The sequence below is a fragment of the Myotis nattereri genome (genome assembly GCF_964212035.1).
Source record: "Myotis nattereri genome assembly, chromosome: 14".
Lineage (NCBI taxonomy): Eukaryota > Metazoa > Chordata > Mammalia > Chiroptera > Vespertilionidae > Myotis > Myotis nattereri.
The window spans coordinates 43,975,114-45,128,546 of NC_138089.1; the positions used below are offsets into that span (position 1 = coordinate 43,975,114).

At 39.8% G+C, this 1,153,433-nt stretch overlaps 5 protein-coding genes and 1 pseudogene across 14 annotated transcripts; 4 read left to right on the forward strand and 2 right to left on the reverse strand.

Annotated features, from left to right (window-relative positions):
• Positions 1-111,652: 111,652 nt before the first annotated feature.
• Positions 111,653-112,612, forward strand: LOC308529633 (ribose-phosphate pyrophosphokinase 2-like; the record flags this gene model as incomplete). The annotated part of the gene is made up of 1 exon (XM_081105858.1): positions 111,653-112,612. One exon carries the CDS (start codon positions 111,653-111,655, stop codon positions 112,610-112,612), a length of 960 nt encoding a protein of 319 aa, XP_080961984.1.
• Positions 112,613-211,572: 98,960 nt separating this feature from the next.
• On the forward strand, positions 211,573-849,816 carry RARB (retinoic acid receptor beta). Of its 5 annotated transcripts, XM_081105810.1 has the most exons (11): positions 211,573-211,686; positions 242,346-242,424; positions 399,786-399,837; positions 497,648-498,095; positions 728,094-728,242; positions 768,461-768,602; positions 828,102-828,262; positions 837,268-837,444; positions 845,210-845,414; positions 846,215-846,373; positions 848,316-849,816. In XM_081105810.1, exons 4-11 carry the CDS (start codon positions 497,918-497,920, stop codon positions 848,510-848,512), a joined length of 1,368 nt encoding a protein of 455 aa, XP_080961936.1. In that variant the 5' UTR covers positions 211,573-211,686; positions 242,346-242,424; positions 399,786-399,837; positions 497,648-497,917; the 3' UTR covers positions 848,513-849,816. The 5 variants fall into 5 exon arrangements, with proteins under 5 accessions (XP_080961936.1, XP_080961937.1, XP_080961938.1 ...); XM_081105811.1 differs by lacking the exons at positions 211,573-211,686; positions 242,346-242,424; positions 399,786-399,837; positions 497,648-498,095 and adding an exon at positions 698,349-699,191; XM_081105812.1 differs by lacking the exons at positions 211,573-211,686; positions 242,346-242,424; positions 399,786-399,837; positions 497,648-498,095; positions 848,316-849,816 and adding exons at positions 698,352-699,191; positions 846,497-846,760 and having other exon boundaries at positions 846,215-846,414.
• On the forward strand, positions 656,361-656,944 carry LOC308530095 (large ribosomal subunit protein uL22-like; annotated as a pseudogene). The gene has a single exon. The product of its transcript is annotated as a large ribosomal subunit protein uL22-like (transcript).
• Positions 849,817-849,874: 58 nt separating the features above from the next.
• TOP2B (DNA topoisomerase II beta) lies at positions 849,875-911,103 on the reverse strand (the record flags this gene model as incomplete). Of its 2 annotated transcripts, none has more annotated exons than XM_081105809.1 (36): positions 849,875-850,364; positions 851,241-851,335; positions 853,361-853,483; positions 856,167-856,277; positions 857,515-857,594; positions 858,304-858,505; positions 859,318-859,485; positions 859,715-859,859; positions 862,190-862,384; positions 863,769-863,852; positions 864,007-864,162; positions 867,031-867,122; positions 867,267-867,462; positions 868,483-868,683; positions 869,787-869,921; positions 871,113-871,344; positions 871,889-872,037; positions 872,239-872,360; positions 873,992-874,106; positions 874,198-874,290; positions 874,622-874,731; positions 876,232-876,337; positions 876,632-876,742; positions 877,506-877,631; positions 877,763-877,920; positions 878,246-878,384; positions 880,027-880,164; positions 880,249-880,350; positions 881,763-881,936; positions 884,932-885,144; positions 886,058-886,155; positions 887,017-887,162; positions 891,114-891,177; positions 892,471-892,561; positions 893,822-893,977; positions 911,006-911,103. In XM_081105809.1, the coding sequence occupies 36 exons, from the start codon at positions 911,057-911,059 to the stop codon at positions 850,197-850,199; spliced, it is 4,848 nt and encodes a 1,615-aa protein (XP_080961935.1). In that variant the 3' UTR covers positions 849,875-850,196. The 2 variants fall into 2 exon arrangements, with proteins under 2 accessions (XP_080961935.1, XP_080961934.1); XM_081105808.1 differs by having other exon boundaries at positions 893,822-893,992; positions 911,006-911,059.
• Positions 911,104-944,581: 33,478 nt separating this feature from the next.
• NGLY1 (N-glycanase 1) lies at positions 944,582-997,194 on the reverse strand. Of its 4 annotated transcripts, none has more exons than XM_081105784.1 (12): positions 997,038-997,191; positions 986,698-986,812; positions 980,614-980,859; positions 976,168-976,333; positions 971,207-971,429; positions 969,033-969,154; positions 968,160-968,305; positions 962,575-962,685; positions 960,924-961,088; positions 958,098-958,283; positions 949,491-949,668; positions 944,582-945,279 (listed from the first exon to the last, which is right to left on the reverse strand). In XM_081105784.1, the coding sequence occupies exons 1-12, from the start codon at positions 997,166-997,168 to the stop codon at positions 945,209-945,211; spliced, it is 1,860 nt and encodes a 619-aa protein (XP_080961910.1). In that variant the 5' UTR covers positions 997,169-997,191; the 3' UTR covers positions 944,582-945,208. The 4 variants fall into 4 exon arrangements, with proteins under 4 accessions (XP_080961910.1, XP_080961909.1, XP_080961911.1 ...); XM_081105783.1 differs by lacking the exon at positions 944,582-945,279 and adding an exon at positions 948,118-949,132 and having other exon boundaries at positions 997,038-997,194; XM_081105785.1 differs by lacking the exons at positions 944,582-945,279; positions 960,924-961,088 and adding an exon at positions 948,118-949,132 and having other exon boundaries at positions 997,038-997,194.
• A 6,458-nt stretch (positions 997,195-1,003,652) lies between these two features.
• OXSM (3-oxoacyl-ACP synthase, mitochondrial) lies at positions 1,003,653-1,006,843 on the forward strand. The gene is made up of 3 exons (XM_081105511.1): positions 1,003,653-1,003,852; positions 1,004,706-1,005,814; positions 1,006,346-1,006,843. The coding sequence occupies exons 2-3, from the start codon at positions 1,004,832-1,004,834 to the stop codon at positions 1,006,746-1,006,748; spliced, it is 1,386 nt and encodes a 461-aa protein (XP_080961637.1). The 5' UTR covers positions 1,003,653-1,003,852; positions 1,004,706-1,004,831; the 3' UTR covers positions 1,006,749-1,006,843.
• The last annotated feature ends 146,590 nt before the right edge of the window (positions 1,006,844-1,153,433 follow it).

The following is a 1,153,433-nucleotide window of genomic DNA, read 5'->3' on the forward strand; positions in this document are numbered from 1 at the left end:
ATAAAAATAGTTTGATATAAAAATGGTTTGATATAAAATTCTCTCACATTTTCAAAATATGTGATTTCCAAAAATGCATATGTATGTTATTTGTCTTTTCTCTCCAATCTATAATTTCAGTGAGAAAAACTTATGCCTGTGAGAAATTACAGAAGACTTCTGCTTTTCATATTATTTTTTAAATGCTGATTATCCCACAAGCATAAAATCTAACTACTGTCCATTATATATTTGCTTCAAATATAAATTGAGATTTGCACCAAATTTGGTTCATGCACATGACCTGATGATTCTTCCCCTTTGTTGTTAAACTTTTAAGCCTGAACTAGCAGCACACATTGAAAAATGAGACAAAATGCCCTTTAAGGAACTAGGAGTGGTGGACAACTTCAAATTCTATAGATTATAACAATTCTAAAATGCTGAACTTCCTACTAACTGGGGCTAAAACAGAGTGAAAAACAAATAGTCATGGCCAAACAATTTAGGAACAGACATAGAAACGTACAGTTCTTCCACGTGTATTTTTTTTTTGTTTTTTGTAGAAACTGAACTATAATTAATACCCCGAGCCCACAAAATGAGCGGGATTGGAGGGCTTGGCTTCTGGAGAAATATTTGCAGTGAAAGTTAAGAAGCTGGTGAAACAGCTTATTAAACTAGCCCATCCCCTATAAATACCATAGTCTGGGCAGTGATGAAATCTTGCTGGAAGACTTGCAAGGGAGCTTTCAGAGGCCAGGGTCAGTTTTCGTTATACAACTGGAGTTGGCTCTTTTTCAGGCCAGCTGACCTCTTTGTGCAAGACCATGGCCCTCTCACTTCTCTAAAAAAGAAAAAAAAATTGCTCCTCTCTCTCCAAGGCTCTTATGGAAATCAGTTTGTCTGATGGGCGAGTCTCAGAAGTATCAATAAAAAGTGGTAAGTGTGGAAGAATTAACATATGATCCCATGCAAGAAGGGATCCTTGCATTACTGACCATTCCCACGTGCAATGCAGTTGCTCTTTATTTGAAGAGCAAAACAGGAAGTCATTCTCTTAGTGAACCATCCATTAAGAGTCCACTTACATGATAATTTCTCTCCCTTCACAAAACCACTAGTATTTAAAGCAACAAATGCCTTCAGAGTTTTCTAATCAGATTTTTCTTCTGAACAAGTAAAAGAATGAGGATGGTTGGTACATTCACACTGCAAATAGTCAAATCATCTATTTAATTATTTTCTTTTTAAGAAAAATGCTATCAAAAGGAGGAGGAATGCAAGCAAAGGCTGTTGTTGTTGTGGATTTGGTCATCTTTCCCTCATTGGGAGGGATTCTTCCAAAGGGCAGTGTTTTATAATCATCAACCACGTCACAGAGTAATCTTGGTAAAATCTCTCCTAGGGATTGTTTTAGGAAATGAAAGCGCAGAAGGATAAATAAAGCACCACAGGAGTAGTAGGGGAAAAGATTCATATGTATTTGAAAAAAAAATTCCTGTATTTTCTTACCTGTAGATGCAAACTGTGGCTCCTGAACTTCCCAATACGAAGGACCCAACTGGGTACTAGTTGTACTTTGGGTGACTTAGACTCTGGACAGTCCTTGGTGGGCATATACCTCGGGGAGCCCTTGCAGGAAAGGTTTTGCCCCACAGACACGGGAAGGAGGTCTGTGAGTGGGGAATTTTGGATCTAAAAGTTAACAAGCTTCCTTCTGCACAAAGAGGAATCTGAGTCACCAAAGAGACATTTTCCAGGTAGAAATGCAATCTCAAAATTAGGATTCTTCATGTAAGAATGTACAATTGCATTTTTCATTTGAATAGCCCTAAAAAGCCCATAGTTTCTGGCCTTTTACCTAACATTAAGATGATTGTTATATTCCTGGTGTTATTTATTTATTTTTTCTAAATAGGCTAGATGCTCTTAAGAATCCAAAGATAAAGAAAAGGGTCTACACTTGCCCAGTTGCCCAGTGCATAATGACTTCACTTCACCAACTACTTTTTTCCCATTTGAAGAGGCTACTGCTGATGTGGTGCCACCTTCTGCAAAGGACACTCGCTGGGATTTTAAGACTATGTCCTTTTATTTGATTGCCAGTAGAGATGACTTGGAACAGACCCTTTCTAGACTATGCATGTTCTCCTAGGTCATAGTTGGAGAATAAAAACTGGGCCATTTCCTGTTAGTCTTATGTAACCCGAGGAACTGTACTCTTTTCCTTCATTGGCAATTTCTGGGAAAGGTGGTTCTGAAACAGGTTTTATTGATGATCAAAAAACGATTAATTTTAGGTCTGAAAATTCCAGATGAGGTGTCTCGACACATGTAATTATTAGGCTGTCTCAGATTTTTTTATGGAGCTTTATTGATGTCTACCTTATCTAATAGCCATGAGAGGATAAAAGGCAATACAGATACTCCTGACAAAGAAGTAAATTTAAGTGAGGTGACACTTCTCATGGCACTTATGCCCACCTTCAATTATTTAATTCTTATCTCCAGTGTTCAAGTAGATAAAAATTACCCAGCAAAGAGCATCTTGCCATTTAAATCAAACTTATGAATCTTTTGGTTCTTAGTCTAAATAGCTCTTGAACGACAAGCTATTTTTACAGTTTTGGCTGGGTCTACAAAGCAAAATATTAAGTAAAGAATGAGGACTGCAGATGATTCTGGCTCAAAACTCTACATATCTTTGGTACTGCGAATGAGCACTACTGATAATGTTCAAATAAAATATATCTGAAAACAACTGTCAAATCCCAAGCAGCTCTTCTAAGTAAACTTTTAAAAAGTTTTAAAAAAGGTATAAAAGTATCAATTTTTAAAATTGATTTTAGAGAGAGGAAGGGAGAGAGAGAGAGAAAGAAATATAAATCTGTTGTCTCCTGTACTTGCCCTGAGCAACCTGGGTATGTACCCTTACTAGGAATTGAACCCACCGCCTTTTGTTGTATGGGACAATGCTCCAACCCACTGAGCAACACTGGCCAGGACTCTTCTAAGTGTACTTTGCAGGTGAGGGGTTACAGAGCCATTCCAGGCTGACCTTCTCATACTCTATGTGAGGGATCTCAAGTTTATTATTAGCTAGTCCTACCTTGAATTATAATGACAACTAGAGGCCCTGTGCACGAATTCATGCATGGGTGGGGTCTGGCCACCTGCCCCTATGGGGGCCGATTGGGGCCGGGCTGGTGGGGGGAAGGGAATGTGGGAAGTTGGCTGCTGGCCCCGCCCCTGATGGGAGGGGGTGATCGGGGGCCAGGCTGGCCAGGGGGAGGGGCTGCAGGAGGTTGGGGGGCCCATTGGAGCCCTGATCAGGCTGGTTGGCTGCCGTAGTGCACACAATAGCGACCGGTCATTCCAGTCATTCCATCATTCCGGTCGCTTGGCTTTTATATATATTGATGATGATGATAAAGTCAGTTACATTTATTGCGGTTATGTACCAAACAATGTGGTTCCCAGACATTTTTTTATTTAATCCTCTTGCTAGCCTTGAAAAGTCTGAATAATCTGCAGCCGAAGTAAAGAATTGTAGATGTAATTGATATTTATTTTACTCTAACATTTGAATGTTACTGAATTAGGGAATCCTGAAAATGAAACTACATTAGTGTTTAACAAAATATGTAAAGAATGATCACCCATATAATCTTTCTTCTAGTTTGTTCTATGATTTTCTGCACAGATATTATTAAGTATCCAGGATTTTTTAGCAAATTTGAACTTGTACCAAATATGGAGGAAATGTGAGCAAGCAACTGCCAAGCTAATTTTTATAAGTGAGGACACATTTTAGAAATGAATAACCACTGTATAATACTAATTTTAATGTACACCATTTTCCCTTGTTCTACCCTCCTCCAGTGCATTGTTTGCTCCTTAGATTTGGGTAGTAATTTCACTAGTTAGATAGTTTTATTTAATTTAATGCTGCCAGGGGCATATATTTTTATTTGACTCAATATAACAAGTAACAATAGAAGGAGTTTCAACTAGAGGAACTGCTACATTCTCCTAATTAGTACATTGTGCCAGGCACTCTCCTAACTTCTTTCCAAGTATTAACTTATTTAATATTCACAGCAACCCACAAAAAAGATGCTATTAATATTATTTGCTGTTTGACAAGTATCACTCATATGTGAAATCTAATGAACAAAATAAACTGATGAACAAAATAGACATAGAAGCATGCAACAGACTGTTGAACCTCAGAGGGAAAGTGGGGGTGGGAGGAGGGTGTGGGGTGGGTGGGTGGGAAGAGATCAACCAAAGAACTTGTATGCATATATGCATAACCCATAGACATGTGGTGAAGGTCTGGGGGGAGTGGCTGGGGCAGACTAGAAGGGGTCAAGGGGAAAAAAAGGGGACACCTATAATACTTTCAACAATAAAGATTAATATTATTGCTGTTTTTTAGATGAGGAAACCGTTAGGGTCACCGAAGGAGGAACACACGAAGCCAATATCGCAAAGAATTATAAATGTAATAAGTCATCGGGAAAACCAGATGGGCTGAGCCCCAAAATGGTGCCAGCACCCAGGGACAGGGAGTCAGAGATTTTAAAGGACTCTGGGTGGGCTTTTTCTCGGTGGGGTATTCTCTGGGTGGTCTGGAATCTAGAAGGTCTGGAGGGGAAGGATATTGGTCTTAGCAAGTGGAATGTGGTCTAAGCAAAAGGGAATGTCCATTGTGAAGTGGTCTAAAGGGGAAGGGGTATTGATTCAATTATTTGATCAGACCTAACAGAAACAGTCTCATAGAACTTAATAGCTCAAGGTCATAAAGTTAGTAAGATGTGATCCACTATGTTCTTAAAATCAGTCCTGTGAATATTTTTTAGACAAGGGGCCTGATGATGTCTTGAGAGTAGAAGTAAAGTGTTTCAAGAGTAGGAGTAAAATCCTAATCCTAAAACTAACACCATCAGTATTGGTAGATTTGAACTTTTCCATTACATGAAGAAATGAGTTAGTTCACAATATCTTCTAAGAAGTTGACACATCACTCTTTTTATTCTTTTCAAGGAACTTGTTCAGAAATTGAGAACATCTCTAATGAATACAAATATCTATTATGCATGCTTTAAGCCATCTGTATACCATAGCTCCCTAAAGAAGGAATGATATGCATAACCCATGTACACAGACAATAGGGTGGTGAAGGCCGGGGGTGGGGATTGGGGATGGGCTAGAAGAGGTCAATGGGGGAGAAAGGGGAGACAGATGTAATACTTTCAACAATAAAGATTTAAACAAAAAATGAAAAAAAATAAAGAAGGAATGATAAAATTTTTAGATGACAACTTCATCCCTCTCCAAATGATTCATTTTTAAAGACTCAAAATCAGGAAGATAAAAAAGAGGAAAATAGCTAAAGAAATTAAACAGAATTCTTGTTTGACAGTAATTGAAAACCAGTGATTGGAAGCACATGCTGCAATATGTTCTACATAAGGATGTTTTAAATTTTACGTTTTTGATTGCTTTTAAAGCTCTTCACCCTTTCAATGCTGTTGAAGAAAAAAGTGTCAAATTGTCATTAGAGTACTTTCCTCACTGCAGGAATACGTTTGAAAAGAGGGTTGCATTTTTCATGGACTAAATTATATCTTCTTTTAAATTTTAGGAAAGGATCCTCTCCTTGTTCATCTAGAGCAGTGGTTCTCAACCTTCCTAATGCCGCGACCCTTTAATACAGTTCCTCATGTTGTGGTGACCCCCAATTTCATTGTTACAAATTGAACATAATTAAAGCATAGTGATTAATATAAAAACAATATGTAACTATATATGTGTTTTCCAATGGTCTTAGCAGGGGTCCTCAAACTTTTTAAACAGGGGGCCAGTTCACTGTCCCTCAGACCATTGGAGGGCCGGACTATAGTTTAAAAAAAAAACTATGAACAAATTCCTATGCACACTGCACATATCTTATTTTGAAGTAAAAAACCAAAATGGAACAAATACAGTATTTGTATTTGCATGTGGCCCAGGGGCCGTAGTTTGAGGTCCCCTCGTAGGTGACCCCTGTGAAAGGGTCGTTCGACCCCCAAAGGGGTCGTGACCCGCAAGTTGAGAACCGCTGATCTAGAGTCTGAGTGTTTTCTTTCTGACAATGGAGGACAACAGAGTTTGTGAGCACAGTTCAAGGAATTCCTATAGTATGTGTTAGTTAGCATTTCCTGCTTGGCATTTATAAGTCAGGAAACAAAGGCACCCTCAGAGGACTTAATTGAGAAGCTTAACAAGGGGCTATTTATAGACCTGTAGGCAGGGTTAAGGCAAACAAAACAGATGTGAACTATCGAGATAATAGCATCAGCTGGGAGCCTATACTGTCTCTAGGCCTGAGGGGACCATCCGGGAACTTGGAGGCAGGAGCTGTGGAAGTTGCAGTCCTAGGTAGATAAGCTGCACTTCCCCAGGCCCCTGTGTCGGCTGGCTTCCCCCCTTGGTTGGGGCAAATGGAAGCAGTGGTGGGAGATTGGATGGAGAGCAAGAGGAAGGAAGAAGCCACAGAGATTTCCTCTCTCTGTCTCCTTCACAGTTCCGGGTCCTGTTGGACAGTCCCACGGTGGGGCCAGCGACTGCCTGGTAAGCCCGGCCCCTGGCTCACCTCTTTCCAGTGTGTTCTTCCTGTTGCAGATCTCTGGGTTGGCTCTCTGTCCTGTCTGGCTTTTTAGCTCTTTTGTCACGTTTGAAACCAATTCACAGCTTTAATTTCCTCTATTTTAAAAACTCATAATGGTGTGTGTTTCCCAGTTAGACCCTGATATGTATTTTATATTTTTAATGGCTACTTTGAGCAGCATTTTGTTTCCCTTATATTTTCTGTAATCTATATCTTATCTGTTTGGTTACTGCTGGTATAGACAACTACTTTATATCTACCGACCAGGAGGTACACTGACAATAATTTAAATGTGTATTGATTCTTTTGTGTTTAAAATGGAGATAAATCGTATCTGGGAAAATGCTTACACCTTTTATTTCTTTTGCTTTGCATATACAATTGGACAAGACTTTTTAAGTCCTATGTTTAGTTTGATGAGAGTGGTGATAGCAGCGTTCTTTTCTTGATTGTAATGTTAATTGAATGTGTCTATAGTTTTTCCATTTTGGCGCAATGTTTGTTACAGTTTTTTTAGATATGTACCGTAGATGTTTACAAATTTAGTAAGTTTCTTTATTTCTAGTTTGGGTATTTTAATAAAAAAACTGATGGTGAACCTTTTATCATTACTTTCTCAGCATCTATTAAATAATCATATAATTTTCCTTGTTTAATTCCTTAACATAGTGTGGATAGATTTCTTGATGTTGAAACTTTCTTACATTACTGGGATAAATCCTGCTTAATCATGACTTTAAAAAAAACCCACCACACAACTCTGTTGGTTTCATTAACTAGAAGGTTTTGTTTTATGCATTTATCACTTATTTAATTAACTTTGGATTTATGTTTATAAGTGAATGAAGTATTTAATATTCTTTTGTCAGCTTTCTATCTTGTTAAGGGTTTCATAATTTCAGCTTATTTTATTAATATTCTATATTATTTTTGTGTGTTTTATTTCTTTAATTCACATCTTATTACTGCCTTCCTTCTAGTTTTATTGGATTGCTTTATTGCTATTTTTCCAACCTCCTTCATTGTTCATTTTTCAGTATATTTTGTTTTCTGTTGTATGCATTTATGAATTTCTTATTGAATATTGCTTTAGATGTGGCCTAAATTTTTTGATAAAATGTTTACCTAGTTTTCCTCCTCCTAATGGTTTTAGATTTCCCTTATGATTTTTTCTCCTTGATGGAGGAGTTATTTAGTAATGTTATTTCATTTCTATATGCTTGCGGCTTTAAAATTTATTATTTTGTTATTGATTTCCAAGTTTTCCTAATGGAAAGATAATATAGTAGGTATGGTAATTGTTTTTAAAAAAATGTATTGAGATTTTCATTGTGGAACTTTACGTAATTAATTTTTGTAAGTGCTCTGTATTCCAAGAAATATATGTTCTCTTTTGGGAGTCAATTCTATAGGAATCTATATGTTAGTTTTAATATTTAAAATTTTTCTATTTTTGTTTTGCTTAACTTATTTGGTTCTGAGAGGGACATGTGAAAACTTCAGTTCCAATTGTTGATGTATCTGTTTTCCACTTTATTTTTCTCAGTTGTGGCTCTATTTGAGTTTAAATTAGGTGCACATGTTTGTAATCTTATAGCTCTTTGATATTCTGTTCCTTTTTCCAGCATATATTGTTGCTCTTTATTTTTTATGCCTTGAGTTTTGCTTTGTCTGATACTAACATTGCTACTGAGGCCTACATTTGATTTGTTTTCTGGCTTATTGCTCTTGATGTTATAAAGATACTCTCCTATATTGACTCTAAAGGTTTTGAAATTTTGCCTTTTACATATAAATCATTAATCCATCCGGAATTGTGTATGGTGTGAGGTAGGGATCTAATTTTATTTCTCCACAAAGTCAACATCTATTTTTTTCCCATGGATCTAAAATGTCAGCTCTTTTATATAATAAGTTTCTACGTATATGTTGTATTATTTCTGGGTTCTTTATGCAGATCTATTTGTCTATCTTTGTACCAAATACCATGGTCTTATTTGCTAGTTTTATTACGAAGTCTTATGTCATATAGAGGAAGTCCTCCTAAGTGTTTCTTTTTTCCTTCCCAGGTGTTCTTTGTATCTTTGTCCTTTGCTCTGCCATATAAGTTTTAGTAAAAGCTTGTTGAACTGGAGAAAATCTTGCTGTATCTTTTTGTTTTGGAATACTTTGATTAACATCTTGACAATATTTGAATCTTGTATTCACGAATGTGACTGTTTTCCCTATTTATTGTAGAACTCTTTAATGTTATTAATTAAATTTCCATAATTCTTAACATAACATTTATTCACTTGGATCACTGAGCCATCATTGCCAAATTCTTTGTAGTGCTAAAGTGATAAACACTTGACAAAAGGCAATCCCTTGTCTTTAGTGTGTCTTAGTCTGCTTGAGCTGCCATAACAAAATGCTACAGACTGGTGGCTTCAACAACAACAACAAAACTTATTTCTTACAGTTCTAGAAGCTGCAAATCCAAGATCAAGGTGACAGCTGATTCCATTTCTGGTGAAAGCTCTCTTTCTGGCTTGTAAACAGCCACTTTCTGACAGTTTCCTCACATGGTGGTAGTAGAGAGAGAAGGGAAGGTAGAGAAAAAAAGCAGAGAGAGAGAGAGAAAGAGAGAGAGGGAGAGAAAGAGAGAGAGAGAGCTAGGAGCCAGGGAGCAGGTTCCAGCACACACTTGAACTTTCTGGTGTTCTTTTTTATAAGGTCACATCCTATGGGATTATAGCTTAACTCTTCTGACCCCATTTAACCTTAATTACCTCCATAAAGGCCCTGTCTCCAAATATAGTCACATTATAGGGTAGGGCTTCAACCTCCAATGAATTTTGAGGATACAATTCAGTTCATAGTATAGTTCTACTGCTCTTCTTGTAGCCTTTTGTTTTGGGGACTAGAGGCAAAAGGCACCATGCAAAGCTAGCCACAACCCTTCACCATGCTCAACAACATTCTACTATGTTCTGGCAGTTAGAGTTTCAATATTGATTACAAAGATATTGAAAGGTGTTCCTTTGGAAAACCAGAATTTTGCAGATTGTTGCTTATTGTTCTTATCGCCCCAGGTCCAGTTGGGGGAAGTGGCAAAGGGATAAAGTATTTACTTCATTCTTTCCATTCTTTAAAGCAGGAAGAGATGCTCTGCCTCATGGGCAAAACATCAATTGGTTATACTCTGGTTTTTCTCCCTCGGGTTCCAATAGACTTTAGTTTGAAATGCCTTCCAGATACTAACCTTACGTCAATTGTATTAATTTCCAGCATTATTGCAAACTTTTCTAACTGCAAAGTTATTTTAATTGGAAGGCAAAGAGGTGAGCTCAACACCCTTTTAAATGGGAACACTCAAATTGACCAGTTTTAACATCAAATAAATTTATTATTTTTGGCCACCAAAAAATATAAACAAAACACCTGGGTGTTGAAATTGAAATTTTTATGAGTGCTTAAATAAGATCCATATTTTCAGTCATGGCTATTTTCCCTTTTTTTTTTTTTTTTTTTTTTTTTTTGGCATATCACCAATACTATTAAACTCCTAGAGGTCAAATAAAAAAAGAAATGCCTGCCAGAATCACATATGACATTGAAATAAGTTTAAATGTTTTTCAATATTTTACTATTTTTGTTTCTCATATATATTTTCTTACTCCTCACCTGAGAATATTTTTCTATTGATTTTAGAGAGAGAGAGACAGGATGACGGAGAAAGATAAATGTCATTGTGAGAGAGAAACATCAATTGGTTGCCTCCCATACGTGCCCAGACTAGGGACTGAACCCACAACCTGATTATGTGCCCTGACCGGGAATCATACCTGAAACCCTTCGGTGCCTGGGAAAATGCTCCAACCAACTGGGCCACATCAGCCAGGGCTGTTTCTCATATTTATTCCAAGAGTATAATAGTTAAATGCTATCCTGAGGGTCAATTCTTTTGTGGTTTTGATCAATAGCAATTCTTTTGCAATTATATATCATACAATATGATGATAATCTAATGCCAAATTAATATTTCCATAGTTTTCCAGGGTTGATAATAAGCAATTCACACAAATATATTCTATCTTTTATATTTCAATTATTGAGATGGAGTTCTAAACTGAAAAAAAGTTCATCCTTTAGGGGCCACAGTTTCTAAACTCTTGTAGCCAGGGCTTACCTTGTTATAGCCATATATAACATAGTGTTTTAAGAACACAGACCTAGGAGTCAGGAACTTCTACTTAACCTTGAATGAATAATTAAACTTTCTGAGTCTTAGCTTTCTAATGCATAAAAGGTGAATGATAATAATATCTAATAGCATTTATATGACATTTATAGGATTTATTTGGCATAGTGCTTGCCATAAATAAACATGAATGATACCAAAGACTACATGAAGCTTTTGTCTAGTTATATGTCCTCAAAAACCGTATTTTCCAAACCAAATGATATACGCTGAATCCCATAAGTGAGAAAAAAGCTAAGCTTAACTAGTTTTGTCGAGGGGCTTCCTGGAGGGGCTTAGAGCATCGTAAAACATGCCTGCTCCTTGCCATCTTGGCGGAAGATGGCCAATCTCACTGTGATGGTGTCATTTGTCCTATATTGAGAATGAAAGTACATACAGCTTTTGAAAACATGACAATCAATAGCCATGGATTAGTACTTTTTATTCTAAACCAATTAGAACACAATAAAAACTCTTATGAAGAAAAGTTGGGATTTTTTTCCTTCCAGGAATTTCAAATATCTAGTTCCCATCTCAGTAAAATGGAAGATCTGTGGGGGCAGGGCTTATTGGTGTTATTCAGTGTTATATCCTAGTTGGAATCATAGCATGCTTTCAATAAGTGCTTGCTGAAAAAAGGATTCAGCCATATGAATTCTGTTAATAAAAGAACCAAAGAGCTTCTTGAGAATTATAAGTCCCCTATTTGTCTGTATTTTTTATTTATCTGGACCACTCAGCTACTGATTAGATTTAATGATTTGAGCTCCTCTCTCAAGGTTAAATTCATTATAACCTACTAGATGCCCAGTGCACGAAATTTGTGCACAGTTAGGGTTCCCCAGGCCTGGCCAGCAATCCGGGCCCATTAGGGCCCTCCTGCCGCAGGCTGGCTGGGGCCTTCCTTCATTCTGCGCTGCCCCCGGGCGGTCAGCACATGTAATAGCAAGTGATCAAACTCCTGGTCTCCCGGTTGAACTCCCAAGGGGACACTTTGCATGTTAGCCATATATATCTATATCTATATCTATCTCTAGAGATATCTCTAGAGATATTTACCTACAGTAGCTTAAAAAGAGAGGCAGCAGAAGCCCTACTCTGTGGTTCTACAGAACAAATAATGGCCTCACTTGTACTTCATGAAGAGAAAATAAATGGGAGAAGGATCTTGAGTCACCATCTTTTAGTTTATCCATATTTTATATTCATGCATTATGTTCATGCCCAATTTATCTTGTTAGGCAATGAAATGGCAAATGTTGGTTTACTTTAATTAAAAAGCTACTCAAATTAAACCAACACCATTTAAACTTACATTACATTAAATGGAATATCCTACATCATGTAGTAGCTACAACTATACAAATGAAAGGGAGAAGGGGATAGAAATTTAAAAAAAAATTAGTTACTGATGCTTCTCAAATTGATCAGCTTAGGCACAAAACACCATTTATTTGTCATTTAGAGAATTTAGGTTATGCTTTGATATGCCCTGCTGCTTATGTAGACAGATTCATTCAATATTTTCCACCCTCAACTTTCAAGTTACATAGGATTTTGAGTTATTTAAATCATATTAACTTGAAAAAGGAAAAAAAAAAAGTAACAATCAATGCTGAGTTCTTCCAGTACAGCTGAAGCAAAAGAAAATAAATTAGAATAATTACTCATGAAGGAAATATTAATGTCATTGATAATTTCATACAGAGTCACCAAATCAACACTGCAGGACAAATTCTGCTTACCACTACCTATTTTTGTTCAGCCTGAGAACTGACTGTTTTTGTTTGTTTGTTTGTTTTTGTTCTTTTGTATTTTAACATGGCTAAACAAAAAAGAAAAATATTTAATGACATGTGGAAGTTACATGAAATTCAAATCTCTGTGTCCATAAATAGAGTTTCACTGGAACACAGCCACAGCTGTTTATTTACATGCTGTCTGTGGCTACTTTCACGTGAAAGCTGAGTTGAATAGTTTCAAGGTATCACTTGGCCCCCCAAAGCCTAAAATACATTTCTGGACCTTTTTAGAAAACGTTTTCTGTCTGTGATTTAGTACATTGATTTTCCTGAACTTTGTTAGTGGCAGAATGAACTAAGGAAAAAAAATGTAACTCTCCCTTCTTTCCCTTGGACATTCTGGTTTAGTGGCTCTCAGCAGGTTCAGGGCTCCAGCTCTGGGCCTATGAGGCTCTGCTGGGGAGCAGGACATCAGGAGGGCTGGGGCTCACTGACACACCACACCTGGCATGCTGTAATTTGTCCTTCTATACAGTGGTTCTCAACCTGTGGGTCACGACCCCTTTGGGGTCGAATGACCCTTTCACAGGGGTCGCCTAAGACCATCGGAAAACACATATATAATTACATATTGTTTTTGTGATTAATCACTATGCTTTAATTATGTTCAATTTGTAATAATGAAAATACATCCTCCATATCAGATATTTACATTAAGATTCATAACAGTAGCAAAATTACAGTTATGAAGTAGCAACGAAAATAATTTTATGATTGGGGGTCACCACAACATGAGGAACTGATTAAAGGGTCGCAGCATTAGGAAGGTTGAGAACCACTCTTCTAGTGAGTCAACTGAGGCATTACTTACTGTTCACCAGATCTCATTCATTCAAGATATTATTGTAAACTAGAGGCCCAGTGCACAAAAATTTGTGCACTCGGGGGGGTCCCTCAGCCCGGCCTGCGCCCTTGGGGGATGTCCACCTGTCAACTTAGGCCCACTCCCCTGGGGATCAGACCTAAGCTTGCAGTCAGACATCCTTCTGGCAGCCAGGGAGCCCTCGGGGGATGTCCGACTAAAGGCTTAGGCCCTCAAGGGAGCTGTGATGAGGAAGGTGGGGTGACAGAGGAGACACACTGTCCTGCCCCGCCACCCTTCAGTATGCAAATTAGCTGCTATCTTTGTTGGCGGTTAATTTGCATATCATGCTGATTAGCCAATGGGAGGCCTAGCGATGGTATGGTCAATTACCATGGTTGTCTATTATTAGGATAGGATAACGTTTTCAGAAGGCAGACTTGTTAGTAATGACAGCACCCATTTTTCTCAGGGTTTACTTTGTTTACATCCTTAGAGCATCTTTAGACACACTTATGTTAATATGGAAATTTAAATAGGGTAATGCCATTTACAGAGACAAAATCCATAAAGTGACATTACAGATTAAACTACTTGTCAAGGAGAACAGATTAAGTACCAATAATCATTAGCAAAACTACCACCAGTTTCTCATTAATTTAGATTTGAAGTGAGGATGGTGCTCACTCATGAATTATGCCTGGGGCCAGTGCATGACACGGAAGCAAAGGTGTAACCACATGTGCTGCCTCTGTCACTCTGTATTGAGTCTAGGTAAGGAATTTTGAACTGAACCCTTTAAAACATAATTAAAGATGATACTGGATACCTGAGAAACCAGCAATGACTAAGCTCTCTTTCAGTCTTTTTGGCTCTATTCAATATCTCTCTCTTCAAGGCTTTGTTACCAAAAAAGTTAATTTGAACACAAAAATGTTTTCTTAGTGATACGTCATGCAGACAATAAATAAATGTTAAAGGACTATATATGATTTGTATGACTTTTTAACTAAAGGGGGGGGGGTGTGAATACTAACTTTGTTCTTATTTTCTTGTTCTAAAATTGATCTAAAAGGATACCCAGTACAGTTCTGTAGATTTTTTTGGTGTTTAGGTAAAAATATTTCATTGAGATAATTGTAGATTCACATGCAGCAGTACAAAATAATAGGCCCTTTATCTAAACACCCTTTACCTAGTTTCCCCTATTGGAAATAATTTGCAAAACTATAGTGCTATAATATCACAGCCAGTATGTTGACATTGATTCACTCCACCTGTCTTATTCTTATTCTCCAATTGTGCTGCATTCCGTTGTGTATGTGTTTATTTCTACAAATTTTATCACATATATGAAATCACTCTTGCTCTTTTATTATTTTTTAAATTGATGTTTGCCTGATATATCTTTTTCCATTTTAAAACTTTCAACCTACCTGCTTTGAATTGAAAGTGAGTTTCTTAAAAGCAGCATATAGTTGGGTTATTTTTAAATCCATTCTTCAGTCTTTGTTTTTATAATTGATGTATTTAAATCATTTGCATTTCAGGTAATTATTGATATGATAGCATTGTCTGCCATTTGATTCTGTTTCTTTCTTTTTTGGTTCTTCTGGTTCTCATTCCATGTCTGCCTCTCTCTCTCAGCTGAAAGTCAAAGCATAGGAAGGATTTCCAGTGAACAATGAGGAGATAAGAAGAGGCAAGGAGAGATTGTCTCCTATAGGTTTCAGAGGGAACATGGTCCTGCTGGCACCTTGATTTCAGACTTCCAGCTTCCAGAATTGCAAAAAAATAGATTTCTGTTGCCTGAAGCCGCCCAATCTGTGGTACTTGTTACAGCAACCCTAGGAAACTAATACACCCTGTATTTTGAAAATCCCTTCCAGCCACAGGAACATGGTTTGATTATGTATTCAACAACTGGTGGACCACAGAAGTGTTACATTTCGAGTCTATATCCAAATTAAGTGCTGCTAGATATTATCAAATTATTTCTAGAGGAGGGAACACAGGACAGTAAGGCTCCTACATGTTTCTTTTTATAATATTTTTGATTTGAGCTCCTACTTACTGTGATGCATGATTGGAGGTTAAAGTCTTCACTACTGCTTGGAAAATTTTTATTCATCTCTTGTTGATTTCCTGTCCATTTCCCCACATTCCACCCTTTTAAATCTCTTCCATGCTCTGCGAATTATTAATTTCTTCTTTTCTAAGCAAACTCTCTCCAGATGACCTGCCTCCTACTCATTATATGAAAGAATAGTTTTATAAAATGAATCACCTCAACTCCTCTCTCATCATTTTCAAAGAAGTGCTCAAATCTATTATAACTGCTCCCACATATTTGTGCAAACATTTGCCTGCATTAGGCCAACTGGGCCCAACTAGAGGAAAAGTATTGGGTAGAGGAACAAAGATAATTTAGGCATATTTATTGGCATGACTAGACCTCTGGATTTTTCATCCATAAGTGAAGGGTATAGGATTACATTATCTTGAGGGTTCCTTCCAACCCTAATCGTCTGGATGCAATTTTAAGAGATCACTTATGGTGACAGTCAACCAAGGGACAGGCTGTACTACTGGGAGAGGGAAGAAGATCTGCCCAAGAGAATTTGGCAAGTCATAGATCATCTTCTTCCATTACTTACACTACTTTCTGGTGGTAAGCAATGAGCAAAACAGGGAATCAAGATGAAACTAGAAATCTTTGGAGAACCAGTCAAGGTGACATAGGCGAAATCTATGCATCTAAAGTGAGATGCAGCCCTAGCCGGTTTGGCTCAGTGGATAGAATGTTGAACTGTGGGCTGAAGGGTCCTGGGTTCTATTCCCAGTAGGGGGCATGCAGGAGGCAGCCAATCAATGACTCTCTCTCATCATTGATGTTTCTATCTCTCTCTCCCTCTCCATTCCTCTCTGAAATCAATACAAATATTTAAAAAAATAAAATGAGATGCAAAAAAATCCAGGGATTTAGTAACAGTCAGTTTCATAGTCATGCTTTATTCAAACACCATTGAGTAGAAATATAATGGGTCTCAAATGAGAGCCACATACATGAAAAACAGCAGGTGAAATCAATATGTTAATAATATGTTACTGTTTTAAATCCAAGGATATGTTTTTATTTAGGTTTAGAGAGAGAGAAACATTGATGTGAGAGAGAAACATCAATCAGTTACCTTCTGCTTGCACCCTGATCAGGGATCCAACCCACAGCCTTGGTTTGTATGTGCCCTGACCAGGAATGGAACCTGCAACAGTTTTTGGTGCATGGGATGATGCTCCAACTAACTGAACCACCCTGCCAGGACTTTATTTTTTACCTTAAATTTTTGGACTCCTGTGTGTATTTTTCAGGTACATCTCAATTAGATGAGTGACATTTCATGTGCTCAATAGCCACATATGGCTAGGTGCTACCATACTGAATAGTATAGGTCTACGCTATATACTATGAGTGACTTATGGTCATGTACACATTCCATTTTCCAATCAGCACCAAAGCAAACATTTACTTATTCCCCATCTGATAGGTTTCTTACTTCCTGCCTTTATCACTTGTTTTTCAGCTTCATGTCTGCTGTTACACTGCAAAATAGATTTTTTCAGGGACAATGATTATGCCTGTTAATCATTTCTTACCTTACTAAAATCAGAATATAAAAGAAAACATAGAGGATAAAAGCCTACAAGTGGTTTAAAACACCATATGTATATGATATATGTATGTGTGTGTGTGTACATATATGCATATATATGTACACACACACATGCATATATATTTTGTATAGTGTTTTATGATTTATCATGCCTTTTTGCTGCAATGTCTTATTTTCACAAGGTTGCTGTGAAGCTTTCCAACCAATGTTTCAATTTGCTTCCCAGAACATCTGAGGTGTCAACCTGTTTAAAACTAAAATGATAATTCTTCCTTTCTGTACTTGTATTTCTTTCTGTATTCTTGAGCTCAAGGAGGGTTGTACCAACATTTGTCACATCAGCCTGCCTGGGAGACAATCTAGAAACCTTCCCCCCTCTCTTGTTGCCCAACCTTATATCTAATTAATCATAAACCCTGTTCATTCTACGTTTTACATGTCTTAATTCTTAATATTTCATTTCTCCCATATTATTTTGATGGTTGAACCCATATAATTTCTTGCCAAAACTGTTAAAATATTCTGGCTCCACTCTAGTCCTCTAATTCATCCTCTATAATTCCTTTTCCAAAGCACAAATGTATTTATGATGCTTCTCCATATGAAAATTTATTTTTATTTATTTTTTATCTTTTTGTTAATCCCAAGGATGTTTTTCCATTGATTTTTTAGAGAGAGTGGAAAGGAAAGGGAGAGACACAGAGAGAGAAACATCGATATGAGAGACCCATCAATTGGTTGCCTCCCACATGAGCCTGCAACCATGATATATGTTCTTGACCGGAATCGAACTTGGGACCCACCCTTCAGTCCAAGGGCCTATGCTCTATCCGTTAAGCCAAATTGGTTAGGGCTCCCCGTATGAAATTTTAATGACTCCACATTTCTTAAACCAGTGCTTCTCTAAATGTGAATTCAAATAATTGGAACATCTTATCAAAGTGAATATTTTGATCTAATAGGCCCCAGATTCTGTATTTTGAAAGGTGATGATGATGATGCTTGCCCATGGACTACATTTTGAGTAGGTGCAGCCTAGAGGATAAAGTACACATTCTCTAGAATGGCATTCACTAAGCTCTTTTAGATATAACCTCTATCTAACTCTCAGCCTTAAAAAATATTTCCCCTCATCTCCAATCAACCTAGGATCTGTAATCTAAGTCCTTCATTTTTGTCATGTGAAACAAACAAACATGCAACTCAGGTTAAAAACCCCAAATTTAAAATTTCAGCAACTTTTTTGTCCAACCTCATAACCCCATACCTCATAGTCAACCTCAGCATCCATTCTGCCCTCTTGTGGCTTTTGCTTTCAAATGAATTCAGGGAGGATTTTTGGTGCAGTCTTCACAATTCTATTTATTGGTCCAATTCCGCATGTGGTGTGGTGGAGTTGGAAATTGAGGGGAAAAATGCTCAATCTCCCCACGGCCAGCACTGGGGCATTTATGGAAGCATGTGATGGCTTAGATCCTTTTGGGGCTGTCCCAGACAGCATTGCGAAGGAGGTGACATCTTTGGGCAATGTTCTTATCTCTCCATTGGAAACCACTGTCCTTTGGTCTCATGTAACTAACGTCATCATGTTGTCCGAGATTTCCCTTAGTTTTGCTCAATGCACCGGTCTTCTTCCTTCCCCTTTCCCATTATGGTACCTGGTTCAAGTCCTTATCCAGGTCCCACTTGACTCTCATACTTTTGTTTGTTCATGAGTTCACTAGTTTTCATTCTAGAAATACTTACTGAGAAACTGCTATGTGCCCAAATTTGTGCAAGGTCCTGGGGATATAGTGATGAAGGAGGTAGACATAACTCCTAAACTTAACGTTGTTTAAGGGCTATGAGTGCGACAGTTAAACCATTGGGGTAAAGTGCTATTAAAACAAACAAAAGAGAAAGACATGGTGCTTTGGGAGGGTGTAGCTTACCCCAAGATTTAATATCAGATGTTACTGTGTCTTAGTTCTCACAGGTATGGCCACTTTCAAAATGACTCCTTTTATTACTGTTATTTAGTTATTAAAGGCCTGGTGCACAAAATTCGAACAAGGGGTTCTGCCCTTGCAGCTGTGGCGGCTTGCCTTGGCCCTCACAGCCCTGGCTTTGTCCGGAAGGACATCTGGAAGGTCGTTCAGCTGTCTGGTCTAATTAGCATATTATGCTTTTTATTATTTTAGATGATTACTTTTTTTATTTTCAGAGCTCAAATATTTCACCTACATTTGGTTAAATACGTTCATTTTGTGTATTAGCCCTTTGATTGTAAAAAACAGAAACCAGACTTGAATTATTAAGCAAAGAGGAGAAAACCATAATAGGAGCAGTGGGCAAGGTTGAGCAGCCAGCCAGGTACCAGGGAAAGACAGAGAACAGAACCTGGTACTTGAACATACCCCTCTTTCCCTTTCTCTCCATGTTCCTCACCCATGTTTCTCTGTCCTTGTTTATATCTCATACCTTCTGCCATAAGACAGAAATAGACTATTTTCCCCAGTTCCAATACGAAAAAGCTCACAGAAATACTCAGTAACATTTCAGGACTAATCCTGGGTGTCCCTGTGAAAGAGCAGGCAGCCTCAACTGTGGCCGTGTGATGGGGGAGGGGAGAAGGACATAGTTTCCAGGAGAAGGCAGGGGTGATGGGCACATAATACTATAAGTGTCTATTTGCTATAACTGGCCAACAAGCCAGTAGTGTTTCTAAGTTTCAGACATATGGAGTGTCCAAAAAAAATGTACACACCCTTTACAGCTGCTAGCTCAATTGATGTTTCTTTCTATTCAGATTTAACACGTTGGCATTAATAATTACTCAAAGTGTGTACACATTTTCTGGGGACTCCCTGTATATTAATATTTGGCTCCAGGAATAAGGGATGAAAGAAGCCTTTTTTGAATAAGTTAAGGAAGCTTGACTAAATATCAGTCCATCTCATCTATACATCAAGGCAGTTATAAAGGGGGTCAAACGATCCCCTTCTTTTGAAGCATTCACCCCCTGTCTCGTCAGGGTTGGGATGTGGACAGTGGACCAATTCTTCTGGGGCTGACCATTGATACCGGGCATCCCTAGGTGCTGTGATCACTGAAAGAAGAAAACGGGAGTCTTTCTAGCAGAGGGCAGAAAAGCAGTCTGGGCAGTGTTTGGACTTGGGAAGACTTTCATGAGAACTGCAAATAAAAGAGAAATCAAGTGCCAAGTCACGGACACCACAGGACAGTACTGGCAGTTCACTTATGTGTCTGCCAAACACATGTCCTGAGGGATCCCTCAGGGACTCAACAGTGTAAGATGGGAAGGCGGAAAGGAATGAAGTCGGGTGCTGGGCACGCAGACGGGCAGTAGACATGAACTAAAGTCAGTGCCTTGCCTTTGAGGCACCTTACAATGTAACCTTGATCAATACACTCACCAAAACAAAATGGAAAAACTTAAAATCACAACGAAAGAAATCCATAAGCAAGGACAAATGAACATAGGTTACATTTACCACAGCAAAACCTCAATTGATCATAACCTTGCTTAGTCACAACCCTTAATTACCTAGAGTTTTAAAGAAAGGACAAAAAAACAGGAAATAAACTGACATCAGTGTCTACTAAGAGTCTAACATTCTACTTCCTTCTCTAATTGTGTCAAAAACATTTTATGGTGAAAAGTATGTTCAGATGATCCATTTTAAACACTGAAATTACTCGAATAATGAATAAAATGTCTCCATTCTTTAGACTTTTTAAAAATTTAGTTAAGCCAATGGAAAAAAACTTAAAGAAGTGTTTAAAGGGAAGGCTTTGTAACCAGAGAAAGTAAATGAAGCTGAAAAGCCATTTCCTATACATTCTGGCTAAATGAGGCAGCTTTATACCTGGGTACCAGGGTAGCTTAGATTTCTAATATCATATCAGCTTTTAAACCTTCTGGATTTCTAGGCAGTTATGGGGACTACTTACTAAGATCTGACTTTTGTGACATGATTACCCATCCCTCTAAAATCCAACCCTCCAAATGATATGGCTCTCTACCAAGCCCCTCAGTGTCTTGGGGAATTTCCATTGGAACCAAGCAGTTAGTGATAAATGGAGTCCTTTGGGAAATTTCCACTTAGGGGGATCTGATATCTGATTTTCTTTCCCCCAGTGCATCCTCTTGGGGTACTCTCAAGTGTGGCTTAGGGTTATTTGAGCTGCCTCCTCAGATTTATCTCCCTGTTCTATCTGTCTCAGCCCCAAGCTGCGTTGGCAGGTAGTTTGGTAACCGAGAGAGGCTGCCGAGTCGCCAACCTTCCTCCCCGCAGGGCCTTACACACACCTATTGGACATGAGTGATATTGCAACAGCCAGGCCCTCAGCTGCACCAGTGAGAAGCCTGTGGGACAGGCTGGGAGCCTGGAGTGATCTCCATTCCAAGCCTAGATTGAAACCAGAAACGCAGAGGAACTCAAGGATGATTTTCAACTCCACAACTCATTCAGCCTAAAAGCAAGTAAAAATCAATAAAATAAATAAATGAAAGAAGGAAGAAGCTGAAATAAATTGCTCCCAAGCTACAATTATTAAGCTAATTATGGAAGAAACAAAATGTAAAAATGTTAAGTAGGCAGCTCTTCTGGGAGGAAGCAATAGCTCTCCACTAGGCAACTACCCAGAGGATATCTCTAGCTATTTTTAAATACATGTTATTAAATAGCAGTTTAATTTGTTATTAAATATTACTGTTATCAACATAATTCTTTTTTATGGTTATAAATGATGTGGTAGTGCAGGAGCTATATTAGTCAAACAAAAAATTATGTGGCTTCCATTTTCTACCATGGCAGTTGTTGATGAAATTTATATTATATTAATTATATTTATTATATTAATTATATTATATTATATTATATTAATTATATTATAATTAAAATTATGCATCTGACTACAGGATTTTCCACAGGGAAAACCATGGGAGCAGATTGACCACAGAAAGCATTTTTCTAAAATAAAAAAAAAATGAATTCAATTTAAACCCTATTCTCACCAGAAGACATTCTTTAATCCTTTACATGCAAATGGAACATCCAGTCAGGATATTTAGATATCCCAATCTTTGACTCACTTATAGTCCATCCAGTGTCTTCCACCTTACCAATTACTGTCAGCATCCCACCCATATCCTCTCAGCTTTCACATTTCTAAGCTCCAGTGATCCTTTCCCTGAGGGTTTTCTCTGGTCCTGGGAGTTCACCTAATCATTCATGGGGCAGACCAGAAATGCTTAGGAGGTAACATTTTCTGGCAGCCACCCTCAACCAGCCACGGAGGGAAGCTCTTGGTGGGAAAATAATCCAGCTGCCTCACCCCTCAATCGGGACAATGCTGAAGTGTATTCTACTGTTAGTCAGAGTTCCCCAGAGGGACTGGTCCCTACTTCTCCATATTGGTAACCTGAGATCACCTGCTGAATCAACTCTGATGCCATATCCTTGTCTCAGTCTGTTTTGGGAGAACTCAACCTAAGATATCCATCAAAGGCCCAGTTTCACCCTTTCTATCACCTTTCTCCCCTACAACTTCTGCCTCAATCACCTAGGGAGCAACAAGTCTCAGAAAAACTTCAGTCTCAGGTGGAAATGGGAGCATTCCCTGCCTCCCCTCTTCTGGATTGTCCTCACTACAGCTCACCTGTAACCTCATTCCCACCTCCAGTTCCTCCCTCACCCTGATCTCCCACCTTAAGCCACCACGCCTCCTGGAAATAACACCTATTGCTAATTCTTGTTCTAAAACATGGAGCTGCCTTGATAAAACAGCAGATGGAAAAGATAGGTACAGATCAACTTCCTGCATACACCCTTTCTCAATTCACCGAGACCAGAATTTCCAAGGAACATCCGGAAATCCAGACATTTCCTTTGATTGTCACAGCTGTGATACAAGTAAGCGGGGCAAATCTCTGATTCTACACCCACCACACCTCTCCCCCCACTCCACGATTATAAATTGTTTAAAATACTTTGCTTTAACGCTGATGATATATTGCTTCTGTTACTGCTTTCTATTTATACCTCTAGTCCAACATTTCCTGGAACTGTTGATGCATTGAGCTTAAACCAACTGCTACAATTCTGGACAAAACTGACAGCTTTTTCTCTGGGTTCTTTAATTAGGAAAGTCTTTAAGGCAAAAAGACTGGGTAAAAAGAGTGCATTATTTCTTTCTAATCAGGTACTTTTATACCTAAATCAGCACTATTTCCCCCCTTGATTTGTCCTATATGTTGTTTGTATTCCTAGGTGATCATTCTTTAAGTGTTTTGGTCACTTAACTTTGCCAAGAGCTGCATTTACTCTCACCTGTGTCCCCAACACATGTAATTTGGGAAAGACCAGCGACTTTACAAGAGTCTTCCCAAGCAAGGTCTAGGACCACCTGCATCAGCACCATATGGGGTGATGGTTAAAAAGTAGATTCATCAGGCTTCCCTTTGACTGACTCAGTGCAATTTGGGGAGAAACCCAGTAATTCTTACCAGTATGTATAGATACATTTGAGGAAATAGGCTTGGTTGTTCAAATTTGATAAGAGGATTTAGATTATGAAGTTTAAAATATGTTTTCCTTGTCACTCCCTGGACTGAATTCATGGCATTGACTCCACTAGTTGACTGTAGCTAATAAACTTTCACACTTATTCCTAGGAGTGACAAAGACTCACGCTAATTTTTTCTGCTGGAAAATGAAAAAAAAAAAAAAAACAGTTAAAAAATTATTTCCAAAGAGTAAAATGTACCCATGTTTCCTAATGGAAAAAATATGACACATGTAAGCATAACACTTAAGGGCAGGGGCAGGGCTTATATTTTAATCATTTCAATAGACCATTCCTCTGGGAGCAGATCACGAAGTTCTAGTTTCCTGACTTAGATGATGGACAGAAATCAAGGACATTTGTACTGGGAAAGAAATGTTCTTTTTTTCTTTTTTCTAAAATCAGTGTTGTTGATGATATCTACAGTTCAAATCTCATGTAATCTTATGTAAATGCTCTTGGTTTTCCCATTTGTTAAGATGCTATTAAGTAAACCTGATCTCTTTAGAAATAATCATGATTTCACTTAGATGTGGAATCTAATGAACAAAATAAATTAACAACAACAACAACAACAAAATGGGTACAGACACCTAGAGAAAGAGAACAGACTGACAACTGTCAGAGAGGAGGGGTCTGGGGCCTGGGTGAAAAAGGTGAAGGAATTAAGCAAAAAAACCCCACAACCAAACAAAAAAGAAACACAACAAAGCTCAAAAACACAGACAACAGGAAGATGATTTTCAGAGGGAAAGGGGGGAGAGGGGAAATAAAAGAGGATAAGGGGACTATAAGTGGTGATGATAGGAGATTTGACTTGTGGTAGTGAATACACACTACAATATGCAGATGTTATAGAATTGTACACCTGAGACCTATATGATTTTATTAACCAACTAGAGGCCTGGTGCATGAATTCATGCATGGGTGTGGTCCGGCTGGCCTGCTTTGATTGACCCCAATCGGGCGGGGGAGAGGGGCCATGGGAGGTTGGTGGGCTGGCCCCACCCTCAATCAGGGTGGGAGGGCAATTGGGGGCAGGGCTGGCCGGGGGGGTGGGCAGGGGATGGGCCACGGGTGGTCAGCCAGCTGGCCCTGACCCCTGGTCGAACTCCCGGTTGAGGGGACAATTTGAATATTAGCCTTTTATTATATAGGATGACACTCCAATAAATTCAATAAATAAAACAGTAATAATCATCATTGTTTCTTGGCCCTGGGTTTGGAGGATTTCCAGGCAAGATGGTAGAAGTTTGGAACAGAACCACACTTGGCATTATCCAAGCGGGATCATTATAGGCATGTAGGATATAGCTGGCTCAAGGAAGAGGGGGAATCGTCCTTTGGAATCCAATAACGAGTGTGTTTGTGGTTGTCAGCAGTCCATTGTGAGAAAACGTACACGTCTCTGATCAATAAGCAAATACCCTCTTCCTGGAGTTGGGAACCGGTTGTGATATCAGTGGATCTGTGTAAGAAGAGAGCAATAGTTATGTCTTTTGGGAACGCCCAGCTTTCAGAGCAAGTGCATAGTACACATTGCTAGTGATGAAGTTCACAGCTGTCAGTGATGGGAGATGGTGGCTTGAGGCATTTCCCCATAAAATTGTTCTTTGGATATTGCGGTCTGTCCTTACAAAATGATATTGTTTGTGGCTTGGTACTATTGATTAGAGTCTTTTGTCAGCACTGGTTCTATATGAGAGATGTTTATACTGCAGGAGTTTATTAATAGAAATGATGAGAGGAGAATGGGCTCCTGCACTTGAAATGGTTTATTAACTCCACTGTCTTTCCAGCCTGGTAAGTTATACACTCCCTGTCCTCCAGATCCCTATCTCTTTATACCTCGCCAAGAATTTCCCAAGACGGAAGGTCTGGAAATGCTTCTTTGTCACTTGACTACCCAGCAACATGTATGAATAATATTTTCCACTGCTTTTCTGTTTATGAGTCATTGACTGGAGGAGCATAAACCATTTTTTCAGTTTTTAAATTATTTGAACCTTTTGTTACTCTCCTCCTAATTAGTGTCCATTATGTTTCAAACCCATTTTATGAATTTATTAATAGCAAAAGTATTAAATGAAACCATAGAAACCTCTGGAGGAGGAGTTCTATGTCTTTTTTAAAAGCAAGTAATTCACTTAACTTCTTTTCTAGTCGAATCAAAAGCTTTGACTTTAATAGTTGGAAATTATCATTTAGTAACTTTTTTTCCCAGCAATTTCCACTTCTACACATAGTCTGCCAACTCCTTGAAAACAATTATTTTAATCAACCATTCAGAAGTATTTTTAAACACGTGTATAGGTCATATACATGTTTTACATTTTCTGCCTTATTCAATATTTGGGCTTCTGAAATCGTGCCTTAAAACACCACTTTTGGAAAGCACTTTCCATTCCTTCATTGTGGATATCATAATTGAACTTGTTATTATTGGTTTGGATTTTTAAAACATTGATTTTCAGGTTTTCTGCTTCAATTTTATCCTAAACCCAGCCTTCAGAGCCCAGCTGAATTTGATAATCTATAAATCCTTGCCACTCAAGATGCACTAGCCTCACCTGGGAGTTTATTAGAAATGCAAAATCTCAGGCCCCACCCCAGACCCACTGAATCAGAATTGGCATTTTAGCAAGAGTTCGTAGGTGATTCTTGTGCACAGTAAATTAGAGAATCTCTGTTCTGATTAATCCTTCCACTTTATGATGGCATTTCCAAATTAATGGGACTCAGTAGATAGGTTTTTATAAATTACGAGAGGCCCGATGCATGAAATTCGTGCAAGAGTAGGCCTTCATAGCCATGGCGGCTGCCTCGATCCCTCCCTCACAGCCACGGTGGCTGCCTGGATCCCGCAGCTGTAGCCCCAGCTTCATCCGGAAGGTCATCTGGAAGGATGTCTGGTCTAATTAGCATATTATGCTTTTATTATTATAGATAGTATCTTTTGAAGATACCATAAATAATGTGAAGATAGTGACCCCTCACGGTAGAAGGCACCTCGATGGTGTCATTTACTGCTGAACATCCTGCTGGCAGCTCAGCCTGTGTTAAAGTTTTAAGAGCTATGGTGTCAACGTTGACATGGTGACCCCCGGCACTGTACTGGAAATGGAGAAAGGGTTAGAGTGTGTGTGTGGTGTGGAAGCTCACAGTGAAGAGGAGACACATAGCTATGACCCACTATTGGCAGTAGAGATATGGAAGTAGGGCAGACGAGTGATTAATTCTGTGGGTGGAAGGTGGGTCAGAGGACAGAACAAGGTTTCTCAGAGAAGATGATTTGATTTTAAGCATTTCACCTCAAGGGCAAGTTAGAGGCTGTTCCAAACAGATAAGCATGAAGACAGTGAGACAGATAAGCATCTCTAAGGAAATTCACATGTTTGGGTTTTGGTAAATACAAGGTATGTGTAGTGTGTGTTGGGGGGAGCAGGGCAGTAGGTGGTTAGGAACCCATGGAGGGCTGGGAAATGAGGCTGAGTAATAGTCACAAATACCCTCAGGTGATAAGGAGTTTGGCTTTTGTCAAAGGGGGCCTGGAGAATTTTAAACAGAGGCAGGACCTAGCCAGCTTTGATGTTTTTCAAAGGTCATTCAGGATGCAGGGTAGAGAATGAACTGAATGGAGATAGGGCAGGAGCAGGTCAAGGGCGACCAGTATGGATGTGGCTGTAGTAGCCCAGGTGAGAGACAATGATTGCCTGGCATGAGTTGATAACAGTATGGATGGACGGCTAGGGCTAGAATCCAAAAATAAAAAGGAGGAAGTCATTTTCTCTCTGCTACCAGCCTCTCCTCCGAACCTTGGAAACCAACAGTTCTTTGCTGGGTCTTTCCTTATTCAGAGCAAACATCTCCAGGTGTTTGAATTGCTGCTCATATGCCATGGTTTTACATGACCCCTACAGATATTTTAGTTTATTTATATCACATACATTGTAGTGCCAAGGCTTGAAGAAAAGGTAAAATTGAGTAGGGAAAGGGAACTAAAATTACTGGGTTCCTAGACATGCCAGGTGCACCACCAACATTGGCTCATTTAGTTTACACAACGCTGCAAAATAAGTATTATTACCTGTATTTTTAAAGGTGAAAAGAAAGCAGTCCTGGAGGCCAAGGATCTCCCCTGTGACTGTAAGCTACTATTAGGAGAATCTGAGTTTGCACCCAGAGATCTGAGATTCACATATTAAACTAGCTGCACTGCAAGGATACTTAGAACAATTTAAATTAACACTTCTCCCAAGGTTTCCTAAATATGTAAGGATATAATCAATTGCCTTCTCTGGGTACCTACCTCGGCTATTGAACACATTCACTAGAACCAGAGGATAAGCAGAGAAGATGCCTGAGTGACCAGGTAGATGACCCAAAGTCCAAATTCTCTATTTATAAGAAAGGACCTCACAGGCAGTTTGTTTGTACATAATTCTCTCAAGCTGGTTCATTTGTTTTTACAGCCTACAGATGATTAGAAATAGCAAATTAAGAATGATTGGTAGGGAAGTGATAGCTACTAACTGACCAGCTGATATCCAGGGAAGAGATGGAAGAATGTAAAGAGCCATCATTATAACAAATCAAGAAGCCTAGGGAATAGTTTGGTCACTAATATAGAGGCAGACATTCCCACAGACTTTACTTATCGCTGAGGGCATAACTGTATGGTAGCACAATGTATAGACCCTAAGAGTCAATGTAAAATTCATCTTCAACCCAGAGGGTCTTTTTTGTCTGAGCCATTCCAGGAGTATGACAACATACATTTCTTTTCTGATTAGACATTGTTAGCAATTATAGAAGATTTTTATAGCCTGCTGGGCAAACTCTCTCTCTCAGTAATGCCTGCCAGTTGGCTAGCGTTCAGTGCTTTTTGTGCCTGACAATCAATCAAGGATTAGAAGGCAAGCATCACCAGTGTGCAACGGTAACCAGAAACGCCAGGACTCATCGTCTTCAAGGAGTTGCCTTTTCTTTGTCTCTCACTTCTTTTCAAGTCTACTCTGAAGCGATGCTCTTCTCCTGCCAGGGCAGCCCCATGACACTTCTGGTCAACCTTGGGAAATCAATTTCTGTAGTCACTTTAAGTTGTAAACACAGACGCAATCCTGTGATTTACAGTGTTCCATCAAAGATACCAATTGATTCTTTCGTGGATGTTGGAAGTACGCTTTCTTCCCTCTACCCTCTTACCTTCGAGTAGCAGGCTTTCCTGTTCTCTTTATTGCTCATCTCCCCACTTCTATAACTGCTATTTCCAAACATGGAGATCTAAGCAGGGAGGGGAAGGAAAGGTAAAGGGGACAGAAGAGTTCTTATTTGATTGATACCTCCCTACACTGGCTCCCAAGTCTCAAAATGTAACGTGCATATGAATTATGTGTATATCACATTAAAGTGAAGATTTTGTTTCGAGGCCTGGGTGATAGCTGAGATTCTGCATTTCTAATAAGCTCCCAGGTGATATAGATGGTTCTAGGGTTTGAAGATTCTCCTTTGGACCCACTCACTGCTATTTCTTTAATGCAGCCAATTAATGTAATTAATGCAATTTCTTTAATCCAGCCAACTTCTTTCAACTATAGCCCCTGGTGATATACATCATTACCTTTTACTACTGGGGACACTCACCCCAATGTCCGCCCTCCTCCCTTTGGTCAGAATACCTTTCAATATAACTTCAGGTTCCATTTCCACAGGTAATTATTAATTCATCTGGTCCCTGGGTTTCACATACCTTTGACTTTCATTTTGACATAAATACAGTTACTTTCTATACAGCCACTTGCTGGGCAGCCATAGAGCACTGTAACTTTCCAAAGATAACATGCATGTCAGGTACCAGCACCTCTGTCCTGCACATGTAGGGAATGAATATAGAACTCTCCCACACTAGGCGGGTGGGGCGTGGGGAAGGGTGGTGGTGGATTTCAACTCTCTCCCAAAAAAAAAAAAAAATCACTTCACAATTCCTTTCTCCTTATCCAACAATTTAGCTCCTTTAAATTCCCAGTCTGGGTAAAGGGTCATGTATCCTGTAACCAGTTCTAGGTATTTCTTTGGAAAATTTGCATCTTGGTGATTGGTCTCACAGCTAAATTTGGTATCTCATAAAACCCTTATGTTTTCTCTTCTCTGTGACCACTGTCTTATTTCCACCTAATATGATTTTTTGAATATGCACTATTTTCTTGGTGCCCTTTATCCTACCTAAAGTATCTAGAAAGGTACCTAGAATCAGACTCCACTTAGAGTCTGGCCAGCCCAGAGTTCATTAGGGTGGTGTGTTTCTGTCCTTTATATGACTTCATTAATGCTCTTGGCAGTTGAATGTTCATGGAAGACAAAGGGGGAAACTGTAGGAATCAGTGATAAGCATATAATCTTGAGCTTAACTACCTGGAATATTGAGATGCCATTCATAGCACACAAAGAAATTAAGATAAAGAGATGGTGGCAGGGGTCAGGGGTGGGGTGGGGGAAAGTAGTTCCATTATAGGCATATTGAGATTGAGGTACCAGTGGGACACCCATGTGGAAATGCTCAATACTCAATATGTGGTAAGAAATGAGGGACAGGAACATACTAGAAGTTAAATCTAGGGATGGAGATTCAGGGCTCATCCTTGAAAAGATAATATCTGAGGTCTAGAGAACAGAGAGTATATGTAGGTTGAGCATAGAAGATGAAGGTAGCCAGTTCAGACCTAAAGATGAGGAAGGCTCATACAGATTCCAAGCAAAGGCTACATAGTCTCCAGAACTGGATATTTACCTATGTGACCCAAAGTACTGTGACCACTGGCCTGCCACATTGTCTGAAAGTTACATCAGCATAATTTCTTAGAATTCTCCCAACAGAGAAGTGTGCAAGGTGCCACTTAGAAGGGGGTCACAGATTAGTTTAGATAAAACATAAGGAACACAGTTACCTGGTTAATAACCATTGCTACCCACTGTCTCCCAGACCAGAGTCTTATGAGGATGATACATGGAATTTTGATGCCTATGAGGAATAAGAGGTCAGGTCTGGATTACTTGGGGGAAAAAATAGGCTTGGGCAGCTACGGGTTGGGTAGGCCATGAAGTAGGGACAAATGTGACAGGGAGACTCCAGAATTTATTGCCTCATGGCAATACCATTTATTCAAAATGAGTTTATTTTGTTGTTGTTAAGTAATTTAGCCAGTGATTTTATTAAAAAATTTATGTGTTCTAGTTAAAAATCACTTTAGGATTACTTTTTTTCCTTTCACCTTTAAAAATTGAATTATATTATTCTTATTATATACTAGAGGCCCATTGCACAAAATTTGTGCACTGGTAAGGTCCCTAGCAGCTGCTGGCTGCCCGCCAGGGCCTCTCTCCCTTCCCCCAGCCGGCCCTACCCCCTGGTTGAACTCCTGGTTGAGGGGACAATTTGCATACTATGCTTTTATTATATAGGATTTGTTATCTATAGTCAACGGGGGGTGGGAGGCAATGGGGGCATAAGGACACATATGTAATAACTTAATCAATAAAGAAAAAAATTTAAAAAAAAGAAAAAAGAAATGGAATGGCTGTTTTATTATAAAATATGAGGAAATGGCACAATAGAAACTTGTTTTAAAGGACATCTACAAATATTTGTGCATTTTCTATTTCAGAATGTATTTTTTTACTTCAATCTGGTATTAGACATCTCAACTTTGAAATATAAATACCCAATGTAAGTTTTGATTATTTTAATTTTTATAAATAAAATACACATGATAATCATACTTTAAAATTTAATAATTATATGAGATAATCCATTTAAACGTTGCATAACTAAAGTGATATTTTGTGAAGTATATATGTAAAGGGTATGCTATTACCCATTTGATTTAAACTCTTAGAGACTGTCATCTTGACTATTTCAGCAGACTAATGATATATGAATTATACATGCATACATGAACTTTACATTAGATATAGCAATAACGTTCTGGAACATCTTTGTTCAGACCTGTTACATCCTTAAAGAAGAACATGTTCAGTAGCATAATTTCTGGTGGAAACTTTTTTAGCATTACACAATGCTAAATTGGCAATGTTTGGTTGCTTTTGACATTGACTTAAAATACAAAGATGGCAATCAGAATTACAAGGATTCTATCGGAGGGTGTGGAGATGTACCAGAGATCATAATAATGTACCACAAACTTGGCTTTAAACAAGTTTAAACTTGCTGAAGTTCGTTTCTAACTTCCCGAAATTAGTCAATCGCAAGTTTCTAACTTCCCGAAGTTAGTCAATCCCAAAGAACACAGGGTTAAAAATACCTATGGTAAAGGCTGGGTGAATCAGCATTTAATAAGCTGGAACTCCCAGCCAACCTGGAAAATTAGAACATAATGATTCCTATTCACAATGATGACTCTCAAGATACAAGTCTTAACTAATATTTCTTTTATACCTACTATATGGCAGAAGCTTTAATAAAGTTTCTAATGTAATATATTATCTTATTTAAGTAACAGAAATATTTCTGTGAAATGAGTTATATTATCATGTTACCGATGAAACAAATAATGTTCAGAAAGGCTAAAAGTAATTTTTCCAAGGTCACATTGTGAGGAATAGATATCTTTTTGTTCTCCTATATCTCAGGAGCACTTAAGCTCCAAATATTTGTCATGTGTTTATTCTCGGAAAGCTCAAATCCATATTTGATATGTTTTAGAGAAAATAGAGTATATAATTTTTCATGTTCAATCATGTTAGATAAGAATACTTACTTGTATTTACCTCTACTTGTGTTTCTCTGTACAAATGCAATGTCATTCTGGTCAATAGGGTAGCTGCTGTAGGTTATTTTTTCCCAGTGTTAAAGATGTGATTGGCTATAGTTATCCATCCAGTGTCTAGACATCTCCCCATCGGAATCCTCTAGTGACCAATAGGCTTCTTAAGATGAAAGTTTAGAGATGATATTGGAGCGGTGGCCATGACTTAAAGCAAAATTAAGTAATGATCTCATTGATTCCATTTTCTCCCCCCACCTTCACACGTGCGCGCGCGTGCGCGCGCGCGCACACACACACACACACACACACACACAAACACACAACATATTCTCCCCCACCCCCTTTTTTCTTTTCTACCTAAGAGTCTCAAGTTAACAGTGATTTAAAGACTGGGCCCTTGCTTTGAATTGAGTGCTTACAGATTCTAAAAATATATTGATGCCCAGGCCCCACTCTCACAGAGTCTGAGTCCATTGGGCAAGAGCAGAGCCTAGGTATTCTTATATTTCTAAAGGTTACCAGGTGATTGTAGGGTACACCCAAGGTTGAGAACCACAGAAAAATTTTATTTTATTCCATCCTTCTGATCCCCCTGGTAAGTAGGCTTTGCCATTCTAATTTTGCACACCAAGAAATTCACATTTCTTAATACTCCCAGTGAGGTCAAAGAATTTTCATAGAAAGATACTTATAACTATTGAAAGAGAAAGGGAAAAGAAAATTCAATTATAGTGGTTAGGCCAAAATTAGAAGGTTTATTTAAGGCTTAGCAGATACTCTGAAGTTCTGCAGGTTTACCAGGATAGAGGCCTCAATGCTTCTCACTCAGTTACATAACGTCACATTGAAAAAGCTGGCACTGCTGTATCCAGTCTCTCTCTTCTTCCTTCCCCTTTTGCCCAACATGTGAACTTTAAGGCAGGGCACCAAAAGGCGACATTTCAGAGTTTTCTCCACATGCATTTTAACATGATAGAAAACAACTATAATGACACCCACTCTCTCCCATAAAAATGGACAATAAAAACTGTTACGCATCTGCCATTTCTATGATTGGGTATTTCCTTTTAATTTCTCTGCTCATTTATATTGGGGCGGGGGGGTTAGAGGGAGATATTAAACAGGCAAAATATTTACTGGGCATCTTATCCCTGCCATAGCCTCAAAACAAAAATAATTACCCACATGTGAAAGTCTAAATCTGAGCCTTAGATAGGTCAGTTTTATCTAAGACCTGGTACTAGGCTGTCTGTCCCTCCCATTTTCATGTGCTCCCTTTGGCAGAGCCTTTTGTAGCTGATGAAATAAGAATGTGTAGAGCCGCCAAGATGCTAATCAAGTCCTCGTGATTGTTGTGGTTGTCACCTCTAATATCAGATTCAGAAACACAACTTTATCAACGCATCCACAAATGATCAGGTTCTTCAGGGGAAGAATACTTTGTTATTGACAAAAGTCACAAGCACTTAATTTGTAAATCATGTCACCAATATGTTAAATTATTATGGCCCAAGATGAGTTTGCTCACTGGGCTTTGATCTTTTCTGTTGTTGTTTATTTATTTATTTTTATTACAACTAATGGGATGCCTCTTTCTTATAAGATAATTCTTTCCATTAGGTTGGTCTTCCTAACGTAACAGATTATAACTCAGAAATGATTTTGGTTGTCTTTTAGTTACAAAGAACAGAAACCCACTTAGGCCTGTTTGAGTTATAAGGAGGTTTGTAGAAAAGTAATGGACACATTCTGGAAAAATGTGTAGGGAGTGAGGAAAGTGGGAGTTATTAAGCACCTCTCTTTCTGTGTTGAATGCTCAGACCAAATGTTCTCTTGGGTCTACAGCTCTCTGCACACCCGCCTCCTAATCAGGCTTCCTTTGCTTGCACATGGCCCAACATGATTGCCATCCCAACACGATCTGCAATTCAGAATGCACAAGACCTCAAGCCAGCGGCAGTGCCCATCCCTGTTCAACCTGCTCAGTCTCTAGGCTTCTTAGCTTTTATCTTTCTGAAAGGAGTCTGATTAGCTTAACCTAGTCTGTGGCTATTTCCCCAGGCCAAGTGTTCAAATCTGGCCCAACCACAATCTCCATATCTGACCTAACTCTACTAGGGCTGGGGATTTCATTTCAATGGAGGGAGTGTGGGTGAGAGACAATGGGAGAACATCTAATATGTTAGTGAATATGGGACATTCTCCAGGCGTTCTCCCAGTGGGTACAGGAGCATGTTGAGTGAGGACTGTGGGAATGAGACCAAGCTGTCAGGGAAATGGAAGGGGGTGTCCTTGCTATATGCCATTGTGCCATGAAAGTAAGGATAAGGTAGGTAGGAGGGGCCAGCTGAAAAGGGGCAGCACCCCACAGGTTTCCATGCTTCCAGGGTACACGGCTAAAGTGAAACACTGCTATTCAGAGGGTTATTTTAGCTGGATCATTTTTCCCGGCCCCAGAAAGCAAGCTTTGTAGAGGCCCTTCAATGTGTGTGAAGGATAGGCAGGACGATGAAACCCACAGAAGGGAAGACATTGAGAATTTCTGGAAAGGATGCTGGACACGAAGCATAGTGGGTTCAAAAGTGGCCCAAAAAGAAATGTCCAAAGCCTTAACTCTGGTATGTGTGAATGTAATCTTGTTTGGAAATCGAATCCTTACAGATGTAAATAAGGTAAGGAACTTAAAATGTGATCATCTTGGATTAGGGTGGGTCCTTAATCTAATGACAACAGATGTCCTTTAAGAGATAGAAAAGTAGAAGACACAGAGAGACACTGGGAAGAAGGCCATATGAAGATGGAGGTAGAGACTGGAGTTATGTTTCCACAACCTTAGGAAAACCAGGGGCCATAGTAGCTGGAAGAGGCAAGGAACAATTCTCCTATGGAGCCTTCAGGAGTATGGCTCTTGATTTTGGTCTTTAAGCCTCTAGAACTGTGAGAGAATAAATTTCTGTTGCTTTATGCCAACAAGTTTGTGATAATTTGCTATGGCAACCCTAAGAAATTGATGTATGACAGGCAGAGTTCTTCTGGGAAACCCAGTTTGAGCCAAGGGAGATAAGAATCAGGCACCTCAGAGCATGCCTTCATGCTTTCTTCAGTAGCAGCTCCCAGACCATGAACATAAGGGTGTGAGGCACTGGGGAGAGAGTGGTGGTGGGGGCCCCAGTCTCAGTGAGAATATAGACTCTGAGCAAGAGTGGATGGAGAGGTCTTTGCTCTGTCTTGAGGAGGAAATACTTGATTGTGAAAAGAAAATCCAGGTTACCCCTTGCTTTGCCACCCGATTCCTGCACTGTACACCCTTGCACAAGGTCCTTGGCAACAGAACCTGTGTACAAAGATTTCACAAGATGGCTTCTACAGGTCCTGTGGTTGAGGCCTTTTGGTTCATGGGCCTGTGTAGTTAGGGTAAGGCAGAGGGTCAGGCCTGAGCTTGCAAGATATTGCCTGTGGACTGGTTCCCTCAGTTGGATGTATCAGCTTGATGAAGGTATTCCTTCTCCCTATCACCCTCCTGGGATAGATCCTTACACAGATCCTCCCCATGTCTCAACTACCACCTGGAAGGATTTGGTTCTTGAGATTTCATTCATAGTCCATACCTGTGCCTATCTTGGGCTTTTGGGGACAATCTGACTGCTCCAGCCACAGAACCCAATAGGGGCATTGCTAGATGTTGCATAAGGTATATCCTCTTCCAGGCTCAGGGCACTTCTGGAATGTTCCAGGTGACTTTGGCGCCTTAAAAAAGTGAGCTACAAAGTGCTCACCAGTGATCCTTTTCTGAGGGCACAGTCTAGAGTTGTGCTCTTCGATATGGTAACCATCAGCCAAATGTGGTTTTATAGACATAATTAATTTAAATGAGTAAATTTAAAAATTGCGACTCTGAGTTGTACAAGTCACAATTTCATTGCTTGATAGTCACAGGTGGTGAGTAGCTACCATATTGGCCATTGCAGCAAGAATATTCCTATCATTGCAGAAAGTTCTGTTGGAGAGCACTGCTCTAGATCAGTGTGTCAAGTCATCTGAGGATCTTGTTAAAATATTGATTCTGATTCAGTTGTTCTGGGTTGGGGTCTGAGATTCTGCAGTTCCAGCAAGTGCCTAGATGATGTCGAGGTTGCTGGTTCATGGACCATGTTTTGAGAGGCAAGGATTTGGGAATATCATTGTGAATTAATTAGGGCCACTGTTGCTAGTTGTATGCTGGGGAGGGGAAGGGGAGACCTTTTTATCTGCAAGAAGTAGACAAGAGATTGGGCTACTTTGGTTAGAGCAGAGGCTTTATGCAAGAGAAAAATGGGAAGTCACTTGGGGCCAAGTAAGTCAGGCCCTCAATGTCAGCCCAAGATATACAGTTGCCTCTGTAGGGCAAGGCCTTCCAACTGAGGTGAGAGATACATTTGTGCAGGGGGTGGCAAACATTTTTTTTTTTTTTTTGTAAAGGGCCAGATAGTATATATTTTAGGCCTTGTGGATCATTATGATCTCTGTCTCAATTATTCAAGTTTGCTGATATAGCATGAGTGCTACTGTAGATGATATGTAAAGAAATGAGTATGGCTGTTTCCAATAAAACTTTATTTACAGAAACAAGTAGCATGTTGGATGTGACCTGTGGAGCAAAGTTTACTGACCCTTGCATTAGTGCAGTGATGGCGAACCTTTTGAGCTCGGCGTGTCAGCATTTTGAAAAACCCTAACTTAACTCTGGTGCTGTGTCACATATAGAAATTTTTTGATATTTGCAACCATAGTAGAACAAAGACTTATATTTTTTATATTTATTTTATATATTTAAGTGCCATTTAACAAAGAAAAATCAACCAAAAAAATGAGTTCGCATGTCACCTCTGACACCTATGTCATAGGTTCACCATCACTGCATTAGTGGCTCACATGGAGGAGGAAGTTTAGAATGAAGTTGCAACTTATCAATTAGAATCTATATATATAAAAGGCTAATATGCTAAGTGTCCAACTGTCCGACTGGTCACTATGACATGCGCTGACCATCAGGGGCAGACGCTCAATGCAGGAGCCACCTAGCTGTAGTGACTTGGCAGTGGTGGGAGCCCGCTTCCTCACGGGGCCATGGGATTCCACCTTCAGCAGTGGATTATGTTGTTGCTGGGGCACTATCAGCCCCGAATCCAGTTTATTGCACACTTGTGTTTGCGTTCTACACCCTGGATGACAGTAAGTTTGCAGAGTGCCCTCTTGCACTCTGGGGCCCCTTGGGGGATTTTGGAAAGCTGGTTTCGACTGATCCCCACAGGCCAGGCCAAGGGACCCCACCTGCCAGAGGGACCCTCTCGCTCCACAGAGCCATGGTACCACCCAGGTGTGGCCAGCTGGGGAGGGACCGCAGGAGGTTGGCTCTAGGGCGTGTCCAGCCCATCTTGTCTGGTCCCACCCCACCAGCCACCTTCTAATTAATTTCCTTTCAATGTGCATGAATTCATGCACCAGGTCACTAGTTTTTATATAATATAGAATCTGTTTTTAACTGTCCTCAATATTAGTCATTACTAATAACATAGGAGCAAATATCAATTATTAGCATAATTGGTTCAGTTTTAGTTATAAAGCAATAGTTCCCTAACATGTGAGATACATAATGACTTTTTAGTAATACTGAAGTCACACTAAGTGTTTTATGCTGTTCATAACCAATGTGATGACTGGACCAACCCTTGTGGTTCTTATTATGATTTTAAAATGATTTTTGCAATAACGATCTGGAAACTTTGAAAAAAATGAAGGCTTATTCCTTTTTGGACCTGGATATTACAAAACATACCTGGGACCGCACAGCTAGATTATGGGTGGGGGCCTAGGATTTCTATGGCTCACTGTTTAGTGGTGAATTTAAAACACAAGAGTGGGAATTTAAGGTGTGAAAAGAGAAAAAAGAAACGAGTAGTCCAAATGATCAGTGATTGAAATTAACCAAGATCTCTAAAGCAAAACCACCTCAGTGCGGGGAGGTGGCCTGGCTCTTTATCCAGCACTATGACTGGCAATGTGTTCATTGGAGACAGCAATCTTTTAAGTGGATGCCTCAGCAATCAAATCTTATGTCAGACACTGGCATAAAAAAGAAAACAACAACAATAACTGTCAGAGCTTACACTACACTATGATATGTAAAAATTACAAGCTGCCCAGAAACACCAAGTGACAAAACATCCAGACAATCAATTAAAAAGCAAACATCCAATAGCTGGCGCCTTCTGTTATCATGTTGTAATAGAAAATAGTGATCTAAACCCTAGGTGGTAGGAGTGCCTTATTGACCATGAGGGTTAAACAAAGATCTTTCTAGGCAGAGTCCCTGGTTCAATGTCCACAGCTAATGGTTGACCAGTTTAGGATAAAACCAGGGTTCTCATTCCCTGAACACAATTTAACTCTTCCCAGGCATTAACTCTAGAGAGTGGACAAAGCACTATTCAAATATTATAAATACAGGGTACCCTTAGTTCAGAGAATGCTCACTGAGCCCAGAAAAAATGGTACTAAATTGTGGCTATAACACAATCATTGATATTTCAGACATTCATTGAACATTTCATAAATCACCCCCTTGTTTTCAAAGACTTTGGAGAAAGATTTGGATAATCATCATTTCTCTAAAGAGCTATCCAAGAAATTTTAAATGAAGTCTTTAGTCATTCTGTAAGAATTTATGCGTGATGAGAAAAAAAAAAGATTATTTTAATTTAAATCTTTTTGAGAATAAACTATTCTATGCGACTGTGTTGTTGGAAGAAGCACTAGACCTAGATATTGAGAGTTCTTAGGACCAAGGAAAGTCTGTTGAGCCTTCTGCTGATTTAACTTTCTGAGACCTGAATTCCAGATCACCCTTGTCATCTCTGCTCCATTCTCTAAGATCTCTTAATTGTAAACACATTATCCTCTCAAAGACTTGACTATCTTCATAGTCTACTTGGCAGTCATTCAGCCAAGTCCTAGATCACCAGGAATTTCAGAATGGGTCATTTTAACAGAATTAAACACCATAATGCCATGACACCTCTGTGACCTATGCAGGGCAAATGATACCAATCTTATTTTATAGAATAGAGGCCCAGTGCACAAAATTCATGCACGGGGGTGTGGGGGGGGTGGAGGTCCCTCAGCCTGACCTGCACCCTCTCACTATCTGGGACCCCTCGGGGGATGTCCAACTGCTGGTTTAGGCCTGATCCCCTAAACTGGCAGTCAGACATCCCTCTCGCAATCTGGGACCTCTGGTTCCTAACCACTCTGCCTGCCTGCCTAATCACCCCTAACCCTTCTGCCTGCCAGCCTGATTGTCCTAACTACTCTGCCTGCCTGCTTGATTTCCCCAACCCTTCTGCCTGCCTGCCTGATTGCCCCTAACCACTCTGCTTGCCTGCCTGATCGCCTCTAACTGCCTCTGCCTGCCCATCTCATTGCCCCTAACTGTTCATCTGCCTGCCTGATCGCCCCCAACTGCTTACCTGCCTGCCTAATCGCCCCTAACTGCTCACCTGCCTGCCTGATCGCCCCTAACCACTCTGCATGCCTGCCTGATCACCCCTAACTGCTCGCCTGCCTGCCTGATTGCCCCTAACCACCTCTGCCTTGGCCCCCACTGCTGCAGCTTCATCAGGAAGGACTTCCAGAATGATGTCCAGAAGGTTGTTCAGCTGTCTGGTCTAATTACCATATTACACTTTTATTATTATAGATGAGGTCATCAAGGCACAGAGAGTTGTATCAATCTACCAGGATCATTTGGAAGGTAAAAGACTGGCCTCCACCCACATCTTCTGTCTCCAGTCCAGCCCTCTTTCCCCACACTTAGTTACAGCACTTGCAGCCTTATCATTTCCCAGATGTCTGGTGGGGCCTTGGACAGGGCCCAATCATGATAGAAATAGAATGTCCCAACACCCTCATGTGATGGAAGAACTCAGAGTCTAAATAACTTTGATTTGAAAGAGAGTAATATTTCTTGAACATTAGTTGTAGACTGATATGTAGATAAACAAGAATTAGCCCTAACCGGTTTGGCTCAGTGGATAGAGCGTCGGCCTGTGGACTGAAGGGTCCCAGGTTCGATTCTGGTCAAGGGCATGTACCTTGGTTGTGGGCACATCCCCAGTAGGGGGTGTGCAGGAGGCAGCTGATCGATGTTTCTCTCTCATCGATGTTTCTCTCTCATCGATGTTTCTAACTCTCTATCTCTCTCCCTTCCTCTCTGTAAAAAATCAATAAAATATATTATAAAAAAAAAGAATTAATCATGTGAAATATCTTTTTTTAATACATTTTATTTAATTTTTTTTACAGATAGGAAGGGAGAGGGATAGAGAGTTAGAAACATCGATGAGAGAGAAACATCGATCAGCTGCCTCCTGCACATCCCCTTCTGGGGATGTGCCCGCAACCAAGGTACATGCCCTTGACTAGAATCGAACCTGGGACCCGTCAGTCCGCAGGCCGATGCTCTATCCACTGAGCCAAACCAGTTAGGGCCATGTGAAAATATCTTATTGTCAATGAAAATATCTTTATCTCAATGAATGACGTAACAGTCAATCAATTGGCTCAACTCTTTGTCCTAATTCATCGTAATAGTCAATAACCCATTTACTTTTAAGGAAGTGCTTTATTATTGGATGTTTTTAATTAAAAAGGAAATAAATTCTCATTAGAAGAAGTTAAACAATACAAAGATGTATTAAGAGAAAAATTAAGTTTCTTTCTTTCTTTCTTTCTTTCTTTCTTTCTTTCCTCCTTTTTCTTTCTTTTTGGTTTAGTATCTTCCCCTGACCCTGAAGTAATTAACATTTTGGTGTGTATCCTCCAAAACAACCCTCCCCTGTACACACACACAAATACATAGGGCTTTCCTTCTTTCCTACCTTTCTTTAAAAAAAAAAATCATACTATAAACATAGTAAAAACAAAAACAAAAAACAACCCAAACAAATAAAATCAAAGCTTGCTTTTTTTCTTGTTAAAAATTGCATCTCATTGTTTTAATTTCCTAAGTTAGAGGGATATTGAGCATTTTTTTCATACTTTCAAGCACTGCATTGCTATTTTTTGCTCATTTTTATATTTTACTTATAGATATGTTATAGCTTTTAATATATCAGGGATAGTAACCATATGGGTGGCAAATAATTTCTCCCAGTCTAACATACATTTTATTTATAGAATCCTTGCTACACAGTTTTTTATTTTGATGTACATCTGTCAACTTCTTCTTTCGTGATGTCTAGTTTTGGTGTTACAGAAGATGTTTTTCGCCCACCCTTAAATTATGCAGATAATCTCCTATACTTCATTCTTATATTTTTATAAAAAAATACTAGACCTTTAATCTATATGTTTATTTTTGTTTCCATATGGTGTGAAGAGGGGAGTCTACCCTTATTTCTTACAGATGAATAGGCAGTTGGGCCAACTGAATTAACTAAAAGATTCGTCCTTTCCCAGTGAATTGGAATGATGGCTTTATCACTTACTAAGTCCCCATTTATTATACAATATATTTTTGGACTCTTCATGTTCCCCTTATAAATTTATTGGCTCATTTGGTAGCTGCCCTCTCTTAAAAGTTCCCAGAGCAGGAGCTTTTATATCCCCCCAAGTCCTATTTCTTGGATGATCTTTTTAGGTAACATATATTCTCATTTCTGTCTGGAACCTGAAGGGCTCAATATATGTTTTTCTTTTTAGGAACTAAGAGGGGAGTTCCAATGTTCTAACAAAGCCCTCTAGTTCTCCGTGACTTCCAATAAATATTGACAGTCCATCTCAAATTGCTTCAAATTGTTCTAAGTGAGAAACAATCCCAGCAGTTTTCTCTCTCTTTTAAGGGCAACTTCCCCCTTCACTCCCACCAGGTATCTTCAGCTTCTATGTAAAAATATATATTTAATATGCAGAGATTATGTCCTCTGGGGCTGAAGGTCCTGGTATAGAAAGCACATGTCTCAAAATTGCTAATTAGAATAGAACAAAAAGGAGCCTGCCTTTCCCAGTCTTCAATCCCTCCAGAAACTCTTTCGGGATAGCTCCAAACAGCAACAGCTTGTAGGAGAGCAGTATGGCCACTAGCCATAAAGTTGGCATCCGATCCAGCCTGTGCTTGTTCTCCACCTGCCTCACCTTGAGACTCTGGGAGTTCTGAACGACCTAAAGGTACATTTTTACCACTGCAAGGGTTTTGTGTGACAGCCACTTCTGTCAAAAGGATTGAATTGGACTTCCTGGTTACTCCACCTCTTCTAGTGGTATGCAAATGGATATAAAATGTGCATGGAGACTCAGATCGAAGGCCCCACCTCTGACTCCTCTGAATCATGAGGACTTTGTGAAATTTATTGCCCACAAGGGACAAAAGAGCAAAGCAGATGGTGAAATTTCATGTTTTTGTCTGGAGAGTTAAAAATATCGTCAATCATGTATTTAGAATTTGGCAGGAACGAAATTTTTGTTATTCCCATAAGTTAGAGCGGACAGAAAGTTTTTGAAGCAAAAGAGGATGGATGCCTACCTCGAGGTAGATATTGTTAATAATATCTGGTTGCTTAGTGCATTGTTAGAACCTCGAATATTCATCCTCAGCTTCCCTTATAGCCAGTGTCTGTACAATGTGACCTAAGTTCTACCAGACACATTAAATGTGAGACCTCAGTTTGAAAGTGAGCACCTGGAGAAGGAAGTGCCAAGGGGATTCATTCCACTGTGGTGACATCAGAGGCCTCCAGCTTTTGGTGTGACCACGGTTACCAGTGTCTGTCCTTGGAGTGACATTGATAGTTGGCAGTGGTCCCTGGTTACTCACCAGGCCAGCTCTGCTGCAGGGTTTCGGACATTGTTCCCGGAAGATTAGCTTGGGTGTGGCTTTCCATTCCTCCCAACAATACTTTAAGATCCCCAATATTGTTTTCATAAACTCCTTTTCTGTTTTATGAAGCAGAGATAGCTTCTGTTGCTTGCAGTTCAGAAACCTAAATAAGATAGCACCTATGGCCCTCCCAACAATTCTTTAAGATCCCCAATATTGTTTTCATAAACTCCTTTTCTGTTTTATGAAGCAGAGATAGCTTCTGTTGCTTGCAGTTCAGAAACCTAAATAAGATAGCACCTATGGCTTTTACTCATGTATATTGGAAGTGAAAAACATTTTGGCTTATCCTTTCTGGTTGAAGCTATCAATAAATTTAACCTGACAGAAGATGTCTAAGATGCCAGAATTACCTCTGGGGTAGGCAGATCTCTGAACTCCTGGAGATCTTCCCTAGACCCTTGAAGAAACATACAATGGAGTGAATGAGCCCTAAGAACCTTTTTACTAAGAGGGAGCAATCTTTCTCAAAATATCTTGTGTGCCACAAATCTGAAAATATGGGATGCAGAGAAAATTTGGAGTAGGGGGGATTTGAGTCTTCTCCTATTATCTTTCTTTAAACCATCATGCACTATCCAAATAATTATGCATTGATTATTTTTGGTGGTGTTTCTTCTTCTATATTAGATTGAACAGTTTGACTCCATGTGTGAAGAAGAAGGTGGATAGAACAGATGCCTTGCATCTGATGAGATGCTTGGGAAGACTTTGGTGGGCTGGATACTTTTCTTTTCTCAGTAAAAATTGCAAAATATATATAGGAAAGTATTTAAAATATGTATGACTTTTAGAGAATAATGATAAAGTGAACATACATATTACCATTACTCAAAATGAGAATAAAGACTATTGTCATAATCTACCAGCTTCATGGCTGTCTTTGAATGCATTCCCCCTTACTCACCTTTAAGGATAACCATTACCCTACCTTTTATGGTAGTTATTCTTTCAGTTTTCTTTATAGTCTATCACCAATGTATGTACCACTGAAAATACTATTTAATTTTTCTTGTTTTTAAATGTACAAATTTAACTCATGTATTCCTTTGTGTCTTTTCTTTGACGCAACACTATGGTGGTAAAATTTGTTCATGTTGTTGGATATGGTTGTAGTTCACTCGTTATCATTGCTGAGTAGTGTCCTATTGTGTGACTATAGTACTACTTACTTATTCATTCTAGTGTTGATGACCATATGGAAGGTTTCCAATACGTGGCTATTGCAAATAATGCTGCTGTGGACATTTGAGTGCATCTCCTTATGTACACATGCAAGAGTTTTGTGTATATATGCCAAACCGTGAGTCTGTAATGCATTGTTATCATTATGCTATGTATGGTTAAAACTGTGTTGTATAGTATTGTTACAAGCCTACTTAAAAATGGGCATACTTTTGAATCAGTCACTTCATTTAGAAATTTATCATAAACAGTAAGACATCATGTAAGGGTACATGGACACCAAAATGTTGTTCATAATAGTGAAAAAACCCCCACAGTATATCAGGTAATTTTACTAGCGAGGGATTTCTTCAATTTTAATCCACTCACATAATGGAATTCTATTTTGCCATTAAAACTGATGGGGGGATATCATGACATAAAAACAGACTAATGGCCTCTCAGAAATAAGTAGACAAATATGAGAAAGGTCAGGTATGAAAAAAGAGTTCAATTTACCCCTCTTCACTATAAGGTACGATGACTGGTGATCTTGTAGTTTTTTGCAAAATTTTGGTCCCGGAAGTATCTATTGCTGATACACATTTGGAAGAAAACCACCTGATGCTCGGGGTTATCTGTGAGGAAGGACAGCACAGAGGCCAAGGAGGTGGGTCTTCATACCCCACGGGAGTTCGGAAATCCGTGGAACGGGTGGGTGGCATGACGTGGAAAGACTGGATGGCATCCTAAGTGGAGTCCGTACGGGGAAAATGAAGAAAGGGCTTTTAGAGCCAGCCATGTTTGTGAACGCAGCATCCATGTGCAAGACTGTCTGAGGGGGTACAGGCCTGTTGGTCCTCCCAGCAATTCAGATACTTTTCAGTGTAAGTAAACAGAAGATTTGGAGCCTTTGTTGCCTCCACCCACTGGTATCCCTGCCAAGTTTGTTCTTAGGTTGGATGAAAAAGGCAGTATTTGTGAGATGGATTGAGATTATAGGGATCCTGACTGGTTGCCACTGTAACTGAAATATTCCTCTAATCCCCTATACCTGCAAGGAGGGGGAGACCTTGGGGAACAGGGTAGGGCTCTCAACCTTGGCACCATTGACATTTGCATGGGTAATTCTTTTGTGTTACAGGGAAAGGAGCTTTGCTCTGTAGAGTGTTTAGCAACTTCCCTGGCCTCTCTCTGTATGTGCCCCTCCTTGTGACAATCAAAATTGTCCCCAAATATTGACAGATGTCCCTGGAGCATGATTACCACTGGAACAGGGATGGATAATATTTTTTTAAAAGTGAGATTATATCTTTAAATAAGACAAGTATGTTACAAAGCAGAGTGGTCTTACAAAGCAGTGTGATCCTATTTTTGTTTGAGAAAATGTATATCTATGTACAGCTACACGTTAAGTGTTTGATTATGAATGTTGTCTATTTTGTTCTATATGTGTTTCGGTATTTTATAAATTTCTGACAGTGGACATTGAATAGTTACATTGAAAGAAAAAACAGGGATATTTTAAATCTTCATATTTGCACATACGCATAGAAAAAACGCGACACTGTAAAAATGGCAATGATAGTTGCTGCTTAGTATTATTTTTTCTTCTTTTTGTTTGTATTTTCTGAACTTTTTACAGTGAACGCATTAACTTTGCAATTATAAACAAGGTGAACGGAAATTATTTCCAACATAAATGCCAGATTTAACTAACCATCAGGTGCCTGCAAATAATTAGGGCCATTGAAATACATGCTTCTAACTTCAGTTGCTCAAGCCATTTTAACGGTTAGACAATGGTTTAATAACCTCTCCTACTTGAAAATAGGTAGTAAGTCCTGCAGATGTTCTCTACTCAGCTCTTCATACCTCCATCCCAGCCAAAGAAACACTTCTTATTTCGATGTGAAAATGCGTACCATCCAGTATCAGCACTTCAATTGTTCTCCCTCAAGATTTATCTACATGTTAACTTTTCTGTCTTTTTTAGTCTGTTTTCTGTAAAGGATGATCTATATATTTTTGAATTCACAAGTTTTTCCTCTTGCTTTCCCTACTAAAATTAAGGAGAGAATCCAGGAAGGAAATAAGGAGGAAAGCTTTTCTTTCTTTGGACAGAAGATCATAAGTAAGATTCTGGATCCAAGATGGGCTGGGAGGGTTTTCTCTAAAGACATGCTTGTCTCTTCTCCCAGGTTTTATTAAATAGAAAATCTGAGGATGGGTAGAGGGAATGTGAAGTTTGACAAAACTTTTGCACTCCACCATCCCTGCCCTGGTTCTAGTAACTGCACCCACCCACACCCACACCCCATGTGATTCTTGTGGGGCTTCCTTCCATGGTCCTTCAGCCCTCTCACCACACTAGTGATCATGTGATTCCAGCTACGCCAATCACATTCCTTCTGCCTGGAATTGGAATTACAATATGTGAGTGGAGACACACTAGGACAGCAGGTAGTCAAGGATGGATTTTCTATCTGGTGCAGGAGATCCCTGGAGATGCCATAGTTCCTGAGGAGTAATCAGCTGCATATACCTGACTATTTACTCCTTCCCAACTCAGTCCAGCCCCAAGGGTAACTCAAGTTCTCATTCACCATATCTAGACAGTGAGAAAAACCTCACATTAAGCCCAGGCTGATTTCCATAGCAGCAGAGAGTAGTAGACTGTAGTTATTTCCAGTCTTTGTAAGTGCTTGGAAATGTCTCATTCCTACCAGGTGAAAACATGGTTGGCTGTGCCTTCACATAAGCTTTAACCAGAAACAAAGAAGTAGTAATTAAGATATTGAAGGCCAAAAAATGTGTCAGTGTTAAAAATGTGAGACATGAGCAGACCCAGTAGGATTTTCATTGAGTGAAAAAGCCCCCTACACACCATGGTCTCTAGTAAATTAAGTGCAAAGCTTGAAACACCATGGATCAAGCTACAGGCACTGCCTTGAATAATAAACCAAGAATAATTGGGAATAGAGTGGATGCCACCATAATGGCATTTTTTCTTTTCTATCTAGAAGAGATCCCCAAACAGGAATATTTTTTCCAAATTGACACTATAATTTCATTAATGTAGGAACAATTTTGAAATAGAGTCAGTTAACTAGATTTTGGAAAATCTATCAAATCTTACCAGATTACTTTGATTTACTTCTAAAAGATAGGACTTCTATAGTCCTAAAATGTAGGCTTAAAATAACCTTAAATTTTATTGCTTTGAATCATAATAAAGTTTGATAATTTCCTGATGTTTATACTGTTTCTATCATATATACTTGCCTTCAGCTTATAATATAAACCATAAAAGTGAAGATTAATTTCACCATTTTATATATAAAAGGCTAAAAACCATAAAGATGAAATGACTTGCCAGTGTCAACTAGCCAAATGACCTGCAAAATTAGAATGAAAACTCACCTTTTGAATTAATGGTTATTTCCAACATGATAGTCATCAGTTATCATGGCAAGTTTACATCAGATGACTCATTAAATTAGCATAATTGAAGCAATACTTCACTAAAAATATTTAGCCCTTGGTATAGTACTGTGAGGAAATGCAGTTGGTGAAGAAATTACCCACTCTCAGGATCTCCTCCAGCTATTCACAAAAGTATGTAATGATTTCACTGCTAATTTAAAAGGGTTGAGTACAGTCTGAAGATTATGAATAATTGGAAATTGAATACAGCAATTTCTTTATATGGCCAGAGTGTATGGGAGGCCTGATGCACGAAATTTGTGCAAGAGTAGGCCTTCCTTCCCTCAGTTGCTGGCACCAGCTTTCCTCTGGCACCCAGGACCTGGGCTTCCCTCACAGCCCTGGCTTCCTTTGGAGGGTCATCTGGAAGGACATCGGTCTAATTAGCATATTATGCATCTTACTTAATAATAAACAAACATGTAAATTGTCCGTCCCTCTACTACACTCACCAGCCAATCAGGAGAGTATGCAAATTAACCCAACAAAGATGGTAATTAATTTGCATATGTAGGCGCAAATCAGTGGAGCAAAGACGGAAGGCTCCAGGCTGGAGCAGCGAAGACAGAAGACTCTGGGCTGGAGCCAAGGCCTGGGTCCCGGGTGCTGGAGGAAAACCGGTGCTGGCAGCCAGGGGAAGGGAAGGCCTATTGCATGAATCTCTTCGTGCAACCGGCCTCTAGTATATATATAATTCCCTTAAAGAAGCTACTAAAAGTAGAAATAAATAGCTGCCTTATGCCCAGACAAAACCTATGAATGAACACTTGACCATATGGTCATCCTATCCATGGGAACTGGGATATTACTACTGAGGTCAATGTTTGGGCATCTGCCTACTAGTGTCTCAATTAAGAAATAGAAGCTTGCCCAGTTGGTGTGGCTCAATGGTTGAGCATTGACCTATGAACCAGGAGGTCATGGTTCAATTCCCAGTTAGGGTGTATGCCTGGGTTGTGGGCTAAGTCCCCAGTGGGGGGTGTGCAGAAGGCAGCTGTTCAATGATTCTCTATCCTCATTGATGTTTCTATCTCTTTCTCTTCCCCATCCTTTCTGAAATCAATAAAAATAAAAAATAAAAAATAAATAGAAGCTTTAAGCAGGCCACCCAGGAAGGGCCACCTCCAAGTGCCATCTCCACTTTTGAGAGCTGTAGTCTCCTATGCACCTCTCCTGGCAATAACTCACCTGAAAGGTGAGGCCAGGTTGCTGCTGGGACATTCTGCCGGCAGGGCAAGGTATTAGTGTCTGTCTCTTTATTTCTATTTCTCCCTGGAAATCACTTTTTGACGTTTCACTGCAACTGTGAGCAAGGCGACTAGTCACAAAACCTCCTTTAGAGTCAGTGTTTGCAATTCTGATTCCACCGTGTCTAATCTAAAGTCTACTAAACCAAGGGACAAATGAACCCAATTAGCCAATTGGACTTAAAAAAAAAACAACACAAAAAACAAAACAGAAGGGAACTTTTAAATGGAATCTGAAGATTGCATTACTCAGCAATCAAACATAATGGTAGGATGACCAGCTATCCTGATTTTCAACTAAAATGGGGAAAATTGGGACAAACCAGATGGTTGGTCACTTTGACATCTGTATGTCATGATAGAAGAGGGGAAAGTAATCAGAAGGAAGTCATTTCGTCATTATGAAACCTAAACATGATTTTGTTACATTTAGGTTTATAAATTGATCCTAAAAGAATCAATGTTAAACTGCTCTTACTTTTATTTCAATCTAGAACCGTAAAAAACTCCCTTGAAAATTGAAGTCCCTTAGAAAAATTGATATTAATTTGGTATAAATTCAGAATCAATTCAAATTTCTTCAACAACAGGATGCCATTTGACCAGCTGGCGCACATAGGGTGACCAACCGTCCCAGGTTGCCTGTGACAGAGGGGTTCTCAGGTTGAGGAACTCTCAGTACTAAAACCAGGAAGTCCCAGGAGGCCAGGCTGTGTCATCACCCCACCCATGATCTATTTCTGAAGGAATATTTAAATTAAGTGTGAGAAGAAAATCTTTTTTAAAAGATGCAATTTGTGGGAAACTGAGCCTTCATGTTACAGATGAGGAAATGGAGGCCTTGAGCGGGTAGGCCAGTGGGGTCATCCCATTTTATAGAATCAGATTCACATTTTGAGTCTGTCCAGACCATCTGGCTGCCATTCCAGACAATTCTCTTTTGCACCCCATTGTTTCTCTTTCCCATGGCTCAAACCATTGATTAAAATCACAGTGTGCTAGCAAGGGTATCTTCCCCCAAATTCATGCTAAAGTTGAGGAAGGCTTGGGAGAACTGTAAATAGTCCCTTGTCAACACATCTCTGCTCTTGATTTATGAATCCTGCAACTTTGAGAGGTGGATGGGGACAGCCTGTGATGTTCCTTGTGTTAGGGTTGGTTGAATTTCTGAATTGCAATAGCAAAAGTTGGTTGAACTGATGAATCCCAATTGCAAAATCACTTCTGTGGGCTCTGGTTCATCACAGAGTGATAACAAAGAGTTGACAATATATCCCACTGGTTTTCAAGCTTCAGTGTATTACAACCACCTTGCTTGTTAAAAACCAGGCTGCTGGGCTCCCCCTCAAAGTTTCTGATTCACTGGCTTTGGGGGAGGCTGAGAATATGCATTCCTAACAAATTCCCAGGAGATTTTTCTCTGGGGCTATACTTGGAAACTATTGCTCTCTCTCAGTGCCTCTCCTTACCCCCAATGCAGAATATTCATGTTAGGGGAGAGGTCAGGTCAGATACCTATTTTAACAAAAATAATAAACTTAATGTGAAAAATTGCTAAGATTTATAAATTAGAGAAGGAATTTTTTTCTTATTTGTCTGTCCTCCCGCCCCACCCCAGCACCAATTCATCAATTCTCAGGGGTGTGTGTGTGTGTGTGTGTGTGTGTGTGTGTGTGTGTAGGAAGGGGGATAGCTTTTAGAGATCACCTTATTAAAATTTTCTACTGCAGTAAGATGAGAACTGTAGGATAGCTTTTTTTAATGACTCATTTGCAGATTGTGTTTTTATAGCCTTTCTGTAAAATGCACCTTTAGGAAAAGCATAGTAAGCCTGCTTGTGAATCATCTGCAACAGTTACAGCTTTTAATCCATCATTAATGTCCACAATAACTGTTGTTTTATGGCCCAAGAGATTAACTAAACAATGTTTTGTAAGAGTTGTAAACAACTAGTTACATCAAGGCCTTTAGTGTGTGTAATATGAAAGTCAATTAACAGGTTTAATGCCACTGGGAAAATTCTTACCTGGCCTTGGGTGTTACGAGTTTAAGAATAACAAGTTCAGTCAAATCAGACATGTGGCTGCTTTGAGACGATCTCTCGGGCTTCAAAATCTAACTACTATGTCATTTACTATTCAGAAATTTACTTCCATTCTTAATGGAAAAAATATTTATGATGCTATCTTTCTAAAGAGGAAGATACAAGGTTCCCTTCTACCTTCTCTCAGTTTTGGAGCTTATTTCAACACCATTTTTTCTCAAACTAAACCCCCTATATTGCCTTTAATATTTTCACCTGGCTACTCTTATTCATTTTTATTTGAAGTGACACTTCCGCAGGGAAGCCCTCAGCAATCCCCCTATTATACTTGCCTAGATCACCATGAGCTCATTCTTTCAGACAAGTTTTATGATAGTAGGAACATAATTATTTATTTAAGGTCAGATTTGCTTTCAAAACGAAGGATTCATGTCTGTTTTCCTCTGAGTGCCTAGTGCATTTCTTAGCCAATGGAAGGTGCTTATATGAGCCAACCTGCAAGATGGTTCCACCGAGCCCCACCTCTCAGTGTCTACATGCTTGTTAGCCCTCTCCGAGTTGATTTCTGTGACCAATCGAATACAGCAGATGACATGGTATATCCCTTCTGAGGTTAGCTTATCATGTACTGCAACTGCTACCTTGGGTGTTCTCTTGTTCTTGCTTTCTTCTCTGTGGAAAGCCAGTTGCCATGTTGTGCAAAGCCCTACGCAGAGGCCCATGTGGCAAGAGGCCCGCCCATGACTGGTGAGCTTAGAGGTGAATTCCCTAGGCTAAGTTGAGCTTGGAGAAGATTGCAGACCCGGCCAGCAGCTTGATTGCAACCTCCTGGAGACCCTGAGTCAGAACCACCCAGCTAAGGTGCTGTCGTAGTCTGAACCTAACAAATCGTCAGTGAAATAAATGCTTGTCGATTTAAGAGGCTACATTTTGAGGTACTTTATTATGCAGCAATATATACCTAATAGAGTACTAAAAAAATTACAGGGGTGGGCAATAGTAGGTGTACAGCGGTGGGTATGCAAAACAGTTTATTCTTGTATTATTTATTAATTGTTGTATTATTTATTGGTATCACAACTGTAAGCCTACATTTACCCACCCCTGTATGTGATGACTAACTGAATGAAAGATCTAGAATTATTATGATTCATATAATAACAATCCATTAAAATTAGTGTATCTCAACTTCTGTGATATTATCTTGCTTGTGACAGAAGAACATCTGATACAAATCTGAAACTGAAGGCTTGGAATTCTAATGATTCATGGGAATTAATTTTTTAATCTTTTAATTATTTAACAAGCTTAAATAGCTCACTCACTGTAGAAGTTTTGGTTAATTCTTTAAAAATACATAAATACTCACAGCAACTAACAAGGCCACTACTGGCCCAAAAGTACCAAAAAAGTTTGGTTCTTTATTTATCAATAATAACTAAAACAAATGATGTTATTATATATAAATGACAGATCAAATTATTAAGCTTATTCTAAAATGTAAAATTTTGGTCAAAATTAGGCATTAAGTCTTAGGATTTAACAATTTGTTATAAAAGTTGCATATCTTGCTTTCATGATAATAAAATCCCTTCTGACAGTTTCAAAGTTTACCTGCTCTAATATCTAATGTTACAGTTATTAGATTTAACAGCCTTTCTTGTGCAGTTATAGTAGAACTTGCATACTTTCTAATACATTTTTAATTTTGAGATGCTACATTCTCTACTGAAATTAACTAATGAGAGCTATAAAATAGTCACAAATATGTCATGTAAATTATTGTTTTTAGGATTTTTAAATTGACTTTTAGAGAGGGAGAGAGAAAGAAACATAGTTATGAGAGTGAGACATTAATCAGCTGCCTTCTGCATGTCCTCCACAGGGGATGGAGCCCACACCTGGGCAAATTCAATTCCTGACCGGGAATTGAACCTGAAACTTTCTGTGCACAGGATGATGCCCAACGAACTGAGCAACACTGGCCAGGGCTCATGTAACTTCTTGCTCTACATGCATACTATAGTACTTCAACCCACCTCATTTAAGATTTTAGAAAAACAACTTAAAGGCTGTTTATTTCTTATACTTGCACTATCTCATAAATATGCATTCCTTGGTATGTTAATAAATTCAAATTGTACATTTTTACATCATTGCATCGCTTGTATTCACTCTAATTCTTCAAATTTCATAGGTCAATCTGGAATGTGAAAAAGGTCATGACATTTTTTTGGTTTCTTAAACTTTTTCTTTAAAGATGATATTATAACACATGCAGGGTGATAATAAGATTTACAGGAGAATTGAGTTTTGTTCATCCTTTTATTTTATTAGTATTTTCTACATTGGAGAAATCGTTGTCCATGTCTGGGGTAATAATTTATTTGGCATATGTTGTAGGTTAGTTCTATAGGACACTGACCCTGAGATATAGATTAGGATGTAAAGAAGCTATCGGTGAGCACACTTGAGATTAACACCTTTGAAAGAGAAGGAAAGGAAGGTAAAGGCAGGACAGATTAGGGAAGGGAAGGAAGCAGGTTTGGACAAAGGGGAAAGGTGAGCTATGATGTGGTCTCAACAAGGCCTTCAACTATTATAATATTTTGGTTTCATTGTTGATCCTGAATTAATATCTATAATAATAAAAGGGTAATATGCTAATTAGACTGTAGGTCCTTCCAGACGAAGCCAGGGCCGGAGGGAAGCTGCCTGGGTCCCGGGTGCCAGAGGGAAACCAGGTGCCGGCAGCAGGGGGAAGGAAGGCCTACTCTTGCACTTTGTGCATCAGGCCTCTAGTTATAATATAAAATAATAAAATACTTTTACCAAATGAATCAGGCTTAACAGTAACACACCTGGAGGCTCTTTACCTTTCTTGTTCTGTGTCATTAATAACTATATATTTTTAATTTCAATTTTGAATATTAACATCATTTTTGATGGACTTTTGGATTTCTTTATTTTACTAAGAATATGTGATAAATGCTGCTACCAATATTCAAGTTTTTTTTCTCTCTCTCTTTCTTTTTTTAATGCCCAAAGAATTTAGCATATAGAATTCTTAGAAGTAGATTTGTGTTTAATATGTTTCTGAAACTTACCTATTCTGTCTTTTGGAAAATTAAAATTTCATGCTTGAAGTGGATGAGAGACTGCTGTGTAACGGAACAACACAGCCATGCAGTTCCATGAGCAGAAAGAATACTGATTTTAATGGAGACTTTTTTTTATCATCCATTTTTTTTGAAATTCATCTATTATGATTGAGCTAGAGTTAGAAAATAAATTCGTATTCTGTTCCATTAGTGATGTAACTGTAAGTTATTAGCTCTAAAAATAGAAATATTAGAAATTACCTAATAGAAATTAACTCAAATATTTTTTACCTTCCAGCTGTTTTTCCCAGAATTTATTTTAAAATACAAATATTATATTTTATTTTCCTTTTATATACCATGCCATTTTTTTTTTGTTTTCTGACTCTGATTTTCTATACAAATTGTTCTATTTTCCATCAGGAAAAAAATGTTTTAACTTAGAATTTATAACACTTTAACCCACTTAATTTTAACAGTGATTAATTTTTATACTAGTGGAATTTCCATTAAAAACAATTACTAGAATAAATGAGCATAATTATGTTTATATAATGTTTATTTATAGATTATTAAAGTTAAATATATTCAGATGCTACATTAAATTTAATGACATAATTAACTTACTTGTAAATTTTATTTTGGTATTCAACAGCTCCTTTCAGGTGTATGTATAAATGGCAGAATATATAAATAGAATATATAAATATATAAATCTGGGATGTCAAATTTAGCCAAGGCACTAATAGCAACATTGAAGAATAGCAGCTTCTTATTTAGAAGCATGGGCACTTGAGATATTAGATCAACAAGGTTCTTTTCTTTTTCCATTTTTTATTGTGAAAAAATACACATGACATGAAATTTACCATACTAACCATTTTCAGTGTACAGTTTAGTTGTATTAAATACATTTATAATGATATGCAACCATCACCACCATGTATTGCCAGGACTCTTTGTATCTTGTAAAACTTGGACTCTCTGCACATTAAACAACTTCCCCCTCCCTCTCCCCCCAACCCCTGGTAACCACCATTATACTTTCTGTCTCTATGATTTCAACAATGTATTTTTATTGTCAAACTGGTTCCAAATTTATAAGTTTTCAATCTAAAGTTTAATTTTTTTTAGCCCTTTTAGAATTAAGCACGTTAGTTCTATCAACTAGAAGATGGGCAAAATATATTTATTTGGCTAGAAAAAGAGAGAGTCCTGCCATGTGTCAGAAAACTTCAAAATCATTATATAAAATTGCTTAATTAAAATAACTTTTCAAGATAATAAAGATAGTAATGATACCAATGATGCCCATTAGATGTGGCACTTGGCACGCAGTGAACTACCCGAACAGCCAAAGGTGTCACCCTTGCAAAGAAGGTGAAGGAATAAACAGTGCAAACACATTGTTGAGAAGATATGCATGAAGAGATATTTCGTATGCAAGACCTATCCTTATAGAATTGGAAACCCTTTCTTTTTCCTGTAGACAAGTTGAAAATGCATGAGATTCAAGACTCAATGTCTGCCTTTATATTAAACACTTAAAAATGTTAATGTTTTCTATGCTTTTGAATGAATAATTTATCTTTAAAGTTTTTCAAAGTATGATATATATTTGTATGTTTATACAGTATACGTAAAGTTTAAATATCAATGTTATAATTTATATTAATAATTAAAAATTCCAGCTTAAGAAATATCTAAGGTTTTTATTTATTACTAGAGGCCCGGTGCACGAAATTTGTGCAAGGGGCATGGCCCTCACAGCCCTGGCTTTGTCCGGAAGGTCGTTTGGCTGTCTGGTCTAATTAGCATATTACGCTTTTATTATTATAGTTACAGAAGTTGTAGGCAAATACATGCACATATAAAGAGAAATCAATGTGTTGTCTTTAAAGATAAAGGAAAGTGACAGGAAATAGTGAAACAATAAATTAAAAATATTTTTAATTTTTAAAATTAAAACTATTACCTTAATGCCAGAGTTCTAACAATCCCTTTATTTTTCTTATCTTATAAAACCTTCACAATGCCAATATGATAGTCAACAAATAATTATTAGTATATCCCTAGTATTTGGCACATCAGGTATTCCACATATTTTTGTTAAAAGTGATCAAATGGAAGATACCATAATATATCTTGTATTTCTTCTCTTCACAATTCTCACTCTTGTAATTTTTAGAGAAATCTGTAATTTACTTCTCTCCATATCCTGTGGTCTTTTCTGCCATAAAGTTGCCTCTTGAGCTTCTGAAAGATTTTAGAATTTTGAAATTTCATATTATATGTCTATGTTTTGTATCCTTTCCCTTATGATTGCCTTCAACTTCTTGCTACCACAAGCAGACAACTATCTTTTTATCTTAATTATAAATTTCCTGTCTATTGCCCGTGTTTAACTGCCTTTTTCTTGTTGCTTTGTATATTCTAGATATTAATTGCTCTGTGGTTCTTTCAACCTGCCAATTGTCTGTTACCTTTGTCCATAGGGATTGAATGGAGGTTATAAATTTTGATATAATCAAATTCATCTCTTTTTGTCCTTATGAGTCACATTTTTAAGTTTTTAATTCTGAAGTTCTCTTCCTTAATTCTACTTTAAACCACAAAAATGTTCTCCTACTTTATCTTCTATGAATTAACTTCAATGTTTTAGCTTTCACAATTAGGTTTTTTATTATATTGTGACGCTGTCTTTATGTTAGTGAACTACCCATTTTTATTTTTCCTCCATGGATGAGTTGTGTTTTCCTGCACTACACTGGGTTCTTTTCATTTTTGCTTGTGATTTCATCTTAATAATAAAAATTTCTTACACATGCAATTTTTTTCTGAAGTCCTTGTTTGTTTTGTTGGTTAATTTCTCTGATCTTGAACCAATACTATTATAATTTTGGCTGTATATGCTAAACTATGTAGTAGGGCAAGTTTACTTTCTCATTCAAAGTTCACTTAGCTGTTAATGTGCCTTTATTCTTTCATTTACAGTTTAGATTATTGAATTTCTCAAAAAAATTCCGAAGATTTTTTTATATGGGTTGCATTGGATTAATATTTTTTTGTAAATTGACATTATTATAATATGAAGTTATTCAGTCCCATAGCATGGAATATATTCCAATGTAAGATAATTTTCTATGATTTTTATCAGTTTTAATTTTTTTTTTCTCCTTAGCGCATTTGTGTATTTTTTTGTTATTTCTAGATATTTTATAATTCTTGTTTCTTTTTTAGACTGGTTTCTTATTTTTATTATAATTTTCATTTAATTATATATAGGGTAGAGAGATTTTTCTAAGGTGATCTTGTATCCAACAATTTTACTAAATTCTATCTTTATTTATGGTAGTTTTAAAAAATTCGGTTGGGTTTTCTAGGTGCATCATCACTATCATCTCCAATTGACAGGTCTCCAATTCTTAAACTGCTTGGTTTTTATTCACAGCATTGGTTTGGATTTGAGCAGTGGTGATGAAAATGGGTACTAGTATTCTTGTCTTATTCCCCATCATAAAGAGAATGCATCTGAAATTTCTCCATTACCTATTATATTTCCTCTAATTTTTAAAATAAACATTATCAAATAGATGAGTGTTTTAAGTTTACCAGTCATAAATAGATGTTGAACTTTATCAAACACTTTTTCTAAATTTTCTGAGATAATCATTAATGTGGAGAATTACACTGATAGCTATTCTGAAGGTGAAACATTCTCTTATTCCCAGGTAAATCCTGCTTGATCATAACTAATTATTTTCAATGCACCTTTTTCATTTACTTAGCTTACATTTACATTTTTTTATTTTTAAGTATTTTTATTGATTACGGAGAGGAAGGGAGAGGTAGAGGGAGAGAGAGAGATAGAAACATCAATGATGAGAGAGAATCATTGATTGGCTGCCTCCTGCACACCCCACAGTGGGGATCGAGCCCATAACCCGGGTATGTACCCTTGACTGGAAACAAACCTGAGACCCTTCAGTCCGAAGGCCAAAGCTCTATCCGCTTAGCCAAACCAGCTAGGGCAGCTTACATTTTAATTAAAACTTTTTGATTCCCACATTTATGGAATGAATGAAAAGGCTTATACTTTTCCTGTTCCGATTTTAATATTTTTATGCTTTTTAAATAATTTATCTGTCTAGGCCAGGGGTAGGCAACCTTTTTGTGAGTGCGTGCCAAAACCAGCAAAATCTCTGACTCAAAATTCTTCTGCATGCCAACCCTAATTTTTTGAGAACATGTTACGCCTACTTGATATCTCTTAAGGTGTACGTATGTGAAGAACCTTGAAGAAATAATAAAATTGATTCGAGTGACAAAAACACAGTATATGATGATGAAAAATACATTTATTTTTTAATGTATACATGTACACTGATAGTCCGACAGAAAACTTTATGACTCCATTTGATATTATCAGTGGGACTTTTGCTGTTGCATCACTGATGACAGAGTTTTTACATCAGGTTTATATTTCGTGACCTTCAGAGATATGCACAAGCTACTACTTTCATCCGTCAGGCTACTCCTATTACGAGATTCTACAAAATTCATCACTGAGAACAAAGATTCACAAGCCTATGTGGATGAAACCAAAACACTGGCCAGTTCTAGGAAGGCAGGGAGAGTTAAGGCAGAGGCATAGAAATTGCTCTTCCCACTCTCTCGTCAATCCATGTCTATGGTCTTTAAGATAACTTGTTAGGTAAAAGTATTTATTTATCTAAGATGCACCTACACTGAATTTATCTGAAAAATAAAAAAGTCGATATTGAGAAAGAAAATGTAAATGGAAGATTATAAGAGAGGGTTTCGCGTGCCAGCAAAAGTTATAGGCGTGTCATGTTTGGCACGCATGCCAGGGGTTGCCCACCCCTGATCTAGGCTTTCATATGTATTAGCACTTTCTTTTACCATTTAAAACCCTTCCTATTTAATTTGTGTTTATTTTTCATTTTTCCATCTCAATTTTATTTTCATTAGCTCCCGTATTGTTGACCAGTTTTTCCATATGTTTTATTCATCTTTTAAAAGAACTACCTTTTAATTTTGTTAATACTGTCTATTGGTTTTTAAAAATTCTCATGCCATGGTTTCCTATCTTTATTTTTACTACTTCTTTCAATCCTATTTCTTTGGATGTCCTTTGTTGCTATTTTTCTTACTTTTCGAGGTGAGTTTTTAGCTTGTGGTTTTTAACTTCTCTTATTTCCCAGGTCAATGTATTTAAAGCTATAAATATCTCTTTATGTGTTGCTTTAGCTGTGTCAAATAAATTTGGACCTGGGGTGTTTTGTTGCCATTTAGTTTTAAGTATTTAATTATTCCCTTTTTAGTCCAAGGGTTATTTAGCAATATATAATTTAGTTTCTACACATACAGGAATTTAAAAACTCAGGCCTTATATTATTCATTTCTAATTTTATTACATTATGACCAAAAAATATAGTCAATGTAAAAATGAGTCTGTGGGATTTATGAAAGTTACCCTTGTGGCCTAATCTACAGTCAATTTTTATAAATATTTCTCACGTTCTCAAAAAGAATATTTTCCCTGTTTTCGTTCATTTGTTTGTTTTTTGACTGAGGGTTCCATATGTATCTAAATATTTGGAACTTATTCATTGAGTTGCCTTGATATTCCTGCTTACCTTTTGTCTGTTTTCACCTTCAAATTTCTGAGAGTGGTTATTAGAATCCTCAACTGCAATTATTGATAAACATATTTCTCCCTAAATTTCTATGAATAATCTGAAGCTGGATTGTTTTGCGAGTATAACCTTATGGTGGCTAAAATTCTTTTTGTGTTATATCTTTTACCAGTACATAATGTTTCCTCATTACTCCTTTTCTATTTTTTGCCTTGAATTAAATTTTGCCAGATATTAAGATTTCTATTTTAGCCTTTCTTTGCTTAATGTTTTTTTAAATATATATATATGTATATATATGTGTATATATATATATATATATATATATGTATATATATGTGTATATATATATATATTAATTTCAGAGAGGAAGGGAGAGTGAGAGAGATAGAAACATCAATGATGAGAGAGAATCATTGATTGGCTGCCTCCTACATGCCTCCTACTGGGGATCAAGCCTGCAACCTGGGCATGTGCCCTGATCAGGAATTGAACCACGAACTTCTGGTTCATAGGTCGATGCTCAACCACTGAGTCACACCTGGTTGGGCCTTTGTTTAATATTTTTACATCCATATTCATCCTTTTATTTTTAGTGCTTCTGATCTTTCGTTTTAAAGGTGTCTCTTGTAAATACCCTGTGGTTAGATTTAACGTTTTTAAAAAGATCTCCTGGCTGACTTGCCTTGTCTCCAGTGCCTTCATATAGTGATGTTGTTTTGGTGGTTTGGGGCAAGTTTTTACAGAGGTTCTCAATGGGAGGTTAGACTAAATCTAGCTACTCTGTCATATCTGGAAACAAAATAAATGCATTTTAAAGTTTTAAAAAATGTTTGTTTCAACTAAATGAGATTGAGACCATTTTTTAAAGGAAACAGTACATATACTTTTTAAATAAAGATTTTGATAGTTAGATATAGGGAGCATAATGCCTTAGTTAATTTAGAATTTTTTGAGTGTAAATTAATACAATTCACCAATTATTTTATCTTCCATGTGATTTTTTAACTTCAGAATCTTCTTTACCTAATATAACTATCAGATACTATTTCAGATAATTTACATTATGAAGATAACATTACAATCTGTCACATTCCCCAAACTGAAGTAGTGTCATAAGAGCATTACATACATGGCATAGATGACCTTAATACACAATTATAAGTCAATCAATTTATCCATAATTCAAGGACATCCAAGAATTTCAAGACTCATTTTTACAAATCTTCCGTGTCTCTACCATTATGACCAAGGCTGACATATCAGTTCCCATGCCAACTATTTAGGCAGATCTCTGGTGAAAATGGCTTCATAAATTTTTTATCCTATAAACTGATGTTGATTGGCGGAGAGCAGTCAGTACATATAAAATGTGTAAAGTGACTTTTAAAATCTCAGGAAAGCTTTTTTCTTTAAAAACTCACTTAATCCATTTAAAAATGCCATTTTGAATATACAGAATTGCTACAAAAACAACAGAGTAAACAAGGTAAATATAAATAGCTTGTCCTTGGGTCTATGCCCACACCCCTTGGGCTCAACTCTGAGGAAGATGATGAGGGGTTAGGGAGAGACCAGTAAAAGACACAACTATAATCTCCAATCAACTTTCACAGAAACCCAAGAAGAAGCCTTGAATTCTTTAACCCAATTTTTTGCAGTGATAACATGAGACACAGACATATATTTAAGAGTGCATGTTTCATTTGCCCTGGCTGCAACAAAGATGTGGGAGCAACAAAAATTAGGGCTGGTATTCAGAGCTTCTCTGACACAGGTCCAGTTTAACCACTCTTATGCAAAACCCCACCCCACCCTTTGTAATCCTGCCCTTTATCTATTAGACAAACTTTCTCCAGCCTCTTCTCTAGTCTTTGCCCCAAGATGGGGTTTGACAAGACTACTTGTTTTCTGTGCTTCATTAACTTTTCATGTTGTTTACATAAAGCTTTTCTCATTTTAATATTGTCTTGGCTATTCTAGGTCTTTTGCGTTTCCATATAAACTTTATATTAAGGTGTCAGTACCTACAAAATATCTTGCTGAGATTTTTATTGAGATTGTGTCAAATCTATAGATCAAGTTAGGAATAATCGACATCTTAACAATATTGAGTATGCCATCCATGATCATGGACTATCTATCCATTTATATTTAGATCTTCTTTTACTTCTCTTATCAGTTTTATAGTTTTAAACACATAGATACTACACATATTTGTTAGATTTATACCAAATTATTTTATAGTTTGGTACTATTTAAGGGGTGTTTTCTTAATATGCAACTTGAATTGTTCATTGCTGGTATACAGGAAAGCAGTTTGATTTCTGTATATTAGTCTTATATTCAGTGAACTTGTTATACTCACTCATTAGTTGCATGAGTTTTTTTGTTGATGTTTTCTGGGAGAATTTTCTACGCATACAATCATATCATCTGCAAACAAGGATAAATTTATTTTTCCTTCCCAATCTATATATCTTTCTTTGTTTCCTTTTATTGTCTCGTACTGGGTAGGATTTTTTGTACTAAAGAATAGAAGTTGTGAAAGAGGACATCCTTTTCCCAGACATAGGGGGAAACCACTTAGTTTTTCACCATTAATTATGATGTTAGCTGTAGGTTTTTTTTTTTTTTATAGTTATTCTTCATCAAGTTGAGGAAGTTTCCCTATTCCTAGTTTGATGACAGTTTTTATCATGAATGAGTATTGGATTTTGTCAATTATCTTTCATATCAGTGGATATAATCATATTTTTCTCCTTTAGACTGTTAATTATTATGTTTTCTTGGAGGCTTGACACTTTTAACATTATGTAATGCTCCTCTTTATCCATGATCATTTTTCTTGTTCTGAAGTCTGCTTTGTCTGAAATTAATATAGCCCGTGGGGACAAGTGATATCCCAAGGTCTCTTTGCTTCATGGCTACCATTATGGATAGTTTCTTGAATATAGGGCTCTCTATGTAGCCCCACTTCCTCTGGCTCACAGAACTGACGATTCCACATTCCTTCTGCCACAAACCCTGAACTTTCTAGAGTCCCTCACTGGCGGGATAGTCCAGAGACATAGGCTCTGTCTTCTGAGACATCCTTTTCTTTGCAAAAGGGGGCACTTTTTGAGATTTGCTTTTTCTGGATTCCACTCTGAATTGTCATGTCTTTCTTCACCTCCTTCAGCTATTAAGTTCTGGTATATTTAATTTTTGTTCAAGTGGATTTTACTCAGGGTGAGATATTTGTTGATATCTAACATTTGATACCAAAATACCTCAGCTGCACTCCCTCTTCTTCTCCATATATCTGGCAGCTTCCTGCATAAGACCTGGGCTCAGTTTCTTTTGGCCACCTTTACACATCGTTTGGAGTTTGTGGGTTTTTCTCTGACTTTTACTCTCACCAGAGATGTATATCATGGCTGTATTTTTGTTCTCCTTGTTGTTCTATTTGGCTTCCGGAAGAAGTGGAAAGATTCAAAACTAAGCAGTCACCAGGTTCCTAACCTCTGTACCACATTTGGAAATAATAAGAAACATTAAGAAATAGCAGGAAAGTGAACACTAGAGTCACCATGTTGCCTGATGCAGAGAAAGTGTAAATGGTGCCCTCTGGAGTGGCCTAATGGAACACCCTTTATAAATGTACAACTTTCAGTCCATTGGCCTTATTCCTGTAACTTAAATATTGTGTTCTTCCCTCCCCTCCACCTCCGATGTTATATGCTCCCAATTAGGGTTTTGGTAAAGATACAGGTAGTGGTGTAAATGCAAAGTAATTTGTTATTGCTTGGAAGAGTAAGGCTTTGAGAATTTGACTTTGATCAGACAGTATGGGAAAGAAATGCAATTAAACTGATATTTGATGGAGATTCTTCCTCCCCCCCTTCACCTATAAGCCATGACTGTATAAGCAAATGATTGTAAATGATTCTAAAGTTCCTTTCATCTACCTAAACACACATACATTCACACAGGGTAATGTTTTTTAAATATACATAGGCATTCTGATAGTTTCGAATAGAGAAATGTTTCTCTAGTAATTTATGCTAGTTTCCTTCTTCAAGGCAGAGAACTTTAAAATAAAAATATCTCCAGTCTATACAATTACACATGGTTTTTACATTGCCTAAGTAATTACTTAGACAGTAATAATAAAATATTTTAAATGCACTTGCATTTAAGCATATAATTAACCGTGTCCATGAAATTTGTGTTTAAAAGAAGTCTGGCAAAATATTGAGGAAGCTAACAGAAAAATCAACATCTGTTCTCAATAGAAGCTATTTTATTGCGTTTTTATAAGAATGTGCGTTGGAGGAGAAATGGGATTGGTGTGGTGTCAGTCATATTTTATTACAACATTAGGGATAAATGACATAATTTTCAGTGCCTCATTAACTCTGCCATAGAACCTGCTTACTCTGACCTACACCGTTATATTTAACCATATGCCTTAGCCCCAGAGAGCTAAATTTCTTAAAAAGACTTCCAGAGTCTTTTTAAGAGAGTTCCAGAGGGCTTAACACAACTTTCTAGTCCTAAGAAGCACAGCCCAGAGAGTGTTTTACAACTGGAAATAAAATGTTTGGGACCACAGACTCCAGAAAAAAATGAGGCTAGGCTAAGTGGTCTCTACCAGTCACCTACCCAGCGAGCAGGTAATAGCAGGCATGCCCAGAGGGCATGTGAAGATACAGAAAACACTGTAAAGATCCCAGGAAGCTCTGCTGTGGCCATCCCTGGAATGAGTTGGAACAGGGACAGAGACAAGGGCATAAAAAGCCTGCGTGCTGTTTCAGGACTGTGCAAATGGCCTAAGCTTCAGGGGCAAGGAGAGGATTCTAGACATGGACACAAGGTTGAGGAAAAATAAAGAGAAGAGGTTTGCTTCCATCGCCCTCACTAGACAAAGAGTTCTTTGGACTTGGGCAAGCGGAGACAGGAAGTCATGAAGTAGAAAGCCCTTGAGCCCAACATCCTGGACAGAAGCATTAGGGAGGAAGTGAGAGTCAGAGAGGAAGTAGCCACTCAGAAGGGCCACGTGCTTGGTTTCATGCCGTGCTGCTGCCTTCTTGAAAACCTTAATGGTTTTGTCTTTGGACTTGGGCTTTGTAAGTGAAGTCTGATGGGAAAACAGCGCATGCATGAGCAGAGGACCATTTTCCAATGCTGCCTGAGCTCAGAATTCCAATGGACTCAAAGTGAATAACAAGTGTGCTATGTCTGTGACTGAGTAACTGGGGGCACTGACAGCCCCGAGAGTCTGTGATTCCCAATTGGAACCAGAAGGTGCTTCAAGTGCAGGCAGAAGGCAATGGCACCCTAAGAAACAGGAATGACCTCAACCAAGGGATTTGACATGTCCTTTCTTGCTTGTGTACTTTCCTATATTAGTGAACCACCGAGGCTGAAGATGATGATGTAGAAGGAAATGGAATGATGAGACTACGCACAGTTCCTTTTTGGTTTAGTCCTGTCTTAGTTATCAGCAACCTGAATATAGAGTGTGTTGGTAGATCAAGAATTGAAATGGAAACAGGTTAGTTTCGTTGTAGCGTTTTCACTGTTGTGGTAAAAACAAAATACCTATGTATAAATTTGCTGCAAATGACAAATTGTGTAATTTAGGGATTGTGCATATGCATTAGATGTTCCTCCATTTGCATTTAAAACTGGAATTGCGCAATGTAAACTCTGAAATTCATGGTAATCATTTAACATTTTAGTTTTTCTTTATTTAATAAACATTAAATAGCAAATAAAATGCACTCTGACAAGGTGAGAGAGAAAGAACTGAAAAAAGGAAAAAGCTATTTAGGGCTTCCAATGACATTTCCCCCTACTTTTCCAAAAAATTATGTAGGATCCCCTAGAAGTAGTAGAGTAGTTGTCCATATAGATTCTTCCAGATCCTGTGCTCTGAGGTATTAGGGTAGAGGGATCCATGGAGCTGAAGGGGCCACCCAAATAGGAATGGCAGCAGTCAGCAGCCACGTGTGGATGGATACCTGAAGACCAGCTGGGCCTCTCTCCCAGCATCTGAGCACTGGGATAGATCCCCAGGATCTTGACTGATGCCTATGAAGGAGAGGATCCTTGAGACTGAGTTTAAAATACTGTGTAAGTTTCCAATTGCTGTTATAACAAATTACCACATAGTCAACAATTTAAAACAACACAAATCTGTTATCTTACAGTTCTGGAGGTCAGAAGTCGAAAATGGGTCTGTGTTCCTTTGGAGACTCTAGAACAGTGGTTCTCAACCTTCTGGCCCTTTAAATACGGTCCCTCATGTTGTGACCCCCAACCATAAAATTATTTTCGTTGCTACTTCATAACTGTAATGTTGCTACTGTTAGGAATTGTAATGTAAATATCTGATATGCAGGATGGTTTTAGGCGACCCCTGTGAAAGGGCCGTTCAACCCCCAAAGGAGTTGCGACCCACAGGTTGAGAACCGCTGCTCTAGAAGATCTTCTTGACTTTTCTAGATTCTAGTGCTTAGCTTGAAGTCCTTTCCTCAATCTTCAAAGCTATGCAGCGTCTTCCCTCTCTGCTTCCATTTTCACAGTGTCCTCTCTCATATAAGAACACTTATGATTACATCAGATCCACCCAGATAATCCATGGTCATCTTCCTATCTCAAGCTCCTTAATTTTATCACATCTACAAAGTCCCTTTTTGCCACATTAAGTAACAAGTTTCAGAGATTAGGATGTGGATGTCTTTGAAGGGCCATTATTCAGCCTACCACACCTACCATTCAGTGGGTTGAGTGCTCAACATAGAAAGTAAGCTTAGTTACAACAAAATTAAATTTATTTTGTAAACATGTACCCTCTACATTAAAGTAGGCAATGGAAGAAAATAAAACAATCATTAAAACCTCTATCAATGATAGTAGCAAGAAGAGAGTTTGCATTTAATAACAGATGATTTCCCTCCCAGATTATTATTGTTAAAGGAGCTGGACAGGAGATGCAAAGTGTATTTTTAAATAAAGCATTTCTTAAAAATATACTCACCAAGGAGAGCATAGTGAAGTTGAAGTTCTCAGTGGAGTAAATGTTGGCCATAGCAGTCATGTCTGATAAAAATCCACACATTTCTGTGAAGGAGATTTACATTCTGGTGACAAATTCATGGCCAACTTCAGAATCTTGTAGCAACTGGGAAGCATTTATGTAATTGTATGCTGTAAGATTTCTTTCAATTTACGTTCAAAAATATACTGCACATGTAAATTCTACTTGAAAATGCCCAGGCGAGAGTAAAGAATTCCTAAAAGTGACTAATTCCATTAAAACTATAAACATTTTATTGCTATAATATACAGTGAGAAAAGTATGGTTGATGCTTATTTAAGGGAGTGAAAACTCAGTGGGTAAAGGGTGAATAATTTAAGAAGTTATGGCTGGTAGGGTGAGGGGAACAGATTTTTTGCTCACCATCATATAACAAGGCCTATTCCATCCTGCTAACATGAGTGCTTGTGGTAGTTTTAAAATAATGTTGTCAAGTGGTTGTCATTTGTCATCATGTCTGGGGCAAATCCAGAAGATGCTGGTAGAAAATCAACTTTGAAATAAAAATAACTGGCTACCTCTATGTGAACTTGAACTGCCCCTTTGGCTCACCGTATCCCCTGGCCTCCCTATTGTGTACTCTCTCTCACTAGCATGTTTACTTCAGTGGTTCTCAATTCCAGCTCCACACTGGAATGGCCTGGAAGATATAAAAATACTGATGCCTGATATCTCCAGAAATTCTGGTTTAAGTGTCAGTGGGACCTAGGCATGAGTCTTACTTATTTTTTACAATTTTTTATTTTGGCATAATTCCACACTTACAAAAAATTTGCGATAATATGAAGAACTCTCAGATACCCTTCACCCAATTGCTCCAAATATAATTATTGTGGACCTTGTTAAGAGTTGCAGATATGATTTTTTTGGCTCTAGTTATTCATGCATATTTCCCAAATACAAGGAATTCCCATCCATAACCACAGAACAGTTACTGAAATTCAGGATGCTAACAAGAGTGCTATTTCATGTACAGCCTGGTTGAGATTTTTGTCAGTTGTTCCAATAACATCCTGCATGGCAAAGAAAACCCAACACCAGGGTGGTGCTTTTTTTTAACTGTTCCATGGTGATGCCAATGTGCAGCTGAAATGGGACTCCACACCTGCCTTTAGCTTTAGCTGAAGGGTTACAAATTCTGGAAGATTCCTGGAGCCCCAAGAGGAGGGTTTGTAGGGTAGCACCTGAGAGGTGGTGCCCAGGTACTAGAGACCTGAACGGGCAGGCCCTGCAAGTGGAGCCCAAATGGCACCAGGGCCAGGCTATGAAGACTCGCCCATAGAGGATCGGGTCGAGAGGCATCCTCAGACCCTGAATTTCACCAGAAATGAGCCTGCCCCTCTGTTTCTTCCTGACACCCACATGCAGTCATTGCCAGTCCATGTTGATGCTTTTGCTAAGCAATTTGGGTCTATTGCTTTTGTTAGTAAATTATCCTCTAATAGTAACATCCTCTGACTACTGAATTAAAGCTGCTAAAGAATGACAGACTCTATTGTATGGGGCATCTCTGTGAGTAATAAATGGGGCTCTTTTCTTTCCCCTGGGAAACTAAATTGAACCAGTCTAGTCTCAGTCATAAACAGTATTATGAGTCCTACTCCATAGGAAGTACATAAAACCTGCTTCAGATGATGGATTTTATATCTCCAATGAGGGTTAAACATTGTATTTAAAGCTCTTCCCATGCTGCTTGAATTCTATGTTACATTTTAGAGTTTAAAAAATGCCTTAGTACAAAAATAGGAAAAAAAAAAACCCCAAATGATTTCACACTTTCCCAGGGTCAAAGGCAGTAATATACAAATCAGAGAGGGAAAGAAAATTGCATTTAAATATAGCATATTCTAAATGAGAATTTTGACTTTTATTTTGAGCTTTATGTAAGTGGTGTAATTATAATTCTGCTGGGCAAATATACATGATATAATTTTATGTAAAGAATACATGGGGGTTGGGAGTGAAAAGGGCCTAATAAATGGAGATGGAAGATGACTTGACTTTGGGTGGTGGGCACACAAGGCAATATACAGATCTTGTAACAGAAATCCACTCCTGAAACCAATATGATCCTGTCACCCCAGTAAATTCAATTTTAAAAAATATAAGAACTTCTCTATAGCTTTGCTCTCTGCAGTTTCAGTTACCTGCAGTCAACCATGGTCTGAAAAAATTAAATGGAAAATTCTAGAAATGCACAATTTTGAATTGTGGGCCATTCTGAGTAGTGTGATGAAATCTTGAGCCATCCTGCATTAACCTACCCAGTATGAGAATCACTCCTTTGGCATCTCCACATGGCATCCATTCCCCACCCATTAGTCACTTCATAGCTGTCTTGGTTATCAGATGGACTGTGGTGGTATCTCGGTACTTGTGTTCAAGTAACCCTTACTTTACCTGATTAATGGCCCGAAGTGTGAAAGTGGTGATGCTGGCAATTTGGATATGCCATGGAGAAGCTTTGAAATGCTTCTTTAAATGAAAAGGTATGTCTGTAAAAGAAAAACAGTGCATAGAGGATTCATTACTATTGGCAGTTTCAGGCATCCACTGGAAGGAAGTCTAGGGACATGTGCCCTCTGGATAAGGGAGGGACTACTATGAGTGACTTGAGAGATCTGTGCAAAAAAAATTTGTAAAATGAGAAATATGGTTTAGGACTTTTAAAATAATAATTAGTTTGCCATGTGAATAAAATGTGTAGTTTCTTTTAGTAACTCTCTTCTCTCTCTCTCTCTCTCTCTCTCTCTCTCTCTCTCTCTCTCTCTCTCTCTCTCTCCCTCCCTCTCCCTCTCCCTCTCCCTCTCCCTCTCCCTCCCTTTCTTTCTCTTTCCTTTCCCCCCTTCCTGCCCTCCCACTCTTTCTGAAAAGCATTGGAGAAATTATCTTCTGGTGAGGATTAATATAAGTAAACAAACAAAAATTGCTGGTGTTGAACACCAAAGAAAAAGGTATATATCTTTAATCACAGAGCAGGGTCAACAATGCTTCTATAGACAATAGCAATTGTTTGGTATCACATTTCTCTTACATTTTATATACTATGATTCATCCATCCATGCCACAAATATTTATTGAAATTCACTATATATCACCCCTATATGAGGTACGGTGCTTACAGAATTGCAGGTGAGGAGTTAGAGGCCAGTTGGTCAGGTGATCCTCAGGGCATGCCCATGGCTTACCCATGGCTTAGGGAGGTTAGATGTGTAGCATGATGCCCTAGTGAAGATTAAATTTGTGCTTGTTTTATTCCACTCCATGGAAGGTGCCAGGATGTTTTCTCTATCAGAAAAGGATAAAATTGAACTTTGATGGATTGGGGATAATTTCTGATCTCATTCTCTATGCCCCTCCAACCCCATCTATACTCTCTCCCTCAGAAGCATAGGACATTTGGAAAAGGGAGGGATGGTAGCTATATTGCATAAAAATGTACTTTAATGATATATTTTTCTGTTTATAATTCTAAAAATGTAAGTTTCTAGACAACAGAGGAAGAGGATAGGGAGAATGATGTGATGTTTGTGTTTTAAAAGTTACAGTACCTTACGTAAGTGGTCATCTCATAGGGGTGGTGTGTATGCTCAAGGGAGACTGCTATACACAGGCCTAAAGCTGCGGCCCAGGATAAAGGCTACAGCCTTCTTGTGGCCCAGTGCTTCTTAGGGGATGGTTTTGCCCCTAAGGGAACACTTAGAAATATCGGGAGACATTTTTGATGGTCAAGACTGGAGGGAGTAGTGTTACTGACAAGAAGTTGGTGGAGGTCAGGGTTGTTACTAAACACCCTGCAATTCACCAGATAGCCCCACAACAAAAAATGCTCAATATGTCAATAGTGCCAAAGTTGAAAGCCCTGTTATAAGGTGACAGCTTAAGCATAGTGCTTTAACGTAGGATGTTCTCAAAAATTGCTTATTGATTGCATCAATTAATGCGTGAGTGAGTAAATGGCTAAGCTTTTGAAAGTGATTATTTCTCAAGTCAATACTGTATTCAACTCTATGTCAAGTTGGACTGGAGGTGCTGACTGCAAATTGGCATAGGGAGGTCACAAAAAAAGTATTTTTTTCTACAGGGTACTACTACTATTATCCCATTTGCTGGATACTTAATCAATTTTAAAGGGTGATATTTCTTAATACATATTTCTTGAGCACTTACTATGTGTCAGATACAACTCCAGAGGGAAAGACTGGCATATTTTCATAGACACACTCACAGATACATATATGAATATTTATGTGAATCTGGAATATACACCCCAATTTCATAACAAAGTTTAGTTCTAGAATCTAGAGAATGGTCTAGGATTTGGGGAGTTGGTCAAGGAAGATTTTATCTATAGTGTTAGAATATTTTTTACAACAATGTACTTTCGCATATTTGCATAACTAAAACATAAACATTAATTCCAGAAAACTAGTACTATCTGCTTTAAAAGTATGTATATACTTTATTTTTGGTTAACATTTTTTCAATACTTTATTATAAGCATTTTCAAATATACAGAGAAACTGAAAGAATTATACAATGAACACCCAGATATCCACCTCCTAGTTTCACATACATATTTTAATACACTTGGCTTTATCACATATCCCTCCATGCCTTGTCCATCCATCAATATATCATATTTTTAAATATATTTCAAAGTAAGTTGAGTGCATCAATGTACTTTTCTCTGCTTCAGTCTGCATATCATTGACTAGAACTCAGTATTTATAATTCAAATGTACTTTTTAATACTATCTTGTTATGCAACACAAAATGCCTGAAATATAAGCATGAGTTTCACTTTATAGGTCAGCCACTGATTTCCTTATGTAACTGGTTCAAGTGAGATCCATGTAGAAATCTGACCTCTAAACAGTGATTGTTTTAATATTTTTCCTTAAGGGATACCCCTTAAGGAACTCTTATTAATTAAAGGATCAGTTAGTAGATCCATTATTCATTTTATCTAACAATAAAGTTCCACTACAAACTGAAAAAAATAGTCGGCTCCAGAAAGCAATGCACTGAGTGTTCTTGGTGACTGAAAATCCAGCCACACGTGGATGTTGGTAGCCTTTCCAGAATGTACAAAAGGCCCTATTGGGGCGAGGGGAGAAACCTTATCTCTTTTGTCCATAATTTTCCCCCAGAGCACAGTTCAGTGACTGGCACATAATAGATCCTCAATAAATATTCATTAAATGGATGAATGGTTGAGTGAATATTTTGTGTATAGATGGCATGCAGTAGGTTGTTTGTGAAACTGATTAATAAACCTGAAGGTCTGAAGAAAGGGCAGGACTGGGATGACCTTCTGACATTAGCAGTTAGAGTGTATTTGATCAATTCTTACCTCTTTCTAAGACATCAATGCACAGAACATTATGAATAAAATTTGAAAAATATTTAATTCAGTATCTTCATAATAAAGACAAAGCTACAAAGGTGCATCATAATTACTTTGTGGAAAATATTGGTTAATTGTCTACAAAGACCATAAAAATTAATTGAATGTAGTATATAAATTTATCATGTTCTTTAAGTATGGTATTGATTTAGATTAGAAAGCATTATAATGAAATAATCTTGATATTTTATAAAAAGTCATGTAAAAATATGAATGTTTTTCATTACTGTTTTTGGTTATTTGGTTATTTGGTTTTCTCTCCTGTTCTTGGTTAATCTTGTTCTAGATGTAGAAAGCGTGTTAATCCTTTCAAGAAGAAAAAGTTGGCTTTAGTGGTTCTCTTTATTCTTTTTGTTTTCTATGTTGTTACTTTCTACTCTTATAGTTATTTTTCCCTCCATTCTTATGATTTGATATACTATTCTTCATACTTCCTATTTTTATTTATTTTATTGTACATATGTATCTTTAAATATTGTTGAAAGTATCATATATGTCCCTTTTTCCCTCCCATTGACCTCTTCTAGCCTGCCCCTGTCCCCCACCTCAGGCCTTCACCACCCTATTGTCTATGTCCATGGATTATGCATATATGCATACAAGTTCTTTGGTTGATCTCTTCCCAGCCCCACCCTCCCTTCCCTCTGAGATTCAACAGTCTGATTCATGCTTCTATGTCTCTGAATCTATTTTGGTCATTAGATTCCACATATGAGCTAGATCATGTGATAGATTCCACATATGAGTGAAATCACATGATACTTGTCTTTTTCTGACTGGAAGTAGATAAATGAAAGTATGCTGAGCCCATGATGTTTGGCCTTTTCTTTTCTCCTCTAGACATCACTTTGTAACAGTGGTTTTCAACCTGGGGCGATTTTGTCCTATCCCAGGGGGCATTTGGAAATATCTGCAGACATTTTTCATTGTTGTGACTGGGGAAAAGGGCTATTGGCCTTTAGTGGGTAGAAACCAGGAATACCGCTAAGCATCCTACAATGCACAGGACAGCACCCTCCCCCTCCCAGAAATATTATCCACTCATAAATGTCAATTGTGTTAAGGTTGAAAAAAAGACATCCTATACTTTAGAGCATTCTATAAGGTTTGAAATATAACATTTTGTTGTAATTCAGTTAAAAAACTTTCTAATTTCCATTTTGATTACTTCTTTAATCATGTGTGATTTATAAACATTAAGCTTTAATTTATAACCATATGGGAGTTTTCTCCTCTTTTATGACTGACTGAAGCTTTTAATTTTCTGCTTAAATGAATTGTGATAAGAAAACATTCTCTGTGTATTTTCAGCCATTTGAATTTTCTTGGGACAGATTTGTGACCCAGTAAGTAATTGTGTAAATGTTCAGTTTGTCTTTGATAAGAAAATGTTTCTGAAGATGTTGGGTAAAATACTCTGTATACATTAGATTGATTTTTATGATTATGCTAGAGGCCTGAAATTTGTGCAAGGAACTTGGCCCTCACAGCCCCATCTTCCTCAGCCCTTGCAGCCCTGGCTGCCTCTTGGCGCCCCCCCCCCCCCGCCCCCCCGCCCAGCCCACTGGTCGTTCTGGAAGGTTGTTCCCTCCAGTCTAATTAGCATATTACCTCTTTATTGTATAGGATTATTGATAGTTTTGGTGCATGTTTGAAAAGTTACAAAAAACTGTTTTAAAATCTACTGTTATTGTGGAGTTACTTATCTTCTCATTGTATTTCTCTCAGATCTTTATACATTTAGAAAATGAGTTTAGGTATATAAAAATATAGAATTGTTATTTTTTCCTAGTGAATAATCATTATGAAGAAACCATGAATAGAGAATGATCTCTGACTAGAGGCCTTTTATTAGTTTAAAGTTTACTTTGTCTGGTATTTTGAAAGATTACAGTATTTCTTTTCAAGCACTTACTCAAGAAAATATAACCTGCATCCTTTACTAATCAACACTTAATGATAATTTGCTCCTATATTTTGACCCAAACAGTAAAAGAACCTTGGAATACTTTAATTTTATGTTTCTTTCTTCTGACTACTATTATTATAAATGCACTATACAATTGTGCATTTTAATTGTATATTTTATTTTATACAAGTACCATTTTTATTACTGTTTATACTGTCATATTTTATTTAATTTTACTGACATATTCATCATTTTATTTGATCTTCATTTTTTCCTATACCTTCTCTCTCTAACTTGCAATTACATTTACTTCTGCCTTCTAATTTTAATTTTAATTTTTGTAATTTTTCTACCTATTATTTTCACTTTTTCTTTCTTTTCTGTTTTCTTTAATGTTGATATACTGGCAGTAAATTTTCTTAGTTTTTGTTTGACGAATTAAGAAAAGTTACCTATAATATCAAAAGATATTTTTGTTGGGTTTAAAATTCTAGTTTGATAGATTTGTTGGGGGAAGGTATATTGAAAATATTATCCTAATATGTTCTGATTTCCATTGTAGCTATCAATCTAACCACTATTTTTTTAAGGTTTTTTATTTAACCTGTTTTTTATGATTTTGTCTTTATCTTTAAACTTGCTGGAGTTTTGATATCACATGTCTCAGTGTGGATTTTTTCTTTTGTTTATATTGATTGTGATCTTTTGCTCTTTTTGAATCAGCATATTGGTGTCCTTCATCAGTTCTGAAAAAGTCTCATACATTATCTTGTTGAGTATTGCCTCTGCCTCATTCTCTTTTTCTTGTCATTCTAGGACTCTAATTAAATGCTTACCTGTTCATGGTAACTTCTGTTTTGTTCACCCTCTCCTCCATAGTTCTCATCCTTTTGTGCTTCTACACTTCATCCTTAATAATTTTTTGGCCTACTTTCTGTGTCACTAATTTTATTGTCTGCTCTGTCTAATCTTCTATTAAACACATTTATTGAGTTCCTGAATATTTTTCAATTGACTTTTAGAGAGAGAGGAAGAAGGAGAAAGAGAAACATCTATGTGAGAGAAAAACATTGATTGCTTGCCTCCCATATGAACCATTACCGGGAATCCAACCCACAACCTAGGTATGTGTCCTGACTGGGAATAAAACCAGGAACATTTTGGTGTATGAGACAATGCTCCAACCAACTGAGCCACACAAAGGTCTTCATTGTGCTTTATAAACCATACAACTATATAGACATCGTCATTTCATAATTCAATATTTGTTTAGATTTACCCACATATTTACTGATACATTTTTTTATTTTCTCTTGCATTTTAGAATAATCAAAATAATAATTTTCCTCCTGCTTGAATAACATACTTTCAATATTTAGTGAGTAGGTTTATTGCTGTAAATGGTAAACAGTTGTTTGTCTAAATTTTTTTTTATTTCATCGTCAATTTTAAAAAGGTAATCATTTTACTGGGTATTTAATTCTTATTTTATAGTTATTTTTCTCAGAACCCTGAAGATGTAATTCTACTTTTTCCTGATTTCTATTGTTGTTATTGAGACCTTAGCCATCGTTGTATTCCCTGTTCATTTTTAGGTAACTTGTCTTCTTTCTCAGTCTACTTTGAAGATCCGTACTTTTTCTTTGCTCTTCTGAAGTTTGACTATGCTGTGTCTTTGTACATACATCCTGTTATTTATCCTCTTTGGGATTTATTGGGCTTTCTAAATAGTAAGATTTTTGCCTATGAGCAAATCTGGAAAGTTCTCAGACATTATCTTTTTTTAAAAAAACTATATTTTTATTGATTTTTTACAGAGAGGAAGGGAGAGGGATAGAGAGTTAGAAACATCAATGAGAGAGAAACATTGATCAGCTGCCTCCTTCACACCTTCTACTGGGGATGTGCCCGCAACCAAGGTACATGCCCTTGACTGGAATCGAACCTGGGACCTTTCAGTCCGCAGGCTGATGATTTAGTGCTCAGCCATTATCTTTTTAATTGTGCCTCTTCGACGCTGTCTCTCATCTCTTTCTGGAATATTTTTTTGACTTACTATCCCTTCTCAATACAGCTTCTGTGCCTCACTGTATCTCTTATTTTCTTTCTTTTGGAATTTCTCTAAATCTCTGTTCTAATTCACTAATCACATCTTCATATTTGTCTTATTTGCTGTTTAGTTTTAAATCTGATCATTTTTATTTTTAAAAGTTCCATTTGATTTATTCTCAAATATTTTTAAAAATAAAAATCTTGTTCTTTGCTCATGTCTTCCTGCTTATCTTTGATGCTTTCAAATGTATTCAACATATTTTTTTATATTCCATAATTCCAACATTCCATGTATGCAAGTTTTATTCTGAAGTCTGTACATTTCTTCAGGCACTCACAGTAAAGTGGAAATAGTTTTGAGATAAGAATAAAAACATTAATCCATCCACAGGGGATTTCAATGTGTTATAATCTCATTACCTGAAGGCATTACCAACTGGGGACCACTGTAAATTAAATTTGCACTTGAGGCTTTTTGTCCTATCCATGTAGCAGAAATTCCAGCTTTCAAGTGATGTGAAGGTTGGCTTGAAAAATGATTTTCCTGGGAAAATAATAAAATTTAGCTGCTGGCCCCTATGGGAATCCTCACTGGCAAGACAAGACCTGGAGAAGAAATAGCACTGTGTTCACAGGGGCTTATGTTCTTGTCAGTATTGTCAAAGTATGATATTTAAACAGCACTTGCTTCAAACTACTGTCTCTTTTCATTCCATCATCTCCTCTGTCATACTTTCCTTCCCACTGGGTGATGCTGGAGTTGCCTCAGGCTTTCTGGGTTCTGAGTAAGAATTTAGTTGGGAATGTAATATTTTTACTGCAATTTGGACGGGCATTTTGGAATGCTTTAACAAAGTACGTCATTATTTATAGGCCTTTTCCAGATATATTTTGTCATCTTAGAATCTATTTCCTAAAAACTGAGAGAAAATTCAGATTTAAAAAAGTGGAATTTGAAACAATAGCAATAAAGATTGTCAATGATATCAAGAGAAATTATCCTGGCATCAAAAAAGCAAATTATAATAAAAAATTTATCATACCAAGAGCAATATTTCATGAAGAGGAAGAGAGAAATGTCAAATAGAAGTAGCAAGTAGAATCTTGATTGTTTTACAATCCAACTGATGAAAGGAGGTGAGACATATAAATATGTCAAAAAACTTTATGCTGCTTTGACAAGAGATATTAACATTGAAGTTTAATGAGAACATCGGTTACCTCATGCATATCATCAATTCAAGTATGTTTAAGATTGGCCACTGCACAAGAAAATGTAAAAAAAAGCCCTGAAACTTTCCAGCTCACAAATGAAGAAAAAATACAGATTTTGTCACACTTAATAATCTTAATATTTTTCATCTCACCAATAATGAATTGGGAAGCAGAAGGAGTCTTTTTAAAGTATTGTCTTAAAAAGATAGTTTTTGATCAAACATGGTGGAAAAGACTAAATTATCTTTTCATCCCCTCAATAGAATTAATACAACAAAACTTCTGTCATGTAAAATGGTGATCAAGGAATTGCAGCCCAAAAAACATGGGAAAACATCATTGACATGCTGTGTTAGGCAGTTATGTAATAGAACATGTTATGTTCGTCTGGATTTTCTGATTTTTGACAGCTTTTTCAAATTTATATCTTATTATGATTATTTTTACTCTAAGTAAATATTCTTAATACTTACCCTTATATTCTTGTATTCATTTTGTAAAAGAGGCCTCCTTGCATAACTTGCTGCAATTTTGGACTCCAAAAATTCTGGGTCCACACCAGGCTGGCTCGTCATGAATCTTCAGGGAGGAGTTATTTTTCTGTGTGCACAGGGCCAAGACATGACAGGCAAGCACCTTGCTGTCTCCCTCTGTGCCGTATATTTATTTCTCACTGAGATGAGCCCTTTGGGGTCCCTGCTTAGGCCTCTTGCTTCAAACTACTGTCTCTTTACATTCCAACATCTCCTCTGTCTCATGGATCATCACCAAATACCAGAGTTCAAGGCTACCAGGGTTCTACAGATCTCAAAAGTGGTCCTGGGTGCTTCCCTGTATCCCAGATTTCCCACCTAGCTAATTAACTTGCTCCCTTCCTTCCCTTTGTCTTTCTTAGTGTCTGTTGATTCCTTTCTTTCTTTCCAGTTCCACAATACATTTTTAAAAATTTTAAACACCCCCCCCCCCGACGCCAGAACTTTAGTTTCTTTTAGTGAAAGGAACTTTTAAATATTTAATCCACTAGCCTTCCAGAAGTTAAAATACCTGCACATCCTATGTCCAAAATTATATATAAGATATTTACCTGAATTGACAGGAATATTTTTCTTGATCCTTTATAATCTCTCTCTCCGTAATTTATTACAATTACAATGTGCACTATTGATTTTCCTTCTTTCTAAGACAGTATTTGGTATCATTTGTCATTTACTTCATGACTTACATAATAGTGATTGTCCGTTTTTGTAATATGCCAAAGTTCTGGCTTTCAATCACTTCTCAGCCACCGGCAACGTACTGACTTTAAATGGGTCAGGCCTTTGATCTAATTTCAGATATGAGTCACTAAAAATATTAAAGCTGATGAATAATAATACCTCTCATGCCACATTGAGAAAGCCTTTGGCAAGCTGCTTAGTTCTCACCAGCTATTATGGAAAGAGACCAAGGCAGGGAAGGCTGCTTTCTCCCTGGCCCCAGCTTCTACCCCAGGGCTGTGGAAGAGGTTGCTGCAATAACTGGCGTTTAGGAACACACACACGTACATAGCATAGAAAGGTGGATAAAAAGTGAATCAGATCCAAGAAGAAGTAAGCTTCACCTTGCTTACCTCCCAAAAATAGGCTGCAGAAGGAAGAGAATCTCTTTAAATCATCTTAGTATTTTATAGGTTGGGAAAGGTACTTAGATTGTGTTTAGCACCCAAATCAAGCAATAAAACAGTTTCCCCTAAGGGGTTGTTTCAATGATCTGAAAACTCACCGTGTCTGCTTCCGTGTTTTATTTTAATAGCATCTGGGTCATTAAAAGCACCAGCTCTGCTTATATTTCATGCCCAGCACAAAGGACCCGAGACACCTGCCTGTCAGTTTGCATCCACTCTCTTGCCTTACTTTTTGTTTTGTTCATAAACTATGAAGAATAAGTGTACTTGACAATTTCTGAAATTTTTGTAGAGTACCGTAATTCCCTTATCCAAGGGGCATATATCCCAAGACCCCAGTGAATGCCTGGAAGTGAAGATAGTACCAAGCCCTATATCTATATAATATTTTCTCCTATACCATACAGACCTACTGTAAAGTTTAATTTATAAATAAACATAGTAAGAGATTAACAATAATAACTAACAAAACATAAACCAATGATAACAATATACTGTCATAAAAATTATATAAATGAGACCCCTCTCTCAAAATATCTTATGGTACTATATTCACCTTTTCATTAAAGAAAGCGCTGTGTGGCTTGTCTTTGGTGTATCTGAATTGCCAGCATCACTAAGTTTGTACCTTGGGGTTGTTACTACGTAGAGTAAGGGTGACTTGAACACAAGTGCTGTGATACCATGGCAGCCAACCTGATAATCAAGAAGGCTATGAAGTGACTAATAATCATGTTTAAATTAACTGCCAAACCTGAAGACTGTGCATACATTTTGTAGTATTTTCCAAATTTGAATGATTGGTAGTAGCTGTTTGGAATAGGGAGTTTAGCTATATTTTTTTTTTTTTCAGAAGGCATTTAAAGCCATGTCTTGGTCAGAGGGAGAAAATATACAGGAGGATTAGTCATGTATTTGCCCTCACTAGACTTGGTAAAACTACTAGTTAAAAACAAAACAAAACTATAAATGCTTTTTTAGAACATGCTAATTATTTCAAAAGACCAGGTTGATCTATATTATGTCTATTTTAAATATTAACAAAGAGGGAGAATATCTAAAGAAAGAATGATATTCCTGAGTCTGAAGAAAAATTGGGAAAGAATCCTGTTAATAAAATGTACCCTTATGGTTGAAAAGACAAATGCTATAGTTATTAATGATAATCCTGTAACAACAGGACAGTTAAAGCAAATTTGTGTCTCTGTATCAGACTTTGAGTTAAAAAGTCATCAATATTGCAAATAATTGTATATTGATAGAAATACTTCAAAATTAAAATAATACGGCAATCAATTAATAATTGGGTTATTTTCTTACCAACATATCTCCTCCATGAACTCTCTTTGCAAAATAATTACGAATATGTTCAGCTGCTAAGAACAAAAAAATCGAATTCTTGTTTTAAATAAAAGTTTATTTATACAGTAAGAAGCTGGTAGGCAAGGATTGCTGGCATTGGCTCAACCAGTAACAATGATCCCAAAAATCAGCTCTTCCTAGCATTCTGCTTTGTCATCTTGAGTATGTTGGATTTTACTCTCATGCTTGTCCCTAAATGGTTATAACAAACCAAAGCATCATGTCCACATTCCAAAAAATGACATAAAAGGCAGAATGCCTCCTCCTGAGAAGGCTTAGTCTTTTTATTTTGAATAGTATGCCTCTCTGCAGCAAATTTTTCCTTACATCTCTTTAGCCAGAACAGACCACTTGCCCATCTTTGGGCCCATCATTGACAAATAGGAATGAACATAGCTGGTTTTATCCCCTGAGGATGGGAGGTGTTTCCCTTTCTAGCCATCAAGAGATCTTCGCCCACTTCCTCAACATAAAAGTGGCATAGTGGCTGTGAGCAATAAACACAGTCATCTGCAAAGGGCACAGATATTTTAGGGGATTCAGAATAATATCATTTGAATCAAAGCATGATTTTCTTGAAATAGCTTAGGGTAAATACTTGCCAAATTCTTAAAGTTTGAAATACAGAGTTGGTTCTTCCAAACAAAAATAGGTAAAGGGATATTTTATCAAGCTATTGTTAGAAAAGATGAATCATCATAGCATTAGCCTGTATTATCTAAAAAATCCTAAACTAAGTCTAAATAAAAGTAAGCTAAGGCTAAATTGGTCGGTTTCCATATAAAAAAAAATAACCTTGACTAAACTGTTGGTTATTTTTGATGTTATATTTTTTCTCATAGTGCCAGACACTGTTTCAAAATTAAGACTATATTTTACCGCAGTGCATGACACAAAATGGTAGTTGGCAGTGCTGTGTTTCTGGGAGAATGCATCAGAATGATCCCTAATTCCTTTTTTTAAATTAAAAGAAAGTTATTTTCATTGCTCAACCTGTCCTCCCATTTGGCAACCATCAGTTTCTTCTCTATATCTATGGACCTGTTTTGTTTCATTTATTCATTTTTTTTTTTTTAGATTCTACCTATAAGTGAAATCATATGGTGTTTGTCCTTGTCTGACTTATTTCATTTAGTATAATACCCTGTAAGTCCATCCATGTAGTTCAAAATGGCAAGTTCATCTATCTATTTGCTGGACATCTAGGTTGCTTTCATATCTTGGCTATTTCTAATAATGCTGTAGTGATCATAGGGGTGCATATATATTTTTGAATTAGTGCTTTTGTTATCTTTAGATAAATACCCAGAAGTGAAATTGATGGATTTTGTGGCAGCTCTATTTAAAATTTTTTAAAGAATCTCTCTAGTGGCTTTACTAATACAATCCCACCAACTGTGAATGAAGGTTCCCTTTTCTCCACATCCTCACCAGCATTTGTTATTTGTTGCTTTATTAATGATAGCCATTCTGACAGCTGTGAGGTGATATATCATCATGGATTTAATTTGCATTTCCCTGGTGATTAGTGATGAACATCTTTTCATATGTCTATTAGATATAAGTATGTCTTCATTGGAGAAATATCTCTGCAGGTCCTCTGCCCATTTAAATTGGCTTCCAGGGGGTGGGTTATACAGGGAAAAAAAATCATTAATCCTGGTGACTTAGGGAGTTAGGGTCCTGGTCTCTACTGATTGGCCAGTGCTAGGATAGGGTAGTTGATGAGTGCATTTTGTCCTTATGTCAGTCATGGCATCACTTCATCTGGTTTGAGTGCTTTCCTGGTCCTGGAGCGGAAACACAACTGAGACCTAGATGTTATCTCTAGTTCGACTGAAATGCTGTCTCAGGGGTCAATACACATAAGCCTTTGTTCCTAAGATTGATGTTGACCAGACCCGCATTGCCTTGAGGGCTTAATGATGATGGGAATGGACATGCGAGGGAGAAGGATTCAGGTGAGTCAGGGTGCTGGGTGAGGCCAGTTTGAGTCAACAGGAAAGAAAGGAGAAAATGTCATATTAAAGAAACGAAGTTTTCTACGGGGTTACAAAGTTCTCCCTGAGTTCGGCTATTCTCCTTTCAAGTTTGGTGAGCTCCTTTATGTCTGTTTCTTTGAATTCTTTATTAGGCAAATTACTTATCTCCTTTTCTTCAGGATTCCCCATCCCACCCCCTAGACATTTTACTTGTTCTTGCATTTGAGAGGTATTTTTCTATGTTTTTTTTTCCCCATTTTGTTTGACTTCCTATATTTGTTTCTATGAATTAGGCAAATAGCTATCTCTTCCAGTCCTGAAAAAGTAGCCTTACGTAGAAGCAGCCCCTGTATAGGCTGTGTGTGCTGGGTGGTGTTGCCAGGCTGGCAGAAGCTGAATGGGTGCCTAACCCCTAAGGTGTCTAGAGAACTGGCCTATGGAGCTGGATCAACTCTAGGTGGGAAGCCAGGTAGAAGAAGTAAGGCCCTGGTGAGCCTGGCTTGCACCCTTTGTTTGGGCCAGAAATGGGCTTGGGTGGTGTGCCTGGGAATGCACTGCCGCAATCCTGCAGGTAGTCCAGAGCACCTGGAGAATGCCCCGCCCACTGTGGAAATGGAGGGGACCGGAAACCATTGCCCTCATCAAGTCCTCTGATCTGGAAAATTCCTGCGGTCCCTGGAGAGCTCCTTCTGCTCCCCAACCTTCTCTCTACAGTCTCTTGCTTGTTGCACAGAAAGTGGTCTTATCTAAAAGCTACCTCTGTGTCGGCGTTATGTGCTGGGTAGTTTTGGGAAGCAGGTTGGAGCAGGGCAGGCACATATGGTGCTTGGGACACTGGCCTGCGGGGCTGGAGTGGCTCCTGGCAGGGAGCCCAGATGTGTGTGGTGACACCCTGTTGTTCCTGCCTGCTCTCTTTGTTCAGAGTCAAAAGGCTCCAGGCAGTGTAGCTGGGAACAAAATGTGATGGGAAACTGGGATGATCTTGCAGGTAGGCCAAAGCACAGAACAGAACTCTCGTCTGCCCAAGCAACGTGGAGTGGGGCATAAGCCAGCGATTTTCAACCTTTTGCATCTCATGGCATACATAATCACTAAAATTCGGCAGCACACCAAAAAAAAAAAATACATTTTTTTTGCCCATCTGACCAAAAAATGGGTATAATTTTGATTCATTCACACCCGACAGCTATTGTTGTGTTGGTTGTTGTCATTTTTTACTTGACAATTCAAGGGAAAAGAGGGCAGTGCCCCTGACTAAATAGTCAGGTATTGCAGGTTTTAAAAATCCTTGCAGCACACTGGTTGAAAATCACTGACATAAACAACGGTGCTCCTGGAGGTCCCATAGCTTCCCAGCCTTTTCTATTCAGTCTCTTTCTTTCGTTTGTTGTCCAGAAGCTGTTTATTCAGCCCTCAGTTGCGCCGCAGGTGTAATTGCTTCCCATATACATGTACACTTGAGTGTGCTCATGGGAGGGGGCAAGTTCAGCGTCCACCTATGCCATAGCCTTCTTGGATATTCGCTTTCTTCAGATTTTGAAAACTGGGTGCTAAGTCTGAAATTGTGAAACATCTGAGATTTTATCCGAATTGAAAACCAGCAGGTTAGCTTGCCAGTCTGATACACGTATCCTGCAGAAGACACCAGACTTCTGGTCAGAGACAGATGGTTTATGATTCTCAGCAAAGCAGCAGTCAGGACAGCATCTGTGTCAATTCCCCATGTCCTCTCCCAAACGATGGGGTGCTAAGTGCCAGATGTTTATCTGCACATGCAGTGGTGCTGCCACAGGAAAGGATCCCCCAAATGAGGAGCCGTGGGTCTTCACTGGCGCTGCTGGCACGTCTGCCTGTCATCCCCTTTGGAGAGAAAGATTGCCTTGGACTGTCTGAAGTCTCTCCCGGGAGGGAAGTAGAACAATACTTCTTTACCATTCTGGATGTCTCCAGATCTCCTCAGAGGAAAGCATTATGTCTAGCTTCCATAGCTGTGTGCTGTATAAACATGTCCTTTGCTTAGAAAGGTCAGGCCTCCAAGGAATATAAGGAATCAGTGGAGCATTATCTACTAACACTGGGCTGACATTCTGGGATGTTATTCTTAACAGAAGTCAAGGTCAGTAACTTCCACAGACTAATGGGGTTAATATTGGAACCAAGTAATCGATTTTCTTGAGTCAACGATTTTGAGTCAAAACATGAAATAAAACAGTTGGAATTATGTACTATCATTAGATGTACCCCAAGCACTCTGAGTTGTATTTATATTCCAGGCAAGAATGAAGGGACAGCATCTTCTGTGCCTCTTTGGGTTCTTGTCCATTCGTGCTCTTTCCCCATGCTTCAAGCTCTCTTGTATTCAGCCTATATTTGTCTATAAAGGTGATTGTTAGTTATTTTGAAGTAAATTTGAGTTTATTTATCAGCAAGCAAAAAGTTGGAAAATGAATGAAGAAATTGTTGCCAAAAAGGAAAGAATACAATAAACTTTCATCACATCACTTTTTTTTACACAAAATATATTATTTAATTTTTTTACCTGTATTGAATTATTATCAATATTTACTTTTTTACATTTTCCTATCTGTAAAATTACTTGGGCATCTTGGGTTGTGATGGAATATGTCATACTTTCTTCCTATTAAAACTTAACAACTTTTCACTTAATGGCAAGGTTCTCAGAAATGAATTAAAATAATTAAGAAGTAAATGGGTTGATCAGCTTATAAAACTAGTTCTAAGAAGTTGTCATTACCTCCTTCTCTCCCAGCCAGGTGTGAGAGTGAATGGGTGATGGTTCTCTCCTTTAGAATTACTATTGGTTTATCCCTAACATTTGCCCTGCTAATTTTTTTTTTTTGTCATCAATGGGCACCATTTTGACGTTCACATCAACAGTAGGAATGAAGGCTGAGGACCTAAATTGCAATGAGAAGTAGTTTGCTACAGAAAAGTCTCTTCTGTTTTATTTTAGAGGAAAAAAAAATACAACACGCATTTATTCAGGTCTAAAAGAAGATGCATGGGACCTCTGGACAGGCTAATAATTTTGAGGCCTAATTATCAAAGTAATACTCTTTATTTCTCCAACATTTTTTAAAGGCTGCAAAAGAAAAGGGAGAAAGAAAAAGAAAAAAAGGTGAAGGAAAAGGCCTCCTAGTGGCTGCCCTCTTCATATCTCCTATTTACCCAAGCCTTTCAGCTCTGACCACAAACTTGCACTCCCTCATCTGAACTGTAAAGGCCCTGTCATTCACCAGACCCACTCTCCTAAGAAGGCAGTTTTGGTCTCATCCATTGTTAAATGAGTCTGACACTCAAAGGTCTCAGCACTTACAAGGGTCACTTATCCATGCTTCTTCCAATCACACACAATGCTCTCCCTGAGAGGATTCTGGCAAATGAGATCTTTTCTTTTCTTGTTCTGTTTTGAGCACCTATAGAGATTGGCTCTCCATGCAAATGCTAAGTTACCCGGCCTTTTAATCTGTCACTGCAGTTACTCATTCAACAAATTCTTACAAAGCACCAACTGTGTCACGCACTGTGATAGGCATTCACCATTCCCACACAGAGCTAACAATCTAGCAAGAGAGGCAGACAGTGGAACAGGAGCAAACATAAAGCATGTTCATCTCTAAGGTCATGGGAGCACATGACCTGGTCTGAGGATGGCAGGGTCAAGTTTCCCAGAAAGGGTGAGGGCCTGCAGCAGGAAGAGGAGTGTCCAGTTAAAGAGGCCGACCAAGATAAGACTGGTTCAGGCCGAGGGAACAGCCTGATTGAAGGCAAGAGAGAGCCTGGAGAGAGTATTCAAGGAACTGAGGAAGACCAAAGGGACTGAGGTGGAGGAAGAAAGGGCAGTGAAGGGTTATTTGAGCAAGGTCATGAAGGAACTTGCGCACCATGTCAAGGTGTCAGGATGTCCCTGTGATCAGTGGGACCTCCCTGCCCGGTTTGAAGCAGAGCCATGTCGCGAACAGACTTGCAGTTCTGAGGGGCTACCCTTGTTATGGGGCGAAGAAGGGAACGTGAAGGTCAATGTTAGACACCTGGAAACCTCTGCTGACTCCCCTAGGGCTGGCCATCCAATAGCTGGATTGAAGATGAGAATTTTGAAATGATTGATGGGGGAAGTGCTGCTGGAGAAGACCTGTAGGGAAGTAGGGGAAGCAAGACAGGGAGGGTGGGGAGGCTACACACTGGTGACAGGTGGCATCCCAGCCGCAGCCTGATCCCCATGGGAGCCCTGGGGAGTAAATTGTGCTTCAGCATTTGACTAGCCTCAGAGCAAGGCAGCTGGGCCTTCCTGCCCCTGCCAGTCAGGCACTGGCATGGGTTCCTCCCCAGGTGTACACTCCTAGGCAGTGCCAGCTCTCTTCACCTGTGGGTGACTCAGCTCCAGCAGGCCAGGGGCAAGGGCAGTCCTCTTAAGATAGCTCACAAGTGCAAGCTGTGACAAGCAAGACAGGCAGAAGCTGGGGAGGGACACACAAAATGGGAAAAGAGGGTTCCAGGGGATCTGGGTAGGGCACCAACAGTGCCCCTGCAGAGGCAGTTTTAATAATCCAGATTTCAGGAAAGAGCAGAAGGAAGCGCGAGTCAGGGAGAATGATGACTATGGTGGTGGAGTCAGGGAGGTGGGGAGAGAAAAAGAGACACATTGAAAAGATATGAAAAGATGGGTGGGAGACAGAATATAGGGGTTGTGTAAGGAATTAAATAGTTTATATATTTTTAACTTCTATTAATAAGTAGTATATGCTCTTTTCTAAATGGCAATAAGATTAGACAATAGACATATAGCAATTCATGTTTAAGTAATTAAGAATAATATTTATGAAGAGAGATTGCTGCAGCAAGTAGAGACTGATGCTTCTTTCTTTACAAAATTCAAAAGAAATATGGTAGCTGCAGTCAATTTTTTAAAGGCGATATACAGATAGGATGTAAGTACTTACAAATTCAAAAAAAGGAAGAAAACCTAGAATATAAGCCCTCACTGAGAGAAAATCAGTGCTAAAGAGAGAGGTAAGGTGGGAGAGGGTGAGTGGGAAGAGATCAACCAAAGACCTTGTATGCATATATGCATAACCCATGGACATGGATAATAGGGTAGAAGGCCTGGGATGGGTGCTGGGGGTGGGCTAGAAGAGGTCAAGGGAGATAAAAGGGGACATATGTAATACTTTCAACAATAAAGATTTTTTTTAAAAAAATGCTGTTGCCCAATGATTTCATATAGATCTTAATTGGACTGCTCTTTTTTTTTTTGATGAGCTCTAAACAGTGGTTGCGTTGGGTTGCCCAGTAGGATTGAAAAGGTAGCTAGAGCTGGACTTTTCTCTACAGTGCTTTTGGTTAATTTCTCAGAGTTGATTTAATAAAAGGAAGGCAACATATTAATTTCTCTAAAAGCCTGTTTGGTTGGATGGCCTTGGAAAAAAGCAAATAGATGAGTCAAGAAATTAGTTTCATTAGCCAATATTAAAAGTCTATCTCATTGACATATTTTACTGGCTTTCAAGTTGATTTCACTAATGGAGAGACTAGATAGAAAAACATGTAGGAAAACACAGTGCTGATAAAATTCAATAATTTTCTCTAATGCTTCTTGGAGAAATGCATATCTGGAAAATGGAATTTTTATTAACATTCTCAAAATAACCCTCTAATAATTTAGAAAATGAGTTTATCAATGAGCTCTTTGCCTAATGTTTACTTTACAAAATGGGCAGCACTGGCAATCTGAACAAAATCCCCATCTTCAGAAACTAGTAACATTTCTTTAGAAAAAGGAAATCATGTTCCAGGAAGATCTAGAACAGTATTTAGGTACATAGTAGGAAGTTTTTGTTGCCTAGTAAACAAACAAACAAACCAAAACATGAATGTAGGTCTACATCTTTTACTTATCTATTCATCACACTCAGACATATCATTCATTTATCTTTGTCTAAATTTCATTTGGGGGCCAAAAGCACTAACAAAATCTAACTATCATCAGCTTTGGTTAACCTTCTTTGTAAATAGGAAGATGCTCTCTTCTAGCATATGATATAATTGGGTGGTTGCTTATAGTTGTAGACTGGCCTCAGGTCTCCATGATTAACAGTGACTCCAGATTTAAAACCTATGGCAGGCCATTGTTCGGAGCTGGGAAGGGGGTGGAGGGTGGGGCTTGAGGGGCCGGAAGCTTGTTGGAGTAAATTCTGTGGTGTAGTGGGAAGTGAGGACCAAAGAGGGTCAATAAGTAAGCGTAATCTTAGCCCATATAATAGGCTCCCCCCTCTCCCTTCCCAGCCTCTTTCTGGCTTTCTATAATTTATTTAAAGAAAAGCCATAAAATAGCACATTAATTGCTTTAGTTTAGGGAGAAAATAACCAGCTTTAAAGTAAAAAATGTCAGCTATCCAATGATTTTATCTACTGGAAACCTACAACTCATTTAAAAAAATTAAACAGCTAATGGTTTGGATGTCAACTACCATAAATTTGAGGTACTACTAATGTTATAAAGATAGTTTTATCTTAAATTTGAATAAAGCAATCCTATTTAAAAATTCATGTCACTTAGCTTAACAGAAACTTCATTGACTTCTGTATATCACCTTATTTATCCTAAGTCCCATTTCCCTTAACTATCAAATGCCAACATTTCCTCATGCCCTCTCATCCCCGGGACTTGCTACCAACCGTGAACCATCATGTATGACCTCCCTTTCTTTCCTGCTCTGGAGCTATGCATGTTTCTACATGCACACTTATCCTTCCTTTTCTTCCTCCACGCTCAAAGAATGAGTCCATCCAACCTTCTTTTCAAACTCATCTTTGCATTGACACCATTTTGCCTACAGGATTGGAAAAGATGTGGTTACACACCAATTCTATTAAATATTTTAAAACAATTCAACTGTTTCATTTTAGGCAAACATTTTCTCTAAATAAATCAAAACCACTGGTCTCTTCTTGGACGCAGTACTGGAGACACCCAGGATTATTTTAACCCTCATTTTGCTACATTTCTACGTTGGTCGTTATATAGCCCTACTTGTGTCATTTTTTCCATAATGTATTATAGTGTCTGCGTTTACAAGTGAGGTTTCATTTGCTATACTTAATTTAGATGTTCCATGGGGATGTGGAACTTAGCAGAAGTCTAGTCATCTCATTGACTGTTGGATTCCTGCAAGATTGGAGACTAGAACATCTCTTTTTCTCACCTGGCTCTGTTCCCAAGGCTGTCTCAGTCACACTCACCAACTCAGTTGCTATCTGAGGATTGCCCACAGGTATTTTTATTTCTAGCTCAAATCCCTCTTCTGAACCCTTCCTTATACATGCAATGATGACTTATATACACAATGGTTTATTTCATACATGGCTTGTTATCCATAAGTGTTTGTTGACTATACAAGTCAACAAATCAGTTCCATGTTTCTAAATCCCACTGTCTAGGAAACAAGTAGAGAAACAACATATTTTAAGCACATTCCATGTACACAAAACTCCCGGACCTAGCTCACTTTCTATCCAAAGTTGTACAATTTTTATTTTGAGGTTTGTTCCTTACACATACTTTAGAATGTTTTGCCCGAAAGATGCTTTTAGTCTGTGATTCACTGTGGATTTTATGTGCCATATTATTTACTAATTGAACCCTTTCCGTCATGGAGTAAAACGGAAACTCATTGAGGATTTAGGTTTGCCTTTCCTCCTGCCATACTTCTTCCAGCATCACTATCCATGGACATCCCGACTATCTCTATACCCTCGTGATGTTCCATGATGTGCATCAGGAAGACTCACAGCAAGAGAAGTAGAGCAATGAGCTGATACTCAAAGGAATCGCTAATCTGATCATGCACTTTCTTTCTCAACTAGAGAATGTACCCTTTGTAGAATGGTGGCGTGGTTTATTAAAGCTGTGATCACACCAGCTGAGAGACCACACATTATGAGATTTGGGTGCTGTCTTGGAAGATGCGTAGGTGTGAGTGACCGATACTGCATCCAGGGCATTTTTCATGGCCTACATATGGGCTTAAGAATCAAGTGATGAGAGGGAAGGATGTGTCCATTGCTATTTTTCCTAATGAATCAACTGGAAGAACGGGCCTTCTTTCCCTGTGACTCTGAGAGCTGCTGGTTTTGATGTTTTAGCAGTGTAGAAATGAAGGCATCCATGCGCTGATGCTTTCCTTGAATTATAAACTGAGACTGCCACCTCACTCTTTGGGGCATCTGTGACTATTGGGTGAACAAGCCAAAGTGGAATACAGTATTGGCTTGGAAAACTGATGCTGTCAAGGAGCAATAGGGCTGCTATTATATAATGGGGGCAAATACTCCGGGTATTCCCTGTGGTATCAGAACCCTCATGGATGGAGGTTCAGCTATCTCACCAGCTAAAGAACACTGGTCAGCAGAGGTCATAATTGGGAATGAGAACCGGCAGAAAGAAGTCATAGATACCAAGTATTGCCTCTAGTTGTCAAAATGAGTATGTAACTTTATCGTGTCTACCCATACTTCCTTCTGTGCAGTGAGTCACATATATTTATATATGCTGATTTTTAAATTTATACTACTGACTTAATTGTCCAAAGGAGAATTTGGACACGGGGCCATGACAGAACCAGAAGAACTGGCACCATCCAGAGATCCTCTGCTAGAGCTGAATGTAGGGAATCACGAGACTTTAAGTTTTCTTCCTTTGGGAAGAGTACATTTTTAGAAATGAGAGGTAATTGCATTATACCACCTTAGGAAAAATTTCATAGTTTGGCTTGGGAAGCAAGCACCCAACTCAGAGGTGGCCAATTGCACTTGGTTGGTCTGTATCTGAGGTTGGCGGTAGTGATGCAAAGCAGCTCTAGCCATCGAAGAGCGAATTTTGCAACTGAGCAGCATTCAATCTTAGGAGGCCACCGTCACGTTCAGTTTTTAGTGGAAGTGAAAGTGCTGTCCTTTCTAGACTGGATCTCTGCCAAGGTGCGGCCTGGCCGCTGTCTGCTGGTCCTTGTTCTCTGAGCTCTGTTCTCTGGCCCTCATGGTAATTCTGAAAGCTATCCAATATCTTTTCAATCAATTAACTTTCTGCGTACAGCACCCAGAGTCCACTTTCTGCTTCTTCCAACTAAGAAACTTGATTATGCACTGAGGACACCCACGTGGAGGGTTTTAAGCCTCCTCCTCAGGGGATGGAGCATTCTTAACCCACATGGATGTGGGATGCAGACTCTGTCTCCAAAGGGACCCCAGGGCCCAACTCACCCAGAAGCCTCCAGAAAGGCCTGCTTGATTACGTAAACACAGCATCTATATCCAGCTGTTTATCCTTGGTCCTGGAGGTGTGAGGTTAATCCTGCGGTCGTCCTGACTACATGATTCACTGAGCCTGTCTCAATCTTCTGAGTCATAGGAAACCTCAGGTGGGCCGTGGAGGCCCATGAAATGTTTGTGGTATTTTCATCCTGATGTTGCAATAGGAATCCGATCTATAAATCCTGCTGCTGGCCTCAAAATGCCGAAAAGGCATGAACATATACTTTAAAAAACACACAAAACTGAATGGAAGAGGGGACAAGTAGAAGGAAGTGGGATCCCAAAATATGTGGTGGTTATTTCATTCACAGAGGTAAAGATGAACGGAGGGTGGGTTTTTGTTTGTTTGTTTGTTTGTTTTTAATACTTCAGAGTGGAAATCAATAAGGAGCTTATTATCCGAAAGGGAAGAAAAGGCAAGTTTCCTCATTAGCAAAAACTGGATGAATCCTTTTCTGAGCAGCGTATGAGATCATTAGCTAATAATGGGACTTGGCTAATCTGAGCAATTTGAATGATCTAGTTGTTTATTGGGGAAAAAGTTCAGTAGAGCATGCTTATCTACTTTTTAATATGAAAAATGTGTGGGTATTCAGAATTCTCATGAAAAGGAAAATTATCGAAAATGTAACCGTGAAAGGCAAATCAGATAAGAGAGGAAAAGTGGAGAGTGTTTATGATCTTCGGGAGATAAAAGAAAACAACTTTAGATTGAATTGAACCTGAAGGGTGCAGAAGTTCAGGCATTGAAAGGAAGATTCTATGGCATGGCCAGAGAGAGAGACAGATAAAAAATAGTACTTAACAAAGATACAAAGATTTACTAGGAGGTACTAGATAAAGGTAATTCCACCAAAGTAGGACTCTTTTTGGCTGCTGAAGTGCAGAAAGTAATTATATGAAAAATGAAAATAAGGGCACATAATACTTTATGCTCATCCATAGTACTAGCTTCTAATAGTTTATAGTTTCAAGGATCGAGGTTGTGGAGTGGTTGAATGAGCAAAGGCTTGACATTGGCAGGCCTGGCTTTGAATTCCTTCTGTCACTGTATGTTTCTAGAGTTGCTATAACAATGTACCACAGACTGGGTGGCTTGACAGAAATGTATTTTCTCACAGTTCTGGATGTGAGATGTCTGATATCAAGGTGTCAACAGGGTGAATTCCTTTGGAGAGTCATGGGGGAAGGTTCTGTTCCAGGCCACCTTTTTTGTACATGGTTTGTACATGGCCATCTTTTCCTTGTGTCTTCATATCCTGTTCCATCCAAATTTCCTTTTCTTATAAGGACACCAGTCGGATGTATTAGGCTTCACTTTAATGAGTTCATTTTAATTTAATTACCTCTTTGAAGACCCTATATCAAGATGTGGTTACATTCTGAGATTCTGTGAGTTAGGGAGGGGCTCAACATACACAATTTGGAGAAGACGTAATTCAGCCCATAACTGTCACCTACTCGGTTTTCTTGAACAAGTCACTTAATTCTTCTGAGACATCTTTATTATCTTTAAAAGTAGGGATAAAAGATTGTTGTAAGGGGAGAGGTAAACCACCTGTAACCCTGGCTGGCACACAGTAAAAACTGAAAAAGTTTAAATATCAATGCTATTATTGCTGTGAAAAAGGACAGCATGAGTGTTTAAAACACACAAAGGGAAACCCTCAAATATTTTTAAATTGCATCACTCCAGCACCACCAGTTATTTAAAAAGAACCTCAGTAGCCCAGAGTACTTTTCTCTAAACCTCACAACCAGGAGTGTCTTTGAACAGATGCCAACTCTTTTTTCTCCTCTTTCCTGATCCACCCAATATCTCTTACTCAAACAAGAAAATAGCATCAGGCCAGGAAAAAAAAGTCCGATTTTCTGCCTAGATACTCTTTTAGATGAAAAAATAAACAAAATAAAGTAAAAAGGGGGAGTTAGGGTATATTAAATTTCACGGATACCTGCAACCTACTTTACACTTTTAAACCAAAGGGTACTGTGGCAGCTTTCAGAGGGCCGAGCCAGTTGAAGAAGCTGAATGAAGCCAGCAGAGGGCAGCAAAGTGCCAGACAGCAGAGGGTGCAGGAGCCATTTTAGCAGGTGGGCTTGCTCCAGGATTATGGTTCTTAACGTTTGCTGCATGTTAGAACCACCTGGGGAATTTTTTAAATACCCCACTTCTCTGTCAAAGTCCAGTCCAATTGAATCAGATTTTCTAAGACTTGGAATTTTAGCAAAGAGTTCCAGTTGTCCTCATGTGTAGCCAAGTTTGGGAGTCATTGCTCTGGGTGGAACTAATGGAGAGAAGGAGGGAGAGGATATTCTGGAGGGGATGCTGGGGCATACATAACAGACCGTTGGAAGCCCAAAGGACTAAGTTTGGGGTTTGAGGAAAGACTGGGACAGAAATGAGTAAAAACCAGCCAGGTTCATTAGTCAGATTATAGCTATCATCCTCAAGGGAAGAAGGCTTTGGAAGTTTCTAAAGTGTGACCAAATTTCACAGCATTAGTAGTGCTTTGAATGTAGCCCTTCAAACACATTGAAATAATAAATGAGATGATGTTTACTAGGACAATTTGATGAAATATGGCAAATGCAAAATGGAAAAAGACCACGTTGGTAGGAATATGGAAGAAACAGGGGTGAAAATTACCCACAAAATAGGCAAAAGAAGGAAATAATATGAAATACCTACCCAGGATCCCTATGTGAGAGGCCACCTCTGGTATATAAATCACTCTTAGGAAGGAGAAAGGTTACTTGAAGACATTTCAAAGATGTGCTTATGAACCCTGCAGTTTCAAGAATGAACAGGGAGAGGTATGAAAAGAGTTTTTGTGGAAAGAGAATTTAGAGATCATGGAATCAAAAGATTATGGAGGGAGGAGAAATTTTGTCTCTGCTCACCACACCTTCAACCCTTGAGAAGTTAGAATATGGACTGGGAGAGTTTAACATAATTGTGAGGAATGACAATTGTGACAACTATATCTATTGATTGCTATCAGAGCAGGTAGTTTGAGGTGGAAGAGTTAACAACCTGTTTGTCAACCATTGGAAGATAATGATTTCTTGTGTGCTGTGACTCAAATAATATTGGCATTTACAAGCCCTGTCATCCTAAAATTTTAACAGATACTCAATTATGGGGTCCTGAGAGTTGACAGAACACAGACATGTTTCTTTGAAGTAATGATTCTCAAAATGTACTACTTATCAGGTTAGAACCCAGATAGCTGGGCCCCCAGAACTTCTGATTCAGAGGGTCTTATAACTTTGCTTTTCTCACAAGTTCCCAAGTAAACTTCTGGTCTGGGGATGACACCTTGAGAACCATTACGTTAAAGGGAAACATTCTTCTTCTGTGAAGAGGAATGCTTATCTCTGCTTAACTCAGTGATTTCAACTTTGTACAATTGGAGTAACCGGAGAGTGTTAAAAATATACCTCGGTCCCACACCAAAAGAGTCTGTTGTAATTGACCTGGCAAGTGACCATGGCAGGTGACTCACATATGCAGCCCGGATTGGAAGTCCTGGTTCTAGTTGGCCTCTCCTTTTGTCTCTGGATAGCCTCAGAAGTTCTGCAGTAAAGACTATGAATAAGTCCAGCTGACAGTTGTCACATATTTTTTTCGGGTCTGTACAGTGTGAAATACTTCGTGTGCATTATCTCATTTAAACTTACAGTCAGAGACGTATTATCTGTTAACCCTGTAGGAACAGTGTCTAGGCCTATATGGCTCTGCAACAAATTATAAAACTGGTTAAGACTTGGGGGAAAAAATATTGTCTTCAAAACACAAAAGGAGAACGGGAGCCTTGAAATTATTTTTCATCATTTTTGACAATAAAATGATAAAACTCTCAAACATTTAAAAAATGATTTCTTATATTTAATAAAGAGTATAAGTGCTTAATATTTTGTCAGGTAAAACTCCCCAAGTGCCTTGTGCCTATGAATGTCTTCAGATGGCCCTGCTCATCATTACTTTACATGATAGACATTTTTTACTCTACTTTATAGATGAGAAAATTGGGCCACAGAGGACTTAAGTAATTTGCTTTAAGTTCAAGTAAGGGATGAATAAATAATTCTAACTCAGAGACTCTGTGAGTCAATGTAATGTAATGTATCTCCCATACATACATACATACATACATACATACATACAAAGACACACACATGCCTTTTGAAGAAATTCCCAGGGAAGTTGTAAAGAAATTGCCATTGAGGCTGTTTAAAATCCTTTCAGAGAACCTATGGATCACTAAACTATTTGGCCTGATTTTGACAGGGCAGGGAGGCTGTGCTCAGCTGTTCAGAAGGCTCCCTGGAGGTTGTGTGGAATGGCACCCCGGGGGCTGGCCAGTGAGGCTACCCTGCATAGGGATCACTAATTCATCAGTTCTAGTTAGCACAGGCCTAGTTAAATATTGCCTAAAAAGAAGAAAAAGTTGAAGTATTCAGAGATGCCTTTGGTTCACTTAAAATGACAAACTCTTGCCTGAATGGTGTGGATCAGTGGTTGAGCATCGACCCATGAACCAGGAGGTTCAATTATTGGTCAGGTCACATGCCTGGGTTGTAGGCTCAATCCCCAGTAGGGGTCATGCTGGAGGCAGCCGATCAATGATTCTCATCATTGATATTTCTATCCCTCTTTCCCTCTCCCTTCATCTCTCTGAAATAAATAAAAACACATTTTAAAAATTACTGATCATTATGTTGGATTTGATCTTGATTTTACAAAAGAAAATGGGAATCTGCAGTCCAGAGAGCTTATCATGCGACACGACCCCATCCTCCTGCAGTTCATGGGGAACCAGGGCTGGGAGGCAGACCCTGGTGGCCCTGTAATAGGAGGTATGATTCCTACTGGTATTTTCCACCGCCCAAAGTTCAGGTAAGAGATGTGTCATGCTTTTAAAATCGTCATCCTCTGGCATGGAAAAGCTGATCATTTCTTCAAGTTTGGAATTCTTTCTCCTCTCCTGCCATCTGGTGGTGCTTCTTAGATACACTTTCACTCAACTGTTGCTGATCCCAATAGTCCTACAACATTTGTTTAGGTTTTTGTTTTTGTTTTTAATTCTTTATTTTTTATAGTATTACATATGTCTCCTTTTCCCCACACCATTGACCTCTCCCTGGCTGTCCACCCCCGACTCCCCCCCCCCCCCCCCGCCGAGCACTTTCCCTCACACATTTGTTTAGTTTTCAAGGTCATTACTGCTCAAATCATCAAGTTGTAGTCTTAGAAGATTCCGAAAATTTTATTTGATGTTCAGGGCAGAGTGATGGCTTATGATCCTTTGTATACATTTGGGGCATTTCATTTCTGCTAAATATTTAGCTTCTAAAATTTGAGCTAATTATGCGACATTGTTAAATAATATTACTGTGAATCTATACAAATTTATACTTTAAGTAGAATGGAAAATTGAGACATGCAATTGTATTTAATTGGATATTTATTTAAATCTGTAAGTCACTAATTGGCGTGATATCAGGTATTGAAAGAAACAATGCTGTTTAAAAACTTTCCTTTGAAATAAGTATTTTACTGTAGCTAATGTTGCTGACTTTCTAGTATAATTAGAAGGTTGCCACTATTACACTTGGAGGTAATGAATATCAATTCCATTTCGTTCACATTGTTAAGAATTATCTAGGAAATTCATCTCTGGAATAATCCAAGAGTTTTCTGCTGTTCTACGGGCTGTAGAAGAAAAATACTAGTTCTCTAAATTCTCTGAAGAAATAAGAAAATCTGCCCGGCCAGTGTTGCTCAGTGATTGAGCCTTGACCCAGGAACCAAGAAGTCACTTGTTTGATCTCTGGTCAGGGCACATGCTTGTATTGCGGGCTTGATCTCCAGTAAGGGGGTGTGTAGGAGGCAGCTGATCAATAATGTGTCTTTCTCACTGATGTTTTATCTCGCTATCCCTCTCCCTTGCTTTCTCTCTAAAAAAAAAAATCAATTAAGAAAACATTCAGGAAATCTGGCAAACATTGGCCCAACCCTGCAGTTGCCAATTTCTCTGTAACTTGCTGGATCTAAGAGGCCTCCACCTTAGGGACCCTGAGAGGGATCATCTGTCTTTCTCTTTAAATTTCAATCTGGCAAATATACACCTCCACCCCCCAAAAACAGGTCAAGTCTGCCAAGCAGTGGAGAAAAACTGTATCATGTAAAAATCAAACCCAAAATTATAAACAATGAATAAAAGGCTAAAGGAGACTCCAAATCATCATAGCCACATCTTCAAGTGAAGCCAACAATTTAAACAATGGAGAACAGAAAAAGAAAATGCACACTTTGGAAGAATTAATTAAATATGTTGATTTATGAAATGTCAACATGTAATTAATTCATGTCATCTTTTCTCAGCACAAAATGGCAACCATTACACTAAAGAAGCCTGAACATGATTTTGTTGATTAAAGGATACCATGAACAATAAAGGCTTGAAAATTAGTTTGAAAATTCTTAGTTGAAAAGCAATCTTAAAATATTGATAATGTTAGTAAAAAAGTTGTTGAAATGCTTGAAAATTACTAGTATGCTAAAGTAAAACTGAACATAATTTGTGATTAAAGATAATGAAAACTGTTTGAAAATTATTAGTTTTTGCCTAGTACATAAGATTTTTTTTTGTCTACTTGCATTTCCAGCTCATTTTTCTAGTCCTAAATATATAGATGGGATGAAAAATAAATAAAACATCCTGAAGTCTTTTGTGAAATTGGAATAATTACTTGGGTCCAGTATGCTCATTGTGATAATGTGCAATTTATTTTTATAGTGCCTTATCCAGAGCTTCTAGCTTCTTAAGCAAAAAATGGGTCTTCATATTGACAGCCAGGCTAGTGCTGTCTTCCTTCTCATTGTAGCATAATTTTGGAAGGAGAAAACAAACAAACAAACAAACAAAAGACAACACATTCATTTACCCTATGACAAGAGTCAGGGACAGAGAGGGGTCTTGATTAGCCTAAGGTTAGAGCTGGGGAAAGAGATGAAATGAAGTCCCAGGTTTCTGGTTTCTACATCCCGTGCACTGCCCTTTACAATTTAAAAGAATTCCAGGCATGATCAACAAGATAAATTTCATCACTTATCCTAAAATAAAATCAGCACTCCTGAATAATCCTTCTACATTTGTTCCATTTTCTCATGAAGCTCTTTGGGGTTGGGGGCACATTTTGCTGTGATTTGTAAACCGGTTCAATAATAGAAGGGCATTGGCAGTTTAGGAAGATGGCAGACACACCACTGCACTTGAGTTCTCCTCTGTGAGAGGGGTTCCAGGACTGCACACGTTTGATGTTTTTGTCAGCGCACTGCCTGATGCAGAAATCCCCAGGCTCCTGCCTGATGAATTCCCAAGGTGTCCTAGTCTGGGTCACGTGGGGAAGGCAGCAGGCTGGAGGCACAGACTAAGTGGACCGTCCTGGAGGCCCATGTCCAGAGAACCTAGCAGGGCTCTGAGATCCCCAGGGTGGCCGGTGGTTCTGTGGATAAAGGATGATATTGTATATGAATTATCTTTATATGTTTTTAACTTTTTATTTTAAAATGTCCTTATTCACCTTGTGGCTAGAATACATTCAAGTGAGGAGGCTCCAAATTGCCTGGCTTTGGATGAGATCCGGGACCATGTGAGGCTGTGAGACATTCATTTTGCAAAGCTGACTATCCCCTTGGTTTCTACAAGTGTTTTGACACCATGGTTAGAAACTTCATTTTTTAAGATAAAACATGAAATCACTTGCCCACTTTCTGATCAACTTATTGTTTTGTCCATAGATAACTCTAACTTTTAGATGTGAATGCAATGTACTTGAAAGAATAAAGTAATCCTTTAGGAACTACAGCTCAGTCTAATGCATTTGCTCATAAAAAAAACTCCTGGCTCTCCAATAAACTGAACCAGAGATGGGTATATTCTCAGTGCATGTAACTAAAAACCCTCATAGAAAACCCCCTCTAGCTATTCACAGTTAGGCCTACTACAATATAGCTTTTGTTCAGCAGTTTCATTTTAATCTGAATGTGCAAAGACTTTCGGCAAGTGTGCTTTATGGGCCCACATGCCACATAATGGTGACAAACTAGCACTTTATTGACGTGTAAAAGCCTTTCTAGTCAAACAAGTAGGCATACCTGTCTATTTGTCCTCTTAATACGAATATGAATCTTGTGCTTCCTGGCTGAGGTATTTTGAAACCTTACAGAGGGGTGGATTGTCTTGTGCTTCCTAGCAGATGTACCCAGTTGAACTAACTCCGAGGTTTCTGATCTGCAGAGTCTTGCATTTGATGAAGGACTGCATTCATTCTAATTCCATCCCACCCCCAACACTGCCTTTTTAAAATCAGCAACGTCTGCCATCTCCTGGGTATGGACAACTGGGTTTTATTGCCCTAGATCTGGAAACTCGGGGGACTCTTGTGGGAGCGACCTGACATATCACATGAGAGGACAGGTGTGTAGGCAGTCTGGTCGATAGCCAGCTGGCTCCCTTATGCCCCCTCTCAGTCAGCACTTCCCTCCAACACCAACCCTAATCTATCCTCTATCTCTATTGAATAATTTTATCAGATTTTAATTTCATATAAGTGAAATAACACTGTATGTTCTAGTTTGTGTTTAAATCAGCATGTCCATGTAATTTTCCGTGTTTTTATGAGGAATAACATTATTTTAAAGAGCATTTTTGAACCTAATAGAGGAAAGTTATTTTCATAAATAAAACTCCTTCGATTTTTTAAATCCATTTCACCCCTAAACATACTTCACATGAATTCACTGCTTTTCATGTCCTTCCTGCATAATCATATTCTGTTTGTTCTATCTGTGATTCATCCCTCTTCATTTCTGCCATTTGGGTGGCTTGCTCATCATATCTAATTATATAATCGAATCCTGATTCTATTTTATAGTGATATCAGATAAATAGTGATGCCTCTAGATTTTAATAGTCAAGCATACAAGAGCTTCGTGAACCGAAATTTTCACAAGTCCAGTGGCAAGGATTTCCTGATATCTTCAGGCTACAAGGGATCTCTTTATCTCTGCATTGCTGTTTGCAGCATTCAGTTTGATTTCTTTAGGAGAACAGAGTGTTGAATGTCCCTAAGGGTCAGGTTTTGGACTATTTTCACCCTAATTACTAAAGACAAGGAGTAGGAAGTGAGAAAGCCCAAAATACAGGAGAAATAAATTTAACTGCTCTGTAATAGGTCAAACATGACTCTTTTATTACATTAAAGACCTGGCACAAATTCGGCTACTTTATTCTGTGGATATTGGGTTATCAGGGCCTGATGTTATTAAACATTTAAATTACTAGTATATGATTGATAGTTCTTATGTACTCATACTAAACAAGAATTTTTGGATTATGGATTTGTCAACTCACAGGTTTTATCTTGGCAGTTATATAGCTTATTGCAAATTAATTTCTCTGATGATTGTATACATCAGCCTCTGTGAACCTCCTCAAGTTGAGTTGATATCATTAGTTAGAACAACTTTGCTGCCCTTTTGATGATATGGGAATATGTATATGTTTACAATTTAACATAGGTTTTATCTTTAAATATGCAGTACCCTTGGAAAAAGAGTATTGTTACAAATTTCCATATTGCAGAGTAGCAATAGTTTGGAACTTTAGAATAGCCAATGCCACAAGGTATGCACTATAATTTGGGAATGTGCCTTTGCCTCCACAATCAAGCAGAATACCACTTCTATATTCGATCAGAGCTCCAACCAAAGCATAGGCTGCCCCCTAGAGAAGGAAAGGAGGAGGAAGGTAGCTAAGTAATTCTGATGGCATCAGAGCTATGGCTGCATCAGGCAATGCAGGAATTAGGTGAGAATGGAAAGGAGCATATATTTAGGATTGCATCTTTTACTTATTTCTGATTCCTGTTTAATATTTGCGGGTGGAATGGGATTGATATGGGCAGCTAAGATATACAAAATAACATACTATTTTAATATATAATAATTTTGGGGCAATCTTTTCATCAACTAATTTATATTAAGTGCTTGTTAAATATTACATGCAATTGATCACTTTTATTATATGTGCATATTAGAATGAAAAGTATGTTTTAAATTACTAGATATAACTTTACTTATATTTACATAAAATCCATCTGAGCCCACTTTGACTCATACTTTTTTCAAGCATAATTTTGGATCTCTGACTTCTTTTAACCCTTATTTTGCTGAGTATCTGAGAGTTAACTGTGCTACCCTCAATACTCCCAGACTAGAAAAGAGCTAACTAACAATCACAAGAAATAGTTAAGTATGTCCCTGCCTCAAAGTGTTTACAAGCCAATTAGATAGAACATGTAGAGTAAGAGGTTAATTCTATACATCACATACAAGCATCACACCGTGGGAGGACTGTTTTATTTATCTTGATTCTAAAGAACTCAAAGGCAAGAATAGGCTCTCATACCTTCAGCATCCCACATGGTCTTAGGGCAAGGTTTCTCACCCTCAACACTATTAACCTTTTGGGTCAGATAATGCTTTGTTTTGTGCGGATGTCTTGTGAAGGATATTTAGCAGCATCCCTGGCCTCTACCCAGTAGATGCCAATAGAGCCCATCCACAGCTGTGACAACCAACAATGTTTCCAGATGTGCCCATGGGGCAAAATTGCCCTCAGTTAAGAACTACTGCTCTAGGGGGTCAGTAAATATTAGACATTAAATACTTTGAGTTATAACCACATGTTAAGATAAAGCAAGTATTTTTAAAATTCAAAAGCAAGCAATGTTATCATTCTTTTGAGTAAGAGGACATATCAGAGTTTTGAAATTTCTGAAGTCAAGTAATAACCCTTTCAATAAACCATTTTATTGGGTTCCTGGTGAAGTAAATAATGTACCAATAAAAGTGAGTGGAGTAGCCCTAACCGGTTCGGCTGAGTGGAAAGAGCGTCGGCCTACAGACTGAAAGGTCCCATGTTTGATTCTGGTCAAGGGCATGTACCTTGGTTGCGGGCGCAACCCCAGTAGGGGGTGTGCAGGAGGCAGCTGATCGATGTTTCTCTCTCATCGATGTTTCTAACTCTCTATCCCTCTCCCTTTCTCTCTGTAAAAAGTCAAATATATATATATATATATATATATATATATATATATATATATATTAGAGTAAAAGGATCTTTCACCTGCCTATAATCACAGGGATCTGTTCAGTTTGGCAAACACTGTTGATATTCTTCCAAAAGTTTTGGATCATTCACTCAGAAGGTTTAGCCCTTTAATTCAATCAAATCCTGCCCTACTTAGGCCAAGATCTATTGCCAGATGAATGTTGCCAGTTTGGTAACATTCCAAAAGCCCTTTCTAGTTCTAATGAAATTGTACAATCTTTTAAGAGAATAACAAGTTGCATGTGGCTGCCACAAGAGAAGAATTTTATAATGCAGAATTGAAAACATAGAAGAAACATTTAGGACTTGCAAAAGTCATCAGCAAAGGGAAATGCAAATAATAGGTAGTGGAGGCTGGGGCTGTGTATTACCAGTATTTCTGAGTATTTGAAGAGGCTTAGTCCACCATTGTTATCTAATCACATCACTATCATTTAAAAATTGCTCATCATAATCAGGGTCAGAAGTGTGTCTTTGGAAGCTCCAGCTTTTTATTTTGGACCTTTCCCCCGCTTCATAGAATTTTCAGGCATATCCCAAGGTCTTAAGCAATCTCCTGTGACCAGTGAGTCAAAAGATCTTTTAAAATCCCTATTTAACCTATTATTTGCATCAAAGATCCACTGAGGTATTTGCATTAAGCCAAAGCCAAAGTAAAAGGTTCTGTATCCAGTTCTGATGGTGGGGGTGGGGAGTGAGGGTGACGGTAGGGAGAGGTGTTCTCACACCAACAAGCACTTTTTGGGCATCAGCTGGGCGTCCTACAATTCAACTGAATTCTGACATGATCTACCTGGAGATAGCATCAGATCCCACAGGTTAAGTCGTTGGATCACACAAGACTGGCCCCTCCCCCAACTTCAGCTGTCAGTCTAAAGTCCAGGTTGTCCTTGTATTTCTGACCAACTTGCTACAGATTAGAGGTTTCCACAATCCCCTCCTTGAATTTAATTTGCTAGAGTGGCTCACAGAAATCAGAGAGACATTTTATTTACTAGGTTACTGTTTTTTTGTTTTGTTGTTGTTGTTATTATTTTTTACAAAAGGCTCTAATTCAAGAACACTTCCTAATTGTGTGGCCTGACTAGAGTTTATCCAGTTTTCTTGGGCCAGGCACATTCTTCTCATGAGGAGGCAAAGATGGCTATAGCAGCTCAGGCTTAGTCAACCCAGTAGAAATAAGGAGCTTCTTTGCCAAGAGTCCTGGCTAAAATCTCAGGTGGCTTTTTGATGTCCTGCCTTGGGTCTCATGCCCATTCCTGAGCTAGTCACTGTGGTTAGAAGGATGGGACTTGACAACTCACCAGCTGTGTCAAAAGACTCTTAGAAAATGTGGCTTATAGGCTTTCCCAAGCAGATCGTTGTGATAGTTCTTCTTGGGCAGGAATCTAAAGGACTTTTGTTGAGAAACTATTTTGAGCTATTTCAGGGCTCTGATTGCTCACATTAGCACTTTCTGAGGGGACCATTTCATTAATTCAGAAAGAAATTTTTTCTGAACCTTGGTCGAAAATGCTTAAAATACCAGGCGTTGTTAGTATGTTGCTCCATGGAACCTAGAGTGGGGTCTGCCTTATTCAAAGCACACTATTCAAGGTTGCGGGAGAAGTGATTTCACCATAAAGTACCAGGGTGAATTCACCAGGAAAGGGGGGAAATGGATGCTGGGTAGGCAAAAACAACTGTACTAATGTTTAGCATATCAGCTGACACACCCATCTGACACCCAGAATGTGATAACATTTGTATCTACATAATGTTCAGATAATGCCCTGTCCTAGATTCCAGTGAGATAATAACCGAGAGTCCTCAAGAAGCTTAAGGTGTAATGGAGGGAGGAGGGACACAGAAAGTAGACAGGCAATTATGTTCTGATAAGCAGTCCATAATGAGAGAGAAGTTGCTATGGGAACTACAGCAGGGAAGCAACACCAGTCTTGAGACAGAAAGTAACTTCCCAAAGGCGGCAACATCTACATTGATACTCCAGAGCAATGGGAGGAGTAGTAAGATAAAAGGGGGTACTCGTCTAAGTCTGTGTCCACAGGTTGCCTGAGTTTAAAGTTTATCATTTTGTAAAAGACCAGCAAAAATTAGATACCTTTACCGCAGCTGGAGGGAAAGTGGACAGAAGGCTGAAGCATTTTCTCAAAATTTCAAAAATTTACTCTCACTAGAGCAGGAAAATATCTTTGGTATGAGTATTCATTTTGGGGACATCATGCTAAGAACATTTTTAAGAAGACCACCATTGTAACTTAACATCTAAAATAAGATTTGTTTTGGATGTTAAATAAAATACATATTTAAATAAATAAGCCATTGTAACTTAACATCTAATGTAAGATTTGTTTTGGATGCTAAACAAAAATACATATTTAAATAAATAAGCAAAGTAAGATTTATTTCCAAAGAAAAGGTCAGAAAACAAGAGACATCCTGAACAATGGTCTTAGTCAAGGCTCTTACCCATCTGGATGGGACCCAGTGTAGATGATTATGAACTTAGGAACTGGCTTCAGTAGCAGGTATTTGGGGCAGGGGAAATTCAGACAGAGCAGGGGTGAGAGTGTGAGGCCCGTGGACAACTTTGGAGCCCAAGGTAGGCAGGTAGTCAGGGAGACAGGAAGAACTAGAAGGATTCACCCATGCATTTGTGGACCTTGGCAAATATAAGCATCATATTGGCCAAAAGAACTTAAACAGTGTGCCTCAGCCTCCCATGCTTCATAAAATCAGCGTTTCCAAAATTCTATTACAAATTATAGAATCTGGCTTAAAGTGACCTATGGCAACTTAAACAATAAAACTGGATTGTTTAGAAGGATTCTGGGTAATTTCAGACTGAGGAACATGTTGGAAAACAAGACTTCAACAAAAGAAAGGATCTAGGGTGTTTCGGGAAATGAGTAGTTCTCAAAGTGCAGTTCCTATATGAGCAATATCAGTATCACCTTGGAACTTGTTAGAATTGAAATTTCCTGTCATATCAAATCTACTGAATCAAAAATTCTAGGGGTGGGGACCAGTGATCTGTGTTATAACAGGCCCTCCAGGCAATTCTGATGTAAGCGCAGGTTGTAGAACTACTGCCTGGAATCTTAGAACTAGAACATCCTCAGCTACTTCTCCAGGGCTGCCCTTGGATAAGTCATTTCTGAACCATTTTTGTCTTTGGGAGTCTCCATCCAAGAAGCAAATTCTAGAAAGTACAACGTGATTGGCAACCACTGGTTATGTGCCCACTCCTGTGTCAGGTGGTACATCTTGGTAAAAGTCCCTGCCCCTATCACCAGAACTACATGAAGTGAGAAAAGGCAATTTTCCCTGAGGGAAAAGTGGGAAGAGGTGTTTTAAACAAGGAAAGGAATTATGACCAATCATCAGGCATATCAGATGGAGAATTCTGAGGAGTGGCATGGGGGATGGAATTAGACTCTTGCCAAAGAGATTTTTGGCCACATAACAAGATGAATTATAAAATTGAGAACTCCACAGAAAACAAGGATTTATTGTTTCTTTTTTCTTTTGATGTAAATATTTCATGTGCTTAAAATGCCTAGTTCAATATTTTTGATGAAATTAATGTCAATGTTCTAAGCATTTTTTTCCCAAGTTGAAAAAGAAAATGGCAGAAAGGCCACTGCCCTTAAACTGAGGTTCTGAAATACATTTCTCATGATCAAGGATCTTCTTGTGCCTAGTAGTGAATATCATAGAACCCTAAGGAGTTAGAAATGAAAAGAAACTAGAAATAGCCTTGTCTAGCTACTTCATTTTAGAGATGAGAATGTTGATGCCAACGGAGTTTGATAGATTTTCTCAAAATCAAATGGCTAATGCCTATCTTTATGGAATGGTTTGAGTATTTGATTGGAAGTGAAGCCAATGTCTATTTTCCTATCTATGGCCAACTAAGAGAAAACTAATCATCCGTTGGCAATGTTTCTTAAAAGACCTGATTTTGAGCAATCTTATTCTGGCCTGTGCTCTGTTTCCTCCCTTCAGCTCACTCATTTATGCAGCCAGCCAGTGAGCTAGCCAGCCAGCCAGCATTCAGCTCTTTATTTAGTACTAAATTACTGTTTCCTCAAAAGAGCTAATTGTACAAAGGTGGACAAGACATATCCTTTATTCTTAGGCTTTTATTCAGGCCTAGAACCCAAGCTTTCTGACTCCTAGTTTAGGGACCCCATTTCTTATATATGAAAGCAACCAGTAGACTACTAACCATGGAGATATTATGGAACATGGGCCAAAAGTTCGACTACCTTGACCTATCCTTCTGCCTCTTGTAGGTTTTGTTGCTATTTTCATTGTGCTTAATGCAATGAATAAGAGTTTTCTATATTTTGAGTTAACTGAAAGTAAAATTTTTGCGAGGCTAGAACCAAAATAAAAAAAAATTCCTTAGGAAAATTCTACAGCCCTTTGCTAAAAAGAAAGACCCATTTATTTGGGAAAGAGATGGAGGGATCTAATTTAGAAATATGCTTAATGTTTTCTTCAATGACAAACGCTTTGTCTCACATTATTTCTAGAAATCCACCCTGAATTCCTCTATACATTTTGAGAGATGGGAAGCCTTTACATGGTTGGGAGTCCTGTGTGAAAGCAATGACACTGCCTTTGGTCACAGCAAAAGGATTGACTCAGTTGTGGTTTCTAGAATCTTAGATCGTTAGCTCTTCCATTTTCAAATTCTTCATCCTGATCTTCACCACCAAATATATAACATATGGGAGTGGATCTTATACTATGGGAGAAGATGATAACCCCACTGGCCCCTTTCTCATTCTCTGAAAATAGTAAGGTCAAAGTTCCCACCTCAGAACCTTTGCCTATGCTGTTCTCTTTGCCTGGTAGAGTCTTAAGTCTTTCTATGGCCAACTCATTCTTAATCCTATTTTAAAAACATAACCATTTATTTCTCAGGTTGCCTAGGGGGAAATAGAAAACAAATACAAATATCAAATCAAGTAAACGTTGGCCATATGGCTATTGTAAATAAATATTTGGTTTGAAGAATGGGTAGCATTGAATCCATTCCTATATTTCCTCTGCTTTTTCTGGCCAAGAGAGTGGAATTAAAGTTGACTTGCTCCTATTTATCCTCCAGCCCTGGCAATTGGATTTCCTGGATTATTTGCTTTTTGTGGCTTTGATGGCATAGTCTGCAACCCCAGGAGGCCTGTTCCAAAGAGAGGTAGGATTTAAGTCAGGTTGATGTGAGGTTTGTATTTTTCTTATTCACTAAGTCACTAGCAAAGAGTTTTTCTCTGAGTAATTCGTTATTTTTTAGTTTCTTTTCTCTTGGTGATCACGGACTGTTCTCCAGCGGACAAATATAGACAGGAAATCATTTCCTCTAAAAACAACTAGGGAAAAAAGGTGTGTCCCCATGTATGAGCTTCAAGGATCCCACGTTCACATCCATGGAATGTGGGTTGGAATGGCTAAAAGACGAAAGCCAACTTTTACTTTCATCTTGACAAAACAGGGCACACTCTAAACTAAACAATTAGGGCAGGATGAGGAGAAATGCACCGTGTGTTTCTGTGAAATAGGGTCAAAATGCTGCACTGTTGCAAACAAGGGAAACAAATATGGACAAATCTGCCCCAGGGAGGGTGAAAATATTGGTAGTGGGAAGCCAGACAAACCGAGCAGTCGGAACTATGGAAACATTACTGTTCCCAAACAAACTGCAAGACAAGCCCAGGGAACACCCACGGAGCTCTCAAACTGGGTACCAAAGAAGGCGAGGCTGCTAACTTGTGAGCATAGTGACAATAGCAAAGGAAAAACCAGCAGGCTGAGCTGGCCCTTCGCAGCTGGCACCAGCATAACACCGCTTGAGGAAAACAACATGAGACCTAGCAGTGGGAGAGCCACAAATAAAAGCGGTAGTTTAGCAAATGCTGGGGAAAAGACACAGCCTTTATTTCCTAGGGAAACGACCACATTGACAATGTTATGAATGGTATGTGTTATGTCAGCGCCATCTCCTGCGTGCTGATGCAGCAGTAGATGCTATATCTGTGCGAAAGGTAAGGTGTGCTTTAAAACACTGACATTTCCGGGTAGCATAAAGCCTAGGGTTGAGAATTTACATGAAGGCTCAGCTATGTGAGGCCGTTGGAGATGTAGCTGGTTTCCTGGGTCCTAGAGCAGAGCTTCTTAACCTTTACTATGCACAATACAGTCATCTGCAAAGTGTGTGAAAACGCAGGTTCCGATTCAGTAAGTCTGGGGTGAGGCCTGAGAGGAGAGCCTGCGTTTCTAGCCAGTTCCCAGGTGATGCTGATGCACAGATCACAGATCACATTTGCAGTTGCAACATTCTGAAAATCATTATGTCAACATAATGAGAAATGGTAGGGCAGGTTTGGAACTAATTAGATTACATACTAGGCTGTGGTAGGAGAAGATAATGGACTTCAATTAGCATCTGAATATGCCTATTACAATATGAGATAGAAAGGACACACACTTACTTTTAGAAGACTTATCTTTCCCCCCATGAGCACAGAGGTTGCAACTGCAGCGGAAGTTAGTAATATGCCAGGATCTTTGAGGCAGAAGAGACCTCAGACATCAACTAGAACATAAGCCTCTTGATGCCCTATCTAGTGCTCCATCCACGGTGTCCAAAGGATCCCGTTTGGGTCAGTGCAGGAAACTTCCTACCCTCATGACATACTCGTTTCCTGTGGCTGCTGTCATCCACTTAGGGGTTTAAAACAACAGCAATTTCTCCTCTGACAGTTCTGGAGGCCAGAATTCTACATACAGTATTTCTGGGCTAAAACCAAGGTGTCCAGAGGCTCTAGGGGAAAATCTGTTCCTTGCCTGGTCCAGCCTGGCATTCCTGGGGCTGCTGGCATTCCTTGGCAGGTGGCTGCATCATTACACTCTCCAACATCAGAAACTGCAGACCTTCCTCTGCTCTGCCTTCACATTGCCTTCCCCTTTGGAGCGTGTCTGTGTGGAATCTCTGTCTGTGTTTCCCTTATGAAGACACTGGCGATTGCATTTAGGGCCCACCTGGATAAGCCAGGATGGTCTCCTCACCTCCAGATCCTTAACAACATCTGCCAAGGCCCCTTTTCAAAAACCAGGTGACATTTACAGGACCCAGAGATTAGGACCAGCTATCGTTGGGGGTTTTTATTCAGCCTGTCACACACAGGCAACAATGGCACAATACATGAGGTGTGCTCTGAGACATTTCCCAGCCGGCAGGTCAGGATGAAGACAAGCACTTCAGGCCAAGTGTCAGCTGAAGTCCTGAGACAGCCACTCCTGTGGCCTGGGTATCAGTGCAGATCAATTTCTCAGATGCATGTGAAGCATTTCTCACTGACATCATCAGCAATGGGATTTAGCTTGCTGGGCAGTGTGTCTGTACAGCTTGTCTCTTGAATCCCAGCTAATAAGGGCTGTCCTATCTTTCAAACTAAAAGCTTTTCCTATAGAACATGAAAACCTTTCTTTTTTTGTCATTATTTTTTTTAATTTTTTAAAAAATTCTGTTTTAAATAATTATAGATACCCAGTAAGTTGCAAAGAAATGTACCCGGAGGCCTCTTGCATCCATCACCCTGCCTCCCCCAATGTTAGCACCTCGCCTCTCTGCAGCACAATATCAAAACCAGGAAACTGACATTGATATCATCCCCGGCACTTATTTCGAAGACTCATATTTTTAACTGATTAAATAATAGCAAAAGGACTTTTCCCTTTTTATATTTATTTCAGAAATAAGTGGGCCGGATGCTATTATTATAGGCTGTTTCAGAGAAAATGCTTGCTGTGGGTTAGAGGTGCAGAAGCGCTTTCTCCAGAAGATGGCACCTCACATGTATGAGATGAAATTCCTGAGCAGGGGAACCAGAGCAGTCACTTCTCATTCCGGTTTCTCAGCATTTCATTTGCCACGAGATAGCTGGTAATGAAATAAATTTAAAGCCATGAATCCAACGTAATATTCCACTTAGAGCATAGACTTGTTTACATGTGTAGTTAGAGCTTTTTATGTGACAGGGTTTTGATTTCGCATTGGAGCTTCATGAATTGTCATACATTGTAAAATATTTTTAGGGGAGGTTATTATTTTCTGTGACAGAACCTGGCTGGAGATCCTGCCTGGAGAACCTGGCTAGGCTGCTGATCAACTGAACGCAGTCTCGGTATCATTCCTTCTTCGCCTTTGGGAACCCCTGGACCTGCTGCGGTTGGGCCCCAACATCTGGCGCTCGGCCGTTGTCCAGCTGCGTGCTTTCCCGCTCCTGCCGCAGGCTCTGGTGCCCCCGCTGCGCGTCTGTCTCCGCCGCGCCCCCTTCGAGCCCAAAGATGACCAACATCATGCTGTTCAGCGGCAGCTCCCACCAGGACCTGTCCCAGCAGGTGGCCGGCCGGCTGGGCCTGGAGCTGGGCAAGGTGGTCACCAAGAAGTTCAGCAACCAGGAGACCAGAGTGGAGATCCTTGAAAGCGTGAGAGGGAAGGATGTGTACATCATCCAGAGCGGCTGCGGGGCGGTCACTGACAGCCTGGCGGAGCTCCTCCTCATGATCCAGGCCTGCAAGATCGCGTCGTCGTCCCGGGTGACCGCCGTGATCCCGTGCTTCCCCTACGCCCGCCAGGATAAGAAGGACCGGAGTTGTGCTCCGATTTCTGCGAAACTGGTGGCCGATATGCTCTCGCGTGCCGCTGGCGCAGACCACATCATCACCATGGACCTGCATGCTCCCCAGATGCAGGGCTTCTTTAACATTCCTGTGGATAACTTGTCCGCGGAGCCCGCGGTCCTGCAGTGGATTCAGGAGAACGTCGCCGATTGGAGGACCTGCATCATCGTGTCCCCGGGCGCGGGCGGAGCCAAAAGGGTCACATCGATAGCAGACAGGTTGAATGTGGAATTTGCCTTGATCCACAGGGAGAGGAAGAAGGCGAACGAAGTGGACCGGATGGTGCTGGTGGGCGGCGTGAAGAACCGCGTGGCCATCCTCGTGGATGACATGGCCGACACGTGTGGCACCATCTGCCACGCTGCTGACAAGCTGATCTCGGCCGGAGCCACCAAAGTTTATGCCATCCTTACCCATGGGATCTTCTCTGGGCCGGCTATTTCCAGAATAAATAGTGCCCCCTTTGAGGCCGTTGTTGTCACAAACACAATCCCGCAAGAGGACAAAATGAGTCACTGCTCCAAGATCCAGGTTATTGACATTTCGATGATCTTGGCGGAGGCGATCCGCAGGACCCACAACGGTGAATCCCTGTCCTACCTGTTCAGCCACGTGCTCCTGTGAATCCAGGCGGGAGCGCGGAGCAAGCCTGCTGGCTTCTTACTCGTGTGTTTTTATCTGATTCTTAGCTTTAGGACTGAGCAGTTAGAACGCAAGACATCAGATTGTTGTGCCGTCCAACACCCACTGTTTCTCCCTTTGCACCTCCAGACCGATCAACTGAACCCTGCCTCTGTGTCCTTCATGCTTCCCGGCCTCAGTCCACACCTTTGGGAACCCCTGGACCTGCTGAGGCTGGACCCCAACAAGAGTTACATCCATCCTGTTTGTTTTGTCTTTTATAGCAGAATTGAATAGTCTCAAATACTACAGCAAAAGCACATAACAACTAGAAACCATTTTGGAGGTGTGTTTTTTTTTTTTAAGTGGAGGCTATAGGGGATGCGGTTTTGAATTAGGGAGGTGGCTGTGGAGATTCAAGAATGATGCCATGAGGTGAAGTGAGCAGAAATAATGATTGATGAGATGTAGTAGGTGAATATGATGGGCAATGTTGGTCAGCGGATCCAACATCCATTTCAGCCCCCTTCTCCCTCCCAGTGTAGAGGTTAGAAAACTTAAATACTCATTAGCAGCCTCTCTTGTTCCAGGGGGGTGGGAGAGAAGATGGCCAAGGCCACAGTTCTAGCCATGCACCCAATGATTTAAATATGAAAGTATGCTCGGGGGAATTTCTATGGCTAGTGTGGCTCAGTTAATTGTGCATTGTCCTGTGCACCAGTTTGATTCCTGGTCAGGGCACATACCCAGGTTGTGGGTTTGTGGAGGGTGTGTGGGAGGCAACCAATTGATGTTTCTCTCTCTCCCCCTCTCCCTTCCTCTCTCTCTAAAATCAATAAAAAAATAAAAAATAAAAAAATATTATTTTCTGTGAAAGGGGTATTGCACTTGGAATGCTAAGGTCTAAGCACTGTTCTTTGCTTCACATTTTCTACTACTGAGGCTGTCGGCCTGAGGATGGGAGAAAGGGTTCAGGAAGAAGGTTAAAATGAGGCAGCTGAGTAAGAGAAGGTTCTGGCTTCATCAGACTCTCCAAAAGGGGTCAAAACCGGGGTGGATAGGACTTCCGGAGTCCAAGATAATGGCAACTGCTGGAATCCAAATCTCTCCAAATATCCTTTAAGTTACCAATCAACAAGAAAAACAAGAGTGCACAGCTCCAATGCCTTTGGTGGAACATGGTCCACTTACCTGTGGGTAAAAAACAAAGACTGCTTTCCACAGAAGCTTTCCCACAAGTTGGGTTAGAGTGGGGTGTGTGTGTGTGTGCGGGGGGGGGGGTGGGGGGTGAGGGTCTTACTGTGTGAAAGGGAAGAAAAGGAGATTGAGATAAAATCATTGCTAGACAAAGGAAGATGATAGGAAGTATAACAACAGTGACCAAGAGCACAGGGAAAGGGCTCAGAGTGAGCATGCGCCTCTGGAGGCAGTCCTGGGAAGGTGACAGCTCTGAGAGAGGTGCCCTTTGCAAACTGGACGGAGGTGAGAAAAGGAGCCTGGTGAGGGGGTACAATCCTGTGAGGCAAAAGAAAACCCCCAAATCAAAATGACACATGGCCCTTTCCTGTCAAAAATTTTGTAGTCACGATAACATTTCAGTGCAATATTTAAAAAAATCAGAATGAACAGCCTGGCTCGTGTGGCTCAGTAGTTGAACGCCTTCCTATGAACCAGGAGGTCATGGTTTGATTCCCGGTCAGGGCTCATGCCCTGGTTGTAGGCCCGATCCCCAATGTGGGTCATGCAGGAGGAGGCCCATCAATGATTCTCTCTCATCATTGATGTTTCTCTCTCTCGCCCTCTTCCTTGCTCTCTGAAATCAATAAAAATATATTTAAAAAAAATAAGAATGAGCATAAAATTTATGATAATCAAAATATTGCCATTTGAAATAAAAACAAGAGTGGTATTACTGATTTTTCCTTTCACCTTGGGTTCCATTCTGGTTCAAGGACACTTCTAAGTGTGACATGCTCCAGAGCTCCCCCTAGAGGTGTCCTCCCACTAAATGATACTTTGATCATCATGGATTTTATGTTCATTTTGATTTTTAGAAGTATTGTACTGAAATATTATCTTGATTACCAAATTTTTGGGCTCCCCCTTAAATTGTGTTCCTCTCTTACCTCATCCTTGTCCTGACTCTGACTTAGGGGTCCCTGAAGCAGAGGTGAAGGAGCTGTCGCTACGTGTCCCCCCAGGGAGATGCAGATTCCCAGACTCCCTGCTCCCTGCATTTGCTGGTGAAGCAGCTCTGGAACCCCTAAATCCTCTGAGAAAGAACTGTAGGTACTGATTGTTGGATGGGAGAGCCCACCAAAGGATTGGAGAGAGGCTCCCCCAAAATAGTCAAAGAAATTGATGGAGGTCTCTGGCACCTCCCACATTGTTTGCCATCCAAGCTGTTTTCCATTACTGATCTTTCAACAGCTCCTCAGCTCAATCCCAGCGCCACCTTCGCTGTCCTCATCCACAATAGGGCTCTTGACCCAGTGACCTGTCATTCCAATCGGTGATAAACATGCCTTGTCAACACATTCACGCACAGGGTCCCCTGGCCTGGAAGCAGTGGCTGTTCATGACGGCTGATGGGGATACAGCCGACAGAGGTGACCCTTGGAGAACCTAGCCCTTGTCTATTCTTTTGCAGACTTCATTAGAACCATTGACATAAATGAGTTCTATCTTCTTACAGAGGATCAGGCAGAGTCAAGAGGATGAATCAGCACAAAGATATAGGGCCATTATTGGAAAACACATTCAAAGTAAATAATAGACTGGAAGTAGATAAAAGGCATAATCTTTGCATTTGAAAATTGTCATGCATTTCCTATACAAACTCTCTGTAGCTCTTTGTAGGACAGGAGACTGTGCATCAGTGGAGATAACCAACAGCCATTCCTCGATTGTATGAACAATGCAGAATTGGAGGAGAAACATACTCAGATATTTTTCTCAAAGTAATTGTATTAGTGAGATGGCATACATACAGAAATGTTCAAAAATTACAAGTGTACCATTCAATACGTTTTCACAAAATTAATGTGCCCATATGACCAGCATCTGATAAAAAACTACCAGCAGAGGCCCCCTTATGCCCTCTCCTAATAAGCAGTCACCCAGATAATCAGTGTCCTGATATCTAATCCCAATGGTTAGCTGGCCTGGCTCTGCACTTTATATAAATGAGATTGTGCAATACGTATTCTATTATGGCTGGCTTCTTTTGCACAAATAGTTTGTGAGAATCGCTCATGTTGTTTGAACAATAATTTGTTTATTGTCATTGCTGTACAATATTCCCTTTATTTCACTATTTTACAGCTGACGGACATTTGGGTTGTTTCTGGTTTAGGGCTGTTATGAATATGGCTGCTATGAGCATTCTTGTCTGTGTACATTCCTGTATTCTTGGACATGTTTGAAAACATATAAAGACATCTGCTGGGTTATACACAGGAATTAAATTGCTCTGTTTCACAGAGCTTTTTTGAGGTTTATGTGTTTATGAGTATAACCGTATATGACCAACTCAAGACAAGATAGCATGAGTGCATGGGCATCATTTAATTCAAATTCTATATTCGGGAGAGCATTCTCTAATATGAAACTCCTTCTGTTAGTCTAATTATAGTATTTCTATTATATGTGGCATCTATCTTGTTAAGGAACTTCAGTGATTATTTCTCCTGTACGTGGACATGTCACAAACCCAATTTCAAAACTGAGGGTGGCAACATTAAAGTAGTATCTAAGCCATTTCTAACAGGCATATAAGTAATCTCCAAATCTTATCTGTTAAATCAGCATTAAGTAGGACTAGAAATTGTGCTTACCTGTGCAGGACTCTCTAGTCTTCATATTCTCAATCCATTGCAAGTTCTACCATGTCACACATTTTTCAACAATAGTTCTTAAAAATGTTGCCTAATTATAAGACTCACCTGGAAAATTTATTAAAAATAAATTCTTAGTCCAACTAGATCAGATGCTATGAGGAGGCACCTAGGAATGCCTGTTTTTCAAAACTGATATTTTAGATCAGCTCTGATTTGGAAAAAGCGCAAAGCAGTATTACAAATAATTGCATATTTGGTGTCTTAAATAATAATTGTGGAGTCGTGATTTCTAAGACTTTCTTTAAAACAGGATTGTGTGTGTGTGATAGATTACCAATTCTTTTATTTTATTCCGTTATTTTGTATTACTGGTCATTCAGGTAGTATTTGCATTCATTTAACAAATATTTATTGAGTACCCAAAGCCAGTATTTTAAAATGTTTCACGTAATGTGAGTGCTGCCTGAAAGAATTCTATAAATGACACACACAAGTAACTAAGTCATAAAGCATGATGCTATTGTATAAACAAAGTGCTATAGAAGTGTTCAGAAGGGGGACATAATTCCTGACCATGTTTTGCCTTTTCTGTTTCAATTCCACTCCTGCTCCGTACACAGCAGGGCAGCAGTCACTAGAGTTCACTGGGATCCATGGTCACCATGACTGTTTATAAAAAATCTAAATCTAAATAATGAGGTTAACATTTTATCCAGACCAAGTCAGAAACAGGAATAAGAATAACATTCTAGCCCCAGCTGGTTTGGCTTAGTGGATAGAGTATGAGCTTTTGGACTGAAGGATCCCGGGTTCGATTCCAGTCAAGGGTACATACCTCGGTTGTGTGCAGGAGGCAATCAATTGATGGATGTGTCTCTTTCACATCGATGTTTCTCTCTGTGTATCTCCCTCTTCCTCCCACTCTCCCTAAAAATCAATGGGAAAATAATCTCAGGTGAGGATTAATAGCAACAAAAATAAATAATAGCCTACAATCTGCCTTGTCAGTTCCCCCTTAATTTTAAGCTTCTTCAAGCTAAGAAAGTGGTCTATTTGCCATTGCTCTTTCTCCAACTCCTAGAAGAGTAGTACTTGATCAATAAATATTTTCTAAATGGTGGATGAAAACATGTAGTGGAACTTAGCTATATTATTGGTGACAAAAGTAGATTTATATGACCCTAAGAATAGATCTACTCTTTGACCCAGTAATTCTACCTTTGAGGTAAAAATCTAAAAGATGAAAATCACCATTTGGTGTGTAGATAATGTGTGTTATATAGATATTGATATTTATTAAAAATCAGTATAACATAGAATTTAAGAGGTGGGTGAACTTAGACTCTGGAGTCAGAAAGAACTTAGATAAAGTTTTATCATGCCACTTGCTAACTGGGTGAACTAAGGTCTCAGTTTCCTCATCTGTAAAATGGGGTTGACATAATAGTTTCTACCCTCATAGGATTGTTGAGAGGATTATATGAAGTAATGTGGGAAAAGCTCATTTAACAGAGCCTGGCACATGGTACAGATTTAGGAAATGGAAGGAGCTCACCATTAGGCCAATCCTGTGAGTCAGATAAAGCCAACCCTGACCTAGATACTTTTCTGTCCTCCCTTGGAGTAGTGACTTATCTAAGTATAAATCCATGGTGACTAGAAGTGTCAGTGATGGCCCCTAGAGTTGAGCCATATTCAACCTACACAACCATATGTGGCAGCTCGGACTGTGACAGTGTTATGACTGTCATTATAATTGTTCATGTTGTGCTATTTTTTTTTTAAAAAAAAGTTCTTTTAGGAGAAGAAAGTATCCTATATATTTCAAAAAGCTGGTTAATCTAAGTAGTAAAAAAGAAACCTGGTTAATCAGTTAATACACCGATTTTAGCTTAAGATATACTAATTGATAATTTTTATTGGGATAAATTTAACATGGAAATATTTACAGTGTTACGTATACAAATAGAATTCACATTGTACTTAAACTAGATTAAAGCTATTTCTATACAAGCTTTTTACTTGGAAAATAATTGTTGGAGTGACACCATGGAATTGTAGACAGTTACTTCTAATTTTAAAATGGTACACTGATTCCTGTTATAATATTTATATAATACACATTTCAATCCTTATAGCCATCAGTTATGAAGAAACTTTTAGAGAAACTTCATTAGAATATATGAAAATTTGGAGAAAGACTTTAGAATAAAAGCAGAAGAATACATGTGGATATGATGGAAGTAAAAAGGGAATTTAAGAGGAGAGGAAATGAATGTACAGAATAATGGGGGTTAAAACGATGACTCTTTCAAATCATTTCAAATCATTTAAGTATTTAAGAAATTAAATGAGCCCTAACCGGTTTGGTTCAGTGGATAGAGCATCGGCCTGTGGACTGAAAGGTTCCAGGTTCGATTCCGATCAAGGGCATGTACCTGGATTGCAGACACATTCCCAGTAGGAGGTGTGCAGGAGGCAGCTGATCTATGTTTCTCTCTCATTGATGTTTCTAACTCTCTATCCCTCTCCCTTCCTCTCTGTAAAAAATCAATAAAATATTTTTTAAAAAAAGAAATTAAATGATACAGAATCTTCCATTGAGTTTTCTCGTGCTTTACAGTGATGGATGCTTCAGTCACCAACTTTCAATAAAAGTTCCAGGAAGACTAGGCAGTTCTATGTACTACCTGTGAGCTTAAGGAGATAGAAATAACCCATTTTCAGAAGAATCTACACCTGTCCCCCTACTTGGGGTGGTTTCTTCTTTGCAGTTTGAACTACTTGTATTTGCTATCTGGGCACACTTTCTTCTAGTGACAGAAGACAGGTCTCTTATTCCATTTCCCCAAGCAAGCCAGAGTTAGGACTTGATAATACAATATTTCATATCTATCTCATTTCCCCCCTTGGCCACCACACAATAGTATTCCCTGCCTTTTAAAACAACTTAGCTTATTTTACTACCATTTCAAAATCAGCTTGTAGCATATAATGTTCTCAGTCATGAGATAGTTAATTCTGCTCAGTCCTTTGAGAAGGATGACTTTGGTTAGCCAGGAATACACTCAGTCGTGTTTCTAAATTAGTAAACTCACCTTTATCCAGATAATGGCAGGCTTGAGGGGTCCTGCTTTTAAGAGTAGAACCGTTGGTTCTAACAATTTTGGCTTGGAAGCAAGCCATACTAATCCTCAGTTCTCGGCTTGAGCTGCTTGTAAAATTTGTCATCTGAATTGAATTATTCAGGTGGAAGAAATAAAGTTATACAAAAATGGCTGGCTCTGTTCACATTAATGATGAAATAAAGTTACATCATTTGTGGCCTATGGAGTCCCCAGAGGACTTGTATACATATTATATTCATGAGGACCTTCCTCCCCCGCACCCCCACCCCAACAAACACACCCTAGCAGTGAGATTGGCATGTGATCCCCATTTTAATGGTGAGAAAAATGAAACTCAGACAGGTCAGTTGCCTTTCCCAAGGTCACCGCACTAGTAAGTGGCAGAAACTGGACTAAAGACTGGGTTTCCTGATTTGAAGTCTGTCTTGCTGAGGTCAGATGTTAAGCAATTGGGAGTTCACAGACATTAATAAACTATATTTTGGCCCATGTGCTTGAGATCATGAACTATGACCTAGATTTGCCTTCCTTCCCATGAGGCACTTCCCTGACCTGACCCTCCATCCCCCCCCCCCCCTTTTTCGCATATAAATCAATCTCTGCTAATTTTGCTGAATCAACAGCCAGACTAAAACGTTATCACTAGGGGGAATGTACTTTCTTCATTTATCTTAATAGGAAGTTAATTTTGAGACTTAATTATCAGAAATTCTGTCTCCTTGCACTTGCGGTAGGTAACCTTTGTGGAGCTGGAGGACACAATTAGTTGGTGTAATTTTATTCCATGCTTGTGTGGAAGTAGAATTTTATGCTTGTGGGAGAGGGCTTAGGACAGAAATTTAGGTGTTAACTCTTGGTCTCTGGATATGGGGAAGTTTTTCTTTTGATGCTTTTCTACATCCAGGAGTTGAACCCCAACTTCTTACCTTTTGACAGTAAGAATGTATTTCTTCCAGACCTATCTATACGTCTTTCTAAGTTGTTTGCTTGTATATCTTCTCAAAGCCTCTTATGGAAACTGTGTGTGTGTGTGTGTGTGTGTGCCAGGATATGGGTGTGTCACATTCCTGAAATATGTTAAATTTAAACTTGGACATTTTCTCCAAATGGGGATGTACAGATAATTTTATGGTATAGTGGAAAGTGTGGGTTTTAGAGTCAGACTGCCTGCGTTCTAATTCTGGCTCCATCTCTTAGTACTGTGTGACTTTAGGCAGCTCAGCCAATCTTTCTGTGACTTAGCATCTCATCTGTGCAATAGAGATAATTATCTATAATAATAAAGGTGTAATATGCTAATTAGACTGGATGTCCTTCCGGATATCCTTCCTGACGACCTTCTGGACGAAGCCAGGGCTGTGAGGGAAGCCCAGATCCCGGGTAGCAGAGGGAAGCCGGTGCTGGCAGCCAGGGGAAGGAAGGCCTACTCTTGCACAAATTTCATGCATCGGGCCTCTAGTAATACATAAATACTTTATGGAGTCATTGAGGGTGCAAGAATATTGATGGTGTTTCTAAACCCTAGGAACAACAAACATTGGCTATTATTATTTGTGTGTTATAGTTAAAGTGGTCATTTGTAAAGTATAAACATTAAAAATATACTGCCATTTTTATAAACCTGATAGGACATTTTTCTTTCAAATATTTTAATGAGTTGAAAGCCGTAAGAAATGGAAATATTCCTGCTCTCTTGTTAGAGAATTTCCTTTTTGACACTTACTCATGGACTCATGTCTTAGTGTTTCTGATGAGCATATAGATATTTCAATTTATAATTACACAACATTCACAAAATTATTTAATCATAAAATCATTTTAGTCATATAATATATTCTAATAATTCACTTTACATCCTCTCCCCATTCTGTCAATGCATTTTTGTGGAGCCATTGATTTTCAAAGTGAAAAATCACTCCCAAAGGCCAGTTCTGGTGGTTTTTCCCACCATTCAGCTCACAGGGATTTTCTCCCTCCTCTGACTACCAACTCCTATAATCTCACTCTCACTCTTTTGCACTTACATATTTCATTTTATCTTCGGTCTTATGAGTATGTATCTTTGCCCTTCACTAGATTTTAAGCTCTTTTATTTATTTACTTTTAAACCTCAAGGAGTGAGGATATTTTCCCCATTGAATTTTTTCCCCCCAGAGAAAGTGGACAGGAGGAGGAGGGGGAGAGGAGAGAAAGAGCGAGAGAGAGAGAGAGAGAGAGAGAGAGAGAGAGAGAGAGAGAGAGAGAGAGAGAAACTTCCACCTGAGAAAGATATATTGATTGGTTGCCTCCCAAGTTCACCCCAACTGGGGGCAAGGATCAAGCCTGCAACCCAGGTACCCATCCCTGACCAGGAATTGAATCCAAGACCCTCAGGTGTGCAGGCCCACACTCTAACCACTGAGCAATGCCGGCCAGGGTGATATTAAGCTCTTTAAAGAAGAACTCCTTTGCAATCCCTAGGTAACTTATGCCTCTCTATGTCTCTGACTCCTGAGCCTGAAAGTGCTGTCTCTATTTCACCCATATTACTCCAGGTGCAAAGCTCAGATACCTGTATAATTTTTTTTGAGGAATCCATTTACAACAGGCATTTTGTAAGTTTCAGAAAAATTTACACATTTTGGGGGGAGGGTTGATGGTGAGTGGTGACAGGGCAGAGAACAATTTTCCTTCACCTCCTTTATCTTGCTGGCTTCCACTCTGTCTTTACTAGAGTTTCCATACAAAGTTCTAGACTCTTCCCTCTCTAGTATTTTTTATCTTTTCCACCCTCCTTAGTTGTCTGCAGGGGCAGCTAATCCCCAATAAATAGTTTGGGTAAAAAGAATTTTTTTCTCTAACTTCTTATTGCTTTGGTTTTCCCTGAGTGGCAAGTGTCACCCTGTAATGTGTATGTAATAGGCACTCATAAATGCATGTTGCCTGGTGATGCAAAAATGCTTGATTCTGGTAGAAGCAGTTTGGTAATTTGGAGCAAATGAGGATTACTTGAAAAATCCCCTCCCAAGTTCATATGTTGAAATCCCAGCCCTATCTGTGTGATGATATTATGAAGTGGGGTCTTTGGGAAGGGATTAGGTCATAAATGGGATTAGTGCTATTGCAGAAGAGACCACAGAGAATCTATAGTGATAAGATGGCCATCTATGAGGAAGCGGGCTTTCACCAGACACCCAACCTGCTGGTGCCTTGATCTTGGACTTGCGAGCCTCCAGAACTGTGAAAATAAATTTCTGTTTATAAACCACCTAATCCATAGCATTTTGTTATAGCAGCCTGGATGTGCTAAAATACCTCTCCAGCAGAATTATACAATAAGACGATATGTTGTCACTCATAGTGAAAGCATTTCAAGGACAGATCTGTTCTTAAACTGGCCATTACCATTTCTTTAACCAATCAAGTCAGAACCAATAATCACCAAAAAGCTAATTACTCTAAGCGCAAGCCTGTGAAATACTTGTTAGATTTTGTTTCTCTTAGCTATCACACCTGGACTGTGTGGAAAGGTCATGGGTATTCAACTAATGCTAAACATTCACTCCTACCCAAGCAATCTGAACTGTGCAGCCTCAGGGGTAAACAAAAGAGCAAGGTAGTACTCCCTCTGTGTGGCAATTTAGGTCATGTTTCTCTGTCTTTCCCCTTGTGACCTGGCAAAGAATGTTCCCAGAATCCAGAGAAAAGAGAGCCTGTGTTCTTTATGAGAACAGCTGATCAGAGAAAAGCACTAGCTGGTTTCTAGAGGAGAAAACCTTAAAAAGAAAGCTAGAACTCTACAAAACAGGCCTGGAGAGATGATGTTGTCTATTTATGACTCAAGAGATTTGGGGGGTAAAATGCTATACAGACAAGTACATTTGAGCTGGGGAGAAGACCCACGCTGGGAACAGGATTTCAGGCTCAAGTCTGGGCGTGAACTCAGCCTCAGCACACTGGAAGCAGAATTAAGAGTACGTATATAGGTCTTTGGATTACCACTCCAGTACATTTTCGTAATTTAATCCAAAAACCACACCATGGATGTTTGAGGATATAGATCAGTGTTACTCAAAGTGTGACCTGCAAGATATTTTAGGTGGCACGCAGCTTATCTTTTAATTGGTATACATTTCTGTTTACTAAAATAAATAGGAAATATTAGTACATCAAACTCGTGATTTCACACACAGGTAGCCATCCAGCTCCACAAATTAGCAAGAACTATAGGCGGTGTGTTCACCATGTCAAGAACTGTTTCAAAATTCTGATAACCGCAGTTTTCACCCAAATCATCTCTGATATAGACAGATGATATGGACAGCTGGTGTGGATTTATATAAATTGAGTCTCTACATTCAACACCACACGTTTTTCAGGGATACAAGAAAAGAGGTGGATTGGAATATTGAAATACCATGATGGTTGTACGTGAATAACCAGATTTAGGACACTAGGTTAGACAACCACTTGGTGGAGATGTTGTAGAAGAGATTCAAGCACTAAATGGGATACTATGGACTTTGGGGTCCCTTTCCTGATGGAGACTGTGTGACTCTAACTGGACCTCATGAAAGGGACTTTATAAGGAAGGAATAACATAGCAGTTGTCAAAGGATACAGGACCTCCTTAATGCTGCCGTAATGATGTGTATTGGCACTTAGTGAACAGGGACCATTTTCTTTAGACAGCTTGCACTGCGTGGGTGACTCCCACAGTGAATTATGGTGTCCTAGCCTGTATTACGTTTGAATGTCCTGCTAGGCACTCATTTGGGGGGAAATATCTCTTATAATGATCAGAACCTACAATTTAACTATGATGTATAAACAGTACCTTTTCATGTTTTTCCAGGGATATGAATACTGTGTCATTCACAGGACTTATTTAAGGATAGAAATCCATTTTATCTGTAATAATAAAGGCAATCAGGCAGGCGAGAAGTTAGGGGCAGCAGGCAGGCAGAGGGGTTAGGGGCGATGAGGCTGACAGGCAGGTGAATGGTTAGGAACCAGCGGTCCCAGATTGTGAGAGGGTGTAGGCCGGGCTTAGGCTTCCCCCACTTCCCCCGTGCATGAATTTCATGCACCTAGTCTCTAGTTTTATTATACAGTAAATTCATTTATTTCTATCAAAACTAGGCCACTTTATTAATTTTGAAAAAATATGTGTTTGGGTTATATTTTTCTATGAATTTAATATCTGGTTCTATTGGATACTTTTTTGAACTTGGAGCTCCAGGCACACATTCTCTTGTCATTAATAGGGCTCTGTTTGTGTCCCCCAAAGATCATGTCCTGTGATCTGATGAGAAAGTTGTATTCAGTACTTGTATCGTAGAAATTCTAAATATTGGGATTTCCAGAAAAGTTTTAGCTAGAAGTTCTACAACAAACCCTGAAGGCCTCTGGATTTGTACACTATTTCAATCCTAAGAGAGCTTATCTAGTTTATTGGATAGTGGATTTTAAAAAAAAAAGGCAATGGAAAAATTACCCCCTAGTGAGGATTAGCAATAACAAAAAAATACTTCACAGAAATATCCAGACTGGTGCTTAATTAAATAAGTGGGCACCATAGTCTAGCCAAGTTAACATATAAAATTAATCATCACAGTAAATAATGAAGACCCAACTGGATCATAATGAAAACCTTAAACTTGAAATGTTGATTTACTATTTGAAAGCTGTACCACAGCATCATCTAACCCAGTGGTTGGCAAACTCATTAGTCAACAGAGCCAAATATCAACAGTACAACGATTGAAATTTCTTTTGACAGTCAAATTTTTTAAACTTAAACTATATAGGTAGGTACATTGTTATTAACTTAATTAGGGTACTCCTAAGGCTTAGGAAGAGCCACACTCAAGGGGCCAAAGAGCCGCATGTGGCTCGCAAGTCACAGTTTGCCGACCACTGATCTAACCTAACTGGGTTCACTCCCCTCCGGTACCACTCTTAAGTTGGAAAATGCCCGTTTTAGGGAAGTCTTGGCCATTATCTATGCCATACATTAGTTAAATTAATAGGTTGTATTTATAAGGCAATGAGAAAAAGGTTTAACACTCCAGGAGTCTTAAAATCAGACAGGATTTTTCTGTATTTCTCTAATTCCTACTCTCCATCTTAGTAGGAGTATATCGAGTTTCATCTATGGTCAAACTCTGCGAACAGTATGTGGGCATCTCTTCTTTCCCTCCAGTGCAAACACCCACTGATATTTGTGCCAGTGATGATAGACTGTGATCATTCATTTACAAGCTTTATTTTTTCTTATCTCTTTGTACATGCAAGATTATAATTTAGTTCTTATCACCCTCATTTTGTAATGATACAATCAAATTTCCAGCCATTAATTCAACTGCTGCTCTCTGTATCCAGTAGCGTTATGACTATAATTCTGAAACAAAACATCACTTTTCTAACCACAGGGTATATTTAGGAAGGGAAACATGAGATTTATTAAAAGTAAATAAGCAAATGACTACATATTGGGCTTTCTCCCTGGACATTGGAGTAATTCATGGACAAATTTCTTCTTTGGAGAAGACCTTAGGAAATACTAAATTTCAGCTTTTCATTGGGCCCATCCACCAGCTTATTGGAGAGTCCTGGAATCCCCTTTCGTTCTCACCCCACCAACATCCATTTAGCTGTGGCTTTTGAGAAACTGCCCAGAAAGATAGGAGGCGGCCTCATTTTGAGTTAGGCAGAAGCTTCTCTCAGTCTCCATTACTCTCTTAAGAATTGCCAGTTACCCTGTCATTGGGTTCCTTGAGGCTATTGGCCAACATTTCAACCTTTGTTCCAAGGACTTCCCTAGGCACTGCCACAGAAGCTGCTCACCTAATCAAACATGGGCCCTCCCCCCCTGGGTCTCAGAAAAGCCTGCTGGTTGTTTTTTCACCTCCACCTGCCAATCAGCAGTGTGATGAGGGAATGTCTAATCTGGTCCCTGCTGCCAGTCACAAACAAACAAACACATTCCTTCTTAGGGAAACAACCTGGGGCATTGCTTTCACACCCACAGCTTGCAGAGAGAAACCCAAGGCTAATACCATTAGATCTGTGTCAAAGGCATTATTTATGTTCATTAGACACAGTGTGAAAACACAATGGCTTGTACACATGCTGACGAGTTCTGCTATCTCACTTGCCAGTTCAGTGCTATCTTGTTAGGTATTAATCCAACACTTACTTAGTAATTGATTATTAAAAAAATATATAATTATGTCTAATTTTCTAATTCATGAAAAGATACTTTGATTTTGCATATTTATGAGACTCTGTGTGCTTTTTCAGAAAATGAGTTGGTGGATAATGAGCTTACTAAAAACTAATTTATTGAATCAAATTAAAACTCATTAAATCTCCCTGAAAAATGGCATTTGCATATTTTGTATTTAAGATTAACTTTTCAAGAAAAGCGGAACAAAGATTCACAAATATGCAAGCATGCAAACCCACATTGATTTTTTAAAAAAATCAATATTAATCACTAAATTAAATAGTTTCTTTTTTCCAAATATATTTATTGAGGGCCAACTAATTGCCCGGCACTGTGACAGGCTTTATATATGGTGGAAAACAAGCATGTAAGGTCCAAATGATCACAGAACTTCCAATTACTGTGGATGGGTGAGTGGGTGTGAGAAATATTGAACAAATGAACACCCCCCAAATTATAAATGTATATACATGAGTAACTTCAAATAATGAAAAGAAGACTCTAAAGGGGAAGTCTAGAGTGGTACGAGAGAAAATGAAGGGTCTTTGTTATATCTGTGGGCCTACTGTGAGTATGCCAGTCACTGAAATAATAGAGGGGTCATTCATCACTGAAACACCAGATTTCAGTCTAATTGAGAAAACAAACAAACAAACAAATGAACTAACAGGTGACAATCCACTCTAGTAGGTTCGGCTAAACCTCAAGAATGAGTCCCCTGGAGCCCCCAGAAGCCTAATTCTTCTTGGGATACAGAGAGAAGGCCTCTTGGAGGAGGCCACATACCATTTTGGAAGAACTAATTTCATTAGTGACCACAATGCACTAGGCACATTCCCTGGGGTATAAATGACTTCCCTCTAAGAGCTGTGAAAGGGAACAGAAGAGGATATAGGTCCCAGACCAGGGAAGACAACTGCGGGGAAAGAGCTAAAGGGTGTCTGGATATAGAAGTGAAGCCTTTTTATTTCCTTGCTTGTCCTAGAGTTTATGTAGTTGAACATTTCTTTGACTTTACAGGAGAAAGGTAATTATGTTAGAAAAGGGCCATTTACCTAAAGTGTAAATCAAAAGGAAAAAAGAAATCCTTTTCTCTCCAGCCACTGTTAGTGCACTTGGTGCTGATTTACACACTGCAGCGTGGTCTGTCTTTGCTGCTCATTCTTCTTCAGCCCCTCTTTCTTTTCCTCTATGTCACTCTGATAACTTCTACCTGACCTTTGGGAATGCCCTTAAATGTCCCTTCTTCAGAGCAATCCTTACTGATTATTCAAGATTAAGTTAGCTTTGCCCTCAAGCAAGGGCTCCCACAGTATTCTCTACTCAATTCCCTGTCATCATTTTTTCCACCCTATGTTATGATTATCTGTTTATTTATTTGCCTCCACCAGTACACTAGATGGGAATATGTTTAACTGATTCTTATTCTCCCAGAACCTACTGCAGAATCTAGGATCCAGCAGGTACTTAGTAAATTATTTGGCAAATTAAAGGATAAACAAATGAATACATTAATGAATCTTCAGTAGACTTGTAGCCTCTGAGAACATTCACAATAGTATAACCAGTGTCTAAAAGATGACTGGAACTTGAGGGTAGGTTCTTCAATAGAATGGTTCGTGAATTACAACAACCCAGGCCATTTTAGGTATATTAGTTATCTACTAATGTGTAACAAATGACTACCCAATGTAGTTTTTTAAAATGAGACTATAAATTCATTATCTTGCAGGGTCTGTGGGTCAGCAATTTATGAGTCACTTGGTTGGGCAGATCCAGGTTTCTCATGAGATTGCAGTCAGATGCTGAATGGGGCTGCTATTATCTGAAGGTGTGACTGTGGCTCAAGGATACCTTTCTCAGGTGGCTCATACATGTTGCTAGCAAATTGGTGCTGGTACGTTGGTTCTTCTCTACTTAGGTCTTTCCCTGTGGCTGCTTGAATGTTTTAACCATGTGGTAGCTAACTTCCCCAGAGAAAGCCTTGGAAATCTCACACATTTGCCATATTCTATTGGGTAAATACTCTAGCTGTGATTCAGTTGTTGAGGGAACAACACTAGAAGACAATACAAGGAAGTGAGGGTCCATGGGCCAACTTGGGGGCCTTCTGTCACACCAAGTTATGTGAATCTTCTCCTTATTCTTTGAGAGAAGAATCAGAGAATCTTTTTTACTTGGTCACAGCCCAGAGGGGTGTTTGGGAAGGTCATGAAGAGAAGGTTAAACCCATGGAGAATGACACATGAACTATACATGAGTTGTTGACAGGCAAGGAGTGTTTGACTTATCTTCAACCTTTCACCTTTGGTCCCCCTTGCCCTTTGGCAACATAAATAAATTTCCACAACATCCCTCTTCAGTGGGTGTTATTTTCCTTATTACAGATGATAAGTTAGGGTCAAAACACAGGCAGGGTACACCATATGTCACTGTCAGAATAGGGATTACAACTCAAGGTATCTGAATTCAATGCTTATGTTTAGACTAGACCACCTCCGGTGCATAATGAGTTGTGGCATGTCCTAATGTCTCTGAATTTCCTTTTAACTCTACCTAACCCTTGCTGAATTCATTCCCTTACCATGACATACCACCACTTCCAATCACATCCACACATTTCAAACACAGCACATAGAAACACATACAGACCACACACACACACACACACACACACACACACACACACACTCTTTTCCTGATATCTTCAGAAAACCCATATGGTCCTTTCATGACAGCCTCTCTCTTGTGCCAATAGGGGGCCTTAGGGGGTCCTTTTAGGGTAAGAGCCAAGGCTCCCATGTTCAAAATGAGAAAGCTATAATTTTCATATTGTGTATCCTTGCCAATTGTAAATCAGTCATTTTAAGGATGCTTCTCATTCTTGTTTCCCTTCAGGCAGCTCTTATTCCTCTCCGGAAAAAGAAAAGATTTGCTTTATAGCTAACTGCAGGACTGAAATGACATATAAAATAGCAACAGCAGGGAACAAATGTGTCCCTAAAGTGGCAATATGGTGCCTTTTTGTGTGTTTTAAAGCTTTGGAGTGAGAGGCAATTTTTCTTTTCAAGGCTTCTATTTGAATAGGTGTTGAAAATTTAGAAAACAATATTAGGTGTATTCGGTAATAGGGCCTGACCTGAGTTGTTCTATACTATCAGTAGGGAGAAATATATATATTTAATACATTCCAGTATTACTCTGGCCAGCTACTCTGATGATATTTGCAGGGCAAAGCTATCAAGCTAATAACACAGATTGTTCCATTATTAGGTGTGGGTTTCTTGTTTATTATCTAATACTTTTCCCACCAAAATCTTTGACATTCTATATCATTAATTGAAAAAAAACACACCATAGAATAAAAACCTATTTTATTCCTTCCTTCACCTTTCCTTTTCCTTCCTCTCAGTGTAAGAAATAGCCATTCTGACTGCCAAGCCTATTTTCTTTTTTCCCCTTTTATTTTTTTTGTCAAATAGGACAATTCAAACATTTCTTTTGAAACAAAGAGCCCAAAAGCCAAAGTAATATCTATATTTCTCCAAACTCCCTATAGTATCAATAAATCCAAAGGGCTGACAGCATGGGAGAAAGTTCTACGCTGAGAAGAAAGAGAAAATTGGATCAACAGTGTTGTTCATTAGCCCCCATATTAGAAAACAATGCTGCTGAAGGTTATTTCCTGGAGGGAAGACCCCTGTGTGACCTGCCTTCCTCACCACACTGCCTGAGCAAGGGCCCCCTCCCAGCTGAGACTTACACGCATCGTTTCTAACAAGGGAAGGACTGCCTGTGCTTTTTTCTTTCCTTCTGTACCCCTTCTCCCTTCCTCATTCCACACTGCTGTATCAGTGTCATCTTCACCATTCAACACACATAAGATTACGGAACAACTTATTCCCAAACGACTTAGTCCAATGGATAGTTACACATTGAGACATGTTCCATCCCACATAGGAGAAGGAAGAATTTCCCACAATGCCCAGCAGCATGGCTTGGCGGGGAGGGCAACTGCCTGGATTCCCATTCTTCATTTCCCACTGACAACCTGGGCGACCTTGGACTTCTCTGCCTAGTCTTCTCATCTGGAAGATGATCTGCTAGTTCCCTTTCATTTCTAAAAGCTTTTCTGACTTTAGGGGCCCAGGTTCATGGGTGGCATTTCCAGATGGCAGGTTGGAGGAGTGGTGTTTCTCGGGTTTGGTGATAACCCCTATGCACAATGGTGGTGGGATTATAGAAGAAGCAAAAAGAAGCTTTAATAACAACTGGCCTGTGTTGTGGTGTTAAGGGGACTATTAATCCTACACTTTTTCCTTACAGACTCTAAACTGTATGAGAATTAGATGTAGGAGCCAGGGATCAGAGTTTGACCCAATTGTGGTAACACTGGACTGGAAACCTGGCTCAGATCTACAGCTCAATGGGCTTCCTACTCCTTTTTGGTTGTCTCCCAGCCACCAAGCTAATCACATCTGATGCTTACCACTTAATATGTTTTCTAAGCCCTTAATATAGATTAGGAACTCACTTTATTCTCAACAAAAGCCTTTGAGGTAGATACTATTGTGAAGCTCACTTTCTAGGTGAGAACATAGATGCACAGATAGGTTGAGTAGGGTGCCCAAAGGTGTACAGCTTTTATGTGCAGAATCTGCATTCAGCCAGTGCTACCACTACATTGGACCAAAAGCAGGCAAAGCAGCTGGTGAGAAGGGCCTCCTTTTACTACCAAGATGGTCTAGGGGTGCTGAGCAGAGAGGCGAGTATGTGGGAGTCTGAATGAGGCCTGTACATGTGCCTTGTAGACCCTTCTCTAATATCAACAATTAGGTCACTCCTCTCTTGGGAGAAATGAATGGATCCAAGGTCACTCAGGTTGTCAGTGGGAAATGAAGAGTAGGAATCAAGGAAGTTGCCTTACCCACCAACCCATGCTGCTGAGCATTGTGGAAATCAGCTGAAGGGTCCTCAGGAAGACATCTTGGTTGTTCTAGAATTTTCCTTTTGGAGATCCTCAAGTCTGAGGTGCTGCATGGGAAGTACCTACACCTGAGCCTGCAGGTAATAGATGAGTAACAAGTGCTGGGAACAGGAAACATGGATCCTCAGCATTTGTCTCAGGAGGCAGCACAGAGCAATAGAGACTATTGCTAACTTGAGCGCCCAGGAGACTTCTAGAGGTGACAGCTCTTTAGTCCGTGACCTATTGTTGCCCTGAGGCAAGTGTCTGGATGGCCAGATCCTGTTACCCATCAAGAGGAGTTGGATATCCAGATAGTTAAAATAAGTGTCTCAATTTTTACATGTACAGGCAATTCAAATAAATAACATAACATAACAAAAACAACAGAAAATATAGTTATTCAATTCTAGTCCCAGAAAATCATGGAGGTGGTTCACAGACTGCCTTCTAGCAGCTGAATTCAATAATCACAGAATCAGAGACTCATATGCATTGGAACTAGAAGACACTTTTGTTTCATGGGTGTGGAAACTGAGGCTCAGAGAAAGGGAAAGGACCCAATCAGCCACACAATCAGTCTGTGGCAAGGCAGGGCATGGAGCACAATGCTTCTGCTCTCACTCCTGTATCCTTTCTCTTGTCTTGTACCACAAATATTTTTGGAGAAGAAATGCGGACAGATGCAAAATTCAGTGATTCCTCACAGAGCATTTGAGACTTATTGGGTTAGCTAGAGGTTTATCTTACATTAAATTCATTGTTCTCCTGATCATTTAAATGACTAGATACAGTTTGAATTAATGCAGATCTTAAATTTTTGCTGCTTTATTTACAACTGTATCTTTAACACCTACAGTACATGCCTGTCTCATGGCAGATGCTCAATAAATATTTGTTGAATAAGTGATTAAGTGAACAAATCAGCGAATGTCTCAGAGATACAGACTCTCTAAGTGTTTATGTGCATTTTTTAAAAATCCAGTAATTCCCTAATAATCATAGCTACATTATTAGACTATGTTTTAAGTTGCTTTGTTGAATTTACCCAGAAAAAAAATCAATTCTATTCTTCCTGAATTGAAAAGAATCACTCATTGCAGAAAAAGAAATATTGCTCAAATTTAAAAGCATCCAATGAACTCATTTCTTTTTTCTTTTTCCTAAAAGTTTTCACAGGGCCAAACAACATAGCAACAGAAAGGCTACCTGGATGAGACTGAGTATCCTGACTCCTAGCCTTATCTCTGAGCCCCAGAACCTGGGTAGCCCTGGAAACCATCAAACAAACACTACTCAGCCTCCTAGTTCTGTGTCAAAGCCCACTTGCTTTCCATGTTCAGGACGTTTAGATTGACATGCTCAAAATCAGTTTGGTTTCACATTATCTGAATAGAGCGAGGGCACAGGTTTTTCTAGTATCTACTTGCCCATGTATAGGTAATAATGTTTTTTTGCAGCACAATTGACAGGTTTGCAAAAACACTTTGCATGTTAGATGGGATTTAAACCTCAGCACAGCTCTGGGGGTCAGAGAACAGCATGCATCTTTATTCTGGTTTCTCAGATAGGGGACTTGAAGCTCCCAGGAATTCCGACTGACTGGGGGGTCACAATGCTGAAAAGTAATGTCATTGGTTCCTGAAATCCAGGTTGTGGTTTTGAAAGTTAGTTAACCTTGGAACAACATTGGGGGGTCGGGGGGGGGGGGTTCAGGAAGGAAGAGTTGGGGCAATGAGCCCCACACCGATGAAAATCTGAATAAAATGTTTGATTCTAAAGTTGGCCCTTCACATCCTGAGATTCAACCAACTGTGGATCCAAAACAGTATTTTTTTTTATTTATTTATTGCTTAAAGTATTACAAAGGGTATTACATATGTGTCCATTTTATCCCCCCTCCCTAGACAGTCCCCTAGCCTCCCCTATCCCCCAATGTCTTATGTCCACTGGTTATGCTTATATGCATGCATACAAGTCCTTTAGTTGATCTCTTACCCCCTACCTCCTGCCCCCCAACCCTTCCCTGCCTTCCCGCTGCAGTTTGACAATCCGCAAAACAGTATTTTTGAACTGCAGTTGGGAATCCAAAGTTGGGGATATGAAAATATTGTTTTTGATCAGTGGTTGGGTTCAATCTGCCGATGGGGAACCTGTGGATACAAACGCCAACTATATTTATTGCAAAAAAAAAAAAAAAATCCATGTATAAATGAACCCAGGCTGTTCAAACTCCCGTTGTTCAAGGGTCAACTGCACTTGAAATACCAAGTTGTGGTGGAGAAGGAATCAGTACCCACCATGTACCCTGATGGTCTGGTGGGCCCCTGGAAGGACTTATCCAAGCACAGTGAGGCCGGGGCCATGGCCATTCAGGGACACAGAGTGGGTGGCACACTATCCCTGGGTTGTGTGTGTTGGGGAAAGGGGCTTGCCTGCTGAGGTCTTTCCTCCCCCTGGGCTCTTTGATTCTCCGAGGGACGGTGATAACAGAGGAAACATGATAGCCAGGAGAGCTGCTTTGCCGGAGGTCTTGCGGAATGAAGGGGGCGTTGGGGAAATCTAGGCTGTTCAGTGCATGGCTAATTCAAGAGGAACTAGGAAAGAGGACTATTCAAACAAACAAGTAATTAAAACATAACAAACTTTTATTGACTTATCCTGACTTCCCTGGTCTGGTTAGCCATGGGGTTTCCTTGCTCAGAAACAAATATTGACCTACAAAAATAGCCAGGTCCTAGCTTCCTCCTCATATTTTTAGCACACTATGAATTTCATTATACAGAACTCAAGTATTTATTTATTTTTTGATCCACTCTCTTGGAAAAACACAGTGAAGGAATTTCTATGTCGCTCAGGGCTAGTAATGGATTAGGAAGGGGAACCATGAAGCCACCTTTTCCCTGTAGGTAAGAGGCGGGGAAAGGAAGCCTTTTTCCTATGAATTTGAAACTTCTCTACTCTACGCTGCATTTCCCTACCTGAGTAAATAAACACACGGACTGCAGGCAGCTAGCTTCTCTGAGAGGCCTGAATAATGTTCACAGTAACAATAACTATAGGGTGTGTGTATGAGACCTATATGGAGTGCCGGACACTCTGCCAATAATACATGATCATTTTTACATGACTATTGCATACATGATCTATTTGTTCCTTACAAAAGCCCCGTAAAGTGGTTATTATTCCCATTTTACAGACAAAGCAGGCCCAGAGTGGGTTAGCAACTTGCCCAAGGTCACACAGCTCTTAAGTAGAAGAGCGTTGTCTGAATCCAGAGGCCTGCTCTTCACCATTATACGACACAGACATTTACATATACAACATTATACTATACAGACATCCAAAGCAGCATGAGCCCTTCTGTGGCCCAAACACCTATGAAGTACTAGAATGAGGCTATTATATTGATTTCAATCACTTGATGTTGGTTTTTTCACCCTGTTGGTCATTCAGCAAATGTTCCTTAGGTGGTACATATATCTTGTGTGCCTTCCACAGTGGTGTTACACGGCAAGTAAACTCAGATTCTTCAGCCAAAACCAGGGAGACAGAGGTGAGGAAGTAAGATTTGTAGAGAAATAGAGACATGAGAGAAGTCCAAAGGTTTGCATTTTCCTGGAGTCACCTTGAGACTGTTGCTTCTCCCCAGAAGAGAGCTTTTAAGAGGCTCCCTGTCCACCCTCCCTATCAGAGGCTGTTGAAGTGGGTAGGATGGATGGGGTACATGTGCAAGTCATTAAGTCCATAGGCACAAGACCTGAGGCCTTTTCCAGAGTAGGATGTGGACTGGGAAATTAGCAGGGCTTCTTACTAATTGAGCCATTTAATCCCCGGTGAAGTTCAATGTCAGTGTCATTTTTTTGACTTATGAGTGTCATAAGGCTGGTTGCTTTTTGATGATAGTGATAATGAGTAAGCATTAGGTCCACATCCCATTATTGAATCCCCAGTAATCATAATAACAGCCAGCATTTATTGAGTAGCCACTATTTTCAAAGTTCTTTACTTATATGTCCCCATGACCCTGCCTGAAAAGAGGTATCATTATCCCTTTTCCTAATGTGAAAAAAAAAGAAATCACAGAGGTTTGGGAAAATTAAATTGTTTGCTCAAGGTTACCCAGGGTCAGGGTCAGGCTTGAACCCATGTCTGCCAAACTCTCAGGGCTGTGCTATTTGCCGTACCAGGCCTCTCTGTTAAGGACCAGATGGGGGAGAGCCCACGAAGTATGACATAGCTTCCTCTCAAGATGTTAATGAAAGTATCAAGAATGAAACCAACTAGAAATTAAGCATACACTGACTAAAATAAAAAATATTATACAGAGACCCAACAGCAGACTAGAGGATCCCAAGAATCAAGTCAAAGATTTGAAATACCAAGAAGAAAAAAACGCCCAACCAGAAAAACAAAAAGAAAAAAGAATCCAAAAATATGAAGATAGTGTAAGGAGCCTCTGGGACAACTTCAAGTATACCAACATCTGAATTATAGGGGTGCCAGAAGAAGAGAGAGAGCAAGATATTGAAAACCTATTTGAAGAAATAATGACAGAAAACTTCCCCTACCTGGTGAAAGAAATAGACTTACAAGTCCAGGATGCTCAGAGAACCCCAAACAAAAGGAATCCAAACAGGACCACACCAAGACACATCATAATTAAAATGCCAAGAGCAAAAGACAAAGAGAGAATCTTAAAAGCAGCAAGAGAAAAACAGTTAGTTACCTACAAGGGAGTACCCATACGACTGTCAGCTGATTTCTCAATAGAAACTATGCAGGCCAGAAGGGAGTGGCAAGAAATTTTCAAAGTGATGAATAGCAAGATCCTACAACCAAGATTACTTTATCCAACAAAGCTATCATTCAGAATTGAAGGTCAGATGAAGAGCTTCACAGATAAGAACAAGCTAAAGGAGTTCATCACCACCAAACCAGTATTATATGAAATGCTGAAAGGTATCCTTTAAGAAGAGGAGGAAGAAGAAAAAGGTAAAGATAAAAATTATGAACAACAAATACATATCTATCAACAAGTGAATCTAAAAATCAAGTGAATAAATAATTTGATGAACAGAAAAAAAAAAGAGAGAAAGTATCAGGAATGAGCTGTATAGCTGAATGCTGGAGTGCTGGCTCTGGGGCGTGACATATGAAATAATGAATTTGGCCAAGTTGCCTAGCTTCCCTAAGCCTAGTTTCCTTATCTATAAAATGGACATAATAAAATTATCTATGTGCTAGGGGAGTAGTGAATATTGAACGAGAAATTCCTTCAAGGACTTTACTGCTTAAGAACAAACACCAAGAAGCCACATTAAGGCAGGCTCCAGCTCCTGCCCACATTTCCATTTACCTTTATTTTTCTTTTCTTTTTTTTTTATTACTTAACTAGAGGCCCGATGCATGAAATTCGCGCAAGAGTAGGCCTTCACAGGTGTGGTGGCTGCCTGGATCCTTCCCTCGCAGCCATGGGCAGCTGTCTGTGGCCTGGGTCCCTCCCTCGCAGCCGCAGCCGTGGTGGCTGCCTAGATCCCGTGGCTGCAGCCCCCACTTCATCCAGAAGGTCGTCCGGTCTAATTAGAATATTATGCTTTTATTATTATAGATCTTTTTATTTTTCAATTACAGTTGACAGAAAATATTACATTAGTTTCAGGTGTATACCCCAGTGATTAGACATTACATAACTTACTAAGTGATCATCCCATTTACCTTTGTCTGTACACATTCCAGCCACACCAGCCCTTCGCTTTTTTGAAGGAGCCAGCTAGCTCCCTCTTGCCTCAGGGCCTTCACCTGCATGATTTCATCTGCCTGCCACACTCTTTCCCTTTCCCCTTAAATACGCTTTTTCAGGAAAATCTCAATTTCCTGATATTCAGGTTAGATAAGTCCCCTTTCTATGCTCTACTAACTCCCTATAACTTTTCTTCATAGCTCTTATCACAGTTGTTGTACATTGGTAAGATGATTTAATGCACATCTTTCCCAGCCAGGCTGGGACTTCTCCCAACTAGACTAAACTTATGATGGCTGCTCCTGTCTGTTTTTCCTCATGACTGCATCCCTAATATGTAACACAGTGCTTGGTATGTAGTAGTGCTAGATATGTATTTGTTGAATGAAGAATATTTGAAGAATAAATGAATGGATGAATGAATAAAAAACACTGGCTATATCTGGCACATAGAATACATTCAATAAATATAAGGTATTTATTCTACCATTATATGACACTAGGGGCCTGGTGCACGAAATTCGTGCACTGGGTGTGTGTGTGTGTGTGTGTGTGTGTGTGGGGAGTGTCCCTCAGCCCAGCCTGCCCCCTCTCACATACTGGGAGCCCTCAGGCGTTGACCCCCATCACCCTTCAATCGCAGGATCGGCCCCTTGCCCAGGCCTGACGCCTCTGACAGAGGTGTCAGGCCTGGGCAGGGGACCCTCATTTCCCCCCATCACTGCTTCTGCCCCCAGCCCAGGCCTGATGCCTCTGGCCTAGGCATCAGGCCTGGGCAGGGGACCCCCAGACCCCTCTGATTGCTGGCTCTGACCCTTGCCCAGGCCTGATGCCTCGGCCAGAGGCGTAGACCCCCATCACCCTCTGATCACCTGATCGGCCCCTTGCCCAGGCCTGACGCCTCCGCCAGAGGTGTCAGGCTTGGACAGGGGACCCCCATCTCCCCCCGATCACTGGCTCTGGCCCCCGCCCAGGCCTGAGGCCTCTGGCCCAGGAATCATGCCTGGGCAGGGGACCTCCATCTCCCTCTGATCGCTTGCTCCACCCCCCGCCCAAGCCTGACGCCTCTGACCCAGGCTTCAGGCCTGGGCAAGGGGACCATCATATCCCCCCAATCCCCGGCTCAGCCCCCCGCCCAGGCCTGATGCCTCGGCCAGAGGAGTTGACCCTCATCACCCTCCGATCACCAATCACCGGATCGGCCCCTTGACCAGGCCTGAGGCCTCCGGCAGAGGTGTCAGGCCTGGGCAGGGGACCCCCAGCTCCCCGCGGTTGCAGGCTCTGCCCCTGCCCAGGGCTAACGCCTCTGGTTGAGGCGTCCGGCTCGGGCAGCGGGGACCCACAGCTGCAGCGGCCCTGCGATTGTGGGCTCCGCTTTAGGCCCAGGCAAGGGACCCCTAGCTCCTGGGACTGCCAGCTTCGACCGTGCCCAGCTCCCATCGCTGGCTCCACCCCTACTTCCTGCTATCACTGGCCAGGGTGGCAAAAGTGCCTGATTCTCTGATCATGGTTGGGGGGCAGGGCAAAGGCGGCCCCAGGGCCGCCTTTGCCCTGCCCCCCAGCTCTTAGCTCCCCCCTGGGTTTCAGATCACTGTCAGTGGCAGGGGGCTTCTTCCTGCTTTCCCTTTTGCCTCCCTGCATTGTGCCTACATATGCAAATTAGCCGCCATCTTGTTGGCAGTTAACTGCCAATCTTAGTTGGCAGTTAACTGCCAATCATAGTTGGCAGTTAATTTGCATATAGCCCTGATTAGCCAATGAAAAGGGTATCGTCGTACGCCAATTACCATTTTTCTCTTTTATTAGTGTAGATATCAAGAATTAATCCTTAAGGTCCAAGACTATCTTTGTCCCATGTTTTCTCAGGGCCTGGCTTATATTAGGTGCTCAATAAAGAACAGCTGAATCAATGAATACTGTATAGAAACTATTACTATGATCAATGAACAAATGCAAAAATAAAAAAAAATCAATTGAAGAGTTCTGTAAAAACAACAGTTGATAACAAAAGTGGTAGCATAAGGCAGTGCATCAGTTATCTATTGCCACAATTGTGGTGCATAACAAATAAAACTCAGTGGCTCAAAACCTTAGGCCAGCGGTTCTCAACCTGTAGGTTGTGACCTCTTTGGGGGTTGAACGACCCTTTCACAGGGGTCGCCTAAGACCATCGGAAAACACACATATAATTACATATTGTTTTTGTGATTAATCACTATGCTTTAATAATGTTCAATTTGTAACAATGAAAATACATCCTGCCTATCAGATATTTACATTACGATTCATAACAGTAGCAAAATTACAGTTATGAAGTAGCAACGAAAATAATTTTGTGGTTGGGGGTCACTACAACATGAGGAACTGTATTAAAGGGTTTGCATTAGGAAGGTTGAGAACCACTGCCATAGGCACTTATTTAAAATCTGCGGGTCAGCTGAGTGGTTCCTCTGGTCCCACTGCATGTGCTCATTGGCGCATTATTTTTTTTTTTGGCTGAGCCCTCTCACATGGAGGGCTGACTCCCCAGTCAGCCCTCAGGGATGGCATAGGCAGAGACAACTGGGGCAACTCAGCTCTACTCCATGTGTTCATCTTCCAGCTTGCTGGCCTGTGTGTGCTCTCACGGTGAAACCTAACTGTCATGTCCTCTGCTCCAGCTCGTCAACACATTGCATTGACTTTAGGGGAGGGTTAAGTAGTGCAAAAGAGGGAAGAGGAAGTCTGGGTGGAAACTGTCACGTTCTTCCCTTAGATTTGTGATTTAGGCTTCTTTTCCAGCTGCCACTAATTGCAGGTTACTAATGATAAATGACAGAATGAATGTGGATGTACTAAAGAAGTGAAGTCTTATTCTCTGTTTTCCCAGGTAGCATTTTCCCACTTGGCAGCAACTCCATTTTACTTTCACTGGGGACCACTGAGTTAGAGAGCAGAAACAGTTGTTTTTGTTGTGTTTTGTTTAGATTCTGACATGGCCTGAGACATGATGGATATTCGAGTTTCAATAAAAATCCTGAGGGTCACATTGTCAGCCCTCTATCAATGGGCAGCAGCCTCTTGGAGCCCACACTCAAGTTCAGCTTTTGTGTTGACCTTGATAGATTGCAAGCTCTGGGGTAGCTTGTTGTGGATTCCTTTGAAGTCTCTTCTTTATGTCTTTCTAGCTGCCTCTCTTTCCTTCCTCCTTCTCTCTGGTTTTCTTTCTCCCTTTCCTCTTTCAAATAATCATTCTTATTGTGGGTATTGTTTGCCCCTCTCCTCTCTGCAGAAGCCGTTCCTCCCTACAACATTCTGCAACGAAGTCTCATATTCTGGGAACATTTACGCTATAGCTTTGGACTTGTTTCACTAAAGCAAGGTGGAAAACCATCAATCCTTATATACCAGTTAATGACCCAAAGCTGGCTAATGTGGGAATAAGTGTTAAATTGAAAAATCTGTTGTGTTTCTCTTCATAACTTAATTCCCATATTTAAATGTTTGAAAGATTCTTACTGCCAACAATTTCAACATTTATAAAATACTGAGGCCTGGTGCATGGATTTGTGCACATTGAAAGGAAATTAATTAGAAGACTGGGCGAGACAGGCCAGACACACCCTGGAGCAAACCTCCTGTGGTCTCTCTCCGGCCGGCCACACCTGGGGTGGTGCCAGGGCTCGAAGGGCATCTGTGGAGTGAGCAGGGTCCCTCTGGCAGGTGGGATCCCTCAGCCTGGCCTGTGGGGATCCAGCCGAAACCAGCAGTCCGACATCCCCCAAGGGGTCCGGGAGTGCAAGAGGGCACTCTGCAAAGTTGCTGTTGCTTGGCAGCTCCTGCTTTGAGCGTCTTCCCCTGGTGGTTAGTGTGTGTCATAGCTACTGGCTGGTCAGCCCGTCGGCTGGCCACTTAGGCTTTTATATATATAGATTAGACTTCAAAGAACTATCTTACAAATAAGAGGAAACTGATGTTTCCAAAAAAAGTAGGTGTTTACAAATAAATAAAATAGCTGGGTCTGTGTGGCTCAGTGGGTGAGCACTGACCTATGAACCAGGAGGTCACAGTTTGATTCCCAGTCAGGGCACATATCAGATGTTGGTGAAAAGGAAACATCTGATACAGACCTCCAATTTTGAATTGTGGGCCCATAGCCCATCCCCTTGAGCCTCAATCTATGTAGTTCTTACTTTTCTAAGGCCCAACCTTCCTATTTTTTTCTACATTTATTACTTTTTTTTTCTTTGTGGAACAGAGATAATTGCCTCGGCTCCTTTCCACAATCTTTCCTGTTTTAACTTCCTCACACCTATGCAGCACATCAAGTAATACACATACTTGTCCCACTCTCCACAGAACCATTACACATATACTCTATCCCTGCCTGTGGTGGTTTCTTTATTCTTAAAACAAACAAACAATCATTTTTATTGATTTTTAGAGAGAAGGGAGAGGAAGAGAGAGAGAAACATCAATACCAGAGCAAAGCACCTATTAGCCTCCTCCTGCTAGCCGCGGGTGGGGGATTGAGCCCATAACACGGGCATGTGCCCTGACCAGGAATCGAACCAGCAACCCTTTGGTGCACGGCATAATGCCCAAGCAACTGAGCCACACCAGTTTCTTCATTCTTTTACCCATGACTATAATGCTGGATGAGGCCTTAATACCTAGAACAGTGTAGTAATGTCAACTAGTCAGGAGCTTGAGACTGCAATTACATTCTTCTCTTGGATTCCCGAGCTATGTTGGAACAGCCTATTATTTCTCTCTGAACTCTTTGAAGACACTCTCTTCAATTTTCCAATTACCATCTAATGGACAATACTGAGTTTCCTACTCCACATGACTAATTCGTCTGAATATTTTCTTTTATCTCCTCCAGCTGGGCTTCATCCAGCATCAATTCTGTCCTAATCTCAGATCAAGATGCCTCTCACTTTGTCCATTCGAATACTGCTCACAGGCTCTTTCCAGGACACTCTGTGGATCAGGCTGGAAAAGGCTGTGGATTAGAGAATTGCAAATATCTTTTAAAACGCTATGATTAAATGGCAACACATGTGTGTTGTTAATTACATCACACTAACTTTTATCCTTTGAAAGCCAGTCAAGTCTCCATGACACAGCTGTTATGTCAATAGACATTCCATAGCATTTAACCCAAGACAATTCAATCGGATGGTTGCTCAATTTCTTAAATTAATGGTGCATTTATATGGCAAATCATTGAAATTACAATTTTATGATGTTTTTAGTTCAAGAGTGTGTGGATATGAAGGAAGAAATGATGAAAAAATATGCTATTGTAAAAATCATCCTAGTGAACATCTTTTTTTAAAAACTCTACAACATGAATATAAAAGAACTTTAAGACCTAACCAAGATCAAAGGTTACTGCATAGCAAATCTCAAAATGAGATTTTGAGAAATTAAATTTCTAGGCTCATATACTTTGTGTCAGTTGCAGAGCTGGGATAGGACCATAATAGCTGTGTGACAATGGCACATAAATAGATTTCAAATTTGATTAACTTTAAAGATCTTTGCTATTTTAGAAAAATCAACCTGATTATATAGCCTACTAGATATATGATTTGCAGTATACACTAAATGAGGGTAAAAGTACCTATGCTAAAACCAGAAATTCAGGTGAAGGCCACGGTGTAGGGCAAAGGAACTCATATTTTCCAACTCATCACAGAATGCTTCTGTGCAGGACAGAGGGAAAATTTTAGATTCCTTGTCCCCTACTAGGGTCCTTTAAGATAAATACATGCATTTTAAGGGCTGGGGTGACTAAAGCATTGCTTTTATTTATTTTCAAAAAGATAAATTAATAATTTAAATCCCCACCCAACAACATGCAATGATTTGATGCGCATACACTTCTATTCCACCCGTTTACATAAAGAATCATCCACATATTAAGGTACACCTGTCATTTGCCCATTAGTGAATCATCGCTACATTAAGAAGCTTTCAATACCCAATCTTTCTAATGTTGTTAGACAACCTTGACCTTCAGTTTCTTGCAATGTGAATAATATTGCATCATATCTACACAGAACAGTGTAATCATCTTTTCTATTTGTGGCACTAAGAGAGTCAACAGTATTTGATACAATCAGCATGTGTCTTGATACGGAAGGCACATGGTGACAAGCCTAACTGAATGTAGTTATTCGGCTGTCATGAAATGCACCTTATGGTGATAAACTTCCCCCATAAAATTGGAAGACTATCACATAAACATGTTTCACGAAGAAATACACTAGCAGAATTCACTGCTGGGTTATTGTTGGAAAACAGTGTTCTATTTATTGTGCTGCGATTTTTACAGTATGTGTCAGGATTGCGATGCTCGTTATGTTTTACAATGAAGTAATTACTGGGCGGTGATTTCTTTTCCTGGATAATTCTATCTAATTAGTGAACAACAAATTGAAGTGGTTAGATTAGGGAAATCTGAATGGACATAGCGGGACAGGCTGGTTTTCAGTGGGTAAAAGCATTGTGTTGTTTAAATTTAGGTTCCCACACTGCATATTTTCAACTTCATGGTCAATTATTATTTTCTATCCACTCAATGTCTGCTTCCTTTCTGAGTCTCTCTCTCTGTAATAAGACTGCATTGTTCCTTAATAAAATAACACATGGATGGTGTTGATGAAGTATCTGAGATACACCGTTGAAGCTAAGGATATAATAATTAGTGCTTATGTACCCTCTAAACTGGTAATATACAACTTATTTAAAGACATTTGCCCTTAAATTTTATTATGACCTTGGGAATGAAACTCATATTCCCAGATCTGTTGTCCAGCTATGAAGGAAGGGAGGAGGAGTTGCTCATGGACTCTGTGTGCTCATTGGTTTTGCTGAGGAAGGTTCTTAAGGTCTAATTTTTTCCTCACAGAACTAGAAACCACCTTCAAATTCCATGCATGGTAATGATAGGTAAATATTTTTAAGAGAAAATTTTAAAAATAGAGAAAATACGTCCAAACCGAGAGAAGTTACTTGGGAGGCTATAGGAATCAGACCCAGCCTCTCCCTGGGTGCCTGGCCGTGCTGTCCATCAATGATGTCACTGGGTCATCAGAATTCCCAGTGACCTCTCAGATAGTAGGCCAAGATGCTGATGTAAGATCTGGTTCTTTGGACCTGAGGGGCAGGTGAAGAGGTTTTTAGAACTGGTAGTCTGGGGGGAATAAAGGCTAGAATGGAGGTGAGAGGTAAGAAAAAGAAGAAAATGGAAAAGCATAGAGCAATCAAGTAATACTCAAAAGAACACCTTGTAATAATACTAACACAGAAAAAAATAGAATTTTAAAGCAGAACAATTACTAGGGACAAAAGTGGCATGAAATCATAATAAAAACAGCAATCCACCAAGAATACATTATATTCCTGTATATGATTCTAATGACACAGCCTTAAATATATGTAAAACAAGCAGTGGCATGGTTATATGAAGAAAATTAAAAAATACAATTATTGTAGCAAATTTTAACTCTTGCCTATTGGAAACAGGATAAAAGATTATAAGAATACGGGTAAACTATACAGATTTTAAAAATCTTTGGAAGTTAGTGTAAAGGGGGTGACCACTATTCACTTCAGAATTTGGTTATCAGAAGGAAATGCAGGCCTACTGTTGCTCAAACATCAGATCTTTCAAGAAAAATTTGGAATCAGGATTATGAGGTTAGATCTTATTGATAGTGTGAGAGTTTAAGACTCCAACATCTTTTTTTAAACTTTTTTTATGTTAAAAAAAATGTTTGTTTTTTTTTTTATTATTTTTTAAAAGAGAGAGGAAGGGAGAGGGAGAGAAAAAGAAACAATTGATGTGAGAGAAGAATATCAATTGGCTGCCTCCTATAAGGGCTCCTACTGGGGATCAAGCCTGCAACATGGGTATGTGCCCTGACTGGGAACTGAACCAGCAACCTTTTGGTGCATGGGACAATGCTCAACCAAATGAGCCACACCGGCTAGGGCAAAACTTCAACATCTTGATACCACACAATCCAGGTCCTCAGGCAGGGTCAGTATTTGAGTGACCTCAGCCTGCCTTCCTCCTTAAACTGTACATTTCTTGAGGTCAGAATCTTTATCTCTTTCTCCATAGCTATGTCTTAATGGCATTTGAAGATCAAATGAGCAAAAAATCATTCAGTGTAATAATGAATACATGAATTATTTATTTTTCTAATTTATCTCAATGAATTCTTTATTCTTGCAAATACTATGGAAGTTTCTGTTAGTGCAGAGAGAAAAGTGATAATGTGCACACATTCTCTCCCCTACCAGTCCCAGGCCTTCTTACAAATTCGAGTGAATCTCATTCTTTTCTGCTTCTCCAGTGCTTAGCTCATTAGTATATGGATGACGAATGAGAAAATAAATAAATGGAATGACTGTGTATGTAATTCTTCTTTATGATTTTCATAATTCTATTGACAAACATTGACTCAGCATTTACCAAGTATCAAACACTGTGCTTGCTTTTTACATCCAATTTACTAATTCCCACAACTACAAGTATGCCCTCAACACATGAGGAAATCTAATCTTAGAGTAAGAGAAAAGTTGAATAACACATTGAAGCTCCCACAGCTTGTAAGTGGTGAAGAAGCCAGGCTGGGGCTGTTTCTCATAAAAGTCTTTTGAAACTTAGAGTTTTTCAGTTAATGAGAAGGGAAGTGCTGACTGCAGCAAATGTGAACTTAGAATCCTGTCTTTATCATCTCAACTACTTCACTGACATCTTCGGCAAGACTCATTCACTCACAATTTAGCACACATTTACTGACCACAAACTCTAAGTCTGGCTCTCTGCTAGGCACTGGGATCTAGCAATGAACAAGACTGAGAAAGTTCCTGCCTTCACTGAGTTCATATTCTAGGGGAGAAAGAATAAATAAACAAATATGGACAATATGAAATAAATATGAAAATAAGCATATGCATGCATAATATAATGTTAAGCACTTATAAGAACTTTGAATAACAAAAGCCAGTGTCAAAGGATAGGGGAATGAAGGGCTGCTTTATCGTTGGGGATAGTTAGGAAAAAGTTTCCTGGGAATATCTGAAGAAAGAAAATTCCAGAGAAAGCGAAAGAGAGAATAGGAGATGCAAATGCATAAGAAGGAACCTGCTTATTCATTCAAGAACTAGGAAGCTGGAGTCAGTGAGCAAAGAGGGTAGAGCAGAAGACGGAGTCAGGGAAGTGGTCAGAGAAGTCTATACGTGTAAGAACTTGTAGAGCAGAGAAAAGATTCAGGAGTTTTATCTCAGTGTGATGGTGAGCCACTGGAGGGTTCAGAGCAGGGAAGTGACAAGACCTGATGCGCATTTAGAAGGGGTCAATGGGGGAAAAAGAGGGCATATGTAATACTTTCAACACTAAAGATAAAAATAAATGTTCACTATGGTTGCTGCATAGAAGTATGGCATGGGGGTAACATGGAGATCGTTGTACATTTGGGGCTCATTTGAATATGTGCTTTTTTACCTGTCAATAAATTTTGAGAAAGACGAGAAGCCACCACACTATTATGAAGTCTTGGGTAAATCTTTTAAGCTATCTAAGCTTTAGTTTACTCATCTATTACCTGGAGATAATACCTGCTCAGCCTTCTCCACAATATTGTTAGGAAGATTGAATGAGATAAATTAAAATGAGCACATACTATACACATGTAAGAGGTAATATTATTAAGATCACAGTACTGATTATCATAGCAAAATGATGGAAAATCTGACATTAAAGGAGACCATTTTTGGTTTGCTGTGTAGCCCATTTAGCTGAATAGAATGAGCACTGTACATTTAATAGTAGTAACTCCTTATCTTCCAGGAGTGAACAGTACTTTTGGTATTATATTAACTCACAAATGCCCTGCTTAGATTTTGTTGGCATAGTCCAAATACATCAGAGAAAGTTTTAAAAAATTCCTCTGTCCCAAAATTCTGAACAGTCAGGAAGATATTTATAGGGTTGCTTACACTGTTTTATCCACCAGTGGCCAACTGCCACTTTCACAGACATCTTTTTATGAATTTCTTTGGCACATTGGATTTCCCAGGCAAGAGGTCATGAGGTCATGAGGTCATGAGGTGGAGACTGCGAGCAGGTGTTTATCAGGGAGTGTTCTTGTGATCAACACCCATTCGAGAGAGAGGCAGAAAGCGGGCAAATCGAGAAGTTGAGTTGCAAGGCAATCTTAGCAAAGGCATCAGCTGAGCTTCTGGAGACCTCTATAGGTAAAATGGCCTTTACCTCCAGATTTAGGGCAAGAGGGCCAGCCAGGCTGCTTTGTTGACCAGCTTCAAGATGGGGACTCCCCTGGGTGAAGCTGCACTCTCCAACTGAAACCATCTTTGAAAGGGTTGACAGCTGAGGCTTTCTGCAGGAATCCTCCCGGCAGGTGGGTAAATGAGTCCTTCAATGCTGAAAGAAGAGTTTGGGTAGCACATCCTAGACTTCACCACATGAAGTGCCCTGCCCAAGGTCACACATTGATTGTTAGAGTGGCTGCGACTTGGACCCAGTGTCTAGACTCCTAGTTCAGCACCCTTTCCATTCCCACTTTGCTTCTTTCCCCATTGCTCCTACCTAGTGCATTCAATCCCACTGTCAAAATTTCAAAGCTCTTTGCCCTTCTCCTTTGGAACAACTGTACCCCAGCATGCTAGAAAGGGGCATTTCCTTGAATATTGTCTAAGCCTCTCTGTGTAGATTGTTAAGTGTCCTGCTGCTCTTGTGCAAGGCCAAATCACACCTGCAACTGGAAAAACAGAACCTAATATTAAATTCCATTACTCATCTCAGGAGCACAATAGACACAGAGAAGGCACAAAAGGGGGCAATGAAAAAGAATTGAGTCACAACAGAGGTATATGGAGTAATGAGTTTAATTTCCCAAATTCTCAATTTCCAACCTTAGTTCCAACCATGTTTCTTTTTATGCAGTTTAGCCATAATTTCAGGGTAGCCTTACAGTGCATTGACTAAGAATTAATTAGTGCCTCCAAGCCTTTAATGTGTCTGATTTGTAAATTGCAACTTTTGGTGTATTTCTTTTGCTGTGCTATTTGGCCAAAGCCAAACCATCTTTTAACACGTTACCCTTGAAGATAGTCTTTCCCTTCCAGGAGAGGTCCTGCAGATTTCTGACCATAGCCAGGAAATGAAATGAAAGAATCTCCTCCCCTTAGTTTGTTTATTTGTTTTTGTCCACAGAAGTCAGTTCTCAAGAAGATCCCTGCTGTCCAGCTGGGATTGAGAGTGGATTAGGTTATATTCATGCCTCTCTTATCAACATCTAGTCTACTTTCTTACCTGGTTTTCTTTGGTACCCTGAAAATCAGAAATGTCACAAATAATAGTCCCTGCACTACAAAAGGCTGTATTATCATAGACATTTTGTGTACATTTGCTGTTAAGTTATGCAGTAGATGTGACTAGGATTTCCCAGTATATGGTTCTTCTCTGTTTCTCCTCAACATCCTCTCGGTAAGTGCAACCATGATGCATCTCATTTCCAGGCTGAGTCAATAAAAATCCCATGTATTATTCACATCTCATTTTTCCCATGCTCTGGCAATAGTGAAGGAGGCCTTGTGTTAGGATAAAATAATCAAACAAACAAAAAAACCCTTCCATTCCCCCAAAGAGGAAGCTGCCTTGACTTTTAAGTCATCATGTGGAGAATGGCTTCCTACAGAATCATCCGGACCCATCAAGACTTTGAGTTAGTGAAAAATAAATTTGCATCACATAAAACCCCTGATATTTCTGTTGTCATTGCAGCATAACCTAGATTTTACTAACTAATATGAGTGCTTCCTCTTCTACCTCAACTTTTCCCAACATCAAATACTTACTTAAGAAGTCTGCTTATATCTAAACTCTGTCTCTCTGCTTTGTAACAGCCCAACAAACTGCAATGCTAGCTTATGAAGTAGGGGAATATTTCTTCACTCTTATAAACCCTAAATTTAGTATAAGCTCAGGCTATTGTAGCATTCAGTAAAAGTTTGTTGGACAATGAATTGGTGACTACATAGCTCTTTTGGGGACAGTGTGCATGCATTTTGGATACAAGCTTTTTTGTTGTTGTTGTTCTTCCTTTTTTTAAAAAAAAATCCACTACCAGTTCTAATTCACCCTTCTTTAAATCCCTTGCAAAGGGGACAAGAGAGGAAGTAAACTTAGAGAAAAGGAGGCAGAGGATTCTGAATCCTTCTCACTCATCATTTACTATCTCTGTAACCTTGGGCAAGTTACTGAGCCTCCTGAAACATAATTTTTCTCATCTGGGGCTAAGAGGATCTACTTTATAGGGCTGATGTAAAGATTATATGAGGCAATTCTTTCAAATAGCTTACCGTGACAACCTGCACAAAATATGTTGCTTAAAACAAATAGTCATTGAACCTACTCCATACCCTTACTTCCCCTTTAGATTTCTTTCTCTACTGATCCTCTGATGCTGACTTCTAGCTACTCCTTGGAGTCCCCTCACTATCCAGAGATTGTCTCACTACCTGGTGATAATCTCAGCTAAGCCTGTCTTCTTCAGACAGTGGCCTGTGCAACAAGTCCACTTTCCTCACTTTAAAAATTGCAGATAGTTGTTGAGTTAAATGGGACTAATAATCTAATTCCTGCTACCACTACTACTGCCTGACTCAACATGTCAATAACTTACCTGACACCGCTTCAGGAGTACCTGAGTTCTGAGAAGTGACACCAGCAAATCCAGAGTATAGGAAACACAAAGATGCTTCTATAATAGCAGAATACCAGGCATGAGTGGCTGGCTTTGGGGAAGATTGGGGACAATAGGCACTGGAGATTCTCACTCCTCACTTGAGTCACACCATGCAGGTGGTCATTGACTTTGTTTATGGCTGGAATTGGTCTTGAGGTCAGCAGTCCCCACCATAACCATATCTAGATGTATGTGAAGTACAGAGGCCATTGTTTTCACATACATTTTAAAATTTTACTTATGTGATTGGTATAAAGGTTGATACTGTCTATCCTCAAATAATTATTAGTTAATTTATGCAGTAGATGTGACTAGGGTTTCCCAGTATATGGTTCTTCTCTGTTTCTAAAAAAGGTAGCATTTATTATTGCTACCTTTCAGCATGTCATTGAAAAATAACCACTCACCACATCCACATGCTATCATTGATCCAGGCTCTCAGCACCTTAATAGAACCTAAAGCAGAGGATGTATAAGTCACTGGAGCCATTGTGGTCAGTAAATCTTTATTGTACCGTACATGTACCCAATAAAGCTTCCGTTCCTTCCTTCAACAACAGCAAAGAAAATTCCATTGCTACACGCCCACTTCAATTCTCCATGAAACTCTCTGTGCTTGATGCCTTCTGTGTGCCCCAAGAAGCCAATCTCTGCCTCCTGCATCCTGGACTGTGGCCTGTGAGGCTGACCCACGTGGACAACACCAGTGAATTCCCTTATCTTCTGGCTGCAAGTTCTACTGATGGAAAAAATGAGCAGAATTTTGGAGGATAAGAAGAGAGTGAGGCTGAGGCATTTATTTTTCTACCTGCCTTCTTGTTGAGTGGCTCTGGGATGATTATGTCCCTCAGTGGAAGGCCAAAGCTCCTGTTGAGAGGTCAGCTCCATTTGATCACCTGTCTGGGTTTCTGTAACCACTCTCATTTCTTACTCCTTTAGGTTTAAGATGCTAATGGCTCCCCTACTGTAGTTAGTCCAGGGTATCACATCATCACCACTTGGTTTCCCTAAATCCTGTTTATACCTTTGCAAATTATAATTAAGTTCTTCTCAAATATCCCATTGTTTTCTGCCAGGACACTGACATGGATCCACCAACCCACTTTCTTTTGGGGGCCTGGTCTGTGTTGTCCAGAGAAACCTCTCAGATGAACATAATCCTTTCCTTCTGGTATCATGGAAATACCTCCACGCTTAAAATTCCTGGACCAAATGGAGTGATTTTTCCCCTTATTTTATGACACCATGCTGTCTCTTTTTTTTCTTTCTTTCTGTTTTTTTTTTTCCTTAAGAATCGTTATCAGTAGGAAGAGCTTTCAGCTTATCCCAGGTCAGGGTGGGAGGCAGGCTTCCAGAGAGTATGACAAATGCACAAGCATGTCAAGCTGTGACAGTCTCGATGGGCTGAGATTTCAAAAATCTTATGAAAGGAAGGCTTTGAAGTGCCTCATTCAAAGGCAGCCAAAGCTTTTATCATCAGAGGAGGAGATCCGAATGTGGCCTGATAATTAGCCTAGAGTGGCAGCCCCCACCGCCTCTAAGGAATGTTCCCTGAGCCTAAATGTAGTTGCACAAAGAGCCTAGGACTCATTCCTGAAATTTATAACTATGTCAACCAGAGTTTTATGAAATACTGCATCATTTTTACAAAGGCTTGAACCCTGATAGAGCTATTCAAATAAGCATTGAGCAACTTGAACTGAAATAGGAGTTAGTTCAAAGTGGCAGTTCATAAATTAGAGGTGCTGTCATTTCAAGAAGGGGGCATAAATGCCAAGCAAAGAGACCTATTCACTGGTTTATGAAGTTATTGTTACGCTCATCACTATAGAGAACTGGAGGCTAAACAGGCAGACTGTGATTTTTAATTTGACTTTAGAGTATAATTAGAGGCCATCAGACATACAGAAAACACTTCACTTTATTTGTTTATTCATTTACTTATTCAACATTTTTTTTAGTTCAAACTCTACCCAAGAGGTGGGGGTAAAATGACTAAATAACACGGCAGGTCTTTAAAGAATTTCTGGTTGAATAGGGAAGACTTGAAAATGAAGAACCATGATATAATGAGCGAGCTAAGTGCTTGGTGGCAGAATGAGCAGGGAATCATGGGACGTAGAGGAAGAGGTCCTTCCTGATGTGGGCCTAGGGAGTGTGGCTAGGGCAAAGCCAGATAAACTTTTGTCAGAGAAAGGGATGTAGAAGCTATTCCTTATAGGACAAGTTGTAGTGTTGCAGATGGGCGAGGCCAGAGAGGAACAGCCCAGCAGAGTACGGGGAGCTTTGCTGCTTAAGGAAGCAGCCAAAAGCCATAGATCCTCAGGTGATCCCTGAGGTCAGAACATGATGTTTGTGGTGTGGCAGGGCCTGCATCCGGGGGTTTTGAGCGTTAAGGAATCTGGCTTTAATCCAAAGGCTCACAGCCTCTTGCTTTGGCAGACATTCCCATCACCTAAAGAACGAGTGAAAATGCAGATTCCTGGGCCCTGCTCTTGGACATTCTGATTCAGTAGGTCTGGGATGGGTTTAAAGAATCTGCATTTTAAATGTGCCTTCCTTTGTACTCTTCTCTATTATTCTTCAGCTTTCGACCCCCTACCCTCTTTTGTGAGACTCAAGGAAAGTTGAAGGATGCTACAGAAATGACCCATTGTTGAGTGTTGCAGTAGATCTGTGACCCCTTCCAGTCAGTCACCTGAGAGCTATTTCATGTTGCTATTTATACAATTGATGTAGATCCCAAGCAATGCCAGTGTAATTGAATCGATTAGTAAAATCAGATATAGTATGCAATGAAGCCAAAAAACCCCCAGGTTTACATAAAGAATATAAAACAGCTATAAGGATATAGCTCTCTTAAACCAGAACCCACATGCCTTAAACTTATCTTAAACTATAGCCTTTATCGCCTATGGGTCCTACATCCAGGATCTGGCAAAGCAGGGTCAAAAGGTAAGAGATTTGGTTGGCAAGGTGTCTGATGATAGCAGTTCCCACAAGATGAGGAAGAGCAGATAACAGTGGGTAGAATGGGTGTACACAAATGGATTATTAGTAAGCAGTAAACACTGCCCAGGCAAGTGTTTCTCAATCTTTTTTTTCATTATTGCCTCCCACCCTAAGAAGCCTTTTGAGACATTTATTTTCCTAATTGCTCCCCCATGAAATTTTCTTATCTCAGATATACTATATATTTGGTTATGTGATATATATATATATATGTGTATATATATATATATATATATATATATATATATATATATATATATCTTATATTAAAAGAGATTTTTTTCATCCCCATCAAAACTGAATTTCACCCCACGGGGCAATATTGCTTTCATTGAAAGTGCCTGGCCTAGACTATGAAACCTAAAGAAATCCTAAAAGTCATTGTGTCAAATAAACAACTTTATCCACTGTCTTTACAGAAGAAGGTCTCAAACAATGTAGGTATGAGGATCATGTATAAAATTAACCTACTAGGCAATGCTCATTGTTGTCTTTATAACAAATAAGATTAATAAAATAATTAATTATATAATTGTCCAGTATCTCTCTTACCCAATTGCAAGCTCTGTATTGCTGGGAGCATGTCTATGTTAGTCATTATTGAATTTACTCTGGTACAAAATAGCCAGTCATTATTTCTCAAACATAGTAATAAGGATTTTAATGTCTAACAGGGAAATGAGGACGAGGCATGTAAAACAGGACATGTATTCATGAGGTTCTTTAGAGTTGTGTGTGAGGAGTAGCAAGAGACAGCCAAGGTCATTTTCCTTCATTCAGTAGAGATTTAATCCTTCCCTTGAGGAGCATTTTTGACAGAAGCTTGAGGTTAGAACCTCATCTTGTTCATTGTTAAGTGCTACAGAGGTCTTAACACCATGCCTTCTAAATGGTGGTGGAGTATTGTTTGAATTTTGAATTAGTAGTTAAGACAGAAAGTAATTCTTGAGAAGAAAGAGAGGTATATGTCTGCTTACATTTTTCTTTTCTTTTTCATTTAAAGATATATTGAGAATAATCTAAGTTTAGATTTTTAAGACAAGCTTTTCAAAGGAAATATTTTATATTTGAAGACAAATAATTTGACATTAATATTTTCTTCAATTTAACATGTTAAGTTTCTATCTTTATTTTCTCCCTCCAGTTCATATAAAATGTTATAATTCTTTTCCTTTTTAAAAATAAAATGTTAGTCATTATTGAATAAAAAGATTCTAAACACCCAACTATAACCCCTTTAAAAGATAAAAGGACTACTAGGAGAGTTAAACACACACACACACACACACACACACACACACACACAAATGAGTTGGCTATATCAGTTCTCCTGTTTTTTTTTGCTGCATTTTGTGGCTGCCATGGGAAGACTATAAAAACATCAAGTATGATTTTGGTGAATAAATTCCCAACAACCTCCCCCCTCAAGGAGTGATCAGTATTATGGACAAAAGGGAGGTAGTTCTTCAATATGTCCATTTGGTTTTATTTTGTGAGGCAACCACCTTTGTAAACCACACTAACATGTCAGAAATATGAAACTGTCTTCAGCTCACTGCCCTGTAAAAGATGTGTGGCACAAAATAAAAAAATAAAAAAATAAATAAAGCTAGGAATGCCTGAGTAAGTCATTTTATTTTTTATGATTCAAGCCCCAAAAGGTCTTGAACTGTCAGATTTATTGTCTATCCAATTTTATGACTTTTCGTTGTATTTATTCTTTGATGTTTACCATCAACTGTGCCTACATGCACCGTGGTCTGTGGGATTTCATATTGCTAAATCATTTTTTAAGCTTTAGTTGTAGCTTCTATTTAGCATCAATCCCCGGAGACATGCCATTAACATGAATCATTTTTGAAAGTGTTTGGTGCAATATGAACTCCTTGTTGAGTCAATCACTCATCGCAATGGAAAGAAACGATGACCTTCTCAGAAATACCCATCACGGTTAAATAACCAAGGGCAGTACTCAATGGTCAGGGACTTCTGATTGGGGTGCTCTCATAGACTCAATCATCACTCCTAAAATGGGAAATGGGAGATCAGGAAAACTAAAGAAGGGAAAAAGGAAAAGAGGAGGATAAGAGGAAGCAACAACGAGGGCCCAAACCATCATTGTTTTATCAGACGGTTGATTCAGTCTTACTTTCACAAAGCTTACTTTGACAGCAGGAACTTCAGTGGCTATTCTCAATACTATTTGAATGCATTTTCTTCTAACACTACTTTAAACTTTTGCCCATGTTTTCTTTTTCAAGAAAAGTTCAGAGGTTACCTTCTCTTCATTTCTCTTCTCTGCTATGCAGCCCCCACCCTCTGTATATTTTCTCAGTTTCAACTCTATACTCAGCTACTCAGCGGGTAGGGATCCGGAGTTCTCATGGATAACTAAAAAATTCCTGAAAGAATTGTGCATAAATACCGCGGCAATGAGTTTTTTCCCTTGGATAATGCCAAGTGTTTAGTTATTTTCAAGTTATAAGCCAGTATAGCAAGTTATAGATTATCCTGGTGAGTCATCATTCTTTCTCAGCTTATGTCTGGTTAAATTTGGCCTCTAAATCCTGGGTCTCCTAGCTTTTTCCTCAGATGAATACATATAAATATATTATGTACAATAATTAGGGAACAAAGAAGAGGTATATTCTAAAGCAAAGGTCAGAAAACTGCAGCCAAAATATGGCTCGCTGACTATTTTTATAAATAAAATTTTATTGGAACACAGCTACACTCATTTATGTATTACCTATGGCTGCTTTCACTCTATGGCAGTGATGGCGAACCTATGACACACGTGTCAGAGGTGACACGCGAACTCGTTTTTTTGGTTGATTTTTCTTTGTTAAATGGCATTTAAATATATAAAATAAATATCAAAAATATAAGTCTTTGTTTTACTATGGCTGCAAATATCAAAAAATTTCTGTATGTGACACGGCACCAGAGTTAAGTTAGGGTTTTTCAAAATGCTGACACATTGAGCTCAAAAGATTCGCCTTCACTGCTCTATGGCAACAGTTGAGTAGTTGCAACAGAGACTTTATGGCCCTGAAACACTAAAATATTTACTATCTGGCACTTTACGGAAAAATCTGCAGTTCTAACTATTCAAATATAATCCTACTTACTAAATAAACAATAATAAGAGTTTTATTTACCAGGCTCTAGAAGGCCAAATTATTGACAAAAATAACAGCAAATTTTAGGAGAAAACTGAAGGAGATAACTTTCAACTTTACTTAGTTACTTGGCTCTATGTTTTCAGGTATCCTTACAGCTGTTTTTTACTTATTTGTTTGCTTATTTTCTTTGTTTTATTTTTTCTTACTTAAATAGATTCTTTCTGAATTGCAAAATATAAAATTTTTTCATATATGTATATAAACTTTTGGGGACAATCCCCATTTCTAAGTCTTTATTTGATTAGTCGTGCATAAACTGACATTAAATTATTTAATTAAAATTTGCCTATTTTCCAGTAAAAAACATAGTCTACTTTTGTTATAATCTGAAATTGTGGGGGATAAATTTTGAGGTTGAACATTTTTTTCTATGTTCATTGGCTGCCTGTCCTTATCCTTCACATTCTTCATTTATTTTTTAAAACAGGCTTTTGCTGCAATTCTTGACAAAATTGGTTATATCCTTTATATGTGTTATGCTAGTCTGACTATTTCATTCAACATTTATATTCCTACCAGTTCAGTCACTCATGTAAGAGGACATGCAGAATGCCTGAACGTATGGTAGAATATGTTCTATGTGTCTTATGATTTTAAAATATAAAGAAGCACCTATGACAGCAGAAATCACAATACAATAGTAAGTAAACACTTTTAGGAAAGAAAAATTTATATTAAGAATTAGGATTTTGTATCTTAAAATAAAGGCAAATGTTTTTAATTTACTGAAATTATTGCAAATAAGATGGCCTCTCAATCAAAGAAGAAATTTAAAGTTGGGGGAGGGGGCTAGAGGGATTGAGCAAAACAAAAAAGAGAAAGAACTCATGAATTTGGACAACAGTGTGGTGATTGCAGTGGGGAGGGGCCTGTTTGAAGGGAGAAGAGGGTATAGGGGGGATAAATGCTGATGGAAAAATAAAATAAAGAAAACCCAAGAGAATGAACTAGGAAGGTATTATGATAATCAAGAAAGTTTAATATGGCAGCCAAGAACAAAATAAATATAAGGAAAAAATAATAGTATTTTATATGTTAAGGGAAAAATAAATAGTGAGAAAGCGATATTGGGAAAGTAATAATAAATGTATATAATCTATATCAAGCAAGCTATGAAACTTGCTAAGGGTCATACAAAATATTTAAATAAATGGAAAGGCACACAATGCCTCAGGAAGACTCAATGTAATAAAAGTATGAATTCTCTCCAAATGAAGTTATACATGCAATGTTTTACCAACCAAAACTCCAGCTGGGTTTTTCATGCTTGAGATTCCAACCAAATGATTCAAGAATTCTTTTGAAAGAATAAAGTTGAGAATAAGCTAGGCAATTAATGGACTGGAATGTGAAATGACAAGGGGGTTGAGCCCTAAGAATGGGTATAAGATCAGTTAAACCAAATACAGAATTCAGGAGCAAATCCACATAACATAAGAATTCAGAAAAATGGTAAATAGAATTCTAAGTCAGTGGGGAAACTTAGTAGTTTTAGGTAAATTAGGAATAATTAGCCAACCATTTGAAAAAAATTAGAGTCCTATGTAATATACTGTAGCAAAATAAATTCCTGATTCAAAATTAAATGTAAAATATGAAATAATAAAATAATTTTAAGAAAATTTAGATTAGAAAAGTATACTCCAACTGCTTGGGAAGGTAAACTTCTTCATAGTTATTTCTCAGGCATTTTCCTAATCTGTTTAAAGTCAATAATCACGTGTTAGAAAAAATAACAACTATCTTTTTGAAAAAATAAAGTTACTTATAGTATTTCCCATTGTTTAAGATTTCATTCTTTTTAAAAAATATATTTTTATTAATTTCAGAGAGGAAAGGAGAGGGAGAGAGAGAGATAGAAACATCAATGATGAGATTCATTGATTGGCTGCCTCCTGCACGCCCCCCACTGGGGATTGATCCTGCAACATGAGCATGTGCCCTGACCGGGAATCAAACCATGACCTCCTGGTTCATAGGTTGATGCTCAACCACTGAGCCACGCCGGCCGGGTGCCTTCCTTTTTCTGAAATGCATATATGCTTTGGAGTTCATGTGATTTTTATTTGGCACGATGCAGTATAATTGAATGAGATACTAACTTCCAGATGATAGATGTCTATGATTGAGAAGAAAGTGCTTTCTTTAAATTGCTTTGACTTATGAAGATAAATGGCTTGTTAGCATAAGTAGTTTTATGTCTAGTCAATTTTAAAGAGACCACAATATCTAGTTATTGTAAAATATTTATGGTATGTGTGTGTGTGTTTTTGTGTGTGTGTGGCATGAGAAAAGGGGAGGGCCATGTGTATAAACATGTATGCACACACTCTTGTGCACACACAATGCTATAGAGAATGCCATGCTCCAATATTAAAAGGACCTATTGTATTGGTAATAAAGAATTTTTAAAAAGAGAGAAAGGTAGAGCGAGCATGCACAACATCTATCAGGAACAAGTGTCAGAGTAGAATCAGAGTTCTCTGTGGCATTCTGGGTGAACAAAGATAACACAGAAAGATTACCAGAATAAGGAGAAAGATAAAGGATAAAGGAGGAAGATTTTATCTTTGGGTTTTTGTCCAGATGATTAAAAATATATGTACAAAATCAAAATAAAGATATGCTTATTTGTAAAATGCCTCAAGGTTTTCCACACAAAGATTCCCATTGCAGTAGTCCTGGGGCAAGCTTTTCAGAAAGTATAGGGGGAAAAAATGCAGACAGATGCTATAAAATATATGCAAAGTAAAAATAAGGAAATAATTCAGTAAAGCCTACTTTTTTTTCTAAAGAGTAAGCAATTAACCAAACATATGTTCAAAACAATGTTGAATAAAAGTCTAGCTCATGACAGACCAAAAGAAGTCTCTAAGATGACAGAAATGTTCCATAGCTGTACCACACACAGCTATTGAACACTTGAAAATTGATTAGTGTCCCTGGGAAACTGAATTTTTTACACTATTTATTTTTAATTTATTTAAGTTTAAGCTTAAATAGCCACATGTAGCTTGTGGTTACAATATTAGAGAGTGAAATTCGAGATGATAGCAACACATGGAGATTGGGAGGGGGTCACGGGTATGAAAGACCAGAGTGAGATGAGAGCACACAGATGTACTTATCTGGTTACAGGAAAGATTAGAATCTGATCAGATTAAGAAATTGGTTGAAAATAGTTACATTTAAGTATAACTTAATTGTGAGAGGTAGACAGATGACTAAAACTGGAATGTGTAACTTTCAAACCAGCGGACAGAGTTCAATCAACGTATAAGGAAGATAAAAAAGATGATGAAGAAGCAAGAAGGCATAGTACATAGAAATAATTAAATGCCAAAACGTCCCACTATACCAAATCATAAACATAATAAATTATTATGAATATAAAGTTTAAACTGAATTTAAAGCAAGAAATTTTGGACTACATGAAAAAGTTTATCAATATGTTGCCTAAAAGAGGCATTTTAAAACAATAATATTCAGATGATTTGAAAATAAAGTGATAGAGAATGCTAGATAGGTAAATAAAAATCTAAAGTAACCTGGCACAGCAATTTTAATATCAGACAAAATAGAATTTAAGGTTAAAATCATATGAGTAAAAAAGGCATATTATGAGAAAAAAGCTGCTAGATCAAAAATTTACAAATGGTGTCAAGAATCACAATGGGAAAAAAGATAATTTCTTCAACAAATGGTGCTGGGAAAACTGGATATTCACATTCAAAGGAATGAAATTGGGCCCTCTCTTTAAACCACACATTAGAAGTAAACTAAAAATGATTTAGGACTTAAACATAAGACCTGAAACTAAAGCTTCTAAAAGAAAACATAGGGAGAAAGATTCATGCAAATGTTCTTGACAACGAGTTAATGGCTATCACATCAAAAGCACAGACAACAAAAGCAAAAATAGACAACTGGGACTACATCAAACTAAAAAACTATCCAGCAAAGGAAACAATCTACAGAATGAAAAGGCAACGTACAGAATGGGAGAAAATGGTTGTAAACTGTGTATCAGATAGGTGGTTAATTTCCAAAATATACAGGAACTCCTATAACTCAAAGGGCAAAATGTAATAACCTTATTTTTAAAATGGGCAAAGGACTGGAATAGACATTTCTCCAAAGAAGGCATATAAACAAATGGTCAGCAGGTTTATGAAAAGATGCTCAATGTCACTAATCATCAGGAAAATGCAAACCCCAACCACAATGAGTTATCACCTCACACCTGTTAGGGTGTTTTTTTATTTATTTATTTATTTATTTATTTATTTATTTATTTATTTATTTATGCATGCATGCATGCTGTTAATCCTCACCCAAGGATATTTTTCCATTGATTTCTAGGGAGAGAGGAAAAGACAGAGAGAAACATTGATGCGAGAGAAACACATTGATTGGTTGCCTCCTGCACAAGCCCTGTCCAGGGTCCGGGCTGGGGAGAAGCCTGCAACCAAGCCTGCCCTTGACTGGGATCAAACCTGCGACCCTTTGGTCCACAGGCTAATGCTCTATGCACTGAGCCAAACCGGGTAGGGCTGTTAATGGTGTTTATTATAAAAATAAAAATAACAACAACAACAACAACAGAAGATAGCAAGTGTTCCTGAGAATGTGGAGAAAAGGGAACCCTGCTACGCTGATGGTGGGAATGCAAAATGGTGCAGCCACGATTGATAAGAGTATGGAAGTTTCTCAAACAATTAAAAATAGAGCTACCTTATGATCCAGCAGTCCCACTTCTGGGTATTGATCCAAAAGAACTGAAATTAGTATCTCAAAAAGCTATTAGCACTTCTGTGTCCATTGCAGCTCTATTCATAATAGCCAAGATGTGGAACATCCTAAATGTGACACATACATACAATGGAATATTATTCAGCCTTCCAAAAGAACAAATCCTACAATGCGTGACAATGTGGATGCACCCTGAGGACACACTGCTAAGTAAAGTAAGGCAGTTGCTAATAGACAAATACTGCAGAGTTTCATTTGCATGAGGTATCTAAAATAGTAAAACTCAGAGAAGCAGAAAGCAGAACAGTGGTTGCCAGGGGGAGGGAAGGGCAAAACATGGAGCTCTATTAATCAATAGGTATAATGTTTCAATAATACAAAATTAATCTCTTCTAGAGATCAATCATGTTAACTTTGTGCCTCTAGTTAACATTGCTGTATTATACACTTAAAAAATCTGTTAAGAGGGTAGATCTCATGTGGTTTTCTTATCACAATAAAATAAAAATAGAAATGAAGATGCTATAACCGTCATCATAAACATATATACAACTAAACTATGGCCATGAAATACAAAAGCAACAAATCACATACCCCAGTAATAGCCACACCTCATGTCCAGGTTTTGGTTTCTCATATCACTCTGTAATAAAAGGAACCAGGGCCCTTGTAGAAATAAGTTATTCTAGGACTGGGGCAGGAAACACACAAGATAAGCTTAGAATATGTTGGAGTGCCAGAAAGTAAGACAATGCTAAAAAAAAATCCTCCAAACAAAGAACCAAAACAATCCACCGACATTGATATGAACTCTTCAAAGGGCACAGGAGCCAATGGAAAGAACATCCAATGGCCCAAGCTGAAACAACCTGAGCAATGACAATAAACTAATAGGGGATTATTACACAAGGTATAAAATAAAGATCCATGAGCTCATACTGATACAGATGATTGAATAAATTACTGAAACAAGAAGAAACACTTGTCCATTCAGAACAATTCCAAATAATTGATGTAGAAATTCTTCCCTAAAGGAAGGAGAGAATAACTCCCAGCTCCTTAAATGTAAGTTGCACATAGAGGCTTGTTTCCAAACTGTGCAGTATGGAGAGAGGGGGAAAGGAGAGTAACGCTGCAGTGGAGAAACCAACAAACTCCACCTCAGCCAGGTGATCAAGGTCAAGATCAACAGTCATGAATCATGTTGATATGATATGACGAAAATGTCACTGTACACTGCTATCTTCCTCCAAAAAAATACAACCCCTGACTAATGGGCAAAGTCCAATAGAGGGATAGCCAAACTGTCAAGGTCATCAAAACAAAGAAAAGTCTGAGAAACTGTCAGTCTAGAGGAGCTCAGGGAAATATGACAAATATATAATGTGGTGCCGTGGATGGAATCCTGGGACAGAAAAAAAGACATGTTAAAAAATGAAGAATGCTGGCCCTTGCTGATTTAGTCAGTGAATAGAGCATTGGCCTGCAGACTGAAGGGTCCCAGGTTTGATTCCAGTCAATGGCACATGCCCGGGTTGTGGGCTCGATCCCCAGTAGGGGGCCTGCAGGAGGCAGCCAATCAATGATTCTCTCTTATCATTGGTGTTTCTCTCTCTCCCTCTCCCTTCCTCTCTGAAATTTATATATATATATATATATATATATATATATATATATATATATATACTTTTAAAAAAATGTAAGCCATATTGAATAAATTATCTATATATATAAAAGCCCAGCAACGCTTAAGGCTGAACGACCAGAATGACCAATCACTATGACATATACTGACCACCAGGGGGCAGATGTTCAATGCAATAGCTGCCCCCTGATGGTCAGTGTGCTCCCACAGTGGGAGCGCCACTCTGCCAGAAGCCAGGCTCACTACTGGCGAGTGCAGCAGTGGTGGCTGGAGCCTCTCCTGCTTCCGCAGCAGTGCTAAGGAACAAGGAGCCAAACGGTAAGGAGTGAGCAGGCGGGCAGTTAGGAGCGAGGGGTCTTGGATTGCAAGAGGGCGCAGGTCGAGCTGAGGACCCCCCTCCCCACATGAATTTCATGCATCGGGCCTCTAGTTTAGTTAAGAATAATGTATCAGTGTTGGTTCATGATAAGAATGTAAAATGTTAATAATGGGAAACCATGCACAGGGGCACATGGAAGCTCTCTCTCTGAACTATGTTCTCATTTTTTTCTGGAAATCTAAAACAGCTTCTCAAACATAAAGTGTATTAGAAAGAGCAACAAATGATAAGTCAAAAATTTACTCTGGAAATGTTAACATAGTAATGAACTTATAGATCAAGCAGACACATTAATCAACACACATGCGTACAATAAAAAGAGACTATGTCCTTTCTGAGCATACATTGATGATTCATAAAAATGTGGCCATATGCTGGGCCACAGAGGATCAACCTCTGAATGCTGACATTGCTCTGGACTCGACCACTTCTCCTTTGCATGTCTTCTCTTGTGTGACTTCATCCGCTTCTCCTCATCTTTAAATACCAGCCATGTGCTGACGCTGTGCAGCTGGAGCAGCTGAGGTCTCTCCCCTAAGCTCCAGATCTGTATATCTACAGCAGGCTTAATACCTGCACTTATTTTTCTAATAGACATCCTGCACTTGGCATGTCCCCAAACCAAACATCCACTTTTCCCCTACGTGCCTGGAAATGAGAACACCACCCTTCCAGTTGCTAGGGCAAAAAAACCCAAACCAAATAAAACATAAACAAACACCACTGGTTCTTACCCACCCCCTGCAATGCTGTTGGCTCTCACTTCCAATTATCAATGATCTATCAAGGTTTGACGGCCAAAGTGGATCTTTTTCTTTCGTTAACGTCCCCTCATATAAGTGACAAAATTCTTTTCAGTAACAATCGTGAAATAAAAACAATAATAATGGCCAGAAAAGATATAGAGAGATTTTTTTCTTTCATTAAGTTTCATATATAAAATTACTAGAGGCCTGGTGCATGGAATTTGTGTAGGGGGGTGTGTGGGGGTGTTCCCCTCAGCCCGACCTGCACCCTCTTCAATCTGGGAGCCCTCAGGGGATGTCCTACTGATGGCTTATGGCCGCTCCCCATGGTTCTCTCCTCTCTGCAGGGGCCTGCTTGCCCCTCGCTGTGGCGAGGCCTAAAAGGACTGGGGGACTCTGGTGGGGCTGAGGGGACTGGGTGCTGCCATCTTTGTGACAGAGTGACGGTCAATTTGTATATTCCCTCTTTATTAGTTAGGATGCTAGGAAAATATCACAAGTCAAAAAATAAAGAACAAAATGAAGATTACAAGACAAAAAAAGGGGGAAAGTAATGGATTCATACTACTTGATTTATTATTTTTATAAAACAAAGAACTTACAGCTCTTTGTTTTTTTGTGTTAATGAAGTGTTTGAGTCCCAACTTCTGCAAACTTGACATCAATGACATCCACACGATTGATTTTCTTGATATATTTGTATTTAATAGAGTAGAGCCAGACCTGTCAATCTCCCTTCATCGCTGATCGAACAAAACTTTATAAATTTAAATTACATGAGTTAATCAATACAATGTGGTCACAAAAAGAAAGCCTCAAGATAAAAATCTCACTTTACAGTAAGACCCAGAAATTTTAAACTCAAACAGTTCAAGTGGTCACATTGAGTCATTCATCTCTGCAATCACAGCACCATTGCTTCTTTGCAATCTGTTGTTGAACTGCAGGGATATGCATTATGCTCCCTACCCCCCAACCCCACCCCACTGGAGACCGGAAGTGCTCCTAACCCAGCACAGGCAGTTCCTAAACACCGCAAAACATTTGCTCAGAACCAGTGCAGGCAGCTGAGTCCATCCATGTGTGTCTAAGGCCAACAGTGCAACAGAGCTTTCTCTGAAGTAACCTCCATCTGGCAAGCACTGTTTATTAAAGGATAAGAAATAAAATATGCTAAATCGAAGCTCACATGTATATTATTAAAACAATGTAGGAACTACGGAAATTGTTGAGGACTTAAAATAATAAAGGATTTTCTTCTCAGAGGAGTATTTTATCACTGGCTTTGTTTAAAATTGCAGGCTCATACAGTTTTGTAATTCTCTGCAGACAACTCCCCACCTATGGCCCATACCTGGAGCAGATGGTTTCCGCAGCACACCTCTTGGGATGCCAGTGCGAATTATTATCTGGAATCCAACTTTTCTCCACCCCTACTGCTGCCAGCCTGGGCCGGGAAGCCAGCATGTCTTACCTGGGTTATAGCCGTTGCCCCATAACTTTATAAATGGAAACACTGCTTAGCTCTCCCTCAGCTCGTCTAAACACAGCAGTTGAAGTGATCTAAGTGAAAGTTAGATCAGTCTCCCCTCAACTCAGACCCTCCAATGCCATTCTATTGCATTAAGAACAAAATTCCATGGGAAGATAAGCCACAAACTAGGAGAAAATATTTCTAATCACATATCAGATAAAGGACTTGGATCCAGAACAGATAAAGAATTCAAAGAATGTTGTCATACAAAAGCAACCCAGTAAAAAAGAGGCAAGCTCACTAAAGAAGGTATGCAGAGAAAATAAGGATAGGAAAAGATACTCAACATCATTAGTCATTACAGAAATGAAAATTAAAACTGCAATGTGAGGCCACTCAACACCCATTAGAATCTGGGGGACCAACCTCAGTGTCAGCAAGGATGTGGAGCTACTGGAACTCTCAGACACTGCTGGTGGGGGTGACATGGGTATCTCCACTTTCTAAAGTAGTTTGGCAGTTTCTTAAATTCTGACCCAGGCATTCCACTCCTAGTTATTTATCCAAGAGAAATAAAAATGTACGTTCATGCAAAGACTTGTACAGGAATGTTCACAGTAGTGTTATTTGTATTAGCCCCAAACTGGAAGGAACTCAAATGTCTACCCAGAAGTGAACACATAAACAGATTGCAGTGTATTCATATGATGGAATACTATTCAGCAATAAAAGGATAAAGGACTGAAGCGTATAACAGTGTGGATACATCGTAAAATAATCCTGAGTTAAAAAAAAGCCACACACAAAAAGGAGAAAATATTGATTGATTTCATTTGTATGAAACTCTTAAAAAAATGCACACTAATCTAGTGAGAAAAAGAAAATCAATAGTTGTCTAGCTTTGCGTCAAGGCTCCCATGCAAACTCTGTTCTCTTTTGGTGTCACCACACCTAGTGGGATCACTGCCACCAATGTGGGCCCAGCTGAGAGTTGGGCCCCTCCAAGCTGCCCCAAGCAAACTGCTGTGTATATGCCATAGCCCTGGGCATGAGTGCACACCCAGGCTGCTGCTAGGCCACCACTGGATGCCTCCACTGCAGCTGGGTGTATCTCCTCTGCTCACATGCATGCTACATTGTCGGACTTCACTGACAAAACACAAGTTCAAAGATAAAGTGATGAGAAATTTGAAGATGGCAATAGGAAGCATTGAACCAAGTATGCAGACCTTCTCCACTACAGACGTTACACACCCATGAAACCATCCTGGACCTTGTCATATGGAGAAAATACACTCATCATGCACTCTTGTGTAATAATTAACTAGTGCACCCATCCTAGAGAGGACTTGGTGTTATTTTGTCAGATATAGGAATTCAACAGCCTAGTAATTGCACCCTGTGTATATAACCCAGGAAACATTTTCTCCAGGCTCACAAAAGGGCATGTATGAGGATGCACATAGTAGTAGAGAACAGGAAGAAAATAAGGCATCCACCACCAAGGAATGAATGAATGAATAAATGAATGATGAATGAATGACAGTGGAGGCATGCTATGAAGCAATTAGAAGTAATGAAGTAGATCAGTAGTTCTCATCCTGGCTGCTTACCTTAGGAACTTTTACAAAGTCTTAATGTCTAAGCTCTTGTGCCTGAATTCATTGGTTTAGGGTCGAGAGTAGGAATTAATATTATTTAAAGCCCCCCTAGGTGATTTCAGGATTGAAGCTATTGAATAAGATGGCCATGCAACAATGTGCATACACATTTTAAAAATTAGAGTACATCTTATATATTTTACATTAAAAAATGTGACTAACATATGTGTATACATACACAGGGTGGACAAAGTCGGTTCACAGTTTTTCGTATGGAAAAAGACATGCAGGTTATGATTATTACAATAGCTTTATTAACTCAAAATAATGTCATAATCTTGTCAGTACTCAAATTACCAGCCTTCATTATTTGCACATTCTTGTAGTCTACTTCATATATACAGACATATATAGGTTATGTGCTAAGAGATATATTCTCTCTCCCTCTCACACTCTCTTTCTCTCTCTCTCAGTACATGTATATCTATCTATATATCTATATCTATCTATCTATCTATCTATCTATCTATCGATATATTATACACACATGGTTTTCTAGGTAATATCTATCCAAAAACATATATTAAATAGGGTAGAGTGATTGTCAGAGAGTAGTGAGCATTGGGGAATTATAAGGAATCTTTAATTGTGTTATTTCAATTAATCTCCACATGACCCTGTGAAGTAGGTACTATTATCTCCTTTTTATGGATTAGGAAATGGAAGGCCAGAGTAGTTAAAGGATTCATGCATCACAAGGCTTGGTGGCTGAGCTATGTCGGATCCCAGGCAGAGGGCGCTAGAACTCTGCTCTTAACTACTGTGATTTACTGCTTTTCCTAACAAAGTTGTGGGGGGGGAAAGAGAAGAGATACAGAAAGTCAGAGACAGCCATTGACACGGAGAAAACCGGAAAGAAATAGAGGCTGAGGCTGAGGATACGTTTTTGTTATTGAACTGAGCTTTTAACTGATTGGCACTAACCATAGATGATCATTTAAAACACAGTGTTTCTTATCATGAAAACAAACAATTAAAAAAAAACCCAACCCCACAGTGTTTCTTAATCCTTTTCTTTACTATCAAGAACAGAAATCTTGAACAAACCTGAGTTAAGTAGTTAGCAACTCAAAGGTGAAAGCTGAAAAATATGTGTGTAAGACAAAAGAAAATTGGTGAGAAAATGGGTATAAAATAATGAGTAGAAAGACTACAAATCAATGAAGAATAAAAACGGCAGAAAGTAGACAGACTCCTTGGACAAGAATATCACAGAGATGACATGCTCTGCCCAGGGCCTCATATGAGGAAATGTATAATGTCAATGTGTTTTATTATTTGTGATGTGAACCTTCATCATTGGAATGAAGTTACTACTTTCTGCAGGGTTTCTCCACTGTGAAGTTCCTATTTTTCCCTTTGTCATTAATAACTAATCTTGAGGAAATACCTTGAAATTTTATAAAGTTCCTGTTTCGGTTCAACCGTTCATGACTTATTTTAGTATTCCCCATGGATTTTGTCTGTTCCAAGACAAGTGGAGCTGTTTCATTCATTCATTCATTCATTCATTCATTCATTCACTCACATCAGTATGGCCTCATGGATATATATTTTATTCCATAGGTTATATTCTAATTCATTTTCCCTCCAATTGTTCCACCTTTAGACTTTGGGAAGTGTTCCCAGCTGTTCTCTGTGCATTTTCTGCATGCTATCGCTTTAATTTCTAACACCAAAAGGTACACCAGGCTCATATGGTGTTTTCTGAGCCCCTGACCTGAAATCAACTACATACTATGGTACCTGGATCCTTTTATTAGAAACCAGGATCTGGGAGCCAGATAAGTTCATGACTCCCCAAGTGTAGCTGCTTCTAGATCCGGCCAATGGACAGAACTAGAATGTGCATGTGTGTGTGTGTGTGTGTGTGCGTGTGTGTGTGTGTTTACTGATCCATGAATACACACATCTATATTAATTTCAGTACATATCTGCACATTCAATCATAGTGAACAAGAATTCACATTAATATGGCCTATTTCAATACAACATTGAGTTTATTTTATATTTTCCCTGTTCCTAAATTCAATTTCTTTTTCCAACAGTGACAAACCTACAGTATATCTACTTATATGTTCACTACTGATATATTCATAAAGTAGTTTTAGAATTCCCAACACATGCCCTTGTCAAAAAAACAAATACTACCTTGAATATCATAATTGTTTACAGTTCTCTTTGTATTTTACCTTATACCTTCTAGTCTGGCTTCTCTGACTTAGCAAAATGTTTTCAAGATTCATCCAGGTTGTTTCATGTATTAATAATTTATTACCTTTTATTTCTGGGTATTGCTAAATCATTATATGGACACACCATTCTGCTTATCCATTTATCAGTTGAAGGATGTCGGGGTTGTTTCTACTTTATGTCAATTATAAACAAACATTCACACATAGGTTTTTATGTGAATGTATGTATTTATTTCTTTTAGGGAAATACCTAGGAGAGGGTCTGTTGGATCATGTGTTAAGTATATATTTAGCTTTTTAAGAAATTGCAAATTGTTTTTACAAACTGGCTGTGCCATTTTGCTTTCTCCTCAACAGTACATCAGAGTTCGAGTCTCTTTACATCCTCACCAGCATTTGGTATTAATAATGTTTAAACATTTAGCTGTTTTAATAGATATATATCTCATTGTGATTTTAATTTGCACTTCCCTTACATGATTAATGTTGTTGAGCATCTAGGTAGAAAATAGCTCTAAGTCTCATCTGTATTCCTGTATGTATGATGCTTTTTTCCCCATTAGTGGTCAAGATCTTTTTATCTTTTGTCTCAGCAGTTTGACTATTATTCTGACATGTGGTATTTTTTATATTTACCTTGCTTTTTATTCTCACATCCTCTTTGATCTGTGGCTTAGTGTCAATAATTGATTCTAGAAGATTCTAAGCCCTTATTTTAAAAAGTATTTTGTTTACCCCATTTTCTCTGTCTCCTCCTGGTTGAAGTATGAGATTGTTTAATATCATTCCACAGTTCTTGAATGCTCTCTCCTGTCTTTATTTTCACACTTTTTTTTTTTTTTAGTTTGGATGATTTCTAATGACTTGTCTTTCACTTTACGGATAATTTTTTAGTCTATACCAAGTCTACCCATGAGCCTGTTGATGTCATTTTTCATTCCGTTATTGTGCTTTTTATTTTTAGTATTTCCATTTAATGATTTTTAAGTAGTTTTGCATCTCTGCTGAAATTTCCCTTCTGATAATGCAAGTTTTTCCTCCTATTACATTAGATCCATTAGCACACAAATCATAATTAATATTAGTCACATTATTGACATATTAATCATAACTAAATGACCTCTCAGCTCCAACATTAGTGTTAATATCTAAGTCTGGTTCTGTTGATTGCTTATCTCTTGGAAGTGATTTGTATTTTCTGGACCTTTTGGATGCCTCATAATTTTGTTGTTGAAAATGGGACATCTTGTGTTGGACAATAGAGACAAAGGTAAATGGCATTTATACTATAAATGGGTATGCCATTTTTCCTTCTTCTAGGTATTTTTCTCCCCTGCTAGACCCTTATTGTACATGTTTAAGTTAATGTAGCCAATAGCTGGAATATATTCCAGATTTGTTGTTACTATAGTTACCCTCAGTGCTTCTCAGGCTACAGATTCCTCTGATGATACTTGGTGCTTTATGTGGGGATTGCTTTGCTAGTACATTTTACGTATTATCTGCTTTATCCTCAGCTTTAGGTCTTCCCTTTGTCCTGTGCCTCAGACAGTGTCTGTCCTATTCTTTGAATAATTCCAGCAGTATTCTGTTGTTACTTTTCAATTTGTACTTGCTCACCCGTGTTCTGGTTCAGTCTCCGTCATAGACAGACACTGTGTCTGTTGGTCTCAGGTATAACTTTCCCAAGGCTCCTCTCGATCGATCAACTATAGTTGTTGGTCCAGCACTTATTTCTGATCTTTCCCCAAGGGTAGCGGGTTTTCTTTTACCTTTTTGAGCCACAGTGGTTCTTCCCCATTGCCCTCATGGTGACAGTGTTGGTCGTCCTTCACCTTCTAGATATAGCCTTTTTTTTTTAAATAGGAGAGACAGGGGAGAGAGCTCAGGGTGGGCATGTGCTCTCCCACAGAGGCTGCTGTTTCCCTGGCCTAGGCCTGCACACTTTCTTGAGATTCTCACCAATCACTTTTGTCCAATCATGATTAAGTCTGTGGAGGAAAGCTTGAAAAGGGTAGGTACTCCTTCATCTTCTACGCTCCACAAACTCTCACCAGCCTCCACTGAGCTCCCACAAATTCATTAAACATTCTAGCTTAATTCTTATGAGTATTCAGCTGTATCCACCCCAGGTAAGCAAGCACAGTAAGTCCTCACTTAACACTGTCCATACATTCTGTGACTTCGAACAAAGTGACATATGACAAAAGCAGTTTTAATGTAGGCTAATTAATATAAACAAGAGTTAAGGTCCTAAGGCATCTCATCAATGTTTTAATGAAACAATGTTGGGTAAAAAGACAGTATTCAGGACCTGCTGTTCTCCAGTCCCATCTCTCCCTACATACATCTATCTCATTAGATTTTGACTGATTGGCTTCTGGCAACATCAACTCTCTGATGTGTTCTAGAAAAGTCATGAACTTGTATTTGTTTGGCTCCCCCCCCCCATTGTTGTTGCTGTAAGCATAACTCTTCCATATTTCTATATCCCAAGTGGAAACTAGAAGTTTCTTGACTCTTTTCAGATAATTTCTAATGTTAAGTCAGACTAGTGTAGGTAGGGCCACTGAGAAGATAGTATTTTCAACTGTTGAAGAATTAGGTCTACAGAGCTAGAACAATATAGCCACTGCTATTCTTAAAAAATAGACAATATTCATCCACAGGCAAGTGTGCTTTCTTTGTCCTTTAAGTATAAGAGGCTATAAGATATATCCCACTGCACCATCATGAACAGAGCAAAGAGAAAAGACTAATCGACACTTTTGCTTAACACAGTAAAGCAGATAGAAAGTCCTTGAAGAAGGGAATCCCTTTTGTTTTTAATCTAAAAAGTTGTCAAATGTAGAGATGCCCCAGGTTTTGCCTCACACCCGCTATATTTTACATTCTCCTTGGGTGATCCAACCACATCAAAATTATTATCATGTAAAATTTAATGTTGATTTCATAGAAGAGAGAGGGTTTTCATTGCACACAATGATTACATTTACATTGCATTGCTATAGTCTTCACATATTCCATTTCACAGCTGTCTTTCAGGGTCCCTCTTATTTTCTGTATTTTCTTTAAACAACACTTAGAATCTTTCAGGTTAGGTTAAACAATTCTGCTCTGCTTTCATATGTGTGTCCCACTAACCACAGTGCTCAACAATCACAACGTTCCTTAGTTGCCCTGACAGGTGTGACTCGGTTGGAGTATTGTACCAAACTCAGAAAGGTTTCCAGTTTGATTTCTGGTTAGGGCACATAACTAGATTGCAGGTTCAATCCTTGGTTGGGGCTAGTACATGAGGCAATCAATCAATGTTTTCCTCTCCTCTCCTCTCCTCTCCTCCCCTCCCCTCCCCTCTCCTCTCCTCTCCTCTCCTCCCCTCTCCTCCCCTCCCCTCCCCTCCCCTCCCTCTCTTTCCTTCTCCTCTCCTCTCCTCTCCTCTCCTCTCCTCTCCTCTCCTCTCCTCTCCTTTCTCCTTCTTCTTCTTCTTCTTCTTCTTCTTCTTCTTCTTCTTCTTCTTCTTCCTTCTTCTTCTTCTTCTTCTTCTTCTTCTTCTTCTTCTTCTTCTTCTTCTTCTTCTTCTTCTTCTTCTTCTCTCTCTCTCTCTCTCTCTCTCTCTCTCTCTCTCTCTCTCTCTCTCCTTGCTCTCACCCTCCCCTTTTCATTTCTCTAAAATCAATAAGCATGTCCTCAGGTGAGGATTTTAAAAAGTTCCTTATTTATAGGACCTCCCCTCCCTACTTCTTAGAAGATATTCTCTTGACCATATGTTGCCTCCAGTATGCTTTTTGGGTCTTCTTTCAACCTTGTGATTTAATAAAGGATCTTTTCCAAATATGCACAGTATTTTCCCTGAGATGAATTATGGGAAATCATTTGACCTACATTATTATAGATATATGCCAAGAAATAGTGATTTTAGAAAGAAGAAAAGTAGCTTTTAAAAATATATATATTTTATTGATTTTTTACAGAGAGGATGGGAGTGGGATAGAGAGTTAGAAACATTGATGAGAGAGAAACATTGATCAGCTCCCTCCTGCACACTCCCTACTGGGGATGTGCCTGCAACCAAGGTACATGCCCTTGACCAGAATGGAACCTGGGACCCTTGAGTCCGCAGGCTGACGCTCTATCCACTGAGCCAAACCGGTTAGGGAGAAAAGTAGCTTTTTTATCATCCCACAGGATCTGGCTTACACAAATGAGGTGGAGGAAACATTCTGACGTGGTATGCATATACTGACAGCTGGCTCAATAGCAAGGTCACCTTTTGGGAATATGAGGGTTTTAGGAGTGTCACAGATTTATACATGAAGTGTGGCACCTGACAGGTGGAACAGTCTAGTTTAAAGTATGTTCTCATTGTCACCACCATAGGGGATAATTTGCTTTTAAAAACTTTTATAATGATGCCCAGCTGCCTAACACCCCCCCCCCCACACACACACACACATATACACATCCCACCTTCTCTCAGCAGTTTGAAGTATTAGAAGTTCTTTGTACTCTTTTGTACAAGTCCTTTGGGTTCTTTAGAAGGAAAATGTTACAAATACACAAGGTAAAAATAGTTTGGCAAAAGGTAACAATTGACATTCAATGTGTAGCAGCTTTTTCTTCCTCTACAGCTTGCAAAAGATATAACTGCATCATTGGCCCGATGACATACCCCAAAGCTTTTGAATTTTTTAAAGAAGGTCTTGGGATAAAAGAAAGTCATTCTGTATCATCACTTGGGATTGTGGTATTTAAAGGTCATCAGAAAAGCATCTTGCTGACACATAACATTAATGGCCACCTCTTGGTATATGAGCTGATGATAATATGTTGTTAAAAGCATTGTGTGACAAATGGAAATAAGAATGTTTGTCATCAAATATTTCCTGCTGCTTGTACAAATAGAAAAGATAAGGTTCATGGTATTTATTCTTCTATCTCCTGGTATACGTGCACATTCCTATCAGTTTTATCTTTATAGAGGCATCTCCTATAAAGATATAATAACCTTGTGTGGAGCTCTTAACCACTAGTGAGGTAAATTTTAGTGTTTGTGGCCAATGTCAGAAATAGCAATGAAATATAATTCTGGCCCTGGAGTGACAAAGAAAACAAAATTTTAATTACAAAAAATAAAAATAAAGTAGCTGCATGAGATCACATGTAATTATGTGGGCCTTCCTGTGGGCCTCTAGAGGATATGGTATTGCCTTTAAAAAATTATCTGTAAGCAGTTTTATTATTGTGGAATGATAAATGATAGACATCTTTAGATGAATCTAGGAATGCCAGAAATATATCAAAGGAAAGCAGTAATTGCTATATAAATCAGGATAAGTTAAAAAGATTCATTGTATTTTCCCGGAGCTAAATTTTACATTTTTAAGTTCTATTTTACATATAATAGTTTATTTCTCCAGATAAAATAGATTGGAATAGGAAGGTTGTAAGAGTTTGTTCCAGTAGGGCCATCTGTCTCTTTGATTCAAAATTTCCCAATGAGTAAGTCATTTAACCTCTTTTTATTGAAAAAAATTTTTTTCAATATGAAGCATTTTCTTTGGGTTTTGATTGTTAAGGACAGTTCTAGTTTTAAAAATTTTGCAGTTCAATTATAATTCAACATATTGTTTAGTATCTTGTTATTTGATAATATTTGACACTTTTCTTAATATATTATTTAATTTTATTGTTCCTTATTCTGTTGTGAATTTTAGGTTGTGAAACCAATTAACATAGTCTAGGTTCTGAGAGAAGATATGTAGCACACTCAAAATTTTTCAATTGAAGAAAGTTAAAGAAAATATTTTAAAGGGTTTGAGTTAAGGAAACAAACACAGAATGATCAAGAACTGTATGAAGCCATTACCACCTCCAGCAAAGATGAGGGAGGAGCATTATAGGAACCTGGAAAGAGCTTGGAGCCATGAAAGAGACACTTCCCCCTCCATTAAGAGCTATAGCCCTTCTACTCAGCTGCATCAAGAGCCACAGTAAGAGATAGGGAAGGAGATAAATATTCTAACTTTGGTTTTCCCAGCACTTTCCCTAGGCCAACCCAACCGAAAGCCCCAGAACTAGGGAACATGACTGATGTAGCACAGAGATCAACCACCACAGGGTATAGAACAGAGCAGAAAATGGTGAAAAATAGACATGAGAGAGAATGAATTTTAAATATATTATCCATAATATGTGAATGAGATCATGTGTGTGCACATGTATGTGTGTGTGTGTAAGAGAGAGATCATTCTTTTACATATATTAATTTCAGAGAGGAAGGGAGAGATAGAAACATCAACAATGAGAGAGAATCACTGATTGGCTGCCTCCTGCATGCCCTCTACTGCTGCTTGAGCCCACATATGTCCTGATCTGAATCGAACCACGACCTCTTGGTTCATAGGTCAGTGCTCAATCATTGAGCCATGCCCACTGGCTGGCAAGAGATGATTCTTTTTTTTTTTTAAAAAAAAATATTTTTTATTGATTTTTTACAGAGAGGAAGGGAGAGGGATAGAGAGTTAGAAACATCGATGAGAGATAAACATCAATCAGTTGCGTCCTGCACACTCCCTACTGGGGATGTGCCCACAACCAAGGTACATGCCCTTGACCGGAATCGAACCTGGGACCCTTGAGTCTGCAGGCTGACGCTCTATCCACTGAGCCAAACTGGTTAGGGCTAGAGATGATTCTTTTTGATATTGACTTGATCTCTCTGGCCTTTGATGTCCACATTTCCAAAGTCCTTTGCTCTACCTCACTTAGCCATCACTCCAGAGTCCTACCGAAGGACTTGTAATCATCAGTGATGTCCCCACTTCTTATTCCAATTTTAAGCATTTAGTTTAACCACCCTCTTCTGTTTTTCCAACGTCTTTACTCTAATATGCCCACTGCAAGAGTTCTCTGACCTGATTAAGACCTAAAGTGACCTCGTATGGCCTCCTTCCATATTCCCTTTCCTCTTCATCTTACTTAGAGTCCATGATTCTCATCATAATCTTTTTTTAACACCCTGAACTCCCTATTCCCTCCTACCTTTATTGTTCTTACCTGGTAAAAGCCCAAGCTGACATTGACTCATCTGAACATTAATGAAAAAAAATATAACACAACTCACTTGACTGGTTTCAGTTTATGGTAATGACCAAAACTTCAAATAGACACGCATACCAAAAAATAATAGAAAAACAAAACTATCAATGCTGTAAAAAAAGAGTTGTATTTCATGTACTAAGAAATCCAGAGGTAGGCAGCTTCAGGATAATTCCAGACTCAACAATGCTACACTGATGTCTCTTGGTCTTTCCAACACAGTTTCAAGCACCACGGTTCCCCTCCACACAGATTCAAGGGCCAGGCCACAGGAAGTTGTGTTGCAAAAACCACTTCTCATGTAATCCTTCTCTTGTTAGAGAGAAAAATTCTTTCTCAAAAGACACCCCCAGATAACACACTGTCCAGAACCAGACTCAAGCCCATTCCTAGACCAGAGCCTGCATCCACTTTTCGAGAAATCAAATCTTCTCTGCTTAATTTCCAAATATAAAGGGTGTTCTGTTGGCAAGGATGAAGGACATAGGAATGATATATGTAGAGAAATATGTAATCAGAGGAACAGCTCCTAGTGTAAATATGTTGGAGTCCTTTCCTTTTGGGACATACACACATATGCACCCTCATATTCAGACCCACGGTGCTAAGTTTGAGAAGTGTACACAGCCATAGCTGGGAGTAAGAATAAGGACTTCTGAGAATTCATGACAGTGAGTACTTATTAGCGTCCACTTTCAGTCTTAGGTTCTATAGGAGATATTAACAAAGTCTGATAATATTTGACTCTGGAGAATCATTTTTAAATGTAATTGTATAGCTTGGCCTGTGTGGCTCAGTGGTTGAACATCAGCCTATGAACCAGAAGGTCATGGTTTGATTCCTGGTCAGGGCACATGCCCAGTCTGTGGGCTGGATTCCCAGTAGGGGGAGTGCAGGAAGCAGCGGATCAATGATTCTCTCTCATCATTGATGTTTCTATCTCTTTCTCCCTCTTCCTTCCTCTCTGAAATCAATAAAAATATATTTAAATGTAATCTTATAGTTTATGGATCTAAATATTATGTGAGAGTTTTTTCTGCCTTCAAACCATGTAAAATTTATTTGCTGATAATTACTGTTGATTTTCAATGAAGTTTGGCTAGTTTATTTATAGAAAATTATAGATGTATATATAAAAGTTCCAAATTGAACCTCTGTGAATGCATTTACTAATTGTGCCTGTTGTATTAAGTAGCAAACACCTAACCATTTGCTATAATGCACATATTATTTTATCTATCTAGTCTAATATTAAGAGTGTAAAATACTTTGTTAAATTGATGATATCTAGAGCAAACAGCAGAATCCCCTTAAACTTCTGTGGTGAGAATTACTCAACCACGCTTAGTGGCAAGTAGATTTTCACTGGTACCAGTCTTTGCAAAATATCTTCAATGCTACCACCTGTTGTCAAATTAAAGCTAAGTTTAAAGAAAATGCTAATTTCATAAAAGGAACCTCAGGTAAGGAGAACAGATCAGGAAAGAGTGTGATATCAAAGTGTATTACTTGTTTTGAATTCTCACAATAAGTAAATATCAAATAAATGTTACTTCCTCTCTTGGCAAAGATTTGTACCCCATAATTATATTGATACATGTACTATGTCAGTGGCAGCAGTGAAATTCATAGTATTTTTATGTGAAATGTACTGTTTTATTGCATTAATTCACATTTAATGTGTACACAGTAATAACCATAAACTATGATAACCAAAGTTATATATTTTTCTTCAGAACATTCATTTAGAGAGCTTTCAAAGGGGTCTGAGGAAATGAAAATATCAGTTTACCTGCAGGATATAGAGCAAGAGCAAAAAGCAGTATAATATCTTTTATAAGCCACCATTCCTCCCCACATAATGTCCTTTCTTCTGGCTGATAAAATACAGTAGTCATAACTCTGTACATATTTTTTTAACTATGGTACACAAAACAAAGGGTTCTGGAGTGAAGAAAAGCACACCTTCATCAGTAACACTGAATTACTCACATGCTTACGAGCAGGAGGGTTGAAGGTAAGAGAAAGCAGTGAAGGTGGAAGTCCCAAAGCCCCTCTCTTGGTAATGGACCACACAAAGATGATGCCCATAAAGGCAGGAAGTCTCTTACAAGAGGTAGTAGAGGCCAAGGGGATGTTGAGAAATAACAAATGAGCAGATACCCAGTAAACAGAACAAGAATGAAAATTCTTGGTCATATCAAGGGCCAAAAAAATAGAACAACACAGCAGGAATATTGTTCTCAAATCTGTGAAGGAGGAAACCGATTTAAACTTTCTGCTGAACACAAAATGGTTCTAGAAATACAGGAGAATTTCTGTGCTTTTTTTCTTAATCATCTAAGATTTGAATATTCTTGCAGTTTATTACTCTGCTCTAGTCTACATACAAAAGTTAGTTCAAATTGAAGCATTCTTCAAGACCCAATTCCCATCCTGCATCCTTCGAGAAGGCTCTCATGCCAATTCTAACACCTGCTGAATCTTTTCTTAGTTGAATTCTTATGGCCTTCATTTAATTTATATAGACATTAATTTATTCTTTCATTCATTCAACATTTAAGAAGCACGTTCCATGGGTTGAACATAGCTTTAGTTTATCACTGAATTATATTCTAATTAAGATATGTGTATTAATATCTAAAATTGGATATTTTTGTCATTGCTTAAAGTGATTTTTAAAATATAAATCTTACACATATATTTTTAAAAATTTAACCAAAAAGAGAGTTTTAATATAAAGAGTAAAGCCTCTTTCCTTACCACAACCTTAGTCCCCCTCACTAAAATAATCGCTTATTATTTTCTTGAGTGTTCAGTTAGAAAACAGAATTTATATATTTATATGCTTTTCTAAAAATATATGTAAAAATCCAAATAAATAGGATCTATACATATACACACATGTAATGATATATACATACACACACACACATAAACACACATACATATCCATGCTATTCTGTACATTGCATTTTTCTTTCACCTTTCTATTTTGGAAATTGCCTGACATTAAACCATCATGGCATATCTCGTGAGTTGGTCTTAATCATCCACCCATCTCCTCTCCTTTCTGGGTTCACAGACAGACTGCATTTTTAACACTCGCTAGCAATTAGGTGTGGCCAGTTGAGGGAGTGGAAGTGATGTGTTTCACCTCCATATCTGGTCATAAAAATATCCACACATGATCCCCTTCCCATTTCCTACCTGCCAGCTGGATATTGATGGCCAGGGTGGCTATGGAGGCCGGATGTTAAAGATGGCAGAGCCTATATCAGCCTGATGTCTGAAAGACTGCAAAGAACACATCCCCATGATCTCCTCCCCTGCCCCTGACTGGGCTATAGCATGAACAAGAAATAAAGTTCATATTGTTAAGACACTGAAACTCTGGGATTAGTGTCAGCAGGCAATATGAACACAAACTTTTACATACAGGTAGTGTAACTGTTTTAATGTCTAAGGAGAACATAATTCATTGTTTGTAAGAATCATTATTCAGTTGAGCTATCTCTTGTTGATAGGCATTTAAGGTGCTAGTGGTGTATGTTAATGATATCATGAACAATCTTATACATATGTTTTTTTGTTTCTGAGTGTCCATAGGGTAAACTCGCAGCAGTAGAATTGTGGATCAAAGGTACATACTTCAAAAACTTTGGTACTTTGGCAGCTATGCTGACTTTTCCTTCAAATTATTTGTTTCCTGCAGTTGTGTTTGAGCATGCCTCCTGCTTCAAATCTTCAGGGACACTTAGGTATCATAAAATTGTTAATGTTTATCCAATCTGGTTGGTGAAAAATAGATTTTATTATATGGATTTGCATTTTAAAATTTTTGAGTGAGATTATCTCTTCATATGATCTTGGCCATTCATATTTCCTTTTCTACAACTGAATGCTCCTTCCCTTTGCAGATTACTCTAAAGGGATATTTGTCTTTCTCATGTTGATTTATATCATAACTATAATCTCTTGATAGAGAACTTGTTGGGTATATCTTGGTTAACTCTCAGCACAGTCATTTGAAGAATTTTTGCATAATTAAAAGTATTTATAGTTTTGCAATTCTTACCACAATAGTATAAATAGTTATCCTCTGCATTCTATGGAAAAGGGAATAGAGGCTAAAGGGAGTTAAATGTTGCCAAGGTGAAATAACCACCAAATGGTAGAGCTGACTAAGGATGCAGAATCTTCAGCATAAGATCCTTTGCTCTTTCCAGTACACCACTAACTTTTATGAAGTGGTTTTTCTGTACACATCTACTAGATGACTAAACCCACAGTGCCCCATATAATACTAATCATCATTATCCATCATCTGTCATTCATCATCAATTATTAAATATCCACAGATGAAAGATGCTAACAACGAAATGAAATGGCTTGCAAAGGGCATTATTTACAGCCACCTACAGAAGAAATAAAAAATACAACACTGTCTAAGGAAATGTCCAGCTCTGAATCTAGGTGAATTCCTAACAGTAGTCATTGGTGGATTCCAGATGTTATAAAAATTGAAGAATATTGGTAAATCTTACTTTAACTATTCATATTTCATATAAGCTGAGAGCACATGTTATGTATACTTTAGGCCAGGTGAGAGCACATGTTGTGCATACTTTAGGCCAGGTGAGAGCACATGTTGTGCATACTTTAGGCCAGGTGAGAGCACATGTTGTGCATACTTTAGGCCAGGTGCTCAAGATACAATGAAGAATCATTAAGTTGCTGCCTTGGAGAGACTTAAACTTTTCTGGAGAAAATTTTGAAGCAAAATTATACAAAAATACAATCTAAACTCATTTTCTATAGTTCTCTACAGCATAGCACAGGAGAAGTCAGAAACTGCCTTTTGAATTTCTGGGAGCAGGTTCACCCAAGAGACGCCATTTGATATGGATATTGGCAGATGAGTAGATCTCCTGTATAGGAGACTTAAAATGCTTTCCTGAAAATTGAAGTATTGTCTTGATAATTAGTAATCACCAATATGAAACAAAATGCCCTGAGACGTATGAAGCTATATATAGTATGATAGCAGTTATCAGATACCACTTGGCATTATTAGTTCCCAGCATTTCGTGTATAGAAGGAGACAGAGTGTTCTATTTATAATTCCTACACCATAGAAAGGATACAATACATATTTGTTTAATTAAGTTGAATTGAAGGGGTTTCTGTGATTCATGTACACTCTTATTGGGACAAGCTAGAATTTAAAATGATAAAAAGTGGTATGTCATTAGTTATATCTTCTGATAAGATGATATAATCAACCTAGAAGGAAAAACTAATAGCAAGGATAACATCACAAATATTCCAATGATACCTGTTCTTTTTACTGACTCTCAGGAGGTAAAAGCAAAAATCACTTGTGGTGGAAGGTAGATGTTCACCAATGATTTAAAGTTGCTAGACCCATCATTGCCCATAATATAAAGTTGTAGAGGGAAATGGTTCCCTAGCCAGGGACTAGATATCCCAACCTCTTTTGCATCCAGGTATAATCATATGGCCAGTTTTTAGCAATAGAATGTGATTGAAAATGACATATGTCATTGCACTCAAGTAAACATCTGTCCAACTGCCAGCACCTGCATTGTTTTTCTTGAAGATTTTGTTCTCACTCTCCTCCCCTCTCCCATCCCTCCTGCCCACCCTCCCACCCCCACCCCAACACACACAAGCACGTTGAAGGTATCTGGAAACAGCTCAAACAAGTGGTTGACAGCATGGAAATAAACCCATCTCCCTCATCCCTCAAGTGAGATAACTCTGAGCAATGTAATTTATACTGTGTTCCAGAATTTTCCAAACAAGATTAAGCTCTGGTTGCCTACAGTGGCACCTTGCTTGATGACTACTCCCTTATTCACATCCTTTTCTTCCCTGTCTCACCTTTTTCATTTCCCTACCAGCATTCACCTCCCTGTGTCAGAGTCAGCTTCTGGACAATACGAACTAAGATAACACATTTTCCTCTAGATCCCATGTTTCTTTCTCTAGTTTTACTCTTTTCTTGAAGTACAACCTCTGGCTTTCTAAAAAGGGTCAGTACAAGGAAAAACTTTTGAGATCTTGCATGTCAAAAAGTAGCCTTCCCTGTGGATTTATAATTTAGCTATATGCATACAATGGTAAATATTATAATATATTTTATAAAATAGTTATATAAAATTATAATAATTTCCAAAATTATTTTGCCTTCTACTTTCAAAGGTATTGCTTCATTGTTTTCTAGCTTCCAGTGTTGTTCTTGAGAGGTTCAATATCATTATAATTCTTCATTTTTTTGTAGTGATATATTCTCTTCCTGGAAGTTTTCAGAATCTTCTCTTTAACTGAATTTCCAACAATATAATGATATTATGCCTTGGTATTGTTTATATGATTGTTTCTTCATTCGTTGATTTGGGATCTCAAGGAAGTCTTACATAGTGGGCACTCCTGTCGTTCAGATCTGCAAATGTTTCTTTTATTATTTCTTTATAATTTCTGCCCCTTTATTTTCTTGTTCTCTCTCCCTGAAACTCTCATTATTAACTCTCATTACATTCATGACTAGTTCTCAAATTTCCTTTATTTCTAAAAAATTTTATTATTCTTTGATTAACTTTTATGAAACAATCCCTCAACCCTATTTACCAATCTTTCTTTTATTTTTTTTAAAAAAATTGATATCACATTTTTTATTTAAAAAATCTGCCATTATAATCAGAAGTCCTGGAATTATAATATCTAAACATGCTCTTATTAGGGAAAGGTTATTGGGGGGAAGGGAGAAAAGTGTGGTTTTAGGTGCACACTTGCTATGAACAAAGATTTAGTAGCCACTGCTTTTCCCTTGCTCACTTTATTCCAGGCCCAAGAAGTCATCAATAATAATAATAATAATAATAATAATAATAAATTGTAACTGTCAGTCTAGTCAGCAAGGTGGAAATACTGTAGTTATTTCAAACAGAGGGTATTTAGCAAAAGGAATTGTTTATAAAAATGTTGGAAGAACCAGGGATTCAAGAAGGGAAAGGACGAGGGGTACTCCTATCTAGACTAGCACATCCCCAGAGCTGCAAGGACAAAGGGGACAATGATGCTTCGTGGAGCCCACATGGGCCATGCTGCTGAGGGTGCTGGAGTGCTATTAGTAACACAGCTGTTATCAGAACCACCACCCCTGCTGCTCTGCAGGAAGCCAAAAGCCTGCACTCCTGCTGACTCCGCAGGAGCCCTGGAGCCCGGTCTTGCTGATGCTGTTGGAATTGTTGCTGAGACTTCTGGAGCCCGTAGTTGTTTATTTCAGCTGCTACAGCTGCCATAACCATGCCACACATGCAGCACCTGGCAGTCACCTCCAGTGACGAGCCGTTGTCACTGCGGCTGCAGCTGCTGCAATCAGAGTCAATGAGCCCATGTTTCTGAGTTTCTTGGCATTCTGCTGCTGCCACTTCCAGAGACAGATGCAAAGGAAGGAACAATGGCTTATCTTTTCTCCTGCCTTTTCTTTTCCCACCAGTATCTCCCAATTAGCAGAGGCTAATCAGAAACTAGCTGCAAGGAAATCTGGAGAATGCTGCTTGGAGGCAGGAAGTTTGGGAATAGAGCTGAGAGTCAAAAAGGAAATAAGCAACATCTACAGTTCTTGTGCCCAAGTCAATGCCAGACTATATCTACATTATCTCATTTCATCCTCATAACACCCATTGGAAGTGGGTATGGTTTTTTCCACTTTTTATAGATGAGGAGACAGTCTCAGAGATGTTGAGCTGTTTACCTATGGCTACACAGCTAGGAAGATGGCAGGTGCATCCAGGATTATAACTCAGGTCAGTGTCATACTAAATCTTGAGCCGTTAACCATTCTGCTTCCTACAGATCCTCAGTGAGCTACGCTTTGTGCCTACCAGGTGCAGTGGGGAGTGCAATTGTCCTCTGCATTGGTGGTCCTCTCTCTGCCAGACCAAGAAATGTCCCTTCTGCTTTTTATGAACAGCTGTTTCATAGGGTAGAGCTGTTACCCTAAGAGACCCAGCAATCCCTTGTTACTTGAAGTAACAAGTCTGTATAGCAACAGCAGCAGCAGCAGCAGCGTCACCTACGGGGTATGAAATGCTGAATCTCAGTCCTCTTGTCCTTACCCCTGACTATGGAATAAGCATCTGCATTTTAACAAAAGTCCATTGGTTCTTAAGTTACCTAGAGTTTGAGAAAGGCTGCTCTATACCACACCCCTCTCCTGCCCAGAGCATACCCATACTTCCTGGGAATGGTGATAGAGATGGTGGGGTGGGTGCCATAGTCACACTGGAATCATCGCTTCTTTGTAAATTCTTCCTTAACCCGTAGATTGGTCCACTTTGCCAGAATTTTTTCTTATTTTCGCTGATTTTTTGTCAACGATCACATTGTCTCTGTTATCAATCTGGCATGTTTGGGGAATCCAATTTGATCAAATGGTCTGATCTCAACTATACACTGATTCAAGGTCTCTTATAAATCCCGAAGTCTCATATAGACATGACGTGATAGAGGAGAACCCCACATTCCAGCCTTCTGGTATAGCAGGAAGCGTATTTTACTGTGATCACAATGGAACACACACGCTATTCCCTTTACCCAGCCTAACTCCCACTCTAATTGCGCTATTCACTCCCTATAGATGGGAAACAGCTGGTTGTGTACCAGCAAGCAAAAGGAAATGAGAGAACTTGTCCTCAACAGCTCCCATTCTCTTCTGTTCTTTTGTCTGCTCTACATGGAATGCCAGTCCCCCAAGCCCTGCCTGCCCCTCCACCATGGGTGATGGCAGTAATGCATTCTACTTGTGTGATTACCTTCACTCGGTTCCCGGGAGCTGCTTCCAAAACCCAGACATCTGAAGAGCATGATATGAATAGATTTTTCAAAGAAACCATAGACATATTTTCAAGCAATACATCAGCATTTATTCTGCTTCTTGAACAGCTTCTTAATTCTTGTGGAGTTTATTAGTCACTCTTGTTCTCAGTTGATTAAATTTGTTTGGAGGTTATACTGACAGATATTCCTCGTTTACAATTTAATAGCAATGTTTTTGGATGATGTGAGCTGACATGATAAGACAAATGGAAAAGGTGAATGCACCACACTGTAGATATCTGATTTATCTTTCCTCCCATCTCCTTGTTTTTGTGTGTGTGTGTGTGTGCCGTGATTGGGCATTAAATGAATAGGGTGACACTTTGTTTTAGTAAGATAACTCTATTATTTTTTATTTATGGTTTCCTATTTTAAAAAATAAACACAACAAAAGTAACGACAAAGTTACCTGGAGTAACTTGAAGAGCCACTATATTTTATGAGCTAATTGTCTTGAGCTATATTATGATTCACACAAATTAAACAATATGTAAGAAAAATATAAAATTCTTTTAAAATTGTATTGTACTTAAATGTGATTCTCTTTCAATATGGTTACTTCTGAAGAAAAGGGAGCATATAAGACATGCAGCATGAGAAAGGCTGGTTTGTGGAGCAATTTTCATTTAACTTGCACAATATAGTTGGTATGTTTACTATGTACTTATTCCTGAATCATTGATCATCTTTGCAAGGTTGTAAGGAAGAGACAAAATTAAATAACCTTAAGTAGAAACAAAGAAATACATATTTGGCTGTTCCTTGTGGTCTTATAGTCACTTTGAACACAGTACTTCAAGATTAGGCTGCATATTGGGTTTTAGGAGAACCAGATCATCAGCTCAGCAGCAAGTTGATCATGAATTTGTGTTCTAGTGCGTAAGGTATGTGAATGTTATGGTTCGCTACTAAACAGCATGAGTATAGACACAGTTGTCCTTCTTCAACACTTTGCTTTTCTCTGGGGGTTCTGATCTGTTGCCCACTTAAGCAAGGTTGGTGGTGTTGCTTGGTCCAAGTCACCAGCCTCAGGAGCATTGTGTGGAAAGCTGCAGAATTTGTGATCATGGGTAGGTGGCACTTATGGCTTCGTGGCTTCTTCTAGACCAGCGGTTCTCAACCTGTGGGTTGCGACCCCTTTGGCGGTCGAACGACCCTTTCACAGGAGCCTAAGACCATCCTGCATATCAGATATTTACATTATGATTCATAACAGTAGCAAAATTACAGTTATGAAGTAGCAACAAAAATAATTTTATGGTTGGGGTCACAACATGAGGAACTGTATTTAAAGGGCCAGAAGGTTGAGAACCACTGTTCTATACCCAGAGATCAATGAATCCCTTTTCCTCCAAAGTAGATGAATTTAAATCATTTGACCCTTTAAAAAGCTGCCATTTGGGAGCTACCTGGATCACTTATATTCAAACAGTGTAAGTCCCAAAGGTCAGGGATTGGTCTGTTTTCGTCATTGCTGTATCCTCAGTGTCTAGAGCAGTGATTGACTTCTGAGAGGTAGGTACTCCATACACATCTATCGAAGAAACAGATAATAATGGAACAAAGGTTATATTTACCATTGTTGGCTAAAAGATAGGCTCAGGATGTATGAGATAACCTCAGTACGTTGGAAAGTTTGTGTCCTGTCATTTCAGTGTCTCTGGGATGCCTCATAGGTGTGCTAAGAGGATTATTCAGTTGGTAATTTTAAGTACCACCAAGTTAGAAAATGCTTTCCTCCATTGAATTCTTCCTAATTAATGCTTATTATGTTTGCTAAATTTTTAGGCGTATGAAGAAATGCAAGACCTTCTCACTGCCCTTATAGAGGTTATAATCACATGATTACTCTGATGTATTTACCCCTCTACTCATTCTTTCTCCACTGCTTCACTCTTCCTTCAGTTCTTTCATGGATCTAGAACAAGATGGGTAAGACTAGCTAGCCTGTGTGTAGTGAGGGGTCTCAGGGGAAGACAAAAGTGGACAGGTGCTAGGTTGTGTCATTACCCTATTGTAGTAGTGAACAAAATACAATCAAGAAATATGGTGTATTTGTCTTTATTCTGAGCCAAAATTAAAAAATAGAAAAAAGTTTAAGATCAATATCTGGGAGATCTTGAGAAGGGCAGTGGTAATTACTGGAAATGGTTCAAAGAGACTTAGAAGTAAGGTTTTTAATAGAGCATCCGCTGATATTTAGGGGTAAGAGTGATAAAGTTGCTCCTCATTGGTGGACAATGTTACCTCAAATTTGTGTTCTAGTCTTATCAATCCAAACTGTTCTCCCATGGATTTCCCTTAGTATCTCATTTAGTACAACTGACTTAATGGATATAATCCAGGATGAAGTCACAGGTGATAGTATTTTATTTAAATCAGTCATTGCTAGGCTTTGTGATTATGTTTTCTCAGGTCCCTATTCTTTCAGGGGTGTCAGGATATATGTAATAACTGCATCATTCTTTACATGTGTCCATAGTTTAGGAAGCACTGGAGACTAATGAACCAACGGCTCATATTTCTTTTATTTCAATTCCCTTATACTAGGAATTTCAAGCTGAGGAAAAGTTTGGGGGAAAAATGTTTTTGGAGGTGAACATGGGTTGGGAAGGGGTGGACATTCAATTTTCTTTGTACATGAGACCATTAATGAATTATTTAACAGGTACACCTATGGCAATATATTATATCAATGCCACTCAATAACCTATCATTTCAAGCACTCACCATCTCCTAGATGCCCACTGTGTTTTAGTAGCAGCACTTCTGTGCAGAGAGAGGAAGCCACTGCTTCTTAAATGTAGTCACTTTGCACATGTAGAGTTTCAATACCCTTTGTACCCTTGTGGATGGGATTCTACACAATGGCACTGGTGGATTAACATATATACTGAATGGCCAGATTATTATGATCACCTGACATTTGTGGGCAAATTAGCTATAATTTCACGCTGAAGTTGCTAGAGGGCCAGATCATTATAAACATTTGAGTAGCACAACATACCTAAGTATCATTGCTGATCAAGTTCATCCTATCATGTCGATGGCGTATCCCAATGGAGATGGCTTCTTCCAACAAGACAGTGCGCCATGCCATGGTGCTCATATTGTGCAAGAGTGGTTTCAAGAACATAAGAGAGACTTTACCTTGCTTAGGTGGCCCCCACAATCACCAGATCCCAATCCAATTGAGCATTTGTGGGGCAAAGTTAAAAGAGCCATCAGGCAGGTGGTTCCACAACCATCAAATCTCACAGAACTGGACAGTGCTATTCATCAGGCATGGTGTCAGAGTCCTCGCATCACCTTTCAACATCTTGTGGAGTCAATGCCAAGAAGAATCACTGCAGTACTGAAGGCAAAAGGTAGCCCAACGAAGTACTGATGGGGTGGTCATAATAATCTGGCCACTCAGTGTATACTTCAAATAAGATGAGAACGTGGATATGACAAATCCACTAGTGCTTTTTTAAAAAACCTCAAAATACAACCATGCAACTTGATATCATGGGATTTGTCCATATTGTCATCAGACTAGAGTGAGGAAAAGACTGTTATATCAGGTAATGGACCCGTATGTCTCAATCCTTCAGGAGGTCTAATAATGACATAGATACACAACGCACGTTGTTTGCCCCTTCGGAGACCTCTTCAAAGAGCATCTGCATAATTTTATTTTAAAATATATAGGGTGGGCCGACGTAGGTTTACAGTTGTAATACAAATAAATAGTGCAATAATTAATGAATAATACAAGAATAAACCCTGTGCTTTGCATACTCACAACTGTAAACCTACTTGGCCCACCCTGTATGTAGAGTAAAGCAAGATGCATTTTATCTTTCTCAGCCAGTGAGTCTTTTCTACAGACCTTATCTGTTGGCTTGAGCCCTGGAGTGTGAGTCTGGAAGACCTCATCCCAAGACAGTCGTGACCAACAGCTGCTGGGGAGAACATGCTTCACAAGAGTCATGCCTATATTTTCCTGCTCGAAGAGATACATGCAAGTTATTAGTAAGAGCAATGTTGATCAACAACAGGAAAAAAGAGGTTTCCTACTTTTACAACATAGGCGAAGATGCCTAGCATGTTTTTTGAAGTAAAAGAATTGGTGGTGGTAGCCTCACCTTCTTGGCAGCTGTTGGATCTGTCCAGGCCAAAAACTAGCTGCACATTCTGCCTTTTTCTCACCACCCATCTTCCCTGGTTTGCTCCTGCCCTATCTCGCCCAAAGGTATCACCACAGTGCTGAAGGGAAGCACATATTTGTCTTTATGTCTCTGCATGTGTCCTGTACTAACTTGCATGTGGTGAGCGAACACTTGGCACTCTCAGAAACCGGCCACTACATTGCAGGTTGCCCTACTTCTGTGTGGATGTGTTAGGCAAGGTGCTACTGAGAGCCTTCACCTTAAAATATTTCCAGAGTGATCAGTAATAGGTTTTAATAATTAGGTTCAGGGATTCAGACACAAATGCTGAAATTTGAAAGAAGAGATGGAGCATAACTTCCTAACCTTCTTTGCATAAAAAGCTCTCACAGACATGCCACACACAGAGATACACACACGCGATGATAATTAAAGGCATATTTCAAAAAAAAAAAGTTTTAAGGATTCTAAGGCAAGTTAAAGGCTCTTAGAAGTGGCTGCCCATTTTAAGATCTGGTAATGTGAAAAGGAAAAAATGCTGCTGTTATTCCCAAAAGCCTGAATGTGACTGAGAAATGGACTTTATATTGTTTCTCTACTTTGAGAAGGAACTTCAATAAGTACATGGTGTTTGGAAATGGCAGTGTATTTGTATGTGTATCAAAAACAATGTGTAATGGTCTAGCTTAATATTTTCATTAAGAATTGTTAAACATATGTACTTCTCAGCTTCTTATTTGCTTTCTTATATCTTTCTAAGATACCGTGTTATATACCTGCTCAAGATTTCAGAGACTCTGTAAGATCTACAATAGAATATTTAAACTCTTAAGCCTGGTCAGCGACAAACTGCCTCAGTTTAGCTTTCTACATGTACTCCACTTGTAAGACCCACATTCATGCTTTGCTTTGATCAGCTGTCTCATGTACTCTCATCTGGTCATATCATGCCCATTTCTATGCCCCCATCCAGACTTCTCTGTTGCCTTTTTAATAATTCATCTTTATTGTTATTTAATCTCAAAATACTGCCATGTGACTTAATAGTAAGCTAGAATATTACAGATATCCCCTTTTTATACCCCATTGACCCCCTACATCCTGTACCTGTTCCTCTGCCCCAGGCCTTCACCACACTATTATCTGTGTCCTTGGGTTATGTATATATGCAAATAAGTTCTTTAGTTGATCTCTTCCTGCCCACCCCCCTCCCCCACCCCCGAGATATCAGTCTGTTCCAAGCTTCTATGTCTCTGGATCTATTTTGTTCTGTCAATTTAGTTTGTTTATTGGATTCCACATATGAGTGAGATCATGTGATATTTGTCTTTCTCTGACTGGCTTATTTCACTTAGCATAATATTCTCTTAACACAAATCTTACAAGTAACAGATTAATGGAAACTTGAAGTCAAATAGATCAGGCCTGGTCCTGACTACCACCCAGCCATTGGACCTTGGGGAAGTTACCTAACTTGGCTGGACCTCAAATTCTTCATTTGTAAGATGGAAATAATAATGATTGCTAATGCTGAATGAGATCATGCATATTAAAGAGTCTGGCATACAGTGCTGAATGAATCTTAATTTGCCTTCTCCGTATACTCCTTTGAATTGAGGATACAATCTACCTTTGTTGCAAAGGCCATTCTCTACCTCCCACCTTGACTTTAGACCATGATAATTTCTTCAGCTATGTTTCCTTAAGGCACTCTTGTCAGGTACACTCATTCCCTTAATTAAAAAAAAGTCTTGGGTGCTGTAAAATGACAAAAATCATATAAGTGCTTCACATAAGACTTGACACATACTAAGTGCTCTGTAAATATTTCTGTGGCTGCTGCTGCTATTGCAAAGGCAACAGTCACTTGTACCCCTATGGTCATAACTCCTCCACTGATGTTATGTTTGTTCCGGAAAAAAAAGAGGGGGGGGGGGCAGTAAAGAGTCATGGGTAAAATAATATACCCTCTGGATCCTGCCTACAATTTCCAGCTGTATGACGTTTGGCAGGTTACTTGACCTTTCCTGATTTAGGATGCCATAATAGTTACCCACCCATAAAGTGGTTTTGAAGATTGAATCAATTAAAACAGAAAAATGATGCAAATACCTGATAATCAAAAGTACTTTGTATGCATTAGCTATTGCTGATGCTTTTTTAGCCTTTCAGTTCCAATCCCCCAAATATTTTGAAAGTTCCTGAGAACAGGGATGTATATTTGTATTGATCTTATCATTTCATAAAAACAAAATGAAATAATAGATGGCATAGGGTAGGTCTAGTACCATGCCCAGAGCACTGTAAAAGCTCTATAATAGCTAGTTTCCTTCGCTTTACCTTACCTACCACATATAGTAAGTAATTCTAGGAATTGCTCTTTGAAGGGAATAAATGAATATTGATTTTACCTATATGCCAAGGTACATCATTAAATATGGAATATTATAATTCAAAGGACTTCTTGTTATTCTATGGAAATCTGGTCTGGTAAAATTGTCATGTTCCTTTTATTACTAATATTATTTACTGTATTCTGACTGCTCCAAAACTACTTGCATACTTTACTCTGGAGCCCAGAGTTATAATATACTTAAGTCAGACATTGTCTTAATTGTCTTTTAGCTTTACCTTCATTTCCCTCCCTGTTTTCTCTTCTCTGTTCCTTCTCTCTATTGCTTACTTGCATTCATATTTAAACCATTGAACTGTCACTAAGTGGCAAAAGAGCTTTCCTTTACAAAAGGCTAGCTAGAATTGTTCTCAGCTGCTTCCATCTGCAACATTTCCAACATTTCCACATTTCACAGGTCAAGCTGTGAAATCAGCACAAGGCAAAGCAACCATCACTCTTCATGCCTTTGGATTTTGAAGTCATCTCCAGTTAGACAAGTGTAATGTAAAGTTAACCCATGAATAAACCTGCAGGGTGATAAAAGTATGAGTTGACTAAGAAACTGGTTGTTAGGTTAATTCTGTAATCTTTTTTTTTTTTAATCCAACATTACTGAGGTATCATTGACATATAACATGTGTAAATTTAAGGTATACAACATAATGATTTGATACACCTATATATTGCAAAATGATTAACACAATAACACTATACTAAAATTACCTTTTCATGGTGATAGCATTTAAGATCTATGCTCTTAGCAAGTTTCAAGTATGTAGTACAGTATTGTTCACTCTAGTCACCATGCCATATATTAGATCCCCAGAAATTAACTTATAACAGGAAGTTTATAACCTTTGACCCACATCTCCCCATTTCTTCCAACCCCCAACTGCTGACATTTCTATTCTCTATTTATATGAATTTGGCCTTTTTAGATTCCACATATAAGTGAGAAAATACTCTATTTCTCTTTCTCTGTCTAACTTATCTCACTTAGCATAAAACCCTCAAGCCATCCATGTCACAAATGGCAGGGTTTCCTTCTTTTTTCTGGCTGAATAATATTCCATTCCCACCAACAGTGCACAGAGTTGCCGTTTTCCACATTCTCACTAACACTTGTTATTTCTTGTCCTTTTGGTATGGCCATTCTAACAGGTGTGAGTTGATATCTCATTGTGATTTTGATTTGCATTTCCTTGATTTTTAGTGATATTGAGCATCTTTTCAGGTACCTGTTAGTTATTTATATGTTGTCTTTGGAAACATGTCTATTCAAGCCCTCTTCCCATTTTTATATTGGATTGCTTGTTTTCTTGCTGATGAGTTGTATGAGTTTATTTTATATTTTGGATATCAACTTTTTATTAGATACATGGTTTGCAAATATTTTCTCTCATTCCAATATTTTCATTTTGTTGACTGCTAGTTTTTCTGACAGTGTACACTACAAGTTCCCAACAAAAAATGTGTAATAATTTTATATGACACACATTGCTTTCCTTTATTACTTAACAGGACAATATGTTTCTGGTGGATAAGAGCAATGTCTGTCTTAATTTTTTTGGCAGAAAGGAGTATTCAACAAATATGTCTTAAATAAATAGAATTGTTTATAAAAAGTGTTATTTGAAAACCTTGTTCCCTCTGTTTAAAGACTCATAAAAATCTATCCTTAGACATGCAGAAATTACTGATATCAGTTTTTTTTGATAAGTTAAATAGAAGACAAAATACAATGAGCAAAACAATACTCTATTTCCCATTATTTGGATATATAATGTCAAAAAATAAACTATGAATTTTCCCATTATATATATGTATATATATTCAATTATATAAATGTAATATCTTATATATATAATATATATATCCCATTTTCTTTATCCACTCATTTATTATCCCATTTGTTAATTCAATCTCATTTGTAATACTGTTTACTGAGATCCCTATCTTCTGAATTAATAGGTAGATATATGGATGAATAGTAATGTGATATAGTAATATGTTAGTTATAGAATCTAGAAAATTCCCTTATAAGTGATCAATATACTATTATTTTATCTTCTGCACACTTGAAAATGTTCATAATAGAATTTTGGGAAGAATAATGATCCTATTTTCATTAAGTTGGCTGTATATTTATAAAAATATTGAACTAAGATAGTCCTTAAGTGGAATAATTGCCGGAGTACTAGTTTGAGTCAAGCATTTGACATTTATAGGGCTGTAACGAGTTAAGGATATTTTTAGCTGAACCAACAAATAAACTGAGTTTTTGTAAGTTATTCCTTTTGGGGATAGTTGGTGAAGGGCATTTTGTAACAGTGATGGGTATATTATGGAAAGAGACAGAAAAAAAAACCAGTATTTTCTGTTGAGAATGAGACTCCAAATACTGAATAAAGATTTATAGAGAGGTGTAAAGTTAATTGGCCGTAACTCGCTGATTTTACAGGTGAGGAAACTGAGACCAGACATTTGAAGCAACTTGTTCAAAATCACCCAAGTAGTGGTGTCAGAGCGAAACTTTATTTCTCCCAGAAGTACTCCTACTTCCCAACACCAGCACACACACACACACACACAAAAGATTATCCTGCCACAGATGCTCATAGATTTCTTTATTTGGAGTAGTAGCAAATCTTTATGGGTGTCGATAATAGTTTCCCTGACTGAACATGTTTCTCCACTGACCAACAAATTATTTAAAATTTTCTGAGACCAGAAAGCCTTATGTTTATCAAGTGGGTTAGTAAGTGATTGTGCAAATGATTAGATGAATAGTTGGTCATTTATTAAGCTGTTATTACTCTGGGCCAAATTGGTTATCAGATTAACTAATGCAGTGGTTCTCAACCTTCTGCCCTTTTAAATACAGTTCCTCATGTTGTGACCCAACCATAAAATTATTTTCGTTGCTACTTCATAACTGTAATGTTGCTACTGTTATGAATTGTAATGTGAATATCTGATATGCAGGATGGTCTTAGGCGACTCCTGTGAAAGGGTCGTTCGACCGCCAAAGGGGTCGCGACCCACAGGTTGAGAACCGCTGAACTAATGAGTCACATAGAAGTGAGGAAATGGATTCTCGGACAGGTAAGTTTTGATTAGGAGAGAAGGACAGTAGGACTTGGTGAATGATGCCTGATTGAGAGAGACAATGGAAGGCTTTGACAAGTATAGGTGGGGCCAAAGACAAAGAGATAGAAAAGCACTTCGTCTATTTAATTCCCAGAAATCACAGTGTATCTCAGAATACACTACCACAGGGGGAATGCACAGGGTAGCGGTGAGTGCCTTTTGGGAACTGGTAATGGAGGAATGCCTGACTTTCTCAGAAGCAGAATTTGCCATAGAGGCCAAGTCTAGAATTGGTTGCTTTCCTTCACTTATTGAATTCTAACAGCCAATGGTCTATTTTTTTATTGGTATGTTTTGTTTTTTGCCATTGCCATAGATTAATGGTCTTCAAATGTGTTCTCAGCTCCAAAGTACTGTCTTCATAAGGCATTTTACTTGCAAATTCTGAATGAAAAAGGTACGATTGGGGTTGTTCTTTTTTTGGGATAGAACACGATGTGGCTGAAGGGCCCAGACCCAACAGCCTTCACCCATTCTTGAAGAACTCTGAGGAACATAGGGAAGTCTAAGGAGCATGGTTAGAAAAGCACTGTCTTAGAAAAATGGAAAGTACATTATGGTCATCTGAGTCCAGTACAGAAGCAAGTACTAGTATAATGTTATTTAAGTCCTTGAGTTCGCTATGTGTGAAAGTGTTATCTTCTGGGACTCTACCCTGTTCTTTCACAATAGATGAGATGTAACCTTAGCTTGAATTGGTTTCATTTCCCACTAAAATGATGAGTCAAACTGACATAAAAAAGAATACATATTCAAATAGGTTTTATTGTCTTCTCTGTTGAGGGAATAAATGTTCCCAGATTCAGAGTAAAAAGAGTGTCATTTACACTCCTCTCACATTACTGACCTCAGAGCCTCATTTCTGTCTTTTGAGAGGTAGGTATTATGGTTATTATTGCTTATTTATAAGTTGACTTGGAAGTTTCAAACCAAGTGGATGTCACATTAGTGCCCTCCGCAACCCTGTTTCTTTACAATTCTCAATGTATCCCCTTTTGAAAGTATGTTAGTAGATACCTGCTTCATTTGTCCATGCATAAATAGGGGATATCCCTCCTTTCTTTTCTTACACTTCATTATATTCCTAAGATTTCAAGAAAATGTATGGGACTACAAGATGAAATATTGACTATAACACTTAACATTTATATTCATCCTTCAAAAATCACTTACTCAAAGAAATAGAACATTATTTCTTTTACTTTCAATGTTTTGTTACTGACAGATTCTTGGAGGGTTAAACCAATAGCTACTTTTATTTATTTTTTGTTGTTGTTGAATTATTGATTAAGTATATGCTGCATGCTCTGTGTTGCCCAATTGTTCACTGCGCTCCAGCAAGCTGCACCAAAATCTTCATGTGGGACTCTTCCAGGTTGGCCAAGGGTCCTCACATCATGCTGATGGATTCCTCCAGCAGGAGAGGAGAGAGAAGAGCAGAAAGAGAGAAGAGCAGAAATAGGAGAGGAGAGGAGAGGAGAGGAGAGGAGAGGAGAGGAGAGGAGAGGAGAGGAGAGGAGAGGAGAGGAGAGGGGAAGGGAGGGGAGGGGAGGGGAGGGGAGGAAAGAGAAACAGGTGGAAATGATTCCAGGTTTCATATACACCAAGGGAAGGAATGTTATAAAAATTTCTTATACCCTATAGCAGTGATGGCGAACCTATGACACGCGTGAACTCATTTTTTTGGTTGATTTTTCTTTGTTAAATGGCATTTAAATATATAAAATAATTATCAAAAATATAAGTCTTTGTTTTACTATGGTTGCAAAGATCAAAACATTTCTATATGTGACACGGCACCAGAGTTAAGTTAGGGTTTTTCAAAATGCTGACACGCCGAGCTCAAAAGGTTCGCCATCACTGCCCTATTGGGTTAACAGTGTCAGTTCAGACAGAGTTTTAAGAAGATCTTATTCATCTCTATAGTAAGAACTCTTTTATTGGTAGTAAATTCATTTCAAGAGTTTGTTTCAGAAAAATGTTACCACTAATTGAAATACAGTTGGAAGAAGAAGCAATTTAATGAGCAGTTACACTGCATGCTCAGAGAAAGAATTGAAGAAGAATGGAAATCCATAGTTGTGTAAGATGGAAAATCTAGCGGTGCTTGACCTATTGGATTGAAAAGCAATACAGGAAGTCTTAAATCATGTGAACCCTGCTGTTAGTGCTGTGCCAGCTACAGAATATGCAACATGGTATGGGACTATATTTGGCATATAAATATATGATACATTTAACTTTAATTTTATATGAGTAATTTTAAAATCTATTCTAATATGCCATATATTGTGGACTTTTACTATTTATGCCTAACATCCTGGTATTTCACACCCAAAAAAACTAATAAAACCCTTCATTCATTTTAGGGAATTATAAAATTCTATTATGTGCAGTTTTAGTTGAAATGTAAACCAAGTTGTCTCACCACTCTCTCACCTAAGAGTAGATCCATGAACAAAACATGTGACAACATGACCTTCTCTTCACTTTTAATCTGTACCAGAGTGACATAAAACCAGAATAAAATAGTTGGGGCTGATTCATTTCAATGGCAGCCCTGAGGTGACTTTTGTGGTGCTTTCAGTATGTCTTTGAATTCCTTGACATTCCTTCCTTTAAGAGGTGGAATCTCATTCCTTTCTCCTTGAATTTGGACTATACTCAGTGACTGGCTTCTAATGAATACAATGTATAATTGGACGTAAAAGGTAACTCTGAAAGCAAGGTCATGAAAAGGTTACAACTTTCACTTCGTTTATTCTCTCTCTCTCTCTCTCTCTCTCTCTCTCTCTCTCTCTCTCTCTCTCTCTCTCTCCTTTATCCACCATGGTGTGAGGACACTCAAGGAGACCTGGAAGAATCCCACATGAAGAATAACTGAGGCTTCTGCTAAAAGCTTTCGTACTCTTGATAGTCATGTGAGTGAACCACCTTGGAAGTCAATCCTCTAGGCCTCGTTAGCCTTCAGATGTCTGTAGCTGTAATCAACACCTCTATGGCAACATCATGAGAAACCCTGAGCCAGAAATACTTGGCCAAGGTGCTCCCAAATTATTAGCCATTGAAACTGTGAACTACAACAATGTCATTATTCATTTTGAGTTATGACATTTGGAGGTTAAACAGTAATAAATAAATAACAAAGTTGGATCAACCCATGTTACCAACACTTTCTAAAGTTTCTTTGCTTCTTTTCACTTCTTCAATCTCCTTCTGTCTTCCCTATCTGTACTAATAAAAGGGTAATATGCTAATTAGGCTGGGAGACCTTCCAGACGTCCTTCCAGACAAAGCCATAGTGGCAGGGCCAAGGCAGAGGCTATTAGGGGTGATCAGGCCAGGAGGGGAGGGTAGTTGGGGGTGATCAGGCCGGCAGGCAGGGTGGTTAGGGGCAATCAGGCAGGCAGGCAGGTGAGCAGTTAGGAGCCAGTGGTCCTGGATTGCGAGAGGGATGTCCGACTGCTGGTTTGGGCTCAATCCCTGTGGGATCAGGCCTAAACCGGCAGTCGGACATCCCCCGAGGGGTCCCAGATTGGAGAGGGTGCACAAATTTCATGCACCAGGCCACTAGTAATTCTATAAGCCTCTTACTGAACTTCGTTCTGATGAAGTCAGTTTGAATTGCTAATTGCTTGCTATTAAGAAACTAAACTTTAAAACAGTAGAAATTGTAAATTTAAACCAAAATAAGGAAAATAATTTTTTAATCTCAGAAACTTGAATTCAATATAGCGGTCTACTGTGGATTTTATTTAATTTTTAAAATCAGAGTTTCGTGTACCTACACATTTTACATGTACTCAGCTAAAATGTTGCTCTTTGTCCATGGGCATTGTACAAGTCAAATGTGACTTACCACTGATGCATATGTTTCTTTTTAAAACATATTTTTAATTGATTTCAGAGAAGGAGAGAGTGATAGAAACATAAATGTTGAGAGCGAATCATTGATGAGCTGCCTCCTGCCTCCTGCACACCCCTTACTGGGGATCAAGTTGGCAACTCAGGCATGTGCCTGGAATCTAAACAAACCATCAACTCCTGGTTCACAGGTCAACACTCAAACACTGAGTCACACAGGCTGGACAATATATATGTTTCTTGATGAATATTCTAAAGTTGTAGCCATTCTTTATCATATATCACTTATAAAGAATTCTGTGATCATCAGCTATAAAGAATATAAGCTTAAGCTTATAAAATGAAATCAAATGTTTTATAATTAAAATATTTAATCATAGATTTAATTGTTGAATACTTATGTTGATTTATACTCATAAGTGGTTATTTCAGACAAGCTTTGAATATTCTGAACTTTAGCACATTACCCTCATGAGTCTGTGGTGGTTTTTTTTCCATCTATTTCTACAAATTGATGGAAAATTCAAGGACAGAAATAATCAACATATAATGAACATTCATTCCCACTATTTTAATTTGAATGATTTTGTTTAGATTTTTTAAAAAGAGCAATGTGAGCTGTGCTTTTATATCAAGCACAGGAAAGTTTTGGTCATTATTTTTAAAACATTCTTTATTGCATCATTCTTTCATCATCCTCTCCCTTCTCCTCCTTGTCCTCCTCCTCCTCCTCATCTTCCTCCATTGCTTCCTTATCCTCCTCCTCTTCTTTCTTTTTCTCTTCCTCTCCTCTCCTTTCCTTCTAAGATATCATTCCATATATCTCATACCATTCATTTTTTTCTATATTTTTTTCTCTCTGTTCTTTAAATTGCATAAGTGCATATTGAGCTTTCCTTGAAGTCAAGAACTTTTTTCCCCCTGTTGTCAATCTGTGCTTAAAACTATCAAGTAAAATTTTTACACTTTTCAATTCTACACTTTCCATTTGGTTCATTTTTATAATTTCCATTTCTATTCTGAGATACCCATCTTTTCACTCATCGTGTCCTTTAAAATATTTTTAAAAGCTGTTTTAAAATCCCTGTTAGCTATGTCCAACATCTGGATATTTGGTATTGATTTTTATAGGCTACTTTTTCTTTTAAATATGGTTCACATTTTTTTTTCTGTTTTCTTACCTTTAGTGACTTTTGCTATATGCTTGACATTTTGGATTATAAATTATAGGGAATATGAATTATATGGTGCCTTAATCAATGTTGATTTTTTTGTGGCTGTCAGGTAAATTATTGGTGTATACTTTTGTTCTTGTCAGGCTTATATTTATTCTTTTCTTCTTTAAAAAAAAAAAAACTTTATTGAGCTATAATTCAAATACCATAAAAAGTCACCCTTCAAGTGCACAGTGCCGAGGTTGTTAGTATATTCACTGAGCTTTGCTATTATAGCCATAATGTAACTTGAGAAATCTTGATTAGAATTGTATTTACACTTAGTGTTTAACTTCATCCTCGGACATGCTTATACTACAGCATGGTTCTTACGCTCAGGACATAGTTTCTCTGAGGTCTCAACTGAGTGATGACTGAAGTCTCTTTACTTTGGCTGGGACTCCCAATTAATTCCAGAACTGTAGGCCCTCTAGTGTTACTGTTTACTAGTAGCTCTCACCCCTAAAAAAAGCAATCTTTGGGAGGCCTTGCTAAGTCTCCCTCTGCACATATACAGCCCAGCCTTCGGCCAGCAGTTAATCCCCACACGCTCTTCCTATGCCCCCATCAGCATAGCTTCTTTTCTAAGGCAAAAGATCTTGTACATTGCAGGCATCTCAGCATCTTGGATCATCAATCCCTTTCTCTTCAGACCAATGAGACCACCAGCTCCACTTTCCTGCCATTGGAAAGCTGAGGGGAAGGGCCGACTATGAGGCTCATCTCTAATATTTATGTGCTGCCAAGGATGACCATGTTCAGCCTATTGTTAATTTTAGGAAAATAATGACTTCATATATTTTTCTAATTTTATATTTATTTATTTTCAGGAGGGCATATCTGGTACCAGTTACTTTGTCATGGTCAACAGTTGAAGTTGCTCTCAGGTTCAAATGAATATTTTAAACCAGTTTGCTATAAAACTTCATGACTTTCTTTTTTTTTGCACTCAATAAATGTTTACTAAATAAAATTTGGCTCATTCCAAACATCACATTAGAGTGTTAAAAAAGTATTAAAGCTCATATAGTTCAATCCTCCAACTGATCATAAGATTTCCTACTAAATACCAGTGTTTACATGTTAACAAGTAAACACAGATAGCTTATTAGGATGCTTCAAATAACCTTCCAAAGAAATAAACAAAACACCTAAAAACTCCTAGCATATATACACATACCATATACATGATCAAAATAGAGAATTCCTTCAGAATTTTTTATAACATGGATTAAATCTATTTGAGTAAAAATATATTAACCTACAAGTTGCTTCACAATTTAATTAATGTCAATATTTTGTATTTATACAAATGCAAAGATATAATTATGTCATGAGAGCCCTATATATTTACATATTTGTGCTATATTAGGCATTATATTTTAAAATATTAATATCTTTCAATAGAGAAAAATAACTCAATTATTTTGAGATTTCAAAAAATCACATCTACAAATTATGGAGTCCACAAATTATGCCTAATTCAGGTAGAAAGTTTTGTTTCTTTAAAAAATATATTTTTATTGATTTCAGAGACGAAGGAAGAGGGAGGGAGAGATAAATGATGAGAGAGAATCATTGATCGGCTGCCTCCTGTACACCCCTAACTGGGTATCGAACCCACAACCCACGCATGTGCCCCCTGACTGGAATTGAGCCAACCTGGGACCCTTCAGTCTGCAGGCTGATGCTCTATCCACTCAGCAAAACCAGCTAGGTCTGGAATTCTTTATTTCTTAAGAATAGGGTTTGACTTCCTAAACCAGCTTTCACCAGGATCTTTGCTTATTGGAAATAAACTCAATAAATGATTTTGCCATTAATCTTTCTGTATTTCTATAATATAGTAACAATCTACTAAAATTTTCAACCTATACTTAAAAGAGAGACTGTGATATCTCAGATATTTTAACGATAAAATTTAAGTCAACACACCACCCAAAGGAGTTTCAAAAGTATTTACAATATATTTTACAGATTGTAGCTAAGAGCTTTGTACAATTCATCTTCCAGATATAGATGCATTAATGAATTTAAGTGTATTAATTTTTTCTGGCATTTACAATTAATTATTGTCTTGGTTTGGCAGCGAAATGTTAAAAGGGGTTCAAAGTCCAAGTGAAATGATTTTTAAGTGCATTGGGAATGATGAGTTATATTCACTTGAACAATGCCAAGTTCTTTTAAAGGCTCCATGCTGTCAATGTTAAAGTTTTTAAATCAGAATTCTTTTTGATAAATGCCTCACTGAAACACAGAAAAGTCTAGGATAGGCATTTAGCAAACAAGGAAATACATTAGTGTATGAAAAGGGCAATGTTTTAAATTTCCTCCTGGATAGCCAAGAAAATAAAAAGCAAAATCACAATGAAGTAATATTTTCTACCCTAGAGATTGGTAAATAATTTTGAAATTTGATAATACCAAATGTTGGCAAAAATGTGAACAACAGAAGACTCACATGCACTTAATCGGGGAGCATAATCACTTTGGAAAATGATCGGGCATTTTGTTTGGTAAATTTGACTAAATACATACCCTACAATCTTGTACGTCCACTGAAAGTGCATACCCCCAGAAAAGTAGGTGTTAACATCAGGATACATATACAGCAACAGTCATAGCAGCATTGTTTGCAATAGGCAAAACATAGGAACAATTCATTATCCATCCACAGCATATGGATAAGAAAACTGCGATAGATTCATATGTTGGAATACTGTACTACAAAGCAACAGAAATAATAAACTGTACTCAACAGGACATGGTAAGTCTCACAAACATAAGTGAAATAAAGCAGTCTTAAAATAATACATATATATTTACAATCATACAAAATGCAAAATAATTAAATTAAGCTGTATTGGTTAAGGTTGCATGAATAACTGGAAAAGCAAAACACAAACAAGTGAGTATTGTAGAAATTAGGACTGTGATTGATGCCACGGGGAAGGGAAGGACTGTGATTGGAGGGTGGAATGCTGAGGCTTCAGGGGAGCTAGTTATGTTTCATTTCTTGACCAAAGTGGTGTTTACAGTAGTGTTTGCTTTATAATAACTCATTATACTCTATGTTTATATTTTGTATCATATTCTGAAAATATGTTACCTTTAATTTTAAAAAAGTTCTTTAAATATATACAGACGATTATATAAATGATTAGGAACAGGGGAAAAAGAAGAGATAAAAGAGCATTAAAATATAATGCTTTTGTCTGTAAGTAAAATAAAACAATTCAGAATAATTGAAGCAATAATTTGTGTTATTTTTCAAAACAAGAAGTTTGGAAATAGGATCAGCTCCAGGTTAGGTTAATTTAGGGGCTAAACAGCATTGTCAAGCTTTTTTTCATGTTTTCACTGCATTTTTCATATTATACTCCCTGGCTCTTATAGGATGGTGGTCAGAAAGGCAGAACTAATACTGTATCTTTTTTTTTGTCAGTTAAGTGAACCTCTTCTCATGTGTCCCCCTTGCCCACCATCCTGGGACACACACACACACAGTTTTCCTCTTGACTCAGTGACTGAAATTGCATCCCAGGCTCATGCCCCCAGTTCAGGAAAGGGGCCACCATGGTTGACTTAGACCAATTATGTTTTAGCCTCTTACCTCCTCTGAAACAAAGTTAAGGGAGGAGTGAAGATAATAAAATTGAGGTTCTGTTAGATAGAAGGAAGAAGTGCAAATATTGTCTGCTATAAATTTAAAAATTTAGAAAATTTCCCAGAAAATCGTAAGCCTGATCAAAGCGCTCTTAAAAGTATTAATCAGCATTACTGAAAATGGTCCATATCCAAGCATTTTCTAATGTACCTTTTTAAATTTAAAATATTAAATTACCAGAGGTAAATATCATATTTCCCAAAGAGAAAACTCAATCAGATTAAATAAGAATCCAAATGTTAGAAAAGAAGGAGTCATCATTCATTCCCCACTACCTCTATAGAATTTCTAAGGCAAATATCACTTGTTTCTAATATCTGTTCCTGCTCATGGTATTGTTTACAGCAAAGGACAACAACAACAGTAAAAAGACTGTCAGGCATAGATAGATCAATAAATGTAACCACCCCAAGGACCTTGTTGGAAAAATGCCAGAAAAGGATGTTCCTGATTTTCTAATTATGGAGTAAATCAAATAGAAAAACTCAGGGATGGGAAAGAATTGTGTTCAAAATAGCATTGAGTAGTGAAACTATAAGTTTAGGCTCAGTACTATACAGGAACAATGAGTGACTCCATGAATATTAGTTATTTTAATAATTGTTAGTTTTGTTTTTTAAAATAAACTTTATTTTTAAGAACAATTTAGATTTACAAAATAATTATGAAGATAGTACAGAGAGTTCCCATGATACAGTACCCATTTCCCCCTATTATTAACATCTTATATTAGTATAGTATATTTGCTATAATTAATAATCCGATATTGATCCATTATTGATCCATTATTAGCCAAAGTCCATAATTTACTCAGATTTCCTTAGTTTTTACCTAATGTTCTTGTTCTGCTCCAGGACACCATCCAAGATATCAATTGCATTTTGTCCTCATTCTCTTTGCTTCCTCTTGGCTGTGACGGTTACTCAGACTTTCCTTGTTGTAGATACCTTTGACAGTTTTAAGGAGTGTTGGTTAGGTATTTTGTAGCCTGCCCCTTCAATTGAAATTGGATTTCTTTCATGATTAGGTTGGGGCTATGAGTTTTGGGGAGGAAAATCATAGAGGTAAAGTGCCACTCTCATCACATCATATTGAGGGTATATACCATTGTTGGAGAGGGTAATCGAGAAGACATGACCTTGAGTTGACTTGTGAAGAGATCCCAGGCATCCAGAGGCTCCTCAGCCCCTCCCCTGCCCTTGGAATGTATGCCCACAGTAGGAGCTGCTTCAAGGGTGTAGCCTTGAAGGAGTAAGGGCTTGAGTCCATCTGGATGGTATACAATTTTAAAAAATATTAACACTCTGGTGGGGAATTTTGATAGTAGTAAAGGCTTTGCCTATGTGGGGGCAAAGGGTATATGGGAAATCTCTGTACCTTTTGCTTAATTTTTCTGTGAACCTAACACTTCTCTAAAATATAAAGTCTAAGTAAAAGAAAAAACAACAACAAAGAAAACCTATACCTATTAGCAATCAGTCATCATTCATTCCCCACTACCGCCAACCCCTGAGAACCACAAATTTACTTTCTGTCGCCATGGATTTGCCTATTCTGAACCAGTCATATAAATGGAACCATGCAGTATAAGTCCTTTGTGTCTTTTTTCTTTAACTTGTAATGTTTTGAAAGTTCATCCACATTATAGTATGTATCAGTACATTATTCCATTTCATGGCTGAATCCCCACCAGCAATAGATGAGAGTTCCAATTTCTCTACATCTTCACCAACATATACTGTTGTTCATCATTTTTGTGCTTACTCACCATCTGCACATCTTATTTGGAAAAATGTCTACTCAAATTTTTTACAATTTTTAAATTTTATTATGGGTCAGTTTTTTTTTTCTGTTGAGTTGTATTATTTATATCTCCTGGATGCAAGACAGTATCATATATAATATTTGCAAATATTTTCTTCCATTCTATGGGCTGTCTTCTCAATATTTGACAATGCCCTTTGATTCTCAAAGGTATTCAGTTTTGATGAAGTTCAAGTTATCGATTTATTTCTTTTGTTACCTGTGCTTTTACTGTCATAGATAGAAAACCATTGACAAATTCAAAGTAAAAGATATTTACTAATGTGTGTACTTCTAAAATTTTATAGTTTTAGCTCTTACATTAAAATCTTTTGTCCGTTTTGAGTTAATTTTTGTATATGGTATATAGTAGGGGTCCAAATTCATTCTTTTGAATATGGATATCCAGTTGTCTCAGTCCCATTTGTTGAAAAACTTATTCTTTTTCTGTGGGATGATCTTGGCACTCTTGTGAAAAATGAATTGAGCATAAATGTACAGATTTATTTCTGGACTCTGTTTTCCCAACTATTAACTTATATGTCTATCCTATGCCAGTGTTACATAGGCTTGATTATTATAGCTTTGTAGTAACTTTTGAAATAGAAAAGTGGGACCTCCCTTAATTTGTTCTTCTTATTTAAGATTGTGTTGGCTATTCTGGGTCCCTTGCATTTGCATATTAATTTTAGGATAAGCATGCCATTTGGGCAAAAAAAAAAGTAGATGAGGGAATCTGTGCCATAGAAAAATGCCTACACTGTGACTGTGATCCATGAGTATACATACAATGGATCACACTGTTGGGATTACAATGTGCATAGGTATGAATTAAAAATTAAAGTAAGGGATTGTTATTAGGAAAATAAGAGTTATGCATTGTGTTCCTTTTTCCTTCCATATTTTTTTTTTGTTTTAGTGCCATTTTACAATAAGGAACATAAGCTTGAAATTTTTGAGGAAATAATTTATTTCTGAACTCCTTAAAGCATTTACTGGTAGCAAATTGCATTGCATATAGTAGGCACTTGGGTAAATATTTTGTGGACTGAAATTTGTGTTTTTCATTTGAATATGAAAAATGTGAGTTAAATTATATGGCAGGTAGCTCAAAGTTCATCTTTCAAAACAACTGTTTAATCCAGCTAAATTCAACAAGTAAATTTATGCACACACATTTCTGTGAATCAGTTGTATTAGAGACATAGTTCATCCTTCATAATACTTATTTTTCTCTATAGACTCACATTTTCACCATCACTATTATTAATTCCCTGAAAACTGATCCTTTAAGAAATAATTTGAAATATCAGGGAATAATTTTTTTTCAAGTGGGCAGTGAGTTAGATCTTGTGCTTCCCCCAAAAAAACTATTCTATTTTTTGGGAGATGCGTAACTCATCTCCTTCTGTGATATCAAAGTTTAAGACTGTGATCATTGATTAAACTTTGATAACCTATTAAATTATTCTTGGAAAATAATATGCACTAATTGACACCCTAAGGGGTTGTATCAATAGGGGGAAATGGTAATTGCTGTATACTCATAGGTAGTAGGTTGATTTTATCATCATTAAGGAAAGCAGGTGAGAGTTCATGGAGGAGTGAGAAGCAAGTGGAAAATAGCCTATCGTTATGGTATTCTAGTAATACCACAAACCACTCCACGTTTACTTCCATGATTGATGATGCCACTGAAAACCCTCCATGGGACGACTGCACTTTCTTGAATCTCAAACTGTAGACTATTCATTATGCTATATATTTTCTAGCCTGACCTGATATTGATGTACACTGTGTTTAATGAATCATATTTATCACACTCTGTTCCAGCACAGGATGTACTGTGTATCTTATCTTACAGTCATGGTCCAAGTGGGAAACGAAGCCAGTAAGGTCTGGGAATAGAATTGGACTAGAGGGCAGAATTGGTAGCTTCGGAGAGAAAACTTGAGCTGGCATTTCTAGCTGGAACAATGCAGAGCACATCAAATATGAGTGGAAATCAATCTGCCATCTGTATGGTGGCAAAATGGCAACATCTGCAAAACCAGATCCTCTCAGCTTCAAATTATCATCAGCCCCAGTTTCCAGTGGGTGGCCATAACAATTTCCCCAAGTGTGGAACCCATGGGTATATAACTAGAGCTACACATCCTAACTAACATAAAAATGAAGTATTTATCTAGATATTTTAAAGAAATTACAAATTAAAACGAAGTAGAGGAAGTCATCCTAGGCCTATTTCTAAGCTGATGGTTTATCTTAAAAGAAATTAAAACAATTAGACTTAGACATGGTGTTTAACCACATGTAATTATATTATAGCGTTTCCTCTGCGCCTTGCCTTGCTAATATCTCCAACATTTTAGGGCATATGACAATCAGGCAGGATGTGTCCTCAAGCAGTGGACGAGTCTTGCCTGACCACAGCCATCCCAGTCAACACCGGTGAGGAGCCTCACCTAAGGTAGAGGAGGTTACTTGAGGACATGTCACAGGAGGCAGCCAGGAGAAGTAAACAGTTCCAATGATTACTGATTTACTGCATGAACTGAAGTGTAAACATGAAACTATTATACTATTATAGGGCATCTCCCCCAGAATGTATATACACTTCAACAGGTGATAACTCAATTTTCACTCCTTTTCTGGTTTTAACTGATTTGAAATAATGGGTGAAGCCAGACTAAACTTTGAACAAAAAAAAATATATCCTAAAGTGCCACGAGACATTTTTTTATGGGGAAATCCATAAAAAATAAAGTTTAGGGTACAAAACCGGCAACAGTCGATGAATTGAGGGTGCACAAATACGGAACAAAATGATTCTTGATGTTTGTGATTCCATTGCTTTGCATCATCAGCAGTGCCTGAACCAGAATGGTCATTGGTTTAAAAACGCATTGACAAAAAAATTATTCATTTCTGTAGATTCTTTTAAATTTTGAAAATGAACTCTATATTCATAATCACTGACTTTATAATCATTCATTGTGTGTATATTTTTTGGAGGGACATCCTGTATTACTTTCAAGCCACTGGTTCCAAATGCATATGTGAAATTTCTCTTCCTTACCCGATAGCAGACCATTCAACAAGACAGATTTCTTAACTTATGGCTCACTTTCAGTTACTCACTCACATGTATTGAAAGTTCATCAGTTTAAATTTCCAGTTTTAGCTCCAATTCAGAACGCTTTCCCTGATCACAGGACAGTCTTAAGTATAAGGAACCTTCGTTGGTAGGGGGCATAACTTCTTTCTCTTATCAAAGCAGCACCTAGGATTCCAGGAGAACCAATGTTTGGTTTGGGGGATACCTTTTTCCTTCTATATTCAAAGTATAATTCCTTTTTTCTCTGGTTTTAGGAGCTGGGAGGGCAGAAAGTGGGGAGGGGAATACTCATTCTATATTTAGTTGCTCTGTGTGGGTTGTCACAGCCTCTGTGGCTAAGATAGGCTGATCATTTCTATATTTTCATGCCAGGCATCAAATGCTGGCTTCCCCAGGCAACAAACTTATGAGGACCCTGCCAAGTTGGCCTACAAGCTCGGCTTACCCAGGCCCCTCAATGCACCCCCCCCCCCCAACCTGACCCCATAGAACATTCCATAGTGGCTTGCTGCTGAACCTCCCTTGCCCCATGTTAACCCCTCATGGGGGTTTTTTAAACACTCAGCTCATGCCTATTGTCACAAATGTCAGATATGGAGAAACTATGTCAGTGCTCAACCCAGAGAACCTCAAATCATTTTTACTATTTTTGTGTGACATCTCACCTCCCCCAAATTTCTGATTCCATTGCTTTAAAGAGCTAGCAACCTTGACTTTCTTTCTTTCTTTCTTTTTTAAATATATATTTTATTGATTTTTTACAGAGCTGAAGGGAGAGGGATAGAGAGTTAGAAACATCGATGAGAGAGAAACATCGATCAGCTGCCTCCTGCACACTCCCCACTGGAGATGTGCCCGCAACCAAGGTACATGCCCTTGACCGGAATCCAACCCGGGAACCTTGAGTCCGAAGGCCGACGCTCTATCCACTGAGCCGAACTGGTTAGGACGACTTTCTTTGGAGAAACAGCCCTCAAGCCACTGGAGCCTACTGAAGTACCAAGAAGCTTTTTCCCTTAGGAGGTTGTTAACTGTCCAGAACATATACTCTCCAGAAAAGGAATACCAATGCCTAGCTCTCTTAATTCAGTTTGGGGCCATTTAGACTCAGAGGCTTAACTTAAACTCCTGAGCTTCCCCAGAGAGTCTGAACAAGCCCTACTTGCGGTAGGACTTCCAGACTTTTGTGTGTGGCTTTCTCTTCTTCCCTATTCTGCTCATCAATTCCCTGTGTGGTTTCTCCTGAGAGCACTTCCTTAATCTCTTGCAAGATTTCTTTTTTTTTAAAAAAAACAACAACAACAACAACAACAACAACATATTTTTATTGATTTCAGAGAGGAAGGGAGAGGGAGAGAGAGAGAGAAACATCAATGATGAGAGAGAGTCATGGATCAGCTGCCTCCTGCACGCCCCACACTGGGGATTGAGCCCACAACCTGGGCATATACCCTTGACTGGAATCAAACCCGGGACCCTTCAGTCCACAGGCCAACCCTCTATCCACTAAGCCAAACCGACTAGGGCAGGATTCCTTAATAAGTCCTCACTTAGGGCCTGCTCCTTGCAGCCTGACCTAAGAAACCTACCCTTGACAGGGAGTTGGGTAAGAATGGAGCTCTGCCACCATTGTCCCTGTGATTCCAAATCGACCAAAATTAGGGGTTCAAAGCCAGACTCAGTTCCTGGAGCTGGCAGTGGAAGCCAAAGAGCCCTCTGCTGTTCTCCGCCTGACAGACCACCACCATGCCCTCCAGTATTTAGTTAATAAGACCTGAAGCTCTAGAAAGTAGAGTAGACAATAAGGAGGGCAAGTTCACTGCAAATAACATGGTAAAGTGATGGAATAGCTAACATTTGTTTGTTTTTTTAGTTTAAGCCATGTTGTGACTGAGGAAGTTGAAACAAGAAGCCTGGACAAGAGTCGGATAATTAAGATGGCCACATTGGCAGGAGATGGTTTCCCGTCTCTGATATGTAGCATTTATGAATGAAAGTGCTCAGCATCTCAGTGGCTCTCCTTTTGAACTGGCTCATCCATTACGGGGGTAATGATTTTCCGTCTGGGCAACAGCAAAGCCAAAGGCCTATTACACAGGCAACATAAAGTTAAAAAGACATTATGAATAAAACGTTGGCTCATGCCGGCTTTTGCCAACTCCAGAGAAGATTGCCTGGTGCCGGCGACACGTGTTTATTACACTTAATAATGTTTACATAATTCTTCCTCGAGCTCATTAGAGCTGTCAGATCAGAAGTAAATGCGTTCCCCTCTCTGTTTATCTCTAAAGACTTCGCAGTCAATAAAGCAAGATGAATGACACCCAGGGTGCAGACAATGTACTCCCTGGTTTTGCAAACACTGCCAAGTTAAATCCTTGGCCCCGGTGGGCTCCTGGGTTTTAGAATTGCATCTGATCAGCCCCTTAGTTCTTGAGCAAAAGAGCAGTGTTTCTCCAACTTCAATGTACTTGAAATCACCCCAGGAGCTTGTTAAAATACTCAGTGCTAGGCCTCACCCCCATAGATTCTGATTCAGTTGGTCTGGGGTGGAGCTCAGAAATTTGCATCAGGTGCAGTGCAAGCTCTGGGCACGCTGATGCTGCAGGTGCATGGACCATACTTGCCCTGTTCCAGAGAGCATTTCTCACCCTCTGTTGTGCGGAGAACCCCTGGACAATTCGGGGCATTTTGGTCTGTGGGATGATGCTTCAGCAGCCGTGGCGAAGACAGCGGTGGTTGCAGCGGGAGCAGCTGCAGCTGCCTCATCGCCACTGCACGCGCGCGAGCGCGAAAACCCCACTGGGCCAGCTTGGCTCCCTGCGGTTGTAGGCCGGCGTGGAGGGGCGGGGCTTGGCGCCCGGGGGCGGGGCCTGGCGTCCGGGGGCGGGGCTCAGAGAGCCGGCTCCCGCTGTCTGCTCCTGGCGACGGAGGCAGGGGCTGAGGGCACAGCCAGCGGGCGGCGCGCCGCGGACTCCCAGGCAGCCCGCGGAAAGGTAAAGGCAGGGGAGCGCGCCGGCGGGTCTTCCCGCCCGGCAGCTGCTGTCCAAGTCCCGGAGTGTCCCTGGGGCCCTAAGCTGTGTGTGGGCGCCCGGGGTATTTGCATAGCATCCAGGGAAGGGCAGCTGAGCCAGGGTTTTTGCGTGTATCGCGGCGGGGCCCGGGGCCAGGGGGGTTTGGGGTCTGCAGCAGGAGCCTGCTGCCATCCCAGGACAATCGGACTCCGAGACAACTTTGCGCAGCGGTCCTCCTGCAAGTTCCCTTTATTGCTATTGTCTTAGCGCCTCCAGTCTGACAGTCTCCCCGGACTCCAGCTTTGTTCTCATCAGGCCAAACCCGCGGTCCCCGAGGGCGTGAACTCCGGAGGCGCTGCCAAGTTGCACCTGCCAGCCGGATCCGCCCAAGCTCCCTTCGCATCCTTGCCAGGTCCGGGGCGGTCCTGTGTACACTGAGGCTGGCACTTGGAGCCCTGGCGCCCACGGGGACAGCGGTCCTCGCCCCATTCCCATGTGTGGTCTGGGATCCGGACTAGGGTGTCAAACCTCCGGGATGCGCTTCATTTGGGGCCGGAGAAATGATGAGAAAAGTTTGGAGCCTGGGCTGGGGTTAGGGAGCCGGCAGCGCTGAGCTGCACAGGGCAGCAGTTGGAGTCGGTGCTCAGGGCTTGGCGCCCGGCATTGGGACAGGGACAGGGACAGAACCTTGGAGGCTGAGGCTCCGAGCCTGGGCTGTCAGCAGAGAGGGGGTGCTCCTTCTGGGCGCGTGTTGGCATGCAAAGGCTGTGTGTGTGATTGCAGAGAAGATGGGTGAAAGGAAAAAGGAAGGGAGAGGTACTAGGGACATAGTATGTAACTGCAGTATCCCGTGTGCACTCCCCCCCCCCCCCCAGATATTTTGGAAAAGCTATGCATGGGATGCCTCGTGGACCGAACTCCCGGAGGTGGGGAGTGGGGGTGGAGGAGGGATAAGTTTTACCCAGCACTGGGGCTGGCTTTGAAAGTGAACAGGTGACAGAAGACTTCTGTGTGTATGAGTGTGTGTGTGTGTGTGTGTGTGTACAGGAGCTAGGGATGCTGGACAGCCCACCGACCTCCCACCCTGCCCCTCCCAGTTGGAGACAGTGGGGTGAGTTTTCCTGCCACTGCCTGCCTGAGGCTGGCAGGCAAGGAGCAAAGTGATGGCCTCAGAGTGGAGCAGACAAAAGGGTGTACTTGGTCGACCTCCGAAGGCCAGGCACCTGGTGTGTGTGTCTGGAGGGGAACCCTTTTCTGCCAGCTAGGGAGAAAACACTGGGAAAGAGGGAAGAGTAGGAGCAGGAGAAAGACAGGTGAAGCCGGTGGGTGAGTAGTAACCAGAGGAAGAAGAGAGCAGAGATTTTAAAGCATCTTGCCTGAGAAATTATAAGTGAATTTTCAAGAGATGGTTGAGGGGGAGGGGGAGAATCTGAAGCTAAAATTTTAGAGGAAGGGGTGCAGTAAGTTGGGTGGATAAAAAGGTATTTCAGAGAGCGATGTTAAAGTAGGTCTGAAACCTTCACTGAAGTTTATTGCTGGTTTTAGATGATCTCCCTTGACATATCTTTCCAGCACCTACTCCAGAAGTACCTTTTGACTGTCAGAAAGAAGTAAAAGGCATATATACACAAATAAAATGCAGCTAAAATGAAGTTTAAATGAAGCTTTGAGCAGGATTAAATGGCTTGTGTAACTGCTGAATGTTGCTAAAGTACTGTCAAGGCTATAAAATAGCCAGACAAAAATAAAGGGAAAAAATAATTGTAACAAGAAAATGAAGGCTTTACAAGAACTTCAGTAATGAACACATAACAATTGATGGTATGATGCAGTAATTATTTTCGTATTTACGCCATTAACGATTGTAATTTAACGTTAATGTCCTGGTATTTTATTCCTTCTCATTTGCAGACAAAAGCACATCTGAGACACCATCAGGGAGTAATTTGGTAATATAAAGTCATGAATAGAAAACACTAAACCATGCTCAGAACTCTGACAACATAAAGCGCGCAACAAAATAACCTCATTTGCTGTTTATTATCTGTCTTTATAATTCTGTTTACTATCATTTGCATAAATGAATAGCTAAATTGTATAGTATATCCCCTTTAGGAAAAAAATACTTGATGCTTATAGATATACTAGGAGGAAATTGGTAGGCAGGTAAGCCTTACATTAAGCACGAAAAAGATTTTTTTTAAAACTTTGTAGCAGTAGAAGACGTCTGGAAATAATCAGAACACAAATTCAGCCTACCTAGGCATCCTTATTTTATTTAACTTGGTTCAAGTAGTTTTTAACAATATACACAGGTAAATAGTCAATGGGCAGACCCTAAATTTCTTTTCTCTACCTAATCTTAACCAAACTAAACCAAACCAATCCAATGTACTCTGTTTTGTTAATCTGAAAAAATTTTTTTTTCTAGTCAAACATTCAAAGTGTAAATTTGCTGAAACTAAGAAGGAAGATGTTTATTGGAGGAAGCTCAAAACAAAATTCTTTCAGCAGATACTTAAAGTTATGAACATTTTAAGACAAACATCTGTTCACACATTTTAAAAATATTGTGCGTGATTTTCACCTTAGGAACTTTTTTAAAACTGCTTTATTCATATGATTAACAGGATGATTAATATCTGTATTAAAAGATATGAAGTAATATGCCAGCAAAACAGCTGAGTAGAATGTGTAGTGGTTGGGAGGAATCAGTCAATCACATGAATGCTTTAAAAATCCATTTATCTTGCCAGCCACGCAAAATATCACAATGATTGAATGCACCTTTTCCATTCCTTACAAATACGCTGGCCTTATGTGGAACAGCACAGTGAAATCAGTATTACCTGAGAATGGATTCCATGTGGGATTAAGGACCTTGTATGTATTTTAAATGCAGGGGGAAAAAATAAGTGACAAGTGAGTTGTTTATTATTGTAGAGACTGGTGATTCTGCAAGATTAGAGCAAGTTCTTTCTGACTATTTGGCTGGTTACAAACTTGGGAAATGCAATGGTGTGAAGAAATTACATTTCGAATACAGGTTTAAGTATTATATTCAGCCTTAATGAAAGTCACTACTTCTCTATGTTTTCACAGTATTCCAAATATTTCAAAGGCTGTCCCACTTTTCTGTATTTCTAATGTTCTTAATACCATTGTTCTATAGAGAAGTTCTGTATTTTTTCTTTGTTTTAAAGGCCAGAATCTGACTTTTGGTTAATTTATTCATTTCTGAAACATGCTTATTCAGTGCCCATTATTAATTACCAGATATGGCACTAGGTGCTGGGGATCCAAGGATGAGTTAGGCTCAGTCCTTGTATTTAAAAAGTGAGGGAGATTTATGTGGATAAATAAAGGTGATAAAATGTAATAAGTGGCAGTGCATCTTAGGGCTTCGGAAGGAGATAACCTGGGTTCAAATGCTACCTCTTCCTCTTCCTCGCTGGGAGACCTGGGTCACATTTTTTAACCTCTCTGAGCCTCAGCTTTCTCATCTGATCAATGGAGGAAAGCAACATCCCTGAGTCATAGATTTGTGAAGGTTACATGTGAACACATTGTAATGTCTCCCACATTCAGAACAAACTCTGGATCCCACACTTTTCAGCATCCTTTACTTCATTTCTCTGCTCCATGTCATTGTCAACTTTGTTGAGTCTTGTCTCTATATATGTTATCTCCTCATCCTCTCTCCTTTTCTATCCATCTTATTCCAGCGTGGCTTCTGGCTTCACCACTTAAGGAAAAAGCTTCAGCTATCACTATTACTTGATAAGATCAAGCGAGCTGCGTTCTCACTCAGCTTCTGGGAGCATTTGGAATAGTTCACTGGTTCCTTTTCTTTATAAGTGATCTTTTTGGCATAGTAACTTTGTGGCTTCTGTGACACTCCATATCCCCACTTTCCTCACTGTGCTTTATTATTTCTTACTTGGCTCCTCCTTCATTGCTCCATCTCTAACTAAAGGTTGGATCTTTCCAACCTTGGGGTTTCATCCTGCGTCCTCTTCTTCTTTTTTAAAAAAATATATTTTATTGATTTTTTTTTACAGAGAGGAAGGGAGAGGGATAGAGAGTTAGAAACATCGATGAGAGAGAAACATTGATCAGCTGCCTTCTGTACACTCCCTACTGGGTATGTGTCCACAACCAAGGTACATGCCCTTGACCAGAATCGAACCTGGGACCCTTGAGTCTGCAGGCCGATGCTCTATCCACTGAACCAAACCAGTTAGGGCCTGTGTCCTCTTCTTATATCTCCTCTCCATACCCCTCTCTTTAAGTAAATTTTCATTCTCATGATTTTTAATCTTCTCTATATGCTGATTCAATTTATGTCTTTAGTTCATACCTGGCCTCTGAGCTCCAGAAACATTTATTCAATTGTCTACTTCTTCATTTGAATATTTTATAAACATCTACAACTTTTTATGTTAGAAATTAAAGTCTGTATTACCTCTACCACCAACACACTAAATTTATTCTTTATTCAGTCTTCCTCATTTTGGGAAATGGCATCACCATACACCCAATCATGAAACCCAGAAACTTTACCACCAACACATTTCATAATTATTCATCATGTATGTGTGAGTGGTTTACCTGATAAATACAGGTAGGCCTACCAGTGTTGGTGGTTTATATCTGCAACTATTCTGATTGGCCGGTGACTTGACCATACCAGCTGATAAGTATGTTTTACTATTATCCCTGCTTATATCTGCCTTTGTCCATTTCCATTGTAAACTCTCCCCCTTCCCTGAAGAGTTCAAGCCAATTATCACCTCTCACCTGTTATTATTAGTATCACTATTTAAAGCTAAACTGACTTGTGAACTTGGACATCAATGAAGGGCAACCACCTTGTAAGATTTCCTACTAATTTAATACTAAGAGGTTGGATAGAGGAATTCAATGATAGGCGAGGAAATATGCTTGGTTGGCTTCCACACCAAAACAACAGATTATGGAATTTCAGGTTGTTGACTTTTTGCCGAATTTTGAATACTGTATCTGCATTTAATTTTAGGAAAAGGAAGTCAAATAAAGTTATATCACTAAAAAAAGTTTAATTATAATCTTGAATGGTCTACTTCTTTTCTCTTATCCAACAGAGTACATTTAATCAATAAACTTATCTGAAATATAATTAAGAGATAGTATCAAGAATATTAAATGTTGGTGTAGAGATATTTTGACAAATAGTAGCAAATAAAAGCAAAATAATTGTGATAAGTATCATCAGTGTCAAATTTAAAATTGCTTGTTATTTCAGTCCTCCCCTCTTTTGCTAGGAGGCTGGTATTTTTAGCAAAATGGACATCCTTGAGTACATTTAACTTTATATTCACTTCATTTGTGAGTTATAAGATTTTACTTCAACAGGGTAGCAGCGACGTACATGTAACCATGAAAACAAGACTCAAGTAATTTCTCAGTGATGTCATTGCATTTAAAGATCATGAAAAATTAAAGCTTCAGTTCTTTAAAGAGAGGAAATTTCATTCACAAAAAAGGCTCAGGAATGTAAGAAAAATTGGTTTAATTGTAAATGTACTTTATATTCTGTGTTAGTCTTATGATGCTGATCCTGACTTTTACCTTGGGATTACATTGGGCTGTAGACTCAGCCTTTCTCTTTTTATTTCTCTCTTCCTTCTCTTCCACTATTTGGTTTCTTCCTTCTTCTTCTTTAATTCTCCCTTTTTACTTCTTTTTTTAAAAAAATATATTTTATTGATTTTTTACAGAGAGGAAGGGAGAGAGATAGAGAGTCAGAAACATCGATGAGAGAGAAACATCGATCAGCTGCCTCCTGCACATCTCCTACTGGGGATGTGCCCGCAACCCAGGTACATGCCCTTGACCGGAATCGAACCTGGGACCCCTCAGTCTGCAAGCCGATGCTCTATCCACTGAGCCAAACCGGTTTCGGCCCTTTTTACTTCTTAAAATTCTCTTATCCCTTTCCTTTTTTTTCTCCCCTTCTCCCATCCCTCATCTTTTTTACTGCCTTTCTTTATCATCCTTATATAAGTAATACTGAATAAAATAGAAAGACCTATCTGAGCTTCTGCCCTTGGTGTTATCACCAATAGAGGATTTAAATCGATCACTTTGCCCCTGTCTTATGGACCTGGTGCTCTTTGCATCCATCACCTCAAACTTACCCTAAAAACCTGAAAATTCTTGCTTCAGTTTTTCCTCTGTCAATAACTATAATATATATATATATATATATATATATATATATATATATATATATATGAAGAAAGGGATTGGCAGAGTTGCTTTGTGGATTCACACTATTGTATCTAGAATTACCCCTTTCTAATAAGTGGTCTTTAGCACCAGATGATACAAAGGTAGCATGCCTGCTTCCTGTACTCAGGTACCATTTTTGAAGATGCATGCCCATCTTCACAGTAATGATAACTAGAATAAGGATTTAAACAGCAATAATATTTATTGAGCGCTTGCTATGTGCCAGGCTCTGTGCTAAATGCTCGATACATGTTATTTCATTTATTCCTCACTCCTGATAGGCCCATATTATAGACAGACTATACTGTAAACAGACTAAACAAGGTCACATTACTTCAATAAAGGTTGTAGAACTATGAAAGTGTGGGAGTGGCAACTCAGATTTTCTTAGCTGTTATTCTCTATACCAGTGATGGCGATCCTATGACCTATGAAAAATCATTTTTGTGGTTGATTTTTCTCTGTTAAATGGCATTTAAATATATAAAATAAATATCAAAAATATAAGCCTTTGTTTTACTATGGCTACAAATATAAAAAAATTCTATATGTGACACGGCACCAGAGTTAAGTGAGGGTTTTTCAAAATGCTGACACGCCGAGCTCAAAAGGTTCACCATCACTGCTGTATACTATAGCAGAGGTACTTTCTCAGTATCACCCAGGTTCTATAACTATGAATACATCCATATTTATAGTGAACGGCAAGGATACACTGAACCTATAGTGTCTGCTTTAATAGGACACACTTCAAAGAAATGATTGGTGGGGAGAATGACATGCATTGGCCCTGTTGGCTTAAGTTGTATAGGAGGACAGTTGGGTAGATCTTAAGGTTAGATTCTTCCTAGGAAAGCATGATAAAGCCAATTTAGTAAAGTCAGTCTCTCTCTCTCTCTCTCTCTCTCTCTCTCTCTCTCTCTCTCTCTCTCTCTCTCCCTCCCTCCAAAATAGAAATGAGGAAGCCTGAAAACTAGTGGGATTTTCAGTGCGGGATGATCTAGCACCATAGGCTTTGAAAGAGACTTAAGTGTCTTCCTGGAAATGCCCTTCTTCCTCTTTCAAGGCAATGACATTTTTAATTTTTGGACAAACATGGTATAGATTGCTTTTGTGTGATAGTGAATGGAATAGACATTTGAACAGAGGATAAGTAAGATAGCATGGTGCAAGGAAAATGAGCCTTGACCAAGGAATGAGCAAAACTGAACCCCCTATTCCATAAACTGAGGCAATCAGGGGGGCTCTCTGATTTTTTTGCAGTGCCAATGCCCTATAATTCTATGCATGGGGAGGGACTGGATATAAAAGAGAGGACAGTTTATTATGAACACTGAGTGTCTTACCACGGCTTCTAAAATTAATTCTGTGTTCTGATAAAATTCATTCCTAAGTTGAATTACATGAGAGGAGGTGCAGTAAAAAACAACATGAGCACTCCAACAGCTTCCTGACTATAACCTTGTTTCCATTGCTGATTCACTAGTAAAGTTGGTCTTATTCAAATGTTAATCAGATTATGACACTGTGTCAAAGTCCTCCAATGGCTTCTGACCTCTCACTCTTACAAAAGCCTAAGACCTTACAGTGGCCTATGAGGCTCTACATGATTTAGTCCCCTGTTACTCCTCTAATCCCACTTACTCGCCTCGTTTATTGAATGAATGAACAATATTGAGTGAATGAGGGAATATTCAAGGTGCTCAATAGTGTTTGCTGAATAAATATAGATGGAGAAGACATTGTTTTAATGAAGACACTGGAGAATTTAAGTTTAGAAACACAAGGCATAGGAACAATTTGGTGAGTGGATGAATACAATTAAAGCAATATATCAGCCCAGCTGGTATAGCTAAGTGGTTGAGCGTCGACCCATGAACCAGGAGGCCATAGGTACAGTTCCAGTCAGGGCACATGCCTGGGTTGCAGGCTCCATCCCCAGTAGGGGTTGTTCAGAAGGCAGCTGATCAATGATTCTTCTCATCATTGATGTTTCTATCTCTTTCTCTCCCTCTCCCTTCTCTCTGAAATCAATAAAAAACATATTAAAAAATAAAAGCAGTATATCTGAACTGCTGGATGCTGACCTTGAGTTTTTATCATTTATGTCTTTACTTAACAAGTATTTATTGAGGCTTTACTATATACCAGGCACAAATCTAAAGGCTGGATGTCTAACAATGAACAAGAAGTGAAAACTCACTGGCCCCATGTGGCTGATGTCCTATTAGGAGACATATATTACAATAAAGTAGACAAAATTATAATTTCAGGTCACAATATGCCCTATAAAAAAACTTTAGCATGGATTTGGGAGCAGAATAGGTTTCATTGAAGATTTCATACCCCCCTAGTATTAAACACTGAATTATGTGGTCATTTGTCCTCATTTCTCCTTTGCTGAAAAATGGTACTGATCTCAGAGATGCATATAGTTTAAACAGTCTTGTATTGAGTGGTATATTTCTTGTCTTACTTAAGATTTTTGCATTAGTAAAATGAGGCTTCCTATTAAAATATTATTTGAAAACCAGAGTTTGATAAAAGAAGGTCGCTAATTGATGGCTTATGTGAATGTGCTCTGCATTTAATTTTAAAACGGTAGCATGTGTTCTGCTGATACAATGGCATAAATCATTTAATAAAGTCAAATTCAGTGTAGAAAGGTTTTTTTCTCGCCTCACACATTAATACATTCAATGTTATAGTTACAAGAGATCATTGTGAAAATTTTAAATGGAAGAGATTCAGTTTTCATGCAATTTTTACATTACTTACTTAATTTTCTCAGTACCAATTTTGGCCTCTTTATTTTCTGTTTTGTGTTCATTTGTTATGGCAGTGATAGAAGACGAAAACCGCTCAAAATCAATATGATTGGCTTAGAAACAAAAGTGATTAATGACAAAGTCTCACCAGCAAAGAAACAATGATTGCTGTGGATGAAGCATTCAGAGTCTTTCTGAAACTACCCTCTGGGATAACTAGTGACCATGGCACCTGTATTAGTACTTTATCACTGCCTTAACAAGTTAACACAAACGTAGTGGTTTGAACCCTCCACAAATGTACTGTCTAATAAATTTCTATGGGTGAGAATTCCAGGCAGGCTTGGCTGAGTACTCTGCATAGAGTCTCACCAGGCTATACAAATCAAGGTCTTATCCAGTTTGCACTTTTATCTAGAGATTCTAGAAAATAATTTGCTTTCAAGCTCATCCAAGTTGTTGGTAGGATTCAGTTCCACATGGTTGTAGAACTGAGGTCCCTATTTCTTTCATGATGTCAGCTGAGGATTGTTCTCAATTTCTAGAGACATTTCTTGGCTCATGGACACATCTTCAAAAACAGCAATGGTAAGTTCAGTTCTTTTCAAGCTTCAGATATACCTGATTTCCCTTACCCCACATCTCTTCTATCTTCAGCCAGGGGAAGTTCTTCGCTTTTTAAGGGCCTCTGTGATTAGATTGTGCCCAGCCTGATAATTCAGGGTAATCTCCCTATTTTAAGGCCAACTGATTAGTAATCTTAATTAGATCTGCAAAGTCCCATTTGCCAAGTAAGGTAGAGTATTCACAGGAGTGATAGCAGAGGGCCCAAAATTTTGTCTATCACAGAGCCTGTCAGATCTCCCTCTGAGAAATATGCTTGTCAACTGAGACAGACTATATGACCTGTCAACTAGATTGATTGGAAAACTATAAACTTTTGGTGAAGTGGAAAATGGTGTTTCTCTAGTAGATTCTGTAACAGAGCCACTGCAGATTAAAGAAACCTACAGTATGAAAACAAAACTCAAATATTTAATTTTGTAAGACATGGCTTCTAAAAAGCAAGCTTAAATCATCAAGGGGACTTTCAATCCTGGAGTGCAACATTCAAAGGCCTTCAGGTGGGAGGAGTCAAGAAGGAAGGCAGCCTGGATGTGTGGCAATCCTGTGGATTGAGAACCTTCAGGAGGGAGCCCTACTTTAGTTCTAGGTACTTGCTTTGCTGGGGAGCAATTTCAGTCCAGTAATGACAAATATCTGACTTGAAAAGGAGATTTAGAAATCTGGATTTTTGCTAGAATCTGGACATCTGTGTGAAATCTCCAGGTTTTCTTTTTATGCCAACAAAATCAAAATTGAAAATAATAGGAGTACCCAAATGTATTTGGGGACTAAATTGGACATGTGGGCTACCAGTCAGCAACTCATGGTTTTATTCATACTGAGTAAAGTGCATGTTTGAGTAAAAAAAGTATTCGATATGATAGAAAATACTCAATTTAAGAATTGGCATTGACCAAGATATTAAAGCACTCAAATATAGTAAGATTAGGAAATTTGGGGCTTAGCTTCCAGATGTAATGGTGCCTTTAGTAGTCTTTTAACTTTTTTTAACCCAGAGTAAAAAATAAAAACCAAACAAATAAAGAAGGTAATTAATGCTATAATTCTGTTTCCCAAGTCTTGAGCCTCACACAAGTGTCTAGAATATCATTTTCTTGGTTTAGACTCTTCATGTTCACACAAATGAAAGGTATCAGGGTAGAGTGTGATGAATCATCCACTGAATTAGGAAGAGTGTGAAGGGATAGTTTGGATATAGGAAGAGTGTGAAGGGATAGTTTGGATAATTCAAGCACAGACCCTGATTGAAACAACATTACATTTGTCTTTAGAGACAGGGAGACTATTCTTTTTTTTTTTTTTTAATATTTTACAATGTATGAAACAACAGGAAGAGACTGAAAAAGTTTATTGTACAAATTGAATCTGAAGTTCTTAGGGATTTTATATATGTCTCTTAGTAGGAGCAGGGCATCTGATGCTATCATGGCTGAGCGCATAGTTCTGTGGGTCAAACTAATAGGACCTTGAATTAGGGCTCTACCACTCACTAGATGTGTGACCCTTGGCAAGATAACTTCACTTCTCTAAGACTGTTTTCTCACCTGCAAAATGGAATCACGCACACCTAACTCAGAGGTAATTGTGAAGATTAAACAGACTGATGCATTTAAAGCACTTGAGTTATTATTATAAGATTTTAGATTTGGGCACCCGACATTTTATCAGTTGCTATCAATTCTCAGGCTGTGGATTTAAAAATGACAGAATGTGTAACTGCCTAGATAGGACCATGTTTATCTGCCCCTTATTAGATGAGGCAAAACTTTTATTTAGACTTGGCGCCTCAGGACCTGAATACAGTGCTGCTTTGACAACACTCCAGCCAAGCCATGTGACTATGGGACATACAACTAAATTCTCTGATCTTTACATTCCCTTTGGACAAAATAGAAAAGCAAGTTTTCTAACTCATAATGATCTTGAAATGATTGTTTGAGGCAATGTATATAAACGCTTTTCATAGATTTGGAATCTGAATTGTTAGTACTTGCTACTTCCCCTACTGGGCTATTTTTTTGGTTTGCCATGAGTAAGAGCAAAGAAAAATGTGAAGATGACACTCAGCACAGCCACTACTGAATCATTTAATAAGTGTTTATTGAGTATCTATCCTCTTTCAGCTATGCTAGGTTCAGGGGACAAAAACTAAATACAAACACAAACCGATGACACAGTTCCTAACCAGTATGTTGTAATTCTTCTAGCCAGGACGATAAACACCATCATACATTGTGATACACACCTTGATTCAATTTCTTGGAAAGTATGGTGGAGAGCAGTGGGGCAGTAGTTTGGGGAGAGAATCCAGGAAGACATCCTAAATGAATAATCATTGAAACATATTTTAGCTTGAGATCAGCATCCGGGAGATGTTCTAAAAGACAAAAACAATCAACCACACAAACCAGATGTCTCCCTATTGCTTTCCGGAACTTCAGTTATTGTATACTCAATTGAACAATTCCATGGCTGTTTTCCAAAATTTCCACCTTCAGTCACATTTCTAAAAGGATTACTTATATAAGATTTCAAAATACAATTGGAAAAGGAGGAATCTACCTTCCCCAGCCCCAGTGGTAACACCAATGTAGATCATATATAAAAAAGCATGTGCCAGCCCTGTTCTTCAGTCACAGCACATGGCCCTGTGTTGGTAATTGCTCAGAACCTCTGTTTAGATGAGCGAGTGTCACTATAACCTTCTCCAACTGCTGTAGTGAATCAGGAAGTCCTTAATTAATGTAGGATAGTCCAGAAGGTGTGTTGTTGCAGTTTTAGTAACTGTGAAATACCATATAGTATTTTGCTAAGTTCTCTAAGAACTAGATTTCAAAGAAAAAAATTAAAGCAACTATATAATAACCCTTTACATCAAAATTGAATATTATTGTGATATTTTAGATGAATAGAAAAATTAGAGTAACAGAAAGCAAATAAATTACATTATTCTAATCCTAATGTCTTGCTTTGAAAGATATCTAATCCTAATATCTTGCTCTAATATAAAAATAAATAAAAACTAATAAAGTTATTTAATATTAATGAAATTATTAGCAAAAATTTTCTTAATTATAAACAGCAGTTTTACATAGGAATAGTAATGGATGAGAAATAGGTTGAGAATTCATAAAATATACAAATTTTAGAAATTATTATCTTAAATGTATTTATTAATGGATATATTTTGTGACTTTTATCTCTGTTGTCTTTTATATTATAGCATGGAGCTAGTAATTAAATTTATACATGAAAGAACTTATTGAAAACTGTCCATTATTTTAGTTGTAATAATTAGAACACAGAAAATATCTTTCTGGATCTTTGTTTTTAATTGATGTCATCTATTTTTGTGCTCCAAAGGCCTAATGATGCATTAAGAATTCTTCATTTTTGTTAGTTCGATTTTCTATTGAGCAACATTCGTGAGCATAATAGAATAAAGTAAGGAGGGAAAAGATTGAGACTGCCCAAGATTGGCTACATTTATGGAAATAAGCAGATGATGGGGAATAATTCAGGTTATTTTCATTTTTTGTTCTTATCAGAGATTCATTATATTTATATATAAAACATAGAAACTATCCCATTATAAATTCAGAGCTATAGTTAGATCAGCATATTAAAAGCTACTTCAAAATGAAATTATTTTATCATTTTGAGATCTTTATTTTCCTTATAGAAAAATAAATTCAAATTGAGCTGTAAATTATAGAGGATTACCTTCTCTCCTTATAAGAGTTAGAAATATGAATATTATTTTGTGGGGAATTTGATTTGGGGGTTGAGGGAGTTATCTTATTAGCACCAGACTCCCTTGGCCAATAATCTCACGACTATGGGATATATATTAAATCCTTTTCTATTTATATTCTTTGGCAGGCTGTTATTCATTGTTATTGTGGAGATTTTATTAAGTAATAGTTCTCTTGAGAAATCATGGGTGCTTTTTTGAGGTCACAATTTCCTCTCGTCAGTTAAGAGGGGCCATACATCCTCCCTTCAGTTAAGAACCCACTCTGTACCCATTTTCTTTAACACATACTTTATTTCGTAAGCTTTCTGACACTCCTTTCTTCCCAGAACTTCAGAGTGATAGATCACTCTTTATTTTGTGAAGTAAATTTGATTAGAGGAAACGATAAACATAATTCTTTAAGCATGAAACCCAATATATTTTGAATACTTGGCGGAGCTGCCATGGCGATCCTCATACGTGCATTCTCTAGGGACTGCTGAGCTGGGTTGTGCCAAAGGCCTCCTGGTAAACAGTCCTCACAGTATTTCTTCTTGTGGTAGGAGGAATTTCACCCTTGGCCTCTTATTATTGTTTTGCTGTGATGTGGCAAAAATCCATCACCTTCCACATACTGATACCTGTTGGTTGCTGTCCAGTAATTGCCAGAAGGGGAAAATCAGCTAATTTGGTGGTGTGTTGTTTTTTTTTATCCACCTAGAGGTTTTAATGATAGCTATGTTTTAAAAAATTGGATTAATTGAGCAATGCTGCTAAGCAAAGAATCAAATAATTTTTTTTATTGGGTTTCAAGGCCCATATGAAGGCAACTCTCATTTCTAAATCTATGGCACTTCCAACAGCCTATTTTCAGATAGAAGTCAACCTAAATGGGTAAGAGGACAGCTTCGGGGAGTGCTTAAAACATGGATTTGAAAAACCAGAGAGACTTAATCTCAAATGTTTACCTTTACTACTTGCTAATTGTGGGACCACAGACAAGTAACTTCATTGCTCTGCTTTTTTTTTTTTTTCTGACCAGTAAGAGATGTAGCAGCAGCACCTACCTGTGATAATTTGTTGAATTTAAATAGGCAAAGTACCTGGCATGTTATAGCCTCCTTATAAAGAGAGTTCTACACACTCATTTCCTTCATGAGCACATGTCGATTTGAATCAAAGACCTACCTTCTACCTGCCCACACAACAGCAAAATAACCTATCAGAGCAGTGTGAAAATGAGGGAAGCCTTTGATTGCTCTAAATGTGGTCCTCAGACAAGCAGCATCAGCATCACCAAGAAGCTTGTTAGAAATGCGGAATATTGGTCCAACCCTGGACCCGCTGAGTCATAACCTGCTTTTTAACAAGTTCTCTACGTGATTGTGTGCACAGCAAAGTTTGAGAGGCGCTGAGATGGACCACGCCATTTTTTTTCCTGAAAAATCCTATCCACTGTGCTATTGGTTATTCATTTCTTTTCACCGTTCACCTGTTGTTTTGGTGATGTCTGTGGGGATAGACATGCTCAAGGGATTCTCTCAGCATCTGGACCTTGGGGCAGATAAATGAATGTGCACTTCCACACACACCGATGGAACATCCCTCAGCATAGGGCCTGGCACAAGTAGAGCCTCAATAAATGTTTATTGAGTGAAATAAAACAGCCAACAGTCAGACAAGCAGACTCTCCCATCTGTTCTGCAGATGCACAGCAGCCCTAGAAGGGCCTGGAGAGAGATGAATGTGCTTGAGGTCTTTGCCAGGAAGCATTACCCATGCCCAATGGGGAGGAGGGGTTTGCTCACTACTGTTCTTGCCAGGAGATCTGCTGAGGTTCTGAAAGCCTGTCAAATGCGTGTATCCAGGACAAAGGACAGGGAGCTGCCTTTCTTCTTTCTTTACCCTCCCTTGGCAAGGCTGATGCCACAAAGCTTGGGGGGCAGTGTTCTTTTGGTGATGTCTTTCTTGCTTATCAGGGACAAAGGAGTAGGTCCAAGGGCATTGCATCAGGGTTATATTTCCCCACCTCTGTGCCTAACTGGGCTAGGTTTCCAAATGTCTCTATTTGTTTGAGGGTTTCAAATTGCTAAGGTGCTGGTTCATAGGCTGGCATAGGGTGTGTGCAGTAGGAGGTATCCTGGGAGCTCATATTACCCAGAGAAAAATGGAATGGAGAGAGAGGTCACTGTCTTGGGCAGCGTGAGAAACAGGAAACTAGGTTCTTGAAGGTTTGGGAAATGAATTGTACTGCATGACCTTGAACAAATCAAATATGGGATTTCTCTGACCTGTAAAATTGTGATAAATACGTTTTAGATCACATTTTAGACACCTATACTAGAGTGTATTTCAGTGAAGTTCATACCAAGGTCCCAGGACCCATGAGATCTGGAATCTGCCTCCCCAGTGAGTTAGCCCTCTAACACACTCCTTTCTCCTTCCTTCCATGACCAGTCTTGGCAAAAATGTCATTAGAAGGCTTCTTTTGGAGCCATCCCACCTTACTGTATGATTGTTTTAGCCTTGGAATTCTGATGGACTCAGAATGACCGATGTCTTTATCTTCCTCTTCAGCAAACTGCTCTGCTTTTGCTGCAAGTTTTTTTTTTCTGTTCTCCTATGCAGCGATCCAAACTCTTATTTACCCAACATGGCTGATCCCAGATAGGAATTAGGACAGGAAGGATCCGATTAACACACATATAAGAGTAAAATGGCCTCTAATTCTTTTAAGGATTTTTTTCTTTCTAACCTAGATGGAATCTTTTATTCATGAGAATTTGCAGCAATCTGAGTGACATATTTAGCATACAACAGATTTGGGGGTAAAGAACATGTTGATCAGTATTAGTAGTTTGGCTAACACCAGCTGTGATAACAGACAAATCCTCACATCTTAGTGGCTTAATAAAATTTGATCTTATGTAAGATGTAGATAAGAGTGTAATTATGGCATATTTGGACTGAGGAGAAGCAGTAGGTTCATACAGTCATTCAGGGACCCAGGCTGACATAGGCTCTGGGTCTTCCATTTGTGGTTTCCTAGTTACCCTAGAAATTTGCCTCCAGTTGGCAGATGTGGCAAGAGGACAGGGTCGTGCATGGGAGGTATTTATGGGGTAGAACTGGAGGAGGAATGCAGGACTTCTGCTCACTTCACATTCCATCAAAAATGGATTCACGTAGCCATGCTTACCTGCAAAGGTGGCTGGGAAATGCAATCTAGCTGGGTGCCCAGTTTGGTGATCATCCATTCATCATTGCTGCAGTAATAATAAAAAGAACTGTCCTGTTCCTTTTGCTTCTTTCTCCTACGACTCCCTTGAGAAGTTTGACATTCCCTCCCCCTCTTGAGAGTCAAATTTCTGCAGCAGAAAGCCCCCCTCCACCCACCTGAAGAGCAAGAATAGAGTCTTGGCAAGCCACATTTTGACAGTTGCCAACAATTAATCCAAACTCAATTTCCTGTATTTCAGAAGGATGTTGTGAGAATTAATGAATTATTTTGGGTGATTATCCTCCCTTTGATCATTGTCTTCCTCCTGTGCTTTTACGGTTTACACATACAAGCACAGACTTATACAAAACCTCTGAGAGGCAGAGAGCTTTTCATTATCCTGCCGACCACAGGAGGAAGCGGGGAGGCTCACCAGTTCAAAGACACATTCTCTCCAGTGCAACAGGATCCTTCCTGCACGCAGCACCCTTTCCATTATTACAATTTTTTTGAAAAGCTGTAATTTTATGGAGAGAAAAGATAAGACAAGAATCATGGCTTAATGTCTTTCTTATTTCTGTGCCTGCTCTGGAATCGGCCTGTTGGGTGACTTTGGGCAAGTTAATAAGCCGCTCTGTGTCCCAGTTCCCTAGTCTGTGAAACAGGACTCATCATCAGAGCTATCGACTAGGTTGTTGTGGGGAGTAAACAAAATAATGGATGTTAAGTAGTGAAGACACTACCTGAAATGTAGCTTATGCTTCATAGATATTAGCTATTATTTATTGATTTTTATTTGCAGGAGAATTGGTATCTAGTTCAGGGAATGCAAAGGAGAAATCACAGTGTATCCAGCCTCCTGTTACTGGAAAAACCGAAGTGGAGGTAGAAAATGTGCCGGCAGCATTGCCTATTTGCAGAAGGGAATACGCTGCTTTTTAGTAAGATGCACAGGTAGGAATGAAGCCTTCCTAGGAGCCACGGTCAACACAAGCACCCTCATTCGGAGGCTGCGGAGACTCTTGCAAAGCCGGGATTCTGAGCTCTGGCTGCAGGCGCTGGCTGTGTCCAGGGGCCCTAAGGGGACTATCGAGGCTTCCGGATTCTCTGCTTCCCCGTGGAGAGCAGACCTATGTCCCTTGAGCCAGTGCAAAGGCTCTTCACTATCAGAGACAAGAGCTTTCTGTCTTTGCTAGTGAAGGGAAGGTGTTTCATGCACTGGGCCAATGAATCTGCGTAGCTGGAAGAAAATGAATGCTCTCTGTCTTTTATGGTTAAAATGATATAAAACATGTAAATAGAAGGGAGAGCAGAGCATGCAATACAGGCTCAGGGGAGATTAAGCAGTTGTATTTATACACAGGATGCAGGTTTCACAACCTCTAACAGTCTACATGCAGTGCTCCTCAGACTTCACTGTGCAGGCAGGTCACTAGGGGCTTTAGGCAAAACGCACAGCCTGATCCAGCAGGTCTGAGATTCTGCATGTCTAACAAGCTCCCATGTGATTCGTTTGCTGCTAGTTGGGATCCACCCTCTAAGAAGCAAACTACTGCATTGTTTCATTGTTGCGGTTTGGTGTCTTGGAGAACAGGGCATGGGGTAAAGGGAGCTGTTTCTTCCAGAATGGAGAAGCTGGGAGCCTCTGGAAGTGTAAGTAGTTCACTAAGTGTGATGCTAGCTAGTCAGCGTCAGCATCTTGTGGGAACATATTAGAAATGCACAATGTTAGTCCGCAACCTCACACCCCCTCAGTGGTCCAAGGGTGAGACCCAGCAGTCGGTGTTGACAAGCCCTGCAGGTGATTTGGACACAGCTGAAGTTTAAAAACCAGGGCACTGGAGCCGCCGACCCTGGTTTCGAAAGGTCGGGTGATGATGCCACCGATCCTATAAGATGGTCTGGGCTCCTGAAGCACGTCTCCTGATCTCTTTCCGCTCAGTGTCAAGATTCCTTGGGCAGTTATGACCTGGAGTAAAAGGACTGGGTGTGGAGACAGATTGTTCTTCAAAGTCTCAGCTTGTCACATGAATTCGTCCACCCTTGCCCCTCTTTCCTTGTGTAGGGACCACACAAAACCAAATGCGCCTCCAAAATAAAGCCTGGGAAATTGTTTCAGGGTGCAATGATCCCTACGTGGCTGTGTCTCAAGTCTTCCCCTTGAGAAAGTCCTGTGGTTGTGGTATTGGGATAAATAGGGTGCTAACTGTCCAGGTTGCCTGGGACTGAGTTTTCCCACAGCACAGACTTACAGTTCATACACCAGGCTCCGGACGGTGGGTCTCCCTTAGTGTAGCCTGGTGCTGGTACAGCTTTCTAGGGGGAATCACCTGGACATCTTAAAACGCAAGCTCTGATTGATTCAGTGCATGTAAGTGGAAGCTGAATTTCCAACAAGCCCCCAGTTGACGTCCTGCTGCTGGTCTGTGGATAGCAAGGCGGAATGTCACCCTTGGAATACAAAATTGGCCAATGTGCAAATACACTGGGTTCCCCATAGCCACTTACACTGCAAATGGCTGCTCAGCCCTGACAAACTCAGAGAGAATTTTATTTATTTGTTTATTTTTGTCTTTGTTTTTTAAAAAAATCTTTATTGTTGAATTTATTACATAGGTCTTCCTTTTTCCCCCCTTAACCTCTTCCAGCCCACTGCTATCGCCACCCCTGCCAGGCCCTCATCACCCCATTGTCTGTATTCAGGGGTTATGCATATATGCATACTAGCTCATTGGTTGGTCTCTTCTCACCTACCCTCCCCTGCCTTCCCAATTCAGGGATAATTTTAGGGTCATCTCCAAGGCTTCAGGATTGTGGACTTGCTTTCAAATATATAGTATCAATAAATCTGCCCTTCTGGTCTATAGATCTTTAACCCACCAAACTCAAAATATCTTTTTAAAAATTGTTCTTTACAAGGAGAGGAGACTGCTGTTGGCCCATGACTAGGACATTCTCAAACCTCTTGACTTCTTAGATTGTGCTTGAGTATTCCTTTATGCTTTTTTCTCGTTGGAGCTGAGCTTCTGCAAATGACCTGGGATGGTGTTTCTGTCGCTTTTGGTCTTGTCTCTGCCTCACAAGCGGTACATGTGTCCTTCAGTTTACAGCTGTGGTGGACCACAGGGTGTTCTGCTATTTGCAGTGTTTCTGCTTTTCAGCATAATGAGTTTTGCTTTATCCCTATCCCCTTTACTAATTGCAACACAGCAGCACATTCTATATCCCATCTGTTTTCATGATTGATTGTCTCTTACTTCAGAATGTCCTAGAGAGTTACTTTAAAATCTGATTTTAGTGTGACCTTTAAGAGCATCATAAATTGTATTTGTATGTAGGTATATCTGTCTATTCCTTATGACCACCCAGAGTACAAGAAATAATTTATTTGATGTTGATTATGTGACTTTTCCTCACTTTCTATTTTGGATAGGTATGCTCTGAGCTTGTTGCCTTGTGACATCCACTTCATTCTGCTTATATCCCCCCACAAATTGGTCTTTCTGGCTACATGCCTATCTGTTCATAGATGAAGTAAGAGTGTTATGTCTGTGGCAGAGCTTAGTGATGGCTCTCAAGAAGCTGCTGGTCATAGGACATTCTGATAACGTGTAAATTTGTTTTTGATGAATAGTTAATTCTCATTATTTATGGTAGTTATTGTCTGTAGAGACACCTCGAACCCTAAATTAGTGAATACTGAATAGTTGGCCTTAGTGGACATACAGGGTTAGGTTTTTGGCCTTCTGGTCACAACAATTTTGTCAACTGATCAATACATAACCTTGTTTTATTATTGTCTCTATTCCAAAGATGCCCTATCTAATAGATATTGTTGAATCACTATGTTGAACTCGTGGCCAATAACACTATAACTCATGCCTGAATGAAGCTTAACTAACACATGTATTTATTTTTCTGTGAGGAACATCACAGCCTACTTGCACTTAAGACCATTAGACAGCTTTGTAGTACTATGCTTGGGAGCCATTTTAAATAGTGAAATCAGCAAAAAAAGCACAAAAGTGTGAAAATTGTGGCACTAATAAAACCATGAAGGAGACACTTGTTTATGGTATGAGAGCTGAAACAAGAAGGCAGAATGCTGCCTTGTTCTACCTAAGCTGATGTATGCATGAGGTGATTCTAATTTTTCTCAGCTTTGCACATATTCACAAGTGACCTTGAAAGTGCTGCAAGTGTTGATTTTGGGGTTACAGGTTAATTTTAGTGAGTGGGAAAATTTAGAAATAGGGACTCCATGAGTAATGAAGATTGACCGTATGTTGTTATATGGCCATAGTTTTTTGTTGTTAATTCTCACCCGAGGATATTTTTCCATTGATTTTTTGAGAGAGTGAAAGGGATCAAGCTGGGGACCAGGGCTGGGGATTGAGTCTGCAACTGAGGTACATGCCCTTGACCAGAATCAAACCTGGGACTCTTCAGTCTGTAGGCCGATGCTCTATTCACTGAGCCAAACTGGCTAGGACCACAGTTTTGTTTTTAATTAATATAGTTGGTATACAATATTATATTAGTTTCAGGTGTATAATATAGTGATTCAACAGTTATATACTTTAGTATAGGATCACCGCAATAAGTCTAGTATAATCATATTCTTGATAGTTGACTTTCTTTAGGCTATGAAAGGGCAAAAATTCATTGATGCCACTCTCAATTAGAGTAATAAAGGCACTTGCCTTTAGCCATTGAATGACAGCTGGAAGCATGTTGTTAGAGATGTGCCTTTTATATCTGAAGGTACATCACCTTGGCCACACCTTTTCCTACAGTAGTACCCAGAGCTCTCATGTTATGAACAAACACGGCAGCAGGCTTTTGTTGGGTACAATATATGTAACACTGGGTCCAGTGCATGAATCCCTGTGTTTCAAGGTGCTTACAATCTCCATGATGAAGGAGGCTGAAATACAACATGGTAAACATTAAGTGTCTAATAGATGGTACAGACAATATTTTTTAGAAAATTTCAAAATCACTGAGGATTGGCTGTTTTTATTGTCTTCCTTTAGACTACAAGGTACCTATCTGTCTTTTTTACCAAGGTGCCCCAGTACCTAACAAATAGTAGTGACTCAAAAGTATTTACTGAATGAACATGAAAGTATTTGAGCTGGTGTCTCAAGGCCTTACTTAGATCAGTTTTTCAAATGCTGTTAAATAAATTTCCATGGTACATTTATCGAGTGGGATTATATTTCACAAATCAATTGCTTATGTCTCAGACATATATTCTTTAGCTTGGGTATATGTTACCCTCCCCCCAATATTTTATTATGAAATATTTCAAATATACAGAAAGGTTAAAATAATTTTATAGTGAATATCCACATAGCCACACCCATATTTCTATGATGCATTTCAAAATAAATTGAAGGCTCAGGGTATACATAACATTAACTAGACTTCTGATTTTATTGTTATTATTGTTGACAGTGTCACAGATGTCCCCTATTTCCTCCCATTTTGCCCCTTTCTTTTTTTTTTAAACATATTTTTATTGATTTTAGAGAGGAAGGGAGAGGGTGAGAGAGAGATAGAAACATCAGTGATGAGAGAGAATCATTGATTAGCTACCTCCTACACACCTACTGGGGATTGAGCCTACAACCTAGGCATATGCCCTTGACAGGAATCAAACCCAGTACCCTTCAGCCCGCAGGCCAACACTCTGTCAACTGAGCCAAACAGGCTAGTGCCCATTTTGTCCGTTTCCACCCAGACCCTGCCCCACTCTAGGCCTTCACCACATTATTTTTGGTGTGGCTTTTTAATTTGTTTGCTTAATAATTCCTTTATCTGTAAAATGATAGGGTTGAAACTGTCTATGACCCCTTCAGATGAAATTTCTGTGGTTTTTGTGAGTCCTTAATCCCTGGCTTAGTTTAGGGGGGGTTAGAGTGTGTGACAAGTTAAGAATAAGCTGTAAGTTTTGAGCCTTGGACCAGGAAAGTTTTACTGGAACACAACCACACCCATTTGTTTATGAAGTTCTAAGAGTAATTTTATGCTACCATGATAGAGCTGAGTAGTTGTGAGAGACCATATGGCCTGCAAAGCCCCAACTGTTTACTATCTGGACATTTACAGAAGAAATGTGCTGATCCCTGCTGTAATTAAGTAAAAATCGACTAGGATGTATCTGGAAATTAGGAGAAGTATAATTTTAATAATATTGGCAGAATTGGCAGAGGAAAAGGGGACAATCTAACAGAGTTTTCAAGTGTAAGGGCACCTTTAAGTAAGACTCTTTTCTCTAGGTATGTTTTTCCTGTTTGTTTTTCTTTCATTGAAGAAGTGGTAAATGATAGTGATTTCAAGGGATATCAGTCAGCTTTTGCTAAAGTATGCTGTAACAAACTGACTTCAAATCTCTGTGGCTTTCAGCAGCAAATCGACTTTCCCTCCCTAAGTTGCCTTAGGTTCTGCCCTATCTTGTCTTCTTTCTGGACTCAAGCTGACAGAGCCTCCTCTATCTGGGTCAGTGCCAGTCTTGTGATAGTAGGGAGAGAGAAAGGCAAGGCATCAACTGACTCTTAAAACTTGTACTTAAAAATGACCCTTACCACCTCTGCTTATAGTTCATTGGACAGAGCAAGTCATATAAGCAAATCTGGGTTCAACAGGATGGGTCTGTTTAACACTCCTACTGGGAGAGGAAGCAGATAAACGTGAACAATAGTGCACTCTTCCTCACCCGGGTAACAAGGTCAAGAGATTTTTGTCGTTTAAGAAACTAGCTTTAGTAGGTTTGGAGGCAGAGAGAAGAACCCTATGAAGAGAGAAGGAAGTGCTTTCTGAATGCTCAATGTTCCTTGCTGTTATTCCTGGTAAGGGCCGATTTTCAGCTCGGTAATATGAGGCTCTGGATCTGGGGTTAGACCTAGGAATCCATGCTAGTTAAAGTGAAGGATCTAGCTAAAGTTAAGAATCATCTGGGCAGATTGTTAAAATGCAGATTCTGGCCAGGAGGTCAGGGATGAGGTGAGAAATTCTGCATTTCTAACAGGCTCCCAAAGGATGCTGACTTTGTCTGTCTGTAGACCATACTTAAGTAGCAACAATCAACATCACCAGGTAGTCTAAAATAAAACAGGGAAACAGGTATTCATTAGCAAACCATCTAGATCAACTAGGTAAATATCGAATCCAAAGGAAATAAAGGTATCTGTTTTGAAATGCTGAGGATTTTTAGTCAGTGTTCAGAGCATCTCCAAGACAGAAAAGAATATGACTTTGAGAGAGGGTGTGCTTTTGAATGACAATGAACAGATCAGATAGAGTTGGGGTCATGACTGGCAGTAAGAGAGTGGGTAGAACAAGAGGCCAGAGAAGAGTGGGGTACAGATTTTGAGCTGGAGCAGTTGCATCCACGGACATTAGCCACCACCATTCTGCCAACAGCCTATTTGTAATGGAATATGAGCCAGATGAAACATCAATACTCTTCGATCACAGACGGGATGCCAGAAACCGGCAATAAATGTGTTTTGAGCACTCAAACATGAACAGCAGTTGTCAGAATTCACATCTTTAGATAGTAGCAAATGACTCTGTGCAGTTAATAAAAACTATTCAGCAATTTCATGGCTATGAAGTATGTTTCATTTGAGTTTTGATTGTCATAAATATCTTGCTAGTTAAATCTTCAATCAAAACTACAACTGTGGGATTTGTCATTTGAAGAGAAAATTTCAAAGTGAAATTATTCTCTAGAACTTCTACAACTCCTTAGTTTTTCTCAGTATAGTTTCTTCAAAAAAAAATCTGTGGTGTTTTGAAACAGATGAATTCACTGTTTGTTGATTCCTCTTTTGATGACATTAACAGAAGTGTCTTGGTCATGATTAATAAGAGGAAGTCCATGCTTATGTTTCAAATATGTCTTCACTTCTGCATGAATAACTCTTATATTTAAGTTTTGTATCATGCACATCTGGCATGAAATTCAGATTCTGCCATCTGCTTGCTGGGATTTCAAGGGCAAATGTTTAACCTTCCTGAGCCTTATTTCTTTATTTCTTAACTACGGGTGATATCTCACTGTGTTCATGATGGGTCAACAGTAATATATTTAAAGAACATTACCAGAGTAGGCCCTCAATACATGAGAGATGTATTTTTATATTTGTGGTACAAATTTGAAATCATTCTTATTTCAACATTTAGAGTGAGCCAGGTATGGCTATAGTAAAAAAGATAGGCAATAATAAGTGTTGGAGAGGATGTGAAGAAACTGGAACCCTCATAGACTGCTGGTAGAATTGTAATAGATAACAGCCACTTTGGAAAACAGTTCAGCATTTCCTTGAAATGTTACACATAGATTTACCATATGACCCAGAAATTCTACTTCTAGGAATCTACCCAAGGGAAATGAAAATATGTCTACATAAAGGTGTGTACACAAATGTTCATAGCAGCATTATACATAATAGTCAAAATAAGACAAGTGTCCGTGAACTGGTGAATGGATACACAAATTATAATATACCTATACAATGAATACTATTTTTCAGTAAAAAGGAATAAAGTGCTCATGAATACTATAGCATAGATGAACCCCAGAACAATATGCTAAGTGAAAAGAGCCGGGCACAAAGACCACATATTTTATGATTACATTTATATGGAATTTCCATAAAAGGCAAATCTATAGAGACGGAGAGCAAATGAGTGTTGATTGGGGATAGTAGTTGTTAACTATAAATGAGCTTGAGCTTCCTCTTTGGGATGATAGATAGTGGCAATCGTTGAAGAACTGTGCAAGTATGCAAAACATCATTAAAATATACACTTAAAAAGGTGAATTCCATGTAAATGATATACATATAAATATATATAAGTAATTATAACTCAGTAATGCTGGTTGTTTTTGTAAAGAGCGGATCATGTTCATTTTTAAGATTTTAATTATTTCTCTTTAGATTCTCATTGTTGTGAAATGAAGACACCCAGTGAAATGCTTTCGCACTTTCTGAAATGTGTTGGATTCTCCTGGCTCTTGTGAATGTTTCAGAGTTCCTCATTCAATAGGGGAGGCTTGGGATTTTCAGGACAGCCCTGAAAACGAATAGCCTGCAGGCATCGGCTGGGGATACAACATCTGAAAACAATAGAAAGTCCAGTCAGTAAAATGCAAATCAATAACCCTGGCTGATCATTCCACATGAGTAAAAAGAGATTTGTACGATGGAGTGTCTTCACTTTAGCCATTAAACTTCTCATTCGCCAGTTCTTCATTAAATGCCTGTCTTAAACTGGGCAATTGAATCTAAGATATCAGACATGTTTGAATTATGGAGATCAACTGCTTCATTGTTGGCCTTGGGCACAGGATAAAAGGAATGGAATTTAATATCCCCCCAGAAAATGATGTAAGGAGAGGTAATTGGCAGCACCTGGAAGATACTATCATAGAACTGTCATAGATGTGGTTATGGAAATGCAAGTACATTCAAGAAGACACACCGAGTCCCACTGAGTTAAAAATGCAAGGTACCTCACTCAAGCATCATATTTAGGAACTGTGTGTGTGTGTGTGTGTGTGTGTGTGTGTGTGTGTATGAATTCCCTGGCCTTAGTTTTTGAAAATGGGAATTGCTTGGCAGGCGGTTGTAAGACTATTTTGTTCCATCATAAATGAATACAAAATGCAGGGACTTGCATTTGACAGTTTGTTTACTTTGTAAAGATCTTACTGTGGAGATGTAACCTGAGCTTTCTCACCCCCTCCCCCAGGCAGATAGGCGCATCTGGGCTGATCCTTTAACTCTCATCAGATGTCTTTGATTGGCAATAAATGAACTTAGAAGTCAACAAGAATAGAAGGGATCTCAAAGTTGCTGTCCAAACAACAAACAAAAACAACAACTCTTTTTCTCAGTGTGTCATTCAAGGATTATTGGTGTCAGAATCACCTTGTGGAGGACAGAGAGAGGGATTTGTTACTAAAAAGTTAGGAACTTGAGTGACTATAGGATACCATGCTCTATTGCTGGGGAAGGAGTAAAATAGACAAAGATCCCTGCTTTATGGAGCACTTGTTCTACTTCATGCTTCTCCAGGTGGGGGCCTTGGACTAACAGCATCTCCTTTCCTTGAGTACTTGGTAAACATGTAAATTTTCAGGCGCCACAGTGGATCAACCTAACAAAGCAGAAACTTTGGGGGTATAGTCTGACAGTGCAAATTTGAAGAAGTCCTCTAGGTGGTGCTGCCTGAGGGTGTTTGAGAAGCATTCTTCTAGGGCAGAATTTTTCAACCCCATCACTATTGACATCTGGGGTGATAATTCTTTGTTGTGGGGAGTTGTCCTATGCAATGTAGGATCTTTAGCAGCATCCATAGCCTCTACTCATGGAGATGCCAAGTCGCTTCCTAACCCCAGTTCTGACAGTAAAAAATGTCTTCAGCTGTTGTGAACTGTTCCCTGGAGGTGAGAGGATGTAGGGGGAGAATCTTCCCAGATGAGAATGCATGCCCTAGGGCAGTGATGGCTAACTTTTTGAGCTAGGCGAGTCAGCATTTTGAAAAACCCTAACTTAACTCTGGTGCCATGTCACATATAACAATTTTTTGATATTTGCAGCCATAGTAAAAGAAAGACACATTTTTTATATTTATTTTATGTATTTAAATGCCATTTAACAAAGAAAAATCAACCAAAAAAATGAGTTCCCGTGTCACCTCTGACATGCGTGTCATAGGTTCACCATCACTGCCCTAGGGCAAGGCTTTTCTAAATGGCCTGCTGATCAGTGCTATTAGCATTATTTTAATCAAATCTCTGGGGTGGGGAGAGGGATGAGGAATCTGTGTTTTAACAAGTCCTGGGGATTCTGAAAGTGCTAAGGTTTGAGAGCCACCATCCTAGCAATAGAGACAGGCAAGAAACTATTCAATGTAGACATACATATCCTAGTACATCACTCAGAGTGACTAGTGTGCTACACATAAGATTTGTAAGATGGAGCGTTTTCACTTTATCCATTAAACTTCCACTTTGGAAAAATAGGGAAGGCAGAAGGAGGATAGTGTGTTCTGGGGAGGGGCGGGTAGTACATTTTTAATAATATGGTCATGGAAGGTCTCACTGAGGATGTGATAACTGATCAAAGACTGAAGGAGAGAGTTAAGAGATAACAACGAATGTTTCAGACATAGAGAAGAGAAAAAGTAAAGGTCCTGGGGCAGGTATATATCTTGTAGGTTCAAAGGACAACAAGTAACCCAGGGTGACAGAGTGTAGGGGTTTAGGAGAAAAATAATTGGAAAAGAGGTGAGAACAATAATGAATAAATGAGTGAGTGAATGAATGTAATTACCTGTTTTTGAACTTGGCTTCTGTTTGTACTAGCTATGTGTTTTTGAGTATATTATGTGGTCTTGTTGGACTTTCTCTTCTGTAAAGCAGATTAATGCCTATCCCTATAGGTCAGTTCTGAGAAATAAAGTGCTTGAGTGATGGTAAACTTTTGAGAGGGAATAGTATAATTTACATATTTTTGAACTGTCAATGCTTAGCATATTACATTGCTCATAGTATATGATTAATAAATATTGTATGCATTATAAACAAAACAAAACCCCCCAAATTTAGACCTACCATATCAGAATTTCTGTGATAAGACATTGTTAATCTGGATTTATAACAAGTTTCCCCAAGTAATTCTTGAATATGAACACTATTTTGAGAATCTTCATTCTGCTCATATATTTGTATGCTGGTCTCCATTTATTTTTGAAATGTCATAGAAATGGAATTTTCCAGGTATGAAAATTAACACACGAGGGCTCAAGGCCTTCTCAAGGAGAGGCCAAGTTTTAGACCTATCATGGGGATTATACTGAGGGGTTCTTAACTCTGTGGTTAGGCTTTCTGGGTTGAACATTCAGGAGACTAGTCAGAGGGAACTAATTCCTTTTTGGTTTGCTCAAGCCAATCAATAATATTGAGACATAGAAACACTTCACTCTGATCCATTGTGTAATGAAAGTAACTCTAAGGTTCATATGGTATTATGTGCACCATAATGTCCCTGAGTTTGGTTAAAGGCAAAAGATTCCTTGTACCCAATTATTTATAGTTTTGTTCATTTTTACATTGCACTCAATTCGTATCTTCCTGATGAGTTACTTGTCTGTGGCATGATGCTTTGATAACTTAATATGATAACTTTGAAATTCAGTAGTTTCTTTCCACCTAAATGCTTGGTGTTGGGCCATTTTCAGCTATTAAAAATAAACTACTTCTCAACATGTTTTACTCTTTAGTTACTTTGCTCAACCTTAATTTGCTGCCAGGAACCTCAAAGATTAAATTTTACCAAGTCTTAAAACTGCAATGATTTGAACTGCAAGGTTTTCTACCTTAATCTCCCTCCTGTGGATTCAAGAGGTCCAGGCATGGCCACGAAGTTTCAATCGCACTGTACATGTGCGCCCGCATGTGGTATTTTGTGGAAGAGCCACACTCAAGGGGCCACAGTTTGCCAACCACTGCCCTAACCGGTTTGGTTCAGTGGATAGAGTGTTGGCCTGTGGACTGAAGGGTCTCAGGTTCGATTCTGGTCAAAGACATGTACCATGGTTGTGGGCACATGCCCACTAGGGAGTGTGCAGGAGGCAGCTGATCGATGTTTCTAACTCTCCATCCCTCTCCCTTCCTCTCTGTAAAAAAATCATTAAAATATATTTCTTTAAAAAAATAGGAAATTCTTATCTTCTAAATGGTCTTTTACTCAGAGAATATAATTCTGTTTTCTTAATTTCTGGCAGGGAAGCTAAATAACTTATCTCCAAGCATGTCTTAAATTGAGGTTTAATGATCACAAGTGAATATTCCTGAATTGATTGCAGATTAGACCAAAGAGAAGCAAGTAGGGTTCCCCAATTTGACAATAAAAATACAGAACTGAATTTGAAATTCAGATAAACAACAAACATCTATTTAGCATAATTATGTCCAAAATTAATAGTGTATATATACTAAAAATGTATTTGTTGATTATCTGACATTCAAATTTATCTGAGCATCCTGTATTTTTTTCTGACAATCCTAAGAGCAACTTTAATTCAAAATGCTTCTTGGTGGATAAGTAGTGGGGGAGAAGCTTGGTGACTATGTAGTACCTAATCCTGGAAGGTAAAAGTTCTTAAAAACTTTGAAACAAACCAAAATCCCTTTAATCCTCAATTCTGCAATCTGTAAAATGTGAGGTGTGCTATGTAAATGTTACATGGGCCTGCACTGTGAGGTAAGCAAGAGTATAATAGACAAGCTATGATACAAAATGAACTGCCACATCCAATATTTTTAACTTCCTTAAATTGCCTCTGTATATATCTTAGTGATCAGTGTAACTAACTTATAATACCTAGACTGCATAAGAGAACAAAGCTGTTTGGGTGTTTTCAATTCCACTCTTGGCCATCATCATGAACTGTCAAGTATAACTCAGCAACTAAATAATGAAAGGGCATTTTCTCTACAGCTTTGGTGAATTTTCACTTCTCTCTCTCTCTCTCTCTCTCTCTCTCTCTCTCTCTCTCTCTCTCCTTTTTTTCTTTCCATCTTCATGGATCTGAATTTTAGCAGAAGTTGAATCTGCTTTCAATTTGCTATGTAGTCACAGATCCGTGCTCGTGGTAGATGCACCAGTATATTAATGGCCACCACCTTTGTGAGTTCTTTTGCATAGTCAAGTGGCAGTGCTCACACCTGAGCCCAGTGACTATAAAGCTCAGCACAAACAGGCTTCACACCCTCACTTGGTTTCCTCCCTCCGGGTGATCACAACGTCAGTGGAGATGTTCCAGGTTGGTTCAAGATTTAGCAAAGGAGCTTGGTGGTTCTTCATAGGTTCTTCACATCATGGAAAGGAGGTATTGTGAGGCCAGGGAAATGCTCTAAAAATAATTAAAAAATTAAATTTATTTTTTCCGCATTGTGCTATTTAAGACTGATAAATGCAGGCCATTTCTCTTGCAGGATTCTGACCATCACCATAAAGAGACTGTCACCCAACCTTCTCATCTAGAGACTTGTTCTCAGGACCTACAGACCGGAGGTAAGTTCAGATCTACTCTCTTTTAGCTCCTCATCCTCTTATCAGTAGTTATGTTGAGCATTTCCCTTTGTAATTGGCCTTACCTGGGTTTGGGAATATGTATTCTAGTTGTCTTAACCATAGCAATAGTTTCTTGCCCAGGAAGAGCTCAGAGAAAAGAATTGGTGTTGCTGCCCTGTTTTATATTGAAGTATCTCCTGAAACACTTGGGTTCTATGGGTTGGACAGTTTGCCTGTGAGGGGGAACATGAGTTACTAGGGATAAAGTGAAGATGGATGCCGGGTGGTGGAATATTGTCTTAAAGCCTCATGGTGTAAGAAAAGCTTAGTCTGTACTTCATCTTGTACAGTTTTAATGAATTCACATTAGAATGACCTCAGGTGGGCTGTTATTGTACTCACCTGGAGGTTAAACAGAACGCTCTAAGGCAGCTCTCTCACCTGAGAGGATGTTGGTCTCAAGCCGCTGTATTCTGGCAATTCTAAGTGGGATTTAGAATTCTAGATCTTTCTGGTTCAGCATGTTCTACACAATCCTAAATTCAGCTAACATCAGTGTGCTTTGCTAAATCATGAAGGTTTCTCAGGGTGAAATATGCAAAGATATTAAAATCTAAAACATGTGCTTTATATGCTGTGTTGGGAGTGGCAGATTTCGGAGTTTAGATCAGATGTGTGCAAACTTTTCTGTAAAGGACCAGAATGTAAATATTGTAGGCCATACAGCTTCTGTCACAATTATTCAATTCTGCCATTGAAGCAAAGCAGCCCTTGACAATAGGTAATGGAGAGAGTATGATATTTCCACTAATGCTTTATTTATGGACACTGAAATCTGAAGGCTACATTTTCAGGTGTCGTGAATTTATTTTTCCCCAGCTAAAGTCTGGAAACTTTTTTTAAAGTGCTGGATTTGTCCTGCAGGCTGTAGTTTGCTAGCATCTGAATTAGATCACTAAAACTAGACAAGTTGTCCTGCAGATCTCTGCTTAACTTGTATGCCTTAACATTGCAGACTTAATAGCCTAATACTCCAGTAATGGTTTCCCAAAGAGAATTGGGCCCAAGTCAAGAGAGTTGGTGTCTCAAAGGCTCAGAGAACATATCTTCACCTGTGCATTATGGGAGAAGGAAGGGGTGTCAAATATGAAACACATGGGGGCATTTTGGGTGTTGATGCTATGAGAGCTTAGAACACACCTCTTGCATCCTACCCTTTCCTTACATCCTACCCATTCCACCTTCCCAGCCAGTGGCCTTTCACCTGCTTCCATCCCCTCTTAGCCTTCTTTTAGCTTTTTTAGTAGTTAGCAGGACTTGAGGGAGGTGGAGGCTTGGCGGCTGCTTTTGAACAGGTCATATGGCAAAAGGTTTCTTTATATTTTATTTATTACTTTGCTGTGATTAAAAGGTTTTGTTTCAAACACTTGGATTATTTGAATATAGGTATACATCAGTGTAGGCAAGTCCAAGTACAAGAAGTTATGGCTTGAAGATGGTTGTCAACTGAAGATTTAAAAATGTAAGTGAATGTGTCAAAATTAGCACTACTTCACAACTTCAAAAATATGGCTGAGGATAAGAACAAAAAGAATAAGAACTGTTTCTGGTGGCTTACATTGTCCATAGGGTTGGGGATTTTGTGCATATGATTTTTTTTGCACTGTTGTTATAGATTTGTATTATCTATTAATAGGATTCCATCAGTCATCAAGTGTTTATTGAGTGATAATAAAGACTGAAGTGATTAAAAAGTATAAGGTAGAAAATTACATCTGTATGGTTTTTCATCTTTCACATGATGACATGACTGTCCAAAGAGATCAGATGCATTGTCCAAGATTACCCAGCTAGGAAGTACTGAACTTGAAATAGAAAGCAGAGCTTCTTTTTGCATTATATTGTGCGATACCTGCATTACATGCTCTTGAGCAACTTTACTCTCAAACCAAATGTAATTGTGAATTAAATCGTAGAATATTGATACAAAGGGTGGTCATTCATCTACATACACACTCATGAAGACTAGAGTTACTGGAGAAAAATATTGGACTGCAGTGAAATTGAGGCAAATTTTGAAGTACAGAGGGGTTGGGTGGGAACAGAATAATCAGAGTGGAAGGAAGGACTTGGGGAAAGGTATAAGGGCAGGGTAGCCGGAAAGGAGAAGAGCCTGGTGAACATGGAGGAGGCCTGTTGAGGAATAAGGAGAGAGGAGGCTGATTGATGGGGTGATGGCAGCCATACATTGTCTGAATCAGGGGCCCCTTATGGGAGACAACTCATCGAACTGGGGCTGCAAATGAATGGCTTATAAAGAGAACCTTCCTAACCGAGCTTTACAAGGGTCCCGTTCAAGATTTTGGTCATTTAACTTCATGGATGAAACAACCAAGGGAGCTAACCAGCCACAGATGTTTTGTTTATAACCAGAGGAGTTCATGTGAGCTTGGTGATGACATTTCCCTGTCTATAAAATGCTGAGAGTTAAACAGTGATACCCTGTGAAGCACTTGGAAATCTCTATCTTGAGAGGCAGTTCTTAAGTGTAATGGTTTAATGGTCATTTAGCATGATGGGCCTTCAGAGGGTAATATCATTTGCCTGCCAGTTAAAATGAACACTTCTCCGTGGGAAGTCAAAGATCATGTCAGCGTAACTTGGGTTAGGTGAAAGAGAGCATCAAGAAGCGAATGCCAAAATAGAGAATAGGGAATAAAATCTCGTGTACATCTAGCCTGTTCATAAATCCAGCATAATTAGAGAACACCATCAGTTTCCACTAATTGGCGGGAGGGGGCGGGGATATACTTTGAATTAGTAAAAAGTTTGACTTAATTTTTAAAAAACTGCTGCTTTATTATTTTCTCCACTTTTCTCATGTCCCAAACATTAAACCTGTCTAATCTTATTTGATAGTCTTACCCCTTACTTTATTGATAAAACTGAAGTTACCAAAAAAATAAAGAAGCTGAACTTCTTGCTCACCCTGAAAATTCCGTCTCCCCTTTTCCTGCTGGCATGTGGGGAAGGGACTAAGGGACGGTTCCCTGCAATGCTTAAGGCTAGTCCCACACCCTATGCTCTTGGCGCCACCCTTTCCCAATTCCTCAGGGACCTCAACCCTTCAAGTTCTCCCTCTATCCTCTGACTCTTTTCAATCTGTCTCTGCTCCTGGATTTTATTTTTTTCTTACTTCGAAAAGTAGCAGCATTTTATCAACTTCTCCCCTCTCCTCCTTTGACTGCTGTCATATTAAAGGTATTCATTTCACCCCCACACTTAGCTGTGAGCATACACACAGTCACCAGCAATGTCCTGGCTGCAGGCAGGATGCCACTACTTAATCCTTTTTACTACTTATAATACTTGTAATACTGACCACAGCCACATTCTCTCCTCCATCAGAGAAAAAGGATAAAAAAGATGAATCACTCACAAAACATTTCAGCTTTCTTTGAAATGTACACATACATATTAATGTGTTCCTCTTCTAAATTAGAATCATTCTGTAAGTTGACAGTTCTTTACACAAGAACATTTTCCTGTCATTAAATATTCTTTGAAATTGTGACTTTTAAAAAAAAAGTCTGCATATAGTCCATTATGTAGATGTATGGTAGCATATAAGAACCATTTCTTTTTATAGACATTAAACTATTTCTAGTTGTTGTATTGAATAAGCAAACAACAAATATAACCATATTTGTGTTCATACTGATTATTCCTTTAGGATGGCTTCCTAGAAATGGAAACTCTAGATCACTAAGTCAAAAAGGAAACTTCATTCATATGGACAAAATACTTTCCAGATAAGATAGACAGATTTACATTAGCAGAGTTAACCTAATGAAAGAAATTCATTTTACTGCTCCAGTATAACATCTAATTTTTAAGAATCTCTTTTGGTAAGCCATTTTTTGGCCTATTGCTGTGATGTACTCTGCCATTTGTGTCTATGTCTGGTTACTCTATTTGGTTCCATAAGTGCATATGTTGATCCACTAATTACTAAAACTTTATAATAAGCTTTAATAGTCCCTTTCCTTACTCTTTTTGTTGTTTTCAGCGCTCTCCTGGCTGTTCACACCTGTCTATTATTTTTTCTCATTTGGAAATTGGAATCAAATTTGAATTATAATTATAGTTCAGGGAGAATTGTCATCAATGCAGTATTAAATTTCCAATCTGGAATAAATTTGTCTTTTTATTCATCTCATTGGCTGCCCGCCTATTTATTTTTTTTCTTTGAATCTGGTGACTTTACAAAGATATGCTCTAGTGATGATCATGTATTCTGTATTTTTCCACCAATCCCCATCCCCTGCGAACATCCACTATACACTTTTCATTTGTTGGTTCAGGCCTCCTTTTATTTCAGAAAAAAAATTATTTGAAATCATTTGAATATTTGTCTCAGCATCTCATTTTCTTAAGGATATAATGTGTGCTTTTCTTGTATAACCTTAATCTGACTTAGGCATCACTAATCTTTTTCTCCATTTGAACATCTTAATTTCATTTTGCTCTGTTTTTCAAGTTACCGTGGTTTTTTTTTACCATGCTTGTCTGGTTGATTTACTGTGATTTCATTTCTGTAATAGTTTTATTTTACACTGCCATTCTTTTTTGAGCTAGGCTAGCTAAATTTTCATCTTTCTGATTCCTTTAAAATCTTGCAACCCTTCTTTGTAATCTTTCTTCATAGGGGTCATTTGTTCTTTAATTGCTTTGAAATAATGAAGAGTTTTATCTAAGATTTCCATTCTGCGCTGTAGATTAAATTTTTATAGCATATTTTTTAGGACAATTACAATTATGAAAGAATGTGTATAAAAGATAATAAAATCATGAATAAGATACTTAAAATAATAGAAAAATAATAAGCATAAATATTTAATGAAAAATAATGAATTATAACACATAAAATAATCAGTAACAAAATAATAAAGCAAAAACCAACCAACACAAGAAAAATTAATAAAATAATCAAATACTAAAATACATTAATAAAACAAAAGCCCTGCATTCCATACCCAGTTTAAGAAACAGAATGTCATCATTACCTTTGAGATCCCTGTGTACCCTTTCATTTTATTTTTCTTTTCCTAATGCAAACTTTGCACTCGTGAGTTTAATGTTAATTATTACCTTGTTTATGATTCGGTCACTTGTATGTATGTTGGAATAATATATTGTGTATAAGCATTCTTGCGGTTTTATATATTCAGCATCACTTTGTACCACTAAAGTTCTTTATTTTTCCACACTTTCTTGGTGTAATACAATATCTCATGATTTCAACTGGCATTTACCTAATTTATCAATGAAGTTGTGCTTCTTTTCCTGTTCAATAAACATGTGTTTTATCTTTAATGAAACATCTGTGACATTTTTGTTGCATTCTAGAAGTTCTTATTTTAATGCATTCTAATTTTCTTTTATAAAGTATCTCAAGGAACTAAAAGTACTCTTTTAATCTCTTATAAACATCTTAGTTTTTCCTTTTACATCATTCATTTGGAATTGGTTTTCTGTAACTGGTGTGAAATAGGGATCTATTATTTCCCTCCGAATATGGAAAGCACTTGCTCCAACATTGTTTATTTTATCATCTATCCTTATCTCAATAATAAGTATCTTTTCTGTTATATATTACATTTCTGTGTATGTGTCTTTCTGAGCTCTTAGTTCTGTCTTGTTTATAAGTTTACTCTGTGTCAATACTGTTATGTTTAATTCTTACTTCTTTACACTAAGTCTTGATTTCTGATAGGTTAAGGCTCCTACTTTGTCCTTCTTTGAGAATGTTTTGGTTTCTCTTTTACTTTGTATTTCCTAATTATTTTCAGAAGCAACTTGTCAAGTTGCATGAAAAACTATGTATGGATTTTGATTGAACTAGCTTTACCTGTGTGTATCACTCTAGGTGCAGATACAATTCATGACTATGGCATTACTCTCATTTATTTGACTTCTTAGTATATTTCAGGAATGTTTATATTCTTCTACATGGAAGTGACCCAAATTCTGCTTGGCTTATAATACATACATTATTTTTATTATTTTTAATGACTGCTTTTTAGAAATCACAATTTGGTTATTTATAGTATATACATATAATTGATTTTTATATCCAAAAAATTTTAGAAACTCATTTTTTAAATATGTTTGTAGCTTTTTTGAGATATTATCTCTGGTTCTTCTCTTTTGTCAACCATTTTGCCCTGTAATGTGTATGTTGGGATAGGTGGGGAAGAAAGAATGAGGGCATGTTATTATACTGATTAAGACCTGTAGTACAATTTTTTAAAGCCTGTTTTCATTGACTTTTTTTAGAGAGAGAAGATAGGAGAGAGCAACATGGATAGGAGAGAGAAACGTTGATCAACTGCCTCCTGCATGCATCCCACTGGGATCGAACCCATAGTCTGGGCATGTGTCCTGATCAGGACTTGAATAGGTGACCTTTCAGTGCATGGGATGACACGCAACCAACTGAGCCACAGGGCCAGGGCTCTAGAACAATTTTTAAGAGAACTTGTGAATGTGGACAACCCTATATTATCCTCACTTTTAAGGAAATGTTTTAAACAATGAGTTGGATTTTTTTTGGATAGTAATATCATATTAGGCTAAGGAACTTCATTTATACTCTTCATTTTATATGAATTTTTATTATGGTAAACCACATATGAATTTTTATTGTGGTACTGATTTCCATTTTGTTTTTCTTTGAACATCTATTCAGACAATTATACTTTCCTCTTTAAATATTTTGATGACTGAATGGTCAATTTTTATCCTTCGTCTTCATTGACCTACCAGCCTCTAAGTTGCTTCTTTCTTGATAATACTTGTCTCGTTTTGCTTTAAGGACTTCCGCTCATCACCACCTCTCTGCTGGGTTTTCTCCTTGCTCCATCTCAGGTTCCTTTCTGGTCTTCTTCTCTGTGGCCTCTAGATGTTTGGATGTCCCAGGGCTCAGTGCTTGTACTTTTCTCCTTTAACAGCATTTAACTTCTCGGTGATTTCTAGGTTTTTATGCCTACATCTCCAAATTTGTATCTCCTGCTCAGTCCCCTCTCTCAAACATCAGACGTGGACATCTACTTGCTACTCGAGTATTACTTTTAAACTCAGAGGAATGGTGGTCTATCTATGAAGCAAACAAATTTTAAAATACCATGAAGTGAAAGAATCAAGAAAGAGGGCAAAGCAGGAAAACAGTTGCTTTGACATTCTAATTATAAATACATTAGACTTGGCGCAAAAAATCATCAAACCATCAGTCTTGACGATGGTTAAGTTAATTCAGGTTTTGAAGTTCAATAATTCATCTGCGAAGTGTCAGCAGCTGGGTCTTGTTAATGGTAAGCCTTTCATTCCTGTTAAATCAATTGTAAATAATAGAACCCCTCAGAGAAAAATGATGAAATAAGCATTGATTTCCAAATTGGGTGTCAGATATAGAGCATTAATAAAACACATTGCAAGCAAACAAGTACCTAATATACTCTGATCACTGAAATAGTAATCAAAGGGGGGAAATCAATAATTTTTGTGTAAGTTGCTAGTATTTTCATAACTCATTTGCATCTATGTATCATCTCAAATTTCTCATTTTAGACCCTATGTGGTTATTTAATTTTCATTATCCTCACCAGTAACACCAGGGGCTTCTGTGTAAAGTTAGATTTGTTTCTCCCTTCTTCTAAATAGGTGACAAGCATCTGGTCACATAGTGTTTTTGTTGCCTGACACCGATGATTTTGTTTTTGTTTAATGCAATGCAATCATCATTTACAGCAAGTCACATAAAACACTGCAGAAAAATGTAACAGCTCTAATAAAACTTTCAAAGGAAAATAAAGCTCTCTAGCAGGTATCCATAAAAGTGCTTTATGCTCACAAACTCTATTAAATGTTAATGCCAGTGTCCTGTGACTGCCACATGTGAAGTCTGGCTGAAAGGAAAATGTGTCTGTGAAACTGTGATTCTGCAGCAAAAGAGGTTGGAAGGGCAATGCCATGTTATCTATTAGACTGAAATATGAAAACCATTAGGGGCTCTATTGATTGTGCATTTTATGAAGGACTAGTTTGAGGAAAAGTACACGGGGTTTTTTTTTGTTTTTTTTTTTTAAACCCATCCATGGGACAAAGTTGGAAATACTGAGGGCACAACTTTCAAAGAAGCATCACCAAACTTCTCAAAGTTACAGAGCACAATTTTGGTCCAAGGGTGTTCTCTACAGATTAAATAGCGGTGACATAATGATGGTAGATTTGAGCTTCGTTTTTCTGTTTTTAATGCTGTTTCCACACATTTCAGTAATAACTGTATTCTGTGTCTGTCTATTGCATTTTCCTTATTTCTAGATTTTATTTTGCTTTTGAAATTTCCAAAATATTTATTGGGGTGACATCGGTTAATACGATTATGTAGGTGTCAAGTGTACAATTCTGTGATACATCATTTATATATTGCTTCGTGTGCCCACCACCCAAAGTCAGGTTTCTAGATTTCTTTATAAAACCTTTTTGTGAGGTTATTTAATGTTTTAACTGTTATCAAATGGTTAAATACCCTGAAATGGGATGTTATGTTGTCGTTGATCTCAATAACAGGCTAATTAACTCTTAGTAGGAACCTCATGTTGAAAACAGATCCAAATGGTCTCTGAAAAATAGTCAGAAATAGAAGCTATCCCTCACAAGAAAGAAAATATAAGCTGAGTACACGATGTGAAGTGACTGGCTGCCAAATGTAAAACAACATATTTACAGAATATAGGGAACAAGGATCTGCCATCTTTTCTCAAAACTACACAGAAACCCTACTGTGCATTCAGAAGAAGAAAGCAGGATGGTTAGAGAATTTACATTATGCCAGGTGAAGACTTCTTGAGGGATATGGGAACTTTTAGCTGTGACTAAAGAAGGCTCAAGCTCAGGCAGTCAACTAGTTTTTAAATATTCTCTCTTCCTTTGGGAATTTTGAACACCAACAGGCTGATTTTGTAGTTACGGATTCATATTTGAGTTTCACATTTGATACAAAGTACTATAGTATTCATAGTTTGGAAAGTATTCCCTCCACAAGAACCATAGTTTTCTACTTCTCTAATACCTGCTGTTCTGAATTAATGCCATGGAGGCATGAAAATTGGTGTGTTTTAATCACCTGCAGATTCAGGTTTCATCAGTAAGGACCATCAATTACAAAACAGCCTGTGTGTAGAGCAGTGGTTCTCAACCTTGGCTGCACATTAGAATCACCTGGGACTCTTTTTAAAATCCTGATTTCTGGGCCTCATCCTCTGCAAATTCTGTTTCTTTGTTATGGGGTGGAGCCACAACATTAGTAACAAAGAAACAGAATTTCTGGAGGATGAGGCCCAGAAATCAGGATTTTACAAAGATTCCCAGGTGATTCTAATGTGCAGCCAAGGTTGAGAACCACTGGCATAGAGGGATTGCAAGAGGATTTAAAGTCAGATGTCTTCTGTAAACCGGTGCGCATGAGAAAAAATGATGGATGGTGAAAACTTTCTGGGGGCCAGGGAGGAGACAAAAGGCTACTTCTAATACAATGGAAAGTGCTTTTCTCAAGCTATTATCACAATGTAAGATTTATATCTGTAATAAATTAGAAGGTAAATTTTGGCCGAGGCCCATTTATTATGGCACATTTCTATAGTGTATTAACTCTGAGCAGTACTTCATGAGAGTTCACGTGGAAGCTCACTTCATTAAGTTCCCTTGCTCTTTAGCCTTAGGATTAGCAGTTGTACCTCCTTTGAAGCTTAGAACTATTTATGAGAGAATATCATGGTTATGCTTATGTGTAATATTTATTAAATGACTGGTAAATGCTTTACTAAGAGACAGTGGCAACTGAACAATAGATTGTCAGTTATTATAAGGAAAGAATATGATAGGCAGGCCAACTACCAGAATCATCTGACACCTTGCACAGCTGCTACTTCTAGAAACGATGCTCAGTATTCTGGTTGCCTATACATTAAGATCCCATAAAGCTTATATTACATTTTGTCTTTCTTTTAATCATTTTTTTTGTGTGGCATACCCTTGTTCCTGGCCACTTGGGAGGAGGACATCATTGATTTGCAGCAACGCTGGCAAGCTTTAGCTTTGCCATGGGTGGTATGACCTTGGCATTAGCACTATTGGCATGCAAAAGGGTGAAGTTAGCCTCAGAGGAAAGGCCAGTGCAGGGGGGGATGGAGGCAGTGTACCCCCAAAAGATTTCATCTGGATCTTGGCCTGTAAGTTCTGTGTGATTAGCTGTTCCGTTAGCATGGTTTGAGTGCCCATGGCATACATGGTGGATACTGTTGTGATTATATGACACTCAGTGACTAAATTACCATCATTCTTCACTTTGGGGATAAGAAACCCACCTTTGTTGCATGGAAATACTGGAATAGCCAGATATGACCCTTTTCATACATCCTGAGACCTGAAAGATGGCCTGTTCTACATAAGATAGGAAATTATTTATTTTAGCATAACAACAACAATAAGGACACAAGTAATAGTAAATACTTGGGTAGTACTTGGTACATGCTAAACAAATATTTTACCAGAACCCTGTGAGAATTGAGGCTAGAAAAGTGCAGTAACTTACACAGATAATCATGGTGATGCTGGGTTTTGAACTTGACAACTATACAGAGAAGCTAAAAGCTAAGACCCTGTAATTAGCCAAAGCTGGGTTGAAGTATTGACAATCTGATACTTAGCACTCAAGCTTTAATTTATTATCAATTAATCTGTAAAATGAGCATAGTGATAGATCTAACTCCAACAGTGCTTTGAGAATTGTGATATCTCTGGCATATAGCAAGTGCTCAGTAAGTATTTGCTTAGTATAATTTTGATGAGGGAAAGGGAAGGGCTATCAATTGATGGGTATAAAGCATGTTTTATGAGCACACATGAGCAGTAATGGTAGTCAGGTCTGAGGGCTACTGGTAATCAGAGTGGGGAATGGTACCTATATTCTTGTTTTAGAATATGCAGTTTTTAATCCACTCCCTAGATAGGAGTGTGTAGAGAAATTTTGCCTGGGGCCTCTGCTTCAACTTTCTTCATTTTTAGCAAATTCACCTCACTTTACATCTGAGAGTCCTGGATCTCATTTAACTGGAAAGCAGCAACTGTCAGTCTAATTTCCTCTTGATAATATTGTGAATTTCCTTCTCTAATTGGATAATAGAATTATTGAGAATTTTGAAAATAGAAAACGGGACAATCTGCTGAGGGCAGGAAGTGATAGCAATGTGCTGAACTATGTAAGAGCTCATTGCAAACAACCCAAGCCTCAAAATGTGTGGGTTCATCAAAATCCACACAAGTGAGGTCTGTCTTCCTCTGTTTTTACTTCCGGATGTGAGTGCTATCACGACAAACCATCCTTATCACCTCTTTTAGTATTTGCTTTCCTTGACTAATTCATCCTGGGGCAGTTGAATTTCACTAATAAGATAAATGGCTTTTATCATTCAAATATGGGCTTTTCATTGTCGACTCAAAGCAACAGAGAAAATCTTGTCTTTTGCAAAAAACCATGTTTTTGCGACCTCCAGTTACTGCGGTGTTTACATTATTTATTGTCTTGTATTTGTCAAAGGGGTAAAAATTAGCTCAGGAAATAACTAGAGCAAAGCATAATATTAGTATTTCCAAAGATATTATTATATTGATAACACTATATGTACAGGTTGTTGGCAACTTTGGTGCTCCTGAAATCTTCATAGCAAACATTTACTTAGAATCTTTTTTAAATTTTCAATTTCTACTGTCAGTGTTTGGGTAGTGTCTCCCTTCCTTTCTCTCCAAATGTATATATAGGTCTTCCCCAAAAAGGCATATAAAGTCAGTGTTTATTAACACAGTTCATTTTCACTTTTTAAGAGACTCTACAGAAATAAATAATTTTTTTGTCAGCGCCTGTTCTCAAACTGATGACTGTTCTGGTCCAGGCACAGCTGATAATGTGAAGCAATGGAATTGCAAACATCAAGAATAATCTCATTCTGTATTTGTGCGCCCTCAATTTGTTGACTGTTGCCGGTTTTGTATCGTAAACTTTATCTTTTATGTATTCCCATAAAAGTCTAGTGGATAAATTTTCTTTATTCAAAGCTTAGTGTGCTTTATCCATTATTTCAAATCAGTTAAACCTGCAAAGGAGTGAAAGGTAAGTGAGTTATCAGCTGTTAAAGTGTGTACATTTTGGGGGGACACGGGTGTATACACACTTTGAATTATTATAAAGGCAGTGTTTGTACTTGAACTGTGTTTTCAAACTTCCAGTAGCATTTTAGGATGAATTTCCTTTGTTCAAAGCTTAGTCTGGCTGAAAAGAAGGAAACATTAATTGAGCTATTAGATGTTAAAGTATATATACATGGTTTTGGGACACCCTATAGTTATATCCTAACATAGTATACATACATACACACACACACACTCAAACATATATATACATTTTTTTTAAAGGTACCTTCAGTAAGGACACAAATTCTACTTTTTAGAGATTTTTTTAAAATATGAGATCCAAGATATGAAAGGGTTCTGGAAATAAGCGAAGTTTCCTGTTATTAAAAGAGTTGTTGGAAATTTTTGGCAGACCATTCAAAGAAATTATCTTCAGGCTCAGAGTAAGGATATTAAAAAAAAAACCAACTTAAGTCATAAGAGTTTCTTGGATTGCCATGAGAGAAAATCTTAACATCTGTATAGCACACTCATTATTATAATGTGATTGGTAGTACACATAGTAATTACATGTATAACAAGTTTACATTACCAGGTGAAGAAAGAGAGAATAAGGCCAACCTAGATGTGACTATGGTTTGCTGCCAAATGTCTTACCATGGATGTTCTATTTTCATTGTTTTCCTAGAGGTTTTTATTTTCTACCATCTAAAAGCACTAGTCTGACTTTGGCCTTGCTGGTGCTGTCAATAACAGTTCAATAAGAATCCAAGTAACTCTCTTCTCTTCCCCGTTGGCACTGAGCCTCATTTTGTGTGTTTTTTTCAAACTCAAAGACTAACAAAGACCAAATAAATGAGATCTGTGGCCCGCGGGCCACAAGTTTGACATGCTTTTCTAACTTGTCAAGTTCCCGACCATGCTGTTGAAGTTCCTTAGACTAGACTCTCACAGTTACTGATGGGGTATTTCAGGAAACTCAAGATCCACTTTCATGTTGATTATACTTTCTGGGAAATTGGGCTTGTGTTTCTTGGGCAGTACCATGGAGAAATTTGGCTTTGTCAGGTGGCTAATTGATGATAACCTTGAAATGTGGGCTCCCCTATGTTGTGGGGATACTTGGCAAAACAGAGAGATGGGAATGTCTAAGGAATAGCTGGCCTTATACATATTCACAGACCATGCTTTGAGAACCAGTGCTGTAGACTAAAAAAGGCTTATTTATCTAAGTGTTAATATTTAAAAAGCACCCATGGATTACTGTGATATTTACACTTTCCTTCTATTTTCATATGGTATTAATTATCTCTATCCCACTTGCTCTCTACAAGTGGGCTTTTTAAAGGAAACCATGTACCCTTTAGGATGGCTCTTGGAAAATACACAGAGAAAAACAAGTATTGCTGAGAATGAACAGAAGTTAGAATCCCCGTACATTGTGGAAGGGAATGCACTAGTATACAGGTGCATCTCCAGTGGAAGACAGCATGGAAGTTCAATAAAACAATTAGGTGTAGAATTAATTCAAGCAATTCAAGTTCTAGCTATATGTACCCCTAAATTAAAAGCAGGGACTCAAGTAGATATTTGTACACTCACATTCAAAGGAGCATTATTCACAATAACCAAAAGGTGCAAACAAATAAAATGTTTAAGGATAAATGGAGAAACAAACTGTGGTATATATATGATGGAATATTATTCAGCCTTAAGTAGGAATGCAATTCTGGTACATGCTGCAACATGGATGAACATGGATGACATTGTGCTAAGTCAAGCCAGACACTAAAGGACAAATATTGCATGTTTCCAGTTATATGAGGTACCTAGGATAGTAAAATTCATAAAGACAGAAAGTAAAATAGTAGTTACCAGGGGTTGAGGGGAGGGGAGAATGGGGAATTATTACTTAATGAGTACAGAGTTTATTTAAGATAACGTTCTGGAGATAGGTAGAGGTGATGGTTGTATAATATTGTGAATGTGTTTAATGTCACTGAACTATACACTTAATTGTTAAAATGGTACATTTTGTGGCCTGGCTGGCATGGCTAAATGTTTGAGCATCAATCTATGAACCAGGAGGTCATGGTTTGATTCCTGGTCAGGGCACATGCCCAGATTGTGGGCTCAGTCCCCCTGGGACTGCAAGGAGGCGCATGCAAGGAGGCGCATGCAAGGAGGCGACCGATCAATGACTCTCTCTCATCGTTGATGTTTCTATCTCTCTATCCCTCTCCTTTTCTCTCTGAAATCAATAAAATAATGTATATATATTTCAAAAATGTACATTTTATAATGCTTACTTTTTGATAATACAAAAGGGGCACACACTTCTCTTGCTCATCTATATTTCTCTAAAGCTTGCTACAATGGTCTCTAGACAGTCTTGCTTGAATGACTGATGAACTTAAAATGGGGCAGTACTTAACTGCAACAACTGAAATATAAACCTCTGCTTTAGATATGTCTCATCCTAAAATTTGAGCACTTACGAAAACTGACCTAGAAAAGTGATGTCCACATCGAACTTGCCCAGAAGTTAACCCTTCACATCCAATCACTGGCCTGGCTTCCGGGAAAATGACACGTCTCAATTGGTCTGAATGGGAAGCCATCGCCTGTAAGTGCAGCGCTTAGGAAATGGCTGGAAGTCAGAGGCTGTCTGATTTGGCATCCCTGATGTCTGTCTCTGACACTTATGTCTAAATTGGATGGCTACTAATTAAATAAACGGGTAAAGCCAGCATCATGCCCTGTCTCTCCTCCTCCATAAAGCTGGGCATTGCCATTTTGGCTAGTTGTCCATATCCATCATTTCATAATTTCTAACCTTAGGCATAGCTGTTTAACTCGATTAAATGTGACCAAAGTGAACTTTGTTGAAAAGAACCAAATAGTAACAGAAATATAGGGAATGAAACGCTGAGGGGTGATTTCTGCAACTCGAGTTTCGGCTATTGATTTTGGGCAGCTCTTGGTCAGACATTTTTGTGTAGTTAATGTGTAGTTCTTGATCAGATGGTTTTCAAAAGATCTTTCTGCTTTTTGAATTGTGCTTTGGTGCAGGGCAAGATTGATCCTGAATTTAATACCACACTTCCATTTCAACAAAACTTTCATTACATTGAAGTAACCAAGTTTATTAATTGTGGCAATGCAATAACTCTATACTATAAAAGTATATTGAAAGTATAAAAATATATTTTAAAACTATAAATGATAAAGTTATTTAGTTAGGTTAAATACTGAGTACAAGATTAATACTTGATAGCATGATCATTCTTTTTGGTCTTCCATTTCCTTTGCAGTTGCCCATCCCACCCCACCCCCCTTATTCAAGGGGGTTATATACTAAGAGCCCCAGTGAATCCCTGAAACCACAGATAGTACCAAACCCTATATATATTGTGGTTTTCCTGTACATGCATATCTTTTCACTAAAAGGAAGCACTTTACACCTTCTCTTTGGCATATCCCAATGGCCAGCATCACTAGTCTTGTACTTTGGAATCACTACTAAGTATAAAGGATGACTTGAACACAGGCACTGTGATACTGTGACAGTAGATCTGATAACCAAGACAATCACGAAGTGAATAATGAGCAGGGAGGTGTATACAGCATGGAGATGCTAAACAAAAGGCTGATTCATGTCCCTAGTGGCATGGAACTGGACAGTGCGAGATTTTATCACACGACTCAGAATTCCATGCAATTTTAAACTTATGAATTGTTTATTTCCACAATTTTCTATTTAATATTTTTGGACTGTGATTGACTGTGGGTAACTGAAACTGCAAAAAGTAAATCTGTGAATAAAGGAGGACTATTGTATGTACTCAAAGTCTTAAAATCAGAAGGAACTTTTACCTCCATAGAACATAATGTTCTGAGAGATGAGATTTTTCTTTGAAGAAGGTGTTGTTTGGTCAAATAACTTTGGCAAATTTTGGTTTAAACTTTAAAAAAAATTATAGGACTTTACCTTAGCCAGTTTGCCTTAGTGGATAGACTGTCAGTCTGTGTACTGAAGGATCTCGGGTTCTATTCAGGTCAAGGGCACATAACCTTGGTTGCTGGCTTAATCGCTGGCCCCAGCCGGGGCTTGTGCGGGAGGCAACCAATCTGTGTGTGTCTCTCACATCAATGTTTCTCTCTCTCTGTCTCTCCTCCTCCCTTCCATTCTCTTAAAAATCAATGGAAAAAATATCCTCATGTGAGGATTAACAAAACAACATAAAATTACAGTACTTCTAATTTGCATTGTGAATCTCTAAGAAGAAATTTGTAGAATTTAGTCTTCTAAAAATTACTGATAATAGAATATTTTTATTTTCCCAGAGGTATCGCTTAGAAGTAGGGGATTATAAAAAAGAACTTTGAGAATGTTAGATCAACTTCCTGTGTTGGAAAAATAAAGTAAAGACTTTAGACCTCATAGTTTATTTGACGTTCTGTGACCTTGAAAATAGATTATTTTCTGCTTTGGAGTGCAAAGGCATGGGGTTAGGAGCAAATACCAGAGTTTGAGTTCCTGCTCTGTTAGCTGGGCACCCTCAGACATTTCTGTAACTCTGATGACTTATCCCTGGATTGGGTCATTGCTCCCTCCCATACCCAACTCACAGGATTGTTGCCAGCAAGTGAGATAATGCTTGTGAAATAGCCATGCAGACTGTGAAGCACGGACAGTTACACAGCATTGATATCATGAGAATAAGTACAACTAGACAACAGTTTTTGTATTTACTATTTTTATGATTACATCTATGTAGTGTGATTACGTTGTATTTTCACAGCAATGTCTAAAAATAACCCTATGTATAGAGCAAACAATATTGCAAGGCACAATGTTAGCAATATTTTATTTGGGGTAAGGGATTTGGGTGAATATTTTCAATTGTATATGATGACTGCAGTACACAGATTTATTTTTCTGATCAACTCTCCTTCTCTTGGAGTAGAAACCCACACTGTGGTGGCTGTTGTTAGCTCCAACATGTCACCATTGTATGTTCGTCCTCATTGTTGCAAGATGGCTGCTGTAGCACCAGGCACCACAGCTGCATTCTAGGCAGATGAGCAGGGAAAGGGTAGTGCAGACTAAGGAAGGGAGGCCCTTCTCAGTAAAATTCTATTCACAATTTGTTTTCCAGAATTGTTTCATGACCACCTCTTGCTTGAGGTGGCCTAGAAATTAAGTGTTTAGCATTCTGATTTCTAGCTCATAGTTCTCAAAGTGTAGTCCTTAGACTGGCAGTATCAGCATCACCTAAGATCTTGTTAGAAATGCAAATTCTCCTACTCTACCCTTGACCTTCTGTCAGGACTATCTATTTAATGTGTGGGGTTCACAAAACGTCAAGCTCCAGTTCAAAAATTATTAAAAATTTCAAGATGGCAGCAGAGTAATGGCAAAGGTCCCATGTCCATGAAGTGGTCCTAACTTCTGTCACAAAGAGTAACACATTGTCCAGGTAAGTCTGAGACATGCTCAGGTTTGAGACCCACTGAAAGAGAGGAGCCTTGGCAGCCTAGAATAGGCACTCAATTATTCTCCAGGCCTTCCAGATTCTTCTTTTAAAATGTTTTTATTGATTTAGAGAGAGAGAGGAAGAGAGAGGGATAGATAGAAACATCAAAGAGGAACACATCAATAGGCTTCTTGCTGCATGCCCCCTACTGGGGATTGAGCCCACAACCCCAGGCTTATGCCCTGACCAGGAATGGAACCAACGATCTCTTGGTTCATGGGTCAACACTCAACCACTGAGCCACACCAGCCAGGTGACCTTCCAGCTTCTTGAGAAACCTGCTGGGCTCTTTGTAGAAAAAAAATCAGTCACCAGTCAATCATGTGAGAGGTGGAAGGTTTTATTTTTTTGCTTTTTTTTTTTCCATCAGTGAAAAGCATCTCTTGACATCTGCTTCTGCCTCTCACTGGGGACAAAAGCCCAGTGGGAACTGAGTCGGACCCAGAGGACCTTCTGCCAACCAACAGCTGGGGCCAAGGATGAATTCCAGACTAATAAGCTGGGTAGTGTTGCTCCCCTGATAAATGGTCATTTCAAAGGGTGTAAAAAAAAAATTGTAGATGAGCATTCAATGAAAGTAAAATTAAAGTCATTTATCCCAGATCATTTGGAAATATCAACTCCCTTCTTAAAGAAGGAAAATATAATAAAGCTCCCTCATAAAGATATAAAATATTTAACATATGACTTCTGCTTTGTACCAGCATCACCTCTTAATGGCCCCATTATTTTGTTATGTTTAACTTCAATGAAAAATTTAGGAGGCAGGTTGGGCAAATGTTTAACCCAAATCAGGATTTTTTTTTTTTTTTGCTTGAAATCTGTGATTACATCATTGGCACATTTATATCGTCAGACACTTTTACGATATAAGCATTTTTTCATTTGGACAGCAACCATAATAAATTGAAATAAAATTCAGTCTTGATTGATGCTGTAAGTGTCATGTACAGGGCAAGTCCCATCTATTAAGTGTGGTTTGCCGGGGCAGCAATAATAGTAGCATTTGAATGTTTTTCTTATTAAGGAGAAAAATGGTCAGGAACATTGGCGTGGTGGACTCCAAGGGCTGTGGTAAATGGAAAATGCCTGCAGGATGTTTGACTCCTTCCCTGGCTTTAGGATGAAGGTGGTCAGAAGGCTGCATGGATTGTTTTTCCTTTTTTTTCAAAATTCGGATAAACTATTACAGTGTGTGGAATGAAAGAGAGAGGCTGATTACAACATAATGGAGTGTACCATATTCATCTCTTTGAAATATGACTTCACCCAGCCTTTTCCATTTTACAATCGATTCTCTCATTCCCTTAATGAACCTTTGCATTCATGAGTCTTCCTTGGAAGTATGCACATGAAGTATTGCTGGAGCAAAGAATAATCGTCTGCCAAGTAAGTAAGAACAAAGTGCCTCTCTTGTCGTTCAGTTCAATAACATTAGCAACTGTTAATGCATCATGTTGGGCACCAGATTGTTTTGCTTAATAATTATCTAATTTGCCAAAGCCTGTCTTAAAAAATGTTTTTTGAAAACTGGCACAATTGAGTTATTTGCCAGTTTCTCTAAAGATGGGATGAGGGGGCTGATGTCCCTGTATTTAACAACAATCTTAGTTCTTAAAAATGTTGCTAAGCATGTCTAATTTGAGCCAAGTAACACATTCCGTTTAAGCAGCGATACCATGAAAGTGATGAGCTAATAAAATTGTAGAGAAGAGTGGGATGCTTGCAACGGAAAGGGATATGAAACAATAAATAACTCTTGGATTTTTTGAATAATAACTCATTTACATAATTGGGAATGTATACATTCAAGGTTCATTGATCCAATATTTGAAGACAATATGAATACAATAGGTTTCACAGAGCCGAAGACTTAAAATATGTTCAGGTTTTATCTTTTGATTCCTTCCCTCTACTCGTAGCAGAATTAAAGTATGTCTGTTAAATATTCTAGTTAAGTACAGGACTTGGTAAAAATCTTGGTGTGAACTGGTGGCAGATGACATGTAAAAGGAAAGAAAGACATTGAACTATGACTGGACTTGTCAGCCACAGAACAATTTCAAAGCTGTGTCTCTTCCTAGAAGCCAGGGATTACAACTGACAATGTGTGATGAGTTGTTTCGATTGAGCCCAGGACTATTAAGTTTGGACACAAACCAATGAAATAAATAAAATAACTTAAAAAAAGAGGGAAATAAAAAAAAAAACTTTTTTAAAAAGAGGGAAACAATGGGCATTATCATGGTGCCCTTATTTGAAAGAAGGAAAAATATCAGAACAATCTGTAAGCCTTATGGGGATTTTAAAAGTAAAAAGTAGGCAAAATGTCACCAAAGCCTATGATGGCCAAATCTTAACAACATATAAAATACCTACTATATTCATATCTTTATGATAGTGAGTAGGCTCCAAATACTAGTGATGGTGGTTCCAGCATGTGGGATAGCTCTTCTCTCTTTTATCTAAATCTTCTTGTGATGTCCAGTTCAGCTTCCCTCTGGGAGCCTTCTCTGATTGGCAGGGTGAAGGAACAATTCCTCCTTGAGTTCTCACTTCTTTGGAAGCTCTCTTAAATTATACAATTAGTAGGCCTTTATGTGCACTGATATTTATTGAGCATTTACTATACCAGGTGCCCTGAGGGTCTAAACATATATCTTCATCTAACCCCCTCACCATCTTACAAGATTAATGCTATTATTAATCTATTTCACTGAGATTGAGGAAGGTGAAGTGACTTGTCCAAGTTCCCCCAGCTTGGAAATGGCAGATCAAGAATTTGACCACAGACTTATGTGCTAAGACAGTGGTTGGCAAACCGCGGCTCACGAGCAACATGTGGCTCTTTGGCCCCTTGAGTGTGGCTCTTCCACAAAATACCACGTGCGGGTGCACACGTACAGTGCGATTGAAACTCTAAGTAAAGTTTATGAAGTTAATTTTAGGGAACGTTGTGGAGTGAAAGAAGATGTAGTGTTGAGGATTGAGAAAGGTATGTTGAGATGGTTTGGACATATAGAGAAGATGAACGAAAGGAGATTGATGAAACAAGTATACAAGATGAGTATGGATGGGAGAGTTGGAAGGGGTCGACCTTAGTAAATGTACCTCAATCAGATTGAGGATGTTTTTAGCAAAGGCCAGCTCAGGAGTACCCTAATTAAGTTAATAACAATGTACCTACCTATATAGTTTAAGTTTAAAAATTTGGCTCTCAAAAGAAATTTCAATCATTGTACTGTTGATATTTGGCTCTGTTGACTAATGAGTTTGCCGACCACTGCGCTAAGAGACTAAGAGCACTGCTTCCAAAGCACACCTCCTTATCTTCACTATGTTTTTATGGTAACCTAACCTGTCAACCTTTCAGGAGCAGGAAAATGAGTAGGAGAGAGAGCATACAAAGTTCCAGGGAATCACTTTCAGCGACTCACATCCACCCGCCATTGAAACCATTTCTTCCTTCACTTTACAAAAGAAACACCTCTTACCCTCCCTAATCTTGCCAGGGCTTGTTGATAGGGCCTTGAGATTGATTTAGACATATTCTGTTGAGGGCAGTCCTGAGATACTAGAAATGGGTAACTTGGTTTATATTGAGTAATTTCTGAATTTAAATATATTATAGAGTCAAGTAAATATGATAACACTATTCAAGGACCTCCCCCCTTTTTTTCAATCCTTACCCCCGTTTATTGATTTGAGAGAGACAGAAAAGTAGAGAAACAGAGAGAGAAACTTCAATGTGAGACAGAACTATCGATCAGTTGCCTCTTGTCCTTACCCTGATTGGGGATCAAACCCTCAACCAAGGTTTGTACTCTGACCCAGAATAAACCTGCCACCTTTTTAGTGTATAGGATGACACTCCAACTAACTGCCACTGGGCAGGGCACCTTCCCTTTTTATCTCCTGACCTCTCAAAGAATGCTCCATTCTCTCTGTTTCTGTGAATTAGGGAATAATACAGTGATCATAGGAATGTTTGTTGACATGTCTATTTCAAATAAAAACTGAACTCCTGCCTTTTCTGGTAAATGTAAGTCTAATTTGGTTGTTTGGTTTAATGAGGACTGACTTTGGTAATCGGGCTATACAGTACCTATTTTATATGAATTACATATACTGTATTTGTGGTTTAAAGGTTTTAGAAAAATTATAAAGCACATTAGATCAAAATATTTTTCTTTATATTGGTAAAGTTTTAAAATGGAAAATACTTTAATTTTTTCTAAATATTTCAAAGCATATTGAGACAAACAAAGTACTTATAAGCCAAAGAGCAAGAAGCATAATTAATCGTCATTTGATAAGTTTTAGGGAAGCCATTCGAGATGCTTCCAAAGTTATTGAAAGCTCCGTATCACTAAAATCAATTTCCAATGCATTTCTCATGTTTAATAGCTATAAGACTTTTATAATGTTTAAAATTTAATAACTAATAATAATTTAATCCAAAAGACATTATTTTTCACAGCAGGACAGTTTTTTGACCACAGGAAATAAAATTAAAATGATACATTGGGCAAAGAAGTAGGATGAGACCATAACCATAAAAATATATTACATTAAGGCAAAATTTTATGTGCAGTAAATGCTCAGTGTTTGTGTAAATGATGTGTCTCTAGGAGCATTGAAATGATATGACATACATACTTGTCTTCATTCTGAATCCCTCGGACACTCTGGGCAGGTGATGTCCCCATGCTTGTATGGAAGGGGCCAGGAAGGCCCAGGCATAGGCTGATTGACCTGCCCTGTGACCGAGCCTGAGACCAGATAGAAGAAAAGGTTCCAAAATCTTCCTATCCTTTTCTAAACCAACCTAAGCTTGTTTTAAGAACAAAGAATAAAGGGAAAAAAATGGACCTAACGTGATTTTTTTAAAGTGACATAGATTAAGAAACCAGAAAAATTACCAATGATGTAAAAAAAACTGTCAACATATTAAAATGTTAACAATTTAATTTAATGCAGCTTTTTATTTTTATTCTTTTATATTTTATTGATTTTTTTTACAGAGAGGGAGAGGGATATAGAGTTAGAAACATCGATCAGCTGCCTCCTGCACACCCTCTACTGGGATGTGCCCGCAACCAAGGTACATGCCCTTGACCAGAATCAAACCTGGGACCCTTCAGTCCTCAGGCCAACGCTCTATCCCACTGAGCCAAACCAGTTAGGGCTATGTAGCTCTTTAAAAATATATATTTTTATTGATTTTTTTTTTTGAGAAAGAGGAAGGGAGAGAGAGAAAGAAAAACATTGATGTGTGAGCAGAATATTGATCATGTGTCTCCTGCATGCCCCTTACCAGGGATAGAACCCACAACTTCAGGTCTGTGCCCAGACCAGGAATCAAACCAGCAACACCCAAACAACTGAGCCATACCGGCCAGGGCAACAAGGCAGCTCTTAAGCTGAGAAAATTCTATGTTAAATCTCCATCCTTAGGATCTGGATACTCAAGTAGAATATATCATCTTTCTGGTACATTTTCAGGTTAGGGCCAGTATAAAGGAAACATGTTTTGAGCAACAGCAAAACTTTGTGTGTGATAACATAGAGGAACTTAAATATATTCTCCATACATTTTAAAAGAAGCTTTGCACTTAATTGGAAAAACAAACAAATATTTTACCACTGTAATATAATTTTATTAAGTCATGTTCTGATGTCTATTTAGGTATTAAAATCACAAGTCCTAAAGTAAGAAACATATATCTGAGGGAATCTGAAATATGTTTTCCCAGGTCATAGTCAAAGTTTGATTAAAAGGTTGACTTTGGTTTCCACATCTGTCTAATAGAATCAGTCTTTTCCCTTAAAGTGGAGGAAAAGAAAAATGTTAATTCCAAAAATAGAGTTGGACTAGCCCTTACTAATTACTTATACAGGGCTAATTGTTGAACAAGTTTTTTGAACCTAACTCATCTCTAAAGCGGAAACGACAGCCCTGACCTCATAGGAGTGTTTTGAGGATTACATGATGCGCCATGTGTGTTAGTCTGAGTCCTCTGAGAAGCAGATGCCAAGATGGGATTAAACGTGCTAGGATATTATTAGGGGGAATTCCTGTGAAAAACATTGGGGAGGGAGCCAGGGAAGACAAGGAGGGCCAGAGACTGCAAGCATACAAGTCTGACCATTAGGCAAGGAGGACGGGAGTAAGGCTGGGAAAGCTCGAGACCTCAGTACAATCTAAGAGGCAAGCTCAGTATAGCAACAGAGGCCCTGAGACAGGAGTAGTCCCTGTGGTTGGAGGTCTGTGGGTTGCATTCTCGTGGCTGCCACAGTAAGTGCAGGTGTCTGGCATAGATCAGGTTCTTTGCTCCAGGTGCCTGGCTTTCTTAGGCTGTTATGGTCATGGTTCGTTCTTCCATGGCTTCAGTCTAGTTTATTTTGTTAAGCTAGATTTCCCTTTACTCCATGAAAATTAATTAATCAAAGCCTCTATGGTGCTAACAGAGAATGATCAGAGACTTACTCATTTCGCAGATGGTAGAGTGAAAAACCATGTCTTCATGACACTGGGCCCTAGGTAGTTCCTGATTTGGTAGTTTCCGATGTGATTAGAATGGTGGTAAAAGTGAGTTTTCTAGAATACTCCAATTATATCTCTTGGATATTTTTCATTGTCTGAAGGCTAAGTTCAACATCTGAGCACAACGTGAAAATCTTTTTGCTTATTCTCTGCATCTGACCACATTTGTTATCCCTCTGCTCATCTTTCTGCTCCAGTGATAGTGTTGATGGTACTCAGCATTGATGGGCTGACTCGCGCCTATCCTCAGCCTCCTGCTCTCGCTCTCTGGGGATGGTCAAGTGACAGAATTCTGGCCAGCACAACATCAAGAGACACTACTGGGGTGAAACTTTAGACAGCTTTCTCTTTTGTAATAATAAAAAACTAGAAAAGCAAGCATTTTTTCCTGGCACCTCCATTCTTTTTCCCACTTGAAATCTGGAGAAGCAGCCATCATCTTGAGTGAGGCAACAAGACTGAGGAATAATCTCATAACATATGGTAATTGTAGACATTTCTAGAAGTTGGATCCTTGAAAGCATCACTAGGAGTTGAACCAGCCAAGGGTGCCTCTTTTGACACTTCTTACATGAATTTGATTAATATCTATTTATACTGTCAGGTTTTCTGTAACAAATGGAATTTTGACTATTTCACCAGTCATATTTCACCCAAGGCTCTTAAGGCTTGGTATCTGAATTGCTGGTTTTCCTGTCTAGACTAGACAAGACAGTGAATTCTCTGGTGACTTTTTTCCTTCAGTTTAGAATGCTCAAAGCACTGAGCCAAGTCCTGGGATACAGAAGGTAAAAAACCTCAGCCCCTCTCAGAAAATAAATACAACTGAACAAAAATACAAGGTGGACTTATTGAGCTAGCCTATAGAATGGGCATCTAATCTAGGCAGAGAAGGTGGAATGGATACCTGAGTATAAAAATAGCCAGCTGGAGAGTGGGTAACCATGGCAAGAGTATGGGGAAAGTCCTGGAAGCCAGAAGGAGCATGTCATGTTCAAAGAAGTGAAAGTTTAGTGGGTAGAGTTGGAAGAAAACAGTGGCAAGTGATGAAGCAGAATAGGAAAAAGGGGGCTTTGAAACTCATGAAAGAGAGTTGGGACCTTATTTTATGGTCAGTGGGAAACCCAGCGATTAAAAATTTATTGGAAATGTTCTTTCTGCCATTCTAAACCTGACCATGGTTTATGGGAACCACAGGAGAGGGAAGTCTCATTTCTTTATCAAACTCCCAGAGAAGTTTGGGAATTGGGTGGGATTTCTTTTCTGAGTCTAGGACTCTACATAAGTTCTAGGTGCCTAGCATCCTTCCTAAGCACTATTACAGCATATTCTAAGTTTTCAGAAGATGGACAACTTGCAGAAAATAGAATTGATTCTTGTCTAGGCATTTGGTCTCCTGGAGGTATACTTGGATTTTTATCATGAACTTTCTTTAAAAGAGTGTCCCTCAAGTTTTTTTTTAAGAAAATGTAACATACAGTAGTTATATAATTTAGTGTTACTAGTACTTTTTTTGCAAACACCTCTTTTCTTTAAAATATGTAGCAGTAGAATCTATACTAGAAGAGACTGTAGTCACCATATGCTCTGTATTATTGAAAGCCAATACACACACAGCTTCAGTCAGGGCAAATCAATGAAGCAAGAACCTTAACAATTTGGATCTTCTCGTTGATAAGACTAATTCTTGTATGCAGCTTAGCTCAATATAATGAACACTGTTCATCTGCTCTGGTTTGGGAATGCTTTCTTGTGGAGCAGCAATGAGGTCAAATCAAGGACCTTTGTGGGAGGAGGGTAAATTGACTAGATAAACATAAAGCCTTCTCAGCTCTATAAGTCCATAATTCTTGAGAAGTAACCAGTTCTGTGTTTTTTGGCTAATGTGAAGGTTAATTCACATTGTATGGGAAATCTAGGGAAAAAAATAAAACAGAAAATGTATTGGCCTGGTCTTTAACAGACTAACTCATCTTTCTTTTGTAGTCCTATAAATATCAACACTAACCTATCTGGTCGACTCACTTTTATTTGAGTAAAATATAAATTTAATTTGCTCCCAACTTTCATGTCTTAATACACACTCTATCTTCCCAGATCTGTCGACTGTCCATGTGTAATCATTATGTAGTTCAGCTATCATTATTTAGCTGAATCCTAATTTTTCCATGAAGTGTTTATTTGCTGAGGACTTCAGCAGAAAAGCATGCTGTTAATAATACTAACAATTATCATTTGTATAATGTTAGAAATATCAGAGCCTTTTTCAAAAAAATATCCTTTTTACGCTTCATAGGAAGAGTTATCATGTTGGCCTGTTTATAGAGGAAAAAACCAAGTCTCAAAGAGGTTAAATGCCAATAAGTTGTAGACTTGAACTCAAGTCAGAATTTATGCCACTAATTTTATATTTTATTCTCTATTTCTTGGTTTTTTCAATTTACCCATTCAAAAAAAATTATTTAGCCTCTAACATTCGGCTATAATTTCCTTCCATTTGCTAATCTTACAATATTCAGTGTTCAGGTTACAGTCTATCCTGGGAGTAATTTCAAATACTGCCAACCAGAAACAAAAAGACTACAGAGCCCTAACTGGGTGGCTCAGTGGATGGAGTGTTGGCCTGCAGAGGTTCCATTCTGGTCAAGGTCACGTACCTCAGTTGCAGGCTTGATCCTCAGCCCCCAGAGTGTGTGCGTGAGCCAACCAGTGGATGTGTCTCTCTATCATCAATGTTTCTTTCTCTCTGTCTCTCGCCCTCCCTTCCATTCTCTCTAAGATAATCAATGGAAAAAAATATCCTAGGGTGAGGATTAACAACAACAAAAAGAGCATGGAGAGTTAAGAGGGAGGAGTCTGTGTACCCAGAAGGGAGAGGATCTGCACTTTGTGAGCAGCTAGCCAGTTTCTGCCACAGGGTTGACATAAGTTCTTTAACAAATCAAGCTTTATGTGTAAAACTATTGCTTCTAGCAGAATAACTTTCTCTACGGCAAGCTGTGATAAATGTTATGACTTTAGATTGTATTTTATAGCACCTCTGCTCCGTTCCTTCGAAATTGCCTTATTGCGTTTCATTATGGGCGCTAATGATGAATTAAGTTGGACTGCTTAATAATTAAAAGTATCTCTAGGATAAAACCATATTTTCTCTTGGAGCAAATCCATTTGGCTTTGTTCACAGCTGCCACATTCAGGGGAAGATAATTGGAATTCTTAAGCAATGAGCAAGCAGACCTCTCAGAAAGTGACATTGACAGGGTTGTTCGGTTTGATTGTAAAAGAAAAGAACTTGTACACAATGCAAAGAGGAGCTTTTTAATCAAGATAACACAAACATGAGTGGCAAGAACTTTTACAAATAACCCTTGAATGAACTGACATGTCCGAAAGTAAACTCTAGAAACAACCGATCTCTGACACGTATTTGGAGAAAAATTGAGGGAAAATAGTCCTATGAATAAAGTCAAGCATAAGTGTTTCCTACTGTCAGAGAGTTACCTACATTTTATTTCTTGTTTGTTTTTGCCTTAAAATAGTATCTCCTTAACACTTTAAAAATTCGAATAAACTTTCATCCTCTGCTTCCTCCATGGATGGTATCAGAGGATCTATGTATGTATCAAATTGAGGGCTAACATGTGTATCTTGGGAAAAGGGTCCATTGCTTTTATTAGATTGTCAAAGATCCTCTGATAGTCCTCTAAAAGGCGTAGACACTATTGATGTAAGAAGACTTGAATCTTAAGATTGGTGAGAACAGAGAGCATATGGTGGATTTAAAGAAGTTCATGTCTCCAGACCTAGATGACGACATTCCAGAATGCTAAAAAGCCTGAACGTGGCACTCAGAACCATTCAGAGTAACATTTCTGCATGTGCATGTTCATCAGATATGACTTGAGTGCCTTTTTCATGCTGCAACCTGAGCTTAAATATCCGAATAGATGAAGAGAAGGGCCAGGGAGGAGACATGGCTGTGTAAGAGGGCCAATGTTGGCCCTGGCTCCAAGAGTTCAAAGCCCACTTCTTCAGTTTATTATCTGTTGACCTGGGTGGGTTAGGGAACCTCTGTACCTCCATTTGTTTTTTCTGTAAATGGAAGATTAATGTGCCTACTTCTGTGGATTGTTATGACGAGTAAATTATACACATAACATATTTAATATGGTACCCAATACACAAAAAAATCTCAATAAGTGGTAGATAATATTTGGTGTCTTTACATATTATATCTGTCAAATATAAGATGAATTAGTCTTACTATGGGTGGCCCTGTGGGGAGGATGAAACAGTTATAGGAAGGTACAGTTCAGCTTAACATAGAGAATCTTTTAATAATTATGGAAATTGATGAAAATAGAATCAGGTCACAGGGCAATGAGCTCTATCACTGGGAGTATATTAATAGAAGAAGCCACTAATTTCTCAACTCCAGCAAGAGACTGGCGGATAGTCAAGAAAATTACTCCATCCAGGTATGTCTTTTTTTAATAAAGCTTGACCCATGAATACGTATAGTGACAGTATGTAATATACTATTTGCTTAACAGAGGGCTTTTCCATTGGTATTTACTTCAATTAACAGATAACTCTGTAGGGACACAGCAAATATATGAAGTGATGGTTTCTTTATTTTGTTAAGTCAGAGATAATCAATAGTAGTGAATCGAGAAATACAATTAAACACATGCTTCTTCACTCAAGGGCAGAGAGGAAAATATACTTCCAGTAAGAATTCATGCAGTTATTTCTAGAACAGCAAGGTTGAAAATAATGAAATCCTATATTAGAAAATATTATTTACAATAAATGCCTTTGTATATTTGTCTATCACAATTAGTGAACAATAATATGTCAGGAATTTTTTTTTTGTCAAAGTGAAATCATATTTTAAAGTAAAATGCACAACTTGAGTCTGTTATACAGTCAACATAAAAATAAGTCTGTCATGAACACTGGTCTTTATGGTGTCATTTTTTTAACTCTTTTGGAGAAAGAAGTATCAGGATTAATCTTAATGATTGTCTCAGCAACTATAAATTCATAGTGAGCCTAGAAGCAACATGAGAGAGTGGTGGATGTTTAGTCTAAAACAGTACTACAGCACTACCCACTAACATGCTGGGTTCACTCACTATGTCTTAGAAATAGAATAAGTCAGCTTTGTAAAGCTCCTTGTAATGCTAGCTTGCCTGTTTTACACAATGGAGATATGCACAAGTCAACCAGATGTGGAAGGTAGCTACAGCCACAGACAGATAGATGGACATGCTCAACAGATAGTTCCACACATGGAACTCTGTGTAGTTCATGATACTAGGGTGCACAATGTCAGGAAGAGAAGGGATCTGAAATACCATCATCCCAAATCACTCCACCCTCCATATGCCCCAACATATTACAGCATGATCTGAGGCAGAGAATACTTAAATGATCTAACATCCCTTAGTGGCATAAGAAGGACCTAGTCAGGCTCAGGTAGGTTTCTTGAGCAATAACATTTTCTAGAGCTTTCCTGTGACATCTCAGTGATAAGCAGGGTCTTGGATTACTAGAATATTGCCACTCACTGAAGCTTCAGAGCTTTTGAAGATGGAAGATGATGCTACTGGATTATTGGAGGCAGGGCAGGACGGGTATCATGCCTTCTCAGATGGGCCTCAGCCTGCTCATGGGAAGATGCAAGTAAACTCTCTGAATTCGGCACATAGAACACCTTGTGCCAATTCTATTTAAAGTATAAGTGGCCAGGATGATGTAGTAATCTCAGTACTAACAGTGATCCTACTAGCCTGTCCTAACCACATGCATGTTGCCTGTATACTTTACTGCCATCAGTTTCTATGACACTTTAGATTTATTGTCCTGTTTATTAGTGGACCAAACAAGACCTAGCCACCATGTGTAGCACTGTGGAGATCCATATTGCTTGGCTCTCAAAAGCTGGTTTGAAAGACAGAAGTGGCCATTTAAAACTCTGCACTTAGTGGAGGGGAAAAAATCTATAAGAGGCATTTCTGAAGCACTTATTTCACTGGCTTTCGATAAGAGATGCTAAAGTTGAAGCAAATCGGACAAACCATTTTTAAAGAAAGATTTCTTTCAATATTTATTGAAGGTATTACATATGTCCCTCTTTTTCCCCCATTGACCCTTTCTAGCCCTCCACTACCCCCCCACCCCCACCCCAGGCCTTCACCACACTATTGTCTGTGTCCATGAGTTATGCATATATGCATACAAGTTCTTTGATTGTTCTCTCCCACCCACTTACCCACCTCTCTTTCCTTCTGAGATTCTATAATATCTCACTCATATGTGGAATTAATGAACAAAATAAACTGATGAGCAAAATAGATCCAGAGACATAGAAGCATGGAACGAAAGATTTCTTTAAAATATTCTAGGCCTGTGCTGTCCAATAGAAATGTGATACAAGTAAATACGTTATTTAAAATTTTCTAATAGTCACATTGAGAAGAAAAAAGACACAGGTGACATTTGTTTTTAAAGTTTTATTTACCTTAGGATATAAAAAATATTTTAACATGTGATCAATATTACAAAAGGACTGCTGTGTTTTACCTTTTTGGAGCTGTCTTTAAAATTTAATGTTCATTTTAAATTTATAACACATCTCTGTTTTGAGGACCTGCATTTCCATGCTCCCTAGCCAATGTGGCTTACGGCTGTTGTAATGGACAGGGCAGGGCACCTCCTAAATTGCTGGGAAATCAGGACTGGAGAGTAAATGCCCCAATTTTGTTTCCCGAGGGAGCTTCTTAAGGCCCTCAGAATGGGAAAAGCGTTTTCAGGTGTTATGTGTTTACCGTGCAGCATTGTCTGGGTGATATGTGACTTTGGACTTGCTCCAAATGCCCTGTGAGATAAGATGAGTCTCAGCTCCAGCGAGCTCGCCAAACAGTTTCCTTCTGGCAATGTAATCAGTTGACCTGCGTCTGCACAAACACAGGTGAGGAGGGAAGGCATTAAACTTGAGCGACCTGTAGAGATATCACCCAGTGGAAGGAATGGGATTGCCGAAGCCCAGAAATGAAGTGTTGATTAGGAAGCTGGCAAGGGAAGCCCTAGACCTAGGAGAGGCCAAGCAGAAGCGGGCTCAGGGGAGGAGTCGGGGTGGGGGCAGGCAGAGCAGAGCGCTATAGCACTTAAGAAACAGAAGGCGTTCAGAGGCTTTGAGGAGGCTGCTGATTTTAGTGCACATGGAGAATTAATAGAAAACCAGCCTGTCCATGTCAGTTTACTGCTGTACAAGGAGAACACACGCAGAGATGGCTGTTTTTATATCTGGGCTAAAGAAAAAAATAGTTTCACAGAAAGCAGTAGATCCAGTGAACAGGAGAGCCCTCTTTATGATTCGGAGGGTAGGATAGCATTCATCTCCACTTCAGTCATGGGTGCAGATAAAGGTGGAAAGAATCATGGGGACCATCAACCTTGTTTCTCTTCTACCCCTAATGTACTGAAGCCCCCATAGAAAGGCATTAGGCGAGCAGGACTAATATAATCTCTGTCTCTTGATCAGTGATGGTTTATTCAGGGCTTGTTGTGTTGAATCTTCATATTCCTTACAACACCCGAGGAGAAAGTCTTGGTCTCCTGTTTGTAAAATGGACGCCTGGATTTGTCAAATTACCCACTCTCTATAGACATATTGTAGCATAATTCTGTTAGCTTTTGTGACACCCACGATGTCTGATGTGAGTAATATACGCTCCAGGAGAGTGGTGTCTCCCAGAACGTATGTTGGTGGCGATGGTGTACAATTGGAAGTTTCCTGTGTTGCTGATGGGGGTGTAAAATGGTATAACCACTCAGGGGAAAAAGTCTTGCACTTTCTCATCATATTAAATACACATCTTTTTTATGACCCACCAGTCTCATTTCTGTTTACTGTCCTAAAAAACATTACAAGAAGGCAAATAGCAGGGTTCTTTTACTCCAAACAGAAACAGCCCACATGTCTATCACCAGGAGAATGCAGAAACAAAGTACATCCATACAATGAAACACTGTTCAGCAGCAGAAGATGCATAAATGTCAGTCATACTTTGAGTGAGAGAAGCATGACGTAAGAGTTCATAGCAAGAGTACATACTATGTAATTCCATTTGTATGAAGTTAAAGAAGAGGCAGAATTAACTAAGGTTAAAAACATCAGAGCAGTGGTTGATTGAGTTGGGGGGAAAATGCCTGGGAAAGGTCATGAGAAAAATGTGGGGGAAATAAATCTTTATATCTTGATAGGATTTGGGCTCAAACAGTGTGTGATTTTTTCAAAATGTGAGAAAAACTATGTGAATTTTTCAAATGTACAGGTAAAATTTGTGCATTTCACTATATGTAAAATTTACCTTAAGTACAATAGAATTGAAAACCATTTTGAACTCTAATAAGCTATATTTAAATTTACTTTGAAATGCATCAAAAAGTAAGATGAACTAATAGATGGGTGGATATGTGGATAGGTATGTGATAAAGTGAATGCATCAAATATTAACCCTTATAGAATCTAAGTGATCTATAGTTGTTCACTGTACAATTTTTCAGCTTTTCTGTATTGAAAAATTTCAGTCTTATGAGGAGAGGAAAATGAAGTTATTTATAAATTCTGACACTTTAGTGGAAACAAATTTCTTTAGACTTTCACCCCATACCACACACAAAAATGAATTCAAAATGGATCACAACCCTAACTATAAGAGCTAACACTGTAAAAGTTGTAGAAAGGTAAAATCTTAATGACCTTGGGTTAACTAGAGGTTTTAGATATGACACCAATAGTATTCTCAGGGGAAAAAACTGTTCAATTGACTGTTGAATTAAAATACTCAACAAAATTTTAAACATTTATACTTCAAACTAATTAAGAAAGTGAAGACATATCACAGATTGGGAGAAAATGTTACCTTCCAACTCAATATTAAAACAACCCAATTAAATATGAGCAAAAGATTTCAATAGTCTTTGCTGAATAAGTCCACAAAATGATGTTCAATGTCGTTAGTCTCTAGGGAACCAAATCCACTTCACACCCACTAGAACTGTTATAATAAAAAAGAAAAGGAGGTGTTGGTGAGGATATGATGAATCTGGAACCCTCATACATTGCTGGCGGAAATGTTAAGAGGTGCAGTTACTTTGGAAAGTAGTTTGGCATTTTCCCAAAAAGATAAATTTAAATTGACCACTCAATCCAGCAAAATCTTACCCCAAGGATGTTATGCAAGAGAAATAAAACCATAGGTCTATGTAAGGACTTTGAAAAGGATGTTCAGAGTAGCATTATTAATAGGAGCAAAAACTGGAAACAGTCCTAATGTCCAAAAGATGAAGGACTAAATACATGTGGTATATCCATACAATGGAATATGATTCAACAATGAAAAGGAATAAACTAATAACATGCCAAGACCTTGTTGAGCCACAAAAACATTTGCTAGTTGAAAGAGGCCAGATACCCAAGGACTTCATATTGTAAGTTTTCATTTATATGAAATATCTAGAAAAGGCAAATATAGAGACAGAAAATAGGTAAATGGCTGCTAGTAGGGGAACAGGGATTGGCTGCAAATGATCAAGAGGGGACTTTTGGAATGATGAATATATCAAGCTGAATTGTGGCAATGGTTGTATACTTCTGTAAATTCACTAAAAATACTGAATTGTAGCCCTAACTGGTTTGGCTCCGTGGATAGAACCTCAGCCTGCAGACTGAAGGGTCCCAGGTTTGATTCTGGTCAAGGGCATGTACCTTAGTTGCGGACACATCTTCAGTAGGGGATGTTTAGGAGGCAGCTGATCGATGTTTCTCTCTCATTGATGTTTCTAACTCTATCCCTTTCCCTTCCTCTCTGCAAAAAAATCAATAAAATATATTAACAAAACAAAACAAAACAAAAAACACTGAATTGTACACTTAGAACTGGTGGATGGTATGTTAATATCTCAAAGCTGTTAAAGAATAGCATATGAAACTTCAATGGATAAAACTTACTGGAGTCACTCTAAAATGCTATGATAGTGGAGTTTTGTGGCTATGAAATCTGGCATGTGATTTTCTTCTCCTTACTGTGTGAATTCCACAACTTAACCTCCTTATGAGTCTATAAAACAGGAATAACAATAGTATCTACCCCATGTTAATGCTACAAAAATTAAATTGAATACACAGTACTTGAGCACATTGAGAGCTTAATAAAAGTTAATTCTTATGTTGTAATGTACCCCGCGAATCACACAAGGACGCCTCAAGAAGTCGAATTAAGGAGTCACATTTATTGCAAATCCAGGACTATGAGGGAGCATTTCACTCTCTCAAATCTCGTAGTAATAAGATGGCCGCCACACCAGATTTATATAGGCAAAAATCACAAAGGTATCGATTACATCTTTGGGTTTGGAATGAGGGACCTGGTTTGCACAAAAAGTAGTTTACAGTAGCAGAATTGTTAGTTAAATGATAGTTTTGGGTCTCCGGACCACTGAGTTGACAGAAACACATTATCTAGGGCCCTGGGGTCTTGGGGCCACTGTGTCAACAGAAACACGTTATCTGGAGCCACTGAGGCAATTTAGGATAATTGTGCTGTCCTGGTTCCAGGTAGAGAAGAATGTGCTTTCTAAAACCAGTGAGATCACAATCAATGGGATGGCATACATAAGTTCAGAAAATCAAAGTAACTTCTCTATTGTTAAACAAAGCAAATAAGTACAGAAGCCAAACAGCAGGGTTAAAGTTAAACTATAGTTTCTACCTGAGATGATTGCCACCATACTTCACGTATTACTATCATAATGATGATTTAGGGGAATTGTCCATAAGCTCACTGTTTCTTTTTGGTTCAAAGATCTTAATCTTAAATAATAATCTGTCCCCAAGATTTGGTTTGGGGTTTTGTGAACCTTTCTGAAAGAGCCTATGATGGTGTACTTTTACAGTTCATTCTCTTCTAATCTTATTCTATCTCCCTCTTGGCCAGGGTGCCTTTAATTTCTTCTCATCAGGCTTTTTAGTGCTCTCTCTAGCAGCTTCCTATTTCTCCTCATTTGCAGCTTCCTGTGGTGCCGCTTAACTCTGCGATCAGCCTTGATACAACTGTGTATAAAAGTCCAAAATAGCTAAATGAAGGTCTGTGGTCTTTGTCTACAAAGTCAAATGCTTGGGGTTTTAAGAGGCTCATTTTGTGATGACTTTGCTGGACACTCATAGGCTTATCTTTTGTAATGTAATTTTTGGTTGACATTGGTTGAGAGAGAATACTCGGGTGAGAAAAATAACAGGGTATTTATTGTTCAACTTTGTTGGGGGTGGATGGGGCTGGTGAGAGGGTAAGAGTTACTTTTCTGTTCACAGAAATTGGGAGAATGAATGCCAGTCATACAAACTGAAGAGACTGAATTTAAGATTATTTGAAAATAAAAAGCAGTTTTATTACTTTTCAAGAACACTAACAATGTGAACTAGCTGTTAACCAAGTGTTTTCATGAAGAGGTCCTGCTGGGACTTCTTTTAATTTGCAATTAGCAGCACCATTTACATATAAATAACTAATATGCTGAAGTCCTTAAACAGTCCATTCACATCCCAAATTAAGGTCAATATCCAAAAGAAATTCTATTAATCCTATTCATTTGTGGAGCAAATATTTTCTAAATACATAATACAACCATAGACTTACAACCAACTCAAGAGGGATAATCACAGATTTAAAATTGGAAAACATGGAATCAACACATAAATATTGTATCAAAAATGGTAATCTTTCCCATACCCACTGTCACCTCTGATTTACCAGGTCCCTCTTAAGAGTTTCAGCTTCACCTGTTAGTTTCCATGACCTTATAAAATTAAGTTAAAATGGGGAGGTTAAAACAATCTATTTCAACTTCCTCACTTTCCAGATAAAGAACTAGGGAGAAGGTAGTATGACCTTGGGCAAGGTCACAACACTAGTTGGCAGCTGCCTTGGACAGGAACTCTTCCCGGATGCCCAGCCGTTTTCTATCCACTGTATTGTATTGAGTTTTATATCTGGTTACACCACAACTGTTTCCACTCTGTGAAGCTCAGTGGGTCATAAACTCCTCCAGAGAATCAACTTTCGCCTCTGGCTCAACTTTTTATCAGTCACCATTAGTCTTGCTCACTGTTGGCAATTGTTGTTTAGCTGGGTGCTGCATTTATCGCATGTCCCCAGGAAGCAGTGAGACAGTCAGTCCTGCTTAAGTGAAAGGGTGTGAGTAGCAAAGCAAAGTCCCCTTCACTCCAATTATTAGCTCTCTTAAGCTTTTATAGCATTGCTGCCCTTCCTGTGGCTTCTCATTCCCACTATTATAGTTATGCCTTTAGGTCAGATGCCTACAAAACCCCAGCAGGTGAAAATGGGTCAAAGTGACATCTGCCTGTTCTGTAGGGAGCAGTTACTACTCAGCTCCAGCTAACTGCTATTAGTGTTGCTAGATTGCTCCATTTTTGAAAAGAAATGGTAAATCCAGGTTTCTACATAAAGTCACCCAATTAGTAAATGCTGGAACTTAATTCCTAATTTTTTAAACACTGAATAGTACTAGCAATTTGTTAATACAACCGAAGCTAATATAGCTCAATGAGACTATCAATTTGTGACTTCCGTGTTAGCGCCATTTTCGTGTGTGTGTGTGTGTGTGTGTGTGTGTGTGTGTGTGTGTGGCAGTATGCTACATGTTTTTATTCTAGAGCTAATTTTAGAACTAGTAAAAAATAATGCTGATTTCCCCAGTGTAATAAACTCTGCATCCCTCTGCTCCCTGAAGCTAGGAGTTGCTGGAAGTCCGTACCACCTTCCCTCTTTTCTCTCAACTTCACGTAAGTTTAGCCCTGCACCAGACTCTGGAGCACATTTTGTCTTTGGTTGGATGAAAATGAGGCATTCCTGTGACCAGCATTCCTGTGACCTTGCATTAACACTGCCGCCTCTGGTCCGGCTGACCAAGTGCTCATGTTTACCAATGAGTTTCCTACCTGGCTCTTCAGCTCAGCCTTTGTTGCTTTGTCTTTCTTATCCCAGCAGACAATCATTGAGAAGGTTCCTGTAGCTTTCCAACCCCTGGATCCCCTCATCCCCTCTGCCCTCCCCTCACACACAGTCTAGTGCAGATTGTATCATTCCTCCCCAGAGATCTACACTAGTTCTCTTGTCTTCAAGGGTGTCAACCACCATCTCCCCAATTTATCCTCACATTCTGCCAATCTGATCTAAGATCCACCACCACAGATACTTTTAAAAAGAATTTAGGACTGCGCTGTTCAAGTTGGATTTTTGTGTTAACCAACTTTTTGCCTTTTCCTGATGCTGAAACGAACTGAATATTTCTGAACTTAGTCCAAGAAATAAATATAGCAGGAACAGAATTAATTGGTGTAGAATAACTCAGCTGTTAGTGACCCAATGCTGCAATTCTTAGATGATGCCACAATTCTCAGAAATGATACATTTCAGATGCCCTGATTCTGGTATTGATTCATGCATTTGCTGACTTGGGGACTTCAAATTCAATGCAGCCTTCTGTTCCTTGCCCTACATTGCTGCTTTCTTCTTAGATCTCAGCGGAGAGTCCTGTCCTATGATATGTATCCCCAGGTTCAGGAATCGTAGTCAAATCTCTAGTTCTGCATGCTATGATCCTATGAGCTAAGGCAAGTTAATTTCTCTAAGATGCTATTTCCTCATGTAAAAGGAGAACACCACCATCTTCTTTGTTACTGGAAAGTGTTTTATAAAATAATGTCTGTGTCACATATTAAGAACATAGGCATTAGAGTGAAACAACCTTGGTTCAAATCCTGGTTCTGCCATCCATATCTTTGTAAGCCTGTGAAATGAAGATGCATATGGTTACTGAAATAGTTTGCTAGGTGCTTAGCACAATACCTGGCACATAGGGCTCTATATTAGGGGGGTATGATGGTGACGATGTTGGCAATGTTTTGTTTTGCTGCTAATTGTATCCTGTATCTGCAGGGAACAGATAATAATGAAAGCCAACTTGTATTGAGGACTTACACTGTTCTGGGTACTGTGTCAAACATTATTAAATCATTCAGTTCTCTCACAACAAGCCTATGCTGTAGGTCAAGCATGTCCAACTTAAAGGCCAAATAAATAAGGTTTAAGTTTATGTGGGCCACAAGAAAACAAAAGCTTCAATTTTCATAGAAATGTAGGTTTATTTTGATAGAGACTTGCTGAATACAAAGGGCTGAAATACATGAGTAATTGTTAACATAAAATAATAGAACATTTTAATAAGTTATTTTTTTCTTGAACATTAGCTTACCAGACACTGAATAACTGCACAAATTAATAAGTGTAACGCAAATAAACCTATTTTTCTTGTTCTCCGAAAGCAAAATATTTCCTGTTGTGCACACCAAACAAGTCAGTCCAAGACTAATGATGTGGCCATCAGCTGCTAAAATATTCGCTGCTAGTATTAGTGGAGAGAATGGTGCACCTGTGTGTAAGGCACGTAAGGGAAATGAAATGCAACACGATTATAGTAATCAGCCATTAGCGAACGTTGTAGTTCATTATTAATAATTATGTATAACAGGATATTGTAAAAATTAAGTTACAAAATTTTTATTAAAATGTTTCTTACACACCGTTACATTGGCTGGGCTGCAAAAATATTTGTATAGGCCGTATGGGGCCCGTGGGCTGCGAGTTTGACATGCTTGCTGTAGGTGTTTATAGGAGATATTCACTATCCCCATTTCACAGATGAGGAAACCGAGTTTGATAGCAGTTAAGCATTTTTGTTCAATCACACATAGCATGGGAGAACCAGGATAGACAAACAGGGAGTCTACCTCTAAATCTGCTCTCACAACCACTGCATTAAGCTGCCTCCTGGATGGTACAAAGAAAAGATGAATAGGAAGTGGGCCAAACTTGAGTCTGACACACAGAGCCCTGTATTTGAAAATGGCTGCTTCCAGCTCTGCTGAGAATCACCTCCTGAAAGGGAGTGGGGAGGAGGGTGTCTCAGGGCCAGGGGTGGGCAAACTTTTTGACTTGAGGGCCACAATGGGTTCTTAAACTGGACCAGAGGGCCGGAACAAAAGCATGGATGGAGTGTTTGTGTGAACTAATATAAATTCAAAGTAAACATCATTACATAAAAGGGTACGGTCTTTTTTTTTTTTTTTAGTTTTATTCATTTCAAATGGGCCGGTTCCGGCCCGCAGGCCGTAGTTTGCCCACAGCTGGTATAAACCCTGAGGGTCTCCATGGTCAACATGGAGAAAATAAAATCCTGAGACAGCAGGAGGAGAAAAAATGAGTTCGAGAAATGGTTGCATAATTATAAATAAAAAATGTAACTGACAGAGAAACTATATTTTCCTTTGTTCTTGGATTTTTTATTTATATCCTGCCAACTTCCAAAATGATGACTTGTGACAGGTTACAACAAAAGATACACAAACAATAGAAATGTTCAGACAAGGGTAAAAGGTCAGGAGACTGAGTATTTGAGCTATTCATTTAGCACATTATCTTCCCAGATAGGAAATCTACTGAAAAACTGAACTAAGATCAGAAGGGTGCTTCATAAATATATAGGTTAATTCTAGCAATACATTTGAAGTGCTAAGATAGCAAACTTCTCCTTATTTCAGTATAATGGCCCAGCTTAATTTGTCACCTTTTTTTCCCTCCTTTTAAAGCATTGCTGAGACTTTCAGATACTCATTGTGAATTAATTTGGGATTTGGCATAATAACACTAATCATGCTAAAAGAATTCATTTGACAGTAATGCAGTATAATTAGTGATGTACTAAATCCATTGAGATCTACCAATAATTATAGAATCGTTATTTTAAAACCTTATATAGGCATTCCATTTTCCTTTCTTCTTTTTTTTCTATTTTGAATCTGCAGCATGTAGAAGCAAAGACTCAGCTTTGACAATTTGCTTTTTGAAATATTAGGCACAGGTATCGAGATTAAACCATAGCACACTGAGCACTAACTTTAGAGGCCCTTTGACTAGGGCAAGGTGTAAGAATTGACTTAAAGAAGACTATTTAATTCTGAAGATAGCTGGCCAAATTATGTGGAATTACTGGGATGGCTTCAAAAAATAATGTGGGACTAAACAGACCTAAGTTTAATAGCTTATGAATCTAAAAGACTGACAAAGGGTGAGGGAATACCTAGAAATTCTTATTCCTAGATTGTGGTAAATGTTTAATCTTTCTTTTATTTTTTAATCAGAAAGGAAGGGAGAGGGGGAGAGAGAAACATCAATGATGAGAGAATCATTGATCAGCTGCCTCCTGCACGCCCCCCGCTGGGGATCGAGCCCGCAACCTGGGCATGTACCTTTGATCCGAATTGAACCTGGGACCTTTCAGTCCACAGGCCGATGCTCTATCCACTGAGCAAAACTGGCTAGGGCTGTTTAATCTTTCTTAAAAGTCCTAACAGCCAACTTGGAGTGGGAATAGATAAGTAGGGTGGTTTCTTTGGTTGTAGATTTTTAAAAATTTCAACAGAATAAGATCTTAGAAATCCACAGGTCAAATTGCACATTTCACATAATAAATGAAGCCCATTGAGATTGTATGGCTTATTCAAGTGCAAAATCTGGTGACACAGCCAGGTCTGTACTCCAGTAACCATAGTTTCCATGTCATAAGCGTTTGACTTCTGTAAGAGTTTAGAATCAGCCCTTCTCAATAGGAGGTACTAGAGAGATTTAAGCCCTAATGTCTGAGGGCACCTTTTCATCTATGGCAATAGCCATGCACTACCTTTGAGAAAATTATAAAAATATTCATCCATATGATTTTCTACATTCTTTGGTCCATCCAAGGAATCATAGTTGATGAAGCCATATAACTTTCTGTGATAATGGAAATGTTGTCTATATGCGCTGTCCAATAGTCACTCACCATATATGGCCACTGAACATTAGAAATGTGACCAGCATGATTTGGAAAGTGAATTTTGAATTTAAATTAACTTTAACTTAAGGTACATGTGACTGGTTGCTACTATACTGGACAGCAAAGTCTGAGTATTTCTGCTCAGTCAGTATAGAAAGCCACGTAACAACCAGATGTTGTTTAGAATAATATACTATTGCATTTGAATATATCAGTCTTTTAGTCTCATTTCTGTATTTTGCAAGGAGCATAGCATTGTGTCCTATAGGCCCTGATTTGTAGGGCCTGGGTCCAAAATCCTAGCAGTAGATACAATTAGGCCAGTGTCTTAACTAACTTCTTACAGAATGATATCCTTACCCTCAGGTGCAAATGAAGGAGTTTATAGATGTGAACTACTTACAGTGCCTGACACATGCAAAATGCTGATGATGGTGAACATTATTCTTTGATTTCTGCAACTCAGATATGGCTTTCCAAGCCTTTAAAAATCATGACATTTAATTGCATAGATGATTGATGTACTGAGGAGAGGGGACAGACAGTGGCAGCATTTGGCCCAGTGGCAAGGAGTATTTTATCACTGAAATTATTCAGACTTGCTGACAGATGGAGATCATAAAATGCGGACAGACTTTTATTTAGTATTTTAAAAATTATTTAAATTATCTCCAGGCCATGCAACTCCTTATCACCCGTTCCTGGCCTGAACACTACCACTGCCCCTGTTCCCCTTACCCAATATCCTCTGGCCACAGATGAGTACACAGTAACAAAGGTCTCATCTTGTCACTGTCACCTTTTCCCAGCCCTCTGATATGCATTAATTAGTAGAATGAAAATTACATCCCTGCAATCTTATACTCTACCTAACTTACCCAAAGCATTCAAATATTTACAAATGCAAGAATATATCATTCTCACTTAATCATTTCTAATTTTTTTTAAAAAATTGTAAAATACTGGTAACTGTATGAAAACACAGAAAACATGACAGATTAACTACCCATAGAGGATGATAGGTTGTGAATATTTTGCCATATTTGTTTTAGATAACTCCTTTAAAAGGAAATCTCAACATGGTTCATAGTTTGAAAGCCCCTCACTCTTTTGGGAATGCAGCAGGTTATCAATATAAAGATACATGTTGGCATTTTCATGTACGTGGGACCCCTATAATTCTGAGACTTTGAGTGAAGATAATGAGGCCAAAGCAGGAGGCATTAGTGTGTTAGAAACTAGGTGGAGAGGATAATTGTTACATCGAGTCAGATTACAGTGAAGAGTATATGAAATGAAGACAACTTTTGGAGTATAAGTTACTCTAAGTCAGGGGTGGGGAACCTTTATTCTGCCAAGGGCCATTGGGGTATTTTGTATTACGTTACAATTTTCAGGCCATACAAAATTATCAACTAACAAATTAGCCTGCTATATTTGGTCAACCATTTAATTAACTCATCCCTAATGCCTGGCAGGTTTTGGAGGTTTCCCAACCCTGCAGTGGTGGGACCCAAAGCATTGTCTCACAGCAACTCATTGGTTCTCTGTGACTTGCTATATTCTGTGGTGCTTTGAATGTAAATGACAAAGTCCTTGCCTTCAAGTACAAGTTCAACTGGAGAGATAACACTGACTCACAAATATATCTGAATTGAGAAATGGAGCAATTATCTGTGGACGGTGCTAAAATATTACTGGAAATGTGAGCAAGTCACCAGGACATGGTGACTTATGATACAGCTATTAAATGAGAAGGATGAGTTAGCAGTGATGGTTTCAAAGTGTTTGAGCCTGATTGAGACAGTGGGGTTGCCAAGGAAAGAGAGGAAGATTAAGAGCTATTTTTTGTGGTAAGAATGAGGAGTTTGGTTTTAAATACATCAGAACAGATAAGACAACAGGGCAAGCATAGTAGATATATAGCATGCTCTTGAAAATCAAAGCCCCTGGGTGCTTTTTCTAGGCTTCTGTAAGAACAAATTATACTGTTCAAATAGTTGTATCTTTAGATCAGAATAAATTACCCAAAATGGGGCTTAATATGATACTCCCATCACTACCCTATTCTCAAACCAAATGTGCTTGGCTTAAGAAATTAAGTGAAAAGGCCAGTCTTAATGTTTTCTTGCCATAATTCAGCTGAATTTCTAAACAAGAGCCATGGAAGGTTGATTTTATTAATTTACAGAGTACACACAAGACTCTAAAGATGAGAAGAATGGACTCCAATCATGTTTTCATTATTACCGTAGCAGGGCAAATTGATCCAGTAATGGTGATACCCTAACCACCCTCATTCTCATATTACACTTTTCTTAAAGAATCATTTTTGTTCTTATAATAACAAATCAAATGCTTAATCCAACATCTATGATATTTTACTAGCGTCTTGGATCTGTATAGAAAAATAATGAAACCTGGAAATTTCCATGAAGAAGCTTAATTATCATTAAATTTATTTATATTTAGTGTATTAGAAATTAGTGTATTTATATATCTATATCATCTACACTGAGTGGCCAGATTATTATGTTTGTAGGCAAATTAGCTATAATTTTGCATTGAAGTTGCTAGAGGGCCAGACCATTATAAATAGGAAAGCAGGCTGTTTACCACGACAGTAGAAGTGATTTTTTTCTGAAGATATAGGTAAACAACACGATTTAACAGCCTTTGAACGTGTTTATATTGTTTACATCTACATATTTATATTGAAGCCACTTGTTCTTAGTTCCTCATTTAAGACTGTTAGTACAGAGGGGGCAAAAGTAGGTTTACAGTTGCTCATATGAAAAATAACATTATATATATATAATAACCTAAGCGACCAGTCAACCAGTCAGCCAGTCAACCAGTCAGCCGGTTGCGATGACCTGCACTGACCACCAGGGGGCAGATGCTCAATGCAGGAGCTGCCCCCTGGTAGTCAGTGTGCTCCCACAGCCAACCTCTCATGGTCCCTCCCCCTGGACAGCCAACCTCCTGCTGGCCCTCTTCCCTGGCCGGCACTCCCCCCCACCCCATGGCCACGATTGCTGGCCAGGCCAAGGGACCCAACCAGTGTACACATTCGTGCACCAGGCCTCTAGTTAATAAATAATAATAAAACAATAAAGTCTGTGTTTTGCGTACTCACGACTATAAACCTACTTTTGCCCAACCTTGTATATACTCCATTGACCCTAAAAGGATAATAATAAAATGCGTATAGTAGACTTGTTTTTATATTTTATATGAGTCAATCCTGTAGCCTACTTGGCTTCTATATGACCATGGGAAGCATTGACCATGATCTTTGTCTTCGGTTAGAGATGTATTGGGTTGGAGGCTCTATTTGACATCTGCTTATTTATCGGGTTTTAAACACTTGAGTGTCTACAGTAGTTCTGATAAGAATTGAAGATGTACGGCCAGAGCAGGGAAACATGCAAAGGAAACTGCCACTTTGACAGTGTCTGTGGCCAAAACTCATTTACTTCCTGAACACAAACTAAGAAATACTATTACCCATAATTAACCAGTGTATCATGATATAGACTCACCATTCTCTTCCCATCCCAACTCAGCATTCTAATCTTGTTAAAGTGTATTTCTTAAAAGTAGATTAGGCCCGGCCTGTGTTGCTCAGTGATTGAGTGTCAATCAGGAGGTCACAGTTCGATCCCTGGTCAGGGCACATGCCCAGATTTCAGGCTTGATTCCCAGTAGGTGGCATGCAGGAGGCAGCTAATTGATGATTCTCATCATTGATGTTTCTCTTTCTTCCTCTCCCTTCTTCTCTGAAATCAATAAGAATATAAAAATTTTTTAAGAAAGTATATTAGGTTGATTTTGGTGTGTATTCAAATGAATTGGAATGAATAGGTGCTAGAAATTTTGCATGTTTTTAATACACACTAATGCCAGCCTGCGGAGAATAAGATAAAATGTACTGTGCTCTGCAGCAAAAGTGACAGACACATCTAAAGGCTCAACTTCTTCACCAACTTTGTACAAGATTATTGCTTTATTGTGGGGGTCAAATGGGAAAAGTAAGACCCAAGGGTTATAAATGATTTTGAACAGAGCATTTTAAGTCAAAGTTCATCTTTATTGAGAATCAAAAAACAATTTGCAAAAACAAAACTCAGCTAACGGTAGAGTTTTGAAGTTCAAGTGGGTCTATGCTATTGGAAGTCAGTGGATAAAGACCAGTCAGTGTCAATTGTCAATATTTCCATTATGTACACTGTCATAAATGAAGGGGTTAATTTGCTCTTTACATTATTCCTGGTCTTAGTGGACAGGAATGAAAAGATCAAATGCTTTTTGTAGCAAAAAGTATGACCCATCTTTGACATGCCAAAGGTACAATCCATATTGGTACTAAAGCATAACCCATCTGTTAAGTAACTACATTTTAACTTTCAGTGTATCATTAAATACAAAGATGGAAAGACCTGAGGGCAACATATAGTTGTTAATTCTTGAAATATTTGGTACTTAATTTGTTTTTCAATTTTTGTTTAATTGTTTCCTTTATTTCTATAGTTTTAACCAGTTTTTATTTAGACTCAACCTCTAAAAATTCTTGAGGTTCTGTTTTGTCAAAGCTAAGATTCTTTCTCAAGAAAAAAGTGTCACCTCACTGTCTGCTTATGCTTTTCAAGGTCTTTTAGAAACCAAGGAAGGTACACCTGTCCCTCCACAGAGAGACACCTGTGGTTAATTCACATTCTCAGCTCGAGTTCTCACTCAGAATTCCTCCAATTATAGGAACACTTTTCTTCTTTAGAGATTCTCTCTTTGGTTTCATAGACCACATGCAGTGATTCTAAATAATCTGATATAACAAACCATGTTTATTTTTGCATTAGTAATTCCTAGAAACTGTGTTGGTTTTAGAAACAGCTATGTACTCAGATAACAACAAACCTTGAAACAGAAAAAAGAATCTCACCACCCAGAAATGATCACTGTTAGTATATTGATCAGGTTTTCTCTTGGTCTTTATTGTTTACATTGAAATGCCTATTTTGTTTAGAAAGAGGGCTTTTGAAAAAACATGATGTAAAAGCAATATGAATATTTTTTTCCAATTACTATCCTGCCAAATTTACAATATTCTTTGAAAATAAGATTTCATTTAATTACCAAACACATGTGTAAATAGAAAGTATTTTCAAATATTTCAAGGGAAAACAGAGTGAGGACAAAAAATTACTAATGGGTTCCTTTAAGAGATGAACCCAGGTCTGAGCCTTACTTAATATTTTAATAAATGATTTGGGAGTTAGAGTGCATAGTGAAATCTCTGCGTTTGCACATTATACCAACTATTCTTATGGATAAATTATAGGAAGATCTCACCGTGCTCTGAGAGTAAGCAGAAACATGACTGATGGTCTTCAATAAAATGCATTTTAGGGGGGAATATGTCCTGAGCTGTAGTTTATAATATGATGGTTTGGAACTATCACTTACGAAAGAGCATAGAAGAGCAGTTTTATTCTGCTGTTGAAAATATGACTTTAGGCAAAAAAGTCAACAAAACATGGGTCATTATTCATTCATTAAACAAATCATCCCTTATTCTCCTGACATAATTACAAACACCATGGTAGATTGTGAAAATGCAGGTTTAAAAAACACATAGTAATTTATGGCTCACATCTAATAGCTAGCTATACTCTATTGCTAAACTCTTATCCTCTCTGTCTGTCCTTTTTATTCCAGTCCTTAGATTTGCTTCTTAGCACTTCAAAAGGGTACTGAGTTTCAGACTATATGAAATGCCAACACCTATATTGTCAATATGGCCCACCTACTACACCTGGGCAATGCCACCATATGAACCAGTACTACTACTTTAGATTGGTTTCTTAAGAAACATTTTCTTAATAAATATGAAAAGTGATAATTGTGAGGAAGTATCTATGAAGAATGCTTCTTAATTATGAAAACAATGTTTATCTCATTCTACCTATTTTAGTAGGCTATTCTTAAGTCTTTACTTCTCATTGCTAATGATAATCTGGCACACAATATGATAGCTCAAATAGTTATAATTCTAGATATCCTTATAAAGGGCTATTGATAGCATTCTGCAATCTATCTTGATATAGAACATTTTAATTTGGATGGAAAATAACAAGGATGAGGTGTGTTGTTTTTTTTTTTAAGGTCATACTGTCAAAGAACATTGTAACACACTGAAAACGAACAGGTCTATTAAAATAGAATTAATGGCAAGAGGAAGTATAAAGTAAAATTATAACACAACAGCTGTCTGAATTTAGGTGGAGTGCAGAGAACTGTCCTTGGAGGGCCATGTGCTAGGGTCTTACCCTTTTATGATTCTGAATGAAAGGGAAATGAGTAAGAGGTGGGATGCATCCAGGGGTGGAAGCTTTACCACCATTAATTTTGCATCTATGAGTCCTGTTGGAATTGAAGAATATGGTTGTACTTACGGTCTTAAATTCTCAACAAAATTCCCCAAACCAAAGTAATTTTAATTCACAATCATTAAAAGAAAACCAAGAGCTTTTTTTTTTTTATAGGTCCTTGAATGTTGCTTTGATGTAAATTCCATCAGAGCAGGTGGTTCCTTTTTTTATTCTTACACTAGAGGCCTGGTGCACGAAATTTGTGTGCTGATACAGTCCCTAGGCCTGGCCTGCAATCAGAACCATCTTCCCCAGCTGCCCGCAGCCCACCCCCCCTCCGCCTCCACCCCTCCCCCCCGCTGCCACCCACCCCCAGTTCCCCGTTCACCATCAGGTGATTGGAGCTTGCCAGCCATGGAAAGGGACCAAGAGGTGGTCAGTGCACCTCATAGTGACTGGTCGAGTGGCCGTTCTGGTTGTTCTGCTGTTAGGGTAAATTTGCATATTACCCTTTTATTATATAGGATAGAGGCCCGGTGCACAACTGGGGGCTGGCCAGCCTGCCCTGATGGGGGCCCCGGATCAGGGTGGGGGTCCCCACTGGGAGGCGGGGCCAGCTGGGGCAAGGGGTTGCAGGGGGTTTGCAGGCTGGCCATGCCCCCAATCGGGGTGGGGGTCCCCACTGGGAGGTGGGGCCTGCCAGGTTGAGGGGCCACAGTCGTTCTGGTCCCTGATCATTCTGGTCTCTGGTCGTTCCGCCGTTTCAGTCACTGGGCTTTTATTAGATAGGATTGCCAATGTCTGTTATTTTATAGGAGTTTAGTTAATACTTGTTCGTCTACCACACACTTGCATAGAGCCTACTATGTGCCAGACACTGTTTTAAATGCTTTTCAGATATTAACTACTTCATTCTTGCAGCAACCCTGGGAGATATGCATCCCCATAAAGGTGAGGAAACTTAAATACCACAAAAGTTAAGTTGCTCAAGATCATGCAACTTGTAAGTAATGGAGCTGGGATTCAAACCCAGGCAGTCTGGCTCCACAGTCCATGCTTTTAACTACTTGAAAATAATTGAATTGAAAATAATTTGGGGAGAGCCACTGATTCATATGGTTAATGCCTCCATTCTTTATTCATATATTTTTAAGCTTATACCCAATTATTTCTCTCTCCTGCCAGAAAATTGCCCCACCTTCCAACCACATACACTTACACTTCTTGGCATATCAATTTAAGACTTTTCCTAATTTGACCATGGCTGTTTGATTTTATACTTATACCTCAATGATCTTGTCATCCCTTTGCCCAACCCCATTTCTACAAAACTGTCAAGACCAGATTCAATGTCCCCAGTTCTATGAAGGTTTCAGAGAGTTGTCTAGTTTGTATATGTGACCTAGAGTCTAGCATTGTGTCTGGTGTAAAGGCACTGATGGGTCAGATTCACAGTGTGCACTGAACAGCTTCTGTAGACTTCACACATGTGATTACAGGCATCTTCACAAACACCTTAACATATACCTGTCTATGGCATTCTCATAGTCTAGGACATGAATGGTGCCCCTGGACTTGGGCAGTGCAAACTGGTACAACAGGACAGGACAGTGCTGCTGGTAAATAGTAGGGACTCAATAAGCTTTCACAGGAGCACTTACTGTCACAAGGCCAGAGTGTCCAGTCTGATTCGGATTTCCTATTGGTTATTTGGAAAATATTGACCATGCAGTCAGTTTGTAGACTTAGGATTCTACGTTACATTTCTAAACTTACATCTTGTTCCACAAAACTTTATTTAGTAGAACAATTGGGGCAATCCCAGCTGAAGGCCAAACTGTATCTTTGGATTCCTTTGATTTCCACAATAAACAAATTCCTAAATTTTGGAGCCTGCTTGAAGAAAAGTTTTTTTTTTTTTTTTTTTTCATCTTTTCTCTGATTCCAAGTTCCATATGCTCTGATGAGGAAGAAGTGAGGAGCCTTCAACCCGCGATGATTGAAGTCACTTCCTTGATTGACATACAGAGAAAAAGGAGAGGAAGGCAGTAACCCCCAGAAATGTCTCAAAGTCATAAATCTAAAATTGATCTGGACCTCTCTCTCACTTTTAAAACCCCAGCACCAGGATGAAGGGCATAGAAATATCTGGCACAGATAGTTGCACACTCTCATTGGTGTTGTACCTGCTGGGATCATTAAGGTTACATATATATATATATATATATATATATATATATATATGTATGTTATCTTTTATCACTTTAATTGACACTAAATTTATATTCAATAGCAACTCTAAATAACTTATTATGTGTATATTTATTGTTATCTCCAAGTATATACATAGGTACACATATATCAACATATGGAATAATTGTTATAATTTTTCAGTAACCTCCAAGTCTTCTACATATTTGTCATGGGCTTACTCTATTGGATTTGTATAATTTGATATTTTTAGTAATTAACAAAGATGAGGACAAATAGTATTGAATTCAACAAGTCATTCAGAGAGACTATTAATAAAAGTTTAGCTATGTGGCCAGAAAAAAATATTATTTATTTATTAGTTAAACAAGAAACATCCAGTGGTATCCTATATAATAAAAGCGTAATATGCTAAGTGTCTGGTCGACCAGTCAGCTGTTCAACCAATCAAAGCGTAATATGCTAATGATATGCTAAGGTTGCTCAACCACTTGCTATGATGTGCACTGCCCACCAGGGGGCAGTCGACCAGTCGCTATGATATGCACTGACCACCAGGGGGCACATGCTCCGACTGGCAGGTTAGCTTGCTGTTGGGGTCCGGCCTATTGGGACTGAGCGAGATGGGCTGAATACGCCCTCAAGCCCTCCGCCCTATTGGGACTGAGTGAGATGGGCTGGATATGCCCTGGAGCCCTACTCCCTCCCTGGCTGGCCTACCTCCCGTGTCCACCAGTGGGTTCCATCGGGCTGGCTGCGCCCTTTCGCAATCCGGGACCCCTCGGGAGATGTCAGAGAGCTGCCAGTTTCGGCCTGATCTGCAGGCCAGGCCAAGGGACCCCACTGGTGCACGAATTTATGCACTGGGCCTCTAGTTTAATCATATTTAATTGATACTTTGGTTGAGAAAAGTACCACTGACAGAATTCATGAAGGGGCTAATTTCCTAAGGAGAAGGAAGATGTGTAATTGAATTTAAGTTTATTTCCCTATAAATGAATTTATCAAAAAAAAGCAATGTTAAAATATAAAAATACTGCAAAAACATTTCTTTCACATAATGTTCTGCATCTTTTCAGTCTCTAAAAGAGAATTGCTAACTTTTGATTTGAATGAAAAGATCAGTAAAAATAGTATTTCACTATAAATTTTCTTTACAGATCTTCACAAAAATAATGTTTAAAACACTAATCTATTAGAAAAGAATATTTTATTTCTTTTATATTATTTTTTCTAAGCCTATTTCACAAATTGTCCTAAATATAATTTTTGAACACTGATAAGGGATTTTTCAAGAAGCCAGTTTAAACAAAATCGAGATTTCCTACTTGTGGGTTTTGTTAGGCTCTTTAGTAACTCTTGCCTTTCACAGTCTTGACACTGAGCAGGGTTTCACCTGCTCAAAGCGTGACCTCTTCCAGCCAGGAAAGGCAGTGTGGTCTGATGGTTAGCGTGTGTTGGGACCCTGTACTCAGCATGGCCATCTACAGTCAAGCTCATCAATAGCAAAAATGATGAGAACACTCAGGAAAACAACTGCCCTTGATGGCCAGAAACCTCATTCTTTATAAAATGCCACTTTAACAATTTTAAAACAATTTATGTAAGAAATAAAACAATATAAATTAATAGGTTTTTATAATCACTTTTCCACAGGCCCTTTACCTTTTGTTATAGTACCTGATGATAAGATGTAATGTAGTAAGAAAGTATCAGACAAATAACTAAGAAACAAAATATATTGACCTTCTAAATTCAAGTCCATGTAAAAATATGTACACTTGCTTGTGTACCTGATTCTCCAATAACATAATAAGCTGCATACATTTTAATGAGAAAATAGAAACTTTTCTTAGTGTGTCTGGAACCTTTAGAGAAGGACCTTTTTGTTTGGTTTTGTTAAGCCGACTTCCCAGCTTCTCAATGAAGTTCCCTTTGAAGAGTATAATGATAAATAATGGAGCGATTTCAATTGTTATTTTGCCAAAAGGTATTGTCTGAGTTTTTGTGTTCATCGTGACTTGTGAAATTCGGCTGTGTCCTGGTTCCTAGCCAGCCAGGGGAGGGAAAAGCAAAGCCACTCCATTGTGGCTCTCTCTAGAGTGAAAAATCAAGTGCCAAGCCCTGATGGTGGTTAGTCTCATAACTGCTTGCCTACCATTCTGGCTGATGGTGGAAAAGTTAGCGGCACATCTCAGTCTGAGTTCATGTAACCCAGAGGTAACCTGGCAGATCTTTCTGGTAAGGACAGCTCCTTTTAATGTATTATTTGGATGACTTTGGAGATTGAAATTGCTTTTGTCTTTCTTACTTATACATCTGCTTAAATCATACCATACACTATGAATTTCTTACTTTTACTAAATTGAATTTGGCCTTGGTCTATAAATTGTCTATAAATAAGCCCAAATTCTCTATTGGTAGAAACTTCTGTCCTTTTGTAGTCCTGGTGCATGAAACTAATAATTTCATACCTCCTCTGCTACAGCTATACTTAGTTTTAGTAAGTGTTTTAGTTGCTTTTCTCATCAAAATATGAATATTTTTCCTATCATAAATAAATCATTTTTAATGTCAACAAAATAATGCTTGGTTGTGTTTTTATGTGGTTAGGACCAAATACTATTTCATTTCCAAGTTTTTTATTGATAAATTTGCTGCACTGGAAAAAAGTTTTTTGAGTGAGCTATCATAAACCATAAATGAATTCAGAGCCTATGAATGACGAATAAGATTTATCAAGCAGCAAACAGCAAATTGGTACATTTAAAAGTTAATGGTATTTTGGAGTACCAAATTACAGTGGGGAGATGACAGAAATATTTTGCAATTTCGAAAAGCACCCTAAAGACTTGAAGTGTTTAACGAACCATATCATGTGGTATTATAATATTGGTTTACATTCCTTTTGGACGATGATTGCATTAGCGTATGTTTTCCAGAGGTGGGTATTTTTGAAAGGCAGCTGTTTATTAATGTTTTGTCATTTTCCTCATAAAGCTGAGTAATGAGCTGTAGCTGGCTAATTTAATCCATAAGGCACTTTCATACTCTGTTGCAGGTTTTAAACAGAAGTCAAATGGCTTTGTTACATTTAGGTATAGAACAAAGGCATTATGTCATTCTCTATGTATACATCCCACTGAGCTCCAATAGGTAAGAAAAAAAGAAAGAATAGTACTTCATTCCTTTCCCTCTCTGGTGAATGATAGGTATACGACCTCCAAAGCCAGCAAACAAAAATAGTCAGGCCTTTAAAAAATTAAAAAATACAAAGCCATGGGACCTGGTAACTCATTCTATTCAAACTGTGTTTCTTTCTTTCTCTCTCTCTCTCTCTCTCTCTCTCTCTCTCTCTCTCTCTCTCTTCTTTTTTCTTTCTTTTTCTTTTTTTTTTTAATCACTTCAACCCTTGCTCATATTGTAGTCTGTTCTGATTTCACAGAAGTGAAATTAATTTTTAAAATCTGTTAATGTTCTGAAACATTCACACCCCTAATTCTGTAGGCAGATATTTGAAAAGTGGGTTTATGCTGATTTTTATAATCCTCAGGACATGGAATACACTGACATATGTTAGGGTAAGACGACTTACGATGGCAAATTGGTGGAATGTTTTCAAGCAGGCCTGGCAGGATGAGGGAATCTTGTTTAGATTCAAAAATTGGATTGTTTGTTTTTACTTTCTTACTTGATGACTCTAATAAGGCATAATCAAAACCGAATTGCAACAACATGGCTGTCTGTTGGCTTCTTTTTATTACAGGCCTGTCAGAAGGGAGCCCTGTCTGATTGTTCACTGTTTCTACTCATTTTTTTTAATCTTCTCTTCATTTCACCAACAATGACTTGGCACGAAGTAGATGAATTTGTTTCATGATATTTTAGGAGAATATATAAATTGGAAAATTAATTAGAGGGAACCTGGATATATTTTAGAACTTAACTCTTTGGAAAAAATGTAGGTGCTAAAGAGCCAAAATGTGCCTTAAAATATTCTTCATAGTCTCCAAATTATATTCTAGAGACAGTCCTCTAAATTAGTGTACATAATATAAGTGGCATCACCCTGTCTGTGTTTGTGTGGAATAGGGCATAGATAGCAATGTTGGCAGATAGCATCAGAATTTTGAGGTGTGTAATGGTGATTGGGGTACAGAATTTTTCCTGAGATTCTACTTGTTTTACAAATTAACATGTTGATTAAAGAAGTTTTCTGACTTTTAGGTGTTGGGATCTCAGATCACACAATTAAAAGATCTAAAAGTATAATCTGTAACATAATTTTATACATTCTCAGGATACCCAACTTCATATAATAATAGTTACAAAGTTATGGAGTAATATAGAGGATTAAAATCCAGAATGGCATTTTTCACACCAGCTTAACCAAGAGTCTTAACCAAGGCAGCTAACAATCAGCCCAAATGACTAATTTGATTTTCTACTTCTCTTCCTTTCCCTAATCAGACTTCTGATAGAGGGATTAATTAGCAGTAAAGCAGCACGAGGAAGAAGGAAAGAAAATGAGGGCATAGATAATCCACAAACTATATATAATCATCCCTGCATAATCAAAAGTTAACTGTCATTAACATGACATTTGCTTTTAAAGCCAGGGAGAAAATTATGATTTTTGGCACTAACCTAATCTTTAATTATAGCGCAGTACCATTTTTTTTCCTTGTGTTAGTTCAGATAGCTATAAATTATATTAGTCTAGGGCTTTTGTGTCATTTCCTTTCCTTTTCCATGATTTATATAGTCAGAATACTGACCTATAATTAAGTGTACTGGAGAATGCTCTCCAGTTAATTAAATGCTGTGGACTGTGTAGGGTGTACTTTGCCAAAATTCCGAAGGAAAAGGCCATCCCTGGGTTAAATATCTAGGAGCCTGGGTAAGTATTCAGTGCTAGGCTGCTCTGCTGAAGCTGTCATGAGAAGTAAAAATGAGTCTCGCTTGACTATTGTCTGCGGAAGAATGTAAGATTCATCTTTTTGTATAATTTAAAGTTATCACTTCAAAAAGTAATTGTTTCATGGTAGGCATGCCCTGGGCTCTTCTTTGGCCACAGACAATATTAATTGGGTCAGGAAAAAGGCAAATTCTTCCCATTCTAATCCAAAAGAGTTTCATCATGGTCAAGTTTTGATCAACGCCGTTGTTTCTCTTTTTTCAAGCCCATATGCAGCGCTTTTGGGGTTCAGATGAACTATTCTGGTAATGTAAAATTTACTGTTGTAAAATCTAAATTCCTTTAGGAAAACCATCACAGTTGATGAGCGTGTTCTTTGCAAAACTAAGAGCATTAAGCCCTCTGAGCTACCATTCATTTAATCCTGGAAGTTAATTTGTTAGCACATTACAACACATACTACACAAATGCCTTTATGCAATCATACATGAACAAGTGTGTTTTGAGAATGATACTGATACAAGTGCATACACACTGAGGAATAATTTATACAATACAATCTATACACACAGATCATAGCCCAGGCCATGCTTTCCCTTATAAGCAAATGTCACTTGCTTTAAATACATTTTACGATCGTCATCAAAACAATTCTCACTCATTTATGCACACTTTAGTTTTATTATGTAAATGAGCTCTGGGGATGGCTGTGTAGTGTGAAAGTGAGCTCTGAAACTGTTCACTGTTGACTTCAGTAGAAAAGAAATGTCACTGTTGGCAGTAATCTCTACACGTCTCCTTTAAGTGGTGGCGGTGGTCTGTGTCTGGAATCAAAGGTGTGGCGCACCGTTTCATCTTTTCATAGTACAAAAGGAGTTTCATTTGACAATTTCATACCAAATAGTCCTTTCTATTCAGCCATGGAAATAATGGGAGCAGCTCAGTGGGTGGGAATTTCTTCTCTGGCTCAGAAAAGTCTCAGGACTAAGATACAGATCTCTGATGTTGACAGTGTGGAAAGGAGATTCAGTATGAAAAAGGAGGAGCTATGTCTTTTGTTTAAAGATCTAAATTAATTCCATTTCCTCTTTATACAGTAGGATAAAGGGAGAGAAAGGACTTCCTACCACTGTAGTTTTCAAAATAATTATTCAAGTGAAATACCTGGCTAAGCAACAACCCAGATTTCCTCTCTATCTAATTCCTTTACTCTGTCCCTCGGCTTGCTACTCTATGGCAGTATCCCTTCAGCTGGACCCAGCTGAGTTCCTGTCCATGTTGTGCTCTCAGCATAGCCAGCCACTCTAACTTACTACATGCTGGGGGAAAGGCATGGGTTTAGGATTTCACTCTGCCAGTGATGGGATGTGGGGAAAACACGGACTCGGGAGTTACAAGGCTCTGGATTTGGGGTCTGATTTTTTTCCTTATTGACATTGTCAACTTGAATAAGTCAGTTAACTTCTTGGAGCATTATGTTTCCTCATTCAATATGTTTTATGTGAAAAATACTGCATATACATTTAGGGAGAAAGTGAGGATTGGGGCACTGGGAGAGAAGAAGGTCAGGGAGGAATTATCTAAATTGGAGTTGCCCAAGGAACTTTAAGAGCATGTCCAGGGAGCATTAAATTTTAAGTTGTTTATAATCCCATGCTTTAATGGAAATCCCCCTTCTATTACTATTATTGTATTCCGGGGGGTAGGGGGTGGAGACACTATTGCCAATGCTTTAGAATGAGGATGAGTAAAAGGGGTGTGTGTGTGTCCATTTCTGTATTAATAGAGCCTGCAAAGAAACATCAGTCATAGGTGAAGAATATAGGGTTGATCAGACAGAATGGATCCTTCCTGAACATCCTTGGCGATATTCGACTAACTTTGGGTTGCCATTTTTTCTTATATCAAAGCATATTTTCAAAGAAAAAATTATTTCTTCAAAGAAAGGATATTTAAATGCAAAATTAGGAAGTAAACAATCATATAATAAATGAAAGGTATTTAAACCAAATAAATATGGCTTTATGAAATTCACTACATTGTCCTTAAATTTGCTTCATTTTCCTGTCAACTTTTGAACTCTTCACTCCTGAGCCAGCATTTGATAATCTTAAGTCTAGATTCCAATCCCTTCTTTTAAAGCAAAGGAGACTGATATTTACATAAAGTGTCTTGCCCAGTTCACATGGTTGGGAGGCCCAAAACCTACGGGTGGTTCCAAGTTTCAGATTTGTGGTTCTCTTTGTGTCTCATCATACTTTTCCCATGAGAGAAAAGTGTGACTAATCAGGAACCCAAACTGAAAGATTTAAATTTTTTCCCCAAAGAGGAGATGGAAGTTCCCTAACACAGGAATGATTTGGCCATGTTGATAATGGAAGGTTTCTTAGATTGTTTTTTCGGTCTGAGCTCCTCTTTTTACAGATGTTTTTGTTTAAGTTCAGGAGAGAGAAGTGATCTGCTCAAGGTCTCACAGCCATGTGTGGTAAAAAATGAGATTGGGATTGAACTCGGGTTTCATGATTTCCGGTTCATCAGGACACTCATCTATTTTCATACCTTCTAGGTGCCATTACTGCGCTAAGTGCTGAGTAAATAAAGCAATCTTTCCTGAAACTATGTTTATAATTATTGGGCCCAGAAAGATAATCCAAAAAGCAATAATTATAGATTTACCAAATCTTACATTTAAAATAGACTGTAGGATTTACTTCCTCTAATTTATATCCAAGATAGAAAGACCCTAATCTAGTGCAATAACTTGGGATGAACAGACAGATTTGAGTAATGTTGGTGTTAAGAGCCAATAAGACTTGGTGGTGAATTAACCATGGGAGGCTGAAATTAGAGAAGTCAATGATAGCACCTACCAAGACTTAAGAGCTTGGAAGTAAAATAGCATAGCAGTTAAAAGCATAGTCTTTGGAGTTCTCTGCCATTACTACCTGAGGGATGGTAGATCATGGAACCTTAGTTTATTCATTTGTGAAATCAAGATCATCTCAACTTTTGGGGTTTTGTAAGGATAAAGTACTATTATATTTGTTAAATCTGCTTTCATTGCCTGGCACATATTAAGTACATATCAAGTATTATTAGTAAGTACGCATCAAGTATTATTACCAAGAGCATTAGTGGTATTGACTTTTGAGGGAAAAAAGGAGCTATGTTGGGTTAGGGGATTTCTTTTTCCATTAGCCTATGGGTTCAATTTTTTTAAAAAATATATATTTTATTGATTTTTTACAGAGAGGAAGGGAGAGGGATAGAGAGAAACATCGATGAGAGAGAAACATCGATCAGCTGCCTCCTGCACACTCCCTACTGGGGATATGCCAGCAACCAAGGTACATGCCCATGACCGGAATCAAACCCGGGACCCTTCAGTCCGCAGGCTGACGCTCTATCCACTGAGCCAAACCTGTTAGGGCTGGATTCAATTTTTCAATTTGTGAAGCTTCTAGAACTTGGCTTCAGCAATTAGTTTTGTTTCTTGTATCCTCCATCTGTATTACTTTTTTTTTAATTAAGAAAAGTTTAAGGACATGAGGCTTAAATTTGGTGCCCCAACTTTTGGAAAGGCCAACATATGGACCAAGAATTCAATAAAAGACAAGTAGGAAGCATCTAATGCAATCCAGGCAAAGAGTGGGCCATGTGGATTCTACATTGACTATGAACTTAGTGAATGATGTCAACAGGGTTTCTGGACTTAGACACCTAAGTCAGACCATGCAAGGAAGAAGAATTTTGTTGGGGTAATCTTAGTGGTTAGCACTAGTTTAAAATACTTCTGAGTTTACTGGGAGAAATAGTAACCAAAAGCCTCACATAAAACAAACTTCTATTTCCGTTTATTGCACTTGGTGAAGGTTATTAAGAATGTAATTCTTTCTGCTTGCTATGTGATTAGCAGCCAAACCTTTTGGGGGTAAATTTCCATTGCTACGCTCTTGTTATCGCAAATGGAATTTGCATGCCTAATTCTCTTCCCTCCATATTGAATCCATACCCCTTTAGGTCTAACGGCATGCTAAAAATGATTCCAAATCTCCAATGTTGATTGTGGGCCATATGTTAGCACTAATTATATAAATGAGACTTGGTGGAAATGTGACATGCTAAGCATTTGGAGCTTAAGGAATTATCTAAATGAATTCTAGCTTGAGTTAGTGCTAGCAGAGGCAAGGAAATGAGGGCGCAGGTTTTGAGCAGATGTTAACAGGTCTGCATGGCTCTTCATTGTCTTTATTTGTCTAACTATAAGGACTGCTGATGGAACATTGTGTCAGAATATTTTAAGGTGCCATTTTCCTGAAAATTGCGTTTTGCACCTACAGATGGATCCATTTTCTGAATAAGCACAGTGGAATGACAGAATATCAGAGATTAGAATCGGCAGCCTGGCTGTGAGTTTGAAAACTGAACATCCATTGGGGTCAGTTGCCATGGTCATTACAACATCAAGGCTGGAGACTTTCAGAAGAATATTTCATTTCAATATCAAACATTCTTGACTTTTAATTCTCAAAATGAAAATGAGCGGAGAGAAAAAATGGTTCTGCTTCAAAACTTAAGAGAATAACAATATCGTGACTACCTAAGAGTTTCTCTATGTGTATAACAATTAAGGAAGCCGGTGCCATGGTATGTACATTAATTGACATGGCCAGGGGAGGTTTAGGTCTAGGTCACTATGTTGTGTGAAGATAGAACTCCAGACTGCCCCCTTTACCAGGACATGATGAAGTCTTGGACATGTGGATGATTGCCTGTGTCAGAGCCCATTGTAAACCTAACTTGCATCCTTGTTTCCCTCCCTAAAACTTCCTGAGATTGGAGTGAATTGTTGTTTAAAAGTGGCAAAAAAAAAAAAAACCCACCAGTCTATTGGTAACCAATCTCCAATCAGTAGGCATATTTTGAGCATCTCCTCTCATATATACCCCACCTTCTCATATGTTTTCCACACACTGATCCCCTGGAAGAGGCAAACTCTGCCTTTTCTTTTTGGGTCCCTACTGCAAAGCTTAGTGCTTGACACAAAACAAATGTTTGCTGAATGAACATTTCTGAAATCATAAAAATAGCTGATATTTATTGAGGACTTAACTATGTCGCAAATGTTTGACTATCATTGTTTCATTGAGTCCATACTGATGTGTTTTTTGACGAGTGCTGCACTTGTCATTTTGCAAATGTGGAGACTGAGGCTATGGGACATTAAACAGCTTGCCTAAAATCACACAATTAAAGTCAGAGAGATGGAATTTGAACCTAGGAATGTCTGACCCTGTTGCTCAGACTTGTAGGGTATGGATTCTATTTTTTACATACTCTGTGCTAAGTCAATTGTTTTCAGATTGGGGTCTCTGGGTGTATTTTTGAGGGTGGGTGAGTTTCTTTGGGGGAGATGTTCTGAATTCTGTTTGATTTTATTGAATTTGTAATCTAAGTAGAATGGATCTGAGTGTAATTTTGATCATCTGGATGACCATATTGTAATAGTGTTTACTATCACGTTAGTGCCAACTAGCATTACTGTAATTGTAGACCATTATTCAGGGAGGAACAGAAGCAGACTAACTATGGAGATAATAATGTGTTTGTGCCAATGAAGGTTCAGGAACATTATGGGTTTTGAAGTAGCTAAATAAAGGGCTGAAGTGGAAAAAAATTAATTTCCATGGAGCACAAAGTAATGATGTTGTGACAATCCCACAGGAATTGGGCCATGTTTCAGTCAGGCCAGTCACATGGGAAACAGTGACATGGTTTCAATCATCTTTTATCATCCATTATGTTGAAGATATGTGGCTAATGCAATTTCTTTCATAATCTTAGGTGTTTGGTTTTCTTTGACTTCTCTTGGTTTTGTGACTGTAGAGTAGTTCAGACATAAGGAGCCAACCATTTCATGTCTGTGCATGTTTATATAACAAACTAAATCTTTCAAGAATGGGAAGGGAACCATGATTTTCTTTTTATCTTTCAAAGGAATCTGCATACTCTTTGAGGTGAGAGTGCCTACATCAGCCTTTGGGCATCATATGTTACCCAGGGATTGAACTGAAACTATATCAGGATAATAGGTGTGTGTGTGTGTGTGTGTGTGTGTGTGTACCATGCACACATATACACCTGATAATATTTGTGAAACAAAATGGTGCAGTGGAAGTTGGAGGGGAATGTTGACTAGCATTTCTTGGAGCTGAGCTATTTTAGGTCTTGATACAAGCAAAAACCCATGAAGCATCTTTCCTCTCCCATACGGTTCTTTCTCTGAGTATTTTATTTATTCGATTCCTGTTGTTCCAAAGAAAGATGGCTTCTTTGAACCAGTATATTTCCAGAATCTTGGTGACCCTCCTTTGCTAAGAATTAAAAGGAAATAACCTTAGTGTACTTGGAATATCTTTATATGCTGGCTTCCAGCCACCAGACCACACACTGGAACAAAGATGTATTTCTTGTTCTCCTTGACACCTTATGCAATTCCCTGCAGCATTACTTCTCTCTGAAGACAGTGAGGCCTCCATGGGGCTTTGGGGTGGTGAGCAATGAGACCAGTTCACAGTAGTTAATATTCTGCTTTCAAATCGACATTAATTTATCCTTGCAAGTTTATCTGCCACTGTTCCTTTTGGAACTCACAGGCTCTAATATCTCAGGCTATCCTGAGAACCCCCATAATATATTACTTAAGCATGATTGTAATTCAAGTGGTTGTATAGTTAGTGGACAGTATTTTTTTCAGAGTTGAGTGTTATTTTTACTAAAACTCAGCCAGTTCTGAGTTATAGTTACACAACCAAATCTATTGCTCTTAGAGACTAATGGGGGGGGGGGCAGTTTGGAACAGTCAGCACATAGTAAGGAGTATTCTGCTTTCTTTGCAGAATGTGTTGCAAAATGAGGTTACCCAGCTAACTCTAACGCAGATGTTTTTGCTATAGTACAATGTATGCAATTCTTGGAAAAATCTGGAGTTCTGAAAAGTGACATATTAGTAATGGCAGAATAGTCCACTCAAAAGAGATGCAATTTTATAATCTCAGTGTGAGTAAATCTAGTTAAAATGACCAGTGCCATAATGAAAACAAACAAAAACATTAATCCCTCATAAAGAAGTGTTTTATATATATGGACTTTACATTTAAAAAAAGTGAAATTGACTTGATGGTACAGTTACTGCCAAGTGACAGAGCTCAGATTAGATGGACAGAAGCAAATGATTGGCCTTTGTAAGACAAGGCATGTGGCCAAATTGAGCCAACAGGAGGACACAAGTGAATTGTGTACAGTATATTCTTCCACAGCTTTCTGTACTAGAAGGTCATGTGTTCACCTACTATTATTGACTAAAAATATTAATGTACTGGGGGAAGTCATATATGCACCTATATAACTTCTTCCTTAAGATATCATTCCCCTGTTTAACAATCTCATAGTGCTAATTTGAGTTACAGACGCACATTTTGTAGCAAACAGACTTTGAGTTTATTGGGTTACTGGAGCCCCAGCACACAAAATCGCGCAGCCCCATCCACTCTTGCACGCCTCACCTGTGCTCACCTCGCAGTGCTCAAAGCCCTGTCCACCTGCGTGCGCTCCACCCACCCATGCCCCGCCCACCCGCCGGCCACCAGCCTTGCTGCAATCGGAATCTGTGGGTCATGGGGGAAGGACCGAGAGGTGCTCCATGCACTTCGTGGTGATCAGTCGTTTGGTCGTTCCAGCGTTGTGGTGTTACGGTCACTGGCCTTTTATAATATAGATTGAAAGGCTAATTCACCTGATTGAACCTGGGACATTTTATGTTTGAGGAAGTGTGTTGTTTCATTTTGAGAAATAGAATATGTGTAAATCATGAAGTTGGACTAATGGGAGCCTCAGGCCATAAGCTGACATCTCCTCTACTATGTGGAAACATGCACATCTCTATTTATGGTATTTTTATGGAGCAAAGAAGGCTCAGTGATACAGATAACCTTCAGTGACAGTGGCTTGTGCCAAAGATTCTCCATCTAGTCTAGTAGGGTTAGAGTAGCATGGTTGGTTTTATTGCCCCCCAAAAATCATGGTCCTTAAAAAAGTGACTGTAGAAGTGACACAGGTAAAGCTCCATAGCCTACTCTTTGCCCCTTCTAGAATGACAGGTGCCCAACTGATGATGTCTTTACCATAGTCTAACGAAAACCCATGTGTCTCTTTCATACTATGACTCAAGACACCTCTCTCAGGCCAGCTGGCAGGAGGCAGTGTGCCAGGTTACTGAAGATGCTTGAAAGGGTTTTTGAGAAGGAAGCGCTGGCAACCCATGGGGCTCAGTCTGGATGTGCCCACAGGAGTAGCACCAGTGATAGAAGCAGCCTCCTCTGCCCACAGTGATGGAAAGTCCAGGCAGAGGGAATGCAGATATGACCAAAATTCTGGGTTTAAACCCTAGCTCCTCCTTTTCTATCCGGGTGACATTGCTTTCTCCATTCGCAAGATATGGAAACTTGACCATGCAAGGTGTGGCTGAATAGAAGCAGAAAAGATGTTTATGCCCATCCTTTCCACTTGGTCCCTTTATTTTAGGCTAGAAAACCTCTAGGGTTTCTGTTTCTATTTGCTTTTCTAAGGCTGAAAGAAAATTTAAGAGGAAGAAGTGCGTTCATGCTGTGATTCAGTGTTACTTAATGTTCCATCCATATAGCTCCTATACTTGCCTCCCCTAGCTGTTCCTGGTGAAAAACAATATCTCTTTGTAGAGCAAAGTCAAGAGATATACCCAGATTGGGATCTCTCCAGCCCTGGTTACCCCTGGACCCATTTCGCCAGCTGCCTACCAACTGAGGAAACCTCACTGCACTTCCTTCTTATTTCTTAGAACCATAGTTTTCCAATGTCAAAGCCACAGAATAACTCCCACTGTAGAAGGGGAGTGACGCTATTCCATGCTGGTCACCTAAGGGGGCAGAGGGTTAGCTCCCTGGGAGGAGAAAACCATGATTCTCCCAAACCTATGTTGCAGATGGTGCCAATGAAGGAAAAAGTGTCACAGAAGACACAACTTTCCCTGGTCACAGCAGATGCGGTCACCCCACGCACCTCCTGTAGGGGATGTACAAAATATAATTCTCCTTCTCCCAGAGAGAATTGTGCAAATAGGTGGAGCCTGATCACCTTGTTAGAAAAGGGAGAATAGTGAAATTGAAGGTCAAATTGGATGAAAGGCAACTTGTCAAAATAGTTAACATGATGGCAATTTTGGATTTGTAAAATGATTTCCCATGTTTTTGTTTTTGCTCTCTAAGAAGACCTTACATTAAACATTGGAAACAAAATATCACTATTATGCCGAAACCGGTTTGGCTCAGTGGATAGAGCGTCAGCCTGCTGACTGAGAGGTCCCGGGTTCGATTCCGGTCAAGGGCATGTACCTGGGTTGCGGGCACATCCCGGGTGGGGGATGTGCAGGAGGCAGCTGATCGATGTTTCTCTCTCATCGATGTTTCTAACTCTCTCTATCTCTCTCCCTTCCTCTCTGTGAAAAATCAATAAAAATATATTTTTAAAAAAATATCACTATTACATTTTGAAACAAGAATATAAACTTCTTGAATCTTTTGGTTTGATGTAAAGTTCATTTATTTCAGCCTTTGATTGTAAGCATCCTGGGATTTCCCTCTGTGCAGGACATTAAACTGGAGCCTCTGAGGTCGAATCAAGTCCTCTTCATTTTCAAAAGCTAGTTTTTAAGTTGGATGTTTTCTGAATGGACACAGGATGCATTTGATTTGTGCCTTTAATTTTTTCTCCAATATCCAGCAACTGGGTAGAAAATACTAGCCTAGGTTGGCACAGGTGTAAGAAAATGATACAAGATTCACCAGCCAGCCATATTTTCATACTTTTGGAATGCACCCAAGATCAGAGGGAAGAGTGAAGGGGCAGATTGTAGCAACTGCAACAGTGTGTAACAAAAATATTGTGCCATTGAGATGCTAATGCGGGTGAGCATCCCCTGTAAAATTCGCATTGTGAGAAGGCAAGCCTAACCATTTGAATCACATAGACTGATTTTTATGGGCGGCCTCTTATTTTATTCTTTGAGTATTTCATTTTCATCCTGTGTTTTCTTTGGAATTAATAGAGCCTCTTAAAAACTGCTGTCTATAAATTTTCTCCCCTACATATGTCTCGAAACAGTTTCATTTCTTCATTTAAAACATTACAGCCATTTCCAAATGCCCTATTTTGTATTTAATTTCACCATCTCATATAAAATACATGCTCTTCCCATAATTATGTAAAAATGGGTTTGCAAATGCCCTAGAGATCCATATGATGGGCACATTATAGGATTCTAAGTAATAATAATCTCCTGTTTACATGAGACCTGATTTTCATGCCAGTTTTTACACTTTAATATATCCAGAACATGGTTTTGCTCAAATACGCTAGTTTATTCTGGTCCATGAAGTGCATTTGAAACATCACAGATGGGTTTGCCTGGCAGAGTGTGCAGCTACATCTGATACTTGAGAGGTGGAGTCAGAGATGGGAGCCATTGTTGTCCTGTTTGCTATGAACAGAGTTAAACAAAGCCCAGCAGGGTTACTTAAGGCGAAAAAAGATCTAAGGCATAGGCAGGAGAGGAAGAAGCAGAAAAAGAAAAAAAAATTGAAAAAAGTAGGGGATTAGGCAAAAGGAAGCAAAAGAAAAAGGATTATATTACTTAAATGAGAGCTTGAGCAATTAATACAAAGAAAGCATAGTGGCGAGCAATGGTTTTCAGAGGTGTTCTGAGGACTCCAGCATCAGCATCACCTGTGTGTTAGAAATGCAAATAGTTTCGGCTGACTCCCATCCCCATCATGGATCAGAAATGATGGGAATGGGGCCCAAGAATCTGTCTTAATAAGAATCTGTCTTAACAAGATCTCTAGATGATTCTGAGATGCACTCGTTTGAAAACTACCCTCTACTGGTGGCTTCCAACCACGTCAGTACAGTGTGCTGAGTGTTTGAGATGCTATGCCTGTGTGCAGGAGGGCCACCAAGCCCCGTGGCAGGAGGGGGCGAGTCAGAGACCTGAAGGACATGCAGATGAAGAACAGGGCACAGCCTGTAGAGATATGTGGGCTAGTTATTCCCTCTGGAGGAAGTGCTTTGAAAGCAGTATTTTTTCAGTGACTTCTAAGATGACAGATGTTATGATAAGGTTAAGGCAGTCAAGGGCACATGCCTGGGTTGCAGGCTTAATCCCCATTGTGGGGCATGCAAGAAGCAGCTGATCAATGATTCTCATCACTGATATTACCATCACTCTTTCCCTCTCCCTTCCTCTCTGAAATCAATAAAATATTAATAATAATCGCAATAAAATAATAAAATACAATCTATTCTCTACCACCACCCAGTCCTAACCACCACTTTACCTTCTCTAAATCCAATAGGGGCAAGATTGTATGGGCGTGCCCCACCCACAGACTCCCAGCCTGTAGCACAGTGCCTGGCACAGTAGATGCTCAATAAACATTTATTTAAATCAACTAATTGATACCAAAGACTGCTCTGTGTACCTGCTTTGGGAAACTGTTCTCTCTCCCATTATCTTCTCGTTCCCTCTTCCTCATCCTGTCCTGATGGATGCATTACAAAGACATTAAACCCAGTCCTCGATTTCTCTAAATTGTTTATACTGTTCATTGAATTATGTTAAAAGTAGCAAAGACCCATAGTAAAACTAATTTTTTTTTTGCATCAGAAACTGTAATTTAGGGATATAATGTAGCTCACAATGAACATTAATTATGAAAGGATATATAGTATATCTCATTGAAATTACTCATTGTGGGGAAAAACACACACACATCAAAACCTTTTTGATTATTTAGTGTCAAATGAACTCCATTTAATTACAGCCCCTTCCAAGGAGAGGCTAATAGAGTGAACTGGGGTTTGGGGGCATGTAGATGCATGAAGATAAAGGAGTTCATGGGCAGGGTTTCATGAAATTTGAATGTGAAGTGGTATTATGTATCTCTTTCATTTAAATAACCTAAAATGAGTAATTCACTCCCTAGAACATTTGATAAAAATCCTTGGAAGTTTGCCAGCAGGCACGGTGGGGGAAAGAAATGCATATTCAAAAGTAGATGGGGGTGAGGGGGGGAAGAAGAGAAAATTAGAAAGCAAAAACCTGCAAAAGCAATCTATACCTGATTTGTTTTCTAAAATAAATGCAAGAATCTTGGTTAAAATTGCTTTAAAGGGCCAGGGCCTCACTTTACATGGCTAAGCAGTGCAGTCTTCTGGAAACACCACCTTTGAAACACCAGTGCATTTAAGAAAGGACTCAGAAATACTCTCTTCGCATTATATTCACCTCAGGTGACAGATCCCATGAACTAGAAGCTTGGTTTTGGAGTGTCAAAACACCTCCATGCAATGGGATCGTTGCCATAGAGATAACTGGATGATAGATAGCTAGATGATAGATAGACGCTGAATAGATAGTAGATAAATGATTTTATGTGTCAGAAGAGGCCTTTGTGCCTAGGAAATTACAGATTTTTTTCCCCAAAAACAATTCTTCTGTCAAAATCAAAAATAGAACTCTCTTTGCTGTACTCCCACTTTATATGCATTCCCCTTCTCTTCCAAAGCTTTTTTCTTATTATCACATTTATGAAGTGTTACGCCCATTCAATTCCTACTTGACTTCTTGTCTAGGAGATTAACTTTCTCCAGAGGGTTGAATGCACTCCTTGTGTGAGGGGGCAAGAGGGTAGACAGCTGACCACTAAGGTTTCTTTATTTTATAATAAATAAGGGCTTCACTTGTTCTTATTTTGTCCTTTTTTTTTTATTTTTTTGTATTCAGACCAGTTTCCCCCCTTTTTCTAAGTCATTACTTTTTACTTATTTGTTTCTTTATCCTGATTTTCTGATCCGCCTTCACCCTCTTGTTCTTATTTCTGTGTTCCCCTGACTTTCCTGCCTGTTTTCTGTCCCTGCTCTTTTTACGTTTACCTCTGTGTATTTTTCTGATTCCAGATGTTCTAACGCATTGTGAGTCCACTTGCATCTTAAAATGACAGTGGGCAATTGCTGCAGATAGAGCTGTACATTTTATTAAATGATAGTGAGCTATAGGGCCTTGCAAAGCCATCTTGAAATTTGGCTTGTGCCCACTGGTCTGAATCCTCGAAAGGACTTTGTAGAATAAATAGGTAAGAATGTGAGCTCAGTCCTATTATTTTCGCTGCAGTGTAACCTCTGACAGCCTGAAAAAGCAGACCCCATTTTATGGGCCATTAAATAGCAACTGAGTCCTGAATTGTGCTTGGAGCCGTGGGCAATCATGAAGAAATCAGAAGTCAAGGTGTGCTCCTTGGGGAAGCTTTAGAAAAACAGAACAAATTCAGCTCCTTCATTTTACAGATAAAGAAATATGGGGGTACAGAGAGCTTGTGATTTACTCAACGTTTTATAACTGATAATTCTAAGAATCTAGAATCAAGGATTCTGACATGTGATCAAGTGACTTTTTAGTCCACCCCGTTACAGAAAGGTATGTGAGAGAACAGACTGCTAATCATCATTGCTGCTAATGCAGGGGGAGATGGGGCCCCTCTCCAAGTTGGGGAAAGTGGAGAAAGGATATTTTTAATTTTTTTTTTTAAGTTTTGAAAGAGAAAGGAAGGGAGAGGGAGTGAGATAAGGAAACATCAACGTGAGAGTGAAACATCAATCAGCTCTCTCCTGCTTGCCCTCTACTGGGGATCAAGCCCAAATCCTGAGCATGTGCCCTGAATGGGAATTGAACCAGCAACCTTTCAGTGCAAAGGAAAATGCCCAACCATCTGAGCCACACTAGCCAGGGCAAGAAAGGAAATATATATTTTTAATTAATTAATTTATTTATTTATTTATTTTTAGAAAAAGGTGAGGAATAGAGAAATAGAAACATCAGTGATGAGAGAAAATCACTGATTGGCTGCCTTCTGCATGATTCCAACTCGGGATGAGTTTGCAACCCAGGCATGTGCCCTGACCAGGAATCGAACCATGACATCTTGTTTCATAGGTTGAAGATACTCAACCACTGAACCACAATGGCTAGGCAGAAAGGAAATATTTTTTTAAAATATATTTTATTTATTTTTTTCAGAGGGGAAGGGAGAGAGATAGAGAGTTAGAAACATCGATGAGAGAAACATTGATCAGCTGCCTCCTGCACACTCCCTCCTGGGGATGTGCTCGCAACCAAGGTACATGCCCTTGACCAGAATCGAACCTGGGTCCCTTCAGTCTGCAGGCTGATGCTCTATCCACCGAGCCAAACTGGCTAGGGCAGAAAGGAAATATTTTTAAAAGAGAGACATTATGTTTATTCCAAGGAGGATGAGAGAGGGAAGATAATGAAAATAGAAAAATCTATCTCAGTTTTATCATGTGTTAAATGCAGATAACAATGTTTTCATTGCAAGTTGTCACGTTCAAATGAGAAAAATTTGTAGGTTTTAATTGTAGAAAGCACTCAACAAAGAGTAACTATTAGTAACTATTGTTTGGGATTTGTGACAACTATCTTTTTAACCAGCCTCATGGTAAGAGTAGTTAACATTCATGTCTGAAGCTAGTTTGCAACATTTTGATGCTTTTAAAGGGCAAACTAATTCTACCCAACTCTGAAACCAGAATCTGAAACCTGGTCCCAAGCCCTTTGCTTCCCGTCATTGTAGTGCCAACCACCCAGGGAAGGTAACATACAGACAGGGTGACTATTGGTCGAAAATGTTTAACTGGTGCCCCATGCATGGGCATATCTGTAACTTGATCTCAATTCTAATGAAGGCTGATGTATTGGATCTTCTAAGCATTGTAGTGACTGATCATGGTCATAGGTCATATAAAGGTTTAAGAAATGGATTTAGCTCTAGCAGGTGTCGCTCAGATGTTAGAGTGTCAGCCCACAGACTGAAAGATTGTGAGTTCAATTCCCGTCAAGGCACATACCTTGGTTGCAGGCTTAATCCCTGGCCCAGGGTTGGGATGTGTGTGGGAGGCAACCAATCAATGTGTCTCTCTCACATCAATGTTTCTCTCTCTGTGTGTCTCCCTCTCCCTTCCACTCTCTCTAAAAATCAATGGAAAAATAGCCTCAGTTGAGGATTAACAACAACAAGAAGTGGATGTAGTCAGGTTCCCCAGGGAACAGCAAACTGTTAGCTGGATATTGACAGGCAGGAAGGTTATTGGAAAGTTCAGTTGGGGTCTATACCTGTGAGAGAATGAGGAAAACTGGATCAGGTGTAAGGAGAAATTCAGTTCAGTTACAACAGTACATGAGGTTCTCAGCCAATCCCTCAACGAGTTATGGAGTTGGGATGGTCCTTTAGAATTATCCAGAATCGAGGCAAAGGGGCTGGATCTGTGTACTCCATACCAGTCCACCATTAGATGCTACTGCCCCTACAGAGGAAGAGTGACATTGAACAAGGTGTGTCTCTTCTGCTAAGAGAAATTGCTAGAAAGGACAGCAGCCAACACTGCAGGCAGCAGGGGTAATGAGTGCTGCCCTTCTGATGTGGGATCTGGACAGGACACTGCAGAACCCGACACAGAAGGCCACACTGTTTTCTGAATAGATTGGAGCAGCTTGGAGAGTGCTGGCTTGCTGCTCTCAGGTACTGTGAGTCCTTAGAAAGGGACTAAGGGCCCTTGGAACCCAAAGAAAAATATCATTTCTTCTTCCTTAAAAAAAAGCTGAGGTCCATTTATACAATGAAATATTATGCAGCTATAAAAAATAAGGAAATCTTACCCTTTGAGACATTGTGGAGGGACTTGGAGACTATTATGCTAAGCAAAATAAGCCAGTCAGAGAAAGGCAGATGAAGCAGGGGATCCCTCGGGGGTGAGGACGACGGGGCCCCAACGCACTAGGGTGTCTGCATGCACGACCCCGGGGACCAGGTTCATTGACGCAGATCCGTTTTATTGAGGAACTACAGGGGTATATATAGCATGAGGGGACCAATCAGAGGGAGACACGTTGCTATAGGCGACCAATCAGAGGGAGACACATTGCTCTAGGCGACCAATCAGAGGGAGACACATTGCTATAGGCGACCAATGGCTGAAAGGCTGGGGTACTGTGCACGTGGCTCTAGGAGTTAGTTCAGGCGGGCGTTGCTACTTCCTGGTGTGCCGAGGAAGCATGTCATGGTGGAGTGTGCTCACACCATTGCAACAGCCACAGCGCTGAGACATACTTCCTGAGCTCTACTACAGGCAAGTATCATATGATCTCACTTATATGTGGAATCTAATCAACAAAATAAACTGACAAACAAAATAAATCCAGAGGCATGGAAGCATGGAACAGGCCAACAAATCTTAAAGGGAAAGGGGAGGAGGATGAGAAGAGATTAACCAAAGAACTAATATGCATATATGCGTAATCCATGGACACGGAAAATAGTGGGGTGTGGGGGGGTCAATGGAGGACAAAGGGGTGACATCTGTAATACTTTCAACAATAAAGATAAATTTTTAAAAAGTCTAAAATCAGACCTCTTTCAAGTTTTTTAAAAAAATATTGTTTTATAAATATCATTGAGGAGACTAATTGGAACATCTGGCTGAAAATAGGCCCATCAGAGCTGTCAGTCTGTGGAATTGGAGAGAACACAGGAGATGTCCTCCCAGTTTGCTTTAGCATTCTATTGGGATTGTGACCCCTTGGCAAAGGAAAAGGTCCTGCGTGCACAACCAGAATTGTGAAAAAGAAGAAGAAGAGGAAGAAGAGGAAGAAGAAGGAGGAGGAGAAGAAGAAGGGGAAGAGGAAGAGGAAGAGGAAGAGAGGAGGAGGAAGAAGAAGGTAGAGGAGGAGGAGGAAAAAGACTGGTGTTGAGTAAAGCTATGATAACTCACAGAATTTGAAAAAAAAACCAAAATTGTTATCCACATACTATGAGACTTAAAGCTAATCTCTAACTCAATCTTTGGAGGTTTCAAACAAAGTTATTAGAATTTTCCATAAATTTATTTAAATTTGGCCTCATTTTATGTACATAGATTTAAAATCATAGCTCTAGTATTCTAGCTGTAAACTAAGCCATATTCTTCTCACATATTCATTAAGAGTTTATATCCTCCTAAGAGTTTTTTTGTTGTGGTGGTGATGGTGGTTTTGTTTTCTTGTGTTAACTCTCCATTTGTTTTGGGTAGAAATTTCCACATCAGTTTTACAGAGTTAGCCCAACTCATTCATCCATTGCATGCACCAAATGAAATTAACGTAAAGCCTTTGGTATGGGTGAGCTAAAGCATGTATACCGAATGTGTTGATTTCCAAAGACAAATTGAATAATTCAACCTCACCCCTGCTTTTGAGACTGAATATTTTTACCAGACATATTATTAATAACCAACATTTTTCCATATGTGATTGATTTGCCTAATAGTCATTCTTTTAGAAAACTAAAATGAATTATGACTGAAACAATTAGGCTCCTCTCCCTGCTCCTCCCTGTCACTTCATCTCGCCCTGCTCTACCTACCAATAAATACTTGCTGAAACCATTAATACATTCTATTTTAACATCTTTGACTTGGTTACCAAAGGCAGAAACGTGGGACTCATATGAAACTTATTCTTCTCTTGTACATTGTATATTTCATATGTCACCAAATACTGCCTGTTCTGTCTTCTAAATACCTCATCTGTGGCTTCATAATTTCTACTTCATATTCCTTTCTGTGACAATGATAGAAAAACTTGTATACCAATGATCTTCCATACCACCAGCATAAGAATGATCTCACACAAATCCTTCATTGTTTCTTTTTGACACTCCCGAATCAATGTTAGATCTCTGTGAATGTCAAAGAAGGCTTTTCATGACCTCACTTCTAGCTGCTTCATTAGAGTTCCCCACTCTCATGGATTCCTGCTCCTTTCACCCCAAACTATCTTCCCTGTCATCCATGACATTTTCCACAGGTAGGCATGACCTCCATTCCCAGGCCAAAAACTATTCTTTGTCCAAGACTCAGCTTAAGCATCAACTTCTTTATGACCTGTTCCTTTGATGACCCCCAGCCCATGTCCCTTTCCTATCAGATTGCTTGCCCCTCTGTGCTTTCATGTATCTATCAAGACAGTCAAATTGATTAAGAAATATGATTGTCTAGATACATGTCTTTATCACCCATCAGAAGGGAAATCCAAAGGACAGAATTATCTATTCCTCTGTATTTAGTGTCTAGAACAGGCTTTGGCATTTAGAACATGTCCAGAAAGTGTTAATCAGTTTAGCCATTTAATGAATGAGAATATAATACATAATGCTCTTAGCTCCTGAAAGAGAAATTTGACTTTTAATTATAAAATAATACTAATTTCTTAGTCAAATCAATATAAGATACAATTATTTTCGGACCAGGTTAATTAATTGCTTAAAGTTCTCAGAGCTGTGGATGCAAGTAATTTTTTTTTTCTTCCATAGCTTGCAGAAAGAAAAATCTATCAAAAGAAGCCCCTACTTGATTCATTCTAGAATTTAACGTATAATTTTAAAAAGTACTCTCTGGATGATTTTATTAGGTCTGTTTTTTCTTTACCAAAAGTTTTGTAGTCAGTGCTTCATTTTGTATCTGGTTATATGAAAAGGAAAGCCACTCAAGGTATCTCAAATAAAGGGCATTTAATCATAAGAGTATATGGGGGAGGGGGAGGGGAGGGTAAATGGGGCCCCAGAATAACAGCTACTGTGCATTGCAGGCTCAGGGAGTAAGAGGACAGTCCGGACCCAAGGCAGCTCTGGTACTCTTATGCTGTATCATTAGCATCACTCAGGTCAGTAGCCAGGCACTGGATTGGCTGCTTTTGGGTCAGATGCCTGTGTGAAGTCCAATCAGCTGTCTGTGTGAGGACCCAGTCACAGACAGACAAAATGTGGCTGCCTGTGTAACCCATGATGTGGGCAGAGTAGAGACCTTTGGAAAAGAGTGGGTAGGTAGGAAAAAAAAAAATTGTGCCTCCAACATAATCACAGGAGTCTTTATTCCATCATATATGTCCACACTGTATAGATAAAACGGATGTAAATAAGCCCAAGATAATCGTGCCATGTAACAAAAAAAATTAGCAAATGAGTTTTGAAAAACTATTACCTTTGTGTTATTATAATTTGATTATAGGTTTATATCATATAATTTTATATTAATGCTTGCGTTTGATAAACATTCAGCTGTCATGAGCCAGCACAAGCCAACACCAGGACACCACCCACGGGACTCAGGGAGCTCTAAATAGCTTTCGGTAGTAGGATTTTTAAACTCTGGTGTTCATGGTGAAAGGTAGGAGCTGTTGGACGTGTTAAAAACACCACAGTATGTGAGGAGCCCTTGTGCTTCCCCAGCCAGTCAGAAGGTTTCCTCAGCCATCAGGAAGCACGCAGTCCATTTGAGAATTAATAGTTTACTCAAAACTCATTCCCCTTATATGCCCTCTAATAAAGGCAAGGAGAAAGCTGCTCTTTCTGTTCTTAATTAGTCATTTGGTTCCTAGACGTCTGCTAAAGCGACCATAAAGGCAATTTAATTAAACAATAAACAAAGAGCCATTAAAATTCTCTCACACCCTGATTTTTAGAAATGCATGCTGCTCTCTTTGGGATTTCTTTTTCTTTTTTTCATTTCATGGGTTGGAAGTTTCCCTGTGGTTTCTTCTAGAATGACCACAGACAGGGCTAGATGTATAGCGCCATGAGGGGTAAACATCATTGAGACTGCCCGTCTGTGAGCAGCAAAGACACCAAGCATGTGTCCGTGACAATTTATAGACACCTGAAGTTCATAAAAATTAGATTTGCTAATAAGATGTTTCTCGAGGCCTGGTGGGGTAAAGTCTTTTGACCATGAATGCTTTGGCCATGGATGACCATATAGTCACTCTCTTGGGCTTACATTAGGATTTGTACTTGAAATTTTTCTAGGAGTATTTTAAGTCAAAGAGGTGGCTGGGCTTAGAAAACAAAACAAAAATAAAACAGAATTTGACAGTGAGCTCTTTCTTTTGTTCTCGTTAGTAAAAGGGATGTTAGAGGCAAGGAACAAGGGGAATGAGGCAGAGAAGAGAATTCACCTAGTGTTCCAAAGCACTTTATTTATATTAATTTTATTTCATCCCACCAGCACCCTTTAAAATCAGCATTGTTATCTTTACTTTTACAGTTGAAAAAATGGGTGCTCAGAGGAGTTAGGAGACATCTTCAAGACCTTGCACTTGATCATTAGATTTAGGGTTTTGGGTCCAGTCTATCTATGGGCCTCACAACAGTGGCTAGTCCCTAAAAAAAAGAAAAAGAAAAAGAAAAAAAAAGGTACAAACAATGATCAATAAATCACAGCAAGAGAAAGGATTGCATTGATCATGTGGACACTGTTTTCTCTAATTTATCATCCACTGTTTTTCTTTCTAGTGCTTCTAAACCTGAATACCTCCTGATAGTTATAATGGCATTATAGCCTACTATTTCGAGAGGGGTGTGAGAGGAAGGAACTTGTCTAATAGTTAAATTGGAGGTTTTAGTGCATGCATCTTTGAATATCTGAAGACTGCATTTAAAATGTTTTAGATGTATCTTATGAAATTGATATAGTCTAGGAATGTATCAGTAGTACAATCTGCCAAAGTAAGTTGTGCATCACAATGGCTTTTATAAATGCTGAGATGTGTTCCTGGGAAAAAGTTTTATCCCTCCTCACTCCCCCCCCCACCCCCATTATCTCACTGAAAAGGTTTTCTTCCAATCTATGATGAGTTCCATTCTTACTTTTCAATTGACCAGACATTCTGTTAATTTGCATGTGTGTGTGTGCATATGAACCCACATGCTTTTTATATGTATAGTTGGGCTCTGGTAGACAGAGCCAGTCAGATGGGGTAGACAGGAGACAATATGGGAAATTGTGGCAGCCTTCTGGGTATGCTAAATCTGAATATGCAACCTATTGCTCCTGATTAAAACAAACCCAAAATAAAGTGCTATGGATGAAATAATTTAATGTCTGACAGTGTAGCTAAAACCATAGATTGTATAACAAAAAGTAGAAAATTGCAACTTCAATTGAGAATTAGGCTACTGGATTTTTTTTCCATTTAGGAGTAACATAATTGGGGGTTAATAGTATAAAATTCTTACCAATCTGACCCTCTCTGTCTCTTTTTGAATAAAACTTGGAATAACATATCTGATTATACACACATTGTCTCTTGTCATAAACATAAACTATATGTGATGGGATTAGGGACAATGCAAGATGGGAGAGAGCATGTTATAGAATCTTGACAGTGACTAGTGGTGGGGAGGGTGGGGGAGGAGTGAGGAAGGGTAGGGATTAACTTCTCTTAGATCTGTTTCCTTATTTGTCAAATGTAGTCACTGCAATCCGTCCTGTTAAAACTATTAAGTGAGAGAGAAATGAGGAGGTGTTTCTGAAAACTGCAAAGTGCTATCTGTGTAAGCTACTTTGTTATTGTAAATATTAATGATGAATTGGAACCTAGGGTCTGCTTTTCAATAAATAAATATTTATTGAGCATCTACTATGTGAAGCACCCTGCTAGGATAGTTATATAAGAGCTCTAATTTCCCCCGTTTTTTCCAGACCAGAAACAAATAATGTGTAATGAATAACTGGAAATAACATATTCACATTCTCACTGAAGTCTTAACAGACTAATGGCTTCATTGCTCAGCTTTGTGGGTATTAACTGATGATGAAATTGATAAATCACATTACAATTGGCCATTTTCTGTATCTGAGAGAATTTGTAAAAGGGGAATTAATTTTTTTTTTGATCAAGCAATCTGCTACTAATAAAGGTAATAACTCATGATTTCTGTGAGAGGAATCATCTGAGACCCACAAGTCATTTGGAGAGATTAACTGAGTGAAGCTCACCACATTGTGAGAAGAATATGGGACAAGGAGTTGGAAGATGATCAGGGTGTCTGAGATTGTGGGAAACAAAGGACCAACTCAAACCAGGGGATGACTTGGATAGTCAGGAAAGGGGGACTCCAAGAGGCCATTTGGCCACCAGCAAAGCATCTGACTACACTGGATTGCAATATCTAGGGTTGAGAACACCCTGTACTTAATGTCTACAAGAACAAAGCATTTTGCTTTCCAAAAGGGGTGTGTGTGTGTGTGTGTGTGTGTGTGTGTGTGTGTGTATGTGTGTATGAGAGAGATTGAGAGAGAGAGAGAGAAAGAGAGAGAGAGAGATAAAGAGAGAGATCTATAACAAAGTCTGTTTTGTTTTAGAGTGTCTTTTAAAGTACATCCTTAGATGAGGGTTTCCAACTTTGGCACTATTGACAATTTGGGTGAAATAGTATTTATTGTTGGGGGCTATCTCATACATTTTTAGGATAGTTAGGAACATTCCTGGTCTCTCTCTATCCACTAGATACCAGTAGCAACCCCAGTCATGGCAATAAAAAAAAAAAAGTCTCTAAACATTGATGAATATTGCCTGGGGACAAAATCATCCCTGGTTAAAAACCACTGCCTTAGGTGGTATGCTACTCATGTGGCAGGCACTCTTCTAAGCTCTTTATATGTGTTAAATCATTATGCCATAGCTACTTTATAAAGTCGATTCTGTTATCATCCCCATTTACAGATGAGGAACTGTCATGCAGAAAGATTAAGTAACTTGCAAATGTCACTCAATTATAATGTAATCCCTTCGGTCTGGCTATATCGCTCTACGGTCTTAACCATTTATTCTTCTCTGTTCTACATAGGTGACTTGTGCCTACTAGTGAACCACACAGTTTAACACCTTGTGAACATCTCTAGATACTATAAAATGTGTGTTGATGTTGTTTCTATTACACACACACACACACACACACTAGAGGGGGCCGGTGCACAAAATTTGTGCACAAAGGGGGGGGGCGTCCCTCAGCCCAGCCTGCCGGCCTGCACCCTCTCCAATCTGGGACCCCTTGGGGGATGTCCATGGGGTGGTTGGCTTTGACTTCTCCTGGGCCGCAGCCATAGGCGCTGGCACTGGGGACCATGGGGCAGGCAGTTTCGGCTTCTCCAGAGCCACAGGCACCTGGGACCGCGGGACAAGTGGCTTTGCCCCAGCCTGGCTTTGTCAGTAAAAACATCCAGAAGATGTTCGTCTAATTAGCATATTACCCTTTTATTAGTATAGATATATGTTATTTTTTTAAACATATTTTATTGATTTCAGAGAGGAAGGGAGAGGGAAAGAGAAATAGAAACATCAGTGATGAGAAAGAATCATTTTTTGGCATCCTCTTGCACGCCCTATACTAGGGATCAAGCCCGCAACCTGGGTATGTGCCCTGACCAGAATCAAACCATGACCTCCTGGTTCATAGGTTGATGCTCAACCACTGAGCCACACCAGCCAGGCCCAGTCTTTCTTGACACACACCCCCACGCAATATTTAAGGCTCAATCACTGAGCCACACCAGCTGGGGTGTTTCTATTTTTTAAATAAAGGAAATTTATCTTGTTCCACAGAGATAGTGGATCTCTCCTTGGCCCCTTGGCTGTTTGAAATGGGGTTAGCTCTGGGCAAGTTCCTTTGCAATATCAAGCAAAGGAATATGTTCATATAAATGCCAGTGAATTAATTAAAGAGGCTCTCTCAGGGGCCAGCCACAGTAACTCATCTATTTTTGTCCTTGGTCAGCTGTGCTGCATCTGAAGCATTAGCGCCTAATGGCTTCCCCTCCTTGTTGTCACGCTCCTGGCTTCTTGATCTAGTTTGCCTTCTCGTGCTTGCGTTGGCCTTACTTTAGCCTCCTCTGAGAATGAGATTATTTTCCATTACATTATGACTATTATTTGCTTAATGAACCAAATTCAGGAAGCAGAATAACTTTTAGAACTAAACCCTCCAAATCCTGAAAAAGCGTAGTGGCCTTGGAGAATTCAAGTCACACAGATGAGACCATTTCCTAAGCAGTAAGAGGAGAGGAACCCGTCAGCGTGGGCAGAGGGTCTCCAGCAGAGCCCGTTCATGGCTCAGGCTCTAGTCTAGGTCATAGAAGGGTCCCAGGAGAGAATGTCTAACAAAATCAGGAAACTAGAATAAATGACTCTGTTCTCTTCAGAAAAAATTTACTTAGGTTCAATCAGTATTTAATTAATCTTGAAAAGAAATTTCAGGGACAAGTCTAACTGTAATTTGGGGTGGGGTAAAAGTTGGGGGATTTCTACTCTCTGTTTAAAAAGTCTTTTCCAGAATTCTAAGGAATTGCCTTGTATACAATCTTGACCAGCAGAGGGCTTCCATACCTGACAAATGATGCCTGCACAGAACAAAAGGGACTCAGAACGCTTCTTAATATTTTAATATTGTTTTCGTTTTTGCTTTGTTTTCCTTTTCTTCTGTTTTTTTTTTAATATATGTATATCACCAGAGTCCTTTAAAGTAGAGGTTTTACTAAACTATAAAACATTGAATTTTTTCTGCATATATTGTATAGGGTACAATGAGGCTACCTTTGTAAAAAGTTAGGTTAGCATTGTAACAATTTTTTGTTGTTGTTTATATGATTACATAAAAGCTGTACCTAGAGTGATTGATTTTTTTCAAATCAAATAGATTTAAGAGAATCTGTTCATTGCCAACCCTCATTAAGAGAAATATCCTCTTTAATGCATACCTCACATGGAGCATTAGCTTTGGAATACTGTTAGGATTTGCTTCCTGCAACTGTTCTTGAGTTTTCCTCTTGGTATCTGGCTGCCACAGAGAACTTTTATCAGTCCACTGTTCTCTGCTCCCAATTTTACATTTAATCACTTTTAACATTCAGAAAACTTCAGATTTTGAAAACACACTCAACATTGTTAAGGGCTGGTGCATGATTATTCTGAACATGCAAAGAGGAGGAGATTCGGATGAGTATGTTGATGCATGGATGCCTTTCCTGTGAGTTGGTGCCCGAACGTGGTGAAGTTGAAGTTAAAATAGCTTCGTCATGAATAATTTGGGTTCGTCATTTTTGACCCAATGAATTCTTCAGTGCAAACGTAGGGATACATCGAAGGGACACCTTCGCAATCTCTCTGCCAGGCATCCTGCACACCATCATCGAACTCCTCTGAAGGTCATGACCTCCCTTAGGGTTCTCCTTTGAGGCACATCTCCAGTAACAGGTGCTTTGTGCAGGCTCCTTAGTTCTCATCTCATAGGCTCATGTGTACTGGTCTCACTTAGGAGCTGTCCTAGTGACATGAAATGTTGACAACTGAAGGTAACATGACAGTGAATTGCTTTGCTTCTACAGACAAAGCAAACTAAATTATGGATCTGCAGAAACTAGGTCTTATACAATGAATGACCCTTTCTTTTTCTTTTCTTTTTTTTTTTCATGTTGGCTCACTGTCGCATTTACTCATCTCCAGTCAGGATATAGGATCTCATGATGTCAACATGTGCGTTCTCCTCATTTTTTCCACTTTTTTTTGTATTGAATGTATTTTTGTCAGGTTCTTTGTCTATTTTGAGTGCCAAGGAGAGTATAAAAATAAATACAGAAATTCCAAGTCCTGGAGTAGAATGGTCATGCCAAAGGCTAACAATAACGACAACAAAATCAAAATATTTGAATCCAGGCGTACTTTTATTGGAGTCCTTTGGGGAAAGCTAATGACACATTGTCTCTTAATCTGTGGAAAAAGTAGCCAGCTTTGTCTATCAGGTTCAAGAGTGAAGCATTTGGAGCAGAATTTTAAAAATAGTAGATTTGGAATCAGGAAGCCAGAGTTTGCATTTTAAAGAGCAATGTTTCTGGTCATGAATCTGGGCCCCCTGGTTAATTTGAATCTCAGCATCATCCCAAAGGCCACTGGATGACTTTGATCAAGTTACTTTATTTCTCTGTGCCTTACTTTTGATACCTGTGAAACATAGGGAAAGTTAGTACCTGCCTCACTGGGTTGTAAGGATTAATTGAAATAATACATGTAAAATGCTTAGAAAGGTGCCTGCTAAATAGTCAAACCTCAATAAATCCTCTTTGTTACTAAGACAGTTATCTGGTCCTGTCACTTTTATTGAAATTGTCACTATAGCTAAGTCCCAGTTTCCTCCTCCCCCAGCCCAGATAATAATACTACCTTCTAATCTTGTGAAGATTCAAGGGAGGTAATTGTGAAAAAATTTGTAGTTAAAAGCACTGAAGAAAGGTAGTGTGGTATTAGTATTGCCTTTTTTTGTGCATGTCTTCATTTTGTATTAGAATAAATATGCAGCTTAATATTGAAAGACACTTAAACCTGATTAGCTTCATTGCAGTGGGTGAGTTGGGGAAACTTGTTCAAAAGTTTAAAAATATAGCAGAAGTGACACCTTTACCTTTGAATACTTTCTTTGTTATTTTAGATTATCATTAAATTATTTTTCTTTAGCACTGACCTTTGACATTTTTAATACTTAATTGTGCAGGCATTCCTAAGCAAAGAGTGGACATGTATCTGTGATTGAATTTGGAGAAGTCAGAAGGAAAGAGAGAGAGAGACTGTGTTAGGTCAGCCAGGATAAGACTGAAGATGACTGAGATGCAGAGTTGGGGGAGAGTAGGACCTAATCGTGTAGGACAGTGGTTCTCAGCCTTCTGGCCCTTTCAATACAGTTCCTCATGTTGTCACTCAACCATAAAATTATTTTCGTTGCTACTTCATAACTGTAATGTTGCTACTGTTATGAATTAGAATGTAAATATCTGATATGCAGGATGGTCTTAGGCGACCCCTGTGAAAGGGTCGTTCAACCGCCAAAGGGGTGGCGACCCACAGGTTGAGAACCGCTGGTGTAGGAGAAACAGTTTTAGAAAACAAAAGGAGGTGAGTGTTGCTTTAAGACCTGGGGATTTCCATTCCTATTAGTCTCTATCACTTGTGCAATATCAGCAGGTGGCTTGCATTTCTAACCAACTGGCTCTCTCATTTCCTTAGTGATATTTTATGGTTTCCACACCTCACTGTGTTTTTCTTAGCACACTCCTTGGTCTGATTAAGTACAGGAATGTCAAGGGTCACTTTAGCATTATCTGTGTCTGACCTTGCTTTACACTCGTCTCTCCGCTCTCTGAAGTCACTAACAAGAAGCAGAGCAGTGAGGATATTGGGCAGATGTTTGACAGACCAGGGACGGCTAAAAGGATGCCTAACTCACTTTAAAGAACAACAACAACAACATGCAGACTCCGCTTTTACTTTTTTATTATAAATGCTTAAAATAGTCCATAGATAAAACTTAATATAGTTCAGATGGTCTTTACAAATGTTAACTAATAACACCCTGCACCCTCCAGCGATATTGACCCACACTCTTTCCTGAATTCATTTTCATTCCTCCATACTTTGCTCATCCCAGGATGCTTTCTATCATGAAAGTCACAAACCAGCTGACTAGATTCTAAAGTAAATCCATTGATGTGGTTCTTTTGCTTTGTCTAGATTTTTTTTTTAAATAGAGTTGCACATACTTTAGAAGTAAGTGATTTCACGTACAGTTGCAGATTTTCATCTTAGCTTGAAAAACCAGAAGATCTGGCAATTGGCCCAGGAACCTCCATCACAGTGGCCAGAACTATGTAATGGGTCCAGAGTCTCCAGGTGACCACAGTTGCCACCGCTCCCATTTGCTTTCCTTTCCTTTGGCCAGAGTCAGTCCTTTAAAGTTTGTGTTTCATACCTGTATGATGTGGCTTTATGACCTTGTAGTTGAAGCCAGATCATCTCTCAATACTTCCCTGGATTTTCTCCAACCTCAATGTTGCCCTTAGCAAGTTATTAAAGTAGCATTTGATTTCTCTCCCTTTGATTTGTAAGGAGTTGCTTTGTAAATGTGTCTCATCAATTTACATGATCATCTTTTCAGGACAGAATCTAATCTCTTCCCACTTTATCTGTGCTAACACCAATCTCTCCCACACACATGTGTCTTTCAGCCGATTTTCCTGGTTACAGAATGAACTGGTTGAATGATAGCAGAGCCTCGGAATGAGTTATGACCCTATCCCTGGCCTTTATGAGCTCCTCAGCAGTCATGTAATTAAGAAGGCATTCACAGTTTGCTTTATAGCACTATCAAAGTTTCCAAAATGAATAAAAGAGCTTCGTCATTAATAATTTGGGTTCATCATCTTTGACCCAAAGGCATCCCACACTAGAGACTACAAATATTATTTTAAGCCATTTAATGGATTACCAAGAGAATAACTAATGGATTAACAGGTCAAATAAATTAATGGGTAAATTGATGTGAACATGTGGTTGAATGACTTTCCAATTGTAATTGTAACTGTAAAAGGCAGACACCCTGAGGGGGGATTAAGCAGTAGCAACAAACACTATTATCATTAGAGTTTCCTCAGGAAGTGAACATAACAGACAGGATGTTTTCTAATGAAACTGTAAAACAATTATAATAGCCCTTTGGAGATTTGGTGGCTTTTTTTATTTGTTTGTTTGGTTGGTCTTTTTTTTTTTTTTTTTAAATAGTGTATCCAAAGGAAAAAGCTGTGTTCGGAGTGCCAGCCAGTTAAAATATCACAATAATTATAAATAACCATGTATTCAAGGGGCATAAGATGGACAGCAAAGTAGGCAATTAAACATGTGCTCCATAAATATGCATAAATCCAATACCATCTGCCACGTTGTCCAATTTGACTAGTTGTCTCTATATACCTACCACATAAATCAGTTTAAAAGGGTTCCTCTGAAGCAATGTTTCCTATAATGACTGGGTAAAAGATCTTCATTCTTTTGCTAAGACTATATTTCTCATGTTTCCCAGGACAAAAGTAATATTCTTTCCTTGGGGGGCTAGAGAATCAGTTAACTTTGCCATGTAATAAACCACCTTACAACTTAATGGCTTAAAATAACAGCCATTTATTTAGCTCCTGATTCTGCTGTATGTTCTCTTGGGCTCGGTTAGGCTTGGTTGATTTTAGCTGGGCTGCCTCCGGCTTCTATGGTTAACTGACAGGTCAGCTGGGAGCTGGCTAGTCCCCTATGGCCTCACTTATATATCTACTGGTTGGTTGGCTATTGGCTAAGTTACTTACCTTTCAGTCTCCTGCAGGCTAGCCTGGGTTTGTTCACACGGTGTTCATGGGGCTCTTAGAGCAGCAAGAGAGGGCAAGCTCATTTAAAGTTCTGCCTCACAATTACTGAAACACTAGTGACCCGGTGCATGGATTTGTGCACTGATTAATTAGAAGGAAATTAATTAGAAGGTGGCCAGTGGGGCGGGACTGGGCAAGATGGGCTGGACACACTCTGGAGCCAACCTCCCACGGTCCCTCCCCAGCCGGCCCCACCTGGGGCAGCGCCATGGCTCAAAGGGTGTCTGCAGAGTGAGCGGGGTCCCTCCAGCAGGTGGGTTCCCTTGGCCTGACTTGCGGGGATCGGGGCAAAACAGGCTCTCTAACATCCCCCACGGGGTCCCAGAGTGCAAGAGGGCACTCTTCAAAGTTGCTTTTGTACAGGGTGTGGAACACAAACGCAAGTGTGCAGTGCCCCAGCAACATAACCCATGGCCACAGGTGGAATCACACAGCCCTGGGAGGAATCGGTCTCCCTCCTTTCTGGTTTTGGGGTATGTCACCTGAGAATCGCTGCTGCTCGGCAGCTCCTGCATTGAGCGTCTGCTCCCTGGTGGTCAGTGCATGTCATAGCAACCAGTCAGATGGGTGGAGGGACACTTAGCATATATATTAGCCATATATATATATATATATATATATATATATATATATATATATATGCCAAAGCTAGTCACGTGGGTAAGTCCAGAGTCAGTGTGGTAGTAAACTACCCAATGACACAGATGCAGGGGGGCAAGAACTAATGAAGGGCCATTACACCGATGAGCTACCATAAGTATTCTTTTAGATTCATGTCAATGCACTTTTATTGCATGTGAATTACCTTGTATTGTGCTAAGCAAGTTTCTGGGTATTTTAAATATATTTTGCTTAGCCAGCATGGTTCAGTGGTTGAGTGCCAATCTATGAACCAGGGCACATAGAGCTTGATTCCCAGTGTGGGGCATGCAGGCAATTGATGATTCTCTCTCATCATTGTTGTTTCTCTCTCTCCCTCTCTCTTCCTCTCTGAAATCAATAAAAATTGACTTTCAAAAATAAAAAATAAACATATTTGACCATCATTTTGTTTTCTTTTCTTTTTTTTTCTTTCTTTTTTTTTTTTACCAAGGCTTCCTATAGTCAATGAATTACCTGATGGACCCAGGAAGGAGGAAAACTGATTTATAATTCCGATACAGTATTCATTCTGAATAATTTTTAAAAACGTATAAATGATGCCTTCTGAAGTTGTATAAATCTATGTATGTAAATATTATATAAATCTAAAAATATTTGCTACATTTTCATGCATGTTTATTTCCCTCTCATTCCCCATTTTTTTCTCCGTAAAAAGAATACCACAAAAATGCCTTTCCCATAGAGCTGTTAGCGTAGTGCCCAGCACATGGTAAGCACTCTCTACATGCTATCTGTGAGGGGCAATATGGAGCAGCAGGGATGCCTAGTTCTGCTGTTGGCATTATTGTTAAATAGTAGTAATAATGTCAGTTACAACATCTTCCAAAGAAGTGAGATTTTGGTCATACAAAAGCCACAAATCTATCTATTTACCCCAGCCATTGTTTTTCTATAATGTGCCTGTCTTTCAGACATGCGACTCAATCTTGGCATAATTGTGCATAAGTTTTCCCTGGCTCTCGGTTATTTATGTGCCATTTCATCTCCCCATCCCAGAGCATAGATACTCATTATGTCTGTCTCAATACATCAAATTTCCAACTAATTTTGTTTTAAGAAGAGAGAGCTAGAAAGTGGGTTGCATTTCAATTACTGCTTCCTCTCTAAGCCCTCTGTGTAATTCCCAATGACTGTGATGAGGCACGGAGTTCTGCTTCAGAGCTTTGGATAATAGGAGATGTGGAGAAGATGTTTCCTCAGAGAGTGGCATGTCCATTTAGAGAATTACGGTTTCATTGTTAAATATAGTGTTAGCTATGCATTTCCTTCCCCACCAAACCTTATATGTGGCCAAAGAGCTCCATCTTCTACACAATGTTCCAAGCTTTCAGTAAATCTTTTATTGCACAAGACATTATAGACCATGACCTCACTTAAAAGGAAAAAATAAGATTATTACCCACAACAGGAGTCAGCAGACTTTTTCTGCAAAGGGCCAGGTAGTAAATATTCTATAGGTCTGTGGTGCGAATCTGCTTTGGTAGCAACAGCAGCCACAGACAATAGGTAAATGGCTGTCGCTTTGTTCCAATAAAACTTTATCAAAACGGCAGTGAGCCAGATTTTACCTGTGGCCATGGTAAGTGCACCCTTGACCTAGAAGGAATTCTAAATATTTTAGGCAGTCAACAGAAAGAAAAGAACATCACTAAGAAATTTATAACTAGAGGTATTATTGCTTTTGGTGATAGGAATTGAAACCACCATCAGTGTCCCTGATTTCTTCCTGAGTGTGGTGTCATTCATAAACTTTTAAAATTGAGAAGATGACTCTATTTTCTTTATGATTATTCCATTTTGGGAGGTCATCTCGGAGTGTCTCTTGCATTTGGGAATGAATATTGATCATGGGGTAGTTAACTGAATTTCACTGACCTGTAAATTTATATTTTAAAAGAAGCTTTGGACCAAGCCAATTTAAAAAATATATATATTTTATTGATTTTTTACAGAAAGGAAGGGTGAGGGATAGAGAGTTAGAAACATCAATGAGAGAGATAGAGAGTTAGAAACATCAATCAGCTGCCTCCTGCACACCTCCTACTGGGGATGTGCCCGCAACCAAGGTAAATGCCCTGGACCAGAATAGAACCTGGGACTCTTCACTCCGCAGGCTGACGCTCTATCTACTGAGCCAAACTGGTCAGGGCATGGACCAAGCCAATTTTTTATTAAATTGTGGTTGTCATTTAAACACACATATGCACACCCTCTTTGCCAGTATCTACTCTAACACCTATAAAAAGTCACCATTTTAGTATTCAAAGGAGAGAGGACATACAACATAGTCCTTCGAGTTGGGAAAGTAAAGTATTGTGTATAATGCTGTATATATTTTCCTTTGTCATGGAGCCAATCTAGTGCATCAAACTTGTGTTTCAGACTGTTCAATCAAGACCACTATTGCACCTACCTACTCTATTTCTAAATCAGAATAGGAAGACTTTGCGACTTTAGTGTCAGCTCAAAAACTTTCCACTGAATGTCCAAACCGCTTTCTCTAGCGAGGCACCTCCTTGCTGACAGACATGCATGGTAATTGCCATTACAACAAACTGCTGGTTGCTCTCTTGAGGAGTCTGATGGGCTCTCCTTAAAAATCCTATGAGCTTAGCATTCATTAAAGTAATTGATCCATGAGGAAACTGAGGCTCCAAGCATCTGAGCAATCTGTCTGCTTTCATAAAACTCATCAGTCTAAGCTGGGGCCTGAAGCCACACCTCTGGCACCTTTGGTTTTCTGGTCCACAGCAGTGACGTGACCCTCAATACTGTGAATCAGCTCAGAGCTGGACACTTTCTGTTGCTCACCTTGAGCACTATCAGTGTCATTGTTCCAGTGCTCTGCTGTACTCAATTACCAGGTTGTACCCATTGCAAGAGACTTATATTGCAAAGAAGCAGCAATAGTTAGAACCTAACAGATGAGATCATATCATCACTATGGATATCTATTGAAGGCTGACGCTGTACTGGGTACCAGGCCAGTTGTCCTCATGCATTATGTCATTTATTTTTCACAACGAATCTCTGAAGTGGATATCATTATTATTCTTATTCAACAGATGAGGAAACTGAACTTAGGAGTCTAGGTATTTAATCTTTAACTATTTTTCCCGTGGGCTTATTGTTTGGACTTATTTGAAAATAAATGTGAGAAGCCAAATCTTCGACATAAATAATATTTTGGATGAAATCACCCTTAACTTTTGAACCACATTTATAACTCTAATAATAGATTTAGAATAACATTACTGTTTTAAATCAGAAATATACAGATTCTAGTAATTTCTTATGCATCTAATATTGTGTAATATCTTGTCAGTGAATCTACTAGATATTTGCAGCTTACTCTTAAAGTGGCAAAATTAAAATTAAAAATATTATTCTCCCGACATTAATAAACTTTTAAAAATAGCTTGGTATGCTTTGGCTCTTTGATGCACAAATACATTATTTTACCTTTGAAACCTTCTATATCCAGAGGATCAAAAAAATTAGGTGATCTCCTGTCAAGCATGGAGGTCTTTTCAATAGCATGAATAAATATGGAAGTTTAGAAGTGCTGCCTTTGAAAAGAAGCCCACATGGAGAGTCAGAGTTCAGCACAGTAGCCATTTCATTCACTGTTTCTCACTTCTCCTTGGTCCTAGCTTTATAGCCATCACAATATACGATGGAATGACCTGACCTGACTCAGCACAGGCCTCTGAAGGAGAGGGGAAGAGAATCTCTTTATTATATTCACCATCACTTCAATCATCCCTGTAAAATAATGGGATTCCCTTCTAATAAGGCTGAGTATGGAGTTCTTAGGCTCCTGACAGAGGCAGGTTAACCCATATATGCATAAACAAATGTATGCTATCCCTAAGTCTTAATATAGAAGCACAAGAGAGATTGCAAATGGATATCAGAAAATGTCAAATGTAACGCTTTTTCTCAGCCACTGTTTCACTAAAAGGAACATTATCTCTCAACCATCAATATTTTGAAGGGGAGGAAAACTTTGGAGAGGCCTTTAGAGATGGCTAAAAGCTGTGTTTACACTCTACTCAGCACTAAGAGAATTTTTTGCAGTGATGGAAATGTTCTATAATGTTTGTTTAGCGTCTAGGGCTCAACTGCCTAGTAGAGGAGCCATAATTCACATATGGCCATTGAATGGCCACTTAACATGTGGCTAGTGTGCCTTTTACATCTTACTTAATGCTAAATTAATCAAATGGATTTAACTGAATTTCTGAAATGAATCAAGGATGTATTTGACTTGCATATAGTGAATAGCCTAATGATTGGGAGTTAAAATCTGATGAATATTAGTTGAATTATTAAAGATAAAACTTGGCTTGCATGGTGAGAGGTAACATGGGTTGATAATTCAAGTTCTATACCCTTAATGTTACTTGCTCAACAAATGATAGTTATTATTAGTATCAAGGCCCAGCTGTTCTCTTTTGCTGACTTGGCTGCACCTCTGCTTGCCCTGGTTCTACAACCTCCCTGAGGTCACCTGTGACCCTGACCCAGGTGGATCACCTTGCAGCACTCTTTATAGGGCCACTTTGCCCTCCTTATTGTCCCTCCTTACAGCCCGATCTTTATCCAGAATTTTGGCTAATTTCTACAGCCTCTCTAGGAGTGTGTGAAAGTTTCAGGCTCCCCTCCAAACCACAGAGGAGTGGGTTTAGGAAAGCTAAACTCGGCCTCTCCTTCTGCCTGCACACCCTGAACTCCTCAATTAGCTCTGATGCAGTCATTCTCCAAGTGGGGTTGGGATGGGAGTAGTCCCAGGAAGTCATCTCCTTTCAGAGTCCTGGGGCTGCTGGTTCCCTCCATGCTTGGCTTTCTTTTCTGTTTATGTAATACTTTCTCCTCTGGGTCGAAAAGAATGCAAGAGACATCAGAGTACAAATGTCTGAACCTCCTCCCTTTTTTTTCCCCCTTTCCGTAATTCTCTAGAGTTGTTGGTGTTTTTCAGTGGTGTGTGTGTGTGTGTGTGTGTGTGTGTGTATGTATGCATGTATATGTGTTTTACATTCCTTCTCTGAACAGCTCCAACTTCCCCTCTGTCAGAGGCTCTTAATAATAGTTACAGCATGTAAGTGTTGGGGTGTTTTGTGGTTGGGGTATCATCATGATTGTAGGACTCTATGGACCTTTGAGGAACATCCCTTAAAATATTACACTCCCATCCAGCAATGCATACTTCCTGTGTTTGCATGACCTTCAAATATCTTTTGAGAAATTGGTATAGATAAGAAGCCTATATAAAATAATCTGACCCTATGTAATAATTTCTTCTTACACATAAACATACACGTATATTAAATACATATATTGAATTTTCCAAGAATCTAACAACCAAATAAATGAAAAGAGGATATCACTTTGTTTTGTTTATAAATTTGCATCGATCACTAATACTATGCCATTCCTAGTACTTCAGATGCCAGTGAAATACACATGCACTAGTCAGCACCTGTAGCTCTCACATCCCTCATGCACTTACATATAGGGCTACAAATCTGCCAACCTCGTTATGTCTTCTATTGGAATTGTACCTGAGCACTTCCACCCAAAAATATGTTTTATGTCATTATCATTTACTTTTTGTTTATCCTCTATCCTATTGTTAGAGACTATTACTTTTCATTTTAATTTTTTAAATCCTCACCTGAGGATATTTTTCCCATTGATTTTTAGGGAGAATGAAAGAGAGAGGGAAAGACAGAGAAACATCAATGTGAGAGAAACACAATTGGTTGCCCCCTACATGAGCCCTGACCAGGGCCCGGGCCAGAGTGGAGCCTGCAATCAAGGTACGTGCCTTTGACTGGAATCAAACCCAAGACCCTTTGATCCCCAGGCTGGTGCTTATTCCACCCAGCCAAACTGGCTAGGGCTAGACTATTGATTTTTAATTTATGTTTGTATTTTGTATGAATTACATTTCAGGATATTTTATAAATGTTAAAAAGGGGGTACCTTCAGTCTGTCCTACCTCTCCTCTCTGACCTCAGCCATAGCTAAATTATACTGTGTGGAAGAAAGTGATTAGCTTATAAAATATGTGGAGGGGAAGGTCTTCACCTAAAGTCTTAAAATAACATACTAAAGAACACTGAATATTCAAATCAGGTTAAGTACAATAAAAAAAAGAGATGTAACAATAGACAATGCAATAAAACAAACCAAGTGCAAAACAGGCAATTTCTGATTAATTTCCATTTAGTTTCATTTTTCATGATTCTCACTAATTCTACTTTAGTCTGTGATGGAGCCATTCTGCCACTACTCTGTTAGTATCATTATAGATTAATAAAATCACTTGGGAAAGCAATTTGGCTGTATAATCCAGAGTCATTATAATGTGCATTACTATTGATTTGGTAATTCTTTCTGAAAATTTAAGCTAAGTTGAGCAAAAGGGAAGAAATAAGCCATACAAATGAAGGTATTCACTGTAGTGTAAGAATAACTTAACTAGCAAAGAACAGGTGTAAATGCTAATATAAATTAATAACAACATGGAAGCAAACATAAAATAATTATATGTGCTATAGAAATATACTTGTAATCATTTACTCACTTAATCCTTTACTTATTTAACTATTCATTTAGTACATATAGGTAAGAAGCATTGTATTAGATTCTGGGATTATTAGAAGGGAAGGATAGGAAAAAGGAAAAAATATGCTTGGGAAGGGGCATGTTTTAAAATTCACATAACAACTTTAGCTCAGTAAAATGTACAAGTTGTACCGGTTAATAATGCGGATTTTTTTTTTTTTATCAATAGATGGAGTTACACATATGTTGGTATATATGTGATTTGATATGTATGCTATTTTGTTGTGTTGACAACAAGCTTCAAAATTTCATATGTCAAATTTTCTGAAGGTGTTAACATCATAGATATTTTTACATTTAAAAATGTAGAATTTAGTGCCAAAAAAGAACATTTGCGGGAAGTTTTAATTCATTACTTTATTTTGAAGAAAAGTGCTGCTGAAAGTTATTGTATACTTCCGGAAGATTATGGTGAACATGCTCCATCTCAAGATACTTGTGAAGGCTGGTTTAAACACTTTAAAAGTGATTATTTCAATGTGAAAGACAAAAGAATGTCCAGGTCAATTTGAACCATACTTTGATCGTAAAACGACCAGTTAAGACACGGTGAAAGATCTTGCCTGGGAAGTATTAACCCACCTGCTGTATTCACCAGACCTTGCTTCTTCAGAGGACCACTTGTTCCGATCGATGGCACATGCACTTTCTGAGCAGCACATCAAAATGTATAAAGAAGTGGAAAACTGGGTCTCTGAATGGTCTGCCTCAAATCAAGAATAGTTATATTGGGACGGTATCCACAAATTACCTGAAAGATGGGGGAAATGTGTAGCTAGCGATGGACATTACCTTGAATAAAGCTCTTTTGATGTTTCTCTTGAAATTATCGTGTTTTCTTTTATTACAAAACCCGAGTTATTAACCAGTAAAGGGTCAATCCGCATTATTAACCGGTATCCGCATTATTAACCGGTATCCACATTTTTAACTGGTAAAGTGTCAATCCACATTTTAAACCGGTACCAGTTAATAATGATAATAAGTGTGGTGTATTATGAGCTTCTAAAACCAGATGAAAACGTTAATACTGATTGCTACTGACAAACTGATTGCTACTGACAAACCTGATCCCACCAAACTCAGAGCATTGTCTTCTTTCCGAAGCGATTTGGCCTTGCAGTCAATGTTGAGGGTGGACCTGGATTAACCCATGATTTTGTGCATTTGGGATTCTCAAAATAAATCCACTTTTCATCTCCAGTCTCATTTCAATGCAAAAAAGACTCTCTTTCGTGCCGTCGAAGCAACATTTTACTGATGACTTTTCGCTTTTCCATTTGTCTTTTGTTCAGTTGATGTGGCACCCATTTTCCTTCCTTTAAAATCGTTCCCATTGCTTGTAAACGATCGGAAATTGTTTGCTGAGCAAAGTTTAATCTTTCTGCAAGTGGTTTTTGAGTTTGACACGCATCTTCACCCAATAATGCTTGTAATTGTTGGTCTTTGAACTTCTTTGGTTGACCTGGACGTTCTTTGTCTTTCACATCGAAATCATCACTTTTAAAGCGTTTAAACCAGCGTCACAAGTATCTTGAGATGGAGCATGTTCACCATAAGCTTCCCGGAGTATACCATAACTTTCAGCAGCACTTTTCTTCAAAATAAAGTAATGAATTAAAACTTCCCACAAATGCTCTTTTTTTTTGGCACAAAATTCTACATTTTTAAGTGTAAAAATATCTATGATGTTAACACCTTCAGAAAATTTGACGTATGAAGTTTTGAAGCTTGTCAATACAGCAAATAGCAGACATATAAAATTGCCTATATATCAACATATGTGTAACTCCATCTATTGAAAAAAATCCTCATTATTAACTGGTACACCTGGTAAATTAAAAAAGCAATCACATATAGCCTGCTCCTGATCTTATCTCTACTGTTAACCTCTGAGTGTCCCTGGGCAAATAATTTCTCCCTTCCGAAACTCAGTTTTCTTACCTGTAAAGTGGGGAGTTTGACTTACAGAAAACAGTGGGATAATCTCATTCACTGATTCTGCAAACATTTTAAATATCTGATTCTTTCTCATATCATAAACTATCATATCTGGTTAATCATCAATATTGCTAGTGTGGAAATAGTAACCATTCTTTTCAAAGCAGGATAAGCTAATACGTTTTTCAATTCCTAGCCTTTTACTTGTTTATATTCTAACTTAGTAGCTACCACACATCGCATGTTGGAATAGATCATAAGAATTTCCCTTCCTCACCATGAAATTTAATGGGGCATTGAGATTGCATATGAACAGCTCAAAACCTTAGAAATAGCAATTGGACTTTCGCTGTTTCTGTCACTGCCACGATATTTTGCTTGTGGTTATTTTTGATGAGACTATTCCGCCACTGAACAATATTATATTTGGGTTAAAATAAGGAGACAGTTTATGTGACTTCTCTGTTAAACCTGAAGGAGATAAACAAACAACAGAAAAAACCTTTGGTACAGTAGCTTAGTTAATGGGTAATTTTACACAAAGCAATTTTACTTTACCCGTTTCCCTTGTGGTAAAAATTGAAACCGGGATCATGATTCAAGAAATACAGAATATATGTCAAGCGCTCTTTGGTTTGAGCAAAATGTAAAGAATTCATATTTGGCTCTTGGAGAAAGGGGAGATGTGGGTCTTTTGTTTCCAGAAATTTCGTGCCACCTCCCCCCCCCCCCCCGTTTTATGAGCCATGCCTTTTCCAGGGCAGTGCCACGTTTTTGAGCTTCACACAGTAGCTACAACAGCTGTGTTAATTAAATAGATATGTCACGGCGCTGAGGCCAGTGCCTGCTGCCACGTTGGCAGCCGGGAGCCTCCACGCATGGCAGGCAGCATCCTGCCGCAGCCACAGCCACACACTCTGGAAGGACAGGGCAGACGGCGACGGGAAAAATAATAAACCGGGCACAGAGACCTCGCGCTCATCGGTGTCCATATTAAATATACCATAAAATATTTATGGGATTAAATATGAGCACGCTTTTCTCCCCGGCCTTGGGATATTTGAATATAATTCTAAGAACCCTGGGTAAGATCACCTAGAGTGGTGACAAGCTGGGTGTAAGTGCTAAGCTATAAATTGTTCGATTATGAACACTATGCGGTAGTGCTCATTGACGCGGGAAATATTTATTGAATGTCTGTGTGTTCCTGCCCTGTGTTGAGGCTGGAAATATAGAAGTGAACAAGGCAGAACTTTAAAACGATATGCAACATGTTCCATCCTAATCAATATTTACAGTGTGGTAGAAATGCTAAATAAATTGGGTGCATGGGTAATCATTCAGTATTACTAACCATGTGCCCGATTTCTGTCTCTTCTGCTTACTTCAAAAGAGAGAATCTTTATCATGCAGGTGAAGATCCAAGATCCAGAATATGAGAATGATTTTAGGAATACATATTTTTTTTTTAAAAAAGCACACCATTCTGTAGTTAAGTCTTGCCAGAGTTTTACTTTTCCAAAATTAGTCTTGGCTGTTTGTTGATTACTTTGGGATTAATGTCCAAATGAGTTTTGTGGTTTTAGTTAAAGAAATATTAATAGTAGTTAATGTTGTGTTGCTGAAATTTAATTTGTCTTCTCTGGATTCTGCTTGCATAATGCTATTTTTTGTTCTAATTGATTCATAAAGATCATTAAACAAGAGAATAAAAACAATTTGTAGTTAATTTCTGGGAGATTGCAGCATGTGTGTTTTATGGTTCAAATAACAGATGTTATTTCGGAGACGCGAGGCAGTACTGTAACTTCAGAGGAAATCAGCCTGGTGATGCGCATGGCAGGCTCCGCTGCGCTCCTGAGAGCTGTGCGCTGAACTCCTGCCCCCGCCGGCCGTGGCCGCGGGGAAACGCAGACCTCTGCAGTTTCACCTCTCCGCGGGCCTTCACACCGCGCGCCTGAAGAACCCAATAGGAGCCTGTCCAAACCCCGTGACTGAAGAACATTCAGAACATTCAACTTGGGTCATGTTTCCATTTTTAGAAATCTGATACTCAGAAAAATCCAGGTTCGAAAAGGCAATCTCTCCCCTAAGAAAATTCTGATTTAACAGCCCAGCGTTTAGTGCTGTATCTGCTATTTGTCTTTGGGAAGTTATTTGACTAAATCTTTGGTCACTGAGTGGAATAGACAGATAGATAGATAGATGGATAGATAGATAGATAGATAGATAGATAGATAGATAGATAGATATGCATATATACACATACATATCTATATAGGTATAGATATATACCTATGTATATAGGTATAGATAGATATATATAGATATGCATATATACATGCATATGCATGTGCATGTATATATGCATATCTATATCTATAACTATATCTATACCTATATCCATATACCTATATCTATACACCTATTTCTATCTACCTATATCTATATATTTACAGCATAAAATGCAGAAGAGCTTACTAAGAAAAAGAAAGTGTTAGCAATCTACTATTTCTGTTGTGCCCCAACCTGTATCTCAAGGCCATCAACTGTTCCATTGGTCCCCCTCCACCATTTTTTATTAAAATATTTCAAGGTAAAGACTCCTAACCAATAACGCACACAAGGGTCAACGGGATGGAAGTCTAACCGGAAAGTCCTTTAGTGGCTGCGATCGGGAGACCAGCAAAGAAGAAAGGCCATAAGAAGGAAAATGATGCCCTGTGGAAAATGATGACCCCAGAGGGGTGGATGGGATCTTCATCTTAAACACACAGTGCAAGGGGGTGAGAAAGAGGAGGAGAGGATTCCTCTGATGCGAAACTGTTACGATATTAACTTGCCTCAGGGCAACATAAGAAATATATTCTATTTTTAAGACAACAGACATAGCCCTCCTGAGGGAATGCACTATACAGCGAACGGCCAGGTTTTGAGATGGAAAAAAATATATATCAGGTCTATATCCTGATGGAAAATAGAAAAGAATTCCCAAATTTAACTCCACATACTTTTAAATGGGCAAGTTGAAAATAAGGGAATAGATTTGAGTTTTAGCCACACAGCTCACTTCAGGCCCTCAATGTGCCCTCCTGCCCCCGCCTCACATATACAAAGCTCTCAAACACACACATGTGTGGGCACCCACATGTACACCCACATAAACATAAGCAAACAAAACCAAAATATAACAAAAATTTAGTCCTTAGTGGGCTGGAAGAGGTCAATGCGGGGGGGGGGGGGAGGAGACATTTGAACAATAAAATTTAAAATATACATATATATGTATATATATGTATATATATACATATATGTATATCATATATGTATATATCCCTTGACTTCTCTCCTTTTAACATTAATGTTAAGAACTTTTGCTCCACTTTTCCAGTAAATATTAAACAACTCAATAAATTATCTTTACTTTGGAATGAGCTTGGTTGAGATACTAGATGTAGTTCCATACAAAACCCTTAAGGAAGGCGTTTTAAACATGTCATATTACCAGGTATCATGTGCATGTTGCTGTATTTTAGTATCATGAATAGTTAATACAATTCTACTTGTTTCCCATATGGGGTAAATTAAAAGTCAAAGCCATTCTTTGAGCTTAGGCGGTGTGAGTAGGTGTGAACATAGAGGCCTTAAAATGGATCTTTCTCTTCCATTCAGGGTAGAAAATGTGTGTGTACCATGTCTTCTAAATTATAAAATATTTTAAATATACCAGAAGACATGAAGACTTTTAACATCATGCTCCTTTCTATCAGACTTAATAAACTTTTTTTTGCACCTTATTTTATTTATTTAATTTTTTAAGTGTATTTTTTATTGATAGTATTACACATATCTTCCATTACCCCCCCTTTTCCTTCTACCCCCCACCTTGGTCTTCACTACCCTATTGCCTGTGTCCATGGGCTATGCATATAAATACATAAGTTCTTTGGTTTATCTTAAAACAATACAATTAAACATTCCATGTGTAGTTGGAAGATTCGTTCCATTCCATTTCTTTCCTTTGCTCTATGGGGAGATAATCACACCCGGAAGTTGGAGAGTATACTTTTAGCACACGTGCTCCTGTGTTGGTACTTTGGTAACATATACTTGTTTCCTTGAACAATATGTAGTTTGGGCCGGCTGGTGTGGTTCAGTGGTTGAGTGTCAACCTATGAACCAGGAGGTCACAGTTTGATTCCCAGTCAGGGCGCATGCCCAGATTGCAGGCTCCATCCCTGGTGTGGGGTGTGCAGAAGACAGCCCATCAATGATTCTCTCTCATCATTGATGTTTCTACCTCTCTCTTCCACTGCCTTTCTCTCTGAAATCAATAAAAATATATATTTTTTAAAAATGTAGTTTGGGTTTCTTCTGTTTGGACATTTTAGCTTAATACTGTCATGTTGTTCTATCCTTTTACAACTTCATTTTATAAAATTTGGTACAGTGTATTTGATAACATCAAGTTTTTGGTAGATGTAGATTTAATTCATCAGTTTATCTGCTATACAATAGTGATCTATTATGAGATTATACTGCAGTTTTTCCATTCGCCTACGGATGGCCATTTATATTGTTCCCGTCTTTGGATATGATTTTGTTGTGCACTTTTTTGTCTTTACCTCTTGGACACATGTTACTGCAGTGATAGTCAAGCTTCTTAAAAATCTCTACAGCAGTAGTGCTCGCCCGTCATCATGGGAAACTGAATTGCAGGCGTGGATGCCAGCCATAGAAATTGTCACAGCTGTAATTAGGTGTGCCAGCTGAAGAGCCTAGTGTTTGAGAATACTTCTCAGGGAAATGGTTCGAAGCGGGAATTGTTGTCAGAGGGAGGCACTCAACTACTCCATTAAGCTGCTTTTCAGCGCTGTAGTACCCATTTACTCCTACCAGGAATATATTAGAGCCCCCACTTTTCTACATCCTCAATTATTGATACTGCAAGATATGTTAGTGTTTACCTGCTGATGGATTTGAAATATCTCCTTGATGTTTAATACATCTTTTTCTGATTATCACTGAGGTTGAACATTGTTCCATATATTTATTAGCCATTCACATCGTCTCACCTATGAATTACTTATATCATTTGCTCTTTTTCTATGTATGCATTATTTTGTTGTGTTGAATACTGTTTATGAATTATATGCAAAACAAATATAGTATCCAGTCCACAAGTTTATTATCAAATTTTATGTTGCTCATTGTCATATATAAGTTCTCCATTTTACTATTGTTGAGTTTTTCTTATTTTTAGAAATCTTAATCCAACATCATAAATGTACTTACACATTTATAATGATAATTTTTTGTTTTATATTCTTCAATCTATCTGGAATTCTTAATGTCAGAATGGGATCTGATTTGCTGTCTTTTTACATTTCTCTCATATGAGAAGTTTAAATACACAGGTCTTTTCTATTATTTTTTTTATTCAATTTGATTTCATTTCATGCTAGCTTTGTGTCAGTACCACCCTGTCTGATTATTATTGCTCTGATATTAGCATCTTTAGTCCAATCTCATTTTTACTCTTTTTCAGTTTTATTTTGTTACCTTTTATTCTTCTTTATGACTTTGAAATTAATTTGACAGCCATCCAAGAAATCCCTGATATGATTTTAGTTAGGAACAGCATTGCATTATAGACTAATTTAAGAAAAACCTACATCTTTAAACACTGAATATTTTCATCTGTATTCATCAGTAACATAGTATATCTTTACATTTATTTCAGGTTGTTTTTTTTTTTTTTTTTTTTTTTTTTGCAGGGGGCAGGGAGGGCAAGGTGATTCATCAGTGTTTTAAAATTTGCTTCCTACATGTCTAGGGCATTTTTGTTAGGCTGATTGCTAGACACTTCATAGTCTATTGCTATTGTAAATAGGGATATTTAAATATTTTTTTTTTCTAATTGACAGATCTTACAGTATAGGAATGTTAATTGTCTGTATGTTGGTCTTGTAACCAGCAGCCTTGCTGACTTATCTTCTTTCTAATAGTCTATCTGCATATTTTATTGAGTTTCTAAATGGATAATCATGTTGTTATAGACTAAGTATTTGTGTTCTCCCCAAATTCATATGAGGAAATCCTAACCCCCAATGTGATTGTATTAGGAGGTGATGAGGGTGGAGTCCTCATGAATAGCATTAGTGGCCCCCAGAGAGCTCTCTTGCTCACTTGACTGTTGATTATTTTTTAATTTAATTTTCACTTGTTTTATTTTCTTTTATTTACTTTTTGTGTGTGTTTTTTTGTATGATTTTTTCCCTAAATTTCAGAGTTGAAAAACAATCTCACTGACTTTTTAGTGTTTCTTATTTCTTATTTCTATTATATACATTTAAAGCTGTAAATTTGCCTCTGAATAGCCTGTGGATTATTACTTGTAGTATTTTCATTCTCATGTGAAATTTCTAGTATGATGCATTGTTTTGTTTATAAAATTTAACTATATCTTAAGATGACTAAATATGTGGATTTTTTTTGTTCTTTTTTGTTATTTACTTCCATTGACATTGTATTTCTAATTTAATTAAAATGAGTGATAAATTTATTAGGCTATACACGCTTGATATATGGGTATCAGGGGGAACTTTGCAGCCTATTCAGCATAAATTCTTAATACATTCTATGTACACATGTGAAATGTAGATTTTCTAAGTATTGAGTGGTGTTCTACATTTATGCATTACATCTAAATTTTTAACTGAGTTTTTATAATTTCCTTATTCTCATGTTATGTTAATAAATGCAAATAAGCTCTAAATTATTAGTAAATGATTCATTTATTAGTTTATTAGTAAATGGTTCATTTTATCATTATATAGGTTTTTTATCATTGATATTTTAACTTCACAGTGTATTTTGTCTAACATCAGTGTAGTTACCTAAATATTCTTTTGGTTTTCAGGTGCCTTTAAAATATATATATTATATTTTAGATATTTTATATATATATTTTTTTTTCCAGAGGAAGGGAGAGGGAGAGAGGGAGAAACATCAATGATGAGAGAGAATCATTGATCAACTGCCTCCTGCACACCCCACACTGGGGACTGCGCTCACAACCTGGGCATATGCTCTGAGCAGGAATCGAACTGTTACCTTCTGGTTCATAGTTCTACGCTCAACCATTGAGCCACGCCATCTGGGGTTCAGGTGCCTTTTATTTTTAGAGGTTTTACTTTTCTTTTCAAGCCGGCATATTCTTTTTCCTTAGTTAACTTGATCCATGGACACAGACAACAGTATGGTGATTGACAGCGGGAGGGGGATAGAGGGAGGAGGAGGAAGGTAAAGAGGGATAAATGGTGATGGAAGGAGACTTGACTTGGGGTGGTGGACACACAGTGCAATATGCAAATAATGTACTTTAGAGTTGTATACCTGAAGCCAATATAATTTTACTAACATCGTCACGCCAATAAATTCAATTTAAAAAGGAGAATTTTTTTAATCTTCATTTTTAGCCTTTCAAAGATCATCAACATACTTCAGATGCTCACAGAATATTTTTAGCTCATTGGGTAGTAATTTGCCCTCTGGTTGCTGTCTGTCAACTTTCTCTCATGGGGATTCATTTCCTTTTGATTTGTGAGTTTTGTTTTTTTCTTTGTTGCCCTCTGTGCTCTGGGGCCCTAGGAATGTGAGTTATAGAAAAGTTATTCAATCAATTTTGTTAACATGGGATTTATACCACTGAGTTTAAAACCCATATGTATGTGGCACAATTATGGTATTTGTATATTTCACAGTAGGTTTTTTTTTTTTTTCATTTTTCATCACTGAGACCCCTGACGGGAAGTAACTTCCCTTGCTACATTTAAAAATGCAGATTTTATAATATTCTTTTTTTGTGTGTTCAGGAGAACCATGGGAAGGCCTAGGCTTTAACTGGCCTTAGGCCACATGTCTGTTTCTTGTCCTTTATCATAAGGAGTATATCTATTTCGTATCCCTTATGTTTCTACACTCTTCTGGAGAGGACCACTCTAGCTTTACTTAGGTTCTTTCATTCTGTCTTCTAGGGGATTTTATTTACACTTGCTAGCAACTCAACTAGCTTACACATGTCTGCTTAAACTTGAAAGTTCTAGTACTTTTTGAAAAAAATCTAGATTTTTTCAGATATTGTCATAACATTTCTAAAAAATTGAAGTGCCATATTCTTGAAAAGTAATATTTATACACACCTACTGCATGCTGGACAGCCTGCTGGGAGCTTCCATGTGTCTGATTTTATTATATTGTAAAGGTCACCAGTATTATTCTTACGCTTAAAGTGAGAAAAGCTGGATTAAAGATATTAAACAGCATGTTCATAACCAGAGCTCAAACTATCCCAGGATAAATAAACAGACTGTAATATTATTCAGAATTATATAATATATTAGAGATATAAGTCCTTATGTGTTTGCCAAATGTTTATCCCATCATGTAAAATTAGAGATGTTGTCTTGCATTGTTGTGTAACCTGTAGTGTGCTGTCAGTCATGTTATAAAAACTGGCCTTATGACACATGCGTAAATGTCTCCAAAAGCCTTTTCTGCTCTATATATTTGCATCAAAGCGATTTAGTCCCACGAGGCATTAGATTCTGCTAATATGCATGCCAAGTTTTGGGAGAATGCCTCACATGACCTTTGCAACAGCAGTGAAGGTGACTTCTTGTTGCTTATAGCCCACGTCCAATGGACATTGGTCTATGAGGCAGACCAGTTAAGGAATGAAGGCCTGCAGATGGGTATTTTTGTACATGCTTAAAGTCAGTAGTTCATGACATCAAATTGTCAGACACAGGCAGAGAAGAAGGAATCAGGCTGTTTCTTGGACTTTATTGTGCAAACTAAGGACCAGCAAGAAAGTGGCAAAGTGAGGATGCTAGTACCCAGGACTCTTCTGGTTGAATTCATTAGCATGCAATTTAGGCTTGCCTAAGCGCAGAGGACTCTATTAGCTCCTATAGTCATTTCTCACTGAGGGGGAGACTGGACTTTAGTCATGGCGGTAGGTATGCCTCTTTCTTACGCCATCTCTTAACTCTCTAGTGTGAATTTTAGTTTCAGGGATATTCTCTTCACGTGTAGCAAAGATGGCCTAGATAGTTCCCGAATTACTTCTTTGTAGCCTTTGATGCAACGAAAAAGAGAGGGGGAGACAGGGAGTCAAGCCCCCAACCAACAGCCACATTAATCCAAGAAAATATTTTGACTAGCTCTGCTTGAATCTTGAACTCACTCCTGAGATCTGTAACTAGGGTAAAGGGTCACCCAACCAGTTCGGTAGCAATGGAGATCAGACTTCAAACACTGGAATGACAGACAGACAATTTACACAAGGACAAAAAGAGGTGTTATATTTCCAAAAGAGAGACAGGATGCTGAGAAGTCAAAACAACAGATGTCAACGACATTTCTACTTTCACATGGGCGCAATGATTTAGGGATTCTGGTTGTTCCAAAAATTTAAGGTGCTGGTGCTTTACTAGTTTCTAGAGTGTAAATTTTAGACTGGCCCCATCTAATCTCAATACAAAGTAATACATGTATTTTATAGGCCTTGCAAATTCAGGGGTGAGGGGAGAAAGAGCAGGTGCAGTTATACCATGAGCGATATCCAGATACCTTTATGTATTCAATTAATTATGGGGCACTGTTATTTTGGCTCATTTCTCTTATTTAAAGAGAGAAATCCTCTTCTTGTGTGGTTTCTTTATCTGGTTTCAGGATTTCCCCCACATGGAAATCTTAAGTACTCCCTTAACCTATAAGCTGGATTTTTAAAAATGAAATTATCCCTAGCTTAAAAAATATCTTTTGTTTTTGGTTTTTTAACTGATGAATGCAATTTATTCTACTCACCTGGATGTTATTAAGATTAAAAATGTCTGCTCCATGAAAGGCAATGTCAAGAGAAACAGAAGACGAGCCACAGACTGGGAGAAAATCTTTGCAAAAGTCATACCTGATAAAGGACTGTTATTCAAAATATACAGAGAATACTTACAATTCAACAATAAGAGATTAAACAAATCAATTGTAAAAATGAACTAAAGATCTTAGCAGGCACCTTACCAAAGAAGACATACCATGACAAATAAGCATATGAAAAAAAATGTTGTACATTCTATGTCATCAGGAAATGCAAATAAAAACGGTAGTGAGATACCATTACCAGAATGGCCAAGTCCAGAACACTGACACCACCAAATGCTGGCAAGAATGTGGAGCAACAGGTACTCTCATTTATTGCTGTTGGGGATGCAAAATGATACAGCCACTTTGGAAGAGTTTGGCAGTTTTTTATAAAACTAAATATATTCTTACCCCATGACCCAGCAATTGTGCTCCCTATTATCTACCCAAAGGAGTTGAAAATGTATGTCCATTCGAAAACCTGAGCATATATGTTTATAGCAGCATTATTCATAATTGTCAAAAGTTGGAGGCAACCAAAATGTCTTTCAGTAGGTGAATGGATAAATTGTGGCACATTCAGGCAATGGAAAAGTATTCAGCACTTTAAAAAGTGAGCTATCAAACATGATAAAATAGGAAGAAACCTTAAATGCATACCACTAAGAAGCCAGTAGAAAAGTGCTGCATACATACAAACTATGTGTCATTTCTGGAAAAGGCAAAACTATGGAGACAGTAAAAGCATCAGTGGTTGCTGGGAAGGAGGCGGGGTGAGTAGGAGGAGAATGGAGGATTTTTAGGGTAGTGAAAATACTCTATATGATATTATAATGATGAGTACATGTAATTATATATTTATCTAAATGCATAGAATGCACACCACCAAGAGTGAACCCTGAGGTAAACTGTAGACTCTGGGTGGTTATAACTTCTCAATGTTGGTTCATCAGCTATAACCAATGTAACCCTCTCGTGCAGAACGCTGATAATGTGGAAGGCTATGAAGTTAGGAGCTGGAGATGTACGGGAAATGGCTGTATGTTTTTCTCAAATTTTCTGTGAATCCAAAACTGTTCCAAAAAGTCTTTTAAAAAATGATAAGACAGAAGTAAATAATCATAAAAAAGATTCAGTGTTTGATTACTTCTGGTTTAATGAAGGCTTGTTACAAATTAATCTTAGGCAATGGGGTAAAATAAAAATAATAATAGGCCCCGCTGGCAAGACTCGACCTATGAACACTAGAAGGTCCCAGTTTGATTCCCTGTCAGGGCATATCCCCAGGTTGTGGGCTTGATCCTCAGTGTGGGGCTTTCTCTCTCATTGTTTCGATCTCTCTCTCCCTCTCCTTTCTTCTCTGAAATCAATAAACATATATTTTAAAAAAAATAATAGGTTTTGCACATGGATTTTTATTCCTCTATGTGTTCCTCTTTCTGAGAGCATTCTTACTCCAGAGGTAGGCATTACACCTTGGAGTTCTGTTTTGAGTTTTGCTGTTTGAAGCACTTGTTTGATTTATAAATTCACTAAATAGTGAGACTTTTTTCCAACAACACCAAATGACTTTATGTACCAGAACTCCTGATGTGAAAGGGGAAGGTCAGTGGTTCAATGTCCTCCAATGTAATATTTAGTAATAATCCATAGTATTTGCCTGCTCTTTATTTTCCATGTCTTCAGAATAAGAATGAGTATGAATATTGCAAGGAATCCTGAAAGCAACTGCGACTTTCAACCGGAATTTGATTTCTGTTTTAAACTTTTAGCATCTGCCAAGCTCAAAAGATATACCATACATGCAATAGTGCTTTAGAAACCAGCAATAAAGTGAAAGAGCATGGGGCCTGAATCGTCTGATGATTCCAAATAGGAAAGCAAAGGAAATTGCTACATTTGCCCTTTGATCTTACCCAAGTCAGAGTAAGTCACTGAGGGCTAACTAATTAATAAAGGGTGCTCTTTTAAATGTGGGACTCGATGCTGGGAACCAAAACTACACTGGTATTTTTCTGAAAGTAGTTCATGCATTTGTTAGGAAAAAAATAGGGGGGAGGGGGAGAAAATTTTTTTTAAAAGTTCCAATAATTGCTGGTTTAGTAAGCTTCAAGTGCCCACTGCACAAAGTATATAATTCTCAAAAGTCTGTTAGGACTCTTTTTGGTTTAGGACTCTAAGATGCTTTATTTTTGTTTCTGGACCTAATACTTTAAGCTCCGTGATGCTTTGTAATGTGTTGTATCTTTGTGGTAGAGAGTGAGTGGTCTGGACTTGGGGTCACAGGGTCATAGCTTGATTCCTTGCCCACGCACATACCTAGGTGGTACCTTGGGCACATTACTGTACCTGGGTGATTATATTGTGCTAACCATCCTATGTGTAACTCACAAGTTTTTCTTGAGTTTGTTAAAATAAGAAAATATGTATAAGGCCATCACACAGCTTTCGGCATATAAAATGCTCTATACTCTCATTTTAGTTGAATCTTGAAATGTCATACACAGATACCTCGACCCACAGGCTGAAACATGGCTCATAAAAATGTTTTGTTTTTTTTTTTTTAGCCCTAGCTGATTTGGCTCAGCGGATAGAATGTCGGACTGCAGACTGAAGGGTCCCAGGTTCCATTCCTGTCAAGGGCACATGCCCGGGTTATGGGCTCGATCCCTATTTGGGGGAGTGCAAGAGGCAGCTGATCAATGATTCTCTCTCATTATTGATGCTTTTCTCTCTCTCTCCCCCTCTCTGAAATCAATAAAAATTATATTTTTAAAAAATGTTTTGTTTGGATAAATAGAGTTTTTAAGAAGTGTGAATTTGAATGCCTTTGGTAGGGCCATACACACGTTAGCAGTTTGCAACAATTCCTGTCATCCCCTATAATTGTGTTACTTTTGTGTAGAAGCCCATCTTGTGTCCTCCTGACCCTACCCATTCCTTCTAACTATAGATCACTACTACTCTGAGTTATATAACCATAAGTTCGTTTTGCCTGCTATGCTTCAGAAGCTTGGCTTTGCAAGTCTTAGTTGTCTTAGCAGCTCTGAACTTGGGTTTGATCTTGTGAGAACGGTGAAAGCTCTCAGACTGTGTTTCTGACTTTTCATCTCTTAAGCTCCTCAGGGCACTGCTTACGTGTTTGAATGCTGTGAGTAGGAAATTGATGTAGAATAGTGGGCTTGCCTCAGTGGGGTTCCTCCTTGGTCCCTCAAGTCCTGGATACCTTGGTGCTTTTCTAATGCCTTGGGACAGATGATGATGATGATGACCATCATCATCACTATTATATCCAGCTTTTGGAGATCTTAAAATCAGTAAAAAGCAGTGTGCTATAAGGGCACCATTTGCAGAAGCTGACCTTTTTATCTCTTTAATCCTGTGTAACTCATACATTTATTACCAGCCTGACCTTCTAAGCATTCGATATGCCTACTCCCAATGTAGCCAAAGGTAGTTTGGTCATGATAATAATGCCCTTCTCCCTTATCTGCTTTCCAAATTCTTATTTATCAATTCCAGGTTTTCATTAGATGGAATTTTTACTCATAAAAGATAATATTAAAGTCAAATCCTAGTTATATCAAGTAGTATCCCTTCATTGGTTTTCTCAAGATGTGATAGCTCTAGTAGTCTTGCATTTGCTTCAGAGTTAAAAGCAATGAAATGAAATCTATTTACCCAAAGAAAGAGTGCAACCTGTTATGAAGTTCCTGGAAATAGGGATCAGGAAACCAGATGCAGGTTTTGTCACAGTATGGTGTACTTGAGCAACTAACTTAACTCTCGGTGTATCTGGCTAACTACAAAATAATATCTCTAAAATTTTATGACTTTAAGAAAAAGACCATGGGTGTATGGATGAGGGCTAGAAAGACTGATAGAAGATATGTATCCGCTTGGGTCCACAATTTTGTGACTGAATTAATGGAGCAGTTTTCTCTTTTAAAATAATTATATTTCATTTTTTTTACATTGAAAATAACCCAAAACTTTACCATATCAAGAGTCCTACTTCAAATAATCCTGACTTTAAGTCCCTCTTCTCTTACCCTACAACCTCCTCACAAATAAAACTGGGTAATTATTATCAGCATAAAAATGCAAATATTGTGGTGCCAGTAAACAGCTCTAACTTCAGAGAATTATTTTAAAATTTCTAGCTTCAGGTCATCCCCTTAGCAATGGGAGTCTCTTGATTGGCAAGAGCAAAGTCCACATCCACACTTTCTGTGGGTTCCCTGCTGAACACCCTAGAACTGTTAGGCATTCCTCAGCTTGAGTCTCCAAGGGATCCACACCTCGGCCCCACCACAGCTGACCTTTCTTCAGGAGGTCTCTCTTGCCATTTTCTGGGATTGTAAGTTGGGATAAGCTTTGTTCCAGAAGGCTTAGAAGGGGATGGAAAATATGCTTGTTTGCCTTACCCTGTCTGGTCAAGGTCAGAGTGGAATGACTGCCCTGTCAGGGTTAGGGGAAGCAGTGGAAGGGAGAGAAGCAGGAAGGAAGGGATAATTTAACTGAACCCAAGTTGAACCTTGAAGCAGTTCAGTTCAGGGGCAGCACTGACGTCAAAGCTGTTTCTTATTTTATAAAAGCCAGGCTGTCTGAGTCTAGTAGCCCCTCTTACCTTCTGCCAGTCCAAAGGGGTAGGTCATGACCCTTTGGCAGATTGTTTTTTTATAGCCTTAATTCAGGTAAAGGTTTTCTTTGGGTTACTTACCCCTTTCTTGCTCCTGTGAGATAGGGTTCCAATACTGAGGGCCAAAGGACAAAGCCCTAAAGAAAACCTTAAGGATCACATCTGGTAAGTTTTACTGCCTTCTTCCAACAGACTCCATATCTGTAGTGAAGAGAAATAAGCAATAATCAGGATAAAAAGGCAAATTGTGTAGTATCATATAGTGATGATGTTATAGAGAAAAATAAAGAAGGCAAGGAGGAAGTTGTAAAGAGATGGCCAGAGAACATCTCCCTGAGAAGGTAACATCTGAACAAATCGTGAAGGAAGTGAGCTGTGTATACATATCATTGGCATTTATTTTTATTTGTGAGAATTTAAAACATTTTCAAAAGTAAAGCCCAACATTGGCAGCTTTCTCCTTCCAATTTTAGCTAAACTCTGTTAATGTAAGACTAGAAAGGACCTTAGGAATTACCTTGTCCTTCCTCATCTTCATTTCCTAGGTAAGGAACCAGAGGCTCAAAGAGGTCAAGCATGCCTGGCCAGAATGACTCAGCTGGTTGAGTATTGTCCCGTGCACCCTAGGTTGCCGGTTTGATTCCCTGTCAGGGTACATACTTGGGTTGTAGATTTGATCCCCAGTCAAGGAGTGTACAGAAGTCAACTGGTCGATGTTTCTCTCCCTCTCTCATTCTCTCTTTCTCCCTCTTTTCCTCTCTCTAAGCATGTCCTCAGATAAGAATTAAAAAAAAAAAGTCAAGTGCACAAATTTCTTTACTTGGCCTTAGATTGACCAATGAAATGTTAGCAGCTTGCTGAAAAATCCAATTAAGCATTAAGAGTCAGGTTATTCTTCCACCCACCCGTTTGTCCACTTATGCAGCAAGCTCTTATCTTATTCCTGTTCTGGAAATTAGTGCTTCTAGCCTAAAAACAATGTCAAAGAAACTGGTGAGTCCTTGGTGGACTTTATAATCTATAGAGAAGACCAGACTCATACCTAGGATTCAAGTCTATCTAAGGCAAATACAAGCAACAGTATGAATTCAAGTACTGTAAATCACTAAGGCATGGAGTTGGTCAGAGCATTGACTCTTGATCCAGTACCTGGTGAAAATAGGCATCATTTTAGGGAGAGAGAAGGTCATTCATTCCAAGTAAAGAAAGCAGGAGGCTACAATGTTAATAGGGCAGGAAAGACTGACATCACCCAAGTTGGACTGGGAATCCCACACTGAGAAGCAGTGACAAACACTTCCAACACCGCATACAAAGGTAATGTCACTGGGGAAAACAATAATTAAGCTTCATTTAGTTTCCAACTTGGACAGAGTAAATGTCTCCGTGTCTCCATGTTTGTTTCTGGACTAAACTGGCAGAGCTACACACTGAAACGGAAATCGAAGGCACTTCAAAGTGTCTTGCTGCATATGTTTGATCTTCCAAGCTAATATTAACATTCTAAAATTTATCTAAATGTAGGAAATCCACTTTGATTTCTAAAGTGGTTTGTTTCTAATTGCCAAGAAAGTGGTTCTCAAATCTGACAAGATGAGTCACCTGGGAAGTGTTTAAAAAACTATTCCTGGTCTCACACCCAGATGTTTTGATTCAGAAGGTCTTGCATAGGGCAACAGAATGAATATTTTTAACAAGCTCCACATGAATTCAGATAATTAGCCAGGTTCAGAAATGCCCTGTGACAGAGGACTTCTCCTGCCCAGGACTGTTAGCTGCTCACATCTCCACATTAGAAACTTGAATGATATACTGATTTCAATTTGAACTGTCTTATTATACATAAAAGGCCTGAATAGGAAAATGTCCTGTATCATTGCTTCTGAAGGTTGGCATATTTTGACTTCCTAATGAGTGTGCTTCTAATTGTTTGAGGTGATTTAGAGTTCTTTCTCTTTAGGTAGGAGGGAAAATGAGACACTTTATCTTATATCTAGGAGAAAATTAATCTATACAAATAGTGATACACAAAGTATGTGGTCATCAAATGGAATATTTTTTATTATTTAGGCTTTATTGTACATAAACAATATAATGAGTACACCTGAAAAGTGAGAATAAGGTTGATTCCATATATCAAATAAGAGATTGTTTGTAATGTATCTGGTACAGTTTCTGGTACATAGTTAGGATCCCCAAATAACAATAAGAGTTGCTATTATTTGTTTAAGAATCTCCTTCATTTCTTCCTCAGGGTGAGATCTGACTGACCAGACACATAAAATAATTGGTGTAGCCCTGGCCGGTGTGGCTCAGTTGATTGAGCGTTGTCATCTTTGGAAAAATGCCTATTTAGGTCCTATGCCATTTTAAAAATGAGGTTTGGTTTTTCTTGCTATTGAGTTGTATGAGTTCTTCATGTATTTTGGATGTTAACTCCTTATCAGATGTATGATTTACAAATAATTTCTTCTGTTCAGTAGGTTGCTTTTTCATTTTATTGATGATTTTCTTTGCTATGCAGAAGTTTTTTAGTTTTAGATAGCCTGCCTTCTTTACTTTTGCTTTTGTTGCAAAAATAAAATAAAAATAAAAACTCCACAAAAAGAAACAAACAAACAAAAAATGACAAGGAGCTTACTGCCTATGTTTTCTGCTAGGAATCTTATGGTTTCAGGTCTTAAATTTGGGTCTAATTGATTTTGAAAGACATTGGATATTATTAGATTTGTTTTATTTTTTTAAGTTGGGTATTATCATAGAAATAATTATTCAGACAAAACCCTCACCCACTCCTACTTTGGTTATATTTCTCAAACTTTGTCTCTGTTACTGTTCCTATTTGTCTTTATGGAGCTTCTAAAAGATAAGACCACCTCTTTTTCCTTTTTGGATTTCTCTATGAGTGTGACACGTTCAGGGAAAGAGCCTTGTTTATACACAAATTTGAAATGCTTATAATCAGGACCTACTCACATTTTGTGTTCTGTTGTCTTGAAAAATCTGACTTTGAGAGTATGACTATAAGCAAATAGCATCCTGAAAACTCAAAATTCTGTGGCAAGAGAAAAAAATGCATGTGATAGTGTGACTTCACCTCAAAAATACCTATTAATACTGACCACAGTAACTTACATTAAATAAAAAAGCACAAGAGGGAATGAAACACACTTAAATACAGATAATTTAACACTCATGGGTTTCTTTTTTAGCTCATTTTGAATTTCTTATTACAGTGTGTTTCATGGAGAGGTGTGAGAAATACTTTGTACTTTCCAAAGATGGAATCTTTCATGGGAAAGCATATTATCTTTACAACTTGTTAAAACAACTGTGAAATAAACTAAAGCTTTTCATCTTCACAGTGGAAGGGCTGGTTGACACCCTCCCTCATTTACATGTAAGATATTTCCCCCCCCCCCCCCGAACCAGGCATCATGGGAAACTTCTTAATAGGATCTTCTGATAATTCCAAACTGATCTGAAGACATTGCCAACAAAATGAGGCTGGTTCCCATAGCCTCCCTCTTGATGTATTCTAAAATTGCTAAAAGCCCTTTATTTCCTTATATGCTGTTAGTTATTCCAAGAAGTGGGTGATATTTTATCTTTCTGTCATAAATGAAATAGATTTAGTGCTTTAAAACTAAATGCACATGAATATAAACTGGAAGCCATTTCAAGAGGTCAGTGGACCAGCATATAGAGTGAGAACACACAGCAGAGTGTACGTATTATAAATTTTGACCAGCTCAAGTCGTTTTGACTAACATAATTTAATCTAGCCATATCATGTTTTTCCTCCTACCACAGCTTAAGTGACCCTAATGGATTATTCTTTTAGATTTTCCTTTAAATCTGTTTATAGAAAAAATTTGGAATGTGTTCATTTCTTCAGTGATCTTCCCATAAGATCTTTGAGAGAAAAATAGGTGCATGCTATTTGTTGGTTGAATGAGTAAGTGATATTGGAGTTTAGTAAGGGCAAATTCAGTCTAGGTGACACAGGAGTCACCTGCCTGTAGTTTTTAATAATTTTTTGGAAGTGGTAGTATTGTTGGGTAATATGTAGGGCACACACTGTATTTTCAGACTTGAATATGGAAGAAATGGAGCAGGAATATGGGATTAAGATACTTTTCTTTGTGCACATAAGCCTCTATTACACTAACTCATGACCAAGGAAAGCTATTGTGGGGCATGAGTTGTTAGAATCATCTTTCTCAGCCTCAGTGGTATTGATATTTTAGACTGGATAATTCTTGAGTGGGAGGCTTCCCTGTGGATTGTGGGGAGGTTAAACAGCACCTCTGACCTTCCACCCAATAGATTCCAGTAGCATCCTCCTCTACCAGTTGTGACAACTAATAATGTTATTGGGCATTGACCAATTTCTGCTGGAGCAAAGGAGGAGAGGGGAATCATCTCAGGTTGAGAACTGTATGTTTGGAACAATCATGGATGCTATGCTTGTGATTTTCAATCACATGTCATGAAATACTCTGTGATTAGGACATCAATAATAAGTATAATTTTTTCTATAAGGCTGGGCTCCAAAGAAAGTTAGTGCATTGTGAGCAGTCACTTAAGTGTGTTAGAAACATGACTTTATTTTGGGAGGATTTTACTTAATTTCTATTGTGATACCCACCCACCTCCGGCCAGGCCCATTCCACTAGGATAGAAGAAATTTAATCATGGTCAATATAGTCAATTTTTTTTTTTTTCAGAATTTGTCAAGCCTCAGGGACATAGTGCCCATGAATCAGGAATGGGGTTCCAACCTAATTTTCTTATTTTGGTATTCTTTGTAATGTCCATCATTCCATCTGGACATCAGCCATTGGTCTATGTTGGTCAGTACTAAATCAATTACCTCCCCTGTGCTGAAGTCTCTTCAAGATAGGATTGTTCTCTGTTACTTCTGTGTTCTTCTTGGATATAGGGAAGTCTTTCTGTTGCTCCTATATCATCTTGAGAGATGGGAAATTCCACAGGTTGTCTAAAGAATTGGGAAGGTTGGAATAAAGGTGAAAGTTATATAAGATGATCATGATTAGGGACCATTTGTATTTTACTAGAAACTTTTGGTTAAATGTGAACTAGCACCATACTCTGTGTGATTTTTTTTTTTTTTTGTCAACATTGGGTTATGGGTTGTTTTCACCTTGTATTCAATTTCCATAGCAAATTTCTTCAGTAAGTTACTATCTCTAATTTCTCTTAAATGGCATCTAGGTTAGCTATCCTTAAATTTGATCCATATGAATTCTTGTGTCCTAATCTTTTCTAACTCCTCCCCCTAATTTCCACCCCTTCTTCTCTTTCTCTTTCCCTTCCCCTTTCTGTCCCTCTCCCTTATGTCTTCCTCCCTTCTCTTCCTCATATTTCTTCTTCTCTCCCTCCCTTTCTCCATTCCTCCCTCCTTTTGTTAAAAAAAAATATATATTTTATTGATTTTTTACAGAGAGGAAGGGAGAGGGATAGAGAGTTAGAAACATCGATGAGAGAGAAACATCGATCAGCTGCCTCCTGCACGCCCCCCACTGGGGACGTGCCAGCAACCAAGGTACATGCCCTTGACTGGAATCGATCCTGGGACCTTTCAGTCTTCAGGCTGACGCTCTATCCACTGAGCAAAACCGGTTAGGGCCCTCCCTCCTTTTTGACATTATTTGCATCCTAAATTGCCTGTGTTGTGACTATTCTGTTCCACCCCAATTGTCTTGGTCACACTTGAGTAATAAATATTGATAATGGCTAACCATTCACTAGCACTTTATTTACATTGCCTAATTAGATACCCTAATATCTCTGGGTTCTGAGAAAGAACATCATCTCAGAAGACCAAGGCAGAAGTTATAAGAATTCTCTGACCTAGCCTTAGAAGCCACACAGCATCATTCTCACTGCATTTTACTGGTTACAGGTGAGTCACTGAAGCCAGCTCAGGTTCAAGAAAAGGAGTTAGACTCCAAGTCTTGCTGGGGAGTGGTAGGGTCCCATTACAGAAGAGCTCATGGGATAAGAGAGATTGTCACCAGCATTAGAATATACACTTTGCTTCCATCTATGTTGGGATGGTGACCCTGTCATTTACCATTTGACTCTCTTTTTTGTCCTATGCTCCCAAATCTCTAAAGTGAGAGTTAAACTGAATTATGACTGATTTCTCTTCTGGCTATTAATAAAAAGTCTTTGTTTCCACATAGACCCCACATAACCCAGGTTATGTCTTCCCAAAATTTAAGCAAGGCATTCATCATACAAAAAAGAAAGGGGAAGGCAAGAAAAATTCTGCCACTTTAATAACTCTCCCATCAACATTACTTAAAATTTAAGAGGAAACTGAAGTTCAGGTTTCCCCTAGAGCATTGGCTCATCTGGAGCATTTTCCCTATAATGTTCTCAGAATGCAGCACACCTAATAACTACCTTGACTTTAACTATTTGATTGATCAGATACCTTTGCGTTTAAAGATGAATATCTATATGACAGGAGATAAGAAAGAAATAGGAAGACAGCTTGTTAATACTGTGTCAAGTATGGTTCTTTATCTTTTAAGGTAGATAAAAAGGCACTTTTAATAAGTAGTACTAAACTTAGTGCCTCTGAATCAGAGCCAGTCACTTCCTTTTTACACAGAAGATCACAAAGAACCATCTCAACCCTTAACATGTAGGTAGATTGGAAGTTTTAGAAGGCCTGTTTTTCAATGTTTAACTGGGTGGATGGCATAATTACAACAAGCACAGATGGTTGCAGTAGAACAAACATATTGGGCACAGAGCATAACAAATACAGTTAAATCATATTTCCTGCAACTGTAGGGTATCATAAGTAGGTAAATGCATTGTTATAAAAAATACGAAGTATAATAATTCTCAATCTGGTCTCTCAATAACTGGAATTCTAGTTGCTGCACTGGTTATCAAAGGCTGGAATCAAAAGTGGCAGTGGATGGGAAGACAAGTCAGTTTAGAAAGATTATTTTAGAAAATTGTCAAGAATGTTAGTATCTTGACAATGTGCCTGAAAGTCTTAATAATTGAAGGATATCTCCTTTATCACAACCGTTCCTCTCTTTGAAGGCTGTCACTAATGATAGGCAATTGTTAAAAGACATCGACTCCTATATCTTGAAACCTTCGACAGATGAGCAAGTCACATTCATTTAATAAGTTAAGATGGTGCTGTTCTGTGTAGTTAGAAAAGTCATTGTGTGTGCAGTCAGAAAATCTGAGCAGTCTGGCTCTAATAAGTCTGTGAGTCACTCACCTTAGGTAAGCACCTATTCTGCCCAGGCTGACATTTGCTAATATGTAAAACTCAAGAATTCCTTTCATCCCTTGAGCTCTAGTTCCATTAAATTGTCCTAAATTAGCAAGTTTTCTTGGTGAGTGATGTTATAAGAAACTTTTACAGGCACTAACACTGGAAGCACATATTTTTTAAACTCATTTCAGTCATTTAGTCATGTTTCCCCTAGCTCAAGATTGGATGCTACCACCCCATTTAACAAAGCTAAAGTCTTCAAATTAAACATGTTCCCATTTATGATTGGCATAAAAGTACAGCCTGTGTAAACCATGAATAGAAGGAAAAACAGAACTTGCTCAAATACTGAGCCAGTTTTTCAAGTTAAATGGCTTCAGCTGAGAGAGGACTCATGGGAAATCACCTTTTCAATATAGCCGAGGAGTTCCCATGTCATACCTCATTTGAACATTTCACTGTAGCGGCCACTGAGCTGTACTGGGCAGAGAGAATTTTATGCCTAGTACCTTTGAATGATTGTTATTTTTGAAAATGCCCTAAAAACGTTGAATCAAATTTAGAACTATATTTGAGTGTAATAGAAACTAAAGAAATAAAAATAAGGCAAAAAAGCTGGCATGATTGTTAGAGAAACCCAAGGAAAAGAAAGAAAACAGAGAGTATGAAATAGCATAGGAAGGACAGCACAGACGGCAATAAACCATGAGTTTGTGGATGGGGCTGGGTAAGGGCTGCCATATGAAACCTGTTTTGTACATATGCGGGTGCCCGTGATGCCAGATTCCCTTACTTTTCCTTCATAGGTTTATAACTGTCTAAAAATAATTCTTTGTAGCTCTAGTTTCAGAAAGCTTAATTTGCATTAGTATATAATGTGAATATCAGAGCTTTTTATCTGTGCCAAACCTTGTAACTAGCTCAAAAGACAGACAGGTGGGGCATTCATTTCCATTCCTTTTTGCTTTCGGGGGAGGATGGGGGAGGCTGCGGCATAGCATGATTATTCCCTTGTTCCTTAGATGGTTACCCAGCGTGGTACGCAAGGAGAATGACAGTATTTTGGAATGCAGTGGTATCCAGCTCAGGCTGACCCATGCTGAATGGTATGAGCTTCAGGTGGCCCCAAGTTGTGAAGTCTTCCATGGGGAACCTTGCTTTAGAGACAGCAGGGCAGAACTCAGAATTAGGACTTGGACATGAAAGAGACTCCAGGTCACTGTAGATTCTGAGAAAGCTGCCCAGAGAAGCTATCCACCCACCTTTTAGCTCAACTCTCACACTCTGAACCCTGGGGAACAGATCACGTTTTTATTTACCTGTCCCCAGTGACTTCCTCCAACCCTCACGGAGCCTATAACCTTTTATACATGACTCAATACAGAAGGGATTTTACCCCAAATCCCCAAAATAAAAGGTACAGATTTATACTCACATTTGTATAAAGCATCTCATATATGGGATGGCCTCACAATTATTTTATATTGAACAACCAAGAATCTCTGGAGAAAACAGATTAGCCTAATACATCCCCCGTTAATGCTGGTTTGGAATACCTGTAGGGGCCATGTGAGAAGAATCACTCTTACAAAAAGAGACAAATTTAACATGGTGTTGTATTTCACTGACTAAACTTCCTTTGAAGATCACTTTCAAAAGCAACAGAGCAAGTGCCTGTGTTGTGGTCACAAACACTTACAGGATGAATAAATAAGTAATGAATCCTAAGGTTTTACAAATGAGTGCTTAAGGCTTGACTTAAGTTTTCCAGTAGCCTCAGTTTACATGGGCTCAAAAAGTCAGATCTCAAATGGAAATAAAAGTGACTCTAGAAATGCTTAGATGATGAAAACATGGTTCTTTTGATGGTGAAGACATTTAAAAATGCATTTAGCATTTCAATAATATTGTTTGAAATGGTGGGGAGTATTATTTCTGAAAGTAGTATATTAGTAGTGTAATAGAATTGTACACCCTAAAACAGTGGTCGGTAAACTGCGGCTCGCGAGCCACATGTGGCTCTTTGGCCCCTTGAGTGTGGCTCTTCCACAAAATACCGACTTCTGCACATGGACCACAAAGTTTCAATCACACTGTATGTGTGCGCCCACACGTGGTATTTTGTGGAAGAGCCACACTCAAGGGGCCAAAGAGCTGAATGTGGCTCGCCAGCTGCAGTTTGCAGACCACTACCCTAAAATAAAAAATATCCTAAATTTATATTTAATAATTTAATCCCTAAATGATTCTATGTTTAAAACAGAATTCTTTTCTAGTGTTGCCTGACTGGGAAAGTAGAAGATTGACTTATTTATAGCCTTATCATTTGGAAGCCATCATTTGTTACCTATTCCTTCAAAAAGACCCAGAGTGCCCTAAGGTGTTTCCTTTAAGTTAAGAACCTAACGTACAAATTGTAAATTTACCAGAACAACCAGATGTTCACTGGATCTGGGTCCAAGAGGTGATGATCAGTGGAAATCGAGTCTGGAAGGGTTGTGGTCTTAAGACTTTAGGAATGGACTTATATGCTTAAGTATATATATTTCTCCCAACCAAGATGGGAGAAATACAATGGATTGTTTATCTTGGTGTTTTTGTTCACTTGAGGGTATTGTATACTGGAAAGGTTCTTAATCCAATTTAATGTGCATTCCGTCTTCCATTCATTCAACAAAAGAAGCACACAAAAAAATGAAGACCTGTAATGTTCCTACTGTACCGAGTGCCAGAGAAACAGTGGTCAGCCAGAGAGACCCAGGCCTCTCCTTCCCTCAGCCGCATGTGTGCTGCTCTTACAAGATGAGTTCTGGGACATGGGTCTTTGGCTCCCCAGTTTTGCACTTTGGATTACTGAAGCTGGGTTGCATAATCAAATAATGGAAATGTGTATTCCTGCATTTATTCTTTTTCAATTTATCAAATGTTTGGTAAATAAAGAGGTAGGTGCTGGAGAGTGATGACCTCATGGAGACGTGGTCAAGTCTCTGAAGGGCTTCAGAGGCATTGATCACACAATGACACAAATCAAGGTAAAAATCTGAGGGCGGGGTGCTACAAAGAATAAGTATTTGTTATCTCCAGGACCTAAATAAAGTTTTTGAAAATGTTTATCAAAGTGTAATATACTCATAGAAAAGTAAACAAATGATAGATGTCCAACTTGATGAATTTTCATAAAGAAACAGAACATGACAGGCATTTCAGAAGCCTCCCTTTGTCACCACTTACCTCAATCCTGTCCAATATTCTGATGTCTGAAGTCATGGCATATTTCTTCTATTTGGGAACTTTATATATTTAAAAATCACATTGTGCCCAGCTGGTGTGGCTCAGTGATTGAACATCAACCTATGAACCAGGAGGTCACAGTTTGATTCCCTGTCAAGGCACATGCCCAGGTTACGTCTCAATTCCCGGGATGGGGCATGCAGGAAGCAGCCAATCAATGATTCTCTCTCATCATTGATGTTTCCATTTCTCTCCCTCTCCCTTCCTCCCTGAAATCAATAAAAATATATTTAAAAAATCAAAATCAAATTGATTCTATTTTTCTGCATCAACTTTTTTTGCTCAACATTACCTTTATGAGATTCCTTTATATAATTGTATATAAATTGTATAGTATTCCGTTCTATGTGTACACTTCAATTTATTTCTTCTGGTATGCATAGGCAATTGGTAGTTTCTTATTTTTGTTGATTCTAAATAGTGTTCCTATGAACATGCTATTTTATATTTTTCAGTGAAAATAAATATTTTTGGTGGTTATATGCAATTGACAAGAATGTCAATTACTGGATCAAGGTGTGTATATATTTATCACTAATAGGTATCGCCAAAGTGGTTTTCCAAATTGGCTGAATCATTTGGATTCTCCAATGGCAGTGTACAAGAGTTTCAGTTCTTCCACATTCTTCCTAGCCCTTGGTATTGCCAGTCATCTTCATTTTAGTCATTCCATAGTGGTATTACATTGTAGTTTTAGTTGTATTTCCAAATAGGGAGGGCAGGTCCCTGAGTAACTGAAAATTGAGCTACGGTTTGCAGTGAGGGGCTATAGTTAACTAGAGAAGAGGGGAACAAAGCATTCCATGGAAAGCGCACAGCACTGTGCAAGGATCTGGTGGCAGGAGGCGGCATGGTGAGCAAGAGCTGGTGAAGGGAGCAGGTGTGGCTGGAGCAGGAGGTGGAGGCAGTCAGATGAGATGAGGGTGGATATGTAAGTAGTAGCCTGATAGACCAGAATTGTGAGGTTTATCTTTATACTCAGGGCAACAGAAATTCATCATAAGACTCTAAGCAGAGGAGAAAAACCCACCAGATTTGTTCTGATCACTTTAGCTGCTTCATAAAATGCAAACTAGAAGGGGCAGGTAGGTAGGAAAGTAGGGAGATGGATCTGGAGAGGGGGCTACTATAGTAGCCCAGAAGCACAGCTCCAGGTCTTGAGAAAAAGGCTTCTTTCTGTAGCTGCATGGCTTGCGTGGGCCTAGAAGTCCATAGTGGGCCTAATTTTAGAACCTGATGTCACTGCAACCTGAGGACCTTTTGGAATGTGTCACCTATTCCTCAAAACTGGGGCGGGTGGTGAGGGGGGCAGGGGCGGGAGCGGGGCTAACTATACTTCACAATAATGTAAGACAAGTCTGGTCACAATCTTAGCATTGGTCTGGTTAACCAAGAAATCTATTTTATAATTTCCAAGCACTTGAATGAGATACTTACTAATTGACTAACACAGTTAAAAATGATGGGCTCTGTAGTCTTTTATTCATTTACTAAAGTTGAGATGAAAGCTAGCTTTGCCTTTATATTGATTACATGTTGAAACTAAGAGTATCATGTGTTTATGAGCACTCATCGGACATACTGATGCAGCCAAGTTTGGCTTCAACATAAAGGAAAGGTAGGTGGCACGGCTTTATGATGGAGGAAGTGTATCCTTCATCCAGACCAATCAAAACTAGAGTCTGAGTTTGTGGTGGTTATATGGAATTGACAAGAATGTAATTACTGCATCAAGATGTGTATATATTTATCACTAGTAGGTATTGCCAAAGTGGTTTTCCAAAGTGGCTCTCTCATTTGCATTTTTGAATGGCAATGTGCAAGAGTTTCAGTTCTTCCATAAGATTTTTTTATAGATTTTTCTTTGAAGCCCTGAGAAAATCAAGATAATTCTATCTCTTTAGTTTTTGAAATGATTGTGTGATTAGTAGACACAGCCAAAATGCAATGATTTGATTGATATTATGTATTGACTTTTAGTCAATAAAACTATCCGAGGATAATTTGGAAATATTAGCTGGGTCACTATTATTAGGGACTTAAGATGAATTTTTCTCTCTGTGATTTGTCATGAGTGTATAAACTATATAAATGTGATGCATTAATGTTTATGTACAACACAACAATGAAAGGATAGGGTGGAAGTTTTTGTGAGCTTACCTAGTGAAACCTCAGTAGATTAGAACAGCTATTTAAATAGTCATTAACATGACAACATAATCTTGAGAAATTAATTTAGAGTATATTAAAAAGTAATGTTCAGAAATCTCTCTAGATGTGGATGTTTTGGGGATGGAGGATATCTGTGTGTGTGTGTGTGTGTGTGTGTGGTTATTATGGACTCTGTGCTGTTGAACAATTCATTTCCTCTCTCCAGACATTGGTTTATATGCCTTGAAATAAAGGAATTGGCCTGAGATAATCCTTAAGGACTATCAAACTCTAATGTCTGAGACTTTATTATTAAATCAGCCATGATAATATGCTCTCCAATGAGCCCTCCATAATAGCCTAATCCCTTACTCTCAAATTAGAAAATTAAGATGATTAAAACATGCAGAAAAAGTAAGATTTTTATGGATTTTTCTTTGCAGCCCTGAGAAAACCAAGATAGTTCTATCTCTAATTTTTGCAATGATTGTGTGAGTAGTAGATACAGCCAAAATGCAATGATTTGATTGATATTATTTTTGACTATTAGTCAATAAAACTGTCAAAGGATACTTTGGGAATATTTGAGTATGTGTTGCCCTAACTTTGAGGCTGTGGAGATGCAGTGTTGTACTTTTTAATCCATATAAGCTGACATGATAAAAAGTAATAACATTTGAGAGTAATTATAAAGACTGCCATTAACATTAATTAAGCAACAAATTGTGCCTTTGAGATCAATTTCAATTTATCATATTTGCAGATAAGAAAGGGGCCTAAGAAAATTTTCTCATCAATAAGACAACCTAAAATAGTCCCTAAATATTAGGAGAAATAACCTAACAGGCTAGAAAGCCATTAGAGAGTGATTTCAGCTGCAGCAAGATAAGAAATTAAATGAAATTCTCAAATTAAAAAAAAAAGAGAGAGAAATTGGTTAGAGAAAACCCTATCTGCCAATAAAAGATCTAAGCAGTCATATGAGTAAAGACTCGCTATTCCTCCTTTGATGTTGTCCTTCTGAAATATAGTAATTATGACATTTTTATCTACACAGCACTTCCAAAATGATCTTTAAGTGTCATTTAATTGTATTCAGTTGATAGCAAATGTTTATGGGAGTTGCGAGCAAATTATTTCATTCCTAAGTGAGACCAGTTAGTTCGGGGTTTCAGAGCCTTTCTTCTTTTGACTTGTCTGCAAAATATGAAGCACAGTTTATACCATGTTGAACTTACCCTATAGGGTTGTGCTAAGTCCTCGATAACCTCCCTTTCTGGGCTTGCACTCCTGACCCCGGGTGATTCATTACCTAATTGTGTATATATTCGACTGATGGATGAGATGTGAGACAGGCAAGGTAGAGGAAAGCTAAAGGGGAACTCTATGTTTCACAGTTACCACCACAGATATGCCTAAGGCCAGGCAGAAGTTACACGTGAGCAACATGGCCTGCGTAAGGGACAGGGATAATCTGGACAGTGGGCCCCATTTTGATGGATGAGTTGCCAGGATCGGTATGGGCACTGTGTTGCCTGATCTTCCATGTTTCAAGGGAACCCAGAATCTCAAAGTCCTAGGACACTTACTCGATTTTTAAATGTTGGGGCTAATTAAAATTCCAAATAAACATGTTATGAAACAAACAATATTTGTGGCTCATGTGACTCTCATCCATAATCTTCAGTTTGCTGAAGCCTTGTTAAGAATAAGAAATCTAAAGGATCCAAGCCACATAGTCAAATTCTATTAAATTGAACCAGAAGACATAGCCATTTTATAGCAAAAAAGAGTCAGGTATCAGTAATTCCTTATGATTCAGCCTAATAGTTTGCGATTCCAAAATATTAAGAATGGATCTTTACTTTTGCATAAAGTTGTGAGATGTGGGAGAGTAGAGTTCTAAAACATGGAAGTCAAAGATTTCAGGTTAAGGACCTCTGTGTGAGCAGGTCCAAGAACAGTACTGTATTAGCTTGCCAGTATTCTAAAACTAAGTACTACAGACTGGGTGGCTTAAACAAAAGAATTTGATTTTCTCCCAGTTTTGGAGGCTACAATTCCAAGGTCAAGGTGTTGGCTGATATGGTCTCTTCTGTGGCCTCTCTCTCTAGCTTTTCACTGTGTCCTCACGTGACCACTTCCTGTGTTTATTTAACCCTTATATCCTTAATGTGTCCAAATTTCCTTCTCTTCTAAAGGCACCAGTCAGATTGCATCAAAGCCCACCAACATGAGGACTTCTTCCCTCAATTACCTCTTCAAAGACCCTCTCACCAAATAATCACACCTGGGAAACAGGGCTTCAACATGTGAATTTGGAGGGTGGGAAGCAGAGCACAATCCAGACCATCACAAGTGGTGTGCTGGTAAACTGTGACCAAACAGCTCTGTAGCATTTGCCAATTTCTGTGGTGTAAGTACTCCCACCATGGCTGGTTTCAGATTACCAACATGTGATCACAAACCACAGATTTGGGAATATGTGTAGTAGCATGCTGTTCCACACCAATTCCACCATCCCCATTCAGTGGACAAAAATAGCCTCAAAAGCACAGATTATAGTAAAATGCGGTAAAATAATTGGGAGATGAGTTTTAGTCTTTATTATCTTTGTTATTAATATCATTTGTCTTTGTAAGTTTATATAATTTAGTCTTTTCTAATGGCTGTGTTGGTTTAACCATCAGGTAGCAAAATTGCTGAAAACTTAACAATGGATGCTCAAGAGCCAGTACAAACCAGCTCCAGCACACCACTGAGTCATATAGGTAGAATTCTGTTATTAGGAATGGAAAAGTAGGACAACTTCCTGTGAAATTATCAGGAGAGAATCTATTGGACATGTGGACAGACAGGATATGAGCAAAAATCAACGAACGGGAGCAATTCAAGATGAATGAATGAGACCAGAAATAGAGTTTGGCAAGGAGAGTTAGTTTTAGATGGGGTGGTGAATTAGTGGAGCATGATGGGAAGAGCAAGCCCTGGGGTCAGGTGACCTGAATTCCTATCCTCCTCTTACCCAACAAGCTCGGTGATTTGGGCAAGAACAGCCTTTCTGAGCCTCAGTTTCCCACTCTCCAAAATGCATCCCCCTCTGTTATAATTTCTCAGGAGCCTCTTAGCTCTGAAATGCTGGGGTCCTATCACTTACTATATAATTGCCAAGTCCTTTTTATTTCTGTCTCTATAAGTTTGTTTAAAAAAAAACAATGTAAAGGTCAGGTGTGTGCCTGTTCCTTACATATTTTATAGTCACCTGAGAAGATATATTCAATGGAAAAAAATACAATTATGTTATCTCTAATAGTTTGCATGATTTTTATCAAGAAAAGGTATATTTTTTCAAAATAGTTTTTTTTTCTCCTTATGAGCCTTGGAAGCAACCCATTTACATGTGCATCTGGCTTAGAAGAACAGGTATATGTGTGAACTATATCAGAAATGCAGGCGACCCCAGAGGAATTCTACTTTCAGTTCAGTAGTTAAGCTCAAGTGTATGCTTCATGTTTTGACTGCATCATGGTAGGGAGCCTTCTAGCTGTTCTCTTAAAAAGGTTCTTTTAAGAGAAAATTGAGAGTTTCCTCCACTTAAGACCCGCCCTGAAAAAACACAGAGGTCTGTATTGGCTTATGGATTTTTTATTCTTCTGAAAATATGCCTTCATAACCTTTCAAAATGGTTTTGTAAGTAACTACATTTTGGCTAGAAATGAAAATAATCAACTTACAATATGTTGATCACCCCACATACTTTATTTTGTGACATGATTCTTACCCTGGTTCTTTTCAAATTGTGTTCCCTGGTCCACTGGCAGCAGTATCACCTGGCAACTTGTTAGAAATGCAGATTCCCTAGACCCCCTCTCAGACCTGGTCAGGGAGAACCTCTGAGAATGGAGCCCAGCATTTGATTTGTGTTTTTGTTGTTGTTTGTATTTTCTCTCTTTCTCTCTTCTCTCTCTCTCTCTCTCTCTCTCTCTCTCTCTCTCTCTCTCTTTCTTTCTTTCTTTTGCTAAATCTATTTACTTTTTTCACCTAGCCCTCAATCCCCTCCTCTCTGACAGATGTCACCCTCTTTTCTGTATCTCTGAGTCTGTTTCTATTTTGTTGGTTTATTATTTTTTTTTTCATTAGGTTCCACATATAAGTAAAATCACATGGTATTGTCTTTCTCTGACTGGCTTGTTTCACTTAGCATAATACTCTCCAGGTCCATCCATGCTGTTACAAATGATAAGATTTCCTTCTTTTTATTTTTAGAGCCAAGTAGTATTCCATTGTGTTAATGTCCCACTCAACACACACACACACACACACGCACACATAAAATTAACAATCCAATTTAAAAAAATGGGCAAAAGACCTGAATAGACACTTATCCAAAGAGGACATACAGATAGGCCAATAGATACATAAAAAGATGCTCAATGTCCCTAATTGTCAGAGAGATGCAAATTAAAACCACAGTGAATATCAGCTCTCATGTCAGAATGGTTATCATCAATAAATCAACAAGTGTCAGTGAGGATGGGGAGAAAAGGGAACCCTTGTGCAGCATTTGTGTCTTATGCAGGCTAATTGATGGGTCGTTCTATAGAAAACTGCAGGGAGTCAGGCTTTCTCTCATTTGTTCATCACATTTTTCATCTCTTTAGGCAAGTGGTGCTTGAAGTGCGGTCCCTGAAATAACAGTCCCAGCATCACTTGGGGACTTGCGAAGAACGCAGCGAATTCCTAGACTGGGTCCATTAAGAATTTGGGGATTGTGGGGTTCAGATAAGAAAAAGAGTTATGGCCAAAGCATAATGAAAGGTAATGGATTTGGGGAGCTCCGTTGGGGTTGTGTAAAACAAAATATTAGCCTGGCAAAAATGCATCCATTTTGGAGAAAGAGTAGGTGGAGAAGAGGAAGGAGAAGCAGTGAGAAAGAATGACTTAGTGGTTTCAGGTATATTGGGATAGAGGGTTGTTGGGAGAGAGAAAACCTGGTTTAAATTTCCTAGCGAGGAAACCTGTCTCGTGTATGTGGACATAAAAAGTTTGGCTGTCCTCTTCTTCCTGACCATCCCATCCCCCACTCCACCCTGCCCTTGCTCCTTCTGTCTCCCAGCTCCATCCCACTGCATATCACAGGTACAGAAGAGGCCAGCCATGCTCTCACCACCTTCCTAGGGTCAGGGTTACTTCCCATTCTCCAAAGTAAAGCACAGAAGGGCACATCCTCGGAAGCTCTCCTTGCAAAATCCTCACTGCCCTGCAGAGTAGTCTAACTTTAACTTTAGGACCTTTTTAAATCGGGTGAAGCTGGCTTGGGCACCGACAGGTTTTGTTCTACAAAGAGGACATTTTAAGAACAGGGAGGTGTCCTGGGGAAGACCCTCTCACAATCTGAAAGCAATATCCAAAGCACAATCCTTCTGTTGCCCAGGACTTTCCCCCACCAGTATCCTGCCGATTCTCATAAAACTATAGGTCCGTGTTGAAGAACCAAGGAATCACATGACTGATATGTTTCCTCTTCTTAGTAAACAGAAGCCCCTGGCTAGCAAATAAATAAAACTCCGAGGATAAGAAATAAATTAAATGAATTGGTCTTGAGTTTGGCCCAACTCTGATTTGCATAACTGCTTCAAAACTAGTGACCGGGAGATAAATTCCAAGTGGAAGGTATTTCCAAGTTCCATTTATGGATCAATGGCCCATGGGAGCCTTTTCCTTGGTCTTCACTGATGAGCCTTCTTAGCTCTTTAAAATGTGTGGCCAGTGGGGAGTTTCCTTTGCTCCATGTGATTCCGACCCATTTCTCAACCACTTCCCCGACACCCTGAAGCACCATTTAGCACTCCAGGAGACCTTGCGTATTAAAGATAATCCTTGGAGAGATCAGGGTCCATAAACCAGTGAATAAGTCACGTGTGGCACAGCAGTGCTGCTTTTCATCTCAGGAATGGGCAATAAGGGTCATGCTACTATTTCATCCAAATGGGAAGAGGAAATTAACATGGGACACAGTAGAAGGCAGAAATCCTTTAGTTGCATTTAGCCGCCATGGAACACTAGGTCCAAGAAATCATACCAGAGTGAAAATATCTGCTTGATGATGTATGAGGCAGGGCTACTGAATTTGGGGACTCGTGGAATATGGTGTCAAGAGAGACAAATCACATCCTTCACTTATATTGCAGTTGGAAAGCTCTGTATTCCTTTGAGAGGCAGATATCTCATGCCATCAAATTGAGCTTTCAGTGCTAAGAATGGAGTCCTGCAGAGTGATCAAGTAGATTGCATTGCTGGTCAATACCTTTTCTATTATTATGTTACTAGAGATAATTATTATCTTCTGCTTGAGCCTGTGCGAGATTGGGGAAGATCAGGGAGAGTAAAAATACTGCATTGTTCAACTTGAATTTTGTCTCGGCCCCTAGCCATGTTAGAACCAGCAGTGCTAGCTAAAGATTACTCTGTATTATTTTTTTAAATCATCACCCTACAGCAATTTCTTCTGCCTTTCTTTATTATCATTTAGCTGGGTTGGGAATGTGCTTCTGAAATTTATAATCACAGAGTATCGTACATATCAACATTTAATTCCCTATTCTTTCACAGATTTGGTTTTGGTTAAAAACTTGATATCCATTGGCTTTTAACCTCAACAATGTCAAAGATGTCTCACAAAGTTTTGAGTGAAGAAAACAGTCCTGAGGTTTAAGTTAGTAAAGTTTATAATTTGTATTATATTAGGTCCCCTCCTTGCAACTATCAAAATAAATAAATTGGGCCTAGGAAAGTTCCATGTCTTTGCAGTAGGAGTGCCTAAGGAAACATGGTGTTTTGTCACGTAACTTTGAAAGCATCTGCAGTGTTCTGGAAAAGCTATAGAGAAAGCCAGGCCCTGCGGAGAGCTGGTTTTTCCATGCCATTTTCTGGAGCTCTCTTGCATTTACTAAACGTGTCTGTCTGGGGCCTATAATCCTAAATGTAAATTCTTTAAAAGCTAGGGCTCCGAGGTATTTTTTCTAGTTTGTCATCAACGCATTTTAGATACTAAAATAGAGGTTGCTTAACTTTGAAACAAGCAAACAAAAATCCCCTTTCCCCCCTTCAACTGGGGTATGCAGCAGAAAATCAGTTTCTGAATATCCTTATTCTAAGATATTGTTCTGGAGGCTTCTTCCCAGTCACCTTCTATCACAGGAATATTAACCCTTGGTTTAGATGGGATATAGTCGTAGGTTTCTTGAGTCAGCACTTTCAACATTTAGGGCATGACCATTTCTGTTGTTCAGGGCTGTCCTGTGTATTATAGGGTTTTTAGCAGCAGAGATCCTGACCTATACTCATCAAGTGCCAGTAGCACCCTCTCCCACTAAGTTGGGACAACAAAATGTGCCCAGACATTGCCAGATGTCCCCTAGGGGGCCAGAATTACTTCTCGCCCCCACCGCAGGTTGAGAACCACTGGACTAGAGCAATGCTACTTAACACACACAGGTCAGCTGTCATGCTGTGAAACTCTGAGGAAACAGGAACAATGGGGCATGCCCTGAGCAGGGTCCATGGTCTTCTTCCTGTCTATAAGCTTTCCCTACAGATTCCCAAGGAAAGAGACCTGGCTGTTTTAATAAAAAGATATGTTATAAGCAACCCCTCCTCCAACCACCTTGATAATAAAGACATTTTGCAGATTTCTGGAGTAGGGAATTTGAAGAGGAGGGTGGGAAGTTGGGGAGAGTATACGATGGAAAAGAGAATGCAGTAGAAACTAAAGAGGCTCATTGGTGTTCCCGTACTCTGTGGACCTGCTTTCTCTTACCTGATGGACACTTCCCCACCTCTGCCTTCACTGTGTAGCGAGCACTTGGGGTAGTGACTCAGAAGAGAACTCTACCCATATATACTTGTTTTCATTAAGCACACCTGAAAACATCAATTTGTTTTTTGTCTTACCATCGTCTGAAGTAAGAACTACCAAAAAGGGCAGCTGTAAACAACCCCATGTTTTTATATACTCATTTCAAGCTCTTATTCCAGTTTTAGAGGATTAATATAAATGCTAAAACAAAACAAAATAACCTAAAAATAAACCAAGAAGCCCAAGGCTTGCCTGAAAAGAATCCACATCAGGAAACATATACAGAAAGAAAATTAATAAATTTGACTTTTCTGAGCATTCTATTGTTATAGTTAATAAATGTATTATTTCTGGGAGATTTTGTCTTGATTAAAGCCATTAGAAGGAGTTTTCCCATAAACATCCACACCCATCTACTAACCTGGTAATCAGGGTAGAGTGTCAATTAAACTAAAATTATTTTCTTTCCCCCAAAAGCCATTAATGGGGCCATAATTCACAAACTTGCTAATTGTTTTTCTCTGTTACTAACAGGAGCCGATGTTGGTGACAATAGCCACCACTGAGACTGCATTGTAAAAGACATATCCAAAATCAGTGAACTGTCCTATTTATCTTAATTAACCCATAGTCTGCATAATGGAGCCTGCCTTTCCACACCTTCCACTTACCTAATAAGAGCAGGTAAAACAAAGACAGTAAAAGCTAATGTCCCTATGGGCTATGATAATTAGCAGCAACACTTTTTTTTCCCTCTCAGAGCCAGTTCCAGTCATTAGTTGAAGTGCTACATAAATGCTAAGTATCCCTTGTTGGTTTATAAAGTTAATCCCATCCCAGGATGAGACTGGTTTATTGATTGGTTATGTGGATCTGAAGTGAAATAGAGGTGAGAAGTCCAGGCACTACTGAGTATTCAAAAGCAATGTTCACTTTAAACACCGTTGCTATGCCATTGGTTCCCATCAGATTGGCAGAGGTAGAAAAGTTCTATAGCTTTGGTCAGGATGTTGGGGAACAGCTACTTGTATACCATGCTGGTGGAAGTATAGGTTGGTAGAACATAGATGGAGGGTGTTTCAGCAGGGTGGAGACAGGGGAGGGAGGTAGAATACTGGGTGCAGGGATTACAAATGAACCCATCCTTTGTTCCAGCAACTCAACTTCTGAGAACTTATCTTACAGATCTTCTCACAAAATTTCAGAATGACGAAAGTGCAAGGTTATATTGTGGTTGCATTGTTTACAAGCATACAAAGGTAACATCTCCATTGTCAATAGAAGAACACATTACCTTTTGCCATGAATACAGTATTTTTGCAACCAGATACGCAAAGAAACCTCTGAAGCTGAATAGAAAAGTCACGTATCCTATCTCAGCTTAAGTCATTCTTCAACTCATTTACTCAAATAAATAGTAAACATCTTAGGATTGCCAGGTATTCACCTAGGTTTCTGCAACTGATAAAATTTGTGTTTTTGTTTTATTTATTTTTTTGATGATTATTATTTTTTAAAAGCCTCACCCAAGGATATTTTTCCATTGGTCTTTAGGGAGAGTGGAAGAGAGAGCGAAAGACTGAGAGAAATATTGAAGTGAGAGAAACAGGTCAATTGGTTGCCTCCTGCAGAGCACCTACCAGTGCCCGGGCCGGGGAGGAGCCTGCAACTAAGGAATGTGCTCTTGACCAGAATCGAACCCGGGACCCTTCAGTCTGCAGGCTCCTCCCCCGGCCTGGGCACTGGTCATTTACTGAACCAAACAGCTAAGGCTGTGCTTTTGTTTTTATTTTATTTTATTTTATTTTATTTTATTTATTTATTTATTTATTTATTTATTTATTTATTTATTATTGTGCTTTTGTTTTTAAAATAGAGAGATGGTTAATGGTACAGATCATTTTAATTGTATTTATTTTATTCAGTCAATATTTAGTCAGCGAAACCATTACAAAAACCAATGCTCTGGAGGAGCACAGGAATCCTGGCCTCCAGGAAGGTGCAGGCAGTAGGGGAGACAGAGTAACAATCATTTACTATTGTACCAGGGTTCCGTCAGAGAAGCACAGCTCACATGAGTGTCAGGATAAGGGATTTATCACAGCAATTAGATCTTACTCACTTTTGGGAGGAGCTTAGGAGGTAAACATCTGAAAGGGAGTGATGGTGAATCAGAGACTATATTGAGCAGTAAACCTAAGACTGGAGCATCTCCATTCCCCCAAATGGGACTGCATGGAAACGTGTGTGGGAGGATGAAGGGCAGCTGTGTCTATACAGCTACCACCTTGTGGGCCCACTGCCAAGTGTCAGTAAGGAGCCTGAGGACATTGTCAGACAAATGTCAATAGTCAAGAAGAAAAGCTAGACATTGAGGAGAGTAAGGTCAAGCCAGAACCACATTAAACACAAGGACTTCACAATGTAATGGCTGCTGCTTTGTTCCTGCATTGCCCATCTCAATCAAACTGTTCTTGACCAACTATAACTTGAACCCATCCAGAGAAGGGGGTTCTGGGAACCAAATTTCACTTTAGTCAAGTTGGCTTCATACACAATCCCACAATATGTATTTGGTTGCTTAAGCCTTCTATCTCACATTGCTGAAACGCTTATGTCCAACCAAAGTACATGGAGATCTTTCCTCGACCTTATCTCATGGGTAAGTGGAGTAGACAATTTATATGTTGCTAAATCTATGTCTCTAGATTATTAATTCTATAATCTTTGAGTAATGCTGAGGCGGTGGGATGCAGACACCATCAGAACAACTTGTGTTGCTCTGAGGGTGTGTTTGAGCCTCTCTTCCCTTCTTGTTACCCAGGGGGCCCAAGGGTGGATGGCTTGGATATAGCTCAGGTATCTAAGGTGAAGAGTGTTGTGGATTGGAGGGTGTTTTGCACCTTAGCTTAAAAAATGCAGTGTCTTTCATGATGTAGGTGCAAAATAAATGCTGGAATGAATGCCTGTGGGTAAATGAAAACGTGTGCCTGGCCAGTGTCACTCAGTGGTTGAGCAGTGACCCATGAACCAGGAGGTCATGGTTCGATTCCTGGTGAGGGCACATGCGGGGTTGAGGGCTTGATCCCCAGTAGGGAGCGTGCACGTGTCTAACTCTTGCCCCTCTTCTCTCTGAAATCAATAAAAACATATTTAAAGAAAAGATAATGTATATGGGCTGTACTTTCTTTGGCAGAGGAAGATAGATACAAATTTTTATTCCATATCACAAAAACACCTGTGCAAAGATAAAAATCTTCACCAAAATAGATATTTATGGCTAAACAAAGGTATTCTAGGTCAACACCATCATCTGCCACCTTCCATGCCAGGTACAAAAAAGTTTCTCCCCTTTCCTCCTTCCACTCTTTCTTTTAAAACATGAATGAGACTACGTGTATTGTTTCTGACTCATAGAGTGATTGTATACATTTTTAGTCAGTTACCAGCATTTAAAAATGGAAATATCGCATAAGTATTCAAATGTCCAGTGCCTCTGGGAAATCCAGTGGGGCTGCCCCCTTCAGACCAAGTACCCTCCTGATTGTCATAGCTCCACCACTTTGAATTGTCACTTGGCACACAGGCTGCATGTCCTTTGCCATTTATCATCCCACATGTGACCTAATATGTCTTATATTATGTAAAGAAATATTGACAGTTGATAGTAATAATGCTACCACAATTTATTTAACCTTTACCACATGCAAGGCGCTGTGCTAAGTACTTTAACACCTAATTTTTTATCTCATTCTCTCAGCCTTACAAGGTAGCTAGTATGTCCACCTTATGGATGAAAATCTGAGATTCAGGGAGTTGAAGACCTCCCCTGAGTTAAATCAAAGGAAACAACACAGTGGCTAGTACAGAAAAATAGAATCTAATTCAAGAGCCTAGGTTCACATTCAGCAGACTTTTTCTCGAAAGGACCAAATAGTTAATAATTTAATTCTGCTTTGTTGGCTCTCCAGTTCCTGTTGTAGCCACTCAGCTCCACCCTTATAGAGTAAAAGTAGCCACGGACAATACCTCAGGGAATGGGTGTGACTATGTTCCAATAAAATGTTATTTAGCAAAGCAGGCAGTGGCTGGATTTGGCCTATAGGCTGTAGTTGGTTGACCACTGGTCTATACCCAGAGCCTGTGAGCCTCGGTGACAACACACCAATCAAGGTGCTTGTACATTCAGGAACTGAATGGTGAACTGCCACAGAGGACAGTGGGTGGTGTAGCATGGTCCCTTCACATGATCCTCATAGGAGGTGTAACCATGTGAAATTGCTGTTTGCAAATATTGGCAAATTCACAGAGTTCAACCTAAGTGCGACGCCAATCTGTAGATGAAAATCGACTAGTGTTTACTTTAAAATTCTGTATTATTTCTGGTTCCAAATTTGAATGGTTTCTGGCTCCTTTTGTTTTTCAAACACATGACATGCCCCATGGGGACAAAGGAAAGAAGTGAACACTGAAGGCTGCTATGAACAAGAACGGCATCATTGCACGAGATAGAAGTTGTTAGTTCCCTGGACTGTGAGGGAACTGAGGTTCAGACACATTATGAAACACGTACCAAATCACACACTCACCAGTGCACAAGGTAGAATGTGAAGCACATGTCTGTAGCCCCAAAGCCTAAGCTGTCTCCATTTTATTGTGTACATATCTGGGGTTTCTATTCTGAATTTACCTCTATCCCTGGAAAGAAACAACTAGACCCATCGGTCACCTTTTCCTTTATTTTTTAACAAATCTTTTTGAAATTATTACATATACTCCCCTTCCCCCCATTGACCCCTTCCAGCACTCCCTCCCCCCTTGCCCCAGGCCTTCAACACCCTATTGTCTGTGTCCATGGGTTATGCATATATGCATACACGTTCTTTGGTTGATCTCTTCCCACCCACCCATCCACCCTCACCTTTTCCTTTAAATATGTACTTTCATTATTATTTATGAGGGGCCTACTGTGTGCAAGGCACTGGGAATGTGATGCTGGATATGGCAGAAGCACGAGCCTGGAGGATACATTTCCGTGGGGAGAGACAGCAAATGTCTCTAAGTGACAAGCTGTGCCAGCCTGCCTCCTAGACTTCAGGCTCTATGCTCACGCCAGTTCATGAGTGTGGGCCAACAGCATGCCTGCCTGTGTGGAGGGCTGCTTCGGAGAGCACTGGGTTTGCTAGGATGTCAAAAAGGCATCACGACACATCACGCAGCCAACTGATTCCCAAGCTTGTGTGTTTGTGTTCAGGGGATCTGGCCAGATTCTTTGGGTTTCTGTGGTGTTTCGTCCAAGCGCTGCATTTTTCTGTCTCATAAAACTGCGTATTGTCTTCAAACCTTTCAAGGTCATATGCTAGGTGTCAGGTATGCTCTGTGAAAATGGGGATTTACAAAAGTTGGTGTGTGTCATGGTTTTTATTTCCCCCCTTTCAGAATTATTGCTGGCTCTAAAAGAGTCAAGAACTCCAACTTGCATGAACTCTTCAACACCTCTCCAAATTCAACAAAACTGACATTTATAGCTCCGTTGAAGCGGAGACATGGCATTTGGCTTCGGATTGTTTGGACTGTAGAGTGTCAGTATAAATAGCTTTGATTGACTTTTGTATCGTGCACATCTGGAAGCAATTTATGGCATTCCAGCTAGATTAAAGCGTATTTTAAAGGAATTTCACCAGCTCTTTTCTTTTTTTCCTGTTGGCCATGGTGAATAAAGTTTCAAAGAAGGTTTAGCTGCTGTTCTTAATGCAGACTGTGGTGAAGTCAAATCCAGGGCAAATGCAGGGTGGGGGGAGAAAGGAAGAGGGAGCTTTGTTTTGCCAAAAGAGCTAAACACAGAAGTGACTTTTCCTCAATTGTTTTGTTCACACTGAAAGGAGAGAGAAACAGTCAGGCCTCGAGAAGCTGGTATCACTGCACAGAAACCCTGAACTAAGTCATTTCTAAAGAGAGGAGCAAAGTGACCTGGGAGAGGTCGAAAGAGCTAAGTATGTGTCACTTGGCTCAACAGCCAGAAAGGCTGAGAAGAAACATGAGCACTGACTTTTATTTCTTGAATATGTACTTACTGTGCTGTTCATTCAGCAAGTACTTATGGAGCACCTACTACGGGCTCGGCGCAAGAGAGAGCACACGAGAAGGGGCAGAGATGAAGATGGGCTTGCCACCCTCATGGAGCTCATGCCCTAGTGAAGCAGAAAGACATGACATGCATGTCCCACATACGCTTTCATTACCTTTGGGCTTAAAGCCCAGTGGAGAAATACAGGGTGTCCTGAGTGCCTGTGGAACTGACTTAGTTAGCAGATCAGGGAAGGCTTCCTGAGAAGATATAAAATTTGACACAAGATAGAAAAGGTAGCACTTGCCATGGCCAGTGTGGCTCAGCGTCAACCTATGAACCAGGAGGTCCCAGTTTGATTGCCAGTCAAGGCCACATGCCCAGGTTGCTGGCTTAATCCCAGTAGGGAGCATGCAGAAAGCAGGCAATCAATGATTCTCTCCCATGATTGATGTTTCTCTCTCTCTCTCTCTCTCTCCCTCTCCCTTCCTTTCTCAAATCATTAAATTATATATTTTTTAAAATAGTACTTAACTGGGAAAGCAAGTCAAGGGAGAAAAAAGGAATAACATTCCAGGCAAGGGGGTAGTTGCCATTTTCATGCCCCAAAATATGGGGAGGAACAATCCAACAACATAGGTATTTTCCCATTTAGACATGAGAAAAAAGAGGCTCAAATTGGTAATAAACCTCTTCAATGTCCCTCAGCTGTTAACTGTCCTCCTCACTTAAAGCATAATCTCCCTTAAGGCCCTTTAATTTGTTAGCACTGATGGTCTGCACAGGTGCAAGCAAGTCACGTTACTTCTCTGGGCCTCAGTTTCTCCACTTTTTGATGAGGGAATTTGGTAGATGTTTTATAAGTTGGCGTCCCCTGGGAAGTCGAGGCATCTATGTAAAAATGAGGTTGTAATATATAAATCATTACATATAACACTGTTGTTCCAAACTTCAAAGATAAACATTTTCAGATGGACAGACTTGGAGGAGCAGTAAAAGTCTTGGGGAAAATGAGAATGTACCCCCAAATTTGCCTACCTTAGGGAAGAAAATGAAATATCCATTATTAAATCAGACTCATAGGCTTAGAGAGCCCGACCCCCACACATTGTTAGAGCGATGATATATAGGTCATTGTGGCCCTTCTTTCTCTTTCTGTTGCTGAAGGAAAGTGATGAAGTGGTGCCAAGAAAGTGGCAAATTGCCTTAAAAATCACATAAAAGTGCAATTTAGCGCACACAGTTCTGCTGAAGAAAACCACCTTTGTTTCATTATTAGCTTCCCAGGGATTTCTTTCCTTGGTTGGCATTTAAGTGTGGAAACTTGTCCTTTTTTCCTTAACATAATGAGACAGTTCTTATGTTTTAAGAACAATAGAAAAAAAGCATGAAGAGTGATCGATACATTACTGGAGATTTATTAACTACCAACTGGAGCCTTATTGCCCACCTCTGGGTATGATTTGGAAAGACAAGGAGGTATAAACCTCTGTTGTTTTAAGTAAAAATAGAAAGAAATCTAATCTCTGAGACCATACGATGAAAAATGTTCTATTAGGGATTTGCTTTGCCTTTCCTTCCCTCACCTCTCCACCCCACCCCCCCTCCCCATTCAGGTTCAGGCTTTGACCTACAGACAAAAGAGGAGCTACTTTGCTTAAAAGGTTTAGAACTAATAGGAAGGTAAACTCTGAAGTTATTTGTTGACATAATTTCTGGCACTATTTTCCCAGCTTCTGTTTCAATTCTCTTTCCACTTGTCTGTACAGGCTTGACCAAAATACATCAAAACTGAGCTGGGCTGATGTGGTCACATATCATATTTCACGTGCTCTGTATTGATATGAGACAAAGCAGGGTAAGATAGGGGAGAAGCGAGAGGCTAAGAATGTTGAGTCCTGTTGTAGTAGCAGGAAATGGTTGGAGTTAAGACCAAACCTCAATGGAAAATGGGCTATGAATTAAATAAGGCAGTGGTGAGGCAGATCAGTAAAGCCTTTTTATTCTGTTGATGAGAAAAATATGTTGTTCTGTGTAAACTCGATCAAAGGGAGTTTATAGTTCAAATGATGCATTTTCTAATTTCCTGATTGTTTTAATTCAACAAATATTAAGCGCCTCCAATGTGGCAAGAATTATATCAGGGGATGGAGACAGAATGGTGAGGAGGCAAATGTGATCTTGGAGCTCACTAGGTGGGCATGGACATTAACTAACTAAGCACACATTGGATTATGTTTCTATCATTGTTTTAGGCATTATTGAAAGTTATGGAAACATTTGGGGATGAGAGCTGCGACCTAAAGGCTAAGAAACTGTTTAGTTTGCCTCCTTTATTATAGTTAATTTGCAGATGATTTTGACTTCCTGAGTCTTGTCAAAGTTCCCTAGTCTGAAGAAGTGTCAAGTATGGATGTCTCTGGGAAAATGTAGGGGAAGTGGGGAATCATTGCAAAGTTTTTTGCGGATAATCAGATGCTGCCGCTGGGTGAGTTCATTATACATCATTTTTGCTGGATGGAAGACAAAGCAGTCTTGTAGACTGGAATAGAGAGTAGAGATGCAACTGCTCACAGGAGGGTTTTGCTTGGCTCATAACAGAGAAATAGATGTTAACTGAAGAGTCAACTTAATGATGACATTCTCCCAATGTCCCGAGGGTAAACCCTGAAGGCCACGCCAGGGGCATTTATGGTAATGTGAGGAGCATGCTCATTTTTATTTTCCGGTCTGACGTGTTGTGGAAGCAGTGAAAAAAATTCTGTCAACAGAGACAAAATTAAATGGAAAAAAGTGGAGCTCTTTGGGGAGCAAATTATTCAGTTTGGATGTTTCTGTGGTGATGGAACTGAGACATGATATTCAGGTCTCGGCGTGGCCTTTTTTTTTTTTTTTAATATAGTCAGTGGAGACACCATTTTTTTCCAACAGATTTGCATCAAATTGGGTTAAGGTGAAGCCAATGGAAATATTTTGTGGTTCTTAGGAAGATAGAGTCTATTATTCTCATGTCTTTTACATTGTGACTGGCCAAATGTGCTGAATCAGTCATTGACATGTTAGACTTTGCAACAAAACTTTGCAGAACACTTTGATGTTATAAAGAATTTTTTTCTGGCCCTTCTCTCACGAGATAGTTACGATAGCCCCAGGTGGTAAATGGCCTATGGATCTGATGTCTGTCTAGTGTCCTGGAAGCTTGGGTTGGGTTGGAATGTGAGCTTTTCGAGGGCAGGAATGTTTGACTATTTAGTTCATGGTGTATCAGCAACACCCAGAAAGAACAGTGCCTGGCATAGAGAAGAAACTCAAAAAATCTATGTTGAGTTTGTGAAAGAATTAAAATTTTACTATAAAATTTGCTTGCCTATTAGAAGTTAAAAAGCAAGTGGTGGTGGGCAATGGGGTTATCAGATGGTCTGTATTGTTATTCAGTGTTCAAAAACAAAACAAGTATCTGGAGACGCTTAAATCTGAGATTGAGTTCTGCATATTACTGATTGTCTCCAAGGTTTGAGAAATGTCACTTAGTCTGTTCTAAGTTTCCCACCTATAAACATGTAATGATGAATTTATTTTTCTGCTGATACATTTTCTCCTTAAGTCCTTTGTCAAAATTAACATTTAGCATTTAAATATTTCAATTATTTGACATTTTTGTTAAGAGCTTACATTTGAAAAGTTTGTAGTGCTAAGTTTTTGGATTTGGCTCTCAAATATATATTCTGTCTGTTTTTTACCCTCTAGTCCAAATAACTGGCCTCACATCCTTAAAGAGGGGAGTAAAAGACAGAAAGCATAGATAGGAGAGGGAGGTCATGACAAAATAAAAGGTCTTTACACTTGTCCTCCTACAAAATGTTGATCAGAATTTATGGTTTGACACAAGCCTCTCCAGCTAAGAAGGCTCCATATCCCAGCCACTCTCCTCCACTCCAGTTTTCTCTTTTAGATTATGGAGTTCTTGAGGACACAGACTATGCCTTACTCATCTATTTGCCCACCCCAACCCCCCATTAGTTTTGAAATAATAAATAAATGTATAAATAGTTAAAGGTGCAGTTGGAACTGTAGCAGAAAATGCAGGGCTTAATAAATAAAGGTGTTCAGGAGAGTAGAGGTAATAATAGAGCAACCACAGAACAGAGGAAGGCAAAGTACTGAAAAGCCCGGGCTGTCTGAATTAACGATGCAGGGAAAGCTTGACATTTACAAAGCAGCTGCCTCTGAAAGCAGAGCATGTAAAGTCGGTGAATGAAGTTTCGCTCACTAAAACCATTTCTAAGGTATAATAACATCAGGAGTGGAAGAGGCTATGGTAAAGGGAATGGCACACCCCATATTAAAAGGAAGCTGAAGGCCACTCTGTACCTGCCTTTGGATGCTAATATGAGAATTTTGCCAGACCTTCTTTTTTTAAAAAAGAAAAAAGATTGGATTTGTGGTTGCTTATGTAAAATTTTATTTTATTTTTAAGCTTTGGCAGTGATATATTTTTAAAGCTTTGTATGGCCAAAGAAACCCTTCAGGCCCTACTCATTTGCCAATAGATCTACTAATTAAAGAGAGATACTATGATATTTAGTGGAGGCATTTGGAATGTAGATCAAATACTGAAGCTGTGTTCAGACCAAGACTAAGTTCCATAGCCCTTTGCTTTGCAGAATGCCTTAGTGTCTTGTCTACTCTTGACTTGCCCTGTGGCCAGTTGATCTGAGCCCTTATTATTTGAAGGCACCACTTCATGCTCAGCCTAAACAAATGACATCAAATTAACATCCAGACATCTGATATGATGAGACATCTTTATATGGAAATGTCCCTTTGAAGAACTCTGGTTTGTGTCACTTGACAGACACCAAATAATACTTAAAGCAATTATAACAATACTAGAGGCCCGGTGCACAAATTTGTGCACAGGTGGAGTCCCTCGGCCTAGCAGGCTGGCAGGGGCGGGGGAGGGGGGAAGACTGTGGGATGTTGGCCAGCTGCAGGAGGTTGGCTGTGGGAGTGCACTGATCACCAGGGGGCAGACACTCAACTCAGGAGCTGCCCCCTGGTGGTCAGTGTGCATCATAGTGACCAATCATTCGGTTGCATAGGCTTTAATATCCTATATAATAAAAGCCTATTATGCAAGTTGACCAAACAGCAAAATGACCGGCGGAATGACCAGTCACTATGATGCACACTGACCACCAGGGGGCAGATGCTCAACACAGGAGCTGCATCCAACCCACAGGCCCCAGGCCAGCCAAGATGGGTGTGAGTGGGGGGCCCCGATCACCCCACCAGTTGCCCCACAGATTGGCCCTGATCGCCAGCCAGGCCTAGGAACCCTACCTGTGCACGAATTTCGTGCACTGGGCCTCTAGTATATAGATAATCCACTCTATGATTAGGTTTTAAATGCCCACACCCGCCTAGTATGTGAGCTCCAAGATTACATCTATCTTCTTCACTACCATGTCCCCACCTCTTGATACTTTTTGCTCAATTCTGATGTTGTTGTGTCACTTGTACAGCACCAGCTTCAGATGTCTGTCATCCAATACCTGTCTTCACAGATTAAAACATTGAAACATAAAGGCAGTTTTATCAATTGATGTACCTTCATAAGGTAACAACTTGATGGTAGGGGAGTGGCCATCTGAGGCCACTGGGGTCAGAGGTTCTTGTGAAAAGCTTAAGCCTCCACATTTATTTCTTTAGCCCAGTCATTTTCATTTGTCCTTTTTTTATGGCCTTAACTCACCAAAACCATGTTTTAATAAATACCCCTTCTAAGTTTACTCAAATCCATTTCTCTCTTTAATGTTGAATTCACAAGCTATACTTATATAACATAATTATTTAGCAGTCACATAAAATGTGTATCTGGTCATTCTTAACAGGCTCATTTATACATGGGCCACATAAAACTTGCATTCTTAACACCAGTGACTCATTTATTAATGGTAATAAATATGCCCAGCAATAGTCCAAACATACTTCAGAGGCTTGTAACCTGAGAATGGTCACAGTAGATGTTAAAGGTAATGTGTTTTTTTAATAACATTTTTAAAAAATGCTTTCAACAGTACTTGGAAGTGAATCAGAAATAAGGAGAGGGAGGGAGGGAGGAGGGATGAAAGGAGAAAGGAAAGCAAGAAGGAAGAAAAGGAAGGAAGTGAAGGGAGGGAGGGGGGAGGGAAGAAGGGAGAGGGGAAGGAAGGAAGGAAGGAAGGAAGGAAGGAAGGAAGGAAGGAAGGAAGGAAGGAAGGAAGGAAGAAAGGAAGGGGAATCTTTCTCCAGAAAGAAAGCTATTCCTAAAATGAGTCGAGGGAGAGGGAACAAAAATTAGATGTTATAGATTTTTCCTTAAAAAAAACAAAAAATACAATCTATGACCTCAAGATGATTTCTATCTGAGTAGCACATTAGGCTTTGTAATGAAAGGCGGGCAGCCTTGCATGTTTTTATGGCCACTCAGCATGCTATCAAAGATGCAAAGAGGTTCGCCCATGGGTCAGAAAGTGTAGGAAACCTCAAACCCATGGTAGGAAGTTAGACACATTCAATAAAAGGCAATCATTTCATGAATATTGGTGAGAATTAATAGCACTTTATTTTGTGGCTCACTGAGGAAACGTGTGGTGATGCTGTTCAGAAGTACTTCTCAATGTTCTAATAGAAACCATGTGCCTGCGTAAGGAGTAGGAGCACAAGCCATCCCGGCTGGGCAGCTGATGCTCTGCAGACCTCTCAGGCTCTCCCTTTTCTTTGTTTTAATTAAGATTTCAGTCCAATGAAATCCTCCGAAGTTAATGAAAATGAATCAACAGAAGGTAAATGAGTTCAGGGAAGAATTTGAAACAACAACCCCCTTTCAATCAGTTCTTAATAAACTATTCCCTTTTCTTTGATCCCAGTTCTTCTGTTTAGTGCCTCACAACCCTCTCTGCCTCACCTTCAAGGATGAATGACAGTTATGATCTCACTTATATGTGAAACATAAAGAAGTCAAACTCATAGAACCAGAGAGTAGAACAGTGGTTGCCAGAGGCTAGGAGACAGGGCAATGAGGAGATGTTCAAATGGTTCAGTGAGCAAGTTCTGGGGATCTAACATATAGCATGGTGATTATACTGAATAATACTGTATTGTAAAAAAAAAAGTTAAAAAACTGTATTATATACTATGAAATTTGCTAAGAAAGTAGATAATAAATGTTCTCACCATTTAAAAAAAGGTAACTGTGAGGTAATGGAGTAAGTTAATTGTATTAATCATTTCATGATATATATGTATAGTCAATCTTCACTTTATGCACCTTTAAAAAATCACATTATATCGTGTAACTATAGGCAATTTTTGGTTAATCAGACTTCAATAGAGCTTGGAAAGGGGGGAGAAGATGTACCAAGGACAAAAGATAGTTAAAATTTTAGGTGTTTGTGTGATCCTCACATTAATATCTTTTTCCCCAATTGGGAAAAACAGGAGAAATTTGGCTTGTGTCAACTTGTCTAAGGGTCAAGCAGGAACCACACCTAGGTCTCCCCACTGTTGTATCCTCAGTGCCCAGTGTTCCACCAAACTCATATGGATGTTTTATGAATATATTTTAGAATGATGGAAAGAAGATGGGTTATTTTTATAGATTCTAAGGCTCCAAATAATCCCTAAGTTCTCCCTTCTCAGGCCAGGAATTAGTAACCAGAGCCTAGAATTTGTACGTCAGTGTTCAGGTGCTAGCTCCCTTAGTACATGCCTGGCTTATCCTGGAAATATATTGTGGAAGTGAGTACATTGTGTCTCTCTTGTTCCCCGTAAGTAGTGACTGGAAAAGAGTAAATAATCAACTTTTTGCCAAATGAATTAATACTAATTAAAGTAAGTATCTTTCTAATGTTACTAAAATATTCTACAGCTATATTAAACTTCTTTCTAGTCACAGTGGGATCTGGAGGAAGCAATAGTCAACCAACTATGTAAGGCAGTCCTGGAAACTTTGAACCATTCTTTCACCCACACAGCAGTCCTATTTTTCTTTATTCATCTCCATTATTCTCAGTGAATTCCCTTTTTGCATCTGACAGTTTATAACTTCAAGGGGGGTCATCAACCTGATCATTAAAACTCTTCTAGCATTTTTGTTCTACTTGGAGGAATGGACTCTAACCAATTACTTCTGAAAGACCAAGTTCAAAAATCTATAACGTATAATTTGGTGGTACCAACAGGTTTGAGACGAGAGGAAGAAAGATGTCAGGTCTGTTTCTAGGACATCCCTGGTCTAAAAGTTGAGACAAGCACAGGTAGCGTGCCTCCTTGCAAAAGCAACTTGCCCAGCTATTGGATGGAGAAGAGAGAGTCTTATACTTCCAAGGTGGGAAGACAGAATGAGGTGCTGTACATGTATAAATATGTCAGTAAGCTTTCTGGCTTTCCTCTCCTTTTCTTCTCTCCCCTGATTCACAGAGTTGAGAAAGATTGTGGGTCCAAGATGGAGTAGGAGAATGTTGATCAGGAGGCTCTTCCAAGAGAGAAAGTGCAGTAACTGTTGGTATCTGAGAGGTTCAGGTTAATGGATAACCTGTTGGCTTCTTTCCACACTTTCAGAGCCAGAGCTGCCTCTCTCCAGAGCAGTGTACTGTCAATGTGTGTTCATTGTTTGTGGTCTCTGCTTGTGTCCCACTGTCAAAACGACTTCAGTCTTGCTGCATCTACTACATTATATGATTTGGCTTATGTACCAGAAGAATCAGACTTGACTGAACTATGTTTCAGATTAAATTTTATATAACACCAATGAAAGGTTTTTTTTAAAATGTGAGCTGTGATTCTCTGGAATATAAAATTCATTGTCACGGACTTGAATCAATAATTACTTCAGTAAATTATAAGCATATTACTGGTTCAGCTGCCCTAGTGAAGCTTCAGAAGTTCTTTAGGTTCAATACTTTTATTAGTTCTAAAATAAAATTTAATGTAGGCTTTTTCTAAAAATGTCTTAATGAATATGAACTATATAGCATACTTCTAAATACAGCTGAATTTATGAAAATGACTTAGTATTTTGTTACACATTGCAAAATGACTTGATCAGATTTAACATCGATTAGACCTAGCTGTTCAATAGCTTGGCTAAATATGCATTTCTTTTCATTAGGAATCCATCATGCTGAGGGCATAGGCCAACATGTTGGCTTGGTAAATTATGTAGTCTGCCTAACCCTCTCTAGGCCAGTGATGGCGAACCTTTTGAGGTCGGCGTGTCAGCATTTTGAAAAACCTTAACTTAACTCTGGTGCGTGTCTCATATAGAAAATTTTTGAGATTTGCAACCATAGTAAAACAAAGACTTATACTTTTGATATTTATTTTATATATTTAAATGCCATTTAACAAATAAAAATCAACCGAAAATATGAGTTCACGTGTCACCTCTGACACGCGTGTCATAGGTTCGCCATCACTGATCTAGGCTCACCATTGCTGGGACCACTTGGGAAGTTAGAGAAAGAAGAAGGTCTGGAAAGGCATGGAGAGAAGACTGTTATGTCTGTTGATTTCTGAGAATACCCTAGAAAATATCCTGGGGTAGACTGATGTATCCACAGGCTTGTGTGATTTTCTTGCACATCCATTTTAAAAAGGAACAAAAGACTCAAAATAGGCCCTGGCCGGTGTGGCTCAGTTGGCTGGATGTCAGCCCATGCACCCACCAGAAAGGTTGCTGGTTAGATTCTCTTTCATGGAACATGCCTGAGCTGTGGGCTCAATTCCCACTAGGGGGCATGCAGGAGGCAGCCGATTGGTGATGTTTCTCTCTCATCGCTGTTTCTATCCCTCTCCCTTCCTCTCTCTCTAAAGAGTAATAAAAAATCTTTTTTTAAAAAAGACTCAAAATGGGCAGTGTCCTAATCTATTCCCTGAGTGAACAGACCAGTGATGGCAAACCTTCTGAGTTCGGCATGTCAGCATTTTGAAAAACCCTAACTTAACTCTGGTGCCATGTCACATATAGAAATTTTTTGATATTTGCAGCCATAGTAAAACAAAGACATATTTTTGATATTTATTTTATATATTTAAATGCCATTTAACAAAGAAAAATCAACCAAGAAAATGAGTTCGCATGTCACCTCTGACACGAGTGTCATAGGTTCACCATCACTGGAATAGACACTGAGCAGCTACAGGTCAATCATAGGCCAATGTAGAACATATTGGAGACTTTGGTATTCTGGAAGACAACATTGTCCAAAACAGGGTATACTAGACTTCCATTGGAATATGGAAAATATTATAATTTCTATTAGAATTTAGGTATTATCAAAATATACTATGCTTTGCTAATAAATATATGAATCAGCCATAGCAGATGCATATATTTTATAAGTAAATACACATACACTGGGAATTCTTGCTACTTTTTTTTAACAGATGAGATGTGCACTCAACCACTGCTGTTCTGCTTCAAGAACACTCATGTCTTAAGACTCAGCAGGGAGAATCTGCCTCATTAACTTATCTTATGCCCAGAGTCTTACAATTTTTTCCAAATTTATTCGTGATGTATAATTGTACCACCCATGTCACCAAGAACTCCAGTGTATCATGTAGTGAAAGATAACGTTATTCTAAGTCCTCCTCTATTTTCAAAGACTTCTGGGGGGAATTTCAGCCTTGAGCTTTACAGATTACTTACTGAAAAGAGCCCGGGAGTTATTGCTATCCATTGGGTAATTAGGTAGTTCCAAGGAAAATAATAAAACTATTTTGTGCCTGGGAGATTAGAATGGCACACAGTGACTCATATTAGTCAGCTGAGTAATTATGTAATTACAAAAGAAGGGGAAGAAAACCCTTCAGATTGTTTTTCCTAAGAGGCCCTTTTGGAAGTGTTCCAGCCCATCAGGTACTTATGTAATTAGGTCAGGGGCGCAATCCATAGAGGAAAGGCTGGGGAGGGGAGATTTGTTTTTAAAAATGTTTATGTAATAGAACCTGGTGGAAGAAGAAAAAGGAGCTCTTAAAAGATTCATCCAGTCTCCACACATACTATGTAATTGCTGTAGCAAATGTTAAGGGACATGGTGTTCCATAGTAACTTGAGTCTGTGTGTAAATGGGTAAAATACAAAGAAGAGCTGTGTATATTCTGGAGTAATCACCACTATTTATTAAGTCTATGCTAGTTCTCTCTTTCAATAGCTCAATATAGGGGCTCTTGCTGTGTTTGTACTATTTCTGCAGCTAAGTAAACTGAGAGGCTCAAAGGATTTGAACCAAGTCCTTTAAGGTTCAACACCTGCTCTCCCCACTGCACAATGATACCTACCAGCATTTCTGGACTGAATTATGCTGGTTGTTCTGCTTGTATAAATCAGTAGGATCATTATCCATTTTATCTCTTCACTTTGTATACATATTGTCTACACAGTGAAAAACACAAGATTGAAAAATAGTTAACTTGCTGATTTGGGACATTTAAATGATCCGTCTGGATTTCCTACATTGTTGATCTGAAGAGCTATACCTTGCAGAATACTTAGTACAAACTAGCTCCACCTCCCCTCACCCAACATATATTACCCTACTTGAATGCATTCAACTTTCTCAGGTTAACACATGTTAGTAAAAGCAGAATGTTGATATTTTGAAGGAATGTATTGTTATGATATTAAATGTCTTATTTCATTGTACAAGTTTTGCTTAAACATATTCACTCAAGTTCTTAAAAAGTGCTTATAATGGTGTCTATGTTTCTGAGACATTCTGTATGTGTTGATTAATTTTTGTGGCAGAAAACTAGCAGATTAAACGGCCAAAGTCTCTTCATCTTAGATTTCTTTACTCTTTATCTGATGGATGTGTTTCATCCAGCCATGCTTTTTTTTTCATTTCAGGGGATAAAAAAGATACATCTTCAGATAAATGAGCTAAGGCCATTTCTTTCTTTTAAATATTTTTTTATTGATTTTAGAGAGGGAGAGAGAGATAGAAACATCAATGATGAGAGAGAATCATTGATTGGATTCCTCCTGCATGTCCCTACTGGGGAACGAGCCTGCAACTGGGGCATGTGCCCTGACTGGGAATCAAACCCTGATCTCCTGGATCATGGCTCAACCACTGCACCATGCTGGCTGGGCTAAGGCCATTTCTTTTCTCCTTAGCTTAGATATAATAGTTTCTTGTATGGGAATACAACCAGGCATAGTTTTTAGCTGACTTGGAGTAGTCTTGGTGGGTGAAGATGTCGAGCTAAAATGATATTCTTCATTAATTTCACAAGAAATTATTCATAGTCCACCATTGGTTGGTATTTAAAAGTCCAAAGATGAAATTAATGAACATTTCAGGTATTTCATAGGAGCTGCATAATTTCCTAAATCCATTTACTTATTGGATAAATATTTTGACACTGAATAGAAAATAAGTTAGATACAGCTCTCCCCCCTAAAAAAACGACCCTAATTGGTTGAGTGGTGTCATGAGTACTATAATCAGGCAAATAGGAAAAGGATATCATTTACTATGTGGGGAGGGAAAACTTCCTAGAAGAAGGAGCATTTGCTGCAGATTTTAAAGACTGAATAAGCAAGTATGGCAAGTTTCTAGACTCACAGAGTTTCATGTGACAACACTTAGGTGACACAACTCACAATTTAATGTTTTAATTCTCTCGGGTCTGCTAAATGTTCCATATGCTTTCAGGCTACTAAAATTTTGTTGTCATCTCTCCCATTCTTTTTAATCTTGAGGATTTTTGCTTTGGGCGAGGCAATAAAGGGGCATCTTTGATATGCCACGTTTAACAAAAGTAGGATAGGGTTTTACATGTGGGGCCACTGAAAAGGAAGGAGTGGGATTTTAAGTGAAATGTTTCACCATCTCAGAGGAAAAGCAGGTGTTGAGGCAGAGCAGAGTTTAAACTACTTGTCAGAGATAGTAAGTAACACAGATAGAGTAAATGCATGGAGGAGGAATAGAAAGGTGTCATTGTCTTTGTGAACATTCTATTTGTAAAAGTGGGAGAGAAGGAGTGTTTGCAGTAAAAAGACAGCTCTTGGCCTGGGGGTTAAAAGGAAAGAAAAAAGGAAGCTTGCAAATACTTTCAAAGAATTATCTAAAGGTGATTCATGCCTAACAACCAAAGTAGAGTCCAGCCTCTTTGAATCTTAAGTGCATAGAAATATGAGAAGCAAGAAAGGAGGATAAAGGTATTTGCAAAATTCAACTTGTAAATCTTTGGAGTAGGATACTAGGGTAGAGCTACCCTTTGGAAGAACAATCAGGCAGCTATAGGTAAAATATTTTTAGAAGAGGATGGTCATAGAGGTAGGATGAGAAGGTAGGATGCTGTGATAGCAGGAGTAGAAATAAGATAAAGGAAAATGTAAAGCAGCTTACTGACAGTTGCTGTGGAAAGATGAGGCAAATGTGAGGAAAGGGATAGAAAAACATACTCTACTAATTGCCAAATATAAGAACAGTAACAGGGGTGTAAAGTCCAGCACAGAGAATATAGTCAATAATATTGTAATAACTGTATATGGTATCAGATAGGTATTAGATTTATCAAGGTGATCGCTTCTTAAGTTATATAAATGGCTAATCACTGCCCGGCTGGTGTGGCTCAGTGGTTGACCATCAACCTATGAACCAGGAGGTCACAGTTTGATTCCCAGTCAAGGCATATGCCTGGGTTGCAGGCTTAATCCCCAGTAGGGGGGCATGCAGGAGGCAGCTGATCAATGATTCTCTTTCATCATTGATGTTTCTATACCTTTCTCCCTCTCCCTTCCTCTCTCTGAAATCAATAAAAACATATTTTAAAATATCTCTAATTACTATGTTGTACACCTGAAAGTAATATAATATTTTATGTTAGCTGTATTGGAAAAAAATTTTAAACACACACATACTCTAGAACAGTTGGAAGAGGGAACAGAAGTACTCAAAGGTCAGTCATTCACGTTTGAATAACTACATTACTGATGGTTCATTCACAGAAATGGAGAAGTTATTAGAAGCAGAAACTAGAGAGGAAATGAGTTGTTTGTGAGTATAATAAATTTGAGTTCTCAAACCATAGGAAAATATCCAAGAGAACATTGGAAATGTGGATTTAATTTAAGAAAAAACATCAGGGTTAAAAAAGAGAGGGGGCCTGCAATAAAAATAAGGAATGTCAGTAAATCACTAAGCCACCTGTTTAACTCAAGTGACCCATCCCCCCAATTAAAACTACATCAATGAAAAAAAGTGGTGTTGCTTTACATTGCGGTTATAGCTTCTTATCTCAACATCACCTGTCCCTTTTAGTAGCTCTGACACCATTACCAAACCTTTAAAATGGAGACTATCACTTAACTGAGGTAAGATATTTCATTTCCTGTGCCTATCTCCTCACAATAAAATGAGAATAGTAACAGCACCTATCCCAGTGGGTTGTTGTAAGAATTAAATGAGTTAATAATTGTAAAGTGCTTAGAACCACATGAAGCATGTGGTAAGTCCAAAACAGGTATTATGGCTCTTGTGTGTTTTTGTTTCGCTTTTGTCATTGATGAGGCGATGTGTCATACTTATTTCTGTATCCCTCGCAGTATTATCAAATTTGACGGTCAGTGCTCACTGTAGTCAATCTTAGGGTGACAAAGAATTATCAGTGCCATTTTCCTACTGTGGAGCATTTTGCCAGACATCACAAAGTGACTCAGCAGAAAGTTAAGCTTTAAGTGTAGGTCTTGTGACTTCAGATTCAATGTTCTTTCCCACAAAAGCTAGGTTATTCTATAAATTTTGCTACTTTAGTCCCCAAAATCTATTTGTCATTCATGCTACCTGCCCACTGTAAGATACCCTGCTTATTGTAGATATCAGGATCCAAATGAATGGAGACTCCACCATAGTATATATATGCCTCCATGATCATTAAGGGAGGAAAAAGGGGAGGGGCTTCCATACCCATTTCATTGATCAAAGCTAATTGGCCACACCTAACTTAAACTAGACAAGAGGATGTGAATTTGTACCTTTTATCCTCAGGAGAGGAGTGCCAGAATATTTGTAAGGAGCCCCAAGTATGATCCCATTATGGACAAACACACAGGATGCAAGCTATTTTTTATGTATGATTCCAGAACCTCCACTCTTGATCATCATATGAAACTGCCTCCCAAATTCTATTATAATTTTGAGATACAAAGAGGTACAGTTACCAGATTTAGCAAATAGAACATCAAGGTAAATTTAAATTTCAGATAAATATTCTTTTAGTGTAAGAATATCCCATGCAATCATTGAGACACATTTATACCCAGTTACTGGTTATTTATCTGGAATTCAAATTCAGCTGAATGCTCGTCCCTGTTTTGTGGCAGTCCTACAGAAGAGCTTTACAGATCTCAAATCTGGTAGGAAATACCTAAACTCGTTTGGAAGGACAACCGTGCAATAACAGAGATAAGTGGATTCAATTATAATTTCGAGTGTTTTCCTAAAGGTTAACAGGAAGTTCCTTCAGGGGGAAATAGCGAAGATGATTGCAAAGTAACAATTATGCCTTTTCCCTAAAGTATCTTTCCCTCACACCAAAGGTAGTTCCATGCTCTCTTGTAGAAAACCATAGAAATCAGTGGCTCCTTGGGCATAACAAGAAAAAAGAAGCCAGGAGTAGTAAGGGTGGGGCCACAAGTAAGATGTGAAACAGTCTGTTTTGTTTTGTTTTAGAAAAAGGGGAGGAGATTTTAGGACTTGGTGTTGCTGAGAGAAAAGACTAGGCAGAAGCAATGAGATTGTCCTCTCTCTAGGTTGCCTGCACTCAACTTTTATTAGTTTCTTCACTGTTCACAGTTTGGGGGCATTCCTACTTGATTAGACTGAGTTCAGAGCAGATCATCAAAAGTCATTAAAATTGGGAAGTATCCCTAATAAGGAAAGGCACCAAGAACTGAAATAGGTTGAAAGGAGATTGTAGTTTTTATGCAAATGAAGGCACATCTAATTTAGTAAACAACAACACCACTGTGGCTTATGACAGGACATAATGGTGATTAATTTATTGGGTAAACATCACAGATAGACTCCTACCACACACATACAGACATACATAATTAAGAACATAAGGACCAGGTCAGGTAACACACTCTTGGGCCTAGTTCCTGGACATTCCATTGGTTACAGGGAAAGAGATCAGACACCTATCAAAACTCTTCCCAACTCCTTGAATATATAATATTATGAAATTGAACTCAATTCCTTTACACTAGCCCATCCAGCATCTCGTTCTTAAGAAAAACTGTTAACAACTCCCCTTGTTTCAAGCATAGTTACTTATCTGTCTTTCCCCCTGACGAGATTGCAAGCTTTCTGGGGGTAAGGATGGGGCTGTGTTTATATTTACCTTGTTCCTAATCTGCATGCAGCTTTCTTTGCTTAGCGGTTCCACAGTAAATGCTTCTGAATTGAGCTGGAGCCTTGGCAGCAGTCCCTAAGATCCAGATGCAGAGCATTTTGCTGCCATTCCAGCTGGGAGCCAGCTTCAGAAAAGTCAGATCTCCTTTCCTCTAGGAACCTGTGATCTATGTGGGGAAACGCTTACAATGGTCTTGAACATGACTTGCCAACAGATGGAAAGAAATCCAGTGCCAATAAATACAGCCCATGTGTTCCTTAAATGTTGATGGAGTGCTGATAGGTGAGTTTGGAAATCACTTCACTTTGGACGTTAGGTAAAAACTTTCAAAGCTTCTGTGGAGTCCCCCAAGTCAAGTAGGACACTGGGGCCAGGTTAGGGTTTGTGGTACGTCTACTGTCCCTCTCCCTCACTGGCCTTACAATGTGGCCTCTAACACAGTGGTCCATGAAGCACCCTGCCTGTGATCCTCTTTGGAAACATACACTTTGGGAAGGAAAACTGCTGAAATCCAGAGTGCCCATGATCCCCTTCACTCCACAGAAATGGCTCAAGCTCTGCTCTGGGCCTGCCACACACCATTGTCATTGTCCCTGAGGAGTTCTCAGGCTAGTGGGGATGTGTGGAGGAGTGGGGGGGAGGAAGGGGGGGGGGGACACAGTACCAGTACTTGTTCAGCTCTAGATTCTATGGATTGACACAGACTCTGAGGTGAGTTGGTGAAACTTGTATTGGAGGAACTAAAGTAACCTCATGTGACTGAAACCTAGTCAAGCCTCTCTTAACCTAATTCCATTCATTAATTGATCCAATGGTTTATTTATTCATGCAGACTTTTATTTTACAAGGAACACAGCTAAGCACTGCATGAAATATATGAATGAATGGCTTGTCAGTTGTGACCTTGAGAAGCTGATTGTCTAGAAGGGGAGAAAGGCATGTAAATACTTTTATCTAAATCATTATAGAGAGATGAAGGAGCATGGGAGAGACACAGAGGCATCCAGGGAGCAGCCATGTGCTCTTCTACCTAGGGAGGTCTGCAGAGGCTCTGGCGAGATGGTGGTCTTTGACATGAATCCTGGGCTCACTTCTGGGTGTATTTGGAAAGGTAGACAGGAAGCTACTGCAAGCAGAGGCTACAAAGATGAGCAAAGGCAAGGAGGCTAGAAATCTCAGGTATGTGAATAACTTTCTCCTATCATTTGTCCCCGGAAGGAGAAGGAGACAGAGGAAATGACAGCATGAGAAGCAGAAGGACTGTGGATGTGGAAGAGGCCATGACAAAAGGGCTGGGAGCATGGAGAGCAAACTGTGTCTACTTAGCCATTTTGCCAAAGGCCAGCTCCGCTTAAGAATCTGAAAAGAAAACTGAGATTATTTATGTTCTACCACGAGCAATACATCCGAGGCCAAGAGGAGCTGAGAGTTATTGAGCTAGTTCAAAGCAATCTCGATTATTGAAAATGAATGAAATTGAATTCCACTTCCTACAGAGTCATTTATTGAGACACAAAAGCAATTAATATTGAAAATAAAATAATTGTGAACTTCTGAACTAAATTACCATGCAGATATAATGTACTGTCTCATCAGTCTTTAAATACTTCATGTATTATAAAATCGTAACACCAGTGTGTGAACCAGGGTTCTCTACGTCATTAGCATTTATTCATTCTGCTTTGGCCAGAAGGGGATTCTCGAGAGTAGTAAATTAAAAACCAAGGATTCAGAAATATAATTCCAAATGTAAAATTCACAACCCTGTAGAGGTTTGGGATTCCAGCTTGTAAATTAATTCTTTTGTTTGGTAGAATATTTTAAAAAGCTGAGCTTGTAATGTATTCCATAGTTCATTGACAGCAACAGGAACTTTTGCATTTTATTGAAAATTTGACATTGTCATGGACCACTTGTTGCCAGGTACCATGCATGCATTTGACGAATGATTCTGCCCTCAACCTCAAGCATCCTTGTGTAACTGGCTTATGTACTGAGAGATGTTACATATCTTGTAACCCACTCAAGTCCCGACTTGCGTCACTTTGCTCTATGAAAACACTACAAAGTCCATAGAAGGGTTGGTCACCCATTATACTTGCTTCTTCCCATTTTGGGAAATGAGGCTGTCTTTAAGTAGGGAACCAATGTAGAGCTTAGGATAAGGATTGGAAGAAAGTAATTAGGAACATTTGGGAGGGTGAGAGTGGAAAGAAAAGGAGGCTAGTGAAGGGACAGTGTCAAGAAAAGTATCCTGGAGGGTAACACGTCCTCTCATGCTGGAGAGCTCTGGAATTAGTATAGGACATGCCTGGAGCATTGCAACCAGGAGCGAAGGAGCTGGTGTACTTATTCCTCTGATATTTGACGATTCACCCATGAAGAATCAGAGTTTGGCTCTTGGGAGTGAAAGCACGTGGGGTGCTAATGTGTGGGAAGATGGGAAAAGGGTCTGAGGGGATGTGGACAGTGTCCTGGCAGCATCTGCCACATCAGCCATATCAGATATTTTGTGGTTATCATTAAATGTAGAAAGATCTTTTAATCTTACCAGACCATGGTGATAGCAAAGAATTTACTATCATCATCCTGGGAAATATACCTAATTCTTGACAGTCTCCATTCAGAGCTTGATATGCATGGAGAGCTTTCAAAGGGGCCAGGGAATCAATTTCCTACTGGTCCCAGGCTGGTGACACATGCTAGGCACTCTACTAAGTTAGGAAAATGAAGTAGTAGAGGCACAATAGATAATGCCACTTGAGAAAGCTTCCAAACCGCTGGGCGTAAGGCAGGAGGGAAGAGGCGGCCTCTGAAGAGCCATAGATACATCCATCTGAAAGAGTACTGGCTCAAAAATATGTTTGAGTGCACAATTTGACTGATCTGTAGCCCACCCATTTGCAACATGGAATGCCTAAAATAAATGACCTTCATATTAACATAAATATGGTTTGGACATTGATTGAAAACTTTCCAGAATATAGAAAGGGAGAATAATGTTAAATTCTCTAGATTCCTGCCATTTCTTTAATGGTTGGAACTCTGCCTCAGAGAAATAGGTGCTTGTAGTAGTAGGTTCCATTGTAATATATAGCCAATACCTGAGGATTTCTTTAATACATATATGTATCCCAGGGAAGATAAATTAAACCCTTATTTTGAATGAGAGTTTGCCATCAGCATTTTGGGAGAAAAGAATTCTTTTCAGTATTCAATAAAACATAATGTTGTCCGTCTTTCAATAGGAAATAAAACACTGTCTCAATGCAATCCTTCCTTTGCCCCTCCTCCGAATCATTAGAGAGGAAAAATCTCTTTAATGACCAATACCCAACTAATGCCCATGCAAATTGATTGAATGTAGCACTAAGCCACAAGCCTTGAAGTAAACCATACCATGAGTGTAGGAGCCTTCATTGTTAGGTCTTTACAAAGTTGTATTTTATAGTGGCACTCTCCTGTATTAATCCCAGGTGCCATGACATCTTTGGGGTTTTCACAGTGATTCACCATTGATGATCAGGCAGATAATTGAAATGTTAGTTTCTAACCTTTGGACTAACTATGAATGGTCCCAAGGCTACATTTAAACATTATAAATCGTTCTGCTGGAAATTTCCATGCTTTTTGCATTCAACATGCAAACCAGGTCCTATTGGCAGTTATAAACCAGCAGGGAATAGACATTTTAGGAACCTTTTGCAATAAGCACTCTTGTGTACTGACTATGACTTAAGATGTTCCATTGTTAAGGAACTTATGGTTATCTCCACAACTTTTCAAATTATGTTGGAGAATGGGAGTTGGGTTTTGATATCCCATTTATTTCCCCCCTCTTAAAGTTTAAAATAAAAATACTTACCTAAAGACTGAATTTTAAATACTTAATCTCTTTGAAAAATTATAAGCAAAAATAAGTACTTAAAATAAAACTTCAATTAATCTAGGTTGGCTTGCTGCACTGACTGAATTTGCCAGGTAGTTGAGTAACTTTCCACTTCACTTTTTGCTTTGAAGACTTGGCATAGGAAGGGCTTACTCATTCCTAGATCCTATGGGATGAAAGCAGCTTCAAAGTAAAAATAAGGACTTCTTTTGTTTCAGTTTCTTGACCGTGGCGTTATATTTGTGCTTGCTTTTATATTTTAAGAAGATGATGACCTTTTGTTCACTCAGGCTCAGTAGAGGAAGACTATCCAAATGATGGAGAAAGCTAAACTATCAATTATTTTAAAAGAAATAGAATATTTTTACTACAAACAATATCTTAACTACAGGCAATATTTTTACTATGGAGCTTGATCATTAAAGTCCTTTCAGAAGGGCTCTTAGAGAAATGGAATGATTGCTTAGATAAGAATGATTTATAAAGAGTTGTTTTGTCTTTTTTTAAATGTGTTTCTTACGCTATTAATTTGCTTTGGAAGTCTGTCTTTATCATTGATACAAAGATACACTTCTGAACAATTAGCATTATAGTTATATGTGTTTTTTCTGAGTTAAACTATTCTTCTTTGACACCATTCAAACCAGTGTTTAATTGTACACTTCCACTTTGCTCAGATGGTAAAAAATGTCTTTACAACATGAACTTCCTGCCCATTAACATTCACCTAAATGACACTAGGGTGCCATTTGGTTAATTACATTTGGAGTTCAAAATTTTGATTATGGCTGATTTATCAGAGGTAATCTCTTAAAGGCATAAAATTAAATAATGGGCAATGCAGGTAAAGAAGATTAACTTTCCCTAAATCATCAGGAGTGTCTTGGTTTTCATAAGTATACTGGATGTTGATATAGTACACTTGGCTTTTGTGTTGGGTTGCCTGTGTAAACTCCAAGCGGTTAGATTCAGGGAATAGTATTCCAACCGTGGGTCATTATAGGTTACAGGAACAAACTTACTGGTCTAATGACTTTTGATTTTAAGATGTTATAAAACGTCACTAGCTTTTTCTTTCATTTAGTCTATTGAACTATTTAATGTGATCTATGCTAAGTGAAGCACAAAGGTAAAACTCTTGCTCTCATGGAGTATACAAGTTGAGTGGTGGGCAAATCTAAACCAAATAAGAAATTAACGAATACACTTATTACAGGTTGTTTTAAAAAATGCTTGGAAATTAAAGACCTAGTGTCCTAAGGCAGAGAATGAGAGTGTGTGAAGTGATAGATGACTTAAGTTATTTTAAACTGTATTTAAGTTATTCTAGACACTTAAGTTATTTTAGGAACTATAATTTACTGCTCTTGAATAATTCTAATGATAATATAATATGTGATCAATGCAGAAAACTTGAAAATTATCAAAAAATCCACCTATAATTTTTTTCACCAAGAGGTAACCAGTATTAACATTTTGGGAAACAGCGCCCACTTTCTGACATATATATGAATACTTATACATATGGATTTTCACAAGAAATAAAGTCTTACTTCACACATTATTATACAGCCATTTTCTACTTTTTAGAATGAACATTTCTCCCATGATATTTTATATTGTTTTACATTATAATTTTAATGGCTGCATATAATTACAGTTATGTCTTAACCAATCCACCATTTGTGTACATTTCAGTTGTTTACAGTTTTTCACTTATATAAAGAGTGGGATGTCTATCCTTTTTCTTATTTTTAATTATTTCCTTAGGGAACACTCCTAAAAGTGGAATTGCTTGGTTTAACTCCTGAGGCTTTGAATATGGAAGTAGTAGCCATAAAAAAAACAACAACAACAAAAACCCACGTACTGAATACTTTCACTAGCTAGAAACATGTCCCCTTTCTCTATATATCACTTTTATTATGTTATTTTTTCATTTTTAAACTTTTATCATTTCAGTAGTCACAAAATTACAACAATAACTATTCTATTTTTTTATTTCATGTGAAATTTGAATATATTTCTAGTAATGTTTTAAGATTTGCAATTGCTTTTAAAGTAAAACTAGAAACAAAATCAAATGTAGAGTAATTGGGAACTTTTAGAATATGAGCATTCTGAAGACAAAATTGAAGGTGATGCTCTTTACAAAAGCAAGTCAACAAGGTACAAATGAGAACATCAGTAATAGAATGGGAACAAAAATAAATGTAGTTTAGTGAAAACAGACAAACTTGGAATCAAGGTTAGGAATCTTTGTCCCATGAATCAGTTTGCTGAAATTTCTGATGAGCAATTTATTTTTAAATTGAATTATGAAAATTGGCAGTATGTTAGAATTCCTGTAATTATTCTTTTGAAAGATATTATAGTAAACCAATGAGAAAAATAGGTTGTCTATGAAGACTACATTCCAATAGCAATGATAAATGGAAGATTTTAATTTGTAGGTCCCCTGGCAAACATTTTTCCCTATAACTGTTAGTTATCAAAATTAAATAATACTAAGAAAATTTAGTGTCTGTATTAAATGCAGTGACAGAATGTAGAATTTAAAGGAATTTGGAAGATTGTCTAACACAGCTCCTCATTTTACAGGTAAAAGAGAGTACTGCAGTGATGAAGTGATTTGTCCAAGGATCCATACCTGGTGAGTAAAGAAAGAAGAAATAAACAAATCTGAAAAATTAACACAATGAATATCCTGAGTGGAGATAGAAAAGAGCTGGGTTTAAGTTTCCATGATAGCTGTGGGGACAAATGCAGAATTTTTGTACTCACATAGATGAAGCACTTGAGCAAGGAAAAATTGACCAAATTTATTGTTACCTCAATAAGACAGACTTATATCATGTAGATTCCCTTGAAATGTTTTCATATTGTTTGCAAAGATTGGGTAGACATGACCATACCAAAATGGTCCTGAGGTTTTCTGAGAAAAGATTAACGTGCTTGGCATGGAACTTACACAATAAAGGAAACACTATAGTTTAATTCATAGTGATTTAAGAAGATGGGAAATTTTGTGAGATAGGAAATCTAATTATAGTAAAAATAAAATTTCATTTACCCATCATTTAATTCTTTATTCATTATACTTTTTATTGGGAAGATAAGTATGTACAAAGAGTAGCAAAAACATTTTAAAGTGTATTAGGAAAAAATAAGGTATTAATATAATGCTACTTAACTATAAATTTCTCATACTATAATCATATTTTAATTTAATCTCCAAGTGAACCTATTGGGTAAGTTCAATTGGTTATTTTAAAACAGAATTCCTATAGCAGTTCCAAATAACTTTATTGCTTTCTCTAATTCACTTGGAATTTAATGTATTTTTTAATGACTTGATAACTTTATTTTCTATTCTACTTGGTATGGTTATACATTCAGTTGGAAATTTTAATATTTGAACACAGCTTCCTTCTGTTTGGTTTTGTTTAGTGGCTTTTCTTAATTATTAGCTAGCTTTTCATCCAATTTTAAATGTAAAGTGAAATAATTTAATAAACTTATTGTTATAGTTTAACACCAATATATTGATTGATTTAATTTTATATTCCAGAAATCAAAGTATTTCATACTAATTAAATGTTGCTAATAATGACTATGGCTACAAGTTAGAGAAAAAAGTGACTCATACTGTTTTGTTCATTTGTGGGAATAAGTATATGAATATGGGCAAGATATTTTTTGAAAATAAAAACCTTGTTGAATCTTATATGCAGTGCATATTTTAATAAAGCTTAAGTAATTAAAACATCTTGGCACTGGTTTAGGAATAAAGAGATCAGTGAAACAGAATAGGGTCTAGAAAGAAATCTAAGTATAGGGATTTAATATTGGATAGAAGTAGCATTTCAACTTAATAGCAAAATAATGGTACAGTCAAGAAGTAATAAAGAGAAAAAAAGACAACATAAAAATGTCTTTATGGAAAAGACAAAATTAAAGCATTTTTTTCAGCAAATAAGGAACATATACATATAGACACATCCATAAGAACAGAGTACATAATTTAGTAAAGAAATAGACAAATGGTATTCTTACAAGAAATATCAATGACCAGTAAATAAAATTTAAAAATTGCTCAAGTGTACTAATACTTAAATACAGGTTAAAATGTATTTTGTGTTTTAGAATTGATAACATTGAACAATGGCAAGGTCATAGGGACATCTGTGCTCTCTTCATTATAGGTGGGGATATGAATGAAATAACTTTTCTTGGAGTAAAATTGACCAATTATTATTAAAATTCCAATTATAAGCACTGTATGACCCAATTGCCTAACTTCTCAGAAAATATTCTATGAGATTATTGAAGTTCATAAGCTCTATGTTCAAGATGTTCATTGTGCTTTGTTTGTGACAGAAAAAAAATAATAAAATAGAAGACTGGTTAAATAATTCATGGTATTTCAATATAAGGAAATCTATAGGTTCTATTAAAATGCAGTAAATCTATGTCAGATTACATGTAAATATGTCAGTGGTGATTGAGAAATGCAAGTTATATGATTTTGTTAAAAACATTATAGTTACGCCAGCACCGGTTTGGCTCAGTGGATAGAGCGTCGGCCTGCGGACTGAGGGGTCCCGGGTTCAATTCCGGTCAAGGGCATGTACCTTGGTTGCGGGCACATCCCCAGTAGGGTGTGTGCAGGAGGCAGCTGATCGGTGTTTCTCTCTCATCAATGTTTCTAACTCTCTATCCCTCTCCCTTCCTCTCTGTCAAAAATCAATAAAATATATTTTTTTAAAAAAAACATTATAGTTATAAAAAACTAGAGGCTGGTGAACAAAATTTGTGCACAGGTAGTTCCCTAGGCCTGGCCAGCAATCAAGGTTGATTGGGGTCTTCTGGCTGCCTGCCAGGGGGCCTTCATTCCCTGGCTGCCGGCCAACACCTTCCTTCGTTCCGTGCCACCCCCTGGTGGTCAGTGCACGTCTTAGTGAGCGATCGAACTCCCGGTCGAACTCCCAAGGGGACACTTTGCATATTAGCCTTTTATATATATAGGTATTTGTCTCTGGGTTTAGAATTGGAAGAGTGGGTAGGTTATCTATTTTATTCTCTATTATTTTAATGTATTCTGATTATGGGTGCTTTTTACTTTTTATTTGATTTTGAAATATAATTAGCATATAAACATGGAAAAAACAGAAAAGTGAAAGTAGAACAATAAAAATAGTAGACAAGGGATCTATTTTATTCTTGTGCTACCTGACTACAAAATTGTTTTGATATATAATCTCGAAATGAAGTATTCATTAAAAGTGCATATCTTCATCGCTTCTCGGCCTTTTGGCTAAGATCAAGGGTAGTATCTGTTCTTATCAGTTTAAAAGTGCATATCTTCAAGAAATTAAATTCCTAGGTATATACCCAAGAAAAATGAAAATAGATGTCTGCACAGAACTTGTATTACTCATAATATCCAAAGTGTGGAAACAACCCAGATTTTTACCAACTGGTGAATAGATAAATAAAATGTGGTATATCCATATAATGAAATATTACTGTAGTAAAAAGAAATAACATACCAATGCACATTATAACCTGGCTAAATCTTGAAAATACTATGTTAAATGAAAGCAGCCATTCCCAAATAACATGTTATTCTACTGATATAAAATGTTTAAGATATGTACATGCCGAGAGAGAAAATAGATTATTGGTTGCCTAGGGCGGGCTAGGAAAGATAAGATAAAGAGTTATTGCTACTCAGATTTCTTTTGGGGAGATGAAAATTTTCTAAAATTAGGTCATGCTGGTGGTTGTACAACTCTGTGAATATGCTTCAACCATTGAATTGTTCACTTTAAATAGATGAAGTTTATGGTACATGAATTATCTATAATAGTAAAAGCATAATATGCTAATTAGACCAGACATCCTTCCAGACAAAGCCTGTGCTGCAAGGGAAGCCCGGGTCCTGGGTGCCTGCCAGCAGCCAGGGGGAAGCCAGTGCCAGCAGCTGGGAGAAGGAAGGTCTACTCTTGCATGGATTTCGTGCATCAGGCCTCTAGTATCTCAATAAAGATTCTTAAAAGTACACACTTTCAACACTAGAAATAAGGAGACTTTAGGACATGCAACTCATAGAGTCCATGGTACTTTCCTTTGGATTTTTAAACAACAAAACAAGAGCAGTGTAAATTAGGACCATTTCTGAAATGGCTTCTTAGAGATAGGGAGCAATAAAGATTATCAGTACTTTAGTAATCTGGAGCTGAGTCTGAAAATGTAACATACCCTTTTAGTAGTTACTGAGGTTTCCCTAGCAAATGGGATCTATACCAGTGGTGGTGCCGGTGATGATTTAAATCATATTAAATTATATAGTGAGGAAAATATTTTCTTCCCCTTACCATTTGTCCTCTAAAACTTTGGATTATCTTGGTAACAGAGGGTATTTGATGGTTTCCCGTTGTCTATAGCTTTTTTTTTTTTCCAAAGAGTCCAGTCCTGAGACTCAGCACTCTCCTTAGGCCACCCCATCTAACAGAGCTCATTCACATTGTTTGTTTTCATCCTTTTTATTTTTCTAGTTTATCATTTATTTGAGTTAAGTGAAGCTGATTTATCACTTTTACAGCATCATAATCTGCCCAATATAAACACATTTATTCAAGTACAACACATACAAAATGTGCTGACCTAAATAAAAATAAAAAGAATGAAAGTTGTTTGCCTAGTTAGGCAAAATTCATGCTGGTGGAATGTGAATAACTGAAATTTAAGAAGAACTTACAGACTATAACAGTCATACAATTTTGGCACATCAGGGACCTGTAGTCCATTTGGTTCAAGACATTTGTTTGACAAACGAGGTAACATAGACCACAGAAGGTTGGGGCCTTGAACAGAGTCACATTTTCAGACTCAGCTTTAAGGTAAGAGAAACCCTGGTAACTCCTTTTACCCCACATCACTAAGGGGAAATTGCAGGAGGTGTGGTTTAGCTCAGCTGAACCAGAATTTATTCCTCTGTGAATTAGGGAGACTCAATTAGGGAGGACTGTGATCACCAAATGCCAAGTTACAATCTCCCCATTTCTGTTTGCAGTGCAGCGTTCTTGAACTTTTGTTGTCAGGGACAGACAGAGAGTAGAGAGATGGGATTAGGAAAAGGCAGGAGCGGGAGGAAGGGCAGACCTATCCTGCCTTTTTGTAAAATGCCAAACCTAATTTCAATGATTGCTTTAGTGATATAACGATAACCAAGATTAAAGCAAGCAAGCACCCACTTTAGGATATGAGAGCTGAAATTTTAGATTTCATTATAAGATTGCCATTTCAACAAAATAGTAATATGATGGCAATGGATTTTCATTTTTTTCTCTGTTTCTGTTGAAACAGTCTCATAAATATCCTTAGATACAAAGGAGATCTCTCAATTTCACAAGAGCTCTATTTTATTCCTATGCTGATTTATCTCCAAAATATCTTTTTGATGTACCGCTTCAATATTCTTGCCAATGTCCATGACATCAGCAATCGAAAATGGCATTATTTTTAGGGTTGTTTTATTTTTACATATAGTTGTAGGTTATCAAAAAAGTGGGGGGAACTCCTGCTTTGTGCTCACTCACTGAAACATCTCCCTGCTGTTAGTAAGGGAGTTTATGGCTCATGTACCTAATTGTTCCAAGGGAGGAGGTGGAGGGGGGAGGAGAGATAGTATCCATGAAAGGAGGCAACTTTACCTAGCTATTGGGTAAAATGAACATAAGGCACAGGGAAGGAAACTAGTATCTTTACCTGTTAATATTTCTTATATGAGGAGAAAGTGTTTTTCCAAATGGTATTTTAGGAAACGGAGGTTCTCAGACCACATAGATAGAAAGTGACAGCTCTGCATCTCTAACCCTCTACACTCCCAGGTCCACAAACTGAACTTCAGACCACGTTCAAGTGGGCCAGCCTTCCCAGGCCTCAGAAATGAATATTTTACCCACTGAGGCTGTTAGCTACAAAGAGAGTGATCAGATGTCATGATCAATGAGGTTCATTTAGTTGAAGAATATAGGAAAGCATAAATTGGTTAGGTACATTTGATTTTAACTAATTTTCTAGCACTTTTCTCTCTTTCCCATTTCTAGAGTTCAAGCCTACATTACCTCGAAGTCTCTTTTAGTTATTATTTTAGTTATAAAAATCCCTTGCAAAGAATCTAAGATTAACCTGGTTTGCATATAATTCCTTTCTATGTCAAATAGCACTTTAGTAAAACTTTAACTCTGAAATATTGGCATTAAAGAATTAGTTATTGGCTTAGTAATTATGCTTTTCCTCTAGACAGTCCATTTAAAAAGAAGTCGATGTATTTTTATATTCAAAGAATGATGTTAAACTAATATAATAAGCAGTGAATCTCTGAAGTACACAAGCAACACTAGCTGTAAATAGTATTAATAATGTTATACTGCCCCAAACATTATAGAAGCATTTTCACTAGATGTGTCTCATCTTCTAGTGAAGTTTTCTTTTGCTATCTTATATAATAAAAAGGTAATTGCAAATTGTCCCCTTAACTGGGAGTTTGACCAGGGTTCGACCAGAGGTTGGGGCAGGCTTGCCAACCACCTGGCTGGCCCTGCCCCTGATCACCCCCCCTCCCCCATTAAGGGCAGGGCCAGCTCTCCAACCACCCACAGCCCCTCCCCCTGGCCAGCCCAGCCCAATCAGCCTCAATCGGTGCAGGCCGACTGGACCCCACCCGTGCACAAATTCGTGCACCAGGCCTCTAGTACTCATAATAAAGTACCAACCATGTCCAAGATATAGACATGAGCATGATCAGAATCCATGGCTACCTTCCTTATCACAAAGGTCTCTTAAGTAAATGTGTAATTATCAAATTGTGTATTTGGGTTTTGATATGGCAAGAGGGAGGAAGGTATGTGGTATTAGGTACCATATCTGAGAATCTAAGATCTTAATGCCTTACATAACCCAGCCAAACATATGAAAAATAAAGTCAGTAGGTTACTTAATGGATGGGAGGTATTGGCTACCTCATTCCCGGTGAAGGAACAACTCAATGTTACCATGATTTTAACAGTTTGATGGCCCTTGAGATTGTTCTGTAGAATCACTCTTTTACCATGAAAGGAAGAATTTGGTACTGTTTTCTTCTGTGATCCATTAACTAGTGAAGAAATGTGCCCTACCCCCATTCCCAACAGAATACAATGGTGGGGAAATCAGACAGTGCCTGCATATGGAATAAGCAGGGTTTTTTCTGAATGACCCATGGTTCCCATATTACTGTGGTGTCTAAATAAGCTGCTGCCTTTTAATTTTAATGCGAGAGATGTAATTTCCCTGTTGTTTTCCAAGGCTGTCAGATAATAGACAAATTGCCTTTGATAAAACACGCTTTCAATTTCAACAATGTAATATTCAATTTTCATTTTCATAAGGGGTTACTTTAATGGCTTCAATTGGTTGACTAGGATGTCAGTGTCTAGCACTCATCAGTAAAGATTATAGTATGAGTTATAATTCAGAAGGGCATATGTTACTATCACATTTATTATCTCCAAATACTTTTCTGTGTTCATTCTTGAAAATCAGGAGTGACAAGCCATTTGAGAAAATAATTTCTCTTTGCTCTATTTTTCCCTAAAATTCACTTATAAACAAGCAATTTGGGCATCTGTTTATTGAAGAATTTAAGCAATGCTGTTTATTAAAGAAAGGTGTGTTCTAACTCCTGGAATTCCAACTCCTAGAATTCCTGCTAATAGTTTCTATTCCCTTTTAATTTCACTACCATGTGTGAGTGGGTGTGTGTGTGTATGTGTGTGTGTTCATACACATAACTTCCTCCCTCTTGCCCTATCAAAACACAAAGCAGATCTCAAAAAAAACATTTTCTTGTTTTAAAATTCCCAATTATAAAGGTAGCATATATCTAGTGTAGAAAATTCTGATAATATAGAAAAATGGAAAAAAAATTAAAATTGTCTGTTAAATCCAACATGTACTTCTTTTTTGTAATCTTATTTAAACTTCTCATAATTAAGAGATTATCATCTGGCCAGTGTTGCTCAGTGGTTGAGCGTCAACCTCTGAACCAGGAGGTTATGGTTCGATTCACAGTCAGGGCACATTCCTGGGTTGTGAGCTCGATCCCCAATGTGGGGCATGCAGGAGGCAGCTGATCAATTGTTCTTCTTGTCATTGTTGTTCCTATCTCTCTCTCCCTCTCCCTTCTTTCTCTGAAATCAATAAAAATTTATTTTTTTTAAAAGAGAGATTACGTGTATCTGCTTGAGGGATTAATTACATCTGAGAAGTAGTTCTATTAGTATCTTTGCTCAGCTGTTTGGTCATGTATTCACCATGTCCATGCAGAGTGACCAGCACCCCCGTATATGAGATGCTGTTGCAATGCTGCCCATAAGCCCTGCCCCAATTTCAGTCAACAGCTGAGCAAATGGTGAACCCATAGTACCTGTCATGTTAAATTAAAGACATGCAGATGAATAATGTAGAGGTCCTTACTGATAGGTATAGACAGATATGTATTCACTGAGTAAGCGCCCAGCCAGGGTGTGGTTAATCATGAATGGGTACCTGGGAGAGGCAGGCACTCCACATGGGTTGTACAGGAAGAAGTCAACCTGCAGAACAAAATTTAAATCTTCTTAGTTTATTATAGGTAGTTGAAGCCAGAGGTTGAATGGAATTGCCCCTAATAGAATATGGAGAAGAGAAGTAAGCACAGGACAGAATCTTGGAGAAATCACAACACTTAATGGTTGGCAAAAGAAGATGAGCTTGCAGAAGAGATTGAAAAGAAGCAACCAGAAAGCTTGTTGGAAAATCAGAGTATATGGTATAAGTAGGCACAAAAATCTCTTTGTTTCAAGTTGGAGGAAGTTGGCCATTGGGTCAAATGCTGTTTGTTGATAATAATGTCTGAAGGATACTCATTGGGTTTACCACCATAAATGTTATTGGTGACACTGAAGAGAGCTGTTTTAGGACATAATACAGGTAAGAAAGAACAGACAGAAGTGGATTCAGAGGTTTTGGCAATATTTTTAAATGCCTTGTATCACATTTTAACATTTAATGTAATTATTTGATGTACAGCTCTGGTGTTTTCATTATTTAAAATGTGTGTTCCGCAAGTGTATTGACTATGCCTTAACTCTGATAACCCTAGGCATAGTATCATATTCTCTAAAAAGTGCTCAATAAATATTTGAATGATGAATAAATCTGTCATAAACCTACATTTTCTATACTTCCTCTGCCATTTTCTTCTGTCTTTGATTCCTTCCTTCTCCTGACTTTCTGCATTTGATCGGTTCTCACGTGATATCAATTCTTCTGCAACATATCTCTATGTTACAGTTTTTGGAAAGGGACAAATGAACTCTCCTTTCTTCTTGAAATTAAATCTTCAATTAATTCAAGTTTAACGTATGTAAAACCTCTCCTTCCCTCCCCCCCTTCCTCTGTGTGAGTGTGTGTGTAACCAGCCTTCTCTTCTACCTCATTCTTCCCACTTAACTTTACTTCTTCCCTCTCCATCTCTCTCCCCCATCTCTGCATCTTCCTAAGAAGTCAAGCACCATTTTGAACCAAAACATGTAAGTTGTAGAAGTACAAAAAAATCACTAATCACCACACTTGTCCTACAAAGAGATATTTGAAAGATAGCTTGAGGAGGAAAAAAAATAGATTCACATGAGAACTAAGAACACATATTAAAGAGGTAAAATCTGAGAAATACTTAAGATGAAACACAAAGGCTTAGCTAACTGAAGGAAGAAAATTCTATGAGTCTGCCAACTTCTTCTTTGATTAATGACATCAAGAGTAAATTCACAGAAGATGGGAAGTGGGGAATTAGCTATTGCTTTCATCGTTGTATCCAGGATGATGTTTGAATCCTTAGATACCCATGAACTAAAAGGACGCGACTGAGTTTATATGTCCCATGGTGCAGTCCCTCAGCACAAAGCACCGGCTGGGCTGCTGAAGGATGGATCTGATTGAGGCAGGGAACGCCATCTATAATGGAGGCCTCATCTATAGTGATGGTGCGCCTTCACCTCCTGTGGTGCTCAGGGGAGGAGCAGCTTATCTTCAGGATGGCCAATCCTTTATGGTTAGTATCAGAAATGAGCCTATCAATCAGTCACATGAGACTTTTAAAGGGGCACCAGGGCCATAAACTTTATGAAAAAGGCTAGAGATTGCATTCAGCCCTCAAGCAGATTCACAATTACCCTAAACCCAGTTCAGGGCAGGGAGACTAAATCTTCTTTTAAAAAAAAAAGTGAAGACTTCCACACTCATGGCTTTTAGAAGCTAAGAGATAGGCGATAACAGTTGTCAGACAAATCTTTCCTCCTATAGCTATGCAAAGAAATGAATAGTTAGAAGGGCAAGGAAGAAGGAAAGAAATGGTAGAAAAAGAAAAGCAGAGAAGCAATTGGCTGGAATGGGGAGGAGAAAAGAAAGAAGACTAGAGAGAGATTTTTTGGAATCTGTAAAGACTTGCCTGCTTATGAGATAAACTCGTTGATATTGAGGGGTCTTGAAAAATCCCATTGATTTATCCACTGCAAGCAGAATTTAGAGAAAATCTCATTTTCATGAGCTTTCTTTTCTAACATTCTTTTCCCCAGTGACACAGAAAGTAAACCTTTTCTAAGGGCTTTCTCAGACAGTTTGACATTTTGTTGAATTAACGGGTGTGTATATTGTACCAAATTTATCGGCTGCATCTTTCCATCCAAGCAAGGAATGATGTTATATTGAATAGAGTTCTTAGGGCACCAAGAGAATTCTGGAAACTTCCCAGAGTGATCTTGCTTCTGAAGTCTGCCTGTCTGCCTCAAATTCCCCCGTGGCTCACTCCCTATCTGCCTGGATATAAAATGGTGAGGACATTCTAAATCTAGTGGGATTTTTTTGTGACACCCTAGATCTGTCTCCCTGAGGCTTCCTGTGTGTGTGTGTGTGTGTGTGTGTATTTATATATTTATATGTTTATATATTTATATATTAATGTATATATGTATATATAGTGTATATATACTGTGATAATTGTTATAATATTTTATATTATATGTTGTTATAATGTTTTATCTGGCTGATTTCAAGAACATCTGAAATATTTGGAAAAAGGTATAAGAAGGGAAAGTTAGATGAGTGTTGAGGCATCATTTTGCTGGAACAACTGAGTCTGTTTTGACCCTTTAGGGACAAACATTTCATACATAAATGTTGAGTCCCAAAATGAATAGAACATGTTGTGATCTGGCCTCCATTTAGGAAGCCCTTGTCACCCAACTCCTGGTAATGACTCAGTGAGGCAGAGTGTGACTATAGTTTCCTAGGCCTGCTGGAACAAAGTTTTACAAAGTGGGTGGCTTAAAACAACAGAAATGTACCATCGCACAGTTCTGGAGGCTAAAAGTCTAAAATTAAGATGTCAGTAGGACCATGCTGAGACATACAAAGGCAAATCCTTTCTTGGACTCTTCCTATTCTGTTTGCTGGCAATCTTTGGCCTGCTGCCACATAACTGCAATCTCTGCCTTGACCATAACGTGGCATTCTTTGTGTGTCTCTGTTTTCACATGGATTTCTTCTTACAAAGCATCAGTCATTTTAGATTAGGGGCCTACCCTACTCCACTATATTCTCAACTTAATGAATTACATTTGCAATGACCTTAGTTCTAAATAAGGTCACACTTGGAGATTAAGACTTTCAGCTGCCTTTTCTTTTTTTGAAGGGTAGAGAAACAATTAAACTCGTAACAATGACTCCAAGTGATGTTTGTCTGAAGTCTTAATTGAATAGTCTTAAAGAAATATTTCTAATTTGATACAGTAAACACTTAACTAGAAATCATTGGTTCAAAGTCTGTGCTAGATGCTGTCTGATTTAAGATGATCAGAATAAGAGCTCCCCCACCCCATTCCCACCAAACTTCCCAGAACCTCTGTGTACCTGTGTATAGCAGTATCCATTTATTAAAGATCTCTGAGATGAAGATATAATTAAATAAATATTTTATATATACAATATACAGGACACAGAGGATATAATAGTGATTAATAATCAGTATAGCTAATATTTATAGAGCATAAAATAACTAAGATACTCCAGGACAAGAATTCCAAAGTCTCACATCTCTAAGAACCAGGCAAGGGGGCCGGGGAGGGGAAGGAGACATATGTACTACTCTTTGTCATACTTTAAGCAATAAAATAATAAAAACATAACCAGGCCAATGATGTACATATCTGAAATGATCTGGGAATAATGGAAAGGGAGTGCCACAGCCAAAATGAAGCAGAAAAGGTATGTGCATTATAAAGGGCTAGCAGGCCTGCTGCTAGGTGAGAAAGTGGGGCCCACGGTTGTCATAATGTGCTGGCATTTCCCCCCCCTCTCTCAGTGTATGTGATCACTCAAGTTTAACATACCATTCAGCTCATCAGTTTTTAATCTTTACCTTCAAATGTTGTTCCAAGGATCCACCTCAGAACACTTGCACTGAAAGAGAGTAAAAGCCATTCAGAATAGGTACCATGGTCAGAACCGTTTAAAAAACAACAGGTTAAACAGAGGTCACTGGGTTTCTTGACTGCAGGCTATTCAGAACCTTAAATGTGTTACTAACAAAGTGACTTTCCAAACTCATCTGTCCCCTTTCGGTAGATATCTCATCAAAGTACTTTGGATGGCCATGTCGTAATTCACTTAGCAGTAAATAATATGAGTGAAAATCCAAGGGGAATGGATGTTGAAAACAAACAAGTAGCCTAGCTAAAATAAGAATGCTTGTCAGTGACCTTGACAACTTAGAACCCGGGATTTCAATGTGTGAAGTAGAAGTGGGAAACAACTGTGACTTTCCCCCTCAATCAGCTACCTTGTGAATTAGACTTTCTTATAACTCATGGAGTGTTTGTGATTTTGAGTTTTAAATTGAGAGTGAGACCAGAGATGACAAGGGAAGCCTATTCTACAGAACGATTTATTCCTCAGTACCTGACAAAAATTTGACTTCTAAAATTCATGCAACAAATATTTCTCAGACACCTATTATGTGCCAGGCAACATGTCAAGTACTAAACAGAGTCTGGAATTAAGTTACTGGTATAGCTAATTCCAGTTCTAACCTAAAGCCAGGGATCAAATTAAAATGTACATTTTAGTTCATAATTTATCAGAATGGAAAACTGCTAACAGCAAACAAAGAAAAACAAAGAATGGTGTTTTCTTTTCAAAAGAATAGCTTGATCCACAACCACTTACCAAGTCATAATAAGACCTGACTTGGCTTGTAGTTACATAAGTACAGATGCTGAAAATCAGATGCTGAAAATCAGAACAATAGGAATGTGTTCATTTCAACCTGGACAATTGCTCCTGAGAATTAAGATTACCACTGCTATTTCCTGTTAATCTCTAGAAATTCTCCATGTCTCTGTCATACTGTTTTGTTCTTCTTCAGTGTCATTTGGAACCTCCAAATATTTATAAATATTAAAGCTCAAATCACATGCCATATCTCTCTAAAGTCATCTTTGACCTTTCCATCCGAAATCCTTCACCCTTTGAAACCCACCACTCATATCTGTAATTTTCTTATGGTTCTTCCTACTTTCGCTCTTATTTTAAAAAAATTTAATTCAATAATTTATTCAGCACGTGTATATGAAGGGCCTATTGTGTCTAAAGAACTGACAATTGGAGATGAAGTAGACACCAAGGTAAATCTGATGATTGCCAACCTGGCTCTTGTAACCTAGTATATATTTGAATGTGTGTTCCCTCTGCCTAATTTAAGCTGTAGGATCAGTGGTCTAGGATCCCATCTCATATACATGGAGTGCAGTGATTTGTATATATCTGCCAGCTAGTTTATTAAACATGGGCTTGATTTCTCCCACATCCCTCAATCTTAGTTTCAGTCCTATAGTCTGATAATGCTTCAGCAAACAAGGTTCATTTTCCTGAACATATGTCCATTCTGTTTGGAAACACTGTTGACTCCCTCTCTTCATTGCTCTCATGTGTCAAAACCTTCCTCTGTTCTTAACCATCAGGCACGAGAAAAGCATCACACAGGCCAAGATGCAGATGTGGGGTTCTTCCAAGGAGTCAGCAAGGGCCTGCCACTTGACCAGAAAACGACAACTCAATTAGAGTGTGTTGGCTCGGGTTTTGTCCTGCAGTTTGCTAGGCTTGTTTGTTCTCCCATGAAGATCCTGCTCTCCTCTCCTACACCCCATCTTCCTCTGTTAATGAAAACCGTCCTTCAATCTCTGTTTATCCTGTAGCCAACAAACTAGTTTCCGTGGCAGCATTATGGTTACAGCCCACAGAAACCTTTTCTGTGCAGTAATTTAGCTGTCAGTCTGGAAGTGGTAAAGCAGCGGAAAGATGGATGCTGAGCCTGGAGCAGGCCTGAGCCTATAACCTGCATGTCCCTGCTTGGATGTGCACTTATTAAAATAGATAGAAAAAATGTTTGCCCCAATTTCTCTTGGCCCTTACTGCATTATAGTGAGGGGGGAAATATCTTTACTGGAACTCTGCTAATTGCTAAGAGCCCTTTTATTAGCAGTGGTTCTCAACCTTCTGGCCCTTTCAATATAGTTCCTCATGTTGTGACCCCCAACCACAAAATTATTTTCGTTTCTACTTCATAACTGTAATGTTGCTACTGTTATGAATTGTAATGTAAATATCTGATATGCAGGATGGTCTTAGGTGACCCCTGTGAAAGGGTTGTTCGACCCCCAAAGGGGTCACGACCCACAGGTTGAGAACCACCGGAGAGGGTAGGAATAAAGGGTGGGGATGATTTCATGAGAGAATTGACCTCAAATTGAAGTAACTAGAAAATCAAATCACAATGGTATTTGTTGTAGAATCCCCTGATACAGTATTTTATCAGCTCACTGTTTCGGAATTATTTGACAGGAGAGAAACTTGGGAGCTAGCATGCAAAATAATAATGATTCCAGTTCCATCCACTGACTGATGACCATGAACAATCAACAAATTGGTAAATTACCTCTCTTAATTTGGTTTATAGACCAACAAGTTATTTATTGGGTTGTGCCCTTAGATGTCTAAAAGAGTGTGCTGGAAACCCCACAGTCAGCATCTGGTCATCAAAGTCAATTTTTAAAAATTAATTCAGATATAGTTTATTGCTTTGTAGTCTCAACAAACTTTGTTAAGATAAATCAATACTCTATTCAAGGATATAAGCCCTCCATTAAGTTAACAAGCCCATAAATTGAACACTCAGTAGTATCTACAGAAGCAGTTATTTTTTAAATTTGGGAGCATTGCATATGCCTTATATTTATAATGCCAATTACTAGAGTTCTGTCTTTTTTAGAACTGAATTTGCCCACTTTTAGTTTTCTTTCCTTGAGGCCTCAAGTGCACACCAAATACTCTGTCCTAAAATGTCCCAAGTGTGTTTTCCACAAAGTAACGCATTGCTGAGATTTTTAGTGCATAAACGACTCCATGCTCAAGTAGGTTTGAAAAGTTTTCTTAATATACTCCCTTTTTGTTGTTGTTTGTTAATCCTTACTTGAGGATATTTTTCCATTGATTTTTTAGAGAGAGTAGAGGGGAGGGGAAGAGACAGAGAGAGAAACATCAATGTGAGAGAGACACATCAATTGGTTGCCTCCAACATGCACCCCAACCAGGGCCAGGATCAAGCCTGCAACCAAAGTCTGTGCCCTTGACTGGAATTGAGCCCAGGACCCTTCAGTCTGGGGCTGATGTTCCATCCACTGAGCCAAACCACCTTGGATAATAGATTCCCATTTTTAAGGAGTCACCCTGAACATTTTCATATTAATTTTGTGAAAGTCATGTAGTAAATTAAATCTTTTCAGGTGTTTGTTTGTTTTTTAAACAAAGTATTCCCAGAACCTACTAAGCCACTGAAGACTTTAATCAAGTCAAACCAATTAACGTGGGAGAACAAAAGACCCTCAGCCTACCTTGAGAAACAGGGACTTACCTTATGAACTACAGTGCTTCTCATGAGGCAGAGGTGTGTCAGGATGGCCGAGTGGTCTAAGGCGCCAGACTCATGAGGCAGAGGTTCTGAGGCTGGAATTTCCAAAACAAATCTAGTATGATGGGAGCTACGGATGGACATCATGTGATCAATCACCTCTCTTTTTTGCTTTCCCCAGTCTTTTAGATATTTGTGTGGAAAAAGAGTGATTTCTGCTGCTCATTTACTGTGTGCCATCTACAATGAGCCAACTCTGCCTTGGGCCTGAGAAGAATTATATTGGTCTTCCTATATGCTGAAATGAGATATTAATAATTAATACACTCCTCAAATGGAATGTTTTTCTGTTTTCTTAAATAATTTCATATAAACCAAATGTGCTGAAAAAATGTTATACTTCTATTTATCATGTACACATAGTAAAATACACAGATCTTATCTACATAATTCAGTGAGTTTTGACCCATGCATACATGCATGCGAACAATTGTCCTATCAAGATATATTTTTATCCTTATCCTTCCAGAAAGTTCTTGCAATTTGGTAAATCTTTTTCCCACCCCATTCTAAGTCAACCACTGTTCTGGTTGCTATTATCATAGGTTAATTTTGTTCTAAAATGTTATACAAATTAATCTATCACTTTGTATCTACCCTGGTATGTTTTATCTATGATGTTGTATGTTCCAGTAGTTCATTTTTACTGCTGAGGAGTATACATTTACTGCTGTATGAATATACTTCAATTTGGCCATATATGAGTGGGTTTTATTTTGTGGACTATTCTGTTTGACTGGTCTGTGTCTGTTTGTATGTCAGTACTACACTGTTTTAATTACTATAGCTTTGTAACATATTTTGAAATCAGGAAATGTGATGGATCCAGCTTTGTTCTGCTTTCTCAAGAGTGCTTTAGCTATTTAGGGTCTTTCGTGATTCTATATAAATCTTTAGAATTGTTTGTTCTATTTCTGTGAAAAAATGTCATTAGAATTATGATGGAAATAACAGTGAATCCATAGATTGCTTAGGGTAGTAAGTACAGATATTTTAATGATGTTAATTCTTATAATCCATGAGCATGAAATATCCTTCCATTTATCTTTGTCTTTTACATTATTTTTTCATCAATATCTTATGTTTTTAATGTACAAATCTATCACCTTCTGGGAAAATTTTATTCCTAAGTATTTTGTTATTTTCAGTGCAATTATGATATTTTTTAATTTCTCTTTTCAATAGTTTATTAAGTGTCTAGGAATGTCATTGGTTTTTGTATATAGCTATGGATCTTGACAATTTATTAAATTTGTTTATTCTAAGTTTTTTGGTACTCTTTAGAGGTTTCTATATATAAATGTGTCACCTGCAAATTGACACAATTGTACTTCTTTTGTCCCCAATTTGGATGCCTTGTGTTTATTTATTTTCTTGCCTCGTTGCTCCAGTATTATGTTGAATGAAAGTGTTAATAGTGGGCATTCTTGATCTTAGAGGAGAAGGTTTCAGTTTTTCACTAATGAGCATGATGTTAGCTGTAGGCTTGACATATATCACCTTTATCATGTTGAGGTACATTCCTTCTAAACCCACTTTGTTGAGAGTTTTTATCATAAATAGATGCTGCATTTTGCCAAATGCTTTTTCTGCATCTGTTGAGATTATATAATTTTATCCTTAATTTTATCAATGCAGTATATCACATTGATTGATTCATGTATATTGAGATATCCTTGCATCCTTGGAATAAATCCCACTTGATCATGGTGTATTATTCTTTCAATGTGTTGTTGAGTTTGGTTTGATAACATTTTGTTGAGGATTTCTATATCTATTTTAATTAGGGATATTGGCCTTGTAATTTTCTTTTCTTATGGTGAAGGTGTTAGTGTAAAGGTGGCCTTATGAGTTTGGAAATATTCCCTTCTGTTTTTTTGGAAGAATTTAAATATTTGGGAGAATTACTCAGTGAAATAATCTGGTATGTCTTTTTTGGGAAATTTTTTTATTACTGAGTCCCTCTTCTTACCAGAAATTATTCAGATTTTCTATTTCTTCATGATGCAGTCTTAGTAGGTTGTATGGTACTAGGCATTTATGTGTTTCTCCTCGGATGTCTAATTTGGTGGCACACAATTCTTCCTCAGAGTCTCATGCTTTTTATATTTCTGTGGTTATCAGTTATAACATTTCCTCTTTCATTTCTGATTTTATTTATTTGAGTCCTTTCTCTTTTTTTCTTGGTGAGTCTATCTAAAAGTTTGTCTGTTCTGTTTATATTTTCTGTAAACCAGCTGTTGGTTTTATTAAGCTTTTCTATTATTATCTTAGTTTCCATTTTATTTATTTCTGTTCTGGTTTTTTTTCTTCATTTTATTTCTTGGTTTTCATTTTTGTTATTTCATTTTTATACTACTTTTTATTCTTAATGTAGGCATTTATTGATGTGAAGTGCCCTCCTAGAACTGCTTTGCTGGGTCCCATAAATTTTGGCATGTTGTGTTTCCATTTTCATTTATCTCGAGATATTTTTTTAAGTTAATTTCTTTTTGATCATTCAGTAACATGTTAACATCCATATATTTGTGCTTTTTTCCAGTTTACCTCATAATTTATTTCTAGTTTCTGTTTTTAAAAATATATTTTATTGATTTCAGAGAGGAAGAGAGAGATAGAAACACCAGTGATGAGAGAGAATCATTGATCGACTGCCTCCTGTATACCCCCTGTTGAGATTGGAGCCCACAACCTAGGCTATGCCCTGGATGGGATTTGAACCTTGATCTCCTGGTTCATATGTCGTGGCTCCACCTCTGAGCTTCACTGGCAGGGTTGATTTCTAGTTTCATACCATTGTGGTCAGAAAATATGATTTCAATCTTCTTGATTTTATTAAGACTTGTCTTGGGGCCTAACATATAACCTATCCTGGGGAGTGTTATATGTATGCTGGAGAAGAATGTGAATTTCGTTGCTTTTGGATGAAATGTCCTGTAAATGTCTGCTAAGTTCATCTGAACTAACGTGTCATTTAAGTCCAATGTTTCATTATTGATTTTATGTCTGAATGATCTATCCATTGTTAAAAGTGGGATATTAAAGTTCCCTACTGTTATTGTATGGCTATCTATTTCTCTTTTTATTTCTGTTAATATTTGCTTTATATATGTAGGTGCTTGTATGTAGAGTATATAAATATTCACAAATGTTATATGCTCTTGTTGGATTGCCCCTTTATCATTATATATAGTGACCTTTGTTTCATATTACAGTCTTTTCTTAAAGTCTATTTTGTCTAAATAAGTATAGCTACTACAGGTTTCTTTTTATTCTCATTTGCATGAAATATCTTTTCTATCCCTTCATTTTCAGCTCTTAAAGCTGAAGTGAATCACCTATAGATAGTATATAGTTAAGCTGATTTTTATACATCCAGTCACTCTGTCTTTTGGAGAAGTTAGTCCATTTACATGTAATTATTAATAGGCAAGTATTTAATGTCATTTTGTTAATTTTTTTTTGGGGGGGGGTGGTGTCTGTTTAATAATTTCTTTTTCTCTTGATCTCTTTCTTTGTAATTTGATGACTTTCTTTAGTGGTATACCTAAATTCCTTTTTCTTTATCTTTTGTGTATCTGCTATAAGTATTTGCTTTGTGGTTCCCATGCAGCTTACATGACACATCTCAGATATATACTAGTCTATTTTAAGTTGGTCTTCTTTTTTTTTAATATTTTATTGATTTTTTTACAGAGAGGAAGGGAGAGGGATAGAGAGTTAGAAACATCAATGAGAGAGAAACATCGATCAGCTGCCTCCTGCATGCCTCCTACTGGGGATGTGCCTGCAGCCAAGGTACACGCCCTTGACCGGAATTGAACCTGGGACCCTTGAGTCCACAGGCCGATGCTCTAGCCACTGAGCAAAACCAGTTAGGGTTAAGTTGGTCTTCTTGATGTTGTTCCATAAATCTCTTAGGCTATCTCCACTTTTTCTTTTCCTTTTATTGCTGTTGTTCTGTTTTGCTTCTCTTTCTGCACTCTTCAAATTGGCTGATTCATTCTTTTGCTTCACATAGTTAGCTGTTGAAGCCCTCTATCAAATATTTTAGTACAGTTATATTGTTAAGGTCTGTGATGTCTGTTTGGGACTTTCTTATATTTTCAATCTCTTTGTTGAAATTATCACTTTAATCAGGCATTGTTCTTCTGACTGTGGTATCTTTATTACTGTTATTTTCAACTCTTTGTCAGGTAAGTTGCTCATCTCCATTTCACTAAAGTCTTTTTCTGAGGTTTTTATCTTATTCTTTTGTTTGAAACAGATGCCTATGTTGCTTCATTTTCCGTGATTCTCTAGTTGGTTTTCACACAACCAATAAAATTGCCACTTCTCCAAGTCTTGAAGGAGTGGTCTCACATAAGAGATGAAACTTATAGTTCAACCCTGCTCTAAGTCTTGGATATCTCTCAAAGCTTTCTGATTGTTTAGGCAGTCTTCTTTGTCCTTATGGCTCCCAGTAATTGACTTGTCAGTGTCCCAAAAAGGAGGGTCTCAGTAAGCAACTAGATGCAAGCTGATTGGAAGCTGAATCATCAGGCAGCAGCTTTCAAGGTGAGCATACCTCTTTTATGGGAAGACTGGAAGATGGGCATTTCTGTCTGCTTCCTCCTCACTGAACCCAGGGGCCATAGTTAGCTCAGAAGTTTCTTTGTGACATTCATTATAATGCCCATCCCCAGCTTCCAAGTATTGAAACTTTTGTTAATCTGAAAGTGTATTTGTATCACCTTTGTTTTGAAGAATATTTTTATTGTATACAGAATTCAAGCTTGTAAGTTGTCTAGTTTTTTGTTATTTTTAAAATATATTTTATTGATTTTTTACAGAGAGGAAGAGAGAGGGATAGAGAGTTAGAAACATCGATGAGAGAGAAACATCGATCAGCTGCCTCCTGCACACCTCCTACTGGGGATGTGCCCGCAACCAAGGTACATGCCCTTGACTGGAATCGAACCTGGGACCCTTGAGTTCACAGGCTAACGCTCCATCCACCGAGCCAAACCAGTTAGGGCGTAAGTTATCTAGTTTTCTTTTTCTTTTCTTTTTTTAATTTCAGTACTTTACAGTTGTTCCATTCTCTTCTGGCTTGCATTATTTCTGATAGAGCTGTTATTCTAACTGCTGTTCCTTACCATGTAATAGATCTTATCCTCTGTGGCTGCTTTTTTTCTCTTTACCTTTGTTTTCAGTATTTAATATGTGCTTAAGGTTTTGTTTTTCTTGTAGTTATTTTTTGTTTTATTTAGTTCCTCAAATCTTAATAGTTAAAAAAGTATTTTGAAATAATAATTTGGAATATTATTGCCTATTTTGTTCAAATATGTTTCTATTGCCCTAATCTGTCTCTTCTCTCTTTTAGAGATTTCAGTTACATGTCTGATATATCATTTTATGTTGTCCCATAGATTGCTAAGGCTCTATTTTTTTTTCTTTTAATTTTCTCTATGCTTCACTTTTAGACAGTTTCTATTTATCTTTCTTCAAGTCTACTGGTGGGTTTTTTTTGTTTGTTTGTTTGTTTTGCAATTTTTAATCCGCTATTGACCTCATCCAGTGAATTTTTTCTTTCAGACACTGTATTTCCATTCTGGAATTTCTATTTGGTTCTTTTATAGTTTGTATTTGTTTCTTGGGATTTGCTATTTGTTCACTTATTATGTCCATATATTATTTAAATTATTAAAATTCTTTATAATAACCTTTTAAATTATTACTTGTTAATTCTAACATCTTTGTCATGTCCGTGTTCTACATTTTGTTTTATTTCTCATGATTATTTATTTCCCTGCTTCTTTTATTGTCTACTAATTTCTGAATCTGTACTAGACATGGTAAATACTGTGTTACTGGGAATCTGGGTTATATTATCACCCTTTAAAGATGGCCGGGTTGTGTTCTAGTAAGCCATTAAGTAGCTGGACTTTCAGTTTGGTTTCAGGCTTTGTTGGGACAAATCTAAAGTAGCTTATATTATAGGCTACAGTTGCCATTCTTCTAAAGCATGACCTTTATAAAGTTTCCCCTGGATGATCTTGCTACTCAAGGAAGTCTATTCACTTTGAACAAAATTGAAAAATTTCAAAGTACGGTGTGACCTTTGAAATCTTCATTTTTTTCTCCACTACCAGTAGGTATTCTCTGCTAGACCGCAGTGAGTTTCACTCTTTGGATGAGAATAGTATTTGACTAATGATTAAATAGCTAATCTTTCTTTATAGAACAAACTATTCTCAGATTTTTTTTTTATGGCTAGATAAATTACTGGAATTTGTGGAGGGGCTTTTGAAATACTATTTAAAATGGGATGTATAAGGTGTTCTTTTAGGATTCATCAGAAAATGAAAGAGGACATATTTTCTATTATTTCTCTGACTTTAATTATATTGCTCTTGTACTTTTCCCTTTTTTATATTCCATCTGTTTGGGGTTTTGAACATTTGTTTCACATTCTTTAGATTATTTTTATTTTTAATGTGTATATTTATCTTCATCTAAAATTTTTAGTGGATTTTGAAGTCATTTTGTTTTGAGTATCTTTTTAAAAGAGCATTTGCCAACTTGTATTTGTCACCATAAATCAATTTAATTTCCTAAATATCCGCATTTTTGCCACCACTTCACTAAATGCTGCAATACATTTTTATGTAAGAACCATGACAAATAAGAAATAATTTGGGTACTGTCTTTTCATTATAAAATTATGAGTTTGCAGCCCTTTCAATTGAATCTACAGATTAAGAAGCTCCATTATTTTGAAGATGGCATAATGCATGCATCTTTTCAAAAGCAGAATACCCAAGGCAATGACTGAAGTTGTGCCACCTGAAGTTAAAAAATACTGGATTACTATATCAATTAGGATTTATCCTTTAGCAAGCGACAGTGTCATCTATTTGAAGTATGAAAATAAAGCAGAATTTCTTTAAGAAATGTGGGAAACACCAAAAAAATTAACAATAACAACAAAAAACAACAACAGAATGATTAGGCATCATATCAAGAAATTTAAAGTTAAATAAATTTAGCTTGTTTTCAGTTTTTCTCCTCTTTTAGTAATGGATCTGTTTTTATCCATTGTCATTGATGGGAAAAGTCAAAATAAATTATTTACAAAGGAGCTTCTAGATTTTAATAAGAACTATATTTGTTGATATTATTAGTTTAATTTTATTTAACCACTCCCACATTTCTCTTCTCCCCTTCTTCTTTCCTATACATTTCCTTCTTTTCAGCCTCTTACCTGGCCCCTGCCAACTTTTTTACACCATTACCCATTTAATTTATGTTCTTTTTTATTTCCAGAGCACAAAACTGAAGATAAAACACTTCCAATTTAAAACATTTACTTTCTTAGTCTTGATAGAGGCCTGTTTCCTTTCAATATTGAAATTAGAAATTCTTGGCTTTGTTATCTTTTTTCTATCTTACTTGTTCCTGACCCAGCCCCTCCATAATTATTCATATTTTGTCCCAAATTTATTTTCATGACCTTAATTCTGACAAATGAAATAATATAAACTTAAAATATAGCTCAATTTTATTGCATTGTTATTGTATTACTTAGGGTAGGCTAACCAGCTATAAAAAAATAGACAGAACTATACACAGCTTTAACCTGATGGAATTTTATTTCTTCTGGCTGTTTAGGTTGGAGGTATCTCTCTTCCATGTAATGACTCAAGGATGCAGGTTCCTTCCATCCTGTGACTTTGCCATATCCTACACCAGTGGTCGGCAAACTGCGGCTCGTGAGCCACATGCGGCTCTTTGGCCCCTTGAGTGCGGCTCTTCCACAAAATACCACATGCGGGCGCGCATGTACAGTGCGATTGAAACTTTGTGGCCCATGTGCAGAAGTCAGTATTTTGTGGAAGAGCCACACTCAAGGGGCCAAAGAGCTGCATGTGGCTCACGAGCCGCAGTTTGCCGACCACTGCCACCCTGGATAAGTCAGCATGGTCAATGCAGGTTGACCCATCCAGGTCTCTTGGCAGAAGAGAATAGAATATAACCGAGCATCACTCACCTCTTAATGGTCTGGACCCAGAAGTGGCCCACATCATATCCACTCATATTACACTTTGGCTGTGTGAGTGGTTAATTCTGATGAGGCCTGTATAATATGCCCACTACTTGTCCAGTTCCTGCCAGAAGAACATGGGATGGGTTTTCCAGAAGAAAAAAACAGTTCTGTTATTAAGGCAAAGGAAGCAATAATGGGCAAGATAACTGCAGATGTTTTATAGACCTTAAAAGATTTCCCTTCCATGTTCATATACTATATCAATTGATTTTATTCTCACAAGTTGCTAAGGTAAGAAGATAAGTGGGGCAAGTAAAGATATCTTTCCTTAGGAAATTTGTTCAACTTATGAAGATTTTGAATCACTTTTGAGTGATTTAAGGAAGATTTTTTTTTTAAATTTTACCCCAAATATGAGGTTAGTTGTAGGGATTAAGATCATGTACTCAAGCTTGGCCAGTGTGGCTCTATGGTTGAATGTCAACTCATGAACCAGGAAGTTATAGTTTAATTCATGGTCAGAGCACATGCCCTAGTTGTGGGCTTGATTCCCAGTACGGGGCATGCAGGAGGCAGTTGATCAATGATTCTCTCTCATCATTGATGTTTCTATCCCTCTCTCCCTCTCTCTTTCTCTCTCTGAAATAAATAAAAAAATATATATATTTTTAAAAAGATCAGACACTCAAGAAATCACACTTCCTGGTTCAAAGACAGAATCCACTATGTCTTGTGTAATTTCTAAACCATACAACTGCAGGCAAGTTAGCCTCTTTATGCATCAGGTTCTTCGACCATAAAATGGAGAGGATAATAGTCAAATTTCATAGTTTTGTTCTGATAAATAATGCACATAAAAATGCTCAATAAAAATATAATGGTAATGGCCATTGTTATTAGAATTATTTTTTATTCTCTCACCTAAGTACATACATGTTTTACAGGTGTGAGCAATTTCTGGTTCTAAAAGAGAAAGCTCTTGAAAAATGTTGGAGCTTCAGGATAAAAAAGCCCTAGAAAACTATAACATCATTTATTTAATTTCATGCCTTCTGCGCTTGACTTGCCTCCTGATGGTATTTCTATTTGTTTTTACAAAAGTCAACATTTCCCTGTTTCTCCTTATAAAATAAAGCTTTATGGAGGGCATGTAAACGGTATCTGAGACAAGTGAAATTAAATTCTGCAAAGTGAAGGATCAAAATAGAAAGAAAGGCATGAGCCTGATAACCATGGTTCACATGGAGGTTGAAATTTGCTAGCAAAGAAACCAAAACTAAGTAGGGAAGGAGGGATAGAGTGTTTAATAATTAGAGATTTCACAGCAGGGATCTAAAGTGAGGATTCAAATTCATATGAATAAAAACATTATTTGGCTAAACTTTTGGTGATCAAGGAAGAGCTTCATTGGGGTTTATATTAGGTTTATTCACATTTTGCCTTGCTGTTTTCTCAATCAATCCTCCAGTGACTTGATACACCATGTCTAATTCTTCATAAATCAGCTCAACTTTAGAGAGATATTGACGGTGGCTTTGCCGACTCCATTGTTTTCTGTCAAGAGTTTTATTCGGCTTCAAAACAATTTGCCATGAACACCCTTGTTTGCTTGCCGCACTGGTCTTTGTTTCGGCTGAAAACTTTGATTTATAACTGTATATAATTGATGGCTGTGGGGTAGGGCGACTATAGCTCATGCTCCTCCTCTTTTAATCTAGCTTTGCCTAGAAATCCATGTAGTGGAGCATTCTCAAGGGAACCGGGCTGGGAAATTTCCCATATACCCAATGGGAGGCCATTAATCATGGTGAGGAGCGTGTTTGTGAAAGTAAAGAAAACAAAAGTCAGACCACCTCAAGATGGCTTATCAAAAGAATAGATGTTAAAGCAAATGTATTCATTGTGAGGCATTTATTTAAAAAAAAAAAGAGTTGAGCTATTTGGTGAGCCAGCTATATTTGCTCCCCCAAAAGCAAAAGTTGACATTAGTACTACAAATTATTAATATTGAAAAGCTGTTGAGAGTCCCTGACAAGTGGCTCAGTCGCTGACTGGGGAGTAGTTGAAAGCTCTTTTTAAATAGCACACGTCTTTTTTTTTTCTCTAATAATGAAAAAAGAAAGAAAGTACTTTTTTTTTTCTTTTTGGAAGCTTCATCACAATGCAGCTTGTGATACCTGTCATTCTAGTATTTACTGAATTTAAGGTCATGCTCTCTGCTCATCCAGCCCCCTTTAGGTGCTCCTTGTTCAAAAATAGTCAGTGAAATTCTCAGTTGTACATTTCTTCAAGATGCAAAGATTGATGGTAAGGTTCTGAAAGTAATTAGAGATTCTTCTCAAGGATTGGAAAGACTAGAGTCAGCCAATTTTTTTTTTTTCTGTCATATTCATTGTGAAGATATCAGACTTTATAATTTATCTTTGGTTTATTTTGGGTTTCCTCCATAAAAATTACCCTGCCAGCTAAAGATGTTTTGTGATATTTCAATAGCCTAATCAGAAAAAAATTAAGTATTATATATGTAAATAAATTATAATGCCAAATCGGAGTAATATATCACTAAATAGAGGAGATTTTAGGTGGTTTATTTACACAAAGTATTTTAGTGATTGAGAATGTTGATCCAGCAGGGATAAATAAAGGAAGTAACAAAGAAAATCAAAGGGAGTTGTAAGCACTGGTGGGGACTGGATCATATCCCACAAAAATATCTCAAATTATGTTGAAATACTGCTTAATATCAGTTAACTCTATTCGCTAAGTAAACAACACTTACCATTGAAGTGGCTCTAAAGTGGTCTGAAGCAAGCATGCTGTAAGGCATTTTTTTTTAATTCACATACTGATGTAGGCATTATTTAAAGGTATTTGTTTTATTTTGCATTGTTTTATCTCGGGGAGATTCAGCAATAGCAAGCCAAGAACATTTTGAATTCATTTCCTCCTCTTTAAAGGAGTTTGAAGTGATAAATAGTTCCCATGTGAATGATGCTCAAGCCAGAATGGAAGAAGTATTTTTCACAGATTGTATTCCTTGTTAGATCAGAATCTTTTGAAATTAGGAGAAGGACAGCTCCCAGATGTTGGTACATTAGCACTCAGCGTGCCCACTTAATGACACAAGAATCAATAGACCTCGGAGAACAGTTCCTTAGCATTGACCTAAGAGGGCTGTAACTTCAATGCAGGCCTGCTGATGTGACTTATCAGAAAAATATTCATTAACTAAACGACAGAACGCAGTAATTAAAATCCATAGCTGATCTGAATGAAAGCACAAAATAACACAGACATGGAACAACTTGGAAGAATTAAAAATCCATTCCCTTGAAAGGGGTGAGAGACAAACTGATCTCACTTCCCATCAGAAACAACTTAGCACCTTTGCATGTCATCAAAGAGAGCTTCATTCAAAATAAACCTTATAGAGATGAGAAGCATCCACCTGAGTGGGTTTTAGTTCTTTCTTGGGAAAAACAAGGATTGGAGGAAAGATTCTAACATGTGTAGGATATTTTTAATCCTCTCCAATCTTCTGATATTTGTTCTAAGTTCTAACAGCTTTGCATTTCCATACCAGTATTTAAAAAAAAAACACACACACCAGTATGTAACTTATTTTGCACACATGTTCTAATCTTAAGAACTATTTCACTACCTATGTTCAGTGTGTAACTTCCTCTCTTAAAAAAAAAAATCCCATCACTTTATTCATAATCCCCTGTGCTCTTAAGAAGTTGAAGCTTCAGAACAAAATGTCATTCTGGAAGTTCTCCATTGAACCACCTACCCATTGTCTGATGCTGTCATCTAAATGTGGATGTTTTTGCCTTAGGGGACAAGATTTTTTTATTAGACTTTTGGGATATAGCCCTTTAATATAGAGTCCATAAATCTACTTTCACTTCCTGTATAAACAGTTCATATTAGGCAAAAATAAAATATTCATGATACTAAGGAGACAAAAGTCCCCCTCCCCCTGCAATGATGTGGAATATTTTCATCGTAAGCAGAGAAAAATTTCAGAAACAGCCAATATGTGCTGAAATGAATAATTGCTGTGCGGTGTATCATCACCAGCATCGCTTGTTCAAGCTCACACTCCATTTTTCATGAGGGGGGAAGAGATGGTTTCCTTCAAGAAATGTTTAAAATAATCCATGATCTCCAAAGGACTACATACATATTATTAAAGTAAAATATGAAGCCTATTGGCTGTGTTCCAGAAAAACTGTACTAGGTTAAATGACATAATGAACCATACTAGCTTTGCATGCAATTATTTAATTGGGGGATAGATTTTTCTCTCGGTGTCCCTGGCAGTAGCAGCCATTTGATCCCAAGTCCTGGATTAAATGTTTCATCGGTAGTGCCTATTTAAGGATCTTTATGTAACAACAAGTCGGTCCCCTGGGCAGGCCCATGTCAACTACAATAAAGAGATCTGCACAAGTGAGTGAAAGGAATATTCTTTTTCTTTTTTTTTTTTTTCAAGATGTAGGGAGAATCGAATGTGAGCACTGTGTGCTATTTGGACTGCTTTCTGAGGGGTGAGGATGCACTGTCTCCTGATGGCAAAGGTTGGAAGCTGAGCTCAGCCTGTCCTGGGGATTTTTTGTGATTTCTTTAGGAAAATGAATTCTCAAGCTCCTGCCCTCTTTCTAAGCACAGGTGAGTGCTTGTCGAAAGGAGAAGGGCGCAGACTCTGTGACTTGCCTTTCTTTTCTAGGAAAGAGCTTGAACTGGACAGTTCACTGCCTTATGCCTTCGACAAAATCCACCATCTGTTTCGCATGGGCTAGATGCAAATTTTATAGACTTCACGATTATCTCCTCGTTTGGTTTTAGTTTGGTTAGGATCCCCGCCCCGCTCCCCGCTTATCCTCTGAGTGGTTGTAGACATAAATGCACGCAGCTAAGTATGCCTGGAATATTTGTGGAGTGGGCGCTAAAAAGGCATTTGTCACATTAAAACAGTTGGATACGTTTAAAACCATTCTGGAAATTGAAATCTGAACATCTGTATACAGAAAAAAAGGCAAACAATAAAATCTGTTGTTGCTACTATCAATAGCCGTGTAAAAAAGTTTAATTTGAGGTTTATTTTTCCCTGTGTGATGCTGTGATCATGTTGTTGTGCTCTGAGTATTCTGCAAGCTATCTCAAAATTGATAAAAATGCATCCTGTGATGTGCTTGAATCAGAAGATGTATGGAGATTTATCTTCAGGATCTGGGGATGTGTTTGGGCACGCCGTTTCACCCAAATTAAGAAACCAATTGCGGCGCAATGTTCTTTTATAGACTTCTAGTATTTGAATAATTGAATGGCTATGCTCTGCCTCACTATAGCTTAAGAGGCATCTTTTCGCGATTGGGGGGAAAGTGGAAACAAGTGCTTTTACAGCCCAGGCTCCAGGAATCTGCTGACGAGGCACTTAGGAGAGAGGAGGCGGTCCTCTCGGTTGCTTAGAAAAGTTCACAAAATCTTCATCCCATCTGTTAAGTGAAGGAAAAAAGTAACCAACCAAAAAGGTCGCAAACTATTGTGGTGTTTGAGCTTTTTTGAGAACAAGATAGCAAAGCAAATACTCCAGATGCCTTTTTTCTCGTAGCTTCAGTTAGGACTCTTTGTTCATTTGTTTGCCCCAGTTCTTTAAGAAGAAAGAAAAAAAAGGAGGCTCTGTTTCTGAATAAAGTGTCTCTATTCTGCTGATTTGCAGGCAGGCATTCGTCCAGACTTTAGGGAAAATGGAAGTAAAAATGAGTTGTCTCTGACTTTCATGTCTGCTGTTGTTTCTAAGCCCACCTCTCCTGGTGTGTGAGAAGGGCTGCCATCTCTGTTAACTCCAGCCCCATCCCCACGCCACCACTGAAGCCAGGCCATTACCTGGAAATTGTAATCTTGACTCAAATTACGTGCTTGCTCCTTATTTTTTTTCCCCCAGAAAAGAATGTAAGACAACATTGACAATTGTGTAGAAGTTTTATGAATACCTTGTTTGCAATAAAATATGTCTCTGAGAAGTGTGTTGTTGTGCTATTGGTTGTAGGGACATGTTTCCACTAAATGGAATCCCAAATTACAGTGTCACCTGAACCTGAGTTCTAGGTGTTGAGGGAAGATGTTTGAAGCACAGGTCATTTTTCCTTGTGCCCTGATTCCATCTCTAATGTTAAGATAGGAGGTAGGAAGAGAGGACTGTGCCTACAGCTTAGAACAACTACGTGACGTTCTTTATAGCATTGCAGAGGAGTGGGAGAAAAGGGATTTTAAATTACAATATTCCGATTGACGTGTTCAATTAAATGGCATTCGGTCCTCACTTCGAGCACATGTGTGGCTCACAGTGGTATTGACTTTGGATTTGTCTCCTGTCATGGTCATCCCTTGCTCTAAACAGGTGGTAAATTAGAATTCCCTTGCTCATAGTAAACATGTTATTCTACATAAAATTTTTTTTGCTACCTTCCCCACTGGAAGATTAGGTTTTATTTATTTCAGTTTTAGTTCTGTGATTTAGCACTACTGAAAGCTCAGATTTTTCTCCTTTTATGCAAGTATCTGGACTGGAATAGATTTTGTTTTGTTTTGTTTCTACTTTAATTTTTATTTATAAAAGGAAGGAATGATATTTCTCAGGACCCAGGTGATGTCAAGGTTCCTGGTCTATGGGTAGCAAGGATATAAGACACCCTCTATGAATTTACAGGCTCTGTGTGAACTTGCACAAATAACAAAGGACAAACTCTGAGGAGGGAGACATTTAGCTAACATTGATCATGAGATGGTCCCTGATCTTTATGATAACCTCTAGCTGGGTTGAGAGATAGGCATATAAACCATTAATTGCATTGGAGTGAGATAGATAAAACTTTGTTCCAAGATGGCAGTGGCACCAAAGGGAGGAAGTAGCTTTGCATGTGTAAGTCAAGGAGCCATCACGGAAGTGAGTGAACTTGTTCATCTGGGTCTTAAAAGATGAGAGGTTTCCAAGCTGATGAGGTAGGAACATGCCTGTTCAAAGGTAACCAGACACAGAGGTCACATAGAGTGTTTGAGGGAGCCCACAATTCCCGGGCCAGGGAAATATATAATATGCCAGCCATTTCTCACTGAGTAGTTCTAGTCACACAACAAACCTGAAAGGAGATAGTATTTCTCCCCATTTTTCAGGTAAATAAACTGAGGTTCAGGGAGATTATGGAACTCGTTGGTAGGTACATAGCTTGTCAGATTTCAAGCCTAAAATTTCAAACCCAAATCTCAGTGACACCAAAGTCATGGCTATTGCCCTTCTGCCAAGCGTAGGGAGGTCAGCAGGAGCAAGAGCACAAGGAACCTTATAAACTGCTCTAGGAAGTTAAGCTGGACCTTATTATGCACCATGTGAAACCTTGGAAGACTTTTAAATAGAGAGATGGAATTTGGATTTTTAAAAAATTGTTCCGGAAGCTGTGTGGAGGGTAAATTAAAAGGGGGCATTGTGAAAAATAGTGCAGAAATTGATGACTATCAAGCCCCCAGAATTGTCAGCTCATGGGTGTGCTAAGAAAATATGAACATTGTGATATTCAAGGAGTTTGCTGGCTAGACCAGGAGAAAACCCAAAACAAATTATCAGGTAGGAAATCTGAAGGTACCCCCAAACTCAGACTAATGTGCAGTGTCCAAGGAGCAAACCAGCTTACACATGGGTATGTCCAGCCACTGGAGGAAAGGATGACGAGACTGTAATTCTAAGAACCCTGCTGCTTTAAGACCCAGCCATTGAATTGCTTAAACTGAGTTTCATCTTCACTCCCCACAATTGTCTATTGTCTCTTATGGGAGGTCTATCTAATGCTGTTTTCTAGACTTTCCACTGCTAATTTCACTAACCTCTCTGAAATATTCCCCAAGGGGATGCCTTCTCCATATCAAGGAAGGATGACATGTGTAGTATCATTCATCAGATATGCCATAACAGTCATCTCTTGAGCACCCACAATGTCGTGGGCAGATAGCAAAATTGCCCTTGAGGAACCCCATGTGGAGGAAAACAAGCACCATTCTCTTTTTAAAGGGGAGGCAACTGCAATGCAGAGCAGTTAGATTAACTTGCTCAGGCCACAGAGCTAGTCGGAATCAGGGTGCTGACCAAGGTCTTCCGATGTCTAAGCCTTCGCATCTTACTCTTGGCAACACTGCCCCCCTAGACATGTGCTACACATCTCGGCCACTTCCTAATTTTCAAAAACAGTTTACTTGTTTTATATATTTTTCTTGCTATTGTTTCTTGAGAGAAAAGGAAAGGGATAGTCATCTTGTTTGATGGATGAGAAAAAAGAAACAAGGGAAATAAAATGATTGTCCCAAGGTCACAATTAATAAGAGCTGTTCTTCTTCCTTCTGGCCTCTGGTGTAATGCACTTTCCCTTCATCTCTAGGCCTCATCCCAAGGTTCAATGGTTCCCAAACTCTGCTATATATTTCAATTGCCTGGAGATCTTTGAAAAGCACTGATCCTTGGCCTGGAAAAAAAAGCATATGCCTGCATAGATATTCTGATTTACTTGGTATAAAATGCACTGGAGCCCTAACCGGTTTGACTCAGTGGATAGAGTGTCAGCCTGCGGACTCAAGGGTCCCAGGTTCGATTCCCATCAAGGGCATGTACCTTTGTGTGGGCACATCCCCAGTAGGAAGGGTGCAGGAGGCGGCTGATGGATGTTTCTCTCTCATCAATGTTTCTAACTCTCTATCCCTCTCCCTTCCTCTCTGTAAAAAAAAATCAATAAAATATATTAAAATAAAATAAACTAGTCCATTCATTCATCTTTCACCAATCTTTATAAAAAAAAAATGCATTGGAATTTTCCAAGATCTTCAGGTGATTCTGAGATTCCTCAGAGTTTGGGAATCACTGCCCATCACTTTTGAGATAGCAGGTTTGGGATGGATTGAGGTCAGTGGTTCTTGTTGTATGGTCTCTGGAACAGCAGCATCAGTACCTAAGGGAACTTATTAGAAATGCAACTTTTTGGATTCCGTACCAGACCTACATATCAGAAACTCTGGGGGTGGAGTCCAGAAATCTGTTTGAACAAGCTTTCCAAGTAATTCTGATGCAAGCCAACCCCCTTGGCCATACTTCCTCCCAACATGTTTATGGTGTGGAACATGGTGAGCAGCTGTCTGCTATTTTTACTGAGACCAGAGCTCAGGGGAAATATATTTAAACTCAAAGGACAGTTCCAGGCATTCAGATTTGTATTAAAGATGGATTTCCTGGTAGTGTAGGTTGCCAACTGCAGGGTTAAAAAACCGAGGGAGGATTTTGGAATCTTTCTGGGGGTGGCCAGAGTACTGCACCATGAAAGAGCAAAAAAAGGAAAAGGAAGAAATCAGCCCCTGGAGCAAAATAAAAGCAATAGTATTGTCATCTGACTTTACTTTAGTCATTTACGGTCCTTCCTTCCTGTGCTTTGAAGTTAATGGTGGTGTCTTTCTTCTTAACTGGCACCTTTTGTTTTCTCCTGAGAATCTCAATGTGGTTGAAATCTCCATCTTCCAAATAGTTCCATGTTCATGGCAGAGAGCAGGCAGGCGTTGGCTGCCTGAGAAGGGAAGGCCTGGGTTATGGATGGCGAAGTGCCTTCTCCCCTGCCTCCTTCCCATTACTGTGCTACCTAATTGGCATCATTTCCCTGACACTGTAATTATTTTTTCAATATAATAATTTTAAGCAAATCAGTATATTAACCAATTTCCATAATGCCCTTTGTTGCAGGTTCACTCAATGTGGCTGGTTTTTGTTAATAATTTCCAAGTAAATCCCCACTGGACTTCATTCACTAATGCTTGGGTTAGGATTATTACGTCTTTGACAATGGTTGTTGAAAGAATTAAGAGTCCAGCATGTTGGGGTGGGGGAGGCATTAATGGCATATAACTATTAAGACTGAGAATTTGTTTGAGAAGTGGGGACAGAGGAGGGAAATATTTATGCAAGGCTGAATACCATTTGAAAGTTTATCGGAGAAGTTGGGGGAAATTGTATCTAAATTTATTGTACAAATTTAAAAAAACCAGCTGTTTGATATTAGTCATTACTCACCAATTCTAAGATGCTTTATAATCCATGTAAAATATTTCCCTATCATTTACTAAATTATTATTTTTAGTTGGACCATTTTTTCAACATGTGTTTTATATATTATACATATTGTTCTGCAAATCACTTGTTTTACTTAGAGATTTATCTTGGAGACCTTTCCATATCATTACATAAGGGGCCAGCTCCTTTCCATTTCTTTTAGGCTACCTTATATTATTTTGTGTAATTATACCAAAATTTATGTAACCAGTCTTTTATTGACAAACCTTGCTTTTTATTTTATATTTTTCTCTTATATTCAATATGGATATTCTTGGCATGCTCTTTTGACTCTTTCCATGAGGTAGTTAGCAGTAGGGTTACTGGGTCAAAGTGCATATGATTTTAAATTCTAAAAAAAAAGCCTCCTAAAAAGTTTGCCCCAATATATATCCTCACGAATAGTGTATGAGGGTCTCTGCCTCCCATGTCCTCTTCTACACTGGGCACTTTTTTTGTGTGTGTGAGACAAAGCCCATGTCTCTTTGTTAATGTTTGCATTTCTTTAAAATAATTCAGATTAAGGGTAAACACAGGACATAGAGTTTGAGAGCAAGATCTGTTTATAAGCCTGGTACAGGTCTGCATTTCTTTATTCAACACTCTTGGAGCCTGTGCCACTTCAAGATTTAAATTGTTCACACTTTGAAAGATAATATGAAATAGATGCCATGAGTTAGTACCAACCCCCACCCAGTCTGGACCAGTGGCCCCTAAGCAAGCACACTGATACTTCTGTAGCAAAATGGATAGGTGACCCCACACAGTTGGCTAAGTAAAGGTGATAAGTATGCTCACATCAGTTCAGAAAAGGTTTTTGCCATGAAATAAGTTTGGATCAGATGACATCTCGCCTCCAAGTGACTTATAAAAGGGAAATTTTGAGATTCAGAGCTATTTGGGTTTCAGAATTGCCATGAAGATATTGGGAACTTGTGTAAAGAGACTTGCTTTAGAATTTTGATTAAGATGCCATGAGCTCGTGTAAAGGGAGGGAGGCCCTTCTAGGTAGGATGAGTAGATAGCACTGAGGTAGAATCTCTACCTGCCTATGAGGGTGGGCTGAGGAAATTGGAACCATGCAAAGGTAGCTCAAAAGAGTTGCTAAGAGAGTCTGATTGTTTCCCTTTGTTTTTATCATTTTCTTTGGGCAAGAGCACTTTTCCACCATTGGCCAATGGTTAACCTCATTGTTGGTCATGAAACAGTTTGAAGAGACTTGCTAAGGAGAGGGTGGTTTCATGAGAACATCAGAAAATGTCAGAAGTGATGTGCATCATTGTCAGTGTCAGGGAAATTTCCTGTTCTTTCTTATAATTTCATCATTGAATCCTCCTGGTTCCTTTTTCATGCTTATAGGTGATGATGTAAATGACTCAAAAGTAAGTGTCTTGCTTTAGACAAAAATTGGGAAAGACCTTCTTCTCTCTCTTTTGTAAAGTTTTTTTAAGAAAAAGAGAATTAATAATATAAAAGAAGTAACTAAAATTAACTAGAGTCAAGAGCTTTATTATTTCCAAGTCTATAAAACATGAGATTTAGGGCTGAGCATCAAGTATGGCTTTTACCTGAGATGCTCTCCTTAAACATTTTTTTTTGGGGGGGCGGGGGGAGAGGGAAAGCAAACTTTATTGTGTCCCTGAGGTTGGAGCACTTCCCTCCAGGTCCTGCTGAATCAGAAGACCTGAGATAAGGGGCTCTTGTGTTGCCCCCCAATACTTCTGTTACTTTGAGGTACCAGGGAAACCAGACGTGCAGAGACACAGTGCTGTGGCAATAAATTAAGTTAAAGTTAAGTTTGGTCAAATTTTAGATTTCTCTCTCTCTCTTTCTCATTCTCTTTTTCTTTCTTTTTAAATTTGCCTTGCTATTTTAAAAACTTAAAAAAAGGACTTATTTTCTTGATGACTAATAGGCATTGCCTAATCTGCTGTCATCTTCAGTAGGCTTTTAAGAACAGGCAGATTCGCAGAAATCATGACAGATTTGTCCCCAGGAGAAAGTTGTCCTTGATCAAGAGAAAAGAGAATAGAACTAAAAAACAATACAATATTTTTAGTTAATCCTCACAATAACGCTTTCTAGAGATGAAGCAGCTTGTCAGTGTTACTCAGCACAGTAAACTGAACATTGCTATCATAAAGCAAGTCACATGCACTTGACAAAGTCAAGGTCATAAACTGGGATCTCCTTTTGCTTCCATGGTAAATGGCAGATCTGACATTTAAACTCAGAGCAGTCTAGCCTTTTCCATTCTTCCTCCCTTTCTGCTTTTGATAAACTTCATCTGATCAATGAGATTTCTCTTTTGATTTTGTTTGGAAATGACTATGTAATGAATTGTATTGGGAAGGAATCTGATCCAGGCTCAGTGATCAATTAGCCATATATTCCGAAGGTACAGGCAGCGATGGTGTGGGGGTTCATGGGGGCACATGTGTCATACACTTGCCATCCCTGGAGTGTGTCATCTTGGAGATCCTTTACTGTCTCATGATTCTGTAAAATGCACATTTATATGAAAATAAATCAAAAAGTCTTATTCTGCATAACATTGTTAGTCAACAGGGAAATTGGCATTAAAATCATAGTGTGATTATACCACACACCTGAGTGGTTGAAGTGAAAAATACACATAATACCAAGTTTCAGTGATGCTATGGAGCTACCAGAACTCCCATACATTGCAGGTGGGAGTATAAACTGGTCCAATCACTTTGGAAAACTGTCAGTATCAACTAAACCTGAATATGCACATATCTTATTATCTATTGATTCTATGCCTAAGTATAAACCTAACAAAAAGCACTAGCATATGTTCACCAAAACACATGTTTAAAAAGTTCATACTAATACTATTCCTAGTAGCTCAAAACTTGAAAGTATCCAAAGGCCTATCAGTATTAGAATGGATACATAAATGTGGGTATGTCTACAACAACGGTATAATATACTAGTATATCACTGACAATGAATGAAGTACAACCACATACAACATTATGGAGGAACCTCACCTTTTATAACAGTACATACTGTTTGATTCTAGTGTGTAGATACATATATGCTAAACTAATCTCCAATGTTAGAAAGTGGGGGAGATTTTCCTGGAAAAGTGGAGGTAATGACTGCATGGGTAGCTTCAGTTTATTGATCATCTTCTATTTCTTTTTTAAAACATAATTTGCTATTGATTTCAGAGAGGAAGGAAGAAGAAGAGAGAGACAGAAACATCATTGATGAGAGAGAATCATTGATAGGCTGCCTCTTGCACGCCCCACACTGGGGATCCAGCCCACAACCCAGGCATGTGCCCTGACCGGGAATCGAACATGACCTTCTGGTTTATAAGTTGAAGCTCAACTACTGAGCAATGCCAGCAGGGCCAGCTTCTATTTTTTAATGTGAATGGTGGTCACATGGGTGTTTGACAAAAATTCATTTAGCTGTACACTTAGAATTTGTGAGCTTTTCCAGAAACATGTATAGTTTCATAAAAAGTTAAAATGTTTTTCAAATTCTTAATGATGAAGAAATAGTTCTTTGAATTCAAGCATGTTTACCCTAAAGGTAAAATATTTTCATAACTCCGATTTTCAGTGTTAGAGAATTTTTATTTGGCTCCCCGCAGTTTATACCACATACAAATATCCTGAGTCCCCGCCGAGAATCCACACGGGGCGAGACGTTATTCCTCCCCTACCTAATGAGCTTTGGGCTGCGCACCCAGGCTTCTCTGAGACCTACTGTAAAAGGGAAAAAAGAAAAAGGAAAAGACAGTAAAAAGACAGTAAAACAAGTGCTTTGATAGCACTTTTTAAAAATTCATAACAGGTATAAAAAGAAGTGACAGCTGTTTAGTGTATACATGTGCAAAAAACAACACACACAAAAATAGATTTGTGGTGCCATAAAGAGCATCAGTCATATTTTTTGCCAAGTAAGACTGTACTGCTTCTTCCAAAATAATAGTCTTAGTTCTTCCCTTGGCCTTTTTCTTGTGAATAATGGAATTGGCTGTTTATAGGCCTCAGTGCATTGGGAAGAAGGGATTAGAAGAATATGATCACCAAATTTGCACTCTCCTGAAATTTCCCTGCTATGTAGAGGGTAGAGGCTTCCGTTGCCTGCCTTGCAGTCGGCGTTGTGCCCTATTTCCGGTGTTTTTACTCATCGGTCTATTTTTTCCATAGCCTGGCTGGCCTAAACCATAAATGCACATTGGGTGATATGGCGTTGCTTTTACAAAGCAAATCATACCCACTTTCTAAAGTCAGTATCATGAACAGATATCTTCTTTTCTACACATTATACTCTGAATATAAGAGAAAAAGTAAAGCACAGATTTCTCAAGGATAGAAACCAAATGCAATCTCAATGCAACCCCCGGGTGGATTACATAGAAATATTAGCATGGTGGTTACTGATCCCAGCAGGAAGGCAGCACTGATGAGTTCCACAGTTTACACTATATGTCCCAGAATGACAACAGTAGAAAGGTAACTACCACCCAGAATATGGGCTAGGCAACAACTTGTGAGGAAGAGCTCTTGTGATTCACATCAGAAGAGGTTGTTTGTTCCAGTAAATGGGAATACATTAAAAAATGGAGACTGCTTCTGAGATTCTGCATTCGATCACATCTAACCCCCATTGGAATCTCCTATAGGATTTATAGTTGTGATATTTCAAAGAATGGTTTCTATAAACAAATGCACAGTGATGCACCACCATAGAGAGATCTGCTGTTTCATGTAAGTACATTTTCCAGTTAACTAAAGCATATCCCTTAGGCAGCAAGATTTTTTTTAATGTTGACCATGTCAGCTGGAAAATATTCACAGGCATATTGTAGCACTTTTCTGCTTTCTTACACAGAGCTTAGGACACATGACTTAACTTCTTGTTAACTTAAGTCATCATTACAGACATCAACTATTGAAAGGAGAAATTATCCTGTGATTCCCTCAAACACTTTAAGGGTGGATGGAGCTAAGGCCCTGCACCAAATGGCCCCAGAATGCATTTTTTTTCTTACATGGTCCATGTGTTACTTTGCCATCAGGCTATCAGCTGTCAGTTCTTGCTGCTATCAGTGATCTTATTAACAGAGAAATCTTTCTCTTCTAGTTTTCTCCTTCTAGTCGAATTTGAACTGGAAGAATATCTAACTAGGCTCATTTATGCCATGTGCAAAGTGCAGAGAGGTTCTGAAAAGGTTTTTCAAAAATAGGTATGTGTGTGATGCTGAAACCAGTTTCTAACACTTTATAAGAGCTTAGTAAATATTAGCTGACATTATTATTTTAGTGTTATCAATGCAATTATTTAAAGTCATGAGCATATCAATTAAGGATAGATTAAAGAGTAGAAACAAATACACTCAAACATGAAATGGCCCAGTCATAATGGAAGTTAATTTCCCACATACAGAAAAGCCCAGGATAGGGGTGGAAGTCACTAGGTAGTTATCTTCCATGACATGAAACATCTATCCAGACATTCTCCAACTTGAGTTTCTAGATTCTTGATATCATCTGTATCTACCCAAAGGGAGAGAAAAGAAGGTGAAAGAAGGAGGTTTCATGGGCCAAATCAGAAGAGAGGGAGAATTAACTTTTTAAAAAATATTTTTTATTGATTTTTAAAGAGAGGGGAAGGGAGAGGGAGCGGGGGAGAGAGAGAGAAGCAGCATATCAATGTGACATCAATAGGCTGCCTCTTGCAAGCCCCCTATGAGGGATCAATGGAGCCTGCAACCCAGGCATGTCTCCTGAAGGGAATCGAACCAGCAATCTTTACTGTGCACTGGACGATGCCCAACCAACTGAGCCACAACCAGGGCAAGAGAGTTGGTTTTAATGGATTGATATCAGTTTCTACTACAATATTTTTTTAATATAGGAACATATCTTACTTTGTGATTATTTTTATGGTTGCTGCTACTGTTGTTACCCAAAATAAGGTCAAACTAACAGCATTCTGTAGTTTTCAAAGGGCATTCACATATCTTATCTTTCCTTTCTTTACCTCTTTGAGGAACTTGACAAGTGAGGAAACTCAACCTCTGTGATACTGGAAATCACTTATTTACTAAATGGAAGAGCCAAGGGCTCAAATTCAGATATTTTAACTCAACGCTTTTCCTCTACACTAAAGCCACCTGTTAGAAATGTTTTAAAAGTACCAATTGCTTCATGTAGAGCAAACTTTGTCTTAAATATTAAGACTTCTTACAATGAGAGAATAAAATGCCAGTTGACATCCTACAGCAGAAAGATAATGCCATAAATCGGCTTAGTTTAGTCATGAAGCTGCAGCCTCTGGACACTGTCATCATGTCTTATTCTAGAAGTAAAATAATTTTTGGCTTTTCCCCTATTAAAAGATATTCAATTTCAAAATCTCAGGAAGGAGGAATAATTTGTGTACTGTAACAGTTTAAGCTGATCAAGCATTAGGAGTAAGAATCTGTTCTTAATTACCCAACTCAAATGGAATAACCCCAGCAATGCCCCAGGTATCAAAATATCTCATCCTGCGTTCTCAGGGAAACAATGAGCTGCATTATGTGAAAGACACAGACAGCTCCAAATTTAAGTTTACTTTGACATAAGTAGAGCGTATTTTTACAAATGTGGAGTTATTATGTACATTCTTATGAGTTTGACAGAAAGGGGAACAGTGGGACTGGGGAGATATTTCTCACATCTTGGCCCTCCTTCCAGCCTCTCGGCTTTCTAAATTTTGGCAGGATTATTTTCATACCAGTTAAACACTTGTATGGTCGTGGCTGCAAGGACATCTAGAATTCATCCCAAATCCATGGTGTTTTTGCAGATGCAAGTAATCAATCCTAATACTGTTTTGATTTCATTTATGGAGAGATATATTTTTACAAAACTTTTGGAGGAAAAGTGAGTGGTATAATTGTAGGAAGTGCTTGAATTATATTCGAGAGTCAAACTATATTTAACTGTACTCCCTATTAAGCTATCTGCCATCTTTTAAAATAACAATTGTGTAGATTTACTAGTAAGTTGTATGGCAGGATGAGTTGATATACGTATACATAGTGAAATGATTACCACGGTCAAGCTAATTAACATCATCTCTTGGCATAGTTATGTGTGTTGAGAGCACCTGAAATCTACTCTTATCAAATTTCCAATATTCAATTAGATTATTAACTGAAATCATTATGCTGTACATTAGATCTCTAGACTTATTCATTCTACATAACTATAACTTTGTACCCTTTGACCAACGTCTCTCCATGTCCCTCATCTTCCTGCCCATGGTAACCACCATTCTACTCTCTTTCTCCCTATATTTGACTTTTTTATTCCACATGTAAGTGATATCATGCAAATGTTTTCCTTCTTTCTGTGTCTGTTTATTTCACTGAGCACAATGTTCTAAAGTTGCACCTGTGTTGTTGTAAATAGCAGGATCTCCTTTTGTAAGGCTGAATAATAATTTATTGTGTGTGTGAATTGTATATATCATCTTATTTAGCCATCTATCTGGCAACAGACAGGCTGTTTCTACATTTTAGCTGTTGTGAGTAACACCAATGCAGAGGGCACACAGATACCTGCTCCAGGTGCTGATTTCATTTCCTTTGAATGTGTACCCAGAAGCAGGATTGTGGATCATATGGAAGTTGTATTTTTAGGTTTTTGAGGATCCTCCATATTATTTTCCATAATGCCTATGCCAATTTACAATTCCCACCGACAGCATATGAGGCTTCCCTTTTTTATTTGTTTTTGTTAACTCTCGCATGAGAATATTTCTCCACAGATTTTTATTTTAGAGAGAGCGGAAGAAAGGAGAAGAAACAAAGGGAGAGAAACATCGATGTGAGAGGGAGACACATCGATTGGTTGCCCCCTGCAGATACCCCTACCAGGGCCAGGGATCAAGCCTGCAATCGAGTACGTGCCCTTGACTGGAATCAAACCTGGGGCCCTACAGACTATCTACTGAGCCAAAAGATCTAGGGCTCAAAGGTTCCCTTTTTGCCACGTCCTTGGCAATGCTTTTTTTATTGTCCTTTTTTACAATAGCCATCCTAACAGGTGTGAGGTGATATCTCACTGTGGTTTTGATTTGCATTTCCCTGATCACTGTCAGTATCTGTTTTAACCACCAAGAATTCTGTTGACAACTGCAGCCTTATTTCTTGTGACTTTAACATGGTCTCTCATCTGCAGCCTAACCCATTGCTTTTTCCATCATTTCTGAGATGTCATGCCCTCTCATAGGAATTGTCCCAAAGAAAACTAACAGCTCTGTAATATATATTACAATTGATTTCCTAAACTAAAGCATCTCAATTTCCTCCAAACTTTATCTTTATTATTCTTTTACTATGAAAACAAAATAAACCTTTTATTTAGCTATGATTTGAAAACATACATTCTTTGGTGTAGGTATTGTTCTTCGGAAGGTCACCTACATGGCACACCAGTGTTTCTGTGTGGGTTATAAACTCCAGGGGCAGGAGTCTGTATTTCTGTGTATAACCTAACCTGCCAGTGTACAGGTATTAGGCAGCTGCTCAGTGTTTTGATTATGATAATGCTTTTAAATAAAAGATAGAGCAGGCTCTTATAGAACTTAGAAGTTATTTGGACATAGGTGATCTTAAACCAAAAACCCTAATTGAGAACAGGCATGACTCTGAGCTGGAAGCTGATCATCCTTTTGGTCCACATATCACTCGTGAAAGACCCCACCAATACTAGAGGCCACATGGTGAGCCTTGTTACTCAAGTCATGGTCCACAGAACACAGCTTCAGCATCACCTTAAAGCTTGTTAAAATTCAGATTCTCAGGCCCCATTTATTTTTCAAATATATTTTTATTGAATTCAGAGAAGAGGGAGAGGAAGAGAAAGAAACATCAATGATGGTAGAGAATCATTGATGGCTACCTCCTGTATGCCCCCTACAGGGGGGGATGAGCCTGCAACACAGGCATGTTCCCTTGACCAGAATCAAACCCAGGACCTTCAGTCCGCAGTCCAACACTCTATCCACTGAGACAAACCAGGTCGGGCTCAGGCCTCATTTTAGACCTACTGAATCAGACTCTGCATTTACATCCTCTCCGGGTGTGGTTTGGATACACTACAAAATCTGAGAAGCATTGATGTGAGAGACATATTGGCCTAGAAGTATTTTAATATTTATGTTTTCCTAATATTAGCAGAAACTAACCTATTTTAAAATATAATCCACATTTTAAAAAACTTAAAAAAAGAAGAGAGTAGAATCCACTTTCTACTTAAACTATTATGCTACAGCACTAACAAAATTTCTCACAATCCTATAACTTAAATATTCATTTTAAATTTGATGCAAGCTCTGGCTGGTTTTGACCAGTGGTTAGAGCTTTAGCAGGATTTGACTGCTAGTAAGGCTAGTAGTCAAAGGCTCATGGGTTTGATTTCCAGTCAAGGGCACGTACCTCCATCTCTCTCTCTCTCTCTCTCTCTCTCTCTCCCTCTCTCTCTCTCTCTCTCTCCCTCTCTCCTTTTCCTCCCTCCTTTCCACTCTCTCTAGAAATTAATGGAAAAAATATCCTCAGGTCAGGACTGAAAAAAAATAATAAAATAAAATTTGATGTAAAAATTAAAAAGAGGCATTTTCTTGCATTGCATACTAGTTTTCTTAACTATATTAGGGTGTATTAAAATAACATTTTTTATAAAAGCTAAGGCATTTTCCCAACCTTGGTATATAGGAAATTTATTTTGAATATACTACTTTTTATGCAGAGACATGTCGGCCTGATGGTATAAAATTTATAGGGACTGTAAAGTCTTTCCTATACTTTCTTAGATTCATCCTCAATTTTTTTCTGAATATTAGGGTATTTTTCTTTTTACCTAGTAAATATCTATTTTTATGGTGTTCTTGATAGATATTCGGCATCACTGAAAGCCACTTTCGTGCTGACTTGTCATTTATTTTAAAACACAGCACATTATAAGGTGATCTGTCACTTTGGTTAGTTTTGTTCTGATCTTTTTCTTCTTGTTTCTTTTTCTTACTGAGAATTTCCTGCTTTTGCCCCTTTATATTTGTATTATCTGAACCGGCGTGGTCTGGTACTAATTGTTACAATTAGCAGTTAGCTTATTTTCTGCATTCTCTTCATGATTTCTTCTCAGATTTGGGCTCATTTTGTTCCCAGTTTCTCTTGGAAGAGATGGATAAGGAAATTAAATTGCCACTGGGTATATTTCAGCATCACTGTAAGTTTCCTAAAAGTCTACATTTTCATATTCCATTTATTTTGACAACCCTAAATGCCAATTTAGCAGTAAATGTACAGTGTCAATATTTTGGGCTTGTTTCCTTATTTGAAGAATAAGGTCATCTTCCAAATATAAGAACTAAGACAAAGATAATTGCTTTATTTAGTAGAAAGGGAATAACTTGCATTATTATTCATTTTTGTACAACTTCCTGCTAGTAATTGAGCTGCCACTTAATTTCCTTTGCATCAGCTTACTAGTAGTCAAATCCTGCTAATCTCTCCCATGTCCTTGGAACCTTCTCAGCTAGAGACTGACCCAGTCTTGTCACCCAGTTTCACAGTTGTCACCCAGCTGAAATGTAGACAATGGACTTAGGAAGGAATCTTAAATTAAAGAGTGATAAGTGGAACACCGGCCAAAAAGTTTCCCAGCCACAAGCAGTGGCCACCAAGGCAGGAAGAAAGGACCCTGAATGGGAAGTTTGATTGTGTTGGCAGCACCCTTTCTCCCCAGAAAGGCAGAGGCAAGAGTATGTATACCTTTCAGGATAGAAAGGTCCATTCCATTCCCCTAGAATTTATTGTTATCATTTCTAGATTTTATGTTTGAAGAAGCTTGTGAATCAACCCAAAAGCTTTGAAAGACTCAAAGATGGTATATACATAATATTTTGTTAACCTACACACCTGCTTAACCAGTTTGTTTCTTGAGTATTTCAAATGAATATAACTTGCCTTCTTATCTGTAAGGACAGGTAGGGGTGAGGTAGGGCAATGATATATTTAAGCCAGTTGTGTTTCTGTTCTATTCTATTCCATCTACTCCATCTCTGCGTAGCTGGGAGAAATGGAAATATCAACCTTTGTGAAACTTCTGCCTCCTCTGGATCAGGAGAGCTTGCAGTGAAATTCCTTTTACTAAAGAAGATCCATGTGCACAAACCAGTCAGTTGAAATAGCTGTTGTTTTGTGTTGATTTTTCTACCACTAAGCTACTCTGCATGCAAGTAACTAAGAGATTTAACTAGTTTTGGAATGCTCTAAAAGTATCCTTGAGTAAAAAATATTTATTTTCCCAGAGGTAAAAATGATCAAGCCCATCTTACAGGAATTCTATTTTGTATTTTGGGGTGAGTCTCTAACACTGTATTTCCTTGCTTCAAAGACATACTTTCCCCTAACAGAGGCACATTCTAGTATCTCTAAAAGCAGGATGTAGCTTACAGTTTATGGCATCTCACAAGTGTTGTTGGCAGCAGCCGTGACATAATTGCCATTTTTGCATGCATGATCATGATTGTTATTTCTAGTTGCATGACTAGACAACCATGGCTTCTTGACACTTAAGACAGCTATTTAAGGACCATTTGAGGAAGGAAGATTAGGTTATTGTCTGACCATATTCTGTTGACACTTTCTGGTAAGATCAAGAAAGCTCTAGTATGAAAACTTGCCAAAAGTTGGTTGGCAGCTAAAAGAATAATGGAGTAGTCTTTTAGGACATGCATAGTTATCAAGATTGGATAAAAACGTGATTTGAAAGGGTTGAACTCTCAGTATAAAGATGTTTTACCAATACCTTAATCAATATATTAATTCAGCTTTCCCTTTCTTTGCATAGGAATAATGTGCTAAAAAATTTGTCTGTCTAAACCTAAAAGAGCTATTTCAAGAAGTGTAAAGTAAAAACAAGTGTTAAGAAAGCCTTTATCACCATTTAATTGGCAGCGTGTTTTTAGTAGAACATTAAAAAGTGTGTTTTACTGTTGATGGCATTTTGTTTATTTATTTTTATCTTTATTGTTGAAAGTGAAACAGATTTACCCCATTTTTCCCCACTGACCCCTTCTAGCCCGATCCCAACCTCTGCCCCAGGCCTTCACCACACTATTGCCTGTGTCCATGGCTTATACAAATGTATACATACTTGCCAAAGTATTATCTGCCCCTTCTAATTACTGAATTTTGTAGACTTTAAATGTTAATTTTAAGACTATAAAATTCAGTAGTTAGAAGGGGCAGATAATACTTTGGTGAGTGTGTGTACATGTGTATGCGTAAAAGATGATTACTTAATTGAGCTGGTGAACCTATATGCTGGAGAAGTCAGCATTTCTAATTATGCTTAGTATTCTTCAGTGTTTTACTTTTTAAATCACTTTTATTTCTGTTTATGAAGTGCCCTGATTCTCTCTCAGGGAGATAATTCCAAGACATGATTCTCTTTACTTTCTCTGTTTCACCCATACCTCAGATCACCCATCTGTTTGATATCTATGGACTGAGTTTGCCTGCTTTACTAGTTCAGATTCTCTTGGTTGCACATAACAGAAGTCACCATAGAAAAACACACGGCATCTCACAGAACACAGAATCTGAGATGCAGCTGAATCTGATAAATCAAAACCTATAGCAACCCGGGAGTCCTCTCTTCATCACATGTAACTGAGAGTTTTAACTAGTTTGGAAATTCTAGTCTACAGGCATTATTAAAGTAAAATGTTTATTTTAGCAGAAGTAAGAGTAATCATTTTGTCTGAATTTTGTGGAACTCATAACCTACATGATTCTCATGTACCAAACAGGAAGCATCTCATTAGAATTTATGAAGGAGCAAGAGTCAAGGATGAAGGAAATAAAGGAAGAATTGCCAAGTACCTATTGGTCCATCCTAAGTCTACGTACATACACTCAACCCAAGAATAAAAGTTTGTGATATTGTCTTTCCTTATAGTAAGTGCAGAAAAGGTAACAGCAGAATTTATTTGACTGAAAAAGTAGGAGCTATTGGTGCCATAAGTAGGTTGCATTGCACTAGCTGTACAAGGGGAAAATGAGGCTCCCAGTGATTTTGGCATGTCAATGACATCGCTAAATCACTTGGTGATTATCTTTCTTCTTTGTTTTCTCTCTCACACAGACAACCAAATCTGCCTTTAAATCTAAATAACAGAGTATCCCTTGATAAATGGGAAGATCTCTGAAGATTAACTTTGTTGGTCCATTACCCTGGGTGATTATGGAAGTTGGATAGGAATTAACCTAGGAATGATAGGCTTGTGTGAATTCTCTATTTTAAGGTGAAAATATAAAAGATTTAAAAAAAAAGTAAGCAAATGTAATGTGTGTTTTTTTTTTACATAAAAATAAGAGCAATTTTGCAGGTTGTTTCATTACATTTATGAGTCCATTAAAGATATACTTAGCCAGGAATTTTGTATGTTGCTTTCCTAATTTCTGGTGCTTGCATGCTGATTTATCTTATTCTATCAATCATTGAACCAATATTTTTACTCTGTGCCCATAATGTTCCAGGCACTGGCTTGAGAGCAATACACAAAATTGTATCCCTTTGCTAGAGGGTAGCAGGGAAAACAGACTAACCAATCAGCACCTTCAAATAAATACAATAATCTTCCCTTCCCAAACAGTAACTGCTCCTGGGGGCATGTAACAGAAATGTGTAACCAAATCTAAGATGCCAGAAAACTTGCCCCTCCCTCAAAGGAAACATTTGAGTTGAAAAATGTGTAAAAGTGAGCCAGTGTGGAATAGAACTGTTCCAGGCAAAGGGAACAGCATGTGCAAATGTTCAAAAGAGGGAGAGAGCACTGTACTTTTGAAGAAGAAAGAAATGTTCCATGGGTTAGACCAAAAAGTGCTCATTCCAGATTTCCCAGGGACCTCACGGGCCTTCTTAGGGAGTTTGGAACCTATCTTCATGCCAAAGGGGAGCCACTGTAGGGTTTCCAGCCTAGCTGAAGATCAGAAAATTCTTTGGGTAGGAAGCTTAGGCAGGAGGATGTAAGAGCACTTACGTTATTGCAATGGCCCAGACAAGAGACGGCTATTGGCTTGGACTAAGATAGTGGCAGTGGAGTTATAAGTGGATGAATCTGCAGCAGAATGAACTGTGAGCACAAGGGAGAAGGAAAAGTCGAGCATGATTTTCAGGGTGTTTGTGGTAGTAACTGGATCATTAGTGGACAAAACACACACAAAAGAAATGGCTTATCCTTACCTTTCTTGGTTCAGAAACTCTTACTAAAATGTATGACTAAAACCTGATCAGTACAACACAACAGATGAAGGAAAGACATGATTGAAGGTTGTGACAGTCAGGAATAGAACCAACACATCACTGGAGTCTGACCTCCTTTGTAGGGAAGGGCCACCCGTTTGACACAGAGCATTTCAGCAGCCCGTGAGAGGAGGCGAGCATGATTCATAGTGTTCATAAGTGAAATGAAGCCAGTTGCTTGCAGAAGCCCCATCCTGCCTGATACTGAGACCAAAACGAAATTTCTTCAATAAGTCTTTCTAAGAAAGACACTGGATAATGTCAGGAATGACATCCTCATTGGAAACACAGTGATAACCTTCATCAGCTTGCTCCTCACTATGGGCCAGTGCATCTGCTATGGCAAAATTAACTGAAAATCAATTCTGTGAAAGAAGGACTGTTTCCATCAGGTTCCACCTTATGGAGTCCAGGTTGTCACTTTCTGATGGTCTGCCATCAATCCCCAGATGGAATGTGGAGTATCTTTTCCTTACCTTGTGTCTGTGGGTATAAGTACATTCTGTGTATTTTATTGGATGTCAAAATAGGGAAGAATTTAATTTCTTCACTGTGTCTGAGGAATAGATGTAGCTTTGGGGGAATCCTCCATAAGTACCTCTCCTCTCCACCAAATTTTGAAAAGATATTGCTGGATCAATAACGAGTTTAAGGCTATATTCTTGGAGAAATTTATGAATGACAGCTGCCCTGTGTTTGCCTGGAAGTGCTAAGCCATGTGCTTTCCCAGCCAAGCTAGGAGTAGAATTAATACCCTCCAGTGGAATTCGTGGTGTTTAACTATGAGATATGCCTCAATAGAAGTGGTTTTGCTAAGGATTGAGCCCTAGGAGTAGTCTCAGGAAACCCAAGATCCTCCCCAGAAAGTCGTCTTGAGTCCATTATAACACAGACAGATGGGAAATGAAGGTCCTGAACTCGCTGTTTTAAGGTACAACTTTAACCTTTATCTCAGAAAAATTTTAAAGCAGCTATAACTAAATGCCCACTTTGATCATTTAAAAAATTCTCAATAAATAGAGTATCCAGAGAACACATCAAGCGTTAAGCAGGCCTATTTCCAGAGTAGGCTGAAAAAATATCCAGTGAAAAATTTTCAAGTTTCCATTAAAGTTTTATCAATATTCCAGATTCCTTAAGCCTAAATATAGTAAATCTGTATTATCTTTTTCATTACTAAAAAAGAATATGGGTAGTTCTGGAATGCAGTATTTATTACAGTTAGATTTCAGTATAAAAACTAAATTAGTAGGTTGCTAGCAATACCTTGGGTTTGAACTTGTTTGGATAAGAGACTTGCTTCTGCTGTACCTACTAAGAGTGAAATTGGAGCAGTGGGGCTCAGCAGTCAGGGAGAATTTGCTTTGAAATCATATTTCCTGGGTTCAAATCCATGTTCCTCCATTTGACCTTGGCAAATTACCTGTTTGTGTCATGGATATATAAGATATATAATAGTATATACTCCATGAGTGTCTTGTGAGAATTAAACAAAATATCCTATGTTAAAAGATCTTACGATTGTCTTGGGCACAGACAAGGCTCAATAAATATCGCAAATGAACTGCTAGCATTTTTTTTCCCCCTTTGAAGCAAAATTGATTATTTTAGAATTTTTTTCCTAAATATTTCCCCAACTTCTCTGTGTTGTTCCCTGTGAACCTGTGAAACATATCCACTGAAATGCAGCTTTGAAGTTTTGACCTGGAGACAAGTTTAGTTTGAGGTATTTGCTTTCTCTTTCAATGTGATTGATGTTCCTTATTTGCAGGCTATCAGTTTTATTAGCATCCTATTTGTTGTCAGACTAGCTGCAGCTGTCCTGTAGTCCATGTGCAAACTAGGACCCATTCCATTGGGTCACCTCTAAGTTCCTTATGTATTTTCTAAATAGATCGGTCATTTTGCTTTTTTTCTTTGAATTATACCACTCATGTGGCTAATTTAGTAAAAGATAAATGATTTTCATGGGAATTTTGGTACTAAGTACTTGCACATTAACTTAATCGTTTAGCTTTTAGTCACTGATTAAAATCTCTGGTGATAATGATGTAGGTTTCTACTGAGTTCCATATAGATTTAAATGAGAAAATCAGAAATTAAATAAAGCCATAACAGTTTCCAATATTCTATGATTGTTAAATGATTAGGAAAGCTGAGATGTAGGTTCAGAGGCCTTAAAAATATTTATTCTCTTCTAGACAAATATACTTTACCCAAACACACATAGCATTGTTAAGTGAATAAGTAGACAAGTAAGAAACTTAAAGATGAGTTTTAATCAGGGCATCTGAAATGAGAAGGAGGTCATCAGTGAAGCAGAAAAGAGATTTGGAGAGTTGAACACTTTTGTGTATTCATTCAGGAAATATTTATTAGTTGCCTGAAAAGGTACCTCACTAGGTTGCCTGTATTGATTGGAGAGCAAATCAGCCCAGCCCTGGTTCCCTTAGAAGCAGTCTAAGGGAAAGACGGAAGGGAAACAAATAAAGACACATGAACTAAAATTAGAGCCTTTATTAAGTGCTGTGAAAGGGAAGAACTAGGTTATATGAGAGAAGAGCAAGAGCAAAAATTGATGTTCACTTGGGCGGGCAGGAAAGATCTCTCGGAGGAGGGGACATTTAAGCAGTATTGCTAGGTTCAGATATTTAACAACTAGGGGAAGAGAAGACAATGAATTTAACACTCTAAAAGTGGGATTAAATCTCCATAATTGTGAGCATTCTAAGTTTTAAGGGAAGTTCATTTCTTTTGTCTTTGAAATTGTCAGTGTGAAAACTTCTCAATCAGCAACTTTCAGTAGCTCTCTATGCACATAATTCAAAAAAAGCCTAAGTGTTATAGGTGTTCAATAAATACTTGTTGACTTGAATTGAACTTTGATTGTCTTCAAACTTGGATTAATAACCCCGGTGCAAGCAAATACAGAGGTATCAGCAGCACAGCTCTGGAGAACATCTTGATTTCGCTTTTAAACAGATGGCTTTTGTGTACAACTTGTACTGACTTCTTCAAGAAGGAAACCCCGATTTGGAGGGAAGTGTGCTTCTCAGTGAGGTCCCCCTGAACTTAAGTAAGCAGTGAGCTACATATAAATGGTCCCATTCTCAGTAGATTCACTGCCTGTTGAAAACATAGTTGAGTACATAGATTTTTGTTATAATTTTTTGTAGCTCTTGTGTGTGTGATATATTGAAGTGTTAGCTTCTTTGCCTTTGTTTCATTAAATACATCATAAAACATTTAGAGGCCTGTGCAGAAATTGCTATGACCTCTATTTATAATTGAAGAAAGCAATGTTTTCTTTAAAATATTACCAGAGAGCACTGTTTCTGGCCATAAGAGCCTGAAGTCTTCTAATCAGATTGTGCAGATTCCCATTCTCTTGTGTGTAATTACTGAAATGACAGGAAAGTGAGTCCATCAGAAGGGGAAAGAAATCTGGTGAGGAGACTTGAAGCAAGCTTATAGATTTAGCTTAAAAAAAAAGATATATATATAATCTCACTGATTTCAGAGAGGAAGAGAGAGGGAGAGAGAGATAGAAACATCAATGATGAGAGAGAATCATTGATTGGCTGCCTTCTGCATGCCCCCTACTGGGGATCGAGCCCGCAACCGGGGCATGTGCCTTGACCAGAATTAAACCTGGGACCTTTCATTCCACAGGCTGACATGCTATCCACTGGGCCAAACTAGCTAGGGCTAGGAACTAGCTTTAATGTTTTTGGTGTGGCTTTTGTTGTGGTGGTGTTCCAATGAAAGTAGCTTCTATTTTTTAAAGTAGCTTTCTATTTTTGCTAAATAGGCAAGGTGCCTCTGTATTATTTCTTAAAAGATGAAGCCTCCAATTAGCTAGAACTTTCTTTGCTATGGCCTCTCGAACCTTAGTGGTTGTAGGATTCCCCTGGGGATGTTGTTACAAAGCGATTCTGATTCGCGGGGTCTAGAATGGGGGCTGAGACTATGCCTTTGCCACCAGATAACTCAGTGCCGCTGTCCCCAGGCCACACTTCAAGTAGCAAGGCTCTAAGTCAGCGGTTCTCAACCTGTGGGTCGAGACCCCTTTGGGGGTCGAATGATCCTTTCACAGGGATCGCCTAAGACCATCGGAAAACACATATATAATTACATATTGTTTTTGTGATTAATCACTATGCTTTAATTATGTTCAATTTGTAACAATGAATTTGGGGGTCACCACAACATGAGGAACTGTATTAAAGGGTCGCAGCATTAAGAAGGTTGAGAACCACTGCTCTAAGTGGTAACTGTCATTTCCAGAAAGGTGAACTATATCATCGGTCATTAAAACACTCGCTTTGTGTTTACACTCTGACTAGTTTTCTCCATGTCCTTGTATTTTGGATGACTTGCCAGAATCGCTGAGTTGAGTTATCAACAGTTGCTTATTTCATCTGAGAATTAGTCCTGAAGGCAGCTAAGGCAAGACAAACCTTTAGTCATCTTTGGTCATTCTTTCTCCTTCACACACCACATTCAATGTATCAGCACGTCCCTGCCATTTGTTCCTTTATAATACAACCCCTTCTCCATCCTCCTTTCTCCATGGCCACCATACCTTTCCAATCTGATCCATCAAGGTCTCTCACCTGGGCTCTGAGAGTCCCCGAACTCATCTTCCTGCTTCCACTCTTGCCCTACAGCAGCTTGGTGATCTTTGAAGAGTATAAATCAAAATATGTCACTCCCTGCTTAAAATCCTCCAACAGCTTCCCCTGTACTCAGAATAAAACCCAAGCCCATGACCATGGCATAAAAGCACTACTTGATCTGACCCTACAAACCTCCCTCACTTAGTCCTGGGCTCTCTCCCCACTGAACCTCACTCAGCGCACAGCCTTCTCTCTATTTGCTAAACACCACACACCAACCTCCTTCCTACCTCTGAGCTTTGCCCTGGCACTTCTTGTCTGAAAGGCTTTTCCTGGTGCCTTCGGATTCTTCAGGTCACTTCCTCTGAGTGGCAGTCCCTCAAGGCCCTTTCAAAGTCATGGTGCCCATTTCTCTGTATTTCATCTGCCTGCTTTATTTCATTTTTAGCCCTTATCACTGTCTGAAAGTCTCTTTTTGTATCTCTGTTTACTTGATTATCTTTTGGCTCCCATCATCAAACTAGAATATAAACTCCTTGAGGTCATAGCATTTAGTAGGTGATGGGGTGGTATTGACAGTGGATGAAGGAAGGAGAAAAGGAAAGAAGACAATTTTAATACCTTAGATCAAAACATTCCTGATTTTTCAGTTTGATACCGAGTACTATTAGAAATTAGCTTTCTCTCTTAGTCTAGGGAAGAGAGGCAAAAATTACTGTGTATAGTTATAGGTTTAAAAATGTTTTCTTATAAAAAACTAGAGGCCTGGTGCACGAAATTCGTGTATGGGCAGGGTCCCTAGGCCTGGCCGGTGATCAGGGCCAATCAGGGCCTTCCGCCTGCTGGCTGGGACCTTCCTTCCTTCCGCGCCACTCCCTGGTGGTCAGCGCACATCATAGCGAGCAATCGAACTCCCGGTCTCCCGGTCAAGCTCTTGAGGGGACACTTTGCATATTAGCCTTTTATATATATATAGATAGCTCATTTCTGTGTTGCGTTTCAGTAAGATCATTAACTTTTATTTCTACAAACTCAAATGAGTTGAAAAAAGACACCATTTGGGGAAATTTACATAAGAATGACACTCCCAATAAAGTTTCTCCACTGTGGATAATGCATTTCTGCTGACAGACTCTAGACCTGCTATGTGAAGATACAGAGAATACAATTGGTAAATGGCCAACTAGGGCCAGCATGATCTGTGATCATGGGGCAGAATGACGTGCTCTGGCTCACTTTTGTGTTTAATCTCTGTCCTTGGCCTCTGTAGTGGGGTGTTCTCACCTGTTGACACCCCAAGACACAGAGAGCAAGAATCATCCACCTCAGTGTCATTAATTCCATGTCAGGTGGTGCAAAGAATGTGCGCTTTGGAGTCTGTCAAGTCAGCATTCAAATCTTGGCTCCTTTCTTCTTATTCACCTGACTTTGAGAACATCCCAGAACTTTTCTGAGCCTCCTTATTCTCACCTGTAACATGAAAATAAAAATCTGTTGTGGTGATGTTTTGAAGGCATTTATGAAAAGTATCTAGGCATATATTTCTGGGACACTAGGGACTACGCAGTTCTAGGAGGCAGCCTTTATTTTGCAATCTCTTTATCTTTTAAAATATATTTTTATTACTGATTGCAGAGAGGAAGGGAGAGAGATAGGAACATCATTGATGATCCACATTGGGGATCAAGCCCACAGCCCGTGCATGTGCCCTGAACAGGAATTGAATCATGATCTCCTGGTTCATAGGATGATGCTCAACCACTGAGCCATGCTGGCTGGGCTTTTGAAATCTATGTAAATGGTTTCCAGGAGCAGAAATTCAGAGATATATGTGGAATGCAACATAAATGGTAGCCCTGGAATTGTACAAGGAGGCAGGCCCTGGTGAACCAGACAACCGGAAGTCCTCTCACTGAAAGCAACTAACTATGCTGGGAGAGTTCTAAGTCAAACAATGAGCAAAGAATAAGGGACTTAAGACAATTTTAAGAGATTTAGAAAAAAATCAAATTAAAAATTACAATAATTAAAAATGAAAACTTAACAGATGAAGTAATCAGCAGATTAGAGCCTGCTGAAAGGAAAATTAGATCATGACAAGCTAGAGCTGAAGAAATGACATAATTAGCTGAGGAAGGCAAAATGATGGAATATAAAACAGAAATTATAAGACAGGGAGGATAGTGTGAGAAGGTCTAGCATAGGTTCTAACAAGAAAGAGGCAATATTTTTTAAAAAGAATAGTTTTCAATCCATCATATAAGTCCAGTGAATTAGAATTTGGTGTTTTGGTAAATATTTGTTTTCTCCTTTTAGTGTTGCACTAGATGTATTTCATGCTGTTTTACTGGTTGTAGGGGATAAACTCTTAAAACAGATAAGTTTAGTGAAAAGGGATAATACCAATCATTTCACATTTTTAATCAAACATTTTCCTGTGTATAAATATTAGAACCTTGATTTCTATTTTTGCATTTTCATACAAAGATAGACTTACCTTTTATCATCCTCCATAGATATTTTAAAGCTTCGGTTGAGTGTGTCTCTTTGTAGAGAAATGGTTTCAAGTTTCCTGAGCTTCCATTTGTTTAAAACAAAGTCTGGAGTATAAATGTATAACAGGAACATTTAGACTCAGATTATGTAGGTTCTGTTTATATTAAAATAATGAACCTCAGTACTAAGATGAAGTAGATTTAATAGTCCTGGTGTTTGCATTTAAACTTACTCTGACTTTAACCTTCCAATTTGTCTAGATGATAGGTTAGAAAACATTTAATTATAAATAAAAGACAGAGCCATTATTAATTCTTAGCATCTAGTTAGTATTTAGTAAATACTTGTTGAATGACTCAATTAATGACTACTATAACTTAATTTCAAATCTTAGGAAGATTAATTTAAAAAAAAATTAAATCAAAGGATGTTTTTACATCTGGCTGGATTTGCTATCTCCCTGAATGACATAGTGATCATTTTTGGTGTTAGTTTTCTACTCTCTTGGTACAGAATGATAGAGAAAGAAAGTGATTAGAATTGTTTGGCAATATTTCCTGCCTATTAAAAATGATTTTTACATGATTTTATTTCAGAATTTCTCCTTCATATGGCCTTTTTGTCACTTGAACCCTCTACACTCCTCTTAGCCACATTTGTGAATTTGTAAACCCAGCTTGAAAGATCTGCAGGAAAACCGTGTTAAAGGCCTTGTTGAGACTTTACTAGCCCTTTATGGGAAACTATAGGCAAAATATTCTGCCCACCCAGGATGTGACCATGGCATAGGACAAAGATACATGACAGGCCTCTGGGTGTCTAGTCTATTTTGTTCTTTTCCAGGTAGAATAACAAAACAGCTGTGCCTTCCATAGCACCAGTCATTGCTGAGTACTTTTACTGTCCTGGAACCTCCCTTCTCCCCCAGTAGAACCCACCAGCTAAAATGCCACCTACAACATGGACCCTTCCCCTGACGTTCTCAGCTGAACTCTTATTTTAAAATGTGTTGTCAGGTGAATAACATCTTCTGTGACTAACTTTGACAATTAAAGGCTAACGGGTTTTTCTAAGATGCTGTTCCTGCACAACTTTTCCAACAAGACTGAGCATGTTTTGGTATTTATTTAATACAATGGTGGCCAGATTAGTAATATCCCACTTTGTATTTATTCTTTTTCTTTCCTGCCTCACTGCATTTTTTTTCTCCCTCATTCTTGCTGCCCTGGGATTACATTGCCTACTCAGTCAGTATATGGAAAGGAGGGGGGGGGGGTGCTTTTCCTGCTAAAAATCAGCAATGAACATTGTCATCTTTTATAGTTATTCTTATACATATCCTGACTTTCCTGCAGTAATTGTAGGAGGCCAGACTTCTGTCTCACTAGTCTTATTTCCCGCAGTCCCATCTTTCCATCTCTGCATACAGAAAATGCATGATCTGGAAATGTTGAGTGAACAAATTGTTCATCTCTGCTTTCATCTCATATAACACATCCATGTGTCCCAACAGACTTGGAAATCTTTATCATGAATTCTTCCAAACCTCTCTTTTTATTTCTGTGAAATCAACCTCTTTGTCTTCATGAAAGCAAGCCTGAATGGAAAGTCAATGTGATCTTGGGACACGCAGAGAAATTAATCCCCAAAGCTATGCAAGGTGAGGTGTGTACAACCTAAGCCAAGTTTTGAGCTAAATTCATAAGCTTAAAGCCAAGGACAAGAAAAGCCAGTGAAGGCCCATGTCTTCCCCTGAGCTCGTAATCATTTTGTGTTTAGCCTGAGTCCTTTACTCTTAAACATCAAGTCCTTCAGTGACTTGGCTCCTTCTGCAGATATTGCACTAAAAATAAAGGCTTTGGAAAATAATCTTGGCACAGCCTTGTTTCTTTTTAAACATTTTTGATCAGACGTGGGGTTTTATAGTCATATTGTTTGTGAAATGCCTTTTCTATACATTTTTTTCATGGCAGTGTTTATGTTGCATGTCTAATTAGCTTCAACATACCAGATGAATTGTTTAAACCCGTCTGGCATGCTATAATTTTTCAGTTTCTCATCTGCTAAGAAAAATATATTTGTAAAGGTTTTAGATTTCAGGAATCAAAAGTCTATGATGGATCCTGTTTACCACAGGAAATTTTTAAGGGGTGGGGGAAATAGAGGGTAGAACCATTTGCCAGAGTAGCCAGTGGGAAAGAAGACAAGGCCCAAAACACGTTTACAATTCTAATTTGAGAATCAATGCCAAGATCAACATTTCTTCCCCTTCTCACTCCCCACCCCTGCCCCAAATTAAGGGAAACAAAATACTGAGCTGAGAAGTTTCTCACCATTACCGGCTCTAGATTCATTTGGGATAGAAAAAGTCAGAGGAAATTGTGGGCTCACATGAGAAAGGGTAGAAAATGGGATTAAGCGTGCAAAAGGTAGTGAGGTTGAAGCCAAGAAAATAAAAAGCAGGGATCTAAAGCTGAGGATCCATCAAGTGTCAAGTACTTGCCTGCCACACATTCCTCAGTTTGACACATTTCTCCATCTTGATACATTACACTACCTCAACACAACCTTATTGATACTCGATTTTAAAAAATCTTACAAGTGGAAGGAAGCTTAGAGATGATCTAATCTCAGTTTCTTCTCTTCTACTCCCCAGAAAAGGTTTCAATCTCTTCATTCTTTCAGTCTCTGCTTGAATCCAGGTATTAAATCCTTTCTGCACCAAGGGGCTCAAAACAATGGGAGATAGGATCTTTGTTTTTGATACCATTGATCATTGCTATAATTACAAATTATAGTAGCATTTTCATTAGAGCACTTTACCATTTTGTGCTTTCATAAATATTGCTGTGTTTAAATATCACAACAGCCCTATGAAATCACACTGGGAATTTTAGACTCAACTTGAGAAGAAGACCCAACATCCAAGAATATTGTGACTTGCTCATATTAACACATATAATCAGATATGTGTTAATATGAGCTAGCATTTATAGAGTCCTGATTATGTGGTAGGCATTGTGCTAAGGTGCTTTCCCTGCATTATTCCATTTAATCCTCCCCAACATACTAGGAGAGGGACTTTTAAGTCCTCATTTAAAAAATAATGAAATTAAAAATCAGGGATATAAAGTAATTCATCAGAGGGCTCAAGATAAAGATGATGGAGGAGGAGGAGAAAGAGGAGGAGGAGGAGAAAGTGAAGGTGAAGGTGAAGGTGAAGGTGAAGGTGAAGGTGAAGGTGAAGGTGGTGGTGGTGGTGGTGGTGGTGGTGGTGGTGGTGGTGGTGATGGTGAAGGAGGTAAAGAAGGTGGTGGTCAAGGAATTATCCCAGGTTCAACTGACTGATGTTCTGAGCTACTATGTTATAGCTTTTTTGTTAAATCTAGGATGGTATCCCTACAAGACACACCGTTATTTTATGTACCACTAAGAAAGAAAAATTACTGAGAGTTAAACTGTGGCAATATCACTTAGAATTTTTATTTTTAATTCATTCAAATAGTTATTAAAGACTAAATTTAGACATAGGTTTTTATAATCTATCACTCTTATATTTTCCCTTTTATATATAGTTAAGTGAAATATATTGGTTGTGATGTTTCTAAACTTCTGGACATTTAGAGACTGACTCTTCTCAATCATTTTTTAACTCAGAATCAACAATTGTCTCTCTAAGATAATTGTCTGATGACATATTTTATGTAATCAAGAACATTGGCCATTCACATATATTAAAACAGTGCTTCACTATTTTTGTCAGAATTTTTTCTAACCTCTGGTACCCACTATGCAAGTTTGGAGACCCACATGTAGTCAGTGACAGTCACATCACAGCAGCACTCTCAGACAGGAATTGTCAGCAGAAATATTAAAGAGGGAACAATTACGTGGTTTAGAATCAATGGCATGTGGTTTACTGTCTCTGGTTTACAGCGGAGCTGAGCATAAATTCCAAGTATGTATTGTCTCTTAAGTCATCCAAAAGTTAGCCTTTTCTTTTTCAACTCCATGGATTTTTTTTAGGATTTTGTCTTCTGTAACTACACAGAATCTACATGGTTCTTATTTTTTCTACACAGCAGCCTTTTAAGGATTCAAAGAGAGGCATCATGAAGACATGATAAACAGAGTTTTGGCAAAGAAGTACACACACACACACACACACACACACACACACACACACACACATTTTCAAGTAGAAGAGTTTTCAGCACTAACGAAAATTTAAAAGTGTATCAATTCGGGAAGAATGGGAAAGCAACAGTAGAAAGATCATTTTCACGGAAACATTTAAGAAAAATGAGTATAAAATGTCATCAATATGTTGATCCAGCTGTGAAGTTAATTAAATATTACAGTCCTGGTTGAACAAAAACAAAAACTGAGGTTTCCTGGGGAGTACTCTTTTTGGTTTTGTTTTTGAAAGAGCCACTTTGCCATTATTTAAAAGAACATTTCTTTCTTTTTTTTTCTTGCAGCAATTCCTGTCAGAACTGCTTTTTCCTCTTTGTATTTTCTGTCTACTCGAAAAAGTGGAGGGGTAAACCAGTTGCCTAACGCTTTGTTAACCAAACTTCTTTGGTCTCCAATACTTTACAAATCATTAGTTCAGTGAAACTCTTGCTTGGAATGAAAATCGGGAGATCTGGAAACATCTGAACTGTTTTCTGAGCCAGAAGAGCAATATTAAATGGTACTCAGTAGAATTTTGGAATTCTGTATCATGAAATCTTTTAACTGGTCAAAAATTCAAACATTTTAGACCATAGTAGATTAAAATCATGAAGATGTAAGTGCTAGAGTTAGCCTGCCTGGTTTTTAGTCTGGTTCTGCTGCTTATTAATAACTGTCACCTGGGTTACTTACTCATCTTTTCTGTGCCTCTGTTCTTCAAGGCTAATCCAGGTACCCTCCTAACAAGTTTGTTGTAAGAAAGTAGCTAATACCTATCAAGTGCTGGCTCATAGTAATCAAAGCTATTAGCTAATATGATAATGTGGTAATATATCTGAATACTGCCACCTAAAATATTTTATTGCCCTGAAAACTTATTCTGCATTTACCCAATAACAAAATAGTCTATTTTGGGGGGAGGGAAGGGAAGACTGTAAGATCCACATTGGATTAGAATTGAGTGATTTTTTAAAACTGGATTTATGGCTGATTCCAGTCATATAAATCATAGAAGAATTGGAGTGTATCCCAGCCAGTATGGCTCAGTAGTTGAGCGTTGACCTATGAACAAGGAGGTCACAGTTCGATTCCCAGTCAGGGCATATGACAGGGTGTGGGCTCGATTCCCAATGTGGGGCATGCAGGAGGCAGCCAATCAATGATCCTCTCATCATTGATGTTTCTCTCTCTCTCCCTCTGTGTTCCTTTCTGAAATCAATAAAAATATGTATTTAAAAAAGTAAGAATCAGAGTGTAACTAAGGATGGATTCAACCCTGACCATCACTGCCTCTCCCTGAGTCTGAACCATACAAAAGTCATCACATGTGAAGCTTTCTTGGTTATACATAGACGCTCCCCCCACAATGGATTTTTACTTTGTGAACTTTAAAGATATCAATACTATATGAAGATTAAACTCGGTGTTGCCTAAAAATAAGGTAGTGAGAATTTGGGACAGGCATCTTTGGAGTCCATCATCTCTTTCCTTTTAATAGTCTATGTTTAATATGCATAGAGACATGCTTTTTTCTAGTCCTCTAAAGCATCACTGTATAGCAAAACTTTCTATGAAAGTACAAATGTTTTTTGCACCATCTGATATAGTAGCCACTGGCTATATGTGACTATTGAGCACTCAAAAGGTAGCCAGGGCAATGGAGTAATTGATTTTTAAAATTTAATTGATTTTAATTTAAATAGATGCATTTGGCTAGTGACTACCATATTGAACATTCTCGACATTCTTATTCATATCATTTCTCTTCTCTTGGGAATCATAGAAACAATCCCTGTTATCCAGACATCTAAATTTTAGGAAACGTAAACATAATTCACTAGCTGAAAAAACAGAGGTAAGGCTAGAATGACAAACATTAGCCACTGCTACAAATGATTCTTGATGTCAAAGTGTTGTACTCAACGCTTCAAGGATAGATTGACCCACACTGGGATTCTCACCTGAACAATTGGGCATAAAGTAAGACAGCCAGGAAAGCCAGAAACACATTGATTTCAGTGAGAAGATAAAGCTAAATGGTAGAAAAAAAGAGAGCAAATACTTTTTTAAAAGCAAGTCGTGTATTAAGTCATTTTTTTTTGAGACAGGCAGTGTATGAAGCACATATTACAGGAAATAAAATAGAAAAAGTAGACAGTAGAACCATAAGGACATATCAATCTGGGGCCATTTTCCAAGGGGAAGAACTTAATTTAGGGCCAACTTCAGAGGTTGTCCCAGTATCATGGACAATGTTCATAATGTTAAAACTAGTTCAACAAGAAAAACCTTAAGTTGTATTTGAAAAATTCCTATTGTGAAGGCAGCAAAGCATAAAATTGTAACTGTTTTATAAAAAACATTGAAGAAAAGTCTTGGCATTTGGAGCTGCATGATCAATACTTAGCAAAAGCTTAGCCACGGACACCTGTGGATAAGCTAGTTTCTTATTTTTGCTTTTATTTAAAAAAGAAGAGAGAAAAAAATCTTAGATTTAAAAGAAAGAATGATTGTATAAAAATCCATATGTGGTCCCTGTTTGAATGGGTTTATGGCTTACTGTGAAAACTTCCCTTTGCTTTTAACCGTAAATAGAACCTCTATTTTGTGTTTTGATAAATATAATTCATAGAGCCTGTTGGATCAGTTTGTTTCATAAATTGTTGAATATCTAGATTATTAGATTATTGCTTTAAAATATAAGGCATGGCTAATTAAAGGGCCATAGAAGACCACCATCGAAGCAGCAGCACAAAGCTGAATATAGTATGTGCCTCAGATTCCCAAGTAACAGTACCTATGATGGGCAGTGTGCTGAAGCAGGAAGAGAAGATGGTTTAATAGATGTAGTAGTACTTGGATTTCAGTACTGAAGGTTGGAGAGAGTTTGGGGATGAAGAGTGAGTGTCTGGAAGAACCATCACTGGCTTGAAGTTTGGGTTCAGGGAATGCTGTGGAAAGCATTAGTGGTGTTTTTATTGGGTAGTTCAATTGGGAAATAGAGTGATATATATTCAGCAAGTGAGGCTGGGCTGAGATTGCTAATGGCGTTGAATACCAAGTTGATTTGCTGAGAGCACAAAAGAGCCAGAGATTTCATTGCACTTAAATGTTGGAAAAGAAAAAAAGTGTTAAGCAAGGAGCAGCTGACAGATTTTCAAACTGTAATCATTGAGGTGCTCAAATATTGCTTTCAAATAAAGGTGCATTAGTCTCAGGATACTTAATGTAGGCTAAAAGCTCTATTATTTTCTTCAAACACTGAATATTTTTTACCATTTTAAAAGATGTTTTACCATAACTGTAGTATTTAAAAGAATGGGCTTACATAGCCAAAGAAAACATGCTTTAAAAACTTAAAATTCAAGGAATGCTTATAATTTCTTATTTTTTGCATAAGCTATAGCTTGATATTGTAAGATATGTTTTCTGTTTCAGTAATGAAATGAGTAAAGAATGTAATTTCTGTCTCCTCCCTACCTTTAAAGCTTGGTAATGTTGAAATTCAGGAATATTAGGTTATGTATATGGTGTATTTTGGTGTTTGTTTGTTTATTAATATTTTACAGTGATTTATAGACAACCCTGTGAAATCAGTTAGATCAGATATAAAGAAACAAAAAATGTTTTCAGTAGAAAATTTTATTTTCCATGTGGATATTCAAGTTTGAAGAGCTTTATGAATTATAAATACATTCATGTTGAATGTAACTGATTCTATATTTCCAGAAGAAATTAATACCTTATAGTAAGATTTACTAGACCTGTGAGTGCCTCTTAGCTGTAGCTCTGTTTATTGCCATTTCAATGCCTGTGTAACAAGAAGCCATATAGTCATGTTAAGGTTCCACTGACATTTTTAAAAATAATTGGCCAAAGAATTCTTCCTTCTAATCCCAATTATTCCTGTTTTCTCAGCCCTCAGCCATGCCCTAGTGGCAGAACCATTTTTGTAAGACTGAAAGGCAAAGGTTAGTTGAGTTTAAAAAAGCTGTTGCTTTTGAAAGACTAGAGCTCTCTGAATCGCCATTGTCTACACAAGAGTAAAGGTACTCAAAACATCCTTTTCAAACTTGAAATCTCATTCAGGGTGGGGCCTGGTCAGGCAACTGAAGAGATAAAAGACTATAGCAGAACAAGTCTAGAAGGCTTTGTTTTGACATCAGATGATATACCTTAGGGTTACAGGGAACTTCAGTCTTCAGGGAGCTACAGGCTTGTCTTTCAAGCTGTTCCCCAACATCTGGCATGGCCAAGAGTCAGCAGGTGATTGGAGATTGTTGGGGAATGCTCAAATTACAGTTGTGCATAGATAAAAGCAAACATATCTGTGAAAAAAATTGCTACAAGTTACCTATTTATATCTTGTCCCAGGCTATGATATGTCCTTTAAAAGGCAGCACCCTCGTTGTTGGTGGAATGGTATTTTTGTTGTTGTTGTTGTTTAAGAAAATTCTTCCAGTTTGTAGGTTAAACATTGATTCAAATAGGACCACTCATTCAGTTCCTTCTCCTGGTTCGTTACATCAAGATGTACACTATACTGTGAAACAGACAAATATTTAACTTGTATATTTGTCTTACCCTTTCTGTTTAAGCTTTCAGCCCAAGTTCTAATGAACACATGAGTCCTCATTCTTGATAGATTTGAACATGAAGGGACATTGAAAAACAATATTCATTTCTAAGAAAAGAAAATCAAGGTGGCTGTTCAAGATTATTTTATGTTATTACAGTTATTATCAATTATCTGGTGGAAATGTCAGCATAGATAATGTTTCTACATAAATCACTACACTATTTTTAACTCAGCCCATATACAGTATAAGCAAACAAAACAAAAACACAAACCCACCCTATTAGTTTCAACCTTGAGAAATTAAGTATTAGAATTACTAATTAATAAGAGTTCTATATTCAATACATTTGTCTCTTTTATCATATAAGATGTGGTTCTTTAGTTCAAAAACACAGTGGACTAAAGTCCATAGCATCAGGCAAGAAACTGATAAATGTTCCCAAAGATATTTGCTTTTCTCTGGATAACTGTTGATACTGACAAATATACATTCTGAATTTAATATACTAGCTATGTAAAGATGGTATGAATAGAATCAATTCTAGGTTCTTTGGGCTTGTTTTTAGCCTGGTGGTTTTTGAAGAAGCACCCAACCTATTTGTTTGGACCCATTCGTTTACTTCCCAGGTGGCCACTCAAGGGTAGAAAGATCTGCCAATTTTAGAGACTCTTATCCATTGAAATCTGCTTCCCATTGTCTGGGAGGAGCTAAAAGCCTTAGGACAGATTTAGCCATTCAAATAGAGTCAAAGGGCTATCATTTCAATCTTGTGGTGTAACTTGTCCCCTCCCTATCCCAATTTAGATGTTTACCAGTTTAAACATGAGTGGTTTCCTATACTTTTGTATTCCAAGTAGAACTTACAAAAATAAATATTTTCCTAGTAGGGGAGCTTTCTACTTCTAGGAATCCTAAAGTCAGCTCTTTTCTAAGAGGTATTTTTTATAAAATAAAGTTACTCTTATAATAAATGAAATGCCTCCTTCACTTTCTGCAAATAGCATAGTGACATGAAAACCAGGTGAGTGGGATATAGATATATTTGGGTTGTAAGATTGGGCACTGGAAATATTAACAGTTCTGATGAGTTCCGCATATAGAATTCTCTTAGCCTTGCCACTCCAAGTGTAGTCTGAGGACCAGCTGCATTGGCCTCACCTGGGAGCTTGTTTGAAATGCAGAATCTCTGGCCCCAGAACTCCTGGATTGAAACTGGACAACCAATGGGTCCGGGCTGCCTGTCACTACTTCAGCAGAGACAGGGTTGAATCATATATGAGTGTTTATTCCAAAAATGCCAGCAGTATGGGAGAGCAGCACATCTTCCACAAAAATCTGCTCTCCACTCTCCCTCCCCCAATAAACCAGCTACTTATATTGGGTAGAAGGACAAAAATGGGGAAGTAGGAAAAAGGAATAAGAATGGGTATGCCAAATGGATATAGTAGTTACAGTTTACAGGCAATGTAGGCTGGAGGTTTGCAAAGGGCTGGCACCCCTGGTTTCTGCAACAAGGTTGTTAATCTTTTCATGATAATAGGTAGCTCCAGGATGGGGAGGATGGGCCAAATTTCCAGATGAGCTTCAGGTCCTGTGTGCAACTCCCAGCCAGGTTAGAATGTGCTTTCTTTCATCAGAGCAAAACAATCACGGTTAACAGAGCATGATTAATATTTCTTATAATTATAGCTGGTCCCCAATATTCTATTTCTGCCCCAGACAGGATCAGAATCTGCATTTTAACAAGATCCCCAAGTGGCTGGAATGTATATTGAAGTTTGAGAAGTCCTGCCCTATTGTTTCATAAACTATGCCCAATACCAGCTCATTTATCCCTCACAATAATACTATGAGGCAAAGCTAGGATCTCTATGCCCTCATCTCTCACTAGAATCCTCTTTCAATGCAATAAATTACTGCTACTAATTTTTTTAAAAAACAGGCCCATCAGTGGTGTGTCTGAGTTACATAGCCATTTACCATCAGCGTTAGCTTTGTAAGGAAAGGTAACTTTGGGTTAACAGGCAAATGGTGTTTCTGCCTTCTTGAGAGGGAATCCTGCCTCAGAGAGAACCTACAGGAACCAAGAGCAGAGAACAACAGTCAGCAAATAGGCTGCAATCCGTAGCTGGCTGGTGTGTGCTTTATCTCATGACCAGACGAGGGAGAAAATGGGGCCACAGAGGAACTGTAGTTGCTTAGTAAACAAATCCAGACTATCTCCATGCCTAGGCCTTTGCGGCATGAGTGGATCCAACCTCAGAGAAATGATATCTACATGAAATATACATGTTTTTTTAAAAATGTCATCTCAGTGACATGAATCTTCTAGACCAGTGGTTCTCAACCTGTGGGTCGCGACCCCGTTGGGGGTCGAACGACCCTTTCACAGGGATCGCCTAAGACCACCGGAAAACACATATATAATTACATATTGTTTTGGTGATGAATCACTATGCTTTAATTATGTTCAATTTGTAACAGTGAAATTGGGGGTCACCACAACATGAGGAACTATATTAAAGGGTCGCGGCATTAGGAAGTTTGAGAACCACTGTTTTAGACTGTTTTGGTAAGAGGAATTCAATGCTGGGGCAGGCAGAGAAGTTGAGTTTTTAACTGGGGGGCATTTATTCTGAGCAGAAGTTAGCCTGGAGTATCCAATAATACTTGCTAAGTAGTCTCTTGCCAGGGAATTCCTTGCTTACTGTGCCATTGTGGAATCTGTACTTACATGTGCTCTCCCAACTCACCTAGCAGTCTGGTAGAGGTTATAATTTAGCTAGCAGCTGCTAACACACTGAAGCAAATTGAAAGAGGCAGCTACTAAGCTTCTCTGACAGTGAGGGAAAATGAGGAAAGGGGCATTGCGGAGGCACTTAAAAAATTGTATTTCCTATGTAAATTCCAAGGAGATTTTTCTTCAACATTACTAATTCCCTCTAGTATACAATTTTGCCAAGCTGTGTAATGTAGTTTGGCCTAGTACAGTGATGGCGAACCTATGACACGTGTGTCAGAGGTGACACGCGAACTCATTTTTTCGGTTGATTTTTCTTTGTTAAATGGCACTTAAATATATAAAATAAATATCAAAAATATATAAGTCTTTGTTTTACTATGGTTGCAAATATCAAAAAATTTCTAGATGAAGGTCAATGCCACCTGACACAATCCATAATAAGGCTGCCTGGATGGGGAGGCTCCCAAAGGTGTGTGTCACACCAGCTCAGTATCACCTGGGTATCCTAATCAGGGCACTGTGCTCCTTGGCCTGTCTCCTTAACCCAGAAATGCCCACAGAATGCCTTGCTAGGCTCTGTAGGTCTTTACCCTTTCCTCCATTATAATCTGAGCAACCCAGAATTGTCCCACCTTTATTTTATTACTAGAGGCCCGGTGCACAAAAATTTGTGCACTAGGGGGCGTCCCTCAGCCCAGCCTATGCCCTCTTGCAGTCTGGGACCCATCAGAGGGTGTCCACCTGCTGGCTTAGGCTCGCTCCCTGGGGGATCGGGCCCAAGCTGGCAGTCAGACATTCCTCTGGCAGCCCGGCAGCCCTCAGGGGATCTCCACTTGCCAGCAGGGAGCGGGCCTAAGGTGCAGTCGGACATCCTTAGCAGTGTTGAGGAAGTGGGAGAGGCTCCCACCACCACCGCTGTACTGGCAGCCATCAGCCTGGCTTGTGGCTGAGCAGAGCTCTGCCTGTGGGAGCTCACTGACCACCAGGGACAGCTCCTGCATTGAGCATCTGCCCCCTGGTGGTCAGTGTGTGTCATAGTGACCAGTCATTCCCAGTTGTTCTGCTGTTAGGGTCAGTTTGCATATTGCCCTTTTATTATATAGGATAGAGGCCTGGTGCATGGGTGGGGGCCGGTTGGTTTGACCTGAAGGGTATCCCAGATCAGTGTGGGGGTCCCGCTGGGGTTCCTGGCCAGCCTGGGTGAAGAGCTGATGGGTGTTTGCAGCTGGTCACACCCCCTTCAGGGTGGGGGTCCCCACTGGGGTGCCTGGCCAGCCTGGGTGAGGGGCTGATGGCTGTTTTTAGGCTGGTCAAGCCCCCCATAGTGGGGACCCTCACCCCATGGAGGTTTGGCCAGCCTGGGTGTGGGGCTGATGGCTGTTTTCAGGCTGGCCAAGCACCCCCCAGCGATGGAAGCTCCCAGCCTCTCCTTTTTTTTCTTTTCTTTTTTTTTTTTTCTGGGATTTATTTACCTTCTATAATTGAAACTTTGTAGCCTGGGCAGGCAGGAGGGGAGCTTGGCTTCCTCCATCGCCAGGGGCAACCCACTCCTGCTCGCTTCAGCTCCGTGACCAGGACTGGCTGAAAACAGGTATCTGGGGTTTATTTACCTTCTATAATTGAAACTTTGTTGCTTTGAGTGGAGCTCAGAGCTGGCCATGGCAGCTTGGAAGCTTGGCTTCCTCCATCATTGGGGCAACCAAGCCTCCTGCTTGCTCCAGCTCCGTGGCTGCTGGCCGCCATCTTGGTTGGGTTAATTTGCATATAGTCGCTCTGATTGGCTGGTGGGCATGGCTTAATGCATAGCAAAGGTATAGTCATTTTGCATGTTTGTCTTTTATTAGTGTAGATTATTATTTTTTAATCCTCACCCAAGGATATTTTTTCCATTGATTTTTAAAGAGAGTGGAAGATAGAGGGAAAGACAGAGAGAAACATCAATGTGAGAGAAACACATTGATTGGATGCCTCCTGCATGCACCCCCCACCCCCCTCACCACCACCACCAGGGTCCAGACCAGGGAGGAGCCTGAAATTAAGGTATGTGCCCTTGACAGGAATTGAACCCGGGAGTCTTTGGTCCGCAGTCTGACACTGTATCCACTGAGCCAAACCAGTTAGGGCAGAACTGTCCCACCTTTAGCACTAGGTAACTGTATACCAGCAGTATAACTCAGTGGATGAATTTACCCACATTGGAATTGGACTTCCTAGCTTGAGATGCTGCCCTGGCCCTTGGAATTATATGACTTTAACATCTTCTTTGGGGCTTCAATTTTATGATCTGTTAAATGGGCTGTTGTGAGAATGGAGGTAATACATATAAGGTGCCTGGTACACAGCCTGATACTAAAAGGGGGTGGGGGGGAGGCACAGTGCCTAAAGCACAGCAGTCAACCTAGAACTGTTTATTTCTTTTACCTTCAGCTCTAAATGGGAGAAATCACACTAGCTCACATTATATGAAAGATATTTATAACTTTACATCAGCCAAGGGTCCCAGAAAAAAATTTTTTACTGTAGGAACAATTTTTTCTCCTCTTTACCCATCTCCCTAGGTAGAATCACCAGTCACTAACAACCTGCAGTTTACACATTCAGCAAAATTTGTTGAGCAACTACTTGAGCAAGGTTTCTGGTCTCAAGGATTAGATTATTTGCAGAGATGATTTAACTTAAATATCTGGAAAGCTAATATAAAGTAGAATCTTGTCGGGGACTTAAAAATGGTACAGACCAAATACAATATGGGTCCAGAATCAGTAAAAGAGGCTTCTCAAAGAAAGTGGTATTTGACTTGGGAATTGAACGGTGTATTAGGATTTCAACCAAAGCAATTGGGAAGGGTGTTTTAGACGAAAAAAGGAAAGCAAGCCAGCCTTAGCTGGCAAGAAGGCAAGGGAAAATGCTTGGAAGGCATCTAGTAGCCTAGTTTGATATTTCCTCATTTGACTGAAAAAGGGAGTTTTCTGACTAGAGAGAAAGATATGAATGTATCCTTTGAAGGAGGGCATTCTCAGCTTTGCTTCTTCAACTTCCTGAGACTTTATGGTTATATGAGAAATGGCAATCAAGCCTTAGGGGATCACCTTCCCTTTCTCTCCTGCCTCCATCACTGTCAAAGCTGGATGCTCTAGATTGTAACATCAGCAGTAAGGTCTTAGGTCCTTGGTTATTATCTACACACTAGAGACCCGGTGCATGAAAATTCATGCACTGAAGGGGGGGTCCCTAAGCCCGGCCTGCCTCCTCTCACAGTCCAGGATTCCTCAGGGGTGGGAGGCGACCCGGCGATCAGGGGAAGGCGATGCCCCATCGCACCTCTGCTGCTGCCACTGCCAGCAGTGCAAACCTTGGCCAGCCCTGGTTACCTGAGCCTCGGGCGGCCCTGGGCAGCTGGACAGCCACCATCCGAGGCTTGCCTGTGCCTCGGGCCAGCCCTGGGTGGTTGGGGGGCTGAGGGGAGTGGGGTACTCTGGAGGCAGGCGCGTGGCAAGGCCGTGCGCACCTGCCACCCCAGCGGGGCTGAGGGGCCTGGATGCCACCATCTTGTGGCTGTGGGCACCACCATCTTTGAGGGTGGGGCAGTCAATTAGCATATTCCCTCCTTATTGGCTATGGGTGTTGCCATCTTTGTGACAGGGTCAATTAGCATATTCCCTCTTTATTAGATAGAATGTGACCTCACTTGGAGACCATTCAGATGAATGATGGCTTCTCCCTTAGAATGTAGGGGAGAGGTTACCAACCTCTGGGTGAAAAGAGACCAAGAATCTTTTCCTAGAATCTTGAGAGAGAAAAGCATTGGGAAGCAGTTTTAGAGTGGGAGTAGGGGTGGGTATGGTTAGTAAAACAGTTCCCAAAGTGTAGAGTGGTCAGGGGAGGAGAAGGTGATCAGCAATGAATAGACATCAAAGTTATCTGGTTAAAGAATTCAGATCAAATCTACATTACACATTTTAAAATGGAGGGGGTGCAATGTAATATAGCAAGCTCCAAAAAGGAAAAGTTCCAATGACTAAGTTGACCTTTCAGATAATATCTGAGTTCCTGGCAGGGTGCCAGATGCTAAACATGCTTCTCTCAATTGATATAATCATCAGCTTTTCCATTGATAAGTAACACCATTGTCAGCCTTACCAATAGCCTGGCCTTGTGTATTAAACTAGAGGCCCGGTGCACGAAATTCGTGCATGGGGGGGTGGGGAGAGGGGGCGGGCGTGTGTCCCTAAGCCTGGCCTGCACCCTCTCCAATCCGGGACTCCTCAGGGGATGTCTGACTGCTGGCAGTCGGACATCCCTCTCGCAATCTGGGACCTCTAGCTCCTAACTGCTTACCTGCCTGCCTGCCTGTTCACCCCTAACCACTCTGCCTGCCAGCCTGATTGCCCCTAACCGCTCTCCCCTGCCAGCCTGATTGCCCCTAACTGCCTCTGCCTTGGTCCCCGCCACTGTGGCTTTGTCTGAACGACATCTGGAAGATGTCCAGTCTATCTGGTCTAATTAGCATATTACCCTTTTATTAGTATAGATATCTCATATGCATTTGTAGCCAGTAAAGCTAGAATGTGGTTCCTGGTCAATATGAGCATGTGGTCAGGCCTTTCAAGGCTATATAGTTCAACCAACAATACATTAAACCAATAGAGGGATTTTGGTGGAGTGATAGGACTCAGGACTCTGCTCACCCTTCATTTACTTTGTCTGATTAGCACTTTGGCATATAGTGTGCCTAACCTAGGGATATACCATTTTGGAATACTAAATAATTAGATGTGGTGTGGTTGTTGTCCTTGCACCTAAGATGATGGGAGTTCTGCTATTAGCGGTGGATACTCCAGAAGCTACCCCCAAAGGCCCTTTTGTGGCTAGATTATCTCAGTATATAATTTATATGTTCGGTTGCTTTATTGGCTTCCTGTAAAGCAAACTATCGACAATAAAATTGCTATTTTTGTCTTACCAGCCATCACATGGTCTTTGCTCCTCTGCGTTTAATGGCCGCATGCTCTCCTCTTCCCACTGCTTTGCTGTTCCCCTGACAAACAGCCACAGCCCACGAGGATCCCAGAATAACGTCTAATCTTTACCAGCAAACTGTCTATCCTGCTGACCCTGTGGAAAATGAGGAACATATTGAATATATCACGGAACAAATTAAGGGTGTGAGGCTTAATGCAGCCAAGGAAGTGATCATAATGCCATTATGTCTGGGAGCCGTGAATGATTCTTAGAACTACAGCTCACAGAGTTACTCATATTGAACATTGTAAATTTTAAAAAGAAAAAGAAAATGTACAGTTCAGCACTCACCATTTTTTAAGCTTGATCAAAGAATGAATCCTTTTCAGTCCGCCTGCTCCAGTGGACACTAAGCACGAGGGAAAGACAAGTGCTGGCTTAGATTGTTCAGACATCTGTCCTCTTGACTTGCCGTTGCTCTTCTTGCACCTTGACAGAAAAGTCATGACTGAGAGACATACGAATTAAACTAAAAAGGGACATTCTGAGGTCTGGAGTCAAACAGCCTGTACTCCAGTTCTGATCTTGTCTCCTGCTAGCTTTGTGACTCTAGTTGAGTTTCTCAGCCTCTCAAATCTTCAGTTTTCTTGTTAGTAAAAGGAGAATCAAAGAGTTAATAGAGTCCTGGCCAGTGTGGCTCAGTTGGTTGAATATTATCCCCTGCACTGAGAAGTCGCCAGTTTACTTTCAAGTCAGGGCACATTCCCTGGTTGCAGGCTGGATCCCCAGTAGAGGGTATGCAGGAGGCAGCCGATCAATGTTTCTCCCTCATGTCAATGTTTCTCTATCTCTCCTTTCCTCTCTCTGTCTAAAATCAATTTAAAAGGCATATTTTAAAAAAGAGTTAATAGATGCAGAACACTCAGAACTGTCTTCTTTATAACCAGAGCTTATTGTTATTATTGTAATTTGCTAACAGTCTAAAAACTACTCTCAATCCAGATGTTTAGTGAGTTCAGGGGTGGGTAAGCTTTTCTGTAAGGAGCCAGCTAGTAAATATTTTTGGCTTTGTGGGACATATATGATGTCTGTTGCAGCTGTTCAGCTCTATGGTAGAGCAGAGAGCACCTATAGAAAATATGTAAAGAAATGGGCATGGCTGTGTTCTAATAAAGCTTTATTTATGAAACAGGCGGAACACAAGATTGGACATAGTTGGGATCCCAAATTCTTTTGGCTGCCTCAAATCTTCCTCTAAGCTGTCATGCTTACCTATGGGCTTCTATGCCAGAGTATCTGCCTGTGTCACAGCCACACAGTAGAACTGCCAGAGATGTTTTTAAAAATACTAATGCTGGGCTGTATGCTCTGATATTTTGGTTAAAGGTGAGGCTCCAGTCATTGGTGTTTTATACAAGCTCTCCAGATAATTCTAATGAGCATCAAAGATTAAGAGCCACTGATGATAAAGTTTATTGGGACACTTGTTAAAAAAAGAAAACAGATGTCCAGACTTCTGCCTGCAAATTCTGAATCAATTCTGTCTTTGGGCCCAGGAATCTGGGTTTTTAACAAGCACTCCAAGTGATTCTTATTGTTAGGCAATTTGGGGAAACTCGCCTTCCCTTCCTTATTCTCTCTATTAAATATTTCTTGTCCTGTAGATTCTTCTCAACACCTAGACTGGGAGAACCATGCCAGGGCAACCCATTGTTCTATGGAGTTTCTAGGAAAGCCATAGATGAGGCAAAGGAGATACTTCCAGAGTAGGGATGTTGAGGTTTGTTCCAGTCTAGAGAGTATGACCAACGTGTGATAATGAATTTTCCTGGGTGATTGAGTTGAAGTGATATGTCTTGTTTCCGAGATAAGAGTCCCAGTTTTTTTATTAAAGAAAAATGGTTATTGTACTGAGTGAGCAGATAGTTTCGGACCAGAAAGGTTTTCTCTTTTTTTCTCAGGTATGGAAGATAAGTGGAAATATAAAGCCTGACATTGGTTTATAATTGATAGTAACTGTAAACTTGTGTGAAGACAATCTGGGAAGTCTATGAGTGGCAAAGGAAGTCATTGGCAATAACTGTAGTATGCAATCTGGTTATCTCAATCGCTTCTCAGCTTTTTGGCTAAGATCAAGTGTAGTATCTGTTCTTATCAGTTTAATGGTTATCTCTTACCTCTCATCAAAGTTTAAAAAAAAAGGGAGTGTATGTGAAAATCATATCAGGCTTTGAAAATTATCATACAGTATAAATAAAGAGAGTAATGTGTATGTTGAAATCTGATACTACAAAATAATTTTGTGATGTTAACAGTCTGAAACAAAATCCTATTTACAACAGAGAGGCTCATGCTGCCATTGCCAACAGCCACGTCAACCCTCTTCTCCCACCCTGACTTCCACTAAAGAGGCTAGAAAACTACACACTTTCCCAGCTTCCCCTGTAGCGTGGGCTGGTCATGTGACATAATTCTGGCCATTGAGAATTAAGCAGAAGTCTGCAGAGTCCTTTGGAGACAGCTTGGTTGTCCTGGCAAAAGGTACACACACCCTTTTACACCCTCTCACTCTTCCTCATTGCCTGTAGAGACCATCTGTTACCATGAGGCAGAAAGCCAACATGCTGAGACGGTAGAAAGAAGATGAGGGGACCTGGGCCATTGATCATTTCTTTGAACTATACTCCTTTTCTGATTTGCTATGTCGCCAGACTGCTGTTTGTGTGACATTCTCAAACACTTTTATGCTTAAACCACTCAGAAATTCTGCTACATGCAGCTAAAAGAATTCCTAACTGGGGTATGTAAGCTACATCTTTATTACATAGGGTGCAATGGTTAAGAGATATTCATATCCTGATATGTTGATTGTAAGCCTTCTGAATGAGCCAGCCAGGAAGGCTCTTTGCTGACAGGTTTTAAAAGCAAAAATTGTCCTATCCATTGGTCAGAGGCAGGATTGCTTTCATTAATTGTGGGCAGAAATTTTAAAAGAAAATGCAATAGTCAAATAATAGGGCAACTGCTTTGCAAAAATAGTGTTTAAATGCTCTTACAAATGACAACCTTGATGTGTTACGAAATCACTGAGTCAGTATATCTCATTGAATTAGTGAGGTTGGATCAGTGAGAGAGGCTCTTCCCAAGGTTTTGATGGCTCCCTGTACCGGATCTGTTTTTAGTTTAACTTGCAGGAGCCGTTCCTACAATATTTAATGACATGATCACTGATTACTAAGCAATAACTATGGCTGCTCTTTATTGGAAGCGGCTGATACAATGGAAAATCCAAGTGCAGACCCTGTTTAAAATGTTTCTACCTTTGTGAACATGAGCATGTTATCTAATTTCTCTTTGTCTCAGTTTCCTCATGTGTGAAGTATGGATAATAATTCATTGACTCTTAGCATTACTGAAAGGTTTGAACCAAATGATTATATGCAAAAATGCCAGCAAGTAGTTGCCCAATATTTCCTTTTCTATTTTAAAGCCACAGCTTAGGTGTCTACCCTTGAACATTTTAGCCTCTGAAAGAGAGGGTCTGTGAGCTGCTTCCTTTTCCATTTAATTTTCTTCATCATCTTAGCTCACTCCAAACATCTCTCTCTGTGTCTTCATAGCCTCTGAGTAGTAGGAAGATAGAAGATAAGAGTAAAGAATTCATTTTATTTCAAAATGCTATGGAGATGGGCTGAAACCATCTAGTGACATGGCTATCCCATCACCTCTCTTTGAACTTCATCCAGAAATAACACTCTTGAGCAGGGGAGAAAAATTAATTACTACTTGTATGCATTTGGGAGCGAGGAGGGAGACACGGGAGGGGGCGGCACAGAGAGGATGATTTAGTCTGTAGGAAATGCATATAGTGGCATTATGGTGAAACCCCCACAAGAATAGGTTATAAAATTCTGGAAAAAATGTCTCTGTTGACAATTGAGTATTGTCAAAATTACTCTAGAAATCAAATCACTCATAAAGAGGACCATTCATGTGCAGTTTGGCATCTACAATCCTTTGCAGTAATGCATGTGTATAAATGCACCACCTATAAAGTCCTGTATAGCATATAATGCACACATATGCTGACCACAATTTTACCAGAAAATGTGTTTGTGGACAAATTACTCCTCTGAACCACTTTCATTATCTGCTAAGTGGGCTGATGCTCATACACCCACCACGAAAGCTTCCTAGGAAAACAGGCCAAGTGAAGACACATCTACGGCCCCTGTTTCATGCTGGGGCTGGAACACAAACTCTAAAAGAGGAAAGACAGTCACCATCTGGCATTTACATTGTTTCTGTCTCCCACTTACCTCGCACATGCACAGTCCATGAAGTTTCATTGTGCATGAATTAATGCATGTACAATTCTCTCTCTCTCTCTCTCTCTCTCTCTCTCTCTCTCTCTCTCTCCCCCCCCTCCCTCCCTCCCTCCAATGAAGAGAGTCTCCATTTATATGTCATTCTTTTTTTTAAAATATATTTTATTGATTTTTTTACAGAGAGGAAGGGAGAGGGATGGAGAGTTAGAAACATCGATCAGCTGCCTCCTGCACACTCCCTAGTGGGCATGTGCCCGCAACCCTGGTACATGCCCTTGACCGGAATCGAACCTGGGACCCTTCAGTCCGCAGGCTGACGCTCCATCCACTGAGCCAAACCGGTTTCAGCTATATGTCATTCTTTATCAGTGATTCTGTCATATGCCTCAAAATAGTAGGTCAGCCAGTTGGTGTGGCTCAGTGGTTGAGTGTCAACCTATAAACCAGAAGGTCATAGTTCAGTTCCCCATCAGGGCACATGCCTGGGTTTGCGAGCTCAATCCCCAGGGTGGAGCCTGCAGGAGGCAGCTAATCAATGATTCTCTCTCATCATTGATGTTTCTATCTCTCTCTCCCTTCCTCTCTGAAATCAATATATATGTCAGCACACGAATGCTGTTTATAAAGGTAATAAAATTTTAAAGCCTTGACTGTATTCATGAGCATCAGAATCTTAGACCTAAAAAGTCAAGTGCCCAAACAAAGAGGCCATTTCAAGTGACAAGCAGAGGTGCCCGCCTGGAGCTGGTTTCAGGAAGCAGGGGGCTCTCTGGGGAAGAACAGCCTGTGTTTGTAGAAGCTGCCCTCTAGCACGGACTCCTACAGCTCAAGCCTGGAGCTGGTACTTCTCAGCCTGTTCTCTGGTCCCTCAGACCATAAAAATGGCCAATTCTTGGGTTTCTCTTCCTCAGATGCTTTAGGTAGGAAGGGGATCATGTATAGACTGGTAGACATTCAGAAAGACAGATACAAAGAAATCACATCTATCTTGACGTGTGAAAAACTCCAGACAAGTAAGAATTTTTCTCTTTCTCCCTCCTGAGAAAGCCAGCCCAGCTTTCTTACATACACACGGAGCAAAGCCATTTGACAGAACGTTCACAGTTTATACATCTGTGCACTGGCTGTGTGTTCAAAATGATCTTTCTGAACAGGATTATAGGAAGCCAGGAAAGAAATTCTCTGACTTTCAAGCAAGTAGAACAGTGTGTTGTAAAAATAATAAGAAATGCTTAAAGAATCATGCCTTCTAGTAGTTTAGGAGTAACTAACACAAGAGGCAGGACTCAGTGAAGCCCCTAAGGCAGACCCCTAGACAGCAGTTTACATGGGAACAAGTAATATACAAATTGAACATCCACTACCCAAAAGGAACTTCCTTTCCAATTTCTCTAAGGCAGATGTGTGGTAGGTGTTGGGTGGGGGATGAGGCTGACCTAGATATTTTTTCCACTTACAGACAGTGGGCAGTTGGCTCAGAGGCTCTGTGTATATCCTCAGATCTCTTCTGAATGGATTGGCCCAGATAAAACATTCAGCCTGTTGTCTTTTATGGAGGTACAGCTGGTCCACCTTCCATTTTGCCCCATGGCTTCCAATTTGGCAGCCGCACATGCAGGTGCTGCGTCTCTGAACCAAAGCGCTCTGTTTGGTTGGCGTGGGGAGGATGGCACCGCCTGGAAATGCTTAGCGTTACAGTTTGGGGGAGTGCTTTGTCCTGCACAATTACTTTGTTTGTACTCACTTCCTTTACATAGAATACCTTTCCTACCTACCCAGCTTTGGACATTGTTGGTTTTTTTTTTCTACCTCTTCTTAAATCTTTCACAATGGAGAAAGCCCCTGTGTGTCAGGCAGGAAAGGGAAGAACATTAAGTTTCACTTTGCCAAAAAGAAATCTTCCAACATCTTGCAGTACTTTTCCTTTAAGAGCCTCATTTCTCCTTCTCCAGCTGCTTTCATCTCTTTGATACATAAGGGTACACTAAGTTGAATCTATAAACAGAACCCACTAATTAAGAGTAATTGCTTCGGAGATTGGTCCAGACGATTCGGCATTCTATGCGTGTTCTTCTCAGATATCCATTAGCTGCTAATAAGATACTACAGATGTGCCCGTCTGTTTCCTGTTTCCGTCTATTGTACCTTTATTGCCATATATGGACCAATCGGATGGGCGGAACAATAAGTGGATGTCCTTTTGCTCCCTGCACATGTCTCAAAGGAATGTTTGTTATTAGACAGCTTTTTCTGTTTAGTTAACATCAGTATGTTAATAAAGAAAACAACACGGAGAAAGTTTTTGTTGCTCTTCTTTTCTTCACTTCTGTCACCTAACTGGTTCATTGTTTAATGAAGTCCCTTTGTATAGTTTTTTGGTTTTTTTGTGTTTTTTTTTAAGTAGTACTTAATGCAAAAATGCCTGGGCAATGTGAGCAGGGGGAAAATGACATTCTTCCTCCCGCTGTCTTGAAAAGAAAGTTTCCAGCTAAATGTTTTAAGTACTTAGAAATTCAGCATGAATATCATGTTGCTATATTTGACTGATTTACACTTGACACTTGGTAAAAAGCCTATGAATTATTCATTCCCCAGTGATTCTATAAGCCAGAACACCAGAAATCACATCCCCCATTGGAGTTTCTAAAGTGAAGTAGTTTAAATACTCTCTAGACATGGAATATCTATAGACTTGGCTTTCCTTGCGATTTCAAATTGCTGTACTTTCCACTTGTCTTTTTATTTTAGGATCACTTAGCTAAAGACCTGACCCTTTTCTATAGTAACCCTGGCAAATATATTTTATTGGTACAGAATATGATGCTATAAAGTAGATTCATGATTAGTACCTTTTGTTCTTCTTAGGTCCAAAGGAACCTTATTTTGAAACAACCGACGGGAAAATAATTATTGACTTCCTTTACTTATATGGAACTAAAAGTGAGAAAAAGTAAACTATAATCTATTAGATAGACTTAAATACTATATCTAGGGAGGGAAAATAAATACATTATTCCATGGAAACTATATAGATATAGAAAACTATATATCTAGACATCTAGATATTTAGATATACACACACAGTAATGCCGACCAGCCTGGTGCATTAAAACTACTTGTAATATTAAATGATTCTACATAGTCCCTATATCCAAGAGTCCACAAATTTAAGTCTTGGCAGTTAACTTTTTATGGAAATACATTAAAATCATTTAAAACGCTACTTACAATAGTAACGCTTCGACCCATGTGCTCATCAGAATTCATAAACTAAACAAGGTCAGGTGGGGCCATGAGCTGATTGACACTTCCCGAGAACATGCTAAGCCACTACAAACACGTGGGCTGCTATAGTAGATCGGAGTGGCCTCGGCACGTTATTTTGAGTGGAACCGTGACAAACTTTTGAGGGGAGATGAGAAGTGAAATTCCTCAGGGGAAAAGTACAGAAGGGCTTGGAATCTACTGATGGGTGCCGCTCATTACAACACTCACGTGTTTTCAGGAGCGGAGAAGTATCCTGAATTATCCCTCACCAGGAAATATGTGCAGCAATTACACAGCACAGCGGAGTGTTTTGTTTGGTGCACATCATTCTCAGCCTCTTTATGAAAAGTTTCCAAATTAGGTTCGTCATCAAAATACCACAAATAAACGATCTGTCAGCCTAAATGCAGCTCACAATTTTATTCCCTATGGGAACATGCAGAGGTAATTTCCTCATTGAGTTATTGCTGTGAAGTACTTTGACTCAAATTTTGTCAAATTTTAAATTTTATAAAATCTTTTTATAAAATTTTTGCTGTTCGCAAAGGACTGATCAGAAGGTGACAATTTGATGAAGTTAGAGTTGGAAAGTCATGCCTTGAATTATTGTGGGCATTGGAATGATATAAAACAGTAATAAGAATATATAGCTATAATTGAACAATGTCTTCTAACTTGTTCTTATCCATGGTGGCTACTATAGTTGTTAAGAGTCTTCTATTTTCACCCTAGCCAGTTTTGCTCAGGGGTTAGAGTGTCGGCCTGTGAACTGAAGTGTCCCGGCTTCAGTTCTGGTCAAGGGCATGTACCTTGGTTGCAGGCAAGATCCCCGGCCCTGGTTAGGAGCACGTGGGAGGCAATCAATCGATGTGTCTCTCTCACATCAATGTGTCTCTCTCTTCTGTCTTTCCCCCTCCCTTCCACTCTCTCAAAAAAAAAAAAATCAATAGAGAAATATCCTTGGGTGAGGATTAACAAAACAAACAAAAACCTTCTATTTTCAACACTGTCAGGCACGTTAAATACCGCTATGGTCTGGGCACAGGCGTGTGCACTTCGGATACAGCAGAGCATCTGCTGAAAGGAATTTCTGTCCCCCAGTAGAGGAGTCAGCAAACTCCAACTTTCTTTGTCTGCTCAACATATTTGTGTTGGGTTCTGAAAGGCATAGATGTACTGGGGCATGGAGGGAAAGAATATTCTTAATGAAAATCAAAATACATACTTAAATTAAATTGGAAATTACCCTTAGAACAGTGGTTCTTAACCTTCCTAATGACGCGACCCTTTAATACAGTTCCTCATGTTGTGGTGACCCCCAATTTCATTGTTATGAATTGAACATAATTAAAGCACAGTGATTAATCACAAAAACAATATGTAATTATATATGTGTTTTCCTGTGGTCTTTGGCGACCCCTGTAAAAGGGTCATTCGACCCCCAAAGGGGTCGCGACCCACAGGTTGAGAACCGCTGCCTTAGAAGAAGCAAAATGTAAAATCTGAGCTAATTAATAATATTTCTCTTGATAATTCACAGTAGAGGATTTGCCCAAAAGAAAGCTCTAATTGTAGCTATTGGTTAAACTATGTTGAGGAAGCAGCTCTGTTCATGTGAGGAATGAAGAATAATTCAGATATTAGGAGGGGAAAGTTATTCGGGGCTTTGATAATCACTGGTTGTTTTTCTGCCTCGTCTGAATTACAGGTAACTTTTCCTGAGATGGGGCCTGCAGGGTGCTCACCTCAAGTATACGATATATAAGGGCACCAGAAAACAGAGCAATTAAGCTAATATTTTAACTGCATTTTTTAAAATAAAAATTAATGCAAAAAACCCGTGATTCAACCCAGTTGGTGTGGCTCAGTGGTTGAGCATTGACCTATAAACCAGGAGGTCAGGTTTCCATTCCCAGGCAGGGAATGCCCAGATTGTGTTCTCGATCCCCAGTGTGAGGCATGCAGGAGGCAGCCGATCAATAATTCTCTCTCATCATTGATGTTTCTCTCTCTCTCCCTCTCCCTTCCTCTCTGAAATCAATAAAAATGTATATATATTTTAAAAATCCATGATGCAAAAATACCATAATTGAATAAGAACCAGCTTACTTTTGTCACCCATTATTTACTTTGACTTTGTCTGGCCCCCAGACAAACTCCAAACTCCCAAAACACTTTGTTCATTGGCCCTGTCCAAGGTTTCATTGTGCGTTATGGTCATGTGCATTCTTGTCCTATCAACCACATGGATGACATCTTACTGTTAGGGACAAAGCCAGTCTGTTTTTATATTCCTCAACTTACCTGGTATTGCACCTCACACATCACAGCTACTCTCTAAGTGCTTATTAAACCAAAGAGCTGGGCAAGTTAGAGTTCAGACCCTGTTGATATTTACTGAGCCTTCTGAAAACTATTACCTCTAAAGAGATGTATAAAAGAATTCAGAGAATCTATGTGGCAGCTTTTTGCATTTGAGGCTTTATCTTTATCTGCTTTTCACTGTTATTATATTCATTCTAAATTACTCTGTTCTGTAATCATGCTGATTTTTTAAGGAGCCTATTATGTTGGGGTGCATAATTAGAGATATCTTGTTTTTCCTTCTTCTGGAAAATTTTGACTTGTTTTAACATCCGTTTGTGCTAATGAACTTCTCTGCTAGTATGCTCCACAGGCACTTCACATTCACTCATCCAAAACCACGTTCATCATGAAACCTGTTGCTGCTTCTCTGTGCTCTGTCTTGATGAAAGGCACCATCTTTGTTTAGTTTCTGAAACCACAATTCTTGAGTAAGCCTTGATTCTTTATTCTCCTTTAATGCCCTTGTCCAATCCATGTCTTACTCTATCCCTAATACCTCATTAATATCCTTTTGGTTGATCATGACTGTGGACCCAAGTTTCAGGCCCTCTTGGCAGGACCAGTGCAATCATCTCTTGTCTGGTTTTCCAGCCTCCAGCCTTTGCCACACATTTGCAAAAGTGGCCTTTGTAAAATGTAAATCTGATAACACCCTTCTCCTACTTCTAACTCATTAATGACTCACGGGCTCTTACCTTCAGGAAAACAGCCCACTCTTCATAACAATGCACTCCATGTCCTCCTCCATCTAGTTCCTTCCGTGCTGGTCTCATCTCACACTAGTGCTTGGCCTGTACCCTGCATTTTCTCTATTCTGTGTAGAAGTCCCTTCCAAGTTCGGTTGCCACACTTCCCCCACCAGACCTTGATTGGCATAGGTACCCATCCTCTGTGCCCCCATAATATTGGGCACAAAAGTCCATGAGAGCATGGAGCAACCCTGAGCCTAGTGGGGGTGGTTTTTCCCCCACGAGGTTCTGAGCTACTTGAGGAGGGGGAAGTGGCATGAGTATGTCTTTTGTTTTTGTATCCCAGCATCCAGTGTAGAACCTAACACAGTGATCAAGTGTTCAGGAAACTTGCCCAATTCATTCAATCACTTGTTAAATTCATTATATTATTCTCACATCCATTCCCCTCCCATCTTCTAGTTTAGATTTATACCACTTCATTCTCTATATATGTTTTATATTCCATCTAAATTGGACTAATGCTAGCCCCAAAACATATCTGTGATCTCTTAGCTCTATTTGGAGATTTCCTTTTTGAATATTTCAATTCATCTTCCACACTCTCTGCTCCAGCAAGCCTTTTCTGCTTTCCTACACGTGCAAGTAATCCCTCTCTTCCTTGATCACTTCTCTCTTCTCCTACCACACACCCCCAGCACACATACACTTTATTTGTATTAGATTGCTGCAATTTGTGAACGGTCACCATTTCCTTCTTAAACTGTGGGCAGGGATTGTGCCTCCTTCTCTCTGCTCCCCCATGGGTCTTGCTCAGTGCTTTGGTCATAGAAGGGGCTCAGAATTGAATTGGAACTGAGCTGAATTGAATAAACTACCCATTTATGAAATAATTTGCTTTAGAGTTGCCAGAATTAAATGGCCACTCCAGTGGCAATATTACTCTCACTCACTAATATCATTTGATCCATGGAGGAGCTAGTTAATTAAGTAGGTGGATTAAAAAATATAATCTGCTAGAGGAAGAATGTTTTGGCAGGCACCCATACATATTTTTTTTTTCTGAAAAGCATGATGATCTCTCAGCTATAATTCCTCTTGCTTTCCACCCAAAATAGCAATAGGACTTTTTGCACATGACTTTTGATGGCTGGCTTAGGGATGCAGGCCATACACCTGTGTGCCAGATGTGAGCTGCAGCCTGTGTGCTCTCCCAGTCCATCTGCAAAGCAGACCCCATGCTGGCTCGTTTCTATAGAAAAGGGGGCATTGGTCCCCAGCCTTTTTACATGATAGGTTCCCTGGTGCTTGCCTGTTTTCCTTAACTTAAAACCCCCTTCATTGAATTTCAATGTCTTGGATGACCTTTGCCAACACAGGAGGCCTTCGTGCATTTGCTTGTCCCTGAGTCTGCTTTCTGTCTGCATGTTTGATTTTTTGACTTGTACCACCACTTGTGAGAGTGCTGTTTGGTCTTCTGTGGCCGAAACAGCCACATCAGCATCAAGCGTAGTTAATAGCTGATCAAGTCCCCGGGATTTCCATGTGGAGTGGCCTGAAGAGTGTCATCTGATAGTGAATGTAGCTTTCACTGGAATGAATGGGATTCTATAACGAATGGGTCTGCATTGATGGGCACAGGGGACAGGATAGCTTTGTCATCGTCTTTGTTTCTGTAAGAATGCCTCTGCAACCGAATCTGACCCATTTCCATGCCAGTGTGCTAATAGTTCTGGAATCTCATTCATCTCAACTGTGGCCAGTTAGCCCTGGAATCCCATCTGTTTGAATGGATGCAGTAAAATGTCATGGAAATGTGGCCATTCATTCACATCACCAGTGAGAGTTTTCTCCCTGTTAATTTCCCTGCATTTCAAGTGACTCCGATTGCACAGATTCTTGCACCATTTAAAAACCAAAAGGTGGTGTTTGGAGTTTTCATTTATTTATTTTTTATTTTTTTGTGTGTCGACAGAGAGAGAAATAGTTATAAAAATATGCACAGAATCTAAATGGAGATGCTTTCCTCCCTACAATTGAGGTTAAAAAAAATGCCTCAGCCAGATTTTTTGAGTCCCTCTTAGCAGAAGATGCCCAAGGCTGTATTTTGGCCCAGAGGAATTTTTAGGCTGATTTTTTTCCTCCTGAAAATACAGTTTAGGCAATAGAGAAACAGGATGAGTCTTAACGAGAGCAGGGGTAAAAGAGGTGCTGCCTCTTACAGATTGCTGGAGTGACACAATAGTTAGGAATGTGGCAGGCCTTCCAGTTAAACTCCTGGCTAGCTGGCGGGCAAAAAACCTGGAGCCAAGCGTGGCCAGAGAGCGTGGTGGGTGCTTGTAAAATCACAGTCAGTAGGAAATAATGACCATTTTCATATATTTGTCATTTCCTTAAGAAATTTCCTAAATAGATTTTTTTTAAGTCAAGAATTTTGACTTTTAAAAAATATATATGATGTCTTTGTGTGTATTTAAACATCTGATGTAAATGGGTGGGTAAATAATATAGGAGACAATAGATTATTCGCGAAATATAAATACGGGGAAAAGCATTTTGTTCTGTTTCTGGGTACCCATGAGTGTGAACTGGCTTAACCAATCAATCAAACTTGCTTAAAGTTATCAGGCATTTTCATGGACTCAATGATAGTACCAGTAACTACTGTTTTCTAGGTCCAGGCCCAGTTCTAAGTATTTGCATATGTTAACTCATTTGATCCCTGTCACAAACTGGTGAGCAAAGTACTGTTTTTATATAATCCCATTTTACAAATCAGGAAAATGAGACTCATTAAAATTAAGATTTTACCCTTCGCTTATTTCCTAGAATAAGGTCCCCTCCTTATTTGCAAGGTATGGATTCACAAAGTAATCCTACCAGCTTTAACCCAACAGCCAGAACTAATGCAGCAGACTGTTATGTATCCAGAATGCCTATCATCTGACATACTCTGAATTAATAGCTTTCCCAGAATGTGGGTCTCTTGATTTTAAAAGAATGCAACAGTTGGTATATGGCATTTTAGCCCATAATATGATATTTGCACAAGTAAAGTTAAATACTTTAAATATAATGTCCTGCCCGAACACATATACAAATAAGAAACATTACAGGTCATGCATTACCAGCCAAACTGTCAAGATACCGCTGCTGTATTTTCTTATGAATGTCCTTTCTCCTATTTTTATTCTGAAAACTAGGCTACCAATATGTGACCTGATGATCATGTCATCACTTTATACCACACATAAAACCAAACTATATTGTAATATTAGAATGCTGTGATTATTAAAGAGGTAATTGTTTTTAAATATCATTTTATAATCAATTGCTTGAATTCTTACTATGTTATAATCTCTGATAAACTATGTTATATATTTAAGTGACTGCTATTGGTTTCAAAAATGACCCTTGGGGAAGCTATAGACCTGTTTCAGTGGGGCTACCTATGCTCAAAGTTTCTTTGGAATTCTTCTTCTATTTAATTGCTTTTGTAGCAACCATTAGTTTATTTAGGAAGGTGGCCACTCTTCATGCTTGGTATAGATTTGCTTTGAAAATGTAATTTCAGATGGAAGTCCAGTCAATAGGGGCAGGGGAGATTTGGGAATGAAAAATGGAACCACAAATACAGTCATGAATTCATAATTATTTTTATATGATCAATGGCTTTGTTAGTCAGGCTGTCTATAATATACACCTCCAAATCTCAGTTACTTTATTCAATACCCATTTATTTCTTGCTAATGTCACATTCCAATGCAGGTCAATAGTCTGCTCCACACAGCCATTCAGGGATCTAGGCTCCTTCTATGTAGTGGCTTTGCTGTCTCCTAGGCCGACAGAGATCTATATTAGACTGTGGGCATCTAACCAGCAATTGAGGGAGAGAGATCTTATATTTGTTTAAAATGTTACCCACATCACATATGTGTTTCCATTTAGAAGAGATTGACAAAGCAGTTTCAAGATCTGTCATCTTTGATCTGTCACATCTTTTAGGGGTCTCTCTGGCAAACATAGAGAGACACAGAGCAGGTCTCGTGACGTGAGTGCAAAACTGCCAAGGGAGAAGAAATCATTGGGATACCTAAAAAGGAAATAAACCATTCCCTAATGAAGGGTACCAAGCTTAGTGTTCAAGTGAGGTTAAGCGTTTCATTTTTCTTCTAGGCACTATCTTTTTTTCTCCCAAGCAGAATAAGAGAAGATATTTCAGACAAGTCCTTATTTGCAGGAAAGAGGTTGCTACTTTTCATTCTCCTAGTCTCAAGTCTCTTGAAAACTGTAGATATGATGATTAAGTCAGTGAAGGAAATCTGTCAATAAAAAAGGCAAGACAACAAAAACCATGACATTTGCTATTTTTGTTTCAGACTCTTTTTACAAGCATGCATGCACAAACCCTCTCATTTTTATTCTTTCACTGCCTCCATCACATCCACTTCAGGTTAAACAGCCTATCACATAGGTCCAGACTCTGGCAATTTTCAAGGAATCTCTGAGGCTGCAGATAAATAAATGACCTTGTACAATTTTTACATGACCTAGCAGAAAGGCAAAATGGTCAAATAAACATTTCAAACACTCATTCAGGAATGGTTGTACATTCCCAGCAAAGGGACCACACTCTTGCCTCTTCTCTTGACATGACTCTGACCCCTAGCTTCCTTTTAAACCCACATCTCTACACCTGACATCATGGGGTTTCATCTGTGCTTCGGTGTTGTAGGAAATTTTAATAGGTAGTGGTGAGTATCTTCAAGTTTCTCTCCCTGGCCAATACCACAAAGGGGGTTTTTCCCTCTGGGGAGGAAAATTCTATTTTGGTAAAATTGGATCTTGGCTCCGGGATGAGTAATATGTTAGTGCTTGTGGTTCATGTTCTTGATTAGATCCTTCAAGACTCTGAGTGGGCTGGTGTATTAGTTTCCTGTTGCTGCTATAACAAATGACGGCAAACTCGGTTGTTTAAAAACCACATAAATGTATTATCTTGTAGCTCTGGAGGTCAGAATACCATAATCAGCTGCTCTGAGCTAAAGTCAAGGTTTCAGCAAAATTGGTTCCTTATGGATCTGGGGAGAGAATCTGTTTCTTAGCCTTTTCCAACTTCTAAGGCTGACCGTAGTCTTTGGCTGTTGGCACCTTCCTCTCTCTCTAAAGCACACTACTCCCAGTTCTTCTTCCATCATCATATCACCTTCTCCTCTTCTGTAATCAAATCTCCCTTGGCCTCCCTTTTTCAAGGATCCCCGTTATGATATTAGGCTATTAAGGTAGTCTCCCCATTTCAAGATTCTTAACTTTATATAATCACATCTACAAAGTCCCTTGTGACATTTAAGGTAATATTCTCAGGTTACAGGAATTAGGATAGGGACACTTTGGGGAGCCATTATTCAGTTTACCACAGCTGGTGTAGAGGATCTTTACACAGAGAACTAATTCCATGTATGCTATGGTCTGATTTATATGTTGACATCCTAACCCCCAAGGTGATGGTATTGGGAGGTGAGGCTGCTAATAGGTGAATAGGTCATGTGGGCAGAGCCCTCAATATTGGGATTAATTCTCTTATAAAAGAGACCCCAGAGAACTAGTTTGCCCGCACCACCACCACTACCACCACCGCCATGTAAACCACAGCAAGAGGGCACCAGCTCTGAATCCGGAAGAGGACCCCTGCCAGAACATGACCATGCTGAACATTGATCTTGGACTTTCCAGCTTCCAGGACTGTAAGAAATAAAGTCTTTTGTTGATAAGCTACCTAGTCTATGGCATTTTGTTATAGAAGCCCTAGCAGACTAAGATAATAAAGTAGGACTGTCAATCAGAAGCCTCCTCCAGACTTAGTTCATGGTCTCTATGGGCTCAAACATGTACAATTCTCATCATTCTCTTCTGTCCTTTTGCCACCCCACTCTTCTTAGAAATACAATTTGGTAGTTTGTTGTATGAAAGAGAAAAGGCAAAATACAAAATAAATAAACAGTTAAAGATTCAGGCCTCACCAAAATAACAATGCTGTTCCTGACACTAAAGCCAAGCTTAGCAATGCAATACTAGCTATTGTGACTTGTTTTACCTACTTTTATAAATACCTTGTGTCTATTGTCCTCTCTGTCTCATGTCTCTTGCTCAGTCACGGTTTCTCTAGCCTCTTGGCTTCTGCCCACTTCTCTAGATCTTCCCATGTGCATGCCATTCTCCTTTCTATGTCTTTCTTGGTGTATTGGGCATTCAAAACAAATTAATAGTAAGGATAGATGTGTTACCATCTATGGAGATTCCTGTTTGGAATACTACTACTTCTAGGCTATATCGTAAGCCACTCACCAGCCTATAGATGGTCGACTTTCCCTTGAAAACCAGACTCTAGTCCTGTCATTTTGCTTGGCTTGACAGGATTCCATGACACAAAGTATGGAAGACATTGTACAAGGGGTTGCCTGCTGCTACTTTTCTTAAAAATAAATAGTGGTACCATCAGATATTTGCTCCAACACATAATTCATACATTCATACATTATGTTTTGGAAAAAACTCTAGGCAAGGCCGACTTTTCAGGAGGTATGTGTCATGCTAGCATACATAGCAACTTTGGGTTGAATGTTGATTCCCTAAGAACCCATATTTATATTACTACTCCCATAACTTTTGAAATTAAATCTTAGACTTTTTTGTACATTCTAATGTGCGTAGATTCCTGCTGGTTATTTTCTGAAAGTCATATTTTCACTTTGGGTGTCTTTAGCAGATGGAATCTTATAAAAATGGCCTAAAAAGGAATACAGGGACATTGTGTATATGCTTTTAAAAATAGGACTTTAATGTGCCAAATGACCTCCTCCTGGTGCCGAGGAGTGATTCAGATTTCACTCTCTGCTCATTTGGCAGTCAAAGGAATTCCTCGGACTGTGTTATTTCCTCTAAATGACTCTGTTCTGTCTCTTTCATTCCCAAATTAAATTAATAGGAGATAAGAGATCTCTCTTTTTGGTCAAATTTAAGTTACTCAATGTGGTTTCCCTAGGATTAAGTTGAATATAATTTTATCAGTAACATTTATGATGAAGATGGTGGATATAAGAAAGGCTGCAAAACTACCAGACATGCAAAACTGACTTCCTTACAGCCATGTTTCTTTTCCATCAAGAATAGCAGTGAAAGCAACTGACAGGATTTGTGCTGAGTTTGGAATTTTTGCTGAAAACAGGTATTTGGCTGAATGCATCTGAGCAATTTTAAGTGGCATTACCTGGAACCAATGCCTTAAATAAATAGGGAGGCCTGAGCTAAAATAAACTGGAAAAAGAGGACAATGCATGTACTGTCTCTTGAGGCAAAGATTTCCCCACAACAAATTCTAAATCAGCTAAAGAAACCCAGGCAAGTTTTCTGTGCTGCATCACAAGAAATTTAAAAATCTATCTTTTGTTTGCTTCTGCCTGTTTTTTATGGTGTCATTGAATTTTAGGAGGAGGAAATGGATACAGTGTTCTCTCCCACAATCTTGTCTGTTTTGTTGCTTGGACTACAATTGAAGCCAGCACGGTTTAATTAACATTAATTGCCTTGTTAAAGTGTTGGGTTCCTGTGTCTCCAGGCAGATGCTAATAAGAGTCCTCTCTCCAACTCGGAGTCTCAAGAAAGCACATATGAAATCATCAATGCTTTAAGTGGCATTTCTAATTATCCAATATGCCTGCAGGTGCATGGCTAAGGCAGATCAAATTCCATCTTTATTTGCTTATTAGTAGAAGGTGTTTGACAAAACCCATGGCATGTTCATGAAGGCAGGTCCAATCTCACTTTTTGTTGTTTTGTTTCAGATTGGCACCCATGCTGTACTGTCTTTCCTTTTCCATATACTGATAACAATTTAGACCTGCTGAACTGACCTTATCTCAGCTGGGGTCTTGAGTGGACCCTTCCCTCTTAGATTATTCTTTAACTCCCTTTTCATAAAAAGAATTAATTTAGAACTGAACAGCATTAAGGGATCATTCCCTTATGCCAAACTTATTTGACCACAGGTTCCTTTTTTTAAAATTTAGTGACTTTCTAGTGAAATATAATAGATGAACAACATGCACTTTTCCTTATTCCCTCCCAAATATTTACTAAAATGGTAGGAAAAAGAAGCCATTAAAGTTAACAAGAACACACGAGTATGCTAATTGTAGACAGGAAATGGCAACATTTTTTGAAGATGGGAGGTAGATGGGCAGTAGTCATGAATAAATTAGCAAAGTGCAGAAAGCAGATTGCTAAGTGCCTAAAGAAGGAGATACAAGCTGCAGGATTTGGGACAGTCCCAGAATGTAGAGGCACCAGATATCCTGGAAGCAGGAAGTGATGGCTGAGATAGGAAAAAATGGTTAAGTTCAAAACAAGGAGCAGAGAAAGCTGCTCCTCCACCTATTACATTCCGGTAGTTACTGCAACCTCACCCTGGTAGGAAAGGTGAGTCTGTTCTTTGAAGATACTGAACTAGAGAGGTTACTTGTGTTCTGGATACCCAGCATCAATGTGGAGTGGGGAGATGGTACTAGACTAGGAGGAGGAAGTGAAAGGCTACGCATTTCATAGTTAGCCCACTGGCAGCCCCCGGCTTATTCTTCCTTTCAAATACCAGAAGTCTTTTCAGTGCGCCTTTTTCTTCCCTCCCCATCCTGGGCAGAATGTTAGAGGATTTCTCAATGGAGTTACCAATGCACCTGTGGGGGAGGAAAAATAATCCTCCCCCTCCCATTCTGAATTCTTGACTGAAACCCCTGTAATAAAAGACAGATTAGCAAGAGAAGAACAAGAAAAGTTTAATAACATGTACACCTGATGTTTACATTGATGATAACCAGAGAAAGATAAGTGAGTAATTCCAGAAGTGACTTAGAATTCAGGATTAAAGCGCTTCTTAATAAGGGAGGACGTGAGGGTATGGAGTTGCTTAGGAGGGAGTCAATGGTTTTAGGAAAGATGAGTGGGCCCTCACCAGCATAGATGGGAGGAGTGATAGGGTGTGACAGAGTTCCTCTGTGTATGATGCTGACTAGATACTCCTCTCCGGTGAGAAGAGTGAGTCTTCTCTGGTTGAGGAAACTGCTGGGGAGGTGATTTATCCCCTTTTGGGAGGATCTGCCTTTAGGCAGATTAGGAGAGTTCAGAGAAAGTCTGCTTTTCCTGTTTTGTTGGTTGTTTTTTCAATGCCCAGTTCTCAAAATAATTCATATACCACAGCAGCATATTTTGGGGTGGCGTTTTCTACCTTTCAACCCCTAAATAAAAAAGCCTAAAACTCCCATTGGGGGAACTCCCACAAAGAAATGTCCACGTTAGATCACTTTTTCAGGAAACGCACCCTTAGACAAGATTTGCTCATGAAAACAGTGCTTGCCATAAGTTTTCCCGTTTAGATATAAATAGGGCTAGAATTATGCAGATAATACAATTGAGAAATGCATACAGGACTAAAGGACATAACAGAAAAAAGTGAAAAGGAACAGAGTTGATGTAGAGAGCAGAATAAGACATTAAAATAAAAACTATTATTCATATCCTAAATGGTATTCAGAAAAGATAAGGCATGCATGACAAAAAAGCAGAATTATAAATAAATGGGAAAAATAATAAAAACTCTTGTATGTTAAAAATATAGTAGCATAAGTATAAAATGCAATAGAGTAAGGCCCTGGCCAGGTAGCTCAATTGGTTGGAATGTCATTCCAGCACACCACAGTTGCAGGTGACTCCCCAGTCAGGGCACATACAAGAAGCATCCAATGAATGCATCAATAAATAGAACAACATATCTCTTTCTATATATAAAACAATTTAAATAAAATTCAATAGAGTAATTGGGAGTTAAATGTGGGGAATATATTGCAGAAAGTAGATTAAATGGATAAAGAAGTAGATGAGAAAATATGTAATAAAATTAGAAAATTCATGTAGAAGGTCTACTATCTAACAAGATTTCCAAAAGGAGTGAACAAAATATATATTAAAGAAGATATTATCAAATAAAGGGGAAAAACCCAAAATTTTCCTTAACAGAAGAACATGAGTTACCAAATTGAAGATCTCTTCCAATTGTCTAGCACATGTAGGAAAAGATCCATGGGGATAAAGAAGATTATAAAGGCTTACAGAAAAAGAAAAGTGTCACACACAAAGGATCTGAAATCATAATAGTATTAGGAATTTCCAGAGCGATATAGAAAGCTTAAAAAGTGGTATAATGTACTTTAACATTTTAATTTAAAAGGCTATTTCCAAACCACAATTTTAATCCAACCAGACTAACAGGCGTGAGGTGTAACCTAAAAAATATTTTAATATATAAAATGTCTCCAAACATGTACTATTCCTCTGATGCACTATTTCTCAGTAAGTTAAGGAAAAAAGCCACCAAGATGAAGAAGCAAACCAAGAAAATGGAAGACATGAGATCTACAAAAGAGTTCCAAAAAAACCCAGAAAAACAATAATAGAAAGTTCTACTTTGACAGCTATGCATGAGACTAGGAAAGCAGCCAGTCAGCCCTGGGGTGGGAGGAATGTCCCCAATTGTGGAACTCATATATCATATGACATGTCTGGCAAAATTTTCGGAGAGTTGGGAAAGAATTATTCATAGATACAAAAACAATTAAATTGTATAAACAAAGCAATTATTAACTCCAGGAAAACCCAAAAGTTTTGTAAGAAAAGAACTGTAAATAGAGTGCATCATGTGGCTCAGCTGTAACAATATTTACCTAGTCATAGTTATGTAAGCATAATAATATAGATGATTGAATGATTTTTATTTTTTTAAGTTGGGCGTAAGAAAGGAGGAAGAGTTTTATTTGTGTAGGCAATAGCCTAAAAGAGCTCAATCACATTTACAGTAAAAGCCAACAGGTAGTTGGTTACAAAATTATGAAAAAACTTGTTTAAGTATATGACCTATAAATATAAATAACAGAAAAAAAAACCAATAGCTAAAATATTCTCGAGTAGTTTCTCGTAGGGAGGAGAGCTTCAGGATGGGGAAGGTAAATTATTGTTTTTCTTTATGAATCTAAAGCAGGGTCAGGAAGCCGTGGTCCATGGGCGAAATCTGGCCGGCTGCCGGTTCTGTAAATAATGTTTTATTGGCATGCAGCCATGCCTACACATTCATGGACTGGCTCGGGTTGCTTTTCTGCCCTAAGAAGTTGGTGCAAAAGCAGAATTGAGTGGTTGTGACAGAGACTGTACGGCCTGCCATCTAAAATATTTCCTTCCTTTGTAGAAGAAATTTGCCAATCTTGTGCCTAGAGCAGTGGTTCTCTACTTTTAGGTGAATCAGAACCATCTGGAGGCTTGTTAGAGCAGATTGCTGGGCTCACCTAGAATTTCTGATTCTGCAGATGTCGGGTGGGGCTTGAAGAATCTGCACTTCTAACAAGTGTCCAGATGATGCCGTTGCTGATGGACCAGGGACTCTGCTTGGAGAACCACTGGTCTAAAGGAACTACTTGGCCTTTTTTAAAAAAAAAATCATATGTAAGTATCAAGTTTATAAAATCAATATTCAGAAGTGTAAGCTTGGAAGCTTGCATGAAAATTTAAGCTATAAACAGCCTCCAGTGAATTAAATGTGACACGAAATGATTAAAATGTAAGGTTTTAAACCTTATATTGGGAACAAGAACCTTAACAAGTTAAACTGAAGAAAATATACTGTGTTTTATCTATAATACGATCTCACAGATACAAACGTAGATGTTAACGATTTCTGTGGCCTCTGCCTCCTAACTGGCACGTTTCATCCAAGCGGTTGGTGGGCAGACCTATCACTCCCCGTCCTGTCATTCCACCATTTATCAAAGGCAGATTCCTGACTAGAACAACACCATCTATGCAAACAGTTATTTAAAAATATTTTCTGCCGAAACCGGTTTGGCTCAGTGGATAGAGCATCGGCCTGCGGACTGAAAAGTCCCAGGTTCGATTCCGGTCAAGGGCATGTACCTGGGTTGCGGGCACATCCCCAGTAGGAGATGTGCAGAAGGCAGCTGAACGGTGTTTCTCTCTCATCGATGTTTCTGACTCTCTGCCTCTCTCCCTTCCTCTCTGTAAAAAATCAATAAAATATATTTTAAAAAAATATTTTCTGTTTCCTGCTCTAAAATATTTTTTCAGCATTTTTAAAAATTGAGTATCTTCTTGTGAGACGCCTGTGTTCTGAACAACACAGTTTAAGGAACTTGATTTGAAACCTGCTCCTCTTCTCTTGACCCTTCCCTCTCACAGATGCAGAAACTGACACCCAGGGAATGATGGTGGTCGATCTAAGACCTCCTGACCCAGTCCCCACTTCCTTCCCCGCCTGCACCCCAGCTCCTGTTTGCTTTGCCTCAGGGGGTGAAGAAAAGAACCCTGAATGAGCCCAAACTCAAATTAGACATGAGGGGGGGGGAAAAAAAAACCACTGCTAATACCAGTGAACAAAGAAAACTCTCTGCTTCCAGGAATAGCCTTAATCAGTCACATATGTGAACACAGACGCAGTGACCGTTCAGACAGTTTTCCACCAACATAACAGGATTTTCCCGACACATTGATTTTTTTTCTTGTGCCTATTATCAGTATCAGTCTTTTTTTTTTTTTTAAGATCCTAGGCATGATAGCAGACCTTTTAACCAGGCAGGCAGGATGCCAAAAACCTGAAGTGTTTGAAAGCAAAGAGAAATAAAGGATATTGAGGGGAGAAAGAGTCCCTGGTTGGTAAAAACAAACAAACAAACAGCTTTAAAAATCTAAGAATTGTGCCCTGCGGGGGTGGGTTTGCTGAACTGTCAGCTCTACCAGTTAATGAGGCAGTTTGTCTAATGGAGACAGAAAAGACCACTGATAACAACGCTGGGCTTTGTGTGTGTGATTTAAAAATCAAATTGAGTGGAAATGCAGCAAACACTAAATGGTATTGTTTATTTTCTAATTAATTTGCTGCAAACTGCAAAATTCAAGTGCTAAATATGTTAGCTGGTGCGTGATTTTTAGAAGAGAAAGCAATGGAAGCATTCACCTCTCATAGTCCATTTGCTTTCTTTTCATTCGAGAAACAAGTCGTGGTTTGAAAGTTTGAAAAGGACATTGATATTTGGGGTGGGACATCCCTTTTGTGTGTTATATAAGCCAAGCAGGGATGTAGTCTCCTTTGTAAGGTTTCGTGGAGATGCAGGGAGCCTGGGACCATATGGTCTGACTGTTGAAGATGCTCATTTTTAATATTAATAGGCCAGGGATTCAAGGCCCTGCCGAGAATGTCATCTAAGTGAGGACAGCTGCTCCCATCACAACTGCTCATGGACTTTTTCCTCTGTGGGACACAACCAGGACCACGTATGCGCTCAGTATAAATAGTACAACCAACCAGATCTAGGTGCAAATTCTGGTTTAGCCTCAGGCTGACTCTGTGATGTTAGGGACGGGTTATTTAAATTCACTAAGACTTAGTCTTTTTCCTCTGAAAAATAGAGATTATAATGCCTGCCTTATGGGACTATTCTTAGATCTACACAGCTCATAAGTGAAGTGCCTGACACACAGTAAACAAATAAATGGAAGTTGTGATGTATTGGAACATTTTAGGATTAGGAATAACCAAACGCTAACTTCACAAACTGAGGAATCGGTAAGCTCACATGAGTCTTTGTTCTTAAATTTACCTAAATCCCACCTCTTCTTCTTCACGTCCATGACAAATGTTTTAGTCCTAATGCTCTTTCCCGAGGACTTTTGTGATGTGTTCTCTCCCCTGCCCTAACCCCAAAGCCTCTTGTCCATTCCAGCAAGCTTGTTCTCAGGAGCATGTCATCTGATGTATTTGTAGCAAACTTTTCCCAACTGTTCACTACCTACCTCAGCGGTTCTCAACCTGTGGGTCGCGACGCCTTTGGGGGTCGAGCGACCCTTTCACAGGGGTCGCCTAAGACCATCGGAAAACACATATATAATTACATATTGTTTTTGTGATTAATCACTATGCTTTAATTATGTTCAATTTGTAACAAAGAAAATACATCCTGCATATTAGATATTTACATTAAGATTCCTAACAGTAGCAACATTATAGCTATGAAGTAGCAACGAAAATAATTTTATGGTTGGGGGTCACCACAACATGAGGAACTGTATTAAAGGGTCGCAGCATTAGGAAGGTTGAGAACCACTGATCTACCTAGTCTTTACTATGAATCAGATACTAATCTTTTCTTGAAATTACCTCATTTAATCCTCACAACACCCCTTTGAAGTAAATTGTATTATTACCCCAATTCAAATTAAACACACACACATACACAAACACAACATATTGAGAGGTCATTGTCAAAGGGCTGGAGCCATGGTTTGAACTTAAGCAGTCTGGCTCTAGAATCAGGCTAACAGTTGGCCTTTATGCTGATCTTGAGATACTGTTCCTGCTTCGTGCAGCGTGGGCTTACACCCAGGGCTTGCTATTTAGTGAGCTCCAGAATTTTGACTTTCACTGAATATTGGTCATCAGGGCCAAGGTAGACCTCTGAAGTTCATAGCCAGCCCACTCTAGAATCTATGTCAGTTCTCTTCTATTCCCTGTCTTGAGGAATTCTCTGTGCTGAGCATCCTGAAAATGCCCTTTGTAGGGGGCAGGGCAGCTTTGTCATCCTCAACAATATGACCTCAATGGGAGCTGTTAAAACTAGAAATTCCATGAGAGCAGAGGACACATTAGTGTTGTTTCACTCTGTATGTCCTAGTACCTACACCAGCACCTGGCACATAACTGTAAGTTAGGATTTGACTGACTGATGAATGATTGAATGGGTGGACAAATGAATGATGGTGGTAAGAATAAATTGTTGGAGAGATGGATGAGTAGACGGTATTCTTATGAAAGTGTATACTGTTGACAGTAAGGGTTGATATAAAATATTTCTCTGATCTTTGAGGACTATATCTTACCTACCTTTTATTAGATTATAGTTTTCTCCCACAATTCTATTTATCTTGTTGGGTATATCATTCCCAATGGCCGCATTAAAATCCAAAGTTCTTCATATGAGATATGTAAAATCTTGGAAGCATAAAGGTTAGGACAAGATTAATCAAATTGTTTATAAAAGAAGCAAAAAAAATCATGTATTAATTCATTTATTCAACCGATATTTCTTGAGCATCTGCCTGTCTGGTATAGTATAGGAGCTTAAACTAGAGCTGTTAACGAAACAGAAAAATTTTGCCCTCCTGGTGAGTACATTCTAATAGGGGAGACAGACAAAAACAAACACTCCCACTGTGTAATGATCAAGTTAAGTGCCATGGAGAAAAATTAAGCAGGGTGAGGACTATAGAAATGATGGTGGATGGAGATTGATATTTAATATCAGATAGAGTTATTTTGAAATTGCATGTAAGTTTCATTCTATATTAGAATCTGAACATTTAAGAAAATTAAAGTGAGTGTAGGGGAACAACTAGGAATTAAAAGACAGGTTAATATTAGAGGTTTTTCATAAATTGATTAAGAGGAGAATATTTTTGACTTGTGAAATATATACATACATATATTTTTTCTTACAGGATTAGCATCTCTGGACTTTTAGAGTGATAGCATTTCCCAACCTCAAACTGAAAGAAAAGAAAAAGATATCCATAATCAGCATAGCAAAATGAGAGGTGGATAAACCATGCTGGGAAGACGCAAGGTCATCTGTTGAACTGTCTTGCCTTTGGTCCAGAACACAGCTCAGACTCAAGTGTTGCCCTGAATTTACCTCTACAACTTTGGTTCAAGACCCGGAGTGATGTGTTCCCACCCCAGAACACCTTGCATTTTGTGAGGCCTGAAACATGACCACCAGTAGCCACGCATGTCCCGTCCCGGCAGTGAATGGACACATGACTCACTATCCAGCCGCACCCTACCCATTGCTCTTTCCGCCAGTCATCGGAGGACTTTCCCTGCCTCCTCTTCATGGCCTTCATGGGCACCCTCCTCCGAGTGGATGCAGCACCCCGTCACCTGCCAGTAAGTACCACTGAGATCTCCTCTCTTATTTCTTTGTTGATTGGCTTAATGGAACTGAGAAAACAGGATGGTTCATATCCAGAGTGGGTTTTTATTCCATTGGATATTGGTTTCTCTTGGTGTAGAATTGTACCTTTAGGGCAATTGGCAGAAATATGAAAGAGATAAATGGTGAATTTTAGAATTTGGGTCATTCAAAACCACACTGATATTTTGCTAGATTTTATAAAATGTAAACACTGATATTTTGCTAGATTTTATAAAAGATAATCAGCATATGCGGCCAATATACCTGAAGAAATTAGACACTTAATGATGTGAACAGTGAATTGGTAGTTGGTGCCATAAAAATCATTAATGATAACTGTGGCTTGAACATCGATTTTGGTTATAAAGTTCCCTTTGACTATCTTACTGATTTCCCAAGTACTGATAACATGCATAATTGTTCTCAACTTCCCAGGGACCTTTGCTACCAATTCATATCACATAAGCTTTTTAAATGCCCGTGACCATTTGACTCTACTAAGCTATTTCTTCCGATCTTCTCTAAAATGTGGGCTGTAAAGTACTATAGAACAAAAGTAGAGTTAGAATTCTTCACACTGATATGACTTATTCATAGAAAGCACCTATGTCATGTGATTTAAAAAGAAAAGTTTTGCCTGTTTAAGGACAAACTATGAGAGCCAGTGAACAATCCTACCTCTTAGAGTTGGGTTGCCTGGTTTGACATCTGGAGGTAAAAAGGCGTATTGATTCCACATGCTGCACCAGACACCACAGCACACACTCCAGGTTCTTCCTGGTTCAGAGCTCGACAGGAGCATGTTAGAGCTCTTCCTGGTGATTATTTTGCATTTTGCTGCTTTTTAAAGAATTCCTCCAAATATTTGCTTGGTACTTAGACATTTTTATTTTGAAGTACTGCCTTATTTTCTTCTTTATTGTGGTATTTGTACTTTATCTTCTCTCTCCCACTAAATTTTTAGCTCACTGGGAGCAGGGGGATACCTCATCTAACCAGGATCCCTTAGCTCCTGGTACAATAGTAGGGGATAGATGTTTGGATGTCTGCATGTCTGGGTGCATGATGGACAGATGAGCAGATGGATGGACAGATTTTCACTGCAGAGATGTCGATGGTAATCACAGTGTTATCATGCCTGATATATATATAGACTTACTTTCCTTCTTGGAATGACCTGACTAGAATTCTTCTCTTCTGTATTTCTGACCAGAGCAGGTGACCTATAATTTTTTTCAAATGATTATTAACATTCTCCCATGCTTCTCAAGTTCAAATTGAGAGTAGATGTAGCCAAAGTCGCTTCTTTGCTATCAGAAGAGATGGAAATAGTTCCTGTATTCAAAATATTGTTCACCCAATGCAAAAAATACAATGAAGTTGCTCTCAGCTGATGCATAAAGGGGGAGTCTGTGTAAATGATTGTTAAAGCCATTAAAATTTCACCCAAGTGCCTCTATCTAATTCCATAACTCAGCCAGCCTGATGGATAGCATGTCTAACACATTTCTTTCCTAAGATCAGAACTGTATTTTGTACATGTAGCCAAGAGTTAAATAAGACATAAGTATTATTCCCCTTCTGGGTAATCTAATCTTACAGATAGCAAAGTCTTAGGTAGCTGCAGCCCCTAGGTCAGCGGTTCTCAACCTGTGGGTCGTGACCCCTTTGACAGTTGAACGACCCTTTCACAGGGGTTGCCTAAGACCATTCTGCATATCAGGTATTTACATTAGGATTCATAACAGTAGCAACATTACAGTTATGAAGTAGCAACGAAAATAATTTTATGGTTGGGTCACAACATGAGGAACTGTATTTAAAGGGCCAGAAGGTTGAGAACCACTGCCCTAGATGCTCACAACAAATCCCAGAAACTTTAGGATTCTTTGGCTACTGATTTTAAGAAAAATGCAGAGCCTAGTTAATGGTGGGTGAGATCTTTATGCTGGCTTAGCACCCCTGACCAGTTCAACAGGTTCTCAGTATATAGATCCATCACCCATCTCTTCGCAGCTTGGAAAACTAAACAACTATAAGTCAAATCAAGCCCAGCATGAGTTTGTTAATAAAGTTTTATTGGAGCACAGCCACAGTCATTTGTTTAATAATGTTTATATATTGTCTGTGGCTGCTTTCGTGCTACAATGTTAGAGATCATAGAGCCCACAAATCCTAAAATCTTGACTGTATTGCTCTTTCCAGAAAAAGTTTGCTGACCCCTGTTTTGAAGGTAAGAGCATTGAAATAGGAGTCAAATCATTCTAGATCTAATCAGGCTCTGTCTCAAACTGGTGATGTTAGCTCTTCTAATTTCTTCGCCCAATCAGAGCCTCAGTGGCTCAGCCTGTACCCTGCATGAGTTGGGCTATATCATATCTAGGGCTCCCCGTACCTCTAAATACAAGGCTGTTCTTTTCATTTCATGATTATTAATAAAGCACACGATGCTTTCACTACCAGGTTAAACCATAAGGCGATTGCTATTTTTCTAGATCAAAATTGGTCAAACCTTGGTAGTTTCACATGATTCAACCTTTAGAAGAAGAGGGTTTGCAATTCAAAAAGGGGGGGTATATAATGGATGACAATTTTTTTCTGAGAGCCTTAGGATGCTGAGTAACTGTACCTTGAAGGTGGCTAGAGAAGGGGTAGACAGAGAACAAGGTACAGAAAGTTCAGGCTGGAAACTTGAATGTTGGCTTACTTTGAATCCTGGCTAATGCATTGTTGTATTCGTTCTTGCTACAGACAAAGCACATGAAAACCACTCAGATTGAAAGAAACCACTGTTACTAATGCAGTCAGTTAGTTGGCCGTTGAATAGCGAGCTGTCTTTGTTACAGCTTATGGTTTAGAAGACCGGGGAACAAGGGTAAGGTCTTAAAAGTTGCACACAGACTCTCTCTTGGCTAAAAATAAACTTAGAGTTTTATTCATGTCCTGAGGTTAATTAGGGAAGTAGCCAAATTCTATAAAGTCACAATTACTAACAAAACACATGCTTGGGTGAGAGAGCCGGCTAATCTAGAATGCAAAGGGAACAAACATTTTGGGGAATGGCTCCATAAAGAGGGTTCTGTCATTGAACTCTATGATTTGCTGGTGTTTCTTTCATAATCTGTACACATCTAGATTCTCCTGCCCTGTAACAGGGTTCTTTTAGCATCCTGTATTATAAAGGCTCAAGAACATTCCACCTTAAAGGGATATAAGAGCAATTTCCATTGTGGCTACTAATGTTACACCCACTCCCTACACTTCTGTCCATTTACTTCTAATTCTCTAGTCACCTGTCCTCCTAGATTAGAACCTGAACTCTGCATATTTAACCACTCTTTTCCTATAATACAGATGTTCCCCCTTCCCACATATCAATATATGGCTATTTAACCTGTTTCAGTTTCTCTCCCATCAACTCTAAACTATTTTTATTTGAAGAAAAGTCTTCTTTAACTATCATATTCAAGTATTTTAAGGATGAAGGAGAGTATAAATGATAAAGAAAAGTTGTACTATAAAGGGATGAAATAAGATCATCTCCAAGGCCCTTTCAACTCTAGCAGGTGATGTACAGTCAGATTTTTTTCCTGGTCTCCAAGCCATTTGCAGGCAAAAAACCGGTATCTCCTTGTTTAGTGCCTGCTGTTCTGCAGCATGAAGTTCTTGCTATTGGTTAGACCATTTGTTGCCATTCACAATTCAGAGGGAAAGATGTGGCCACTTTTCAGAAACTGTGTTCTCCAATGGGAACAAATGCTTCATGCTTTCAGGAGAGAGATGAATTTAAAGCAGCTTCTACGTGTGCACATTCTTGTCTTTGCATTCTGACTTAACTCATGTATCATGGAGTCTCTGTAAGCTTAGAAATCAGGGAGTTTAGAAAAGAGGGAGTTTAAATAAGTAATAAAAACACTGCCATATATCAAGCACTTCCTGGATCATCCACTAAGCACATAATGTATGTCATTCTTAATTTTTTATAATAGTCTCCCAATTTTGATCCCAGGCCATGAGCAGCAGCCCCATTTTATAGATGAAAACATGAGGCTTAGAGAAAGTAAAGAGCTTACACAGCTAGTTAATGTGGGAACCAAATTTCAAGGCCAAATCTTGGATCCACCAAGCGCATGTCTTTCCCTGTGGGTTGGGCAATGAAGCCAACTTAACCCCTCTGATTAATTGCATGTATCATGTGCAGTGAATGGGTATCTCTTTCCCAGGATGCTTCAGGAAGTCCTTAGAGATGAAGGGCATTGTAAGGACCTCACAACTTCTTTAGTTTCACCAACGACTGTGGAAGCAGATATCATGTTTCATTAAAATAGGGAGATGAGGGTGGACCCCACTGTCAAGGAGTCACTTTAGATGCCTCTGCTTAGCTCTGTCCTAGGAGTAGAGAGCTGGTCACCTTCAGGCAAGGGTGATTTCCAACAAGAACGAAGCTGATAATGCTATGCCAGGGAACACTTAAAATTTCATGTACCTGAGCTCTGTGAAAATTGGACAACTGTCCGTCTGTCTCTCTTTAGGTTCCTTTCATGGCTGCTTGTTCTGTTTTATTGCCACACATGTGCTTTTTTATAGGTTGTTGTAAGCTGGAAAATATTGTTAAAAGTTTTGGCTTTAGAGCCACTCTCAAAATGATCTCAGTTTAACTTTAGCATCTTAAAATGAGAGTTCTTTCCCTGGTTCTTCAATGACCAGAAAGTGCTCTCCTGTCAAAATCACAAAATGGGGTTTATGCTTAAAAAAGGCACAACCTTCTGGAGAGACAGATTGTGAGTCTCAAAATTACCAACGACAGGACATAAAATGAGTTTTATATCTATATATTGTTTTAAACCAGCCGTTCTCAACCTATGGGTTGCGACCCCTTTGGTGGTCGAATGACCCTTTCACAGGGGTCGCCTAAGACCATCCTGCATATCAGATATTTACATTACGATTCATAACAGTAGCAACATTACAGTTATGAAGTAGCAACGAAAATAATTTTATGGTTGGGTCACAACATGAGGAACTGTATTTAAAGGTCCAGAAGGTTGAGAACCACTGTCTTAAACTAAGAGGAGTCTTGTTACCCAACTTGTCTAAAGCAGTGTAGGCTGCCTCATTGGACTTCCTTACTGTGTGTTAAGGACAATTGTTTCTGAGGTGTTGATCTTGTTTTAAATACATGCAGATTGATGATAACTAAAACCAACTCATTAATTCCTATTATCCATCACCCTTGCTCTGTGGTCTTGTCTTCTTTCTACTGTGAGTTATATTTGTCCTTAAACATATACAATGAACCCATTGAACGGGGATCATATCTCATTTTAAGATGTCTGGGGCTTAGTATATTATTGGTATTTAGTGGATACCAAATAAAACATATATATATATATATATATATATATATATATATATATAGAGAGAGAGAGAGAGAGAGAGAGAGAGAGAGAGAGAGAGAGAGAAAGAGAGAGAGAGAGAGAGAGGGAGAGAGAGAGAGAGAGAGTATACGTTTACATATATATACACATACATGAATAGGTCATATATATGTATCCTTATTTTTAAACCAAATAAAAATAAGGTAAAATAAATTTGTTAGGAATTTGAATAAACCAATTATAACTATTTGGCCTATTTCATCTGCCTTCTGTCATTGGATAATTTGAAGTTCTGAGGCTGAGGGAGGGAGGTAAATGCTTTTACCTGGATGTTTAGAAACAGAGTTTACATATTTGGGATGATTGAATAGTTCTAATGGTCTTGCATAGGCCTAGAGCCACATGTGTATTATATGAGTTCATTTGTTAAAGGTATTGATTATTTGTGTACACTGCCTCTCTTCCCCCAAGATAAAAGAATTTTTGTGTCTTCTTAATATCTCAATTTCCCCAGACTCTCTGGTTGAGCACAGTGTGTAATTCTCTAAATAGTTCTAATGAGGAGTTGGGCTCATTCTGTTTGTTGAACTTTACCCCAAAGGGATCAAGAGTATGTGAACATGAATTAGAAACAAAAGGATATTGTTCAATTTTATCAAATTAACTACAATGCCCAAAGGAGAATCTCAACTCTGGAAGTGTGTTCTTAAAGACAAATAGGCTTTCAGTCCACAGAGCATATCATAAAAATAGGAATGAATTTATCTCTAAGTTATCCCACCAATGATTATTCCTAGGGAGAGCATGTTTGGAAGAATATACAAAAATGTATCTACTTATTAGATAATTAAACTAAAAAAAAACATTTTTGACTCTATGAAAATTGAACCTGTAAAAATTGGAATTACCACAACAGTTGGCTATATGAGAACTTCAATGTGTTCCAAATTTGTCTTGATGAATTCATCAATCTGCAGCTTCTATAGATTTCATATGGTCTGTTTTTCCCCCATTGCGATGAATTGGAGTGATGGGAGATTGACTTCTGTACAGGTAGATGGACATGAGGACAGATGGAATTACCACCAGGTGGCCATGCTCCGGGCCATCTTCAGGACGTAGCTCAGGCAGTCCCGCAGAACCTCTACTAGTAAAGACTTATGCTGAGTCAGTAAAGTGATCATTGCTTCCTATTCTGTCTTTCTCTGTTTTTCTATTTTGGCTCCCTCAGGTATTTGAATGATTCTTGATCATTTAAACTGGAAAGAGAGAAGGGGAGAGAGAAGAAGGAGAGGGAGAAAAGGAGGGAGGAAAGAGAGAGAAACAGACTGAAGACAAGAAAAAGACAGAGAGACTAGTTAATTCTATTCTTTGAGCTCCAGGCCACCTCTAAGAACCTGAGGCCATCAGGTCAACCAGTGGCTAGGTGGTACCAACAACTCTCTTGTGGGGTTTTTTTTAAACTATGGCATGAGAATAAGGATTAAAAGTAGTTACCATTTACTTAGTTAGCTACAGGTGTTACCTCTTTTTGCCAACTGGAAAAGAGAAATAGAGAAACAATGACCTAAGTAACCAACTTTCATAGGTTCCTTAGATACAATTGTTGAAACTGGGTTTGAACTCTTCTTGCTTTGCATAAAGCCAGTTTTGTGTGTTTTTTAACAAATCTATGTTGGCGGTGGATATCAAGGCAATAAAAACATTTTTAAAACAGTGCATCTGTCTTCACGGATGTGGCAGTCCTATTGGGAAGTCATAATTACATAAACCATTTAGCTCTAAAAACCCTGATTGCTCTTTGCTCTGTAAGGCCTTGATTTTGTAAAGCTTGTGACATACCTTCCCACCCACACACCCCCCTGTGCATGCTTTGATTTATGATGCATGTTCTATTCTGCTGTCTAGTTGTTTTCACAACTTTCCTCCTCTACTCCTCTGTTAACCTGATGCCAGACACATGTTGGAAACTCACTGAAGGTATGTGGAATGACTGACTCAGTGGTTCTCACTGGTCAGGGATTTTGGGAATTTGTGGATGGGCTTTTGGATGTCACAATGAGAGAGCCCTCTGGGCATTTAATGGGCAGGGGTGAGGAGGCTGAACGCCCTGCACTATGCACAATAGTTGCAAATAATAAAAAAATGGTCTCATATGCTTGTGACTTCTCAATGTCTCACCAGACTCTTATGTTAAGAGCTCCCCGGGAATAAATTATGGTTAACTGAAACATAAACCATAGCTCCATTTTATATTGAAATGTAAAATATTGTGTGCTTTTATTATACCCTGAATTATTTAGGACTGTAATTGCTGTGTAAATCAAGTGTAGGATGACTTTTCTTGGGGGGGGAGAGACATTTCCAAGAGTCACCCACTATTTCAGAAAATTACGTCACTGAGGACTGCTGTTTTTGGTATTTGAGTCACCAATACCATACATTTTTTTTCAATCTGTACTGGTAGCTAAAACATTCCTATAATTCTGCATATAGAGGCAAGCATCTTACATTTCTTTATGGCTTGGGCTTTGCACATTGAAATAACTATTATTTTATCATAAATTATTTTTAAAAATTCTTCGTCAATATTGTATTATGGGAATTATGTTAACCACTTTGAAATTATATGTGTAGGTGGCCTCTATTATCTATAACTTTCATTTTGAAATAGTAAAGCAGGTGTTATAAAATATGTTACTAAAAGAAGCATGGATTCCAAAATGTTAAAGATTACTGGAAAGAATGAATCGATGGATGGCTACATGACTGAATCAGTGGAAAATGACTAACAGTGCCAAGTAAAGTGCTTAGAAAGTAAATGATGTGGCCTGGCTGGTGGTGCTCAACGGCTGAGCGTGGACCCATGAATCAGGAGGTCATGGTTCAATTCTTGATCAGGGCACATGCGTGGGTTGTAAGCTTGATTCCCAATTGCCAAAACCTCAAAAAAGCTATTGTGCTAATGAAAATAACCACTTTCCAATGAGAATGTATAGTGTTAATTTAGTGCTGAGCTACTTTACCAAATGCCCATAAGCTTTGCAAATGTTTAAACAAAAAGTTTCAGGGTGTTTTGGAAGCAAGGACAGTGGTTATCTGTGGCCCTGTGACACGGATGACAGCAATAAGTTATTTAGCTGTGACTTTGTGGTGAATCCTGAAATGTGGTGCTGTACAGGGTGCTGCCCAGGGACTGCCCTAACCTCGGGGAGCTTACAGTTAGAGACAGAAGTACCAATTAGGAAAGGCTTGTCTTGTCGAACCAAAAATGGTGTTAATGGAGATCATTTAAGGAGGGGGGGATGGTGCTGCTGGAGGTCGGAGGTTAGAGATGGGTCAAGAGAGATTGCTATTTCCAGACCCCAGTCTATGTCCTTAAACAAGTTTTGTGTTTTTTTTTTTTAACATTTTAGGTGCTTCAGCTTCCTCCCCAATAAAATAAGGATACTAATAGCATTTCAAAAGGGTTGTGAGGAAATTGTCATCAATTGATACATGTGAACTACTTGTAACAGTGCTATAACAGCAGAGACTCAGTACATGATAGCAGTCATTATTATTCTTATCTGTGCTTTACAGTCAGAACCCATCCACTCAGAAGCAAAAACCTTCATTGTCACAGGACTGTCATTCTGTCAACTGTTCATTCTAATGATCGCCTCCAAAGCATACAGGTTGTTCTACACACCATGTACCTTTCCATATTTCTTAACTGTCTATATCGGGCATGTGGAAGTTTTCACTCCACAGTTTCTACTCTGCCAAGACTTTCATTTAAACTTCAAAATTCTCCAGGGGGTGGTTTTGAATTGGGCATTGGAAAGGACTCTCTTTCGTGAGTATCCATGGCTGCTGAATGATGGTGTGTTTGTCACAAGGATTTCACATCCAAGAAATACATGTGAGGCTGAGGTTTTCTTTGGCAGAGGAGCTCCCTTCAAGGCCAGGGAACTTAGGCCAAGACTGAACCATCCTTTCCTCCGCGGACCTGCAGATGCTGCGGGTCTCCGGCTTTAGAGACCATCTCTAATGCGTGGTGTCATTTCAGTGATGTCTATAATAAGGTACATTTCTCAAACAACGTGGTTTTGCTTCTATTAATTCCAAGCTACGCTAATGTCAACTGCTTAATGGCTACACAGTTGGCCAATCCACACAAAAAACACCTAAAGGAAAAAAATTAATAATGACATTTCACATAAATAAATGGCACTTTGGTGAGGATCGTGTGGTTAGAACAGCCGTGAACAAACTACGCGGCCCGCGGGCTGGATCCGACCCATTTGAAATGAATAAAACTAAAAAAAAAAAAAAAAAAAAAAAGGCCGTACCCTTTTATGTAATGATGTTTACTTTGAATTTATATTAGTTCACACAAACACTCCATCCATGCTTTTGTTCCGGCCCTCCGGTCCAGTTCAAGAACCCATTGTGGCCCTCGAGTCAAAAAGTTTGCCCACCCCTGGGTTAGAAGGAAAGCTACCCTCCAGCATATTTAGTAAACCCTTTTTGTTAGACTCATTTGATGGAATATTTGATAAAACAGGGATTTTCTTGAGTTCTGATGGAAATCTCTCAGGTATGAAATGACCTTTACACCATCCTTGATCCCTGCCCTGATTTCCTGTAGGTAATCCTTCACGTGTTAGAAACAGACAAGAGAAAGGAAAAGTAGAGAAAAAATAACAATAGCCCAGAACAGAAAATACCCATATTAAAAAAAAAAAATGCCCAAGAAAACATTTCAGCCTTACAAGTAAGTAATTGTACAAATACAAATTTAAAAATGAAATGCAAATTAAGATTTTATTTCTTGCTCTTGAGAAGACCAGTTTTTAAAAGAAAGTTGCCATTGTTTTTCAGGCTAGGGAGCAATAAATACTCATATACAGCCCTGATGGTGAGAATGAAAATTTATATGTTTTTTCTATGGAATAATTTTCCAGTAAATGGCAAAGGCCTTAAAATATTCATAATGATGGCTTTGCATTTTTGCTCCATGAATTTATTCCTAAGAAGTAAATGTTTTAGTGTGCTTGAATAAACACAGATATTAGCACAGACTTGTTTATAATTAAAGAAAAACTGGAGACAACCTTCCTGCATAATGAAAAATGATTAAATAAAATATAGAGTGAATGAAAATAATAAGCAGTTTTTAAAAATTTTTATAAAGAAGTGAATATATTGACATGAAAATGTCCAATAGGTAAAACAAGTTATAGAAGTAATAGAATATAGTTTTAAGTATTCAGAATACTTATTTTTTTAAAAAAAATATATTTTTATTTATTTTAGAGAAGAAGGCAGAGGGAGAGAGAGAGAAAAACAGCAATGATGAGAGACTATCATTGATCGGCTGCCTCCTGCACGCTCCACACTGGGGATCGAGCCCGCATCCCAGGCCATGTACCCTGACCAGGAATCGAACTGTACTGGTTCATAAATCGACGCTCAACCACTGAGCCACACCATCAGGGCTTATTATCCTTTTTTAACAGATATATATGGTGTATGTTTGGGAGTGTTTATTTGGGTTTAGGACAAAGTTTGGGGATCATAGTATTTAGTTCTAGGTTATGGGGTTATCCATGATGTTTTCTTTTTAAATTTTTTTTTTTTTTATTGATTTCAGAGAGGAAGGGAGAGGGGGTGAGAGAGAAAGAGAGCATCAGTGATGAGAGAGAATCATGGATGGGCTGCCTCCTGCACGCCTCCTTCTGGGGATAGAGCCCACAACCCGGGCATGTACCCTGACCTTCTGGTTCATAGGTCGATGCTCAATCACTGAGCCAAGCCGGCCAGGCCATGATGTTTTCTTTATCTTTATTCGGTGATCATGACTATCTTGCTTACTGTGGTATCCTCACTGCTTAGTAGTTGGCACATAGTAGGTGCTCACTAAATGTTTGTAGTATGAATGAATGCCTTAAATAACTTGCGGAATTAATTAAAATAAAAGAAGAGAGATGTTTTAGCGAGTTAATTCAGTGTATTCAATTAAACAAATATCTTACCTAAATCAGAATTCTTGCCTTCCAAGGGCCAAGTAACACATTAAAGGTATTCATGTCTGATTTCATTTCCAAGAAATTAATCCTTTAGAGAGATATTTGCATTTTGAAATGGTAACTTTTAAGTTAAGATGCTAACTGCAGTGGTGAATTTCCAAGGGGATCATTTTGGAATGAGAGTTATTCTATCAGCTTCTTCAAAGATTGTACCATATGGTACCCACGTAATCCATCTATGTCCAAGTCCTCTTCTGCTTAAATAGACTCCAGATCAATTACAGTTGTTAATAGCATTACTGCCTATAAAAATCATAATCACCACCTACATGAGAAAGTATATCTATTATCTTGTTTATTCCTACAACAAATATATGAGGTATTTTTTTAAATTAACTTACGTATATCCTATTTTATTTGGGAATAAAGCAGTGGTTCTCAACCTTCCTAATGCTGCGACCCTTTAATACAGTTCCTCATGTTGTGATGACCCCCCAACCATAAAATTATTTTTGTTGCTACTTCATAACTGTAATTTTGCTACTGTTATGAATCATAATGTAAATATCTGATATGCAGGATGTATTCTCATTGTTACAAATTGAACATAATTAAAGCATAGTGATTAATCACAAAAACAATATGTAATTACATATGTGTTTTCCGATGGTCTTAGGCGACCCCTGTGAAATAGTCATTCGACCCCCAAAGGGGTTGCGACCCACAGGTTGAGAACCGCTGGAATAAAGTCTTACAACAACTTTTAAAAATTATAAAGGAGTACATTTGGGGATAGAGAAAGTAAGTATGGGGAAAATTGATTGAAACCAATTTGAGGCAGGTGCATGAAAATACATTCTATGAGGTAGATAATAAATGTTGCTTAGATGACCTAAAAAAAAAAACAAAAAACAAAAACAAAAAAAACAACCCTACCCCAAGAAGAGAATTCGCCAGTTATATATTTGATAAGTTCATAAAAATGAAGTCACTCAGCCACCCAGATAAACACATCCAAATGACATTGTAAATCCAACTCTGTTTACGTATGTTTGTGTTTTTAATAACATCCCTCAATGTGGGACCAATTAATCATTCTAAAGCTCAGTCGGTGAAAGCAGGTCCCTGTGGGGGTCCCAAACAATGTCTGCAGGTACGTAGCTCTCTCACAATCTGAACTTAATCCAAAAATAAATATTAGAGTGTCAAGATAAATAAATGGTCTTCACAGCCTTCAGGCACGTCATAAAACCATTTTCCTCAGCCAAGAATTTCTGTGAGCATTGAGAAGCCATGAAGTTGAGCTTAAACTCCCTTAACAAGGACCTGGGGACCCAAAGGCCTACCCCACCCCTTGAAACAGGGATTTCCCTTACAAAACAATGTTGAATCAACTCCAGCAGACACCAGGCCATGGAAAATGTTGAGCAGCATGCTTATTTTTTAAAAAACTTTATCTTTATTGTTGAAAGTATTACAAATGTCCCCTTCTTATACCCCATTGACCCCTCCACCTCCCCCCAGGCCTTCACTGCACTATTGTCTGTGTCCAGGGTTATGTATATAACTTCTTTGGTTAATCTCTTCCCGCTCCCAGCCTCCTCCTTCCCTCTGAGATTGGTTACTCTGTTTCATGCTTCCATGACTTTGGGTCTATTTTGTTCATCAGTTTATTTTGTTCATTAGATTCCACATATAAGTGAGATCATGTGATACGGGTCTTTCTCTGACTGGCTTATTTTGCTTAGCATACTACTCTCCTGATCCCTCCATGCTGTCTCAAAAAGTAAGAGTTTCTTCTTTTTTTATAGCTGCATAGTAATTCACTGTGTAAATGTACCACAGCTTTTTTATCCACTCATCTACTGATGGGCACTTGGGCTGTTTCCAGATCTTAACAATTGTAAATAGCAGTGCTGTGAGCATAGGGTGCATATTTTTATTGAATTTATTGGGGTGACATTGTTTAACAAAATAATATAGGTTTCAAGTGTACAATTCTATAATATCATCTGTATGTTGTATTGTGTGTTCATCACCCAAAGTCAAGTCTCTTTCCATCACCATTTATCTCCTCTTTATCCTCTTCTATCTGCCCCCACCCCTTTCCTTTTGGTTATCACCATACAGTTTGTGTCTATGAGTTTGGGGGTGTGTTTTTTTTGCTTTATCCCTTCAACTTTGCCCCAGTCCCCCTCCCCTCTGCCAGTTGTCAGTCTGTCCCCTGTATTTATGAGCATGTTTCTATATTGTTTGTTTATTTTGTTCATTATATTCCACATATAAGTGAAATCATATGGCATGTGTCTTTCTTTGGCTTATTTCACTTAGCATAATACTCTGCAGGTTCATCCATGTTGTCTCAAAGGTAAGATTGCCTTCTCTTTTATGGCTGAGTAGTATTCCATAGTGTAAATGTACTATAGCTTTTATATCCACTCCTCTACTGATGGGCACTTGGGCTGCTTCAAATCTTGGCTATTATAAATAACTAGAGGCTCGATGCACAAAATTCGTGCAAGAGTAGGCCATCCTTCCCCCAGCTGTCAGCACCAGCTTCCCTCTGGCACCCGGGACCTGGACTTCCCTCTGGCTGCTGGCAGGCACCTGGGACCCAGGCTTCCCTCACAGCCCCAGCTTTGTCTGAAAGGACATTTGGGCTAATTAGCATATTATGCTTTTATTATTATAGGATGTTGCAATGAACTTAGGGATGCATATATTTTTTCAAACTAGTGTTTTGCATTTCTTTATATATATATATATTCCCAAAAATGGAATTGCTGGGTCATAAGGCAGTTCCCTTTTGAATTTTTTGAGGAAACTTTGTATACTGTTTTCCACATGGCTGCACCAATCTGCATTCCCACCAACAGTGCACCAGTGTTCCCTTTTCTCCACATCACTTGTTTGTTGATCTATTAATGGTAGCCATTCTGACAGGTGTAAGGTGATATCTTGTGGTTTTAATTTACATTTCTCTGATGATTAGTGACTTTGAGCATCTTTCTATATGTCTATTGGCCTTCTGTTTGTCCTTTCTGGAGAAGTGGCTATTCAGGTCCTTTGCCAATTTTTTAATTGGATTGTTTGGTTTGTTTATTTTTTGGTGTTGAGTTGTAGAAGTTCTTTGTAAGTTTTGGTTATTAACCCCTTATCAAATGTATCATTGATAAATATGTTCTCCCAGTCAGTGGGTTTCTTTTCATTTGTTAATGCATTTCTTTGCTTTGCAAAACTTTTTAGTTTGATATAGTCCCATTTGTTTATTTTTGTTTCCCTTGCCTGAGGAGATATATCAGAAAAATGTTGCTATAAGAAATGTCCAAGATTTTACTGCCTATGTTTTCTTCTAGGTCTTTTATGGTTTTGAGTCTTGCATTTAAGTCTGTAGTCCATTTTGAATTTATTCTTACATTTGGTGTAAGAAATTAGTCTAGATTTTTTTTCTTTGTACCTATCTGTTCAATTTTCCCAACACCATTTATTGACTAGATTGTCTTTACCCCATTGTATGTTCTTGCTTCCTTTGTCAAATATTAATTGACTGCAAAGGTGTGGGTTTATTTCTGGGCTCTCTATTCTGTTCCATTCAACTATGTGTCTATTTTGATTGCTATGGCCTTGTGATATCATTTTATATTTGGTAGCTTGATTCCTCCAACTTTGTTCTTCTTTCTCAAGATTTCTGTGGCTATTCGGGATCTTTTGTGGTTCCATATAAATTTTTGGAATATTTGTTCTATTTCTGCGAAATATACCATTGGTATCTTGACAGGTATTGCATTGAATCTATCGATTGCTTTGGATGTTATGGACATTATAATGATGTTAATTCTTCCTATTTATGAACATAGTATATGTGTCCACGTATTTGTATCTTCTTCAGTGTCTTTCTTCAGTGTCTTATAATTTTCTGAGTACAGGCCTTTTACATCCTTGGTTAAATTTATTCCTAGGGCATTTGTTTTTGATGTAATTATAAATGGGATGTTTTCTTAGTTTCCACTTACGATTGTTCATTATTGGTATATGAAAATGCAACTGATTTCTGAATATTTATTTTGTATCCTGCTACTTTACTGGATTCATTTATCAATTCTAGTAGTTTTTTAATGAAATTTTTAAAGACATAGATTTGGGGGTCAGAAATACCTCCAGTGTGACTCAGCTGCATTACTGCTAGACAAATTACCTCACCTTTCCTCTTGGCACTGCTATCCCCAAGTTTTATCTACCTCAAGTAGGGTCAGTGTGAGGACTGAATGAAAGGATGCTTCAGAGGGACTTTGCGTAGAGCCTCACTTAGGCCCAATTTATCCCTTTGCATGAGTCAGTTTATTAAAGGGAGGCAAGGAGTTGAGGAAGAGGAAGAATTTAAAGAACTTAAAGATGAAGTGGAAATGGAAAATAATAATATTTAGAACTAAGATTCTCATGGAAGGAAAACTACCTCAGCAGAGGCAAATAGATTCAAGGGTGCATTTTCTCAATCAGATTATTTCTTTGAACACTGGAAAAATAGTCAACGAATGTACTCCCAGGCCCCCTTGCCTTTCTCAGCCCCATCCCTCTGACACACACATTCAACAAAAACACTAATGGGAGGAGATGGTTTATGTTTCCAAAGGATTATGCCATCTTTTATGTGATCATAAGGAGAGATATGTGTGACAAAATGTGTGTGTGTTTTTTTATTTGGGGGGAAATATGAAGTAGTTCCTAATCTTATGAATCTTGCATTACAGAGCACAGCAGGATATGCTTAACTGGCAAGTTCTCTCTGAGGTCACAGTGTGCCACATTTTTTCATGAAAAACTTCAACTGCTCCACTAAAGAATGCTTTTCTGTAAAGGCAAATGAAAAAGAGACTGTCGGGTAATTCTTTGAGGTATGCTTAATTAATTCCCAGCTATTAATGACGGTAATTTTCCAGTTTCAAATGATAAATGGTGGCCTTTTCTAAAAGCCATCTCAAAGAAAAAGGACCTTCTTCCCACCCCCAGATGTTTTGTGTGTTCTATTTTCTCTCCATCTTTGGCTACTTCTGTCCACTGCTGCTCAGAATGAGCTCACATCAGTAACAGTCATAACTGATTTACAAATGTAATTCCTGTCTAATCACTTGGGACCTGGAGTTTTTATGATGTTGCCAGATGTGCCATCAAAAAATATCATCCGGTTCAGAAAGTTGTGATAAATCGAGTCAAAGTCGATTCATTCCCTACAGGCACCTCGTTGGTTTGCATGGATTTGTGTTGGGGGCTGCACCCATCTTCTTCCTATTCTCTATCCACATGAAGAAGACAAATAGAATTCTGTACATGCAGTTACTGGAAGGTTGTTTGTGTGTATTAAAGTCCCTAGTATAGCCTCTGTGTTTTTCTCATGTGTTAAAAGGACATTTTAGTCCAATGAAAGGGGTAGAGGGGGCACATTTTGAAGAGCCTCAGACAATCATATTTCTCATATAGACTGTCACTCACGATGCTGGCGCCAACATTGCATAAATAACTCAGACGTTGCCTGTGGGATAATATTCTCCCCATTTGGATAAAAGTCCCCCTCAGAATTCATGTTTACATCCTCTGGGCCCTCACCACAGGAGTTCTGTATCTCTAATAAATAATTTTGCTTATTTCACCTTATAATGTGGTGAGTGGTTTCAACCCATGAAATGGTCATCTAGCTGCGGTTAAGGCCCACATATGCCCAACTTCACTTAGAATGATGCCTTTCACCAGGGAGATTCTCACTAATTTTTTTGAATGAAAGAAAATAATCCAAAAATGAAGGACTATGAATGTTTGTTCCAAAGCATGCAGGGGAATAAGTGGAAAGATCCTACTGAGATTTCAAACCAGTTTGCTGGATTGTGTTACAGTCACTGAGCTAAGCAGTAATGAAGTAATGTTCATTGGGGAAGACTTTAACTTAGTTTATACCATGTGTGCAAGGACTTGAAATGGTACCTTCCCAAACCAGGAATTCTGTGTTCCTAAATTACAGTCTCTCCATGGAGATTAAAATCTCCATAATCCAGTGTAACAAGGCACAGTGGTGTGCTTTAATGACAAAGTAAATATTTGCGAGAAAAAATTTTCATGTTGTCTCTGATTACATAGTCACGGATTCCTAAGAATTTGCTGATGTGTAGGTTTTCCTTTAATGTAAGCAGGCAAGAAAACGGGGTTGGGACATGAGAAAAGGAAGGGGTGGAGGCAGGAATGTGGAGTCTCTTAGGGGAAGGGACTGAGTGTTGACATGCTACAGAGTCATAGCAGTTATTCTGGAGGGCTTATTTAAATAGCTTTGCACAAGTGCAACAATGACAAATCTTTGAATATTCAAAATCTAATATTTACATAATTACTTATCTTTGGTCTTACAGGACATAAAGATAATAATAATGCCCAAAGATTTTGTAAATAACAGAATAGGAATCAGAAACCTTTTTGATGCTTTAAGTACAACTAAATAATGTCTCGTAGTTAAATAATTTATAGATTAAATAGTATGAAATCCTGTAGCCTCTTGGAGTCCCTCATAAGCTAATTATTCTCCAGATTTTCTGCTACCTTTTTAAAAAGATATTTTTTTATTGCTTTCAGAGAGAAAGGGAGAGGGAGAGATATAAACATCAATGACAAGTGAGAGTCATTGATCAGCTACTTCCCACACACCCCCTACTGGGGACCGAGCCCACAACCCAGGCATGTGCCCTGACCTGGAATCTAACTGTGACCTCCTGGCTCATAGATCCATGCTCAACCGGTGTGCCTGCTACCCTTTTAAAAGATTTTGATTGGTGCAAATCAATGTAATTGTTTCAAAACTATTGGTCAATCATTTTGTGGAATTAGCTGCATTTTCAGGAATACAATAAAGATAGATATTAGTCAGTATAACTTAGATTATTTCCTGTTTATTATTTAGTACTATAGCCTGCAGTTTGTTTCAACACATGAATTTATTGAATAGAAATAGCTCATAAATGTCCCAATATTGAGTCATTAGAATGTAATTTATCTAAAATATTACCCTAGAAAATTAAACCATATTTTCCTTATTTTCATTTTGGTCTTGGCTCATAGGCATACACAATTTTAGATCATTGCTGTCATGAAGCAAAGACAATTTTTAGTTATGGTTTCCGCTTCTCTTTCTATTACCAATGCATGCTGTTACCGGTTACTCTGCTGGATGTTGCTGAGGATATAGCTTGCTATGTATTCCGCAGTTCTCTTCATCAGCCTTTATAGGAGGAAGATCTTTTCTTATTTCTGTAGCACAAATCATCATGTTTCTGGTGAACAAAATAATATTTTTAAAAAAGCTTATGACCATGGAGACCCATTTGATGATTACTTCTCTCTTTTTTCATTGCTTTCTAGAAGGTGTAGAGTCACCTTTGTCATCTACTTTAAATTCAGGACTTATGAGCAACTATTCAGACTTACCTTCCTTCATGCATCTCAAATTTTTGCTCTCATCCAATTCTACTTTTTCAACCAATTCTTTGTTTTTTTTTTGAATTTTGTCTTATGTATGTTATATAAGGCACTTACATAAACCTTCATACAAGAAATTTTCTTTTATTATTATGATATATTTTTTAATTTCAATGATATTTTATGGAGTAGAGGTAAACCATTACATGTAACTTGTACTTATATAGTTTCTATTTTTTCTACAGTGCAGAAAAATATAACTTTCACACCCAAGTGTTTTATTTTTCCCATTTAAAAAAATTTACTTTGGATAAATTTTCAAGAATGAAATGACTTGTTCTTTTTAATGCTGACAAGTAATGTCAATTTTGGCCTTTTTTAAGGTAGAGAGGAGGATTAATCCATGGAAAATCTGTATTTACGGGTAGACTAAAGGATATAATTATTACTGAAAATTTACTTGTCATAGGAAGTAATTAGACCTTCATATTTCAGTCGGCTCAATGAATATATAATTTCTATGCAGAGTTGGGTCTTACTTTTCCATTGATCCCAACTTCTCCCAAACCCTTGATTTTATATTCTGTCTAATCCAAAAAAGAGTAAATTCCCATGGAATAGAATCTAGCCTCCCACTCTATTTAGATACCTCGAGGATTTTCCAATGTAGAAAGAAGTCTTTCAAAAATTAACTTTCAAGCAAAAAAAAACAAATCTGTTTGCATGGGAGTGAAAATATAGGAACATTAAAACATTAAGACCCTAAAAAAGTTCAGGAATCACTTCTCTGTTCCATCAAACTGCAATCTGATTGTGCTTTTTATTGTTTTATATGTTTCAATTAACTCAATTGTAATTGCTTGTCAGCATTTTATTCCAAGCAATAAATTTGTCATAAAAAAGAGTAGAAATGATTAAATTTCATTGTTCATCATTTTAGTGTTTATTTCCCTTATCTATTCATGCAACTTTGGAATATATCCTCTTGGTAGCAGCTGCTGTGATATGTTTTATAGGGAGACATTTTAACAATTTCCTTTCTAATTTTCCTTCAGTTTTATATGTAGATTATTGCTTTTTAGAGTAAGAAAGAAAATGATCAGATGGGAAAGGAAATGGAGGAGACTATATACACATGTGCACTGTGAACATTTTATATGTTTATGTGACTTATTTTCACACCATATAGTTGTACTCAGTTTTGAAATATATATCAAACATATTTAAAATTACTTATATATGCCGAAACCGGTTTGGCTCAGTGGATAGAGTGTCGGCCTGCGGACTGAGGGGTCCCAGGTTCAATTCCGGTCAAGGGCATGTACCTGGGCTGCGGGCACATCCCCAGTGGGAGATGTGCAGGAGGCGGCTGGTCGATGTTTCTCTCCCATCGATGTTTCTAACTCTCTATGTCTCTCCCTTCCTCTCTGTAAAAAATCAATAAAATATATTTTTAAAAAAAATTACTTATATGACTAGCCAGTTAGTAAAATGGTTATTTTTTGCTATTCAATTTAGATGGACACGTTTGTGTCTTAAGACTGTAGGACGGGGTTGATGTCTGTGAACCACAGTATCAAATGGTTCTGACCCTTGTTTTGGTCTGAACCTCTTGATGCTCAGTGATGCTCTCCTCTTCTCCTGACCTCTCTTTAAGGCATGCTCAAAGGAGTGAGGAGGGGAAGGATACACATTTATACTAAAGGACAAATGACTAGCATGGCTTACTATCACACACTACTCATGGATATTTTATTTTAATGGAAACACAAGTTTTAACCAAAAATATTCGAATGTGACTCTAAAAGTGCCTGTTTGGCATCAGTCAGTATTGAGAGACAAGAGGTATTTCTTGACACAAAGGGTCTTTCTGATACCACTAAAATTACATCACACAAACCGTTGCCTATTTTCTCTATTGGTCTTGATATGAGAAGTTCTTTTTCAAACAGTTTCACCAGCAGATATTTATTTATTGAGAGCCTACTAATTCCTCATCGACACAAGCCTTATTCTTGAAATCAGAACACTTAAAATATGCAGTTTCTTATATACTCAACTTCTGATGCTGAAATTGATAAAAAGCTTTCTTAGAGTTATTCATGGCTAATGAAATAGATGTTTAACATCATTTGATTTGGTTGGTAGGTTTAGTAGTAACATGCTACAGTAGCATTCCTTAATATGATTCAGACATTTTTTTTTAAAGTACTGGTGGCATTAGCTCAGTTATACGTGATATATTCACTTTCTGAATTTATTCCAGATAAATTTACCAAATTTCACTCCTATTACTCCTCTTTCCATCTTTACTGAGCTCTCAAGCATTTTCTTAGCACCTTATAAAGTTCAGTGAGTTTAAAATGCTCTTAATGGAACAAAGGCACATTTAAAATTGAACTTGATAGTGAATTTCAGTTCAATGGGTTGTGTTTTACTGTTGACTTACTGTGAAATTATAGCTTCATTACCAGGATTTAAAAAAAAAGGGATATTAAGTTTAATTAAAATTACATGTAGAATTTTTATTAATCTAATTGCATATTTAAAGGAAAAACCATGTTTTGTTAAAACATTTGCAGTAATATATCAAAATGTTAACAACTTCCTTAAATACCCCAAACTAAACTTATCTGAAGTATATGCAATCTATTAATTTTCTAGAACCAGTGTTTATGACTCTATTTAAATCATTCATTTAATGAATTAATGCAGATAAGGTTGTTGAGGAGTTTTGTCATTATATTTGCTTTGTTCTCCTGTTTTCTTCAAGTCCTTAAAAAATTCTTTATCATGGTCAGCACCTACCTGCAAAGTAGGTTACCGGGTGGACCAGCAATAGAATTTTTATTAAATTTTCAAAGTCTCTTGTTTATGCAGATGAAATTTTCTCCATAGCATCTGACTTTTGAGCAGGACATTCTTGTGCATGACTATTATTATCTCTCTCAAGGGGAGCTATTATAGGCCAGAAAAACCTAAGCATTACAGATGCCTCTGCCAGTTTCTTAGTCTGGGTTCCCTTAGAAACAGACTCTGAGACAAAGATATGAGTGCAAGTAGTTATATTAAGAGGTGCAGGGAAATAAGGGGTGTGGGGAGTTAAAACAGGAAAGCAAAGGAAGTCGGTGAAGAATGATTATCATGCAAGTTACCATGTGGCAGAATATGCATCTTTGAGTTACCCCACTCTAGGGTTAAGCAACTTGGTTATTTATCCACCATCCCACTGACTGAGATTCTCGGGAAAGATGCTCAGTGCCCAGTACCTCCTGCTACTACACCCACAGTAGCAGAGAAAGCCTCCCACAAAGAGATGCAGGTACTGGCAGGGAGGATGCTCTGAAAGGATCAGTGTCCACATGGGCCTGTCTCCCCCGGTGAGGGCATCTGCTACATTAATTACTAGGTCGTGTCCACCCAGCCTTTGAATCATCAGAGAAATATCCCACTGCCATTTCCCTGTAAAAGAAACAAGCCACTCACCACAAATAATTTTTTAAAAGGTACCTACCCTGCCTGGCCGGGTGTGGCTCAGTGGATGAGTGACAATCTATGAACCAGGAGGTCACAGTTCAATTCCCAGTCAGGGCACACACCACAGTTGCAGACTTGATCCCTAGTAGGCAGCTTACAGGAGGCAGCCGGTCAATGATTCTCTCTCATCATTGATGTTTCTATCCTTCTCTCTCTCTCCCTTCCTCTCTGAAATCAACAAAAATATGTTTTTTAAAAAGGGCACCTCCCCTCAGGTGCCTTTTCCAGTGTATCTAATTGCCCAAATGTCCATGTACTGTAGATGCTAATATAGCTAAATGTTTGCCCAGCTTCAACTTACCAGCACTGGATATATTCCATCTGGGATGATCCCCATCCCTGGCTCTGTTTGCCCGTGCAGTGTAAGACCTACCTCTGGAATTTAGATGTCCGGTATCCTTTCTTTGTTAATTTGTTATTTTAAGGCTCGTCCAAGTGAAATTTCTAATTCTGAAGAGGAAATCTCTATTGCTCACTCAAGTTTTTACTCATAAGTCATTCAGGTCACATTTTAACTTTCAGGTAAAAATGTATAAATCACTGATGCTTTACAGTGGAAATTTTGCTGGTTGTCAGGGAATAATGAGGTCATTTTGCCTGGGGGTAGAGTGCCAACTAAGGCCTCCTGAGTATGTTTTTATTTTGAGCCTTAAGTTAAGAAATCCCTCAGGCCATCCCCCTGCCCAACTTTCATTCTAGCTTCCAGTGTGCTTGAGGAACCATTTAGAGTAGACTACCAAATTAATAGTGTTTGGATGCAGCACAGTAGCACAATGAGACACACAAAAATTATGTTAGGATTCATTCCTCAGATTGAAGGTACCCTAGAACTTGCTCAGTTCTTACTGAAAAAAGTAGATTAAGGTGAGTATTGTCGCAGTGCTTGTGTGCTATGGAGCCCCAGTCACAACTGATAACTTCCAAGAGAAGCCCCAAACCCTGGCTCTACTTTTCCTCAGCCACATTTGCAATTTACCTAGACTGGCAGCTAGCTACCCTGAGTGTTGAAATCAATTTTCAGTACCTTTGCCGTAGTCCATCCCAGGCATGTGGCATGGGACAGTTCTTGTTCTCATAGCTACTCAATTATGAGAGAGTGAGTACAATGAATGTCATGAAAGGAAGGGATTTTGCCCCAAGGGCCTTTCTTTTCATGGTTGTTTAATTCTTTCTGATTCAAGTAATTCTTAGAAAGTCAAAGAATCAAGAGGTTAAGAGAAGGAGGCTGCAAAATACATTATCAAGTTCAATGCCCTTATTCTCATGATGAGGAGCATGAGATTGAGAAGGTCATGTGCTTTGCCCAAGGAACCACAGCCGAGCTGGGACATGTACTCATATTTCTTCTTTCCTTTTTTCTAGTTCAATGTTCTTACATATCCTGCATCACACTTAGCAAAGCACATATCAAACACATAGAAAAAGCAATTGCTCATTTTTGACAAGTAGTACTAACTAATAAAATCACAAAACAAAAATAAATTAAAATCCCTCCTACTTCATTTTCTCTGTACTACTTAAACCTTTCTGCACCAACTCATCTATTTATTTTTTCTTTCTCTAATAGAATGAAAACTCTGAAGAAGTAAGGATATTTGCCTATTTTATTTGCTGAGGTACTTCAAGCACTTAGAATAGCATCAAGATGCTCAGTAAATATTTATCAAATGAGTGAATGAATGCAATCCATACTCTTCATGGGGATAGAATATTTTATTGTTTTGAATGAAACCCTAAGGATCCAAAGATCCCTGTTTCTATCAGAGGAAACTAGTAATAGAATAGGAGGAAGCTCCTATTCTAATATTCTGAACATTTAAATTAGGTCATCAGAGTAAATTCTATTTGAAGCTCTTAATTCATCAAAGGCTCATCTGGGTATTGACAGTTAAATAATCGATAGCTCAGCTTTCTTCCAATGGTTCAATAGCATTTCTACTGCTGACTTTTCAGGCAAGTCATGTGCTGTTATTTTGCATTTCTTTTTTTATATTTAAAAATTATGCAAATAAGGCCCACCTTAGCAGGCCCCCATAAATCTAGGATAGTCTCATCCTAAACATGGGCACTATTCTGTCCTTTTCTTTTAAAATAGCTACCATGCCATACACCACCAGGGATTATTTATCTTATAACTAGAAGTTAATACCTTTGACTGCCCTCACCTATTTTATCCATTCCTCACCCCATGCTTTCACCAACTGCCACTTTGTTTCCATGAGTTCAGTTTGTGTGTGTGTGTGTGTGTGTTTTTAGATTCCACATATAAATGAGATCATACAGCATTTGTCTGTATTTTATTTATTTCACTTAGCGTAATGCCCTCAAGCTTCATTTATGTTGTTGCAAATGGCAGGATTTCCTTTTATATGGCTGAATAATATTCCATTATATGTGTAAATATATCTATATCTATGGCAGATAGATACCACATTTTCTTTATCCATTCATCCATTGATAGACACTTAGATTGTTTCCATGTCCTAGCTATTGTTAATAATGCTTCAGTGAACATGGGGGTTCAGATATCTTTTTGTGATTTTGTTTCACTTGGATAAATATCTAGAGGTGGAGTTACTGGATTGTATGGTTCATTTTTTTTGTGGGGGGGATCCTCCATACTGTTTTTCAAAACGGCTGTACCAATTTACATTCCTATCAACTATGCATAGGGTTCCCTTGTCTTCACATCATTGCCAACCCCTATTGTCTCTTGTGATTTTGATTATAGCCATTCTAATAGATATGAGATGATATCTGTGGTTTTGATATGCATTTCCCTGATGATTAATAATGTTGAACATCTTTACATAAGCCTATTGGCCATCTGTGTGTCCTCTTTGGAGAAATGTCTATTTAGATCATCTGCCCATTTTTATTTTTTTTAAATATATTTTTTATTGATTCTTTACAGAGAGGAAGGAAGAGAGATAGAGAGCCAGAAACATCGATTAGCTGCCTCCTGCACATCTCCCACTGGGGATGTGCCCGCAACCCAGGTACATGCCCTTGACCGGAATCGAACCTGGGACCCCTCAGTCCGCAGGCCGACACTCTATCCACTGAGCCAAACTGGTTTCGGCTATCTGCCCATTTTTAAATCAATCTTTTAAATTGTATGAGCTCTTTATATTTTTGGATATTAACTCCTTATCACATAGATGATTTGCAAATATTATCTCCCATTTCTTAGGTTGACTTTTCATTTTGTCGGCGGTTCCTTTGCTGTCTGTATAGCACCTTCCTGTCTTAAAAATATAACATTATTCCCTACTATTTTGAAATTTGTTTTACTCTTCTTTTTTCTTACAAATGACACAAAATATCCCACTGCACAATGCCTTTGAGCCAGCCCTCTGACATGACATTTTTGTCTTCTTCCCCTCATTTGTTTTACAGAAGAAATGTATTTCCTTTCTTAAACAATGCAGTGGGGTCACACGGAGCCCCTTAGATTTGGCTGCCAATTCCAAAGCTGCTGAACTTGTACCTTCTCTTAACCATCCAGGGAAGGTGACCTGGACACGGGGCCAGTCGTCCTCCTAGGAAGCTGCCAACTATTTCATTATCCTTGGGGTTCATGAAAAGGTCTTTTCTCTTATCAAGGAACTCTTCACTTAATATAAGTGGCCCACACAGCATGCGGAAGCAGTGAAGTACCCTGGGTTCAGTCTAACTCTTGAAAACAAGCATGAATCATGGCTCCCTGTGTTGAGACGAGAGCTTTAAGTTAAAAGGAAGCAGAAGGCTGAGGACGTGCCACCTATTCTCACTGTCATTGTGACAAGTGACCACAAATATATGTGAGTCCACAAACCGGCTTAGTCTATCCTCGGCTTCACAGTTCTGTGTCCCAATCACTGGACCCCTTCATCAGTCAGCGGGAGCTCCATGCACAGGTGGCTGAGTCAGGTTATTTACGCAAAGATCACTGGAGACCAAAGAAAGTTATTGACTCACCCTTTGTTGTTTCTGGCTTACTGCGACTTCACTTAATGTCTCTGTTTGGAAGCATGAGTGCTTTCTTAGGTGCATAGTCATTCCTTGGGTGGGTGTTGAAGATATTTTGAAGCTTATTCCTAAGCTTATATAGATGCGATGAGAACCTGTAATCATATGAGGTCAGGTGAAATTAAACTTCTTCATGCAGTCATATGTAATAGTATATGTAATAATTGTATACATATATATTTTTTTGTATCATTCGTCCATCTATGGACATTTAGATTGTGTCAATATCCTGTCTATTGGGAGTAATGTTGAAATGAATATGAGCGTTCGAATATCTCTTCAAGATACTGATTTCATTTCTAAAGGAATAGAGTATGTTGTTAAATGAGACAGTGTGTTATCCAGGTCATTGTTACTAAATCTTCATATCATTTACCAACTTACATCTTAGTCTGGTGCTTTTTCTATGATTGTACCAATTATTTTATCTCTCACATTTTTATACACCTAAAAGGAAAATAGTTTAGGAACCTGTGATTACTAGCTTGAAGTCCATATCTGCCTGAACCGAAAGAACAAGGCAATTCCACTAAGGAAACTCTAGGTAAAGCTATGTATAGTGAAATCTTAATTATCAGAGATGACTTACTTGGGAACCCAAACTAGGGCACAGAAAGGAAGCAAGGGATGTCCCTGAGCATCGTGACAACTAAAGATTTTGTTCTTGGCTCATAAACGAACCTCTCAAGCTTTCCTCAGAGTACACATAGTCTTAATGTAAATGGATTTTTTGTGCATGTTTTCTTGCTCATTACAGCTCTTTATTTTTAACTTTTTAGGGAAGCATAACACACATATGGGGAAGTACACATATGATGCATAAACATTCAATGAATCAGGTCCAAAACCAGATTCTCAGCATTCGGAAGCCCCTTCCCTCTTCCATCACTCCCCCCAAGAGCCTCGCTGTCCTGGTTGCAGCAGCATAGATCTGTGCGGCCTTTCTTGCACTCTGTGTGCTGCAGCCACAGTCTGGGCTCTTTTTCATTGACTCAATATTGTCTTTGAGAGATTATCCATATTGTTACATGTGGCTATTGTTTGTTCTTCTTCATTTCTGTAAGGTATTTCGTTGCAAGAATACATAGCATTTTACTTATCCATTCTATTATCAATGGGACTTTTTGGACTTTGCAAATATGGCTTCTATGAGCTCGTAGTATCTGTCTTTTGGTTACCGTATATGCACGTGACCACTCACTGTATACCCACAAGTGTAACTGCTGAGTCACAGGGTATGAATATGTTCAGCTTTAATAGTTCTTATCAGTTTTCTGAAGCACACAGCAGTTTTTAAACAACAGATTGGAAAGCAGTTCTGTTAAGAGCAGGCACGCAGATCACAACGGTGATAAGAATTGGAGTAGCATTCAAGAGTGCTTAGAGCAGAGTCCGTTTAACATAGGAGCATTGCTGTACCACAGCAGAGTGGCAATAATTGATTTTATCTATATTGACCTTGACTCACCAAAAATGTCAAGCCATGGTCAGTCACTGCTGTTTAAAATGGCAAGGGAGGACACCTTTGAAAGGTAGCCATCATTTTTAAAATCTCCACCCTTACATTGATAAACTTTTCTTCTGAAAAAGTCATTTTTGCAACCCTTCCTTGCCCACTATGCCTTACTATCTTTTGGTGAATAAACTAATGAATTCTGTGATATATTCCTAGATTGTTGGCTTATCAGAGCACATAGAAGTACTAGTAAAAATGTGATGGTTTAAGAATCCAGAAGAGCCAACTCACCAAAAATATGCGTATACAACATTTTATATGTTCCTTTGAAGTTGCAACTTTTCTATTATATTTTATAGTCAGGATTGAAGATCTTGACATATGGAAGTTTTGAAGTCAAATGTAATGTGTGAGTTCTCTCAACATAGAAGTTCAAAATTTTGGAACTCAGGCCTGAACGCTTGGGCATGACCTGTAGGAGGAAGCTGTCCATAGGGACCCATTCTTGGCTTTGTGGATTTCTCCCTCTTTGTACTGGAAAAACTTGAGTTGACTTCAAAAGGAGAGCTTCTGGCAGGGAAGAGAAGCACTGTGGAGAGATTAGAGTGAGATGAGCCAATGGGCTGTGTGGGAGCATTTCCCACCAGTAAGGGCCCTTGCTAATGGAGAGCACCTGCTAACTTTGAGGAGTTCCAGTTCTTATGTATTTCAACCACACACAGGGAGACTATATCTGAGCTAATGGAATTCAGTGGCTTTGTCCCATTTAAAATAATATATAAATAGACATGAATTTAAATATAAGTATCTGATATAAATTTTTGTGTGTAAGTCATGTATTTTCACGTTGAATTCATGTGACTACTGGACGCTTCCTGAGCATAATTCTGACAGGTGTCAGAAAATGCACCTGAAAGGTCGTCAGAGCCTGAGTGGGTCTGATACAAGTTACAGGCCTCCCAAGGGAATTATTAGATTCAAAGTTCCCACGTTCTGTGCTCTGACTAGGGACCAGTTGCCTTCTGACTATCATTTTCTATCTCCACAGCAACCCTGAAAGGGTAACATTATTGTTCCCATTTTACATACCAGGTATGCTATGCTAAAGCAGAGGCTAAGAGGCTAAGCCACCTTCCCAAGGTCAGGTCGTTAGCAAGGAATAGAGCCATGACCTTCACCGATTCCCTTCCCATTATCACACACTTAACTTGGGGAGGATTTGCAGGGGTCATTTCTGAGGGCACATGTAAACCACCCACAACTACAATCAGAATGACTAGGGCAGGAGAGAACAGTGTTTGGGACATAGGTACAGTGAATACAAAATGGGAAATATGCAAAGAAATAAACACCTGTCAAATGGGGCTGATTGATTTCACCCACACTTGTAAAGATCCCAGCTAGTGGTTGTCAATTGCAGCTGCACAAAGAGTGCCTGGGGGGGGGGGGGGGCGGGGGGTGCAGACTCCAGGACCTGAGTTTCTATTTCATTTGGTTGAGGCCGAAGCCCAGCAGCAGTGGATTTGAAATGCTTCCCAGGTGATTCTCCAAGCCAGGGTTGAGAACCGCAGATTGAGATGAAATGCCTTTGTAGGTTAAGCAATTAAATCTAAATCATGAATGTAATTTTTTAAAGAACGCATGAAAATGAAACGAAAGCATCTATGTGGAAGGGTTTGACAAACGGCGAACTGTTCTACATATTGCACTTTAATGAAGAGACAAATGGAGAACATAATTTATGAAAGTAATTGGACACCTGGTCCATGAGGAGGGGAGAGGCAGGGCATGTTGAAGGCTACTAAGGAGCGTTTGGTTTATGGGATGGTTTGAAGCCAGCCTCCCCCATGACTGGCCCATCAGAGTGCCTCTGGCCTTCAGGCTTTGGAAAGGAAACTTGGAGTGAAGTGAGGCCAGTGGTACATAAAGGTGGAAAAGTAAGAGGCCGCTGGGTCTCCAAGTCAGCAGAATCAGCATGATTCCCTGGACTGCTCGACCAATGGACTTGCTCTGTGATGTATTTATAATAAAGAACTGACGATTATAAAGAAGACAGAGCCTTAGAATTTTCATTTTAAATAAGCCAGATTTTTAAAGTAATTCTTCCCAGCTGTGCATTTTATACTCTAGGACATGACCTAATTCTTTTAGAGCTCAGAGCCCTAAACTACCACTTGAAAATATGTGATTGAAGCAAGTCAGAGAGGAGCAATCACACACACACACACACACACACACACACACACACACACACAGTTATACATTATTCAAGTAACACACATGTGTAGCTTTGTTATTAAAGGTGGACACCCTTATAACCACCACCCATAGAAGGACCTAGACTTTGCTAAGTACCTCATGAGCCCTCTAACTGCCTCCAAAGACAAACCTCCCACCCACCTGCTCAAGAGGAACCACTATATGACTTTATGGTAATAACTTTTTGGATTTTGTATTCATAGTTTTATCATCCAAATGTACATCTGCAAACACTAGAGTTAGCATTGCCTGTTTTTATCTTTCAATATCATTTAGCTATTTAATCTATAGTTTTGCCCATCATGAAAAAAGTGTGTTGATTTGAATTCATTTTTTTCTATAGACAATTATTGAATAGGAATATAGAATTATCTCAAAAAAGTATCTGTATCATCCTACATTTAAAAATCCACGGTTTAACATGTTTCATAAAACCCTCATACACAACCATTGATTAAATATCGTAATTGAACTGCCTGTGGATTCCTTCACCATAACTCCAGCTCAACCAGTCACTCTGACAGCTGTATTTTCCTAACTGCATGGTTCAGCAGACACAACTAATAGACAATTTTCTCTGTTTAGAGAAACAGACCAACAACTGTTCTGCATATGAGAATTCATCTTGCTCTAGCTTAGCTCTTCCATTTCTAACCAATCTTTAACAGTTATCAAAAATCTTTTGATTGGTATTGTGATTCTTTTCAAGAAATCACTATATAGGAGAAAAACCTAACTTAAAGTTACAAGACGCAGGTTCTGTGGAGGTGGGTGGGTAGGAAGAGATCAACCAAAGAACTTGTATGCATATATGCATAACCCATGGACATAGACAATGCAGTAGTAAAGGCCTGGGGTAGCACACGAGGGCAGACTAGAAGGAGCCAATGGCAGGGGGGACATACAACTACTAATTCCTTATGTGATAGTCAACAGCCATGCATTGAGCGGAGATGGTCATTCATGGTTTTGGCTATCTAAAAGGGTCACTTATGAAGGTCAAGTGAGATGAATAAATACCACTTACAGAAGTGTACAGCGATAAATAATGTCAGACATTCTTAAGGTTTTGTTTTTGCACTTCACACACATACATACAAACAAACACTCAACAACTTTGCAGATCTGCCCTTTTTCTAGTTGTAATTTATGCTCCACTTCCAACTTTTTTGAAGTGTCTTATGATACAAGACACATCTACACTAATAAAAGAGAAAAATGGTAATTGGCGTATGGCGATACCGTTTTCATTGGCTAATCAGGGCTATATGCAAATTAACTGCCAATTAAGATTGGCAGTTAACTGCCAACAAGATGGTGGCTAATTTGCATATGTAGGCACAATGCAGGGAGGTGAAAGGGAAAGCAGGAAGAAGCCCCCTGCCACTGACAGTGATCTGAAACCCAGGGGGGAGGTAAGAGCTGGGGGGCAGGGCAAAGGCGGCCCTGGGGCCGCCTTTGCCCTGCCCCCCAGCCATGATGGGAGAATCAGGTGCCTTTGCCGCACTGGCCAGTGATAGCAGGAAGTAGGGGTGGAGCCAGCGATGGGAGCTGGGCACGGTCGAAGCTGGCAGTCCCAGGAGCTAGGGGTCCTTTGCCTGGGCCTAAAGCGAAGCCCACGATCGCGGCGCCCCCCGCTGCCACTGCAGGTCCCCGCTGCCCGGGCCAGATGCCTAGGCCAGAGGTGTTAGGCCTGGGCAGGGGCGGAGCCTGCAACCGCAGGGAGCTGGGGGTCCCCTGCCCAGGCCTGACACCTCTGCCAGAGGCCTCAGGCCTGGTCAAGGGGCCGATCCGGTGATTGGTGATCGGAGGGTGATGAGGGTCAACTCCTCTGGCTGAGGCATCAGGCCTGGGTGGGGGGCGGAGCCAGGGATTGGGGGGATATGATGGTCCCCTTGCCCAGGCCTGAAGCCTGGGTCAGAGGCGTCAGGCTTGGGTGGGGGGTGGAGCAAGCGATCAGAGGGAGATGGGGGTCCCCTGCCCAGGCATGATTCCTGGGCCAGAGGCCTCAGGCCTGGGCGGGGGCCAGAGCCAGTGATCGGGGGGGAGATGGGGGTCCCCTGTCCAAGCCTGACACCTCTGGCGGAGGTGTCAGGCCTGGGCAAGGGGCCGATCAGGCGATCGGAGGGTGATGGGGGTCAACGCCTGAGGGCTCCCAGTATGTGAGAGGGGGCAGGCTGGGCTGAGGGACACTCTCCCCCGCCACACACACACACACACACACACACACACACACACACACAGTGCACGAATTTCGTGCACCGGGCCCCTAGTATATAATAGAATCAATCAAACAAGGATGCATGAGCAGCAACCAGATAATGATGGCAAGAGAAATTAGAACTACCAACATTAAACATAAAATTCCCTAAGCTTCCTAACAGTTGAGACAACAGGGGAAATACATTTTGCATAGTATTTCCAGTCTGATTGAGAGAACCCTTTCTGTCCCTTCATTCTATCTTCCTTAAAATAGGACCTTTGTTTTGCTTATGAAACTGAATAATAGTTTGTAAATCAGTCTGCTCAAATCTATTTTAGAATGTTGTTAAATAAAGGCCACCTTTCTACTGATGTGTCCGCACTTTAAATGAATGGAAAATCACCTTAGAAGAATTTAGATCATGTGTTTTCATAACATCTTTATATCACATGAGGGGCCACATATGCCTGGCATGTCTGCATTTGTATATTCCAGAAATGGCCTGAGCCATGAGTTATATTCATAGCTCTTAATTTTTTTCTTGGATTCCTTTAGTGATATCTGAACTTTGTGTGGACACTAAGAAATTTTTTAATTAGTTAAATTATTACCAAATTCAAATATATACTTGGGTTCAAGTTGAGAAGTTAGGTTTACGTTATAGACCCATGAAGTCTTAGAGGCTACATCCTTCATTGCAGAGATTTTGGTTTACGGTCTCATAGACAGTTCCTTTGCAAGCGTCGGCATTTACTGGTGACCTTAAGAAGGTCACTTGGTATATCTGATCCTTAGTTTCTCCACCTGCACAATAGGACCACCAAATCCTACTTGTTGAGCTGCTCTATTAGAGGTACATTACCTACCATATACTAGTAGATGGCAATCAACATATAACAGTTATTAAAGTTCCATTAGCCCTTCTCTACAATTCTGAATTTTCAAAATTCAGAAAAATTTTTCATAACTCATTTGACAACAAAATCTAACATAAAAACTCAAGTATAACCTAACCTATACTGATGTGATACTATTTTATTATATTTTTATTGGTAAATGAAATTTTTTTTAAAAAGCAGAAATATTTTAAATTAGATTTATTGGGATGTCATTGGTTATCTTTATATAAATTTCAGATTTATAACTTTGTAATTCAACATCTGTATCCTCCATGGTGTGCTCCCCACCCAAAGTTTAGTGAGCACATAATGGAGTATACCATATATTTGACCCCCTTTATTCTCTTCATCCTCCACTCACCCCCCTTTCTCTCTGGTAACCAACATTCTGTATGTATGTATGGGTTTGCCTGTTTGTTTGTTTTTTCATTTGTTGCTTTTTGTTTTATATCCCACACATGAGTAAAATAATATGGTTCTTGTCCTTTTCCGTCTGGCCTATTTCACTTCGCATCATACTGTCAAGATCCATCCATGTTGTCACAAATGGCAATATTTCATCTTTTTTTTAAGCTGAGCAGTATTCCATTGTATATATGTACCATGTCTTCTATATTATTCGTCCTTTGGTGGACACTTAGATTGTTTCCATGTCTTGGCTATTGTGAATAATGCTGCAATAAGCATAGGGGTTCCTACATCGTTATGAATAAGTGTTTTCAAATTTTGGGGGTAGATACCCATAAGATGGTTTGCTGGGTCATAGGGTAGCTATTCTTAATTTAGTTTTTTAAAGAAACTCCATACTGTTTTTCATCATGGCTGCATAAAAGCAGAAATATGTATGCACTAGGTTACAGAGTGCTGCTCCAGTTCCTGTTGGGGATCATGTATAACAAACGGCATATACACTAAATTACCTTTTAAAATTCTGAAAAATTCTGAATTCCCAATCCCTGAGTAGATTCAAATAAGGGACTGATGACCTATTTTATCACTAGGGTAGCAAATTTCCTTAATATCTAGTTTGTCAGAATATTTACTGAAAATGAAAATTCTGAGCTCCCCTGATTTTGGGGGAGGTCAATACCTTGATAGCAGCCCAGTTCCTCAATCTGATAGTTGCAGAGTTCTTTCTTATGCTGAACTGAAATCTGCCTCCCTCTACATTCTCCTCCTTGTCCTTGTTCTGTGAAGCTGAAAAAACAGGACAAACCAGCTCCCTTTCCCAGGTGACTGCCTTCCAAATATTTTTTTAAGTTATACTCTTCTTTAAATCTTCTTTTACACAAACAATCTCACTTCTACTGCCATTTACTTGACTCATTTCCAGGCCTCTTCTAATTGTTCTTTATTTTGTCAGTTTTCCACTTAACATGTGCTATCTTCAATCAATAATATTATGGTCTTTGTCTTAAAAACTCTGTTCCCGAACATTGATGATCAACATCATCTTACTCTTGCCCCAACCAGTATCTTCAGAGGGACTGAAGTTCTGTACTGTGGATGATTCAAACCCACTTTGAATTCTGATTCATCTATTGATTAAATCTTAAGCAAGTTGTATAAACTCTCAGAGCCTCAGTCTCCTTATCTGTACAATAGAGATAATAATGTGAACTTTGTGATGTTGCTGTAAGGATTAATAGTAGCACATTAAAAATGTCTACTACCTTGCCTGACACAAAGCAGGCAAGTAATAACTAGTAATGTTTTTTTATTAACAGTTTAATAAATAATCCTCCTCTTCCTCATTAATATTATGTGTTTATTGCTTTCTTTGGCTGATACTGGTATTATCAAAATTGCGCACAATTCTAAGTCATTGGTGGGTTTATTTTTATGTCTAATCTATATGAAAACAATCTATCTTTGTGAAGATATCATTTGTGTAATAAACAGTTTCCGCCAGCCTTAAAGGGAAGTTACTGTATTGCTTCTCCCCCATCTCCCCTCTCCTTTGAAACAAATGCAGCTTCCACAACAACTTGATTGACACAAGCACTCAAGCCTATATCTTTCAGGCTCCTATTTAGAGATCCACAGTAAAAATACGTTTTTTTTCCAGCCTGAAAACCAAGTAGATTCCAGAATATCTTGTTTCTCATCTTGAGACTGTGCGTCCTGAGTGAATGATTCCAAGTGTGTGGAGAAGTGCCATAAATTATATTTTTATCAGTGCCAAAAACTTGGTGCCAAAGAACATCTTGACATTACTATTAGCGTGTGTTGTATCCTGTAATTAAGCAGAATCGGCTTGTAGATGAGTTCTTCTGAAGACAGAGACCTCCTTTCACGGGAGTGTAATCGGAATGAGCTATTGCTCTCATTAAGTTACTTGGCAATACATCACCAGTGTGACCTGTCATTCTAATGATGCATTAGTGTAATTCATCAACAGGGCAAATCCCACTAATAAGGTGTTATTCCAGAGGCAGGGCGATCCAGTAGAGAAAGCCTCCAGGGGCCGATGCAGGATGATACAACCTAAGGCCCAAGCAGCTCTGTATAATGGATGTTCCCCACCCTTCTTCTTACCCTGTGAAGTTTAGCTATTTTTAAGCTCTTCAGATCAATGCCCATCTATCCCCACACTCTTCTAATTTTTCTATTCTGACTAATCCCAGGATTCTTACTGGTCTAGAGATATCCAACTTTCATTCCCTTGGGTGTCAGATTGAGTCAATTGGGTATTTCCTAAGTTACACTTTGAGAATATTTAGTTTCATAGCTGACACCATTGAAGCACTGCTGGAATTCATTCTGATTCCTCCCCTACATGATTCTAAAGTGGATTAGATTTTTTTAAAGACTCATACAACGATGCTACTCCAATAAAAATAAGGTAGGAGATAGATAATGATACTAAAAATGAAGGCCTTGCCACTGGAAGATAATTAAATCCTGGAGATCAAATACATAGTAAAGGGATTACAGACAATAAAACTGTATTATAAACATTAAACTTACTAAGAGACTATATCTTTTTTTCAAATGGTAACTTTTAATTGAATTTATTGGGGTGATATTGGTTCACAAAATCATATAGGTTTCAAGTGTACAATTCAACAAAACATCATCTGCACACTGCATCCTGCACCCATGGCCCCAAGCAAAGTCTCTTTCCATCCCCATTTATACTCCCCTTAGCCCTCTGCCATCTCTTCCTACCCATCACCATACTGTTGTCTATGTCTACGTGTTATATATATATATTTTTTTTTTTTGCTTAATCCCTTTACCTGCTTTCATCTAACCCCCTAACTCCCATGCCCTCTGACAGCTTTCAGTCTGTTCCATATATCCACGCCTCTGTTTCATGTTTGTTCATCAGTTTATTTTGTTCATTAGATTCCACATATAAGTGCTATCATATGGTATTTGTCTTTCTCTAACTGGATTATTTCACTTAGCATAATAATCTACAGGTCCAGGCATAATGTCCAAAAAGATAACATTTATTTATTTCTTCCTTCCTTCCTTCCTTCCTTCCTTCCTCCCTCCCTCCCTCCCTCCCTCCCTCCCTCTCTCTCTCTCTCTCTCTCTCTCTCTCTCTCTCTCTCTCTCTTTCTTTCTTTCTTTCTTTCTTTCTTTCTTTCTTTCTTTCTTTCTTTCTTCTTTCTACAGCCAAATAGCATTCCATTGTGTAAATGTACCACAGCTTTTCTATCTGCTCATCTGCTGATGGGCACTTGGGTTATTTCCAGATCTTAGCTATTGTAAGTAACAATGCAATGAACACAGTGGTGCTTATAGTCTTTCAAATTAGTGTTTCGAGTTTCTTTGGGTATATTCCCAGAAGTGGGATCCTGGGTTAAATTTTTTGAGGAAACTCCATATTGTTTTCCACAGTGGCTGTACTAGTCTGCATTCCCACCAGCAGTGTACTGGGGTTCCCTTTTCTCCACATTCTTGCCAACACTTGCAGTTTTAATTTGCATAATAAACAATATCTTAATTGTTCCCACTACTAGAAGAAATAATTAATGTGACCCAATAGTGATATTAGCTAACATTAATGGCAATCATATTGCAATATAAATGCATCAAACCAATATGTGTACACCTTATACCTATACAGTGTTATATGTTAGTTATATCACAAAAAAGTAAAATATTCTCTACTAGAAAAAGAGATTAAGGATAATATATTTGGTATTATATTTACCTCTGAGCATCCTGGCAGCAAAATCAAAAATGGATAATGGATTGAAAGAATTAAAACCATTTTTCTTTGAAAACTTATTTTCTAATAGTCTAAGAATGTGTGTTTGGATCCATATCTAGTGAAACAAAAAATTTGATGGGCTCTCCCTGCAATGGTAATATCACTGAAAATGCAATGGTATTCTTTATAATGATGGCTTACTCTTATTCTTTGATAAAGTTGAGGATATATTTAATTAAAACATATTCAGTCCAGCCAGTATGGCTCAGTAGTTGAGTGTCTACCTATGAACCAGGAGGTCATGGTTCGATTCCAGGTCAGGTCACATGCTGGGGTAGCAGGCTCAATCCCAGTAGGTGGTGTGCAGGAGGCAGCCAATCAATGACTCTCTCTCATCATTGATGTTTCTATTTCTCTCTCCCTCCCTTCCTCTCTGAAATCAATAAAAAATATTTTTTAAATATATTCATTTATGTGGAAAGCAAAACTAATATAGCTCAGTTATATAACTATATAACTATATATAGTTCAGTTATATAGAGTTAGAAAACCTATAGGAATGAGTGGAACCATTTCTTTCTACTATTTTTTCTTTCTTTTTTAAAAATATATATTTTATTGATTTTTTACAGAGGGGAAAGGAGAGGAACAGAGAGTTAGAAACATCGATGAGAGAGAAACATTGACCAGCTGTCTCCCGCACACCCCCCACTGGGGATGTGCCCGCAACCAAGGTACATGCCCTTGACCGGAATCGAACCCGGGACCCTTCAGTCCGCAGGCCGATGCTCCATATACTGAGCCAAACCGGCCAGGGCTCTACTATTTTTTCTAATATCATTTCTCCACTCTGAATATTTTTAGGAGGTGGATAACAATGTATGATTTTTTAGCTTTATCAAAGTATAATATACAACCAGTATATATTTTTGATGAATGTTGGTAACTAAACAAAATCATGTAATCACCACCACAATCAAGATATGGAACAATTCCATCACGCTAAAAAGTTCCCTCATGCTCCTTTGCTGTGGATCCCATTCCCTAATACCCAACTCTAGGCAACCACTGATCCCCTCTCTGTCTCTCTAATGCTGCCTTTCCTAGAATTCCATATAAATGGAATTCACATGTCTTTCGTGGTTGACTTCTTTTATGTTGCCTCTATATTGTTGTATATATTCATTTTCCCATTGTTATTGAGTTCATTAAGATTTATTTTTTAAGAAAAAATGTAAAAGATATTAAAATAGTAGCTAGAAAAAATAACCATTTGAATTTAATAACAAGCATAGAGGTGGCAATGCATATTCTCACTTTAGAAAACCAATGCCTTCTATTCCAATACATTTAACACTTTACAATGGCAAGCTTGAAAGCTAGGTGATGGTGGGAACCATGTTCTCTGGCTTGCCATTACATCTGCAGTATGTAGCCCAGTGCCTGCTTTCACTGGGTGCTTAATAAATCATTGCTAAGTGAGTGAATGAAGACATGAATAGATGCTCATCATCCATGCACAACAGTCATGTGAAGAGAGCAGTCCTTGAAGATAAGGAATAGTGAAATATAGAAATTACATTCGTTACCACTTATTGAGCTCTTATCATAAAAGTGCTTGTAAAGTGACTCAGTACTTGGCCCATATTTCAGGTTCTTTACAGGCCCATTTTTAGCTCGATCACCTGTGCATTTCTAAAACCTTTTTGTTCCGGTATATTTTATCCTGAACTGCCAGTTTTAGGATAATTAACTCAGTATATTCATTATGCCCTGTCCTTTTCTTTGCCTTAAAAGTATTTCTAAATATTTAGTACTTCTCTGAATCATGCACTCTCTTCACTTCCAAGAGTTTTTCTGAACATATAAAAGTATAAGCAGAACACTGGGGAAGGTTAACACTTAAAGAGGATTTAGTCCAATGTCCTCATTTTAACAGAAGAGAAAGCTGAACATGCACAAATGAGCTGCCCCAATTTACTCAATGTTTGGTGGTGAGCTTTGTGAAATCAAAGATAAATTTTTCAAATAGCCTATTAACCCCAGTAAGCAAGGAGTTAGTTTGCAGAATTAAACCCAAAACAAAGGGGATCTCTTCGTTCACTTACTTGTTCCTATTTAAGCTTTACTCAGGAGAATTGGGAGTGTGCAGTTTATTGTATTGATTGGCATTTTAGAACAAGTGGAGACAAAAATAGCTTTCATGAGGAGAAGCTGCATACATGGAATTAGAATCTGTGCCAAGGCAATTAAAACAGATTTTTAGAAGGCCAAATTCTATACTGACAGATTAAACCTCAACTCAACTGGATGTCTTGGTAGGTGACAAAATTTATTAATTATATGTCTTCAACTAAACCTTTGCTTGGCCTTTAAGATGTGTTCTCTCACCCTAGCCGATTTGGCTCAATAGATAAGAGTGTTGGGCTGTGGACTGAAGGGTCCCAGGTTCGATTGAAGTCAAGGGCACATGCCCAGGTTGTGAGCTTGATTCCCAATGGGGTGCATGCAGGAGGCAGCCAATCAATGAGCCTCTCTCATCATTGATGTTTCTATCTCTCTCTCCCTCTCCCTCTCCCTTCCTCTGAAATTAATAAAAATATATATTTTTAAAGAGATATACCTGAATTGTGTTGGTTTTACAAGTCCAGTAAGATGATGCCCAAATCATTGCTTTCATGTTCTGTTGCCACTAGATAAAACCGGCTTGCTCCATCCATCCATCAATTCAAAAATTATTTATTAAATGCTAAGTGCTTGAGTGCTATCATACAGGAAGAAGTAATGTTCTCTGATAGTGCAAAGGGAAAAACAAGAGTTCAATGTGGGAAATGAATTAAGAAAGACTTTAAGAGAAGGCAGCTGGGTGTTGTATGAGGGGAAGCATTTTATTAGGTTAACATCATGAAGATGATTCCTGAGGATACAAAGCAACTCTATGCAAAGGGCAGTAAGCAGAGTGTCTCCTCCCTGGATTCATGTTGGAAATGTATAAATTCTTTCAAAGGGAGATATACATCACATTTGGTCCGATTTCAATACCAAGCAGATGGAACTCAGCATGATTTAAGATCCCATACTTTCTGGAATCCCTAAATTTCTAATAATTAATATATCATCAAAATGTTGAAGTCTCTCAAAATGAAATATTGATAGAACGGAATGTCATGATTTGGCTTTTAAAATCATGGAACTTTACCTAGAACTTTATGTTATAATGTTCAATTACAAATAAGAAAGAATTTTACAGGCAACATAACAGCTAGATATAAATGATATAAAGATATAGACATGGATACACACAACACACACACACACACACACACACACACACTTGAATGGAGATAACCACACAAATATTGACAATAGTCATTTCTGATCAATAGTTTATTTTAATTTGATTCAGCAGTATGATATATTTTATTGGACTTTAAAAAAAGAAAAATTGGATTTGAACATCCTAGCACCCATTACAGACTTATGTGTTGCAAAGTTATTTGATCTTCTTCCAAATAAGGATGTATGTATTACGCCTAAAACCAAAAAATAGATAAAGTAATTTCATCTATGTAATAAAGTAATTTTTGAGTCCCTGATGTTTTAATGTTCATGGATAACCATAATTGATCAAGAAAACTATAGCCTTTTTAGACAAACTGCCCACATGAACATTCAATTTTCTATGATGCATAAGGAAAGGAGGAAGTCCACACTTTTAAATTATTTGCCTTTAGATTTTTTGATGTGTTTTCCTTGTTCATTTAGATAAACCCATAGAGTTATAAATATCCTCAATTAAACTTCATGGTCACTCTATACAATTAGACACTTCTATTACAACATCAAAGTTTATTTTTTATTGATTTTTTTTTTTTTTAGAGAGAGCTAGAGAGACCAACAGGCATGAATTTTCTTATTCCACTTATTTATACATTAATTGGTTGATTCTTGTATGTGCCCTGATCAGGAATCAAACCCGAAACCCTGGTGCATTTGGACAACACTCCAACCAACTGAGCCACCCAGCCAGGACAATATTGAAGTTTATTTTAGTAGGTAGTACAGCCTTTATTAAACAAACAATGGAGCTAGATTACAGTTACTTTAAAATAGCAGGATAATTTCATTTTGTCCCCAAATAGCTCCATTGCGCTATTTGTCTTAGGAAACAAGTATTATGACCCCCATCTCTTCAGAAAGGGAACTTAAAATCAGCTTTATGATGAATTTCTCCAGCATTTTATGGAGCTCTCTATACAGCTTTTCTTGTTTTCTCCAAATAAAACCCACAAACCTGCCAATTCTTATGTCTTAATATTATCTCCACTACATATATGACAGGGGAACAAGTACAACATCTGCTGATGAACATGAATTTGATTTTACATTCTGCTTGTCTTCAAGCACATTGGCTGCTGTGTGAATTGCCAGTGGGTAGTCAATCAAAAATAATATCTCTCTTCACTTTTCTGGCGGATTCTCCCAGCCTCCTTGTCCCTCCTATCAGCCTGCTCCGTGAGTCAAACACAAGGAGACTCCCTAGAAACTGATCAAGATGTAACAGGTTCCGAAAGGCTGAAGGCAGGGGCTTTGGGAGGACTTACATTACCCACATGGCATCCCAGGAAGACTTAACTGCGTGATATTTCTCATGATGCAACATGTCACTGTAAAAGATGATTACACGCTAGCCCACAACATTTAAACTTAGCATAATTATTGTTCTTTGATTTGGTTAGGTGCTTTGCTTTCCTTGATGAGCCCAATTCATTTCAAACATTAGGATTTTTTAAAATTCCATAAGCTGATGATTGGACACTCGAAAAATTGTGCTTAAAGAGATTCACAGTCCTGGGAATGCACATGTAAAAGGTGGTCATTTGATGGGTTTCTGACCTCATTGATCAGGTAAACAGTTCTGCTGAAACCACATTTAGAAAATAAAGAAACCTGAGAGAAATAGAAGTCCAAGTATTTTACCTTGAGTGCAAACAAAGGAAATGTTTTCAGCGGAGTAAGTTATGCAATAACATCACTCAGGTCGTCATCAGCTTGACATTTTGACTCAGGGTGGAAGATACAATATTTATCCATTCAAAGGGGAATTTATTTTTATATCTATCATAATAAAAGCATAAGATGCAATTAGACCGGACATCCTTCCAGGCATCCTTCTGGGGCTGCTGCTGCAAGGACCGGAACGGTGACCAGGGCTGCCGCTGCTGCTGCCTTGGCCCTCAGAGCCCCTTGCACAAATTTCATGCATCAAGCCTCTAGTTAATTATAAAAGCATTGCAGAAATTTCCCACTACTCATAAGTTTTAATTAAAAGGTGTTTTTTTTTTTCTTTTACCAGTCTTACCCCCTCAAAGTTCACAGTTAGAATCATACTACACATACATTTCTGTGACTATTTTAATTCATTTCTCATAATTCAAGTACACTCCGTGCTGATACATAGAGCTTCCTTTAGAAAGTAATCTTTGACATCTGGTTATGGAAGGTAAAGAAAGTGGCCCACTTACACTTTCTCCCATTTAAAAGTGACTGAAATCTGCATAGGGTGTATTAGTTTTGTTTTTCTTTTAATAACCTTTGCTTCTATGTCTCTGGGAGTTAGTGAGGCTATGAGGACATCTGAGGCCAGCCTGATTTTTATATCTTGTAGCTGATTTAATCTTTTTGTCTCCATACCCTGAGATTTCTTTCTCTATCCTTGCAGTTTAAAAACCTCCTCAAAATATATTATGTTACTAATTATTCTGTGACTATATTTTTAAAAAAAACTTCAGTGTCATTTGGATCTACAGATACAGAACTTCCTTCTTCACTGGAAGTTTTTCTTCTGTTTTGGCTTTGAGAGTTTTTGTTGTTTGTTTGTTTGGTTGGTTGGTTGGTAACTCATTTGCCAATTCTCTATTTTAAGGGTGCTTTATGCTATGTCTGCCATACCTGGTATAAATAGCATTTAATGACTTCTTTTTGTTTTCCTTTGCATTTATGATATTTCCTTAAGCTATCCTCTATGTCATTGCCTCTATTTTTAGCAGAATCCATTCTCCTCCCAGCTGTTCTGATGTGGTTTTCTCTTTTTTAATAATTTTTTATTGCTTTCTTTCATTTCTTTCCTAAGCATGGCCAGATTGCTTTACATCCTTTCAATTATCTCATCTCTTCTTTCATCTCCTATCAAAGATTTCATGTTTCTTTCAATATTTTTTAAAGTATTGAGGAATATTTTCCTGGAGTCTTCTTTATTTCCACTCTGCTGAAATTTATTGATTACTCTTGATGTACCTTTTTAATTTTTTTATGGGAGATAGGGAAGTGTAATGGCAACCACATGCATGAGTTTTAAAGTCCTCTCTCAAATTACTGCTAAACAGTCATGATTCTCCATCAATTGCCATCATTTGCAACGACCCTTACAAATTGGTATCTTTTACTGATATTTGTTCACCTTAATATGTAAATAAGCATTCTGCCCCAGTAATCACTGTCTATATTGTGTAATGGGAAAGAGATGTGTAGGCCTTTTGCTACTATTTCCCTATTGAAGACAAAATGATAGACATATATGTCAGTAAAATTTAGTTTTTGTGTTTTAAATAGGTGCCTTTTTTTAAAAAAAAGGCAACTGACTCCCCCTACCCCACCCCTTAGCAGTCATTGTTAGAAAGCATTAAATTGAGCATTTAAGATTAATTCTCTGGCAGGTCAAAAGGAGAACAGCATGTAGCCAATCCTACCTTAGTGTGCCTTCTTAATGGTTCCAGCACAGTGTGAAAAAGTAAACAGTTGTGACAAGAGATGTAATGGATGAGCAGGGTGTAACAGGTCACCCCAACTGAAGCTCATCCTCTCTTTAAGTATACTCTATTGCGAAGTGTACTCTAGTCTTTCAGACCATCAAAGACTTGTATTGCAAACCATATTTCTGGAGTGGGGAAGGATCGTCAGTCAATATATTATGAATGATGGTGCCTACTGATACCAAAGGTCAAAAAAGAAGTCATGAATAAAATATACTTATCCTGAAGTTGCAGCCTAGGAATCCCTGCTATTCATTAATAAAGTACCCCTTTTCTCTCCTGCATTCCTGCTGCTCTTCTCCGTTACGTGCAAACATACTCTATTCTATAGGGTTTAGTTTCTTAGTAATTACTTGAAGAAGACTGATTTAGTAATTACTATGGATAGGATAACTATTTTTCCCCCAAAACCCAACATATATCATACCTTTTCACACGCTGGGAACAGATATACACAGAAAATGAAGTGAGATAGTGGTCAAGCTGTCTCTGCCCACTTCGTGGATTATAAATAAAAATGTGACATTTTCCCCTTCCCCACTAATCCCCAAATCTCAGGAAGGTGGACTGACAGAAAGAAAAAATAATGCCTTATGCACCAACATAAATTATGACTTAAAACTGGACTAGATTATTTCAAAGAAAAGTTAAATTACTCACTTGTATTACATTTGCCCAGTAGTCAATTTCTAACAATAATCGTCATTGTAGTTAATATGTACTTAGCACTTATCTTGTGTCAGGCACCCTGATAGGCATTTTATACACATCACCTAGTTTCATCTTCCCTCATAGGAAGCATTCTTTCTTCAGTTTACAGAAAGCTGGAGGTAGCCCAGAATTATAGAATGGAAATCACAATCTTTGTCTCTATACTATATTATTGCAGTGCTGTCCAATATGGTAGCCACTAGCCATATGTAGCTATGGAGTACATGAAATGTGGCTAAGGTAAGGAGAAGCTGAATCATTTATTTTACTTAAATTTATAACTGCATAGGACAACCATATTAGACAGCACAGATCTCGTTGGTCTTCTATAAGATTAATTTATTTTTTTGCTTTCTGTTACACAATACTAGATCATCAATGCATTGAATAAGAACTATGATATTCTTAAAATCCCTGTATTAAAATCTTATGAAAATAAGAAAATCCTATCAAAATACACAAGTTGTCTTATAAGTTCGTTTTATTGGCTCTCAACTTCTGGGAAATACTCCCTTCTCCTTAAAACAAACAAACAAGCAAACAAACATTTAATACCCAGTGTCCAAGAATAAACTTATACTTTGCTGTTACCTTTGAAGGGTTATTCCCAAAAGACATTAGAAAGTACGAACTCAGTACTTCCGGCAAGTTTAACTAAAAGGTTGTTCGTCAGTAAACAGGGCAGCAAAAAAATGCCCGCTCTTCTCAGAAAACAGAAGAGCTTCAAGTTTTGACTTTTCTCACCATCTGCCTACAATTGAATATTTACTTTCCAGAGTCCTCAGCGAATGGCCTTTTGTATTGTTTGAACTCTTTGGTTGTAATATGTAGAGGGAGAATTTCTTGCAGGCTCACTCTATCGTGGCCAGTACTATACATTTTTGCCATCAAATATTATAAGCAAAATTCAGCTCAGAAGTGAGAAAAAAATTCTTCTGGAAGTTGAACTTCGAATGACAATTGATTCAAAGGTTGAGAGACATTTGAGTTGAGTTCACATCTTTCTTTTCACCAAAATGAGATTGGGTTTATTTTCAGAGTCTAAGCAAAGATGGAAGGTGTTCACTCTTCATTCTGGTTGAAGTTCAACTGCCTTTTTTCCTCTGTGTCTGTAATAGTCATCATGCTTTTTACTCACTTAAAATCACAGACAAAACATTCCATAGATGTAATAAGCAAATCGGCTGTTTCATGTGGTTAACCACTCTTCTATTACTTATTACAGCCCGTGAGTGAGGTTACAAGGTCATAGGGCAGAATGAAGAAACACACATGCAGATATACACATGGGGTAGAAATGTTTTGTTAAAAAAAAAGTCCTTCTTTGACTATTATTCACTCTTTTACATGTGCATTAAAATAGAAATAGAAATCTCAGGATTTTCCTCACAGTACTTGTATCTGTGAATAAACAATGCCAAAAGGTACTCCAATACTTAATCAGATCCAAGAAACTTTATTCACCTCTGTTTTTTACATTAAGATCAACTCTGGGGTTATATAAATCAAAGATGTCTAGATACCCTATAAGATCATCAACCCTAAGACTACATAGCCTGAGAAAAGAGAACATGTGAAAAGTTTCAGGAGATCTTAGTTTTAATTCTATCTTCTTTGGCCTTTCTAGATATCCCTTTTCTTGTATTACCCAGACATATTCAGAGTTCTGATGTGGTTATCTCATTATATAAATGGATGCCCTTATAAATATAGTTATATGCCCTTCTACATTCATTCAACAAATATTGTGTAAAGAACAATATTGATTGTAGAATTAAACAGTAAATAAAAGCATTAGATGTGGTGGATAGGTGGGTGGAGTATAAGAACAAAGAAAGGAAGGAAGAGAAGGAAAGAGGGAGGGAGAGTGGAAGATAGGGAGGAAGAAGGAAGAATGTAGAGAAGAAGGAAGAGGAAAGGAAGGAGTATTCTTTTTCCCCCTTACTATGCACTTTAAGAAATATGAAAGAGCTGATGCTTCACACTATAATGTTAATAAATACATATGTCATAGAGAAAATAAATGCTGAAGTTTACATCAATACTCTTCTGTTGTTTCAATAACCTAGCATTTTATATTGAATTTAATATTTGGTAGAGGGAATTAGAAAAATAGAGTAGAACTCTTCCTCATATAATAGTTTTTATAAAGAGTACTAGCACCATTTTTTAATTTAGATGATGTTATTCATCTGAAAGATCTCATATCAATGCTTATGGTTAATATATTTTAATATTATAATTTTTACTTAATATCTCAGATTGTGAAAATAACCTTATTCTGATATTTGTCTGTGATATTATTCTATTTCTTTATGTAATTCTAAATACAAGTTAATAAGTTTCCAGTACCAAACTAATCAGACTGTGCCCTTTCCACATTTGATATTTTTTCTGTACTTTTGGTCTTGCTTAAAAGCGAATATCTTATGCTATGATTATAATTGCTATCTTTCCATTTACTAAAATTCTCTTTGTATCTGAAAAGATTTCCTTTAACAGTTAAAAGCTTTCTTGCATTAATGCCTCACAACAGAAGAATTCTATATAGAACAATATTCATTATATTGTGGGCAGTCCATTTAGAGAATTTGGTTACAAAAGAACTAAAATGATTTCATAATAAGTTAGTGCCATTTATTATGCAATTTCTCAGGATGGCTTCCCAAAACAGCATTACTAAATGATCTTGAAGCCACCAGAATATTATTTTAATACATATTCTATTTCTTTTCCCTTTGTCATTTATTTTCCTCTTTGCACTTAAACATTTCAATACTGTATGGCATTTTACTATATCTTACATAGAGGTAGAAATGTATACCCTACACAGTTATTTGTTTTACATAGGCTGGTAATCTTTGTTTAAAAAGCAGACTCCAAAAATATGATAATGTATAAGCTTTTCCCCCAGGAACTCAAATAAACTCTTTAAAAAAAAACAAACAACTTTATTGAGGTATAATTCACATATCATGAAATTCACCACTTTAAAGTAAACAATATAGTGAGTTTTAATATGTTCAAAAATTGTTTAACAGCCGAAACCGGTTTGACTCAGTGGATAGAGCGTCAGCCTGCGGACTGAAAGGTCCCAAGTTCGATTCCGGTCAAGGGCATGTACCTGGGTTGCGGGCACATCCCCAGTAGGAGATGTGCAGGAGGCGGCTGATAGATGTTTCTCTCTCATTGATGTTTCTGACTCTCTATCTCTCTCCCTTCCTCTCTGTAAAAAATCAATAAAATATATTTTTAAAAAAATGTATAACAATCACCATTATCTAATTTCAGAATTTTTTTATCACCCCCAAAGAAACCTCATACTCATTAGTAGTCACTCTTCATTCCACCTCCCCTTGCTCCTGGCATCTACTATTCTACTTCCTGTCTCTATGGATTTGCCTATTCTGGACTTTTAACACAAAAGGGCTCATACAATATGTGGTCTTTTGTAACTGACTTCTTTTACTTATAATAACTGTATTCAATGTGTTATAGCATATATCAATACTTCATACCTTTTCATGGCCAAATACTATCCATTGTATGGGTACAATGTTTTGTTCATCCTTTCTTTAGTTAATGGATATTTGGGTTGGTTCTACTTGCTGTGAATAATGCTGCTATAAATATTTATATATGAGTTTTTGTGTGGACATATATTTTCAGTTTTCCGGGATGTGTACCTAAGAGTAGAATTGTAGGGTCGTATAGCAGCTCTGTGTTCAATATTTGAAGGAAAAACTATTTCAAAGCAGCTGTACAATTTAGCATTCCCACTGGCAGTGTATGAAGGCTCCATTTTCTCCACCTTCCCACCAGCACTTGTGCTTGTCTGCCTGTGATTGTAGCCATCATAGCAAGCTTGCCATGGTATCTCATTGTGGTTTTTATTTGCTTTCCCCTCCTAACTAACGATGCTGAGCATCTTTCTATGTGTTTATTTGGCTATTTGCATATCTTTTTTGGAGAAGTGTCTATTAAAATACTTTGTCCATTTTTTATCAGATTATTTGTTTTTGAATCATTGTGCTGTAAGAGGTTTTCATATATCCTGAATAAAAATCACTTATTGGTCCCAGCCAGTTTGGCTCAGTGGATGGAGCATCAGTCTGTGGACTCAAGGGTCCCAGGTTTGATTCCAGTCAAGGGCACATGCCCTGGGTTGCGGGCTTGGTCCCCAGTTGGGGGCATGCAGGAGGCAGACGATCGATCGACGATTCCCTCTCATCATTGATGTTTTTATCTCTCTCTTCCTCTTCCTTCCTCTCTGAAATCAATAACAATATACTTTTTAAAAATATCTTATTGGATATATGATTTTTTCAAATACTTCTTCTCATACTTTGGGTTTATTTTTCGTTTTTTGATGGTTTCATTTGAAGCACAAAGTTTTTAATTTTAATGAAGTCCAATTTATCTAGTTGGTTTTTTTTTCCTTTTTTGCTTATGATTTTGGTGTCATATCTTAGAAATCATTGCCTAATCCAGGGTGACAAAAACTTACACTTTTGCTTCCTTCTAACAATATTTCTAGTTTTAGCTCTTACATTTGGGTCTCTGATCCACTTTCAATTAATTTTTAGATATGGTGTGAGGTAGTGGTTCAAACTCACTTCTTTTGTATGTGGATATCCAGTTGTTCCATTGTCCATTTCATAATGGATGAACTTAATACAGATCGAACAGCCTAAGAGAAGAGTTGTAAACATGTTCCTAAGATGGTGTATTCTAAAGAAGATATGGTGAAATGATAAATAAAATGTCAACCTGTTAGTTGGTTGGCATGATATTATGAGACATCTAAAGACTCAAGGGGGAAAAAGGAATGTAATTTGTCAGTGTTTCCCGAGCATAAATTATGTAAAGGAGGAAGATGTATGTAGCTGGTACAGGGAGAGAGAGAGAGAGAGAGAGAGAGAGAGAGAGAGAGAGAGAGAGAGAGCTGCATTTATTGTGGAATGGAGATAGTTCATCAGACCTTTCTACAGCCTGGATGATAGGATTTAGAAATATTTCCTCTCTTCTTTGATTTCTTTGGTTCTCTTTACTGAGAAGCAATTCTGTGGAGAACAAGGTTGACATCTCTGGACATAGGTAGCTTCTTAACTTAGTAAATGAGTATCTATATTAGTTGTCAATTTTTTGCAAATTTGGTGATCATTAGTTCATGACCTAAAGCCTGATCATCTCTGAATGAATGAATGGCATCCCACTTCTGCTCTTACAAAGCTAAGGTACTGATGGATGTCACACGGAGACAATGCCTTTATTGAGTGCCTCCCTGAGCAGCCAATTGGTTTTTTTCTTCTCTGACAGTTTTCCTTAAATTTATGACCTAAAAAGAAGGCATTGAAAACATGCTTAAAATATTTAATACCAAGGCATGGCCTTGGGTGTATGTGTAGGAGATGGAGAGGGTGCTGGACAATTTGGGTGGTATGGAGTCACCTCACCAAAGTAGTTGGAACTTCTTTGGGTGAAAGGAGGGAGAATGAATACAAGAATATGGTAGAATTAAGCTGAAGATAGTGTGATGAAAAATTCTAGGCTCTGCCACTAACTTTGTAACACTGGGCAACTTACATGTTTCTAGGATGTTTGGTTATATTGCCTATAAATTGGGTATATTAATCATTACTTAATTAATTGACATGGAGTTTTCAAGGACCATCCAGCATTATGCCTGATACCTGGTATATTCTCAACCAATATCAGCATCTTTCTAGTTCTCTGTCGGTCTAACCTTAGGGCTGCCCTCAATATTGGTTAAGAGGTCAACTTTGCTGACTGGTTTAAATTTGGATTTAGCTTTGGGTTACTGTCACCACGAATGAGAATAAAGTGAATGGCTGGTAAGTCCTCTAAAAAAAAACCTTACCCCTGCCCTGGTTAGTTTTGCTCAGTGGTTACAGCATCAGCCCACAGACTGAAGGGCCCTGGGTTCAATTCCAGTCAATAGTGCACACCTCGGTTGCAGGCTTGATCCCCAGCCCTGGTAGGGTGTGTGCAGGAGGCAACCAATTGATGTGTCTCTCTCACGTCGATGTTTCTCTCTGCTTCTCCCCATCTCTTTCACTCTCTCTAAAAACTCACTGAAAAAATATTCTCCGATGAGGACTAACAAAAAAAACACCTTACCCCCACCTTCACAGACAAATGTGAATTTTCTCAGGAGATCAGGGCTCTGATGTTTAATTTGTTGTTGGAACACAAAATGGGTCCTTATATCTACAATTCTCTAGCTAGAGGTGGTGACCACAGATCATTCTTTGTGAAAAAAAAAAAACAATTTCTTACCCTCCCATGTTGAACACCATTATAAATTCTTCATAGGACTTGGTTATTATCTGCTTTGTGTCACTTTTGTGAATTTCCTCCTCTGCCTTTCCCATCCCTCAGAAAGGGTGCAATTACAAATTCACAAAACAATGGAACTTAGAGCTGGAAGCAGCATTTCACCCTTGGCAACAGGAATTCTTAATCATTGTGCACCTTATAAGTGAAAAAAATAAGAGATAATATTTTATTCTGATGAATAAGTGCCATATTGTTCTATTACATAGCTGATAATATGGGTGGAAAAACATGTAATTTTAGATGCTGATTGTAGAGAGATTTTACAACATATTAAAGTAGTTTATGCAGTACAGTTCCATTTATTAGCTGAGCTGATGAAGTCCAAAAACAACCAGAACCTGGTCTTTTAAATGTACAGCTTTTGGAAAAAAATAAGTGATTACTTTTATAACTTTGGATTTAGCAAGTAAAGGCCACTGTGGATATAGACAGGTGTAGGTGTGTGTGTGTGTGTGTGTGTGTGTGTGTGTGTTAATGAACTTCAAATATTAGTTTCAGGTGTACAACACAGATTTATTAAAGGTGAATTTTTCCTTCTAAACTTTGATTTATTGGTGACTGTCTCTTGATCTATCGTGTAACTGTCTCCATGTTTCTATATATTTCTGTGAGAAATAGTGTTACACATTGGACTAATCTCCAAGACCTTAGTAGCTTCAACCAGTAAGTAATAGTATGTGTGTATCTAAACATTACACCATATTGTTGTAGTTGTGGTTAGCTATTCAAAAATATCCACTGAGCCCCAATTGTGGGCTTGCGACTCCATTGTGATAGAAGCAAAAGAACCAATATTCTATAGAAAAGATGTGGTCCCTTCCTGCCATCAAGAAAATGCCAATCTACTTAAGAGTTACGAACTAAATATACATCATGAAGAATCCATAGAATATGCATCTATCTTTTACTTAGCTGTCTTTTCTCATATTGTTCTCTCAGTCTAGAAAATCTATTTCTTTGTATTGTGCCACCCTTGTTAACATAATATCCTAGAATGGAAGAGCAACAATGAGAAAAAACTTGTTTAATCATTAAGGAGGAATTAAGGGAATTAAACAGGAATTGATTGAAGAGGTAGATCCCTTCAAGGATGTCCACATATTTTTGAAATTCATACAAACCCCTCCCCACTATGTTGAGAAAGGCTCATAATCAGACATATAATCATGACTTCAGAATTTTTAAGTATTTGAACAAACTTTAATAGAAATTTATGAACAATGACTCAAAAGACAGCCTTCTCAAAAAGGATAGGGTGGTGTCAGAAATGAAATTCTAACTATGTAGTCAGTGAAACAGACAAGATGAAAAAAAAAACTCAAGAAACTAAATTGGCTGCTTATGGAGTTTTCTTATGAACCCAGATACAAAAAAGAAAGATGTTAAAATATGGAGGGAAATAAGACTATCCAAGGATGAAGATAAAAAGTGGCACGAACAACCTATGTTTGAGAGGTCTTAGATGGCAGTTTCTGCAGTTCTGTCTTAGCCTTGCTTCAATCTCAAGACCTTAGAAGGGGACATTGGCTTTGTCATGCTTGTCCAAGACATCATAAAACTCAAAATACTATTCTAAAAGCTCTTGACAGCCTGGAAAAATAGACCAAAACTTTAACCAGGGGAAATGTAAATGGAACAATATATAGTTACACTCTCACATTCAAAAACCATCTGCCCCTAAATGGAATAAGGAATGAACTTACCAGCATCACTCATGATGATTGACAGGAAGTTCAGCATGACTAGTAATGTGGTATGTCTGCTTGGTAACTTCATTTGATGCTCGAATGCAGATCAAAGATTGTGCTGGTGAACCACACTTGGAATAGTGTGTTCCATCTGGGTACCACGTTTTAAAGGAAATGTTGCCCAATTAGAATACATCCAGCACAGAGGACTGTGATAAGAAAGAATAGGGGATTAAAAACATCCTCACAAAACAAAACAAAAAAAAAAACAAAAAAAACACACACATGAAGAGCGCATTTAGCCTGGAAAAGAGAAGATACTCTTGGAGACATAACAACTATCTTTGTATTCTTGGAGGGCTGATCTGTGGGAAAGTAGTTATGCTCAATCTACATGTCTAGGAGAGTAGAATCAGGACAAAAGAATAGGAACTAAGGTGAGGTCGATTTTGGCTGAATATTGAGAAGACCTGTACAGCATCTAAAATTGTCCAGATATAAAGTTACTTTCATCAGGAGGTCTGTGTCATTAGAGATGTTTAAACTGAAAGCCCTGTGTTTCAGTCCCTTCAAGTCCAACAGTGTGCTTGCTGCCTCCACTCCCACTTGGACTCTGTACGTTCTTTGTTTCATAGGACTTCTCCAAGACCTTCCCTTTCCATCCAACTTCTATTCATCCATCTTGTTCCCCTTCTATCTTTTCCAGGCCCTTATTCTTTCATTTTAAACCCCTCCCATCCCCAAAGTCCTTATAATACCTAGAGTCCTTCAAGCCCATTCCTATGATACCCCTTCTGCTACCCTCTGCCGAAAGCCGGTCCATCCTTGCTGCTTGACACAGTCGCTGCAGGAAAGAAACATCTGCACAGCATATGTTTCAAGGGACCTGGCGTATATAGCATACTGTTCTTAATATGTTTGCTCCCCTTAGCGCTGTGTGTTTTAACCAAGGTCACCTCTCCGAGAAAGGCTGTTTCCCCAGGTAGGAATTTTTCCCTGAAGTCAGGGAGGGGATGCCTCTCCTAGAAAGGTTGTTTCCCCAGGTAGGAATTTTTCCCTGAAGTTAGGGAGGAAATGAAACTCCTTAACTAAGTGCCAGGCGGGTAGTTAATCAATTTAACTACAAACAATCATGCTTAAGCTACATAATCTTTACTCCCTGGAATGGAGATAAGAAACGCCCTAACCTTTGTAATAGAAATTGACAGGATTAAAATCAACTGGTATAAATACGGATGTAACAAGACAATAAACAGCAGAACCTCTCTGGAGATCGAGACCAGAACTTGGCTGGAGATCCTGGCTAGGCTGCTGATCAACTGAACGCTGTCTCCGTGTCATTCCTTCTTCGCCGACTCTGTCTACGCCTTTGGGAACCCCTGGACCTGCTGGGGTTGGACCCCGGCAACCCTCATTTTTCAATCTGGAAAATTCAACCTTTTCCATCAAAGCACAACTCAATGTCTACACGTGAAGCTCATTTAGTCCATCCCTTATTTGTATTCCACAGCAGTCCCTTCCTGCCTTAGCAATGGCATTTTCCTACTTATATTGTAAATATCCATCTATGGAGCAATATTCCTTGTTAAATTATGAAGTCAGTCCCTGGTACTCATCATTCCATTGTCCTCAGCTTCAAGGCAGTGCCTCAGGACACATGCTGTTGAATGAATAAAGGTGATAGAAGTGATTGAGCATTAGATAGAATATTGAACTAAGGAACTTCTGAGGTTCCCTCAAGTACAACGACCGCATGTTTCTATGTAGCACTGTCTCTGAAGATCACAAAGGAGAGTTCCAAAAACATTTTTAAAAAATGGTAACCTCATTACACTAAGTAGCTAGTCACCCTAAGGTGCCTGTTTTGGATGAACATCATGCTTTTGTGATGTTTGGAGTGCTTTGGGATAGGGTTACATGTGATACGGTAAAGCAAGCAGAAAACATGACTTCCTAGGGGAGTGCTTCTCAACCTTCCTAATGCCGCGACCCTTTAATACAGTTCCTCATGTTGTGGTGACCCCCAACCATAAAATTATTTTCATTGCTACTTCATAACTGTAATTTTGCTACTGTTATGAATAGTAATGTAAATATCTGATATGCAGGATGTATTTTCATTGTTACAAATTGAACATAATTAAAGCATAGTGATTAATCACAAAAACAATATGTAATTATATATGTGTTTTCCGATGGTCTTAGGTGACCCCTGTGAAGGGGTCGTTCGACCCCCAAAGGGGTTGCGACCCACAGGTTGAGAACCGCCGTCCTAGGGGAAGGTCAATCAGGATGGAAGCCGTTGGGAGGTTTGCGTTATGAGATCATTCAAATAACCTGATCCAGTCAGAGTTAAGAATTAGCCAGTACCTTGAAACTGTGACTATGTTCTTCAGCCATGACAGGGCCAACCCTGAAATGCATGGCATTTTGGGTTGTCATGGTGTCTGAGAGTGCTCTGACATTAGTGGGCAGGGATCAAGGATGTGACCCTACTACAATTTGACAAACATCCAACAATCAAATAACTGACTCACCCCAAATGCCAATTTCCCTCCACTCAAGAAACAGTTCAACAGAACAAATGTGTTAATTTGATTATCTTACTTCCTCTCTCCCTCTATTTGTTTTTCAAACCAATATAATAAAGATATATGGTAAAGAACAGCAAATCCATTGGGGAAGAGGCATCTTGTTTTCACCAATGATGAGTGTTCCCTTTCCAGATATGGAGTTTTTGCTGCAAAGTGGTTGCCCTGCCAGAGACTACATCTCCCAACACACCCTGTGTTTAGGTATGGCCATGTGACCAAGTTCAATCAAGGTAGTTGATATGTAGGCAAAAGTATCCTATATATCACTTGTCAACCTGGTGAATAAAAATCTCCTATACAATCCTTCACTCTTTCTCTCACCTTTTCTGCCCATGTCCTGGGCAACCTCAGACGTTACATGTTATAGATGAGAGAACTATCTTTATCCTTGCTTCCTGAATGACTGCCTGTAGCAGAGCAGTGTACCACCTGCTCCCTTCCAATTGGTAGACTTTACATGAGCAAAAAATAATCTTCCATTGTGTTGAGCCACTGAGATTTCTGGTTTACCTGTTATAGCAGCTATCATTTTCTTAATTAATCCACACAGTTCCAAATAAATGCTTCAATTGGGATGACTTCTACATATAAAAAATATAGATATTAAGGCATTTTTAAAACAACACTTATTTTATTTTTCACATGAACCAAAGCCATCTCCTTTCTCCATAGAGTTAGAGCTCTTGGCCTCTGACACTACTTTCCAAATAACTCAAGAGATTGGAGCCCATTTCCTGGGCAAGTGGAGGGAAGCTTTTCTTAGGCTTTTGTCTCACACATTCATGTGGGGGCCAGTCAGTGTGGAGCCAGCCTCCCAGCCTGCCTTTTTCTCTCCTCATTTTGTTTTTGGAACTTTTTTTCCCTTTTTCCTTCCCCCATGGTGTGAGTTCGTGTGTGGCTGGTTTTCTTGGGCACAAAGCCCAGCTGAGTATCAGTTTTGTTTGTTGTTTGTACTGACTCTGTTCTGAGATCAGCCTCTAATACCCAGTGCTCAGAGTTCCCTGGACCAGGGGACCCTATTTGCATTCCTTTAAGTCAGGTTGGAAGGCAGCAAATGCAAGAACACTAGGGCTCTGCAAGGCTTTGTTCCCAGAGAAGAAAACTGCAGTATTTTGTGTAGAATCAGAATACATAAATATGAGTTTTTGGAGCCTCCGTGTTCTGATTTAATCTAAAGAAGTCTCCCAGATATTGGCCTACTGTTTATAAATGAAGTAAATGACCAAAAAGTTCACTTAATTGGGATTTGTTCACATTCCTTGATAGGATAAAAAAAAATTAACAAGCTTTCAAAGAGCAGGACAGAATCTCCCATAATCCTATAGGAGACAGAGACCCACCAGGCTGTCCATCAGGAGCCACAGCTAATAACAAGTACCCACGAGGTAATAACAAGCCAGATGGAATCAACTCTTACAGACAGCCATTCCCAACCCAGCTCAGTCCTTGTGTGGACTAAATCATCTTTTCACCTTATCTGCCAGACAAGAGGACAGAGGGATCCTGTGTCATAAACAGAGGAGAAGGGGACCTGTGTCTTGTGAGAAATGTCATCTAGAGCTTCCTCCTTTCGGTTACACTGGTATTGATTAGTTTTAATATGCAGGCTGGTTCATTCACCCTCATCTCACCTGCCCAGGCCTTTGCCTGGAGCTGGCTGCCTTTGGACAAGTTGGCTAATGTTGCTAATCCTTGGTTACATTATGGTTTCATTAGAGTGGTGGAACCTACTCTTTGGCTTATGTATGGTAAAAGTTAAATGAGATGGATTGTGATCTTGTGATCAGTAGAGATTAAGGTGAAGAAAGTGCCTTCTGGAGAGTCTTGTTACTGTTGCTTACTAACTGAGTAATTTGGGGCAAGTCATTTAACTTCTCTGTGTTTCTATTTCTTTATCTGAAAAAATGGGGCTACTAATAGTATCTAACTCATAGGATTATTATAAGAATTAAATGAGTTAAAACTCATAAAGCACTTACAGTAGTTTCTGGGAGGAAGTGTGTGGTATGCATTGTTTAAATAAATCACAGTGATTGTCTCATAATGAATAATCAAGAAGTGTCAGTTGCTATTGTGATTATAATGATAGGATGCTGATGATCATGACTGCTGTCGCCATGATCATCCCATTACATGTGACCCGATGTCTCCTTCTCTTCTTCTTAAAACTATTTCCTTGGCTCCTGGGACACCACACTTGCTTGTTCTCCAGGCTGTTTCCTGCATATTTCTCCTTAATCACTTCCATCTCTTTTTTTGCAACACCTCTTTCATGGTACTGTCTCCCAGGGTCCTATCTTCAGCTCTCTGTTCTTCTCATTCTGGAGTGAGGTTACTGTTCAAATTATTCCTCATATGTGGATGCAACTCCTCATTTGAGATGACAAATCCATCTCATCAGCCTGGACTCCCATGGATTCCAGATGTACCTATTTGGCTGTCATCTGTGTGTCTCCATCTGGTCAGTCCAAATCATCCAAAAAGAAACTTACCTCCTAAATCAACTCTTCCTCCTTCTCCATTCTGTATCTCATTTTAAGGCACCTTCATCTCCCCAGTCACCTAAGCTAGAAATGAAGAAGTCATTCTGGATTCCATCTTCAGCCCTATGTCTCACATCCAAGCCATTACTAATGCCAGCCAATATTTCCCAAATTGGTACTTCCTTTCTCTTCTGACTCCCACTGCCTTATTTCAGACTCTACTACCTCTCACTTGGACCTCTGAGATGGCCTCCTTTCTCTTAGCCTGCCCTCTTCAAACCCATCCTCCACCTTGCTACCCTAGTAATCTTTCCAAAACACAAAGATCACCCTGTTATTCCTTGGATGGATTAAAGCCCCCCTGAGATCCCCTTTTCATAGGTTAAAGACTAGACTGCCAATTGTGGGAAGCTCCCAATGACTGGACCCCTGCAAATTGATCCAGTCTCATTCTCAAACATCCCACCTCTCAAACTTTGTTCAGTGAATCAGTGAAACTCTCACATCTTAATCTTTATTCAAACTGGAACCTCTGTCCAGAGTGCCCTCACTATACATACATAATTTCTGTTCATCCTCTAATACTCAGCCCTGACCCAGAAACTTTTCTTAATCCCTATCACTTCTCTCCTTTCCACTTACAAGTCGGACTCTACATCTGTATTAGTTTCTCTGTCTACTGTAAAAGTTACCACAAGTGTAGTCTTTTTAAACAACACACATATATTATCTTGCAGTTCTGTTGGTGTAAAGTCTAATATGGGTCTCGCTGGACTAAAATCAGAGTATCTGCAGGGCTGGTCCCTTTCATTGTGCTTTGGATGGGATCTGTGTCCTTGCCTTTTTCAGGGTCTGCAAGCCACCTACATTCCTTGGCACATGGCCCCTTTCCTCTAGCTTCAATCCCAGTGATGGTGATTAAGTCCATCTCACATTGCATCACTTTGACTCATTCTTCTGCTTCCTTCTCCCATTTTTAAGCACCTTTCTGTTTACACTGGACCCACCCAGAAAATTCAGGATAATGTCCCTATTTCAAGGTCAGCTGTTTAGCATCGTTAATTCCTCTTTGACATGTATGTAACATATTCATGGTCTCTGAGGGTTAGGACATGGACATCTTTGGACTGGCTGTTATGCTGCCTATCATGGTGTCTTTTCCATGTTTTCATAAGTCTCTATGCTTATCTATATCATTCCACATGATAAATATTGTCATAGTATCTATTCGTTTCTGTTTTTTTAATTAAGATGTAATTGTCATATAATGTTGTACAAGTTTAAGGTGATTTGATATATTTGTTGATTTGATACATTTATATATTATTTTAGCATTTGTGTATTTGTCTATCACGCTGACTTGATTTTGACCTTCGTATGGTCTTATTCATCTTTTAATTCCTGTATTAAGAACAAATAGTAGACTCTCAGTAAATGTTTTTAAAACAATGTAGTAATGTAAATACCTAGGCATAACCAAAAATCTCTTTAAGGACCAGCACAGAAGAGGGATTAACCTGAGTTCAGCAATTACAGTTATTAATGTTAATAATCCCATTTCTATGAAAATTGGTGAACCAATATGTGATATTAATAAGTTGCATTACTCTTGTTATTATAGCTAACATTCTTTATCTCATTATGAAAGACATTGTCCTAAGTGCTTTTCATGTATTAATTCATTTAGTTTTTATAACAATATTCTGGTATAGGTACAATTACTATTGCCCATTTTACAAATGTGGAAACTGAGGCATGAAAGATTAAATAACTTGCCTGGTGTCAGGCAGCATAATATACAGTAACTCTGAGTTAACCACTTTAACCACTTTATTCTGCCAACCCAAACAATCCCTTCCATGACCAGTCTACATAAAGGGGAGGTCACTGTAGTCTATTTGAAATTTTGTTTATTTCTCATGAAACTCAATAGCCTTTAGCCTCATGGGTTTAGGAAAAGAACTGAGTGAATTAGCTGGCTCCATTTGGCATTTTTTCAGCCAGCCAACTTCTAAGACATGTAGGCTATGGGCCTCAAGTGTAAAAATGAGCCGTGTATTATCTTTCAAAGCCACCTTGGTCTTTGGGAAAATCCTTGGGCCTAACCATGAGTCCACACATGATCATTTTGTCAGTTTAATGAGAGTCAGTCCCAGGGGAAGGCCAGCGTGCGGGGGGAAGGCACGCGGAGGGAAGAAGCACATTAAATCTGTGGTTGCTTACAGCATCTGCCTTTGATGCTGTCTCCTGGGGACACACTGATCACCTCCTCTCAGTCAACAAATTCTATGTCTTCTCAGCAGTTCTGAAGGGGGAGAGGCCTTTAAGGCATTTTGTACTGACAAGCTTATTTCTCTAAGAGCTCTAGAATGTAATAGAAGCCATCAAAGGCAAGGGATATTAGGAGGTTGTTTGGCGCGACAGCCACAGAATTCATAAGTTTTCAGGCTACTTCCTCACTTTTTCAGCCGTTCAATTAGTGGCAGGGAAAACTAATAAGATGGATTTGTTCGTTTGGGTATTTTTCAAGACGTTGATTTTCTTTTTGTTGCAAACAACTTTGTTTATAAAGCTGACACTATTTTTTCACTGAATTCAAAGCTCTTGCTAAATGGTAACCTGGTCGATCTGTAATCTGAGGAAATGGGACTCAGTGCGCCTTGGAGATCCCTGAGGAAAAGGGGGACTGTTTTCTTCTTCACTCTAGATATGGTGGGCAGGAGCCGCTATTTTGTTTAATAAATCTGAGACAAACGCTAAGACATGACTTCTTGCAAAAAGCTGAAGGGTGCCATATGAACTCAGCTTTTCTCCCATTTATTTTTTTGTTTGTTTGTTTTACTGATTTAAGGAGAGAGGAAGGGAGAGAGAGAGAGAAACGCTGATGCAAGAGCCACACATTGATGGGCTGCTCCTGCACGACCCCCACCAGGGATGGCGCCCCCAACCAGGGCATGTGCCCTGACTAGGATACTGACCAGAAAACTGACCTGGAATCGAACCAGCAACCTCTTTTGCATAGGATGACACTTAACCAACTGAGCCACACCAGCCAGGGCTCTCCCAGTTTTTTGTTGCTGGCATCTTTCAAAAGTCTGAGAGAACTAATTGAACAGTTTATTAACAATTAACTTCCTCTTAATTACTTTGGAGCCAAAATTACATATTGCTTCATTTTATTTTACTTCCCTTTAATTACTTTGGAACCAAGTTTGCATATTGCTTTATTTTATTTTAGTGCAATCCAATGGAAATGTCTCTCATAAAATAGAAAATTAACGTGTTTATGAATTTTTATAAACTTGAAACATTACGAAAAAGCATATAATTATGGTGGGAGCTGGCATTCTCCTATGCTCCCACTTCAAGATGGAGGACAGGTTTGACTGCCACTCAGTATTGATTTAGCACCTGCATTTTCCTCAGACTTTATTTATAGCTTATATAATATTAATTTTGAGCAGCTATAATATAGTAGGTGCTGTGGGGAAATGGTGGCAATATAGTCTTTTGTAATTGTTCTCACAACGAAAGCCTCTCTTTAGAGACCAAATTACAGCCATGGGTCCCACTGTGGCCTTTAGTGAGTCTTCACCTCACACTGCTGCTGCTGCAAATTATCTTTCCAGATGATTTCATCCTCTTTATTTTTAGTCTCTCTCTCTCTCTCTCTCTCTCTCTCTCTCTCTCTCTCTCTCTCTCTCTCTCAACTTTAAACTGTTTTCCTACCTCTTCCACCTACCTTTTTATCAGACTTCATTTTGTTATCTCCTGTGCAGTATCCTCTTGTTTGTAAGAACAAAATTCCATGCTCACCAGTGGTGATTGGAAGCTAGAATCCTGTAGAACCCTTCCTTTCCCACACTTGACTGAGGGTATTTTTATTCTATAGCAAATATTTTACAGGCTTTTTTTGCAAAGAGATTTTTAATGCTTGGGTATTATTCTGAAATACAGTCATTTAAGTTGCTCAAATTTGGGAGTTATCTAGGTGGGAGTTCATTTTATATGAGCTTAAGGGTTATAATTTGTGGTTACTCCAGTATTTGGTTAAGTATAAAGTAAAAATCAGACCATTATATGTAATAATGGCATAGAAGTAAGTACTCTTATTTTCCAGTGTTTATAGATTGAGATATTCAAAATTAACTATGGAAATCCAATATGGAAAGTTGGCAAATGTATCCATATACTGCTGAAACTAATATATTTTCTTAATTTTGATAATTTCTCAAAGTTTTTGTCAAATGCTATAAGAGGTATATATCTTTTTAAAATTATCTGTAGTTCCAATGTCTAATTTCTTGGAACATATAACTGACTGGTAAAACTTTTTAAACAAAATTTTGCAATAAAAAAAATTTCTACTTGAACTTACAGACAAATCCTCACACATGAATCCTCTTCTTTTAATCTTTTAAAAAAATCTCATCTATAAATTTCTTTTTCTCTTCTCAATTAGAGAGGATTTGGTGACCATCATTGGGGTTTTTTGAAAGGGCTCATCATTTGATGTAGAAAAAATAACTCTTAACCTCCATTCGGGTGTGTGCACATACAGGTGAACACACAGTATCTTTAATCCAGAGTAAGAAGTGCCTCCTCCCTCCCCCCTCCCCCATGAATAATTATTTTTAATTCATAACATTTCTGATTCATAGTTGCCCAAAAAAACAGAAAAATAGTCCAGGTTCTATTCTACAAAAGCAAATTGATGTTTTCTGTGTTATTTCCCCATGTCTTAGATATGGAATATGTCAATACTGGCTCCCTCCTGGTCACTGACTTTGATAAATGTCATTGTTACTATAGAGAATTCAAAGAACAGCAGGGTTAATATATTTCAGTCCCCTTTTCACTCTATTCCACGCACTCTGGCTTCCTTGCTGTTACACAAATCTTCTAGGGAGACTCTTGCCTCAGTTGTTTACTTTGCACCAGTTGTTTACTTTGTCTGTGATGCTCTTGACCCATTGTTCATTTGCTCATTTTGTTCCGGTCTCTCTCAAACATCATCTCATCCTAGAAGCCTTCCCTGACAGCCCTGTCAGTCCCTCTTTGCACCTTAGAAACTCTCTTTCTCCTCTTACCTTTTTATTCTCCTTCCAATCCCCACATTTACTTAATATTGAAATTTTTTACACAATTGCATGTTCAGTACCTGTCATATCCCCCTTCACCACCCATTAGAGTAAGGCAGGGATCCTCAAACTTTTTAAGCAGGGGGCCAGTTCACTGTCCCTCAGACCGTTGGAGGGACAGACTATAGTTAAAAACAAAACAAACTATGAACAAATTCCTATGCACAGTGCACGTATCTTATTTTGAAGTAAAAACAAAAAACAAAACAGGAACAAATACAATATTTGTATTCGCATGTGGCCCGCGGGCTGTAGTTTGAGGACCCCTGGAGTAAGGCTTTTCTTCTATTTGCATACCTGGAACCTGGAATAGTACCTAGCACATGAGTCACTCAATAAAGATTAGTGGAATAAATGGATGAGGTTTAAATAGTCTCTTCCAGTACATAAGAATGCTCAATACTAAACATAATTATGACTTACCTTTTTCTCCCTCTAGTAAACTGTCAAACCAAAACAGAATGGTATTGAGGACTATAACTTTTCAGGTATGTTCCAAAATATATCTCATCTTTGGGCTATTAAATAATAGCAAATGATCGCCATATTGCTGGATCGCTTCAGAGGAACATAGAATAGTCATAGAAATGAGTCCATGAATCTCCTTAAGTATTCTGAAATGAGAGATCATGAGCAATAACCTATTATTTATTGTTCCTCTAACATGCATGTCCCATAAGGTTCGTCAGGGGATCATTGAGCAGCATCCATCATAGAAATGTGTGGTGGGTGGGAACAAGGACTTTGGAGTCTGACTGACTGAGTTCAAATCCCACTTTTCCACTTAAGAGTTTCATGGGCCTTGGACAAGTTGCTTAGCTTTTTTAAGCCTGTTTCCTTAACTATGAAATAGGAATACTAACAAAACTTGCTTCGAAGGGCAAGTGTGAAGATCCAATAAGTCAATACATGTGTAAGACTTAGTGCCTAGAACATGGATAGTATTCAATCATTTTAGATAAAATAACAGTAATAATTAAAGCTTATTTAAGTAACATAATAATGATAGCTACTCATTTAACAGTTACTATTAAGGACATTATGACTTTTTCACCTAGCTCCTAAAAAATATTTTTAACAAAATATGTATACTCTCAGAGGCATGAAGAAAGTCATATTTAAATGGTCAAAGGACTTGGATGAAATTTTCTCCAAAGAAGAAGCACAAATAGCAACAAGCATCTGCATAGATGTTCAATATCACTCATTATTAGGAAAATGCGAACCAAAACCAAAATGAAATACCACCTGATACCCATTAAGATGATTATTTTAAAAACAGAAAATAAGTGTGTGTGAGGATGTGGAGAAATTGGGATCTTTATACATTGCTGGTAGGAATGTAAAATAGTGCAGCCACTGTGGAAAACTGTGGAAGTTACTCACAAAATTAAAAATAGAATTACCAAATAATCCAGAAATTCCATTTCTGAATATAAACCCAAAGATTTGAAATCAGGGACTCAAAAAGATATTCGTACACACACATTCATAGTAACACTAGTCACAATAGTAAAAGGTAGAAACAACCCAAAATGTCCATTGACAGATGAATGGATAAACAAAAATATGGCATATTCATACAATTCAGTATTATTTAACCTTAAAAAAAGAATGCAATGCTGATACATGCTATAACATGAAAACTTGAAGATAATATAGAATTCAAGTAGGGACTCCAGTTCCCCCCACCACACACACACACACCCCCGCAATTGAAAATCTACATATAACTTTTATAAAAAAAATTTATTGTTGAAATTATTACAGATGTCCCACTTTTTCCCCCCATTGACCCTCTGTACCCCATTCCCACCCCCTCTTCAGTCCTTTACCACACTATATAACTTTTGACTCCGCTGAAACCTACCTACTAAAAGCCTACTGTTGACTAGAAGCCTTATTGATAACAAATGACTATTAACACATTATTTTGTATGTTACATGTATCACATACTGTATTCTTACAATACAGTAAGCTAGAAAAAAATCATAAGGAAAAAAATAAATTTGTAGTACTGTACATACTTATGGAGAAAATATGTAAGTGGACCCATGAATAATCAATCTCATGTTGTTCAAGTGTCAACTGTATACTAAGTGAAATAAGCCAGACACAAAAGGACAAATACTTATATGATTGTGCTTATAATGAATTACCCAGAATAGTCAAGTTCATAGAGACAGAGAATAGAATGACAGCTGCCAAAGGCTAGAGTGGGGGAAGGTAGGTGGGAATAGGGACTTTTTCTTTAGTGGGTGCAGAGTTTCAGTTTGGGGAGATGAAGAAGTTCTGGAGATGGATAGTGGGTGATGGTGCACAACAATGTGAATGTACTTTTGCAGTGTACACTTGTAAAAGTTAAATATTAAATTGTATGTTCTGTATATTTTACCCCCAAATTTTTTTAAAGAATGTCATCTTTGAAGCAAATGGAATGTGTACATACTGGTTCGAGTTCACCATAAACCTAAAAAACAAAGGGATATACAGGACTTACTGGGAGAGGACTTGGCTGGCTGTATTATCCCATACTGATAATTCACACCTGGATAAAACCTTCAGTTTTCAAAAAAGGAAAGCATGTCTATTACATCACCTTGTATTCTCATAGCCCCTTGAGGTACTTTGTTTCTATATCTATTGTGTAGATAAGGAACATGAATCTCAGAAAAACTAAGTTCCCAAAGTTACATTACTGATAAGTTTGGTGTCAGGACTTAAACCCCAGCCATCAGGCACCCACAACCATGCTCTGGCTTTTAAATCATACCATCCCTTGACCAGATCTTCTTTCCTTCCAGAAATAAATCAGCTATTCTGCCTTTCAGAGAATACAAATAAATGCTCATTGCCCTGCTGGTAAAGAGTCAGGGGTCTCTCATAACATCGGATTCTACAATAGCAAAGTGAGGTTGGTCAGTTATTACAACCACCAAGAATGATGGAATATGGCTTAGATTTATGAGTCCTCAATTCTTATTAGTGTCAATCAAGAAACACTGTCAAGCTCTAGCTGGTTTGGCTCAGTGGATGGAGCATTGGCCTGCAGATCGAAAGGTCCCAGGTTCGATTCTGGTCAAGAGCACATGCCCAGGTTGTGGGCTCGGTCCCCAATGGGGGGTATGCAGGAGGCAGCCAATCAATGATTCTCTCATCATTGATGTTTCTATCTCTCTTTCCTCCCTTCCTCTCTGAAATAAAAAAAATACATATTTTTTTAAAAAAAATAACACTGTCAAGTATTTAAGAATGAGATAAAATACCAAGATAGAAAAGGCAGCTGGTTTGCATTTCCATCAACATGATATGGTTTTTCATATGAAAAATCAAGTGCTAACTAAAAATAACTAACTGTTGGAATGTCATATAGCAGCGGTTCTCAACCTGTGGGTCGCGACCCCTTTGTTGGTCGAACGACCCTTTCACAGGGGTCACCTAAGACCATCCTGCATATCAGATATTTACATTACGATTCATAACAATAGCAACATTACCGTTATGAAGTAGCAACGAAAATAATATTATAGTTGGGGGTCACCACAACATGAGGAACTGTACTTAAAGGGCCAGAAGGTTGAGAACCACTGTCATATAGGCTAAGCATACCAACATCCCAAGAATCTCTTCGCGAATGCAGGGCCTAAAAGACTGTCTGTTTCTTGGACTGAAAGAAATGATCAGAAAAGTTTAGTCATGTTCCTTGGCCAAGGGCCTCTCCCGTAGGAGAATTTGGTGCTTTCTGTGCTTCTGGGAGAATAAGTTAATATTGGCATTCATAGAACTTGCTTTTAGAAGAGTTTCCACAGAAAGATTGTCATTAACTCCATCATTGCTGCAACATGACTCTCAAGTAAATAAGAGCAAGGCAGTTGCTATGAGATCCTTGTTATTCCTAAAACTGATTCTCATTATAGACTTTAATATTCCAAGTCAGGAATTTTCTCACTCAACTCATGTGTACAATAATTTTGTTTACAAAGGAAAACCAAATATACAAATGGCCTTCTAAAAATTAATGTTACCTGTGCCTTTATAGTCACAGACCTCTGTCTGTTAAGGTTTTTGTTTGTTTGTTTGTTTTTGTTCTTGTTGTTTTAATGTCCAGCCCACTGAGCAACCTAATATCTTGTGTAGATTGAATAGGCAACCACACAATTTACAATTAAAATACTTATTCTTGTTGTTTACTAATTCTGTATCACTTGACACAATTCCAAGACCTTCTTTTCATTGTCCACAGAGGCCACTAACCATGTATAGCTATTTAAATTTAAACATAATTAAAATAAAGTGAGTTAAAATTCAACTTCCTAATTATACTTGCGACATTACTCAGTAGTCATGTGGCTGGCGGCAACTGTATGAGACAGTGCAGACAGAGAACATTGTCATCATAATGAAAAGTTCTGTGGGCAGTTCTTTGCTTGCTTTAAAAACTTGTTTAATTTATGTTTTGTATCATATTGGTGACATGGGACAGGGTAGGAAAATACTATCGCACCAACTGGCATCAGCTGGTGGGTTGGTAGATGTACCTGATCGCCTACTATGTGCACCAGTAAGGTGACTTTGCAACTCACCAGTATCTATCTGACAAAAACATTTTGAGGTCAAGATCATATTGCTAGTGTGAGCTCCACCTTCTCTATAGCAGAGGCGTCTAGATAGACGTGGACATGGCAGTCACCTCAGGCAGGCAATGCCCCGCCTTTGAAGACTGGGTCTTCTTTAAGATCACTCAGGTAGCCCCTTAGGCAGTAATTCTCAACTACAGGTTAGAACCACCTAGAGAGTTTTTTGAAAATAAAGATGCCTAGGGTCCGTCCCCAGAGAGTCTGAATTAATTGCTCTGGTTTGCAATCAGGATTTTTTTTTAATTCCTCCAGATTTCTGGTATGCAGCCAAGGTTGAAAACCACTACCCTAAGACCTGTTCCTCAAGTCTTTCCATTCTAAGACATCTCAGCCCCTCGGTCAACCAGAGGTAGCAGTTAAATAACAGCACTGAAGAGGGACACAGGAGGCTCAGGCTTGACATCCAGCCCTCCTCCTGACCTGTTGTGGATAAGCCAGTATCCTTCCTGGGCCTCAGCGACTTCCCCTGTTCAATGAGAGGGTTGATCCTAACTAATACCCAAACCCTATGGGTCTATGGAATACCAGTTCCTACTTAACCTAATCAAATAGAGCTCTTCATACTGAATTATGGGAAGAAATCTTTTCTCTTTTGATATCCAACTAGTTCGTATGCATTTTATACACACCATCAGATGATGCTATGCAAGCCTCAAGTAGCGCCCTGCATTTACCCAAATATCCCAGCTGTCTCAGTGTACTGGGGGGAACGAGTGACCAATACTAAGTAGCTTCATCCACTGTGTTTAGATTCCAGCTGAATATTTAGTGTCTTCTGTGTGGATCCACATGTTTGTTGCACTTAGTGTAGACTCATCACGGATGTTTGCATATCTAACAAAGGGCTCTAACTGGCCTCAGTTATTGTGCACGATCAGCTGATGTTTCTTTTTATATCCCAAGTCTTTCCAGCTGCTCATTTGTGCAATCATTTCATTTCCTTCTCCAGAAGTTTTTACAACTGACCTTTAAAATCATCACCTAATGGGCACTGAGGTGGAAGTTCTAGTTACATGGCCTTCTAAGCTGGTTATGCCTTGAGTTTCTTTCCACTTGCCTCTTTCCAAAGCAGGCTGGCTTTCTTAGAAGCAGCCTCATTCTTCTTAGAATGGGCCCATATCTCATGATGCTGTTAGAAGTGACAGTTCCCTGCTCGGCCAGTCAGAGACAGTGATGGGATAACACCTTTCAAGGTGACAGTATGTGTGACGGCAAGTGTGCTCACTGGCAAAGATAAGGGATGAGATATCATTTGGTCTGTCTGTTTCATCACCATAACTGCTTATGGTTTCAAATTGCCCATGAATCAACCTGTAAGTGCCTTAGAATAGGAGAGCAGTTGCTAGCCGGCACTTGACTCCACTATTGCAAATAGTTCCCTTCCTCAGTATCTTCCAGTCTCCTCTCAGAGTCCACGACTGAATCGCTGCCCAATGGGCTGGCCTCCTGCTTTTAGAAAGATCCTTTCCAAGCACCCTTAGGATACGGCTGCCTCCTTAAGCACGGGGTTCAGGTGGCAGTAGCCTGCCCTTTGTGAGTCCTCCTGGCCTGCCACCCCCTGCACTGCTTGCCCTGTGTGCCCCAACCAAGCCCCACCTCGTGATGGTTCTTACTCTGGACTTTGTTCCTGTTGTCTCACTGGCATGGAAAAGTCCTGTAGCCCAGAGCTGCCCGGTAGACATATACTCTAAGCCACCTATGTATTTTCTTTAAATATATTTTTATTGATTATCAGTGAGGAAGGGAGAGGGGGAGAGAGAGAGAAACATCAATGATGAGAGAGAATCATTGATCAGCCGCCTCCTGCATGCCCCACATTGGAGATCAAGCCCGCAACCCAGGCATATGCCCTGACTGGTAATCAAACCATGACCTCCTGGTTCATAGGTTGATGCTCAATCATTGAGCCAAGCCAGCTGGGCCACCTTTGTATTTTTAAACTTTCTCATTACTGCATGAAAAAGAAAAGTAAGAAGCAGGTGAAACTAATGTTCACATTATATATCATGTAAGCTGGCATATTCAAAATACTATCTCAATATGTAGCCAGTAAAAAAATTAATGAAATAGTTTATATTCCCTTTTTCATACGAAGTCTTCAAAATCCAGAGTGTATAAAGATAACTTTAAAAAAAAATCCAGTGTGTATTTTACATGTACAGCACATCTTGGTTTGGATTAGACACGTTTCAAGTGCTCACATGTGGCTGGTGGCTATGGGCTGCCCTACTGGACAGGGCAGTTCTAGCCCCACCCCACCCTCTGCACCAGGCTTATCCCAGCTCATCTTGTAAGACCCAGATCCAGGCATTGTCTTTAGGAAAACATCTCTGACCTCAGCTCCACCACCCATTGTTCAATGGTTCTCAACCTTAGCTACATATGAGAATCATCCGGGATGTGTTTTTAAATTCTGAAGACCAGGCCTCTCTATGGATCAGTTTGATCAGAATGTGACTGGGGCCCAGGCTCTAGTTTGGGGGGTTATTTAACTCCCTCAAGTGATTCCAGTGTGCAGCCATAGCTAGGAACTACTCTAGACCGAGTCACTCAATTACACAGCAGAAGTATATATTCGTTGAGCAATTCTGGGTGGAATGAAGGGTTGATGAGGAGACAGGAAGTAAATAAATACATCCTATGCAAAATGGTTTTCTATAGCAGCGATTTTCAACCTTTTTCATCTCATGGTACATATAAACTAATTACTAAAATTTGACAGCACAACAAAATATATATATATATATATATATGTATGTATATATATATTATATATATATTTATTAGATATATATATAAATATATAAATATATTTAAAAAATATATTTTAAAAATATATTTATATATTTATATATAGCCAATCTGACAAAAAATAGGTATAATTTTTATTTATTCACACTAGATGGCTATTGTTATGTTGGCTGTTGTCATTTTTTTATTTGACAATATAAGGGAAAAGATGTCAGTGCCCCTGGCTAAATAGTGAGGTATTGCATGTTTAAAAAATTCTTGTGGCACACCAGTTGAAATCTCTGTTCTATAGTATAAGGAAAAATAAATCAGAGAAAACACAAAGACTGACTGAGGTGGGGGGATGGCGAGAGGCTGCCTTATATAAGGTGACCAGGGAACACCGGGGCTGCTGAGACAGTGATGAAACTACTACGAATGGAGCCCAGATGTCTGGAAATGGGACATGAGTCACATCTGTGTGTATTTGCTATAATAAGGCTGTGAAACAAACAGCCCCCAAATCTCAGGGCTTTATACAGCAGGCATTTTGTTGTCTGTAGGTCAGCTGGGTTCCACGGGGCCCTGCAGGGCTTGGTGACAGTAAGGGCTGAGCCCAGGCTGCAGGTTGGGTTCAGCTTCGCTCCTCCTGTCTCCTTATTCTGGGGCCAGCAATTGCCTCCTTACATATTCTCCCCACGATGACGGCAGAAGTACAAGAGGGGTGACAGGAAACAGTTAAGGCATCTGAAGACCTAGGCTTGTGACTGGCCCACTGTCACTTCTACACACAGTCCATTGGCCAAGGCAAGTCAATGACCAAGACTGACAGCCCTGGGGGTAGGGGAAGGTCGTGGACCCACGGAAACTGTGGCAGGGCAAGGAGGGGAGGAAAAGGCATGAGTCTGTAATCAACCCCATGTACATGTACAATAATTAGCTGATCAACTTTTTCTTAGAAGCTATGAAATGTTGTCTTTTAAAGTAAGTCCTAAAGTGTCTCTTGCCCCCCATGCTCTCAAGTTCTTCTCCACTGTGCTCTCAGCGACCCTGCACGCTTCTCAATCATAGCAGGCACCACATTGTACTCCCAGGTTCTCCATGCAGCTCCCTGTAGATCTCAGAGTCCCATGTCATCCAGTTCTGGATTTTTCATCACCTACTTATTGCCTGAAACATCCTGAAGCTGCCCCTTTACACTGTCAGCCACAGGAGGACTTTGCGCTCTGCCCTCCGTGATAATATGCACTACCCTCAGAATCATATATGTTCAATGTTATGCCCTCTAGCCTAGGAGCCCAGGAGGACAGTAACTAGGCCCACTTGGTTCTTGGGTGAATGTCCAGTGCCAAGCTCAGTGATGGCAACGTCCTGGGTTCCTAGTAAGTGTTTGTTCAATTGACTGAGATGATCATAAAATGAACAGCAGTGTGAAAGCCATAGAGCGGCTCTCATATGAAACCAGGACATCCCGAGGTTACTCAGTTTCCTTGCCTGTAAAATAAGGTTTATAATAAGAAGCTGACTTCATGGGGATGGTGTAAGGATTAAATGAGATAATTGATGTAAAAGCCTTAAAACACATGTGTATCACAAGAACTTGATAAATAGGTAATCAGGAAATGGGAATATAGAAAACCAAATGAAGTGAAATATAATAGAAGGAATTTTATTAGGCTCATTCCACATCTCATTTTTCCTCTCTTAATAACTAGAGAGCCAGCCTTAGTGTGTCCTAGACTATTTATTAGCTACTTATAGAAAAGAGAGTGTGTCAGAAGATGTGTCCCCCTAATTTCAAAGAGTGATCATAGAAATGCTAGGGTGAGCACTAAACCTGGGAAAGTCCTAAGGAAAAACAAAGCCAGTATTTCCTATTACACTCTGTGTTATAATCCCTTCTGTATGATTTTGCCCTAAACTCCAGTAAAATTAAAATAAATGAAGAGGGATGGGGCCAGTCTTTGAGTTGAAGAGGGAAGATAAGCAGGTCAAGTATCCCAGGGGGCAACAGGAAGTAGAGGTTAAGAGATGAGTCAAGATAAGAATGCAGAATGGAAATAATCTGGACGTAAGCCTCCTCAGAAATACTTCAAAATGTTGGAAAGGTCACTAGACTTACTGCAGAACATGGGGGATTGGGGGTCAACTCATTTGGATATTGGAAAAAAAGCAGTGATCTCAGCAAACCGGAAGACTTGGAGACATAGCGGTTACATCAATATTTATTGAGTTATTCAGACTGGGGTGCAGATACCTCAATCTTTGAAAAGTTTACGAGTTTTATTTTGCTGTTACCCCATTGTTCTTAACTTACTGAAAAATGACTCACTTTAACATTCTTTGCTCTTTGCTTTCTTTCCTGCTCATATGACAAACCAAGGACATATACAAAGCCAGAATCCTAATGGTATGGCTTCTCTCTGCGCTCTACCCCACCCTGGGTCTCAGCATCAGATCTGTGTTTAAGGGAGGGAAAAAGCAGGGTCACAGAGAGAAGGACGATCACTTACCAGCTTAAGGACAAACTTGTTTACTCTTAAATATATATTTTTTCAGAGTCAGCAAAAGCTAGAGGCATCCTGCCTATGGACCTGCATTTGCATTTATAGTATAAATAAGAAAAATGAGTTTTAGCTAGAGCATGTCCTTAAAGAGATTATAAATTCACTCTCTTGACTGGCGTGCTGGGCAGTACTTTGATTGGTATATGAGGATGTGTGTTGCACTTGAAAGTTAAGGGAAGCGAGAAATTTGGGAAAGGAGCCAGGGGGGACATATTACCATGAAAACAATTTAGTCACAGAGAGCCATCTCTGCTGTTGAAAAGTGCTTATACCTGGCTAACTTTGTAGACATTTACTCCGCAATGAAGCTTGGCTTATGGTGGGTTAATAATTAGATACTCTTTGTGTATAGTTCAAGTGAAGGCCACTAGCTATGACTTCACTTTGGCTGGGGTTTCCCTGTAATCCATTTAGCAAATTAAAGAGATTACTTTGATTGGTGCCATTATCTCCTATTCTCTTGCGGGTGAACCACTTAACCTGTGCTTAATTGAAAGAGATAGAGAGGGTACAGTAACAAATACAATCAAAAGGAAGGGGCAATAGGATCTGTAGGCCAAACAAATGATCGGCACTGGGCTAACAATAGCAGATTAGAGGTGAGATCAATTAATTAGAAGCTATTGTAGGCGTTGGGTGATTGCCAAGGTTTCTAATAGCCTAAGCCATCATGCCAGCTCTGTTTAGGAGGATTTTAATGACTGGGAGTTGATGTGGTTATTTCAATAATTACTTACTTTTATAATGACTTCATTAGAATACTAAATGTATTACTTCAGCTAGGAAGATCTTTATCCACCCCAACACATACACACACACACACATACCCAGCCATATTGGAGGCTACATCTTCCCATAGAAGAGTCTTCTCTTTGGAAGAGGCAGTGGTTTGGATACAACTATGCTTGTGTTGTGTTAATAATTATATGTCACGCTCCTGCTCTGTGAGGCCTGGGCTAGCTGTTTGGAGTACAGAGAAAAATGAGACACTGTGTTTGGAGTGGTTGCAAACACAAAAGCATAATTTCAATGCAATTTGATAAAGGCGAGGGCAAAATTGTGCAAAGGGTATGTGTCAATGGCAGTTTAGTAGAGGAGAGATCCTTCCAGTTGTTTCAAGCAGAAAGGTATTTAATATAGGGAATTCTCAGAGTTGGAGTTTGGGTGCCTGACTGACTTCATCTTCTCCTTCCTCTCTTGCCTTGTTCTGCTTCAACTGCATTGGACACCTCCAAGTTCTTTCAATTCCCCGGTCACACTCCCACTGACTGTTCCCTTTGTTTTGGAATGTTCTTCCCTCAGAGACCATGGCCAACTCCGCTTCCTTCAAATCTTGCCTCGAATGTCACCTTTTCGGCAAGGTTTACCCCAGCTGCCTTCTTTAACATCGCTACTCACTTTCACTTTCAGTATTTCTGATTCCTCTGACACCATTTCACTGTTTTGTTTTTCACAGCATTTAATTTTTTAAATACAAAATAGTTACTAAATATGTTTATTCCTACATACATAGTAGAATGCAAGTTCTACAGACAGATTCTGTGTCTCTTATTTAATGATGAGCCCCAAGGGCCCAAATCCATGCCTGGTATATAGATGGTGTTAGGTAAGTATTTGCTGAGTGAATTAGTTGTTTATAGCATCACTGGAAGAGCTGGTGGAGAGGAAGCCAGGATGCTGCCACTAGAATAACGGGTTCAAAGTCACAGCATCAGAAAGCTGTGCCCACGTCCTGCCAGTGTGCCACTGGGACAGCTTGCCACTGCAGCCACTCATGTCTTTAGGACCCTCCTCATCAATCTTGACGGCCAAAGGACGATGGCTTCTGCTTCACTTCCCCCTTCCGAACCTCAAGAGGACAATCTAACAAACATAGTATTTATGTTTTTCAACTTCTAGAAATCGAAGGAGGTATAATGATGTCTGGGGAAGCCACTCCGACCATCTGCATAGGACCTTATGGGCAGGTGACGGAGGGCCACTGACTACCCCCACTGTGGATGGGCACACTGAGGTCAGGGTTTCATAACGTTGCACAAGGCAGGTCTCACAAGTCATTCGCTGAATCAGGCTGACCCTCCGGGCTCTGCATTCTGAAGCCCTTGTTTCACTCCACATCATCTCTTTTGGCTGCTCAGAGCATAATAAGACCACAATCAAGAATATGTGTCCCCAGGAAGGCCTTGCCTGCTGCTAGAATTATGCCAGTGACCCTAACCCTTGCCAATGTGGACCATACCAGAAAGCAGAGCTGGGCTTGTGGAAAGCAATCCGAACCTTGAAAATAGCAACTGGGCATGTGGACCTTTCCCGTGGCAGGTTCCTTGCTGTTACACCCGTTCTTCTCAGGTCAAAGAATATTCAATGACCTCGCTCTCTATTTTGGGCATGACCCCAAGTAGCAATGCTTCGGTTCCTCTGTATCTCAGCCCTGGTGTCACATCAGTCTGACAGGAGGCCACATAATTGCTGAAATTAACGCATAATACCTGACACCTCTGAGGTGTCTCTCAGAGTCTGTGAATATTTATTTAATGGAAATGGAGAGAGTATGACCTTGCTGGGTCAAACTGACTGTTTCTCTCCCTGACACACCTTGTAAAGAAACAGAAATTTTAAGCTGTGAATCAATAAGGTCCTCTGCTGTGGGGCTGCTGTACTGAGCAGGATTATTCCCTTATTAAGAGAATCTCTGAGGGGCCCATTTGTGGATGGCATTGGGTTAGAGCCCAGTGAAATAGGATTAGGGATAGGGCTTCTAAGAAATTCCACCCTGGCCATGTGTACGAGTGGGCCAGGCAGCCTTCTAAAATGGCTCCCTTGCCCTGACTGGTTTGGTTCAGTGGATGGAGCATCGGCCTGCGGACTGAGGGGTCCTAGGTTCAATTCCGCTAGGGGGCATGTGCCTTGGTTGCGGGCACATCCCCAGTGGGGTGTGCGGGAGGCAGCTGATTGATGTTTCACTCTCTTCGATGTTTCTGACTCTCTGTCTCTCTCCCTTCCTCTCTGTAGGAAATCAATAAAATATATTTTAAAAAAATAAAATGGCTCCCAGTAATCCCCATCTCTTGCCATCCCTTCCCTTTTTGTGTGCAGAGTGGACCTACTGAGTTTCTAATAAATAACTTATGGCAAAAGTGATGGGGTCATTTCCAAGATGAGGTCATAAAAGACTGACTTCTGTCCTGCTGATGCTCTTTTCTCTCTTTCTGTCTCCCCCGTCCCCTTATCATTATGTTTGCTTTGATGAAGGAAGCTACCATGTTGGAGGGGTCTATGTGGAAATAAGACTTTAGCCAATATCCATTGTGGAACTAAGGCTCTCAGTCTAAAACTGCTGAAGAACTGAATCCTGCAGAGATACACATGAACTTGAAAGTTGATCCTTTCCCGATCAAGCCTTAAGATGACTACAACCCAAACAACACCTTGACTGCAGCAAGAACACCTAGCTAAGTCATACCCAGAATACTGACCAAAAGAAACTGAGAGATCACAAATGTTAAGCCACTAAGCTGTGAGTAATTCTTTATTCAGCAATAGTAAATATAATGAGGGAGGTAGCATTCTAATATGTGGGTACTCAGTGCTTCATAATTTCCTATAAGATGAAAAGTAGAAGAGGGTCTCAAGATACTTAATAAAACCATTTGGATGTGCATTCCAGAATATTAATATTCAGAATTATTAAGTCAAAATCTTGACTCATGTTTGAATAGTAGCTACATTTACCAAGTGTCATGAGAGTAACTCTGTGAGATACTAGTAAGTGCCCCAATATTTGTTCATAATATGTTTATTCACTTATTTACACATTGATTTACCTGTGCATCTCCAGGTAATGTGGAGCCCTTATGGAGCTTATAGTTTTACAGGTGAGAGCAGCATTGCCTCAATGATCACAATGAATACATAATTAAAACCTGAGATGAATTTTATAAAGTATATGAATAGCCTCCCTGTGTTTGTTTCTATATGTTAGGTAGAACTGCTGTCTCCTGGGCTTGGTGGAATGGTCTTATGTAGTAGGGTGTCCTGTAGGGCCAATGGTACAGCCTCACCATTCACCTGAACTGGGCACTCCAGGTACACCCTCCTGTTGTAGCTGAACCTTGATTGCTGTTGGCGTGTTAGTGAAGGGGTTTACCCCCAGGCCAATCAGCTGCAAGGACTGACTGCAACCACTGTGGAGGATCAGCTGTGTAGGAGCCCACCTCTTGGAGCAGAACTTACTTCAGGGGGACTCTTGGTGTCCACTGAGTCAGCCCCTTGAGCGTTTTGCTTGTGGAGGTGATTGGGTGGTGCTTCAATGTGATCTGAAGCTGTCCACAAGGTGTGCAAGCTCTGGGGCCTCCCAGGAAGTACAGGCCTGGTCAAGGTCAGCCATTGTCTGTATTCTGCCTGGGCCATCTGGCATGAGCTGCAAAGCAATCTGCAGATGGCTGCTACTTGTGCTGGGTTTAGAGGTGCCCAGGAGAGGCCTCACTATGAACCAAGCTGGCTGCTGCTAGTGCTGGGCCTGGAACCACCTAGCAAGAGTTGGGGCACACCAAGGCCAGATCCTGCTTGTTTGAAAGATTTTAGGAAATTCTGAAGCATAAACCAAGACAGGCTGTTTGTATGGAAAAACCACTGGAAAACAGCTTGGGTGGGCCCTCATGTTGGGGGGGGGGGGGCCTCATCAGGGCTGGGCAAACAGTAATAGCCAGGTTGATGGAGACTCAGATATGGCACTAGCCTGCTGGCTCTGTGCGGGAAGGGCCCAGAAAAGGAACAATGGCTCTACCAGCACTTCTGTCTAGAGAAAACTATCCCTCCAGCTCTTGCCCTGATGCCACACAATTCAGTTTCTCCCCATATGTCCTTGGTGCCTTTCGGCTCCTGCCACAGTGCTGGAGCTCAGAGTGAGTGAGTCCAAGTAAGTCCATGTGCAGGCCATTTAAGAGGAATGCCTGGGACCTCAGCAGCCCTCCATTTGACTCAGCCATAATCCCTGCTGTGGGTTTTTTGTTTTCTTTCATTTTCAAATTATAAGAGAAAGTTTATTTAAAAAGTTACAGAGGTAGTAGAAGTGAGCCAGCTGGGCTGTGTAGGCTCAGGAAGCAAAAAAAGGGCCCTTGAAGCTTAGGAGAAGGAAAGGCAAAGGTAATGTGCCTGGGGGGAAGAAGAAGAGGATGGGAAAGAAGCAGGTGTGTTCCCACTGAGTTTTACAGCCAGAAGTTGGGGAGACTTCTCTTCCTATCATTGGAACCCTAGGTTGGGGGGCCTGGTGTGGGGCTGGCACTCCTCCCTCCTGGTGGGTGGGTACCTCTGCAGCTGAGATCTCTCCCAATTTTTATCTGCCACACGTGGGTATGGGACCAGCCCATTCTGTGTCTCTGCCCCTCCTACCAGTCTCTATGTGGCTTTTTCTTTATATCCTTGGTTGTAGGACTTTGGTTCAGGTAGACTTCAGGTGGTTCTGAATGATGGCTATTCTGGAGTTTAGTTGTAATTCTGATGTGGTTGTGGGAGGGTGCGAGTACTGCATTTACCTACACCATCTTCTTGACCAGAAGCCTTTAATTATTCTCTCTGATTTTTTTGTTCCCCCAAATTGGCTTAATCTTTACCCATGTGTAGCTGGCCATTTGAACATTTTAATAGTACCTTATAACACACGGTGTTCTTTCTTGTGTTCACAATAGCCCTACAAGGTTAGTATTTTCACATTTCACAGAGGAGCAAATCAAGACTCAAAGAGGTTAGTCCCCTACAGTGAGTGGCACCTGTACTAATTCTCTTTCAATACTTCTCTTCAAATACACCTATGTTGTTACATAAATATGTTTATCTTACAAGAAATTTTATATATCATGGCCATAAATGAAAATATCCCTATCACTTATGAGACTAGAGATGTGGTCAAGATTCATTGCCACCAAAAAGACGTTTTCTGTACTATAACTAGATGCAATTCAAAAAGCAATTTGTTTGTCACTGTGTCATTCAGTTTTGTCATTTGTGTTTGTGTACCACATAAATTAATTCAAACCCTATCAATGATGCAGGTTTTGCATCTTGTGGGGGGGGGGGGGGCTTGCATTGATGAAATGCCCATCAGCCTGAACAAAGGTAACCACCCTTGGTGCTCTTGTATAGATTCTGGTGTTCTCTTCTGTCTATAGACAATGATTATACCACTCTTTCTCCATTTCTGACTTGGCGTTGTTTTTCCCATGTACTCTATTCCAAGCCAAGCCACATTTCCCCCCTATGTTTCTACTTATAAGAAGGAAAAAGAAGCTAAATTTTTGGAATAAGCAATTTCTCTACAGAGAGTCCCAAGGCTGCACTCATATCAAAGCTAAATAACCTCTCATTCTAAGGGATGTTGGTCCCGCCGGCCAGGACTGAGGTCATTAGCAGGGCAGAAGGAGGAAGTGTGGATAGTAAATGCTTCCATCCATCCTAGTCCACACACAGATAGACACCCTCAACCTCCCTTAGTATCGGTCCAGCAGCCTTCCCCAGCATCAGGAATCACCTCGCAAATTCCAGCCCCTCCTGTATGAGTTGAAAATGTTTAAAGAACTTCCCCTTTGTCAACTGATGAAATGCATGGCAAAACCTTTTGTAAATTGCAAAATGTCCTCTGTAAATATAATATCTGGTGTATTTCCTATTTTTCGCTATTTAGTTTCTTTTGAAAACTAAATCCAGGAAGGATGCAAATAGACATCTTGAGAAATAATTGTAGCTTGTGATAGAAACATTTGTCTTCCATTCGTTGTTAGCCATATTCATTAGCGTTTGATAAAAGCAGATGTGCATGTCGGGTTACAAATGGAGACATTCAAAAAGCAGGGAGGGGAAAGAAATTTTTCACCATTAACTTTTTAAAAAATAAAATGTATACTTAATAAAAATCAAATATTTTGTGCATTCATACAGTTAAAATGATTACATTTAGTATTAAAAGCAAGTGGCCACAATGGCAACACATTGTCAAAGAAATTTAAGCTGCAAACACTATAAAGCATTTACAGGAAATTGTCCACCATGGTTTACAGGCAATACTGCATTTAGCAATCAATTCCATTTGTGCTGTAGTCCAGGCTTGGGGAGGAAGGAGGGAAATGGCTAAGATGCCCTGGAATATAAAGAATAAATAAACACGGAGCCACAAAATAAATGATGTAGAGAGACTTTGGAACTGAGTTCAAAAGCAGACTATAAAGCAGTTGATCACTTTGTCCCCTCCTAATCATGCCAGGCTGGTTGTGGGAGTTACTGCAGGACTTAGAACTAATTGAGGCCGAGAGGATACAGACAATATGCTATTTTCTTTGGTCCAAAGCTTTGGTGCAGAATAGTCTTTGTATTTTTGCTGCCCCTTGAAATCAAATACCAGCTGTGTGTTCATTCAAATAACCCATGAGCACAGGACATGATTCGGGCCAATTTGCATGAATGAGGGACTCTACCCCAGGTGGTATCCATTTGGTGAATGATTACCTGGCCACAGACTGTGTTTCTCCACTGGAAATGCTTCCATTCCTGATCACCAGCAGAACTCCTTACAACAGAAACAATGAAAAAGGAGAGCCAAGCAAAATCATCCCAGAGCCGCCATCTTCCAAGAGAACGTGTCATCCTTTGGAACTGTCCTCCTCTCTTCCTTTTTTCCTCATCTCTTAATGATTGAAATTTCTGTTTTTAACGTGCCCTGCAGAAACTTGAGACACCGATATTTCCCTACCTGCCCCCTTTTCTATAACCTCCCTTTTGTGCAAGTTCCTATCCATTGGCCATTTTACAACAGTCCAAGGATCAGAACCCTCCATTATTCCTCACCCCTCTTCCTTCACCTGTATCTGGGGGCCTAAAATTTTGGAATAATAATCTCTTGAGCCAAAGATATATTAACTCACTTATACTGTTGCACCGTTGAGGCAAGGCTTTCTGGTGTCAAGGTGCACACCATCGCCTGGAGCAGCAAAGAAACCTTTTCAGATGTGCAACATGGAAGGTCAGAGCTCAGGTTGAGCCAAAGGAAGCTGAATTCAAGTATCAGCTCTGTCTTCCATATGCTGTGGCACCCTGATCAGGTTCCCTACTGTGTCTGACTCTATTTCCTCCTTTGCCAAAATGAGAAATCAGACATCTCTCTTAGGGGTGCTGTGAGGTTGACATAAGAGACGTGCGTAAAACCCTGAGCTTGATAGTGGACATTTAGCCAATGCTCCATGAAAATAGCTTTATGGACCACACGATATCAAAGAGACAGAGTATCCATATTCCCCATTACTACCAACCTTCTCTCAAGCACAAGTTATCTTTCCAAAGAGCCAGGCTTGTCCCCAGATATCTTTATTGTGTGTTGTGTATGAAGTCTGACAAAAAAACTGAACTGCAGGGAGGTTTAGATCAACAGAATGGCATGTGATCATTTACTAAACTTTGACAAAAAAAAAAAAGAAAGAAAGAAAAAAGGGTTCTGCTCTCCATAACTCCCAACCACTTGAGATAATTTCACTTGACTTCATTAAGCTTGAAGAATTGCACTTTCCCTTCACCCCTTTCTTCCTCATACTTACTTAGCCTTTACAACTCAAAAGATAATTGCTCTATTAACAAATGTTTATAGCATAATAAAAGAGTGGGAGGGAGGGAAGAGATTTTTTTTTTCTTCTGTCTGGGCCATTCCTTTCAGTTTCTTGGAAGTACTAGAGAGAAATAGAATAAGCCATAAATTATTTTTGGAATTAAACCAAAGGGTTCATTTTTCAGCCACTAGCAAACAGTTCTTCGCCAAAAGACTCCAAGATCTTGTGGGGAATGAGGCTACCAGGAATTCCTAGTGGCTGAACAGATGTCACCATAACTCGGAGTGTGAAGAAATCCTGGCTTTACTGGAAATTAGGAAAAAGCTCTGGCAGGTACTGGTAGGGGCTGTGGAAACCCCCCTAGGAAGCTTGGAGTTGGGGATTTAGAAGAACCTTCTGGAGAATTTTCCCTTCTTTGGGCTGATCAAGTATTACCCTATTTCAATAGAAATGTCTCATAACTATGTGTTATGGACTGAGTTGTGTCTCCCTAGAACTCATCTGTTGAATTCCTATCCCCCAGGACCTAAGAATGTGACTGTATAAAGAGGTAATTAAGGTTAAATAAAGTCATTAGGGTGGGTCCTGATCCAATCTAACTGGTGTCCTGATGAGAAGAGATTAAGACATAGACACACAGAACAGACCATGTGAAGACGCCCAAAGAAGAGAGAGGTCTTCAAAGAACTAATCCTACCAATACTTGATCTCTGACTTCTAGCTGCCAGACTGTATTTAAGCCATCCCACCAATGGTATTTTGTTATGGCAGCCCAGGCAAATTGATACACACTGTGTGTTAAGGGACTCACCCAACATACCCTCGTGACTAAGGAAGAAGATTCCTTATTGGTCTCCCCCAATACATTCAAGAGGCTTTGGAAGGAGCACCCCTGACCCTAGGAAGCTCCAACAGGGTGCATGGTAACAAGGTTCAGGAGTCAGGAGTGACCCTACTCATGCAGTTCACCTCCTTGAAGAGACTGTGCTTTATTGGTTGATAACCCGCCTCTGGCTTTCTTGACCTCTTTCTAGGACATTGTTCCCTTTCTAAGGGCCTTTGACAGTGAAGAATGCACTCAGCTTTCTGCTCACTCCTCTGCTTCTTCCCTTTTCTTCCACCCTTCCCCCGCTCCCCTAGAGCATCAGCTTTGGTTTGTGTTTGACCCGGTGGTAATGTTTTCTTTGAGAATTATATGTAAAATTACCCCATCATCAATGTCTAAGCCCTCTCCTCACCTCTGACCCTGGAATTCTGTATGGCTTGCTCGTGAGGTAGAGAGGGGGATGTGGCAAGAGTATTATTAAAGGGACATTTTCTGATGAAACACAGATCACCTATGTCACCTTGGGCACATTCCCTCCTTTCTGTAAGATCTCATTTTTAACTTCTGAAAAATAGAGAGTCGGGGCAAAATTGTCTTTAAGGTCCCTCCAGGTTTAACATGCAAGGATTCTAACCCATCTACTCAACAAAAATATGGACACATACATCTCTGCCCTCAGGTCATGAAGGCACAGCCCCATGCCTGAAGATCACTTTGAATTCAAACGCTGTGTCATCTGTAAAATTATTTAAGCGAAAAGCTGCACTTGCAGAAACCAGTCATTAATGGTCCCAAATAGAACAATTAACTTTTCTTTGTACTCATGTTTGTAAGGACTGTAAAAAATGCTTGCCCTTCGTCTTGCATATAATAAGTCATCATTTAAGAGAGATGTGTGAAAATGCTTGAGCCAGATGTTTGATTTTTTTTTTTAAACACACACAGCTTGTTTGCACACCACCTTTTACCCAGCGCCACAGTTTGGCCTCTGAGGATAACTAAGAAAAACCTCTGAGATCGTTACAGGGGCGCTTCACCTGCCAGTCTGGGCTGCAGGATCTCTATAGCAACCAAACATAAATCAAGGAAATGGCCCCTTTTGTAAGTTGGTTAATAGGCACAACATGCTTCTTTAGAAAAGCCAACCATTCTTTCAATAGACTTTGATTGAAAGTCAGCCTTTTCTTCAGACACATTCACATTCACATCTAGTAGCAGCTTGTATGGCTGTCCACGGGCTAATTTATTACCCTTTAAAGATCTGGCGAAGAAAAAATGGCCCTCAGAACAATGTTTACATTCAGAGGCATAAGCACGGAGCCACAAAAGAGCATCCTTTTGTTCGGAACTTGGAATATTAATCTTTAACTTGGGACTTTAACCACCACCCCCCCCCCCCCCCCCGCCTTTCTGGGGTTCCACAGAACCTCTCCTCTCAATAAAATTTTTACCGATTTAATAGGACTTTGTTTTTAATACGTGGGAAGGGGGGGAGCCTTCCTCCCATTGTTTTGCCAAACCCTGATAGAGATGAATTGTTTCTCGGCCTCCCCACCCTTTGCTTGGAGAATAGTCTGTTTCAGGGATTGCTGCCGAGGGGAGTTTGCTCTCTGGTCCCCAAGAGGAGAATTGGGCTAATTAACAAAAAGACCAGGGATGCTCCTCACTCCTCTTAGGAAGCGAGAGAAGGGCCGTCAGATGGCATGTAGGCCCCCTCACACCCCCATCCCACCACAATGTAATTTGGAAATGGATCCAAGAAATGCCCTGTGTGGGGCCAGTCCTCCCAGTGTCCTAGAGGATAAACACAGAGCGGGACACACACTGAGGGCTTCCTTTCATGTGAGCAGGGTCACATCGCTGAGTTAGTGATGTGCTTTCTCTCGAGGGTGGGGGAGCCAAAGGCTGGGCCCTGTCTTCTCTGAGGTAGAGGGAGGAGAGGGGGGAAAGCCTACAGAGACAAACCTTTGTAGTTTTTTTTCTAAAGCTGATTATGGGATGAAAAAGTCCTTCTAAAACAAGAGGGAGCTTGCATTGCTCTGTGTAGCTTCATATCACAGATGCAGTTGGGCTAGAAAAGATTTATATTAATGCCTCCCTCTTTAGCTCTCTTAAATCCTCAGAAACCAGTCCTCAGAAACCAGACTCTCCGGGAGCTCCCTTCCCTTTGATATGGTCAGCTGTCCCCACTAGCAAGAGGGGACCAGGGCCTGGTTGCAAAGTGTGCATGTGTGAACATGCCCTCTATTTTCGTCGTAGCCTGTGTTATCAGAAAAAGTTGTCTCATGCTGTTCAGGGCGGATCACTCAGAAATAGCTTTGGCCTTATTAGCCCTAGCCTGGAGAGATCTTTGGGGTCTGTGAAACTGAAGAGTCCCCCAAAAATGTAAGCAAAATAAGTACAGTGTGTTAGAGATCCCCTCCAGAGCAGAAAAAGGTCCTAGACCTTCAGGAAAGGGGATCGGGTTTTGTTTTCTGTGGCCAAGGCCACATGGAGCAGGAAGGTTAGTTGTGCTAGCAACTTACAGCCTGACTGTGTGGTCATGCTACCAGATCACTCACTTTGCGCATAATTTTCCACCAAGTGCCTGTATCCATTCCTGACGTACAGGGCACCAGTCAAAACTGTGGGCAAAGGCACTGCATTGTCAGCATTCAAATCCCAGCTCTGCCACTTGCTGATTCCATCACTTCCAGGAAGTGACTTCACCTCCCTGTGCTCAGATTCCTCATGTGTAAGACAAAGTTATAATAGTACCTACCTAACAGAGCTGCTAAGAGAATTCATTGTGTTATAATAGACGCTGTAGCCTGGCCCATCATAAGCCCTCAACTGTTAGTTCCTGTGAACATCGTTAATGTTTTTGTTATAGTTGATGCTGTTGTATTGTTAATATTGTTCCCTACAGGAAGAAAGCATATGACATTGCAACACACAGCACAACATTTTCCAAGTCCGGGTGACATTTTGCAGAACACTGGACAAAAAACAAAGTAGTTTCCCAAGGCTGGGGTTAGTCATTTTAAAAAAAATCCAGAGATAGGAATCAGCTGTGTCTATGGCAATAATTCATCCAGTTTGCCTAAAACCATCATGACCTGGTATCTCCATGCATCCCTTCCTACAATCCTGTGTGATGGAAATACCTCAGGCTCAGGAGTTCTGGCTGTGTGTGTGTGTGTGTGTGTGTGTATTTCCTGCCTCCTGTCTGTTCTCTACCATCAAAATGAAGAACCGGTTCTCCCCACCTGCCCTTGCTTTCACAGGGCCACTACCTAGTTGCATTTTTACAATTTAAGCAGAGAACACTGGAGCCCAGTTTTGCATGTGGTAGCCAGGAGTAGATCCTCAGGACTCATTCACCGTCACCCTGCTCATTTGTTTGAAGGGCTTTGTTCCTTTCAATAAGCCTCCTCAGCTTCAGACCAAGTATCCAGGAAACAATGACTTTAGAGGAGGTAAGACGAGACACTCACCAAAGGAGTCACCAAGGAAGATGCAGCTTTCTTCCCAGGAAAGGACCCCACATCTATAAGAATTTTGTGAACAAATCAGAACTTGCAGAAAAGATCAAAAGAATTAAAAAAACTAAAGAAGACTAAGATTTTTTTAAAGAAAATAATATTGTGGTTATTTTGTTGTTAGTTAAGAATTAAATTTTAAACATTGGGTACTCACGGAGGAGCAGCATGTTCTAATTGGAAAGGTTTAGGTCTTGAAGAAAACCATTTGAACCCCAGGAACTTGAGTACTTACTATGTGGCCTTAGTCAAGTCCTGGTCTTGAATTCATCCCAGCTGCCCATCAGTCAGCATTTAGAAAGGAAAAATAAACACCATTTCAGCTATTTCTAGCAAAAGGAATTTAATATAGAGAATTGGTTGATGGAAGAGCTGAAAAAAGAACTTTGGATGTTGGGGAGACCCAGAGGTTGGCTTCAATAGGAAGCTGCTCCCAGCCCTGAGGCTGAAGGGATAGTAGGAAGAGATAATACTACCAGAGCCTAAGAGCTGGGCAGATGGTGGGCGCTAGAACCCCAGAGGAGATCCAGTCACATAAGGGAAACCACCTAAGGCAGAAGGAGGAGGGAGTGATGTCCTGGCTTCTCCCCACTGCTGCCCCCTATTGGTGGGAACTTCCTGGAAGCCAGTTGGCAAGGTACTAGTATTAGTATTTTCCCAGTCTTTCCACCTCCTGCTCCTGGATAAATAAAAGGAAAAATCCCAAGCATTACTGATTTGCTCTCAATCCATTCCCTGCCTTTCCCCTGCTCAGCTCCCTATCACAGGATTCCACGACATATAAGTAGATAACAGTGGCCGGTTAACCCTTCACTCTTTGATCAATCCTCTACCCTAACCTCATGGGATACCAGAAACTATTTCCATGTGTTTTCTGTAAAGATAGTCTTAGTCTGTTCATTTTCCCAAAAGGACCTTATATAACCCTAAGTGATAGACTTATATGTTACCATTTACCATGTAGCTCTCTTATGCTAGACAAGCAACATGGTGTAGTGGTTAAGAACAAGATTGCTTGCCGAAACCGGTTTGGCTCAGTGGATAGAGCGTCGGCCTGCGGACTGAGAGGTCCCAGGTTCGATTCCGGTCAAGGGCATGTACCTGGGTTGCCGGCATATCCCCAGTAGGAGATGTGCAGGAGGCAGCTGATCGATGATTCTCTCTCATCGATGTTTCTAACTATCTCTCTCCCTTCCTCTCTGTAAAAAATCAATAAAATATATTTTAAAAAAAGAAGAAGAACAAGATTGCTTAAGCATTTGGGTTCAAATCTTGGCTATGTCTGCTGTGTGATGTTGAGCAATTTAACTTCTCTGTTCCTCAGCTTCCTCATCTGAAACATGGGATTAAGAATAGTCTCAAAAACCGTTAAGAGGTAAACAGGTGGGGTCCGCGCAGTGCCCCGAGGATTCAACCCAGCGGTGTGGGGGCGCAGGAAATGTGGCATCCAGAAGGCCCACTCCCCAGCGCCGTTCGTGGGGGGCCTAAGTCCTTCTGATCGAGGCCCAGCCCATGGATGGTGTGACATGGACCGTGTGAGGCCGATGGACGGTGTGAGGCCGGTAGCGGCCGCCGCATGCCAGGCCCGGGTCTTTCCGGAGTTATGTTGCTTGGGAATGCAGCCCAAAACAGGTGGTAAACTCCATCCAAGGCTAAATACTGGCACGAGACCGATAGCCAACAAGTATTGTAAGGGAAAGTTGAAAAGAACTTTGAAGAGAGAGTTCAAGAGGGCGTGAAACCATTAAGAATAGTCTCAAACTCATGGCATTTTTAAAAATCTGCCTCATGGTGACAGTTGAGTTCTAAGTATTAACTGAACATATTTTTCAGGCCCCGCCTGAAGTTCGGACATGTCAGGGTCCTGCTATAAGTGCTGTGATAGAATGATGAAATAGAATTGTTTCTGCCTCGGACTTGACTAAGGTACCAAAATTCTAGGAATCAGATGCCAGCCTAAGTGTGAGGCAGACATCAAGCAGAAAGCAACGTGTTGATAACAAGCTCCATGACTCTTCAACACTGTCACCACCAGCAGCCACAGGGGAATTGAGAGGTAACAGGGGGCACAACCTGATTATGTGGAGGATTCAGAAAAGGAAGAGTTTCACCTCACACACTAAAGGTGTTTCTCAAAATGTTGTCTTGTTAACTAACTACGTTAATGTCCATGGATTTCTACAGCAGGGACCTAGGGTCCAGTGGAGTGGATTGTCCAAGAAAAATACATTCAAGGATGCATAATCCAACGTAATATCATAAACTCTAGGGACAGTCAGATACCAAGAGAGGCAAAGCTGGAAAGAAGAAATTTAGAAAAGGATCAGAAGACAAACATGTCATTAAATTTTTTTAGAAAAAAAAGCAAAAATATATGTCCTCTCACCCACAGTAGAAAAATCTGAAGAGGTAAGCAGCATAAAGTATTCCAAACAGACTCTGTCCCAAAGAAGCTGGGAGTCAGGATTTTGCTGGAAACTATTGCTTAAAGGAGAATTGAGATAGCCATGTCATTGGACTAGCAGCGTGGATAGTAAATTTCCTTTTTTGTAGCTTGAGGACTTCAGGCGAATTATGTCCCCGTGTCTGTTGCATCGCCTCTAAAATGTTGATTGCACTTGTACCTATCTGCTGACACTGATGTGAGGTTAAAATGAGTTTGTACAGGAAAGTGTATAGCAAGCAGTAAACATCAAAATTCTTAGCTCAATTATTTTAATTATTTGGTGGTAAAAGTCTGGTAAATTATTTGAGGAAGAGTAGGATGGGAATGATCTGGATCACTGGGGGAAAGCACTCATTCCACCTGGGAGGTTTAACTTATTCCCTGTCCAAATGGTTTTGTTTAATTCCATGGTTCTCAGGGACCCATGAACTGGTCTGTGCCATTATTACTGGTTATAATTTGGAAGTCCTATTCCTCTTGCTTCCTTGCCTGAATTTGTAATAGATTAAGTGAAGCAGACATCTGATTATATGCCATCCCCAGCAGTGCTTTCCTTCCCAGTCCTTCTGGAGAAGAAGATATTTTATAGAGGCAAGGAGACATTTCTTCCAATATCATGGGAGGTTCCTGAGGCTCATGGACCAAGTTGGTTCCTGGAGACTCTGAGTTTTGTATAGAGCTCTCATTTCCCGCATGTCTATGATCTAGAGCAAAGTCAAATGGATAAAGACCCAGGCCCTCCAGCTGACTGACCTCTGTGGACTTGAAAGAGTTCTACAGATACTGACCTTGGGATATCCACATGCCACTGGGATGGGATACAAAATGGTCTGAATGTAAGTGTATGTCTTTCTGAGCAGATCGTCCATTGTTGTCTTCATATTCTCAAATGGTTAAAAATCGCTTAGGATAGTGGCCGGCAAACTCATTAATCAACAGAGCCAAATATCAACAGTACAACGATTGAAATTTCTTTGGAGAGACACATTTTTTAAATCTAAACTATATAGGCAGGTACATTGTTATTAACTTAATTAGGGTCCTCCTAAGCTGGCCTTTGCTAAAAACGTCCTCAAACTGATTGAGGTGCGTTCGCTGAGGTCAACCCCTTCCAACTCTCCCATCCACACTCGTCTTGTATACTTGTTTCATCTATCTCCTTTCCGAAAACTGACTTCTGCGCATGGGCCACGAAGTTTCAATCGCAGTGTACGTGCGCGTCCGCACGTGGTATTTTGTGGAAGAGCCACACTCAAAGGGGCAAAGAGCCACATGTGGCTCGCGAGCCGCGTTTTGCTGACCACTGGCTTAGGACAGTGAAGGGGAAGTAAGGTTCAGAATTCCCACCTGCAGAATAATCAGACCAAGAACTACAACATAGTCCATTAAAGAAAGAAAGGAGCTTATAATCAACTCATTTAAACCTGCAATCTTCCCCTCCCTTCCCCTGACATTACAGTTGAAAAAAAAACTGAGGCTTCAAAAGCTTCCTTTTCCAAACTTATAGTTTACTTTTAATTTTACTTTGGATTTAAACTGGTCAAAGGCTTTCCTGCCTTCTTTACCAAGATGTAATATAATATGAACTCATAAGAATCAGGGTTTGTTTATTTTCTTGTAATCTGAAACAGCTTTTATCAGAAACCTAATTCATGAGAAGATAATCATGCAGGAAAAAGCAGATCTTTGTGGTGTGTGTGTTTTTTTCCCTTCCTTTAAGATATCAGAACTATTAAGGATTATATTTTTTCTTTGTTTTCTTCCCTATTAAAAGCAAGAGTCGATCCAATATTTCCCCCTCATCCTTCTGTCTAGTCTCACGCATGGGATTAATTAGACAAGACGAATCACTGAAGGAACATTTATCTTTATCCAGGAGATTGTTTTCATAATTTTTTGATGTCATCCGAGCATTTCCACTTTTTGAGTGGCTTTTTGTAATGACGGATGGGTGCAACTGCTTTTAATGCCTGGTGAGGCAAGCATTCTGTTATGTGTGTGCATGTACATATGAGAAACATTAATTTTTAATTTACTCTGTTTACCTTGAGCAACTGCCAGTGGATGATTCAGATATTCCGCAGAAAGGGGCTTTTCTTTTGTATTACAGGACAAAGGACAGCTAAGCGTGTGTTCTTTCTTCAAAGCGGAGGTTCGGAGGGAGGGGGGGGGGCATAGTATTTATTTGTGCAGCTTACAAAAGGACTGTTTTGACTATGTAAACACTCATATAATTTTATTAAGAGTTGCTACCAGATCTTTTCATCTAGTATAGGCTTAAAAATTGGGCTTAGATACAGTGATAAAGAACCAGCATGGGCTGTTCCCACGTTCCTTTAACTCAGTAACTCACTGTGTGTCTGTCTCAGGAACGTGACTGGCGTAGTGGTGGGTTCAGGCTGGTCCCTGATTTCCAGTCCCAGGTGTGACACCAACATTAGATGTCCCCAGTTTCATCACCTGTCTTGGGTTCAGGTGCACCAGGAGGCTGGATACATGGGGCCTGCTGATTCTAAGAAGGAGCAAAACTTCCCATCTTCCCTGAGAGGACTTGGGAATGAAAACTACAGAATTCCAAAGGCTTTCCAATAAATGCTTTTACAACCTGATTCCAGGGATTAGGATCCTCTTCAACTCTCCCCACATTGTCTAAGAACTGTTAGGGGTTTACTCAGCAAAGAGGACTCAGTCCTGATTCCATAGGATGAGAGAGAACTGGAGGATCTAAACAAGGCACTGTTGTTGCAGCTGGGTGGGGCCTTGCATCGATTGCATTAATGTTCAGGGCACATCTGAGGGGACACTCTTAACAGCATAGATATCAAGGAATTGTGTTGTTACTAAAACAGTTTTCTGGCAGATGGCATTAAGGTGACGTGTTCTAAAAAAAATATCAGTGTATTGGCTCAGTTTTAGGTAATATGAAAACAGTTATTTTTAGGGCAGCTGTTATTTTTATGATAAATAACAATTAGTGAGTATGAACCAGAGAATGGTGGTTAATTGCTTTTGGCCTCTCCCTTCAAGACAGGCTTTTTAACATAAATTTGGAAGATCAGTCAGCTTTGATAGGAAAAAAGAAAGTTGTATCTTCATTATCAATCACTCCTAACTGAAATTTAGGATTATAAATGGAAGCACCCCAAACACAATATTATTAGCATTATCTATGACTTTTTTATATATCACATTTAAATTGTTGCAATATCTCAAAGTATTATTCATGCTCATCACAGTTATGCTGATTGTTAAAAGCTACCACTAATATATTATCTAATGAGATAATAAAGCAGAACATATACATTTAAAAAATATTTTAACTGTCTTTTAATAAAACTGGTATCCTTTGTAATCCCATGTATTTTATCTCATGAAACTTTATTCTAAAAGGGGCTTCATAGTCCTGACCAGCCTATTAAAGGGTCTTGGGCACACAAAAATAAAGAGATTTTGATAAAGGAAGTTAAAGACTAGGAAATATTAATTCCTTTGTCTCTCCTTTTCGAGACTCATTTGCCCTCCACCTCCCTCCAGCTGACCGTGGAAAAGTCATCATAATTGTATAAATCCACCTGAACAGTTTGCCTTTAAGTCTAATTGCCATTCAGTATAATTACAGCTACGCATGGCATTACATATACATCAAATTGATTTTTAGTTCATTTGATTCGATTTCAACACCAAACTGTTCATTTCAGCAATCTTTATGGTTTCATAGTTTATGCCTTAGTAAGATATGGTTGGAGAGAAGACATCACATGAAGTCACTTGGGAATCACTGCTCTACATTTAACCTGTGCTTCCATGATGGCTGCTGCACTGATAAACACTCTCTTATATGACAAAAGATGACACTGTTTTCTACAAAATATCTTTGCATTATAATTTGTTCAGCACAAACACATGCTTCTCGATGTGGAAAAATTATTAAGATGCTGCAAAACGTGGCACAACTTCTAGATTGTGCTTTGGCAAACATGTGCCGGAAATACTGTGTTTTCGCAGCACGTACAATATTCTCTGGTGCAAAACACAGTCTCGTCAGAGTTCCTCAACCCACGTGTACTCTTGGACAGATCATTAGCAAAGATGATCTAGTCTCTGAATCATTCATTCCAAATTCTAGAAGAGGGAATATGACTGTTCAAGCCTGATGTGCTCCCGGGTCAATGCAGGAGGCTAAGGGGACAAGGTCCCACAGTACAAGAAATCCTGCAGGGACCCCAGCAGGTGGGCAGTCCTCTGAGAATGGAGGGGGTCACAAAGGCTTAAAAAGGATAGACCATAATGGTTATTCAGGAAAGACGGGACTATCTGGATCCCTGCCTATGAAGGGTGACAGGATTTCCCTTTGGTGGCCCAGCCTGAGCCAGAGTCCTTAGCAGGAGGACCAGGATAGCAGTCCTTTCCATTTGCAGATATATATTCAGGGAACATAGGAGGGCCTTTTACATGAGTGACTCTGTGTTAGGCAATTTTTATGTATGCTGTCCCATTGAATTCTCAGACTTCCCCAGGCAACACCTACCAATATTTGTCTGATGAAATTTCTATTTTTAAAAATATATATTGGTATTGATTTGATTTTATTTTTTTAAATATATTTTATTGATTTTTTACAGAGAGGAAGGGAGAGGGATAGAGAGCCAGAAACATCGATGAGAGAGAAACACCAATCAGCTGCCTCCTGCACACCCCCCGCTGGGGATGTACCCACAACCAAGGTACATGCCCTTGACCAGAATTGAACCCGGGACCCTCCAGTCTGCAGGCCGATGCTCTATCCACTGAGCCAAACCGGTCAGGGCTGGTATTGATTTTAGAGAGGAAAGGAGAGGGAGAGAAAAATAGAAACATCAATGATGAGAATTATTGATCGGCTGCCTCCTGCACACCCCTCACTGGGGATGGAGCCCGCAATCCGGGCATGTGCCCTGACTGAGAATTGAACTGTGTCCTCCTGGTTCAGAGGACGATACTCAACCACTGAACCAGGCCGGTAAGGCAGATTTCTTTTTTTATATATGTTTTTTTTAATATATTTTTATTGATTTCAGAGAGGAAGGAGAGGGAGGGAGAGAGAAACATCAATGATGAGAGAAAATCATTGATCAGCTGTCTCCTGCATGCCCCGCATTGGGGATTGGGTCCACCACCCAGGCATGTGCCCTTGACTGGAATGGAACCTGGGACCCTTCAGTCCAAAGGCTGATGCTCTATCCACCAAGCCAAACCAGCTAGGGCTTCAATATGTTTTTACTGATTTGAGGGAGAAAGGAAGGGGGAGGGAGAGAAAGAAACGTTGATGTGAGAGAGAAACATCAATCCATTGCCTCCCACATGCACCCGATCTGGGATTAAACTGGCAACCTTTTGGTGCATGGGACAACACTCAACCAACTGAGGCCAGGGCTGATGGAATTTATAGGATTTGAGTCCTCCCCTTAATGCTGAACATTTCCGGGAGTCCCAGCCTCCTGCACAAAACAGTTTCCTGGCATCTCCTGTGGGTGTCTCACATATGCCTGCCAACTTCCCCTGTGTGGGCCATTGGCCTTCTCTTCTGCTTGGTTTCTTAAATGATGGCAGCGGCTGGTGCCTCCGCTGTTTCAGAGGCTGCTAGTGGCTGTTCCTCCCCCGCCGTGATCTCCATGCCGATGGAAACGTTCTGGAATTAGACAGCGGTATGGTCGCACACATTTGTGAATATACCTACAAGCACTGAACTGTACACTTTAAAAGGGGGAAGTTTATGTTATGTGAATTCTACCTCAACTAAATGATGAGAAGAAAAAAAGTGAGTTCTCACTGAAGCTGGGCTGTGCCCGATGGAGACCAGACTAGGTCCCGTGAGAATAATCCCTCTTCTCCTGCACTTCTGTGGTGTGGCTGTTAGAATACTGTTCATGTCCCACAATTTGTGTGTATAAGAGAGAGAGAGGGAGGGAGGGAGGGAGAGAGGGAGAGAGAGAGAGAGAGAGAGAGAGAGAGAGAGAGAGAGAGAGAAGAGAGAAATTGCTTTTTCAGTATTTTTCTTTACATCCTCATTTCCCATGTGTGAAGCGGGCTGGTCTAGAAGACAATCTGAATGGCAGGCTCTGTGGTCTCCTTAGAATGAATGACTCCAACCCTCGAAGGCCGTCTGAGCCTGAATGTACTCCCTGAGTTCTTTCCCAGGAGGCCCCTTGGCCCTTTCCATGAGCAGCCACATGGCACACATGGCAGTTCCAGCCCCAAAGCCAAGCAGGACTTCTCGAGGTACCATTACCTCCATTTGCAGATGAGAAAACCTGAGCCCAGAGACTGTGACCTGAGAAGCAAAGACAACTGACACGGATTTTATCCTCACAACTTTGCCGAGCCCCTTTCATCTGATTCAAGTGCTTTTACCAATGAACCCCTGTTGACGAACTTTGTCATAGGACTTCCTGTTTGGTGATCACTGCGATTAAGCTAGAACATAATATTTGACAATAGCAAAGCAGAGCTTCAATTAATAGTTGTGAGCTAGCCCAAAGAGTAAGTAAAATAAAAGGCCGTGGCTGAATGAACACGCACGTGAAGACCCCTACCCCATCTTTAATTTAGCTTTTCCCTCTAATCCCCCATGATCTTGAGCTGGGAAGACATGGGCAGACACCCCCCCACAAGGTTGAGACCTCATCAGATAAAAGTTATTTCTCTTCTGCATGGCGATTGGTGTTCATCATCTCTCTTCCCTCGATAACGTGGGTTGTTTAGGATGCTCGAGTTTCCTTCTCTGTGAAACTCTGATACAATAACAACTTACCGCAATCACTGGCAGAATTTCAATAGGGCTACTTTTGAACCCCGTAGAGCCACCACCAGCCTGGCAGAATGTTTGCATTTTATTTTACTTTGTTGGGTCTTGTGTTTTTTCTTCTTCTCTAAATTGCAGATTACAGAGTCCAGGGTTCAAGAATGCAGTGGGACTGTGGGTGGCCCACTGGTTTAACTAGGCTTAGGAATACTGCCAGGTCATAGCCAGTACAATCCTGAGACTTAGTGGTACCAAGTATGAAAAAAAAACACCACAGAACAGTTCCAAAGTTCCAGAAAAATAAAGCATGCTAGTTCCTCCCAGGTCCATCTCACCTCTACCGTAGACACATAAAGACGTGGGAGAAGACACAACCCCTTTGACCTCAGTAGTAGGGCTACATACACACCATTTCAATCATCTTAAAAATGAAATATCCTTAAAGAAAGCAAACTAAACGGGAGTCATTCTTAAACCTTTATAGCACAGTAGACTCATGTCAGGCGATTTTTTGTTGTTAATCCTCACCCAAGGATATATTCCATTGATTTTTTTTAGAGAGAGTGAAAGGAAGGGGGAGAGACAGAGAAACGTCAATGTGAGAGAGACACATCTTTTAGTTGCCTCCCACATGTACCCGGATCCATGGCCGGGGATCAAGTCTGCAACCTAAGTACATGCCCTTGACCAGAACTGAACCCTCAACCCTTCAGCCTGTGGGGTGGCACTCTAACTACTGAGCCAAACTGGCAAGGGCACCCCAGGAGATTTTAACAATCTTCATTTTAATGGGCCTCATCCCACATCAATTAAATCAGAACCTGTATGGGCACTCTTTTATAAAATTCCCCAAGTGATTCCAGTGTGCAACCAAGGCTATGAACTAGTGCTTGGAGCAAATTGACATTATTCAAGATTTACATCCCAATATCCAAAGCAAAAAAAAAAAAAAAAAAAAAAATTGAGAATAGAAAAAAATTACTCTTGAAAAATCCTTTAAATTGCCCATGAACTAGAGTATAAATGACTTTGCATCTAATGGTTAGTGTAAGTGTAGGTGCTTAATAATACACCCAGAAATGTACTGCATATAGTAAATGGTACATGTGCAAAATATAATTTTGCTATGTTAGTTACATAACCAAAGCACACATGGTGTTGTATTTAGTTAGTAAAATGCACAGAAGATGTGTTCCGCTGTCCAAATATGGAGTCAAAGTACTGTTGGTGTAAATGATTCATCTTTAAATTTTGAATGACCCAATATCAATTTTAAGATCTGAGAGTTTTTGTAACATGTCTCTGGTTGTATATTTACAACTATCCAGGGGTTTGCAGAATAAGGTGGCCTCTTATCTGATGCACAGATCATGGCTGAGCCTAGAAGCCAGTGTCTAGATGCCCAGCCTATTACTGGGCAGGAGTAAATCTGGCAGATAGTCAAGGCCTTTCAAAACCTGACTCATTTAGCCTTATCTTTATTGCTTCTTAGAAAAGCTGCTCAATTCAGTTCTTCTAGTCTCCTCTTTGCTTGACATTAAATGTTTATTCCATTATTCCACACCTTTGTTCAAGCTTTTCCTTCTGGTGTGATTGTCCTTTAAATCCCCTCCTCTTGCCCATGATCTCAAACCTACCCACCTCTGTGCTCCATCCATCAGAACCCACAATGCTCTGGTATTATCTCCTTAGACTACCTAAAATGGTCTGTTTCTTCATTATTCAGCTTGCCTCTCATCTTCACTCTTTTGGACTTTTCCATTGACCTTGATCAATTCCATTTGGTCTGTCTACCCTTGGCTCTGTCCTTCCCAGTGTCTAATCCTGCCGCAAGTCTATGGGCTCCACCTTGAGCGTCATCCAGAATCTAACCACTGCTTCCCACCTTCACAAGTCCAAGGTTCCGTTTGATCCTACCTGAGTTATTGTAATAATCCCCCAATCATTCTTCCTGCTTCCACTCTTGCGCTTAAAGCCTGGCTCCACATTGTCAGCTAGAGCAATCCTTTAGATTGTAATTCCAATCATGTCACCCCCCTATTTGGAGCTCTCCAATGGCTGTCATCACCCTGAGGATGAAATCCCCAAATCCACCAAGTTCTGCCAAGACACCCTAGCAAGTCAGACTTTCTCCACAGAGTTTTACTAGTCACATTAGTAACAATAGCTGGCATTTAATGAATGTCTACTCCATAGGAGGCACTGGTATAAGCCTTTTCCATGTTTTACATGATTGGAAACTGAGGCACAAAGAGGTCAGGAGACTTTCACAAAGTACACAGCCAGTAAAGGGTGAACTAAGATTTAAACATAGTTCACATGTTTAACCCCTGTCCCACCCTGCCTTTAGGCATAAAATACACTACATTGTGCTGTGAAGCCCTACTGTTAGACCCTCATTTTCATTTCAGAGATTTCCATAAGGAACCCAGCAATCTATTTGTTGTTTTATGTTTGCAAATGTATCCGTGTGTGACTTTAACTGTTGGAGGAAAGGTTTTAAGGAAGGAAAAAAAAAATAAAAAGACTGGAGCCAGAATTAATTAGGGAAGCCCAAGTTGCTCAGACAGCAATGTCCCAGAGCCAAGCTGGAAGCCAAGAAATTTGTTTTAAAAATATGATCTCTCCCAAGCTGAAGATTACGTCAAATATATGGTGATATACCACCCAACAGGCAAGACCACAGTTGGCTTGTTTAAAGGCTGTTTTACGTTGGCTTGGCGGCTGCTCAGAGCTGCACCACAAGCCGTGGGCTGCAGTTCCTGGATGAGGGTGGAAGAGTTGTCTAGAAAAAAGGACCTGTGGTCCTTCCAGCCCCGACTTTCTGCTTTAGGGAGGACCGTCCTGCATACATCAGGCTTTCCTTGTTACCACACCTCAGGGACAGTGTTCACCACATTCTCTACCTTTTGAGGAGGGAGAAGTCCCATTTGAGTGGCAGAAAGAGCGTGGGCTTCAACTAGAATTCCCCACGTAAGAGTCTGCTCTCTCCCAGTGGTCTTCGAAGATCCTGGTGGTAGTGTCACTCAAGTGTGAGGAGCAAAAAGCAGAAAGATGATTGGTTGTTGGAAAACATTCAAACCAGACACATGATTTGACCTGTCTGGTACCCTCTGTGTCCTGAGTGTCCCACCTCTTTCTGTTGACTCTGAACTTAAGCGACACTTAGATGGTCCACCTGGAGCCTTGCAAATATTTGGGAGGAAGACTTTCGAGGGCTTAGCCTGGCCCCTCCTCGACTCTATTATAAACAATTGTTATATGAAACAATTCAGAGCATGAGAAGAAAAGGCCAATCACACACCGAGAAGCCCAGCACCCCCTTTTTGGTGAAGGGGAGTGAGAGAGCGTTGGGTTTCATTGATTGGATCTCCGCGGCAGGCCGGCTGCCCCCCAGGAAGGCCTGGTATTCCTGTCCTCTCCGTGAACCTGCCTGAAAGGGATCCAGGAGTTATTGGGTAATCAGGACTTGTCAGCACCTCGGTTATGCAGGATGGTTCAATCCGATAATGTGAATGGAACCTGTAATAGTGCTGATGAAAAGCGCTCCAGTTTCAAAAGGGCCTTGAATGATTTTTTGTTCATTTTCTGTTTACATGTAATGCGTTATTGATGTCATTACCTTATAATACAGCGGCTTGTTTCATAGAAAAACCAGGAATTATTCATTCTTAAAAAAAAAAAAAAAGACTCTGAAGGAAAAGAAAGAAGGAAAGAAAGAAACCCTGTTACGTGAGGAAAATTGCATTCGAATGCGGCAACTGAAACATATTGATTTTCTGGCACCAGACTTTTTAGATTAAAAATGCCAATACTGAATCCTTTCATGACCTATAGTTCATATGAAGTTCGCATGTCATTTACTATTATTCTGAGGGGAGGAAAAAGCTGAATCTGTAATGAAAACATAGTTGGAAGGAATGTCTACTGTTTCTACAATTTGCATGCCATTAGAATAATGCCTGATGATGAGCTAAACATGCTGGCTTGAACATTTTTCTTCGTTTAAATCAAAGCCATTAATCTGTTTTAATTGTCTGCTTGTCTTGGCTTCATCCTTGGTGAGAGACATGGATGTGCACACTTTGGTTGTCCTGGCCTGTTAAGGTTGGCTTGTGTAAGCTCACCATGCTAAGACACATTCCTTCACATTCTACTAGAGTTGGAGACCTGCATCTGGTCCTACTGCATCCAGAAATCATTGATGGTACCTATTAGTTGTTCTTCCAAGTTAGTGAAGAACTATAATATAGACACGTATGTTCCTGGCCTAGTCCTGATTTTATTACATAGCTATTACCAATCTCTAAAGTCCCTGGGCCAACACATGCGTGCCCCAATGGTATCTCTGGTTTTTGTTTTCTTATGATGTGCCATAAGCCAGGTTTAAAAGCCAAGCAAAAATTTCTTTCCTAAAAACCCATTTTCTTTTACTATATTCTCTTGTGTTTTCAAGCCATTATCACAAATATCTGTGCTTTCTTCAGAGCCCTCTCTACCTCTTGCTAAGCCAGAGGCTATTTAGTTTCCTTGGCTTCGGACAGAAATGAATAGATCCTCTGACATTTTGGCTTCAGTGTCTTTATTACTAGAAGGAGGATGAGGCACTCAGCAAGTGTAGACGTCTCGGGTAAGCAGCTTCTTTAGCTAGAATCCTTCTCTGCATCCCAGCAGGGGTTGGAAAACTATGATTCATGAACCAAATCTGACCTGACACCTACTTTGTGTGTGTGTGTGTGTGTGTGTGTGTGTGTGTGTGTGTGTGTGTTATCTTTATTGATTAAGGTATTACATATGTGTCCTTATCCCTCCATTGCCCCTCCCACCCCACCCCCCACTCATGCCCTCACCCCCTTGTTGTCTGTGTCCATCGCTTATGCTTATATGTTTGCATACAAGTCCTTTGGTTGAACTCTCCTCCTTACCCCCACACTCCCCTATCTTCCCTCTGAGGTTTGACGGTCTGATCGATGCTGCTCTGTCTCTGGATCTGTTTTTGTTCATCAGTTTATGTTGTGCAATATATTCCATAAATGAGTGAGATCATGTGATATTTATCTTTCTCTGACTGGCTTATTTCGCTTAGCATAATGCTCTCTAGTTCCATCCATGCTGTTGCAAATGGTAAGAATTCCTTCTTTTTTACTGCAGTGTAGTATTCCATTGTGTAGATGCTGACATCTACTTTTATAAATAAAGTTTTATTGGAACACAACCACATCCTGTTGTTTACATACTGTCTATGGCTGTTTTTGTAATGTAACAGCAGAATTGACTAATTGTGACAGAGACTGTATGGCCAGCAAAGTCTAAAGTATTTACTGTCTGGCCCTTGGCAAAAAAGTTTGCCAGTCCATGCCCTAGAATGTTGTGTTCCTTCAAAATCTACTCCTGCATGATGGTGGCCCCGAGTAGGTGCTGCTGCTTTTCAAATCTGTGTCCTGAGCAGTGAGTGTAAGAGAAGCTTAAAACATGAATTTATTTTTTAAATTTATCTTTATTGTTAAAAGTATTACAGATTCCCCCTGTTATACTCCCAGTTCACCTGCTCCATCCCATTCCCGTCCACTCCCCAGGTCTTCCTGCACTATTGTCTGTGTCCATGCACTATGTATATATTCATATAAATTCATTGGTTAATAGCTTCCCATCCCACCCCTTCCCTCTGAAATATGTCAATCTGTTGTATGCTTCAATGTCTCTGCATCTTTTTTGTTCATCAGTTTATTTTGTTTATTAGATTCCAAATGGAAGTGAGCTAATGAGGTACTTGTCTTTCTTTGACTGGCTTATTTTCCTTAGCATTATACTCTCCAGGTCCCTCCATGCTGTCTCAAAGGGTAGGAGATCCTTCTTTTTTAAACCTGCATAGTATTCCATTGTGTGAATGTACCACAGTTTTTTTTAATCCATTCATCTACTAATGGGCACTCGGGCTATTTCCAGATCTTAGCTATTGTAATTAACACTATGAACATAGGGGTGCATATATTCTTTCTGATTGGTGTTTCAAACCATAGATTCTTGAATGAGGTGGAGCTTTAGAAATCACTTAGTCCTATTTCCCAACTGACTGATGTTTGATTATCCTCAATAACATTCCCAGTATTGAGAAAACTATCACATCCCCAAATATGCCATTCTGTATTTTGATAGTTCTATTAGGAATTCTTCTTTGTATCAAGTCAAAATCTATCTCCTTGTAGGTTCTTTTCATTGGTTATATTCCTCTGCTTTGCAGACATAGAGACAGGTGTGAGCCCTCTTCAACACAGTAATTATTCATGTATGAAAAACTTGTTATTTTTCTCCCTGAGTGTTTTCTTCTCTGATAGGTACTCCAGTTTGCTTCCTCTGTTCCTTTCATGGCAGAGTAGTGAGTCCTTTATTAACCCAGTCACATTCCTCTGGATGTATTAATCCATCACCGGGCACTAATGCAATATTCCAGCTGTGGTTCTCCCAATGTGGAGCTAGGTAGACTCATAGCCTCCATCTTTTTAGCAGGTATGTTGCTGTTACTGTAAACTAAACTTTAGTTTGCCTTTGTGGAGACCCCCATCTCACTGTTGATTCAGACTTGGAATGAAATCAACTGTCTTGGTCAGCTCAGGCTGCTATAATAAAATAGCATAGACTGGTAGCTTAAGCAACAGGCATGTTTTGTCATAATTCTAGAGGCTGGGGATTCCAAGATCAAGGTGCTGGCAGATTTAGTTCCTGGTAAGAGCCCACTTCCTGGTTTGTAGGTGGCTGCCTTTTCACTGTGTCCTTGCATGGCCTTTTCTTGGTGTGTACGCATGAAGAGAGAAAGGGAGATCTCTATCTTCCTCTTCTGAAAGGGGAATAATCCCATAATGAGGGTCCCACCCTCATGGCCTGATTTAAACCTAATTACCTCCCCAAAGCCCCACCTCCAATTACCATCAAATTGGGAGTTAAGGCTTCACCATATGAATTTGATGAGAACACAAACGTTCAGTCCATAACATTAACTGATACGTAGGAAATCATCTTGCTGTTGTTTTTTCTACCTTGGTCCCTTTTCTACCCCCAGCCCTACCTGCCTGAACTGTATCCTTTTACAAGGAAACCTGATTCCTTGACATCTGAGAATTGCTTCTTAACTGGGAAAGACTAAGACAAATTTCTCTAATTCTTGCTCCCTTCATGTATCCGTGTAAAGGGTGGCTTCTTTTAGACTATTTACTCTTCTCCAACCTACTTTACCTACTTTAAATGGAAGGAAAGAAACGAAAAGCAAAGATACTTAATGGGAGTCACAAATGCTGTTCACTGATTTGGGCAACATGGTAGGATTACCCTTACTGAATCCCTATGGTTGGGCGGGCCATATGATGAAATCTGGCCAATGAATGGTGAATTTGGAAGTGATGCATGTCACTTCCTGGCCAAGCATTTAAATGCCAGTTCAGAAGCCTTTAGGGAGACCTCTCTCATTCATATTTTCTCTCTCTCTCTCTCTCTCTGTCTCTCTCTCTCTCTCTCTCTCTCTCTCACACACACACACACACACACACACACACTGTAACCTGCAGCATTGAAGATGGGGGCTGTTTTGTCCATCCGGGTCTCAGAATAAGGTAGCGTGGAACAGTCTCCTACTAAGTCAGGATGGACATAGAACCTGAGTGAGAACCAACCCTTTGGTTTTACAAGTGGTTGAGAATTGGGGGTTATTTTTGCAACATAGCCTAGCATATCTGACTGCTAATCACATTTTCCAGGCACTCATTCATTCAACGTTGGGCAGCTCACTGTTTGGTACCTACTATATAAAAAGCATTTGGGCTATCACAGTGAACAACACAACGGCCTCTACCCTTGTAGAAATAGAGGGTTTGCTCATTTAATGTAAAGGCCACATTAGACCTGGACTCCTCCAAAAATAATGTGGCACACAGAATGCAACATGTTCAGCCTGAGATTCTCCAGGTGTGTGATGACCAGGGAGTACATCAGAGAGGATCCCGGCTGGGGGTAGAAGTGCCAGGGGTTCGGTGCTGGTTTGGCCATTTGCCTACCATATGACTTTGGCCTGACCACTCTACCTGTCTGGGTCACTATTTCCTTTACCTCTTTCCAGTTCTGCTTAAATCCACTCTATACCATTTATGCCAGTGGAGTCCAGCCTCTACTTGAATGCTTTCAGAAACAGTGTGGTCACCACTTCCCGAGGAAATGTTACATCCATGAGCACCTGTGTCTGCTAGGATGTTTTTTTTTCCTGAAAGCCTGGAGATATAAGCAATTGCCCTTTGTGGTAAAACCCCCCAAGGTCAGAATTTGCACATAAATCATTTTTTTACTGAGCTACTTATTCTGTGCCAAGCTCTGCTTGGATTATGCACCCTGGAGATTAGAGTAGAAGTATACCCAATGGCCCTAAACTTAAAGTTCAATTTGACAAATGAAACAAGCAGGTAGGTACCAGGGCATGACATAAGGTATGACATTGTGGGTCAGAGTCAGGGAAAGGGAGGTGTCGTGGGGATGAGGATGATCAAGGAAGGTTTCATGAAGGGCACTGAACTTGTGCCCAGCTTGGAACGATTTTAGATGTAGATGTGAGAAGGGATTCAAAGAGGGGCATGTCAGATGGGAGCACAATGTCAGGGAAGACAAAGAGAGGGTGAGTGTGGTGATTGTGAAAACAGAATGGTGTTTCACCTGGCAAGACCAGACAGACAGTGGGAGTGAGGACCCGATTCTGACTAGCCCTATGTGGACAGTTATTGGAAGAGTCCACTGTCATGGAATTCGAAAGATAAAATACCAGCCATCTATACTATCTAGGTGTGTAATGATGGGTATATACATTTCCTTTGCAATCAAGACTACCTCCATAGCTTAAAAAAAAAAAAAAAAAAGGCTTTGCCCATCTGGGTCTTTTCCTTTTATCACAGATTCTCTCTTTGTTTATAGTTTTTATTTAATGAACAGTAGCTACCGTATCAAATTATAGATGTACCTCCCTGGACATTGCCTGTGTTGGTGGCAGATATTGCCATGTCAATATAAATGGGTCAATCAAGGGCTTCCACTGAGAAGCTGGGGGTGAGGCTTATGCTGCAACAAAACATGTGGAGAAGGGAAACATGGAAAGGAATACCAGCGCCAAATGGGTTCTATTCTTCACATAAGTAATGGGTTTATTTTGCCTTTCAATGAGAATGGCTTTCCCCAGGGCACACATGGGACATAGACAGTTCAGGTTCATGACACAAACTCTCAAAGAACGCGAGGAATGACAGTGGGGATATGGATACACACACTCAAGCTGCCCTCGCCCTGGCTCCCAGTTGACCTTCTCAGTAATTCCCTCTCCTCATTCAAGCTAGTGAGTTTCCAGTCTCCAAAGACAAATTCAAGTGAAAACAAACCTCATTACAGTTGTTCTTGGTTAAAAAAAAAAGGACAAGGAAAAACAAATTAAGGAGATACGTGAAAAAATAAATGCTGTGTTCAAGATGTACATTGGGACAGATGAGTTGTTTCCCGCGGTGTAAGGGGAAGTAGTTAATGAACTTGGTGAATTCAAGGCAGTCATTTTTGAAATGCCAAGGAGGATGGGGGTAGACTCAGAGACAGAAGAAAAATTAATGTGGTATTTTCTATAAATGGAAAGGGGGAATTTTGGCTAATTAGCTTTTGGAACATTAAGGTTATCATTAAAATAATAGACTGACTTTTCTGTAGATCATGATGGTTTTCAAAACATTCAGATTTTATTTGACTTCCATTACAACCCTGGGAGGTAGGAAGACTGGATTTAAAAAAAAAAATCTTCATTTTACAGATGAGAAACTAATATTGTGAGAAGTTGAAAGACTCGTTCAAGTTTATGTGGCTAAAACGTAACTAAAAATAGTTCCTCCTAACTCCAGTCTGGCCAAGTATAGAGGCAAAGCAAAGCCTGGGAGTTAACAGTGGGTGTATAAAATGCTATCTACTTAAGAGAGGCAATGTGGCAATGTAATTGAGTTGGCAAAGGCTCATTCTGGAGCAAACATTGCAAATAGAAGCCTGAGGTCATAATCTAGTAGCAAATGAGCTTGTATAAGTATGGCCCAAACAATATTTATAAAGTAAAAAAAATTTTTTTAACAACATTTAAAAATAAGGGCATTTCATAGTAAAATCAAGATTTTTGTTCTCTTTTTAAAAAATCACCATGTCTGCCTCATTAGGAACAGCTGTCCCTTCCTGTAAACCATGAGTTCTCTAGTTTGCCACAGTCACTACCACTCTCTATTGTTAAGCCAGTCCTGGAGACCAAAGATTAATTGTTTTTGTTTTTTTCCTACTCGTCTTCATCACTCATTGGATTCTGCAGGCATTTGAATTTGTGTCCCCAGGTCTGAGGCACCCTCCCAGTTCTATCCATTTCTAGTCATGTGAACATGAGCAGACTTTCACTCTTTAAGCTTTTCTTTTTATTTCCACTGTATAGTGGATATATGGGATCTTCTTTTTTTCTTTCAACATTATTGTGTTTTTTTTGTAAGTTTCTATCTTATGAGGATAAGGAAACCCATGTGGTTTCCAAGCCTCCCTAGCATCAAGGGTATGAATGATGACTCTGGCTCCTCCAGTCAAATGGAGGTGAACTAGACTCAGATGTGACAGCTAGTGACTCAAAGGAACACACATGAGCGTGGTTCATCTTGCAACAGCCACACTGCACCTCGCCTCTGGGGATAGCTATGGCATATGTGTCAGTGGTACCATTAAAAACCCACCATCAGCATTTTGAGCTGGAGGGGGGAGGGGGTGCCCAATATAGAAAGCAGCTGGGCTTCCTTCATTTCCTGGTATGATGTCAGTCATTATCTCTGATTGTGTAACTTCCAAGTCTTTTCTCTACCCTCACAAAGAAACTGTGAGCTCCTTAAGATCCTGGAGTGCTTGTCTTCTGCCCATGGGCTCTCAGATTCATTCCCATCCTTCCCCTGTTCTACTTTGTGTCACACAAGGCAACTGCTCTGAAGTACATTTCCCAAGCTCCTTTGTCAGCAGATTTGTAGGGCCTGAAATTTATGCAATTTGGGGACTCTCTTATATAAAAATAGTTCAAAATTATAAACACAGGATTATGTACAAAATTTTAATGAGGAAAAAATCGCAGCAAATTACAAATTTTAAAAATGTACTTAGAATGAGGAAAAAACAGAGCAAATCAAAAATACAAAGCTGGAAAATTAAGATAATATTTTTATTAACTATTGAGATATGTCTCTCATAATTTGTTTTTTCCTGGAATTTTTGCCTTTATTCTCTTTGTTTGTTTTTCCCTTTGACGATAAATTTATATGGCAAAAAGGCAGAAATATAATTCAGTATGCTGATTGGAATAAGTTTTTATCATTAACTTAGCAAAGTTTTTATTCTCAATTCAGTTGTTTTGTTTTAAATATATTTGTTGTTGTTGATAGTGTCTGTAATACTATCAATTCACTATTAATGTGCTTATGTAAATTTTTAGGGCCATTGTCAAATGTGAGATTTTGAAGGCAGTCTAAGTTCCTTATGCTGCCACCTTGGTTTGTCAGTGGTGTCCTGGAGAATAATTTCCTTCCCAGGCCTTGTATAAGGGGTTTACATAGTGAGAGTCCCTTAAGCCTGGGCCTCACTAACTTGCCTCTCAATCTACTGCTCCCAGCTTGGTTTGGCCTAAAGGAGCCACTGGCAAGGGATGGGAAGGCCTTTGTAAGCACCATCTCTTCCTTTTATTCCTCCAACCTCAGGGCAGATAGCGGCTTCATGCCTATGTTAGTCTCTATCACCATCCCATTCAGCATTCAGCTCTTAGAAAACATTTGTGACTAGTTGCTGTATTAAATTCATTCCACTGGCTAAACTACAATGGTATTGTTTTCCTAACTGGCCCCTGCTCTGTACTCTATTTCTACTTAAAAGAATATGCTTAGGAATGTTTATGTATATCCAAATTTGGCCTAATATTTCATATGGAGAGATGCCTAATGTCTTCAGTAAACATTTTATATGTTTAAGCCCACAGGTTAATCTGAGGGCCATCCTATATAATAAAAGGGTGATATACAAATCAACTGAATGGCGGAACAACCGGTTGCTATAACATGCACTGACCACCAGGGGGAAGATGCTCAATGCAGGAGCTGCCCCCTGGTGGTCATTGTGTTCCCATACGGGGAGCACCACTCAGCCAGAAGCCGGGCTCACAGCTGGCAAGCACAACAGTGGTGGCAGCACTAAGGATGTCCGACTAACGGCTTAGACCTGCTCCCCATGGGGAGTGGGGAGCAGGCCTAAGCCGTTAGTCAGACATCCCCCAAGGGCTCCGGACTGTGAAAGGGTGCAGGCTGGGCTGAAGGACCCACCCACCCACCCAGAGTGCACGAATGTCGTGCACCAGGCCTCTAGTTATATCATATGTCCTTTGCATATATATTTATATAATTTTTATTCTATTTATTGAGAGATAGGGAGTGTCATTTTTCTCCATAATTGATAATCACACAAAGGGTGACATATTGTATTAGAAGAATGCCTTAATTGTGGGTGAGCACAATTTAGAACCCATGAAAGCACCAGATATAATACATGTAATAGGGCCAAATTATAAAAAATGATACAAAGTGCTACTTATAAATATTTTAAGCCAAGGACTCTCGTGGATTAGAACTGGAACAGAAAATGAAATTTTATTTTATTTGGAAAAGCATGCCTGGGGGAAATAATACATAATTCAAATATATTAGGAGAAGACAAAACCCAGGATGGTGCTGATGCTGAAAGAGGATTAAAATAGTGACAACGAATCTGGTGTTAGCACTATAATCATATGAAAATTTTTAAAAGCATAGCCTAGAGTGCAAATGGATAAGAGAATAACAAATTGGATGTTAGTAGTAAGTGGTAAAAAGAAAAGACAAAACAGTACAAATTGTATTGCTAAAGACTAACAAATATGACAATGATGAAATTTTGTACTTCTTTTTTGTCCATTTTTTTTTTAGTTGAGACATTTTCATTAAAAGGACAGCAAAAATTATACATTTCTATAATTTGAAAAGGGATCCTAGAAACTCCCCAGTTAGCCCCCTTATTGTGCCGATGAAGAAATGAGGAGCAAAGAGAATAAATCATTCACATCAGCTCAGTTAGTCAAACAAGGTTCTCTCTTTCCCCTCAGAATTTTACGTTATGTATGAACTTACAATTCTATAATTGTTGACTGAGGGAAAGCTCGTAACTAATCATAATTTTTTGATAATTACAAATGGTGTGAAAAAACATACTTTTGCATAGATTTAAAATAATGTAATCGCTGAAGGTAAAGCAGGTCATGGAATGGCCCCATTCTGTTTGATGAGATGCAGTGGAAACCTAACTCTTATTTATGTCAGTTAGCCTGTCATAAAACTGGTTTTGTTATATGTCATTTTGCTTAAAGTCACAGAACCTACCCACAATGCTCAGGGAGGTTAAATGAGCTTGCACAATCATGGCCCTTCACTGTAGCTTGTTACAAAAGGAGCTGCTCTGTCTTGTTCTTCAGTGTATCCTTAGTGCCTACTTTGTGTCTGGCACAGAGAAGGCAGTAAATATATGTTGGATATTTATTAGCTGGGTCACTGGTTGATTATTAGTTGCTTGGATAAAGGGAAGGAAGGGAGAGATGGAGGGGGCAGGATAGGAGGGTGGGTGGAAGGATAGGTGAGTGACCTTTAAGGGGGAAATTTAATCTAGTCTCTAACTTCCTGAGGAAGAACTGACCTTGGCAGTTCTGGGCCATGCTATCTCATTTTGAATGCGGCAATGAATACATTTTTTAAATAATCCTAAACAGCAAGTACTTCATATCAGGTAATATAATAAAACCAGCCTCATTTTTATGATCACTAGGTTTGAGATTGCCAAGAGAGTTGCCCAAGAGTGTCAGTAGCGTGGATAGTAATCATTTGCCTAAATTACAAACAAGACCTCACTATTGCCCTAGCCAATTTGGCTCATTGAATAGAGCTTCGGCCCTCGGACTGAAGGGTCCTGGGTTCAATTCCAATCAAGGATATGTACCTCGGTTGCAGGCTCAATCCAACCAATCAATGTTTCTTTCTCTCCGTCTCCCCCCTCCCTTCCATTCTCTCTAAAAATCAATAAAAAAATATCCTTGGTTGAGGATTAACAACAACACAAAAGGGCCTCACTATTTATGACTAAATGGATAGATATGAAATTAGGGAGAATTGGTGGAGAATTGGGAGTATAGGACACAATTTTATTGCTTTTATATACCTATAGAAAAGTGGAGTAGACCAATAAAATTTTATCTAGAAGAGATCATTAGAAAACTCTTTTCATCAGTTGATTAAGACTGTTATTATCATCTCAATTACCAGTGAAAGGATGCCTCCTACAAACGTAAGGATGCTTTTAGACAATTCTCTGGTATAGAATAGAAACCTCCTCCTGGCATTTCATTTACACTACTAATTAGATGTGCAAACCCTTTTCTTCACACCACCTGGCCTCTGTCTGAATTTTCATAATTTTGGAATTAGTGTCTTTGGTCTAAATTTGATGAAGTTTCCAGGACACCACTATTGTTAGAAACAATGGACATCCTGTTGAGTAGTCAACTAAAGATCTTGAACATATGTTAAACAGAAAAAGTTTTATTTGAGCATGCCTTCCCCCAGTGCATTTTGTCTGTCTCACTGATTAATTGTGTAATTTTTAATCTTATACATTTTTAAACTAATGAAGAGAAAATTTGTGGAAAGTCTGACATTTCCTTCTCTCGCTATGTATAGCTAAGTTCAGTCACCATCAGCACTAAATTCCACTCAGAGTTCACAGCCATCATGATAGCTCGTGCAGTTTTAGGTTAAGCATATTTTATCCATAAATTGCTATATTTGGTTCTCGAGTTATTATTGCAGTTCCTTGGGGTACATTTAAATCCACCTTATTGTAATAGATTATGGAATATAGTGGCTAATGTGTCTAATGTAAAATAAATAACTATAATGATTTATGATGCGACACTTCAATTTTATTGAACATAAGGATCATTGTACTAAAATGGATGGTGTATTGCTGGTTTAGCATAAAATACTGAATAACATATTCAAGAAAATGAATGGCTCGGCCAGTTCATAATATTCTGCCCCTTCAGCTGAGAGGTCTTTAATAAGCAAGAGTGTCATTACACTTGAAAATGTATGTATAGGCAATCTATTATCTAGAACAATGACAGGGATCTGCTCAAGTCCTTATTAAAGAAGAGACTCTTTAGGGGGGGAATGCAGAGTTATCCGAAAGTCTGATGTCCACCCAACCATGTGGCAACTATAACAGTTCTAAGCAAAATTGTAGGTGGCCCCCATATTTTAAAATTATCATCTTGAGACTCTCTCATGACCTGCAAGACAGAGGGAATTTCAGGAAGGTTTTGATTATTTTCAGCATTGTCCTTAGGCAATATCCTTAATGTCCTTTTCTCTCTGTGTCCACTTACCAACCTTTTATTTTAATTCTTGCAGTGCCCAGCATTTATGGTAACTCATCCTACATCTTTACCCTCAACTCCATGTTTGTGCTCAATTACTGAGTAGTAAGGTAGATTTAAGAAGACCTGATTTTGCTATTAATTCTTATTAACTACAATATTAAAGATGGTTTTTTAATGATATATTGGGCCATTACATTTGTGTTCTCGGGCCTGGGAGATGAAAGGACATTCTTTTATGACAGATGATAGGTTTAAATTAATGGTACCAGCACTGTTTTATCTTCTAAAAGGGTGGGGGGAGGAGGAAAAATGAGGAACAGTGAAATTTACATAAATGTTTTCAGACCCTCTCATCCATGTGATCCTAGGTTCCTACCATCACAGCCCCATGATCCTTCAGGGATATAGTTTGATGACATAGGCAATTCCCACCTGATTAGTAAATCATGGAATTTTCTTAATAGTATGAATCTCATCCATGGGAAGGAATACTAGTTTTCCTCCTGTGGAATGGCCACGTTGTTCCGATGGGTGAGAGAACTTGAATATTTTGAACTCAACTGATGCATTATGGGTAGGACTCTCATAAACTCATTACCTAGACTTCCCACCTCATCACTTTCCAAGTTTGCACCCATCCTCTATCCCTCAGCCCAGACAAGCTCCTCTGACCAACCCCGATTGAGGAGTGGTCAAGTACCATGCAAGCCAGGGAATGAGGGTCTGTCCCCCACAGGACTAAGAACTCAGTTCCACGTGATGCCACACATGGTGGCAGTTTGGAATTCCTTCTCAACAGCAGAGCTCCGCACCGCCTGAAAAGGCACGGGTCATGATGAGAATGTAATCTGAGGATGAAGTGAACACTGTGTTTGTGGAGTTTTACATTCCAGAACAGAAAAAATAATGTTGACAGTGGATTCTGCACTGTGTGGATTTCAGACATTTATTTATTCAGGATACACACTCAGGCCATTTTTTTAATTATTATTGTTTTGAAAAGGTGGCATAGCCTGGAACTATTCCATGCAGCAAGTAACTGGAGATATCTTGATAACCTAACTTAATTTGGGAGGTCAAAGGCTTGTTGCATATCAGCCTATTTTGGAATAGTGTGGATATTTTCTCTGTAATCAGCAACTGAAAATGAAAGTGATAAGGACCATCTTTTTTGCTAATTGGTATGTTGCTTTTGGATCTCTTGATACATCAATCTAAAAAAGACCAAGGCATGGGGACCTGAGATACCTCTGAACCTGCTCATCCCCCAAGCTCTGGAACCTGCTAACCCCCAGTTCCTAAACTTTAGGGTCCCTTTACACACACACACACACACACACACACACACACACATCTATGCAGTCATCAGACATTGCCAAGATGTTTTTGTAAAGAAGATTAGGGCGTTTTCTTTTTCCCTCATACCTTCCCTATTTTTTCTCAAAATATTGTAGTAAATTAAAATGGTTCATAAGATCTTACCACTACCCACACAAGCTTGTTTTCTCTGCATTATGTCTCACACCAGCTTCAGTTTGAATTTCTGTCTGGTCATCTTTGGGAACTGATCTATTAGGACTCCAGAAAAGAAGCTCGCTAATGCCAAAACACACAATCTAAAGACTGGCCGTTGAGGGGCCTTCTTGCTCTGGCTTCATACCAATTGACCAACCCACTTCGCCGGTGTTTCCTACATCCTTTCCCTTCTGCTATTTCCTTGTACTGCGCCACCCCCATATCGTTGAGTTGTAAATTATTCATCATGTCAAATATCTACTTTATTGCTTCTAAATTCTTATGTCTTACTTCTAGTGCCCAAGTACTATTTAGAATTCAGGTTTTCATTTATGTGGCTCCATGGGTAGAATTACTGATGTTACCGTGTCTCTCAAAAAAGTACTAAAGGGCCTTTTTCTGAAATCTCAGATTTACATACATCTTTGCACCAGAGGGATTATTTGGCTTCTTTTCCAGTAAGTTCATCCAACTATTTCTTTTTTTTCAGTCTTGAAGCATAAAGATCCCAGTTAAAGCCTCGATGTTCATCACCTAATCCCTTCAAAACACTTTGATTTACAGAACAGAGGCTTGTACCTGGGAAATTTTGAGGTATCCACACAACATTGATATTTAAAAGTGTTTTTTCCTTTATATTCTCCTTTTACTTGTGAGCTGTATAAGCCCATCAAAGGGTCTCTGGGCTTCCCTTTAGGGGTATTTTTCTAAGTGTTACAGCGTCTATGTGCAGATCTGCCTCAATTTAACAAGCAGACCTTTTAGTATTGGGCACAGGAAACCTGGTACAAGTTTGGAAACCATCGAGTCTGTCAAATGCAATTATCTCTGAGCTAAACGGGACAGATGACTCATTAAAAGTTATGTGTGACACATTTAGACTTTGGGAACTTGACTGAAATGCCTTTGACACATATGGGGGAAACCATGGGTGTTTACTTGGATAGAACAGTAAGGTACCTACTTCTTCCAAGCCAGGGGTAATTGGATATTTGTATTGTAAACTTTTTTTCCAAAAAAAGTTAAAAATCTGGAGATAAATTTAACAGAGATCAAAAGAAAAATTGTAAATTGTGTCAGAAGTCATTGTGGTTCTTGGATAAATGCAACTAGATCTTGTTCTTGGGTGAGAGGGTTCACTGTTATACTAGGAAAGTGGTAACTTCTCCCCAGAATGATTGAGGAGTTCAATGTGATACCTTCCATACTATAAACGATGTTTGGAGAATTTGCAGGATGGATGCACAATTGATGTAATGATTCTTAAGTTCATCTGGGAAAATTAAAAAGATGTTAATAGTTAAAGGAAAAAAAGTTTGTAAAAGGAGAGACAAAGAAGAAAGGATCTCCTTTCCATCAAATAAACTGCATGATAAGCAATATCAATCAAAACAGAGTTACTGGTATAGGAGTAGCAAGATGAGTGGGGCAACGTTGAGTCTAGAGGTAACCCCAATACGTATGGAAAATCAGTGTATTGGATGGCCATTCAACTGTGTGAAAAGATATTCTACTTAATAAAGGTTGGGAGAGAAAATAAAGCAAGCTTCCTACTTCATTCCTTCCACCAAAATAAACTTCAGATAAACCATTGAGGGATAAATAACTGTTATGGGGGGAAAAGTTGATTCTACAAAAATTCCAAAAGATATCATTGATGTAATTTATGCTAAAGAAGGAAGAACCTTTCTAGGAGTGACATGAAATGCAGGAGCTATAAAGCAAAATATTGATATTTTTGACCACAAAACAAAATTAGGCTCTCTTCAAAAGTCAGAAAACAACATTATTTGTAATACATAGTTCAAAGGTCTGGTTTTCATACTGAGCAAAGCAAATCATTTATATGTGAAAATACATATACACCTAGAAACACACATATATAGGTAGACATATGCCATTTTAATTTCTCCCAATAGATTCTTAATATTTATGGACTCTGGGAGGATATGCACATAGACTTTTACTGTGCTTTGGAGACAATCTTTAATTTTGTAATCTCATTTTTTATAATAGTACAAGCATGTTGTTATTTTTATAAACAAAAACTAAAACCTGCATTGATACTGTATTTAACTTTGAATGACCTGTAAATCAATATTTGGTCTTTCTGGAGATAAGACTCTTGTAGAAATCAGATGCTGTGGACTCCATCTTGTGAAAAGTACACATAAGTACAGACACCCCAAATGCTGCGTGAGCCATGAATCTCTGCTCCGAATGCTTCTTTTAAAGTGAGTTAGTCACAGTTATCCATTGCTGTGTGATTGCCCCCAAGAGAATGGCTTAAAACCTGAACCATTTTATTGCTTATGATTCTGTGGGTCAGAAATTCGGTCTGGATGCAGCAAGTATAGCTTGTCTCCGTTTCAGGTGACATCTGAGCATTATTGGGGATGGAGGATCAAGGGGGCCTTATGTACATGTTGGGGCCTTGGTCCTATCTGTGGGCAGCGGTGCCTCCTGCTCTTACATGTGGCCTCTCTCTCCAACAGGGCTTTAGCTACTTGGAGGCTTAGGGCAAACACAGAAGCCACAGAATTGCTGACAACCTGGCCCTGGAAGTCTCACCGTGTCACTTTTACCACATTCTATTGGTCAAAGCAAGTTAAAGGGCCAGCCCATATTCAAAGGGAGGGGAAATAGACTCTCTGGTGGGAGGGAAGGCATAGCCATACTGCAAAAAGGACACATGAGATACAGTGGGGATTGCCGTGGCCATTTTCCAAAACAATCTACCATAGTTTGATTCTGAAAATGTGGCATGTTTACCCAAAAGATGAATTCCTTCATTTGTGCCCTAGCATTCATCCTCAACAGAAGTAATCTGGGAGTGACCATATCTTTAATAGTAATCTATTCAATTTAAATACCCAACTTTTATTCTAAATCCCCCAAAATAAGAACTATGATGGTACGAATGGAATAGGGAAGTAGATGCCGTAACTTGGGCTGATACATTGTATTTCCTCCATTTGGATATAAAATATTTTTCCCATAACTTGGAAAGGTCTGGTTTGGAAACTCTTCAGAATCCCTGTGCTGTCCTGGGGTCACATAATTAAGGGTCACATTTTTTTTTTTTTTTTTTTTTTTTTGCTGGACCTCTTATTCCCACACCACAAGGAAGAACTGGGAGAAAAAAAATGTAAACCATAGCCCTAAACTGGATTAATGCGGTGATAAGATTTAAAAATTAAAGTGAATTTATGATCCCAAAGTCCAAGAGACCTTCCAGTTAAATATGATAAATTTAACCACAAGTTTATCTTCCTTCCAAAGCACCACTCAGATGCTAGTACCTCACTCTTAAGTGACAAGAGACAACCAAGAATCCCCAGGCATTTAAGGAACGCTTCTGATGTAAAATGGACAGCAAAAGAAAATAAACAAAAGAGAAACCTAAAAGAAACAGAGATAATAAAGGCAATAAATGAAAATTATTAGTTTGTAGTCTCACGTAATTTTGAAGGTATTGTATGTTAATAAAGAGCAAGAAACTGAAAGAATAAAGAGATATTGGAAATAAAAATGCAAAAGTGAAACAAGATGTTAAATTCAAATTTTCTTGTGGTCTCAGTTTGAGCTAAATCCAAGAGCAACAGATTCCAGATCACTACCTCATATTCTCTTATGAGTCCACATAAGAGAATCTGAGATAGTTTTGCATCCCTTATCATCATCCACCTTAACCGTGTATGAGAGAAGGTGAGATTTGTGGACAAAGGCCAGTAGTGAGAATTTCTTTAGAGTGACTTACCAGTGTGTTCTTATTGCTCATTTCCTTCTGGGATAAGGAAATTAACTTATAGAGAAACACTCCAAGATGTTTTTATATATCTCCCTAAAACTTCCAAGGGGTTTGGGGTGGAACACAGTAGTTGGTACCTAGTTGCCCCAACAGCAGAATGAGGAGAAAGGATACTGTGAGAGTATACTGCATCCCACTGGTGTTGAACAAAGGTTTGTGTTTCCCACAGGTCGCAGGTGGAAACTAAGGAAAGGAACAGAAATTGAGTCCTCTGGAAAGGACATCTAGCCAGGCATGATGTCCCCAATTGTCTAATTGAGACTATTTTTAATACCTGAAAATGGCTCAAATTTCTTTCAAAGGCCGGAAGAAAATATCAAAAATAATGTGGTTGACAGAGTATGGTATTTAAAAAATAAATAATTTCCTGATTTCAGTCTTATAAGTTCAACTTTTTTTTCCACTGAACTAGTTACCTTGTGGTTTCATCATCCTTTAACATCTCCTTAGTGGATCCGTAACTCCTGTTGTCAGCCCCTAGAGTCTCTCTGGAAACCTGCAGACAACCATAAAGCCACAATTAGCATACTTGAATAGAAATGAAAATATTTAATAGGTAGGCTAAATGAGGATATCCTGAAACTCTCAAAAAATCTATATACATAAAAAGCTAATATGCTAAGTGTCCGACCGGTCATTATGACATGTACTGACCACCAGGGGGAAGATGCTCAACACAGGAGCTGCCGTGGCACGCACTGACCATTTACAGAGAAACGGCACTGCGGACCTGGTGCCCACAAAGCAACACTCGGCTTCCCCCAAGTGGGACACAGGCCCCGCCACCACCCTGAAGTGACACCCCACCAAATAGCAGCTGATGCTGCTGAGACCCCATGGTGCAAAATGCGGCTCACAGTCCAGCCCAGCCTGGTGGCTGTGGGCACCAGGTAATGACGTCACATAGCAACACCTGGCTTCCTCTCCCTAGCGACTAGCCTCCTTGGAATTTCTTCAGCCCAGGAACATGACTTGCTTTATAGCCATTTCACACTTTAACCAAAATGTGAAGCGTTTTCCCATGCCTCATCTCATTTGATCCTCACAGAAGTCCTGGAGTAGGTAGATAGGAGACTCAGTGGAATCCTATTTTCTTTTCATTAGCAGGAAGATGGAAATTTAGAAAGCTTAGAAACTTGACCCAACTGAAAAGAAGTAAGAGATGCTGGACCTTGAAAATGACTGCAGGTTTTCTCACTGTGCAGAATATAGTCAAACACTGCTGCAGTTAAATATTTTACCCTTTGTTCTCCCTGTGTGATCTACAATAATAATCTGCTTCATGTTGATATTTACTGCTGTGTTGCTGACAATTACCTGAAAGAAAAGTTGGGGTGCTTCATGGAAAAAGTTTAGCTAAATCAGAAAGCAGATCTAATTAAGCAAGTTTATTCTCTCTATATAAAAGGCTAAGTTGACTCTCACATGCACGATGCATATAAAGCTCTCACTGGTGCCAATTGTGTGTTTTGATCTGTCATTGTTGATCATGAATTTGGTTAACACTTTATTATAGAGAAAGGGTGAATAGCGATATTAAAATATTTCTTCTAATTAATTTCCTTTCAATGTGCATGAATTCATATACCGGGCCATTAGTTGTAGAATAAAAGACACAAAGGGATTACAAATGAGAGAGAGAAAAAAAGATTTAGATCAACTCAGAATGTTTAAGATGTAACTGTTAATAATTCCAGAAAGAGAGAAGAGAGAAAATGGATGAGAAGAATTTTTTTTGAAGGGGAAGTTTTGCCTGATCTGAAGGACATGATGTTTCAGACTAAATGCTTCTGTAAAGTGATTTTAAAAATCAATCAAAAGATACACACCAAGGAATGCTACTGGGATATTTCATAATAACAAATATAAGAAGACTCAAAATGGTCAAAAAGAGGGGGGAAAGTCATACTCAAAGTAATTGGAATCAGAAGGACATCAGGCTTTCTATTTGCCACATTAGAAGAAAGGAAAACATAAAAGCAATTTTTTTACAATTCAGAGAGGAAAGTGTTTCAGTCTAGAATTCCACACCTGCCTAAATTTTTGATCCAGTATAAACACTTTCCTAATCTGATCCTCCAGGTTTAGCTTTAGTTAAATGAGAGTTAACTAAATACAAAGGATCAATGAAATAGAGTATCCAACACAAATAAAAAATGTAAAACTGAATAGAAATGAAAATATTTAATAGGTAGGCTAAATGAAGATATCCTGAAACTCTCAAAAAATCTATATATATAAAAATCTATATATAAAATATCCAGATGATGAGAAAGGTTAAATCCCAGGTGACAAACTGAACCATGAGCCTGGAGAGAAAGGTGTTCACATTAGATCAATAGAATGAAGTACTGCCTGGCCAGCATGACTTAGTGATTGAACATCGACCTATGAACAAGGAGATCAAAGTTCAAGTTCTGGTCAAGGCACTTGCCCGGGTTGTGGGCTCGATCCCCAGTGGGGGGAATGCAGGAGGCAACTGATCAATGATTCTCTCTCACTATGGATGTTTCTATACCTCTCTCTCTCCTCCATTTCTTTCTCTGAAATCAATAAAAAAACATTAGAGAGAGAGAGAGAGAATGAAGTACTCTGGGAAGGAATTCTCCAAAGGGGAGAAAAAAGGAAATTGATATTTTATCTGGTCTCTTTGACTATTAGAAAATAATATTAATAATGAAAGAAAATTGAATATATATATATATATATATATATATATATATATATATATCAAAGCAAATTTTAAGAGAGAAGCAATTATAAACACATTTGTATTAGAAATGAAAAAATAATCATAGTTCATACTTGGCTCTGCAGGAAATAATGCACAGTTCTTAAAACACTATTGATTTAACAAAAACTTTATTAGGTATTATAAATATTCTTAATGTATTATGTGAGAGTGGTTTAAAAGCTAGATCATGTCTCATAAAGGATATCAAATACAATGTATAAAAGTGATACACTAAGAAATATCGATATAAATATAAGCCATTTGGCAGTCTGGAGACCAGAATAAATCGCCAAAAGAGATTTAAAGGGAAGAGGTGGGAGCTCAGGGATATAGGGAGGGGGTGGAGTTTAATTGTTCTATTTCTTTTGTCACTATTTTTTTAACTGTGTATATGTATTATTTGGGCAAAGAAAAGGACATGAGAAGAAGGATATCTAAGATGCCGTGATTCAACTCAAGCCAACACTATTTGTTGATCACGTTTCTTTTTCAAATCAGTGTGAGTGTGAAGGATGTGATGATAAGACACAACCATGTTCCTTTTGGGGGTTACTTAGGGAAGGAGAAAGACTGGAGTAGTGAGAAGCATGGGATCTGGCTAACTGTGGCTAACCTCCCTGTGCCTCTGATTTCTCATCTGTAAAATGGGAATGAGAATGAACAAGCATATTGTATGGGTTTGTTGGGAGGATTAAAATGAGTGGCTGCATATCCAGGGAGTGCTTTAGTTCATAACACATACTAAATGCTCAGAAAGCAGTAGTTATCACTATATTTTAGTTCGTAACAGATATCATAAAATGTTAAGTGCAATGCTAGAAAGCCATCCACAATGCTTAGGAAGCAGAGCTCACGGGTTTAAAAAAAAAAAACAACAACAATTCGCTGATAAAAGTAATTGTTAGTTACAGGGCCCTGATTATGAACTGAAAAGCTTTGCAAAAGCAATCCACTGTTGGACAGACTTCCTGAGCCAGCACGTTGGTGTGTATTTGCTTGGCGTCTGTCTCCTGCATTTTGCATGTCAGGCCAGGTTTGTCACTTCATTACCTTCTCTTGGCTCCGCTGGTTTTGTCAGTGCCGTCGCCCCTGACGGTTTCTGCCCCCGCGTCGCTGTTAACAGCAGTCACCCCACCTCTTGGCTGTCAACTGAAAGGCCACTGAGAGTTGACTTCCTGAGAGGAGCCCTCCTGGAGAACAGAAACCCCAGCCAAATAGCTAGAATCCACATGTCTGCAAGGGCAGACGAGCATACACTAAGCATCTGCCTCTGAGGACCTTGCCTATATGTTCTCTGCTTAATTCTCCTCTTGATATTTTCTCACCTACACGACCAGGGAACAGACCAAAGGAAAGCAGAGTAGACCGTGGGAAGCATCCAAAACAGGGACATTTTGGTGGAGTCTGAGGTAATATAGCCGTATGTAAGCGTTCAAAGTCGAATTAATAAACCTTGTATTTGATTATTTTTTAGCCAATAAACTAAGGTTTTAAAAACATGTAAAACATGCCATGATCTTAAGAGGAAAATAGGAAATAAAATTATGTATTCCATCTGATCTTATCTCTGTAAGAAGAAAAAAAAACAACACACAACTGGGAGGAAATATGCCAAAATGTTAAGAGAGGTCATTCTGGGTTCAAAGATTATGAATAGTTTTTATTTCCTTCCTTACTCCTTTTCTTTGTGTTTTTATTTAGAAAGGCTATTATTTCATCATGATAAAAATCTATATGATTAAAAAATAAGCAGTAATACCTCTAGATAAATAACACAATTAAATTTAATTCCATGAATCCATGAGTACTTATTTTTCTTTTTCTTTTTCTTTTTTCTATATTCAGGAATTAGAATAATTGAATTAGAGTTTAAGGAATCAACATAGATAAAATTTTCTTTTTTTTCCTCTTTGTATATTTTATTTTATTTTCCAATATACAAAATAAATCAGTCTCTATGCGGTCTCCACTTTCAGTCCTCAAGTATCTAGGTTCTCTCCTGCGAGTTTTCCGTTGATTGTTCAGGAATTTTTTCTGTATTTTATTTTTTAAATTTATTGTCTAAAGTTTTACATATGTCTTTTTTCTGTATTTTAGTTGTAATTCCCATTTGTTCCTGGGAGCATGTCCATGCAACATCCACTTTACCTCCATTTTTAATCTCCTGAGTATTTATTTTCTAGTGTCATGTTAGACACATTTAGAAATCAGTGCACTTTGGCAATGAAATTGATTTTATTCGTTTAGCGTTTAGTGTAATAGCATCGTATGGGTCCTATTTTCTCGGTAGATTTTGAACCTCCTGCAGGCAAGAACCAGAGGTTGACTTCTCTGTGACACCGATGCCTGCCCCGTTTTCTCCTGATGTGAATGACGTGCTTCTATATCCCCCGGCTTTGGAGAAGGAGGCGTGGGGTGTTTCTCTCTGCCCACCACTTATGGTACTTGGAACAAACTCCCAACAATGACAGGAACTATTTGGACGAAGGTGGCCACCTCTCTAATTACTCGGAACTCCACTGAACTGTTCCCAAGTTTAGTGCCCGTTACCTAAAGGTTAATGTGGCTGAGCAGTTCCAGGAGGATTGGGGTTTTTCCAAGAAATGGTCTGTAGCACATTATGTTCAGGATGAGAGGGTGTGATTGGCACTATACAACTGCTCTCTGGCAAGACCCAGATTGTCCCGCGGTCTTCCTCTCAGAGTTGTGTCCTAGTCTGGGAGGCTTAAGGGAGGAAACGGAAATGACAGGGACGGAGATGAAGCTGGGCAGAGTGTGGACATGCATTCAGAAACTATTTTCAAATCACCATGGATACAGTGATCAACAAACCCCTGCCCTCACAGAAACTACATTCTATTGGAGAAACAACATTAGATCCCAGTCTGTCAGTGAGAGTGTGTGAAGAGAAAGAGAGAGTTGGGGGCTAGTAAGTAAATCAGAAGAGGCAGGAATTAGAAATACATGTTTTGTTCTATTTTGTAATTAGTTCTAAGTCTTGATTTGTCAACCACTAGCACCACCATCCTCACTTCTCTTCCCTCACAGGAAAAAATAACACACGTTCACTATAGAACCATATGGGGAATCATTCTATGTACCAATAATAATAAAAAAAAAATTAGGAATATAATTCTCCAATTCAGTATCCTGATCTCCACCATTGTAGTTTAGGAAGCATTTTGTTCTTCAGGGAGACCTTAATGGCATTTATTTGAAAAGTTTCCACAACCTGACAGAAGGTGGGAACTTGAGGAGCAAGTAGCAAGAGCAACACATAACCTCATGTCCTACACTTACAACTCTCGACGCTGGATTTCTTGATGTGACTGGAATACACCAGGCTCATCCCTACCTCAAGGCTCTTGTTTTTATTGTCCTCTATGCCTGGAATGGTTTCCCGAAACACAGTTACAGGTCTCTCTCCCTCAAACTGCTCAGCTCCTTGTTCAGAGGTCTGCTCCTTCCAAAGGGCTTGGCTGACCATCCTAGCTAAGATCACCCCTTACCTGGTTTAATTTTTCTGTAGAGTATTTATTATTACCTGAAATTATAAGATAAGTATTTATTTGCTTATTATTTATCTGGATTCCCCCCTAGAACATAACTTCCATGAGTATAGATTTATTGTTTGCCCTCTTCCCATCTACATCCTCAGAGCTTAAAAGGGTAGATAATGCAGTGGGTACCCAATAAATATTTGTTGAATGAATAAATGAATGAATTAATTGAATTGAGTTTATCTACAGAGAATAGTTGAAAGCTCAAGAAGATTAGAATAAAAAAATTGTAAAAGTTCATTCTACAAATAATTAACCCTGTATCTTTCATTGAGTTATAGGATTTAGAAAGAAATCACCGTTATTGAGCACCCTAACACACACACACACCCCCTAAATAAGTAGCAAAACAAAGATGTTTTCTTGTAGGCCCATGTGCTACCTTTTGGTCACATAGATGATATAATCCAGAATTTCCAAACTCTTCCAATTTAGAGTTCCAGGCTCTTTGCAGCAGCATCCAATGGGAGAGCCAGAGATAGCATCTAGGCTGTTTACCAAGGGAATGCTCTGGTTTGAAGGTCCCTGGCTATTGTTACACTGTTTGTTTTTTCCATGATTGGAATGTGTGACACTACTTGAGGGTGGGCTAAGTGTCTAAATGAAATGGGTGAAGAGAAACAGAAAGACATTCTGTTTGCCACCTTTGCAGAAAGGCGGCTGGGGAATATATGTACTGAATTACCCAATGTCAATTATTGATAGCTCTGGCTGGACTCGTTCATCCTCTCTAGTTACTTTGACGTAGGGCCAAAAGGCAGCTGCTGGCCTGCTTGGTTCTTCACAACCTCTCATCCATAGGAAAGCTCCTAGGAAAAGCTTTGACAAGCTGAACTGACCCTTAGAAGCTTCTATGGTTTTCTGGATATCTCTGGACAACCTAATCTACTTATATAAAAGGCTAATATGCTAAGTGTCTGACCGTTTGACTGTTCGACCAGTAGCTATTACACACTCTGACAACCAGGGGATAGATACGCAATACACAGGCATGAAAACATGGAACAGACTGATGAACCTCAGAGGGAAAGGGGGATGAGGGAGGGTGGGAAGAGATTAACCAAAGATCTTATATGCATACTAGAGGCCTGGTGCAATTTTGGCCCTATCCCTGCAGGCCAGGCCAAGGGACCCCACCAGTGCATGAATCTGTGCACAGGGCCTCTAGTAATTCATAAAAGGAAAAGGCATTCATCCATTCATTTAATTTCATTCAGGAAACTAAGGCTGATGTTCAGCAGCTTGTACCAATGTAGCTGTACTTAGTTATGAAGATACTGAAGTATTTGTGTCCACATGGTAAATATTCTCCATCCTGAGCCTCCTCCTACAGGGTCATCTGGGTTTTCCCCAAAAGAATCCCTCACCACTAAAAAGTTGTTGCCTGGCACAGCAACGAGCCTTCCGAAACAGGTCTGTGAGAGAATAGCTGAGATCCATTCTGAGTAACAGGACTCATTCATTACCTTCCATATAATAAACATTTTAGTATCACCCTACCGGAGACTGTAATGGCATTGAGACTTTCATTTGAAAGTTTTATGTCCCTTACTTCATGGCAAATCCAAGGTATCTTAGCAGAGATGGAACTCACATCATCTGAAAATATTGAACTGTTTTGACACATCCTAAAAGAGAAGTCCTCCAAGATCTATTTCTGTGGCCTTGCCCTACCCAAACAAACCTCACACCCACTGCCAAATTTGAGAGCATTTCTAAAGAAAGGACATTCTGCTTTCAACACGTACACCCACAAGTGCTATGGGATCTCCTCCTCCGGTCCCGAATTGCCTCTGCGGCTGGGATATACGAGTCCAATGTATTACATTCCCAGGCGCCATCATGTTGCACTTCCAGAGAAGGTCTGAGAACTGGGTCCAACTAATAATATATATTGCAATGCTTGGCAACCTGCTAGTTTTCTGGAAAAGAACTTTGTCCTCAGCAGATTCCACGGAACACTGCTTGAATCTTGCAGAAATCTGGCCACAGTTTCTGGGCTGTGATTTACACCATTTCTCAGAAATACATCAACCAGGGCCCCACTGTGGAGAGGACCGGGAGCTTAAGATGTGCAGGAGATCTTAGATAGGTTGAAAGGGCCCTGCATGGACATCTGAATAAGAAGACCTTCAGTTTACTAACCATTGGGAAGGAACATGTAAAGCAAGGGGGAACACGTGGGACAAAACTCACTGACATTCAAGGGCAGAGACCTGCTGGTATTTTTCTTCCTCTGAGAAAGAGTGAGGTGTGTTGGTGCTGATCTCAATCATTATTCGAAGTTGACTCCAAAAGATACTGAATGGCCAATGGCAGTAAAGGGGGCTCTATTGTACTGCTGCATTTACCTCATTGCACCGTTCTAGTGATTTTCTTTCCCATGGGGAGCTTCCCTGGTGAGTTGCTTTCACCTCCATCAGATTAAAGTTCAATCTCCCAATTGCTTGAGTTCCAGTTGTAACTATCTCTCCATTCTGAGCCCTGTTTTGTTTAAAATTTCAAGTTTATTCTTTAGTACACAGGTGATGAGACACCATCATCAAGATCCTTTTTGTAGAAAAAGGAAATAGAAATGCATATTCTTGTCAGTCTTTATGACTCTGATTTTAGTTTATGAACAGCTTGGACTTGCGAGTCCCTGTGTGGTTCTGATCAAAAGAAAACATTAATTAGAAAACAAGAGAGTACTTTTAAAAATTTTTTCACTTTAAATATCTGGCTCCACTGTGAATCAAGAAGTATTTTGCCTCCCTTCAGCTTTCCTGTCCTTGGCAGTTGACTTGGCTAGGCCGGCAATGAACAGGAGAGCTTTTGGGGGAAGGTCTGTCTCAGAGAGAAGGGAGAAGTATAAATAGGTCAAAAGCTTAGCAAGGAATTTTAGGAGGAGTCTCACTTTGGGGAAGATATCACAGAGCCTGAAGCCAATGAAAACCAAGTCTCGATTCAGCAAATAATTATGAAGAATCAAACCTAGTGGAATTGCCACTTAAGTTGCAGGTTGTCTGACTGAGTTGCAGAATCACTGTCATTAATATCAGAATTATTATCAATCAAATCTGCTGGTATTCTCCTTCTAATGTCATCAGTGCTGAATCATGAGCTAAATAGCCATTGCCCTTACCTCTCAATCTGTTTTCATTTGAAAGGACATGTGGATTGCAAAAAAATAACTGATAGAACACTAAATGTTTGCCTCTGCAACTCAATCAGCATCACACCTGAATGAAACAAGAGAATACATTTATGGAGACCACGGGTCTTTTCTTACTTATATTTATACTGTATTATAGAGGACAGTGCCTGACATGAACCAGACCCTCAGATGCCTGTCTGCAGAGTGGTCAAAGGAAAAGGAGTAAGTATGGAGGGTGTCCATGAAGTCCAGAAACATAGGCCAATCTATATAATCTCATCAAAGACATCTTCAACCTGTGAAAAGGTAAATTAGCATTATGTCTCCAGACTTCATGCATACCCTTGTAGTTTGTGAAACTGTGAATAGAAGAAAAGGTCATGGGATTTACTATTTATTCAGGATGTGAACCACAGGGAATTTAGCACCTATTTCCCAGCTATTCCACAAACACTTTTAAAAGAAGTGATTTTTAAAGCTCTTTGAATAAAACAAGAGGGTTTCAACATTTTACCCAGGGAATAGGTTTGGGTGAAAGATGAACTCTGAGTTGTTGAGCTCTCCCTCTTGGTGTAATAGAACCTCCTATTCATCCTTCAAGCCTTTGTTTAAATCACTGATTCTAAACTGAGGACAGCTTTGCCTCCAGGGAATATTTGTCAATGTCTAGAGCTATTTTGGGTTCTCACAACTGGCAGGGGAGAGATCGTGGCATCTAATGGTAGAGGCCAGAGAGGCTGCTGATCACCCTACAATTCCCAGGGTAACCTATCACAACAAAGAATTATCCAACCCAAAGCGTCAGTGGTATGGGGGCTTAGAAACCCTGGTTTCAGTGTACCTTACAGAAGGATTCCCTGACATATCTCTAACTATACTAACTTCCTGTAAATCCTTATCTCACTTTATACTTTCCCTTCATGGTATTTATCACAATTATAATTAAATACATTATATTTGTTTCTTCCATTAAAAACAAAGACTCATATGAAAAGAAATTATATTTCATTCACCACTGTATCCGAGCACCTATTATAATGCCTAGCACATAGTAGAACCTCAATGAATGGATGAATCAACAAATGACCAATATTATACACTAAGCAAAATAGATACTCGGGTTGTCAAGTAGAGCTGTAGTTTCAGCCATCATCTGAGGTGAGTCAGATGGTCTTGGATCTCTCCTCTATTTCAGTTCAAGAAAATTATGAATTTAACCATGGTGTGAAGAGGAAGTAAAACTAACAAACTCCTCTGTGTAAACACTTTTAATTTATAGACTTATTGCACTATTTCAGCATTTTAGCAGTCTACCAGTAAAAGAGCTTGGATATTAACCAGGACAAAAAAATATCTAGAATTCCAGGATTGACCTTGTGGCAAAGACTTATTGGCTCCCACAATACCTCTTCAGGTTCATTTTCTTCCCTCTCTCTCTCTCTCATGGCCAAGCAACACACTCTGGTCAATAGGATAAAAACAAGATCTGCTAAGACAAGGGTTCTGGAAAAGCCTTTGTTTTCCTCATGAAAGGGAGAGGGAAAATAGGCACCAATCTTCTTTTTCCTGGTTGAAAACAGCATCAAAAATGCCTACACCTGGGTTGGTGATTCAGTAAGAAAAGGAGTCCATTTTGTTTAAGCCTCTATGGCAGCGGTTCTCAACCTGTGGGTCGCCAACTTGTGGGTCGCGACCCTTTGGGGGTCGGACGACCCTTTCACAGGGGTCGCCTAAGACCTTTGGGAAACACATATATAATTATATACTGTTTTTGTGATTAATCACTATGCTTTAATTATGTTCAATTTGTAACAATGAAAATACATCCTGCATATCAGTTATTTACATGACGATTCATAACAGTAGCAACATTACAGTTATGAAGTAGCAATGAAAATAATTTTATGGTTGGGTCACCACAACATGAGGAACTGTATTAAAGGGTCGCGGCATTAGGAAGGTTGAGAACCACTGCTCTATGGTCAGGTTTTCTCTTATTTGCACTGAACACAGTCCTACCTGGTGATACATTCTTCTGTCTTGGCAACTAAGCTTTCTCCATGGTGTGTTTTTGTTTGTTTGTTTGTTTTGTTTTTCTTAATCCTCTCACAAGGATATTTTTTCCCATTGATTTTTAGAGAGAGGCAACATTGATTGGTTGCCTCCTGCATGCACCCTTACTGGCACTGGGGAACCTGCAACCAAGGTATGTTCCCTTGACTGGGAATCAAACCCATGACCCTTCTATCCTAGAGCTGATGCTCTTAACCACTGAGCAAACTGGCCAGAGCTCTACCTGGTCTTTTTAACAATGCACGGGCAGAAATGGAGATAGCATCTTGGCCTGGGCTTAAAATCATCTCAAGCACAAAGTAAATAAAATCATCTGAGGCAGCAGAGTTTCTGACATTGAAATGGGGGAGAACAGTGTTCATTGTGAGTACAACCAAGAGAGAGGCCAGAGCTTGTGGTGCAAGTGGAAAAAAGTCAAATACTTGGGATACAAAGTGTACCTGGCTACCTGCCCATTTACATTTTGCAGGCCCCGTTTTTGGTAGTGAGTGGGTGTTAAAAATGAGAATTTCAGATGCAGATGTCAAGGTTCTGCAGGGAGAGAAAGACCTTAGCATGAAGCAGCTGCTCTACAATTTGGTGAATGCAGACTCCAGGGTGCCGCACCTCCTTCTGTGGCTCTCTCTGTGTTTCCATTAGACCAGTGATGGCGAACCTTTTGAGCTCGGCGTGCCAGCATTTTGAAAAACCCTAACTTAACTCTGGTGCCGTGTCACATATAGAAATTTTTTGATATTTGCAACCATAGTAAAACAAAGACTTACATTTTTGATATTTATTTTATATATTTAAATGCCATTTAACAAAGAAAAATCAACCAAAAAAATGAGTTCGCGTGCCACCTCTGACACGCGTGTCATAGGTTCGCCATCACTGCGCTAGACTGTGAGCATCTGGGAGATGAGGCCGTGTCTTCTTGCTGTCGGTGTCCCTGGTCCCAGCAGAGTGCCAGGTCTCTAGCACATTCTCAGTCAAGATTTTCCCGATTGAACACTTTATGGATTTCTCCCTTTTGTCTTTTAAGAGCATAATTTTGAAGGGACATCATTCAAGTCTGGAGAAGGAGATTGATTTCACTTCTTCCCCTCACCTCTGTTTTACTTTTTTTCTTCATTTCAAGATATAGTTCCTACGTTTTGAATAGAAAAGAACATGGAACTTTGAAATAGGGAAAATCCTTAAGGGGGGGAAAAAAACTTTATTCAAGAAAATAATTTTTAAAAAAATATTTTTATTGATTTCAGGGAAAAGGAGAGGGAGAGAGAGATAGAAACATCAATGATGAGACATAATCACAGATGGGCTGCCTCCTGCATGCCCCCCACAGGGGATCGAGCCTGCAACCTGGGCATGTGCCCTGACCGGGAATGGAACCATGACCTCCTGGTTCATAAGGTGACCCTCAACCACTGAGCCATGCTGGCCAGGCAAGAATTTTTTTTAATATATTTTATTGATTTTTTTACAGAGAAGAAGGGAGAGAGATAGAGAGTTAGAAACATTGATGAGAGAGAAACATTGATCAGCTGCCTCCTGCACACCCCCTACTGGGGATGTGCCCACAACCAAGGTACATGCCCTTGACCGGAATCGAACCTGGGACCCTTCAGTCCGCAGGCCGACGTTCTATCCACTGAGCCAAACCGGTTAGGGCAAAAATTTTTTTTTTAATTACCCCAAATTATACTCCTCAGGACACAGTTTCTTAAAATGAATGAATGAATTCTTTACGTTAGGAAATAGTGGGTTAAGCAGTAACTACCTTTGATATGCTAGTGTGTGCTACATCTTTTCAAGAATATGGTTTATTGCTCTTCAAAACCCTATTTAACTGTGTAACTCAAAAAGGGTTACAGGATCCAAAAAAAATCATGGAGTAATGATTACCCAGTCATTTGCACACTTGTGTAGAGTTTGGGAGCTGCTGTTTTGCATCAGCAGGTTTGTACTGAGGAAACAAAGGGGCACACAGGAAGGGCTCAAAGGATAGAAGAGGGCAATTCATAAAATGGAAAAGTCACGCCGACAGAAAGACACAGGAGTTATGAGAGGAAAGTTGGAGTTTTGTGCCTGCTACGACAGTCTCAAGATGTGCTGCTTAGTGTGGAGCCCGAAGAAAGTGTTTTGGCAGAAGTTTTAAGCTAAGAATGAAGAGCCTGGTGATGTGTTCCAGAAACTTCCACTAATGACTGAGTCACTTCTCTAACCCAATTGCCTCAGGGGTAAGCGGGTAATTAAGCCCCTTATGCCTTCTTTCACAAAGTCATAATTGAAATGAGTTAGAAGCGAATATTGGTGGAGAACTTTTGAGTTACATATATTAAGAAGAGCCAAATAGCATATGTGTAAAGATAGGGTACTTTGTGAAAACAGTTGTGTTTATTACTTTTTTTTTTTTCTAAGATCCTTGGGAAGATCTTGGGCAAGTTTTCACATTAACAAATCAAGAACAATTAATTTGAGTAATGCTTATGTCAGAAAGACTTGCCAGTGGTGGGGTTAATTAACAAATTGAAATAACATGAAAATGCATCTGCCGCACGCTAGGGTGGAAGGTGTAATGATCAGTGTGTCAAAGTGGTAAACTGAGTCAGGACTGGGCCTAGAATTTGTGTTTCAAATGTACTGCGTTCGATATCTGGCGACAAATTTTCAAGTTCAAATAAACAAACACATGGTTTTTCCTTTTGACTGAATTTGAAAGCTCTAAGATGAGAACCCTAAAGCCATAAACATTTACACAGCGAGGCCAGCTCCTCATTATGTAAATACTTTGTGAAAACAACTTCCCTCCATAAAGTATTAATGCTATTTGATAAAAATCAGTTTTTGTTTGGGGTGTCTTTTGAAGCTGGTGTAACTCCCGGTCATTCTATATGACTAGAAAAGCTTTTTGGAATCAAATCCTAATCCCAACATGTTTTTCTTGTTCATTGAAACCTTTTATATACATGTGGGAGCCAGAGAGAGTAGAAGGCTTTTAGGGCTTAAGCTGAAATTGTTTGTCCTTCTCATGCATGCTCTCTGAAAGTATTTGGCATGTTTGTATTTGTAAGTTAAAGTAGACATTTGTGTTCTTAAGCATTTTCTTCCCCCACCCCCCAACCCTTTTATGCGTGTTTGCTTGGTTTACAAATATAGACCATCTTAACATGGGAGAGAAGACATGCTGAAGTTTGGATTGTTTGACTTGCCACCTTGTAAAAACTAAATGCGGGTGTTGATTTGCTAGGTTAGCCCCTGACTCGAGCTTCCAAAAAGGAAAAGTGTTCCCAACTCAAACTCAGTAGTATTAATACCCCTGGAGCATAAAAAAAACTAAACAAACAGAACTCGCCAAAGCTAGTCTGGTGCTATAGGAGTCCAATTTAACTTCTGGAGTATTTTTAGTTTTGTTTCAAAAAGAAGCAACTGAGATTACCAAGCAGGAATTCATAGCACTTTACTTTTCCCCTATGGATATTACCTCTAATGGCCATATATTATGTCCATAGCAGACTGGGGTTAAGTTGCATGAAATTCATGAAAAGACTAAATTGAAATGGACTCAGGAAAAACTTAAAAAGATTTTTCCATGTGCTGAACCTGGAGACGGAAGCAAATAAGTATTTGTTTCTCAAAAGGTGATTATGTGAAATGAACTATATGAGTTAGATGTTTATGGTATGGAACATCTCATCTCCAAAAGTTGTAGCTTAAATCAGCCACAATTTAATAAGCTCATGATTCTACAAGTCCGCATTTTGGGGTGGGCTCAGGTGAGTGGTTCTTCAGATCTGGGCTGGGGTTGACTGATCTCAGTTGGGTTTGCTCATGAATCTGTGCTCAGTGGCTGGGTTAGTTGTGGACTATCTGGTCTTCGATGACCAAGGCAAGGACAGCTAAGGCCTCTTCCCTGTGGTCTCCCAGCCAGGTCCTTATTCAGATAAAGCTTCCGTACCTTTTCCATTTATTTTTAATCTGTCCATGTCTCTAAATTCCTTTTGTAATTTATTTAATCTGTGTCATGTTAGAACACTCCCAAGGGTAACATCCTTGAACCTGGTTGCCTGGATTTTCTTGAGACAGAGAGTGGAGAGAGCCAACATTTCTTCTGACTTATTTTTAATAACCTTTAGGGTGATTATATTTATGTATTTTATGGCCATCAGCCCTAAATGCTTTCAGGAAGGAGCCATAGTCCAAACAAAACTAATTGACTGATTAATTAGATGGCCAAATGATTAAAAATTAATGGTGGAATGAATTAGCATCTTTATTGAATTTAGTGCTTTTTATTTCTCCTTCCCATTTCCTGCATGTCTCAGAGAAGCTCACCAGTCCCAGGCAATTTTGCCCTTAGAAACTTGATTCCATGGCTAACCTGGGATCCCACTTATAAACTCTGCAGCCACTGCAGAATGTGCCCTAGTTGGCCCTCACCAATTAATCAGGGACTTGAAGTGACTGATTGTAGCAACACAGGATGTTTTGACACAGCTATTTAGACAAAAATGTTTGAGGGCCCCTACAAGGCTCGCTGGCATTTGGGAGAGGGACTTGGCCCAAAGGTCAAGGTTCAAAATCAGCCACTCCTCTCTCAGCCAACAGTAATTATTCAAATGTGTATTGGAGCATCTACCCTCTGCTAGACCCAAAAAAGAAGACTATGATGCCAGCTCCACCCTCATGCAGTTCAAGTTGAGTTAACAAGAACATTGTTTATTAGTAATATTCCGAGTAGTTCAATACCTCTGTAATGAGTGCTGTGAAGAGAAAGCATTGGATATATAGATTTGAGGATAGGGAAGAAAGTTCAATATTATGGTTGTTGAGAATGAAGAAGCAGGTCAACCAGGAAAACATCCCAGATTACCAGATGGTAAAACTGGTGCCATGAAGCCAGCATGAGTTTTTCCATAGGATTCAGGTGTGTCAATGCAGAGCCTAAGAAATTAGATAATTGGATATATCCAGGGCCAAGGTCATGAAAGCAGGATCTGAGGAAATTGCCAGGGTCCGAGGTAGTTTAAGGCATGGGCAAGAGAGTTCTGAAATGATGAAATGTGATATGCAAGCTCAATCGTGTCAGTGAAAAATGGGTGCGGCTTCCACCCCTCATGGTCCACTTGGCCAGTGACCTTGAGCCTGTGAAGAGACACAGAGTTAGCCATCCTGATCAATGCAGTATCCCATCTAAAGGGATTCATTGCCATTCGGCTGAAAGTGACACTCGATAACATTATAACAAATCATCAATGATAGATAACAACGAATCTTGTCTTTAGGTACACTCAGATTTTTAAGTGACATTTTCTTTCCTCTATCTTACTGCTTATTACTTTTTTTTATAAAGTTCACTTTGTTCTAATTTATTTTTCTAAACAGAGTGACAAGGGAGTCTACGTCAGCAGTCCAAAATACAGTGGGGAAATATGATAGTAAATGAAACTTCAGGCATGTTTAGACATTTTGTAAAATCAGCGAAAGGCCTGGAAGCCCATTCTATTTAAACCCATGCCAATTTTCAGGATTTGTATTTTATGAAGAAAGAAATCTGTGTGATGTGAAAAGGCTAATACAATGACAGCTGCAGTCAATCATACTGCCAGACATGGTGAATGCCATCAACCAGCCATGGTGATACTATGAGAGACTCTCCTCAGGAGACTTCTACCTTCTCTGGCTTTACTGTCAACGTGTCTATATTCTTTGTAGATTGACTACTTGCCCTGTTTTCCCAGAATTCATTCAAACTCTCTGGTTAACACAGGTCTCCAACCTGGTTCCAATCTTGTATGGCCAACCTGTATCTGCTGTCATGATCTCCATGGGCTTCATGGGCAAAAAGGCCACATTTATGAAGTCAGTCACCTGACAGAAACAGGCTATGGGATCCAACAGATGTCCCACCATTTAAATCTTTCCCTTATATTATTTCTAAATTGAGATATAATCCTATATAATAAAAGAGAAACATGGTAATTAGCATACGACCGCTACCCTTCCCATTGGCTAATCAGGGCGATATGCAAATTAAATGCCAGCCAAGATGGCGGCCGGCAGCCAGGCAGCTTAAACTGAACATGAGGCTTGCTTGCTTCAGTGACGGAGGACTGCAACATTCCCGCCTGCCTTGCCAGCCTCTGAGCTTGCAGTTTGAAACATAGTAACAAATATAGAAGCTAAACAAAACCCTAGAAACCAGCTTTCAGCTGCCGGGATCTCAGAACTGGAGTTGATACAGAGTTTCGATTATAGAACCTAAACAAACCAGATACCTGCTTTCAGCAGCTGAGGCCTCAGAGCTGGAGCCAGAGCTAAAGCTGGCCCATAATAAAAAAGAAAAAAGAAAAAAAAGGAGCGGTTGGGAGCTTCAGTCACCCGCCAGCCTGAAAACAGCCCTCAGCCCCTCACCCAGACTGGCCAGGCACCCCAGTGGGGACCCCCACCCTGAAGGGTGTGTGACCAGCTGCAAACAGCCATCATCCCCTCATCCAGGCTGGCCAGGCACCCCAGTGGGGACCCCCACCCTGATCCAGGATACCCTTCAGGGCAAACCAGCCGGCCCCCACCCATGTACCAGGCCTCTATCCTATATAGTAAAAGGGTAATATGCCTCCCACCACCGGGATCAGAGGAGCCGAGAGGTCTCCCGGCACCGGGATCAGCGTGACAGGGGGCAGCGCCCAAACCCCCTGATAGCCCTGCGGCTCTGTGTGTGACAGGATGGGGCCACAACCTCCCTATCAGCCCTGCTCTGTTCCTGACAGGGGAAGGCACCCCAACCCCCTGATAGGGGGGAGCTCCCCAACCCCCTGATCGCCCTGCGGCTCTGTGTGTGACAGGGTGCGGCGCCCCAACCCCCCCACCCCACAGGCCCTGCTCTGTGTGTGACGGGGTAGAGCCATAACCTCCCCATCGGCCCTGCCCTGAGTGTGAGAGTGGCAGCGCCCCAACCCCCTGATCCGCCCTGCTCTGTGTGTGACAGGGGGCGGTGCCCCAACTCCCCTATTGGCCCTACTCTGTGAGTGACAGGGGGGAGCTCCCCAACCCCCTGATTGACCCTGCTCTGTGCATGATAGGGTACGGAGCCCCAACCCCCCTGATGGGCCCTGCTCTGTGGGTGACAGGGGGTGGTGCTGCAACCTCCCCATCGACCCTGCCTTGAGTGTGACAGGGGTCAGTGCCCCAACCCCCGAATCAGACCTTCTCTGAGCCCGACCAGGGGCTGCACCTAGGGATTAGGCCTGCCCTCTGCCACCCGGGAGCAGGCCTAAGCCAGCAGGTCGTTATCTCCCGAGGGGTCCCAGACTGCGAGAGGGCACAGGCCGGGCTGAGGGACCCCTCCTCCCCCCCACCCCCCGAGTGCACAAATTTTTGTGCACCGGGCCTCTAGTCTATAATAATCTATAATAATAAAAGCATAATTTGTAAATCGACCAAATGGCTGAACAGCAGAATAACCGTCCAGATGACCTTCCGGATGAAGCGGGGGCTCTGAGGGCCGAGCCCCTTGCATGAATTTCGTGCATCGGGCCTCTAGTTGATATATATAACATTATGTTAGTTTCAGGTATACAAAATATTGATTCAATATTTGTATATATTGTGAAATGATCAACACAAGAAGTCTGGTTAACAGTCATTGTCACACATAGCTACAGTGTTTTTTTCTTGTGATGAGAACTTTTAAGTTCTACTCTCTTAGCAACTTTCAAACACATAATATAGTATTAACTATAGACACCATGCTGTACATTATATCCCTAGGATTTATTTATTTTATAACTATAAGTTTGTATCTTTTAACCACCTTTCCCCATTTAACCCAGCCCTTCAACCCTATCCTCCAATTCCAGCAACCACCAATCTCTTCTCTGTATCTGAGTTTTGTGGGTTTTTTTCAGATTCACATGTAAGTGAAATTATATAGTATTTGTCTTTGTCTGTCTGATTTATTTCACCCAGCATAATGCCCTCAAGGTCCATTTCCCTTCGATTTTTGAGAAATTTATGTAATCTCTTTGAGCTCAGTTTTCTCATCTGTCAAATGGGGTTGATTGAGTACTGATTTGAAATAGATTAAAGCTAAATCTCTTCTTATATATAAACTACCCTAAATCCTAGGCATGATTGTTTCTATATAGCAATATCTGCTAATTTTATGACTTTGATTCTGTCAACTTCAACTCTCTTTCATATTTTATATTTATATACCACAAAAGGTACCCAAAGTGCCACCATTTCCAAACTGTTTCTGATTAGTTTATTTTATATCATTCACTTGCCTTGGATAAAAAAAATGTATATGGCTGTACAGTCTTGAGAGTTTATTGTGTACATCTGTACACTTCCTACTAGGAAATTCAATTTAAAAGAGCGCTATGGACTATATCAGTATATCCTATCAATAAAAGGTACTTGAGAATGAGTTCCCAAGATACGTGCAGGATATATATAAATGTACTCCTATGCTAATATATTTTATATTATCAAACCATATAAAATAAATATGTAAAGGGATGTTGCAAGGTGAAATAAATAATATCTTAAATATTTTAAATTTTGTTATATTGAATAAAAGTTCATTTTGGCACTCACTAAAATATTATTTTCAGTAATATTTATTGGGTGGACAATGTCATGACTTATAAAAGTGTGAGAAGATTGTAAAATTTAATTCTGCCCCTTACTTGCTTTAGCTTGGCACTTTCTTTGCAGGACTTGGCCATTTGAGATGGGTAAATGAACTTAAAACTGGGTGCTATAAGTTGTAAATACACCAGTGGGCATAAGTGAAGAGTAATGTTTTAAAAGAAGATAAAAGTGAATGAACAAGTAGGGATAATAATTTCAAATCCTTTGGGTTGGGGAAACGTCACATCACATAGGACACAAGAATTAAGAATCAAGTGAGAACAGGAAAGTCAATTGCATTTCAATGTGAGTAAAGCTGAATGTTTTTCCTTTTTAAATTAAAAATAAATATAGCCCTAGCCGGTTTGGCTCAGTGGATAAGGTGTTGGCCTGTGGACTGAAGAGTCCAAGGTTCGATTCCGGTCGAGGCCATGTACCTCAGTTGCATGCTCAATCCCTGGCCCTGGTTGGGGTACATGTGGGAGGCAACCAATCTATGTGTCTCTCTCACATCAATGTTTCTCTCTCTGTCTTTCCCCTCCCTTCCACTCTCTCTAAAAAAAAAAAGTCAATGGGAAAATATCCTTGGGTGAGGATTAGCAAAAAATAATATAAAAAAGGTGAATTTAAAAAAAAGTTTAAAAAATAATATAAATAGACATTCTAATTGTTCTTCCTGAAATGCAATACATTAGTGGTTCCCAAACTTGAGTGTGCATCAACATTAACCAGAGGGGCTGGTTAGAATACAGATTGCTGGGCCCTGCTCCCAGAGTTTCTGATTCAGTCCATCTTGTTAGGACCCAAGAATTTGCATTTCTGACAAGTTCCCAGGTGAATGCTGATGCTACTGGTTGCAGGATCACAATTTGACTACCACTCAGAAGATCATCTTGAAGATCCTTGGGGCTAGACGCTAGACCTTCTCCCAGAACTTTGATGCATATGACACAAATGTAGTTAAGATCAATGCCATCAAGAAGTGATGTTCACAATATATCCTGGTTTCCATGATCCATATTTGTCCTAAATTTCCCTACCACCCACTCCACATCACCCATTGCCCTCCCCCCGCAGTGGAGGCGGAAAGGGCCCGGAGGACAAGGGAAGGATCGCGCATCCTCTCTGGGAATACAGCTGACAGTTTGCACTACCTGGCGAATTCATAACCTCAGCATGTTTCCCCAGGGGGAATTAATTGCTTTGCTTTTCCTTTTCCTTTGCATACAGCCAGGCAGATTTGTCCCCTGTTTAGACAAGACTTTCTTGCCAGCACTTTCTGAGGATGGCCAGAAAGTGGCTGCTGTGTGAGGTTGATAGTGTTGTCAGGAATTCCAGGGCGGGGTGCTGTCCCTGGAGTTGGGAAATGCTAACTGAGGTCAATTCCAGTTCAGCTTCCTACCTACAGAATTATGGCAGGACGTAAGTTTGGCCCGCGGGAGAGGAATAGGTCAGCAGAAACGTATTCTTGTCTCCCTAAGAGCAGACATTCCTGTTTCTAAGCCCTAAGTTGGAACATATTCGTCCCCTATTTGAGATCCAGCAATTCGTGTCCTCAAATGAGGTATTTTAAAATCAAACGCATAGACAACAAAACCAAAGAAAATCAAAACCAGAAAACGTTCTTTTTCCAAGTGAAAATCGTGCATCAAAAGTTATTATGTTTAGTATCTGAAATTAAAAGTCACTGCTTTGGCCCTGGTTGGTTTGGCTCAGTGTGAGAGCATCGGCCCTCGGACTGAAGGGCCCTGAGGGGTCACAGCTTCAATTCCTGGTCAAGGTTGCAGGTTCCCCAGCCCCTGTAGGGGCGGGTACAGGAGGCAACCAATTGATGTCTCTCTCTCAGGAGGATGTTTCTCTCTCCCACCTCTCCCTTCCATTCTCTCTAGAAATTATTGAAAAAAATATCCTCTGGTGAGGATTTTTTTAAAAAAAGGAAAAAAAAGAATGTCATTGCTTTGGCTTCCTAATAACAAAATTGCCCCCAAATTGAATGACTTAATCCAACCACCAATTTATTTCTTTTGCTTGTGCTTCTACAGTTTGTGCAGTGCTTGCTAGAACAGCTTGTCTCTGCTCCACATGGGGTCAGCTAGGGTGCTCGACTGGGGCAAGAAAGCCCACTTCCAAGATCGCTTCACTCACTGCCATTGAGGAGTTGGTGCTGGGGCTGTTGGCAAGCGCCTGGGGTTTCTTCTTGTGGTCTCACCATGTGGCTAGGTTGGTCTTCTCACCACAGGTTGGTCTCAGGGGAGAAGAACTTCTAAGGTGCAGTGGGCAAGAGCAGACACTCCAGGGCCTTCTTAACAGCCGAGCCTGGATCTGGCTCAACTTTGCTTCCATCACATCCTTTTGGTTAAAAGAAGTTAAGGGGCCAGCCCAAACTCAAGAGGGCAGTCTACACAGGACATGAACACTAGGAAGGGTGGGTCATTGGGGCCACCAGAGTGTCAGGATCTGCTCCTCCCTGCTGCTTTGCATTCCATACCACTGTCGGGCACTTCGGCACACACAGGGCAGAGTGTCAGTCTCAGGGTGGACATCAGGGCCTCAAGTGGGAAAAGTGGCTTTGACTGTATCTGAGCATTTTCCGTGTGCAAGGATCTGTATCTGCTGTCCAGGCCTCTCAGTTTACCCTCCCCCTAAAACATTCCTCTGCTACTAACTCTGCAGTATCTTGCTGCCTTATGCTTCCTTCCTAGCACTCACCGCCACCTAACACTTTACTAAGTAGTTGTTTACTTGGTTATTGTCTGTCTCCCCTCCGTGTAAATGCTGACCAAACATAAAACCCCCAGGGGAAGGTACTCAATTTCTTTTGCTCTCTGCTGGATGCCCAGCCCTGACAACAGAGCCTGGCCCTTAGAATTCTCTGCAAAAATAACTATTAAATAAATGAATGTAGAAATGTCATGTCTGAGAATATGCCTACGAGGCAGACAGGAAAACTCCAAAGGAAGTTGTTCGAATGCAGGGGGATGGCTCGGGTCTGTGTCTTCTCCATCAGGCTTGGGCTGCGCACCCCCTTGTTGTGTATGGTGTGTACCTTCTGCTGGTTCCCATGGTGTCATTGTTCAGAGGTGTCAGTGGGCATCCATCATGGGTTTAGAGGGTTTTCTATGCAGCCGGCAGCTCCTTTATTTGGCCAATTAAGCTTTGTGCTCCTGTTTCCAAATACAGAGGTGAGGGAAACATGAACCTGGCTTTATCTCATGCCTCAGTTTTAAGGAGCAGCCTCTGGTGCCATGCTATGTTAGTTCCAATTAAACCTCGGATAGCCTCGTCCTTGCTAAAACTGGTTAGCGAGCTTTAGCTATTCATTCCTAACAAGAGGCTTAACCAGATAGTTTTTCATTAGGTTCTGCTTTTCACTGGGTAATACGGAGGGGGTTGCTTGCTTTCTTCCCTCTTTTCTTTCTCTTTTTTGCTTCCTACCAATTTTGTTTTCTTTCCATGCTTCTTTTCTATAGCATCCCCTAGAAATTTGGTGTTTTGGTTTGAATTCCTGTTGGAGCTCAATTCTCCAGTGGATTTGTTCTTTTGATTGTTTATTGATCTCAGGAAAACAGATCAGATTTCCTTAATGAATTTTATGTGCTTGCATCTGATTTGGTTACAGGTCACCTATATCTGTCACTTGTGAGGCCTCTCATTTGAATGGCCAGTATATTTATGATCTTTTAAGGAGTTCTTTATCTGAAACCCATTCATCCTGGCAAAGCAGCAAAGCAGCCCTCAGTGCTGTGGTTTTCAACCATTTTACCAGCCCAGAAGGCATCTGTGTGTGTTTGAAAACAAGGTTAAGTAATTGCTTTGAGAAAGCATTGTAAATGTTTCTCTTGGATTGTGTCCTGGTTATTTTCCTCCACATCTTTTCGTTTTCCCATGTTCCAGTCCCCACTGCACCCCCATTCCCACCTCTGCTTCTATTACTAGAGAATGACTACTCTATCCACCGGATCAGAGGCACTAATGTAAGTGTTGTTTCTGATGGTGATGACCTTAACCATGGTCTAAATATGCTATGGCTGCGGGTCAGAGTTTTCTGAGGCATTTCAGAGGCTAGGCCTAGAGTTTCCAGAATACAACGTGGGTTTTAAATTCAAATAAGAGACCTTTCATGGCCTGTGGAGTCTGCACCCCGTATGCAAACACCACTCAACTCCACCTAACCCAGACACAACTTTGAGTCTGTGGATCTGGATTCCTGCATTGAAATTTCAGGAGTTAAGCTCCTGAAAGCAAACCAAAGCCAGGCTGTGGGCATGGCAGGACCTCAACAAGACAGAATGTGAACGCCCTTCTGTTTGTTCCCTTTGGAATCACCCCACTTTCCTTTCTCTCCCTCTCTCTCTCCTTCTGAGTCCCCATCTTTTCTTATGTGAACCTGCCCCCTGGCTCTCCAAAACTAGGACAAGAAGCCCAGCTGGTATGGCTCAGTGGTTGAGCATAGACCTATGAACCAAGAGGTCATGGTTCGATTGCCGGTCAGGGCACATGCCCAGGTTGGGGGCTTGATTCCCAGTGGGGAGCGTGCAGGAGGCAGCCCATCAGTGAGTAATTCTCTCTCATCATGAATGTTTCTATCTCTCTCTCCCTCTCCTTTCCTCTCTGAAATAAAAAAAAAAAATCTATTTTTTTAAAAAAACTAGGACAAGAAAACAGTCCCAGATCCTCTTGGGTTTGGCAACAGCCTTGAAGCCTCTGATAACAAAAGTGTCCCAGAAGCTAGATTAAAACTCCTTGTTATTTTTTTCTCCTTTGGCAAGCAAGTCTGTGTTTCGCATTGGTCCTGCTTGATTTTTGCAGGTTTAACCTGTCCCAATTTTTAAGGAACATAATGTTTTTCTTTTTTGTCTTGTTCTTTCTCTCCTTCTGTCTGCTTGCATTTCAGTCACTAATTAGATTATTGCTCATTTCTGTCAAAACTGGTCCATTTAACGTCAGCAGCACGAAATTATTGCGCAGCTCTGAACAGGATCCAGTCCAACTTTATAACCCTCATCTTCCATAATTTACAGCATCCATTTTAGGGGGATGTAAAAATTCACTCATGACTTCCCACTTCCCTGTTGGCCAGTGTGTCTTGTGGGAAGCACACTAGAGTAGGAGCTGAAAGTCCTGAGTTCTAAGCGTGGATATGCAGTGTGTGATGATACCTTGGGGCATTCACTTACCTTCTTTAAGACTGAGTTTTTCTCATCTGTACGAAAGGAACGATCATGATCGCCCTGCTACTATGGAGTCATTGAACAACCAAGTGAGACGTAGGGCTTTCAGCTACTCAGCAAGCACTTCTTATGGACCAACTACTATGAGGCACTTAGAATACAGGAATAAAGGGGAGGTCCTTCTTGCTCTTTAGAGAGATCAACATCACCATCATCAACACACAGCTGCCTTTACTTTCATATTCAGACGTACGAAAGCGTGGAGCCCACAGTTTAGCTCATGCTCCTCTCCCACTGATCAGTAATGATGCGGTTGGCATCAGCAGTTAGGAAACCTGGCTCTGAGTCTCCACAGTACTTTATCGTCACCCCTGGACAAGATCTGTTGAATTAACTGAGTATCACCACATCATAGAATCTACCACATAGTAGAATCTCAATGGAAAGTTGCGTCAAGTAATTTATGACTAAATCATAAATGAGTGACTGACTGAGGACATTTTACCCTGAACAATTTCAACTTGCTTCCTGTGATTGGAAATATCAATGGGGAGTCCTGTGAAGGTCTTGTTGTTTCCCTGTTTTATCTGATTCCAGTTCGTTTTCACTGGAAACCGATTCTCTCTTAACTCGTTAAACTTAACTGTGAGATTAATATTATCTGGGGGGAAACTACTGCTGAGATTATTTTGTCTTACCCCAAGTAGATTCAGTAATATTTGTGAAAAATACAATTGACACCAAAATTTAGATTATTCTTTGCCACTGTGATAACTCTTAACATTGGAGGTGGCTGACTGTAGCTGAGTGTTTTCACACTTCTTGCCCATAGATTTTTCTTATTTGGCCAGGTGATTATGGGAAGAGCAGAAAATTGCTTGAGTTGGGCACAATGGTCTTTGACCCAGTTGCAGCAGTAAGTCCAGCCTTCAAGTAGTTCTATACAATCATCTTAAACAATCTATGGAATTCCATTGGGACCTAAATATATCACATGGTTTCTAAGGACAGGATAGAGTTGTGAACACATGTATTTTTCTAGGGAGTACATTCATGGTCCCCAAGTTTCCTCAGATTCTCAAAGGGATCCCTGACCCTCCCGGACTCCCACCACCAAAAAGAAAATGTGGAGAATGATTGATGGAGGAATTCTGGTCCACTTGGAGAATGTTAGTTCTTACGACTAACATATTTTCCTTTTCCCAGGGCTGCTATGTAGCAGTAATAAAAATGTAGCCCTCAAAACTGCCTGGTGGTAGACTTCAAATCAGACAAGTCTATCGGGTGACTCATGGAACTTTCTCATGCTTTTACATTCAATAATCAGGAAAATCCCATGTAACTTTTTCATGCTTCTGAAGACAGTAATCAAGAAAATCCTTGAGGAGACTGTGGTTTTAAAGGATGCTAAATCAGGTTAAGATCGTGTGTACCCTGATGTTATGTTTTTCTCTCTCTGAAATTTCCTCTTGGGGGGTGGTCTGTTCTCATTTCTAAAACTTGTATCAACATCCTTTTAGATCCAGAAGTATAAGCTACTAGTTTATTTCATTTTATGGTCTTTTGTACAATGGAGAAAAGGAGCTATCATAAGCCATGGAAAACCTTCCATGGTATAAGCAAGCCAGATCATTCATTAGTCCTCATCACGTGTTGTAGAACTGGAAGCTGAACTCACATGCCTACCTTTCAGCCACTCAATGTAAACTAAACTATGCAATAACAAAATGCTCCAGTTGTTTTTTTTATTGCCTTTGTTGCATTGGATGTATTGGTAACCGAGTTTTACACACTTAAGGAACTGGAGGTGCTCATCCTTAAAAAGGAAAACAGCTTTGTTACTGCTCAACTGTTGAAGGACGAAAGACACTCGTCCAGAATTTCAGAAAGTGGGAAAGTAGACATTTGGAATCACATAAATTCATTTGCAATGTCTTTTATCCATCTCCTCCAGCATGGGCTAGATAGTGGCCATGAGCACACACTCTGGGTTTGAATCCCAGCTCTGCCACTTACAAGTTGTGCAACTTTGGGCAAGTTATGGGACCTCTCTGTGTTTATAGTCCTCGTCTAGAGAATAGAGATACTAATACTGCTTACCTCATGGTGTTTACAGGAAAATTAAATATTTGCTAAACTCTTAGAGTACTGTTTGACATGCACAAAGTGCAATATATATGTATTTTTTAAATAAATTGGATTGTAGAAGGTAATGTGGGAGTTTGTATGGATACGTTCACCCAGGATTAAGTCTGAGAAGCTTCTTACCACCATTGGGCCTACTGGTGGTAGAGAGGGTTTTCTGTCTTTTGGTTTTTTTGTTTTGTTTTTTAATCTTTTCCATCCATCTCTACTGAGGGCAAGGTTTTCCTTGGCTGGCCTCCCCTTGCTCCAAGAGCTTTCAGATCTGAGATAATCTGGTGGAATCCTTTTATTTTAACCCCTTTGTCACACAATGAGGCACTTCAATCAAAACCACTTAGCCTCTTCTTGACAGGCGTTTCTTTAGCCACTGGGGGTGGGGGTGGGGGAGGGTTGGTTGGTTGGTTGGTTGGTTTTGTCCTTCTCTCCCCACCTGTGGTTGACTTCCACTCCTGACCACTGAACCTGATCTGACCTTTTAATTTTAATTATCATCATTCTACAGGCAAATTGGTTTTGAGAAGAGCCATTTGTAAGTCACCGTGATGTTCCTGATTAAATATAACCCTCTTTTAGCAGAGTTGAACAAAAAAGAAAGCAAGAACACAGTACTTTTCAAAACCTCATAATTAGGTTAAATAGTTTGAATGTAAGAATCACAAGATTCAGTTTAGTCATGCAAATTGTAGCCTAGAGTCTCATGAAATACACTTAAGACAGAACACAGAGAATAATTTTGTTTGCCTTGTGATTGGGTCTCATTTTTTTATGAGATGGATGTTTAATAGACTTAGCTATTATTAATTTTTTAAAAGTAGTAAACAGAAACTCAGAAAATGACTCTTTTTAATTCTTCCAAAGAAAATACTCAGTATCATTCTTGGAAACTCACTTTTATTTAAAAGAATATTCTTTCTTTGGAAGTTAGTAGCAAAGAGCTGTTGTAAAGATTACTGATTGCAAGATCTATTTCTTACTGTTATTTATTCTGCTCACATGTGGTTTTAAGCAGAATAAATGATGCATCTCCAGCAATGTGAGTGATTTAACAGAGCCATCTGCATTTTTCAAAAGAAGTGTTTGTAGAATTTTAGACTCTTCTAGCCCAGTTTCTTTATCTTCTGGATGAGAAATTTGAGACCCACAGAACTAATTACACCCAGCTAAGTGCGAGCAGAGTACAAAAGCTAATTTTCAGGGAAACCATAAGAGTGGAATTATTTTTTACATTTACTTTTTGCCTTTTGACGTTTTTTTCTGTTTTATTTATAATAAATATTCTTAGTGTTTTAAAAGTAGCCTAATTTAAAAAGAAAATTGGCTTGATAGTGACTCACATTAAATAGAAAATGAAAACAGAGCCTGGATTTTATGGAAACGATTGATGAAGAAGAAGAAAAGTAATCAAAATTATTACTTTCAATCTGCCTACACATTTTGACAATTGAAATCTGAAAGTCTAATGAGTAGGAGCTTAACCCAATATTTTTTGGAGGCAAAACAAGGGATGCAGAGTTGGATGGGACACAATCTGAGGACTTTATTGCCCAGTAAGAAGAATGAGAAAAATATTTAGAAAACTATAGTACAAAGAAAAATGAAAAAATGTTCACTGGGAAAGTACAACAAAATGTTTTAGAGGATCAGAGAGGGAATATATTGGTCTCCTTAATATCAAGAATTGATGAATTCCAAATGTTTATCCCCAGCCGAACCTTTCCCTGGAACTTCTGACTCATCGAGCTGCCAACTAGACTTCTCCACTGGGATACCTAACTCAGCACATCCAAAGCTGAATTCCCAACCTTGCCCCGAAACCTGCTCCCTTACGGTCTTCCTCATCTTGATTGATGGCAAACATCCTTCTAATTGTTCAGACCACAACCCTTGGCGTCATCCTTGTCTCCTTTCCTTCTCTCTCAGGCCACATCTGATCTCTGAGGAAATCCTATGGACTCTTCCTTTGGTACACTCTACCCAGACTCTGACAACTTCTCCACTCCTGTTATCCTGGGCCAAACCTCCAGTGTTTCTCACCTAGATTATGATTCAAGTAACCTACTGGCTGCTCTTTTTGCCTCCACCCTTTCCAGCCCTTATAGCTTTTTCTCAACACAACCCAGGTCAGATTCCATCATTTATTTTTCTGAATTCTCCTGTGCTCTCCATTTTTCTCAAAGCCCTACATGATCAGCCATACCTCTTGGCCTCATCTCCCACTGCTCTCTCCTTCCCTGACTTTGCTTCAGCCATATTGGCCTTCTTACTGGCCCTCTGACACCAGACAGACTCTCATCTCAGGGCCTTTGCACTGGCTTCCCCTGCAATCTGAAATGCTCTTCTCTCAGACATTCATATGGATCACTCCTTTACCATCTTCAACTCTTTGCTCAAATGGCATGTTCTTAATAGGGCGTATCCTAACCATTCTATTTGAAATGGAATTTCTCCCACCCCCAACTTCTGATTCCCCTTATGGGCTCTGTTTTTTCCACAGAACATATCTTTTAGCTCACTCAATAATTTATATTTTTGTTGTTCATTATCTGTTTTACTATCTACATCCTTCTGCTAGAATATCAGTTCCCAAAGGGTAATATCCTTATTTGTTTTATTCATGCTGTATCCCAAGTGCCTGGAACAGTGCCTGGCACATACCAGACACTCAACAAACATTTGTTGACAAATGAAGAGGTTGACTCATGCAGTAATTAGGGTTATTTAAAAAAAAGGAGCGGGGGAGATAGTGAGTACTTTTTAAAACAAACTTGAATCACAGCCCCCTTTGTAAGTCTGGTGAATCCTATGTGCCTCCTTCCCAGAATAATATACATATGCAAATCTATACAAAATTTTGCGTGCACTTCCTGGAGGCCCACATACATCCTGAGACTCATCCATGACCCAAGATTAAGGAGCTGTGTCCTAGGCAGAAAGAACAGCATAGACAAAGACTCTGTGGAGGGAATGTGTCGGTTGTGTTAGAGGCTCAGCAGGAATCATTTGGTTTGAAAGTGTAATAAAGGAGAGTAATAGAAGGCAACTTTGGGCTATATTGTTTGGGGCCTGGAGTGCCATGGTGAGGGTTGTTTCTATTTATCATGGAAGGTGGTAGAGCTGCTATGAGGAGCTGCTAACTTTGCCCTATATTCACCTCCAATTCAATGCAAAATTTTACACAATTTAATTCTGTCTTCAATTTCAGAAATTAGTAGAATTTCCTAAAGACAAGCTCCCTCTTCCTGTGAAAGGTATGGCTAAGTACTTGATTACTATGACAATTAAAATGCACCCATGCCCGAATTGAAACTATTCTAGTTCATCAACTTCTTCTATTACACTTCTGAGAACGTGTCTCAATTGTATCATTCTACTAGTAACTGATTATTATTGCTGTCATTTGATTCAATAAAAACTGTTTTCAATTTGATATTGTCCATCTTATGCTATATTTTGATTGTTATTTGGGGGATATCTGTAAGAATTGTCCCATCCCTCAAAGGCCCTAAAAACCTCTCTGAATGTGGGAATACATAAAATGAGACCTTCTAGGCCCCTAGCTCCTCTCTCAGAATGGCCTCTGTACCTTAAAGATGGTAAATAAACCATCTGTGTTTTCTATCCCCCAAATTGGAAATATGTTCTATGTTCCCATTACAATTGCTGTGTAACAAACCACTTCAAAATCTAGGGGCATAAAGCTACCAGTTTTATTCTGCTCACAGGTTCTGAGTGAAGAATGTGGACAGAATACAGTAGGGATGGCATATCTCTGCTCTACAATATCTAGTCTCGGCTGAAAATACCTGCAGAGAAGGAGTGACATGCAGGCTAGAGATTGAAATCACGTGGAGGATCACTCAGTTACATGTGTGACGGCCAGGGCTCAGGGGCTCAAAGGCTGGGATTGTGGACTAAAGTGTCTGACTTTCCATGTGATTTGTGCTTCCTCACAGCATGGAGGCCTCGGGGTAATCACATTTACATGGTGGGTACATTGCGACTGGTCTAATGAACAAGGTGGAAACAGCATAGCTTTTTATGACCAAACCTTGGAAATCACACGGCAATACTTCTGCTCAACTGAAGTAATCACACTGTGCCTCCACTCAAGGAGAGGAACAAAGACCCACCTCTCTATGGGAAGGGAGTCAAAGAACAGTAGGGCTCTTTATTTGTTTTAACACCGCCCTCTTACAAATATAAGCATCGTTATGTGGAGCATAGGTCAGATTGCATACTACAGACTTTTTCCCTGTACATGTGAAACTCAGCTAGACTCACCATTTATTCATGGCCTGCACAAAAATGCAATTAAGTCCTAACAGTGTGAAACAAATAATCAGATTAACAGAAACAATCTCTGTTTTGAGAGGCCGTAGCATCTATGTGCATAACACTAAGATTCCTAGAAAATTTAAGGAACCAGGTCTCTGAAAATCAGCAGGGGGATGGGGTGGGGGGCGGGGGTGGAGAGACATGAGTTGGACAATTAAAAATAACTAATTTACAGGTACAGTCAAATTACTTCTAGTTCATGGTTCCTAAACACCTGTCAACTACTCTTATCAGAAGTTCACCTTTGTGAGGGGAACTTGTTCCTCTTCATCTGTAATAAGAGTTGTTACATTTTTTGCACATGTTGGGTCTCTGTGAGTGGGGATGAACTCTCTGTGGGAAAGAGAAAATGGGTCTTGAGTGAGAGCTTTTCCCAAATGTTATCCTCACATTTTGAGTAGTTCATGGGCTTCAGTTTACCTGATGAGGTAAGCAGGTTATTCCTAGTTTGGTGAACATACTGATAGGCCCATATTTAGTCATTTTCAGCCTTTTCCACAGCAGATCCTCAGGATTATAGCAACAGACAGATGTCCTAAAGAAATGTGAATTGAGAGAGAGAAAGAGAGGCTGACTCTTAAATAGGCAGACTCTCTGGTACCCTCTTTACACCAGACAAGAGTTTATACCCCATCCTCCATCATTTCCTTCCTATCAACCTAAACATGTGAAACTAGAGTTCTAAGATGGTTGGACCGACCACCAGGAAAGGCAAAAGACGACATGCTTATTAACATTTACTTGAAAATTGGTTTCAGCATTGGCGTAGAACATCTTTTCTTTTTCCATGGAGCATCACTTTGGCAGACAGTTCCAAGCATTTGAGTCTCCTTTGACACCCAGCATAATGACATCAGTCACGCTTTGTCATCGGAGTCTTCTTTCCATGTTCTGGTGTTTGCCAAGAACTCCTCCACCTAAAATGGCAAAAGTGAGCACAGGAATGAGCACGTCTTAACTTATGAGCTAGCATTTCTGCTTTTTAGCCTTTGGCGAAGCACTGACCTCAGGGCTGAGCACACAGTAGGGCCACTGTAAATGCTGGTGGAATTGCATCAACCCCTAGCCTAACCAAACCGTGACTGTATTGGGTTTTATGGGAGAATTTCAGAAGAATCAGGGGAGTATTGAAGCAGCCAGGCTGGAAAGTGGTTTCTCAACACTGCTCTTGCACTGGGGCTTGTGGGGGAGCAGGTTTATGGAGCTCCTCTGTGAAATAGAAAATATAAATAAATCTCTTTGTAAGCCTAAATTTTTTTATAAACTTAAATTCCTTCAGACTAAAAGACTTCTCTTTATTCTGAGAATGCCCTCTGAGCTCTTGGGTGATGAAGCACATAAAAATCTTTCCTTTTGTGAAATGGTGATGGCAGTCAATGATAGTTGTTTTCCTTTTGAATGTCCTTCTTTGGCAAATTGAGAAGTTGGCTGCTCTAGCAGCCCCCAGATTTGTTTATTACTTTGCTCTTTTCATCATTCCATTCCATGAAATGTGAAGATCTGGGAACTTGTAGATCAGGTCATTGAGAATTTTTGCCATGAAATTTTAGAGAAACTAAAGAATTCTTTAAACAGTACAATTGACAACAAAGTTGGTAAGTAGCTATAGAACCTTATTTGGAAAAAAGTAGTATTTGTCACTTTTATATGCTATAATTCAGATGTATACAGCAGACAAGTTCAAAGATGCTCATTGTCAGACCTTATTTAAATATGCGTATACCCTTTCATATAGCTAAAGACCAAAAACATATCTACACAAATACAAGAGGTGGCAGTCTGCTTGCAAGGACTTGTTATGCGTTTTCATTGAAAACCTACATCATCACAAGGCGTTCGTGGATCTGCCATCTGAGCTGCTGACATACAGACCTGCCCTTGATGGATGAGTTCATTCTTCCTTTCTAATTGCAAGCAGATTTCCAGGTGTGTTCATTATATTTAAATAAAATCTGCCGAATTTTATGTGGTGCTAGCCCAGGGATCAGCCAGCAGGGTCCGTTGCTCCTTTTTATTTTTATTCCTGGCTTCTATCTCTTACCTGTAAATTCTAACCAAGGATCTGGATGGACCCCCCTTAGGAATTCCCACTGTGCAATCAACTGTCCATGTGCACCATGGTAGGAGTACAGGTGAGGAAGCTGAGCCACATTATAGTTATATGCTCTTGAAAAAGCCCTCCTTCTGTATTTTTAATTACATATTTCAAATACTGGTGGCATTTTATGAGTAGATTGTAAAATCTCCAATTTTAATTATTTCCAGTTGGGCAGGGGAGTAAGTCCAGGACATAATTTCCATTTTTTAACTACATAGCAGTTCCTTTTGCTTATTCTCATTTTGATTAGCACCCAAAATATCTCAGATAACTGAAACACAGGGTACAGAGTGATAGCACAGAGAGTATGTTTTCATTGACTCAACAATAAATAGTTCTGAGCTCTTATTTTGGATGAGACACTTGTAGGCATCAGGAATACGGGAAGAAATGAGTCATGGAGTCACTTTTTCTCTTAGAAGAAGCTCACATTTTTCTAAAACAGTGAAATTATCATCCATCCTACAGGTGGTTATGGAATGCCTACTGAGTGTTAGGCACTATTCTAGGGATACTAGAATACTCTGGCACTTAAATTCTGTGGTTAGCTCATTTAAAAACTATAAAGTGGGTCCTCTCATTCCAGTCTCATAATGAAAGATTTGGCAGTGTTTGCTAAAATTTAAAGTATGTGCTCATTCCAGTGATTCTGCTTTGTATTTACAAAAAAAAAAAAAAAATGCCATCCCATTGGCCTATAAGCAAGCAAGTTCAAAAATGTTCACTTCCCCATCTATAATAATAAAAGTGTAATATGCTAATTAGACAAGATGTCCTTCCAGATGACCTTCCAGATGAAGCCAGGGCTGCAAGGGAAGCCCAGGTCCCAGGTACAAGTGGCCAGAGGGAAGCCCAGGTCCTGGATGCCAGAAGAAAGCCTGTGCTGGCAGCCGGGAAAGGAAGGCCTACTCTTGCATGAATTTCATGCATCGGGCCTCTAGTGGTATATAATAATTATATATTGGAAACAGGATAAATGTTCATTTTTAGTAGGGAAACTGAGTGAAAAGGCACAGAGCAGAACAAAACACACACACAAGCAGGCATGCATACATATGACATATATTTAAAAATACACACAAAATAATACTATACATTTTCTAATATTTATATACACAGATAAAAATAGATTTGGAAAAATACAAACCCTACCTCTGGGGAGAACAACTGGTTTGGGGGAGGGGTGGTTAAAGGGACACTTTTGTTTTTTTCTAGAATCTTCTTTTTTTAATAAAAAGATTGTATTCTGGAATACTTTGTAATTAAAATTAATTAATAAATGTTAATTTTCAAAGTATAGTAGCATAAAAATTAACATTATAGTGAAGGTGGGTACTCCAAGCAATGGAGACTTCATAGAGGAGTAATTGGTATAATAGGGTAGTAAGGTGCTTAAGAAAAAGTGAGGAACCAGAAAAATATAAACTGGGCCTTAAAATATGAGAAAGAATTTTCTGGCTTAACTAGAATCAGAAGGGGTGGACAAGCAAGGCAAGCAAAAGGACCAGAAAAGAAGAATGAACCTAAGTAATTCCATCTGCCTCAAGCATCATGGCTTGTGAGCCTGGGAAAAGGTGTGGCATGTGGACAGCAGTGACAGAGCCTGGAGATGAGACTGGAAAAACAGGTAGAAGCCAAAGCCAGGAGAGCCTTGAGTGACATGCTTGGGAACTAGATGTGTAGTGTGTAGGTACTTATGTTAGTTTCCTGTGGCTACAAAGGAGATTACCAGAAACTTGGTGGCTTAACACAGTAGCAGTTTCTTCTCTCACAGTTCTGAAGACCAGAAATTTGAAATCCAGCAGGGCCATGCTTTCTTCAGGGGTCCTAGGGGAGAGCCCTTCCTTGCTTCTTCTAGCTTTTGATGGCACCAGGCATTTCTTGGCTAGTCCCTCCATAATTCCAGTCTCTGCCTCCACCTTCACGTGGCCTCTTCTCTTCTGTCTGCGTCTTCTGTCTGTGTGTTTTAGAAAACTGCTAGTCATTGGATTTAGGGCCCACCCAGATAATCCAGGATGATTTCATCTAGAGATCATTAACTTAATTACATCTGTATTGACCCTTTTGCCAAATAAGGTCACATTCATAGGTTCTTGGGATTAGGATCTGGACAAATCCTATTGGGTTGAAGGGAGGGAGCTGGGCACAGGGACACTATTCAACCCATTACAGTGCTGATGGGGCAAATGATAAGCAGAGAAGGAATATTGTCAGATTTGATTTCTTGGAAGGTAGTACAGGCAAGTCAAGCCTGAGTATTTCTCAAGGACTAGAGATGTTTTTTGGTCATTGTTAAGAGCAAAGCACCTTCCATGGTTTCTAACATGATGATTTTTGAAATAACAAACGAATGAATGAATCTGCAAGCAAACCAGCACAGGAAAGATTATAAATATTTAGAGGTAAGAGAGTACTTGTCCTGTGGGAGATGCTTATTAAATGTCATTGAACAAATATTGGTCCTGGAGCAAAAATTACTCTTGCATGTAGGTAGGTTTTCCTTATTAGGCTGCTCAAAAACACATGAAGCCAGTAAAGCCTTGTTGTACAAACATAAAATTAACTCATTCAACAAATATGTATAGAGCATTTACTGTAGCTTTGTAGATAAAGGGTGAGAATGTTCTCAGCTCTCATGAGCTAACATTCAATAAACAACATGCAAATCAGAAAAAATAGCAGAGTAATAAATGCAAAGAGAAAATAAAATATGCTAGTATGAGATTGGATGGTCTTGTGAAGGAGGTGGCATGTGGCATTGAGCCCTGGAAAATTCTGGGTGATGGACATTTCAGGCTCACAGCTGCTGTCAGTAACTTGAGGAACAAGCCTAGTCAGTTTGAGTGACAGTGAGAATGGAGGACAAAGGAGTATGTGATGAGGGATCACATCATTTAATATCTTGGAGGTGAAAGTAAAAAATATGGATCTTAAATACAAGCTGAAGCCATTGGTGGATTTTAAAGAGGAGCATGACGTGATCTTATTTCCATTTAAATATGGTCCCTCAGCCTCCACACTATTGACATTTTGGGTCAGACAATTTTTTGTTTGGGGGGCTTTCCTGCCCATAGTAAGAGGTTTAGTAGCAGCCCTGGCTTCTATCCAGTAGATGCCAGTAAACCCACTTTCCCCAGTTATGACAACCAAAAATATTTCCAGACATTGCCAAATGTCCCCTGGGGGACAAAATCACCTCCAGATGTGAACCTTTGATAAATCACTCTCTGGCTACCATGAGGAGCAATATTTGTAGGGGAGGTAATAGCGGAAGCCAAAAGACCAATTAGAAGGCTCTACTGTGATCCAGCAAGAGAAGATGGTGGTTTCTAATGGCAGAAAGAAAAGAAAGAAGTAAATTTGGAATGTGTGTTGGAAGTGCATTTACTGCTGGATTAGAAGTGGGTATCAGAGAAAGAGAAGAATCAAAAGTTTGTGGCTTGAGCAATGGGGTGAATAGTGGAATCTTTTACTGACATGCGGAAGAAGGTAGAGGACCAAGATTGAGTGGAGGGCACAATGTGGAAAGGAAAGTCAGTGTTCAGATTTCTAAAACTCACATATTGTTTGCAACATCTATTAGATATCCAAGGGAGGAAAGAAGGCAAGTAGGCTATAAGATCTGCATGTCTACAGTTCAGGAGAAAGGTCTAACTAGCAGTATAATTTGGAGCCTTTGACATGTAGATGGTTTTTAAAGCCATGGTCAAGATGAGATTCCAGGGAGTGAGGGGGAGGGGAAGAAAAAGGAGGAAGAAGACAGGGAGAGAGTATAGGAGTAGGGTAGAGAACAGGGGGTTCTAGGACTGGGCTTGGGATCTACCATACTTCAAGTTCAGATAGAGGAGAATCCAAAATAAGAAATCAAAAAAGAGAGCCCAGTGAATAAGGATGGCTCAGAAAAACAATGAAAGGTATTCTAAGGCCCCATGAAAGGCCTTACACTTTTCAGATGTTGCTGCTGTTGAGCTGGAAGGACAAGGAATGGTAAGCATTTCCCAAATGTCAGAATGAAAAACCTTAGCAATGTTGGGAGATCTTAATGTTTCTTCTCCTCTAATCATTTTAGCTATAAAGTCTAGTCTGTAGACAAGGCGCCCAAAGAACTAATTGCTTCATATTCTTAAGCTCGGCATTGTCAGGTATTCTTCTTTTCTGGTCATTGAAAGGGGTCTGTAGACACCTTTCTACTGCCATAGCTGGGAATAGACCATCTAAATTCTCACGATTCTTCCTAACTTTGTGAATCAGTGCTGGTACCCATTAGTGACTCAAACTATGTCAAACTAGAGAAGCCATTTTTCTTTGTCTTGATTGGATGCCCCACCTCAGGTGATAGGAAACAAATAGACAGGAAAGGAGTGAGCCAGAAATCAGAACAGCTCACAGAAGAGAAGCCAGAATAATACCTGGCTGGATAGAGTACATGAGGAGGACATCATTGTATATTAACTTTTTAAAAAAAGAAAGTGAAGGAGGTTCATGATTGCATTAAGACCTCAGATATGGTTTAATATTTCATGCCACTAACAAACAAAGTCAGGTTCAAATTGGAATTATACTAAGCCTTGAAAAGCCCAAGCAGAGCATGAGCATGGTGAATGTAGGGAGGCTTTGAGTGGACATGGCTGGATGTGGAAGTCAGGGACTGGGACCAGCATCTGGACAGCACAGTCAGATATGAAGATACATTCATACACTGTGCTTACACTTGTGCACAAAGAAATAGTGGGAAACGGGAATGGGATCCAAGGATTGAGAACGGATGAGCAAGTCTCAGGACCAATTATCCCAGGACAGTACTTTGCATCAGGTAAGTTCCCAGCAGGAAACAGGTTGGCTAGTTGAGGAGGATCTAAAAGTGTGGATAGAGTTCAGAGAGATCAACAGAGATAAAGAATGATCCTGGTACTAGCAATATCAGGGCTTCATTATTATGCCCAGACCTGAGCGTGGAGGGAGGAAATAGTTACCAGATTGTGAAAGGGACAGGAGAGGGCCACTCCACTGAGCTGGGGCCTTCTTAATCGAATGCAGCCAATCTGCTGGCCCCATCTGGGAGGGATCTGGGCAGTATGCATCTCAACCTCAGTCTCCTGATACCTGCCAATCAACCAGAAGCCAGAGTAAACGTTAGCTTCTTTGGAAGAAGAGTGGAGAGTAGATCTAGAGGGGGAAACAGAAGACTTCCCCCACAGGCCCCCTCTGATATGAATGGGTTCAGCCTAACATGTATGTTCTGCTCTTCAGAGTGAACAAGGTGTCTCCAAGTGTTATTGATTTTAGCAAAAATTTAGCTACACTAAGCAATTCTAACCAGGACTTTGCCTGTGAAAGAACTACATGATCACATCCAGAGAATGTCCACAGGGAAGACTCTTAAGATTATTTTGTTTTTTCCTTTTTTCCTGAATATCTTTTCTGAAACCCATAGTATTTATTTATTGCAGGAAGCACTGATTATCTTCCAGGCTGAGAATAGCCTTTACTGAAAACTTAAAGCAGAGAGAAATAAACCAGGTTGTCAAAAAACAATGAAAAATCATTATTCCAAGGTGGCAGGCACCAAAACTGTTAAGGGCTATCTGCCAGGAAGAAAATAAAGCCTGGAAAATTATCCTCCATCAGCATATCTCATCTCTGAAAAAATCATTAGCTTCTCACAAGGCAATAAAATAGGACCCTACACACAGTAGGTGAGGCAGCACACTCTCAATGGTAATGATGTATTTCTATCACTGTGTCATTGGAGCTGAATTACCTCATAATGATGATCTACTTCATGTCCAGAGAACCATGGGTATGGAGTCAACATCACAACCTTCAATCCTCAATTCTTAGGTTTCCTGTACTAAGTGCTATTATTGTTTTAATACCAACAGTTATCACCTTACTAAGGAACTCTGCAATAATATGGTGACAGTTGAGTCAGGGAAGGTGATAAGTTTTGGGGGAGTCCTTTGGCTTTTATAACTAATAGTTAGGACTGAATAAGTAACATTTTACACTTTTGAGGGATAAAGGGACTAAACCGGGTTATTACAAATAGTTTAAATAATGAATACATTTGTTTCAAGCAAACTTGGATCCTTTTGTGATCCATCAGTTTATAAATGAACACCACCTGTTAGATGAGAAACTCTGTACAGTCCCTTCTGACTATACATAAACATATAGATGCATGCTGGGGCCCCTGTGCCATCATCAAAATTGCTGTTCTATTTGTGAAAAGCTACAAGCATTTAGTTACGCCATTTTTTTTTTTTTAGTGAGAATGATGAAAAGCATGGACTCCAAAGCCAGATTTCCAGGATTCAAGTTTCCACCCACCATTTACTAGCTATGTGTCCTTGAGGGGCATTATTGAAGCTCCCTGTGGTTCAATTTCCTCATCTATGAGATGGGAATAAAATTACATCTTCCTCTTCCGGATTAATGAGGAGTAAATGAGTTAATCCATGTAAAGCTCTTAAAACCATGGCTGACTCATAGGGGATACCCTGTAAATGTTAGCTCTGAGAGTATTATTTTATTGCAGGTCTAATGTATTGCACTGTTTATTAAGAAAACCTCAAAGACAAGCTATTATTATTGTGTGGACACCACTACATAAAAGGGTATTTTTCTCATTTGGCTTTGGACATCTTACCATGTCTCTACCCACCACAATACAACCTCCCTGTATGTCCATTATCAACCACCCCAGAAAAGTGCCGGGTATATAATGCATCCTAGGGACTCCATTAATGTTTGTGGGATGCATGCAGTCCAATAAGACACAATTCAAATTAGTCTCAAAATGTTATCCTTTGTTAGTGTAGGGAACACTGAAAGAAAAAGAAAGGTTTCTCTCGGTCAGTAATTCTATGCCCATGGCCCCAGATACAGACGTGTCTTTAAGCCACCTTGTAATCCACGCTTTGCTCTAAAACAGAAGTCCTCCTGGGCAGGTTAACAATACACATGCTGTTCCTAAGTAGTAGCTTTTTAATTTGGAAACAGGCTTTTGCTGACAGATGTGTAAAAATGCAGGCTACCTATGTAATTCCCTCTCACCTTGACCGCTGTGCATAGCAGGAAAAGACACCATTCCTTCCCATTTGGCAGTCATGGACCCTTGAATCTTTCGCCCCACGTCTACCTGTTTCTGATGGTATCGGGCTGTCCCGAGGATTGTTCAGCTCCGTGCATTCATTTGGGTTTCCCACACCCCTAGTGGAAGCAATTCCAACACAAATATTGAAGACGTGCAAACATGAACTTCTGTTTCCTTCTGGAGGAAATGAGAACTCCACCAGGGTGTCCTTCATTAGGCACTGGTCCCATTTCCAACCCCACGTGGCCCCCAGAGTCTACCCAGTACACCATGTGTAAAACGTGGACTTGGTGGGACCTGGGTGGGCTCATTTCGCAATAATGAAAAATGTCTTGTTTTTCTTCTGTGTAATCTTCTTTCAATCCATTATGTTAGTTCTTTTTTTTTTTTTTTTTCGGTGTTGCTTGAGAAATACTCAGTAAGTGATTAATAACCTGTCTTGGTTTTGCTCTTGCTCTCACTGGCTTGTAGAGAAATAATGTGACCTACCAATGTTTGGACAAATAGTACATTGTGTTAATGACAGATTCCGCTCAGACATGCCCCATGCCATTGAGCTTATCAGCACTGAAAGAACAGGTATTCCTGGACTTTGTCTAATTGTCCTTTCTTTGCTTTTCTCGTTAGACTAAATAGCAACCATATTGAAAAGGGGACTGAACAGAACAGTGTTCAGAGCTGTGTATTGCTTTTGTCCCCTACAAGGCAGAGAAGGGGGGATACTGAGCAGACAGGCACATGTGGAGGTCCTATGTACAGTCCTAACAGAACAGGAACATTCTTACATGCTAAGCATGGCATTGCGTAGGTCAAATATTTCTTTAAGTAAAAATAAAATAACAATTTACATAAAGTATGGGAGTAGGAAATAGGACTCATACACAGATAAAAATGAACAGGCCGAGTTAATTAAGTCATCTCTTTTAGTATGTAGTTTTATTTAAAATAGGTGATTAATGATAACTGGAACTCTCTGTGCTGGTTTATATATAAGGTTTAACTGGGATTTTAGAGTAAAGGAAAAGGGAGGAGACATAATTTCCAATGAGTCATGTTCCCTAGATAAGAAAATTCATACGAGTTAGAGTTACCCAGGAGAGGCATATCGTTAAAATTTAGAACCCAGCTTTTCTTGTAAGCGGCCTGAGGTGACCTCTGAAAATGGTTTGCTATTCACTTGACCCAGAAAACCCTCACAAAATCATGCAAATCAAGAGGTTGAAATCTTTGTGTTCACTTCAAGAACACTCATGAAACTGCCCAGGCCACTAAGGGTATGCATATCCGAAAGCCACCAAGCGTCTGAAGGATGTCACCTTACAGAAGCAATGCGTGCCATTCCATTGTTACAATGTGGAGTTGGTAGGTGCACCCAGGCCCAACAGTGGGGCTGGACCACAGGGTCGGTGTCCCCAAATGAGTATTGAATTTGTGCTGCCCATGCTTAAGAAAGCAGAGAGTAATGCTGAACTCAAGGGTTTAGATGTAGATTCTCTGCTCATTGAGTATAGCCAGGTGAACAAAACTCCCAAAATGCAGCGAAGAACTTACAGAGCTCACGGGTAGATTAATCCCCACATGAACTCTCCCTGCCACACTGAGATGATTCTACTGATAAAGAGCAGATTGTTCCTAAACCAGCAGTGGAGGCTGCACAGAAAATAATATATATCCTAGAAGAAACTGAAGAAACAAAAATTTACAGGCTGGGAGTAAAAATATATGCTAATTTTTTAAAAAATTAGAACCCAAATTTTAGAAGGGGCAAAAATCTTTGAGTCCCTTTATCCAGCGTACCCATTTTACAAATGAGGCCCAAGAGGGTTTGGCCACACGGCCAAGGTCATGTGGCTCATCAGTAGCCAAGCAATAACCGGAACCCACTTTTTTATTCATCTGAGAGTCATATTTTTTCACATTGCTGCCCGCCACTTCTTCCTAGTCACACTTCTTTCAATTCACATAGTACACACAGGCAATGAAGTGTGGCAATTCAGATGAGAAAATAGAATGTGAGAGTTCATCACGTCAGCCATCAGCATTATGTTTTTTCTCTGCAAAAGAGAGACAGCTGCAAAGCATTTGATCTTAACAATGACAATTAAAATGAACGTTATTTGAAGTTGCAAAATCACCACATTGCATTAGCACAAGACTCCGGCGTGTGTGCACAAGGGCACTTGGCAGATGTCTTACAGAGGATACGTTTATGTAGGCACTTTAGGGAACATATGGGACCTGTGGCGCTCTGTGCTAAATGGAGTCACAGCACCACGGTCATCACCAGAGAGACTGCCTTCTATCTGAGAGAGCAGCGGAGGTAACGTTAGGGCTCTGGTATGTGCATCGGTGGCATACAAGTCCCTTAAGGAAATTTCATCCACTGTGTACCTTTGGCTTCATCCTGTGCCCCTGCAATGCATCATGAATGGTTGCCCAACATCATTAAAAGATCCATTTTATTTAAACTTCCTGAAGGATAACGAAGCAGCACCCAGAAGGCTAGATGGTTAAGGGAGAAGCCCACATTAGTCTAAATGTTCTCTGCTTTTATCTTACACCCCAAAAAGTTAGTTTTATTTTTTCCTCCAACTTTTGTATTTCGTATGTATATTATGTACTGTCTTTCCGGGAATTCTCTTTTCCCCAAATGTTTTAAGCACTTGAGATTAGAGAATGAAAGGATACTACTTGTAAAGTTGAGTTTCATGAAGACTCTGCTAATAAGTAACTTCACGGTCTTTAGTCTGAAAAATAGTGGTACAAATGTGTGTCTTGGTTCCTCATAAGGTAGCATTTTAGCACCTCGTAAAGAAGCTATCAGGAAAGATAGCCAGTTTGGAGAAGAAAAGAAAACACACATACTATCAAACAAAAAGATCAATGAGATGAACGCCGAAGCTATTATCATGAATGTAAAGTATTTTCTGTTTGATGGTGTCTTCCCTAATTATTTAAGATCGCTTGTAAAATTGATTTTATGCAAACCCCAAAAACACTCAGCAACAGCCGACTCCTTGCAGGCAACATAAGTTCTTGGGAATTTATTGACCTGTCGTTCACATGTGTTACTTTACTACCACTTAATGGTCTGTTTAGATAGTCTTGGTGTGTACAAACTCCCTGCCATCAGCTCCAAGTACCACACACTGACAGGTAGCTGCCACAGAGATAAAATAAGGGACCCAAGGCCATAGTAGCAGGGACACAAAACCTTCCTCTTTTTTTCACTCAACTTCAGGGTTTTTCTCAGCAGCTGGAATGGGAAGTAAGGAGCCTACATCTTCTACTTTCTACTATTTCATGGGCATAGAAGGCATAGGAAAAGGCTACATCCAGACCTGGCTTTAGATCTTCGTTTCAGCTCTTACTAGTGATATGACCGTAGATACATCAGATCACATCTCTGAGCCTCAGGCTGGTTAGCTGTAAAACAGGAAAAAAATCAGTACCTGCCCAGCTCCTAAATGTCCTGGGAAAATTTAAGGGCAAAATGGGAATAATGTGCTATACAAAGGCATGATCAAACACGCACATACAAACTCTTGTTCTGTTTCTCTGTGTCTCTCAATTCAAAGTTGTTAGCAAGATAGCTTGGGAAATACACAGAGCTATTTTCTGCCTTTGAAGGGGCTTAAGAGACAAGAGACTACGGCACAGTCAATGCTTGCGAAAAGCTTACAGTCCAGTAGAGGAGATCCTCTATGCTTCTTTAACATTGTAACATTTCTGAAATAGAAATATACCTGATGACCTCTGGTCTATCATGATTGAGTAAGCAGACTTTCTATTTTCTTGGTGGCACATGAAATAATGATGCCTCTTTCTTATACTCAGTAGTGTCTTAGATTCAATGAAATATAATCATATGGCCTCGCAGATAACTATTCTCTTAGACTGTGGGGGCTGGGGGTCAGAGGGCGATGAAACTCTGGAGGGAAGATGCTAAAAGACTTTCCAGGAAAAGAGACTTTGTCAGCTACCTGGCTGGAAAATTAACCTTGAACTGGATAGGAACTAGTTCTGGGGGAAAGATGATAAATTTTGCAAACATTCCATTGTAAAATTCAACCATTTCCTATTACATCCAAAGAGAAATGTAAAGAAAAGGATCTGGCAGGTAGTGGGAAGGAAGTAGAATAGAAGGGACACGCTGCTCTCCTGCCCACCCACCATTCTTCGCCCCACTGGATGGAGCAGTTCATTTCCAGAGAGGTTCCAGAGTGAGCAGGTGCCCCACGCAGGACGCGGGCCCTCAGACCAGAGCTGACATCATCCATACTCTTCCCCATGCTGTACCCCTTGCATGAACCCAGCTCTTAATCTAAAACAGAACGCTCAGAATCTCAGGCTCTGTGACCGGCCTCTGAGGCGACCCCAATTCGATCCCAGGGCAGAGCAAACAGCCTTGCTGCAGGTTTAGTTTTCTGCGGGCCTTCGCTTTCAGGAATGCAGTTCTGTGGCCATTTCCCTGACCTGGCCCTTGTCACAATGAATCCTTCCTTCCCGTTGAATTATTTCCCCCCTTTCCTCTAAAAGATTTATCCTGCATGCCAACCTTTAGTGAAACTTCTTTAGCTCAAGAAAAAATAAACAAGCAACCAGGACTCGAGTGGCAAGAGCTGGGACGAAATGAAATGGCGTTTCCTGGATTTTAAACGCTTGCAAAATAGTCTAATGATGAAAAAGAATGTTGATAAAGCTTAAATGCCCAATTATAACAACTGCAGTTCAAAATCCAATTAATGGCATCGTTTGTCTCCCTCCCCCTCTGATTCTCCTCTCCTCCTGTTTCCTGTATTGTCTCTTCTTGCCTGGTTTTACTCGGAGATTTTATATTTCTATTTTCTCAGTGTGACATCGACCCAGAGTTTAACTTTTCTATCATGCATGTTTAGTTTTCTGGATTTTTTTTTCCTCCTATGGAGTCCTTATTTCCCACGTTTTATCTCTCTCGACCTTTCCATCTGGTTATTTTTACCCTTCTTCCTATTGCTTTATTATTTTCTCTTTCCTGTTTATTATTTCCCTTCCTTCACTCAGGTTTCCGTTTTTCTATTTGTCGAGTCATTCTACATCCCTTGTAAAATAATCACTGAATCAAGATACTCCCAAAGTGTCAGGGTGTAGGCAAATGAGAAGCTGTGCTCTGTTATCGTTACTGGGTATTAAAAATAAACTTGACCAAGACTAGCATCCTATAGTCTTGAGGCTGTTAGCATTGGAGCTTGGAGCCTCTCTTAAAGGAATGTTGTCATTTATGCAGGGAAGAGGACAACGTTGGGAAAGAAAGGGGGTGGGAGGGAGAGGCAGTGCCAGACTTCCTTTATCCAAACTCCAATTCTACTTCTCACTTTAGCTGTTCACCTTAGAAAAGTTACTTCTCCAAGCCACCTTTGCCAAATAGAGGTGACAATATAATACCTCTCTTAAATTAAATGAGTCAATACATTTAAGAACTTAGAACTACGCCTGTAACACTATACATCTGTATCATATTAATTATGATCATTTGTCTGAGTTACTCAAGTTGGTATCAAACATAAGAAAATATACATTTTGGGAAATACATTTCCTCTTGCCTATGACCACCTGGGATCAAGTTGGAGAAGGCTTCAAAGTAGTGATTCTCAAAGTTTAGTCCTTGGACCACTAGCAGCAGCATCAAGGAACCTGTTAGAAATGCAAACTCTCAAGCCCTACCCCTGACCCACACCCCAGCCAACTGAACAGAAACTTCAAGAACAGAGCCAGGCAATTCAAGTTTTAACAAGGTCTTCAAGTGATTCTGATGGTGCTGAAGTCTGAGAACCATGCCCCATGGTAGACATCCTTCCTACTCTAAAGGTGGGTCCCGAATATAGAATATAGCCATATCCACCTCTCCCCAACTACCCTCACCTCTCCCCAACCATCCCCAGAAGTATGATGAGCCTTTGTATGGTCTATGGTAATGCTCTTTGGAGCAACTTGAGTAGTGAGCAAGCTATGGGTGTGAGGTTGCAGTATTCTAACTGAGGAACATTATCGTCATCTCTTCCCAAGGTAGTGAATTACCTGTTCTTTAGGGCCAAAGAATGGGAGTCTGAAAGCATATGGTAGGTGAAGACAGATCAAAACAAAGAGATGACCTGCATTCTCAAAATGAGTGAGTAAGACTAGATAGTCCAGGCAAAGACTGAAACATTAGTGCCTTTCACCTCTCAAAATAATCAGGTCACCTGGCAATGAGTGTAGGCTGACCTCTGTTTAATGCTTCTAAGTTGTCCACTTTGGGGGATGTTCGGGGTCTTTTGAAGTTGATGCTATTTAGGGAAAATCCCTCTGGTCTTCGTAGAAGCTCCTTGGTGCTTAGAGAAGTTCCTCTTTCAGGAACATGGACTAGGTAGACCCACCCCTGTGACATTGCCTGTGTTCTTACAGGCACCAAGTGACCCACCAGCACCTGTGGGGGAGGGTCACCTGCACCTTTCTTGTTAAGAAAACATCGCTGACACCTGCTGCTAGTGACATCCCCAAAGAGACATTAGCTCAGAGGCCAGAACCTTCACCCACAGGCAGACTTCCCAGAAGTCCTCATAGAAGAAACAGAGTGAGAACAGGTAGGCTAGAAGGCTCAATGTCCACATTACAATCTCAGAGCGATAATTCCTGAATGCGCGCTACTGATGCGGTCACTATGCAAATATAAATTCCTCTGCTTGGTTAGGTTGTAAGGACAAAAGTCACAAAACCAGTCATGGAGCTGAGATGAGAGCCCATGACCTCTGAATCCTGGCCCAGGGCATTTCCCCGCCACCTCGTGGCTCCTGTCTGCCAGCCCACAGCATGGAATGGCCTGTAGGTCTCCGGCATGAAAACAGCATGGCTGCTTAAGAGGGAGGCCCTTTTTGATTCTGAGAAATGAAAGGTCATTTCCTTACTAGATTTGGCAGTCCGCATATTGATAGCCTCTACTATCCTCCAATAATTTTCCCAGACTTAGATTTGGTAGAAATAGGAGTGTGACAATGCTATATATAGAGGATGGCCACTGTTAGTATCTAGCCATGCCACCCAATAGAATTTTGTCGCAATGAAAATGTTCTGTATCTGTGCAATCCAATATGGTAGCCACTAGATGAGGAATTAAATCTTTCATTGATTTAATGTTAAATAAAATAGACCACACAGGTTTATAAGGTCATTATTAGTTAGGTGTTAGAATGGGTTTTACTTGGAAGAAGAAAAAAACAAAAACGTGATTTAACTGCTGTCCCCTCAACCTCTCAAAACAAACAAACAAACAAAATCTACTTTCTCCCAAGTATCTGGTACATCTATTTAGAATGACCTGGGGTCCCTGAGGCCCCAGAAGAGCCCCCATTACTGCATGGCACTTGTTAAATTGTCTGGTTGTTATCTGAACAGCCAACACAGTAGTGTCTCTCTCTCTCTCTCTCTCTCTCTCTCTCTCTCTCTCTCTCTCTCTTTCTCAGCAAACTTATTTATTGTTGTTATTTCCTATAAACCATCATGGTGAGGTGAGAATAAGTGCACAGACTAACAAGGACAGACTTGTCCTCTGTGTTGGCTGGAGGCCTTGTATTAAGAATTATACACTGGATTCTTGACTTCTCCCGCCTTTAAAAGTGAAAAGGCATCGCCTGGCCAGTGGTTAAGCATTGACCTATGAACCAGGAAATCACGGTTCGATTCCGGTCAAGGGCACATGCCCTGGTTGCAGGCTTGATCCCCAGTAGGGAGCGTGCAGGAGGCAGCCAATCAATGATTCTCTCTCTCATCATTGATGTTTCCATCTCTCTCTCCCTCTCCCTTCTTCTCTGAAATCAATAAAAATATATTTTAAAAATAAATAAAAGTGAAAAGGCATTGATGGTGATGGTTGTGCATAGTTGTTGGATGACAGAATGTGAGAAATTGGGACAGGGACCGGTTCCTCAGCTTTGTCTCCTTTCAAACATCAGCGCCCCATCCACTCACAGGACCGGCTCCCCTTTCTCTGGAATCCTCACCTGAGACTGTTCTTTTCTCTGCTAGGAACCTGCAGGCACAGGAGGGGGCTGATGTGTGGCATTGTCAGCAGCAGTGAGCTGTGGCTTTCTCAGCTGTCTATGTAGCCTCCAAGAAAGAGGCCTGCCTTTTGTTTGTTTTTAAGGGTAGAAGACCAGCCAGCCAATTGTCCATTCGGAAAGCTTAAAGGGGAGGAGAAGTAAATTATTTTTCTAATTAGCGTGCTGATAGTAAAAAGTTGCGAGGCGCGCCGGTTCCAAATTATTACATGCTGCACAGCATTTACAATCTGTTCTGTCTTAATGCATCATAAACTTTTATCTTTGGGGTCATATATTGAGTAGTACCGGGGCCCTAATGGATACCTGCAGGCCAAATAAAGCACACACCCTTCCCTCCAGGCTGGTCCCCTTTACCTTCATAGCCTTGTGGTTTGCCATGCACTCCACATACAGGGTGTCCCCCCAAAAATGTACACACACTTTAACAGCTGAAAACTCACTGAAGTTTCACTCCTTTGCAGGTTTAACTGATTTGAAATAATTGTTGAAACCAGACTAAGCTTTGAACAAAGAAAATTTATCCACTAGACTTTTTAATGGGGATACATAAAAGATAAAGTTTACGGTACAAAACCAGCAACAGTTGACGAATGGAGGGCGCACGAATACCGAATGAAATGCTTCTTGATGTTTGCAATTCCGTTGCTTCTTGTTATCAGCAGTGCCTGGACCAGAGCAGCCATCCATTTGAAAACAGGCATTTACAAAAAAAAAAAAAGAGAAAATATTCATTTCCATAGATTCTTTTACATTTTTAAGTGAACTATCTGTAAATAAACACTGATTTTAAAATCATTCAAAGTGTGTATAGGTTTTGGAGGGACATCCTGTATGTAATCCTCTAGTCACACACCAGCTATAGAGTGTTTCTGAGATGCACCCTCTCTTCTCACAGCAGACTCGGACTCTTCCCTTTGTCTTGAGTGCCTTTTCCTGACTTCTGCACCTGCCAAAGTTTTGAAGAAAGAGAAGAGGGCTCCATACATTTGCTCATTTATTCAATTCAACATTTAAGGAGCATCTGGACTGTCAGTTGTTGGGGGAAAAAAAACACAATGAAAAGATGGCAGAGGAGTTACCTGTGTCCAAATCAGGCCCTGTCACTGTCCAGCTGGATAAGTTTGGGCACGCAACTTAATAAACCTCGCATGGAAAAGCCTGAGAAGGCTGCCTCCCTCCCAGGTGAGCAGTAGTGGAAGGAGATGGCAGCTCTTGGCTTGCATGAAGCACACACTCAAAGTTGCTTCCTTCCCTTTAAAGCTCTGCTTAAATCCCTCCTATTCCAAGGACACCTCCTGAGTTTACCTGGTTGGAATTCATCTCTCCCTCCGCATCATGCCCATAGCCTGTTGCCTGGACTAACAGAGAACACATCTCTGACTGTTTTGTACCAGTTGTTTATATGACATTCAGTCTACTTGACTTGATTTTGAGATTTTAGAAGAAATGGTTTGAGTGTCAGCCCTCTCTGTAGTGCCCAAATTACTTATATTAAATCAACATATAATTTTTGACTGTGTTCCGTGTGCCAAGCACTGTGTTACATAGGGCCTATATACCACATTTCCTGCCTGCACAAAAGTTAGGGCATACGCAGGGAGAATGTAATGGGCATCATCATTTCTGTCAGTTTGGACCCATTCCTTCTTCCAGAAGTGATATCACCCTTCCTTTGATCGATTGTTCCTGTATTTGAAATCACTGGCCCCCGATCTTCACCCCCTCCTGTATCCCTGCCCTTTGCCTTGTGACTTTGCAGTCCCTTCCACTGAGGGGACAGCACCTTTCCCCAGCCCTTGACTTGGTGCTCAGCTGTGTGAATTGCTTTAGCCAATAGAATGGTATAGAAGGCAGTGTGTCATTTCTGAGCCCAGTCCTTGAGATCCACTGCGGGCTTTCACGTTCTCCCTTGTACTCCTGTTACTGCCTTAAAACTTACCCTTTATCCTGGGCATCAGGATGAGGCACACTAATGGAATAGGACTGAGTTTAACCCACTACAAGGAGTCTCGCTCAGCCAGGCCTACAGCTTAAAGCAGAGTCCCCCGGTCTGTATTGGCCAAGATCCTGCATCTGCATGAAAAATAAAAACATATCGTACTTTCCCACTGGGATTTCGTGGTTGTTGGTTTTACAACAATAGGTGATGCTGTGCTGACCACACTCTTGCCCTGTCCTCCTTCATGTGCTTCCCTCTACTCAAGAGCTTGAAATGTGGTCTGAGTAGGATTGCCATCTTCTTACACCCTCCCTAACTAAGAGTCACAATTTTTGGTCTAAGGCAAGTATGAGACCTAAAAAAAAACAATTAGATTTCTTCCTAAGACCTTTCATATTAGAACCAAGAAAAATGTGAGCTTAGACACGCCACCCCCCCCCCCCACCCCGGTAGACGTGATTCCATCCTTCTGATAAAAGCCAACATGTTGTTGACAAAGGAGAGGTGAGACAGACAGACAGAGGCAGGGAGCAGAAATAGTTGACACACCAAGACCACTCTTCAAGGCCCGGATGCAGAATCTGGAAATCTGGGAGAGACCCTAATTTCTACTTCTCTGAAGCTTGATCGTTCAGCATTTCCTTTGGTTTTATGAGCTAGCCCAGTCCAATAAATGTCCTTGTAGCTTAAGCTGATTTGAGTTGCATTTCTGTCCATTGCAACCTTGTTATATACTTATATCATAGCCCGTGAGCATAGGCAATAGGTTAGTGGAGACCTTGTGGGGTGGAGAGGGCGGGGGAGAGTGCCTGTAGGAACTGGGAGAAGGGGGGAAGGGGAAAAATGGAAGATATCTGTAATACTATCGACAATAAAAAATATAGTTTTTTAAATCTAGAAAAAAAATTCAGAGACAAAAATATGAATAAGCAATACAGTCTGACAGAGCTATCCTAGGGGCACAAAGGGGCCCGTCAGAGCACAGGGATAAGGGCACCTGACCCAACTTGGGGAGTCAGAGAAGACTTCTGGGGGAAATGAGCAATTAAGCTGGCACCTGAAGGATGAGGAAGAGTTGACCACAGAGGAGAGAAAGAGGGAATAGTCTCTGAATGCCTGGATGCTTATGGTGAGAAATGGGTTTGGGAAGGTTAACAAGCGACCAGTGTGTGGGGGCCTTGTATGTCAAGCCAAAGTGGGACTTCTGATGGCAGGTGGGCGCCCTTGAAGGACTAGGCTGGGCAGTAATAGCCCTTTATACGGCTTCTTTTCTGGCTGCGCAGTGGAGATTGAAGTCAGGATACCTACTGTGAGGCTGTTAAAAGTATCCAGGCATGAGATGTAGGTCTCCTGGATTCTGGCAAGCCTTCGGCATTCAAGTAGGGCTTCCTCTGAGTTCATGTGCTTATGGTATTTGTCAGTTGCATTGAAAATAGGGACATCTAAGCTACTTTCTCAAGGCTCCCTTTGAGGGGAGCTGCGCCTTCCACTTGAGAGTATGAGGACTCTTCATGCTTTGACAAGGGGATGATTGTTTGGCCCCTTGTTCCATATTTCTCCTCCTAGGAGACACTTCTGAATATGTACAACCTGGGTGTCACCACCCTGGGGCCACCACCTCCTTCCCATTGTTCAAGATGTGCAGTGTTACATTTACCCAGAATAAATTGATCCTCATTTACTTACCTCGCAGCTGTCAGAGCCTGAAATTTCATTCTGTAGGCGTAAGCAATTTCCCCCCATCTATGTGGCTTCATCTCCAGTTTGTTATCTGCCAGCGACAGTGAATGGGGTGCTACGGTCTCCCTTCTCTCTCTGACGAGCAACAATTACAGACCAATTCTGCCCAAGTACAAATGCATCTGTTAGCGATTGTCACTCTTGAGTCCTGGGCTCAGGAGTTTTAATAGTTCTTCCGGAAGCACTTCAGTTGAAGAAATGGCTTTGGTGGTGCACTACGGAAACCCAAAAAGAGCAAACGGTGGCTTAACACCTTTTGGAGCTAGCAGGGAAGACTAAATCTGTTCCCTTGGGCAGACAAGGGGATACTGGCTTTGGGCAAACTCAGGATTTGATTCCTTATTGAGGAAGATGGATTCAAAAGGAAGACATACGGGAAAGTGCTTAGATGAGCAACATTGAATTTCACCCAGGCTGGCCATATCCCTCTAGCACCTGTGGAGGCAAAACACATTGGCTGGATTGTATCCAGAGAACTGAAGCGAGGCAGAGGTGAAACAAGAAGAACAAATAAAAAAGAAAAAAAAAACACACAATTGGTTTCTGGATTGTGTAGGCAATCATTCTGGTTTTTATAGAATTTGTGGTATTGCATTAGCATTTCCCTATAGGCCCAAGCGTAAACAGGAACAAGATATGGCCCGGGGTACCTCCCAGCCAGTCTTCTGGACACAGGAGGGCCTTGGCTTTGAAACCCACACGCAGCAGGCCTCTGAGGGTGTAAAGTGGCTCACCATCAGGTCCCCTTCCCCGTCTCTTTGGGGCTTTTGACCACACACATAATGAGGTCGCACTTCAGCAATGCCTTTGTTCGACCCCAAATGATGTTCCCACCCTCCTGACAAAGCAGCTTTTGTGTCTTATGTCAAAATAATCACTTGCCCAAAATGATGGCTCAACTCAGAAATATCTCTGCCTTATCCCTGGGGAATAGGGGGGAGAAAAGAGTGTTAAATGTTTAACCTGGATTGATGAGGTTTGCTGAAACTGTTGGATAAAATAAAAACTTTCCTAGAGGCATAAATCACTGAGGAGATTCCCCCCCGCTCCCCCCCCATTGATTTCTGGATTCGGTCAATGATTCCAGCACTGAGAACAGACGGCAAGGTGGGAGTTAAAGAAATGGAAAGGCCACATTAACCTCTACATTTTACCTATATGTTGATTTTTGACAGTGAAATACTATAATTAACCCAGACTCTTTTCCCAAGATTTAATTTTTTGCTGATGTTCAAAAATATTGCAGAAGAGCTGATTCCTAATTATTACATACAGCATTACATAAATTTCTTCCTAATTAAAAAGCCTCTAAATTCTAAATAATCAATTTACCAAGACTTGGTTTTGAAAAATTAGGCATTTAATTTCTAAAGATTTATTAGTAATTTGTGCCTTAGCTAATTAATTATGGTCATAATACTATTGCAGCCATAGTAGAGATTGATGTAATGATACGATTGCAAATTTATTTTGATATGTCTTCTTTAATATCAGAGAATTACAATATACTTAGTTTCCAGTCCCTTCTTAATTATGCTTGAAAGCATTAGTTTAATGAAAGATAAGAGGGCTTGATAAGTGTACCATCAGAATTTATTTGAAAAACTATTTTCAACATGAAACAAACAAATTGATTTTTGCCCTGGCAAAATGAAATTTGCTGTCGGTAATAAATTAGCAGACAGAAATGCCTTAAAATTAAATAGGATTTGATACAGAATGTCCCATTAACCATTGTGACAATTCACAGAGAGCATAGCATGAGAAAGTAGTTAAACTGTACAAAGGAAGCCTGCTGACAAAAATGAATGGAACTCAACATAAACAATGATGGCGTTGTAAATATCTACAACACATGGGATAGGTGGGAAAGAATTTTTTCCTATTTCCTTTGCCATGTGACTTTCTAGCATTAGGGGGGGAAAAGAATCTACAAACCATTTTTTGATATTACCAGCTTTTTCTTTGAAGTTGTCAGAGGAGAGAGATTTTTTTTGATTTAGTGATAGTAAATGCCCCTGAGCTGTTTCATTGAATCGAAACGCATGAGCCCTCTGAATAAACTGGGCGACAGAAACCTATGGCTGGTTGCAAGAGAAAGGAAAGGGGTGAGGGTAAAAACAGTGTCGCAGAATGCATGGAGCCAGCTGAGCTCAGAATGCAGCGTGCCAAATTCACATTAGTTAAAGGGTGCATTTCCACATGTAGGAAATCTGGAGGGGATTCCTGGGGGAGGCAGCAAAAATTCTTAAAACTGGAGATCTTTCTGATCAAATTCCAGGTATTAGAGCTGACTGGGCATCCTGTCCCTTCTCCGGCTGCCCTGCCCTTCTTGTTTTACATGGTAAGAAGCTTGGATTTTGTATTGTGTGGCTCCTTTATGGAGATCCTGGGTTTGAATTGCTTTTGTTACTGCTGTGGCTTTTACCAGGGAAGGTCCATTTTTTTGTTTCGCGAGTCTAGTTTTTCCACAGCACACCATTCTGCATAGCTGTTTAACTTTGAGAAAACCATTCAACATCTCTTAAGTCTATTTGCTCTTCAATAAAAAGGTGCCAGTAAGAGAATCAGCTCCATGGTGTTGCCATGAGGGTAAAATGTGGCCATGCATGCTAGTTAGCACCCTGCAACACGGAGGAAGCAAACTCACATAGTCAGTAGAGGGGAGGGCCAGTGCAGAGAACTGGGTGTCTGGTCTATGGGACTGCGGGGCATTTTTCATTCGTTCATCTTACAAATGTTCAGTGTTCATCCACTCTGTCACTCTGCTTTCAGAAGGACTTACTTGCTGTGGACACAGAAATAAATAGACCATATAGGTATCTGCCCTCTCAGAGGTCACAATCCAATGGAAAAGAAAATTGTGTATAGAAATAATTGAAATAATAGTGGCTAGGTTTGGGTTGCATGGGGCACAGAGAGAAGAGCACTAAAGGGCTGGAAAAGGCCTAAAAGAGAAGGTGATAAATATTTGAGACTTGAAGGAAGGCAAACTGGGTGGGAAGAGGACTGAAGAGGTAGTAACGTGAGAGGAGAGGTGCCTGCGCAGTTAGGAAGGGGCTCTAAGAAATGTGAGTTGGTTGTGACTCAGGAGGTAAAGTGAGGCTGGTGAGAGATGAGTTGGAAGGTTTGGCCAGGGCCCGGAGTTATTTATTGGGTAAAAGACAACCTGTGGGACTTAAAGGGCCAGATGTGCCTGTGTGAATATTAGTAGACACATTCCGTTTTTCCTCTTCAAAAAAAAATAGCACTGGTTTTTAAATATGTGGTGGAAATCTACTTCGAATAGCATAAGCAAATGCATATCCTGTCATATTTATCAAGTTTGAGCTTCACAATAATAAAAGTCATCATCAAAGGAAAAAGTAATATAGCTTTAAAAATTACTCTTTGGGGGTATTTTATCACGTGTACAATAAACTTTTAACACTCTTCCTTCAGTCAGCAATGTTCATTCAGCTCTTATTATGTTCAGGGCATTCTGCTAAGCCCTTTAGGACTATTATATTAGTTTGACTTTTCCTAGTACTTTCAGTAAAACCTGAGTCATTTTGATAAAAGTTTTATACTAGTTTAGCTCTGTCCTTTCCATTTAAATATCCTCATACTGGACTTACTTAAAAAGTATTTATTGAGTTTCCATTCTGTCCCAAGTATACATATACATATTTGTTCAGAGGCAAGTTTCACATTATTATGATGTTTTCTATATCCATGGCCGGGGATTAGGACTAACTGTATGACTCTAGGACTAGTTCATGGAACCAGAGTAGGTCTCCATTTTCTAATCTAAAAGTAATCCCATTATCACAGGGTTTTTTTTCCCATCTCAAAAAACTGTGTGATTTTTTTTAAGAGTGGGCTCCTTTAATTAGGAAAAAAAATACATTTCCTTGTATAAGTCTCAAGAGCCGATATATACAGATTTTAACTGAAAATTATCACATTTCATATAGTCTTTCATGAAAATTCAGGCTGATGCCAACATAAATCTCTTGGGTGAAAGTTTCCCTAATTTTAAATTTTAGAAATCATACAATTTTACATGAAATTTATTATCATTCCATCTCACATAATTTATGTGGCCATGTATGTACTAGCTTCTGTCAAAATAAAAAGGCAGAAAAGCTCCAAGATTGGGGAACTGGCTGAAAGGAGTGTGGTCAGGCACCTCTCATTCCCCTCTGAGAGTTTAAGTAATTGAGACAGGCTCCTGAACTCCAGGCCATGGTTTCAAGGCTGGTCCATCACCATTAACTACAGGAGCCACATAACCACCCCGCATGCCCCAACATAACTCCCATTATTATCGATAAAAGTTACACTACTATACCGAGGGGAGGAAAAGGCCACAAGAAGGCTTTTAAAAAGCTATTAAATATATCAGCTTTCACAAAGATAGACGACATCACTAAGACAAAACGAGAAAAGATGTGCCAACTTTACAAGGTATTGGCACTGTTAATCATATTTTGAAATATTGCTGGCATATATCTTGGAAAACACAGCACAGTTGCCATATTTCCGATGAGAGAGATGACAGTTTTAATGTTGAGATACACTGATAATTTCCAGCCCTTTTTTCCACCTTATTTGGGATGAGCTAAAGAAGTAAATTAGGCACCCAGGTGGGTTCCAGGAACTGAAGTATTAAAATTGAACGTTGTAAATTCTGCTACATTCCATTCCAAAGATATCACAAAATTTTATTAATATTATCTACATGCATATATATTTTATATACAAAAGGTTAAAATGTTATAAATTTATATACATGTTTTAGAGGGACTTATAAAAAGGATTTTTAAATAACCAGCTGGGTTCCATTTATATTTCTTCATTTTTAAATATGTTATAAGAAACTAATAAAATGCAAAGATCAGTAGATTTCAAAGCTTTCCATATTCATTATGTTGATCCTCCCAATTTTGTGCATGGATAGGATGCATGCATTTATGCCCATCTTACTGATAAGGAATGTGAAGCTAGTATCTTGCCCAAGAACTTGGGTTATATGTGGCAAGAGCAAGATGTGATCCCTGTTTTTCTGCTTCTAAATCAGAGCTCTTCTCCCTACAACATCATGGCTTTACGACATGAGATCATTTACAGATGGGCACATGCGTAGACATGACCCAGGAGGGTGGGTTTCTTATTCTAGCTCATGTAACACTGTGATGCTCACCGAGAAATAGGGTTTACTGGGCTGCCTATTTTTGATGAACTTGTCTCCCTAACTTCAATTAATACTTTAAGAGCTATGGCAGCTACTTTGGGTCACTATTGTCCTTTCCTCCTTATTAAAATAATCTTTATTTTCTTAGAATCTACCCATTTAAAATATTCCACTTCTGGACTCCTTTGTAGCTAGGTGTAGCCATGTCTGACATAGTTCTGGCCAACTAGATGGAAAGAAAGTCCCTTATAATGAGGCTTCAGGGAAAGCTATTTAAATGGGAACAGAATTGTTGGCTTTACTTTTTATCTTATCCCCCTTTGATCCTTTTTCTTCTTACCTGAAATGCAGACAGAATGCTGAAGAGGTAGCAACCAGCTTGCACGCATGATGATGAAAGTTACATATTTAACTAACAGAGTAGAAAGGTGGGAAGAGCTTGGATCCCTCAGGGCATTTAGGGAGCCATTGTGTGAGACCCGACTTGCCTACCTCCAGAATTCTCATTCTGTGGAAAACATAGGCCCCCTAGCTTATCAGGCCATTGTAGCTGCTGTGACTGAACTCATCCCGATTGGCAGAGTAAAACAAACTAAAAATGAAAGGAAAACATGTTAGATGGAACCAGAAGGGAATTTAAGGCTTGTCTCTCAGGCAGAGAATATATATAATCAGCAAGTCTCCCATCAGCTATCCAACCCGAGCTAAGGCCCCACCAGGAATGCCTTGAATTAGGATGAGGGTTCACTGAAGAACGCCTTAGGGTCTCAGATGTTCCCTTTTCATTGGGTTTTGTCATTTGCCACATTACGTCTCTGTTTCTTTATTTGCAAAATGGGATGTTGGTAAAACCTATCTCTTAGGATTGCTCTAAAGATTTAATAGCATCATATGTAACACGCTTAGGATACTGCCAGGCATCCTAGAAGCACATAATAAATACTACCCATTATTACTCTGATCTGGAAAAAGAAAGGCCAATCACTAACGAGTCTACATAGGCAAGAAGAGCTGATGCTTAGAGATACAGTCCCTGCAACTCTCCCCTTTCCATAGATAGGACCCCCATAGAGTGTCACTTCCTTCTCCCCATTCTTTTCTGCACAGAAGATACTAAAAGCATGGGAGTTTGCCTTGGGAGTGATCATGATGAAAAAAAAAGAGAAAAAGCCCCAAAAATCTATATTGGGTGGATTTGGAGGTTCCAGCATAAGTATCAAATGTAGTTCCTGTCTTTAAGAAAACTCACAATCCGGTGGGTGAGGGAGTAGGGAACAGTGTGTTAAAAAGCTCACGCACTGTGACATGTTCTGTGAGGCGCTAATAATAAGTAGCACGAAGTGTCAGAGAAAGAAGATCTCAATGTTTGCCTGAATCTCTGAGCAAAGGTTTATATTGGGGGTCTTGAACTAAATGTTCAAAATGAGCAAAAGGGAGAATCAGAATGGAATGGAATCAGGTGCACCTTAGAAGAAGTCTGATAGGATGTGAATGCCCCCAGGCTAAAGATATTCTTATTCGTTTTAAAAGCCCAGTACCAGTGCATGAAAATGACTTTTCCTTGTTGGGTTTTTTTTATATATATATATAGTTTTCTGCCTCTGGGATTTTGCTTTTGCAAAAACCACAGTTATTCAACACTCCTACTTCTGACTCTGATGAAGTAGCTGGTAGAATACCAATGATCCCAAGAAGAACAACTAGAAAGGCCAGAGAAAATTAAAACAAAAATCTTTCTGAAGCCATCAGCTCTGCCAAGGCATCCAGGACTTGAGGGGCCAAGCCCACTGAGAAAGGAAGGCCCCAGACTCTTTCCCCCTCAGTAATTTTCTCATTCTTCGTTGGATAAGGCAAGAGGTTAAAAAGCCAAGCAGAAGAAAATCTGCTCAAAAGCAGAGCGGGTTTTCAGAGTCTCATGGTACTGGAAAGACATGTAACAGCCCAGGCCCCTCATAGGACCCCTAAAAGGCAACACCCTAGAAGTAGGTGAACCCAAAGTAGGCCAGGCCTGAGAAAGTTAAAACTTTCTCTCTGGACAACTACGCCTTTAGATGAGCTGCCCCTATTCCAGATATCTAGATTTACCTTCTACCTGAAGAGAGGGTAGATCCTCTCTAAAGAGGGCATCATCCAGAGCCTCTAAGATTTTTCATACTCAATATCCCTCATTCTATCAAAACTTACCAAACACACTATGAAACAGGACCAAGAAGAAATAGCTAATAGAAACAGACCCATAGGTGATCCAGATATTGTACTTATCTTTAAAATAAATGTGATTAGTATACTCAAGAAATACATGGTAAGATGGAGAATTTTCACCAGCAAAGTTGACTTTATATTACCAGAAAACAAGTAGAAGTTCTGGAGTTAAAAATATATATATTTACTGAAATGAAGATCTCGATAGATCAGTTTAATTGCTGATTGGACACAGCAAAAGAGAGGATAAGAAACCTATAAGATAGGTTGGGGAAAAAGTATTCAGAGTGAAGCACTAAGTAGAACCAAATAGATAGAAAATACAGAAAATATAGACATAGGAGACATATTGAAAAGTTTATATATATTTGGATTCCTAGAAGGAAAGAAGAGAGAGAATGGAACAGAGGAAATTTTAAGGAGAAAAAGGCCATGAATTTTCCAAAATTGATGGAAGACATCACTACAGGTTAAAGAATATAATTTGAAGCCCCAAGCTACATAAAACCCAATTACTCAGAGCCAGTTTCATCCAACACTATTGATTTGTTCATGGTTTAGAAGGAAAACCATGTGAAGCTTCATTGAGTTCATGGTTCATGTGATTTTGGCTGGAGAATGAGATACTAGGGTTAAATTTGACCTCAATTTTGCCTTTAACCCTGAGTAAATCTAGGAAGATCAGTTAGAATAAAGTTACCCTGCCTTAACTTTAGAATCAGAACAAAAATACAAAATTTAGCTTTGTAATTTTGTGAGTTGTTGTTTTTTGTTTTTGTTTTTTAATTTGGTCTGATGTAAGAAGAGGCTGTGTCCCAAATTATGCTGCCATCCTAATAACTTTTTTAGCTTTTCTGATCAGTTCTGATATTTTCTCGCAAAATCTTGTCTTCTTTGACATTTGAGTGCTTGTACTTAGCACTTTTATTTTAACTTATTTTTTCTTTTAAGGAATCAGCTATCATCTTTTTTTTTTAAAGATGCCAACTTTGCCCTGACCGGTTTTGCTCAGTGGATAGAGCATCGGCCTGTGGACTGAAGGGTCCCGGGTTCAATTCCGGTGAAGGGCATGTACCTTGGTTGTGGGCACATCCCCAGTGGGGGGTGTGCAGGAGGCAGCTGATCAATGTTTCTCTCTCATCGATGTTTCTGACTCTCTGTCCCTCTCCCTTCCTCTCTGTAGAAAATCAATAAAATATATTTTTAAAAAAATAAAGATGCCAACTTTCACAAGCTGTAAATTCCATTTTATGAAATAAAAAAATTTTAATTAAAATTTTCCCCCAGAACCTTATAGTTGAAGGGCAAAGCTTCCCTAATAACTTTTAAGTGGCTATTTCAAGATTTCTTTTTTTTTTTTTTCCTGGCCAGGATCCTCCTGGAGCCTTTCAGAGGCTGCTGATAAGGCAAGGAAGAGCTCAATCTTGACTATGAAAACTCTACTTTAAAAATCACTGAAGCTTTCACTGCTTGATTCTTATTTGAGGAAAGCAGGGAGGAGTGAGATTTGTCAAAATGTCAATGGATTCTCAGGTTGTTTCACACGTTTCAGCAATCTTTGTTACTTCATTTTTTTCCAGAGGTCTCTCCTCACTGATGAGTAGTCTTGGCAAAGTCTTGATGGTTTCCTTCCATATTCGCAAGGTGTTGGCTGCACTCCATTTCACATACCAGCAGGGTTAGCTTAGCCGGCCTGGAGTGTTGTGTAGGCAACAGTAACATGCTTCTTGGTAGAAAGCTGACTTGCTAATGCTGATCCCCCTTTAACTCCTTAGAGCCACTGTTTTTTCCCCCAAGAGATACTGCCTACTAGAGCAAAAGAAGACAAGATGGCTGACTTACTCTCTTCCGTTTTTATAAGGTACATGGTGCTAGGGAATAGAGAATTGGCCCAGGGTAGAGAAGGTAAGCAGAAATATTTATCAACTTTCTCTCCTTCTCATTACCTAGTGGACATTTTTGAGCACCTATTATTGGCAAGGTCCCATAGTGGGGGATAAAGATAGGATGGAGGGAGGGGATGGCAATGAATTGGGCATGGCCTCTGTAGTTCAAGGATTGCCCACTAAGAGAATGACCCTCCTGAATGATACATTAATGCTAGTCACAGTCACATAAAACAAGTGAAATTTTTCTAACTTTCTGTCCTGGAAGATCACTCTCACTCCTCTTTGACGCCTACCTTCCAGTAGTTGATTGCTTCTTGAAGAACATAATTTGCTTACTACATTTTGTCAAGAATCTTAATAGACCTCATGCCCAATCCGCATTTATTTTATTTTTTTTTCAATCCATGAAAGAGAAAATTGATTCTATAGAACCAGAGAAAAAGATACAATGAGTGTAATCCTAAATCCACTAAGACAAACTGCAAGTCTGGCATTTGCAGATCTGAGAGGTGAGCTTAGCTTTATTTCTCTGCTTACTCCACGAGACCTGAACCCGTAGAGGCCCAGGCCGTATTTTAACCATCCCTTGTTCCCCAGAGACTGGAACAGAGACCTGGCATCTAGTGGAACTCGTAAAAGTCATCAAAAGTGTTTCTTTTGCACCACAAGATTGACAAGTAATCGATTTCAGTGATCCAAGACAAAATGACAATGATAATATGCTCGCAAACATGTGATAAGCATGGCTGTACATCAGGCACGAAGTTTGGAGTTGTGGAAATGCAAACTTACTTAATAGAGAATCCCTGCTCTCACCTGGCTCACTATGTGACTGGAGAACTGAGACAGGTGCAGAAATATCCATCACCCAAGACATTGTGGGGTGAAGAAATAAACAACATAGTAAACACTCGAGATCTGGGTTGCCAAATACGTTAGCCACTAGCAAAATGTGGCCAATTAAATTAGATAAGATTTAAAATCCTCTTCCTCAGTCACACTCGCTACATTTCAAATCCTCAATATCCACGTGTGGCAAATGACTACAGCCTTATAGAGCTCAGATGTTTTTCCATCATTGCAGAAAGTGCTGTTGGATAGTGTTGCTCTAGAAATTCAGAGAGATGAGAAAGCACCTCTGTTGAGTTGGTCTTGGGAGATTCCAGGGCAGAAGTGGTATAGGAACCAGCTCTCAGTAGAAGTGCAGGGCATTGATGAGTAAAAAAAGAAGAAGACCTTCTAGGGCTTTGCTAGGGCTGCCATAACTAAAGACCACAGACTGGTTGGCAACATAAATTTCTTATCTCACAGTTTTGAGACTGGAAGTTCAAAATCAAGGTGCCAGCAGGGCTGGATTCCTCTGAAGCCTCTGTCCTTGACTTGCAGTCGGCCACAATATTGTTGCCTCTTCACATGGTCATCCCTCTGTGCATGAGCGCCCCGGTGTCCCTCTGTCTTATAAGGACATTGATCATATGGGATGAAGCCTCGCCTTAACAACCTCATTTTAACTCAAAGACCTTCTCTCTAAATACGGTTTCATCCTGAGGCACTGGGGGTTGAGACTTGAACATATGAATCTTGGGAGGAAACAATTCAGCCCAAAATAGGAATGAAACAAGATAGGATCATCTGCCTTGCAACCAGATTAGCCACAAAATGAGCAGGGTGACAGAAGCCACAGCTACCAGACCATCCTGTGCAAATAGTTTGCATTGCCTTAGCTCAGAGTGATAAAGCCTGAGTTCCTCATTCATCCCAAGGCTTCTTGAAGGCTGCTCATCACCCGCACCAACCCACTGTCTTGGTGCCTCTAAGTTATCTTGACTTCCCTCTCTGCCTTTACTGTAGAGCGGTCTTTCAAGTCCTGTACGTTTTCCTACAGTAGACACCATCTTCCAAAACCATCTTTTGTTCTATTTCTATCACCCACATTTCTTTACAGTGGCCTAAAAGACTGCGTCCACCACAATCTTTTCAGGATATTTTCTTACCAGCTACATCGTGTGCTCTTTAAAATCCTTCAGTGGTTCCCCGCTGCCTATAGTCCAATATTTGAGGCTTTTGTCAACAGAACCTAATTTCTAAAATCTGCTACAGGTCTCACTATAGCTGGAAACGTGGATTGGCCAGGTAGTATGGTAGCCAAGAGACCAATATTTCAAGTAAAACAGACACGGATTCAAATTCCAAATTAATCATTGTCATTCGAGACCTGTTAACTGAAATTCAGTTTCCTTGTCAATTCTATAAGAATAGTGATACTTAACTTGAATGTTCCTGAAGAGATTAATTCATGGTATATACAAGGTGTCTGCTTGAATATGGTATGTTCTCAGTTAAACGTGCAATCATTACCATCCCTGACTCAACTTGGCACCTTTGAGCACACCATTTCACCTGCTGGCTGTGACCTCCCCCTTTGTATGCCTATGTTAGTAGCATTCTTTAAAGCCCATCTCTTTTTAACTTTACACACACACACACACACACACACACACACACACACACACACCTGTCCCATTCGCATCCTGTCACTTGCCCTCTGCACACCGAAGACTGCAGTTCTCTGTCAGGAGGCATGGTTCATGTAGAATCTCCAGTGCTAACAGAATTCTTTCTCACAGAATTATTCAAGGAAGACGTGCCTGGCAAGCAAAGCAAGCCACGACATGGTAAATGCCACCATGGCTTATAAAACAGAACAAGAAAAATTGTGATGCTATGAAATGCCCAAGAATGAATGTACCAGTGCAACAGGTTCTTTGTGATTCTATCTGATGACCTAGGACCTTTGGCCACAGTGGCCAAAGCCTATGGCTATGAGTCTTCTTGGTTCCTTGTTACCAGAGGAAAATGTGTAGTTCATGAATATCTTCTACTGACACAACAATTTTTTTTCACATTTGTTTTCTTGTTGTTTTCCCAAGAGACCATACAACTGACTTTGCTTTTGTCATTGAGCATCTGCTAGCAAATGTTCTGCAAACCTTCTTCTCCCTCCTCAGATCACATGCCATATGCCAGTATCTGCTGGGCTTGCACATTTCTCTGGTTGACCGTCACTGTAAAATTTGCATTCTGGAACACATTTATCATAAACTCAAGGTCTCACTCAAAATTGTGTTACCTCCATAATGCCATGGCATATAAGAACCTTCTGAAATCAACTTGAATATTTGGGATTCATAGAGAATGCAAAATCCCAGAATCTTTTCGGCTATTAGAATCTCTAAAGTGCAACTATGCTTGAAATTTCTCAAGATTTGAAAGCACTAAAGAGGTACGCAAGAGTGTAAACTGTACAATATTTTGCTTTTTTTATTACAAAGGACTTTTTGGTGGGCTTCCCTTTAAAAATATGCAGAATTTAAAGTAGCCAATCAAAGGTGGGTTGCGTGTCCAAGCCAACTGAGCATTTCCCCTATGTCCACTCTCCAGAAATGTTACTGCTTAAGTCCCCATAAGAACAGTAAGTACGTTCATGCCTTTTACACAAAACGGTCTTACTTTCCCATGCCAGGAATTCTTCTAGCAGGGAGTTGGAGAAAGAATGGAAATATTTCTAATTTTGATCCTGGACAGAGTCTAAATCAGACATGTATTTACATCAGACAGTTTCTCATTGCTATAGATCTTGGTCACTTTTTCACGTTTGAGCACAATTTACAACAATCCAGTTCTTGTTTTCATCCATTCTCTTAGCCCAGAGTCCATCCATCATTCTCTTGTGGTGAGATTTTGTACACTGGCCAAAACACACTGTGCTGATCCCTCGGTCCTAAACATGACTGGTAACGAAACAACTGAGCGTGGGTTATCGTGCCATTCAAGATAGATTGCTCTTCCTTTGATTTAGCGCACATTCACAAGCTAAGATACAACCAACTATGCCTGGTCTGCCACTCATGAATTCTCATTACCTGGCTAATTAAATGGTGCTTTCCAGGTGCTGTCCTTAAATAGTTTCTCAAGTCTAAACAGTTTCACAAATCTGTCTCCAGTGTTTTCTCTCAAAGTGGCAGCAGAATAAGCGCAAAGAACATGATCACCATGTCCTCTAGTTCCTATCTGAGCAAGGCAGTTCCTTTGACCCTGGAATTTCCACTGATATCAGCTGACTTTATAAAGAACTATTTACTTCATGCTTGTCTGCATTGCCTTCGAATCTTGGATCAGTGAACTATCTGAGCCTAACGGCATGTGTTACCTGTATATGGCTGTGACTTGTTAGTTTGTTTTCTTTATTATTCTCTGCTTAATTTGTTTCATGGTGCCGTGAATCCTGTTAGGGCAAACTCAATATATTCTAAAGTCCTGTTGGAAAAAATTGGAGTGGTGTCTAGGCAGAAATTTGGTAACTAATGGGTCCTCATGTCCCCTTACCTGAAAAAACTCACAGGAGCTAATATTTGGTGTATCTACCCAATTCTATGTCCAGTGATGTCTTGTTAAATGATTCTTAAAATTGACCATAATTAAAGTATTTACACCATGGAAATTGGCATGTACTACAAATCAGAGCTTCTCCCCCACAGAGAGCCAGTTGTTAAATATTTACCAGCACGCCATTGGGCAAAAGTCAGCCTATATCCTATCTAATAAAAGACAAAAAAGGGTAATTGATCGTGCCTTCGCTACGCTTCCCATTGGCTAATCAGCAAGATATGCAAATTAACCCAACCAAGATGGCTGCTGGCAGCCATGCAGCTGAAGTGAGCAGGAGGTTTGCTTGCTCCAGTGATGGAGGAAGCCAAGGTTTCCCGCCTGCCGCGGCCCGGCTCTAAGCTCCGAAAGCAACAAAGTTTCAATTACAGAAGCTAAACAAACCCAAGATACCTGCTTCCAGCAGGCCGTGGCCTCAGAGCTGCAGCGAGCAGGAGCCAGCTCTCAGCTCCAGTGACAGCAACAAAGTTTCAATTATAGAAGGTAAATAAATCCCAGAATAAAAAAAAAAAGAAAAAAAGGAGAAGCTGGGAGCTTCAGTCACCAGCCAGCCTGAAAACGGCCCTCGGCCCCTCACCCAGACTGGCCAGGCACCCCAGTGGGGACCCCCACCCTCAAGGGGGTGTGACCAGCTGCAAACAGCCATCAGCCCCTCACCCAGGCTGGCTATGCACCCAAGTGGGACCCCCACCCTGATCCGGGACACCCTTCAGGGAAAACCAGCCGGTCCCCACCCATGCACCAGGCCTCTATCCTATATAGTAAAAGGGTAATATGCAAACTGACCCTAAGAGCAGAAAGATTGGGAATGACTGGTCACTATGACACACACTGACCATCAGGGGGCAGACGCTCAATGCAGGAGCTGCCCTCTGGTGGTCAGTGTGCTTCCACATGGGGGAGCTCTGCTCAGCCACAAGCCAGGCTGACGGCTGCCAGTACAGCAGTGGTGGTGGGAGCCTCTCCTGCCTCAGCAGTGCTAAGGATGTCCAACTGCAGCTTAGGTCTGCTCGCTGCTGGCAAGTGGACATCCCCTGAGGGCTGCCGGGCTGCCAGAGGGATGTCTGATTGCCAGCTTAGGCCCAATCCCCCGGGGAGCAGGCCTAAGGCAGCAGGTGGCCATCTCCCGAGGGGGTCTCAGACTGCGAGAGGGCACAAGCCGGGCTGAGGGACCCCCCACCCCAAGTGCACAAATTTTTGTGCATCGGGCCTCTAGTTTGACATAAAAGGTCAAGATCTTAAAAAAGCCTTGGAAAGTTTTTCAAGAGGAATTGGAGCTGTTTTTCTAAATCAGTGGATCCCAGCCCTTTGATACCTAGTATCTCCATTATATACTTATAAGTATTTAAAATATTTTACAAAACATCCAATATAATTCTGAAATGAAATGTATCAATAATATAACCTACCTACTATAAACTTCTAAAAAATCAACATAACATCCTAATAATAATATAAAGAAACATGAAAAGAAAGTTAGTTGTAATAGATTAATTTATATTTTAATATGTAAATGTTAGGACATGACTACACTGAAAGACAAGATAAAGTAGCCAAATGCTCATACCTTTTAGAACCAGTCCAATTCTGACTGACAGAGGTGAGGTTTGGGTGAATCAATATGATTTTTTTTTTTGGAATGATACACAACTCTTGGTAAATTCTGCTTAATACAAAATACACCTTGAAAGAATAAGTACATATTAAAACCATGCAAAAATTGTTTATGTGTATGTATAGAAGAAGAAATTTGTGCCAGGCCAGAGTAGCTCAGTTGGTTGGAGCATCATCCTATGCACTGAAAGGTTTGGGGTTTGATCCAAGCGATGCTTTCTCCCTCCTCTCTGACCCTTCCTTCCTCTCTCTCCAAGCATGTCCTCAGGTGAGGATTTTTTAAAATATATTTTTAAAGCAGGAATTTGTTTCTAGATTCAGGTTAATATTACCTACATTCTAAAGTCGTGTGGGACATGAGTGGCTATTCCTCATTGTACAGAAGGACTGACATCTCTAGCACCACCCACTAAATATCAGTAGTTCCCCAGTCAAAGAGGCAACCAAAAATATCTCCCAACGCAGCCTAAGAATAGTACTGCCACTCTAAATCAAGGCCAAAGAATTGCCTTTGAGGGCCTGGCCTTTATGTACCCCCTTTGTCTTGATGGGTTGGTATCAAAGAGGAGAATTTCTTGGCTGAAAGGATACCTGGGCATCCAAACTACCCAAACTCCCAGCAAGTCCAAAAGATGCAGAGATAACGGGGAGAGACAACAGGGAGCTTTAGGGAAAGGGACGGTGTCAGAAAGGCTCCTTTCCAGCAGGTTGGTGCAACAGGAGCCTAGGAACTGGGCGATGGGGTGAGGAAGAGGGCAGAAGCAGCTGACATTGGAGAAGTGGCAAATGGCAAGTGGAAACACCAATCCTGTTTAAAAATTGTCTGTCATCTTGGAATGGTAGGTAGCTTGAGGAGCAGTCATTATGGGGCATTATAGAGCCAGGGCATTTCATCCCTCGAAATGACTCTAAATTATTTAATCATTCTTGGCTTCTTTTTATACATTGTGGTTAAGGTGCTTCTTGGTGGGAAATTGATAGCAAACAGTTACCTAGAGGGAAAGGCGTATTTTATTTTTCTGTTGTCCTCTGCCCTTCATTTTCTTCTTTCTCCTGCATGTAATGTCTTAGATATTTAGTTAACAGATAAATATTATATCTTGGTATATTGAGGCTTTGGTGTTTCTTCATTAGTTGTTGCTATTAACCAAGGAACCTGGTTATATAAAGGCTGACATGTGGTTTCATTAAAATGCTCTTTGCACTTTAGAGTTAAATATTCAAAGCTAGTTCTGTAGTGATTTCTAAACTTCACTCCCCTTCCCCCAAGTGTTTGACCAGCTTATGCTAAGAGCTCCTCACCCTCTCAAGATTGTTGACTGGAGTAGTTGTTCTCAAACTTTTTCAATCCAAGGACCAATTGAGAGGAGTTTAAAAAAAATCTGTGAGTCATCAGACTCATCCATTATTTATTTTTTGAGTAAACAATTTTATTGAAACATACATAGAAAGAAGTGCACAAATGATACGCATACGTTTGGAATTTTGTTATATAACTGAATATGCTTATTTAACCAGCACCCAGATCAAGAAACAAAACCAAGAGTTCCTTTATCCTTCTTCTAGTCACTAACTCTGACCCAAGGATGACAGGGATCCTGACTTCCAGCAGCACAAATTAATTAGACCTATTTTGGAACTCTTTATAAATAGAATCATAGAGTTATACTTTTTTGTGTGTTCCTGACTTCTTTTATTCAACATTATGTTTGTGGCATTTATCCATGCTATTGAATGTAGTTGAAGTTCATTTGTTCTCATTGTTGGATAGTATTTTAATGGATAATTATATCATTTTATTTATTCATTCTACAATTACTGGATATTTGGGTAGATTTCTGTTTGGGGCTATTATGATTAGTGCTGCTATGGCCAGTATTTTGTACATGATTTTTATGTGAAAATATGTATGCATTTCTATTGGGCATGTATATACAGGAATGGAATTACCATGTCCTGGACTTTGAGGTATGTCAGGTTTCAGTCAATATTGACAAAGGGTTTTCCAAGAAGTTGTACAAATTTCAATTCCAACTGGCAGTATATGAAAATTCAGATTTCTCCACGGATATCTTTGCATATCCTTGATATCACTGCTTGTTTGTTTGTTTTCATTTTGGCCCTATGCAGTGCTATTGATTTGTGGTCTTAAGTTTGTTTCCCAGAAAACCAATGAAGTTGAGCACTTTTGCAAACAAGCCTGGTTAGGAAAGGGTGTCCCAAAATTCACGCAAGAAGTAATTTTGATAGAAAATACAGGTTTATAATTAAAAATTGTAAATTTTTTATTGATTCAGAAAGTATATAGTATAGGGTTATGTATGGAACAGCACATCGGGTAAATGGCCTCCACAGCTTTGCTGGCACATACGCAAAGCCGTGGTCTTCATTGGTCTTCATTGTCCCTGCTCCTGGGCCATAATCAGTACTTGGTAATGCTTGTCAAATTGAAGGGATTTAAATCAAAGGGCAACAGATATTAGAATTTGATTCAATAAACCAAGTAAAGTTAGGCTTTTATTTTTTGTTGTTGTTGTTAATGCTCAGGCAAAATTCAAATCTTGCGTGAATTTTGGGACACCCTTTATTTAGCTGCAGTACATTGGCATGGCCAGCATTTATTTTCAAATGTTAGTATCTTTACTGTACTGGCTGTTAAATATTTTGTTAAATACTGTATTCAGGGGCAGCTTATTGAAATATTATTGACATACATTAAACTGTAATTTTCAAAGTGTAAAATTTGGTAAGTTTTGACAGATGTATTCATCTATGTAACCATTACCATAATCAAAATAATGAACATATATACCAAAAAAAAAAAAATCAACAAAATGAAAAGGCAATCTACCAAATAGAAGAAAATATTTTTCAAATGATATATCTGATATAGGGTTAATATCCAAAATGTATAAAGAACACATGCAACTCAATAGCGAAAAAAATAAACAATTTTAAAAATGGGCAGGAGATCTTAACAGACATTTTTTTAAAAGAAGGCATATAGATAGCCAACACAGGCATGCAAAGGTGCTCAACATCACTAATCTTCAGATAAATAAAAATAAAAACCATACACCTGATAGGATGGCTGATATAAAAAAGATAGGAATGTAAAGAAAAGGGAACCCTTGTATACTTCTGGTGGGAATGTAACTTGGTGCAGCCACTATAGAAAACAGTATGGAGGTTCCTCAAATAACTAAAATTAGAACTACTATGTCCAGCAATTCCACTTCTGGGTATTTATCCGAAGAAAATAAAACACTAACTTGAAAAGATATCTGCACCCCCATAGTCATTGCACCATACAATAGTCAAGACATGGAAGCAATCTAAATGTCCATTAATAGATGAATGAATAAAGAAGATGCAGTATATACGCATATACACTGAAATATTATTCAGCCATAAAAAAGAAGGAAATCTTGCCATTTGCGACAACATGGATAGACCTTGTGAGCATTTTAAGTAAAACAAGTCAGTCAGAAGACAAATATATCATTTATAGGTGGAATCTAAACACATGCACACACACGCACACACACACACACACACACACACTCATAGATACAGAGAACAGATTGATTGGTGATTACCAGAGACAGAGGTGTAGGTGTAGGGCTGGTGAGCGAAATGGGTGAAGATCATCAAAAGCTGCAAACTTCCAGTCATAAAATAAATAAGTTCTGGGAATGTAAATTGTGTTGTATTTGAATGTTGCTAAGAGAATAAATCTTAAAATATCTAAACAGGAGAATAAAAGTTTGTAACTATATGTGGTAATGAGCATTAACTAGACATTGTAGTGATTATTTCACAATATCTACATAAACTGAACCCTTATGTTGTACACCTGAAACTAATATAACATTATATGTCAATTATATCTCAATTAAAAATAGTAATCATGAACATATCCACCACCTTCCCCAGAAGTTTCTCCATGTGCTTTTGTAATCTTGTCTACCTGTCTATCTCAAGTCCCCCAAGCCCCGACTTCAGGCAACCACTGATTAGCTATCTGCTATGATATATTAAATTGCCTAGAATTTCCTTATATAAATGGAACCATACCTTAAATATTATTTTGTGTCTCTTTTCTTTTACTCAGCATAATTATTAGGAGATTCATGTCAGGCATAGCACGTATCAGTTCACTTCTTTTTATTGTCAAGAGTTGTCCATTCTATGTTTATCAGTCCTCCTGTTGATGGACGATTGGATTGTTTCCAGATTTTGGCTATTACACATAAAGTTGCTGTGAGCATTCATGTCATTCACTAAAAATATACTTCAATGTTTCTTGAGTAAATAACTAGAAGTGGGATGGCTGGGTTGGTAGGTACGTGGTTAACTTTTTAAGAAATTTCCAAACTTTGCTTAAAGTGTTTGAGACTAGTAGTAGTAGTGTGTCAGAGTTTCAGTTCTTCCCCATCCACAGCGACACTTGGTATGGTGGCCTTTTTAATCATAGTGATTCCAATCGGTGTGTAGTGGGATCTCGTTGTGGTTGTAATTTGCATTTCTCTCATAACTATTGATGTTGAGCATCTTTTCATGTGTTTGTTTGCCATTGTATTTTGTCTTTGGTGACATTTCTGTTTAAATCATTTACCCACTAGGGGTAAAGGTAGGATGCTTGAGTTATTATTATTAAATTTTGAAATTTCTTTATGTATTGTGGATAGAAATTTCTTTTCAAATATATACTTCTCCCCTTAGTCTGTTGTTTGTGTTCTCACTCCTTTAGCAGAGTTTTTTTGAAGGAAAGGCATTTTAATTGTGATGAAATCCAAATCATTCATTTGGGTTTTTTTATGTGTCATACTTTGGTGTCATATCTAAGAAACCTGTGCCCAACCCAAGGTCATGAGATTGTCTCCTATTTTACTTCTAAAAAATTGATAACTTTTTGTTTTAATTTTAGGGCCATGATCCATGTTGAGTTAATTTTTCTATTTGGTGTGAGCTGTGGATCATTTGTTTGTTTGTTTGCTGTAATGGATATCCAGTTGTTTCAATGTTGTTTTTTGTAACGACTGTTCTTTCTCTTGGTCTGCATAACTTCCTTATCATTTAACTGAAAGTATAAAGCTTATGCCATAGATTTTACTTTTTAAATGATGTCTTTTAATAATTAGACCTAATTTTATTTTACTTACGGTGAGGCCTAATTGACTTGAAACAACACATTGTAGTTTCTGCCAATTTTAGGTTTCTACCAAGTTGTACATGGCTCTATTAATCATTGTCTTCCAAGAATGCTATTTATTTAACAAATATTTATCGAAGGATTACTATGTGTCATGTACTGTTTTTTATTGGGGCCATCACAGTGAACTGGATAGAGTTGCTGCCCTCAAGGCGATAACTTTCTATTATCAAAGACATACAATAAAAAATAATGTGGTCAGGTAGTAATAATCACTATAAATTTTAAACTGTAGGACCAAGGAACAGTAATGAACATGACCTAGAGTCCTATTTTAAATAGGACCATTAGTGTCTCAATTAAGGCAGTCTATTCATAAAGAAACAGATTTAATAACTCATGTTACTATCTAAGCAAAGAGTATTCTATGTAGAGTAAAAGGAAGCTCAAAGATGCTGAAGGAGTGTATTTGACATATCTAAAACCAATTGAGAAGTTTAGATCTTGAAGAAACCTTCCATATTACCCAGTTTGAGGATTGCTGGTCAGTTTCATCTTCAAAGCCAATTCCAACAGATTGGTAGTGAATGCCTACAGAGTAAGGAGTCAGCACTTTTTTTAAAGAAAGGTCCAGTTCATAACTATTTTCAGCTTTGTGGGGCATACCATTTCTGTTGCCATTGCTCAAATCTGTTGTTGGTTGAAAGCAGTCATGGACAATATGTAAACAAATAAATGAGCATGTGCTATTCTCCAATAAAACTGTTTTACAATGACAGGTGGTGGGCTGGTTTTGGCCTTGTAATCTGCCAACCTCTGGGCTAGTCCATTGCTCGGCAGCCTCACCCAGATCTTTTAGAAGGTACACATTAGTAATTCTGGCGTGGGCTCTGATGAGGCACCCCAGTCATGCCTTTGCCACCATGAGTCACAACAGCCTCCTCATGTTACTGATCAGACCAGACAAGTTCTCACAAGCTGTTAGTGTTCAGATAGACCGCTGGCCTCCCAACTCAGTTTTGGTATATTAGCCTGTCCTTACCCCTCCAGATTTGCCACAAATTACATATATAACAAAAATAGAGCTTGGAGAGCGGCCTCCCTCTTCAAGTGCAGCCCACATGGCTAGAACCAGCAGAAGCCTGGATGGCAGCCTTTCCTAGGAAGCTCCTGGTAACATTCAGAGTTGGAAGTGAGGGCTTCTTCAGAGTCTGACACATTCTGTCTATACCACGCAGAGGCGCTCTGTCGTTTTTCTTTGAATCTGGAACATGGCGGGGAGAGGGGAATAGGTATCTGCTGTGTTCTCTGCCACTGACCAGTCTTCCCAAAAGAAAGGGGAGGAGGCCTGGGCCCAACTAGGGAAAAAGAAGTCTTTAACCTTTAGACTTCATGAGGGTTGGGCATTTGCATGAGGAATATTGATATCATCATTTTTTCTTATTTTATTTTTTAAAATATTTTTATTGACTTCAGAGAGGAAGGGAGAAAGAGAAAGAGATAGAAACATCAATGATGAGAGAGTCATTGATCAGCTGCCTCCTGCCCGCCCCCTACTGGGATTGAGCCTGCAACCCGCAACCCAGGCATGTGCCCTTGAGCAGAATTGAACCCAGGATCCTTCAGTCCACAGGCCAAGACTCTATCCACTGAGCCAAACCTACTAGGGTGCAATTCATTTTTTTTTAATATGTTTTATTGATTTTTCACAGAAAGGAAGGGAGAGAGACAGAGAGAGTTAGAAACATCGATGAGAGAGAAACATCGATCAGCTGCCTCTTGCACATCCCCCACTGGGGATGTGCCCGCAACCCAGGTACATGCTCTTGACCGGAATCGAACCCGGGACCTCTCAGTCCACAGGCTGACGCTCTATCCACTGAGCCAAACCGGTTTCAGCATTTTTCTTAACACCGATTCCTCTAGGACTGTGTCCTGGCATTCACCAAGTGGAAGATCTGACACTTCAGTGTGCAGAGTAAGTACCCAAGGACCTTGATTAACATGCAGATTACTTTCCCCAACCCTAGAAATTTTCTTATGTAGCTCTGGGTGGGAAGCCCTGGAATTGCAATGCTTTGGGAATCATTACAGTGATCTTATATTTTATCATTGCATTTCACTTAGGGAGATGTTTCATAGTTCTATTATTTCACTTTCTTGCCCTCCCATGCTCATAGGTTCCCTTACATCAGTGGTTCTCAACCTTCTGGCCCTTTAAATACAGTTCCTCATGTTGTGACCCAACCATAAAATTATTTTCCTTGCTACTTCATAACTGTAATGTTGCTACTGTTATGAATCATAATGTAGGATGGTCTTAGGCGACACCTGTGAAAGGTTCGTTTGACCGTCAAAGGGGTCGCTACCCACAGGTTGAGAACCGCTGCCTTACATTTTGGAACTGTTGCTTCTGGAAAATCTTTACTACTCTCTTTGGAACCACCTCTAACTCAAAACAAAAAAAAAACAACAAACAATGGCAAAATGCCAAAACTCATTTTGTAAGCCACTGTGGTACCCCCTCAAACAGGCGTTGTCAAAGCCATTGATTCAGGTAAATATTGAGAGGGTGGCTTTTTACCCTGCTGTTTAAAAGGAGAGAGAAAATGATTTTTTTCATCAAAAATATTTATGTTGTATTTATAGTGTGCGTGTGTGTGTGTGTGTGTGAGAGAGAGAGAGAGAGAGAGAGAGAGAGAGAGAGAGAGAGAGAGAGAGAGATGGTTGTTTCCCCAACAGAAATTTCACAGAGATTTCTATCTGGCTTTTTGTTACCTTCACACTTCCCATTCAGGCCCATTGGTCTCTTTTATTTGCCTTTTTCTCTGTCAGACACCAGGGTGAATTTAAACTCCATTCCCTCTCCAATGGCTCCTCTGATGTATTTGTGATTTTTTACATTCCTTTTGCTAGTAGAATCTGATGGAAATTCTTTTAGGGCCTTCAGCTTTCCCTCAGAGTCAGAAACTTTTGTGTTGCTAATAGAACTCAGCTTCATTAGCATTTCAAATCCTGAGATGCTCTTAGAGATCAGTGTTAGATCTGAGGGGTGCCCTGGCAACAACCTGATTATCAAACCTGTTTAACTGAAATCTCCAGTGGTCAGTGACTTTGACCTTATTTCTGCTAGTACCTCTCACCAGGAAATCCTTTTCAAGGATTCTAGAGAAAGACACAGGCATAATCTGAGAAGCTTTACTTTTGTGCCTGTCCATACTCTACATATTGCCTTGCAAAAAGCCATGCTCTCTCTATCACTATTGGTGGTTAGATCATGGGTAGATGATGGGTCAGAGCATGGATATATATGGGTAGATAGATGAGTAAATGGGTAGGTGGACAAGTGAGTGGGTGGATAACTAGAAGGGTAGATGGGTAAATGGATAGAGGGTTAATGGGATGGATAACTGGTAGATGAATGAGTAAGTAGGAAGGATTGATGGATGGATGAATGGATGGATGGAAGAAAAGATAAGATAAGGTAGACTAGGATAGGATAACACAAGTCTTCCATCTTGTACAATACCTTTGCCATTTTATTAGCCATAATTGGTGTTATGTTCCTGAGACTAAATACCACTTCTGCAGAAAATGCCAAGTCATGTGGTATATTTCCTTCTTCCCACAGGAGCAGCAGGGTGGGGCTTGTCAAATAGTGCATTGCCATTCTGACTCAGGGTCAGCTTTGTAAAATAAAAGAAACCATCCTCCTTAATCTACACACACACGCACACGTGCACACATGCACGTTTCAATGCAGTAGCACATACAGCGAAATCTCATGGAACTTGCCCTAATTGCATGTATCCAGATCCCATAGCCTGAAAGGTGCATCCGGGTCGAAAATGACTGCCCTGACAGGAGAGGCCCTGTACCTGGTGGCACTAGCATTTGAGGCGTATTTGAGCTATGAGTTCCTGACTTCATTTTCTCCTTGCAGATATTCCACTAACATTTTAAAATCACTTCTATCTCAGGCAATGACCTAAGTACTTTTAACTTGTATTACCTCATTTAATCTTTCCTATGGACTTTTCACATAGGTACCATTAGTATTTCCATTTTGCTGGTGAGAGAATTGAGGCATGCAGAGGTTAAATTACTTGTCGAGGTTCACACTAGTAGAGGGGAGGCTGGAATTCAAGCACAGTCCGTTGATGTCCAGACTCTTTGGCCCCACCTTACTGCCTCTCTGATCATGAAGCTGACCTTTGAGAGTAGCATGGTCTAACACAACTTTCCGCTAGGATGAAATGTCCTATATCTGTGCCGTTAACATGGTAGCCACATGTGGGTTTTGAGCACTTGAAATGCAGCTAGTGTGACTGAGAAACGAAGTTTTTAATTGTATTGAATTTTAATTAATTTAAACAGCAGTTTAAGAGCCAACTAATAGCCTCTGTTCATACGTAGGATCTTCAAAGAATGAAGTGTTGAACTAGGAATTAAGTTAGGCATCTCAGTTATAGACATTATCCTTTATTAATAATATTAACATGAAATAATTGCAAAGCACTCTTAGAATCCTTTGTGCTTCTTTCCATCCTTTGAACAAGTCTCACTGCTCTTCTAAGCTCTCTGCCAACGGGGCGGGCACATCTAATCTTAGCTCATTGGAAGATGTATTGAGACGAGACATGAAAACAATTCAGGCAGAATAATACAGGGACGTCATGGGCATGCTGTATGTAGCATGGCGGTGCCGTTGACATTTATTCTCAGGAATCATTGTTAAAGTTTCTATCTCTCAAATACTGCCAGGGCATATTGAGGGGAGAGGAGTGTTGATGGACATAATGGACTTTAAAGGAAGAGTTGGTGGTGGACAAAAGGAGGTACAGGGGCATCTGGACCCGTTTGAAGGTAGAAATGTAATCTCATGCCCCTTCTTACAGGAGGAAGTAAAGAGAGTGAAGTAAGAAAGTGGGAAATTATGAGCCAAGACAGAAGGGGACGTGATTCTGGATGAAGGAATATAATAAAAGAGCCATATTATTCATGTGGTACACGAGTAAAAACTGGGTGAAGCTTTTAAAGGAGAAGAAAAATTAAACTGTAAACAAAACCCAGTATACATGGGTAGGTTTCATAGGGATAAAGACAAAGCAATGTAGAATTTGGTGAAATGTTGGTTTAGAATACAGGTGGACAAACTTCAGCTCCAGTCCACTGCTGATTCTCATAAGGTTTTCTTGAACACATCCAGGCCCATTCATTCATGGTTTATGGCTGCTTTATCCACAACTGCAGAGCTGAGCCATTATAGCAGAAACTCTATCACAGGCAAAGGCTAACATATTTCCTGTGGCACTATTTACACAAAGGTTACTGACTCATGTTTTAGAACAAAAGGGGAATATATATTAGCACAGCCATCCTGGAGTACAATTTTGTGTAGCCATCAGATTTTAAAATGTACATCATCTTTGACTTGGCAATACTGCTCCTAGAATTTTATCCAGCAGATGTTTTAGTACACATATCCACAGGACTTCTTAGAACACTGGAAAACTGGAAATAACCTAAATATCCAGTAGCTGGACACTGGTTAAATGAATTAGAGCACATTAATGTAAAGAGACACTATTTAGCTTTTAAAATAGACATCTATGTACTCATTTCTTAAGTGAGAAAGTTCTGTTTATTATGAAAAGATGTTCAGGAGATACTGTTAGATTAAAAAACGTTGCAAAATAAGATGTATTATTTGATTAGGTTTGTGTTAAAAGCAGCAAAGAACCCACCCCACGAAGATATAGGCCCAGCACCTATGACAGTGACTGGCACATGGTAGGCACTCACCATTTGATGAATGAATAACATAGGGGATATATATATCCTTTTCACTTTATATCTTTCAGACTAAACTCTCTGAGTTTTTATGAATAGGTACTAGAGGCCCGGTGCACAAAATTTGTGCACAGGTAGGGTCCCTAGGCCTGGCCGGCAATCAGGGCTCATCAGGGCCTTCCGGCTGCAGGCCAGGGCCTTCATTCATTCTGAGCCACCCCCTGGTGGTCAGCACACATCATAGCGACCGGTCAAACTCCTGGTCAGTCGAACTCCTGGTCAGTTGAACTCCCGAGATAACAATTTGCATATTAGCCTTTTATTATATAGAATTACTTCAAAAAAATCTAAATTAAAAAGGGGGAAAGTAAGAGGAAATAGCCAAAGCTAAGTCTCCCCCAAACTGATCATTGAGATGGTGCCCCCAGCAGTGGCCATCAGCTGAGAAATGGTTGGGAGCTTATTGCTCAGTACCTAGGCCTTCAGGAGGGGATGTATTTAAGTCTGAAGTTGGGACCGACAGAAACTGTTGGTCTTTAAGAGATGTCTTCATGAGTCACGCACAGCAAAAGCCAAGAGGTGCTAAAGAAAATAACTCAGAAGTGTGGGAAGAGAGAAGTGTGCCCCTCGTCCTGGGGGAATGGTGTTTTTAAGTAACCGGAAGGAAACTGAAAAAAGCAGGAAGCTGGAGAGAAAGGAGCCCAATTAAAGAAGGACACAGTGGCCAACACTCGAGGTGGAGAGAAGTGTTTGAAGAAAAACAGATGCTTCTTGGGGTCCTAAGAGGACCCAGTCTGCAGTGATGCAGACAGCCACCTCGCAAGGCCATGTTTGGTGCTTCTGGTATGAGATCCACGAACATCAACCGTCCTGGTACATTAGCGGGTGCTCTGATTGAAGGGCCTGCAGCAGTCTCCGTGGGTGATGAGTGTTAGAACCTCTCCCAGCCGCTCTGCCTGTGGTGAGGAAGCCCTGGGGACCGCCTCAGCGCTTGGCTTGTGCAGGCAACACATCTTGGCCTTGGCTCCCCTGCAAGACACACACATCACTGAGTGCTAACCATTTGTTCTTCTGGCAGAACTGTGGTGAGAGGGGTTTATAGGAGATTAACAGCAAAAAAAATAAATAAATACTTAAAAAAAAAACATGAAAGAGACAGGTGTGTCTTTTTAAAACAATCCATGTCCACCTCCCTCCACTCCCCCCTCCCGTGCACGCCTGCACTTTGCATGACTTGTGCCTGGGGTGGATATGTCTGCGCCTGTAGGAATCACTTTATTTAGACATCACACAAAGCATTCAACCAGTTTTTGAACACGACCGGCTGCAATACTGTCGCCTCGAGATGCCTGCTCTTTCTTCACAAAACTCTCCAGTTCCAGCATGTTTGCAAAGCGTGATTCATGGTGTTTCTTTCTGGATTGTCCAGTGGGTAATTGCTGTGTGAAAACCAGAGAAACAGATGTAGACCCTGAACCCGGCCTATAAATTTTTGTTTTATGATTATGGGTTTCAAATGTGCTGTGTCACACTGACAAATACACGGTTACTCTGAAACAAAATGGCTTTTGGTCTCAAACTTTTGCCTTTCTGTTTGGGGTTGGAAATACGTTTATTAGGGTTTCTTTTATCGTGGGTCAAACACAAAGGAAATGCAGGTCCTCGGATAACGTCATTTTGTTCGAGTTATTTCGCTATGATGTTGATGTAATGTCTTAGGAACTTAACTCTTATTTCTATCAATTAGCTGATGGGAAAACTGGTTTTGTTATACATTGTTTCGCTTAGTCGCAGAAAATTTTTGACAACATAAGTGAGGGCTAACTGCGCAGGAAATGACATTTATCCAAATCTTATTTTATGCTGTACCAAGAGGATATTTGGGAAAGGTTTTGTCCAACTGATTAATGTTTAAAAGATGCATCAATAATTTAAACTTCATTATCAAGAAATTAACTAGGCCATTTGTCACCTTCTACCTAGTCATTCATCTTTTTAGTACACGGGTATGTATTTAAAGAATTGTGCTTTATTTGTGTGTCTTTACTTAAGATGAAAATTTGGAGTAGGAATCAAGTTTTTAAGAAGTGTACGAATTAGATTTACTGATGAAGAAATGATAAGGAATGTGCAGCTAAATTGTGGGGCTGCTTTATAAATGAATACTTGGGTTAAATAATAGTTCTCATAATTGCGTTCAGCATAATTAATTCATGATGAGAAAAGATTAACCGACTGAATACTGTTGCAGTAGGAGACACCCATAGTATTCTGTTCACAAGGATTTAAATGCTGATCGTTCATTTCAAGGCCCAAGTTTTTTTCTCTACACTTAAGACAACTTTAAGGCAATTATAAATTTTAAATATTCTTGCGCAAAAAAAAAAAAAAGAGAGAGAAAACACCAAATCTCCCAGCCCCTACTATGCGCATACTGTTATTGTTTTTGTGTTATGACATAGTACTGAGGGAAGAAATCTGGGAGCAGGTGTGCCCTTTTGCGATGAGGCTGATTCTCTAGCTTAAGAAATGAGAACAGAATTCAGGGGACACAGCCCTATCTGGTTTGGCTCAATGGATAGAGCGTCAGCCTGCAGACTGAGGGGTCCTGGGTTCGATTCTGGCCAAGGGCACATGCCTGGGTTGCAGGCTTGATCCCCCAGTGGTGGGTGTGCAAAAGGCAGCCAATCAATGATTCTCTCTTATCACTGATGTTTCTCTCTTGCCTGTTCCTTTCCTCTCTAAAATCAATAAAATATATTAAAAAAAAAAAAGAATTCAGGGGACACAAACCCATCTTCATTTCCCTGAGACCAGTGCACCCTGTCCTTCGGCAGGATATTGAGTGAGGAAGTGCAGTGGCCTCCCCTGGTAGCAGATACCTGTACACACACACCTGGCAGCACTGCCCTGTCTCACCAATTAGTTCCTCCTGCTGTACTTTAAATAGAGATGCGTCCTCCTCTCTCCCTGAACAACTGTTCACCCACGTCCAGTAGTGGGTCTAAAATGAGCCCAGTTTCCAAGGAACTCTGAGGACCTTAAATAAACATTTGGAGCTATAAGTCTCAAGGACCACATAGAAATTGCCACTTGATAATGGTGCTTTGTGTATCTTTACAACTATCTTAACGACAGTGTGTTAAATGTTTTGTAAACTCCTCCACGCTCCTTGCTCAAAATGTGTGTTTTCTCTGTAGTTAAAGGGTTTCTTATAATACAGCTCTGTTACAAAATGAGGATGATATAAAGAGAGAGAGGAAATAAATACATAGATTCAGCAAAATCTCGCGGACTTATCACCCTGGACTTTTCAATAGCACGATCTGAGCTTGCGGGGCTGAAAATTGTTTTAATGTGCCTTCGTAAAAGGACCTTGGACTTGGGAAGTGTGTGCGATGCATACTTTTCATGTTACACCACAAGTGCCACTGAGCAACTCCGCTAGACAGTATGGGGCGGGGTGCCCCCTGACAGGCTTTGTAAAAGCCTGGATGCCAATGCACATTCCAGCACTGTCCACCAGAAAGGAGACTGGAGCAGCGTGTCCCTGCAAGGGGCAAGCAGGCTGTCCACCTGCCCGCCCTGCTTGGTGGGAGAATTATGAGTAAATATTGGAGAGGCAGGGGAAGAGGTGGGGTGTCTTCATTCCTCCCAGAGTTTCCCTTCTTTGAAGTACATTTGCACCCTTTAAACAAGTTATGCAAAATGGCTGCAGGGTGGGCTGGCTGTCCGTCAAAGCTCTCTGTCAAGGGAGTTTATTTGTAAATATTACACCTGTCCTTCTCAATGTTTTATGACTTGGTTAAAAAGCTTCTCCCTCCTCTAGGTGGGGTCAGTGTAGGAGGTACAGAAATAATTTTTTTTCTCTTAAAACAATAAGTAGCCAGATGGGGCAGGGGCTCGTGTTGGTGAAAATTGGCCCTTGCAAATACAAAACCCTCACACTTAACCAGTTTTCAAATATGTGTTTAATATTTTTTTTGGGGGGGGGGTTGGTGATTGTGTGATGAAAGGCCACCGATATGCTATCAGGGTGCGAGGCTATGGGAACAGCACAGTAATTTCTGCATTAGACAGGGATTCCAGGGAGCTGGGTTTTAGTTGCGATTCTAAGCTGTATTACCTTAGGCAAGTCTCAGATTCTCTGGGCTTTTATTTCCCTAGTTGAAAAATAAGAGAGGCCCTGGTTGGGTAGCTCAGTTGGTTGGAGCATTGTCCAGATACACCAAGGTTGCGGGATCCACCCCCAGTCAGGGCATATACAAGAAGCAACCAATGGATGCATACGTAAGTGGAACAACAAATCATTGTTTTTCCTTTCTCTCTCTAAAATATCAATAAATAAATTTTTAAAAAATAAAAATAAGAGGAAAAGTCACAGCTAATATTTGTTCCAGGATATGTCCTAAGTGTCATACAAGCACTATTTCTTTTGGTCCTCACAGCAACCCACTGAGGTGGGTAGTAGTATATTCCCATTTTATAGATGAGAAAACTGAGTCCCAGATCACACAGCTGATAAGTGATATAACTGGATTGGATTTGGGCATCTAGTTCAGTTTGACTCCCACATCCATGCTCTTGAGCACTATATATTTGCTCAGGTCAGGACCTGAAATCCTCTCTATCACTGTGTGTGTGTGTTTGGGACAGGAGTAACCAACTCTTGACTACTCCCTATGCTGAAAAGTAACTGAATCCGGAAAGCTAGCTTTGTACTCCAGAGCAAATGCAATGCCAGGGCTTGCAAGAGGGGATAAGGAGAAAAACATTATGAAATGGAAAGTTTCTCATCTGCAGGCTTCCCCGAGGGGCAGCCGTTCCCTTTTCTACAGTTTAGGGCTTGCCTGTGCTTTTTCGGGAGTGGAAAAATACATAAGGTACAAGGAATTTAACAGACAGAGAGGCGCTCAGAGGAATTTACAGGGTGGGCTGGGGGCGAGAGGGTGGGCGGGAGGCGAGAGGGGAAGGGGGAGGGGGGGACAGGCGCTTGCAAGCGAAGCGGCTGCAAAGAAAAAGGCGGAAAAGGGAGAGAAGTGGGCGCTCAGCGTGAGCCAGGAGCGGCGTCCTGGCTCCTCCCCGGCTCGTTTTAAAAGCACTTCTTGCATTGTTTTTAAGGTGAGAAATGGGAGAGAAAGAGCCGGCTCGCGCGCTCGCTCGCTGCCTGTGTCTCTGGCTGTCTGCGTTTGCAGGGCTGCTGGGAGTTTCTGAGCTCTGTGAGAATCCTGGGAGTTGGTGATGTCAGACTCGTTGGGTCATTTGAAGGTTAGCAGCCCGGGAAGGGTTCACCGAAAGTTCACTCGCATATATTAGGCAATTCAATCTTTCATTCTGTGTGACAGAAGTAGTAGGAAGTGAGCTGTTCAGAGGCAGGAGGGTCTATTCTTTGCCAAAGGGGGGACCAGAATTCCCCCAAGCGCGCTGTTTGAGGACTGGGATGCCGAGGACGCGAGCGATCCGGGCAGGGCTTGCCTGGGCACCGTCGGGGTAGGATCCGGACCGCATTCGGAAGGCTTTTTGCAGGCATTGGCTTGGAAGGAGAACTTGGGATCTTGCTGGGAACCCCCGCCCCGGCTGGATTGGGCGAGCAAGCCTGGAAAATGGTAAATGATCATTTGGATCAATTACAGGCTTTTAGCTGGCTTGTCTGTCATAATTCATGATTCGGGGCTGGGAAAAAGACCAACAGCCTACGTGCCAAAAAAGGGGCAGAGTTTGATGGAGTTGGGTGGACTTTTCTATGCCATTTGCCTCCACACCTAGAGGATAAGCACTTTTGCAGACATTCGGTGCAGGGGAGATCATGTTTGACTGTATGGATGTTCTGTCAGTGAGTCCTGGGCAAATCCTGGATTTCTACACTGCGAGCCCGTCTTCCTGCATGCTCCAGGAAAAAGCTCTCAAAGCATGCTTCAGTGGATTGACCCAAACCGAATGGCAACATCGGCACACTGCTCAATGTAGGTTTATTTTTTTCCCTTCTTCTACCAAGAAAAAAAAAAGAAAAAGAATGAATTGTCTCTCTTGCATGCAATAAAGACATTGGAAACAAACTGCACTGGTAGCAAGACAAAGGGTTTAATGATTTAATGCTGAAAGGGTGTGATATGCTGGCGTGTGCATATTGATCCCCTCCGCTGAAATTTTCCTGTAAGATGTTTTCTTCCCAAACAACCCCTCCCGACCCCCCGCTCCTCTCCCTACCAACCTTACAATCTCTTGAAAACAGTTTTTTGTTTTTTTTTTAAATCTGCATGGAGGGGAGGGTAAAAAGTAGAGGGTGACCACAGGACTTTGAAACATTCTTCAAGTAAGGCAATTTGACACATGGTGCAGTTTTTACTAAGACGTATGCAGAGGGGAATTTAACTTTGCTGTTCTTTGGATTAGCTACGGGTTGTGTATACCCCCCCCCCACCTTTCCCCCATGTGTTTCAACAGTCCAAAGTAATTAAAATATGACATCTTCCTTGCAAGGAACTTAGCCTGATTAAGATGGCTTGCGGCTCCTGAAGTTCATAAACCACCAGTTAAAGCTGCAGCCCCCAATGTTTTCCTTGCGAAGGAAAAGCAATATTTCTTAGCATTGACCCTGCTGCCACCTTTCCGAGTCACTTTGTTGCTCTAAGAAGTTGCTGTTTTGCTAGAAAACTACTGGCAATGAACACCCCTTGGGCTGAGCCATCCATTATTTTCCATATCTTGCAATTCCGTCAGGAACCTGGACATCGGTTCTAGGGAAGGAAATATAAGCGAGGTAGCCCAGCTTAAAAAAAAGAAAATATTGACTATTTGGTTATCTGATGCTGACACCGTGCCGAGGCACGCATCTGGTCAACAGTAGCCTGGCTGCTGGCTTGAGAAATGACCAGACGTCCCAGAAAATCCCACCTTCGGTGGCTGTAGTGGGAGCCTGCAGGATGCATCTTCGCCCTGACAGTGATTTAGATAAATGGCTGCGCTATCTATCAAAATGTTTTTCGTACTTTATTTGACAATTCATTGGAGCATTAGCCTGAAAATGACATTTTAAATCTTTGTTTTCAAAGAGGTCAAAGTGTAACTGGGAGAAATTGCGTTTTCCTAATAGCATGGTGGCTTATCTCAAGAGAGGAGAAAAAGGAGAGGGGACAGTGACAAGATTTAAATTGCCCTCTCTGAAACTTTTCTTAAGGAGAAAGGCTTGCTTCTTGGGCCAGGAAATCAACAGGTTTGGAGCTGAAAAATCAATAACCATTTGATGCCAACAGTCTGGCTGTCTGACTGAATATTTCGGAGAGCCTTAACCAGGGCAAAAACAATATCATTTTCAGAAAGCAACTTCATCTTCAGCTGCTCCCCAAATGCCTGTTCTTTCCTGCTTCCCAGTTTCTTTCCAGAGAAGGCAGAGGAACTTAGCGTTACAAAGTAATTCTCCAAGCCTCTCGCAGATCTTTTAGATCTGTCCTCCCAGCAATTAAAACAGGGTGGACAATCTCACTTGGGGTCTCAGGGATCTGGGGGGGGGGGGGCGTCTTTCAAACTTCTTGCAGGAGAAAGTTCTAATGAAACATTTTTTTAAGAAGGAAGGAAAAATGCCGAAGACCCTGGCATAAAGCTATTAGACCTAATAGAGCTTTTACAAGCAGACATTCTCCCTTTTGTAATTAACCCTCCAAACATGCCCATTAAGTTGTAGGAGTAGGGGGAAAAGCTTTGTTTGTTCTTGAACAAGTTAAACAAGGGATTTTTCTTATCTAGGAAGAGGAGTGGTAAATGTGTCATTCGCCTAGGGCCAGTCGATAAGCAAGAAGTGTTGATAACAGCAAAGTTCAGCTAATCAAAGAAACTTGCATTAGGAAAAGTAAATAAAGGCATTTGACAAAGGGATTTCAGAAATTCCAGTGTCTTATTTTTGTAAGCAGGGCAATTAGAGCATACTGTGGTCAATTTCACAAGGGTTTGAATCCCACACCCTAACTTTAGGTTAAATGAATAAAATGTAAATTCTGCTTATGCCCCATTCAAAGCTGCTTTCTCCCCCATAAACCTCTTTCAGACTGGTCAGTGTAGGTGTTCAAGTGATTCAGTTTTTAAGCATAAATAAAATTCATAACAAATGTCTGCCAGGGGTGTATGGTTCAGAGGGGCATAACTGGCTAGCTAGGGCTTTTGAAATAAAAGCATATTAGGGCTACGTTTGCATAAGTAACACATAAAAGCCGCAACCTTTTCCATTTTACTTAATGACTGTTTTGACGAGAAGCAGATCTGTTTGTGCTCTTAAGGCAGAGGAAACAGTGGGCAAGATGGGAAAAAAAAAATAGTACTAAATTCCAACCAAAACTCTGTTTTGAGATCCTACTGATTTTTTAATGGTGTGTGTGTGTGTGTGTGTGTTGTGTGTAGTGCTTAGAGTAAAACCTTTGAATACAAAACACACCGGAAGCTTTTCTTGAAAAGTGTTAGAATATTATTTTCCTTTTCTTAATTTTTAATTTTCAAGACAGAAAAATGATATGCCAACCAGCTGCTGTTGGAGTCGGGCCTATAAATTGCTGGTTATAAAAATGCGAAGTCAGGATTAGTGGGCTACTAAGGGAATGTGGTATAAATAATACGATTTAAGACTGCCCCTGGAAGGTATGGAATCTCTGAAGTTTCTGTTCAGATGCCTCTTGGATTATCTTGGGTTTTAGGCTGCTCCAGATGTTTTCAGCATTAATTGCTCAGTGGGCATAGGATAAATCCTAATATTTGTGGTCTAAATATAGTTGCTTTCAGTGAAATGAGTGTGACAATTTCTTGGCCCCTTTCCCTGTCTTTTCCCTACTCAACACATCAAAAGAAAAATGGGGGGAAAAATTCTTTTTGAAATAGTCTTTTGCCCATTAATGAGAAGGAATAATCTGTGGTGGTTGTTTTTTAAAAAACAGCTGTGGTTATGTGTGATTAAGGAACGAAAAAAGTCCCCTTCTCAGCGACCTGGGACCTGAATTTTAAGTATTAAACAGTATCTAAATCCTCTCCTACTGAGATATAAATTGGGGTCAAAGTGGCAAAATCAAAGATACCCTCTGAAAGAGAGACTAAATAAAGACTGACAGCCACCGTATGAACTGATTGGGGTTTTGAATAAATATTTCGGTGAAAAGGCTCAATTGTTTTTCTAAAGTAGGACATAATTTTCTGCTTCTCAGCCAGATGACGGTGGTAACTAATACCACCAGAAGGAAGAGAAGAAAAGGGATTTTTGCTTTAAACCTTAGAGGGTGCAGGACAGGGTCGGCTGAAAACAAGTGGCAGATTCACAGACTTTTCTTCCCTGGAAGAAAGAAAGAAATTTACTAAAATAAGTGTTGTCCGTATCCAGATACCTTGGTGCTTTGGATAGGGAGCTATTGATGGGCAACTTAGGAGAAAAAGGGCGTGAGTTTAAATTTCATCACCAGAAAAGCGTAGATTCCAAAAGTAAGACAAAACAGTAGGAGCGGTAGGCATCTGTCTGCTTCAGCTTCGCCTATGGAACTGATTTAGAAGCTCTAGTTAGCATTTGATTTTCCAGCCCAAATGCAGAGCCTTTGCATTGGAATAGGCCTCTTTTTTTTTTTTTTCCTTAGTAGATAAATGATCAGAATGGCAATTTCTGATAGGTTAGCTGACCTGAATCAGAAGTTTTCTTCTCATTTCTGAAAGCCTGGCTTCGTCCATAGATAACCAGTCACTGTTGTCATGAACTTTTCTTTACAGCATAAAAGTAAAAGAAAGTTCTGGATATCAGATGTTTATAATTTACTTTCAACATGGTAAGCCCCTGAGTTGGCTGAAAAGAAAACATTACCGTTTTTCTCCTTTATATATTCCACAAGCATCAATAAAGGATTTCAGAAGGGAAATATATGGTAAAGATGATAAATTCTGCCCTCAAGGAATTTATCATCTTTAAAAGCAAAAACATTTTTTAAACGCTTGAAATTTTTACTTGGAAAGTAACTCTCTGGGAGGCAGATGGAGATATAAAGCCAAGATGCAAAATAGAAAACTTTTTTCAAGTCGCACAGGACTTATTAAAAACAATACGTGCAGTGTTCATTTTAGAACCTCTTATAAAGAATCTTCTATAGAGTTTGAGTTACATGTAACTGCCAATAAATTTATCCTTAAATGACATTTTTATACTTTAAATGTTCTAATATAAATTCAGTTAACTATCAATTAAATAGGCCATTTAGGAAATGGGAGTTTTGATGAAGGTTAATCCGAAAAAATCTTGGCTAAAAACCTTTCCAAGAGATATTAATGTGGAATCTTGCCTTTCAAATTACAGGGCAGTTATGGCAATCATATATCTCTGATTCTCTAGAATAATCCACCTTCAAATATACGGCCACAATTCCCACATTAATCATTGAAATACGCCAGTTATTTCGATATTGGGACATTTCCTAGGCTGCCCCTTGAACCCAGGGGTGGCACAGAAAGTCTTTGTTTGGATTCTATGGTTAATGTAACCAGAGTGTTCACAGCTTATTTTTCCATTATTACTGAGGATCTCCTCGTGCTTCTGGGTCATTCTTGGGAACGTGAATTCCTTTTGTGGCAATTCCTTTTGTGTGAATAGAAGACATCCCTTGCAAAATGCATTTAAGTATTGTGATCGTGGTTCTGACTCCAGCACGTGCGTGTGTGTGTGTGTGTGTGTGTGTGTGTGTGTGTAGTCAGGGAGGGGGTAGAATTATTAAATTGCATTACTATGAAAGAATCTGTATCAGTTCTTCTCCAGCTTCGTCTTAAAAAGTTGGAATTGGGGGTGATGGAGAGAGGAGCACAGAGTTAGCTCGGGTTTCAGATTTATCAGTAGTCTGTCTGTAAGTGTCTTGGCCCAAGTACCTCTTGTTAAATAGGAGATGAGATAACCTGCCCCGTCTGTAAGGTCTAATAACACAACCTCATCAGTCAATATGCTGCCCTGAATTCTCCTCTTCCTAACCAGCTTCCTTACTTCATCATCAAGAAGCATGATTCCTGTCCCATCCCATCCCCCTAAATCCTTTCAAATGAATTTTTTTTTTTAACTTGGAAAAGCTCTCTGTACCTAGGAAGCAGTAGAGGGTGAGTCTGCAGTTATTATGTTATTTATCCTGAGCTTTCAGAGCTTCTTGGATGGGAATTCAAACAGGCAGTGGAACTGCTGACTTGATTTTTCTCTGGCCTTGCAGGGTGGGGAGCTGAGAGGGGGCCATTCAGTAAGATAAGACCCGTGGTCCCCAGCATGATAAGGCGAGGATAACAGGAACTGACGTCAGGGATGCGACTGAGCCTGGCCAAGCATTTCCTCTGGTCAGGGCATGGGGGTCCCAGAGGCCTCCAGGCCTCCTGCAGTGGCTCATGAGTGAACCAGCTCTGATGGGGAGAAGAAAGCTCATTTTAACAGGGGTGATCGTGGGTGACATGGTACCTCATTTCCAAAAGGAGATTGCTGCAAACAGAACAAAGAAGAACTTGGGGGGGGGGGGGAGACAGGAGTGATTTTAATTCAAACAGATTTAAGATTATAATGGCAGTTGTCATATCATAGGTATTTGCTTGCTGGCTGTCAACAGTTCCCCTCTGGTGCCTGGTGACACAGTCTATCCAGCAGTCACCAAATATTATCCCCCATGAATCCTGCCAAGCCTCCCTACAGAGCAGAATGGGAGGGAACTCACATTGTCAGGGAGTTAATCCCTGGGACTTCTATTTACTTTTCTAAGTACCAGGTCCCCACCCCCATCCGCATCATATGACAGCATTGTTCAAGCCAGTGCACTAGCCACCAGCCCAGAAACCACGGAGCAGATTCCCCTCCCCTCTTTCCCTCTTCCTTTTCTCTCAAACTCGGATTTTTTTTCTTTTCTTTTTTTACTTTTGCAAGTATATCCCATTGGAGGTTTAGAAAAGAAATTCAAAATGTTAAGCGTCCTATTATTTTTTTCAAGTTCATAGGTTCTCCTCAGTTGACCCCTTTCTTAAAAGATTGCCCTTTTTTTTAGCTTTAGTATTGAGTAGTAGTTAGTCTCATAATTTGACTCAGATTTAGTGAAATGTTTGTTGTTGCTTGTTGTTGTTTTTATCAATTACTTACTGAACATTTTACCAAGTCAGAAACAAACAAACACATAGCTGAATTCAAAATACTGTGAAAGGTAAGAAGAGTGCATCAATTAACTGGGAAGAGATAGTGATCACATTTATTATAGTTTTTCCCTAATTTGCAGAGCAAATGAAGACCGCATAGAATAAATCCCTCTTCTCACAAATATTGCAGCTTTCAGGGCTACAGTACCTTTGTCTGGTCATCAAAGTCCATAATTATAAAAAAGGCTGATGATCTGAAGGTCATTTCGGCTTCAAAAGATTTTTTAGGGTCTGGTCTATTGGAAAGCTTGGGGGTATAATTAACTAAAATGGAAATGGAGGCAAGCGAAATTTAGTTCCTGATGTTTTAATTTAACTCAGTACTGCCGTGTGTTATTGAAGAGAATTCTTAAAGGCAAACATAATTATTTCATTATGGGCCTCAGAATGCTTTCATTGGCTTTAATGACAAGAAACTGAATAAAAAGGCATACATTTTAATTAGTCCTCCTTATATTTACATCAGATAAATAACAAATAATTGATGAAAAACAAGTCTTTGGAATGGATGGTTTCACATAGTGCGCTGGTTACAGTTTAATGATGAAACATTTCTCTGTTGCTTTGCATTTTAATTATGCAGACATTACAGTGGTGGGGCTGAGGGGCTAAAATACCGTTGTTGCCATTTTATTACCAAAAAAAAAAATAAAAATCACCATGAATGCCTATGAATTGGAAGCTGAGAAAGGAAGCTAGAACCGCGTCTCAGAGGAAGTAAATTGCCAGTCCCATTAATTTCACTACATTTGTTCGCACTGATTTTGATCACTTTTATCTTTCACGCTTCATCTTTTAGGATGAAGACCATCAAGGGTTTCTTTCACATGCATTTTTATGGCCGCATCTCCTCCAAAGTACCTTTCTTTCTCTCTTGCTGTTCTTGCTGGAGACTTGCCTGAAAGTACTTTGCCAAATGCGTCCTGGAAATGCAGAGAGCCCTTCTCCAAGCACAGGCTCGCTTTCCCTTTGATTTCATATGAAAACCCATTTCCCATGATTCATCCCTTTTGGTGTATAGAACACTAATTGTTATTATTGATTTTAAATTCCGTGACCATTACACGTAACCCAGATGACTGGCAGATAAAGGGTAATAATCCATGGAGTTCTGGAACACTTTCATGTTTGTGTGGAGTACTTTATGTGATCAATATTAACTGCCCCATTGAAACTAACTGCTGTATCAAATAACAGTCAATCAAATGAATGTGCTTGGAGATTATTTATTGAGAGCTTTAATTGTTCACTGGGGCCCTGCTTATCAGAGGAAACAATAGGAAGTCAGGATAGGAAGACCAGCTTTGGCTCGACCGAGGAAGTTGGAAGATGCTGATGAAAAGGCATCTCTCTGTTCATTGGGCTAGAGTTTCCAGGAACCCATTGGGCTTCCAGTGGACAGAAGTTGCAGATACCCTTCCAGAGGCTACCCTGTCACCTGTCTACCGAGAGCTCTCTAGAGAAGGGCCAATGATTCTCTTGCCCTGGGAAAAGTTGTCACTCTCTGGGAGTTTTACTGTTTCTCCCCTGCATTCCCACTCACATACATCACAGCCGCCCCCCTTCCCTCCGCATCTCTCCACCTGTAGCCCCCTCACTGCCTGATGGTCTGAGATCATGGAAATACCCCGACTCGACACAGGATCGAGGTCTGCAGCTATGAAATGGGGATAATAATGTCTACCTTGCAGGATTTGTGGAAAGATTAGAGAGCATGTAAATGAGGCTTCCATGCTTGTCCTGAAAACACACGTATGGACGTCACTGAGCAGACCTTCTGCTCTGATCCCATGACACCTGTGGCTTATGTGCCTTGGTGAATAGGGAACAGTCTTCTTTGTAGTTGGTATCCCTTTTCCTCAGTGAAATGGTGCCTCTCTCTGTGGCTCATAAACTAGGCGACAGTCCTTCCCGTTTGTCACAGTTTGGATAGCACTGTGGTCCTGATTCAGTGCTAAGCCCCCAGATTTAGTACAAATAGATTGACTTTTACAAGTGAGCGTTGTCACCTTCAAAGTTGTCACAATACACATCGCCCAAGGATGCTGTCAGGGGCGCAGTACGTTTTTATTACTCACTGATGGATTAGATCTCGCAGCGTTCCATTCAACAAAGGGCTCTTGGGTGCCTGCCATGCTCCAGGCTCCCTGGTATGTTCTGTGGGGGCCGCCAGGATGAATCTGACGCTGTCACTGCTCTCTCTGGACTCACAATGGATGGGACACACTTGGGCACGCAAGTCCCTGTAATGCAGTCAGCCCCCTTCTGACACAAACCCTGGAATCTCCTCGGAACTTTGGACCTGAGTTTCATTCTGATAAAAATTAAAAACCACTGAGAGCCACAGCTGGTGCATAAGGTGAGAGATCAAGTGGGTGACACATTTTTGTCACAAGGAGCAGGCGTGGCATTTTCCTGTGTGTAGGCCTCCCAGATAATTTCTAAATGTAGTTCACAGAGCAGAGTTTTAAATGTATTCTGAGCAGTAGAGTAAGTGCATACCTTGCAAACGTGCTTCTTGGAGGCTCTCCCATAAATGATTGTGGAGTGTTTGTTAAGTAATGTTCTTGTGGGGTTGGATCTGATTAGATTAGGTGTTTAAAAAAAATCACCTATATCTCTATGATTGTTTTGTGGCATTTTGCTGAGTAACACACTTCCCCAAAGCTTAGCAGCCTAACACTTTATTGTCTCATGATTCTGTGGATGGACTGGGCTCAGCTGGGCAGATCTTCTGTTCCACGTGATGTCAGCTGAGGCTGCATCATCCAGGGCTAACCTGGGTGGGATGTCCCAGAAGGCTGCTCCCAGTTGTTGGTAGACAGCTCCGCTGGGGCTGTGCAGTAGCTGCCCAGGCCTTGCTTCTCTCCGCATGGCACCCACATTCTGAGAGGGAGCATTCCCAGAGGGAGGAGGCAGAAGCTCCCAGTCCTCTGAAAAGCTGGATCCAGAGCATGGAGTCCCTTTCACCATATTCTGTTGCTAAGCAGCCACAGGGCCGGGCCAGATTCAACAATGAGTCTACCTCTCAATGGGGGAGGGAGGAAGAATGTGCTGCCATCTTTAGTCCATAATAACCATCATTGCATCGATGCCCCATAACAAAGAAATTACTATCTTCTGACAGTAGAGACTAAATTGAAGGACTTTTGTGGGATTTGTGTTAGCTTGGGTTTTTGGTGTGGTGTTTTTTGGTTTTTTTCTTGGGGGGGGGGGCGGTCTGGTTAAATATTTAACAACATTCTACTCTAGTGATTATACATTTGTATATATATTGTTATCAGTTAATCTTCACAAACCATCCTGTGAGGAAAGGATGATTATCCTCATTTTACAAAAGAGGAAGCTGAGGCTCAGAGAAGGTGAGTGATGTGACGTCGCACAGTCGTGGAGCTGGGTTAAGTCCCAGGAAGGTACCTCCACCCTCCACGTGCAATGATTCACCCAGGGGTCATCAGCTTCCGCTGTTTGCCTCTGTCATCTGCCAGCTGAGTAAGACTCCCTGAAACAATTTTTATGCCCTAGTAATACCAGGAAAGGACCATGGAATGTTTTGGTTTGGGAGCAATGCAGAAAAGAGAGAAAATGATGGGGATGGAGTGTGTGGGGTGTGTGTGTGTGTGTGTTGCTTTGTTTTATTGGTTGGGTTCCCTTACTAACCCTGGGAAGTCTTTGAGTTGAGATCGTGTGTCCTTTACTTCTGCTTTTCCCAGGCTAGGAGAGTACTTGCACCTACCTGGTCAGTACTCCGTTAACGATGGCTTAGTCATGGACATGTTCGAACAAACCACTACTTACTATGCTAGATATCAGCACCGTCCAATCGAACTTTCTACAGTGGTGGAAATGATCTATGATTCTGCGTTGTCCAATATGGTAGTTGCCACCTGTGGTGACTGAGCACTTGAAACGCGGCTAATATATCTGAGGAACTAAATCTTTCATTTTATTTAATTTTAATTTTCTTAGCTTTCAGTAGCCACATGTGGCTAGTGGCTACTGCATGGAACAATGCAGTTCCATATACGCCAGCTATTAATATTTTTTAAATATTTGTTCACTCTCTTTACTTGCCTCTTTCTTTAGCCTTTCTTCTCCTTCCCTCTTGCTGTTGGGAAGCTCTAATGATCTCTTTATGTAGCTGGCAAATAGACTGTAGGAGAATGTAAACAGAAAGCTGCGGGGTGGTGATTTCAGTCATTGTTTAACTTGCTTTCCTTCTGGGTGGAACTGTTTTTCCTGGGGCCTGGCAAATACTTAGCACTTCTTTTGCTAACACTTATTTTGCGGAGCTAAACCAGGATTTCCACAGAATCCCTGTGGGCTGGACTTAATTATATTCTTTGTAGCAATCGTACCAAGGTGGCATACGAATTTCTAGTCCTGTGTTTGGTTTTCAAATCGACAGAGTATCTTCCAACATTTTTCAGCCACTTTCAACAACAGTCATGAAGGCGGGCAAAACAAGCCATGCTCTATGGATGCCTCCCTGTGTGTTCTAGGAAGTCCCATGCTCTGTCTCCCACAAGTGCCTTCTCCTGCTAATACGTACGTGCTTTGCTTTGTAACCCAGTGCCTGGCACATAATAGGTGTTCAAGAAAGATGCGGAGAGTAATCCAGTGACAACAAACTTGAAATTCAGAACATCACAAGTGGTGTCTGCTTTTATTTTTTTGTGTGTTTTGGGATTACTCGAAATACCTGAAGGAAACTTTGGGGGGCTGTCAAAATTTGGGAGGTTCGAGTGGGCTGTTATGGCAAGCCCTTGTAAATGAACTAGCTGGAAAACAGTCCTGAAAATAGAAGAATGGGGTCTTTCCCTGAGCTTCTGGCACTTACTTTGATGGCCTAGGAATAGATTGTCTAATGGTAGGTCCCATTAACCGAGACATGGCTGCTCCTCCTCCCCACCCCACCTCTTTTTTCTCCCCACCCCTAGAAATGGTGTGAAGAAAGTAAATAGAAATAGGACCAAATCAAGAGGAACTTTTAAATATATTTGATTTTTTCACTGATTTTCAGAGAGAGAGGAGGAGAGAATAACATCCATTGGAGAGCGAGCATTGATTGGCTGCCTTCTGCATGCCCCCTGCTGGGGATGGAGCCTGTAACCTGGGGATGGAGCCTGTAACCTGGGCCTGGGCCCTGACGGGGAATCTAACCAACAACCCTTCCATGCACAGGATGATGCCCAACCAACTAAGCCACACAGGCCAGGGCAAAAGGAACTTTATTTTGTGTTTTCCCCCTAGATGGTTGCAAATTGTGCTAGATCTTTTTCATGAAATCATCACCATCATCATCGTAACTAATATAAAATGCATATTATCTGCCAAGTGCGCAAAATGGCTTATGTCATCTAAACCTCACAGCAGCCTGAGAGGAAGTGCTGTTCTTTCTCCACTTGATGGAGGAGAGTTCCCAGGCACAGAGGCGTTCAGGTACCCTTCTGAGAAGGAAAAAGTGAGTGGGAAGTTCCCCACCCAGCTTTGCATAGTGTGGGTTTCCTTCCCTCGGCCAATGATGCAAAGTCCACTCCTATTTTCTTTGTTGGGGGGAAGTGGGGGGGTGAGGAAGGCTGGAAGTCTCAGAACCCACAGAATAATAAAAGGGTTTCCAAGTGAAAGCTGGAAACAACACATTTTTTTTAACAAAATGGGCAGTTACTCTAATTGCTTTGCCCCTACTGTTCAATCCCTTTTTATGTCCTGATTCATTAAATTATGTGCACACACAGGCTTATTATTTACAGATGTATGCACTTTTAACTGGCTCATATGAAACAGATGTTTCACGAAAGGTAACAGAGAGCAAGTGATCTAAACCCTTCTTCGTGGGTATCAAGTGAGTATTATGGCTCATTACCTGCAGGTCTTTTGCTATTATTTTGAATGGCAATGTCCAGTGTGTGTGTGTGTGTGGGGGGGGGGGGGGCTGATTCAATCTGTCCCGTGGAGGAGCAAATAAAAACAACCACCCCATAAGGAGACAGCTGCATCTCAAAATAAAAGAGTGTGTGTGCGGGTGATGGGCAGGTGGTGCTCACATGTGGGCGCAGGTGGCTATGAATGCGTTTTCTAAGCAATTTGAGAAAAAGAGACGTTGGATTACAGTTGATATTTTAATTTTTTAAGAGCCTTATTCCATGATATCTTAATCATTACAGTCTTTGAATTCATAACCAAGCAATGATACTTTTTTAAAAAATACAGAATATCTTAATTTTTAATTTTAGATGGAGTTATTCCATTGCTCTTGTAACTGGCAGGAATGCATGTCAAGTGTGGACAGTGCCTGTGGTGCCGAATTACCATCTCTTAGACTCTGGAAGAGTTGAGGTGGGCCATGGCCACGGGTTCTTCATGGCCCCACAATAAATAATCTTCAATTAACTGTAGAATTAACTTCAGTTATCTATTGCGACACAGCAGCCCAGCCCAGTACGTAGTGGCTTAAAACTTTCAAGGTTCTGTCTCACTTGGGGTCTTTGAAATGGCTGCAGTGAGCTGGTGCTGGGGGGGGGGGTGGGCTCATCTGAGAGCTTGACTAAGCTGGTTGTTCAGCATGGCTCCTCCATTCACATGTGTAGTTCCTCAACTGAGGTCGATGGCACAGCTGGAGGCTGCCTGAGCAGCTCTGTCTCCATACGGCCTCCTCTGGTGATGTGGGCTTCCTTACAGCATGGTGGTCCCAGGGCTCTTTACATGGCTTCCCCCAGAATAAGCATTGCAAAGAATCCTGGATGGAAGCTGCAAGGCTCCTCGTGATCTGCCTCATGTGTAACACGTCATTAACCTCGCCACATTCTATTGATCAAAAGGAAATCACAGTAGCAGCTCAGATTCAAAGGTAAATGGTGTGGATCCCTAGAAGTGTGGTTCATTGAGCAGGCCGTCTTCAGAGACCAGCTACCGTGCTAATAACACACTCAGAACAAGGTAGCATGGCCTAATAAACATACACATGACCAATTCAGATTGCCAACTGGGTGGCATATGTCAATACTTCTTCAGAATATTGGGGAGCAATAATAATCAGCCCTCGAAGTCATGGTGAGATTTATTGTTTATGAATTCTCCAGGTTGAGTTCTCTAACCGAACAACAACAGAGATTGGAGCAAAAAGATGGCTGAAATAGTGTCATTTTGCGCATTGAAAGCTGGAAACTATTACAGCTGAAATATAGAATGGGATGTGAAATATTAAGTGGCATATCAGGTTTATTGCATGTATGACCATGAGAGCGCATTTTATTTTGTCTTATGGAGCTCTAAAAAATCCATGTAATGGATTAAAGGTATTAAACCCCCCATATTCTGCCTGGCTCTAGGCCAGGGAACAAGGTGTGATAAATAATCTCAACGGACAGAATATGTAGGGAGGAATTTTAAAATGAACTTGTGATAGACATATTGACCTCCCTAACTAATAAAAATGCATGCATGAGGTTAGTTCTGAAGGGAAGGTGCAGACCTTACACATTTATGGTGGACATAAATATTATGTACACTATAGCGTTAACATCCTTAAAATATTTCCCACATCTCTGACATATGGCTATCATACTCTGCCTTTACTCTGGAAGCAAAGAAAAGCATGGATTTTATAGTAACATGTGCAGTTACTATATGAAGAAATCGTTTTAATAGCTTAGCCCTGGCTGAGTAGCTCAGTTGGTTGGAGTGTCATCCAGATACCCTAAGGTTGCAGGTTCAATCCCCAATCAGGGTACAAAGAAGAATCTACCAATGAATGTATAAATGGGTGGAACAACAAATAAATGTTTCTCTTTCCTCTCTAAGTCAATAAATAAATAAACAAATCCTTTATCTTAAAGCAGGGGTCAGAAAACTGAGCCAAATCTAGCCTTGTGGCCTGTTTTTATACATTAAGTTTTATTCAAACATGCCACACTTGTTCATTTGCATCTTGTCTATAATCACTTTCCACTGTCAATGGAAGACCCGAGTGGTTGTGATGGAGACCAACTATATGGCTTACAAAGCCGAAAGTACTTCCTATCTGGCCTTTTACTGGAAAAGTTTGCCAACCTTGTCTTAAAACATTAAAAAATGAATAGGACAGCTGAGACTATAAATGAGTGCTTTGTTTCTTGTTCATAATAATCTTGTGTGTGGATTCAGGAAGCCATTTTTGGATCAAGCCATTTCCTAACAGTGTGACCTTGGCCAAGTCATTTACCTTCTCTAAGCTTCCATTTCCTCCTGCGATAATGGAGATTTAAAAACGGATCATGATGGCCCTTCACACCTTTATCTTGAGGGAGCAAGCAGGGTAATGTGAGTGAAAACACACCTCAGATCACCCACCACCACATAACATGCGCTGTTGGCAGATGCCACTGAATTGGCTGAAACTTTCATTAATCCTTTGATAGCTCATAGAAGGATTCCTACGCAGGTTTCATTCTTTTCACTCATTAATTTTTTTTCAGACCACATGTATTGTGCCCACGCTACGTCCCAAGCACTCTTTTAAGCACTGGGTGCTTAAAGGCGAGGCAGCTGAAGCCTCCGTGAGTGCAAGTAACATGACAGGTCATGGTAGCCTTGGGCACCCTTCAGGACCTCCTTCCAGGTTGGGGCCGATTTTACCATCTGGTATTTTTAGTTGTCCATTTGTGTGGGCCAAGAACAGTGTCTTCTAACTTCCCTCTAACCCAGCATGTAGCACAGTCTCTGGACCTGCCAGGTGCTCGATAAATATTTGTCAGCGGCTGGATATTGTCAGTTGGTAGTCACTGCCCAGTGCTGCCCAGCCTTCCATTCAGCCCATCCAAAGGTCTGCCACTTGGGGTTTACAGCAACTATGGAAGGCTCTCCAATGACAAATTTCTATGGTAAGGAGTTGTTTAAAGAAGCTGCTTCTGAGGCTTCTTGGCATGTGGGGTGGGGATGAACTAAGAAAAACAAGAGGAGGTGGTCGTTGTGATACTTTACATTAATGCCTGAGAGGCTGGGAAGGGATAGTTGAGAGAGAGTGTAATGAGGCAAGGATGACTCAACTTTCTTTATTCATAGTAACATGTACTAGTATAGGAGGGTCTACTATTTTGATAGGGAAATGGAAGGGAAGGTTAGGAAATCAAGATACGAGATTGATGGGTAGGAGATAGACAGGAAGGTGAGGATATTGAGATTCATCAACACAATAATGACCCTTGATACAGTAAAGATGATAACTGTCTAATACTGCTATATGACAGGCATGTGTCAAATGCTTTACAGCGCATTATGGTTTAATGCTTACAGTGATCTAAGGAGGGATATACTATCATTTTGTAGAAAGGGAAATTGAGGCTCAGAGAGGTTATGTAACTTGCCTAAAGTCACACAGCTAGTAAGTAGATGTGTTAAGATTGAACCCAGGCAGGCTGGCTCCAAAGTTCACACTTCCAACTACATGCCTCAATTTGCAGAAAGAAGGAAAGTTCCTTGAAGGAATGAATATCCCAAAAGACTTAAGCCTTGGCCTGCTATAGCTTGGAGATTAGTGAAAATTTCTTTGATATTTTCAAGTTTTCCTTAGCAATTCCTTTCATAAGAACTAAAAGTAAAGCACTTTGAAATTCTCACCTTCTCACATCAAGAAATGTTGAGAAACCACTGTTATGAAAGAAAAAAAAATCAATGTTATAGTGTTTCTCTAATTTGAACAATTCCATATAAAAACTTAAGAATCTTTAAAAATACCCCCAAATGTATACTTTTGAACCGATCTGTTCTGCTCAACTCTAGCACTAACAAAATCTTCATATTAGTCAACTGGAAGGTTTGGTGGGTATATTTATTTTCTATTTTTCTGCTGTAGTCACTCCTTCCACACACCCTGGACCTCAGGGAAGAGAGTAATTCAGCTCCTCATGGGGATTCCAAATCTGTAGGCAGCCACAATTCTCCATGCTGGTTTCATTTTCGTGCCAAATATGCTTAGGGACACGGGGGGAGAGGTTGGTCCAAGCCCCCAACCCCTAGCAGAGCCTGGAGCAGCCGGCAATACTGCTGACCACATTTGGCCTGACTTGCTGCCCCTCACAGTGTGTAGTCACACGCCCTTGGACCACTGCCAAAGGCCTTGGAACCTTGGTCTTAGCTGCTGCCATTCTGCCTGCTGGGGGTTGGTTTCTTAGCAGGGAAGATGTGTGTGTGGGAGAGAGAGAGAGAGAGAGAGAGAGAGAGAGAGAGAGAGAGAGACTTTTAATCCTTGTGTTGGCTTCTGGGGGACTTTCCTATTTTATTGCTCTGACTGGAAAGAAAATAAAAAGGCTTTATTTCTGTCCCCTTAGCTTCATTTTTAGTTTTCCATGTTAACGTTTGGTCTTTATCTTGGGTTAACTGTGTGTCTTTGTCTTAATCTGTATATTCTCAAATTTGCTGCCAGAAATTTTGCCAACCTCTTGCCAGAAAAGTTCTGTCCTATATAATAAAAGGCTAATATGCAAATAAACCCAACAGCCGAAAGACTGGTTGCTATGATGCACACTGATCACCAGGGGGCAGACATTCAACGCAGGAGCTGCCCCCTGGTGGTCAGTGCGCTCCCACAAGGGGAGCACTGCTCAGCCAGAAGCCAGGCTCATAGCTGGCAAGCAAAGCAGTGGTGGCCGGAGCCTCTCCTGCCTCCCTGACAGCGCTAAGGATGTCCAACTGACGAGGAGCGGGACTAAGCCGTCAGTCAGACATCCCCCGAGGGCTCCCGGACTGTGAGAGGGCACAAGCTGGGCTGAGGGACCCCCCCACCCCACCCCAGTGCACAATTTTCATGCACCGGGCCTCTAGTGTAGTCAAAAGAGAGAATGTTGTTGTCTTCTCCCAACACCTGGTCACACCCTTTGTCTTGAACCCAAGACCATTTGCCTTCAATTCTCTGCTCTGTTTGGCCTTCAGCAACTTACCTAACTGCCTTGTGTCTCCAGTTCTTCCTTGTAAAAAAGAACTACCAAGAGGAGCTATCCCATAGGATCATTATGAGGATCAAGTAATTAATACGTGTAAAATGCTCAGAGCAGAATGGTGGTGGTGGCTAGCCTATAGTGCATGCTCCAGAACTGTTAGTTATTAATACTCTAAGTTATTATTAGACTAGACTCCAAAGATATTTCTGTCATCTCCTAAGGTAATAATATTAGTCAGATTAGGATACCTGCCTTTCAAAGACTCTAATAATGAAGTGTTAGCTCTATTTTTATGTGGTTTTATAGTTTTGTAGTTTACAGAGTGTAAACCTTGCAGTGTGGTATGCAGACTTGTCATCTTTGCTTTTCAGATTAGGAAGCTGAGGCTCAGGTAGGAGAAGTGACTGCTTAGACTAGAGGACAGAGTTAGGAGCTGAGCATATGCATTCTGTCTTTGTTTTATCTTCACCCAAGGATATGTTCATTGATTTGAGAGAGAAGGGGGAGAAAAAGGGAGAGAGAAAGAGAGGGAGAAACATCAATGTGAGAGAAGCATCAATCAGTTGCCTCCCATATGCCCCAGACAAGGGATTGAACCCGCAACCTAGGTATGTGCCTTGACTGAGAATAGAACCTGAAAACCCTTGGTGCATGGGATGACCCTCCAACCAACTGAGTCAACTGGCCAGGGCTCTTCTGTGCAGTTTCCACTTCTCTGGTGCTCCAGGAAATTATTTTACTTGCTGTCCCACTCCTTTGCCTAAAGTCTCCCCACCAGAAGCATCCTTACCCTATATTAGGGCTTTTTAACCTCAGCACCATTTAAAATCTAGGCCTGATAATCCATTGTTGTTACTGTTGGGGATGGAGGGAGCTGTCCTGTGCCTTGTGGGATATCTAGTAACATCCCTGGCCTGTACCCACTAAAAGCCAGTGGGGGCCCCCAATTATGACACCCAAAATTGCCCCAGATACTGCATAATGTCTCTTGGGGGGGCAGAATCTGTGTTGGTTAAGAACGGCCACCCTAGCTCAGCTGGCTGGTGTGGGTCAGTGGTTGAGCATCAACCTGTGAACCAGGAGGTCACGGTTTGATTCCCAGTCAGGACATATGCCCGGGTTGGGGGCTCGATCCCCAGAGTGGGGTGGGCAGGAGGCAGCCGATCAATGATTCTTTCTCATCATTGATGTTTCTATCTCTCCCTCTTCCTTCCTCTCTGAAATCAATAAAAATACATTTAAAAAAAAAGGAGAAAAGAACAGCCACCATTGATTAAGGAAGTACAAGGGAAATGTGGGAGGTGGGGTTCCGGGCGCGGGGGGGTGGGGGTGGCGCGGGGGAAGTCAGGGTTGTCTATCACTTATTAAGCACTTACTGTGTGTGTGCTGGGCAAGTTGCAAATACTGCCTGCCTGTCACCAGCTCACCAACAGGATTTGTACGAGTGTCTGCATTTTCAGGAAGCAGACACTGGGGCTTCATGCACTCAGGACTCCCAATGGCGCTCAGAGATGTAAAGAAAAGTAACAGAGGAGGGATTCAAATTCAGTTCATCTGGCAGCAAAACCTGTGCCCTTCCCATCACTTCCCTACACACCATTTTCTGCAGGTTCATGGTGTTTTAGTTCTTTTTTGGAACCAAGAAAATCCACACAACAAGGATTAAATTGGTTTCAAAGTTATTTTGAGACCACTAATATGAGTGTACAACAGAAAAGATCCTTTGCAGCAAACATAACTGAGTGAGCTGAGCATTGTTTTGCTAAGGGGGGTTTGGCTAAATTCTGGTGTAATTTCACTTAAACTTTCTCAGACCGCAGAAGAGTGGCAAGGATTCCCATGTGACAAAGCATAATTTCGTTGTCCTCATCCTTAAGTATCCCAAAAAGCCTCTCCCCCATTGCTTTTCTGTGAGGCTGCCACCAACGTGGTTGAAATTTTTAAAAATGTATTTACAGTACAGAAGCCAAGAAATGTGTATCGGAGACCTTATACATTTTAATGGTCCCATTTTAATCTACTTTGGGCACAGGAAATTTGAACAGATAATAGAATGTCATTTATTAGTGCAATAATTGCTTTTTTAGAAATGATGGGAACCCTGATTAGAAGTGGAATATGGAGCTGAATCGTTTGGTGTTGAGATAAACTCTTCAGGGGGACCTTAATCCTGTGGTGCAATTAGCTTCATGCACACACGACCCCCGAGGCCCGTTCCGGCATTTGTTCAGTTAATACAGTTCCATTTCTGATGCCTCTCAGTTCAGATCATTATTAAGTACTTAGACGGGGCTGCCTGTTAAGTGATTTTAAGGGAGAATTTATTTGAATCCTGTCAAAGCTATCTTAGTATGCCCTAGAAAATAGTGATATAAAGCCTCGTATGTTAAAAACGTCACCCAAAACAACCTATGAGATAATTTTCGACTATATTCCTTGAAGCGAGAAAGAACATTATAAAAATGAAATGTAGGTGCTGAACGTGTCACGGTCCCTTATGAAAATATGACAGCACTTCCCACAGTAAAAGTCAGTCCCAGAAATAATTTCTGCTGCTGGCCGGGAGCCCAGGCAGGTGCAGCTACAGTACAGTGATTAGTGGATACTGAGCCTCCCTCTCTCTCTTTTAAAGGCCCAAACTATCTTGTTCAAAACAACAATGTCTGGGCTCAAACCAGTGTCTGGACCAGTGGTTCGCAACCTTCTGGCCCTTTAAATACAGTTCCTCATGTGGTGACCCAACCATAAAATTAATTTCATTGCTACTTCATAACTGTAATGTTGCTACTGTTATAAATTGCAATGTAAATATCTGATATGCAGGATGGTCTTAGGTGACCCCTGTGAAAGGGTCGTTCGACCGCCAAAGGGGTCTCGACCCACAGGTTGAGAACCGCTGGTCTGGACAATTTATAAGAAAGGGAGGGACGCAATTCTGCAGCTCTCAAATTTGGGTAACTAAGACCATACCCCTTGATCTTTCTAGCAGAGGAAATAAATGAGGGAGATGGAAAATAAGAAGTGAAAATGTGGGGCTTGGTGAACTAAGAGTTGTCTATAGGGAGCCATTGAAATCTCTTCTGTAAAGGCCGAGGGGGGTGCTATCTTTTTAAATTTCCTTATTCTAAGGGGCAGCGTTCCTGGTCCCTCCCCTCCCCGTGGTTTTGGGAGGAGTAAATGAGTGAAGGCCTATTAAGCACGGAGCACAGCCCCAGGCACACGGTAAGGGCTCAGTAAATAGTAGATCCTATTAGTTCAGGCTCTTCCGGTGCAACTTTGAACCCCCTGCCAACTCAGATCCACTGCCAAAATTCCGTGGGAGAGAACGAAGTCTTCTGGTTTCTGGTGAGCATAAACACACACCCAGCTTGAAGACCTTAATATATTAAGTACTTAACAAGGTGGGGCATTTCGTAAGGACCTGTGCAGAGGGAAGCGGACTGAGTTCCCATGCCAAATTGACTCAGCACAATGCTTGGGGAGGTGAGGACAGTCACAAGGCCTTTTCACAAGTCAGGGTGTCTCCAATGTTGCTTATGTTCCTAGGAATTAAGTGAGGATTTTCTTATGATGCCTATTGTGATTGACAGGCATTTCTGGGTGAAGCTAAGAACTTGATTTTGACCAATCGCCAGGTGATGGCATTGCCACGCCCCCCCCCCCCCGCCCCCGGACCATATTTTGCAAAAGAAGGCTTTTAAGGAGTCAAAACCAAAGTCTCCCCCAGCCCTACGTTTGGCCCCTGCCTGTGTCCCGCACCTGTTGCATGTGTGGTCAGAATAGCAGGGATTCTCATAGCCCAGCTCCAGCCCGCCACCAGGATCCCTGGTGACCCGGGCAAACACACACTCTTCAGGGTCATGGGCAGGTTACTGAGTCAGGGCTGCCAAAGCCCCACAATGATGTTTTCCTTCTCCCAACACCCCCTCCTTCCCTTGTCTGCCCCAACCCTGGACTAATCTTGGAGCTGCTTAATAATAACAAAGCCAGCAGCGGTGTGCGGCAAGACCATTGCAAAGCGGAGTTTTTCTTGTTTGGCAATTACCTAATTTCAGAATGCGATTCACAGATTTGCAAAACCCATGTGTGTGTGGAACCAAACCGCTTCCCCTGAAAGTTGATTAAAAGCAGACCCCCCTCACCAAGAGGCGACAGGAAAATTAAATGAGCGACAGTATATGGAGTTCTTTTGCCCCCACTCCAACATTTGGAGGCATGTAAATTGTATTTTAATACAACACACACACACACACACACACACACACACACACACACACACACACGCATGCGCACACAGGAGAATCTGGTTCTAATTACTTGTACTTTAGTTGAACTTTAGCGTTTCCTTTGACTTTCTCCCTAATGTATGTGAGCTGTGGGCCTTGCGATCCTGCAGTGAATCCACAGAAAAAGAGGGGAAAATATCCAGACCAGCTCTCTTTGGTGCCAACAAAAATGAAGCCCAACTGAATGTTTTGACCAAATGCAACACTTTGCTATTCTCTCTTAATTAGCTGAAATGACTCCCTCCCATAGGTCTGGAGCTCTGGGCTCAAATTCCCTGGGGGTCTTGCAGGAAATGCCTTTTGCTTTACAACTCTTTTTTTCTTTTAAGGCTCAGCTGCCCAGAGAGTGCATTAAAATACTGTCTTAATCATGGAAGGTTCTAGCAAAAAGGCAGTGTTTTCATAAGGCAAGAAGCCTGCCTCTAATCAGGCCCAACGTTAAATCCTGAAATCTGTCAACGTGGGTTAGCCAGCAGTAAATTAGTTCTCACAAAGGAAAAAAAAAAATTGTATACTGAGCTCTCTCTTAAAAATGGTATCTGCTACTTAATCTAACCTTTAGAAAAAATGCCAAGCATGTTAGGAATTGTGAAGGGAGCTATTGTTGGGGACTTTCTGTGTGTTTAAATGTCACTCAGGTGTGTTGTAACAACAAGGACATTTAGACTGTTTTCTCAGGTGAGTTAAGTTTGGAAGTGCCAACTCCTTCTAACAGGCAATAGCATTACTTCTTTCTTTTGAATTTTGGGAATGAATTAACCTCCGGAATTGAGGCCGTGTTTAAGAAAGCTGTGTCACTGGTTGTGCTGGCCTTCTACTTTGCAGCATTTCAGTCGGTGGAGGTTTTGCTTAGTTTGTTTTTGTTTTGCCTGCAAACACCCTCTGAGTTCGAAGTCCTTCAGAGAAGTGCTTCTCAAAACGCCATCTGTGGACTGTGTCCTTCCCTAACCTGCCCCTGGCCAGTCCCCAACAGGTGTGGACATCGAGAGCAAGTGTTTAGAAACTTGTACCGCAACTGGACAGAGAAATCTGATGTCTACTAACATGTTTTCTAAGTTGGAGGTTGTGTTGTGGTCACCTTTTTCATAATTCCTTTTTTCTAAAGATCCATTTTATTTACATATTTTTTTTTCCTAGGGATTGGTTTTTATTGGGTCTTATGAATCCTTGATGGGTTTAGGGTGGGAGGGTAAGAAATGGTCCTTTGTCATAGATAGAATGAAAATAACTAATTTAAGCAAGTGCCTGCCCTCCCGCCTTCCCTAGAATCCTGTTGCTGGTTGCTGGTCTGGATGGACCACACTTTGAGGAGCCCTAATGCAGGGGTGGGGAACCCTTTTTCTGCCAAGGGCCATTTGGATATTTATAACATCATTCGCGGCCCATACAAAATTATCAACTTAAAAATGAGCCTGCGATCTGTGGTTTAATTAACTCACCCCTAATGCCTAGGCAGGGCCAGACCCAATGATTTCGAAGGTCTTTTACAGCCTGCAGGCCAGATGTTCCCCACCTCTGAATTAGAGGCAGATGAGACCTGTAATGAATTTTTATACGGGGACAGTGACCCTAGCTTTGCTTTCCTTAGCGATAGCCATCTCTATGTTGCAGGGATGGAGGGGTTTGAAATCAGGGTTGGAAGCTCCTGTCTGCCCATGCAGGTTTGGGCAGCTTACTGTTTCCTTTCACCTGTGTGCAGCCCGGAGAAGCGCCCTCAGCACCTCTGGTGCTGACTCTGCTCTGGGCAGGGAGGGACCCCCCCAGAGCCAAGCAGAAGTTCTCTGTCTTGGCCATTCCCTGACGAAGCAAGGCAGCCCATCTGGTGAGCTGCTGAGATGCCCCATCGGAGGCTGCTGCTTGTCTGGGATGCAATCACCAAAGAGCACTAAGACAATAAGGAAGCAAGGAAATAAATAACAAGCAGGAGGCCAAAAGCAGATCCGAATGATTCCTCAAAAGGCTGCTTCCCCAAACTGAAATCATATCAGGACGGCAGGCGTGCAGTTGTCTGATTGAATGACACAAAGCCACTTCCCCCCCATCCCACCCCCGGGAAGTCTAAAAACTGCTTTTTTGGCCTGCCTGAGATCGCTGAATGAGCTAATACAGGACACACTGTCTGCTGAGCCTGCAGAGTTTTCCAGCAAAAATTTTATCATTCCATAGACTGATGGCGCTTGCCTGGAATAAGGAACACAATGTTTGAGGCCTCTCAAGGGCATTTGATGAATCTAACTCTAATTTAAAGGGACTAATAGATTATTGATTTAAGCAGGATGACAGTGAGCAGATCAATGGCCAAGCACTCTGTAGCTACCTTAAATACCAAAGTGACTAGTGAAAGGGGAGCCATTAGGCTATCTGCCCCCCTTGTTTCCCACTGTCTTAGTGGTGGTGGGGGTGGGGGGGGTGGGCACAGCAGGGGAAGAGGAGCACTAATAAACTTTTCCAAAGTATTTTGCTACGTTATCAAAAGGCCAGAGGTTGCATTAAAATAGGAATCTGCTTTTATTATTTTATTTTTAATAATTCTTCATTGTTCTAAGTATTATATATGTCTCCTTTTTTCCCCTCTTAATCCCCTCTATCCCTCTTCTGCCCCACTCTCCACCTCAGGCCTTCAGCACCCTATTGTCTGTGTCCATGGGTTATGCATATATGCATACAAGGTCTTTGACTGATTACCTTCCACCCCCCTCAACCTCCCCCACCTTCCCTCTGAGATTCCGCTCTCTGTTCCATGCTTCCATGTCTCTGGATCCACTCCGTTCATCAGTTTATTTTGTTACTTAGATTCCACATATGAGTGAGGGCATGTGATACGGGTCTTTCTCTGACTGACTTATTTCACTTAGCATGATACTCTCCAGGTCCCTCAATGCTGTCTCAAAGGGTAAGAGATTCTCCTTTTTTACTGCTGCATAATATTCCATGCTATAAATGTACCACAGCTGTTTTATCCACTCATCTACTGGTGGACACCTGGGCTGTTTCCGGATCTTAACTATTGTAAATTGCTCTGTTATGAACATAGGGGTGCATACATTCTTTCTGGTTGGTGCTTTGGGTTTCTTAGGATATATTTCTAGAAGTGGGATCACTGAGTCAAATGGCAGTTCCATATTTAATTTTTTGAGGAAACTCCATATTGTTTTTCATAATGGCTGCACCAGTCTGCATTCCCACCAGCAGTGTACGAGGGTTCCCTTTTCTCTACATCCTCATCAGCACTTGTAGGAACCTACTTATATTGATACCATATCCTGGCTGTAATTCTGGAACTTGCTGTGGAGAGTTTGACTAGCTTTGGCAGTTTGATTAAACCACTGTGGCTCTTTCTTTCTTTCTTTCTTTCTTTCTTTCTTTCTTTCTTTCTTTCTTTCTTTCTTTCTTGCATTATTCTCAGTGTTATAGGCCACACGGAGGAAATAAAGGGCTACAGATTACCAATTTTGAGGGTGATATTTGAGTATATGAAAACACAAATATTTAATTTTTTACTACCAGTGGGAAATTCTGAGGATGATTATTTCTTGTCATATATATGCCTTTTCTGTTGAGGTTTGTGTGGGATTCATTTACGGCATTCATAGGATTCAAATTCAAACCACAATAGAAAGAATCAATTTATCTGTCAAAACACAGCCTGGTCATCTCCTCTGGGAAGCCTCCCTTGATTTCTCCTGGGCTGAATATACTTGAAACTTTCTTTGTTATTATAATACCAGTAGTTCCCAAACTGCTGCAATTTGGATTCACCTGGTAATATTTTGTTTAAACACACACACACACACATACATGCTTGGTTTCTACTCCCAGACATTCTGGCATAACAGGTCTGGATAAAATCTGTGCCTTAGGATGGTTGAAAACTCCCCAGATAGTTCTAATATATAGCCAAGTCTGGAACTACTGTTATATTTGAATCGTTCATTTACTCTCTATTAGACCAAACTTGTCAAGGCTAAGGGAGTATACCACGCACTGTCCATGGCATGTAACACAATGCTTGGCATGTTACAGTCACTCAGCAAAAATAAACCTTTGAGGAGGCGAACATCCATTGTGCAGATACGGAAAGTTCATAGCGTCGCAGGTGAAGTCACCACAGCCTTCATGAAAGTCCTGAGCCTTCACAATTGATGGCTTACAATAGGACATTTCCATTCATGGCAGCTATTCAGAAAAAGCCTTCTAGATTCATTCATTTATTATACATGGCTCTCATCCTTAGAAAAAGTCTTTTTCCAACCTTTGTGAAATGTTTTGGAACTTTTTTGAGGCCTCCCTCTTTTTTGTGAACTTTGTCCCAAATTTCTTGGGTATTAAGTTGCCCACAGTTCTGTGTCCTCTCTTTGGGAGGGTAAAATGCTGGACTCTCTAGAGTACATGTATTGAAGTGGCATATTTATGGAAATTACCACCCACTTTTGAAATTCAGGGCATAGCTCTGACAGCTGAATCCAGCCCTAACAATTCTATTTACAACTTCCCTAGTCAAGCTAGATTAGCTGTTCTACATGAGTGAGTAGGACATTGAAACACACCCCCCTCAACACACACGCGCGCACACACACACAAACACACATGCACTGCTTCCGTAGAGAACACAATGCGGGTTGGTCATAGTGGTGACCGCATGGCTCTGTCAGCGTTGGGGAAGCGCTAGGACAGAAGTGGAGGCACGCAACTAGAACCCATGCAGAAGCGTTGAGAAGCATCCAGGGAAGGATTCTGTTACCGATTTCAGAAGGATTCTGACACAGCCTTTCTAGAAGTCAGTTTCTCAACATGAATTGAAAACTAACAAAATAATTTTAAATAACCACCACTTTTGAGTGAATCATTCCACTTCTGAGAATTTATCCTAAGGAAATAGAGATGTGTTGAGATTAGCTGCAAAGATATTCATCCTAATGGAATGTCTTGTCGGGGAATAGATTTTGACAAGGAAATAAACTTCTGGCAGAGTTAAACAGACTAAGTCCCAAATAGAATCTATAGTACAATTCCATTTTAGTAAACAAACAAACCCAAAGTATTTATATGCATAGGAAAATGGCCAGGAACGGGTATGCCAAGATGATAACAGCATTTCTCTCTGAGTGAAAAACTTGTGGATGAACTTGTGTGTGTTTTGTTGTTGCTGTTAGTTTTTGGTTTATTTGAACAAAGAGTGATATTTTGTACTTTTAACAAGTACTGTTTTCTTTTTGATGCCATTATTACTCATTTGCTTTCAATGAAACTGATAAGCATGAGGAATGTTTTTGCATTTACAGCCTAATAAGTGATCTGATAAGCTTTAGGGACATCTCAGATGCCAACTCATGTGTAGAACACTTGACATAATTGTGCCAAGCTATGCAGAGTATGGGCTTTCTTCATCCCAGATATCTCTGTTCTAACCAAATGAAGACGCTAATAGGGTTATCTACTAGACCCGTGCTAACCTAATGAATTCATGCCAAGATTCTTTTGAATTATAAAAATTCTAAAATAATAATTGATTCTATTCCAAAGGGATACTTATTTTTCTAAGTAAGCAAATGAGCATATGAAAACTATTTGATTTCCAATTTTATAATTTCATAACTTAGAGGGGTACTTAGTGTGTGTAATGAAAAAGAATTATTAATTCAACAAATATTTATTGATTATTTGCCTACTATGTGTCAGGACCTCTTCTAGGCCTGGAACACAGTTGTAAACAATATAGATAAGTGGTTTGGCCTCATTAAACCCATACTGGAGGGTGTGGCAGAGGTATAATATAAATGTGCACACAAACTTTCTAAAGTTAGAGAATTTTATAGAAATTAAAATAAATAATGGCTTGGAGTGAGGAATGGGCTAGGGCATTTTACTTAGAGACGTCTTCTCTGAGAAGGTGACATTTGCTCTCAGACCTCAGAGATGGAAAGGAACCAGAGGCGTGAAAGTCTGAGAATTTCCATGTAGCAAATATTCATTTGCGTTCAGTTGGCATAAGAGCTTGTCCTATTCAAGAGATAGACTAGAAGCCAAATGTTTAGAGGTTAATAAGTTAGGAGAACCATTGATATTGCTAATGGACCATATCATGGAAAGCTTCATAGGACATAGCAAGGAGTTTGGCTTTGATCTAATTGGTGACTATCAAAGAGCTTTAGACAGGTAAGTGAGAGGGATCAATTTTAACTTTTTGAACAGATATCTTACTGCTTGTTTGAAGAATGAACTCTGGCATAGAGGAGCAGATACAGTGAAGAGGCTATTGCAGTAGCTGAGGTGAATTCGTAGCCTGGTGTGGCAACAGGATTGCGAGGTGCGGTTTGATTAAGTGTGTCTAGTGGATGAGTTGACTCAACTTGCTGAAAGTTTGGCTATAGGACAATTCAATAAGCAGAATATCTACTCTGGGAGACTAGGGACAGTGGAACAACTGGAAATTTTATTCTCTGGGAAATCTTCTGTTGTTAAGTGATTTGGAGATTAGAAGAGTCTGGGACATTTGTTGATCACTTTACTACTTTTCCTGTATCCATCAGACTTTATGAGCACTTTTGCCTATGATAGGAATAGGGCTGGGCTTTGTTTGTACATAAAATCTGTAGAGAAGGTATTGCAGAATACTTAAGTTCTATGAATTCCTATTTCCATGGAATTTGGATGGTTAAAGAATGAAATGGGGGAATTCCATCTTTTTAAATCTAGACTGAAGATCAACATGACTTTGTGCCATCATTAGTGCAAAGCAAGGATCCTCAAACACTTGTACGTTCTCTCTCCTGGGGGTTTTGTTAAAATGCAGATTCTGATTCCGTAGATTTGAGCTGGGGCCTGATACTATGTTTTCTATTAAGTTCTGAGGTGATGCTGATGCTGTGGGTCCAGGGAGCCCTCTTTGAGTAGCAAAGGTCTTGCCAATATTATTATTAATGAAGATCGGTTATGGACGCCTGCCAGAGGCCCTCCCCATGCGCTTGAAGAATGGCAACTTTGGGCACTTTCTTCATTTGTCCTCAGGAAATTTGCTTTTGGTTAAATGAACCACGGGGTCAAACAAGTTATTTCTGAGACTCTACCTCAATGAGAAGCTAGGGGAAACGGAAGGGTAGAAAGAGCCTGGGGTCGGCAGTACACGATCTGACTCTGTCTTGGCTCTACCACTGCCCTGTTGATCTTGGACAAGTCACTGCACGCCTGACTCTGTTTCTCTTCAGGGTAAAATGGTGATAAAATTGTCTCTCTTGCAATGAGAGAGAGAGAGAGAGAGAGAGAGAGAGAGAGAGAGAGAGAGAGAGAGAGAGATATACGGGATTACTTTGTAAACTGCTGAGCACCCCATCATCAGTGTCAGTATCCCCAGCGCTGTGCCTACAGTGACCACTGGTTTTGTGGGCCTATCTTTGTGAGTGTTGTTGCTGAATGTGGGGCAGAGGCCTATGAATTCACTGGTAAAACAGAAATGAACTGAAATCCATTTTCTCTTTTTTCTCCCCCCACCCCACCTCCATTGCAGCGATTGAAACCCAGAGCACCAGCTCTGAGGAACTCGTCCCGAGCCCACCGTCTCCACTCCCTCCCCCTCGCGTGTACAAACCCTGCTTCGTCTGCCAGGACAAATCATCCGGGTACCACTATGGGGTCAGCGCCTGCGAGGGCTGCAAGGTGAGTTCCCAGGGCTCTGTGCCTGGCGCGCTCTCATTCTCCACGTGCTCTGTGGTGGTGACCTCCCAGCTCCAGAAATGGGCTGCTTTGCCATCTGTAACATCACCTTCAATCAGCGTGGTGGCCTCGGTGGCCTTTAATGGTCTCAATTCCTTCCTTATATCTCATTAGTTAAAAATTCAGAAACGTCTGCAAATGACGGATGGGGGCCACGTGGTCTCGGGCCCTTGAAATAACGCATAACAGCCCTTTTCAGGTAATAAGAGCCTTTTGAAGGAGTTCTGAAAAGTATACTCCTGTTTCTCTTTAAAACGTGCCATCTGGTGTCTCTGTTAGTTTTATTTTATTTTTAAATATGACTGACAGGCCCCTGAATCAACTTGCAGAGAATCCAAGGTTGAAATTGGGATTTATCTTCTGGCTGTTTCCTCAGCCCCGTGGCCTTTGAATTACAGTTTGATTTTCAGCCTGTAGGGACTTGCTACTGTGTGTGTGTCATAAATTCAGGGGGACTGGATTTAAAATTCCAGCCTCCAGAGTGGTGGAGGCTGAACATGTGTCAGGGAGGATATGGCTGCTTTGAATCAAGCTAGACAATTGTTATCGAGTCCAACAGGCTTAATTGAGTGAAAGAGCTTTTTTTTTTTTTTTTTTTTTTTGAGAGAGAGAGAAAAGAAACAAAGAATGACTTCACAGGCAAATCCAACTCATCCGTAGACAGTTTTTCAAAGGAACTGTGGCTGTCTTGAGGCAGCCCTTCCCTAGATAGACAGCCTCTTTGTGTCCTCTCCGATGGGTGTTCAGGTCTGTGGTTTACACACCTATATTGCATGATTCATTGGTAATGGTAAACAGGTTGGAATAATCTCACAGGTGCTCCCATCAAGTGCTTTATGGCATTTGGTTTGTCAGAGTTAGCACTTGTTGTTCCTGTGTGTATTGGTTAGGCACTATTGTGTAACAAACCATCCTAAAACCGAATGGCTTAAAACAATAACTTTTTATTTAGCCTACAATTCTCTGCGTCAGCACTTTAGGCCAGGCTCCTCGGGGTGCTTTGTGTATCCACTGTGTATCTCTGGTCAGCTGCAGATTGGCGAGGGGGCTGGGGACCCTCCGCTCAGCTCTCTTCCATGTGGCCTCTCATTTCCATTGGGCTGGCCCTGGCCATTCACATAGGCAGGGTTCCAGAAGAGAGAACAGGAGCACACAGGTCTCTGAAGGCCTAGGCTCAGAAGTGGCACACGGTCACTTCTGACATGTCCCCTTGGCCAAAGCAAGCCACAAGGCCAGTCCATACTCAAGAGGTTGGAACGTAAACTCAACTTCTCAATTTGAGGAGCTGCAAAGCCCTATTATAAGAGGCAGGAATACAGAAGGAGGAAAATGGGTTATTTTGACATTCACTCTACCACACTGCATGTCTAACGGCCTATGAACACACGGTGGATAGGACTCTCACTCTATTGCCCAGCGTCTCACACACAACCTCTCATGGAGAGGGGGCTAAAAAAGGAGATTGAGCAAACACATAAATGTCACTCAGCCTCTCAATGAAATCATGTGTTTCCCCTTCTTTCAAATCATTTGAATAAACATGTATTATTTTACAGGGTAAGGCCAGTTTGGGGAAATTCATTAAAGACTTAGTTATATCTCTCTGGCTCTGGGATTGGTTGGGTTAAAGGAATTCCCTTTCCTTCAGTAGTCTCAGAGATAGTGGTCAGGAAAGTTAACACAGCAACCAGTTGGCAGATGGATAAAAAGCAAAATATTTGTGCATCTAATTATTGCTTTATTATTTGGTAGCCTCTAGCTGAATCTAAATTTATCCTGAGATTTGGGAAGCCTTCAGAATACCAGTTCACTTTGTCCAATATGTAAACAATTTGTTGTGCAATATTAAAATAATCTTCTAGCCCTAGCCGGTTTAGCTCAGTAGACAGAGCGTCAGCCCATGGACTGAAGGGTCCCGGGTTCGATTCCAGAAAAGGGTGCGTACTTCAGTTTACAGGCTTGATTCCCCGCCCTGATCAGAACTTGTGTGGGAGGCAACCAATCAATGTCTCTCTCTCACATCAATGTTTCTCTCTGTGTGTCTCTCACCCTCCCTTCTACTCTCTCTAAAAATCAATGGAAAAATATTCTTGGGTTAGGATTAACAACAACAACAAAATAATACTCCTCTAATACTCATTTGAAGATTAAATGAAAAGGCACTCCTTTATTTCAAAAACGTTTAAATCATCTCATATCCAAAGAAATCTTATGGAGGTTTGTAACGCAGCTTACTTGTTCCCATTATGTCCTGGGAAAGAAATTACCCAGCATGACTCTTCTCATCATGCCAGATTCCAGGCCCTACAGATCAAGCTGCCCCACAATCTTCATGGTACAAGCTGTTTTAATCAGCCGTTAGCTAATTCCCCGAATCTCTTCTTTTAATTTAGGATTCTGACTCTTTTTAGGAAAACCCCCAATAAAAACAAAACCCATATCAGCACAAACAACTTTGATACACTTGGTTAAGCTGTTCCAAGTCATGTTCTGATAAGTCCTTTTAACAGAGCAACAAGCCCAGTAAGGTCAGTTGAGCTTGCCAGTTACTTGTCAAATTTGAGGATTTTTGCCTTGGGGGCGGGTCTCTGAAAACATAGACTGCCTTTTCCCTTTGGAAAAGACTGGTCAGCATTTTTGCTTGCTGGGAAAAGGCAGTGACAAAATTCACAGAACTGAAAAACGGGAGAATGAGAAATTATAATGTAATAACCAAAGGAAAAGAATTATCATTTTTTAAAATTACCAATGCAGTGCAGAGTTTATTGTATAAAAAGTGCAAAATTAAGACAACCATAGCTCCACCCTGGGAGAAATTCCCTACTAATCCGGTTTTTCTATGTGTATATGATATTGCTATTTTTGTTTCTTACAAAAATGGAATTTTACCTTGTATCACTGGTTTTAACCTGGTTTTTAATAATCTTTCATGACCACAATTTAAGCTGTATAGTTGTTGTTTTTTTAATTGATTTCAGAGAAGAAGAGAGAGGGAGAGAGAGAAATAGACACATCAATGATGAGAGAGAACCATTGATCAGCTACCTCCTGCATTCTGGGGATTGAGCCTGCAACCCATGACCAGAATCAAACCTGGGACCCTTTGGTCCACAGATTGACGCTTTATTCACTGAGCCAAACCGGCTAGGGCAAGCTGTATAGTTCTTATGGTCATTCCATAAATGTAGTGGTTTATGGTTATACCATAATTTATTTAATCACCTATTGTGCAATTAGGGTGTTTCCAGTATTTCTCTTTTATAATCTAATGCTTTAATGTATAGACTCAAAGTATGTATCTGCTGATTTCCTTGGGGTAAATTAGTACAAGTAGAATTTCTAGGTCATTGGCTTTGTACAATTTTGAGGCTTTTGATACAGAATTACCAAAATGCCCTCTAGAAAAGGGATATAAATTTAAGCTCTGTTAATCTGTAAAGGCTAATCTTATTGGAAACTGTCTATTAGGGATTTCTCCCTTGTGATAATAAGGTAATGAGTCAAGAAACAACTTCTATCTGGAATTATGCCTGTATTTAATTTGGTTGTTCATAATGGGTCCCATGCTTGGTACCATCTTGAGCTCCCAGCACCTGGTGCCCTGGTGGACCTATAAGAGCCAGCCCATCCTTTGGCTTCTGCTTTAATGTAGGACTCCCAACAGAACCCAGTTGATAATTTTAAGAAGCAATGGCCTTCTTAAAGAAGTGGCTTCTGCCTGTTGCTACCAGGATGAGCTTATTGATTATTATTTGGGGAAGAGAACTTTTTCTCTTTCTAGGAAGTAGGTGGCAGTCTCAGCCTCAGGTTTAATGAGCAGGTTCTGGTCCACCTATGCGAATGGCCAGTGGCTGCTATGTTGACACAGCATCACCGTGGCAACATAACCACTGGATGCGCCATAGAAATGCCCCCTTTTGGGGGATTTCCAGTTCAGCAATGACAATTTTTTTGCAGAGGACAAAGAGAACATAAAATGAACATGTAGTGTGGTATACAGTAATAAAGCTGATTTTCATGTAAGAAGCTGTTTCATTGCTCATAGCTAGAATTTATGCACAATTTGGGCCTTCATCATATTTTACATTTCCATTTTGTAGCTTTCAAAGAGACGGGTGTCTGAGTGAGACTGCCAGGGTCTGAATCCTAGCCAAGCACTTGCTGGCTTTGTGATTTGGGAAAGCATTTTTAATTCAGTGTCTCTCTTTTCTCATTTGGAAAAATGAAGATAATGCCATGAAGATAGCATGAATGACTATGAAGCACATAGAATAATACCTGGCACATACGAAGTGGGATATGTGCTTAGTTATTGTTTGTATTAGCATTAACTTATAATGACTTTTGCACATAGTGCTATAACATCACTTACAATCTTAGTACTTGTTCTTGTAATGTTCTTTCAGAAATTCCCATTTCTTTGCACCAAAAGGACCACTCTTTCCTTTAAGTCTCAGCTTAAGACCCAACCACTCCATGGAACCTCTCCTGATTACCCTAGTAAAAGGGTTGGCAAATTGTTTCTATAAAGAGCCAGATAGTAAACAGTTTAGGCCAGGGGTGGGCAAACTTTTTGACTCGAGGGCCACAATGGGTTCTTAAACTGGACCAGAGGACCGGAACAAAAGCATGGATGGAGTGCTTGTGTGAACTAATATAAATTCAAAGTAAACATCATTACATAAAAGGGTATGGTCTTTTTTTTTTTTTTTTTTTTAGTTTTATTCATTTCAAACGGGCCAGATCCAGCCCGCGGGCCGTAGTTTGGCCACGGCTGGTTTAGGCTCTGAAGGCCATGTGGTTTCTGTTGCAACTACTCTACTCTGCAGCATGAAAGCAGCCATTGACAATATGTTAAGGAATGGGCATGGCTATGTTCCAATAAAACTTTATTTACAAAAACAAGCAGTGGGTCACTTTTGGCTCTTGGGCCTCGTTTCCTGGCATCTGCTAAAGTATATGATGGTATGTCATTTCTTAGTTTCTAAAACTCAGAACTGATAGTGCAAGGCACCCATGCTAAAGGTGGCAGGCCAGCTGGTTCCAGTGGACTGCAGGCTTGGGGCTACTGCCCTTCCCGCTGCCCCCCCCCCCCCCCCCCCGCCACCACCACTTGCTTAAGAAGAGTTGCCAAACAAGAGTTGTCCATTTGCCCAGGGCTTCATGGAGGGAACTTTAAACCACTCTCCCTGTCTGGTATTCCTCCACCTCTTTGTTTTCATTCATCTCCCACTTCCTTATCTCCCAACATCAGAGAAATTAGTAATCTATATATATAAAAGCCTAAGCAACCATCCGACTGTTTGACCGTCTCACCAGTACCTATGATGCACATTGATCACCAGAGGGCAGACACTCAGTGCAGGAGCTGCTGAGCTGCGGTGACTTGGCAGCTGCGGTTCTTGGGTGACGCACCCAGAACCGGAGAGGAGGGAGCACGATTCCGGGGTGCGTCACTCTAGAATAGCCCTCTTGCAATCCAGGACCCTTTGGCAGATGTTGGAGAGCTGGTTTTGGCCCGATTCCCGCAGGCCAGGCCGAGGGACCCCACTGGTGCACAAATTTGTGCACTGGGCCTCTAGCTTTCTTATAAGTGAGTTACTTTCAGAAGCACCTGGCATCTTACTTTTGAGTGGTTTGGGGAATGTATTTTATGAGCTGCTGTACCAGTTAGCTTTTCCTGCTTAACAAATAACCCAAATGCTTGTGGGCTTGAAACAATAGACATTTATTATTTGCTATAATTCTGTGTGGATCTTTTTGTCTGGGCTGGCTTGGCTTGGGCCAGGCAGTCTAGGATGGCCTCACTCACATGACCGTGGCCTTGGCAGGATGACTATATCCTCTTCCCATGTTGTTGTTCCTCATCCATTAGCCTAGCCTAAACTTGTTCACAGGGTGGTGGATGGGTTCCCATCAGTAAGGCAAGACAGCACCAATGTGCAAACCCTGGTTGCATCACATTTGCTAATGTCCCGTTGGCCAAACCAGTTACACGGTCAAGTTCAGATCCAGTGGGTGGAGATAATAGTTGCATTTCTTAAGAGGAAAAGTGCCAAAGTCATTTTGCAATGGGATGAGTATACCAGAGCTAGCATTTGATTATATGGGGTCTTCTATTATTCCCCGGTTTTATGGATAAGTCTCTTTGGACAACTATATTCACCATTCCATCATCCTTCAGCATATATTTATTAAACACCTACTAAGTTTCAGGGCCTTTGCAAGGTGCTGCAGATACAACAGTGAACATGATAGACTAGTTTCTCCTGGAACTTACTGTCTGTACAAGAGGGCAGATGATAAACAATGCAACGTTGGAAAGAAATGAACAGAATGGTAAGGTAAAGAATACTTGAAGAGTATCCTATTTGACAGAGGGTCAGGGGGGGTCTCTTGGCTGAGAAGGAACCATCTGTGTGAGTACTAAGGGAAAGTATTTTAGGTCAGAGACTGAACACTGGATCCTGGGGGCACTTCTTTTACTGTGGGCTGTATCAGTGACTTGTCTGGGACTCAGCAAATCTGCAAAATGCAAACAAATCCACAAGTTTGAATCCAGTGCTTTGCCAAATAGGAACCCTAAAAGAGTGAACTGATTTCTTTTAAGGGATGGCTCATATGGCACAGGAGTCCCTGGTGTTTGCAAGTCTGCGGGAAGGAAAAATTGCCCTTGTCGGATACCTACTCTAACCCAGGCACTTGGGCATTTTATGCCTATATTTAATTTAATTCTCACAGCAGCCCTGCAAGGGGGTAAACTTTATAATGCCCATGTTACAGAGGAGGAAACCAAGGTTCAGAGAAGTTAAGAAACTTGGCCAAGGTCACACAGCCTGCCTTTGTGAGGGCTAGGATTGAAATCCTATGCAGTTTGGGAAACCCCATTGCTTCAGCCACATTGAAACAGAAGGTAGGCAGGCGTGGCATGTTGTGGTCTAGATTGGAGGGTTCATGGGGCAACAACATAAAAACAAAAACAGGTGGGAGCAGACTTAAAAAGAAAACCCTATTTTTTTAATCATTTCATAAAAGAAATGACATTTTTACAACAAAACTTACAAAAAAAAAAAAAAAAAAACAAGGAAGAGCTCACAAGTCGGTCTTTTCCTAAGAAGGGACCGTTAGCAGATGGGACCCACCCATGGGCACGCTCCCAACTGGTGCTTTGTCCTTGTTCTCTCCGCTTCGCCACTGATGGGTGGAAACTTCCCATCCATAAGCCAGCATTTGGGAGCCACTGGCCAGCCCACATGTGAGCCCCTGGGGTGAGGCCGGGTGCAGCCACGATGGCGTGCCTTCTCCGCTAGGGCGCAGAGGAAATGCTTGCTCAAGGTCACACTGGTAGCCTTCTATTTAAAGCAGCCTTTAAGAGATTAAACTCCACTAGACCCCGAGGTCCCTCTGGGCTAATTTTGTCCAGTTTCTCATCTGCCTTTGTTTTCCTTGCCTCTGAAGAAGGGAGCCCTCATCTCCATGGTAGTGTTGGGCTGCGGGGCTGTTTTTTTTTGTTTTTTTTTTTCCTGGCAGCCAGCAAGTAGTGTGGTCAGGCACAGAAAGTTTTGCAATCAAGAAGATGGATGTCTATACTTAATTTTAGAATTTCTAGTAAAGACTATTAAATGTGCTTGGTGATTTTATTTGACCAAGGCCATTTCAAACGACATTGCTTTTTTTGTTTTTAATTGGCCTGGATAAACATGAACATTATGCTCTGCTTGGAGAACATTTTTGGCTTTGCCCACCCCGCTAGTTGCTTCTGGTTAGGGGTTTGCTGCAGTATCAGGCCCCAAGAACAATATCACATACGAAAGGCAATAACAAAAACAGGACAACGTCTGCACGTGTAGTGGCTAAAACTGAATTATGAAGCCTGCCGTCAAGTTCATTATTATAGTCCCTGAACCAGAGTAGTAGGTCGCCCTATAGACCCCATGAGCTATTCTCCTTATGAAAATCCACCAAGGATGGAGAATTTACTTATTCTCTCATTCATCAGACATTTGTTAAACATCTTCTAGAGACAGGTTCTAGGAATAGGAATTAAAGGTGGTTTTTTTAAGGCATGTGGCTATTTTATTGCTTAAATTTTCAATTTCTAAATCTAAGGAAAAAACTTTCTGAGCTGTGACCCATGGTCAAATCTGAGTAGACTGTGCTTTGGTGTGCCCTCATGGCCAAGTCTCATAGCCTCCTACTCACGCTCAGAGAGCAGCTTCTTATGAAGCAAATACACAGACAAACATTTGTGTTGCATTTTAATTTGTGGCTGCCTTAACGTATACAAGAATTAGGGGGGAAAAAACATCTTAGATCACAATGTCTTGAGCTCATAACATATTTAAAGGCCTTTCAGGACCTATTCCTTAGTCTCCACAGTATCACTCTGAGGTAAATAGGATATCTCTAGTTTAATCCCTGTTCTACAAAAACAAAATCAGAATGAACTCAGAATTAAATTGTCTATGCAGGAAATGAAAGGTTTTTATGTGTTTTGTTCCTAATGTTGATTCCCAATGTTTCCAGAAAGTACATGGTAGGTACATAGTAAATATTTATTGAATGTAGAAATGAATGAATGGGCAAGGATTTAAACGGCGCATGTGCTATGTGCTGTGATTCTTGCGGTTAGGGCACTTGATGGGCTCAGAGGAGGAGCTTCACATCCCTGTGACACATTTAGGGAAGGTTTTATAGAAGAGACGATTTTATAGAGGTGTGAGCAATGAGGAAGGGAAGAAGTGTGTTCCAGGCAAACGTTGAAATAAGCCTACAAAAAAATAATTTGTGAAAAATACCCTGGCTGGCGTGGCTCTCGGTTGGTTGGGTGTCATCTGAAAGGTTGCTGGTTTGATTCCCAGCCAGTACCCATGCCCTGGTTGTGGGTTGAATCCCCAGTAGGGGGTTTGCAGGAGGTAGCTGATTGATGTTTTTCTCTCACATCAATGTTTTTCTCTGGCTCCCTTCCTCCCTACCTCTCAAAAAAAAAAAAAAATCCTAAAAAAATTTTTGTGGAAAAATGAAAACTCTGAGTTTTGCATAGCCCTGTGAAAGCAACTAGATCAGCCAGGCATTTTCTCTTGTTCTCCTTTTAGCTCTAAACTGTAACTAACTTACTATTTATGGACTCATTTGTTTGATATCAGCCTCTTCTGTCAGACGATGTACTCCAGGAGGGCTGGAGCTGGTCTTTTACCACAGGTTTATTATCCATGCCTCGCACAGAGCTCTACACATAGTAGGGCCTCAGTGCATTGATGTTTTTTTTTTTATCAGAAATTAGATCTAAATATATAGTAATTCATATAGTAACCAAAGACACATAATAAAGCAGATATATGGTAATGCACACAGTGATAAAAGTTTTTACATTCTACTAGAGGCCCAATGCACGAAATTCTTGCAAGAGTAGGCCTTCCTTCCCCCAGCTGTTGGCACCTGGATCCCGGGCTTCCCGCTTACCCACTACAGCCCACCGTTTGGTGACCTGGGCCTCCCTCTGCGGGGCGATCGTGGGCCATGGCCAGGGCCCCAACCAATCGCATCTCACCCACCTTGGCTGGCCTGGTGCCAGTGGGTGTCATAGTGTGGTCCAGGATTCGTCCAGATGGTCGTTCCACTGTCCGGCCATTCAGTTGATTTGCATATTATGCTTTTATTATATAGGATTAGTAGTATAATGAATCGCACCTCATTATATAGGGTTTGTGATGATATATTCATGTAAACTTTTGTGAAATATTCTATACCAGACAAGCCTTTGGTGGTCAAAGTCAGGTTCATTTTTTATAATTTCTGTCTTCTATCTCAGAATTAACCCTTCACTGCAAAAGATTTGTTCTCTTTGAGGTGGTCTTTAAGAAATAAGGATTAGCAACTAGAATGATATACTCAAGAATGCTGTGGGATCTTGGTAATTTAAAGGAAATAAAAATCTCAACATCTAGAATTTACCTGCAGAGCTGGTCACATTGAAACAGCTGATATGGCAATCTGGTTTTTCCTAGTAATAGTTCCTGCAGGAGAAGAAAACTCTTTTTTTTTCTCTCTCTCTCTCTCTTCTGGACAAATGTTCTAAATTGAGAAATGATTTGGGGTTGAAAAGACAGGAAAATCTGTCTTTTTTTTTTCTTCTGGTGCATAAATAAACAGGAAGTGGAGAGTGAATTCTGAATTTGCCTGCAACCCTGTATTTTTTTGGCTTGGCTGGGTGATAATAGTTCGTTTAAATTGGTGGTTTTAAGTGGTTTATAAATCTTTTAGTAATTAAAGGTTTATAAATGCTTTATTGTTTTAAAATATGAAGAACACTTTCACTGGCTCTTTTTGTTTAATCAGACAAGCTACAGTTCTATAATTTTTTTGGTAAATGTTTTACCCTTGATGTACAGAAGGGAATAATTTCCAATATTCATAGTTCACCTACCAATTGAGGTCTCAAGTCCATTTCATGACGTTTTAGTCAATTTTTAAATAATATCACCATAAGTCAACAGTTTCTTTTTTTATTTAAAGCAAGTGAAGAGTAAAATAAGTTGATTTTACAAAATTCCTAGGGACTAACCATCATCTAAAAATGAATTATGGCAATGTATTAAAATTACACCAAACAAAAACAAAAGTGTATTTTCATCAGAGAAATAGAAGTATACTTTTGAGGTTTCTGAGAGAGAGATAAATTATGATGGAGAATCATTTCTGTTTAAATAAAATTTCCACCATCATAGGTAAGGATTAGTTACTTTTGGGAAATGGGCGTTTCAGCCTTCTCTCTTTCTAAACCTTCTCCTAGAGAAGTTAGAGAGTTTCAGTTCTCTGTTTCTTTTTCCTGGGTGAACTCTTGGAAAGAAGACATAAGAAGTGAAATGGCCTGGGAAGATCCTCCTGTTTTATCCGCCCCTGTATTTCTCTTCTGGAGAACACGGCCCCTCGTCTTCCCACTCTGTATGGTTGCCTCCCTCCCCACCTGGGTACCTGTATAAAACCATAGAAACAATAAAATATCTTACATTTCTATTGCCTCTTAGTGTTTCCAAAGTACTTTCACATACGGACTTCAGTTAAGCAGTGCAAAAGAGAAACCTCCAAAATGTGCAATATTTCGTACAGAACTCCTTTCTGTCTCACACAACAGTTGGAGGCGTGTATACCTGGTTGGTAATCCACACAGTAATTGGGAAGGCCGGCTCCTTCCAGAGTGGCAGCATGGCGTCCACTAGGTCCTTAGCATGGTCTCTAATAGGAAGGAGCACATGGGCCTGGAGTGCAGATGTCATTGGCAGATGTCACAGGACCAAACCCACTGCCAGAGGTGTCATCTAGCCACCTGCCCAGGCACAGACCTATTACTATAGAAAGAAAGAGTGAATTCGGTGAAGAGCTGCAGCTTCTGCCTTAGGTTTTAATTTGACCCTCAGAAGAACTACAGAAGAAGGAGGAGTTCATTTCCCCCCCCTCTATTTCCCAGATGAGGAAATGAAAATAGAGTTTATGGGACTAATATTTAGCCTCCATGGCAGTGGTTCTCAACCTTCTGGCCCTTTAAATACAGTTCCTCATGTGGTGACCCAACCATAAAATTATTTTCGTTGCTACTTCATAACTGTAATGTTGCTACTGTTATGAATCGTAATGTAAATATCTGATATGCATGATGGTCTTAGGCGACCCCTGTGAAAGGGTCGTTCAACCGCCAAAGGGGTCGCGACCCACAGGTTGAGAACCGCTGCTCCATGGCCTTGATCTGATTCTGTTACTGAAATGGCTATTGTGGAAACTAACTTGGATGCATGTCTGCACTTAATTTTTCCTGAATCTTATCAAACTCTCTCTTCAAAGTCTATGATTCTAAACATCATCATATGCCTCATAAGGTTCTGTTTGATACTGGGAGAGACTGGGAAGGCCTTACCCAGTAGAATGCGACCTTTATCGGGTTCGATTCCAGTGACGTCTCACAAGGCAAACATGGCATGGAGCCAGATGACCCCAGAAATCCCTTCGGCAAGCAAACAGCTTGAGACTGACATATGCCTCTTATTAAGACCCACAAAGCCAGTTCAGCTTTGGAAATAGATTGGGGTTCATTCTGCAGCATGCCAGATGAAACCGTTGTCTTCTGTTTTCATGTTGTACCAAAAATGTCTGCCCTTATGCACAAGAATCATCCTAGCACAATGCTCATGACATGCAAACCACACATCTTTCTAGATATTTCCTTGTGACCAGGCTTCTCTTACCATCATAGTTTCTCTGGGATTGGAATCTCTCTTGTTCCTTTTATGAGCTGTGTCTTTTTGATGTCGTTCAGTATTTTTCCGCTTCAGAAAGTGGGCTAGATGTGTCATATGGGTAAGCAGTGCCAGAATGGGGAAAATTTTGTTCTGTGGACCCTAGAACTCATCCCTGAAAAAAAAAAAAAATCCAGAGAGGGGAATAAAAACCTGTGTGCATCTCCCGCCTGCACAATGCCAGCATTGTCTGGGGTGATGGGGAAAAGCTGGGGTTCTGGCAGCCCTGCCCCATTAGAGCCTTGTTCCTTGTTCCATATTGAAAAGATGGCATTCCTTTGCTAGCAACGTCCTGCCCGGCTTTCTGGCACCAGTTCTGCGGCCGGCACTGTCGCCTGGGGCATTTTTTGTTTGCATTGGTTTTGTTTTATTTCAAAGCGGCAAAGTCCAGGCTGCTTCAGTGTACAAGGTAGGGCTGTTTTTATAAAGTTTGTCATCCAACTTGTCAGGACAGTCAAGGTGGCCCGTCTGCCAGGGCGCCTGCTCCCCATTCACTGGTGTCAAACTGTGAGAAGCACACACAGTAAATTTAACGTAGTAACTTGTTCTCCAATGTTCCGGAGGCAGCTCTTGGGTTGTAACATGGGCGCCCGCCTCCCTCCCGGGATTTCATGCAATGCTTCACTGATAACAGAGTTTGGTGGATTTGCAAAGTAAATATTCCAATGAGAAAAAGCGAAATCGCCAGTGACCCTCGTTCGGCTTCTATGGAGGCTTTTTCTGTGCCTGAAAAAAACAAAACCAAAAACAATCCTTTATATTAGCTGCAGCTCTGAACTGGAGCATGTCAGATGCGGTTCTCAGGTTCTCCTGTGCCTTCGCATGAGGAGCCTGAGGAGCCGCAGGAAACTCGAAGGCAGGTCAGCGAGGCGGAGAAGGCTTTGGTTTTAGGAAGGGTTTTCGCGGTTACACGGATTTGGAGAAACCAGAAGGATCCAGCAATGCTAGTTCTCCTCTGTGCTTTGGAATCTGAAAATAGCAGATGCTACTGGTAAGTATACAACAACACCATTCATGCGGCCGGGAAAGTCCGCCAAGTCGGGAAATTATCCTTGTAAGTCGAACCCAGCAGGGGTCATCTGACTGCTCCTCAGGGAAAGGAGAATTTTAGTTTGGATCTTATTTCTATATGTTGTCTTCAAATTGTAGATGAGCTGTGATGTATCTGGGGACTTTGGGCATGTGGCCATACTGTTAGCCCAGAAAGACTTTTGACAACTGATGATGTCATTTATATTACTCCTTATTAACAAAAAGAATTAGTTACAGGATAGTCAAATTTGGTGGGGAGGCATATTTTTTAAATATATTTATCAGTTTCCAGAGTCATGTCCTGATGCATAAGATGCTCCTTCAACATTGTACCCTAAATTAGTGAATGTATAGGCCCAGTCCTTTGTAATATCTTTTGATGGCATCTTTTCCATTTGAATGCATGATATACCATGTTTATGATCCCATCAAAAATATTACTCTAACATGCTTGAATAGCTTTCAGTATATTTGTTGTGTTGAGTTGTGATAGAAGAAGTCTGAAAGGTACCAGTCCAATGCCAGAAGTTTTGGGAGAGGGCATCAGAGATTGGGTCTGCTAATTCTGCTTGTTTCTCCAAAATGGAATTAAATGTAAAATTCTTCATCCAATATTATATTTCGGTCTTAAATTATTATTTCCTGCTTTGAGTTTAGTGGGAAATAAAGCTCTAATTAAATGATTACTTGATGCTAAGCCTTGCCTGTTGATCAGAAATTTGAGTCTCAGACACACATAGATACAGACAATGAATGTATTTATGTAAATATTTGTGGCAGATAGCATCTGTACAAAATTATAAATTACATAACAAAGCCTAAATGTGTCTACCAGTACTTGTCACCACCTAATATACTTGGTTTTAAACCCAAACTCATAATGAAGCCATTTCTTTTGTTATCCCTGTGATGGGGTCTTTGCTGTGAGAAGAGTTCACAGGATTGGTGATATAAGAAACCTAAAAGAGTATTTTGAATTAGTGAGTCTAGATCAGATATTCCTTTATGATTTGATTCTGTTTCATCCATCTTATCTTTTATGAGCTCTGGGCCTCAGAAGTAGCATTGCTGTTCTCGACTATGTACACTAATACCAATAAGAGCATTGGACGAGAGGTGACAATAGTGACTCCAAGGAACTATTCTTTGCCTGTATTAGGTCAAGGTTGCTGGACAATTGTCAGTTGCTCTAGGCTTGTGGTGGAAAATGAAGATATGTTTAAGTATTTTAGTATTTAGCATTTTAAAATAAAAAAGATGAAATTCCTCCAAGGACATATAAAACAACCTAAATTGGATAGAAAAAAATGATTTAGATTGTTTTTGGAAATGTTATCTTTTTAGCACTTGCCTCTTTCCCTCAAGCCTTCTGGGGGCACAGTCAGAATGGAGCGGGTAAATCTTTGGTTCTGAAGCCTTGATGGATCACAAGCCACCTCTCTACTCCTGTCATGAAGGCTCTCTCTTTGTTGGAGCCTCTGTCACTTCCACACACAATTCATTAACTGTAACAATTCTCATATTCAGTGGAGAAAGGCAGTTATGTATTGAAGTGAGAAACTCAACCATACCATGGGTCTAGAACAGTGGTTCTCAACCTTCCTAATGCTGCGACCCTTTAATACAGTTCCTCATGTTGTGGTGACCCCCAATTTCATTGTTACAAATTGAACATAATTAAAGCATAGTGATTAATCACAAAAACATTATGTAATTATATATGTGTTTTCCAATGGTCTTAGGCGATCCCTGTGAAAGGGTTGTTCGACCCCGAAAGGGGTCGTGACCCACAGGTTAAGAACCGCTGCTCTAGAAGGAGAATGGACAACGTTGGTAAATGTCTCTGATGTGTAACCCCCTCTATCCCAAGAATCACTGCAGATTGTTTCATTTTTTCATATTCATGTGATTATCAATGTACATATGGTTGCATTCATGTGCTGTGGAAGGAGGATTCTCTCCCCATCAGGATCAAGCTCTGCTGGTTTATGTAAAAATAAAACCCCTTGGGTAAAAACACCCTTATTTGTCTGTGCCTCCTATTTGTTACACCATTCTTCTCTGCCAACATTTTGTTTTACAAGTTCCTTAAGCACAGTTCACAGGAGAGATTCAGGAAAAAGATTATGTTACACCCCAAAGTTCCTTTCTCTGAACTGATTTTGATCATAACATATCTCTAATTTTATTTTTTAATAATCTTCCCTACCTCTCTAGGGAAATCCCCAAGAAGTTACAGTGCAGTTTCTCACCCTCCCTTTATGTGAAAGACCCAGTCCTAGGCCCACAAGCAGTCCTCTTCTGAATAATCACCACTTCTCCAAAGTGGCCTGTGGAGTTTTCATTGAAATAAAAGCGCTGGCAGCTATTCTGACGTGCCTGGGTCCCCATAGTGGAACCTCCTTTGTAGCACTTAACTCCTGTTTGAAATTATTTGAGTAGTTGTTTATGTATATTTCTCTCCCTCCCACTAGTGCATATGTAGCATGAGAATAGGAGCTTGGTAAGTCTTACTCTGTTCTGTATTTTCCCCACCTACAACAAACCTTGGCATGGTGTGGGCACTCAATAAATGTTTGTTGAAGGAATCTGCAATAGATAATATGTGGAAGAGATAGGGGAAAGCCAAGCAGGATTAGAGCACATTTGTGCTCAATGATTGTGTTATCACAGGGCAGAGGCGAAGGAGCAGATAGAGAACATGGTTAGAACAATGTTAGCTGAGAGTGTCTTAGACAGGAAAGACATGAAGAATGACCATTTCAGTAGGCATCATGAGTCATTCCATTTTTATTTTTAGGAGTGAGTTCTCCTCTGAGCACTTGGGGTGAACACCCCGTACACTTCTGTCTTCTGTCTCTTCTCTGCCACCCATTGCCACACTGCTCTTGGGTGTGGAATAGATGACACAAGAACAACATTTGGGCTCGGTTTGCTACCTGATGAGATGGCTTGCTGGTGTCTGCCAAGGGTGACTTTTCTTATCAATTATTAAGGTCGCTTCTTAGCCTCAAGCTGAACTGGTTTTGAATTTCAAATATTGGTCTTTCCCCATTTGTCATATACACCAGTGAAATAACAGATGCCTTTTCATCATGAAATGATAAATCCTATCATTACTAACAAGTACAGGGTATACTGCAGTCTACTGACAGTTCAAGAATACAATATCATCTTGCTTTTTATAATAACTCTATTATGTATTAGGACAGGGAGAGGGGAATCCCTTCTTCCTTAGAGTTTAATTTCTAGTGTAAGTGTATAAGATAAGAAATTATCTAGAGTTAAAATGAACCTAGATCATCCAGTGTGTTCTATTTGCCATTTTAACAAACCATTGCAAATCTTAGGGACATAAAACAACTTGTTTTTTTGCTCACAGATACTGTAGGTCAGAAATTTAGACAGGGCACAGCGTGGGTGGCTGGTCTGTGCTCCATTCTATCTGGGGCCTCAGCTAAGAGGACTCGACATCAGGTAGTGTCTTGATGTTTGGGAGGTGGAATCATTCGGAGGTATCTTAAGTTTTGCATCTAGTAGTTGTTATTGCCTATTGATCAGAGCACGTACATGTAGCTTCTCGATTGGCTTGGGCTTCCTCACAAAATGGCAGTCTCAGAGCATCAAACCTATTACATGGTGGTTCCGAGGTCTAAAAGCTAAGGTTGTAGAATACAAGGTGGGAACACCATGGCCTTTTATTTCTTGGAAATCCCATAGTGCCCTTTCTGTCAAATTCTATTGGTTAAAGCAGTCATAAAGCCACATAGTTTCAAAGGGAAGGGACATAAACCCTTTTCTCCTTGGGATTGAGCCAGAGTAGCTGTAGAAGAGTGTCTGTAAGTAGGAGAAGTTGTGGTGACAATCTTTGGAAAATCGAGTCTGCTTCAGACTGGGTTCTTTTTGCACCAGAGGCTCTTTCTTCCATTTGCTGCCAGATGAAGTAAGTGGCTTGTTTGTAGGTGTCTACTGTAGGAAAGAAATATGCCTCTTTATGCAACAGAAGACTCATGGCTCACTTTGAAAAAGAAGCAGGAACCGAGAGGGACAGAGGGAACCATGGCTGCCCACCACCAGTCTTGCCCTGCTGTGGGGCATGCGCTCACTGAGTCAAATGGTGGGGGAGCATTTGCCTACCATCCATCTTTAAGCTGCTCTGAGTGGGTTCTTGCTTCACAGGTAACTTAAAAAATGAAATACACTTAGTGTGTTCATAATGTCTCTGACAACAGAGAGGAAAAAGTAAACCAGAAGGCCCAAGTGAAGCCCAGCTCTGCCAGCTTTATTGAACCAGACTGCCAGGGAGCTAGCCTCAAGTTCCGGCCCCCTGCCTTCCCTGGGCTTGTAGCAGATCATATGATTATTATCTTATTGATTCTAGGCCACGGAGTGAATTTTTAGTTTTATGAAATGTGGGTTCTAATGTGAGATGCTCTCTTCTCCATGATTCCCTGAGCTCCCATCCAAGATAGTCATTTATTCCTTTTTGGGCAAGCTATTCTTGTGCATGGTCAGGGTGCTGAATTCCCATTGACTTTGACCGAAATTCTCTTTGGCCTCAGTTTGGAAGTTGTCTATGGGCCCTTAATTATACCCTCTGGCAAAGGAGAAGGAGCACTTGAAACATGCATAAATTCTGTACATATTTCCAAGGTTGGGCTGTTTAAAAAATGCTGTCTGTCTGTCTGCTTTTTTTCCTCTTTGAACTTGGACATGAATTTTTTATAAAGTACAGCCTGTCAAAGGAAGGGCAGTGAGAAAATATGCAGGGGTGTTTACTTAAAAATTACTCAGTGAATTCATCATGGTATGTTCATTGGTTTTACTGTGGTATACTGTATTATTATGAAATGAGAGATGTTTTATTGTATTTTAGATGGCTACTTTTAAAAAATCTCAACCTTGTGCCCTGTCCAGTGTGGCTCATCCCATACACCCAGAGGTGGCAGATGTAATTCCTGATCAGGGCACATACCCAGGTTGCGGGTTCAATCTCTGGTTGGGGTGTGTGCGGGAGGTAACTAGTTGATGTTTCTCTTTCACATCAATGTCTCTCTCTCTCTCTGACTATATATTTTTTCTATTTTTTACATTTCAAATTATATTAAAACCCCTCAAGCTGATAATGAATTAATTAATTAAATTTTTTATTAATTTTATTGCTGTGACATTGGTTACTAAAATTATATAGGTTTCAAGTGTACAGTTCTGTAATACATCATCTGTGTTTACCACCCCAAGTCTCCTTCCATCACCATTGATCCCCTGTATATCCTCTTCTATTCCCCCATCCCCTTTCCCTCTGATGATCACCATGCTGATGTCTGTGGGGTTTTGTTGTTGTTGTTGTTTTTGCTTAATCCCCTCACCTTTTCCACCCAGCTATTTATTAATTTGTTCTTATTTAAAATTTAAACACAAAACCAAGTAAAATGTGCTGAATTTACTCTTTATAAATACTTGCAGCAGTGACTTTTTAAAGTATTGAGTTTTTTGGATTGTAAGGCGATCTGTAGAATAATGGAAGTGTGTTGGGTGGCTTTTACTTGTCACTTGGTGAGGCAAAGTTGTGAGAGCTTGAAATTCTTCAGATCTCTTGCTGGTCTCAAACATTTCATTGGATTACCACCTCAACTACTACTTACTATAAAGGAGGTTGGATTCTCACTGGTCACAGAATCCACAGGTCGTATTAATCCCACTGGCTGTTCCAACCCCTCCCTTACTGGAAGCTTTGAGTAACAGCCACATGGAGTGAAACAGACTGATTTGACTTCTTCTCCCTTCCCCTGTCCATGCATTACTTGCGGTGAAGGTGGAAAAGAACTTGAATGACCCACAAACTGAACATTATCCCAGAATAACAAAAAAGTGGTTGCCTTTCTTTGGAAAAGAGAGATCTGTATGCGTCATAGCAGGCTCAGCCTTGGTGAGATGGAATATTGCAGTGGTGTAGGAACTGGGTAGCCTGGGTTCAAATCCTGGCTCCCCTACTTCTTGGACAAGCCATTGAAACCTAGTTTTGTTTTTGAGGAGAATAACTCATCTGAGCATGCAGATTATTTTGAGAAAGAAACACTCTAATGTATACCCAGTGTTGTTTCAGTGAGAAAAGCACTGTTCTAGCGCTTACTATCTGCCAGACACATATCTTGACTCACTTGATCCTCACTGCAGCTCTATGAGGAAGGTGCTGTTACTGCTCCATTTTTCCAGGAGAGGTGTAGGCCCTGGGCCACATCAGTGGGCCCTAGCTGACTTCATTTTTTTCTTTTCCTTTACGAACGTGATTCTCCACCTGTCAGGAAAGCCAGGTTAATTTCAAGTAATTACTAAGGTTCCTTACTTTCATCTTTGATTCATTACTTCTTGAAAGTATGACAAAGATGCATTTCGGTTATGTTTCATATCATTCTAAAGGTAAAAGTCACCATATTTCATTCCACTTAATTGAGTTTTAGGTTTAAAGGATACCTGATCATTTTCTGCAAAAAGTAGCCCCATTGAGAAATTGTATTTACTTTTTTTTTTGAGTTGAGAATTGGGGTTCCTTATTAGGAAGGCCAGGAGGTAAGTGAATGATGCAGGGTAATTTTGCACAATAGAGAGTGGTGGGGAGTGGGACAAAGACAGCAGCTATCTTCTCCTCGATTGCTGCCGTGTATGGATGGAGTTCAAGCTTTAGCATGGGCCAGACTCACCGGGATGGCTGGTTAAACTATGGCTTTCTGTGTCCCACCCCCAGGGTTTCAGATCAGGAGTTCTGGGGTAGAGCCTGAGAATTTGCATTTCTAATTAGCTTCCAGAAAAGCTGGGGTTCTGGTCTGGGGACCCCATTTTGAGAGCCACTGCCCTATGGGAAATGAGGATAGACCTGGACTAGCCCTGCCAGGGTTTCCAATACTTGAAGTGATTCTCTCTGTGACTTGAGGATTATGGTTTTTTTCAAGGTCTTCTCCGATCATTTCACTCCTGTAAGTCACTCAGACCATACGATGATTAATCAAGAAAATATTAGGCAGAAACATTAAGCCAATCTCTTCTGTAATTGAAATCTCCTACCACTTTTTAAATGTTGGCAACATATTTAAAAGTTTTTAAGACACTGTGCCGGCCACCACAGCCTGAGCCAAAATAAACATGTCTTTTTGGCTCCGTCCAGCTTGCAGATTAGCAGTTTGCAACTTCTGCTGTAGATGCTAAGAAGATACCATGGATGAGAGTGAGGGAATGAAATTTTCAGAATTGCTTCCCTGTGATTAAAAATATTATGAAAAATTTGCCCTGGCCGGTTTGGCTCAGTGGATAGAGCGTCGGCCTGCGGACTGGAGGGTCCCAGGTTTGATTCTGGTCAAGGGCATGTACCTTGATTGCAGGCACATCCCCATTTGGGGGTGTGCAGGAGGCAGCTGATCCATGTTTCTCTCTCATGGATGTTTCTAACTCTCTATCCCTCTCCCTTCCTCTCTGTAAAAAATCAATCAAATATATTTTTTAAAAGAATTATGTAAAATTTTAGCAGCAGAAGAGAAAAAGCTAGCACAGAAATCCACAGCATGCCGTTTCCTTTTAACCGGAAATGAACACGCATGAACTGTTAAAATGAACAGATAGCTCCCTGTCCTAGGCATGTGCAGCCTGTGAGCTGTGGTCAGTGAATAAGCCTGTCAGCTAGTGACAGGCGTGGCTTATGTGAAGGAGCCCAGTGGGCAGCGTTTATTTTCACCTTCGCCTTCCTGTACCTCCTAGACTCGTTTCCCTCCTCTCCTCCTACATCGAGCTTGCTTTCTTTCCTGGTCTTGCCTTCCTTTTTGTTTCAGCCTTCCTTGCACTTCTTACCCCTTCTGTTTGCATTGTGCAAGCTGCCTACCTTTAAAGGGAGAGAAGCAATAATAATAGCTAATATTTTTAAGTATTTATATTTTTTAAGGTCTTAACGTGTCAGCTTCTTTAATCTTCATAGCAACCTCAGGAGATACAAATTATTCTTTCTCCATTTTAAAGACGAGGAAACAAGGCACAGAGAGGTTAAGGGACATGTCCAAGGTCACACAGTGAATAACAGGCAGCGGTGAGATTTGAGCCCAGGCTGTCCAGCCGCAGAAGCCAAGCCCACAACCACTAGACTGCCTCTACAGCAAGGTTTTTGGCCCCTGAAAATAGGAGGTGGACGAGTGAAGAGGCCGAGCACACGGCAGCCCATAGAGTCATTTCGACTTTCCCTTTATCTCCAAGTAAACATCTGGTTCATCGAACCGTTATCGCAATAAAAATACGATTATGCAGTGTGCAGGCTGAGACCAGGCTTTCTGCTCTTTGAAATGCCTGGAGTTGCCTGATGGGACTCATGAAGGATTTATTTGATCAACATCTTTACTTGACTTGGCCTTTTAGTGATCATTATTTTGGTCAATAACAGAGCATGTACTCAAAAAATTTCAGCCGTCATTGCATTTAGGACCCACTAGACCAGCACTGTCCAGTAAAAATATCACGTTAGCCACAAATGTGATTGAAACATGTCACTTAAAATCATCTAGTGGCCACATTTTCTAAAAAAAGAAACACGTGACACTAATTTCAATAACGTATATCATCTAACTCAGTATCCAGAAAATTACCGTCTCAACAATTAGGTGATATCAAACTATTAAGAGATTGACATTTATTTTTCTTACTGGGTCTTCAGAATCTGAAGTTACTTTTACCCACACAACACATCTCAGTTTGGACCAGAGAGATGTGGGAATTACAGAGCCAAGCAACCCAGTGAGAAAACAGAAATGTCAAGTGCAAATGGGGGAGGAACCCAAGGCAGAAAAGAATCAACAAAGCATCTGGATGCAATTGTTTTGAAGACGTGGTTTTGGAGGAAGATCCTGGGAAACTTTGGGGAAATTTTGCTAATTGGTGCAAAGTCTGGTTGAAAAGCGTGTGTGTGTGTGTGTGTGTGTGTGTGTATTTATTCTTTACTGATTTGAGTCAAGTTAATTTTTGTTTGGCGCTGGGCAAAAATTGCATAAACCACAGCCGGGATGTCAGATCATCATGGGAGAGGGAGCTTCGGAAGGAATCGTTTGAGCACCAGCGTTCCTCCATTTGAGTGACTTAAGCTTCTTGACCTCTAGATCCTTTCAGTCTTTTGACCAGAGGAGCATAATGCATTTTTAAATCACATTTCTCTCTCTTTCTGCTGGTGAAAGAACGTGTACCCTTAGCTCTTCCAGAGCTCCAGGTTCAGATGGTGTAAATAAAGCAGGGGCATCCTGGGCCCTGTTTTGTTTGTTTTTTTCGGGGGGGGGGGGGGACGGTGGAGGGGAAATGGAAAAAGAAAAAAACAGATAAGAGCTAGGGAAACTGGAGAATGGGATTAGGAGTAAAACTCTGGGTGCGTAATGTCAGCAGCACAAACTGTTTTCATTCTCTCTGTTAGTTAATGGCTAATGTAGAGATTGTTCTGCCATTTGCTGATAGTGCACAGTTTAAAATATTTTATCATTAATGTGACAGGGAGTTGGATAAAGAAAATGAAGCGTGATTATAAAACGCTAATTATCGTTCTCAAGTGCATATTGGGCACTGGCGAATATTTGCAGCGTAATTTGCTTTATTTATTATTTCAGTTTGGTTATAAATGTTAACTCAATTGCAGATGGTATGTTGGCAATTTACGGAGCTATAAAGTTATTTGGAAATCCTAATATTTTCTACCAAAATGTGCCGTGAGTGATGGATGAACTGCATTAAAAAGCCCCTGCTCTGTAGAGTTAAATACATTAATTGGAAAGTAGGCGGCAGGGATTCCCAGGTCAGAGCTGGCTACGTTCAACGCCTTCAAGGGAGAGAGGATGGGATTTCTAATTGAGAATGGGAATTTTCTTCACGAGCGAGTGCGGGAGAAAGAGGTCTCTTTCTCCCTCCTCCCTCACAGCGCTTCTTCCAGGCTGAGATTTCTTCATGTTCTGGTTCATAGCACTAAAGAGACACCCTTGAAACCACATTTTTTCTACACTGCAGCAACTGTGTCAGAGACCATGATGTTGGTAATGAAGGTGTATTTGTGTGTAACCGTCTATGCGTGTGTGTGAGTGTGTGTGTGAGAGAGAGAGAAAGAGATGGACAGAGATCCTATTTTCTCAAACCTCACTGATTTCTTAAAAATACACACATGTTTTAGACCACAGGTTGCCAAACTACAGCCCACAGGCTAAATCTGGTCTGCCACCTGTTTTTATACAGCCGAAAGCTAAGAATATTTTTCACATTTTAAAAACTTGAAAGGAAAGTCTTAGGATATTTTTATGCCAGATGGAAATGGGGTAAAGTCACATTCGGTGTGTATGAGTAAAGTTTTCAGAACACAGCCAGGCCCATTCATTTAGGAATTGTCTAGGACTGCTTTCCCCATAGCAGAGGTGAGGATTTGAGGCAGAGATGATGAGTTCCACAGCCTAAAAGGGTTACATCTGGCCCTTGATGGAAGGAGCCAGCCAAGCCCTGGATTAGATGGCCTAAGGCCGTAGTCGGCAAACTGCTGCTCGCGAGCCACATGCGGCTCTTTGGCCCCTTGAGTGTGGCTCTTCCTAAGCCTTAGAAGTACCCTAATTAAGTTAAAAACAATGTACCTACCTATATAGTTTAAGTTTAAAAAATTTTGCTCTCAAAAGAAATTTCAATCGTTGTACTGTTGATATTTGGCTCTGTTGACTAATGAGTTTGCCGACCATGGGCCTAAGGGGTAGTTTACAAAATGGAAGTCTTAGCCTTTTTATTTATTTTTTAAAATATATTTTTATTGATTTCAGAGAGGAAGGGAAAGAGAAAAACATCAATGGTGAGAGAATCATCAGTCAGCTGCCTCCTGCACGCCCCCTACTGGGGATCGAGCCCGCAACCCGGGCATATGTCCTGACCAGGAATCGAACTGGTGACCTCTTGGTTCCTGGGTTAATGTTCAACTGGTGAGCCACACCCGGCTGGGCTGCCTCAGCCTTAAAAAGAAAGAAACAAACAAAAACTTTATTACAAAATGTATAGAATCATAAGAACTTCAGGCGAACAAATAGCTTCAAAACACAACTCTTCATTTTGCAAGCAGAGAAGGAAATGATAACCAAGAGCCCTCGCTTCCTCCTTTTGTGGCAATGTAGATAATGAAAAGAAGTGATATTATGTGAGTGATGTAAGTAACTTTGTGCTTCTCATACACACAATATACTCAAAACATTCTCTTTGCCCCCAAAATAAGGATAAAAGTAAAAATGGTTTTCTCTTATTATCAAATTAAAAACATAAACTAGGCCACGTTCCTGGAACGCTCGATTGGTGTTAACAATTAAGGATTGTCCGCAGAAGCACAGTCAGATCAGGAAACATGGCTACCTTCTAGAACTCCCTTGGAAAAAAATGTCATTCTTTACTAAGAAATACTGTGCTTAATTAATTCTTGCTCCTGGGAGGTCAACTTGGGGCACTCATTATGGCCTTAATTGGTGTTATAAATCCTGAGGCCCGAGAGGAGCACGCATGGCCTGGTTAGCGGTCTCTGGCCCTTTGGGTGAGCGCGCACCAGAGCCAGCTCCCTTCGGGGAGAGTGACAGCTTCTGGTTTGGATGGCTTTGGGTCTGGGCACACTGCTATTGGGTTGATAGGCCAATGGGCAATGAGGAAAGAAACGCCATGGCCTGTCCCAGTGTTTTGCATTAAGCAGCGTGAGACAACCCACTACCTTCTGACTTGGAAAAATGTGTTTCTTTGAACTCTGGTTTGTCGTATTAAATTATATTCATTATACAGCCCATCTGGAATCTCCTGCCAGGCCAGAAATCATCTTACAGACATTAGCCAAAGGAAGTTTCAATGTAATTTTTTTTTAATTGTAGACTTTTCATTTCCATTTTCTTTTTTTCCTTTTTATTGGAGAAACCAGATGGAAAGGGAGGCAGGAGCCTCTTCCTCACCCCGGTCCCCTCCGGGAACAGAGGCAGAGCATTCCTGGCTGCCGCTTCTCTCCCACACTGGCTGGAGGTGATGATGGGGCTGTCTAGATTCCGGGGATAATTGCTGGGAAGGTCAGGAGTTCACATTGAAGCTCCCACTGGATTGGGGTGCTGAGGTTTGGAGAGTAAGAGCAGCGTGGGGACTAACTTTTGGCTTTCACTGAAGTGGGTTGCCACAAATTACATTTGACAGTGTGGGAATGAAACTCACACATGTCACATGAGATGCGGTTCGTTGTTTTCTTGTGTGTGTCCCGGTATTGACTTGGTTATTTTGCTGGGAGTTGTCTGTCTGCTGGATTTTGACTCGGTGCAAGAAGGACCCATATTTGGGCTCCCTTCATCTCTCTGCATTTACTGAACCAGACATCCACAAAAGGTACAGACCTGAGGCTCCTACTGGGGACATGCGAATGCGTGTTTCCTTGTTCAAGCGCATGGAAATCTCAAACGTCAGCCCTGGAAGGTGTGTGGAGATAATTTCAAATGTGTGAAATGCAATCGCAAGAGGAGTTCAACAGTTTGCCTGCGGTCCCAAGGCCAGTTAAAGGCAGAGAGTAAAACCAGCTCACGGCCCTTTGGACTTTGACTTGGATGCTTTTATCTTTGGCCATCCTACCACCCTGGCTGAGGAACTTAGGCACATGGAGTCATTCCCCCATGCAGCCCTCCACCCACTCCCATGAGCAAATGTTTACAGAAAGCAGATCAGGTACTGGACTTGGTGCTGCGGTTACAAAAGATTTATGACAGTCTTCAATTTAATAAAAAACCTACATCAGAAAAAGCTACAGTCACTATCTGTATATACTCTACCACACATCCTTCGATGAACCAAAATGAATTTCCAAGTTTCTGGGTTTAGAAGGGATGTTTTAAATTCCGATACTGGTGCCCTAGCTGGTTTGGCTCAGTGGATAGAGCATCAGCCTGCGGACTGAAGAGTCCCAGGTTCGATTCTGGTCAAGGCCACATGCCCGGGTTGCTGGCTCGATCCCCAGTAGGGGGCATTCAGGAGGCCAATCAGTGATCCTCTCTCATCATTGATGTTTCTATCTCTCTCTCTCCCTTCCTCTCTGGAATCAATAAAAATATAATTCAGATAATGCTGAGATACTTTTGGCACCATACTGACATATCCCATATCTACAGGCATCTCTTGAAGATGGTTTTCTAGTCTTCAGAGGTCGAAAGGGAGGGGAGCAATTAGGGCTCATTTTGAACTTGTACCCTATGTACAATTTTATTACAATCAGAGATTAGTAATTTTATTATCTAACTCTATTTTCATTGTGCTAGATATTTCCTTTAATTTAGGACAGGGTTTTCAAGCACACCTGGAGAGGATCCCACCCGATCTATGCTCTTATGCTTTACAGCACATCTGAGATTGGAGGGCAGACAAGGGGAGGCTGACCCTCTCCTCACCCACACAGTGGCTGCCTTTGTGCCTGGATGGTGACACAGAGTGACTGCTGTCACCGAGTCCCTCCGCTAAGAGCTTCTTTAAGGAACCCGCCTCTGTTTGACCCTCACTCATGTTGGACACGGTAATAGACACATTACCAGGGTAAATAGCATCTGCAGGTTTTCCCTGCCTTTGGAGTGTGTTAAAGGGATGTCCACTAAATGGGTTACTTTGGCTTTAAATAATAGACCCCATCGCTTCTCGGCTCCTCAGCGCGAGAGGTGGTTTCACATACCACTCTCCACTTTCAACAAAGCAGATAAGGTATCAACACAATTAAAAGTGAAAAATAATCTGTCTGCGTTGCCGGTAGTGAATGCTTACAGAACACACACTGATACAATAGATTTTAAATAATGTATGTCCGGCACTTTTTTTTTTTCAATCTGTAAATGAGGACATCTAATTCGGAGTGGCGGGCGGGATACTCTATCCCTCCGCCATTAAGGTAACAAGGTGAGGGGCCAGGATTCCGATCGGTATATTTTTGGAGCGCAGCGCGTGGATAAAAATTAAAAATTAAAGGAGATGATGCTCTGAAAGTCTCTGGATAAGCAAGCGCCTAAAAGCCATTTGGAAAGCTGAAATTACAAATTAATTCCGAGCCTCCTTCTGAGGGGCTCCTAAAAGCCCTCTCCGTTTTCTTGGCAGGAGGAAAGCATTACTTTTGTGTCACGGCCTGCTGCTTTCACAGGGTCTGTTCTAATGCTTGCTGAGGTGTGGTGCTCAGTCCTAATGTGTCTCTTGCAGCCGCCTTTGGTCGGAACCACGTCAACTTCAGGTGATGTTAAAAGCAAATAGGAATGAATACGGGATGCATTATATCTCTCCCCTACAGACGCATTAAACCTCCGGTCACCAGAGCGATGTGATTCACAACTTGTTTTCCAGTCCTGAGCAGTGGGGGGCTGGTCCGGTCCTGAAGGATTTACCCAGCTCCTGTCGGCAGTAAAGGGATTTGCTCCCCACAAACCCCCAAAGTCCAGGCACAGGGCTGTCCCACAGAAGCAAAACTGCTAAGCTGTTCACGCAACGCTGGTCAGTCCTTTGATGGTTAAATGTAGCTCGATGGGGATTTGTGGGGCCCCAACACTCATCCCTACACCTGCCTGCGAACATCTTTTAATTATTTCACTGGAGAAAACTCTGGGGGAGAGTAGCAATCCTGAAAACGTGTGTGTTCCAAGGAAGAAAGCCAACCACATCCAAGGAAATTTCCAGTCCTGTTTGATCTAAGGGAAATAGTTCACCAGTTCCATGCAGATGCTTAAGAGAGACTGAAGCGCTTTGAGATGAGTTCAAAATAAACACACCCACCGAAGTTATCCTCTTTGCCCTTCTGGAGCAAATTAAAAGGGTCAAGTAAGTTTCATGGAATGACTATTTGAAAAGAGCAAAAATAGAATAAAGCATCTTCAAGGCGCCCAGATGAGGCTTCCTGGCCTGGGGAGGGGGACCGGATCAGATACCCCATCTTCTGCCGCAGAGTATAGCACCAGGCACGGCCCTCCGTTAACAAGCCCCACCTGGCAGCAGAAAGCTTTGGGAAGTAGCCACCGAGGAGAAAAATGTAATTTTGATACAGGAAATACAAGAAGAACATACAGCTTTTCACTCAAGATAGATGTTTCTTCTGTCTAAAGCCTGCAATTTTGGAAAATGAAGCTGAGTTTAAAAATAAGGGCTCTGTCAGGGAAAATAAAATAGGTCCCCCTCCATCCATTAGGCTGCCTTTAATTGAAAACTGAAGTACAGTCTAACTAATTGGCAGGTACCTCTTTTATTGCGGGGACCATTTCCCCCCCTTCTCTCCGGTGGGATCAAGAGGCTGCCATTCTGAGAGTCAGGTATGAAATGGAAAAGCAGAGAAGTAACACTTAAGAAATTGACGGTGTGTATCCTGCCAGATTTTCTCTTATAAAATAGGTACAGAAAGTAGAAAAGTTCAGTTTCTCAGAACAGCAGTAGCTGCTGGAGTATATTCTTATACACATGGTACTTAGGTGGAAGCTGTGACATGCTAATTGCAAGCAAGTTCATGTTGTTTAAAAGAGCTTTACCTTTTGCTTTGGGGACCTATTTAACTTCCAGTCTTGGCACTGTGCTGACATAATATGGCAACTTGAATTCTGAAGATCAAGAAAGAGGAGCGGTGGGTGAAATGTGAGCCCACTTCTTGTTAATTTGGAATCAGAAAGAAGGGAGGTTGGGATAAATCATGAAGTTAGTGTTTCTGTCTGAATTTATGATACTGGAATTTCACTTTTGAAAATATAACTTCCTTTTTCCTTTTCCTTAAAGTTAAGGAATTTTGCTGGTGGTAATATTTACTGAATTTAGGTTTCTATAATGACCTCCCTTTGCTTCTACACAGAATCTCCATGTGATATTTAAAAGGCAAAGAAAACTTGTGATGTGTTCTTTTTTTAAGTTTAAAGGTTGCTCATGTTCCATCACAAAGATGATTAAGATACACGCCTGCCTGCAAAGGACTCCTCGTGTTTTGAGAAAAAAATGAGACACCAAAATCAATCATTGCAATGTTGTCGAATGAATGTTCCAACGGATATACAAGATGGCAGGTCGGGATTCACAGGTGCCTCGCCGCACTTGGGGCCTATATCTTGGAGCATGAGTTGGTGTGAACCAAAGGATAAGGCAGGGAAAGGATTTCTGAGTTATAGGGAACAGCGTGTGTAAAGGCACAGAGGAAAGAGAGAAGTGTTCTCTGGATAAGTATGACTGGGGAAAGGGCATGTGCAACTTTGAGGGGTTGGCGGGCTCTACATCATTCTGTGGATTTGGGAGTATTCACTGGATCTAGTCTTAGCCTAGAGTCGCCATGAATTTTCCATAACAGAATCCATTTTGAAAGTTTATGGAGTATTTTCTCCATAAACTGCTAGTGGGATTTTTGTGCTGTCAGAGCAGAGAAGCAGAAGGTTACATCCAGTAATTGCCCATGATTTTAGTTATCTGGCTCTTGAAGACTTCAATGTACATGTCTGACTGGCTTTCCTTCTTCTACTCATTCTTCCTCTCTGATTTCTTCCTTTTCGCTTCAGCTTCAGGATGTAACCACATTTAACACGAGTGAGAAAAACTCGAGTGAGAAAACCCCAGAATGGCACTGAAAATTACATTAACTTGGAAAAAGTACAAGAAATTGCAGACAAGCGTACCTTTCTTTTCTAATTTGGGTCCTTTTTACCATCATTAAACAATGCAAATGCACCCTAATCATTGGTGTCTGTGAAAGGCCTTTGAGGGATATGATATGCAGTTGCCGTGGTGATGCACATGGTCATCAACCCGCAGTTATGACAGAGCTAAGTCCTGGCTTTGTTGATGGTGAAATGTTGCATACCAAGCTTCTAAAAGAGATTTTAAACGTCATGCTCTTCTGCAGAGTTTAAATATATTGGAGCACGTTTTGGCTCTGTTTCCTTCTGCTTACCTTTTATTTCCCCTCTTCAGTACAGATGAGGATCTTTCATTTGGGTCCAGATGAGATTTAGTAATTAATGTGCAAAGCAGCTGGGGTCTGCGGACTTCTGGGCTGTAGCTTAAGAGCTATTTTGGTGCATTTTCTCAGTAAAATAATTGAGAATTAAAAAACTTAAAATGCATTGGCTTCTTGCCCTGTTATATTTAGAGTAATCCTGATAATAAATCGGTAACTATGGGTTTCACCATGGAAGGGCACAAAATAACTGACCCAAGTAATCTAGAAAACAGATGTCTTTAGTTGGTTTAAAGTAAATTCTCAAGACCAGAATTAAAGAAAGCTATGTTGCAGCCCAGTGAAATCATCCATTTTCGTTTTTTTTCTTGTCTTCAGTTTTTCTTTTCTGCTATATCTCAACTCTAATTCTTGAGAACAAGGGAAGTGGTCCCCAAGAAATTGTATTTATAATATTTAACCTGCTGCACAGAAATTCTTTGGATAACAGGTTAACTTCTCAATCTCCTATTCTTTACCTTATTTCTAATTCACTCTTTATTTAGATGGCTCCCAAGTGGATGTCAGAGGCAGCTAAGAGGTCGATGAATGAGCTTCTGGGCCCCCTCCCGAAATTGCACCTATATATACATATGCTATTAGGGAGGAAATTTTGTCCAATTCTGAAAAAGTTCTTTGTATTCTCCCTGTTCCTTCCAGTCCCCTCCAAAGTTCCTTATGCATGTGGGAAATAAAGTCCAGTAGAAGACCATAAATACCACCAGAGTGTTGTTGTTTTTTAATTTCTTGCTCTTGCTGGGTTCATGGAATTGCTCAGAACCTTCCAGGGGGGTCCCCAGGGGACAGGGTGATTATGGTGGACTTGCTTGATTCTGTCTGATCTACAGTCTTAACACTAGCGTGAAGGTCAACCCGAGACTATCCAAGACTTCACATCCTCACGAAGGAACAAGGGTGGAAACCTTCGCTACAGATGGTATTCTAGAGCCAGGACTGGCTTCTTCATTAGCAAGAACCAATGCAAAATGAAAATGCTTGCCTCTTCCTCCAAAGTTTCGAAATTTCAAGACAGTCATAGCAGAGCAATAAATCATGCACGAGGTCCTTCTTAGTAATCACGTTTACTGATAGTGTTTTCTTGCCTTAGGAAACTCTCTATCCCAAAATTGTGTTTTGAGATTACTGGCCATAAATAACCTGATGGGTTAGCTGCCTCCCAATTAGGAGTTACGATAATCAGAACTATATGATGACTGGTCACTTTAATACATTATTATTTTAAACTATGTCATGTTTTGGAAATATTAAAAAAAAGACATTTTTAACCTAAATTCAAAGATATTTTATCGAACTGATGAATTGGTTTTACGGTTAGTTTTCAGTTTATATTACCTAGTTGCATTTCTTCCCTGGATCGTGTTCCTCTGGAGCAGTGGTTCTCAACCTTCTGGCCCTTTAAATACAATTCCTCATGTTGTGACCCAACCATAAAATTATTTTCGTTGCTACTTCATAACTGTAATGTTGCTGCTGTTATGAATCGTAATGTAAATATCTGATATGCAGGATGGTCTTAGGCGACCCCTGTGAAAGCGTCGTTCGACCGCCAAAGGGGTCGCAACCCACAGGATGAGAACCGCCGCTCTAGAGTAAAAAACATTATTACCCAGTTCGTTGGCTCACTGCCCTTCCTGGGACATCTAACCTCTGGAAGTTTAGACCTTGATCTCTCATGTTGTGAGTTCAGGTTCTCAGTTAAGCCCACAGGCTGCCTTTTCATTGCTATTCCCAGGGAGTTTTAATTAATTGGGGATTAAAAGGACTGAGAGCATTGGCCTGTGGGTCTAGCAGAGGTTGAGCTCTCAGGGGTTCACCTGCCAAAGTCCAGGAAAATACCGTGATCACACGCTTCCGGAAAGATTCGTTCCCACAGAGAGATGTTTTTGCTACATCCGTCGTCATTGCCTTCTTTAGAGCCATCTGTCTAGGCATCTCCCAAAATAAAGACTTGCTTTGCTAACCTAGGCAAGAGTAAGCATGCTAAGGAAACTTCTGGTCCCAGGAAGTTGAAAGGACATAGCTGGGCATAAAACACATGGTCAGGCTCAAAGTGAAAGGACGGAAAAGACATTTTCCAGGTTAGCAGGCAAGAGGCGCTGTAGAATAATGGGCCTTATAGAAGCCACAGCTGTTAAAGAGCAGAGCACTCAATCTTTACTATTGTCACTCATTCATCTTTATTAAATTCTTAACAGTGGGACCTTGTCCTGGTGGGGGTTTTGATGTTTATTTTTTGTTTAAAAAAAAAAAAAAAAAGAAAGAACTCTAAACCTCTATCCCATGGGAGAACTCAACTTTCTTCTTTGGAGTATGAATCTGACCATGTTTTCCTTTTTGTAGCTCAGAGCGTGGCCCCCTCCCTAACTGGACTTGCTCAGCATCCTTTGCGGTACATTCATGCCAACCCTCCCGGCTTAGGAGGAAGCTCTAGGTTTGTCATCGGAATAGTAGGCTGTTTTTCTACTTTCTCCCTCTCTCTCACCCATTGTCTTTCAATGGGGTGAAAAGGTCTTTACTTTTCTCTTTCTCCCTCCCAAATCTTGCTATTAATAACTTTTCAGACATTGTCACGCATAGACTTCCACTCGCTCTGGAGGGTGTTTTTTGTTTGTTTAAGGCAACGTGTTTCCTGGTCTGAAAACCGTGTTTCCCAAAGTAGCCGTGATGGGATTATTCCATACTCACCTCCTCCTGGCAGCATCTTTGCTTCTGGTTGGAAATGGGAATCGCAGCCCGGTGCAGGCTGGGGTGGCACCTCACTGCACTCCAGCCCCGTGGCTGGGGTGAGGGCTACTTGGGGTGGCCACCTGGTTACTTTTTGATGGAGATGGGATTGATATCTTTTTCTTGGAATGACCAAGACAAAGCAATGATTTCCCTGCTTTCTTTCTCTTCTTTCGCTCTGGAAGAAGAAATTACCCTTTTGAACTTCGCATGGAATAGAAATTAACTCTGCAAAAGCCCAAGGCAAACAGATGTGCTTCCCACACTATTTGTTTTGGGTGAATTTCTCCTGATCCAATGCTTTCTTATGACTAAGATAGTGCCAAGTTGCCTTTTTGTAAAAGAAAAAAAAGAAAATGGTTTTTACTTTTTCAGACGATCGTGACGCATCCCGCACACGTAAAACCTGATGTCAATGCTTCTGACACTAAAAGGCAACTTCCATTCAAAACGCCACAGTGGGAATGCTCACAGGTAGCTTGATCATTCAGTGTGAGTCAGCAGGTTGCGATGTGACTTCAGAAATCAAGGATTCTTGGGCTACAGTGACGCCCAGAACTGAGGACGGGCTCAGGGTTTCAGGTGTTTGTATTGATACCCAGAGCTCGCTATCTACTTTCTTATGTGTAAAATAATAGCATGATGAAATCGGGGATTCACAGCCTGGTGGAATACAATTCTGACCCTGGCTTTCTCCTGCATGGAAGTGTAAACGCCTCCCCAGTAAATGTCTTGTGTGGTCTTCATGATCTTACCCAGTCCGAATATCAATCCAGCCTTTTAACTGTGTCTTATACTCTGTGTCTGTCTCTCTCTCCCCCTCCCTCCCTCCCTTCATCCCTTCCTCTCTGTCTCTCTGTCTCTCCATCCCCATCATTCACATCTCTGCCAAACTGGACCCCTGGCCTTTCCTGTGCGTTCTCACCCCTGACCTCTGCTGCTCATCCATAAAGGTAAAAGCCTGCCAGTCAAATCCTACCCCTTCTTTAGAGCTGGGATCAAGTGCCAATTCCCCACTAAGTCCTTTGGATTCCTATGGCCTTCACGCAGTAAATATTTTGTGTGTGTGACTACTATGCATCAGGCACTATCCTAGGCACTTTTTCACTTTCTATTTCTACTAAAGTTCTTCTCACATTGCTTGGTGGCATCGGCTACAGTGTGTTCACTTGACTTATCACTCCTGGTAGGTTGAGAGGGGGCAAAACTATGCTTTATACAGTTGACCCTTGAACAAGTGGGGGTTGGGGTACCAATCCACCCATGCTGTGGAAAATTGGGGTATAACTTTATTTTTTATTTTTGTTTTTATTTTTTTATTATGTTGTTTACGGTATTACAAATGGTAGTACATATGTCTCCCTTTCCCCCCCCCCCCCATTGACCTCCTCCCAGCTTCCCCTACCCACCGGCACTTGCCCTCCCCCCTCCCCCCACAGTGTCTTGTGTCTATTGGTTATGCTTATATGCATGCATACAAGCCCTTCGGTTGATCTCTTATCCCCCACCCCCACCCCCCGCCGCCCTCCCCTGCCTTCCCGCTGAAGTTTGACAGTCTGTTCAATGCTTCTTTGCCTTATCTATTATAAACTGTTGGGTATAACTTTTGACTCCTCCAAAACTTTACTTCTAATAGGCTACTGTTAACATAAACAATCCATTCACACAAATGTTTTCATGTTATCTGTATTATATATACTGTATTCTTACAATAAGCTAGAGAAAAGAAAAAATTAAGAATATTGTAAAGGAGATAAAATATATATATAGTACTGTACATGATTTAATAAAAAAAAAAAACCTGTGTATAAGTGGACTCATGCAGTTCAAAGAGTCAATTGTACATCTTAATAGGCCTCAGAGAGTCCACCGCCTCCACTCCAGGTAGTTGGCATTGAAAGAATGAATCAGTACATGAATGAGTAAATAGAGATCGAGATGGCTTTTGGAATCATAAAGCTGTCTACTCAGAAGATTCTATATTGTTCAGAGTCAGAAAGGTGTTCCATCCTATTTGGGAATCTTTATTTTAAAAACATAAAGTCTATTGAAAATTATTCAGAAGAAAGCTTTGGAAGAAGAGGTTTTATCAAGAACCCTAGATGCCATTCATGGGCACTTGCTAAGTGTGGGCATTATGCTAACACCTCCTGTGTTCCCTAATTGGGTACATTCTGTAATCCCATGAGGTAGGCATTTTTATTATCTTCCTTTTACAGATGAGAAAAAATGAGGCTTTAGTGTAACTCACTCAACATCACACAGGTAGTAAGTGACAGAGTCGGAGTTTAACTACACATATGCCCAAACTAAAGCCTAATTCTTAATCACCAGGCCAGTATCTAAACTGATAAAAATTACCCTCTGTGGGAGAGGATGGAGAATGTGATGTGTAATAATACCTGAAAACTTGCCCTAACCAGTTTGGCTCAGTGGATAGAGTGTCGGCCTGCGGACTGAAAGGTCCCAGGTTCGATTCCAGTTAAGGGCATGTACCTTGGTTGCGGACACGTCCCCAGTAAGGGGTGTGCAGGAGGCATCTGATCGATGTTTCTCTCTGATCAATGTTTCTAACTATCCCTCTCCCTTCCTCTCTGTAAAAAATCAATAAAATATATTTTAAAAATAATAATACCTGAAAACTAGAAAGTGAAACAGGCTCCATGAATGGGGGAAAAAATTACAAGCATTAGAGCAATTATTTGATAGTATTAACAGAGGGACAGTGGCCCGACTTAATATATCAGAATAAAAGGAAGTGACATAAGCCCCTTTAGGTTCTCTGTGGTCTCCATAGATTTGGGATTTGAGGCGACTTCATCAAGAAAATTGTGAATTTTAGATTTGGGGGTATCAGAGAATATTTAATTTTAAAAGAGACTATCTTTCCTTCTGATTTAGGATTGTTTATGCGCTGTAGAAAGACATGATTAACTAACAAGAGTTGTGATTAACCAACAGAAGTGACATACATCTTGAAGACCTGCTAGAAGTTTTCTGGATTTACTCAGAAAAAGATGTTCCAGGAAAGTGAAAGAGTGAAATTATGGTGTCAGCAACCCTAGACTTGGTGTCAGAAAACCAGACCTGAAAACTTACAGCCATGAGCTTATGGGCCAGTGGTTGAAGTGTTCCAGCTTCAGTCCAGCCAGGTGTATCTGCCTGGGGTCCCTCACGGGGGTGTTGTGAAGACACAGTTCCCAGAGAAAGGTGAAAGTCATAGGAAAGCCCTCAGATGGGTGTCCCTTCAGACCAAGGTTAGTCCCAAGAAATTGCCATTTTGCCCACACAGGTGGAGGGCCTCTTCTTCCTTAGTCTTCCAACACCACCTCCTCCTCGGCCATTTTCTTTGTCCACAGAAACTACCTCATTCTCAACTCAAGCCATCCCAACTCATCACTCTCTGGTGTGATGACACATTAGAATCCCAGAAATTTATAGCTGGAAAGGATCTTAGAAATAAGCCACCCAGCCCCTCACTTAGGAGACGAGAGCTTAGCCCCTTAGGTTCTGTGACTGCCCAAAGCTGTGCAGTGGTAGCGAAGAGGCTGCAACCCACCACCTTGACTTCCCCTCCAGGGCACTTCCTCTTCTGCCTCCTCCTCCTCTGTCCCCTTGGGCTGCTCCTCGAATAGGCATCAAATCCTTCCTCCTCATATGCTTAGCTTTTCAGTCCTTTCTCCTCCAGATGTGTCCCTACTCAACTACTGGCTTCAAAAACTATCACACTTGCACGCAGGACTTCTAAAGCCCATTTTTACATAGGACAAGTTTGGGGTAACAGTTTTGTTCCCCAAAGTAGGAGGCTCCCAGTTTTAAGTGGGAGGGATTCGTGGCCTTAAATCACGTGGAATTACCTAATGAGACACTTGTTCATTTTCTCTGAATTCTTCCAAGAGGAAGTGTCAGGTCAGTGCTGATCTGCCTCTAAAGCTTGCTCAGCTCCCTTTTCAGCAAGGAGTGAGGCAGCCAGGGCTCCAAGCCCTTAGCAGATCCAGTGTCCAGTGAGAGTGAAATAACATCTGATTATTGTTTGGCTAGACTTCCTTTTTATTTATGAGTGCCTTCTAATATTGACAGTTGGGGACTGGTTTTCCAATTAAGCTAGAGTTTAAACGTTTCTATTTTATATAATGTTAAATATATAGAGTCAACCTGAAAAAATATTCAATTAAACTTAGGTGGCATGGGGTATGCCCCCACCCCCACCGCCATGCACACGCATGTGTGCGCACACATATGCACATTAGGTCTTCAAAGCAGAGGTCGGAGAAGAAGCCAGTTTTGTGTAACAGTTCATAGTATCTACGAGGGAGAAGGAGAATTTATATGCTGGAAACCACTTTTTGGCCTCCGAGGGCATTTCTGTTTACCCGAACTGTGTATAAAAATACCTCACAGCATATAGTTTCATCAGCAAGTATTCTAACTTGGTGGAAATGATTTACTGAAACTTAGACCTTCTCCTGAAATCCAGCCAAAAATCTGATTTGGAAAACTAAGAAGTCCTATTTAGTTTCTGCCGTCATTGTTCCTGGACCACACTGACTGGGTAACTAGTGACATATAAAGTTCTTTCATTCTGTCTTCGTCTGTCATCCTTTCATCTGAGCCTCATGAGGTTGTTTCTCTCTCCTCTATGGTCACTCCCTAAGAATGTCCTGAACTGAACATTTAGCTTTTTTTGTGTGTTTTTTAAAAAATATATTTTTATTGATGTCATAGAGGGAGAAAGAGATAGAAACATCAATGATGAGAGAGAATCGTGATCTGCTGCCTCCTCCATGCCCCATACTGGGGATCGAGCCCACAAGCTGGACGTGTGTCCTGACCAGGAATTGAACCCATGACCTTCTGGTTCATAGGTCGATGCTCAACCACTGAGCCACACTGGCTTAGCAGAACATTCAGTTTTTAATAAATGGCGGTCAGCTTTGGCCACAGCTCACTTGCTTCACACATACGGAAAAGGCTGGGTCTTCTCTTGTGTCAGTGGGTTTTGGCAGGAGGGCAGTGAAGTTTACTTGTAAAGTGAGTGTGTGCATCTGGCAGCCAAAAGTGTCCTGTAGATATTTTTTGCAGGAAAAGGTATGCTTGGAGATGACCACTCTGCACAGATTCTGTGAGGGTTTCAAAGTCTTTGCAACCTGTATTTTAGATTCTGAGCATATTTGTAGCTCCAGGAGTATAAAAATAACCTGTGTTTTCTTGGAAAATGTATGTGTCTGGGATGACAGGAGCAGCAACTTTAAATAAGATTTCCAGCCATTTACAGTTGAAGCTTGCCAGTAAAAATATGTTTATTTAGACATTAAAATCCTAGGGTGCCCATGTAAATACCCTAAACAATGTGTTACATGTGCGTTCTTCGCTAATGTGCTTTAACTTTGAATGTTTTTAGTTCCGGCTCCTGGAGTGTTAATGTACTACAGGCAAAGTTGAACTCAGATGGTGGGTCTTATTTGCTGTTCAACATATTTAGACGGCATGTTTCTTACATTCAAGAGAATTGTTTCTGATGTAGGTAAAAGTCACATCACAATTGAGAGTGTAAAACTCCTGGCTTTTAATGCTCATAGCGACACAGAGGGTTTTGTTGGGCAATAGAAGAGAGAGAAGGCAGCAGGTGTACCCTGCACTCCCTGTTCATTCATCTGTGTGTTTAACAAGCATCACTAGATTATCTGTTGTTGGCAAAGCTGTGTGATAAAACGGGGAGGACACAGAAGGCCAGGCCCCTGTGCTCATGGAGCCAACAGCCTGCTTTATTCCATCAGCGTTTCACAAAAATCAGGATAAATCGCTTCTGTTGTCAAAATATAATTTTCCAAGAGTTAAAAAACAGTAATTAAGCCAAATATTTAGTAAGCACACATTGAAGACTTATATAACTCAATAATGAGGGAACCAAGAGAGTGACTTAGCTGGTTTAAAGGAGGCTATGAGAAAAATATCTGGGTAGGTGGATAGGTAAGACAAATGGGTGGATGGACGGACAGACGGATGGATGGATAGATGGATGGATAGATTTATGGGTGAATGGGATAAAAGGAAAAAAATAATGCTCGATTAAGATAGCAAAGTTAGATATAAAACTCATTAATGTCCTACAAGGCAATAAAAGAGTAATTTGAGGGGTTATATTTCAACCAAGCAGAAATCCTTTGTACCTATCCTAGACAAATAGTGTTTGTAATTTCCCAGTCTTCTACAATCTTTACACAGTCTGGGTCCGATCAATAGTAAATAGTAAGTCAAACAAAGTTACGTTTCTCAAGAGCATTAGATGACTCTTAGGTAAGCGAGTCAGTCAGTGCTATGGTAAGCGCTACCCTACAGGACTTTCTGCAGTTAAGAAAATACTGTGTCTATGTGCTGTGCAGGGTGGTAGCCACTGGCCATATGTGGCTACTGAGCCTTTGAAATGTAGCCAGTGAAAATGAGGAATGGAAATTCTAATTTTATTTCATTTTCACTAATTTTGTTGTCATTAGTCACATGTGATTAGTAGCTGTTCTATTGGGAAGGACAGCTCAAATAGGCCATTAAATGGGCAGTCCTTTACCTGTTTTTTCTTTTTCTGGATATGTTTTTTTCCCCCTAAACATTTTGTAAATTAAATCATATTTTAAATATTCTAAGAAGAGTTAAATGTGTAAAAGAACTCAGAGAACCGTTCTTTGAAAAGACCTAATTCTGTCACTAATCAAATAATTTCTTTGGTAAATGTGGTGGCTCTGACATTGGGTTTCTTGATAGTGGACTCATCTGAAATCATTGGCCGACGAGGGAACCGCTTATGAAGTTAGCCTATTTGGAGAGAACCCAACTCTGCGTTATGTTTTCCAAGTGAATCAGCTTGGTATTAATTTCCTTTAGCAAGATAATAACAGTCAGCTCTAGTTTTGATTAAAAGGGGCTCTCTGGTTTGCAAAAAAAAAAAAAAAAAGAGAGAGAACAGATTATTACTATTTCACAAGGACTTTAAGGCTTAACTAAGTTAATGTTTCTGCTGCCATCACTTCATTACTCAGAACGAGCCATCAATGCATCGGTAAGGTTGGCTTTGATTTCTCGCGAAGCTCTGTAGTTTTACTTAGTTTTGTCTCGCTTGCTTGCTTGCAGGGGTTTTTCCGCAGAAGTATTCAGAAGAACATGATTTACACTTGTCACCGAGATAAGAACTGTGTTATTAATAAAGTCACCAGGAATCGATGCCAGTACTGTCGACTCCAGAAGTGCTTTGAAGTGGGAATGTCCAAAGAATGTAAGTGGAGTCTCAAATTTTTCCCCTGTTTGCCTTATCTATAAATATGAGCTGCCCCACTTCCAAAACCCAGTCGTGGGGGACGTCAGCATGTGGAATTCAGATGTGACACTAATGATATATTGCCAAGGGCAGGTGTAAACAGAGATGGCAGGAAAATAGAATAACTGTGGGGATTTTTCAGATAAAACTTGAGTGGCAGTTGGTGAAAAGATAGGAGTTGGGTGTCGTGGATGGCAGATTTGTATTCCAGAGCAGTTACTCATATGTGTTTCAAAGCCACAAGTATCTTGGACGTACCACATAGCCACTCGGAGACTTCATTGTCCCATCTTGACAATGGAATACAGTTTTGCTTGTATTGGTGAGAATAAAGTGAGGCAAGAGGCATGCATATTGACAGTAGTGATAATTTGCCCTAATTTTTTAGAGGGAAGAAAGCGTAAAACTTTTGTTGTGGAAGAAAGGGAGACATTTGGCACGTTGGCATTTTTCGCAAACTTGATTTAGAAAATATTTGATTTTTTTTCCTCCCAAGCCACCCCCTCTTCCAAACAATTATATACTTTATTAATGCAAAGAAAGAGAACATTTTAGTAGATTAAAAATTAGTGGTCCATAAGCATCAGATAACAGGGGCTTGTAATAGATGTGTGCTTTGATATAAGCAGAATACAAAATATCTTCATTCTCTCTTTGGTGCTTTCAAATGTAGGGAATAAGAAATTGACAGGCAAATGGCTTGGTTGAGGCAGGCCTAAGAAAGATGTTGGGGTGTGTGCTGGTGAAGCACTTAATGGGATGGCTGTTGTTTTATTCATCCCATCACTTGGGGATATGGCGAAGGCAGAACTGTGAATGGGGCCCCGGGCTAGGTGCCGTGAGGGGACTCTGGAGATGCCTGAGACATGACCACTGCCCCTAAGAGCGTGAGAGAAAAAGCCAGGCATCTTAGCCACAATCCCACAGTGGGGTTTGAAGACTTACATTACAGGCTCTTGGATTTGGAACATGGAAATGAAGCCATGGAGGAGGAGGCTGACTGGGGAGGGAAAGTCCCATAACCAGGCAGCATGACTCTGACAGGCTCTCTGCTGGGAGCCACTACTTGGAGATGTTTCTTTGTATCCGGCCCAGCATCCTAACTGTACTTAGGGTTTATTTAATTCACTTTCCTACATCTTGCATTTCTACACTTCAGGGAAAACTTCAGGGTTGGGACTAACTCGGTTGACTCAAGCCTATTAACACTTTCTGTGTCCCACCCAGCCAGTCACTGGTTCATGGTGGAACATGTAACCTAGTCCCATCCAATGAGAATGAATTCAAGATTCATGCTCATGACCCATACAAGAAATAAATGATAAATTAGATTTCATCAAAATTAAAAATGTCCACTCTCCAGAGTCCACTGTGAAATTCATGAAAAGATAAGCCACAGACTAGGAGAAAATCTTTACCAATATCTGGTAAAGGACTTGAAAGTAGCACATATAAAAACTCAATAATAAGACAACAAATAGCTCAATTACAAAAAATAGCCAGACCCCTTAAAAAGTGCCAAGATCATGTAAGACTGATGAGCTGTCCCAAACTAAAAGAGATATGACAGCTAAATACAATGCATAACCCAGATTGGATCAGGGATCAGAGGTAAAATAGCTCTAAAACACATTTTTATGCCAATTAGTGAAATTTGAATATGGACTATAAATTAGAATATAGCATTGTATCAATTTTAAGTTTCCTGACTTTTATCATTGGACTATGGTTATATAAGAGAATGTTCTTGTTCTCAGTGTCTGCAGCTAACTCTCCATGGTTCAAGGAGTGTGTGTGTGTGTGCGCGCGCGTGTGTATGTAGCAAGAGAGAAAATGTGACAAAATATTTAGAATTGCGAATCTGGAAGAAGGATATACAGGAATTCTTTGTACTTTTCTTGCAACTTTTCAGCAAATTTGAAATTTTATCAAAATAAAATTACAAAAAAAAAGACTCATGCTTAGACTATTGGGGCAGAAGAAGGGCCATCCCTTCCAATGCACATGAATAAGGAAAGAAGTAGCTGCCCTCCACCCGCTAGGGAAGTCCACTGTGGGACAAAGCAGGCACTGTGGATGGAAGAGTAGAAAGATAGACTGAAGTCACGCCCTGAATGGCATCACTGAATTGCTAAACCAACCAACCCTGAAACCTCTGCCTCCAGATCATTTTGTTCTATTTGCCAAGAAGTAGCCATTAAGGCAATTGAGGTTGGAGACTTGTTTATACTTAGGGTCCTGATGAACAAGAATGGACTAGGTCATCAGACAGGAAGGCTTCCTGCATGTATCATCCGGTTTGGGAGAGTCTTCTTCCTCTGGACAGTTCTAACTCTAGATGATGAGTTAGTTGACCACATTCAGGCAGGTCCTTTGGCTTCCTCCAAACTTTAGAGCTATTGCATTACTTAAAATCAGTGAATGTGAAGATATGAAACTAATATTCACTTAGCTCCCACATCCTATCACTGAAGAGAGAGTATGTTATTATCTGAAATAGCCAGATTATTTATAGGTGCGAGTGGGGCTCACAGGATGATCACCTAATGCTCCGTTTTTGGTCTGACATTCTGTAGACACGGATGTCGCACTGTAGGTCTGTGGGAGAATTTCAGTGCAGGCTGAAATTATAAATGAGTAAGCCAGATGTGGACTCAAGGAAAATCAGTACTTTTGCATTTATTTTGTGTGGGCTGGAGACCCATTTCCTGCTTACATTACTTAAAACCCATATCCTGCTGCTCTGTAAAAGCTGGCAACTTGGTTAGCAATTAAAAAAAAAAATAATGTTTACACCCACAGGAAAACTCTAGTTTCAACCCTCAAGGAACGTATCACCTTAATTAGATTTAAAAATATAAAAATGGGAAGAAAATGGGGTCATTATGCCCAAGTACACAAACATAAATATGTTTTCTGTAGAAGGAAATTGAAGGGAAAGAAACAAACACTTGGAATATAGGTACGGAGGCTCTAATAGAATATTTTTTTAAGTTGAAACTGAAGGAAGCAGGAAAATATGAGAATCGGTAACCATTTATACCACAATCTACATAACTGAAAGGAACCCAAGAATAATAGAGACTCATGGAATGTTAGAACTGAAAAGGGATCTCAGAGATTGATTTTCACTCACCTCTCTCATTTGACATACAAGTACACTAGGACCCAGAAAGATGAAACGGCAATCCCCAACTGGCTAAAGACAGACCAAGATTGCTGTTCACGCCTGCCACCTCTCCTTGCCAAGCTTTCTTTGCAATACCAAGATTAGCAAGATTTGCATTGGCCCTAACCGGTTTGGTTCAGTGGATAGAGCATCAGCCTGCCGACTGAAGGGTCCCAGGTTCAATTCCGGTCAAGGGCATGTACCTGGGTTGCAGGCACATCCCCAGTAGGGGGTGTGCAGGAGGCAGCTGATCGATGTTTCTCTCTATCCTTCTCCCTTCCTCTCTATAAAAAAAATCAATAAAATATATTTTAAAAAAAGATTTGCATTCAATTCTAGCCACAGGTCAGGTCACTTTGTTAATATGTGTCAGAACTCTTTGGATGCAAGTACAGAAAACCCAGCTCAAGCTGGCATAAGCTAAAAAAATTCAAAAATAAATCCGCACATGTAACTGAACAGTTCAGAGTAACACAGCTGGATCCAAGGGCTCTTGTTCCTTTCAGGGCATGGTTCCTCTTCATCTGTCACAGCTGGTTTTTGCTATGTTGGTTTCATTTCCGGGAAGATTTTCCCCAGGGCCAATAAAGATTGCAGCTACCAACAGCTCCAGGCCTATAGTCTACCCAGCAGCTAGAGAGAGACTCCACCTGTGCCCAGAGACCAGTTGTGATTGCCTAACTTAGGTCACGTGCCCCTCCAGGAGGACATTGCTTGGCGGGGAGGGCAGACTATTGTGGTTGATTAGGCCTGGATCATGTGCCAGTCCCTGGGAGACAGGAATGAGTTTGAGCTCACCCAAACCACATGGGCCAGGAGTGCGGGAGGAAGTGTTCCTCAGTGGGAAGTCAGAGAGACAGGAGGCAAACCAGGCTGTTCCCAGTATATCCTTATTCTTTATCCTGGTGGCAGTGGGAGAGAAAAAGGGAAGGGAAAGGAAGGGAAGGGAAGGGAAGGGAAGGGAAGGGAAGGGAAGGGAAGGGAAGGGAAGGGAAGGGAAGATGCTGAAAGAAAGAAACCTAAGAATCATATTATAGTAATAGCTAACATTATAGTAATAGCTAACACGTTTCCTGTGTGCCAGGCACTGGCTTAACCTCTTTAAATACTTTATCTCATTTGATCCTCACAACAACATATGAGATAAGCAGTTAAAATCCTTCTCTTCCTTCTTCCTCCTTTTCTTGGCAGATGAGGAGGCAGAGGCACAGAGAGGTTAATTAACTTACTCGAGGTAACACAGTAAGGGGATTTGGACCAAGGTAGTAATATACACTGCATGCTATAAAAATCCACTTTTAAAATTCTGAGTTTTCTTTGCAACGCCACTCTATTCAAGGGGTTTATAGAACAGTAATCACACTCCTTGCTCTATCTTAGAGATGTAGCCTCTGGAGAATTATGTGTAAATTTAACTTTTATAGATCAAATTTGGTTTTAAATTTATAGGGGGATTTTATTAGTAAAAGAAATCCTTTCGTGTGGCCAAGAATAGGATGAATATTTTTGAATTCTTCTGTGAATGCTGATTGGTATACCTTATATTTTCCAAGGGGTTTATAAGGCTAGCGGAGCCTTTTTTCCAGAGGAACAACTATTTGTCAGAGCATGGAATTTGAAAGTGGTAACAGCAAGCGAAAAAAAAATCGATTTTCAGCAGCATTCTAAAAGTGGTACAAAAATTTATGAAGAACTTGGGAAGGAGGCAAAGGAAGCAGAATGACTCAACTGTGAGTGATGAGCTTCTGCTGGCGGGGTGGGAGGCTTATACCGATGTCAGCACAGGCAAGTCTGAGGCTCAGCCCTAAAATAAAGACAAGAAATAAAAAAGAAACAATAGATGAAGGACAGAATTTGGAATTGTGAACGAGATGACTGGACAAGCTTATGATGCAGATAAACAGCTCATTGCCCATGATGGGGAAGGGGAAGGTTTAGGACAATGCCGCTTAAAGACAATGCAATAGGAGTGTGTAAGTCCAACAGAGGCATTTGAGTCAGTTACAGAAATGCTAATGCACCTTTAAGCCAGGGATCAGCAAGTGTTTTTCAAAAGGGCCTCATAGAAAATATGTTTGGCTTTGTGGGCCCTATGATCTCTCTCAGTCACTCAACCCTGATGTAGCACAAAAGCAGACACAGGAAATATACAACAAAGTGGTGTGGTTGTATTCCAATAAAACTTTATTTAAAAAAGCAGGTGAAGGCCTGGGTTTAGCCCGGAAGCTATAGTTTGCCTACTTTTGCACCTAATGGCCAGGTGCCACTTATGGATGCTCTGTGACCTCATCTCCAGCTCCCACTCTCATCCACTCATCTCCTACCAATAGGCACCCCAGTTCCCAGCCCCCTTGGACCATGCTGACTCATAGGCCTCATACTTTTAGTGTGGCTCCCCTACTCCCGCCCCATGTGGTTTGGGTGAGGTCAAGCTCAATGCTGTCTCCCAAGGACTAGCACATGATCCAGGCTTATATTTTTGCAGAAGTTATTGCCTGGCATTGGCTTTCACCTCCTCCTCCTTCAGCTGAGCCCCAGGAGCCTGCTGAAGTGTCACTTCCTCTTTGAAGCCTCCATTGGACCCCACACTCTAGGCAGAATTATTCATTCTTCCCCATGTCCCTGTAGTGCAATGAACACATCTCCATGAACTGCAAACTTTATTACAGTGTGATTCTTCACACACCAGGGAGGCTCCCTGGCTTGATGATAAACCCCTAAAAGGAAAGCCTCAAGTCCTCCCCATGCTGTAGTCCCAGTTAGCACGATGCTTGGCTCAGTGGGGTGAGATTGGTCAGGTGGTTAAATGGGGCTGTTTGAAAAGACAACCAAATCCAGCATCTCCCTGGCTTTACTTTCTAAAAAGCTGTCAGACACAGAACAATTCTGGGTGTGTATCTGTTCCGCCCTCCGCCATTGCCTCTTTGATCCGGGTCCAGAACAAGTAATTCAACTTCTTTGGGTTTGTGTGTTCTACCAGGAGAAGAGGAACATCAGGTTTGACTAAAAGCCCAGGCATGATGTGAGAATCGATGCTTTTAATCCTGTTTAGACAACAGTGTTTCTACAATCTGCCTCCTCTTGCCAGTTCCCTCCCCTGGAAGACATTAGATCCTCCAGTGTATTTGCTATTGAAAATGGTTGCATGGAGCAGGCTTCTTGTATAACTGTGCATGGCAAAAATCCAGTGAAGGTGGACAGGTGCCCGTCTGGAGTGGCTCAGTGATTGAGTGTTGACCTATGAACGAGGAGGTCACGGTTCGATTCCCGGTCAGGGCACATGCCCGGGATGTGGGCTCAATCCCCAGTGTGGGGCACACAGAAGGCAGTCGATCCATGATTCTCTGCCATCATTGATGTTTCTGTCTCTCTCCCTCTCCCTTCCTCTCTGAAATCAATGGTGTGTGTGTGTGTGTGTGTGTGTGTGTGTGTGTGTGTGTGTGTGTCTTTTTACAGATGGACAGTTGACAATGGACAAATGGTGGGGTTTGGTGCTCACACACTTTTGTTAAACATTGGCTATCAAGTTGCTCATCGACAAAAGGAGAGGATCCAGGGATAGGCTAGACTTTGGGGTCAGGAGGCCAACAGAACAAATGGAAGATAAGAATTAGGCCAGACTCAGGACCTGTGTGCTGTGATGAAGGGAAAGTAGTGGGCCCTGCCTGCTTCCAGCGTGTGACCAGTTCCCTTGGTCCTCTGCCTTTCAGATGGGGTGCCCCCAACCCCATGTCTGTAACAGAGATACTAGGCAAGGTATTATGGCTGCCACCCCCATTTGATTTCTTTTCTAAAACCCACTGGCCATTCATTCACAAAGGAACCTCTTCAGATGCTCTCTGAACTTAGGTGTGTGAGGCATGCCTTTGAGAGGTGGGCAAAGCCTGTCTTTGATTTTGTGTGAGAATGCTGTGTAGCGTTTATTTCCCAGCATTTTTCGCTATGACAGTTTCATAAGTGTATTTGTAGAATAGAGCAATTGAATAATCTCTGAATTTAAGAGTCCCTAAGCACTCATTGACACCTTCTCATTTGGGGCATATTGAGCTTAAAAACCGCTTTTTATAAAGTCTCTAAATTCCGATTTATACTTTAGACGGGAACGTCCCCACGGGTCGATTGGATGGAATAAATGTGCTCAGTATGGACGCTGAGATACTTCCACGGGAGGTTTCTGTTGTTCTGTGCTTCTCACTTCCCCTTTAGTGTTAAACTTACATTAAAACAAACCTTTTGGATTAAAGGCACTTAACCTCAGTTAAAATCACTTTTGTTGGGTGCACAAATTATATTGATGTGCGCATTGGTTCTCTGGCTGGATTTTACTGGCTTAATAATGAGGAAATTCATATTGTAGGTTGCCCTGTGTACTTGGGAAATTACATAAAAATCATCATCAGGGCACTTAATGTCTTTCTAATTTTAGTTTATTTCTTCATTTGTTCCCTAGCTACATCCCAGCCTGTGACTGCGTTTCCAAGATTCACTGTGATCATTGCCTTCTGCTCACCAGAGGCAGCTTTAACTCCCGCCCCCCCACCCCCCGCCTTCTCCTTTCCCCAAAGGGCCGCCCCAAAAGTCAATGAAAGGCTGGAAACTTTTTATTTTTATTTTTAAAAAATGTCATCGGAGCTTGAAACTAAAAATCTGCTGCCCCTTTCCACTGGCCAAATGTTAATGTTTTCCTGCATCTGCCCAGGAGATTAGAAAAAATACACATTCCCTTTGCGTACCCACAGTCCTGTGATGTCACTGCCACTGTGGGACTTGAAGCCCATTAACACCCAGACTGCAAAGGAAGTATTAAAATTCCTTCAGCTTTACTAACACATTTCTCCCTGCCGCCTGTGTCCCTGAAACAGGATGCTCAGCACATTCTCACCTTAGAAAAAGAAGTTTCCATGACACAATGGGACAGAGCAGAGGGGGGAAACAGAGGGCTTTGGGGTTAGCCCGAGTTGGGTTCAAATCCAACCCTACTCTCTAGCTGTCTCACCTCGGGCAAGATGCGTCACTTTGCTTCAAGTGGAACAACCTAACCTACAACATGAGGCTTATCGTGGAAATCTTGCGGGATTGTGTTGTGCATCGGATTTCATGAGGATAACGCATTTAGCACCGTACTTGGCACACCGTAGGTGCTAAATAAATGATAGATGTTCTCTCAGGTTCTTCCTCCAGTGGGGACACAGGCTCTGTCCTCTGCTCTCGTTGCTGCTGCTACAGCTACGTTTTCGTTGTTGGTTTTGGGGGGTTTTTGTTGTTTATTTTTAATGTCAGCCTCAGTCCCCTTTCAGGAGAAAAGTGACGTGTGGGGGCTCTATTTGTTCTGAATGGTTGATAACGCCACAGGGTAGGTGTACAGCCCCGATATTAAGTCACAGCATTAAAAATAAAGCTTGAAGGCATCCTTTCCAAAATAAATAGTCACCTTCCTCGCCTCCTGGAAACTGGGAGGCAGATGGCTCATCTGCCCGGAGATGCTGAAACATGTGTAATCAGAGAACAGGACCGGATCCTGGTATCATGGAACCCAATGCCATGGGGAAAACCGAACTGGGGTGTTAGAGAGGACGCCTGGCCCCCTTCCTGCATCTGTTAGCTCAAGGTGAGGCCAGTGGGGTCTCCCAGGCAGTGCCAAACCCTCACCGAATCGCCAAGAAGGCAGAGTCTCCCTCCCTCCCAGCATCCTCCTTTGTCACCCATTTCGGGGGAAGGCTGGGGATGACGTTGGCAATAATAGGATAGTTGATGGTCACAAAGTGTTTTACCAACAGCACCCTCTGCCAAGACTTCAGGTTATCCGATGTGGCAGGTAGGACAGGCACAGTGTTATGATCCTCAGTGTCCTGAGATTCAGGCCAAGAGACCTGCCTGAAGTCACACGGCTGGCTTAAGCCTATGGGTCCTGCCTCACTCCAGTCCCCGGTATTGACACATAGAGTTCTTGTGTGCCGTCAGTGCTAAAAACTTTTCAGTATCTTCGCCCATCTCTGCTCCCAAATCACATATTCTATCATTTACATACATGATTCGATTTGATAGATGGACTAGTTTAAGGCAGTACTTCCCCAAGTGCAAACTCGGCATACAGTGATATGGAACATAATTTTAGGGAGTATTGAATTTTAGCACGGACTGATATCAAATCATGGAGTGATAAAGCCATTCCCTTTTCAGTACTCAGTCTTTTTATTACCAGGGAGAAAATCTCAGTTGATGCCAGAGCAGCCTTAATGAATAGCTCTTGAATCTTTGCTAATCCTCCTTTTCTACAGAGAGAGAACAGGCAACCATACCTAGTCAACACTAAATTGTATTTATTTCCGAGATGCGCAAGCTGTTTCCTCAGGGGCCAGGCAGTATGTATTCTAGGCTTTGCAGGCCATTCGGTGTTTGTTGCAACCAGTTGATTCTATCTGCTATTGCATCATGAATGCTTCATGAATGAATAAGGCTTTGTTCCAATAAAACTTTATTTACAAAAACAGGCAATCAACCTGAAAACCCTGTTAGTTTTTACCCTCCTCTTTATGGAGAGTAATACACTTTTTTATAAAAGTAATATAAAATCCTTTAAATTTTATTTAAGGAAAAAAAAATCAATTTAGACAGAAACCATAAGAGCATCATGGCCTGTGAGTCTGAAAATGATGAAGGTAGTACTGGAAGAATGGAAGTTTGAAAAAATCTGTTTTTATATGTTAGCTGGTCATGTGTTCTTGTATCTTAACAGGAAGAGGGCAGAATCTGGGGGGCGGAGGGGGGCAGGTCTCAGCCCCCTCAGAGCTCTCAGTAATGCCTCCGTTGTGGTCAAGATCCCACTGACCCGCCCCTCAGCCCTTCCCCCATCCTGAGCTGTATACGACTGGAGAATGGGCAGCTGGGTCTTGCTTCTCTTGGCTCCTCAGGGGTTAGTCCTGTCCTGGTACGAGGAAGGGTCATGAATGGGTGGAACTGTCAGTAAGGGATTCCGGCATTTAGTGAACTGATGGGGGAACATGAGGAACCAGGGGGCCCTTCAGTTGCACTGTTTACTCCCCTTCTGAAGACTGATAAGGTAGTGCTGTGGCTTAAAGCACAGACTTGAGGGGCATCTTGGATTTGAATCCAGCCCACCCCTTAGCTCTGTGTGATCTTGGGCAGGTTATTGAGCATCTCTGTGCCTCTGGTTCCTTCTCTAATAATAGGGTCTACTTTATCCGGCTATTGGGAGAAATAAATGAATGAATTAATGATAGGAACTAAAGACATTTCTTAGCTAAGTGTTAGCTCTTGTTACTCTTCTCCTGCTCTGATAATGACCCCTTCTGGTCTCCTAGGAATGACTGATTTGATTATCGATATGGCCTTAGTGACTACAGTGCAGCTAATGCTCCTTCTGGCCTCATGGTCCATTTACTCAAAACAAGAGGTACTGTCAGATTTGACATTTGTCCTTGGGGGTCTCAAATGCAACACCCACAAAGCAAGGTATCAGCAGTGAGCCAGATGATCCTGTATGGGGGATGCATAGCCCTTCATCCCTTACAGAATCAGCTCCAAGCATATCAGCGTGGGCAGAACCCTGCACAGCTGGTTCAGCCTGCCCCAGCCTACCCAGGACCCTGTCAGCTCCCCACAATGCCCTACAGACCAGCCACCAACTAGCACTCAGCATGCCCGTTGCATTGTGTGGCCTCAGGATGTGCATGCTGTTCTCTCTACCTGTGATGCACATCCCCTCTCACTCCTAAACACACAAACACACTTCTCTAACAACAGGGAGCAGGTGTGAATGACTCTCACCTCTCTACAGTGTGACATGGTGGTGGCACCTCTGTTCCCACTAACTGTTGGGTGACTTTGAAAGTCAAAGTTGTTTTTGAGTCCAGGAGGTGGGGAGGTATGTAAGTAGGTGTGTGTGTGTGTGTGTGTGTGTGAGAGAGAGAGAGAGAGAGAGAGAGAGAGAGAGAGAGAGAGAGAGAGAACATATACAAGTGTTCTCTGCACTGGTTGTGAGCATCTTAAGGGCAAGCGCAGTCTCAGTCTATTCCTATTTGGTTCCTCAACTATAAGTCCAATACCTTGTACTTAATAGAAATTTCTGGAATAGGTTGGAAACAGACTCTTTGAGGAATATAAATTCTAAATCAGGCACTTCGATTTGATCTTTCCAAGAGTTAGAGACTTGAATGATGTCCCATTGGTATAATGAGTCTGTTTTGTCTTTTCCACCTTGCCTCCTTCCTCATTGGCACCATATGAATACTAGCATTTTACCCCTTTGATGACATGAAGCCTTGACCTTGTTTGTTCCATAGTGGACGTGACCAGAGGGAGTTTGCCAATAGGTCCTAATAGAGAAGATCTGCTTTCTCTCAAAACTGTGCACACCTACCACCATAGTTCTTCAAATCCCGAATTTGTTAGGCGCACTATCATTTTGTGTACCACTAACAAGCAAACAGCAGCAATTAAACTGAGACACTCTGAAGATTGTAGGACAGGTGGCAATTTCAGAGCAGGAGAGAGGGAGAAACCAAACATCAGCCGTGTTAAGAAAAGGAAGCATCTCGCATTCTAGGCTGGAAATATCCTGTTTTCATCTTGAGCTGTTTTTTTCATTCTGCTTGAAATAGACATTGATAAAACCTCAGTGCCCAAAGACAGTCCCCAGCACAGAGAGTTGGCTGAATAAATATGCAAGTGCTTCTAGAAGAGCTCGTAGAGAGCCCTTTGTTTGGAAACAAATGTCCCCGTGAAAATAGCAACCCAAAATTCTCCCGCCGTTCCCTGTGTGCCGGGGCGATGAACATGGCCCTTTAAGTACCTTCTCCCAGTGACAGCAGTTCTCTGGAGGGTGGCTACCTAAATTGCTCAATAAATCCATGCATGGAGTGCGGTCAGGAATTTGCTCTTCTCGGAGTGGTGTTGAGCACTTAAACCCATCTCCTCTCCCTCTGCCCTCACAAAACAGTAACTATCACAGTTATTTCTCTCATCCTTCTCCCTTGAAAACTGGGCAACAAAGATTTGCTCAGTGATCCGATGAGCTTGATTAATGGAGACAGGCGTCATTTTTAGACTGGGACCAAGTAGAGTGAACACCCTTCTTCCCCAAGAGAAGGAATGTCGTTGTCACAAAGACACTTAATTGTTCCAACATTTCATTGCACCAACAGAAACTATCCCTGTGGATTTTTTTTTTATTTCTCATTGCTTTGTTTTCCAAATGATTTTAGGACAGAAATGCTATTTTGATGTTGGTGGATGCAAACCCCACCCCCCAATTTGTTTTAGCTTCTGGGGGCGCATTTGATAAAATCACTTGGTCAGGCCTATAAACAGTATTTTGATTCAGCAACATTGTTTAAATATTAAAATAGAACTAAGGGATTTCACTGGGGTTTCCAAATGGACCCGCTTAGAAGCCAGTCCTGACAGGCCCTTCCAAAGGGAAAGATAGCAGTTGCTTCTAGTAAACTCTGTCGACTCGGGGTTTAACAGGAAGAGGTTTGGTGCAAAATGTAATGAGTGGAGGACTCCCACTTTGCGTGCCGAAAGTGTCCGGACAAAATGCTTGAGCAATTGTAAACGGAAGGGAAACTTGGCTGGGGTGCTCTTGGACTTTGAGCTCTCAGAAATGTAAAAATGTGCAGGCTCAGCCCTGGCTGGTATGGTCAGGTTGAGCGTTGGCCCATGCACCAAAAGGTTGGTGGTTCGATTCCCAGTCAGGACACAGGCCCAGACTGTGGGATGGATCCCCAGTAGGGGGTGTGCAGGAGGCAGCCAGTTGATGTTTCTCTCTCTCACGGATGTTTCTCTCTCTCCCTCTCCCTTCCTCTCTCTCTAAAGATCAACAAAAACATACATTTCTATATATATAAAAGTCTAATATGTAAAGTGTCCCCTCAGGAGTCCGACTGGGAGACCGGGAACTCAATCACTCACTATGACGTGCGCTGACCACCAGGGGGTGGTGTGGAATGAAGGAAGGCCCCGGCCAGCAGCCAGAAGGCCCCGATTGGCCCTGATCGCCAGCCAGGCCTAGGGACTCTACCTTAGCACAAATTTCATGCACTGGGCCTCTACACATAAAACTGGGCCTCACACACACATAAATAAATGCAGGCTCAGAAGGTATCGCCCCCTCCCCCCAAAAAATGGATGCAGCCCAGTGATCTATTTTAGGAAGGGAGACATCAGGACTTCTCCTGCTGGGTCCCTGGGCTATGCAGTCCCTGGGAGATGGCTTCCCCCACATTCCCCAGGTGATGACGGTTTCCAGCTCTGAGAATGCAAAGCCCTGTTTCCCCAAAGAGTGCCTTGTGCCTGGCTCTGTGTACCTGAGTAGTAAGCACATCCATCAGATTGAGGTGCGATGCTGACAGTGAAAGCACTGGCAATACCAAGTGATGGCAGGATGTGAAGCAACTAGAACTCATACATGGATGGGGGAAGTATAAATGGGGCCCTCCTAAAGCTCAATGTACCCATGTGACTCAGTAATTCCCTCCTGAGGACATCCTCAAGAGGAGTGAGTGCCTCGGCCCACCCAAAGACATAGACGAGAATGTTCACAGCAGCTCTCTTTCCCCTAATCGCCCAAAGCTGGAAGCAACCCATATGTCCTCAGCAGTAAAATGTGTAAATCATTGTGACAAAGTCAAATAACGGAATGTGCATAGCAATTAACAAAAGGAACTAATTGCTAGTAAATGTGTGAGCATGGATGAACCTTAGATATCATGTTGAATAAAAGAACACAGAACAAAACAGGGCCTTCTCTATATTTCAGAAGGAAAAAATGGATTGGAATTTGGAAGTAGCGTTCATAGGTGACCATTCCCTGCTGTGCATAGAGAAATCGTGTTACCACAGATGAGAAGTATACATCCTCTCTTTGGAAGAATCCTCCCCTTTAACTCATTAGCATTTATTCAGGAGGTGTTTTGACTTCTCTGCCTTTGGCCTTTTCATCTGATTTGGACCTTTATGACAGGCAGCTCTGAATTCATGAGGAGCACCAGTGATGGGATGTTATCCCTGATTCACTCTGAGTTCTGTGAGCATGGTTATGTAATACCTGTAATTGCGTCAACCTACCTAGCGAGCTTTCCCTTCAGTGCCATGCCCTGCAAATTAATAGCCCATGGATCCATTTACAGCCTGTTGTGTTTTGGAAAACCATTTCAGCCATCAAATAATAAACAGCTCTAAAAAAAGAGAACATAAGGATTGTTATTTTGAAATGATGAATGATCAGTAGTGTCAGTAAATTCTTCTCAGATATGTAATGTAGTCAAAATGTGATTTATGAACCTGTGTAGGATCTAAAAATTAGTTGACTATTCCTTTTTGCCATAAATTTTAAAACATCACAAGATGTGTTTTCATGTTAATTCACTCATGAAAGCCAATGGGACTTTAAACTAGTAAGTGATCAAATGGAGACTGACTTAGAGAAGTTAACAAGAAAGCTTGGTAGAATAGACAACTTTTTTTAAAAAAAAATCCTCACCTAAGGATATGTTTATTGATTTTTCTTTAAGAGGGAGAAAGAAAGAGAGAGAGAGAGAGAGAGAGAGAGAGAGAGAGAGAGAGAGAGAGAGAGAAACAGACAGACATCAATCAGTTGCCTCCTGTACTCGCCCCCACTGGGGATCGGACCTGCAACCTAGGCATGTGCCCTGACTGGGAATCGAACGGCAACCTTTTCAGTGCATGGGGCGATGCTGCAACCAACTGAGCCACCTGGCCCAGGCCACCCTACATCTTTTTACAGCCATCAGAGGAATTTCTCTGTGAGACGGTTAACATTTGAAAAAAAGGTCTGAATTTACAGAAGGCTCATCTTAATTTAAAAAAAAAAAAAATAAAACAACCAAAGGATTTTTTTAAAGTGTCAGCCTAATTGACTTAAGGGAACATAGGAAATTGAACCTTGGTGTCCGACCTGAGCACTGAGCGTGTACTTGCCAGACAAGGGCTTCTGTTTGGTCCTGGGGCCCCTGCGAGAGCAGGGTCCGAGGCAGAATTCTGTGTCCACAAGATGGAAACAGCCTCATTGTTCAGGAGGATCACAGCTTTTTCCAGATGTCGGGGATGAATGTCTCCCAGGGGTCCTTATAAAGTGAGAACTGGGAGATGTTATTTAGGATGTCCTTGACATTTTTGGATGCTCTTCTTTAGGCCACTCCCCCAGGTAGTTAAATCTCATCTGTTTTCCAAATTGGAGTAAAAAGGGCATAGAAAACCACGGCGATCATTATGACCCTAGACCCCAAAAGAAATAACTGTGGGCATGACATTGAAGAGAGAACAATAAAGGTTGTCATATCAAAACAAGGGTTGGCTCACCTCCTCATCCCATTTCAGATTTTGTTAGTTAACACCTTGCTCCTTCAAATACTGTCTTCCATTTCTGTTTGATTTTTTTTCCTTTTTAAGGCAAAAATCAACTATTTAGAACATTTATCTTTTTATTAAGGTATAATTTACATCTCTTAATGGTACAGATCTTAAATGCACTGTTTTATAAATTTTGATAAATGCCTGCATCCTTCTAACCACCTTTCAAGTCAAGATGTTAGAAAGAGACTATGGAAACCTGCTGGGATTGGAATATTCTAGATCTTGATTTGGGTGGGTTGCAGTTGTCCTGATGTCCATCACCAGAGATTAGTTTTGCTGATGAACTTCACATGCATGGAATCCTATGTTCTGTACTATCTTGTACTTGGTGTCTTTCATTCATCATTAGGTTTGTAGCATTTTTCCATATTGGTGCATGTGTTGGTTAGTTGTTTGCTTCTTATTTTGCTTACTGCTATTCCATTTATGGATATGCAAGTCTCACCTGAATGGATGCTTGGGTTGTTTCCTGTTTGGGGCCATTATGAATAAAAGTGCCATGAATATCCTTGTACATGCTTTGTGTGGGACATAGACATTTATTTAGTTATATACTCAAGAGTAGAATTGCAGGATTATAAGGACGCATGGGTTTAATTGTATTGTTTTAAAATGGCCAGTTTTCCAAAGGGGGCATAGACACTTATTTTTCTTGGGTATATACTCCAAATTGGAATTACTGGGCCATAGGATACATGTGCTTAATTTTATTAAAAAATGGCCAGTTTTCCAAAGTGGATTACCTACCATTTCACACTGCAGCAGCAGTGTGTGAGGATTTTGGTTGCTCCACTTCCTTGTCAAACCTCAATATTTCAGTCCTTTTAGTTTTAGACATTCCACTAGGGATGAAGTGCTATTTCATTGTCGTTTTAGTTTGCATTTTTCCTGATGACTAATGATATTGCATTTTTAAAAAATTAACAAAAGCTGGATGTATTGTTAAATTAGAAAATATAAAACAAAACTATGCATAGTTTGATCTCATATTTATTTTTTAAAAAACCACAAAGTTTGGATGATACAGCTCGAAATGTCTTGTTATATTTTTTGAGCTTATCTGTATTTTTATTTTATTATTTCACTTTAGTACACATCTGTTAGTTGTATGATAAATAAAAGAAAAAAGTTATTTTTTTAAAAAAAAAAATAGAGGTTCCCCCTTAGATTGAGTGAGGTAGAACTTCTGTTTCTCTGTTTAACTAATACTTTAGGCTAAGTAACAGTGGGTATTGACAATGCTTTAGATAGAAATGGTGGAGAAAATAGAAGCCACTACTGTTTTGCATTGCCTGTTACCCGAGGGAGAAACAAATCCATTTCTATACATTTAGACATCTTGATGTCTGGGGATGACATCCATGTTAACCTCAATTTAATAGACCATAGACCAGGGGTCAGCAAACTTAAGTCTGTGAGCCAAACCTGGCCTGATGCCTGCTTTTATCAATAAAATTTTATTGGAACACAGCCACGTACATTCATTTACATATCATCTACAGCTGCTTCCCTGCTATAACAGCAGAGTTGAGCAGTTGCGACAGAGACCATATAGCCCGCAAAGATGAAAATACTTTTTATCTGGCCCTTTACAGAAGGAGTTTGCTAACCCCTGCCATAAGCCATTCACTCTCTTTAAATTGTCCAATTTAATTCAAACACTGGTTATGAGCATTTAGTTCAATGTCAAACATATGTGCAGTTTGTAACTGTACCTTCATTTCTGTCCAATTCATATGACCTATTCAGTGGTTATGTGCCTTGCAGTCATGTCTTGATAATTTGGTAGGGACTAAATGTAATTCAACTTTGGACTGAAAGTTCACAGACAAATCATCTCCCAGCACCACCCCCAAAATCCTTTCATGTTAGGTGCAGGAAAACGAAAGGATTTTGTTCTGGGTAGAAATGCAGCTAATCATAAAAGCATGTAACTTTTATTTTTAGAACAGAGGCCCAGTGCACGAAATTCATGCACTCGGATGGGGGCAGGGGCGGGAGAGGCCTCAGCTGGGCCTGCACCCTCTCGCAGTCCAGGAGCCCTCGGGGGATGTTCGACTGATGGCTTAGCCAGCAGTCAGAAATCCTTAGTGCTGCTGGAGAGGCTCCCGCCACTGCTCCTGCCACCACCGCTGCACTCGCCAGCCAAGAGCCCAGCTTCTGGCACACTGACCATCACGGGGCAGCTCCTGCATTGAGCATCTGCCCCCTGGTGGTCAGTGTGTGTCATAGTGACCGGTTGTTCCGCTCTTTGGTCGATTTGCATATTAGCCTTTTACTATATAGGATTATTTTTAAATTGGTTTTCAGAGAGAGGGGGAAATGGAGAGAAATATCGATGTGAGAGTGAAACATTGGCTGTCTCCTTGCCCCCCCCCACTCCCCCCAGGGATCAAGCCCACAACCTGGCCATGTGCCCTCACTGGGAATCGAACTGGCAACCCTTCGGTGCACAGGATGAAGCCCAACCAATTGAGCCACACTGGCATTGCAAGCCATGTAATTTTAAAACAAACACAGAGATGAGAAATTAAACATCCAACCAATAGCTCTTTTGTGGATGAAATAAGTAGAGACTATAAATAAATAGTTTGATTTTCTTGGCTAGAATTTGGCTGTGAAAACTGTTTAGAAGAAGAGAGAAACTTGTGAGCAGCAGCACCACAGTTAGAATGGGTAGAGCCTCAGGATGACATTTTTTGTGTAAATGGTCCTGTTACATTAAACCCTGTAAGTTATATATAGTGAGATGCTTTAACATTTACATCAACTCTAATATACATACTACTCTTCACTGGTGCCTATTATAAACTACCAAAGAGGAAATTAAAACAAATAGACTTCAATGAGCTAGCATGGTGTCGTGGCCCATTTTAAAGATGGACTCTAAGGCACTTACAGGTTTTGTCACTTGTAATATGAAGATACACATTCTTATCCTTTCCACATCTATGGGAGTTTGTGAGGATAGACGTATGAAAAAGTGAAAATCCTTTGACAGATGACAATGCTGGAGAAACAGAAGACATAATTGTGGTTAATTTTATTGACCCAAGGCTGCAGAACAACCTCTGTCCAGGACCCTCCCCCCGCCCCCCAACACACACACACACACACACATACACATACACATACACATCAGACAAAGGACAGGGCACTGACTTTCCCCTGAAAACTACTTCCCATCTGCACAGTGCAGAGCCATCTCCAGTGGAGAAATGTGCTCTGTGCATGTTCTTAGCCCAGCAAAACTTCCCTTCCTACTTAGCTTTCAAACTTTGCTCATCTAAAAGGAGCAACCATCTTTCTGAGAATTTCCTCCTAGAATCAAATTGTATAGAACCGGGGGTGCTCCAAACATCGCAACACATCCAATCTCATCACAGAGCTACCTGCTTCAAGGGCGAATCAACATGGGTACTTTGCTGCTGCAGGAGCTGACAGAATCTTCTAAGTGATTCCTGTGACAGTTTCTAGGGGGAGAGAGAAAGAGAGAGATCGATCCACTGAGGCTGTGGGTCTGCTGGACTGTAATTCATTGAAAAATGGAGAAGAGATCTGTGAAGTAGATATGAATATGTCCTCTGTAGTTTGACGTAATAGCAGCCTGTTAGCACTACACTCCGCATCCCCAAGGTGAGATCTAGAGGCTGGCTGGGTGACCATGTGCAAGTCACTTAACCTCTCTGGGTACCACACATCTGAAAAGCGAGCATTGAGGCAGTGATTGGTAGGAGTCCTTCCCGACATTGCCCAGTCTGAACCAACAGACTGTAACAGCCCTTTCATTAGAGTGGGTGAGATCTCTTCATTGAAAATCATATTCGCTCCAGGACACAACTGCAGTGAAACCTAATTCGTGCTGGGCTCGGCTCCTCATAAAGTTTCCTAACATAATGATGTACCGGGATTGACTTTTCTCTCTGCTGCTTCTTCATGTGTCACTTTTTTATGCGGGGAAACTCTGAACATCCGCGCCATGGCCTGCTATAAAAGAGGATCACCATTTTACAGCTGAAATGCCTGAGACGCAAAGAGGTTAATTACCTCGCCCAAGAAAAGATATAAAATACTTGAAGCGGAAGTGGTCAGAAGGAGGAGCTGTAGGCGCGGATGGAATAAGAGAAGTACAGTTGTAACTTTATGCTCCCCAATTTCTAGGGACCCAGCAGGAATGTATAGATTTAACAATCATGAGACTTGTATTTCCTGTGTCCCTAGACTGCAGTTGGGAAAGGAGAAGCTAAGAGAATGGGTGTAAACAGCCCTTCAGTAGGCACGGGAAGCCGGGCATATCTAGGGGTAGGTGACCATATACACCCATCCCCACAGCCCTAGTCCCAAGCAAAGCCCACTCATCGCTGGCTTCCCATCCTTAACTTCAAGTGTTCTCCACTTAGCGCAGTGGTTCTCAACCTTCTGGCCCTTTAAATACAGTTCCTCATGTGGTGACCCAACCATAAAATTATTTTCGTTGCTACTTCATAACTGTAATGTTGCTACTGTTATGAATCGTCATGTAAATATCTGATATGTAGGATGGTCTTAGGCGACCCCTGTGAAAGGGTCGTTCGACCGCCAAAGGGGTCGCGACCCACAGGTTGAGAGCCGCTGACTTAGCAGGAAGCTTTTCTTTATAATCCCATGACAATGGACGTTCTCCAGGGAAAGGCAGCAGGTGCAATCACTTTGGGGGACTCTAGAGGAAATAAGTGTTGGCTCCATGTGGTCAGCACACGTGGAAGTGGGGGGAAGAAGGAAAGTATGAGGGCACCTTGGGAAGGTCTATAGGAGCAACAATAGAGAACATGAGGAAGGTCTGCCCTGGAGTCAACTCCAGTCTGGAAGCCCGGCCCTGGGTAAGTGGGAGACCAGCAGGTCTTCTCAGAGCCTCCCCGGCATCTCCATTCCTGAGGTGTCCCTGTCCTGCCCTCCTCCTCCGTGTCTGTAATGGACTCTGAGATATGTTTGGGCATCATGGGTTGTAGCCCTAGATTCTTGGCTCAGGGTTCTGTACAGAGATCAGGAGATGCAGGCTGCTTGGTCTCCAAGGTACTGTCCAAGGCATGGCCCCCATAGGCCTTGGGTAAAGGACAAATGAACGCACGATCAGAATCCAGTTTCTGTTCCACATGGTGATGGTGTCATCTAGAAGGTTCTCATGGTCACCAGAGCTCATGTTTAACACAAATGTTTCGATGGGTGACAACTTCGCTGAAAAACCCAGTGCCTGATACATAGTAGTATCAAAATAAGCATGTGCCTGAATGCACTGAGAATATCACTGGTTTCCAATAAGTTCTGCCAAGGTAATCAGAAGCATGCCCTCTTCATGTATGAGCTCAGAGATGTCTGCCCAGCAGGATGGCTCTCTGCCCTTGTTATTGCTTGATTTCTGGCCCCTTGCAGGATAATTCAGCTCCTTACAAATAGGGGGAAAAAATTTCCAGATATAGGGTGCATGTGGAGCAATCACTGTTTAAAGGATGTGTGGGGTAAGTTTTTTGTAAAGTGAATGATCCTTTTATAACATGAGCGGTCACCTTGAGGTAGTTGGATGTTGGCAAGTATCATGTGAAGCAAGCAAGAGAGATTCTATTTTCAAATCCTATTTAAAGACCTAGGAATATAAGATTGAGAACGAAAATGGCATGGCTAATGTCACTGGCTTGTGGCGGTTGTGCCAGAAATAGAACCTGGGTGTCCCGATTCTGAGGGGAGTGCACGTATTACCATAGCATCTTGCTCTTGGGAGTGCATTTCCACCAGCTGAGCTGAATAAACTACAAATTAGAAGCATCTAGAAGTCAGGAACCATGTTTGCCCCATGTACTTTATGCTGTTCCCTCAAAAAAAAATGCTCAACAAATGCTTTTTGAATATGATGGAAAGATAGCCTACCTATCACTTTCCTACTTGAATAAAGAATCAGCCCTGCCCGGCTGGGGTTGCTCAGTGGTTGAGCGTCGACCATGGTTCAATTCCTGGTCAGGGCACATGCCTGGGTTGCGGACTCGATCCTCAAGTAGGGGGCGTGTAGAAGGCAGCCGATCAATGATTCTCTCTCATCATTGATGTTTCTGTCTCTCTCTCCCTCTCCCTTCCTCTCTAAAATCAATAAAAATACATTTTTTAAAAAAAGAATCAGCCCTTGGACTCACACTTTCAGAATTGAAACAGGGAAAGAATAACCACAAAACTTCTGCAGTGATTCTTACAAACTCCTTTTCTCTTGCACAGGATCTATTAGTACCATGGCATAATTTTTTAAATGGGCCATTTTTAGTAATAGAAGTGAGGGGGGCGGGGGGTGGGGGCGGGGAATCTCATTGCCATTCCCATATAAAATAGTTTAAAAACTGTTTCTTAAAAAGGTATAGCATTACATCCTATGGGCAATGCCTAAGGCTGATGCATTTAATTTTCTGAGGGGTTTCGCTGCCATGTCCTCAATACAGTTGAGGTGGCTCCTTGCAGCTGGGAGGGAATTTATTTGAAAAATGACGGGAACTCTTAAGGTTACCTAAGAAGCATTTTGCAGTCAGAGCTAAATGGAACGCTGCCTTTTGCTCTCCACCACATGTGGCTGATGCAAACACTCACTTTCCTGGGACTTTGAGCCTGGGTACTCACCTGCCAGTTCTAATGGAATCAGAAAGACGCGCAACCAAATCAGGGTGACCTACTTCTGTTACCACGGCACCCAGCATAAACGTTCATTTTAAAGTAACTCCTTGAAATATCAGATCGAACAACAACCAAAAAAGGTGAAGTGCATTAGTCCTTTTAAGGTCTCTTTAGTCGAGGTGTTGGCTACAAGAAAAGATCAAAGGATAATTTAATCAGGACTTTTTCCCAGTAGAAATTAGGGTGAGATTTGAAAAGCGACCAGCAGCCTCACTGTGCCCGCCATTTTCTCCATCTTGATTGGAATCAAGATGAGTCTCCTAGGCAATTTAGCACAAGTCTTTTTTCATCTCATAAAGGTAAGAATTAAAACCTCAGATGAACAGACCACCTTCAAACGAAGCTTTTGTTCTCCCTCCATTTTGAAAAGGTTTACTTTGATGGCTCTGGGGATACAATCAGAAATTATGTGGAACATTTTCTGTTTTAACCTCATAAGGTGTCCTGACAAAGCTCTTCAAAAAGTCTACATTCGTGTGGTGTTAAATGGATAGGGGAAAAGCACTCAAAAATCTTTCTATCATGGAAATAAAACTCCAAGGGTGCGGAGATGGCCTGTCCATTTTGGGGTAAAATAATCAATATTCACTTAAAGGCAAAAAAGGATAAAATTAAAAAGGCTGGTGTCATCTTGAGATAAGGGGCAAAGGGAGCTGGTGTGGAAGGAGTGGAGAGGGGCTGGATGCAGACAAGAGGACTTTAAAGGTGGGCATTGATGTGACACCAAATTGCCCGTCTCCGGTCCTCAATAGAAAGCTCCTTGAAGTAGGAAAGTTTGCCTTCATTGTCTTTACAGACAAATAAATTTGGAGATAGAACCAATGTTATATCACACAAAAGGCACATGGGGAATGTTGGATTGGGATGGATGGATGGGTGGATGGCTGGCTGGCTGGCTGGCTGGCTGCTAATTCACTGGCCTTCAGTACAGTTCTGTCAGACCAATCTCAACCTTTAAAGAGAACTTAGTGATATGTCTTTGAATAGGATGCTAGTGCCTAAGAGATGTTCCCCTTCCTCAAATGGGTTCCTAGATTCCCATGACTCATGATTTTAGTGATAGAGTTCTACCAGTGAAGGTATATTATTCACCAATGATCCTGAGAGAAAGCCTTATTTGTGGTTAGGTATACAACTGGGTGTGTGTGTGTGTGTGTGTGTGTGTGTGTGTGCGTGCCTGAGAGCAGGGTGTGTGGAGAACCAGCTTCTGTGGAGCCTGGCACGGGGCCAGGCATGTGGTGGGTTTGTTTCCTAGGTTCTGTCCTTTCATCCTTAGGACTGTCAGCTGAGATTGACACCATCCAGCCCCTTGTGTAGATGAGGAACCTGAAGCTAGAGAAGGCAGAGCACTTGCTTGAGATCACAGCAGGTCAATGGCAGGAATGACTCTCTCCGTGACCCAAGTTGGAACCTTCAAAGTCTACTCTAACAAGCCAGCCCTCCAAATCCTGGTTTTCTGTGTAATTATTTGAGCAAAATTTTGCGCCTCAGCCCTAAACATTCACTGTCCTAGCATCGTTCCTCAGTGAAGCGAAGACTCCAGGGATTCCTTGCGATCTGCTTGCTGATGTCAACCTAGCGGTGGGCCCTTTATGACTCAGTTTCCTCTGTAGGGAGACCTAGCTGGGAGACCTTTGGTGGAGAGGCACTAGAAACACAGTGAAAAGATAATCGTGTGTTTCAAGTAGACCAATCCCCTTTAGCATAGAGGTCAAGAAGACCGGGCCTTGAAGTTGCTTAGCTGTGGGTTCAGTTCCAACCAACCCCAAGCTGTCTGTGAACTGGAGTTCCCTTGAGTACAGAATGGGGCTACGCCGGCCTCAGGAGTATGCTGTGAGAGGATTTTCTTGTATATAGGAAGCATATAGTCCAGATCCTTCCAAGCACACAGTAAGTGGAACAAAGGACAATTATTTTACCCTATGTCTCAAGGCAAGCAGGGCTTTTTTTTTTTAGGGTGACTAGATGTTCTTGGCACTCCTCTAACAAACCTACATGTGATTATTTCTCCTTGAGTGGATAAAAATTAACTGCAGTAATTATCTTTGCTTCTATAGAACTTGAGAAAAAGCAAACAAACAGTTCACTCTGTAAACCACAGAAGAAAAGCCTCCCTCCCCTCCCCCCGCCCCCCAGATTTCTCACTGTTTGTTTCTGTACCTCAGTCTCTCCTATTCAAAGCATAATGAGCCTTGCGTTTGCTCCTGCGACCAGGCCCCTCACAAAGCCGGGCGGGCGGGAGGCCTGCAGATGAGGGGAGCTGAGCCAGAGCCTCGGGGAAATGCTTGCCAAACACCGATGTTTGACTAATGGGTAATGTCTGGGGAGTTGGCACCGGGAGAAAGGAAAGTAAAGAGGCTGGTGGATTTTGAGGAAGGAAGACAGATTTGAAGCCAAGCATCGAGATCCTGGAGAAAGGGCCTGGCCAACATGGAGACCAAGGAAGTTTGTCACACACTTTCGAAATGGTCAATTAAACCCCTGCAGGACAGCGTGCTGGGTTTCCAGCATTAATTAGCTGTAGCCAAGTTGGTCTGTGGGAGGGCTGAGGCAGGAGTGTGAGCAGAGTCTCAGGTGCGCCCTCTGGAGGCCAGACAACTCCATGCACCATCGGCCCGAGGACACCCCTCTTCCCCACCCCCACCCCCCACCCCCTTACAGCATTTTAGTGGCACTGAGCTGGGGTTGTGGGTCAGGAGCCATTCCAGGACCTGCCACACACTGTGTCTGGAACCAGTCCTTTTCTATGTGGAGCTGAGGTAACTCACCCACCCAGATGTTGCCCTCTTTCAAGCTTAGTTTTATCTAGAGAAGGAATGGGGGAGGGCTCGCTTTCTACCATGTGATTCAGTCCTGGCCACCTCAGTCCATCAGATGAGATCCAGTAATCTGGAAGCTCAAAGCAGCTGGGAGCCCTGAGGGACAGTGCCCACCTGTGTGTAGGAGCCCTCATATTTCAGCCAGGGAAGCTGGGCCGGCGCCGCCCTTCAGAGAGCGGGGCCCACTCCTGTGGCTGTGCCTCCAGTAGGCCACGCTGCATGCAGTAGCCTGCCCTGTCCACCTCCAAAAGTGGCCCGCCAACTTTTAACAGGAGCCTTTTTTCTTAAAATAGAAACATAAAGACCCACCTTACTGGGAACCCTCTATAAATCTGATGTAGTCTTTTCAAGCTAGAATTTTCTACCCTTCACATTCTTCAGCCATGCCATTCTCATTTTTTCTTGGTCAGTGTGGCCTTTCCAAAGCAAAAAAAAAAAAAAATACAACTATGATTCTCTGACTCTCCTGCTGAAAATTGTTCAATAGGACAATGAGATGAGGAGTAATTGGAATATTCTTCACAGCTGTTTGGAGGGTGAATGGTTGTAACAGATTTGGAAAACAATTTAGCATTATTTGGTAAAGTGGTAACCTAGTCTGTCTGTCTACCTCCCTTTGTGTGTGTGTGTGTGTGTGTACTAGTGTGCATATATATGTGTGTATATATGTATACATATATATATATACACACATATACATACATATACTTCCTAGAAAAAATGTGTATAAGAATGTTGCTAGCAACACTATTCAAAATAGCAAAATGCTGGAAACAATTCAAATTTCAACAGCAGTAGAATACATAAATTAACACATTGCGTACCGCATAGAAATCTCTAAGACATACGCCAGGGACCGCACGTTTTGGGGCAAACTGCACCTTATTTAAATCATCATAATGCACTTTAGGTGTTGTTTTTCAATAATTATAACATTTTTATTTACAAAAACAATTAAACAATTAAAGTTCCTAGTACTTTTTTAATGTATGGTACTGCGTAAAACATTTTCCTCTATGATGAGGGACCAAACAAAATTTATATAAGTATCTAGATTCGCTCCTTTTTCCATGGGCATGAAAAACGAGAACACTCGTGAGCGGTCCTTAACAGATGGCGCGCGAAACACGAGAAAACTCCTGAGCGGTACGAAATGTGTTAAAACCAAACACTGAAAAACTGCACATTAATGAAATTGTGTAGTAGAGAATATGGATGAATCTTAGGTTTCATCCTAACATACGATTAAAAAATATGAATGTTTTCGTTTATATAAATTTCAAAACACGCCAAACAAAATAGCCTTTTCTTTATGGATGGAAATGTGCTAAAATTCAAAAGCGAACCAAGGAAACGATAAACACAACATTTAGAATAGGGTTCCTTCTAAAGGATGAGGGAATGGGAAGGGAATGGGGAGGAGAGGGCACCCAGGAGACCTCAGTGGAAGACGAGGCGAACTTTGTCTTAAAAGTACGCGCTGGAATTTTGGGAGGGGACAGAACTGCTCTGTATCTTGACCTTGGTGGTATTTACATGACTGTATTTTTCAAAGTTCATAGAATCATATACCATACAGGTTGAGTTTGTTATATGTAAATGATAGCTCATATGGAAAAAAAAAAAACACTTGTTAAATAAAATTATAGGGTAGGCACACATGTGTGTTTATTATATTGTGATTTCTTATACCTTCTATATAATTTTTATTTTTTGTAACTACTCAATGAAGCAATTTGTAAAACCCCTCAATGGTTTACCATTTTCCTCAGGTTAGTGTCAAACGGTTAATGTGACCAGTAGTCCCTTTATTTTCTTGGCTCCTGCTTGCCTCGCCTGACTTTCAGTCCTCCCACTCTGGGCTAAGCCCTGGACCCCTGGGCTAAGCCGCGGACCCCGGCTGCCTCTCATTTCCCCGTCACAGAGCTGGCCTGGCTGAGTTGTAATCATCTGTGGACTGCTCTGTCTCCCACTGGATGAAAATTATCTTCTACCCATCAACCCCCAGTGCTAGCACATTGTATGGTACTTGCTAGGAGTTTAGCAGAGATCTGTGCGATTTGTTGAGGTACAGGCATCCCCTCTGATTCTGAAGGAGGAAAAGTACTGGGAAGGTATGAGTGGGGGGTGAAAAGTACATGTGGCGATATTTACTTCAAACTTTCCAATCCTACCGTTTATATGGTGGATGCATTCCCTGTTGCTGGGATATACACGTTACCACAAATTTAGTGACTGAAAGCACTTAGTGATTTATTATCTTTTAATTCTGGAATGCAGAAGCCTGAACGGGGTCTCACTAAGCTAAGAGCAAGGTGCCGGCGGGGCTGTGTCCCTTCCCGGGGGCTCTAGGAGAGAATGTTTCCTTACCTTTTCCAGTTCCTAAAGGCTGCCCGCATGGCTCGGCTTGTGGCCCTTTCCCATCTTGTGTCTTTGTGACATTGTATCTCTCTGATTCGAACTCTTCTACTCCCTCTTCCACATTCAAAGGACTCTCATGTTTACCTTGGTCCATCTGGAGTAGCACAGATAATATCCTTGCTATAGGATATTAATATTAATATCCCCAGAATATTAATTAGGCTGGGGATTAGGCTGTGACATCTAGGGGGAAGGGTACATTATTCTGCCTGCCACGTACAGTAAAGAACTAATGAAATCACCCACTGACATTGAAGAGAGGGGCAGCATGGAGCAGATGCTCTTTCTGGGTTCACGCTCTCATTGGACTTACATCTTACACTGTGTGCCCCAGAAGCTAACCCTGAGCCGAGATAATATTGAAGTGCATACAGTATGTTGGTTTTCTCTTTTAGATAATCCCTGGAAACACTGGTGGGAAGCAGAGGGAGCTAGGGAAGAGCAAATAGTAATAAAGAGGGTGTTAGTAAGGTAGTTACTCTGCATGCAGGTGGACCCTAAACTGGGAACCATGAAGGGCAGTGGGAAGGATGACCCTCAAGGGTTTTGTTGTTTTTTTCCAAGAAGCATTGGAAATTTTTGGTTGAGGTGTGGCTCTTAGGGGAATTTAATTCCCGGTCCCTGTGGACCACTTGCACCCCAGGGCCAAAGAAAGCCCTCAAGGGAAGAGCTACAAGTGTTGGCAGTTGGCCGTCACACACTGCCAACACACTGAGAAAGGCCAGAACACACTGAGAAAGTCAAGGCCAAGGGGTACATACATATGTATGTGAAGCACCAACGATCTCTGTTACACTTGCACTGGAATTTGGAAACCTGAATGTAATAGAACAGCAATTTGCAACCAGGATGCCACAAAATTTTTTAAAACATGCAGTATCTTACTATTTAGTCAGGGGCACTGACCTCTTTTCCCTTAGATTATCAAAAAAAGAAAAAAAATGACAACAGCCAATACAACAGTAGCTGTCAGGTGTGAATGAATCAAAATTATACCTTTTTTTGGTATCAGATTGGCAAACAATATTTTTGGTGTGTGGCAGAATCTTAGTAATTAGTTTATGTGTGTGCCATGTGATGTAAAAGGTTGAAAATCGCTGAAATAGGATCATAGTGCTGAGTAACTATGCAGGGTCCTTTAAGAATAGTTCAGGATCTTTCCAATTTGTTTTCTGGAGGATTCTGTAGAGGAGACCCCTGGTTCCTTGAAGGAAAGTGCCTAGCCAAGCCCTCCTTCAGCCAGGGGCACTCACTTCTTTCTCTTCTATGTTGACAGATTTTATCTGAAAAAAAGAAAAGTTACAGCCCAACTTGTGTGGTTCCGTGGTTGAATGCCAACCTATGAACCAGCAGGCCACGGTTCTATTCCGGGTGTGGTCTCAATCTCCAGTAGGGGGCGTGCCGGAGGCAGCCAGTCAATGATTCTCATTCTTGGTGTTTCTATCTCTCTTCCTCTCCCTTCCTCTCTGAAATCAATAAAAATATATGAAAAAAAGAAAAGAGACACTTAAAGGGGCGGGGGGTGTAGAAAAAGAGAAAAAGCACTTTCCTGGTCTACAAGTTATAAAAATTGTGTGTCAGGAATCTTTCCTGCCAGGTAGGAATTTGAGGGAGGCAAAGAAGAACTCAGTTTAATTTCCCTCGGGGTCTTTGCTGAAGGGACAAGCACAGAAATCTGGATTTAGTTTTGTTGGTAAAAATAATCTTTCCAGCCCCAAAATGTGAAAAGCTCCATCATTCAGAATCTTTGGACTTCTTTTCAGCACACGCTGGGAGGGAGGAGTTGGGAAGGGGAGATTTCGAGCTGTTTAGTTTTAATGAAATGTTTAAGGCTGAAATAATGGTTCTGGATAGCTTTTTGACATAATTTATTCTACTTTGTGTCAATTTGCCTGAAGAGCGTAATGTTGTGGGGTGTTGGAGCTGCAAAGGCTCTCACCGAGTCATGGATTATAATTTACATGTATAAAGTCTACATATTCCATAATTATGGTGTGCTATGAATTAGTAGAGTAATATTGAATATCTCCAAACGCCTTATTATGGCTTCTCACTTGAAATATGTCTTCAATATACATTTATTCAGCAGTGCTTAAACATGGCAAGTCATAAACACATGCTTTTTAAATCATGTGACTGCATTTTTTCTTTCTGCTCAAATGTAAGATCAGATGTTATTAACTGGGAGGGGGGGGGGGCGGGGTAGAGGGGGATACACAAGAGGAGCTGTTAGAAAACAAATAGCATTTTTTATTTTAGAAGAAATCTCGCCTATTTATGTTACTGTTTTCCCCAAAGCGAAAGAGGAAACCGTACTTGGAGAATTTAGGTAGTTTCTCTGGAGCCAATTTATTTTCTTTTTGAAGCCCGTTGCCTCCCAAGAGCAATATTATGTTTGAAACCTGCCATATATTACGTGAATGTGCTCGACCAGCTGATTTGGTTAGCAAATGCTCTCTGGCGAGGATCCAGGTAGAAGAGTTGAAGATCCAGCTCTCAGATAATTAAGAACCTGGTCCAAATGGCTGGAGCCTTGAAGAGGCTTCCTCTAACTGTCTCTAAGTGAGAATTTAACTTCATTCTTTGTGGAGAGTCGCCCAGGCACTGAGCCACAAGATGAGGGGATTCCTCCCAGTGAATGCAATTAAGTAATTTGGAAAGAGAGGCATTGCTCTCCAGACATTTAAAGTTCATTTTAGAGGCTGGCCTCTCCATGTCTATCACTCCTGAACCTACTTGAGTCCTGTGCTTGCAATTTTAGTGTGCTGCCGCCAGGTGGCAGGCAGTGCCGGGGTCGTGCCAGATGTCCTGTTATACGCAGCTAGGGCTGAGTTGAAAAGTATTGAGGATTCAAAAGAGAATCCTTTTTTAAAAATAATAATTCCTTATTATTGAAAATACTACATATGTCCCCTTTTGCCCCCATTAGCCCCCTCCAGCCCCCCTGCCCTCCCTCGCCCCAGGCCTTCAGCACCTATTATCAGTGTCCATGGGTCATGCATATATGCATACAAGGTCTTTGGTTGATGACCTCCCACCCACCCACCCTCCCCCGCCTTCACTCTGAGATTCCGCACTCTGTTCTTTATGAAAGAATAACACTTCCTAAAAATACTACAGAGGCCTCCTCCACTTAAAAGCACAATGGATTCATTGTAAAGGCCATGCCAGTGTATACTAACAAAAATTATTGAAAAGGATTGTAATGTGGTTTTATAGGGGGAATATTATTGTGTTTATGGAAACATAATATGCTCTATACAACAAGATGTAACAAGTTCTGGATATATGGTGATGTTTTACAAATCTTGAATAAGAAATCCCAGAGATAAAATAAATATATTGGTATCAGGAAATAATAGAATATAGAAAGCTTATAAGAGTACTAACGTAAGTAAATCTAAAACATTCCAGAAGTGAAGCTAAAACATTAAGATAATGGGTCACACTTAATATCTAAAGCATTGCCGGCTTGTGGTTTGTTATTTCACAAGAGGGTAGAATTGTTTATAATTTTACATCTTGGGCTTTTGGTTTCCATGGGCAGTACAAGCTCCTGAAATGCAGGATAAGTTTGGAAATATTTTATTGATGGGAAAGGAGAGGCTAGATTGCATTTTATATGCCAGCAAATAAAGTACATACATACTTTGCAATGATGCTAGTATATCTAAGTTTCTACTTTGTTGCTTTGATCTGCTCAATTATTGGCAGAAATCATAAAGTGATCTGATAGAAGGAGCAAAAAATAACTCATAGGACTCTTAAGTACACAGTCCTAAATGAATGAAGAAAATTGGCTATAAAGTTTAAGGTAAAGCAGGGACTGTCTGTAATAAAAAGTTATTAAGTTATATAATTGAGAGCATGATTTAAAGAAAAATGAACTCCTGGGAAAAATCAAATGTCTTACTTTCTAACACCAACGCTTCTGAATTAATCTTATATTAGACCCTGGCTTTCTCTCTTGCGGTAATGACATTGACTCCTGCTGAATCTCTTCTGGGGTTTCTCAGGGTTCCTTTGGAGAAGCCAAGTCAATTCCTTCCTCATCCTCTCCATGTAAAGTCTGAGAAATATAGACTTGGGAGTCAATCCATTGAGTTGGAAACCCATCCTCACCATTTCCTGGCCATAAAACCTTGAGCAAATAACCAAGAACATTTGTAATTTTAGAGTAATAATGGTTACCTACCTCAAAGGTAGAGAAGGTTGGATGGGAACTTATGTGTAGTGCTTAGGCTCTGTGTACCTGATACTTGGTAAGTATTCAACTCAATAAATGTCAGTTATTTTTGTTACTATTATCTTTACATATTATTATTATTATTATTAACCAGAGGCCCGGTGCATGAAATTCATGCACTCGGGCGGGGGTTGGGGGGGAGGTGTCCCTCAGCCCTGCCTGTGCCCTCTTACAGTCCGGGAGCCGTCAGAGGATGTCCAGCTCAGGGCTTCTGGCTGAGTGATGCTCCCCCTGTCGGAGCACACTGACCACCAGGGGGCAGCTCCTTCATTGAGCATCTGCCCTTGGTGGTCAGTGCACATCATAGCAACCGGTCATTCCACCATTTGGTCAATATAATAAGCCTTTTATTATATAGGACTAGAGGCCCGTTGCACGAAGAGATTCGCGCAATAGGCCTTCCCTTCCCTTGGCTGCCGGCACCGGTTTTCCTCCGGCACCCGGGACCCAGGCCTTCGCTGCTCCAGCTGGAGCCTTCAGTCTTCACACTTCGTGCCTATGTATGCAAATTAACCGCTATCTTTGTTGGGTTAATTTGCATACTCTCCTGATTGGCTGGTGAGCATAGCGGAGGGATGTTCAATTTACATGTTTGTCTATTATTAGGTAAGATGGGTATTCAGTTACCTTTTCTGAATCTGAGAATACTTGGGGTTTCTAAACTTGATGTTATACCATAAGTGAAAGCAGAGAAGGGCCCCTGCTTTATAAAGCCTATGGGACTATCACGTGTGCTTTTCCCACCCTCCCCTTTCCGTGAAGTATCTGGGTGTGAGCACACAGCCAGTGTTCTGGGCCCCATGGCACAGTGTTTGCTGAGCACACCTGTTTGGATGCAGCCTTTTTCTTGTCAGAGGCCATATTTCTTTTCAGAGAAAAGTTATAAATATAGTCATGTTGCTTAATGACAGGAATACATTCTGAGAAATGCAGTAGGCGATTCCATCATGGTGTGAACATCATAGAGTGCACTCACCGAAACCTGGATGGTATAGCCTACGACACACCTAGGCCAGATGGTATAGCCTATGGCTCCTGGCCTACAAGTCTGTACAGCATGTTACTGTACAAAACAACTCAAGATTCAATCAAGCACAAGAGAAAATGATGCAATCGGGAGATGAGGTAAACACGAGATGTATGAGGCTACTGCCAGTGTCACACGGAATACTGTTTTAGAGCAAACTTTTTCTTTTATTAAGTGGAAAGAGTACACTCTAAAATAATGATAAAATTATAGTAAATACATAAACCAGTAACATAGTCATTTTTAGGATTACCAAGTATTCTGAACTGTACATATTGTATGTGCTAGACTTTCATATGACTGGCAGCGCAGTAGGTTTGTTGACACCAGCATCACCACAACCACATGAGGAATGCGTTGCTACGATGTCACTAGGAATTTTTCAGCTCCGTTATAATCTTACAGGATCACCATCCTCTATGCAGTTCATCATCAACCACCACAACGTCCCTGCATAGCACATGACTATAAACACATCCAACCATGTTTCACATTTGCATTTTGATTTATGTAAAAGGCCCTTTGGGATTAGCACCTAAGAGTTGGTCATCTTTAACTACTGAAAGAGCAGAGAAACTCAGCACACTGGATGCACTGAAAACTTGAGCAGTTCCTGCCTCTGCTGTTGGATTGGGGTCAGGGCTGCCCACTTAGTCCCTCCAAAGCACCCCCATCAGGAGGGCCCAGCTGTGTTACTCTGAAGCCCAAACCGTATTCTGTCTGCAGCCAGTAGTGGTGCTGAAAGGGTCAAAATATCGACGTGGCTGCAGGAGAAACAAAATTAGACCAGGTTGGATTTATTGTATTAACAACATGAAGGAGGGGAAGTGAAAGTAGTAATGAGGTGTGAGTTTCCCAGTAGAAGAGAAAAAGCAAAGACCCAGGTTTGGGTTTACTTCAGCCATTGGCGGGGCCAGCTCAGTGTTCTGCTGGTTACCTAATTTCTCGGGGCTTTGGGTCAGTAACTATAGAACACATTTCTCTCTTTTGTTTCTTTATCTGTGAGTGTTGATGAGTTCTGAATTGGAAATCTCTTGGTTGGGGTCAGTGGTCCCTTACTCGGGGTGATGTCAGAAAGGGCTATATTATCTGCTATTTAGGAGCATGCCTTAGCTTGAGCTCCTGGCTCCACCACCTACTGGCTGGGACCTTGTGTAAATAACCCCTCCATACCTCGGGATCCTTATCCCTAAAATGGAAAAAGGGTAAGAATTCTACCCCATTTGGTTGCTGTGCATATGAAATGAGTTAACATTGGGAAGTGCTAACAGGAGTGCTGGACACAGAGGAAGCCATTCACAGATGTCAGCCAAGGCGAGGAGGCTACTGAAAGTGATGATGTGATGCCAAGCCCCCTACCCAACCCTCACCCCCAAAAAAACCTTTTTTTCCAACCTGCCACTTCACTCACGTATAAAAACAAGTTTAAGCCCTAGCTGGTTTGGCTCAGTGGATAGAGCATCAGCCTGCGGACCAAAGGGTCCCAGGTTTGATTCTGGTCAAGGGCACATAACTTTGGCTCTAGGCTCCTCCCTGGCCTGGTCCCTGATCAGGGCACTATATGATACTCACCCCTAAATGTCTACTTTCCACCCGTCACCATACATTTGACCCCCTTCACCCATTTGGCCCTCCCCACACTCCCCTTCCACTCTATAACCACCAATCTTTTGTCTGCATCTATGAGCTTGTTTTGTGTTGTTTTGTGTGTTCATTCAGGTGTGTCTGTTTTATATTCCATATTTGAGGGAATAAGGAATTTTGAAGTGTAAATGCCCCACAAGACTTAGCAGGTTCAGTTTCTTCAAGGCTTAAATGGAAGTTAGATGATGCCAATTCATTTTAACCACGCAGCCAGCGTATAGCAAAGCCCACCCCAGCGGGGAGGTGGCACAGTAGACAAGATGGAAATGAGACATTTAGAGGATGGAAAATTTTCCAAGTCAAACCAGTTATCACAGAGTCGAGTGCAAAACAACATAACATTTATAGTTTTAAAAAATTACACACACACACATATATATATTTTTATATATATATATATATGTATGTATAGATGGTGTATATTGGAAATTTAGTTAAGTACAGCTAAAGTTAAACTGCAGTACCAAATAAGGTGTGTTGCTGTTCTGAGCAATCGAATGTCATTGGTGGGTGGAGGCCTGGGCGTGAGGTTTGGGAGGTAAGTGGTGGGGAGTTACTGGGAGGGCAGCAGCATAATCATGAAACAAGAACCCTAGAAGCCTTAGAAAAAAGAAAGTTGGGGAGTTTTCCAGTGAAATTTTGGGTTGAGAGAGAAAACAAATAAAACCACCTATCTTTTGCCAAACAAGATGGCAGGTCCAGTTCAGAGAAATTGAGTAAGAGACTGAATTCCAAGAATCATGAGAAAAACTGGTCCAACGCTTCCCCGGGGAGCACCCACATCACAGCGCTGGCAGCGGGGCTCTCTCCCCACAGGTTGCCGAGGGAGGGCCCGCTGCAGTTGCAGGCTGGAGGTGGTGGCTTAGAACCGAGCCAGGAAAAGACCCCCAAGCCCACAGGGACCCCGGGAGTTGAAAATGTGGTTTGGCCTAGTGGGAAAGAAGGGAGGTTGGTCAAAAGAGGCCTGCTAACAGAAAAGTGGCTGAAAACAAGAAGCATCTGGAAAGGGCCATTTGATGCTTTCAACTCACGCCAAGCTAATTGAGTAATGTGAGCGCTTGTTCTTGTAAATTATTGCAACTGGGTATCGAGCTTTCCCTGAGGTTGCCTCACCCTGCAGGTCAGGATGGGTTGTGTTTGAAGAGGCTCCGTGTGGGCTGTAACCGTGCGTGTGTGCGTGTGCGCTCGCCTGGTTTATTGATTATAGTCTCTATTCCCAGGACTGCGCACTGACGGATGCGATTTTCACAATTCATTACTTAACATGGCAGATACTGTAATTCCCATACTGCCGAGGTAAGGGCTGTTGTTTGGCTGTGGCACTTAATTCCTAACCCCACGTTGCCATATCAGGGAAATGCGCTGGAATGAGAGGAATGCATGTCCAGGGTGTATTTCTGAACTGTTTTAGCAGGGGGATCTCTTCTACTGGTCCAGCCTTGAATGGTGATGTCATTTGACTTGGGACCCCCTAGAAGGCCAGGGACAGACCCCTGTAGTTCACAAAACCGTGGATGGAAGTTGTCACTAGAATCAAAATGAAGAATCTTGCTGATCATCCAGGAACCCGGTCCCAACCCTGATCTCCTACCTTTGCTCTCCTCGCAGACAGCTCCCAAGATCTCAGCCCGCCTGTTCTGTTTCTGCATGGAAGTCAGAAAATCTAGGTCAGTTTATCCATGTAGAAAGTGTTATTTTATTGAGTTAGCTCTGTGCAAACTGCTGCCTCCATGCTTTATAGAAACAGAGTCCCTTGTGTCCAGGGTCTTTTCTTTGGAAGTTTGCAGAGGCCTCCAAGTCATCACTTAGATTTAAAGTCAACAAGGAAAACACTCCTTTTATTTTTTTTAGAACGACTGCTTCCCAGTAACAAGTGTCTGTCTCTTTCACGGTTTTGTCAGACTCTAAATCAGTGCAGTCTTTTCGATTGCGAAAGGACTTTAAGTGAAATTGCCAAGGCCAGTACATCAGGGTCCTAGAGAGATGGCTGGGCATCTGACAGACCGGGAGGCTGGGACCCATTTCCTAATTATGGAATTGCCTTCTGATTCCTGTAATTTGACCCAGTAAGTATCATTAAACCCACCGTGGCCATCAAAAGAGAAAGGGGTCCTTTGGGTTGCTAAATATTATTTTGAGTTATGTTATCTTCTCATTTGGGTTTTAGATGTCTTACAATTGTGATTTTTTAAAATGTCTTCACATTATAGTACTGCTGATGTATAATAATACTTTTCAACATTTTAGAGTTGAGCAACTCAAGATGGGGTCTGTGGGCCGGTGATGGTCCCTAAACTGTTACCAGACCCAATGACATAGGTACAGAAGTTGACAGTAGACATTTACCAGACCCAATGACATAGGTACAGAAGTTGAGAGTAGACATTTAGAAACGTACAGCAATTTGTGATTGCCCTAACAGCCAAGCAGCATTTCATCTTTCTAGCAATTCATCTTTATTGTATTTTGTAAAGTATTTGTCTACTATGGATTAGAAATGGGCAAAAAGGAAAAAAAATCCTGGTCCTTCCCCACAGATAGTTGAGAAAAACTGTTGTTACAGCATCTATCATCTCACTCGAGGCTGCGATGGTTTCGTGTGGGAGACGGGGGTTGCATTTTAAGCTCCATTTTACAGATAGATAAACCTGGGCTCAGAGAAGTAAGAAAGGCTAGCCTGTCACATGTGTGGGTCACTATCTACTTCTACTAGTACCCTGCTAACCGCAGAACGCTAAAGCAAGCTCATCTGCAAATGTTCTTACCTGGGCTTTTTAAAATGTGGAGAGAGAGAGAGAGAGAGAGAGAGAGAGAGAGAGAGAGAGAGAGAGAAAGAAACATCAACATCAGTCAGCTACCTCCTGCACGGCCCCTGCTGGGGATTGAGCTCACAACCTCGGCTTGTGCCCTGACAGGAATAGAACCAGTGACCTCCTGGTGTGTAGGTCAGTGCTCAACCATTGAGTCACACTGACCAGGCTTTCCTAGGCTTTTTACAGGAGGTCTCTCTATACAATTGACCTTGAATGATCTACGAACAGATAACATTTGCATTCTCCTAGTTCATAAAATCATTTAGACCAGTGGTTGCCAACCTTTCGGACCTCATGGACCACCAGTGGTCTGCAGACCACCAGTTGGCAACTGCTGATTTAGACTCCAATAGACTGGCAAATTCCCTGTGTTTCCCTAAGAAGTTAAAAGATTGTAATTGCTTAGACGCTCAAGGTTTGGAAGAGGCCCTTGAGGTCCATGCGGCCTGTTGGCATTGGTTTGTCTAGCAGACATCCTGTGTACCATGGGAGGGATGTAACTCTATAGACAGAATTCTGTTTGGGGACAGTAGAGACAGTTAAAGTCCTTCCTTGTGTCACACCCACCCCTACTTCTCTAACTCCTACCTATTGGCTCTAGATCTACCTTCTTAAGTCCCAATATTTAGTCATAGGCATGTACCCTTCTTCAGTCTTCTTCCTCCACCCCAAGCCAAATATCTCAAGTTTTTAAATGGTTCCTTGTATGATATGGCTTCGGTACTCCATCCCCAGTCTCGCCATCCTAGCCACACTCTACATTCTCTTTAGTCAATGTCCATCCTAAAATGAGAGGGACCCCCAGAAATGAACCCGGCATTACAAAGGTGGTCTATTCAGATTATAGGAAACTGATCACCTCCCCTCAGTCCACACACTATATTTCTTATAATGCAACCTAAGATTGTGCTACCCATTTTGCAGCCCACATCATGTTGCCATCTTGTAATAAGATAAACACGCTATCTCTTTCATGTGAACATCTTCATTTAGCAATTTACTCTATTTATTGACCCACTAATTTATTAATTGATTAATTCCGTCCTTCACCCACCATCCAGCCAAGCACCCATCCAGCCAACCAATGGAATTCGGTAATATCTGCTACAGAATGTTAATCCTATTATTTATTTTGAAAAGAAATCCTGCCCAGTGGAAGGAAAGCAGTTCAGTCCTTTTCATCTTCCCAGTTAATTTCATCTGGAGCCTTGGTGTCTGTGTGGGCACCCGCTCTTTGGTCCACACCTCAGGGGTTGGTGAGCCAATTAATGAAATCCCAACTAGCTGCTAACCCTCCCGAATAGGAGTTGATCAGCAAGTCCCAGAGGTGGACATTCCATTGGTTTTGGCTACCTCCCTCATCCTCCTTCCCTTTAAGAATTGCTGATCAGGGAGGTCTCAGTGCTGTGAACTTCGTGACATCTGTTTCCATAGCATGCAGATGGCACATCTGATTATACCTTGCATCTCAGCCTCTGATGATGCAGCCACCGTGTCCTCGGACCACACCACACAGTGTTAACTGGTTTGCCTCGGGGGGTCAGGGATGGAGGAGGAGTGGGAAGGAGACCATTAACATCATTTCACATGTTATAATAAGCATGTAGGACTCTTGTAATTAAGAAAAGTAATGATAGGAAAGATTAAAGGGCGAAGAAAGAACTCGCCCCTCCTCACTTGTTGGCTTGAGTTCAGTTCATAGTGGAGCCCTCCTCCTCGGTGGCTGCCCGGCTTTCTCGTGACCCACTTATTTCCTAACTCCTTGCATCTGGCTTCTACCCTAACCATGCTGGGGCGGGGGGGAGCGGGGGTGGGGGGGCGCTTTCCCCAACTCTGCTAATGACCTAATGCAGAGGTCATCAAACCACAGCCCACGGGCCAAGTCCGGTGGCTCACCTGTTTGTGCAAACAAAGTTTCGTTGAAACACAGCCATGCCCATTTGTTTACCCTGATTGTCTGTGGCTGCTTTCCCAATACGAACACAGAACTGAGGAGTTGTGACGGAGACTGGATGGCCCACAGAGCCTGAAATATTTACTGTCTGGTCCTTTCCAAAGATCAGTTTGCCGACCTTGGTTCTGTGTTACCAAATCCATTGATCTAGCCCAGTGGTCGGCAAACTCATTAGTCAACAGAGCCAAATATCAACGGTACAACGATTGAAATTTCTTTTGAGAGCCAAATTTTTTAAACTTAAACTATATAGGTAGGTACATTGTTATTAACTTAATTAGGGTACTCCTAAGGCTTAGGAAGAGCCACACTCAAGGGGCCAAAGAGCCGCATGTGGCTCGCGAGCCGCAGTTTGCCGACCACGGATCTAGCCTCTCCAGTGGCCTCACTCCCCTCCGCCTCTCGCTGCCTTTGGTTCTCATGACCACCATCCATGACGGTGTCTTCTCTTATCCCCGGTGACGGTGACTCCCCATCGTCTCTCCTTGCCTCTCCGACCACTCTTTTTCTGTCTTCCTTTCTGACCCTTACTTCAGCTAGAAACATACACGAGGGCACAGATCTTTGCTTCTTTGTCCACTTCTGTCTCCCCGGTGCCTAGAACAGTGCTCACCTGGCACATAGGTGTGAGGGATGGATGAATGAGTCTAGGTACTTCCCCAAAGGAAATGAGGGTAATTGTAAGGAGGAGAAAGAGATACTAAGAATTGCCCCATCATCCCAAACTGCCTAGTGTCATCTCCCAGTTGCCATCAAAAGTCTCCTATTTCTACTGTAGAATCAAGAAACATTAATCAGTTCATTTGGGTCTTGACTCTTCTAAGAATGGCTCAAGAGAGGTGCAGTTTGGCCAAATTACAAAATTTGATGTAATGAAACTTTGCAGCTGTGTGTGTGGACACCTCTGAAAAAGCCAGCATCCCTTTGCCGCGCCTGTATCTGTGTATAGCAGGCATTCCCCTGAGCATGTCTGCAATGAAGCCACCTGGGAATACACTGGCCCTGCCATGTCTGCAGCGCTTCCTCAGGGCTCTACCCAGTACTCTCCATCTGTGTTCCTGCATCATCCCTACGCCTCTGTGAGTTCTGAACTATTATCCCTGCTTGCAGGTGAGTCTCAGAAGCTGGGACAGCTAAGTGTTGGCTCACAGAGTCAGTGCTGTGACAGGTCTGATTCCTAAGTTGTGCTCTTATTCATTAATTCAAGATGGTAACGCTCACAGACACCAGTGGATCCCAACTACAGGTGATTTTATTCCCCCCGACACATTGGCAAGGCCTGGAGACATATTTGGTTATTAAGCTGGGGTGACTTCTGGTGGGTAGAGGACAGGAATGATGCTAAACATCCTACTGTGCACAGGATGCATGGACAGACCCCCATGACAGAGAATGTTCTGGCCCCAAATGTCAGTCATGCCAGGGTTGAGCAACCCTGACATATATACGCATGGACGCATAGTTTGTGAGCTCATGAAGTGCCCACAGTGTTTTGGGATCTGAACATGCACATGCATTCGCTCTTAAAAGATGAAGCTCAGTGTGAGCAGGAATCGGCTGTTAATATTTTCTTAAGTCTGAGTTGCCAGGAAGAAATCTTGCTCCAAGTCCCCCCCCCCCCCCAGCTTCTACGCTCTCTTGACACATCTTTCCAAAAGGACAAAGGTCAGTGGGTCTGCTCGGGCCGTGAAACTGATTAAAACCCTCTGCTTCAGGATGGGCCCTCTGAGTGTCTCAATCGCTCTGGATGGAGAGGCAGCCTGGCAAATCCACTCCCTCTGCGCGGTGGCTGTTTGCAAAGCAAGGCTGAGGTTGGCGGAAAGGGTCACCGTTGTCCCGTAATCGGATTATGTGGCTATATCCGATCATTGGCCATCTGTGGCCCAATGGGGAACTATTAAGCCAGCAGCACTGACCTAAGTGAGATGGACGATAGCAATGTTCCTTGGAATAGTGGATTGACTGGAAAGACTGTGTAATGGCCTTGCTAACAGGGGTAGCAGGTGGGCCATTCTGACAGGAGTGGAATTTGTCTGCTCCCCGCAAAGGTAAGCGAGATCGGAAATACAAAAGGAGCCCCCATCAGGAGAATGTATCCCATGATCTGCAAAGAAAAGCAAGCGCCAAGCCTATGGCAGACAGACCCCAGCTTAACACTAGAAACTGCCTGCGATTTCAAAAGCCTGTACAATCCCTTCCTGGAAGCTATTTTAACAAAATAACAATGCATGCAATGATAATATACAAAGATGTTCATTGCAGTATTATATATGTTAGCAAAAAAATATGGGTATAAATTAATTTGCATAGCCATGTGCCTATCCGAAGATGCAGCTTACCTGTGTGGCCCCCATGGGCTTCCTAAACTTCACCCCCAAATTGTATAAGCTTGCCCACCCTGTCACAGGCCATGTTGCCCCCTGAGCACCTCCTCCTGCAGCAGCAGAGCCTGCTTCTGGGAGCTTCCACTGCATGACCAGCTGAGCCGTATGCCCTTTCCTGCAGGCAAGCAGATGTGGAGAAGGCCTGGGAAAACTTGGACCCAGAGCACTCAGTGCCTTCCCTTAGTCTCACCAAGACAAGTCCCCCTACCCCCTGGGGAAATGAGAAAGTGCGGTGGGGAGGAATGTCAAGTGTGTCACTCTACTGAAGCACCTGCACATAGAAACCCCAGGCCCAGGACACAGAGGTATCCTCCTGCCACTGAGGACGTAATGAGTAATGAAGGCCAAGTTCCTGGTCATGGGAAATGTTCAAGAAATGTCAGCTTCTCCCTTCCTCTACCGTTGCCAGGAAAATACCAACATTTCATAAAGGAAATAGTCACATGCGCCGATGTAAGGGACTAAGCTGAATTAGTGGACAATCATTCCTATTTATGCCAACTAATGAGCCCTCTACATGCAGGATGAATTCAGTAAGTTTTCTTTGGTTGTAATTTCATTAGCCATTCTTCTGACCTTGTAGGCATTCAAATATACTCAAGAGAAAAAAAGAGTTCCAAGCTGGCCAGTCTCTGGATCTCCATTGGCATTTAGTAATTGATTATTGATAGGTGAAGGAATGGATGGATGGATGGATGGATGGATGGATGGATAGATGGACAGATGGGTGGATGGATAAATGGGTAGATGGAAAAAAAGGAAGGGTAGGAAGAAGGGAGAAGAGAAGGCTAGGAGGTAGATGGATGGTAGGAAGATAGATAATAGGAAAGGTAAATTAATAGTCATTGTACTATTTTTTTCTTTCTCTATCAAGATGGTGAGGGGAATAATGTTTCTACATAAGCCAATGTCTTTTCCTCTTTTTTCTCATATGAAATAAAAACCCAATATGAAAATCCCTGATTTCTGTTGCAAGAAAGTCAGGAGCCACATTCTGATCTAAGTAGCATATTTTATCTGTTTGAGTGGGGGGAGGACAATGAGTGATTTTCTAGCTTGAGTGACATAAATCTGCACCCCCCCCCAATAAAATATATTGTTATTGCTGTGATTCATTTGGCTTTTTTTTTTAAAGTGGACTATGGTTTGTGTGCAGTGGATGAAGTAATTGGATTGAGTGCTTCTCCCTAGAGACAGAATCAATCACCGTTGTAGAAGATGGTGACATTTTAGAAAGAAACTCTGAGGAAAATGTCATGCTTAAAAAATTAGATTTAAACCCACTGGCTCCAGATTGATTTTTATTACACTCAAATGGATACCCTGATTGATTATCAGTCTTACAAATGTTTAGCACATTTCTCACTTCTCTAATAATCAGAATAATCTAATTTTCAATGTCATTTAATGTACTCTATTCAAGGTTATAATAGATCATATTTCTAATAAAACACAGCAATTATGTAATGAATAATACAGGAGGCCCGGCATTCGGATTCCCTTGATTTTTAAGGCACTGCCAATGGAAAGTCTTAGATAAGCCCATTCCTTGAAATGTGAAGTACATTCTAAGCCAGCCGTGGGCAAACTATAGCCCGCGGGCCGGATCCGCCCCGTTTGAAATGAATAAAACTAAAAAAAAAAAAGACCATACCCTTTTATGTAATGATGTTTACTTTGAATTTATATTAGTTCACACAAACACTCCATCCATGCTTTTGTTCCGGCCCTCCGGTCCAGTTTAAGAACCCATTGTGGCCCTCGAGTCAAAAAGTTTGCCCACCCCTGTTCTAAGCCTTTGACTGCATTGTATAGAGCAGTGATGTTGAACCTATGACACGCGAACTCATTTTTTGGGTTGATTTTTCTTTGTTAAATGGCATTTAAATATATAAAATAAATATCAAAAATAAAAGTCTTTGTTTTACTATGATTGCAAATATCAAGAAATTTCTATATGTGACACGGCACCAGAGTTAAGTTAGGGCCTTTCAAAATGCTGACACACCAACCTCAAAAGGTTCGCCATCCCTGGTATAGAGTGTTTTTTCCTGCTGGTGATCTGAATGGAACTTGGCCAGACCTGACCCTCCACCCCCCAAAAAAAATTCCTTGGGAGGAGACAGCAGGATTTGAACCCTTTAATGGATGATATTGGTGCACCTGGAGAAAGTGACAGGTTGCCAGGTTATGTATTGAATTTCTCTAGTAATTGCTGCTTGCTCCCCATTTTTGATATACATCCCCCGGAGAAATACTATATTTTAGCTCTAAATATTTTTCCAGTAGCCATTGTAGCAACAGCTGACATTACGGATGTTTCAGGGTAAGCCACGAGATATCTAATTTTGAGGAGGTTTGACTATATTTAGAGCCAAATACTTACCTGCCTGTGCTTACTTTGGTGGTTTTTGTTAAGGGGCCTGACTCACCTTGGGCAGTTACTGGTGCTTTTTATATTTGTGGCTTCTGACCAATTCCAGTCATGTTGAAATCGAGGTTAGTAATGATGGGTTCCTCTATAATGACTCGCCGCTGAGTTGGACGATCTGGCGTGTGTGAAATGGTATGGAAACCTGGTCCCCCAACAGGCAGTAGCACTTCGGAGTTGCTCCTTTTATACACTTTGGTGGGGGCAACCAGGAGCAACAGGCAGAGCGAAGGCAGCTGAAGAGCTCTCAAGCCTCAGGACCTTTAGAGACTCAAAAGGCCTCTCCTATAGTTGACCCCAGATATGACCCTGGTGGAATGAGACATTCAGATCAGAAGCTTCCAGAAGGTCTTAACCAAAGCAAATGATGGGCCAGTACCAACAAGATGCCATTGAACAGAGGTGGATATGGGTCCTGATTCGGAGTTGGGCAGGTGAGGCGTGGAAGGACAGGCTGGGGAAGACCAGCGCTGATGATCTGAGAGCCACTGGCTGCCTCTGAAACAACTCAGCGTAGTAACATGTCCTCCCTCTTAAGATTCTTGGTTAATCAGATCATGAGAGACCAACCTAACTCTCTCTATCTGTGGCTGGTCAGAGCAATCTTGGAGCATTACTGTTCTTTGTTCTGCGCACCTCATTTTTATGTATTTATTTTGTATTAGTAGTATTTTATTAAATCTTCATTGTTCAAAGAATTACATATGTCCCCTTTTTCCCCATTGACTTCTCCCAGCCCACCCCTGCCCCCTACCCCAGGCCTTCAACCCCCTATTGTCTGTGTCCATGGGTTATGCACATATGCATACAAATTCATTGGTTGATCTCTTCCCACCAGCCCACCCTCCCCTGCCTTCCCTCTGAGGTTTGACAGTCTGTTCAATGCTTCTATGTCTCTGGATCTATTTTTATTCATCTGTTTATGTTGTTCATTATATTCCACATATGCGTGCAATCATATGGTGTTTATCTTTCTCTGACTGGCTTATTTCGCTCAGCGTAATGCTCTCCGGGTCCCTATATACTGCTGCAAATGGTCAGAATTCTTTCCTTTGTTATGGCTGTGTAGTATTCCATCGTGTAGATGTACCACGGTTTTAAAACTGTAGTAAGCCAGCCTCAAAAACTGCCATTTCCCACTAGATCTCCAGCGCTATCTGAGCTTACACCCCCAAGGTAGGATTGCTAATACGTAGGAGGTCGCGGGGAAGCTGCAGTTCTCAACCGCCTCCTGTCCTCCAGAGTCCTGAGGCTGTCTCTCCATGAGGAGGCTTTCGCAGATTTTTTTTTTCTTTTTAATATATTTTATTGGTTTCAGAGAGGAAGGGCTTGGGGAGAATGATAGAAACATCAATGATGAGAGAGAATCATTGATTGGCTGCCTCCTGCACGCCCCCTACTGGGGATCAAGCTCACAACCCAGGCATGTGTCCTTGGCCAGAATGGAACCCGGGACCCTTCAGCCCACAGGCTGACGCTCTATCCACTGAGCCAAACCAGCCAGGGCTCACAGATGTCTTTTTGATTAAAGGAGAGAAAAGCACGTCTGGGTGTGGGTGTGGGTGTGAGAGGAAGGCAAAAGGAAGGGCAGGGGGAAGTGAGTTGTGCAGGTCTGGCAGGAACGCCGTGTGTTATTTCTTGAACTTCTGTGTGTTTTTGACTCCTTCGCCGAGGCATTCCCGGGAATAGAAGCTCGCTTCTCCGTTCATGTCAAGCACCCGTGTGTGTGGCTGGGAGCTATGCAGAGAATGGTGAAGCTGGCTTTCTTTCTTTCCCAGATGACTCTCCGGAGAAATAAATACCTGAGAATTAAAGTTCCGTGGGCCAGAAAGAGTCTTTTTTGCGAGCTAAATAGGATTTTAGCAATCCCTCATTGACGAGGGCAATTGGGATGATCTATTTATATTGAGAAACTGATAAGTTCACTCGGGGGAAAGCTAAGTTGGCTACAGTGCTGGCCAACAAACACTTCACATGCTGAGGCTGACTGGGCGGCTTGGGCGTATTTCTGCTGTTTCGTTTTAAACATTTCCTTGCAGTCACACGTGTGGCCTGAGAGTGACCCCTCCATAGCATTCAGGGCAGCCAAGGCCAAGGAGGAGAATTCCTTATTTACAGTCCTCGGGGCATTCTCCTTATAACCACTGATCTTTTAAAAAAGCACGCCACTGTAAGAAGCTTTTTTTCCTTTATTGATTAAGGTATTACATATGTGTCCTTCCCCTCCCCCCCCCCAGTTGCCCGCCGCCCCCTTCCCCTCCACCCCCCACCCCCGCCCCGTAAGAATCATTTTATGAGAAGTATATTGGTTGGGGTTAGAACTGGATTCCAGTTCTGGCCCTTGCAGTGACTGGCTCCGTGACATTTAAGGTCTCTTCGCCTCAGTGTTTGTTCTCAAGTGCAAATGAGGGAGGAATAGTGCCACCTTCCGCTTAGGGTTGCTATGAGGATTAAATGAGATAATACATGTTGAACACTCAGCACAGCGCTGAGAAGCTAGCCTTCCCTTCCCTGAAGGGCTGGGCTTGGCCATGGTGGTGACGTTTCCTGTTAACACCAAATCTGACTGATGGCTGAGGGAGAAGTGAGAGAGGTGGAGGGTCACACAATGAGCCCTGGTCTGGGACAGTGAGAGATTCGGAGTTACCATGTCTGTGTACTTCTGGTAGTTTTATGGTTTCAAGTCTTAAATTCAAAGTCTTGAATCCACTTCAAATTGGTTTTTGTTTGCAGTGTAAGATAGTGGTCCCGTTTCATTCTTTTGCATGTGGCTGTCAAAGGGTTGTATTTGTTTGGTTGTTGTTTTTTAACACTATTTACTGAAGAGACTGTCCTTTCCCCATTGGATTTTCTAGGCTCTTTTGTTGTAAGTTAATTGAGCATATATGCATGGGTTTTTTTCGGGGCTCTCTGTTCTGTTCCATTGATCTGTGTGTCGGGTCTTTTTTTTTTATGACAGTACTCTGATGTTTTGATTACTATAGTTTAAAATCATGGAGTGTGATGCCTCCAGCTTTGTTCTTCTTTCTCAAGATTGCTTTGGCTATTCAGAGTCTTTTGTGGTTCCATACAAATTTGAGGGTTATTTGTGCTATTTATGTGAAAATGTCATTGGCATTTTAAGAGGGATTGCATTGAATCTGTAATTTGGGGGGTAAAGACATCTTAACAATATTATTTCTTCTGATCCATGAGCAAAATATCAAGTATGAATTTCTCTAATGGGTCGGGGTTTCTCACATCTTTGCATTTCAAAGCCCAGGGGAAAGAGTGGTCAATATTTTCTCATAGACAGTTTCTGATATCCAAGCTAGACCAACAATGATATGAATCATCCCGTGAATTTGAATAAGGCATTTCTTATTGGGGGGTTTGTAGACCACACTTGAAAGAAGGTTCCCTTCTGGGTGCTTTGCTTCTACGTGGTATTGCGTGCGCGCACACAGGCGTGCGCACACACACACACACACATACAGATACACACACACACACACACACACACACATGCTATTGTCATGAAAGCAGGGACCTTTTTTTGGTTTCCTGCTGCGTCCCAGTGCCTGACACACAGAGCTGATAATTACAGCTCAGTAATTATCAGTAGAATGAATAAATAAATGTCGAGTTCCAAACTGCTGAGTCTACTTCTCATTAAGTCAAAATCTAGAAGACAAGAGTTGGAAGAAACAAAACTCAGAGGCACTAAGGGGTTTACCATCACTCTCCATGGGTCCCTTTCCCATTACAAGTGGATTTTCCCTGAGTCTCCAGCCAGTCACTCTCCTGAGCCTGGTACCCTAATAGCCAACTGCTTATCACACACTGGACACCACCATTTGGATGCCACATAGCACCTGAGCTTTCATTCATCCTTCTCCTCCTACGTTCCCTGACCATTGTCCAAGCCAGAAAACATTTTCTCCCCCTTGACCCTCCCCACTTCCGGGCACCCCTGTCCCTTCTCCACTGTCCCTCCCTGGCTCAGACATCCCTCTCTTACTTGGGACTTCCAGCAACTACCTCAGTGATCTCTCCACCCCTCCAACCATTGCTTCACCATGAGCAGTGACCCTTCTCAAAGGCAGCTCTGATCATGTCACTGCCACTGCCTCCCCAGATGAGTCTAAAACCCCAGTCTCCTTGGCAAGGTTCAAAAGATCAGGTGAGCTGTGGTTCAGCATCAACTCCGAATTGGGAGCCCTGGCCCTGTTCTTTGGGGAGGCTCAAAGCTGCCCTGTTGCTTGCGCGCATACCGTCAGTCTCACTCTGTCTTCTGCCTGCAGAGCCCTCCCATCTTTAAGCTTTGGTTAGCCAATTCCTAAGCCAGCGCATCTTCCACGCTCTCACAGCCCCGTGTTGACCTTCCAGTGAGCCTCTCCAAGTGAACAAGGTCAGATTCCCCGGGAAACTCATACAGCCTTTTGTGTTTGTAAACATGGGAGGTCTCACTGACCTCTTACAGGTTTGATTACAGAAAAACAAGTTTTCAAGGGCCTGGACTCAAGTGTATTTCCCAGGTTGACTTTTGAAGGGCTTTCTCTGGCCTCCTCTTAACCCTCCCAGCCCCCAGCATGGCTTCCATTCTCATCACTCTGCTATTAATGTTCTCGTGAAACTCACCACGTTCTCCATGGCCAAAACTGATGAACTTTTACCCCTCTTCATTCTTTCTGACTCTCGGCTACGTGGGACTCTTGGCCAGGTTACTGCTGCTCTTTCCAATTCCATTTTTACTGGTTTCTGTGATTTTTTATTATCCCAGCGTTCCTGCCCACCATTCATCTGCTTCCATCACTGTGTTCTCTTCTCTTCTCTACCAATCACTGGCAACGCCAAAGGATCGGTTTCTGATCCTCTTTTTTTCTTCCCTCTTTCTCACCTTAGATGGTTCACTGCCTCTCATGACTTCAACAGTCATCTCCAAGGTTTTGACTTTTAAATAATCTAACTCAGATCTGTTCTCTCACCAAATCCATGGTGCCATCACCCTAACAATCTCTGAAATCGCTGCCTGGATTTCTGACTCCCTTCCCCTTAAGGCAAGCTCATTTTTCTGCCCCAAACTGGTTTCCCTGTTTCCCACCAGCTTCCCCAAATTTCTTTCTCTGTTGTGATCCCGTCAGCCCCAGTACCAGTGTTAAAATCATATCGCTACCTCCAATTCTTCCTTTTCATTCCCCATATTCATTATCAAGTCCAGTAGATTTTTCACTGTGGTGCCACCCTAACATCCCTTCTTCTTTCTCTCCTCATTATACCAATCTAATCTTTTCTCCCCATAATCCCTTGTCTTTTTTCTAGTCACACCGGCCACCATACTGTACTATAAACTTGATGTAATAATTCCTGAAAGCATTTCCTCATATCCCCCCATCCAGAATGTTCTTTCCACCTCTTTCTGCCTCCCCAATGGATGGTCATCTAAAGGTCATTGCAAAGCTAACTTCCCTCGTATACCTATATTGCTTCCGATCCTTAGGCCTTTGTACACAATGTTCTCTTGATCCAAGATGTTTCCCAGACCTCCAAGCCCCATTCATTTAAGAGGTATTTGTTGAACATCCTTTATGGAAAAGATACTGTATTATGCTCTGAGGGCACCTAAGTGAATGAAACCTAGCACAGTCCTAAAGGGCATTCAGCTCAAGATTCCTCTCTCCTGTCATTTTTTTTATGACTCCAACAGACTGGACTCTCAGCTCCCTTGTCTGTGGGTCTAACTGCTATCTCATAACATACTTCTTAGATTCTTGTATTTCTGTAGCTTAAATTAGTGAATGAATATCTCCTTTCTGGTATCTTGTTCATTGCATGATCGGTATTTGTATAGGTGACTGGAATGTGAGTCTTTTGAATACCATTCTTGTTTCTTTAATATTCATCAGAGTGTCAATGTCTTTAGTAGCTATAGGACTCAATAAATGTTTGGTGAATAAACAAATTGGTGTAGAACTTCCACTGTCTTAGTACATATTACACTATATTGCAATTATGTATTTATCTAAACGTGTGTAAGAATCTGTGTATGCTAGGGGAAGAAAAGTAATGTCCCCATTTTTCAGATAAGGACACTGAGATTCAGGGACATTAAGAGCCTCTCCTGAGTTTCCATGGCAGTAAATGATGGACTAAAATGCAGACCTTTGGGATTTTACCCTAGTGCCCTTCCTACATGTCCACTGTACCTTTCATGTTATTTACGATCTATGGGGTACAAGTCCATAATCTGTTCTGTAACAGATGTGACCAGGATCTTGAACTTTGAGTTGAAGGAATGACCCATTGTTTTCTTTCTTGCCTTAATCACTGAAAAAAAGGCAACCATTGATTCAAATAAGCCATGAGGTAAAGGAGTATCTAGGCATAGCTCAGTGTTGTATAAACATATTCTTTACACAGGTTGTTATATAGCTACTGCTATATAACAAATCATCCCAAAGTTCAGTGTTTTGAAACAATATGCATTTTTTATTGTTCAGAAAACCATGGATCAGCTGGGTTTACTGGGCTATCTCATGTGGCTCTGGTTAGCTGCAGATTGGTTGTCAGCTCTGCTGATCTTGCCTGACTACTCTCCCAGGTTCAGGGAGAGGGTAGCTCTAGGTTGATTGAGGATGGTCTTGGCTTGGCTAACTGGGCTGTCCTCCACATCATCTCTCATTCTGCAGTAGGCTAGCTCAGGGTTGTTCACGCTAGTGTTAAGGTTCCAAGGGGGATTAACAGAAGAGCACAATATCTCTTAAGTTCTAGGCTTGGAAATGGTACAACATTACTACCACTGCATTCTAGCTGTAAAAGTGGGCCATAGGCCATCCAGGTAGAAGGAGTGTGAAAGCGTGTCCACCTATTGATGGGAAGAGTCACAATGCAGAAAGCTGCATCTAGGAAGACCAAGAGGATTAGGGCCATCTTTGTGGTTGACCAAGAGGATTAGGGCCACCATGCAAGTACAGTCCCCACTTACTGGCACTCCCCTCCTGTCCCTCCGGTTTGGCACAGTTGGCCAAGGGGTGTCCTCCCCATGGGGAATCACATAGGTTGCTTCTCAGAAATTTCTCCAAGCTAAGAGCAGGACCTCATTTCTATTTAAAAAAAAAAAAACAATGTTAAGAGGAAAAATAGAAGAATGTCAAGGAGACCTGCAGTTCATTTTCTGAAAATTAATTGGGGTTAGAGGAGAGGAGGCATGGAACAAGTTGGCCATTAGAACTCATCATGATAAAGATTGTTATTAAGTAGTTGAAAGCCTGTAACTTGTTGTGAAGAATGGATATTGCACAGAGTAGGATACTGGTTTATCTGGAGCAGTCTGCTGCTGGGAAGTTTGTTTTTGTCATTTCCCACCCACCACACACATACCAACTCCAATCAGATACTGTTTCTGAAAGGCTACCCATGCCTACTTCATGAAAGAAATATAGAGGGATGTGCCTGCATTCTCGGCTCAATTCTTTTACCCTAGCCCAGTGATTTCCAACCTTTTTTTTAATCTCATGGCACACATAAACTAATTTACTAAAGTTCTGCGGCACACCAAAAAATATATTTTTTGCTTATCTGACAAAAAAAAATAGGTATAATTTTGATTCATTCACACCAGATGGGCTAGTGTTGTGTTTGCTGTTGTCATTGTTTTATCCGAAAATTTAAGAGAAAGAGGTTAGTGCCCCTGACTGAATAGTCAGGTATTGCATGCTTTAAAAATTCTGTGGCACACCGGTTGAAAATCGCTCTACTAGATATGTGTGTTCTCATTTTAAGACTATCAATTGCTAAATATGACACTGCCTGTACTTTTACAGCGAAGTTAAATTGACCCATAATGCAGTCTTTCAGATACTTGAGGGCAGGTTGAGCTTCGGCAGGGAGAACTTCAGCTTGATATAACACAGAATTTCCTGCCCTTGACCATGGCTTATGGAAGGGGTTACTGAACTCTCTTCTTCTAAACTGGGAGCTTTTATAAACAAGCCACATTGATCATGCAGAAGATGTGCGGGTCCACTCCTGAGTAAAGCCGAGGTCCAGCCTCAGTGTCTTTCACTTCCATTGTTGGCATTCTGTTTTATGCCGTCAAGAAAGACCTTCATCACGGCCCTCATCATGTTGGATAGCTGTGCCACAAACACAAAGCCAAGGACATATCCACCCCCTGAGGACAGGATTTAGGAAAAGCCAGCATTGATGGCCCACTGCTTCCAGAGGGTCTGTGTCAAGTAATCCTGCCGATTATGAATAAGGCATCTCAGAGACACTGTGCCATTCCTCAGCTTCTCGTTGCCAACCTCTTGCTTGGATACATCACACAGGAGTGTTTTATTTTCCCTCATCTCTGGAGTTGAACTTAGGGTATTTCCGACAGTTTATACAAGACTCTTATCCAAAGAAAAGGATTTGTCACTTATAGCAGAGCCTCTTAACTCCAAATCTCTTCTCTTGCAAGGACAGTCACCACACTGGGCCTGCCCCCAGACAAACACAGCCACAGCAGGGCTGCCTATACCAGCCCAGACAGAGGAGGAAAAAAATATTAGAATTATAGGACCAGGGGGACACTGTCCACTAGAGAGAAGGTAAAATCTTGACTTCTAAAGGCAACCAGTAAGAGGAAAGTGTGCTGAAAATTGTTTTGAGGCCCTGGCTGGTTAGCTCAGTGGGTAAGAACAGCAGTCGCCGACCTTTCGGACCTCACGGACCACCAGTGGTCCACAGACCACCAGTTGGCAACCGCTGGATTAGAGCATTGTGCCAATATGCCAAGGTTGTGATTCAATTTCCTATCAGGGCACATACAAGAAGCAGCCAATGAATGCATACATAAGTGAAACAACATCTCTTTCTCTCTATTCTCTCTCTCTCTCTCTCTCTCTCTCTCTCTCTCTCTCCCCCCCCTTTTCCTTTTCTTCTCTCTCTCAAATCAATAAATTTTTTAAATTAGGAAAATAGTTTTGAAAGTCTTATTAGCATAATATGCTACTTCCACTAGAAAGAATTATGTGGCACTTGCACATTCTGATATTTCAGGCATTTTCTACAAGTGCTTTGAAGAACTTTAAAAGCTGAGCCGGGCTGGTAGATCCTTGTTAAAGTCTCAGAATGCCACGTCCAGACTATTTCCCCCAAGACCTGCATCTTTAACATGCTGTAAAAATTCTAGCTATGCACCCTGCGTGGCCACTGGCACTGAGAATGCTAGGCCTCCCTCACACTCGGCAGCGGTGTGGGCCATCACGCAGCCTCCTGAAGACCGTGCCTGTGTGTGGCCATGCTGCAGGTCGGGAGCAGTCCTCCGAGGATGCTGTTCTAACCTCCCTTTCACATATCCTGAAGTCAAGTCCAATCACAGGACTGTGTTCATTTAACAGATACTCAGGCAACCCTGCCCTCAGCCTGTTCCCAAACGCGTGTGTCTCATTAGTGGCAGAGAAAATGTAGCTCTAACCTCGTTTACCAACCTCCTTTCTCTGTGTATTTGTTCAAATTTCTACTAGTGTTTTCATGGCAAGTTCTCTATTAGGAGAGACAGTCTCCACCTTCAAGGAGACGCTGATCTTGGAGTATTAACTCACCCGACTTGGCCCAACTTTACCGTGGGAACGGCTATGTTAAGTGCTTGAGGACCAACCCCCAAATCCTAAAATGATGGGAAAGTATGTCTCTGTCCATCATAGGTCCACCTGGCTTCAGATCCCTGGGTAGTTCATTTAGAAAATGATTTTTAAACTCGGATTAAGATATTTTTGTGTTTTTCTTTTAAGCATATCTGTATATTCGTGACAGGCCCTCTCCCATGCATGGCAGCCAGATAGCTCTAATCCCCAACTGTGGCCCGTGATTCCTGCAGTTAGCAAGGAGGCGAAGAGAAAAGACAAACAGATCCCAGAGTTTGATATTCAAGCAAGAATAAACAGACCATTATGCTTCCTTTGCTAGACTGAATATAGAAAACTTTATGGACAAAAGCACTGTCGATTGTATTTTGCTTTTTTTTTTTTTTTTTTTTTGCTGTGAAGAAATTTTAGTAAAGCGTTTCTGTTTGTTTTTTTTATCTCTTCCTGAATCCAAGTGAAATCCACATCTTTTGCATGTTTCCTGCCTTGCGTTTTTAGTGTGTGCACGGAAATCAGTATTCCAGGTACATGCACAAGTGCGCACATTAAAATGACCATGACTTCATTTATTTCCATGATGAGACATTGAAGTAAAAGTGCTGGGGTGTCTGTTTTCATGTTCCTAGGTCGAGATCTGTACATCAGAGGTATTTGTATAAGTGACACTTTTATTGCGTTCATTTCATTTGCAATATGATAGTGGATCATAAATACGTTCCTTTTATGCCACCGAGTCTGATTTGTAGCTCTTAGCCCTCACGAGGAGAATACTTGATATTTTATGGAGCACCTTTCGTCCAAGAAGCGCTTTGCCGACATCGGCCGGCTTCTTCCAAGTGTGTAAATCACAGGCGAGACCCTGTGGATGCCCCACCTGCTTTATCAGCCTCCCGGCTCCTGCTGTAGGGAGAGAGCGGGCAATGAGTCCCTGCAGGTCCAGAGGGATGACGAGACCTCGCATGTCTGAGAGAGAGAGGCTCAGGGGAGCTCTGTGTTGCCCCTCAGAGGCCCCGACGGCTGACAGAATCCCACATTAGTCACCTGCTCATCTTGTCCTTCACAAAACTCATTTTGAGCCCCATTGGGGATCTGACGCTGTTTTAAACCCTGGGGACACAGGTGCTAGTAACACACAGCCCTGGCCTTCCAGGTGCCCACAGATGAGGAGTGTGGACCAGTAATAGCCCCGCCCACATTATGATGGTGACAGTGTGCGCCCCTCCTCTGCCTCCCAAGCCCTCCCTGGGACACACTGCACCTGAAAGCAGTTTGTCAAACTCTCAGGTTTGTCACAGGGATATTGATGCCCATGCCAGCCAGTTGCGATCGGAGTGAGAGAAGAGCAGCCATCCAACGTCGCAGGCGGCCTTTGGGTGAGCATCAGCTTCACAGCGCAGGGCACCCACCATTCCATCCTTCCTGTCAATTCGCCCTCCCCTTGCCCCTGGGGGACAAGTGAGCTCCATGGCAGGAGCAACCATCTGTGTGGCTCACCATTTTATCCCCACAGCAGGTGGCACCTAGGAGAGGCTCAAAACATATTTGTTGAATGAATGGATGGATGGACAAAACAGTGAAGGAAAGAATGAGTCCTCCTGCTCATTTGGTGTTATCAGATGGCTTCTTCAAAAGCATCCTTGCCACGCACAGCACGGACCCCACGACAATGCCCACAAGTCCATGTCCACGTGGAAGGGCCTCACCTCCCTCTTCCTATATGACTGGCCTATATGACTGGCCTCCACTCGCCTTTATGGCAGCCTCACTCTTTCCCACCACATAGGTGTCTGGGAGGGTGCTGCCATCCAAGGAAAGAGGGGCTTGGACTCCTCTGTGACGGAAAGCAGTGGAGCTGGTGCGTGTACCAGATCCAGATCCCTGCCCCCCACATCACCTGGGTCACCCCTGCCTTGCATTGGCGCCCTACGCAGGAGGTGAGCTCCTGCCTCATCCCAGTACCTGCTGACCAGGAGTCTCCAGAAGCTGGACAGAGCACCGTGCTCAGGCCCGCATCCTGCGTGGTGTTCCAGGCAGTGCACCATCGCCCGGATTCTGCGGTTCTTGGCAGCCGTCCCCACGCCTGGCCCAGATACCATGCCTGCATTCCACAGCCGTCTGAAGCCATTGAGCAAAGCAGCTGCTGAGGCCACGTGCCCAGAACATTTGTCCATTAACTTAGGAACCTTTGCATAATGCGGGAGTAATCACCAGAGGTGTCACTGCATTTTGCAGTTGCGGGGCAGTTTCCAAGAGTCTGGGAGTCCTTTAGCCATGGGGATGGGGGCACGTGGCGAGGCATTTTGCTTTAGGAGAGCAGGCGGAGCCCGGAAGGGAGCAGGGGGCTACTACACATGGGTCCCCTGGCCACTGGTCAGCGGCTAAGAGTTCTCCCCATTTGGGCCCCCAATCACAGAAGTGGGAGCTTTGGCTTTGCAGCTGTTATTTTGCAAATGGTGGGCATTGTTACTGCACAGCCCAACCCAGTAGCCCCACTGGGCGACCTGCTGCAGCTCCCTGAGGTCCCCTTCCCCCTGGCCTCGCCCTCACCTTCTGGCTTGGTGTAGAAGCTTAGTGGTGGCCACTCAGAGTGTCACCCTCCCTCCCAGGTAACCCCCCATCCCCCCCCCCCCCCAGAGCTGGGTTTGCTTATCTGAGTTGTCCAGGGCGCCGTGGGAAACAGAAGGCTTAGGAATGCAGACGCAGGCCCCAGTCCTGCCTGGGGGTTGGGTGATGGGTAATTTAGGGTGTGTGGTTCCTCTCGCTGCTTCTCTGTACATTCCACTGAAATCCTGACTTGATTACTTGCAAACAGGATGATCTTGGGCCTCCAGTTCCTAGAGTGTAGAAATGGGACTGCAGTGTGCCCCTCACCTGGCTCACTGTGGAATTCAGTGAGCTGGAATTCTTCATTGCTTACGGCAATGGCCGGCCTTGCTAAGTAGTCAGTAAGGGGCATTACTGTGCTGCTGTCTTAGATGGTAATGAGGGCCACCTTGGCTTCTGATTCAGAGCAGTTCCTGGTGTCCAGTGACTTGGGACCTCCCTCAGGGCTCTGGGTTGTTCTTGTTTGAAGGTATAATTCACATAGTGTAACATGCATTCCATGGCCTGTAGTTACATCCACAAGGTTGTACAACTGTTAGGACTCTCCAACTCTAGAACATTTCATCTCCCCTAAAAGAAATCCCATACCTTTTAACAGTCACTCCCCATCCACCCTCCACCCCAGCCTTGGGCAACCCCTGGTCTGCTTTCTGTCTATGAATCTGCTTATTCTGAGCATCTCATATCAATAGAATCAACCAGCGTGTGGCCTTTTGTGCCTGGCTTCCTTCATTGAGCATGTTTTCAAGGTTCCGCCGTGTTGTAGCATGTGTCAGTATTTCGCTCCTTTTTATGGCTGAATAATATTCCATTGTGTGAATATACCACCTTCTTTTTATCCATTCATCAGCCAAGGGACCTGTAGGCTGTCATGAATACTAGTAATGCTGCCATGAATGTTTGTGTACCAGTTTTGCATGGACATATATTTTCTGTTTTCTTGGGTATGTATGTAAACGTGGAGTTGCTAGGTCACATGGTAACTCCAGGCTTCACTTTTTGAGGTGCTGCTAAACTCTCTTCCTCACAGCTGTTCTGATGTGACGCTGGTGTCAGCTAAAGGGAAAGGGCCATTGGCAGGACCCGGGAAGAGAGACGGTCCGATAACCTGCACCCACCGCCCTGTGCTCACACACAAGCCTTCAGGCCCCCACTCACCAACCCAGACTCCATCCCTGGAGAGAGACGCAGGGCCATCGCCGCTGCCACACGCCTGCCCCTTCCTCCTCGCTGTGTGTGTTTTGCTAGCTGTGTGTGTTCTTTGTATTCTCCCTGCTGTCAACCACGCTGTCCTCACCCTGTGTTCCCAACCTGCTGGGAACAGTCCGGGCACGTGGAAAAGACTGCACCTGAGGCTGGGTGCCTCACACTGCCTTTCGCCACTTTCTAGACCAGAAATGTTCTGAGCCAAAGAGCAGTGTCCTCTCAGAGTCCCAGGGGAAGACAGGCAACTTGGGAGGCTTTTTCTTCTCAGGCATCCACTCCTTTAGGAATAAGGGTCCGCATAAAGAAAGACCTGATCAGCTGCATCCGCTTGGGCATATTATCCTCTCTGAGGCTCAGGCTCTTTCTCTGTAAAATGGGTTTGAAGTCACCTACCTGATAAGGGGGTTAAGTGAGATATTGTAGACCAGCAGTTCTCACCCTGTGGGTTGCAACCCCTTCGGCGGTCGAAGGACCCTTTCACAGGGGTCGCCTAAGACCATCCTGCATATCAGATATTTACATTATGATTCATAACAGTAGCAACATTACAGTTATGAAGTAGCAACGAAAATAATTTTATGGTTGGGTCACAACATGCGGAACTGTATTTAAAGGGCCAGAAGGTTGAGGACCACTGCTGTAGACAGTTGTTATGTTCAAGAAAGTCAAGAATTGTGGGGGTTTTTCCCAGCCCCCCTGCCTTCTGGTCAGGTGTGAGCAGCTTATACACACACTGGTATTTTTCAGTCCCTTTTTATCCTCCCCTTTTTTCCTCCCTCTTTCTCTTCTACCCTCCCTCCCTCCCTCCCCATTCCCATCTCTTCCCTTTCCTGTTTCTCCTCTCCCATGCCTTCCTTTATGCTGCCTTCAGCTCCAGCTCCAAGCAGGGCCTCGGATCCTCCTGGTGTAGACCCAGGGAACTGCTCCCAGGAGGCAGCGCAGGGCAAATCCTCCTAGGTGATGGCTTGTGCCCTGGGTCGGTCTGCAGCACAGATTCCCGGGTCATGGTGGTGGCACACACAGCCAGGCGGTGTCCAGCCTGGCCACCCCGGGTCCCCAGGGAGTGCGGACTCCCAGAGGGGGCACAGGGGCTAGTTTTACCTGTTGGTCTCCCTGGGTTTCAGTTTCCTTCCCCGGGAGATCCAGGCCAGAGGCCAGAGCTTTGAGTTACACTCAGATTTGAAGTCACCCCAGAGACCTGTGCTGGGAGAGGAGGCCCCGGCTTCCACTGCCCTGGGGTCCTGGGTGCTGGCTCTGCCCGGTGCTGAGCTCAGTGGGGCCTGCGGCGCCCAAAACACACCTGCTGAGGGGCCAGGGGCCAGGCAAGGTGTGCAGCGGCTGTGGGTGAATAAGTGAATGAGTGAGTGAGTGAATGAAGGAATGAATGAATGAATGGTTTTCCAGGCTGAGAGTTCAAAATGCATAGATTATTGTTGTTTAAATAACTTTATAAATAATGAGACATACGGTTGACACAGAAAATTTAGGAAGCAGAAAAGCATGAAGGGACAAAATCCATAAGAGGAATCCCATTACCTGCAGGAGGAATTCTCCAAACGTGCCAGTCAGTGAACTCAGAAAACTGAAAAGCAGTGTCAAACCAAAAAGCTTAGTTTGGAATCACCGCGTATGATGCCCCCCCGCCCCGCCCCCCGGTGTTGTTTGGGGACAAGTCTCCCAGGCAGGTTCCTCTGCGGTGCCTCTGGGCCCTCACCCTGGACTTGGGGAACGTGCTTGGGAGCGTGCTCTCTGCGAGGCCCAGTCCACGTAGCCAGTTCTCTCCACACCAATGGGCTCTGGGCTCTGGGCGAGCCACGCTCTCCTTCAGGACCGCATGTGCACGCTCAGAAAGACAAGCCCTGCGCTCTGCTGGCCTCCCAGCCCCGAGCCTCTTTCCTTGGGAGATGTGTTCGCAGCACCTTTTCCCACTGTTTCTGTTCTGAGTGTCCAAGGAATCCAAGGAGTGGGGAGACGGACCCTCCCAGCTCAGGCAGTGCGGGCCCAGCCGCTAGTGACCCCTGATGTGCCTTGTCTCTCGTTTCCAGCTGTCAGGAATGACAGGAACAAGAAAAAGAAGGAGCCGACGAAGCAGGAATGCACAGAGAGCTATGAAATGACAGCAGAGCTGGACGATCTCACCGAGAAGATCCGGAAAGCGCACCAGGAAACCTTCCCCTCGCTCTGCCAGCTGGGCAAGTACACCACGGTGAGAGACGCTTCCTGCTCCCGGGCTGCTGGGAGGATGGGCACAGGCCCCTGTGCACACGTGTGTAGACACACACACACACACACAGACACACACACGCACAGGCTCTGCCCGGGGGCCTGGAGGGGACCTCCACCCAACCTCGGCCCAGGACGTGCCTGTCGGCCCTGGGGCTGTGCAGGGCCACCTTCCTCCTTCCTGGAGTTGGCCTTGGGTGCTCTCTATGAGGCCGGTGTTTCCTCCGATCAGTCAGTCACACGTGCATGCATCCACCCGAGAAACTCGAATTGAGCACTTGCTCTACGCCAGGCCCTGCAGGAGGCACTGGGACATGAACGGGGAAGGTGAGCTTGCTGCTGGCAGGGACTCGGGGTCTGGTGAAGGAGACGAGTGAGGTAGGTGTTCCTTGGGTCATGACGGACACCTGTGCAGAGCCCAGTGGGGACCTAGAGGGGGGTAAGGGAGCAATCTTTTAAAAACACCAATCCACGTGTAAGATCCCCCAAGATTATTGGGGGCCTCCCCTGGGCTAGGATCTGGCTTGTGTATAACCTGTAAACCAAGGCCTGGAAAAGCACAAAATAGGTGTGGCCCTTCCCCAGGTAGGGAGGTGGGTGGGTGGTCCCCCTTTGTTCCCAGTGTTCTGCTGGGCATGGCTTTCACTGAGGTTAGAAATAGAAGAGGGAGGGAGAGGAATGGAAGCAAAGGTAGGAGGTGTATGTTTCCTGGTCTGGGATGAGCTGGTAGAGACATCATGAGGTACTTTAATTTTTTAAAGTGTATTTTGTACGCATTATGTTCCCTGATGTATATTCCTAGTGTGTGGCACTCAATGAATATTTGTCCAGTGAATGAATGGCTAAATATAATTAGAATGTTGTTCTGGCTTCTTTAAGTGGCTTATGTTGTTTGCCTAGACCAGCGGTTCTCAACCTGTGGGTCGCGACCCCTTCGGCGGTCAAACAACCCTTTCACAGGGGTCGCCTAAGACCATCCTGCATATCAGATATTTACATTACGATTCATAACAGTAGCGACATTATAGTTATCAAGTAGCAACGAAAATAATTTTATGGTTGGGTCACAACATGCGGAACTGTATTTAAAGGGCCAGAAGGTTGAGAACCACTGGCCTAGATGCTAGTAAACATACTTTTTTAAAAATGCAAGTATAAATCTAGCCAATTTGGCTCAGTGGATAGAGCGTCGGCCTGTGGACTGAAGGGTCCCAGGTTTGTTTCCGGTCAAGGGCACATGCCCGGGTTGCAGGCTCCATCCCCAGTGTGGGGCATGCAGGAGGCAGCCAATTGATGGTTCTCTCTCATCATTAATGTTTCTATCTCTCTCTCCCTCTCCCTTCCTCTCTGAAATCAATAAAAATATATATATTTTTAAATGCAGCTATATCAGCATTTGCTGGTTTGGTGACTGGTGTGCTAGTATGAAAGGCCACAACATAAGATGAAATGGCATTGCCAGGTAGAGAAAGGAACAGTGAGTGTGGGGTTGTGAAGCAATTCTTGGGGTGCATGCAGCCATGCATTTGGATGTGGGTGCCACAGTTTCACCTAGCAAACAGGAATGAGGGCCAGGAGCAGGCCCAGAAGGTTTGCTGTGGAAATTGTTGCTAGAACGTGCCAGGGCAGCTTCTCGGGGGAGCATGAGGCTGTGCGGATGGGTGGCACCAGCTGCTGGAGGGCTGGCATTCGACTAAACAGGTCCCCTCGCCAAACCCAAGACTGGCTCAGGAAGCGGAGGAAGAACCTAATCTCAGGGTGCTTAGGGAGCACCTGGCATGCTCCTTAAGATGCAGGTCCTGATTGGCAGGTCTGGGGTGGGACGTAACTAACAAGCTCCCAGGTGGTGCTGAGGCTGCTACTGTACAGACCACACTCTGCGAAGCCACGGCCATGAACCTACTTTGAGTAGCAAGACCCAGACGACCTTCTGGGGCCTACCCAGACCCGTGGTGTCAGGGAGGAGACTCTGGGGTGCTCTACTCTTTAATCTAAGAAGGCACTGACCTACCTGCCAGGCCAGGGGAGGTGCTGGACTCAGTGGGCAAGCCCTCCCTGAGCTTGAGGAGCACTGTCCTAGCCCAAAGCAGACCCAGAGCAGGACTTGCTGGATACCATATGGGAGCTTTCCTTTTACGTCAGGAGACGAAGCAGGCCCGTCAACCAAGAGGCGATGGAGGGTAATGCCATGTATCAAGAGCAAGAGTGCTGGAACCAGATGGATGCAGTTTAAACCCTGCTCAGCCACCCATCAGCCACGCGACTGTGCCCAAGCTACTTAACTTCCCTCCACCTCGCTTTTCCCATCTGTAAAATGGGGATGATAGAAATGGATTAGGAAGAGGAAAAGAAGCAATTCATGCAAAGCTTCTGTGATGGGATCTGAAAATATCTACACAGCAGGGATGCGACCACATATCCACTTCCTGGGTATGAACCGACCCTTAGGGGACCTGGTCTCATGCCAGGTGCATGTTGGCCCTGCAGAGAAGTAAAATACGTAATAGCCAGGGCCATGGAGCTTATCATTTAGTCCTTTTAGAAGTAGTGATTGATTGCCAACTATGTTCCAGGCACTGAACTGGGCTAAGCATCAAGGTGAGTGCGTCCTGACCTAAGATCTAGGGAAACTGACTGAGGATGGGCCACGGGAAAAGCCAGAAGGAGCCGGTGAGAGAGAGCAGGTGCTCTGGAATGGCGGGGTGTTGAGAGTAAGTGGGAAGTGAGAAGAAAAAAACCTTGCAGGGCCTGGAATGCCGACTGAGGAATTTGTATTTTTGTCTGTAAATAATGGAGAGAAATGGACAGCTTGTGATCAGGCATCTTTATTATCATCACCATCATTATTATGACAGCTAACATTTATTGAGCACTTACTATGTGCCAGGGACCATGCTAAGGAATCTAAAGATATGAATGCCCTTACTCTTTACGGGACTCTTATGAGGTGGGTACTGTTGCCCCCTTATGGCAGATGAGTAAACTGAGGTAGAAGGGCTATGTAACTTTCCCCCATGTCTCCTCGCCAACACGTGGGGCTTGAACATGAACAGACTGAATGCAAAGACAGACCTTTTAACAGCTACACCATTCACAGAAGACATCAGGAGGGCAGCAGGAGCCACTGGGCATCTGGTTGGGAGGAGGTGGCAGTTATCTGGGAATAAATCCAACATGTAGCTCCAGAAAAGATGGAGCAAAAGAGAACAGTCGGAGTCAGGAGGGCTTCCTGGAGGTGGAAACTTTTGAGGCAGGTCACAAGGAGAAAGACATGATAGGAGCGTCCCTGGGACCATGAGCTGCTGTGTCAGGGTCCCCAGATGGAGGTGTCTTCCTCAGCCCCCCCCCCCCCCCCCAGGCCCTGACTCACCTGGGAACCAGGTGCCATTGCGCCCACTCTGGTCTGGAGGAGGGCAGGGCAAACACAAAGCACAGCACTCGACCCTCCTGGAACACATGCCCTGTGCGGCCTGGCTTCCCCCAGGACCTGGGACCATAGTGCTCCTTCAGCACAGCCCTCTCTCTGTTAGCACAGCTCCTCCCACCCCAAAGCCTCACGGGGGGCCTCTGCCACCTTCCCTGCCCCAGGCCTCCCTCTGAAATCAGTAGCCTCGCCTGTGGATTCTCATTTTGCCGTGGGTCCGCCTCCACCTGCTTCCAGGCCAGCGAGGCTGCCTGCCCTGCCTCCTGGGAGGACACAGCAGATGCTGTCAGGGCCCTGATGTGGGTCCCATCGCTCAGTGCCCCCGCCCCCAGGCCGCCTCTGGCTGCCAGAGCTGCTTGGCTTACGTGTGCCTGGGAGATGCTCCTGGGAGAGGCCCACCCAATGACCAAAGGACTCTGGTGGGGAACAGCCCAGCCTCCTGCGTAGCCTCTAAACCAGCGGTTCTCAACCTGTGGGTCGCGACCACGTTGGGGATTGAAGGACCCTTTCACAGGGGTCGCCTAAGACCATCGGAAAACACATATATAATTACATATTGTTTTGTGATTAATCACTATGCTTTAATTATGTTCAATTTGTAACAATGAAATTGGGGGTCACCACAACATGAGGAACTGTATTAAATTGTCGCGGCATTAGGAAGGTTGAGAACCACTGCTCTAAACCTTCTCTCCAGTTCCCCAGCAAGGTGGCGCCCCGGTGCCCACAGGGATGATCGTCACAGGCTGCCTGCCCTTCCCTGCCCCCTCCCACTCCTCCTCCAGGCTTCCTGGGATCTCTTCCCAAAGAAGCTGTTTGCATTCAAATCCCAGTCTCGGGGTCTGCTTCTGCCTAAGGCAGGTGGCTTCCCTGAGGGCGTCCAGCGCCCCTTCCCATTCACCCTACTTTGGGGACAAGACACCGTCAGTCCCCTGCTGGTGCCCATGGTTCTAAGGACTTCGCAGGGACTTCCTGCACCTCTCGTCCAGCAGGGAAAGGGGAAGCGCCAAGTTTCATCTCCAGAGGCTGCTCCCCAGCACAGGGCAGCCAACCTCCCTCCAGGTGCGTGTGGCACGTTTGCAGGAGCGAGGCTGCCCTGATACTGCCCCTCCTCCCGATGTCTCACAAGTCCTACTCTCGGCACACAGACCTAGCTCTGTTTTTATCGTAAGCCTTCAAATCCTTTCTGGAAGTAGCTGGGGGTATAAATAAATAGCAGCAGCCATAACACATTCTCTGCAAGTTTCGAGCGAGCATTTTTTTTTATTTTTTTTTTGTGAGAGCTTTTTTTACATGGGCGGTGGCTCCCACTGCCAGGAAATTCCCTGCCACCTTCACCAGCCTGGCATCTCTGTGGGATGCCTTGGGAATAAGTAGGCAGAGAGGAACTGAAAAGGCAGCTAGCCGCCCACCTACAGGTCTTGGAGAGAGTACTTCCTTTTTCTTCCCTCATTTGGGTAGGTTCACGGGTCAGGCCCCCTCGGAGGCAGCAGGAATGGGTAGGGGAGGCAGAAACATATGCCCACCACCTTCTGGGCCCAGGCCCAGCAGAGGGCGCTTCAGAGCTAATCTCCGTGGGACGCTCTCTAACCAGTGGCCCCTCCAAACACAAGGTGCAGCAGGGGATTCCATGTAGAAAGGTGGGGAGTGGGGTGTGGCTATTGTATTGAGCTCTCCAAAATGGAAGGAGGGTGTGAACCAGAGGACACCTCCCAGCTCTGGGGATACGTAACTCTGCCTCCTCAGGACAAACCCCAGCCACTACCTCATTTAGGCTTTGGGGCCTCTTAGACCCAGGTTCAAACCTTGCCTGTGCTACTTAGCAGGTTCATGACTGTGGAGCGTCATGGAGCCTCAGCTTCCTTATCTCTATAATGGGGTTGAAATAATACCTACCTCCTGGGGTTCCTGGGACAGCTGAATGAGAACGAGGTGTCAGGATGCTTTGTATAGTTTCTGGCACAGAAATGTCCCAAATGAGCAGGGCTCCTCCGCGTGATCCTGCTGTGAACACCTTGTCCTCTTTCGGAGCCACGTGCCCACCCCCAGCCGGGCTTCAGAAAAGCTGCAGAAAACCCACATGTCCTCCGCGCCCCCCAGAGCCGCCTCCATCCCCAGCCACCCCAGGCCGCGCTGTCCATTCGCCGCGGCTGGGAGATAATATATAAGCCATTTTCCACCTCGTGCCCATGAATCCAGCGCGCCGTCTAATAAAACACCAGGTTATTTTGTGTTTTATTAACTGCCTCTTCCCTTCAGTTTGCATAATCGTGAGTGAGATTTACATGCCACGGAGTCGGCTGTGCATTCTGTTTAATAGAAGGTGCCACAGGCTGCTCCCTCTCAGGCCAGGCGTGATGAAGTGACCTCATCCGATGCTGATGAAGATTTCGTTCACACTCGCTGGGCCGGGGCGATGTCTTTTTTTCCAGATGGATACTCCATTGTGAAATGATTCCCGCAGTAGGCGCGCCTCTCCGCCCCTCTCCATCGCGTCTTTCCCCGAACCGGATAAACTGCCTATTAAATTTAATTACAACCCGAATGGCGCACATCTTGATCTGATGTTCCCCCGAGTGCACTGTATTCCGCCAAGGTCCTCGAGGAGGGAGGACAATAAATCTGGAGGGCGCATGCCTGCTTTCCGCAAAGAACAGTGCAGAAGGCGACGCTGGCCACCAGCTTCCCAGGGCATGGATGGCATCCCTGCTGCCAATGTTTCTTTCTGGCTTTGCTCGCCAGCATTCAAGACAGGAGCTAGTTTTACTGGCTCCGTGAACTGATTTCCACTGAGGGGAGGAAGGAAGGACATGGGTGGGGGTGCATGGTAACCCTAACTGATATCTGTCAGGCCCCAGCCAGGCCTGGGAGCTTTGCCTTTTCTTGGATGGCTCAGACCCACATTCAGAGGCAACGGAGGCCTTGGGAGGGGCCCAGGCCCCAGCCTAGGAGAGCCTCAGCCTCAAAACCTTAGCTGTCCTGAGCCATTTTAAATAAGCACGGACTTATGGGAACTTCACTCATTGGTTCCTTCAGCACATATTTCTTTAAGTGCCATGTGCCAGGCACTGTTGTAGGCACCATACAGCAATGAAAAATGAGACAAGCCTGGCAGGTGTGGCTCAGTGGTTGGAGGTCAACTTAAGAACCAGGAGGTCACGATTCAATTCCGGTCATGGCACATGCCTGGGTTACAGACTGGATCCCCAGCAGGGGTCGTGCAAGAGGCAGCCGATCAATGATTCTCTCTCATTGATGTTTCTCCCTCTCCCTCTCTCTTTCCCTTTCTCTCTGAAATCCATAAAAATATATCTTTAAAAAGTGAGACAAGAAGCCCTGTATAACAAGTGCCTGGCAGGGTGTGTTAGGAGATCAGTGCTATAAACATCGAGCAGGATGGGGGAGATGGTAGAGGGGACAGTCATCTTCAGTGCAGGGGTGGAGGGTCCTGGCTTTTCTGTTTGGGGCCATGGGGGCTGAAAATAAAATCTGTTTAATTACATATTTAATTCTTTACCAGCAATGTTTTACTTTTTCCAATTCTTGAAATTTTTTTTTTCCTCATTATATTCAGTACAAGAAATACCAGTATCTATGGACAAGTAGAAATTATTATATACCGTTACGGAAATACAGAGTGGCCAGATTATTATGACCACCTGACGTTTGTAGGCAAATTAGCTATAATTTCACACTGAAGTTGCTAGAGGACCATACCATTATAAATAGGAAAGCAGGTTGTTTACCACGACGGAAGTGATTTTTTTCTGAAGATATGGGTAAACAACACGATTTAACAGCCTTTGAACATGGGAGATTTTATATATATATATATATATATATATATATACCAGTTTTCCTTCGGCAACTGAGACCCAGGCCTTTGGTCCGCCCGCAGCGGAGAAGCCAAGCCTCTTCAGTCTTCAGTCTTCACTCTGGCCAGAGCCTTCAGTCTTTGCTCTCCCTGTGTATGCAAATTAACCACCATCTTTGTTGGGTTAATTTGCATAGTCACTCTGATTGGCTGGTGGGCATAGTGGAGTGACACCAATTTGCATGTTTCTCTTTAATTAGTGTGTATATATATATATATATATATATATAGACATCATGCGAGCACAGCAGCATATATTGAACACCCCAAGCATAGGCTACCTACAATATAATTAAGGATGTAGGGCAGTTTTTCTTCTTCTGCAAAATGGTGTAAATAATTTTGTATGTGTAGAGAGAAATTTTTCAGAGGTCCAACTTACAAATATAACACTAAGAGATGCTCATTCCCTTTTTTCTTTATAATCTATCAGGTTATAAATGATGAAATGTCAACCTCAAAGTCAAGTCAAATGAACAATGCAAATTTTATCTTTTTTTAAAGGTATAATCTTATGAGTTTGGCAAACGTATGCAGCCAGACATATGCTTCCGTTGTCATCATTGCTGACTAGCCCTCTGCCGCCTGGTGTGTCACAGCTTATCCATTCATCAGTTAATGAGCATCTGGGTGGAGCTGCTGTTAATCTATAGGTTTCCCTTTCCATTTCTTTATTCCCCTTGCAATGTATCTGTTGAAGAAAGCAATCCTTTGGGTTTATGAGGTCTCTGCCTCTTGGGTATTGAGAGTCGCATCCTGCGTGGTGTAGTTCAGCACACTCCTCTGTCTCCTGGCTTTCCTGTAGTTAGAACTAGACGTGTGCTATGATTCTGGGTTGACGTTTCATAGGCGGTGGTACGTGTTTCCATCAGGACACCCATATGGCAGGCTGCCTCTTTTCAAGACAATAGCAACCACTGATGGTCAGTGCCTAGAGCCAGTCATTCATCAGAGTTCTAACATGGTGGCTTCTTATTCCATTATTCTGTCATTTATTACTGGATCTAGAGGCCTGGTGCACAAATTTGTGCACCAGTGGAATCCCTCAGCCTGGCCTGCAGGATCAGGCTGAAACCCACTCTCAGACATCCCCTGAGGGGTCCTGGATTGCAAGAGGGTGCAGGCCAGGCCAAGGGATCCCCACCAGTGCACAATTGGGGCTGGGGAGGGATGTGGGAGGTTGGCCAGCCAGGGAGGAACTGCAGGAGGGCTCCAGGGCATGTCCGACCTGTCTTGCTCAGTCCCAATCGGCAGGACCCCAGCAACAAGCTAACCTACCAGTCAGAGAGTCTGCCCCCTGGTGATCAGTGCCCATCATAGCGACTGGCCGACTGTCTTCCCTGTGGTGGTCAGTGCACGTCATTGCGAATGGTTGAGTGGCCTTAGCATATCATTAGCATATTACGCTTTGATTGGTTGAACAGATGACCAGACACTTAGCATATTAGACTTTTATTATATAGGATAGTTGCACAAAGAGAAATCCACCTCGCCTATCCTTTGGTGATTCAGTGGTAAGGAATAAGATTTTGAGCATTTTTAGAAGGTAAATCTAAACTGAAAACTCAGCCAAACCACCAGGACGCTCCCTGGCCAACACTGACATGCAGGCGCATTATCAGGAAATGTGCTGAGTTTCCTGCCTTCCACAGGCCTCCCCAGCAACTGTGGTGTCTTCTCTCCCTCTTAGAATTCCAGTGCTGACCATCGAGTCCGGCTGGACCTGGGCCTCTGGGACAAATTCAGCGAACTGGCCACCAAGTGCATTATCAAGATCGTGGAGTTTGCTAAACGCCTGCCAGGCTTCACCAGCTTGACCATCGCAGACCAGATCACCCTGCTGAAGGCCGCCTGCCTGGACATCCTGGTAGGTGCCCTTCTGACCTGTTAGTAAAGGGTTTGGGGCGGGCGGAATCGGGGACTGAGATGCTGTGAAGACCTTCAGAGGCTCCAGTTCCCCGACCTCTCTTCCTGCCACCTCCTTGGCACCCAGTCCCTCCTCCCAGCCTGCACCTCCGTTCAGCTGCCAAAGGCTCAGAGAGCCCCTGGAGTTGGAAAGAACCTTCCAACCCTCTCTACATGGTGTGGGAACCCCCTCCACATGACATTGGGAACAGGTCCAGCCAGTCCTGGTCACAGACCTCCAGCGACAGCTTGTTGCCCCTCGATCCCTTCCATGGGACAGTGCCGTAGGTCTTTGAAAGGCTAAACTACTGGAGGTGGCTCATAGCAGCCTTGCCCCATCCCCTGATCTCACACCATTGCCATTGGTGGCCTTGGGAAATCTTTTTATTCCATGGACCTCAGTTTCCCCAACTGTGCACAGGGGATCCCTGATGCCCCTCCACTCCCTGCTGTTCTCACACTGTGACTTCTAGGGCCCTACATGGGTGAGGGTGCTGTCACACCTTGTCCTGTGCAGGTCTCTGCTGGCTGGATGCCCACTCTCTCCCTGGTGGGGGCTCCAGGGGTGGGCGGTCGGTTCTGTCTAAGGCAGTTTTCTTGGGCAGAGAAGCAGCTCCCATTAATGGTGGCAGGGGCGTGTCCTGCCTGGGAGACTGTATACTGACAGGCCTCCGGGGACATGGATGGGAGGCTGGCCCTGGGGAGGCATCAGAAAATAGGGAAGGGACAATCAGCTTTTGAGGTATTTAAAAGCATAGATTTTTCTTTTTATTACATCTTTCGTAGCTTTGGGTATAAACAGTTCTGCAAAGCAAACAGTTACTCACTGTAATTAAACACACACACAGTCCTGCTCAGGAGGAGAGAGGATCCTGGAAGGGTGGTATTGTAGGAAGTTGAATGTTTATGGGTCTTTCTGTTTGCAAGTTGGATCTGGGGGGGGGGGGGGGGGCGGTGGTAATGATTACTCAGTAGCCTACAGGCTCCAGGGATCCTGAGAGTATATGTGGCATTTTTTCTTCTCATAAAATCAGAGGGTTTGGGATGAACCTAAGAACATTAAAAACAAACAAACAAACAAAAACATGAAACATCTGAGCAACATCGATCTGTCACATACCCACAGCCTGTAGAGTTTGCAAAGCTCAGCTCATTTGCACCTCACACAACTCAGCCTAGGAACAGAGATTCGGCCCATTTTACAGATAAGGAGCTGGAGGCTAGGTGAGTCACCCAACTCCAGTGAGTGATGGAGCCCAAACTCAAGCCCCAAATCTTTAGACTCCAGAGCCCTGAAAAGTGCAGACATGAGAAGATCAGATGCATAAGCAGGACGTGGTGTGGGAGGCGTGGGCCATGTGGAGAGAACTAGCTAGACCACCAGAGATTACAAGAGGCAACTTAGGCAAATCAGTAATGATGTTAATTATGATCTAGTAGAATAATTACCTTATGAATGCTTGGCTCACAAGTGCTTCAAATGTAGTGATCAGTAGAATTTCCCCTAAGCCTTAGAACACCCCCAATATATTAGTGGAGACTGGGTGATTGCCACACGAATAGAGAGAGGTGCCCAGAGGCCTGGAGCAGCTGAGGGATCGGTGAGGTGACACACAGCCAGACAGGGCCTGCGCCAGGGAATTCTGGCGGATTCTGAGGCCCCTGCATCACGTGGCCACCCAGTGGGCCCAGAGCCTTCCTGATGCTCAGGCTCTGACTTTGGCCCTCTCGCTGCTCATTTCTTAGTTCTCTGCTTGTCTAGCTGCCAGGTGATGACGGTCTGAGAGTCCCTCGATTCCAGCCCTTTGGGAAGGATGGAATGCGAGGGATGGGAGGGATGCTTTGAGGTCCTTCCACAATGCCACCTGCTTCATGATCAGGGTGCTTAAATGCCTTCTTAAAATCCCATCCAACTTCCAGCAGCCATCTGCCCACGTCCCACATGTCCTCCCCAGGCTTGCTCATGGATCCAAGATTTAGCCCTTAGCCCCACGGTGGATACAGGGAGAATGGGGACTAATACCATGACCTTTGTAAAGTTGTTTAACCCCTCCAAGCCTCAGTTTACCTATATGTAAAATAGGAATACAAATCAATCAGGCGCTAACTAAGGTAATTCCTTCAATGGCCTTAAATCCGGTCATGGATAGAATGGGACATGCGTAGGTCCCCGGGCAGCGATTCTGAAAGCAGGGACAAAACTGGCATAAGCCCAGGGAAGGGCAGAGACCCCTCCAGTCATACGCCACAGGGCAGAAGTAATGCTCATTTGGCCTCAGACAAGAGCTCATTTCCAAGAATTTGTAGCAAAGGCAGTTAATCCCGAGATCCTGAGAATGCACATCTTCAAAGACCATCTATTGGATGAGAATGTCAACTGGCTGAGCTGTTTAGAAGCATCTTCTCATCCACGCCATTGATGTATGGATAGAGTGAGGCAGACCAGAAGCATGGACAGGCAGGGGCTGAGTTGATTCTCAGCCCCCGAAGGGAAAGTTGAGGTGGTACCACTAGCCAGGACCTAGTGCCACCCCTTCTCAGCCACCAGTGTGTTGCCCTGTGTGTGGTTTGTCCTGATGGTCGCCTGCCTGCGGGCTGGTGCTGTGCTGGGAACGCGCTCTCCGTTGCACTGAAGATCTATTGGACTGTAGCTAGAAATGTGTTTCCTGCTGATGTCTATACTCTGGGCTGTTGGCTCAGTGAGGGCAGGGCCACATGGGGTTCGTCACCTGGCAGAATCCCAGGCACACACGAGGCATTCGCTGGATATTTGTGAATGGATGGATGGATGGGTGCGTGGGCAAATGAATTGAAGAGCAAAACTGGAATTTCAGGATACGGGCTGCCGTCCGAGGAGGGCGTCTGTGGAAGCCTCCAGTGTGGGGTCTTTCCCTGTGGGACACGGGGCTTCCCTGGGACCTGCCACCCGCTGCCCTCACTCCCGCAAGGAAAACATTCCCACGCCAGTCACAGCCGCACCTTGCATCTGGTGACGCAAAAGTGACTGCCCTGCCTGCCATCAATCCATGATTTGTGGTCCTGGGGTCCCGGGGACCTGTGACTGTACTGCCACCCAGGGCCGTTCCCACAGGCCCTGACCCTCCTGCCTTCCGGGGACTCAGCAGAGACAGGCCCCCGCCCTAGCCTGGCGAGGAGCGAGCTCTGGACTGCAGCCCCACGGCCTGCGTTCAGGCCTCAGCAACGCCTCTGGCCGCTGGGCCATCGTGAGGAGGTCCTGTGTCTGAGTCTCAGCTTTCTCAGCTGCCCGGAGGTCACCGTCACCAGAAGTCACTGTGAGGCAGGCAGTGCAGCGGCTGAGAGGGTGGGCCTGGCGCCAGACTCCCGGGCTCCAGTCCCAGCTCTGCCACTGGGAGCTGTGAATTCCAGGAAGCGGTGTGACTACTCTAAGCCTCAGTTATGTTTTCAGTGAAATGGGTATAATAGCAACTCCTCCTTAATAAGGCTGTGGGACAGTTGGTTGGGTTAATGCATGTGAAGCATTCAGTACCTAGCACAGGCAAACTACTCCTTTAAATTAACTGCTGTATCAATATTGGGTTAGCCCAGATTGTCCTCGTGAGCTGTACTGAGCTCACACACACACACACACACACACACAACCTGTGTGCTCCTCATCCATATGGGAGCCACGAGCTACCTGTGGCTGCTGAGCATGAGAAGTGCTGTAATGGTAAAAATACACACTTGCTTTCAAAGACCTCTTGTTTACACATGTACAATATCTCTTTAATGGTTTTTATATTGATTATGCGTGGAAACCAAAATATTTTGGATCTAAGTCAGTTAAGTAAAATATACTATTCCACTTATTCCCACATAATCCTCTTCACAGTTTAAAAGAACGGCTCTTGGAGCGCTGGTCTGGAAGCCGGAGCCATGGGCCGCGATTCTGCGCCTGCCCACGTCCTTCCCGGGGCTGGCAGGCTGGTGGCAGGTCCCACGGGGAAAAATGTCATTCCCATGAGCTCACACAATAGGTACTGTGTGCTGCCAGGGGAGACGGCCGCGCACAGCTCAGGCTTATTGTTATTATTATCACGATTTTGACATTCCCACAAGCACTGGAGGATAAACACTCAAATCAGATCCCGGTCTGCCCACCAGTTGCCAAACACAATTAGTGCAGAGACTGAACTGGAGGAGCAATCTGAGTGTTCTCCTGCCCCGAAAAACTTAGACATCCCTGGATGCCCCCCTCCGGTGTTATAAGGTGGGAGAGATTCTGATGAGTTCCTTTATCTAACAAGTATTCATTGGCCACCTGCTATGTGGACGGCACTGCCCTATTTGCCAAAGAAATAGCAGGGAGCGAAGCAGCAGAGCAGTCTTTTTCTAAGAGCTCAGGTTCTCAGGCAGCTCAGAGAGGGGGGGTGCTGGGTGATGGTTCATGCTGTGGAATACTACACAGCACTGAAAAAGAACCACCACTGCAGGCACTAACCTGGGGGTTCTCACAGATGCAACATGGAGTAATAGCCAGATGAAAGAGAGAGAGAGGGAGAGGGAGAGAGAGAGAGAGAGAGAGAGAGAGAGAGAGAGAGAGAGAGAGAGAGACTATACTGTGTGATTCCATTTTTTTAAAGTTCAAGAACAGGCCAATGTAATCTACAGGGAGAGACGTCAAAGTGATGGTTACTTTGGGGAAGAACGCTTGATCAGGAGGGAGCCTATAGGTGCTGGAACCATTCGTATTTTGATCTGGGTGGTGGTTACACAGGCGTGTACTTGGGGAAGATGCATTCAGCTACACGTGAGATGTGTGTGCAGCTCAAGGCAAGGATGCTGTCGTCGTTATCTATTGCTGCATAACCCACTGCCACAAAACTTAGCCGCTTGAAACATGAATTGTCATCAGCACACACCGTCCCTGTGGGTGGGGACCTGGCCTAGCTGGGAGGCTCTGGCTCGGTGCCTCTCATGAGGTTGCAGACGACATGGGCTGGGGCTGCATCGGCTGCAGGCTTGACGGGCTGGCGGGCCTGCTTCCAAAGTAGCTCATTGTGTTTGCCCAGCGAGTTAGTGCTGGTTAGCAACATAAGGCCCTCTCCATGGGGCGGCTTGAGTGTCCTCATGACAGGTCAGCCAGCTTCCCCTGAAACTGGAGAGGGAAGAGAGGGAACAAGAAGGAAGCCAGGATGACCTTTATGACTTTGACTCCAAAGTCACACCCATCACTGACCCGTATTCCTTCAGTAGAATGAAGGCACTGGGTCCAGCCCACACACAAGGGGAGGGGAATGAAGCTACACTCTTTAAAAAGACTCGTGGGAAAGGATTTGTGGGCATATTGTACGATAGGAGGTCGTGGGCTTTAGGAAGCGGTGTTTGCTGTGCTCTGAGTAGGAGTCGGCCACGTGAAGATCAGGAGAAAAGTGTCAAAGGCAGAGCGAGCAGCAAGCGCAAGTGCTTTGCAGCACCAACGAGTGGTTGGAGACTCAGAAAGGGGACCACTGTGACCAGACATTAGTGAGCGGGGGGAGGGGGAGGAGGAGGAGGGGCCGCAGGAAGAAGGTTGGATGTTAGGGGTGTGAGATAACTACCCGCCATCCGAGGGACTTTCGCAGGGAAGGCGAAGTCTCCTTGATGAACATTGTGAACAGCGTGCTGTGGCCGCAGGAGCAGCGGTGGCTTGGATTCGGGGGCCACAGGGAGCAGAAGGGAGGTGGATGAGTGCCCGGCTCTGCCTCTGGGATGTCAGATGCTCAGAGCCAGCCTCCCAGAGGGGCAGCCCAGCAGTGTGCTCCCAGGAAACACCCAGAGCCATGGGAAAAGACTCTGTCCTCTTTGCCGCCGGCAGGAAGTGAGGGCCCTCTTGCCCGTAGGAGGACCAGCTTTGCCCGGCAGCCGCGGCTTTGCCAGCCTCCCCTGGGCTATTTCCCACCATCGCCTGGGGCTTGTGCGCTCCTCTTCCCAGAGGAGAGACCCTCCTTTCAACAAAGGGAATCCTGGGGACGCACTGGTGTTTGCCACTGTGACAAAATGAAGCTCCCCGCTTTCCCTCCAGAGGCAGCCTGGCCAGCAGCGGGCGGGGGTGCTGTGCTGCCCAGGGGCCCGGCGGGGGGCAGGGCTGGGGCGGAGGCCCCTGGTAAAGACGTTGCCATTCTTCCATCTCAGGCCGCGCACCTTCCGCTCTGGACGGCCCATTTGTACTTGGCTTTGGTTTGGACTTTCTAGGGAGAGAAGCAACTGGGCATCGTTTAAATGCTTCACCGGAATCCAAATACCTTTCAGCCTCTCAGGAGGGAAACCTTCCTGAGGAGGACAGTACGGAGGTGTTTGTGCCCTGCAGTTCGGACTTGGCTGCCTGAGGGAGCCATGACAGCTTGCAGATGTCTCAATCCTGGCCTCCCGTTCCTTTCCCACAAGCCCTGGTTCCTTTCATTCTTGCAGGGGCAGCGCTCACGCAGGCACATCTTGGCAGCGTGCTGAAGTGCAAAGACTCACTTGGTTCCCATTCGGTTCCAAACCGGACCGGTGTCTGCGGTTTTGAGCCCATAGATACTGAGCATCCTGACTTTGCCCAGCAGTTAGCATCCACAGGGCCATGGGACGCCCGCCGGGATTGTCTGTGTACAGAAGGAAGGCATTCTGGTGGCACAGTGCAGGGAGCAGGCGACTCCCTGGCAGCAGGCGCCCTAGGGCAGTGGTCGGCAAACTGTGGCTCGCAAACTGCGGCTCTTTGGCCCCTTGAGTGTGGCTCTTCCACAAAATACTGACTTCTGCACATGGGTCACGAAGTTTCAGTTGCACTGTACATGCACGCCCGCACGTGGTATTTTGTGGAAGAGCCACACTCAAGGGGCCAAAGAGCCGCATGTGGCTCGCGAGCTGCAGTTTGCCGACCACTGCCCTAAGGGGACCAGCAGGGCCGTTTATCAGGCAGGATTGGGAGACCGTGGCAGGGTGAGCCAGGCTTCCTGCCTATAGACATTCCACCCCTACATCCTGGCTTTCTTGAAACAGCTGCCTCTTCTCCGTAAGTCTGCTCTGAGTTTGTCCTGGCTGCATCGGCGCTTCCATTCTGAGCTCCCAGCTCCCTGCTGGTCCGCTGCTGCTCCTGAGTCATAGTTGTCTGTGGAGTGCGGTGTCCGAGGCAGTGCAAGAGGGAGCCTAACCTGGGCTTGAATCCGATTCAGCCACAAGTCAACTGTGTGACACATGGCTTAACACTTCTGAGCTTCAGTCCCTCATCTGCAATATGTCAATAATATTCACTTCCCCGAGGCATTTGCAAGATTTAATGTAGGGCATGTGTAACACTTGATGTACCCTAGGCATTTTATACATGGTAGATATTGCCCCCCCCCCTTTTTTTCTTTTTGGTAGGCTGTAAGCTCATTTAAAAAAAAAAAAAGAGTCTCATTCATTTTTTTTATCCCTAGCACCTGGCATAGTGCCTGGGACATAAGTAGGTCCTTGGTAAATGTTTATTTGACTCAAATAGATGACTTTTAGACAGAGATTTCTTGTGTCCTAGTTGTTCTTCTCTAAAATGACTTTAGCCCGTGTTGTGACTTCTGTACTCTTTTAATGGAAGAGCTTGAGGAGACACTCAACAATAGAGAGGGGGGGCCGAGCGCCTCCTGGGATGTGGGAGCACCTTGGAAATCCTCATGCTACCTCCCGCCTAGAGCTGACTGATGCTGTGAGGACAGGCTGGCGTTGACGATCCATCCAATCTGGGTTGTTGTTTTTTTTCCTTCCAGATTCTTAGAATTTGCACCAGGTATACCCCAGAACAAGACACCATGACTTTTTCCGATGGCCTTACCCTAAATCGAACTCAGATGCACAATGCTGGATTTGGTCCTCTGACTGACCTTGTGTTCACCTTTGCCAACCAGCTCCTGCCTTTGGAAATGGATGACACAGAAACAGGCCTTCTCAGTGCCATCTGCTTAATCTGTGGAGGTACCGACTACCTAGCAAACCCTCAGGGGATTCCAGGAACAACTTGCACTTGTAATTTATGGGGGAAACTTCATCTCCATTTTGGAGATATTTTACTTAGAAGAAGGCATGTGAATAAAGCCAGGCATGCATGCTTGGGGTTTATTGCATTTTTCCATATTGTTATAAATTAAGTTTGGGATCCTTCTGCTCTGAAATATCAAAATGCTATTTCTCCAATTGCCACAGGTATTTTTTTAAAGGTAGTATGACACTATAAAATGAACTGCCTGGGGACATTTTGATGATGTTCCCAGGGACTTGCGTGTGCTGTTTGCTAATTTAGTGGCCCGGAATACAAGTCATTGGATTGGCCCCCTACCAGCCCTTAGAGAGCCAAGATAAAATAAGGCTTTCTTCTTTGTAGTGACCCCTATCAGCTCGCAGGAGGCCGAATCATAGTGGCTAAAAAGTAATGGCTTTAATTAGGGGACGACTTACCTTGCCTTCATAACCATCCAGCTCAAGGTTTGCTTTAATTCAGTTCAGTAGTGACACCTCCTGGTCATGAGAAGTAATTCTCTCCCTGGGATAAAAGCAAGCAGCCCTCAAAATGTGCCTTCCTCCAACAAGGGGAACAATCATTTTCAAGTATCACTGCCCAGAGCAGTTGCATATATCTTCAAAGTTGCACATGTGATTGAACCATCAAATTAATAAAGTCATAATGTAGTCGGAACAAGGAATGACCCTCTAGCCTGGAAAGTGTGAAACTTTCTGTCCTGCTACTAATTGTGTAAAACTTTATTTCCGGTATCTAGACCGCCAGGACCTTGAGGAACCAACAAAAGTAGATAAGCTACAAGAACCATTGCTGGAAGCCCTGAAAATTTATATAAGAAAGAGACGACCCAACAAGCCTCACATGTTCCCAAAGATCTTAATGAAAATCACAGATCTCCGCAGCATCAGCGCTAAAGGTATGTCCCCAGTCTGCGCTGTCTATATGACGTGGGTAAAGGTATGTCCCCAGTCTGCGCTGTCTATATGATGTGGGTAAAGGTATGTCCTCAGTCTGCGCTGTCTATATGACGTGGGTAAAGGTATGTCCCCAGTCTGTGCTGTCTATATGACGTGGGTAAAGGTATGTCCCCAGTCTGTGCTGTCCATATGACGTGGGTAAAGGTATGTCCCCAGTCTGCGCTGTCTATATGACATGGAGCCTGCAGTCCTGAGCAGGTTGTATTGCTTTTCTAAACCTCATGTTTTAATTCAGGATGTTTGGTAATAGCTGCCTTTTTGTTGGTTTTGTTTTAGCATGTACTTCTCATTGAAATCAAAAGGAATGAAATAGTACCCACCCTTACAAAGAAAAGAAAACCTGAAATTTTACCCTACTCAATCTTAGATGATGAGAGCTTTAAAATTCAGGTGACCAAGGATTAGAAAAACTGTTTTCAAGAGAATGGATATATAGCCGTGGCCGGTGTGGTTAACTTGGTTGGAGCGTCGTCTGATGTACTGAAGGGTTGCTGGTTTGATTCTGGTCAGGGCACATACCTAGGTTGTGTGTTTGATCCCCAGCGGTGGTGCATATTGGAGGCAACTGACGGATGTTTCTCTGTCTCAACCCCTTCTTCTCTCTAGTCAGTAGAATATATCCTCGGGTGAGGATTTTAGAAAAAGAGAATGTACGATATGGCAAGCTTTTTAATGTTCTAGTTTTATATATTTCACTCCAGCTTTCTACAATGCTCTGGTGTATGTAAATTTGACTTGTTTTACCTGAACATCCAAACCTCAAGAAAAATGAATAGTACTTACGATCGTTGTTGGTGAAGTTTCTCTCAATCAGTGTAGCCATTGCTCTCTTGTGTATGGGCAGATTTACTTTCGCACACTTCTAAGCTAAGGCACTGCTGCCTTCCTGAGAGGTGTATTCTTGGCCTAGTGATTTTCAGTTTATGGGGCAATTCGAGCAATTATATTTAGTTAGTATGGAAACTTGTGCCCAGAGCCCTATAACAGTTGAGTGTTGTCATAGGGTCGAGAAAACTCAGTAGCCACCCCTAGTACCAAATGTTGTCATTCTCCTTTCCATTAGCATCCGCTATCCCTTGAAGACCTTGGTGAACCAAGGAACAAACTCGCATTCAGGGAAGTGCTTCGAGGCACAGTGAACCTGCTTGATAGTCTCAATCCTTGATCTCCTTCTAAAGTTTCTTCAATGAGATGTTGAGCTCAGCCCTAGCATGGGATTAAGGATAGAGGCAAACAGTGCTTGACCTTATAATTATGATGTCTTTAATTTTAAAACAGTGAGGCTGTTTAACTTAATATGGTCATTTCCTGTATCTGGCTAAACCAGTGCTAATAAAATTTACTGTGATTGTGGAAATATCCTGTGCTCTGCATTGTGCAATACAGTAGCCACTAACCACAGGTGGCTCTCGAGCACTGGAAATGTGGCTACTGCAACTGAGGCAGTGTTCTTTTCATCGTATTTAACAAATTTAATTTAAATAGCCGCACTGGACAGTGCAGTGCTACATCAAATTGATGCCCGCCCCACTTTTACTCCTCAAATCACTTCCTTCATTTTTTGGTTACTGGTGTCCTTTCAACTGTCTCATTTTCAAAATATATACTGTTTCTGTTATCAGGAACTTCTCGTTGTAAATTATGTTAAGCAAATACATACCAATCTTGTTTCCTGAAACTGACTGAGGCATGGAATTATCAAATTTAAACATGTCACCATATCTATAGATACACGTATTTTAAAGTTGTGAAATCAGCATAGGTTTTGGGGAGGCCTTCGTAGCACCATTTTCAGCCTTGTTCAAGTAGATGAAGGCTGATCCCTAGTTATGCAGCTTCACTCCTTATCTCTACCAGATTCCTATTATCTCTTTTTAAAAGGTGCAGAACGTGTAATTACCTTGAAAATGGAAATTCCTGGATCAATGCCACCTCTCATTCAGGAAATGCTGGAGAATTCTGAAGGACATGAACCCTTGACCCCAAGTTCAAGTGGGAACACAGCAGAGCACAGTCCCAGCATCTCACCCAGCTCAGTGGAAAACAGCGGTGTCAGTCAGTCACCACTGGTGCAATAAGACACTTCCCAGCTACTTCAAACATTCCCCAGTACCTTCAGTTCCGGGATTTAAAATGCAAGAAAGAAAAAAAAATACCTTTTTACTGCTGCTTAGTTTTTGGACTGAAAATATATAAAAACTCAAGAAGGACCAAGATGTTTTCGTATGTATCCATATATACTATACTCCTCACTGTCTAACTTACCTAGAAATACAAACTTTTTAAATTCTAAACATCAGCCATTTCATGCAACCAGAAACCAGTTAAAAGCTTCTATTTTCTTCTTTGAACACTCAAGTTTGCATGGCAAAGACCCCGTCAAAATGATTACGCCCTGGTTAAGTTTCTAAAGACTTTGTACATACAGAAATATGGCTGTTCTTTCTATACTGTATGTTTGGTGCTTTCCTTTTGTCTTGCATACTCAAAATAGCCAAGACACCAAGGTTATGGAACAGACTACTGTACATGTCCAGCTAAGAAAGGTTCAAAAGGTAACTGTCTTGTCTTCACAGAATAATCAAGACATCAAGGTAAGGAAATGGGATTATTGTACAGTAGGACAAGATAAGGCTAAAGATACTCTAATTTAGTTAGTATGGAAGCTTGTCCTTGCTCTTTCTGATGCTTCAAACTGCATCTCTTGATTTCATGTTGCCCAGTAAAAATATACAATTCACTGTACTAGCAGAAGAGAATTCTGTATCAGTGTAACTGCCAGTTCAGTTAATCAAATGTCATTGTTCAACTGTTAATGTCACTTTAAATTAAAAGTGGTTTATTACTTGTTTAATGACAACTACACGATTTTTAAAAAAAAGATACATTTTTACAGTAATGATAGCCTCCAAGGCAAAAACACTTTTCAGTGTTAGTAAATTTTTGTTTACCTATTCACAAGCCATTAGGGAAATTTCTTGGTATAATTTCTGGTATAATTAACAGGCTGGTCTACCACCTGTACCATGTAACTGGGGTCCTTCCCGACTCATGCCTGATACTGGGGTTTCTCCAGCCTTCTTGATGCCCAGGGGCTCACACTAACTCCCATGGCGTGGGCAGAGAATAAGTATTCTTTGACCTTGCTCAATCACTATGAAGCAGAGTGAAAGCTGTGGTAGAGTGGTTAACAGATACAAGTGTCAGTTTCTTAGTTTTCATTTAAGCACTAGTGGGTGTTGTTGTTTTTTATATTTTAGCAAGTCTGTGATGTATTTTCACTGGCTCTGTTTGTACATTGAGATTGTTTAACAATGCTTTCTATGTTCATATACTGTTTACCTTTTTCCATGGAGTCTCCTGGCAAAGAATAAAATATATTTATTTTAAAGGTGTGTGGGAGCTTTCACTACACTTTCATTTTCAGTAAAGAGACAAAAAGCTGTTCCATTTTTAATGTTTAAATTTCATTTCAAAAAGCAGGTCTGTTGTCTGCAATCATGACAGTTAAAATCTGTGCTAATGCACGGCAGTCTATAACAATACTACAAGCCAATCAGACAATACATGACATTTCAATGAGTAAAAAAGAGCATAAAATTGTATGTGTAAGAACAAAATGTTAAAAGGCCTACCACAATAAAAAACCATCAATTACATCATCACATTAAAATAAGCCAGATGTACAAAAGTCTGAGACAGAGAAGACAAAAAGACAACACAAGTTATCTGTTGAAAAATGTTTCTGTGCTCTTTGGGCACTTAATTAAACATAGCAAAATCAACATCATCTTCTTCATCAGACTCTGCAAAATATTTCACTTCTTTCCTAGCGCGACCAGTCCGTGGCAGAGAAGGTGGTTCAGAAGCAAAGTCTGATGGGAAGATGTCCACATCTGAATCCTGATCAAAAGATGTTTTCTTCAGTTTCTAAAACAATAGATTCAAAAGCCCAAAGTTAAGAAAAGAAGAAAACAAAAGACTAATGTTAAAAAGAACTCATTCCTTACACTTCACTTACATTTGAGAATTATATATAATGGTGCTTTTAAAATTAGAACTGTAATGTTAACTCAAGGGTAAGACCAGTTACTTATTCATTTTCATGAAGGAAAAAAAAGGATTAAGTATAATAATTTGCCACCCTAGTAATCTTGTATTACTTATCATTACTTATTTCTTTCAGAATTTATATATCACTCAGCAAATATGCACCATGACCAGATTAGTAAAAATTCAAATTGTCTAATTTGTAAGTACCTATGAATTCATGAGAGGAAAACAACTTATGCACAGTATGTACTGCACACTGTTTATAAAAAGAGTCACTGAGATGGACCAGAGGTGTAGAAGAAAACTGGATGGAAGAGGTCAGTGTGAAAGCAACATAAAGCTAAAATCACCTATGTTTGTATTTTAAAATTTTAATGGACGACAGAGAAAAAGAGGGGGATATTTGATGCTTTTTCATTAACCTAATAGAGATAGTATACTTCTGGTGAGACTAATTGGGAAAATTTAAGTTAAAGATTAAATTAGCCCTGATCAAATAAAGAAATAGCCTTTTTTTGGTCTGAAAATAGTAATATTTTAGACAGATAGTATATAATTTATACCATACTTGATCCAAGAAATAGCCCTAATTATATCGATCTAGACTTGGATAATTCTTTACCCATATATAAGTCCCCTAAGGATAAGTATGCTAGGTTTAAAGTTATTATAAGACATTATACTCATAGTCAAACTAAGCCAGTTATAGATCATCTTAAACAAAACCAGCATTACACAGATGCTTCTGGTTACCTTGCTTGGTGGTCTGGTTGTTTTCCTGCCAGGGTTATAATCACCTTCATTTTCAGAGCCAGATGCTTTCCTTTTCCTTGCCCCTCGGCCTTTACCTTAAAATTATACAAAAGGTTTTTTCACCCAAGGTTAAGTGCAATATAAAAGGATAAAAACATTACTTCTTTGGCATCCCCTGATCTCTTAACATGAATGATGTAGAAACAATTCGTCAGCATCATTTCAGTTCTGGAGTTGACAAGACTAAATGTATTTCACAAATATATTTAAACTAACTGGAAGGTCCTCATAACAAATTTTAATAACCAAGCTCCTAATACATGAAAGAAAATATTTGCACCTGAAAAGAAAATCTCTTTAAAAAGTGCTTTTTAAATTGTGATGAAAAAACAATTTAGTTTCTAATTTGTCAAAGACCAATATTTTTTAAAATGTAATACGTTATAATTTATGTTAAAGGTTTAAATCCTTACTCTAAATTTTACTTATTGCACATTAGTAACAACCAATTGCAGATCCCACTTTAAGTAGCACAATCTTAGAATAAAACCCTCAGTGAAATAATCTATCAAATCTTTATTCCTTCTCAGACCTAGAATTACCACATGCAGCCTATTTTCTTTCATCTACCTAATTTCTTATTCTCATCATTGGAGGAGGAAAAGGTAATGTTTAAATGTTCTCCATTCTAGTGATTCCAGTGAGTAAAAAAAAATGGAACTAAATTGCAATTCTAAGTTTTTAAAATTTCTTTAACAGCTATGACCAACTAGATCAGCGGTTCTCAACCTGTGGGTCGCGATCCCTTCGGGGGTCGAATGACCCTTTCACAGGGGTCGCCTAAGACCATCGGAAAACACATATATAATTACATATTGTTTTTGTGATTAATCACTATGCTTTAATTATGTTCAATTTGTAACAATGAAATTGGGGGTCACCACAACATGAGGAATTGTATTAAAGGGTCACGGCATTAGGAAGGTTGAGAACCACTGAACTAGATTATAAGAAAAGATAGCTAGATACTTGATCAAATTAATCAATGAATTGGCACATCCTATATAATAGGCTAATATGCAAATCGACCGAACAGTGGAATGACCAGTTGCTATGATGTGCACTGACCACCAGGGGCATACCCTCAACGCAGTAGCTGCCGTGACTTGGCAGTGGTGGTTCTCAGGTGATGCACCCCAAAACCAGAGAGGAGAAAGCAAGATTTCATATTGGCAGTGGGTTATGTTGTTGCTGGGGCACTGTTGGACCCGAATTTGGTTTAATGCACACTTGCATTTGTGATCCACACCCTGTACAACAGCAACTTTGCAGAGTGCCCTCTCGCACTCCGGGACCCCTCAGGGGATGTCGGAGAGCTGGTTTTGGCCCGATCCCCGCAGGCCAGGCCGAGGGACCCCACCGGCCGGAAGGACCCCACTCACTCTGCAGACACCTTTCGAGCCATGGCGCTGACGGCCAGGGAGGGACCACAGGAAGTTGATTCCAAGATATGTCCGGCCCATCACACTAGCCACCTTCTAATTAATTTCTTTTCAATGTTCACAAATCCGTGCACCGGGTCACTAGTGTATTTATAAAGGTTTTAAACCATGCACACCTTAAGTATTAACCTCCCCAATCACAATGTTTCTTTTCCACTTTGTTATTCTCTCTTGCTTCCCTATAGGTCTGTATCCTTATCCTAACTGCCACTTTTAGAAATAAAATAAACACGATCAGTCAGTTGGATCAAAGTTTGAACAGCTACCCTTATAGAAAGTCACCTCTTACCTGAGCACAGCTATTTCACTTCCTAGATCAGCAAAAAGCTCTGCTCTCGGAGTCCTAGCTCCAGCCTACTCCAGTGGGTGTTACACTCTCATCTACCATTTTAATAACTACTTCCAATGAGACCACTGCATGGGGGTCTTTGAACCATACCTAGGTATGCAAATTGCTATACTTCCCTTTGAATTAATTCAGCACTGATTCTTAAACTGCTCATTGAGGAGTAAAACAACTTAAAATAGGTACACCTAGTCTTTCTAATTTCAGTGAGTAGAGGAGACTAAATGTTTTCCACATGGCATGTTTGAGGGTTACACAGAAATAATCCTCACCTTTTGGTGTTGTAGTCTTCTTTGGAATGCCAAATTCTGAATCTGAGTCAGAGTTCATAGTCTCTACTTTCTTCTGTTTGGGAGTTCTCTTGGGCTTAGGCATTGTATCTGAAGATGGCTTTCCTATTAAGCAAATTTACATTGCTCAGATAAATATGTACTTACCAACAAACCAAGCTGAAGTGAGTCCTAAAACAATGGAATTCCTTACAGCTTATCAAAAATTGAGTTGTCTTAAGTAATAAAATGGTTTCTCTCCACTTGGTGCCAATGTAGAGGCAAACAATTTCTCATAGATGATAAAATGCTTTTTATTTAATTATGCATAGTTTGCCTTTTGATAATTCAAGTGAGATGTTTTAAATAAGGGCCATTAAAATGAATTAAGCAATAACTTTTAAAAAGCAGTAAAAAATACAGTAAAGTCAAGACAAAAAACTATTTGACATATTAATTATAACCCAAGTATAACCATATATTAAGTTCTAACTTTTAAAGCATATTATAGGAATAGAAACAGATTCACTCCCATTAAGTTGGAATTCAGACTTGGCACTTTTACATGGAAAGGAATGTGAAAATTCTAGAAAAGTAGACAATAGCCCCAAAGACACTTGTTTTGATGAATTTTGTTTTTCAGCTTCATTTATAGTCAATATGAAAATTACCACTAGTCACTTTGGTGATTAAAATCTAATTTGAAAAAATATATATTAACCATAGACCAGTGGTTCTCAACCTTCCTAATGCCACGACCCTTTAATACAGTTCCTCATGTTGTGGTAACCCCCAACCATAAAATTATTTTCGTTGCTACTTCATAACTGTAATTTTGCTACTGTTATGAATCGTAATGTAAATATCTGATATGCAGGATGTATTTTCATTGTTACAAATTGAACATAATTAAAGCATAGTGATTAATCACAAAAACAATATGTAATTATATATGTTTTCCGATGGTCTTAGGCAACCCCTGTGAAAGGGTCGTTCGACCCCCAAAGGGGTCGCGACCCACAGATTGAGAACCGCTGCCATAGCCATTCCTATTAAAAAACAAAACCTACGCTTTTATGGAAAATGTATTCCCAGTTCCAATTTGAGATGTTAAGCCCCCTCATTAGAACAATAGGAGGAGCCCACACTCTTACAGCAGTGGCAGCCACAGATTTTGTGGCTTTTCCCCCTTTGAGTCCTCATGCTGAAATATATACCACAAGAGCCACAGCAGCTCCTAGCAGAAGTATAGGCTTGGATTATCAGGATGTTCTAGGGACCACCTTTTATCTTCAGAAGAGTTTCCAGGCTTGCAAGTGTTAATTGGCACTTTCAACTCTACTGGACAAATATTGTCAGACATCTGAGTACTGTGAGCAGCCTTTTTGCTATAAACTTACTGGAGCTACAGAATTTACCTTTTATGATAATTTATGTAGTCCCCCCCTAAGAGGGACATGAAGCATGCTCTCCTTAAAATGGTTTGTTGTGGAAATTGTATTTTTGAAGGAAGGTTGAGGGCTTGCTGAGGTCCCTGAATCTCCCATTCAACTGACAAGGCCAGTTTAGCTACAGGTAAAACAACCGAATAGGACAGGTGTGATACGCCATCTTTGTAGTTAATGCTAAACTTTAACTCTTTAGATTAAATAAGAGTGAATAGGTTGATGAAGGAAACAGGTTGATATGTTGAAAGAACTGATATGGCTCCCAAGTTATCAGGGTTGTTATAAAATGCTAATATGAAGATAAAAAACTGAAAGGAAAATTATAGAGCCTGTCTGGATTTGAGTCCCTCAGAAGTAGACCCCACCTTATTATAAGACAAAGATTCAAGTATTTATTTGAGAAGTAAAGGAAAAAGAGTACAAAAATGAGACAATGAAGAGAGGGCAGCCAGTAATGGGTAAATTAATTCAAGCCTATCATCAATCTAGGAGCTTAATCCCAAGAAGAATCTCTTGACCCTCTGGGATATGTAAGAAGACATATCCCAGAGGGTCAAGAGCAGTAAGATACTTGCAGACCAGCTTTCCTCAATCACAGAGGTGGCTGCATGGGGAAATGTTAATATTCCAGCATAGCAATAGAAAGTCCCGAGGCAAAGAAATATAGACATGCCTCATATGCACTGAAGTGGTAAGGAAAGGGCACCTAATTGCTCACTAGTACATTCAGAATAAGTAGGGACTTTTGTTGTTGGTCTGTTACATCTAATACATGTGTTTTTATAATAGTGTTGTCTATTGTGCATTTTTAAGATCCTGAAGGGACAATCCATACTGTTTGTTTACTTGCTGTGGAAGTAGCAATTACCTTTTAAACACAAAGCACTAATACCTTCTTTAAAAATACCAAGGTATGTACCTTAGTACTAGTAACAAATTCATGAATCAACTTAGTGTTTCATAGACAATCTTAAGGCTAAGGAAAAGAAAGACATTCTATGACTCAAAGAAAAAGAGGACCCCAACTGAACTGACCAAATCATTCCACATAGAGGAGTTAAGGCATGACCTGCATAGATAATACAGTCAGGCTACTAGCAAAATAAAATTTTAATCTACTTTACTATCTATACTATCTTTAGTATCAATGCATGGGATTATTTTATTATAATTACAGTCTTAAAATCATTGCTAATTACCTCACTTGGTTAGAAAACAAGAGGGATTCTCTTTATACACATTTATACTTGACAACTAGCCTAGTGAAATCCTAGTGCAACTAGTTTCAATTTATATTAAATTTCCTTTGACATCAACTACATGGTTATGCAATGCTTACAAAAATCAAATATAGTACATACCCTTTTTAGCAGCTGCTGTTTTACTTGGAACTTTATCTATTTGTTTCAGACCAAATGTTGGTGAAAAAACAGAAGCAGAATCTTCTTCATTACTGTCAAATTTAGCTGAATCTAAAAATTACAAAGCTTTTTTTCAGTAAAGAGATTCTGTAAGGACCACTTAATAATTAAACTTTGATTCTTTTTATTGATGATTTCTTTTTAGCTAGGTAATTGATCTTACAAGTTTCTATTCTGTGATCTTATAATCCACAATATACAAACAGCTGAAAATAAAAAATATAACATATTTCAAAAATGTTAACTGTTTTAAAACAGTAAAGAAATGCATAATGAATTTTTTAATAGTCCCAAAGGCTAAACATTTAAAAGTTAACTGACCAATTCAAAAATAAATACTGATGATTTATTTTAAAGTGAGATACGAAAAAACTCTCACTGTGATTATTTTAGTATCTACACATTTAATGCTATTAACCATTTCAAGAATTAAAGTAATAATGACCAAATGTAAGAGAGTAGTAAGTATATCTATCTAGCCCTGACTAGTGTTGCTCAGTGATTGGAACGTTGGCCCGTGCGCCAAAGGACTGCGGGTTCGATTCAGGTCAAGGGCATGTTCCTGGATTGCAGGTTCAATCCCAGGCCTGGACATGTTTGGGAGACCACCAATTGATGTGTCTCTCTCTCCTCTCTACTCTCTCTAAAAATCAATGCAAAAATATATCCTCTGGTGAGTATTAACAACAACAAAAAAGTGCAAATCTATCTATACGTATAGAGCATGTACAAGATCTATGTGTGTTAAAAAAGTCAAGACAGTCAGTTCAGTCTAACCAGATTGTTTTGATCTTAAAAATTCCACACACAAAAATATGGTCATAAAAAAATATACACCCTGATTAAATTTGCTTCGGTTTAGTAAAACAAATCTGTACATTGCTACCCTTGTAACTTTTTAAAAAACTATCATGTGTACATTCATGTTGCCATAAAAATAAGATTTCAATCTTTAAAATTTTCTTTCTACATTTTTTCTCTCATTAAAACACCCCCTTTACACCCATACTCCCTACACTCACTCATACTGGTTAGCATCTGCCTATCTACCTAAGTGCTTCCATAATGTCTACTTTGACCAAAGAGTTGGGAATAACCTCAGGAAAAGTAAATAAACCTTATTACATTGAGGAAAACGTAAAAAGAACGTAAAAAAGAAAAGATATCTAGTCATAAAAACATCCTGAAATTAAATCATGACATAATGAGTTATCTATTGTTTCTTTTTCTTCCCCACTAAATCACAGCAATAATATAAGTAACCAATGAAAAGACAAAATGAACATACCATCTTCTGACTTTTGAGAGTATGAAGGAAATGAGAAGAGATTCCCAAAATCCTGAGGTTTTTTGTCATGTGAAGATTTTCTGTTAGAAAGAAAAATTAAACACCACAATGTAATTTAAATATCTGGTTTCAACCTTGACAAATTATATATAGTATATACTGCAAGATTATAATCATAGAACAAAAGATTGTTCTCTCATTTGTTTCTAATATGCACAAGAGTAGGCAATAATCCTATTTTTTATCTTAGACTGCATGTGGTAAAATACTTCTTAAAAAATCTTAAATAGCTCATACACTTCACATCCTACATGTTAGTCATGTTAGTGTTCAGACTCACCAGAAGCAAGAAAAATCAAGGCCAAAATTAGGAAAGAAAACTAAACTTCCCATCTCTAAAGATTTATTAACTACTATGTCCCACAGGCCTGCTGCCAATTTTTGTAAATAAAGTTTTACTGGAAACCGCACACTTGTTCTTTTACATAATGTTTATAGCTGTTTTCTTCCTACAACAGCAAGACTGAATATTAGTGGCAGAGATTATATGGTCTGCAAAGCCTAAAATATTTATTATTGAGCCCTTAATGGAACAAATTTTGCCAACCTATGTTCTAAAGCTATAGCAACAGTTATGTCAACAGCTGCAATATTAACCAAATTTACTGCTTCATGAAGCGGACCTTACCTAGAATAACAATTTCTTATCTAAAGTTTACAGTAAGGTCTTTGATGGATGCCTAATCAAACTGTACCATACAATTGAGTAGCAGTTGCTTCATTACTTACTCTGGAGTAGCTTTTGCTTTGGCTGGTGAAAATGTATATTCATCTTTATCTAGGCCATCTGAAGGAACAAATTCATCTTCCTCATCATTTGTTATGGGAGATGCTTTAACTTTTAATTCCTCTAAGTCATTATTGTCATCATCATCATCAGCATCATCATCCTCTTCTTCTGAGAAATCAAATGTGTACTTAGGCCTCTCAGCTAGGAGAAAAGTGAAAGTTAATGTTATAATCAAATCCAGCTTTATCCACATAAAATAGGATGAGTAACGCATTTGAAAAATATTCCAATTATCTCTAAAAATACTTGAGGAAAAAAAGAGATAAGCATTTAGAGAATAAACGCCAATAATTTTGCCTCAGTTTTGATAGTGTTAACATCTATCTATCTTGTAATTCTCAGGAGGCTATGGGGTAATAATAATGCTGCAGATATTAGTAGAGCATAAACTGATGAGATTAATTTTTAGAATAATACTTAAATATTACTTAAAAACAGGAAAGTAGTTATTATGTCCAATGTAAAAGTGACTATGAATATAAGATTTCCCATTTCTGCAATTACAAAGTTACTACTGACCCACCACTCTTAGGATACTACCAAAATACTATTTTTCTTTTAACCAAAATCGTCAAACTATTGATAATAAACATCAGTAAGAAAACAATTTGACTTTGGGTGGGGGACACACAATGCAATATACAGATCATGTATCATAGAAATGTATACTTGAAACCTATATAATCTTATTAACCAATGTCACCCCAATAAATTTAATAGAAACAATAAAAGAAAACATGATTCATTTTAGGGAAATTTGTTTTATGTCCAACTGTGCTAGAAAAAAATCATTCGGTAAGGAAATTTCTGTCTTCTTGAACTATAACTTCTGAAACACTAATGGTTTAGCGCTTTAGTTATATTAGTAATACTAACAATACCAACTTATATGAGTATCACTAACTTGGTCGAACTACAACATACAGTAAAATGAATATAAAATGTATCAATACCAGCTGCTCTCCTAAGCAAAGAATCTCTTGGAATAACCACAGGTTCTGTTTCTTCCAAGTCACTTTCTGACTTGGACTCATCATCTGACCAAGGATTCCGTTTCTTCACTTTCTTTGCACTAGGTTTGCCAGATGATGTAGATGCTTTTCTTTTTCTCACCCTGGTACCTAAAACCAAAAGAACAACAATGATACATGTATCAACACTTATACAAATGCCATTAGCAAAAATAAAACTGTTATAATGAAAAGTTTATTATAAAATAACAAATGTTAATGAACATTGGAGATATTAAACTATTCAAAACAAAAAAAAAAAAGCACAATCAAAAGAATCTGGTAATACTCTAAATATACAGATTTTTTTCACACAAAATAATACGTTAAAAATCCTCACCAGGCTCTTTTTTCTCCCTTTTGGGTTTGGGACCTTTATTTATAGGCACTGCCTGTATCAGTGCTTCTTCTCCTGTGCCTTCTACTGGTGTTCCACTGAATTCTTCATCACATTCCACTTTTACTGCTGTGGTATCAAGATCACCCTACACATTAAAAAAAAAATCAAACCATGAATAAAATGAAAGTTAAATTAATAGTATGTACTTTAGAGATACATTTCCAGCCAATATATTGCTTCTTCATATTAGGTGAGTTAAAAAAATAAATAAAATGTAATTCTATTGAGGTCTTAACAGATAACTTTGATAAGACCATATTTTACTTTATCATATTGCTTACCACTCTAATCTTCTGGTACACACCATGAGACGACAGCTACTTAAAAGCAACCATAAAAAAAAATAAGGCCGCTTTTGATTATCAATGGGGCATTAAGACCAAGAGCTAAGTACACCAAAAGTTACCTGCAAAATAAGTTGCTATAGTTCTGGTCTCTATATACTAGAAAAAAATCTTCAGATTGAAGGAAAATAAGAAACACAAGTCATGCACTGCTAGGCATTATAAGACAAAGTCCTCTGACTCTAAGATTATTGAGAGAGAGGATACAAGTCATTACAATACAAATAAATATACTAGGCGATATAACAGTGACCCATAGGAAGGAGTGAGCAACTCTGCCTAGGGCAAGGTCAGGGAAGACTCCATGAGGGGCCTTTCTGATGGGTTTTGAAGTAATCATGTTTGCCAGGTAAGAAGGAAGGAAGGAAGAGCATCCTGGCAAAAGTCACAGAGGCATGAATCACCACATTGTTTAGAGAATTACAAATCGTCTGCTAGGATTCAAGACAAGGTGAGAGGAAAGATTAGTCATACAGAAACACAGGGAGGCATGCAGGGGCTAAATCACTGTGTACAGGAGTCTGTGTGTATTCAGTGGGGAGTCACTGAAAACTCTCAAGCATTTGTATAATAATCAGACTTACTTTTTGGAAATATCACTCTAGTAGTAAGAGATTACAAAATCCTCCTGCCATAGGAACGAAGTGGAAAAAGGTAGAAGTCCTGATTAGATGACTACACATAGGAAGACTAGTGAAGAGAACCCCTTTAAATTATCTCAGAGAAAACATCAAATCCTAAGATAGTATTAATGGGAACCGAGATAAGGAGGTAGATTTCAGAATTGCTTCACAAGAAGTCAGTATGATTTAGTTACTGATTATATAGGAAAATTCCCAAGTGTTTGGTTTATGTTAGTGATGGCTGATGTTGCTAGTAACTGAGATAAAGTACAGAGGTGGAAAAAGTGGTTTTGAAATTAGGATAAGTCTAGTTTCAAAAATGCTGAGTTTGAAAGGCTTTGGACATTTAAATAGCTATAGTAGCTTGGCACTCCTGAGAAGCTTAGGGACATAGATTTAAGAGTCACTGTGTGAGTGGGAAAAGCTCTGGGCATAGATTATGTTCCTCAAGAGAACTATGTAAGATGAAGAGAACAGTGCTGAGAACTAAACCTGACACACACCAACTAAAGAGGAGAGCAGGCATTTCCCTAAGGAGAAAGCAAGTGCATGTTTACATTAACCTGTGTGTGGTGGGGAGCCAGGTAAGAGGGAAGCAGTAGAGACCTCAGTTTATTAGAACAGTAACAGAGAGTGATCTCTCTGATATCACAGTGCTTCTATACTTCAAATCTTAGCTCTGTACCAATCCCTCACTCCAGCTCTTAGGCTCATTTTCCAAGCTCTAATTACACTGTTGGGCACATCTATCTATCTATCTATCTATCTATGTATCTATCTACCTACCTACCTACCTACCTACCTACCTATCGCCTGAGTTCTAAAATCAATATGGGCAGAAAAATTAGCCTCTCTCTTTCAGAACATCATGCCCTCCTGTTTCCTCTGCTCTGAACAATATTCTCAATGTTTCCTTCTTCTAGCTAACTCTTGCCCATGTGCTGGAGGGTGTAAGTCTCATACTTTTAAATCCTAAATAGTACCAATCAATGCCAATGACATAAGATGTACTTGATGATTTTTTAACTAATAGTAAAAACAACTAAATAGTAAAACATGATAGCTTATTTTAATAGCCAAACAAATCCTTTTCCACTATAAAACTTTCTTAATTTGTCATGATATAGTAATAAAGTTTATATTTTAAATTTAATATATATATTTTTTGTTGTTCCATGATTTTCATTTAGAATGCTGCTGAGTAGTATTTCTATCTCTCACTTTAAAAAATGAAATCAAGTAGGTGACTCTTTACATATGTGGTTCCTTGACTAATGTTTTCCTCCTTTGGGTCAAATGCTCTCATAGAACAAATGATTTCCCATCACAAGTGAATATATTAGAAACAAGAAAAGCATTATTTAAGCAAATAGTGAAATTAAAATACATATATACATCATTATGGAGGTGGAGTCTACCAATGAGCTAAAACAAGAGATATGTCATACCTTTTTCTTCTTCAGCAACTTTTTGCTAGCATCTGCCTTCATAGCAGTGATTTCGGGAACTATCCTCCTGCCATAAGGTGAGGGCATTGTCTCTTCCAGTTGAAGTTTCTTCACCTTAGGTTTCCCAACTTTACCTTTTACTGCTTTTCCGGCCATTCCAGCCATTAAATCTTCTCGTTCTTGCGCTTCCACTTTCTGAAATATAATTATAAAGGAGGCGGAGTGAGAACAGGTGCATACATAACATTAGAAAAGACAAGCCGAAACCGGTTTGGCTCAGTGGATAGAGCGTCGGCCTGTGGACTGAAAGGTCCCAGGTTCGATTCCGGTCAAGGGCATGTACCTGGGTTGCGGGCATATCCCCAGTAGGAGATGTGCAGGAGGCAGCTGATCGATGTTTCTCTCTCATCGATGTTTCTAACTCTCTATCTCTCTCCCTTCCTCTCTGTAAAAAATCAATAAAATATATTTAAAAAAAAAAAGAAAAGAAAAAAGAAAAGACAATACCTATTGCATAAAAATTAAAACTAATTTTATTCACTCAGTAGGGATAAAGCTTTCCTTTCAAGTGATCTAAGATAGAGTAATGGGGAAAATAATAATTCTACATAGAAGACCTGGGTTGTAGTCCCAAGTCTGTCTAGCTTCTCATTTGTAGTACAAGAGGGTAGTAAATAAATGACCTACATGGTCTCCTCCAATTCTAGAACCCTATGTTGTATTATGAAATCAAGACTTCTGATGTGGTATCATCAGAATTCTAGCAAATCATACAAAAAGGCAGTTAAGTACAAAGTTATTCTTTACTATTGCTTTAGCCATAACAGGAAAAAAAAAACCTGTTCATAAACAAAGTCAGAAAGTATGAAAATTAAAAGGGCCATCTTAATCTTTTGAAGAGTTAAGAAATCCTTGTAACATGATAGCTTAACAGAAATTACATAAGCTTTGAAATCAGATCTCAATTTCAATCTTAGCTCTTCCACTTATTAGCTATAAATCCTTGGTAAATACAGTTGTAACTCATAAAGCACCTACTATGTGCTAGACTTTAAAAATCATGTGACCCCCACTTTATGGATAAGGAAACTGGGACACTGAGAGGATAAGTAATTGCTCTTAACCATAATGATATAATTCCTCTCTAAGCCAGTTACTTAACCTCTCTAAGCTTCAGATCTTCATCTATATAATAGGTTAATAATAAATAACCTCTCTCATTTGTTTTGGTGGTGGGAGTCATTCTGAGGATTACAGTGCCAACATACAACAGAGATTCAATTAGTTTTATCATTAGATCTTAAATGACACTGATCAACATAAAAATTAAGTCTAAATACTTTCAATGTAACAAAACCATATCCAGAATAAATTCATTGTGTGGACCTACTTTGCTAACTATCAAATAATAAAATAAAGTGACAGATTAAAAGTGAAAGCCCCCTGCCCGCCACCGCCGCAGCCCCCGCCCGCTGCGGTTTCACCCCCCCCCCCCCCCAAGGAAGGACGTCTGGAAGGGCGTCTGGTCTAATTAGCATATTATGCTGTTATTATTATAGATATTAGGGATTTAACCTACATCCAGCTCTTCAACAAATGCTGCTAAATCTTCTTTCCAAAGATCTGAAGGAGATTTTCTTTTAAGATCATTGACCTCTCGCCCCTATGATAAAAAAAGTAGTATGATTTTAAACATCCAATAATAGGAAAAAAATGTATAAACGGTAAATCAAAATACTTCTTTTTGAAAAAAGAAAAACAAAGATATGGATAGCACTGAAATAGTTTCAAATTATTTAACCCACAAAAGTTCATACTTTTGAATCTCTCTGTTTAATCAGTTCTTCAACTTTTTCTTTAGTAAGAGACCACAGAGACATATTTAAAATATAATTAAAATCAGGGCCTGAAGGAGTTCCTGAATCAGAGGAACTATCATCATGCTGGTTTTGTGTTTCTTCCTCTTCTGTTGCCTGTAAAAAATAATAAACTTTGTATTAAAGTCCTGTATAGCATCAAATCATTGTTGAATTTTATCGAATACGGATCTTAAAATTCCATTAATGCTATATTCTTAGTGCTACATCTTCAGTTAGTGGAGTTATTTTAGATTATCTGCAAAATTACCTAAAAATATATTTCCTATGAAAAGCTTAAATGTCCTAAAAATGTATAATAAAGTCTTCAAAAGGAATGGTATATTCAGTCCCTATTCATCCAGGAATGTGATAAAAAATTAACTGTATTGCCCAGGCACTATAATTCACAAAATGAGTAGACACAAAATTAATAGAGTGGAACTAAAGTTTTATCACTGCATCTTGTCAAATTTTTATATCAGTGAGTGAATGAACAATTTGAAACCCAAAATAAATGTCACTTGTGAAAAATGTTTTACAGTTATACTAAATATGCTAAGGTACAGTCAACTCTCTAAGGATGAATTCTTTATAAAAATTCTCTAAGCAAGACTAATCATGTAAGGACTAAGAAAATTCACTTAAGAATTTAAGAGCTGTTGAGTAAGAGTCTGAATTATGAGGGCTATTCTAAAGTTTGACTCATAAGGTCTTACAAGAAAGGATTCAATAAAAAATCCTCATGCTAATACCAAATTTCAAAATGCAACGAATTTAATAGAAATTGTAGGTGACATTATACCTTTAAATCTTTTTAAATAATAACAGCCATTACATAAAACTGCATCTAAATTGTTTAAGGCACTCAGATAATTAAAAATGACTGAGTTAACCATGACACTCCATTAAACAAAAAAGTTCACTTTTGGTAACCAAAAGAGAAAAAAAAAGTTTTACAATTTAATTTAAAATGTTCAGTAAAATAATACATATAAACGAAGTCAAGTTTAAGTAAGTATACTTTAGAAACAAAAGGATAAAAGTAAAAAATTGCAAAGCAAGAGGCTGCATTACATAAACAAACTGTAAAATTATGCAACAGCAGCCAAATAAGGAATGCTGTTGTTCGGCTGATAGATCATTAATAGATACCTGGATAACTTGTGATAAGTTTTTAAAAAGTTCATCATTAAACAGTGTGCTGCTATGGAATATTTAGGTTGTTACACTACTAAAAAATACTATTATAGTGTCATAAAATCCTGCTTAGACCCACACTTTACAAGTATATTTGATTTTGATGACACTGGAGTATTATTTATTAGCGAGCACTCCAAAATATGTTTATCTATCATTGTTAACATGAAGGTGACTAAGGATACTTTCAGAAATAAAAATATAAATAAACTTTTCAAGGTTCAATGACCAAATTCTACTATGATTTTAAAGAAAAAAAACCCCAAAATACTATAATCTTCTAATTATCTGTTTTATAATTCTCTCTTCTCCAAATTCTACATAATAGGACAGGCTTTTAAGGGTGCTTCTTTTGTTACTTGAACCCACAAATGGAACCCACAAAATGAACCCATGACCAAGATGCTGAGCAAATTCTGATGGTGGCAATGAATTATTAAAACCAAGTACTAGGTTTTATCTATGAAGTCTATTTCCAACAGAAGGGCATTCTCAAACTCTAAACACATATCTTTTAAAACTAAGCATTAAATTCATTAGCTCACTAGTTGATTTTTTTTACGACAAAAATTAAACTAACAGTGATACAGAAGGGCAAATTAGTATATAAACTATAATTTGGGGGTTACGAATGCAATAAAACACATTGAAAGGAAAGCAAATGCTTGTTAGGTTATCTTAATTCTGAATGCTCCCCATCTTATCCTACCCCTTTTTCCTCAAATGATGAATAAGCCTATTATCTTACTATGATTTGCAAAATATATAATTTATTCAAATTTTTCTCACTCTAATATATAGCATTCTATTAACTGTTCAAAATTGAAAAAAGCTATAATAGTGTAAATGAAAGCAGCATTTCAATACAGATTGATGAAAAATCTGAAAAACATTATGGTTGAGAACTCATAAGTATAGGGAAGTTTAAAGTTTCAGTTCAAGTTATGTCACATAATCATAACTGTATTTTAAAGATGCTAACACAGTACCATATGTACACAATAGTCTAATTAAGTATCAAAAATTAATCATTTCCAATTTTCTTCCTTTTGTACATTTGTGTTCTCAATCACAATATTGTATTGCCTTTCTAAAATTTTCCTTCAATTATGCACGACAGCAAGAAACTAATTCTTGAGAGGAATCTCAAAGTTCAATATTCCATTCACTGAACTAATATTAGTACTTTATGATCTAAAATGGACAATTTAATTAAAAACATCAGACTTTTAATCTCAAGTTCCAGGGTTTAAATCTCCAGCCAAAGATCTAAGCACAGGACAGAATACAGATGGTGCTCGATAAATACTATAAGATCAAACATTTTGTCTCTACTCTTCCCAGAAAAAATTGAAACCAGATCAAGTGAATGGTGACTGGATTACGATGCTGTGACCAGAGAATGACCAATGTAAACTTATTTATGTACTACCAGTATAGTTCCCAGATAATATGCATGCAGCTCACAAAAACCACCACCATAACTGACACCCTTTAATGGCAGGCTCAGAAAAAAGGCCAAGGAGACTGAGCTACCTTCTCACACCTGGAGTCATTTCTCCAGGCCCTGGTTGAGTCACACTGGCCAAGTGCTTTGTGGTGGGTGTGCACTGCAAATTCCTGTACTGTATCTGTTCTGTGGATAAACAGAAGACTTCAGTCTCCAAACAGACAACTTAACACCTTAAGCAGTACTAAATTTAAATTTTAAGGGTTGGGTTTTTTGTTTGTTTTGGAAGTTGCTTTTAAAAGCTTCTCTGAATGTCTTGTTCTGCAAATGATTACCTTTTCTTGTGCTTCTTTCCAGGCTTTCACTGGGTCAGATTCATAACCTCTCTGGACTAACATTTGAATCAAATCTTTCTTTGACCTATTCTCTATGTGAGGGAAAAATAAAGTTAGGATCAAGAAAAGAGATTCAATTTGTATTTGTTTATATTCTACTGATAAAAATGTCTTCTATTTAATAAAGATTTTTTCCATTTTAACTAATGTTTAAATTTTTAAAAGTTGTGTCTTACCTATGGTAATTTTCCCTTGTATCTTCTCTAAAATGAAACGAGCTTGATTGTTAAGCTTTGTAGATTCTGCTCCCAACATCCCTACAAGCCACTCCTTACGTAAACCATAATAACTTAATCGTAAATCAAAGAATTCTTTCAAAATGTCTTGCACAGTTTCATATTTCTTCAGACATCCCATATGATCAAAGAGTACCTAATAAGCAAAACACAAAATTTTTGAAGATTACATAAATCTGTACTGGTATTTTTAACTTATGTGACATCTACAGTATTTAAAATCATAATACACTTATTTAAACACACACTACCCCTAAAAGCCAAAACTACTAAGTACATTTCTGTAAATATTCCTTTAGTGACTCTAAGAAACTGATGAACTCAATTCTCAAAACTGTGAAAATATTTTAAATAAAAATATTTCTGAAAGATAAATATAGGTTCTTTAAAAAGGTTCTTACTTAATGTGGCTATAAAACCACCTAAGAAAAAAATGTTTCCAACTAAAAATAAACATATTCTATCTTTAACTTTAAAATTTTTAAATCTACAAGTCCTCTCTCCTATATACTCAATGCATGTGCATTTGTCTCTTTGTTTTTATAATTGTGCTATAATTCACCCAAACTTCCTTAATTTTTTTTTTGAAATTTTATTTCTTCTCTATCCTTTTACTTCTTTTTTCCATCAGCTTTTCTTGACATTTTTTATGGTACTCTTTCTCAGACACTGTACAATTACTGTATTTTTCTTTTACTCTTCTTTAAATCTAAAAGCTAATGGGAATGGATGGGGATGGAACAAGGGTAATCATACATATTAACTTCTTATCTTCCTCTACAACTATATATAAACACAAATACACAAGTTTAATAGGGCAGATTGGAGTTATGAGGAGATAAGAACTTCATAATTAAAATGCTAATGGGACAGGCATAAGGCAGATGAAAAGCCTGCAACAATCACTCTCATAACTAACTTTTAGTCAGTATGTGCATCCTGAATGTTCAAGCACAGATGCACAAATGCACAGTTGGGATTAAGAGTAGTAGATAACAGTAGAGGAAAAGAAATAAATGTACAAAAAATGTATGGGGGGAGAAGAGGGAACTGTATTCAGAGTTAACTATAGCCACTCCCATCATGAAACCAATTACAAAAATCCAACATATGGCATGCAAGAAAAGTTAAATTAATAGTAAATCTTAATCATTACCATGGAATTACAGGTAAGAGTAGTTTGAAGTTTAAAAACTTTGTGCAATCCAGCAGCTTCTGCTTGTGCTAGTTTCTCTTCAGTCATTTTCACCACAAATTTCACAGTTGTATCAGTATGATATTCTTTATAATCAGAAATTAATGCTGGTGTTTTATCTGTTCCATTTAGCATAGGTTCTAAAACCTGTTCTTTGTATACCTATAAAAGATTTAACAATAAGTAATGCTTTTCATGACACACTCATGTTCTCATACCACAAGACATGCAATTTTTAAAAAATTATCAGTTCCTGTGGGGGGTAGGGGGGAGGCAAACCTCCATCACTGTCATCTCATGCCCAGTCACTATAGAAGACAGTATATGGTCATCTCAATAGTGAAAGAAGATATGCAAGATAATGGTTCTGATCTGCTAATACTCCACAAGGCAAGGGAAACGCTGAGGGTATAAAGACAATGAGGGAACTGTATTCAGAGTTAACTATATCAACTAGAACTGACAAGAGAAGACATGCATACCTTTAGATTTGTAACAGTTGATACTGACATGAATATTGGCCATATTTATAAGGGTTCAAAACTATTTCTTACATACTCTTCTAGTCATTTCAAGATAGACAAATAGTCTCTTTAAAGGGTAGCTTAAGCCTAGCTTTCCTAGTGGTTGAGCTTGGACCTATGAACCAGGAGGTCGCAGTTCGATTCCCGGTCAGGGCCTATGCCTGGGTTGCAGGCTTGATCCCCATTGTGGGGCATGCGGGAGGCAGCCAATCAATGACTCTCTCTCCTCATTGATGTTTCTACCTCTCTGATTCTCTCCCTTCCTCTCTGAAATCAATAAGAATATTTTTTTAAAATATATTTTATTGATTTTTTACAGAGAGGAAGGGAGAGAGATAGAGAGTTAGAAACATCGATGAGAGAGAAACATCGATCAGCCGCCTCCTGCACATCTCCCACTGGGGATGTGCCCGCAACCCAGGTACATGCCCCTGACCAGAATCGAACCCGGGACCCTTCAGTCCGCAAGCCGACGCTCTATCCACTGAGCCAAACCCGTTTCGGCAAGAATATTTTTTAAAAATCTAAATGTTGAATAACTTAAGCTAAGTTAAAAAACCTTTAAAATTACATTTAAATATTCAAAGCACAAATTCAATAGAATGGTTCAGAAATGTATACAGGAATTTTAAAACACCATACAGACTTAAGGCAAACAAAGATGGAATCATGCATATTCTTACCAGAAAGAACTACTTAATGCAATCCCTCTTTACAGACAGCTCACATACTTATACTAACCTGTGTCCAAGTCCTAACTGGAAGCTCTGTAATCTCTACTGTGTTTCTATCCACCACAAAAATTTCACCACTGACTGCATACTGGTTCTGACCAAGTTCTTGGATGGTTCCTTTAAAGTTTTTGTAGTTTGGAAGCTGCAGAGAAAAATAAAAATAACTTAAAGCTTTGACTTCTGTCCTATGTGCCAATACATTTGAATGCTTCGAAGTCTGTGGTCTACTGCTACTGACAGACAAACATGACTGAAACTCAATTCCTCATCCTCCATAGTCTTCTTCTGGCACAATGAGCAACTATCTTTTGTCCCTGCAAACTTCATGCCCCAAAGTCTTGTGTTGACAACAGATTATCTTTTTGAAGACAGAGATCACAATTTTTTCTCTCACCACTTAGCACGTTATCTCAAAAATCAATAAATTGGTGAAACAGATGGGTAAATAAATAGATATATTAGGTACACAAGAAGCACTGGTCAAATACATGGACTAAAATACCCTAAAATGTATCTAAAAGGATGAAAATAAATGCTATAATCATAAAGTAGTTTGATGGCTTCTGTTATAAATATTTTTGGTAATATAAAGTATTTAAAGGGGAAAACATTTTGGGTAAACCTGAGTAATCATACACATAATCTAATTTTTGTTTTCTTTTAAAATACAAAAATGAAATAAAACTTGGCGAGAAATACATTAAAATATTAAGTTTGTTTCTACATGGTGGGTTTATTAAGTACATTTCCCTCTTTGCTTATTTATATTTTCTACAATGAGCACTACCATTTTGTAAGAAAAATACAAAATAACCTTTACTTAAGTATCATGAGAAAAAGAAAATTTCCAGATGATTTTAAATCATGTGGAATAGTGATAGACACTTTCTTGAGAGGTTTCTCTTGAGTGGCGTTTTGGGGAAGAACTAAACACAGTGAATGGTATAAGGGCAAAATTAAAAAATATCAGGGATACATTAAAATATATACAATGTGTTGTTAAGCATGGGTCAGTAGTTTAGAAATATATGCTAAAGTTACATAACTTTGTCATAAAAACATTATTCTCTATATACTTTAGATACGAAAGCCTGAAATACTGAGTATTTGTATATTTCAATAGTGTTTCCCCATAAGCCTTATCTCTAGGTCCAGGCTTTTTCCAGCTTGTATCTTTTACAATAAGCACATATCAAATTGTATACTAATAAAGTAGTCTATAATATGTTCTAAAATGAAAATGGTTCCATTACTTTTTTAAAATGACTGGACTTTGTAGTTTACACGTTGTTTTTTAAATAAACAATACAAGCAACAAATTCTAAATAATTACCATGGGATGAGGATCCAAGCCATCTAGCATTCTTCTGACATTGTTTACAATTTCCCTAGCATCGTAGTTGGGTAGTTTACAAGCCCATCCAGTACCAATGCCCTCAGCACCATTTATTAAAACCATAGGAATTATGGGAATATACCACTCAGGCTCTACCCGTTGATTGTCATCATAAAGGAACTTAAGCAGGTTGTCATCTACAATAGGAAAAAGCCGTCTTGCTAAAGAGCTAATAAAAGAGAAAAAATATATGGAAAAATGTCATGGTTTTTGGAAATAAAATTGTATACATAATTAAAAACTACATTTCAAAAAAATATTTTTAAAAGAGTGCATTTTTAAAATTTTGATAACATGTGCTTCACAGTAACACTGACCTAGCCTTATTACCAAATATATTTCTCTGAGGCATAAAGCTAGAATAAGATAATCCAATTTTACTTCCATACTTACCTACCTAAATTCTTAGTATTGATAAATAACTTTTTAAGAATTTCCTCTTACTCTGTCTAAATCACAAAACCCATCTTCAGCCTAAAAAGTGAAGTTTTGGGTCAGAAAAATCCTTACATTCATTAAGACTGGTTTCACCAATAATTCATAAAAATTTATATCAACAAAATTCCTTCTATTTACTATCAAATAATTTAAAATATTTAACCTCAACAGAATCCCCATTGATACTTCTCCATAGTTACAATTCTATTAACCATTTAGTAAGTTCCAATAAACTTCAAATAGAACTTGATACCATTATATCAGCAAACTGTTACCTTAACATTGTGAAAATGTAACGAGGGCTTGCAGCATCTTTGCCACCATGTAGCCGAGTTCCAAACTGACCAATAGGCTGAAGCAAGTTAATGTTGTTACTTCCCACAAAGTTCTGAGCCAAATTCACAATAGTCATCATCAATGCTTGCTATAGAATAGAAACAGAACATAATATTAATATTCTAAACTTTAATTCGCTGTAAGTATTCCCTAATTTTTATTAAAATCCAAACTCAATTCTTTTACATTTTCAAAGACCTTATAAAAGAAAAAATACTTCATTATGCTTCATTGTCATTCTTCATGTCTGTAAGCACAGTTCTCAATTGATTCCAAACTTAATTCTTACTTCTCCATGATGATAAGCAGACATCTCAGCAACAGATCCAGCCAACTGGGCAACTTTTACTTCACGTTTGTCATTCCTTTTGAAACAGGTAAATAAAACTTTTCGTTGGCCTGGTTTAAAGCCTATTTAAAAAAAAAATAATCCTCTTTTAAAAATATTATCGAAAATATAGTTGTAATGTTTCTTTTAGTGACAAAAATGTCCTATATAGTCAAGAAAGAAAAGGACAGATATAGTTTGTTTTTGAAAAATACTGACTAAAAATAATTGAGATTCTATAACAAAGTGGAATATAAACTAACATGTTTTGATATCATTTCAATCTACTCCAAAAATGAAGTACCAATTGAAAGACCACCTTTTGGTCTTAAACTGCTCAGTAGCACTAAGCTTCTTTCATAGGAAATGCCAAACACCCACATATCCAAAATGGCAGTTGTAATTAAAGGAGCAGCAAACCATCAATAAGTCTGAAACTATTATTCGAGTATCCCAAATCAGGATAGCCCTTACAAATGAGAGATGTATGTGGTAGTTAAGAATGCAGGGTTTAGATTCTTACTAATCTGAATACTCTTCTTAACTAGGCCATTTATCATGTGCCTTTGCACAAATTACTAAACCAGTAAACTCAGTGTCCTCATCAGTGTAATAGAAATAATTACCTTCCTAATAGGGTGATCATAAGGATTACATTGAGATAATGCAAGCAAAGCACTCTGCTTCCTTATCATTCTTCTTGTTCTAGACCAATGAGCATAGTAACAAATTTTCAGTATATGCTAGCTATCATCATCATCATCGTGGGCCCAAAGCATTGTAGAAACAAGAGGATGATAAACATGGTCCCTTTCCTTCAGAATTTTATAATCTAATTGAGAAGGCAAAATTAACACAAATAAAATAATAGGCACAAAATTACTGACACAGTTTAGGCATCTGAGACCAGTTTAGACTAAAATTGTTAGGGAAGACATCATAGAAGGGATATAACTTAAAGCTAGAACTAGATGGACAGGTACAATCATCTGCTATTAGTTGAAAAACCAAGGAACACAAAGATCAACTAACTTGCTAAAAGTTATAAAATGAAAATTAAAAAGTGCTAGATAGAAGACCAAAATGTGCCGAAACCGGTTTGGCTCAGTGGATGGAGCGTCGGCCTGCGGACTGAAGGGTCCCAGGTTCAATTCCGGTCAAGGGCATGTACCTGGGTTGTGGGCACATCCCCAAGAGGGGGTGTGCAGGAGGCAGCTGATCGATGTTTCTCTCTCATTGATGTTTCTAACTCTCTATCTCTCTCCCTTCCTCTCTGTAAAAAATCAATAAAAGATATACTTAAAAAAAATAAGACCAAAATGTGCTCTAATCACAAGGTAGTTTATAAAGTTTTATTTTGTTAAGTAAAATAAGTTAAAGTATTGAAATCTAAAGGTGTTTTTAAAATTTAGTCTCTGATAAATATTTTAGAACTTATCAAAATCCCATTTTACTATTTATTTTAGGAAGTCTGCAATCAACTTGGGTCAAGAGCTTTTAAAATTTGCCATAAGTTAATTCTCCTGAAAAAATTCAAAAAGGGTTTTAAAATATTCAAATTAAGAAATATAAAATATTTCAGTCCTATGAAAATATTTCTAAAACAATTTATGGATTTTAAGATTTATTATTGAGATGACTTAAAGCATATGAAATTAAGTTATACTCAATAATGTACAAAAATGAGAAAAAATTTGAAATGACAGCTACTTACCATCAACAAGAGATGGTATAGACCTTTCATTGTCTGAGTTTGAGAAGAGAATCAATTCTTTGTTGATGAAATCATTGTATGTCAAATGCTTTGTTGCTGTGCCATATAAAAATTGCTAAGAAAAAAGTTATATAGCAATATTATCATTATGACTGCATCAGTTTTAGTCTCTTTCTTCCCCCAGATCACCACTCCGTATGACTAACCTCTGGTAATCCATGTAACCTACGCTGTCTCCGATCTTCCATAAAATTTGTTAACCATTCTTTTCTGTCATCAATCTTCTTTTTACTGAATGCCTGAAAGATTCCAGGAAATTATTTCACATATTACAAAATAATTTCATTATAAAATTAAAAGTTATAAAGGCAAAAAACATTAATTTCTGGGAAATTTGGTTTTTCCAATATGCTTTTAATCAAAAATATACTTGAACAGAGGTTTTTCAATGAAAGAACTATGAAAACAGGGCATAATCAGGGGCATAGGTGCGAGAAAAACACTAAAATTGACGAGTTTGGGCTTTAGAATTCAAAAGAGACTGATTGTAGAAAACCCAGACTGGGAAGAAAGGTATAGGAGGTAGGGGGATGGATATGAGAACAGACTTTTTAAAATTTGCTTTATTACCAACGTAATGGCAGCATCATCCTCAGGCCCAGCATATCTAAACAAGATGCGGTGCCTTTCCATATCAGCAAAATATTCCTTTGCTTCTTTAGCTGTACTGGTACCCAACCCTGCACAATTTAAAAAATAAAAATGAAAATAAGCGAGACAAAGACAAATACTGTATAATATCACTTAAATGTGGAAACCAAAAGAATGTAGAACTCAAAGAGAAAAGAGATGGTGGTTTTTAGAGGCTTGGGAAGTGGGGGAAAGTGAAATGTCTATCAAAGAATACAAACTTGCAGTTAGAAGATGTTAAGTTCTGGGGATCTAATGAACATCATGGTGCCTATTATTAACTAGAGGTCCAGTGCACAAAATTTGTGCACAGGTAGGGTCCCTAGGCCTGGCTGGCAATCAGGGCTGATTGGGGCCTTCCTTCCCCCAGCTGCTGGCTGCCAGCTGGGGCCTTCCTTCATTCTGCGCCCCCCCCCCCCCAGTGGTCAGCGCACATCATGGTGAGCGGTCGAACTCCTGGTCAGTTGAACTCCCGAGGGGACAATTTGCACATTAACCTTTTGTAATATAGGATAGTGCTATACTGTATACTTGAAAATTGCTGAGAGTAGATGTTAAATGTCCTAAAAAAAGAAGGGTAACTATATGCGGTGATGGATATGTATATGTATATCAACTCATCATGTTGTATACCTTAAATACATAAATTTTTATTTGTCAGTTATATCTCAAAAAAGCTGAAAAATATTTTAAATGAATCATGAACATCAATGATTATTTAAAACCATTATGTGAAAAGCTAATGGATCAAACTGGCAACACCTGGACCAACTGATTAATTTTTGTGGAAAAAGAAAGACAAACCATATATTACATGCCCCTAACATAAGTATACAACACCACCTATTAAATGTTTTTGCTACATAAATCTAATCTTCATCTGATCAAGCCTCCAATGTATTACCAGTTATCATAGAATAAGGGGCAGAGGAACATGCTACATATTTAAGGAAACTATAGGAATGCTCAGCAAAATACAGAATGTAAAATTATACAGGACAAAAAAATCCAACTTTTGAACAAATAAATTACAAGAAAAAATATAAAAAGAGAAACAATATACTAAGATTTTAGAAACTTATCAACCAGACGTAATGTGTGAACCTTGTTTGGACATTGACTCAAAAAATAAACAAAACAAAACATTATAAACATTTGAAATACAAGCAGGAGAATTTTAACACTGACTATTTTATTTAAAAAAGATATGAAAATGGTATTAAGGACTTTTAAAAAAACTCTTTAAGTGATACATATTAAAGTATTATAGGATAATATCTGGAAATTATTCCAAACTAATAGGATGGCAATGAGAAGAGTTTAGATAAAACAAGATTGACCATGAAATGGTGATTGTTGAAGTACATAGGAAGTCCATTATACTATTCTTTATACTTTATAAAATTTTCCTTAACAATTATTTAAAAATCAGCAACAGCTAATTTTAAAGTCTAAAAGAGACAAAATTTCAAAATATTTTATAACACTTTAATAACATACATTTATGTCACTAGTTATTTTAAATTTTTTAAATATTTTAAAATACAAACCTTTGTAGTATTTTATTTTCCAGGCTTTCTGGTTTTCTATATGTTTTTTCCACTCATCAAATTCAGGAATACTGTAGAAGGAAAGTTCTTGCTTATTTTTGCTTGCCTTAAATTAATAAAAAAAAAAAATTAGTTTTTCTGCTACCCTTTAAGCCAGGGGTCCTCAAACTACGGCCCGCGGGCCACATGCAAATACAAATATTGTATTTGTTCCCATTTTGTTTTTTTACTTCAAAATAAGATATGTGCCGTGTGCATAGGAATTTGTTCATAGTTTTTTTTTAAACTATAGTCCGGCCCTCCAACGGTCTGAGGGACAGTGAACTGGCCCCCTGTTTAAAAAGTTTGAGGACCCCTGCTTTAAGCAAACAGTATAAAAACATATTAATGTAAGTAGTACCTTTACAATTGGAGTAATGAACTCTTCAAGAAAACCATGCTTCAGAAGTGATGGCCAATTGTGGTGGATGAAATTAATAAGCAGGCCTTTTATGTGAGAACCATCTTGATCCTAAATAAATATTAGTAAAGAGAACTATAATAGTTTTATGAAATATAATTACTTATATAACCAAATTTTTAAATATCTGGATGCAGCAAAGAAGCAAAATTCCATTGAAATAGTTTAACCAGATTTCACTAAAAGACGGATTTAAGAATGGAAATACAATAAACATGGTTATAATGCAACTTCACTAGGCAATGTCCATGGAGAACAGGTATTCACAAGTCTTCTTTTGACATAAAAACTACTTAACACTATAAGCAGCTTTTTTAGTTGAAGATTTTTCTGTACAGATGCTTTTCATTAGAGGACATAAGAGAAAAGCAGCTGGATACATATGAATTTCATACTTTTCAATTTTCTAGTTCTTCCCCAGTTACTGCCATTTTACTATTCAATCCTCCTAGTATTTGTGCATCAAAAATTACGCATCATATAGAAATATATTAATCATTATCCTATTTACTCTTTCATTTTCTTTCTAAGTACAGGTATGCTTCAACCCCTTAATACTACAGTGTGTTCTACTCTTCTCACATTTATTATATTTTAAAACATTTTTATAATAACTAACCAAAAAATGGTTACTCGTAAATTAGACAATGTAAAATGTGCATCACACAAACAGTGCCATTAAACAATGTTTTCTTCCCCATTGATGTACAATCACTTTCACTTGTACTATCTTGGAGTAAGTCTCATAAAACAAACATTGAAAGGACAATCTGAAAAAGATGAGTTTTAAATATGTGGCAATTTTTAAACTAACCTGATCAGTCATAATCATAATCTTTCCATAACGTAAAGTTTTCAGAGATTCTGCATCATCATAACTTTTCTTGTATTGTAGACCAACTATTTTAATAATATTATTTATTTCTGCATTTTCCATGATCTGTACATAAAGAAAAGGAATTGAAAGTATTTTACATTTAAAAATTCAACAATTTTAGTAAAGTATGAAAATGTCATATATGTGTATGTGTGTGTATATATATATATATACATATATATGCAAACATATACCTGTTTATGAGAAGCTTCCCGTACGTTAAGAATTTTTCCCCTGAGTGGAAAGACTCCATATCTGTCTCGCCCAATCACACCTAGTCCAGACACAGCCAGTGATTTCGCAGAGTCTCCCTCTGTTAGTATCAGCGTACACTCCAGGGAATGTTTGCCACCTAGAGAAATTTAGAAAGACATATACTCCACATTCCTCAATTTTACTAATGAGAAAAATGAAGCCATAAAACTTAATAATCGCAATGATGATAGTGAAAGACTGTAACAATCATCTCACACTATGCTTAGAATAGTTTAAATGTTGTATACTTTATTGAATTCCTACCCCCTGAAAATCAGTAATATGTGGTGCATGTAGCAATTTTAATGAAGTGAAATTATACTCTGAACATAAAACCCTACTGTCTAACTGTATGTGGAAAATGAAAATATAACTGGACAAATAAAAACTTAAATATATATATTTTTTAATCTAAATCTTACCAGCATCGTTTGCATCATCCAATTTAGGAATACCTTTGATTTTACTATACTTTACTGATGAACACTTCTTGTTCAGCTGAGTCTGAGCCTTAAATTTCACCCAGTTCAGGATACTTTCTACAATGCCACAATTAGAGGCCTAAAAATGAAAGCATAATGAATGATATACAAACAAGCCAGAAGTTCATACACTTACCTAAAATGAACGTAATACTTGTTACCCTATGCAGTTATAGGGCAAAACAATAACAATGATAATTATTTGCACTAGTAAATTTTATTCTAACTACAGTAAAACTAACTCTGACAGTTACTATACTGAAATATAAAAGCATGAAGAAAAGATTTTACTAGATATGAAAAAATTATATTCTAATAAACTCCATGAGAAATATATATATCTTTGCTCAGAAGTTCATTTTGCTAAAATTAACACAGTTAAGCTGATCCACCCTTGAATTTACCAGCTTGTAAATTCTATTCACTGACATTTCTGATATCTGTCAATACAAAAATGTGAATCTTGAATTCACTATGACAAATAAAAAATATTAACATAAAGGAAACATTAGGATAAATTCAAGAACTTACGAATAGTTCTTATTCTTTAAAAAGTTTGATAATGAGCATTTCAACATTGTAAATAGTGTGTCACTCAGCAGTTAATCAACATGTGACCACATGTTTACCAAAAAGAAAATAAAGTGAAGCAGCTCCAAGTGGAGTTATTTTTCATCATCCTGGGTAGTTTGATTTTAGGTGTACAGAAGAGTTTTTTGGAATGTTTGAGATATAAAAGAGGTGAAGTATATTACCAAATTTAAGCTTAATCTTCCAAAAATGAAAAAGTAGAAAATCTAAAATCAAATCAGTTCAAAATGAGAACTTTTATGAGAGCACAAATTTGGGAAAGCATTAACATAAGGTCATTTGTATTCTGAATCAATTATGAACAGAATTAAAAGTACTATTTTCATAGGCTTTCAGCTATTATCTAAATTTGTTTTTGTTTGTGAGAACCTACCTTTAAAATTCTGATAATGGAATTTGATAAGTATGTTACCACTACCACACTTACTCCTCCACCAAATTATAAATTTCCAAAGAAGAGCTATCGTTTATTCATCTTTACATTCCTAGTGCAAACATACGTAAAGGAACTTTACATATGTTTATTAATATGTTTTTGAGGGTACTGCTGAATAAGGGAACTGAGGCAAATCTTACTTGTAAATAACAGATTATGAGAAGCTATTAGCAGTCGCAAATCTTGGTTATAAATCTAAGATTCATTATTTATTTGTATTCTCACCTTGTATCAGAAAGGTTAAAGCAGCCTAAATAATTATGTGCAAAGTAAAATAATTTTAAAATATGAAGAATATAAAAAATTCTGTTATACATATGTTATCACAATTTTTAAAAAAACAACTACACAATGGTAAATATCTAAACATAAAGTTGAAATGAATAAAAAGATTGAAATCAAAAGTCCTAACAGGACCTGAACACCTATTGGGGGAATATCTGGCTTTATAATGACCAAAGCAAAGCCACAAACACAATTAATTAAAAGATTACCTATTTCAATTCTTGGCAAAATAACCAATTGTTTAACAAAATAAAGTTTACCCTTTGAAGTTTGCAGAATTAAGTGTATTAGTCTGTAGTATAAATATGCCTATATCTAGTTAATATAAGAAACTAATCACAAATAAAATAAAGAAAACTACTTAACTTTCAATAAAAACACACTGAAAAATAATACAAGTTTTACTCACTGCTTTGAAAAATTTTTCTGACAGTTGGCATTTGGACCCAAAACTTTTGGGTTGCAAAGTCATGTTTTCCTTAGTCTGAGAATCAAAAGTTGGGTTTTCAATAAGGCAATTAATAAAAACCCATATATGGTTTTTCACCTGTTGAAAACATACCAAAAAAATAAGTCAACATCAGAACTGGTATTATTTACTACTTCAACAGAATACTATAGCATCACTTACTTGAAATGGTTTCACTGATACACCAGCTTTGTTCTTTTTCTTGACTACTTCAATCAGTTTACCAACAACTTGATCTACTACATAATCCACATGCCGTCCACCCTAAAAAGAAAAAAAAATACAAAATCTTCTATAGTAAGGTAGCAAAATACTTACGTATTCATTTTTTCTAAAATGAGTGTTTATCTTTACAACTTTGTGCAGTCAGTATTATTAAACCCATTTTCCAGAGTAGTAATATGAGTGTCAGAATAGCAGAGTTGGGAATTAAAAAATAAGGTCTCTTTGGCCATAGAATCAATTAGCCAATTTTATAGAAAGCAAAAACAATTTTTAAAAAAACCTGACATGGAAGTGAGAATGAATACTGGGGGTGATAAATGACACAATAGTTAAGCTTAGGGACTGTGGCAAGCATTACAGTTGTCCATGCAATATCCACTTTCCCCTTTTACTTTATTGACAAATCCAAATTTGTTTTAACTGGCAACATGCCCAATTACAAAGATTCTCCAATCTGGACTCCTTGCAGCTAGAGGTACCCACATGACACGGTTCTAGCCAAAGATGTTAGGAGAGGTCTACTGGATGGGGTTTCCAGAAAAACTATTCTGTTATACATATGTTATCACAATTTAAAAAGGGAGAAATTTAGTTGGCATATGCATTTTCCCAACCTAATTCTCTCTCCCTAGGACTTAGAAATGAGGCATGGAAGTGCAGCAGGCAACTTAAAAGGCATGAGAAAAAAAGCCATATGCTAAAGGTGGCAGGAAAGAAAGCCAGGGAAAGCATAGGTCCCTAATGACACTATGGAGTCATAGTACTGAATTAAGACTGCCTACCCCTGGTTCTTAGATATGAGAGGAAAAGTAAAACTTTTACATGCTTACATTAGGTTTCTATTACATATAATAAAATGCAATCATAATGAATGCAGGATTTTTGTTGACTAGAGAAAGTGATAACTAGATTATTAAAAAATTGAACATCAAAAATATTAAAACCTGAAGAAGAGTGACAAAGTGATAAAAACAGTACTTTAGGTTATTCTAGGGATACATGTTTGCTTATATTGCATAATAATACTTTACTCTGGTCATGGATAGATGCTTTTAAATGGGAAGAATTTCATTGATTTTTTAAATCAAAAAACCTAAAGAAGAGGGTTTAAACTCCATAGAATGACCATCCTAAACATACTCATCTCCTACTAGTCTTTCTTCTACATCTTAAACTCAGAACACAGTATAAGGAATTTATCATTGTAAATTTCATAAAATATAAATGTAGTCAACTTTAAACATTAATAGTATAAACTTATTTCTCAATGGATGTTAAATTATAAGACAGCTACAGAAAATAAACTTTCATTTTCATAAGTCAATTCTGATTTCACCAAAGCAGATTTGGAGTGGTTTTTTGCTGTTGTTGTTATTGATCTTGTTGTTTTTAATGAAGCATTGTTCTACCACTTACTTAGAAATAAAAGATAATTAACATACTATACTTACTTTTGTTGTTGCAATGCTATTTACAAAGCTTATTTGCTGGAATCCTTTTTCACTCAATGTAAGACAAACATCCCATCTTTCATTTGCAAGTTCATGAATAACTTTCAGGGCCACTCCAGTTTCATCCAATTTGTCTTTCACATAAAGATCTACATAACTGCGAAATCCATTTACCTATTAATTTGAAAAACAATTACAATAAACAATCTAATATTGGCAGCTCAACTAGGTGAATGCCATCGGGTACTCTCAAACTTTCATTTCCCTTACTTCACAACAGCTTATGTGGCAGATCCAAACCTTCATGACTTTCCCCTATTCTACTCCTTGATCCCTATCCTCAAAAAAAAATCAATTAATTCTCTATGTACTTGATAAAGAAAGGTTATGAAAGGATAGCTGAACTGGTAAATTATTATAAAATCTTTCAAAAGTTTAAGTTTTTTAAAATAACAAAGTAGACTTCCACTTTGAGTTCAGACATGGAAGACGGCTAGAAAAAAAGAAAAAGAATAAGCTTGTGCCCTTATAAAGAACTGGTCAGACAAACTGATATTTTATAAACCCTCAAAAAATTGAGATCACAGACCATCTGGCCATCCTGAGCCTGAAGAGAGTTAGGAGTCTGTAGGAGACACAGAACCGAAACATTTGCTTAACTAGGGCAGAAGCTGCCTACTGTCATATAAGCCAAAAGGAACATTAAACCAGAAATTTTGACAAATTGCTATAGGACAAGTATGGACTAGTATGTGTGTGTGAATCCCCTGAGGGCTATATTATAAAGGGTTCCTACTCTTTTGCAGGCTTTTCCTCCAGGAACCCCCACAAATTCTCACAGGGAAGAGAGAATCTAAAAAAAAAAAGTTCCCCCAATGGTGCTAGCTAGGGGAGGAAAGCAGGAACCACTGGGAATTCCACCCAGACCATTTCCCTTACCAATAAAACCTTAATTTGCCAGGGGAAGGATACTGCTAGAGAGCATTGGCAAAATATGACTGTAGCTGGAATGAAGTCATTCTGCCCTGCCTTACCCCATCCCACCCCTTAATCATTTAAGTTTTGTTTTTTTAAAGGCATTCTGCAGAGCAGGAAGCCTCAAGAATACTGAATGAGAATACTGACAGATACCTGCTGCAACTAGGGAAAAGAATAGAGGGCAAAGGAAAAATCTCTGCCTCTAGAAGAGGAATAGACATATTTGTAAAGGCTAAATACACAGGCCCATTGTGTACTCCAATCTGAAACTTTATCAGACATAAGTAACCTACTACCATGCTAACAGGCCTCCAATAATAATAGAGGGTTTCAGCTGGCAGAGCTACAAGAGACATAGCCTCCTTGAGGGGCAGCTCAAAAGGAAGGCCCAAATCAAAGAGAAAAAAACAAGAACAAGGAAGAATTTGAAGTCTCTGTTGCTTATAGCAACAACAAACCTCAACACCAGTAACTACAACAACAAACTGCAAACACATCCCATTTCCTATATAAATTAACATAAATCCTCATACTAAAGCTTATTTACTCCATATCTACACTATACAACATAGCTGTTTTTCTACAAAAACTTATAAGGCGTGCCAAAAGGCAAGAAAAAACAATCTGAAAAGATAAAGCAATCACCAGAATCAAACTCAGATTATGTCACAGGTATTTTAACTACCAAATAGGGCATTTAAAATAACTATGATTCATATGTCAAAGGCTCTAATGGAGAAGGGTAGGCAACATGCAACTTTAGCAGAGAGATGGATGCTGTAAGGAAGTATCAAATGGAAATGCCAGGAATCAAAAACAGAAGACATAGAGAATGCCTTCAGCAGGCTCATCGTAAACTTGACACAATAAAGAAAAAATTCATTAAAATTAAAAGAGGGCATAAAGTAATTAAAATACCACTTCATCTTAAAAAAATAGGGCAATAGAACTTAAAAAACTGAAACACAAAGAAAAAGAATGAAGAAAGCAGAGCAAAACATCCAAGAGCTTAGAACAATACCAAGTAGTATAACATGTGCATAAATGAAATACCAGAAGAAAAAGAAAAAACAGCACAAAAGAAATATTGGAAGAAATAATGGCCAAAATTTTCCAAGATCAGTAACAGACAATAAACACCAAACGAAATAAATGCAAAAACACACATACACACACAAACCCATATACACACCTAAGCATATCATACTCAAAGAAAACAAAGACAAAGAGAAAATCTTCAAGGCAGCCAGAGGAAAATGAAACACCTTACCAACAGAGGAAGAAGGATATGAACTACAGCAGACTTCTCATCAGAAACCATGCAAGCAAGAAGACAACAGAGTGACATCTTTAAGTATTGAAAGAAAAAGAAATGTCAACCCCAAATTCTGTATCCTGTGAAATTTCTATTGTCTTTGAAAGTGAAGGGAAACAAAAACTCTCAGACAAACATAACCTGAGAGAACTTATTACCAGCAAAAATGCCCTACAAAAATGTTAAAGGAAGATCTCCAGGCAAAAGGAATGTGATTAAAATCAGAAACTTAAATCTACGCCAAGAAATTAAGAGCACTGGAAATGGAGTGAATGTAGGTATTATATTTTTAATTTCTCTAAGAGATAACTGAATGCTTAAAGCATTAACAATGACGTCACTAACTGTGAAAAATTTCTGCAATCATTTTCTCAAATGTTTCTTCTGCCTCGTTGTCATTCTTCTGGTATTTATAGCATGTGTAAAAATGAAATGTATGATGGTAATGACATAAGAAATGGGAGGAAGATTCTGAAGATACACTGTTAGAAAGTCCTTTCACTACACATTAAGTGATCAATTATTTGAGGGTAGACTCAAAGTATTTACAAATGAAATTGTAAAACCTAGGGCAAACACTAAAAAAGTTTTAAAAAGATGTATAACTAAACAGAGGTGATAAAATGGAATCATTAAAAAATGCTCAATTAAAACCAGAGAAGGTTGAATAAAAGGAATTAAGAAACAAAGAACAAATACAATGAATAGAAAACAGCTAGCAAGATGTTTTAATCCAAATATATCAATAATCAGTTTAAATTGAATCACTGAAATATACCAGTTAAAAGAAAAAGGTAATGATATTAGATTTTAAAACATCTAACTATAAGATATCTACAAAATAACAAAGCATTAACTATTTTAGAAGATACTTACAGGCAATTTCTTTCCATTAAACATGACCTTGACCCCTTTGCATGAACCAGCCAAATCATAAGCTCTTCTGGTCATGAGGGCCACAATATCCTTGTCAAGTTTTTCCATCTTAAATTTGGACAGATCTGGTTGGAATGTTATGCATGTGTAATCTTCACCATCAAAATGTTTAATTTTGGCTTCAGAAGTCTTCATCATATTATTCATCCATGTCTTTAAAAGAAAATACATTCAAATATTTCTATGTTTCTATATTTTATAATACGTAAAGACTCAGCTCATGAAATACAATTACCACAACTATATACATTTTTCAGCCAATCAACAAACCTAACAAATCTTTGAGCCTGATATTAAAGATTAAAAATTTTTAAATATTATAACAATCTCATGTTGAAAATAACCAAAATAAATTGCACAACTTGATACATAGTTAATAAAATATCCTAAGTTTTTCATCACGACTATATAGAATTTTACAAAAATAAGGTATTATGCTTGACTGAGAAATTTATTTTACCTTATGTAAAATTTAACTCTATTTTCAAAGGCATACAAGAGTAAAATAAAATTTTAAAATATTAATTTCATGAATCAACTAGAGGCCCAATGCACAAGATTCGTGCAAGAGTAGGCCTTCCCTCCCCCGGCTGCCGGCACCAGCTTCCCTCTGGCACCCAGGATCCAGGCTTCCCTCTGGCTGCCGGCACCCAGGCTTCCCTCATAGCCCCAGCTTCATCCGGAAGGTCGTCCAGAAGGACATCTGGTCTAATTAGCATATTACACTTTTATTATTATAGATGAGGAAGTTTTAAACATCCAAAGTGGATATATTTCAATTATCTTTGAAGTTCAGGGCATTTTCACTAAAGCTTTACAATGTTCAAAGAAAAGTCTGTTAAAGCATTTTAAGGGAATAGGAGAAAGACAGGCTTATGTAAAATCTCCCAGACATTCTAAAGTCTTTTACACTATGATGACATGCTTAACACTTAAGAGTGTGTGTGTGTGTATGTGTGTGTGTGTGTGTGTGTGTGTGTGATTGCAATTTACCTAAGGTATTATCTTAGCAAAGCAACAAAGCATGATTATTTTTGAAAAGCAATTAGATACATATTTATCATACCTGTTTAAAACTATGTTTGTATTCTTTGCAAGCAGTTTCTACTGTAAACTTTGTACTGAAAATATTACAAAGTTTTGCACCATAACCATTTCGACCACCTGTAAGAACAATTAAATGTGAAAGGTTTAAAGAAAATGATGTTAAAGAACTTTAACTTACCTACCAGAGGACAGGTCTGTTGCAGTAAGTTTTACTTACTGCACTACCTTAACTATCATCAACTGAATATGTCAGAATACAAACTTTTTCATTTAAAGAAAGTTACAATTAAAATTTAGCATATATATAATTATATAGCATATATATAATTAAAGTATGTATTTTGTACATACTTTATCTTCATCAAACTTTTTTAAAGTAAGCTTGGTATCTCCTATAATCCAGTAAATATATGAGTATGAAATTTAAACTTTCTATCGAAGTCACTTCTCTATTACAAATTTTTAGTCTTTGGTTTTAAACACACAAAAGAAAACAGTATCAACCTACTTGGTTAACATAATAAGACAACATTTGGTTGGTCAAAGCATTTTCAACTCTATTTACAGAGTCTAATTTTCAATCTTAACTCTCTTAAAGAAGACAGTTTAAAAGTAATTTAACTGATACCAAAAGACAGAATATTTATGCAATACCAAGCTCTCATATATAGGAATCACAAATCTTACTTTCATCAGTAATTCAAAACTCAATCTGTCATCCTGGTTAGAGTTTCAGGAGTTCTAACATAAATCAATGTACTATAAATTAAGCTTTCAAAGTATCTGGCAGCGTATAATCAAGATAATACTTATACAGGATAGTTTTTCATAGATATTAATTCTGAAAAGAATTTTTCTCACAACAAAACTACACAGGTTTCCTCTTCTGTAATATTTTATATAGGAATAATAAGAGCTTTATGTTGAGAGCAATATTTTTTAATAAAATATCTAGCCAGCCATTTAGACTTTCTTTACCTGTTACTTTTTTCTCATCATCGTCATAGTTACTGGATGTTAAAAGCTGTCCAAAAATTAATGCAGGAACATAAACCTTCTCTACTTTATGTTCTACTACTGGAATGCCTTTCCCATTATTCCAAATGCTTATAATGTTAGATTCACTGTAAATAAACAAACAGAGATTAGGGCTTAAATAGTTTACAAACATTTATTTCCATCAAAAGTAAAGTAATACAGAATAGCCCTAGCCAGTATCGTTCAGTGGATAGAGCAGCGGCCATGGACTGAAGAGTCCCAGGTTCAATTCCGGTCAAGGGCACATACCTCCGCTGCAGGCTCATCCCCAGCCCTGGTCGAGGCCCATGGAAGGCAACCAATTGATGTGTCTCTCTCACATCAATGTTTCTCTCTCTGTTTCTCCCCTTCCTTTCCACTCTCTCTAAAAATCGATGGAAAAATATCCTCAGATGAGGATTAACAAAAAAAAAGAACAGAATAAACCTGATTATGAGCAAAACATCAGTCATTGCTAATTGAAAGACACTCACTCATCTTTCCAGAACATACTTACTGAGGACACACATTTGTATCCCTGAAGTTCTAACTCTAATTAGGATCACTAAGATCTGCAAGTAATAGTGCAAAATTTCTCAGAAAAAGAAGCTCTTCTCAACTTCCCAAAAAACAGTAAAAAGCAGTGAAGCTTTTACCATAAGAAGTCAGCCAGAGATTTCGTTTTCTTTTAACACTAGAGGCCCGATGCATGAGATTTGTGCACTGGGGTTCCCTCAGCCCAACCTGCGCCCTCTTGCAGTCTGGGACCCCTCGGGGGACATTCCTCTTGCAGTCCAGGGCTCTCGCAGTCCAGGACCTCTGGCTCCTTACCACCCGCCTGCAGCAGAGGAGGGAGAGGCTCCCGCCACTGCTGCTGCGCTCACCAGCCCTCAGCCTGGTTCTGGCTGAGCAGTGCTCCCCCTTTGGGAGTGCACTGACCAACAGGGGTCAGCTTCTGCGTTGAGCGCCTGCCCCTGGTGGTCAGTGCACATCATAGCGACCGGTTGTTCTGCCATTCAGTCAATTTGTGTATTACACTTTTATATAGGATATAGGATAAATTAGCCATGATCTTCCTGCTTCATTCTACCAGTATACCACTTGTAAACCACAAGCTCTAAAAAGCCAGCAGCCATAGTCATTTTCATTTTATACCTAACTACTGTAGCTGTACAGATGAAAATAGGATGGGCAGCTTGAACTGTACTCCATTCTGTTGCTAAATATTAGAAAGCTGTTTGTATTGTGGCAATCATTGTCATAAACTAATTTTAGTGGTTTTATAATATGTAGATATTACCAATTTTAGGTCTTTTTAGATTTTTCTATCACAAAAAAACTACACATTTTAGCCCTGAATTGTATAGAATAGAGGCTCCGGGGCTCTCGCAGTCCAGGACCTCTGGCTCCTTACCACCCGCCTGCAGCAGAGGAGGGAGAGGCTCCCGCCACTGCTGCTGCGCTCACCAGCCCTCAGCCTGGTTCTGGCTGAGCAGTGCTCCCCCTTTGGGAGTGCACTGACCAACAGGGGTCAGCTTCTGCGTTGAGCAGAAATGGCGAACCTTTTGAGCTCGGCGTGTCAGCATTTTGAAAAACCCTAACTTAACTCTGGTGCCGTGTCACATATAGAAATTTTTTGATATTTGCAACCATAGTAAAACAAAGACTTATATTTTTGATATGTATTTTAAATATTTAAATGCCATTTAACAAAGAAAAATCAACCAAAAAAATGAGTTCGCGTGTCACCTCTGACACGCATGTCACAGGTTCACCATCACTGGAATAGAGGATCCTATAGCTAACAGAAGCTCATATAGGCAATAGTCCTGATGGAAAATTTTGCCACCCTGTTTTCTTGTGTCTTGTTGTTTTTTTTAATGTTTCATTGATTTCAGAGGGAAAAGGAGAGAGGGAGAGAGAGACAGAAACATCAATGATGAGAATCATCGATTGGCTGACTGCTGCCTCCCATATGCCCCCTACTGAGGATCAAACCTGCAACCTGGCATGTGCCCCCACCAGTAATAGAACCATGACCTCCTGGTTCATGGTTTGACACTCAACCACGGAGCCACACCAGCCGGGCAGCCTACCCTGTTGTTTTGAGTAGCATATACTATGATTCCTTTACCCATTTAAGATCCAAATTTGCAAAAAAAATTAACTTCATAATCAACACTGACGATTGGCTTAAAAAGCTACCATTTGCCAATCTGAGTTAGAATTATTCTTAGACACTGTGTCATGTATATATACATAACTTCATCTCTTAATAGTTATTAGAAATAATTATTACAACTTAAAAAATCTATATATATAAAAGCCTAAGCAAACGTTCGACCAGTAGCTATGACGCGCACTGACCACCAGGGGGCAGATGCCCAATGCACAGGCATGGAAACATAGAACAGACTGATGAATCTCAGAGGGAAGGGAGGAGAGGGGAGGGCAGGAAGAGACTAACCAAAGATCTTATATGCATACTAGAGGCCCAGTGCATAGATTCGTGCACCGTTGGGGTCTGCAGGGATCGGGCCGAAACCTGTCCAGTGCACATGCACAAGTGGGGTCCATCAGCCTCGCCTGTGGAGATCAGGCCAAAACCAGCAGTCCGACATCCCCAAAGGGGTCCCAGATTGCAAGAGGTCTCAGGCCAGCCCGAGGGACCCCACCAGTGCACGAATCCATGCACCAGGGCTCTAGGGTTGTTATAAAAGCCAAATTGAAATTCAAAGATTCAAGAGGAAATTAATTAAATAAATAAGTAAGTAAATCACAAAAACTAAAATTTTGTATCATTTTTTAAAATTGATTTTTGGAGATAGAGGGAGAGCTACATGAAACAGAAACATCGATCAGTTGCCTCCCATATGCGCCCTGACCGAGGATCGAGCCTGCAACCTACATATGTGCTCTGACAGGGAATTTAACCTGCCACCTTTTAGTGTACAGAAGACACTCCAACCAACGGAGCCATCTGGCCAGGGCTTGATATATTTCAATTAAGAGCAGAGAAAATAAACTTTAAATAAAGCCTGACAGAGTCGCTCATTTAGTTGGTTAGAGCACCATCACATGCACCAAAAGATTGCCGATTTGATTCCCGGTCAAGGCACATAACTGGGTTGTAGTTTGATCCCCAGTTGGGGTACTTATGAAAAGCAACCGAGCCCTGGCTGGTATGGGTCAGTGGCTAAAGTGTTGACCTGCAGACTGAAGGGTCCCAGGTTTGATTCCCAGTCAGGGCACATGCCCAGGTTGTGGGCTCAACCCCCAATAGGGGGTGTGCAGGAGGCAGCCTATCAATGATTCTCCCTCATTGATGTTTCTATCTCTCTCTCCCTCTCCCATCCTCTCTGAAATCAATAAACATATTTAAAAAAGAAAAAGAAAGAAAAGCAACCAATTTCTGTTTCTCTCTCACCTAAATGTTTCTTTCTCTTTCTCTTCCTCCTTCTCTCTCTCAAATAAAATTTAAAAAACATATATCCTCTCGTGAGGATTTAAAAAAGATATAGAATCTCAAAAAACTTCATTATTTTCAGTCCTCAAAAACAATACCATCATGGTGCAATCTAATTAGCTGAACAACTGGCATATATTTTATTATACCAGCAGTTCCTAATTTACAAATGATTTTATAAATAATGAAAAAATCCAAATGCAGGTCATGAAAAGTAAATTTACTTATAATGTAACTGGAATAATACTGGTAATAGCCCAAGCATTGGGTCCCAAAGCAAAGTTAAGAAGTGAGTAATTATTCCAGCAGCTGAAACAGCAACCACAGCATCAAGGAGGAAGAAAAATGATCTCCAAGAGCTCACATAAGAAAGTGCTTTGGGAAAAAAAATCATGAATGAGAGAAGAAACTATAAAAGTAAAACATTCTAGCTAAAAAAAAAAAAAAAAAAAAGCAAAATTTGCAAGGTCTCAAGCAATAGGGAAACTAAGGAGTACTAATTGCATACATTATTCTTGAGGAATATTAATAAGTTGGGGACTATCTGCATAAAACAACATAGCATAAAAAATTAAACTTGAAATATACTTACGGATCAATAGAAACTTTAATACAGGTCATGTTCTTATCCCTCTGTTTATTGTCAGCTGCATTAACTACAAAATTAAATAGCCAATGAGTAATGAAATATGCAGTATACCAATAAATACAAGGACACAACTGCATGTGCATCGAACTTAATATAAACATTTACATATGGTAATATTTAATAAAAATAATTACTGATAATATCTAATACAAAACCTTATTTTCTAAATAATATTGTTAAATTTTATAGCATACCAAATTACTGTCATGTCTTCTATTACAAAACAAGGGAGAAAATTTTGTATTATATAAAAATAAATTAAATAAGAGCAAACATCTGCAGTTTACAATCCCCTACTCCAGATCTAACAGCATAAAATTAGATTTAATTATATTTTATCTTGGTAACAAATAACTACTTTCTCTTGCTCATCAATAAACTAGTGATTTTATAGACAGATTGAGCTAAAACCAATCAGTTGTTTTTTTAATAACAAGGGCAAAGTCTTTAGCATCCTCAGAAATCTCTAAATCCTATGCACTATAATTGATAGTAATATATTTGTATACATTAACCACTGTTTCGGTAAATTTGAACACAAGCTGGCTGTCAAATTAAACTTCAATTATAAAAGAAATATGTTCCTAACTAAATACCTAAAAGTAAAACTGGATGTAGAGTTGGGAGACAACAGTGAAAGAAACAAAACTTAAGTAACTGGTTTTACTCTCCTATCCTCTTCCCAAAGACCCTCTGGAAGAAGCTCAGACCCAGGCAACCCTGTTATCTAGGAAATCTCAATTGGCACTGGTAAGGAGGCAGAGCACAGTCTCTACAAAGTCCTTGGCTAAAAACATATCCCAAGTGCAGGCATCCCCTAGGAGTCAATTAGACTATGCATTTCACTGTGATTTGATTAATGACATGATTTGGAGAGAAAAGAGATAATTCAGAACAAAGGTTGTTAAACTTTACTGCCCAACAGGAATACTGAATTTGTTGGTGAAAACTTTTTACCTCAAACTCACTGAATCTGCAAGGTGCAGGCCCTATAATCTCTACTTTAATATGCCCCCAGGTGACTGGGATTTAAGGAACTCCCAGATTATTGCATATCCAGGACCACAGACCAATTTTGGGATTACTAATTAAATATAACACATCCATTTTACAAATGAACAATTAAAACACAAAGATATGATAAGCAGATATTACAGCAAGTTATTTAAATTTTCTGAAGAATACTTAATATTCAGCATAAAAAAGATTTGCCTTTAAAATTTATAAGTCTGGCCTTACATAGGGACATTATAATGACATTAGTAGAAACAGCTGCATCAAATCTTAAGCAAGTACTCACCCAAGATTTCATCAAAGATCTTGTATAAACCTGGCACAAAGGTAACTTCTCTGCAATTCATTCCTACATCTTCATCATACACCCACATTAGCTGTGTTGAGAAAAATTCAAAAGGCCTTATGAAGTAAAAAGTGTTTACCATCAATTTTATAGTATAAACCCACATTTGTCATTTATATTGTAAAAACATAGACCTTCAAAGTAAATATCAAGAACAACAAAATAACATATACTACTTCAGTTACAATGTCATTATATTTACAATCAATTTAATAACCTCAAAATTGAAAATTATTCATTTTGTAGCATATGTATCTTATCCATAAAAGTTAGCTTTAATATAAGGCACCAAGAATTGTTATAAATAGTATTTAAATAAAATAGAAAGAAAATGGAAATATCTTATATTTACTTTACCCTTTCACTTCAATCTATGTATTTTCCTATTGTATAAGGATCCCAAAGTAAAATAATATGAACACAGCATGACTTTGGTATCAAAGAGATCTAGCTTTGAATCCTAGCTCTTACTAGTTGTAGATCTGAGAAAGGTACTTTATTTAAACTTCAGTGTCCTCATCTATAAAATAGAGATAACAGCACCTTCTTCCCAAAATTGTTAAAATCAAACAAGATAATGTGTAAAACAAGTCCATAGTAAGCATTAAGTCATTAGTGTGCATGTATAAATTCTAGAACTTAAAGCAGTGGTTCTTAACCTTCCTAATGCCACGACCCTTTAATACAGTTCCTCATGTTGTGGTGACCCCCAACCATAAAATTATTTTCATTGCTACTTTATAACTGTAATTTTGCTACTGTTATGAATCGTAATGTAAATATCCGATATGCAGGATGTATTTTCATTGTTACAAATTGAACATAATTAAAGCATAGTGATTAATCACAAAAACAATATGTAATTATATATGTGTTTTCCGATGGTCTTAGGCAGCCCCTGTGAAAGGGTCGTTCGACCCCAAAGGGGTCGCGACCCACAGGTTGAGAACCGCTGACTTGAAGTGTCTGTAAACCCCAGCATGCACGAACTTAAACATTTTTTTTTAAGTTCATTTAATACCATTTTACTCTATACTTCTGGTATACCTCTGATATACTTCTTACCTCTGATATACTTCTTATCTCTGATAGTTTTTATCTCCTAGTTTTCTCTTTTAATCGCTAGGAAGAAATGAGGACATTTCTACCTCTCTTAAATCCCTCTCCTTATTTTGCTTATGGCCACAGAAACAAGAAAATATGTACTTACAAAGTATATAATCATAAACATTTTATTAGAGTAGATATAAATACACATCTCCTAATTCCAATAAAATTTAAAAATAATTACCTGTGTCAATGGTTCCACTGACCCAATGTATGTATCAGGACGAAGGAGAATGTGTTCAAGTTGTGTCTTTTTCTGATACACTCTCTCAACAGACAACTTCTTTGAAGAATCATTTCTGTTTGCAGTTTCTGACTCTTCTTTTTTTGCAGCATTGTTCTGATCAAAAAGAGTCTAAAATTAACCAAAAAATCAAATTTAAATAACCTACCAAGGGGTAAACTAAAATGTTTATGGACACATGACATAATTTTGCTGTTGAAAAGAAAACCTATCTTTCAGGCTCACTGATTTTTAAGTCCTAAGAGAACAGCATATTTACTGACAGTCTAGTTCTTTTTATAATACTAGAGGCCCAATGCATGAAATTCGTGCAAGGGGCTCGGCCCTCGCAGCCCCGCTGGCTTAGTCCAGAAGTTCATCTGGAAGGTCATTCTGCTGTTTGGTCTAATTAGCATATTAGCTCTTTATTATATAGGATAGTATGAAACTGCAGTTTTGACTGAGCCCAAAAAGTAGGTACACATATTCACCAGAGGAGCTAGGACAGCCTACCTATATTCAATCCAGAAATATAAACATCTCCTAATTCTGTAAGATAATCAACATAATTTTTCTAGTTCTCAAAACTACCCAAGAAATGTGAGTTCTGATCAGGTTACAAGTTTACAATGACTGAACCTGGCTGGCTACAAAGGTCCCAAAAACTTCCAAATTAAGTTCCTTGCCATTACCTACTGAAGATTATGGTAAAGAGTGGGCAAAAGTAGCTTAAATAAAATAGTAACCTATGTAGTTAGTATATACTGATATGGCTGAGAATAAACACTAAACATGTTTTACAAAATGTTAAATTCCTCACTTTTGCAGGTTATGCCATATTCCTTACATTTCAGTGAGAGGTGCCCCATTACTGAGACACCCTATGATTCCAGTTTCTCTCTAATTCCAAGGAGGCAGAGTTTGGTGATCCTGATTCTAACTTCTATAGGAAACTAGAGGCCCAGTGCATGAAAACTCATGCACTGGAGAGGGAGGGTCCAGTACATGGATTCGTGCACATTGACAGAAAATTAGAAGAAATATTTTAATATCACTATTTGCCCTTTCTCTATAATAGAAGTGTCAGAGATGAAAGAAAATTAGTAAAATGTATATGAAAATAATATATAAATTGATTAATAAACAACAACATGATATAACAACAAAGACATGATATAAAAACAACCAAATTCACAATCAACAATGACAGATTGAAACACATGCGTATGATTGGTGCCAGCAAGAGCTTTATATGTATCACGCATGCACGAGCCAATGTTTATTTTTAAATTGGCAGGGCACGTCATATGTACCAGCCGGTTGGACAGACAAAAATACAGTCAGTCACTTAGACTTTTATATATATACTAGAGGCCCAGTGCACAAAAATTTGTGCACTCCGGGGGGAGGGGGAGGTCCCTCAGCCCGGCCTGTGCTCTCCAAAGTCTGAGACCCCCTCGGGAGATAACAACCTGCTGGCTTAGGCCCACTCCTGGGTGGCAGAGGGCAGGCCCAATCCCTAGGTGCAGCCCCGGGTCGGGTTCAGAGCAGAGCCGATTGGGGAGTTGGGACGCCGCCCCCTGTCATGCACAGAGCAGGGCGGATTGGGAGGTTGCAATGCCACCCTCAGTCACGCTCAGGGTAGGGCCGATTTGGGGGTTGGGACACTGCCCCGTCACACTCAAGGCAGGGTCGATGGGGAGGTTGCAGGGCCAATCCCTGTCACGCACAGAGCAGGGCCAATCAGGGGGTTGGGGCGCTGCCCCCGGTCACGCACAGAGCAGGGCCCATCAGGGGGGTTGGGGCTCCGTACCCTGTCACACACAGAGCAGGGTAAATCAGGGGGTTGGGGAGCTCACCCCATCACGCACAGAGCAGGGCCCATGAGGGGGTTGGGGAGCTCCCCCCATCACACACATAGCAGGGCCGATCAGGGGGTTGGGGCGCTGCACCCTGTCACACACAGAGCTGCAGGGCGATCGGGGGTTGGTGCGCCTTCCCCTGTCACGCACAGAGAAGGGCGGATAGGGAGGTTGTGGCCCCGCCCCCTGTCACACACAGAGCTGCAGGGCAATCAGGTGGTTTGGGCGCTGCCCCCTGTCATGCTGATCCCGGTGCCGGTAGGCCTCTCGGCTCCGCTGATCCCAGTGCTGGGAGGCATATTACCCTTTTACTATATAGGATAGAGGCCTGGTGCACGGGTGGGCGCCGGCTGGTTTGCCCTGAAGGGTGTCCTGGATCAGGGTGGGGGGCCCCCTGGGGTGCCTGGCCAGCCTGGGTGAGGGGATGATGGCTGTTTGCAGCTGGTCACACACCCTTCAGGGTAGGGGTCCCCACTGGGGTGCCTGGCCAGTCTGGGTGAGGGGCTGAGGGCTGTTTTCAGGCTGGCGGTTGACTGAAGCTCCCAACTGCTCCTTTTTTTCTTTCTTTTTTTTATTCTGGGCCAGCTTTAGCTCTGGCTCCAGCTCTGAGGCCTCTGCTGCTGACAGCAGGTATCTGGTTTGTTTGGGTTCTAAATCGAAACACTGTATCAACTCCAGCTCTGAGATCCCGGCTGGCTGAAAGCAGGTTTCTGGGGTTTTGTTTAACTTCTATATTTGTAACAATGTTTCAAACTGCAAGCTCAGAGGCTGGCAAGGCAGGCGGGGAATGTTGGTTTCCTCAGTCACTGAAGCAAGCAAGCCTCATGTTAGCTTCAAGCTGCCTGGCTGCCGGCCGCCATCTTGGCTGGCAGTTAATTTGCATATCGCCCTGATTAGCCAATGGGAAGAGTAGCGGATGTTTGGCTAATTACCATGTTTCTCTTTTATTAGATAGGATATTAGTAGATATTAATAAAAATGTTAAATTTTTTTTAAAAAGAATTTATAACTTTCTCCACAACCCTTTACTACCAATGGCCACCAGCACCTCCCAAATGGATACATGAAAATGAGGAATGTGGAAAATACAATTAATAAATAATTCAAGAATAAACTCTGTGTTTCACAGACTCACAAAAGTAGGTTTCAATTGTTTGTATGGAAAAAAAATAATAATACAATAAACTGTTTCACGTATTCACAAGTATAAAGCTACTTTTGCCCACCTCTGCATATACATAGTTAGAAAATAAGTGTGACCATATATTTAAAACATTTTTATGCCAAAATATCTTTTCCTAAATATCACATGATGAGAGTTGAAGAAACAGAGGTACAATTCTATTTAAAGTAATTGAAAGCATTAAGGAATACATATTATTTATAGAATATTGTAATAAAACAGACATTTTGAGGTCTTTGTACACATTCCAAATCAACTCTATTATGATATTGAATAATTTCTAAAACTTCATATAAATCTTTACCGTGGATATTTCATGGAGTAACTATTTTTAGTTACCCATACCAAAAAATATCTGTTAATTATAAACTTCTTTTTCTATAATTTTTATTGAAAATTATGACAAATATTTTTAAATTATAGTCCATTAAAACTATACTGCTTAGTGAACAAAGTTACAAAAGTATATATTAAAATGAACCCATATTCATCAGGAAAAAAATTACATTATGTACATGCAGAGGAAAAAAATTAAAATATATCCACAGAATATCAATAAAAATTATCTGAGAAACAGAAATATTGGCCATTTTCATCTTCTGATACACACTTTCTCATTTTCTACAATGAATACATATAGACGTATTTTAAATCTTATTAAACTATCCACATAAAAACGTAATTAAGCTAGAAAAAAACAGAAGGTTTCTTTTTTCCCAAGGCACTGTTTATACCTTCTTATTACTTCTGCTGTCCCAACTTTCTAACTAGAATCTAGGCAAAAAGGTAAGTGAAACCCAAGATTGGCAGCCTTGACAGAGTAGAAAGCAGAAATTAACAGTGCCGTCAAATTTGTCTTACTTTCCCATTCTCAACAAATGGTAGTTTGCAATGCTCACTGGCTCAGCAATTAAAAAAGGTTTTCTCCTGAGAAGCCTATATGTTTTTCTTACAGAAACCTAGAATGATGGTCTCTTTCAGCTCCTGTTTATTAGTAAAGCTGCCTCCTAAGTAGTGGGCTGGCCATTAAAAATCAAAGTCTGGGGGTAAAGCAAGAGAGGGCAGTTTCCCTCTCCCTTCCCATTCAGTGGAAGGTCCCATCCCTAGAACAGGTATGAATACAAACAACATCAGCCTAAGAACAGAGAAATTAAATGAGAAAAAATATGTTCACCACCAGATATAACTATTACTATCTTTATCTTTAAAAAAAGAAAAAGGTCACCCTGAATAGCTTTTCAATTTTAACAGTTACTGATAATATTCAGAAAAAAAGATCAAGAAATTAATCTGAACAAAAAGAAACCAGCAAACTCTTATGTACATGTTTATAAAAAGCATGCTCAATCCCACAGATGATAAAGGAGAGCAATATATTTGATGCTGTAAGCTAAAAGAATTATAGTCGTTTTAAATATTGAAAAGGAGGATTTTTGGATTCAAAATAATTTAACCTTTTCTTTTTCTTATACATTCATAGTAATGATATATTGTACTACCATAATCACACTTAACACATTGTTTGCGGGTAGTTTTTATCGCGCGCTAACAGGTGGCGCGGGCCATTTTTGCCAATTTTTTGCACAAATGGCAATGTTCAGTAAAATTACGATAACTTTAGTTTACGTATTTATACGTTACCCGCTAGTCTATAAAAAACGTATTAATACGTGTCCCGCGCTCTACTACCAGTCAACGTAAAACGTATAAATACGTTTCCCGCATACAATGTGTTAAGTATTCCACATTAACTAAAAATTAACAATATGTCTTTTTAAAAAATCAGTTACCAAAAGCATTCCAAATAATCTTTCATCAAAGTTTGATAAAAACTGATAGCATTATTTAAGTTTATTTGTAATTTATTTTACTTATTGGGTGGTTAAATTACCAAACTGTTTATAGTAATAAATAATACCACACCCAATTACACTGGAATCTAAGAAACTAGAAGCCCGGTGCATAAAATTTGTGTGTGTGTGTGTGTCCTTCAGCCTAGCCTGCACCCTCTCCAATCTGGGACCACTCGAAGGATGTCCGACTGCCCGATGGGATCGGGCCTAAATGGGCAGTCGGACAGCCCTCTCACAATCCAGGACTGCTGGCTCCCAACCCCTCGCCTGCCTGCCTGCCTGACTGACTGCCCCTAACCACTTCCCTGCCAGCCTGATCGATGCCTAACTGCTCCCCTGCCAGCCCAATTGCCCCTAACTGCCCTCCACTGCTGGCATGGTCACCCCTAACTGCCCTCCCCACAGGCCTGGTTCCCCCCAACTGCCCTCCCCTGCAGGCCTGGTCACCCCCAAATGCCCTCCCCTGCAGGTCTGGTTCCCCCCAACTGCCCTCCCCTGCAGGCCTGGTCACCCCTAACTTCCCTCCCCACAGGCCTGGTCCACCCACAACTGCCCTCCCCTGCTGACCATCTCGTGGTGGCCATCTTTGACCACATGGGGGGCGGCCATCTTGTGTGTTGGAGTGATGGTCAATTTGCATATTACCTCTTTATTAGATGGGATTAGGGTCACATTTTCATTCCCAGGTAAATTTTAAAGACAATAAAATGTTAAGCAATCCCATCCCATATTAAGATAAATATCCTTCAGAGAGCTAAAATAGTTGTTTGAATTCTATTCTTTGTGATTTACACATATGATGATACCATAATTAACTTTTTCTAAGGTTCAAAAACTGGCTGCCAAATTAAACAATACATTATCAGGGACTTTTAAATTATAACAGAAACATCAAAATAATATATTAAATCTTTTTTAAAATATTAATCTATCTTATAGGACTTCTGCAATACTGCCAACTCCTAGTAAAAGAATATAGATTTCATATATACCCAACTCAACCTTTATCAAGAATACTTCTCAACCACGAGAAAAAACATTCCAATAAAACAAACTTCTTATTTTAGAATGAGTATGTACCAAGATCATTTTGTGAAAAGAAAGTTTTTTTTCTTGCAGAGTTGCCACCTAAAATATAGCAACTTGGGGCAATCACCCACAGTTCCTGTTTTTCTAAGGAGAATAAATTTCTACCAAAGAGGTGAAAGGAGATGGAGATGGCCTGCCAGTTGGTGCTAAAATGAAACTGAGTCACTCATTCACATAATCAGCACAGAAATCTCACCATCCCCAAGCAAACAAGAGTGGCACCAGCAAACGCTTTAGCAACAAGTCTCTTGTATCTTCTAGCAGGGGTGGGAACGTCCAGCCCAGGGGTAGTAAAAGGCCCCTGAAATCATTTGGTCTGGCCCTTCCAAGGCAACTGCAGGCAGAACTAGAAATTCAGTAAATCTTGGAGCTTTTTACATAGCAATATACATTTATATTAAGTGAATTATATTAAGCAAATTATGTTTAAATATCCAAATGACCCTTGGCAAAAAAAAAAGGTTCCGCACCCCTATTCTATAGGCTCCCCACAGACTTCCATTACCTTTTTGTATCATCTTCTCCTCTTTTCTCCCTCAAAACTGCCATGCTTAACATCCATTTTAGCCATATTTTACCTACATAACAACAGCAAGGGTTATGTTATCTACCCATCGTTAATGAAAACAAAAACTATCTATTTGTCTTCCATCTATGCTCCTCTAGAAATGTCTTTCCAAAGACAGGGACAAGGAGAAATGTGGAAGATGAGGGATACTTGAGAGGATAAGAAATGCTAAAATGTCCACTGTGAATATAAAATAAAAATACATTTTCTGTAAAAGGCATCCAAATCTGAAAGGACAAAGTTAAGCTATCACTATTTGCAGATGATAAAGACTTCACCGAACAACTATTAGAACTAATCAATGAATTCAGTTACAGTTGCAGAATACAAAAGCAATATACAAAAATCTGTTGTGTTTTTGTACATTGATAACAAACTATCAGAAAGGAAGTAAGAAAACAACCCAATTTACAACTACATCAAAAAAGAATAAACTACCTAGGAATAAATTTATCCAAGAAGGTGAAGACCTGTGCACTAAAAATTATGAGACATTGATAAAAAAAAATACAAAAATAAAAAATAAATAAAACTGAAGAAGACACAAACTAATGGAAAGTTATTCTGTGCTCATGGATTGGAAGAATTAATCTATATTAATAAAAGGATAATATGCTAATTAGACTGGGAGACCTTCTGGACATTCTTCTGGACAAAGCAATGGTGGTGGGGCTGAGGTAGAGGAGGTTAGAGGCCAAGAGGGGAGGGCAGTTGTGGGTGATCAGGCTGGTGGGGTGCGGAGCCGTTGGGGGTAAGCAGACCAGCGGGGGGGGGGGTCAGTTCGAGGTGATCAGGACAGTGGGGGGGGGCAGTTTGGAGTGAGCAGGCCAGCAGGGGGAAAGCTGGGGGCGAGCAGGCTAGTGGGGAGGGGAGGTGGGGGTGAGCAGGCCAGCAGGGGGGCAGTTGGGGGTGATCAGGCTGGCGGGGGGGGGGGCAGTTGGGGGCAAGCAGGCCGGCAGACAGAGTGGTTAGGGGCAACCAGGCAGGCAGGCAGGCAGGCAGGCAGGTGAGCGTTTAGGAGCCAGCAGTCCCAGGTTGCGAGAGGGATATCCGACTGCCGGTTTAGGCTCGATTCCTGTAAACCAGCAGGACAACCTTTGAGGGGTCCCAGATTGGAGAGGGTGCAGGCCGGGCTGAGGAACACCCCCTACCCCCATGCACGAATTCCATGCACCGGGCTACCAGTATTGTTATAATGCCCATACTACCCAAAGCAAACTACAGATTCAATGCAATCCCTATTAAAATTACAATGGCATTTTTTACAGAAATCAAACAAAAATCAACTCAAAATGGAATAAAGACTTTGAATGTAAGACCTGAAACCATAAAATTCCTAGAAGAAAACACAGATGGTAAGCTCCCTGAGATCAGTATTGGTGATGATTTTCAGGATCTCAGACCAAAAGCAAAGACAACAAAAGCAAAAACAAACAAATGGGACTACATTAAACTAAAAAGCTTCTTTCTACACAACAAAGGAAACCATTAACAAAATGAAAGGCAACCTACCAAATGGAAGAAAATATTTGCAAAGCATATGTCTGATAAGGGATTAATATCTAAAACATATAAAGACCTCATACAACTCAACAGCAAAAAAATATACATACATACAAACAAACAAACAAAACCCTAAAAAATCTGATTTAAAAAATGGGCAGAGAATCTGAGTAGTTATTTTCCAAAGACATACAGATGGCCAACAGGTACATGAAAATGCGCTCAGTATCACTAAGCGTCACAGAAATGCAAATCAAAATGCAAATAGATGTTTCTCTCTCACCTCACACCTGTTAGAAGGCTATTACCAAAAAAAACATGAAATATAAATTGTTGGCAAAGATGTGGAGAAAGTGGAATTCTTGTGCACTGCTGGTGGGAACGTAAGTTGGTATAGCCACTATGAAAAACAGTATGGCTTGTCTTCTAAAAATTAAAAATATAACTACCACATGATCCAGCAATTTCACTTCTGGGTATTTATCTGAAGAAAAATGAAAACACTGACTCAAAAAAGATACATGCACCCCCATATATGCTCACTGCAGCATTAGTTGCAATAGCCAAGACACAGAAGCAACCTAAAGTGTTCATCAATGGATGAATGTATAAAGAAAATGTCACACACACACACACACACACACACTGAAATGTTATTCAGCCATAAAAAATGAAATCTCCCCATATGTGACAATATTAATAAACTTGGGAAGTCATTATGCTAAGTGAAATAAGTATGAGAAAGGCAGATCCTATATGATCTCAATTATGAAGAATCTAAAACAAAACAAACAGAAAACAAACTCATAGATACTGAGCACAGACTGGTGGCTGCCAGAGGTGGGGAGTGGAGGGAAGGAGGGTGAAGGTGGTCAAAATGTATAATGTATACTATATAATGTATAGTATGGCCACTATAGTTAATAGTACTTTATTGTATATCTGAAAGTTGCTGAGAGTAGGTCTTAAAAGTTCCCATCATAAAAAAAAAAATTATAACTATGTGTGATGCTGGATGTTAAATATGACCCTTGCTGTTCTTATGTACGTGAAATATGCCTAGAGTTATTACAGTGATTATTGCTTAATATTTAAAAATACACTTTCGCTAGAACCAGTTTGGCTCAGTAGATAGAGCGTCGGCCTGCGGACTCAAGGGTCCCGGGTTTGATTCCGGTCAAGGGCATATACCTTGGTTGCAGGCACATCCCCAGTGGGGGCATGCAGGAAGCAGCTGATCGATGTTTCTGGCTCTCTATCCCTCTCCCTTCCTCTCTGTAAAAAATCAATAAAAATATATTTTAAAAAATACACTTTCTCTGAGATAAAATAAATGAAAAAACTTATCACTGGATTTAAAAAAGAGGAAAACCCACTTGAGAGCTTACCATGTGCCAAGTATTATGGGAATTATATGAATAATTTCAATGCATCCTCAAATTTTCCTTATACATTCATAAGAGCTCCTTAAAGTGGATGTTTATTATGATCCTCTTTTTACAGATGAGGAAACTAAGGTCTGAAAAAGTTAGGTGTTTTCCCAAAACTAACAAAGCTAGTACTAGAAGAAGCTGAATTATGAAACCAGATGATGTGATTTCATAGCCCATACTCTTAAAAGAGCATTATGCTATACAACAGTTATATACCCTGTGAGGGAAATGTACTTCCCAACTTTTTGTATGAAAGAAAAAGGTTAGTAGAAAAAAAAGATATAGGTATATCCCAGAAGGCTTTGTTTATCCTGTCACATCAGGGTATAAGAAATGAGTTGTTTTGTTCTTAATGTTTTCAAATGGAAGAGGCAGAGTAAATACTGGTTAAGAACATAGACCTGGTTTAAATCCCACTTTTGCCTTAGCCATGCCCTAATAGTTTGTTACCTAATCTCTAGCCCTGTTTCCTTCTCTGAAAATAGAAATAATTATACCTTTTCTTTAAATAAAAATAACCTTAATAGGCCTGCATGGCTCAGTGGTTGAGCATTGACCTATGAACCAGAAGGTCACAGTTCAATTCCCAGTCAGGGCACATGCCTGGGTTTCAGGCTCAATTCCCAGTGTGGGGCATCCAGGAGGCGGCCAATCCATGATTCTCACTCCTTGTTGATCATTCTTTCTTTCTCTCTTTCTTTCTCTCTCTCTCTCTCTCTCTCTCTCTCTCTCTCTCTCTCTCTCTCTCTCTCTCTTTCTCTTCCTCTCTAAAATCAATAAAAATATTTTAAAAACTGGGTCATATTTGTATTTTAAAAATTGGCTTATTAAAAAAAATACTTAGAAAAATGTAACTGCTGCTACCACCCAAGTACTGAACAGATTTGGAACCATACAGGTGAACACTCTCACTTCTATTCAGAAAAGCTAGCACAGTTTATAAAAAATGTTACTAAATACTGCTATTATGTTATTTGAGAATATATCTAAAAAACACTGCTACTTGACCACTTGTTCTTATAATGACAGAAGAATTTTCAGGAAGTATATTAATTATCCAATTTGTAACAATAACTGAGGTTGGATTCAGCTCTTTGCTAAACACTGTATGGATACAAACTAGTAAAATACATGGTCTCTGACTTCAGAAGTTTATAATCTAACTAGAGGCCAAGTAAACAGAATTCATGTATGGATAGGGTCCCTAGGCCTGGCTGGCGATCAGGGCCAATCTGTGGGGTGACCGATCAGGGCCAATCTGTGGGGCGACCGGCAGGGCTGGCACCCACCTTGGCTGGCCCGGGGCCTGCGGGCTGGGGGCAGCTCCTGCCTTGAGCGTCTGCCCCTGGTGGTCAGTGCACGTCATAGCAACCAGTTGTTCCACCAGTCATTCCCCCGTTTGGTCAATTTGCATAGTAGGCTTTTATTATATAGGATTGTTAAGACAAAAGTATCACACATGAAAGCTCCATAAAAAAAAAAAAAGACATTTACATTTTATGATCCATAAGAGTAACAGAAAAAGAGGAGTATAAACTGGAGGATAAAAGATTGCTGAGACTCTCAAGTGGCCTTGAAGAGTAATTAATATTTAGACTGGTAAAGAGAGGAGAAAGAGGCATTCCTGATGTAAGGTAACCATGCAAAGGCAAAAATGACCACAATAAACATGACATGCAAGAGACTGTGAAGAGATAAATCTAACTATGAGAACTATCTGAAATATGTTTCATTTTGGAGGGCACATCCTATCTAATAAAAGAGAAACATGGTAATTGGCGTACGACCGTTACCCTTCCCATTGGCTAATCAGCGAGATATGCAAATTAACTGCCAGCCAAGATGGTGGCCGGCAGCCAGGCAGCTTGAAACTAACATGAGGCTTGCTTACTTCAGTGATGTAGGACTCCAACATTCCCCGCCAGCCTTGCCGGCCTCTGAGTCTACAGTCTGGAACATTGTAACAAATATAGAAGATATGCCGAAACCGGTTTGGCTCAGTGGATAGAGCGTCGGCCTGCAGACTGAGAGGTCCCAGGTTCGATTCCGGTCAAGGGCATGTACCTGAGTTGCAGGCACATCCCCGGTGGAGGATGTGCAGGAGGAGGCTAATCGATGTTTCTCTCTCATCGATGTTTCTGACTCTCTGTCTCTCTCTCCTTTCCTCTCTGTGGAAAATCAATAAAATATATTAAAAATATATATATATAGAAGATAAACAAAACCCCAGAAACCAGCTTTCAGTGAGCAGGGATCTCAAAGCTGGAGTTGATACAGTGCCTCGATTATAGAACCCAGCAGAGGCCTCAGAGCTGGAGCCAGAGCTAAAGCTGGCCCAGAATAAAAAAAAAAAAAAGAAAAAAAGGAGCAGTTGGGAGCTTCAGTCATTTGCGAGCCTGAAAACAGCCCTCAGCCCCTCACCCAGACTGGCCAGGCACCCCAGTGGGGACCCCCACCCTGATCCAGGACACCCTTCAGGGCAAACCAGCCAGCCCCACCCATGCACCAGGCCTCTATCCTATATAGTAAAAGGGTAATATGCCTCCCAGCACCAGGATCAGTGGAGCCGCGAGGCCTCCCAGCACCGGGATCAGCGTGACGGGGCAGCGCCCAAACCCCCTGATCGCTCTGCGGCCCTGTGTGTGACAGGGGGCGGGGGCCACAACCTCCCTATCCGCCCTGCTCTGTGCGTGACAGGGGAAGGCGCCCCAACCTTCTGATCAGCCCCGCTCTGTGCGTGACAGGGGGGAGCTCCCGAACCCCCTGATCGCCCTGCGGCTCTGTGTGTGACAGGCTGCAGCGCCCCAACCCCCTGATCGCCCTGCGGCTCTGTGTGTAACAGGGTGCGGCGCCTCAACCCCCGCCCCCCATGGGCCCTGCTCTGTGTGTGACGGGGTAGAGCCATAACCTCCCCATCAGCCCTACCCTGAGTGTGACAGTGGTGGCGCCCCAACCCCCTGATCCGCCCTGCTCTGTGTGTGACAGGGGGCAGTGCCCCAACTTCCCTACTGGCCCTACTCTGTGAGTGACAGGGGGGAGCTCCTCAACCCCCTGATGGGCCCTGCTCTGTGCATGACAGGGGGGAGCGCCCCAACCCCCTCATCAACCCTGCTCTGTGCGTGACAAGGGGGAGCTCCCCAACCCCCTGATGGGCCCTGCTCTGTGTGTGACAGGTGGGAGCTCCCCAACCCCCTGATCAACCCTGCTCTGTGCGTGACAGGGGGTGGCGCCGCAACCTCCCCATCGACCCTGCCTTGAGTGTGACAGGGGGCGGTGCCCCCATCCCCCAATCAGCCCTACCCTGAGCGTGACTGAGGGTGGCATTGCAACCTCCCAATCCGCCCTGCTCTGTGCATGACAGGGGGCGGCGCCCCAACTCCCCAATCGGCCCTGCTCTGAGCACGACCCGGGGCTGCACCTAGGGATTGGGCCTGCCCTCTGCTACCCGGGAGTAGGCCTAAGCCAGCAGGTCGTTATCTCCCAAGGGGTCCCAGACTGCAAGAGGGCACAGGCCGGGCTGAGGGACCCCCCCTACCCCCCAAGTGCACAAATTTTTGTGCACCGGGCCTCTAGTAATTTATAAAAGAGTTGGCTTTGAAAATCTGAGATTAGACTTGTGATAATGAGCCACTAAAGCAATGTTCTTTAAAAAGAAAATAATATAATATATATAATATATATATTATTGATTTCAGAGAGGAAGGGAAAGGGAGAGAGAGATAGAAACATCAATGATGAGAGGGAATTACTGATTGGCTGCCTCCTGCATGCCACCTACCGGGGATTGTGCTTACAACCCAGGCATGTGCCCTTGACTAGAAAGGAACCTGGGACCATTCAGTCTGCAGGCCGCCACTCTACCCACTGAGCCAAACCAGCTAAGGCTAAAGCAATGTTCTTAAAACAAATCTTGAATTAAGAAATACTCAGTCAAAAATTGTTTTATATTTCATTAAATTTTACTTTAAAAATACTACAGTGTTAACTGTGGTCTAGTATTTTTTTAAAAAAAGATATACTTTTAGAAATAAATACTGAAATATTTACAAACAGTGATATAATTTTTTGTTTCAAAATAATGGAAGGGGAAAGGTGGGTGACCTTGAATTGATAATTGTTGAAGATTAATAAAGTCTCTACACTTTTCTGGCCACCACTCTTTTATATGCTTAATATTTTCTTATTTCTTTTTAAAAATTTACTTTATTGTTGAAAGTATTACAGATACTTTGGTAAACCAGATCTTCTCTGGTTTTTTGTTTGTTTGTTTGTTTGTTTGTTTGTTTGTTTTTTCCCATTGACCTCTCCATCCTGCACCTGTCCCTCCCAGGCCTTCACCACACTGTTGCTTAATATTTTCTTTTACAGTATCTTTAGCCTAACAAATTTGAGGACTACTGGGGGGGATGAATATTCACATAGTGATTAATTGTATTCTAATATTTCCACAAATCTATTTTTTACAAGAACTTAATGATAAATGACTGGCATGAAATAGACTATTAGGGTCTACTAATTAAAACTTTACAAACTACAATTGAATTTAAGAAACACTGCTTGTGTCAGTGGGAGAGGAAAAGAGGGCACCTGTAATACTTTCAACAATAAAAGTAAATTAAAAAAAGAAACTTGTTTCAGAGACGTCTTCATAGCTATTTTAACTCAAAATAGTTTTAGTGTATATTTTCACTTTTTTAAATTTCAGATAATTGCAAATTCAACACAAAGCAAATACGTTATTAAGAACTTTATCTCCATCTTAAACCACTTTGCTTTGTGGTTTCAGATATTGTAATGTAAACTTTCATGCAGTGACAATGTTAACACTACATACTGACATGCCTCTTAACGGAAGTCAATACCAGGAACACACGGCATTACCCACCCATCCCCAAAATAACGATGTCAAGGACTAATTCTATTTTCCTTCTTCCTGTTACCCACAAGCAGATGGCAACATAACACTAGTTTCAACAAAGCAAATTACCCTTCTTCAGAAACAGATGACCACTGCATCAAACCCCTGAACTCTTGCAAAGAAACTTTTTGGTTTCACTCTGGCTTAAAGATATTTTATGAAAGATAACTATCATTCTGACTGTGCATTTCTTGAACTTCACCAATAAAAACAAACATTTATTACACCCAGCACTGTGCTACATATGTCATCTCAATTTTACAGATGAGAAAACAAGCTTAGAAAGATTTAGTTCCTTGTGCAAAGTCACACTGCCTATGTATTGGAGTCAGGATCTGAATCTACATCAATCTGACCTCAATGTCCACGCTCCTAAACACCTCACTCTATCATTTCCCACAAAATTAAACAAGTCTATCATCAATGGTATAGACATAAAGGTATAATATAATCTGACTTAAATCTAAAGCAAGCATCAAATCTTAAAGTAGACATATGGGGTAATTATCTTTTTAATAAATAAATTCAACAAAAAGGATATAATCTATAAATAAAAGACTTATTTTTCTTCTCCTTATTTTACTATATTAATCCTATATGATAAAAGCCTAATATGCTAAGTGTCCAGTCGCCCGGTTGTCCGTTCAGCCAATCAAAGTTAATGATATGCTAAGGCCACTCAACCACTTGCTATGGCACCCACTGACCACCAGGGGGCAGACAGTCAAACAGTTACTATGACATGCACTAACCACCAAGGGGCAGACAATCCAACCAGTAGGTTAGCTTGCTGCTGGGGTCTGGCTGATCGGGACAGAGCGAGACAGGCCAGACACACCCTGGAGCCCTCTGGCAGTCCCTCCCCAGCTGGCCAACCTCCTGCATCCCTCCTCAGCCCCTATCGTGCACCAGTGGGGTCCCTCGGCCTGGCCTATGCCCTCTTGCAATTTGGGACCCCTTAGGGGATGTTGGAGAGCCGTTATTGGCCGGATCCCGCAGGCCAGGTTGAAGGATGCCACTAGTGCACAAACTCATGCACTGGGCCTCTAGTAGTTTTATAATGAAAAAAATCTTTTAAAAATAAATTTGTTTCAAATGAACTTTTCTGATATTGAATGAGACCAATATTTCTTATACAAAGGAAAGTTTTTTACTGAGTTTGAAAGAAAAGGTGGTTATTTCATTATCTTCAAAGTTAAATAGCAATAAATTAAAATATTACTGTCAAATGTGAAAGCCAACCAATCCAATCTTGGAGCAACATGTTTACCATTTCTCAGAGGTCCTCAGAGAAAACACTGATCAGGCCTCAATACTTCCAAATAGTGAATGAGAACCATCTGGCAAACGAAGTCCATTTTTAGTTGTTTGATTTTAGTTACAGGAGTAAGGGCCGTCAATTTTAAAATATCATTCTTTTTGTGATTATACATTCCCTCTCTCCCCCGGATGTCCACATGGGCCATTCATTATCTTATGTCAGATGACATCTTATGTCTCTGGCCTCTAGTCTATTCGTATTACATTATTGAAGTCGTTTACAAATTTCGGAGAGATTCAACAATTAAGGGCCTGGCAACTTATTTTGCAAAGCACCCTGGCACAGAAACATAAATGGTTAAAATGTTTTCCTGCCATCAGCAACATGCTTTGTACAGGGAGTACCTGTCAAGACGGCTACTCAACTCACCTAAACCTCACCCTCGCACAGAGAAAATAAAGAAGAATTCAATAATAAAAATGCCGGTATGAAAGTTGCCTTAAGTGCTTTGAAAAAGGGGAGGGTCCCTCAAAAGTCCCAGAGGGGTAGGGAAAAAAAATGAAATGCTTTTCTCTCGTTCTCTTGGGGACCTAGCCAGTTGGCTGAGCTGGCCTATTCCGTGTAGGAAATGACCCCGCTGTGAACCCGATGCTGAGCAAGGGAAACGCCAGCGCATTATCGATCGGCCGTGGGAATTGGATCTCTCGAGGTCTTCCCTCCGCTACGGCTCCGCGGCAGCAACTGGGCGCCGAAATCCTTCTACTCCCGGGACAAACCACTTGGGTCTCCTCCCGGACCCTCTCCATTCATCCGGTCCCCGCCCGGTTGCACCTGCGAGGCTGAGCGCAGGTGAGCGCTTCTTTGAACCATCCGCCCCGACAGACGGACAGACAGACGGACGGACGGACGACCCGCAGCACAGCCACTGCAGTCAAACAGCCATCCGAAGGCGCTTTCAACCGAATGAGACGCGGCATTTAAGCGTAAATGGCTGCAGACAGATTCCCCGCCAAATCCATTCTTGGAGATTGTAAAGCATCCGAAATGGTTGCACTGACACACACACACACACACACACACACACACACACTCACTCTTCTCCGGGGTTTTCTGAAGCCACATTTGGAGAAACTGCTGACCCCCGCAGACACACCAGCACACCCGTGACCTCACTCAGCGGGGAAAAGATGAAGCGGGGTCCCGCGTCCCGTGCAAGGCTCGTCCCCCAAAGTTTCAAGTGCACAGGACGCTCCTGCAGCGGGAGCCTCCGGGAGGCGCAGAGAAGAAAGAAAGGGGGCGGGGAGCTGAGGGTTCTGCGGGGAGAAGCCGACCCGGCGCGTTCCGCTCGGAGGACCGGATTTCCCTCTCCCCGTCTCCCGGCCCCCGCCCCTCCCCGGGCGCCCGGCAGCATTCCTGCCCCGCTGCGCCCGGGAACAATGCCGAGGCGGCCCCCCGCCCGAGCGCCCGCCACTCACCACCCAGGTCAGCGCCCCGTTGCCGCCGGCTCCCGCGCCGCCCGCCTTGGCCATGGCGGGTCCTCCGCTCGCAGGCCCCAGGCCCCGCCGCCGCCGCCGCCGCCGCTCCCGCCTCCCCGCCGGCCGCCCGGCCCCGCTGCCCCGCACCGACCGCTCCGCTCGCCCAGCTCCTAGCGGCGGCGCCCCCCGCGCCCCATCGCCCAGACCCGGGAGGACGCCCGGCCGAGCCCAGCGAGGAGGCCGCGCCGCCCGCCGCCCTCAAACTCGAGGCGCGGCGTCCGCCTGGCCCGGGCCTAGCGCCGCTGAGGAGAAGGCGGAGGAGGAAGCGGGAGGAACCCGCGGCGGCGGAGCGGCAGCGGCACCTCCTTGTCCTCCCGCAGGCGCCTCGGCGAAAGGGGGGCCGAGGTCCCGGGGTGCGGGCGGCGGTGCAGGCAGAGAGCTCGGCAGGGGAGCCCGGGGCGTCGGGACGTGGCGGGGACGCAGCGGCGCCTTGTCCTTCCTCGCGCTCCGCGAAGGCCGGCTGCTCGGGCGCCGAGTCACCGCCGGAGCTGCTGCCTCCAAGGCCCGCTTCGCGGCCCGCGCTGCAGCCCCCGAGTCCTCACATCCACACGCCGAGACGGACAATAAACAGAGCCGCCGCCGCCGCGGTCGCCTCCCTCTTGTCCGGCATAACACGGCGCACACACACTCGCACACCGGGGAGGGAGGGCGCGGCGGACGCCCCCGCTGTCAGTCAGCGCCTCGCTGCCCAATCGGGGCCTCGTCGCCCAGCCTCTCGGCCAATCCCAAAATTCCAAGCCCCCTGAGGGGCGGGACCCGAGGGGGAAACGTCATTGCGGGTAGCAACCGAAGGGAAGACTTGGGTTTTTTTGTTTGTGTGTGTGTGTGTGTGTGTGCGTGTGTGTAGGTTTTCCATTTGCAGGGAGATCGGGGGCTACTGTCAGGGGTCATGTGAGGGCGGCCAAGGGAAAGGGTCGGATTCGCCGGGGTCGATTGTAATCCTCCGGGCGAGCGTGCAGCCGGGGCAGGTCTTTGCCCCGGGCCCCTGGAGGTGGGGGGGAGGAGGGGGGCAGGAAGGAGCCGGGGCTGTCCCAAAGGGAAAGTATTTTTAAAGAGCAGTTGTAAACCACAAGCCAGACGCTGTAGATCGCTGGTACCGGGAGGGCCGGCCTTGTGACCCCAGGCTCCCCAAGGCCCCAAGCGGACCACGCAGCTGCCAAAATGAATGCTTTGCTCAGACCTCCTCCTCCATCTCCGTTCCCAAAAGGGATCCGGTCCGTTTCCAGAAAAAGTGCTTTTAAAGAACTTAAATGATAAGAGACACGCGGGGAACGTGCCAGGGAAAGAATGCGGGTGGCGGCGGGGAGGGTTCTGTGTTGCCTCTTCGCTGACCTTCCTCTCTGCTCTGAAACAATGCGGAAATGTCACTGTCACCGAGTTCTCATCCGAGCAGGCTGTGCCTGCGACGCCTCTGGCCAGGCAGGCTTCCTATTTTAAATTCCTCTCGGTGGGATTTTAAATGCACACCGAAGGATCCCTCCATTCACAGGAAAGCTTTCTAAGAACCAACAGGACCCATGCCGCCGCACCAAAACCTTTGGCAGATGGAAGGTGGCTTCACTTCATCCTGCTTTTCAGTGTAATTCCCTGCAGCAAGTATGAATTGGGCGCACACTCGGTCAGCCTGTGCCAGGCTCGGCGATGGGTTCAAAATCAAAACGGGGGCCCTAACCAGTTTGGCTCAGTGGATGGAGCGTCGGCCTGCGGACTGAAGGGTCCCAGGTTCGATTCCGGTCAAGGGCATGTACCTTGGTTGCGGGCACATCCCCAGTAGGGGGTGTGCAGGAGGCAGCTGATCGATGTTTCTCTCTCTCAGCACTGTTTCTAACTTTCTATCCCTCTCCCTTCCTCTCTGTAAAAAAATCAGTAAAATATAAAAAATAAAAACAGGGGTCCCTGATGGCAAATAATGTTTAATCTGGCCTGTTGGACAGACTAAAAAGGGAGTGGACGGCCACCAAAAGGAGTCCTTGAGGACATGAAGTGCCACCAGCTAGTTGTGACAAGAGGGCTTTTTTAAAAGATGAGAACCGTGTTGCTGCTTTTGTGAGAAGGTGTTTCTGTGAACTTCTCTTCCAACTGGGTATTTCCTCTCAAGGGAAAACAAATATGTCTCGGGTCACATCTTTCAACTGCCTTCTGGGTCCAGATGAGGGGGGAACTCTAAAACATGGGAATAATTTAAACACCGTTTTTCTTAATTAGCTCTCTAGTGGCCATGTAACGTTGGCAGATTTGGAACTTGGGTTCAGAACAGTGAGACCTTTCTTTACCTTGAACTTGAGGTGCAAGCTTGTAAATCAAGACACACCAGGGCTCTGAACCTGACCAGCTAAATATCTGTGCCTGCTATTTAACTTCCCTGAGCCTTGTTAAAATGAGGATTTTTGCTCTTATACTTACTGTGACTTTAGATCTTCAAAGTACACATATTTTATAAGTTTGAGAAGGGGTAAGTAATTTTAAAGGCTGTGAGTTTTTTTAATATATATACCTTAAGTAAAAGCTAAGCTATTAAATATATAGCTGTCTCATTTTTGTAAACTTCATTTTTCTAAGCTCTTCAGCCTCAGATTTTGAAATGAATAAAAATATTCAAAGTCAAAAGGTTAATTAATGAAAATCATGGTTATCTTTTCACTTGCCTCATAAGTGAGGCATTGAGTCTATTCGCTTTCTAAATAGAAGGCATGCTAGTAAATGTACCTGGTTTTATTCTTATTAAAATACTGACCGAAAGAGTCACAAATAAAAGTTGTTGACTATATGTGTGTACAGATCACCAGTTTAAAGTAGAGATTTGTGACAAATGGGAGAAGGAACCTAGATCAAAACTAACTCTTAAGGTGAAATTTCCCAGGTTTCTCATTATTTTTCTTTGCAACTAATACAGGGGTAAGCAAAAGAAAGTTTATAGTTGTGAATACCTGAAACACAGAGTTTATTCTTGTGTTATTAGTAATTATGGCATTAATTATTTGTATTACAACTGTGAACCTACTTTTGATCACCCCTATAAATATTATATTCCCACCAAAAAAAGTATCTCAGTTTCTGAAGAAATGTCAGTGTTTTCAACTGTATGCAACAAACTGAACATATACTAGTACATGATAAAATTGGCTGTACTCATCTTAAGCACAGCTTTCCCTTCTGGGATTTTGTCAGATGATTTTTATTTACACAGTAATTATAGCAATAATTGCCACATTAAAAAGCTTCTAGATCAGGTTTGTCTTGTTTGGAACACTACTTTATTCATAGGTGTATACTATATTTAAAGATAATTTTCACCCCACACCAACACCAGCCAAAATGAAAATTACAAAAATCAAAATCAATTCTATGAACTGTAAAAATAAAGGCCTTTATTTAATTAAGCTTTTTGAGTAGCTTTCATGGGCGCTTATCTAACAACTTTAGAATTTTTATTTTTTTAGGCCTGACGTTTCCTTATTTTAGCAATAAAAAAAACTATTTAGTGTGCTACTATGTGTTGGGTACTTGGACCTAGGAATTTAAAAACGTGATAAAATTAGGTTTCTGCCTTAACTTCACACCTTGACTTACGTAGTTTTGAGCTAATCTTTTAAGCCAAAAAACAAGTTTATATTTATTCATTTGCTATTTAATAAATGGTTTACCTGATGAGTCACTCCTATCATTGAACTTTATATGAAGTAGGTAATTTAGTCTATAAAAAGAAATTATCTAACAAGTGTATCTCAAAACTATACTTCTAGGTACCTAGCAAAGTTTCAATAGAGTTTTCAGTCAAATCATGTTTTTGTTCCAACACTGAGATGCACTTGGGGCCTAGGGAACTAATCTTTAATTTGGTGAGCATTTAAAAATAAAATAAAATTTGAATTTAAAATTCAATGTCTATATAGACCAATGGAACAGAACAGATAACCCAGAATATGACCCAAGCCATTATGCTCAATTAATATTTGACAAAGGAGGCAAAAGCATACAGTGGAGTGAAAACAGTCTCTTTAAAAAATGGTGATGGGAAATTTGGACAGATACATGCAAAAAAAAAAAAAATGAAACTAGATCACCAACTTACACCATACACAAAAACAAACTCAAAATGGCTAAAGGACTTGAATGTAAAACAGGAAACCATAAAATCCTACAAGACTCCATAGGCAGCAAAATAGCAGACATATGTCATAGCAATATCTTTACAGACACAGCTCCTAGGGCAATGGAGGCTAAGGAGAAAATAAACAAATGGGACTACATCAAAATAAAATGCTTCTGCACAGCAAAAGAAACCATCAACAAAACAACAAGAAAGCCCACGGCATGGGAGAACATATTTGCCAATGATATTTCCGATAAGGGTTTAATCTCCAAAATTTACAGAGAACTCATACAACTTAACAAAAGGAAGATAACCAATCCAATCAAAAAATGGTCAAAGGATCTTCTAAATAGACACTTTTCGAAAGAGGACATACAGAAGACCAGAGACATATGAAAACATGCTCAAAGATGCAAATCAAAACAACAATGAGATACCATCTCACACCTGTCAGAATGGCTATCATCAACAAATCAACAAACAACAAGTGCTGGTGGAAAGGATGTGAGGAAAAGGAACCCTCGTGCACTGCTGGTGGGAATGCAGACTGGTGCAGCCACTGTGGAAGACAGTATGGAGTTTTCCTCAAAAAACTAAGAATGGAACTCCCATTTGACCCAGTAATCCCATTTCTAGGACTATATCCCAAGAAACCAGAAACACCAATCAGAAAGGATATATGCACCCCTAAGTTCATAGCAGCACAATTCACCATAGCTAAGATTTGGAAATAGCCTAAGTGCCCATCAGCAGATGAGTGGATTAGAAAACTGTGGTACATCTACACAATGGAATACTATGCCGCTATAAAAAAGAAGGAACTTGTACCATTTGCAACAGCATGGATGAAACTGGAGAGCATTATGCTAAGTGAAATAAGCCAGTCAGAGAAAGATAAATATCACATGATCTCACTCATATGTGGGATATAATGATCAACATAATTTGATGAATAAGACTAGATCCAGAGACAAATGGTGGTGGTGGGGCGGGGGGGGGCTTGGGGGGAGAGTTAGAGAGCAACTAAAGGACTTGTTTGTATGCATGCATATTAGCATAACCAATGGACACAGACATAGGGTGGTGGGGGCTTGCCTGGCATGGGAATGGCTGGGGGAGGGTATCAACTGGGGAAAAAGGAGACATATGTGAAACTTTACACAATAAAAATAAATAAATAAAATAATAAATAAATAAATAAAATTCAATGTCTACAATTTTACCTCTCCCTCTCACTGTGTTAATTTTTAAGGATCCTTAATAAATACAAAGTTGCTAGGCTAAGAACAAAAAGAAAAACTAGCCTAGGGTTAGCGCAATGAATGGTTGTCCAGCTAATGACTATTAATGTTTTCAATGTAATTTCATTGGTTATATTTTTTTATAAGTGACCTCATGATAGGAAAGAAAGCTACGCTTGAGCTTTGGGTATAAGTATTTCTATGGACTGTGTTGAGAGTACCTGAAACACGGAGTTTATTATAATAAATTATGAACTCTGATTTTTGTGACTATTTAATTGCTCTGAATATTTTGTAAGTATAATTTTACTTTTAAAAAGTTACTTAAGCACCAAAGGTAACAGGTGTTTATGGATGACGGAAGACATCAGTGTCCACCACAGTTCTACATATTATCACCACTAGGGAAACAACAGCTAAAGGTCTTCATTTTCTACCTATAATAAGTATGGGATGTTTTGTTTTACCTTTCTAGTTTTAGAGAAGTTTGTTTTGATTGGCCAAGCAAGCGAGGAGGAGCCTCTGGTAATGTCTCTAATGACTTGTCCCGGTAGAAGGGATGTTTCACTTATTTTAGATTATATAGATCAGCAAGAACCCAGGGCTCTTTTTTCAAATAAACAACAGAAATTTATTTCTCATGATTCTAGAGGCCACACGTCTGACATCAGGGTGCCAGCGTGGCTCAGGTCTGGTAAGGGCCCTGTTTTAGGTTGCAGACCGCCTACTTCTTACTGTATGCTCACATGGTAGACAGAGGGCTGGCATGCTCTCTGGGAGGGCTTTTAACTGTACTGAATTACACATCCTGGAGAATAGAATTAGCATATGCCTTAGTTAAAAAGGCTGTTCTTGACCTTTGAAAGGGCCTAATATTATTCTTTTGAAGAAGCATTTTGTTATAAGAAAACCCAACTTTGGGGGACATTAGATGCCATCATTCACCTAACCTTCACCAATAGATTCTAGTATGTGGATTGCTAAATTGTATTTGAAGTTTCTAATTGGCCAGATCTGGTTCAGTTGCTCAGTAGGTTTATGAGACTCAGATCTGAAGAAATAAGATAGTGGTTACTTTCCGAACTAAACTTGTTCCATTTCGGAAGAGCTGGGAACTCTAAAGCTTGAGTTGCCAAGTTATTTTCACTCTGCAGCATATTAAAAATTGTAATGGGGATAGAGGAAGCCAAGGAAGTGTGAAAATATTTACTAAAAGGATCATCTAAGAGGTAAAGCCTTCAGATTAGAGCAGTTTTTGGAACAGAACCAAAAAGGTACCTGCAAGTTATCTAAGGTGAGAATTAAAAAATAGAACTTTGAAAAGGTACCGTCTTTTACTGTTGTCAATTAACAGCAACAAAAAATGCAACTGTTCCTATTTTCAGAATAGGTACTCCCAGATTAGCCCAGATATCTTACATAATACTAGCCAAGATCTTTGTCTATAACCTTTCTCCTTTACTTTGAAAGTGCTGTCTGATTGTCAAAAGAAGGCTCAAGAATGCTGACTCTTCAAGGAACATTAGCTCTACTTTTCTCTTTTACTTTGAGAAAAGTAAAAGAACAAGCCAGCCTGTTCAGTAAGTGGTACACCATAGATCAGGGGTTGGCAAACTTTTTGACTCGAGGGCCACAATGGTTTCTTAAACTGGACCGGAGGGCTGGAACAAAAGCATGGATGGAGTGTTTGTGTGAACTAATATAAATTCAAAGTAAACATCATTACATAAAAGGGTACGGTCTTTTTTTTTTTTAGTTTTATTCATTTCAAACGGGCCGGATCTGGCCCGCGGGCCGTAGTTTGCCCACGGCTGCCATAGAGTGTTAACTGATCCTAGAAAGCACCTGGCACATAGGAGTTCAATAAATAATTGCTCGTGGGGTGAATTTGAGGCATATCAAGAAGTTCCTCGCAGTGAAACATCTCACCCACCGCCCATGATGGTACTGACACTTGGTTTTTCCCAGTGTGCTCGGCTGAATACCAGAGAGCAGCAAGTACCTTAATCTTTATCAGTTAACAGATTATCAAGAATTGGTTGAAGCACTCTCTCTCTTTAGGAATGAAAATCAGGATGATATGAGGAGGGAAAGATGAAGAGAGATTGTGGTAGCAAGAGAAAGAAGGGGTGGGGGGAAGTATAGGCAGACAGAGGTAATAAATGCATCCAAGCCTGTGAAACTTGAGTAGAGAAAGTAAACACATTGTGCTATGGAAGCAGATCAGCTGTAGCCTTCCCACTGCTTACTCTTCATTTCATGAAGAAGAAAAACCTCCTTTACTGAAAACGCTGCTACCTGTTTGTGACAGTTACCAGACAGGCACTTTCATACCTACTAGCTTAATTAACTTTCAAAAACCCTCAGAGAGAGATTATCATTCTTATGCCACAGTCAAGGAAACGAAAACTCCGAAAGTCGCAAGCTGAGTGCTTGGTGGAATTGAAATTCAAACCCAAGTTTCTCTTACCCCAAACCTCACCCATTTGTCACACTGACAAGTTGGCTAACATACTTGGCAATATAGCATATTTGGCGATGCGCTAGAAACTTGGCAATACGGTGAATAATTCTGGCCCTCAGCAAAAACCTTTGGTGGTTAAATTTTATTGTTGAACTATGGTGACATGCATCTACTATTTGTATGACTAACAAGAAGTTCTCTTTGAAACCAACCCGAATCTGCTTTGTCTACCTCATTAAAAAATAGGTTGCTCGCCCTGGCCGGTTTGGTTCGGTGATGGAGAATCAGCCTGTGGACTGAGGGGTCCCGGGTTCGATTCTGGTCAAGGGCACATGCCTAGGTTGTGGGCTCGATCCCCAGTGGGGGCATGCAGGAGGCAACCGATCAATGACATTCTCTCTTCATTGATGTTTCTGTCTCTCTCTCCCTCTTCCTTCCTCTCTGAAACCAATAAAAATATATTTTAAAAAAAAGAAATGGGTTGATTTTAGGGGACAAAAGATCTTCAATAAAACCCCACTAAAAAAATCCTGTGCATCCTGTGACATCTCTCTATCCAAATGCTTGCAAGCCTTACACCCTAAATCCAGTGCTATAATGATAGAAGACTCTCAGAGAGCCAATTTTCAAATGTAAGAGGAAAAACACCCGAGTACCATGGGATTGGACTTTTGGATTCACACTTTGGGGAACTAAAAATTCACAGAAGATACTTAAAGCAGCATAAAAAGTTCTCAAAGTTTTCAGTCACGTAGGTAGGACTTGTTCATAGACATCTATTATAAGGATTATTTGCCTTTTTGTAATTTATTTTTATGTATTACATTTTGGCATCTCCCATTCCAGCATTTTGCAAATGATGTTTCTTAGTATATGAATTTCTTGAGGTATAAGTGGGTATTTTGGAAAATTATAAGTCCCAGAAACCATGCAGACTATTGCATAGGGCCCATGCATAAAGGGTTCATAAACACATTAGCATTTTGAAGTCTTTGAGCAATCCTGCAATAAACAAATCAAATTTGTTGATTTTTTAAACTATTTTCAGGAATATCTATTAATGTCCTTGGAACTTATATTTTAATGTAAAGACTTTGAGAGATACTGCCACTTTTTATATTATTTCTGTTATCACAACAGGCTTATTTTACAAGTTTAGAAAGTATACGTAAATATAAAACAAAGAACAAAATGGCCCGCAATTTCACCACTCAGATAATTACTATTAACAATTTGGTGAATATCTTTCTATTCCTTTCGTAAATATGAAAAACATATATTTTTAAAAAGGAAACAATAGCCCTGCAGGTGTGGTGCAGTGGTTGAGCAGCAACCCATGAACCAGGAGGTCACGGTTTGATTCCCAGTCAGGGCTCATGCCCAGGTGGTGGGCTCCATCCCTGGTGTGGGGCATGCAGGAGGCAGCTGATCAATCTCACCATTGATGTTTCTATCTCTCTTTCCCTCTCCCTTCCTCTCTGAAATCAATAATTTAAAAAAAATATTTTTAAAAAGAGTGAATTGTAATGTAAACTATGGACTTTGGATGATTATGATGTGTCAATGTAGATTCCTCAGTTGGAGAAATGTACCACCCCCCTCTGTTAGAATACAAGCTGTCACAGAAGAGACTTGGTCACTCATATATATCCCCAGCAATCAGGCTCTCAAAAAAGATTTTGAGATGAGTGAATAATTTACTACTTCAAGAGTTGTCACAACTCATCAAAAACAGAATACAATACAAAAACAGAAAACAAAGTGTCATGTACCAAAAACCATGCACAGGGGTGTACATGGCAGCACTATTTTCATAGCCTAGCCACAGACAATCCAAAGGCCCATCAATGATAGAAATGTATTGTATATGCAAAGAGTGGAATACTGCTCAGCAACAAAATATGAATGTTCTGCTACACCCAGCATGTATGAATTTCACAAAAATAATGTTAAGATGAAAACGTCAAACAGAAAAGAATAAATACTGTATGATTCCCTTTATGCACAATTTAGAAATAGGCAGAACTAGTCTATGATGCTAGGAGTTAGGATGTGGTTAGAAGGAAGATTCTGGGTGCTGATAATTTCTATTTTTTTGAAGTAGGTGGTGAATGCACAGTTATATTTGTTTTGAAACTTCATCCAGCTCTATACTTTTGAATGTTTACACTTTTCTGTACGAATATTAGGTTTCAATTTAAAAGTTTACTTTTAAAAATGCGGTATTAGTAACATTTGACAAAAATAAGGACGAGAGAACGTTAAAAAAGCAACATGAAACTTAAGTGATAAAAAAAGAATGCTGTCATACTGAAACTCTGCAAAATCACTAATGAAAACTTTTAATTACTCCATTTACCTGCATATCTTCATTTCCTGAACTAACTTTCTCAACTTTCAAGAAGGAAAAACATGCAATTTTCCTAATAACAAGCAATAGCGATAACTTTTTTAGTGCACTTACTACGTATTGGCACTGTGCTAACACCTTGCTTGCATTGTTTACTTTAATACTCACAAGAACTCTGTGAGTTAAGAATTTATTTGCAGAAGTTTTCTAAACGTTAAATGTAATACTACCTTCTGGTTGTAAAAACCCAATAAAAAGTGTGCCTAGTAAGAAATGCAAACATTCTTTAACATGTCTTTTCCCCATAAATGTCGCTGATTAACAGGTTGGTATTTGTTCTTCTAGACCTTTTATATGTATGTAGGAATACACACACACACACACACACACACACACACACACACGAGGTCAGCCATTAATGGGATCATTTTACTATGTCTGTGTGAGTTGCTTTACTTTAAATCTATCTCCTGGAAATCTTTCTGTGTCTGTCCATAGGTATATCTCATTCATTTAATGATTGTAATGATGGTTTAACTCTGATACTATAAATACGCACTGAACCAGAAACACTATTGACTTTTTGGGGTGGGTAATTGTCTAAAGACCTGTCCTATGCATTGTGGGATGTTTAGCAGTATTCCTGGCCCTCCCAACGAGAAACCATTTGCATACCACCTCTCCCCACCCACTCACCTACCCACCCCCACTGTGACAAAAATGTGTCCAGACATTTTGTCCCCAGAAAGACAAAATCCTTCCCTCCCACCACTATCAAGAACCCTACTATAGAAGGATATTCGTGTTGTTATTTTCAATAATACAAAAGGGATTCCCTGAACAACATGGTGTTATTAATTTTAAACTGCATTTCCCAGAAAAGAAAGCTGAGGTCAAAATGGTTGATCTGCCCAAGGGCCCATTGCTATAGGTAGCAAAAGTGAGGCCTGAACCCGGTGTTTTTACAAAACTCCAAAGTTTGTCATTTTAATCTCCTTTTTAAATCTATAATTTTACTACCCAGCAAGTTGTTTTAGAGACCACTCCAAGGGAGATAGAATGCCGGGGTCCAACCCCAGCGGGTCCAGGGGTCCCCAAAGGTGTGGACGGAGTCGGCGAAGAAGGAATGACACGGAGACAGCGTTCAGTTGATCAGCAGCCTAGCCAGGATCTCCAGCCAAGTTCTGGTCTTGATCTCCAGAGAGGTTCTGCTGTTTATTGTTTTGTTACATCCGTATTTATCCCAGTTGATTTTAATCCTGTCAATTTCTATTACAAAGGTTAGGGCGTTTCTTATCTCCATTCCAGGGAGTAAAGATTATGTAGCTTAAGCATGATTGTTTGTAGTGATTACCCGCCTGGCACTTAGTTAAGGAGTTTCATCCCCTCCCTGACTTCAGGGAAAAATTCCTACCTGGGGAAACAACCTTTCTCAGAGAGGTGACCTTGGTTAAAACACACAGCGCTAAGGGGAGCAAACATATTAAGAACAGTATGCTATATACGCCAGGTCCCTTGAAACATATGCTGTGCAGATGTTTCTTTCCTGCAGCGACTATGTCAAGCAGCAAGGATAGACCGGCTTCCGGCAATAGAACAGTGAACATTACTACTTGTGGAGTGAATAATATTATATAATATAAGGATTATTAAATATAATTTTATATAATTATTAAATTATATTAAAGATAATTATTAAGTAATGTTATATAATATAAATATTATTAGAGCTATCTTAGCTCTGACAAACACCCTTCAGCTTCTTCTGACAGAACCAGGAGTGAAAATTTTTAGCTTTCTAAAGATGTCTATAGCAGAACAAATCATTTATGATAAACATTTAAACTGAACAAAATTTTATGAATTTCTAAAACAGATAGCTAATGTAGTATCACCACAGTTAATGTATTTAGCTATGATGATGTGCCCTGAGAGCTAGCCTCGTTTATATTAGTAATAGGTCCAAGGTCAGGGTTCTAGACCTTTATGGGCCAAGCAGCCTTGCTATCATCATCAGTAAAGATTACGGATATGTATCAAGCTCCTATTGCTTGCAGTGTAGCACACTACCAGTCCCCCATACTCCAAGTTTCATCCCCAATGCTGGGCATACATCTTGTAACCGCAAACAATTGGTGATAAGGCAAATTAAACAACAGAGGGAAAGGGAAGCAAATTCAAAATTAATATAGCTGTCAATACTGATTACTCACTATGTACCAAGTATTTAAATCAGCTGTTACTTTGTTCCACAAATATTTAAGGGCCTAGTATGTGCAGATGGTACACCAGGTGCTTCAGATATAGGCGTAAACTAGAGGCACAGAACATGCCTCTATGAAAGTTTGTGAAAAACATTAAGTAACTAGTTATTTAAATAACTGTGATTAGTCGGGAGAAAACAAAATGAGGTCGGGGAAGGCTTTCCTGAAAAAAAAAATAATAATAATAAGTTGAGCTCTGAGGTGGAATATGAATTAACAGTCAAAACTAGCAATAGTTGCATGAAACACCCAGGCAGGATGCATCATGGGAAGTGAGAGAAGACAACTGGGGTCAAGCAGGGCATATTGGGTCACGTTAGGGATTTTTATCTTTGGTCCTAAAAAAGTCCATGGAGAACCAGTGAAGGATTTTTAAGCAGTGAAGCGTCATGATTACATTTGGAGTTTCCTATTTTATTTGCTCTCATATTACTATTATCTCATTCTCACAGAAAAGGAAATCAGAGACCAAGTCTTAAACACTAAACTCACTTGCTCATTATAATAAATTATTTCACTACTAGAAAAATGAAATAAAGACAGTCAGGGTTATTATTGCCTCCCTCTTACTAACAAGTAATGGCTCCTTTATAGTATTAGCCTTAAATTTATTGGGGATTATGGAACCTCTGGTTAAACAATGAACTGAGGTCTCAGAAGCTTAACAGAGGATATGTTACTATTGATTCTCTGCTTCTATTTTGTTCTTTAATTCTCATACCTGTAAAATGAGACGATTCCTTCTGATGAATATGCTGATGAGGAATAATAGGATGAATAAAGAGTGATTGCTAATAGAGTTTTAGGAACAAAAAAAATTCCCAGTGATTCTAATATTCAGCCCAGGCAACCACCATTTATAGGCTGTCATTTAAAAATCTGTCTCCCTGAACATATCATCCATAAATTCACTGCTTTCTTATATTACTGGTGGGGAAGTAATCTCCATAATAGCTGAGCTGACCCATCCCAGAGAGTCTCATACAATGATTGCCTCACCTGATTATGGAGACGTGCTAATAAAGAGTAGTAAAATCAAGAAGTGTTTTTGCCATTACCTTGGTCATGAATTTCTCTCAGGAAATGTATATACTGCACTATCTCCCACCTTCACTTTTTCACATTATATTTCTTGTTTGTTCAGCTGTCTTCAAGAACTAACCTCCAATGATGTTTTTCACAGCTGTTTTTAACTCCCTGGCCTCAATTTTACAGCTTTTCTTTGTAAAACCGTTCACTTCAAAGTATTAATTTTCTGGGTCTCTATTCCTTCATCTTAATTTGGATTCGATACTCCCTTCTAGCTAAATAGTTCTATGATTTTTTTTTTTTTTTAACTCTTCTCATTATTTAAATGCAAGAGTCGTAATTCGAGGACATGAGGAATGAGTTGCCTTCTCCCCTTCACAGCTTCAGGGAACCTTCTTTTCTGTCACTTGATACTAAACATTTCATATTTTGCCCACACTGTTGGCTTTTGAAAGAATGAACAGAGCCAGGCTTCGTTCAACAGCACTGAATGAGAGCCCTATTGTTTACCAGTAGGACCCAACAATCAAATATTCCAGTTTAAAATTAGGAGAGAGAGAGAGACATGTGACTAGAGATGCATTTTGTGGATGGTTTCGGTAATGTCAAAAATGACTTTTGCTGTAAAAACAAAACAAAACTATTTTGGTATTTTGCTCTTTTATTAGCATGTCCTCATCAAAGGTCATGGTGGGGAAAAGTCATGTTTCTGGGAAACTAATTTCATCATCCAACTTCTCTTTCCACTGGAGAGAGCTGAGCCTGGAGTCCCCACAAAAGAAATACCTCAGTGCTTAGGGCAGTTCGGGCCCCCAGTGAGCACTTCTGAGGAAGAGCCATCTAGATTTTCTCTATTCCCTAAAGGCCTCCACATGAACGTCTATTGTATAGATATGTTTTCATTTCTGAAACTCCCCCATTTTACCCCTTGACTGATTTTTATGTTAAATTTTAATCATCAGCTTAAAACAAGTCACAAAATTGTTTACCAATAAACTTAAATTGTAAGAAAATCAAGAGTAAAAAAAAAAATCAATGCCATAGCCTCCAGGAACTTGCTATAATTCTATTTTCATGTCAACAGATATGTTCGGAGAGTTGTTATCTCTAGTACAAAAAACCTTTTGGAGATTGTAACAACAAAGACTAGCAGCCACACTGTTGTACCTTTATTGTTGGGCCTCAATTCTACTGACATTTTCCATCTGTCTACTCAGTTTCCAGACTGGCCAATTGATCATGGGAGAATGAAGGAGAGAAAAGACCTTTTAGGGAAGTGCCAGAGTTGGGAGCAGGGGTAGGATATGGAAGGGATCACTGGAAGATGAAAAATAGGAACGGAGCCGAAACCGGTTTGGCTCAGTGGATAGAGCGTCGGCCTGCGGACTGAAAGGTCCCTGGTTCGATTCCGGTCAAGGGCATGTACCTGGGTTGCAGGCACATCCCCAGTAGGAGATGAGCAGGAGGCAGCTGATCGATGTTTCTCTCTCATCAATGTTTCTAACTCTCTATCTCTCTCCCTTTCTCTTTGTAAAAAATCAATAAAATATATTTTTTAAAAAAAAGAAAAAAGAAAAAGAAAAATAGGAACGGAAATATAAAGATATGTGAGAGGGAAAGTTGAACAAGAGAACGAGAGTTAAGACAACAGCGGTCACAATTATTCAAACTTAGCTTCTTCAAGAAGAGTCTGGGACACAAGGAGCAAGCAACTGCAGATAGATTTATAGTTCATGCTGGGTGGCCCGAGGCAGGGCACAATGAGCAACTGATCTTAGTCTGTACCTCCGGGGAGGCTCCAGAGCCAGCTCACCCATTGGCCAACTTCAGACCACACCAGAGCACCACCCCAGGGGCAGAGACTGTGGGGTTGGTCCGTGCACAGCAGCTCCTCCATTGTAACTTGCAGCCTGTTCTTCCTGCCAATCAGCCCCAGTGTCAACCCTTCCCATTGATTTTCCAAACAACAACAGTCAAGGCTCAACTACAATAGGAGGGTTCACACAGCCCACACAGGGCGGGAGAAGGAGTATGCCTGGAGCACCCCACTGGGTTAAGAAGCTTCTGGAGAGCTGAAAGATATGGATGCCAAGCTGCCACCCCCACTTCCCTGGTTGGGATAATAAGACCTGAGGCGCGAGGGTCAGGAATCTACGACAAGCACCCCAGACAATTCCAATGCAAGTATTCCTTTAACTCCACATGGAAACAGTGAACTAGAGGAAGAAGCAGAAAATAAATGCACATGATGGAGTAGAAATAATTTCTTGGATCTTGTGAAATTTCTGGTAGTCACAGAAGGACTTAAAATTGAAGCTGAGTTCTTATAAGAAAAATCTATGCTTAACCATTTTGCTATATCAGCTTTTGACTAATTCTCACTTTAATTAGAAATCAGGCTTTACACAAGTCCCTATTTTTAATCCAGACATGAAAATTAGAATGCATAATAAAGAATGTTAGGGTGGACAGCCATACCTTAAAGATACTGTGGGTTCGGCCCCAGACCACCGCAATAAAGTGAGTTGAAATTCTTTTGTTGATGAAGAGTCCTTGCCTTCAATTTGTAAAAAATGCATCTGTGAAACACAATAAAGGGAAGTGAAATAAAATGAGTTATGGTTGTAATAAGGTTAAATAAAAGCTATAGTTTAAATGATTTTCTGCCTCTCTCAATTTAGTGTTGCAGAGGTGTGCTTTCACCAATGTGTCACAATTCAAATAATTTCAATGAGGCTGTGTATTGGGTTAGAGCAGTGGTTCTCAACCTTCTGGCCCTTTAAATACAGTTCCTCATGCTGTGACCCCTAACCATAAAATTATTTTCATTGCTACTTCATAACTGTAATGTTGCTACTGTTATGAATCATAATGTAAATATCTGATATGCAGGATGGTCTTAGGCGACCCCTGTGAAAGGGTCGTTTGACCGCCAAAGGGGTCGCGACCCACAGGTTGAGAACCACTGGGTTAGAGTAAAGACACCTATAGGTTAGGGTTAAAGTTTAAAGATAGCTACAAACATAGGGAGAGTAGGCCAAGTAGCTATCGAATACCAATCACATAACCATCATTATTTAGGCACCATGGAGAGGAAGACAAATTTAAAACATTGTCCTTGGTCCCAAGGGTACTATAAATATGGAGAGACAAGGCATTTAATAATAAATGAGAATCATTTACTCATTCAACAAACATTTACTGAGGCTGAAGATTGACGCGCATGAAAGGATCATTATTTTGTATTAGTTTTATTATTCTTTATGCCTTTTTGTATGTCTGAATAGCTTAGAATAAATGATTTTGAAGCAGTGATTAAATTGTTCACTTTTAGTGTTGGTAACTAACAACTGCTAATATTATTGATTTCAGGTTTTGAAAAAAAAATAATAGCACTCAAGGCTGAGTTAGGACTAATACTGATTGGAAATTCTCCCTTCAAATTAATCCTAAAGCCAAAATATCTGGTAACTACTTTATTTTGAAATATGTTTTTATTGACTTTTAGAGAGAGAAGAAGGGAGAAGGAGAGAGAGAGAGATAGAAACATTGACCGGCTGCTTCCTATACACCCTCTACTGGGATCAAGTCCAAAACCCAGGCATGTGTCCTGACCAGGCATCCAACTGGCAACCTCTTGGTGCTCAGGAGGACACCCAACCAACTGAGCCTCGCCCGCCTGGCTGGTAACTACTTTTTGCTTTTAATTACCTGTATTTATTTTTCCTTTCAAGGTGCCTTTAGTATGAACTCTATTTCATTCATTCCAGTACTTAATGACCGTACTTCCTGCTGATGTTGGTATGACTTCTACACATATGTATCTTGGTCTCTAAATTGAGCATAGAGAAGGGACCCTACCTCATGCCTCTTCGTATTCCCGACATGCAATGTAGCACCTTGCCCTAATGATTGCTAATAATGATTTATTTAAATACAAAAGATTCTTGTTATAAAAACAGTATAATTGGACAGTGTAATACTTAAGACTATGGGCTTGCCACATTATTTCAGTCTTTTACTGATCAGAATGGTGTTTCTAAGAAAGTGAGTGATGCCTTATTCGAAAGAAAAATAAACTTTTAAATAATAGAATTACCCTATTTTACTCAGAAAGATGACGGTCAAAGGTTTTTCTGATAGAGAATTATTAGATTCACGGATCATTTAAGTCCATATCCATGCCCAGAAGAAAAGTGCTTGAATATATTAATCAGCCAAGCTCCCTGTGCAATGTAGGACTGTATAAATGCTAATCTCAAAGTAAAATTTCTGCCCAGTTTTAATTTAAAATCCAGAGCAAAGATAGCAAGGGGGGGAAAGGGGATTTAAAATTAAAAAGAGAGAGGATAGGAATTTTAATGCACTCAGTTTAACTTTTGTGTGTTTAGAAAGTACTATAAACTGATTGTGGGCAGTATTTTTCCTTCAATGTTTTAGGTATAATTGTAGCTGCATTTCTATCTCAGCCTCTAGAAACTGCATCAGTTGTTTTTGATGTCTTGCCAAGCATATCTGATAACTCAGACCTACCTTCTTTACTTCCACCCCATCAGATGCCTTCTTCCATCTTCAAGTCCTTCTCCACCCTCATCAGACCAATAGCTCCCTCCTTGCTTCAATGGCTCCTTTTAACCTCCTCAACTCCCCTGTCCCCGTTTTCCTTCTAGTGAACCCACCTGGCAATACCCAGTCCTGGCTCCCACTTTTCCCCCGGCTTCTACTTTCTACCAGCTCCACTCCGCCCCCAGGGCTATTGTGTGCAAAACCACCTTTCTGCTCAAAGAGCCTCAGCACCAGCATCACCTGGGAGCTTGTGGGGATTGCAGGATCTCAGCCCTCCCCAGGTCCACTGAATCAGAATCTGCACTTTAACAAGATTTCCTGGTGATTCCCGTGCACATGAAAATTGGCAGGCATCAACTCAAAACATTGGTGCAGCTACAAGAATCACAGCCTCCAGTCATAGCTGCTTTAGCCACCTCTGCACACCCTAGGCAGATTTTCCTAGGCAGCAAGTCACCCCAGTCCCCAGAGCTGTGATTTCAAACTTGATATAGCAGTCCCCCCTTATCCATGGAGAAAATGTTCCAAGACGCCCACTAGATGCCTGAAACCACAGATACTACCCACCTGTATATGCTCTATGTTTTTTCTATACCTAACTACCTATAATAAAATTTAGTATGTAAACTGGGCTCTGTGAAAGATGAACTACAATCACTAGTAATAAAATAGAATAGTTATAACAATACTAGAGACCCAGTGCATGAAATTCATGCACTGCGGGGGGGGGGGTGTCCCTCAGCCCGGCTTGTGCCCTCTCACAGTCCAGGAGCCCCATGATCAATTGCCCCACATAGGGAGGCTCCGCCTACCTGCTGCAGCCCACTGGTGGGTGGCCTGGGCCTCCCTCTTTGGGGCAATTGTGGAGCTCCCACCTCCCCCAATCTATTGCCCTGCTGGCCAGTGACCTGGGCCTCCCTCTGCGGGGCGATCATGGGGCAATGTCAGGGCCCCCGACCAATTGCATCACACCCACCTTGGCTGGCCTGGCGCCAGTGCGTGTCATAGCATGGTCATCCGAAGGTTGTTCTGCTGTTCGGCCGTTCAGTCGATTTACATATTATGCTTTTATTATTATAGATTCTCTAATAAAAGTTATATGAATGTGGTTTCTCTCCCCTCTCTCTTGCAAAATATCTTATTGTACCGTACTCATCTTTTCATTTAAAGAAAGCACTTCATGCCCTAACCGGTTTGGCTCAGTGGATAGAGCATCAGCCTGCAGACTCAAGGGTCCCAGGTTCTATTCCAGTCAAGGGCATGTATCTTGGTTGCGGGCACATCCCCAGTGGGGAGGGTGCAGGAGGCAGTTGATCAATGTTTCTCTCTCATCGATGTTTCTAACTCTCTATCCCTCTCCCTTCCTCTCTGTAAAAAGTCAATAAAATACATTTTTTTAAAAAAGAAAGAAAGCACTTCACAGCTTCCCTTTGGCATATCCAAATTGCCAACACCACTACTCTGGCTCTTTAGGGCCATTATTAATTAAAATAAGGGTTACTTGAACTCAAGCACTGTGATACCTAGACAGTAGATCTGATACAGAGCTGGCTACCAAGAGACTAAGGGGCAGGGAGCATATGTTCTCATGAGGGACAGTGCAAGTTTTCATCATGCTGCTCAGGCCTGCCCTAAACTTTTGAATATTTTCAGACTGTGCTTGACTTCAGGTAACTGAAACCACGGAACCTGAAACCCCGGATAAGAGGGACTGCTGTATTCTCTTTGGAAATCCACCCATTACTTTTTCCCTCTTGTCAGCTAATAGCATTACCTCTTCCTCTCCTGCAAACAAGAAAGGCCTCAGGCAGGAAGCCCTCCACTGCTTATGTCTGTGTCTACTCCACCACCCTCTCCTGAACCACAGAAGAGGTGACTTTCCCAGGGATTGTGGTCAGATCGGCTGTAGCCTCAACTCCATCTTTCCCTCCACCTCCTGGGTTTCCCTCCATCCACAGACAAATTTAACCTGCCATCTTCATTGAAATATTTTGTTACTGACCCAACTAACTCGGTTCTTTCACCACCAGCCTCTACCCTCACCATCTCATCTCTGATTCTGTCTTCTGCTCACCGCAGCCCGGCTTCTCCCTTCACCATTCCAGGGACCCTGCTCCAGGGCCCAATGTCACTCTGCAGCATTTGCCACTGTTTGTCCTTCTCTCCTTGGGACCCCCTAGGTATTGGGGGATACCTCTCCCTATGGTTCTGTGATTCAGTTTCTCACCACTCCTTCTAAGTATCCTTCATAGATCCATTTTCCTTTACCTGTACCTCAAGATTGGTGTTTCCCAGGACATATCCTTGATTTTTCCCTAGTTTCACTCCTCACTGCCTGATCTCATCCACTCTCATGCTCTACCTATGCAGGTGATTCCCAACCTATAGCCCAGACTTCTATAATGAACCTATATCATTCCACTGTTTGATTCCACTTAGATGTTATGGAGATGACTCTAATTCAGCATGTCCTGATTTCATTTGTTCCTTCAATAACTGCTTTTTGAGTATCTACCACGAGCCAATTCTAGATGCTGGAGATACAGTCGTAATTAAGCATCCCGTCTCCCCTGCATGTGAAGTTTATATAAACCAACAGACATGGGGTGATGGTAAGCGTATGAGAAATATAAAGGCAGGTAAGGACGGGAAAGGATGCTGGAGCCAAGGCCGTGGGAGAAGGCGTGTTGTTTTGTTTGTCGCGGTCAGGAAAGGCCCCTCTGATAAGCTGGCATTTGAGTAGAAACCTGAAGGAAGTGAGGCAATGAGCCATGGTGGGGGTGGGGGGGTGAGAATTCCAGGATGAGGGAGTGAGCACAAATGCCCGGAGGCAGCAGAGTGCTGGTGTGTCCCAGGAATGGCCAGGCTGGAGCAACAGGGTGAGAGGGAGGGAGGTGGGAGGTGAGTGTGGAGAAGCAGCAGTGACCAGGTGGTAACAGGACCCAGGAGGCTGTAGAAAGGACTTCAGCTCTTTACTTAGTGAAATGGGAGTCCCTTGAGGTCTGAGTAGGAGAGTCGCAGGTTCCAACTTGATTCATATCCACCCAGACTCCACCCTCCCCAGCCTGCTCTTCCCTGTGAAAGTCCATTCTCCATCTCAGTGAAAGTTTCTTCCATCATCTGGACTCTTTCAGTTCCCATTGTCTTTCTGATTCAGAGACACCCCCACCCCCCCAAGCAAATACTCCCGTTTAAAATATACCTTTAGTCTGCACAGGGGTCCTGGTGGCTAATTGCTCACGGTCTATAAAGCCATCACCAGAGTTTTAACACTAATTTTCCAAATCCAACAAGTAATAACAGTACTTCAAATCTAACAACTGTTGTTGTTGTTTTGTTTTGTTTTGAAGAAAATGCAGGTATTATCTTAGAGTCAAAATAACAGGATTTAAAGTAAGAGAGTCCGTCTTTCTGTATTGGGAAAACATATTCATCGCACAGCAGTGAATTCCTGAGTGCTCTGCTTGAGCCCTGAGAGGACTGTGCCATAAAACACTAAAATCATCGTTTCACAGGAGAGGAAACCAAAGTGGAGTGACCTGGCTCAGATCACACAGCTCGTAGGAATCTGAACTGGCTCCTGGCTGCTTGCCTTTTCCACTTTAACGTACCCTTGCCCCAAAGCCAAACCTCAACAGGTGCACCTTTATTTCCTGACAATCTTTGTTGGAGAAGTAAAAACCAAGTCATCGTGGTGTTCCTCTTTAGAGGCAATGGCAAGACATGTTCATTGCAGAGGCAAGATTGAGGCACGCGAGGAGGCCCTTGGAAATGCGCTTGGACAAGTGTGTGAGTCTATGCAATTGTGGTAGTCAAGTCACAACACGGAGCCTGCCCCACAACTCAAAACTTTCTTATCTAGCTCAGCCCTTCAGGCAAGGTGGAATCAAACCTGATCTTATAGTTCTTTCCTGGCTAAAGCACACGCATTTTCCCCTTTCAATATGCCATTTATTTTATATCAAGCCAGAGGAAATCAGTGCTTTTTCTCTGTGGCCTCTTTTCCAAAGGTAATGCTTTACATACAAATGATTCCCACAGTAGAGGGGTGGGGGTGAGCAATGTATAGTTGTTCAAGAAGGAGTGTGCATACCCTAGGGAGACTGGTTATTCAAGAAATTTTTAACATACCCCAGTGCATATAAAGAACACAGCACACCCAGGCATTATCTGTCTAAATAACTCTCCTTATCCCAGGCCCAAATTTGGCATCATTAATGATACCTAATAAATGAATGAACATGTCCCATCCTGAAGCTTTGAACTTCTGTGCACAATGACTTAGCTTATAATGTTACTGATGAAAGCAGGAGACAATGTCAGCCTAATTCTCAATGCACTAGACTCTAATTAGTTTCGGATGAGAAGAGGAGGCAAAGGACTCAGGTTCCTGGCTCTTGATTTCTTGGCTTTCTCTCTCTCCTCTCTCTCTCTCTCTCTCTCTCTCTCTCTCTCTCTCTCTCTCTCTCTCTCTCACACACACACACACACACACACACACCAGAGTTTGTTTATTTATTTATTTATTTATTTATTTATTTATTTATTGTTGTTGACACTATTACAGATGTCCCCCATCCTCGCCCCCACCCTTCCCTTCCTCCCAGCCCCTACCCCACCCCAGGCCTTCACCACATTATTATCTGTGTCCATGGGTTACGCATATATGCATATATGTTCTTTGGCTAATCTCTTCCTGTTCCCTCCATCCCCCTCCCCTCCCCTCTGAGATCTGTCAGTCTGTTCCATGCTTCTATGTCTCTGGACCTATATATTTGTTAGATTTTTTTGTTCATTAGATTCCATATACGAGTGAGATCATGTGATACTTGTCTTTCTCTGACTGGCTTATTTCACTTAGCTTAATAATCTCAAGGTCCATCCACGCTGTTGTAAAGGGTGAGAGTTCTTTCTTTTTTACAGCTGTGTAGTATTCCATTGGGTAATTGTATCACAGCTTTTTTATCCACTCATCTACTGATGGGCACTTGGGCGGTTTCCAGATCTTAGCTATCTATCTATATATAAAAGCCTAAGTAACTGGCCTCTAGTTGTAAATAATGTTGCTATGAACATAGGGGTGCATATATTCTTTCTAACTGATGTTTCAGGATTCTTAGGATATATTCCCAGAATTGAGATCCCTGTGTCAAATGGCAATTCCATATTTAATTTATTCAGGAAACTCCATACTGTTTTCCATAATGGCTGCACCAGTCTGCATTCCCACCAGCAGTGTACCAGAGTTCCCTTTTCTCCACATCCTCACCAGCACTTGTTGATGGTTGATTTATTGATGGTAGCCATTCTGACAGGTGTGAGGTCATACCTCATTGTCGTTTTATTGTTTTGTTTTTGCTGCAAAAAGCTTTATTGTTTCCATTTGGTCCAATGCATGGGAGAGGACTCCAGGGTGTTAAAGGCCTAGGGTTTCAGGGAGAGGCTCAGGCAAAAACCAGACACCAGGGGAGTGCAGAGGGACCCTCAAAGGCCTCTGGGTTCCAAAGGCTTCTAGTGGTGCTTGAGGGTGAGCCTTTCAAAGAGATCCTTGCCCAGCCCAGCCTGGGGGCGACCAGCCTGTGGAGGTGAGCCAGGTGTTGCCCATCTTCCTGATAAGTTTCACCTCTCACCCAGGAAGTGGTTCTCCAGGAGGTCACATAGTTAAGAGTCTGCGTGGGTAAAACTGATCCCGGGAAGGCTTCAGCATGTCCTGGAAGAGAATGTGACTACCATGCTGGTTTTGCATCTCTAAGAGATGTTTAGTGCCCTTGCACTTCTTCTCTGCCAACTCAAGGAAGAAGTGGCCCACATCACTGAGATCAAAATAGAAGCACACAGAGAGGTAGGTGTGGGAGACCCGCGGGTGCAGGTTGACGGCAGCCTCCATCTTGGTGGAATAATTCTGATGAATTTGAGAGCTCGTGGTTGTTTGGCAATAATGAGCTAACGTAAAAGAAATGGTGTTGGCTGATCTTGGAGGCTAAGGATGGCTGAGGTGGTTCTGAAGGTGGTGGCTGGAAAAGAGGTTGGAGGGTGGTCGGAGGCTGGAAGAAGGGGCGTCCTGGGTCTGTTCCTTCCAAACACTGTTGAAGCAAGAGATAGATCCGGGGGGGGGGGGGGGGGGGGCGCATTAAGGGCTCTGCCCCTCACTGTAGTTTTAATTTGCATCTCTTTGATGATTTGTAACATTGAGCATTTTTTCATATGTCTATTGGCCATCTGTATGTCTTCTTTGAAGACGTGTCTATTCAGATCATTCGCCCATTTTTTTAATTGGATTGTTTGTCTTCCTGGTGTTTAATTGTATGAGTTCCTTGTATATTTTGGATATTAACCCCTTATCAGATGGGTCATTGGCAGATATGTTCTCGCATAAAGTGGGTTCCCTTTTCATTTTGTTGATGGTTTCTTTTAGTTGGATGTAATGCCATTTGTTTATTTTTTCCTTTGTTTCCCTTGCCCTCAGAGATTTATCTGCAAAAACGGTGCTATGTGAGATGACTGAGATTTTTCAGCCTATGTTTTCTTCTAGGATTTTTATGATTTCACAACTTTCATTTAAGTCTTCTATCCATTTTGAGTTTATTCTTGTGTATGGTGTAAGCTGGGGTCTAGCTTCATTTGCTTATTTTTTTGCATGTACCTGTCCAGTTTTCCCAACAGCATTTATTGAAGAGACTGTCTTTACACCATCATATGCTCCCCCTAGGGTCTATCTAGATGTTAAGTGAGTGTCTCCACTGGGAGGAGATGGGTCTCAGGACAGACGGTGAGCTGCAGATAAACATCTGCAACATGCCAGCACAGGTTTACCAGGTGAAGCAGTGAAGGTAGGAACACTGGCCCAGGAAGAACATGAAAAGTGGGAAGAGGCTGTACGGCAATGAGTTTCACCAGCAGCCTGACAAATCCCAGGTATTCAGGGAGAAGCAGACAGGAGGAGAGGTGGGGGTTGGTAGAGTGTGTGAGACAGAAGCTGAAATAATTCAACCAGAGTCTAGTGGGGAAGGAAGCAAAACTATGGGCAGGTTAAGAGGCTTGGAGGAAAGGAGGGAGTCCATGATTAGTTGTAGCCGTAACACGTACTAGCTGACCTTGAACCAGTCACTTAACATCCCTCTCAAAAATGGGCTCATCCCATGCTCAACTGTGCCAAGGTTCTAGGCTCTGCTATCTCAGATGACAAATAAGCTCTCTGACGGACATGTTAAGAGGATTCCTCAAAGCACAGTGTCTTAATCCAAGCAAGTAACTCTAAGAATGGAAAGTCATTTGAAAAGGGTGAGAGGAGGGCAGTGGGGAGAAAATATTCCAGAATATGGGTAATCTTTCTATCTCCCCATTGACTACGTTACACACAAGTTAATTCCAACCTCAGCCGGCTCACGTATACCCATCAAGGTGCACGGCTCCTTTCATACCATATCTTGCACAAACCTAGGAGTTGTAAGACACATTTCTGGCAGCAGCAACAAGCAGAGAGGCCCCCTACTCCCATAAACTCCGCATTCTTCTTCCAGCTGCATGCCAGACCAACAATAACCAAACTATACTACTCCCTCAGGACAAGCAGGAATGTGAAAATAGAACAGAACTGAAATCTATTAAGATTCATATCCATAGGAGTTTTTATGAGGCTAACAAAGGATGTTCGAAGAAACTAAGACCAAATGTAGCACCATCCCCCATTTTTAAATTGCTTAGAGGTTGAATCAAAGTGCTTGAGTTAATTAGAATCTCCTTTTTTGGGAGGAGAGCACAGTTCAACAAACCTATTAGCTGTTTGGATTTTGGGAAAGAAACCCAGCCATATATTATGCTTTGGAGAAACGTAATAAAACCAACTCACGATCTGAATCCTGAAAACCTCAAAACCCCAATTTATTTAGTCATGGACTCTTTTATTAAAATGCTGTGAACAATGCAAAAGGAGTGGGGGGGGAGGGGAAGTAAAACCATACTTCCTGCTCTTAAAAAACTAAACCATCTACCCTAGACATTTGTCTGTATGTATTTCTGCCTTGTGCTGGAGCTCCTCAGAACTAAAATGCAATGTCTTTTATGTGCGTGTTTTGTTTTGTTTTTTAACTTTTAAAACGCTTTTCAAAAGCCTTTTAAAAGAGAATGATAATCACAGGATGTTGCTGAATTTTAGAAAATAAGATACATTGACTCCTGGTGCTTTGAGAGGTACCCAACCAACAGTTTGTCAGTGGTCAACTATTATGTAGTTAATAACCAAAATACCCAAATCTGAGTAATGCGGACTTTCTGGAATTTCCCACCACCATTCTGCTTCAGTGTAGTAAGAAATCTCTCTAGCTCTGAGACCTTCCAGAATACATGTGCACTGGTAGGGGGGTGCTGTGGTCTGAATATTTGCATCCCCCTCCCCCTCTCCAACCCTCCCCCAACCCCCCCCCCCCCCCCCCCCGCCCCTCAAATCCATATGTTGAAATCCTAATGCCAGCTGTAGTGGTTTTAGGAGGTGGGGCCTTTGGGAGATCCTTAATCATGAGGGTGGAGCCCTCATGATAGGGATTAGTGCTCTTACAAATGGAAATGTGTTTTGTTTTGTTTTGTTTTGAATCGTGTTCACCTTGCGTTTAAGTAAGATGGGATTTCCAGGCTGCCCCACAAAAAACTCATTTCCATGAGTCTGTATTTCTGGTGTCATTTCTAAGTTCTGACAACTGTAGCTACATCTATTACTAATCTATTACAGTTATTAATTAAATACTTACCTATGTCCCCAACCCTATGCTTTGCATTTTATATATATTCTCTTTAAGCTATCTAGCAACTCAGTAGGGCAGATACTATTCCTTTTCCACACAGGTAAAAAGAGGTCCTGAAAGGTTAAGGGATCTCATCCAGTTAAGAAACAACAGAACCAAGATTTGAACAGGTCTGGCTTACTTAACAGCCCTTAATCTTTCCACTCTGTCAACTAGTATATTTTGAAACTGACTAGAGAACACAGCCTATCGGTAAACTAGAGCCCATGTTTATGAATAGCAGAACTATAACTTACTAAAAAAAAATATAAGAAAAGAAAAAGAAAAAAAAACCCTGATAATACATAACTCTTCCAAAAAAAATCTCTGTCTGTAAAACATGCCTCAAATTATTGCCTTAATGCTCTTGGTTGTTTGGTACAAACAGAATCAAATCAATAATACACATTCTTTTGGCATTTTCTAATTCACATAACAAAACAGCTTTGGTAACACTAAAGTAAACTAGAAAGGGCCTCTGAAAAAGGTAATGATCCTCGTGTAAAAATAATTCTTAGAAGATATTCGACATAACTCCTCACTCTGAGGCATACGAAGGAAGTCCCTGCACCTTTCATGTATCACATCATATGTTCCTGCTGATTTCCACTTCAGCAGGAAGCGGCTTGTTCAGAGGTCGCTGTCAGATTTTGCTACAGGTGTTGTCTTGTACTGAAGGAGTAGCTTGTAGTATTATCACACTGGCTGGAGGCAAGATTGTCACGAGACATGTAGCAGCACTTGGCTTGAAGTCCTTTGAACATATAACTACTCTTTAAAGTTCCAGTCTACACAATAACAATTTACAGCAGCAACATCATGCCAGCACATTGAGAGAGATGTTAAACTTAGCTTATTGGCAAGAAGAGTCTACCGCAGCTTAAAAGAGCTGTACACGTCTTAAATAACTTTGAAACATAAGCGAATTTCCCACATTTCTCCCCAGCCTGCTTGGAACATGGGCAACTACAAGTAGAAAGCTTAGAGTGTTCAAACAGAAGAGCTGAAAGAGCTATGAATATGAACCAAAGACATACATGTATTATATCTAGTCAATTATTCAGGAGTAAATGATTCCGAGTCATCCAATATTAGATCTGGCTAATCTACTTTATTTCCCTCATTTGCAGTCACTGATCAGCAAGTTATACATTTTTCAGGTGTACTTACAGAAATTAAGCTGAGAGAAAAAGAAAACTTCCCTATCAGTGAATATTTAGGGTTCTAAAACCTAACTGTGGTACAGACTAGCAATGGTGACCAGCTAGGATTGTGGAGGAGAGGGAATACATCAGAATCGGCTAAAGAACTGTTTCAAACAACTCACAGGCTTTGTTCCATTTGTGCACTTTGATTATGTGTCATTTTGAGCTGCCCTATACAATTAATCTAAAGTTCTCATTAAGCCTTGCAAACATTTAATGTTTCATGTAAAACTTCTCTTCAATATGTGATGATTAAGCCCCACAAGCTCAATGTATTCAATTGATTTACAAACATATATGTGGTAGCCAAAAACCCTAACATTACAATCTTGTTTAGGGACGGTCTTGCTCACAAGCAGCTCACAGACAGATGATTGGCAGGTTGGCTGGGTCTAAAAACAAAAGAATTGGAAGAAGTGTTGAGCATACACAGGGAGGTAGAAAATAATGAGGCTGTTTTGCAAGTGAGGATTATGGAAATCAGTTTCTTCACCTTAAAGACACACATTGTGAATGATTCCAGTTTTAATGAAGCACAAGCTAGATTGTGATTCCGTATTATTTCTCAAGATAGACGTGTATTTAAAGATGTAATCTCTTTAGTTTATTCCACTGTTGACAATCCTTTTCCAACGCCACCATGCATTTAATAATTGTAAGTGAAACTAACCTGAAAGAATTATAGTGCCACACTTACAAGCTCAACTTTGGTGGATCACATGTTTAAGCTAAAACAAAAGCAAAACTTCGAATTTTGGAAGCCAGTTCATGAATTAGTTCATCAGGCATTCAACATTTTTTTTTTTTTAAACCTACTATGTTCAAAGAAGTAAGCTTGTAGGGAATCAAGGGCAAGTTAGAGCTCACGATTGATCTGAGGAAATGAATATTTTAGAAATTTCCTCAGGTTAGCAGTAATTTCTGGAATACTTTAGAAAAGGGAGATACCAGACGCAGAGAAACCAGTTGAGGAAGGTGAAGGCTTGGATCATGTTGTGGGATTAAAAAGGACTAGGTGGGAAGATAAAAATATTTTAAAGGAGTAATCAGCAAGGACTTGATTGATAATATTTCCTGACATAAGGTGGCAAAATAGATAGAAATAGAAAAGAGAAAAGGGAGTCACTTGGGGATGAGGAGTTAGATTTTTGGGTTGGAGTGATATACCTTCCATTTAAGATGACAATAGCTAATTTAATGGTTGGATCAATTAATGAACTATCAGAATCCAACGTGTGTGCAATTTCTTCCCGATGGTGCCGCCCATAATCTATGTAGTGATTAGTTTTGAAAGAAGCAATTGATTATAGTTATATTCTTACACATTTACCTTCTATTAACTCATAATAGGTGTAACATCTACTGCAGAAAGCTGGGATTTAACTGTATCTTTGAAACCTTACTTTCTTATACAATAAACACTGTCTGCATCTTACCAGTCAACAGGTTCAAACTTTGCCTATGTTGGCAACTTGTCAGGAGGTTGGGAGTTACACCTGTTTTACTTAATACTGAGTTAATCACAGTCTGCCATTATCTTTGAAACAGCCCACAGAGGCCACTGTATTCGGGTTAATATTTATCTCTGAATTCTAGAATTTGGAGCCTCCACATCTCTGCTTTCTTGTAACCAGACTACATGCAGCTCCAGGGCCACAGGCCTATGCTCAGCCACCAGGTTCTATTTTAATCTCATGTCCTCTTTAAAATGCTGTCATCCTGCAATGCCAAACATATTTGCCACAGATGTCAGAAGTCCTTCCCAATTCTTATATGACAGTCACTTAATCTTTATTTTACATGGGAATAAGCAATGAGATTGTTTTTTTAGCATATAAGTAGGAAACAAGATAAGGAAATGATATCTTTGATGTTTTATAATTTAGACTAGTTAATAAATTTGAGATTCGAATTTAAAAAATATCTCAGTACTAATTCTATATGTACCACAAACTTTGGCTGATTTTATTTAGACTAAACAAAAAATGTCTTATGAAAATCTTTGCTTAAATATTTACTCCCCCAAAAGTATTAGTCCTATGCTGAGTAGTTAGTTAAATAGCTCTTCAAAGGCTGGGCTGGTTCCCCACTTCCCACTATAGTACTTGGCATCCAGGAAGTATCCAGCAATGACAGAGGAGGAGGGGAGGAATCAAGTATATCAGTAATGGTCTTAATGAATTGGTGACATCATTAAGATGTTACTAAGCAAAGTATTGGAAACTAGAATGAATCTGTATCATCTCAGGACATGTTATGGGTACTTGGATTTTTTTAAAAAAATATTTGCTAAGAGCTGCTTGTTCTTGTCATTTACCTCTTTCTCTTAAAAAACTTGGCAAAAACCAAACCAAAATAACAAAACTAGTCAAAACACTAAAAATTCAACAAGAGATTGGTTTGTTAGCAAGAAGGTTGCCATTCTGGAGACTGGGCTGTGCTTGAGAATGGCAAGGGAATATTTGCATGGAAACTGACCTCACATGGCTATAGACATGGAACTCAGGTAAGTCTGAAATGTCAGCACAAGGTCCAACTATGAGAATCATCTATGTCTGCATCGGTCAGTGAAACTATGAGATATGTTCAGTTCTATAAGAGAAACAGTGAAACTGTAACCAAAATCCAGGTTTGGCTGCCTACCCCGATGAAAGCCAGTGAGACAGGTACTGGTGAAAAAGAAAAGTGGTTTATTCAAGTGTTGGCCACCTGAGAAGATGGGGACTCTTGTTGCAAAGCCCATCTCCACATTTCAGTGCAGGCAGAATTTTTTATAAGGAGGGAGAGGAAAGCAGAACAAGGAGATTAAGGGGAGGGCATTGACAAGTTCTCTACATGCAGACCTGCCCAGTCCATTTCGATAAGGACCTTGAAACTGGTCAAGTGATGGTTTGGTGTGTGTCATCCTGTTTTCACTGTTGAAGGTCAGCAATTCCCCTAGAGCTGGGATGACTGAAGGTCAGAGTCTGTATCTTCTGAAGTTAGTTCCTAGGATTCTTATACAAATATGCTCTTTATCTATAAGCTACATACTGGTCAGGTCAGCATTTACAGGAACAATGTCAAAATAATGGTTACAAAATTAGAAAGAAAACTCAACATGGAGCTTCAGAAAAGGAGAACTGACAGAGATAAATAACAACTGGCCATGACAAAATAGTTTTATGAAAGATGTGGTATGTGCTACTAGCTGCCCCAGTGTCCCAATGATTATTTCAACCATAGATTTGCTTTAGATATTATTTTTAAACACAAGGACTTATTTAACTAAATGATGAAGGCAAAGGAAAGCCAATTTGGATTATGCTGATAGATACAATCAGAAAAGGAACCAGAATGTGGGTTGAGAGAGCAAGTCCCTGTGCCTAAGGAAGAATGAAAAGATATCCATTTATCTGAGACAGGAGGCCTGGTGCATGAATTCGTGCACCAGTGGGGTTCCTCGCCCTGGCCTGCGGAATTGGGCCAAAACCAGCTCTCCGACATCCTCTGAGGGGTCCTGGATTGCGAGAGAGTGCAGGCCAGGCTGAGGGACCCCACCGGTGCATAATCGGGGCTGGGGAGGGATGGAGGAGGTTGGCCAGTCAGAGAGGGACTATGGGAGGGCTCCAGGGTGTGTCCAGCCCATCTCGTTCAGTCCCCATCGCCAGACCCCAGCAGCAAGCTAACCTACCAGTTGGAGCATCTGCCCCCTGGTGGTCAGTGCACATTATAGCAAGCGGTTGAGCAGCCTTAGCCTATCATTAGCATATTATGCTTTGATTGGCTGAATGAACGACCGGACACTTAGCATGTTAGGCTTTTATTATATAGGATTGCTACCTAATGGGAAAGATAAAGAAGAGTTGAGAAGTAGATCTTCAATGACATTTCACAAGTTTATACCAGAATCCATGGCACAGTGGGTACAAAATTTTTAAAATGTGTCCTGGGGCAAAACTGCTAAATATAACCCCAAAGAGTAGCAGTTCCCTAAAGAGGCAGTGGACCCACTATGGGCTCCTTTTATTCTGCAGTTTATCCCTTTATCTTTTGTTGCCTCTTACTCTATTCTTTCTGGGTGCTATGCTAGGTATAAGAGGGGCAACAAAAAGAATAGGACATAGTTCCCGGCTTGAATGGGAAGTCATTAAAATGCCATCGTGTGTTTTCAGGCCAAATATATATATTGCAGTGGGTTCAAAGTGAAATAAGATGCAAAGATGGGCTCTGTTCGTCTAAAACACCTTCTTTTTCTCTCTCTCTCCTTTTCCACCTTCTTCCTCTGGAGGTAACCTTGGTCTGCTCTAGAAGTTGAAAGAAGAAAACCAGAAAAAAATTATAGTCCTTTTGCATTGAATTAAAGAAAAAGCAGCTAGTGCATAATGATGGAAAGATTAGAACCAAACAACCCATGTTAGTCAAAACCTGGTAAAAAGGAGAATGAGACAGGTTAACAATAGTAGAGGCTCCCAAATATTAGGCACTGGGTAAGGAATCGCTAACTTGTGTGAATTTTTAGCCAATGTTTTCTCCCCTCTGACCTTCAATTTCCTCATCATAAAAATGAGAGCATTAGGTTAAAACAGTTCACAAATGTTTTTCCATTTAAGAATTGGGGAATTGTTAATAAACTAAAATTAATAAACTAAATTGTTAATAAACTAAATTCTCTAGCCTCAACCTAAGAATTTTGACTTAAAGATCTTCCCGAGGCCCAGGAATCTGCATTTTAGCTGAACCCTAAGATGGTCCAATACAGTCCTCCGGGGAACAATGCCTGAAAGATTCTGTGTGCTGAGGCATCACCATTACAAAAGGGAAATAGCAGCAATATTAAATACACAGCTTGCAATTTCTTCCTGTTTCTCTTTATGTAGTCCCCTTGTAATATGTTTGCAAGCAGTTTAAAGTGGGAATTATTTCATAAAAAAAAGTATAATTTCATCTGCATGCAATTCCTTCTGCAGTGAGTGAAATCAAAATTATACATTTATCAGAAAATGGGGCTTACTAGTAGACACAACACAACATTCAAACTAAGAAAAGTAATTAACTTGCACTCACAAAGCAAAATGAAGTTTCCCTCCCCCAAAATCATGATTTATGATGTGGAGTGTAGAGTCTGAGAAACCAAATGTAGAATATTTCCATACTGGGGTGGGGGTGGGGTAAGGGCATGTGCCAGGGGGGTGGGGAGGCCGGGGGAAGGTCAATGGGGAAAAAAGGAGACATATGTACTACTATTTGTAATACTTTAAACAAGAAAATAAAATTACACACACACACACACACACACAGAATATTTCCATTCTCCTACTGAAAAATGTTTTCGGAGTAGTGATTAGTTAATATGCATGCCTATTTGTTAGCAGGCATTCTTGCGGCTCCTGCATGTATCAAGGGATTGGCAGAAAGGATTGTACAAAGACGTGGAGGGAGAGCAGGAGTTGAAACACCCAGCCCTTGGAACAGGAACCTTGTGACACCCCAGGGTAGACACACATTCCCATACATCTGGATAAGGAAGAATTGCACTCTATCTTTTGGGCAACTCCTCTGCCATCTGGCATTTTCAGGCTAATCATATTTTATTAATAAAAATATCATATTTTTCCTTAGTGGCCAAGATGCATGACTTGAGTGCATGACCACTCAGTGCTCACACTCATTTGTCAGATGAGTTGACTCCAACTGAAATTATAGCTCTCATGTTTTTCAACCATGAGTTTTTTTTGAAATGCAACTACTTCCGTGATCCATTTTACAAAGCTCTCCCGCCATCATTCTCCCTGAGCGTGGAATCTGTTTCAAATTTAGGTTTACAAGAAGTACCAGAGCTTTGATGGTTCCATATTTATTAAGTGAAGATCAAAGGCTCTCTTTGCTTTTTTCAGTCTTTTACATCTGCAAGGGATGACATAACATTTCAGATGACAGTATTTCTTTCCACCAAAGAATTCCACATGAGAATGCCTTCATTTTCAAGCACTTATTTCTTCCTAAGCTGAAACATCTCCAAATTATAAGCATGCTGCCATCACACATGGAATTTCATTCATTTATATTTCCAGAACACCAGGAAGCTAACACACCACTCTTCATTGCCACCAGATACTGCTTTGTCCCTTTTCTTCCCAGAAAGCCCTTTACCTAGGAAGACTGGCTTCAGGGATTATAAATCAAAAGTTATCTTCCTGAGTAGATCTTGCATGGGAGATGGCTTTTTGTTGTTTTGTGTTGTTTCTGACAAAGAAAGGATCATCAACATATTAGTAAGTAGATCATATATGCAGAGAAATATATGTAGCAAATTGCTGTCCCAAATATATGAAGACCTAAAAATCAGTGAGAAAGGACAAAGAACTCAATAGAAAAGAGGGCAAAATACTGGAATGGACAATCACACAATAAGGATCCCAAATGATTAATAAATGTGAAAGGATATTCAAACTCATCAGTAATCAGGAAAATACAAATTAAACCAACAAAATACTATTTAACTCCGATCATAATGGCAACAATGATAAAGTTCAATGAAATCTTGTGTAGGCCAGGATATAGAGAAGCAGAAATTGGAGTGAGCTGCCAAACACTGTAAATTGGTACTAAACCTCTTGGAGAGCAATTGGCAGTACCTTTGAAAAGTACATAGGCCCTGACTCAGCAATTCTATTTCTAGGAATATATCCTAGAGAATCTGCCTTTACCCACAGGGGAATACAGACAGTGTTGATTGTAAAAGTAATAATAACTGCTTGTAATAAACACTGAGAAAAAGCAAATAGCCATCAGGTTGGTAAGGGGAAAGTAAATTTTGGTACTGTTCAATGATGAAATCTATGCAGGAGTTAAGATAGGTAAATCTATATTGACATAGATTAGAAAATGACTAAAAAAGCAAATTGTAGAACATTATGTACTATTTATAATATTAGTTAAATATATTTAAAGTTATACAAGTCAGTATTTATTATTAAATGTATGTATATAGTAAAAGTTCAAAAATATAAAATAAACTCTAAATTCCTGACTATAGTTGTTCCTGGGGAAGATAAAAAAGGGGTAATGGGACTGAAAGAAGGTACATAGGGGAGATATCTGTAATACTATCAACAATAAAAAATATATTTAAAAATATATTACACAAATACAAAGCACCCATATCTTATCTGTTGTCAAATTACAATGTTTATTTCTCAGAACAGTTTAACTATAGTTAGAAAAATCATTGGTTCTAATATCAATTTCAATACCTCCTCAAACAGAATGTGCCTATCAAAAGATCTATATTCATGAAACATGTATTAAAACGACAACCCATACAATAGGACTATCATTCTATAACCCTGAAGCTTAGCAGAAAGAAAAGTTGATGGATAAGTGAATCTTGCCTATGTCACGAATCCATTGAATTGTTTAGACGGATTTGGTCATGAAACTTCTTCGGGTTTGAATTTCCTCAGTGAAAAGTGAGGAGCCTGGGTGAAATGATCTCTAGCAACCCTTCCTATCCCAAAAGTCCTCCCTTAATCCAGGGCACTTTCTCTCCTTGTAAACTGATCAAAGCATCAGATGTTGTCTCTTGAGAATGTGATTTCCAGCAAAGGACTTATTTAAAAAAACACACACACACCACTGTAACAAAAAACAGACTCTGTAAAATTCATCATGACGGGATCGGAGCTGAATCCAAGGCATAAATTCTTTTAAAAAAATGTGCAATGGCTGCAGAAGGCTAATCAATCACAACATGTTTCTAGAACTTGGTGCAGTTATTTCCTCAGTGCTTCACATCCACTCCTCAGTCACAACAGACCGAATGATTGCTATAAAAAGTGAACCCTCGTATTAGTGCCTGTTTATTGAGTATGTCAGCACCAAGGGCCCTTCTTCGCTAAGGTACTTTTGCCTGACCAGATTACTGTCCCTTAGCTTGACACATTATTGAGAACTGTTTTGTCCCACACCTTCTATGCTATTTCCAACCTTTTCTGTATAATAAAATATGTAGTAACATGAATTGGGGTTGGGGTTGAAACGCTCATGGAATACATTTAAGAAGAGTGTGGTATTACCTTTTCTCTTCAGTTCAACTCTATAACGTATAGCACATCCTTTTCCTGCTTAAAGCCACAGTAAGGATGTATCCTTTTCACAGATAAAGTATAATCAGTTGAGTTCCCACATTTTTATTATTATACTAGAGGCCCAGTGCATGGATTCATGCACTCGTGGGTCCCTTGGCCTGGCCTGCGGGGATGGAGCCAAAACCGGCTCTCTGACATCCCCCAAAGGAATCCATATTGCGAGAGGGCACATGCCAGGCCAAGGGACCCCACCGGTGCATGAATCCATGCACTGGGCCTCGAGAATGCATGTAAAATCTTTGATTAATCTCTTCCCACCCTCCCCGCTCCCCTCTGCCATTTATCAGTCTGTTCCATGTTTCCATGCCTGTAGTTTCTGCTCCTGCATTGAGCGTCTTCCCCCTGATGGTCAGTGTATGTCACAGCTACTGGTCAGTTGGTTGGCTGGTCGCTTAGGCTTTTATATATATAGATTTATAAAACTGCTTGTTGATCTTCCTGTTTCTCTGAAGGGGTTAAGAGGGTTGGTTCACCTGATCATCAACATACTCATGTGCCAATACCAGACACTTTAAGACAGATAAGAATCAAATCTCCAATTTCATGTATTTGGCCACCGTACAATGCTATGATTAACTCAGGAGTCCAAGATTTCCTGAAAACTTTCTAATATTAAACCACATTAATAACTTTAGATGCACAAACTACTTTTCTTGAAATGAAATTTTTTAGCAAGAAAGTGGTCTTCAACTGAGTTTGACTACAATTAAAGAGGAAATAGAAAACCTCTGTTCCAGAATGGTAGTAGGTATTTTATAATGTATACACAAGCTTTACTGAGTTGCACAGGATAAGAATCTCTGAGAATGTACTTTTCTGGTATGAAAAGTTGAGAACTTTGCAGAACATCACAAAGGCATTTAGGGGACAGGGGCTTTTTTACACTGTCTCCTTCACAGTGCAATCACAATGCTTTTGCACACACATGCTAATAAATGTTCACTAAATTTAATTGGAGAGGTTATATGGAACACTTACAAACAACTCTTGATATAGCATATAAATATTGTATAATACAGTTACATGGTTTCAAAGTCAAGATAGTTTATTCAATGAGGTAGATAAAAATACTCAAAAGAAAAATCAAAAGTAAAACATTTTCTGATGAGTCTACATATTATGGACTTATAATGTATATAAATTTATGCAGTCAATGTTTTCATAACTCTTGTCTATTCAAGCTGTTTTCAATGGTTAGCATACTTATTAAAGATTTTTATTTAGGCAAAGTAACCACTAAAAAGATATAAAGCAAAATAATTCAATTTATTTCTTAAATGCCTACATATTTACAATCATAAAAATTTTCATGCATAACTTATGAGATACTACACTTTCACAGTTATTAAAAATTAAAAATCTTAGGAAACCTGATTCAATTAACTTATGAAGAAATTAATAGCTGGTCATAAAATATCAAGTTACTATTACTAGCTTAAACTTTTATCATAATCATGAGCAGCATTTAATCATGAATACCTTCATTTTACTTTTAAACTATGCTTATACTTTTTAGATTAAAATCTCATATTGGGGCAATGAGACTTTACTCCAAATTACAGTCACATATGGAAGGGAGCTTTTAATTCAAGGTTTAATTATGGTCCATAGTACAAAGATATATTTCCAGGAGGGTTACATGATGGATAGCTAGCAAAAGAAATATGCTAGCAGAGTAGTAAATTGCCCACTAAGCATGCACTGAACCAGCAGACTAATCTAAAACATGGTAAGTCCTTGATTATTGCCAGCTTTTCTATAGTATTCAGGTTCTCAAAGGTCACTGAATTTTATAATTATCTCCAAACAATTTTCTTCTTGGTCCTTTAAGCTTTGTCTAAATAGTTGAGTATGTTGCCAAGCAACAACACCATCTCCTCTGCTTAATTCTGCTTCCAAAATAACTTCTGTGGCACCAGAAAAATCGTGATAGGAGTGAGGAATTTTATCTGTTGGAGGAAAAAAAATAACACTTTGCTTTGGAAACTTAAATAACATAAAGAGTTTTGGGATGCATTTTATACACTTGTAGGTAAAAATCAACCCTTAAAAAATAAATATAAAAACAAATTATTCTTTATGAAGGAAATGTGTCCTTTGAAACAAATGATTATTCTCCTATCTGTTTCAAAACAAAAAACAAAAGCCCTTCTATTAGAATGAGGTTATTTTTAATTAATTTTTTTCTGCAATAGTATGAATAACTCTTGGGTATAAAAGACTCAAAACTACATCTCAAATAAGTACAATTACTCTTCAGAGTGTTAAATACACACTTCATGATTAATTCTCTGGTCAAATGCTTACCGCCAGACAGTTCTACTTGTGCTGTATCAGATCGCAGTTTCCACTGTATTGTTCCAGTCTGAAAGGTTTGACTACTTGTTCTAATGGTAATGCTATCTAGTTTTAGGCCAACTGATCCACACTCAAACTTCCAGGAAATATGAGCATGAGATGATCCTTCCTTTCGGGCTAAATACACCTACAAAGTAGGAGGAAAAAAAGGAATTGTCAGAAAAAATGAAATAGTGTAGAAAACACATATAGTCAAAGTCTTATTTTCACAGGGTACTATGTACAAATGGTTATTACAAACCTAATTTTTCCCACTGAAAACATTTTTACTACTAACATTTAAAAATTTTTATTAGCAGTTTTTCCTATAGTATCTTAGAAAGGTATTATTTGAAAAACAAGTAGCCCACAAGTATAGCGCTAAAGGGCTGCATGCTAACCAAATTTTGGTAAGTCATATTCTTTTTATATATATATAATTGATTTTTCACAGAGAGGAAGGGAGAGAGATAGAGAGCTAGAAACATCGATGAGAGAGAAACATTGATCCGCTGCCTCCTGCACATCTCCCACTGGGGATATGCCCGCAACCCAGGTACATGCCCTTGACCGGAATCGAACCTGGGACCTTTCAGTCCGCAGGCCGACGCTCTATCCACTGAGCCAAACCGGTTTCGGCTTTTTAAATATATTTTATTGATTTTTTTACAGAGAGGAAGGGAGAGGGATAGAGAGTTAGAAACATCGATCAGCTGCCTTCTGCACACTCCCCACTGGGGATGTGCCCGCAACCAAGGTACATGTCCTGGCCCGGAATCGAACCTGGGACCCTTGAGTCCGCAGGCCGATGCTCTATCCACTGAGCGGTAAGTCATATTCTTTTTTAAATTAATAAGTTCAGCTATTTAAAATAAATTTTATGATGAATCCTGCTGAAAATGAAGAATCATTTTAAATGCAATTATTTCTTAATTTGTCTTCTTTTCAAAGCTTGGATTTTCAAATAAGCTTTCTTAGAGTGAGATGGGCCATATTCTATAAATAAATAAAAATACCTCAGCCACTGCTAAGTAATGTTTTACAAAAGGTAATATTCATGCTTGCCTCTTAAATAGCTTGCTCCCCATTCTGTCACCATCAATACCCCTTACCACTTTAAATCTATACTAGTTAAGGCATCCAAGATTATTGGCTGCTTCCAGCTTATTTCCTCTTATAGTTTCATCTAAGTCTTCAAACTGATGACATAAAAACTGACTCCCACAGCCATGGTCTTTAACAGGTAACTGCATTCACCCAGGCTCAAACCCCTAAGGATCTAACTCTAATCATTATGACTAAAGAGCCCCCAAAATTATCTATGCATTTTTTTAAATGAATATGGGGGACGAGGGGGGAGCCTTCTCCATTAATACTGCATTTACCACTAGTCATGACTTTACACTCATCTTCGTAACAGCACCCAACTCTTGCATTAAATCCAAACTCTTAGCTTTCATAGTCCTCCCAAATTTTCTCTCACCTTGAACTACCAATATTCCCTTACTCAAATGTAACTATTTTATTTTTGGTATACTTGTATGACCTAACTTAACCAAATCATAGCTCTCTGGGGGGCACAGGTTTTGAATTAAAAGGATTTCATAAATAGTATTTAAATAATAAAAAAATTATATACACGAACATATTCTTTTAGAAATGTCAAAGCTACTTCTCAGGGGCCATATAAAACACATCTGCATGAAAATCCTACTCCATGTCTTTAGTCATCAAGTGAAAATCACTGCTAGCATTCTATTGATATTCTATTCCATTTGGCAATTTATGGATATTTTTCTTCCAGATCAAATATGTCAGTTAATTTAATTTGAAAGTTTTTAAAATCAGTGAGCTGGAGACTATAAAACAACTAAATAATCACCCTCCAAGGAAAATGATTTGAACTCCTCAGACTATCCTCTAATAATAGGGTAATATGCAAATCAACTGAACGGCAGAACAACCGGTCTCTATGATGCGCACTGACCACCAGGGGGCAGCCACTCAACGCAGGAGCTGCCCCCAGCCCGCAGGCCCCGATCACCTGATGGGGGCCTGCTGGCCAACCTCTCAGTCCCTTCCTCAGCTGGCAGGCTCTGATCGCTCAATGGGGAACAGGAAACCGGGGATGGGTGGTGTTGGACGCAGGCGGTGCCAGGCCAAGGCCCCCACCCTGACAGTCACCCTAAACACAGAGGGTGACCCGTGGTGGGGGGTCAGACCAGCAAGCGGGCGGGAACGGCCAACCTCTCGGTTTCTCCCCAACTGACAGGCTCAGCTCGCCCAATGGTGAATGGGGAACTGGGGGTGGGTGGTGGTGGGAGGCGGGGCCAGCTGCCAGCAGCTGGGGAAGATGGCCCTGATCGCAGGCCAGGCCTAGGTACCATACCCATGCACGAATTTCGTGTGCCAGGCCTAAAGTATGTGTATAATCAACAATTGTTCTGGATGGCAAACCTAGATGTATTTAACTGTCAACTGTCCCACTGAAGTTCAGGGCAGCTTCACTATAACATCCTCTAATGCTCACGTGTTTCTACAGCTCCTCTTATAGCTATTTGTAAGGAGAACCTGGGGCTCAGGCTTGCACCATGCTTCCTGGGAGTCATTAATTTCACCTGTTCTAAACTACTGGCTATTCATAGCTTAATTACTCCTTCAAAGAAGTGGCTAGTAATGACATTATCTGGAAAAGATGAGCCAAACAACAGGGTTACAGGAAGAAAGAGGGTTGTAAAGAACTAAAAAACTGGGGGAAAGCAATCTTAATACAGAAATACATTCAAATTCATATCTTAGTAAGTACTTCCATGTAATAGATTTTCAGGGCTCAGTAGTTTTAAATGTCGCCTCAAAAGTGTGGGTATAAAATATGATAGGCTGAAGTCAGCCTAATTTCAAATTTCTAGCTTACCCCAAGAACTGTCTTCATTATACCATGTGGCTCTGTGCCAGAATTGTGGTTTTAACTGTCACAGGAGGTTTATAATAGTTGTTGAACATATGTGAGAGGACTGCCTGTTCTAAGACTTACATTTTTTAACCCTGAGGGCATCAGCTTTTAAGAGTCTAACAGTTAAAGGATAAAATGGATCATCACTGAATTCTTAAATGCTTAAACAGTCACACATTGTGAGCAAATAAAAGGTCTCGGGATAAAGAAACGGTATATGCAGATAAAAGACCCTATTTATATTGAAACTTTGTATTGTCTTTTGCACATAATACAGTCTGTCTGGAGCATTTTAACCAATTTATTTTAACTCAACATTTTTAGAGGTTCCAGGAAGTTATCAAGAATATGCATACTTAATTTGGTAATTTGAAATGCACCAAAACAATAGGATTTACATAAACCTCCAAATGTGGTCCTATGTGTTAATACCAACAGAATGAATAATTTTACTTTATTTAGAATATATTATACTTTCAAATATTCTTTCTTTTTTTTGTTGAGACCCCAACCCCCCCAAAGCATTTTTTTGGTAACTGTTGTGTGTTCCTAACTTTTTGAAGTTATTTTAGACAACTTTTGCCTGTTGTCTTTTTAAATTCATAGGTGTCATTATTATGTATAGTTCTATATGTTCGTTTGTGCAATTTATGGGACTACTAAGAGGTGAGTGCTGCTACCCCTATTTTAGAAGCAGTGGTATTACAGATGGCATGAAGTTTTCCCCCTGCAGACTGAAATCTATCTGGCACCCCAAAGCAACCCACCCTTGCCCCTCTTTGGCATCTGTTAAGGACATGCAGGCGCATCACAACCTGTGGGCAGGAACAAGAATGTGTCTGTGACTTAAGGTCTAAGTTATACAATGTACACAAATGAAACTTTGCTCTTCGGGTTGTGTCTCTAACCACTAGTTTCAAGACTGTCAGCTTTTTTAGGTAGTTCATTCTACAGAAGATCTTCACTTACAGATTTTCGAATTACTACATGCCAGGCTGGTCTGCTGGTTACTATGGATTCCTGGAGGCTCAGTTTGTACTACACTATTTGAAGTTGTTCTCTAGTGTGCTCTTAAAGTTATTCTTCTGCTCAGGCTGCTAGGATTAACTCTAAGTTCACTGTACAGCAGATATTCCTACAGATATCCAGCAGAGCAGCTGTACTTCACGAGATTTTAATTTAATGCTGGTAAATTGGTATTGTTCATGAACCATATTTTGGGTTATTCCATTTCATCACAGAAATCAAACATGAGTCACTACCAGTCTCCACTGTAATCTCTCTATACTATGCTTCTGATTTTCTGGAATGTTCTCTGGATCACTAGTGTTATCACATCCTTTCCTTGCCTAAACTTTCACAGATTCTTATTACATTACTGCAAGGTAATCAAAGTCCCTGGGACCTGACAACTGTTTACCTCTCTATTCTCATTTCTCACTATTCTGTTCCATATTCCCTACTACTTATTTGTCCCTAGATATCAGGTGTTTCTCTCCTCAGCGCTTATACACATGCTCCTTCTCATGTACCCAAACACCCTCCTCTTCCACATCCTGTCCTTACACGAGAAACTCTCCTTCGGCCCTGGACGGCTCGGGGGAGGGGCTGCGGGAGGTTGGCTATGGGAGCGCAATGAACACCAGGGGGCAGCTCCTGCGTTGAGTGTCTGCCCCCTGGTGGTCAGTGAGCGTCATAGCAACCAGTTGAATGGTCGTTCGGTCAACTGGTCATAATGGTCACTTAGGCTTTTATATATATAGACTGGTTTTAGGTGTACAGCATAGTGATCAGACATTTGTATAATTTACAAAGTGACCCTCCCAATAAACCTATTACCCACCTGGAACCGTACATAGTTAATATAATGTTAATGATTATATTTCCTAGGCCAGGGGTGGGCAAACTTTTTGACTCAAGGGCCACAGTGGGTTCTGGAACTGGACCGGAGGGCCAGAACAAAAGCATGGATGGAGTGTTTGTGTGAACTAATACATGTTAACACTGCTGCTGGTGAAGGAGCGGAGGGGAGAGCAAGAGAACCCTCCGCTCTTTCGGCTCCGCAGGCCGGACAGAACAGCCAACCGGCCGTAGTTTGCCCACGGCTGTCCTAGGCTGTACTTTACATCCCCATGACTATTTTGTAACTATCAATTTGTATTTAATCCCATTTCCTTGACTATTTCTCAAGCCTATTCTTCACCATACCTTTCCTCCATAATCCCCTGGAATCTAGACAGATCGCATGCAGCCTGCTCTTGTGTATTTAGAACAGACTTTTATTCCCTCAAAGAGGTAGCCTCCCAGGAGCACAGGGACTCACTGCATTGTAATACTCAGCAGGTACATTCTTCAGTGACGTGTGAATTTGAAAGGAATATAAAAAGCTAAGTCAGGGACACTTTTTAGGAGGCAAGCGATAACAAGTGATGCTAACAGATTCCCAAACCAGTCTCCCTGCATCTGCCCTGGTCCCTTCAAAAATGTTCTCGCCCTAACCGGTTTGGTTCAGTGGATAGAGCATCGGCCTATGGACTGGAGGGTCCCAGGTTCGGTTCCAGTCAAGGGCATGTACTTTGGTTGTGGACACATTCCTAGTAAGGAGTGTGCAGGAGGCAGGTGAATCGATGTTTCTCACTCTTTATCCCTCTCCCTTCCTCTCTGTAAAAAATCAGTAAAATACATATTTTTTAAGATGTTCTCTGCGGTTGCCATAAATACTTTTTAAAAACCCTGATTACTAAATGCTCTCAGGGCAAGAAATAGCTCAAGTGTCTTCCTCTCTGGTCTCGCCTTGTACTGTGCTACCTCCCGGCTCTCTGCTTGTAGCTGCCCTGCCCTCTCCACAGAACTTTCTTTCCTTTCCTTTCTGTTAGATTAACTTGGCTTAAGCCTACTCCCTCCAGTCCCAGGTAACTGGATTCATTTCTCCCTTTATTGACTTACTACACTGTGTACCTCTTCATGACATTTTTTTCAACAAATACGTGTGAGAAGAGATTGTCTCTCGCCTACTAGATTATAAATATTACCTGGGCAGAGACCCTGTCTTTTTCTACTCACTTTTGTACTACTCTCAGTATTCATATATTTATCATAGTATCTGATATATAAAAAATGTTTATAGTAAAGTTTGGTGAATGTAAGAAAGAATGATTGAGTTTATTTGGCATACATTTTATATCACCTTAGGGCTGTGTAGACCACCACAATAAACCCTGTCTTCATTCAGACTGTGTCCCTTGGCTATTCTTAGATACTTTGCATTTTTGAGCAAATTTTCACTTTTTGTTGCTAAAGTCATTATAGCACTTTTTGATGTATGGCATTATGTCAAGAATTAATTCATTGCATCATTTAGCAAACATGCACACTGTCAGACATTGCACATGGCACTTTGGATATAATGTTAAGAGGCAAGCGTCAAGGGGAGCATAGACTAGTATAGGAGAAAGACACATGGGCCAACTGTTTAGATTAGTAAGATTAGTGATACTGGTGGTCAGTGTGCTGCCACAGCCAACCTTCTGCAGCTGGCCAAGCTCCTGCAGTCCCTCCCCCCAGGCGACTGGCCCCAATTGGCCCTGATCGCCTGCCAGGCCAAAGGACCCCATTAATGCACAAATTCGTGCACCGTGCCTCTACTATAAAATAATATTGAATATCAACTATAATTGGCACATAAAATGTTAAAAAAAAAAAAAAGAAAAAGAAATAGGCTTCTTCTATTTAGTAGAGCTAGAGAATCCCTAACTGGAGACATGCTAGTACAGAACTAAAAATGCTAATTTAGAGGGAAAATTACGTTTTAGTGGAAATATATTACTTCTGAGTTATTAGTCTCTACAATATAGTTAATATTCTAATATTTTTCTTCATTGGGCACTAAATACTGTAACTGAGAACTGATTCATTCAACTTCTAAAAAGATGCCCTTCATAAAAGCATATCAAGGCATAAACTTTGAGTAGGAGCCTGTTTTTCATGTAATGGTCTTTGCATCTCATTTACATTACTTAAGTCTTTTTATACAATACAGCCTCTTTGGCCACAGCCTTTTCCCTTCCCTTACAAACACCTACTCATCCTTCAGCGTCCAGCTCAAATGCTGCCTGCTCTGTGGAGCTTTGCCCAATTCCCACAGCCAGAGCTAATTACTCCCTCCTTGGTGTCTCCATGGCAATGTGTTGATATCCTTATTATGGCACTCTTCATCATGGTTAAGATGGCTGTTTATGCTTCGGTTTCCCGTTAGACTGTGAGAGCAGACACCGTACCTCCCATCTTTTTTTCGGTGTAGCTGACAACAATGCCTAGCACAACAGGCATTCAGTAAATGTTTGCTGATGAACCAATGAGTAACTAAAGAAGAAATATGCCATACTACAGACCTGTTTCTCAGCACGTCACATCTTGGGCAACACAGCATTGTTTCCTCTACCATTACTTTCTCCATCCGCACTGCTGGTTAGGAAGAATGGCAGGCTAGACTAGTTTAGTCCTTGAATAAAAACATATCTATTCTATCCTGCTGTCTGTTCAGAAAATATTTTTGGCAAAGGATAGAATCCCAGGAGTTGTTCAGTGCCCTCATCAACTATATAATCGATTACAGGTTCGTATTCAAATACAGATTCATATCTTGAAATTTTAAACTTTATATTTCATTTTATAGGCCCTTCTTTGACTAAAGAAGGAAGTTCCTAAATCTACAATTTTAATAACGCTATAAGCTATTCTTGGTTTAATACAAAAAGATCACCAAGATAAGTTTTAAAATAAAAACTTATGATTAGAAAAAAAGCAGGGACCTCATCTCTGCATGCCTTCTGTACTCTGATTACTGCCTACAACAATGATAAGCATATAGTAGATGCTGTTACTCTTTAATCTATCCAAGGTCTTCTTACAAGTGAACAATTCCCTTCCCATTCAAACATTTGTCATGTTAACTTTAAAAACTCCTTATAAGTAGGTTCATTAACTCCTATGAAAATATATCAGTAACATGGTTAGATCTAGTGAGGTCATTTGAATAACTGAGTTTATTTCTGGTGCTTGTCTAAGGGGTAGGGCAGACTAAAAGCAAAGCCTCTTACTTGTTACAAATAATGGGAAAATATCCAAGTTGGCATATGGGAACTACTATAGTCCTAGCAATCCATTTCTTTGTTCTTTAAATAACTAATATTACTGCTCAACCATTCATATTGTTATGCAATGAAGGTGTATTAAATGGTTAGCTCTTGGGACTTTGAACTACATGCTATATTCATTATAGTCCACCTTAGTAGGCTATCAATACATACTTGTGAAGAAGTTAAATAACAATATACTTTATATATTTATGCAAAAATTAATCACATGGATTAGTCATTTACTTATTTTTCCCAATGAAAGCATTAAATTCAACCTCTAATGAAAACAATTCCTTGTTATAAATGCACAAATTTCTTATGATCTCTTGATTAAATGTTGGGAACACAATTTTCTTTTACAAGTTTAAGGAATACTAAAAGTAATTTTGACGTATCAGTTTTTACATAATGCACAACTGAAAAATGAAACCAATCTATATGTTTAAACAACAACAAAGGTTTAAACAGTTTCCTGCATTAAGTTACCATGTTCCAGTCTGTTTCAACTTTTCTGAATATGGATTCCATTTTCCATACACCATTTTCCCATCCAGAAATGATTTGATTATTATTTGAAACTCGAACATAATGATCTTTCACAATATTATAACAAAGGTGAAGCTGTTTAGAAATCTTCTCATTTTCAGAGGGGATGAACATGGCTTCCTTTTTCTTAAAAAGGAAAACAGAATTAGTTTTTCAAGGTAATGAAAGACTATAGATTGTATATGTATATGGGGAGTGAGAGAGAGACGAAAGAGGGAAATTGCTATGAATAATGGTAAGAGATTCCTTCAATATGAAAATGAAAAATTAGTGCCATTAAAAATTCAGAAAGTATTTTATAGGTTAAACATGATCATTATAATGTTGATATAGCACAACTGCTACAAGACAGAAAATGAGAAGTATAAATAATAACTACAAGTTATATTTTTGTGATTTTGTAATAAATTCATTTATTTTTCTTCATTTCCAACATAATCGTTTTCTAACTGGACTAGTATAATTGTCTCTTGAAATTAATTCCCAGCTTCCAAGTTTTATTTCTCCTGTTCAAGCTTCACAAAGTAATGAAAGTGATTTTTTAAAAATGTAAATTGTGATGTTATTTCCTTACTTAACTCACTCCACTGACTTCCACTGTACTGCAACTCTAAACCTTTACCAAGGGTGACAGGACCCTGCATGATCTGTCCCCTGCCTACTTCTCCAACCAGATCTCATGTTACTCTGCCCTTTGTCTTTATGCTCTCACCATATTACTTTTCCTTTAGTTCCTCAAAAAGATCCAGTTCGTTTCTGCCCCAGTGCCTTGATACATACTGTTTCCACTGTCTGGAATGCTGTTCTTTCTACTTCCCATATCTTTGATTCTCTCTCATCCTTCAAGCCTAAACCTAAAGCCATTTCATCAGAGTGTCCTTTCCTGGTAACCCTAAGGTAGGAGAGTGAAACAATCAATGCAGACCACTGCTCTAGTCTGTGATAGTGTCTTAATACAGTATTTACTAATCATTCAGGATATGCTTTTTTTGTTCAGCATTGGGTATTAGGTATTAAACAATATAAAACTTTGAATGTATAAGAATCACTAATAATATATATCTTAGAAAAGGAAAGAAAAAAATAATTACATATGTGTATTTGTAATCACTGTCAGAATTACAAAACAGTAACATTGCATGTATAAATAAGATAATTCCCTAGTAGAACCTATGACTATTACTGTCAAAAAAGTAAAATAAAAGCAGTTTATTCTTTTTAGATACTGGTATTATAAGTTAGTGTATTCGCTTCAAAGCAAGCATGTAACAACAAAGATATTTCAGAATCGAAATAGCCAAATGGAAATAAAATTTAAAGTAGCAGTATCTATATTTTACAAGGACAACTAATTGCAAAAGGGAAAAGAAAAATATATGTTACTGAACATACCATGTATGCAACTGAACAAACAATCTGGAGTAAGAATGACATTAATATTTCATGAAATCTTTCAGTCTAAGATTAACATGAAACTATTCTTTCCAGAAATCACAGGATATCACCAACTTATTTCGAGGTCTAGTTCCAAAAATTTTTTGGACTGACATTTTTCAATTTACTTTTAAAATAAACATTTATTTCTAAAGAGGAAAATGACATTTTTAAATCCATGGCTCTAATAAGGTCTTCAGTAATAGAGAAATTTTTAAAATTTTCAAAAGGGGAAACAATCTGAGCATATGATCCAATTCATATTTTTAAAGTTTAATCAACTTATATGCCATACAAGAGGAAGCACACCCATCCATAAAAAGAAAAAGAAATGAAGACCTAAATAATATCAATGTTTTAAATTGAGCACAGCTGTGAATTAAATTAGCTCTTTTAAACTGGCTTCATTTACATTTATACTTATAACTTGCACTGCATCAGCAGTGATTTGAATGATTTGTTGAATTTAGATCTTGTAATTCTATGGCTGAGCCAACACTTCCAACTGCCTGCTAAAGATTCTGGATAAATTAACAAGCAAACAAAGTTACTGAAGATAATTCACTCCCTTTAGACATATTTCTTTACTGGAGAAATGAGTTGCAAATTTAGAAAAAGTAGACATAAAACTTTAATTAGTTTAAAACTGTCGATATTGATATCGTGATGGGTTATTTTCCTTTCAAGCACTTTTCATTACATTATCACCTTAGACCTTCATATAAAATACTTTATAAGAATATATTTATTAAAAAGTAAATAAAATATTTTATAGTAAGTCAACTTTAAACTCCCTAAGGGAAAGGGACAGTCTATTGTACTTTCTTCATGTTTATTACAGAGCTTTTCACCTACCCTCTAATTATAGACATTATATTTCCATTGTTCATTATTTAATTTTGGAAGATTAATCAAGAGATACCTTAAAATAAGTTTGACAATATAATAGCAATCACACCAGCAGCAATAATTTCTAGCCAATAGCAGATGTATGCAAGTCTATTTCTTATTATGGTTGGTGATTACATGGGTGCTCAATTTGTAAAAATCTGTTCAGCTGTACACTTACAATTTGTGCATTTTTCTGTATATATTTCAGAAAAGTTATACTATACTCAAAATTTATGAAAAATAGAAAAATCCTATTTTAAAATGTTTTGCTAACTCTCTTGTATGTGACTAGACTATGTCAATCAATCATCGGTTTCAGTTTTTAATAATTAAGCTGAAAAGTTAATTGAAAAGTCATGGCCAATGCATTTTTTCAGTAAGTAAAGAGCACAGTATAAGAAGCAGGAAAGTGAGATTATCATGCTATAATGAATTAAATACCTCTAGACCCATTTCACCTCGGGCTACTCTCCAAGCCACTGACCCAGATATTCTCCCACCAAGTTCTCCAGGTTTAGGGGTCTTGGGAGAAATAAATTCAACAAGCTCCACAATGATCCTCTGGAGAAGTTCTTTTCTTCTGTTTTCTGACAAAGACATTTGCCTCTACAATACATGTTTTAAAAAAAGTCATTAAGATTAGGAAAATGTGGAAGCCCAACTCTAAGTAAGAATATACTTAAGACATGTATTTCAAGGGAATCTTAAAAGAAGTAACAAACTTTATTTTCATATGTATAATTATTTGGAAAATAAAATGAACACTAGAAAGTTCAAAGTAATTTTTAAAAACTTAGGTAAAGAGATCATTTTATACCCACATCCAACGCTGCATGACCTTTAATATCCTAGATTTAAAATGAAGATACCAACCTCTATTTTTGGCCCCAGTAAACTACTTGTGTCAGGTCAACTGTCCCACTGAGAAAGCTAGAAAAGGGGGAACACATACACACAGACACATATAAAAACCTGTTTGAATGCAATAGAAAACTACCAAGGTAGCCAGACTGAAGAAGATCCCAAGAGAAGTAAATTGAAGCGAACCAATACTGTGCCACTTGCCCAGCCAGCATGACTCAGTGGTTGAGCATCAACCTATGAACCAGGAGGTCATGGTTCGATTCTCGGTCAGGGCACATGCCCGGGTTTCGGGCTCCATCCCCAGTGTGGGGCGTGCAGGAGGTAGCCAATCAATGATTCTCTCTCATCATTGATGCTTCTATATCTCTCTCCCTCTCCTTTCCTCTGAAATCAATAAAAAAAATTTAAAAATACTGTGTTACTTTTCCCTTCCAGGAATTTGCTAATTATTAACTGAAACGAGGAGGAGGGGCCAAGAAACCAAGCACAAAATGAAGGCTAAAGCGCTGAAAAACAAAGAATTTTTAGCAGAAACAAAGTGCTGGCGAGTAAATAATTGGAGATCAGAGCCTTCCAAGGTGAAGGGATCTAGTAAATACTCCAGGTTTTCAGCTTGGCATCTCTGAAGGACTACACAGTAAAGGTGAAATTCCACAGAGACTGAAAAGCTCACTTTCAACGTCAATCATGATTGCATTAAGGTGATCCACTCCTATTCTAATTGCCTTCCAACAGTGCAAAGAAAAAATAAAAATCATACAAGTATATAGTTTAAAAAATTTCCATACTACCAAAAGGGTATAAAGTAAAAACTTAATCTTCCCTCTTGAACCACCAGGTTTTCTCGGAAGTAGTCATTGTTAACAATTTCCTGTGTCTTGTTTTAGAAATTTCTATACTTGAACAAGTGTATGTGTGCGTGTGCGTGTGTGTGTGTGTTTATGTAATTATATTCAAGACACAATAACTTGGATAAATAAAACAACATACTTTTGCCAAGTATTATATATACTAAAATTTTGTTTCACTGAACTTTGAGACATAATGATTTAATGTAAAAAAGTACAATATTTAAAATAAGTCATCAGAAATTTGAATTAACAAAAAGACATTTAACATATTAAAATATTTTAGCCTACAAAATAATGCCACAACTTTAAAAACCAGCTCTTGATTATATAAAAATTTTCAAATATCCTCTCAAAAATGACAAATGCCCATCACCTACCTGCTTATTAAGTCCATTAATAGTTTCTCGAAGTAATTCTTCTTTAATCAGAGTTCTTCTGGAGATTACCTCTTCATGTTTACAAGAATATCGCCAAGTGACATCAACCACCTCAAATTATAGAGTACAAACATGTAACAAGATTACAACCATCAACCTTAAATACCTAGAATGTAATTCTTAAACATAAAATTTTACAAATGCTATCTTTATTCAAGTTCAAAAACCTGTGGAACAAAATCAGAGAATGTGCTTTTCATTCATTTTGTTCAGGCACATGTCCAAGAAAGACTGTGACAAGATGAAGTTTTCAGGACATTTAGGTTTTTTAGAACTGATTTCCCAAAATACAACAAATAAAAAACCTTTTCCATTTTTACTGTATGAAATTTATATTATAGAACTGATTTTTGCAAAAACAATTCAATGGAGAAATAAACCTTTTTCAACAAAAGGTGCTAGAAAGTTCCTTATCCATATACAAAACAATGAATTTCAATCCGCACCCCAGAGTATATACACAATTAACTCAAAATGGATCACAGACCCAAGTGTAAAAGTATAGAACTTCTAAAAGAAAACAAAGGACAGCCAGCTGGCCTGGCGGTCAAATCCCCCTAGTATTAACTACAACAATCAAGGCTTAACTACAGGAGGACTGCACACAACGACCACTAGGGGGTGCACCAAGGAAGCATAAAAAAATGCGGAGACAAAGAAACAGGACAAAACTGTCAATGGAGGATATTCAGTTCAGAACCACACTTTTAAGGTCTCTCAAGAACTGTCTAGAAGCCGCTGATAAAATTAATGAGATCCTCAACAAATCTAATGAGACCCTCGATCTTATGATAAAGAACCAACTAGAAATTAAACATACACGGACTGAAATAACAAATATTATACAGACTCCCAACAGCAGACCAGAGGAGCGCAAGAATCAAGGCAAAGATTTGAAATGCGAAGAAGCTAAAAACACCCAACCGGGAAAGCAAAATGAAAAAAGAATCCGAAAATACGAAGATAGTGTAAGGAGCCTCTGGGACAGCTTCAAACGTACCAACATCAGAATTATAGGGGTGCCAGAAGATGAGAGAGAGCAAGATATTGAAAACCTATTTGAAGAAATAATGACAGAAAACTTCCCCTACCTGGTGAAAGAAATAGACTTACAAGTCCAGGAAGCACGGAGAACCCCAAACAAAAGGAATCCAAAGAGGACCACACCAAGACACATCATAATTAAAATGCCAAGAGCAAAAGACAAAGAGAGACTCTTAAGAGCAGCAAGAGAAAGAAACTCAGTTACCTACAAGGGAGTACCCATACGACTGTCAGCTGTTTTCTCAACAGAAACTTTGCAGGCCAGAAGGGAATGGCAAGAAATATTCAAAGTGATGAATGCCAAGAACCTACAACCAAGATTACTTTATCCAGCAAAGCTATCATTCAGAACTGAAGGTCAGATAAAGAGCTTCACAGATAAGGAAAAGCTAAAGGAGTTCATCACCACCAAACCAGTATTATATGAAATGCTGAAAGGTATCCTTTAAGAAGAGGGAGAAGAAGAAAAAGGTAAAGATACAAATTATGAACAACAAACATTCATCTATCAACAAGTGAATCTAAGAATCAAGTGAATAAATAATCTGGTGATCATAATAGAATCAGGGACATAGAAAGGGAATGGACTGACTATTCTTGGGGGGGAAAGGGGTGTGAGAGATGCGGGAAGAGATTGGACAAAAATCGTGCACCTATGGATGAGGACAGTGGGTGGGGAGTGAGGGCGGATGGTGGGGCAGGAACTGGGAGGAGGGGAGTTATGGGGGGAAAAAAGGAACAAATGTAATAATCTGAACAATAAAGATTTAATTAAGAAAAAAAATTAAAAAAAATAAATAAATAAAATGAGGTTGCCTGCATGGAGCATGGCATCTGCTCGTGGGAGGCTCAGTCAATGCTTGTGCTCCGAGGAGTAAAGGCATTGGCTTGAGCACCACACTTTGCTTAGCTACCAGAAATGGTCACCTATTTCTAACTTTTAATAACTTTCATCCCATAATCAGGACTTTACTTCTGACCATAGAATGTAAATTTACATACTTCTCTAGTGTGTAGACATGTAACTTTTTTTATGTCTCCATGCTGAATTCAGCTGACTCAGAACCCAACCCCATCCCACTCATTGTTTCTTTAAATGGTGGGACAAACAATCTTGATTTTGCAGATTAAAGGTGATTTAGTCACAGTCAGTTTAACATTTAGCCTCTCAGTTAGTTATGTTCAGTTCAGGATTTAGAGTAACACAGTGTAAAGTTCATAGCCTTTCCTTGCATCCCCCAATAATATTGGGGTACACAGCATGTATAGTCTGCAGGCTGGCCTCAGCTCTTTGCTGCCCTCCATTGGCCTCTGTAACACTGCACCTGTGGCTGATGGACCTGGCCACACCTGGGTGGGGGCTTGGACAGAAATATGATGCTGATGCTTGTCATTCTGCCAGAGCCTCTGGTGGCCTGGTCCATGTCTTCTGCATCCTCACCCCCCACCCCCACCCGGCCTCCCCGCCCCGATTGGGATGTCCTTTAGCTCTGGCCCTTCTGGTCCTTCTGAGTTGCCATGTAGGGGAGGCATGAACTTATGGATGGCCCCCAAATTGTGCTCAGGTCTCTCTGCCCAAACATACCTCCCATCCTTCCTCTCCTACTCCATCCACCCTGGACAGTTCCAGCACAAGAAGAGGACGTTTCCTTTCCCATTTCCAAACAGGAAGTGGAGCAGAAACCTCTCCCACATTCAGCCTACTCCCAAACCACCTGGGGTGTCCCTTAGGTTGAGGCCCAGGGAATGGGGACATTGCTGGTTGCTGTTCTGAGAGCTCTTCCTCTCAGTAAACGTAACCCACTTTTGTTCAAAGTACCAATGCCATTAGTATTAGCATTCACATTTTTAGAATTCCTTTTGCTGGGATGGGCAGTAAGATAGGAATGGAAGTTATTGGGTAGGCTTCTCAAAAGCTACTGTTCCCATGACTTAAAAAACACAAAACCTGATATGTACCTTTTGCCTTTCTTGCTGATTGGAATGCATATGTGCTGCCAGGAGTTAGAGCAGCCATTTGCAACCAGCAGGCCATATGCTAACGTGGCAGTAGGAAGCTTGGAGTCTGGATCCTTGATAACTTGAGGACAGAACCGAACTCCTTATCTTTTTGTTAGCAAATAAATTCCTGTTTGCTTATGCCACTGTGATCAGGTCACTTGGACACGCAGCTAATAGCAATAAAAATGGATTAACTTGGGCACCAGATTTATCCTAGGCTTGCTGCCCTTAAGTATATGTAGCTTCCCAACCTCCATCTGTACCCCCAGTGTAGCAAGTATTTGTATTGTCATCCTACATGTCAGGGGACCACTGTTACATCATTGCAGGGGAATAAAACTTCCCGGATTCCTCGGTGCTTCTGTAAAAAGCCCAAGCCTCCTGAGACGCAGAAGTAAAAAAAAAAAAAAAAGAAAAAAAGAAAACAAAGGAGAAAATCATTGTGTCTTGCGTTAAGCAAAATTTTCTTTGCTACACTATCAAAGAGCATGATCTATGGAAGAACAAATTAATAAAATGGACTTCATCAATTTATTATCTTCAAAAATCATTGAAGAAATGAAAAGATAAGCCTCAGATAAGGAGAAAATTTTTTGCAAAGCATATATGTAGTAAAGGACTTGCATTCAGAATATATAAGGAACTCTCAAACTCAACGATAAAAAAAAAATTTAAAAAGTGGGCAAAGTAGACAGGTGGATGGCAAATCCTATATAATAAAAGCCTAATATGCTAAGTGTCCAGCCTTCCAGTCATCCGTTCAACCAATCAAAGCGTAATATGCTAATGATATGCTAAGGCTGCTCAACCACTCGCTATGACGTGCACTGACTCCCAGGGGGCAGACAATCAACCTGGTGGACCAGTTGCTATGACGTACACTGACCACTGGGGGGCACAGAGTCAACAGGTCGAACAGTTGCTATGACGTTCACTGACCACTAGGAGGCAGACACTCTGACGGGTAGGTTAGCTTGCTGCTGGGGTCTGGCTGATCGGGACTGAGCGAGATGGGCCAGACACACCCTGGAGCCCTCCTGTGGTCCCTCCCCAGCTGGTCAACCTCCCGTGTCCCTCCCCAGTCCTGATCATGCACCAGTGGGGTCCCTCGGCCTGGCCTGCAATCTGGGACCCTTTGGGGGATGCCAGAGAGCCGGTTTCAGCCTGATCCCACACAACACAGGAATTTGCCCCTGGTGGTCAGTGTGCGCCTACAGTGGGAGCACAGCTCAGCCAGAAGCCAGGCTCATGGCTAGTGAGTGCAGTGGCAGGAGCCTCTCCCACCTCCGTGGCAGCGCAAAGGTAATCTGACTGCTGGCTTAGGGGAACAGGCCTAAGCTGTTAGTCAGACATCCCCTGAGGGCTCCCGGACTGCGCTGAGGGGGTGCAAGTCAGGCTAAGGGATCTCCCTCCCCGCCACCCCCCCATGCATGAATTTCATGCACCAGGCCTCTAGTAAGCACATAAAAAGATGCTTAGTACTGTATGAATACATGAAACAGACTGACAGATCTCAGAGGGGAAGCGGGCGGAATTAGATAAAAGGTGAAAAGATTAGCCAAAGAATATATATGGATGATCCACAAACACAGAAAAGTGTGGTGATGGCCAGGGGATGGAAGCTGGGTGGAGGTAGAGGGCAGAAAACAAAAGGCATCTATAATAGTGTCAACAGCAAAAAAAAACCAAAAAACAAAAAAAAAAACAAATTTTGTTCAACTACCATATAAATAAATAATGTCCATCAACAGATGAATGAATAAACAAATTATGGTACATCTATACAAAGGAATACTCAGCAATAAAAATAACCACTGATACACATGGATGAATCTCAAAGTAATTATACAAAGAAACTAGACTCTCCCATCCTCACCCCACCAAAAAGAGGATATAGATGCTCCCTGACTTGTGAAGGATTACATCCCAATAAATCCATAAGTTGAGGATATAAGTTGAAAATGCTCTTAATAGTAGTACACTACAGAGTATTGGTTATTTACCCTGTGATTGAATGATATACTGGGAGTTGTAGGTCACCTACAATGCCCAGCATCATGAGAGTATGGTACATGAGAGCATATCACTAGCCCAGAAAAAAGATCAAAATTTAAAATTCAGAATATAGTTTCTAGGGAATTTGTATTGCTTCTACTTTTTGCTGAAAAACCATCAACAGTCGTAAGTAGGACCATCTGTATACTACATGATTCCATTTACATAAAACTGTAGATCTGTAGTTACCCAGACAGGGACAAGAAGTAGGGATAACAAAGGGACATGTGGAAACTTCCAGGCATAGTGGATATGTTCACTATCTTGACTATGTAAGGTAATTTCATAGGTGTATATAAATGACAAATTTTATTAAATTGTATACTTTAAATATATGTCACATTTTGTATGTCAATTATACTTTCAAAATTTGTCAAAACTGTATTTTATTCTTAGGGGGGAAAAAAGTGTTCTCTTATGCCTACCTCATCTTTAGAAAATGCTAGGACATAGGACAGCTTCTTCCCCCACCCTACTTCATAGAGGAGAGGTTTGTCACAGGCATTTTCACAGGCATCACAGTGCAGCCACCGTTGCTGAGAGGGAGAATAGACTTCTGTCCAGACATGGTCTGCTCAGGTACACCAGAGAGCAACAGGAAGAAAAAAAGTTTACAAAACCAGAATGACTTCCAGTAACTATATACAAACTCCTAAGATAAGAACCACATAATAAAGTTAGGTGTAATATTCTAAATCTTAGTTAAGACTGAACATTTTGTGGCACACAAGACTCTAGTACACTTGTTTTCTCTGTCCTTTTGAAATCCTTGAAAATGTTTGTGGAAAATCTCATTTAATGCAGTCAGTTTTCAGCTTAATTAAAAATAATGTGAGCTATAACTTTAAAAAGGGTGAACATATTGAACAATAGCATCAAAAACAGGGATCAGTTTGCTAATGTGAGGAAGTTAATGTCTTTTAACTAATTACTTTTTTTGTATACTAAGATTTAAGATTACTAAATCTTTTATACTAATCCTACAAAAGTAAAGATTTCTATAGCATATTATTACACATGCTCTTATCCATATAGAAACATCATTACTAAAAATGGCATGGTAAATTATTAATAAAGAATGTTTATAGTGCAGAGTACTATGCAAAATACTAGGTGCACCACAAAAATTTTGTGATCCCCATAAAAATCCATGAGGTTGGTATTATTATTTTACAAAAGGCAAATGGAAGCTCGGACTCAGAAGGCCAGAAAATACCAGACAGAACATAACAAGCCCAGACGGTAAAATCCTTAATTCTGCAAAGCCCTACTACTCTCTGCTCACACCAGTTCTGTACCTGTGTAATCCCAAACGTAGCGAGCTTCAAACCCTAAGGCTCGGCAGCACAGTGTAAAACAATTGGCCCACTCGCCACACCGTCCACATTTCGTTTCCAAAAGTTTCTCAGGGTTATTATACCTGGTTTTAAATAACAGTAAAAAAGCTTTGATTCATTATCCAAACTAAAAATTTTATAGAATTTATATTACCTCTGTGCTAAACAGTAATATTCCTAATTTTAAATTCGTAATGATTAGAGAGCCTAGAATATATGAGGCAGTGTTAGAATCTTTGGCAAAAATGATTAAACAATGGTACAACCTTCAAGGAGTTTACAGTCCTAAGAGGGAGAAGGGATGAACATAACTAACTTGAATACATAGAAAAATGTAATACAGACCTTACAATAGGTCAGGTTAGGGTTACAGGAGAGTGGTCAGGGAGGAGAGCGAGTATTTGAACGGCCTTGAAGGGCAGGATTTGCATAGGCAGAGATTCTCCAGGAAATCTGCTCTGAGCATTAGCATTACCCTAACAAGTAGTCTAATTAGCTCACTGTATTTGAAAGGTAAACAACTTTAACAGACTACTCAATGAAGCTCTTAAGCTTAGGTGAACTCAAGTTTACTTAAAATCCTTTTCCTGTCTCTAATGATTATTTTGATTGAAATTTTATTCTTTTCAACTACTTAAAGGTGCTTGCTAATTTGGAAGTTGTTTTTTAAAAGATATATGCTATGTCTCCAATTATAAAATTATCACAAAACTGGAGAACAGCAAGTTTTGCATTTGGCCTGAGGAGGATTTTGAGCTGATAAAGCTAAGCAGGAAAAGGCCCCAGCTGAGCAGAAATGCTGGCCTTGAATTTGGAAGGATGCAGTTGCATGAATAAACTGGCTCTGCTATGACAAGTTTGTCTTAAGCAGATGATCTTGTGTAAGCTAAGTTAAATGAGTTCATAATTCAGGTAATTCAGTCACTAAAATGTTATAAATTTACAATAAGAAGTAAAACAACAGAATCAGAGCACCTATACCTCCTCCTTCTGTATACCACTGTGCCAAGTTGAACAACCAGCTCAGCCTCTAATTAATAGTGCTCATCATCTGAACCCAATACAGAGAACTGCTAAGAGTACAATGAGCAAATGTTTAGAAAGGAAAAAAACACTGTGTAAATAGTTTTGTTAGACTGGGCTCCTCCACACTACATTACCAGTTTACAACAAATCACTAAGAAAGAATTTATGAGGAGAGGGACTTAATTATATGTATCTTTTATCTTCAAATCTTTGTAAAGTGTCTGTGCAAATGTATGCTAAAGGAAGATATAACTTGTACAATTTTTTTATAATAATTGGATATTGGATTTTGTTTATCCTATATTCTGTATATCACAGGAATGGTTCCCTTAAGGAGAGAATGGAGTTCCCAAGCCCCCAAAACTAGGTATTTCAAACATATATCTTTTCTCGCCTAATGATACAACCAAACTTTACAAGTATTGCCAATTAAGAAAAACTGATGAGGCTTATAAATTAATAGGAAAAGTTAATTGAAAAGTTCAAATTTCTGTTGTTGAAAATTTAGAGATATAAAGGTAGGTTAGGTTGGGCAGGAGAGGCACCTAATTAAAACAAACAAATGATGGCACTGTACTTTTACCTTCCATATTACTATCTGATGATTATTTTAAGTACAGTATTGTAATTGCTATCACAACTATCAATATTATTAATGTTGTTAGTATTGTTTTTATATTCTATCAAGTATTAATATTAAAGTTATCAGAAATGTAAAATTAATGTATATAGAGACCAATATGAGATTAATAGCATTAAATGTACTAGGTCTACACTCAATTTATATTCAAGAGCAAGAGTCAAAAACCTTTCCTTTAAAAAGACAGACAGTAAATATTCTAGACTTTGAAGGCCATATGATCTTTGTTTCCAGTACTCGACTCTGCCACTATAAAATAAAAATAGTTAAAGAACATATATAAATGAATCAGCATGGATGTGTTCCAAAAAAACTTTATTTACAAAATAGGATGTGGGCTGGATTTAGCCTGCCAGTCATACCTTGTGGAGCCTTGTCCTAATAATTAAAATGAAGATTAAAAATTTCGTTTAATAAAAATTCTCTTCTACCCATTCTATTAAGACTTGACGGTCCACTGGATACCCACCTCGGGAACCGATTGCTGAACTGGCACGCATCACAATAATGATCTTCCACTCTGTTTGCACCCCACTTCAACTCATCTTCAGTGGGAAATAATCCTTCACCTCTAGACTTCGTCTTGCCACCACATTTGCTGCACAAAATGTCATTCACCCATTGAAAAAATTCTTCCTTAAACCAGTGCAGAAGCTCCAGCAAAAGAAAATCCTCATCACTTAAATTAATACCTGAGAAATTAAAACAGAACCGAGTAAGAGCTAAAGCTGACAAAAACTAAAACTATCCACATTCTCAGATATGAGCTGAAATATATGAAAATATATGATCTCAAAGGTCTGCACAAATATTAATGCAAGAAACATCATTAGATACTGATTGTGAATGAGGCTGAAATGGGGTAACAGTGCACTGCCTTTTAGAGCAGTAGGGCGTTTACCACTTTGTACCCTCTGACAGACATTATGCACTAACATGTGAGCTGAACACACAATCTCTCAGGGAACTATGGTCAGTTTGGAATTGATCCTGAAACACATGAGAAGTTAAGAAAAAAGTCTGATTTGGAAAAACACTTTAAAATTACTGTATTAAAGTTATCAGGTATATATACAAGGAAACATGAAACAATCACAAAATCACAGACAGGAATCACATAATTCCAGACACTTTAAAAATCATCCTATTAGCTTTTCTATCAAGGTTTCAACATACAACATAATCCATCCATGGATACTCTCTCTAAAACATCAAAACATGAGCATATCTACACTGTATATAATGACCCTAGCAAGTAAGCATGACACATAATAATATATCCCCTTTATCAAATAAAAATACCTTTCTTGACCATATTTAAGGCTATGGTGTCTCTGGAATGAAAGAAAGGAGAAGGGGAAAAAAACCTAGGAGACCTATACAGGGAACTCTCATCTCTGTATTTAATGTTTTATTATTTAAAAATGGTACATAAAGGAAATGTATAGCATAATGTTAAAGTCTAATAAAGTTTGATGCTGGTCATGGGTGTTTGATATATTATACTCTATTCTTATATTTGTTTGATATAGTTCACAATTAAAAAACTATGAAATTACAGAGAATATAAAAAGGCCAGAAACATATTATTTTCCTGTATTAGAAAACTCAATAGTTCTCCACGAATTAATCTGTAATTTAATGTAATCTCAGTAAAATTATAAAACATAAAATCTGACAAGCAAAGTTCATGTCAAAAAAAAAATGTAGCCGAAACCGGTTTGGCTCAGTGGATAGAGCGTCAGCCTGCAGACTGAAAGGTCCCAGGTTTGATTCCGGTCGGGGGCATGTACCTTGGTTGCGGGCACATCCCCGGTGGGAGATGTGCAGGAGGCAGCTGATCGATGTTTCTCTCTCATCGATGTTTCTAACTCTCTATCTCTCTCCCTTCCTCTCTGTAAAAAATCAATAAAATATATTTTAAAAAAAGAAGTACAAAATAGTCAACATAACTTTGACTAAGAACTATGAGATAAATTTGCCTACTACATATCAAAACACATTACAGAATTCTAATGATTAAAATATTGCAATGTTAGGGAAGAATAGACAACAAATCAATAAAACTAGAGTCCTGAAAGACAGATTTTTGTTTTCATTTTTTATTGAGTTTATTGGGGTGACACTGGCTAACAAAATTTTACAGGTTTCAGGTGTACAATTCCACAACACATCATCTGTACACTGTATTGTCTTCACCACCCCAAGTCAAGTCTCCGTCCATCACCATTTATCCCCTTCATCCCCTCCTCCACTTCCCTCCATGGCACCTCTGCCCCAGCAATCCCCACACTGTTGTCTGTGTCCATAAGTTTTTTATTTTTTTCTCAATCCTTCCACTCCCAGCCTCCCCACCCCACTGACAGGTGTCAGCCTGCTCTAAGGGTTTGTCTCTATTTTGCTTGATATCATTTTGTTCATTAGATTCCACATATGAGTGAAATCATATAGTACCTGTCTCTCTCTGACTGGCTTATTTCACTTAGCATAATGCTTTTCGGTTCATCCATGCTGTCTCAAAGGGTAAGATTTCCTTCTTTTTTAAGGCTGAGTAGTATTCCATTGTGTAAGTGCACCACAGCTTTTTTATCCACTCATGCAATGATAAGCACTTGGGCTGTTTCCAAATCTTGGCTATTGTAAACAAAGCTGCAATGAACATAAAAGTGCATATATTCTTTCAAATTAGTGTTTAGGGTTTCTTTGTATATATTCCCAGAAGTAAAATCACTGAGTTATACGACAGTTCCATTTTTAATTTTTTGAGGTAACTCCATACTGCTTTCCACAGTGGTTGCACTAATCTGCATTCTCACCAACAGTGCAGGACAGTTCCCTTTTCTCCACATCCTTGCCAACACTTGTTTGTTGATTTATTGATGATAGCCATCCTGACAGGTGTGAGGTAATACCTCATTGTGGTTTTAATTTGCATTTTTCTGGTGATTAGTGACATTGAGCATCTTTCAGATACCTACTGGTCATCTGTATGTCCTCTTTGCAGATGTGTTTATTCAGATCCTATGCCCAATTTTTAAAATTGGATTGTTTTTTGATGTTGAATTTTTAAGTTCTTTATAAATTTTGGATGTTAATCCATTATCACTGGCAAATTATGATCTCCCATTTAGTGGGTTGTCTTTTCATTCTGTTGATGGTTTCCTTTGCTGTACAAAAACTTTTTACTTTGATGTAGTCCCACTTGTTCATATTTTCTTTTGTTTCCCTTGCCCGAGGAAATATTTCAGAAAAAAAATATTTCTATGAGAAATGTCTGAGATTTTACTGCGATAAACCATATTTAATAAAGTTAGTCTTTCAAAGTAGTTCTAAGAGGAAGGACTGTTCAGTAAACAATATTGGGACAGGTAGCTATCAAAACAGCAGATTCTTACTGTACTTCATTCATTCTTAAATGTATATTTACAGTACTATATATATAATATACACACACACACACACACACACACACACACACAGAAAAAATGATATAAAAGTAATAGAAGTTACAAGAGAATGTTTATGACTTTTGTTTATGAATATGTTTAAGGCTTTAACCAAGACAAAAATTGTAAAATAATGAAAAAATAAATAAATTTTCTTACAGTGTACATCAAAATATATACTAAGTGAAATTAAACAAAGAACACTGGGGGGGGGGGGGTGTAACATGACTAACAAAAGAAAAAGTAAGTACCCCAAATATATAAGAAACTTCTAAAAATAAGTAATAATACTAACACACCTATCAGAAAAATTTAACAAGTTCATAAAAGAAGTTCAATAATTTCATTTGTTTGGCAGGATCTATGATAACAAACATATTACACACACACGCATATATACCAGGAGGCATGCTTTACAAGAATCTTCACTGCTGCAGCATTTAGAATAGAGATAGATGGTAAAAAATCTCAATTTTCTTGGATAGGAAATGGTAAAAATAAAGTATATGCATAATATAGAAGAACGCCATGTAGAGTTAAAAAGATTTCTAAGACATGATAGTAAATTTAACAAACTACAGAGCTAAAGATATATGGGATAAATTTTATGTAAACCCACACAACTTAAATATTTATTTTTACAGATAACTGTAAATGAGTGTAAATACCCCCCAAAAATATGAAAAGGAACACATCACGAGATAACAAGTGGTAACTATAGAAGAGGCACAGGAGTGATTGGCAAGGAGAATTTAACTTTTCCTGTATATGTAAGTTTTCTAACCAAAAAGGTATTCACAAATGTTAAAAATAAACTTTTAGAAATACAGCACTGCCATCATCTCTCCTTAGAGTCCCTACAACAGCCAGATAAGAAACAATTACACAGAAACTCATAGTAAAATGCTGAAGTTGGAATAACTTAACAACTAAAATCCTAAGACCATTAATGATAACAATGACATATAACTATTGGTAGATGAATGTGGCAGAATTGTTCAGAGCCATTGACAAATAATATCATTTATTTCTGAAAATTATCATTCCTATTTCAAATAAAGAAATTTGAGGCATAAATTAAATTACTTGCTCAGTGATGCATAGTAAGTGGCAGAGCTAAAATTATACCCAGGCAATTGGCTTCAAAATCTACATTTTTTTAAAAAAATATATTTTATTGATTTTTTACAGAGAGGAAGGGAGAGAGATAGAGTTAGAAACATCGATGAAAGGGAAACATCGATCAGCTGCCTCCTGCACATCTCCTACTGGGGATGTGCCCGCAACCCAGGTACATGCCCTTGACCGGAATTGAACCTGGGACCTTTCTGTCCGCAGGCCGACGCTCTATCCACTGAGCCAAACCGGTTTCGGCCAAAATCTACATTTTTAATTAGTAAATAATCTCTCTCTCTTAACCAAAGTGAATCAATGGTCTAATCATATAAATTAATTGTGAATACAGTTTCTGTTAGATTCACATTAAGATTCACTAATAATACCATCATATATTCCATGGACTCAAGTTCTACTAAACCTAAAAAAATTCACATACTAATGATTATGATTAAACTGCAAATACATGTTTGGGTAAAAAAGTGGTTTCTGTTTTGTTTTAAATATATTTTCATTTATTTCAGATAGGGAGTGGGAGAGAAAGAAATAGAAATATCAATGATGAGAATCATCAATTGGCTATCTCCTGCATGTCCCCCACTGGGGATCAAGCCCACAACCTAGGCATGTGGTTCATAGGTTGACACTCAAACACTGAGCCATACCAGAAGGGGCAAAAAAAAGTTTTGTTTGTTTTTTTCAAATATTAACGGATGTGTTCATTAGTGATATGCAATAAAGTTATGCTGTTATTGTACTCTTTAAAAATCCACACAGAAATAGGTTAGATATTTACAATATATATAGCAAAGAGCACCATTTAGTGTTTCTGTTTATTTAGCAATGAATGGTGATGTAAAGCCCCTACCTTTATCCAATTTTCTAGCTCTAGATAACTTTTCTTGAGATCTCTTTTTCAGTTCTTGGACGGGAATACAAGCCAATGCTTTCTGCTGGAGAGCAAGATTTTCATAGACCAGCACATGCTGCAGGTTGGCCTGAAGAACTTTCAGAATGATTGAATCAGCAGTAACCTAATAGAAAAAAAAACCTGAAATTAGTTTTTCTCCATATTCTATAAAAATAACATAAAAAACACTGGCTATATGATTTCATAAAGAGGAACATATGAATTTACTGAAGTAATTATACTCAAAACCCTTACAAAATTAATATGAGATAGCCATATCTGTGTCACAGTCTAAGACATATATTTTTTCCCTCTGAGTATATTATATTACTGAGGATATATTGAAACAGGGGTGCGATGAATTGCTGACCACAAGCTTGGATCATGACAATGCTCTGTTCAATGCATGTAACAGCCCTTTCCACTTCAAATTCCTGTAAGTAATATAATTTTTTAAAACTTTATTCAGCATTAGCAAAGGATAAGTACTCTTAAAGAAGAAAGGCAGATACAAATGAATTAAAGGAAGAAACCACATTAATATGTCCTCTAGAGAGAATGGTTACAAAAACTAAAAAAAGTTCTCAAAATAATCCCAAAGGCAGAGGAGCCACAGAATCCACAGAGCAGGAAGAGGCCTTGGAGCAAACATTAGGGAGACTGGATGGGTCCTGCAGAAGGAACACTTAGACATTTTGCACCTCTCACCCCGTCACTCCTTGTCAACAAAGAATGTGCCTCTGAACAGTGCCAGAGGATGCTTAGATTCCTAAAAGGAAAGAGGCGTGTCCAAACTAAGAACAATTACTTTTGGCAGAGCCCACTTAAACAAAACAAAAATAGAAAGATTTTAAAAGAACAAAGATTTAAAAAGCCAAGAAAGTAGGAACATAGAAAACACAAAATAAAATGTCAGAAATAAGTTCAAACATGTTATTAATTATAGGAAGTGTATTAAAAGGTTAAAGATAGATTAATTTAAAGAAATAAAAACAACTGCCAAATGCTTTTTAAAAAAATATTTTTATTGATTTCAGAGAGGAAGGGAGAGAGGGAGAGAGAGAGAGAGAGAGAGAGAGAGAGAGAGAGAGAGAGAGAGAGAAACATCAGTGATGAAAGAGAATCATTGATCAGCTGCCTTCTGCATGCCCCCTACTGGGGATTGAGCCCGCAACCCAGGCATATCCAGGCATATGCCCCTGACCAGAATCAAACCCGAGACCCTTCAGTCCGCAGGCCAATGCTCCATCCACGGAGCAAACCAGCCAGGGTTGCCAAATACTTTTAATGACAGGCACTGTATTAAGCACTGGGGATGGGTGCACAAGACAGACATGATCACTTTATGATACAAGTCGGGAGGCATTAAACAAAAATGATAGAACCACCACATTACGTTAAAAATAATGGAGACCAGCCTGGCCGGCATGGCTCAGTGGTTGAGCATTGACCTATGAACTAGGAGGTCATGGTTCGATTCTCAGTCAGGGCACATGCCCGGGTTGCGGGCTTGGTCCCCAGTGTGGGGCCTACAGGAAGCAGCCGATCCATGATTCTCTCTCATCATTCATGTTTCTCTCTTTCCCTCTCCCTTCCTCTCTGAAATAAATAAAATATATTAAAAAAAAAATAATGGAGACCAAAATAGACAAGGACATTATCCTCTCAGAATAAGTAGCCTATGGTAACTTATGAACTTATGAACACTGATAAAACAATGTTCATTTATTCAAATATTTAACGACCTTTTATTATTTGCTAGGTACTGGGGATATAATGGTACGTTAGACAATTTATTCATAGATATGGTAAGAGTTATAAAGCAAAGAATAAGGATAGTGAGACTTTTCAACAGGGTTCTGACCCTAGAATTCCCTGAATATATGATATTTGTGGTAAAATATGAATAATGAGAAGCAGCTCATAAATAGGGAAAGGAAAAGACCATTCTTGTCAAAGGAACAGCATGTAGGTAGCTAGGGAGCATGTGAATTGGGATTATGCTTAGTATAAAGTGAAGAATCAGAGAGAAGAAAATCGTAGAGACAGAAGGCTGAAAGTAAAGTTGATTTGGTAAGTAGCTGAATCTTTCATACCTTGTTCCATTGTAATGGAATATTATGAAAGAGACTTAAGCAAGGTAATAAAATGACCAAATTTGTATTATCAGAATATCAATCTAGCTGTAGTGTAGAGAAGGCAGGTATAAAAGACCCAAAGAGGAACAACTGCAGAATTCTTGAGAGAGCTGGTGGCTTAAACTAAGGTGGTTATAGTAGTGGTAGAAAAGTGAATGAATATAAAAAGAACTTAGGAAGTAGAATCAACAAATCTTGGTGACTAAACTGTGGGGCCAGAGGAGTTAGAAAAGTAGAAAAACACATAGGCATGATCCACAGATTCTCTAATATGAGCAATGGGGTTAATAGTTGAACTAGTTACAGAAGGAGAGAAAACCAGAAAATGATTAACTGAGCTGAAAACTATGTATGGTCAGATAAAAATGAAGTGAAAAAGTCCCTTAAATTTAGCAGCATGAAGACTGTTACCTTAGTAAGAGGTCCGGTAACAGTGTTAATAAGGAAAACAAGCTGCAAGAGACTTAATTGTGTAAGTGGTGTCTCAAAGCAGCCTAAGCACACCAAGGGAGCTGGACAAAATGGTCCACTGGAGCTCTGTCTGATGTTGTCCAATGGTTAGAGCATCAGACCGCGCACTGAAGGGTCACAGGTTTGATTCCCGGTCAAACCTTTAAAGTCCTTTACAGTTCACAAAGCTTTCTTTTCACATATTCTATCTTATCTGATGCCTACAGTCACTTAGCATCATTACTAGTTTATCCAATACTGTCAACTAACAGCTCCCCAGAAGCATTCATAAACACCAGTTGCACTTATTATTATTATTTTTTTAAATATATTTTATTGATTTTGTACAGAGAGGAAGGGAGAGGGATAGAGAGTTAGAAACATCGATCAGCTGCCTCCTGCACACCCCTTACTGGGGATGTGCCCGCAACCAAGGTACATGCCCTTGACCGGAATCGAACCTGGGACCCTTTAGTACGCAGGCCAACGCTCTATCCACTGAGGCAAACCGGTCAGGGCTGCACTTACTATTATAAAAAAATATATTAGCTGTGATGTTAATGAGTAGAAAATATTTTAAAGACTTAAAGGTTAATATAAGTCAACTGAGGCACAAGAGTGAACCTCCATGAAAAAGTGTATATTTTGTCAAATCACATGATATAACCACTCAACAAGAATTATAAAATAGAACTGTAACTGTCTCTTCCTCCAGTTTCTATTACTTTTATTCTTTATTTTTTAAAAACAAGCTTTCGGCCTCCCCAGCCCTACACAAAGGAATAACTGCCAATCATTTTCCTACCAGGGAGGTGAGGTTAAAATCTCTGGAATTATTCAGCTGGAGAAAATTAAGAGATTTAATAACTGACTCCATATAATGTTCTGCTATATGGAGGATAATACAGTGTTTTACAAAATTAAAATAAGAGAGCCCGGCTGATGAGGCTCAGTGGTTGAGCGTCGACCTATAAACCAGGAGGTCAAGGTTCGATTCCAGTCAGGGCACATGCCCAGGTTGTGGCTAGAACCCCAGTGGGGGACATACAGGAGGCAGCTGGTGAATGATTCTCTCTTCCTCTCTGAAATAAATAAAAATCTATTTTTAAAAAATTAAAATAAGAGAATATGAGTTTAAATTGACTATTGATAAGTTACTATAATGAAAATACTTAAGGACCTATATTAAAGGGACTTTTTTAAACAGGACAATTTCCTATTAAATAAGACAACAGTAGTTTGATTTAAGTTCTTCAGAACTGTATATCTGTATATGCTACTAACTAAACATCACTAATTTGCTAGTACCACTCTCAGTGACTTAATGCATTATTTACCTTAAACCTAAAAAAGCTGAATTTTTTATTGAACTGAGGCAATGATAATGGTTAGGTTGCTGGAATTAATAATTTCTATGGTTATTGGCAGCAGGTAAAATTTAGATCAGAAGTATCAATGCAGCAGAGGAAATATTTGACAGCCATACCACCATTAGCAAATTTATTACTTTGTCTGAGCTAATTTGTGTAACTGATTTAAGTACCAAGGCATTTCTGTACAGGTACATTTATAATTAAAAAACAAAACTTACCCTAAGAAGCAGTAAAGCATAAGTTAAGATTTAAAAGTATAAATAAAAGACAGCCATTTTCCCCACTTTTGTTACAAATTTGAGAATATTTTAGAGTTGGGAAAATTTGGATGTATTAGGATAGCTGAGGCATAAATTCAGGAATAAGTCATAACATATTTCAGAGCTTCTGCCGTTTCAACTTTAAAAAAAAACCAGTTAGAAGAGGTTTAATTCTAACATTACCATTGGAGCAAATGGTGGGTTTGATGACTGCCCTCCACTGTCCCCTACATGCGGGGTTAACCCATTAGGATCTGAAGACTGTGCTGTAGGAAGCTGGACACTGGTTGCAGGTTGCTGAGATAATTCTGCTTTGTGGCTCTTATATGATTCATCCAATCTGCTACTTCTCTCTGTGGCAATGAGGTCACGAATTTTTTGCAGCTGATCCACTGAAGCTTTTTTAGGAAAGATCAGATGTGTTTCTCCCTGGAATTTATAAAATTAGGAAAATTTTAATCTTTGCTTAATACTAATAGTCATTCTTTTACATATATGTGTAAATGAAGCCAATACTATAGAAAATGTCATATTTTAATAATCATTGTTTTCTTATTATATGGCACTTTTTAAATATACAAAGGTAATGCCTAACATGAACAAGAAAATTTGTCTTCTTGTTAGCATATAATGCTAAGCCTATTTTATTAGTTCAAAGAACCTTTAGAAAAGTGTTTATCTTAAAAAAAAAAAGAAAGAAAAGCATTTATCTTTTAGGAATACTAAGTCAGAAAGCCTCATAAAGAGTTGCAAATATGCATATTCCTATCTTCCCTGCAACAGTATATAATAACTACTGTTCCCTATGACATTCCCCATGAAATAATGATACTAGAGATACAGCCATACCAAATGATCACTGGTCACATAAGACCAATAAGAAGTTACATAACTTTTTAATCTTCTAAAACCAAGTCTTTAGAGAATAGCTACATGATTAGAAGTCTGTATATAGATTTCATTAATTCCACCAAGATAACACAAAGTACACCCGAATGGTCAACTCAAAATCATGGATTGTTAACAATAATACTTGTCCAAAGTATTAGAAAAATAACAGTTGATATACACTAGCCTACTAAGAGCATATGTCTGGTCCAAACAAAATGAACTATCAAAAAATAAAAATCCAATTATTTATGCAATGATTCATTTAATAAATACCCATAATATTATCAGAATGCCTGAAATATAATAAACATTATAACAAAGCTCACAATGTAAAATAGCAAATTACAAAACAAGAAAAAAGATGAAATGAAAATAGAGTCAACCAATTTTCAAGGTGTTGAGAAGCAGCAGTGTTACAACAGTAATTCTACCAACTGCAAATGAGATAAAACAGTTGTTACAAAGTGCAGTAGACAGACTTGAAGACTGTAAACATTTAAATTAAACTCCACAATTGAGAATAACCTTATTTTCCTGGTGATGGCAGACCTGGAGGAATTAACATCAAAACATTACTAATGACATGAAAATCAATTCTACATTAATTCTTTTTTAAAAAAGCTGAAAGAGGCCAGCAAGCTCCATACATTGCTCATAATAGCTATAAAAAGAGACTATTTCCACATATTGTGTTTACTAGAGGCCCTCGGCTTGGCCTGGCCTGAGGGGTCCCAGATTGCGAGAGGGCACGATTGGGCTGGGGAGGGACGCAGGAGGTTAGCCAGCTGGGGAGGGATGCAGGAGAGCTCCAGGGTATGTCAGGCCTGTCTTGCTCAGTCCCGACGGCCTGACCCCAGCAGCAAGCTAACCTACTAGTCCAGTGATTCCCAAAGTGGGTGCTACTGCCCCCTGGTGGGCGCTGCAGAGATTCAGGGGGGCAGTGATGGCCACAGGTGCATTTGTTTTAACTTTTTTTGTATTACCTTTCTATTCTGAGTTCAATACATAGTTTCATAATTTCAAACTTCAATGTTTCTAATTTACACCTTTCTTTACTATATTTTACGAAAAACGTAGAAACATTAATACATATATCTTTCTGTTTAATTGCTATTAAAATTTTTTAAAAAATTAATTTCCAGGGGGCGCTGAGTAATTTTTCTGGAAAGGGGGCGGTAGGCCAAATAAGTTTGGGAACCACTGTACTAGTCAGAGCGTCTGCCCCCTGGTGGTCAGTGCTTGTCATAGCGACTGGTCGACCAGGTCAACTGTCTGCCCCCTGGTGGTCAGTGCACGTTATAGCGAGTGATTGAGCGGCCTTAGCATATCATTAGCATACTATGCTTTAACTGGTTGAATGGACAACCGGACACTTAGTATATTAGGCTTTTATTACATAGGATGTGTTCTTGCCTTGTGCTAAGCACTTTACACACATTAAACTAATTCTCACAACCAGCCTGAGAGATAGGCACTAGGTTAATCTCTACTTATATATGAAAATATGAAGGCTTAGAGAAGTTAAATATCCTGCCTGATGCTACAGAACTGTCAGAGCAAGCATTCAAACTGCATGATCTTAATTGTTAGGCTATTACTGACTTAGACTGAACAGAGACCAAAAACCACATTTGTACAGTTGGAAGGGATGAGCAAAAAGAGACTATTTCTATAGTTGTAATGATTATCTACATGATAATTGGCACAAATTGGAACACAATGATTTTTCCAACATTAGAAAGAACTACCTCACATCTATGATGAGGTCTGGGAAAAGAAACCAGACGTCTGGCTTAAATCCAAGTCTGGAGGCTTCTGATCTCCTACTGTTAGTGGAGGAGCAGTGAGAGAAATAGCTGGCACTATGGACAGTGATGGAAAATAGCAGGAAAAGTATCTGGGACTATGTCTCAGTCCACAGGTTAGAGAGGCTCTGATAAGACAGACACTAAGACAGAGATGCTGCTCGTGCCTTGTCTCCCTTCCCTTCATTCTTTTTAGAACCAGTTCCAACAGGACATGATTATGGCCAGAGTGTCAGAACCAAACAAGTTTAATCAACAGCACTACTTTTTCATTAAAGGAAGAAATTACAGGCTTAATGTCCTAGGTCCAATAACATTTTAAGATATCAATGAGAATTCTAGTATTCAACAACCCTGTTTCTTAATGCATTTTTGCTGAGATAATTCTCGTTGTCAGATGTTAAGCAAATCTGGTCCCTGCCCACTAAATGCTGGTAATTAATATCTTTCAGTCACCAAGACAACCCAAAATGTCCCCTCTAACTCCTAATGTCTACTATCTGTCTAACCTACTAGAATGCAAGCTTCATATAAGAAAAGATGTATATCTACCTAGTTCACTAATACATTCCTAAGGCCTGAAATAGAATCTGGGGAGGCACGCAGTGAGGCACAAAGGACAGTATATCTTTTTTTTAAAAAAAATAAATCTTTATTGTTCAGATTATTAGTTGTTCCTCTTTTTTCCCCCCATAGCTCCCCTCCACCTGGTTCCCACCCCACCCTCTGCCCTTACCCCCCCCCCACTGTCCCCATCCATAGGTGTATGATTTTTGTCCAGTCTCTTCCCACACCCCCACACCCCTTTCCCCCCCTTGAGAATTGTCAGTCCACTCCCTTTCTATGCCCCTGATTCTATTATATTCACCACTTTACTCTGTTCATTAGATTTTTTATTCACTTGATTTTTAGATTCACTTGATAGATGTGTATTTGTTGTTCATAATTTTTATCTTTACCTTTGTCTTCTTCCTCTTCTTAAAGGATACCTTTCAGCATTTCATTTAATACTGGTTTGGTGGTGATGAACTCCTTTAGCTTTTTCTTATCAGTGAAGCTCTTTATCTGACCTTCAATTCTAAATGATAGCTTTGCTGGGTAAAGTAATCTTGGTTGTAGGTTCTTGCTATTCATCACTTTGAATATTTCTTGCCACTCCCTCCTGGCCTGCATAGTTTCTGTTGAGAAATCAGCTGACAGTCCTATGGGTATTCCCTTGTAGGTAACTAACTGTTTTTCTCTTGCTGCTTTTAAGATTCTCTCTTTGTCTTTTGCCCTTGGCATTTTAATTATGATGTGTCCTCTTTGGATTCCTTTTGTTTGGGATTCTCTGCGCTTCCTGGACTTGTAAGTCTATTTCTTTGACCAGGTAGGGGATGTTTTCTGTCATTATTTCTTCAAATAGGTTTTCAATATCTTGCTCTCTCTCTTCTTCTGGCACCCCCATAATTCAGATGTTGGTATGCTTGAAGTTGTTCCAGAGGCTCCTTACACTATCTTCATATTTTGGATTCTTTTTTCTTTTTGCTTTTCCGGTTGGGTGCTTCTTTGTATTTCAAATCTTTGACTTGATTCTTGGGATCCTCTTGTCTGCTGTTGGATCTCTGTATATTATTCTTTATTTCAGTCGTGTATGCTTAATTTCTAGTTGGTCCTTTTTCATATCCTCAAGAGTCTCACTAGATTTATTGAGGGTCTCACTAAATTGATTGGTGGTTTCTAGAAAATTCTTGAAAAACCTTTGAACTCTATATCCAGTAGTTTGCTTTCCTCCATTTCTGTCATTTGTGACCTGTTTCTTTGTCTCCGCATTTTTTATGCTTCCCTGTGTTGATAGAGTGGCTTTCTGTGCTAGGTATCCTATAGGACCCAGTGGCTCAGCCTCACCAATTACCTGGGGTGGACACTCTTGGTGCACCCCTTTGTGGCCTGTGTGCACAGTCTTGTTGTAGTTAAGCCTTGATTATTGTAGGTATCACTGGAATTGACCTCCAGGTCAATTGTCTGTGAGAATCAGCTGTGTCTACTACAGTGGGAGAACTTCTGTGCTGAAGACACCTTTATGGGGCAAGACTTGCTTCAGTGGGGCTTTGGTGCTCCCTGAGTCTGCCCCCTGAGTGTGTCCCTTATGGATCTGAGGAGTTGTAATCTGGATGGTCCCAATCTGACCACTGGGTACACAGGCTCTTGGATCTCTAAGGAGGTGCTAATTTAGCCTCTGCCTGAGGCTACCCAGCAGGAGCTACGAAGAGATCTGCAGGTTCCTCTTCCTTGTTTGGGTTTTGGAGGTGCCCAGATGAGGCCCAGGTGTGAAGCAATGCAAGCTGCTGTGGGGCCTTGAGCCTTCTTTTGGATGTTCTGGGTCTTTCTGATCCAGCTGCAGTTTGTTAGGTAATTTTAGGTCTCAAAGGGCCAGCCCATTCATATGCAAAAGCCTCTGCACACCGCTTGGGTGGGGCGGGGTCTCAGGGAATTAACAGGGCAGAGCAAACAGCCATGGCTGATCCTCAGTCCTGCCCTAAGAGGTCCCGGGTTTCAGTGTCCTGGTAATCGCTGCAAGCACCTCTGAGAGAAAGCCGCCCTCGAGTTCCGCCCGCTGCCAGACAGTCCAGTTTCTCCCCGTATGAGTCTGGGTCCCCAGAGACTCGCCCGGAACTGGAGTCAGGGCTGTCGAGAGCTTGTGCCTCCCTCCCGATTGCAAAAGACACCAGTGTCCTCCGTTGCCAGCCCCTTTCCGCGCGCACTCGAGCCTCCGTACCTCTGCACTTTACTTCCGCACCTCCTCTGAGTCTCAGTGTGCTTTTCTCTTTCCTTCTAGTTGTAGAATTTCCACTCTGCCAGCCTTCCTGTGTTTCTCGATGATGTCTGGAAAGTATATCTTATAGCAACTTAGCACCCTAACATCCTGGTCAATTCTGACTGCTACTGACAACTGAGTCTCCATAACCTGGTTCAACTTTTTTCAGTATTCCACAAACTATAAATAGTTAAGCATATACACATAAAGAAAATTCACAATCTTGATTATTATTTTCACTGTGTCATAAAATTAAACTATCCCACAGATGACAGAAGATAGAAACACCATACATTTCTGTTGATCTAAAAACAAACAACAAAAAAACAACAGACTGAGATTCTTTTCTCCTGTCACAGAACTTACGTGTGACAACTAAGCTCACTTTTTCTGTTTTAATCTTTTCATTTCTTATTGAGACAGGTGGTTACACCCTATTTGTATTCATGTGTGCTCACAAATCAGGTTTTTGCTAAAAGTCAAAAGTGAGCTAGAATTTGGTCCTTCCTTGCGTTACATGTCTGACCTCACAATTCAGATTGAGACTTTCCCCCGTGGGAGAGGTGTTATATTTTACTGTGATTTTACAATATATTTATTGTGACTTTTAAATGTCTAATAGGTGAAGAAATAACTAGTCCCACAGATTTTCCCAATGATCAATAAATTTTAAAAATATTAATCTAATTTAGGTAATTACCTATCAACACAATAATGAATGCTTCATACATTCACTGAGGAGGCAGAGGAGAAGAAACTCTTGAACAGACTTACCTCCTCAAAGCCCATTTCAAATAAACATTCAACAGCTCCTCTGACCGGCAAGAGTCTAGTAGAAAAAGTTGTGTTTCCAATCCGAATAGATCTATATTTTTCATCATTAGGGTTTCTGATTAAAAACAAAAAAAAAGTCTGATTACATGTTATATGTAACAGTTAATATTTTTCACGGTTTTTTGCATTCCTTTTCACATTTTATACCAGCTATATTCCTACAAAGTAGGATAAATCCCAACTTTAAAGAAAGGGGGAGCACAGTCTGGAAAAGTGCCTGATTTTGTGATTCTTTCCTTACCATACATTTCTACAACATCACTGTTTAATTTCACAGCTGAAAATATTAATGCTGCCATAGGAAATCCATGTGATATTTTAATACTGTGCTATTAAAGCTAGAAACCTTTATGAGTTTTTAGGGTGCTAGGGAAAAAATCCTTGTCAGCGAGCTCCAAAGAGGCAGCTGAAGGCTTTGCCCTACTTTGTTCTGATGAATCTCAATCATTAAAAATGGTGTGTGATGGCCCAGCCGCAGTGGCTCATGGTTGAGCATCAACCTATGAACCAGGAGGTCATGATTCGATTCTCCGGCAGCTCGATCCCCAGTAGGGGGCATGTAGGAGGCAGCCAGATTCTCTCTCATCACTGATGTTTCTCTCTCTCTCTCCCCCTCTCCCTTCCTCTTTGAAATAAAAATATATTAAAAAAAAAAGAATGGTGTGTGACAAATAGATGGTGGCTAATAAACATTTATGAAATAAATGAATAAAAGAAATTAAGAAGCTATAAAACAGATCACAGTTCCTCAAAGACTTTACTTCTGACAAACATGAACCTAGGTCAGCCGTGGGCAAACTACGGCCCGCGGGCCGGATCCCGCCTGTTTGAAATGAATAAAACTAAAAAAAAAAAAAAAAAAAGACCGTACCCTTTTATGTAATGATGTTTACTTTGAATTTATATTAGTTCACACAAACACTCCATCCATGCTTTTGTTCCGGCCCTCCAGTCCAGTTTAAGAACCCACTGTGGCCCTCGAGTCAAAAAGTTTGCCCACCCCTGACCTAGGTATACCTTTAGTCACTTGATTTTCTTTCTTCTGTAAACAATGACTGGCTGTATTTACTGTAAGTTCTGCTTCAGCTCAAGATATATTTTTGTCACAGCAAATATGATGGTAAAATGAAGATATGAATTTCTTTTGTCATAACTAACATTTTGAATAGTATACATGTGATGAGACCGGCATATGAAAAGTTTTGATTTGAGTTTGTTAAGAACCTTGATAAATCAGAAAGGCTATTTAAAAAAAAAAATAAAGAAATACAAAATTAAGGTAATCATACTATTAGACTCTAAATATCTTCGGAACATAATTTAGTATGGTAAGTTGGTTTTACATTTGATACCAACTCTTTTTAAATGGTGGTGGCTTCCATTATGATTATATTAAGGATTCTGAGGCTGTGTCAGGGATCCACAGGAAGGAGTTTTGAGGCCATCTGCCCGGGGTATGAAACTGGTGGTGGGGGGGATGCTAGCAACTGATTGACTATCTTTACCCTAACTAAACATACTCTCTGAATATTATGATATAAAAACACCCCCCAAAAGAATTTTTAATTGTGGAAGTCTTGACAAATTTCATATTTCTTTTCCATCAAGCAATTCCCTACTGCCCAATTGTTGTAAATACTATATGAATCATTTTAAACCTCTTTTCTTTAATTTCAAAAATTATACAAATTTATTACAAAATATTCATAGACAAAATCTCTAAAATTCTCAAAATGTCCACACAGATTGGTGCTAACCTACGAACACTTTGCTACCCATTCACAAGAAGGAAAGCAATTGAGAGTATTCATGTTGCCATGAAACTTTCATTGTATTTTACAAAAATTTTAGCTTCACACTATTGGAAATTAGAAAAACAAACAAAACCAAGGGGAAGAAACCAAGATGGCGGCATAGGTAAACACCTGAAATTGCTGCCTCGCACAACCACTTCAAAACTACAACTAAAAGACAAAACGGACATCACCCAGAACCACAGGAAGGCTGGCTGAGTGAAAATTCTACAACTAGAAGGAAAGAGAAAAGCACACTGAGACTCACAGGAGGTGCAGAAGTAAAGTGCAGAGGGAAGCAGCCAAAATGCAGAGACAAAAAAACAGCTCACAAATGACAGAAATGGAGGAAAGCAAACTACTGGATATAGAGTTCAAAACCACAGTTATAAGGTTTTTCAAGAATTTTCTAGAAACCACCAATCAATTTAGTGAGACCTTCGAGGATATGAAAAAGGACCAACTAGAAATTAAGCATACACGGACTGAAATAAAGAATAATATACAGAGATCCAACAGCAGACAAGAGGATCCCAAGAATCAAGTCAAAGATTTGAAATACGAAGAAGCAAAAAACACCCAACTGGAAAAGCAAAAAGAAAAAAGAATCCAAAATATGAAGATAGTGTAAGGAGCCTCTGGAACAACTTCAAGCATACCAACATCTGAATTATGGGGGTGCCAGAAGAAGAGAGAGAGCAAGATATTGAAAACCTATTTGAAGAAATAATGACAGAAAACTTCCCCTACCTGGTCAAAGAAATAGACTTACAAGTCCAGGAAGCGCAGAGAATCCCAAACAAAAGGAATCCAAAGAGGACCACTCCAAGACACATCATAATTAAAATGCCAAGGGCAAAAGACAAAGAGAGAATCTTAAAAGCAGCAAGAGAAAAACAGTTAGTTACTTACAAGGGAGTGCCCATACGACTGTCAGCTGATTTCTCAACAGAAACTATGCAGGCCAGGAGGGAGTGGCAAGAAATATTCAAAGTGATGAATAGCAAGAACCTACAACCAAGATTACTTTACCCAGCAAAGCTATCATTTAGAATTGAAGGTCAGATAAAGAGCTTCACTGATAAGAAAAAGCTAAAGGAGTTCATCACCACCAAATCAGTATTAAATGAAATGCTGAAAGGTATCCTTTAAGAAGAGGAAGAAGACAAAGGTAAAAATAAAAATTATGAACAACAAATACATATCTATCAACAAGTGAATCTAAAAATCAAGTGAATAAAAAAATCTGATGAACAGAGTAAAATGGTGAATATAATAGAATCAGGGGCATAGAAAGGGAGTGGACTGACAATTCTCAGGGGGAAAGGGGTATGGGAGGTGTGGGAAGAGACTTGACAAAAATCGTACACCTATGGATAAGGACAGTGTGTGTGTGTGTGGGGGGGAATAAGGGCAGAGGGTGGGGTGGGAACCGGGTGGAGGGGAGCAATGGGGGGAAAAAAGAGGAATAACTAATAATCTGAACAATAAAGATTTAATAATAATAAAAAAAAGTAGGTCGGCAAAAATAAATAAATAAATAAATAAATAAATAAATAAATAAATAAAAAACAAAACCATGGTTATTCACTCCAGTTCATTTGAGAATCATAGTTGAGAACCCTAAAGAAAAAGCTATATTCTATTTTATTCTTTCATTCTGTGTTTTAGTGCAAGGTTTCTCAATCTTGGCATTACTGACATTTGAGGCCTTTATTTTGAGAGGCTGGCTTGGGCACAGCAAGTGTTTACCATCCTTGGCATCTATGCCACACTGTATCATAAGTGTGCCTTTCTTACCACATAAACAAAAAACATTGAAAATAATCCTACATTATCAAAGCTAGTTATAGATAAATTATGCATCTTCCCATGATTTTCAACACATTCCATAGGGTGTAATAAACACATCAGTACCTCCAGGATGATATATTCTACCGCTGTAAAACTGCTTGAGCTATTTCAATCTACCTTTTCTCAATAGCTTCCAGATTTCACATGATCAAAGTCTTTCACTGGGCTTCATTTTCTAATTTTTCTTTCCACTCTCACCACTGCTTTGATATAGCTTATTTTTATATGTTTCACACTAACTGTTGATATAAAGCTTCTCTCCTATAGGTTTTGTATAGTTTAGTTTCTATTGAGCAATTTTTTATCTTTTTATAACATGGATGGACCTCACATATCATTTATCTGTTTTTCCCACTAAAAGCAAATTGCAAACAACAAAATTACAGTATAATATCCAGTTACCCAAATCCTATCTTCCTCTTTTTAAATATGTTGAGCAGACCAGTCATGGTCTTGAGCCCAGACTGATGCCAAATGTCTGCCCCAGAAGCACTCAAAGGCTTAGAGAATGTGGCTATATGGCCATCATCAGACCTCAGATTCCATTTCCTCCCTTGGAAAAGTGCATGCAAACACTTTCAGAATCTCTAGCTTTATAGCATCATCCCAGGTTGTCTACTATTCTTGACCTCATTACTATTCTCCTTATCCTGCAGTGTCTAAAGCAGCGGTTCTCAACCTGTGGGTCGCGACCCCTTTGGTGGTCAAACGACCCTTTCACTGGGGTCGCCTAAGACCATCCTGCATCAGATATTCACATTATGATTCATAACAGTAGTAACATTACAGTTATGAAGTAGCAACGAAAATAATTTTTTTTAAAATATATTTTATTGATTTTTTACAGAGAGGAAGGGAAAGAGACAGAGAGTCAGAAACATCGATCAGAGAGAAACATCGATCAGCCGCCTCCTGCACATCCCCCACTGGGGAAGTGCCCGAAACCCAGGTACATGCCCTTGACCGGAATCGAACCTGAGACCGTTCAGTCCGCAGGCCGACGCTCTATCCACTGAGCCAAACCGGTCTCGGAAACGAAAATAATTTTATGGTTGGGTCACAACATGAGGAACTATAAAGGGCCAGAAGGTTGAGAACCACTGATAAAGTATCCCTAAGAATCATCTTTATTTTTGGTTGATCTTCTTCCATTAACTTAATTTTCTCTGCAGACTTTTCTCAAATGTTTTTCTTTTTTTTAAATCTCTGTTGACCACTGACTATCTCTGCAAGTTGTAATATTTATTTTGCTTGTTTTTTTTTTTGTGGGGGGGGGGGTGTTGTCGGATAATGACGGTGAATGAATGGGGTCCTGAAAGGGAGCAAAATTTCTGGTACCTCACTCAACCACAACTTTTAACATATTTTGGTGTCTTCCAAGTTGTCTCACCCCCAATATCTACCAAATTGTTTAATTTATGGGGGAAAAAAGGTCTTTGTTTTTACTATTGCAATGGTAGGGAAGTCATGCTTTTCTCCTTACATATAAAAAGGCTGATATGCTAAGTGTCCAATTGTCCATCACATAGCAATGCCCAGCTTCCTCTCCTTAGCGACTAGTCTCCTTGGAGTTTCTTCAGCCCAGGACATGACTTGCTTTATAGCCAGGTGCAAACATTTCACACTTTAACCAAATGTCTGTGAAGCATTTTCCCGTGCCTCATCTCATTTGATCCTCACCGAAGTCCTGGAATAGGTAGATAGGAGACTTGGTGGAATCCTATTTTCTTTTCATTAGCCAGAAAACAGATTTAGAAAGCTTAGAAACTTGACCCGACTGAAAAGAAGAAATGGTGGACCTTGAAAATGACTTCAGGTTTCTCACTGCGCAGAATATAGTCAAACACTGCTGCAGTTAAATATTTTACCCTTTGTTCTCCCTGCATGATCTACAATAATAATCTGCTTCGTGTTGATATTTACTGCTGTGTTGCTGACAATTATTTGAAAGATAAGTTGGGGTGCTTCACTGGGCTGGAAAAAGCTTAGCTAAATCAGTAAGCGGGTCTAATTAGCAAGTTTATTCTATATCCATAAAAGGCTAAGTTGACTCACATATGCACGGTACATATAAAGCTCTCGCTGGTGCCAATCGCACACATGTTTCCATCTGTCATTGTCAATTGTGAATTTGGTTGACACTTCTATAGAGAAAGGGCGAATAGCGATATTAAAATATTCTAATTAATTTCTTTTCAATGTGCACAAATTAGTTCACCGGGCCACTAGTCTACTATATTTTAAGATTTTCAGAAATGTTAGGAAAAGCAACCAAGTGAGTTGCTCAGTTTAAAAGGAATAAAAAGGTTTGCCGAAACCGGTTTGGCTCAGTGGATGGAGCGTCGGCTTGCGGACTGAGGGGTCCCAGGTTCGATTCCGGTCAAGGGCATGTACCTGGGTTGCGGGCACATCCCCAGTGGGAGATGTGCAGGAGGCGGCTGATCGATGTTTCTCTCTCATCGATGTTTCTAACTCTCTATCTCTCTCCCTTCCTCTCTGTAAAAAATCAATAAAATATATTTTTAAAAAAATAAAAAATAAAAGGAATAAAAAGGTTAAAAAAAAGAAAAAAAAAGAAAGAAATGTTAACAACAGGCTTCACACTTAAGAGCAGCTAAGAAAAAAGAAAAAAATATTTTTCTCTATTTCAGAAACACTGAGAATTAAATATATCTGATCATTTACCAGCCCTCTTCCTCTTTGGAATGCAAAATACTAGAAAGGGTTCACATAAATGGAAACTTAGTCATTACTAATCACAAAAGTTGCTTTGTAGGTCATTTAAAATATTTCTAGTCCTTCTGAAAATCTGTTATTCGGAGATTCACGTACATTTTCAAAAACATTTATCTGCCTTAGAACCATGTGGGAACCATATTTGGCTTTAACTCTACAATTCTCTAGCTGACCACAAGGGAAACATACACATGAAAAACTGATAGATAACATGAGCCAAGTCGTTTATGTCTACCTTTTGCAAAAATCCCATAAGTAGGTGAGAGTTTACATAAATTGCCTATAATCACTTTTATAAAACGGTTGGCTGGGGAATTAAACTCACCAGCCTGATCACAACCCTTATATATTCTCCACCACGAAGATACCAACAAACTCCCCAATCCTCATTTAGCTACCTTGTCGAGAGTAACCTAAGTTAGAAATGTGAAGTTATTTTGATGTCTCCTCACATTACCAGTTCTTCCATTCAGTCATCCAAAATTGGCCATCCTTGCTTATAATACTTCGCTCTCCATTCTATCCACATTTACGCTTATGATTCCTGCAATAGCTTACAAATGAAACCCATGCCTTTTCAAAACTCCTTCATATGCTTCTCTTTCAGTCTAGAAACTAATCACTTTGTCTTGCCTATCATGTCAAATACAAGTTCTCTGCTACTCCATTAACTGGACCCATCTTATCAAACTTCTGTTCTCAAAACTGTTCTGTGTTAGGTCCCCCTGCTATCTTCTCACATAAACAAGTGAGAAGCATTGTCATGGAAACTGTTCTCTAGATTTTATGCTGTGGCTATTTTCCATACCTGTGTCTTTCTCCCAAACATATTTATTTTATTTGAAAGAAAAAAACACTTTCCATTCTTGCTTCCCAATCATATATGGTGCTTTCATAAGCAATAACTATAGAAAGTTTGATAAGGAAATTAATGGAAAATCAAAATTTTTTAAAAAGAACAAATTATCTTAGAAAACCATGTGGAATGCCAGTGAAACTATTACATATTTTTGAAAAAGTAGGTATCACTAAACACAGATCATCTTTGTCTAGAAGTCAGTGAACTGGAAAAAGGTAAAAGGTGCAAATCCATGGCCTATAGTGCAAGCAATTTAGCATATATTCTATTCTGCAATTTCATTAGCTTTATGACTCTGAGTTGGGAAATAGGAAAAACATCATCTAAAACAGAAATTTAAAGCTTAACCCAAAGTATTATTTTCACTTGTGTATAGTGACAAGTATTGTCATGAAAACAAAAAAATTCTGCTAATGAAATTTTCATTTCAGCTCTCATTCTATGAAATACTATGCCAGACCCTGAGGTAGGAGCAAGGGCTAGCAAGACACTGCTTACACAGTGCCTTATCCCTAATGGTAATAGGTTCCCCCTAACAGGAACGAGAACAGAAAACCTTGGTGTTCTCAATCCTCAAATAAGTTAGATTAGCAAATCTGTAATGTAGTGTGGCTAGAAATATAGAATAAAGCTGAAGCTTTCTAAAGAGGTAAGCAGGTCACTGGACTTGAAAGATAAAGGATGGTCCCCACCCCTCCACTCCCATACCTGAAATAGTTTAAATTCTAAGAATATGAGGGCAGAGACGAATACTATTACTTAAGACAAACTAAAATGGGTAGTTCTTCATACCATCTCCTGTTATATTAGTTCCAAACTCCTAATTCCCTTTTCAGATAAACACTTTTTAAGATCAGAAACACAAGCCAGTGAAAGGCTGTAACATGAACTGACAGCATGCCAGTTTCTTCTATGAGTCTGGTAAACACTCATAATGATGATTATGATGCCAAGACATTTGCATGCAAAGGATTTCCCTCCTCAAAACACCTTAATTTTAGAGTTTTGGGGTTTCATTGCATTGAAAGCAGAAGCAAATCCTCATTACAAGGCCATTTCCCTTTTCTGAATAGTGGCATTTAAATAGTTTGGCGGCTTTCCACATGAGAGGTCCCAGCTGATGGGCTCTGGAGAAGTCAACCTGTGAGTTCATTCATGCCGAGTCCACTGGCATCCAGGAGCTCTGGAGAGCTGTTAGACTCCTTAGGCCAGTGGTTTTCAACCTTCTGGCCCTTTAAATACAGTTCCTCATGTTGTGACCCAACCGTAAAATTATTTTTGTTGCTACTTCATAACTTTAATGTTGCTAGTTATGAATTGTAGTGTAAATATCTGATATGCTGGATGGTCTTAGGCGACCCCTGTGAAAGGGTCGTTCAACCGCCAAAGGGGTCTCGACCCACAGGTTGAGAACCGCTGCAAGATGAGCTGAGAAAGGGGTCACAGAGGAGGAAGGGTCCCCACATAGGTCACAATTGTGTAGCTGTGTATAGTGCACAGGCTGCACCCCATGTGGCATCTGGCACATAATCAGGGCTCCCTATGTGTTTCCTTGAGTTTACTTTTAAGTCATTAATGTGACTTAAAAGTAAAGTCACATTAATGACTTAAGTTAGATTAGCAAATCTGTAATGTAGTGTGGCTAGAAATATAGAATAAAGCTGAAGCTTTCTAAAGAGGTAAGCAGGTCACTGGACTTGAAAGATAAAGGATGGTCCCCACCCCTCCACTCCCATACCTGAAATAGTTTAAATTCTAAGAATATGAGGGCATATGACCCTACTGTATGACCGCTATTGTAACTGCCACGGGTTAAAACACTGCAGTTGTGGCTAATGTCACGTGACATCTATAACCTGAAATTAACAGGGGTTTCCTTTTAGACTTCATGCCAATGTACCCACCACTTGGAAGGTCAAGTGCTCCAGGGGCCGAGGGGGCACAGAGAACCTAGACAGCCATCCTGACCTGATAAAGAGGCCACACGCTCAAGCCCTGGGTACTCCTCTAAGCGAGTTCCACTCCCCTGCCCTGCACCCCAGGTCCCTGCTGAGGACACAGCCTTCGATCTAAGCCTGGTCGGCAAACTGCGGCTCTTTGGCCTCTTGAGTGTGGCTCTTCCTGAGCCTTAGGAGGACCCTAATTAAGTTAATAACCATGTACCTACCTATATAGTTTAAGTTTAAAAAAATTTGCCTCTCCAAAGAAATCTCAATCGTTGTACTGCTGATATTTGGCTCTGTGGACTAATGAGTTTCCCGACCACGGTAGGAGCTGAGGTGCTAATGACTCCGAAGGAGCAGCCAAACTTGCCTCCCAATCCCCGGAATCTGTCCGGCCCGGAGACCTGGAGCTTTGGCTCCCAGGAGAAGGAAACACGTTGCTCGTATCCCAGGTGATTATCTTCACACATTGGTATTTCAAGAGGCATTTTGAAAGTGGAATCCAGATGTTCACATGAAAATGGTCCCTTTACAATCACGTGGCGAATCATGGCTCACGCCACAAATCTGGGCACCGAAACAAGCACACCCTGGAAGGGTTTTAAAAACCCCGCTAACTCAGGACTGTGCTTAATGTAATCACCAACTGTTCGGAGGGGAGCATGCTGTCGGCGACTAGCTTGTGACGGGCATTTGGAAATGGAAGGCGGGCGGTGGGAAGGCAAGGCGGGCGGTTTCCCGCTAAGCTGCTCCGGCAGCGGGTCCGAGGCAGGTGCCTGGGGGCCCGCCTTCCCCACCCCCTCGCACTGCCCCGGGCCGCCAGCTCCCCCCCAGCACCCCGACATCGCGGGCCAAGTTACACGTGCACAGAAACTTCCTCTTCCCGGGCGGGGCGGGGCCGGCCGGCCGGCTCTCCAGGCCCCTGCTCCGCGGGCGGCGATACGGCGGCGCCGGAGCCAGACCCCGACCTCCCGACCCCCGGCCTCGCCGCCTTCAGGGGCCGGGCCGCGCCGGGCCGGGCGCCCCCAAACCCAGGCCGAGCCGGCGCCGCGCCCCTCCCGTCCCCGCAGCCCGGCCAGACCCTCCGCCCGCCACCTGAGGATGTTGTCCGCGTAGGTGAGCAGCAGCTTGGAGGCCTCCAGGAAGGTCTCCGGGGTGTTCTGGCAGAGCTCGGCCACGGCCGGGGACGCGCAGGCCGACGAGCTGCCCAGCGCCGCCGCCGCCATGCTTGAGCGCCGGCGTCCCCGCCCCCCGCGCCGCGGCCGCACTGAGCACGCGCCGAGCGGCAGCCGTCCCTGCGGCGGGGAGGGCGGGGCGGGGGCTGCTGGCGGGGGGTGGGGGCGCGAGGGCCTGAGGGGAAGGCGGGGGGGTGTCGCCTGGAGGGGGAGGGGAAGGGGGAGGGGGAGGGCGGGGGGGGCCCCTGGAGGAGGAGGGCGAGGGCCTGATGGGAAGGGCGGGGGTGGGGGCGGGGGTCGCCTGGAGGGGGAGGGCGAGGGCCAGATGGGAAGGGCGGGGGTGGGGGCGGGGGTCGCCTGGAGGGGGAGGGCGAGGGCCTGATGGGCGGGGCGGGTCTTGGTCGGGAGGGGCCGGGGCTTGACTGGAGGGGCAGCGGAGCCTGGTCGGAGGGGGGCGGGTCGGCGCGCAGGAGGGGCTGTTCTGTAGAGACTGGGGGTTCCGCCCAGAGGACCGGGTCTCAGCCGGGCGGGCCGGGGACTGGGGCTGGGGGGGAGGGAGACCCGGGGGTCGGGCGCTGATGGGAGGGGCAGGTGCTGGGCGTGGTGGGTGGGGCTGCTCCCGGGAGGGCAGCGGCCTGGTTGTCCGGCCGCCGGCTTCGACCGGAAAGGGTGGGGCGCTTGCTGGCCGGTGCCCAAGGGAGCGGGACTGGACGGGGACTTTGGAGGACAGACCGGGTGCCTGGTGGTGAGGGTCTTCGCACCTTCAATCGATCCAACCAGGACGTGGGGACCCGCCCTGTACCTCCAACCACCGCTTTCCCCCAATAAAGCCATCTCACAGCTTCCTTCAGAGACTGTCCGGCCTCCCGGACAGATGCGGCCAGACACCAGAGGAAGGAACTGCAAACGTCCAAAAACAACGCCGTAGCTTTAAAACTGCTGGGTTTCCGGTATCGCAGTTCTTTCTAGAATTAGCTGAATGACTGAAAATGTCTTACCGAAGTCCCAGCGCAAATAATGTGATGACTTCAAAGAAGTGCTTTCACCCCTAACCGGTTTGGCTCCGTGGATAGATAGAGTGTCCGCCTGCGGACTCAAGGGTCCCGGGTTCGATTCCGGTCAAGTTCGATTCCGGTCAAGGGCATGTACCTTGGTTGTGGGCACATCCCCAGTAGGGAGTGTGCAGGAGGCAGCTGATCGATGTTTCTCTCTCATCGATGTTTCTAACTCTCTATCCCTCTCCCTTCTTCTCTGTAAAAAAATAAATAAAATATATTAAAAAGGGGGAAAAAAAAAAAGAAGTGCTTTTCAGACCTCAGGTTGCAGTATAGTGTTTCGTAGGCTCAGTGTACCTTCCGGTGTGACCAGCATAAAACACACACTAAGGAAACAATAGAATGGAAACGGGGAGAGGAAAGACAGTAAAAATGTACATCCCACAGAGTAAGCGTATTATTTGTGACTTTGTTTTGCAGGTTGATCATGTGGATCATGTGATCTGTATCCATTATTCCTCTTAGAAGATGAATCCTAACCTCTTTAATCCATTCTCTCTCTGCCTTACTAATGTCCTTAAAAATGTTTTTCCTTCTTTGCAGAAATTCCTTTCCTAACCTCAACAAATACTTGTCTTGACCTTATGTTTTTAAGAGAAGCTACTTGCCTAAGTAACTTCTTTAAATGTTCTTCATACTTATCTTTTGTTTGCTTCTAAAATTTGAAAATTTCTTCCAGTATCTATGAGCAAGGCCCTGGCTGTGCCATCTACTTCAATTACCCTTCATCTGCCAGATATTTGTGAGGTGTTTTTAATACGTGTTTTGGGCCAGCTTCCAAGAATAGTGTGTTTAACTGGTAGTATCTTGCTAGCTGCTATAACTAAAATTTTCAGTGATTTAACACAAGAGTAATGTCTTGCTTGCATAACTGTTTAATAATACAGGTGTCATGAGTTCGGGGGTGGGGGGCAGCTTTCTTCCATGTAATGATCCAGGGACCCAGGCTCCTTCCATCCCATAGAATGGAGGTCAACCAATATTTTTTGTAAAGAGCCAGATAGTCAATGCTTAAGGCTTTGTGGCCGTAGAGTCTCTGTTTCAACTATTTAACTCTGCCTTTGCATTTGTAGTTCCATAGACATTACTTTAAAATGTATGGGCTTGGATGTTTCCAAAGAAACTCTATTTACAAAAACAGGTAGCTTGCTGGATTTGACCTGTAGTTTGCTAACTTCTGCCATAGATTTACAGAGACTTCTGTATTTAGTTAATGGTTGGGCAGAAAAAAGGCCTACCTGCTTAACCATATGGGCTCAGAAATGACACACAGCTTTTGTCTAGCATTGTTGTTGGCAAAAATTAAGCCCCATCTAGATAAAAGGAAGGCAGGCTGGGAAATGTAGTCCCTGTCTGGACAGGTACTGCCTAGCCCAGTGGTTCTCAACCTTCTGGCCCTTTAAATACAGTTTCTCATGTTGTGACCCAACCGTAAAATTATTTTCGTTGCTACTTCATAACTGTAATGTTGCTACTGTTATGAATCGTAATGTAAATATCTGATATGTAGGATGGTCTTAGGTGACCCCTGTGAAAGGGTCGTTCGACCACCAAAGGGGTCGCGACCCACAGGTTGAGAACCGCTGGTAGCCTCTATAGTAAAGATGGAAGTTTGAGGGACTTGGGTTATAACTAGCTGTTTCTACCACAAATTATATTCCTCTTAATTTTTCTTAAGAGGAATTGTATAATAATTATTAAATATTATATAGTATTTATGATTTTTTTAAAGAGGAAAACACTATTTTAAAAAGTCTTCGGAGGAAACCCAGTATATACAAAACAACAAAGTGGTGTGCTCTGGACCTGGAGGAGTGTGGTGTGCGTGTGTGTGTGTGTGTGTGTGTGTGTGTGTGTGTGTGTGTTGTATATGATAGACAGAATGCCATCACTTTAGCCATCACTTTGACAGAGATAATGGCTGTACAGTACTTTTGTGGAGAACATACAACCAGAGTGTGAAAAACCAATGACATAGACTTAATACAGTGATAATAACATACATTCCACAAAATCATAGAAATGATCATTTCAAGGGTAATTAAGTACTTTATTGTTTATTTTAAATCACCTGAAATTTGAATCCTTCAAATTACTCTTTACCAATACTTCTGTTAAAATTCTTGCTTAATTACAGTCTCTCTTGGACACCACCATTTAGAAAGGTATTAAGATATTTTATTACGCTGAAACCGGTTTGGCTCAGTGGATAGAGCGTCGGCCTGCGGACTGAAAGGTCCCCGGTTCGATTCCGGTCAAGGGCATGTACCTGGGTTGCGGGCACATCCCCAGTAGGAGATGTGCAGGAGGCAGCTGATCGATGTTTCTCTCCCATCGATGTTTCTAACTCTCTATCTCTCTCTCCCTTCCTCTCTGTAAAAATCAATAAAGTATATTTTTTAAAAAAAGATATTTTATTACAAGGGACTTTGACGCATTCTTTTTTTCCCTTCTTCTTCCACTTAAGTGGAAAATATCTTGATTTTTTTAGTTTCCTTTAGAACTAAAATTGAAAATATGAAGCTACCCTTAATCTCTATATCAACCGTTGCTTCAAACAACTAAAGGATGTTCTAATATGAATTCAGCTTTGATTTTCCATTCTTTTACTTGATTTTATTTTCTTCAGAAATCATTTTTTTCAGGATTCTAGCTTTAAAGCACCATCTTTAGAATTGACACATGGTGGCACTATTCTTAAATGGAATAGAAAAAACAAACAAAAAACCCACACCATTACATTTTTCCCACAATTGGTTTTGTCATAAAAACCAAAATGCTGAACTCAATAAAGACCATTAGCAAGGGAGGAGTCGAGGCCTTTCAGGAATGGGTATGTGTGAAGTGGCTTTGTTCCAGACAAAAGGGAGTAACAGAGACCCTGGTGAAGGGAGTAAGTTCACCACATCTTTCCTAGAGAAATTTAGATTCAGTAAATGATTGCAGTACAAATCAGACCAGAACTGCCAATCTGTCATCTCTGACCTACAGGCTGTAATCCAGAATCTTCAGCAAGACGCCCGAGGCTTTTTGATTGGCCCCTCCTTTACTTCTCCTTCACTGTTGCTTTGTCCCATATCTCAAATCCAGTATTGGCCAAATGGAACTACTAGTCATTTGTCGCAGATAACCATGTCTCCAGGCCTTTGGTCTACACCTATCAGGATGCTATTTCCCACACAATTTACTAGACAAACATTTACTCATTTTCAAGATGCAGCTCAAGGATGACTTTTTTGAAGCCTTTCCTGAACTTGGGAGGTAGCATTGATGCCCTTGTCCCCTTTGTGTTATTATAATAATTCCATTCTTCTATGTTTCAGTACCTGTTTCAGTAGTTTGCACATATGCTTCTGTGGCTGTCTTCCTCTTTTGACTATAAACTTCTCAAAAGTATGAGCATGTCCTGCTCATTTTTGTATGCCTGCTTCTAGCACAAGTAGGAGGAAAATGAATGTTGAAGATAAAGTACAAAGATGAAGAAAGAAAAGCTAAAGTAAACCCCAAGATAGTGAGATCAGTTTTGCTGGATGGAAATCTATTTAATAGGTAATGGGACCTATATTTGGAAAGATAGTTTGAATTAAGATTACAAAATGTTTAAGTAAACCTAAGAAGTCTGAACCAGGAGACTATGGTAAGTTGAGCACTTTTGAAGATTTTGATGCAAGAAAACACCATGGTGTTATATAGTGAGGAATAAAGTACTAAATCATATGTAGCTATTACAATATCATAAACTTTCCACCCCTATTCAAACGAAAGGAAAGGAGATCAGAGGTAGAATTAAAAATGAAATGACTTTGTGGTTTTACTTTTCTTGTTTTGTGTGTGTGTGTGGTTTTACTCCCCCCCCCCCAAAAAAAGGTATTAATTGATTTGTCACTTCTTATCCAAGATAATTTTGCGATATTATAAAAATAAATAAGAGCACATTAAAACTATGTTTCATATGACTTTGGCTTTAAAGAAAATATTGAAGGTCTTTTCACAATGATTTTAAAATATACTACAATGAAAAGAGAGCAAGTTTGGGTACTTACTATCATCAAGTTTTAAGTTATTTTATAACTACTCTTTTTTTTCCTAAAATATATTTTATTGATTATTCACAGAGAGGAAGGGACTGGGATAGAGGGTCAGAAACATCGATGAGAGAGAAACACCAATCAGCTGCCCCCTGCACACCACCACCTGGGGATGTGACCGAAACCAAGGTACATGCCCTTGACTGGAATCGAACTCGGGACCCTTCAGTCCACAGGCCGACGCTCTATCCACTGAGCCAAACCAGCCGGGGCTATAACTACTCTTAAAGTAACTGTATTGTCATTGAATAAAGTGACTAAGAAGTGACTGAAGGGGCACTGGATCAAGTATGACTTAAGGTCATACTGGGTTTCACTGAACAATACTCTAGTTGGAATCAATCACTTCCAGAGACATTGCCCAACCCTGGCTGGGTGGCTCAGTTAGTTGGAGCATGGTCCTGTTCACTAAATGGTTTCGGGTTTGATTCCAGGTCAGGGCATGTACCTAGGTTTTGGGTTCAACCCCTGGTCTGGGCACGTACATGGGGTAACCGATCGGTATTTCTCTCTGTCTTCTCTCTCAAATCAATAAAACCATATCCTTAGGTGAGGATTATAAAAAGAAACTGCCCAGAAGCAAAATTGTTGGGAGGTTCAGATGCAGATTATATAGTCAATCCTTTATCTAAAGAGGATTAAAGCTCACACCTGTGAGGGCACGTGAGCAATAGAGATGGTTATCTAAATGTTACTTTGATGATTTCTTGCATTTTAAAATAGTTTCAAATTGTATTTTCTATTCACAGATTCATAGCCAGCTCTGAGCAAATAAAGATACTGCATTTTTCTGACACTTAGAAATAAACTTATACATTCTTCTGTTGTCTCTCTTTTTATCAGATATTGGGTGTGATATTTTGAGCACTGCTGTAGATCCAGCAACAATGTTTTCCCAAGTGTAAAAATAACTGCATTATCGCAACAGCATTATTTATTGTGGAAAACATAGTAAAAAAGGCTAAACAAAAATAAAAGGAGGCGGAATAAAAAACTCTAAAAAATTGGTATACACTTTTTTGTAACTTGTATCTCCTAACATAGTTTCACTATCTTTCCATATTAATATTCATTTATAAAATTATTTTAAATAGCTGCACAGCACTTAGATGTACCTACAGAACTCAACCAATTTCCTAGTACTGGGCATTTTGGTTAGTTTTACTTTACTATTATAAGTAACTCTGGGAGGCACATTAATACCTTTAAGGCTACAGTAATTTCCTTTTTTTCTAGGATTCCAGTAGAGTATGATGGTGTTTCTTCTCCAAAAGGGGATTGTGTGGGCATTATCATTACAAAGAAAAAAGAGAAAATCCCGTTGTGACGGCCAGGAAAGCGATCTCATCACCTTAGGGGCGCGTTCTAGATTTACTTGGAATCCCTGAGCTTGCGGGAGAGGAGATTCTGTAAGGGCGCCTCCCACAGCCTGACCTCCGCCAAGGTGACGCGGAGGAAGGACAGCCGCAGGAGCGGACTCATAAAACATGGGTCTTCACGCGCATGCGCGGGCTTACGTGAACGCGCGTACGCAAGCGCGCATTGTCGCCACGGACGTTGGCTGCACGAGTCGCCAGAGGACTTAGTGGAAGGTATTGGCTGCTGGGTTCTCTTGATATTTCTCCCGTCCACCACCAAATCGGGTCGGGCTTAGATCGTGAGGGGGGAGTCTAATGACCTCTTTTCCTCTCTCCTGCTTTCTTCGGGGGTGTGTGATGGTGCTTGGGAGGCGGTGCGGAGGATTGGCCACACCTCTTTACTCCCCGCCCATGGCCTTCGCAGTCCCAGAAACTCTGGTTATCTCCACGTTTTGAAGATCAATAAAGTCCACTTACTCCCACCTCCAAGAATAGGCCCTGAAATGTGTTCAGTGCCACTGACACCAGAAATGCTATTTAGAATAAGGCTAGGTAATCCTGGACAAGTATGCTTCCTGCAGCCCATATCAGGCTGAGTACCTTTATATTTTTCAGAGTATAATTCGGCAAACTCATTAGTCAACAGAGCCAAATATCAACAGTACAACGATTGAAATTTCTTTTGAGAGCCAAATTTTTTAAACAAACTTAAGGATTGAATGAATCATCACTTCACCTCTTTGTCTTGAAATGTCTGAGGATACTTAGAGACCAAAAAGAAAGTTAAGTCCAAACAGGTGGTCTGATGATAGGTATAAATCAAAATGATGTAGCCCTAGCTGGCTTGGCTCAGTGGATAAAGCGTCAGCTTGCGGACTGAAGGGTCCCAGGTTCATTTCGGCCAAGGGCACATACCTGGGTTGTGGGCTCCATCCCCAGTAGGGGGCGTGCAGGAGGCAGTTGATCAATGATTCTCATCATTGATGTTTCTCTCCTTCTCCTTCTCTGAAATCAGTAAAGAAATATATTTTAAAAGTTTAAAAAAATTAAAATGACATAATATTATTTTCCCTGTGCTCATTACCAGCTCACACCAAGCACCTGAAAGAACACTTCGGATACTGTTTCTCCAGCCTTTAAGCTATTGAAATAACAGTACCTCCTGGGCGTGTTCTGTTACTGGAGTGTGTTTCTGATCGTCTGAATCTCAACCATGTTTTCAAACTGCTTGCAGAATATCATAAAAATTACAAACGCTCACCTTCTACATTCAGGATTATGCCACCGATTAATAAGAAATAAAAGGAGGTGTTTCGGAACTGGGCCAACATCCAGATTGCACAGGCGGGTTGTCGTTACAGGCATTGGCTTAGTGACTCCTCTTGGTGTTGGAACTCAGCTGGTATGGGACCGCCTGATCCGAGGAGAGAGTGGCATTATCTCACTGGTTGGTGACGAATATGAGAGTATCCCTTGCCGTGTTGCTGCTTTTGTGCCAAGAGGTTGTGATGAAGGTCAGTTCAATGAACAAAACTTTGTGTCCAAATCAGATCTCAAGTCCATGTCTTCCCCCACCATTATGGCCATTGGGGCTGCAGAGTTAGCCATGAAAGACTCTGGCTGGCATCCTCAGTCAGAAGCTGATCAAGTGGCTACCGGTGTTGCAATTGGCATGGGAATGGTTCCTCTTGAAGTTGTTTCTGAAACTGCTTTGATGTTTCAGACAAAAGGTTACAATAAAGTCAGCCCATTCTTTGTCCCGAAGATTCTGATCAACATGGCAGCAGGCCAGGTCAGCATTCGATATAAACTCAGGGGCCCCAATCACGCAGTCTCTACAGCCTGTACCACAGGAGCTCATGCTGTGGGAGACTCCTTTAGATTTATAGCCCATGGTGATGCTGATGTGATGGTGGCTGGAGGTACAGATTCTTGCATTAGCCCTTTATCTCTTGCTGGGTTTGCCAGAGCCCGTGCCCTGAGCACAAACCCTGATCCTAAGTTGGCATGTCGACCATTTCATCCAAAGAGAGATGGTTTTGTAATGGGAGAAGGTGCAGCTGTGCTGGTGCTGGAAGAACATGAACATGCAGTTCAAAGAGGAGCCCGGATCTATGCAGAAATTTTGGGCTACGGACTCTCAGGTGATGCTGGTCACATTACCGCCCCCGACTCTGAAGGAGAAGGTGCCTTAAGGTAAACACTTTTTTTTCTTTTCATTCAAAATATTTATTCAAATAAGACATTTTATTGGAGTGTCAAGTGAGGGGAAATTGTACTGTCTGGCCTTAGTGTTATGGTATCTCTGTTGTTGTTTCATTTTAGACTAAACAAAGTGTTGTTGAGTTTTTTGCTTTAACGTTTCAAGCATTTGAAAATATTTGAAAATCCTTACAAAAATTGTAGTCAATGTGTGTTTTTTTTTCCTCAAGGGAAAAAGTCATTTCAAATAAATGGAAATATATTTCGTTAGAGATTATATAATTGATAGGCTTATATGTTTATCTCTTGGTGGTGAGTCAGTCCAAGGTACTGGAGGTGACTCATTATTCCCAGGCAGATGGCATTCTAACTCACATGGTAATCTAACATGAGGTTCTGTTATTAGACAAAGGATTATTTCCATCCAGTGTACTTGGATATTTCTTTTATTTAAGCCATACAGATAATGAATCCCATGTTAAAATTAAACTTAGTTCTGATAAATTTCTGTTGTTATTTTACTAGATGTATGGTTGCTGCTGTAAAGGATGCAAATGTACAGCCCGAAGAGATATCCTATGTCAATGCACATGCTACTTCCACACCACTAGGAGATGCTGCTGAAAACAAAGCTATCAAACGTCTTTTCAAAGGCCATGCACATGCCCTTGCCATTTCCGCAACTAAGGGAGCCACAGGACATTTGCTGGGAGCTGCAGGGGCGGTTGAGGCAGCGTTTACTGCTCTGGCTTGTTATTATCGACAACTACCACCTACTTTAAACCTGGATTATACAGAACCAGAATTTGATCTCAATTATGTTCCACTGAAGGCACAGGAATGGAAAACTGAGAAAAGACGTATCGGACTCACCAATTCCTTTGGTTTTGGTGGTACTAATGCAACACTTTGCATTGCTGGCATGTAGGACAGACAAATCATTTGTGATTAAACATTGGTTTTTTAGTGTTATAAACAAACTTTATGAAGTGGAGAAATACTATGTTTCTATAAATGCATATACTTTTATATCTGTGTCAACGTTTCTTAGTTTTGCCACTACTGATATTTGAGGCTGGATAATTCTTTGTTGGGGGGAGGGGAGTTGTCCTTTACATTGTAGGATGCTATTACAATCTACCCACTAGATTGTAATAGCAGTCCCTTCCCCAGTTGTGACAACCAAAGATGTCTCGGCATTGCCAAATGTGTCCTGAGTGGCAAAACAACCCCCATGTGCAAAGGACTGATCTAAGGTTTTCTAGTACTTTATTTTTTATTTTATTTTATTTTTTTTAAATATATTTTATTGATTTTTTACAGAGAGGAAGGGAGAGAGATAGAGAGTTAGAAACATCGATGAGAGAGAAACATCAATCAGCTGCCTCCTGCACATCTCCCACTGGGGATGTGCCCGCAACCCAGGTACATGCCCCTGACCGGAATCGATCCTGGGACCTTTCAATCCGCAGGCCGACGCTCTATCCACTGAGCCAAACCGGTTTCAGCAAAGGTTTTCTAGTACTTTAGATTAAACAACTCTTCATGATATTTCACCTGTCTCTTTCCAAAGCATTTGGTGAGTAGCTGCTCTATGCTAGGTAAGGTTGCTGCACACTACAACTCCATACACACCATTTCCATGTAATATATAGGAAAGGAATACATATATAATGAAATTTGTATGATTGATCAACATTCTTTGAATATAGCAGTTAGCTTGCAATGATCTATTTACCCCTTACCTATCTAGCTCTCTTCATATTATCTATACTGAGATTCTGAAAGAAGGAAGTGAAATTGGTTTGGCATTTCTTATTCTTTTTGTATGGATAGCAGTACCTAGTGATTAATGGGGATAAGGGTTCTTAGGAAGTAGAACAGAACTTGGTGATATAAGCCACGCCACCTTATTCCACCTACAGCTATAATAGAACGTTTTTGTGTTTACTTCCAACATTTCACCCCAAGTGCTGGGGTACTTCTACTTTTCCACCTTGAGGCTTTCTCTAAAGCCAACAGATCTCATTCATCTCCATTGGCTGGAAGTGTTGGGATGGGAAAGGGTACAAATTCTCTAGAGCAGTGGTTCTCAACCTTCCTAATGCCACGACCGTTTAATACAGTTCCTCATGTTGTGGTGACCCCCAATTTCATCGTTACAAATTGAACATAATTAAAGCATAGTGATTAATCACAAAAACAATATGTAATTATATATGTGTTTTCCGATGGTCTTAGGCGACCCCTGTGAAAGGGTCGTTCGACCCCCAAAGGGGTCTCGACCCACAGGTTGAGAACCGCTTCTCTAGAGGCTCAACCAGGTTCTGAAGGATGAGAGTTGGTGGATAAATGCCGCAAAGTCTCAGTTAGGACTTCTCAGCTCTGCCCTAATAGTGCAAAGGCAGCCACAGGCCATATGCAAATGGTGGGTGTGGCATGACTTTGCTTTCGGGAAGGGGCGAAGCAGATTTGGCCAATGGGCTGTAGTTTGAAAACTGTTCTAACTCCAAGGAAGCACATTGACAGGTTTAGCTAGCTAATTTTCTGTGTCAGTGGGGTATCCAGAAATTTTGCCATATAAAATTGGAAAACTGGATTTCAGTACTGGAATAATAATAATTATAATAACAATCGTTAATGTTTGTATTGTACCTACATTCCAAGCATTGTTGCAAGTACATTTCTTATAATCTTTTCATTTAATTCTCACAACAATTGTAATTTAGTAATAGTATCCAATTTTATGGATAAGGCATTTGAAATTTAATGAAATTAAAAAGCTAGTCCAAAGTTACACAGTCAAACAGTGGCGGACAAAGACTCAAGAGTATCCTCTGATTCCAAAGAGCAGGCTGTTAACCTCCTAAACATGCCAGTTGCTCAAGAGTAAGGATTGAGGCTCCCTACCAAGGGAGATCCTCTGGGGATGAGCAGAGCTAACTCATTTCTGAGTTGGGAGAAAGAATGCATCTCCTTGCACCTCTCCTTTTGTTTGAAAAAGAATAAAGATGTAACTTGCTTTGTTTATGCAGGTACTGACATATTATGTTAGAATGTATAAAGTCTGATAATCAAACCTCAGCTTGAAAATCAAAATGATCTTTCTCTAAGTATAAATACTAGTAATGTACTCTTTCCAGACTTAATATCTGTACTTTTTTGTAATTTAAAAAATTCATCTTAGTGTCTTAAAGAAAGGACCTATTAATTTATAGGTAAAAACACTGATGGTATATTTTACATTTACCATCAGATGGCATGTGATACATGCTCATTTTAAACAATGAAGGCAGTGCATAAGAATATAGGTCACCTATTCTCCACTCCCCTTACACTGGCTAACAACATTTTATAACCTCAAAGTAACTGAAATATGTATTGCCATTTTGATTTGGCCTAACTTTAGCAACTAACACATGAGAATTTCCTTTATTGTTTCACTGGTTAATTACACCCAGACAAACCCTATTCAAGGTGAAAAGCCCACCTGAAGATCTTGTATTCCAGAGTGATTTGGTGGAAAGAATGGGAGATTTGGACTCAATAGACCTCCATTTAAGTCACACTCACCGGGCTTCAGTTTTCTCACATGTAAATGGAGTCAGTAGCACTACTTATGCAAAAAACGGTTTTGAGCCTCAAGGTTGATCAATACACTAAGTGTAATTCTCTGTATAGAGTGGCTATTATGTTAAGAGATGAGTGTGGTCTTTTCCATATTAATAAGTTACCTAGAAGCTCGGTTGCTAAATCTGGGAAGACTTGATCAGTTTAGGATTTTATTGTTTTTATATCTCTATATTGATTATTATTATGACTATTATTAATATTAATATTGTGTCACCCTTGTAACCTGTTATTAAATGGTGAAAAGCTTTGCCAAGGTAAAAGCATTAGTGTATCCAGACTTTAGAAATTTCCCCTAAAATAATTGGTGTCAAGCATAGAAACGTTAACAAAGAAGCTTATGAAATGAAAGAGATGAAAGGTTAGAAAGCTGCCTCTCTTGGCTGACTCAGGCCCACCCCTTCCCAGCAGCAGGGACTGGGGGGTGGGGTGGGGGTGGGGGTCGTGGTGGAAGGGATTAGATGACCTCACAAGGTTCCTTGTAGTCTGTGGTGGGTTTTTGTTTGTTTTTTGAAGTCTATTTAAAGATTGCAGTAATACTGCTGATGTGAAATCCTTTGTACACAGTGATGGTTGAAAATACGGGCTCCTGACCTGAATCTCTGCCTGCCTGGTTATAATTATATGCTTGAGATTAACAGGGCTCAAATGCTCATGTTTTATACAAGCCATTGCATCTTTTTTCTCCTCAAGAATTTTTTTAAAACTGTATTTTAGACTGAAGGTAGAGGGAGAAGATTGATTTAAAAATGCATTCAGATACAGAAGGATTTAGATGATTTTAATAACTAAGCTTAGTTATCATATTGCAGTTCAGAAAGATGAATGAATAATAAGGTAGAATGCTAAGATCCAGGGGGTAATCCCTGAGACAGGACATCACTGTAGCAGCATATTAAGTAGAAAAGAGTCATTGTTAGCAGAGAATAGATAATTCCCCAAATCCATAAGCATCGGGTATGTCATAAGCAGCTTGTGTAGTATTTTTTCTTTTTTTTTCAATCTTTATTGTTGAGATTATTACATATGCTCCTCTTCCCCCCCCCCCCCCCCATAGCTCTCCTCCACCCAGTTCCCACCCCACCCAGGCCCTCACCACCTTATTGTCTGTGTCCATAGGTAATGTATACATGCATATAACATCTTTGTCTATTCTCTCCCTGCACCCCTCCCCACACCAACTTCCCTCTGAGAATCGTTGGTCTGTTCCATTTCCATGTCCCTGATTCTATTCCATTAACCAGTTTATTCTGTTCATCAGATTTTTTTATTCATTTGATTTTTAGATTTACTTGTTGATAGATATGTATTTGTTGTCACTTCGTTGTTCATAATTTTTTATCTTTACCTTTTTCTTTTTCTTCCTCTTCTTCTTAAAGAGTACCCTTCAGCATTTCATATAATACTGGTTTGGTGGTGATGAACTCCTTTAGCTTTTTCTTGTCTGTGAAGCTCTTTATCTGACCTTCAATTCTAAATGATAGCTTTGCTGGGTAGAGTAATCTTGGTTGTAGGTTCTTGGTATTCATCACTTTGAATATTTCTTGCCACTCCCTTCTGGCCTGCATAGTTTCTGTTGAGAAATCAGCAGACAATCCTATAGGCACTCCTTGTAAGTAACTAACTGTTTTTCTCTTGCTGCTTTTAAGATTCTCTCTTTGTCTTTGCCCTTGGCATTTTAATTATGATGTGTCTTGGTGTGGTCCTCTTTGGATTCCTCTTGTTTGGGGTTCTCTGCGCTTCCTGGACTTGTAAGTTTATTTCTTTCACCAGGTAGGGGAAGTTGTCTGTCATTATTTCTTCAAATAGGTTATCAATATCTTGCTCTCTTCTTCTGGCACCCCCATAATACATGTGAACTCTCATGTATGTACATGAATAAAAATCTGTGAACCCGGCAGTCAGACATCCCTCTTGCAATCTGGAACTGCTGGCTCCTAACCGTTCGCCTGCCTGCCTGCCTGCCTGATCCCCCCTAACCGCCTCTGCCTTCCCACCTGATCACCCACTAACTGCTCCCCTGCCAGCCTGATTGCCGCCTGACTGCTCCCCTGCCAGCCTGATCGCCCCTAACTGCCCTTCCCTGCCAGCTTGATCGCCCCTAACCACCTCTGCCTTGGCCCCCGCCGCCGTTTTTTGTCCCGAAGAATGTCCGGTCTAATTAACATATTACTGTTTTATTAGTATAGATTATTATCACTAATATGCATAAGTAAATTAGCAATAAGACTTTGGGAATGGTGGTAGTACAGATATATCAGTTAGCCTTCTAACTAACTAACTAGAGGCCTCCGCCTGGTATCTATGTGAAGCTTTATCTGCCAGGGAAAAAGATTGTTTTTCCCCCTCTAACTGGAAGTACCATGTCTTTCTGCAACAGCTGTGTGACTTCTGACAATCCTGATCAACTGTGTCCCAGAACAAAATGAATCTGGTTGCCCTGAATATCATTCTGTTTCACAGTGGTTGATAGAGATTCGCTAATAATTTTGATCTGGTAAAGAGTCAGTCAGTGGAAAATTAGAAATTTTAATGAAGATTCTCATTAGTTGCTCTTCACAAATAATGGGCTGTAGTCCAACTCAAGATTCTTAGCAAAGCAATTCCTATTTCAATTATCACAAGTAATTATTAGAGTTTATATCACTTTGTGCTTCTTAAGTGCTTTCAATTATTTTTTCCACTATTCTTTGAAAAAAACACACACAAACCACAACACTAAAGAACCAGAAAACAAACCCTTTGAGGTATCTCAGAATATTAATCTCCATTTCACAGATGGGGGAATGTGGGATAGTTATTGAGCAAACACCAATGTATTCTGTTATCCTTACAAAAATAATGCAAATTTCTCTCCTAATGGTTGGCCATGACCAGCCCTTACTATTAAACAAATGTATTTACACATAAAAACACAAACATGTACATGCATGGTAGAAAAGATGCTCTTGGATCAATGCTTCCAATGCTCAGCAAAGAAATAGACTCCCTGCATGATTTCTCTCCAGAAAATAAATGTGTTGAATAAACCTGGTTTAAAGATGGTGATTTCGTCACTTCTCTGCTCGCTTCCTGCCTTCAAAATTCCCATTCTCCTGCCCTAGCTGTTTTGTCTCAGTGGATAGAACGTCAGCCTGTGAACTAAAGGGTCCCAGGTTTGATTCCAGCCAAGGCCACATGCCTGGGATGTGGGCTCGATCCCCAGTGTGGGGCATGTAGGAGGCAGCTGATTGATGATTCTCTCTCATCATTGATGTTTCTCTCTCTCCCTCTCCCTTCCTCTCTGAAATCAATAAGAATATATTTTAATAAATTTCCATTCTCCTCCTTGTCTTCTACTCTTAATTCAGTTGATCGATAAGTCAGTCCATGTTGGCTGTGTAGCAATTACACTGTTTCAGTTGCATGCACCTATAAGCAATTATTGTTGGCCCATGCACCTGTGGGTTGTCTGGGCTGGTTAGCTCCAGGCTGAGGAGGTAGTGTCTTACCTCGGGTATGCTTATGGCAAAGACCTTAGGGCAATAGAATAATCTTAATGAATAAGCACATTTTAAATCTTTGCAGGTGGCCTGGCTCATTGGCTCTCCCAAACTCAAGGTGCAGGTAAGCTTACTCCTCTCACCCATGGGCCATAGCAAGGGTTTTGGGAGTATTATTGGTGGGAGTTGAGAGATATTCAAGTCCTGCAGAAACAGGCAGCCTCTTCCTGTTTTCCTTTGCCCCATCTCTTCTCTGACTTGCCTGCTAGAGTGTAACAACATCGGCAAGATGGGGCCACAGTAAGATAGAGTCTTAGCAAGACCGTGATCCCCAAGGATGTGCCAAGTAGAAATGTAATACCCAAGGAGGCTATCCAGGGACTTCCTATGGATGTTAGATTTATGGCTAAAACACTCTAATAATATTCTACCCCTGTAGTTAAGCCCCTTGCAATGTGACTTTGAAGATCTTCTCATCAAGAGTTAGAATTCATTTCCCTGCCTCTTGATTCTGGGCTGACTGGTGACTTGCTTTAGCTAGTGGCATGCAGTAGATTTCACGGGATGCCAATTTCAAGCCTAGTCATTCCAGGGGCTTTCTCTCCTGCTACCACCATGAGAATAACCCCAGGCCAGCTTGCTAAAAGGTGAGAAGACCATTTAGGGGAGAGCTGAGTCCTCCAAGTTGTCCCTGCTGAATGAAGAAGGCACTGTTGATCAGCTAGTGTATGACCAACCTGCCAGCTCACTGCAGACACAGAAGAGGTCTCAGAGCAATAAGCTGCCTGGCTGACCCATATGTGTATGAGAAATAATACATCTGTTTTGAGCCACTAAGTTATGGATGGCTTGTTAGGCAGAAGTACTAATTTAAATACCTTGGAGCTTCTCATCTTGGCTGCCTTGTACTATAGTATCCCTTTTCCAGATCCTGCATATTTTGGGGGCAGGCTAGAGGTGATAAACTATCCCCTGGTACCTTCCATATTCCCCAAACCTGCATCCTCACAGTTCTTGAGGTTTTTGTGACTTTTCCCCAGTAAGCATTTATAGTGGGTAGCTATTTATTTAGAAAGAGTATAGAACACAAATTGATTTTGGAGAATGTGATTACTGAGACGATAAAAAGGAAAGCAAAGCACACAGTGGCTTTGTGTTCAAGCTGTCAGATGCATTCTAATTTCTGTAACAATGGTAATTAATTTTAGCTGGATAGAAAATCCATTTTCTTTGAGGAATCAGTGAACTATAGAGAAATTTGTCAGTAACCATTGTCTGGAATTTTAGTCTCCAGGAGGCACAATCATTTTACAATGACAGCTAATATATGAGAAAATCAACCTAAGATAGGGAAAGCTATTAGGCACTACTGTATATTTCTGTGACAATGGGATTGAAGTCAAATAAAAAGGTAAGAGGCCTGATATCAAAGATCTACTTTTTCTCTCCTGTTTTCTCAGCACTAAAATGTAATATAAAAAGCGAAATGTAAAGAGAGAAGTGTGGTGGCTTACAGTTTAAATTTTTACATTATCAAACATATTTAAGGGCATGATCTTTGGGGATTGGGGAAAATAGCAATTTATGAAAGTATCAGGGGAATGCTCTGTTTTTGCCATTAATCTACAATTCCACTGTAAATTTTCTGTGGTTTAGTGTTTTGTTATCAATATTTTCCTGCTCATCACTGAACTCTAAAAGACTAACTTTCACATTTGTGGGTACGTGCCACTACTTTATTTTTTATGCTGTACTGTGGTAGTTGAACTTTGGTACTGGTTTTAAATTAGCCTAGTAAAGCAATGTAGAATTTATCACAAGTGAAATCTGTATAAAAGATGTACATAGTGTTCATAGTGTTTTTTTATGTGCACTGATGAACCTATTTATCTACTTGGAAGAAGTTTTTCAGACATGGGGGTGGATTTGCATTATTCTATTCATACAACCTCATGTCCCTGGCTGGAGGGCACAGGAGTTATTATTCTTTGTGATGTTAGGGTATGTTCAAGCACCGAATAAATGCATCAGGCATTTTGGGGCTACAAAGAGGCCAGCTTCCAGGAAGCCTCTTTTTAGGGACAATGGGAACATGAAGGAGCCAGGCCTTCTTTGCCTACTGACCCTTGCTTGTAATTTCCCTTATATAAAGCCTTTGCCTTAAAGTATTTCATGTGTTGTTTTGGAATTCTTCCTGAACCCTGGAAGTTGATCACAAAAGGACTTGACTTGCGTAACAATCTGTTTTTAAATGACTCATTAAGGGGAGAAAAATAAATGTTTTTCTATTAAGAATGTGAGCGCAGCAAGTTTTGTGTTTTGTTATTGCTCTATCTCTAGCATCTAAAACAGTACTTGACACAATAAGACCTGTTTAATGAGTGAAAAGAAATTTGAAGAGGATAGAGACCAAGAGATGTAGGTTAACTCACACACCAGCTGAAGAAACCCTGAACAGTTACCTCTTCCTTAGGAGCAATTGAATCACATCCTTCGATTAAACAGTGAATATTTGCCATAATTATTTGGGTTGGCAACCTGCCAGTTACACAGAAGCTAAAAGCCTGACCCAAACAATGAAACTAGTTCTTTCTCGGTGCTGAGCTGATTCTCTCTTATTGGAAACTAGAGGCCCAGTGCATGAAAATTGATGCACTGGAGGGGGTGGTCCCTCAGCCCGGCCTGTCCCCTCTCACAGTCTGGGAGCCCTCAGGGGTGGGAGGTGACCTGGCGATCAGGGGAAGGCGCAAGCCTCAGCCAGCCCTGGTTACCTAAGCCTTGGATGGCCCTGGGCGGCTGGGGGGCTGAGGGGACTGGGCGCCACTATTTTGTGGCCATGGGTGCTGCCATCTTTGAGGGTGGGGCAGTCAATTAGCATATTCCCTTCTTATTGACTATGGGCACTGCCATCTTTGTGACAGCATGAGGGTCAATTAGCATATTCCCTCTTTAGTAGATAGGATAGACTTTTAAAAACATTCATGCAGTTAGCCGAAAGCAGGATTCTGATTGGGCCTGCCTGTGTTCATCACATGCACATTCCTGAAGCAATTTGTTACTGGGGTCAGGAGGATGTTGCACTTGACTGACTGACTCAATGTGGGTCACATGCTCAAGCCAGGGACTAGTGGGGAGAGTTTGTTACCAGAAGGAAGGGGAGAGGAAAGTGTGCATGCTAAGCAGACACGAGTAGTTAACTATAGTCTACTAGTACTATGATCAGCAAAGTCAAGCCTATGCCTCTTATTTGAGGGGCAAAATGAGCTTTGCCTCTGCTTGTTTGAATTTAAATAGACTAGAATTCACCCACACAAATGTGTGCATCTTAAAAGACCAAATTATCCTCTGTTGTAGATTCGGCAACTGGAAAGTAAAATGCTTTTGCTTTTCCTGAATCATTTGCTCTGCTTAAAGTCTATTCTATGGTATTTGCATGGTTTCATTTGGCAAAGGCATAGAATGTACTTAGCTGTAAATGCAGAGTAATTATATGCGGTGTAAGTGACTGAGCCATTACCCACAGGAAGTTAGGGTAAAACCTGTTATAGGGAAACAACCTTTGGATTTATCCTGCAATTAGTCTAGATTTGCTACAACTATGTTCTAGATTAGAAAAATGTTTCTTGGCCAACTTTCAAGAAATTTAAGAAGACTAAAATTTGTATTATTTAAAATCGTTATAGTATTGGATGAAAAAACTAATTCTTGGAATTGGTCAAATGAGGCTGTGGGAGTTCCCTTTGAAAGGAAGATAATTTAGAGACGTTAGTAATTTAATTGCTTCTGGTCATCAGCAGGTTTTAAATTTGTTTCTACGGTATGTATGCTTTTTACCTTGTTGACTTTGGGATGTGAGAACATGATCTGTCAACAACAATAAAACATGTGAAGCTATCTCTAGCTTCAGCTTGTAATTAAATTAATTTTCATAGCTATTTTCTATCCTGAACATTTCCCCATTTATTATACCATCCCCATGAGGAAGGTCATGATAGAGAAGTGAAGAGGCAGAGAGATTAAGACGTTTTTCTAAGGTCATATAGAGAATAAGTGGCAGTTGTGGGACTTAAACATAAGTCTTCTATATCAAATAGGATGCCTTTGGCTATTTATGACAGGATACCTGGCTTAGTGGCTTAAACAAAAAAAATACATTTAATACTCTTGCATATAAAGACTGGAAGCAAGTGGTTCTAGGTTAGTTCAAAGAGCTAACCACAACTGGGCATGTGCCCTGACCAGTAATGGAACTGGCTGGGCAATATTCTTGTGTTTTTAACATGTTAAAATTTCCTTGGATAAATTGTTAGAATTGGATATAGTGGATTGTACCAATGGCCTCCTCACTCCTTACTGTTCTTCTGTGCCCTTTGACATGTAACTTTTCAGCACTGTCCCACTGTGGGCAGAATGTAATGTCCCCCTTCCCGCCCCGTAGGCTAAGATGATTTGTTTTGGTCAATGGGATGTTAGAAATGTTGTACAAGTAGAGTCTTGAAAAATGTTTTTCCAAGTGAGCTTCTGACCATTGCCCTGCAAATGATATTCCTAGCTAGCCTGCTGGTTATGGAAGGACAGTGAAAGCAGAAATGCCCAGTTAAGCCTGGACAATGTGGTCAGTGGTTGAGCATTGATCCATGAACCAGGAAGCCACCAGTTGCAGGCTTGATCCCCAGTGTGCAGGAGGCAGTCAATTATCATTGATGTTTCTATCTCTCTCTTCCTCTCCCTTCCTTTCTCAGAAATCAATAAAAAGATATTTTTAAAAAAGGAACTACCCAGTTAAGCTGATTTAATACAGCTCTGACAAATCAGGGCCACCCAGCCACTCAACCCACAGACACTGGAGTTGATCTTCCAGCAAGATCAACAGAACCCCATAGCCACCCTATGGACATGTGAACACTAAATGCTTGTTTTTTGTGTGACAATGAGAACTTGTAGCTGCTGCTACACAGCATTAACGTGGCAACAGAAAACTCATACATTGTGATTTAGCTATATATTTTTTAATGGTACATGTATTTATTTGTAGTTTTAAAAAACATTGATATATTTTTTTGGATTTTTTCAAGATAATACATGCACTTTAGCTTAAGTGATAATGTACATCCATTATAATTAGATAAAAGTAAAAATAATAAAATAAACAAACAAAAACCTCCTTAGTCGTTTCTACTGGTAGACATCATTCCTATCTTGACCTTTCGTAATTAACTTGGCTATTTATTTTTCATATAGATGAAAATATTTTCAGTGGTAAAAAAGGAAGATAATTACTTGTTCAATTATAGAAAGAAACTGGAAAAGCTAAATTACTAAGAACAAGGAAAAATGACCAAACTGATAAACCAAATTTATTTTTAAAGTTGGCTTAAAAGATTGCTAATTTACTTACATTTTAATCAGTCTCATCAACCCTTAGAATGCTGTGCAATTTAATTTCTGACAACAGTGAACATTATTCTATATAAATTTAAAGCCAAGACTCTGACTTCATTTTTCTATCTCTGCACCCATGGGTTCATATTAATATTTGTGCTAAGCTAATAGAAAGTTTTTGTCCATTCTCACTTTAGACTTTGAAATGAGATAATTAGTTCCCATAAGTTAAGCAGGATTGAATTTCATTGCATATTCAGTCCAATTATCCTTGAAATCCACAGATAATCCCCAAACCTCATTTGAGTGATTAGTATCCATGTATAAATAACAAGCCTTCTATTCAGAATTGTAATAAAGGAGTAAGATGAACCTTTTTAAAAAATTGATTTAGAGAGGGGGGGAAGGAGAGAGAAGAGAGAGAGAGAGAGAGAGAGAGAGAGAGAGAGAGAGACCTATGTGAGTGAGAAACATCAATCAGTTGCCTCTTGCACTCGCCCCTACTGGTGATTGAACCCGAAACCTAGGTATGTGCCCTGACCGAGAATGGAACCCACAACCTTTTGGTGTATGAATAATGCTCTAACCAACTGAGCCACCCAGCCAGGGCAAAGATGGATATTTTAAAGTTTCACCTCCTTGTCCTTTCTCAAATCCATCACTTTTGGACTGTCTTGATTCTTTCAGATCATCAGTTATGCCTTCCATCTTCCTTTGCCTTCCCCATCCAATCTGAGTCCCACGATTGTCCCTTCAACCACATTCCCCACATCAAGTTCTCTCATCTGTTGAGCCTTCCACTGCACCTGCTGTGCCAGCCCTCAACCCAACCCTCCACAGGTGGACCTCATTGGAGGGGTCTGTTCACCATTCCTCCAGCCCTGGCTCTTCTCCTGTGCCCAGCATTATTGGCAGATGACCAGTTTTGAAGAGAAAATAGTGATCATCGGAGTGAATATTCCTCAACTTTCTTTATTCCTAATCTTCATGGCTCCAGTCTTTCTTCCTTCCATCTACCCTCTACATTGCAATTCATTATTCTCCTCCTGATTAAAAACATCTAGTGAATCTCTTCTGCCTACAAATTCTGCGCATGGCATCCAAGGTGTTCACAGTCTGTCAGCCACTTATTTTCCAGGTTCATTTTCTGCCTCTAGCCATAGGGAACTGAGGAGGCCTGGGGGAGTGGAAGGTAACTGGGGCCAGAAGGAGTTGAAGCGGCAGCCAGGGTAGAACTGGCTGTCAATCAAGGCCAGACGAGTGTGGTAATTTGTGAGATTCCATGCAGGCACCATGTTCCAGCAGGCTCCCCTCTGAAGGAATAAAGTCACAATTTGAAAGTGTAGAGGGATGTCTTAGGCTGGATTTCCCCTAAAGCAGAACTTGAGATATAAGTTTGTGTCAAGTCAGTTTATTTGGGAATATAATCCCAGGAAGCAGGGGTGCAGGTCGGAGGAATGAAACAAGAAACAAGGAAAGCCAATCAATAAAAGGGTATATGACTGAGTGGGCTAGAGGCATCTCATGTTGGATCTAGAGAAACTTTGTGAGAAGCCTTATGAACAGCCTTATAGATGCATTTCATTAAGGACTATTTTCTTGTGGGGGATGCAAGAAAGGAGCATTTAGTCATTGACTTCTGCACTCCATAGTCAAGGATGTCCTCATTGATGTTTAACTCTCTCGTACATCTGGATTACGAATGCGTACATTCCAAGCAATTTGAAAGACAACATAGGTTAGCCTCAAAGGCATCCCTGGGCAGAAAGCAAGAGCTACACAGTGCAGTTTAAGGCAAGTTGTGATTCATTTGCCACAGCACAAAGGAGATCCAAGCCTGCATAGAACTAGCAACAGCAGCAGTGGCTAATGTAAGAGGTGGTTTAAGAAGTTTCTGAAATGTGCACAAGAAGCATCTGATTCAGGAGGTGACATTCTGAGCCAGAGTCACTGAAGGTTCCTTCAGCTCATCTGAGACCATGAGAAGTCAAGAGGGACACAGTCAAGGCCTCTGCTCAGAACCTTGCCATGGCTCCTCATTGCCCTCATTGTAAGAATCAAAGTCCCTACAATTGCCCCAAAAGACACCATGTGATCTCTTCTCCCCTCTACCTTTCTGAGCTCATTTCCATCTTCTCTCCTGTCACTCACTCCTTTCCACTACACTGGTCCCCTTGTGAGCTTCTAACATGCTCCCGACTTAGGACATTTGCCTAGGCTCTGCCTGAAGCACCCTTTCATGATGAGTTTAGATTCTTAGAGGTCTAACTCTTTCTTCCTTAACATCTTTGTTCTCATGCTGCTCTTCCAAAGAGGCTTAAACTGATAACTCATTAAAAATGTCACCCTGTTGCCTGGCCGGCTTGGCTCAGCGGTGGGCCTCGAACCTATGAACCAAGAGGTCGTGGTTTGATTTCTGGGTAGGGCACATGCCGGGGTTGTGGGCTCAATCCCCAGTTGGGAGAGTGCAGGAGGCAGCCGTTCAATGATTCTCTCGCATCATTGATGTTTCTATCTCTCTCTCACTCTCCCTTCCTCTCTGAAATCAATAAAATATGTATTTTAATAAATCTTAATCCCCACCATAGAAAGAAATGTTTGTTAATATATTTGAACTTTAAAAAGAGTTAAAATTTACACAATATGAACTTAACCATGTAAAGTACACAATTCAGTGGCATTTAATATATTCACAAATGTTGTGCAATTGTGGCTTCTATCTAGTTCCAAAACGTTTTGATCATCTCATAAGGAAACCTCATACTCATTATATGGTCAATCGCCATTACTCTCCCAACAGTTCCTGGCAACCACTAATCTGCTTTCTGTCTCTATAGGTTTGCTTATGCTCAATATTTCATGCAAATGAAATCCTAAAATATGTGAACTTTTGTGTCTGGCTTCTTTTACTTAGCATAATGTTTTTCAAGGTTCATTAGGTTGTAGCATGTTTAGTATTTCATTCCTAGTAACAATTTATTACTATTCCACTGTATGATATGCAACACTTTGTTTATCGAGTCATCATTTCCTGAACGTTTGGGTTATTTCCACCTTTCGGCTTTCATGAATAGTGCTGCTATGAACATTTGTGTACAAGTTTGTGTTTGAACACCTGGTTTCAATTCTTTTGTGTATATACTTGAGAGCGGAATATACATTTATTTTTACCCATTTATTTTTCATTTCTGGAATATATGTCCTGTAAAACACGGACTTTTATTGAGGTGGTATTAAATAAGCTAACTAAGCTGGATATTAGATAATATTAAGAAAATTAGAATGTTGAGATGAGAAAGCAAAACTTTCAAACAAAACTATGTAAACCACAGGTTTCATATGGTTGTTACAATTAAATTGAGGATTTGATTCCTAGGCACCTGGCAGATGTCAAAGGCTTTTTTTTTTTCTTCTAAGTTAGAAATGAAACCCAGAAGTAAAATGTTTACACAAACCACAAAACCTAAAAGACAGGTTTGACTACATAAAAATGAAGAAATCCTGTACAACAAAAAGAGTTAAAGATAACTAGGAAATGGAAGAGAACCATCTGCAACTCCAGTAACAAAAGGTCAATGTCTTGAATATGTAAACAGTACTGACAAATCATTAAAAATACAACCAGTTATATGAAAGGGTAAGAGGCATTTCATCAAAGGAAAAATATTTGTGGGGGGAGGGGAGAGTTCAGGAGATTGAAAAAAATTTAAAAGACAGATAACATTCAGTATTGATGAGGATGTGGAGAAAAGGTAAATGTAAAACAATGTTGATGGGGAGTATATATTGGTAAACCTTTCTTGCAGGGCAAACTGGTAGTAGGACACATCGATTGATGTGGAGTAATGAATAGAATAGGGAACTCAGAAATAGACCCTCACAGATCTTGGACCATGAAGCAAAGGCAATTCAATAGAGAAAGGATCACCATTTCAACGAATGGTGCTGAACAATTGGAATAGCATACGTAAAAAAATGAACCAGACAGCAGAGCTTACACATTGTAGTAAACCCCAAAACACTAGGGATAAAAAGAAAGTCCTAAGGGCTACCAGTGATAAAAAGCAGATTACCTACAAAGGAAAGAAAATCAGAATGATGTCATACTTTTCATCAGTAACACTTGATGCATGAAACAAGCGTGCAGTATATTCAGAATCAATAGGGGAGTTCTGAGAACAGAAAGAAATGGACACCAATGCAACTCCCATAGGCACCATTTGGCTACGTTGCATCCTGCAGCCTCTAAGGTTAGGCCTAAACCTAGACAGAGAACGAGAGCTCAGGGGCTGGAAGTACAATAAATCTGTACGGAAGAGAAGTGAAAGCAGGGCATGTTAAAGAGGAAATGATTAGTATGGCTAAGCTAATTAAGTAACGTTAGCCTGGATAACTATACTTTTCATCGGTGGTGTGTTTATTCTCTTTATTGTGGCAGAGCAGTTTTCAAATATACTCACTTAACCCCCGTGCGGTACTGTACTTTCTATAGAGCTTCTGACAGCTGCCAGGGCTTACGTTCAAGAAAGCCTTCTGGCCAGTGTGATTGCCCAGAGCATGACAGCTCCTTCTGCAGTAAGACATCATTTCAGTAGAAAGGCTTTTGCTCAAAAACAAAGTAGTTTGCTAGTAGCCTTGTCAGTTAATCAAAAAGTATGATGCCAGGAGATGCAATTGCATCACGTGGAAAACTTCTGATGCATTATCTCATCTACTTACCAAATGGGGTCTTGCAATTAAAATCACCCCCTATACCACCAGATGGAATTTTATGCAAGCATACTGAGAGGTGGGCTAGGGTAGTCAGGGGAGTTGCAAAGCACAGCTGTCAGCTCTGCTGACATAGGACCAGAAGAACCAAGTTTGCAAGTGAGTGCTTACCCAACAGCAGACCTCTCAGTTTAGCCAATTATGTAAATCGAGCTGGAAAAATGATTTGCACCAGGCACAGTTTCAGGTGGAAGCCCGGCTGTTGTAAAGTCCTGTCCTGGGTCTACTAGTGGTCGGCAAACTCATTAGTCAACAGAGCCAAGTATCAACAGTACAACGATTGAAATTTCTTTTGAGAGCCAAATTTTTTAAACTTAAACTATATAGGTAGGTACATTGTTATTAACTTAATTAGGGTGCTCCTAAGGCTTAGGAAGAGCCACACTCAAGGGGCCAAAGAGCCGCATGTGGCTTGCGAGCTGCAGTTTGCCGACCACTGGAGGCAGTTTGAAAAGTTTCTGGCTTCTTTTCCAGTTCTGATTTGATCTGATTTTCCTGACTTGTGCAGAGGCTCTCTCTCCTCAAGCAACTGCGGGCACAGAGCATGACCTTAAAAAAATATATATATGTATATATATTTAATTGATTTCAGAGAAGAAGGGAGAGGGAGAGAGAGAAACATCAATGATGAGAGAATCATTCATCAGCTGCCTCCTGCACGCCCCACACTGGGGATTGAGCCTACAACCAAGGCTTATGCCCTGACCTGGAATTGAACCGTGACCTCCTGGTTCATAGGTTGACACTCAACCACTGAGCAACACTGGCCAGGCCAGAGTATGACCTTTTTAAAGTTGATAACCTTCATAAAGACATAAAATTGGCAGAAACAATGGAATTTTAATCACTGTGTTATATTTTTAAGGCCAACAGGTAGGAATCATCAAAAATTGAGTAAATAACTTTTAAAGCGAAGAGTCACCATGTGCATTAGTTGTTGTTTTCTGGTTCCTTGAAGCCAAATCCAATTCCAGGAAAAAGATGATCATAAACATTCTTTTGGGACTGTGAACAAATGCTCTATGTTTGTGTATAAAAATTGTCTTGGGGCCCCATGCACTAGAAAAGTTTATTTTTTACGGCAGAAAAGAAATATACATTTTGAGAATAGTATGGGACAATGGAAGAAGATCATTTTGGGCACATTTCTCAGGAATGAAAGGGGAGAAGAGCAGGAAGCCACGGGGGTTTTCAGACTGTGCTCAGTGCATTCTTCTGAGAAAGACTTTCAAGTGTTCGAAGCAGGTGTTCTCTTTACTCAGGATGCTGGGGGCCCCCTGCCCCCAGCCACTGCCACGCAGCATCAATCAGACAAACTCAGTTTTAAGATTTTGTGCTTCTGCCCCAAGTTTCATTTGGAAAAAGAGTTACTTGCCTTAAAAAATGTGTAACACCACTTCCTTGATGGAGAATGACTTTACACCCTTAGTTCAGGGACAACATAGTTACTTACTTGATTTTTTAAAACTGTTTTATTTCCAAATATCTGTAATTTATGGTTCCCTACTCTCTTTCTCCAGGCATTTAGCAATAAAGTCCCCCTGAACTACAATCATATTTAACAGCTTCTCTTGGAGACTAGAGAAGGAAAAGTAAGAAATAGAGGGGTAGGTACAGTTATCAAACTACTAAAAAATTAAGGTGTTCAATTATTAATTAATATACAAAACTCAGCAGATTTCTTATATAAAAACACTGTTATTTCTTATGTAAAAAACATCAGCTATTAGAAATTTATATAGAATATATAATGAAAGAATATATTTGTTCATATTCATATCAAAACCCATAAAAATCTTAAAAAAGGTAAAGAACCATTGGAAGAAAACTGTAGAACTCCATTTAAAAAAAGTCTTGAATAAATAAATATTTTGTTTTCAGATAAGACTCTCAATATTCATCATGCTTTTGTCATTTAAATACAAACCATAGAGGCTCTTGTAAGACAGTAAATGAGGTAGAACAATGCTTTTATCAGTTGCATAGGACCTCATTGAATTTAGGTCTCTATGTCCATTAAATACAGTTCTGGAAGTGTAATTCCTGGCTCAAAAAGCCTACATATTTAAAATTTTGGCAAATAATGTCAAATTGCCTTCCAAGAAATGTTTACCAATATACACACCTATCGATGCTGTTTTGTAGTGCCTTTTTCTTTATATCCCTGTTAACATTGAATGTTACTCATCTCTTAACAATTTATGCCTTAGTCTACCAGACTTTCCCTATATATATATATCTTTTAAAATACCTGCTTACACTTTAGTACACTGGGTTGTCTTAAAAATGATTTGTGGTATATTGGCCTTTTGTTACCTGTCCTGCAAATAATTTCCTCCAATTTCCTAGTTGTCTTTTAACATTTTTTCCCTTTTGTTGCATAGAAGTTCTTCATTTCTATGTAGTCAAACCTGTCCTTTAGTTTTCAAGGCTTCTGTAAATGTTTTACTTCTGGGTTTCATTTCTTACTTAGAAAAGCATTTGACACCTGCCAGGTGCCTGGGAGTCAAATTCTTGATCTGATTATAGCAACCATGAGGAGCCTGCTCAGTTTTTGACTCCAGTGGCTTCTACTCCAGTTAGGCAGACTGTGGTTTTGACTACGAATCCACCTGCCTCTCTAGATGTTAGGGTACTATTAGCCCTGCTACCTCAGTTCTCTAATGGGTCCAAGGAAAGTAATTGACTTTCAGTTTGTTCAGATTTTTTTGGTCTTAAGATGGAAGTGATGACTTCAGTCATTTTACATATTGAAGCTGAAATCAAAAGCCTTTTACTGAAAATTACTTTTATTTAAGTGCCGAATAGGTTTATGTGGCTGTAATTTAGTAAGACAAGGAATCCTGGATGAGGAGCAGGTCTTGGGGGTGCCATATCAGGAATCAGTTTAAAAATTTTTTTTAAATTGATTTTGAGAGAGCGAGGAAGAGAGAGAGAGAGAGAGAGAGAGAGAGAGAGAGAGAGAGAGAAAGGGAGAAAGAGAGAGAGAGGAACATCTAAGTGAGAGAAACATGGATTGGCTGCCTCCTGCACACCTTTTTTCTCTCCCTCCCACCAGGGATTTAGCATGTGCCCTGGGCATGTGCCCTGACCAAGAATTGAACCAGTAACCAAACCAACTGAGCTGCACCTGCCAGGGCAGGAATGAGTTTTAAATATGTCATGTCTGAAAGAACATTTAAACAACCAAGGGAAGATAGGGAGTGATTGGATATACAGTTTTGAGTCAGGGAAAGAGTTGGGGCTGGAGATAAAAGTTTCTGTATCAGCATCAATGTGGTATTTAAAGTCTCTGGTAGATACAACTCAGGAGGGAGAACCAAGATGGCGGCATAGGTTAACGCCGGAGTTTGCTGCTTTGAACAACTACTTCAAAAGTGAAACTAAAAGACAGAACGGACATCACCCAAAACCACTGGAACGCTGGCTGAGTGGAAGTCCTACAACTAGGAGGAAAGAGAAACGCATACGGACACTCAGAGGAGGCGCAGTGCTGAAGTCAAATCCTGAGGTGCGGAGTGCGCGGAGCGGGCTGGCGGCGGAGGGCGCGGTTGGCGTTTTCAATCGGGAGGGAGTCGCAGACTCTGAGCTCCAGATCCGGGCGAGTTTTTAGGGACCCAGACTCAAACGGGAGAAGCGGGACTGCCTAGCTTCGGTCAGAGCGAGTGCAGCTTTCTCTCCGAGCTTTGCAGCGGGTGCTGGGACTCAGAGAGGCAGAGCCCCTGGGGACAGGACTGAGAGCCACCATAACTGCTCTCTCCGGCCCACCCTGTTGATCCTGTGCGACCCGCCCCGCCCAAGCCCTGCACAGAGGCATTTGCCGGATAGCCTCAGGCAAAGGCTAGATTAGCACCTCCCCAGAGGACAGAAGTTCTCTCACTGCAGACACAGCTGATTCTCATAGCCACTTGGCCTGGAGGTCAAAACCTCCTTAGTATTAGCTACAACAATCAAGGTTTATAAGACTGCGAACAAAGACCACTAGGGGGTGCACCAAGGAAGCATAACAAAATGCAGAGACAAAGAAACAGGACAAAATTGTCAATGGAAGATATAGAGTTCAGAACCACACTTTTAAGGTCTCTCAAGAACTGTTTAGAAGCCGCCGATAAACTTAATGAGATCTACAAGAAAACTAATGAGACCCTCGATGTTATATTGGGGAACCAACTAGAAATTAAGCATACACTAACTGAAATAAAGAATATTATACAGACTCCCGACAGCAGACCAGATGAGCGCAAGAATCAAGTCAATGATTTGAAATGCGAGGAAACAAAAAACACCCAACCGGAAAAGCAAAATGAAAAAAGAATCCAAAAATGCGAGGATAGTGTAAGGAGCCTCTGGGACAGCTTCAGGCGTACCAACATCAGAATTATAGGGGTGCCAGAAGATGAGAGAGAGCAAGATATTGAAAACCTATTTGAAGAAATAATGACAGAAAACTTCCCTCACCTGGTGAAAGAAATGGACTTACAGGTCCAAGAAGCGCGGAGAACCCCAAACAAAAGGAATCCAAAGAGGACCACACCAAGACACATCATCATTAAAATGCCAAGAGCAAAAGATAAAGAGAGAATCTTAAAAACAGCAAGAGAAAGAAACTCAGTTACCTACAAGGGAATACCCATACGACTGTCAGCTGATTTCTCAACAGAAACTTTGCAGGCCAGAAGGGAATGGCAAGAAATATTCAAAGTGATGAATACCAAGAACCTACAACCAAGATTACTTTATCCAGCAAAGCTATCAATCAGAATTGAAGGTCAGATAAAGAGCTTCACAGATAAGGAAAAGCTAAAGGAGTTCATCACCACCAAACCAGGATTATATGAAATGCTGAAAGGTATCCTTTAAGAAGAGGAAGAGGAAGAAAAAGGTAAAGATACAAATTATGAACAACAAATATGCATCTATCAACAAGTGAATCTAAGAATCAAGTGAATAAATAATCTGATGAACAAAATGAACTGGTGATTATAATAGAATCAGGGACATAGAAAGGGAATGGACTGACTATTCTTGGGGGGGAAAGGGGTGTGGGAGATGCCGGAAGAGACTGGACAAAAATCGTGCACCTATGGATGAGGACAGTGGGTGGGGAGTGAGGGCGGATGGTGGGGCGGGAACTGGGAGGAGGGGAGTTATGGGGGGAAAAAAGAGGAACAAATGTAATAATCTGAACAATAAAGATTTAATTAAAAAAAAAAAAAGTAAAAAAAAAAAATAAAGTCTCTGGTAGTTTCCTGTCTCCCTCCGCTCAAGACCTCACTGTATGCTGTCAGAGTCTGATCTGGCTCTTGTCCTTTCCCTGACCTCCACCTCTCCCCTTCTGCCCTGTTCACAGAGCTGAAGCCACACTGACCTCTTCGCTATTTCTGAAATAAGCAAGGGCTGCTCCTGCCTCTGCCTTTGCCCTGCTATTTCCTCCGCCTGCAATTTTCCCCTGGTTGTCTTCCCTCACTTCCCCCGGGACGCAAAACTCACTTCCTCAGCGATGCCTTGCCTCATATTGCTTCCCTGAAATTCAGTCCCTCGGTCCTGTTACCTCATATCTGTTTCTTCTCCTTAGGATGTGTCACTATCTTACATAGTCTATTTGATGTATGTTGTTTATCTCATACATTATCCCCAGAGACTGTAAGCTCCATTTGATTCTTTGAATCTCCAGGTTCTATGTTCACATTATAAAAGTAAAAAGAAACAGGTTGAAAATAAGTTTAATAATATACTCTGTTTAACTCATTATATCCAAAGCATTATCATTTCAACATGTAACGACTATAAAAATTATTCATGAGATAATTTACATTTTTTTCTATGTGTTAAGTCTTCAAACTGGGGTGCATTTTACACCAACAGCACATTTAATTTGCACAAGCAACATTCCAAATCCTCAACAGTCACCTCTGACTGGAGGCTACTGTACTGGACAGTGCTAGGTGGCGTGCTGTGTTAGAACTGGGACATTTTTCTTAGGAGAAGTAGGACGTTATTGAAGGGTTTTAGGTAGGGTTTAGGAATGACACCATCAGTTTTACATGAACACAAATTACTGTGGCAGCAGAGTGGAGAACGAATTGGGGGGAATTGAGAGTATATGCAGGGAATGTGGTTTAGGAGACTCTGGAAAGATGGGCTGAGAGTCAGACATAACTGCCTGGCTGAAGGTATTGACAGTGGGGGAAAGACAAACATTATAAGGACACAGTTAGCCAGTAAATTCTACAGGGCCTGACAATGATTGGATTCAAGTAGGCAGGCTAACTTTATAAGTCAGGTAATATTTTGGTTATAATAATTTTTTTTTGTCCTCTGTCAGATAAAGAAGGGGTTTGATTGAAACACTGTTTTGAAGTGTTTCCCATTTATTTTCAGGTATTGCTTGGGATTTTTGTGGGGTCGTGGGACTACGCAGAACTTGAGTTTTTAGTGGCTAGATCTGAATGGCCACATGATGGTGCCAAAAGCTTGGTAGTTTATATGGCTTTTCAGAACTGCTTGCAAATTCCTTCTCTGACAGAAATGTTGCTACTGTGGCTAAGTTATTTTATTGTAACAAACACATTTATTGAACATAAATGAAAAAATGCTTGTGTTTTTAAAGTAATGATTTATTTCTAATCATGTTCTTAAGTCAACAGGTAGACCATAGTTCTCATTATTTTATACTTGTAGAATTAGAGTTTTCTAAACCCAGTGTGGCACATTCTCAGAATGGTGCAGAAGAGAAATTCAAGCCTATATTTATTAAGAATGAAACCATGCCCTAACCGGTTTGGCTCAGTGGATAGAGTGTCAGCCTGCGGACTGAAGGGTCCCAGGTTTGATTCTGGTCAGGGCATGTACCTTGGTTGCAGGCACATCCCCAGTAGGGGGTGTGCAGGAGGCAGCTGATTGATGTTTCTCTCTCATCGATGTTTCTAACTCTCTACCCCTCTCCCTTCCTCTCTTCAAAAAATCAATAAAATATATTAAAAAAAGAGAATGAAACCAGTAAGATCTGTATATAGTAGCTTTCCCATTCCTTTGGTATTTCTTTGTAGTACTTTGGAAGATATACCAAACTTCAGGAAGAGGTAATTATAAAGCTAGTGAATCCAGATGCCTTGATACAATATTTGCAGTGATTAGTTAGAAGTTCTGTACATTATACATAGTAGATTCTTCATATTTACTGACACAGTGACTGCAAGTGTGCATTAATGAAAACCCAAACCACCTATTGGCCAAAAAGTATCCCTTTTTCCAAATTAAGTAGCCAGTTTTTGTTGAATATAAAGCATGGTGTATAGAAATTTGTAAATATTAGAGATATAATTTTTTTAAATAATTTTAAAATATATCTTATTGATTTTATTACAGAGAGGAAGGGATAAGGATAGAGAGTTAGAAACATCAATGAGAGAGAAACATCGATCAGCTGCCTCCTGCACACCCCCTACTGGGGATGTGCCTACAACCAAGTACATGCCCTTGACCAGAATCAAACCTGGGACCCTTGAGTCCACAGGCTGATGCTCTATCCACTGAGCCAAACTGGCTAGGGCGAGATATAATTTTTAGCACGCATTGGAGACCCAAGAAGGGGTTCTTTACTCATTCAACAAACATTCTTTGAGTGTCTACTGTGGGCTTGGGGCCATGATTTTCTGATTAGCAAGTGACCCTTAATGCCATTAAACAATGACCTTCTAAAAATGTAAATGCCCCCAGCACTCACAGCCAAGGATCACCAAGTGTAAAACCTCAAGTGCTGTCAAGGTCTAGAAACCTAAGTGCCACTGCATCCATCCCAAGAAGCCTTACCATGTGCTGGTCCCACAAAGTGCCATAAAACGTCAGAACCTAGAATCATCTGTGCCATTGAAGTGTTATCAAGTGCCACAAAGTACCAAGATAACTGTTAGTGTCACTGACACCTGAAAGTATCTTGGCTCTATTTTAGCTTCTAGTCCAGAGGTCAGCCAGTTATGGTTTGCAGACCTACCATCTGCTTTAAATGAAGTTTTATTGGAATACAAGCACACCTATTCACTTATATATTATCTATGGCTGCTTTTGAGCTATAATGGCAGAGGAGTAGTTGCAACAGAGATCTCTTGACTGAAAAGTCTAAAACCTTTACTGTCTGACAAGTGTCATTAATTCCTAGAACCAGAATTGCCTTTAATACTTTAAGTCAAAGCTGCTGTTAAGTGCAACAACACATAGAAGCACACTCTGTCAATGAGTAAGCATACAGAAAACCATCTTGGAGGAGTGATTACGCACTGGGGAAAGCTGCCAAGAAAGTTTTTAGAGTCTATCTTTTGCATTACATTCAGAATAAGATTAGAGAATATAGACAAAGATGATAGGTTTCATCAAAGTTCTCCTGATAGCTATTGACTCTATAATTTTGACCTTTCTTAAGGATATTGATGTTGTAAAGGAGGAAATGAAGAGGAGGAAGGAATAAATATTTTCATACGTGAATTCTTCTTGGATATTAATTCTCAGTTTCAGGAGTAATGATTTCATTAACCTTGAAGTATCAGAGTGTGGATAAAAGATTATGAATATAAATGAACTCATGTTGACATCTACTTTAAATAGCAATCGAAATACTGTCAGAAGGGAAAGGGCTGTTGTGGCAATTTTGGTGACTAGGCTGAGATGAGGGCTTGAAGCCACAATACGATGTCATATAATGCTCATTTGTTACTTGCTTAGTTTGAATAAATATGAAGAAAATAAGTGTCCTCTCTGGGTTCGTGTAGCAGGTTAGAGATGGACCAATGTGGCCCTCAGGCGCATTCGGAACAGATTGGCTGATATCTGGGATGCCCCTGAGAGTGAGCAACAAATCAAAACGATTTGCATGTCCAAAGGCCCAGGAGATCCTTGGCTATCTTCAAAGAGAAACAAGAAAAACATGAATTAGTATCTGGAGCACTATTTCCCAATTGTGTGGCATTGGGCAAGGCACTTAAATCTGAACCTCTGTGCTTTGTAAATAAACTGAAGCTCAGCATAGCATCATTACCTTCGTCAGTACCATCCTCATTGTCATCACTCATCAATATTCTTATTATCATGGCATCTTCACTAGTGCTTGGAAATTGCTTATTATAAGTCACCTTGACATAGATTATTCCTTTTAATCTTCAGAGAATGCATAGGTTATTTTCCTTTTTTGGCTGATGGGAAAATTGAAACTTAAAGGAGAAGTGACTTTCCCAAGTTCACACAGGAGCCATTGATGGAGCTGGGTTACTCTGTGGCCAATTTGTTTGTTTGTTTGTTTGTTTTAACTCTGTGCTAATGAAAACTCTGCTTTGGTATATCCATGCATTGCTGGTAGCTTTGGCATACCTTTTTTGAAAGAAATTTTTAAAGCATATTAAAAAGCAAAGTGTTATTATTCTTTTATCTGGTAATTTCACTTCTGAAAATACCATAAGGAAATACTCTTATAAAATTAAAGTGAATAAGGATAGTCATTACAGCATTATTTCTCATGGTAAATAACTGGTAACTTCCTAAATGTCAAAATAAATGAGGAAAGATTAAGTGAATAATGATATATTACACAGAATTTTAAATATTCTTCAGCAGGTCTATTTGGTAAAATAGTATAATGCAGCGATCTGTTATGTGAAGAACTGAAATATACCTTTTTATCCACAGTACGATGCCAAATCAGTAAAACTTTGCATACATATGAAAAAAGGGCAGAGGAATAGAAAGCAAATGTCAGATAATCTTTTTCTGAGGTGAATATTTTGGGTGGATTTTCCTTCTGTTATTGTCATTATAATCTGTACAAAAATGTATATTGCATTTCAAATTTGTTCATTTTTTTTTGGTACAGATTATAAAAATACTTTATAGGATCATTATGAAGATAAAACAAGAGAATATGAGTAAATGGAAGAATCTTAGTAAACTGTAAGACAATTCAGTTGTTACTGTTAAAATACCAGGCCTGTCTGGCTGCAAGAAGAGCTCTTATATTCAAACGACAACAGGTTTGGCTGCTCCTGCTATCTATCCTCATGATCTAGGCCAGAGTTAGGCAAACTCTGGTCCACAGGCCAAATCCTGCCTCTCTGCCTTTTTTTCTTTGATCTGGGAGCTAAGAATACTCTTCACATTTTTAAGTGGCTCAAAAAAATTCAAAGAATAGTATTTCGTGACATAAAAATTATATGAAATTCAACTTTCAGTGTCCATAAATAAAGATTTATTGGAACACAGTAACATATATTTATTTATATGCTGTCTGTGGCTGCTTTTCTCCCACAACAGTGGAGTTGAGTTGCTGCCATAGAAACCATATGGCCCACAAAACTTAAAATATTTACTCTCTGGCCTTTCACCAGAATTTTCTCAATCCCTGATCTAGGTCAACTTCAATTCTCCAGATCCTGTCCTTGCCTCCTGAGAATTTTATTCCATGAATTTTACTTAATTGCCCTTAAATAATTAGAAATACTACATTTTCTTAATATTTAGACTTGAAAAATGTTTTCACAACATTAGAGCTGGGGGCCATTGAGTGGCTGTGACACTGATCAGGGTTTCATGGTGACGTTTGCTAACTTGCAGGTTCTGGTAGCCACTCAGTGGGAGGTACAAGACCCACGTCAGGCATCAGATGATCCAGTCTTTGTTCTGTTCAGTGTTTGACTCACTTCCCCCTTGTTCGTTCATCTGTAATCATGAGGCTGACTGAATACTTTCTGAAGCCTTTTCCAGCTCTGTACTTCTTCAGTGACTTGTGCCATTTTAATAGTTGGTGGTTCTTCATGGCCATCATGGACATTTCTGCTTCCTTTATAATCTTCCTGACTCTGGGACAAGTTTAAGTCCAGGAATCAAAACATGAATATCTCCAAAGCCCAGATGGGTCGAGAACCCACCTGAGGCGGTAAAGAAGCCACAGTGTTAATTGCAATAGCAAGCTGTGGAGTGCTGGCCCTGGCGGATGGGAGCAGCGACAAGCAGACTCTAGCTATGTGACGCCAGAGTTTTCATATTTTTAAGAGATAATAGAAAATATGCATTTTTGTTGTGAAATCTAATGTGTGAATGCAGGCAACAAGCCACAAAACTAAAAAGAGCTATAGCTCCTGCACTCCCCAATCTCTGAGTACAGAATGGCATCTTGCTTACCATTTAAAAGACTCTTGCCTCTGCATGTAGGCAATTTTTTATACCTTCCCACTGAGGGTGGACAGCAAAGTTTCTCCAGAAACCCTTGTTCGCCAGAAAACCCTTTCTTTATATAAATAGAATCTCAAGACACCGTCTACATCAAGCACTCTATGAGACAGCAAATTTCTGCATATGCAACTTCTGAAATTTAATAAAAAATACCTTTACATTTTCTCTACCTTTGAGAACAGATAGTAATTTGAAGCTTATTGATGTGGTGGATGGATAATTATAAACATGCCATTTATCTCTTAGCTCCTCTGAAACTGAAACATTTTGATAATATGCTATATATTTATACAGCGTCCCCCCCCCCCCTTTATCCCATGTGTCAAATGTTTCTCTTCTTTGGATATGAAATATAGAAGAAAAAAGTGCCAAAAGATCTCACTGGAGAAAAAACTGACTGCAGAAACTGCTTATTGTTTATTTTCATGTGGGAATACCACAAAAGGAATAATGTGAACATGCTTTTGAAATGAGAAAGGCAGAGTAAGGTGAGCAGATTTGAGCCAAGGGGTCAGGGCCTTTGCCCATATAGATGTCACATCAGTAATGAAGGGTTCTCCTTGGACAGGAATCTCTATACTTGAGTAGAGGGGCTCATAGCAGCCAGTTCTATTTAAAACCGAATTGCCTGGAGGAGCATGGCTTGTTTATAACTAGTGTTTCTAATGCAAGGTCCCCACTGTTTCAGCTCTGAGTATGACATCTGTTTGGAGATCCTAAAAAGAGCCCCACCTTGTGTTTAGAAGAAGCAGCTCCTCTTGGGGGTGAGTGGTTTGCTTCCTATTCCTTAATAGATTGGGATGAAGGGGAGGCTTCCTTGATTTTAAAAGTACATCATCTCCTACCCCCCCCCCCCCCCCCCGGAATTTGATGATTACATCCATCATCTGTTTTGCTTTCCATATGTCTTCCCATATGTCCTTGGCAAACAGTCCCCTCACCTGGGATGTTCTTGCTGGTCATTTCTTACTCTCAGACGACTACAGCTAATCAAAGACTGAACCGAATTGAGCTCAGGGAGTGTTTGATTTTAACAAATAAAAGCCTCTTCATGAGGTCAATGCCTTCAAGACTCCGGGGTGTAGTTTGGCCACTTTGGCATGCGGTGGGAGAAATATTTGGGAAGGAGAGAAGAGCAGGAAGAGAAAGCCAGACTTGCTTACACCTAACTCAGTTTATACCATGATTGTAGGAAATTGAAAATAAAGTACATTTTTATGAATTATAGACACCCAGTCTATTTCGTTTTGTTTCTTTTGATTATTGCAAATAATACAGTTTCTCTCTCACCAATCACACTCTTCTTAGCAGACCGCCCCCCATCCCCCCACCCCCCACCCCCCATCAGCCCCCAGTGCTCTCAGTTATCCAAACATGGTCATGACAGTACCATTGAGAGAGGAAAATCAAGTCATTCTGGCATTAGCATTTCCAAATCAAAACTATTATTAAAGAAAATAAATGCCTTTAATGAGAGCCTAGACATTGTCCACAGTAATCCCTTGTTTTTGATGAGATGCCCTTTGTTTTGATTTTATATTTTATCCTTTTTATTGTATGTGTTATGCTGATATTGTTGGTATTTTTGCTTTTGAAGATTCTGAATAGTGCCTCAATTATTTTGATAGAAACTCATTATCAAAAGTAAATTGCTCTTATTAGGAATGTGCTGTTGTGTTTTGTTGTGTTTGAATCATCCTTCACATGGTCAAGATAGAGAGACTGTCTCCCTTATGGAAGAAGTTGCATTTTAATTTTAAAATAATTGTTTTCTGGCCAAACCGGTTTGGCTCAGTGGATAGAGCATCAGCCTGCGGACTGAAGGGTCCCAGGTTCGATTCCGGTCGGGGGCATGTACCTTGGTTGCGGGCACATCCCCAGTAGGAGGTGTGCGGGAGGCAGTTGGTCGATGTTTCTCTCTTATCAATGTTTCTAACTCTCTATCCCTCTCCCTCTCTCTCTCTAAAAAATCAATAAAATATATTAAAAAGATAAAAAAAATAAATTAAAAAAATAATTGTTTTCTGATTATAAAAATGCAACCTAATTTATTATGGAAACTGAAAAATAGAGAACAAAATATGCAAAATAAACAAAATGAAAGTCATCTCTAACTCTACTACCCAGAAAAAGCCACTGTTAATATTTTGGAGTATATCTTAAGAATATTTTAAAAACTGTGTATATTTATAATATGTAGATAATATGTGGGAGTATGCAAAATTGTATAGATAACTATAGATAGTCTCATAATTTGTCCTTTTCACTTAATTATTCAGAATATTATCATTCTGTTATAGCATACTTCCTAGTGGTTGCAAAGAATTTTAACATCAACTTTCTTTAAGCAATTGCTATTTTTGGACACTAGGTTGTTTTAGATACTTTCTGTTTTTTGTACTTTTGTATAAACACGTTACTGTTTATAGTTTTTGAGGTCTAATTTTTGTCTTAAAATACATTCCTAAAAGTGCAAGTGCTGGGTCAAAATACATTCCTAAAAGTGCAAGTACTGGGTTAGAATTTTTTAATACTGTTGACTAATTATGGTACAGAAAATGCATAGCATTCTATTCACTCCCTTGCAATATTTAAGAAAGCAAATTTCACAAACCTGGTCATTAAAAAAGAGAGAGAGAAGACTTGTAGTTGGATAGATAGACAGTAAAGTTACTCATAAGGATGGGCTTTTAAAAAATATATTTATATACCAAATGCACTTATCTTGTTGTCCTTCGCCCTTTTTTATTGAGGCATTTAATTTTTTTCTTATGAGTTCTTTATAAGAATAGTAACTGTCATATATGTTACAAACATGATTTCTAGTTTAACTTTATTATTTGCTGATAAGTAGCTTTTAATTTTTCCATGGTGTGATATATCAATCTTTTATTCTTTGTATGTAGGTTTGATTATTTTCATTTTATCTGAGACCAAAGTTTTCCTCTTGGAAATTTTAGGCCCCAGGGCAGCTTTTTGGCGGTACAAATGTAGGTGGGCAGAGAAACTTGTGTTTACCTTTTTTGGTATCATACTCTGGCTCCAAATAGGTTATTGTTTCATTTTCGGGCTTTTGTGTAGTATTAAAAAATCCTGCACCCCATGCTATCTTAGTCAGCTATTTTAATGCTCTCTAATGTCTTTTCTAAGAATTGTATGTCAAGTTTCAAAACTGTGGTGGAGAGAACATATACTTTGGGGTCAAGTAGACACCCCTGAACTGGAATTCCAGTTTTACTAATTAGTGATTTACATAATCTTTAGTCACACTTTCTTTATCTGAAAAATGAGCTTGATAAAACTTGCCTCATGAGGTGCTCATGACATATTAGGATGTTTTTTTTCTTTTCTCTTTTCCTGTCTTTGGTCTTCCTCTCCTCTCCTCTCCTCTCCTCTCCTCTCCTCTCCTCTCCTCTCCTCTCCTCTCCTCTCCTCATTTCTTTATCGCTCTCTCTCATTAGCAAATGAGTGAATGATACCTGAGATTTAAGTTATTCCATCAGTAAAAGTTCCAATTGATCTTTTAGGTCATAAGAATACCTTAGGTCTTTTTCTGTTTGAAATTACCTTCAGTGCATCCAAGACTATGTTCCTTCAATTTCTTTGAACCAATTGATTTAGATAATTTGAATTTCCTATCTTTCCCTTATACTCACTGATGTCCATGTGTTCATTTTTATCCCTAAAATGTATATGTATACTCCAAAGATCTTGGTTTACCTGAAAATATGAGGGGTTTTTTTTGTGTGTTTTTTTTGAGCATTTACACTTTACACATTTTGTAAAAGTTTTAAATTCTGAAACTATCATACCATCTATTTAGATATTGTCTTTTATTCAGGGCAACTATTGTTTTTCTCTAGTCCACATAAATGGAGTAATATCAGAGCCACTTTTCTGGAGCATTTTCTCAACAACCAAATGTCTCCTAACTGCCTCTTTACCCACAAAGATGGGCCCAACACCTTGTTTGTGCTACATGATCCCTGACCTCTGGGCCATTGCTGATCGCACTAGACGCAGTGGTTCTCAACCTTCCTAATGCCATGACCCTTTAGTACAGTTCCTCATGTTGTGGTGACCCCAAACATAAAGTTATTTTCGTTGCTACTTCAAAACTGTAATTTTGCTACTGTTATAAATCGTAATGTAAATATCTGATATGCAGGATATATTTTCATTGTTACAAATTGAACATAATTAAAGCATAGTGATTAATCACAAAAATAATATGTAATTATATATGTGTTTTCTGATGGTCTTAGGCAACCCCTGTGAAAGGGTCGTTCGACCCCCAAAGGGGTCGCGACCCACAGGTTGGCGACCCACAGGTTGAGAAGCGCTGCACTAGAGTCAACCAGATAATGTCTCCTGGAGCTAAAGTATAGGAACTAAGGGATTTTAGCTTTCTCTGATCTGGCCCTTCAGATGGAAGTGAAGTGGCCATCACACATAGTTGTGTGGCTTGAAAAACAGCAAAATGGGAGAGAGAGAGAGAGAGAGAGAGAGAGAGAGAGAGAGAGAGAGAGAGAGAGAGAGAAAGCTGAGTGGGAGGGCTTTGTGGTTCTGGTCTCAGTCCCTTCTGGAGACCAGATTGCATTTCTGCACTTGGAGTTTGTGACTTATCACTTCATCATTATGACACAGTCTCATTTGTCTTAATCTAGCTTTAATGAGCTTCCCTCACATGCAGCTAAAGAGACCTTTATCATTCTCCTTTAGCTCAGATATGTTCTATTTGGTTAGCCTTTATTGAAGTCTTCTTTTAGTTCTTTATATTTTGGTTCCAGAAAGTACTCCCAAAGGGAATCTATCTTTCCCCCATTCCCTACAAACTGCTCTCTTCATTTACAATGATTCTCTAAAACCAAATAAAGCTATTTGTACACAAGAAAGAACATGTCCAACTTGGGTTTGCCTCCCATCCTATTAGTATAAAGTTGAACGGAACTATTTCTATACCTATTTTATGGGAAGGGAGGCAACGGAGCTTGAATTAAATTTGGTTCTCTTTGTGCGGATCTTTGTTCACATTTCCTAGGCCTTGCTTTGTACACTTTTCCTAATCATAGAACTTGTATGTAGATTCATTGTCTGATGACTGCCAAGTCCATGTTCTGTTCTTGGAGATTCGTCAGGCCCCTTTTGAAGCATCCCTTGACTTTCCCCTCTGATCACAGCTTTTAAACTAATGGACTCTTGACTCAGTCTGGGGGCATTTGGATTTCTTCTCTCAGAGATTCAAAGTGGTATCCCAGAAATGATAGTTCATAGTTGGAATTGGGTGTTAAATCAGAATGGTCATGTTACATAAAACTTCACAGGCCAAGAGACCAGAGGAAAAGGCTGCCAATGCTATCATTACATTAAGAGTTTATTAAAGAAAACCTACAAATGAGGTACACCTCACCTGTAGCGAGATACCAAAGATATCCTTAGTACTGTGAGGCAGGCACTAAGGATTATATAGGACAGGGCAGGAGATATGGGTACCGGGTTGTCATGTGCCCCAATTAAGGGGATACCATCTATCATGCTTGTCTACCTTTCATGCTTGTCTGGGGCAGGGCAATGGACTCTTCCAGAAACCAGCACAAAGCATGCTGTGGGGTATAGGGGAGGGGTGGGTCACATAGTTTGTGAGGGTATTTCTGTGAAGCAATCTCTGTTCTGCCCTATATCTAACAGTTCAGTGATGGCGAACCTTTTGAGCTCGGCGTGTCAGCATTTTGAAAAACCCTAACTTAACTCTGGTGCCGTGTCACATATAGAAATTTTTTGATATTTGCAACCATAGTAAAACAAAGACTTATATTTTTGATATTTATTTTAAATATTTAAATGCCATTTAACAAAGAAAAATCAACCAAAAAAATGAGTTCGCGTGTCACCTCTGGCACGCGTGTCCTAGGTTCGCCATCACTGAACTGGGTTTAGCATGGGGGTCTGACAGTGGCTACGTCACGGAACAGCCTTTCCTCCACAGTCATATCTAGCTGGAGCTCTGCAGCTGGGACAGCTTGGTCTTCCGGCATCTTGAAGCCAGGAATGCCTATGTACAGAGAGGGAAAATTAAAAATGACTGCTCAGAGAGAAGTAGAGAGATGAGTTATGCTGTATAATAAGGAATTTGGTCTTTGTTCTAAGTTCCTGCACATTGCTTTAAAAACTCTTGGGATTTCCCAAGTGATAAATGTATCTTTGTTATTCATGAGCGCCTTCTGTCACATCTGAGTTTATGCTAATGAGAAGACTCAAGGTCAACCTGTATATAGCTTCAGGATGGGGGCTGGCCACCAGAAAGACCAACTACATGATTAGGAGGTTGGGACTTTGAGTCAGTATGACCTCTAGGAAGAAAAGAAGGCCTGGAGAATGAGCTTAATCCCATGACCAATGATTTAGTCCATCATGCTACATCATGAAATCCCAATAAACACTTGGGACACTGAAGTTCAGTGGAGCTCCCTGACAGATGAATATATCCATGTGCCATGTCCTGATTCCATGGGAAGAGGACTTGGAAGCTCTATGTTCAGGACCTTCTCAGATCTTGGCCTTTCTGTCACTTCCTTTGACTAGTCCTGATCTTAGAAGACTAATCATAAATATCATGCTTTCTTGAGTTTTCTGAGTCAAACTAAAAAAATGGGAGTTTATGGGGAACCCTGAATTTATAGCCAGCCAGTCGGAAGTGCAGGTGGCCTGGGGACCCCTGATGTCTGATTGACATTAAAGTGAGGGTTCTCTTGTAAAGGACTGAGCCCTTGACTTGTTGGGTTGGTGCTAACCATTTTCACTTATGTTTGGAACTTGTATAGTTTGTAATGGGAAGGTGGCCCATATCAGCTCAATCTACCATGTATCTAGCTAGACATGCCCTTCATAATTTTCTTCAATGGATATTATTTTCTTAATGGCTTTTCCCCAATTTTTCAAACATCTTACTTTCCCCCCATGTTCATTTAATTTCAAATATCAAATAATCTGCTATCTTTACTCATTTTGTTTGTTTTTTGTCTTTGTCTTTTTCATCGCTGGGGTTGACATACAATTCTTGCCAATTAGTTATTAGCTAAAGATAGATGTAATTTCTATTAATTTAAATTTCATTAAGATTGAAAGAGGATAGGTCTATTAGTATGTTCCTTTACCTTACATTTTATAAATTTATTTGCTAGAGGTTCTCTTTTGATCTTTGCTGTTATTCTTCCTTCCCCTCCTGCTTGCCTGTGCTGAGATTGGTATCACCCCAGCAAAATGTATTCCTCAAGGATGACTGCTGAAGTCAATTTGTGCATTGTCATTACTTAATCTTCGGCATAGTCTGTGTGCTCTCTGATTTACAACACTGCCTTCTGTTGTTGAATCTTATGTGATGCCTGCAAATGCTTTTAGGATTTCATTATACAAGGGATTGTAGACTAATTTTTTATTTACCGCTTAGTGTTCCCATAAGATTGCCATACTGTAGAATGAAACTCAATTCTTTGTTTCATTCCAGCTGCCAGTCGGCAACCAGACAGACCACACACTACTGAAAGAGAATTAGAACCATCTGCCTGGAATCAAGGTCCCTTAGTGAATGGCTAACTCATCACCACACAGATTTTTAATAGGTAGAAATTACAAGTTGCAGTGCAAACAATTTACATCTCCATCCTGTGTTGCATGTAAAATATGAAGCAAAATTGGCAGGGATCTGGTATCTACACTGAAGGCCCATATCTGGCAAAAGGCTGAACTGATGGCATGCATGCTTTAATCAGTGCCACCAAAGGGCCTCAAATAATCAGTACTTTTATTCTTAGGACCACTTTTCCCCTTTAGACAGAGGGTAGCCATGTTTTCCAAACAAAATTCGAGATACTCGGACAGATGGAATTGCAGTTTTGAGAAGAAGAAGAAAACTTGTGTTCTTGCCTGGCTGGTGGCATGGCTTAGTGGTTGAGCATCAACCTAGGATCCAGGAGATCATGGTTCAATTCTGGTCAGGGCACATGGCTGGGTTGTGGGCTCAGGGCATGCAGGAGGCAGTTGATCAATGATTCTTGCTCATCATTGATGTTTCTATCTCTTCCCCTCTGTAATAAATAAAAGTATATTTTAAAAAATACTAGAATGACTTGTGTTTCTTTCCACTTCCCATTCTGTTTTAGTCATGCTGCTGCTACTCTTTGAGTTAAATGGTTGCATGTTTTCTCTCTAGGGCTAGGTGTTTAGCAGATAAATGAAGTTGTGAGTTAAAGAAATTAGAAGCTAGGTCACTTAAGAAAAATATAAATTTTCAGAAAGCTAAATTACAGAGAAACTGCTTTCCCTAAAAACAGAGATGAACTCTACATTACAAGCCAATTCTCATAGAAATATATGATGAAAACAGAGGATTCATTCCAACCTGTTTGAGTCTAGAATCTATACTCCTAATTCTTTTTAAAAAAATATATATTTTATTGATTTTTTACAGAGAGGAAGGGAGAGGGATAGAAGGTTAGAAACATCCATGAGAGAGAAACATCCATCAGCTGCCTCCTGCACACCCCCACTGGGGATGTGCCTGCAACCAAGGTACATGCCCTTGATCAGAATCGAACCCAGGACCCTTCAGTCTGCAGGCCACCGCTCTATCCACTGAGCCAAACCGGTTAGGGCTATACTCCTAATTCTAATGTTAAGCAGCAAAATAGGGGAAGGGAGCAAAACCCAAGTTGTTTTCCCAGCCTCAATTTCTTTTTTCATAGAATAAAGATAAGAATACCTCATAGAGTTTCTGCAGGGATTAAATAGATAATGTGTTTCAAGCAAGGTACACACAAAAGACAATCTATAAATGTTTCCTTTCTTTCTCCTCTCATTTAACCCAGACCTTCAAGACAGGTGATTCTGATTCAATATTTTGATTTCAAAACACTAGTTGTGATGTTAGCAAAATTATAATTAAGCTGCTTGAATTTCCAGATGTGCCCAAATAGCAATGAAGCCAATATGTAAGCAGAGCTCTATTGGATTGAACTGTAATTCCATAAGCCTTGGATAATTGAAAATTGGCTCTAAACTGAGAATGACTTTGTTCTGCACGATGTCTCTACATTAACAGGGACTGAACAAGTGAAGGATTGGAGGTAAGTGAAGTAGCTTGGCAGGAGGAAATATCTCAGGAGGAAATGCAACAGCATAATAAGCAACACGGTCGCTGGTATTAATTATTTGAGAAAGGTCTGATTTATCTTTCTGGAAAATTTCCCCCTGCAAGTGCCAATTATAACCAGAGTGTGGATTCTCTAAGGTGTTCAGTAATCACTCAGTTTTCACCAGTGCTCACTCTCCATCCTGGACTTCCTCCCCCCCCCCCTATAATTTTTTCCACATAAGTACCCTGATGGGGCATCGAACCCACAACCTGGGTATGTGCCCTTACCAGGAATGGAAACACTATCTTTCGGTGTATGGGACGATGCTCCAAACCACTGAACACACTGGCCAGGGCTCCATCCTGGCCTTTTAATGTAAACTCATTCATGTTTTCAAATGTTCCAAGTTCTTGCCAAATCTGTTACATGTAATAGGCCTTATGGGGACATAGCAAAGCAAGCTCCTTTGATATCCCCAAATCTTGTTTTAACTTTGAAATTCTTCCCCCACTGAACTTTGTATTGAACATCAAAAAAGTGGAGTGTGGGGATCTAAATGGATTTCTGAGACTGCTAGAGGTGGAAATTGTAACTGACATGGCCCCACTATTATAGCTATAGATAGAAGTAATTTTCAAAATCATCCCTGTAACTCCAGGTACTGATTATCTATTGCTACATAACAAGCCACCTCAAAACATATGGCTTAAAACAACAATTTATTATTCCCTCTCACAGTTTAGTAGGTTGACTGGACTCAGCTTGAGGTCTCTCATGCAATTGAAGTCCAACAGAGGCTGCGGCTGCGTTTATCTGAAGGTTCAGTTGAGTTGGAGTGTCACACGGCTGGCAGTTGATGCTGACTGCTGAGAGTGTTGCTGGGGCTGCCCTCCTGAGCGCCTGCCCATGGCCTTTCCATGTGACTTAGAGCCCTCAGCATAGCAGCAGTTTGCAGAGAGAGCAGCCCAAGAGTGACCTGCTCAGAGGTCCAGGAAGAAGCTATAAGGCATATGATTCTGTTTCAAATGTCCCAGAGTGTCACTCTGCCACCTTCTATAGGTCAAGCAAGCCACTGAGGCCAAGTCCAGGTAGGATAATAAGGCTTCACTTCTCGATGGGAAATGGCACGGTCACATCGCAGAATAGCCTATTTGATGGGCGATACTGTGTTGACCATCTTTGGAAAATATAATCTGCCAAACTCAGTTCATCTGCTCATCTTTCTGCTGCCAACAGAACTTACCTGAATCTGGAATGGCCCTGACTCCAGCTAGTTTAATTACCTGTGAACACAGAATAATTCCTAATAAGTAAAATGCATAGAGGAAGCCAGAGAATATCAGTTTCAGATATATGTTCTGCTTATTTCACAAATCAGACTCTTGCATTCTTATTCTCGGTGCCACTATCTTGACCGATATGACATTCAGAATTCTATAATTATATCCACCTTGGCCATTGAAATCCTGTTGTCTTTCTTACCTCTGCTTTGACCTTTTTTGCATTTCCAATGCTTCACTTGCTCCTGATCGCTCATACCCAAGACACTTACCACCTCTGTCTGTAAAGTTTGGCTTCCAGACCTTTGGATTATGGCTGACAACTGCTAGCATAGTTTCTGTAGCTTCTGTCTTTACTTCTTGGCTTACAGAAAACTGCTTCTAATGTGGGAGAAACCTCAATCTTCAGCTTTTCTATGTAGCCCAACTCCTTCCAAGTCCTCTTCAGATTTTAAGTTATTAACCTGGTCCCATTGGTATCTACTTCTACCAGGATGGAGATACATTTATGTCTACAATCCGAATTTTCCCCTTCAGTTGAAAATGAAGATTCTTTGCCACAAACCATTAGTCTCTGAGCCTTAAGGCTTCCCAGTGTCTTCAGGCTTGGAAACATCCTGTATTATTAGGCTGCTGTTCTCTCTAGATGTTTGATATTCCTGTACTTCCATGACCCGGGAGATATATTGGCTCTAGTCTCAGTCATTCAGTGTGTTTCAGCAATGATTCAGCAACAACTTCTGTTACTCATTTAACATATTGAAGGAAATACTTTTAGGAAGGGTGGTAAGGGAAACCCCAGGGGTTTGAGCCAGTATTTTAATGAATTGAAAATAACTCTTGCAAATGGAACATAATTAGATAAACTGTCAGAATCTGTAACCTGTACTGATTCCTCATGGGTCTCCAAACTTCAGATGAAATGATAGTTAAAATCCATTGGTAATTGGAGACTTGATTTTTTTCCCCCCTCATGGATTTTCCTTTTGGTGGTATCTTATTAAATTTCCTTGCACATACATCATTTAAAGTCTCTGCTTTGTGTAGCTAGAGAGCATTTGTATAGAATATAAAATGTATTAGACAGAATATGTCTTTTCCAATTTGGGAAAATGGAAACATTCTAATTTATTGGTAATGGTTTTATTGACCTACTTTTAACTCCTTAATTAAATTAGAATTTTTTTTTCTGGATGATCTATCATGGTTTAGGCCATGTGGGTGTCTGTGAATATGTGGGTGAGGGACATCATTAAGTAAATAAGCCTTGCTTTCAATGATTTAGAATTTGATAGAAGATATAACATGCTCACCCCAAATAGCACTGGTGGTGTTTGTTATTGAGAAGTATAATTTTTGTTGGGTACCATTGGAGATGTACCCCAAAAATTGGGCTGTAATTTATGAGGAGTATATGGGGAATAAAGAAGGCCACATAAGTGGAAAGAGCAGCTTGAATAAAGGTATAGAGGCAGCTCCATGCAGGTGTTTTTAGAGAAATGACAGGATAAGTTATATTTAGAAAAATAATGGACTATAAGACTAGAGAAGTAGGTTTGAGCCACTGGGAATGACTTTGAATGACTTAATTGAGAGTGTCTATATTATTCTGTAGGCAACACTGGCTTTTGAAATTTTGTGTGCCATCTTAGGCCTATTGTCTAACTTAAATTGGAAAGTACTAGTATATTCATGGTATATTTGTGGTAGAAAGTCTCAGGAATTCCAGTTAGAGACAAGGAATAGTGACAGCATTGGCTTGCTGGAATCTTGCAGTGTTATAACATGTATGGTTTGAACTTGAAGGATGTTGGGAATCTGGGTTAGTGGGAGAGGGTAGAAAGTGGGAAAAGGAGAAAGCCTAGGTCCAGGTGAGCTAGTGTGGAAATAGAGCTGATCTTGAGAGAAGTGGCCCACAGTCTGACTTTCAGTGGCCAGAGGTGGCCAATGCATGTCTGGTTTGCATCTCTTGGTCCTAGAAAGTCTTAGTTCTAGAAAACTTTGGTCAGCAGAAAAACCAGGTCTGTTGGGAAGCACTACCTTTTTTCCTGGCAGGTTTATCCAGTTTGAAATAGGACCCCAACCAGAGGCTGAAGACACACAAAAGTCTCCAACTAGGAGCAAAATTCCCAGAATCCTCTGGCTCCTTATGGATGCAGAGAACCACAGGCCCTTCTGATGTCCTACTCATTACTGGATGTTTCTGCTTGCTCCTTGGACTTATCTCAATTTTGAATGTATCATATTTTAAATATTCTTTTAAAATATTATATTTATCATTTTATATGTTAGAAAAATACAGTCCTCAAATAAGCAAACTCACTTAGGAACTAAAATCCTTCTAAAAATAGTTTAAGGTTAGCTCATACTTATTTTGAAGAGCAGATTTTCAGCTTTTTTTGTTTGTCTCTCATGGTAACAGTTGATTATAGCTACTACTCCTTTTTAACTTTGTGTTTGAACTTTGCTTACCCACATAATGTAATGTTGATGAATGGTTCAAACATTGAGGCTCAGGAAATTGTTGCTGTTTTTTTTTTCCAAGAAAAAAAATTGTGAGATGGAGTCTTTTGTAAATGTAAGGTAGTTCTCAGCTCACTCTTAGAGCCACTACTATTTGCATTATGTTTTTGTTTTAGATTGTATAATAGGAAATTTGAATATTCAGCTTACAGCACATAAAACAACACATTAATGAGGATTAAATGAAGAGATATGTGAAAACACGTTGTAAATTTTAATGCCTTATGCAAGCGTAAGTTAATTATTATCAGTCCATGCAAATTATTCTATTTTGATTCAGATATAGACTGTGTTAATGGATTTTGTTCTGTAGTCAATTTATGCTTGAAGGTTGTTTTAATAGATTTTGTTCTGTAGAACAAAAGTTCTGTTTCCAAGTCATAGCCAAGTATCTGAATTATCCTGGTCTGCATTTTAATACTATCATTAAAGCTTAATTGACAATTGTTAATGTCTTATTAACCAGTGAGGTAGACAATCATCATAAACTTAAAACTGTGGGTACTCATAGTTCTCAAATTAATAGCCTTGAGATCAGAAAAGCTGGATATTTCAGCAAGTTTTGCAATTATAGAATTGAAATATGCTAGAACCGTGAGAGAACTTGGGGGTTGAGCATTGATTACCTAAGTCGGTTTTGATTTGATCAGGGTAATCCAGTAATTGGTTACTCCCATCAAAATTTAACCCATTGTACTCCATTAGTGACTGTAGATGCAAGCGGTGGACCTTCCCCACAGAACACGGGCATCTATAAAAAAATGTTTTCCCTAAGTGGCAGCCCTGACCAACTTTAAAATAATTTTTTGTGGGAATTTTCAGCTGAAAATATCAAGAACACCCAAATTGTGAGTAATATATTTATTTTTATAATATTCATTGAAAATTGATTTTTTAAAGTAAATTCAAAATATCGTGGCATGTGGGGATGGTTTCCATTTTGGATGCATGGCAGTTAACTGGTTAAGCTGCTGAACTAAACTGTGACCCAAGAAACCCAAAGAAAATGTGATCTTGGTCTAAGCACTGTGGTTTTAAAACCCAGCATAACTCAGGTAGAACTTTCTAGAACCTTATTAGAACTTTCTGTTCTTTTTTTTTTTAAAAAAATACATATTTTTATTGTTTGCAGAGAGGAAGAGAGAGGGAGAGAGAGAGATAGAAACATCAATGATGAGAGAGAATCATTGATTGGCTGCCTCCTGCATACCCCACACTGGGGATTGAGTCCACAACCTGGGCATGTGCCCTGACAGGGAATTGAACCATGACCTCCTGGTTCATAGGTTGACGCTCAACCTCTGAGCCACACCAGACGGGCAGAACATGCTGTTCTTAAAGTCAGTACAGGAGCTCCTGCGATAGAATCCAATTGTCCTGGCACCCTGATCTCAGACTTCTCAGTTTTTAGAACTATGAGGAAAAAAAATGTGTTGTTTAAGCCACCCAGTCTATGCTATTTTGTTAAAGCAGCCTAAACTGACTTAGACACACCTATAAGTGGATTCACACAATATGTGTTCTTTTGTGTTTGGCTTACTGCACTTAGCATAATGTTTTCAAAGTTCATCCATAGTGTAGCATGCGTGAGAATTCATTCCTTTTTAAAGCTGAGAAATATTCTATTGTATGTGTATTCCGTATTTTGTTAATTTGTTCATCTGTTGATGGGCACAATTTTTTCCACCTTTTGTCTGTTGTGACTAATGCTGCAATGAACAATGTTGGACATACCTGTTTCAATCTCTGCTTTCAATTCTTTTGTGTATACACCTAGAAGTGGCATGCCAGGTCATATGCTAATTCTATCTTTAACTTTCTGAGGAACTGTCAAACTGTTTTCCACAGCACTGTACATTCCCACTAGCAATGCACAAGGGTTTCATTTACCCACACTTGTCATTTTCTTTAACCACACTTTTTATTTTCCTAACGGATGTGAAGTGGTATCTCATTGTGGTTTTAATTTCATTTCTCTAATGTCTAATGATGCTGAGCATCTCTTTATGTGCTTATTGTCTGTGTATATATCTTTGTTGGGTAAATATCTATTCAAGTTCAAAATGGGCAATTATTTTTAATAAATTCATAACTTGATTTGGACTGGAGGTTGGGATTCCTCTATCTATAGGATTATCTTGCTGATCAAATGATACAATGCACGTATAAATAATGATATTGAATTAAATAAGTTTAATTTCTCATCTAAAACTTGAAAAAATATTTTGTTATTTATGTTTTAGTTCTAATAGAAGGCTCAGTTATCAGATATGGTTCTGTCTTATTAATAATAGTTTTGAGACAATCAACTTAAATCAGCATCACTGCTTGGTATAATTGATATGTTCACAAATAATTGCATGTTTTCTTACCAGAATCATATCTTAAATGTGGTAGAGAAAGTTGCCATCCAAATAATTCTCCTTGTAGACATAAAATTGCCTACTAATTTTATCTGTTGTAAATCTGGAATTTTCTATATTAATTTAGCTCTAATGAGACATGCTTACAATAAGATTTCCATCTCTGATGCAATAAAAACAAATATCAAGTCTTAAAAATGGAATCACTGTTTTAGGCAGTAATGAGAGCTTCATAAAAGGATAAGAATTGGTTTCAGGTCTCATAAAGCACTGGTTTGTGGTATATCCTGTGATCAGAAACCATGAAAGAACTTCAGAAGACGGGAACAGTGTTGTGGAGACAAAAGCCTGTATCTTGAGCCTACAGGACATATTGCTCCCTCAGGGGGTCTCTTAACCTGGGAAATGGTGCCTCCCTGAGGCTATTGGAGCCTGGTCTGAGAAAGAAAAAGATTGTTTAACTCTATAAAGCAGTAACAAGTAACCCCTAGAATCGCAGTAGCTTAAAACAACAAGGTTTATTTCTTACTCATTCTACTGTGTATGTCCACTGAGGGTCTGCTCTGTATTGTTACCATTCTGAGACCCTGTCTGACAGAGCAGCCACTAACTGGATCATTGTTCATTGTCTTAGAAGAAGGAAAAAGGGAGCTCCCTCTTGAGTGCTCATACTGGCAAATCTAGTACTTATTAAGAAGGCAGATTCCAGGGTTCTCTCTAACCTATTGTGACCACAAGGCACAAGTTAGTTAAAATCGTTTGAGTAACTTCAATATGACTACCATAAGTTGCATGAATTTGTTTGTTGTTGTACTTACTTGTTTACCAATGTATGTATGAGTGGCAGAATCTAGCCTGAGACTTACTTTCATTGACAGCTACCACCTGGTAGAGAGGATGGGGGAAAGGAAACAAGAAGTCTTCACTTCTCTTTAAGAAGTGGAAACTATTGGTGTTTACATGCAAAGTATTGCACAATTATTGAGGAGATAAACTGGCTTAGGTCTGTTTGAATCAAGTAGAATACTAAAAGAAGACATGACTCCAAGTGAGGCAAACGGACATACTGATGACAGTATTTCAGCTCATGTCATCTATAGCTTAAGTGCTTGTCAGTGATGGTGGGGCATTGGAGCATGAAGGTAACACTATGAAGATAGTCCAGTAGATTCTTCAGCATATTCTAGACCTTCCTTCCTTTTTTCTTTCCTTCCTTCCTTCCTTCCTTCCTTCCTTCCTTCCTTCCTTCCTTCCTTCCTCCCTCCCTCCCTTCCCTCCTTCCTTCATATGTTTATGTTTAGTAAATATTTCAACATCTTGTTTATTCTATGAGACCCCATAGCACCAATGACAAACAGTAAAATTCTGACTTTCTCTCCCTGGACTATACAAGCAGGTAGGCTCTTTTAAATAATCCCCTTGAATGTTAAGGATTCTGGAAGGCTTATTTGCAAGTTCCTTTCATCTCCAAAGTCATGGAATAGTCAGAGAAACATTTAACTGAGAGTGAATTTCCAGCAAATAATATGCCTGCATTCACTGCCAATTAACTCTAGCCTAGAGCTAAGCAGTATGATCTGGGGGTGAAACTTTTTTTGCAACACAATACACAAAAAAGCAATTATAGATTTTTTTTCCTACAATCACTTAAAAGGTAGAGGAAACAGAACTGTTAATAATTATTGCACTCTGCTTAGTTTCCTCCATAATTTAATAGGCATTGGATTTTTTAAACCCCAAATCATTCAATAATTTAGCTGCTTTGTAACCTAGACAAATCACCTTATATTTTACTAGGTAAACCAACTATTTAAAATGGTAAAGTTAAAATATACCACATCTAGAGAGAGCTTTTCTTAGAAGTGTTTTAATTCCATATTGAGTTTTCTGAATGAAAAATAATCATATTTGTAATTTAAAACATCCAGGCTTACCTGTATCATGATTAAGTAAAAGATCTTGTTGAATTCTAGCAATCACTGGCAAAGAGAACTACAGACCTATGTGTTTACCTTGTTATGAATTAAAAAAACAAAACTTCTGGAGAAGTGGAAATGATATAATTTCTATACTTTTCAAGTAAACAACAATGCGTTTTAAAATTTTTCTTCTTGAATCTCTAAGGTAAAAGTTTGCCAATTAAAAAATTGAGTGACATCCAAAATCCTGCTGGCACAAATGCAATCTTTTCCAATGTATTTTCACAAACCAAAGGAACCACTTCCTAACCATACCATAAAAGCAGCTTACAAACTTATATTTATAATTAAGTTGGCTCCATTAAGAATACATACAATTTTTTTTAACCTTAAAATAAACAGAAATTCTGAGTGAGGTATGAGAATGGGAATGGAGTGGTCGTGAGAGTGCTGGGAGAGCAGTGATTATAGGTTGGATAGCCAGGTCTTCCTGGGGATCCGTTAGCTTTATCAATCAGCAAACCATCCAGTGAAGCCTCCCATAGTGAGGGACTCTTGTACGTTTTGGTCAAGTTTGTTTTTAGCTTCTCTTCATCACTTCCTTTGGGTTTCCTAGGAGGTTCATGGTCCTGACATTTTATAAAACACATCTCTTCTGTATTCCACAAGATGGCAATAATTTGAAGAGAGTTTGTGTAAACTCTTAGAAAACGGATGTGTCACTTTTTATGATGGCATTATGCCTCAACACAATAAAAATTTGCTAAGGCCTCCACATGTCAGATTCACTGACAGCCACCAGTTAAAGGAGGGATCTTCTCAGGGAATGTCAACTTATATGTAGCCACCAGTGATGTCTCCTGGACCACCCCTTTGAAAGCTGCAAGGTGGGAACTGTATGTGGGACAACAACCTCACAAGCAGAGGATGCCCCTTTGGGGGCACTCTTACCTGGTGGTAAGAGGTTCACAGTGGTCCCGTATTAGAAGAGATCTAGCCAGTCCAAGCAATCCCTATAGTGTCATTATACTTTCCTGGCTAGTATTAGAAAGAGACCATAGAGGAGAAACAAGAGAAAGAACTTACAGGAGGGAAAATGGAGTAGGCTACTTCCCTGCTTTAAATCTGATTCTATAGAAATTGGAAGTTTAAAGGAGAAAAAAGACAAGAGGGGAGTGATAATCAAGAAGGGGAGTGGAGCCTGGTTGGGGAGGTGAGATTTGGGGTTTGTTTCTGAGGACATATGAGGCTACTATTAGGGACTCTGAGCAAATGAAAACTGGACAGCGCTCTGGGGTCTTGCATTTTGCAGGTAGGAGCAGCAAGCTAGTGCAATCTGACTCGTTTCTGTTACAGTCTAGTTATGTAGAGTTGCTGTGAGGATCAAACAAATGCGATGGTGTATGTATCAGTGCCAGATGAAACATAGAAAATGATGCAAGTGCAATTTAATAAGAGCTGTGTGGGTGTGCAGGAGAAAAACATTGAAAGCAAAGTTGGCACATCATGTCTCCATTCCACTAGCATGCTCCTCTGCCCAGTTTTCTCCAATTTCAAATATTAAAAAGTAAAACTATGGAGATGGAAAGAAGGAATAGCAAAACTTATCAGCTCTCACGTACACTACTGCAAGAGTCCCTCCCTCTGGAGTAATCCTTATAAAGCAAATCTGCTCAGATCACTTTCCACCCATGGTAGACATGGAGATATGCCTAGATCCTCCTTCAAGGAAGAACTTGATTCACTACAGAATGGTCAGCTTTTGGAGCCTCAGGATCTGCCTCAGCTTCAGAGAATTGCAACTCCCTCCACCACCTTCCATCCACCCAGGTCACCCCCTTCGCCTGGAGGCCTAGGCCCAGTGCTGAGTGAAGTGGAGAATGCTTGACAATTTCTGCTTGAAGCAGCACAACTCTGAAGGACTATTCTTGCCCTGGAGCTCCATACCCACTTTGCCTAGGCTTTTTTGGGCTTGCATCTTAGCTTAACTTCTCCCTCTATGCATTTGTGCTTCCTCTCTCTTCCTTCTCTTCACAGATACTAATCCGTCATAAACATTTACAACCCACCGAAACCGGTTTGGCTCAGTGGATAGAGCGTCGGCCTGCGGACTGAAAGGTCCCAGGTTCGATTCCGGTCAAGGGCATGTACCTGGGTTGTGGGCATATCCCCAGTAGGAGATGTGCAGGAGGCAGCTGATCGATGTTTCTCTCTCATCGATGTTTCTAACTCTCTATCTCTCTCCCTTCCTCTCTGTAAAAAATCAATAAAATATATATTTTTTAAAAAAACAACAAAAAAAACCATTTACAACCTAAACTCTGTCTCAGTACCTGCTTTCAGAAAACTCAACCTGCAACACCACCTTTAATCCTTGAAATAGTTGCCCATCTGCTCCATAGAGCTTTTCAATAGCGACATTTTTTGACTGCTAATGGAGCTCTCTATATTTTTTCTTGCCAGAAAATTTTATTTCTTAGAAAGTATTATAAATATGATTGTACAAAATATAATTTTCAACTGGAATACGTAGTTTCAAGAAGACTATCTTATGATCACATGAAGAATACAGGATGGTGAACACATTGATGTACTTGCTGGAGGTCAATTTCTGTCCTTGTTTTTGCAGTGATTGAGAAATAACTTTTGTTTCATACTTTTGTTGTGAAAAAAAATTGATGCTTAGCAACAATATTGGAAGCTTCTTTATTCCAGAAAGATTTGAGGTAGACCAGAAGACCCAAATCTGTTTTTTTTTTTCTTTCAAGTGATATTTGAAGTTTTTGTGCATATTTTTGGAAAAACAACTTTCTCATTAGTTAATTTAATTAGTTAAAAATAAAACCAATTAGTCTTTTGAACTTTTTGATGAGTTATTTTCTTGGTTGCTTGGTGAAATATCTTTCGGCAGTTAAGCAAATATATTAGAGGCAAGTACAAATCTGTCAAACTTGGTGTGTTGGCTTTACTTAGAATCAGGTTATGAATATTTCTTAATAAGTGGCCTTTTAATCCTGGTTTTGTAGACTGAACCTTTCTGATATCAAAGGATGAAAAGAGAAACAGTAAACCCCTCTATAAACTCAGAGAGGAAGTTGGTAGGAGGCTCTTTGGCCCTGATGTGGTTTGTAAAATACATCAAAGGGGAGCAGTAGGAAGTAATAATTATAAGCAAGAAATGGAAAATTGTGGCATGGGTGTATTTCTCTTTTGTTGGGAATCTTACGCCATCACATCATTTGATAGTGATGGTTGGGAATAGTAATAAACAGAATTTTGTATTAAGAAGAACTAGGAATAATTTTATTTTAATTTTATGACAAGTAGGCCTAGAGACCATACCTGCCTTCTTTTTGCCCCAGCAACGTAATTGAAATTTTACTGTTTTTTGCAATAATCTCACATTCTATAGGTTAGTTAATTCATCTGCTCTATTTGTAAGACTATATGTGTCACAGTGGCATAGAATGACGCAATGAGCATGTACGTCTATTTGTCAGTAGGCAAAGCAAGTGAAACTATGGTTGTTTGTATTACCAAATACAAAATTTGCTGAGTAAGACTTGGCTGCTGATAGGATAAGGGATAAGAATAAATATCATTTGAAATCTTTTTTAATGTGCAGTGGCATTTTATAAAAAATACAGTTAGCTGTCTACTTTTTGAAACAGCAAAGATCAGAAGAGTGGAAGGTGGGAGTGATTCTATTACTGTTTCTGCTAGAGTTTATTCTCAAGATCTGAAGATTTTTTTAGATCCATACACGAACAATTGTATGAAGAGGGCAGAGAAAACAGCAATTTATTATGATGACTGGATTAAGTATTCTGGCATGAAACAGAGAAAAACAAGCATCTCCACAGATGGAAATGTGGCCACATAATGTTTTCAGCAACAGATTTCTATGGAGGATTTTTGGCATGAGTGCTAAGCATTCACATTGCTGAAATTGCCATCTGACTTATATTGGGGGCTATTTTAAGATAAACTGCAACTTGTTAATTATTTCTTGGACTCTACAGTTCTGGTTTATGTATTAGAGGATAAGAAAAATATAAATTATTAGGCCTGGCATTTGTGGTTCTGAAATAGTTTGAAAATTAAAAATTCTGTTTAGCATTTCCAAGTCAGAAGGTGTAGAGTGTATTGATTATTCAAATGAAGATGTTCTGATTAAGTTAATTCTAACTGGAAGAAGCAGACTAGAACTCTCAGCAAGATGGGATAGTCTTACCATGGTCAACTTCTCTTATCAGAACTTCATGAGGATAATGTTATGATATAATAACATCTCAATCTCATAGTATGGCTACTATGAGAAGGAAATAAAGTTATGTATGTGAAGAGCACTTTGTAAATTATGAGGTGCCAAATAGTATCTATAATCATTTCTTTCAACGCAGCAACATTGCTTCTAGCAAATGCTTATGATGCACTGCTCTGCATCCTGTTAGTCCACCTGGTTTTAGTGCAGCTGAGGTGGACAGCTTCCTGTGAGTTACCAACATCCCTCATCAAGTGTAGGAGGTGGCATCTCTCTACTGTGCTGCTTTAGAGGACCTTTTCTGAGGCCATGGACAGCTGATCAGCCACACACAGATATGGCCTGGAGGGGTGGGGAAGTTAATATCCAATGGTAGCAGTCCTGTTGCCAAGGCTGATGGGAGTCAGTGCATGTCTTAGGTTTCCTGTCCCCTACTGACACCAGTCCAGTCCCCATGGTTCTGCACAGGCTCCTCAGCAGCTGTGAGCTCCAGTTGTCCACAGAGTTAACCAGTACACTAACATGCAATTGTATTGTCTTTTCTCACTCTCCAGTCTTGCTTTCCCTACTCTCTCGCTTCTACTTTCTGGGACCACCTCCCATAAAAGCATCTGTACCTCAGCCCTTGTCTCAACTTAGCTTAACAACCCGTTGATATTTTAGCATAGTGCTAAAGAAAAACAGACATCAAGCTACTGCAAAAGGAGATGAGCACCCTGTTGAGAAAATTCCTGGCAGTGAGTTTTACTACCATACTGAAGGGATTAGGGGATTGCTATGATGATAGTCAGTGTACTCAGGATTTCTGAAGCTTCTGTGGTCCTCAGTGTTTTTCAATACCTTAATTATAGAACAAAGTTCCCAATGTGGGGAGCAGAAGCTCAATCGGCTCTTTTTGGGTCATTAAATATTACTGGACAAAGTGCTGTGGTTATCAAACTCTGTGAATGGAAGAGCCAAACATCAAAGGAATAAGAGAGAAGGAAGAGTAAGAATAATATGAATAATTGAACCCCCAAACTTTCCTGTCCCTTACGTTTCAGGCTTCCTCCCAATCTAGCCTTTGTCTTGTGACTGCTCCGTCCTTAAGTTCCATCAGGGCTGGGAACTCTGTGTATTGTTTAGGTTGTGTTCCCTGCACACAACCTGGAACATAGCGGCTGCTCAATAAGCAATATGGGAATGAGTAAATAAATGGGCGGATTGGGTTTTTCCCCTTTGGACTGTGATATGAGGGAGAGTCCTGGACCAAGAGGTGGCAGAACTGTTTTAAACCTAGGATCTGTTAATAACCCGGGACATGAGTTTATTTTGGCAACTCAACTGATCACGCTGGTCTGGGGTGCCCAACACTCAAACGAAGACCTTTAATTGGTCACAGAGCTCTCAGGAACCATGTTAAGGGACTGGCCTTTGAAATCAGGCAGAAGTGGATGTCATTCAGTGCACTTAAGATGCGAGGCCTTGTGAAACTTAGTTTCCTGTTCTGAACCAAGTTCTGAATTTGTCAAAGGTCTATAATAATAGCTTCCTCTCTGGTTTGTTAAGATGCTAACATTTTTTTGCCGAGACCGGTTTGGCTCAGTGGATAGAGCGTCAGCCTGCGGACTGAGGGGTCCCGGGTTCGATTCTGGTCAAGGGCATGTGCCTGGGTTGCGGGCGTATCCCAAGTGGGAGATGTGCAGGAGGCAGCTGATCGATGTTTCTCTCTCATCGATGTTTCTGACTCTCTATCTCTCTCCCTTCCTCTCTGTGAAAGGTCAATAAAATATATTTAAAAAAAAAAGATGCTAACATTTTTAAAAATATATATTTTATTGATTTTTACAGAGAGGAAGGGAGAGGGATAGAGAGAGTTAAAAACATTGATGAAAGAGAAACATCCATCAGTTGCCTCCTGCACACCCCCTACTGAGGATATGCCTGCAACCAAGGTATATGCCCTTGACCAGAATCGAACCTGGGACCCTTCAGTCCACAGGCAGATGGTCTATCCACTGAGCCAAACCGGTTAGGGCAAGATGCTAACATTTAATATATAATAAACTTTCCATTATACAATAGTCAATCATTTTTATTATCCCTATCATCTCCCATTGGTATGGTTTTGTAAATCTCCATTTACCTGAAAAAATATCCTAGACTGAGGGAAATAGAAAGAGAAAAAACAAGAGGACTGGATAATCCATAGCCTGGAAATAAACCCTTTAGAGATCAAGGATCCATTTATATGTGTTGCTGTATGTCCATGTATTGTAGACATGCCATCAGGGAAATTAGCATACATGCTAGTCATTAATTTCCCAGATAGACTAATATTTCTGAACTTTGTTAAAACTCAGGGCATTTTATTTTGGGTCTTCCAGATTGCTCTTGCCTCTCAGCTTTTTGTTTTGATTTGTTTTTCCCATTTCTCTCTCTCTCTCTCTCTCTTTTTTTTTTTTACTGGTATTCTGCTTACTTCTGTCAGAAGCCTTCCTTCTCCCCCTCCTTTGTCCCAAGGGCATTGAGCCTTCAGAGAGTTGGTAATACCTTGTGAGCCCTCTGTGGTGTGGGCGGTACTTGGGGAAACAGTTTCGGGTGCATTTGTTCTTGTACTGACCTTTTCTGCCAGTTCTTCTGCTCTCCAGTCCCCTCCATTAGAAGGAGCCAAGCATTCATTTGTCCATCAAGCGTTTTATTTTTGTAGCTCCTGGATCTTCCAGTTCAGTGGATGCATTCCAGGCCAGAGGCTGTCTAAATTACTTTTCAACAAGCACTGTCCTCCAAACTCTCCTCCAAACTGAAAGATTGTTTGATAAGAGTAGGAGTGTCTGGCGATGGAACTCGGAGGGAAAAGCTAGGTATCTGGGTAGACTGAAAGCCTAGCCTTATCTAGTTAATGTGCTTAGATTTGTGAAGACCTTTGGGATTGGAAAGAATTCTTCTTCTCATTCCAAATGAAACTCCACCCACAGAGAGATTTTTGCTTAGAAGGATGACTTATGTCTGTGGCAGACTGCAAAAATAGTTACCATTCGTCACCTCCCTATGTGCCTTCCTTTCGCAGTGGGAGACTTTGCAGATTCAGCCATAAAGAGGCAAAGTCCATTTCTCCAAATTGAACCTGGGCTGGGCTTGTGACTTCCCTTGGCAAATAGAATACAACCAAGTGACTATATATGAGTTAAGAGCCGGACCTCAGGAGACCTTATGTGCTTTTACTCTTTCTCTTGGAACGCTGCCAGCCACCATGGGAACAAGCCTGGACAGCCAGATGTAGGATGAGATTCTACACGGAGTCATTCCAGTTTCCCAGGCTAAGCCTCAGATATGTGAAGGAGCTGAGCCAAGACCAGTCAAGCCTGGCTCAGATCAGTAGAACCATCTAGATGACTGTAGACTAGTGAGTCATGCTAAACTGGGTTCTTTTATACAACTATATTTTGTTATGGTTTGCTATATAGCCAAATCTAAAGCGTTTTAGGTTTTATAAATCCACTAGTACATATTATGTTAAAATGATTGTTTAGACCAGTGGTCAGCAAACTGCGGCTCACGAGCCACATGCAGCTCTTTGGCCCCTTGAGTGTGGCTCTTCCACAAAATACCGACTTCTGCGCATGGGCCATGAAGTTTCAATCACACTGTACGTGTGCACCTGCACGTGGTATTTTGTGGAAGAGCCACACTCAAGGGGCCAAAGAGCTGCATGTGGCTCACGAGCCGCAGTTTGCCAACCATGGGTTTAGACTATAGGGAGAAAATGACAAGCATGGATAATCACGATTAGCAGAGCAGAGATGAGAATAGAGGGCAGAATGTCCATGTGGATTCCTTTTTTTATTTGAACCCATTGGCAGGTAAATCTGAGGATTCACAGATGTCACTGGCTTTCATAGTAAAAAGCTCATAGAATGTCATCACCTACTATTCCAGCTGAGGAGATATCAAGCTCTTGGCTTCTACTCTTCTCTTCTAGGGCTTCTGTGTGTTCTAGGGTTTTATGAGAGATGGGCACACTGGACAAATTAGATGAGGACTGGTCTTGTCTTAGGCACTGCTGTCGGATACCCAAGGTTTACGAAAAATTTATTGGAAACATTCTATGTTATATCTTATACTAGAGGCCCGTTGCACAAAGATTCATGCAATAGGCCTTCTTTCCCCTCGCTGCGAGCACAAGTTTTTCTCTGGCACCCGGGATCCAGACCTTCACTCTGGCCACCACCTTTCATCTTCGCTCTGGACACAGTCTTCGCTGTGGCTGGAGCCTTCAGTCTTTGCTCCTCGCTCTGGCTGGAGTTTTCAGTCTCTGGCCAGAGCTGCTCCTGTAGCTCCTTTTGCCCCCCATCTTCCCCCTCATAGCTTGATCGCTGCTTCACGTGCAGATCTCGCCGACGGGCTCCTGGGTCCCAGGGGGCTGCCTTGCCTTCAGCCTGGCTTTCTGGAGGCTCCTGAGGTGGCACACGGGGGCCTGGATGGAGGCTCCTGGTGTCCCACCCTGCCTGCAGTATGCAAATTAGCCACCATCTTTGTTGGCAGTTAATTTGCAAATTGCACTGATCAGCCATTGGCGATGGTAGCGAAGGTATGGTTAATTACCATGTTTGTCTATTATTAGATAAGACATCACATTAAATTATATGGTTTCACTAAATTTTTTTTCAAAAACATTTTTTTAACTTCCAAATGACTGGAAGATATAAGTAAAAGATAAAAATGCATAGTTTAGCTCTTGGTCACTCACCATTTTATCTTGTGCTCATTGGTCCATACATAACACCAAAAGGTCTTTATCACTGAGTGTAAAAATAACTTAAACATGTTTAATGTAATAATTTCTTTCCTGAAATTTCTTTTTTCAGTAAAATCCACAGAAAGTGAATGCTGTGACTAAGGCTCCATCCTATTTAAAATGTTTGACAAAAGCTATTTTCTTCATTGGGTGACAATACCCAGATTTATTGGCTTTATCTGAAGGAGGAAATTTCTTATCACTAGCCAAACTCAAAAAGTAAAATTTGGTAAACTCAAGCAGAAGTGGTGTCCAGATATTTGAAGACATTTCTGCATTTATTTTTTTCCTTCGGGAAATTTTAGGACTAATGTAAATTAATATATATATATTTTTATCTAAGGTGACCAGCTTTCCCACTTTTTAATAGGACTGCCAAACATTCTTTATTTTGAAAGATATTTGAGATTCAAGAGAGATAAAAACTAGATAAAGAAAAGCACTGCTACGAATCACATACTTTCAAAAAGGAAAATGTTCAAATTATCACCGAATTGCATACTGTTTGGCTGGTCAGCTGTGCCAAGGTGAGTTTGGAACTTTGCCCATCAGATCCCTTGGCTTCACTGAGCAGAGTCTTGCTTGTACCAATGCAGAATAAAATTCTTGCTATTTACTTCAGACATAAATCAACATAGAAGCGCACATTTTAGTCCTAGAGAATCAGAGAAAAAACTAGTCCTGACAAATTGGCAACATTGAAACTTTACTTAGAAGATTCCTTCCAAATAGAGGTATATAGAGACGTTGTCCATTGATTATTGTATGTCAAGAGTTTGGTGCTCATATTGGGTAAAAGCAAGAGCCCTTCTCCCCCAGTTTCTTGCCAAATGCCATCTTATGTTGGCTTATTTCTGCTTAGTTGCGCTATATATTGTACTTATAATCTAGGTAGAGAGGGTTGAGTAATGTAAGGTTTGCTTTTGGAGACTGTATATGTATCCAAAGACAGATAACAGGTCCTCCTGGAAGATCTGTTGCTTCCAGACACCGAGCAAGCAGCACTTGCATGGGGTTCATCTCAAATGGCCAAAGGCCCCCCCCCCTTTTTTTTTTTTTTGGGCTTTAGTAACAGACTTTTATTTCTCATGGTCCTGGAGGCTGGGAAGCCCAGGGTCAAAGTACTGGCAGATCCAGTGTTTGGTGAGGACCCTCTTCCTGGTTTGTAGATGGCTGCCTCACTTGGTGAAGAACAGAAAGAGGAAGCAAGCTCTTGTGTCTCCTCTTCATCACGGGGGCCTCATCCTCATGAACTTATCTAACCCTAATTACCTTTCAAAGCCCCCACCAAAGGCCCTTTCTTTACAGAGGGCCATACTCCTCCATTCCCAAGCCAGTTATCTCTGATTCTGCTGTCATTCCCCATCACAGTGTTTCAGGTCTGACTTCAGTAAATCACCTTCTAAATCAGCCTTGAAGCCATTGGGTCCTAACTTGGGCATCCAAGGAATGATTTAGGTGGTCTGTAAAACTCACAGAAGTATACTCAGAGCTCAGTGTGATGAGGCATGTAAGTGCATTTTTCTAATGAAAAATACTAAATCTCTCATTTGATTCTTGCAGGGATGCACCTTGCTCCCACAAAATTAGAGCATCATCCCTTAAACTGGACATTGCAATTAAAGATTCTCTGCTCATTGTGACTCATGGCTCCTTCAAAAGGAATTGGCATAAAGGAACTCAGTCTAACAGCTTATAATTACCACCCATTACACAATTACCAACAAGTTCTAAGCAGACGGTATTGACCTTAAGTATAGTAGAAGGGTGGACATAAAGAGTCATGTTTAACTGAAAATGTTAAGATTAGTAGTGAAGGGGCAGGTGGGAAGAGATTAACCAAAGAATGTATATGCATATATGCATAACCCATGGACACAGACAATGGTTCGGTGTCCTGGGGAGGGGGCTGGAGTTGGGTGAAGGGGTCAATGGGGGGGGGGCATCTGTAATACTTTCAACAATCAAGAAAACTAAATGAAAATATCAACTAGGAATATTTTTCGTCTGTGTTTACCAACTACTTACTTAATAGCAGCGTAAATAACAAATGCACATAAAGAGTGGAGGTAGATGTCTCTAGAGTTCTATCAGTGGCTCAAGAGTGTCAGATCTTGTTATGGACTGAATATCTCTCTCTCAAATTCATATGATGAAGCCCTGACCCCCAACATGATGGTAATTGGTCATGGGATGTTTGGGAGTCATTAAGATTAGATGAAGTCATGGGGTTGGGGCCCTCATAATGGATTCATGCTCTTATAAAAAGAGACACCAGAGAGCTATTCCCTCTCCCTCTCTGGCATGTGCATAAAAAAGAGGTCATGTGAGCACCCAGCAAGATGATGGTCACCTGCAAGTTAAGAGAAGAGGCCTCAGAATGAAACCTACCTTGCTGGCACCTTGCTCTTGGACCTTCTAACCTCCAGAACTGTAAGAAATAAATTTCTGTTAAGCTACCCCTCTACAGTATTTGTTATGGAAGTCTGAGCAGAGTAATTCAGAGCTCTAGGTTGGCATCTCCATGGTTCTCTTGTACTTTTCCTCAGGGTTGTAAAATGGCTGCCATACCTCTTGGCATCATATCACATAAGTGACTGTAACTAAGGGCAAAAATCTGGGTGATAGCCAGAACAGTAAATATGATTTCTCTTCACGTTCTTCTCTTGTTTTATCAGGGAAGGAAAATAAACCTTTTCAGAAAACTTTTCTTTACATCTCAAAATCCAGAACTGGGTCACATGGCCATTCCTAGCAGCAGGGAATCTGAGAAAGGGAGTATCTTGCTGTGTCAGCCTTTGCAAAGGGAAGGGGGAGATGGTTAAGTGTGTCTGGAATGGCGATTGGGCGGCAACAATAAAAAGATACACCAGAGAGCTATTCCCTCTGATATGGTTGGCAAAATAAAAATAAAAATCGAAAGATTTTATATAAATCTCTGAATTGCATCATCTTTTGAAAAATGAGAAAATCTGGAAATTCTGGACATGCCGGCATGGAAACCATAAGCCAGCTCTCAGTAGCAGCTGTTCCATTAGGATGGGGCAGGAGAATTGATTTTACCATAGGCCTCATTGTTTCTCATCCCCCCGACCCCCACATCACTGGGACCCTGTAATATGCCATTTTTCATTGCTTGCATTATTACTTTTGCAATATGAAGAATCTTTCATTTGTTCATGGCACCTGGTTTATTTCTGTAGGCATATCGGTTGAATTGTCTTAAATGGTAGGACTCATGGGAAAGACAGCATCCCAGAGGGATTCATTTATTTGGGCTCCAGGCTATATGAAAAGTTTTGCTTGCGAAGAAGAAAAATCTAAATTTTGAACAGATCCTTTGGAGTCTTAACTACTGCAGGTCATGTGAAAGTAATGGAGATGCCAAGTGGAGATGTCTGGAGATGTCAACTTGTCATGTCCAGCAGTAAAAGTTAAAGAGGACAGAAAAATCAATTTGCATCTACCTAGAAGATGATCCGATTTAGAGTAAAAGCCACACAGCTTTTGAAACAAAACAAAAACAAACAAACAAAAAAACCCAATCGAATTTTCTTTAAAAAAAAAAAAAAAGAGTTAGCCAGCTTGTTCACAGGAGAACAGCAAGGGGAAAATATGGCATACAGTGATTTCAGGAGAACTGGAATGGATTCCCAGATGAAAATCTCATTAAAGAACTTAGAAAACAGAATCATAATGTTGGGGAGATTTTATTTACATCATTTCTTAGGATGTCCCCAATGGGTTTTTATTTACATAGTGACTTCAGGACCCCAAAGTATTAAAACTGTACCATTCAATACAGAATGACATGGCAGCACCAGTGCTTCCTAACTCTTGAAAGTGAAGAACACGCACAGGTTCATAAGGCTCCAGTGGTCTCCTAATTTATAGACATTATTTTTTTGTACTATTGCATCAGATTTTATTTAATTCATTTTGGCTTTTAAAAGAAAATATTTTTATTAGCTGATCGATGAGATGAGATGATTCTCTCTCATCGATGTTTCTAACTCTCTTTCCCTCTCCCTTCCTCTCTGTAAAAAATCAATAAAATATATTTTTAAAAAATAAAATAAATAAAAAATATTTTTATTGATTTCAGAGAGGAAGGGAGAGAGAGAGAGAGATGGAAACATTAATGATGAGAGAGATTTATTGATCAGCTGCCTCTTGCATGCTCCCTACTGGGGATCAAGCCTGTAACCGGCATGTGCCCTGACCAGGAATTGAACCATGACCTCCTGCTTCATTGGTTGATGCTAAACCACTGAGCAATGCCAACTGAGTTAATTCATTTGATTTTAACGTCTGAACAATATATTTCAAAAACTACAATTAAAAATAAGCAAGATTCTATGAAATATAAAATTGTAAATCTTGGGGTGTCAACTAATTGAAGAAGGCCGTTGATGATTTCAGGATTTAAATGGGTGATTTTAAGTGTACAAGGGGTTAATTAGTAAATGTGAATCCAATATACCTTTCAGGGTTCTAGGATTCTAATCTTTAATGAAAGATAAAATATTTTCCAAAGTTATTTAAAATATCTATTAATATATACAAACAACCTGCTGCTACTAGGGAAAGAAGATCAGTGTTGAACTATTTGTGTCTCCCAGTATCTGAAAAACAGCAATTTCTGATGCTCTGCCACCTGAGAATGTGCTACATTCACTTAATATCAATGCATTACATCAAAGTTTATCTCAATTTGGAATTACAGAATTCTCCCCTGAGGTACGGTGTTGCACTTATAAATTTGTATGCATCAAATCTTATCTCATCTGCCCAACTCACAAGGTCTGACTCCAGCTAGTCACTCTCACATGCTCCTCCATTATTGTCTTATTGATTCTTTTCACTCCAGAAAGATTAATTTCATTACTGTTTCAGGCATACAGTGGCTATATTTTTTTCTGTTCTATCTTACTCAATTTCCTTCCTTCCTTTGTCTGAGAAGCCAGTTGTTTCACATTCAACTCCTATCCAAATCAAAACAAATTTTCAAGATCCACCTGAAGACTTCTCCTCCCCCAGGAAGCTTACCTCATCTTTGGCATCACTAATATCCCTTTTCATTGCATTGCAACACTCTCTACAGCCTTGAAGAGAATGTTATTGCACTATGGATGGGGATGATATGCTCATCAAGAACAAGGATAGAACATATTATTCTTCCGTAGCCTTCACACTGCCCATCATAACACTGAGTACAGACTGGGAACTCATTAAGTGCCGGTGAATAACACTTCCCTGACATTGTCAAGCAGAGCTCAGTTCTCTCTCTCTCTCTCTCTCTCTCTCTCTCTCTCTTTCTCTCTTTGTCTTATGAAGACATTTTTTAGAGCTCTGTTAGAACAGTTGACTACAAATACTGTTTATACCCTGTCTCCCATCCTAGACAGTAAAACCTTGGTGATCCGCAAATAAATTCTCTTTCATCCTCATATCTCCAATATCTTTCCCATAGTAGGCTCTTGATAAATATTGGTTGGCTAAATGTATGCACTGTATTTTTTCAGGTTAGAATAACTCAGATCATGGAAGACAATTCAGTTAATAAAATGACATTTACAGTGCTCAATGCTCAGGATATAGAAATGTATGAGACTGGCAGTTCAGAAGAAGCTTGCTGTATTGAAAGAGAATGTTAGGCTCTGGGAGTCCACAAAAAATTTCAGGAGGGCTTTAGACTTCTGTGGGTCATGGTATAGGGACTCAATGTCATATCATCTGAATCTTAAGGGATCAGAGTCCTCAGTGGATAAGTGTATTGAATTTGTATCCCCTTGTCAGTACTATACATCATTCTCACTAATATTTACATTCCTAGCAACTAGCCCAGAATGAAGCAAATAGTAGGGGGACTGTATATTTGTTATTTTTATCTTTTACTTTCTAGTTGTGTTCTTAGTACTTTTAAACTATGCTCCAGAGAACTGGAGGATCCCAGAAGTTGCTTCATACTGGTTTTTGAAACACATTGATGACTCCCAAGTCCATAGCTTCATTCTAGATCCAAGTGCCTAGTGAATATCACCAATGGATTATCCCATAGTCCCTCAAATTCATCGCACACAGAAACTCGGGGTTCATGTGGCCATTTTACAAATAGCAAAAAAGAAGGTGTAACAATCCTGAAAGAGGAAACAGTCCCAAACTGTCTTTGGATCAATTCTGTGTCTAGGAAGGTGGAGTAATCTCATTGGCTCACTTGAGTCATGTGACCTTCCCAGGGGAGGTAGGGCAAATCTCCTTGATTGACAGCTCCATTAGAGGCTGACTTGGATTAAGGGAGTTGCAGTTCCCCAAGGGAAATACTTAAAGTGGGGCAGATAAAATGACAGAGGGTGCTTATGGTAGGAACTCAATAAATGCTTGTTAAATTGAGTTGTGGAGAATCTTCACAACCACAACTTGTTCTGAAGTTTACAAAGATTATTCTTGACCTAGCTTTCAATATGAACTTATTTTTTTGTTGAGCCAGCTTGTTCATCCTTGAGAAAATTCTTGGTGTAGAAGCTGTCATGCCAAGTTTTTGCTCCGGCTATCTTGGGCAGATTTATAACCTCCTGAGATTCCAGCATTATAATGAAAATGCTGACAGCCCTGGGGTTTTGCTGACAAGAATGGCACAGCTGTGATAAAACTAGAAGATTAATGGAAATATGGTGCCTCATCCTTGTGGAGTTATCTGAGTTTAGGTCAATGAGAAACAAGGCCTTAATGAGTCCAGGGCTGGAAGAAAGACCCTCCAACAAGTGAGTCCTCAGTTGGTTTGAATTAAATTGTCTGGGTATATTTTCAGATCATTTAAAACAAGCCCCAAAGAGCTCAGAGATTATTATTTATTATAATATAAACTACATTATGTCTGATTACCCTATATTTTATTATCATTATTTTATAAAAATCATTTTACTTTTGGCTTTATCATTTAAACCAGAGGTCAGCAAACTAGAGCTTGTAGACCAAATGTGAACCTCCACAAGTTTTTGTAATAAAGATTTATTAGAACACACTTATGCCCATTTATTTACATATGTCTATGCAATATTATGCACATAATATATTCATCTATCCTACTCTTTTTAAAAATATTTTTATTGATTTCAGAGAGGAAGGGAGAGATAGAAACATCAATGATGAGAGAGAATCATTGATTGGCTGCCTCCTTGCACGTCCCCTACTGGAGATCCAGCCCGCAACCCGAGCTGGAGTCGAACCTGGGACCCTCTAGTCCACAAGCCAATGCTCTATCCACTGAGCCAAACCAGCTAGGGCTATCCAACTTTTGATGAATATTTGGATCACTTCCAGATTTTTGCTATTATGACTAGTATGCCTATGAACATTCTTGTTCACGTCTGGACAAAAATTTCTGTTGGAGAAATTCTTAGGAGTGAAATTGTTGGGTCAGAGGGATTATATATTGCTGTGCCACACGGATGCCTATTGCTGGATCATAGAGGGCATGTATGTACAGTTTTCTAACAGTTTTGCAAAGTAGCTGTACCAGTTTGCACCCCCACTAGCAGTGCATGAGAGTAAGTTGCCAACATTTGATATTGTTTGTATATTTAATTTTAATCACTCTTGTTGATATGTATAGTAGGTACCTCACTGTGTTTTGAATTTTCATTTCTCTGCTGGCTAGTGAAGTTGAGTATCTATTCATATGTTATTTGGATAACCATTTCTGTGAAGTATGTGTTTCAGTCATTTGCACATTTTTTTCTATGGATTTTTCTTTTTTTGATTTAAAGAAATTATTGAAATATCGTACATGTGCCGAAACCGGTTTGACTCAGTGGATAGAGCGTCGGCCTGCGGACTGAAAGGTCCCCGGTTCGATTCCGGTCAAGGGCATGTACCTGGGTTGCGGGCACATCCCCGGTAGGGGGTGTGCGGGAGGCAGCTGATCGATGTTTCTCTCTCATTGATGTTTCTAACTCTCTATCTCTCTCCCTTCCTCTCTGTAAAAAATCAATAAAATATATTAAAAAAAAAGAAATATCTTACATGTATGTTCTTTAATAGCTTTAGGACATTCTTAGGGGTCCTTTAGAGAGTCCTTCTAGCATTCTGCAACCACCATTGTTTAACATTTAAAATAGCAAAAGAGCTTTATTAGTACAGTATCTAATCTCCAATCCATTATCATAAGCTTTTGCGATTGTTGTGGACATGCAAGTACAAGTGTGGAGAAGAGGAAAACAGAAGGAATTTTGCTTCTGTAAATTAACATTTACATGTTAGCTGCTCTGTTGACTCACCATTGCATGTACACATGTGGTAGAACAAGACAGACAATGACACTGTATTTAGAACTTGTCCAGAAGTCATACTGCATAGTTTTTAATAAATGAGCAGCAATGAGATTTCACATGGTGAACTCAAGAGTAAGCAGTGACTACTGTGCTTTATAGATATGAATCCACCATCCAAATGCCTGAGAAATGGCCTGTGGAGAAACGTTCCAGCTATCTACCTAAGCCAACGCTATAAGCTTTTTTGTGGAAGGCAATGGTACAGTTCATTCCCAAAGGAACTTCCCATTCACTGATCAGGGACTTAAACACACAGAAGAATAATCAAATAGTCCTTGACTTTGAATTTGAATGGTTTTCCCCAAATTTCTCATCACTAGTTCTAAACCATGGCTTCACATTAAAATCAGCTGAGGAATTTCTAAACAATATTGGTGTCAAATTGTGGTCCAGGAAATCAGGTGTGTGTTTCTTTTTAAAAATTCCCTAGATAATTCTAATTGCTTCCAGATTGAGAACCAGTGTTCTACAGTATTCAGTGGGATAAATGGTGTATTTTGGGGAAGGAGTTCTGACAGAGTCTAAAACCTATTTGCTTCACTCCCTGGCTCCTCTAAAGGGTGGATGTGAGGGGTCTGAGTTTCCTACTTTTAGGGCACTCTGCTGTCCACCTTTCCTTTTCTATTTCTTTTTAAAAAAATATGTTTCTATTGATTTTTAGTGAGAGAGAGATCGGCTACCTCCTGTACGGGGATCGAGCCTGCGACCCACACATTCCAACCAGGAATCGAACCAGTGACCTTGGTTCATGGGTTAATGCTCAACCACTGAACCACACCGGCTAGGCTGCTGTCCACCTTTTCAAAGTCAACAAAGAATCTTGTCACTTCTGGTCCTCTTTAGGTTCTTCTCCTTTCCTCCCACTCCTTGGCTTCCTTAAATAATCTCGTTGTTTTCTTTGTTTTGCTTCCCTAACTCCTATCTCAGGAACCTATCTTTTCTTCCTTTTATTTTTTCTGGTGTTTTTTAAAAATTTTTTCTTTATTAAATTTTGTTTTATTATGGTAATGACACTTAATAGGAGATATACCCTCTTACCAAAATTTTAAGTGTTCACTACATTATTGTTGACTACAGGGACACTGCTGTAGAGGAGATCTCTAGAGCTTATTCATCTTGCTTAACTGAGACTTCATGATTAGTAACTCCTCATTCCCTTTCCCTCCAGTCCCCGCCAAGCACCATTCCACTCTGATTCTATGAATTTGACCTAGAGGTGATACTGATGCAGCTAAAAATTCAGAGCCATTGCTCTACCGCCTGGGACCTGGGTGCTGATTTTTGAGGCAGCCAGATCACTCTTTCCCCTTCCCTTATCAACTTTATTTGAAAGATCAGGAGGAGCCACTCTTAGAAACTAATGGCAAAGAAGTTCAGGGTATCTGGTGGTGGCCAATGACATGCTCAGAGATATGGTCTCCAGGAAGAAAGTGCAAAAGATGACAGAAAGGAAAAACGATGTGGCAGTGCATTCTATAAATGGCAACTTACCTTCATTGATTTAGAGAACCAGAAACCCAGGAAGATAGATAACGTTACCTCAGTAGAACAGAGAGCACTGCTCCAGGTGAGTAGCAGCAAGAAATTTACAATTGGACTGGAATTTAACTACTTTTGAAGTCAAAGAGTTTGGTCAAGGGCAAGCAATATTTCCTCACCAAGGATGAAGAAAGAGTGAAAATCAAACCTACAACTAACAAGGAGGGAATGGGAAAAGGACATAGAATGAGGAAAGAGAGTAGACTTGTGAAGTCTTTGAGGAAAACCACACCTCTAAAAATGATCTATTGTGAGATTTAGAATAAACTATGAAGAAACAGACATTCTTAAAAGGATGCAGGGAGGCCTGGCCTCTATGGAATAGCAGCCAAACTTATAAATGGGAAAAGACAAGAGGATGAAATGAAAAGAGAGAGGGCTAATATTAGAAAGAATTGCAAGTACATTAAAAATTAAATAGTGGAATTAAAGTTGACATTGGAGACAAAAAAGTGATGATTTAGCATTATAGGAAATCAAATCAATAAAGATACACTCTTCCAGGATGTAGAAATAAAAAGAAAATTTGATAAAAATGATGAGAACAAAAATAATAAAATGGAAGACAGGGAATAAAAATTCAATAAATGGTATTTTGTGTTCGTGAGAGGAATACTGAACAAAAGAAATAAACGTAATGTTACAGATGAATTAAAAAGACTAGTTTAGGCATATTGGAAGATTCCATTATGATCTTGGTAAAATAATTAAAAATAGATCCATATTCAAACTTATCCAGACAGAAAATACTGAACTAAATGACAAAGGAAAACAATCTTATAAACATCTGGCAGGGAGTAAAGAAATCTGCAAGGGTAGAAAACTCAGATGTCTCTGGAACTAGTCTTGCAATATAATTGCTCAAAAATGATTCTTAGAGCTCAAGATGAGGATGTTATGTAAAAGATGACTATTGTGCCAACACCGGTTTGGCTCAGTGGATGGAGCGTCGGCCTGCGGACTGAAGGGTCCCAGGTTCGATTCCGGTCAAGGGCATGTACCTGGGTTGCGCACATATCCCCAGTGGGGGATGTGCAGGAGGCAGCTGATCGATGTTTCTCTCTCATCGATGTTTCTAACTCTCTGTCTCTCTCCCTTCCTCTCTGTAAAAAATCAATAAAATATATTTAAAAAAAAAAACAAAAACCTTTCTTTTAAAAAAAAAAAAAAAGATGACTATTGTGTAGCTGAAACTAGCTTGAAACACATATAAATAATTCTTCTACATAACTGAGTACTTGTGTTAAATGTTTTTAAAAAATATCTAGTGCAAAAACAACCATTTATTTTAATAAACTTAATGTTGTATACATTTATTATTTATAAGTGATGCATTTAACTACACATTAATAAATAATAATACAATAACAACATAGATGAGAGTGTATTATTAGATTGTTTTAATAAACATTGAGAACTGAGATAGCAGGTAGTTGGTGAGGAATAAAAGAGTATCCCCATAAAAGAGGAGATTAAAAAGATACCCTTCACGCTTGATTCTGAGAAGTTGAAGAATGTAGGTCCAAGGATAATTTTGCCAAAAAAAAAAAATGTAAGGTAACTATTAACAAAATTTTAAAAAGGAGTATGTCTTTTATATACTTGAGTATGAAAAAGCAAAGAAAAATATGAACAAGAGAAAAGAAAACAAGAAAGCTTAAAAACATTAAACAAAAGACATATAAACAAAATAAACTAAATGTATCAGTTAAACCAACAAATAAAGTGTACTGACATCTCTGTGAAATGGTTAGAAAATATGGGTGTTGAGTCATTATCATGGGGTTCTGTCCTGTTTCTGTCACTTGCTAGCTTCAGTTTCTGAGGATCATCATTGAACTCCACTACGCAGCTAACAGGGGATAATAAGACCTACTTCTCAGGTTGTTCAGAAGGTGAAGTGAGACTTACATAAACAAATTAATATTCTCCACTGTCTCACATACTGAGGAAAAGGCAGTCTGTAGATTCAGAGCCTGGATTCTGATGTCTGCTAGGTTCTAACAGGCTCTGTGACTTGCCCATTTTATTCTCCAACCTTGAGGCAAGTTACTGAGCTCTCCAAGCCTTAGTTCACTTGTCTCTAAAATGGGGAGAAAATAGTACTGATCTTATAGGATGGTCATGAGGATTAAATTAAATAATACCTGTGAAATACTTGGGACAAGGTAGTTCTGTTAAATTCACTATAATTATTATAACCAAATAGCAGCTTTAAATCAGAAATTTTAAAATGTACATTAATAAAACTAGAATTATTAATAAAAGAGCAATAGTAACATTTTAAAATATCGGAGTAGATTATAAAAACCTAAGCATGTAACAATAGTAAGGGATTGCATAAATACATCTGGCAGTTTCCTATGATCAAGTACTACATAGCCATTACATGATGTAAAACAACTCATATGGAAAAGTTTTATAATATATATCTGAAACACTTATATTTAACTATTAAAAGGGATTAACCCTTTGGAAATATAAAGTGTTATTCTTTATGTTTTTCTGATCATTCCTAAACATCTATAATAAGTTATATATTACTTTAAAAGTCAATAAAAAGATGTATTTTAATAGGTATGTTTCTGAAAATGTTTGATTAAACGGGAAAATAATCTTAATATCAAGAGAAAACAGATAAACATTTTATATGCAAAATTTAATAAACTGTGTAAAAAGGTACTTGAAAAAATATTAATACTGTTAGCAATGTTATTTCTGGGTGATAGGAATATTATTTCATTTTTTTCTTCAAACTTTGTCTATTTTTCTAACTTTTCTGCAGTACTCAGAAAATACTAATGGAATTGGAAAGAGAAAAGTAAAGTAATAAGAAAAAATGAAGTCCTTCATAAATAAGCTTTTAGCTCAGATGCTGTGGAGAGCAATATTCTAGTCCTGTCCTTTTACAGGTGAGGAATTAAGGCCAAGAAACATTTAGTGGTTTGTTGAAGGCAGAAGTGAGTGGTTGAAAGAGAGATGGAGGATCCCTGACTGTTTGTGTAATTTTTCTACTAAATCATGTGCCCCCTCAATTAGTGCAAACTTTATGCAAAATTTACATAGTTTAATGTAAACACCTAATTTCAAATAGGGCATGGGAGATTCCTAATTTTTCCCTAGCTTTAGGAAATGTTTAATTACAATATAGAAAAGTCTTTCACCAGAGTAACATTGATAGAGAACAGTGACAAACAGTAATATCTGTTCCTGAACGTTGTCACAACTATTCATGCATGTTGGTTTAAAGTTATATTCCCCTCATCAACATAAATTTACATTTTCCTCCAGTCTCCTGTTCATTTTGACCTAGGTGGGTACCTAGAAGTCAACAAAACAGGTCCTGATAGCTTTTAGGTTTTCAAAGGTAGATCCAACTGCCTTCTGAAGGCACTTGCTCTCATACCATGAACAGGCTCCCTGGTTTTCTGCAGCAACTCCCAAGTCCAAGTCATCAGAAGTTCAGTGCTGAGCTGAAGTTTTCAGCATCTGATTAAAATTTCACCATGTGAAGCAATGTAATCAAAGTTAAGGACATGGAGCAAGTTATTTCTAAAACTCACTTTATTCACACTTTTGGGGGTTAAAATGCTCTTTTATAAAATGACTAGAGGCCCAGTGCACAAAAATTTGTGCACTCGGGGGTGGGGGTTCCTCAGCCCGGCCTGTGCCCTCTTGCAGTCTGGGATCCCTCGGGGGATAACAACCTGCTGGCTTAGGCCCGCTCCCCAGGGGATTGGGCCTACACTGGCAGTCAGACATCCTTCTGGCAGCCTGGGAGCCCTTGGGGGAAGCCCACTTGCCAGCGGGGAGCAGACCTAAGCTGCAGTCGGACATCCTTAGCGCTGCTGAGGAGGCTGGAGAGGCTCCACCACTGTACTGCAGCCATCAGCCTGACTTGTGACTGAGCAGAGCTCCCCCTGTGGGAGCTCACTGACCACCAGGGGGTAGCTCCTGCATTGAGTGCCCCATGGTGGTCAGTGTGTGTCATAGTGACCAGTTATTCTCAGTTGTTCTGCTGTTAGGGTCAATTTGCATATTACTCTTTTATTATATAGGATAGAGGCCTGGTGCATGGGTGGGGACCAGCTGGTTTGCCCGAAAGGGTGTCCCGGATCAGTGTGAGGGTCCCGCTGGGGTGCCTGGCCATCCTGGGTGAGTGGCTGATGGCTGTCTGCAGGCTGGCCACAGCCCCTTCAGGTTAGGGGTGCCCCCTGGGGTGCCTGGCCAGCCTGGGTGAGGGGCTGATGGCTGTTTGCAGGCTGGCCACAGCCCCTTCAGTGTGGGGGTCCCTGCTGGGGTGCCTGGCCATCCTGGGTGAGGGGCTGATGGCTGTTTGCAGGCTGGCCATAGCCCCTTCAGATTAGGGGTCCCCCCTGGGGTACCTGGCCAGCCTGGGTGAGGGGCTGATGGCTGTTTTCAGGCTGGCTACGGCCCCCAGCCACCCAAGCTCCCAGTGGAGGCTGGCTGGAAGCAGGTATCTGGGGTTTATTCATCTTCTATAATTGAAACTTTGTTGCCTTAAGCAGAGGCTAGAGCCAGCCAGGGCAGGCGGGAAGCTTGGCTTCCTCCATCACCAGGGCAACCATGCCTCCTGCTTGCTCCAGCTTGGTGGCTGCCGGCCGCCATCTTGTTTGGGTTAATTTGCATATAGTAGCTCTGATTGGCTAGTGGGCATGGCTTGGGGCATAGTGAAGGTATGGTCAATTTGCATATCTTTTCTCTTTTATTAGATTAGATGGTGACAGTTCTGTGTGTATGTTCAATGTCCTTACTTAGAAAAATGAAAGGTTGGAAATCTTATGTTGACTTCCAAAATATTTTCAAAATTTTACTGGTCTGTGGAATTTCTAAATCTGGGACCTACTGACTTAGTATTACACATGAGAGTATGGGATTATGAGAATCAGCATTCAAATCCTAGTACTGCCATATACTTTGAGAAATTTCTTCAGCAGTAAACTAGGGAAGGTAATATTTATTTCAGGAATATTAAATCTTATGTAATAAAAGCCTAAGCGACCATTATGGCTGAATGACCAGAATGACTGGTTGCTATGATGCACACTCACCACCAGGGGGCAGATGCTCAATGCAGCAGCTGTCCCCCTGGTGGTCAGTGCACTCCCACAGGGGGAGAACCGCTCAGCCAGAAGCCGGGCTCACAGCTGGCAAGTGTAGCAGCAGTGGCGGGAGCCTCTCCTGCCTCCGCGGCAGCGCTAAGGAGCAGCGAGTGGGATGGTAAGGAGCAGCAAGCAGGCGAGCGGTAAGGACTGGGGGGTCCCGGACTGCGAGAGGGCACAGGCCGAAATTCGTGCACTGGGCCTCTAGTATTCTCATAAAACCTCCAGAAAAATTATTGGAACATTTTCCTTCAGATATATTTGCTACAAACTAATATGCCTACAAGTAAGGGCATAATAGAAGACAGTAATGATTTGGACAGTGGTTGGTGAGATAGCTTACAAGTCAATAAATGCTGGTTCCATTTCCCTGTGTTATTACTTAGCACCATATAGTCATAAAAATCCTGTTAGATAGGGCCGTCTTGAGAAAAAGGATGCTTTTATCATTTTTATATTTTTTCCCCTCAGAATCATATATCTTTCAAAAATTTGGTCTAAAAGCTTTTAGTGTAGGTTTCTAGGTGCCATTTTCTAATAATTTCACATATTCTGAAAGTTTGGATTTACTTCGAAAGGATTGTCTTAAGTCACTGTCATATTCTACTCTGTTGTGGTTTGACTTTGTGGCAGATGTTTCCTGAGCAAACAAAGGGAGAGGCATGTCTTGGTAGAAGAGCATAGAGCACATGCCGGCAGCAGCGCGGCCACATGTTTGTGGAATGAGAGAATAGTGGAAGCCAACTCCTAACTTTTCCATTTTGTAGACATTGCTCATGATGCTCTAGCTTCCTCTGTCTGACCTTGCCTTTGTTCTCTCTCTACTCACTGCTCCATCTAGCCCTTATTACTTTTTTTCAATGGCTCAGTTTGACTCCCAGCCATTCTCTTATCCTACAGGCCTTTGAAATACCATTTTAAGTCTTTGCCAAACTTTGACTTCTAACAAAGAAACCCCAAAACCTCATTGATTCAAGAAGTCATCCCTGACAGACTGTACGTCAGGTTAGAATTCTTTTTCTTATTGTAAGAAATTTATACCCAAGTCCTTCAGCTAGGAATAAATGTTTATTTTACTATGGTCCAGAAATACCCATGTTTTGGGAAGTTGTTGATGTTGGAGATATGATTTTCAATGTGATCTTACCCCTTATTTGTCCTTATTTATTTTTTTCATTGGGAAGAATTTGTGTGGGAATCATCGTGTGCTTGTTTGATATGTAAATATAACACAAAGAAACACTTCATTAACAGCTCCTTTCATTGATATTGGAAGTGGGCTGTCTCTTTAGTGAAAGCCGGATTTGTTTAACAAGTGTTTATAAGCCTCTATTATATATAGGACACTATGGTAGAAAGAGCTAAATTTGGCAGCTTGTAATGCCAACCAATGAATAAGATAATAATGATAGATAATGTCTTCAAAAAGTCATAGTTAAAAGTGAAGGAGGGTTTTAATTTTATTTATTAGGACACAGTTCCCCCATGGTTCGTAATACTAGCCAACTGATTGCCTGAGTGTTAGTTGACACAGAAGAAAAAGTTCCCAGGTCGGGGAAGAGCCAACTCTTCGTATGCTCTGGGTGTGTGTGTACTCGCTCAGGTCATGGGGTCAGACCGATGGGAGACTCTGAGGGCAGACTTAGAAAATAGTGTGCAAGAAAAGGTTGAGGAAGCAATCAACTTATTAAGCACCGACTATGTGTGGGGCCTTCTGCTGCATCTTGAGTATATAACATGAGTAAAACAAGCTCTATCTCTTAGACAGGTTGGTGTTTACAGGTAGAAAGAGATGTGCAAACAGTCAAAGAACTATGAGAACATCTATATTAATCTATATTAGATGTCTTCACTCATCCCAGTCTTATCTAAAAGCTGGATGCCATTTTCTGGGAAGGTGTAGTTGAAAAAAATCTTTCCTGACATTGGTTTGCTTTTTTTTTAAAGGGCTCTTGGGTTTCTTAAACCTGATACTTTGGGTTCATTTTTGGTTTTATTGTTTGCTTTTATTTTTACAAGCCTGATAAATCAGGTCTTTTCCACTGACATAAGCCTGAAACTATGTCCCTAGGTACAGCATAAAATGTAACAATTCTTGGGTCCAAGGCATGCTCTCATGGAGCCAGTGGACCAAGCCCAGAATGCCAGCAGGTATCACATAAAATTTCATTCTCCGCCAGGTGGTTTAGTGCTTGCACACGGTAGGTGTCACTAATTCCAGATGCCCAAATGGAAGGAGCAGGACTGTATTCTTTGGTTCAAAGTGGGTGGGCAATTTGTTCAATCCCAGGGGCCTTTGGACCTGGAGGTGGAGGCTGAAAGAGCCAGTTAACTGAAATGAAGGCGGCTGGCATGGACAGGCTGAGGGCCCGGCAGGGAAGGGAGAGAAGGTGCAGAAAGCCTTCCAAGAAGAAGCTGAAAATTGACCTAGTTATTTTGATGGCATGCTCTGATGCTTTTCCCTTCAGGCCAAGTTCAGACTCCCCGACATGAAATTGAAGCACTCACTGCTAAAGACTTAATGTTTGGGGATATTTCAACATTCTTCTTACCTCCCTCCCTCCCTCCCTTCTTCCCTTATTTGTGTGCTAAGAATGTCCTATCAATTAAAAAATATCTGTCCTCAAGCTGAAAAGAGCAATGGTAATTAGGATTATTTGTGTTGAGTCAAAGAGTCCAGCAAGAAGTGGACAAAGCAGAAGGTGAGAGGCAAGGCCATCTGGCTTCTATGTACCACTCCCTTCAGGATCTGGAGAGCCTCTGGGGACATATGGGAAAGAGCGTGGTAAGAGTGTGGGGGCTGAAGACATGAAGGCAGGTGCAGTGCTGCCCTTTTATTCTCTTGGGCTCTCTGCCAATACCATAGCCCCTTCCACTTAAGTGGTAAGAATTGTTTTTCCCTAACTTTGAATCTCTATATTTCTTTTTGGCCATTTCTTGGGCTTATAGGTCAAACTATAGCATAAGATTTTTCAACAGTGGCACTATTGACATTTGGGGCCAGACAATTCTTTATTGGGGTGTGATGGTGGTGGGGTCTGTCCTGTGAATTTTATCATTTTCATCAGCATATCTGGCCTCTACCCTCTATAGGAGTAGGTCCTGCTCCTCTTTCCACCCCGATTTGTGACAACCCAAAATGTCTCCAGACATTAACAAATGTCTCAGAGGGAGAAAAATCATACTCTTTTGAGGACCACTGCTTAAGGAGGCAGTCCTTCCTCCTTAAATGCTCTGAACATGGACCTTTACCTTGCTTATTCTGGAGCAGAAAACCCTCCACATTCTTTCTTCAGACTCCTGATGTCATGTACATGCAGAAATATTCAGAATATTGTGGTGTGTTCTGGGAATTTAAATTTTGAATACTCCCTAGGTGAGTCTCATTTGCAGCAAAATTTGAGAACCGTTAGTATGAAATACCTTTACAGATGGCCCCCATTTTATGATGGTTCAACTTACAACTTTTTGACTTTATGATGGTATAAAAGTGTTAGGCATTCAGTAGAAATGTACTTCAAATGATAAATTTTGATTTTTACCTGGGCCGGTGATATGCAGTGTGATCCTCGTGTGAAGCTGGGCAATGGTCAGCCACTCGATCATGAGGGTAAACAACTAATACTCTATAGTGTATTGTGTTGCCAGCATTTTTTAATATTGTGTTTCGTATTTTTGCATTCCATCATGTTATACAAAACACTCATATTTGAGATGGGTGTTTTGTAACTCAATATAATTGCCCAATTGTAGGCTAATGTAAGTGTTCTGAGTACATTTGAGGTAGGCTAGGCCAAGCTATGATGTTTGGTGGGTTAGCTGTATTAAATGCATTTTTTCACTTCCGATATTTTCAACTTTCGTAAGTTGAGGAGCATCTGTACTATCCTTGGAGGTTTATAGTCTACCTGAGGAGCCAGGGTTTCATGTAAATAGGTAGTAAAGTTCCAGGTCACAACCATTGTGTGAGATGAAAAATCCTAAATGTAAACCAGATATTGAAGGGCAAACTGGTTCCTAAGAAATTGATATGAGCCATAATTAGCCATATCTTAGAATGGAAGAAACACAACATACCCATTTTTCACTTGTTGCTAGTATGTATTGTTCTCATCTTCTTTATTAGAATATTAAGTCGTTGAGGACAAAGGTCAAGTGCTTTGACACTTTTATGTCCCGCCCCCACCCCCGCGCCCCTCCCCCCCCCAACACCTAGCACAATGCTAAAACTTAGTAGAGGCTCAAAAAATAGTTGCACAAAATTGGATACCCTTTTCTACCTTTTATTTGGAAAATCATGAGTCTGGGACAGATCTATAAATCACTTGCAAATTTCCAGAGAGAGAAGAATTATAGAGGTTTTCACATAATAGATTTTAATTCATTTTGCTGTTTAATACCTAAGAACCTGTGCACAATTAACTAAAATCATTTAGGCTTTTATCACAAAATAGTTCTTATGTTTTGGTGTTTTTCAGAGAGAAGCAGAAAACCTCTAGATCACCCTTTTCCATTTAGCAACCATATATATTCTTGGAGCATATAAATGCTGCCACTGCATAGCAATATTGGCCTAAAGGATTAGGATTTCTATAAATCCTCTTTATTTAGCATTAGCCTTAAAGCTGGAATCCACTAAATGAAGTGCTGCTCTTTCCCTAAATATATTTCTTATGAGTACTACCAGTACAAAAATTGTAATAATCAATTTAATCAACAAAGCTCTCAATATTTAACATTCAATCAGTGGCTGGTACATGAAGATGATAAATGTTCCTCCATCCTGTGTACCACCAGGCTGCTGCTTTCTGATTACATGTCTTTTACTTAGGATGGCTGAAAAACAGGAGGTTCTCCCACTAAGTCATTCTGACTTGCTTTGTTGACATTCATGCTGTACTTGGCCCTACTTTCTTGGATTCTATGGGGCATTTCTAACTTGCCTGCTGATTTAGGTTCAGAGAGCCAGGCCTGCTGTACAGAACTGGCAGACCTCATGCCAAGCTTCCTTGTGGCATCATGGGAGTGGGGTGGGAGTCTTCTTTCCTCTTTGTGTTGCCGCATTCTTTTCTTTTCCCCTCTATAACCTTCTTTTTACTGGCCAGAGGTTATCTCTGGCCAGATGCAGTCCCATCATCCCCCTCTTTTCCCAGCTATTTTCCTTAGTCTAATTACATCAATACAGGACTCATAGTTCATTCTGTTCACCACCAGTGGTTTGTGACCCAAGGTGCATATTAGCATTACTGATGAATCTTTAAAATGCAAGTACAGAGGTTCTATCCCAGGAGATTCTAAATAAAAAAAAAAACACCTGGATATTTGGCTCGGGCATCTGTGTTTTAAAACAAATGCCAAAGGTGATTCTTAATATACAAGCCCCTTTGAAGGCCAATGTCTGAGACACCTTGCAAATGTATCCTTGGATTAAGCTTTATGTTCCTTGTACTTGGTAGGAATTTGACTTAAAGGCCAAAATTATTCATTCCTTTGCTATATAATAGCAATTTTAAATGTTAGCCTTTCCTCAAGTTATTTTTTTTTTCTAGCACATTTATTTTATTTAGGATTTTTCTCTAACTTCACAAGTCATCTGCCCCCCCCGCCTCCTTTTTTTTTCTGAGCGAAGAACTGCTCATTTTCCAGTGAGCATTTACCAGATCTGAATACAATGAGGTGATTAATACCTGCAAATACAAAGATCCCAGGATTAAAGTAACACCTTTCTTCTTAAATAACAGACAACATGGAGAAGACCATTTCCTGAGATCTTCATTGTCACCCTCTCCCATTTCCCTCCTCAGCATGTCCACACTCTTTTCTTTGCATGTTCTTGGGACCTCTAGTCTTTTCTACCAACCCACAGTATAGCATCCACCAATAGTACTGTGTACGCAAAATGCCAGCTCTCACAAAGTCTTTACTAACTGGCAGTGTCAGCTCTGCTGTGTCCCCCTGGCATTCACCTTTCTAATTCCTGCTGATGGCATCCTCCTGCCCAAGGGCTTCTTCTCACCCATGTACAAGGTAGGCTGGAAGTGTGTGTGTGTGTGTGTGTGTGTGTGTGTGTGTGTGTGTGTGTGTAGGAATTAACACTTCCCACTCCCTAACCCAAAGATGGATGGGTATTGAGTGACATCATGTTATTCATTCCTTTTTTTGATGTTTTCTAAAGTTTCAAGCAGGAAGGAGCAAGTCAGTTTCCTACAATAAGCTGATAACACCTTCCTGTTCTTCTTACTTTCTTATTTACCTAGTGTGCTCCTTAGAATTACAATAAACTACCTGCACTCAAAACTTTGTCTTCAATTTTACGCTTCAAGAAAACATTTAAGACATTGACCAATTTTCCTTCTGCTGTTCAATTGAATAACTTGATTTTCTATGGTTTCCTATACACGCCTCTTGTTTTCCCAAACTCATCATGGTGACTTTTGGAGCTGGGACTGACCTTTATGATTCCTTAGAGTCAATCTGCAGAGCCTTGCACATTGCTGAGCCCACAGACTCACCTCTAAGTGTACAGTATGTATGACACCTGGGCAGATGTACAGAATGGGCACAAATCCTGATTAAGCCCTTGATAAATGGATCTGAAAAGAAAATTAGACTATAAAATAAAATTCTTTGGGGGTCACTTTAAAAAATTAAGTGACAACTTTGAGGAAAAAGAATAGTCTGGCACGTCTCACCTCATTCCATAGGAACAAGGTATGGTGTGAAGGAAGTATGAGGAGGTCATAGGGACAGAGGAGGAAGGCACCCTTCATCATGCATTTCAAAGAAACTGTAGTGCATTTCATAAAGAAACAGCTCATCTGAGTTTATAAAAAAGGAGATGTGAGAAATTGCTCTGGGGTTTTTAAAGGAAGGGGAATGTGCATTTATCCTAGTCTTCAGGACAAGACCCCAAATTACTTAGAAAACTGGGTAATTTTTCAGCAAGGTACATGTAAGGTATATTAAGGTGACCTTTTCGGTAGGTCAAATTCAGGAAAGCACAAAGCTATTCTAATTTGCCTAATTCTATACTGGTAAAAAGCAAAATAGGCCCTCTTTAAAATAGGCTGACAGTTATTATACCTGGTTCCTCCAAGGACATTATGGTAAAAAAAAGGCAACCTAGCTTACAGGCCAATGTCAGCATATTGAACAAAATTTTATCAGCATTTCTTCATTATATTGAAGATATGCTCCTGGCCATTTAAATTAGCATTGGTTAAGAGAATACAGAAGCACCCTAGGGAATCCCCCAGATTGTAAACATAGTCTTCTTTGCCCCTATTATGTAGTGGCACCCCAATTTCTTTTTTTAAAAATTTTTTTAAAAATATATTTTATTTATTTTTTACAGAGAGGAAGGGAGAGGGATAAAGAGTTAGAAACATTGATGAGAGAGAAACATCAATCAGCTGCCTCCTGCACACCTCCTACTGGGGATGTGCCCACAACCAAGGTATAGTCCCTTGACCGGAATCGAACCTGGGACATTTCAGTCCACAGGCCGACACTCTATCCACTGAGCCAAACCAGTCAGGGACCCAATTTTATCTTAGTAATTAGAACCACTTCAGCCTAGAGAGTGGCCCCCTTCTCTGCTTTTGGGTTCAGGACTATACACCTTTTCAGTACTGATGATGTTAATACAATGAGCCCTCAAAACATGGATAGAAGTACCACTGGTGGCTTTCTGGACAGTTTCCATGAATAAAGGGGTTCAGAGAAGAAGGATCTAAGAAGATGGCAAGTCTTTGTGAGATACAGCCTGGAAACCACCAGACACTCTTATAGGGAGTTCTGCAAGAACATACAATACCACATTCATTATACAGATGGGCGAAAGACCTAAGGCAATTGATTTTATTATTATGATGACCACATTTGCACCAAAAATATGGTGAAATTTTGGCAATCTCAGGGTTGAGTAACTTCAGGATATAGGTAATCATTCCCTCATATCTTCTAAGCTACAAATTAAGGAAGAATTAGGTAGGAGTGGCAATGAGTTTATAAACATGTTGTTAGGAATTATTAATGGAATTAATTCTATACAAAGTCAAGCATTTAATTAGGAGTGAATTGCCAACTTATGATCCTGAAGATCCACTAGGAGAGGTATTGAAAAGAAAGCTCTGATCAATTTTTTTTTGACTTCAGATTTGACTCTTCTTGATCTAACTCATTATATCATGCAACTCTAGGTGTAAAATCAGGGTATACCATTCCATCACAGTGTCACCTAAGGGCATCACTTTTAAAAATTCACTGATCTATGCCATTGCTTTGGAGATATTTGATTAAATCAACATTAATAGTTCTCAGCACTTCCTACTTAATCATTGGTGAAATAAATTGTTGGCTGCCTATTATGAGATTGACAGCATGTATTAAATTAGCTAAAGACCCATTTTTAATTTTAATTTTTAAAAAATATTTTTAATTGATTTCAGAGAGGAAGGGAGAGGGAGAGAAAGATAGAAACGTCAATGATGAGAGAGAATCATTCATTGGTTTCTTCCTGCACACCCCACACTGGGGATCGAGCCCACAGCCTGGGCATGTGCCCTGAACAGGTATCAAACCGTTCATAGGTCGATGATCAACCACTGAGCCACACCAGCTGGGCTTTTATTTTTAAGGAGTGATTAAAGTTCTGGTCTTGGTTAATATATATCCTATCCAATGGAATATATATTTTATCCAATGGAATGAAATTTGAGCAGTGATGCAACATCTCAATTAGCAATGGCCCAATCTTTTTCATGCAGCATAAATGCTGCTAATGGCAGTTATATTCTTTGAATTTCTCTGGCTTTGTTTTTAACTTAGCAGGCAGATTTTTCTGTGGCTGAATACTCAGGGACTGCTTTTTAGTAGGGGGATTGGCATGTGATCACAGTGATCACCATCCATTTAAATGATAGTTACTTGAATGTAGCTGAGGAAGCCTTGAATAATTTTAACAAGGCCATATACCTACCTAAAATCATTGTCGGTTTCTTAGAGCAAAAACACAGATTCCTTGTTTTCTCTTCAATCCCTATATTATTGGTCATGCTGTTGCTGCCATAGTGTCATCCTGAATTCATTCTGAAGACAGCACTTGAATGAGGTTGAAGTAATTGTAGATTAATGTTCCTGAAATAATGTATAATTTCCTTTTTATAAATTATTCAATCAGCACCTATTTCTGTAGCACTAACTGGTGTTGTATAAAATATTACACAGTATGTATGTAAATGTCTAGCATATTTTATTTCTATGTACTATTTAGAAGTTATTTGGCAAACATAAAATTCTCAGCCTGAAAAAAAAAATCCTTTACTTTCAGATGTAGATATTTCACTCTCAAAAAATATTAGTCATTTGAACAATAGCACATCTATTTTTCATGCTTCTCTCATACTTTTACTATTTTAAGTCATTATTAAAAGTGTTAAAATCAAATTTATTTTCTTCTCACCTACTTTTCCCTCAGTAAATTATTGAAAGATTATTACTGCTGTTTCCAATGGAGACACTGCATTTATTATTAAATTCCTCGTGAATACTGTGTTAGATACACAGGGTAATTGTGGCAGCATAGTAAGAAGCTAGAAAAACCCCTGAGCAAGTGGAATAGGGACACTGAGACAAGAAAAATAAACAAGGCTGAACAATTTGAACAACTTACAGCCAACTTGTGAACCACAAGATCTTATCTTGCCCAACCAAGGCCACTTGAGAGCAAATGGTTTATACCTCTCCTCCCTAACCAGAGAATACATAGCTAAATCACCCTGGTCAGGGAGAGAGGAAACAGAGACCCAATTAATGCCATTTGTGCCAGCTAAACCCAAGGACAGATGAAGTCAGGGGAACAAATAACCAAAAACCCCATGAGAGCCAGAGAGACCCAAGATAAAAATAAAACAGTAAAACAGACCAAAGAATAATCCCAAACTCTTCTATACGCTCATTTTGATTCATCAGCATATTAAAACTGCACCTGGAGAGCTGATGAATATTCTGCTGAAACCCTCCCCTAAGATTCTGGCTGCAGAAGAAAAAGATAAGCCCTCAGGATGAAGACTCAGTGTGGCTCGCTCTAGAGCACACCCATGCCCCTTCCCCAGCATGAACTTTTGCTTCCCCCTAAACTCTAAGGGTCCTCTAGAGACTTGCAGCTTGACCCTGGCTTACCCCCTGATCCTGTCTCCAAGGCCCCTTTTCTCTGATTTCCCAGTGAGCTAACAGCAGCCCCTCCGGGGCTCACTTCTTTCCCATAATGTTTCTAGGGAGCCAAATCAGAGCAGCACTGCCCAGGCTCTCTCCTGTTGCTTCTTCTACCCTAAGTCTTTCCTTTGTTTCACTGTCCCCACTCTCAAAAGCACCTGCTCTCTCATTCAGTCTGCTCAGAATGCTTGTTCATACCTTCATCCTGCCATTTCAGCAAAGCAGTGGATGAGGAAGTCCTCCTTCCAGAGTTGTTCCCATTTTGACCTTAGGAAAAAGTCTAGTTAGTCCTGCTTGGGTCACTTGCCTACCCCCATTCAGGGGCGACCTACCATTATGGTAGACAGCTCCTCCATGGACATACAGGATGGGGGATTTTTCAGAGAAAGAAATACTTCAAAGACAAAGAATAGGCACCCACTTCCAACTTCATGAGGCAAATGTTATCATTTTTTTTTTCCCCACGCAATGAAATAGATGAGAGAGGATAAACCACCACGTGTCCTAGATCATATACTCAGTACAACTGGGTTTAGAATGTCACTACTCTCATTTTTTTTTCTCTATGTAAAGCTGTGCACTGAAAAATTTTACAGAAACTCACTTTACTGCTACCATTACCCCACTCTTGATAAAATTTTACCACTGCAATATAATATTTGGAATACTGTGTACTTGCCTATGCAAATATATTCTCATAAGAACTTTGATATCTGAGTTTTCATGATTTAGACAAATAGGAAAATAGTATTAACTAGAAAAATTATAACTTGACTATGGGAGACTATTTAAGTGAGAGGCACATCATGGCCTGTAAGAGATGCTGATGTCCTGGCTATATCCTCTGAGCGCTCTGCATTGATTTGTTTGCTGACCCTGTGGTTTCCAATTAAGAACACCTGATACTCTTTGCCAATGACAGACAGTTGGTGGTTAAATACTCCGGCTTCCTCATGGAGGTGCATGTTCCACATTGCTTCCCAGAATTCCCCAGTGGGATTGAGCCACCATTGCCCATAGTAGTCACATGCTCAAAAATGTGCTTTATTAGCTTCTTTCCTTTTTTAGTCGCATGTGCCTATTTCCCTCCCAATGCTCCTTGGGACCACCTTCCAGTCAAACTACATGCTCTCACATTATTTGTCTCAGCATCTTCTGAGGGAACTCATCTCAAGAGAAGGGGCATTTAAACATCACATATATGGGTAACTGGTTATTTCAGTCAGCTCACCTTTCAAATAGCTTTCTTTTAATATGTTCATTAGCCATAGTGGTGAAATAACACAAATTAACTGCTGTTATTTATTTTCAGCTAAAAACTAAATTTAATCAAAATTGTTAAAAACATTCATATTGTTATGGCAACTGCTTTGCCTTAACATGGCCCCTGGAGATGAATGGTTTGGGCTTGAATCTTTTTTAGTTGTGTTCCTTGGCCAACCTTCTTAGCTTCACTGTGCCTTAGTTTCCTATCTGAGATGAATGATATGTATCTTAAATTTTGCTAAGAGCAGTAAATGAGTTAAAATTTGTAATGAGCTCAGAAGTGTGCCTGGCATATGGTAAATGCCATGTGAGTGTTGATTAAACACTTGAATACAAAATTAGGTTGATCATGGTTCAAGTTAAACCTGTACTTTCCCAGGTAGGCCACAGACTAACCATTGCATTAGCAAATTATTTTATTTTAAAAATACATTCTCTTACCTATTAATTATACATTTAAAACCCGTGCACAATTATGTTTTAGCTTCATGAGTTGTTCATCTTTAATGAGTACTGTACTGAGTTAATTAGCAAGACCTGTCTTTTTGGGCACTGCATCTGTTCTGCAACATTCAATTCCGTACTCATTATTTTAAGACAGCAATTCTCTTTTTTTAAAAAAAAATATTTAGAGAGGAAAATGAGTAATTACTCTGCCACACTACATCATTAAGTTTCAAAATACTAAAAATCGGGAAAAAAAAGAGTGTGGGGCATGGATATACTTAAGAAGAGACTCCATATTTTATTATGCATAAGAAATATTTTCTTGCTTACTGAATTGCTACAGTTCATTATTTTTCCCCTACGAACTATTTTTAGTCTCTTTTCAGAATGTTTATTGTGCCTTCTTTTTGTCTCCTCAATGTCAATCTAACTCTACTCTTGTGAAGGTATACATCATCCAGATTTTTTCCCATCCTCAGAGGTGCCAGTCTTCAGTATCCAAATTAGGTCATCATTGTTTTAAAGAATTAAAACTTCTATGATGATCCCTCATCTTCTTTTCAGTTACATATTTTAGCTGTCAATAGCAGGGAATGCAAATAATGGTCCATACACTGGCTGTATCAGAACCACCTAAGAAATATACACACATACACACACCTATTGCATAAACATACAGGTCATATCTACAAAATACACACATACTGAATATGCACCACTCCTAGAGATTCTGACACAGTAGTTGTGGACTAAAACATAGGAGTCAGTATTTTTTGAAAAAATTTTTTTGAAGTTCCTCAGGCACCCCTGTCCTATGAAAAGTCAGGCTTAGGAGTCCTTGGACAATGGCTCATCCACTGGTCCACTGTCATTTCAAACTGATTCTATAACTTTGCCAAACTTCCCCCGCCCCCCTGCCTCATTTCTGTTCATGTAATTATACTTCTTCTGGAACTTTAGGCTTAAAGTTTTAGAATTAAATTTTGTTCCACCTGCTGCTTCATTTCCAATAGCAGTCATTATACTATCCAGTAGCTTCTTCTCACCTTGTCTTCCTTTCCAACTCCTCATGTTATACATTATATTAGAGATATGTCCGCATATGTTTTATTTGCTATATTTGATCATGAACACTTGGAAACAGGAGCCTGTCTTATTCATATTTCAATATGCCTCGGTCTTGGCTTCCAGCACAGTATCTTGCATGGAGGAGGCATTTAATAAATGTTTGATGAATATCATTTCACAGTCAGTCTCCCTGTAACCAAGATGATCTTCCATTGCTTCCACCATGGCCCTATTTTCCAAACATGCCTATCACAGCCTGCACTTTCTGCCTTAGTCTCCTCCCTCACTTACTGTTCACCCCATCTGGAGCAGATTGTTCTTTTCTTTACTTAAGAAACATTGTATACTTTTTTCAATAACTAGTTTTCCAAGCTTATTATGAAGTAATCTATACTAATAAAAGGGTAATATGATAATTAGTCTGGGAGAACTTCCAGGAGACCTTCCAGACGTTCTTCTGGACAAAGCCAAGGTGGCGGGGCTGAGGTAGAGGTGGTTAGAGGCCAAGAGGGGAGGGCAGTTGTGGGTGATCAGGCTGATGGGGAGTGGGGCCATTGCGGGTAAGCAGACCAGAAGGGGGGCCAGTTGGGGGCAAGCAGGCCATCAGTGGGGGTCAGTTGGAGGTGATCAGGACAGAGGGGAGAGGGGAGCAATTTGGAGTGAGCAGGCCAGCAGGGCAGCAGTTGGGGGTGAGCAGGCCAGTGGGAAGGGAAGGAGAGGGCGAGCAGACCAGCAGGGGGGGGGGGCAGTTGGGGGTGAGCAGGCCAACAGGGGGGGAAGTTGAGGGTGAGCACACTTGCAGGGGGGGCGGTTGGGGGTGATCAGGCTGACTGGGGGACATTTGGGGGCAAGCAGGCCGGCGGCAGGGGCAGTTGGAGGTAAGCAGGCAGGCAGGCAGGTGAGTGGTTAGGAGCCAGCAGTCCTGGATTGTGAGAGGGATGTCCGACGGCCGGTTTAGACCCGATCCCTGTAAACCGGCAGTAGGACATCCTTCAAGGGGTCCCAGGTTGGAGAGGGTGCAGGCTGGGCTGAGGGACACCTCCCACCCCCATGCACAAATTTCGTGCACCGGGCCACTAGTCCTATATAATAAAAGCCTAATATGCAAATTGACCAAATGGCAGAATGACTGGTTGCCAATACATGCACTGACCACTAGGGGACAGACGCTCAACACAGGAGCTGACCTCTGGTGGTCATGCGCTCCCACGCTCAGTCAGAAGCCTGGCTCACAGCGGGCAAGCGCACCAGTGGTGGCGGTGGCGGCAGCACTAAGGAGCAGCGAGCTGAGCAGTAAGGAGTAGTGAGCAGGTGGGCAGTAAGGAGTGAGGGCTCCTGGACATTCCCCGAGGGGTCCTGCACTGAAAGAGGGTGCAGGCCGGGCTGAGGGACCCCCCAAAAGTGCACAAATTTTGTGCACCGGGCCTCTAGTGTATTAAATATTAAGCTCTGAAGAAGCAATGTAAGACTGTCCACTGACTGATATTTCACAAGGGCTTAAGGTGGCCACAGAGTACATGAGTATTTAATAATGGCCCCACATGCTATGCTATCCTAGACACGTGGGTCTTTCATTTTAGTCATACAATGAATTTAGATCATGAAATTATTGTAGGTTATTTTGGTAATTATTCAACTATTTGACCAATATGTATTGAGTGACTATTGTGTATTACATATTCTTCCAAGCACTAGGAATATAGCCATAAACAAAAACAGATCTTTCTTTTAAATATATATTTTATTGATTTTTTACAGAGAGGAAGGGAGAGGGGTAGAGAGTTAGAAACATCGATTAGAGAGAAACATCGATCAGCTGCCTCCTGCACACCCCCTATTGGGGATGTGCCCACAACCAAGGTACATGCCCTTGACCAGAATCGAACCTGGGACCCTTCATTCCGCAGGCCGACGCTCTATCCACTGAGCCAAACCAGTCAGGACCAAAAACAGATCTTTACTGTCATAGAATCTGAGGGGTGATAGAATATGCGAATATAGATTATGTCAGATGGTGATAAGTGCTATTTGAGAAATACAGCTGAGTAAGGGGAATAGAGAAATAGCTCTATTATAGCTAGTATGCCAGGAGGAGTCTCATCTGGATGTGGGGAGGGGACCAGTTAGGAGGCTGTAAATAGTAGTCAGGCAAGGGTGGTAATGCTGGAGATGGTGAGGAGTGGTAAGATTTTGGATTCATTCTGAAGGTGTAGCTAACAGGATTTGCTGTTGGACAGGGTATAGGATATAAAAAGTAAATATAAAGTAAAAGTAAAGTGGAAGGACTGTCATTGGAACCCAGTGAAGGTATACCAATGCTACAGCTACAGGAGAGGGCTGCATGACAGGAGCTGGGACCTTCAAAAAAGAAATGCAGTGACTCTCAATCCACAGACCAGAAGGATGTGAACCAAGGGAATAAAGCCCTGGACCAGCAGTTCTCAACCTGTGGGTCGCAACCCCTTTGGTGGTCGAACGACCCTTTCACAGGGGTCGCCTAAGACCATCCTGCATATCAGATATTTACATTATGATTCATAACAGTAGCAACATTACAGTTATGAAGCAGCAACAAAAATAATTTTATAGTTGGGTCACAACATGAGGAACTGTATTTAAAGGGCCAGAAGGTTGAGAACCACTGCTCTGGACCTTCTACTCCTCCGATTCTCAATCCTCCAATCTTCTCCTTGGCTAAATCAACCAGGATCCTGGGGCAACAATGCCGATGCAGCCCATAGAGGTCAGCCTCCCAGACACAGAGCAGGGTGGAAAGAGTGGAGGCTGGGTCTGAAAGGGATGGACAAAATGAAATACCAAGTTTGGTGTAAGGGCAGGGAGTGAAAATATTCATTCCTGGTCAGAGCACATTCCCAGATTAAGGGCTAGATCCCCAGGGTGGCGGGTGCAGGAGGCAGGTGTTCAATGATTCTCATCATTGATGTATCTATCTCTCTCTCCTTCTCCGTTCCTCTCTAAAAACAATAAAAAAATATTTTTAAAATGAGGTATCTGGAAATACCCATGCTTAATTTTCATTAACCATTTTTCTTGAGTTTTTAAAAACAAAAATATTCTTATATTCTTCAGGAAATAGAAGAGAGAAAAATTAACAGGAAACTTTTTCTGGAAGTTTTTCAATGAGCATTTATTACACTAACCTACTGTATTTTAAGTGGCATGGCTTAAACACCCGCTTCCCTCTTGGGAAAACATATGGTAATAATAGAGAGCATTTTAAATGTCCAATCTGGTCAAATTGCATTTTCACGCTTATTGATGAATTAGCCAAAAGAGCATTTTATACATCAAGGGTATGTATTCAATTTTGAACTATTTGTGCAATGGGTTTTTGCTGTTAATAGAAACCATCAGGAAGTTGAAGGTGACTTTCTTAGTGATTTTTCTTTTGTTGTTCAAGAGAACAGCAGGAGAAGAAGAAACTGGTCAGAATAAAAGGTAATGGCTTTCCTTTGTGTCAGTAAAATTCCTGTTTCTTACCCCTCATGATGGCTTCTTCCAAGTGGAAGGAATGCTACTGGTACAGAACTTCTGAGCCCTGTCTGCTTTTTAGTTGTTGTTCACAGTGATTTGCTTGTTTGGTAAAATTGGAAATAATTACTGGGTACGCCTAGCTCAGCTCTGCCCTTTCTTAACCTGATCCAGCACCACCTGGTTGGGTGCATAATCATGTTTAATTCAGTTCTCTTTGGCTTTCATGCCAAGGTATGTCCTCTAATTAAGTCTCTATCAATAAAAAGGTGGTATTTTTGCCTCCTGTGCCACTTCATTGCTTTATACCTTAAACTGTACAAAAGCTGGGGCATATAGTGCTGTTCATTGGGATCAAGTTGCATGATGTATAACAAGCATGTCAAACTCGCAATCCACGGGCTGCATGTGGCCCATAACAAATATCTTTGCAGCCCAGCCAATACAACAGTATGTAAGAAACGTTTTAATAAGGATTTCATAACTTCATTTTTACAATATCCTGTTATACATAATTATTAATAACAAACTACAATGTTCGCTAAGGCTGATTACTATAATAGTGTTGCCTTATATGCAGGTGCATCATTTCTCTCCACTAATAACTAGTAGCAAATATTTTAGCAACCAATTGCCACGTCATTAGTCTTGGACTGACTTGTTTGGTGTGTGCAGCAGGAAATATTTCGCTTTCGGAGAACAAGAAAAATAGGTTTATTTGTGTTACGCTTATTAATTTGTGCAGTTATTCAGTGTCTGGTCAGTTAATGTTCAAGAAAAAATATTAATTTTCATTAAAATGTCCTATTATTCTATGTTAACAATTACTCATGTATTCCAGCCCTTTGTATTCAGCATGTCTCTATTGAAATAAACCTACGTTTCTATGAAAATTAAAGCTTTTGTTCTTTTGCGGCCCACATAAACTTAAACCTTGTTTATTTGGCCCGTGTTAGCCTTTGGGTTTGACATGCTTGATGTACGAGAAGCCTTCTAAGACCTACACTGGGTCAGATAGTGCTCCTGTGTGATTGCAAAGCTCCTTGTATTTCTTCCTTTTTAGCTCTTAACACACTTACTGCTGGTTTCATGCCTGCTTCTTTGTTAGAAATAGACTCCATGGTAGTAGCCAAGTCTGTCTTGTTTATCTTAGTATTGCTAGGACCCATCATGGGGCCTGACAAATAGTAGCACCCAATTTGTTGAGTGAATGAATAAATGAGCTATTGCTTGAGAAAAGATTAAGTTCCTAATTTGTGTAAGTGAGTGAGAAAAGTGGACCACAAATTTGAAATGCTTCACTCAAAAGTAAAAACAGATTATAGACACTGTTCTTTCAATACTTCATTTTGAACAAGTCTAGTTAAAGCTATTAAACATGTGTATCTTCTTTGATGAGTCATGGCTGAACTGAGCTAGGAAAACGGTGGTTAAATATAGAAAAGTTCGGTTTTGGTTTTTTGTTAATCCTCACCCGAGGATATGGTTTTACTGACTTTTAGAGAGAGGATAGAACCAGGGATCGAACCTGCAACCTTTGGATGCATGGGACGACATTCCAACCGAGTCACTCAGCCAAGGCAAAAGTCCTTTTTTAAAATAAGGATTAACATTTCTCTGATGTCCAACCCTCATCCCAGCATATCGTCTGGTCAGCCTTCTAGACAATGTTCATTTTCATCCTCTAGAATTTTGCATAAACAGAAAGTTTTGTAAACAGAAAGTTTACAACTTAGAAAGTGCTTGACGTGACCCATTGCTTACTAACTAACATTTAAACATATTTTAGCAATACGTTTAAGGACTAATGGTAGATATAACTGCTCTGGAAGATTTAGCTATTTCTGCATGAAGAAATTGGGTGATAGTAAGAAAAAAGATTATTGTGATTATTTTAAAAGAAAGTACTGTAATAGAATTGATTTCTAATGAGAAAACATTGGCTTGAGATCCTGAAGTAAAGCTTGTAGAACTGGAACCCCCATTCTAGGCCCATTTCTATATGAAACATAAAACAGGAGTAGAAAAGAAAGCCTATTTTAGTTTGCAATCAACTACTTCTACCATTTAGGTTATCTGGTGTGTAATAATAAATTCTCAAGAATCTGGAGGTTGAAGGGTTCAGATAGGTGATTCTTCCTTAGGATCCTGCATATGATTGCAGGCAGATAGTGGCTGAGGCTGGAGGCATTTGAAGGCTTTTTATTCACTTATCTCAGTGGTTCTCAACCTTGCCGCACATTAGAATCACCTGGGAATCTTTTTAAAATCCTGATTTCTGGGCCTCATCTTCCGGAAATTCTGTTTCTTTGTTATGCGATGGGGCCACAACATTAGTAACAAAGAAGCAGAATTTCCAGAGGATGAGGCCCAGAAATCAGGATTTTAAAAAGATTCCCAGGTGATTCTAAGGTGCAGCCAAGGTTGAGAACCACTGACTTATCTGGTACCTGGGCTGGGATGGCTGGAATTGCTGAAGGCTGGTTGGTTGTGTGTCTGTCTTTCTCTTCTTGTGGCCTGTCCTTATGGCTATCTTAAGCTTCTTCACTGCATGAAGATCTCCTGGGGAGCTGAACCTCTTTTTTTTAAAAAAACTATATTTTTATTGATTTCAGTGAGGAAGGGAGAGGGAGAGATAGGTAGAAACGTCACAGATAGAATCATTGATCGGCTGCCTCCTGCATGCACCACACTGGGGATCAAGCCCGCACGTGCCCTGACCTGAATCAAACCGTGACCTCATAGATCCATGCGCAACCACCGAACCTCCACAGCTGGGCTGGACTGGGTTCTGTTGGAGGAGCTCATTTAGGAAATGTGACCTCTGATTGACCTCAGGGCTCCATCCGGGCCATGGGAGGCTTCTCACTCCTCCCCCTTCCTTATAATGCGCCTCCCGCCCACCGTTCCCACCCGGGAGCCATTTCCAAGAATGCGGCCTGGAGAGTAAGGCGTTGTTGACACCAACTGGACTGGATTCAGGGCTGAGCCCAGCTAAGGCCTCTGTGCAAACGTTTAATATACGGGCGAGCAGGTGAGGAGCTTTACCCGTCTCTCGGCCTCTGCAGACCAGCGTTGCAGGTAAGTCATTTTCTTTGTTATGACTGCCAGCTGCCCATCTGGAGTGGCCTGCCCCTTTCTCTGGTCTAGCCTTCCTTTTCGTGTTCAGGGGCCAGTTTCGGAGTGCACGTGGGAAGATCCCGAGATTTCAAACCCACAGCTTTTGCGGGAAGGAGTGTTCCAAGAGAAAGGAGGTGGGAGCGGCCAGTCTCTTAGGGCCTGGGCTCAGAACATTCTGCCATGTTCTCTGTGTGAAATCGGTCCCCGAGCGCGCCTTTTTAAAGGGAGGGGACATGGGCTCCACCTCTTCATGGGAGGGCTAGCAAAGAATGTGTGGCCCCCCTTTACCTGCGTTAGATGTTATTGCCTCCTCAGCTGGAAGTTGTTTTCACGAACATCAATTGATCGTAGTAGAATAAATGGAAGGCGTTAGCCTAAAATTCGTTCTTAAAACTTATGTACTCATGAAACCAAGAAATATTAAATTTTAAAACTCATCTACATTATGTGTATACTGTTCATTGATCCTGTAGCCCATTTAACATTCTAACTTTAAGAGGTAAGAAAAAAAATCAAAGGTAGAATAAATGAGATCTAATTTTCTTTCTATCAGTTTAGGAAATTAATATATATCTTAAGGCCATCACGGCTGGTGAAGTGATTGCCTGTAATACCTCTGAAGATTTATTTTCCGCTTTTACGTCTTTATATTATGCAAAAGCAAATGATTTTGGTGTCTTCAAATTCTTTTTTTTCCCCTAGAGGAAATAAACTTACATATATGCTTCATTCCTTTTCTCAATTAGAGATGGTTAGACAATTAAAGGAGGGATTTGCAAAGCCCAAAGCAAAATTAATTTTGACTTGGGGGGAAATTTCTTGAAATGAACTTGTGCTTTTTTTGTCTTCTCATTTAAAATCCATGAAACCCATATTTGGAGAACGTTGTCCCCTGTAGGCATAACCTGGATTCGGTAGCTCTACAGAATCCCAGCTCTTCTGAGTGATATGGTTCATTGTCAATGCTGTGGCTCTCTTGTGTTTATCTTGTTAAAATGATAATAATTGAATAGTAACTAATATTTGTTGAGTACACACCATGTACCATGTCCGGTACTGTGCTGAGTGCTTATTTCAGTTACTTGTCTCGGTAGGTCTGTGAGGTAAGTACTAGCATTAGCTGCATTTTTCAGACGAGGAAGTGGAGATGCTGACAGATTGCATCACTTGCCCAAGTTCGCTAACTAGTAGTTGCTGATCTGGGGCTTCATAAATAAGTGTGTGTGATTCTGGAGATTTTCTTAATCACCTGAATATACCCCTCTGAACACATTCAGTGATCCCAAGTTAAGTGGTGCTCATACATTTTTGATTATGGCTTCTGTAGACTGGGGAGAAACTATGGAGACCCAATCTCTAGTAGACCCACATTTCAGCTGAAAAGGTTTTATAATAAAAATTGAAGAGAAACAAAAATTGAAAAGTAGTGACTTACTTGCTATTACAGTAACATGTTTAATTTTCGAGAGGAATTTAAACCTATGTATATAATTTTTAATTTTATACAAGCACCCTGTAAACTGAAATGTAACTTAGTAATTTTACCACATTTACCTTGATAATGTGTTACTTAAATAATCTAAATTCATAGGCAGTGTTTCACTAATAAAATGCTCAACTTACATGTAGGCATGCCTAAGACTTTTGAGGTCAATTTGCCTTTGAATGGAAATTGCTCAAATGTGAAACTTATGTAACCTCTAACTTTTGGGCTAATATGTTTCCCCTTCTAACCTCTATCCAGAGACAGTGTCCCCAAATAAAGCCTGAGCTCATAATCAATACAACTGCCAGTATTCACAAAATCAACCTTATGTCTTTGAAGGCAAGTAATGGGGAAGCTATGAGAGAGTGGAACATTCATCTTCTCTACCTTTTGTACTCCTAGGTGGTATAATGGCTTATATACTCAATACATATTCCATGGATGAATTAACATGGAAAAATAAATTACAGGCACATTGGATATGAGGTGATTGGTAGCAACCCATTGATTGCCAAGATTTGATTAAGCAGATCTAGCTTTAGATTTTTCATATGTGCAAGGTGGGTAGGGAGGGAATATCCCAGACTACAAAACCAGGTGTGCAGGAAGTGTAGCTTTCTAAATGCTTCTATAACTCAATCTAATCTTTTATGAAGCTCTGTTTTGTCAATGGTAGGAAGATAATAATCTTTTTTTTTTTTTTTTTTTTTTTTTTTTTTTTTTTTTTTTTTATTGCTTAAAGTATTACAACGGGTATTACATATGTGTCCATTTTATCACCCCGCCCTAGACAGTCCCCTAGCCTCCCCTATCCCCCAGTGTCTCATGTCCATTGGTTATGCTTATATGCATGCATACAAGTCCTTTAGTTGATCTCTTACCCCCCTACCTCCTGCCCCCCAACCCTCCCCGGCCTTCCTGCTGCAGTTTGACAATCTGTTTGAGGCTGCTCTGCCTCTGTATCTATTATTGTTCAAAAGTTTATAATGGTCTCTATTATCCATGAATGAGTGAGATCATGTGGTATTTTTCCTTCATTGACTGGCTTATTTCACTTAGCATAATGCTCTCCAGTTCCATCCATGACGTTGCAAATGGTAAGAGTTCCTTCCTTTTTACAGCAGCATAGTATTCCATCGTGTAGATGTACCACAGTTTTCTAATCCATTCATCTACTGATGGGCACTTAGGCTGTTTCCAGGGAAGATAATAATCTTAATAAATTCGGGAAAACCTTATGTATAAGATGCTTTTATGCCCCCCTTTGACATCTTTGTGTCATTTCTGATTTAAGCCTTGGCTGGGTGCACAGTTCCATACAGGCTTTGACTTACCTCCAACTGTCAGCTACTAGTCTGAGGTCTATGGTCTGAATCTGTTTTTTGTGTGTTTTGTTTTTTCCCCCCAGAGATTCCTCCAAATTCACAAACATTGGCAGGCACTCACAGGGCCTGTAGTGCACAGGTAGCTTGGAAGTGCAGGAGAATGAACACTTCTGAGGGTGTGGTGGTTAATTTTATGTGCCAACTGGCCCAGGCCACAGGGTGCCCAGACAGCAGCCATGATACTGGGTATTTCTGTGAGGGATTTTTGGGATGAGATTAATATTTAGTTCAATTGATAGACTGGACAAAGAAAATGGCCCTCCATAATGTGGATGGGCCCCATCCAAACAGCCGAAGGCCTGAATAAAATAAAAAGGCTGACCTTCCCCCATGTAAATCAGAACTCTTCTGGCCCGAAGGCCTTTGAACTTTGTGCATTGTCTTTTCCTGACCTTCAGAATGGAGTGAAAACATTGGCTCCTCCTGGGTCTTCAGCCTGCCAGCTCACGCAGCAGATATTGGGACTTGTCGGGCTCCATAGTCATGTAACCCAGTTTATTATAATAAATTTCATTACACACACAATTGGTTCTGCTTTTTCTGGAGAGCCCTAATACAGAGGGCATCCCCTGGCCACGGTGGAATGGGAAACAGTGGGTAAATGCCTCTGCCTTCCATCCTTCAGGTGGGCAATTCTCTCTGAGTCTCAGGAGGTCCCAAAGGACTTGAGTTCCTCTTGCCACACAGCTCCCTTAGCCCTCCCTTACTTTGGCTTGGCCTCCTTCCCTGTTTTACTCTTCTGGTTCCTCACTTCTGCTCTCTGGAATCACCTCCCAAATAAACGCCCACACTCAAATCCTTGTTTCAAGCTCTCCTTATAGGGAAACCCACACTAAGGCACATAGTCATTTTAGATTTAACCTTGGCCAATTTGGGCATTTCCCCTCTCAGCTTCCTCCCTGAACAAGCATCTAAGCTTTCAGGGAATTTATGGAGTGCCATGGCTTTAGGGGGAGGAATCCGGAACTTTTTGGCATCTGGTGTTTTGCTAGCATCCTCTGCAGTGGTCTCAGCTGCGTTCTTCTCTGTCATCACTACCCTTCCACTCTGACTTCTGCTGAAATGTTCTATTCCCACGGATCTATCAGTTTGTGAACTCTGCTTTTTCTCATCATGACCTTGAACCTTTTCTTACCCACTTCTTTCAGCCGTCTTGTATTTTCAGTCCCCTGATATCATCCTCCCTGGTATCATTTTTTCTTTTCTAGTGTTACTGTTCCAAGCTAGCAAGGTGTGGGGGAACTCAGGGACTTTGCTTGCTTTTAAGGGACCTGCCAGGAACTTGAATGCAGGTCCTTTCTGACCTGAGACCCCAAAACTTATGAGGGTTCAATAATTTTCCCCACACTGGACTAAAGGAGTGGAGAGCAAAGAGTAGAGGGGCAGATCCCCCTTTCAAAGAGTCACACAGTGACTCATCTTGTGCCCTTACTTCCCCTCTGCCCGGTATTGCCTTCTCATAAACCCTCACCCACCTGAGCTGCAGCTGTGGACACATCAGAGTAGGCAAGGTCGGTGCCCTGCCCTGCGTTCTCTCATTTCCTCACCCACCTGAGCTGCAGCTGTAGACACTTCTGAGCACTGTCAGTTTCCCACCTAAAGTGCCTGCAGCTGTCACTTTTTGTTTCTCTGCTTGAGGGATTTTTCTGGTATCATGGGGGCTTGCTTGGCTCTGCAAGTATAGTCCGTAATTACACAGTATTTTCATCTCTATGGGCAGCTGTCGGCCAGCAGGTGATGGGATTTGGTGGATAAATGCCCCAGCCTCCTTGTCCTTTGGTGAGAAGGTTCTGAGGGGATTTCACAGTTTTCTGAGGGTCCCCAATAAGTGTTAGCCCTAGTTGCCCACAGTGGTAACCAGCTCGTTAGCACACCATTGATTGGTAGCTTTTCCTCCCTTCTCTGTCTCACTACCCACTGTGGTTTCTGGAATTACTTCATAAATAAACTACCTGCACTCAAGTTATTGCCTGGGAACAGGAACAGTCTCTTCAATAGGTGGGAAAAATTATCTTTGCATGTATTCTTTGAAAGCTTCCTATGATAGATGAAACATGGCTTTTGAACTTAAAAGCCGAAGATTTTCCATTTCTCTTCTCTATTTTTTTCTGGGCAACTGAAATGGATCCAAATGGTCAAGGGCTACAGGTTAAAAGGAGTAAGGAATAGCCAAAACAAACATCCCCCTTTCCACATGTAGATGTCAACTAGGCCAACCTTCACAGATAAAGAAAAGCTATTCTTGGTTAAAAGTGTAAATGTAGTCCTCCCCCACCTGGACTGCCACTCCTACCATAGCAACCAAACACTGAGGTCTCTGTGCCCTTACTTCCCCTCTGCCATCTGTCATCCCATGCCCTGAGAGGCTGTCCTCTGGTTATAGCTTCCAACTAGAGGCCTGATGCATGAAATTCGTGCAAGAGTAGACCTTCCTTCCTCTGGCACCCGGGACCCGGGCTTTCCTTACAGCCCTGCCTTTGTCTGGAAGGTCATCAGGAAAGATGTCTGGTCTAATTAGTATATTATGCTTTTATTATTATAGATAACAATAGGCCAACCACAGGCGCTCTGTGGTATGTGCAGACCAGCTCCCTGGACAGCTGCTGCTGAATACAGATGTGGGCACTGAAGCAGGCAATGAGCTGCTGTAGGCAGGTGCCAGACATAAACATTCAGGGAAGATTGGTTTTATTGTCTGCTGGGTTTATGATTGAGGAATGTACTTCACAGACCTGATTTTGATTAAGTCAAAGAGCAGCGGTGAGGACTTTCTCTTGTTGAATAGGTGGGTCTTTCTGATCAACAATAAACATCGTGCTGGAGGCATCAGCCCTTCCTGTGGGCAGTCTGCACCATTACGGAGGGCAGTTAGCATGTGCCAAGGTCACTTATGCCTACTTCAAAGAACTGGTTCAGTGGGGGAAAAGTAGTACAAATTGCAATGAAAGGGAAGCAATTTAGCTCAGAGATATAGGCCATTCCTTTAAAAAATGCCTATTTTTATCATGTAGAGAAAATTAGTGAAGAAGCTTCTGGGAGAAGTTTTTGGTTGAATTGTCCCCAAAGCAGGCCTGAGATAAGTTTATTTAGGAAGCATAAGTAGGAAGGGGGGAAGTGAGATGAGGAAGGGAAGGAATCCAATAAAGGATGTAGTATCAGGCAGGTTATCACTTTGGGCAACTGGGGCTCCACTCAACTGGGGACTTCTAGAACATGCTATAGAGTTATCTCCTCACTAGGCCCAACCCCAAGAGATGAGGAAGCTGGGGCATTTATTCTCCAACCCTTATCAGTCACTGGCTTAGGGCTGCTTTCTGAGGCCTCACAAGGTGCCACCCGGATTCTTCTTTAAGGAAGGGCTTGCTCCCCAGTTCTTGGGGGTGCTGTTAGTAGACATCCACTATCAGTCTATTCAGTAATCGCCTCAGCTGCAGAGAGCTGCCATGCCTTGGCCACACGTCTATGCTAGCCCACATCCAATGACTGATTGAAGTGGGATAATAAAGGCCTGGCCAGCTAAGCTCAACTCAGGAGAACTTTCATTTAGCTCCAGAGCTTCCCATGGCGTTGACAAAGGCTATCATGGGTCTTACTTCTCCCTGTGTCCATTCCTGTTTCCATCCTCTCTCTCCATGGGTATCAATCCCAAGGGAACTCTTTTTAAAAAAATATATTTTATTGATTTTTTACAGAGAGGAAGGGAAGAGGGATAGAGAGTTAGAAACATCGATGAGAGAGAAACATCGATCAGCTGCCTCCTGCCCACTCCCTACTGGGTTATGTGCCCGCAACCAAGGTACACACCCTTGACCGGAATAGAACCTGGGATCCTTCAGTCCACAGGCCGACACTCTATCCATCAAGCTAAACCGGTCAGGGCCCAAGGGAACTCTTTAACAAAACAACCTGCACACTAAACTCTACCTCAGAGTCCCCTTCTTGGAGACCAGATACATTAATTCCCTTGCCTTTCTGGACTGCCACTCAGACAGAGTCCCAAGGGGTTTCAGTAGGAAGCAATGGGATTGTGCCGAGAGGGTGAGTGCTGAGGGCAGCACATATAGTGTCTGCCAAAGGAGTGGTAGGGTGATAGTTATTTCTTTGTTTCCATTGATCAGGGGAGGGGAGGTCACATGAGGACAGTGGGAACTAAGGGGTGTCATAAATGGCTGGAGAACTAGAAAAGGGAATCACTGGAGTGTGATTTAGTGTCCAATATGATGGTGGTAGATTCAGAGCCCCAGGATATGAGTGTGTTAGCAGGTGGTCTACAGTGGTTGGCAAACTGCGGTTCCTGAGCCACATGCGGCTCTTTGGCCCCTTGAGCGTGGCTCTTCCTAAGCCTTAGGAGTACCCTAATTAAGTTAATAACAGTGTACCTACTTATATAGTTTAAGTTGAAAAAAATTTGGCTCTCAAAAGAAATTTCAATCATTGTACTGTTGATATTTGGCTCTGTTGACTAATGAGTTTGCTGACCACTGATCTAGCCTATAGATAGCTGGGGGTGCAGAGAGGGGGCAGAAGAAGAAATAAAGATAGTCTAACATGGTATAGAGTCAGATAATAGAAATGGTAAGTCCTTTATGTGTTGGCTATTACTATTGTTATTACTACTGTTATGGGTTGATGTGTGCTCCAAAATTGATATGTTGAAACTCCAAGCCCCCAGAGCCTCAGAATGTGACTGTATTTGGAGATGGGGGCCTTTAAAGAAGTGATTAAGGTAAAGTGAGGCTATGAGGGTGGGTCCTAACTCAATCTGACTGGTGTTCTTATAAAAAAACCCAGGAGACTGGGATACAGGGAAGCACTAGGAGTGTATGTGCACAGAGGAAAGGCCATGTGAGGACACAGGAGGAAGGTGGCCATCTGCAAGGAGGAAGGCAGAAGAAATCAAACCTGCGAACACTTTTATCTTGGACTTCCCGCCTCCAGAACTATGAGAAATTACATTTCTGTTGTTTAAGCCACCTGTTGTGTGATACTTTGTTATAGCAGCCCTAGCACACTAAAACAACCACTATTATAGTTATTATTTTTATTGTTCTCTTTCACTATTATATCACGTGGTCAAACCTGTCTAGTTCTCTTTTTCTTTATGGCTCTTTCTCTAATTTAAGCTTTCATGTTTCTTTCAATTAGATCCCGTAGTAGATGAGTTTTTTTTTTGTTTTTTTTTTTGCTGGGTTTATACCTCCCACATCTTCTCTCTGCAAATCAGACAAAATGACCATCTTGCTTAAGTGTATATTTTGTTATGATAGGTCTGCCTGCTCATGAAGTCTCCAGTGCCCCCCATTGTTCCTGGAATAAGGTCCAAACTTTTCAACATGGCTCCCAAGGCTCTGCTGAGCTTGGTCCCCTCTACCCTTCGGCATGATTGTTCTCATCTTCAGCCACCCTGCAGTGGCTTCAGTTCCATCCTTTCTCCAGCCTCCACACTGACCTTCTGGGCTACAATACTTTTTGTGCCCATCTTTCACGGTTCATGTTTTTGTCTACAGTCCTCAACAGGGCACTGCTGCCACATACATACCCAGAGTAACCACTTTTCTTCATGCTGAGTGTAGTCACTTTTTAAAATTGAGACATAATAGACCTGCATTATATTCATTTCAGGTGTCCAACATAATGATTTGATATTTGTACAGATTACAAAATAATTTCTTTCTTAAACATTATTTCGGTGAGGTTACTCCTCTGCTCAAAAATCACTATGGCTCCCTATTGTTTCCCAGATCAAGTCTAGAATATGCCTGGCTTCCAGGACCTCCATAGTCTTCTTTTGTCCACCCCATTCATTTTCTAACAAGCATCATCTATAGGCAACAGGCAAGTCATTTCTACATCTGTACTTTATTTCATTGAAGCTAAGATGCTGCCAATTGAAAAATGGGCTGTCATTTTAATTTATTACCATCAGCATGTCTGCTACATTTTAGAAAATGATGCCAATTAAGCTAAAGGACATCATTGAGTAAAAGTACATTCCAATTTCAGAACTGTTAAAATGTGAAACTATGTAAATCTTAGAATCAATACACTACAATATATTTTAAAACTGTGCTTGGCTCAAATTCCACCTACTACATGAAGCACTCCTTGACTAATCTTGGATAGATTTCCTGCATGCCTACAGAACTTATCAGCTTTTTACCCATTTCCTAACTTTGTTAATTTTTTTTCTTTTCCTTCCTCCATTTCATAGATGATGATTGCACGCCTTCTGTGTGCCTAGCACTGGGCATAAAGTGATAAGGCTTCTAGTTCCTTCATTTTTATTTTTATTTTTTTGTAAGGAAGTTCATAAGCGTTTACTAACCAGAAAGGTCTATGAAGGAAACAATGCCAACGACAGAGAATAAAGAAAGGGTGGTGGAGAGGAATATATTTAGGTAGAATTTCTCCCACCTCAACCTCACCCTCCTTCCACATGTCCACCTGTTTTTCAAAACCCAGTTCAAAAGCTTCATCTTCCCCCAAATACTTAATTTATTTTCTCCCACATACTATTCTACTCTATAGCCTCAAGAAATCACTCCCTCCTCTAGCCTGGAATCTGTGCCTTTCCTTTGAGAGTAAAAGCATAGTATGATGTGGACAGTGTGGATTCTTAGAGCCAGTCTCCCTGGATTCAAATCCCAGCATTGTTGTTTATTGACTACTAGAGGCCTGGTGCATGAAATCCATGCATGGGTAGGGTCCCTAGGCTTGGCCAGCGATCAGGGCTGATCAGGTTCCCCACCTCCCTGCCTCCTCCTTCCCTCACTCCCTCAGACTCTGCCACTGCCACTGGTCTGCCTGCTATGTTCTGTGCTGTCCTGCCCTCTGGTGGTCAGTGCATGTCATAGTGAGCGATTGAACTCCCGGTCTCCTAGTCAAATTCCCAAGGGGACAATTTGCATATTAGCCTTTTATTATATAGGATATGACTACTTCTGGGGGGAAAAAAATCTCTCTGTACCTCAGTTTCCCCATCCCTAAATGGAGATAATGCTAGTATCTGCATTGCCACATTGCTGTGGGGACTAAATGAATTCAAACATGTGAAGTGTTTAGGACAGTGTTGGATATGTGGAAAGCATTATAAGGATCATTGCATCTTATCCATGTTAAAGGACTTGGGCTCAGAATAGAAGGAAATCACATTTCGGTTGAGCAAGTTTTCCAGATGCATGAGCTTGGATACATCACTTGACCCTTCTGAATCTCACTTTACCATTTACATAGTGATAGCAGTGCCTACTTTTTAAGGTTCCTTAGAGGAAGAAATAAAATATGCAAAACGCCTGCACCATTGACAACTCTCCACGGAGACTGCTATCATCCTTACCTCAATTCAGGAAGGGTAGACACTCTCTTATCCATCTTTGCGTCTTCGTATCTCTCAGAGGAACGCAGCATCTATGACAGTGATGGCGAACCTATGATACGCGTGTCAGAGGTGACACACGAACTCATTTTTTTGGTTGATTTTTCTTTGTTAAATGGCATTTAAATATATACAATAAATATCAAAAATATGTCTTTGTTTTACTATGGTTGCAAATATCAAAAAATTTCTATATGTGACATGGCACCAGAGTTAAGTTAGGGTTTTTCAAAATGCTGACACGCCGAGCTCAAAAGGTTCGCCATCACTGATCTATGATGTCAGTTATGTTAATTAAGTGTTTGATCACAACTCATTTTATGAAAGAGCCAGTGAGCAAGAAGCAGGCTCTGCTAGAGACCCTCTCTTGGTGGTTGGCCTACTTCACAGCACACTGCTTCATTATTTCCTGGGGACAAATGAAGTGCGTGGGGTTTCCTTGGAGAGGGAATCTTGCCCTTCTCTCCACCTCCTTCCAAGTACCTAGAACAGCACATCCTCCCCCTACACATATTCACCGTTCATGCTGTCATCTCTTACTGTCCTGTTCTTGATGCTAATGGGGCTTTGGTTATGGGCATGGCAAACTGGTATTCTTTTCTTATAGGCTGACATTTGAAGTTTCTGCTGGAGAATGTAATTATCGAGACCAAGAAAAATATCTGCTTCTGGTTTTCAAACTGGAACTTGTGCATTTGAAAGCTGTAAGAACTCCTTGGAATGCCATATTCCATGATTATAAGCCTTGGAAATGTTTACTCTCAATAAAGCAGGTGTCTGCAGCTCTGACAATGCCCATTTGTATCAGCAAGTGCAACATTCGATTCGCAGGCCCCTTCAGCTCTTTTGTGTCACTGTAGCTATGCTACTTTGTGACTTCCCATTAAACCTGGCATCTGGCTTTCTGGCTTTTATTAAGTACTAATTTTGGGGGGACAATTTTCAGGGCTAATCAACCAAAAGCCATATCCATATGGCTCTGGGAAAACATTTTTCTTCTTGGCCACATTATAATGTTTAGAATAAAATGCTTCATTAAACAAGATCTCAGTGATAGACACATGTCACAAGTTATTCCATCTTGCAACACTCCCAAGAGATCAGCGTAAAATCAAAATGAAAGCTAAAATGAGAATGGGTCCATTTTAGCAATAAGTAAAATTCAAATGTATGTCATACTGTTTATTCTGTGATGTTATTTTTTTCCCTCTAGTCACTTTCTTTGATAACAAAAACATATGATGACTTACAGCTCTACTGAAAAGCAGAAAGAGGAAATAGTACACTGAACATATGACTGCTCCTGGCCCCCTCTTTGTTCTCCTCTCCCTATGCTTTTAATCCCACAGTTACGGACACCATCTCCTAGATATCTGAGGTTGGTCTGTTTCTCTCCATCCTTACAGGTTACACTTCAGTTCAGGCTACCGTTTCTCCTCTGGTCACTGAAAAAGGAGTATCACCTGTATGTTTATTTAGGTGTCCGTGAATCCTATCTAGGAGACTCCTTGACCTTTTCCTCCTACCACCTCTAGGACTTGGGGAGAGTGGCTGTGACACACAGATGGGCCAACAAATGAACTTTGTCTTCTCTTTTTATAGTTCACAGCTCAAATAGTTGGGGGCAAGGACCCATTTTGTCTGATTACATAACTATGACATTCATTTTGGTTTTGTATGGCTTTAAATATATAAAGACAAAGCATTGGTGTATTGCTATCTGGCTTAATTTGAGAAATTATTATTTCTGGGTGATAAAAGGTACATGGTAAGGTCAATCCTAAAGGGAATAAAGAATATGAGACACATAAGCTAATTCATCATAATATCTTATAACGGCTGGAGTCTGGCTCCCACTTGCTTTTCTGTGTCCTGTTTTAGTGGAGCTCTTGGAAAGACACAACTTGGCAACTGGCATTGATAAGATTTCTACTCTGCACTCCCCAAGGGCATATTCCATTCCTGCTTACATTTGGTGATAAATCTACTTTGATTTTGCTATGTCTCTGTTCAAATTTTGACTTTTAGGACCAGCTCCTTCTTGAAGCTGCATTTTTGTTTATTCCGGGACCTCCATGAGGTCCTCAGTTTGTCCCAGCATGCCATGCAGCTGGTGCAGCTGGGAAATCTATGCCGTCCTCCTGCCGAGGAATAATTACAGCAATTAAAGCCTAGGCTCTGATTCCAAGGGAGCATAATGTCTACATCATTGTTAAAACGGGCTCAGTTTGACATGTGGTTTAAGTGGTAAACACTTCAATATTCTCAATTTCAAAACATTCTACTATCAGTGCTACAGAAAGCTGAAAAACGTATAGCTTAGGGTCATGCATTTGGCCAACACACTAATAACCATAAAGGCTCTGGTTTACTGTATAAACTGTTATAGGACAAGTCAGCTGTCTTAGGAAAGAGATTTGGCAATTTGAGCAAAGCAATAAGAAATGCTCTTTCATCAGAAGGTCAGTTAAAAAAACCTAAATAACCATAATAGATAAAAATTGGTAAAAACATTTGTAACATGCAAGCCATAGTAATTTCTTTCAAATGAAGGCAATCAAGCTTGAATATAAGTTTATAGTTTCCATATACTTTAGTCTTCTAAAGGATGAATTTTCTTAGACTATATGTTTTCATTCATGGACTAAATTTCCCTTCAACTGCCCCCATTCTTCTCCCTATGTTCACAAATTTAATGGAAATACACATACACACACACACACACATTCTCACTCACACACTAAAACTAACAAAAACTTAGCTAACATATTGAGAGCCACTCTATACTTTTACGGCCCCCAGTTAATTATGATAACAAAGAGCTAATGAGTTCCTCAAAAGCATCAAATTTATAAACCATGATCATGGGAAAGGGAGAATTAAGTAAAGTGTTTCTCTTACTGCTTTTATACTAACCAGACCAACAGAAACTCCAGTAAAGGCACTTTTATTTTAGAGAAGATTTTCTTTTAAATAGCTTTATTTGTTTGTATAACTCATTAAGGTAAGTGGTAAGCTGGAATCCACTTATTCTCTCATAATTTGTTGAAGGTGTTACCAAGTCACTGATAACAGGATCTAGAAATTTCAGGGTTTAGAAAAATTGGTCAAATTACTTGAAAACTTAGCTACCATATTTACATTTTCTTTATTTGAAGTAGTGTTCAGACCTAGGGTTTACTTAATTAGACCAGTTCTCCAGTAGGAAGTTTCCCATCCCCCTTTCTTGAACACAGCATGTATCAATCAACTATGGGCACAATGATGTAACAACAAATAATCACAAAATCTTAGCAGCACATGAGACTACACGTCTAGTAAGCTCATGATTTGATCTGGAGACTGGTCTAGACCTTTTGGCTCAGCTCCACTTGTTTCTCATCTTCCTTTTGAAATAAGGAAGTAGTTTAGCACATTCTTCTTATGGCAGTTGCAGAATTGCAAGAAAATTTGAGTGAAATCATTCAAGACTTCTTGAACTTGTAATTGACAAGGTGGCAGTCATATCATGGTTTGGGAAGAATCTACTCCCAAGCGTGCTCTCATTGTCTGGTAGGATGTAGTTCCGTGCTCTGTTAAGCTGAGGCTTTGGTTCCTCATGAGCTGTTGACTGAAGGTTTCTCTCAGTTCTTTGCCATGTAGGTCTCTCCATAGAACATGTTACAGCAAGGCAGCAAGCAAGCAAGCGGGGAAGAGTGAATTTCAGTAAGAGAGAGAGAAAAGTGAGATGGAAGTCACAGTCTTCTGTAATATAATCTCAGAAGTGACGTCCAATGCTGTGTTCTGTTAGTTTGAAGGAAGTCACTGGGTTCAGCCCATGCTCAAGGGGAGGAATGACACAAGGGCATGAAGACCAAGAGGGCAGGGCTCGTTGCAAACTATTTCAGAAGCTGCCTAATGCACTCAATCTCTCTTCGATGGATGGAGGCTCTATTATGTACAAGCCTTGGGCTGGGAATAGGTGCATGCAGAGGTGAAGAAACTGCAAACCCTGACTTTAAACAGTCTAGTTACCGTGGTCGGCAAACTGCGGCTCGCAAGCCACATGCGGTTCTTTGGCCCCTTGAGTGTGGCTCTTCCACAAAATACCATGTGCAGGCGCACGTACAATGCGACTGAAACTTCGTTGCCCATGCGCAGAAGTTGGTTTTCGGCCTGGGCGAGACTATTTTGAAGTACTGTTGATATTTGGCTCTGTTGACCAATGAGTTTGCCAACCACTGGGTAGATTCAGTAATATAATTTAGAAAAACATCCATTCAGGCCCTAATAAATTCATGCCTAGATTATTATTTTATTGTAGCATCTTCAAATTTTTATTGTATTTAGAATTATTCATTGTTCCTATAACATTCAGGATAAGATTCAGGTTCTTTAGATTAGGCTGATTTTGATCCAGCACCTTCTTACACATATAGTCCCAGATTTTCTCCACATCTATTCCCCTCTGACACAAGAATGCACTGCTTAGATAAGGCTGCTCTCTCATTGACCCAAATCAGAGCCCAGGCTTCAGGAGGCTTGGCAAGGGTACCTATTTGAATGAGAAAGGTTGTAGGTGGCTTTATAGAGTTTGGAAGGAAGCTAGGAAGTATTCACTCTTTTGACAATTAAGGCTGTTTATTTCTCTCAATTGCATGACTTTTAATCACTGTCAATGTTTTGCTCATGAGTCCTTCTTTTCCTTCTCTGGATTTGATTATTGTAATTCTTCATTATGTGTACACTCTTTGGGAGCCAATCACCTTAGGTAAACTCTTTAAATTGAGCCAGATGCTTTTAATTTACAATCTGACAGATAAAACAATTTTAGTTCAATCATGGAAATGTTTATTTCCCTTTGGCTAGATAATATTAAGTACAGAAAAGTCATTGTGATTTCTGGAAGTCATGCTGGTGGAATAATACCAATGTTGCCCACAAACATTTTGATGAAACTTGTTTCTGTTAAAAATTGGGTTGGAATTTATCCTAAAGTGACATAGTGAATCATTTTTCATTTCTTTTGCAGTAATCACATATAAAAATCCATGGAAAAATAGCAATTTTAACATTTCATATGTTAGTGAGGACAGGCTTGTAATTCAAATAATTTAATTTTAATAAATATTTACTAAGAACTTACTATGGGACTTATGGTTCAAGTAAGTCCATTGGAATCTTGAAAGACAAAATTAACTTTTAAAAAAGAAATTTATGATTACATAAGTACTAACATGAAATCTATCAGGGTTTAAGCAATTAGTGGGAGCAAGGGAGGTAGAAGAACAGAAAATTCATTTGATCTTGTCATTAGGAACATTGCTCTTTTTGGTGGCACAGAGATAATTATATTGCAATCTTAGGGAAGGAAATTTTACCATAGTTTACAATTTAGCTATGCTGTGAACAATAGAGTTATAATAATGGAAATATGTTTGTTTTCAAGAGTTTGAGTTAACTAAATGTTAACTAGGTGCCAACAAATATAATGTTTCAGAACAGAGTGTAGATATAATCAATCTTGACTATGGAAAGTTATAATAATCCTAATTGACATTGAGAAAAAGAGAGAGGAAATGTGAAGGGAAGATAAGGTTGCTAGGATCCTTATCTTACAAATGCAGAGATTAAGGAGATTCCATCTTTAGTTGGTGGAAAAGAACTATATTGCATTAATGATCTAAGCTTACAAAAGTAATCAGTGGTAAAACTAAAAATGTCTTAAGTATCAACAGTTTTGAGATTTGGGGACAAATTAAACAAATCCCCATCTATCATTGCAGTGAGAAAATAATGATGTCTAGATGTGATAAAGAATTAGTGACTTATGCCTGTTATTTAAAACTAGAGGCCCATTGCAGGAAGATTCCTGCAAGAATATGGCTTCCTGCAGCTTCGCTCCCGCTCCACCACCCGGCTTGTTTCCCTCCTGCCCCGCCGCCTGGCTGGTTTCCCTCCTACTCTGCCGCCCAGCTTGTTTCTTTCCCGCCTCCGCCGCCTTGGCTCCGTTCCTGTCTCCGCCACCTCTACTTTGCTCCCTTCTGCAGCGCTTTGCTTCCACGTTGTCTTCAGTCTTCACTCCCAGCCGGTATATGCAAATTAACTGCCATCTTGGTTGGGTTAATTTGCATATAGCCGCTCTGATTGCCTGGTGGGCATAGCGAAGGTATGGTCAATTAGCATCTTTGTCTTTTATTAGTGTAGACTATAGGCCCGGTGCATGAATTCATGCACCGGGTGGGGGTCCCTCGGCATGGCCTGCAAGAATTGGACCGAAACTGGCAGTCCAACACTGCGTGCCACTCCTGCCTGCTGCTCCTGCTCATCCCGGCCCTGCTGCGCCTGCTGTGGGCTCGCACTCAGTCAGTCCTGATTGGGAAAGGCTTGTGCTGCTGCAGTGGCACTCGCCAGCTGTGAGCCCTGTGTCTGGTGCCTGTCCCGAGGTGGGTTGGGGGAGGCCGGGACATGATCAGCCCCCTGGGTGGGTGGTAGGATGCCCTTGGTGGTCTGGGACCCAGATCTGTCCCGCTGACATTTACGCAGGTTGTCGGGAGTCAACTGGCGGGCGCTTTTATATTGTTTCTTCCTTGTGGAGCGTCTAGGGAGGGGAAACAGCCATGGTGCCTGAGGCTGACCTCCAGGAGACTGTCAGCACTGTTGGGATTGTGTTGGCGGCGCCGGTCTGTTGGTGTCTGGCCCGTTCTCCTGAGATTGAACCTGCAGGACTACTGAGGGAGTGAGTGGCTGCTGCTGGGCTGGAGACTAGGTTGGTCAGCTGAGTGGCACTCCTGCTGTGGGAGTGCACTGACCACCAGCGGGCAACTCCTGTGTTGCGTGTCTGCCCCCTGGTGGTCAGTGTGCATCATGGTGACTGGTCGACCGGTCATTTGGTTGCTTAGGCTTTCATATATAGATGTGGAACTAATTGTTTGGAGAACTCAAAACATAAATTATTGAAAGTGGTTCACTCTGAGGAGTATGTGTGTGTGTGTGGGGTGGGAGTATTTAATTTTATGAATGCTTTAATTTGATAAGCAGAATTGATAAAAAAAACAAAAACACCCAAAACAACAACAAAAATACCCCAAGCATTGAGGAGAGAGAAATGGATAAACCAGGAAAGCCTGGAAGAAGTCACTTGCTATGTGTCCACTTACTGTGTGGCTTAGTGAAGCATGACAAACTGTCATCTTCTATACAGAGTGGACAGCAGTGATCAGATGTGTTCTTTTATTGATCTGTATGGAGTCCTTTATCCTTTCAATTTGATTCTTATAGACTTTTAGATATTAAACCCACTAAGAAGCTATTTTAAAATTATGGGAGGAAGTGATGTGGGCAGGAATGGTGGAATAAGAGCCTTCAAAAATTCTCTTTGCCACAAAAACAATGAAAACAGTGAAAAAAATAGTAAAATCTACTTTTTCAAACTTCTGGCAGTTAACCAAATGATTATAACAATCTGAAGGTTGTACAGTCATGAAAATTTGAATCGTGGAAAAAAAATAGCAAGCTTTGTTGTATTTTAGTTCTATCTTTTTCATGTAAACACAGTGGTAGCTTTGGAGACGAATAGCCTCACACTTATGGTGAATAACAGCAGCCTAACACTCTGAAAAGCACAGTGAAGAGGGAGCTCCTCTGAGCCCAAATCCCATATAAATGTCATTATTTGACCTGTTTGGCAATCCCTCAGAAAATCCCATTCACAAGGCTTGTCTTTACATGACCTGACTCATAGCTGGGCCATTGCACACAACATTTTCCCCAGGAGCATTTGTTTAGAACAACCAGTGGCAATTAATAGAGTTGCAGTTGCCTGAGGTGGTGGTAACCGTTGGGACAAACAATAAGCTGAACAAAAAACAAAAGAAAAAGCTGGGGAGTGAGATATACATTGAGAGATTTGAAAGGATTCAACATATTTATAGGAATATGGAAAGTCACACACACATATGCCCAGGAAAGACCTGAGAAGGTTTCAAGCTGTCATCTCCAGCTGATCCTAAGACTCAGTGCAAGCAAGACTTAAAGGCTAAGATGACGTTGTAAATTGCCTGCCTGTGCAAGTAAGATGTGCCTGGGCATGCACACAGAGGCCTTCAGCAGAGGCCTGGAGACTTTGGGTTCCAGGTATTTAAGGAAATATTTGGTCAATCATGAGATGACTATTAACTTAGCTGGGCAGAGACTCCAGTGGCCACATGCAATAATATAATTCAAATTAGAATACAGATTGATTTGACAGAATTAGCTCAGGAAAGTTACCCTATATAATAAAAGCCTAATATGCTGTGTCTGGTTGTCCAGTTGTCCGTTCAACCAATCAAAGCGTAATATGCTAATAATATGTTAAGGCCTCTTAACCGCTTGCTGTGATGTGCACTGACCACCAGGGGCAGACAGGCGACTGGTTGACCACTTGCTATGACATGCACTGACCACCAGGTAGATTAGCTTGCTTCTTGGGTCCTGTCAATTGGGACTGAGCAAGACGGGCCAGACATGCCCTGGAGCCCTCCCGCAGTCTCTCCCCAGCTGGCCAACCTTCCATGTCCCTCCCTAGCCCTGATCGTACATTGGTGGCAGTCCTTCAGCCTGGCCTGTGCCCTGTTGCAATATGGTACCATTTGGGGGATGTCTGGAGAGCCGGTTTTGGCCTGATCCCACAGGCCAGGCTGAGGGACCCCACTGGTGCACGAATTCATGCACTAGCCTCTAGTACTAAATAAACACACTGCAGTAACACCACATTATATTATTTGTCCAGTTTTCATCCAAAATTTATAGCTGTAAATGTTGGATTAACAAAAGAAGTCCCTAGCTGGTTTGGCTCAGTGAATAGAGTGTTGGCCTGTGATTGAAGGGTCCTAGTTCCATTCCTGTCAAGGGCAGGTACCTAGGTTGCAGTCTCAATCCCTAGTCTGGGCACATGCAGGAGGCAACCAATCGAGGTGTCCCTCTCATATCAATGTTTCTCTCTCTGTTTCTCCCCCTCCCTTCCACTCTCTCTAAATATCAATAGAAAAATTATCCTCAGGTGAGGATTAACAGAAAAGAAGAAAGATCTCAACTCAATAATCTAATCTTTAATCTTAAGAAACTAGAAAAAGAAAAGCAAACTAAACCTAAAGCAAGCAGAAGGAAAGAAACTAATACAGATTAGAACACAAATAAATAATACAGGTAATAAAAAAATAGAGAAAATTAACAAAACCAAAAGTTGATTCTTTGAAAGTGTCAATATAATTGTCAAACCTTTAGCTACACTGATGAATTAAAATAAAAGAGAAGATTCAAATTAGTAAAGTCAGGAGTAAAAGAGGCAACATCACTATTGATCTTCAGAAATAAGAAGACCTATAAGTGAATACTATGAACAATTGTATACCAGCAAATTAGATAAATTCCTAGAAAGTCAAACCTATCAAAACTGACTCAAGAAGACAGAAAATCCATATAGACCTATAACAAGTAAAGGAATTGAATTAGTAATAATAAAAAAAAACTCCCACAAAGAAAAGGCCTGCACCAGATGGTAGATTCACTAGTAAATTCTACCAAATGTTTAAAGAAGAGTTAACACCTGTGTTTCACAAACTCCTCCAAAAAAAATAGAAGAGAAGGGAATACTCCCCAATTCATTTCTGTGAGGTCAGTAAAGCTCTTACGCCAAAACCAGACAAAGTTATCACAAAACAAACAAAAAACCCCAAACAACATCAACATCAAAACCACAGACCAGTATTTCTTATGAGTGTAGAAGCAAACATCTTCAACACAGTACCAGCAAACTGAATCCAGTAAGGTACAAAAAGGATCATACCCATTGACCAAGTGGATTTTTCCAGGAATGCAGGGTTGTTTCAGGATATGAAAACAACCTTATTGGCAGAATAGATAATCAATCTCACATGATCATCTCATTGGTTCAGAGAAATTATGTAACAAAATCCAAAACACTTTCATGATAAAAGCACTCAGCTAAATAATAATAGAAGGGAATATCTTGACTGATAAAGAGCATCAATGAAAAACCCCCAGCTAACATTATACTTAATGGTGAAAGATTGTAAGCTTTTCTCCTAAGATTAGTAATAAGGCAAGGATGTCTGCTGTTACCCCTTGTATTCAACATTGCACTGGAGGCTTTAGTTAGGGCAATTGGGCAAGAAAATGAAATAAAAGGCATCCAGATCAGAAAGGAAGAATTAAAACTGTCTATATTCACAGATGACTTAATCTTGCATATAGAAAATCCTTATGAATCTACACACACAAAAAACTACTATAGCTAATAAACAGTAAACTTGTAGGATCAATATACAAAAATAAGTTATATTTCTGTACAATCACATGAAAAATCCAAAAATATAATTATGAAAATAATTCCATGTGAAAGAGCATCAAAAAAGAATAAGATACTTAGAAATAAATTTAGAAAAATTAGTATGAATCATACATCAAACACTATAAAAATCTTAAAAATTTTAAAAAGACCTAAATAAATAGAAATACATCATTTTTGGGGGAGGGGGAGATTTGGAAGCCTTAATATTGTTAAGGTAGAAATACTCCCCAAACTGGTTTCTGAATTCAGTGCAATACTTTTAAAATCTCGGCTACCTTTCCCTCCCCCCCTTTTTCCCCCAGAAAATGGCAAGCTGACCTTAAAATTCATAAGGAAACACATGGGACTAAGAATAGACATAACAATAAAAAAAGTTGGAGCACTTATAATTCCCACTTTCAAGACTTACTATAAAGCTACAATATAAATACTCTGTAGTATTGGCATAAAGATAGACATATATTTCACTGGATTAGAATTGAGAGTCCATAAATAAACCTTTACATTTATGGTCAATTTATTTTTGGCAATGATGACAAGACAATTGTGTGTGTGTGTGTGTGTGTGTGTGTGTGTGTGAATAGTCTTTTCAATAAACAGTGCTGTGACAACTGAATATTCACATGTAACATAATGATGTTGGACATTATCTAACACTATGTACAAAAATTAGCTCAAAATGGATCAAAGACTTAAATGTAAAAGGTAAAACTAAAAATTGTGAAAGAAAACATAGGCATAAATCTTTACATCCTTGAATTACGTACATGGTTTCTTAGATATGATATCAAGGACACATGAAACTAAAGAAAAATATGTACATTTGACTTCATCTTAATTAAGATCTTTTGTGCTTTAAAGGACACAATTAAGAAAATGGAAAGCTCACAGAATGGGAGAAAATACCTGTAAATTATATATCTAGAAGGGACTAACATTCTGAATATATATATATAAACTGTTACAGCTTAACAATAGAAAGACAAGTATCCAATTATGATTTGGACAAAGATTTAATCTAAAAGTATATTCAAGTAGCCATTAAGTATATGAAGAGATGTTCAACATCATTCATCATTAGAGAAATACTACAAATAAAAAACAAATGAGATACTGCTTACATTTACTAGGATGGCTACAATAAAAAAAATGGACAATAGCAAGTGTTGACAAGGATGTGGAACCACCATATATGTCAAAGGAAATTGTTTGATTGAAATTTTTTTTCTGTTTATGGCATTGTAAGTGTGTGTGGGGGGAACTAATCTCCTTTGGGTACTAAGACAATTCAGGGTACTTCTGGGGAGCCCTCAGAAGGGAGTCAACATTTCCTGATAATAAGGCAGGTAGGGGTTTGACTGATTATTTGAAGAAGCAAAAGCTGTTGTCCTAATTGTACTTCAAATTGGTGAATCATCAGAGTGATTGCAGGGCGGAGCGTTGGAAGATTGGGAGAAGGTGGTGGAATATTAATAAATCTCCTCAAAAAATTTTAGCCAAATTGTACCTGACATAATAGTAAATGGTATGATACCATGATTTTAAAGTTTCTTGTTATGATATTTTACTCAAACCAGTCCTGTGTTTGCTGGCTGTCATTCTGTTACCAGACTACACCCTTTATTTCTCATGTTTCCAGAGAGCCAGTTAAACCATTTGAGTGCAAGTGTAGCATGCAGAGAAACAAACCGCTTTGGCTAAGGTATGAAGAATCGTGAATATTTTGGGGGAGTATTCTTTTCCTTTTCTACTATGTCCTTCCTCTTGAGAAACTAAAGCCATTTTAAACTCAGAAAACTGTCACACAAGCAGCAGCCTCACTCAGCCCTTTCCCCCTTCTGGCTGACGAGCACTGGGGCTCTGGGGGCACTTGCTTTTGTGGCACCAATTGCGATTACAACAAACTCATCAAATGCAGAAGGGAATGCTTGACCTTGAGCAGAGACCTCTGATTGTGTGGTGAAAAACAAGGCTGCAATTTTATCTTTTCTAAAGGCCAGTGGTAAGGTCATTTGTTCTTTTGTTGTTTCGACAGGTTTTCTGGGAGGGGAATTTATGGCAAATGCTGCCCTGGGATTATAGGACTTTTTAAGGGCATAGTGATTGCACATGGGCCTGTAAGTGGGAAGTTTTTGCACAAATCTTTTCAAGTACTTAAAACTATTTTTAAGTCTGTTTTTTGATACTGACTTACTCTGGCTCTTTTCAAACTCTAGAATAGTATCAGAAGGAATATGGATCTGTGGCAAAGTTTTCGCATAATTAAACATTGCAGGAGTTTGAAACATTGATTAAAGTGGATTGATCAGCATGCTTGCTTTTCTAACCATTATTCAACTGCATTTAATATCCCTAACCTTTACGAAAACACTGTGTGTTTTCCCTTGTGAAAAGCCACAGTTGGCTGAACTCTTTGAGGTCATGTATTATGGTAGGAGGCTGCAGCAGGCATGTGCCCGGTATTAGGATGGCGCCCCTAGCCTATCATGAAATATGCCAGTTTAAAATAGTTGTACCTAAGGGCTGTCCAAAAATCATACATAAAAGGGACAAGCACTCTGGGGGACTGAAGTGCTCAACTCAAAGGAATAGAAGGGCTATTTTGCCTCTCCCTTTCTTTTGTTATTCTGTCAATCTTCAAAACTGTATTTATTTTTAGAATCTCATTCTCTAAATTGATGCCTTCCCACCACCTTTATTCCCCTTCATGTCATTCGTTAAAAAGTCAGGCCGTAGACTTTTGGGCAGTGGAGTAGCCAACGTATTTATTATGGATGTCTTTGTAGTTCGTCCTTCAGATAGCCCAATATCAATAATTCACACCAGCAAAATCCAGATTCAAACGTTATCTCCAAGCTGAGGCACATCTCAAAGCTTTCCTTCCCTTCTATTGACTAGGAGGCTCACGTGTGCAGCTGTCAGATAGCAACTGGATCTTCCTTCTTCAGATCTGGGAAAGATTGGTTCAGACCTTAAATATCATTTTTTTAAAAAAATATATTTTATTGATTTTTTACAGAGAGGAAGCGAGAGGGATAGAGAGTCAGAAACATCGATGAGAGAGAAACATTGATCAGCTGCCTCCTACGCGCCCCCCACTGGGGATGTGCCCGCAACCAAGGCACATGCCCTTGACTGGAATCGAACCCAGGACCCTTGAGTCCGTAGGCCGACGCTCTATCCACTGAGCCACAGCAGTCAGGGCCAGACCTTAAATATCTTATTCTGTGGTGGTTTACAAGATTCCTGAAAATGTCTACATGTCTTTAATTCTATCAACATGGTATGTGACTCACTGTATTTAGGTTTTCTTGAATTTTTCTTAGCAATGTTTTCCAGTTTTAGGGTAGAGGTCTTGCATGTCACTAACTAAATTTATTCCTAAATTATGTTTTTTGTTGGTATTGCAAAGAACCTTTAAAAATTTTATTTTCCAATTTTTGATGCTAGAATATATATATTCATTTGCTAAATTTATTCCTAAGTGTATTACATTTTTTGTTGATATTGTAGAAAGAATAATTAAAAGATTATTTTCCAATTTTTGACATGCATATAAGCATAACCAATGGACATAAGACACTGGGGGATAGGGGAGGCTAGGGGACTGTCTAGGGCGGGGGGATAAAATGGACACATATGTAATACCCTTTGTAATATTTTAAGCAAAAAAAAAATTATTTTCCAATTTTTGATGATAGGGTATATTTTTATACACATATATATGCATATATATCTATATATACACATATATATATGCTGTGGCATTGATCAGTTCATATATTCTATTAGTTATTTTATAGATTCTTTAGGAATTATTATATAAAAAATTCATATAATCTAAAAATAGAGACAATTTTCCTTCCCTTCCTTGCTGATTTTGATGTATTTTATTTTTCTTGACTTTTTGCACTGAAATACAGCTCTGATAGCATCACTTTTTTTTTCTCAGAAACTTCTGAATGCCCCACCATTATCCCCACTTTGTAAACTCCTGCTCCCGGATGTATCTCTCTCTTGCTTTCACTCCTCCTGCACAATATGCTTCCTATGTCCTATTTGACTCTTCTTGATCCCATGATGGAATTTATATTTTTCCTTTATCTACTTAAAGTGAGATGCACTTTAAAATCTGTACAGTTAATGTTCCCTCTACCTCCTATTATGTCGATAATGCATCCAATATTAAAAGCTCACAGAAAGGTAATAGCCCTCCTGGTGTATGGCAAGTACATTCACATATCTGTGAGGTTTTACTCAAACCATTTTATCAGCTTGCAATGTCTCTTTCACATCTATGCCTGTGGAAATTCTGCTCATTCTCCAAGGACCAGTTTAAATGCCACATTTTTTCTGAAGCCACCACGATTAATTTCCTGTTCCCCTATATTTTGATAATCAGTTTTTTTACCTTATTGTAATATGTATCAGTTTTGCTTGGCAAATGTTGTATTACATGTCTTATTAACCTCTATATCCTTTCTGGTACCTGGCACAGCACATATAAGTAGGGGATTATTTCCTAAACACTCCTGTCAACAATTCTCTCATTTAAGAGTCTGATGGGTAAAGAGTCTCAACATTAATATATTGACCTATTATGCTAATGAATTGGTGTGTGAGGCCATTTAATCAAATGATAATTTGAATTACTAAGTATCTCTAGGCCCAGAGGATCCAACTGACCATGGCAGGAACTTGGGGGTCATCCTTAATTCCTCCATTTCCCTCAGTTCTTTGGCCAATCGAGTTGTCTCTCAAATCTATTTCTCTCCATTTTACAGCATTTTGTCCAGGCCACCCTGAACATATCACCCTGAATTATTATAACAGATACTCTTGGCTTCCTGGCTAGTCTTTCTTCAATTCCTTTTTTCCATGTTTCCAGGTGGATCTTTTTTTTTTTAATCTTCACTTGGGGATATTTTTCCATTGATTTTTAGAGAGGGAGGGAAAGACAGAGAGGAATATTGATGTGAGAGAAACACACATTAGTTGCATCCTGCACAAGCCCCCACCAGGGCCCTGGCTGAGGAGGAGCCTGCAACCGAGGTACATGCCCTTGACCGGAATCGAACTTCTGGGAGACTTTGGTCTACAGGCCAACATTCTATCTACTGAACTAAACCAGCTAGAGCCAGGCGGATCTTTCTATAACCCATATCCGGCCATGCCACTCTCATGTTTAAAGCCATTTAGTGTGCCTGAATCCCAAGGGTCATTTTGACAATTGCTCTCCAGCTGTGGAACTCCATAAAAGACTGCTATTTCCAGATTCTTTGCTTCATTTTGGAGACCTGGTGGAGTGTTTGTTTTGGGCTTTTAATGTTGTTTTTATGACAAGGAGAGGGACTGGTGGAGACAGGAAGGGAGACGAGGAGGAAGGAGAATGTCTCTAACACTGTGTCTGCCCTGCAGCATCTAGTTTCTGGCATGGCAGTTAGCATGCAGATCAGCTGCTTGGGGTCCTGCCGCATTAGCAATTGAACAGCAGCTTTCCAGCCCTTCTCTACTTCTTCACAAATTCACACACCTTCTGGCTGCTCTGACACAGCCCAGTTCAGAATCCATTAACTGGAGATTTAGTCCATGAACAGAAATGATTGTGCATTCTCATGATTAATGAGAAAGCTATTTCAAAGTCACAAGGCGCCATACTGGCTAATATTAATTATTTTTTATCATCATTATGCTGAGAAACTCTTTCATCATACCAGAAATAATTGTTCCAATTAGCTTTCTTCAATAGAAAGTGCATTGTGCATCATTTGGGAAGCAAGTATTTTCTGATGTCTTTGATTTATGAAGGGAATCATTATTATAGCCAACTGTGTGTGTTTATAGTAAGTAGCCCATTGCAGTGAGTTATTTGCATGTCTTAATTTAGTTAATCCTCACAACAGTTATATTACTGCCCATTGCAATAAGTTACTTGCATGTCTTAATTTACTCCTTACACCCCTGTATAAAGTAGATATGTATACTACCTCTATTTTATAGATGAGGAAACTGAGGCTCAATGTTTAGGTCATGGATAGGTGGTAAATTGGAGAGCCTGGATTAAAATAGGTGACCTCATACCAGAGCCCACACTTGAACTCTTACCTTATACTGTGTTAGAGGAGACTACTTGTTAAAGTAGCTTTTTGTTGTCATAGTCAACATCCTGGACCAAACTGTATGTTGAGAGCTCCCAGTGGGGTAGATGGGGTGACTGATGCTATGCTGTGCAGAGTTTCAGAAAACATAACAGCAGCTTCTGTGAAGAACTTGACTTTGGCAGATGGCATGGTGGTTCAGTGTGCTGGGTTTGGGAGTTACACAGAGCAGAGACTTAAGTTCTGGTTTCACCGTTTATGCTGTAAAATTGAGCACGTTCCTTGAAAACAATGATGATAATGATGATGAAGATGATAAAATATGGTTTGGGTTTCAAGCTTGATCTTAATCTCAAAGGAGAAGCAGTGTAGGTACTGTGCATAAGAGTTTTGGTAGAAGGCCAGGCAGGCAATCTCGCCACACCTGGAGGGCATGGGTGAGGGAGGCTGCATCCTCCCTTTCTTAGGTTCCCTAGTGCCCCAGTCTACATCCCCATCACCAAAGTCAAATCGGGAGGCTGTTTGCAGATACTGTTACCACTAGGGAGTGTTGCCTATGGTATTGTCAAGCACTGGTTGGTTCTTTTGCTGGATCATGTTTTCAGCTCTGCATAATCACTACTTCCTTCTGGAGTCTGTGTTTTCCAAGTCACTCTTCCTGTATAGTTCTGGGTTAGAGTTTACTGCTGGGACAAACCTGAAGAGATTTGGGAAGGAAAAGTATAGGAGAAGGCATTGTTCTCAGACGTGGAGGCTTTGCAGACCTTCCCACCAGCTCCCTCTTTGAGGTTTTGAAGCAGGAGATACCCATGAGCTCTGCTCTGTCTCCAAGCCCTTTAATGCTTCAAGCTGCAGTTAATAGTAGAAGTTTTCTTAATCCTCTTAATCCTTTGAAGGTGTCCTCCAGATCTTTGTTCTTCCAGCTCCTTCCACATTCTTCTAAGCCTTGATTTCTGCATCAAGCCCTCTATTATAATATTATAGCAGCTCTCTTCAGAATGATATAGCATATTATTCACTTGTTGCCTGGGTGGTGCTTGGTTATCTACAGGAGGGGTTGGGAACTTCTTAAATGAAGACAATACATGTTTTAGCCTTTATGGGCCGTTTGGTCTCTGTTGCAACTACTCAATGCTACTGTTACAGCATAAAAACAGCCATCAATAATACATAATGAGTGAGTGTGGCTATGGTCCAATAAAACTTTATTTATGGACTCTGAAATTTGAATTTCAAATAATTTTAAGTATCATGAAAGACCATTCTTTTTAAAAAAAATCTACCATTTAAAAAATATAAAAGCTCCTCTTACCTCATGGGCTGTACAAAAGCAAGTGGCAAGGCCAGCCCTTGACCTAGAGGGGGGCTGATTGAGCCAGCCAGGTCTGCACATAAACCTTTCTTGCCACTTACTATGTGATGTTGGGGAATGTGTTCAATCTCTCTGAGCTTTGCTTCAAAAATGGGGACAGTTACATCAACATTAAAGAGTAGAATGTGTAAAATCTTTAGTTGACTGCTGGGCACATAGCTCAGCTCACTATTTGCTACCATTGCTGGTCTGTGGAGCTGCTCTTTGGTGCTTGCAGCGCACTCACACAGTACAAAGGGACGTGAGGGGGGTTTGCAGCCATGGAGACTTGTACTGGCAAGGTAAAATGATCTCCAGGCAAAGGAACCACGAGAGAATTCCTAAGGCTTTGCAAATTAACCACCACACTTGAATGAAATATTAGAATGTGGATATAGAGTGCCAGTCAGTAATCCAGTCATCAATCACATTGTTAGCAGTGATTCTTCCTGGTGCAGCAGTGGGGATTAGCAACAGGGACATAGAGATTGGAAGGAGGGATGCAGCAGAAAAATGGAGAACTTTAACTTGATTATATCATTGTGTTTAAGTGGTAGAATTATAAGTGATATTTAATTTCTTGGTTGTATTTATTTCTCTGACAATTAAATGTTAAAACTAGCCTGGAAAAGAGTACTTAAAAATAGAAATACTTTAATAACAGATTGAATAAATAACATAAAATATATAAGTTCATTATTTTTAAAAAGTATAAGAACATTCTAGAACAGCCGTGGGCAAACTACAGCCCGCGGGCCGAATCCGGCCCGCTTGAAATGAATAAAACTAAAAAAAAAAAAAGACCGTACCCTTTTATGTAATGATGTTTACTTTGAATTTATATTAGTTCACACAAACACTCCATCCATGCTTTTGTTCCAGCCCTCCGGTCCAGTTTAAGAACCCATTGTGGCCCTCGAGTCAAAAAGTTTGCCCACCCCTGTTCTAGAATGTCCGAAGTAGTTTACTACTTATCTTTCAGATTTCATCTCAGATGTCACCTCTCAAGATTTTCTTGATCTAAAATAGCCACCCACCTCCATCCCTCAATTACCCTGTCTCATTGCTCTATTTTCTTTTGCTCATAGCACTTATTACTGTGACACACTTTTATTTACCTGCTTATTGTCTATCTTTTCCCCATTAGAATGTGAATTCCCTGAGAGGCACCCTCTCTGTCTCCTTGTGACTCAGAATAGCATTCTTTTGACTGACGGGCTTGCCCCTCCTTTACTGGACAAGGAAGAAAGTAAAGCATCTGAGTTCTAGAAGGTCAGACTCTGCTGCTGCAGCTGTGCTGGGCCAGCAGTCTTCTTGGTGACAGGTTGTATTCATCTCCCCCACCTGCTAACTTTTAAGGAGGAGGAAACATCTGGAAAATTGTCCTGGCTACAGAAAATAAAAAGGCCTTACACTTGAGGCAGATGGTACCATTAAGTAACAACATCTGGAGCCGAAAACCCAGCGGACAGCAGAAGTAATTGTCAAAATATTGAGAGACGGCCCAAATTGTTCATTTCACATTATATCTTCATCCCTGTCAAATTTATGATTCAGCCATTGGATATTGACGGGCTTTCCCCTGTGTGCATATAGAGACGATGGACTCCTTTTTATCCACTGAAAAGGAGAGTTGGCCTCACGGGTGCGAGGGCCTGTCTATAGCTCCAAACAGGGATGTTTACCTGAAAAGTCTTTATAAGATCATCCCAGGTTAGGAAGGAAAATGCTTTTAAGATATTAGATTTCAGTAAATAACTTCAGCAATGGACTTGCTGGAAGCCCTAATCTGCTTTTCTTCCAAAGGGATGCATCTTATTATCTTTAAAATCTTCTTGAAATGTTTCGTTAATATCCGTGAGGCGAGGCAGAATGGTGCGAAACATGAGATGTTTCACCTTAGGAGGCTTCCCCTTGCTGACTAATGCTTTTGGTTGCTGAATTAGGGGAAGGAAAGCTGTCTCCAAATTAAGCTCTTAATAGATTAGCTTCTAGATGGTTTTCAATGGAAAATATACAGTTTATTACATTTTGGCTGTCACACATTCCTGGGCTGTTGATGTTTCTTTGGTATCTATAAGCTGATTAGTGTTTTTGCTGTTTCTTCCAAATAATAATTATCTTCTGAAATCTCAATGCAATTCTTGTCCCAAGAGGCATTTGGTCTTAAATCAAGAGGAAAGTATTTGCGAAGTTGATTTTTTAAGGCTCCTCACAAGAAATAGTTTAGACCATTTTTTACTCTATGGCCAGTTTGAGGGAGGTAAGATGGGAGCTGGCCAGCATCTGGACATGTGGAAAAATAGAAGATGGAATCTTCACCACTTCTGGATGTGGGGTCCTGATTTCCCTTCTCTGTGTGGCAAGGGAACTCCTAGCGGAAAAATTTGCTCATAAAGTAATCAGACATTGGGAAACCCCTTGGAAAATGGTAGACACAAACACAGAACTGACACAAGAAAACTCCTCAGCCCGGATCATGTGGGAATCCCTTGGGAAGCAAATTCTATTTTCATGTTTGGGAAATTAAAAGTATGAGAATTGGCAAATTAGACAAATTAAAAAACTCACATCTTAATAACTGTAAATTATATAATAATAAAGAAGAAAGCCTCCAACCCTCTGCCAAAAAATGAATGTTATGAAAAAAATAAAAAATTTAGGAAAAGACAAAAAATGTTAGAAATGGAAAATATACATTCTGAAATAACTTCCATGGATATTTACATAGAGGACTAGATAGAGCTGAAAATGGGATTAGAAGATATATCTTGGAAATCACTCAGAAGATAGCACTGAGAGCAAAGGAATAGAAAATATGAAGGAGAAGCTTTGAGATATTGAAGTTAACATGAGATAGCTCAGAATGATAATTATACAAGGACAGAATAGAAAAAATATTAGGCAATATTTAAAGTCAAATGGTAGAGAACTTCTCAGAATTGAGAAAAATTCAATTAGTCTTGATATCAAAGCAGCAAAACAATTCTTGAGTAAGAAAACCAGACACACACAGATATATCATAATAATAATGTAAAACTTCAAAGACAGAAAGAACTTTAAAAACTCTCACAAATTACTTATTAAATCTCAATAATCATACTGAAAATAAACTACTCATCATCAAGAATGTATTCCATAAGACCATGAAATAACTTCTGAGTTATAAAGGAGAATAATTTGTATCTAGAAATCTATACCAAATTAGACTATCATTTAACAGTAAGGTTAAGATGATATTTTCAAACTATAAAGATTGACAAGATTACTACTTCCAGAACATTCCTCACTCAAAACACAAACAAAAAATAATAATAAAAACTAGTAATGGCTGTATTGTACCAGGTAGGAAATTAAACCTAGAAGGTATATGATGCAAAAAGCAAGCATGAACAAGACTTTGGTAAACGTGTTGGTAATACTAAACAAATATTAGCCCTAAAAATAATAATGTTGATTTGGGAGAAACATTTGAAATTAAGGGAGACTCAAACTTCTAGGTAACAGTATGGATGGTAAGAGGCAGGAATTCAGTTACAGATTTTTTATTTTCTTACTAGAGGCCCGGTGCACGAATTCGTGCACGAGTGAGGTCCCTCTGGGTGGCCTACAGGGATCAGGCTGAAACCCACAGTCCAATGCGGCCTGCAGCTCCTTCCTGTCACTCCCACTCATCCCGGCCCCACTGTGCCTGCCACAGACTTGCACCCAATCAGTCCCCTTTGGGAGAGGCTTGCGCTGTCACAGCAGCTCTAGCCAGCCATGAGCTCTGCCTCTGGCACCCTCTCAAAGGGAGTGGCCTGCGGGATCAGGCTGAAACTGGCTCTCCAACATCCCCAGAGAGGTCCCAGATTGCGAGAGGGTACAGGCCAGGCTGAGGGACCTCACCAGTGCACTACCAGACAGGGGAGGGACCGCAGGAGGGCTCTAGGGCATGTCCGGCCCATCTTGCTCAGTCCTGTTCAGCCGGACCCCAGCAGCAAGCTAACCTACCAGTCAGAGCATCTGCCCCCTAGTTGTCAGTGCACGTCATAGTGACTGGTCGACCAGTTGACTGCCCATTGGTGGTCAGTACATGTCATAGCAACCAGTTGAGCAGCCTTAGCATATCACGCTTTGATTGGTTGTTTGGTTGTTCTGTTTCGTCTATTTGCATATTACCTTTTTATTATATAGGATTTTGTTTGGGAAGAGAATAAAAACATGAATTTAAAACATATGTAGATGTGCATATTGAATAATTAAGAGTAGTCACTGAAAGGGTAGAAATAGAATACATAAACTTTTAACTATTAGATAAACTGAAAGGGAAATAAGATAGTAGGACAGAAACAACATAATTTACAGTTGGGCAAGCAAACATATGCCTCTAGAAGTAAAGTAAACAGAAGTACACTTATATGAAGTAATGAAATAATTCTCATTTATGAAGTAATGTGGCCCAAAAGTGTTGCCTTTCAGTGCAATTATGTCTTAGAAATAATTTCCAATTTGTAAGAAATACTGAGATAAACTAGTTAAATGACATAAATAGGTAGCAGACACAATGTAAGGCATTCTATGGGAAAACTGACATTAGATCTTGGAGAAAGATGGAAAAACAAGGAAGAGAAATTACTCTAGATTAAAAAGGTACAACAACACAATATAATATGTTTAAATTCTCATTTGAACAAACTGATTGTGAAAAGGCATTTTAAAGGGAAATTGGAATGTAAACTGGAATCAGGGGTAGTACCAAGAAATCAGTGTTAATTTTTTTAGAAGTCCAAATATAATGGTAGATATATAAGAAAATATTTGTATTTTTGGAGATGCCTTGAAAGTAAGCAAGGATAAAATGACATGAGCTGTGGGATTTGTTATAAAATACTTTAGCAAAAAGGAACAGATGAGGCAAGTATGGGCAGAATCTTGCTAATCATTGAATTTAGGTGAAGGGATAATGGGATTAGTTATCCCAGCTCTGTACTTTTGTGTATGTATGGAAAATTTTATCGTAAGTATTTAAAATGACATTTTAATTCAGAAAGTTTGAAAATAAAAGGATTGAAAGTTTTATACTGGGCTAATCTTACCTTTAAAAGCCTGTTTTGAAAGTTTTCATATCTCATAAAGTAGAATTTAACAGACAAATGCTAGTAATTATAGAGATATAACAAACAATTGGGGAGAACCAAGATGGCGGCATAGGTTAACGCTGGAGTTTGCTGCTTTGAACAACTACTTCAAAAGTGAAACTAAAAGACGGAACGGACATCACCCAAAACCACTGGAACGCTGGCTGAATGGAAGTCCTACAACTAGGAGGAAAGAGAAACGCATACGGACACTCAGAGGAGGCGCAGTGCTGAAGTCAAATTCTGAGGTGCGGAGTGCGCGGAGCGGGCTGGCGGCGGAGGGCGCGGTTGGCGTTTTCAATCGGGAGGGAATCGCAGACTCTGAGCTCCAGATCCGGGCGAGTCTTTAGGGACCCAGACTCAAACGGGAGAAGCGGGACTGCCTGGTTTCGGTCAGAGCGAGTGCAGCTTTCTCTCTGAGCTTTGCAGCGGGTGCTGGGACTCAGAGAGGCAGAGCCCCTGGGGACAGGACTGAGAGCCGCCATAACTGCTCTCTCCCGCCCACCCTATTGATCCTGTGCGACCCGCCCAGCCCAAGCCCTGCACACAGGCATTTGCCGGATAGCCTCAGGCAAATGCCAGATTAGCACCTCCCTAGAGGACAGAAGTTCTCTCACTGCTGACACAGCTGATTCTCATAGCCACTTGGCCTGGAGGTCAAAACCTCCCTGGAATTAGCTACAACAATCAAGATTTAACTATAAAACCACGAACAAAGACCACTAGCGGGTGCACCAAGGAAGCATAACAAAATGCGGAGACAAAGAAACAGGAAAAAATTGTCAATGGAAGATCTAGAGTTCAGAACCACACTTTTAAGGTCTCTCAAGAACTGTTTAGAAGCCGCCGATAAACTTAATGAGATCTACAAGAAAACTAATGAGACCCTCGATGTTATATTGGGGAACCAACTAGAAATTAAGCATACACTGACTGAAATAAAGAATATTATACAGACTCCCGACAGCAGAACAGAGGAGCGCAAGAATCAAGTCAATGATTTGAAATGCGAGGAAGCAAAAAACACCCAACCGGAAAAGCAAAATGAAAAAAGAATCCAAAAATGCGAGGATAGTGTAAGGAGCCTCTGGGACAGCTTCAGGCGTACCAACATCAGAATTATAGGGGTTCCAGAAGATGAGAGAGAGCAAGATATTGAAAACCTATTTGAAGAAATAATGACAGAAAACTTCCCTCACCTGGTGAAAGAAATGGACTTACAGGTCCAAGAAGCGCGGAGAACCCCAAACAAAAGGAATCCAAAGAGGACCACACCAAGACACATCATAATTAAAATGCCAAGAGCAAAAGATAAAGAGAGAATCTTAAAAACAGCAAGAGAAAGAAACTCAGTTACCTACAAGGGAATACCCATACGACTGTCAGCTGATTTCTCAACAGAAACTTTGCAGGCCAGAAGGGAGTGGCAAGAAATATTCAAAGTGATGAATACCAAGAACCTACAACCAAGATTACTTTATCCAGCAAAGCTATCATTCAGAATTGAAGGTCAGATAAAGAGCTTCACAGATAAGGAAAAGCTAAAGGAGTTCATCACCACCAAACCAGGATTATATGAAATGCTGAAAGGTATCCTTTAAGAAGAGGAAGAGGAAGAAAAAGGTAAAGATACAAATTATGAACAACAAATATGCATCTATCAACAAGAGAATCTAAGAATCAAGTGAATAAATAATCCGATGAACAGAATGAACTGGTGATTATAATAGAATCAGGGACATAGAAAGGGAATGGACTGACTATTCTTGGGGGGGAAAGGGGTGTGGGAGATGCGGGAAGAGACTGGATAAAAATCGTGCACCTATGGATGAGGACAGTGGGTGGGGAGTGAGGGCGGATGGGGGGGGGGGCGGGAACTGGGAGGAGGGGAGTTATGGGGGGGAAAAAGAGGAACAAATGTAATAATCTGAACAATAAAGATTTAATTAAAAAAAAAAGAGTAAACATGAAAAAAAAACAAACAAACAATTGATTGAAGAAGCTATAACCTTCATGAGTTTGTATGCAGTAAGCAACATGGACTCCAAATATACAAAGTAATTGTCAACCTAATTACAACTTAAAGGAAAATTTTAAAAATCTGTTACACAGAAGAAGGATATAACACAACCATTTCTAATAGTTACAATTCATGGTGGCAAAAATTATGATGAATATTTAATTGTAATACCAGACTTAACAAACTAGTAGAGATGTATGAGTTATATTCCTAACATATATATGCTTTTTAAACACACAGGATGCACTCATAAAAATTGGCTACAGTGGAATCTCAATGACACTCTATGAATCTGTATCATAAACATAAATGTTCTCTGAACAGAAAGTAATAAGATTAGAAATGAATAATAGAAAGATAATAGAAATCCATATTTTTGAGCACTAACCTGCATTTGTAAATAATCATATGTTTAGAAAAGTATAGTGAAAATTTCAAATATTTAAAGTAAACAAAAATAATTACTTTTTAAAATGTGTGGGATGTAAAGAAATGATTAAGACTAATTACAAAACTTAGAATATTTGGAATACTCATGCAATTGATAGAGAGCTAAAGCATAAACAACTTTAGAAATAAAAAGGAGCATAGCTACAGAAAAAGTACTTATATAAAAATCTAGGTACAGGTTAAACATTTTGTTCCAGCATTTTTTAAAAAATATATTATATTGATTTTTTACAGAGAGGAAGGGAGAGGGATAGAGAGTTAGAAACATTGATCAGCTGCCTCTTGCACACCCACGACTGGGGATGTTCCCGCAACCAAGGTACATGCCCTTGACCAGAATCGAACCTGGGACCCTTGCAGGCTGACGCTCTATCCACTGAGCCAAACCAGTTAGGGCTGTTCCAGCATTTTTAACAACTGAAAGTCAATATATAAATTTTTTGAAAAACATGTTGCCAAGATTGACTAATAGGGGAATAAAGTTGGATTAATCAATAACCATTAAAGAGACTGAATCAGAGTCTACATCCCTTCTCCTTCCACCTTTGTCTAAACATACCAACCACAGAGGGTTTTATTTTATCAAACTTTCAAGAATAATCTTCTTTTAATATAAATTGTTCCAGAGGGAAATGTTCAAACTCATTTTAAGCTCATATAAACTTGTTGACAACATTGAACAGACTGTACAAAAAAACAGAAACTATTACTCAGAAATGAAAAAATTTTTAAATAAGAAATCAATAAATCAAATTGAGGGGTATATAAGACATATCCTAACTAGATACATTGTATCCCATAAATGCAGGATCGCTTAACTGTGGCAAATCCATTAATGTTACACACCTCAATAACCCACTGAAGAAGAAAAATGTATATACTCTTCTTTAAAGACCCTTACAAAATTTACAAATTCATGATTCATGATTAAAAATTCTAGGCAGCTAGAGAATACTTCTTTTACTTGAAAAAAGGTTATCAAACAACTGAAATAATATATAAGAACATTATAATGCAAACAATTTAAAAGAATTTTTATTATAATTAGGACTAAAGATGCCTCTATTATTACTACTATTTATCAGTATTCTGGAAGTCCTACCAAATGAAATAAAGAAAGAAAAATTGGAAGTGTAAGGTTTAGAAAGGAAGAGAGAAAACAGAAAATGCCATATGTGAAAGTTGATGAAATTGTTTAGTTAGAAAATCTAGCAGGATGTATTCACAATGTGTTAAAAAAGTTTAATTTTCTGAATTCAGATCAATATTTTAAAATCAATAGATTTGCAATACTCCAGGAACAACCAGTTTGAAATAGAATACAATTTAAAAATGACCCTAATCATATATGTAAGAAAACTAATAATATTTTCAGCGACATCGGGCAAGATCTTTTTGGAGAAAATTATAAAATTTATTGGAGAACATAAACAAGTCCTGAATACATGAAAAAAACATAACATATTCTTAGATGGGAAGAGTCAATATTTATAAGTTCAAAACAATTTCAATGAAAGTTACAATAGGTTTTTGTGAATGTGTGTGTGTAAATGTGTTTGTACGTGTGTTTATGTTCGTGTATGGAACTTGACAAGTATTCCTTGTCATTCATGTGGATGAGTAAAAGGCCAAGAATAACTTACATAATTTTGAAGAAAAAAATGAGATGCATCTTGATATATCAAATATCAAGGTTTAAAAAAAAGATTTTGCAACTAAGACAATGTGATGTTATTAGTGACGAGCTACTGAAATAGCTCAAAGGAACAGACTAAAGATGCCAGGAAAACATCCATCTGTACACGGGAGCTTTATGATGAGAGAGAAGCCATAACACATCATTGGCAAGAAATGAAATGTGTGAGGGAAAAGATTCTTAAATATGAAAAATAAAACTTTTGGGGGTAAAAAAAGGAGAATATTGTTATGACTGCAGTGCTAGGAATAATATTTTCATCAGAATTTAAAATGCAGAAATCAGAAGAAAAATATTGATACAATTGACTAGATTAAAAACTTTAAAAATATGTATAACAAGCGATACCATATACAATTTAAAATCAAGCACTGGACTAAGAGAAGATAATATATATCTGAAAAAGTAAACATTTCCGGAATGTATAAAGGAACTTTAACAGCAATAAAAAACAAATAAAAATTGGTGAAGAATCTGAATTCTGTGGATAAATTCCAAAAACCTTTTGGGTAAACAGAGCAAGGTATGGAATGATACTTTATAATATTAATTATATCAAATTAAGATAATCTCCCCAAACTATATCTTGTTTATATAATTCACATATGAATTAGAAGCCTAAATACATGGACTTAACCTACTTCAAAAGAGCAGTGTTTTGGAGGGAAGAAGAGAGGGAAATAAATTTAGGTAGAGTCACAAGGCATAATTCAACCAAATTTATAAATTTTAATCATGGGAAGATAAAATATTTGAAGCAAGAAAAATCAAAACTGATAACTGGTACTATTTCTGAGTTAATAAAATGTTGATATGTGGCTATATTTGAGAAGTAGCAATCCAAAGGCAGCTTTCAAATCTTTGATTCTGAAATTAGATCTTAAGCCACATCTCAGAAATAGCCAGCTGCCCATAACCTTTAGGCCACGAGTTGCTTTTTTTCCTCATTGGCTCAGATCTCTACCTCTGTGAATCAGATCTGAATTTCTCCCTGTGAGGGCTAGCCGAATCTTATAGTTCTCGTGGGACCAGGGCAGAAGGTAGAAGTGCCTCTTATTGGGAGTCATTAGTGTGTGAAGCCAGATAATCCATGTCAATAGTATTAAAGACCACCATGTAAATGGCATTATAGCATTGGGCCAGTGCACCCTCTGTGCATGACAGCATGTTGATGAGACTGGCGTAGGATCAGAGTTGGAAGAGACTGTCCAAACTTATTACCCACCAAACAAGAAAACAGAAAGTGGGAGTCTAACCCAGGAATCTCTGGCTTTTAAGAATCTGCTCCAAACCAACATAGCTTTCTGGTTATTTTGGGGAAGTTTTTATTTTTAAAAATTCTGATAGCTTCATTTTATGCTATTCTTTATCTTTCCTGTTTTAGTGCAGGGCTTAAAAAGCTTAAGACATTTCTCGTCTATTTGCACTCTGAAAAACCCTGTGAGGAGTGCCCCAGGAAACATGTGAAAAGGTACTCATTGAAGAGTTTTTACAAAAGGAAATAATTAAAAACCTAAGTCTCTATCACTAGAGAATGGCAAAGTATATACTGAAATTTCTGAGGAATACCATGCAGCTGAACAAAACAATTGAAGCAGGTTTTTGTACTAGCATAGAAAGTTCTGGGTCAGTGAACAGCCCAGAACAACACAAATATTCAGAAAGGTATATACAATATGATCCCATTTATGAAACACAAATATCACCCAATATATGTGTTCTAATGTGTATATTCTAGAGACAAGGGATTAGAAAACTCTTGACAAGCAAGAAGGGGGTAGGAGGAGCCCCTTCTTGAGAGAACTATATGTAATGTTTTAATATTTTAGCAAAGACAATTTATTCATCTGTTACTGTTATTTTATTTAAAATAATGTAGGAGAACTTACAAGCTTTGTCAGTTTTGTTAATGAGCACATTTGTTAATGGGCTTAGAAGGGAGTCATTAGGATCTATAGTAGCAAGAATTAAGACAGATACTGCTTGAGCCCACCTTCCTCTTCTGAATTGAGCTGGCTCAAACAATGTCTTGGAAAGCTCTACCAATCTCACATTCTAAAGTTGAAATACTCAATCAAAATGTTAGGGGCAAAAATAGAATATTGGGGACTAACAATTATAAGAAACTAGAGGCCCGGTGCACAAAATTCATGCACGGGAGTGGGGGTATGTCCCTTAGCCCAGCCTGCGCCTTCTCCCAATCTGGGACCCCTTGGGTAGGGTCCCTAGGCCTGGCTGGTGATCAGGGCCTATTGGGGCTTTCCTTCCCCTGGCTGCCAGCAGCTGGCTAAACCCTGCCACTGCCACTGCTTGCCATCTGTGCGGCGCTGTTCCCCCTCCCCCTGCCACTGGTCGCCTCCCTCTGTGGGTGACAGGCCTGGGGTACGATTGATCGATCGATCGCTTGGCTAGCCTGGGCCTCCCTCTGTGGGGCAATCACTGGCCGGCCCCACACAACTGCAGCAGCACCTGCTGACCTGGTGGCCTGGTCCCCCCTCTGCCTATTATCATGGGAAGTTTAACAACCTTGTTTCAGAAACCAGAGGTACCAGCCCTTAGAAAACCCCCAGCCCACATTACCTCTAAACTGCCCCATTTTGCATACCCATTCTTATCCCTTTTGCCTATTTCCCTATGTAATCTTTGTCTTTCTACCCAATATAAGCAGCTGGCTTATGGTGGAGGGGGGGGAGGGGGGAGTAGATTTTTGTAGATGACCTGCTGCTCTCCCATACTGCCGACATTATTGGGATAAACACTCATATATGTTGCAACCCTGTCTCTGCTGAATTGGCTCAAGTAATGACAGGCAGCCCAGACCCATTGATTGTCTGGTTACAAAAGGAAGTAAAAGAAAAGGCAATTTTCCTTTTTACACCATATGTATCTGTCATTCATAAGCATACGTTTCTCTCCTTGCAGACTTTATAACCCAGTGGAACAGATGAATGTCATTGGGAAACTCAGAATGTTCATTAGTGACATTCTCTCAGCCAGTGTCTTACTTTGAGATACATTTGAACAGACTCATGCTAGAGAGTTTTTATTTTTTAATAAAAAAGGAAATATGTTATTTTAAGAATATTTTTCTTTAGTTTAATTTATTGTTTATCCACTAGCTTCTCTCTTTGGCTGGGATCCTATAGTTGTCTCTAGTACTTCTGGGGATGTCTATCTAATTTTTTCATCCTCTCCAATTTACTTTTCCCAAAGCCCATTTCTCTAATTGATTTCTGGTGTGATTTTTGGACCTCTGTGATTTTTGCATTAGGTTTCTCGAGTGTGCCTGTTAGGAATATTGGCAAAGATGCCTTACAAAGAACTGAATAACAAACACATTTATTGACTTAGTACAGCCTTTTCTTACTTTCAGCCCAATTGCCAAGCAGTCCTACTTGGCATTTTAAAACCACATGATGATTCAAAGCCTCTTTGAAGTAAACTGGACTCATTAAGATGCATATAAAAATCTCTTGGCATTTTTCACAGCAGTTTTCTTAACTGCATTGCACAGTTCCCATCCGCAGTTAGGACCTCAACCCCAGACGCAGTGCTTTTTAGACAAAACCAAACTTTATCTTTGTTTGGTAAGGAGGATGCTGGAAGACCCTTTTCTCATAGCTTCAGTGGTCGGCAAACTGCAGCTCGGCAAACCGCGGCTTGCGAGCCACATGCGGCTCTTTGGCCCCTTGAGTGTGGCTCTTCCACAAAATACCGGCTCTTCCACAAAATACCGACTTCTGCGCATGGGCCACGAAGTTTCAATCGCACTGTATGTGCGCACCCACATGTGGTATTTTGTGGAAGAGCCACACTGAAGGGGCCAAAGAGCCGCATGTGGCACGCGAGCCGCCGTTTGCCGACCACGGCCTAGGTCAGTGATGGCGAACCTATGACACGCGTGCCAGAGGTGACACACGAACTCATTTTTGGGTTGATTTTTCTTTGTTAAATGGCATTTAAATATATACAATAAATATCAAAAATATGTCTTTGTTTTACTATGGTTGCAAATATCAAAAAATTTCTACCAGAGTTAAGTTAGGTTTTTCAAAATGCTGACACGCTGAGCTCAAAAGGTTCGCCATCACTGGCCTAGGTGGTGCCATCTCCAGCTGTGAATTTTTGCAAGTGTTTCACATTTGCTGTTTACAGCACTATCCTTCATTTCATGTCGGCTCCGCTGTGTGAATATCAAAGCAGGCAAACACCCCAGGATTCTAATAGTTTTTCCAGTGGTGTGACTTTTCTTACTGTGGAACAAGATAGCAAAATGAAACTAAGCAACAATCGCATTTCCACCAACGAAATCTGTAAAACTGTGCAATGTCAACTCCAGCTCCAGAAGCGGTAGTTGAGCCCACTTAAGAAACTCATCTCTTGCTTTTTTACTTCAAAGAAGACAAATTTATTTCTCTTTGTTGCTCAGTCTCTCTTACTGTCCTCAAAGGCTACTGGGTTTCCGGTAGAGAAAATATGCTGATAGACTATAATGAAGATGTCATTGGTGGGGAGCTCATGTAATGTCCCAGGAAGAAGAATTTTCTGAGACTTGCATGAGAGGGACAAGATGTTGTAGAAAGCTTTATTTCTGTGGAATTATACCCCTGAGTTTCCAAGGTCTCATTTCCCTCCGTCCCGCCATAGAAGTGTCGCTGTGGCTTCAGCAGAGCTAGGGTCAAAGCTGTTGCCCAGAGTTTTCATTCCATGTTAGGACACCTTCCGTTCCAGCACCAGGCTAGCTTAGTGTGTGCTCCCCACTGCAGTTCATCAGCCCATTGCATGTGGGGTCTGCAGGGCCACATGGCCATGGAGGGAACATGGGCAAATGCAAGAGAGCCGCAAGAGTGCAGAGCCAAGAGGCAAGAGAGTGAACTCCTTCAGGGGATTATGTATTCTCAAATTTCTGTGGGCTTGCAGTGGCCCTGCCCGCTCTAGGCAGTGATCACTGGTCCCAGGTTTGACTGACAGGCACCATCCCTACGTCACCTCACCTCACTGTGTATGTGCCCATCTTCCACTTGTCTAGTTTCTTCCCCTGGTAATCTACAGGGAATAGACCAGTTCCCTGAGGAGTGTGAAGTTGCAGCTTCCTAGTAGAGCTGCCCAGATGGCCAAGCTCAAAATGTCTGGCCTTCCCTTTGCTCCTTTCCTATCTCTCTCTATAAAACCCTAATATGCAAATAGACCAAATGGCGGAACAACCAAACAACCGAACAACCGGTCGCTATGACCACCAAGGGGTGCACACAGAACATGGCAGGCGTTGGCAGCAGGTGGCAGAGTGCGGAACATGGCGGGCATCGGCCCCAGTGGGATGGTGGAGCAGGTGAGCGGGGGCGCCAGACCAAGGCGGGGCGCTGGTCACTATCATCGGGGTGAGCCTCTGGTGGTTAGTGAACATTCTTTGCTCCCGCGTGCTGTGGTCTGGCTGGGTGCTTGCACCTGCTGCCGGTGCCAGCCTTGCTCTCACCCACTGCCAGCGCCGGAGCCACTGCTTGCACCCACTGCTGGTGCCTGGCGTTGGCCCCAATTACTCAGTGCCATCAGTGGGTGCAAGGGGTGGCTGCTGGCCCAGATTGCCCCTCAGGGCTTCTCCACCTCCCCCTGCTCCTGAGGGGTGATATGGGCAACAGAGTGCTGGCACTGGCTCCAATTGCTCCATGCTGTCAGTGGGTGTGAGTGGGGCCAGTGCTGTCAGCGTGTGGGAGCAGCGATGACAGGAGAAAGGCTGCTGGAAGACGGGACCAGGGGCTGCGGCAGGAGGGGCCGGGTGGGGCCTTGGAGGATAGGCTGAGACCTGCCCCTGTGCCCACAGTTCCTTTCAAGGTGCATGAATTTGTGCACTGGGCCCCTAGTTATTAATAACTAGCTAGCCCGTCCAGTGTGGATCAGTGGTTGAGTGTTGATTTATGAACCAGGAGGTCACTGTTAGATTCCCGATCAAGGCATATGCCTGGATTGCAGGCTCAATCCCCAGTGTGAGGCCTGTAGGAGGCAGCTGATTAATAATTTTCTCTCATCATTGATGTTTCTCTCTCTTTCACCCTTTCCCTTCCTCTCTGAAATCAATTGAAAAAGTATATAAAATATATATTCACTGTTTCATCTTTGCAACCAAGCAGGGAGAACAAATTATTTATTTATTTTTAAAGCAAAACTACTAAACCTGCACAGTGTCATCTGGGATACAAGTTGAGTGATTTAGGTGTAATTTTGGCTTCAGTGATGATGTGGGATTCATAAAGTAGATTTGATTCTAGATTTACAGCGTTGAGAGAGACGTCCAGATATTCTATCATGTGTCCTGATTTCCCCTCTATCTCTGCACGCAGGGAAGCTTTTCTGCTACTCTCACTACTTGCTTCCCAGGGAAAGGTGAGTAATGCCCTTGAAAATGTGGTTCCTCTGGGCAGTTCCACATGCCACCAGAAAGACAGCAGATAGGATTCTGAGAGATCATGTAGAACACACTGTCTCACCTGCATCTACTCACATCAGGGGCAAGTTGGCAGTTAAAAACATAATTTTACTTATTCACAATAATGTAGGTATGAGAACTTGCCCTGAGGCAAAGGGGAAGGTAACAAAGGTCTAGGAATAGATGAAATTCTTTTTACTTAACATTGTAGAAAGCTACTGCAGAAATGTACACTTTGGGGAGAAAGGCACTTTAAATAAATGAGTCTTTGAGAAGGGGACAGTATTTTATACTGACATTTCATATTGAAGATTATTTCCACTTCCTTGAACATTTTCCTCCTATATTTTTTCATGACACTGTGATCTCAGTTCACTGCCTATTTCTCCATTCACTTTTCAGCCTCTTTTTTCCTTTCCCACCCCCAGGGAACAGGTGTTCCTTAAGGCTCCACCATGGAGATGCCTCTATTCTCCTCCTACCATCTCCACTCGGTTCTCATTTTCTTCTATTGCCTCCAGCACATACATGCCTGAGTCTTTAAACATCATGATCCTCAAACCCAAGATTCTATTGTTTATCCTTTAATTCCCAAACCAAAACTCATGTCTTTCTCTCTCTCCTGAGCTTCATATGTGTGCTTACTCTGGCCTGGTAGACATTTCTATCAGGATGACCCAAAAACATGCCTTTTCATTTGTTTACCAGTTTCAAGGCTGGTGGCAGGTAGCTGGCTGATTCTGTCACATTGACATGTTTTGTTTGATGGGCTCACTTTTGTTTGTTTGATTTTCTAAATTGATTTTTAACATACATTTCCCAGTTCATCAATCTCTCCACCAACCCTTGAAATTTTATACCTGCTACTTAGCATATTTCTGTTACATGTCTCCATCTGAAGATATTTGAGCTTGAGATTCTAGCCATAGAGGTATTTTCAATTTTTCTTTCTCTCTACCTACCCACTTCATTGATGTCCTTCCCCATCACCCTATCTAAGCAGTTCCCAAGTTCACCAAGTCTGTGCCATTCTTCCCATTTTTCTGTGACTTAATTATCTGAACGTCTGTCTGATAATCTGCTTTAATTATTCTGAAGGTTTCCTCAGATAGGGGCCTTCTCGGGATCTAACATTCTTAACTGACTTCACATTTTGACCAGATGAAGTCCATTTGCTTCATCCTGGCATTAGAAGGACTCTGTGGAATCCTCCATCTCTTGTCTCATTCACCATTTGTCTACTTTTAAATTTATCTCATTCTTGAGCTCAAGAATATTATTCAAATTTCCCTGAGCATAACCTGCACATTTCTGCCTCTGTACCTTTGCTCTGGTCTTTCCATTCCAGCTCTGTGTGTTGACATCCTACCCATCCTGTATACAGACTCACACGCACATAGGAGCAGGTAGACAAAAGAAGCAATGAAACTGGCCAGTGTCAGGGACTGTAGCCAACTGGAGGGCCTGTGTTGGTTTAAAGAGACAGCCAGTCTTCCACTCTAGGTAGTTGCCTAACTGGAAGGTGAACCCAGAATTTTCAGATTGGATTTTACAAAGAAATACAGAATTCCAATCATTTATAAATATTCCAAACTTTCGATGTTGGCAAAAAATTTACAGAAAATATTTTTTTAAAAATATCATCTGAGCTGAACAAAACCCATGCATGGGCGCCATTCAGGTTTCCATGGGCAGCTCAGAATTCAGCCACATGGGAAGCTGTCTCTGAGTTGCCCTCAGCATGTACCCTTCCTTCTTCCTCTGACACCACAAAGCCCTTTGTCTGTCTTGCTCTGTGATTCTTAACTGCTCTGTAATTGGGTGACTGCTGTATTGATTTTCACTTCACTATGCAACCTCCTTGAAAACTGAAATTGCATCCTGTTGACCTCTGTAAGTCTCAAAGTTGGCCAGAAATTGGAAGATTGCTTTGCATACATTAGGTATGTTTTAGCAGGTACATTTTAAAATGAACTACATAGTGGTAACCTTGGGTTATACAATGAGTGGCCAGATTATTATAACCGGCCAAATTATTATGACCACCCCATCAGTACAATGAAGTGAATTAGTTATGCAAATAATAATAATAATAATAATAATAAAACCTTGAGAGTATTTGCTTAGTAAGTTTTCAATATTCAGTATTTTTGGGAGTGTCAATGAATTACTGATAGGGTGGTCATAATAATCTGGCCGGTCATAATAATCTGGCCACTCAGTGTATATCCCTAATAATTAGGACCCAATAATGGGGAAGAGCAGACATGGACATATCAGGTGACGAAAATGTATATAAACTTCCCAATTCTGGCCCTTCCACCAATGTTTTGTATTTGTTATTGATGCACCCTTAGTGCAGGAATGCCCCCGCCCTCCTAGTAGCAAGTCTACTACTTAGGGAACTGTTTCACACTCATTTTTTCTAAGTCTATACATTTTTTTCTGGTTCACATATATTCTGGATCTCTATACTGACAAAAGTAGGTTTGAAATTTCCAAATTTTATCTTTACCATTAAAAATAGGGCTTGCTCTTCCTATCATAGTATACTCTCTGTAGGAGGAGGAAAAAGGCTTAAGGACAATGTCTTAAAAAACAATCTTAAAATGTGTTTTCTATTATGGGTTTACATTTGGGATTCTTTCCCCCTGTTAGCTTTGGATATTTAATGCATTTTAGGATTCTGAAACCCAGAACTGAAGGTACTTTGAGGTGAAGCTCATAAGAATTTACTTTCTGCTTCTTTTGCTTTGTTTTTCATGAAATGAAAAATGAGAATAATGAGGTCAAACTTCAGTGCTTTGTATTAACATTAAAATTCAGTAAAATCTCATGTCTTAGAAAGTACAGAAAAATAAAAGGGAAGCAAACGGAATACAAGCAACAGATGAAGGATGCTGCTTCTGCAGGATGAATGGCTGAGCGCAGCCAGTGAGTCCCGTTTGCCACATCCTGTCAAGACTGAGAAATGGAAATGCCACACCAGCCCACGTGTCTGCTTGGGCTGTGAAATTCCACACCGTTACCCCAAAGCCAAGGGTAACAGCTGAGAGAAACCTGAAAATAATGAAAGGTGATTGATTACACTTGGAATACACAACGGGGCTTGTTGAAACTAGTGTAAAAATAACATAACATATAACAGCCCCAGAAATAATCACAGTGTTGAGCTCAGGTCACGTTGTGTGAAATATCTCAGGTATTTCTGATTACTTTCTTCTCTTGGCTGCATTTGTTAGGAAGTCTTACTGTGTGTGTGTGTTTTGTATATGTGTGCACTCTTTGCATACCGATTTAGGGATTTGCATACCTGTTTGATTGGCAAGAAGGACTAAAGTCTGTAACTGACTACCAGAGTATTTCTTTTTCTTAATTGACCAGCCATGATACAAATCCCATTTTGTGAGTATAGAGGCTTTTGCATAAACATCAAGCAATAACGCTCTTTTGGGTAAGGTGAAATTTTGTTCCTTTTACATTCTATAGTCTCACCCTCATCTCCAAGGATGCTTTAGAAAGGTTGAATTTTTAACATCCAGTTCTTTTTTTTCCTTATTCTTCCCAGAGCTGCCTCCTTCTGAAGCAGGCCATTTTGCTTAAGGAGGATTAGATATAGGTTTCTTTCAATAGATAGGCTTGTTCCAAACATCCTTACTCATGTTTCTTCCGTTGTATAAGCAACTGGACTTCGGTTGCCAGCAATAGACATGGATACTGATTAACCTGAGCCAAAGGGAATCTATTAAAAGGATACAGAGTGCTTGATTGAATTAAAGGAAGGCAGAATAACCAGGTGCCAGAAAGAAACCAAAGGTTTTCTGGGAATCTAGGTAGTGGAAACAAGCATTCTTTTTAGGTACCACAGACTTCTGTTGTTAGGTGACTGGTAGTGATGATAGACATACAAGCTAAGTGGACACCTGCTGCTTCTTAAAACCAACTCAGACCAGCTCACTGTTACTTTCACTCACATTCATTTGCCAGAGCAAATCACAGTGCCAAGCCCAACACCCTTGAGGCTGGGAAATATTTCTTGCCTCTAGCAGGAGGAATAATAAAATCACATGACAAAGGGTGTGGATACAGAGAGGGGCAGATAGTTGTGGCCAATCATTCAATCCACCGCACGGTTATTCTCTAAAGAGAATATGGAGTCATAACATCAAGAGGGGGAATGGATGCATGGCAAGCAAAGGTCTTCAATGGGATAACGGCACCATTTATAATTTGTCTTGCAGAGGGGGAGTGCTTATAGAGGTCACGTGACACATAAGATTGTGGGTATGAAAAGAAGTTCTTGGTGTCTTTGGAGAGCAGTTTCCAGCCCATGCCTGGATTTGTGAAGAACTATTTCTCAGGTTGGACAGTGGGATGTGGTCTCAGAGTTGTCCCTCTCATCTTTGGGGAAGGGAGAAAAGAGGTTGTTCTTCTGACCATCACATCTGGTGCTAAGAAGGCAGAGGCTCAGAATCGAGCGTTCAACCTGCTCTTAGAAACGTGCTCATATGTCTGGCTGCACATCTGATGCAGCTTTCACCCCTGAAGTTAGCTCTTGGTATTCATTTTAACACATTTCCAAAAGGATGTTAGAATTATAAGAAGGTTCCACCATGGGCACACATCTCCCTTAGGGATGGTCTGGTTGTCTATTATTTTGCTGCAAATGACCCCAAATCATGCTGGCATGGAACCATTTATTATGCTCATGGATTCTGTGGGTGGGGAATTCAGCCAGGAAACAGCAGGGATAGTTTGCCTCTGCTCCACGGTACCTGGGACTTCTGATGGAAGACTCAAGAAATGGAGGTGATTGATAACTGGGGGCTTGAGTCATCTAAAGGTTCTGTCTCATGTTTGGTGGTTGATTCAGGCTATTTGGATATCTTAAAATCTGGAGGCTGGGGGCTGGGACATCCACACACTCTGTCTTCATGTTGTCTGGGCATTCACTCCACACAGTGGCTACTAGTATGTTCCAAGGGTGAGCATCCCAAGACAGAGAGCCAGGCGGAACTGTGTTTCCTTTTCAAACCTACCCTCCGAAGTTGACTATGCGGTTTCATTTCCACAGCATTCTATTCATTGAGGAAGTGAGAAAGGCTCACTGAGTTTCAAGGGGAGGGAAATACATTTTTCCTCTCCATGGCAAGGTAATGGAAGAACATTTGGAATCCAAAACATTGATGCAGCCAGCTATTTTTACAAAATACAATTTTCCAGTCTGCCATCTGGCCAGGCAATACACATTCCTTCCACTTACTCACCTTTCCGTCAAAATCCCTAAAGTTTCATCTGATCATGATTGGGGAGATATGTCAAGCCTGCTCCAAGCCCGAGACCCAGGCCAGTTCATCAGAGAATTGGAGTGAAAATGTGATAGAGGACAGAAAACCAGCTGGGGCAGGGCACATATATGAAGGGACAGTTAGGGATGCTTAGGGTTGCCTCAGGGACTTGGGGAACTGGGGCCTATTAGATACAGAAGCAATAGAGACGTACTTACTCTCTGAGGCCAGGCCAGAGCTGGACTGGGGATGCTTAAGGCCAAACAGTTATGGGAAAGTGGGTAAGGGCTGAGCAAACAGGGGTTGATGCTTTGCTTAGATTAGTATTGATGGTAATTTCATTCTGCTTGGTGTTTTAAGTGGTGAGTCATTATTCCAGCTTCCTAATAGCATTTACTAGGTGACGAAAGGACATGGAGATACCTTTAAAGGCATTTAAGTATTTTCCTGACTCAGGCACAATAATAAAGGTGTTACTTCTCCTTTCAATAGGACACTCTGCTGTCAACACTTTTCTTTGTTTTGTTTGTTAATCCTCACCCAAGGATATTTTTCCATTGATTTTTAAAGAGAGTGGAAGGGATGAGGAGAGACAGAGAGAAACATAGATGTGAGAGAGACACATTGATTGGTTGCCTTCTGCACACTCCAACCAGAGCCAGGGTTGAGCCTGCAACCAATGTACATGCCCTTGCCCAGAATTGAACCTGGGACCCTTCAGTCTCTGGGCCGATGTTCTATCCACTGAGGCAAACTGGCTAGGCAGTGATGGCGAACCTATGACATGCGTGTCAGAGGTGACACGCGAACTCATTTTTTTGGTTGATTTTTCTTTGTTAAATGGCATTTAAATATATACAATAAATATAAAAAATATAAGTCTTTGTTTTACTATGGTTGCAAATATCAAAAAATTTGTATATGTGACACGGCACCAGAGTTAAGTTAGGGTTTTTCAAAATGCTGACACGCCGAGCTCAAAAGGTTCGCCATCACTGGGCTAGGGTGTCAACACTTTTCTTGAACCTAACAATCATCTAACTTATTTGTAATCAAACATTCCCCAAACCACTTAACTAGAATCAAAGATGCTCAGTGTTGGCAGGGACCTTAATGATCATTGAGTTCAAACAAGAAGTTGGTCATTAAAATTGCAGTTTTTCCCAAGAAAGCATACATGTCTGTGCCCATGTAAGAAATTAAAAATGGTTTTTAAATATATATTAAATTTATTCATATTTCTTAGGCTTTTTGGAGAAATATTATAAATTTAATGTTGGTGAAGGCTTGATGCAAAATCACAATAAAGTCATCGTTTTTCATGGGACTTTAACATGCCCAGTTCTATTCCTTGTTCTGTTCTGTGTTTACCTATTTCAGGGGCCCTAAACACCAGCCTCTTATTTCATGAAGATTCAACCCTCTTGTCATAGAGAAAAGAGAATGTTATTTATTTATTTATTTTTAGCCTAAACAATAGAGATTTATTTTCTCACAGTTCTGGAGGCCAGGAGTGTTGGTGGATTTGGTTCCTTCTGAGGCCTCTCTCTGAGAATGTTATTATTCTTGACTGTCCTTGAGAGTATTTACATATTTAAAGAAATGCACAAATTTGGAGGAATCTGGTATATTTGTTAATAATGCAATTTTAGGCAAAAATAGAACAGTCTGTAGTATTTTTCTGGTCTTCCTCAAATTGCAATCTATAGGCAACTGCTACTAAGTTGGCTTTGACTTTAATGTTTGTATTTTCTCTCTTTCTTTTTCTCCCTCTTTTTTTTTTTTTTTTTGACCAAGTTCATTGGGAAGAAAAAAAAATGAAGACATTAAAACTTTCTGGTATTTCTTTTCTCATCGACTCTTCTGAGGCTTTGGAAACATTTGCATTCAGAAAGATTATAGTTGTAACAGTATGACTCTCAGTTCACAACTTGAAGTAGACAGAAAAACATTTCTTTCCTTTCCTTTCATTCAGCACAATTTGGCCTGTGAGGGCCATTTTCCAGGCTGGCAGGAAATTCAGCCTCTGTCCTTCTTGAGACTCTTCCTCCCCTGAGGCCATGCTAAGGTTCCATGGTCTTCGGTGGTGCCAAGCCATTGGGGCGGCTTCATCCTCCCATATGCACTGTTCCATATGGCTCCCTAAGATCAGGTGGCTCTGCTACCATTTCATTTGGGGCAAAAGAATTTGTGACAATGATGCCAACCTCAGAACTTAGGATATGGCCTTCCTGGGAACACCACTGTGATCTACCTTTGAGGCTTTGCTCTCTGCCTGGCACTGCCTGGCACCTCGCAAGAAGCAGAGCACCAGTCCCCTCTGCTCAGGAGACCCTCCTCTGTGCCCATCTCAGTCTTCGTGACTTTCCTTCCCCTCTCTTGTTGCACCTCCTCAACCAACTTAGATTTTGAAACTAAAAGCGAAGGCAGGAAGTGTGTTGCACAATCTCTACTTTCCAACTGGCTGCATTCCTCTGCCTATTTGACTTGGAAAAGGGAGAGGGAGTGATACAAGGGAAGACACAAATATTAATATTTCAAAATTTTTTATCAATAGCTTTGTCCTCTTGAGGCCAAAGCAAATGTTTGTAAGTATAGATTCACATCTGCAGAGAATTTCATGCTTGACTCTGTCAAAGAGGGGAGGTGGAATGGAGGGGGCTGGTATTTTCAATTGCCTGGACTGACCTGGAGTTCCTAAAGCTGGGTGATTTAGCAATTATGCCTGAGGGGGATAATTTTACGTGATTTTATTTAAATTTTCACAACTATCCAGATTCAAATTCTTTTCTTTTTGGCTTAGCTCCCTTTTGTCCACTCTGATACAGGGATGAAAATTATAATCATATTCCACTTCCATGGCAATGAGATATGGAGCATTGTCTGTGTAACTCCTCTCTGTGTGCATGTTATATATACTTCTATGTTATAACTTATATAATTATAAATAAACACAATCATTTCTATACTTCTGTATAATGAACAATTAAAGTTATATGTCTACATTTCTCAAGGTGGCATTTCAAGAACTGGATTCTACCTCTCTATTCCATTTTCTCTTATAAAGAGCCCATCTGCTAGGTTCTAATCCTCACTCTGCCACAATTTAATTGGAATCTGCGATTCTGTTTCTTTTTCTATAAAATGGGAAGAGTGATAATAGTACTGACCTCATTGGGAAATGGCGATAATGGAGTGAGTTAATGCAAAAGGCACACTTAGAACTGCATATATATGAGGTGATAACTTATCCTTGGAACATTTTAAACATAAATGTAGAGGAAACATGTAAATAATGGTCTCGCTCTTCTGCTAAAAGCCAGAAAGTAAAATGAACAAACCTCAAAAGTTTTTCCTCATATGTAGCAAATAAAGTTCAAAGTCATGATTAGGACATTCGAAGCCCTCCACAGCCTGGCTTCAACCCACTGTCTGGCTCATCTCCACCTCCACATTGTCTTGACTTCATTCACACTAGATTTCTGTTCACTGGACTGCCCCAAACACATTGTATCTGTTAACATCTTTCTGCCTTTCCTGATGCTGCCCCTCTGTAGGCGAGTGCTTCTCATCCTTCTCTGCCTGTTCAAATCTTTTCATTTTTAAGGGTTTATGTAACACGTCCTTTGTGAAGTCTTCTGTTTTTCCAAACTTAGAGGCAGTTACTATCCTCTTCATTCCTGATAATCCTATCTAATAAAAGAGAAACATGGTAATTAGTGGACGACCGCTACCCTTCCCATTGGCTAATCAGGGCAATATGCAAATTAACTGCCAGCCAAGATGGCGGCTGGCAGCCAGGCAGCTTAAAGCGAACATGAGGCTTGCTTGCTTCAGTGACGGAGGACTCCAACGTTCCCCGCCTGCCGCTGCCGGCCTCTGAGCTGCAACTCTAAGCAACTATGTTACAAATATAGAAGCTAAACAAAACCCCAGAAACCTGCTTTATTTGGCCGGGCTTCAGCCAGCAGGATCGCAACATTGTTTCAAATACAGAAGGTAAACAAAGGCCAGAAACCTGCTTTCAGCAGCGGAGGCCTAAGAGCTGGAGCCAAGACTCAGAGCTAAAGCTGGCCCAGAATAAAAAAAGAAAAGGAAAAAAGGAGCGGTTGGGAGCTTCAGTCACCCGCCAGCCTGAAAACAGCCCTCAGCCCCTCATCCAGACTGGCCAGGCAACCCAGTAAAGACCCCCACCCTGAAGGGTGTGTGACCAGCTGCAAACAGCCATCATCCCCTCATCCAGGCTGGCCAGGCACCCCAGTGGGGACCCCCACCCTGATCCGGGACACCCTTCAGGGCAAACCAGCCGGCCCCCACCCATGCACCAGGCCTCTATCCTATGTAGTCAAAGGGTAATATGCCTCCCAGCACCAGGATCAGCGGAGCCACAAGGCCTCCCGGCACTGGAATCAGCGTGACAGGGCAGCGCCCAAACCCCCTGATCGCCCTGCGGCTCTGTGTGTGACAGGGTTGGGGCCACAACCCCCTGTCCGCCCTGCTGTGTTCATGACAGGGGAAGGCGCCCCAACCCCCTGATCAGCCCTGCTCTGTGCCTGATAGGGGGGAGCTCCCCAACCCCCTGATTGCCCTGCGGCTCTGTGTGTGACAGGCTGCGGTGCCCCAACCCCCTGATGGGCCCTGCTCTGTGTGTGACAGGGTGCGGTGCCCCAACTCCCCCCCCCCCCCCCCCCCCCATGGGCCCTGCTCTGTGTGTGACGGGGTAGAGCCATAACCTCCCCATCGGCCCTGCCCTGAGTGTGACAGTGGCGGCGCCCCAACCCCCTGATCCGCCCTGCTCTGTGGGTGATAGAGGGCGACGCCCCAACCGCCCCCCACGGGCCCTGCTCTGTGTGTGACAGGGTAGAGCCATAACCTCCCCATCGGCCCTGCCCTGAGTGTGACAGGGTGCGGCGCCCGAACCCCGTGATCCGCCCTGCTCTGTGTGTGACAGGGGGCGGTACCCCAAATCCCCTATTGGCCCTACTCTGTGAGTGACAGGGGGGAGCTCCACAACCCCCTGATGGGCCCTCCTCTGTGCGTGACAGGGGGGAGCTCCCCAACTCCCTGATCAACCCTGCTCTGTGCACGACAGGGGGTGGTGCCGCAACCTGCTCATCGGCCCTGCCTTGAGTGTGACAGGGGGCGGTGCCCCAACCCCCCAATCGGCCCTACCCTGAGCATGACTGAGGGTGGCATCGAAACCTCCTGATCCGCCCTGCTCTGTGCATGACAGGGGGCGGTGCCCCAACTCCCCAATCGGCCCTGCTCTGAGCCCGACCAGGGGCTGCACCTAGGGATTGGGCCTGCCCTCTGCCACCCGGGAGCGGGCCTAAGCCAGCAGGTCGTTATCTCCGGAGGGGTCCCAGACTGCGAGAGGGCACAGGCCGGGCTGAGGGACCCCCCTTCCCCCCGAGTGCACAAATTTTTGTGCACTGGGCCTCTAGTGCTTAAATAAACAAGCAAAAAAACAAAAAAACAAAAAGAAGTTAAATTTTGGCATGTGTTTCCTCTATCTTGTTCTATAATTATTTGTATAGTTGTGCTTCTCACTTCATTGGATGCCACAGTGTTATTTTTTTTTGTACTGCAGTTTTTCCACTTTTTAGTACTATGAGAATTTTCAAGCATACAGAGAAGCTGAAGGAATATAACAAGAAATGCAACCCACAAAGGCACCACTTTTATTCAACATTTGTTTTCATGTTGTCACATTTACTGTATGTGATGTGTATTTTATTTCCACTGAGTCATTTAAATGTGTCAGACATCATGACACTTTATCACTAACATTTCAGCACACAGCTCTCAAAATAGGGACAATATCTGGTAACCGTCGTGCAATGATAACATCTCAGAAAACCAATAGTGATTCCCTAATGTCACCTATTACACGCTCATATTCAGTTTCCCCAAACGAGAGACCATGACTTCATTCCTATTTATATCATAGTGGAGAATATCCCTTTCTGTTGAATTGAAGAATTGATGCTGCTAATGCCATTAGGAGCCTTTCTTGCAGAAATTAGCCTTTTCTATTCAGCTGTGAGATTTGTTTTTCTAGGTTTTCTTAGCCTTAGTTTTGATTCTCTCTCTCTCTCTCTCTCTCTCTCCCCCTCTCTCTCCCCCTCTCCTAACATTCTAATGCAGCAGTTCTCAACCTGTGGGTTACGACCCCTTTGGCGGTCAAACGATCCTTTCACAGGGGTCGCCTAAGACCATCCTGCATATCAGATATTTACATTACGATTCATAACAGTAGCAACATTACAGTTATGAAGTAGCAACGAAAATAATTTTATGGTTGGGTCACAACATGAGGAACTGTATTTAAAGGGCCATAAGGTTGAGAACCACTGCTTATGGAAATGCGACTACGTCGTTTCGTTTAGAGATGGGAATTTTAGGAATATTGCAGCAATCCTGTTCACTTTTATGAGACTTCTGGTGTTTTTCCCACCATAAAATAATAGTCCTGAAGTCTGTGACAATAAAATAAACTCTAATCTGGGGATTGTTTAGTCAACCAGTAGATTAAGCAGAGATTTTGCTTCTCTCCTTTTCTCCTGTTGGCTTCTTGTCCATTCCAGTGACAAGTATTTTCATGAGGGTGAATGTCAAAGGAAAGGAAACTGGGTACAAATTTCAATATTTTGTTGCCAATTCTGGTCAGAGTTGGTAGTGAATGAGTCTCAAGCAAAATTTAAATTTGTGGATTATGGCTGAATTTTTGTTTTCCAGAATCTCTTTGTTCCTACTAGTGAATTGCTTTTAAGTAAATAAAGGGAATTTAAGGAGTTTGTATCAGCATAAAACATACTTTTTATAAGAGCTGTTAATCAGGAATTGATGCTGCCACTAATGGGATAGAACTGGAGTCTCATGTTTCAGTCACCCTTCCCACTTTGTGTGCCCAAAGCTAACTCCAGTTCTTTAGTTAGGATTGTAATTCATTTCTCTGCCACTATTTTGCTTATTAATGTTTATGATGTTGTGACTGTATATATAAATATATATATTTTAAGCATTATATCAACATTTATTAGAATTATTAAAAACATATTGTTATTTTCTTGGGTATACTAGTAAAAATGGGTGTTTTTTTGTTGTGTGTGTGATTTGTAAAAGCAAAGCTTGCTATCAGGCTTCTGCACCATTGACTCATTGACTTTAAAACCCTTAGTTTGCTGAGGCATGAGTTCTGCAATAAAAAGTACTAAAGTACTTTGAGATTAATTTAGACTCGTATAGTCCATCCTAGAGGACATACAGTCATTGTTAATGTTTATTCAGGTCAGAAAAGCAAAATGAATAACTCAAATGACAACAAAGGGCAATAATAGTAGGAAAAAACATGAAAAATAAAATCAGGATTCATTTTATCAAAGCATAAGTGAGTCATATGCTTTAACACATTAATCTGTTTTGTTTTCTTTAGTGTTCTTTTCAAGACGTAAAAGGTGGCATTAACTGGTTGGTAACAGAGACAGTCTCCTTTATTACTTAACTTCAGTGCCTGGAAGGAGAGGTCTGGCTCATCGTACATGCTCACCAAGTATCTATTAAATTAATGGATGACAGAATCTTGTCATTTTTTATTTTAATCATCACAATGATTAAATGAATCACTGTTATATTAGTTAAGATAGTTCTTAAGTATGACTTGGTTTTTTTTTTTTGTCTTCTTCATTGTTGTTCAAAATTATTTTATGTTCCCTATTTCAAAGAGAATTTAGGAAGAAGTTACTGCTTTCCAAGCTCCCAGGGTAATTATAACATAGTCAGCAGGCATATAAAAACCCAGCTTCCTTTCAAATAAAAACTACTCCTTGCCATTCCTGTCTTTTCAAACATGCAAAGAAACAATGATAGTACTATAAGCGCACGAGAGAGGACATTTCTGCCAAAAGTTGTGCTTTGAATTACTTTGAGTTGAGACATTGTCTCTTTCTACTATGTAGTGAGAAGGGATAGGAAGTTGAGCATTTCATGAACTATGAGACACTGAGAAATTCTCCAGTTTTCTTTAATTGGACTTTCCTAATGGAGCGTAATTATTATGTCTATAGCATACCCCTTGTGCTGTGATCTTGGTTTAAGTACATTATTGAAAAAAAAATAGTAATGATCTTTGAATTATCCAAGTTATAGTTCCTCCCTATCTGTAGTTCTCACTGTTAAAAAAGAACTGTAGAACTGGTGATGTCTTTGAGGTTGAAGGAAACTCTAGGTCAAGATTATAGAGCATTATTGCCTTTCTTCTCTTCTGTGAGCAGACTTAATATACTTTTTTAATTCATAAGAGAGAGAGGAAGTCTAGCTTGTTTCTCCCAAGCCCTGTGCTAGGGACACAAAACAAGCATCTCAAGGTCTGAATGGTAGTTCCACTTTGAGTTTCTTAGAAGAATATGGTTGGTCTTTAAAAAAAATTTTATCCTCTCCTAGAGTAACATTCAGCTTCTTTGATGGGCTGTTGTTTTCTGGGATCTCCCTCATCTTTGTTCTTAGCAGCTTCCTGATTACTTCAGCAGTGAACTACTTTGAGCTATTACGGCTGGAGCTTGACCTTGCAAATCACAAAAATGAACTTAGTGGTTTTCTGAGCCTCTTAATCTCACAGCTGAAGTCTCATTTGAACCTAAGTGAACATTAAATTGTTCCAACTCCAATGATGTATGACCCGGCGAATGCCACTGGTCACCGGATCAATGGGGGTCAACAGAAAAGGTATGGCGCCTCCAGTGTTTATTTTTTACATTAAGCACAAGTGGTGCTTTGAAAAGAAAAAGTCCCCTCTTAGATCTCCAGAGCCAAGGCAGTTCCACAAAGCAATCTGATATGAGCATGGCACTCTCCTTCTGATTCCCAATCATATGACCCTTCCTCTCTGTTTCACCAGAACAGGACATCCCTTTGTACTGCTTCTTGGAGTAGGCTCTGAGATTCTGAGTTGGGAAGAGAGGATAAGATACTTTCTTATAAGATCATCCGGGTTGCTTCTGCAAGTAGGGTGGCAGTACGTGGGCGCTGTTGTTTACTGTCTCCCCATCACTCACCAAGGGAGATGGTGTGTCTGCCCAGACCAGTAGTTCTCAACCTTCAGGTTTAGACCTTTTAATACAGTTCCTCATGTTGTGGTGACCCCCAACCATAAAATTATTTTTGTTGCTACTTCATAACTATAATGTTGCTACTGTTATGAATCGTAATGTAAATATCTGATATGCAGGATGTATTTTCATTGTTACAAATTG

Excerpts from the sequence above, each read along its gene's own strand:
- RARB (XM_081105810.1), top strand. The coding sequence starts at position 497,918 with ATGACCACCAGTAGCCACGCATGTCCCGTCCCGGCAGTGAATGGACAC. Across the intron at positions 498,096-728,093 it reads CAGCACCCCGTCACCTGCCA|CGATTGAAACCCAGAGCACC; the intron begins GTAAGTACCACT and ends CCTCCATTGCAG. Across the intron at positions 846,374-848,315 it reads CCGCAGCATCAGCGCTAAAG|GTGCAGAACGTGTAATTACC; the intron begins GTATGTCCCCAG and ends TCTTTTTAAAAG.
- NGLY1 (XM_081105783.1), bottom strand. The coding sequence starts at position 997,168 with ATGGCGGCGGCGGCGCTGGGCAGCTCGTCGGCCTGCGCGTCCCCGGCC. Across the intron at positions 958,284-960,923 it reads GAGGTGAAATGGGTCTAGAG|AAAAAGGAAGCCATGTTCAT; the intron begins GTATTTAATTCA and ends TTCCTTTTTAAG. Across the intron at positions 949,669-958,097 it reads TTGAAACAGACTGGAACATG|GTGTATTTAGCCCGAAAGGA; the intron begins GTAACTTAATGC and ends CCTACTTTGTAG.
- OXSM (XM_081105511.1), top strand. The coding sequence starts at position 1,004,832 with ATGTTTTCAAACTGCTTGCAGAATATCATAAAAATTACAAACGCTCAC. Across the intron at positions 1,005,815-1,006,345 it reads GAAGGAGAAGGTGCCTTAAG|ATGTATGGTTGCTGCTGTAA; the intron begins GTAAACACTTTT and ends TTATTTTACTAG.